General features: G+C 41.9%; 1 protein-coding gene, 5 long non-coding RNA genes and 1 pseudogene across 14 annotated transcripts; 3 read left to right on the plus strand and 4 right to left on the minus strand.

The window, feature by feature from the left end:
* The first annotated feature begins 103010 nt into the window (after positions 1 to 103010).
* LOC113600731 (uncharacterized) lies at positions 103011 to 103109 on the plus strand (annotated as a pseudogene).
* Positions 103110 to 222065: 118956 nt separating this feature from the next.
* Positions 222066 to 309328, plus strand: LOC128312769 (uncharacterized). The gene is made up of 4 exons (XR_008292454.1): positions 222066 to 227164; positions 282714 to 282824; positions 284068 to 284145; positions 297465 to 309328. It is a non-coding gene; the product is annotated as an uncharacterized LOC128312769 (long non-coding RNA).
* Positions 309329 to 320023: 10695 nt separating this feature from the next.
* Positions 320024 to 818972, minus strand: LOC128312768 (uncharacterized). Of its 2 annotated transcripts, XR_008292452.1 has the most exons (5): positions 817912 to 818972; positions 734952 to 735109; positions 569610 to 569751; positions 485862 to 485924; positions 320024 to 320518 (listed from the first exon to the last, which is right to left on the minus strand). It is a non-coding gene; the product is annotated as an uncharacterized LOC128312768 (long non-coding RNA). The 2 variants fall into 2 exon arrangements; XR_008292453.1 differs by lacking the exons at positions 734952 to 735109; positions 817912 to 818972 and adding an exon at positions 574176 to 574284.
* A 4813-nt stretch (positions 818973 to 823785) lies between these two features.
* On the minus strand, positions 823786 to 855762 carry LOC113600572 (uncharacterized). Of its 3 annotated transcripts, none has more exons than XR_008292865.1 (6): positions 854853 to 855762; positions 854351 to 854686; positions 843190 to 843308; positions 839980 to 840562; positions 838638 to 838747; positions 823786 to 824040 (listed from the first exon to the last, which is right to left on the minus strand). It is a non-coding gene; the product is annotated as an uncharacterized LOC113600572 (long non-coding RNA). The 3 variants fall into 3 exon arrangements; XR_008292864.1 differs by adding an exon at positions 845031 to 845239 and having other exon boundaries at positions 838638 to 840562; XR_008292863.1 differs by having other exon boundaries at positions 838638 to 840562.
* On the plus strand, positions 854580 to 860443 carry LRATD2 (LRAT domain containing 2). Of its 4 annotated transcripts, none has more exons than XM_027063919.2 (2): positions 854580 to 854716; positions 855463 to 860443. In XM_027063919.2, the coding sequence occupies exon 2, from the start codon at positions 855559 to 855561 to the stop codon at positions 856498 to 856500; it is 942 nt and encodes a 313-aa protein (XP_026919720.1). In that variant the 5' UTR covers positions 854580 to 854716; positions 855463 to 855558; the 3' UTR covers positions 856501 to 860443. The 4 variants fall into 4 exon arrangements, with proteins under 4 accessions (XP_026919720.1, XP_026919719.1, XP_026919718.1 ...); XM_027063918.2 differs by having other exon boundaries at positions 854671 to 854922; XM_027063917.2 differs by having other exon boundaries at positions 854671 to 854867; positions 855463 to 856505.
* A 12950-nt stretch (positions 860444 to 873393) lies between these two features.
* On the minus strand, positions 873394 to 879404 carry LOC113600573 (uncharacterized). Its single transcript, XR_003421618.2, has 3 exons — positions 877736 to 879404; positions 877454 to 877532; positions 873394 to 875537 (listed from the first exon to the last, which is right to left on the minus strand). It is a non-coding gene; the product is annotated as an uncharacterized LOC113600573 (long non-coding RNA).
* Positions 879405 to 896555: 17151 nt separating this feature from the next.
* Positions 896556 to 906829, minus strand: LOC113600461 (uncharacterized). Of its 3 annotated transcripts, none has more exons than XR_008292866.1 (5): positions 906378 to 906829; positions 905645 to 905827; positions 899229 to 899977; positions 897642 to 897898; positions 896556 to 897324 (listed from the first exon to the last, which is right to left on the minus strand). It is a non-coding gene; the product is annotated as an uncharacterized LOC113600461 (long non-coding RNA). The 3 variants fall into 3 exon arrangements; XR_008292867.1 differs by having other exon boundaries at positions 905645 to 905684; positions 906378 to 906828; XR_003421451.2 differs by having other exon boundaries at positions 905645 to 906827.
* Positions 906830 to 1153433: the final 246604 nt, after the last annotated feature.

The raw sequence follows: 1153433 nt of genomic DNA on the forward strand, positions 1-1153433 counted from the left end.
GTTCTCTGAGTGATAGTTTAAAAATCTGTATTAGATTGTCGGACTCCTTAGCTCAAAACCCTCCAGTAGCTTCTCATCATATTCAGAGCAATATTCAAAGTTCTTACAGTGGTTCTCAAGGTTGATGAGTGCCCTGACTCCCTGCTGCACCTCCGAGCTCATCACTCTGGTTCTTTCCTGCTGTCACTGCTCCAGCACATGCTGCCCTGGCTCTTCCTCAGGCTGCACAGACACTGCTCCCTCCACCTGGAATGCTCTGCCCTTGCATCATCCCTAATGTTATTCATATCTCTGTTCAAAAGTCCCTGTGTCAGGGAGGCCTCCATGAACACCCACCTGAAAGAACTTTCTCTCTGTCATGCTCAGTCTCCTTTTCCTGCTCTGTCGGTCTATCAACTGTCTGTCCGTCCGTCCGTCCGTCCATCCATCCATCCATCCATCATCTAGCTATCATTTCAGAGCAGTTTCAGATTCAGGGCAAGTTAAAAGGCAGACAAAAAGATCTCCCATCTGCGCACAGCCTCCCCCATTATCAACACCCCTACCACCCCACAGTGGTACAGTTATTACAATTGATGATAATGCATCATTATCCCTCAAAGTCCAAGCTTACATTAGGGTTCACTCTTCATGTTCTACATTCTGTGGGTTTTCACAAATGTATAAAGACATGTACCCACCATGCGAGTAGCATATGGAACAGTTTCACTGCCCTAAACATCCTCAGTGCTCTGACTATACATCTGTCTTCCACCCCCAAGCCCTGGAACCCCTGATCTTTTCATGGTCTCCGTCGTTTTGCCTTTTCCAGAATGTCACATATTTTGAATCCTGCAGTATGTAGCCTTTCAGACTGGCTTCTTTTACTTAGTAATACACATTTAAGTTTCCTCTATGTCTTTTCATGGCTTGAGTTTTATTTACAGAGATTAACAGAACCTGACGTATGTCTTTATTGCCCATCTCCGGCCACTGTATTATAAACCCCCTGAGAGAGGGATTGCTTTATTTTTAGACAACGGTATCCTCTGTAGCTGGAACAGTGACTGCAACATGGCAGGCATGCGAAAGCAATCTGTTGAATGAGTAAATAAGCCAATTAATGAAAAAAATTCCTCTTTGCCATGGTCCCAGTATATAGAGTATACTTTTAGATAACGTAGAGGAAAGACACCTGTAAACCGCAAAGAATTTTACAAATTCCAGTAGTTATTGTTGCTGCCTATTGGGAAGAGTCCTTGTCGCCATGTCAAGGGATGGCGGAACCTCAGATTGGAAAGCAACTGGAGAGGTGGCCTGTGTAACTCTCTATGATCCTGAAACATCTCCAGATATTTCACCACCACTAAGAAGCCCATCATCTACCCCTTTGAACAGCCTTGGTTTCTTCATTCTTATATTTTGAGTTGAAATTTCCACCCTTTCGCTTCTAGTTTTTGATCTTAGCTCTGCATCAGGAACCACAGAGCGCTAGCTGAATCCCTGTCTTCATGACAGCCCTTGAGTACTGAAGATAACTGGCCTGGTCCCTTTTGAATTTGGTTCCCCAAGGAGAACACCTCTCGTTCCATCAGCTGTTCCAGGTGTGATGTGGCTTTGAGATACTGTCCCCTCTCCTGAACGCAGCTGGGTCTGTTCCTAGTTTCCTCCATGGAAGCACTGCCTGGGGGTGAACCTGGCACTTTGGTCCTGACCTGATTGCTTCGGAGCTCAGGTCTCTCTCTGCCTTCTTGTTAAGGGCTTGCACGTTTGATGAATATTGGCAGGATTTGTTTAGTTTTGGGGCTTCTGTTTCCCATGGTTGCTTGCGTGGCGCATGCACTTAGACTCTAATTCTCCTTTTCTTTCTCCTCCTCCTCCCCCTTCTTCCTTTGCTTCCTTTTCTTCCCCCTCTCTCTTTCTTCTCTTCTTGTTCCTCTTCTTCAGTGGCAGTTGCTAAGTCCTCTCATCTAGACCTCAGCCTAAATTTTTAAAGTACGTGGCCAGGACTTTGCATCAATCCCTGGACATGTACTCTCCTTCCCCCCTTGACAAATTTTTGAACATTCATCTGTCAATCATCCCATGCATTTGCTTTGTCTTCGAGTTTGGAGTCACCTGCCTACCGGGCAAGCATGCCTTTTTCTGTCTTCTTCCAAACTAATAAGAAAATTGATTGGCTCTCTGCAGGAACATTCTTCAACCTTCCGTGAATTCACCACCACCTCCAACATTTGTGAAGATCTCAGTTCTCCCCATTGCTACCAGAATGTCGTAAGAGACCTCAAAATCTTTGCTTGCTATGCATAGAACATTTCTGCTTTCAAACCCTATTAGGAGAGGGAAATCCATGCGTTTGCCGAGCCTCACTGTAGGTAAACCGATATTAACTTCTTCCAATTCACGGTGGCTCCTTGAAGCTCCTGTGAGACCATCGGATCCTGGCACTCAAGAACGGAGTCTCAAACACACAGCTTGGCCCACCCACCTTAATAACCATGGTAGCTAAAATAGCACTTGCCAAGTGCTGGATACTGTTCTAAGTGCTTTGTGCGTTGTTAACTCAAAGACTCCTTGCAACAACTCTAGGAGGTAGTTGGTATTATTATCCCCATTTTATGGATGAGCAAACTAAGAAACAGGAATGTGAAGTAACCTGCTGAAAGTCATTTAGCTGACAAAGACTAGAGCTGAGCACTCTACTTCTGGAGCCCAATGTCTTTTCCCTCTTTTGCTTGTTGTTCATGCTACCGTCTCTTCCTATCTTCATCCTGGCCTCTGGTTTAGCTCCTGGCCCTCTAAGATGTGTCATATGGCAGAATGATTGTCAGCAGGGACTTAGGAATTCAGGTGCTGCCCCTGTGGGCTGTGTGACCTCGGGCAAGTCATTTAACACCACGGTGTCTGGTTTTCTGTAGCTTTATTAAACTGGTGATTAAAATAGCCAGTCTATCAGACTGTGATAAGGGTTAAGTTGACTCATCTATGCAAAGTGTTATGTATGGTGCACACTCTCGTGCCCCACACGGTCAATATTGTTGTTGTTGCTGTTCTTATTATCTTTGCTGTTATCAGCTAGTCCTGCGAAAGGTCTGTTTAAAGCTTAAGCCACTGGAGGAGCTTGAGTTGATCACTCTGCCCATTGGCTCCACCAGACCTCTGGGAGCTCTTCTGACAGACCTCCTCAAAGGTGTCCAGCCCTCGTGTCTGGCCATCCATCCTGGGCTCATGACTTAGATCCGGATGGCCTGATGCTTGCCATCTGTATTCCTAAGTGTCAGCCTTTGGCTTTTTAGTAATATATTCTGGAAGTTTTTTAGAGTTTAACATCCAGGTCACTCTTGCTTTTGGTCCTAGCGTCAGATGAAGCATGCTTTGAGTCAGCCTTACTCAGGCTTTCTCTGTTTGCTTTTCCAGCTCAGCGGTGGTCTTCTCTTTGGGATTTGGGCTTTGTGAATTTGGTGGGGTGCCCTTGCACAGTATCCCCATGTATCTTGCCTTTCCTTCTCTGCTTAGCATTCTTGTTCTACTTTTCGTGGGAAGAAGAGGGGGGAGGTCTGTGGGAGAATAACCCAGCTCTCCCCAAACCTTTGGAAACCTACTGCCTCCGCTTTTCCCAAAGCACTTCACGAGCTTCCCAGCATTATTCATACCCCCTCCTCTGATCCTCTCCACGGGCTCCTATCCACAGGGTGAGGTCCACTCATACTAACATACTAACATTTTCCCATTTCCTTAGAGATTTTCAACAAATATTTTGATTCCAACATCACCACTTTTTGTTTTAATCGAGAAAAGAGAATTTGTAATTGCTTTTAGCATGGTGTGCTCCTTGAGATCTGGCACTCTTTCTTGTTTGTTTCCTAGAGTTTCTGAATGGGAGATATGCAATGATGCTTCATTAAAGATGCATAGGGGTGTCAGGCTAACAGCACGCTCTGCAGAGAGATGTGGGTCCAAATCCCATCTGTCTCTCACTAGCTTTGTGACTTTGAGCAAGGCACTTAAGTACAGTTCCTCGTGTTAAAACCAGGCTGACTGCCTCCCCATCTTGTGGGGTTTGTACGAGGATTATACGAAATCGTGCCTATGAAGCATTTGACACAGTCTGTGTGTCATTTCATGAGACCAGCAAGCACTCAGATATGGCTTTTAAATTATAATTATGATCACATGTCGATTATCCACTGTGTGATAAGCCCCGCAGCAGATGCTTTGTATCCATTGTTTCCATGAAACTTCACATAAACTTTACCAGATAGGAATGATGGTATGTATTTAACAATGAGAATGCTGAGAGCCAGAGAGCTTATGTAACTGGCTTTTGGTCCACAGTTAACCTTAGTGACAGAGCGAGGTGTCCGCCTGGACCCATGTGTTCCTGGTGCACATGCTTTTTCAATCTGTTCCTCAGTCTGTCACTTACAGTTTTCTCTGCTCCAAACACGTCTGAGCTTTCTTCTAAGCTTAGTTCCTGATCATCTCCTCAACAAGCGCCACTCCAGCCAGATTGATGTCCTAATGTTTGCGAAACGTGCTGTGCATATTTCTCCAATGTCGGTCAGTTCATTAGTTCCTTCATTCAACCAATGGCTCTCGAGCACTCTGTCTGGGGCTGGGCGACAAAGATGAAAAGATTGGCACTTTGCTCAGGGGGAAGTTACAGAACAGTAAAGGGTTGTATAAAAGGACGTTAACATGAAACTTTGAGCTGAGACCCTAAGGGAACAGATTATCACATACCAGAATGTGCTATGAGATGGACCGCCCGGAAAACCTCTGCAAAGTAGGTGGTCGGGAGTCAGTTGGTGACGTCATGAGCCCCTCATCCCCATCAGGACAGGAAGGCGCTGGGGAAAGAGGACTCGATGGTTTGAGTAGCTTGCGGGCTGGGCTCCGTGATGCTCTGAAGGGGCAGGGGTGACGTGCTTCCCCTCACCTGTGTCTGCGTGGGTCTGTGTGCGAGAGGGCCTTCAGCAGGACCACTTGGACAGGTGCCCACTGAGTCCTCACACTGAATTGTTACAGGAGAGAAAAAACAAGCTTCTCTTGTGTGAAAGCACTGACACTTGGGGGGGTGTTTGTTAACACGCTCGGTATAATGACCCAGACTGAGTAGTCTTTGAGGAAGAAAGGAAGAGCATCGGAGTTCGTTTCCCGCATTTGTCAAAAGTTTATTTGGAGAGAGTTTATTTATTTTGTGTGCGTGAGTGGGGGAGGGGCAGAGAGAGAGAGAGAGAGAGAGAGAGGGAGAGAATCCCAAGAAGGCTCCTTGCTGTCAGCGCTCAAACTTACGAACCCCGAGATCGTGACCTGAGTCGAAATCAAGAATCAGATGCTTAACCCACTGAGCCACCCGGGCACCCCGTTTTTCCCTCATTCTTGTGCTTTCCCTTCATTCATTCTCAAATCTCTCCTCTGTGCCTCCAAGCCTCTGACTTACCCATTTTGGAGAATGGAGAGAGGGAATCATTCCCTATCTTTTCCCCTTCTATTGACTAAAGCTTCAAGGGTTCTTCTCATGTGTGCGGGGGTCACCCTTCAAGTTAGGGGGTTCAGGGCTATGTTGAAAGCTTATTTGTTGATTATGTATGTACTCGGACTTCAGTCCTTTGCATGTGTGTGTATATAAATTACATATGTGTATATATATGATATATTTATAATGTAAATATTATATTACAGTGTACATATAAAATGTGTGTATATAATTAATATATATGTAACAACATATTTTATATATCATAAGTAATATATATAAATTTTTAGCCTATCTATCCAGTAGATAATTATTTGATGAAAATTTCAGGCTTTTGTAAGTTGAGGTTGGGTTCATGGTCAGGGAGAAGGAAAACAAAGTGAAATGGGAGAATTAGTGAACGTTCTCACGGGAGAACAAAATCCTCCTGCATCGATGGAAAATCCTCCTGCATCGTCTCTCCGAAGGGCATCTAATGGGCAAAGTGTGGACAGATGATGGTTGCAAAGAGGCACTGGCATCTAAGCACAGAGTAAGGAAAGCTCAAGATGTCAACTAGCAGAAGCTTTCATAAGTGCAAAAGCTACAAAAAGACCTGTACAGAACGTGAGTTAGATGTTCTGAGGAGGGAAGGGGCAGGTGTGGCTTAAGGGAAGGAGCACAGGGTTTGGGAAGCAAACTCCCGTTCTCCGCCCGGTTTGCCTTTGACTATCCCATAAATCCTAGAAGTCACCAGATCCCCCCAGGCTGCTGTTCCCTTTTCTCTCCCGTAAGAACCACCTCACAGGGCTGCTGCTGAGACTTGCCCAGCACTCAGTGCTGTGAAATACCAGAGCCAGGCCTCCAACGTGGTGCTTCATGCTCTGGGTGCTATAATCTTGTGGCCTTACTTTTGCTGTCATGATAAGTTGCCTAGATTTGGGGCAACTTCTGAAGGATTTCGACAGCCAGGTTGAGGAATTTAGACATGACCTGGAGGTAAAGGAGGAACTTCAAAGACAATGAGGGCCACTGGAACCTTGCAGATTTGGGTTTGTTAATCACGGTGCCTGGGGCACTTTCCGGATTTATGGTTATCTTTGCTTTGTTAGGATGCAGAGAACTTCTGGAATTCTGTACTCATTCTCTAAAGGCTCACCTCATGTCCTCCTAAAACTTTCCTTTGGGGATATGATGACTGCCCCTCTACCTCGTCTGGGTACAAGGAGTGTGATTCTTTTTTTTTTTTTTAATATAATTTATTATCATGTTGGTTTCCATACAACACCCAGTGTAAGAGCGTGATTCTTATTATCCTGTGCCTGTGGCCTCATTTTGCACTGAGCCATAAGGATGCACTGCCATCAAGGATGCCTGAACCCCTAGGATATGGTAGGGGCTCCCCCTACATGGCCCTACAATCCACTTGTCTCAGAGTTTTAACATAACTGGGACCTGGCTTCCCAAGGTCCAATGACAGGTGTGATGGTGTTGGCTGTGCCTCAACCCTTTGGCCAGACCAGTGAGTAGAATCTTCAGGTGAAAGTCAAGCCCATCATCTCAAAGGGTCTTACTGACAAGACAAAGGAAGCCCATAGGCTGATGAAGGCCCCATTTATTCTTTATGACCTTAATAGCTATTTAGAATGACAAAGGCAGACTTCTCTATGGACACAAGAATCTCAAGCAGAAAGGGGCAGACTTTATCTAATGAAAAAGCCTCTGAGTGCTCCATTAGCCCAGGCCTAAGAAGACCCATTGCTGAATCAATACAAGGAGGGCTTTTTTCTTTGTTTAAGCTCTTGAAAAGTATTGTGAATTTAAAACACAAGCAATTGTAAAAGTCAAAGGTATAGAAGCTTCCTGTTATATCCTAGTCCTAGTTTGTAGGCGTGCCTATAAATGCTGAAGCTAAGAGCTTGGCTTCAGAGGGGCCTGGATTTCGAGATGCAGTTACAGAGGCTCAGGTGTCTTTACCACTGTAACCATCCCAGACATAAGTGGGATTCTGAGGGATGGGAGGCACACTCGTCATTAATGGCTATTCAATAAGCAAAGGAAAGGGTGGGTCAGCTTCTGGGCAAATGGAAAAATTTTCTCTTTGAAGCCACTGCATGGAAGTTAGGAGAAGGGAGGTCTGTGCCAGTCTGTAAGCACTCACATTAAAAACAAAAGCACCTGCTTTTCCTCTTGGTGTCATTTCGTGGGGGGAGGCCCTACAATCCACTTGTCTCAGAGTTTTAAGATAAATCTCCACCAGGACTCTCCCAGTTCCTTTGGTCTCTTAATATTAGCAGCTAACTTATGTTGTGTGCTCATGATTTGCCAGCATTGGCCAAGAAACGTCCAGATGTTATCTCAATCCCTGTATAGGGCACATACTTAACAAAAATCCCATTTCACGAATGAAGAAGCTGAGACTCAGAGATGATGAACTGTATTTCAAGGTCACTCAGCTGGCAAGTGGCGGCCAGAAACTTGGGTGTTGGGAGCTACCCTGCTCCCCACCATGGCTGGTTCTTAGAATGGTGTCCGACACAGATAGATCTTCCAAAATATTTGTTAAATGAAGGATGGAATCTGACTTCAGGGCCTTTGTCATTATGCTTCCCTGCCTCAGAGCTGGCAAGATCCTTCTAGGGACTTATCTGTCAGAGAAGGAATGTGACTCTTCTTTAACTACACTCAGTAGTTACCCACGCTGCTGGGTTGTTCTCACTGGCCGAGGCATGCCCCTAGTCTAAGGAGGGATTTTAGACAAAGGTATCTGAAAGAAGAAGGGGTGGGGGTGGGAGGGGATAGAGTCAGCCAGTAGGCAGGAGCCCAGGGCTATCCTTTGGAGTCTGTCAGTAAAGAACTATGAGTGTCTACCTGTCACATTCCCTCTTGAAGCCTGGTTTGGATGATCTGAAATATGAATTTGTTTTAGCTACTATTTATCAGTAGCCAAGGATCTAGGGGCGGGCTACTGGGTCTCTCCAGGAAACCCAGTCATCATTTTCTCCTCGGAGCATTACCCGGAGACCAGAGCACAAGGTGCCTCACACATATATGGCCATTTCTCGAAAGCGCATGGATGAAAACTTACGTCCGCACAAAACTGCACACAGATATTTATAGTAGCTTTATTTATGATTGCCCAAACTGGAAGCAAGCAAGATGTGCTTCACTAAGTAGGTGAATAGAATATTATAGATATTAATATTATAGACAACAGAAGGGAATATTACCCAGTGCTAAAAATAAATGAACTATCAAGGCACGAAGAGACATGGAGGCAGCTTAAGTGCATATTACTACGTGAAAGAAGGCAATCTGAAAAGGCTACAAGCTATACGATTCTAACTATATGTCATTCTCGAATAAGCAAAACTATGGAGACAGTAAATGATCAGGGGTTACCAGGGGCTGAGGAGAGGGAGGGATGAATTGATGAAACACAGAGAACTTTTGGGGCAATGAAACTACTCCACATCATACTGTAATGTATGTAAGTACACATCATTATACATTTGTCTAAACCCATAGGATGTACGACACCAAGAGTGAACCCTTCTGTAAACTACGGAGTCTGGGTGATTACGATGCGTCCGTGTAGGTTCATTGACTATAACAGAGGTACCTCTCTGGTGTGGACATTGATACTGGAGGAGTCTGTGCATATGTGGAGACAGGCAGTACATGAGATATCTCTGTACCTCCCTCCCAATTTTGCTGTAAACCTTAAACTTTTGTAAAAAATGGTCTGTGAAAAGAACGAAAGAAAAAACAACAATGCATGGGCACTGTGATGACAAAAACACACATTCATTTATAGTTTACAGGATTTAGACAAAAAGTTTTGCTCTGATGTGCCAGTGGGTTGACAATAGAGAGAAGAGTAAAATCATGAGGAAATTATGTTGAAAAGGTTCTCATACCTGGAAATACGGCGGGTCGACTGAAGGAGACGGTGTTGGTGCTCTGTCCCAGCGTTCCCATCCAGAGGGGGGCTCCCGAGGGCTGCGGGGTGCTGTCAGTAATTACGGTAGCTGTCAGATGACCTGGCCGGGGTCCCTGTCTATTTAGTTTTGTCCACTCGCCTCATCTTCTTCAGGGGAAAGAGGCGGTATTTGCGAGCATCGGCAGTGTGCCAGACAGACACTTCATCTCCATTCCGAAACTGCTTCTGCAGGTAGACCTCTTTCCCTTCTCAGTTTGCTAAATCACGCCTACCCTTTCTTGTCCAGGGTCTGGCTCTGGTGCCTCTTTTCCTCGAGGACTTGTATGCTCTTCGGCCCACCTGGTTGACCCCTTTGGAGGTCCCCCCGGTTCTTGCTTCCAGGAGCACCCACTGTGTCCTAGAGAATTTGGTGTCTCCCAGGGAGCCCTGGGTCCCTCTCCTTCCTTGTGCAGAAAAGCCAACTGAGGTCACTTGCCCAAATGTGGCAGGTTACCAGGGACAGAGCTACAATGGAATAACGTCTCTGAGAACCACGAACGTGTGTGCTTTTTCATGTGTGTGTCAGGAAACCCATAGATCCCACTTTGCTGTACCCTTTTCTGAATGAGAGTGGGATCGGAGACCTCTGAGTAGTGTAGACACTGGAAAAATTAAAGAGCGGCAAACAAAATGGTTTGGCTCCTTGTCCTTCGGGTTAGCAGAAGGATCTTTCTTTCCCTCCCCTTTTCCTTCCATTCTCTAACCCAGGGTTTCTGAACCACAGCGCTATTGGCATTTTGGGCCCAATAAATCTTTGTTGTGGGCAGCTGTGGTGTGCATCGCAGGATGGTTAGGAGAAACTTTTGGGACTACCCATCAGATGCTGGTAGCACCCATGCCTCCAGGTTGTAACAATCAGAAATATGTCCACACTTTGTCACATGTTCCCTGGAGAGCAAGATTACCCCTGGTTTAGAACCACTGCTCTAAACGTGTATCAAATACCCGCTAAACCCCTCTCCTTTCCGTTCTCTAAACCCGCATGGGGCCTCTACTCCACGAGGAATAGCATTCTAATGGCCGTAAAACTGCTGGGCTTCCTTCCGTCACAACTCCCTCACTTCCTTTTGTTCCTCTTATAAGAAATCATGACTTTGGGGAGAGCCGCTTACAGGAAACCATAAAGTCATTCTCTGCGCTCTCACCTTGGCTGTGAAGATAACACAATCAGCCCACAGAGGCAGGGTTTTGGGAACTTCAAAGTGGAGCCGGAGGGAGTGGAGGGGCAGGAGCTGGGAGCTGAGGTCTTATCTGGGGCTTGAGTGTTCTCACCCTTATCAATCCAGAAGGAGGGGTCCTCGGGGAGAGCAAGTGGGAGTCAAAGGCCAAGTTGAGTCTCACCTGTCTTGAGACTGAAAGGGACCAGGCAATAAGGGAGGGCTGAAGGCAGGAAAACCAAGTAGGAAGAATCCCAACCCGGGGGGAATTTTAAGGACCTCCACGGACTCATGCTGACCTGGATGGGACGCCGGGGTTCTAGGACCACAGCATCTGATGGTTAGAAGGTCTTGGCATTAGTTTCAGGAGCACCGGCCAGGTGATTTTGGGGCCTCCACCCTGGGGCCCTTCCCTGCGGAGGTGTAGGATGAGGGGCAGCTGCTTTGAGACCTTCTAGCATAGATAAGGAAGGCCCGCACACAGACGGTAGCAACTGGAATGGGTAAGTGAGGATCTAAGCAGCAGGAATTTGCTGCAGTTGAGGGCAAATCATTTGCAGAGGTTTGAGGAAGGAGCAAGAATCTGAGATAACAGTAATAAATGCAAACCTTTATATATCACACGTAACGTGCCATACATGATGTGTGTGATGCCCTTTATGTAAATATTCACTCATTTCATCCTCCCAACACCTCTATAAGATAGGTACTACTGAAGTACCTATTTTATAGGCGAGGAAACTGAGGCACAGAGATGGTTAGTAATTTACGTATCACAGAGCAAATCAGAAAGGGAAATAGGACCTGAGCCCAGATAGCCTGGTTCTAGCACTTGCGGTTTATAACCACTGAGCTATCTGTCACTCGGAAAGCAGAACTTGGACAGCCAAGTAGATAGTAAAAGCATGAACTTGGGTCTGGCCTGCAGGAAGAAGAGTTTGGAGGGGGAGAAAACAATGGCTTCGGCCTTGAAAATGTTAGGTCTGGTATGTGCATGGGAAACCTAGGGGTTGTGCCTGGAAGGTGGGGCTGCAGCTCGGCCATAAACTTGGCACAGAGGTCCATGAAGCCATGACTTGGAGCTGTGAATCAGGAGCTGTGTGCCGTGAGAAGACAAGAGGACCAGAGAGCCCTGGGGAGCTCCAACAGTGGATAGCAGGTGGAAGAAGAACCAAGAAAAGAGAATGGAAAAAAAAAATCATTAGTGTAGGGTGGTGCCTTGGAAATCCAGGTATAGCGAGTTTCAGGAAGGAAGGCAAGGTCACTAGGGACAAAAGCTGTAAAAAATTCTTCTAAGATAAGAAATGAAAAGAGATATTGTTCTTCCAGGATCTCATGGGTTTCTAATTGATTTCCCCAACCAGTTGGTAAATGTCTTGAGGCAGATATTATATCTAGTACTTTGCTGGGTTCTTCTTTGGGTCTTTGCATTTTCTAGTGCAGGGCTATGCATGCAGAGGGCATCCACCAGATACCTGTAGGTTGATGGTCATTCACGTTGCTGTTGCTTTTTCTCCTTATTAAGACGATGGCATGCTTTATAAGTTGTCCACATCTATTGAGGAGGAAATACGAGGTTTCAAGTTGCATACAGCGTTGGGTAGCCCATAACCACCAGAATTGGGGTTGCTAATGCAGAATATTGGCAGATCTAGAATGCTGGCTCTCTCTTCTTCAATGATAGAGATAAACAGAAAAGCTGCTGTCTGTTGAAGACCTACTGTGTGCCTGACTCTGCACCGCAGTGGACATTTGACATTTGCAGTTCAAATCTTCACAACCTGACGAGCTGGGTATTATTATCTTCTTTTCCAGATAAAGTGACTGTGTGGAAAGCTCGTTGCCTTGCCGGGGACACATGAGTAGGTCCAGCTGCCAAGATAAAGACCCAGGTCCATATGGCACCAAAGCCCTGGGTCTCAACATGCCCTGAACTGAGCTTCTTCTCATTCCCTGAACTGCCGCTGCCTTGTTTCAGATGTCACCACCATTTGGGTGGGTTTTGCCATAGCTTCTTATTTGTTCTCCACTCTTCCATCCGGCCTCCTTCCCCAGGATCCGTTTTCCAAACTGTAGCTGTAGTAATTTATCTGAATGCAACCCTGATCATTTAAAAATCCTTCAGTGGGTTCTGGGATATGATATTCTAGCGATAAGCCCATCCCCCTCAGCATACCCTGTGGGGCTTTCATCATCTGACCCCACTTGCTGTTCCAGGCCCTTCTTGGCTCCTGCCTTATACTCTCTTCTCTCGGGCCAAACCAACCTCCTCTACTTCCCTGAAGATGCCCTTCTCTCATTTTGCATATTCTGTTCCCCGAAGTTTTGTGGTGCTCTTCTTCCCTTCCGTCCTGGGCCAACTCACACTTACTCTTTAAGCTTCAGTTTACCCCCTCCTCTCACAAGCATTCCCAAACCTTCTGAGACCTTATTAAATGATCCCCCTCGATGTTCCTTCTCTGAGTACCCCAGCATCCTGGAATTGTCACCGTGCGTCCTGCTTGCCATCTTCTTCGGGGGCCCTCACTTGGTTCTGAAGTCTTGACGGACAGAGATCACGTATGACCCCAGCTCAGAGCAGGAGCTAAGGCCCTGCTTGTTAAATAAGTGACTGGGTTTTGAGGGACAGCCAGCACCAAGGTCGGAATTCAGGAACAGGAAGGATGGCATGGGGAAGGGCAGACAGTTGGGCTAGTTGGAGTGTAGGCATCACCACGGGGAGCTGGTCAAGGCTTCTCCCAAGTTTACTTCTTCCCGCCACTCCTGAAGGCACAGGGGATCCCCTGCCTCTGCTTCCAGACAGTGATAATCCTGTTGGACCCGTCTGGGCCAAAGCTTTGCCTGGAGTCTCATCTTTGGAGTCCTTTTTTTTTTTTTTTTTTTTTTGGCAAGACAGACAGGAAACACTTGACGGTGAGGTTCTCCTCCTATGGAATGTGTGTTGCGACAGAACTGAGGTCCAGATGGAAAATGCCTCCGAAGTCCTAAGCCAAGCTGGAAAGATAGGCTGATGATAGTGAAGTTTATCCTTCCATTTTAAAAATAGTTGGCAGTGAAAGTAATCCAGGCTCCTGCATCTGAAGTGTTGTAAAAATTAGCAAGACTCCAGGGCTGAAAGGAAAATAGCTGTGGTAAAGAGAAAGAAAGCTATCTTCTCCTCCCTTATCTCTACCCTCCCATCTTCAGATCGAGGGAAGCATTTCTCTGTTAGTGGAAACACGATGCCTTTACTGAAAGGAATGTCTCATGGTGGAATTTTGAGACAGTAAAACAATAAGGGAGACTCTTTCAGGGCAATTAGGCCCTTCAAATCACACTCAAGGGGCAGCCACTGACTTTTTCTGCTTGTAAATGCAGCCCTGTGTGTGCCTGTGTATGACGCCATAACCCTGAACATCTCATGGAGTTTCAGCTGGTGACACGCTTCCACAGACATCGTCTGAGTTGGGCCTTCCAGTTGTCTGGTAAGGAGGGGATTACTGTCTTCTCTCCCCATTCTGTAGAAGAGGAAGCTGAGAATCTGATTTGTCCGACATCTCCCAAGCTTTCGGGCAACCTTGTATTCTTCTCTCATTGGCTATCAAGCACCGTCATGGCACCGGCTGCCATTTTAGCCCCGGTGATACCATGTTTTGCAAGGCAGGTAACGTCCCTGTCTTCACCCAGCTTACATTCTACCTGAAGGAACAATAAACAGGCGACTAAGTAGATAAATAGGACCATGTGCTTTAAGGAAAACAAAGCATTGGAACCAGATAGTAGGCGCTGGCTGGTAGAGGATGGAGAGGGGGTGTATATGCTACTTCAGAAAGGGTGATGGGGGAGGCCTGGCAGAGGAGATAAAGGTAGAATCTGAAGGAAAACAAATTCTATGCTCCCTTCTTACACCCACACAGCAGGGGGCTCCTGTGGGGACTTCGTCCCAGGTACCTCTTTAAAAATTTTTTGTCTTTAAGTAGCTTCTAAGATCCTCTCATAGAAATTGATAATGGCCAGGAGCGTATTTCTCAGGGTCCTCTAAAGAGGACACTCGGACCTTCGTGGTGACAGCTCAGAGATGGGGAAAATGCAAATGCAGACCCCACCCTGGCAGCGTGTAGGCGGCTGTTCTGGCAAATAAAAACATAGGCTGTTTACAGATTCAGGAAGTTGAATTGTTTTATGGACACAGTCATCAAAGGCCAACACGGCCGTGTTTCTTGATGACATCTTCCAGAAGCTATTCACCTGGATGATAGAAGGCCGTGAGGAAACTTAACAGTCTCCAAATATTTGGAGGCCTGTCATGAGTAAGGAGGACTGGCCTTGTTTGGGGTGGCTGCAGGGAGTGACAGTGAAGCCAGTAGCAGGAAGTGAGAAGGATGAAGGCACCAGTTGGTGTTAGAAACAATTTTCTACACTTGATCTTAGCTAAAAGGCCAAGAAGCGATGGAAACAATTTTCTAAACAATTTTTTTAATTAATTAATTTATTTTGAGAGACAGAGAGAGCAGGGGAGGAGCAGAGATTGCGGGAGAGAGAGCATTCCGAGCAGGCTCCGCATTGTCAGCATGAGGACTGATGCGGTGCTTGAACCCACAAACCGTGAGATCCTGACCTGAGCAGAAACCGAGAGTCAGCTGTTTAACTGACTGAGCCACCTAAGTGCCCTGGAAGCAATTTTCTAACAATCTCAGCTGGCCAACAATGGCATGAGATCACCTTGGGAGGGAGAAAGATACTTCCCTCTGTCACTAGATGTGTGCAGGTAGGGACTCCAGCTCAATGACTGATTTGTTGATTGATTCATTCATTTAACTAGTGCTTACTAAGTGTCTTCTATGCACTAGGCACTTGGATCCAGTGGTGAACAAGATACACAAGGTCCCTGCTTTCATGAAGTTTCCTTTTTAATGGTGGAGTCAATCAGGAAAGAAGTGAAGAAACAGATAAAAAGATAGTTGTAGCCAGTGATGGGTGTTATAGCGCAACAAAAGGGGATGTCCAAGAACATCTGTGTGTGTTTGTATGTGCATATGTGTGCTTTTGTGTGTATGTGTGTGTGGAGTGTGGAGTGTGTTATACTTCATACTGCGTACTCAGAAAAGCTGTCTCTGATGGGATAAGCCTTGAGTAAGTCCTACATGACCAGCAAAGGTGAAGGCCCAGACTGATGCTCTCGGGAATGGAGAGAGGTCCGTGTGGCTGGGCACTGTGAGCAGAGGGGTTAGGTCAGGCAGGGATCAGATCATGCAGAGCACTGTAGACTATGGCAAAACAGTTGGGTATTTTATACAAAAGACAATGGGGAGACATAGCAGGGACATTTTTTTTTTTTTTTTTTTGGGTGAGAGGTTGGACTAGATGAGTGTTTTTCAACTCTGATGGTACACTGGAATCACCTGGGGATCCAGAGTTGGGATCCAGGGTTTTATATGAACCCTAAGATTCCTTTTATGGTGAAGGTTTAAGGTACCGATATTGGCTTCCCCATGGAAGTATACATTTTGCTCAGGGCATATGAGAATGTGACGGCCCATGGGACTTGTGCCAACGTATTATCTGCGAACCGGTTGGCTGGTATGGGTGGGTTCTAAATAAGTTGAATTCATTTCAACAATTCTTCGGTGGATCGTCTTCTGTGTGCCAATCTCTAAGCGTGCATAGGGTCTGGCACCTAGCAGGTGCTCCATAAATGTTTGCTGAATAAATCAATGGATAAATGTGTCAGATGTTCCACTGGGCACTGGGGAAAAGAGATAGAGAAAAAAGTTGGAAGAAGATAGCAAAGATACCTCCATCTTTCCTGTATCCTAGGAGAAGGACGGCAGCAGGGTATTTGCAAACTGGTATGAGAAGGATGAAAAGATGAGATGTGCAAGGAAAGGGCTTTTGGTTTGAGTTTTTGTTGGTGTAGCAGGATTCTGTGGGTGCTCGTTGGGAAGGCAAAAGGCAGAGGATTTGGGTTCTTCACTTCCCAGCCTGGTGGGTTCTGGTTTCTGGTTTCTCAGAGGAGTTTGCCCCTCACTTTGTAGGGATGACCAAGAAAACACTGGGTGGTCAGGAGTAGGGACTCTGTGGCTCCCCCAGAAGTTCAAGCCTCTTGGAACCAGTGCCTCTGGGTTCTTTGCTTTGGCAGGAAGATGGAGAATTTGGCCAACTTGCTCAACAGAACGTCTACGGCTACCAGCTTTGGTAGCCTGTCACAGGGCCAGATCTCTGTGTGCTGCCTGTGTTAAACCAGGCAGATGATCACCAAGTGTCTGGAAGCTGAGGACCAATCAGCACCCTCCCCTCCCTATTTTAATAATCCAGGAGTGGGTTTCTGGAGTCGTCCCTTATCTAATAAAACGTTGAGGAATCTAGCCTAAACAATCAATTCCTTTCCAGGGGCCACTTATAGAAGGTACAGTTTTGGTGTCTGAAATTGGATTTAAACTTTTGGCAAATTCCAGGAGGAAGGGAGGAATTCCAGGAGGTAGGGCTTTTGATTGTTCCTATTATGGTCCAGACACTGCTAGATGTGAATATCCATCACTATACAAACTAGTTCTCAGGTAAACATTGTTGTCTCCATTTTCAACACAAGAAACCAGAGCTTCAGAGGTTAAGGAACATGGCCAAGGCCATAGAGCTTAGTCAGTGGCAAGATTTGATCCCAAATCTGCCACCAAAACCCAGGCTGTGTCACTATATCTCCTTCTGGTCTAGGACTGCCCAGTAAGTGAGATGTTTTTCTTTTAACACCTGCATAGTGGGCAGAGTCCCATGGGTATCTTGGGCATTCCAAGTGCCTGGGTATGGGACCATGCCATTCTTGAATGACTGTCTTCTACTCCCAGGAAATTCCAATTCAGTTGGTTTGGGGATGCAGCCTGAGCCTTCAATTTTTATAAACTCCCTAGTTAAGGGTTGGAGGCAGCAAGTGGGAGGAAAGCAGGAGCCTCAATGGCAGGGATGGGGCAGAGGTAGCTGGGGGCTGCTCCATAAATGTATGCAGGCAGTCTAGACTACAATCTAATATCAGAGTAGTGGGTGGGACCCAGATATGGGAGGCTTTCGATGGTTGGTGATGAGGAAGGAGAGCTGTAAAAAGCCCTGTGAGAGTTCACTTAGTAAGGGGAAGGGGGCACCAGAAGAAATCAGGCCTCCTAATGAGGAGGAAGAGTGTCTGCAGCCTGGGAGGAGCCCCAGTGAGGTGAAGATTTCAAGGGTTCCCGAGAGGGGCTGAGATATGGCCTAGCTAATAATTGTGACAATGATGGGGACGGTGATGACATCTCTGACATTTACTAAGTGCTACAGAAGCACTTCATCTGGATTCTCCCCGGAGTGGTTTGAATGGTGGCCCCCCAGGAGATCCGTCTGTGTTGTTATTCCCAGAGCCTGCGGATGTGGCCTTATTTGGACGAAAGGGGCTTTGCAGATACAATTAAGGTAAGGATGTGGAGATGAGATCATCCTGAATTATCCACCTGGGCTCTACATCCAGTGACAAGTGTGCTTATGGACATGGGGAAGAGGAGAAGGTCCCGTGCAGGTGGAGGCCGGGATGCAGTCACAAGACAAGGCATGCCTGGACCCAGCAGAAGCTGGAGGGGCAAGAGAGGCTTCTCCCCTGTTGCTTCTAGAGGGAGCGTGGCCTGCTGAGAGCTTGAGGTCACACTTCCAGTCTCTAGACGTGAGGGAATAAAGTTTGCTGCCCCGAGCCCCCGGGGTTTGTGTTAATTTGTTGGGGGAGGCCCAGGAAAACGTTCTGCCCCTTCATTTTCACATCTCTGCGGCTGGCACTGTTATTCCTTCCATCTCACTGGTGAGGAAACGGAGGGTCAGAGGTTTTGAATGTTTTGCACAGAGACTGCAGTAGGTGGGCACGAGATGCACAGCCAGAGAACCAGCCTCCGGAGCTCAGGAGCATTTGTGACCATCCATGGGCTCCACAGGGCAGGGACAGTCTCCTGTCTTTCTCCTGGGCCCGAGGGCTGCACAGGTGCCAAGGGCTCCTGCCTGACTGGCATGGTATTTTTTTTTTAATGTTTATTTACTTTTGAGAGAGAGAGAAAGAGAGAGGGAGACAGGGAATCTGAAGCAGCCTCCTCACTCTCAGCGTGGAGCCCGAAGCAGGGCTCGAACCACAAACCATGAGATCATGACGTGAGTTGAAGCTGGATGCTCAACTGTCTGAGCCGCCCAGGTGCCCCTGGCACTGTGGAGTTTGGGGCTAATCTCAAGCCAAGCTGACGATCATGACTGGCTCAGGAAAAGGTGAAACCTCGTTTGTTTTTATTTTTGTTTTGGTTTTTAAATTGAGGTGAAATGTATAGAACATAAAATTAACCATTTTAAAGTGAACCATCCAGTGTTACCACATTCACCATATTGTATAGCCACTATCTCTATCTAGTTTAATCACCCAAAAAGGAAACCTTGGGCCCATTAAGCATTTGTTTCTCATTCTTCCCTCCCCCATCCCCGGTAACCTTCAATCTGTGCTGCTTTTATGGATTTACCTATCCAGATATTTCAAATTAATGGAATCATACAATATGTGACCATTTGTGTCTGGCTCTTTGCATTTGGCCTAATGTTTTCAAGGTTCATCCACATTATAGTATGTATCAGCACTTCCTGCCTTGTTATGGCTGAATAATACGGCAAATATGAGTATACCACAATTGTTCATCCGTTCAGCCATCGATGGACAGTTGGGCCACCTTCTGATGGACGGTTGGGCCACCTTTTGGTGGTTGTGAATAATGCGGCAGTGAACATTCACGTCCACGTCTTTGTATGTGGCCACGTGTTTCTATTTCTTTTGGGTACACACCTAGGAGCAGAATTGCTAGGTCATACATCAACTGGTAACCCCAGGTTTAACTTTTTGAGGAACTACCAAACTCGTTCCTGCAGTGGCTCATTTATAACACGCCAAACACTCCCCTTTACAGTTTTACTGAACTGGATCCTTGCCGCAAGTCGATAAGGGATGTATTATTGGTTCCCATTTTACAGATGGAGACACTGAGATTGAGAGAGGTAAAATTCCTTCTCCAGGATCATGCTTGCGAGGGGCGAGGATGCAGGCACAAAGCTCGTACTCTTGGTCGCGATGTCCCCTTGTCCCCTGTACTGTGCCCACTGAGGTGGAAGCCCTTTGAAGAAAGAACAGGGTTGAAGGGCTGCCCTTGTATTTTCTGCATTGCCCAGCACAGGTTTGGATATTGAATAGACTCCCAGTAAACACCTGCTAAAGAGGGCGAAGAATCTGTTTGATATGCAAAATAGTATGCATAGATGCTACTTTTTTACTTCTTTGTTTGGTACTTTGATACACTTGGGGCAATCTTGACATCACAGGACTTAGCCAAACCCTCTTGTAGGACTAGAAATCTGCTCTTCTCGAACAGCTTTATAAATAATGTTGACCAACAACGTTCAGGTAATTTGGCAGAATTGTGGAGATCTGCCCATCATTTATAAGACCCTGTTGGAGATTTGGGTTCAGGGTTCACCCTCAAGGCACTTCAGTGTTGGAGCTTCAGATGTGCATGAGATCCCCAGAGGATGGAGTGGAGAGAAAACGTAGGCAGTTGACTCTTGGCAGAAACTGGGGAGGCATCCATGTTTAGAAAGTCTGAGAGAGAGAGAGAGAGAGAGAGAGAGAGGGAGAGAGAGACTTACTGAGAAAGCAGGGAAGGCACCGTCAGAAAAGCAGGAGGAGAGCCAAGCTCGTGCTCACTTCTGGAATACAAGAAGGGGGCAAATGTTGCTGACAGGATGAAAAAGAAAAGAAAGTGTGCCCTCCCTTGAATGGGCTTGTGTGTGGATGAGAAATGTGCACCCTGCTCCTAAAACACAAATCTGATCATATCATGGCCGCACCTCAAATTCTTCCAGGGTCTACGATTGTCTTCGATGAAGCAAGCTGCCCGTGAGGCTTGTGCAGGCTGTTCCTGCTGCCTCCTCGACAGTCACTGCTCTGAGCTCTTTGCCTAGACACCTGCCACTCACAGTCGCTTATGGTCTCAGGCTTCCTGCTCAGCTGTGCCTCCTGGCCTTTTATTCTCGCTGCTAGCGACGCTCTTTCCCTCCTTGTTCGCCCAGTGAATGCTTTCCCAGATCCAGCCTTTCTTTCTGGAGGAAGTCCTCTCTGATCCTCCTTCTTGCCTCCAAAGTAGTGAAGACATCCTGCTGTCTCATCTCACAGGGGGAGAGATCTCCCTTGGGCAAATCTCCTTTAAAACCTGTGTCACACTATACCAGCATTATTTACGTACAAGCCCACATCAGTTGGTAGACTGTGAGCTTCCAGAAGGAAAAGCCTGTGTCTCTTTATGTTTTGTTTCCTCCTTGCCAAGGTTTGCAATCAATCCTTGATGAATGAATGAATGAATGAATGAATCACTAGCCCAGAAACTCTGGAGATTAGGGCTGGTAAACCAGGGCATCTCTGCGTGATGACAGGATACCAGAGGGCACCTGCCTGGATCTGTTCCATAATGTGGACAAACTTAGCCTTCTTCACCCCTCAGACAAATGTGCGTGATGACCTTATCTGTCGTTCCAAATTATTTCTGTAAAAGAGGCAGCTGAGTATGGCCATGGCTTAGTGAAGAGAGGGGCTGGAGGGGCTGGAGGCAGACAGACTAGGTTTGTCTTATTCCTCAGAGCCTGACTGTCATGATCTATGAAGTAAGGATGGCACCAGCTACCTTTTCATCTTCAGCCAACAGTGAGTGCATGTTATGATGGCAGGTGCTAGATCTGCAAAAAAATAAGAAACTGATCCTGTCCTTCAGGTGCTCCTAATTCTTTTTTTTTTTTTTTTAATTTTCTCTAATGCTTATTTGTTTCTTAGAGACAGGGTGTGAGTGGGGCAGAGAGACACACACAGAGAGAGAGAGAGAGAGCGAGAGAGAGAGAGAATCCGAAGCAGGCTCCAGGCTCTGAGCTGTCAGCACAGACCAACACAGGGCTCAAACCCATGAACCCTGTGATCATGACCTGAGCCAAAGTCAGACACCTAACCGACTGAGCCACCCAGGTGCTCCTAATTCTAGGGGGGAGTTCACAGGATTGTTGTGCAGGTGAATGTCAAAACTGAAAATAATAGTGACACTCTTTAGTGAGTGTAGATTCTCTCTTTCTTCCTTTCTTCCTTTCTTTCTTTCCTTCCTTCCTTCCTTCCTTCCTTCCTTCCTTCCTTCCTTCCTTCCTTCCTTCCTTCCTTCCTTGATTTCTTTCTTTCTTCCTAGAGCCCTGCACATACACCTGGAAGGGAGGAGCAGAGATAGAGATAGAGAGAGAGAGAGGGGAGAATCCCAAGCAGGCTCTGTGCAGTCAGTGCAAAGCCTGGGTGTGGGGCTCGATCCCACGAACCCTGAAATCAATGCTTAACTGAGCCACCCAGGGGCCCCTATCTTTAAAGTCTTATGTCTTCTCTCCCATGTGATGTGTCCCATCCTCAGTTTTTCCTGGTTCTGCTGAATTGCCCAATATGGTTCCACTTTCCCTGCCTGCTCTAGTATCTTTGTATTTGGAGAGGGGACCTTCTCCCTGCTAGTTTATAGGGAAATGGAAATGATTGCTCCTGGTGGTGAACCAAAAATAAGAACAGACAGGGGCTGGGGAGTGGGGAAAAAGAAACAAGTTCACAAACAGAAGCTTGGACTGTTGGACTCGCAGGCTGGAGCTGCAAATATCTAGGTAAAAGGGACTCAGAGTTCGAATCTTGTTTGTATCCAGGCATGTCCCTGTTCCTGTTGGAAAGATCTGGCAGCTGAGGACCTGGGGCTTGGTGTGCAGGAGGTGGGGGTCTGCTAAAAATAAGTCAGGCCATCAGAGGATTGGAACCCACTCTGTGTCTGACACATGCATACTCCCCCAAGCTTCTGCTGATGAATGGGGCAGGCAGGAGGGGGAAGAGAAGGGGGGGGGTGAGGCTTGGCTGTGAGCGGGGGCTGGTGGGGGAACAAAGAGGAGTGCCGATTTGGAGTGCCTGGCCCACAGCAGGCAGCTGAGGCTCTGGATTGGATAGAATGGGTGCAGTGGGGTAGGTGGGAGCTTTTATGTGACCAAGAGGTTCCTGAGGCAGGTACCATGGGGGAAGCCCTGGGGGCAGGATGGGGGGAGGCATGCAGGGAAGGAGGAGGGGCTAACTAACATTAATCTAGTATCTACTATGGTCAGGTTGTGCGTTGCCCAGTCCTGGAATCAAACCCGAGCCTAAGAGACAGGTGCCGTCATCTCCCTAGGACAACTGTGGACCCTAAGGCTCTAAAGGTTTCGTGATTTGTCCCAGATCATAGAACCAAGAGGCAGAAGGGACCAATACAACGGAAAATACCAATTCTTGTGTAAATACATACAGGGAGCTCCGGAGCCGGAAGGAGAGGTCCCCAACATCATCATTCATGCATGGCCCCCGCTCTGGGAGTGGTTTCTCCTCTGTGTCTGTTGGAGAACACCTGCTTATCCTCGAAAAGTCAACTCAAGCTTCACTTCCACTTTGAAGCATTTTATTCCATCCTTAGGTAGATTTAGGGGTGAGCTCCCCTGCGCATATTTCGGACACTGCCCTTACTTCCCGTAGTTTGGTAATCCTCTATTTCCACCTGTCCTCTGCTCTCAAGACCGTGAGGATCACCAGAGCAGAGCAGGACGGGCATTTTCACCTCTCCAGTACCTGCTGCAGAGAAATCATCCCTGATGATGGCTAACAGTCCTTGAGCGCATCCCATGTGCTAAGCAGTCTGAGCCTGGCATCTCATTTTTGAGGGAGGTGGTCAAATAATTTAATTTATTTTTCTTGAAAGACAGATTTCTCAGAGCATGTTCCTATCTTGGCTGCTTTGGGTCCATATTCCCAGGCCCATGGTATCCCTTTCAATATGCGGGTTTAAATATTTTTTTTTAAATGAAAGTTGTTTATGAATTATAACTTTATAATTATGAATTATAATTTTTTATAAAAAATACAGAAGATTTTTTTTTTGGTACAGCTTTATTGGCAGTATAATTGATATCCAAAAAGTTACATGTATTTAATCCGCATAATTTGATGATTTCAGACATAGGCGTTAACCTGTGGTTCTAATCACCACAATCGGATGGCATCTCATTTAATCACCGCACAACTCAATCGACAGATTTTTCTTATGCTTGTTACGGTGATGTATAGAAACCCAGAAATTGCGGTGGCTGAACAAAGACCATGTTCACTTGTTGCTCAAATAAACTCCACAAGAAATTCCTGAGTGGGAGGTTGGGAGGTACCGTCGTGGGTGATACTGGCTCACAGCGGCCCCCCTTCTCCAGAAAGTTGACTTCTGCTGAGTGGTGGGGGGAGGGGAGAAGAGGCTTCCTTGCCCAGGAGGGAGTTTACATCCCCCACCTCCTGGATGCTGGTGCAGTCGTCAGTGGATGACAAGTACAAAGGCCAGCGCCCCACTTCCTGCCTTCAGGCCGAACCAGCCCCGGGGTGTAGTTTGGGGGGTCAGGCCAAGGCTAGTCCCCTGCTGCAACCACATCCTTGCTTCGCTCCCCATCCCTGGCCTGGCCTCCCCTTCCCCACCTCCTCTCCCTGAGACCCTTCGTCAAAGGCTCCCATTCACTCCAGTCCTGCCTCGGGTCCTGCTCCAAGAGATCGTGCCTCAAGACAGGAGCTCCTTGCTGCATGCGGTTGACCAGGGATTCCAGCTGGTGGAGGCTCTATGTTCAACCCAGGGCTTCCAAGTCCCCCCGGGGGCTAATCATCCTGCCAGCAGACTGGGAGAGAGAGGAGGAGGATGGTGAGGGAGGGTGTGTGAGTCAGGCCTGGAAGTGGTACCCATTGCTTCTTTCCCACATTCCGTTGGCCAATACTTAGTCACAGCCACACCTAATGGCACGGGGGCTGTGAATAGTCTAGCTGTGTGCCAGGAGAAGAGGAGAATGAGTTTGTGACCAGCTAAGCCAGTTCTGTAATGATACCTCCTCTTAAAGGTGAGAAACTGAGGTCTAGAGGTTGTAGGTAACACCCAGGGTCACAAAGTCAAGACCGAAAACGCGGTCTGATGCCAGAATCTGTGCCTTTGACCGCACCTCTGCCTCACCACGTGCAGTGAAAGTGCTCAGGAGGTTGTTGGTGATGAAAGATGCTGAGGTTCCTATTTGTGGCAGGTCCCTTGTCCCCTGGCTGTGTGGGCAGGGCTTTCTATCACCGGTGTGTGGAATCCACTGTGGCTTGGCCGAGACAGTCCTCATTTGAATTAAAGTAAATTATGTTAAAACGCTCCTCCTCTACTTCTTTCCAGGGACCGCTTGAGCCCAATGTGTCCAGATTTCAAAGATGGAGGCCCGAGACACCTGTAGAGATGGCGGTGAGAGCTTTAACATGGCGCCATTTACTCTCCCTTCAGGGCTTTGAAATTCCTGCAGGGACCTTCCCAAGGCTTGAACTTCTGGCCCCAATCTCATCCTCCTCCCACGTTAGCTTCCTGGTGGCTCGCTCCACTCCAGCCAAAGTATCTTTTTTTTGTTTTTTGTTTTTTTTTTTTTGTAAGTGAGAAAGCAGAGGGTCTTTAGATCGGCGTAGACATGAGGTTGCCTGGATTCTCATTCTGTCTCTATCACTTCATGCCTTCATGGCTTTGAACGGGTAGCTTAACCTGTGTTCCAGTTTCTAGTCTTTGAAATGGGGATAATAATCCCTGCCTCATAGGTGTTATGGTGAGGATTAAATCAGTATCTATTTCCCCTGACGGTGCCTGGGCATGTTAGGCTGATATATGCTCACCATTATTCTTGTTATGCTTGGCTAAGACTCTTACCAACTCAGAGCTGAACTGTAGGCAGGACTCTCTCCAGCCCTCACAGCCTTAACGCCCCCTACAGGCCTCAGGCTCACTGTTCCATGGTGCGGGCGGGCGGGGGTGGCTTTCCTGAACCCCTGGCCTAGGATGGGCTCCTCTAATCTTTGGCAAGGCTGGGATTAGGGTGAAATGGGTGACGTGCTTGCTTTGGGTGCAACATACAAGTGGGTGCCCCCTTAAAGCCCCTCAGTGATCAAGATAAATATTCTAACTCAACATTTCAAACTATCAAAATTCATGCAAAAGAATGACGAACAAAATAACAGTCTTAAAATAACAAGTCTTAAATAAAGACCTATTCCGTGCTGAGCCAAGTTAGTGCCTGAGGCCAGAGGGAAAATACGTGCTCCTGGCTTTATTGGAAGCAAACTCCCCATTGCCACATTCGACAGTTTCTCGTGACCGAGTGGCAATCTTCAGAGGTTTCTGAGTTAAGCTGATGGTAAAATGACAACAAATTCGGTTTTGAAATAAATATTTAAGCATAAAACAGAGTTTTAATACACCTATTTTTAAATGTTCTCAATGTTTTCAAGTACTTTAATGTGCTGGGGGGGCAGAGATAATCTATTAAAATGTGTAAAAACATGTACGTACACATTTTTCCTCCTTCGGCTCCAATAGGGCTTGGCTTGGCATGGTATGTGTTTACATTTTGGACATATTGTTCAGCATGCATGTTTTCGCATTAATTTTGATTTGAAAAATGTTTCCTTAAAGTCCCTTTTTGTCTTTTTGGGGATCACTTTCTTAAATTTCGCACCCTGGGTGAGTGCCTCACCGGCCTCGCCCGAATCTCGGCCTTGTTCTTTGCGGGCCTGTAATCAAAACTCCAGCGAAATAGTTGTACCTCAGCTTGTGAGATTCACCTGCACATGAACTCCCCGCGGGCAGGGAGAGGCCTGCTTTGCTCTCTACCACTTGCCGTCTGCTTTCACTCTGCCCACCCCCTCAGGTAGGCAAAAACATTTGCTGAACAAGTCAGCGAAGAGGTTTCCGGACCTGGTCTGTTGTTTCAGGTCCTTTCTGCACGCTGCCTAATGAAGGCAGCATTTAGGGAACATTTCTCGGGGCCGAGTGGCTGCTGTGCAGCTGTAGAGATGGTGAAGCAAAGTACGCACGGTTATGTTTCCTGGGAGAAGTATTGACAGAGGTCATGGTGGGGCGCTGGGAGAGCACAGAAGAGGGGTACAGCTCCCCCGGAGGCTCAGGGAAAGGTCAGCTCAGAGATGCTATCTGAGCCAAGGAGGAGGAGGAGGGGATAGATGGGGGGGGGGGGGACAAGAAGGGAAGCAGAGTTTGGGGCAGAGAGCACAGCATGTGCAAAGGCCCAGGGACAGGAAATAGCATCTTACATATATCTGGGGGCTCCTAGCAGTTTGGTCCTCTTGGAACATGGAACAAAGTGCTAGAGATTAGGTGAGACAACTTTGTGGAAATGGGCTGAGATGCCAGCATCTTTAATGTTTCTCTGGGTTGGTGGGAGGGAGGGGAGGGCAGTTTAAGTCCTTCCCCCAAAGCGGATAAAACAGGATTCCACAGATTGTTCTGGTGAATGCATGCCTGCTTGTCTTCTGAGAGAGTTAAGCACAGGGCCAGATATCTGGGAGCAGCAGGGAATCATTTGTTATGCAGAATACAAAGGCTGGAGCGGAAGCTGGGTGGAAGCCTGCTCATGATACCTGAGGTGGATATACCACTCCCCAACCCCAACCTCAACTCCAGCCAATTCAGCATGTGTCCCCTTGTCTCTCTGATATGCCTCCGGGATTGTCACCTGCCGGTAGACCGTCACTCACACCAAGTAGGGGTTTAATAGCATCGATCTCCCTCTCCAAGTAATCTCAGCCAGGCCCTGACACCACATACACTGCCATGACTGGCCTGAGGCACGTCTGTCTGTTAGAAGCCTCTGGCCCAAAGTCACAGTTGAAGCAGTGGATACCACCCCTTTGCCAAACAATCGTCAATCCCCGGCCATGGGCTTGGAGAGCTTATCACAAGGGCCTGGTGGGGCTTCCTGCCATAACTTTGCATAGGGTGTGGGCTTATCTTGCGGGAGCCTTTGGAGTCCGGAGTTGAATTACAAACCCTTCCCTGCGGCCCATTTCATCCTGAGATGAGCCACGCAGCTTGCAGGGAGATGAAAAGTGCCCTGCCTGGGTTGTTAAGGTTTACATGATCAGTTCCTCAAGCCTGTATCAAAAAGACATTTGTGGTGGCATTTGACCCCAAGGGGCAATCTGGGCCATCTAATGGCAATGATGCCACTTTTCTCTGCATCTGTTGAGCATACCTTTCTTGCGTGACTTTTGGTGGTTACTTAGTCACTCCGAGCTCAGTTTCCTTGTGAGTAAAATGGGAACCGTGCCGTCTACCCCTCGGGGTCGTGATTGATAGCGCACGCAGACAGCCCCATATGCAGCCGGTGTTCGGTCTGAGTCTGGTGACTTCTGCGCGTGGTTCTCTGGTCCTTGTCCTGGCCTCCGATTGTCTGGGCAAGACTGGAAGAGGAAGGACAGCTAGCACAGGAGAAGTCACTAACTGGCACTCAGATTCTCACCACAAATATCAGGCCCCAGCGTTGGATCCTTCTCAGGACGTTTTCTTTCCTTTTCAAACAGATCACGCTTTTATGTGTGTGATTTCTTTCACATTTATTATTCACTTGTTCAAATGCTAATTTATTTTGTTTTCTGGAACTTTGGTGGGGGAAGGAAGGGTAAGTGTATTCAGGCTCGATTTGGCCTTTGGCTCACAGACTATATCCAGCATTGTGCAAGGTCACCTGTGGAACTGGAATCTGCCAGCCAGAGCTCTTGACCGCCAGTGAATTGTCCCCTGACTCCATATCTTGTGCCGGGGACCCAACCCTCATCTCTTGGGGTTGATGAGGCGGTGGTCTTCACCTCCTGTTCTGACTGGCTGGATAATCTTGGGCGGATTCTCTCATGTCCTCAGTTTTCCTTCTGTAAAATGAAGAGCCCGCATGGCGTATTTTTCAACGACCCTTTCTGCTTCTGCTTAGTTGTCTTGATTTGTTTGTCTACACTGCTTTAGTCAGCCATTGTCCACAGATGACGCTGTGTGCGTCTCAGGCCTGTGTTCGTATTGTTCATCTGACTTTCTACCCCCCATCCCCTCACTCACCCAACACCCTACTTCTTTGCCTCCTTCAAGATGATGACTCATCAGAGTTATGATGGTTTTGTTGGGCTCCAATCTTAGCTTTGACTCTTACAAACAGTGTGGAGTTGGGAGAGTTTATTTACTTCGTCTCTCTGGACCTCAGTTTCTTCATCTGTAAAAGTGAAAGCAGCCCCTGACAAAGCGAAAACAAATGAGTTTTGCCCCATTCCGAGAACACTTTTACTGATGGAGACTCAAATTTGAATTTCACATAATTTTTACGTGTCCCAAAATATTATTATTCTTTTAATTTTTTTGGCCATTTAAAGATGTAAAAACTGTTCTTAGCTTGTGGGCTGTACCAAAACAGGTGGTGGGCCAGATTTGGCCTGGGGACCACAGTGTGCTACCCCTGTTCTAGTCTTTTCCCAAACCTTCCCTTGACTCTGACCCTGGGGCTGCAGAAGTTGAGTTCATCCTTTGAGAATTGTTAGAGTGTAGCCCTTGAGTCTGGAGGAAGGCAAGAAGCGTTGTTCTCAGCCCTGTCCATTGCCGCTCTGGCCTCTTTCTGGTAGCTGTACAGGGAGAGCTGCATTTGGGGCTGATTCCCTCCCAGTCTCAGCTCGTACCTGGCTATTTAGCGTCATGTCTGGTAATTATGCTAACGACTGGCTTGTCCATACCTTATTTATGTAGGCCCCCTGCACAACAGGAAGCAAATCTCTAAGGTGAGGGGACCATGAGTTTGACTCTTAGGCCTATAAAAGTTCATGTTTCTGAGGAAAAATTTGCGTAGACAATGTGTATATATACATATATACGTATGTACATATATACATCTATGTATATATGTATATATGTATATATACATATATACATCCTCCAGAATTACAATTTCCCCCTTCCTATCATACACTCCCCAAAAGGATGGAACTGAATGGTTAGAAAAAAGAAAAAAGACCCAAGCCTTGTTTCAGTATTAAAATGTAACTTCCCAAGAAGATTCATCATCAATATTATCTCCTTACTGTCCTGGGGTGCATGAAGGCAAGACTCTGTGTATGCCTTTCCAGGGTCTGAGGGGGCTGCAAAGGGCTCAGGTCTGTCACTATCATTTCCTCTAGGAATTTTTCTTGGCACTTGAAGGCAGGGGATTGACAGGGACAATGAGCTCATGGCCCAGCTGGCAAAATCCAATTAAGCTCATTAACAGGACGACCTTGCCCTGGGTCAGCTCTGCAGCAGGACCTTGGAAGAGTGCCTTCCTGCACCTAGGGCATCTGATTCCCCATCAGCGTCTATTGCACGAAGCTTAGGGCATTTCCAGGTGGGGCAGGGCTGTACCCTTGCCCGGAGTCTGTGCTGCATTATCTAGAACCAGTGTCACCAACTGTCCTGGTTTACCTGGGACTAGGCAGGAAGTTCCCTGAAAAAACTTAGGAGAGTCTGGAGCAAACAGGACAAGTGGGTCATCCTTTATGATACCTTGGGTATAACAAAGCCTATCCAGTGCCCTTGAGACAGTGTCGGTAATCCTTTACCCTGGGCCTTTAGAATACGTAGCATCAAACTTTCTGGAAAGACCAGATAGGAAGTAGTTCAGGCTTTGTGAGCCATAAGCGTCCCTGTCACAATCACTTAACTCAGCTGAGGTATGTGAAAATAGTCACAGTCAATATGTATATGGGTGAGTGTGACCACATCTCAAGAAAATGTTATCTGTAAGTACAAGCTGGGTTTGGCCCATGGGCTATCCTTTGCCGACCCTTGCTATAGAAGGTATTTATTTTTCCTACTCCTCCCTCGATGCCACACACATGAACCCTCAGCAACTTTGTGTAGGAAGCGGGATACCCCACTGGTGATAGAGGGCCTGGACTTTGGAGTTACACTCAGCCCGAATCTCGGCTTTGCCACCTGCTACCTGAGTGACCTTGAGCAGGGCTCTATAGCTCCGAGCCGCCATTTTCTCCCTACAAAGGAGGGATAATAAGAATGGCATCTGCCTTCCTAGACTAGAGGGAAGGGGATGCAGACCCCGGCTGTCTGTGGGAGAAGCGTTGGAGAACATGTGGATCTGGAAGGATGACAAAGACGCCCAGCATGCAGCAACTTTATACGCAGCTCTGAGCTCGTTGCTGGAGATAAAACGCTCGAAAAAATGGCACACGGCTCTTTTCCTCTTGGACATTTACAGTCTAGTGGAATATGGAGATAGGGAAATAGGCAATTGCAATAAATAGGATTAAATTCCAGATAGTGGGAAGGCAAGCGAGGAGGGGGCTTCCAACTCTTTTCAGTGGGAAGAAAGTGTCAGGGAGAAAAATACTTCTCTTAAACGACCTTGAGAGAGCTGAGAATAGCAAATGGCGGGAGCTGCTGGGCCCTGATGGGCACAGGTGGCTTCTCTTTGGGTGTGAGCCTGGGTGAGGCTGTTTGCTGCAGGGGTGTGGGCTCAGGATGTGTGTGTGGAGGTGTGTTTGCATGTCTCTCAATGGGTAATTTGTGGGCGTGTGTCTGTCTGATGACAGATGAAGGGCAGCTCTGATGTAACAAGAGACATGTTTGCATCTGGGACTTGAAGAAACACAGAACTTCGGGGCTGGAAGGGTCTTCGAGATTGTCTGGTCTGGTTCCTTGTCCTCTCCTCCTGCTGCAGTCAGCTAAGTGGAGGACTGGTCCCAAGCCTCTAACCCGGGTGGTCTCTTGGCTTGTCACCCAAGCACGCTGCCCAACCAAGGTCAGCTAGATTCTGCGTGAACTTGGCAGTTGAGTTCAGAGGATGCTTGCTGGCCTCTCCCAGTCCTGGGTGACAGAGAAGGCACCAGGGCATGTGCATGGTGATGAACTAGGCATAGGGCCAGGTGCTGCTCTCAGTAAGGGTACTTGAATTTGAACCTACATTTTGTTTATGGTTTGTTGAAAGCCAATTCAAAACCTGCCGTTTAAAAACTTCAATTTATAAAAATTCTTCCATTTCCATTTCGATGAATGAAAACCCTAATTTAAAACTGCATAAGTTGGGGTGCCTATGCGGCTCAGTTGGTTTAGCATCCAGCTCTTGATTTAGGCTCAGGTCATGATCTCACGGTTCGTGGGTTCAAGCCCCACATCAGTCTCTGCACTGAAAGCGTGGAGCCTGCTTGGGATTCTGTCTCCCTCTTTCTCTCTTTTCCTCCCCAGCTTGCTCCCTATCTCTCTCTCAAAACAAATAAAAATAAACTTTAAAAAATTGCATATGCTCGGGGCATGATTTCAGGGGAGATGCTATTGTGTTCCAAGATGCCCTTAATGTGTTTAAAGTATGAGTTGGTTTATGAAAATCTTGGAGGAGTTTCAGGTCCTTTGCCCAGAATCCAAGTTTGTTATGTCAAAAAAGGCACGCAGGTTTTTGGTGCCTTTGTCCAAGGACAAGGCATGATACTTAGTGACATCCTGGCCTCTTCACGCCTCCACCTGTGATGTGGCACGCACAGGACCTTCTCAGCCAGTGGCAGTTTCTTTGCCCTGCACGATGTCTGATTCAGTACCAAGTGTGGGAACCTCATCTCTCAGACAAGGTGGTGCCAAGTATGAAGCCCTTGATACGTGCCTGGCAGAGGTTGGTTTGTGTTTCCATCCAGAGGATGTCACCCAGGCTTGTCCTGAAATCAGCCAAGTCGAAGAAGTCATTAAGTTGTTTTGAAAATGCTTTTTAAAAAAATTTTTTTTAAGATATGAGTAATGCCTAGTCATTGCTGAAAAATGAAAACAAAACATACATATAATGTAATGGAAGATAAAAATCACCATTCAAGGGGCACGTGGTAGCTCAGTTCGTTGAAAATCCAACTCTCGATCTGGACTCAGGTCATGATCTCATGGTTCAGAGGGTCAAGCCCCACATTGGGCTCTATACTGACAGCATGGAGCCTGCTTGGGATTCTCTCTCTCTGCCTCTCCCCTGATCATTCTCTCTCTCCCTCTCTCCCTCTCTCTCTCTCAAAATAAATAAATAAACTTAAAAAAAAATAACCGTTCAAAGACAACTACTTCTAAAATTTTAGCATGTGTACTTCCAGGCTTTTTTTTTCCTGTATGTGGTGTGAATGTATTTTTGGAGTGAAATTGAGATCATGATGTAAAGCTCATGTGAAACTGAGAAAGTGGCCTAGCCTTGCTGAACTTTATTTAGCTCTTTGTTTGTTCTTGTGTTTTGTTTTCTGTTTTCAGCAAAAACAGTAGTGATGATACCTAGAGTGTTGTTATCCCCTCTCAGGACCCTGCCACCATGCTATGTGAAGGTCAAGGAACATAGAGATCTAACGTTCCTGTCCTGGCTGAGCCCAGCCTTCAAACCATCCCAGCCCAGGCCCCAGCCACATGCGTGATTCTAGTCCTCCACCATCAGAGTCGCCCTTAGCTATGAGAGTCGTCCCAGATGTGGCTCTGTGCATGGTGGGGCAGAGATAAGCTTCCCCGGTGTGGCCTGTCACCGTAGGGATGACCCACAGAAGCAGGTAGCCTAATAAAACGGTTTCCCACTACAGTTTCCATTTGAAGTGGTTTGTTTTGCCTCAAGAGAATCAATAACTGGAATGTGAAATGATTATGTTTGAGAAACGCTTCAGAGAAGCCTCTCACCTGTGCATGAGATTCGCCCCTCCTCACTTTCTCAAGGAAATTGTTCTCTGTCTTTTCCCCTCTCTTTCCTGACTCTTCTGGCTTGCTCACTCTTTCCACTCAGCCTTAGAAGCCCAGTCAAGCCTTCTCCAAGGGGAAAAAAAACCCTTCTCTTGTCGCCACCATTTTGGTGACCTACCAATCTTTTCCTCGTCTATTCTCTGTCAATTCCATTCTTGAAAGAACTTTCCATATTTCCTGCTTTGACCAGGTGCAGTCTCACTTATGCTGTTGGATGTTCTTTGCCAGCCTCATCACCAGACTCCACCCAAAGCCTACTTCATTCCTCCTGATTTTTCTCAGCTTGCTGAAATTCTCCTCTCCCTTGGCTCCCAGGTTCGTGTCTCCCCCACCACCTCTCTTTCCTTACCGGGTGGTCTTTGGCAGTTTCCTTTTCTTGTCAGTCTGCATTATCCTTGGATGGTCTCCTTTTCCCATCATTGTGCGGACAATTCCTCAATCCATTTCTCCAATGAGGAATTTCCTCTCAAGCTCCAGGTCTAAAATTTGACCTGCCCATTAAAAACATCTCTGGTCACCTCAATGCTTCAAACTTTCAGGAGCAACTTTTGGGTTCTTTTTATGGCAGTATTGGGTATTCAGTCCAACCTCAGCTTGTGAAATCAAACAGATCTGGGGCCACGTAAGTCATGAGGGGCCACGTAATAGATGTGTGTCATTGAGAAGCTTACTTCCCTTCTCTGAGCTTTAGTTTTTCTTCTGTAAAACGGGGCTAGTGATGTCCTTATCTCACAAAACATGAGAATGTTGTAGTTGTTTAAAATGTAACTAATTATGAATAGTAATTTTAAAATGTTACTTTTGCCCATCATAATACATGCACATTTTAGGACACTTGGAAAATTCTGGAAAGTATTTTGTCATTCAAGGCCAAGTACTGCTAACATGCAAATATATTTCCATTTGTCTTATATTTCTGTAGAGTGTGTGTGTGTGTGTGTGTGTGTGTGTGTGTGTGTGTGTGTTGAAGAAACAAGGGTTCTCTCAATGGCTTGCTGTTTCCCCAGCGTCTCAAGGTAGATGGCTTGCTGTCATCCTTGGCCTTCTCTCTGATCATCTCATCCAATGAGTCACTCAGTTCTGCTAATTGCAGACCCGGATTTTTCTCAGACTCAATGTCCCTCCTTCTGCACCGTCACCCTCAAACCTTAGGTTTCAGTTTTCAGGCTCTTTCCCTGCTTTTTATTCCACATTCATGCAGCCAACCACAGAGCAGAACGCACCAGCCCCTTGCTGAAAACACCTGTACAGCTTCCCTTTGCTTCCGGTGAACCCCAGCTCCTTCCTCTTCAGCCTTCTCTCATTTCTCACCTGTGCCTGCTCTGGCCACATTTCCTGGAATGGCTGAGCCCTTGTTCCATCCGCCTCAAATATTCGTCTAGCTTGGTTGTCTTGGAAGAGTCATGTTCATCCATTACACTTTAGCCAAATGCCAGCTCCTTTAGGGAGCCCCCCATTTCCCCAAACCCTGTCACTCAGCCTTTGTTCCTGCTTCCTCTGAGTACCCCAACCCTCAGTACTTTGCACCCTCCATGGCTAGAGCCCTGATCATATGGTTCTGTAATGTGTTGGGTTGTTTACCCTGTGAATTGCTCATGAGAACTGCATCTCTAGTAACCGGGATCATGCTTGCACCCTGGAGATGTTCAGGAAATATTTGTGGAATAAATACATTGAGGGATGGTGTGGTGTGGTGTGGTGTATGAAAGAAAGCAAAGGGTTCTATGGAAAGACCCCTGGATTTGTGATTTGGTTTCACCAGTGTTTCAGCTGCACAGCTTTGAGCACGTGATGTCTTGGAGCCACACAGGCGCGCGTGCGTGTGTGTGTGTGTTTTGTGTTGTTTTTGTTTGTTTTTAGCAGGGTTGTTGAGATGCTCCAGTGAGATAATGGGAAGTGAAGTGCTTTGGGAAATAAAAATGAAATGCTACGCAAGCATTCTCTATACGGCTATTCGTAACTGAATACGAAGTTAGCAGGTGAGTTTCAGTCTGGTCCTTTTCGATGACCAGGGCCTGTGCATGGGGTCTTGGCTGAGGATGGGAAGTCCCCTGTCTAATCCCAGGGGCTGGGTGCCTTCAGGCAAGCCCTCTCCCAGTTGCCTTCTGGGTCAGGCTTGTATATTTCTGGCCACTCTCCACCCCCCCCCCCCCCCCGCCCCGTGTGTTTGTTGTGAAGCGCAGATGAGATAATGCATGCTAAGCATCCCTTGTGGTTACAGTGTCTGGAGAAGGTGCTGGAGCTTCCGCAATGCATGGTGTTTCTTCCAGGGAGCCTGGCAACTTCCCGGGAGGCCCATATTCTTGGCTCTTGCTGGAGATATCTAGTCCCAACCCTAGAGTCCTAGAGACTTGTTTGATCGATGCCATGTCTCCTGGCTGGTAACGAAGCGGCAGGCTAGTTCCTGCTTTTGATTCCATCCCAGTGCTGGCCTGGCTTGGTAGCAAGATGTTACCTCCCTGAGGAGCTCGCCGTTGAATTACCGTTTAGCCCATACCCAGGAGAGCAGAAACCCTACTTTCTTACTCACTAATGTGCTCACAGATTCCATTTCAGAGAGTCTTCTGCTAACTTCCCAGACAGGGCGAGGCCCTTGCATCGCTTCTGAGCTCGTATTCTTGCTCATCAACTTTGCAATTTTATCACAGTTGTTGCGATATTGATGTGTTTGTTATCAGTCTCTCTCCTGGACCATATCTGATTCATGGCCATTTCCCTTCTGCCTAGTACTGTGCCTGACACAGAGATGATGTCAGTAAATATTTGTTAAGCAAAGAAGGGAAAGAATGTCCTAAATGTATTCAGTATTGCCCTTTTCTTTTCTTTTCTGTTCTTTTCATAGATGTCTAATCACTAATTGGCAATTTTTTTAATGTTTATTTAGTTTTGACAGAGAGAGAGAGAGAGAGAGAGGGAGGGAGGGAGCACACGCATGAGTAGGGGTAGGGCAGAGAGAGAGAGGGAGACATAGAATCCGAAGCAGGCTCCAGGCTCTGGGCTGACAGCAGAAAGCCCGATGCAGCGCTCGAACCCATGAACCGTGAGATCATGACCTGAGTCGAAGTCAGAGGCTTAACCAACTGAGACACCCAGGTGCCCCCCATTGCCCATTTCTACTTTGGTACGTTTGTTTCTGCCTTCAGCCAGCCAGAAATGTATCCACCTTCTCTCTGTCGCTTTGTCTCTCCTGTCTCTGTCTCTCTGTCTCTCTCTCTCACACACACACCTGTTCAAAGATATGATACATGCAAAACAATGAGCCCAACAGCAGGCACAGGAAACGTGGTAAGTACCCACCACAGTCCTGGAGTCATGTAGACCTGGCTGTCACCTTGAACCTTGGCATGGCCCCTCATCCTCCTTAGGGCCCTGGGGACTTCACCTAAACTATCGAAGCCTGGATTTCCACATACCTAAAAATGGGATGAAAGTAACCCCAGGTCTCTGGGTGGGTATGGCATGGAGCGCCAGGGAGTAAAGGCTAGAACAATGCCAGCTGCCTATTGTCAGTGGTCCTTACTAAAGAAGGGTGTGTTGCATTTGTCTCCCACGCCCCAGTGCAGGAGGAGGAAAGATTTCCCCAGCATTCCTCAAGCCTCCTTCCTCTCTCCATCACTCTGCGAGGGCTCATGCTCTTCCCTGACATCCCGCGCACGTCAGTGAGCGCAGCAGGGAGAAATCACTGTGGGTGAGCCTAATTGAGACGCGTCTGTTGGCAGCGGCCCGCGCATGCAGGTGCCTTAATAGAACGGCCAAATGGCTTCTGGGGTTTAACGATCCTCCCTGGGGTAATCTAGGCCAGCATCGATCGGCATCCTTGGGAGTTGTCCCTTGCAGCCTAACCAGCCACCTGTCGCTCAGAACCCAAGCTAGAGTCTACACCACAGGCCCAGCATGGAGATGGGAAGGTGCCGATTTTGGTGTTTGATGAGTAGAATTATGACTTGAGAAAGGCTCAAGCTAGGGGACTGGAGGTGCGGCCGAGAAGAGAACCCCGTCATGATTAAATAGTCACTGAACAGTCACACCATTCATGGTAGAAAATGACAGCAACGCCACATAAAAGAAAATGGGCACAGAGGCTCCGGGAGGTACCAGGGGGACCTTGCCTTCTTCCTGTCACCGGTCCCCACCCCTTTCATCAGCTGAATATATTTCTCCCTGAGCTAAAGTATTCTTGCTGTCTGAAACAACTTTTCCAAAGGCTAACTCCTGACTTTTCCAATTATATCCAAGTGACAGCTGCAGGCTCTTTGTGTTCCAATAAGCTGAGTTCACAGGACGCAGGGACTGGCCGAGGGAAGAGGCAGGGTTGAGGCTTCCTGGGAGCAGAGGGGCAGGCCTCACAGGGTGGCTTCCATTCTGCCAAGGTCACTGGTGGTCTCCCACGGGGCATGGCATCCTGAGTGGTCCTCTCCCGAGTTCTGAGCATTTGGCTCTGTGGCCACAGAGTTTGGAGATTTCCTCTTCTAAGCCTCTGGGATGGTATTTCCACTTGGTTCTCCTCCTAGCTCTCTGCAGCCTTTGGCCCTTCTTTTGCTGACTTTCCGTTCAGATGCTCCCCATAAATTCGATGTTTTTGTCTCTCTTGGCTCCAAAAATTCTCCCTGGATGATCTCATTGATCTCCTGGGTTGTAATCAGATATTGCAGTAGGTGGAGTAACGGCCCCACAAAGATGTGCCCGTCTTCATCCCTGTGTACGGCTCTGTAACCTTACATGGAAAAGGGGAGTTTGCTGATGTGGGTAACGCAAGGCTCGCGAGATGGGGAGTTTATCCTGGATTATTATTGGGCCTATAGCGATCACAGGGTCTTCATAGGAAGGAGGTGGGAAGGTTAGGGTCTGACAGAAATCCCTGTGACAACAGAGACAAGGGACGTAAAGAGATGGGAAAATTCTACACTGCAGGTTTTTAAGACAGAGGGTGGGGCCATGAGCCAAAGAATGCAGGCAGCATTTAGAAACTGAAAAGGCAAGGGAACAAAAGAGATTCTTCCCTGGAGTCTAGAAGGAACACAGTTCTGCTGGAGGTTTGGTTTTTAGCTCTGTGAAGCCCATTTTGGATTTCTGACCCCCGGAATTGTCAGATAATAAGTTTCTGTGGTTTTAAGCCAGTAAATTTGTGGCAACTTGTCATATCAGCAATAGGAAGCTAGTACAGCGATGTACCTAAGAGAAAAGAGCATGGTTTGGGGAGTGATTGGGAAAGGAACTGAATCATGGTTCAGTCCTATTGGTCACCTCTTCCTCACAAATTGGACTCAAAGGGGCATTAAGTGATCATTCGTTTACTCCACTTATCCGGTCCTTCACCAACATTTGCCGCATGCACGCTGCGCCTAGCCTGGCGGGTCCTGCTGATACAGTACATCTCCGTCCTCGGAATCACAGTGTCTAGAAGGGGATGTAAGCATATGAGAAAGAGCACTGTTCTTCTGCAGTGCCTGGAGCCCAGCAGGATCACAGTAAAGAGCTTCTGAGTGTAGACAAAGAGAAGTCTGCACAGAAGACAGTGGAGGCTCATGGGAAAGTGGACACTGCTCCAGGGTTGTGAGGACACTTCACAGAGGGCGAAGTTTGAGCCATGTTTTGGAGGAAAAGGGAGTGTGGGCACAGGGGGTGAGGGCAGAGTGGCCGTTCTGGAAGAGAGAGCCCACGGAGAAGAGGCATCTGAGCCTCCCAGAGCCTGGGGTTGATGGAGAGTTTTGAATCATTCTGTGTGGGTAGAAGATTCAAGCCTGTGTCAGGAAAATGAACGTGAGGGAAAGGCAGAGACCAAATCATAGAAGATCAGCCCATGGGTTTCCAGGCCAAGGAATTTAAACTTTAAAAAAAAAATCATACTTTCTCAAGAAAATGGGAACACAAGCCACAGAGTGGGAGAAAATACTTGAAAAAGACATATCTGATAAAAGGTTGGTATCCAAAGTACACAAAGAGCTCTCAACATGTAATAACAAGAAAGCAAACAACCTGATTAAAAAATGGGCAGAAGATTTGTGCCCAGAGAAGATATACAGCATATGACAAATAAGCATATGAAGAGATGTTTCATATTATGTGGCTTCAGGGAGTTGCTAATTAGAACGACAATGAGGTGTTACTACTACATATTGGGATGGCCCAAATCCAGAACCTTTAGGACAGCAAATGCTGGTGAGGATGTGGGGCAACAGAACTCTCATTCATTGCTGGTGGGAACGCAAGATGGCACAGCCCCTTTGGAAGAGAGTTTGGCAGTTCCTTACAAAACTAAACACACTCTTGCTATCTGATCCAACAGCTTTGCTCCTTGGTATTCACACAGAGGAGCTGAAAACGTATGACCACACAAAAACCTGGCCGTGGATGTATTATAGTATCTTTATTCATTATTACCAAAACTTGGAAGCAACCAAGGTGTCCTTCAATAGGAGAACGAGTAAAGAAACCATGGCACATCCAGACAATAGAACACAATTCAGTGCTAAAACGAAATGAGCCATCAAGCCACAAAAAGACATGGAAATTCATATCACCGAGTGAAAGAAGCCAATCTGAAAAGGCCACATACTGTATGATTCCAACTATATGACATTTTGGAGAGGCCAAACAAATGGAGAAAAGAAAAAGATCAGTGGTTTCAAGGGGTTGAGGTGGGGAGGGATGAATAGGCAGAACACGGAGGGTGTTTAGGCCAGTGAAGCTGTTCTGTATGAAATTATAATGGTAGATACATGTCACTGTAGAGTTTTCAAAACCCATAGAATGAACAACACCAAGAGTGAACCCTGATGTAAACTATAGACTTTGAGTGACAATGATGTGGCAGTGAAGTTAGTTTCCTCAGTTGTAACTAGTGTGCCCTCTGATGTGCAATGTTGGTAACGGGAAGGCTATATTATTATTATTATTGTTATTGTTGTTGTTGTTATAATTATGAGAGAATGCATTATTAACCTCACTTGACAAATGAGGAAACTGAATTTAGAAATTGTAAGCAACCTGCCCAAAGCTAAACGGGTGGCATATACTTCCCTATATTATGGAGGAGGAGAAGAGGCCCAGAGATGTTAATTAACTTGTCCTGGGTCACACCGCGATCGAGTGGTGGAGTTGAGACTCAAATCTAGCTTTTGAACAAGTCAGAGCTTTTGTCCTTAACTATGGCCTGAGATCGTTCTAACATTTTTGCCTCCCTCCATTGCGTGAGGGCAGGGAGGATATGGAGCCGATCAGCAGAGTAGCCTGGTTGGGAAATTTCTGGATGAGGAGACTGAGGCTGTGAGAGGCAACTTGCCCAGGTGATAGTTACGAGATAACGGAGCTGGGACCAAGACCTCAGAGTTGGCTACAAAACCCGTGCTCGCCTCCGTACTTGCTTAGTGTGTTTATTTGCAGCTTTCACAGAGGGAAGGGACAAGCACAAGTTGTAGGTGCAGGTCTAGTCCACAAAACTCCCATCGAGAGTAAGCGCGTTAGCCTCATCTTACAAACGCTGCAACTAAACCTTTTGTGCTGGACTGTGATGAGTGGCGGTGTTTCATTTAAGAAATTTCCATTTGACCTTTCTGGACACTAGTCACACAGAAGAGGCAGAAGCAGACTTGGAGGTCATTATCACGAGAGTGGGTTTTGGGGGGAGGGTGTCCCCTTCTTTCGTTTGTCTTTCTCACAAGTGCTAAAAACGAGTGAGATGTAACATAAAAATTACCGTATAAGGAAATCACCGTTCAATGCAGACATTGCGTGTTGCACAGCTGCAGCTCACGGCCAAAACACCATCAGTTCTGAAAATTGTTGTCCGGTTCTGCAATTACCCTGAGCTTCATGTCCAAGTTCTTTCTGACAAGTCAGGGAAAGAGAAAGAGCTCCAGACACGGTGGTTCTTAACCCTCTATTTCAGTCTGATGTCTGCGACGGATTAAATGAACCGGCTTCGGGATTCTTGAAGAACCCACGGAGCATTTTGTATAGCTGATGGTACCACCCCACACTCCAGAGTCGAACTCTATCAGCTCAAGATAACTTGGTGATTTTAGTCTTTCCAAGGAGCTCTGAGAGCACTTAGCCCCATCTCCAAATAACACATTGCTATTAGAACTTGGTAAGTATTTCTCAATAAAGCCTCACCGGACACATCACTTCAAAGCAAGGGGAGAAGATCATCAGAAGTTACAGAGATGAGGAAAGCTTGTGGTCACACTCACCTGGACAAGGTGAGAGCACATCCTGTGTAAAGTTTACGTTCTTAATAACCTTTTTTCTTTCATTTTTCATGTCTTTATGCCTTCTGCTGTCTTCCTCCTCTCTACCAACATTTTCCACTTCTTGCCCCGCTGAGTATAAACCTAAGAAGAAAACCGCACCATTTCCATGCATCGGTGGGAAGAGAATGTTCTTTTGGGGAGGGTTACCTGGATTTACTCTATTGTTGAGTGAGAATGGTGGGGTGGAGCTGCCTCTGGGATAGCCCAATACAAACCACAGTAATAATTGTAAGCTGCTACTTACCTTGTTGAAAACATGTCATGTATTTGACTTGAATTAAATCTCACAATGACTTCATGAGACAGGGATTATCCTTGCCCTCATTTTATAGACGAGGGAATGAGATACAGAGAGCTTGATCTGTTCAAAGTCAGGCGGCTTGTAAGTGGCAAAGCTGGGATTTGAACCCCAGCAACCGATATCCCCCATTACCTTCTGAAAGTTGGAGTTACTGTAGTAACAAGGCCACGGATGAGCCCTCCCATGTTTGGTTACCCAACGTGAGCCATCGTCACTGCTTTCTTGTCACCTAGTGGATGTTAAGGCCAACAGTAAGCCAGGCCATATTCAGTTACCCAATCTGAGCCTTCATCACTGTTTTTTGCCACCTAGGGTACGTTGTCAAGTACACAGTGTAAAATGTTTCCAAATTAGAGTCTTTCTCTGTTCCCTCTCTGACAGCCCGGTGTCAACACTCCGCAGCTCCAGGAATAGCTCTGTAGCTATTGCGAAAATATTCTTTCCCTCCCTCCTCCACTGGCTGGTTTCCAAGTGCTGGGTTATGGGTTTGGGAGTCTACCCAGTGTGAACCTGTGGGATAAAACACAATTTGGAGCCGCAAAGGAAGCTGCTCTTGGCAGCTGGGCCCAGAAGGGAGCAAAGTCACGTCGCCTGTGTCCCTCTGGATTCCCTCCTGCGGACAGACACAGGTATTTGCACAACATCTTTCCCCGAGGGCTCAGAAACATGGCTTGTACCAAAGTCGGCAATGTTATCCAAGGTAGAAGCTAAAATCCTTGAACTTTGAAGACGGGCAGACGAGATCTCTCCTCCCGGCCCTGTCCCCTTATCAGCTGCGCTGACTTATGGCAGTTACGTAGCCTCTAGGGCCTCAGTTTCCTCAGCTGTAACATAGAAGTGGGCTTTTTCAGAGAGTTCTTTGAAGCTGATGTCAGATCTCGCATGCTAAGCGTCCCGCTGAGAGTCTGCTATGCAGTAGCAAATACGTGTCCCTGCCTTCTCTTCGAGGGTCTCCAGGTGTCTGTCCTTTCTGCACTCACATCAAAAGACTTTCTCTACTGTTTGGCTACTCGTCCACATAGAAACGGCCCCTGTGAAATTGGGTCTAGAAAAACACACGTTGGATTGATCTATTTCTACCGACTTTTCTTGTGGGTCTAGGATTGCAGTAACTTCGAGGGGTGGTGCTGGGTGGCCATAAGGTGGCAGACGATGTCATTTCTGCAGTTTGTTCTCTGACGGAGACGTGCATAAGGGAAATAGTGAGAAAAGTAGAAAAAAATTGGTAGGTAATGCGTGTTGGGGGGATGATGTGAGTGGGGTAAATAAGTAATAGCTGTGCTTTCCCCCACTCGGAAGGCTGCCCACCCCACGAGAGAGCACTGTGTCTAGATAAACACGTGTCATAATTTGATGAGTCTTGTATGTCAACTCCATTCCTGCCTTGCTGACTTGACCAGTACTGTTCAACAGAAATCTGACGAAGGCCACACATGTAATTTCAGATGTTCTAGCTGCCTTTTATTTAAAAAAAAGTAAAAAGAAACATACAAAAATTACCTTTAATAGTATGTTTCCTTTAACCCAGTATAGTAATGATATTATGTTCATCTGGGTATCAACATAAAAAATTACTAGTGTGATATTTCATATACTTTTTTTCATATTAAGTCTTCCAAATGTGGTATGTATTTACACAGCACATCTCAGTCTCAACTAGCCTCCTTTCAAGTACTCATAGCCACCCATGGCAAGTGGCTCCCATGTTGGACAGTGGAAAGCCAGATGGCGAGTCCTTGGGGGAAGACACCTGTCTTATCTTCTTTGATGTATCTCTACTCTAAACATCCCTGTGCCTAGGACATGCCCTATGCGGGGTCAGCATCCAACCTTTCTCGAAGGTTGCCCCTTTACCCTCTCTTGTCACCCTGAACCTCTAGCTGGCACCTTCCCATTGCTGGACTCAGTAAGAAACTCATTCACGATGCACCAGGTAATTACTCAACTCAGCACTGATGTGCCTTCGGGGTCTCCCGACAGACTGCCTTTGGTCTCAGACAGCCCACTAATGAGCAGACACTGAGGGAGTGGACGCAGTTAAAAGGACGCAGCAGAGAGTGAGAAAAGCTTGACAGGGCTGGATTTATGTGAGGAGGTTGAGAAAGATGGACTGGGCGATGCGCAGAGAAGGCTGAGCCACGTGAGGTGTTCAGCCTGTAGCAGACACATGAAAGGATGTGCTGAGAAGGACAGGGACCAATTATGCTCATTAGCCAGGAAGCAGGGGCTTGATCTCTGGTGGGACCATTGAGATTATGATGGAGTCAGAGTTCAGCTATTCAATGGCAGAGAAGAAAGAAGTGGACCGTGGCCTCAAACACTACTGTGTCCGCTTACAAACCCCGTGACCTTGAGTATATTACTTAATCTCTCTGCGCCTTGGTTTTGCCATCTCCAAAATGGGAATAAAGTTTCAGCCTTCCAGGTGATCTTGAGTATTCAGCGACATAGACTATGTGTTCCCCAGGGCTGTGTTTGGCATTAGAGGTGGCGTTCTCCTTCAGCCCCTTAGGATTCCGTGAGGGGGTATGCTGTGTGGTGTTGGTAGGGGCTGGGGACTCTCAGACCCTTAGTACAGAACTCAGTTCGGTCTTTGGGCAGCTCACGGAACTTAAGGGGAAGAGAAGGTTTCTGGATGTCCTTGCTTGTCTCAGAAAATAGTCAACTGATTTCCAAAATTAGAACACATTTAGTTTGTTAAGTACTTTAAGACCAGGTAAGAAAAGTTCAAAAACAGGAAGTTCAAAACAGGAGAAATCAATTCTGGGTGGGAAGGTGCAGGGAAGAAGGAAGGAAGTGTATCTTGTGGGGGTGCCGACTATATGCCAGGCACTTTTTCATGTACTATTATATTCATATACTATTCATGGCTATTGAATTCTGCAGTGTAGCTTCTGTTAATTCCTCCTGCCCCTTCTTTCAACTGGATGAGAAAACACACTCAGAGAGGGTTTTATGTAACCCGCCCAAAGACAGGCAGTCAAAAGATGGTAATCAGGATCCAAATTCAGATCGGACTCTGATATCCAAGCTCTAGCTTTACCGTACTGTTCCCGCCGGGGGGTTACCAAACATCGATCAGGTTCTGCTGGGCATGAGGTGCCAACAAAGAAACTGGAGGGATGTAATCCATTTTAGGAAGGGAATCTTTCCTTCTTACGTTCTACTCCCTCTCCCCAACTCTTTGTCTGGCTTTGTAATTCTCATGAAATCAGACTGTCTGGTTTCAGTGTTTCCCAAAAGTCTGGGGAGAATACTGCTAATGATATGAGGCTGTGAGAAGTTGTTCTCTTTTTGATTCTCTTCTGTTCCTTCTGGAGAGACGCTCAGTTTGCTGCTACTCCTTTGGACCTTTCCAGCGTTTGTTCCAACCTTTTGAAAGGAGGAGAGAGGAGGGCTCTGGAACAGAGCTTTGGGCGAGCAATGTCATCTACCTGGAATTTAACACCATTGTCCCACTTACATGGCATTTTTACCTTTATTGGGTAACCGATACTGATTTCCCATTGATGTGATGGTATAGTTTCCTTTTATGGTAAATTAAGATAAAGTGACTTAATTAAATATATGAAGTCAATGATGGTATATGCCATCCACAGACCTATCAAAATTGGAACAGTCGTCCAGAAATGTCTGAAATTTGAGAAACACTGATCCAGGCCCATATTGTCCCTTTATGGCAGAGATCAGAGTGCCAGTGAGAAGAAGTTTCTCATTTGCCTACAAACATCCATGCCCAGAGTCACCTTCGAGCACGACCTGCACGGGGCTTTGGGGCTTGAGTAAGAACTTCTGCCCTATCACGGGGAGTCACTTACCTTCTCAGAGCTTTGTTTCTGTTAAATTACACAGATCTCTGGGGTTCTTCAGTAGCTCCCAGATTTCTGTGGCGATATCTCCCCTCCCTTTGCTCTTTGAGCTCAATAATTCTTAATGGGGCACCTCGTGCTCTAGGTTTGGGAGCCGGTGGCCAGACTTAGAAATGGTGGAGACCGTGGGAAAAGTTACCACTCATTCAGTCTCACCAACGTTCTCTCTTGTCTGAGTGACTGCTCCAACTGGCCCACAGAACGGGGTAGGGGGACAGCTCTTTTGAACTAATATGACACTGAACCTTTCAGAGGATGGTGTGGGATTTAACCCCTCAGAGAGCTGACTTTACTCAGTGTGGCTCTACACTTAATGTCTGGTTTAATTTTACCAATGGCTGTAGCTCTGTTAGTGACTTCTAGAATACAAGAACAACGTTAGTCCAAGTTGTCCTGTAAATGGACATTTAATTGTGAATAGTATTTGGTCAATTTTCTAATTCTTTTCCGTATCCAAGCAAAGCTAATTAGAAATTTCAATTCTGTCTTTCTAGTCTGGGACCTACCGTGGCAATAAGACCTTATATTACCACAGCCTTGTAGGGACTGAGAAACTTTTGCTCTAGAGGGCAGGATGGTAAATATTTTAGGCTTTGCAGACCGTACATACAGCTCAAGCAGGGCAGTGTGAACGCAATCATAGACAATAAGAGAAATGAATGAGCTTGCAAGTGTTTCAGTAGGACTTGATTTATGAAATCAGGTAGTGGGTTGGATTTGGCCCACAGGCCACAGGTTGCCAAACCCTGCTCTAAAGTGTATTGATTTTTCTACCCTTTCCACTATGCCACATGCTCACTCACACTCTCAGTGACTTTGATTAGGAAGCAAGACAGCCTGGTGGTTAAACAGGCTTGGGTTGGGACAAGACTCTTCTGTGCATTGCTATCCAATATTCTGTGAATCATAAAATGGGTAAAAAATATGCATGCCTTTCAGAACTTATAAGAATGAAATGAGACACATATGTCACATGCCTGACACATGTTACGGGCTCTTTACATGTCATTTGCAGCTCTAATCTCCGTTGTCCTCCCCCAACATGCTATTAAATCAGAATGATAGCCTCTCCTTCTTTGCTAACACTCACAAGGTCCTCACAGAACAAACAGCCTTTTCCACTTCCCCAATGAGCCTGGGTTGAGCAGACATAATTTCCTCAGGTGCGGTGTGTGGCTGTTCTTGGCTTTCTGGCCTGCTGGGCTCCGCTGAGTCTTGGGTGTGGAGAAAATCAAGCAGCCTCTTCCAGGAACTCAGTGAAAAAGAATTTCTAGGCAGGATGCCTAAAAGCTACACTATGTTCTTAGAAAGCAGCTGTTGTATCTGTTAAGAGCTGACTATGTGAGACCATTGGCAGAAGCTGTTTTTTTGAGGGCTGACTCAGAAGTAGGGCTCCAAAGGCTATAAGTGCCACCACCACTGCCACCATGGCCAAGGACCAACACCACTCCAAGACAATCCTGGGAGGGTGGTTTGCTCCAGAGATCTGACAGCTGTCTGGACAGAGCCTTCGCCTGCTCTCTGTAGACTGGAGACCCATTAACTCTACCCGGTTCAAGATGAAAAGCGGTGGAAGAGGGACAGAAGAAGACAGGACATTAGCAGGTGACTTGGGCTTCCTTCCATGGCTGTGTCACACGAGAACTCTGTGCAAGCCAAGCTGACTTCTGTTCCTGCTGTTCAAGTTTGCTATCTCGGAATCTTTAACATTCAGAGGTGACACAGCCTTTGATAAATGCCTTTTAGCCTAACCCTTTTGTTTTCTACCATAGCAGGCTGAGTGAGGTCCAGGGAGAATATGGCAATTGCCTAAAACCATACAGATCTCACGCTAACGTCATGTCTTATGAATTTCCCATTTTGGGGCTGTAGTCACAGTGAGATATATGAATTTCTGTTTGAGAGTCTTCTAAGGATTTAAGTGTTGAATAACTTAGAGTTTCTCCTCTCTTACTTCACAACCCAATTTATCAGCCAGTTCCCACTGTATATACACATACACACACGTATTTATGTGTGTGTGTATATATATATTTATAATTTACATATTCATTCATTTATTATTTATCCATTTCATAAATGTGGAGTGCCTTTTTTGCTTCAAGTGCTGTAATTAGGATCTGTGTAGTGTGTGTGTGTGTGTAATTGTATGTGTGTGAGCATGTATGCATGTGTGTTGGGGAGGGTATGGTATAATAGCAAGCAATTCACATTTGGTCCTTATGAATTTATAGTTTCATGGTTTCTATGGGTCAGAAATGGGAGAAGGGCTCAGCTGGATAGATATCATTTGTGGTCTCCCACTAGATTTCAGGCTGATGTGGGCTGGGAACTTTATTCTTCTGAAGGCTTACCTGGAGCTGAAAGATCTACTTCCAAGTTGGTACTCTCCTAGTGCTGGCCAGTTGGTGCTGGCTGTTGGTCGGGGGCCTAGTGCTTCTGCATGAGGATGTTTGAGTGTTCTCATGGTATTGGTGGTTGACTCTCTCCAGAGTGAGCAATTCATGAACCCAAACCAGACGCTGCAAGGAGTTTTATGACCTAACCATGGGTGTTACACATCTTCACTTCTGCCATATTTAGTTGGCCAGTCATGAATCAGGGTGGGAGATGATTCACTAAGGCATGAATACTAGTAGGTAAGGCTCATTGCCAGCCATATTGTAGAATGGCTTCCATGGAATATAAGTGGGAAACATATGCATAATTATCATCCTGTGTGATAAATCGCGTAAAATAGGAAGTATAGAGCTTGAGACAGTAAAAGATGAGTATAATTTGCCTTCTCTGAAGTTGGGGGAGGGTGACAGTAGTGGTTCTGTTAAAGGCTTTTTGGAGAAGATGGAATTTAAGCTGAGGCATGACTGTGGAGTAGGAATTAGACAGGCTTGGGAGTGAGGGTGTGGGAAGAGTGTTACAGGCAGAAGGAAGAACATTCTTTAGGTTGCAGCTTGAATGCCACTCCCTCCAAAACTCTAGTCCCAGGAGATGTAGGACAAAAAAGAGTCTTGTACTTAAATAAGCTGGGAAAATATAGCCTACTACAGTTCTTGTGAAAGATTTACAATTCTCACTGATAAGTCAAGGTCTGAGAAATTTTGCACTGAAGAGACCTTTCAACAGTTCCACTCTAAACTTATTTGAACACGGAAAAATGTAATGTTCGATGGGGCACATTTTGGGAAAAATTTTACTAGACAAGCAGTTCAGTACCTTTGATGGCACCATAACCTTCTCAACTATTTAGAGGGCTAGAGAAGAAGCCAAGCTGTTTCCTTACCTGAAGAGTAAGGAGCAGAGAATTCACTCATTTATCCACTTTATTAGTGAACTGTCTCTGACTGTGAGAGATTAAATCTGATTCAAATAGGCCTAAAACCCAAACTGGGCAATTATTAGTTCACATAAGGAGAAGATTAAGGATAGATGTTCAGGCTTACCTGACCCAGGTATTCAAACCAGATCATCAGAAATCTGAATTGACCTTATTCTCAGCCAGAGTCTCCCCAGCTGATGGCTAAGAGACCCACCAGAAACTTCAATTCATTGTATGCCAGCTGTGTAACCGTGAACAAAAATGATGTCTGATTGTTTCAGCAAAGGCTGATGATGGACATTGATTGGTTTGGTGTAGGTCATAGGCAAAACGTATACAGTGTTATACATTGGCTTCATCTGGGCCAAGTGACATCTTTTGGAGCTAAGGGATTGAGGGTAGCCCTATAAAAAATGCATGGATTTAGAGAGAGAGAGAAGAATGAGTCATTCTTCAAATGGTAGAGGGGAATTCTTAGACGAAGGGATCAAGGCAAATAAAAATAAAAGATGTCCGTTCCCACTTCCATAGATTAATTGATCGTTTATTAAATTCAGTTTCTTGGCTATCCATAGAGAATGTATCCTTCCCTTCAAAGGACATGGAGTCATGGATACCAAAGGGTCACCCAGACTGGGTCACTAGCTGATGATTTTACTTCTGTACCCAGCCTTCCAATTCAAAAATTTCAATTCATGCCTCAGAGAAGCTAGAAATGACCACCTGACTGTCATATAGACAAAATGACAAGGGTGTTTCTTGCAGGTGCCAAAGGTCTGTGAGTATAATGGTGTTCTAAAAAAGGCTGGGCCAAAGCCAGAGAGGGTAACTCATTCATTCTAAACCAATGGTTCTCACCTGTCTCTAGCTATCATAATCATTTAGGAGGTTGAAAAATACAAATGGCAGGGGCCTAACTTTCTATATTTTTACTTAATTGGTCTGGGGTAGGGCCACTCAACATGGGTCTTTTTCAAAGTCTCCCAGTCTAGGCAAACCATAAGAGACTCTGGAATACAGAGAACAAACTGAGGGTTGATGGGGTGGGATGGGGGAGAGGGGCAAATGGGCGATGGGCATTGAGGAGGGAACTTGTTGGGATGAGCACTGGGTGTTGTATGTCAGTGATGAATTATGGGAATCTACTCCCAAAGCCAAGAGCACACTGTATACACTATATGTTAGCTAACTTGCCAGTATGTTCTATGAAAAAAGAAGTCTCCCGGTCTATTATGATGTGCAGCCAGGACAGAGGAGCATTGCTCTAAACAGACCATAAGCTGCTTGAGAGCTGCTTGAAGATGTGTTCTGATCATCATTGACTCCTTAGCACGTAGCACAGTGCCTCACATATAGTAAGTGCTCAAGAATTACTTTTTGAACGAATGAACGAATGAATGAATGGGAGACTTCTATAAGCAGGAATCAAAACCTTGGTTTCCCCTTTCCTCATACATCCTGGGCATCTCGAAAAGCAAGGGGCAAGTTTTTTTTTTTTTTTTTTTTTGAAGGGAAAAACATATCTTCCAAGTGCCACGTACAGGAATCTTGGGAATTTTCACAGCACTGTGGTGAGAAAGGTTTTTTCCTTTTCCCCACTTAACTAACAGGGCACTCAATCAGAGAGCACACAAATGATTTGCCTCGGGGCCTCAGAGAGGAATAATGATAGGTTTGTGGGGTCTCTGGTGCAATTACAAGTAAGCTGATGGAAAGAGATTAAGGCTGCAATTTGGAAACATAAAAGGTTAATATAGGGTAGATGTTTTGGACCTGAATTTGATTTCTGGGACAGCTGACCAGCGCTAGATTCACATTACTTCCAGTTGAGAAGTATTATTTGTGTTGATCCTGCCGGAGGCTCCTGTCAGGCCCTGTCAGCTGCCCCTGCCCAAGCTGTTCCTCAGAAGCATCCAGTGAGATGTAGGTTATTCCAATTCTTTCCAGATTGACGGAAGCCACTGTATCAACGGTCCTAGTTTCATGAACTGTTGGGTTTAGAAATTGGTTTTGTTGTATCATTCTTGAGAGAATGGCTGTGAAGCCCAAGGGCCACAGCCACAGCAAAAGCTGCTGGTCTCCAACTGGGGGGTGGGGGGCAGGGGGAAGGATGCTTCTGTTAGCCCTTCTCTGCTGGATCACTTAGGTCCATCTCTCCTTCCCCAAGGCACTGGTTCTTATGGGCTCTGGAGCCAGGCTTCCTGGTTTGTGCCCCAGCCCCACTCCTGACGGTGTGAACTCTATCACTTGCTTTACCTCTCTGAGCCTCAGTTTTCCCATCCATCAAATGGGGACAAAATAGCATCTACTCTTCTTGCTGTGAAGAGTAAATGAATATTTCTACACACACACACACACACACACACACACACACACGCACAAATATTCTATTCTAAAATGTATGTATGTCTTAGAAGAACGCTAAACACATTGTAGGTGTCCGGGAAATCTTAGCGAAGTTACATTGCTGGCTTTTATGCATGACTACCCACCACATCTGTCAACATGCCCTGATTGAGCTCAATCCTTTTCTCTCCTCCATATCGTATTCTAGAAAAATCCCATTGGCTAACTTGGCTCATGTCCACCGCCCTGGTTATCTTGGCTGTGAGGCCAGGAAATCTCTGTGAAGGGAGGCCTCTGGGGCTGTGCACTGCATGCTGACATGGCCACCTGTCATGCTGTATGTTCTGCTGTGTTCCATCCTTTACAAACTGAGGTCACATGCTCTTCTCCAGAGGAAACCTTTCTTGTGTCTGATGACTGGACTGGACCTTGGTTGCAGGTGCCATGCCCCTTGAAGGATGTGGTCGCTCACCAGTTACTTCCTCCTGGTGCTGTATCTGTCCATCAGCCCTGTTTCAGCTAATTGTCTCCCCTTTGCATATGTTTCTCTTTTATTTCTGGACAGGAATTAAAGAATTGCTTTTAAGTGTCTGTCTTCATGGTCAGACCATAGTTTCCATGAGGGCACAGGCCATTCCTGTCTTTTCAGCTTCATATTTCCCTTGCCAAGCTCAGTGCATGGTCCATGATCTATCTAAATTCATATTTATTAACCTTTTGTTGAAAGCTGTGCTCAACCCTGACTATGCATTGGATGCCAGTGCGATAGAAGGAAGAGCAAGAAACGTTAAAATTAGAGAAACTTGAAGTCATGTAATTATGTTGCTAGAAGTTCATGCAGTCATTCAACTTGGGTCTCATGGATCCCTCCTGAGGTAGGGATCTACTGGAAGTAGTAATGACTCTGAGAAGTTGTTCCTATTCCTCGGAGGGCCCTCAATACCCAAAGGTTTGAGAACCCAAATAGGTTCCAAAGCTGGAGCAAGTCTTGAGGACTTTCCTGTTCAACGTAAATCCACAAAGTCTCATGTCATCGAGTGATCCTTGCTTCTTCCTGACCCATTTCCAGCTCCTGGTCCTCACCCTCATAATCTACACTGGACATATGTCCCTTCCTCCATCTTGATCTGATTCACATCCTCGGCTTGTGTGTGTGTTCCCATCTCTGACCCTCATCCATGCATGTAGATATCTTCCTGTTCGACTCTAAGGCTGGCTTCCATTCCTGGCATACCGCTCCTGGCTACATGTTGAAACCCATTTCTCCAGAGAGGCTTGACACCTGCTGTACAGAGGAAACCACCAGAGGATGGCTACTTAACTCAGAGGGATGTACCTGGTACTTGAGAGCTTTTAAGATCCCTTCCAACTCTGGGGTTCTATATCAGAAGAGCAAAAAGTAGATAAGGTATTGTCTCAGCGTAGCACTCCTACAAAGTGCTCAATGAAAATCCGGAAAATCCGCTTTAAAGGGATATAATAGTTTATAGGTGTAGAAACCTTACACATTTTTTTTTAACTTGGTCCACATGTGTAGGAGGCATTTACAGTCCCATGTCATGGATGAGGAAGAGTGGGTCCCAGAGATGTTAACTGATTTACTCAAGGTCAACAGAACATGTCAGCACATGAGCATAGATTTTTTTTGTTTCTAAATTTATTCTCTTAACGTGGTTTACACGGAAGCATTTGAAGAGAGGAAAGGGAAGAGATTTGGGGAGGGGAAAAAAATGACCCAACCTGTGACTTCCCAAAAATGTAAGAGAGTCTTTAACGTGTTGTATAGTTTTCTAAGAATTGATCCCACTTAAATACCACATTTAAAGGTGGGGGAAAGTCTGTAATAGCCTGAGGCCAAGAAGGCATGCGCACAGAAAAAATTTCTTGCTTTTCTTTAATTATGCCATTACAAAAAAAAAAAAAATCCCACAAAAGGATAAGCGTATATTATTACACTTTTACCTATACTGGCAATTAAGATTGTGATCTGGATGACTACTAGAGCTTGTAATGAGATTATACTCTCCTATTAAAAGCATGATCCAGCGGTGTAATGAAGAACGTTTCATTTCTACTTACTATGCTGTTGGTCTTAGGGGGAGCTGCTAAAAGGCATCGAAAGGCGTTTTCAGTGAGGAAGATCCACACCAGAATGTTACGGTGCTTGTGAGGTCCAAAGTACTTAGAATTTAAATGTTGCTTTGTGGTATTTTGTATTCCCTCCCCCCCTCCCACCCCCCGGCCAATTCTGTCATTCCACTTTGGAAATGTTTACTGTTTTTCCTTTCTTTTTTTGTTAGTATATTTCTGAAGGGCAGTGCTATAATTTCTACAAATAATAACTGGAATCAGCAGAGAAATATGCTCCCCTTTGATGCATTAGAAGGTGCTTGGTAAATTCTCTAAGTACCATGACAGTAAAAGATATCTTTGTTATTGTTATTTGTTGGGGAACATCATCAGAAAGACTGATTGACCCATAAGCTGGACCTGAGCCTTGGAGGCTCCTCACCCCCTCCCGTGTCCTTGGAATGTGGGTTCTGCTTGCTCTTCCTGTTTATAAAGGCTGCTCTAAGGACATGGCCTTGAGAGAGTGGTGTGGTGTTGAAAACACTGCATGGTATATGTGACTGTGCCCCGTTAGTGTCTTTGCTATTATTGAAATTGCCACTTACCAACCTGGAGTAGCCTGCCTCTTTCTTCAGTCTCTGCTTGTCTACCAATGGGGGTTGGGTTCACATTACACCTGGGAAGCTCCCAGTAGGGTTGTCGACCAACACTATTGTTCAGGTTTATTTTAATCTTTATAGTATGTCAAATATTATTATTATTATTATTTTTAACCTAATTGTCCAATTGTTATTGAAACACACTGGTTTCAAAGCTTCATTGACATTGATCTTTTGTCTGGGAGCCATTTTATATTTGAATTTTTTAATACACTGTCCATAATAAGGATTCTTTGGAGGCGGGGCGGGGGTTGGCAAGTGACAATAAGCCTTGAACTGGCTGGCTAAAGAAAAAAAGCCTTTTTTCAAAGCTTCGTTGACATTGATCTTTTGTCTGGGAGCCATTTTATACTTGGATTTTTAAATACAGCATCCATAATAAGGATTCTTTGGTGGTGGGGGGGGGGAACAAATGACAATAAGCCTATCTTGAACTGGCTGGCTAAAGAAAAAAAGGCTTTTTTCTTTTTAAGTTTCTAAAAAGATACAATTATGTACAGGGCTCTCTTAAAAAGTTCTTTGGGTTTCTCTCTCTTCCTCTACTTCTCTGTCTTTCTCTCCCTCTCTCTCAACCTCTGTTTCTCTCTCTGAATCTCTCTCTCTTCTTCCCTTCCTCCCTTCTTCTCTCCCTTTCTCTTTGTTTCTCTCTCCCTCTGAATCTTTCTCTTTCCTTCCATCTCAATCTCTCCTCTCTCTTTCCTGAATCTCTCACTCTCTCTCTGTCTCTCTGTTTCTGTCTCTCCTCGCCTTCTCCACTTGGCTTTCCTGTGTGTTGTCTTCATTTCTAGGCCTCTTTTCCCTAGGTTGCAGCTGGATGGTCCCCAGGAGCGCCAGGCTCAACTTTCTATCTACCATTAAAGGTGCTCTGCACAGAGAGCAAAACTTCCCTAAGATTTCTGCAAAAACTCTGATGGGGACCCTTATTCTTCAGGCTTGGATGCCATGCTCACTTACAGCCATTCTTTAAGACTTACTCTTCACTGTGCAATCTGGGCCACAAGACCACCAGAGAGAAGGGGGAAGGAGTGGTTCTTCAAAGACAGGATGTTACCAGAAGTGAGATGAGAAACTAGTCCACGTCCATAGATATCCTTTAAAGCAGCTGTATCTAACGTCTCCCTGGGCACAGCCTTGATGGGCAGTTCACTACCTCTTGCTGACACCTGTGTTAATTTTTGGATAGCAATGAATCTCAGGAAATCCTTCATGCCATTAAAGCAGAATTTCTCTGAACTTCCAACCCTGGTTCCAGTTTCAACCTCTGATATCAACACTAAACAAACCCAGCAATTTTTTCATGGAATAAAGTCCTTGATACATGGAGACAACAGGCTTGCCTCCACGAAAGCTTCTTTCCAAGGCAAACTTCCTTTGCTTTCTCAATGCTTTCTCTTATTTTATTTTAATTATTTTATTTTATTTTAAGTTTATTTATTTTTGAGAGAGAGAGAGTGAGTGGGGGGGGGGGGAGGGCAGAAGGAGGGAGAGAATCCCAAGCAGGCTTTGTGCTCTCAGCACAGAGCACTACTGGGGGCTCCTGAAATCATGACCTGAGTCAAAATCAACGGTCGGAGGCTTAACCGACTGAACCACTTGAGTGCCCCACTCATATTTTAAACTAGAGTTATTCTGATGTCTTTCTTTCTCTATCTTCTGTCATATTTATCCAATCACCAAGTTCTCATTACTCTGCCTTCTAACTAGGTTTCCACTATCTTTTTTTTTTTCCATATCTTTATTTTTCCATATCTTTTTTTTTCCCCTTTAGGCATTGTTTTCATTTCTAGTCTACAATCAGCCTGAACACAGCCCTAATCTTGGGGTGTACCCTAGATATTCTGGGGTGGGTAAATCTATGATTCTTATTTTATAACTATTTGACTATTATAAAACTATTTGACTATTATAAAAAACATACATTAATTCCATTAATTCCATTTCCTCCTAAATACCTTATTTGTTTAAGCTTGTTAGTGATTCTGATTCTGGAAGTTTACCATGATAAACAATTAGCTGCTCCCTTAACATAATTTCAGGAGGTAACCAAAAAGCTTCAACTTCTTGAAGAAGCCGAATCTGACTTTTGCAATTAAAAATTATTTTTTCTTCTCTTTTATTATTATTTTTTTAATCTTAACTTATTTTTGAGAGAGAGAGTGCGAGTGAGGGAGGAACAGAGAGAGAGGGAGACACAGAATCCGAAGCAGGCTCCAGGCTCTGAGCTGTCAGCACAGAGCCCGACGCGGGGCTCGAACTCACGAACCGTGAGATCATGACCTGAGCTGAAGTTGGCCGCTTAACCGACTGAGCCACCCAGCTGCCCCCCCAAAATTATTTTTTCTTTTAAATATGAGTATAGTTGAGACACAATGTCAAAGCATATTTTTTAGTTTTGTTTTTCCCATCCTTCTCTTTTATCCAAGTTCATGTACACACAGAGTTTACGTATGATTTCTGTCTTTCCCAAACTTGTCATGGTCTACTCTGGAACACTGGTTTCTCAATTTTAGTCTTCAATCCGTTTAGTTGTGTAGAACAGGAATTCACTAAGGATCCAATATGTGCCAGGTCCTGCCCGTAGGCATTCAGCAAGTCAAGGAAGAGAATTGTACCTATTTTATTCCCAGGTTGTACATAAAACCTTTTGCCAACGATCCCTTGTAATGTTCATCAAATATATATTCTAATTCCCTGGATGAGAATAAGGGATTGAGGCCTGGCATTTGGTCAGTTTTGGGAATACAGAGATGGATGAGGCTTTATCTTTTCCCTCAAGGATCTCACGGTTCAGTGATAGAGACATATCAGTGGCTGAATGTCAATACAGTTATTTCTATGACAGCAGTATGCACCAACATGTGATAATTCAGCAAAAAGGGCACCTAGTCCAGTTTGGGGGAGTAGGAAGGCTGCTGGAAGGAAGTGATATTTGGACTGAGTCTTGGCAAAGTGGAGAAGCAGCGAGATTTTGGAGAGAGAAAACTGTGTAAAGACACGGAGGACTGAGAAACAGAACACAATTAGCACTTCTTGGTCCCTTAAAGACTCGAACAGAAGCTGGGCTTAAAGACAGGTCATTTCCCCCCTCTACCCCCCCCCCCCCCAATAAATAAAGACAAGTCATTCCCTGGCTTATCAGTGCCCCTGGGGAATTTGGATCTCTTTGTGTATGCATGTGCTAAAGGAGCACACTCCCATTACTCTTTAAAGAGTTCAAGATTCTCAAAAGCCTTATTTTCCCTTTTTTCTTTATTATTATTAATTATTATTTAAATTTTAGTTAATATACAGTGAAATATTGGTTTCAGAAGTAGATTTCAGTCATTCATTACTTCCATCCAACACCCAGTGCTCATCTCAATGTGACCTCCTTATTGCCCATCCCCCATCGAACCCATCCCCCACCCACCTCCTTCCCTCAACCCTTAGTTTGTTCTGTATCATTAAGAGTCTCTTATGGTGTGTTTCCCTTGCTTCTCATCACCCGCCTCCCATATATTCATCTACCTTGTTTCTTAAATTCCACATGAGTGAAATCATATGATATCTGTCTTTCTCTGACTTATTTTACTTAGCATAATATATTCTAGCCCCATCCATGTCATTGCAAAAGACCAGATTTCATTCTTTTTGATGGCTGAGGAATATTCCATTGTATGTATCTATATCTATATCTATATCTATATATCTATATCTATATCTATATCTATCTATACCTATATCTATATATCACATCTTTATCCACTCTCCATTGATGGATATTTGGGCTCTCTCAATAGTTTGGCTCTCGTTGATGCTAATACTCTTATAAATATTGGGGTGCATGTACCCCTTCAAATCTGTATTTTTGTACCCTTTGGGTAAATACCTAATAGTGCAACTGCTGGATCATAGGGTAGTGCTATTTTTAGGTTTTTGAGGAATCTCCATACTGCTGTCCAGAGTGGCTGTATCAGTTTGCATTCCCACCAACAGAGCACGAGGGTCTATTTTCTCTTGTCCATCAGTTTCAGCCAGTAATTATTGAACACATTGTATAAGCCAGATACTTTGTTAGCTATTTCACATCCATAATTTTATTAGGCTCTCATAACAATCCTTTGAGCTATATCTTGGGTTAGAGAAAACTAAGTATCCCCCAATTTCCACTCCCCACTATTTATATAGTGATAAAATCCCCCCATCCTAGATACATAGCTGTCCAGAATAACACTAAATTCTCCCAACCTTCCTTGCAGATATATATGGCCACATGACTAAGTTCCGGCCAATGGGATGTAAGCTGGGGTGTTATCTGGACGTTTCCAGAAACTTTCCTTACTAGAGATTGGTATAAATGTTTTGTTCCTTTAGGCATTTATATCTATTGAGTTGAATGTATGAAAGCAGGTGTTGGATCAGCCTTCTTAAACTATGGGGTAACCTTGGAAATAGAGTCCCCTTGCATGGAGGGAAAACAAGATAGGAGGAACTTAGGCTCTGAAATCTATGCAGAGTGTAGCTGCCAAAAGTCCCTGACTGTCTACCTCTGCATCTTTTACAGATTAGAGAAATAAACGTCTACCGTGTGCAGAGCACTGTTATTTTTGTGTCTTTGTTTGTTTCAGCTGAACTAATTATACCCATTATACAGATGAGAAGAATGAGGCTCAGAAAAATGGAAGTATCTGCCCATGGTGTCTAGCAAGTGTTTGAGACATAGGCATGCTGATTTTAAGACCAAGGTTCTGGGGCGCCTGGGTGGCTCAGTTGGTTAAGCGTCCGACTTGGGCTCAGGTCACGATCTCACAGTTCGTGAGTTCGAGCCCCGCGTCGGGCTCTGGGCTGACAGCTCAGAGCCTGGAGCCTGTTTCAGATTCTGTGTCTCCCTTTCTCTGACCCTCCCCCACTCATGCTCTGTCTCTCTCTGTCTCAAAAATAAACGTTAAAAAAAAATTAAAAAAAAAAAGACCAAGGTCCTTGTCACTATTCCAGACTGTTTCACTTGCTGTGATTTTTTTCCTATTCCACTTCAATTAAGTTATGATTGCCTAAGGCTGGCCCTCCATACAGTTTGACCCAGAAGCTGTTTAATGTTGATGTGATTTAACTCTAATTTTTAAGAAATAACTCTTGGGTTTCTTTACTTCAGAAACCTAGGAGCTGAAAGATTGGTAGGGCAATAGGGTCAAGTATGTCCATTAGGCACCATGACAGCAAATTTTGTTATCTGCATTTTATAGTACAACCTATTGTTTATCCAATCATGTTTTAATTAATTAGTAATTAAAGTTGGTAAGGATGTGAGGATGCCCATTAATAAAGCTGAGCAAATTGCTCTCATGGTCTGAGGACGGATGAATTTCAATCATTGCTCTCTCTCTTTTTTATTTACAGTCCAAATCGGTTACCTTTCTTATTATACGTTATTGTTCATTTTTGCCAGTAGTGCTCAATGGGGCAAATAACCTGGCAAAAAGCATGAAACGCATGTCCTCATCTGAGCTACGTCATCCACTTCCTCTGTGACCTTGAGTAGCATGCTAATCTTAATCGCTAGTTAAGATGACGCTCAAAACAACTGGGTGGTCAACTGAGGTAGATTGTTTTGGCTCATCTTAAGACAAAATCCTATATGCATAGAATAACAAGGACCTAAAAGGCTGTTTTCTGTCATGTCCTCATTTTGGGGACCCCCCCCCACCCCCGACACACACACAAAGAAAGAACACTGGAGTGAGTGTCAAATACTTCAACTGGCTGGCCACCCAAATTGTCCTATATTTTAGTTAAACTGCACAGACATAACTGTTTTCTGCCTTATTTAAATAAACTCTTAAATGCTTTCTCCACGGACTAATGAAAGCATCGCACCATAACAAGCGTATTAGTGTGTTCATGACATGTCAGCAGGTGTCCTGAAGCAAAGTGTGTTGACTCCAGCACACATCCTTTCTCTCAGCCCTCTTTCATCAGCAAGGTGGACTGTAATCCACTTAGATTGTACCAGTCATGAGCCTAGTCTGGTCTAGACAAGCTAGAGCCTTTGCTGTTCTCCTTTGTCATCTTCCTGCCCCAAGAGCAAAACTTTCTTGCTGCCCTGGCTTATGTAGCTTTCTCCAAATGGAAGAGCTTCGACCCTTGCCCAATCCCAACCTGACTCTTACTCTGATGGTCTCTGGTCTCATCTCTCTGCCAAAACATTTGCTCTTTCTTGTCAAAGCGTTTCAAGAATCCAGTAGGTGCTGGATAGATAGTTACAAATGGAATAAGTAAAAAGTAAGTAGCTGGTAATTCTAATCTTTTGCTCATTTTTTGGGCCCTGGGCATGGTGAGAGTGTGCCTAACCAATTCTGGGCCTGGATTCTGTGGCTAGAATTTACCCATAGTGCCATCAAGACCGACTGGATAGAAGGTGTGATAAATGCCAGTTGGTGATGTATTGAACATTGGAGAGAAATACCCTGTAACTTGTAGAAGTTGGGGGTTTATTGTTGTTTTGGAGTACTGCTACTCTCTAGGTCTTAGATTAATGCCTTAGATTAATGTATTCGAGATATTTTTGATTCCAAAAAAGAGAAGATCCACACTTATAAGAATCATGAAAATCCATTGCTGGTGGGACCCAGAATGGTACAGCCACATTGGAAGATGGTTTGTTTCTTACAAAACTAAACATACTCTTACCGTATCCTCCAGTAATTGTGCTCCTTGGTACTTACCCGAAGGAGTTGAAAATGTATGTGTAACACAAAACGGGCGCACAGATGTTTATGGCAGCTTTATTAATTTTTGTCAAAACTTGGTAGCAACTAAGATGTCCTTTAGGAGGTGAATGGATAAATCGACCGCAGTACCTCCAGACAATATACTATTATTCAGCGCTCTAACGACATGATCTTTCAGGCCACAAGAAGACATGGAGAATGCTTGCATACATGTTACCAAGTGAAAGAAGCCAATCCCAAAAGGGATTATTTCATTCTGGAAAACGCAAAACTATGGAGACAGTAAAAGATCAGTGGTTGCCAGTGGCTGGGGAGAAGAAGGGATAAACAAGTGGAGAACCATGGAATTTGGGGGCAGTGACACTATTTTGTGTTATATGACAATGATGAATATATGTCAGTGTACATTTTCCAAAAGTCTCGAATGTACGATGTGAACGGTGAGCGTTAGTGTAAAGTGTATACTTAGGGTGATGAGGATATGTTAGTGTAGGTTCATCAGTTGTAACAAATGTACCAGTCTAGTTGGGCAGGTGATAGTTGGGGAGGCTATGGGTGTGCGGGGGCAAGAGGGTATGAGAACTCCCTGTACTTTCTACTCAATTTTGCTATGAGCCTAAAATTGTTAAAGAGGTTAAGTCAATTTTTTTAAGTTCTTTGTTTTTCTTTTTTAATGTTTATTTATTTTTGAGAGAGAGACAGAGAGCACAAGTGGGGGAGGGATGGAGAGAGAGAGGGAGACACAGAATCCAAAGCAGGCTCCAGGCTCTGAGCTGTCAGCACAGGGCCCGAGTCGGGGCTCGAACCCACGAACCGTGAGATCATGACCTGAGCCGAAGTCGGATGCTTAACCCACTGAGCCACCCAGGCGCCCTTAAGTCTACTTAAAGAAGGAATTAATATTTTGGTGCCTACGATGTTCCAGGTGTTGTGGTGGGCACTTTGCATACGCTACTCATGGATTCTTTTAACAGGGGAACGGGAGATTAAAGAACTCAGGCTCCGAAAGTTTAACTTTTCCAAGTTCATAAAAAAAAAAAAATAAGGAACAGAAAAGAGATATGAGTGCACACACCTGTCAGGATCTGAAGTCTGCATTCAACCACGGTAACCCTCAGACCGACAAAATTTGAACAAACATCCCTCCAGCCTCACTCTGCTCCCCACCGCATGAGTATGCTTCTCTCCACGAGCGAGTGGGCCTATTGTCCAACGTGTCTCATGGGCAGCAGCTGGAAACTGGCACCTGAGAGATCTTATAAAAATCTGTCTGGCTTTTTGCCTTCCTTATTACTGCACCCGGGATAATTATAACAGCCCTTTGTCTGTGGAAACTGACATCAAAGCTCCTCACAAAGAGTATCTCTGGTGGGAACTATGATTATCCCCATTTTATGGCTGGAGAAACTGAGGAGTGGATTCGTTAAGTGGATTGCTCAAGGTCAGCTGGTGAGTCAGGGAATCGAGTCTACATCTGCTGGACTCCCAGGCTTCATACAAGGCCTTGCACCATAATCCTGCTCTTGGCCCAAGACACCTACCGTATTCATTAGACGAATATTGCCGTTCCCCAGATAAAAATTAAGGGATTAAATGTAGCCAAATAACAGCATCCGTATCACTGTAAAGTCCAGAGGAAAGGAGTCTCTGTTTCTCTGGGAAATAGGTCACCAGACCTAGTGTTCTGCTTAAGCTTTTGGAGTAGAGATCCTGGGAATGCAATTCCAGCAGCTCAAGAAACCGATAGCCACTTATGCAGTGGCCCTTTTTATCCTTCAGAGAGGGCCAGTTTGCTGGTCATTTAGGAGGCTTACACCACCTTGCCCTTTTTTTAAAAAAAATTATTGACATTTTAGTTCGTCGTACCACCTTGCCTTTGACTAACGCACTGCTTTTGAAGCACACTGAGTTGTGTGCCATTATGTAGAGGAATAGGCATTATGGGAAGACACTATTGCGTTGGAAGGTTGAACCAGATTTACAGTCTTTATTCGCTGCCTGGAGTTGTGTTTGAGAGGGGGCAGTTTGACTTGCCCTGTGTGGAATTTGCATGTCTGAACATTAATGAGGCATATACGTACTAAGAGGTTTAATGTGCTAATTAAGGCAGAATTCTGCAATTTTTGTCCAAGGCAGGTTATATGACAAAAATCTTGTCTTTAAGGCTGAAAGCTATCTAAAATCCATTTGCTGGGATTCTGGTCCCATCTGGGGAGGGGCTGCCAGGAGGATGAGTCTTCATGTAAAGAGAAATCAGCCTCCTGCAGTCCTGGGCCAAGGGGAGAGAACAGGGCTGTCCCAGTCAACCCGTGAGGTCTGGTGACTTAAATCCCTTCTTGGGCGATGCTTGGAAAAGACTAGTCTGAATCTACCTAGATATGAAATTCCAGGTGTCAATCAATTCTTCTAGCTACCTACTAGTTAGATGAGGTTTCATTCTCTCTGCCTGCAAAACTCAGCTCATCTCTCAAATTTCACCGCCCCCCCCCGAAGGCTTTGCTTCAAGGCAGAATTAGATACTCTTTCTCCCCTGCCCACTCAGCACTTTGTTCATACCACTGGCGTGGCACCTATCAGAGTCCTGAATTGTTTATGACATCTAGGTCTCTACCATAAGATTGTGAGCTCCTTATGCGACATACCCCATTTGAACCGAAGCATTTGGGATCAATAAATATGTGTGACATTGACTTGACTGATCAAGAACCACATGGGAGATCCCTTGTACTGTCTTAGGACCTCACCAGTTCTGGCCCTACTCTGACCTCTGCCATCTTCTGTTTGGATTTTCCTGTTACTTGTATCATTCACGGTCTGTACGAGGACCCAAATGACACACTAAGTCTGTGTTTGAGGAGAGTTCCATAAAGATCTATCTATATAAATGTGTGAAAGGATAGAGGGAACCCACAGGGATAGTGCAGTGTCTTGACCTAGCACAGTGGGGCAGTACTGTCCCCTGGCTTGAATGAATGAGGTGTGGGAGTGGTTTCAGAAAATGGAGAGTTTTCCCAGACAAGGGACCGTAACTTTGACATGAGGGACACAGCCAGCCTTTAACCCAATACTCAGACTTCCCTGCCTCCCCTCTTCTGATCTCTTGCCATGCGGCAGCCAGAGGGATGGGGAGAGTCCACCGATCCAACCCACACAGGGCAGCCTCGTGGGCTGAGAGCAGGTAGAGAAGGAGGGAGAGCGGAGTTGGATGGGCACACAGAAGGTAGCCAGCACATCCACCTAATTGCACGTGCCCCCTCCCCTTTGACCCCTCCCCAGAGTCTGGAATCTGGGGAATAATGGCAAGAATTCATAGTGGAGTGAGTTAGGCAGATCTAGTCTAGGCATACATTCTTAGACAAAGTTACTTGAGAGTTACTCTCTCAGGGCCTCAGTTTCCTCTTCCATAAAATGGGGTTGGACATATGCATGTCATAAGTGTGAAGACTATATGAGAAAATATATGTAAAATGCCCAGGACAGTGGCTAGCACACAACAAGTGTTCACAACTAATTGATTCTTTCATGTATGACTTCTCCCCTCCCCCCCAGAACTTTTTGAATTGCAAGTCATTCTGCAATGAATGTTTCCGGGCACAGATTCAACCTCGCCCTCCACTGCATTTTGGACTTTGCTATATTGTGGGTTGTACTCTAGAGAGAGTTCTAGAACTGGACTCACTAGGAATATGGATGAGCATCTACATCTCTGAATCTTCCTTGAATTTTCCTCTTCTATTTCATGAGATAAGGATATGGCCTCATTGGAATTCGACATGTTGGTCAGCCTAAGTGCAAACCTGATCTTGCTTTGGGTAGGAGGTAGGTTGCAAAAATCCCAGTCCTTACTCTTTGGTTACCATCTGTTGCGTTTTCTAAAGGGGAAAGGAACCCATGTTAAAATTCTGTTTGGAGACTCTAGGACTTAAGTGTATGCGATTGCCCATTTAAACGGATCTAAACTTTCTTGCTACCTGTTCACATTTCCATGGAATAAAGCATTTGACACACACACAAACCCACAGGTCAGGGGGCCAGGCATGTTATAGAATTACACACACAGGGAGTTAAGGTCAATGGTTTGCTCAAAGTAACACAGTTGCTGAATTGTAGTGTTTAAGCCAGCGCTCTCTTCTATTTCCCCTGCTCTGTGCTATGGCCGGCATGTAAAACTGTCGGAAATTATTAACCCCTGCTTAATAAATACGGAATTAAATGAGTTTACCCAGCACGGAAAAATCTGGCATAGACCTAACTTCAGGGAGCACATAAATCATCCTGTAAACTGGTGATTCTTCCCTCTGAGGGCCTGTTGTGTATGGAAAGTACATTTCATTAGGCTCTCGGAAGCCCCATTTATTTAACAGCTTTCTCCCAATCTAATATTTCCCATCTAATGGCCCTGGTGCTGTGATGATAGACATCATGAAAATGCAGAGTGATAAAAAGAGGTAGCTAAGAACACCGGTTTATGTGAGGTAAATTACACATTAGAATTGCCCTTTCTCTATTCACTTGTAAGTTCATTTCTTCACCTGATTCATCTCTTAAGAGCTGTTCCGTTTTAAGGCCAGCTTTCCCAAGGCGGGGTGTTTGGATGGCTTGGTGCAGAACGGATTTTGGTAACAGGTTTATTCTTCTCCAATAGCATTTTTCCTTTAGAGCAGGGTGCTTTGAGGAGTCATTATCAACATGCAAATTGAAATTCCTGGAACCTAGGGCAAAGGTGATTAGAGCTTCTGCAGAACTCAGTAAAGAAGGCATCAGGGAATTTACTCTGAAGTAATGGACTTGGATGCGCTTATGTGTTTTCCTCTCTCTTCCTCTCCATTGCTTCCCTGCCAGCCATCCCTCCCCCACATCCCTCTGTCCTCTGCTCCATTTATGTTTGACCAAGTGGCAGGCAAATGTAAGAGCTCCTATTTTTTGTTCATTGTTTATTGAATTGCATAATTCACTACACACACTTTTAAATCATAAAGAACATTCCAATAATAACGAATCTTCTATCTAGCTTAGGGAACATGTCACTCCTTCTTTAGAAGATTGCTCTCCATCTCCTACCACACGCCTCTCCTTCCTCTTGTGTTTATCATTCCATCGCCTTTCTTTATAACTTTGCCGCCTACAGATAATTCCCTAATGTTTGATATTTAGTTGTGATTTTGAGATCCATCCATATTGATGCCTACAGTTGTAGATCATTCCTTGTTACTGCTGCATAGTGGTGCACAGGGTGGGCGTACCGACATTTATTCTACTGGTGTTGGGCAGCTGGGAGAGTTTCCATTTTTGCCATAATGAACAGGACTGGTAAGAACACTCCTGAATGTGTGTTCTGGAACGTATGTGCAGTTGGTCCTCTCCAGCGTGGATTCCCAATCTTTCTCCTGTCATGAAACTCTTAGAAAATGATGACCCTATTAGTAGAGCACATGGAGTAAACCATTGCCTCTTACTTATATTACATAAATAATCATAGCACAAGTGAAGTAAAATAAAATATTTCCAGATTTTTAGTAAATGTGAATTTGTTTCCATAAATATAATCTTTGTGTGAAACGTCTTGCCTAGAGTGGCTATGTATGATTTCCAATGAAATTTTTTAAGGATGATCTGTTCAATTCTTGATGGCCACTGTATGTGAGAAACTTTGCACTGGTAGGTGATGTAAAATGAGCATTATATTTTTCAACTCTAAAGTTTTACAACAGTGGTGGGATCTAGTAACTTTTCTCTTATTGGCAAATGCTGTATTAAAATTACTTCTCACAATGCAAACAGGTTTCAAATCCCAATAAGCGGTGTCTTATCAAGCATTTCAAAATAACGATGAGACTCTAGTTCTAATGCATATGGAGGTTCAGGACCAATGCTTGGTTAAAAGGCAAAGGCAGCTCATCTGAGCTGGCCTTGGTACCACTGAGAGGGCACACAAGCGTGTGACATCTATGACAAATGGTCAGAGATGTGGAACCACCAGTTAGGATGTTATCAGTAGGTAGATGTTGGGAGCTATCCAGTAGGTAGCTGGTACCAGTGGTCCTATGCATCAGGACTTCATACTTGGCCTCCCTTATTTCAGGCTCTAATGGTCAGTGACCACATGTTGGATCCTAGATGGGACCTGTGTCCATGGTCGCATCTTCGTCCATGCTGAGCATGTCCTAGTGAAGCAGTGATCATCAGCTATTGGTCATCTGCTCTTGTGTTGTGTCTGTAAAGTTCTCTCTGATGGGACTTGGAGAATCTTATTGCCGGGCTGGGATGAGATGTGGGGGAGTTGAGGTCGGGAAGTTGATGGCTGGCCCAAGGGCTCACAGTATCAGAATCTTGTAATACAAGGTTATAGAGTTGATAATAGAGTTGCTGAGAATATATGTGCATACTCAATTTTACTTTTTATTTCATTTTTTTAAGTTTATTTGTTTATTTTGAGAGAGACAGAGAGAGAGCAAGTGAGCTAGGGGCAGAGAGAGAGGAGGAGAGAGAGAATCCCAAGCAGGATCTTCACTGTCAGCACAGAACCTGATGTAGGGCTCAAACTCATGAACCACGAGATCATGACCTGAGCCAAAATCAAGAGTCGGATGCTTAACCAACTGAGCCACCCAGGTGCCCCTCAATTTTACTCTTTAATGCCAAAATATTTCTCCAACGGCCATGCCAACATGTTTTCTCAATAGCAATCGGCTAGGGGGCCTATTGTTCCACAATTTCACCAACACTTGGTGTTATGTACCATTTAAATTTTCACCAATCTGTTATGTGTGAAATGGTAACTCACTGTAGGATTGATTTGCATTTCCTTGTTGAAAATGTCCCTTAACCAAAGAGACTGAGCATGCTATGTTTTGGGATCATTTGTATGTCCTCTTCTGTGCAATGCTTGTTTTTTTTTTAATATGAAATTTATTGTCAAATTGGTTTCCATACAACACCCAGTGCTCATCCCAAAAGGTGCCCTCCTCAATACCCATCACCCACCCTCCCCTCCCTCCCATCCCCATCATCAATGCTTGTTTTTAACTTTCTCCTGTTTTCTTTCTTTCTTTCTTTCTTTCTTTCTTTCTTTCTTTCTTTCTTTCTTTCTTTCTTTCTTCCTCCCTCCCTCCTTCCCTCTTTCCCTCCCTCCCTCTCTCTCTCTCTTTCTTCCTCCCTTTCTTTCTTTCTTTCTTTCTTTCTTTCTTTCTTTCTCCCTCTTTCCCTCCCTCTCTCTTTCTTCCTTCCTCCCTTTCTTTCTTTCTGTTTTATTTTAGAGACAGAGAGAGAGAGGGTGAGTGGGGGAGAAGGGAAGATGGAGAGAGAGAGAATCTGAAGCAGGCTCTGTGCTTGGCACGAAGCCCAATGTGGGGCTCCATCCCACGACCCTGGGATCATGACCTGAGTCAAAATCAAGAGTCAGACACTCAACCAATTGAGCTACCCAGGTACCCCAACTTTCTCCCTTTTCTACCTGGTTGTTTGTCTTTTTAAAATAAGTTGGTGTGTAGGAAATATCTATATGTGCCAAATGCAAAGGCTTTATTGGTTGGCTTTAAAGATCTTTACCCAGCCTGGAGCCTTTCACGTTTATATTGTGTCTTTTGATGAAATTTTTTAACTTCCACGTAATGAAATTGGTCAGTATTTTCTTTCAAAGTTTGTGATTTTTGTGCTTTGTTAAAAAATACTTTGTTACCACCAAACATTAAATATAGTCTCTTATATTGCTTGCAAAAGCTTTATAGTTTGGTTCTTTACATCCAAACTTTTTTCAACTCGAGTTGATTTTTGGCTGGGAGTCAAATATCATTTCAGCATTTGTGAATAACTGTTATCACGGTACAATTTATTACAAAGTTTATCCTTTCCCCACTGGTCAGCAATGGCTATTCTGTAGTAATGAGCTTTCCATTTTGTGTGTGTGTGTCTGTTCACAGGTCTCTATTTTCTTCCTTTTTGTTGGTTTCTTCATGAGTACTATGCTGGCTTAATTCCTGTACCTTCATAATATTTTTTGATATCTTACAGGGGAAGCCCCATAACTTTGTACTACACCCTCAGGAGCATCTTGGCCATTCCTGGACTTTTATTTTTCATACAAATTTTAAAATCAGTTTATCAAGTTTTATGAGAAACTTTTGTGAAATAATATTAAAATCTATAGATCAATTCAGTAAGAATTCGTATCTTCAAGAAACTGATTCTTGCTTAGAATATTATATAGTAGAGCTCACCATTTGTTTACGTTTTCTTTAATATCTTCCCATTAAGTTTTATAGTATCTACAAATGGTGCGCATATTTTTGTTAATTATTGCATGCATTACATTTTATAATGCCACTGTAAATATATCTCTTTAGAGTTATATTTTCTATCTTATTTTTACTGGAAAAGATTTGATTCACTGATTTTTTTTTTTGCCCTTTAGACACTTTTTATGAATGCTGAACAAAACTTCAACCTTTCTCCCATGAGGAGTGACTTAATTTTAATATAATATATGTAAATAACAAGTTTACATTCTGCTTTTTGGAGGATAAATAATAAGGTGTTTTTCTTTGATAAGCAACTGAATTATGTCTCTGCCAAATTAATATGCTCAAGCCCTAACCCCCTACCCCATGCTAGTGTATTGGAGACAGAGCCTTCAAGAAGGTAATTAGGGTTAAATGCTCTCTTCTTTATTTCCATGAGTGTGCAGATGGTTTTCAACAGAACAGACTGGGCTGGCACCATGATCTTAGACTTCCAGCCTCCAGAATTGTAAGAAATAAACTCCCAGTGTTTAAGCCACCCAGCCTGTGGAATTTTATTATAGTACTGGAAGGTCACTAACACACTGATACATATGGATTTATTTTTACAATTTGATCATGTACTTTCCAATTGTCCTGTCTTTCATGTTTCTTTTCACTGTTTTTCTTTCCTGTGTCCATTGTGATTGATTTAGGTTTTTTGTCTTTTTCTCTTTTCACTTTTTTCTCGACTCATTGGCAGCTGCGTGCTCTGAGTATAGTTTCAGAAGTTACCTAGTGATTTCAACACACCTATTATGTTAACAAATTCTAAATTTAGCATTTTTCCTGCACCCTAGAACCACACAAAAAATGTATAACACTTTAACTCAGCTAATTTCGCACCCAGCTGCCTTGCTGTAGAGCCTCCCTGGATCTTCCTTCTATTAGATCCACGGCTATTTCAAATGTTTACTTGGCTTTTCTCTTCCTCCTCTTCTTTCGCTAAATAATAGTGTGACGAACGTTCCTGTCATGAAATCTTTGTCTGTGGTGTTTCTGTACTGTAGATTTCTTAGGGTAGAGTTATTGCATCAGAATGTTCAGATACTTTAAAGGCTCTTAATAGAACTGAAAAATGGCTTTCCAGAAAATCTGATACATGTGCATTCTGACCAACTGTACATGAATTGACTCATCACACCAGACCCAGGTCATCAATGCTATCAGTTTAAAAATCATTTTTTTAAATTAATTTTTAATGTTTTAATTTATTTTTGAGAGAGAGAGAGAGAGAGAAAGAGAGAGCAAATGGGGGAGGGGAAGAGAGAGAAGGAGGCACAGAATTGGAAGCAGGCTGCAGGCTCCTCACTGTCGGCCCAGAGCCCGACGTAGGGCTCGAACCCACCAACAGTGAGATCATGACCCGAACTGAAGTCGGACGCTTAACCGACTGAGCCACCTGGTCGCCCCCAAAAATAATTTCCAATTTGATAGTGAATACTGCTTCGGTCTGTATTTATGTTCATATAACTATGGGTTAGTTGACCATGGTTTTGCTTAGGTACCTATCTGTGATTTCTTCTTATTTTTTTATTTCAAGTTTTTATTTAAATTCCAATCAGTTAACATGTAGCATAATATTGGTTTCAGGAGTAGAATTTAGTGAGTCATCACTTACATACAACGCGCAGTGCTCATCACGTCAAGGGCCCTCCTTAATGTCCAGCAACAACCTAACACACTGCCCCCCCCACCTCCCTCCAGCAACCCTCGATTTGTTCTCTACAGTTAAGAGTCTGTTCTATGGTTTGCCTCTCTCTCTTTTCCCCACTGTGTTCATCTGTTTTGTTTTTTAAATTCCACATATGAACGAAATCTGTGATTTCAAATTCCTCTTCTCTGAGTTGTTCTCTGAACCCTTTGGCAATTTACTTTTTCAGTCCTGCCAGTATATATAAACTTCCTGTATATTAGAACTTGCTTTATGTAGGTGTATATTCTTAAAGTCTGCTTATCTCATGTATTAAATTAATTAACTAAATAATTTATTTATCTAATCATTGAACACAGTTTCCGGGGCACTTGCTAGATGCCATTCAAGGAACCTTTGGAAAATCTTGGCCAGTAATAGGATAACTATCTCTTCAAACACTCCTTTCAGTCTATTGAGCTTTTCATGTTGCAGCGTATTTATTTTTATTTTTTAAAGTATATCATACATGACTGAACTTTGAAGCTAGGAATTTGTCTTGTGCATCAAGCTCTCAGCTGAAGGTATAATTAAAGAACAATTTTTTTTGACGTTTATTTATTTTTGAGAGAGAGAGAGAGACAGAGACAGAGCGCGAGTGGGGCAGGGGCGGAGAGAGAGGGAGACACAGAATCTGAAGCAGGCTCCAGGCTCTGAGCTGTCAGCACAGAGCCCAATGCGGGGCTCGAACTCCCAGACTGTGAGATCGTGACCTGAGCTGAAGTCGGACGCCTAACCGACTGAGCCACCCAGGCGCCCCTGAAGGTATAATTTCAATAATAGACACAGTATGTTTGGCACATGCTAAATACTGTGCTTGGCTTTAAAATCTATTACTTAATTTCACTTTATAACATTGCAGGGGAGTAAGAATTATTGTCCTTATTTTATAAATGACAAAAATGAGGCTTAGAAACGTTTAGCAGGTGGCTTAAGATCCCACAGGAAGTGAAACTTGGGATCTAGTTTCAGACCCATGCGTACTTTCCTAATAGGTGAGACTCCCTCTGAGGGGGTCCTTCTTGGGCCTCTGTGCATGTCAGACTGCAACCTGGTCCTGTTCCCCCTTCTGTGACACTCTGAGGTTTCAGGAACAAAAATAGGAAACTGGCCCCTTTCGTTAAGCTGTCCCATCAGCAGAAGGGCCAGTCAGGAAGAGGGAGTTTTGGCACTGTTTCCCGTGGGCATCCTTCCCACGGCAACTCTTTCTATATTAATCACTTCCTAATCCCCCCCCCCCTTTTTTTGAGGTGGAGAAGACACCACCGAGGTTTGGGGAACTGAGGGAACAACAAAAACTCTGACCCACTGTGTAAGCCCAAATCAGGAAGTTATCTTTCTTTTTCCACCCACTCCTGGATAACTTGATTATCTCCTGTCCTGCTTGATCTACACTGGCTGCTCAGATCACGTTTGGGGAGGATCCCAGTTTGGGGAATGTGAAACATGGCACGGAGGTAGGCAACAGCTCTCTGGAGGCAGGTGACCCAGAGCCAGGGGGCACGTTAGGGGGATTAGCCCAGGGTCTCTCAAGTGCTCTCCTTCTAGTCTCTGGTCCTGTTGCTTTTGTCTGAGGGCTGCAGAGACAATGAGCGTGAGTGGTAATCTTGGCTTTCCTGGGGTGCAAAGCCACCCAAAAATCTTCCATTGGCCACGGTTGCTGCAGCGTCCTCGTTCATGCAGGGGAGGAAATGCTGGGAACCTAACTAATAGCCTGGTCATGAGCCATTCATGCCCCAACGCTGACCAAGTTCTTCCTGGGTGCCAAACCCTTCAGTGGTTCCCTACCCCCTACAGAGCAAGTCCGAGTTTTTATCACAGCACAGAAAAACCTTTTGTGTCCTACCTTATTTCTGCCTCGTTTCTGTTTGCATCCACGTTTGGCTCCCAGCCACGCCTCCTGAGCCACCCTGGGCCTTTGCACATGCTGTTCATCTCCTTCCTCGGCATGGTGAACCTTTTTTCCTTGTTTGAGACCCCTCTTTTGACTCTTTCTTGGGAGCCCCGCTTTCTCCCAAGCACAGTTGATTTCTCCTGACTTTGCGTTATGTGTGACCTCATGGGAGTGCTTTGATGGGGTTGTTTGCATGCCACCTTTCCTTCTAGATTGTGGGTCTTACCTTCACTCAGTTCTGAATCCCCTTTTATACAATAGGTGCTCAACACATTTTTTGGTTGTGTGAATCAATGAAAAAAATCCCTGATGTTTACACAGTATTTTATGCGTTTAAGAAATCGCTTTTTCTCTATTATCTGCCTTTGTACTTCACAAAGAGCCTATGGGTGGCATTCTGGACATGAGAACACTGAAGATCAGAGAGGTGATGTGATGCTCAAGGATGGTAGACCGGTGACCAGTGTGTCGTTTGTAAGGCTTAGTGAATCGAAGTCCGAGCAGAACCGTGCTTAGGGAATCGAAGTCCGAGCAGAACCGTGATGACTGTTCCTGTTACATGAGTGCCACACTGGTGGGAACGGGTGAGCTCTTTGATGGGCTTTGAGTTATGCTTATGGAGAGATGCGTTTGGTACCTGAGGCTATGAAGGTGGATTCCCATTGCCTGTAGAAAAAGGTTTAAGCTTCTCAGCAAGGCATCCAAGATTCTCACTCCAGTCACAGGTTTCAGTTTCATCTTTGGCCACTCTTGGGCCAAAGTGCGATACTCCATTACTATAACCAGAGGTTGGCAACCCTTTTCTGTAAAAGGCTAGATGGTTAATATTTTAGGCTGTTTTTGGCCTGGCAGTCTCCGTGGCAACAGCTGCACCGGTGTGAAAGCAGCCCTGAACGTTCCGTGAGTGAGTAGGCGTGGCTGTGTTCTAATAAAACCTGATGAAAACAGTTAGCGGGCTGAACTTGGCTTGAGGTCCACCGTTTTCTGACCCTGTTATAAAGGCTTCCTGAAAATGCCATACATTATTCTCTTTTCCTTTTCTCGCTGGTTTCCTTCCTTCCCATAAGTTCTCACTCCAGTCACCTTTCACTCATCTTTATTTTAATGTGTGCTTAACCGGGATCCATCACGGTGAGTTGTCCTTGGTACCAGTTCCAGGCAACGTACAACGGGGAGCTCCCTCTAGGGATCTCATTGTTCATGGTCTTCATTTCAGATCCCTTGGCCCAACTCACTCTTCACCTCGTATTCCACTTTGTTCTAGATTCTCCTTCTAACCTCCTGGCTCCTTTTTTTCTTCAGTTTGCCTCATTCACACCTAGAGGTGATTGCTTGCCCTCCCTTCACAGTGACGATCCTGATTTCTTATGTTAGTAGCTTCGGATTCAGCTCTCTCTGGCTCCGCTGCCTCAGGTCGCTGTGGGTGAATCTCCTGGTTTGTCACTGTCACTGGGACTCTCCACTTTGGTGCCGTCTTTTCCATCATCCACTAGGTAGCCTCTCAGCCTGCCTGTTGAGCTTTGCTAGCTGGAGTTGGACACTCTGTGCCTGGTCCTGTGCCCAATGCCAAGAGGATGGAGAGACTAGAATGATGTAGTCCACGTCGCTGAGAAGCCCAGTTAGCAGAGGTCTAACTCCAAGGTAATAGGAGAGGAGAACATCGTTGGGGAACCACACTTAGGAGTGATGACTTTAGAGGGACAGAGGAGAGTCAGAGACAGCTTCAGTTTCCACCTCTGAATTTCACTTTCTTGCTGAAAAACCTGCTGTCGCCTCCTGTTATCTCCTGTGCCAATTCCTACTTCCACTGCATCCACTTGAATATTCTCTGCAATCTCTTTTTTAAAAAACATTTTAATGTTTGTTTATTTTTGAGAGAGAGAGACACACACAGAATGTGAGTGGGGGAGGGGCAGAGAGAGAGAGGGAGACACAGAGTCTGAAACAGGCTCCAGACTCTGAGTTGTCAGCACAGAGCCTGACATGGGGCTTGAACTCGGCAACAGCAAAATCATGACCTGAGCTGAAGTCAGACACTCAACCGACTGAGCCACCCAGGCACCCCTAGTTTCTTATTATCTTAATAACCATTTCTTCCTTTCTTCCTTAATAACCATTATCTTAATAACCATTTCTTCTTAATAACCATTTCTTATTATCTTAATAACCAATCCTCCTTCTTTCTCTCTCTTCCTTTTCCTTCCTTCCTTCCTTCCTTCTCTCCCTATATTTTTCTTCCTTCCTTCCTTCCTTCCCTCCCTCCCTCCCTCCCTCCCTCCTTCCTTCCTTCCCTCCTTCCTTCCTTCCTTCCTTCCTTCCTTCCTTCCTTCCTTCCTTCCTAGATCCTGACTTCAAGACCAGCTTCAGTTTTTCCTCCATCGTGAAGACTTCTATATTCATTCCAGCCAACACTGACTTTTGTCCTATTCCTAAATAGTTACTAAGAAAGGCTAAGAGAATAATACATTTATTTCTTGACTATATTCTTTTGTGTGGGCTATTTTATTGTTTCAGGTTCAGAAGGACATGTGTTTAAGGTCTTCCTCTGTCAGTGTGTAGCTATGTGACCTTGGAGTAGTTGTTTAACTTCTCTGAGCCTCTATTTCCTCACTGATCAAATTAGACTAATAATAACCTCCCTACTATCTAAAATAAAGCCACCTCTAAGTTCCTCTGTCACATCTACCTCTCAGAAAACTCAATATCTAATGTGATTACCATTGGCTTATCTGCTGTCTTTCTTCTCCCGCCGTTAGGTAACAATTGATAGGAGACCAGAGATTTTGCTTAGTATGTTCACAGCTATATCTCCAGCGCTTAGAACATCTCGTTGAATATTTGTTGGATAAAAGAGAGTAAGTCGCTTACAGGTGGGATTTGAAGGTATAATGAGGTGTGGGCTTCAACGACTGCCTGGCTCATGCTTGTCAGTGGGCTTTCAATAAATGCGAATATCCTTAGGACAACCTTTGCTTCCTATGCTTTCCACCACCATTGGTACCACCGGTTAGTAAGGAGATGCAGGGCTCTCTACTCTAAGGAAATAAAACCGGTCGAGAAGAGAGAATCCATCGACAGTGGAACCAACCTCTTCAGAGTTGCCAAACTCTGAGAGTGAGCCATACGGGTCTTTGAGTGAACACAGATGTTAATAAGCAAATGAAAGTACCAACCAACAGTGGGACTAAATGGCATCCAGAGGCATAAAGAGAGTCATGATTTCACTAAGTGGGGTCTCTGTCTTCTTATTTCTCTGTGCTCCACGATTATGGGACCAAATGGTCATTTGGTTATAAATCTGAATTTTTGTCCAGCTCTCTTACTGAAAGACCTCCTCTTATCCTATTGGTTGATACAGTCTTCTCTTTCTCTTGACTTAACACTCTGTAGCAATGGATTGGTGCAGCTAACAGTCCATGGTGAAAATTCCTTTCATGTTCTTAGTGATTCACTTTTGACATGATTAACCAATGATTTTCTCCTGGCGTTCTATCATTTAATCCTGACTTTAGTTCTATGAGGTAGACAAAATACTCTTACTTTCTAGATGCTTGCTGATGTGTCTCGGGTCCCACGGTGAGTAGCAGTGGGTCTAGGATACTTCAAGATTCCGTTCTAGGCCTTTTTTTTTTTTTTTTTACTTTCTCACAGTTTCCCTCTGGCCAGATTTTTGTCTGAGATTTACCACCCTCAACACTTGTTGAGTGTCTGTTACATGGCAGGCAATATGATAGGCATGTGGCAAAAACAGAAGAATTAGACATCGTGTCTGTTCACTCAACTTTCCAGACCAGTTAGGGAGACAGATAAGAGCACACATATTCTAGCAGAATTTGACTTGTGCTCTAAAGGACAACTTGGAGAGATTGTCATAGATAAACTGACGTTAGCAATTGAGTATGGGCGTTGTGTGGGAATTTTTCAGGTGGAGAAAGTGGGAGAAAGCCTAGGTACATGGTGAGTGATATGTCGAGAGGGTCACACTGATGGCGCATGGGGGAGAAGAGTGGGCGCAGGAAGATAGCTCAGGTGGATAGGGACCAGAACCCAAAGAGCTTATATGTCACGCTGGGGGTGTAGACTTTATCGTTTAGGGCCAAGGCAAATTGGACTTCATTTTGTTTCCCATTTCCATGGGTGGCTTCCCCGAAGAGAAATTCTCTTTAAAAAAAAATTTTTTTTTAGGTTTATTTATTTTTGACAGAGACAGACTGTGAGCACGAGCTGGGGAAGGGCAGAGAGAGAGAGGGAGACACAGACAGAATCCAAAGCAGGCTCCAGGCTCCAAGCTGTCAGCACAGAGCCTGACGCGGGGCTCGAACCCACCAACCGTGAGATTGTGACCTGAGCCAATGTCAGACGCTTAACCGACTGAGCCACCCAGGTGCCCCAGGAGAAATTCTCTTTTTAAACTGGTCTTTGTAACTGCTGCTGTTCACCCCATGAAAGTGTTGGCTCAAATGGACCATAACAGGTCTGTATTCCACCAGGACATGGCACTCCTCTCTTCCACTGGTCTGGGAGAACTTGCTGCTAACATGGACAGAAAACCATATACGTATACGTCACATATTCAGATTATCTTTGGTTAGTCAGGAGCTTACTGTCCTAGCTGCCTGTTTAGTCAAATGGAAGGGGCTCTGGGGTCAAGGAACATGACCCTAAGTAGGATCCAGAATTCCTTGGGGCCATCCGCAAAGGGCTGCTATATCCTCGGTCAGCTATTCTGTGTCTAATTCATTTATTGAACTTCTTGGCACTGACATCCCTCACGGGTCTGCTTCCTTTACCTGTCGGGATGCTGCGTTTTAACTTCAAAGCTGCCTTCAACCTGAGAACTGGATGGAGAAATCTTTGGAGAGAACTTTCAGCCTGTGGCTTTGTCTCCCTCGCCCCTGGCTGGGTTGTCTTCGAGCCAATAGAAATTTCACTGTCTGTGTGGAAAGGTTTTTCTTGGCCGCTGTTGGCTTTGCAACACATCATGAGCCCTCTGTGGTTATCGCAACGTAAGTCTGTCAAAGAACACTATTTTATTTTTAATGACGATGTGATAGAGTTGAAAGAGCTCTGGATTAGAAATCAGGAAAAGGGAAGAAAAGGAAAAAGAAAATTTGGAACCTTGTTTCAGGCCTACGGTCCCCTCACCGGCTTTGTGTCCCAGGGCAAGTCATAACCGCAGGTTGGTTCTCAGTGGCAGTGAGATAGTCCTAATGATGCCAATTTCACAGGAGTTTGGCGATTATTAAGGATATTACCTAGTGAGAATGACTTCTAAGTAGTAAAGCATTTTTAAGATTTTGTCAACCTTCACTCTTATTTTAACTTTTATGGGAAACAGGCATAAATCACAATGGGCTTTATTTTTCTTCTCCAGGAAGTAAGTCTCAACTACCCCAGCCCTCACGGTATATGCTTTCTCCGAGCTGATGAAAAGATAAAGCGCCACCTTTTTTGAACTTAGCCATAATACTTCTTTTGTTATTTCTCTATTTATGCATTTCACGCATAGGATGAAGCCCCCGGCAGGTATCCGGTATGTCTTTATTTTCCTTTCTGTTTGGCACAGCACGGGGCATAAAGTAGACACTTTGTATTATTGAGTTAAAAGGAGTTTCCATTTATATCTCTACTTGAACTAATAAAGACATATAACTCTGAGAAAATTCATTAATTGGGGTCATGTTTATTCTACTATTATCAACTAACATAACGCATTTGTTTAAACTCAGGACTCAGTAGTTTATGTTGGTCATTAAAGCTTCTCCAGTGAGATATGGTTGTTTATAGCGCTTTGCAAGAATGGGTGGATTTTCCATTCAGAGGAAACCACAGGATGATAATCAGGCAGAGGGAGGTTTGTCCAGAGCCATGGATACGTGGCACTGGTAGTTCTCACCCTTAGCCGTGGGCTCCTCCATTATCTTCCAGCCTGATTTGCGGTGAGGGCGGCCATGTGGCTGAGTTCTGGCCAATGCAAGGTGTATGGCCAGAGAAATGGTCTGCACAGTGTCCAGGGTTGGCTATAAAACTTCATGCGTGATCCTTCTTGCTTGTTCTTTTTGGTCTTTGGTTGATTGAAGAGGACTCAGCGGGGAATCCCAGGGAGATTTTTTTCTGCAAAGGGCCAGATAGTAAATATTTTAGGCTTTGCTGGCCATATGCTCTGTGCTGCAATTACTCAGCGCTACCAATGTAGTGTGAAATCAGCCGTAGACAATGTGTAAACAAATAAGCGTGACTGTGTTCCAATAAACCTTTATTTATAAAACAGGCAGTGGTTGGATTTGGCCCATAGGCTGTAGTTTGCTGACCTCTGACCTGGAGGATGGTGCACCATAGGACTTAAGATCTCTGAATCACCACAGCAAACTCTTTGAGCCAGGCACCCAAAGGGACTATGATGTGTGTGAGAAATAACCTTTGTTAAGCTGCTGAAATATTTGCCTTATTTGTTAAAACAGCTGATGTGAATTATCACCACTAATGCTGGTTCATTCTAGAATTTGCCATCGTTTTTGTTTTTGTTTTTGTTTTTAAATCCTAGTTCAATTCATCACCAATCCTGCCAATTTTGTCTTCGAAATATTTGTCATATCTTCTTCTATATCCCTACCTGCACTGCCCAGATGCAGAGTCTTGTCATTTACCATCAGTATGACTGCAATAGCCCCAGAACTGCTGTGGCCTCTCCCCAGCTCGTCTTCCGGGCCGTGGATAGAGCAATGGCTGGAGAGACGTTCCAAAGACAGCAGTTAAGGCCAGCTCTCTCTGACTGTCAGCATAGACATTCCCTGCTTGAGGCATGACAGACTGCTCAACAAGGCAGCTTTGAATCAGAAGGCCTTGACATAGGTAAGGAGTACCTCTGCCAGATCTGAACGCAACTCGGCTTCATTTGTTCATCTGGGGGAAGCAATCCTTCCTCACCAGACTGCTGTGGAGACGCAACTGGATTGTTTGTGATGCTGTTTCAAGTGTGGGGCTGTCCTCTTGCCTTGCTGTTTGCTATGGTGACATCCTGCCCTTCTTTCCCAAGTGGTGAGAGGAGGGAGCGCTTTTGTTTCCCAGGGTACGTTTGACAATGTCTGGGGACATTTTTGATTGCGCAACTGTGGGGGTGCCTGTGGCATCTAGTGTGAAGAGCCCAGTCATCCTACAACGAACAGAACAATGCCTCACAACGAAGAATTATCTGGATGCAAATGTCAACAGTGCTCAGGATGAGGGACTCTGTTCTAAGGAGCTTTGTGTGAGATTATGAAACTTTATTACTCAAAGGGTGTTTATTTGTCAGCCATGGAATTGAAACTGTTTCTGAAATTGAGAGCCTTTATAAGGGAGCTGCACTGTTTGGTTTTTATACCCCTCCCCAGCCCCCACAAGTCCTTGGTCATGATAAATGTTGTTGGATCTGCTAACCCCTAAAGGCATTTGAATTTGTTACCCCTGGTAGACTTCCACACCCCCAATAGACAGTAACTTACTCAATGGCAGGAACTTTTCTTTGCCAAATTAACATTTGTTTCACCCCTTGAAAGGCGATTTCTTACATGTGTATGTCCAGATGTAGGCTTAGGGTCCACCTTCCTCCCAAAGTTGTTCGTGGAACTCATCTTTCTTTGACTTTCTTTGACTTTAACGTCTGAGTAGTCCAATTCTTCCCAATTACACACAGGAGACCTCAGGATTACAAATGTCTGACTTCAGAACATCCTCATATACAGATAGTATTGAGATCCCTGGGGAATCCAGAGAGAGAGAGAGAGAGAGAGAGAGAGAGAGAGAGAGAGAGACAGACAGACAGACAGCTTTTAAGGTATCTGGTTCAATTCTTGTTGCTTCTTAGGCTTTAACTGATCCCTAAGGGTCCATGGTTGTCATCTTTCTATGTTCCTAGGGTCTCTGTGTTTATGTCTCACCAATCACCTGATGATTGGTGGGCCTATGGGAGGATGATTAAGGGGATAGAATGTTCTCTAGGCTACCTCCTTTTCTTTATAATATTAGAAGAGGACACTTTTTTTTTTTTATGAAAGAATGTTGAGCCCTTGTTACTTATGTATCCCAAATAATACAGAAAAGAAGAGTTTCTGGGTCCAGGGAGGCATAGAGAGTCTGCCCGGATGGCTGGTCAGGAAGAAAGGTACGTGAGCTGGATACTCAGAGGAGGAGCTAGTGAAGTGATGACTGTATTTCATCAGAGGTGAGGGATTGGAAAGCCACAGGGGAGAGCGAGGGAATGGAAGAGAGAAAGTGTTGTTGGGTGTGTGTCTTCCTCACCACAGTCCCCCCTGCTGCTTGTCTTTGAACACATTCAGAAAAAAAAGCCCATGAAGGAGAAAGTAGATTCCTTATTTTAGTCCATTAGGACTGCTGTAACAAAATATCACACAGTGGGTGGCTTATCAACAGAAGCAATTTCTTTCTCATAGTTCTGGAGGCTGGAGGTCCAACAGCAGATTGCCATCCTGGCCAGGTTCTGGCGAAGAACTTCTTCTGAGCTGCAGATGGCCAATTTCCAGCTATGGCCTCTAATGCTATTAACTCTACCTCTGCGTTGCCCTGTTCATCCAGCGGCTCAAGTCTGTCTGCACAGCCCCTCCCCTGGTCCAGCCTCATTACCGCTCAGCTGTGGGAGTGACTGGTCTCTTTGCTGTCAACCTGCTTTCAGATTTGCTCCCCGTAGCACAGATGACCCTCCAACGGCAGAACGAAGGGCTTCCTCTAGTACGCAATGCGGCCAAAGTGGCTAGAATAGAATTATGATGGTGGTAACATGGGCCACCCGTGTAGGACTTCTTGGCACATGTCTACTCATCCAATCGGCACCACAGCTTATGAGGTAGGTGTCTCTATTTCTCTGCTTCCCCTATTTTAGAAGAGAAAACGGAGGACCAGGGAATTTAGGAGAACTTGTCCAGGAACATAGAGTCAGTGGTAAAACTAGGATTCAGATTCACTTTTTCTCTTCAAGTTTTTCTTCACCTTTGATGATCTGTGGTGAAAGGGACATTTGCAAATGGTAACAGATTAAAGAACAGCTGCTCTGTGATTTGGGGTTGCATTTATGCTTGAATTTGGTCCACTCATTCATTCACTCAGGAATTCATTAAAGAAATTGACATTGCCAGGATGTATCCTAGGTTCTGGAGACACAGCTTTAAATTAAGATGTCAAGGTCTTTGGCCTTTTATGAGTTTTGCTTCCTTACGGAGGAAGATAGGCAATGCAAGACACTACATTTAAGAGCTGGCAGTAAGCATACAGACAATTGAGCTGGGTGATGTGGTAGGGAGGGACTGCATGGTTGGGGGAATACCTATTTGTGGCAAAGTGCTGAAAGCCTAGTTGGAGCCAAGTAAGAAGAGATTGAGGGGTAGGTGGTAGGGTAGGTAAACTTTTTTTGGCAGAAAGAGTCATCAGTGCCAAGGTCCTGGGGTAGGAAGAAACTGAGTACATGGTTGAACCACACAGCACAGGAGGCAAGGGAATCCAGATGTCAGGGAGGAATGTCAAGTCATGTAGTCTTAGGTAAGCCAGTGCAGAGAGTTTTGAGTTTGTTCTCCGCCTGATGGGAAGCCATCGGGATGTTTGAAGCAGAGGAGTAATATGATTATCTCATTTTCTTTTCGGATAGCTCACTCTGACCACAGGCGGAGGAGGTGGCCAAGGGTGGGCAAGGGTGGAAGCAGGCAGTGCAGGAGAGAGACTAGGAGTCTAGCACCTATCACCTGAATGGTGGAGATGGAAAAGGAGAGAGGCAGGGCTTTGCCTTAAAGGCTCAGGGTCCAGCACTCACTGAAATGAAGCACTGTCATGACAAGACTTGTAGCTTTCTATCAGGGCAAGGTGGTGAAAGGGAACACACAGAGAAGTCATGTTCCTTTTCTGTATGTTGCTGTTCCTGTGGATGGCCGCCTAGCCCTAGGAATGGCTTTTTTTGTTGCAGAGGTTCAGACTGTAAAATACTGGCACTAACTCATGTTAATAGGCAACCGGAGACAGAACTGTAAACCAGAGCGGGCTCATGGAAGCGGCAGGGCCCAGATCATCACTTCAAAGATGAGCATCGCCCATGCACTGCTAGGTCCGGCACCAGTCCATCACTGTAAAATTTCTGCAAGTCAGAAATTTCAGGTGCTGTGAGATACCCACTTGAGGTACAGCTATAGCTCTCCTTCTCCCTTCTTACTTATCCACACTGGGTCCCATCTCCTTATCCTTCTTGGCCCCATTGGAGATGTGTTGGGGATTTCAGAAACATGCTCATGTATGGGTGGCAAAAATTTGAGGAGGCTGGTGAAGGAGATACGACGTGACTGCGCGAAGTGCTTCTAGGTCCGTCCTTTGGATTCTGGCTTCCCTTGATACATAGTCATGGCTGTGAGTTTGTGTTGGGATGCATCTGGGTCTTGTCTGTCTTGAGATACCCTGACAGTGTCTTCCCTCCTGGCCTGCACCGAAGAGGTACAGGGGGCTTTCAGCAAGAGTGTTGCATAGCTTTTGGGGTTGCAGAAAGCAAGCATGTGTTCATAACATGGCTGGGGAGGTCCCAGGGCTAAGCATCGACTCTAATATAAAGTGGGGCAGTTCACGGCTGAGACTCAGAGTTGCCTCCTCATTATGGTAGGATCTGAGTTATGAAGCTGGGCTCTGGGTGCAGTTTTATTTTTTATTTATTTTCTGCAATGATCAGTTAGCAACTGATCATTGCAGAAAATCTGGAGAACTCAGAGACAATTCAATGGGGCAGAAAAATGATTTCCCATTTTCCTATTATCTAGAGGCAAACCACTTTGTGTTTTGCACGTTTCCTTCTAGATGAAAAAAAGTTTTCCTAGGCACTTTTTTTTTAATGGAGATGAGTTTACGCAGTATGTGCAAATTTTTTTGTACCGTGTTTTCCCACCTACCTTTATCTTGAAAAATCTCTTTCCATCATATTAAACATTCTTGGTGACACTCCTTTATTCTCCAAACCTATAGACTCGGCCAGCCCATTGCAATCCTCAGCATTGAGGATACACTGGTGGTGATTAATACGAAATTTGGTCTCTATCTCCAGGGAATCTTCAGTTTGGCAACAAGATGAACTGTTTCGTGTATTATGTCTTCGCGGTTTTTTTTTTTTTAATTTTTATGAAGGTTCTCTTTCCCCAGCCATCAGAAAGATAAGATCTATATAAAAATACATTGTCGGAATACACCTCAGTGTGTTTGTCTCACCTGTTTTGGTGTCTTATGGCTGAGGGGAAAAAAAAAAGACACCACGCTCCATTTATAGACAAAGAAATGGCCCCAGAGAAGGGATCATCACACTTAATAGTGAAGTCTGGATATAGATCTAGACCTTCTTGGTCTCAGTCAAGGTACCATTCTTTCTTTAAATAAATATTACTTGACTAATTACATGCAAAGTGTGCTACTAGCCTATGATCTTAGCTGCTGGAACTGCAAACAGCTTGGTTAAACTCATTCTTGCCAAGGTGTTGGCTGACGACAGCTTACGCCTTAAGGAGCTTCCAATTTCATAAGCCTTCCCCATCTGCAAAGTCAAGGCAGTTGGGAGGAGACACTCCTCAAGCTTTTTAAAATCTGGACTATTCTCTGATTCATGCATCCACCAATCCCCTCCTTACTCCAACCTAGACTAACTAAATCTGGGCTTGGAAACCAGGCCACTTGGATGCGAACGGCCTGTGTAATTCTTCCGCATAATTAGCCATGGGGATTTGGGCATAGCACTCAGTCTTTCCAAGTCTGTGTCCCTGTCTCCCCAACAGAAATGATAACCAAACTGCCCTCATAGCTTTGTTGTGAAAATTAAGTGTAATAATAAGTCTAAGTATTTAACACACTTCCTAGCGCATGGTTAAACCCTCAAAACTACATTCTCTCACTAGGTAGTCCTTATTAGTCTTATCGTGGGCAAGTTTAACAATCTCCGCTTAGTGACTGACACCACTGAGGTAGCATGTGTTCCAGGGGAGCTGCCCCTTCTCCTTTACAACTTTGGAAGGAGGTGCGTGTTTTTATTCCTCTTTAACCTACGAGGGAAGTGAGATACAGAGAAATTAAGCAATTAGCTCCGAGTGAAGCCAGGTCTTTCTCTGGCATACTATCATGTTGGGGAGATTTCCTAGTAGAAATAACATTCTGCTGCATAAGGCATGCAATTCTGGGTGATGTTGCAAAGGAGAGAAAGATCCTGCGGTTTACCAGATGTTCTCTCCAGGAGTCACTGGCTCCAGCACAGTAAGGAGTTACTTCTAGAAAGATTACTGCAGCTGTATGTGTTCTCAATGAAGTCAGTATCACTCTGAGTAGCAGCAAGAGGGATAGACCAATGATGCCCTGCTTTGGGTGAGCTGACCCCGTGGCCACCCTGAGACTCCCACAATGCACTTACATGAAGATGTTACATGAATAACTTGAGGATGTGTCCACAGGTTAATAGCTGCTGGGACTGCACACCTCTGTGGTTACTGAGGGACATTGGTGGGGGCAGCATTACTGGGAGAAAGTTAAGGTGGTCCATGGCCAAACCTGCCTTTTGTCCCCCTTTCACCCCAGACCAAAACTGCCATCACAACAGAGCTTCCTGGGCGTAGCACTCTCAGCTGATGAGGATTCTTACCATAGTGCTATCCCAGGCAGCAAGTGGTGCCTCCTTGAATTGGCCTCTGCCATCCCTGCCAGGAAACCAAGGGAAGAAAGAGCCTCTGAAATGCCTCCTTGGGATAAACAGATCGGCATTTATGCCCTGTTGCTACTGTGGTCCTTGTTATCCTGCACTTCCTATCATTGGGTCCGTGCCAGTTGAGTTCTGGAGAATGCACAGGATTCTTCTGCATATGGAGTCAGAACGTAATTTTTAGTTTTAATGGCAATAAATAATAACACGTTTATAATTCACTCTTTCCCCCATTCACACAGCTGTGACTGGGTTCTTGGCTTCTGACAGTCGATCCAACATACTTTCCACCTCCACCCTGCGGCTGCTTTTGGCTTTAAGGATCTCTTCAGTACCTGGGAAGTTTTTGGGTGGTAGAGTGAGTCCTTGGGAACTGATCAAGGGCCAGTCTGCAATGAGTTACCTAGGAGTTGAGGGTTTCCATTATTTACTGTACATCTGAGTACATCCTTGGGCTTGTCCCTCGGCTAGAGCCGGGGCATTATGGATGAAACAATCTTGGCCTTTCTTCTAGTGGAGCTCACGGTGGATACAGAGACAAATAGAGAATGTGTCCTCCTGGACCCGGCAGAGAGGCTGTGGGAGCAGCCGGGAGAAGTGTTTAACCCCAGCTTTGGAATCAGAGAAGGCTTCTTGGAAGAGGAGATGCCTTTATCTTATCATCCATCACACCATGTATTCAATCAACAAATACTTATTGAATCCTCACAGTATGTCTGGCCTGAGGCTGGGTGCTGGGGACACAGCCAACAAATCAGACAAGTTTCTTTGCCTTCATGGAGTTGCTATTAGAATCTTGAGGAAACACAGAGGAATCTCAAGGAAGAAAGAGGCAATGGCAGGGGAAGAGGGAATGGCATTAATGTAGAGAGAGCAAAAAGGACAAAAAAAAATGCTCTGCATTGTGTGTGCAGGGAACTACATACAGGGACTTTCAATCAATACTGTGATTGATGAACCAGGAGTATTTAACCATAGAAGGGTTTTCTGAAACATGCAGACAGGTAAAGGCAGGCTTTTCAACCCCACTAGATCTGATTAGAGACGGTACTTTCTTACTCTCTGTGGTTTTCTGTGTGTTTAGAATGGTGCTCAGTATCCAGTTGGTGGTCAGCACATTCTTATTGAATCATTAAATGAATTAATGCTGGGCCGAGCTGAACACGGGTCTTTGAGTAGATGATGCCACTTCCAGCTTTCACAGAGAGCAGAGCAAAATCATTCTTTAATAATTGATGAATCTCGGGCTGAACACTGAATTAGATCTGATCTCAGCCACATGGCTGGTACCTTCCATTAGAATCTAAAATGCTAAATGCCAGGATAGATTTGCAGAGTTCCAAGTTGATTTTTATTGCTAGAACAACTGAATGAGGCCGTGGGTAACTTTCTGAGATGTCCCTGGGATCTTGAATATTCAGAGGCATTGATACCATTCCTTCAGCCAGCAGGCCTTCTGGGGGAGCAGTTGGTTCAGATGCTGCAGCAGGTCCTAATCCTTGAGGTACCCCTTCTTTGGAAGGCCTCCCTGTGCCTCCCACCCCTTCCCAACAGAACCTATCCCTCTATCTCTTTGCTACTTCTGTCCTTTATGTCTGTTTTGATCTCTTTTGTAATTATATTTTCCCTTCCATATCCACCCCTAGACTGTAGGCTCTTCACCTTATTTGACTTTGATTCTTTGGTGGCTTGGGAAAGACCCTGCAGCATTCATCAGAAGACTCACAACCTGGCAGGAGGCACAGGCGTTGAAAGCAGCCATGCATCAGAATCTTTCAGGGGCTTGTGGACTTTCAGAGTGCTATGGGACCCGGGGGAGAGGATGCCTGGGTGGGCCTGGGTAATGAATGTTGTGAAGTCATCACAAAAGAGGCACCATTCAGTTGGGAGATGAAAAGGATTTTGCTGTGGGGGGTTGGGGGGGTGGGGAGATCTTATGAAACAAAAGGAGTTTTGGAAGGAGTACTGGGATGTTTATTGTACTCCTCCTTTTACACCCCCTATTTTCCTGTCTGGGACATATGCTTGAAGGGTTGGGCTGGAAGCAGCCGACAGGAGGTTGACATTAGTCCTCATTCTGGGGAGTTATTTCTGACAGCCCATTTTACAGCTGGGGACCCTCGGGCTAGAAAAGGGGAAATATGCGGTAGGGACAGAGCTGGCTGCAAATTGCTGATTTTATGATTCTGCCCGCCAATGTCGCTGCCTTTTGTTGCCTGTGTTCTCTTGCCAGGTGTAGTCTTGGAGTTTCCTGCAGGTGGGGAGAGGATTTCCTTTTGGATGATGTTCAAATAGGTCAGACATGTTGCTTCCTTATCTGCTGCTGCTGTTGAGAAGGAGCCAGCTGGGCCTTGGTTTTCCCAGTTACATCTGCACAGCAAGAGAAGACCTTGTCTCCTCTAATAATAAAGATTTCGCTCTCTCTTTCTCTCCTTATCTTTTTTTTTTTTTTGTCTCTCTTTCCTTTCTCAGGATTACATTAAAATTAGACAATTCTACACCAAGCGAGACCAGGGCCTTAGTATATGGTCACAGAGATTGGAAATGAGGAGGTTTGGGATGGCTGTAACTGAGGGAATTGTGTTTCTAACTGGCTGTTTTTTAGACTCCCAGCTGCTCTCTCCCCAAATGCACACTCTATATCACACACACTCGTGCACACACACACACACACACACGCATACGAACACATCATATTGCATATTGGTCCAGGGTTGTTCTTGGAAAGCGAATTCATATGCCAATGGAAATGCAAATTGAATGACACAAACAGAAATGAAAATAAGACGGTAAGAAATAGTTTAGTGGAGCATGCCCCACCCCGGCCCTTTGCAGAGGTGAGTGAGGTATTGCACAAAGTAGCCTGAGTGAAGGACATTGACTCTTCTCAAACCCCAAACAAGAATCTCATGTTCATGTCTTTACTGTATCATCCCAGTGTAGCCCTCTTCTTAGGAGCTGGGCCATGGGAGAGAGCCCTCATCAGCTGGGCACCTACTGTTCTCCAGGTCTGTTCTAAGATGTGGCGATTGTCATCTAATTCAACCCTCACCACAACACCGTGAGGAGTGGACAATTATCACTGTTATACAAATGAGGAAACAAAAGCCCATGGGAGTTAATGGACATTTGCCAAGGTCACTTGGCCATTAACAGACAGACCTGGAACTTATGTGTGACTTGATTTAAGGATAAATTGACGTGACCAATGTCTTGTTTCTCTTTCCATTTTTTGGTTCTGCTTCCACGATATTCAGGCAGTTCTCTTGTGTTCCACTCATACTTCTAATACCCCTGCAGCTGGAGGCTATGGCTGTCTTTGGTCACATCCAGTGGGGAAGACACAATGTTTTCGTGAAAGACGAAGGGAACGTCTGTTTTCCAGAATCTCTAGCAAATGTGTCACTGACAGATGAATCCACTTGGTCACTGGTGAAAGCCCATGAGTTAAAAGGGGGAAGAGTGGTGGTCCCACTTGGAAATCAGGATCCTGTTAAAAAGAAGAGGGAAGGCCTCCTGTGTAGGCACCCACAGGTGTCTGCTAAGGGTATCTGGAAGATTCCAATAGTGGAATGCCTCTTAGGAAACAGATCAAAAAGTAGTGGCTGACAGAGTATTTATTATTTATTTAGTTATTATTGAAGTGTCATTAACATACAGTGTTACATTAGTTTTAGGTGTACAATATAATGACTCAACAATTCTATCCATTTCTCAGTTCTCCTCATGAGAACTGAACTCTTAATCCCATTATTTCCCCCATCCCCTCACCCACCTCCCATCTGGCAACCACCAGTTTGTTCTCTGTGTTTGTCTGCTTTTTTTGTTTGTCTCTTTTTCCTTTGTTCATTTGTTTTGTTTAGCTTGCAAGAGTGACACCATATAAATCCTCAATGTGAATAAACTAACCCCTTCTTACTGATGTATTAGGATTTTCATATCACAAAATGTTTTCATAATGCTTATTTATTTGAGTTTCATGGTATCACTTTGATGTTGGTTTTCTTCTCTCCACCTCATAAGATAAGAGGTAAGGTGGGGAAACAGGGGTGGTAGAAACTCCAATTGAGATCTTTAAGCTTTTTCACTGGTCTTTTCACTAAAACACTGCTGTTTAATTACTGGAAGTGTTTTCCGATCAGTCCAGAACTGATTACCCTTAATAAAGTATTTGAAATCTTAAAAGTGTGACTTCTGCTTTTGCCCAAGAAAACGGAGGTGGCCATACTGAAGTATGTCATGCCTGAATACTTCCTCTGTGAGTGCATAAACCTGGGAACTGAGACAAAATGTTTTTATCAGAGAATTTTGAGGTGTCTCATTTTCACCAATTATTCAGAACTACCAAATCTTTGAGATTCATCCATTGAACAAATATCGATTTGTGCAAGGCTGGATTTCAGACCCTAGTGATTTGGTCTGAGGAGAGAAAGCGGACCAGGCTCAGGCAGGGTTTCTATTAACAGGACTCCACATTTGACATGTGGGAGCAACCTAACTATACCTCCAATACATACATTTCTTCCCATTATCGCTACCATGGCCCCAACTCGAGACCTCATTGCTTCTTGGGTCATCTTCCTGTTTTACATCCTCCCTATGCAGGCTGAGTGGCCTTTGCAAAATGGATAAGTGATGGCAACTCTCCTTCTGATCTGAAACCCTTGCCAGTTTCTCAATGACTTAGAATAGAGTCCAAGTCCCCATTAAAGGCTGTGCAACTCGGCCAGCCCCCTGTTTCCCTTCCCTTCCCTCTTACTTCTCTCTCCACTTTGGCCTTGTTGATCTCCCTGTAGTTCTTGAAATACGTTGTTCCCTTTCTTGCTTCTAGGTCTTTGCATGTGCCTCCTGTAGGGAAATGTTCAAGCGTGGTCTCTGCAGGTTATGCATGGATTGACTGTAAATGGTCAACCAGACTTTGTGACTGATGTGTGATGAGGAACACGGCAAGTAACCCTCTGCTTCTCAAATTATTTGAAGCCAACCTTTCTCTTCTTCCTAAAACTATTTTTTGATTCACGTAACAATGGAGGCGGCTGGCTTCATGCACTGATAAATCCAGGGCTCCCATTAGGTTGACTGTATCATTTACTATTTTGAGGGTGAAAGAAAATTCCATGAGTTATTACCTCGGAATAACAGTTAAAAACTTAGTCCCAATGATTGGGCACGTATGTCATTAGAATACTGTTTTGCTCTCTCTCTCTCTCTCTCTTTGCTTTTCTCTTAGATCATATTCTCAGTTAGGCTGTTCCCACAAGGTGGTTATAACCTACCCTAACAGTGCCTCGATTATTGTGGCCACAGTGAGGGGTGCTCTGATTAGCCAGGCCTGGTCACTGGTCCACCCCTAGAATGGTGGAATAACAGAAATTGTGAGGGGAGTGGGGTGGTTCTTCACACCGGAAACCAGGTGCTTGTATCCTAGTAGAAGGAAAGGGTGCTGTGCAGTCAAAACAATAAAGGTGTACGTAACCTTTGGTAGCTGTCATCATGGATCCATGGTGAGGAATACAAAAAAGCGTGATAACATTACAAAAGAAATGTTGCACATTTTGACGGCTTCTGTAACGTGGGAGAGTCTTTGGTTCTGAATAAAACACTTCAAAGTTACGTAAAAAAAGCCAGCAATCATTAATGATAGGGGAGACCTGGTGTGGTATATGGGAGCTCCGTGCCACCTTTGAGATTTTTCTGTAAACCTGAAACTAGTCTAAAATGAAAATTTACTTTAAAAATAGAAACTAGTAGGAAAATGTATCTTCTTACAACAACTCAAAAGTGCATTCCATAGCCATCAGAGGAACAAGATAAGGTTACTTACCTTGTAGGGGAAAGGAAGAGAGAGACTCCATCCCTGACGATGGCAATAAATACAGAGCACGCATTTTTGTACAGGACAGTGGAAACTGAAAGAACTTAAAAATTTCAGCTTAGTTTACTGTAGTTTGAGAAATGCTCTCTTCTTATTCTGTTCTGTACACGTAGGAGAAGGCGAAGTGGAGACCCAGGACTTAACTTTGCACTTGAGTTATGTTTATGCATAAATATGTTTATGTCAGTTAAACTATTTCTTGCAATTATCTCATTTAATTGTTATATAAACTGGTGATATATGAGTACAAAAACGAGAATTGAGATGTCCATGAAATTGAAGCTAAATGCTCTGGAAAGACTTGATGAAGACAACTTTTTCCTAAAATTGCTATTGAGTTAGGTGTGATTGAGACAAATATAAATCATTGGGAAAACATTCATAGGAATCGATAAGAGATCTGTACTCAGATTTCTTCCCGAGTGTTTGACGTTGTCACTCCACCCCAGGAAAGATTAGGACTTGTGGACAATGCATAATGGGTGTGTTTACACAAGACACATGCTTTGATCTCCAATCACTGGACCCATAAAAAAAACAAAAAACAAAAAACCCTTGTCGTTACATTAAAAGATTGGTGACTAAATGAATATTTATATATTTTCAACTAAAATAAAGCATGTAAAAGATGTGAATCCATATAAACAGATTTTTCAATCAACCAGCCAACCTTGGGACCCATTCATATTGAATAAAAGGTTCTACCGGGTTGGCAAATTGCAATAAGTGAGAAAAACTTTGTTGAATTCTTTCTGACGTACAAAAGCTCTTTCAGATATGATGCTTTTTCTCTGACTACAATTAGCCTAAGGATCGGCATGTTGTTCTTGATGGCGTGAAGCAGAAATTTAGAGAGATAGGGGAATCATTGGTTGGTAAGCAATGAATTGCCATGTTTTAAAAAAATTCCTCTATCCTTATTATTTAGAAAGTATATTGTTTCTCCCAAGTGAGTCCACTGAAATGAGAAAAATAGATTGTTTGAGCTGATGTGTATGTCATAGAGGTACGGAAGTTATACAACTCCCACTGCTTTTATAATTTTAGGAACTTCCTGCCATAGGCTTAGTTCTGGATTAGACCCAATATGTCCAAAATTTTTTGTATGGATTACTCACTCTGCAGATTAGCCATTATGGAAGGCTTTTATGCTACCCCCTCACCCTCCTGACCAGTAATTGTGCTGACTCTCTTCCCCTCTCTCTTTTGCTACCAATGAGAAATTCTCAGATAACACATGCTTCTGCGAAGGTAGGTCTGGGTTTGTTGCTGTTGAAATGGTAGCACCTTAGCAAAACTATTTCCTATGCGTATATTTTTGTTTGGTTTACAAATGTTTGCACGTACATTAGCTCATTTGAGCCACATAGCAAACCTCTTAACTTCCCTTTTATAGTTGAGAAAACTGAAATTCAAAGGCTGGAAGTAATTTGTTTGAAATTCCTTAATTAGTCATTGGAGACCTGGTGTTTGGTTTAGGAACTTCTGATTTCATACCCGAAGCTTCTTTCTGAAACCCCAACACAAACGTAAGTTATTCTTGTTTATTTGTTCCTTTTGGATTACTCACATCACACACATTTTTTATTACCTTTTATTAATTCACTTAATGAAGAGTTTATTGAGCATTAATTGCATGTGAAGCAATTGGTTAAAAATAGTTGTGACTGAAATAAACCAGAAGCTCCCTTTTTGGCGAGGTTTGGAGACTAAGACATGACCACTAAAAATGCTCACACTCTTGGGGTTCACCCTTGAAACTCCCCATCTGTGCTTTTCACATGCATGCCACATAGCACGCAAAGCTCAGAGAAGCATAAATATCCATGTTCGCACGCTGCCATTGGTTAATTGCACGATTATCAGTAAGCAATATGATGGTGTGAACATGTGCTCCTGATAATTGCCACCATTTCCCATGGAGTGAGCATGTATTTATTTGCCACATTATTACTGCAAAAAAATGTGTGTGATTTTGCTGGTAACTATGTAATTAACTTGTACCTCACTGGGTTATTTTCGCTAGGACTGCATCTGGTGACTTCTAAAGAGCTGTTAGGAACAATGCGGAGCGCGACTTGTGGTTCTGTCCACGAGAATGCCTCTGTGTTGAGCATATTTGTAGTTGATTATTTTTGAGCCAACTGTTGGTGTCGATTTCAATTTATTGTGGGCTTGTGCCAGAGAATACGTGCTTCAATATAAAATACCACTTCTTTCTCCACCGATTCCATAAAACTGCTTTCCACTGACCGTATTACTCTCCTCGTTCAAATACCAGCTGGATTTGTTCAACGTAAAGCAACAACCCTGCCTATTCTTCATAGACTTCATAAATGGTAAGGTTTACATTACAGTGCAGTTTTATGAACGTAACATAGCCACCTTGGAATAGGGCTCTTTGAAGTTTCCATTCTTCAGAATCTTTGCTTTACTTCCCTGAGTGACAAATTGCTTTTGTTATTCTGTTAATGTGAACGTTTAATGTGATGTTGCTATTGTACAGAAGATTGGAAAGTAGAGGAGAAAAGCTCCGCCCCTTTTTTCTGTTTTACAAACTCAGTACCCATTAACATTGGGTATATGTCCCTCCAGTCTTTTTTCTTACACACTTGTGATTTAAAAAAGAAGTGGTAAGTAACCACATTAGGCAGAAAATTTGATAATCTTCTTTTCACTTAATGCTTTATCTTTATTTTCTTGTGCTCCAACATAGTCTTATAAAACAGTCTTTTGAGGGGCACCTGGGTGGCTCAGTCAGTTAAGCGTCTGACTTTGGCTCAGGTCATGATCTCATGGTTTGTGAGTTCGAGCCCTGAGTTGGGCTCTGTGCTGACAGCTCAGAGAGCCTGGAGCCTGCTTCAGATTCTGTCTCCCTCTCTCTCTGCCTCTCCCCTGCTCACGCCCTCTGTCTCCCAAAAATAAATAAACATTAAAAAAAAAAAGCTTTTGAAATGAAATGGATAGGCACTTTTCCCTATATCTCTGGATAAGTATATCTTGAAACTCTGGACTTACATATCAAACCAATGTAAGAGGACTCTAAGAGGTGGAGAAAAGTAGGCAGACCGGCCAGGGGACATCAGGACGCAGGGAATGACATGGCAACGAGTTCTCTGGACTTTCTTTTTTGCCTTGTATATCCCACACTGGGTGCTAGAGAAATTGGCATCCTAGCCATGTTGATGCATTCAGACAAAAAGGCCCCAAGGAAAGATTGATTTCTCCAAAAAAGGGCGGCTTAGCAAGAAAGAAAACTTTTAGACACGGGTTACCAAATACCACGAGAAAAGAGCAGCCTCATACCATCTTATTAACTGCGGCTTTATGGGGGGTCTTGGCTTCCACCCTCACCTAGCTGGGGTGGTGACAGAGAAGGCTAAATAGGGACCTGGGACTTCTGTCCTGACTGGGCACTAATGAGCACCCCCCCATACTGCCCACTGCTTGCCAGAGTGGTACCAGCAGAAGTCTGAGGGGCGCCTGGATCCCCACCCCCATCCAGGAGGAAGGAGGGCTCCCTCCATTTTCCTGAGAGTCAGCAGAGGACAAGGGGGACACCTGGACTTCCACTTCCATCCAGCAGAATAAGGTGGTGTCTCCCTTCTCCCTCTGGCTGGTATCAGAGGAAGTCTGCTGAAAGAGAAGATTTCAATAAGACTCAGAGTCTTATAACCCCAAATATCCGGGATTCAATAAAAAAAAAATCACTTCAAAGAACCAGGAAATTCTTGAATGAGGAAAGACAGTTATGAGATACCAACACCTAGATGACTAAGATGTTAGAATTGTCTGGCAAGAATTTTAAAGCAGCCATGATAAAAGTGCTTCAGTGAGCCATTATGAACATGATTGAAAAATAGAATAAAAAAATAGAAAGGCTTGGCAAAGATACGAAGAACAGCCAAATGGAAATGTTAGAATATTTTTTTGAAAAAGCCAACCAGACACAGAGAGGAGGGCACCTGTTGGGATGAGCACTGGGTGTTGTATGGAAACCAGTTTGACAATAAATTATATTAAAAAAAACACACCCAACCAAACAAAAAACAAAACAAAACAAAAAACCCCCAAACACTCAACAGTAAAATGGAGGAATAGGCAACACAAGTGGTAAAACTTTAAGATAGAGCGATAGAAATGACCTAGTCTGAACAACAGCAAGAAAATGGAATTTAAAGGGGGAACAAAAAAAAAAAAAGGCAAGCCTCAGGGATGTGTGGGAATAAAATAAAAGATCTCGGGGTGCCTGTGTGGCTCATTCGGTTAAGCGTCCAGTTCCTAATTTCAGCTTAGGTCATGATCTCACAGTTCCTGGGTTCGAACCTCCTTCCCCCCCCCACCCTGCCTTGGGCTCCACTCTGACACCATGGAACCTGCGTGGAATCCTCTCTTTCCCTCTCTATCTGCCCCTCCGCCCGCCCAAATAAACTTTAAAAATGAAATGAAATAAAATAAAACACAATATCCAGCATTCATGACATTGGCATCTCAGAAGGAGAGGAGAAAGAAGGTGGAACTGAGAAAGTATTTGAAGAAATGATGGCTACCTTTCCCATATTTGACAAAAGATAAACCTACAGTTTCAAGATGCTGAGTGAACCTTGAACAGGATAAACCCAAAGACACCTGTGCCAAGATACGTCATAATAAAACTTCTGAAAACCAAGCAACACGCAAAATCTTGAAATCACTGAGAGAGGCATGACAGTCACTTCCGGCAGGGGAGTGTGGGGGGGTGGGGAGAGACAAAATGAATGACACCATATTTCTCATCAGAAACCACCTCTATGGCCGGGAGGAAGTGCTGTCCTCTTTCTAAGTGCTGAAGGACAGGAACCTTTAACCCAGGGTTCTATACCCAGAGACCATATTTTTGTAGCACAGAGGGGAAATAAAGGTATTCTAAGATGTAGGACGACTGAGAGAATTTGCCACCAGCAGAGCAAGTTTTCTAAAGGAATTCCCCTAAACAGAAAATAAATGGAAAAGGTAAAAACATGTATAAATATGACAGGCTTCCTTTCCTCTCCCGAAGGTTCTAAATTGTGTCTAATGGTTGAAGCCAAAATGATAGCACTGTCTGATGTGGTTATCGGAGGACGTCAAAGCAGAAAGTACTTAAAACGATTTTATCGATGGCAGAGGGTGAAAAGGGGTGAAAGTGGGGGTGTGTGAGCAGGAAGGGGAAGTATAAGGGAGATCTCCGTGGTGAGTGAATTGTTCTGTATCATGATGGCAGTGGTGCTTATGGGGATTCTAGGCGTGTGATAATAGGGTGTAGAACTTCGGGCACTCCTGTCGATTTCCTGCTGTTGCTATTTGACATCGTTACAAAATGTAAGGTGTAGTAACCATTTGTGAAATCCGAGTGAAGGGTGCATGACACCTCTTTGCGCTCTCTCTCAAATCTCTAATTTAGTGAGTTAATAATTATAGATTGTGAATCTGTAATTATTTCAAAATAGAAAGTTCCAAAAAGCAAAGTGGGTAGTGAATGAATAATCAAATATGGATGCATCTGTATTAAGAATTCCATCCAGCAACAGCTTGGACGAATCTCTCATGGGTTATGCCGAGTGAGAGAAGGCATGCAAAAGTTTACACACTCTGTGATTCCATTCAGGTAATGATCTGGAAGAAGCAAAACCCCAGGGAAAGAATCTTGTCAGTGGATTTCCTGGGGGGTGGAATTGGCTGCTTGAGGGAGATTTGGAGGTGATGGAGGTGTTCTGTATCTGGATAGTGGTGGTGATTACACAACTGCATACATTTTTCAAAACTCATAAAACTACCTCCATAACCTCAGTGTAATAAAAACAAAAGGGAAGGGGCGCCTGGGTGGCTCATTTGGTTAAGCGTCCAACTTCGGCTCAGGTCACGATCTCACTATTTGTGAGTTCCAGCCCCACGTGTGGAGGTTGCTTCTGATTCTGTGTCTCCCTCTCTCGCTGCTCCTCCCCTGCTCATGCTCTCTCTCTCTCTCTCTCTCTCTCTCTCTCTCTCAAAAATAAATAAATATTAAAAAAATTTTTAAACAAAAGGGAAACATCATAACATACTTAACCATATACATAATAACGGAATGCTTGTGTTGTTTTTCATTTTTTACTATCCCAAACTGTGCAGTCACAAACACCTGTGGGCAAATAACTTGGTTTCTTTGTCTTATTTCTATGGACCGTGGACCGTATTCCCAGAAGTTGTTGTAAGTGTGGATAGAGAGGAGTAGGGGGATGAATATTAGGAACGTTTTTATAGCCTTTGAAAAATAATTGCAAAATTAGTTGCCAGAAATTAAGTGTCGTGTAACCAGCTTATAAAGCCCTAAGAGGGTCTGAAAGTACTTCTGTCTCCACACTTTTGTGGGCATCAGGAGTTTGACTGCTACTGTCTGTTAGTTCTGTTTGGTTCGGATATCTCTTCTTGATAATTGAAGGGTTTGTATTTACTTGAGTCTTTATAATTATGGCATATAGGATTAGTTGGGCAGAACTGAACCCACGCTATTTACAGTTCACTAAACATCCCCTTAAACATTCCCGCACGTGTATGACAAGCTATAAATACTCTCCATTTATAACTAGAGTGTGTGGTTCTGGTAATTACCAGCAATTTCCTTCACCAGAATCTTGGTGACATCTGTAGACAGGAGAATTAGGGAGGTGTCTCTATCCTTTGTCCTCTGTTTCTCTGTTATTCTCACGCTGTCTTCTTGTCCCATTCAATAGCATATCCGTTTTTTACATATCTATTTCACATCTTGACGATCCCTTGCGTTTGGTTTGGGCTGATATGCTCGATGAATTCTGTGTCATAAACAGTTCAATTTGTCACGAACTGCTCAACATACACACTGTGGGATCCAGGATCTTCATCCACTCTGTTTCTGCAGTTGCAAGGATACCGTCCCCTATTTGGGATGTGCGTGCAACACCACACCCCAGGGAGGTGTGGCCTCCCCTCACACTTTCTTTGCAAAACGACTCTGCTGCAGAAGCTACATCTTGGAGTGCTTTGTGTCCACACTGCAGTGATGGGCCACATTGCATAGCCTCTCCTGGCATTTGGTGGCAGCTGAACAATTTCTGGGTAGGAATCACCCTACAAAACAATCCCCTGCTTCATGAGAAGCCTACTCCATTTTTACTTCCTCTCTTGCCCTGATAGATGGGTATGTTTTCATCTACTCTATGGCATTCGGTTTTCAGATCTCTGAAGGCGATGCCGACACCCCCATTTTGCATCTACATAGTACGATGGCAAAACCTTTCCACGTGGGTGCTACCTCTAGAGGTGATTTTTTTTTTATTTTTTTATTTTTTTTTTAACGTTTTTTATTTACTTTTGAGACAGGGAGAGACAGAGCATGAACAGGGGAGGGTCAGAGAGAGGGAGACACAGAATCTGAAACAGGCTCCAGGCTCTGAGCTGTCAGCACAGAGCCCGATGCGGGGCTCAAACTCACGGACCGCGAGATCATGACCTGAGCCGAAGTCGGACGCTTAACCGACTGAGCCACCCAGGCGCCCCTAGAGGTGATCTTCTAAAAGACGTGTGGTCCAGCTTGGTGGAGACTTGACATGTACCCAGGAGAGTTCTCTGCTGCTGTTCTGCCCTGGCCTTGCCTCATTCCCATGCTGGATTGGAACCTAGGACTCTTGGTTCCCATTCCTCCCTCCCTCCACTTTGGGGCCCTGAAGTGTCAGCTCTGTTCTGGGCGTCTGGGGCTCCTTCAGTGAACAAACGGAGTTCTGTTCATACGATGTTTACCTTCCAGTAAGGGCAGACAGAGACGGACCATGAATCATAAACATTATAAATGAGTAAATGATGTTTGATGTGAGAGGCGAGTGCCATGGAAAAATATTTTGTATTTATAAAATGTAAAAGCAGAAGGAGCCCTCGACAGTGTTGGGCCCTGCAGTTTCAAAAAGGCTGGTCGTGATAAACCATGAGCGAGTGGTGCGTAAGCAAAGTCTCGGTGTCTGTGTGGAGAGCATTGTGGGCACGGGATGCGGCTGGTGCAGGGACTTAAGGTGGACTGAGAGGTGGCTGAGTGACAGGGGACAGAGTGGAAAGAGCTGCGAAGGGGTGGCAGGGAGGCCAAATGACGAAGGGCTCTGCAGGCTGATGTGGGACGTAAATGCAGTCCCATTCCCGTCGGCTACAGCCAAGTCAATTTTCATGAGCAGCTCTGTTCGATATTCTTTACAAGAAAACCATCACTTAACCAGTCAGTGTGGCTTCTGCTGGCCAGATCCTGCTGCACGAATATGCTAGAGACACTCAATCTCGTTTCTAGCAAGACTTGGCATCAATTTAACACTGTTCAATCAACTCAGTAAATATGAATTAAACATTTATGGTTGTATTAAATATTCGAAAGATAGGAACCAAAACAGTCTATCAAGTAATTGTACATATTTGTGCATTTACAAAATGCATATTCATGAGAGCTATGTAAATATATATTTAGTCATTTCCTCTTCCATGTGAAGAGCCACGGCTGAACTACAGATGGTAACTTTCTTGCATGTAATTACAAGAATGACACAGGAAACCATTTTAGGGTTGTTCTTAGAAAAAGATCATCGTTTGTTTGGCCATTCCACGAGTTCAGTGCTCTGAGAATTGAAGAGAAGAAAGTTCTGGAACATGCCGGTCCTTGTGGCAGTTATTTGAGAAAGAAGTGGCAGTTGCCCTGCAGAGAAGTACCTTACTGCACCAATCTTATTCCCCACGGAAGTGGCTGTGTTTTTATTTTCCAGCAAGAGTCACAAAAGGGAAGATGTACGTGTGTGGGACATGCGTAGGGTTATGTGTGGCTCAGATAGTCCAGCCATAGCTTCACCCTTTCTCTTGCACTCAGAAGGCGCGTTGGATGCTAGCAGTGAGAATGATGATATTTTGGGGTTCATATTGAATTCACTCTAATTTATTCAAAAACATGTCCAACTCTAGTATGGCATTTATTAATAGTAACATGACTGGCACCCCCTCGCAAATGTTCATGACAATTCTTGTGGATCCTTCTGCCATATCTGAGGACTCTGGGTAAAGAGATTGCTGAGGCTGTACGTGTTCTAATTTTGTCTTTGTTGAAGATCTGATGTGAAAATCTTCCTGAGAATCGGAGTTTTCGAAAAGGATCTCCATTTCCTAAGGTCCTGATACTCTTATTAACACTTGTCAATTCATTTAGTCGGCAAAGATTCTGTGAGACCCAATGTGGGGTGGGGTATGGGTACTTTCTCCCAGACACTAAGTCTCTTCCTGTACCCTCCACTGTTCCTCAAGTATTTTGAAGAGAGAGAGAGAGAGAGAGAGAGAGAGAGAGAAATTGCCCAAGAGATATAGCTGGGTCTCCATATCCCCAAAATTTGACTAGCTGGCCCCACTGCTCTGCATTCTTGAGTGAAATAGGCAAAAATGGAAATGGCATCTGCATATACAGACAGTGGCTGTCACTGGTTGTCAGGTGGGGCTTTAGCCTAGTTGGCTGGACTGATACTTGGGAAAGCCCCTAGAACTCAGGATGACTGCAGAAGCAGAGTGGGCATGGTCAATGTCTCTTGGATTCTCTCTTTTGGAGACAAAGGGATTTTGATTCAGTAATAGGTTAGCAGTAAGAAACCACTCCCGGATTGGGCGGGCCATGTGGTTACTCAGGTGGAGGTAGCCTTTCTGGACCTTCCCACCTCACTCAGAGAAAAAGGCAGCGTCCTCACTCTGTGATTCCCCCCACCCCCCACCCCCAGATGTAGGCTTCGTCTCTCACTAGTCCTCTACTCATTGCTCCCCACCCCACTGGGCTCCTGCCACTCCTTGAATCACCTCAGGTCCTTCAGTACCTGCTGTACCCTCTGCCCAGTGTGCTCGGCCTGTCATTTGTGCGGCTACTTCTCTCACTTCCTTCAGGTCCTTATTTAAAAATGACCTTCCTGGGGCGCCTGGGTGGCTCAGTCGGTGAAGCGTCCGACTTCGGCTCAGGTCACGATCTCGCGGTCCGTGAGTTCGAGCCCCGCGTCGGGCTCTGGGCTGACGGCTCAGAGCCTGGAGCCTGTTTCAGATTCTGTGTCTCCCTCTCTCTCTGCCCCTCCCCCGTTCATGCCCTGTCTCTCTCTGTCTCAAAAATAAATAAACGTTAAAAAAAAATTAAAAAATAAAAAATAAATAAAAATGACCTTCCCTGTGGAGTCTTACATGAGCGTCCTATTCAAGATTTTAAGTGCTGTCTCAACATTTCATTTCCTGTCCTGATCGTTTCTTCTAAGCACTTAATGCTAACACACCGTACTTGTCCTCTTAGTGTCTAGCTCTCTACTGCAGGGCACATTCCACAGGGGCACGGGTTTTTGAGTATTGTGTTCACTGCTGGATCCCCAGCATCCTGAACAGGGCCAGCCACGTGGTAGAATTCAATATTTACTGAATGAATCGATGACTCCATGCTTAAGAGCAAGGAGATTTCACAGAGAAGCAGGAGAACGAAGCATTACACAGACAACGGACTGTGTGTTGAGAGAGAGGTGAGATGCTGATGGGTTTTCTGGAAACTTTCCAGTGCCTACTTCCAATCTCTAATGACCCTGCGTTTTATTTCCTGTCCATGGTCTCTCCCTGGAAAATTATCCTTTTCTTAAGCTACTTTAAGTGGGTTTGTGTTTACTGCAACTAAAAAAAAATCTCTAAGCAAGTGGAATAGAGTCCAACTAGGAAGCTCTAATTGTTTTCTGAGCACACAGGGCGCACTGGAGGATGGGGTTCCCATGCAGTGAACAGTTTTGTGGGTATCTCTCCCAGATAACTAGGTCACAGACAACTGGTGTTTCCCCATGTGGCAAAGCGGAACGTGCACAGAAATCCCTGCCTCCTCTCTGCTTTTCAAGCACTGCTGAATGCCTCCTAATGATTTCATCTGCTTGGAGGTCTGCTGGGTTTTCTACTTGCATAGAAGGTGGTGGTGCCCGGGGCTGATGCATGCTTTGACTACTGACTTGAAACATGCTTTGATGAATTAGCGCAACCCGGCCAGCCATTTACTTTAAATTTTACCCTTGATTCTTCCTCTAGCAAACAATTAAGGAGCGGCAGTGGCTTCCTGCAGGGGAGACCAATGCCTTCTGTCCTCTGCGGAAACAGCTTTGGCGTTCTTCCAAAGGATGAATGGTGTGGACCAGGAGCTCCAGTCTCCCTTGGCTTCGAAGCATCCAAATAAGTAAACATTTAACTGCTTACAATAAAATAGAAATAAATACAGTCAAGTCACAAACCAGGAAACCAGTCTAGGTTACCAGATCATCCCGTGACTTGACACGGGGGCTAGAAAATGCATCCTTGAACTTGGCAATGCAGGAATCCGAGGCGCACCGAGGGGTCACAGGAATGACTGGGCCCAGTGACAAGGCACCATGTTTTCCTCTTCGCTGGGTGAGGAGCCCAAACCAACCTCCAGAGCTCCTGAATAAGAGGAAAATGTCTCTTTAACAGCATTAAGGGACAATTTATTATGTGTATCCTTCCAGGGAAGCATAATGTCAGTGCAGGCCCATTGCATTTGCATTATTTCCAGACAACAGCAGCAGCAGAAAAGGACACTGATTTATTTCAGAGCAAGCACAGGTGAATTTAATGTCTGTTGGGACTGAGCCAGGGAAGACTTAACCCACTCTGGGCTTTCAAGTGCTTGAGGGGGGACCGCGGGTTTTTGGAAGGGTCCTATTGGCCTCCGGCTAAATTCCGCTTCCCTGAGCCAATATTACTCGATCACCTGGTCAGAAAAGCTCTTGCAGAGTAAAGGGGATGAAGAAAATTCTGTTTAGGAATAGAAAATCTGGTGCTGGCTTTGTCAGCACATACACTAAAAATTGGAATGATATTTGCGTGGCCCCTGTGCGAGGATGTCACGCAAATTTGTGAAGCTTCCGTATTTTTTTAACTGGAATTAAAATAAAAACAATGAATGAATGAATGAATGAATGAATGAATGAATAGAAAACCTGGTTTTATGCCCTGGCCCAGCTAATTTCTTTCTCAATGACCCGGGCAAATAATTTAGTCCTTTTATTTTTATTTTTTAATTAATTAATTAATTAATTTTTTTTATAATTTAGTCCTTTTCAGACCCAATTATTTCTTTGTAAAGGAGTCTGAGAACACTAGCCTGCAGGCTTGTAGTGAGGATACAGTAGGCAAATGTATGAGAGAGGGCTTTGTGAATTGTATACTTGCCATTGTTTGGAGCTGACATCAATTTGGGATTCCTAGCAAACAGCTTTATCCCAGAAGAATCATCAAGAAGATGGTAATCACAATTACCCTTTGAACCCTGGCATTCGAGCATTATAGGATGGTAAAAGGTCATGGTAGAAAGTCTGAGATAGCTGTTCCCAACCTCTTGTTGGGCAAATGGAGAAACCAGTTGTAGGGAAGGAAGTGGACTGAACATCATGGGGGATGAGGTGAATCTTAGTTATCTTTGCTCTCCGTTCCTTAGCAGTATGCTTCGGAATGCTGTGTTCACAATAAAAGCTCAATAAATGCTAGTAGAAGTGACAGAATTCACTCACTGTCAAACACAACCAGTGTTGCTGTTGACAGTGGCAATTGGAATCTTTTCTTTTCAATGCACACTCCAAGTATCTTTTCCTTTAAAAAAAAAGTTACTTTATTTTGAGAGAGAGTGGGGGAGGGGCAGAGACAGAAGAAGAGAGAGAATCCCAAGCAGGCTTCATGCTGTCAGCACAGAGCCCAACATGGTGCTCGATCTCATGAACCATGAGATCATGACCTGAGCCGAAATGAAGAGTTAGATGCTTAACCAATTGAGTCACCCAGGCTCCCCTAAGATTCTCTTCTTTAAATATAAAACCTTGCAGGGACTGTGTTTGCTGGTCACCTGAGTCGTCTTAAAGAGGAACACAGCTCATATAAGCCAGCAAGGTCCTGGTAAAAGCCACTGGCTTCAACGTCTGATGGCAATTCCTTGAAGTCTTGAAGAGCACTTCATTCTTGTCAGACCATCTTCCAATAGCCATTTTTGCATCTACAGTTGGATAAATTTACAAAATGTTGCCCAGCGCATTACCTTATTTAATTTCCTGAGCGATCTGATGAAGGAGGCACTATTATTTATTTCCATTTACCAGCATAAGAAGTTGGCGATCTGAGGGTCTGTAGTACTTGCTTATTGATGCCAGGACTGGAGTTGGAACACAGAACTCTTGACGGCAAGTGCACTCTGTTAGTACTACCTTATCAAATATCCAATAAGCTTCCTTGGCTTCTGTTTCTCCTTTCTTCCTTTTCCTCTCTCCTTCTGCCCTTGTTTCCCAGCAGCTCGGTAACATGGCGCTAGGTGACACGCTAGGCATGGAAGCCGGTGAACAATGAATAGAAAAGTCCCTGTCTTTGAAGGGTTGACAATCTACTAAAGGAGAGGATCTACAGGTGAAAAGCGTAATTCCAAATGTAGGTCATCTTTGCTAAGCACTAACCGTGATCGAGTAGAGCCTAAAAGGGTAAACTGACAAGCATCTAACTACCTGGAAGATGGGAGAGGGAGATAAACCCCTGTCCAGGACACTGCTGTTGCCTTCATCCTGGAACAATCATTCACTGGATCCCAGGCTTCCCCTTTCACAATACGTAGGCTTTCAAAGTCCGTGCCTTCAACTTCCCTGCTCTCTTTGGTGTGATGAATGAAAGACGGGTGTGACGCATCCGAGTGGAATCTGCAAATCGCTGATTCTTTAAAACCTACTTTTGTAAATAGCAATAAAACAAGTCTCAACATTCGTTCCTCATTCAGGGAGTTCATTCAACCAGGAGCCCTGGAGGAAGGAAGCTACTCCCTACAAACTGCTCTCTTTTCAGGGCTCTTGTCTGAAACTGAAACTCATCTCCCCACTCTTCCCTTTTCCTGCCTTGCTTTAATTCTGAGTCAATTAATCTGGAATCCCTTCTGGTTTCCCTCCTTTGTCCGCCTTCACTTTGTCTAAACAGCAGAATTGGTTATGTTTGCCAAATGAATTATTCCACCCCAAAGTGTGTCCAAGTCTGGGAATAATACCCCACAGGCATTCAGTAATGATTTGTTCAATAAATAAATGAATGGATGAAGAAATGGATAATAACCAGGTTTGCATATTCTATCATTTACCAGTTGCCTGACTTCAAGAAAGTTATTTAATCTGGTTGTGCCTCAGTTTCCTGTCTTTGCCAATGGTGTGCGTAAGTTACAAAAATGTCTGTATGTATGCACTCTATAAAGCACCTGTGAGTCATTCTGGTACTCGAAAAATGGTAGCCATGATGCTTATCGTTACCATTATTAAAGAGACCTGAGAGCCACAGGAGGAATGTTCCTGTAGGGTGAGGAGGTTCAGGGGGATAGTTTCTGCTGGCTGTGAGGAATATAGGATTTAAAGAAGCAGGGGGAAAGGTGCAGGGGTAGGCATCTCAGCTAGTAATTCTGGGGTAAGAGGGTGAGATCTGAAATCTTCTGAAGATAGGAAGGTGAAGAGGAAAGGTAGGGAATCAGGTAAAACTGTAGAAAGACTTGAGGGGATGAAGTATGTCCCTAAATTTACGTTGTTAGTGATTATGTATTACGCGGTTATCATGTGTCACTGAAATATGACACAAACTGTGCCCAAGAAGGGATGCTGGTGCTGGTGCCATGAGAGTGGTAAGGGTGACAGCACAGGGGTATCTGACATGCTGTGAGGACACAGGGGAAAGAGGCTGGCACTATCCTCGGACATCTTGGAGAGGCCTCATCACAAAGCCACTGGCTCAGCAAGAATTCCCTCTTCCTTACTTATTCTCTCCCTTGGTCACTCGCTCATTTCACACATATTATTGAGCACCTGCTTACTTGCTAGATGTAGAGTTGGGTGCCGGGGACATAGTTGGAACAAGACCAGACTCGGCCACGGAGCTTTGAGTTTAGTAGATCTCTTGCTGTCGATGGAAAGATGCCACTCCAGAAGGAGACAATGGCATAACAAACAGCATGGAGAACTTTCGAACAAGCCTGGGCTTTCACAAGCTGCCCATGGGAATGGCAGGGGTGTACGCAATCCAAGTGTCCTGTGGGGTTGAGGCTGACATAATATGTCCAGTAAAGGAGCAGATGGAAGATGGTAAACAGGGAGATTCATGTTTCAGAAGGAAGCGTCTGGTGGCAGGTGGGTTAGAGGGGAACGCGATGGTCCTGTTAGAGAAATAATGATGGAGAGAGTGGAGGGCTTCTGGGAGAAAGCAAATTGAGCTGCAGAGTCAGATGGTGAGGTGAAAGTATGTTTCTGGATGTAGAATTCTCCCCACGGTCAGGGATGGAGGAGAAAGCACCAGCCACTAGCTGGACGTTGGGGAGGGACAATGAGCCCCTGGATGGAGGAAGCAGCCTGGGGGTGGGAAGGAAGAGTTCTTGGGGTTCTAACTGTGACCAGTAGGGCTGATGGTCTGATTCTGCGAAGTGTGATTCCTAACATCCCCCCTCCGCAGGGACTCACCCTGACCCTCTGAGAAGAAGAGGGTGGGTTTATTGGCATCATTTCCATTCTTTGTAATGGGATCAGTTTATGACATCTGAGGAAGAGTCACCCAGTCAACCTAGGGCTGAATTTGAGATTCATAATGACTTTGGATGGAAAAGGGTGGAGATGAGCAGCAAATCACTCAAAATTCCATGTGTAAAAATAAAACAAACATATCTTGATTTATCACCACCTCTGTGAAATCTCTTCTCTCCAGTTAATGTCTTCTTGTGCCAGGGGAAGCGCTTTAAGAAAAACAGGGAGGGGGACAAAACAGAAGAGACTCTTAAATACAGAGAACAAACTGAGGGTTGCTGGAGGGGCTTGGGGTGGGGGACGGGTGGGGGGCATCAAGGAGGACACTTGGGGTGAGCACTGGGTGTCATATGTAGGGGACGAATCACTGGATTCTACTCCTGAAATCATTATTGCACTGTATGCTAACTAATGGGCGTAAATTTTAAAACACCAATAAACAAATCACCCAAAATTTAAAAAGAGAAAAGAAAAAAGAAAGAACAGCGAGGTCAACGCAAAGAATTTTGTAAAGTCTCTGTCCTTCTCTTGCATTTCTTTCTCGCTCAGATTCTCTTTTGGTGCGGCACACCATGTAGACCACAGAGCAGAAATTCCCCAGAGATTTCTTTCTGCCAGGCTCCCCAGCACCATCCACGCCCCCAGTCCTTTTTACATATCCCCAGTGACAACTCCTCAACTTCGGGGCCATCATCTTTATTTGTCTTACGTGGAAGAAGCACTGAACTCTTTTCTCTAGCAGCCCCATCATTTAACGCAGGGTCTGACACGCCCCTGAATAGATAAATATTTGCTAAATAAACTGAATTATTAGTGGTGGGTAACGTGTCTGACATTCTCTAGTAGCTGTTTTTGCAAGGATGCTCATGGAGATGAGGGGAAGAGAAAGTTTTGGACAAGGACACTTTTTCCTGCCCACTCTTCATGTCACCGCCCATTTTGTGTGCTTCAAAAGAAGAATTTGCTCCAGACGAAACTGCATGTGGAGTCCTGCAGTGGCTCATAAATTCCAGTTGGCAGAAACAGCTGGGCTAATTGCCTAAGAATCTCTAGAGATTCTGATTCAGTAGTTTCGGGGTGGACCCTGGAATGAAAAAAATGTATCTATATCTATATCTATATCTATATCATCTCTGTATCTATCTATCTATCTATCTATCTATCTATCTATCTATCTATCCTTCCATCCATCCATCCATCCATCCATCCATTTTCCCAGGTCATCCCAAAGTTTGGGCAGTGCCATTGAGAGACAGGAACACCGCCAGTGGAGTTTGGAAATGTGGGTTGGAGTTTGGAGGTCCACCATGATTAGTAACTGGGACAGTAGCTTATTTTCTATGAGCCTTGGGGAGCCCATCTGTAAAATGACAACAATAATTTACTTCTCAGTGCTCTTTGGAGGTATAATTAAGTAATACTTGTAAACAAAAGAGACACATAGTAGGTTCTCAGTTAATGTTAGGTGAATTTAAACATACATGACAGAAGAAAGAGCAGGGAGACCAAAGTGTATGGGACAGCTTATAACAGGCTTGAAAAACAAAGGTTTTGGATATGGGTAGAATGTGATGATTCATCTGTTGTGTTTTAAATTGCTTGGGCTGTGGCAGCATAGAAAGGGGCCCTTGCTGGAAGATCTATATCCCAGGGGGCATGAGGAAATCCTTCTTGGGCAGTTGTCAGTCCAACCCAGAAAGTAATGGGATTAACCCCCAAAGCAGTTCATTCTGTGGTCAGAAGACTGGCTGTGCTCGCACAGTCATTTATGAACATGCACAGAGTGGCAAAAGTTTGAGTCACTCAACACGTATGTTTCCAGCTGAGATCGAACAAGGAGACCCTTTGCCTTCTTGTTTTAGCTCTCACGTTGTAAACAAGTGTCCTTTCTACAGTCTATTTAGTGCCAAGTTTTTCACTTTTTTTATGCTCGTGGTTGGTGACTTTGCTGTTTAAAATGGTCCCTGAGAAGTGCTATCTAGTGTTCCTGAGACCAAGAAGACTGTGATATGCCTTCTGGAGAAAATACATGTGTACATAAGCTTCATTCAGGTTTGGGTTTTCCTGTTGTTGGCCATAAATGCAATGTTATCAAATCAATAATATATATATACATCGCATAAGGTGCTGTTAAGGAGATAATGAGTAGTTGTCTATAGACAGAATATTTGTACCAATCCTTCACAGCGAGATTTTACACATCGAGCTAATGGCTCAAAACATTAGGAAAAGCTTCTGTGTGTTTCTTTGAGTGTGTGTGTTTGGGGAATTTATTGACAACATCAGTGACAAGCATTTTATCAAATAAAATTTAAATAAACTATTTGAAAAGGTCCTTCTAGACTTTTGTTCCAATACCCCTGTTTAATAGATGAGCAAATCAAGACTGAAGAGAGTGAAGTGAGTACACAAGATACATATTCATTTGGTTTTCCATTTGGTGCCCGACCCAGGACAGGAAGCTGGATCTCAGTTGACAAGCCCTTACCAATCTTCCACTGTATCCAAATCATGGTCGTTGCTGCTGCGCTGACTGAGAGATGGAGGTTGCCTAGATCCAAAAGGGTGGGGTTGTTATGGCAGCAGACAGGGAGATGGTCTGGAAGATGAGGTTGGAGGGGAGTAGAGATTGATCCTGACACAATGAAAAGGGAATTGGCTTTGAGTTCAGACAGATTCTACCATCAGTTCCCACAGACTCTAAGATATTGCTGTGGGATCTTAGGCAAATCGCATATCCTCCTAGATCTCCAGCTTCTTCACATATAAACTGGTGCTAATCTACTTTGTAGGATGGCCATAGCGATTAGAGAAAATGTAAGCAAAGTATCAGGCGCACGGGAGGCGCAAGATAAATGGTTACTATTGCTTTGAGCGTGAGCGTGATTTTAGACTCTACTTCCTGGGCGATCAGATTGTTGCTGTGAGACTAGCTGCAGATCTATAGCCTCTTTGTGATTTTCCTAGTCCGGCCTGGAAAGTGACCAGAATGCTACGCCCACTCCCTCCTGGCAAAAGGTGAACTGGTGAGCAGAAGAGGTTGATGTGTCTGCCCTTCCCCAATGTAGCAAAGCCGAGATGAAAGCGTGCATCTTCCCTGGGTTGGCCGTCCTCCTTTCCTGGGGTAGGGCAGATCCTCAGCAAGCCGGGTGTTATAACCTCCTTGCACTAACCTTCAAGGAAGCTCAAAGGCAGTCTGGCTTTAAAATCTTTATGGAACTCCCCCCGCTCTCCTGCACCACTCATTCTCTCATTCTCTTTCCTTCCCTTCCTTTTAATTTGATATGAAAAGTTGCATAGATGGCTTATGATTCCTTTTGTGTGTGTGTGTGTGTGCTTGCAAAATAGAGACATAAGCACGTAGGTTGTATTTACAGCCAGGAAAAGTTCCTGGCTGGCTGGAGACATAGGCTACTTTATAGGGCTGAGAACAAGGTTTCTTCTTTTGCTGTTGAAGAAGTTATTAACTTTCTGTGGTCTTTCCCCCCATGCGATGCACAATGAGGTGTTTTACTATGTTAGCAGCCCAGGTGCTCTTCACCTCAAAATGAAATGATTGGTGTGAGTCAGTAGAGATCTAAGTGAATATAAATACATCCCTTTCGTATCACAGATTGGTCATGAACTTTTCCTGCTTATTATTATCAGACAGTGCAAACAGACAGTGGAGCCATTTTAGTGGGCTTGGGTAGGAGGAGAACTTATTAAAGTATATTAGTTAGTTTTTTGGATCTCTGTGAAGCTAAAGTGTCAAAAACTTGGCAGCTCCAGGGACAAGAGCCACATTCAAACTCTATCACGAGAATGGACCAACAGTGTATCCATCACTGCCATTGAGCACAGAGACCACAGCTCACATCTGGAACTTAGGATGCCAGACAGTTCACCTCCATTTTTCCTCAAAGGCAGCCATCACTGCCATCTCGAGCCAAAAAATGGCTTCCATCTAGCACGTCCTTTTTCATCTTGATCACTTCTCAGTTAGATTCCCATATGGACATGTGACTGGTGGGGCTGAGGTTGAACATTGCAAAGGAGAGTGAGAAGGATGTGGAAAGTCTCTAAAATATGGGAAACTTCAAATACCCACTATAGTTTTTGAAGCTGGATAACATTAAGGAAAATCTGAGAAAGGTACCAGTGCTGTCTGGGTCTGCAATTAGTCCTGAACTATGGACCAGGGCGTCTCAACTTCAGTACTTCTTGAAATCTGGGACCAGATGATTCTTCGTTGTGAGGAGCTATCCTGTACATTGTAGAATGTTTAGCAGCATCCCTGGCCTCCACCTGCTAGATACCAGTAGCATTGCCCCCTGTTGCTATACCAAAAATGTCTCTGGACATCCCCAGGTTTCCCCTGGACAAAATCTCCCCTGGTTGAGAACCACTGATCTAGATCATGATATGTTTGGTGCACTGTGTGTACATGAGTACGTTTGTGTGTATTACCTTATGCTAAAAGTATTTGGGGGAAAATTGTGTAAACTAGATATGAGAGGCTATAGGGAATGGGACTGAGGGAGGGGAGTTCTCATAAACATCACAAGTGTAAGGTTTTGTCTGTTTTTTCACAGGTCAGTGCTCGGTACCTAGTGCATAGTAATGCTCAATGCGTTTTTGCTGAATTAATAAAAAAATTAAAATCCATTTTTTTTTTAAAGAACAGGCTCAATTTAGATATTCTGTCCTTTCGTTAGACTGGATTTTAGTTCCAAAAGTATAGCCACTCTACCACTAAGGTATGTACCGGCCCAAAGGTAGCAGCAGCCAGATGTAGGAAGCTCAAATGTGAAAACATCGTGGATGTTACACACTGGGTATTCATAAGTTGTTTGAGAATGGGCATACCCTCCCCTCACTCTTCCCATCTCCTTGCAGAATATGCATAATGTGCATTCTGATGCACCGTTTAGCTGAATTGGGGCAACTTGGTCAAGGAGGAGGCTTAGCAGTCCTAGTACAATCAAGAGCCCCCCCCCCCCCCCCGTTGCCTTTGAATGTTTATGTTCAAGCTCAATTGAAACTTCCTGAGGACCCCTGGGTCTCGTTATTTGTTGATTGCATATTTATTGAATCAAATGTTGAGGATTCGGTCAGAGCAAGATAGACCAAGCCCCTATCCTCATGGAAGCTGCATTCAGATGGTAGATAGAGATAATTCATAAGTAAATGCGTAAATAGAGTAAGTCCAGATAGCTATGAAAATGAGTACTGGAATGAATTTACAGGGGTGGAGGGAGGATGAGTGGTATTGAGAAAGAAAGCCTGGTTGGGGAAAGCCTCTCTGTGAAGGTGTCCTAAGAGTGGTGGCACCAATATGTAGTCTTAAACTTTAGCCTCTTTCTCCTTCCCTGAGTCCCTGAGTCCCTGAGTCCCTGAGTCCTCGAGAGTAGGAAGAGGATGTGTGTGTGTGTTGAGAGAGGAGGACAGAGCAGAACTAGCAGACGTGTTCCTGTGGTGCTTCAGGAACCCTTGGGATGCACCTGCCTTTCTACTGAGCGTCTTCAGGAACTTTCTATATATAACTGGTATAGTTTTGAGCTCTTGTTCTTAAGGGTTTCGAGTCCAGATCCTTTAGAGAATCTGAAATAAGTTAGGGAAACTCTCTTCAAAAAATGCATCTTAAATACAAATTTTGCATGCAGTCTTGGGTGTCCCATGAACTTGTTGAAGCCCCTTTGTAGGGAGCTTCCTTTGTGCCAACATTTAAAAACTCTGGGTAATAATAATAGCAATAGGGCCATTTATTCTAGCATAGACAGGTCAGGAGAGGTGCTCACTACTTTCCACATATTATCCCCGTCACCTGCCAATGACCCTGTGAGCTAGGCAGTGTCACCAGCCCATTGAACAAATGAGGAAATGGAGGCACGAAGCAAGTGAGAATTTCCTCAAAGTCACGCAGGGGTTATTCTCTGTAGTTGCTTTTATAATCTTCCAGGAATTATTTTTGTTGAGGACTTAGGCCAGGCAAAGACTTGTGTAGCTCTTGATGGACTGCTCTAGGAACTGTGATGGCAAATGCCCAGGGTGAAGATAGTGTCTTCAGTGTTAGAGAGGGGCTATCTTCTAGTGAAGGAAGCAGCAAACTTTTTCTATCGAGGGCTGGGTAGTACACGTTTTAGGTTTAGAGGGCCACGAGGCAATGCTGAGAGCTGTACATAAAGATTTATAGAGCTATTTAACATATATTCGTTAAAAATGTAAAAAAAAATATTTTTAACTCATGAGCCATGCAAAAGTCTGGAAGGTTGGATTTGGCTCACAAGACTGATTTGTAGTTGGATGACTTTGCTCTAGAGCTAGGTTATCTGAGCTCATATCTACCCTGACAGTGGATGGATGGATGAAGCTTCATTGGGTCATTTAACCTCTGTGTGCCTCAATTTCCTCATATGTAAAATGAGGATGGTCATGGTGCCTACTTTAGAGAATCACTGGGAGGATTAAAAGAGTCATTATGTGTGAAAGTGTACAAGAGTTCTTTGTCCCTCATCAAAATGATATCAGTTTGCTTATTATTAGTCCTTGATTATTTGATAAAAGGTGTATCCCAAGATAGGCCAGTGCTTTGGAATCCTTGTGGGGGCATGGAATCCGAGTTGTGGGAACAAGTGTAATATGACACTGGATGACTTATTTTAAAAAGTCTCTAAATCCAGAAAATGATAAATTTATTAATAAGGCTGCCAGAGGCTTCCTTTTTCTTTTATCTCTCTATGCACAAAAGGAAACATAAATCTAGGGGTAAGTGCGGAGCTTGGTGGGTAAGTTCTTCCATAAGAAAACAATTTTTTTTTTGCCAGTCTCCCTCCCCAGACTCTCCCCCTCCCAGTGTTTTGGGAACATTGGGGTAGGGACAGGGGAGATGTGGGGGACAGATGCTATCAGAGGAGTGTCGGGGGGCGGGTAACTTTATCTAGCACCTCTTACTTTTCAGAATTCTGCTAGGTGCTTTAAGAAATAATCTCATTTCTCCATTACTGTGCACAGCAGCTATATAGGATGGGCTTAATTAACCCTATATTATTGATGGAGAAACAGAGAAACAAATCCAAGATTAAGGTTACACAGCCAATAAGTGGCAGAACTGAGATTCAAATCCAGGTTTACTTCATTCCAAAGCACCCAAGCCCATGTGGTTCTCAAGGTGCTATGCTGCCTCCCTGGGCAGCAGCTGTGGGAACAGGCCCTCGGCAGGCATTTATCTCTGGGTGTCTGGACTCCCAAACTCAACCATGACCTTTTAATCAAACAAGAGTAGAGTCAAAATCGTTCTGTGTCTTCTACTGTATGGAGGGACCAGGGACTGAAGACAGAAAGGAGAGAGAGGGGAGAAAACAAAATTCATCTTAGAAGGAGTCGGCACATAATAATGAGGCTCAGTTTATACGCTCTACTTTGAATGAATCCCGTTTATCAAGGTGTCAGGCTCACTTTCCTTAAATCATCGAGAATATCATTTCTATGGGCTGTATAGTATTCTCTCATATAAGTATACCATAATGTGCTTAAACGAACCTCTTTTTGGGTGGCCATTTTGATTAGATCCAATTTTATGTTAATATGAATACTGCATGATAAATATTCTTGACTGTATTATGTGTATTTTGTGATAGGCATTGATCTTAAAAATGGCAGAGGGAAGATTTTGCCTTGTTGACCCATGTTGATGGTCTTTGTGTTTTGCTGGAGATGGTACAGATATTTTGCTGTTTGATACATGTCTTTGTTTATAATTTGCATTCAAGGATGAACACAAATCCCTCAAATCCCCCCTTGGAGGTGCCCTTAAAAAAGGGATGATCTTTTTTCTGTATTTTCAGTGAGAATACAGAGATACAGTTCACTCTGTTGCTTCAAGCTACAGACTAAATGACAATAGGAAGGAAGAAAACAGAGCCTTGCAAAAGGTGTGTAACAAGTTTTTATAACTTGGCAAAAGACTCTGAACCTAGAACTTTCTCCCTAATTTGTAAAACCACATGAATTTCAGCAGAGACTAATATGTTTTTTGAGTCATTGGCACTTAACAAATACAGATGTGGTGTTGTAAGAGTTCAATAAACTTTACAGTCTTTTAAATACTCTTCACTTGAAATGAGAGATGTGTTGAAACTGGTTGGTGGGTTATGGAGGGGAAAAAGAGAGAGGGGAAACCAGAAAGAAGGGAAATGTGGCATTTTGTCACCCTGAAATTCAGCTGTAATCTGCAGGAAACTCAAGTAGGGGGGTTAAAGTTATGGGGTGATCTGTGAAGGAAACAAACAACCTTGGGAGCCTTCAAAATGTAAATGTCTCAAGCAGGCAAATTGGATGAATCATGAGGACAAGTTCTGTCCCATTGGCCAAGAGCTTTCATAAATCATGTTCACTCATCATTCATTCATTCATTTATTGAAAGGATTCTATGTGCCAGGCTCTGTTTTAGGAGCTGGGGTTCAGCTGTGAACATATCAGAGAAAACCCCTCTTCTCATGGGGTTTCCATTATGAAGGAAAGACAGACACACAGTAAACAAATGATGTCGCAGGGTTGGGAACTGATAGAGTTAAGACTTGAATCCAAGTTTGTTTGACCCCAGAGCACGCCTAGAGCTGTGTGGGCTGGGCCCCCTGACGTGGTGCCTGGAATGTAAGCCTCAATTTCTTTATTCCTAAAGAGGGGGTGAATACTTAACCCCACGGGTTCGCTGGGAGAATCAAATGGGAAGATAAATGTGAAAGTGCGTGTAAGGTATCAGATGGTTTCCTCATATAGAAAATGTTACTATTCCCATTATGGATACTATATGGACTATACGGGGACTTTGAACTTTGAATGGTCCCAATCAGAAAGTAGGCCCTTATTATTATAGAAAGAGAATCAGACGGGCCTAGATGGAAACAATAAGACAGTGTGGCTCTTGTCAGTTTCAAGCTTTGTGGCTGGATCTTTAGAGTCTGTTCTCAGCTCTAAAGAGGTTGTCAGCCCCATCCTACAGGGGAGTTGTGAGGCTCCCATAGGATGATGTGGGGGAGGTTCGCAAAAAGCTTTTTGTGTCTGTCATTACTATGTGCACGGCCCTGTCCTGAGGCACATCCGGAAGGAATTTCATGTTTCTCCTCTGTCTTCACTGAGAATCTCCTGCGTCTTAAGGAGCAGCCAGGTTGGGGGCCCAGGGCAGTCTGCTATGCACCTTTGTCCTTATTCCTAGAACCCAACCTGAAAGACCAGGGTGATGTTGTTTCTTGCATCTTCCTTCTGAGTGAGATTGCTCATTTGTGATCATTTCTTCATTAAGTCTTTCTGGGGGGTACACTATTATTCTAGAATATAAGCCCATCCTGGAATAGATTCCCCCCACCCTTTAGGAATCTTTAAAATTTTGATTCTTGTAGAATTCTCTGCACACCCTCTTAAGCCAGAAGTCTCCCCCAATTCAAACTGCATACATAAAGGGTTTTAAATAGCCAAAATAAAATGCCATACAATAAAGAATTAGCAGCAATAATAAAAACCAGTGCTTGGCAAATTCTCAAGTGTAAGGCAGAGTCGTTTCTCTTGAAACAACTTGAAAATGGAAACGATACTTTCCTGAATGCCAGAAGAGAAGAAAAACTCATGGTAAAGAGTGAAGCGGAAAGCTGGCAATGGGACTTGGGCCACTGACCCTCTGGGAAAAGGAGATCAGTGCAGAGCAGGCTGCCCTGGGTTACTCGCCTCACTGCTCCTTAAGATGTGTGAGGTCCCACTAAGAACCAGGGGACACTTGAGGTTACTTCCCAGTGTGCCTTGAGCAGGGTAGGCAGAAGCAGACTAGGACACAGATCCTCTCTGTCAGACCCCAGCACTAGATGATGCTCAGATGAGCTGGGAAAAGAGCAGCAGCAGGGTCCTCCTGCTGGAGAGGGTCTGCCAGCCCTTTCAGAGCTGCTCAGAAGAACAGGGATCTGCAGGAAGGGTCTAGGGCCAACCTGTGGGCTTACATGCTGGTATTTCTTCATTTGGCCAATTTTGAAAGTCTCACTGTGTAGTATTTATCATGAGGACGAATTTATATCCCATCCTTTATACATTGCTGCTGCTGCTTCCCTTGGTGCCTCCTCCTTTTCCTCCTCCTCCTCCTCCTCCTCCTCCTCCTCCTCCTCCTCCTCCTCCTCCTCCTCCTCCTTTTATTCCACAAAACCTTAGACTACAATTATAAGATGTCGCATTGGAAGGGGCACCAAAGATGATCATGTGTAATCTTCCACTTCTCACAGAGAAACAGACCCAGAGAGGGGAAGTGAAATGAATATCCTAATGTTTGTCTGGTCCAAGCTCTGACAATGGGCTCAGCCAGGAGGATTTTTTTTTTTTTAATAATGACAGCAACGCTTTTATTGGGCTGAAAAAAACCCAAAGTTTTAAGTGGACTCCTCAAACCATGGTACATGCCTACAGTGGAATACTACCCAGCAATAAAAAAGAGCAAGCTATTGATCCAAAGGTAACAAAGATGTATCTTGTTATGTACATTCAAGTTCCTTAACAAATAATGTAGTATTGGTTTCAGGAATGGAACCCAGTGATTCACGTCACACCCACTGCACATCCCAGCAAGTGCCCTCCTTAATGCCCATCACCCATCTAGCCCATCCCCCCCCCACTCCCTTCCAGCAGCCCTCAGTTTGTTCTCTGTATTTAAGAGTCTCTTGTGGGGGTGCTTGGGTGGCGCAGTCGGTTAAGCATCCGACTTCAGCCAGGTCACGATCTCGCGGTCTGTGAGTTCGAGCCCCGCGTCAGGCTTTGGGCTAATGGCTCAGAGCCTGGAGCCTGTTTCCGATTCTGTGTCTCCCTCTCTCTCTGCCCCCCCCCCCCACTCATGCTCTGTCTCTCTCTGTCCCAAATAAATAAATAAACGTTGAAAAAAAAATTAAAAAAAAAGTTTCTTGCGGTTTGCTTCTCTCTCTTTTTTTGTCTGATTTTTCTTTTCCTTCTCCCATGCTCATCTGTTTTGTTTCTTAAATTCTACATATGAGTGAAATCATATAATATTTGTCTTTCTCAGACTGACTTATTTCCCTTAGTATGATACACTCTAGTTCCCTCCACACATTGCAAATGGCAAGATTTCATTCTTTTTGACCAGTGAGTAGTATTCCATTGTATATATACACCACATCTTTATCCATTCATCAGTCAATGGGCTTTGTCCGTAGTTTGGCTATTGTTGATAGCGCTGCTATAAACATGGGAGTGCATGTACCCCTTTGAATCAGCATTTTTTAATCTTTTGGATACTTAGCAGTGCAAAATTGCTGGGTCATAGGGTGATTCTATTTTTAACTTTTTGAGGAACCTCCATACTGTTTTCAGAGTGGCTGCACCAGTTTGCATTCTCACCAACAGTGCAGAACCGTTCTTCTTTCTCCATCTCCTCACCAACATCCGTTGTTTCCTGAGTTGTTCCTTTTAGCCATTCCGACAGGTGTGAAGTGGTATGTTATTATGGTTTTGATTTGTATTTCTCTGATGATGAGTGATGTTGAACATCTTTTCATGTGTTTGTTAGCCATCTGGATGTCTTCTTTGGAAAAGTGTCTGTTCATGTCTTTTGCCCATTTCTTCACTGAATTGTTTGTTTTTTTGGGTGTCGAGATTGGTAAGTTCTTTATTGATTTTGGATACTAACCCTTTATCCAATATGTCATTTGCAGATATTTTCTCCCATTTTGTCGGTTACCTTTTAGTTTTGTTGATTGTTTCCTTTGCCGTACAAAAGTTTTTTATCTTGACGAGGTCCCAATTGTTCATTTTTGCTTTTGTTTCCCTTGCCTCTGCAGACATGTCTAGTAAGAAGTTGCTGCGGTCAAGGTCAAAGAGGTTGCTGCCTGTTTTCTCCTTTAGCATTTTGATGGTTTCTTGTCTTACATTTAGGTCTTTTACCCATTTTGAATTTATTTTTGTGCATGGTGTAAGAAAGTGGTCCAGGTTCATTCTTCTGCATGTTGCTGTGAAGTTTTCCCAGCACTGTTTACTGAAGAGACTGTCTTTTTCCCATTGGATATTCTTTCCTGCTTTGTTGAAGATTAGCTGGCCATACATTTGTGGGTCCATTTCTGGGTTTTCTATTATGCTCCATTGATCTATGTGTCTCTTTTTGTGTCAATACCATACTGTCTGGATGATTACAGCTTTGTAGCAGAGGCTAAAGTCAGATTATGATGCCTCCAGCTTTGCTCAACATTACGTAGGCTATTTGGGGTCTTGTTTGGGTTCCATACAAATTTTAGAATTGTTTGTGCTAGCTCCTCAAAGAATGCTGGTGTTATTTTGATAGGGATTGCATTGAATATGTAGATTGCTTTGGGTAGTATCGACATTTTAACAATATTTGTTCTTCGTATCCAGGAGCATGGAATCTTTTTTCCATTTCTTTACGTCTTCTTCAATTTCTTTCAAAAATTTCTATAGTTTTCAGTGTACAGATCTTTGACCTCTTTGGTTAGGTTTATTTCCAGGTATTTTATGGTTTTCAGTGCAACTGTAAGTGGGATCGATTCCCGATTTCTCTTTCTGTTGTTTCATTATTGGTGTGTAGAAAGGCAACCAATTTCTGTACTTTGATTTTATATCCTATGACTTTGTTGAATTCATATATCAATTCTAGCTGTTTTTTGGTGGAGTCTTTTGGGCTTTCCCCATAGAGAATCATGTCTTCTGTGAAGAATGACAGTTTGACTTCTTCTTTGCCAATTTGGATAACTTTTATTTCTTTCTGTTGTCTGATTGCTGAGGTTAGGACTTCCAGGACTATGTTGAAAAGTGAGAGTGGACAGCACTGTTGTGTTCCTGATCTTAGGGGGAAAACTCTCAGTTTTACCCCACTGAGGATGATATTAGGTGTGGGTCTTTCATATATGGCCTTTATATTGTTGAAGGATGTTCCTTCTATCCCTACTTTCTTGAGGGTTTTTATCGAGAAAGGATGCTGTATTTTGTCAAATGCTTTTTCTACATCTTTTGAGAGGATTAAATGGTTCTTATCCTTTCTTTTATTATGTAGTGTATCACATTGATTGTCTTGTGATTATTGAACCAGCCCTGCAGCCCAGTAATAAATACCACTTGATTATGGTGAATAATTCTTTTAATGTGCTGTTGAATTTGATTTTCTAGTATCTTGTTGAGAACACTTGCATCCAGGTTCGTCAGGGATATTGGCCTGTAATTCTTTTTTTTTTAGTGGGGTCTTTGGTTTTGGAATGAAGGCAATGCTGGCTTCATAGAATGAGTTTGGAAGCTTTCCTTCCATTTCTATTTTTTGGAACAGTTTGAGAAGAATAGGTATTAACTCCTCTTTAAATATTTGGTAGAATTTCCCTGGAATGCCATCTGGCCCAGGACTCTTTTTTGTTGGGAGATTTTTGATAACTGATTCAATTTCTTTACTTGTTATGGGTCTATTCAAATTTTCTATTTCTTCCTGTTTCAGTTTTGGTAATTTGTGAGTTTCTAGAAATTTGTGCATTTCTTCCAGATTGCCCAGTTTGTTGGCATATAATTTTTCATAGTATTCTCTTATAATTGTTAATATTTCTGTGGTGTTTGTTGTGATCTCTCGTCTTTCATTCATGATTTTAACTATTTGGGTTCTCTCTCTTTTCTTTTTGAGAAGTCTGGCTAAGGGTTTATCAGTTTTGTTTATTCTTTAAAAAAAAAAAACAGTTCTTACGGCCTGGGTGGCTCAGTTTGTTAAGCGTCTGACTTCAGCTCAGGTCATGATCTTGTGGTCCATGAGTTTGAGCCCCACATCAGGCTCTGTGCTGACAGCTCAGAACCTGGAGCTTGCTTCAGATTCTGTGTCCCCCTCTCTTTTTCTGCCCCTCCCTTGCTCACACTCTGTCTCTGTCTCTGAAAAATAAATAAAACATTATAAAAAATAAAATAAAAAACCAGTTCTTAGTTTCATTGATCTGTTCTACTGTTTTATTTTGTTGTTGTTTGTTTGTTTCTATATTATTTATTTCTGCTCTAATCTTTAATATTTCCTTTCTTCTGCTGGCTTTAGGCTTTATTTGCTGCTCCTTTTCCAGTTCCTCTAAGGTGTAAGGTTAGGTTGTATATTTAAGGCCTTTCTGGCTTCTTGAGATAGGTCTAAACTGAAATGTCTTTGCTGTATCCCAGAGGATTTGGACTGTTGTGTTTTCATTTTCATTTGCTTCCATGTATTTTTTCAATTTTTTCTTGAATTTCCTGGTTAACCCATTCATTCTTTAGTAGGATGTTCTTTAGCTTCCATGTATTTGAGAGGTTTCCAAATTTTTTCTTGTGGTTGACTTCAAGTTTCATAGTGTTGTGATCTGAAAATAATGCATGGTACGATCTCAGTCTTTTTGTACCTGCTGAGGACTGATTTGTGACCCAGTCTGTGATCTGTCCTGGAGAATGTTCCAAGTACATTCAAGAAGAATGTGTGTTCGGCTCCTTTAAAGATGAAATGTTCTGAATATATTTGTTAAGTCCAACCAGTCCTGTGTGTCATTCAAAGCCATTGTTCCTTGTTTATTTTCTGCTTAGATGACCTATCCATTGCTGTAGATGGGGGTATTGAAGTCCTCTACTATTACGGTATTATTATCAATGAGTTTCTTTATGTTTATGACTAATGGATTTATATATTTGGGTGTTCAAGTTGGGGACATAAATAGTTACAATTGTTAAATCTTGGTGGATAGACTCCTTAATTATGATATAATGCCCTTCTTCACCTCTTGTTGCACTCTGTTTTAAACTCATTTGTTTGATATCAGCCCAGCTACTCTGGCTTTCTTCTTCTTTCTTTTTTTCTTTTTCTAAATTTTATTTGAGAGAGAGAGAGAGAGAGAGACAGAGAGACACAGAGACACAGAGACACTGAGAGAGAATCTCAAGCAGGCTTCACACCCAGTGCAGAGCCCGATGCAGGACTTGATCCACAACTTTCTTTTGACATCCATTAGCATAACAGATGGTTCTCCATCCCCTCACTTTTGATCGGCAGGTGTCTTTCGGTCTAAAATGAGTCTCTTGCAGGCAGCATACAGATGGATCTTGCTTTTTTTAAAATCCATTTTGATTCCCTATGTCTTTTGAGTGGAGCATTTAGTACATTTATATTCAGGATGATTATTGAAAGATACGAATTTAGTGCCATTGTATTAACTGTAGAGTTGGTGTTTCTGGTGGTGTTCTCTGGCCCTTTGTAGTCTTTGTTGCTTTGGTCTTATTTATTTCCCCCTCCACTCAGAGAGTCTCCCTTAAAATTTTCTTGCAGTATTAGTTTAGCGGTCAGGAACTCCTTTAGTTTTTGTTGGTCTGGGAAACTCTTTCTCTCTCCTATTCTGAATGGCAGCCTTTCTGGATAAAGAATTCTTGGCCGCATGTTGTTTTCATTTGGCACATTGAATATTTCCTGTCACTCCCTTCTGGCCTGCCAAATTTCTGTGGACAGATCTGCCTCTAACCTTGTGTGTCTACCCTTGTAGGTTAAGGGCCTTTTGTCCTTATCTGCTTTCAGAATTCTCTCTTTCTCGTTGTATTTTCGCAAGTTTCAACCATGGTATATCATGATGTTGACCTACTTGTTGATTTTGAGGGGAATTCTCTCTGCCTCTTGAATGTGGATGTCTGTTTCCTTCCCCAGATTAGGGAAGTTCTCGGCGATAATTTGTCAAAGAAACCTTCTGCTCCTTCTTCCTCTCTTTTTCTTCTGGGACTTCTAGGATACTGATATTGTTTCGTTTTATGGAATTCCTAGGTTCTCTAAGTCTGCCTTTGTGATCGAATCATTTCCTTTCCCTCTTTTTTCCACAATTTTATCTTCTATATCACCTATTCCCTCCTCTGTTTCTTCAATCCTCATTGTGACTCGATCCGGTCAGTTTTGCATCCCAGTTATAGCCTTTTTAATTTCTGCTTGACTATTTGGGTCTTTGATCTCTGCAGCAAGGGTTTCTCCGGTGTCTCCTGTGCCTTTTTGCAAGTTCAGCTAGTAGTCATATGACTGTTGTTCTAAATTCTTGTTCAGATACATTACTTATATCTGTTTGGAGCAAGTCCCTGGCTGTGATTTCTCCCTGACCTTTCTTTTAGGGAAAATGGCTCTTTCTTGTCATTTTGGCTGCGTTCTGTCTTTTGCATGTTTTAAAAGCTTGGTATGTGCCCTGCCCCCGAGAATACTGCTATATTAAAAGGGGATCAGACACTCTCCAGGACCTGGCACTCCGGGGCGTGTTTTTGTTGTATGCTGTGTGCACTCTGCTGTTGTGTTTTGGCTGCTCTTTCCTACTGGTCAGTCCTCTGCAGAGCTCCTCCTTACTTGTACTGGGGAGTGTTTGCACCTTTAACTAAGTGTGCTTTGATTTGTTTGTTGAAGTAAGCCTCGAAAAAAGGGGTGGGGGAAAGCCCAACCCCCCAAAAGGAGAAAAGGAAATGAAAAAACAGACAAGAAACTATGAGACTTATTCTGAAAGAAAAAAGGAAGAAAAAAAGAAAAATAAAAGTAAGCCTGGTCCCATTTCCACCGGCACTGCAGGTGTCAGTCTGAAGCATTCGATTTTCAGTGTCATTGGGGGGCTACTGACTGTGCTGGTCTTCTGGAGGAGAGGCCAGGTCTGGTGGCTCAGAGTTAGTCTTGCCCCAGTAAATAAGCAGTTGCCAGGCATGGGGGTAGGGAAGGGGAGAGGGCGGGCATTGGTGTCAGGGGTCCCCCCTCCACTGGGAGCTGCTCTCTGAAGCCCTACCGTGTTCGTGTTGAGGGGGGAGAATGGCATCACTTCGATCTCTCCTTCCTGGGCTGGGGATCTCACACTCGGCACTGTTCAGGCAGCCCTTGCAGATTAGGGAGGGCGGTCAGCTCGCCCTGTGCCACAGCTCTCCTGTGTTTTTTCTTTGGAACACAGCTGGGATTTAAAACCTCAAGTCTTAAAGGACCTGGCACCACACAGATCCACTCCCCTCCTCTGGAGTAGAGACTCCCCATGCTGTGGGAAGTCCTCTGTCCCTGAGAAACAGTCCCTCACCTACCTGCACAGTGCGTAGAGTCTGTGGTGTAGCAGTACTAAAAGCAGGAAAGGTTATATTCCCTCTGGGTGTGCCTCCGTCCCCTGCTGATGAAAGGCCTTTGAATGGCACCTACAGGGTTTTTTATCCTTGGGGAGGCAATATACCCTTTTCCAAAAGTACTTCAGGAAGGGGAATGTTCTTTCCCACTGTGCCCCAGAGATTCCTATACAATGCTATATACTCTGGGGCCAAATCTTTCCTCACCAGGAGCCTGTGCCATAGCTTTGCTGCAGAGAAAGTTGTGCACTTCCAAAACCTCCAAGTTTGATCTCCAAGCACTGTTTGCCAAAAAAAAAAAAAAAAAAAAAAAAAAAAAAAAAAAAAAAAAAAAAAAAAAGGGACGCTCAGGACCTCTTGCTCCCCAGTCTGAGGTCTGGAGAGGTTTTCCTCTTGTGCAAACTTGATGTTGCACTTTCTCTCCCCCACTCCCTTTTGTCTCTCCGGGGAATCGGTTCCCTCCCCTCTGCAGTTCAAGGTTAATAACCAAGAATATTAACAGTAACTAACAAAGATAGCAAACATTTTATGTTGCCTTAAAGTATTATAAGTTATAAAGCCTTTCAACGTCTAATACACAGCTGAACCACATATAAACTCATGCAATTCAATAGTTACAATACAACTACAGTTAACAATAGTTACAGTTACAAAAACTATGCTTCTGCTAGGCATTATGGCATAGGAATAGACTTGCCTTCAAAAATCTCAAGCAAAGGAGGAAGATAGGCACGGTAAGAAAGTATTCTAAGAGAGGTAATTGCAATGTTAAAGGCATGCCCATTTGCTATGGGATCAGGGAAGAGGTGAGCCTAATCCAGCTCTGGGGGAAAGGAAGAAAGGATCAAGGAGAGGTATTCTGAAAGAGCAACAACTGAAATGAAGGTAAAGAAGCTTCTAGAGCTGCACTGTCTTGCATGGTAGCTACTAGTCACATGCGGCTATTTAAATTTAAATTAATTAAAATGAACAAAATTTAAGAGCCAGTTCCTTATTCACATTAGTCACGTTTGAAATGTTCAACGGTCATTTAGATAAGACAGACACAGAACATTTCTATCGCTGCAGAAAGTTCTTTTTTTTTTTTAAGGATTTTAAAAATATTTATACTTTTATTTTTTAGAGAGAGAAGGTGAGAGAGAATGCCTGTGTGTCTGGGGGGGGGGGGGCAGAGAGAGAGGGAGACAGAATCCTAAGCTCTCAGCACAGAGCCCAACATGGGCTCAGTCTCATGAATGGTGAGCTCGTGACCTGAGCCAAAATCAAGAGTTGGATGCTTAACCGACTGAGCCACACAGGCACGTGAAATTAGTAGAATATTTTAACTCAAACTGGATTAAATACTAATCAGAATTCATTTGTGCACATAACAGAACAGTACAAAAGTAGCTGATCCTTCAGATGAGGTTTGACGAAGACGCTGGCTTCCTTTCTATGATTCTTTCACCTTTGCCCTTCCCTATGTAACAGCTTTATTCTCATGCTGGCTTTCCTCATAGTGATGAAATGGGTGCAATGGTTCCAGCCTTTTCACTTGTATTCCACACCACCCATGGATTGAAAGACATGGGTTTCACTCTGCCCCATGTGTATATGCTGGAGCTGGAGCTAACTAATGTGGCCAAGGACACACCATCTGTTAGCGGTTTAGGTGCCGAATCACTGAGGCCAGGGATAAGGAATTATTCCGATATGTTTAATCCAGTCAGGATGGGGCTTTTTCCTGAAGCTAGAGTGAGGTATAGACTTCATCATCTGGCTGTAGCCCAGTAAGGGACAGGTGCCGCAAATGGTGGGATTGCCACCACCAGGCCCACCACAGTCACTCAGCTAAGTGCATCTTGGATTATCTACATCTTTCCGGGCCTCAATTTCCCATAGGCCATGGGAACAGGCCAGACTGGCTCTGGCTTCTGTTGATGCATGCAGGTAAGATTTCTTAGCAGGGACAGGCTAGAGAGAAGCAGGGGAGGTTCAGAGAATGCCAAATTTAAAAAGGGGATTTATTCCACAGGCTGTGCAAATGCGGGATTGGCATCTAAAAGTAAGAGCCTCCTTAAATTTTGTGCCCTAGGCACCTTGTTTGCCTTACCCTGTGTCTTAGGAAATCAATTTGTCAGAAAAGATGAATTCTATCTTTCTCTTTGAATTCAAAGGAGAGTTTTCTTTTATCTAAAAAGAGCGATGATTTTCAGGTTCAAAAATGCACACAGATTGTTAAAACAAAAAACCCAAAAACCCGGCACGGCTGTTTTCACCAGCCCAATCCATCCCTCCAATGGTGGTTCTGACGAGTTGGATGGTGTTACAACACAATAGGAAAACATAGTACCCATTAAAAATGGCATTGTGTTATAGACTATAAATAACTGATAGGCAATGATATAGAATAATAACTTTGCCTCAGAGCTGTTTGTCTGAGGTCTTGATAATTTCACTCTGTTGAGTCATAGACTAACCCCAGAGTGGCAGGTATAACAACACTATGGTGACTGAGTAGATGGGCAGGATGGAAAATAGTGGGGACTCAGAGGTTAGTTAGGAGGGAGGATCTGGGTTGATTAGAGTTCCCAGACTGAGCAAATAAAAGTACAAGACAAACAGGGGCGACTGGGTGGCTCAGTTGGTTAAGCATCCAATTCTTGACTTTGGCTGAGGTCATGATCTTCACAGTTGTGGGTTCGAGCCCTGCATCAGGCTCTGTGCTGACAGTGTGGAGCCTGCTTGAGATTCTCTGTCTCCCTCTCTCTCTGCCCCTCCTTTGTGCTTTCTCTCTCTCAAAATAAGTAGATAACATTTTTTTTTAAAGTACAAGACAAACAAATATTGCATGGGACATACTTATACTAAAGAAATCACGTGCTGTTTTTCTAAAATTCAATATTAACTGGGTGTCCTGTATTTATGTGGCAACTGGATTAAATACTGGATTAAAGTACTGGAGAATACTGGAATATATTACTGGAGAATACTGGAGTATATTACTTTCCTATTGCTACTGTAACAAATTACCATAAACTTGTTAGCTTAAAACAACACAAATTTACTATCTTTATAGTCTAGAGGTGATGTCTGAAATCAGTTTCACTGGGCTAAAATCAAGGTGCCCGCAAGACTGTATTCCTCACAGATGATCTAGTAGAGAATTTGTTTCTTTGTCTTTGTCAGCTTCTAGAGGCCACCCGCATTCCTTGCCTCCTGGTCGATACGCCTATGACCTCTGGTTCCGTCATCACATCTCTGATCCTGACCCTCCTGCTTCCTTCTTATAAGGACCCTTGTGATGATCTTGAGTCCACCTGGATAATCTAGGCTGCATATGCTCAAGGTCCTTAATCACACCTGTAAAATCTCTTTTTGCCATCTCAGGTAATATAGTCACAGGTTTTGGGAATTAACACAGCAACAGCTTTGGAGGGGACTTTATTCTACCTACCACACCTAGCTTAGCCCAGGTAGAAATGTCCAGTTTCTGAAATGTGACTCAGGATACATAATCTTTACAAATAGTGTTGGATGGCACTTTATACTGTTGATCTGCCCCTGAACACTTCTTAAAAATTTCCAGCTTTTGGAGTCAGCACTCTTGTCTGAAGTATGAATAGGGAGAACTTGGTTTCTGGAGTTGGGGCAGATCTGGGTGGGAATTCTGACTCTTCCTCTTTCTCTCTGAACGATCTTGATAGGTTGCCCCCCCCCCCCCCCGGTTTCCTAGTCTGTGGAATAGGAGTAAAAATACTGCCTCTGTCCCAGGATGGCCTTAAGGGTGAGAGATACTTGATGAGAGTGTGTAGCATGCGGACATGCAGGTCTCCCATGCTGATGGTGCTGATGAGAGACTGAGAATGTTCTAAGCAGGGGCCTGGACACCTCCTTTCTGGTGAAAGGCTGAGGTGCATAGTTATGCAGATGGCAGGTTGCTGTCAATTGTTCACCTGACAATTCATGCCGGGAGTTTAAGCAGCTTGCAATAACCCAGAGCAGGGGTCGCTCCAACCTTAGCATTACTGGTACTTTGGGCTGGATGATTGTTTGTTGTAGGGAATGTTCTTTATCTCAGACTCCATGTCTCTCTCCAGTTCTGATGTCCCTGGTGTGATAGGTCAGTAACCACAAGTTCACAAGAACCAATATTGTTAAATGTCCATATCACCCAAAACCATCTACAGATGTCATGTAATCCCTATCAGAATACCAACAGCATTTCCCCACAGAACTAGAACAAATAATCCTCAAGTTCGTATGGAACTCTAAAAGACCCTGAAGAGCCAAAGCAATCTTGAAAAAGAACAAAGCTGGAGGTATTGCAGTCCCAGATTTCAAGATATGCTACAAAGCTGTAGTAATCAAAACAGTATGGTACTGGCACACAAATAGACATGTAAATCAATGGAGCCGAATAGAGAGTCTAGAAATAAAGTCATACTTATATGGTCAATTAGTCTACAACAAAAGAGGCAAGAATATACAATGGGAAAAAGTCTCCTCAACAAACGGTGCTAGGAAAAGTAGACAGGCACATACAAAAGAATGAAACTAGACCACTTTCTTACACCATATACACAAACTCAAAATGATTTAAAATGGATTAATGGAGGGGAACCTGGGTGGCTCGGTTGGTTAAGCCTCCAACTCTTGATATAGGCTCAGGTTGGGATCTCATGGTTCATGAGTTTGTGTGCCACGTCAGGCTCTGTGGTGACAGCACGGAGCCTACCTGGGATTCTCTGCCTCCCTCTTTCTCTGCCCCTCCCCTCTTCTCAAATAAATACATAAACATTTAAAATGAATTAGTGGATTAAACGGATTAATACCCAAAAAATATAAAGAAATTATACAACTCAAGAGCCAAAAAAACAAATAGTCCAATGAAAAAATGGGCAGGGGACATGAATAGACGTTTTCCCAAAGAAAACATACAGATGGCCATTAGACACATGAAAAGATGTTCAACATCACTAATCATCTGGGAAATGAAAATTTGAACCACAAGATAGTATCTTATATTTGTTACAATGGCTAAAATGAAAAACAAAATAAATAAAAAGTGTTGGGGAAGGTGTATGGAAAAGGGAACACTTGTGCACTGTGGCTGGGAATGCAAATTGGTGCAGCCACTGTCGAAAACAGTACACAGTTTCCTCAAAAAATATAGAATTTCTATATGCCCAGTAATTCTACTATTGGGTATTTATCCAAAGAGACATGAATCTGAAAAGATGCATGTGCTCGTATGTTTATTACAGCACTATTTACAATAACCAAGGTATGGAAGTAACCCAGGTATCCATCCATAGATAAATGGATAAAGAAGATGTGTGTGTGTGTGTGTGTGTGTGTGCATGCACACACGCACACATGCACGCACACACCCACACACAGGAATATTATTCAGCCATAAAAAAGAATTAAATCTTGCCATTTGCAATAACATGGGTGGATCTAGAGGGTATTATGCTAAGTGAAATAAGTCATTCAGAGAAAGACAAATGCCATGATTTCTCTCATATATAGAATTTAAGAAACAAAACACACAAATAAAGAAAAAAGGAGAAAATCAGACTCTTAAATATGAGAGAATAAACTGGTGATTGCTAAAGGAAAGTTGGGTTGAGGGATCAGTGCAACAGATAAAAGAAATTGGGCACCGAGAAATGTGTAGAATTGTTAAATAACCTGAAACTAATGCAATACTGCATGTTATTGATATTTAATATAAATGATTAAAAATTATTTATAATTAATCAATTATATCATAATTATTTATAATTAATATAATAATTAAAACAATCACACTTCATGTCTTTAACTTCAAATGCCTCTCTAACCGGCCACTTTGCTGCCAATCATTTATTACCTCAGTGTGAATGAGGAGTCTGAGACCAGAATTTGATACAGACAGAGCAAGGAGAGATAAAAAGTGGCAGGAAGATATAAAGAGATCCTGAATTGGGACACCAGAGACGTCATGCTCTAACTTCACAGTTTTCCTTATTTCTGGTTTTGCACTGGTTCATAGACTTGTGCTTTGGTCCAGATAATGTTTTCCACAGCCCATATTAAAGAGGCTATTGTTAACACTTACAGCCATAATAAAGGAATTTCTCTGGATCAAATGTCAATATCACACAAGTCTACATTTTCCATTTTATGGGCTCTTACCTCTCCTCCACTAAACTAATTCACGATCAGGTTGCCCAAATAGTTACCCTTTTGAAGGCCAACATAGGACAACCTTGAGGGTGGTCATAAAGCTCTCAGGCAGGAGAGACCTGGATAGCCTACTGTCTTGGTGGTTGAGAGATATGAGGCTTGTCTCTGATGCTACATCAACCAGTTTCTTCACCATGCTGGGCTTTATCTCCCACCCCCCACCCTGAAGGACCTTGGTTACATTATGCCCGATTCCCCTCTTTGGTCCTAAAGTTCTATGAGTTTATAACTCATCCATGACGGTGTTTGTGTTTGGACCTGGACTGGAGAGCTGGGGGACTTAAGCTCTTCCCCAACAGTGTGGGTTGGTTAGAGACTGCCTATCCTGGCTGAAGTGAGAATCAGCATTTTCCTCCTCTCTTTGGGAGTGCCTTACTCATCCCAGCCACTCACCAGCCATTGGCATGGGTGTTCAACTATGGTAGGTGTGGAGGAGGGATGCTACCTCATGCCTGGAGATGCTGGAAAGGACAGAGTAAGCAGGCCCTGCAGAACTCCACAAGGTGACAGGTGTTGAGAATCCCTTGGAGTTTAGTTTCTTCCTTTGGCAAGGCATTTCAATGTTGTGCAATTTGGAGTTTTATACTTTTCAAAGGGTAAAACTATTTGTTACATACAATTATATAGCCTGAAGGGCTGATCAGCTTCCTAATTGTTATAAAGAATTCAGTGATCATGGAACAGTAAACTGTCCTTATTTCTTCATTTGCTCTTGACTTTCTTTTCATGTTCATCAGTGCAGATGGATTAAACAGATTCCATCATTTTCTTGGCAGGCTTTCTGAATCCCTTGTTCTCCACAGGGCATCTGGACTGTCATGTTGACAGGCTACTATCTGGCTGCCAATTTATTCATTTTTTCATTAATATTCATTAGGTTCCCACTCTGTGCTAGGCACTAAAGAGATAGGAGAAAACAAAACAGAGCCTCTCCTTAAAAAAACACTAATATTCTCTCATATTTATGAAATTATTATAATTCAGTTCAACTCAGTTCAATTCAATTCAATTCAATTCAAGTTATCTCTATCCAGTCCAATCCAATTCAATTTGACTTAGGCTTACAGAGTACCCACTGCATGCAGGATGATACGCTGGTTGTGGCATCTCTTCATTTGTATTTCTAATGTCACTAGTCATAATCACAGCTTTGGTTATTAGGCATTGAACATTGAACCCTTTTATAAATAAGTAAATGACTAGAGTGGGGCATGAGTCAAGCCTATAGGATATAAATTTTATTTCTCCATTCGCTTGTAGTCTTGGGAGAATCAAGGGTATCTGGGACAAATACATTTATTTTTATCCCAAGTCTCGTATCATTCATGAATGAATAGTCATTTATGAATGAATAGTCATTTCATTTGCCATATATAAGCACTGCTAAAAACTGAGAGCACAAAGATAAATAAGACCAGGTCCAAGCCCTCAGCAAGGGCTAGCAGCAAGAGTGAAATCTGTAAACACATAGTTATTATCATATTAACAATATTAATATCCCTCAGTTTCACTGATTGCCTCCCATGTTTCAGATGATGGGCACATCACACATCACACCCATTATCTTATGTGACCTTTATGACTAACTGTAAGAGATAGGTATATTTTCCTCTTCTTGTAAATAAGGAAACAAAAGCCTGAAGAGATCAAGGTCACACATCTGAAAAAGGGCAGAGCAGGGATTTGAACATAGGCTTGTTTGACTCTGAAGCCCACAATCTACTTTTCCAGCAACAAAATTTACAAGTAAAAATTAAGTAAAACAAGTAAAATGAGTAAAATTAAGGCCAGGCATAGGGAGTGCTTTTCTTTAGGTCAGCCACCATTCTTTCCTTTAGTTCTAAAATAATAGTGTGCCCATTACTATTGTATATGTCTTAAATACACAGGAGTGTGTGTGTGTGTGTGTGTGTGTGTGTGTGTGTGTGCGTGCGCGCGCGCGTGCGTGTGTTAGGGCTTCTGATCAGCATTAATTGAGAACTATTATCATAGTGACTTAACAGAAATAGTTAGAGAATGAATTCAACAAGTTGTTATGGGCACAGCTATATGTGGACATGTAAATATAGTTACCTCTTATCAAGTGTTGCACTAGATACTGGGGATGAAATGGCGTATGAGGCATAGCCTCTTCCATAGGAGTTCATAGCCTTCTGTGGCTGTGGATAAACGAACTAACAATCCTGTTAACGGGATAAGGAGCTAAGTCTTATGCTGGGGTGCTTTGGAGATGATAGGAACCAGCTTATGGGTACCAGACAAAACTGGGGCGTGGAGTGGTCAGTTAAGTCTTCTCTTGGGGAACAGCCATGAAGTGAAGATCTGAGGGATGGCTGGAATTAGCCAGGTAAATGGGAATGGTGGAGGGAGCATCCATTTGTCAGCTGAGTCTAGGCTGTGCTGTGTAACAAACAGCTTCTTGCTGTTGTAAGATTTAAGGTATATGAAATGTAGATTAAGGCTTATTTCTTTCTCATGCTATGACCATCTTGGTCAGTTGAGGATCTCACTTTATGTCTCATTAGTCCAGAGCCCAGGCTGATAGAGCCTTTACCATCTGGAAACTAGTGAGAAGAAGACAGTGAGACACAAGTAAGCACTGGCTCTCACAGCTTCTGCCTGAAGGGACAAACATTGCATTCAGTTGTATTTCATCGACCAAATCTAGCTCCATGGTCACAAATGCCTCGTCAAGTGGATGAGGAGTTGCAGTGTTACCACATGCCTGGAAGGAAAGGAATCCAAAACCTGGTAAAGAGCCCTAATGACCATCCCCAGGATCGGAAGAGAGGGAGGGCATTCCAGGCCAGAGATGTGCGCGTGGAAAGGCTGGGGGCCTGGAGAACTTCACCTTGGTACTGCAGTGTCTCAGAAAGGTTGAAGCCCAAGCAGACCTCACATTTTAATGATTCTCAGCCTCCTGGTATGCAGTCCGTTATCTCCACCGCACCAAGACCCAGCACCGTGTTTGGAGCAAAGTTGTCGACAAAGCCGTGAGCGTCTAAGTCAGATTCGATTATGTCTGGGCCCAAGAATCAAGGCCCCGCCTTTGCAGCGAGGTCCACATTTGTCACACAGACCTCTTTCCTATCCCCACGCTTACCTAAGTCACAGCAATAGACGTTGACTTTCTTTTGGCCAGACAGGATGGTGGCACATAATTATTATTTATTTAAAACTCATTACCCGCAAGCTTTTGCGTGGGACCAATTAAGAAAGCTCTTAAAGAAAAATCAAATATTATGCTTGGTGTAACACAGTCTTTTGGGGGGCCCTCCTAATGTGTTAGAAATCCCCACAGGTCTTGACAATTTTTTCATCTCTCCCTTTTAAAAGCATGGCTGCTGCCAGGGAATTTGGCTCCTGGCGTTACGTGCTGGTTGTGGTTTTCCCCCAAATAAAATTAGGGACGTATTGAAGGGGGGAGTGAAGCAGGGAGAGGGGGTTGGGGGGAGTGTGGGTGCTTATGCTGGTTCAGGTGTCAAATTTTACATGTCTGGGTTTTCTTTCCACCAGGCCCCACTCTCTGCAATCACTGTTCTGTTATATACGCTTACGGGAAGGGCTGGCTCTGTTTCCAGGAAATCTCTCTGAATTGGGGACATCAGAATCTAAAAGTAGACGGGGGGAGGGCCAGTTTTAGATGGAGCCAGGAAAGGTGCTACGATTTGAAAAAGCAGCGTGAGAAACAACCCTCCCTGAGATTCAGCAGCCTGAAAATGGGAGGTCCGGAGACAAGTATCCGCACTGGGCTGACCGCTAGGTCAGCTTGGGATCTCTGAGCTCTGCTCTCTTGGTGGCAGGTTGGACTCTAAGAGAGGGCTGAAGGTCACCTTCTGCATCGTAACGTGTTTCGTGCCTATGAAAACCCTCACAGATGTACCAAAGTGTCACCGTTCCTGCACTAGAGACCCATTCGTGTGGATTAAGATCTTGCTGTCAGAGAGAGCAGCATTTATCCCTAGGCTTTAGCAGCAGAGTGTAAACCACAGCAAAATACTGTTTAGCAGAGCCCTGCAGAAACACAGTGAAGCTCTGGCTGGAGAAGAAAACTGTAGTCAAGGAAGTGTGCACGGGGGTGGGGGCATGACTGCTCAAGTGCTCCCCTGGGTTTCTAAAAATTGAAAAATGTCTGCCCAAATGCAGGAGTTATCCCTCTTTCCCATCTTTCTAGCTGTTTCAGGCTCATCTTCTAACATGAGCAGGATTCTGTGCAAATGTCAGGGGCACAGTGTGACTTGTTTCCACCTTTGCAGAAGCCTACAGCCAGAAAGACAGGTAGGACTGTGCGTAAAGAGTCACTGTCACAACTTGTTGTCCTGGGAGGCAATATGGCATATCATTTCCGAGGTCTGGAGCCTGCTTGAGTTCAGAATGCAGTTCTACCATTTGCTAGCTATAAGGTCCGGAGCAAGGTACTGGGATTCAGTTTTGTCATCTGTGAAATGGGGAAACGAAGAGTAACTATCTCACAAGTGTTGGTGAGTACTAGATGAGAATGTGTATGCCCTGCATACATACTAGTTTATTTATTAAGTCCTTGCTGATATTAACCAGGATCCAAATTAAACCTGCCATGTGTTAATTCATTTGGTTCTTCCAACAATCTCTGAGTTGGTACCAGTAGCATTATTATTCCTCATTTTACAGATAATGACACTAAGGCACAGAGAAGGAAGTAACTCCCCTTAGTTGACAGCCAATGAGAGGGTGCTTTGGGATGAAACTGGGGTGACTGGCCACATACTGTGCCCTTGACTTCCAACTCTGACAGATATTGGCTGTTAACGTTAATATGTGTATCATTTTTTTTTTAATTTTTCTTTTAAGGTTTATTTATTATTGAGAGACGGACCGTGAGCAGGGGAGGGGCAGAGAGAGAGGGAGACACAGAATCTGAAGCAGGCTCCAGGCTCCGAGCCGTCAGCACAGAGCCCGACGTGGGGCTTGAACTCACAAAACTGAAAGATCGTGACCTGAGCCAAAGTCGGACGCTTAACCAACTGAGCCACCCAGGCGCCCCCAAACATGTATTATTTTACTTGAACCTCGTAATACCCCTAGAGTGGTTACTCTAAGCCCCACTTTTTTTTAAGTTTATTTTTGAAAGGGAGAAAGAGAGAGAGAGAAAGAACAAGTGGGGGAGGGACAGAGAGAGAGGGAGAGAGAATCCCAAGAAGGTTCCATGCTGTTAGTGTAGAGCCTGATGCAGGGCTTGATCTCACGAACCGTCAGATCATGACCTGAACCGAAATCAAGAGTCAGATGCTTAACCGACTGAGCCACCCAGGCACTGCCTGTAAGTCCCACTTTTACTGATATAGACAGTGAATCTCAGAGAGGTGAGGTGGCTAGGTCCAAGTCTCTTGGTATCGGTACGTGGCAAGATCATAGAGCTTTCTCTCCATTGCTGTGTCTCACCCCCAACTTCGAGAAATACTTATCAAACGAGGCAGGGCATGCTACATACCCAAAGTGCTACTGTCTTGAATTGGATAAATATGCACTCAATAGGACCAAGAACTAGAATACTTCGTACCTGTTACTTCGTGGTGCTTTTTATGAAGGCAGGCACCTGGAATACCCACGGCAACCTGACACTGGCCCTGGAATTGTCTATGCAAACATCCATACCTCTGGGGCCCATGCCACACCCATGCGATCAGAACCTCTGATGCGAGGTGTAGAGATCGATGTCTGACAAGCTCTTCGGGTGATTTTGATGTGCAGCTAGTTTGGAAACCATACCCACATAGCCGGACCCAGATCCCTGAGGGGCATTTCTTACCAAGTGATGCAGAATGGAGCTGAGGGAGGTCACAGAAGCTCCAACTTTGGTGATTCTGCCCTTTAGGTCTTGCTGACAATAAGCAACTCACCCAGCCTCACTGAGCATTGGTTTCTTCACCCGTAACACAAGGTACGTGGTGCACTGGGGCACAGGTGCTAACACATTACAAGCCTGAACCAAATCAAAGAGTGATTGACTGAACAGTTCTAGGCACTCAATACATTTCAAGTTGAATCTTTGCTTTCTTGTGGCCGTATCTGAAATCACCATGGTTTCTAAATGCTTCTAATGTTTCTTGATGCTGCTGATAATAAGGTATTTCCACTAGCTGTCTGAAACATAGTTATCTCCTGATAAAGATCGTTTCTAGAACACCCGGGTCCTCAATTTTTTCCTTTTTTGAGTCAGAAATCAACAGAGTGGTAGATTTTCTCCACAAGTACGCCTAAAAGAAAAGAGAAACCTAAATTAGCCCCACTGGGCTATGCCCAGCGCAAGGAGAGCCCCATTGTCTGTTCGACATCATTTACTGAGCATCTTTTTCAGCCTAAAGAGGCTAATCTGATAAGCTCTAGTGGACGGTAAAACTATTCCAGCTAGGCAGAGATCTGGACTCCATTAACTACATGGGAAATGTCAAAGGGTTACCCAGGTTGGAGAAATAACTCCATTAGTTATAACTGGCAATTTATGCTGCCATGATTCCTCGCACAGAAACGATATCATGTTGTAAGGAGCTCAGTTATTTTCTGGTTGCTGCAGAAATGACTTCTCATAGCAATAAAATAAAATAAAATGGTTTCCAATCATGACTTAGCTCCCTTGTGACTTGGCTTCAGGAAAGGAATCTCACGAACTCAGACCAGGCCAACCTGAACATTTTGGTCTATTTCTTTTTCCCTTTGGAACTTAATAACCTGACTTTCTGGCCTGCTTCTTGGCCTCATGGGCACATTGCTTAGCCTAAATCAGGCTGAACTCTGAGTACTCACAAGATGACTTTTCTCCCCCAAATATCCTCCTTTAGAGGTTAAGGTCCTCAGTTCATAGTCTCTTGAATGATCTCAAATCTGAGTGGCTCGCATTGTGATGTGTCTTGTTGGGGGCCACAAAAGCAGAACGAGGCGCTGTCCTTGTCCTCAAGGAGTTTGTAGTCTTTCTGGGAAGTCATTGCTAATAAGCACGAACGCACCACACAAGCACTAATAACGTACATCTCAGAATTGTACAAGACGTGATCTGATCAGATGCTGAGTGCTATACATCCCAATGGGATTGGAGAGGTAAAGTGGAGACTGAGAATGGGGTTCTTATAGAAGTGTGGTGGTCAGAGGGAGAGCTTGTTACATTCTGGAGTCAAGATGTTTTCTACTGGATTGGCTCCATTGGGATAGGGAAGTGGGGAGGAGAACGGATGGTCTGTCCTTCGGGGAAATGGCTAGCAGGTGTGTGAGAGTGGGTCTGAGCAGGTAATGTCTGGGCTCAGGTAGGAGGTCCTCTCCTTTCCCGGGGTCAGTGGGTAAGTAATGTGCCTGTGAAATAATGAGTGGTCTCAAACTGAGTATGACAGGAAGTCTTTCCATGGTGGCCAGACCCTTGAAAATATCTCTTCTCTCTTCTCATCCAGTATAACCTTCCCTAAGAAGCCTGGGGAGCAGTTCCCCCAGATTATATCCAGGGATATGCCCCATAATTTCCCACTCATAATTAAATAAATAGTGAGGTAATTATTTGTTTAATGGCTGTCTCCCCCATCAGACAGACAGTAAGATTCATTAAATGAAAAATACTTAGCACGATACCTGACTCCTGGTAAGGATACAGTAAATGTCTGTTTTTGCAACCTGAGTTTCCTGAGTGCGAAGCCTGTGTTGTCCGGGCATTCCAGAATTCCAGGCTTTGCACAATGCCTGGCACACAGTCTCCGTAGCAGACACACTAGATGCATGAACTCTTGATTTCTCCCCAAACTCCTTCTTTTGTGGTATTTCTAGTGTCAGGAAATGAGAACTTCATTGTAAGGGTCACCCATGACTTCTTACACAGTCACACCTGTTCCAACAGCAATGTCTGTCAGCTCTGACAGTTACCATTAATCGATACCTCTCGAGACCCCTCTTACCACTGCTCTAGTGTGAGCAAGCGTGATTCCCTGGCCACACTGTTGCCGGAGCCTCCTACCTTGTCACCTTGCTTCTGCACTTGGCCCTCCAGTCTCTTCCCCGAAGACTTACCAGCGTGATTCCTCAAAAACATAATTTGGAGAATGACAAATCTCTGTCCGCACATCTCCAGTGGCTTCCCATCTTCCTAAGAAGAAAACTCAAATCTCTTAAACTGGCCCACAAAGTCCCATGTGAGCTACCTTCAGTGACCTCTCTGTGCTTCTGTCACTGTCCCTTTTGCCCCTTCTGCTCTGGCCCCCTGGCCTCCTTCCTGTCCTCAGCAGGCCAGGTAGCTGTCTCCCCTCAGTGCTTGCACATGTTATGAGTTACCGGCTCTGTCGGGAAGGTTCCTCCACGCACATCCACATGGCTCACTCTCTCCTTTCCTTCAGGCCCATTCAAATGCCCCTTTCTCAGAAAGACTTCCTGTGGCCACTCTCTGCAAATTAGCACCATAGCCCCTCCAACATGCCTCTCCCTTACCACACCTGATTTTCCTCCATGGCTCGTGATGACGCCGGTCATCATATATATTTATTTGTTGCTCTATCGTTACTCTAGAACATAGAGGACAGAGTTTTATCACTTTTGTTCAGTTTTATGGATCCAGCATCCACACGAGGTCCAGGCATTTAGTAGGCAAGAGACACTTGACAGATGGACATGTGAATAAATGTGTGAATATGCATGTGTGCACACAGACATGTACACATACATACCCACCCCCCCCCCCCACATTTCTATGTGAGTGGCCTTTAAAAATTACTTCCTATGTCCCAGGAATCATTATAGGTGTAAGCCCTTTATTTACGTGGCGTCTTCTAATCCTCACGACAACCCAATAATGGAGGCATCGCTATCCCTGTTTTGGGATAGCTGGTTGAAGAGCTTGGCCAATACCCAGAGCTGGAAGGTGAAAGTCTGGCTCAATTTGAATGATGCCAGAGCTGCGGACTTTTGCTGCCCTGGAATGTTCTGTCCAAGCCGATAGGAACACTGAAAACATGTACTGCTGCCTTGAGGTTTCTGGAGGGAAGCTTCAGGGTGGTAGGCTGAAACAACATGCTTGTAGGTCAGGCATAGAGTGAGGGAGCAGTATTTACTGCCCACAAGTCAAAGCGGCTCACCCTGGCTGACTAAACTGAACACCTACCCTCAGATTTTCCCTTTAGGAGGAAAAGGGAAGAGAGGAGGCGAGCAAAAGGAAAATAGTGAGAGGTTCCTCTGGCGGGAAGCCAGACTCTCCTGTCAGGACATCTCCGACGCACCCCTTGCAGGAGCTATTACTCATATGGGGGAAGAGAAGCTGCCCAGGACAGCACAGACTCTTGGAATATTCCCCGAGGGAGAAGGGGGCACAGTCACCAATGGGTGGGCCCAAAGTTGGCTGTGAGAACTTAGTTTTTTAATTACAGCTATCCTGAGAGGCTGTTTGGCAACTGACAATTTACTCGGAATTCATTGGATTGATGTATTGAATTGGCCGTTCTTAATTTGGGGGTTGAAATTCTCTTCTTACCCTTGAGTTCTCAGAAATAAAAGTGGTGTGGACGGCAGTTCTGGGGATGCCAAGATTCTGAGGCCTGGCTGATGGCCGAATCGGAGATCTGCTTGAAGTAGAATTTCAGTATCAGTGGGTGGTAGACTGTTGAGCCCTAGTAAATGGCAGAATTCCATAACCTCGTGAATCACAGAGTTCCACTATTATCGGCCACTGAGGACTGAGGCGTGGAGGGCAAGGTCTGACAGAGCATGGTGTGTGGTAGAACAGCAGGTGTCCCTGAAATCTGACTGGCCTCTGCCTTTCCCCTTTTAACTTGGTTTGGGAAGTGCTCTTGTGCTGGAGGAGCAGGGATTTGCCAACTCCTGGATATGAGTCTGCAAGTAGAGCTGTTTAGTATGCCTAAACAGCTAAGTCCCAAGATAATATGTAGTACTAGGATAAGGTATCCCTTGGACAAACCTAAACAGCTTGGGCATGGCAAACATTTTTTGACTAGCTCCCAATAACCATCCCAAAGTTGACTTCCCCTTACCTGCCTCTAGTCATGTCGGTTGGAAGGACCAATGACAGATCCATGCTCTCTCAGCCTCCTTTGCAGCAGGGCAAGCACGTGACCCCGTTCTGTGCAATGTTCTGTGGAAGGGGATGTCTTCCAAATAACCAGGACATAGTTCTCTTCCTTTGTAGAAGGAGAGATGCATGGAGGTGTTCTCTCCCCTTCTCTGTCTCTCCCTCTCTCCCCTTCTCACTTCCTATGCCTTGGATGCCTCCTGCTTCTTGCCTTTAAATGTGGTTATGTGAAACTGTGACACCTAAAGACAGGGTAGGCACTTTGAGACTATGAGGGGAAAACGGGAGAAGGTGAGAGACATCAGCTGCATGGTTTGAAGTCACAAATCTATCAAGCCAGCCCTGGAGCCCCCAGCTCCAAACATCTTGCCAAACATAATCTCTTTCCTTTAAGCTTAAATCATTGGTCTGATTTCTCCTACTGCCAGCATTTTCCTCCTCAGAAGCATTCTCATCTTCCATTTGAAGTTTACATAGTACAGCTTTGAACATGCATGTTTTCTGCTGGGAACTGGCACAGGTTAAGGCTTAGAAGCTGTCCAGATTGTGACTACTCAGTGGCTGGGAATCAACTCCCCAAAAGCCCAAGATGGGAAAGCACCATGCATTTCCCTTCCCTCTCAGACCCCAGCTCAAACAAAATTAGGGAGCATTGCAATTGGCCACCTGCTGAGTTTAATAAAATCTGCTAGACTGTGACATATTTGTGAGCAGGGGCTGTGCTTCAATCCTGTCTATAAGCACAGACCCTGGAGCATTAAGATGCACTTAGTAAATACTTGCTAAAAAGGACTGGGCTGGGTACTGGAAGTTTTGAGTTCTAGTCTTAGCTTTATCATTAACCCACTCGGTGACCTTGGGCAAGACACTTGACTCTCCTGGGCTGTACTGAACTTCAGGATAAGAGGAGAGCTTTGGGTCAGATCATCCTTGTAAATTCCATTCCTACCACTAATGAGGAATGGAGGTGGGATTCAAAGCCTCAGCTCTAGAGACAGATGGGCATCAACTCTAGATAAGTCATCATACTTTATGCTCTAAACCATGCAGAATGGGCAGAACGGACGTCCAATTCAGCAAAAGTTGAACCGATACCTTATAAGGTAAAATATAAGGTACAAGTCATCTTGACAGTGTGACTCTCGCCCAAGAGCCTTACAGGGTAAAGTGAGACAAATGACAGATTTGGCAAATGAGGAAATCGAGGCATGATTAATTAACTTGCCCAGAGTCACAGAGCTAGCAAGTAGAAGAGCCAACATTCAACTGTAGGCAATTTGACTCCAGTGCCCACACACTTCGCTGCAATTAATGTGGCATGGCCCGGTTTATTCCTATTTTCTTTGGTTCAGAAGTTGCTGGAAATTTCTTCTACTATTTGTTTTGGCCAAAGTCGTGTGTGTGCTTGTGTGTGTGTGTGTGTGTGTGTGTGTGTGTGTGTGTGTGTGTGTGGTGTGCATGTATGTGTGCTGGGTATGCATATGTGTGTATGGTAGTTATGTTGGGTGGAATACTTAATTTTTGTATAAGCAGCAAAAGAAAAGAGTCCTTACGGCTCTTTTAAAGTGTTAATAATTGAAACAAACTTGTTACCAATTTTTTGATAAGTCTTAGTTTTTATGATGATAAACACAGTGGAATTACCCAAAGATATGGTACAGAATGCATATGCCGTAAGAGGTCAGTTTGGGAATGCTTCCTGGTAGGCAGGAAAGATTCATGGAAGAAGAGTTGAACTCAGTTGATGAAACTTGGGAGAGAAGACTTTGTTTAAGACTATTTCAGTGGTGTATGATCATTGAAGAAAGGTATGGACGGTCTCCCCAGAAGAAAAGCACACATACATATCCACAATTTTATTTAATTTCATGGGGCTCGCAAAATCCTTTTGGGAGGGATCCCCAACTAAAGGCTTAGGTGGGGATATGCAAATACGTGTCCAACAGTAAATGAAGACTTTCTTGAATGAGATATTAAAAGGCCACAGGGCTGCAGAAGTGGGGTGAATTTGTGGGGGGATTTTTTTTATTCCTAGGATCCCCAAATTTTTGATGAAGACCTTGCTGAAATCCTAGCCAGGCGATATATCAGGGAACACTATAGATTTCTCACTCCGTGCTAGGTGTTGTCTGAGATAAGGCAGGGATTCAATAGAGGATAAGACATCACATCTTCCAGACCAGGAGATGACAGACAGCAATAGGGAAATAAATCAAAGTCAAGGACAAAAAGAGTGGCAGAAGCAATGAATGGCAAAGACATTTCCCTCTTTGCTACCATCTGCACCACCTACAAGTTGTTTGTGATCCTACAAGTCTGACCCTGGCACTTCTTTCTTAAACTCTTCAGTGGCTTTCTCCTTAGGCTTATGGGATAGATGCTAAGCTCTGTCCATGACTGGGACCTGCTGACATCTCCAACACCATCTCTGATTGTCCTCTGCTTCTGCCCTTACTGGTTGCACTCAGGTGTAATGATGTCCCAGTGCTCTGCTTTTGCTCACGGCATTTGCTCTGCCCAGTTGCCCCACGGAACTTCTTTGGCTGTTATTCATCTTTCAAGTCCTAGCTAGGTGCTATATCCTCCAGAAAACTCATCTGAGTCCACACTCTGGGTTTACTGTCTCTCCCTTTGTTCCGAGAATGCCTGTGGGCTTTCTCTCTCAGTATGATGATCTGTCTGCACATCCATTTTTCCTTGCAGCTTAGGACCTTCTGAGGGCAGGGCCCATGTTGCCTTCCTATAGGCAAATGCCTGTTGGAAGAACTGGTCCCAGAGGAGCCCTTTGAAAGTGATGGGCTGGGGTGGTGGTGGGCTTTCTACCACTCCTGTAGAACACCTCGTCCAGCCGTCTCCCTCTTAGCTACTGTCAACTCTTCTGCAAGCTGCCAAAGCTGCACCCCTGACAGTCACTTCGATTCCTTGTTTTCCCTTACAGCCCATGCCGTGCCCATCAGCAGATCCCAAAAGCCCATTGCGAACTGTGTCCTCGATCTGACACATTCATTACCTCCAAGTCTCCTTCTGCAGTCCAAGCTGTCATTTCTTATCATCCAGTTGGTCTCTCTGCTTCTACTCTTGCCAACCTTCCCATCCTCAGCAAAAGCTTATTCTGCACACAACCAACAAAGTGATCCTTATAGTAAAACCAACAACCCCTCCCAAAACAGACTACAACTGTCCTCTGCTCATTCCCCTCATCCACAGTTTCTATTACTCTTAGAACACAATTCACACTTGCTATGTCATGCCCTCCAGGCTCTACAGACCACGGAAACACCTTGGCTATGGCCACACCCCTGGCTCTTTTTCTACTTCATGTCCAGTGTCTCCAGTGCAGCCCCAAAGGCTCATGCTATTCTTCCAGTTTCTCCAAACCATCCTAATCTCAAAGCCATTGCAGTGGTTCATCTTGATGCCTGGAGTACTGTTCCTCCACGCCTCACCAGGCAAGACTTCTCATCACCCGGGGCCTTTTTTGACCACGTATCTAAAGCTGCGTGCCACTTTCCCATTTCAGGACACTTCCCAACATTCCACCTGAATTTGATTTCCTTTACACCAGCTATTGCCATTAGCGATTATCTTGTTTTTGTTTGATAATGCATGCATTGTCTGTCTACGCTGGGTACAATCCTGGAGGGCAGGGACAGGGACTTCTTCACTGCTTTGGCATAATACATCACATTTAGCAAATGATGAGATCAATAGAATCATAACTATGATAATCTAATAATGCTTGAAATTCTGTTTCCTGTCATATATTTTTTTCATGTGGTCAATATGTAATAAGAGAGATTGCCTTGGAGATGATCAGCAAGCTGAGAGCTTGTGAATTTTTTACTTACTGAGGCAGGATTCAAAGACATTGTTTTTAAATCTTGAAATAACATTTGTCAGCCTGCTTTTACGTGAGTCCCCTAGATTACTCATTTAGGGAAAAGTGACTTTCATGAGACATATTCTTTCTCCAAACTTCTGGGTCACTGGAAATGCCTACAAGGTAGAAAAAAGGCAAAGTCAACAGGTCAATACTTCTTGAGTGGTGAATCTGCAGATTTACATAGCAATGCGAAAAGTTCCACTGTCTGTATTTTCAGAGGGTGTGTACTAACACTATAAAACTCACATGCAGTAGAGAGAAATTCACCGAAGTGTGAGTGGGGAGAGAGATCTACAGTCTGGGTAGAATGGAGATTCAGGATACATCAGGGCATGTTCTAAATTCAGTGGATAAGGCAAACGGGTGCATAATCAAAATTATCCTTCAGATTTCTAAAAGGGACTATAAGTCATAGAAAGCATATTTTGTTTATATACTCCCATTACAGTAATATTTATGATGAAATGTATTTATGTGTGTGTGTTTAATAAATAGGAGATAAGTGATAGAAAAATGTGTGTCCTTAAGTGCTAGAATCACAGACCGGTATGCAATGAGATGCTGTATTACGGGCAAGCACTCTTTGAGATAAACTGAGGCAGCAGCATTTCACATTTCCCGTCTTATATTCTTTCTAGAGCAGGTACACCCTTGGTGGAATCATGGGCTGGACCTACCATGTAACTCAAATTGTTCTCGCTCTGTCTCTTTTGACCCCTGAACTCATATAGTTGAATCTTGAATCTTGTTATTTGATGCACACAATAAATACATGGTGTAGGGGTGCCTGGATGGTTTAGTCAGTTAAGTGTCTGACTCTTGGTTTTGGGTCAGGTCATGATCTCACGGTTTGTTGGTTAAAGCACCACATCGGACACTGTCAGTGCAAAGCCTGCTTGGGATTCTCTCTCTCCTTCTCTTCTCTGCCCCTCCCCTGGTTGTGTTCTCTCTCTCTCTCTCTCTCTCTCTCTCTCTCTCTCTCTCTCTCTCAAAAACACACGGTGTACACCATGAACTAGAGGTCTTGGGTTGTGAATGGGACAGTTTTGAATTTGAGCCTGTACTTTCACACCCACTCCTTGAGGTAGCCACTGACTAGCTTTGCCCCCAACCCCTTCCTTTATCCTCCCAGACAAGTTCTCTCTGGGCCTCTTACAACTGGACATCCATATACTGAGCTTTGGCCAATGGAATATGAGTGGTAGAGATGCCTGCCACTACTAGGCCTGGCACACAAGCTTCTGTGTTTAAACCCATGTATTCTTTCCTTCTTCCAGTTTGATGCGGATGATCAGGGGAACCTTGGAAATCACCTGTTGAATATAGCGAAACCAGGGTGTTGAAGGAGCCAGATTTTTGAATCACCATTTGGAGGAGAGCCACCTGCTACGCAGGAACCCCTATGCTGGACTTGGGTGAGTGAGAAATTTATGCATCTTGATTAAAATCACTGAGATTTAGGAGTTTATGTCTTATAGCAACTAGCATTGCTTCAACTAAAACCCCATTTGTGTGACTTTGTGCCAGCTACTTAACCCTTCTGTGTTGGATTCCATATTTGTCAGGGTCCCTCCCAAAGTAACCAATCTGCACACTTAAAAGCCTCAGTTGAGGAAGTTCAAGGGCAAGACTATTTACAAAGATGCAGACAGAGCTAAGGGACATTCTCAAGGGATGGTGAAGCATCTCAGGCTAGTGACAGCAGAAAGCCATTTATATTCTGAGCCTGGAATTGAGGGCAAGGAGAGAAAGCATTTACCAGAGTCTGGCAAGTAGTTACAGCTGTAGAAAAGAGCTGCCTGGAGAGAGCTATAACTTCCAATGGAATATTGCTGCCAATCCAAGTTCCAGCAGGAAAGGAGTTGGAACAATAAAGAGCCAGATGTCATTCTCCTACCTTCCAATCCTCCTGCTGATGACTTCCATTGAGTAAACCCAACTGGAAGCCAGAAGGCAAGGAGCTCATTGATGTAGTCCATAAATGTCAGTCTCCTAGGGTGTGGGCCAGGTGGAGAAGGGTGGAGAAAAGATCTGGAGGTGCAAATGAAGAATTTCAAGCACAATTTCCCAATCCATAAATTGGGAATCCTAACCACCTACCTTATAGAGTCTGTACTGGAGTTAAAGGGTTGTATATAATACGTTCTGAATAAAATACAGCTCTTATTCTCCTTGCCATCTGCTGCTGATCTTTTTTCAGCAGCATTGTCCGCTGATCTTTTTTCTTAACATTTTTCTGCTGATTTTTTGTCACTGTTGTTGTTTGTTTTGTTTTTTCTTTTTAAAATTTTATTGTAATTTCAGTGTATTCGACATATAATGTTATATTAGTTTCATGTGTATAATGTAGTAATTCAACAATTCCATGCATCACCCAAGTACTGATCACTACAAGTGCACTCCTTAATTCCCATCACCTATTTCCTCCCATCCTCCCACCCATCTGTCCTCTGGTAACCATCAGTGTGTTCTCTGTAGTTAGGAGTATGTTTCTTGGCTTGTCTCTTACCCAACCCACCCTGCTCATTTGTTTTATTTCTTAAATTGTACATATGAGTGAAATCACATGGTATTTGTCTTTCTTTGACTTCTTTCATCTAGCATTATACTCTCTAGCTCCATCCATATCATTGAAAATGGCATGGTTTGATTCTTTTTTTATGGCTGAGTAATATTCCATTGTATATGTCCCAACTTCCTTATCCATTCATCTATTGATGGACACTTGGACTGCTTCCATAATTTGGCTATTGTAAATAATGCTGCTACAAACATAGGGATGCATGTATCCCTTTGAATTGTTTGTTTGTTTTTTTTAAATCTCTCAGAAATGTGTCATTCTCCCTAATGGCAGGAGATTTTTCAGCATGAATTTAACTCTGATATTTCCTGGAGGTTGGTATCTTCACTTCTTTATGATTTGTTTTTGATCATAGGTGGGATTTGAGAAAATATCCAGTTTCAGGGTCCTTGGAAGATTCTTCCTTCCCAGTTTCAGCTACTCATTGTTATTTTTAGGGTTGCATTGCCAGGGACTTTCCTGCTCCCCCCTCCAGATGACAGCCATGTCTAAAGCACTCTACTTGTTTCCTGCCTGGGTTTCATAACTTCCTGTTTCATGTCTGCTTCTAGGTTTGTTGGATAGAGTTGCCTGCTCATGAATGAAAGAGGAGTAGGCCTTTCCAAATAAGCTATGGGAGATTAGCATGTTCACGAGGCAGGCATGGTGTGATGAGGGAATCTAGGAGTCTCGGGTTCCTTCTTCCACTGCCTCTCACTTGCAGTATGACCTTGAGAAATGTCTTCCCTTTTTCTGAGACTTATTTTCCTCATACGCAAAATGAGATTCATTGCACCTGACTCACTGGTTAGATGTAGGGAGATAGTGAAATATGCATGCATAGAAGCACAGACATGGCGTGGCACATACCAGGTATTCAGCAATTTCTGTGGAAAAAAAAATCAAATCTCTAAGGTCCAAAGGGGATCCTCACCTTCTGGTTATACTGGAGCTAAAAATGGAGCTGACAAGGTGCTCTGGACCCCAAAATATGCAGAGTTCTTCCAGGTTGAACATGTCTTGTTTATTGTAACTGGCACTCTTTTGGTTTTAAGCATTACTAAAAGTTTCAAATCGAGTCCACAGATACTAGGCCTGTTCCCTGGGATTCCTTAATGATAATGAGAGGTGAGAAAAATCATAATAAAATATATTTTTGGCTGAATATTGTTACTTTTCTCATTTTTTATTTTTCCATATGTGATATATGGCACCAGCCTTTCCCCCACCCCCCCCCCCCAGTATTTCTGGAATAATTTGTCATTATGTCAGTCTGTGATCCAGAATCACATAGGTTAGAACAGAACAGAGCTGAGTCCAAACTCCAGCCCTGCCTCTTACTTTAGGGAGGTTACTCAACACACCTTTTGTACCTAAAAAGTGGGCATCATAAAGCCACTTATCTCTGGTTTGTTTAAAGATTAGAAAAACAATGTAAAAAAAAAGTCCAAAGCAGTGAGTAAGAAAGAATGCTTAACAGTGGTAGCAGTCATTGTTGAAAAGGAGCAATTATATTATTTTAGATCCAGGAAAAAGGCTTGCCTTTACTTTATGTCTGAGGAAACTGAAACTCTGGAAGGGAGGACATGACTCACTTGGACCACCCCATTAGTTTGTAGAACCCAGGTTTTCTAATATCCACTGTATTCTCCAGGCACTGCCATTTCACGTGAAAATATCACCAATGGACAAACAGCAGAAAGCCAAGCCGTCAGGAGACGTATGATGGTTTTCTGACTTACAGACCATCTGTAGAGCCCTGGAAAATCGAACAAATCCCCTGACTGCCACCAGGACTTGTACTCACTAATCTCTACTGAGTTATAATAGCCTGAGGATTTTGTTGCCAGTTGAGTCATCAATTGGAAAATGAATGTCAGTTTTTGGTGATGCAGTTTCAGAGCGAATTTGGAAAGAAGTGTGTTTCAGCCTCCCTTCCATGTCCTTCTAGGAAGGTCCAGAGTGACTATATGCACCTCCTTGGATCAAGGACTGTATATAAGCCTATTATTATGGGAAGGCTTTAAGTTCCTAACATTCCTTATTAATAATGACACTAATGTCAAATCTCATCAGTGAATTGGAAGATGAATATTATGTTCTTTTAAAAATAAAGTATCAGGGTCATGGATAATGGTCAATTCTCCAATTTTTGTGGAACATGCCCGGAAATGGAGGGAGACTGTGACCATCCTTTTAGTGTTCACAGGGGTATTGTCTCATGATAAATGAGATGTCTTGAAGAAAACCTACTACCACCAGCACGAAGTGGGACTCTAGTAGAAAGTCAACAGGAGGAAAAACAAATATTTATTGAGTAACTACTAAGTGATATACAATTTACATACTTTAAAAATATAACTACTTGATTATCTTTACTTTTCTCTGCAAGCTTTGTCAGGGTATGGCTCTATGTGTCTTATCCTCACCAGTAATTAACACAATGCCTAACGCATCTTTGTTTGTTGAATGAACAAATGTGCTAGGAGCGCTCTTATGATCACCTTGTGAATTGGGAATTATTATCCTCATTTTGTAGGTGAGAACATCAAGATTTAGAGGAGTCGTGCCAGTGGAACTCGAACCTAGGTGTCATGATTTCTGAATCTATTCTGTTTCCACCATGATACCCTGCCAGATTCTTCACGGGAGACATCTCTATTTGTGTTTTATGCCATAGAATAGTGAGTGTTTGTCTCCAATTATGATTTTCTTCAGATTGAGGGGAAATGGTTCTACCATTGACAATCACGAGGCAGAGCAGCTTAAGGCAAAATGAACTCCCTAGCTTAATTCTTCAGTCTTGATAGTTCAATAACGTGACTATTGGGAAAAGCTTCAGTTCTTTCCCAGCAGTTGAGAGGAAGTCTTTATTTCGCACTACATGGACATCTCCATAAGGCTACTTGAATGTCCTCACATTATGCCAGCTACCTTCCCCCAGTGTGATCTAAGAAAGGATGGCAGGGATGAAGCCCCAGTATTCTTGATGACCTAGTCTCAGAAGTCACATACCTTCATTTTCGCCTTTCCTATTCATTAGAAGTAAGTCACTGATACAGCCCATACTCCAGGAGAAGGGAATTAGTCTTCACCATTTGAATGGAGGAGTATCATAGACTTGGCGGACATATTTTAAAACCACCATAATCGGTTAGGTAGGCCATGTTTGTAATCTGCCACTCAAATATTGTATTTCTATTCCTCATAGATATTGTCAAAACAGAAAAGGGGCTTTGGTATCAGACATTCCAGTATTTGAACTGTGGGTATAGGTTCAATATCTCTAAGCCTTGTTTCTCAACCATAAAATGAAGGTCGTATAAAACCAACTTCACAGGTTCACTGGCACGATTTATAGGTTATAGAGATAAAGCTGTTAGAACAATGTCTGGTACAAAGTGGGTGTTCAAAAAATGGACTTACTTCTGTTCCTTTACAAGGCAAGACTCCCTCTCTCCACTTCTCAAATGTAAGTCTGGGTCAGGATAGTGAAGTCACAGACAAACACACACACACACACACACACACACACACACACACACACACACACGCTGATTCCTGATTCCTTTCTGTTTCTACCATGCCATACTGCCAGCTTCTGCATGGAAGCCACCTTTACCTTTACCCTGTGGAATATAGTTTTTCTTGACAAAAATTAGATTCCAGAGTCGGGATACAAGTTGCAAAGGGAACTTAAACGTTCTCCAATCTTGCCCAAGTTCTCATGCTTATTGGCCATTCTTGAATGTTTCTTTCTTTTTTTAATATTTAAATTCAAGTTAGTTAATATACAGTGTAGTCTTGGCTTCAGGAGTAGAACCTAGTGATTCATCTCTTACATATAACACCCAGCACTCATCCCAAAAAGTGCCCTCCTTAATGCCCATCACCCATTTAACCCATCCTCCTCCCTTCCAGCAACTCTCGGTTTGTTCTCTTATGCTTCCCTCTCTGTTTTCATCTGATTTTTCCTTCCCTTCTCATATGTTCATCTGCTGAGTTTCTAAATTCCACATATGAGTCAAATTATATGATATCTGTCTTTCTCTGACTTATTTCGCTTAGCATAATACCCTCTAGTTCCATCCACATTGTCTCATATGGCAAGATTTCATTCTTTTTCATCTGAGTAATATTCCATTGTATATGTATACCACATCTTCTTTATCCATTCATCAGTCATTGGACACTTGGGGTCTTGAATGTTTCTAATAAGCTTAACACGGGATTAGATATAGATGCTTCCACTTGTGAACCTTGGTGACTTTGAGCTCCCTTTTGTCAGAGTGATAAGCTTTTCTCAAGTTTGTTGTGAAGTTTAAGTCAGATAATGTGTGTAACTTACTCAATAAACTAGTTATTATGCTCATCATATTTATGGTTATCTTCAGTTCATTTAAGGTGTAAAATATTTTAAATACCATCTGGGAGAAGTGTGTGTATTTTGGGAGGCAAGTGTAGCTGTACCCCCTTTTCCTAAGAACCATAAAATGTGTTTACCATTTACATAGATTATTTTTATTTATTCTTTGAAAAAAATAGAGTGAGGTTAATATTATTAGTCTCATTTAGCAGATAATGAAATAAGAGGTGAGTAGGTAGGCCTAAGCCTCACAGGTAACTAGACTTGATGCTGGGAAGTTGAGATAATGCTCTGCTTTGTTGAATATGTTAGGACAAGAGCAGTGTGGGCTCGCAGAGTGATGGGTTAAATTCTGTGACCTGCTGACTACTCATTTGACTACACAGTACAAGTAAGAACGGATTATTAAATCCATGGAATCAAGTGTTATGTTTAGTTTAGTGCAATAACGATTTCTGGGATGCTACAGGTCAGGCACAGGACTAGATACAGGGGCAGAGGGAAGTAAAGAGGGTTCTGTGGGAGTGTCAAGGTAGAGGAGAGGTACAAACCTTATTATACTGTTTCATTTTTGTCTCCAGATCATGACAGGCAGACAGCCCCTCTGAACTAGGTGATGGATGGAAAGCCAGCTCACGTTACTCAGACACACACTGATAGTAAACACTGAAACTAGCAGCCCAGGGGCTTCGACATTGATGAAATTCTTGATGAAACTGTGTTGGATGATTATAGAGTCAATCTGCTTGAAATCAAGATATCACAGCGGAACAATTTCCTTGGTTCTCTTGTGTCATTTATCACCATTGTTTGTCTTGGTTGTTGGTATTAACATCAATTATTTATCATAATGCACAGTTTCCTTCCTAGGCCTCTTTCCTGTCTGACATGTGGGATCTCTTGCTATTAAATTGAGGGGCAGGTAGAAACATTAGTCCTTCTTACATCATTGTTCCCTCTGAACTAAGAGCTTTTTTGGAGGGCGGGGGAGGTGGGGGGAGCAGGTAAATTGAAAAAAGCCATTCTAAGTAGGATAAAGGCTGTTTTTCTTGCTCTGTGCAAAATTTCCCAGTTGTCATTTAACTTGCTATTCCTCTGGGGTTGGGCCTCAACTAGAGCAATGATGGTGTGATGTAGGGAAGCAGGCAGGTATGTTAAATCTAAAGTGAGTAGAAGCAGTGACAGTTGGGATGGCAGGAACAGCTAGTTGTTTCCCCAGATCTGTTTCCCCTCTCTGCCTTGGTAACAGAATCTCATTTTTGTGGGACAGCAGGCAGCCCAGCTAAAAGACTATATTCACTGCTCTCACAGAGCTCTACGACATGGGCAAGAAGCATCAGCAGGAGTATAATGTGAAATCTGGAAGAAGTCTGATTATAGGAAGTTAAATTTTCCAGAAGTTTCCCCCCTCTCACTCCACCCTAAAGCCCTTTCCTTCTGCTCTTCCACACAATGGACATGATGGCGGTGCTCCGGGAGCCATCTGGGGCTGTGAGGTGACGTTAAGAAGGAAGTTACAAGCTATACGGTAAGCTGAATGAGGGATCTTGGATCCCTGATGGCCACTCTACTAGAGTATGGAGCTCAGACTTCCTACATCTGGACTTCTTTTATGGGAGAGATGGTTAAATAGCTGTTATTTAAATAACTGCTCTTATTCGTTTGTTATTTAGATTTTCTGTCACATGCAACTGATCTTAATCCTAACATAAATTGAGGAGTGACTAGATGGACGCGAGGGAGGATTGGGGCTGGTTATTCCCAGCTTCTTGGCTTGGGTGACCACGTGGGTGGTGGTCCTATTCAGTGAGAAAGGAGAAACAAGAAGAAAAACAAGATTTTGAGAAAAGGGGATATGTTTGGTCTTGGGCATAGCGAGTCCAAAAGGGCCATGGGACAGTGAAGCATAGGTATCCCACAGGCAGCTGGATGTAGGTGTTAGGTGCCATGAAGTGAGAAGACGGAAAGAGAAACAGACTTGGCCATAACTAGCATGTGTGTGATAGGGAAAGCTAGTGAGTGAATGTGTCAATAATTAACAGAGAGGATGGGTGAGCTCCCTGGGAGACAACTGAGGGTGGTATACAGATTTGCAGACATACTTATGTTTGCAGGCAGGATGTGGTAGATATACCAGCAAGGATCCATTTTATCACCCTTCCCCCCAGGTGGTAATATTTTGATAAGATGCCAAATAAATGAAAATTTTAAAGCAATTAGTTTCAGTTTCTAATGGATCTAAGGCAGACACCGTTGCCAATGAGAGGTTCTAATCAGTGTGAGATAACTAGTGTTGCCACAATAAGTTGATATAATTTAAGCCTCATCAAAGCCCCGTGATGTCTGAAGGTATGTGTCCTAATCACAAGCAAATAACTGATTTCCAGGAGAGTTGTAAAACATTGAAACTGACTCATGGATTTCCCTGAACACTGTCAGGGAAGCATCAAGTGGTGGACAGAACGGGGTTCTGAGACTTAGACCACACTGGGTGGGTATGTTGGCTCTAACAGTTTCTACCCTACACTTTCTTAACGTCTCAGCTCCATTTCCTCCAAGGAAAAATGCAGGCATGCTCTCCCCCTCATGGCACGGCTACCAGAAATGCAAGATGACACATGTACTTATTATTATCGTTATTTAAATGCATCGTCAAGTTAGCTAATATACGGTGTATTATAGTGTGCTCTTGGTTTTGGGGGTTGATTCCCTTGATTCACCGCTTACATACAACACCCAGGGCTCATCCCAACAAGCATTTGAACAGTACCTGGCATCTAGGAGACCTGTCATTCTTCATCCCATTTGGTTATCAGGAAACTGAAGCTGCAGGGATTGGGGCTTATCTTCTAGATATCTCCTGTCTGAAGCTTCCATTCTCTGGGGGTTTTCTGGACCAGAAGCAAAGGCACTGAAATGGGAAAAAAATGAAACGAGGCAGAGTAGGGTCATCGCACAACTCCATGGGATACCGCTTACACGGTATTTATGCAAACATTTCCTCCTGGAGTTGAGTGGAGTGCAATGTCTGTAACTGTATACAGTGGTCCTGTTTAGGAGACACTTCTCAAAAAAAAAAAACAAACCCAAACCTTCTCAATAATAATGCCTGTTGCCCTTTGAAATAAGGAAGATGCATGGTCACCACTGTGCTTTGTCCTTTCTTGTCCTTTGTCGAGGTTATGCATCCCCAAGCCACTTAGGGTCTCACTTTCTCTCCTCTCTGCCACCGCTTAGTGCCCTTCAGCTTCTAATTTTTGCCCTCTTTCTTTGGCACCTGCTGTTCCCTTTTCCTAGGATTCTTCCCCAATTTGGCTGTCTGGTGAACCTCTCTTCATCTTTCAGACACAGCTCCAATGTTACCTTCTCTGGTTGCCTTCCCTGCTAGCTCTGGGTTATATTAAGGATTCCCTCTTCTGGGCGGCCATAAAAGCTTGGCCTTACCTTCATCTTTGTCCTTGAGCTAAAGCCCAAATTCAGTCTTTCCTAGGAGGCCTAGTACAATGATCAGCTCTTTAGCTGTACCTCTAGCCACTTCCATTCGATGATATAGCCAGAATCAACACATTCTATTCATATTAACTTAGACTTTGGGCTTAATTTGAGCCAAGAGAAGAACATTGTGCCATGAATTGGGGCTTATTTCTGGATGGGAGTACATGTGATCCTGCCCGTGGGTATATGGTACAAACATCTTTTCTTAACCTTGTCATATGCTTCATGCTCTAAAACCTCTAGTCTCATGGCACCAACTAGATACATGTGGCTATTTAAATTAAATTAAAATTAAATAAAATGAAACACTGAGTTCCTTGGTTGTACTAGCCACATTTCACGTGCTCAATAATTACATTTGGCTGTTATACCACTGGACATCACAGATAGAGACATTTCTTTCATTGTAGAAAGTTCTATTGGACAATGCTGCTATAAACTTTTCAAACATTTAGGAGACAAAGTACCTTGGAGTCTTGTTACTCAAAATATTGTCCCAAGACTAGCTACAACTGCATCACCTAGTTGCTCATTAAAAATGCAGAGTCTCAGGGGTGCCTGGGTGGCTCAGTCGGTTGAGCGTCCGACTCCAGCTCGGGTCATGATCTCCCAGTCTGTGAATTCGAGCCCCGCATCAGGCTCTGTGCTGACCGCTCAGAGCCTGGAGCCTGCTTCGGATTCTGGGTCTCCCTCTCTCTGCCCTCCCCTGCTCATGCTCTGTCTCTCTCTGTCTCAAAAATAAAAAACAAAACATTAAGATAATTTTTAAAAAATGCAGAGTCTCAGATGTGCTAAGTCACAGCAACTGAGTCAAAATCTTCACTGGAACACGATTCCAGGTGACCTGCATGCATATGCAAGTTTGGAAGTCACTGTCTTAAAGATCACTGATGTCAGCCACCTCACTTTGAATGTCCTCAAGGTTTTCAGCTGCACATCAGAAGCCAGAGAGCCTTAAAAACAGGATATCTGGGTCTCTTCCCTGGAGTTTATGATATACTTGTTCTGACGTTCTGGTTCTAGGAGGTTGAAAAGCTTTCCAGGTCATTCCAATGTGCAGCCAGGATTGAGAACCAAGGCAGTAAGGCTCAGAGAAGGACAGTAATGGTCTCTAGGTATAGGCCCATTTATTTTCCTGACTTTAAGTCCAGTGCTCACTCTGCTACACCATCTAGCCTCACCCTCATCAGACAGAATTCTAGAGGAGCAATGTGTTTTTTCCTCTCTTTTTCCTCTTGAAACAATCACCCTGATATCCCCTCGTGGAGGTAACACAGGGACAGCATTATAATTGCTTGTTAATGTCAAATTGACGGCTCATGGATTTGCCATCTGCAGAGGCCTTGCCTTTAACAGCCGATGCCTGGCTCAGGGCTTGCTACCCTCCTGGTGGAGATCAATATCCTATTATGGAAGCAGCTGGCTGGCAGACACACGGGAGCCTCGCCTCTTGCCTTTAGGCACACAGGCTCTGCGAAGAACTCAGGTCAGAGTTGTGAGGGCTGTGGGTGAGGGAGCGACTACTCAGTCCACCAGAGCCCCGCACTTCCGCTGGGGCAGGTGCGCATGGGAGCCCAGCACTGCAGCCATTGCCCCACACATTACAAGGGCCTGCAGGCCAGGAAGGCAGGCGGGCTGCCCATTGTCCCATCTTGTCTCGTTGGCTAGGTCTTCCACTGCAGTCAGCCTCAAGCTTCCCTATAAGAGACTGATAGGAGGACGAGAGAGAGAGACAGAGAGACAGAGAGACCTCATTGACATTACTCATTCCCTCTGCCCACCCTCCCCTCTCTATTCTGGTCTTTCTCTCTACAGGTGAAGTGGAGTAGAGGGCAGATGAGCAGCGATAGCAACAGTGATCATGACCTGTGTATCTTGAGCATTAACAATGTGCCAGGGAATCTGCTAAGTTAGTAATTTTCTCGTTGAATTCGTATGCTAATACTGTAAGCTGGGGCTTGATTTTACAGATGAAAACGTTCAGGATCAGAGGGTTTATGTGACTTGGTCAAAGTCACACATCAGGACGTGGTAGAGCTGGCATGCGAACCTAGATCGGCCACTCAGCACGGCTCATGTGGTTTGGTCTCCCAAAGCATATGTGTGAGGGCCCTTGGATACGCATGAGGCGGAGAAAACTGCCGCGGCCAGCATCGTAATGACTATGCACATCGTACTGTAACAGTGCCTAGTGGGTTTTTAAAATGTGGGTATTGTTTACAAACAGATATTACACCAATCTTAAGGACACCACCGATGGAAATTTTTTGCCTGCGTATACATTTGTGAAACCACAACTCATGGCAAGAAATAGGGTGTTTCCATCGCCCCAGAAGTTTCTTCAATGTTCCTTCCTAGTCTCCACACTAAGAGAGAACTGATATTCTGATTTCTACCAACATAGATTAGTTTGCCACATCTTGAACTTTATATGAGTTGAATCACACAGTATGTGCTCTTTGTGTCTGGTTTCTTTCACTTGATGTATTTTCGAGGCTCACCCATGATGTAGACAGCATCCGCAATGTCTTCCCTTTTGTTGTTGTATGGTATCCCATTGTATGGATACATCACAGTCTGTCTTCCATTATCCTGTTGATGGGCATATGGGGTGGTTCCCCTCCAGATCATAAATACCCATAGGGCAGGACAAGATTTCCCTGATTTTGTGTTCACTTTAACCCAAACTCTATCATTCCTATCACCGGCTCACTTCTCCAGGTTGCTAGCACAGTTCTGACACAGGGAAGGGTTTTGAAAATGTTTGTTCATGGATGGGCTTGTCGAGTGAGAATTTAGAGGCTTACTAAAGTGTCTGAGGCTAAAGCTGGTGAGCTTTCTACAAGCAGTTCTTCAGAGAGATCAGCTTAGCCCTTGGGACTGCTCTAAAAGAGTATCACAGATGGGGTGGCTTATAAACAACAGAAATTTATTTCTCACAGTTCTAGAGGCTGGGAAGTCCAAGATCAGGGTGGGAACAGACTCAGTGTCTTGCCAGAGCCCACTCCACGGTTCATAGATGGTTATCTTCTTGCTATGTCCTTGCAAGGCAGAAGGGACAAGAAACTCCCTGGGGTCTCCTTTATAAAGGCACTAATCCCATTGATGAGGGCTCTGCTCTCATGACCTAAACATCTCCCAAAGGCCCCACCTCCTAATACCATCACACTGGGGGTTGAGTGTCAACATATGAATTTTGTGGGGGACACAGGCATTCTGTTGGTAGCAGAGATCATCCTATTTTCAAATCAATTCTTCCCAAGGAAATTTCAGAGGTGGATCTAGACCACTGGAATTCATGGCATGGGAATCCAGGGATACTAATGGAGTCCAGGGAGAAGCTTCTCATGGACGTATGTGAACTAGAATAAGCAGAAAGATTTCTCTGTTTCCTCAACTGAAAAATGAGGATAATATAACCATCTCTGCCCCAAACCACAGATATTTGTAGGGTAGAAGCATTACACAAAATTCTTCATAAGTCACAGTGGACTTTTGCCAGTCATTAGTACGCTAAACCAAATCTCCAAATCTGCCATTCCACTAACATTTCTTCAAAGCGCTTGCTTTGACGTGCTCAGTGAGTGCATCTGCCATCATACTAGTTTGGGAACTGCTACAGCGGGTGTAGCTCTAGAAGCAACCCAATGCCTTACTAGCCTATTAAAGAATGTGAGGCTTCTTGGAAAGCAGTTGATCTGTGCATCTCGGCATTCACCTTTCCAGATGCCATCTCCACCCCCTCCAGCCTGAGTTACTTCCCACAAGATTGACCTAAATAGACCAGGTCAATAGGTTCCCATGTTTCTAGTGTCTGGAGGGAGGTAGGACAGTAGATTTGCACAATTATTCCACTGGCTCCCTCCCTGCAGGCTCGTCTTCACCAAAGCCTCCAGCTCCTGGTTCTACCCAGCCCTCTCTGACTCCAGGTTCCAGTGAATACTCTACGCCCTTGTCCCTTATGACCTTGGGTGTTAAGTCTATAACTAACCGTGGGTACTGCAATATTCCTTAGGGCTTCTCGATGCCTTGTTCACATCTCTGCAAATAGCATTTTTTAAAAACACTCTTCAGGGGCACCTGGGAGGCTCAGTCGGTTAAGCATCTATCAGCTCAGGTCATGATCTCACAGTTTGTGGGTTCGAGCCCTGCATCAGGCTCTGTGCTGACAGCTCAGAGCTTGGAGTCTGCTTCAGATTCTGTCTCTCCCTCTCTCTCTGCCCCTCTCCACTCATACTCCGTGTCTCTCTCTCAAAAATAGATAAACATTAAAAAATTTTTTTAAACTCTCCAAATTATCTAATTTGAGTGTGCTCTGTGTTTCCTGCTGGTACTCTGACTGATACATTAACCTGTAAACTTTACAAAGTCTTGTTTCCCAAAAATACATGATGATGTTTTTCTAAATTTTATTCATTTTTAATTTTATTTATTTTTATTTTCCTAAGTACCTAAGAGTACCTAAGAGAACCCTCTTCAACTCATGGAAAATTCTGGGGAATACTTTCTCTCTCTTTTTTTTTCTATTCCCCAACTCTAGGGATTTTGAACGAAGTTTACACAGAATTCTTGAAATTTTCAAACATAGGACAACTCTTTCCATTACACTAAAACATAGAATAGAAACTGATCATGGACCTGCCATATGCCTGCTGTTGGAGATGGCCCACTTGGGTCAGAGATGGAATCTCCATAAAGTATCTGTCCTGGGTTGGAATTTATAAACTTGGCCTCAGGATACAACCTTGGTGAGCCAGGTTTAGACTAGGTCTTTCTGCAGTGGAATGCTACCATTTCAACCATTCAAGGTGGTCAAAGCTCTTTCATCATGAATCATAAAAATGAGTCCCAAGGCTTGGTGTGGTCAATCCAATCCTTTTATTTAGTGACCAAATCACATTCACTACTTAATTCAGTTTTTTTTTTTTTTTTTGGCGGGGGAGGGGGGCGGCGGTGATTTAAGTGGTGAAACCAAATATCTTAAGAAGGAAATCTTCCCAATCAAGTATTATTTTGACAAAGCTCTTGTCACAGATGGATAAGTTTATCCTGGGTTTTAGGGAATGAAGGCTTTCAAAGTATTTAATTGTGTAAATAGAAGTGTCTTTGTTTTCTTTCTCTTTCTCCTCTATCTTCATTTATAAAATTGGTCTCCCGCCCACGTGGCTTTTACCTTCACAGTGTACTTTATTCAGTGTCCTTTACCTTCCCATTGCCAGTGGCCTAAGTCTGGATGTTACCATTTCGCATTCATTTCTGCACAAAAGCCTTTTACTGACGCTCTCTACCACCAGTGTCCTCTTCTCTAATCCATCCTCCATAATGTCACCAAGTATCCTTATACTCAGAACCAATCGTGCCACGGATCCTTTCAAACTTTGGCGTTCTGGAGCTTATAACATTTTCCCTTATTTCTCAGCATGACTTTTGCGGCCCCTTTCCCTGGAATGCTGCTGTCCTAGAAACAATTCCAGCACCATTCAGGTGGGTGCATCTTTATTCTGTGACATCCATTACTCAGGATAGTGAACAGAATGTCACCGGCATCATCATGGGGGTAAGAAATGCTCACACAGACGTACTCACTAGCCATTGTCCTGTTCGTGGGGCTGTCCAGGGATGATGCTGACTTGTCTGCCCAAGGTTACTCATGAAGTGTTCTCAGAGATTTCTGTAAGTAAAGCAGATGCGACTCAAGGCTGGGTCTGCACAGGGGAAAACAGGTCCAAGTGGAAATTTCGTAGTGTGAGGATATTTCCACGTGATATCCTTATTTTGTGGCAGCATTATTCTCCCATTTAACTGATGAAAAAACTGATGTGAAGAGATGGTAAATAATCTGTGATTTTGTAGTCGTTCAACTTCAAAGTACCTCAGATAAATGTAGATTTTCACAAGATTTGGGAAGCAAGGAATAGAAGCAAAGATACTATTCTTGGCCAAGAATAGTATCTTTGCTTCTATTCCTTGCTTCCCAATCATTTCTTGGCCCTTTGGCTAAGATCAAGTGTATTCCTTGCTTCCCTTAGACCTGTGGCTTGATTTCCATTCCATCTGACTAGTGCCTCTTGTCAGGGTAGTTTTATAATGTGTGGGTTCCTGGCCGAGCTGAAGAACTGTTTAGCCATATGTGTGCTGGGTCGCCAGGTGCAGGACGATGGACTCTACTCAGATGTTTACCTTTCGACTTTGTGCACAAGCACAGGTGTGTGTGGAATGTAGAAGGGGAATTCTTGATGGAGATACCCTGCTAACTTGAACTATCCGGTTCGGAACTAGCACTTAAAGTCATCTGAAGTTCAGAAAATTCAGATAAGGCTGGTTTAAAGAGGTGCAGAAAATCAAAGGTAACGTACTTTTCTCCTAGGCAAAGAAGGGAAAACATTTTCTTTACAACTTCCTGCTCTTGTATGGCTCTTTCCTTCACTGCATATTGAGTGCCTGCTGTATACCAGCCTGAATGCTAGGGCACGGAGATCAAAATGGCCATTCACGTCACTGAGGAACTTACTAGTTGTCTAGTGAGAAAGACACAAATTATTGCAATACAGTGCACTATAATTGACGGGCACATGTGATTCTCTGGAATACATATGGGGAAGCAGGGAGGAGATGAAGTGGATGGTATTCCTGGAGTGTCCACGGGGTAGCAAATACTGTGCTCTTTGCCTTATAGATGGTCTTGTCTAATCTTTGCACTTGCTGGGGGGGAACAATGTAATTTCCCTCTGATTCCCAGAGAAGTAAAGCAGTGAGGTACAGCTAGGATTAAGAGTTCTTATTAAAGTTACATTTGTCTGGTTAAAAGGCTTTGACTTTTTCCCCCCAGCCTTGCCAAAGGGTCTGGGATTGCTCCCTTTCACTTGTATGCTGTGTGCTAATGGCTAAGGTGGGAGGTGTAACAGGTATTATAGACAGAGCAGGTCTAAGCTGTGACAAGTCAAAGGGGCCAAGAAGCATGGAATCTTTGGAAAATGACCAGTCCTTCTCTGAGGCCAGCGAGGAAAGTTCTATTGGAGGAAGACAGGGGGTAGGGGAAAATGGAAAAGAAGAAGTGAGAGAAAGAACTAACTAATGCTGTTGGTGTCTGTTTGCAAAGGGCTTTGTATCTGCAATGGCATCCTTCTTGTGCTAGGAAGACTATGGTCTTGTGGTTTTTGTTCATTTGCTTTGTGTTTGCAGTTAACTTACTATAGGTTCCTCTTAACATTTAGCAACCAGAGGACATCACGAATGCCCATAGGTCAATGAGGCAAGAGCTGCAGTGCCGTAGATGTGAAAGCACCCCAGATTCGGGTTCATAGGTGTGATCTTTGTTTTTGATCCACCATTTAGACCTATGTGAACTTTGGACTATTATTTAACCCCTTTGGGCTTCAGTTTCCCGGTTTGTGATGTGGGGACCCTCCTCAGTCCTACTCATAGAGCCAGGGTTTCAAATAGCATCACCGGTTTGGATCTGTCTTGAAAACAGGCCAGGGTTGGGCAGACATTTGTTTCCCGGCTTTTGGCATAATGGTGGTTTATGGAGTCAAAGGCAACGATGGTCTCCTTGACGGGATTTCTACTGGAAAAAGAATGAAAGTGCTTTATATATTTCACCTTTTTTTTTTTGCAACCGTTTTGCAGAAGTTTTCTTGTGCTCCTTAGACCAGTTGTAGAGCGCCTTTGAAAGAAGGTCAGCCTTGGAACCACTCTGGTCCTTGCGTGGCTGAGTCACTTGAGATAGAAAGAACGTGTGAACTTGCACATGTGAGAGGTGTGAGAAAACTCACGCAATACCCTGGGTCGTGGGTGAGGAGACTGTGACCTGGATGAAGAAACGTATTCCAGGTCACCTAGCGAGTCAGTCCCAGGAGCAGATGCCAGCCCAGCTCTGTGGGTTCGAATGCCTATTCTTTCACTGCTTTATGTCACCCGCAGTAAAACCACCTCTGAGTAAACAGGCAGGGCCGTCAGTTAGGGTCAGGTCGGAGTTGAGGTGGAACTCAAGTTGAGGGCACCTGAGTGCCCTATTGCAAACTTGGCTGTGGCTTTTACCAGCCAGCCCTCAGAATAAAACCCACCCAGAGCCAGTTAAAATCAGCCTGGGCTGTAATGAGCCAACAGCTTCCAGAATGAGAACACCTCTCTCGTTGGCTTCAGCTGACAGCAGGAGAGCAAGTCAGGAATGAGGAACCAGGAAACCATGGGGAAAAGATTTTGCTCCCTGGACCGTTTCCTGGAATACCACAGTTAAGTAAGGCAAACCCTGATAACTTTTTCAGGTGTGTGTGTGTGTGTGTGTGTGTGTGTGTGTGTGTGTGCAGTTTTAAAGGAAGCTTATTGAGGTACATGAGATTCAAGATTTATGCATGGAATGCCCTCAGTTCGGCAAGACCCTCCTTGCGGACAGTGGCCGCTCTCTCCGTTGGAAGCGTCTGCAGGTAGCACGCCTGTCTAGCAGGAATGCTGTGTCAAGATACATCAGTGTCATCTGGGCTGATGTTGCCCACGGCTCCCTTCCCAGATTAGAAAGAGGGAAGCCGAACACCTCTAGGATGTCTTGGGAATGACATTTAAAAAGCCACAGCTGTCCCAGCTGAGCCTGGAGCCTGGCAAGCGCTTGGAGCCCATCGTATTTATGTCAGCAATCTCTGTCAGAGCCACATCTGGGGACAAAGGATCAAACCCCGACAAGTTTAATTGAGGCTCAGCACGTAGATGAAATTGAGACACTAGACTAGGCAATTTGTAATGGTTAGAAAAATGTCTTTCTAAGTACCATCGAAGGCACTGGCTTCTTGGCATTCCCAGGGAACACTCTCACCAGATACACCCCCGAGAGAGGTTCAGGAACCGCATAAAGGCTGGTGATGGATGTTTTCCTCAAGGGCGATTATGGCTCTTTCGTCTAATAGCTCCCCTATTCATATCATATTAAGAGCTTAATAAGAACTGGGAAGGTGCTGGTAGCTTTAAAAGCTGACGCAAACTCCGGGGCTCTGTACAAAACATAATATCCCTGGGAAAATAGACAGCATAAAACCATAAACAAAACACACCTCACCAATGCATCGATAAAAGCCAAACTGGTATTACAGCCTGCTGGGAACGAGGGCTCATTCCTGGTAGTGACACTTGTACGTTCTGGGGGTAGGTCGGAAACCAGGAAAGAGAGAATGCCTTCTTGTTGAGACTTGCTGGTAGAACCTATGTAGGGCATGCCAAACCCTTCCCTCATTAACTATTTGACTCTTCCTACAGGCTCAAACATATTACCTGGGCAGTTGCGAAATGAGAACAGTTGTGGGACAAAGAACACATTGTTAAATTGCAAAGTTGCACAGTTATTGCCCGGAGCACCGGGTTAAAGGAAACTGAACTGGAGGATTGGCTGGTACTCCTGAGAAACTTGCTGGGTTCCTGCCCTTTGATTCAGAGAAAGCAGCTTTCCAGCTGGGGCAGACTCCCTCCCCCACAGAAAATAAAATAAAGTCAATAGCACATAAAAATTCTTTGTACTTTTCTCAGTGCCTTTCATCTGCTGAGCTCAAAGGACGATGAGGGTATTAACTCTGGCTACACCCCTTAGTGGTAGGTGGAGAGTTTGCTCGTCCCTCTGTTTTATGGATGGGGACCCGAGATATGGAGAGGTTAAGCAATTTGACCAGGGTCACACAATTGGTCAGGGGTGGAGCTGGGAAGAGAAGTATTCTGATTCCTAGTCCAGTGCTCCCTGCAGTCTGTATTGAGAGATGCAGTTGGTAAAAACTGAAGGAGTAAGGTGGAAGTGGAATCCCAATTAAGATCAGGAAAGGAAATCTGAAATCATCTTGCCAATGTTTTCATTTCCCAGATGAGGAGATGAGGCTTGGGCGGTTGATGTGATTTTCCAAAATCAAATATGTAGTTAATGACAGACCGGACTCTAGAATCTTGTCTCTTAACTTCCAGTCCCAAGTGGTTTCCACTTCATTGTGCTATAGTATCTCTGTCTACGCCAGCTTTGAAACTTCAGCGTATCTAACAATTTAATTGGTGTTCAAGAAATGTTTGATGATGCTTTCATGGTGTCATACCAGTTTTCCTTCTCTTCGCCTTTGTATTCATTTTTCAGCGTTGAGTTCAAGACCAGAGGATCCGGGAAACTTCCCGATCATCTCTAAACAGCTGTAACCTCTACCATTTGAATCCCACATTTGTCCTGGGATCAGGCATCATTTCCTACCCCAAAGTATCCCTGTCTCTCCTCTTGACTCTCCAACCTCCACAGGCTACGTTTTCACAACACTTGGTATCGAACTTTGCCATAGCGTGTGAAAGACTTGGTCATAATCCATGATGTACTAGTTTCTCTTCCCCACAAGACCTTTTATATGCATTGAATCATATAACCTTTCAGCAATTTTGAGTTGCAAGTTTAAATCCTTTGGTAACAAATGAAGAGAGGCAGAGGTGAAACAATTTTGCCAAGGTCTCACGGCTGGTGAGTCACTTTTGCAAGCCAAGTCTTCTACACCTCAATTCTGTGCTCTTTCTATTTCACTGTGCGATGTTTTTCAAGGGCACCAACCACGTGTTTTGCATCTTTCATTCCCCCTTGGGGACTGGTATGATAATGATTACTGATGAAATTCTGATTGCTCTGAAAAGAAATGGATCATAACACATCACCTGATACTACTGATGATGAGCCATGATTTTGTTGTGTCTGCCTATGTCCAGATACGTGGGTGAATGTGTGCGTTCTTTACATTGGCAAAGCCTCTCATCTAGTTAAATGTATCTTTAAATCCCAGCTTTCATGGAAAACCATGGAAAATGTGTAGGATGATGATTATAATGGGGGGACATGGAGGTGGGAGTGTCTTAGTCACTTGGGGGGATTTTTTTTCCCAACTATCCCTCCTCCCATAACCATCATATGGGCTCCCAGTTGAGAATCACTGGGAAGAGGTATATTAGTCCAATTAAGACTAACTGCTGTAACAAATAGACTCCATGCATATGAAGGCTCACACTTATTAGAAGTTTATTTGGTGTTCAACACAATAGTTCTGGAAATATATGAACGTGTTGCCAGGCTGGCTCTCCTTCATTTACTTATTGCGAGACAGTCTCATAGAGCTCTGCCGTCCTTACCACTGGCTTCCAAGGTTGCCATGAAGGTCTCCATCCCAGCCAGCCATATGGGAAAGAGCTTGGAGATTTTTATAAGTTAGACCTGGAAGTTATGTCTTACTGGCCCCAAAGTCACATGACCGTACCTTAACTGCAAGGGAGCCTGAGAAACGCAATTCAGCAGTGTGCCCAGGAATGAAGGAATGAATTTATTCCGAGCTCAGATTACTGATATCGTGAAGGTGTTGCAGGCACCTTTTTCATTCATTCATTCATTCATTCATTCATTCACTCATAAACTTAACTATTAATTGAGGGTCAGTTGTGTGTTAGGCATGGTAGTCACTGAACAGAGGCAAAAGCAGACAAAAGACCTGTTCTGGGGGAGTTTACAGACTAATAACAGAAAAGAGGCATAATTCAAATAGCCACACAAATCAATGTACACTTACATTTCTGATAAGTGCTGATCTTGAGAGAGAGGAATACAGTGTTAATGAGAACTTAAAACAGAGGCTCATGACTTAGACTGGTTGGTCAGGTATAATAGCCCTGAAGTTGTGTTTTCATAACTGAGAATAGGAGTTAACCAATCAGCTGATGGCTAGAAGCCAGGAAAGAAACTTTCCTAGACAGTCAGTCCCACATAAAACTGGGTCTAATACCCAAGATAGCTTAGATACTGGGGTAGGGGGAGAGAGATGAAAACACACGGTATGATTTAGTCAAGCAACTAGTAAGTCTTGAATTAAACCAATGGCCTGTCTTTGTTCAACCAGTGGCTTTGGCAGTGACCGATGGTGAGGCTTTCCAGGTATGGAAAGTCAGCCTGAGGCAGGAGCGGATGAATCATCTACCTGACACTCTACCTGGGTATGGTGTCAAGGGACCCCTTGGGGGTACACAGTAGCTTCTCCTTCCTCTCCAGGGACAAATGCTCAGCTTTATCCCTGGAGATGGTCAGGAGTCTTTGGTGTGCTGCTAGTTAATGAAACACATCACTGCCTGGCCTCAGGCTGTTCTGCTACTTGGATCGATGTCCAGAGTCTTCAGTCTGCTCTTCCTGTGCGTATGTTGTTGCCTTGATTATGGCACTTGCGTTGTGTCAATATTCGCTGAATGTGGTGTCATAGCATGTCAGGACAATATCCTACAATAACAGGGTACAGAAAGCCTGGCACAATACAAGGGAAAATAAGTCTGAGAAAAAGAGCGAGAACGAAGTCATTTATTTGGAAGATAACAAGCAGGTTGATTGAACCTTTTCCTTTTTGGAAGCTGCTGGTTTCCCAGGGCCAGCACCCCACAGGCAGCAGAGCCCCAGGTACTGCTTGAAATGAAGTGTGAGCCCATCGTGACTGTAACTTAGTATATATGTTTTAAAGGTATGTCCCGCCAAGAAAGCTATTAATGAGGCGTTGTGCCATTTCTACTCCTATTGCTTCTGTGGAAATGCCGGGTCCAAATGAGATTCTTTGTGGCTTTGAACTTTAGGCGGGGGAAGAATGAGCCACATAAGCTATTTTCTGACACAAGTCCTGTGGTGGGATGACAGAGTTTATTTAACAAGTGCCATTGGTCAGGCTTCCGGTTCCGCAGTTAGATTTAGTTGTAACCGATGAAATATTAGCGGCTAATTTCGCTCCCCGGCCCTCAGTCTATTCATCTAGGAACTGGGAGCATGTTTATGGGTGAGACGTTAGGAGTCTGTGCGCTGAAAATGATGGCCAGACCCCTTCTCGTTGCTGAGTGTGGGATAGATACATTGGAGGGCGTTGGTCAGTTGGGCTGAGGGCCAGGTGTGGGCTTTGCAGGCTCAGATTTTGGCTACTCCCTTGGTGGTGCCACCAGGCATTCCTTCCTCAGAATCTTCTTTAGGTGAGCCCTGAAACCAGGGCCCCTCAATTTCGCTCTCATGTAATTTGTTTGAACTCACTCTAAACAAAGCAATGGTATCTTGTGCAAGGGCAGGTTTGACAGGCTACAGATTTAGTACCAGCACGTCTGAAAACTGTGGTAATTTGAATACAAAATCGGGCTCCACACACTGTGGAAAATTGCCTTCCTTGGCATGTTGGCGACTCTTTGGGAAATGCTATGTTAAAGGCATCGGCCATTAAAGTTTCTTTAATAAAGTTTCTTGTCTCCTTTTTGCTTTCTTCACTGATTTCTCTAAAAATTTTTCAATGTTTATTTCTTTTTGAGAGACAGAGACAGAGAGACAGAGAGACAGAGCATGAGCATGAGAGGGGGAGAGAGACAGGGAGACACAGAATCTGAAGCAGTCTCCAGGCCCTGAGCTGTCAGCACAGAGCCCGACGCGGGGCTGGAACTCACGACCTGCGAGATCATGACCTGAGCTGAAGTTGGACGCTCAGCTGACTGAGCCACTCAGGTGCCCCTTTACTGATTTCTTAATAGCTGTTAAGGGCTCTTCTAGGGACAGGAGTTCCTTTAAAGCGACAGCATATGACGGCATTTATCGCTTCCACAGATCTTAGGATTAGTTTTTTATCTGCATCTTGAGAGCAGAGACTGTGTTTGAGCTATGTGGGTCCCTCAGAGCTGCCTGGCACAGGGAAGTGCCTCAGTGAGGCGGTGCTGGGTTCACAGACACTGTCATTGGGGTCATGGCACTCTCGACTTAATAAGGGGAATGGATAGTAAGTCAGAACTGGAAAACCTGGCATCCAAGAGTGCAAAGGCTTCAATGTGAGACAAATAGAAAGGGGTCAAGTTTGTCTGAGTGAGGAGTGGTCAGGAGTGGCTCCTGGACAAGACTCGAGCTCCATCTGGAAGAATGAATAGAAAAAAGGGAAGGAATTCAGAGCAGAGGAATAGCAGGGAGACCTGGATGGTAAGGATGAGCTTGAGGACTGTGAAAACGTCGGTATGAAAAGTGACCTTGGAGTTGAAAAGAAAATAATATTAACCGCATGAATAGCCCTTCTTGTGTACCAGTTGCTATTCCAAACACTTCTCATGAATTACCTCCGGTAAGCCTCTTACCCACCTTGCAAGGTCAGGTTTATTAGAATCCCTGTTTTATGAAAGAAGAATGGAAACTGTGCGGGGTTGCCCAAGTACCAGCAGTGAAGCTGGTGAGTGAGGACAGGCACTCCGGCTTCAGGGTCTGTGTTCCTAAGGATGACATTATATTGGGTGAGAAAATAAACAGGCTGGAGGAGATTAAAAAGATGGTGTGTGCTAAGAATTAAACGTGTAGGGGGGCAACCCTGGGTACTGGGGCAGAGCACGCTCGTTGTAGTTGAGTTTTGTCACGGGAGAGACCTCCTGAATATTGTTGTGTTGGTAAGCCACTCACCGTGCCCACTCCTCAGAACGACTGGGAATGGCAGCGTGGCTTTTTGGGCGGAGACAATGGAGGTAGATGTCAGTCAGCAAACATTCCTAGGTACTTCCCATGTATCCAGAATGCTGGCTGGTGCATGGCAAGTGCTTCCTGGTTTGAAATGAATGAGTGAAAAGGTAAATGAATGGCAAGAGTGGTAGAGGAGGTCTGTGAAGGTTCAGGAATGTCTGACCAAAGACAATCGTTTTTATCTGATGGGCAGTGGAGAATCCACTGTATTTTTTGAACAAGGATAAAATATAATCAGATGCATGGATTAGAAACCGTTAGAAGCATCGTCTTGTAGCTGCATGGAGAGTGGAGTGGAGATGGTCAATTTTGCTATGGTCTAGGCAAGCAGAGCAGTGGAGGGGAAAGATCTGAGAGATACTTGTAGGGAAGAACTCAAAGGAGAGGAGCGCATACGGAGGGTAAAGGGGAGGTGGAAGTCGTAAGCGGTGTTCGATCTCATTAAGCAGTGGTCTATAAAATATGACCCAGAGCGTTTGATATTCGACCCAGTGTCTTCTATACGTACCCATGGGAAACAAAGATTTAGACCGGCTTATACCTTGTCCTGTGTCACCACTTATCCATCAAACAGGAAGCCTTAGCAGGAGTTCCAGAAAAGGGGCAAACTCAGTATTTTAAAAATACCAAGAGATAGAGTATGTGAGCGCATGTGTGTTTAAGGTTAAAACACTTAGGAAATACATTTTGGCATAAGTGGAGGTACAAGGAGTGTAGGGAAATAAAGCTCTTTTTACCAGAACGTGCTCAGTGCTGGAGTTCAATCATAGGAAAGCGGATTTCCTATAAGAGAAACAGGGGGCCACTTTCTCACGGTCCTACTCCCTCCAACATGCCTGGGTTTGGCAGTGGGTGGGGAACGGCCGACATGGGGATGGGGGCAACGTGTGGGATCAGAGGCACCACCATCTATCAACCATGGTCCATTGATCTTGTATTTTTACTATCCCCATGATTTCTTCTTTCCAAATTGGCAGCTACAAGCAGCAGAAGGAAATTGGAGCCCGCGTGATTTTTGCCTCAGTGGTTTAAGCTTTGACTTTATTTATGCCTTTAATTTTCTATTAGCAAATAATTGTTGCCTTGCACTTTGTTTCATGAAATGTCCTGGAATTTAAATTAGATTCTGCCCTCGGATATGCATCTCTGATTCCTGTTGACAGTCCCCATGATATCACACTTTGAGCTGGGAACCTTCCAGAGCAGGTCCGGCTTCCAGGCAGAGAGTTCCTCCTCTGCTCCCCTCTGCTGCTGCTGTGCTCTTTCAGAACTGCTCGGGATGGCTCGCCAGCCCTTTCCGTCATTGCTCCTTTTAACACCTGGCCTAAATCTTCAAGCAGCAAGCACCAGGAAGGCTCTAGTGGAAAAAAAAAATCTGGGCTTTGGGTTAGCAACCTTGTCTGTCACTTGGGAGCAAGATGATGTTGAGAAATTATTTAACCATCATGGCCCCAGCAAAATGGGAATAAAAGTCAACTTCCTCAAAAGACTGTCATGATGATTCAAAAAGTGGTATCTAAATAACAAAAATATGGGAAGTGTTTAATGACACAAGGTCATGGTGACTATTGCCAATTGTACAATTACAAGGGCTTCAGACACAAGAGAGAGCACTGTCGTGGGGGGCATTTTCATGAAAGACTTCTTGGTGAAAGAAGAATTTAACTTAGGTCTTGAAGGATGAGAGGATTTGGCCGGGCAGCAATGACTCCTTGGCTGGGACTGACATGGAGAGTTTAGGGCAGTGGATGTTCAGAGGCACCAGGGGTGGGTCTGTCTTCCCCTGGGAGGTGATTTCCACTGGCACTGCTATGGAGCTCAGGGTGCTGGGCTCTCCTCAGCAAGGCTAGGGAGGTTGGGGCCACAGCTCTGCCTTCACCCCCACTACCCCTTTTTCCTCCCACCACATCTTCTAACAGGCTCTTACTCGTCTCCTCACTGTGGGTCCCAACACTAAACTCTTGCGCCTTAAAATGTGGCTGTGAGTTGTAGACTTTGCTTTTGCCGTGCCTGAGAGATTCCTAGATTATTCTCTGTTACCTCCCTCCTTTCCTCCCTCCCTCCCTTCCTATTTCCCTTCCTTCCTTTCTCTCTTTCGTCCTTCCTAGTATAGTGAACCTTTGAATATAGTGAGCCACATTGGCTTTGAGTTCCAACTCCGTCACTTATAAGACCTAAGTTTTTACGTCTCCAAACATTAGTTTTGTCCTCTGTAAAATGAGAAAAGTCATTATACTTACATCATAGAAATCTCAGGAAGATGAAATGTGCCAATATATTTTAGGGCATCCATCAGCATTTCTGGGATTGAATAAAAGCTCAGTAAACATCTCCTTCAATTATTACTCAACAGATGCTTATTGGTTGAAAAAATGCACACATGTATGTTTATATGTGTGTGCATGTGTGCGTGTATGTGTGGGTGCGTACATTTGCGTATAAATGTAATTAGAAGGGCATAGAGGAGTTGTATGTGCTGAGACCATTGAAACCCTCAAACAAGAATCTCCAGAGAACAGAACCTCCAGGTTTGCTAATTCTGTATGTACCCTCTCTGTGGAACGCCATAGTTACTGATGCTGCTTCTTTTCAAAACACTACCAATGCAATATGACTGCAATTGGCCTTGAAGCATTACTTGGATCTCCCTCCTCCTCCTACTTCCCAGCAGAGGACCCCACATAATGCCTGTGTTAAGAAACCTAAAACAGATTTCCACGACTGCATGGACTGAGACAAAAAATAAGTAGGTGTCAAATTCTACAAGACCTCAGTTAAAATGCCAAGATCAGACCACTGCCTTCAAATCCTTTTGCATTTGCTAGTAGAACTCAATCAAAGCCACCACAGCCTGCACAATGACTATGGCAGTCCAGCTGGGAGAACAATCAGAGATCTTTTGGCCATGTAAATGGTGAGATCAAACTAAAATCAACAACAGAGTATGACCACATTTGGGGTGAAATAGTTTATAATAAGAAATAAAAGGGGCAGCTGGGTGGCTCAGTTAGTTGAGCATCTGACTCTTGATTTCATCTCAGTCATTATCCTAGGGTCATGGGATTGAGACCCATGTCAGGCTCTGCACTGAGTATGGAGTCTACTTAAGATTCTCTCTCTCTCTCTCTCTCTCTCTCTCTCTCTCTGCCCCTCTCCCCAACTTGCACACACACTCTCTCTAAAATAAGTAAGTAAGTAAATAAATAAATAAAAAAAAATAACTATTAAAAAAAGAAAGAAGATACATTCCATTTGTAGGAAATGGCCTTGTCTGTATTGTTTACTGCTGTATCCTTTCTGAACACTCAATAGGCCATCAATAAATACCTGCAAATCAATAAATGATTCAATGGGTGGCTGTAAGAGAAGGAGCTGGCTTTATAAGAACTGTTAAGGTTTATTGAATGTTTAATTGTGGGCCATCAACTTTACCTGTGTTATCTCATTTAATCCAAACAACAAGACATTATGGTAGGCTCTATTATCATTTCCATCTTTGAGATGAGGACACCAAAGCTTAGGGAAGTTAAACCCCTAGGCCAAGACTATACATCTGGTGGGTCTGGTGCTTTTCACCATCCTAATACGCAGTCTTAAATGCCTTTTTTTTTTTTTTTGCTCTCACCAAATGATAACAGAAAAAGTTTCACTTTAACTTTTTAATTTAGCATAAAACTCAGCAAGTACTCCAGAGGCTCCACAATCAGGTAGACCATGGTTTCATACTCCATAGGGTTCTGCCTCAGTTTCTCCATTTGTAAGGTGGAAATGATGAAGTTTGCCTCTTCTTTGGGAGGTTATGAGATTTAATTAGGGCGATGGTTATTAAAATGCTTTGAAGTTAGAAAGTACTTATTAATATCGGGACTCATGATTATGTTTCCAAATAGGATATCCTTGTCTTTAAAGCCAATTGCCTGGGATGAGCCCCAAGGCCCCCCAGAGGGAATGGTAGGGAGCATTCATGTTGGATGCCTAATTCAGCCCATATGGTTTTGCAGTGATTCCATAAGTGAGGAGGAGAGTGAATAATCCCATCTCTTTAACTTTCAAGTGTGGGAACATTAGAGTTTGCTCCTTAATGATTATAACATTCAGGAATGTTGGCACCTTTTCTTCCTGACTTCACGTTATGAAACCCAGAGAGTGTTGAGTAACAGGATGTACATTCATGCCATTTTCGGTTTCTTTGGGGGTTCATTTGGGAAACCTTCCTTCAAGCAAGAGCTTCAGTGGTTAGACACAGAACAGCCCTTTAACCTCAGGGCTATTGCCTCCAACGTGGTGTAAAGGTCCTGGTGTGTGGAGTAAGAGTTGGATGCTGTCCCTCATCAGTTAGGAGCCATTGTTTGCAAATGTGTTCCCCGATGGAAAAGGATTAGATCCTGGACAGTAGGGAACATTATGTTCATATTGCAAAATCTTGGTATGATCTAGTCTTGGGCTGATGGGGATTTGATAAAATATTCTTCTTGGCTGAAAATGTCATCATAGGGCTCAGCATATTGCCGAATCCCACTGCACCAGCCCCCACCCCCCTTCACGCTGCAAAGTCAAGATCTAGAGAAATCCCTTTGGCTTTGTCGGAGTTGCCTCAGGGCTATGGGAAGACCAAAGGACTCCAGTCAGAAAACTGACTTTGTTTCCCTATGTAGGAACAGGTTGTTTTAACTCCGTAGCTTAAGTGTTCTCATTGCAAAGTGGGGACCATAATACTTGATTCTGTTTATCACCCAGGGTTTTGTGATTGTCAAATGAACCTCTCTCTACCTCTACCTCTATCTATTAATCTATGTATTGATCAACAGTAGAGCAAAAGATAGATTGACAGAGATATAGGCACATATGGACACGGGAGGGAGTTTAGCATGATGACCATGATGTGGATTCAAGTTCTGTGTGGCCCCGGGAGAGGTACTTAACTTTTGTAGGTCTCAGTTTCTTCCTCTGGTAGAGGGATGAAAATGACAATATTTACTTCAGAGGGTTATTTGTAAATTAAATGAGATGATGTATGTTGAAGCACTTAGCCCAAAACCCAGCACACTGTAAGCACATTGTAAACGCTTAACAAATACCAGCAATAGTCCCCATCCTCACTGTTAGGAGAATAATTAGAAAATTACAGAAAGTCATACACATGCAGAGAGTATTACTATCTTTTATATTTGCTGTTTATTTTGGCAAAAGCAATTCTGAGGCTTACAAATTGTTCTTCGGGAAAATGAATTATTCACCAGGTTATTGGCCTCAGCACATTTCGTCCTCAGCAGGAACAAGAGAAGTGCAAAATCTGCTGGCTGCAGCTGTGGCCCACTTACAGGATGCACTTGAGGAAACTCAGCACAGTGAGAACCTGGCTGTAACTGTTTCTTGTGAGGTCAATGTCTTTTGCAGAATAGGATCGATGTTGAAAAGATGCCTGGAAAGTGAATCTATGCATATTGAAGGCTATCTTCTTACTAAGTTTCCTTACAAATGTACAAATATGTTCATCCAGAAATTGGGACATAAAATCACACTGGGAGACTTAGCTACTATTCCTAGTCCCTTCTTTAATGGAAGAATAGTAAGTGTGTGTTAATACGATAAACTATAATTATAAAAGAGCTAGGTTTTCCTTTCCTTGGGTATCTTGAAACCCAAGGGAGGTAATTCATGCTGACAGAATATCAGAGTCACCCGTGAATTAAAAAAAATGGGAGTCCAGCCTTACCCCTCATGCTTCTGAATTCATAAGTCTGGGTAAAGCTCAGTATTTTTATTTTCTTTTTGGCTTGTTTTAGCTCCACATGTGATTTTCATGTGTAGCTAGTGAGACCCATTGGAAACAAAGATGGTGGCATCCTAACTGAATAGAAGCCGATCACTGAAATAATAGTTCAACGTCTAATTCTCCGCCTTGATTTATAACTGCACTTGGTTGTTCAGATCGCGTTTTCTAGCTCTTATTTTAGAACTAACTTTTTCCTCCTGTATAAGCCTATTTGAGCTAATGAGGAGATGTGGTGGCGGGGAAGGGAACAGGTGACAGGAACATAGAGATGGAAAAAACAGAGAACCTTGGCTAGAATTCACAGAAGTGTTTAAAGAAAGTGAAACAAGACTGTATTTTTGGAACAATACATAAAAAAAATTGGAACAAAGAAAAGGCAATGAATTCTGAAGACTGAGTTTTCATATAATGAATATGCAACCCATGAGATGAAGTCTTGACTTATGAAAGTGGTTTTTCTTCACTCATTTATGATTGTAAGATCTAACTCACCTAACACACATAGGTGCAAATACTCAAAGTAGTTTTCGTAAAGAGTAGAGAAGGCCCAGGATCTAGTAACTATGATTTCCCTTTGTATCCAGTGGGCTGCCTGTTTGTGGGTACAGTAGATCGTTTCCAAGATGGCTGTCCTCAGTTCTGCTCCTCATGTCAGAGGTGGAAGCTTAAATCTAGGCTGGCATTAGTGATTGCTTAACTAATAGAATGTGGCAGAAATTACATTCTGGGGCTTGCAAGTCTAGGTCAGAAAAAGCCTTAGAGCTTTTTCTTGAATCTCTTAGAACACTCACTCCTGGGATGCCTCTGAACCCAGCTGCCATGCTGGGAGAAACCCAAGTGACATGAAGATGACAAGTGTAAGTGCTCTGGTTGATGGTCCCTGCTGAACTCTCAGCCAATAGCCAGCATTAACCACCAGTCAGATTAATGGGTCCTCTTGGATGTTCCTGTCCAATCTAGCCCTCGGATGATACAGCCACCTTAGCATCCTAGCCAGTATCAGGTGGACCAGAAGAATCACATAATCAACTTGCCAAATTATGAGATAATCAACTATGGTTTTAAGCCACTGAGTTTTGGGCTAATTTGTTATACAGCAATAGATAACTGAAACAAGGAAAAAGAACTTAGTTGCTACTCTATATTTGCCAGTAATAGGGAGAGAGGAATTGGTTGATTTTATATATTTATCTGTTTATCCATCCATCCATCCATCCCTTTTCTCTCCCACCATTCCATCCATCCACCCATTCATCTGAAGCTTATTGAACATCTGTGAAGAGGATAGTAGAAGACACATATTTATTTTTTTCATTCAACAAGTATTTAGAATTGAGTGCGGTCAAACATTGATCAAGCAGCTGATAAATGAGTTGAAATCAAGGACAATAAGACAGAAATGGTACTGGCTCACACTCCAGTGGGAGAAGGTGGGAAAGAAAGAGATACCTAAATAAACAAATGGTGGAATTTAGAAGAGTACTATAAAGGAAATAAAACACCATTATGGGATAAGGATTTTCTGAGGTAGTAGGTGTGACTGTTGTATGTAGGTGGTTAGAGATGTTCCCTAAGAAAGTGACATCTGAATGGAGACTTGAATGACAAGGAGAGAGCTGTGTGAAGAACCTGGGATGAGGCGAGCAAATTCTCAAAAAAGACAGCATAGTAAAGGCCCTGAAAAGTGAATCAGACTGCAATGGAGGAGGGACAGCAAAAAAGACCAGCGTGATTGGAAGACTGGAATAAGGGAGAGAATAGAAAAGAAGATGGAGAAGGAGGAGGAAGCAACACCACGTGTGCCAAACCTGGGATGTTGAATTGAATTTAACACAAACTGGGAAGCTTTTGCAGGATTTTAAGCAGGGAAGAAGTATAATCTGAATGTGTTTTCCATAGATCACTCTTGCTGTTATGTGGAGAATGAACTGTAGAGGAGGAAGAGTGGAGGCAGGGAGACCTTTAGGAGGCTCTTGCAGGGGTCCAGGTGGGATTTGGTGGTAGCATGAACTAGGTCGGTAGCAGTGGGGGTGGTGAGAGAAGGTCCTATGAGGAATGTGTCTTGGGGGCAGAACCAGCTGAACTTCCTGATGGGTAGATGTGGAGTGTTAAGAAAAGAGAAGAGTAAAGAATAATTCCTATAATTATAGACTGAGCAGTTGGGTGAATCGTGGCATCGTTAAACAAGATGGGGTAGACTGGGGAGAAGCGTGACATGGGGGTGGGCAAGTTCTAAAATTATTAGGCATGCTAATGAAAGCATTGAACAGGCAGTTGAAAACACAAGGAGGGAGATCAGGGGAATTCTGAACTACAGGAGTCAGCATATAGATTTTATTTAAATCCATAGTTGTGTTTCCCCAGAGAGTGTAGAGGGACAATAGAGTCAAGCACATTGCTTTATTTAAACATTGTGAGCAAGAGGAGGACCCAGCAAAGGAGATTCAGAAGGAGCAGCCAGGTAGGTAAGAGCACACCCAGAAGAATGTGTTGTCACAAAGTCAAGTGACAAAAAAAAAAAAAAAAAAAAAAAAAAATTTAGGAAAGGAAGTGTGAAGAAGCAAATGTCAAATTTTTTTTTACTAACATAAAAACCAAATGATCTTTTGGATTGGACAAGATGGAGGAGGTTCTGGACTTGACAAGAGTAATTTCAGTGGGGCTGTGGAGACAAAATCCTGATGAAACTAGGTTAAAGAGAGAAAGGCAGGTGAAGAATTGGAGACAAATAGAGTTTATGCTTTTAATAAGTTTATTAATATGGAGAAAAAATGCGGCAGTTGTTGGAGGGGGACATGAGGTTAAGGGAGTTTTTTTTTAAGATGGGAAAATTATGTTATATTTATATGTTATTGGAATGACGCAAGAAGAGGGAGAAATGCTTTATATAAGAGAAAGGTGATATCATTTCAAATGCAAAATCTTTGAGTAGATTAGAGGGGATGGGGTCTAAAGGATAAGTGATAAGGCTGGCTTGGATAAGAGCAGTACCTATTTATATATATTGATAGGCAAGAATTTAGAATACACAGGAATGGAAATAAGCAAGCTAAAGTTTGGTGGATGAGAAGAATTAGTTGTTCTTATCTGATCTGATCTCCAGGTACTCATGGCTTTGTAAAGAAGCTCAGATAAGTTGCCAAGGAGATGAAGAGTATAAAGGGGTTACAGATGAAATGATATAAAAATCAAAAGGAAGGAAGAGGGGTTGTTTCCAATATGGGGTTTAGAAAATAGATTTTTATTCCTCATGTTTCAGAAATTTCACTTAGATTCCAAGGACTTTAAATTGAGCATATCTGTAGTAGTAGATACTGATTTTTTTGTTCCTCTGCCTTCTAGGCACTTACACACATGTGTGAATGTAGGTGCAAACATGCACGCACACACACAAATTGACTTTCTGACACTGGAGGTAGCCATCTGATCAAGCTGGGCCAATTATAATGCCCCAGACTCTGGACCTTTGGGACTGGACCAGGAATGAGCACATGGCCTACTCCAGACCAATCAGCATCTTTCCCTGTGGTCATTTTAAATAGGAAGTGGAAGAGGGGATCTGTTCTTCTCTCTTTTCCCAAGCATGCGGTTCTGAGTCAGCTTCTGGCCCTGCTCTCTACTGTGTAAAAGAAGCCCATCTCAGTGGAAGTGGATGAGGTCAGCACATTGATAGAAGCAGCATTGAGAGGTGACCGAAGAGAAAGTCCTGATAGAATTTCAGTGCTGGCTAAAATTCATCACATGACTGAAGCCCATCTCCCTACATTCTGTGTTTTGTGGGAACCGATAACTTCTTGTCTTTGTACTTACATGAATTCAAGTTTGGTTTCTGTTGTTTGAAACTCAAAGAATCAGCGACCCAGCCCCTGGCACACGCAGAGACAGTCACCCGTCCTGTCATCAGGAGCAGTCATCACTTTTCTTCTGGCCGTATTTATGGGGAGCTTTACCCTGTCCCGGCATTCTTGTCAATACAATGCCAGCTGGAACTTTGGGTAAAAAGAGCTGGAACATGGATGAAAGGTAACTGGCATTCTTGGCCTCATATCTGGGTGTAAATATAAACATGCCTTTTAGACTTTAAGGACTTTTTGCTTTTATAATCTCTCCCCGGCTCATGGACATGAGTTGGTATTTGTTCACACAGAGGGAATAAACTATGTGGGTAGTGCTTATCCCCAGTCTTCCTTCTATGGTCGTTTGCTTTCATCAGACCTGCATTGTGGGGTAAGCCTCTGCAGGAATGCCCTGAATATGTGAGGATCACCGTTCTTCCCCAGGAACCTATTGGGATAATCCAACCTGACCTTTCTTTTAGGCTCCCTTTTAGGCTGTAGCCAGCATCTGACATTTGGATTTGGGTTGGGAGATTCTGTCTGAAAGCCACCACCCACCAGGAGGCTGTGCCTAAGAGAAGACAATAGTACCAACACCAGACAATGGTCAGAGTGGTGATCAGAGCTCTCCCCTTGGTTACTTCCTCATGGTGAGGACTGAAAGGAGAGGGTGGGAGCTAGTGGTCCAAACTGGTTTGGGAGAGCAGAAAGAACTTCCCTGACTTGGTCTGTGTGTGTGTGGGTTTGTGTCTCCAGGCCAGGATCAGCATGGGTCCTACAGTCACACCCAGGGTCCTTTAAGAGGAGCTCCAAGGGAACAAGATGTCTGGGGCACAGGGAGGTCCTGGCCAGCCCTCCACCTTGCTTCTGATATTTGGTTCTCATTTCACTCTGCCCTAGCATATGCAAGGAAGAAAGTTTTTCTTCTTCCTATCTCTTCTAGCTGGGAAAATGAAGCGTTACTTTTTTGATAGAAAACTCAAGTTGGTGCCCCTTTTTGAAGGAGACTGTGGTTGATATGTCTCAACTACATGAGGGGGCACAGCAGGACAACCCAGTCAGAAGCCTCAGGACTGTCTTCGAGAATCAAGTCATCAGATCCAGTCTTCTAGAGTCCACTCATCTTGTCCTTAGGTCAGAATCTGACCTGGTCCAGCTCTGATCTCTCACCTGCACACCCTTGAAAATCTGTGTTGTATTCTTCTTAATATGTGGGGCTGCTCTCCTTCATGGTTTAGTTTTGCTTTGGAAATTAGTTCTTGCTTCTCCTTGGGCCCCATCCCCCATAAACTTTACCTGGTTAACTTCTGGTCACCTTTTGTGATGCCCCTAATGCTTCACTTCTGCCACGGATGCCCCCTTCACCACCTCAGCCTGGGCCACGTGCTTCTTCTAGGTTTTCAGGACACTTGTCACGTTGTATTTGAATCACTGACTTACGGAGCTTCCTCCCCATGTTTCCACTTAGTCTTGATGAGGAGAAACTGAGGAAAAATGGACTTGTTCTGGACTGTTTAGGTCTGGTGTGCCCAGACTCGAGAGAAGTTCTGAGGTCAGCCTGCTGAGGGACTATTTTTCTGAGGATGCAACATCAGACCGCATTCCACGATGGGAGCAGAGATTTGTGTGGGTTTCCACCGTCTGCCATCTTGGGGATCGGTGGCCCCTGAACTAGCGGTTGATGATCTGGGAAGTGAGTGTCAGTTTGGGCTTAGAGGAAATCGCCTCCTTTGTGAGCCTTGGGTGCAAAGAGGGGGACAGCGTCTGGTTGCATTTCAGTGAAATGGATTCAACGACAGCGATTACAGGAGGCAGAGCATGCCGGCTCAGGTCCCAGGGAGAGACACTAAGAAAGAGATTGGGTACAAGGTCAGCACTGGCCAGGGAGGGTCAAAGCAGGGCTTGTGGGTTATCCAATTATTGCAGTTCCCTGCTGGTGTCATCCAGCCTTCAGTGAACATCCGATAAATAGTTACATTTGCTTCCCTGATCTGGTGTGTGGAGTCAAGGAGAGTAGTGTCTGCGTGGGATGAAGCAGGTGGGGAGGCCAGTGGTGGCCCTGAGGCCCGAGTGGAGGTAGCCGAGGTGGCCATCCCTGGAAAGCCTGCAGCCTGGGCCTGGCAGAGCAGCTGTTTCTCATGGGTCATCACCAGCAACCTGGAGGCGAGAGCGAAGAAGCAAGATCATTCTGCTCTTTCACAGAATGAGGCAGCCTGGAAATTCTACTTTCGGGCAACAGAGTGATTAGAAGCCTGTGCTCCTAACCCAAATAACTTGGGTTACCCTACTATGGCTTTAATTTATTGATTTAAAGCAGTGGCTCTCAAGGGGGATGCGATTTCATCTCCTAGGGGGCCTCTGGCCACATCTGGAGACATTTTTGTTGTCAGGATGAGGCGGGTGGAGACCAGAGCTGTGGCTAACCTTCCTACGATGCACCGGACAGTGCCTCACCGCAGAGAATGCTCCAGTGCAACGGTCAGCAGCGCCCACTTAGGTAGCGCCTGACTTAGGAGCAAGGGAACAAGGCAACCTTTGGGGCCAAAGTCGTTCCGACCCCCGTGGATCCATTCACAGGTATGGTTAAGCCTCTCCCTGCAGCCGCTCGCAGGCTGCGGGAAAGCCAGCTTTCTCAGGGAATTCGGCTTCCTGATGGCAGAGCTGAATATAGAACCTGCCAAGCGGAGATTCAACCTTGTTTACATTCTTGCTGGCAGCTAATGAAGAAGCTGCTGTGCACTGGAGCCATTATCTGAACCAAAAATAACACAAGAAAATGATTAATTTCATCTAAAAATAGGCAGGCGCTTTGCCAGTCAGCCATGATAATCAGGCTCTAAACTGATTGTACTGCAGCACCGAAGTGGAACCTGGGAACCCAAGTGAGGAACAAATCTGGGCCCTTAGCAATCATTTCCTCCTCCTCAGGCTTTTTCCTTTCTTCCTTCGCTTTCTTCCTCTCTCTCTCTCCCTCTCTCTCTCTTCCTACCTTATTCCTATTTTTCTCCTCTTATTCCTCTTTTTTCTTCTAATTCTTCCATGTTCTCAATGGTTCCTCCCCTTTTCCTTATTCTCCTTTAAACGCAGCCACTCCCCCCGTCCACGCCCACCAGCCCCAGTCTCCGCCCCCAGCCTCATCTCCACCCCCCAGACCCGGTCTCCACCCCTCAGATCCAGTCTCCGCCCTTTCCCCAGTCTCCACCCCCAGCCTCCTCTCCAGCCCCCAGACCCGGTCTCCACCCCTCTGCCTCAGTCTCCGCCCTCCGGCCCCAGTCTCTGCCCCCGGCCCCAGTCTCCACCTCCCCCACCCTCTGCAGACTGCGGGGAAATGCACCCCATTGCCTAGAGCAGCTTCCCACAGCAGGGTCTGTGTCTATTTGTGGTGCAGGATGTCATCTTAGGTGGTGCATAGAGGACTGTTGGTTGTTAGGAATCGCAACTATTTTAATATTTTATAAAGGAAAAAGTCAGTACAGATAGCCCATTATTTCATGAATATTTGTGTTTAAGATGAGACAACATTAGGTATTTAAGCTACAAAAAGTATTTCAATTTAAATTGAAAATTAAGTAAGTGATAATACTGCCTTATATTAGGATGGACTATACGAAATTGCCGATAATTGATCAATTTTGACTTACAAAATGGCAATTTCATATGTTTTGACCTAATACAATAAAATCCATGTTCCTCAGCATATGTGAAGTCCCTTACTGCCTGGCCCCAATTTATTTTTCAATTCTGAGTTTCCAGTTTTTCCCTAGATGAATCTTCTGCTTTAATTAGATCAGCAAATATTTACCAAGGGCCAATTGCAAACTATGCACTGGGCAAGGTCTTTCCATTGCAGATATGACTTGAAATCAGCATTTCCTATCCCAAAGGAGCTTACCATCAACAGGAGGAGACAGACACATGGTTTCAGGCGAACGTAAACATTATGATGTAGGTTTTTACTGGGAGCAGCCTTGCCCATTTAGACATGTTTGGGAAAACGCTGTGGAGATTTTTGGTTGTCACAATGATTAGGGAGTACCTTTAGAATATTTAAGGAGTAGGAATCGGAGATGCTAATTTTCCGACAATGCATGGGAGGCTCCTATTGGATGGCTCAATAAACCCAACCCAGTCCAAAGGCCAATAGCAGCTGTAGGAGAGACACTGATGGGAACCACTGGGGGTAAAAAGGAGCAAGGAGAAGGAGCATTGTGCCAAATATGGGAGTTCAGAGAAGTCTCAGAGGGAGGTAGTCTGAGCTGAGTCTGTTAGGAGAGGGAAGATCTGATTCGTCAAGGAAAGGGGGAAGGGCCTTCTAGGTGGACTGAAAAACACATTTTGGAGACCTGAATCAGCTTAGCTCCTATCTTTCCTCACCCGGCTTCTACTGTGTGCTGAGTACGTACACATCCATTTCTCTGTAGGAGATTTTATCCCCACCCCTCAGCAAGTGGCTCATACGCTATCTCCTTTATAAAGTCCTTTTAGTGACTCAACCCAGGGGGATTTCTTCCTGGGCCTTTGGACCCCAGTGATACCTCCTGTCTTTGCACCCTTCCTCCCTCCCCTACTGGGTTGTGATTTCTTTGAAGGGAAGACGTGTTTTGTGATTTTTTTTTTTTTGCACTTGGCAAGCAATCACTAATAAATAATATTAAATTTGTCTCATGCTATCTTATATTGACAAGTGCATTGTTTCTTTTTAAAATTAAAAAACAAACTTACCAAATTTGCTCCCACAATGGCTCCATGAAGCAGTTTCATAAATACTTGAATCCTATTGTGTAGGTCAGTATTTCTCAACTGGGACAATTTTACCTCCCAGGGAGCATTTGGTAGTGTCTGGGGACATTCGTGGTTATCATGGCTGGCGAGGGTGCTGCTTCTAGTGTCTGGTGTATATAGCCCAGGAATGCTACTAAATGTGCACAGGATGGACAACTTCCCACATAAACAATTATCTGGCCTGAAACGTCAGTAATGCTGAGGTTGAGAAACCCTGGTGTAGATTAAGAAATGCAAGCAACTTCCTGAAAGCTGTGCAGCAAATTGCTGACAGATTAACTGTCCAGAGCCTGGGACATCAGTACCATGGGGGACCGGAAGAAGAATAAGCTAGGGAACCAGGTGACCCGGCTCACAATGGGACTTACGAGAAGGTCCCTGACTCACATTTCACACTCCTGCTTTGTCCTCCATTGCTACCTCTTGCCTCAGATGGATCTCTAATTGCCACGCTGTTTTATTTTGTCTATGACATTGGATATGTTAACTTCTCAAGCCTCAGTTTATCCTTAAACCTGACAAAAGCTCTATCATAGAGTAGTTGAGAGGTTAAATGTGATAGTCTTAATTGAGAGATTAAATGTGACAGTATACATGGAAGTGTGCAGGTAATATTTATGATGTACCTACTATGTGCTGTGTATAATTATAAACACTTTATAGGTAGTAAGTCACTTATTCCAACCAATAACCCTGTGGGGTAGGAACTGTCATTAGTTGCATTTTACAGGTAAGGTATTTGAGGCTCAGACAGGTTAAGTAAATTATCCTAGTATCATAGCTAATTGAGTGGTGTAGCTGGTGTTGGAACCCTGCATCCACGTGTTTAACCACTGTATACACCACACACTGCATATCAGTGCCCGGGTGCCATGTTCTCCTGCCTCTTGCCACCCTGTCATTTCATTTCTCTCTGTCCCCTGACGAAGGCTTGCATGGTGCTGTGGGGAGAGGATGCCGGGCTCACAGCCCATGTTTCTGCTCTGTCCATCCTACTTTAGGCCTAAGCTGCCTCTCCAGATGCCAGGTTATTTCTACTTCGTTTCTGTATCAGTAGGACCCGAGCTGTGACCAGTTGTGGCAATCCAAAAGGTAGTCAAAGCAAAGTAACTGGCTCAGAGCTGCTCAACTGTCCACGGGAGTTTTCACGGTGTATAAGCTTCCCGGCTAGGGCTGCTGTAACACAGTTCCACAAAATGCGTGGCCCAAAACAACAGAAATGCTCTCGTCTCACAGTTCTGGAGGCTAGAGGTCACAAATCCAGGTGTCAGCAGGGCCATGCTCCCTCTGAAGCCCATAGGAGAATCCTTCTTTAATTCTTCCTAGCTCCTGGTGATGGCTGGCAATCTTTGGCATTCCTTGGCCTGGAGCTACATTTCTTCAATCTCTGCCTTTTCATCACATGGCTTTCTCTCTGTGTGTCTTTCTGTGGGCTGTCCTCTTCTTAGAAAGACACCAGTCCTATCGAAGTAGGGCCCACCCTACTCTCCTAAGGCCTCACCTCAACTTAACCAATTATATCTACAATGACTCTATTTCCAAATAAGGTCACAGTCCGAGGTCTTAGGGCTTAGGACTTCAGCATATCTTTGTCTTTTGGTAGGGGGACACAATTCAACCCATAACCAAGGACAAACTTCCTCTGTCTCTGTTGTCCCATGGAACCTGGGCTCTGCTCAGGGTTTGGCCACCTCTGAGCCTCATTCTGCCTTCCCCAGGCTCTTGGGAGGGGGGAAGACAGTATGTTTGCAGCTTCTTATCTTCAAGGAAATGAGGTATCACAGGTCTTTGTCAGAGTCCCTGCTATTTCATATGTTAGTTGATCTAAATAAATGAACTCTTGAATAAATACCATCTGGTCCTGCTGAGTCACTTTCTCAAGTGGCCCCATTACTGCTTCCCATCAGGGACATCCATCTCTGCTGATGCCATGATTCCCAGAGTTCGTGGGAAGAACCCAGCTTGTTCTCCACCCCGATCCTGTTTCTGCATCGGCTTGCGAGGTACCTCCAGGAGGGTGTGAGCTGGCCCTCCTCAAATAAAATGTTCCTGCTCAGTGTTCCTAAAAGTAATGTTGTAAAGATCAGTCCTTACTCTTCTTCTTCCTTGTCTTCTTTTATGAAAATGTGAGCTTAAAAGTAAAACAAAGGGCTTTATTACAGCAACTTTCATGGAAATTCAAACAAATATTCGCCCACATTCTCCTCATGCCTAACAAAAAAGAACTGTTAGAAACTTCATTTCCCAATTTTTAGTCAGATGCATGCATATTTTTACATTAATTGCAACATATATAAAGTGCTTGGTTCTATTTTTTCTACTTTAACATTATTTTTAAAGGAATCTTTTCATGTTGCAACATGGTCACTTTGATGATTGCAAGATACTTCCATTGGGTTAGTTTACCATAATTTAATTAATCATAATGTCTTATCAGACATTAGGGGCTTAGTCGGTTAAGCGTCTGACTTTGGCTCAGGTCATGATCTCAGTCTGTGAGTTCGAGCCCCACATCAGGCTCTGTGCTGATGGCTCAGAGCCTGGAGCCTGCTTCCGATTCCATATCTCCCTCTTTCTGCCCCTCCCCTGCTTGTGGTCTGTGTCTCTCTGTCTGTCAAAAATGAATAAACATACAAAAAAAGCATTTAAACTTTGGGGCATTCTTTTCCTCTAAATAACAAACTGTAAATATACTGCAGTGAATTTCTTTAAGTTCTTTCTTTTCTTTGAATTTGTACCTTAGGGTGAGCCGCCAGAATTCCTTGTCAAAAGGCGTGACTGTATTGACTCAATTTATTTTACTGATTTGGTCTCTAAAATGTTGTGTCTAATGTATCTGTGTTCCCTTTTCCTCATAGTCCTGAAAGCACGGGGTTTTGTAATTTTTAATTTTCTTTACAATCATCTGAGTGGATATAAGAGATACCTTAGTGCAGTCTTTGCATATCTTTGGTTAGCAGTGAGAACAAACACCTTTAAAATATATCTTATATCTAATAGTCCTGATAGCATATAATAGCTATTCACCTATACATCAGTCCAGGTCACCTCTAGCAATGAACACTTCCTACAACTCACACCTGCACCAAGGAGAAAAAAACAACAGACCCGTCTTCCCTTTCCTGCCCATCTTGGGAGCTACTTAGGAGCTGGAGCAGCTGTAGGCAGTGGAGTTGTCTATGTATTTTAGCTCTGCCCTTTCTATTACCCAGACTTTCATGGCCCAAAGGGACAGGAAAAGAGCAACTTGTATCCCTGAGCCTGTGCTTACATTGGGAGTGGTGAGGTATTCACTCAAGTTTCTTCTGCTACACTGACCATAGGATGTTATTAGAAAAGTGGATAGGAGAATGGGTGGTTTGAATTGGAAACCTGACACCATAGTATCAAGCATTCCCAAGCCACAAAGCAAAATACACTAGCATCAAAAAACAGACCTGTGGTCCCAGTTAACTGTGTTCTGAATATAAGTCTATAATAAAGTTTTGGTGGGAAGAAGAGGACGAAGGAAGGATGAAGGCATATATGGGACACTTGGCTATTCCAGGGGTCAGCAGACACGTCTATAAAAGGCCAGATTAGTAAATATTTCAGGCTTGTGAGCATATGGTCTGTCATAGCTACTCAGCTCTGCTGTCGTAGCACAAAAACAACCATAGACAATTCTTAAATGAATGGGTGTGGCTGTGTTCTAACTTTATTTATGGGCACTGAGATTTGAATTTCATCTGATCTTCATGTGTGACAAAACAGTGCTTCTCTTTTGATTTTTTCTTCTTTCACCATCTGAAAATGCAAAAACCACTCTTGGCTCACAGGCAGTGGGCTGGATTTGGCCCAAAGGTTGGAGTTTGCTGATCTCTGAGTTATAGTCAGGAAAGGAAAGATGATGCTATGAAGTGGTTTTCGGGCTTTTTTAGCAGGAGACTGATTTGTGAAATCTTATATATATAGTAGATGAAAGTGTCACTGCTCTGGTTGGGAGAGGAGACTATGGAGAGAGAAGCAGCTCCTTCCCTGCTCCCTCCCACACGTTAAGACAACCTCTGCATCACCTCTGGCTATGGAAATCAGGCTGACCCAGAAATCCGGAGACTGGCTTTTAGTCACTCCTCTGCTACTCTGAACACTTTTGCATGTGATGGGTGCTCATTTAGTTCATTAATCCAATTAGTGGATGGAGGACTGCAGAACAAGCTGTGAGCCCTCGGACTGGTTTCTACAGCTCACTGGTTTCAGTTTCTTTTTTAAAAATCAAGTCAGGGTTGAAGAGGAAAGGATGGAATGATGTCTGTGGTCTCCCAGCTTTGTCTTGATTCTAGGTGGTATACTTCCCAATGTTGGAAAGGTCATGGCTCATTAAATTTGATGAATGTAAAGTATGGCCTTAGCTTCACTCATTAATTGGTACTTTTTCCTCAAACCCTTGCTCCTAGGTTGATTAAATATAATTGGAAGTCATAGAGGAAGAAATGGTGGGTGTGGTAATGGGAATGTATTGATACCGAATTACCTAAACTTTCTTTCGTGTTCCACTAATTGAAAAACATGCAGTGTTCTTCAACTGAAAGTTCAGTTCCTTGAAGTTAGGGATGGTGGTTTTTTCCTTCCTTCTTCATTGCATAAGGTCTTGAGCACAGTAGGTATTTTTTTAAATGTTACTGATGTTGATGCTGATAATGATGGCTACACCTTTGATCCCTTGTTAGTTCTGCTATAGCTACGCTAGCTTACTATCTCTCCTTCAAGTATACCAAGCTCACTTCTGCCTCAGGGTCTTTGCTTTTCCTCTGTTTGGAAAAGCAGAGCCCTAACTCTTCACACAGCTGACTGTTTCTCTTCATTTAGCTCTCAGTTTTCATAGCATCCCCTCAGAAAGGTCTTCTCTGGACATTCTACCTGAATAGGACCACCTCCCTTCCCTATCACCATCCTGTACAGTAGCCAGCATGCAACAAACTTGACGTCTGGTACTCACACCCTTGTGTAGTCTCATAGCTAATTGAACTTGGGTTGGTTTGTGTGACCCACTGCATACAGCAAAAGTGACAGTATAGCTCTTCTAAGATTAGGTTGTAAATGACCATGGCTTCCATCTTGGGTGTGTGCAGTCTCTTTTGGATCATTTTCCCTGGGGAAAGCCTGCTGTCATGGTTTGAGGACATTAATGCCTTCTAATGAAAACGTCACATGGAGAGGACCTAAGGTTTCTGGCAACAACCAGTGAGGAATTGAGACCTACCAATGACCACATATATTAATTGGCAACAGGATCTCCCTCAGTTGAGCTTTTAGATGAGGCTGAAGCCCCAGCCCACAGCTTGACTGTAACTTCATGAGAGAGACCTTGAGCCAGAATCATCTAGCTAAGCCATTTCCAGATTCCTGACTTGTAGGAACTATAAGATAATAAATGTTTGCTGTCTTACGCTAAATTTTGGAATAATTTGTTACACAACAATAGATAACTAATACACTATGATTTATTTTCTTTGCCATGCTTTTCATTATCTGTTATTGCCTTATTGACTGGTTAAGTGAGTGGGGGAGATGGAATCACAAACAAGTAATTTACAGCACATGCTTTAAGTATAATGAAAGAATTATGTTTGAGGTAAGTATAGGGTAACAGTTCTCAAAGTGTGATCCCTGGGCCAGTAGCATCGGCATCACTGGACATATAATAGAATGTAAAGTCTTGGGTCCCACGCCAGATCTACTAAATCAGTAACTCTGGGGGACGCCTAGAAAATTTTAACAAGTGCTTCAGATTGTTCTGACGCACACCAACATTTGAGTTACTAGGGTTCCATTACAAGAGCATGAAGGAGGGCACCTATATATACCTTGGGCTTAGGGTAAAAAGTGAGGACACCAGGAAGACATCCTGGAGGAGGAGACACTGGAAACAGGTATGTAAAAATGATTTAATCCTACACCCCCAAGGTCAATTTAGTAGCAATATAAAAGTAGAGAATTCTTTTTATAAAAAAATATAAAAGTGACTGTTTAATGGGAATATTGGATTGAGATAATGGGAAGTATAATGGGCATAATGGGAAGCCTTCCCAGCAGACACGGCAACTGTGTAGTTTGCCAAGAGAAGAAAGTGAAAAGAGAATTCCAGGCAGAGGGGACTGTGTGAGAGAAAGCCCAGAGGTGAGGGGCCTGCTGTGATTCCACGGACGGGTCAGTAGCTACAGGTGCTAGCAAGAGATGAAGCTGCAAACATAGGCTGGAACCAAAATGCTCCAAGCTGAGCAGAGGATCTGGTGGGTGGACAGCAAGATGAACACAGAGAGAATTCCCTGGATTCTACATTGTGAGGCCAGATGGTGGGATGGCATGTGTCTCTGATATGGAAATGGCAGAGATTCACCATAACAGGAGGCCATCAAGGTGAGGAGAAGAAAAGGTGGCTGTTCTCTTCCTCTTCATGACTGTCCTGCCTCAGGCACTGGATACCTCCCTCTGTCTGCCTAGAGGACAGGCTCTTCCAGTCTTCAGGCAGGAACTGCTGGCAGGTTTAATCACAAAGGGCAAGTTGTTTGGGAGACTCAGCAAGACAAAGACATCCCTCCCTCTCATTGTGCCCAGGAGGCAGATCTTGCTTGTCACACCAAGCTCCTTTTGCCCTCCTTTCTCTCCTAGGCACATCTTCAACTCCTTCCCCAACAGGAAACTCTACCTGCCCTTTGGTCCCCAGTTGTTGGACTAGAGTGGGATCAAGTGCATTTTCACGTAGCCTGCCTTTTGGATTAGAGCATCATTTATGTGGCTTGCTCTTCTGTGGAGTCACAGGGACTGTGTTGTGTCCAGAACAACGAGGTTTGAATAATCAACCATTGTATTTGTAGCCTGAGGTACTGGAGATGGCTTACAGCTAGTTTATTCCACAGTGATTTGTCCTTTACACATGGGTTCACAGGGTTGTGTTCCTAGGGAGGTCCATCCACACTTTGCGTTGCAGGAGCTAAGCCACACACTTTCTCTAAACATTTATTGAAAGAATGACAGACCAAGTGACAATGAATGCTGTGGCAAAAAGAATCTGGACTTTGGAACCAGACAAAACTGTGCTCAATTTCCAGCTCTGTCACTTACTTATGTAGGTCAGATTGGGAAAGTTATTTTGCCTTTCAGAATATCTATTTCCTTATTTGTAAAATGGGGTTCTTATTTGATTTGAAAGATTGAAAGATTTTTCTGAAGACCAAAGGAAATCAGACATATAAATGCACCTAGCATGACGCTTAGGACTTGGTAGCCACCTCCACAATGGTGAGTTCCCTATAGATCAATAGTTTTCAACCTTGGCTGCACATTAGAATCATCTGAAAATCTTTTAAATTTACTGACACCTGGATCCCACCCTAGACCAATTGAATCAGAATGTTTGAGAGTGGAACCCTGGCATTTGTATGTTTTATATGCTCCCCATGCTGATTTGGATATAAAAGAAGACTGAGCATTACTCCTAAGGAAAAGTGATTGGTAACCCTGGGTGTACATCAGAATCATTTCTGGAGCTTCTAAAAAATTACTAATTCTGTGACCTGCCTCCCAGAGAGCCTGTTTTAGTTACTCTGGAGTAGGGGGTCCAAGCATCGCATTTATTTTAATGCCCTCAAATGATGGGAAGGGAAAAAAAAACAGCCAGGATGGGGAAAAACCCCACCATCTTACCCATTTACCCACTTACGCTGTTGACTCATTTTGTAACTATAAATTAGGAAGAACATTTGCAAATCAGAAGCAATTTCTTCTTCATCTAGGCTCTTACCAGACTATTTTCCCAAATAGTTTATTCACATATATTATACTTAGTTGTTTGTAAATCTAACCCCTATTAAATGTGTGAGCTTCTTGAGAAAAGGGATATGATATTTGTCTCTCAAGGGTCTGGCACAGTGCCTGGATGAGTAGGTGCACATTATTTTTTGTGGAAGATGAGTCTACGCACAGCCTCCTCAAAATAGTATAGTTGGTCTTATCCATATGTATAACTGGGGTTGCAAAAATCTGAGCCTATTAGGGTCCATTTTCTGAAAAGATCAATGAATACATTAGGACCAGTGAATCATTTTTATATGGGTATACACACATTTTTTTTTTCTTCTTAGAGTAAGTGGATCAGATGAATATTTGTTTGTACTTGAAAAAAAGTATAGTCTGGGAGTAGAGCTAACTTAAAATACAGTTTTATTCAATGACTCAAAAAATCATGACCCAGTCATTCTCTTTCTTACATGTTCTCCAAGTTAAAGTCATTCTCAGACAAACATTGCCTCCTCCCCATAGCCAGATGACTGCTGAGCAATCGGATTTAATACTCTTTCAGGTTCAGGTTAAGCCAAATGAGTTAGAGTCTCCCAGAAGTGTAAGCAAAAATCTGGTGATTACTCACTGGCTCTGATTGGGTCAAATATCCAACCCTGAATCTATCTGTAGGACCAGGAAAAAGAAACATTGTGATTGGCTCCACTGATGTGGTACCTCACCTAAGGCACAGGGATTGAGACTAATGGGGGCATGGTTTCTTCAAAAACAATCACAGTATGGTTATCGAAAGGACAAATGGATGCTTGGCAACAAACACAAACAAAAATAGATACTCCCTCTAATCAGACTCTGTTCAGTCAATTCACCTAAATATAAATTTTAAATTAAAAATTTAATTTGCCCCAAAGTAAGAAAATGCTTTATCATATGAGTAAATATTCTCACATGTAGTTTGTATCCTAATCTCAAAGGGAATTCAATACAAAAATTACTCATTGAACACATGCACATTTTAAAATATTATGCCATTGTGGAATATTGTTGCTGCTGTTTGCGAAGAATTGTATTATTTCCAGATCCTTCCTGATCACTGCCTGGCTTTGAGGGGAGACAGAAACACTGTGTGATTCTAATTTCAACATAGTAAAGATGCAAGAAATAAATCCACCCACCCATCCATCCACCTATCCATCCATCCACTCATTCATCCATCCTTCCATCCTTCCATCCATCCAACAAATGTTCACATCCACCCATTTAACAAAAACTATGTGTTTTAACTACTCAGCTTTCTGAGATAAATAAGACAAAGTTCCTTCCCCAAAGGAGCTCTGAGTCTTGAGGGGAGAGACATTCGTGAATTATCCATAACAGAGCATGATAAATGCTTTGCTTGAGGGATGAGCAAAATGCTGTGAGAGCACAGATCAAATGGAGGACTTGGAAAACAGTGCAATGAAGCAATTTCATTCTCAGGAGAAGAGAAGCTGCATTCACAGGTGTAGATGCTACTTTCTGGAGCTTCTTAAAAATCTTTCCTGTCTGTGGTTGACTTTCACAGCAGGAGCCTTCCCTTATCCCACTTGCATTGACTTGCTTCCTCAATGCCCAACAACCTATGTGAAGTAGCACAAAAGAAGCGCTTATTTTTTAAAAAATAAGAAAGTAACCAGCAATGAGAAATCTGTGCCTCAAACGGATCTCTGGTGAAATCATGTGTTATTATATGTTGTATTCCAGGAGCGTACCTGGACCACATGTGCAATAAAACATGTACCAGGGGTAGGCGACCCTTCTTTGGTGGTATACCACTCATGCTGTGATTTCAGAGTAGTAGAAAGGCTAACTCCTCAAATTCCAGTATCAACTCTATACTTTTTCCTTAATGATTTGATGTATTCACAGGTCTGCCTAGAAAAATACAGTGCTTTAAGCTACTCTCAAGCATCAGTCATTTGTACCTTAATGTGGCTAAGAGGACTGGTCAGAGGTGGGATTGGAAAGGGAACAGTATTTGGATTTCATTTAATCTTTATATGGTGGCTTCTAAGTGATGAATCTTTGCTAGTATTTGAAGATGTAAAGATGGATAAGAGGATTCTCAGGAATCCTCATTCTAATGGAGAAATGGCAGTAAATTGTCACAGCAGGATGGTAAATGACAAGCTAGAGGTGACGTAGCATTATCTCACACAGTGTGGGGCTGGCCTTCTGGGAATAACATAGTGACTTGGTTGTCTGCAGATGTTGGCATCTTTCCAGAATTTTGCCAAGGTTGAGCCCATGCTTAGAGCCCAAGCTAGTTGCAGTATTTGGTATGGCCTGATATTTGTCTAAAAGAGAGATTTTCAGACTTTTACATGTTTTATTTGGGAAATGTTTCTCTCAAGAATTATCTTAAAAATGACATCATGATGGCAGTAGACACGGCTGAAGATTAGGAAGTTTCTACTAAGGAGGTTAAGAATTAGCAGATATCAGACATCAGCACAGAAGAATTTCAAAGAAGATATCCCAGAACCAATTTTCTTGAAAAGCCCCTCTCTTCCCAGTGGAATTTAGAATTACCAGGAGCAGGGTGCCTCCATTGCTGTCAGCTGAGCATCCAATTCTTGATTTTGGCTCAGGTCATGATCTCAGGGTCATGGGATCAAGCCCTATGTCAGGTTCCACATTAAGTGTGGAACCTGCCTGGGATTCCTTCTCTCTCTCTCTCTCTCTCTCTCTCTCTCCCTCTGCTCCTATCCACCACTCACAAACTCTCTTTCTCTAAGATAAAAAAAATTGGGGGGCCCTGGGTGACTCAGTCGGTGGAGCTTCCAACTCTTGATTTCAGGTCAGGTCATGATCCCAGGGTTGTGGGATCAAACCCTGCATCGGGCTCCATGCTGAGTGTGGAGCCTACTTGAGATTCTCTCTCTCCCTCTGTCCCCCTCCCCCACTTGCACTCTCCCTCTCTCTCTCTAAAATAAAAAGTAAAATGGAATGACCAGGAGCAAATTAAGAGAGCGGACTCTGTTGAGGGAGAGTTTTCCAGAAAGCCACTGGAAGGCTGGGAGTCCCTCTCCAAGGTAGTGGATGTCTGTTCCTCACTTCAAGCCAAGTATGATGGGGCTTCCCTGAGACCATTCAGGGAACTTGATGTGTGTACCTCAGAGATGTGGATTGATGATGACTGACTCCTTCCATGGGACTTCAGCACAAAGAAGTGACTCCACCCTTCTACACACAGCCAGGGGCAGAGATGCAAAAGATGTCTGAGTGTCCTTTGGATCAGAGGTGGGCACATGGGAGAGACAGCTGGCCTCAAGCTCTTTCCCACCTACTCATGGGGCTACCGTTGTGTATGTTTGTGGAGCGGGGGCAGGTGTAGAACTCTGTCCATGTGCCTGGATGAACCTAGGTTCTGTAGAACTGACTTTGCCATTGCCAGGTTCAGCTAGGGCATTTAGCCCAATTTAGAGCTGGCCTTCTGAAAAGTGTAGAGTTCACAGGACTTGTCTGTAGGCCCATAGAAAGCAGAGCTATTTTACAACGGTACTAGGTAAGTAAGAACTTTCTGATTCCCCTTACTTTCTCTTTCTTCCCTCTTCCACTCTCATGTAACTCTCATCTGAGTAAGGATCAAAAATAACTGCCAGACAGTAGAGAAACTGACAAATGAGAAAATGAGAAGTGACCCTTCTCCAAGGCAGGTTATGGGACTACCACAGGCTCTAGCTTTTGGAGAGGACCAGGTAGAAAAGGAGTCTTACCCTTGCCTGTAGATAAGAGTTTTGATTAATGTATTGGGCTGGATACTTTAATTTCTAAATGGAGACTGTCCATTTGAGCTTTATAATAATGATCTGACCGTGGAATGACCTGAATTTTCATTCAGTGGCAGAGGAAGGCTTATTAGCCCCACTGAGCGAGTATAATAGGGCAGTCGGGGCCAAAAAAAAAAAAAACAAACAAACCTAATTTTATGACTAAACCCTATGAGTTCTGCGTGTTCAGTGTTCTCATTACACATGTGTCCTCATCCATTAAAAGACGACCCATAAGAGAGGAACTAAAGCTGCAATGGGAACACCCACCACAACGCCCATGTGTAATGAACAGTGGGTGGGAATCCATCTGGACTAAATTAGCTGAAGTGTGGGTTTGGGCATTGGAGCAGGAAGTGATTCTGAGAGCTGCCTCACGAGGCAGCTGTCCAGAGGGGGAACTCTTTGGGTTACCCAGTTTATCTCAACTCCATTAAAAGCCAGAGCAGGTCTTTCTTGCCTGAAGGGTTTTCTCTGACAAGAGGAGATTCATAATTCATGCCACTGGCTCTCATCCGGCCTGTCACGCATTGTGTGGGACACTGATTCCCTTTTTCAGAATTTGTGTGTGCAATAACGTGCAGAAAGAGGAGGCTGCTGTCCCTAGGGTAGCCGTTCTCAAATTTGGGGACCCATCAAAATCATCTGGGGATTTTGTTAAAGTAAAGAGTCTGACACTTCTGTGTTAGGAAGCCCGGGGTGAGGCCTTGGAATCGGCATTAATGATGAAGCCCAGGTGTTTCTGAACCAGGTGTCCTAATGATCATACTTTGAAAAGCACTGCTCTGGAGTTTATATTCTGAAATTAGGGCACATTGGCCACATCACACCGGATCTGATAGACTCACATGCACACGGGCATCTGTATCACACACTCTGTTCCCTGTCGTGTGATTATTGCCCTCCCTTAATCTTCACAAAACTCTGTGAGATGGGCCTTACCACCCTTCCCATTTTATAGATGAAGAAAATGAGGGACAGCAGGGGTAAGCACTTGCAACCCTTGTCATGCAACTAGTAAGTCACTGAAAAATGGATTGGAACTCAGTAGTCCTCTGCTAGTGTTTGAACCCTTAACCACAGTGCAATGTTGCTTCTTGCTTTTTGCAACCCATCTCTTGGTGCTTTTCTGTGGAGGAGTTCCAAGCAAGTCACAGTTCATGATTCTTTCAAATGGCCTCTCTTGTCTCCAACTCTCTGGTGGCCTACGGTGCGGTGAGGCTCCACCTCCCCAAAAGTCATTGCAGGAAGAGGAAAGGAGATGGAGACAAGCTTTGTTCCGGGCTCTGCACACTCCACAGCCCAGCTGTTGACCTTTCCTCCCCCAAAGAACGAAAAAGTGGCTCTACCAGGCAGAAAGCTTAGTAATGCATCACAGCATACCTGGAATCTGATGAAAAGGGAGGGTCGTAATAATGACTTGTAGGCTCTGAAAATACTGAAAGGCTTTCTCAAGACAAAGGGGATCATAGTCAATAATGATGAGTATTGTTATCATTATTGTTTTTATATCTAATTTCTACAGTGAGCAGAAGTCTGCAAGGCTTTTCTTAAAGGGCTAGCTCATAAATATTTTAGGCCTTATGGACTGCATGATCTCTGTTCTAGCCACTCAGTTCTGCTGTCGTAATGTGAAAACAACCATAGACTATACATAAAGGAATGCATGTGACTGTAAACTTTATGTACAAAAACAGGTTGTCATAGTTTATTGTCCCTGTATAGAGCATTAGAGTTTATGGCACATTTTCCAATCACTTACCCTATTGAATCTAGAGGAATAGGATTCCTAGGGAAGTGAACGACCCACTTGAGGTCATCAGCAATGTGGTAACACAAGGATAAACCATGCAGATATGGGATAGCTTTACTGTGGAGAATCTTTAACAAACCAGAATGCCTAATTTTCTTCTTTTGCTAGAAATTTAGAATTTACTGTAGTAAACAGTTATACTACTGTGAATAATTTAAGGCAGGGCCCAGATTTATATATTTTTTCCCCTGTTTGCATCTTCAGAGATTAAACCAGGGATCTCAAACTGGGAATCCAACAGGACCCAGACGGTTAACACTAATGGATGAAATAATGGAATAGTCGGAACAGGGGCAAAGTTAGGGACCCATTTGCAAGAGGCAGCAGCTACCCAAGTTGAGACAAATGTTGCCTTGCAGAAATACTGGCCCAGTGCTGCCAAACACTGGGTTAATTTTTCCAAGAGATGCCAGAAACCTATTTTAATGTGAAATATCCTGAGTCTAAATATTGGCCATCTGCTTCCAATTGTTAACAAAAGAATGGTGGAGATCAACTAAGCAAGACCCATAGACCAAGTCTGAGGATCATATTTCTACTTACAAATCATCAGCTTTTGACCTTTGATTTTGCACATAGTAGGTATTCCACAAATGTTGACCAGATGAATCAGATTTCCATTTTACAGATGGGGGTATGAAATTCAGTGATTATAACATGGTGCAGTGCTTTTTCTATTAAAGCAAAATCCAGCTCCTAGGAACTCCAGCAATCTCTCCTCCTCACCTCTCTCTTTCATTAGAAAGCTATTGACAAATGTTTTCTCAATCAATTACTGTAATCAGTCAGCTGCAACATTTACAGGTCAGGAGAACACATCAACACCTGTCAAGAGGCCAGACAATCATGATTCCCATTTGTCAAATGTGCCGTCTCCCTCATTACATATGCAACTCCATTCGCAAGTGCAGAACCTCACAAATAAAGGGCTGTCACAAGGCCCTTTAAGAAAACAGCCAGGAGAAACGAGTTCATGGTTGAAGTGGACCCAAAGAAAACCTCATGGTTATCCCACCACTTAAAACAATGCCCTGTAATGGAATAATTAAAACAGGCATCAGGATATGACAGGAGCGACCAACCTGTCTTTGACACAGAAAGGTAAGAGCCATGATGGGAGGCCTTTATTTTTTCACGATCCTCCTAAATTTGGTGTTCTCCTAACCGCCCCCCCCCGGGCTGGTGCACACCATTTCCCTGTTTTATGGAGCACTGGTAGCGGAGGAAGGAAGGGGAGAGTGGAGGTCTGCCTGTTCATCTATTTCACATATGAGGAGCCTTCAGTCTGGATTCGTCAGTGAGTGACAGAATTTCTGGGGAAACCATATGGTGATTATTAAACATTTATATAATGCCATCTGTATACTCCATGCCTCATGAATCATAAATAAGACAAGAGCCCTTCTCAGCAAGCTGAGGATTTCTGTAAAAACTAAGCAGAGAAAATGGAAGGAGGGCCAGTGAACAACGGCCTGTCAAGTGGTCCTGTTGAAAAGAAGTGATGGGACTCCAGAGGAAACCTCAGAACGCTTGTGGGGGTGGGCAGTGGCTTTGACTTTAGGAAGGCTGGGAAACAGTGCCTGAAAATCAATAACGGTAACCAAAAGAGTAACAGTAGCACTTTTTATTTTATTTTTGCTTATTTTGTATTAACTTATTAATTTGTATTTATTTTGAGAGAGGCAGAGAGAGCACGAGCAGGGGAGGGGCAGAGAGAGGGAGAGAGAGAATCCCAAGCAGGCTCCCTGCTGTCAGTGTAGAGTCCTACGCGGGGCTTGATCCCACGAACCTTGAGATCGTGACCTGAGCCTAAATCAGGAGTCGGGTGCTTCACCAACTGAGCCACCCAGGCGCCCTGCCACTTTTATTTTTTGAACACTTACTATGGGCTGGGTAGGAAGTGGAGTGCTTTACAGCCACAGTTTTAGTTAGTCTTCATGACTATCATATACGTAGGGATCACCACTTTACCCCGTGGAAGTGAAAACTGAGCTCAAAAAGTTTGCATGATTTACCCAATCCCAAGACCTCATAAGTGGCAGAGGAGGAATCTGGGTCCAGGTCTGCGAGGCCTTGGGTAGTTTCCGGCAAGTCCCCAGGGTCATGAAGACTCAGTGATATTCCTTTTACCACAAGCTGGCTTTGGTGTTAGGCCTCTGAAACAAATACCAGAGATGGCTTTTGCTTTGGTATTGCTTTTCCTCCCTGAAGCTTGTTCATCCCCCCACCCCCCCCCCCCACCGCCCTTAATGGCAGGTTATTGTCTGGCAGGATAATGAAAATATTGGTAATGATAATTATAAAAATAATAATGATAAGTACTTTTGGTTATGTGTTAACTACGTGCCAGGAATTGTGGCCCTTTGCATATTATTATCTCCTCTAAGCTCCCTGAAAAATTCTGTGTAGTAGTGGTCATTCTCTCCGTTTTATACCGGGGAAAATTGGGAGGCAGAGGGAATAAGCAACTTGTTGAAGGATGTGAAGTGAACACTTGCTCCAATCTAAGCATTGTGCTATAATTGTCGGTGGGAAAAGGGGATTTAGGCATGAAATACAACATCCTTTCAATATAAAAGATCCCAGAGAGGGCAAGAAATTAGCACCAGATCACAAAGTAGGGAGAGATAGAGGCCAAACTGGACCCAGGATCAATGGACTCCTCTCCAAGTGCATTTCCCCCTATTTCTGTGGTTTTCTTACCAGCTTCTATAAGCCGCCTCAAAGCAGAGGCCAAGAGAGTCTGTCACCGAAGCAAACAAAAAAGCACAAGGAACCCAGAATGATGCTTGCATTAAGACTTTGGAAACTGCCTGATTCATAATAGTTGATCTGGGCTTAAAAACCAATAAGGTCACTTTTACAACTGAGCCGATGCAGGTGGCTCCGACAGTCGTCATTAAGATGGTCAAATAACTGGACAGAAAGGAACAATAACTGTTGTTTAAGTAGTAGCAGATACACACAGATCTGGGTCTGGCTCACTCAGTGCATTTTTTTTTTCTTCCAAGGAAGAAAGCCATCAGTCCTGGAGATTTCCCCACCCAACATGAGGATCTCTAATTTATTACATACATATCTTAGGCTGGATTTTTAGAGCAATATGATTTTTTATTTATAGGGGAATTTAAATACGGCATTTTTCAAAGTGTAAACTTCAGATCTAGCCTATCAGCTAGAGTCATAAATCACAGCCGTTTCATTTCCAAATCATTAGGGAGACTGAAAGCTTAAAGTATTTAATTTATCCAAACCACATGGGGTAGTTTATCATTGTGCATGATGTACCATTTTTTTATTTCAATGCTGACTAGTAAAATTTTGAACAAATCGTGCTGAGTTTCGAGGGTGAATGAAGGCAATGCAAATCTTCTAAATCTCCAAGAAGTAGGTAACATGAGAATGGCTAGGAAAATTTGCAGAAATGGAAGTTTATATAATACTTAGGCTATCTCCCTGATGTGACAAGGTAGCTCATATTAGAACCCATTTTGCCTGGAATAAGCTGAAGGTTTGTTTTGTTTTTTTTTTTTTAAGAAAGAGGAATGTGGTGGCTTGGTAGATATGGATGACAGGACACAGAATGTTCTAGTTCCTTCTTGGTCAGAAAAGACATACTTCCCTCCCAGTTATAAGTCTCTCACTATAAATAACATGAATCCTATAGCACTCACCTTGAAAATTTATCTTGTGTTAAAAAGAAAACGTCTCAGATTCTTTGAGGAGTATTTTTAATTGCCTTAGAATTCCATGAAGCTTCCAGTCCAGGACTGGAGCAGTTGGGTTACTTATCTCTTTGTAAGCTTAAGCGGTATGTATTCATTAAGAGAACAAAGATTTAATATGTTCACAATGCCAAAACCTGGGATTTGAGCCCAGATCTATTTGGACTCCAAAGCCCCCAAGGTGAAGCAATCTCAGTGGTACCCAGTGCTTTTCCTTTCAGAGAAAGACAGACCGCTCTAGCGGGAGTAAGCTGATGTGAATGCAATTTTCTTCTTAGCTTAAAATGGGTTAGTGTGTCTCCCAAGTGTAACTCCACATTTCCACATTGTTTTTACTTTTGTATTGAAGCTTTCATTTATATCGGCGCTTCCGTATTCATTGCAGCATTATTCATAATAACCAAGATAGGGAAACAACCCAAGTGTCCCCGACAGATAGATAGATGAACAAAATATGGTGTCTACATACAGTGGAGTATTATTCAGCTTTAAAGTAGAAGCAAATCCTGTCATCTGGGGTTACATGAATGAACCTGGAAGACATTATGCTATATGAAATAAGCCCGTCACGAGAGGACAAATACGACACGATTCCACTTATATGAGGCATCTATAGCAGTCAAATTCATGGAAGCAGACAATGTAACACTGGTTGCCAGAGGCTGGGGAAGATGGAATGGGGGGGTGTCATTCACGGAGTATAAAGTTTCAGTTATGCCAGGTGGACGAGGTCTGGGGTCTGCTGTACAACATAGCGTCTATAGTCACCAATACCATTTTGTGTATGTTAAAATTAGGTCTCAAAAAAAAAAATAAAATAAAATAAAATAAAAATAAATAAATAAAAAATAAAATAAAATTAGATCTCGTGTTAGCATTCTCACCCCAAGAAGACAAAACACACACACACACATCAACGACAACAACAAAGGGACGTTAATTGCCTTGATCATGGTGATGGTTATCATGGGTGTCTGCATATATCCTAACTCATCAGACTGTACACACTAAATATGTACAGGTTTTGTATATCAATTATTCCTTAACGCAGGACTGGGGTTACCCATTCCATACTAGTCCAATATGTGTGAAAATGCAAATTTGGTGAGGACTGGACCTGAAGTTATTCCCCAAGTTCATCCTATAGCTTTAGATGACTCTAGCACCTTTACATGCCCAATTTCTCTACCAATCTCCAACATTTCTTAAATTGTGGAAATTATGAAACATATGAAAAATATGAGCCTCCACTTTCTTATCTGCAAAATGGAGATAGTAATGCCCTCCCGTGTAAATTGATAAGATCAGAGGAGGTAGGGTAATATAAAATATAAGCAATAACAGTAGTACTGATTGTTGAGTTTAAAGTTAAGAGCTAACCATAATCGAGTACTTAGCATGATCTACACGATGTGTATTTTTCATTTTACGTGATCTTCGGTAGAGCCTAAACAGAGAGGTAACATTATTCTTATTTTTAAGGCAAGTAAACAGAGACTTAAGGGAGATTGAGAACTTGCCCCACGTCAAGGCATAGTGTACGTTAGCATCACATAAAACTTGATGACTTTGCAGGGTAGCCTGAGACACTCTTGAAGAAGAGAAGACTGGAATCTTCACAATCAGGTTTGGGACAGGTGGGGGGGATGCTCGTGTGTCTGTGAGATATTTTAAACTTGGCTACATGTTCCCGTACCTCAGATCTGTCACATCTTATTGCAAATGTTTTCAATGGGCCATATACGGCAGCCAACTTTTTTGCCATCTCAAAGAAAGGAGAACACTCATATGTAATAGACATCTTTCATGTGCAAGGCTATGCTAAAAACTTTATCTCATTCTGTCTTCATAACGATGCTACGTTGTAGGTGCTTATATCCACATTTGTAGGTCTAAAGATGGAAGTGCAAAGAAGTTTTTATTTATTTGTACTCTGCTTTGATTTGCAAAGATTCAATAAAACGCATTTACATGCTCATTTCATTAAAAGGGAAATCATAAATATAGCATAAAAAGCCAGAATCATGGAAAATATGGTAGGGGAGAAGATGAAAACCAAAAGGTAAGTCAGGATTAATGTAGATATCATTGGGTCCCCTATTGTTATTTAAATTGAGTTCCAGACAAATCTATGAGTTTCCTAGAAGCCAGGGCACAAAGGAAACATAGTTACATGATTTGTCTTGTCCTTAAGGAAAAGGAAAAGTACAGTTTAGTATCTCAAGGGCAGCAGAGTTCAAGGTCACAGAGTTAGAAAGAAGTGGAAATACTGGCATTGGAACCAGGGTCTGTCTATCTCCCAGCCCCACACCCTGGCTCCACCAAAGGCTGTCTCCTACTATGTCTGGCTTAGGAAAAGGATGCTTTTACTCTGGTTCCTATCAATACAGCTTTGCCTTCTGCACTCACCTTGCTTCAGTGAAATTAAAGCATCTTGTCATAGGCAAAAGGGAAAGATGTTACATTTTAACTCCTTGTGTGATGTAAATAATGTGGGCGGGTTTATTAATTTCCCCCTCCAGTTAATTCAGGCATGTGGAAGGATGGGGCTGAAGGGTAGAAAGGGAGAAAGGAGGAGGCACCTCATGGCAGACAGGTGCCTTTATAAACAAAATGGGCAGATGTAGGGATGATGAGGACAGTGAATGGGACAATGTATGTTAGGGAAGGAAATAAATGAAAATAAGGTGGCAACATCTGCTGTGGCCCAGGCCCTACTCCAAGGACAGAGGAAGGCTGCAATTAGAGAAGGCCTGGAGAAGTAGATTCCAAATGGGGACTTTGGGGAGGGGCTTGGTACTCTTCCCTCCTGACCTTTGTTAGATTGAGGGCACAGCCCCAACAGAGAATCCTGGCTATCTTATTGCCACTTGATGGCTCAGGACAGGAGGGGCTACATAGCTGGACACATCTGACTCCAGTCCCTGCTTAATATTCTAGTTTCATGAAAGACCTCCAATCACTCTCCCTCCCGGATCTCAGATTCCTCTCCTGTGGTGTGGACATAGCCATCCTTTGGATTCCCAGAAGGGTCAATCCGCTCCTATAAATGAAAAGCTTTGGGAAACTACACATGGTCATGCCAGTATAGTGTAAGGAATTCATAACTGAGTTTCCTCCAGGATTTCTGCTTTCCATGAGAACTCTACACAGCAGAATTCAGCCTTGTGACATTCACGCAGAGAGTAAGCAAAACAATAAGACAAAACAAGACAAGCAAGTATTAATTTGAATCAGCTAGCCATTCAATAAACGTGGAGTTGGTGAGCACAGCAGATGGGTTGCTTCTCTCCGGAACCTAGCGTTCAAGTGGTCTGAGCTCCATGCCAGACATTTTACAGACTTCATCCTTTTATCCCAGTAAATCACCACCGTGAGGTAGGTGTTGGGATTCCCATTCCACAGATTAGCAAAACGAGGCTTGGAGGGTTGACGTGACTTTCTGAGGCCAACAAGTGACAGAACCAGGTTCCACCTCAGTCCACACTGTGTCCTTCCAATATCTCTGTACCCTTCAAGACCCAAGAAGTCACTTGGAAATCCAACAAAGCACTGGCCACCAGGCTTCCCTACCTAGGGCTTAAGCTCTGGAAGGAGTTAATGTCCAAGTGTACAATGATATAATTATGAGAAAAGAGACTAAATTAGATAGGATTTGAAAAGCCTCCTGAAGGAATGTCCCCCAGTATTCTAGGAGGAATAGAGAAGAGTATGTAAGACCAAGAATATGAAGTTCACTGGGCCGTCTATCTCCCTGGCATGGGGCCACTGTTAGGCAGATGGAGGGAAAATACAAATAGCACTTTGACTTTCTAATGGGATTGCTATGTTTCAAACCAGTTTTACATATATTGTCCTATTCACATCCACCTTTCCTTCACACACTCCTCCACTGGCCAATTCCAACCCTTATTGTCTATCACTGGGGCTCCATTCGAGCTCAGTTTTGTGGGTGAGAATGAGTAGGCTTTCGGAAGGCAGATCTGACCATGCCACTCTCCGACCATTCTTTTGATAACTTCTGGTTAACTTCAGGAGAACAAGAGTCCAGATTCTTATGCCGCGCAAAGGCCCCCTTCTCCTTCCTGCCTCAAGCCTGCACTGTCCCATCATGATACACCTGGCCCAGTCCCTACCTTGCTGAGCCACCAGCTTTTGTCATTCTAAGCACTGTTGCTCTTTTGGGCTCTTGCTGTTTCCTTTGCTTCCATCTACCCCCCTCCTCCTCTTTTCCCCATAACATCCTATTCTTCTTTCAAGGAGCAGCCCTGTTGTCGGCCGGTAAGATTCTTCCAGGTGAAATCAGTCCCTGTCCCCTGTGTTTCCATTATGTTTTGTAGACAGTTCTTGCATTTTAACTTATGGTATGGCCAGACTGGCTTACAGGGACTGAGCTTGGCATGTGTCTGTTCAGCTCCTTGCCATCCCTGGGGTCAGGGTCTCTGTGTTTTATCTGTGTGTCTTTAGCGCTTAGCATAGTGTCTGCTCCCTGGAAGAGGCATGGAAGTGTTCATGGAAGTAAACGTGGATTCACTCTCCTTGTAGAAAAATAGAAACCATTCTAGTTATTTTATTTTAAATTAAAAAAAATGTTTAATGTTTATTTATTTTTGAGAGAAAGAGAGACACACACGGAGTGCAAGCGGGGGAGGAGCAGAGAGCGAGGGAGACACAGAATCTGAAGCAGGCTCCAGGCTCTGAGCTGTCAGCACAGAGTCTGATGCGGGGCTCGAACTCACGAGCTGAGCCGAAGTTAGACTCTCAACCAGCTAAGCCACCAAGGTGCCTCCACTCTGGTTATTTTAACAAACAGAATTTAATATAGCAAATTGTTTAAACAAATGTGAGAGGACCATAAAGGCAAGAAGAAAAAAATAATGGTGAATAACTGCAGGAAGCAGCTTTTAACCCTGAGTGTGGAGTAACAAAAAAGGAAAGATTGGGGTAATCAGATTTAGAAAGTTTGGAACAAGGAGGTAAGGAGAGGGTGCTGCCCAGCTGGTCCAGGTGCTTTGGCGGGGCATGACGAAGCCTCAGTTTCCTTGTCTGAAAATGCGGATGAGTAATCCCTTCCTAATGGAGCTGTCTTGAGGATTAAATGGGAAATCTGTGTAAGAGGGTTTAGCATCATGCCTGGCACAGCCTTCAAGAAAGGAAACTAATATTGCCCAACATTAGGGAGCTGCTAGAGTGGGATGCGTAGGGCTTTGGGACAGGCAAGATCTTATTTCCATCTTTGGTCCTGCCATCTTGCCTGTGGGGTTGGGTTCACATGAAGATCACAGGCAACTTGTGTAAGAATGAGCAATAAATGAAAAGTTCATTCTTTCAGGTGCTCAGCTGTTCCACCTTCCTACCCTCCCCAAAGGCCTGGGATCATCTTGACTTCTTTTTCTTCAGCTCAGTTTTCACAGAGGCCATCAGCAAATTGTGTGGCTCTGTCTGTAGAATATGTGCAGGATGGGACCTCATCGTCTCTGTTGTTGTCTCTGTAATCCCACCTGGATTACTGCAGGTGCCTCCTACCTGGTCCCCTGTCTCCATCCTTGCCCCTTTTTAGCCTAGCCTGCACTCAGCAGACAGAGCTAGCTTGGAGAATGTGAATTTGACCAAGTCACTTCTCTGCATCCTCCCAGGCCTTTGCAATCCCCTCAAAGTAGAAACCTGAGTTCTTCTAGAAGCTTACAAATGCCTACGGGAGCTTCGAACCAGGCCTAGCTGCAGCTTCGCCTGTTACCACCCGCAGCCCTTTTTTACTGCCCTTCTTTGTGTTCACTGAACACCCCCAGAACACCTCAGCACCTTTGCATTTTGTTGTCCTCTCTGCCTGCAAGGCTTATTCCTCTCATACTTGCAAAACTAAGCCCTCACATCACTTGAGTCTCTGTTCAAGAATTGCCTCGTTGATAAGGCCTTTCCCGACCACCTCATGTGAAATTGCATATGGTTTCCTTCACCACTGCCATGGCCGCTGTGTTGAGCTCTCTGCCCCTGCTTTCTTTTCTCTATGTTGCCTTTACCATGACCTAACCCCTTGAATATATTAAGAATGACTCAGTGGTAGCTTTATTTATTGTCAGAAAAAAAAAAAAAATCCTGGGATCTAATCCTGCATTGTTGTTTTCCTAGCTGTGGGAATGACTAGCTGTGAACACTATGCTTAACCTTTCCCTGGTGGTGGAATGTGGACAGTAATACATGCTTATAATGTTTTGCATATTTTTGTTTTAGTTGCTTGTTTTGTGAGAATTGAATGGAGTATTGTTTCCAAACAGTCTAAACAGGGTGCCTGTCATGCACCACAAGTCAATTAATATTAATTGTCTTCCACTTGATTGAATGAATTCTATTCAATTTGGTTTGACAAGCATTTATTGAGTCATATTTTCAAGTTAAAAATTAACTTAGAGGTTCCCTTTTAAAAAGCATACATAATAATGAATATGGAATTAGTTGTGTAAATGAGTATTTACTTAGATTAGGAAAAAAAATCACAACAGATTTGGCAAATATAATGTTAGAAAAGTCTAAGAGAAATATTTCAGTTAATTTTTAAATACAACCTTATAATAGTTTTTCTTACTTTTTGGAGGGCTGTCTACCTTTTGATCTCCCTTCTTGATGACAATGATTTCTCCATATCATTTTCATTAAAGGGCATTGGGAACTAACTTAGTCTTTCCTCCAGCAGGGCTGACTGGGATTTGTTGTTTATTTTTGATAGTTGGGATGCATAAAACATATGGCCTCACCCACAAGGAGACATACTATTTGTACTGCTAAAGATTTGTGCCCTATAAACATTGGAATGCTGATACATCCTATTTTGTGTGATTCCAAGCAGAGAAAAAAAATTGCATAATGCATTTGTAATTGTGCCTGCTGCATTATCTGTGTCCTGTCAGGAGACCTGCTCTGCTTTGACTGGGCATCTGGATGATTCTTAGGGATCACCTTGACTTCTGCTGTTGAACCACTCCCACTTTACCAAATAGAGGCTTGCCTCTCACTGCCCAGAATGATACTACAAAAGGTTGCCCTGAGGTGTGGCAATGCAGAGGGATTATTTGAAATATTGTTGTTTGAAAATGTTTAAGATAATCAAAACACCATACTTTGCTCTCTCTAACCTCATCCGTAACAAAAAAATCTTTTCAACAAAATTTTAGTTTTAGTGTAGAAATATTTATGAAATGTGTAATACTTTAGCTTTATTGTTTCCTCATGTAATAGTATTAGTAATTCAATACAGAGGAAAAAAATTAAACTCATAAAGCATAGTGATCCCAGGAAGTAGAATACACGCACAGATATACATATCCACCTAGCTATCTATCTAATTTTGTTATAGACATGTATGTTGGGGTTATCAATGAAAGACCCTAAAGCATAGAAATATGTTACATTAATATAACATTCTCTGACTCTGGGGGAAGAAAATGAGAGCATGCTTTCAAGGAAAATAGAAATGATTAACAATTTCAACTGTCAGAAAGAAAATTCTACACGTGTTGAAAAAAACTTTAAATGGATGATTGCTATATCAAATCACCATAACATTTAAATTCGTTTAAGGACTTTTAAGAATGATATAAATGTTGAGATTTACAAAGTGCAAACATTTACTTCCTTTGCAACTCTGATGAAAAATACAGAATGTGAACCTAAAAATGTCCAAGGGTGAAAATAACTTCTACAATTTTTTTTTCATTAAGCTATGTGAGTAACTCATTAATAAGATAGTGTGATTGGCAGATTAGTGGCTCCCAAAGATGTCCGTGTCCACTCCCCAGAACCTATGAATATGTTCAGTTTAGTGTCAAAGGGGAATTAATGTTGTAAATGGAATTAACATTGCTACTCGGTTGAATGTGCACTGGGAGATTATTTTAGATTATCCAGGTGGGCCCAATGTAATCACAAGGATGCTCTAAACAGGAAGAGGGAGGCTGAATAAGGAGAAGCATAGAGATGTGATCTGACAAACACTCGACTTGATGTTTCTAGTTTTGAAGATATGGGACCACAAGCCAAGGAATGTGGGTGGCCTCTAGAAGCTGAAAAGGCAAGGAAATAGATTCCCCTTAGAGTCTCCACAGGTGCCACAGCCCTGCTGACACTTTGATGTTAGACTGGTGAGACCCACTGGTATTCTGACCTCTAGGACTGTAAGAAAATAAATTTGGAAAATCAACAAGGAAGCAGTGGCTTTGAATGACATGCTGGACCACGTGGATTTAACAGGCATATTCAGAACATTCCATGCTAATACAGCAGAATGCATATGTTTTTTGAGAGCACACAAGACACTGTCTAGAATAGATCACATATTAGGTCACAAAACAAGTCTCAACAAACTTGAAATGCATTTTTTCTAACCATAACACTAAGAAACTAGAAATCAACCACAAGAAAAAATCTGGAAAGAGCACAAATACATGAAGGCTAAATAATATTATTAAACAAAGAATGGAATGAATGTGTCAACAAAAAAATAAAAAACTACATGGAAATAAATGAAAATGAAAACACAATGATCCAGAATCTTTGGGATGCAGCAAAAGCTATTCTAAGAGGGAAGTTTATAGCAATAAAGGCCTACTTCAAGAAGCAAGAAAAATCTCAAGTAGATAACCTAACCTTACAGCTAATGGAGCTAGAAAAAGAACAACAACAACAACAACAAAAAACCCAAACCCAGCAAAAGGAAGGGAAGAATAAAGATTAGAGCATAAATCAATAATATAGAAACTAAAAACACAATAGAATAGATCAATGAAACCAGGAACTGGTTCTTTGAAAAGATCAATAAAATTGATAAATCTCTAGCAAAGCTCATTAAAAACAAAAGAGAGAATACCCAAATAAAGAAAATTACTAGTGAAAGAAAAATAACAACCCACACTACAGAAATACAAACAATTATAACAGGATATTATGAAAACCAATATGCCAACAAATTGGGCAACTTAGAAGAAATGGATAAATTCCTAGAAACAAATAACCTACCAAAACTAAAGCAAGAAGAAATAGAAAATTTGAATAGATCAATCACCAGCAATGAAATTGAAGCAGTAAAACAACAACAACAAAAACAACAAGCAACCAACCAACCAAACAAACAAACAAACAAAAAACTCCCCAAAACCAAGAAGTCCAGGACTAGATGTCTTCACAGGCAAATTCTACTAAACATTTAAAGAAGAGTTAATACATATTCTTCTCAAACTATTCCAAAAAATACTAGAGGAAAGACAACTTCCAATCTCATTCTATGGAAACAGTATCACCCTGATACCAAAGCCAGATAAAGACACAACAACAAAAGAGAGAATTACAGGCCAATAACTCTCATGAATATAGATGCAAAAATCCTCAACAAAATATTAGCAAACCAAATCCAACAATATGTAAAAAAAAAAATCATACACCATGATCAAGTGAGATTTATTCCCAGGATGTAAGGGTGGTTTAGTATTCGCAAAACAATCAAACTGGTATGTCACATCAACAAGAGAAAGGATACAAACCACTTGATTTCAATAGATGCAGAAAAAGTGTTTGACAAAGTACAACATCCACCCATGATAAAAACCCTCTGCAAAGTAGGTCTAGAGGGAACATATCTCAACATAAAAAAGGCCTATATGAAAAACCCACACCCAACATCATACTCAATGGTGAAAAACAGAGCTTTTCCCCTAAGGTCAGGAACAAGACAAAGATGTCCACCCTCACCACTTTTACTCAACAGAGTACTGGAAGTCTGAGCCAGAGAAATTAAATAAAAAGAAATAAACGGCATCAAAATTGGTAAAGAAGAAGTAAAACTCTTCTTATATGCAGATAACATGATACTATATATGGAATATCCTAAAGATTCTACCAAAAAACTGCTAAGAACTAATAAATAAATTCAGTAAAGTAGTAGGATACAAAAATTGATGTGTAGAAACCTGTTGCATTCCTATACACTAATAATGAAGTACAGAAAGTGAAATTAAGAAAACAATCCCATTTACAATTGCATCAAAAACAATAAAATATCTAGGAATAAACCTAACCGAAGAGGTGAAAAACCTGTACTCTGAAAACAATAAAGCACTAAGAAACTCAGATGACACAAAGAAATGGAAAGACATTCCATGCTCATGAGTGGAAACAACAAATATTGTTAAGATGTCTATACTACCCAAAGAAATCTACAGATTTAATGCAATCCCTATCAAAATATCAACAGCACTTTTCACAGAACTAGAACAAACAATCCTAAAATTTGTATGGAATCACAAAAGACCTTGAATAGCCAGAGCAACCTTGAAAAAGAAAAACAAAATCGGAGGTATCATAATTCCAGATTTTAATTTATATTACCAAGCAGTAGTAATTAAAACAGTTTGGTACTGGCATAAAAATAGACACATAGATCAATGGAATAAAACAGAAAACCCAGAAATAAACCCACAATTAGATGATCCATTAATCTTTGACAAAGGAGGAAAGAATATACAATGGGAAAAAGACAGTCTCTTCAACAAATGGTGTTGGGAAAACTGGACAGCCACATGCAAAAGAACAAAACTGGACCACTTTCTTTTACCATACACAGAAATAAACTCAAAGTAGATTAAAAACCTATGTGTGAGACCTGAAACCATAAAAATCCTAAAAGAGAGCACAGGCAGTAATCTTTCTGACATCAGCTGTAGCAACATCTTTCTAGCTATGTCTCCTGAGGCAAGGGAAATAGAAGCAAAAGTAAATAATTAGGACTACATCAGAATAAAAACTTTCTGCACAGTGAAGGAAACAATCAACAAAACTAGAAGGCAACTGCTGAAAGGGAGGAAATATTTGCAAACGATATACCCAATATAGGGATAGTACCCAAAATATATAAAGAACTGATACAACTCAACACCACAACAACAAACACTCCAAATAAAAAATGGGTAAGAAGACAGGAATAGACATTTGTTCAAAGAAGGCATCCAGATGGCCAAAAGAAACATGAAAAGATGCTCAACACAAGTCATCATTAGGGAAATTCAAATCAAAACTACAATGAGATACCACCATACACCTGTCACAATGACTAAATCAACAACACAAGAAATGAGTGTTGGCAAGTATGTGGAGAAAAAGGAAACTTCTTGCCCTGTTGATGGGAACACAAACTGATGCAGCCACTGTGGAAAACTATATGGAGTTTCCTCAAAAAATTAAAAATAGAACTACCCTATGATCTAGGAATTTCACTACTGGGTATGTGCCCCCAAAATACAAAAACACTAATTCAAAGGGATACATGCATCCCTATGTTATTTGCAGCATCATCTACGATAACCAAACTATGGGAGCAGCCCAAGTGTCCACCGAAAGATGAATGGATAAAGATGTGGTATATTTATACAACATAATATAATTCAGACATAAAAAAGAATGAAATCTTGCAATTTGCAATGACATGGATGGAGCTAGAGAATATATAATATATAATATAATATAATATAATATAATATAATATAATATAAAGAATATAATATAATATAATATAAGAATAGGATAGAATAGAATAGAATAATATAATGTTAAGTGAATTAAGTCACTCGGAGAAACACAAATACCATATGATGTCAGTCATAATTTAAGAAACAGAACAAATAAGCAAAGGAAAAAAGAAAGAGAGACAAAACCAAGAAACAGACTCTAAACTCCAGAGAATAAACTGATGATTACCAGATTGGGGGTGCATGGGGGGGCAGGGGAAATACGGGATGGGGATTAAAGAGTACACTTATGATGAAAAAACAACATTAAATAGAATCAAAGAATTAAAAAAATAAATTTTTGTTATGCCCTAAATTTACAGTAATTTGCAACTGCAACCCTAGGAAGCCAATATGTATATTAACCAACACAACCTTTGATACCATGTTTTAAAGGAAAAAAATAACACTCTTCAATACTTCTCCAAGTAATTAAAATCCTGAATTTAAAAGGAGCAAAGGAGTACACATTGACGTCAAGTCCATGTATATAGCAGTCAGATTTTTCTAGAATCATGGCCCTCAAACATTAGCAGTTACCAGAATCACCCAGAGGACTTGTTAAAACACGGATTGCTAGACTCATCTCCAGAGTTTCTGATTCAGTAGTTATGGGGTGGGGAACAAGACATTGCCTTTCTAACAACCCCCCAGGTGATGCTACTGCTACTGGTCTGAGGACCACACTTTGGGAACCGGTGATCCAGAATAAGCCCGAAAGACAGAAGTGAAAGTCATCTTAGGAAGTCAACTATGTTAGAAATTTCATACATTAATACTTCTGCTTTGTTCACAAAATGTCTCTTTAACCCTTACTCAGAGCCCTGTCTTAGGAACAGAGCCCTGTTTCCATGTTTCATTCTTTAATGTTTGTTTATTTATTTTGAGAGAATGAGACAGCAGGGGAGGGGGAGAGAGAGAGAGAGGAAAAAAAAATCCCATGCAGGCTCCACACTGTCAGCACAGAGCCTGACACGGGGCTTGATCCCATGAACCGCGAGATCACGACCCAAGCTGAAATTAAGAGTCAGACACTTAACCAACTGAGCCACCCAGGAACCCTGAACCCCGTTTTTAGACAGGGTTATTTTATTGTAAATTTTAGGAAAATTGATTATATCAGTTATAAGACTAAATGAATAACAGGGGACATTGGCTTTTGCTAGAGATAGCACATGTATCATAAACATGGAGGAAAACAGGCTCTCTGGGAGTGGGGGAGGGGTGTCAGCAAACAGGACAAGCAGACATATGGAGTTTAAATATTTCAATGCCTGCTTCCATTTAATGAAGGGACAATTAATCATTAATACTTAATTAGAAGTCCAGCACCGAAGCCACTAGCCACATGCGGCTATTAAGAGTCTGAAACGTGGCTGGTCTGAAATGAGAGGTGCTATACGTATAAATGCATGGGACTTTGAAGAAATGATAACTTCAGGATATATTAAGATATATTATTAAAATTAATGATACCCGTTTCCCTTTACTTTCTTTAAACGTGGCTTCTAGGCAGTTTAAAATCACCTAAGTGGCTCCTGTTAGATTTCTATGGGAAAGCACCGCTGCGGAAAGTGTCATCCATCGTATTACGCGTTTGCAGTATATTTATCCTGTTCTGAGTGATAATGGCAGGACGGGAGGCTGGGGGTTCAAGACTGTTGAGTTCCTTGAGGGCAGAATGACTCATCTGCTTGGTGTACTCCAGAGCCAGGGTCCTTCATGGGGCACGGCCTGTGGGAGACGTTTGTTTTCTATTTGTTGAAAGAATGAATATGTGAATGGACGAAAGAGTGAAAGGTTTGCATTCGGTTTAAGAAAGAGGAGAGTGTTTCAGAAACCTTTCTAGCAAAAGTGGATAGGATTTTAGAAGCTGTAGTCTGCAAAGGTTACAATAAGCTTGTTTTCTGAAAAATACATGAAGGAGAGGTGCCTCGTTCTAACAATTCAGGATGGATGATGTGTGACTGTCTTTAGATTTAAAATGCCTCTTTCCCTCCAAACAACACATAAATATTTAAGTAACAATTGTACTGTAACTTAGTAGCTCCTGAATCATTTATTGAATGTACTTGGATTTGACATACTTATCAGCCTTGAATTAAGAAGCCGTAAAATATGAAGCAAAAAGTCGTGGATTAACACTCTGAAGATTTGAGGGAGAGTCTCTCGAATCTGCCACTGATTAGTCACAGATGCCCCCACATTATGCAGCTCACCTTATACAAAGGGCATCTTAGGCGCAAGCTCCCCAAGGCACATATTGCAATCTTAGGCAGGCGGGATTTTTTTGCTCTATGCACGGAAGCCCCAAACGCTCTCGTGTCCAAGTGCTCGCTGGAAACAAGAATCCAAGGTAGGTAGAGGGAGGGAGAGAAGCTGTGTCCTTTGTTCTGTTCTTGTAAAGAATCCTGCCGCTTCAGCCTGCATTGGTTATTCAGTGCTCTTTCGGAGTGCGTCTTTCCTTGACACCTCACAGTTAAGACTGGAAAACAACCAGGTGATGGCAAGAATGCATGTGACATAGTTTAATTTAGTACCGAGCGCGTAAACAGAAATGAAACACGAGGCAAGTCGGCACATTTCTTTCATTGGACTTCCAGTGAAAAACATTTTGCATGCAATGTAAAAAAGGCGAGTTATAGTGTCGGCTGCTGTTGTGTCAATATGGTGGCACGATCCACGTATGGCCATTTAAATGTAAATTAAAATGAACTGAAAAGAAGTAAAACGTAACATTCAGTGGTTTAGTCATAAGCACCGTACTTCAAGAGTTCGTTGGCTACGCGTGGCTAAGGGCTACTGTCCTGAACAATGGGTAGAACGTTTCCATCATCGCAGAAATTTCCATTGGACAGTGCTTCCTTGGACAACCATTCTCTTAACTTACCTAAACCTGGTTTTCTTATCTGAGAAGAGGGAAGAATGCTGATTCCGTTCGTATTTAGAAAAGATTTCTGTCAGGGTCAAATGTTCATAAAAGTGCAGTGCAGGTGCCATACAAAGGTGGATTATTGTCATCATCTGCGTCAGGAGAAGGAGCTCAGAGGAAGGATCGGTTATACTGGACAAATGGCTGGGTATTCTCTCTGTCTAAAGCCTAGACCTTTCCACGGTACACCTGGTATATTTTGGCTGAACGTAAGTACATGGCTAAACTCGACATCTCTTTCGCTCCACCTGACATCCTCTTGGTCCACATTTTCCACTCCACCCACTGCTGCAGTAACCAGCCACCATACAGGTCAAGCCTAACAGCATCTGGCCTCAGCTGCACCCTCTAACCCTTGCTTTCTACCTGAATATTTTCTGACATGGCCAATGTGAGGTACCTAAAGGAATCTGCTCAGACATTCTGAGGTATGTGCAGCCTGAGAGTATGAGAGAAGCAGCACCTCCTATAACCCTGACCAGTTGGGAATGGGAGCAGGTATCACTCATTTATCCCCGAGGCAGCCAGCATGTAGTGAATTCTCTAAGGTTCCTCAGTGGGACTGAGCCCAGTTGTCCATGTGGGCGATCACCTGGACAGTGCACCCCGGCCAGGCTTTTCTTCAGTCCCTATTTCACCCTTCCCAATCCATCATCTGTTCCTTGGGGTCACTTCCCCAAAATAAACTCCCTACAAGACCTTGTCCAGGCCCCGCTTCTCTCGGGGGCACCTAGGTTAAGACCAGGCTTTTGGATGATTTCCTGCTTTTCACCCGCAAATTTTCTCCAGGTCATTTGAGATTTGGAATTTGAACAAATTGCTTTCATATCATCCATGACCTTGAGCCTAAAGACGAAATTAGTCATGTCAATTAGCCTGCCAATTCTTACTACATCTGCAGAGAGAAAATTTGTAGAGATTGGAAAAGGCAGGGATATGCAAGAGTCTTCATGATGACCCAAATCCCTAATGTAATATAAAAGTCAGTATACTTTCAGTAAAGTGATTAATGTATGCCCAGAACTGTGCCTGGCAATGAGATTTAGTAGGAATAAAGATTTGGGTTTTTTTGCCCCCAAGTTGCTTATAAACAATGTTAAAACTTGGGCTTTGATGTCAGAAGATCTGAGATCCTGGTTGTTCCTTATCTCAAAATCACCTTTGGGGGCGCCTGGGTGGCTCAGTCAGTTAAGCATCTGACCTCAGCTCAGGTCATGATCTCATAGTTTGTGGGTTCGAGCCCTGCTTCGGGCTGTCAGCACAGAGCCTGGAGCCTGCTTCATGTTCTGTGGCTCCCTCTCTCTCTGCCCCTTCCCCACTTGCGCTTTGTCTCTGTCCCTCTCTCTCTCTCAAAAAGCAAAAAACAAAAACAAAAACCCATTAAAAAACATTTAAAAGTTTAAAAAAAACCCACATTTGTTTCTTTCATATTGCTTCGTAACTACCTATTTAGAAAGTAGACAGTAAGCTCAGTGAGGCTAAGAACTATGTCCTTTTACTCACCTCTTTTCTCTGACACCCAGGATGGGGCCGGACAGATAAAAGGCACTCAGCAAACATTTGTAGGTTTAACGAATGACTAACAAATAGCATTTATCGATATTTTACTTTGTGTTAGGTCAGGGACTGGCAAACTATAGTCAGTGAGCCAAGTCCATCCTAGGATTTGTTTTTGTAAATCCTGTTTTATTGGAACACAGCCATATCCATCCATTTCCATGTGTAAGTTGCTCTCAAGCTATAATGGCAGACTTGAGTAGCTCTAACAGAGACCAGATAACCCACACAGGCAAACATATTTACGATCTTGCCTTTTTACAGAGAAAGTTGCCAAAGCCTGTGTTAGGACATAGGGCACTAAAAAGCTGCATTTTCCATGTGTGCCATGACATGAAAAAGGTTGGGAAAGTCCATGATAAACTTCTACTGAATAGAAGCCGTTGTTCTAGAATACCACATACCAAGGTAGAGAGAGCTGTCTGTCTCTAGAACTTTAATGTATGCAGCGGGGAGAGCTAAGAGTCTTTAAAAAAACAAACAAACTTTTTTTAATGTTTATTTTTGAGAGAGAGACTGAGACAGAGTTCCAGTGGAGGAGGGGCAGAGAGAGGGAGACACAGAATCGGAAGCAGGTTCCAGGCTCTGAGCCATCAGCACAGAGCCTGAGGTGGGGCTCAGAGAAGAAGGTGGAGCTTGAACCCAGGAACCACAAAATCAGGACCCGAGCTGAAGTTGGAGGCTTAACCGGCTGAGCCACCCAGGGGCCCCAAGCTAAGAAAGAGCCTTTGGCGCAGGTCGTAAATAAAACATGCACCTAAACAAACCTACTACTTCTCTTGCTCTAGTGTCTTCATAGCCTTAGCTGTGGGTAGGAGAAGTTGCTCTTTATTTCTTCCCCAAATCCCCTGCTTAGAATATCTGAGTTCTAAGATAATACGATCTGATATTCATAGCTAACAATTTATGGAGAGAGGGTGAACTCCGTGTGTCTATTTTGTGTTGCATCTGGACTGAACCCCCAGATCCCAGTACAGTGCTTGGACGTGATAAACATCTGCGGAAATTATGGGATTCTCACTATTCTATTCTAATAGGGTTCTCCTAATTCTTTTATGGGATTATAGATGAGGACTGTTTCGGTCAGGAGACATAGTCTTGTTTGCTGCAGATACCGAAGCCACGGTGACTGTCACACAGCCTCACACTCAGGTTCGCCTGACTCAGCATTGGGTTCCCTGACCTGTCATTAGGTACCTGTGGTCTTCAGCCAGCTCTGTCGCTCACCGTTTTGGGGCTTACGTGGCTCAGAGCCAGGAACTAAGCGGATGATTGCTGAACTCGTTTCTTCGTTTTGGAAGGTACTAAAGCTGTTGTTTGTAGCCATGAACTGAAAAGACCAGCTTGGTTTGACTGAGGTGGGGAAAAAATGCTTTTTTAAAGTAGGAGACAAGCGAAGGCATTTCATGGTGGCTAAGCAGTGCAATCAAATGAGTTTTATTTTATAGAGCTTCAGGCTCCCATGTTACAACTGGGTCAGAAATCACTAGAGTAAGACTCAAAGGTCAAGTTGGCCAGAAAATAAAAAAATCAAATGGACCAAAGGGAAGAGACAAAGCCCCCTCTAGTACCCTCTAGTCAGAGCTGGAAAGGGCTTATCTCGGTTGCTTCATCTCACGACAGCACTTTGCATGGATTCTCTTTGGTGTTCCCAGTGCAGTAAATCTTAGCTTTCCCTAACCCAATGCTCAGTTTTTTTTTTCTTTTAAATATTATTATTTTTTTCTTTTAATTCTAAGACTCTGTTTCTTCCTCTGTTCATTTTGAAGTTCAAAGACATGCTCTTTAAAATCTCCTACAGTCAGGTCACCTTATCTATGACCTGCCGTCTTATCAGTTTTATTATCAAAGCCATGGTGTGGCTTCGGAACACGTGGTTTATTTTTACTTTTCTGTCCTCACGTGCCCTGGGCTGCACGAGGCATTCGGAAAAAGGTGGCCCCGGGGACATGCAGGGTATTCTCTCTCCTTAATTCCCGTAATTAATTGCTTTTTAATCAGTGGCAATGACTCTGGCAAATGAGCCTGCCAAATATTTGCTTACTCCCCTTATGAGCCATTCAACTTCCGCCACTGAACTCACACACCAGTTGCACTTGGAGCATGATGAGCTGTCTTGGGGATATTGAGCCGAATCTTGATGTTGCTAGGCTTTAGAGGGCTTCATGAATTATGACGGCTTTTCTGATACAACATCATGAGGACTTTTTCTGACACAACTCGTACTCACATTTTGAAAGTGTTTTAACAAAAATTTTTTTGAAGTCTTTTCTTTTCAATGAATATTTACTTATTTCAAGGGCTAGGGCAGTGCTGATGACAAGGCAGACAGATTATCCTTCTGCCTTCGTGGGCATTCTAGAGCAGCGAGAAAGAAAATAGTTAAAAAAAAACAAGCAATATGCACATTAATACACAAATAAGCAATTAGTGATACGTGATATGAAGGGACTAAAGAAGGAGGGTGGGCTGGGGATTGGGGTAAGATGTTAAAGTTGGGGTCAAGCAAGGTGTCAATGAAGAGGTGACATCTGAGCAGAGACTTGAGTGATAAGAAATAGCCAGGCATGTGAGAAACTAGTTGGTAATGGGGTGAGGGGTGTCCAGGCAGATGTGAGATAGTCAATATGTAAGCTCTGAGGTAGAAAAGAGCTTGGTTCAGTGGAGCCCAGTGTGGTTGGAGTTCAATAAATATGGAGGGTAGTCATTCAAGATGAAGTGAGAGATGTGGTAGGGGCCAGATAATGCTGGACTTTGTCTTCCCTTGTAAGGAATGTAGGCACCAGCTCTATTCTGTAAATGACACGAGGTGCCATATAGATCAGTGAAACACATTTGGGGACCAAATCAGTTGCCCTGAAGGTCTGGCCTCCTTGCATATATAAAGTTCCTCCACCACCTAGGATTTCTATCACTCCCAGATGATCCCAGAGTTCCAGGACTTGCCCTTCACATGTCCCATGCTTTCATCCTTAGGCACAGTCAGGGGCCGAGGCTCCCACCTAATCCTTTATCAGTGGACATGACTCTAGGTTTCCCAAATCCAACTCTATCCCTACCTCTCCCTGACCTCCCAAACCCCTGTGTTTTCCTGAAATTCATGGTGAGCCATGAACAAATGCCCTAGGTCCCAATTTCTTTCTGAAAGGTCCTGTCACCTCTTTGATCTAAGCAAAGTCTTTTGTCCCCTGGTGAAGCAGCTCCCCCTGCAAGCCTTCCATTGGTGGCTGTTTCATGTCCACACTCCACATAACTTAGGGCCTGAGGGTGGGGGAGTTATTCCCTCTCCCCATGGTGTGTTTTCCTACTTCCAAAATCCCAGTTGCTTTTAAGCATATCAGAAGTACCCAAAAGTACCAGGGTATGGAGTACAGAGGCATATAAGTACAGAGGAAGTGCCCCCCAAGTGTTGGCTTAATTAAATATTTTATTATTTTATTTTTGGTTTTTAGAGCAGGAGGGGAAATTGGTGGTGAAAGACATAGACTTTGGAATCATAGTGCCTAGGTAGGATTCAAGCTCTGCCATTTTTTATTTGTGAGATCAAGAGCAGGTTAGTTAATGTCCTTGGGACTCCTTTTTTTATTTTTAAAATGGGGATAGGGTAGATGGGAACTCTGAAGTTCTCAGAGTTCAGAGATGGGAACTCTGAATATGCTTGGCACATTATAAGTGCCATATAAATGTCTGTTATTTGTTGTTGTTGTAGTTGTTGTTGTTAATGGGTTGGTCTGGCTTACATCTTCCTCTCCTCTCTTCTGCCTGATACATCCTTGGCAAATTCAGCACCCATGAAATTGGGTCATCTGTGACTACAATCATTCAGCCTTTGGTGTCCTTAGCTCTAATCATTACCTCTTCTACCCCACCTCAGCCACCTACTCACATGTCCATTCCCTAGTCTTTGTTATCTCCAACAATCGCATCTCTCTCAAATCATGATTTCATACATCCCACTTGCTTATTATGATCTCCTCTCTTGCTAGCTTATTCACTCCAGCATTTGCCCTCCAGAGACGGACATCATTGACCTTAAATCCAGTTACCTTTCCGCATCTTTGGGCTTTCTGGTACCTGGAGGGGCTTCGATTTGCATTGGTAGACTATTACAAGTCTCCCCAGAGGAATGGGGATTTACTGACAATCCCCCAATCTGATAAGTCCTGGTAGCTTATGTTAAATATATAATCATTACACAAATCAAGTGTGTATTAGTCATGCAGGAGACAGCCACCAACCTTACCCTGGGTAAGCAGGGGGAGAGCTTTGTAAAGTGACTCTATGCAAAGGTTGGAGAAATGAACAGAAAAGAATGCTGATCTCAAGGGTTGGCACTAGGAGTGAGCTGTCATTACTCCCAGGTCTGAAGGTCAAGGGGGAGATCTAAGTAGCGAGGGCTGCTTCCGTTAAGGAACAGAGCCAACGGAGCAGAGAGAAGTGGGTGTGTGTAGGGCGGAGGCTGGGAGTCAACAGCCACAGCTTACTTCCTCTGACTCTTGACCTCTTGTGACTCACAACCGGAAGCCAGATGGTGGGGAGCTTGCATCCATATTGGCCAGGTTAGCGGGATGAAAAACGTGTGGAGAATAGATCTCAAAGGGAAGGCAGAAAGCACCTTACACATGAACTATACTCTCATTTTTATAAGATGCGTGCTTTAGAAAGTTAGTTTGTGCCAAAGCTCCCACCTGGTGTCTTTATGACTTCTACAGACAGTGAGAGCTCCAGGATGTCATATCTGTCAGCCTGTGACACAGAACTGAATATGTTGGGCTAAGAATGTCCTGGTGTCCTTTTCCTTTGGAGGACATTCCTGGGAAATGTTGGCAGGCCTGTTTATCATATTCCTGAGAGTTGAAATTGTGTTTCATTTTTCATTTTAGAGAGTTTTGTCTAGTTTATATATATATTCTTTCCTGCCCACTCTTCTTGTCTTTGTCCCATTCCAGGTGTCTGTAAAATAAGTTCTTGGGAATTCAAGGTTCTAAGGGTTGGGGAGGTGTTGAAGTTGGTGGGACATAATATATGAATTGCATCACTCATTAAAATGAAATATTAAATCAAGAAATTGCAATTGTCATTGACTCTTGTGCTTGGTTCTTAAGTGAGTGAATTAAGATCTAGTCAGAATCAACACTTTAAGGGTGCAACTTATTTTCTGTACCTGTAGACTGAGTTAACCACACCTTAACAATTGAATATTATATTTTTCATGCATGTGTCCCTTTATTCATTCCTTCTGTGACTATATTTTGATTACCTATTTGTACCAGCTCTCTGCTACATTGGAGTGGGGTAGGGGACAGTGCTAAACCATAAACGAGGAGAAACATGGTCTCTGTCTTCTGACAGTTGACTAAAAGCCTGGTAAATACTAGATTCTGGATTACTAGTTTGCCTGACAATGCCCAGCTATTGCTGGGACTTACCTCCTGAGAAATATTAACAATAATAATAATAGTTTAATATTTAGTTAGTGTTTTCTCTATGCCCAAAACTCTATTAAGCTATTTTTCATTTTCTTTTAAAAATTCAAAAAATGCGTGTATAGAATTTAAAAATTCCTATTATACTATAAGGCTTATAAAACTCAGAGGCCACGATTTTTAAAATCATCTGACTGTTCCACTATTTATCTCATTGCCTAATAACATGTTCATATTATAATAGCTTGATTTTACATTTTGGATATGTGTCTCTGGTTTCCTACTTGGAAGATAAGGAATTAGGTCTCTTCTATACATCTGTACACTAACACAGCCCTTACCCCCCTTGTTCTGCTATATCAATATCCAGTGTTTAAATTTGTATATATGATACATTCCTTCTGGCTGAGCCACATAGTGTGCTATTATATTTTCTCTTTCTCTTTTCTCCATTTTGGTATGTGTTTCGGGAGATAAAAATTGCCTTACGTTTTCATTTGTTACATGCAACTGTCACAAATGCGTCTACAAACTCTCTTCCAGGTGGTGAAACTCTGCATATTATTGTCAAATGCATGAAGTAATCTGTTGGTTAAGTTTTTTGGGTTTTGTCTTTGTTCTTGTTTTCCCCCTTGTAGGCATCCTCCTGGAGTCCTCTTTCTCCTGCTTCAGTCTCACCTGGATGCTCCCCACACTGGCTGCATCACAGTGACCTTGGCGTTTGTTTCAGCATCATCTTGGAATTACCTCTTTTTCTCTGCTAAGTTGGATCTCCCGTCTCCTGGATCTTTTCCCCGTCTGACTCCCCTTACTTTGATGGAGTGTGGCTTCCAACAGCTTTCTGAGTAAAGCTGTCTGGTAGGCAATATTTTGAGACCTTGAATATCTCAAAATATCTTTATCTCCTCGTACACTTGACGGAGAATTTAGAGAGCTGTAGTACTGTAGGTTGGAAACCATATTTACTCTGGTGCTGCAGGATGTTATTCCACTGCCTTGCGGTCTAGAATGTTGTTCTTTATGCCCCGTGTCATTCTAATTCCTCACCCTCTTTAGGTGACCGTTTTATTCTTCCTTTGCAGCTAAGTGGACTTTTTCTGTACTAATATTCTTAAGAGAATTGTCTCACACAGTTTTCATGCCAGCTCGAGGAGGCAGGCACTGTTATTGTCAACGTCTTAAAAGTGAATAAATGAGATACAGCAATGTTAGATAGATTGCTAATATATCTGGAAAATAGGTGAGAGGGCTATGATATAAACCTGGGCCAGTTCTGCCTACATCACCTGCACTCTTCGTCATGATGCATGAAGACTCTCCATGAAGTTCAGGTTTAACACCATGCTTTGTGTAAGGCCATTTCTGTTCAGGCCCACTCTCCTTTGGGTCCAAATCTACTGCTGGGGCAGTGCTTACAGCCCAGTCAATTCCTGGCTCACCCCATTCCCCTCTCCCTACCTCCCTGCTGTTTCAGTCTCTGTTGGGGCCTGGTGTGTGGTGACCATGAAATTCCTAGAAAGTGACTCCATTCAGAATCTGCATTTCCCATCTTTTAGCAACTTCTCTTTTCAAACATCTGATATTTGAAAATTCAGGAGTCTTATATCATTTTCCGTGAGTTGTATTTGTGTTCCATATTTCTGCCACTTTCTGTAGGGGAACCTTATTTATATTCCAGTGATTTGTTGTCTTTTCTTTGGCTATACATCATACTTTTTCTTAATTTGAAATGCATTTATCTCAAAGTACCTGAGATAAATTTTTAAAAATTCCTTTTCATTTTACTTCTGGCAAATACCCCGTTCTAAGGTCTCCATTTTGTATCTTGAATTAAGAAAGATTCATATTTAAGTGCATTTGCAAAGGAAGAGTGTCACCATTAGGAAGTGCAAAGATCAGGGGACCTGAAGTCTGTGGGGTCTCATTTTAGTTCTGGATCTACCAGCTACTTGCTGTTGATCTTGGATAATTCATCCAAACTCTCTCAGTCTTTGCTTCCTTATCTCAACAGGGGGTTAATTGCTCGTATTCTCCCTGCTGTTACTGGGTGTCACAAGGACCAAATGAAAAAAAAATATGTGGGAAAATATCCTGTAATCCTACAGTAATCTTTGTCAAATTTGGGCCATATTCATATTATCATGCACTATTATTTAGTATTTAGTAAATATTTTTTTTCTTTACATTCACTTACTTTCCAAATTTAAATAAATTTATTTATAACGGGAAACTAATGGAAAGGAAATAAAGACGGGGGAAATTTAGGAAGAATCATAGAACAAGAACTCTTGTTCATCAGAGAACAAGAGTTGCTCAATGTATATGCTAGAAAAGAACAGATAGGAGTGAGTCTCGGGGTTGGGCATGAGTTTTCCAAGGTGCTGGATCAAAAAATAGGAAGATGGAATTAGTAAAAGAGAGGAAGACAGGAGGTAGTGGGTTGACCCCCTGAGAGATAAATCTAACCTGAAAGGGAGGATTGAGGTAGGGAGAAGTCAAGCCTGAGAAGTGTGGTGTCAGTAGCTTATGATGAGTGATAGGATAAGACACTGCGATTAGGGGGAGGCTGGGACTGAGCTAGGGGTTTAGAAAAAGGTGTTTGTTTTGTTTTGTTTTGTTTTGTTTTGTTTTGTTTTGTTTTTTTTGAGGAGGTTGTACAAGGGTCAGGGTTGAGGGATTGGGGGAACTCAAGGAGACATAAGGAAGGTTTGGGAACACAGGAGTGTTGAGAAAGTTAAGGGAAGGGGTGCTAATGAAAGGTGGTGAGGGCTATTGAGTAGGACTTGAGGGATGGGTGTTGCCATGCTGAGGGTGCAGCTCGGTACTTTAAAGTGTTTTGTGTATTTTATATATGTGTGCCTACTATACCCTGGGAAATACTGCTTTGACACCATCTGCAAATATATGGAATTATTTATAACTAGCTCTTTGAACATCTATTGTCTTTACAGTTTTCTTCCATTCTTTCCTGGTAAGTATATCCTGGGATCTAGAACCTCAAAATGGCCCCATGGGCACAGTTGTCCCTGTATTTATATGGTGACCGGGGAGCAGGTAGAAGGCAGGTCTTGGTAAAATTTTAAACCTGCTAAAGTTCAAACTCGGAACACCTTTTAACATCTGGTAAATGTAAACCCTTCCCCCTTTTTGATTTTCGCTTAGGCCTTTTTCAAAAACTTCAAGTTCTTATTCTTACAACTTTGGCTTATATAGGAAAGGGTCTGGAAAAAAAAATGCAGTGGAAACAGTTATGTCACAAACTATTTCAAGACCTGCCCTAAAATGGGGAATCTGGGAGATAGCTCAGTGCTCCATCTTGCTGGATTCCTACACTGAAAAGCCCAGGACAAAAGAGGATTAAGTGTCCTAAACATTATCTTGGGATTTGGGTTTCATGCCTGGGAGGCCCAAGCCTGCAGGTCTGCCTAAGCACAGAAAGATAGCAACAGCTCTGAGCCTGACCTCTGCATCTTTAGCTAGAGTGGGGTCATTTAAAAGGACATTGGTCATGGGTGATTTTGAGCAGTTGTATCAACAGGGGGAAACAATGAGGAAATGGTTTAAGAAGAAGAAAAAATACTCGCTTATGTAACCCTCCCCGTTTTCCTCTTCCTTCCTTCCCTTCCCTTCCTTCTCCCAAGGCTAGGATTTAAATTTCAATTTGGGTTCCTTTGCAGAATGCTGTAAAGGTCTGCTTTTTAATATAAAACTAACCACTGTGCTTTTGCGAATCCGTAATTAGTGCTTGGGCCGAGGTGGTAAGATTCTGAAGCTACAGGGGAGGCCAGAAGTCACCTAATTCAGTCCCCTCACTTTGAAAAGAGAAATGTACAGGCCACGGAGGTGAAATGATGTGCCCAGGGTCACCCAAATGGTTAGTAGCGGCATCAGGGCTGGGTTGCAATTCCCTGCCTCCATCTGTTGTAAATCCTCTTGGACAGGCTTTGTGGCAAGCTACCAGAGAAGCTTATTGGAAAGCATTTAAAAACGTTAGACCGTCTGCAGATGTGATTTTAAAGGTTATTTATTTGTTTTACTGCAGATCATGACTTCCCCTCCATCCGTCTTCTTGTTCCAGGGCCAGATTCTGCCCTTTGATGTTCTTTGTGGCATTCAAGTTGCCTTTGGCCTGAATCAGAAGCAGGGTTTGACCCAAAGCTACTGGTGCCTTTGTTTGCTCTCCGAGGACTTCCCCTCCCCCCAGGAGGCTCTGAAAAATCAGTTGTCTTAGAGTTACTTTCTACACAAGATGTGTCCTGCTGTGTCTGTGTCATAGAATCTGTGAGCTGGATGAGACCTGTAAGGTCATCAGTCCCACCCCCCGACCCAGTTCAGACATGTCTTCCAAAAATTTCCTGGCATATGGTCACGTAATCTTATGGCTAAGAATTAGCTTGGGGACCAAAAAAATATCTTGGTTTCTTTTTGTAGGCAAAGAAGCTGAGATCAGAGAGGTGAAGTGATTCATCTCCACCCGGGTGGAAGAACTAAAATGAATTCTGGCTTCTGACCTGAGTCTGTAGCTTTGTCTACTGTACCATCCTATCCTTGATGAAATGCTTGCAAGAAATGTCCAGTGGATCGTCTGTGCATTTATTCACTTGTTAATCATCATTAATTTACTAAGCCCTTATTTTACCCAGAACTAGTAGTTATAGGCAAATTGACAATGGAGTAAGAGGAAAAATCCTCACGCTGAAGTCTAATTCCCTAAGACAATCAGTCTTTTGGGAGTTGTGTGAGTTTTCTCATGGTACTGTAACAAATTATCATAAACTGTGCTGAAGACAGCACGTATTTATTATGTACAGTGCCAGAGATCAGAAATCTCCAACGAGTCTCACTGGGCTAAACTCAAGGTGTTGGCAGAGCTGTGTTCCTCCCGGAGGCTCCGGGGAAGGATGCGTTTCCTTGGCTTTTCTAGCTTCTGGAAGCTGCCTACAGTCATTGGCCCCCGGTGTGATCCCTCCCTCCGTCTTCATTGCCCCATCCTAACTGCCCCCATCATCTCTGACACTCTCTTCCCTTTTTCTTTGCCCGCGTGATGGCATGCAGCCCACCTGGGTAATCCGGGATAACCTCTCCATCTCAAGACCCAACGTTTAATTGCCTCTGCAGCTGCCTTTCGACATGGAAGTTGAGATATTTGGAGGTTCTCGGGTTTAGGACTTAACTACCTTTGGAGGACTGTTACTCTGCCTACCACAGAAGTCGCAGACACAGCAGTCCAGAGACGTCACCAACAAATGTGAAGAAAGAAAGATCGCAGAGAACTGATGCTTGAGCCAAGCTGTGAGGGATGTGAGAAGTTCACCAGCCAATGCCGGTAAGTATGGGACATGACGAGTAGAAAGAATAGCATGTTTCAAACCTGCCCGCGTAGGAGAGTGAGCACGTGGCACTGCTGGGGAATGCCGGGTTGCTTAGGATGCTTATTAAAGATGATCGGCCTATTAAAATATCTTTCCTGAACTCTCAACAACTTGCACACAGAAGCCAATTAGGATAAAAGATGCAGTGAGGTATCCCAACTAAACCCAGGTATATTGTAAAAGCTGCACTTTTTCATAGAGGTTTGAAAGAAGAATATCATGAGAGATAGAGGTTTGCAATTTAAGTCTATTATTGAGGGCCTTGAATAATCAGGGAAGGTCAGGTGGTGGGGACTGGCCAAATGGGCTGTTTGGAGAGAGAGGCCTGAAGGACAAGAAATGGTTACTTTAAAAGGGAGGGAGGGGGTTACAAAAAGCATAATCGTTTTTTTTTTTTTTTCAAGGTTTCAACTATGTGATTTCACAGAGGAGACACATTCCCTGTTGCCAGCCGAATCCTAGAAACTGCTTGATTTAGATTCATCCAACAGTGATTCTCAAACTCCACCCTTGTAGAACACCTTATCTGAAAAGTCACTTTGAGTGGTCCTCGGCTGTACTTAGTCAATATGATCTTTCCCCAGTTCACAGAAAAGAGAACAAACAAAAAAAAGATTTTGTTTCCATTTAAAATTTTTCTTCCTTACCTTTTTTTTTTTTAAAGCCTTCCTTGACTTTCCTGTTAGCAGCTACATATCCAAATGAATCGGTGGTAATAAATGGAAAAAATGCAGATATGGTGCTAGATTTTGAGACGTAAAGAACTACAATCTGCATCAAAGAACCCTATTTCTGATTTGCTATGAATAGATGTGCCCACAATTTATCGGGCCCCATAAAGAACATCATGATTCCCGTTAGGCTGTCATCACAATTTGCATGACTACTATGTTTTTATCAGCAAATAGTTATTGGTACTAATTATGTCCTAGGTTGTTATAAAATCAAGGGATATGGAAATACAGAAACTATTATGAAAGTACAGTTTTAGGCCCTGGATCCAAAGACAAATTAGGCAAGATTAATTCCTTAGGCATCCTTCAATTTACTATCAAGTGATTTATTTGCATCCTTTAGCTCTATAATTTTTAATCCTCAATACTAATTTTGTACAAAGAGAACCAGGAAGAATACATAGCACATGGTATTATTTCGGTCCATCAGAGTGGGAGAAATAATGCAACAAAGTGAAAGGCTTACGGTTAAGTTACCTCTGATTACAGAGCTACTAACTGGGAGGGCTAAACTTGAAGTATCATCAACCTAGGTCCAAAGCCCTTGCTCTTTGCACCCCGCAAAAGCTGCCTCCCTCTAGTCACCGGGAGGTCCAGTGATGGGCTGTGACCGGCAGCTGGGACCTGGGTTATGACTGTCACATATCTTCTGTGGTCCATGCTGGAGCCACTGAGGGTACTAGCAGATGGCCTTTTGTGCAGTTGACTGAGACCCACACAAGCCACACAGTGTATGCTTTTTCCGTGACGCACCATTGACCCTCTGAGGCAGGCCCTCTTTGCCAGAGCCTGATGCTGGGGCCCCTCCACCCCGCCCTTCCGGTTACCTTGCACTGGGAGGAAGTGAATTTAAGTGGCCCAATCTGGAAAATGTCAACTACAAGCTGCTTTTTTTGGAGACAATCATTATGAAACACTGAATACACACTTTTGTGCCAAAGTTATCCCAATAAGGACATTTCAGCATGATAGAATATTTAAGTTTTGTGAAATATTTATCTAGCTAAACTACGGTGTGTGAGGGGGCTGGGGGAAGGGTAGTTCTGGCTCAAGTGCGTGGTTTCAGTGTTTCTGTACTTTCCTCAAGATTGGATATTGTCTACAAGAGATGCTGGATGTTATCCTGATCCCTGCACTTGGCAGCTGTTTAAATGGTCACATTCACCTCAACTACAGGGCGTGAAGGCTGCGAGGTCAGTCGAATTTCTAAACTTAGGGCAAGAGATATACACCGGGACTCCAGTAGGCAAGCTTGGCTGGTAGGAGGGAGGAGAGAGTAGATACGGAGTTTTTCTCACTGAGAACAAAGTCCTCTAAAGTTATACTCGATTGTATTAAAGTTGAGGTAACTTTCCATCCTCTCGGCCTGGGTTGCTCCTATAGGCAGTCCTATGTCTGCCCGGTTTGGGTCATCTCAAGTTGATCCGTTCTGTTAACACTTTGATGCAACATCATTTAGGGTATTAAACTGATGTGATTTCCCCTCTGACGGTTTAGGAGACTTCCCTCTTTCATGTTTGGGGATAAGATGCTACTCATCTGTGACACGAGACGATGTTTCCATGTTGTCTATAAAATAGTATGTTTTACACAACAGCCAAAACAAACAAACGAACAAAAAGCTGCTGGTGTCTCGAAAAAATAATGGCTAACGTTTATTACATGTGTGTCAGCTATTGTTCTAAATGCTTCACAAATATTTGCTCATTTCTTCATCACTGAAAAAATCTTGGGTGGTAGATGCTATTGGTATCCCCGCTTTCCAGTTCAAGGTTGAAGAGTTACGGAAGTTGCTGGAGATCATAAGCTTTTTAAATTATCCAGAGGCGTCTGGACACAGGCAGACTTCCTCCAGAGCCCGCCCTGACTTATTGAACAAGAACTACGGAAGTTTTAAGAGGCCGGGCATGGCGAATGATAGTTGCCAGTCTGGGTTGGAAAGTGTTTTAGTGGTCACATCCTAGCGAAACCCCCTTATCTGGTAGTTCAAAAGCGTATGTAGTGGAGCCCTAGACACCTCCTAGTGGTACCGCAGGCCCCCTGTGAATTCTGAGGATACATCAATAGGGTTTTGGCCCATACTGGTTCTCCTTTTATCTGTTACCCATTTTATGCTTCTCTCTATGGCTTAATTTGAATAACGGTTCTCTGGCTTTAAAAGTGGGAAAGCTACTGCCCTACTTATAAAATCTTGGTGTGAGCATCCAGCTGTCTTCTCATACCTTCCCGCAGTGGAGAACTTATTACCGGGCAGGATTGCTTATTCCAATTTCTGATATATCTATATATATTAGAAATGCCTTTGCTTTTTAAACCAACCTTTATAGAAGGCTCTATTAAACGTCGATTGGGTTAAATTGGCTGATGGCGCTCACCCCTTCTCTACCTTGACTCGTTTCCCGAGGACTTCTTTTCCCACTTACTGAGAGACGAGTGTCGAGCACTCCCACTCTAACTGTGGATTTGTCTATTTCCCTTTTCAGTTCCGTCCATTTTTATTGCATGTACTTGCGAGCTCTGTGCTTAGGTGCATAAACATTTAGGATTTTTGTGTCTTCTTGGAGAATTGACCCTTTTATCATCGTGTAATGCTTCCTTTTTCCTCTGGTAGTACAGCCCATTCTAGAGTCTACTTTTTCTGATATTAATGTAGCTACAGCAACATTTTTAAAATTAGTGTTTGCATGTTATATCTTTTTCCATCCTTTCCTTCCATGTCTTTCCATATAAAAGTGTGGAAAACATGAAAGTGGGCCTTGTTTTTGTATCCAGTTTGATAATCTCTGCCTCTTAATTTGCATGTTTAGATTGTTTATAGGTACTTTAATTATTGGATATGGCATGATTAATATTCACCATCTTGCTAGCCATTTTCTGTTTGTTTCATCTGTCTTTTTTCCTTTCTTCCCCTTACTTTGTTTTTTTCTGAAATTACTGAGTATTTTTTTTAAAAATTAGTATTTATTTATTTTTGAGACACAGAGCGTGAGTGGGGAAGGGGCAGAGAGAAAGGGAGGCACAGAATCTGAAGCAGACTCCAGGCTTTGAGCTGTCAGCACAGAGCCTGTCCCCGGGCTGGAACTCACAGACCCTGAGATCACGACCTGAGCTCAAGTCAGACACTTAACTGACTGAGCCACCCAGGTGACCCCTGAGTATTTTTGTTTTTAATATTTATTTATTTTTGGGAAAGTGCAAGCGAGGCAGGGCAGAGAGAGGGGGACAGAGGATCCAAAGCAGCCTCTGTGCTGACAGGCTGACAGCAGCGAGCGTGATGTGGGGCTTGAACTCCTGAAGCACAAGATCATGACCTGAGCTGAAGTCTGACGCTCAACCGACTGAGTCACCCAGATGCCCCACTGAGTATTTTTTTTAATGAGTCTATTTTATCTTTACTGTTGGCTTATTATTTATATATCTTTAAAAAATGTTTGTGGTGGTTACATTAGTGTTTATAACACACATTTAGCGAACCAGCATCTCCCTTCAAATAACATGATGCCGCTTCAAATGTAGTTTAAATACCTGAAACAATAGTCCACTTTCAGATCCTCCCTCCCATCCTTTGTATTTGTGCTGTTGTCACGCATTTCACTTTCACACATGCTACACCCACATGATGCATCACTGCTGTGATGTTCAAACCATCTTTTTGAACATCAAAAATAAGAAAAAGTGAATTTTATATTTATCTTCACTTAAATCATTTCTGGTACTTTTTGTTTCTCTATATAGGCTCAAATTTCTGTCTTGTGTATTTCTTCTGGAAGGAAGAATTGCCCTGAACATTTCTTTAGGTCTGCTAGAAATGAATTATTCCAGTTCTCGTCTGATTAAAAAAAGGTCTTTATTACGCAATAATTTTAAAAAATATTTTCACTGGGGATGGAATTTTAGTGGACATTTTTTTTCTTTCAGTACTTTAAAGATGTTACTCCATTATCTTCTGACTTGCATAGTTTCTGACAAAAGTCTTGCACTTATTTATAGCATAGGTCTTCTCCCGCTGACGGCCTTCAAGATTTTTTTTCTGTCTTTGGTTTTCATAGTTCGACACGTGTAGGAGTGTATGTATGTATGTTTCGTATTTATTCTGCTTCATGGTCTCTGAGCTTCCTGGATCTATAGTTTTGTACCTTCCCCATCTGTTATCTCTTTAAATATTCTTTATGCTCTAATCTGTCTCTCTTTTCCATCTGAAATCCAATGGCATATGTGTTAAGCCCTTGATATTGTGTTGCAGCTCTTGGACAACCTACTTCTTCCCCTACTCTTTTTTCTCGTTGCCTCTCATATGGTGGAACTTCTATGTATTACCTTCAGGTTCTCTAATTCTTTCTTCAGCCGCGTCAAAGTTCATCAAAGGCTTTCTTCGTCTCTGTGCTTTTCATTTCTAGGATTCCCATTGGATTCTTTCTCAAAATCCCCATCCCCTGCTGAAATTATCTGTCTGATCATGCCTCTTATGTATCTTTTCCACTAGAGTCTTCAACATCTTGACCAGCTGTTTTAAATCCCCCAACATTTTCAACATCTGTCTCATTTCTGAGTCTGGCTCCATTAATCACTTTAATTTTATTTGATTTTATGGTGGGGCATTGTTTTTACCTTGTTTCTTTGTAGGCTTCATAATATTTTTATGTGACAGTAGAGACAGCTATATAATTTTTATGCCTGGAAATGGGTATGCCTTTCACTAAGGCTTTCAGGGAAAGGGGGTATTGGTTTGAGTCAATCAAGTCAGGAATTACACTCTTTTCAACACTTATTTTGTTTTACTAACCCTCCCTGCATCACAGGCTTCAAGTTCTAGTGTTCTAGTGTGTTGAGTGTAATGGCTTGCTTGCAGGATAGGTTTCCTCAAGATCTGCCCCACTTTCAGCTCTAGGTCTTCTCTCTTCTCTGACACCTTGAGATGATTGCTTCTCATTCTCTTGTTCACTCTTAGCAGTAAACTGCTGCTGGTGGGGAGGAGGCAGAGGCAGAGGTTATCTTGTTCTGGTTGAGATTCAGCCTTAGTTAGATACTGTGTTTCTATGAGACTTTTCCATGATCCTGCCCTTTCTTAAGCTGGAAGAGACCTCTTGGTCTGGGATCAGGATGTATTTTCCAGAGACAGAAGGACTTTTTCTGCTTCCTTTCCCCAGCTCCAGCGAATCTTCATTACTGTCCAGGGCCAGCATTGTTTGTTTTTCCTTACCTATCGGTAGGCTTAATATTTTTGTTCTAGGAGAGGTAGGGTAGAAGGGTCTCTGAGACCTATGTCACGAGGGAGAGTCCCTTAGGTTTCACACTCTGCCTCCAATCATTCTTGTAAGCACCCACTGAGGTCTGCTGTCAGGTGTCTGTTGAGAAGAGCCAGTGAGTGGGTGGAAATTCCCATGGTGCCAGAGGCTCTATAATGTCATGTTACCCCAGTGTGGCTTTTAGCAATGTGTTAAAAATTTTAGTTGAATTATTTTTTGATACATTTTTTTTAATTTATTTTTTTAGTTACTTATTTAGAGAGCATGAGTGGGGAAGGAGCAGACAGGGAGAGACAGAATCCCAAGCAGGCTCCACACTTGGGGCTCAATCTCACAAACCACGAGATCGTGACCTGAGCTGAAATCAAGAGTCGGGCGTTCAACTGACTGAGCCACCCAGGCGCTCCAGTTAAATTCTTTTTTAACTGCTTTTATGGCTCCTGGTGGCATATGTCCTAGGTAAGTAAGTGCTCATTCCTGGCTCTTCTTGAACACATGTATCTTTTGATTTAGGGTTAGTTGGTGGTCCTGTGACCTCAGTACTCTGGTTCAAAAAATTTGTGAATTTGTAGATTGTTTGGCATTGTCTTTGTAGTACCCATGGCAGTGCCAGTCTCTCCCACTGTCTGTCTGCTAAGCAGAGACCTAAAGTCTTTGACAACATTCTTTTTGATGGATTCACAGACACTAAATGGGAGTTTTACTTGGGGCTTTCTCTCTGTCATCCACGAAGTCTAATCCAATAAGCACTTTTGGACATCTGGGACTCCCAAATCTTACCTTCAACCAGCTCAAAGTCTACTGGGAGCAATAAATGCACCAACAAGTAATTTTTGAATAGCAAGTAAGTGCTAAGGCAAAAATAATCTGTGCTAACAAATAAGACGGGCAGATGGGGCACAGCCCAGGTAAGAGACAAAGGAGCTACATTAGTTCTTAAAATAAAAACATTGCCTAGTGCAGAAATATGGGTAGGACCATCTAAGAAGAAGAAGCAGAACAATCTGAGTCATGGAATTAGCATAATTTTTACTTTAACATAATGATATGGAGAGAATCATATTATGTCCTAGTCATAGACTCTCGTGTTAACACTGTTTTAAGGACAATTCAGACTTCTTCTTTTTTTCTGGCATATATTTTTATATTTGAGTAAAATGAAATAATGTAGTTTATTCTGAAAGATTTGATAACTGATAATATAATGATGCTGAATAATTCACTTTTCCTATTGTTGAACATTTAGGCTTACTTTCATTTATTTTGCTTTCATAAATGAGACTGTTATAAATACACTTTACATGTAAAGTACCTTTTATATTCTTCTTGGATCATTTCATTGGATATACATTCATATGAGAAGAATTTCTGAATTAAAGATGGCTTTCAACAATTTGATACATGCTACAGGGTTGCTTTTTAAAGTAGTAGTACCAATATTTATTTTCTCATTACCTTATGAAAGTGCCCATCTCATCACATCATCACTTGCATTAAAAAAAAAAGTGGCTAGGGGCGCCTGGGTGGCTCAGTCGGTTAAGCGGCCGACTTCGGCTCAGGTCATGATCTCGCGGTCCGTGAGTTTGAGCCCCGCGTCGGGCTCTGTGCTGACAGCTCAGAGCCTGGAGCCTGTTTCAGATTCTGTGTCTCCCTCTCTCTGACCCTGCCCTGTTCATGCTCTGTCTCTCTCTGTCTCAAAAATAAATAAAATGTTAAAAAAAAAAAGTGGCTAATTTGATAGGTACAAAAAATGGCATGCCACTCATTCTTAAAAGTTGGCACTAATTTGAATATGATAGGTTTGACAACTTAAAATATTTCTATTAGCCATTTTGCTTCCTCTTTTATGAATTCTGTTTTCATGCCCTTTGTCCATTCATATATTGGAATGTCAGAGTTTTGGCTTCCCCTTTGGAGTTTAGGTTACGGCATCATATTTATTGGCTCTAAATATTGTGAAATCTGCCACTTAGCATTCTATATCAAGAACGATCAGATCTGACTGTTCAAAACTGCCTTTGGAGCTTTTTGAAAAATGCATTCCTGAGTCCTCTCCATGGAAACTTTGATATAGTTGCTCTAGGGCAAGGCTCAAGAATCTGCAGAAAAAATCCAGAGGTTCTGATGTATCAGCCCGGTTCAGGAAGGCCTTCTCTTGTTTTCCATGCGTCAGATGCTCTCCTTGGTTATCCTATTATACCTCCCAGGTTCTGCTCTTTACCTGGTAGTAAGCTGGGTGAAGGCTGCATTCTAGAGGATGAGCCTGGTGAATACTAGAGAATATAGAACATTGGCTTTTCACTTGCATTGGGTTTAAATCCTCACTTTGGTGCTTTTGCTAAGTTATGGGACCTGGGTCATACTTGGATCATTTTCATTTTATCCTTAAATGGAGAGGATACTATAATCTATGATTACTACTCTACCTCTAAATCAAGGCTACCAGTTAAGGAACTTTGGTCATGTTCTCAGGATAAGGTATTAGGGGTCTAAAAGAGTCGGAAGGAACAGATGGATCTAAGAGACATTAGGAGGAAAGAATTGAAAGGTTACACTTTAATGACACTTATGGAACGCTTAACTGTGGCAGGTACTCCAGGAAGCACGTACGTTATGTTATCCTGTTGGATCTTCACGCTGACTTTGAAATGGGTGCAACACTCACTTTATACACGAAGAAACTGAAATTCAGAAAGGTTAAGTGATTTGCCCAATCTGACATGCCTGGGAGAATGGAGTTATCATTTACTGATATGGGGAAGATTATAGGAAGAGCAGGTTCGGGATGAATGTCAGGAGCTCAGTTTTACACGTGGGAAGCTTGAGATCTTCATTACACGTCAAGTGGAGATATAAAGAAGACACTTGCACGTAGGACTGTGGAGTATGGGGGCTAGAAATATAAAGTTCGGAAGGCATCAGCACGCAGGTTAAGGCAATGGGAAAGAATGACTCTAAGTGTGTGGTGAGGACAGATGAGAAAGGGAAGGAGGTCCACGGTCTGAGCCCAGGAACCTAGTGTTAAGAGGTCCGGAAGATGAGGAAGAAACTGGCAAAGGAGATTGTGAAGAAGTGGTGAGTGACAAAGAAAGAAAGTCAGGAGAGGGTGGCATCTTGGTACGCAAGTGAGAAAAAGAATAAATGGTTGATAAGGATGTGTCAAATGAATGCATGATATGTCTGGGCAGAATTCAAACCCAGATCTCTTTGACCCCAAAGCTTAGGCATTCTTATCCAATAGACCAGGGGTCCACAAACGTTTAAAGGGCCAGATAGTAAATATTTTCGATTTTGTGGCCCAATAGGCAAAATCGAGGCTCTTACGTAGGTACTCATATAAACCGTTTAAAATGGAGCCATTTAGGGGCACCTGGGTGGCTCAGTGGTTAAGTGCTGGACTCTTGGTTTCAGCTCAGGTCGTGATCTCATAGTTTGTGAGATCAAGCCCTGTGCCATCAGCTCAGAGCCTGCTTGGGGTTTTCTCTCTCCCCTTTCTCCCCCTGCCCTCAAAATAAATAAATAAAAACTTAAAAAAATTTTAAACAAAACGTAGCCACTTAAAAATATGAAAACCATCCTGAGTTCAAGGGCCTTAAAACAAAACAAAGCAAAAACAGGTTGCTGGCCCATAGCTTGCTGACCTCTGCACTGCACTCTATTATTCCTTTTAATTCCAGAAATATTTATTACTGAAGATAATAATACTCAGGCATCATCACCTTAACCAGCTATCTTGATCTCACATAACATTCTATAATAACTCTTCTTGACTCTTCTCAGCAAGACCATAGTTTACCTTTTATTTTCTTTATGTAAAGGGGGCCTGTATCTAATTCAGCAATTTTACTTCTCCCAAGACACTATTTCTTGTTCCATTTTGCTTAGCTGCATAGTTGGTCAAGAAACAGAGCACGAAAGCAAGCACAGAGTTTGCAAGAGTGCATCTGTCATACACTATAGCCTCCAAAGTGGGTTTCTGACCTGAGGGCATCATGGAGGGGAAAGGTATTTCCCCCTCTTTTTCTCTCTGAATGTCAAAAGAGAATCTGGAAACCTCAGTGTAGGCACAGATATTTTCCCAAGGGGTGACACAAGGGGTGTCATGGTGAGTCATGACTCCTGCATATGAACTCTGCCCACAGAAGCACTGTTTTTAGGAAGATGAAGTTCAAACTTGGTAACATCGATTTATGTTTCTCTCAACTTGCTTTCTGCCAAAAATCAGCTCCATGACCTAAAATCATGTACTGTGTTTACTCTCCTCTCTCTGTGCTTTCTCTATCTCCCCAACCCCCTAAACCCCACAACCATGCGGACCATTCACAGTGGAGTGTCCTACCTCACCAGCCACTTGTGTTTCCTTAAGGCCACTCTCTACCAAACTGTTCTGTTAGGACAGAGTGACTCATTAGGGAGAAAATCACAGCACACATTTCTCATTCACTTCTCAGGACACGCGTATTTACAGATATTTCCAATCAATCAGGAAATGATTGCTACTAGAAATTTTCCTGAAGTCAACCCGCCTTCTTGGCATTACTCCTACATGGAAAAACAGCTTAATTATCATAACCCACCACCTTTGTTGAGCAGCCTCTGAATGCACAGGATGATCAAGGGTGTTAAAGTCCTGGGCTCAGACAGGGCAGCCCCCATCCACTTAGGTCTGGAGTCCTTCTGTAGCTATGTTGTATCTATCCTCACCCTGGAATTGGGGATGAGATGCTTCTTCTCCCTGTCTTGTCCTGTTGTTGGCTGGTGGGTATTGCAAGGTCTGGGGGTGATGAATGTCGCACAGAACTTCTTTGCTGGTCAGTCAATACTCTGTTTCAGAACACCCATCTTCTCTTTCTTCCTTGTTCTGGAGTGTTTCATTTGTCCACATTCCCTACTACCAGTTCAACTGAGATTTGCTATTTGTCCTCAAGCTTTTGTGACTTAACCAAAATGCTTTGTAAACTATTAGTTCTGTAAATTTGTAATTTTCCTTCCTTAGGACCCAGAACAGAGCCTGGCACAAAGGAGTTAGTCAGTGAATGTATCTTCAGTTACACTAAGGAAGGGGCTTATTAATGTTGTCTGGTTGATCGATTGGAAAGGGGCAGGGAGGAGGTGGGAAGACCAATTTAGAGGCCCAAATAATAGACTGTGAACTCCCGGGGGGCAGGGGATAAATGTTCGCCAACCCAATGAATGATATCAGTGGAGCTTAGCCTGGTGTGGTAGCTGAGGGGGTGAAGCAGGGTAATGTCTCTAAGAAATATGGTGGAGAAGGAAGTGTCAAGCAGGGAGCTGGTCTGACGGAAGATCATCACAGAAGGAGTCAAGACGAACTCTAGCTTATTTATCTGGATACTGGCAGCTAAACAGTTTGGTAAAGGGAGAGCCATCTGAGAGTCAAAAGACATGGGTTCTGGGCTTGTTTCTCTCTCTTCTGTGTTGCTCAGTAAGCTAATTAACCTTCTTGGCCCCAAGTTCCCCACCTGCAAAATAGATCCAACAATACCATAGAGTTGTGAGAATTATTATAATTGTTCTTTTGCATAGTAATGACTCCCTTTGGTGCACAACTTAAGGGCCCACAAATACAGAAATCCCTTGCAAGTAGGCAAACTGAGAGGTAAGGTAATTTTGATGTGAGGGGGGAGGAGCCAGTCCTAGGAAGTTTGAATTCACCAAGTGTGTGCAAGGCTTGCCCCAGTGGGACCTGAGGGCTGGTAACATGTACAAAAGAGTCTTGTCTTCTCGGAACCTGCTTGTAATCTTTGCACAGGCTCATATGTCACTTTAAAGGGTTAACAGGAAACTAGATGTCATCTTGTCAGCCTTCCTGATCTCTTCCAGCTGGAAGTAATCCTGCTCAGCTCTGAGCACCCACAACCCTCCAACTGTACTTTTCTTGTAGCACATTTCTGTCTCTACCTCCGGCCCTGGATATTAATGCACATGGCTTGTCCCCTCCCTGGACAGTAAGCAACTTGGAGCCAGGAGCCATGGCTTGAGTATTGGTAAATTACACAGTGTTCTGCCAACTTGTCTTGTACTAGTAGAAATTCATTAGTTGCTTATTGATTAGATAGGCAGATGAATGGCCCGATGGATGATGGATGTACCATCAATCTTGTTCAGTGATGAATGCTGTGGCCCTCACACAGCGCCCGGCCCATGATGAACAATCAACACATTGCCTGCTCACAGAATGGACAGAAAGATGCCCTTGATCTTGTTATCACTGATTCTCTAGGGCCAGAAGAAGGCCTGACACTTAGCAGACTCTTAAGAAATAGAGTATCAACTGTGTCCCTGTGTCAGTGTCAACTTGCTTACTTACTGTGTTTCTAAGCTGCAAGAAATCCACTAGCACAGAAAGATATATTAGCAAGTTGGTTTCTCTTAATGCATTCCTCCCCAAAATGGAATAACACTAGGGTTAATCTATGTCATGCTTTTTCCTGAACTTCTAGTCTGTGGTCTGGAGCAGGGGTCAGCAAACTATAGCACCTGGGCCAAACCCCACCCACTGTCACTTGCTTCTGTGAATAAATTTTTATTAAAACACAGTCATGAGTAGTCACATATTGTCTATGGCTGGTTTTGAGTACAGTGAGAGTTGCAATGGAAATCGCATGGCCTGCAAAGCAGAAAATGTTCACTCTCCTGCTCTTTAAAATTTTTTTTTTAACATTTATTCATTTTTGAAAGGCAGAGAGACAGAGCACAAATAGGGGAGGGGCAGAGAGAGAGAGGGAGACACAGAAACAGAAGCAGGCTCCAGGCTCTGAGCTATCAGCACAGAGCCTGATGCAGGGCTCGAACTCATGGGCCGCGAGATCATGACCCGAGCCAAAGTCGGCCACTTAACCGACTGAGCTACTTATAACCCAGAAAGTAACACCCTCCATGAATGGCTGTGGGGCCACAAGCTAATAGTAAATGGCTGATATTTTTGAGTCTTAATGGTGAGAGGAAAAGTTCTAATGCACCCTTTTCTTGGGAGCAGTGATAATTTTCACATGCCCCCCACCCTGTTTTCTTCCCATGGGCACTCTCAATTCTGCCCCACAGATGTTAACCTCTGAACAACTGTCACGTACCTCACATGCAGGTTTTACTTCTAGAAAAAAATTAACTTCAGTCCAAAGCAAATATAATTCTCAGTCGATGCAGAATCCAGAGAAAAGACGTGTGAGATTATAAAATGTGACTTGGCATAAAGTTGGCCTCTTAAAAATAATTAACTTAGAGAAAGCATGGTCCCTGACCCTAAGGAGTTCACAATCTCACGGGAAGACAGGCACGATAGCCCACAATTACAGCCGGAGGTAGACTGACAGTGCAGCTTATAAAGCTTAGGATTCAGGGCCCCTCATACACACAGACCCCTTTGGCAGTCCTAGTAATAGGTTCACATGGTCCATATGTCTTGTAAAATTTGCAATAAGAACGTATTTGAACCCAAATAAGATGCGTCCAACTTCATAATACTAATTTTCTGTTCTTTTCCTGAAAAAGAACCCCCTGGGTGGCTCAGTCAGTCGGGCGTCCGACTTCGGCTCAGGTCATGGTCTCGCACTTTGTGAGTTCGAGCTCAGAGCCTGGAGCCTGCTTCGGATTCTTTCTTTCCTCCTCTCTCTGCCCCTCCCATGCTCATGCTCTGTCTCTGTCTCTCAATAATAAATAAACTTTAAAAAAAATGTTTGAAAAGAACCCCCTTACACTGCATAAGGCTTCATGTCCCATGACACGTGGATCTTTCCCTGATTCCATTACAGCACAGCATTGTTGTAAGGAAGGTGTGCCCTAAGTACTGGAAGGGGAGCCTCTAAGGGTGACTAGGGGAATTCGAGGAAGGTGACATCTGATCTAAGGATGAGGGGGACTTCTCTAGGCAAATAATGACATCAGTGGAGGAAAGGTGTGGGGTGGGCATGGGAATTTGTCCCAGGCCTGGAAAACAGCATGTGCGAGTATTTAGGGGTGACAGAGCTTGCCATGTTTTGGGAAACAAATAATATATCATGGTAAAAGAAGAAATGCTCAAGAGAAACAGGTGGGAAAGTAAGCTTTTTTCTTAGAAGATGAGATTGGGGAAGTAGTCAGGGGCCAGATCCTGAAAGGCGTGACTGGGGGTTTGGATTGTGGCTCATCAGTGATGAGGGTCTATTACAGAATATTGAGTGGGGAGATGGCTTGATTATTATATCTCATCATTAGAGGACCCCTTCAGAAATCCAGGACAATTCCTGGTGACCTTGTCAACAGAAAAGGCCTGAGGATGGCGGTGGGGGGGGGGAGAGAAACGTTTCACAGGAAGATGACTTATTCCTGGTTTTATGAAGGTGGACTTTGTAAGGGCCGGGCAACTGGACTCCCTGGATTTTCTCCAAGAGTTTTCCACTTCCTGGGCACCAGGGGGATCTCGCCATTCACAGCTCTTTCTGGGCAAGGCTTCACACGCTGCACTGTTCCTCAGACTGTGGGTTCCCCCTCTCAGCTGCCTTGCAGTCTGACCCCAATGCACAGGGAATAAACACCCTCTCCACCAGTGGGCCCTGCCACCATCCAGAGGGCACACGGGACCCACAGAAAGGAAAAGCAAAGAAGAACTTAGTTAATAATAACAATGCAGATAAAACACGGGCGCAAATAATCTGAAAGAAAAAGGAAGAGTTCCTTTTTTAAAACTAGGCTTTTAAATCTAGAGAAATCTGAAGTGTGATTCATCCATAGCCTCTTCACAGGAGTCTCTGTTTCCAGATTTGCCCCCTGAAGCCATCAGGAAATGCCAATTCATCCTTGTCTCTCTCCTTGTGAACCCTCCGGTGCACCTTACTCCGTCCACATCTCCAAGCAGTGGTCCCTCGTCTCTGCCCTCACTGCCCCAGCTGCATGCTCCTGCAGGCCAACTTAGTTCACCTCCTTCCCCAGGTTCCTGCCACCTCTCTTGACCTTGCTGATTCTCCCCCTTCAGGGATGAGTTTCATCCTGCCTCCTTTCACGTGGCCCAGGTGTGGCTGCTCCAGGAAGCCTTGGGCCTTGGTGTCCCTGCTCTGTGTCCCCATCACACGCCATGTGTGGTTCACTTTGCATTAACCACGGCCATCTCTAGTTTCTGGGTAAGGCATGGCAGTGGCAAGGGCTGGCCTCCTTTTAGGGCATTCACATTGGCCATTCCCACTGTCTAGAACCCCGCCCTCCTGGCTTCTCTCTCACTAGCCCATTCTTACCCGTGACGTCTCAGTTGCAATAACATATCCTTAGAAGAGCTCTTCCTGAATCTCCAAGCCTAGGCTATGAACCAGACCTAAGTCATCATAGTCCTTTTCAAGGCACTTAATGCAATTTATGTTATTTACTCTGTGAGTTTTTATTAACATCTTCCTACCCATTAGACTGACAGCTTCATAAATGCAAGAAAGACATCTGACCTCTTGACCGAGTGACCCCTGGGACGTAGTCACAGTAGGAAATCAGTTTCTGAGGAATGAATGGAGTTCCTTAACTTAAAAAAAAATCAGGGGGCGCCTAGATGGCTCAGTCAGGGAAGCCTCTGACTTGGGCTCAGGTCAGGATCTGGAGGTTCGTGAGTTCGAGCCCCATGCTGGGCTCCACGCTGACAGTGTGGAGCCTGCTTGGGATTCTGTGTCTTCTCTCTCTGCCCCTCCCCTGCTCATGCTCTCTCTCTGTCTCAAAATAAAATAAAATAAACATTAAAACAAAATCAGGTTGGGGATGGGTCAGTTTTCTGAGACAAGAACCAACCTCTCCACCAGTTAGTGATACAGAAGATACATGTGTGTTATTAAGCTTTTCTCTGAGAATAGGGCTTTGCCCTGTTCAAGAAAAATGATAAACTACCAAGAGACAGTTTTCCAGGTGAAAGTTAAAGTATTGGTTTGCGTAATCAAGAGAAAGTCATTTGTCCCCACCTTCCCCCTAGACAACAAACAGAACCCAGCATATTTGTTGAGACCCTGATCGCATCCCTATCATGGCTCTGGAAGCGTGCCATTCTCTAAGCGACAAAATTAGGTTCAAAGATGGGGGTTGGTCACATGGTTGCAGATAATGGCCCTATATTTAGAGGTTTTGTTCCAAATATAATCAGATTCCAAAGGCCTAGGAGGGTTTATTTATTTATGAAAACGAAGACCCAGCCCCTTCTAACATCAGGGCGGTAGCTAGCAGCCCGCGGGCACTGGAGCCGTGTCACTCTGAGAAATGACAACACGGCTTCTTTGACCCAGGAAAGTCGCAGCCTGAGATGCTTATTTTTGAAGCAGCATTTATTCTGCTGGTTTAAAACATGCTCCCCTTAGGAATAACCTTCCGGCTGCCCCAGAAATGCTGATCTGTGGATTGTGTAAAGTCAGCCCTCCTGTGCATCTCTCCTGGGGTCCCCTTCCTCATGGCAGAGGGGCATCCAGTCCCCGCCACCCCCCCTTGCCGCTCCCTCTTGCTCTTTTCTGAGAACTAAAAATTCTTCCTGAGAAGAGAGGAATGAAATATGCATAGAACGCACTCCCAAGAAGACGGGTCTTTTTCTAAAGCAGAGCCTGATGGAAGCCTAGCGGAGACATTGTAAAAGAAACACAAAGGAAAGAAAAGAAATGTGGCTTTTTGCCCATCCCCCACTCAAACCTCCTTCCTTCCCAAGTTCATGTTTGCTGAGGCCCCTCTCAGTCCATCCTACTTCCTGGGCTGCTTCAGAAATACAGAGACAGGGGCTTGACAAGTGTTTCCGTGTTTGCTTTTTAAGCAAGGACAGGTAAGAAGGGACCCATTCACAGGAGCACTGGTTAGCCAGAATTGCAGGTGGTGGCTGGGCGGAAAGAAATGAAACCCTAGAACACTTCAGTCCTCATGATCCTGTTATCTGCCCTTCTAATCAGAACGTGACTTCTGATTGATTTTGAGGAAAGTTCCAATACCTCGGGCTATTTCCATCCTTCCCTTTTCTCACAGAGTCCACTCAAGTGTGTCTGGTCATATGGCTTCTGGTTTACACTGACTCCTAGTTCCTCTTTCTCAGTGAGACCCGTGAGCTTTTGAAGTGATACATGTGTCTGATGAAGAGTTGGAATAGAAGGCTTAGCTCTGGTCTGAGAAACTTACATGTGGTAGCCCTGGTTGGGGGGGCGGGGGTGTGGGAGACTCCGTTGAAAGAAAAAGGCATGGCCTTCCTTCATCCTCACTACGTTTATATATCTATTTTCAAAATAGCACAGGGCGAGTCAGAAGGTGTGGGTCCAAGATCTGTACAACTTGGGGATGCTACTTCCCCTATGGCTCAGTTTCCTTATCTGTGAAATGGGATTACCACGTCATTTTACAGGGCTGACACGGGAATCGAGGGAGATGATGGGCTTGGAGGCATTGTGTCTCCTGCAACACAAGGTATCAGGGTTAAATGCCAAGTGAGTGGTGTCCAACAGGCTCTCACCTTGACCCTTGCTATGTATAGAATTATGTGGAATGCCATGAAAAATGTGAATGCCCTAGCATCATCTCCACAGATTGGGGGGCTGTTATGGGGCATTTTTTAAAAAACCTTCTCAGATGATTTGAATGCGTAGTCAGGTCTGAGAACTGCTGGTAAGTAAGAGTTGTGGATGTGGAGAGAAAGGGGAATTTGTGCATTAGGGAGGGTAGAAAGGAAAAGCCTGGAAGTCCATAAATCACAGGGATTTGAGTGGCAGAAAGGTCCTATTCCAGGGGGAACTGTGAAAGGGAGGGAATGGTCAATTTCTCATGAAGAGTATAGTCCGTGGATTTGGGAAGGCAACACTTCCTCCAGGCTTTCTGGGGCCCCGAAGTGTCTCTCCATGGTGGCTTTATAATACCTTATACTTGTCTATGTTACTGCACTGCCATATTATTTTATAACAATTTATTGTTTTATATCTCTGGATATCTGTCTGTCACACCCAATGGACCATGAGTTCTTTGAGGACACAGATTGTTCTTACTGTCTCTGAATTCTCAGCACTTAGCAAGGTGATGGACACAGACATGAGCTTAATACGTGACAGTTGAGTAAAGGACAGGAATTGGGCATCCGGTAAGGACTCATTTTAGATCTGACTCTGCCACTAATTTACTGGGATGTCTATTTTGCCTCTGTGGCTTGCAAGTTCCTCCTGTCCTCTTGTAAGATTCAGCGGCTGTAAGAATTCAAGTATTTGAGTATCATTGTGTCTAGAATTGAGGTTCTGTGACATACCAACTTCAAATAATTAGAACACTTTAATTCAGGTCAGTGCTTCTCAAACTTTCATGGGCATACTAAGTTACCTGGGGATCATGTTAAAATGCAGATACGAATTCAGTAGATGGGGGGTGGCTGGGATGCTGCATTTCTAACAGCTCCCAGGTGATGTAATGAAGCCAGTCAGTGGACCACTCTTGAATAATATTCCTAGGTAAGGCTGATGCTGCTGGACCATGAACCACACTTGGAATAGGAAGTCATTAGGCTGGGACGTATGATATCAAAAATGATTTGATGAAAAATTTTCACCCCACACCCTGAAATAATGGATTGAAAATATTTTTTTTGAGAGGAGTACTCTGTAGGGTAGAAAAATAGGATTTAGGTCAGCCTAACCTGGGTTTTGATCCTATCTCCGTTACTTCCTAAGTTACCTGAAAGCTCCGCCTCAGTGTCTTAACCTGCAAAATGGGATAATAAAATCTGTCTGAAGAAGGAAGAATGATAGGACACGAGGACTTGGTGTGATGATGTAGCTAATGCAATTAACATTCAGTAGGTACCGAACACTTGTGGATTCTTTTCTTACTGACTCAGCAACACAAGAGGTAAAGAAGTTTCAGGAATTATAGATTTATTGTTCACTTCACGGCAAGAAAGGAAAGCTGAGCTTTATAGGAAACGCATGACCTTTCACTTCCTTTCTTTCGGGGACACGAAACCCCCAGGTGTGTGTTGGTAGAGAATGAGTGGGATGAAGGAAGGGTGAAAACGAAAAGCATTCAGAGAAGCTGATTCACAACCCCTCAGGGAGAAGTGGCCAGCCTGGGACACTCTGTGGGGAGCTGCTGAGGTGGTCTGGGGGAAACATGAGGTAACAAAGAAAGAAAAGAGAAAGACACAGGGGATCCCCCTATTACTTACCACCTCCACGACACCACCTTCTCCCTTCAGCCCTGTTTTCAGTACCGAACCCTCAGTCCTGCGGGACTGATCTTTAGACACATCTTATTTCTATAATTCGGATGAAGGCATCAGGGCAATGCCACATTCTGGCCTCTTGGGAGATCAGGTGTGAACACAGGTGTTATGTCTGGATGGATCTTGGGCCACAGTCCCTTGCGGCAACTTCCATAATCATTTCTTCTCTGTACCCATCTTCTGGCTTCTGGGCACCCGCTGGACTCAGGCTGGCCCTGCACTGTTCAAATGACAGTTTTGGAGGCCTCAATCAACAGGTCCCTGCTCGGGTGTGCCCATGCTCCATATTTAGCTGGATCATACTCTACATTAGCTAATCCTACCCAGGAGCTGGGAAAACAATCTGATTAGGAATATAATCCTGTGACCCTCTGCTTGATTTATCACTCCCAGAAGGAATTTTCATTTCAAAAGAAGAGCGTCTTTGTTTTTTGTGGGTTACTATGATGACTGCTCATTATACATATCTGGGGAATTGAAAAAAACACATTTAAATGTGTAAGCCTGAGTTTTACGTTCTGAAGATCGATACTGGACTTGAGTACCTCTAGTAAAGAAAGCTTTCTAGGTGATTCTGACGCGCGCTTGCAAAGTCCTGGCTCTTGGTGAAGTATTGTGGTTGTGGGATACTAGGAGTTTTCCCTTTGTCTGATCTTGACTTTAAAAATCCAATCGATTATCCATTGCTGTGTAATAAAACACCCCCAAGCTGAATAAATTAAACAAAAGCGATGGACTGCTTCTCATGATTCCGTAGATTGCCTGGGATCAGCTGGGTGGTTCTTCTGCTCCACATCCTATCAGCTGGGTCATTTCGTTGGCTGTGTTCAGCTGGCATCCAGGCCGGGCTGGAAGATCTGAGAGGTCTTCATTCATGTGTACAGACCTTGTTCTCTTCCATGCAGCCTCTCTAGACAGCTCGGGTTTTCTCAAGCCATGGTAGTCTCAGGACAATCTAATTTTTTATGTAGTTTCTGGCTTCCAGAAGGAAGGCAGAAACTGCCAATCTTCTCAAAAACCAGGCCTGGAAGTGGCACAGCACTATTTCTACGGTATGTCCCCCACATTTAAGGGGATAGGACGTCGATGCTACATTTTGATGGGTGTGTGACATGTGCATATAGGAAGGCAAGGGATAGATAGTGCAATCTTTGGAGACTACTTACCACGTATCTTCCCACCGATTTGCTACAAAATAGGAATTTGAAACCTACCACCCTACCTCTGAGGACTGTGATCCTTATGCCAAACAAAACAGCACAAAATGTCCATTTGTGCCAGATGAGCATTTGAGACTATTACCCTTAAAAAGAAAACTGCGAGTTATTTTACCAGCAAAAGATGGTTTATTTGGGAATAGCAGAGAATTTTAGCCCAGGAGAAAAAAGCTAAGGCAGAACCCTACTCGAGTCCCCTGAACAAATCAGAGAAATGCTCTTTCATAGAGGAAAGGGAAGGAATGGAGGGAGGCTGTTCTAAACTAATAGTCCATTGGAGTCAACTGGGAGCTGGAAGCTTAGTGGCTTCTCTTTGGCTGAATTGTGATGCTCTCTCATTGGCTGGGCTGTTGCCAGCGAGGAGGCAAGGCGTTTTCCTCTGGCTGGGATAGCCCAGTAGTTTCCATATGCAAGGTTTGTGTCTTCCCATTGGGTTTGCAAGTGGTTGGCAGAGGTAGGGCATGAGAGCACCCCCCCTGCCAAACCTCCTGAGTCCATTCTGGGGTGGCTTCCCTTCACTGATTTTCACAAGACCATCAGTGGCTTTCCTAAAGGGGTGAGACGACTTAGGGGATCCCCCCCTACTCTAATATTGCTGGAGAAGTGGCTCCTTGACCAACTCTAACTAGAGGAAACTCAGGAAAAACCTTCCACGTTCATTTGGGGCTCCCCTAAAACACAGGGACACTTCGTGGGAGGGTGGAACAGTCCAATGGGAAAAATATGGTTTGGAGCCTAACAGAAAGGGGTTAGACTCCTAGATCTGCCAGGTGAGACCTCTGGTGGGTTAACTTTCTGAGCCCCAGTTTTGTCCTCAGAGAGGTACACAATGATCATCTTCTCTCAGGCTTTTTGTGAAAACGCAGGGTGGTGATACACACAGGTGCCGACTGAACTGTTTAAAAAATGTGCCTATTGCACCAAGCGAAGTTTTCTTTCTTAAAAGACGTCACTTCGTAAAGGTATGTAAAGTCCCAAGGAAAAGAAAACATTTTGTCAAACACTTATGGGAGAAGGAAAGGAGAGAGAGCAAGCAGCTAAGTGTATATTTAATGAGCAAAGGCATATAATTTAAAACGTAGAGGTTCATTTGTTGGGTAAGTCCCTCAAAAGAATTTCTCGGCTATTGATAAGCATTGTGCGTGGTTTTAGTTCATTTTCCAGAACAGTGAGTCCACCTCCCTTGGTGCAGTCAAGAGCTGCTGGGAAGTTTAAGGAGGGAGCCTTGGGAAGGCATCCGTGCTCCAAGCCAGGTGGGTTGTAGAGGTGGAATCTGAAGAAACCAGTGGGGAGAAGAAAGGAAGCATGGGTTGCAAAAGATTGGCAAGAGGCCTGGAATTTCACACCTACGTCATCTCTTTTGTGGTAAAGGGGAAATCCCAGGATCCATAGCTACCCCAGATATACCACTGCATCCTTGCTCTATCAGAACAAGACTCTGGAGAACAATGGCTATATTATTTCCCAGAAAACCTTCTGGTCTGGCGCAGAACACCGGTTTTCCAAGCTTCTGTGTAGAATGATGTTATATTCTTCTTTCAAACCTGTAGCCCAGCAGTTACTAGGAAAGAAGAATCCCAATGATCTGGTCTCTAAGGGCTCCTCAACAGAAATCAAGTGACCTTTCTCCATCTCCAAGATTTTATGTTTCCAACTGCGAGACAGAGAACTTACAGAGCAGGAAGGAAGAGAGCTGAAATGGGTTAACGTGTACTGCACGGTGGCCGCTATCCTGGGTACTTCACAGTGTTTCTCTCCTTGTATATTTTCACCACAACTCTGCAGTGTAGGCATCATTGGTCCCATTTTATGGATGAGTAAATTGAGGCTCAGAGAGAGGGTCAATCAGGAAAAGATGAATTCACAGTCCAAAGCATTCAAGCAGAGCCTTCTTATGAAATAGTGAGTTGAGAAATCCAAGATGTCCTAAACCTTTTTGCCTTAAATTAGAAAACCCTCCTAGAAATATAAGCAGGCAAGCTGCCCGTTTCAGAGTGTGACAGAAAAATCTGACAAAAATTCTGGAAATGTAGAGACAATTTGAGTGATCCAAATGGGTTTCATTTAATATATGAACGGAGCCTACAAACAGAAGATATTAATCATTTGCTTACATCCAAGAATCAATTGTAAAAACTTAACCTGTAGTTAGGTCACAATAAAAAAATCCTTAAAAAATTCCCCCAAATAGAGGTTTTTAAAATAGAAGTTTTTAAATTCCCCCAAATAGAGATTTTTTAAAGTAAATCTAAGAATCAAGGACCAAAAGTTCATATGCATAACAAAGAGAATAACAAAGCAAATAGGTTTGTTTGTTTGTTAAGTTTAACCACTAGGAAAGTATAGAATCCTCTCCAAAATAAGCATGGGAGCAAAGAAGAAATAAAAATAGAAATGAAAGCTTATCTAGGAATCATGAAAAGATGATTTCTTGTTATCAAAACCTATTGGATGTAAACCTATAATTAGAGAAACGTGTAATCAAAACTGCTATAATTATTTTATTTTTTTTTAAATTTTTTTTTTTAATGTTTTTATTTTTGAGACAGAGAGAGACAGAGCATGAGTGGGGAAGGGGCAGAGAGAGAGAGGGAGACACAGAATCTGAAGCAGGCTCCAGGCTCTGAGCTGTCAGCACAGAGCCCGACGCGGGGCTCGAACTCACAGACTGTGAGATCGTGACCTGAGCCGAAGTCGGACGCTTAACCAACTGAGCCACCCAGGCGCCCCATTATTTTATTATTGAAAATAAGTGAATGACTCCAATGAAGAATCTAGAAAAAGAGTTGTAAAGGAAATCATGAGAATGTGTGAACTGACACACACAGTCTGTGAAATTCATGATGTAGGAAACAATAGAGTAGAAAAGATAAGAGACCAATTAGCTCTTTTCTTTGAAAAGACCAAAGATTGAGATTAACCCTGGCAAGCCTGCTGAAGGGAAAAAGAAGGTTCGGCTTCACTTGCTCCAGGGCACATAGTGGAAAATCTGTAATTAACACCCTGCCTGGGGGAGCCTGGGTGGCTCAGGCGGTTAAGCATTAGACTCCTGATCTCAGCTCAGGTCACAATCTCAAGATTTCATGATTCAAACCTTGCACTGGGCTCTACCCTGGCAGCAAGGAGCTTGCTTGGGGTTCTGTCTCCAACCCTCCTGCGCTCATGAGCATGCACGTGTGTTCTCTCTCTCTCTCTCTCTCCCTTTCTTTCCCACTCTCTCTCTCTCTCAAAATAAATAAACTTCAAAACAAAACAAAACAAACAACAAAAACCGTGCCTGTGTGCATCCAGAGCCCTGTCTAATATATCATCCACGATGAAAAGGTTCAAGAAAAATTGGGCATTAATAAAGTACCTCGAAGATGGTAAATAAAATAAAGGTGTCTTCCAACATTTCCAAGATACAGGGCTATAAGAAGTTCAAAGGATCTTTATTCTTATTCCTTTCCCTTGTATGGTCATGAAGCACTGAGGATTCATGTCTGAACTATGGCTCGTGCTCAGTGCCTTCCCATTTCAGAACATTCTTGTATTCTGCCCCTCCAAGTTGAGAATACGAGGTCCAGAGCAAGGTGAGGAAATTGAAGCCACGGGTACGATGACCGGTCCAAGAGAAGAAGCCAGAATTGAACCTCAGGGACTTTCCTGAACTTAATTTATGTATCAGGCGCAGGTTCTCATAGATTATATAGGAGGTGGGTTTTTCCACCCCTTTTGCCAGTGACAATTCTAGGGCACAGAGATGTTCAGCAAACTGCCCGAGGCCACACAGCCTGGGCAGTCTGGGGCCAAGTAAGGGGCTCCACACAATAAGGGGCAGGATTTGACCCTGGGCTGCCTGACTCTGGGACTCTGGAGCCCATGCTTGCAATCTCTCCACTGAACCGTTTCCTACTCCCTGCTGAATGACTCCGGCTCTCTTGCTGCTTTCCCCTCCACCTCGCTGCCTCCTGTGATGGGCCCTTGCATTTCCTTGCTGGCCTGGGATCTGTGATAGGGCATTAGGAACTGATTAGGCTGGGAGGGGTGCAGCCATGTGAAAAGAAAACACACATGTTCCCCTTCCTCAGCCGCATGTTCTTTCCTTCAGCTGATAGGTCTCCTGTTATATAAATGGAATGTTATACAAATGTTTCCGCCATGAGTTTCCTTTCAAAGGATGAATAAAAGAATGAGGCGTTTTGTTTTCCTTTGTTCCCCGGTAGCACCTATGTTAAGAATTTGTGCTTAAAACATGACTCACTAATTCTTGGAGCAAAGCACAAGGAAGTGAACGGATCTAATACTTCAGTGAGATGTAGGCTTGAGGTTGTGTGGGAAAGAACCAACTGGAATGCTTAGGGGAGGTTTCATTCAAAAACCCAAAACTCTTCCCTGTCCTACCTCTTCTCCGACGGCTCCCGACATGACTGTCGTGTTCAGGTAGCCCCATTTGCTTTTTTGTATGATTGTTAAATATTCCAGGCAAGTGATATCTAGTTCCTTGGTATGTGGGTGTGTGCCGAATTGTTCGGGTTTGTAATTATTAACTGAATCATTGGTTTGTTGTTCGATAGGCAGTCTGGATTTGGGAATAGTTATTTACAGAACAAAGGCGGGAGGGAGGTGGTTTAAATACAGTGCAGAGTAAATAAGCTTGATGAGTTCCTAATTTTTGTGAACTTAAGTACAATAAGCTTCCAACTAAACCCAATGCATTTTAATCCCCTCAGCCTATGTATATCATGGACAGAAAATATCCTGTTGGAAGAGCGAGATCTCGTTCTCAGCACACAGACATTCTCAGAACCTGCTTTCTAGAAAGTGACCTATGTGGGCAACCTCCATTCCCACCCCCCACCGGCCCCAGTAATTTGATTGCCTGGAATGTCCTTATTATAATTCATTGTCTCCAGGGAGCTGCACAAATGTCCGTGAGTCAGCTTGCTGGCTACTGGGGATCTAGGAGCAGGCTGCCTGGGTGCCAGGATGTTTTCTTTGGAAGGAGCCCTCTTCCTTGAATTTCTTTTCTTTGCATGAGACAATGAGGAGCTGGAAGTCACTTTGGGCGTGACTGTTTATCTCTCTTTTATATTGGTTGCTCAATTCCTTGAAAAACGTAAGTCCTGGGGCAAAGAGGCATTTGGGGGAATCAGCTGGAAGGACACTCCAGAGGCCATCTTTTCTGGGGCTGACAAAATTTCTTCTAATAGCCTCTGCTAATCCACCCACCCTATACTGTTTCCTGCCCCAAACTGTGGCATAGACTGAAAATCAGGGTCATGAAGCTTTCCCTTGTTATCAAAATGGTATCACTCCCGGATAATATGAACACCACTTCCTCCAGTCCAGGCTCAACAGTACTACCACCTGTTATTACCAGAATTGCTAGTGCTGCTATGGCCATCGTCACCAAACCTGTACACCGACCCCCCCCCCCCCAACTGACAGGATTGCCACCCCACCATCAGCAACACCACCACCGAAATCTATCGTCAGAGCTGCATCAGGACCCTATCTACCACCACCAAGGTCCACCCCACTACCACCGTCACTTAATCCGGTTATTTACTGAGCACTTACTGACTGAGTTGTAACAGCCCGAGGAGACCCTACGGGGCCCTGGAGATATCAAGAATACCAGGCCACGATTCCTGCCCTGGAGGACGGTAGCTTACGAGAGGAACTTAGAAACTCATGTAAATGGCAATATACAATATGGAGAAGTACTTGCCGTAGGAGAGATGTGAATAAGACGCTGGGTGTGCTTAAAGCATAGGGTAGATATTTTAGTAATTCAGGAAGCTCGGCTTAAGATCATTGTTTTTCTGAGAAGCCGGAAACTAGTGATGATTTCACCTCCAAGCAACACAACAGCCAATCTAGAATAATTAAGACATAATTATTGCACACGGCAAGACGTCTATTGCTGGCTCAGTGGCTCAAGAATATCGGGGCTCTAGGCCACCACTGATGGAATCCTCCTTCCTTTCCATTCATGGCTGCAAAATGGTGATCTCCTGTGGCAACTGAATTCAAAATCAGCAAATAAGGGGAGGCCAGAGTAGAGTGAGACCTCCTACACCTATCTAACTCAACAAAGTAGAGAAAATATTTCCCATAGGACTCTAGCAAAGGTCCCTTAATGTCTTTTTGGCTAGAACTGAGTCATATGGCTATCCCTAGCCGCGTGGGAGGCCTGGACTGAAAGTCTAGCCCTTGTAGCCTCTCTAGTTAAGACAGAAGGGAAAACAGAAGAAATGAATTGAAATTGCTGGCTGTTATGAAGCCAAAGTCCAGAGATTTGTCTACAGAGAAATCTGTACTTCTGCCCGAGAAAGCCTTCTTTGATCGTCTAGTTCTCGCGCTCTTCTTATAGTATGCTATTGGTTAACAGATTTTTTTTGATTAATCACACCCAAATGATGACAAAAATTATGACCAAAATTTGCCTAATTATTTGTTTCATTTCTGTCTACCCATCAGATTTTAAGATCTAGAATTGGGTCAATGTCTGTCTTGCTCATCATGGTGTTCTCAGCATCCGGCATAGAGTGTGGCATGTTGGAGACAATCCACATTTGTTAAATGAATGTTTATAACAGCAAATGAGTGAATGAACACAGTCTTTGAGATCTGTGGATATCAACTGAAGAAAAGATTTCAACAATGATACCTGTTGAGATGGATGTATATATGTATGTATGTATGTATGTATGTGTGTGCATTGTATATTTTAGATTCTGGTATCTTAGTTCTACAATAGTATTCAAAGCATGTTTAGAGTTTTTTGTTTACTACTCAATCTTTATGCTAACAATTGCTTTTGGACCTCTCATGGTTTACTTCTGTAGTATGGCACTGAAAATGGGGAGGGGCGGGAATGGAAAAGCCAGTGGTTCAAGGTTTATTTTCTAAACAAGGATTTGAAAAACTACAGAGAATCACACAATATTATTTGTAAGCAAGTATTTCCACCTTGGATGACTTTCCTCTTCCTCTTCTTCTTCCTCCTCCTTCTCTTTCTTCTTTTGGTTGATTGTTTATAATGGTAAGGGCAATAGATAATGCAACCTTGGTCCCCTTTCAAATACGACAACATTATCCTCTATTTTATTTTATTTTTTGAGAGACAGAGACAGAGCATGAGTGGGGGAGGAGCAGAGAGAGAGAGGGAGACACAGAATCTGAAGCAGGTTCCAGGCTCTGAGCTGTCAGCACAGAGTCTGACGTGGGCAGGGCTCCAACTCATGAGCCATGAGATCATGACCTGAGCCCAAGTCAAACGCTTAACCTACCGAGCCACCCAGGTGCCCCTATCCTCTATTTCAGTGTGTAAAACTCTGAAATCAATTGCAAATTATAAGCAGCAAGCAGTGTTTGGTTAAAGAGAGAAACTTAGAATAACAGATAGTAATCTTTTCTTTCTTTTTTAGGGGCATTTGAGAGAGAAAAATCATCTTTATTATAAATAGTAATTTTTAAATGTTTAGCATGAAGAATAAACAATACTGATTCTCTTTTACATTTTGTGAAGCAGGCTGTTAGGTGTGGGGTCATTTGGAGGCAGATGGTTTCTCTGTTCAGGGCATGATCAGTTCAGTCATTCCTGGGCTTCTAACACAATAACCTTGTTTCCTCATTTTACCACCTTTCCAATAATGTTCTATGCCATAATGTTCTATTGCCAGCTCTATACATTCGTCAATCACAAGATACATAAGGAGATTACACGCTTGAAATATGCGTTAAACCTGTCTAGCACCACTTACTTTCAATGAAAACTTCTTGTCCATAAACTTTTTAAACTCTCAGGAGGGATTTACTTCTCTGAACTTAGCCTTAATCTGGCCCTTTTGCTCTGTTCAAATTACCTCCAAAACTCACTGGCTTAACAAGTAGCCATTTGATGGCATCTTAATTTGGTGCATCTGGAATTTAAGAGAGCTCAGCTGTGCACTTCTGCTCTAAGGAGCACCGACTGAGGTCACTCAGTGGTACCAGCTTGTGAATGGGCTGGTCTAGTAGGTCCAATATAGCTTCACTCATACATCTGGTATCTTGGCAGGGATGGCCGGCACAGCTAGAGGCTGGTTGGGCATTTCTTTCTAACTGAATCTTCTCTGCAAGGCTAGCTTAGCCTTTCTGACAGAATGGTGGCTAGGATTTGAGAGACAGTGTTCTAAGAAAAAGCACCCTAAAGAGCATACATCTAATAAGTTTAGGCACAAGCTGCAAGGCTCTTTATTACCTTGCCGTGGAAATACTAAACATTTCTTTCCCAGAAGGGCACTTCTGCTGCATCTTATTGGCCAATCAAGTCACTAAGTCCAGCCCATGTTCAAGGCAGACTTTCTCTCTTAATGGAAGACATATCAAAGAATTGGTGGCCATCTTTAATCTACTGTAGAAAGGAATGGCAAGAGAAAAGTCAAGAAATGAGGAAAGAGAGGAGCATTGTTTCTCTTTTCAGAGAATGAGTCATAGAGTCTGGATGAATTATAAGGTACGTGGGAATTAAAGCTGGGAAGGTAGAGTGGAAGGCCCAGAAGGCGAGAGCAAGAACTGTATACTTAACAGAGTGGGAAATAGGGAATTAATGAAAGGGTGGAAGAACAAGAGGGACAAGGTCAGAAAAGATGTGAGTGTTGGTTAGGGGAGGTGCTGAGTGAGGGGGACGAGAAATGAACTGGATGTAGGAGTTACTGGGCTAAGCTCACTAAAAGGGAGGCCACTGGAGGAGCCTGCAGGAGGAGTCGCCCAGATCTGAATCAGGTGTTACTGGAGTACCTGGAAAGGAGGGGCCATATAGGAAAGAGAATTTCCAAGATAGTATTTATATATCATTATCATCTGTAATGTTCATTATGAGACAGCATTTAAATGACATAAAAAGTATAAGAAGACATACTTCAGATATGTGAGGTGGCAAATGAATTATGGTCCAACTCAGTGTCTTGTAAATAACAGGGGATTTACTGGGACATGCAAAGTCAAAGTCCAAGGGTGGAAACAGCTTCAGGGACGGTTTGATTCCGTTGAATAATACCACTAGGATCATCTTTGTCTCCGATTCCACTGTGTGCTGGCTTTATTTCTTGGTTATTTATTCTAATGATGATAAAATATCTGAAGCCATTGTGAGCCTCACATCCTTACATTATCAAGTCCCACTGGAGAGAGTGTTCTTCTCTGTCCTAGACACCCTAGCAAAGGTTTTCTTGTATTTCTTTGGCTCTGACTGGGTTATAGGAGTGATCACCTCCTTCCTCTCTGGCCACTCCCTCTATCTCACATGTTTTACAGGGGTGGGAATCTGTGGTAGATTGACCGGAATGTCTTCCACTTCTTTCTTCTTCTCTTGGAATACTGTCTCTTGGAACCCAGTCCTAGGTTGTAAGGAAGTTCAAGCAGCCCATAGGGAGGCCCGTAGGGAGAGGACCCAGGACTCCTAGCTGACAGCCTCAGCCGAGCTCTCAGTCAATATGTAGGGCCAACCTGCATTTCGTGTGAGTGAGCCATCGTGAAAATGGACCCTCTAACCCTAGTAGAGCCACCTCTGCTGATGCCACATGGAGCAGAGACAAGTTGACCCCACTAAGCCCTGCCCAAGTTGGAGGTTCATGAGTATAGTAAATGTTGTTCTTTTAAATCATCAGTTTTGGGGTGGTTGTTATGCAGCAGTAGATGATTGGAACAAAGCCCATTGCCATGATATATCTATGTCACATCCTTCAATCCAGCTTTTTTAGTAATAATGTTGATGTTTTGATTTTCAGATCCAGCTTTGACTCTTTTGTGTTAATCAATCGTTTCTGAACTCAAAGCGGGAAATTCAGCTTGTACATGTACCACAGATTATTGAAGTAGTGATTGAAGAGATAATTGTGTATTGCCTTTGTAAAAACAGAGTTGGCGTCCTAGGATAATGGCAATTTTCTTTTTAGAGGAGAAATCTCCATAGAGAAAAGAACTTTAACAAACATTCAGCTGGTAAAAATGGCCATAAAACCTTGAAAGCGTTTTCAGATTCAGTATTCATTTATATATCTGTCGCATCTGTCCATTCGTCCGTCCATCCATCCATCCATCCATCCACCCATTTCTAGTTCCTCTCTTAATAGGAAATATAACAATCCTGACTAATGAGAGTTCAATGGCACAGGTAAAGAGGAGAAAATTCTCTCATTTGTAGAGTTCTGGGAATTAGTGAATGGTGGCTTCACATTGGTGAAGATTGATAAGAAAGACCAAAGACTTTTCCACAATGCAGAGACAGACATGAAGAAAATGTTGGGAATAAGAGAATAAAGCCAGATGATCAAATAGCCAGAAAATAAACAAGAGGACAATTAGGTTAGACTGGTACTTGGAAGGGTGTTCTAGGCTAATTCATTTGTTCATCCAACAATCATTGATTATGTGCTACTGTGTCCCAGCGGCATATTATGAACTGAGGGTTCAATAGTGAATAAGAGACACTAGCTACCTTAATGGAGCTTACATTCAAGGGGAAAAACAGATAACATACATGTAAATCAACAAAGATCTGTAAGAACATTCAGAGTACTAACAGCTGGGTGACTGATAAAACAGGACTGAGCAGGCAATATTAATGGGTAATCAGGAAAGATCCGTCTGAGAAGACACTTGAACTGGGGTCCAAATGGCAAGTAGAAGCGAGGAAGGTAAAGAATTGGGAGATGAGCATAACAGGCAGTAGCTATAGCAAGTGCCAAGGCCCAGGAAAATACCATCTATGGGCTGGTACCCACAATTAGCTTCATGCGATGGGAGGTTTGTACAAATTCACTTAAAGAGCCGTAGTGGCAGAGGATGCCAGTTCAGTAAGTCATTTACTTGTCTGTCCATCCACCCATCCATGCAACCATCCATCAGCATACATTTTGGGTGCCCCCCACATACCAGGAACTGGGCAAGGCCTGGGGACTGCAGAGACGTAAAGATGAAGGGCCTCTGTACTTGAGGGATGCATCATCAGTCCCCACAATCACTCTCTGAGATGAACTGGCATGTGACTGAACACTTACATTATTGCTAAGGAAACTGAAATACAGAATCTAATGACCTAACTTGACATCACCCAAGTGGCTATTGGCAGGGCTTAAGCATTTTGTCTTCCTTTCTTAATCAGGGAAAGTATTGTATCTGACCTATCTTTTTAAAACTCCCTTCCTCAGTGGGGTAACAATTAGAGCTTATCTGTTGCTAATGCTTACTTACCATTTCAGGTTTCTTGAATTAGAGTATTTCAAATTAGTGTTATTTTAATTGTACTTATCTCTTGAGACATTCTAGAGGATGAATAGCAAAAGAAATAATGCACATGAAAGCACTTTGTAACCTATAAACTATAATACAGATGTGAGTTGTATATAGTTTTATACTCGAGGATACTGCTTCATGCATTAGTAAGTACTACTTCCTGCTTAGGGATCCCTTCAGAGAAATTCAGAGCAAAATAGACTTCTGGATGGATCCTTTAAGGACATTTTCTATTTTCTTTAAAAAATAAGACTGTGAATTCTGAAAATGACCAAAATAGGTGCTGAAAAAACATTTGTTGAATGAATTGGTCAGATAAAATACACAAGAAACACGGAACGTTTTATGCGTCTCATTCAGTGTGGCTACTTACTGTGGAAGAAGGGCCAATTTGATACAACATTGCCACCCTAAGGAAACTGTATGATTAATTTACACATCTATAGAGGGTTGCTCTCAGCCACCTTGGGAATGAGAAGCATATGGCTCAGGGAAAGAAGATCGTTCTTTTGAGAGAAGGAAATAAAATTATCTGGGGGCAGATTACCCACGGCTTTCAAAGTATAATTAATCATTTCATTCTATTTTTTTTTTTAACAGTTGATTTTAAAGCCTTATGTTGACATCATGTTTACTTTTGTTCCTCCAGCTGACAGTGATTCTTTAAACTGAAAGCCACAATCACCTGCCTTAAGCTAGCAAGTACTCAGTGGTTAGTTAACAGCTTAGGCTTTGGAGCCAGGCTGAATGGGTTCAAAACCAGGCTTTATATCTTAGACCTGTGTGACCTTGGAATAGTTTCTTAACTGTGCCTAAATTTCTTTTTTAAAATTTATTTATTTATTTATTTTAAGTTTATTTATTGATATTTGAGAGAGAGAGAGAGAGAGAGAGTGCAAGTTGGGGAGGGATTGAGAGAGAGAGAGAGAGAGAGAGAATCCCAAGCGGGTTCCAATGCTGTCAGCGCAGAGCCCCAACTCACAAAACTTTGAAATCATGACCTGAGCCCAGATCAAGAGCCGGATGCTTAACCGACTGAGCCACTGGGGTGCCCACCGCCCCTGTCTGCCCCTTTTTTAATGGGAATGATACATAGTATCGACCTATAGGCTTGTTGGAAGGACTAGATGAATTTATACATGTAAAGGAATTAGAACAACAGTTAATAAATGCTTGAGAAGTGTTAGTATGTATCTACTTTTTTGAGTTTCCTGTTGGATTATAAAAGCTGAAAAAGAAGGACTCCATCCTGTTTCATTTATGTATCCCTTAGTGTTAGGATTCGGGGTAAATTTAGTGAGGCACTTGCTTGAGTGCAAAATTTGGTAGAAGGAGGGAAAAAAATCAATATAAAAAACCAAGATAAATAATATTTTAATAAAATGTCCCATGGTAAACATAATATCAAAACTGTAAATAAAGACAACCAGTAACTTGAAGCTAATTAAAAATTATTTAAGATCATCACTTGGCTAAGGGAAATTGTCAAACATGGAAATTCCTCCAATTGAAATGGGATAAATGGGGGCCTGGGCTGCTCAGTCGGTTAAGCATCTACTCTTGATTTCAGCTCAGGTCATGATCTCATGGTTCCTGAGTTTGAGCCCAGCATCGGGTTCCACCCTCACAACATGGAGCCTACTTGGGATTCTTTCTCTCCCCCTCCCACTACCCCTCCTCCACTCAAGCTCAAGCTCTCTCCGTCAAAATAAACAAATCCACTTAAAACATGAGATAAGAAAGAATTTGATTTTGAAATGTTATTGAAGAGTTTGCTTCCAAGAAAATGAGGGAAGAAAAAAAATAAAATGAGGGAAGTAAAATGATAATAAAGTCCATTTGAGATATAAGTAAAATACTTTTAAAATAATTTCGTGAGTTTTAATACTCCTGTGTTTTGATTTTTCAACCATTCTAGTGTTCTAGAAAAAATTAGCTATTAAAAACTTATATTAAAATTCATTTGGCCTTAGGCTCCAACGTAGCTTGGCCCAGCTCTGATCTTCCTAGCTCTTGGCTCAAGCCCTAGTACATAGAAGGTGTTCAGTTCACAGTCGTGGAGGGATCTGTGTGCTCTACAAGGGACAGACAATAGTGTATCTGCTTTTGGAACCCTCCCCCTGTGTCAGTACCTAATACAGAGACTGGTACCCAGAGGGGTTCAAATCATGTTAGTTAAAGGTTGAATGAAAATAATTAGATTAATCCCAGCTTGATTCAAAATTCAATTCATTTCATGCTATGTCGTATCCTGAGATGTTAAGAGTGGATTTCAGAAGTCTGATCTATGGAGTCTTAATCCTTACCTTGGTAGGAGCCATTCTGACCCCTCCCTTTTTGGAAATACCACAAAGGGCACCACCAAGTCCCCAAGAGACTCACGGGAAGAGCTAGCAAGCAGGAAATCGTATCACACAAATCTCTGTATCTACTGTTTGCATGCTCGCTAGATTGATGGCCTTCAAACGCTTGTGACGATGGTCTTTCTGAGACATAGTTTGTACATCACGATCCAGTACACTTCCATGTTTTTATACATGATTACAACAGTATCGTTAAACACTTGGTTGAATTATAAAAAATGCATTCTTGATTTAAATTTCATTCTGTATCATTAAAAAAGCATTTGTTGGGGCGCCTGGGTGGCTCAGTCGGTTAAGCGGCCGACTTCAGCTCAGGTCACGATCTCGCGGTCCGTGAGTTCGAGCCCCACGTCAGGCTCTGGGCTGATGGCTCAGAGCCTGGAGCCTGCTTCCGATTCTGTGTCTCCCTCTGTCTCTGCCCCTCCCCCGTTCATGCTCTGTCTCTCTCTGTCTCAAAAATAAATAAAATGTTAAAAAAATTAAAAAAAAAAAAAAGCATTTGTGATGACCTCAAAAGTGGTTTCATGAACCCCTGAAGGCCTAGACTCATAGTTTGAAAAACACTTCAGTAGAGTTTTTGAGAAGTGGATTTTTCCTGTCTTTCTGCTATTGCACCTAGGATGGCCCCTGGCGCAGGGAAGGTGTCTAAGAAGCCACACCGGCTGCAGGCCTTGGTGCCAAGTGCAGACGCTTTGGAGGTAGCCGATTGGGTTTTTTGTCACTAACAACCATGTGACAATGGCACCAAGTGACTTCACTTCCACGAGCCTCATTCTCGTTATTTTTAATAGGAATAACAATGACAAAAGTAATAATAGCCAACATTTGTTGAAAGTTTACAATGCGCTAGGTTGTGTATAATGGAGTAATGACTGGAACTTGACATAGACACGTGTTGTGGGGACCAAGTAGGGTCAAGGTATAAAGTACTTGACACATAATAAGGAAATTAATTATTCTGAGCCCTTTTTCTTCTCTGTGGACCCTCTATGCCAGGACTTCCTACTGGGAGTTAGAAGTGTGTTGCTTGCTCCTTAGGGTGTTTGGCAACCGTGGAGCTGGAATAAGTCCAGCACTTTGAAGGGCACTGTGAGAGCACACGGCCAGTCACATTCTCAACAACCCATCTTCCAGCCTTCTTCCTGGCCCATTTGCAACCCTTTGGTCTGCTCTGTGGAAGTTGGGTCCAGCTGGCCCTTGTCCACTTTCCAGCCTTTCTGGGAAGGACAGTGGCAACGTTGTTGAGATCTGAGTCCCACAGAACACAGAGCTCATGTCCTCAGGCTACCTGTGGCATTTCTCCCAGGACATTTCATGTTCTCCCCATTGGTGTCACCGACACATGGGACCGGAGAAGAGAGAGGGCTGGGCAAAGTGCCACTACAAATGCAAACCACTGGGGTTGAGTGCATTGTGTGAATCAGTGTTCTGATCAGGTTTTCTACAGGAAGAAGCATTTATGCTTGGTTGCAGTAAGGTTCTCAGTTTTCCCAGGTGTGCTGGCCCACCTTGCTCACAACTCAAGAGTGTCTCAGTCTTAGCATCTGGGAAATCACCTCTTGCTTAGGAAAGAGCTTGACGGTAATAGCAATGCTTTCTAGATATGCCTATCACCCTATATGTGCACATAATAATTACCATGCACAGAAAATGTACTCTATTCCATTTGTTCAATGCAAGCTATTTCAAATCTTCATAAGAGTATTTTCAACAGTGAATTATCATGCCCAGTGTGCAGATTTTAAAAATCAATATTTAAGAGGAGTTAAGTGATTTCCTTCAAATCATCCAGCTCATAGTGGAGTTTGAATTAGAGCTTATGCCTGTCTGATGCTGAAGCCAACATCGACTGTTCGCAAACCATGTTTTTGTTAGTAATCAAAGTTCGCTTTACATTTACTGTTTACTACGTGCCTGGCTTTGTTGTAAACACTTCACATGTGTTGCTGGTAATACTGCAACTCTAAGAGAAAGGCATCTTTTTATCCCATTTTTCAGATGAGGACTCTGAGCATAACTACTTGCTGAGATGGTACTCTGCCATCAGTGGTGGATCTGGGATTTGAATCCAGGTCTGTACCCTTGACCACTAATCTATGATGCTTCCTATTGATTTCTTTTGGGTCTGACATGACCTATGAGAGAGCAAACATCACCACTTGACAAGCGAAATGTATTCGCCCAATATTATAGATCTGTAAAGTAGAGGAGGGGCTGGATGCTGGGTGTCCCGGCTCCTGGCTCAGTGCTTGCTCCACCAGATCAGGACATCACTGTCCATGTCACTGAGGCGTGCATGGTGCTCCTTACCTATCCTGTTCTTGGCACCTGGGTGTGGCAAGCAGGTACCTAGTAGCATCTGTGAGCTGCAGGGTCCTGGAGCTTGGGCTCAGATGGAGGATGCCTCTCTTTGTATACTTTTCTGATTCCTCTCCTCTGTTACAGCCTTACTCCAGCACGTGCTTAGTCCTTCCTCCTGTTCCCCTGCTGCCCATCATTGTTCTGCAGGGGTTTCCTGCATTCAGGGAACCTCTCCAGTGTAGCAGTGACCTGGATTCTGAATTTTCTGGCTCATTCAACATCTTGTCTCTAATTCTGGCTGGTCACAGTCTAGCAGCATAAACCTTGGGGAGACCTCAACCAGTGCTTTTCAAGATTCTTACCCTCTACTTTGTATACAAAAGCATGAAGCACGTAAGTGAATGTTTGGCTATACCTTCTCTCCTTCAGAAAGAAGAAATATTCTATTTATTAATAATCTATTAACAATTATTGTCTATTATTAATAATAATCTATGTATTAACAATTTGGTTCCCCAACAAAATTGTCCTTGAGAGCAGGTATGATTTTGTCTGTTTCTTATGGCTCCTCCAAAAAGAATAGCATAAGGCTAGCTCACGATAAGTAGGAATGGAGGCAAGAAAAAAGACAGGGTAAATAACCTTCATTATATGTCCCCCATTAACTAGACATTTTCAAATATGCCCTATCATTTAATTCTGAAATCTTCTTGACATAGGAACAGTTATGATTATCCCTATATTTAAAGAAAAAAACCCTGAGGCTCAGAGAGAGAAATAAACGCAGGCAGAAATAAACTCATCATGAAACCACTGGTTTTAAGAGTTCAACACACATGTATGTATGTGTGTGTGCATACATGGGTGTGTGTCACTTACACATTTCTTAAGTTTTTGCTGGTGTAATGTTTTTGATCACATGAGTCTACATAAAACTTGGACACTTGTTTTTCCTGATTATATTGTACATATTTGTTTACAGAATGAGCATATTTCCCATCTCAGCAACAGCCCAAATTTCAGATAATTTCTTTTCAGATACATGTACCTAAATGTGACAAACTTCTATTGTACTATTAGACATTAGGGAAATTCCTAAATTAATAAAATTCCCTCTTGAACTGTTGATCTTAGTATTGGACTTGAAAAACACGGTCTGCATATCTATACAGACATATGCATATATTAACTGCTCTGACTCTGTCACATGTTTACATGCAATTAATCAATACTTGCCAAGTCTTTTTCAGTGCCATCAAATAAATGCATTAATTGAGTGCATATTAATCGAGAAGTGACAAGATGTGAAATGTGCTTTGTGTTTCCAAAGTAGGTAGAGGTTTGCTTAAATAACCCGTTAGCTTCATGTATGGTTCATTCACCTCTTCCTCTAACCTGTGATAACAACAAGGAGAAAACCTAACATATGAAGATGTGCCCCGCCCCCACTCCCCCGACACTTTCCCTTTCCCGAATTCTATATTCTATGTCAGTTCTTCTTACTCTATCCAGGACCTCCCTCTATAAATATTTCTTTAGTTGGCCTCTGATAACCTCATTGCTGACTCAGATTTTTAGATACATACACTATATATTGAAAATGAACCTCTTGTTCCAAGAATTCTAAACCTATATGAAAAAGAATAAGTAAGGGGCCCCCGGGTGGCTCAGTCGGTTAAGCATCCGACTTCAGCTGAGGTCATGATCTCACGGTTTGTGGGTTTGAGCCCCGCCTCGGGCTCTGTGCTGACAGCTCAGAGCCTGGAGCCTGCTTCAGATTCTGTGTCTCCCTCTCTCTGTGCCCCTCGCCTGCTCGCCCTCTGTCTCTCTGTCTCTCTCAAAAATAAATAAACATTAAAAAAATTAAAAAAAAGAATAAGTAAATTAGTAGCTATTTATAACCAAAGAATCTTAAAAAAATTAAATTCTCATTGATTTTCTAGTTTTGATTATCTAAATTGAAAGAGGCATCCATCATATTATCCAGAATATTGTGAAAATTCTATCTACAAAAGCAAATACTCGTAAGAGTATTTATGTGCCAGATACTGTGTTCTAAGTGGTGCAGTTAAAATTTATCTACCAAGGCAACAATGATTACATGTTTTCCAAATGTGTTATATCTTATTAGATGCTGTGGGTTATTGGAAAAGTGTAGGAAAAATACTCCTTAGTCTCAAGAAAAGTTTCAGTTAACAATTTCAGGAGACACAAGATCCAATACAAACCAAGAAGTAAGCATGATCATCACCAATTAAAACCGACCCTGAAAACTTTTTGGTAAAAGGACCTGAAGCTGGCTCTCCATAGACGGAAGACTGGAGAGTAGGCACAAAGATGAGGTGACTGTCGCTGGTGTAATACAGAATTCGTGACACCACCATGTTAGACCAGGATGGGGAGGTGGAAATTGTACAGGCTATGGAAACAAACCAATTTAAATCCTGGCTCTGCTACTCAATACTTAATAACTGAGCTTCGGGAAATTATTTAAGCCTGTCAAATCTCCAATGCCTAATCCGTAAAATGGAGACAATATCTATAGCACAATATTACTGGAAAAGCTTAAATGAGACAATCTGTTGGAAATTGACACGTCAGGTTCTTTTGGTAAACCATGGTTTATGACAATTAAAGGTCGGTGGGGGTCCTGCATCTGTTCCCTGACAGTCTTACTTCTGGAAGGAATATTTTGATAAAAGCCAGTCTCTGCCACCTGTATAAATATCCGTTATCAAGTAAGCCCCAAACAGCCATACAAGCCTGTTCCTGGATAGGTCCCTTCACATATGAAAGAATTACCTCCTGGTGTGGTTTCCTAGTCTCTGTTTTCCCCACTAGAATGTCAATTCTGCAGAGGCAGATGTTTTTGTGTATTTTATTTACTACTGTATCCCCAGTACTGAGAACAATGCCAGACACATAATAACTGCTCAATAAATATTGGGTAAAATGAATGAACCAATTAGTGAATGAGTGAACTTATCGCCGTCAGGGTACAGAATAGAGTTAATATAATACATTTATATGCACGCATACACTGATATTTGTTAAAGTAAATTACAGATAGAACAGCATGTAAAAAGCACCTGGTGTATTTGTGTGCTTGTCTTCTCCATTCTTCTAATGCAAACTCATTGGGTGTCTCATTTTCTACAACTTCTAGCACAGAGCTTGAACAAATGAGATGCCAGTTATATTAAATTAGGTTGAATAGACATTCTGATGTATTTCTCTTCCTCATCTGTAAACTGGAGATAATAATTCCCATCCTATTTACTTTCTTGAGCTGTTGTGACATTCAAACCGCAATGAATGTGACAAAATATATGAAGTAGTATAACCTAAGACTGTATTTGCAAAATGTGAGCCATGGGATGCCTGTATCAGAAACCTCTAGATTGTTTTGAAAACGTTGAGTCCGGGAACCCATTTCAAGATTTTCTAATTCATAGCAGGGCAAATGCACCTGAAAATCCTTGGCATTTTAATAAAATCACCGGGTGATTATTTTCCATTCTTTTATTTTTTTAAGACTTCATTTTTGCTTTTATGCTCATTTTTGTTTATCCCTACATGCTTTGTAAATTCCATTTCTAGCATTGCTGTAAGAGATGAGGAGAGAGGTGATAGTGACGATGATGGTGACAAGTCAGACCACAACAGTGACCAGGAGCTCTGTGGGGGAATGGAAGGGCACTGATTTCTTGTTCATCTGTTGTAATCCTGACACATAGTATAGTGACTGTCCTCCGATCAGTGTTCCACAAATGGCTGTTGCATGACGGCTGTTGATGCGGCAATGCTGGCTTGTGAACTCTCTCTGGGGCCCCCAATACAGAGGTGGCCACACTTGCTCCTTGAGACGAAAGATGTAGGTCAGGCACGTGAAGTTCTGTCTTGCCAAACGGAAGAGGATTTCCTTCTTGCACTTTCCTCCCCTCCCATTTAAACAATGTCCACAAGCTGGGAAAAGGTATATAAACATATAGCCAATGTTTGCACACCAAGCTCTGGGTTGATAATGACCACATTTCCTGCCTCAAGAAAACTGTCAGACCCTCTGTTGTCAAAGTTCTCTTTGTCCCCAGAATGCAATTCATTACCTTTCCCCTGAGCTGAGGGGGCTCGCTTTACATCGCTGGTCTTCGCCGATCTTTTTCCAAACCTTTCCTGCAGCAGTTCAGAAGAGGCAAGGAGGAATTCCTTGAAAACTGTGCATAGAGCTGATTGCTTGAAGAGGTAGCTTACTGCCTAAAGGTAGGCTTGCTTTCTTTTCATCAGCCCATAAAGGAATCAAGTGATCCAACAAACTGTTATGGTTTACCAAGAGGTGGGGGGTAGGAAACAGCTATGACTGTGTTTCTGTGTTTACTATGAAGACATTCCGGCCTCCATCTACACACACACACACGCACACACACACACACACACACACACACACACGTTGCTCTCTGTCAACTTCCAGCGTGTAGCAGCTGGAAGCGTCCTTGGGCTTGCCTTTCGGTAAAGATTCGAACTCATTACCTAAATGAGAAGGCTGTGAAGCCATCTGCTCTTTTGCACTAAGTCTTATCCAGCAGACAGCCCTGGCCCAGAGGGCAGAGAGGAGACTGAGAAGAAAGGGGATCAGTCCCCAGCCTGGAGGTGGCATGGATCTCTTGATAGCTACCACCACCTGCCTACCCCACTGTTTCCTGTGTTTTATGTGAACAACTGGGGAGTTAATCATTTCAAATGGGAGGAGAAATTATACAGAACACCCCCCAACGTTGAAGTCCTCATTGTTTGTGTGTCTTTAACTTGCCAGGCACTCCTATCATGTGCTCTTGAAGAGCTGGGTAAGCTTGACTCAGCTCTCAACCTCACAGTCCATGGATGTCCAAAGTCCTCCCTTGACCTTTTGCTAATTCCCAGGGGCTCCTCTCTCATGCTCACCCTCCACCAGAAACTTCTTTCTGTTTCAGTCAAATGAGGAATTAGCTTTTATGAGTTTCCATAAAAAGTATATACTAGAACTCTTTTCTGAGATTTGGAAGTTCTAGGGGAGGTCCCAATACTGAACCTGCTATCTTCTGCCATCCACTGCCCTTTTCTGTCCCATCCAGTCTTTTCTCTTCCTTTATTCTTCCATGATTGGACCTGATGGCCCCAAGTCTTCTCCTTCTGTGACGTGAAGCAGGAACTTAGCTATCTATACCTCCTGGCGTCACGTGATCCCATGGATGTCCAGAGCAGAAAAACTCTAGTGTGAGCACTTCAACCATGTCCTTGGAAGGCAACCTTGATTGCCACCAATAACATTGTTTTCTTTGTTATGATTTCTTTGCTGTCTAACCCTTGTAACAAGGCTGAGAATGAGATGAAGAAACGGAATCAGAGGCATGGAGTTTCTTGTCCTAATGCATACTGCTGAGAAGTAATGGGACTAGGACCGAACTCATGTGTCTCTGCTTCTGCAGCCCATGTTGTTTCTACTCAGCCATATCATATTCAGCACCAAGTTGAGGAGGAAGACACCGAGATGATAGGGAAAGCTTTCCCAGAGATAAAAAATCATGGTTCCTATTCTTGGCAGGACCTACCATCATTGATTGATAGACAGCAATGAAAGCAGATTTTTATAAAGAGGAGATACACATCTAATATCATTCTCTCCATTATGCATTCATTTCTTTGTTTCTTTCTTCTGCTGTAAGAAATCACCACCAATTTTGTGGCTTAATAAAAAAATTATCATCTTATAGTTACGGGGGTCGGACTTCCAAAATGGGCTTCATGGGCTATCGTCAAGGTTAGAAGAATCTGCTTCCTTGCCTTTTCCGGCTTTTAGCAGCTGCCTGAAATCCTTGGATCCAGGAATCTGCCCTTTTCAACCCATTATTCTGTTGCCACACTTCCTTCTGTAGCTCCTAGCTCCCTATGATACGGGTGTTTGTTGTGATTGCACTGGGTACATCTGGATAATCCAGGATGATATCTCCACCCCAAAATCCTTAATCACATCAGCAGAGGTTTTTTTTCTCACAGGTCCTGGGATTTAAGATGTGGACATCTCTGGGGGAGGGCATTGTTCTGCCTACAGCACCTTCTATCATGATTTGTTTATTTTTTAGTTCAAACTACATTTCATAAGTAGTTTTGGCCATGTAGCAGGCAGTGTGATAGGAATTGGGTACACAGAAATAAAACACTCTTTCAAGGAACTTACTCAAGGAGAGAGACAGACATAAAAACTAGTCATTAGGACCCGTGTGCTAAGTACTATAAAAGAGGCAAGTGTAGGGGGCTCCTGGAGCCCAGAGGAAGAGACTATCACTCCATCTTCAGGGCTGTAGTTCATCACAGTTCTCCTGGAAAATGAGATGCCTGGAAAGTCTTTAAGAAAAACTTGTTGGGATGAGCACTGGGTGTTGTATGGAAGCCAATGTGACAATAAATTATATTTAAAGGAAAAAAAAAGGAAAATAGGTGAAGAGTAGAAAAGACTCAAGCCTGGTGGGTCGTGAGTATTATATGCAGATTTGTCTACATGCAGAGGGACAGTGAGTTTACCTAAAGGAGAAGTTCAGTATTGAGGAGGCAGGGAAGGACAGCCGTGGCTGGGTGTAGACATCTCTGGGGACATCAGCAAACAGGATGGGATGGCTGCAGGGGATACTCTGTGGTCAGACTTTACCTGTTGGAAAGTCATACATTATGGGTCGGCTGAAGCTGTTGAAATGCTGTGTTCTGTCATTGGAGCTGGTCTGTACTCTTGGACTGTCTGAGCTTCGGATGGAAAGATCACTTCATCATGTTTGGGGGGAACTTGTGAATGTGGAGTTAATGTGGATAAAGGAGGGAGGTGAAGACTGGATGAAGACTCTTGTAAAGGTTTTAGGAGTAAGGAAAGAAGTGGAAAATTGCTATATCTCATAAAATAAAGAAGAATTACACTTAGTCAAACCAGTATCTATATATCTATATCTACATTTTTGTTGCCATATTGAGGATAATTTGATTTTCATAGCTTACTTTTCAATGCCATTATATTCTACAAACATTTATTAAACATCTACCATGCACTGGCCACTGTATTTAGCGCGAAGGACACAAAGATAAGAACACATGGCCTCTGTCCTCCAGGATCTCATAAAACAGCATCAAAAATTCCAGAACAAGAATATGAACAAAGGGCTATGAAAATCTTTTAATAAAGTTGTGCGTGAACGCCCGGATATGAATGTGTGACCGTGTTTTGTGTTCGCTTTTGCAGTGCTGGCTGCGTTTTTCTAGTATACTTTCACGTAGCAAACCTCCCTTAGGTGCCGGCCACTTGTCCAGCCTCTGGAGGTTTTAACGGTGGGCAAGACAGAGAAGGTCCTGTTTTCGTGTTGCTTACTTTCCAATCGGTATGCCAGGGAGAGGGCAAACAAGATAATCATAGACATATGTTATAAAGCAAGTAAGTGATGATGTCAGGGGCATCTCTGGGGGGCCAAAGTTAGATTGAGTGGTTAGGTTACCTTTACATTCCTACATTACATTTACATTTCTACACTAAGTAGAAGCATAAAGGAGATGATGTCGCAGAGTAAGAGTCTTCTGGGGACTGTACCAAGGGAACTAGAGGCATTGGGGTGGGGGAGGACAGCAGCCCACCTGCAGGAGCCCTCCTCTGGTGCCTCAGGATACCCTGAGCTGTGCTTCTCTCCCAGGGGCAGGCGAGCATCAAGGGGGGACTACATACCTTTGCTGTCTAGCCTCCTAGCCTCATGTGAGCCAAGCAGATGAGGTACAACTTGACATAATTTGCAGTGTGTTAGTTTGCTATTGCTGCGAAACAAATGGCCACAAAGGTAGTAGCTTAAAGTGACAGCAATTTATTTTGTCATGGTTCTGTAGTTAAGAATTCAGGCCAGAGCTCAAACGCATGGTCTACTCAGTGTATCACTAAAACAATCACTAGCTATGACAAGCTAGTACTATTTCCATCCCATCACACAGATGGATAAAACGTGTTTTCTACTGAGTTGAGTTCCCAGCTCTTAATCCTACACCATTTCTATAAAATGGTTCTCAGACTTCAGAAAGGGGTCATGTAATGATTGGTCCTTAGATAAGAGACAGAAGGAAATAATGTTCTTTCAAGTTGTGGTCTAGTATCTGTTTATCTAACCACTAGATTACTTTTTTTTACTCACTGAAAAGGGAGAGGCAGTGTGGCTGGTGGAATTAACCCCTCTAAGTAGGTTAACTTTATGTAAATGAAAAGCAATGAGTCATTAATTATAAATTCATGGCCAGATTCTCCTTTCTTTGACTTGTGAACTTTGCCACGTCTTCTGACCTTTACAGATTGTGATGTTTCACCAGTCTGCTTATTGCACAATGGTCTATACCATGTGCTTTTCATATTGTGCTACCAAATTTTGATCTATATTTTGCATTTCTTTTATCTTGTCATAAGGATATATCTTGCAACAGCGTTCTTCAAGAGAAAGTTGTGAAGCTGTGTATAACCTGCTGAAGTAAGAGGAAAGACGAATGGCATAACATAAAGCCAGCTCCCAAAGGAAAAGTTCATTTTTATCAGAACATACCAAAATTTCTCTGACAAGCTTATAAAAAGCATGGTCAGGGTAGAAAACATGCTTTCTATGGACTTTGTGAAACATGCTTATACCAAAGGAGTTATTGTGGTTTAATTTTTTTTTTTTTTTGAGAGAGAGAGAGAGCAAGTGGGGGAGAGGGGCAGAGGGAGATAGAGAGAGAGGGAAAGAGAGAAAGAAAGAGAGAATCTTAAGCAGGCTATACACTCAGCACAGAGCCTGACGCAGGTTCGATCCCACAACCTGGGGACCATGACCTGAGTCCAAATCAAGAGTTGGACTACCCAGGCACCCCTTGTGGTGTAATTATTGATGGCTTATTTTGTGTTATTTTGTATAGTATATTCTTGTGATTTCCTTAAATACAAATTTTTTCTGGTATTTAAGTAGTAGTTACTCATTCTAATTTTCTGAAACTTGTTTTTCTTAAAAAAAAAAAAAAAAAAAAGCTTATAGGGACACCTGGGTGGCTCAGTCAGTTAAGCGTTGGGCTTCAGCTCAGGTCATGATCTCATGGTCTGAGTTCAAGCCCTGCATTGGACTCTGTGCTGACAGCTCAGAGCCTGGAGCCTGGTTTGGATTCTGTGTCTCCCTCTCTCTCTCTGCCCCTTCCCTGCTCATTATCTGTCTCTCTCTGTCTCTCTCAAAAATAAATAAACATTAAAAAGAAGTCTTATGCTCATGTTTTAATTCCTCCAAGTGTGCTGTCAGTATTTTTAGTTTTCTTCTTTGAACTCGGTTTGTCCATCTGTAAAAAAGATGGGACGAGAGAGTAAAGTCCATCTCCAGAGGTTTCTGGAATTGGGGGAGTACATAGTGAGTGGGGCCTCAGGTTTCCTACCCTTACTTCTACCAGAGATTCTGGCTTTATCTTCTTTATATTGTTCAGTTTTGGACTCTTTTACCTCGTTTTCACTTCCAAGTAACAGAAAATCCTACTCAAACTGGTTTAAGCATAAAAGATAATCTATTTATTTACATAACTAAGAAGTCCAGGGACAACTGGCTTCAGGTACACCTTGTTCTACAGGTTAATTATATTTACTTTAGGGGCTCATTTCTTTATATTTCTCAGAGATCTGCTTCCCGTGCCAGCATTGGCCTCAGGTTGGAAATGCTAATGGCAGCAGCAAAGGAACTGGGTTGGGATCAATCCCCCACAATATAAATGGAGTGAGGCTATTTTCTCAAAGAAAATTTAGGTATATTTTATCAAGAAAGAGGCAAAATAGGAAAATTGGGCACCTACCTCAGGGTCCATTTAAGGTGCTATCTTAAAAAGAGTTTCCATTGTTAAAAACAAGTTTGAAAACTCTAAAGAAGGTCATTCCTAAGATCTTTTCAGCTCTACAATCTCTCTTACTCTACTTTTCTCTCATTTGACTGTGTCATACTCCCCAGAATGTTCTAGATCCACAGCTGATCTAGTTAAAACTCGGAATGAATTAATAGCTTGAAGCATAAAGCATTGAGTATTACAAATAATGTCTCATATATTCTCGGCATAAGTCCTGGTAGTGCATCCCACAATTTGCATTAACCCAGAGGCCAACGTGTAATTATTCAAATGAGATTTTTCTTTTTAAAAGATGAGCTATTCCCTGAGGGTTGATACTCATACCCAATTGCCATTTGGTGAGCGGAACCAGTTATTGCCTTTAGTCAACGTTTATTACAGGTATCACTGAAGGAAAAGAAAAATCTTCCATTTATGATGGGATCTTGAAGGTCTGAGAATTCTGCCTACGCAAGCCTGGCTCTTGAAGTCAGCTCCCTCCCTGCCAGCTCGGGGATTCTCTGAGGCCACACCTGTCACTATGACTTTAAGTGGGGTTTAAGAGGAAATCCCATACTTGAGAGCTGGGATACCCATGTCCTTGGTCAAGTACTGTGAAGTCAAACAACTGAATCACAAATAAGGCAATCAATAAATATATACCACGCCTAAGGATTTGGTGAGGGGAGCCTAGTCATGGCATCAAGGATACTAGCTTCACGGAGTTTGTTTTGTCCGGAATGCCTTCCTCTTCTTTCATTCTCATGGCCGATCTCAGAGGTCTTCCAATAGGCCACCCTCCATCAGATGCTAGAATTTCTATTTCAAGAGATTCCTAAAGTAACTCCTTGTGCAGCACTTAACCGCTAATGGCTCTTTTGGTCTTCTGCTTCCCTTACTGGCAAAAATTCTCAACCTCAATTTTCTCATCTATAAAATGGGGATAATAATCCTTCATCAGAGTCACTGGAGGGATAAATGCTTTGAAAGTGCTTCATAAGTGTTTGTCATTCAATAAATAGTCAATACATTAGTTGTAAATGTAAATCCTATAAAAAGGTTAAAACTGAAGGCAAAAGTATAACATGAGGAAGAGTGAAGATTTGACTCAGCTTTTGAAGCAGCCACCTACAACTGTTACTGAAGTACTTAGTACTTCAATAAACCATCAGTTTCACCTTGTCACTGACCATTAATCACCTGGGATTAACATGGCCTTGTAGATAGATTCCAGCATTCTCCAGGCCTGCTCAATGCCTGCTGACAATCTGCATTGCTCATGTGGAATCTTTTCTTTGAAATACAGGATCCCACTGAGAGGAAACACATCATCTCTTCCTTGGATGTATTGAAGTGGGATTTGGATCACCCAGGGATATGCTAGAGACCATCCCTGTGTTGGTGGCAATATTATGGTAGCATTAGTTGTAACATCCAATAAGGTCTTTTTGAGATTTATGATTCTAGGCCCCTGAATGAGTCTTTCCTCCTTCCTTCCTTCCTTCCTTCCTCTTTCCTTCCTTCCTTCTTTCTTTCTTTCTTTCTTTCTTTCTTTCTTTCTCTCTCTCTCTCTTTCTTTCTTTCTCTCTCTCTCTTTCTTTTTTCTTTCTTTCTTCCTAATGCATTTTATTTTTCTAGATTTAGATGAGTTACTTAATCCTAGTTCTTCAGATTTCCCCCTTATATAGGTGGGAAAATAAATTCTAGTCTCCAGTTTATTTCCCATTAAGAGATGATAACACATGAGGCAATAATGGAAGATTTGTGTTACAAAATCCTTGGAAGCAACATTGAAAATAAATCTGAGATTTTCCTCTAGGATATAAATGATTCATATGCCTAAGCAGTGCATATATTCCAAATACGTCTGCAGTTTTCTCTGGAAAATACCAAACTCTTATAGGGACCACATTGAATCATTTCAGCCTTTTCTGAGTAGGATCACAGTTTTACACAGTCAAAAATGAAAACTAAGAACAGAGTTCTGTTTCTTTTCTCCCCCCCACACCCCACCCCGCTCTTTTGACAACCAGGATGGAACCTGGTGATGGGAAGGAAATTGATATAACATTTGGAATACTGTCCCAGATATTCGGCTGTGGTATAACATTTGGAAGACTGTCCTAGATATTTGGCTGTGCTGCATTCCCCTCAACTACAGAACATTCAAAGCATCTGCTCCCTGATGATGCAAGTTTCCACTTGTAGAGGGGCAGGCTTACTTCTCTACCTGTTTCAACATCTTTGCTCCTTCCCACCTCCAATCATGGTACGTAAGCAGAAACAAAGCCTAATGACTGTGCTTGTTTTTTTGGCAATTTTATGGATGGGATTTAAAGTTAATGTACTATCCTTTCCTGCCTAGTGTCAGAAGCCAGAATCCTAAGTTCACAATACTTTGCTCCTTGGAAGTAAAGCCTATTTGGGCTCTGCTTAAACTAGGAAGAAAGAATTAGAACAGGGAGGCAAAGAGGTCAGAGTTTAAGTCATTGCTCTGTGTTTCTTGGCTGTTTGATTATGCATGACTGTGTCTTAGTTTTCTCATCTGTAGGAAGGGGATAATAATACAGACCTCCTGGGGTGTCTGTAATATTCAAATACAATCATTATTTAAAAGGCTTTGTTGTATGGTAGGCTCTCACTAATCATCAGCTTCCTTTCTTGTTTGCTTCCTCATTCCAAGTTTAATCTGCTGATAGAAGGGGAGATAACCAGCCACAGTTGGTGAATGGCAGCCTGACTCTAATATAATTTCATAGGTACAGAGTACCAACCGAGGACAAAATGGGGGAGCCGTTGACATTTGTCTTTAGCTTTCTTTCTTTCTTCCTAATGCATTTTATTTTTCTAGACTTAGATGAGTTACTTAATCCTAGTTCTTCAGATTCCCTTTGTTGTACCTTCTGATTGTTGTACCTTCTGATTCCCTCATGGTATTTGCTCCGCTCTTTCTCTAGGGCACCTGGATTTCTCATGTGTTTTTTTTCCTTCTTCTCATCAGTCCTTGTCTCTAGAAACTGTCTGATAAGCTCATTCCAAACTAAGGTGAAAAGGACTGGTAAGATTCAATATATTTTTGGGGATAGAGATTTAATCCAAAGTAATGAACCACTTGCTGTGGAATACTGGGTAACAGCCAAGTCAATAGCTGATTTCCACATCTGCATCTCTTATTTATTCAGCAAATATGCACAGAACTCCTTCTCACCACCTGGCTATGGAGGCTTGACATGGTCACTGTCCTCAAGTGTCTCCCAGTCTTATCTGTCCCAGCTATGTAAATATACATAATAATGACAGACATTCATAGAATAATTACAATGTGCCAGGCAATGTTCTGTGTGCTTTACATACATTAACTCATTAATTCTTTGCAACAACCCTATTAGTTGGTGACTGTGATCAGCTGCAGTTGGAGATAAGGAAGCTGAGGCTCAGAGGAGTCAAATATCCTACCCAAGGTCACACAGCTAGTCAGTGTGGTCCAGCTCCCGAGCTTTTGTTCTTTATTATTTACTGCCTCACTCTGCACAAGACAGTGTGATGACCACTTCTAGGTTTTGGTTGTTAGGAAATAGTGATAAAAAGACTATGGATGCTATATTTGGAAGTGTAACAAGAACAGGAAAAATTATAAATATCTATCAATAGAAGAATGCTTAGGTTCATTATAGGATGTCTACATGATGAAGTGCTTACAGGGGCGCCTGGGTGGCTCAGTTGGTTAAACATCCTACTCTTGGCTTCGGCTCAGGTCATGATCTTATGGTTCATGAGATCGATCCCCGCATCAGGCTCTGTGTTGAAAGTGCCGAGCCTGCTTGGGATTTTCTCTCCTCTCTCCCTCTCTCTCTCCCCTTCCCAACTTGCACACTCTATCTCTCAAAATAAATAAATAAACTTGAAAAACAACGAAGTACTTACAACCACTAAAAAGATAAGGAAACAACTCTAAACTTCAAGAGAAGAAAAAAAAAAAAGAGGATGCCAAACAGTTTCTATAGTATGATTCTAATTTTTCAAAGAAGGTGTGCTCATGTATATAAATATCTCTGTCAGGCAGTGTGTAAGGCACTTACCAACACAAATACAACACAGTCCTAGCACTGGGGGAGTTGCCAGTTCAGGAAGAGAGAGACATTTCAATATCGGATTTTTAGGCAACAATAAAAGGTCATGCATGGCGCAGCGGTGCCTAAGGCGTGTGGGCTTTGCTGAGATCATTCAGAGAGACCAGGGAAACAGTCCCAGGGAATACCAGCCTTGCCTCTTTCCCTCTGCAACTCCATCTTCCAAGGACAGACTGGTTTGCTATGTTTTCATTTGCCTAAGAAGGAATGATGGAAAGTCAAAACATATCTATCTTCTTCCAAACTTCCAGCAGCCTCCCCGTGAGTTAATGTGTGGCTTCAGCTCCTACGTTCCCAGCCGAGAGCTCCTGTCTCTCTCAATCCCCTCCCAGTGTCCCCTGTAATGTGTTATTTTAATACAGGACATACTCTGTTTTCTGGGTGGTCACTGAGTTCAAGTTCAAACCCTGGTTTTTGACCTCACCTTTCTCTGTTTGGAACTCTCCCTAGACTTGCAGCTGGGTGTTTGGCCCTCAGATGAATGGCTCCCCTTCTCTGGGGCACCTGGCAACCAGTCCTTCCCAAAGAGTGAAAACCATCATTTCTACTGACTGCATGCTGACTATGAGCCAGGCATATTCTTTGTTCCTTATAGCAATTATATGGGGTTGAATTTATCACCCTCACTTTCAAGGAGAAGGTGTAACTCTGAGCAGGTGAGACCTCTGCTGAGGTCTTCTAGACACTTCAGGACTGTAGTGCCTAATACAGTTCTTAGCACATAGACTTCATTAGCTGTTGTGTTTTTGACTCTCACAGCTACTAAGTGCCAGGTCTGAGACCACAATCTGTGTCTATATCATCAGAAGCCTTTTCTCAATCTGCCATGCTAAGCCTCCTCCATCTGGGTTCTTGCTTGCCACAATGTTCTTTTCTGGAATATTCTTCCTATCTGGTTGCTATTACTTTTTGAGCAGAGGTAAGTGCATTTGCCCGGACAATCCCTGTAACTATCAGTAACTTGTGGTGGCTTCTAGATCAAAGGTCTAGGGAGCATGCCCAGGTGGAGGGTGGGAGCCCTCTGGATATTTGCAGGAACATGATTTCGCATTATGTACCTGGTAGGGTAAGCTTTCATCCTTTTGCTGCCTCCCTCAGAAGCCTATCAAACAACTCTGTGCCTTTTCCTTCTTTTTATCACTCTTTGGAACAGAGTTGGGACTTGTGTAACTGCAGTTCTTTTCTGTGGGAAAAATAATCTCATTTCAATATGTGTGGGTGGGTAGCTTATAAGTAATAGGCTTGGAGCTCGGCTGTAGGACTAGGGAGGGACTGGGTTAAATAGTTGTATGACTAACAAGCTGCCGCGTTTTTATGGTCTAGAAAGAAAAGGTTGCTGTAAGGATTATCGGTTCAGATTGGAAATGATTCACCCAAAAGTATTCAATACTTTGGGTGGTAGGAATGGGGAGAGGAAAAGAATGTATCCCTCTACCTCCTGGAAAAGAACAGTATAAAGTGTACTCAGAGGAGTTTAATCCTTCCTTTTTTCTTTTAAGACTTCCTCCTCCTTGTGGGGAAGGTCTCTGAAATTATGGAGAGAAGAAGGTGCCCTGTAGGAGATACTGCTTGACATTCTATTTGTGTTTGGTATTAGCAGCTTGTTAGATGAAGTGAGATTTGCAGGTCAGCTCTCAGGATAGGTGATTCTGAGTAGTCACCTCACCTCTCCGGGTTTCGGCTAAGGGCCGGTTGGTCTAGATAACCTTCTCGGTATCCTCCAAGTTCATTCGTTCATTGAGTGTTTATCGAGTACCAATTAGGACTGAACAAGCTGGCAGTGCACTGTAGGATCCACCAAGACCCCTCTCACTTCCTGCCTGAGTTCAGAACCAATTGAGAGGGAGACACTGAAGTTAGACGGGTGGAGATTCACATGTCACCATTATTACAGACAAACACTACCGAGCATAGCAGGATAAAGGGAACAGAGACATTTGGTGGCTTTTCTACCACCAAACGTCACAAGGAAACTAACTTGTTCACCTGTTCTCAAGCACTCTGGACTATCACAGGGTGCCCCCTTTCTGTCTGCCTTGGTGGGTATCCTTCTTCAGCAAAAATTTGCAGCATGGAGGAGCAGGGCAGAATGCATGCTGTCTTTCAGATACACCCCCAAAAAATGAGAGACAGGGAGGGACTGTTCCAACAAGCTTAGCTCCTTCTCCTGAATGCATCGCATCCATAGCAAAGTCACTTCCTTTCCCAGTGGAGGGTAAGACAGAGAGTGGAGAGAGGCCTAAGGGCTTAGGGTAAATTCCTCCACATGGATACCAGCAAAGTTGGAGATAATTGTGGTCAAGCCAGAAGACACTCTCCACACATCTGCTGTTACCGACATTTCCCAGCCTCTCTTACTATTACAAATTGGGGCCATGTATCTTCATCTGGCCAATGGATTTGAGTGGAAGCAATTGTCACTTGTGAGTTTAATCAGTAAAAACGTTCGTCTGTCCCTCTTACTCTCTGCCTTGGTGACCCTGGAGGCCATATGTTCTAAATAGCATGGCTACAAGACCAAGAAAATGTGTCCAAACTGAAACGGATTTTACATGAATTAGAAATAACCTTTATTTTCCTAAGCCGCTGAGATTTGGAGGTTTATCTGTTACCACAGCAGAGACTGTCCTATCTTGACTAAAATAATGCTGCCCCCTGAACCTCAGGGACCAGAGATACCGTGAAAACACAACAGACGTGATCTTTGTACTCATGGAACATTTAGGCCAGTGAAGCAGATTAACAACAAACAGGTGAAAAAATAAATAGGTGTACCCCGTGGTAAAGGCTGTGAAGGAATAATTGTGAAGAGTAGTTGGCAGGGTATAAACTTACATTTGGTGGTCAGAGGAGGCATCACTGAAAAGGTGACATTTTAGCCAATCTAAAATGTTACATGTCAATAAAAAGTGAGGGTTCTTTTACACAGTAATCTCTTGCCTTTGAAATTCCAGTATATTCCTCTCATGGCATATATGCACTGGCCAATATAGCATCAAGAGGAGCTCCTCTTGTTGGTGATATTCTGGCTAGTGCATATATGCCAAGTATTTCTTTAGCCCATTGCCACTGGCTAAGATAATGTTATCTTCCTTTCCCTGGGTGGTTTCTATTATAACAATAAAGCTTTGATTTTTATTTGATAGGTATGTACTTATAATATTAAGTATGCTTTATCAAACTACTTCAGATCCCTTGTCAACAACATTCAGTTGCCTTCTCCTTATCCCCACCCTGTGTAATGCATCCTTCCTGGTTGAAAATCATTAATCCAGGAGTATGACTTTGAAATCTCAGCATTCTAACCCCAGCGACCAGTGTGTGGTTAGAGAACTAATAAGCATATACTTCCATAGGAGCAACATGTACATTGTTTTAATGGAAAGACCTACACTTTTCTTCAACTGATGGCCCAAACATAGTCTGGAGTTGACTACAGTGGACAATTGCTTTCATCAGGCTGTCCAGGATTCCTTCTCTCTTATTGTGGTAACAATTTCCTGATTTTCCACCAGGACATTACCCTCTCCTCACTCTCCATTCGCATGATCTGGGTGAATTGGTGACTCAGGTCGTGACTATCAAAACATGGCATTGTCCTAGTTCCAGTGATTAGTCCAAATATGGCTGTGTGACATGTGATTCAGTCTACTGAAAGTCAGGCCTGAGTTTTTTGTGGGTATTTTGATGGAAAAGAAGCTTGACCTTCTCTGTGGGACATAAACCTAGGAGAGCATAGGGCTCTAGCCACTAGTTTCTATCTCATCTTAGAATGCAACTAACACTAAAGGCAGTAGGCAACTTTAGGCAATAGATGATTGCATCACTCATGCCAACTTCCTCCTGGTCCTCAAGTCGAGTTGGGTTTTCTAAGCCTTGCAATGAAAACAAATTTAACTAATACAGAGGATAAAATTTACAGAAGGAAAAGAAAGATGGAACAAGTGTCAATTATACTGTTCATCTAAATTCTCTTAACTTTTTTCTCAGAAATTCTAGGTACAGGGGTTCCTGGGTAGCTCAGTCGGTTGAGCGTCTGACTTCAGCTCAGGTCATGATCTCATGGTTCGTGAGTTTGGGCCCCACATCAGGCTCTATGATGATGGTGTGGTGCCTGCTTGGGATTCTCTCTTTCTTCCTCTCTGCCTCTTCCCTCACGCTCTCTCAAAATAAATAAATAAACTTAAAAAAAAAATTCTAGGTACTTCGGAGTGGTAATGATAATTGCCCCAGGAAGTTCATGTTCTGATAGCTTTACCTTCCTTAGTGGGAAACATATTTATTGAGAATAAAGAAAAATAGATTCTATCTAATTACAAGGTATTATTCAAGATATGAAATGGAAAAAAACCCCAAAAAACTATGAACACAGCAACTCCCTTCCACCCCCCAAAACAACAAAAAAAGGAACATGAAACATTTAAAAGCCGGGCAATAAAAACAAAAAATAAAAAGGGAAAACAACAAAAATCTTTCTGAAAGTTCTTTGCCCACTGGGAGCTTAAAAGAATGTTAACTGCCTAACTCCTTAAAGCAGATTTAAAGTAATCAACTCGCACAGTGATTTAATTCCCTCTCATTCTCTGTCTCTCCCTGGGTAATGCATTACTTTTGGGGGTGTGGTTTTAATTCTAGATGGCCCAAAGGAGAGGAAGCAGTTCAAAATTGATAATAGGTCAATTATCAGTAAGTGGATAACTGCCTTCAGGGGTCGTCAGGTTATGGTCAAAAGCCAATTCTTCCTTTCTCCATTCAGGAAGGAAGGAAGGAAGGAAGGAAGGAAGGAAGGAAAGAAGGAGAGAAGGGAGGGAAGGGGGAGGCAGGAAGAAAGGAAAGAGGGAAGGGAAGCAGTGAACAAGCCTAGAGTTATCAAATGCATCATTAAAAGCCTAACTGTTGGGGCACCTGGGTGGCTCAGCTGGTTAAGCATCCAACTCTTGGTTTCATTTCAGGTCATATCTCATGGCTCAGGCTTGGGCTCTGATAGCACATGGAGCCTGCTTGGGATTTTCTTTTCTACTCTCTGCTCCTCCCCGGTACACGTGCTCTAACTCTCAAAATAAATAAATAAGCTTAAAAAAAACCTAATTGTTATATGTTGCTTCAATTTTATAAAAGAGAAAATGGGGGCTCAGAGAGGGTGATAATTATAATTAATCCTTATTCAGTGTTTCATATGTCACAGGTGCTTTTGTAAGTGCCTGCTATGAATTAGCCTGTTGAATTCTCAGAATAGCCCCAAGAGGAAGGCAACATTATTCTCGGTCCGCGGAAGAGGAAACAGAAACACAAGCAGGTGAAGTAACTTTTCCGAGCTCACATAACTTGAGTCAGAGCCGGGAGTCGAAGCAAGGTGGTTTTGTTCCAGAGCCTGTGCTGTTAACCATTAGGCTGTTTGGCCCCTGTAGGCCAAGGGATCTGTGCAGGCTGATTTGCTCAAAGTTTCCAAGTGAATTAGTAGTTGTACTGGTCCTGATTCTTTACTCCAGATAACATAGTTAGAGTTCGCTTTTTTAAAAAAGAGATCCGTTAAAAAGTATAGCTAGCTCTCACAACTGACGAAGAGGCTGGAGTAACAGACGGTGGGCTAAAAGTCCAGGGAAGAGTCTCAGAGCCACACCATGAGACCAAGCCACCCAGAGAGAGGCTGCCCCTGTCATGACTGGGGCACTGTGAGCCAGGAGCTGCCACCCCAGCTAAGGACTCCAGAATGGGGCCGCGTCTGTATCAGTCTGTGCCAGCCCTGAATCCTGCCTCCTTCTCCATGAATCTATCTCACTGCCCCCTAAATGTCCTCCAGGGCCCATTCTATTACCAGAATCTATACTGTATGTTGACCCACCAACAAGAAACATGAACTCCATGCTGGAAAGGAGACACTCAGGGGCACCTAGGTGGCTCAGTTGATTGAGCGTCTGACTTCGCCTAAGGTGATGCTCTTGTGGTTCGTGAGTTCGAGCCCCGCGTCGGGCTCTCTGCTGTCAGTGCAGAGCTTGCTTGGGATCCTCTGTCCCCTTCCCTCTCTGCCCCTCCCCCACTCGTGTGCACTCTCAAAAATAAATAAGCGTTAAAAAAAAAAAGGAAAGGAGACACTTACACTTAGAGAACTACCAAAATGCCGAGAGGGTGTTCACATGGGCTAAATGACAGATGCCCACCAAAAATCATAAAACTGAGATTTGAGACCAGGTTCAGCCAGCTCCAGAGTCCATGTTCTTAACCATGTTATTCCACACTGTGTGCTAACGCCCTTGTCCCAGAGGACCCAGGGATCACCAGATCTGGGGGCCCTGGATCTGTGATGCCTCACATGCTCTGCTCAAAGTCCCTAAAGAAACAGCGGCTGCCAGACTCACATTCATTATCCAGGAGAGTATGTCTGTCTTGAATGCCACACCCCACTTCATTCTGAAGAACTAAAGTGGAAACTTGAGGTAGAAACCTGGTGGCACAATTAATACTCTCCATTGAGTCTAGAGCTCATGCAAAAACCCAGTGACCTGCTTTCTCTGCTGAAGCCTCTCATTATTTGCTTTCAGACTGAGTGCTCCATGAGGGAAGAACCTGTGTCTTCTTCTTACTGTTTGTCCTGCTCCTGGGACCGGGCCAGGCGCATGGTAGGTGCTCCAATAATATTGATGAGTAAGAGGAGGAACGGAGGGGTGGATGGGTGGTGGAAAAGTTCTCTTGATTCTAAGTTGTCTCCCAAGGGAGAACCTATCGAGTCAGGCTGGGGAGAGAGTCGGTGGAGAGACAGAGAGCAAAAGAGCAGGCCAGAGATAACACAGAAGATCACACGACCCTCCAGAGTAAGCCATCAGCTTGCCGCTGACAAATCACTTCCCATCTCCCTGTGAGCTCCCCAGCCCCTCCCGTTCACACCGCAGGGCAGATGGCAACCCTCCCCGCCACAACAGACTCACACTCTACAGTAATGAAACTTGTCCCTCCCTCCTTATGTGTCCCCCCTTATGTGTCCCTCCCTCCTTCAGACTCTTCAGCAAACCACAATTTGACCTCCCCCCGACCACTCCACATTCCACGGGGAGCCGCAATCCTTCCTTCCCACAACCACTTCTCGTCCACACCAAGCACCAAATCTCTGTCACGGCCACTTCACACTTTATAGTCATCTCCAATCATCCTTCTCACACCCCTTGATAAGCCAACAAAAGGCAGTTCTCCTTCCAACGGCCTTTTCCAACTGCTCATACATGGCAGCGAATCCCAATCCTCCCTCCCCATAAGTCCCTGACGTCCCAGAGTCAACCCAACGTGCCCACCACGAAAACACTTACTGCTCCATGGTGAACCCCTTCCCATCTCAAACACCTGACGCTTTCCAGTGGAAGTGGGTGGGCTCACCCACCACAACCTCTTCACACTCCACAGTAAACACCCTCAAGTCCTTCACCACACCCTCCTCTCCACAGCCCTTTGATGCCCACATGAACCTCCGAGCTTTCTTCCATGTGCACCCCGCACACTCTCCAGTGAGCCCCCACCCCCTCAATATAGCTTCTTTACCCCCCAAGGGAGACTGCAACTCACTGACCCTCTGAGCCCCTCGATTCTTCACATTGAGCCTCAACCCCTCATTCATCCACTCTTTGCTCACACTATGTGATGCAGAGCCAGCAAAGGCAATACCGAGCTAGCAAGGGGGGGCCATATGCACTTCTCAATATTTAAAAAAGCCTAAAAGATATTCCACATTAATTTGCAGTAATACATTATAAATTGACTAAAATATTAAATAACCTGTGCTTCAAGCTGGAATTACTGCCTGATTCCTGTTGATCAGTTTTGCTTAGTAATTTATGTATCTCCACTCAATAAAAATTGGGAAATGAATTAAGTACTAATGGAAAATTACGATTATTTGTTTTTGGATCAAATCCTTTTGAAATACTGGATCCCCGGGCAAAAGCAATGAAAGACATATTCTTTGTGAAGAAAAGGTGCATGGACACCAGCACTGCAGCCAACTCTGTGTTTGAGAAGTCAGTCTAGAGTGGAGAGGGAGTCTCCAAAGTTCATGGCTGGGCAGGTCCAGTGCTCTGCCAGCCTCTATGCACAGGGAGAGCAGGCATCTTGCACCTTCACTGGTTTAATTCCCCATGCACCTATTTATCAGTGAATTATTATCTTCTGATTTAATCTATTGTCCCAGATATTTTTTTCAACTAAATAATCACTGATGCTTCTATTTTTCTTTTCCTTCCTTCCATCCTTCCTTCCTTCCTTCCTTCCTTCCTTCCTTCATCTCTCTCCCTCCCACCCTTCTTCTTTCCTCCCTCCCTTCTTCTTTATTCTTTCTTTCGTTCTTTCTTTCATTCTTTCTTTCTTTTTCTTTCTTTCTCTTCCTTCCTTCCTTCCTTCCTTCCTTCCTCCCTCCCTCCTTTGTTCCTTCCTCCCTCCCTTCTTTCTTCTTTCTTTCTTTCTTTCTCTTCCTTCCTCCCTCCCTCCCTCCCTCCCTTGTTCCTTCCTCCCTCCCTTCCTCCCTTCTTTCTCTTTCTTTCTTTCTTTCTCTTTCTTTCTTTCTCTTCCTTCCTTCCTTCCTCCCTCCCTCCCTCCCTCCCTCCCTTGTTCCTTCCTCCCTCCCTTCCTCCCTTCTTTCTCTTTCTTTCTTTCTTTCTCTTTCTTTCTTTCTCTTCCTTCCTTCCTTCCTCCCTCCCTCCCTCCCTCCCTCCCTTGTTCCTTCCTCCCTCCCTTCCTCCCTTCTTTCTCTTTCTTTCTTTCTTTCTTTCTTTCTTTCTTTCTTTCTCTTTCTCTTCCTTCCTTCCTCCCTCCCTCCTTTGTTCCTTCCTCCCTTCCTCCCTTCTTTCTTCTTTCTCTTTCTTTCTTTCTTTCTTTCTTTCTTTCTTTCTTTCTTTCTCTTCCTTCCTTCCTTCCTCCCTCCCTCCCTCCCTCCCTCCCTCCCTCCCTTGTTCCTTCCTCCCTCCCTTCCTCCCTTCTCTCTCTTTCTTTCTTTCTTTCTCTTTCTCTTCCTTCCTTCCTCCCTCCCTCCCTTGTTCCTTCCTCCCTCCCTCCCTTCTTTCTTTCTCTTTCTTTCTTTCTTTCTTTCTCTTTCTTTTCTTTTCTTTCTTTCTTTCTTTCTTTCTTTCTTTCTTTCTTTCTTTCTCTTCCTTCCTTCCTCCCTCTCTCCCTCCCTCCCTTGTTCCTTCCTCCCTCCCTTCTTTGTCTGTCTTTCTTTCTTTCTTTCTTTCTTTCTTTCTTTTTCCCCTGATGTTTAACTAACACTGGCCACTGTATTAGAATTAGTCATTTGCTGACTATGCCAGCCAGCAGCCTCATAATCACAGCCTTGTCACAGAGCATGGCTGCCACAGTGACTGGAATGGAAATGGAAATAAATGAAGTGTTATTTTCCCCATCCTGAAACTAGAGAACTGCATCAAGCTCACAAATGTGAACTTGGGGAAGGAGTTTTCAAGTCCAGCAAAGGTTTTATAGTTAGTGAGCCTGGCTGGAAGCTGGGTAGATCCTGTTTGATGGGTTGTATGGTGTGACTTTCTTGGAGCACCTCAGAAGCAATGCCTACTAGGGGTGGTGGGGCACACCGGGGAGGAATGAGCTAAGGCACATCTTGGTGATGTTCCGAAGGATGATTGGAAGGGTATGGCGATGTCTGGAAGTGATAAGCCTCAGTGTTTGTTTATACCTTACTGGAAAGCCATGTAAATTAATGGAAACTTCCTGGCAAAATACTTTGACTTGTAGCAACTTCACTGCCATTCCTGGATGATAATGTAGAAGTCATGTTTGCCCACACCCTGTTCATCTCAACCCTGGAGACAGTTGTCTTTCTGGCCATAGGAGAGCTCAAGTTTATGAACGGAAACAAGAAAGCATTGAATGTGGCTTTTAGCTGGACACCACAGGGAACCAGGGCCTTCCATAAACTGCCTCAAAACACCTTCACACAGCTGAGTTTGAGCCAAGTCCTTACCATCAGGAGGTTCACCAAGAGCTCCAAAAGTATGGTACTTATATAATTAAGACCAAGTCAGCAAGCAGTGTCAGGGTAGCCTGTGTCTCCACTGCTGTGTTAGGCATCCTTGTGGTAATTCATAAAGACATTCACTCATTCAGTAAGCACTTAACTGAAAGCATGATGCCTGTCAGGGATTGTGTAGATCCTTGCAGATACAATAGTGAGAGAAGCCCAAATCATGTCCTCAAGGGGTTCCCACTCAGGTGCAAAGACACGGATGTATGTAAACAGAATATTACACTATCGTGTGTCAACCCAACCCGTAAGCCCCTCACCCAGCTTCAGTGGATAGAGAGGGAAGACTTCTGGAGGATGTGGCCCTTTTGAACTTAGTTTGTGGAAGTGTAAAACATTGCCCAGTTAAGAAGCAGGGAGGAAGGAGACAGAAAGACATGTGAACAGAATTACCTGGAGAGAAAACATCTGCCATATTAAAAAGAAAGCCACAGGCCCGGGATGGAGCCACTTGTGCTAGGCCAAGTCACCAAAGCAGGGCTTAATACCTAACCTAGTTTCAACTTCCCCCAGAAATTCAATCTTAATGGATCAGTCAGGAATTTTCTGATTGGTACCAATCAGGTAATCAGGCCCATGTCACATGGGCCCTCTCCAAATCCCAAAGGAAGATGAGGTCATCTGCACGATAAGACCCCCTGCCCTTCTCCCTCAGGGAAGGTGACCTTGCCTGAAACAGTCCTTTCTTTTCTTTTGCTAATTATGCCTTGCATAATCCCATAAAAACCTTCCATTTTGTACAATTCCTCAGAGCATCTTTTTACTTGCTAGAAGGAATGTTGACTGATTCATGAATCACTTAAGCCAATTAGATCTTCAAATTTATCCGTTGAATTTTACTTTTTTAGTAGCCATGAGGCAGGGTTTGTTAGGTGTCACTGGCAGGGAGAGAAGAAAGGGGCCAGGGTATTTGAGCTTTTTCTGCCAGGATGAAGGGTTTGGGTACTGATGAGAACCAAAAGTTACCGAGAAAGTTGCAGTCTCATTAGGGAAGTAAGTAGTCTAATACATTTAATAATCTGATATATATATATATATATATATATATATATATCAAATTGATCATATATATCTGATATAATCTGATATATATATATATGAGAGATTGTGAGTGCCTATCATAGTATAACTCCAACTGAGTTGGGGGAAGAAATCCAAGTGTCAGAGTATCAGTCTAGTGAAATGGAATAGATGTAGATTTTAGGGTTCCTTCCAACTCTTGAGATACTATGATTCTATGTAAACTTACTGAGCCTTAGCTTTCTCTCTTGTAAATGGGAATTCTAGTACTATAATAGGTTATATATACTATATATAATATATATAATAGCATATATATACTATATATATAATAGTAATATAATAGGGTATAACAGGGTAGTGGTGTTTATTGCAGTGTCTGGAAAAAATTTTTTTTAATGTTTATGTATTTTTGAGAGAAAGAGTGCACATGCGTGCAAGCTGGCAGGGGGGCGGGGGTGGGAGGAGGGTTGCGGGGAAGGGCAGAGAAAGGGAGATACAGAATCCGAAGCACGCTCCAGGCTCTGAGCTGTCAGCACAGAGCCCGATGAGGGGCTCGAACTCACAAACCGTGAGATCATGACCTGGGCCGAAGTGGGACGGTCAACCAACGGAGCCACCTAGGTGCCCCTGTCTGTAAATTTCAAGGGCCCAAACCGGTGACTGTTATTTTGGCTGAATGATGAATGAGGGTCTTTGTAGAGCTACATGCCGTGTGAAAGAGGTACAGAGGCCGGGGATTGCCGTTAGGAGTATATTTGCCACGCGGCACACCGAGACTCCAAGAGAACAAAAACTATAATGGAGGCTATGGCATGACTCATCCGAGTGTTTTCATGTGAGGAGAAAGGGAGGTGAGAATATAAGAACACTTGGGCAGAAAGGAGTAACCTGAGTGCTCTAAGAAGAGGCGGTATAGTGATGCACTGGAAAGAGCAGTAAGCAATGACCGAGGCACTACCAGATGCGTCGACTTTCCATTGAATTCTCACAGCAGCCCTGCAAGTTGCTATTACCGTGTCCCTTTTTTCAGTGAAAGAAACGATGGCTCAGAGGAGTCAGCGACTCATCCAGGGTTACAAGGTAAATGAAGAAGGGGGAAGTCATATCTGGCATCGTCTGGCCCCAAAGCTGGCGTTCTGAACTAATCTGATGCCACTCACCTGTGTGAGGGCATGGGCCATTGGTGAGCCTGAGAGGTGTGGGAGGTGATCAGAAACGTCTTTGCCTGGAATAGCTGCCCTTGCCTGCACACACACACACAGACGACACAAACGTGTGGGAGGAGTTGATTGAGCACCTTGGGTGTCAGGGTCAGGAATGTAGCAAGAATCTGATAGAAAATGAAAAGCTGTTGAGGGCGGTGAGCAAGGCAGTGTGTGAAACGGTCGGAGCACAGCTTCTGGAGACAGACTGCGCAGGTGTGAGCCCCAGCTTTGCCACTTGCCAGGTGTGAGATGCTGAACAGAGGGAGCATGAGAGAGAAGAAAGGTTGAAGCAACATGGACAGAACACACCTCACATCATGTTTACCTGCCCTGGTTCCTCAGAAGGAACAGGCAGGGACCAATGAACTTTAGAGAATTGGCGTTAGGAAATGTGCCTTAGCAGGTACAAACCTTGCTGTTTGGACAAACAGTGAGAACAAAGAACAAAGCACTCTGATGAACTAGACTGATAAGCCCTTGATTAGAATAAGAGGAAGAGAATAAGGGGAAACCACCACCTTGATGATGTAGCCAGTGGCAAAATTGCAATGCAAAACAGACCTGTTGGTTTTCTCGATTTGTAGTGATTTTCCATAAGCGCTGCCCAGATCTTCATCAAAATTCAGGTTCTACAGCTGTAACAGCGCCGAGTAGCTGAAACTGCACTGACTCCAGAATGGAAAGGTTGGAATTTACAACACAGGGTCTTCTGCCCCCTGGTCATGATGTCCTTCCAGGTACGGCACACCTCTGAATGTGAGCTATCCTCAGTAAAGTGAGGCAACATCTGACTTAACGCTGGTGCAAAAGTTGCATTACATGGAGGATGGGAAGGCACTTTGCAACTTGCAGTAGGATACGAGGAATGATTGCCAGTGTTATGGTAACAACCTCAGCATAAGCCACGTCATTCCTGCGTCGGTTAGGTTCTTTTGTGTGCCTTAACTACACAGAGGAAACAGAGAAATAACTAACTGATGTGACCCTATATACTTTTCCCTAGGAATAGACTTGGAGAAAGCAGATCTCTTAGAACCTAGAGCGGTGATTCTCAAAGTGCGGCCCGGAACTAGCACCAGTACCTGGCAACTTGTTAAGAATGCACATTTGGGGCCATGCCTTTGAACGACAGAATCAGAAACTCTGGCGGCTGGAACCAGTATCTATTTTATTTTCATAACCATTGACTTAGAAGAGACATGTGATGTTCTGGCATGACCAAACAACTGGCTACGTGATGAGAAACATTGCCAATAAGGAAGAAATTGGGACTTTGGTGATGAGCTCAAATTAAGGGATTACAAAGCTAGAAGTGATCTAAAAAGCTAGATCCAGAAAGTGTTAAATCTAAAAGTCTAGATCCTTGGGGCGCCTGGGTGGCTCAGTCGGTTGAGCGTCCGACTTTGGCTCAGGTCATGATCTCACAGATTATGAGTTCGAGCCCTGCGTCGGGCTCTGTGCTGACAGCTCAGAGCCTGGAGACCGTTTCAGATTCTGTGTCTCCCTCTCTCTGCCCCTCCCCTGTTCATGCTCTCTCTCTGTCTCAAAAATAAATAAATGTTAAAAAAAAAATTAAAAAAAAAAATAAATAAAAGGCTAGATCCAAAAGGCTAGATCTTAAAAGCATGGAATCGAGGTGGAATTAAAAAAATGGTTTTGTTAGAATGTCATCTTTCCTCCGTGCAGCGGGTTGAATAGTGTCCCCCCAAAATGCATGTCTACCCAGAATCTATGAATGTGAACTTGGAAATGGGTTCTTTGCAGATGTAATTAAATTGAGGTCTTACTGGAATAGGGCGGGCCCTAGAGCCAATTAATGGTGTCCTTACAGGGAGAGGGAGATGTGGAAACAAAGAGACAAACAGACATGGAAGCAAATGTCATATTAAGATAGAGGCAGAGATTGGAGTAATAAATCTACAAGCCAATGAACACTGAGGACTGCTGGCAGCCACCAGAAGCTGGGAGGCAGGTGTGGAACAGATTCTCCCTCAGAGCCTCCGGGAGGAACCAGCCCAGCTGACGCCTTGCTTGAAGACTTCTGGCCTCCTGAACGGTGACAAAATACATTGCTGTTGTTTTAAGCCACCCGGTTTGTGGTACTTTGTGATGGCAGCCCAAGAAAAGGATCCCCTTTAGGGGCATCTGGGTGGCTCAGTTGGTTAAGCGTCTGACTCCGGCTCAGGTCATGAGCTCACGGTTCATGAGTTCGAGCCCCGAGTCAGGCTCTGTGCTGACAGCTTGGGGTCTGGAGCCTGCCTGAGATTGTGTGTCTCTCTCTCTCTCTGCCCCTCCCCTGCTTGTGCTCTGTCTCTCTCTCTCAAAAAACAAACATTAAAAAAAAAAAAAGAAAAGAAAACAATCCCCTCTAAAAGCAAGTGTTTCTCAACCATTTAACATTCTGGAATGACTCCACGTTTCCCCAGTTTCTCATACTCTTGATAATTCTTCTCTTCTAAGTGTGTAGACTTTTTTTCCTTAGGTCATATTGTTTCTGACTACGGCCCACGCTTTTATTTCCAGGCAGACCGTATCTGTGAAGTGTCAGATATTCCGATTCAGATGTTTAAGCATCCCCTGGAGATATGGTGTAGAATAGTAGGTAAGGAATGGGCTTTAGGATGATTGACAGCTAGTGTGACCTTGGGAAGGGGGAGTTATTTACTCACCTGGAGTTTCTTCTTCTGTGAAACGGGGAGGAATTAGTACCAGCCTTGTTATAATGTTCTGGGACTCAAGGGTTAATAACTCAAATGGTTAATAAGCACATAGGAGATGAGCCTGACATAGTAGAATATATAACAAATATTAGGTCCTAATATTTTATGGTAAGTACTTAACTCCATTTGAGTATCTCACATTAACTCGTTATTCTCATCCCCAAAACTGGTCATCCCTAGTGTTTCCAATCTCAGTGTATGACATCACTGTTCACCTGGTTGCTTCGGTCAAATACGTAGAAATTGCCTTTGATGCCATTTCCCTCACCCACCCCCTGCATCATCAGGTAGTCCTGTGGTTTATGTATCTCGCAAATATAATTAAGATCCGTGTACTGCTCTCTGCCCCCGTAGCTTCCCTCCCAGTTCTCTTGCTTCTCATTTGGACTGTAACACTGACACCTTGCCTGGTGTCTCTGTCTCACCCTCGTCCTAAATGAGTCCATTTCCTACCGTGCGGCAGATGAATCGTAAAGAGAAAAACCCAAGTCTGATCAGGTCATCCTACAAATATTTGCTGATTGAGCGAATGGCATTTCCCCCAACACTCTGAAGGTTCCATGAGAGGAGAAACTGACTCGTCTCACTTGTATTCTGCCATCTACTATTCGGGTTCAGTGGCCCCCAAATAGATGCTTGTTTAATGAACTGATGAAGGAACGAAGCAAAAACATCAGCAAGAATGGAAAGGGGGCTCAGGTTTCTTCTTAACGAACACCGTTTCTCCCTGGCTTTCCATACCACCATGAGTAAGAGAGAGACAGGACTGCCCTAGGGTTCTGGTACTCCAGGGAAGACCCTGCGCCTTGCCTCCCCCTACATCCACAGCCTTACCACCAATGTCTTGGAGGCCATCATGCCTTGATCTTCATCTCCATCAGACACGACATGAAGAAGCTCAAGACACCCAGGTCCTCCTTTCTCCCCCAGCCATTCCCCCAACACAGCTCTTTATACAATCTGATCTGGCTGACTCTTCACCTCTCCCCTGTTCTCAGACCCTCCCACTATGCTTTATGCAATTCTACGTCAGTCATCAGCAATACCCCCTAAGTCTTTAACCTCTTCTTTATAAATTCTGTTACACCCTTTTGCTCTAACAGAAATACAGATATTCCTGGGAATCCTGTCTGCTGATAAAGCACTTTTAATTTGCATTTTTTTTTCTTTTGCCTCCCTGTACCCTTAACCTGAAGGCAGGATGGATATCCTCCTGTTACCTCATTATGGCATCCAGACTCTTCTCCCTCCTTCCTCTCTGAAAAACCACCTTAAAGTTTATGTCATCCATTACCCTCCATTGCCCCTCCATATACCATCCATTACCCCTCCTTGGCATAGGCACCTTTGGACCTGTGAGCCATGCCCACCCCCCGCCCCCCTCATTCTTTACTTTTTGTAACTCGAACTCATTCTTACAATCTCAATTTCTATTCACATCATACACTGGTGATTCCAATATCAGTGAGGATAATCCTTCCAGTAATCTGGTCTCTTATTTCTTTTACAGTCCCTCCATCCTCCCCAGATGTTGACATCTGTTATCTCAGGTTCAAGCATCCCACTCTGCCCCTGCCATTCTCTGTCTTTCCAATTTTCCCATTCCAGTTCCTCAACTCCATAAAGCTTTGACTGCACAGTGACCAACGATCTCTTGATCTCGTTGCCTATGTAAGTGGGAATGTAGAAGAAAACAGAAGACAATTTTCTCCCCCCCCACCCCCCACCCACCACTTCTACCTTGTATGTATCTACACTATATACTTTCTCCCTGTTAGTGTGAATGAATGTCTGTGTTTATGTCCGGGGCTAGTTGCTATACTTTGCACCAGAACTTGTCCCCTCTTGCTCCAGTCAAGGATACTGCCCTGGCAAGCATTCTTTATCTCTCCTCCATAAATGTTTTTATTAGCAAATGAAGCTGGTGTGTAATTCCTCCTGTCTTCAAAACTCCTTCTCTGGATACCACATTTCCTCCCAGCCACCATCACATTTCCCTGCTGCCCTTTTTAGCAAAGCTCTTCCAAAGAGATGCTCGTTCTCATTATTTTTACATCTGCCTCCTGTTCTCTCTCGAACCACCCCATTCAGGCTCCTATTCTTACCACTTCATAAAATGTCTCTTGCTAATGTCACCAAAGATCTGGCGGAGCAAATATCACTCCTAATTACTTAACCTTAATAGCATTTGACCAACTGACCTCTCCCTCTGCATTGAAAAGATTTTCTCATTTCTTCCAGGATACCTTCCTCATATTCTTCACTGGTTCCATCTCAATGCCCTCTGCTCTTGGCTTCTCACTTCCCGACCACAAAACCTCAGTGTGCTCCAGGATTCAGTCTTTGAATATCACCTTTCTCCAGGTAGACATTGCCATGCAGTCCTATGGCCTTAAAACCGTGTACATGCCGATGACTCCCAAATTATTACCAAGTCTGGGTCCCCTCTGCAACTGCCACAAAATGATATTCAACTACCAACTTGACAACTCTACACAAGCATGTTTTTATCAAAACAAACTCCCAACTTCTTGCATCCCAAACCTACCCTTCTGCATCCTTCTTCACCTCAGCAGATGGTAACCTGATCCCTCCTTTCGAACAAAAGCTCCTAGCTCCTCTCTTTTGCTCACACCCCACATCTAATCCACTAGCAAATCCTGTTGGTCTTGTCTTCGAGATATGTCTAGAACCCACCTACTTTTCACCATCTGTAGCACTACCACCCTTGTCCAAGCCACCATCATCTCTTATTTGGGTTATTTCAATAGCCTGATACCTGATTCCCTTGCTTCTGCCTTTGGCTCACTTATATCTGTCCTAACACATCAGTCAAATGGTTCTTTTAAAATATAAATCTCACAATGCGGTGCCTGGGTGGCGCAGTCAGTTGAGCGTCCAACTCTTAATTTCAGCTCAGATCTTAACTCCAGGGTCATGATCCCAGGGTCATGGCATCAAGCCCTGCATCGGGTTGTGGGCTGAGCATGGAGCCTGCTTAAGATTCTCTCTCTGTCTCTCTCTCTCCTTCTGCTCCTCTACCCTGCTCACACTCTCTCTAAAATAAAAAATATAAAAAATATATAAGTCCCACAATGTTACACCTAGCTTAAACCCCAGTGGCTTTTCCTTCTTGATTAAAGTAAATTCCTACAATGGCCTAAGAGTCTCTATAAGATGTGGCTCCTACTATTTCTCTGGCTTTATCTCTTCACTCTCTTCCCCATTGCTCCCCAGTCATTTTGGCCGCCATGGCTGTCTCTGAGACAAGTCAGGCAAGCTCCTGCCTCAAGACCTTTGTGCTTGCTGTTCCTCTGCTCAGAATGTGCCTCTCCCAGATGTCCCTCACTTCCTTCAGGTCACTTAAAATACTGACTCAGAGACACCTTCCTTAACCTTATTTTAAATAGCGCACTCCTTCCAGGAAGGTCCCTTGCCTGTTTTTACCTGTTTTATTTATTTCCTTAGCAGGTTTCACCATTTAATACACTATATTTGGATCTACTTAGTTTATTTGATGGCATGTTTTCCCATTTGCAAGTAAACTCCATAAGGGCAGGAATTTTTGCCTATTTTGGTCTCAGCTGTATTCCTCATGTTTTTTAAAGTGTAGGACACATACTATTTCCTGAGTGAATGAATCAATGAATCTATATGTTATTTCCCCATGTATTGGACTGGAATATATATAGTAAGAAAAAATATATATATAAGAATATATATATATGAATATATATATAAGAATATATATGTATATATATATATAAGAAAGAATATATATGAATATATATAAGAATATATATGAATATATATAAGAATATAGATAAGAATATATATATATAAGAATATATATATAAGAATATATATATAAATATATATATATTCAAATATAAGATGCTTTATTACTATCTCTGCTACCCTCACATTGGCTCTGGGTTAGCCACTTAACAGCTCTTCCTTTCCAGTGGAACGGTGAACTTCTGGGGAATTAAGTAGTTCATAGTGCTGTCTCCATATTTCTCTGTGTCTCAAGTACCCTGTACTCTGCTTTGGGGACAGGAGGAGTTTGTGTCATTCTTTTTCCCTCAGAACATTCAATCTTTTTAAGACTTCATTTTGTCTTCTAGACACTGGTCACCAGTCCAGTTTTGGTTTTCTTTCTCTTTTTTTCTTTCCCTCCCCCCAGCCAATTCTCTCCCTCTCCTCCCTGACTGGATTGTGCTTGATAAACCATCCTCGTTTTGTTAGAATTTAGATGAAACAGAGAGAGAGAGAGCAAAGAAGAAATCTCATTAAGTCTTTTGGAAACCTTCACGTAAGTCATGTCACTGTCACCACTCTGCTTCCCAGATTCTTTGTTTATTCCTAGGCATCTTGGCATACCAAACCTCCTCATAAGTTTAATGGTAATTAAGCTTTTAAAATTTTTTTTTTTAATTATGGACAAATACCATTTTACTTCACTCATGTGTGGAATTTAAGAAACAAAACAAAGAAACAAAGAAAAGTAAGACAAAAAAACCAGACTCTTAAAAATATCAAGAACAGGGGCGCCTGGGTGGCTCAGTCGGTTGAATGTCTGGCTTCGGCTTAGGTCATGATCTCACAGCTCGTGAGTTCAAGCCCCGCATCAGGCTCTGTGCTGACAGCTCAGAGCCTGGAGCCTGCTTCGGATTCTGTGTCTCCCTCTCTCTCTGCCCCAACCCAGTCTCATTCTGTCTCTGTCTCTCTCAAAAATAAATAAACATTAAAAAAATTTTTAAAAAATATCAAGAACAAACAGGTGGTTGCCAGAAGGGAGGTGGGGGGGGGGGGGGATGAGTGAAATTGGTCAAGGGGATTAAGAGTACACTTGTGATGAACAGTGAATAATGAATAGAACTATTGAATCATTATACTGTATACCTGAAACTAATATAACATTGTATGTTAATTATACTTGAATAAAAACGTTTTCTTATGAAAATTTCACACAGGTATGACATGGAGAGAATAATATCACGAACTCCCATGTACCCTGCACATCTAACTCCTGAGATCCTTTTCCCTTTGCTGCTCTACAATCAATGACATTTTTTTTTTCCTTCATGTGAGAACAGAACCAATTTGAACACCAGGACTTTGCTGCTTTGAGTTCTGGAACACTGTTTTGAAGAATATAGCGAGACAATGGTATGAAAGCAAATGCTTTGGTCTTCAGAGAGCTGACTGTGTCAACAGAAAACAAAATAAAAACGGTCTTATGATATCCATGGAGGCAGAAGTTGAAGGCTGCTCTTGAAACCAATTATAGAGAATCTTGAGAAAACTGATCAGATGCAGGGAAGCCTTCACAAGCAGGAAGAAGATGGCCCCTCTGGTGGTAGATGGGCTTAGGCACAGAAGAAAGGGAAACAAAACGGGCAAAGCATGACTCTCTGAGTTTCAGCTTAGCCGTGGTGTGAATGTCATGTTGGAGGGTGTTGAAACCTAATATCATTTAGGAGAATTCGCCATCAAAACTCAGTTACTTGCATCCTTCTGCAAAGCCTTGGGAGTTTGCAAGCCCTTCAGAGAAGCCCCATAATCAGCATGAAGCTACCACCTGCTGTGGTACAGGAGTAGTGGGGAAGCAGAGGGGCAGAGGCCACCTCTCACACACTACGTGTGCCCCATCTGGAGAGAGCCACAATGCACTATTGCCACCAGCCCCCAGAGGACCAGAAGATCCTGAGCTTGGAAGAGGGCTGGAGTCCATAGGAGGGCCCTGCAGAATGTGGACGTCAAGGCTGAAGGCCACAGCAGCATCTGCCATTGGCAGAGGATGCCAGCATGATGGCTGGGGCTGAATGAGAGCATCCGTGCTGCCAAGGCAGTCTGCAGAAGAAAGCAGAGTGGGAACCAGACAGCCTCCCGTGATGCCACAAGGCTACCCAGTCTTCTGTGTGTACACCAGTGTCCTCTTGGGACATAGGAAAAGAATACTGAAGAAACCCCAAAAGACACACATGCACCTAAAGAGCCTGAGGTTATCTGAAAGGGACTGAAACCACAGCCTCCCCAGGAGCCTATAAGCCCTCCAAGGACCAGTGCAAGGTTGTATCCATTTTTGTGTCCCAAGCAGCTGGTACAAAACCTTGCATTGAAAAGTATCTCTAGGGGCGCCTGGGTGGCTCAGTCGGTTGAGCGTCCGACTTCGGCTCAGGTCATGATCTCACAGTCTGTGGGTTGGAGCCCCGTGTTGGGCTCTGTGCTGACAGCTCAGAGCCTGGAGCCTGTTTCAGATTCTGTGTCTCCCTCTTTCTCTGACCCTCCCCTGTTCATGCTCTCTCTCTGTCTCAAAAATAAATAAATTAAAGAAAAATTAAAAAAAAAAAAAAAAAAGAAAAGTATCTCTATAGAGGACCACTGAATGATGAATGGACAAACCAGACAAAATCATCAATGTCCACAGCCTTGCAAGTGACTGGAAAGATAGGCCTGAACTCACAGAGAAAATGACCAAGGGAGAAAGGCAGATGCCTGCCCTTTGGTTTAATTGTAAGAATATAGGAATGAGAGCCTCTTTCAGATCCTTTATTATGGGTGAGAGACCAAATTCAATTTAATTCAATAATATGACAAAATTTTGTAGACATAAGCAATGTTTAATATAAAAAAGAAAAAGAAGGTGTAATTTTATTTCTTTTAATTTTTTAATATTTAGTTTTGAGACAAAGAGAGAAAAAGACAGAGTGTGAGCAGGGGAGGGGCAGAGAGAGAGAGAGGGAGACACAGAATCCCAAGCAGGCTCCAGGCTCTGAGCGGTCAGCACAGAGCCCAGTGTGGGGCTCAAACCCACGAACTATGGGATCATGACCTGAGCTGAAGTTGGATGCTTAACCGACTGAGCCACACAGGTGCCCCAAGAAGGTATACTTTTTAAAAGGAAGAGAAGAAGAAACAAAGGAGGAAAACACAAACCAAAGCCAATCTTGGGTTGTGTTACTGAAAGCAGAATACATAGGTTGAGGGAGCTGAGAGGCCCGCTAGACCTCCCACTTGTAAGTCAACATTCAGAGTATGGGGCTGGCTCTGGGTACCCCATAGTGGAGGAACATTTAGAACCTGTGTGCATATAGAAGCAAACCTGTTCTGGCTTCTGGGAGGATAAGACCAGCTGGAGGACAACCCTGTTGTCTCTGCTGTGGAAATCCTAAAGCAGCCAATTGACCTTGCCCATGTGAATGAATCCAGACAAGATGAGCAGAGCTGTGTACCCAACCCATGGCTGACCACAGATGCGTGGGTGAGCCCAGCTAAGCCCAGAAAAATGGCCCAGCTTACCTGTAGACTTGTGAGCAAGATGAATACTTATTTTAAACATTGCCTTTTGAAATGGTTTGTTATACAGTAATGACTAATATTCCACTGGAGTCAGGGAGACATTATCTCCTGTTGTGTGAACTTAAATTGTTGACTCTATACATTCTTATATACTAATTGGGAGGACCCTGTGTAATAATTTATATTAAGTAGTTTTCATAGTGCCCAGCACATAGTTAACATTCAACAAATTTTGTCTATTATTAGTATTTTCACAAGTAAGCTGGAGAAAAATACCAGTGGGGAAATAAAGACATTGCTTGAGAATAAATTCCATGACATGCATTCTTTCACACCACAAAAGGTGAAATAGTTATTTTCTTCATCTTTTTTTTTGATATATTTACTTTGAGAGAAATCACTTCTTTTACACTTGTGTGTACCGGGCACATGTCCAAACAGATACAAAGAGCTATAGATGATGACACTTATCTCCTTCTTTATGACAAATGTGCACGTTCCGTGTTTTATGGGTTCTCCCATGAAGGCTCTTTCTCTGCCTGGATGATGGTGGGTATCAAACTTTAGAACTATTCAGGGCCAAGGAAATAATGCATTCTTGTAACCTTGAGCCCTTCTTAAGCGGAGAAAGACCAGAATGAACAAAGAAGGTCATTTTATGAGAACATAGTACAACAAAAGAAGAGGCTAAACATCATACTTTCTAACAACCTCTAGAAAAAAAAAATTCTCCCCAGAGAACTTTATATATTATCTCATTCATAAATTCCAGAATCCAAAGCATGAACGTAATGTCTCTTTTTCTGTAAGGGTGAAGGTGTCACAAATCAAGTAAGTAATGCTTCAACTTAGCACTGCAAGGGACAATCAGGTCTAAATGTTGGCCCTTCAGTCCAATCACCCATTTTATTCCTGGATCTCCCCAAAGGCTTTCTTACATTCATGACCAAAGACTTCTGCTCCTGGGAATTTTGCTACTTCCTAAAACAGCCTATTTCATTAGTTGTGACTTAATGAGACAAGAATTCAAGTGCAGTTAGTCCATTTGGGAGGTTATCCCAGTATATACAGTAGAGGCACGGAGAACTGACATTTGGGATTTACAGGGAAATGAGGATAGAGTATGTTTTTAATTAAATGATAGCTTTAGATTATTGGGGTTTAATCCTGCTCAGAAACCCTAGGAACCTCAGAATTACCTAACATGAGGGATGAGGTAGCTGGGGTATTTATCCACCAGGTTGCACAATTATTGCTTGTATCTGCTATCGAGAGGAATTAATTGCCAGGCCAGGGACAGGCTGGAATTTCAGAACAATCTTCAGCCTTGTAGCAAAAGAGCATTGCACTGGCAGCTGGTTGAGTTGGTACGCACAGACATCTTAAGAGTTGAGGAGATGTGAGTAGGGCTCCAACAAAGTGTGCCTCAAGGTGTAAAAGTCTACTCCTCATTGCAAAAGTTGTCTGCTGCTTTTGCCTTCCTAGGATGTCCCACCCGGCCCCCTTTGGTAACCCCTCCTGGAGAAAATATCCTCTTCCCTTGTCTCAGTCCACTTAATTTGGAAGGAGCTGATGCTAGCTTCCCCCAGCTTACCACCCAGCTCCAGAGTCAACACATTAACCAGTCCTGGATGATAACTTTAAAGCATCTCATACTCATAGTGATTGGTTTAGAGGTGGCCACATAATGGAAGCCAGCCTATTCAGAGCAGTTCTTGGAATTTTTTTGTACAGCAATTAACAAAGGGCAGATATTATTTCTGCTGGTTGCTAAACTGATATGTTTTAAGCCTAGATGTTCTTGTGGTCATCTCTGTCCAACCCTGAGAAAGAAGCCAACAGAAGTAAAACATATTTCTGCTCACATTTTGTGAGTATCTGTAACCGGCTAGGTCTGATTGTCCCTGGACTTTGGACGTGATCAGTTTGAATTGGGCCATGCCTGACACACTTATTTTAAGTCTCTAATTGTTTGCAGTGTCATTTCTTCTCATTTGTCCTAGGCTTACTCAACAGGGACATACGAATCAATCCCTCTCGCTTCCAAATGCCATCCCGTAAGAGAGATCAAGAAAGTTATGTTATGTAAGCAGTATGTGCACATGTTGTGATTAAAAGCAAGGGTTTTGGATTCTGACAGACCCAGATTTGAAACTTGGCTCAGGCATTTGCCAGTTGTGTGGCCTAGAGGAAGATATAAACATTGTAAGCCTTATTTTTATCATCTGTAAACTGGAAAGAAGGAGGCAGTGCCGATTCTGCAGAGCTCTTGAGAGAGAAAGCTTGGGATTTGCTCAGCAATCTTATTTCTGAGTAGCAAATGGCCAAGGAGTTTGGTGGCTTTTGAACAAAAAAGTTGCAGAATTGAAAACAATAGTTGTATTTGATGGTTAACAACCTAATGACATAAGTATTTGCCTGGCAGAGAGCAAGAACTCCATAAAGGTAGCCACAATCATCATATCTTTTTCCTGAGCTTTCTCGTCTTCTCTAGGGTAAAACTCTCTGCCATTTCTAGGCATACACTCTTCATGTTTTTTTCCAATATAACCTCACTCAAGCCAGGACAATGAGGTAAAACATTTGAAATGATGAGTGTCAGTCAGGACTAGTAAGGGTTGTATGATGGGTAAATGGCAATATGGATATGGCATGATTTCGGGTTCCCAGTCCTATCATTGACTGCTTTTATCTGAGCATAGCCCAGGTTAAAAATATATCTACTTGAAACCTTGCCTGGCAGGCATAGCAGTGGCTTACTCCATGGAGAAAGTTGTCTCCATTTTTCTTAAAGCAGAGCTTGTTACTAGGTATGCAATCTCAGTGAGCGGACCCATTTGACTTTGCAGAGGTGCGGATACTCATGACTCGTCTCTAACCATAGGGCACACCTGAAAAGCTAGCTGCATACTGTGATGGATGAGATCCCTGAAAAACAGAGGCTTCGGAAAGTTACATGGCCTGGACCAAATCACAGTGACCCCATGGAGTGATAATGCTTAGGGGCTGGAATTTCACCCCAAAATAGTAGGTAGAAAGCAATTACATGATCTATGGCACTTCCTGGGCCAGAGACTATGCTCAGAGACCCTAGCATTCACTCTTTTTGTTTTTTTATATGAAATTTATTGTCAAATTGGTTTCCATACAACACCCAGTGCTCATCCCAACAGGTGCCCTCCTCAATGCCCATCATCCACTTTCTGCTCCCTCCCACCCCCCACCCCCATCAACCCTCAGTTTATCCTCAGTTTTTAAGAGTCTCCTATGGTTTGGCTCCCTCCCTCTCTAACTTTTTTTTTTCCTTCCCCTCCCCCATGGTCTTCTGTTAAGTTTCTCAGGATCCACATAAGAGTGAAAACATACGGTACCTGTCTTTCTCTGTATGACTTATTTCCCTTAGCATAACAGTCTCTAGTTCCATCCACGTTAGCATCCACTCTTAACCGTGCCTCTCATTCTTAAACCACTGTGAAAAGGTTGCTTGCAAATTCTTCCAAGATTAGACACTTGTATTCAGGGACTTCCTATTGTCCTATCTGTGCTTGAGTTTCCTGAGAAACACTCTGAGATGGAGATTTGCGTGCAGGAAGCTTACTGGGTAGTGTCTTCAGGAACAACATTTGTAGGAGATTTTGGGAAGCAGGACAGCAGAGGGAGAAACTGAACAGCAATTTGCATTCAGTGGAAGCCTCAGCCAACCCCACAGAGCCTTGGAACTGGGATGCCTCTGCAGATCTTTCCTGAAAGCAAGGAGGCTTTGCCTTTGTACCTTTGCATCGACCAGGTATGGAAGAGGATGACTCAAGAGAGAGGTTATAAAAATATCCATCAAAAGGGCCAAGTAGCTGCCTTCAAAGACGGCAATTCCTATAAGCAGCTAACATCCTCTGCACCTGGGAAAATGAGTGCCTCGGTCCTGGATGGCCTACCATAGCACCCATAGCAACTTGATCATTTGGCTTGATGTGAACCAAAAAATAAATCTGAAAACACAAAACCAGTGCTCTGCCTAGGAAGTAAGGGAAAGGGAAACGGCATGATGATATAGAACTGGCTTGGGATTCAGATTTCGCTCTGAATACCTTACTCTTGATGTGGTCTTGGCACAATCCCTTTATACTGCATAGCCTCTCAGAGCATCAGCTTCTTTGTTATTTATAAAACGATGATATTGGTAATATATCAGTCATGGCATATCTGGAATGACATGATAAGTCACTTGAAGTCCCAAGAAGTGACAGGCATACTGAAAGCATTTCATAACTGGCAGTTTCTTCCACCTTGAAGACACTGAATGGTTTGTTTGCATGTCACTCTTTATCCAAACCTTGTTGAGAAGAATGTCCCAGAAAGTTTGAAGCGTTCACGGCTGGTCGAATGCAGGAAAGTACAGACAAGAAATGGGGAGAAAATGCTGAGACGCAAGCAAACACAGAATGCGTTGGGAGTCCCGGAAACAGTCTGAGGAATCAGGGTGAGCTTCTTGGAGGAGGAAGAATCTGACCTGTATTCTGAATCATAAAGAGGGTGAAAGTGATGATGGGACAGTGAGGATGACACTTCAGGGAGGGGGCTCTTGGGTCCAAAAGCACAGAGACAACTGAGACCATGGCACATTTGATCACCTGTAGATGTTACAGTACATTTGGAGCATAATCTGGGAGAGAGGTGGGCAACAGAAAGGGAAAGCTTCATTTCAATACACTTGGTAATGGCAGCTCTTCCTTCACCACTGCGGCTTGGGGCTCGCTTCGTTCAAATTCACAAAGAAGTATTAAAGGAAGAAGGTAGCTAAAAGAGTTCATGGCTGTGTTTAAATAAAGCCTACCTAGAACTGAAAACCACTGGGATGGGGCCCACGGGCTCCATCTTGTTAACAGCTCTGGATTTCAGGCTTTTTGGTCCGGCTGGTTAGACCAATTTTGATAAGCAGCCATGTTTCCTTTGGATGATTGGAGAAGTTATCCTCTCAAACTATGTAGTCAAATGTGACGAGGCTTCAAACAGTGCTGTAAGTTCACTGCAGGCCCAGTATGTTCACAACACCCTTACTAGGAGTAGCTGGGTACAGTGAAGTGGGTCTACCCAAAAAGGCGAGTCTCTGAGGCCAGACTCCACCCTGCACTCACCCAGTTCTGGAGGACTGGCTGGGGAGCGAAGAGCCCCATGGTTTGTCTATGCCATGATTTCCACTGTAAACTTTGTTTTCATTCTCCGTGAAAGAGTACTTTATGCTCTGAACTTCATGAAAGTTGAAAAAAAAAATCCACTTGTAGATGAAATTTTTCAAGTTTGGACTCAGCCCAAGTAGGGTTAAAAAAAATTGGCAAGCAAAAGTAAAATATTCCAAGAGGCTTTTAGCAATGTAGAGCGTTAACCAGAAAATAATTAAAACTTACAGAGTGCCTGGTTCGTAGACTTCAATGGGGGTGGTAGGCTTACTTATACACGTCTTGTCCAGATTCACTAGCACACTTCCTGAAATATCATGATGTGCCTACACAGGACTTTATGCCTTCAAAGCTCCTTTACATTAGTAACTCAGATTTTATCATATTATCACTGTGAGGTAAACAAGGCTAACAGATGAAGAAACTGAGGCACGGGCAGGTTAAGTTACTTGCCTAATACTGATTACGGCTAATATTTTGTGGGAAGAGTACAGTCTACAGAGACAAGACACAGCGGGGGTCCACAGATGGTGCTGCTGTTAGACTAGTAGGGATTGAAGCCTCAACTACTTATAAACTCTGAACTTTGACTTACGTGTCTGGAAAATGGGAGAGTAATATTACACAGAGTGATTTAAGGATCAAGTGAGATGGCGGTGGAAATATTCCTTGTAAATTATAGTGTCACTTAAGTGACTTAACGCAATTAAACATCTAGTTAGGAATGTAAATGGGAATTCAATCCATGTCCCCTAAATCCTGGGTCAGCATTTCTACTTCCAATCGACAATCATGATTCATTTCCAATTACCGTCACCGGTTTATCTCGGAACTGTTCAGTTTAAGACCACTTACGAGTTTTAAATAGACTGCAGAATTCAGTTTAGATTTCTCTCTTAACGCCCCAGTCACTTTTGCCCCTCATCAAGTGGGGTTGAACATGATTCATGTGGAGTGTGCTGTTTTTCACTCACACCGATTCACTCTGCTTCCTGAAGAATGGCCTGTTACGTAATTTGGAGTGACACTGTTAAGCGCTCACAAACTGCATTTCTATTAGAAAATACAACCTAGAGAAAGACATCACCCAAGTCCTCAAGCACTCTGTGTTCTCAAAGACATCAAAAGCAAGGCGTACCTGCTACCCTAAACATCTGCCAAATCATGTCTGCTTTTTAAAACTATAACAAGATGAAACCAACCAACCGCCCCCAAAACCCAAATCAAAACAGTGACCAACGATGCACAGAAGTTCCCCAAATGTACCCTATCAAGGAACCGAGAACATAAACATGAGGAACTTCCTATAAATAGATGCTAGCTCTTTATCATTGCCTGTCTCTGATACACAGACTTTAAACATAATAGTGATATGTATGTCTCTGTCTCCATTTCCTATCTTCTCAAGTAGACTGTGAAGCCTGAGACAGTTATCTCATTATTTCTTGTACCCCCACGGCATTTGGGTGGGGTTGAGGAACAACATGTACTAAGCCTGTATTCAGTGCCAGGGGCTGTACAGACTCATCACATTGATCATCTCATTCATTCTTTGAAATAATTCTTAAGTGGTAGGTATTAGCCCCATCTGACAGGTAGAGAAGCAGGCTGGAGTGGGTAAAATAACTTGCTCAGGATCACATGTTTAGTAAATGCTAGAGCAACAATTCATACTTGAATCTGCTTCCTATGACACCTCTTTGCCTTTCGTCTACTTAGTGGCTGATAAATGGTAAGCGCTTGTGGACACAGCCTAAGTTGTCATATTACCGTGCCTAAAATTATGCTTCTATGAGATGCAGCATCATGCGTAGAAATAGACCTTAAGATAAAATTCTATAAGGGCTAATTCTTAGATATCATATTTTAGATCTTAATTAAATCACCATATAACACCCACCCATGCAGGGACAAAAGGCATGCACTATCATTGCAAATCATACCTGTCATAAGGACTTTAAATAAATTAGTTTAAGCCTCAAAACAACCCTTAGAGGTAGGCATCACTGTTACCTCTATTATGCTTATTTTACACCTTAGTAAAATGGGGCATGGAAAGTTTGCCAAAGCAGAACTGAGATTCAACCTTGGCAACTCTGGTTCCTTTATGCCTATGGTTCTCAAATTTGATTGTACTTAGAATGACCTGGAAGTTTTCTGTACTCTGGGAAGCCCACACCTCACCCCTACAGATTCAACTAATGGGAGGTGAGGTCCTGGCACTCTTATCTTTATCAGTGGTCCAGGGGATTCTATTGTACAGACAGGGCTGGAAGGCCTGACTAGACTAGACCACCTCTGAATCTTACTGTGCAGAAACCTTGCTCTCTAAGAAGCTGGAACTGAGCACATGGTGTATATAAATACACCCACCCTTCTAAGTGACTTCTGCCAACGAGGCTGTCTGAATTTTTTTAAATGTTTATTTATTTATATTGACAGAGAGAGAGACAGCACAAGCGGGGGGAGGAGCAGAGAGCGAGGAGAGAGAGAATCTCCAGCACACTCCTCACTGTCTGCACAAAGCCGGAAGTGGGGCTCCAGCTCACGAACCGTGAACTCATGGTCTGAAATCAAGAGTCTGACGCTTAACAGACTGAGCCACCCAGGCGCCCCAGGCTGTCTGAAATTTTAATACGAATTGCATTAATAAGACAATTGGTTAAGAGTAACTGAACCCACCACTTGAAATGAGAACTGTATGTGGTTTCGGTGCTGGGCACCAGGCTCGGGACTTTGTAGAGCTCTTTTCAGTGAATCCACAGAACAGCCCAGCCAGGTAGGTATTACCGCTATGAGTCAGGTATGGCCAACAGATTTCATCTTGCTTCCTTGTAATCTGGTTGATTGCCAGAGCTTGAAATCTTTACAAGCTTATTTTCAGCCTTTTTTTAATATATTAAAAACTACACTAATGTGTAGTTCATTTAAAAAAAGAATACCCCCTATTATAGAAAAGTGAATCCATACTTCTTCCCAGCATCATTAAGTGCCCCTCTGTTGTCACACTTCCCTCAGCTGCTAGAGCACAAGGCATATTTGTTAATTCCTTTGTGCCAAATGTTACCTGCTTGAGGACTGCTTGTATAAGAACCTAATAGTCCCCATTTGGGTGGCCTCTGTGTTTCTAATCTCTTTGTAATCAATATTAATTAGGATTAATGACCTATTTTTAGCTGTATCCCAGAGTCGCCCAGTCTTCAAGTCTAAGTGGTAGGATTTATGACACCAGAGATTTATTTATCTTTGTACATTATTTAATTTCCTTTGATTCTTTACTGTGGAGGTATAAGGTTACCTTTCTGCCATCTTTCTTTGTAACTTCCTGATCTTCGTAAGAGGAAGTGGCAGATTAGAATTTCAACCACAAAGGAGAAAGAATCTGTACAACAAAGCCTAAAGTTTCCTTAACATCAAATGTTTTCTACTGTAGCATATTTTAGACGATCGCACTGGATATTTCCATCTTAATCCATACAGTTTATTGGATACTTAGTTTAATAGATTCTATGGAAAATAACAGGACAGATTCTGAAAACGTATATCTGACTTTTCCTGTGGCTGGGAGAAATTGACACTGGCCAATTATAGGTGTACTAATTTGTTGACTTAATTATATTGAATTACATGGAGTGTGGTTCAGCAACGTCCAAGTAGGAAACAAATGTGTTTTCTGCCCTTTCCTCCACACTGAGGTACCATTAAGATAACTCTCTAATAGCCTGGGTGTGTGTGTCAGAAAAAACTTCATTGTATTAATAACTGATGCTACTAATACTAGGCATTTATCATACTGATACCCACAGTGGCTTTGAGAAGAGTGAATGATAACTTGTATAGTCAAACCAGAGTTGCTTTTTTTTTTTTTAAGTCATATTATACAGGGAGTTGACGGAGGTGTGAGTTCAGCTTCTAGAAACTGTGCCTAAGGTGCTAGTATGTTCAAACTGCAAGGGACTCAGATGATTTGGACCAACTTCTCTTAGTTTACAGATGAGGGAACTGACATGCACCATGCTGAAATGACTTGCCCAGGCTCACACAAGTTTAGCAGGTGACAGAACAGCCTGACTAATTCAGCGGGTTCTCCCTGCTCACCATTTGCATTGAGCTGCGATGCCTCCCTGACTCTTTCCCCACATCAGCTTCTTACAGTGATCTCTCACCTCAAGTGACAGTAAAGATTCAAGCGAGCATGAGACCCAGAGCCATGCCTTAATGCTCTGGTATTTTTTTACACCTGAAAGGAGGCTTAGCTGATGCTTGATTATTCCTTCGTCAATAAGGGAAGCCAGAGACAAGGACCTCTCTAGTGATCTGCCATCGTTTTACAATTTCCTCATATATAAACTTTCCTTTTTTGTTTATCACAATTGATCATGTAATGATATGCTAGTATTGTGTAACCCTAATGTTCCCACTGTCAGCCATCCAACATTACCCAATCTTCTTTTCTTAATTTTAAGTAAATTTGTGAACTATCTTACAGTGTCTCAAGCTGATGTTAGTACACTTAGTTCCAGCTCATTGTGGGTGATCCATTCTAGTTTTTAGGTCTCCACACTTTAGTAAAGAAATAGTTTATCTCCCCAGTTACAAAGGATTTTAACCACTAATGGTATGATAGCTATCACACACAACATCAAAGCATGGGGCTGGCATCTTTGGAATGTACTGATTTTAACATTTGATAAGCCTATGGCTTCTATGGTCTGAATTGCTATTTCCATTGATGCCTTGATTTTTTGATAAATACACCACAACAGAAAGAAGTCAAAATTATCTTTAGGTAAAATAAATTTGTTTATTGGGAATTGTACAGTAGTCCGTGCAATGGGGAAATTTGTACTTTGATGGCATAAAATATCATGGATATTTTTAACAATGGCTCTAAATATAATGCTGGACATATGGTAGGCAAATAAATAGTTGTCCGCTGACTAAATACAGCATATTGTTGATTTTCCTTCAACACAATTTTAGTGCTAAGTATATTATATTCTATTACATGTAATAATATATCATTCTAAGTAAAACCAACCTTGCTAGATATTAGGTGTTGGGGAGGGAGCCCTTTTTCTGTGCCCTTGGTGTTTCCTTCTATGGCAAAGAAGTTCCACCATGCTAACACTGCTGACCTCTGTCCCCCCACCTCTCATTTCTCTCTGGAGCAGGAGCCCTTAATGTGACTTGTGAGTCTGCAAGGAAAACCCAGGCCCCTGTAACCTGGATCCTTCAGTACCTTCCCTCCCTTGTCCAGATTTGGCTTGTTCACAGAGCACACACATTTGCCACTGTTCTTGGACATGCAGGGACATTTATGCAATCATTCTGGCTGAAGCCTGGGATATTATAGCACTGTCTATGCCTGATGGATATCCCTGTCTGCTTCTGGGCTTTAGATGAGGAGGCCCACGTGCCTGATATAAGCCCGTTTCCCAGAGTGGTGCTTTCTATGTAAAGGTAATATTTTCATCTTTCATTCATCCAGAGGCAGAAAGACATTATGGATGAGAATGTAGGCAACAGCCTCAAATAGTCGAGGTTCAAATCCCTACTCTGTACTTGCCCAACTAGAAGCGGAAGGATTTAATGAGTTAATATACGTAAAGTATTCAGAACAGTGCCTTCACAAGGTAAGTGCGCTATAAAAGTGTTTGGTATTAATGGTACTTTTTTGTTTGGTTGTTCCATTGGTTCAGAGCACAAACCTGGAAAAAGGGGTCATGTGCTGGCTTCCCCCACATGCCTGCATAACAGAGTTTCAGAGTAACTTGTAAACTCAGTGACTAGGCTCATCTTACCCCTAAATAGATCTCACCCCCAAAATGATCATTCCTATTTTAGAATGAATATTATCACTCTGAAATTCTGCAGGAGTGCCGACCTTCCGTAAGGCTTCAGATCCGCCTGAATCTGACCTCGGCTTACACTTCCAACCTTGTCTTCCTAACACTGTGCTTTGGCTCCAGTCTTCCTCAGTTAGACTGAGCTGCTCAAGGTTCCTGAGTCGCAGCATGTGCCTTCACACCACAACTGGCTCTACTCTTGCTCCTCTGAATGATTTCTCTCCCTTGTCTGCTTGTTAAACCAGACCCTGCTTCCATGGCCCAGCTCACAGCCCTACCCCTTTGCCACACCTCTTTTTATTCCTCCTCTGTCGTGGATGCCTCTCTCCTTCTGTGTTGTGAAAGCAAAAGAACATATCATCGCTATCATAACTTGCTCACCTACACTCGCTGACAATAATGTGAACTGTGACTTCCTAAGGGTCTGGACCTGGGACCAGGTCGTCTTTGCTTTGGTACACTCATCCTACCCCTCCCGACTCAGTGGCGCCCCTCATAAGTGATTACCCAAATACTAATCCATCAAGAGGTCGCTCAACGCCTTCTCCAAAATATTAATATCAGTCGTCTACGTCTCGCTCCCTCACCCCGACCACCATTACCTTTTACCAGGTCTACTCCCATGGCCTCCTAAATTATCTGCCTGCTTCTGCGCCAGCCCCAGTCAGGTTGTTCCCCAAACAGCCATCAGAAAAATGGAACATCAAATTGTGTTACCTTTCTGCCTAATTAATGATCACCCTTAGAGTGATACTGAAACCTAGATTTGGACCTTTGATGCTTCCTCTCTTTTTCACCTCATCGTGTACACCCCCTCCTGTCTCCTCACTCACTGTGTTCTGGGCACACTTGTCCCCTTTCAGGTTTTCAAACTGACCAACCTCTTCTCCACCTCAGCCTCTTATATGTTCTGTTCCCCCTGCCTGGAAGGCTCAAGCCTTATTATGATTTTTTTAATTGATGGCTTTAAGTCTCAGCTTCGAGGCCCCCTCCTAAGGAAGATGCTCCTGATCCTGGGTCTAAACTGAGGACCCTCCCCCGGCCCCTGTCATGTAATTCCCTCTCACATGTAATCCAATACCTCATTATTTCCTTCACTACACTCACAATAACCTTTAACCTATGTTTTCTGGTGCTCCCTACAAGACTGGAAGCTCTGTGATGACAGGAATGAAGTCCTTCTTGTTATGATTCACTTCTCAAGGCCAGTCACAGAGCAAGAGAGAAACGACAATTCCTGAATGGCCTTGGAAGCCTTAAAGATTCTTGGCATCGGAATGGGAACCAGAGCTCACCTGGTCAAAACCTTTTGTTTTACAAGTGAGAAAGTCAAGATCCAGGACTTGTAATGAGCTCTCCTGAGGCCCCCCAGTCAATGCCTGCCTGGCGTCTCCTGGTGTTTGGGGGCATTCTTCATTATCAAGTTCTCTTGCCCTAGGCTTCTGGAAATTATGCAATAACTACAGATCGTTAATGAAATAATCTGACAGGAAAACCAACGCTTCATGCATTTCAACCTTTCACTGAGAAATGAAAGCAAAGCCTAAGGAAATGCCATCTGACTAATTTCTAACCAAGGCAAATCTTCTCTCTTAGTCACCCCTAACAAAAATGTCAATGTTCTACAAGCACAGTGAAAGCTGCCAAGGTCCATGGCAGCTTCCCAGATCGGTTCTGGCCTACAAGGGGATCTGGGGTACACTGCAGAGCAGAGTGGTTTAGTGTTTCCGGGGCAAACAGAGAAAAACTAGCACCTTAAACAGACATTACCTTTCTTTGACCTCATCTGTGGTCTATTTGCCAGTTTACTGTATTCATGTTCCTGTTTTTTTCCCTCTCAGGGTCTCAATTTTCTTGTTTCTACAATAGGATGGTTGATATTGGGGTCCTTTGGCCTTGATATTCTATAGTTTTGATTTATGGAGTTCATTCTCCTTGATCTTTAGTGAGGACATATGATTTGCAGAGCACTTTTCTTAGATCTACCGTGCACAGGAAGCCAGGTGATCACTTCAGCTCATAATAACATACCATTAACATCCTCTACTGTCCTGAGCACATGTAAGGTGCCAGTGAATCCTGGAGCTAACACCTCCTGTTTTATGCGCCCTACGTCTCACTGTCTCTGCCAGACCAATATGTTCACAGGGAGAGAAGGACATTCTCAAAGCTGATGATGGGGCTTGTAATAGACAATGCAGGGTAGCCTGACTACCTGATCACAAAGGATCCTTTCCAAGACTGCCAACATTGCCTACCAAATGCCAAATGACTGTGGCACTTGTTATTTAATCTACAAATATGTACTAAGCAACTCTTAGGTGATACACATCGTGCTAGGTACTGAGGAATCAGAAGTAATTAGAAAATGATCCCTGCCTTCTAGAAATACACAGTCTCATGGTGAGGTAGGCAGGCGAGCTATTATCATACAGTCAGATATGTACAGGAGTAAAGCAGCTTTCTCTCGCTTTGCTCACAGGAAAGGGTATCACTAACTTCATCTGGGGCCTTTAGAATGGGCTTCGTAGAGCAGCATATTTGAACTAGCTCATGGAGGGGAAGGAAGAGTTTACCTGGTAGATACAGAGGAAATCCACCCCTCGTGGAGAAGTAGCAGCACACAAAAGTATTGAGCGTGGGCTTGGGATCTTTTAGAATCGGTGAGGAATGTGGGATGATTTTGTGGTGACATCAGGGAAGGGAGAAGATGAAGAAGGGGAGAGTGGAGATGATGCTGGCGAACAGGTCAGAGTTGGATTGAGAAGGGTTTTATATACCATGTTAACGGGTTTGGACTCCATTCTACACAGAAGAATGGAGATCTGGGCCAATGTGTGTGTGTGTGTGTGTGTGTGTGTGTGTGTGTGTGTGTGACACAATCAGGTTTGGGTGTTTAGGAAGAAAATGGCAGCATGGGAAGGATGGAGAATGTAAATTAGGCACAAGAGAATACAGCTTCTGGGGAGCAATGGACATTCTGGTAGCTACACTGATGAGTAAGTGGGGAGGTAAGCTTTGGAAAAGTGTTTTGGAGCTGATCGGTGAGTGCAAGGTTACGTATTTATACTAAGGAGTTTATGTCAAAAGATACGGCTAGGACTGCTACTCAAAGCTTTTTTTCCTGTGGTTTGTATGACAGTTGTTAACGGAACACATACTGGGAGCCCTGCATGGCACTGAGTTGTGTGGATTGAAATAATCTATGCTGAAGACAGGACTTTTCTACAGGAGGCAAAAGTTTCCCACCTCCTGTATATGCTTATGGCTAAAGTCACATCACGCCTCAAGGAATGCGTGGTTGACATTCTCTCATGCAGCTTTGACAAACTTCTGGCATCTCAGATCCTCCTTTAGCCACCACACAGGAAAGCTAACCTCGAGTCTGGCTCCATCACGGTTGGAGAAAAGCTCACCTGCATTCTCAAGAAGCAGGCCAAATACGACTGTGCTCCTGAATGTAACAGGGACAAGAGGACCAGTGTGAAATCCGGATCTTTGGAGAAAAGAATGCATACGTTTAAAATGAATAAACAGAATTCTTCTCTCTTCTTCCCATTGGCAATGCATCTGAAGGCCTTGATTCAGCATTAGTGGGCCTTCAACGCTCATGCTTGCTCATCCCTCTCGACGGTGATTGATTCCATTGTTGGCCGTTTTCGCTACATGAGTGTGGGATCTTTGGAGTGCCTAATTCTTTGCAAGTTCCATTGGAGGGTGGAAAAGCTAGAACAAGCTGTAACCAGTCGACGGTGACTCAGGAGCTTAAGCATTTAACTAATTAGCAGAGAAGAATGTGGCAAAGATTGCAGTTAATAAGAATGAAAGAAGAATCACTGGGGCCTGAGTTATGCAAGCTTCTATTTCCTTTTGGGACCATATCAGAACTTCAGGAGAAGAAAGGCTACCTTTTACCTTTGAGGAATTTTCAGAGTTTTTCTTTTTTTTTTTTTTTTTTAATTGGTGACTGACGAAGAGAACAATTTCAACACCTCAGAAAAATGCCTCATCATTTCCTCTTGTGAAATCTGGGTGCTTTTGTATGAATTCATGTTAGGAATGTGGATCCCCATCCATGAGGGTCATTTTTAACCGAAAGCTGCTATCGAGTGGTAGTGCTGGTTAGAAAGGGCAGAGTACTTGTCTTCCCCGAGCATTCTTACACCTATATTTATCCTTCGAAGGCAAGAAAATGTCATACGTGAGAGCACAGTCTTTTGTAAAATATGTGAAAATCCCAGCTCAACCTCTTCCTAGTTACAGGACTGTCCTCTCTGAGCCTCAGTTTTCTCATCTTTGAAATGGGATGAATTATATCTGCTTCCCAGGGGGTTCTGAGGATTAAATAACAACCTGTGAAAAATATTAACCTGGTGTCAGGCACACAATATTCATTTAACCTTATGGTTGTTATTATTAACAAAAAATAAAAGAAAGAGAAAATGCACACTTACATTGTCTGTTCACATTCATAGTGGTATTTACTCAGGTTGTAAATGGGATTTTTCCAAGTAAAGGGAAAAGTCTGGCTTCTACTCTTATTAGATAAAAACAGTGAGTTAAAAAAGTTACCTTTATGAATGATAATTCCTAGTGGTAAAGAAAGATAGAATTTTAATACTTTATTTTTTGACCTTTTTATTTAGTTTTTGTTTATTTTTTCCTGCCTCATTTCAAAAAAGAATTTCAAAGTAGGTTATAAACCTATAAACAAAGACAAACTAAATTAGGATTAACTTTTTTCACCCATAATTTGTTTTCCCCTATAATCTTCTCAACATTAAAAGAAGTTGTATAATTCCCCAATTGGAAAATAGAGGTTACTGAATATGTATTTATTGAATTTAATTGAAATGAGCAGAAAAAAAATTCAATAAATGTTTTTCTTCGAGAACTTTTTTTTGTCAACATATGTTTCTTAAGTTTGACCATAATATGGATTTCAACTTAGAAATAACGAGATCTCTTTTTATTACTTAAAAGCTCATGTTAATCCACTTTAAAATTAATTTTGATACTTTAATTATTTTGAAAAGGCATTAAATTCACACAGTCCAAAATCAGAAAGGTACATAAAGCATCCGTGGAAATTTCTCTCCTATTCTTGTTCTTCAGTCACTCACTTCTACCTGGAGGCATCCTATGTTCTCAATTTCTGGTTTCGATCCACTGTTGAAGTTTGTGAAAGAACACCAGGCCAAGGTCAGCATGTGGAACAATGACCACTGCTTGCCTTTGAGATTAGAGACGTGTGGGTTCTATCATGGATTCTTCTCCTTAGTAGCTTCATGTCTTTGGGCAAGGGGCTTGCCATCTCCAAGATCCAGTCTCTAACTGTGTAAGTGAATAAATTCTTTGCTGGGAGGTTATGAGGTTTAAAAAAGAGGATACATGCAAGTAAAGACCACATTCTTTCATCTTCTGTGTATTTCAGTCTTTGGACCTAAAGCTCCTTTGACTGTTACGTGCTTTAGTGACTCGAATGCATGTTTAAAACTTTCAGACTGGTCGTTTGAAAGATGAGGGAAATACTGAGGCATTTCTTCATCTTCCCATTTCTGGGGTTGCTGCATGAATGTTGATGCATTTATGCATGTAAGATCCATGGACTTTCCATGTATTCCTCACTGCTATGGGCTTCCTTTCCCCTCCAGCTGTATCCTTCTTATTCTTACTCACCCAATTCCAATGCCATTGACTTCAGAAAACCCTTTCCTTGCCAAATGGAACAGGAATTAGATTTCCTTTAGTTCAAGTCCACCTTTCTTCTACAAATGTAACGGACTCTACAGTGTGTTGGTTATGTGTGTTAGTTTTGGAGGCACACAGACCTTGGTTGGAATCTGGACTTTGTCACTTTCTAGCTAACTAACTTCAGGCATCGAACTTACTGTGCCTAAACCTCAGTTTTCTCACTGGAAAATTAAGCTAGAAATACCTCTACCCCTGGGATATTTGAGGATAAAAGGAAAAATACAATAAAAGCACCCGATATGTAGCAAGTGACCAGTAAATGGTGGCTTTTGTAATTATTACTCCGAGACACAGGAGAGGCCTAGATACCTTCCAAATGCTCTTCCCTGTCTGGCCAGCAAAAATGGGGGCTTATGGATATGCAAAGAAGCTAGTGTTTTATAATGGTGGTTAATGATGCGTGGTACTTCTAGTTGCCATTTGCATTTTGTTTCACATCACGGTCTTCAGTGCATCACTGAGTAAGTGTTGACTGCATTCACGAGAATAGGCTAGAACTAAGCATTGTGGAAGAGTATCGAGAGTACATCAAATCTGCTTGCAAATTTAGCTTCTTGCTTGTATTATGGTTGCTTTTCTACCTCCCTCCCTCCCTCCCTCCCTCCCTCCCTTCCTTCCTTCCTTTCTTTCATTTCCCTGACTCACTCCTTCCCTTTGTTCCTTGTCTATTGTAGAAAATAAATAATAGACTGGTTCTGCTTTCAAGGAAGACACAAGGGAAGAAAAATCGTAATATTAGATGGCATTCACACCCCAGTCCTGGTGCTAGACACACTTTCTACATGTTCTCATTTAGTCTTCACAGCAGCCCTGAGGTATCAATTGCCCAGAAAGGGTAACCAAGTTGTTACCAAAGTCACACAACTAACAAGCAAATCTGGGATTTGAAAATAAGACTCTCTGATTCCATATGTAGTTGGTAAATGTGGGCACAATGTGTGTGTGTGTGTGTGTGTGTGTGTGTGTGTGTGTGTGTGTGTTGAAAATATCAAATATCACAAGTTCCCTGAAGACACTAGATTCACTCTTTGGCAGACTGATGGTGTCTCTTGTCCCAAACTCCATCTTGCTCTCCGTTCTTGCACTTGGAGAAAGTGAATAAGTTTTGGGGTCCGCAAGCCTTCAATGTTCTTTTACTTTTTCTGAGGTTGGAAAATAATCTTCATATCTTTCCCCTGGAGCTTCCACTCTTGTTATCTGCTCACTCCTGATGTATGCTTGCCTCATCACCAAAACATGGTGCCTGACAGCATCCTTGGTGCCCAGCAAATGTTTGTTTAATGGATGAATTAATAAATAAATGGGAGAGTGAAGGACAGTTGCTGATATTAAGTCATTTATGTGTTGGCCTTTGTCTTGTTCTTCTGGATTTCTGATATTGGTTTCTAGCAGAAGCTCAAAACCCCTCTTTGTTCTTCTGCTCCTCTAAGTTACCCTTCCATACACATGCACAAAGATGGGGAGGAAGGCTAATTTGGGCAGTCAGTTTCAGGATGCTAACTGAGTGGTTTTAAAGAAGTGGAGACATAGGGATTGGATAAGAATCTTTCTAGGGAAATGTGGATATGGCCTTTAAAAATGGAAAAGTCCAAAATCTATGAAAAGTAGAGGATTAGGGTTTTGGTCCACTTTAATTTGGGGTTAGTTGGCAATACTTTGTCCAGGAACAAAAGGAATTTTCCGTGTAGTCTTGTCTGATTTATTGGAGTTTCACATTGGGGGTTGGGGCTAACAACTCAGCTAATACTTATTACTTTTCCTTTCTCTCAGAGATATAAAGGGAAAGGGTGGTCATGGACATTGGTGAGATTCAGATATTTACAAGTTCCTGGCCAAATACCATATCTTTCGACACCAGTCTCACCCCTACCCTCAAAAGTGACTTCTTATTTCAATGCCCTTTCTCAGTGTTCTATCTGATTGTTTGAAAGCCATGAAGCAATCATATTCTCCATGCTGACACGTTCATCTCATTTCTGATGGGTTAAGTGCTAAATATACTTAACTCTGAGATAGTGTTAAGATTTAATCTGTGGGATTCTGGGGAAGAGAAGTTAAGGTGTTAATCTCATTTACTGGATGATTTGGGTCTCAAACTGATTTATCAATAAGTGTTTCTCATTTTGACCACTTTCTTGGGGGAAACTTCTTGGACTTTGCTCCTTCTTCACTGCACCTTTTCCCCTCAACAGATATCAAGGTTTGAGGAAACATACTAATAGAGAAATCAATTAGTTCTCTTAGTGCTCTCACAATGTGATTCCTGGGAATTGCTGATTCACCAAATTCATCTTGGTCAGGTGTATATTTACCACTTAACCCATCAATTCTCTCAAACTCCTTTGGGTTTCAGATCCCATTGGCAATTAATACACTAAGATAAAAGCATGGTGTGTTTGCACAGAATGCTGTGGATCTGCTCTCTCTGGGGTACATGGAAAAGTCCTTAACTGCAGTCCTGATCTACCATTTACATAGTAGATTCTCTATAATCATTTGCCTTGTTCAGGTTGGTGATTTTAGTCTCTCATCTCTGAATGACTGAACATGTCTAATTCCCATTTTAATCATATTACCTGGATGAACAAAAGTAGCTCTACACTGATTTATGCATTTTAGCTGCCAAGGAAAAAAAACCCAGTCCCACGTGATGCTTAACTTATATTGAGGGCAGCGACAGGCCATAGGCATTGGTGTTCTTGCAGACTATGAGATATTTTATGTTCTGATAAGGGATAAAAATTCCTGTCTCAAATGGCTCCCCATCATACTGAGATCTTGCAACAATAACATTACTGATTCAGACATTAATCTTAAGTATCTAGGGAGCCCTAAAACATTGTAACCCACTAGCAAGGACCATGGTAATTGCCACGTAAATCCCCTCCATAATCTGGCTCTTATTATGAAGCCAGCCAAGGTTTGGCCTTAAATCATCCTGGTTGAACAGAGCCTTGTAGAAACACTATCACCTACACCTATCTCTGCTTCTTTTCATTAACCTGTTATCCTCTTTACAAATGGGGTTTTTCACCCACTCCCTTCCTCCAGATTAGTAATGCCCTGTTAAGTAAACAAACATGAAATTTCAAAGGGAAACTGGAAAAATAATCATTACCAGCTGCCATGTTAAGCATTGCGGAAATGCTCATGATTTGCAGAGAAAAATCCATGCTGCCCTTTGAAGGCACTCAGGCCTTTAGAGCTGGATAAATGTATAACTTCCAGGCCAGGCTCCATTCTGTTTCAACAATAAGTTCTGAACCTTGGGAAAGGTGCTGAGAAATGAACTTTGGTTTTCGCCACAATCCATCTGGAGCATTCTGTGACGACATTGACTTTGAAGTTAGGCTGACCTGGCCAATCCTACCGCTCACCAGCTTGGGTGAGTTATTCATTTCTTTGTCCATTCATTCAGTCCACAAATACTTTGTGTTGTGTACTTGCTAGGCACTGCCTGCACCAACCCCCTCCGCCACCAAAAAATCCCCCCAAACGCCCAGAAAGACAATGGGAACAATGGGAACTCAAAAAAATTTAACCAGACTCAGAAGGTCAAGGAGGGCTTCTTAGAGGAAACACTGTCTAAGATAAGACATGGAGGATGAAGAGGATCCACCTCAGTGTTCTCATCTGTGAAATGGGCATGATATACCTACCTTGAAAGTAGTTATAACGCTAAATGAGATGATGGTCCTTAAATGAACATCTGCAATAGACTCAGATTTGGCACCTGATAAATCTTACCAGCGTTTTTATCTGGTTATAACTGTTATATTTTTCATTATATACAGTTTGGAAATGGCATAGATATACTAAAAAAGGAAGAAAATAGGGGCACCTGGGTGGCTCAGGAGGTTAAACGCCTGACTCTTGATCTCAGGTCAGGTCTCAATCTCAGGGTCCTGAGTTCAAGCCCCATGTTGGGCTCTGCAATGGACGTGAAGCCTAGTTTAAAAGAAAAAAAAAAAAAAAGAAGAAAAAAAGAAAGAAAAGCCACTTGTATCCCACATTCTAAAATTTTTGTACGTTTTGTTGACATTTTAACATATTTCCTTTCAAACATTTTTATTCCTTGGTATACTCACATTTGGGAGTTATCCTCTTAATGTATTTTGGATCCTTATTATTTTAAAGTTAGCTGTGTATCCTAAGTATTTTCCCACATTGTCACACAGTCACTGTAAACATTATTTTCAATGGCTATGTACTACATCAAATGGATTTATTATAATTTAGTTAATAATTCACCTATTTCTATTCATTTAGGCTGTTTCCAATTTGTAGCTATTATAAATTGAATTTTAGACTATTATAAATCATGCTTAAATGAACATCTTTGTGCATAAATCTTTGTGCCTATTTTTGATTATTTCCTTAGGCTAGCTTCCCAGAAATAGAATGGCTGGGTCATAGGCTATGAATATTTTTAAGGCTCTATAGTAATATTGCCAAATTGTCTTCCAAAGGGGTTATAACAATTTACATTCTGACTGGGAGCGAATAAGCTGGCCTATCTCCACATGCGCTCACCAGCTAAATCGAAGTTGCCATTACTGTTATTATTACCATGTGCCATTTAGGTCCTCAGGGGCATAACAGGTTTTCAAAATTCAACAAGATTTTTTTTTTTGCCTCTAAATTTAAAAGCACTACTTATACTTTATAACTACTGGGAAAATAGAGAAAAATAAGCAAACAAACAAACCAAAGAAAACCAGAGTATGAATAATCCCGCTAATCAGAGATAACCACTCTCAAACCAGTATTTTAAAATCGTATTTTCAATGTAGATATGTGTTTTCATAATTGTTCCTCTGCATTGTCATTAGTATTCTTTTTAACATGTCATTTCAAACAATTGCCTCTACAATCATTTTTCTGATAGATACATTTTATTTTTTCTCCCACCTGTGGAGATGTTAGGAACTAAGCATCATTATCAAATTCTGTAGACTAGGGTTTCTTGACCTTGGCACACTTTGGACCAGATAATTCTTTGCCAGTGGAGGGCTGTCCTGTGCACTACAGGATGTTTAGCGAATCCCTGGCTTCTACCTACCAGATGCCAGTGGTACCAGCCCACTCACACCCAGACTTGTAGCAACGAGATATCTCCAGGCATTGCCAAGTGTCCCCTGGATGGCAAACCTCCCCCGGGCTGATGCCACTGGGCTATACGACTATCCCCACCATCCTGTGCTGCTGGAATGGCCGTGATTGTCCTGGATTTAAACTACCCAGTGAGGGTACTTTCACAACCAGCTGACATGGCACATTCAAATTTTGGACAGCTCTGCCCCAAAGTGTTTCCTTACATGAATCTGAGTCTTCCTGAGCTTTCTAGTCATGATCTTAATTTTTCATTTTATATATATATATATATATATATATATATATATGTGTGTGTATATATATATATATATATATATATACATATACATATATATATATGCAGAAATATTTTGTCTTTTGTACAACTTTGCCAACATTAGAAGGCTACTAACATATCCAAATGAAACAACTCCTTTATTTTTCCCCATTCCCTCGGACATCCTTTCAATTCCCTCCCAATACTTTCTCCGTCTTCTGAGTGTGTTTCTCTTTTTGTTCTTTTACCCTCTTTTTGGTGTGAGCTGAGCAGAATAGAGGAAACCAGATTTTCCTGCCTCTATCTCAGTCCATAGACTATGAACCTTATGAAGTTGCCTTTATTCAACCATGCTTGATTCACCCAAATGGAAATTTCATATTCTAAAATCGAATATATTTCAATGTATTCAAACATCAAATTTACCTTTCTGGAGACTATATCACATCAATGACTCATATTTCATTTATTATTGGCCAGAGACTCTAAAATCATTCACAAATTCCCCAGCTTGGCTTGTCTGATTAAGCTGAGAGTCAGCTGCCCCATTACTAATGACCACGTGCCTTAGAGTAACTAGAGAGAAAATTATAGAAATATAGACAGATATAATAGGAAGGGACCAAAGAAACTATTTGATTTCACATCCTCCTTTTATAGACCGAAACCAAGGCTCAGAGGTAAAATATTTGCCCACATTTCACAGCTACTAACTCATAGTAAGATTTCATCTGGAAGATTGATTCCCAGACTGCTGATCGATCCTAGGACACCAAGGGAAACAATGGGATGGGTTAAGGAAAAAAAAAAAAAAAATATATATATATATATATATATATATATATATACTTATTTATTTATTTATATATAAATATTCTGTTACTGTAGGTAGATGGAGATAGGGCAAGAATATAAAGATGGACTGCCAGGTACAACCTACAAGAGTGAGGTCTGCAAAGACAGAGAATTGACAAAAAGCTCAGGAAATTAGCTAATATGTTTTGATATCAGTGGCCAAAGACAACAAAATATGTTTGACTGGGCGGATCTGAACAGGAAAAGGAATGGATCAATCGAATACTGCGACTTCTAAGCATTTGGGTCCTCCCTTTCGATAGAGCCTCTTCAAATTAATCTCATTAATTGACCGCAGGAATTGTGGACAGACAGCAGCAGTTGCTACTCTGGATCTGTGAGTAAATTAATCCTGGTCACATGAGTCCCCTGTATTTCTCCATGTCTCCTACGTCTTTCCTCGTCTTTCTCTAGCTGGTCAAAGCTCTATTCCATTAGAAGGAGAAAACAATTTCTAGAAGGAGCCTTCGATGAATTTAACCAAAAAGTTACCACCGGTATCACGTTTAAAAACAATAATAATAATAATTAGAAAAAACAATCCTCACTATTTTGTTTCTAACTGGCTTCGGTTTCCCAAGCACCTATCAAGTTCAATAAATGGACAATATAAATAAACAATGTGGCTATTTCGCAAGCCACTTGCACACTTATCTCCCCCCCCGCAGCCTTTTCCCTGTCAACTCATAAACTTTGTATGTGCTCTGTGACTCAGCATACCTGCGACAATAACTATATGGCCCTTTATAGATATCAACAGGATGTTTGATTTAGGTTAGCCGTGAATAAATACTGATATCACTAACCCTAAACATCGCAAGTAAGATAAAAATAAATATTCTGACCTTGCGGTGAGTGAGTAATTGGACATGAATTACATTTGTCTTTTTGATAATGATGCAAAGCAGAATGGCGGAGCAAAGGCACATCCTGTATTTATGTGCCTTCCACCACAATAGGTAATTAAGTGGAGCTGAATAGTTTAAGGTCAAACTGAGGTTCTGCCCTTGATTCGCTGCTTTCAGGAACACGGCAGAGATGGAAAAGGTAAACAGTGATGCCCTCCAATGGCGAGGACATTTAGGAACCCGGGTTTTAGAACCAGGGAGAAAAACTGCTGTCAAAGTCCTGCTCTGCTAGCCTAGTGGTTTCTCTGCGCACAGATGAGATGAAATATGAACATGTTGTACGGTAGGAGACACGCACATGGTAGAAATTAATAGTGTCGCTTCCCTACGGGGAAGTGAAATTTCTGGTTCCATTTCTTTAAGTAAATGGTTCCTAACCCTTTAGAAGTGGTCATGCACCTTTTTGGAAAATAGGATACTGTGCGCACACTTCCCAGTGGAAACACAAACACAAGCACCCGCCCCCCATATCTACCACATACGCACACGCATGCACAAGCAATCTCTCACACACACTCCATACATATCACACACCCCGTATACACCACACATGCACTCCATCCAGGATTCCCCAAAGCCTAGGAAAACAGCTCGGTACAAGGTGCTTGGGGGCAAACAGCTTTAGATCCAATACCCTTCATCCAATGTGCCAATATTTCCCAGTCTCTTCCCATTTAAAAATCAAAGCAGAGAAAAGCCTGCAAGCTTGCCCAAAGTCAGGGCTGGTTCATGGGTGTGTGACCTGTGCAGATGCACAGGACCCTGCACTGCCCGCAGTCACTCATCCTGTGGCTTGCCAAGCAGAGACTCAGTCTCTCCCCGCTTCCAACTCCCCCACCCAGCCTTCTCCAGCACACACTCTCCTCTTAACGCTGTGTTTCCCTCCATCACACTCATCCTCATTTCACATAGAAATGTTATACATTTACTGTTTGATTCCCTAATCAGCTCCATGAGAGGAGGGCTTTGATTTCTGCCACAAGCCACACCTAGTACCGTGCCTGGCGCACGGCCAGCCCTTCGGAAATCTGTGTTGAATGAATTAGTGAATTCAGCCCAGCCACCTTGAGAACAGAGCATACCCAACACTTAACCAGTGAACACAATTCGATGCTGTTCTATTGTCCCTTATTACAGCACCACCCTGCACACTGAGAAAATTCAGAATTCTCTGGGGGTCAGCAGACACCCATGACGCTCTTGGAATAAGAATCTGTGCATTTGACTGGAGGAAAAATAGGAGGCACTTTTAATGAAAACAAGCTTAAATTTTGCTGTCACACAGATTACTAGGATACTAGAGAGAAAAAGAAAACCCTAACACTTCTTGAGTACCTACTCTGTGCCAGGAGATAGGTACTTAAACGCAGTTTACCTCATTTACTTTAATGATCCCTCAGCACACTTGTGTATGCTTGATTATCTCCATCTTCCAGAAGAGGAAACTGAGGCTCAGTATCCCCCACCTCAGCTCCCTCAGCCAACAAGAGGTGAATATGTCAATTAGCCATCACAAAGTGATAACTATGGTTATTATTACTGTTACAACGTATCAAACTTTGTAACTTGGGAAGCTCACATCTTCCTGGAAACGATAGTGTACCGTGTATGGGGATATTCAGGTTTGGGAGCCAGTTTTCTTCCTTGCCTTTTTGTTGGGTTTTGTTTTCTTTGGTGAGAGTTAAGGAAAGGGGGTCAGGAGGCAATCTGGTGTCAGTTATTCATTTCCTCCTGTATTCATTTACTCAGGATTTACGGTGCCAGGCTCTGTGCTGGCTGCTTGTGGGGGGGATACAGAGGTGAATCAGACACTGTCCTATTCCGAAGAAGGTCACTGCTTCCTGTCGGCAACAAAACATACAGTTATTCCATAAACATCCCCTAAGCACCCACACTGTGTGCCCAGCCCAGGGCTAACTGACAAATGGAATATCACCCTTTTCCTCATGGAGCTCCCAGTCTGGAAGGAAGGCCCCCGACTTCCAATTGACGTAATGGTCAAAATGCAGAAGCTATTGTAAGTGGCTGTGAGAAGAACAAGGGTCTGTCTTGCTCCTGGATGTATTCCCAATGCTTAGTGAAGTTCCTGGCACATACTAGCTGCTCAATAAATATCTGTTAGGACACTGAAGCGCTTCAGTGCCATCATATATGGGTCTAGTGTGGTGGGAGATAGTATCTGAGAGACAGGTGATATCAGAGAGGTGATATTTGAGCTTTTCTTAATTTAAAATGTTTGCAAGGAAACGACACAGGAGGAGAATAAAGATCGTGATGAGTCAAGGACTAGCTGTGCTAAAATGTGTGTGGGGACAGTGGGGTTTGACTGGGGTCTGAGAACACCTTGGTGGGGAGGGGACAAGAAGCTGTGGAAGTCTGGACAAGGGCCGGTTGTGAAGGCCTGTGTGCCTGGCTAGCATGCAAAGACGCTGTCAGACTTACAGTGCAATAGTTTTGACCAGACGAAAGTCAGTGGCAGTGAGGATAAAAGAGCGGACAGGCAGAGTTATAAGAATGTGGAATCATATTTACTATGCATAAGTCATTATGAGAAAGATACTATTATCTTACCTCCAGGAGAACAAATAGAGGTTGATGGAGATTAAGTGACTTTTCCATGACCATAATCAGTTTCACAGTCAAAATTTGAGCCTAATGTATCTGACCTGAGCCAAGTATTTGGGAAAAATGCAGAAGATATACGATAGAAGAGGCTGATGAGGTAGACCCAGGATCGTAAGTGTGAGACCCTATGGGCTTGATCTAGTCAATACACTGGAGAACCTCTTGGGCTGGCACATTGTCAGAAGAGTTTGAATTCACATACCTACACCACAGACACCACTATTCTCTGTTGCCCACAGAGCGTCTTCATATATTCATGTGGGCTTTCTGCCCAGGGAAGACAACTAGCCAAGATGGCTGGATGGGGAGTCTTAAAAAGGCAGAGCTCATTAAAACTCCTCTTGAGACAATAAGAAAATGTCAGTAAAGGGTTGGGGGTTGAACTGAGATATAGAGGCAGAGCAAAAAAAGAGTTAATTTGGAATTGACATTCGGAATCTTTCGTGGGGAGAGAAACAGGAAACCAGGGGATTTGTATTCAGTCCAGATGTGAGATGGGCAGGAAGAGGGAAGGACCATTCAGAAAGATAATAGGTTTCATTCTCTGCCCTCTGCCTGGAGCAGAAGAGGGGGGGTTGATTGCGAGGGTACAGGAAAGGAGAAAGAGCTAGGCCCCTGATCTCTTAGCATTCCCTTCTGGTGGAGTCATCTGTGTGAGTGAAGGGTGAGGAGGTCTAGTGACCTAAGTCCCATGTTTTCACAGTTCCTCACTTACCTAAAATGTTCTGGCTCTTATAAAAGCAGCAATGATTTACAAAGTGGTAATATTCAGTGTTGGTGTGGTTATGGAGAAATGAGCAACTTCATACACAGTTCTGGGAGGAAACTGGTAAAGCCTTTTGGGACAAAAAAAAAAGTTGGCAATATTTTCTAAGAGTATTCAAAAAAAAACAACACTTCCAGAAATCTGTCCTACGGAAATAACCTGAAATGGAGATAAGTGTACACACAGATGTTCATCACGGTATGTAAAATAGTAAGAAAACTATAAAACATCTAAATATCTGATGTCATAGCAAATTTTGGTATCTTCATAAAATGAATAATATGCAACAGGTGCGTGCAGAATATTGCGTAAGAGCATTCAATAACCCGAGGCAGCATTTGTGTTATAACATCAAGGGAAAAGAGCAGGATACAGAGTTGTATACATGATGTGATACGCATAGAAAGAAATTCCAAATTCTACATGCCAGGGGTTAGCAAACTATGGCCCATGGGCCAAATCTATTCCACTGCCTGTTTTTGTAAATAACTGAAACACCGCCACACTCATTCTTCATGTGTTGTCTATAGCTGCCTCTGTGCTACAATGGCAGAATTGAGCTGTTGTGTGAAGGACCATCACTCCTCAAAGCCTAAATATTTATCATCTGGTTCTTAGAGAAAAAGTTTGCTGACTCTTGCTGTACGCTAAAATGTTAATTGTGATTTTTGTAATTGCAGAACGGTGTTTTTGAGAACGCTTTGTTATATTTATCTTTTATTTTCACAATAGATGTGTATTATTTTTACAATGGGTCAAAAAAGGAGTATCTAAAAATATCTGGCTACAAAAGAGAACAGAACATCCAGTATGATTTTGCTCAGTTCTGAATTCGGCTATGCAAAGTGAGGCAGTTTTGCTTACGTTGCTCTGAGTATTAGGAAGTCCCAAAGCTAACCCCCAGGGGTGATGACGGTAGTACATCCTTCATAGGTGTGTGTGCAAAGGGAAAATCTCATGTGTTCCATAGCTACAGATATGGCTACTATGCTGATTCGATGTCCCTTGCTGACTAGTTGGGGAAGTATGTGTGATGATGGAAAGAGAATCATTTCCCCCTGGAGCTGACCTTGGACCAGAAGAGGATGCCTAAACACTTCTGGTCCCCAGTTGCCTGGTCTTCAAAACCAGCATAATAACCCATCAACCTGCTACTAGTCAGAGGGCTGACTCAGATATCTTCTTGACCTTCTGTCTGGCTCTCAACTCTGCATTTCCACGATTTATCACTAATATTTGTTCAGCTTTCAGCATCAGCGATCTTGATCACTTGACTTCCAGAATTAGTGGGATGCAGCGATGGCAGTCAATATGCAGGAGAGAAAAGCCTCTCACTTTTCCAGGAAACTGTCACACATCACCTGATGCTACCTGGCGGCCTCTGGGAAAGAGGGCCCCAGGTGGGATGCTACCCCTGCTTCTTCCCTCTCCCCAGCCCATGCTTTCTCCAGTGGCTTTGATGTTGTGTGTCAAGGGTCCTGAGATGACTGTCGTTCCAGGGATTGTTCGAAGAAATATGATGTCTGTGGGAAAGAAACGCAATTCTGTTCGCTATGCATCAGCCACCAAGAAAATGTACTAAAATAGCTAAGAAGGCAGTTCACCGGAAGAAAAATTCAAATAGATATTTTTCTTTTAGTTCGTAGTTCTGGTTTCTGTTTTTAATGGGGTTTTCATGGGGGAAAATATTCAACCCGAGAGCTGGACATTTTGAGACAGCAGAGGTGAGGACACCCACGTATCTTTCATTGTTTCCACAATTTCCCAGCCAAGTTCAGGCGCCATCCCTCGCAGGCAGACTCTTTTCAAAGTGTCATGTGGGCGATGTAAGACAAAGAGCATGCGTTTTCAGTTCTAGGAAGAATACATTCTGAGGATCTACTTACAGAATGGTGACTGTAGTTAATAATGTGTATGTTGGAAAGTTGGTGAGAGTCAGTCTTAAGCATTCTCACCGCAGAAAAAAAGAAAGGTACCTCTATTAACTATGTGAAATGATGGGTGTGTTAATCACCTTCATCTTGGTAATCATTTTACAATGGCTATGTATATCAAATCATCAGGTTGTATACTTTAAAAACCAAAACCAAAACCAAACAAACAAAACCCCCCAAAGGTGTCCTGTGCCGATTGTTCCTTTGTAAGAATGTAGCCAATGAGAAAGTTGACGGATAGCTAACTTACATGGAGAAAAGGAAAAAGAAAGCTATCTTGGATATCCCTTCTACTGAATCACTTAAATTATCTTCCTGCAAATAAATATGTTCCAATGGGTGACTTTCCTGTCCACGGCTCTGTATGCCTAGGATTTGTTTCCTAAAAACCGGAGGCAATGGGAATAGATAGACCGTATCTTCCATTCCATTTCACAGGGCAGGACAAGCTGGTGACATCACATTTCTGGTTAAATGCAGAAGGTTGGAAAAGGCTACCTATCTTCCCCCCAACCCCTAATTCCTGCCTAGGAACTTACACATTCTTACCCATCATTTCCATCTTGAGCACTGCAATTCTGACACTCTTGCTGAAACCACCTTGGACTGACTTTAGGCACCAAGGTCATACGTGAGCCACACAACAAACTTGCCTTACGACCTTGGAAGTACTAATCTAATACGACTAATCACGACAGTCACCCAACTTACTCACATATTCAACTCTAAATAACCTGGTTCTCTCAAATATAACACACACACAAAGATTGAAATTCTCTTTGGTGTTAAGAAGATGGCCGTTCAAGTTTTAATTGAGAAAGTTTAGAGTCTTTTAGCTTCATTCCACCCATGTCCCTTCACCACCACCCAACCCCACTGAAGGAGAAAGATGTTTACCGATGACCCTGGCATCATAATATAAGAGGAACTTTTATAATTCTGAGATGTTTTGTAAATGCTCTCTTCCTCCGAGAATGCCTTCACTTCTCTCCTTTAACTACGTGCTTCCATTTAGTTTCAAGACCCAACTAGAATTATCCTGCACCAGGGAATTCTCCCTTAACTTCTATAGCCATTAAATGGATCTATGCCATTTCATTCCTTTCCCTTCTAGTACAGAAGTGACTTGCCATTCAAGAGTCAGGCTGTTTGAATTTCAATTTTGAATCTCTCCTCAGTAATTTGACCATTCTAGGCATGCTATGGACCCATTTAACCCTCAGTTCTCATCCTGAAAATGGCTCTAATGAGAGCACCTACCACACAGAGCTGTGGTGGGAAATAACTGAGATAAAGGGCCGTAAAGCCTCGGCATGGTGTTTACAGCAGAGGAAGAAAGTGGTGCAGCTAATCCTTACAATAAAGCGGTCACTGTATTGGTGAGCTTCCGAAGCGAAAGAATTGTTCCCCGTTTATCCCTGAGTCTTGAGCTCCCAACCAAGCCTGATAACTGCTTACTGGGGAAGGAAGGTGTGAGGCTTAACTGAAATGAGGTCGCTTGAGGAAATCGTAAACTGGCCCCTTAGCAAGGAGATAACTACAGTTATCTGTAGTAACGATGGCAAATAGTTCAAGCAGGATGTGGATGACTTCTTGGGATCCCAACAGTGCTGGGCCTGAGGGGTGGGGGGGAGAGGACATGTGTGCAGTTTACTCTCCAGAATTTAGCTAAATCGTCTGGAAGAGGGCTGAGTATTTTGGGCACTTACCTGGGCAGACACTCACAGCTTCCATCCTGCGGGAAAGCCCACTGGAGCACTGTGATTTCCAGTCGTTAGTTCTATGTTCCGTTGCGTATTTTATTTCAGAGAAATGTGAAGTGTCTCGTATTGTGGGTTTTTTTTTTTCTTGTATAAATAAAATCCTATTAATACCAGGGCCTGACTCTGTATATACTGAACCAGATTCGCAAAGGTCTCTATTTTCCCTACCTTGCTGGTCAGATCACAGGATCAAGGTCAGGGCCAAGCTCATAAGAGGAGCACCCCCTGTTGGTCGATTGAGGCATTTGTGTTCTCCAGAAATGTGAGGGTGCAGACTGACCAAGGACTTGGAGCCCGGGAGGGGAGGCAATAAACAAAGCGATCTGTCTCCGTAAGCATTAGCTGGCTCAGTCTGGCTTGACATCTCCAGCCTCTGGCTCCCACACAGACTATCGCCTTCCTGCTTTCCACCTTCTTTTGAAATCCCTGTAGAGTACAAATTAGAGAAATCCCTCCCTATTACTTCTCCTTCACCACTACCACCAAATGACTTTATAATAGCACTTAAGGATGTATTTAAAACATTGCCTCCTTTTGACATCTTCAATCATGCAACAAATACTTTGAGGGACCTAAGCACTGTACTGAATACGCGATAGACAAAGATGAACAAACCAGGAGTGTTCCCTATTTCCATAGAGTTTACAGACTGGAAGCTATAAGCTATGCTTGTGTGATACACAGCAACCACTTCCAAGATAATCATTACACCCACTCGACAGATGAGGAAACTGAGATAATTTAGTGAAAAGAAGAGGAGCTAGAATGAAGGGTTATGGGTTTTTCCTGTACTACGCATTGAGCCCCATTAGAAGACAGGACACGACAAAAAAAAAAGGGAGAAGATATTAAGTATAAATCCATTAGTTTTCTCTTAAAATTATTTGTGAAAGATAGGGAAGGGGGTAGTGGATGGAAAGGAAGGTGAGTTCAAGCACTCAACGCCAGGTCTCCCCAATCCATCCCCTTGTTGAAATGCCTCATCATTTTTTGGACACCTTTCAAACCCCTAGGAAACACTCTAAAATTCCAAGCTAGGAGGAGTTTCCTTTGCAAGTCTGGCCATTGTAACTTTACCAGAAGCTGGTCAATACTTCCTCTTACCAGTTACAAAGCACAGTTTTTTCTGAATGAATTTTGTATTCAGTAAACAGTTAACCCTTCACCTTTCTGACTCATACTATTTATGTTATTGCTTAGCTTTGAGAATAGGATGAAGTCAGGGTGCCTGGGCGGCTCAGTCGGTTGAGCGTCCAACTTCAGCTCAGGCCATGACCTCATGGTTCGTGGGGTCAAGTCCCTCATTGGGCTCGGGCTCTGTGCTGACAGCTCGGAGCCTGGGGCCTGCTCCGGATTTTGTGTCTCCCTCTCTTTCTGACGCTTCCTGTTCATGCTCTGTTTCTCTCCTCCCATCCCCCGCCCTGCTCTGTCTCTCAAAAATAAGTAAACATTAAAAAAAAATAGGATAAAGCCTAGGGCAGCTTTTTTGTGCATCCCCCCCAACGCTCCTACACATATACACAAACACATATCACACATATTTGCATCCTTACATGCAACCACTAAGAAACATGCATATGTGAACACACATGTACACAAAATCAAGTACATACCTATGCAGATTCACTACATATGTAAAAACCCTTACACACATGTGTGTACGTACACATGTGTGTGTATGCACACACACAGACACACACAGGCATGGTGTTGGCTTTGTACACTCTATGAGAGGAAGTAGAAAGACCCAAAACGCTCAGACTCCCAGCTGAACATGTAAGAAACCTGTCAGTCCAATGCCTTTGGGGCTGTTTTCTCCTCTAAAAGAAGAAGGATATCACTGCTACTGTTGCCTGTTGAGCTCTCCGTTCCCATCCTTCCCTATTGCTAGGGTGTGGGGAGTTCATCCTTGCATCCAATGACTAATATTGTTTTCTTGTTTTTCTTCTACAAAAGTAAAATCATAAGGATTACTGGATAAAGTAGAATGAACTTGAATCCCACGTATAACACACCTTGTTTATAGCAGACACAGAGACTCATGGAAGAATAGAGACTCTTTGTATTTCATTAGAACAAAACAAGATATCCAAGAACACTCAGCCCAGCCCCTTCATGTTTCAAGCAAAGGTTAGGGAAGGTTCAGAGACCCGGAGGGCTACGTGATCAGCCTGGAGTCCACACTGCTCACTGTGAGTAGACTGGACAGAAGCCATAATCTTTTTGGTATCCAGTGAACGTGATGAGTAAAGGCCACTATTACTGGGAAGCTATTCTCTTCTGCTGCAAATCCTCCTTAGTATTCAAACCAGAAACCAGTAAAGTACACAACATAAAGTAAAGTGGGATTTGGGGCAATTAGCCAGTGAGTCTTTGTTACAGATAACCAAAGCAGGCAATTCAAGTCCCAATTCAATTTTGCTGTCTTCATTTTGATGGTTAAAATAGCCTACTTAAACCCAAATTTGTCTGTGTGGAGTCCTTTACTTCTCTGAGGTTGGACTCACTTTCCAAGCAGGGAAGGTGGGAGAGAGAAAGATTGAAAGAGAGAGATTGAAAGAGAGAGAGAGAGAGAGAGAAGGGGGAAGGCAGTCCTAGGCAATGTGACATAAAATAATTTACAAAATTTTTTAGAAGTTTATTTATTTTGAGAGAGAGAGAGAGAGAGAGAGAGAGAGAGAGAGAGGGAGAGAGAGAGAGAGCAGGGTAGAGGCAGAGCGAAAGAGAAAGAGAGAAGAGAGAGAATCCCAAGCAGGCTCTGTGCTAACAGCACAGAGCCTGAAGTAGGGCTTGAACCCATGAAACTGTGAGATCGTGACCTGAGTCAAAATCAAGAGGCAGACATTTAACTGACTGAGCCACCCAGGAGCCCCAATAATTTACAAATTTTTTTTTTAAATTTAAATTGGAGTGAAGTGCACAAAGGGCTCAAATATTTTTTTTTAAATTTTTTTTTAACGTTTATTTATTTTTGAGACAGAGAGAGACAGAGCATGAACGGGGGAGGGGCAAAGAGAGAGGGAGACACAGACTCGGAAGCAGGCTCCAGGCTCTGAGCCATCAGCCCAGAGCCCAACGCGGGGCTCGAACTCACGCACCGCGAGATCGTGACCTGAGCCGAAGTCGGTCGCTTAACCGACTGAGCCACCCAGGTCAAAGGGCTCAAATCTTAAGTGTCCAGCTCACTAATTGCTGAGATATATGCATCCCTGGACACGCCTATGTAATCACCACTCAAATCAAGACAAAATATTTCCATCACTTTAAAAGATTCCCTTGTGTCCTTTCTGAACCATATCTCCTGATATAACCACTATTATGACTTCTATCACTATAGATTTGGCCTCCCTGTCCTTGAACTTTATATAAATGTAATCATATTGTGTGTTTTCTTTTGTGTCTGACTTCTTTCACTGCACATAACAGTTGTGAATTTAATCCATGTTGTTGCATATATCAGCAGTTGGTTTTTATTTCTCAGTAGTGTTCCATTGTATGATTAAACTGTAATATATTGATTCATTTTCAAGTTAATGGGCATTTGATTTTTTTCCAGTTTTCAGTTATTATGAATCAAGGTGGTTATGAATGTTTTTGTACATGCCTTTTAGTGTATTTCATTTCTCTTGTGTATATATCTAGGAGAAGGGTTTCTGGGTCATGGTGTAGGCAAATGTTTTGCTCTAATAGATTGTTCCAACAGTTTTTCAAAAGCAGTTGAACTTATTCACACTCTAATAGTAATATATAGAGTTCAATTACTCCCCAAACTTAGCAATACTTAGTATTGTTTGTCTTTTTAAAATTTAGGCAATTCTGATAAATATGTGGTGGTAACTCATTGTAGTTTCAATTTGCACTTTCCTAATGAATGATCTGCATTTTTTTGTTCAAGTAGTTTTTTGTCATGTTCAAGTGAGTATTTGTCCTTTTGTTATTAATTTGTAAGAGTTCCTAATGGATTCTAGGTATGAGTCCTCTGCCAGATACAAACATGTATAATATTATAAAAACCTATCCCAGACTGTGGCTTGCCTTTTCACTCTTTTGTCCTCTGTTTTAAAAATATCTACTACCCCAAGGTACGAAAATACTTTTTTCTTTTTCTAGATATTTCACCTTCACATTTGGTGTGCATTATATCTATAATTAATTTGTGGGTATTGTATGAGGTACAGGCAAGGTTTATTATTTTTTTTAACACCCAGATCTATTCAGAACATCATATTCTCTTCTCCGAATTGCCTTGAGACTTTTATCATACATCAGTGACTATGCTTGTGTAGACTCTTTTCTGTTTGATTAGTCTGTCTACTCATATCAGTATACATGGTGTTAATAATTGTAGCTTTGAGGAAGGTCTCAAAATCTGACAGTGTAAGTCTTCCAATTTCCTTCCTCTGCAAAATTTCTTTGGCAATTCTAGGTTCTTTGCAATTCTATGGAAACTTTAGAATTGCTTTATGTCCAATAACAAAAAATTAAAAAAAGTTTCAGAGATTTTAATTGGGATAGGATTGAATCTGTAGATAAGTTTGGACAAGATTTATATCTTAGACATACTGAGTCTTCTAAACCATAAACACAGTAAATCTCCTCGCATATTCAAGTCTTTTTAAATTTCTCTCAGCAATGGTTTCCAATTTTCAGTGTAGAGGTCTTGGAAACTTTGATTTCAGTTAGTCCTAATAATTTGATATTTTCTGCTGTTGTAAATGTTACTGTTTATAACGTTGTCTCCAATTTTCTCAGTGCAAAGAACTATAATTAATTTTTGAATATAAACTCTGTGGCCAATGACTTTGCCAAATTCCATTATTAGCTCTGATAGTTTGTACATTCTTTTTGGATTTCCTTTCTACACAATGATACCATGTTGGAATAAGACAGTTTTTCTTCTTCTTTTTTAATCTCTATGCCTTTTATTTCTTTTTCTTACCTTATTGCTCTACCCAAGACTTAAGACTTAATATTAGCCATAAGTATTAATAGGGAGAGACATATGATATCTGTAGTTTGAAGGTGAGGAAAATATAGTGTGAAATATAGAGGTTGAAGAGACAAAACCCAATTTCTCTGACCCTATAACTGGCCCAAGAGAAAGAATACTGCCTCTGGAGCAGTTTTTGGTGGGACAGATCTTGTGTTTGTATTAACAAACCTCTATCACTCAGGACTGAGTTAATTATTCTAGTAGGGTTGTGTCCAGTGCCCTATGTGACTCCTTGATCTAACCTTGTGAAGGAGCGATAGATGGAGGTTAGACTATCTCAAAATTGATTTTTCTATATTCTTCTACTACCCATGCAATTTTCATTAATTCCTTCCATGCCTTATTCACTCATTAAACAGGTATTTATTTATTTATTTATTTATTTATTTATTTATTTATTTTTTAAATATTTATTTCTTTTGAGAGAGAGAGAGCATATGTGCATGCACATGAGCAGGGAAAGGGCAGAGATAGAAGGAGAGAGAGAATCCCAAGCAGGCTCCATGCTGTTAGTACAGAGATCAATGTAGGGCTCAATCTCACAAACTGTGAGATCATGACCTGAGCTGAAATCAAGAGTTGGCCACTTAACCAACTGAGTCACCCAGGCACCCCTAAACAGGTGTTTATTAAGTGGATCTTATGTGCCAGGCACTTTGGAAGACACTGGGAAATCTATTTGAAAAATAGACACAACCCATCTTTTTTTAGCCTATAATTTTGTGGCTTTCAGCTGTCAATAATAAAAAAGCTACATTCTTAGGTTTAAAAATATGTCTAATTTTCCAATACAGTTGGGTATCTGGAGGCATTTGACTTTAAGCTTAGTGCAAAGGAAAAAAAAACAACATTATTGAGGACCAAAGGTTTTCTACTCATCCTCAGACTATTGGTTTTTGATTATCTTAAGACCACTATGGCTGCCGCAGTTCTAAACATGACAACTTCCCCTCCAAAATGTCAACAAAGAAAAAAGTGGAAGGGCAGGTTTTCTCTAGTATTGATCTCTTTTGCTAAGATATAAAATCTCTCTTAGAGGCTCCCCTGAAGACCTTTTCTACGTATCAGTGGCAGGAACTCTATCACAGGTCAACCTTAGCTATAAGAGAGGTTGGAAAATGAGTAGCTGGAAAAGAAGAGGGGTTTACCATGGAAAACACAGATCAGCCATAGTGATTCCACTAGAGCTGTGCATACTGTCATCTCAGAACAAACAGGGATGCTATTAGCAATGAAAAAGGGGAATTGTCCAATAGATAGGCAATAAGCAATGTCTGCTACAGGAGGAGATAATGTTTACCATATTACATCATCAATTAATTTAGATTCGGTCAGCCACTTTCATTAGTTTCTCTAGCACATTGTTCTTTTCTTTCATTGTATTTACCTCTATTTGATATACTGATTTGAACACTTATCTGATCTCTCCACCTACTGGCTATAAGCTCCATAAATGCAGAAAGCATGATTGTTTTGTTCACCACTATAAGCCCAGGTCCTAAACCAATGCCTGGGAAGTAAGTGCTTAGCACAAATTTGTTAAATTAATAAATGAGTTATTGACAAATGTATACTTAATAAGTAGTAAATGAATGACTAATAGATAAACATGTAATTAAAAATTGTAGCCCTTTACTATGACATTGCTGCTTGATTAGTTATAGTCGTATCAAGTTGCCTTCAACTTCCCCAACTAAACCATCATTCATGATTCAAACATGGGGGATATTCAAAGGTATGAAGAGTACTATGAGATTTAAACAAGAGCTTGAGTCAATTGCTAGACAAAATTAGATTAGAAAAACACAATTATGTCAAAACGACTCATTTGGATATTTAAGGTTATCCCAAATTTTCCCATAGTTCCTATCTCTACTCTGCTATCTTTTCTATTTTTTTTTGTAGCTTTTTTAATGTTTATTTAGTTTTGAGAGAGAGAGACAGAGTGTGAGCCATGGAGGGGCAGAGAGAGAGGGAGACACAGAATCTGAAGCGGGCTCCAGGCTCTGAGCTGTCAGCACAGAGCCCGATGCGGGGCTTGAACTCATAATCTGTGAGATCATGACCTGGGCCAAAGACGGACGCTTAACCGACTGAGCCACTTAGGCGCCCCTGCTATCTTCTCTAAATCTTACACAATCCATACAGGAACAATTAATTTTTTATGCTTCTCCAAATGTTCATTCATTCATTCATACATTTATTCATTCATAAGACAAATACTTAACGTAGCTGGTCTAGGCTAGGCATTATGCCATTTCATGACTCACTGTCTTAGGACACTCTCTGCCTTGAATATGTTTCTCTACCTGCTCTTATGACACATTCTAACACATATTTTAAGACTCATTCAACTATCTTCACATTAGTTAAAACTTCTCCTACCCTGCACAGAATGAGATGTTCTCTTTTTCCTCTGGGATCACATAACATTCCTCCTATATCTCAGTAAGAATTTTTGAACTTTTGCTAAATTCGTTATTTGTTTTCATACTTTTCTCCTTCACTAGATGGTGACTCCTTCAGTGCAGGAATTTGTAGTGATCAGATCTGTGTATTCAAGTGTCTTGCATAGTCTCTGATATCAATAGCACATGTTTGCTGTAGGCATATTCAGTGAATGCAAATACGAATATGCAAACATGTGGATGTTCAGTGACCCATTTTGCAGGTGAGAAAACAGGCTTTCAGAGGATCCTAGCAAGCATAGATCTTGGGCAACAACCTGGATACTCTGAGTCTTATGCTGGACATAACCCACAGAACCCAGCTGTCCTCTTAGTATTCCCTTGGGTGATGTTCCCCTCACCCTTGCCCCTGTCACTTTTGAGAAAGGCGTGGTCATCCCGAAATGGGGTGGTAACTTATTGGTAGAACCAACCCTGTAGTGTTTGCCACTCACCTAGATGATCATGTGTGTGTAGCAATCTGCGGATTCATCTTTTCCGTCTTCTGTGGGTGTCTGCTCACAGGCAGCACCTGAACAACAACAGGGCCAACCTAGGGAGCGGAAGAGGGCATTTTCTAGTTCTGAACATAGATAAGCATCACACACTTTTTCCTCCTAACAGTAGTGGCCTCAAAAGTTCCAACGTAAAAGAAGAAGGCAAAGAGGCCCACTGCAGTGTGTGAAAATTTAGGGCAAACCTTGCTTTTCTCAGGACCCTGTTTCCCTCCTCTGGAAATTCACGCTTTCATACTTGTAGACAAGTATTACACGTGCATCACCCTATTACACACAGTGCCTGGCTCATCATAGACATTCAGTAAATTTTAGCTTCCTCTTTTTCCCCTCTAACTCTAGGTTCAATAAACTAGAAAAAGCCTCACTTGACTCTGAGATTTACTTTTCAGACTAGCTTATTTCAGACTATAATTATATGATCTAACATTGTAACCATGTTTACTATTGCTGTGGGTGAAGCATTTTGACTTTTTTTTCATAAGAACTCTGCTTTTGTTTTTGGCCTATTTCATAGGAGCAAAGCTGAGACTGAGGAAGGTCAGATGACTTTTTACTCAACAGACGTTGATTCAGCATTCATTTTCAAAGTATTTATTAAATGCCCACTGTATACTATTAAATATGATGAGGTTGATCATGGGGCCAAAGCAGTGTTCTGGACTAAGCTACCTTGCGAGACTTTGGGAAACCTCTTTGAGAAAGTGACATTTAAATTCAGGTTTGGTTGTGATTACACACCCAGGAGAGTGTGGCCGAGTTGGGAAATGGACCCATGCCTGCTTGACTCTCAAGATCCTGCTCTCTCACAAATTCTGGTCCCAAATCATGAAAGCCAACTTTCATCCCTACCTAACTGCAATTGTTATGGTATGACACATAGCCCGGTGGCCTCAGATGCCTAGTGGACCTATTAGTGGATTCTTTGTGCCAGACCTAGCTAAAATGCCAAAGCCTACATACCCATCATGTCTGGCTTAGTACAAAGTCATCGACAAAGAGAAGCAGTTACAGCAGTTAAGAGCAATAGGTCTGACCACAACATAAGGACAAAGTTTGTTTCCCTAAAGCAGAATAAACCATTTATGGAGCAAAAGCCTACACAAGCAGTGAATGGAAGAGACAGGAGGGGCTTTAGTGTTCTAGCTTTCTCTATTTATAGATGTAGATATTGAGACTCAAGAGAAGTTACATGACCCAATCAGTGTCATTCAGCCAGATAACAGCAGAATTACGATTGGGATCCAGCTCTTCTGGAGTGCCGGGGCAGCTCAGTCAGTTAAGCGTCCGACTCCAGCTCAGGTCATGATCTCACGGTCCGTGAGTTCGAGCCCTGCATCGGGCTCTGTGCTGACAGCTCAGAGCCTGGAGCCTGCTTCGGATTCTGCGTCTGCCTCTCCTCTGCTCACGCTCTGTCTCTCTCTCTCTCTCTCAAAAGTAAATAAATAGCTAAAACTTTTTTCTTAAAAAAAAAAAAGGATCCAGTAATGGATTCTGAATCCCAGTACTGAGAAGAAACCTGATGTAGTGTCAAACCATGGGCTGTGGACTCACATCTGACACTAGATCGAGACTCTGTCCTTTACTAGTTGTATGACCTTAACTTTTCAGTCTATGAGATTGCCTATCTCAAAGCAAGTTTTCAGGCCACTCTATGTATTTTTACCTCATTCTCTTTGACTTAATGCCCTATGTTCATTCATAATTTTCCCAAATATGTGACATTGATTAGTTTTACATGGAGAATATGTATTGTTGTGAGAGAAATTGAAATGAAAACACCATCAAGTCCCAACCAGTGTTCTACTTACATTGAGTAATATTTAATAACTAGAATTTCAGGACAGCTGAAAGAGTTTGCCCACACCCCAAACCAATGTGACGAGATTTGACTCTTACAGCCAGCTCAGGGCAGTGATGACTGCAAATACAGAGAGCAGAGGGAGACATGAGAGGGTTTGCAAAACTCACCAATGCCAAACATTTGACCCATAAGGTAGAAATGGGTAATGCAAGTGAAGAAATGGCTTAGCCTTGGTGTTTTTAAAGTTGGGGGGGGCACTATTGGCCTTTCAGGAAGGACATTTCCTCATGGCATAAAGGTTCTACTGGCTAGACAATGTTTATCTTCCTTGTTCCTCCCAGATACACTGGTGTTCCAGTCGTTGGAATGGGCTGAGAGCCTCACTCTCCATTTTTCAAATGCTTCCTGAGATTGTACCACTCCTGACTGTAAACCACTGGGCTTGTTAACAGAAACCAATGACCCTGGTAATTCAGTTTCCTGCACTCAAATCCCAGCTTAGTGAACACATAGCTTTGTGACCTTGGGCAAGGTTACTCAACCTCTCTTATTCTCCAATTTCCTCATCTTTAAAAATTTTTAAATTTAATGTTTATTTATTTTGAGAAGGAGAGAGAGACAGAGCATGAGCAGGGGAGGGGCAGAAAGAGAGGAAGACACAGAATCCGAAGCAGGCTCCAGGCTCAGAGCTATCAGCACAGAGACCAACACAGGGTTCAAACTCATGAGCCACTAGATCATGACTTGAGCTGAAGTTGGACGCTCAACAGACTGAGCCACCCAGGCTCCCCTAATTTCCTCATCTTTAAAACAGAGGCACTAATAGTATGTATCTCATAGGGTTGTTATGAGAATTAAGTGAAATAATTTACATGAGATTTAGAACCCAAACCCAATTAATTAAAAATGCATACATTTATTTTTATTATGCTTTCTGCTCTCGACTTCTAACTGCAAGCAGGGGTGTTTTACTCATCACCCATAAAAGAACAGTGATTAGGACTAGTAGCTTTTTAGTGGCCTGAGACACCAAAAATAAATATAGTGCTCCAAAAATTGAAAATAAAAATGAAGCATTAAAAATTAATAGATGTTAATAGAATTTCTATCATATGTAATATCACGGTTAATTCAATGCAACCCAATTTTGTTGACATTAAAATATAGCTTAGATCACAAGAACATATAGAAAAAAATATGAATCAAACTCAAAGTACAATTCTTTCAAATATTTTTAAAGGAAAATGAAGCTGCAAACAGAACTCCAGTATCTTCTTTCCAGTTTCTCAGGCCAGTCTTGGCTCCTCCCTGATACCATTCTCTTCTGCCCACTTTTTCTCACACCTAGAGCCTGGCCACTTCACCTAAGCTGCTTGCTCCCTGGTCCAAGCCTGCACTCTTGTCACGATTGTTTAACGGTGTCTTCACTGGCCTTCCTGCTCCCACTTTTGCCCTGAAATAATCCCATGTAAGCCTGAGTTAGATTATATCGTCCTCTGTTCAAACCATCCAGTCCCCTCCCCCCACCACACCTGGTGGCTTCTGTTCCTTCTTAGTGAAAAACCAAATCCCCACTTACAGAAGAACCTCTTGTTTCTTACTTTTTCCCTGACCTCATTTCCTTTCACCTTTTCCCTTGGTCAGTGTTCCCCAGCCATACTGGCCTCCAGACATGCCAAGCACATGTGTGCCTCAGAGTCTTTGCACTGGTTGGATCCCTTCCTGGAATGTTCCTCCCCCAGTTTAGCTTGGCCAACTTCCTCACCTCCTTCAAGTGTTTGCTCAAACATGACCTTCCCGGTGAGATTTCTATGGACATTCTATTAGTATTATAATCCCTCCTTTAGCACTTCTGACTTCCTCCCATGAAACATCTTCTGAGATAATATATAATTCACTTGTTTTCTTTATTGTCTGCTCACACTAGAAGGTGATTCCAAGTAGAGCAGTGTGTTTGTAATTTTTGTAAACGTTGGGATGCCAGAGGAGTAAGAGAGTACCTAGCACACAATAGGTGCTCAACAAATACTTGTTAAATAAATGTGTCAATGTGTGATGTGAGTACATTTTATTAGGCTTGCTATGACATGGGTTCTGCCACTAAGAGAGGAGTGCTTAATGAAATGTTTACCAGAGTTTTTAAATATTCTTAAAATATCCCATGCAAGTTTTCCTGCCTGTATCTTACAGAAACCCCTGGAATTTAGCCTGTACAGGACCTCCTGTAAACTGACCTATTCAGCTTCCCAAAGACTCAAATGTCCAGGCTGTTTTATGCCTCTTTACCTTTATCTGTGCTGTTAACTTCTCTCTGGAGTTTTCTCCCCTGTCCCCCTTCTTTTGCTTCCATTCGCATGCACACTTTAGAACTCTGAGGATTTTCCTTGAGAGGTTTCTGCAAATCCCCCTGTTGGCTTAGGTGTTCACAGTCCTCAGTTCTTCAGTCCCTACTGCATTTACTCTGGCTTTGCATTTACTATATGACTTTGAAATTATTTCCTCCCATGTTCATTTCTCCTCCTGGATTGCAAACTCCTAGAGAAGGGCCCAATAATAAGTGCTGAGGTTGCACAGAAGATAAAGGCAAAGCATGTGATGATGGAAGGCTTACTAAGAAGGTAAGTTCCAAAAGCCAGTCTCCTTTCACGTGGGACCCATGATTTTCAACCTAGACTATTCAGAGATCGATGTCGTTATAGAAGAATGGGGACTTGGGTACCAGGCTGACATGACTTTGAATCCTGGGTCCCTAATAGCCAGATGTGTGTCTTGAACAAGTCTTTGAGCTTCAGTGTTCTCATCTGTATAGTGGGGATAATAGTGCACAACTTCTGTAAATCAGCCAGCACAGAGTAGATGTCCAATACAAGCTGATTCCTTCATTCTCTTCTCAACTCTGGGAAGGAAGTGAAATAGTTTCTTCTTGGTGCCCATTCATCTTCCCCCAGTTGGGGCACAGAAGAACTAGGGGTAGAGCTGCCTGACCTGGGGGAAGAGCTGTCAGCAGTAGGCGTTGTTAGATGTGGTAGAGCTTGCTGACTTCCTCCTGGGGGCCCAGTTAACAACTGGTATGTTCCTTGATAGTTAAGTTCAACTTTCACTTCTTAGCTCCTAAGAGAAGTGACTGAAAGTTAAGTCTGTATCAAGTGGACGATGTCTTTGCCAGATCTTCATCCTTGCCAGCTTCATCCCAGCTCTTCCCGGTCCACATCCAGGGATCTGAAGGCTGCTGTTGGTCCTCCTCCAGCAACACTGATAGGCAGGGACACCTAGACCTGCCACATAGTGAGCCCTGTAATGTGCCAGGAGCAGTGGTAAAGATTTTAATACAGTGGGCTCTCCCTGGATCTTCAGGGCAACCCCATGATAGAGAAGGGATGCTATGATCATTGCTATGTTGTCTGTGATCAGGTTTAGTGAGCTTAGGTCACCTGCCTTCCCAGTCCCAAGCCATGGTACTCACATGTCAGCACAAATTGTCTTTCTATTACAAGAATTTGCAATTCATAATCATGGGGCTCCATTTTCAGGCACATGTTTAACCCATGATTTCTCAGCGTTCATTCTACCAACAATGAAGAAAATCAAAAAAGAGAGCAAAGGTGAAGGAGAATTAGAACATTTTCTTTTATGTTGTAGGCTCTCCTAACCCTTTTTCTTCAGTTTCCCAAGTAAGGCTATAAGGATGAAAATAGTGACCACATGGCACAGAAGGATTTGATTAATCTAACTTTTTTTTACCGTTTATTTATTTTTGAGAGAGAGACAGAGTGAGAGAGAGCATGAGTGGTGGAGGGAGTGGGGGGCAGAGAGAGAGTAGGAGACAGAGGATCTGAAGCAGGCTCCACACTGAGAGCAGATCCCGATGTGGGGCTTGAGCTCACACACTGCGAGATCACGACCTGAGCCAAAATCAGACACTTAACCAACTGAGCCACCCAGGCACCCCTTGATGAGTCTAACTTTGGTGGTGTGAGATGAACTTTTTTTCCCCTAAGGATAGAAAGACTATAACACAGTGGTTAAATACATGGACTCTGAAGTCCAATTTTCTGGGTTCATTCCTTCCTTTCACCTGTGCTACTCTGCTGCAACTATCTTTCATATGGGTTCAATGGCCTCACTGCCATACTGTTTAATTTCCAGTTTTACCTTCTTGGTTTCTTTGCTGCATTTAATGTGGTTGACCACTTATTCCTTAAAACTCTATTCCTCTAGCTGTCATGATACCACACACATTGGCTCTTCCTTTAGTCTTTCCCCTCCACAGTCCTTTCTTCCTTCATTCCCCTTTAAATATTAATGTTTCCCAAGGGTATCTTCTCACTACACTTATCTCCTGAGTCTACATACTTTCTCCAGCCCAACTCTTTGAATTTCACTTAGTTTGGCAATTCCATGTCTTGTTTTCTGAGTTGATCTGTTCTCAGTCCCCAAACCTAAATGTCCAAGTGTCTGATGGATGATGCTTTCTGGTTTCCTCCCATGCCTCCAAAGGCAACATATTCTAAGGGAATTCATCATCAGCCTAACTATACATAAGTTTCCTCCTTGTATTCAATCTAGAAACTGAAGAGTCATTCTTGGTTCCATCTCCTTTCACATGTATCCATAATCCATTGCCAACTCCCATGAGTTGTGTTCCTAAACATGTTAACTTTTTTTCCTCTTTTGTCTTATCTCTATGATGTCTATGTACCTCAGACCCTCAGTATCTCTCACATCGGCTTTGTCAATGATTTTCTTCTAATCAGTCAGTCTGACCCATAGGTCATACACCCCTGTGTAAATGTGAATCTGGTGAAGGAAGGGCCACAGGAACTCTTACACCAACCAAGCTGGTATAACATCTAGGGAAATTAAAGCCTTGCATAACCTTTTACCCAGCAATATACCCCAGAATATGTTAGAGATACTCCACATATATACACAATGAGAAACACATAAGAATGTTTAGAACAGTGTTGTTTAGGGGCAAAACTATGGAAGAAACATAAAGGTTCATCTGTACGAAAGCGTATAAATAAACCATGGCATATTCATACAATGAAAAATAATATTACAGTTAAAATGAATGATCTGAAGAAACATCTTCATTGCCAATCTTGGAAAAAGATTGAGTTAAAAAAAGCAAGTTGTAAAAAAATTTTAATCATTTGATACCATTTATATAAAATTGAGAAACACAAAAACAATTCTATAATCATTTATGTATATATAGAAATCAGCACTAGTATTAAATCATGCATGAGAATGACAACTATCAAAGTTATAAAGTGGTTACTGTTAAGAGGGTGATGTGTTAGAAGCAGAGCACATAGTATGTTTAAACCATACCTATAATGTTTTCTTAATTTAAATAATCAATCTTGACAAAGTACGACATTTGATTAAGCAGGGTAGTGAGTGTATGACTCATATCATTCTCTATAATTTTCTCTATACTAAAGCAATTTTATAATTGAAAAAAAATCTGACAATGTCTCTCCTTCGCTTAAAATATTTCAGTGGCCTCCAACTGGCTACCAAACAACATCTAAATTCCTTAATGGAAAGTCTTTCCTAACTTGGAGCTTGTTGACTTATGATGGGTATTTGTCATTGCTTTTCTGAAAGATATTTCCTCCTTGTCAACAGAGCCTGACTTCCAGTTGGGTGTCCACGTGGTTCTATGGAAACTGACACCAAAACTCAGTTCCAAGTTTGGACCATGTGATCTTGGCTTAGTCAATCAGCATATTCCCTTCCCCTTACTTAGCGCCTATTTCAGGGATGGTCACATAAACTAAGTTGGTTTAGAAAGAGTGAATATCAGTGTTTCTGATGAGAAACATCAAGCAAAATGCTTTACTCTTCTCTATTTCTTTTTAAAATTCTTTTTTTAAAATGTTTATTTATTTTTGAGAGAGAGAGAGAGAGAGAGAGCGCGCGCGAATGGGGGAGGGGCAGAGAGAGAGGGAGACACAGAATCTGAAGCAGGCTCCACGCTCTGAGCTGTCAGCACAGAGCCCGATGCGGGGCTTGAACTCATGGACGGTGAGATCATGACCTGAGCCGAAGTTGGACACTTAATGGACTGAGCCACCCAGGCACCCCTATTCTTCTCTACTTCTATTTGCTTTTTTGTTAGGTAAGGTAGGCTGCTGTAATAGCAAGTACAACAAATGCAACACCAAAAACAAAAATATATAAGGGCTTAAACATGATGGCCCTGCCAACTTCAATAGATAGCCTTCACTGACATCAAGCAGGAGTCTGGGAAAGAGTGCAGGGCTGTGTCTGGGAGCCTGTACGGGCAAAGTCTGCAAGCAGTGAATATCACTGTGGCTCACATCCCATCGTCTAGAACTGTTGCATAGCCATACCTGGTTTTACACAGGCTGGGAAATGTAGACTACTTGTGTACCTGGGAAGAAGAAGACAATCGGTTTGGAGAAGAACCAGACTGTCTTTCACAGGTATGAAAAAAGGACGTATTTAGGATATGGAAGCTAATAGCAGCCATTTGCCTTTGAGGCAAGTCAGATTAAGAAAGAAGTAGAAACTGTGAGCCAGGAGTGACACTGAAAGAAATCAGGCCTTTGAGAACATTTGTTTCGCCCAACGTGAATTTATTGAATGCCTACCCTAACACAGGCAGTTTACCAGGTATCAGGAGGATAGCAGTTGAAATAGAAAACTCTGGCTACCCGTGGCTTCCATTCCAGAAGGGCTAGAACTACTGGACCAAGTCTAACTGGAAATCTGCTATGTCTCTAGATAGTTCAGTGATGTGAGCCAATACATTCCCTTTACTACTCCAACTAGTTTGTTCCTAGTGTCCTGTTGTTTTCAACTAAGAACGTCCTTCCTTACATACAACTTCCATCTTCTCATCTCTGGCCAAGCAAAATAGCTCTTCCCTGCATACCCTATGACATTTCTCATTCAACTTTGTGCACAATTTCCCCTCAATTTGAAATGCCCTCCTATCCATGCTCAAAGTTACATATCTTAATTGCTGTAGACATAGAGTTTGAATTATGGACTTCTAAAAACACGCTCTTCATTCTTTCTTTCCTGCTTAGATCAGGTATTTTTTCTGGCATATTTGTTAAAGGGATGCAACTCTGTGTGTGAGACTATTTATATGTATTTGCGAATACTATAAAAAAAAATCAGGGGCCTCAGAGTTGTCTTAGTTGGCATGGGCTGTCATAACAAAATCCCATTGACTGGGTGGCTTATACATGTTTCTCACAGTTTGTTCGAGGCTGGGAGTCCGACACTCTAAAGTATCAGCATTGTCTGGTTCTGGTGAAGGCTTCCTTCCTAGCTTGAAGATGGATACCTTCTCTATGCTCACAAAGCCTTTCCTTGGTACATGAGCACAGACGCAGGGGTCAGGGGAAGCCTCTTTCTCTTCTCTTAAGGCCACCAACGAAGGGCACCTGGGTGGGTCAGTCGAGCATCTGACTCCTGATTTTGGCTCAGGTCATGATCCCAGGGTCATTGGATCGAGCCCTGCATTAAGCTCCACACTTATCGAGGAGCCTGCTTGGGATTCCTCTCTCTCTCTCTCTCTCTCTCCTCTTCTCCCCTGCTTGTGTTCTCCCTCTCTCTCTAAAAAAAAAATAAGAAAAAAATTAAAAAAAAAAAAGGGGGCGCCTGGGTGGCTTAGTCGGTTAAGCAGCCGACTTCGGCTCAGGTCCCGATCTCGCGGGATCTCACGATCTCGCGGTCCGTGAGTTTGAGCCCTGCGTCGGGCTCTGTGCTGACAGCTCAGAGCCTGGAGCCTGTTTCAGATTCTGTGTCTCCCTCTCTCTGACCCTCCCCTGTTCATGCTCTGTCTCTCTCTGTCTCAAAAATAAATAAAAACGTTAAAAAAAAAATTAAAAAAATAAAATAAAATAAAATAAAAAATAAGGCTGCTAATCCTATTGGATAAGGACTCCATCTTATAACTGACTTCATGTAACCTTAATTACCTCCCCAAACCTCTACCTCCAAATGTAATCACATTGAGGGTTAGGGCTTCAACATATGAATTTTGGCGATGGGGGCACAATTCAGTCAACAGTAAGGGTCTAGCATTCTACAAAAACATTTCGAAACTGTTATGTAGAGATGCTTCTCAAATTTAGTGCTCAAACCGGTAATATCGGATCAGCTGGGAGCTTGTACAAAATGCCAGTTTTGAGGCTGCACTCCAGAGCTCCTGAATCAGAATTCCTGGGGGTAGAGCCAAGGAACTTGTATTTTCACAACTTTTCCACATGACTTTCATGTGTTCTCAAGTTTGAGAATCACTGACTGTGCTCTACAACACTATTTCCTTAATGAGATTTTTTTTTTGAGTAAACCTGTTTCATGATGAAAAGTTTAAGAGATGCTGGCTTGATAAAGGTAACCACGTTTTTAGTTTTTTGTATGACTTCAGGAACTTGGGATGGGCTACGGTACTCAGTGAATCTCTAATAAGAGATGTATGCTGTGTTTCCATAGCATGTCCTCCCACCATGAACCACACTCAATTTTGTTTCAGGTTTAAAGGCAGACCTATTATTAACACCTGGAAGAACTAATAAGATGCCTTACAGCTTAGTAAAAGATGGTCTAAAGTAATGACTGATTTCCACACACTATTATTTTGTTTGTTATCTGGCTTATATTTATCTCTCCAACTAGACTCTATTTTCATCCCAATGAACAGACACAGGGCCTTATATTTCATATATACCCCTGGCCTAATGTGCTCAATAAATATTGTGAAATGATTGGCATTTAATTTATTCTATAAGTAATAAATAACTTTTAAGCCTTAGACTTTATAGAAGGACATTTATCTATTATTATTGAGCTGTTATTAATCGTAAGCATTCTCTAGATACGAACAATAACGTGAAGAACAGGAGATTTGGAGAAGACACTATCATTCCTGATTCTTGGTCTTACTGACTTGATCTGGAGTAAATAACCTCTCTGTGACTCCGTCCTCTCCTCTTTGAAATGGGAACGTGATACTCCTCCAACTGCAGAGTTAGTCCAAGGGCTACATGAGAAATATTGCTGAAAATGGTTTCCAAGTAATTTAGAAAGGCTGATTGTAAACTTCATCCAGTTTTCAGCTGTTTGAGATAAGTGATCCTATCAGTACACTATTAAGTGAAGAAATTGTCAAGGTTAAGTGATCACTCTTTCCAGAGAGTTTTCTTTTTTTTTTTCTTTTTCTTTTTCTCCTTCAAGAGTAGCTAGGGTGGGCTCATCTGAGTGTTCTCCTCCGACTTGCCCACCTTACTTTCTTCTTAGTATCTCCATTCATTGGGATACGATGCTGCAAAGCTTGATGGCATTGAATATTGTGGGCGAGATGGATCTGAATAAAGAATCACAGTTGAATCACTGCTAACCTTGATGGATTAGCACCAAGGAGCTCTTCAAGATGTCATTTTTTTAAGCTTTTTGAATGATTGGTTTTCAATGGTTCCCTCAAAGGAATTTTAATTTTGAGAGCTGCATAGACAAATGCACACACAAATCATTTAGTGTCCACCTCCCGGAGAAAGAAAAAGTGCTTATAAAGTAAAATTTCCTCTTTTTACTTCACCAGCTTCCTGCCAGAGCAGAATTTTTCTTTGTTCAAAGTCTAACTTAGAAGAACTTCTTCTAAGTAGTTTTAAGAGTAGGGGGTATATATTTGAAAGGATGAAACTCTGTTGAGGGATTATCCACTATTTTTTTTCCCAGCAATGTATAAAAAAAATCAAGTCTGCTAATAATGGAGATGGTTTTACTGATGACAGTAACACACCCTCCGTGTGCCATGAATCTGCTAGCCATTTTATACGTCTAATCCCATTTGGTGTTCCAGTATGTGCATGAGGTTGAAACACTTATTATTCCCATTTTATAGGAAATTGGTTCAAAGAGGTTTAGAGAAGTAAAGCAACTCTCTCACTATCAGAAGATGTTTGTGGTAAAGCTTGCATGGCAAATATGGGGTTCCTGGTTCCAACACTCAGAGTGATGAGGACACTTTGGCTCTTGTTGACTGGGCTTCTTCAGCTGTGAAATGGGAACGATTAGGATCCACCAGAGAATGAGACATGACATGTGGAAAAACACAGTGAACCATAAAGGGTATGAAGTGTTTAGGGTGTTTTTCCTTTTTGATAATTCATCATTAATAATAATTTTGGCTAACATCAGCAAGGCAGGCCTGAGAACCTGAATGCCTGGGTTAGACTCTTGAAGATACCATACCATGTGTTTGCTGTATAACTGTGGTCAAGTTACCAACATCCCTGTGCCTTTGTACGCTCTTCTGTAAAATATAGATAATGGCTATGTGTGTGCGCGCGCACATATACATACTGTTCTCTGAGAATTGTGTTGACTTCTGACACATACGTACTTCATAAATTTTACCTATTATTATTATTACCATTGTTGTGGCTTTCCCTTGGAAGCATACTTATGATATGAGCTTGAGAGAAGACACCGGCAAAGAACACAAAGAACAGGAGAACACTCTAGATTCCTTGCCAGCATTAAAGCTCCTTTCCCCAAATGGACTGCCTTCCGGGAAGGAGAGGCACTGCCCCCTTTGCACGTTTCATTTTCCTCTTGCCCACTCTATTCACATGCTCTAAGGACACATCAGCAAAACCCCAAGAGATTCACTGTTTCACTGATAATTATGAACCCGCTGAGCCCTTGCAATGTTGATTATTTAGGCTGTGAGTACAGAAAATTAAAAAGGTCGACCAGCATCCAGTTTCTCACAACTGCAAAAGCCTGGTCCACAGAAGCCCCAGTGGCATGTGGGGCTGGGCCTCCGGCACATCCTCTTTAGTAAATCGCTGCCCTGAGGCATTTCACGACAGGGTGAAGTCCCTCTTTGTTTCAAATTTGCATATTTCCTGAGTTTGCAAATTTTGTTGCATTTCTTTTGTCACCAACAACTACCAAGTCCTTCTACATATGCACTACATTCACTGTAGTGGTTTGAAATGGGACATTGAAAAATCCTGGGGTGAGACACTGAGGACTGGGGACAGCTTCCTCTCAAAGCTGTTCAAGAATGTTTAGCATCAGTCTAGAAAATATTTTTTTTCTCCTAAGTCTTCAGATAGAGACCTATATAGGGGCTGATACTTATGCGTTGAATCTATTAAAGAATCCATCTTGAGTGCTAGAAACCCAAGCTGGTAGGAACGAGAAGCCTGGAAGGAAGATGGAAATGTTAACTAAGTACTTTCTAAGTACCGGGCATTGAGTTAAACACTTTCATATCCCTTCTAATATGCGGTTGAGTCTAAGGTGATAATTTAATACGATTCTCACAACAGTTTGGCAAAATGGGTATTACCTCTATAAATGAAGACTCAGGGGCTGTAAGAAACTTAGATACAACGAGGGTAAATAAATTAGACCTGACCTTTCACAACCTTGTCTATTGCTTTGGGACAAATAACCTCAGACGTTAGCTTAAAACAATGGAAGTTTATTATCTCACATCTCTTGGAACATAGGAAGCACTGTATTAGCGATTTGCTATCTCTGTGAGGACACTGCTTTCCCCGGTGCTCTGTACACCTGAACTGGAACGTTCGTGGGATAAAATCCTGGAAGGTGAGGTCACAGAACAATGACCATTCAGGCAAGCATGGGGTATGCCAAGTACTTTGCATATAGGAAATCGATGAACTTCACAAAGACTCAGTGAGTTAGATGTGAGTATTACCCCCATTTTAGAGATAAGGAAAGAAACTCAGAGATGTTAAGCCTGGCTCAAAGTTTCACAGCCAGTGAGTGGCTCAGAAGCTACCCCCAGGCAATCTGGTTGCAGGTCTGTGTTCCCAACCTCTACACCATACAGTCTAAGGGCTGGATTGTGAAGGAGCCTGTATAGCATGGCCGTATCGCCTCATCCATGGAATAACTGGGAGCTACTGAAGAAGAAAAATACAAAGACAATCGTATTTATGGGTTAGAAGAGGGGCCCTGACCACGATATACAGCACAGACTGAAGAGATGGTGAAGCTAGAGACAAGAAGACTGGAAAAATACTGTATTTTAGAGGACAGTGTGAGAGCTGGTCTAGTAGGTGAGATCAAGGACACTTTGAGAAGCAATGGGAGATAATATTGAAGAACAGCGTTCTCTTAGTAAGAGCTTTGAATTTTTCGTGTGCCAATACTTTGTTTCAGGTACTGTTTACCATCTTCCTGTTTTTTTCTTCATTTACAGACATGGCCTCACCCAGCTTCTCCTGCAGTTTAATGTGGCTATGAGACTGAGCTTTGGCCAACAGAATGTGAACGAATATGATACGAGCCATCACCATGCATCCTTTTTTATTCCCTGTCCTCTTCTGGCGGCCTGTGGTGGCAGCCGCAGATGACTACTGAAACCACATATTCAAGATGGCGGAATCGCTATCAGCCTGGATTCCTGAGTGAGTGTGGAGCAGAGCCACTCCACCCGCAAACCTTCAACATGCTCTTCATTTGCCACCTAGCTGGAGTGTTACATACTGATATGACAAAAAAAAAAAAAAATGTTACTGTGCCAAGCCCTTGCAAATTTGGATCTGTTTGCTACCACAGTCGAGCTTAAACTACTACATATCTGATCCACATAATGCTAAAATTTTGAAAGCCTATTGCCCAGAGATCTATTAAATCTTTAGTGCAAACTAGTTCTCTTTGATATAGCTCTCTCATGCTCTTTTACACTGTATGTCAACTAACAGGAATTTAAATAAAAACTAAAAAAAAAAAAAAAGCAACTCTCTCATGCTTTTTGAAACTTCTTTCTGTCACAGTGTTTATGGGGAAGTCCTTTTGGATATATTTTGAGATAGAGGAAATTAAAAAGAGAATAATACGAGATGAGAAAAAAGAGTGTCTCATGTTTCGGGATTTACCAAAGATGTCATCTGCCCTGGTGGGAACAGCGTGATGGGCAATCATTCGTAACCCACAGAGCACCGAGTTTCTGAAAGTACACTATTTTTAACTTAGCTCAATTTCACTGAAGAGGTTACCCAGGTGAATACCCTAAATGTGTAAAATCCGGATTTTAAACACAATGGCAAGAAACCAGAAATGGGTTGGCACATTTCTGATTCTCAGAGAGTACAAAGGGGCCCCTGAAGACTGACAGCACTGGAAAAACAGAAGACACTGGTTTGTTTCTTTTTTTAAAGAGCAACCAACCTCAAACTTACTACTAATGACTGTTTCATTTCAGTCTACCCACGTGGTTTTGTTTCTTACACTCTGTAAATGTGAGCCTTTTTGGTCATTCTGACAGATTTTCCAGCACTAAAAATATCAGGGGCTTAACTGACAGATCATGGGTATTTTTGACATGATAGATTAGCCCTGGGAAATTCTCCCCACCTGCTGAAAAAAAAAAAAAAAAAGACACCTGAGGGTTACAAAGACTCTGTGGTTGGCCTAAGACTTCTGTCTTTCTCTACCATCTACCCTTCCTTATTTATATATAAATGGCACACGATGAGTTAGGGCAGTATTTTAAAATATGCTAATGTTAATGAATCAATACAGGAGCTAATAATTCCCTGTTTACCTGTGACTTTTCATGCACTAAAAATACGTGAAGATGAAATGCCTGTTTATTTCTCAGTAAAAATTCAATCGGTGATCTCCTATTGCTTTTGAGGGCATTCATTGGCACCCATGATGTGAACGCTCGCTGATGTGAACACCCAAGGCGAAGCGGTCACACAACCTGATGAATTCCTTCGACGACTCCCAAGTGGCCATTTACCTCCTAAGCTGTTTTACTGCCAATTGACTTTCCTGTGCTGTGTTCGGTCAGCAAGTGCTTGCTTACTGGATGGAGACTCTGGGCCTGGCTTTGTGGTACATACTGAAGGCACAGACCCTGTCCCTGCCTTCATCGAGGTCATAGTTGAGGAGGGAAGCCAGATTTAATGGAACGATCACACAAATAAGTATTTGCTCGTAAACTAATAAATACTGCAAGAACAAGGGGCAGGTGATTTGACAGCCTGTAACAGGGGATCTAATCCCATCCAGTGCTTCAGAGTAATGCTTTCCTGTAGGAGAATGAGAACTGCCATCTAAGGAAGCGGGAGCATTAGTCAGTCAGGTGGTGTAGATAAAAAACCATCAGCCGCCCCCATCAAGAGGTGGCATTGGTTTCCCTACCCACAGAATCTGGGCTAGCCTCTGACTTAAGTAACCAGTTGCACGTAGAAGTGGACACTTCTCCTCTTGCTCCCTTGAAGCACAACCTTCCAAACACCAATGGAAGTCCCATCTAGCCTACCAGGTGATGAGAGGCCCCTGGAAAGAGCCGCCCTTGCTGAGTTCTCTGACCCCAACCAGCTAACCCCTTGCTCCAGCCGTGAACAACACTGCCTTAGATCATTCAGCCTGGTCCAGAGGCCAGATACCTGCCGCTGCAAAAGCAGCTGTAGCAGATACCAGAGGATCCCAGCACAAATTGCTGATCACAGAATCACTAGCCTGTTAAAGGGCGGGGACGTTAACACACTGAGTTTGGGGGTGGTTTGTTATATGGCAATAAATTACTAATAACCCATGTGTGGTTTAGAGTCTGGGACTGAATTAGCAGAGAATGACAGGTTTAGGCAAAGGTTGGCTGAGGGAAGAATGCATTCTTAGGAGACTGAGAGGAAGAGGGTAACAGAAGATTCTGGAGAAATGGACAAGGTTCAAATCAAGCAGACTCTTTCAGGACCTGTCAAAGACAGGTTTCTTGAACACAAAGGAAGGCCATTAGATGGATTTTAAGCAGGGAAGTGACATGGTTAGATTTGCACATGTGCATAGCGTTTTTCTTCTACCAGACCACAAACCCATCGTGCCAGGGGTCTATAGGGAGCGTCCCCAGTAGACGCTCAGGATGTCTTGTTTTACTCTTTGACTGACTGGATCATCGGGATACACAGTAGGATAAAGTGAAATAGCCCAGGAGTCTGGGCAAGTCCAGAGGGTTCTATACAGTCCAAAAATAGAGGAGATAGTTGATCAGACACCACATCTTACCAGTTTGAAACCACTGGGGCACTCTATTTATGGTTGAAAAAAGGCATTGTTTCTACCAAATTCCCATTAAAAATCTGCCTTTGATTCATCTTCTGATCAGCTGGAAGCCACTGCTTTCTCTGTATTTGAACTATAGTGTTCCTTTGGCTAGGTTGGCTGATAAACAGGGAGATGAGACAAAGGAGAGTCATATGAATCACGGAGCTGAGTCTCTCTCCAAACCTGTTAAAGCCTCAGTCCTAGTGGTTTGTCAGGCTCAAGAAGAAATTGTCAACGTATCAAAGGAGAACCTTGGAAGTCTGATGGCTAGTCTCCTTCTCAAACAATTTGAACTCAGCAAGGTGTCATGGAAATACCCATGAGATCTGGAGTCAGACAGTCTGAAGTTTAAATCCATGCCATGCTATTTACAAATTCTATGACCTTGTGCTAATCTACATTTGCCTCAGTTTCTGAAACTGTAAGGGACACAGGGATAATAAAGCCTATCTTGTGGGTGAAGATTAAATGAAACACATACAAAAAGTGCCTGTGCAGAGAGTTGTCAATTAAGACAGGCTTACTTTCTATTATTCTTCAGAGTTTCTGAAGAATTTTGGAGGTAGAGGCATTTGCTTTGTGGCTGTGTGGTTTTCATTCACACTTGAATTTTATATTTGGCTTTGCCACAGATTTTTCTAATTTCAAGCATGAACATCATCTTTCCTTGGCCCATTTTTCAACCTTCTCTGTACTCCAGTTCAGTGGTTCTCAACACTGGCTGCACATTGAAACCCCTGGGAAGCTCTAACAAAAATATCGATGTGTATTTCCATCTCCAGAGTAAAGGATGTCATTTGTCTGAACTGTGGCCAGGCCACTGGGATTCGTTTAATAAAATAATCTGTTGTAAATAAGTATGTGCACGTATCCACTGAACTGCAGATTTTTTGCGGGGTAAAGAGTACTACTTATTTCCAGAATCCACTGTTGGATTAGATATATAGCCAATGTTATTTCTACCACACCGTAAAAATGACATAATTAAACCTTTTTAGTCAATATGGTGATAACATAGGCCTGGGGACACCTTCTGGGTAAAATGGATTTGTGGCTCATTAAATGAACCCTCTTAGGGACTAAGGGAAACCAGCCTTGTACCAAAGACCAAGGAGGTAGTCTGTCCTCTTCACTTGAGATAGAAAATAAAAACACAAACATTGTACTTAAAGTACAGGGGCTTCTGACGGTTTGGTACTTCATTCGTGTGATATCAACTCATGTGATATGATTTCGGTCACTTTAGATATTTAGATTTCTCGATTTCACTCAAAAACCAATGCTTCAATTAGGGCATGCTGCCACCAGGTGGCAATAATGGCCTCACTCGTGATCACCATCTGATAATAGCTGATTCATGCATTTATTCATTCAAAGTTATTTGGAAAAGCTAACATACCTTTCACTTACTATCATTTACAATTCACAGTGCAAACTTTAGTGGCATAACTGAATGTGTATAGTTAATTTTAGTTTTAATAATTATAAAGTTTGTATATATGAGTGGGCATAAATTGCTGCATATGTACAGGAAACCCCACAGGTCTACATGTATAAATGCTTTTAGAGAAATTAAAATTGAAGGTAAAAGCTGGTACCTTCCTCACTATCCCTTATTAATGACTAGTCACAGCCTAACTCACACTGCTCATTTCTGCATTCTATAGCCAACTTTGGCTCTTTTACCTCTACGAGATTGCACACTACAATGGAATTTCAAATGAACTTAATATGAAAATTCACTCAAACTTTCCAGCAATGAGTATTTCCAATTAAGGAATTAATATAGCTGCTTTTCTGTAGCCCGCTAATGAAATTATTTCTATCAGCATTACCGCCTGGTAAGTTATCTTTCACTCCTTCCATATAGGAGAAGTAGTGAGGACAGTAGCATAGCTCTGTATTATTTCTGGGTATACTGAGTCTTCATGACCAATTCCTTTGACTACAAAAAGGAAGCTTTCTCTCTCTGGTCCCTGGAAGAGGGCACTATCTTGATGATGTAGCCATTAGTTATGCACGACTTGAAAGCTATGCACAGTGGTTCTCTTCTATAGATAAGCTTGACTTTAATATCCTTTTGAGCATTTGACAGATTATCTTGGACATAATGGCTTTACTAAGAAGCAACTTAGAAATTATTTTAAGAGCATCTTGTTGTTCTTAAAGAGGAACTGACAATGCCTGTGTATCTATCTGTATGCCGACGTCTTCTGAGGAAAGGAATATTAATGATACTCCCTCCCCCTACTCGGCATCTCCCATGCTGGCAGACATTGTAAGGGTCAACGGCAAATTGCAACAGTGAATCTGGATGGGCCAGGTGGCCCCATCTCTGTGCTGAGCATGGACTATTTTCACTACCTCTGAGGTGATGGACTAGGATTTTGACCAGCCAAACAACTGCTGCCTACAAAAACTAATCATCTCCTCTCCCTCACAAATTTGGCACAAAGACATTGGAGGCCCACTTACTCCAAGTTATCCCCATGGAGTAAAGCTGAGCAACTCTCCAGGTTATTTTGGAAGTCTACATGGCCCAAAGTAAGGAGAACTGGGCTCAGGGAGTGCTGATGACACTATTTCCATGTTGAGCTCCCTTGTTCCTTGAAACAGTTTTCTATGTAAATAATCCGTGAACCTCGGGATTCAGCTCAACTGGTCCAGTCATATGACTTTGAAGACAGCCTTTTACATGGCATTTATGTGCAAGCTGAAATAGATAGCGTTGTCAGAGAGTGGACTTTTGTGGCTTTGATCTTCATGAGTTTGACTCTTTGGAAAAGATGCCAAAGACCCATGGAAAATGTTCAAAACCACATCAAATCTCACCTCTCAAAATTCTGCTGTGGGCCACTCCACACAACTCCGTCCTTTCATTTTCTACCTTCATTCGCCAAGTAAATCACCAGATTTGAGATGCTGTAAGTGTTTATCATCTTCTGCTATTTAATCTTTGTATCATTATTTTAACCCTTCCTATATTTCCACTGTGTTTCCTCAATTAGTTTGTGTTCCCTTCCAAGGCCATGACCGTATCACAGCATTCTACATCAGTCATTTCCTCATTCCAAGTTAGGTACTGAAATCCTCTAATGAAGCCCCTGTCCATCTACGTCACTTTTGCATTAATTTGTTATTACATTAATTCTCTCATCCATTATGCATTCACGCAGTAAATATTTATCAAGTACCTTTTCTGTTACAGGCACCGTTCTTGATGCTCAGTATCTAAGAGTGGGTGACACAGACAAAAGTCCCTGTCCTCATGGAGTTCATGTTCTAGTAGATGGGGGAAGTGAAATATATAGGAAGCTAGATAGTGATAAGGAAGAAAATAAACAGTTCCAGAGGCCATCTTGACTAGGTCAGGCCGTCTCCATGGAACCTCAGCCTGGTTACACAGGAGGTCAGGAATGGTTTTCCTGCCTATGGCCAGTTCCTGGTGTGTGCCCTGTGTCAACCTTAAATAGTGGAATGTTGAGTGCACTGAAGCCTTCCTTTAACCCCAGCCAGAATAACTGGGCTTCTTTCCCACTTCCTGTCTGAATTTTACTTCACCGGGAGGACTAGAGTTTTACCTTACATGTCCAAGCACTTGTATTAAAAAATTATTCCTTGGTCAGTTCTTCCCAAATCTCACTCTTAGGGATTTTACCTCATCTTTCCTCCCTCCAATCCTGGCTAAAATACTGCTCCAAAGTAGAGCACCTGGTACCTGGTACTACAGTATTTCCATTTATTTCTCTGTTGTTTTTTCAATAATGTATTCTCATGTTAAACACCATGTTTATCTGCATAAACTATGTGTTAACTGTATGTTAATAATGTATTCATATGTTAAACTATCTGCTATATATGAAACAGTTTATTGGAAACTGGGGATACAAAGATGAATGGGTCTGGAGTGGGAAAATATACTGTCTATCAGGCACAGTTTATCACATTTCACATGATCTTTTTTCCATAGTAGGCACTCAATCATTTTTTGTCAATATGAGATTGTTCTTAAAACTTTAAATTTCTTATTGAAGGCCCAAAGACTTTCACTGGCTGTATAAATTCCAGTGTGTATATCTATATGTAGACATACTATCCTATATAGATATATAGGTATGTAGATATATCTATATATATGTATCTTCTTCTAGCATGGCAATCATGGCATTTTGTGAAAATAGCCTATTTTTGAATAAGATGATACACATCTAATAGAAATTATTTCCATAATAGTATAGATTTATGTGCCTAATGTTACCATCATTTTTGAAAATTGCTGTTAAATTAACTTATAGTCTTTATCAGTCCTTATTTGCACACATAAATTGTCAGATGTATACAGAGCTGTGTGTGCAAAGGTGCCTAATGGGTTCAACTGGCCATTTGAGTCTAGTGTGAGACAACTAGATTCTTCTTGAGGATAGGGTGGTTGGACCTGGAAGAGAGCAGGTGAGAAAGGAAACAGTCTGAACAAACCTGCCTTCCTCACTTGAATCAGACCTGGCCTCAAGCACCTTATGTCTCATCATATTTCTGCAAATATCCATGGGCATATGTTCTTATTATTGCTTCAGGCTCCCGAGTTCCTGTTTCCAGGTGCCTCGCACAGATGCCCCACTTCCCGCAGTTGTTCTGTTCTGGCTTTAGGCCGATTTGGTTGTGCAACTGAATTTATTAGCCTGAGTTATCACTTGGGCTTGAGAACCATCATTTCTAAGCCTTGCTGTTCAGAGAGTGGTAAGCCTGACTGACACAAATAAACATCACCTGGGAACTTGTCAGAAATTCAGAATCTTAGGCCCTATCCCCAAACTGCTGAATCAAAATATGGTTAAATAAGATCCCCAGGTAATCCACACATGCATTAAATTGTGTGAAGGGCTGAAAGTCTAGGGGGATGGTGAACGAGAGGCAACGAGAAGATCCATCTTTAACACTGTGGGGAGATAAAGGTTCCCACCCATCTTCTCTTACCTAGATCCTCCATAAGAAGAGAACTTACTGGTCTAATGGGTTTGGCTTCAGGACCCTGAGTATCAGGACTAGGGTGAGGCAAGGAAGGCTTAGCCAGTGCAACATTTCCAGAGGTGCTCACTGTCAGGTGCTGACCCTGCACCTGTGGGAATCTGAGGGTTTGTGCCTCCTTCAATTCTGGGCGGATGGGGCCCTGCTTGCCTCGTCTTAGGCCTGGCCCCACTCAGTGTCCAGGCTGGTCACTGAAGGGCAGCGTCATCTGATGGAAGGTTACCCACCTGAGTGTGAGCCTCTCTCTTCCCTCTTTTCCATTCCTTAGGAAAAGCCCTTCTAGATGCGCTTTCTTGTGCTCCCCCTCTGCTCTTTTGCATCTACCTTCTGTGGTTTGATGGTAACATTTGGGATTAAAATGCAATGGCATGTAAAGGGTTGCAGAAGCCCTCCATTCACCTCACTAAGAGTTCAGAGCACCACACCAGCTCAGGATGACCTAGGCCTTTATGAGTCTCGTCATGGGTCCTTGTGCATTCATCCTCCTTGACAACCACACAGAGGGGTGCTTGGAAAATGTGGTAGGGTTGGGGCATTCCTGCATTCCCGATTCCTTACCAGAGAGTTCCATGTTGAGAGATATTGGGAGTCTATGTGTTATTTATACGGTGCTGGTTTATTTTCTGTTTAGATGATGATCCCAGGAGCATGGCTCCCACAGTAAAGAACACTGAAGGGAGGAAGTTTGAGTGATTGGTTCACCGCAATACCACAGACACCTCCAACAGGTGTGTGGGACCTGAGGCAGGCACTTGTACTTTCAATTCTTCACTTTTCTCATCTATAAAATGAAAACCATAATAATTCTCACTCTATAGGATTACTGAAAAGATTAAGTCAACAAATGCAGGTGATAGGTACTTCATAAACTACCGTGCAGATATTCCTGTCAGGGACCTTGTAATGAAGTTTAAGAGGGTTACAGGAAACAATAATTTTCAAACAAAAGAGGCTCAGAGACCTTAAGTATCATCTCAAAGGCCCGTAGTTGGTAAGTACGGGGACTGAGGCTTGGACCTGAATGTTCCACTCCACTCCCTGCCTCCCCATCACACTGCTTCACGGACCTGTAGCAGAGACATCTCACCGTTTATGTTCTCTGAAATCTGAATGACATATCCTCCACCCTCCATTACTTTCCCTCTTTATGTCGAGACATCATCTCAGATTCAGCCCCTTGGAACCTAGTGTCTTAACTAAAATCATTATTGATCAGCTTCTTGCAGAGCTGGAGGTAAGACAACAGCTGAAGCGAAGCGGGCTCTCCCTATTTGCATCTCAGGTGGGTCAGCAAAACGTGGCACTGCAGTCATGCTTGCATAGTCATAAAACATCTTGGAATTCACACTCTCTCTACAGCAGGCTTGGGCTCACACTCGGGCCAGGCCATGAGGCCCCACATGGACTCACAATCCCCCTGACCGCCCAAGTGATGCCTTCTTGAGCAAACCAAAAGCCAACTTGGAACTGCCCCCAGCCCCACACACACCCACCTCTGCAGCTTAGCTTTTCCAGCTACATGGGGCCATTTGACACTCTGCTGGGCACTCCCTCCTGCCTGTTTCTAGAGTCAGTCTTCATTAGAGGCTGGAGAAAGTTCACAGGCTTCACCACCCTGAGATCAAGTATCAAGTCCCCCATTGGTGTACCTCACTTCTAAAGTCCAGATTGATCCCTCAGCCCTGTCCCATTCTCTTGCCTAGAAGCTAATTTAGGCCCTTGGAAGTTGGGATCTTGACTTGCTCTTCCTACATGACTTTCTTAGGTGACAATTTAACCAGGAAGATCTCCCTGCTTTATATTTCCAAACACTTTCACTATACTTTCTGTGATCTCATCTCACTGTCAGTGAACTACCTTAATCATTTATTCATTCATCCATTCCCTATTCCATTCACTCTTTAATTCAACAATGTTTATCGAGCATCTTTTATGAGCCAGACTCTGCTATACGTTGGGGACACACTAGTAGTGGTGAGCAACGCTAGTCTTGTGGAGCCACGGCTTCTTGGCAAAGGCAGACATTCCTTTATCAACATGAGATATTTATTAAGCACTCATTATTTGGAAGGGACTGTTCTTAGCATGAGGGATATGGTAGAGAATGAGCAGGTACAACCTCTGCCCTCATACAGCTTACATTGTACTGGGGTGAGGTGGGGAGGAGAGCAACAGACACAAAATAATCACATGCCAGGTGGAAGAAAGTGATAATGAGAAAATTAAAGTAGGAAATTGGGGAAACAAACAAGAAGTAGTTCTACTTTACACAAGGTGATCAGAAATGCTTTCTGAGAAAGTGACACTGGAACCAAGACCTGAATGAAGCTAGGAAGAAAACCGTCTGAATATTTGGAGGAAGCATGTTCTGAGAAGAGATGGAAAGGATGGCATCCCAAAGGCAGGGTTATCTTCGAACCGCTTGAGGATCAGGAATGAGGGCAGTGGTCTGGAAGAGAAAAGGCAAGTGGTGGAGATGAGGTCAGGCAGAATGTAGAAGCAGGGAGTGGGGGGCAGTTTTGTGTAGAGCCCCATCATGCCCTGGTGAGAACTTGGGTTTTACTGAGTGAGATGAGAATGCACCAGAAGTTTCTGAGTGAAGGAGTCATCTGGTCTGACCCCTGTAATGACTCTTCAAGAAAGAAGAAGGTTGCATGGACCAAGGTGCTGGCAGTGGTGATGGTGAAGGTATTTTGAAGGTAGAGGTACCAAGCGTTGCTGAATGGTTAGACACGGAGCATGAGAAGAAGAGAGAAGTCAAAGATGACTCCAGGACTTTTAGTGTGAACCACAGGATGAATGTGGATGTCATCAGTCAGCCTCCCAATGAAGGGTAACATTATAAGCTGAGGTTAGTGGTATAGTTGAAGGACTCTGAACCGCATCACCTATCAATCTCAGTTCCATCCTTCTCCCTTTCATTCTAGTTAGTGCTCTCCCACTAACTCATCTTACAGACTTTGCACAAGACGCTTCCTGTTAAGAACTTTGGATGTTATCTAAGAGTATGGAGAGCAGGTATTACACAATTCAGTGAGATGATCATATTAAAGCTTTGGAAACCTCCCTTTGGCTGCAGGTTGAGAATAGATGGGGACAACCCATGGAAACACAACAAGACTAGTTAGGAGATGATTGCAGAGATAGGTGAGAAGACCATGGCTTGGACTAGAGTGGTAGCACATTAGATAAAACCTGATACAGGGCCATACTGGAGACACCAAGATCTCGGGCCTTCTTAAGTAACCCAGTTGCCCTGTTGGCATGGCTATAATGGTAGGTCAGAAAGGACTAAATTAGAGTGTGGTAGGAAAAGGTAGGGGGTGGCCAGGTGGTATAGATTAAGTACAAGAGGAGGTTACATGTGGTGTTTTGGGTGGAGTCTTCAGGAAGCCCTGAGCTATTTCCAGGAAGAGATAACACATTTCTTTGATGTCCCAGTGGTTTTTAAATTTTTCTGCATGAAGTTCACCACTTTCTACCCATGTACTCTTCTCCACACCCCTCCCCCTTCCAGGACTGTTGAAATCCTTCATTTCTGCCCAAGTGCCAGTGTCCTTGTCTATGCTCCGGTGACCTCCCAACAGCTTGAAAAGGAGGCAATATTGCATTGAATAATGGTTAAGAACACAGGCCTTGGAGTTGGACTAACTTGGATTTGAAACTCGGTTGTATTACTTACTATGTAGCTTTGGGTAAATTACCTAATTTCCTGGAACCTCCGTTTTCACACCTGTGAAATGGCAAAAATTATAACACCCATTTCAGAGGATGGTTAAAAGGATTTAGAAAGATCATGCCTATGAAGCACATGATGTAACGCGTATCCAATAATAATAGCTGACTTTATGAAGTTTTTCATCTGTGATAAGCAGTGTTCTGAGTGTTCCATGTATATTAACTCATTTCACCTTTCAAACTATCCTCTTAAATTAACAGATGAGGAAATTGAGGCACAGGGAGGTTTAACAGCTCACACAAGGGCACTAAACTATGTAGTGAAAGAGCCAGGATTTGAATTCAGGCAGCCCCTCTCAACCAGTATATTATACAGCCTCTCTCAAGTAGGAAATAACCAAACAAAAGCAGCTATTTGTATTTGCACTGGACATTCTCAGGAATGAGCATTCTAGCATCTCAGTAGCAAGGAAGGTCTACTTACCTGAATTTCTAGTTGCACCTTTCTTGCTGAGAATTTTTCTACAAGAAGCGAATCTACTTCAAAAAAACAAAACAAAAACCACAACCCTTAGGTTTCAAAAACACAGAATAGGTGCTCAAATAGTAAATGAATAAATGAATGATCGAGTTGTTTGTAGTGGGGCCTCAGGAAATGTTTGTTGAGCAAATGCGTACTGGAGTTAGGAATGGTTAATAGGTGAGAGAAACCCCTAGTGAGACCTGGTCTAAAGGGGGAAGGGACAGTGTATTTCTGGATGTGTTGAATATGGCAGCAAGAAATCCTAATATTTCTACATGCAGTGTCATAGGTTATGAGTCCCTGACATGGTGAGAAGCAGTTTGCACAGTGGGTCAGCACACAGGAGCTCTGACTACCTCGTGTTTGAATTCTAATTCTACTACTTTCTAGCTGTGTGATCTAGGCAAGGTTAACCTTCTGGTACCTCCATTTCCCTATCTATGAAATGCAGGTCAAACTAGGACTTACCCTGTTTGACTGATGTGAGAATTAAAAGAAATAACACAGACAAGGGGTTTAGCAGAGTGACAGGCTTGTTGCTTGCTGTTACTATAGAATACCAGTTGTATGCCATAATCATAAAGTAGGTGCCCACTTGAGGAATAATTCAAGGAAGGCACAAAGCTCTTAGGGCCCCAAGTTTCTAATCAACTGGACCAGAATTATGATGGCAATTTCCTGAGTCTGCTAATTATTTCCATACCAATTAAAAAAATTGCTTATCTATATGTCAAAAACATTTACTGAAAAGCCATTTACCTCTTACAAATGGAAATGGTTGTAGTTTCTTCCTCCTATTTGTCCCCTTTTATGGGTACAATGGGTCTACGATTATATTCAGTAAGTAGGCCTTTAAGTAAAAAAAAAAAAAAAATACTGGGGCTCCCAGAGGTCTGTTCAGGAAACTTGTATAGTGGCCACGGAGTTAAATTGTTTGGTCATATCAAGACTGAACTAAGAGTAGCTCCTGTAACCAACTAAGGTATTTAACATCCAAAAGATGGGGTGTGGGGGCATACTTGTCCTACTCAACAGTGACACCTGTTGACTCTGATGGAAACATACATATTCTAAGTGCAGTTGGGGCAGGCTTTGGGACTAAACAACAAACAAGAACACAAATGGACAACAAAGCAAATAACATATAGGGAAATCATCTGCTCCTATTTGAGTTGGTTCCCTTGCTGCAAGAACTGAGTTACCATTCACAAGATAAAACCACATGTTATCAGAATTAACAAGTGAAAGCCTCTATAGAATATTTAATCAACATTTAAGGACAATAACTCTGGTCAGTTTAGAGAAACTGAGGCCCATATATACAAACATATACTGTATGATATATCATACAGTGGTGGAGACTGAATCAGGAGTCAATTTGCTGAATCAAAATCCAGAAGACTTCACTTCAGAGCAGTGATTTCCATTTAAATTTTGTCTATTTACGAAAACACAGTCAAATCTATGAATTGTTCTTCCTTCCTTCCTTCCTTCCTTCCTTCCTTCCTTCCTTCCTTCCTTCCCTTTACAAATACATATGAAATAGGTTTATTGATGCCATGAGTCAGACCCTGGGCTGGACATCAGTGATGAGTACAAAGTGGCTGGCAAGTAATGGAATTCATCAACTATCAGAGAGCCATAGTTAACATACAGTGATATATGAATTTCAAGCGTGCAATATAATGATTCAACAATCCTGTACATTTCTCAGTGCTCATCAAGATAAGTGTATTCTTAATCTCCTTCACCAATTTCACCTATCCCCCCATCTACCTACCCTCTGGCAACCACCAGTTTGTTTTCTATAATAAGAGTCAGTTTTTTCATTTGTCTATTATTTCCTTTGTTTGTTCATTTGTTTTGTTTCTTAAATTCCACATATGAGAGAAATCATATGGTATTTGTCTTTCTCTAACTTACTTCACTTAACATTATACCCTCTAGGTCCATCTATGTGATGCAAATGGCAAGGGCTCATTATTTAAAAAAAAATTTTTTTTTTAATGTTTATTTATCTTTGAGAGAGACAGAGACAGAATGTGAGTGGGGGAGGAGCAGAAGGAGAGGGAGACACAGAATCTGAAGCAGGCTCCAGGCTCCGAACTGTCAGCACAGAGGTGGACACGGGGCTTGAACTCACAAGTTGTGAGATCATGACCTGAGCTGAAGTCAGATGCTCAACCGACTGAGCCACCCAGGTGCCCCTAGGGCTCATTATTTTTTATGGCTGAGTAATATCCCATTATATGTCGCATATATACTACATCCTCTTTATCCATTCATCTATAAATGGACATTTAGGTTACTTCCAAATTTCCAAATCTTTATAAATAATGCTACAATAAACATAGAAGTGCATATTTTTTTTCAAATTAGTGTTTTCATTTTCTTCGGGTAAATGTCCAATAATGGAATTACTGGATTGTATGGCATTTCTATTTTTAATTTTTTGAGGAAACTCTACACTGTTTTCCACAGTGGCTGCACCAATTTATATTCCCATCAACTGCCTCACAGAAGTGGAAAGGATGGTATCTGGTTAGGAGAATGAGGTAGACAATGGTAGGTCAGTGAAACCTTCACCAGAAACAGACTATTTGCACTACTAGGTCTTGAGAAAGAAGTAGAAGTTTTGTAGAAGTAAAGAAACTCAATGATGTAAAGGTGAATGGTGTTTTGGAGAATAATCAATGTCTTGTGTGTCTTTTATACTGACTGAATTTTAGGTAAAGATGAGCTTAGAGAGGTAAGTTGGCAACAGGTTGAGAAGAGTCTTGCTAAGGAATTTTCTACTTATCTTGTGGGCTATGGGAAGCTTTTGAAAGGTCTTTTAAGTGAAGATTTGAGGCAGATATACTTAAGGGGAGAATATTCTGGCTACATTGTGGAGGACAGAGTGGAAGAGAGAGAGAGAGGGGGAGAGACCACATGCAACTGAGAGAGAGCACCTGCACCTGACTGTAGGTAAGAAACCAGCTGAAAAGTTGAAGTACTTTCTTGTAGTCTATAGGACAAAACATCTTGATCGTGTTTTGTTGTTGTTGTTGTTGTAACACTGGGCAGTGAAAAGAGCATAGCTTCTTAGCAAGTGGGACCTAACTTAAATCACATTCAGTAGCTATATGGCCATGGCAAATGAGTAGACTTGTCTGTCTCTACTTCTAATGACATCTGCTTCGTAGGAATGGCGTGAGGATTGACAGGCAAAGTATTAAATGCATCAATACTGGGCCTGGCACATGGAAAGTACTAGGGAAATGGTGATCCCTCCTGACTCTATGGATCCAGGTCCTTGTTCTTCAGTTTCATCAGAGACACACTGGCTTGTCTCGGTGCAAACGTTTTTCAGGAGGCCAGGGTACGCATTCAGTAGGCTGCCTCAGGATTGCATAATGAATCCACACATGTGCATGAGCGCTCACACACACACACACACACACACACACACACACACCCCACACTACACGAAATGGCCTGAAAGGAGAAGATCTTCCTGTGGAATATCACAAACAGAAACAGGTCTGCAAGCAGGAGGCCCTCACATGAAAACTTTCAGGCATACCATTTGGTACAATCAAGAATCTCACTCTTTAAAAAATTTTTTTAAATAATTTTTTAATTTTGTTTTTAATGTATTATTATTTTTTTTTATTTTAGAGAGAGAGAGCACGAGCCGGGGCGGGGAGGGGGGGTGGGCAGAGAGAGAGAAACTTAAGCAGGCTCCACCCTCAGTGTAGAGCCTGACTTGGGGCTCGATCCCACGACCGTGAGATCTCCACATGAGCCCAAATCAAGTGTCAGATGCCCAACTGACTGAGCCATCCAGACATCCCAAGGATCAGACCAACATTTCTATCACTCTTTTGGCCTCAAGTTGCCAACCACGAAACAGACATTTTGCTGCTGCCATTTTAAACTTAGATTTTGACTTCATGTCCTGGCCTGAACATGGGTCATGGTGGATGGCCAAGTTCATGTGGCTGTTTTCTCCAAGTCCAGTTTTCCTCTAATCTGTCCTATCTTGACAGTTTTCACTCACTCCTTCACAGAGAGCTCACCACTCACCCCACTTTTTTTTTCCCTTCAATTCATGGAAATGAATCAGGTCTGTGATGGCGTCATTCAAAAGAGAAAGCTAATTAAAAAGGTCCCCTTTCCTTCCTCTTAGAGACCTTGCAATAGTTTTCTCCTTTTAGGAGACACAAGCCAGGAAGGAAGCTCTTCAGCACAGCTGTAAATAGAGAAGCCTGGCTGGGGTTTGGGGAGACAGGGTGATCATTCCCAGCTGAACTGTTAGCTCCCTGGGGACAAGTTTTAAGCTGCTTTGTCTTTTCCAAGGTCAGGATAATCAGAATAGCCTCAGGCTACTTCTAACCAGAAGGAACAGGTAATAATGAGATACAAAAAGTAACTACAGTGTGTGATTAAGGTGTTCTATGGGGAAAGATATTTTGTAGGAGATGTTCATCCTAGGATGAGAGCTCTAATAAGCAACCAATGTTTCATAGCTCTTCCGATGTGTCAGGAATTATTTTTAATGTTTTACATATGTCAAGTCATCTGATATTTACAGCCACTAAGAGGGGGTAAGTTCTGTTATAACCCCCTATTTTAAAGATAGGGAAACAGAGATATAGAGGAAATAAAGGGACTTACACAAGGTCATTCATTTAGTTAACATCAGATCTGAACCCCGACCATTTGGTTCTCACATATGCTCATAGTCACTGCACTGTCTTGCTTTTTCAATGAATCCCCAAGTGATCACAACTCAGTGTGTGAGCGCAAGAAGCAAACTATCTCCAGAGCAGGTGGACCAGAGATGCATGTTTTTGGACTGTAGAGTGCTGAGCCAAAAATGTGTCGCATGTGAGTTCATTGCCTGTACTTTCAAGTTGAAGAAAACTGGAAGTTCCAAAAGTACTTAAAGTAGGCAATGTAGACTTATACTCTCTCCAACTGAAACTTCCATTCTATAGCTTTAGAAACTGAGGCCAAAATGAGTTAAAGCAATTGTCGAATATTGTTCAGCCATGTAAGTGCAGAGACGGAATGTGCTGTGGACTGAATGTGCCCTTCCCACCCAGATTCATATGTTGAAGCCCTGTCTCTGACGGGATGATGTTTGGAGGTGGAGTCTTTGAGAGTGATTAGGTCATGTGGGTGGAGCTCTCATGAACGGGGTTAGTGTGCCCTTATAAGAAGAGGTGAGAGAGAGATGGTGTCTCTCTGCCATGTGAGCACACAGCAAGCCAACTACAAAGCAGGAAGAGAGTCCTCACCAGGCAAATCAGCCAGCACCCCGATCTTGGACTTCCCAGCCTCCAGAACTGTGATAAATACATTTCTGTTGTTGAAGCCACCCAGTCAATGGTATTTTTGTTACAGCAGAGCAAACTGACTAGGATAGGATGAGACCCCAAATCTGACTCATAGAGGAGGGCTCTTCCTCAAAGATCCTGTGACGCTTCTTCCCAAATAGGTCCATCTTCAGACTCCAAAGTCCCAACCTGAGCTATAATTTGACCCAGGACTTTCATAATCTTAAAGCAACCTTAATGGTCACTGCAGCGGACTGGGGAAAACACTGGACTAGGAGCCAAGTTCGCTGGTCTTTACACTAGACCCAGCCACTTGCCGTCTTAGTGACCACAGGCCAGTGTCTCAATCCTCTAAGCCTGAGTTTATTCATCTATAAATGGAGATAATATTATCTGCTCAATCTGCCTCACAAATTTGCTCTGAAACCCACCTGAGGTAATATCAGTGACAACACGATGTCAGTGTAAAGTAATAACAGGATGTGTGTATCTCATAGCCTCCTGACTAAAGACTAAACTTCTTGAGTGTGTATTACGGACTGTCCTCTCTATTCCACTTGTTTCTGTAGTCCTCACGGAAGGGTGCGTGGGATGATTAGACAGCAAAATATCAGTCATCTGGTGGCTTCCACCAGAGCAATAGGAAAAGCAGCCACGAAGTGATTCTTCTGGGGGGTTATCATAAAAAATGAGGGAAGACGTTCTAGGTGAGGGTTGTTTGCTTTCCATCTGTGTGTGAGCATCAGTCTAGGAGGTGCCAGTGCCTTCCTGACCATCACTGGTTAGCGGTCCACCCTGGCAGAAGCCAGGACTTGGTGTTGGGGGAAGGAACACTAGACCTGGAGTAAGAAGACATAGCTTTAAATGTCAGCTCAGTTCTTTCTAAGCTGTGTGCCCTAAGATAAACTACTTCACCTCTCTGGGCCTCAGCTCAGTTGCCACAATTAAAGGATGTTTTATAAGTATTAAGCATTTACATTAGTTCCCTTCTCATGACCTTTATTACAGCACATGCATTTCGACTGGGGGCTTTTTACAGATATGTATTTTCTTTTTTTATTTGTTATTTTTCTCCCCTTCTTTTTCCTTCTCCTGGTAAGCCAGGTTGATTCACCTTCATTTTATCCCAAATCACCCTGCCCTGGTGTTTCTTCCCCTCAGGGTGAAACTATCCAGTGAGTAAACCCACAGTCCTTAATAGTAGGAAAGTCAGATCCATTTAATGTAATCTGGTTTCTGCCTCAGAGTTAATGCCTCAGGAAGAATTTGAATAAGCTTTGTTGTCTCTTTTTCCTGACAGAGTCTCAGACTGGATCCTAGAAAAATTCTGGTCAAGCTAAACAAAGGATTCACTGAAGAATGAGGGGGAAAAAAACCTGGCTCCTTGTTCTCTTTCTAGTTAATGAATTGAATTGATACAGGAACTTCATCACGTTCTCAGGGAAATCCTGTTGGCTGGGACTCACTCCTCAGCACCACTAAATTTAGGTCACAGCTCAGTGAAGAACAATTACAGATCCTTAATAAAAGATAATTTACCCAGTGACATCAAGCAGGACAGCTGGGCAGGCATCCTGATTCTTGGTACTGCTAAGGGGGTGGGGGACACAGAATGGGGATGGATGTTAACAGAAAGTCATTTTCTGACCTTGCACATCCATCGGCTGACCTGCTCTGGGGCACGTGTCAGTCCGTGCTTTTACAGCAAGTGAAAGCTGGACCTGATAAAACCCCCACCAAACAGGTTCTTAAATGGGGTGAGGACAAAAAAGGTGGGAAAGAGGCATATGGCAAAGAGTCCTGCCTTTGAATCCTGATAGCTCACACCTTCTCAAGATAAATCTTTCTCTATTCTGCCTTCTGCTCTCTATTCACTTCACTCTCTGCTTTTCATTCATACTGAATTATTGTTGACCCTTAACAATGCAGGGGTTAGGGGCTCCAATCCTCGCACAGTTAAAAGTTTACATGTGACTTTTGACTCCCCTAAAACTTACCTATGGATAGCCTACTGTTGGCCAGAAGTCTTACTGTTAACATAAACAGTGAGTTAATACATATTTCATATAATTTATGAAAACATATTTACAGTACTGTACTATATGTACTGGAAAAAAAAAAAACACGTAAAAGTGGGCCCAGGCAGTTCAAACCCATGTTGTTCAAGAATGAAGTGTACTTCATAGCTCTTCATATACTATTTTTCTCTGTCTTTTGTGTCTTGGCCCAACCTAATCCTCTAGAGTGAATTTTTTTTCCTCCAATTTGAATAGCTTTTCTTGCTCATCTTTTTCCCTCCCACTTTACCTGAGAGAGAGAGACAGAGAGAGAGAGAGAGAGAGAGAGAAAGAGAGAGGGAGAGAGAGAGAGAGAGAGAGAGAGAAAGTCAGGGGAGGGGTAGAGGAAGAGAGAAAGAATCTTAAGCAGAGCTCCATGCTTAGTACAGAGACTGATGTGGGGCTTGCTCCCACGACTCTGGGATGATGACCTGAGCCAAAATCAAGAGTCAGACGTTCAACAGACTGAGCCACCCTGGAGCTCACTTGCTCATCTTTTAAAGCCTAGTTCAATTGTCATTAATTCCAGAAGGCTTTCTGTGACTTTCCAAGGGTTGCCTTCCTCTGAATCTTTGCTTGACTTCTTCATTAGACTGAGCTCCGTGAATGAGGCATGGTGCCATAGTGTTCTTGGTGCCACACTGGTAACATGTGCCACTGAAGTTGATTTTCTTAAGGACTAATGACTTCCTTGTTGCTGAATCCAAAAGATATTTCTCAGTGCTTATATTCTAGCCCTTTCAATCAAATCCTACATTGTTCACAAGTTTTTTTCTTCTATTGTGGGTTGAATTGTGCCCCCCTCCCCTAAACGAAATGTTGAAGTCCTAACCCCTGGTACCTGTGAATCGTTTTTCCATTCAAGATCTGAAAGAATTTTGCTAAGAGGAAATCTGATCACATCATTTGTTTCCTAAAAGTCTTCAAGGACTCAGTCTTTAAGGTCTAAACTTTCCACTAAGGCACACTATCTTGTCTAAAGTCTAAATTGTGCCAAATTTTCCACCCTCCTCACCATTCTACCATAACTTTTTCTTCAACCAGATTTACATGCTTATGAGTTTTCAAATACATCATGTTTTTCATGCTTACAAGCATTTTTGCATGATATTCCCAATAATCCTCGTCCCTATGTAGCCACTGACCTAGCCTTACTTATCTCTCAAGATTTGACTCAGTCATGATCTTCGAAAAGCATTTCTGATCTCCTTTCCAGATTAAATAAGGGGTCCTTTCTCTGTGCACCCGTGACACTCCGTGCCTACTTCTAACATCATTTATTCCATGCTATGCGTGTCTTCACATCAGATTCTGAGCACCTTGAGGGTAGAAATTGAGTATTACCACTGTATAGCCAGGATTCCAAGCATATCATTTACTAAGTAAATGTTTTCCAAGAAAAGATGATACACATTAATGCGCCAAATTGTATAGAAGCAGAGGGGAGATAATGACCCAAATAAACATGACATCACAAATCTGAATATAAGACTTGTTCAGGGACCAAGATAATCACTCTATTTTGGTATGTATGCTACACAGTGTTGTACCCAGACACTTGATTTGAAGAGGATGCAGCCACATCTTTTTGTGTGTGAAAGAACTGGCTAGCATATTGTAAAACCCTGGCAGAAACAGGTGTAGGGACTGGGGAAGGTAAAATTCTATGTAATTCTTATATAGTAGTCTCTCAGTAAATTGAAAAGTACATCTGGAGTCCAGAGATCAGTCCTGGCTCCATTGCTTACTAGTTGTACAGTTTGGGGAGGGTCCTTTAGCCTCTTGAGATCTTTAGTTTCCATATCTATCACATAGAAATTAGAGGGGTGCCTGGGGGGCTCAGTCGGTTAAAGCATTTGACTTCGGCTCAGGTTATGATCTCACGGTCGGTGAGTTTTGAGTTCTGCATCAGGCTCTGTGTTGACAGTTTGCTTCAGATTCTGTGTGTGTATCTCTCTCTCTTTGCCCCTCCCCCACTCGTGTGCTGTCTTTCTCTGTCTCTCAAAAATAAACATTAAAAGAAAGAAAGAAAGAAAGAAAGAAAGAAAGAAAGAAAGAAAGAAAGAAAGAAAGAAAGAAATTAGGAATGCTTTGTAGGGTATTCTGAGGATCAAATAAGACAAAGTATATGGAAGACAAAAGGACCTGATGGATACTGGCAAATTTCAACTTCCTTTCTTCTCAGGGTAGAACAGGACAGAATGGGAGAGAAAAAGTAAGAGCAAATTTTAAACAAATGACTGACACAACTGAAAACATTTAGCTTGAAGAGACTAACGTGTCAAGAGCAACTTTCCACAGAAACTCAGTAAGGAGAAGCCATCATAGAAATTTTAGGAAGCTGTTGTTGAATAATTAAGGATGACTTTGGTCAAAATTTTTAAGGCTGAGAAAAAGACAAATTTGAATGAAATTAAAGAGTAGTAACTAATCTTGGATGAATAAATAGTGCCATTAAGTTTTCTAGTAGGATATCCTTGACTCTGATTGCCACCACTCAATTCTAATGATGAATATAGATGGCATATATTAGTTATAATTTTTCTTTTGAGCGCTGTATATTTTATCATTTAATTTTCCCTAAAGCTCTGCTTTTTATGTTACTTCAGAGATGTATGTTTATGATCAAAGACCAAAAGAAGGAAAAGTAAAATGTCTACACTCTTACCCGTCTAGAAACTGCTATTAACATTTCATGTATATATTTTCAGATCTTTTCCTAATATATATTTATATTTTTCCATAATGGGACTAGATTGTGCATGTTTCATTAAAATGTACTCTTTTTTTTCCCATTCAGTACACCAGGAATATTTTTGTGTGACAGGAGACCATCTGCTGTCAGCCATGAGGAAGTAACTCTTCGGGCTTACCTTTCTATCACAAACCACTAAAAAAATGTATGAAATATTTGAAACAACAATTTTCAAATGTTGGACAATAGGCAGTGTAGGACTGTGATCCCCCAAATAGGGGATACAAATGAGGTTACCTCTAAAATCTTCCTGGCTTTTCCCCTTTTAAAGATGATGTATGAACTGTGGGCAAGAGGCAGGCTCTGAAACAGCCTGGAAGTCTCCTGAGTTACAAGGAAGAGATCATTTGGGGAAGAAGTAAAGGTAGCTGGGATTTGCTGGGGGAAAGTACTGGAGAAGACTAAGTGCTTCAGAAATCTGCACAGAGTCCTCTTTGACACCGTGAATAGGAATTTCTATATGCAGGGGATGAAACTCCATGAGGTTGAGCAAAGAGCAACTTGTGGAAAGAAGAATTATCAGGCAACCCTAAGTTGAAAAACTGCCAGAGCTCACGTAGAGCTGAGGAATTGGTGGAGTTCATGTCAGCCGGAGTATAGAGACTTTGTTGAAAACACAGGGATTTTGCTACAGAGCTCAGAAATATCGTACTTAAGCAGGTGCTAAATTATCCCTGGATCAGCCCTAATAAAGCTTAAAAACAAGCTTAGGAATAATCAGATGGATTCACAGATCTCCTTGTGTGATTCGGGCAAATCAATTAACACTCTGGGCTCAGTTTCTTTACCAGAAAATTGGGGTAAAACTAAAGTTCTATAATAATAATGGCATCAACTGAGTGTTTACTCGCTATTAGACACGGTTCTAACACCTGGTTTGTAACAAGTATCCAACAAATTCTGGCATTATCGATGGCTATGTGCCATTCTGTTCTCAGAAAAGAGCAGTGGCAGTAGCAAAACTAACACAAGGCACGTCTCTCTGTAGCCACCAAAGTCACACTTGATGGGTAAGAAATAGCTATACCTAAAAAAGACTCCATTACTTTAGCAATCAGCCAGTTTAGGACTTACTGATAGTCCCCCAATGACCTGTAAAGCAAACTCACTGCTATTCACTTACTTACAGACTTTACCCAACCGAACTGTGCAGCTTTGAGTGCAAAGACTTTGTTTTATTAATTTTTGTATTTCCTCATATTGCACAATGGTTATTGCACAGTGGACTCACAATAAATGTTAGTTTAGTCAAATTCACAAAGTGTTCATGCATTTACAGAAGAAATCAGCTGGTAACTAAATACTATGTCTTGTTCCATTTTGCAAGAGGAACAAGTAAGCTGCCATATGAATGCGATGAACTTTCCTGTTCAGTATCTGGGAAGCAAATTCTTCTGGTAGCAAAGGAAATTGGTGCTAACCTTTCCTCTGCCACATTGAATGTTTAAGTTCTCAAGACACTCTGCTGGGGCAAATGGGTGACCTGAAGGCTGGAATGATGCCACGTGCTCAGAATGAAAAGCCACTGCACCCAAAAATTAAAATAAGACTAGAAGCCAAGTAGAAAGAAAGTTCATTAGAATATGTTCTAGAGAAAAAGCTGGAGGATGCTCCCTGGTCCCTTCCTGACAGGGAAGGAAACCCTGACTTTAGATTAACTCTCTGATACTTTAACAATCCTTCTCCCATATCTTCCTTTTAAGGCAACAGAAAACCTGCCAAGGAGATCCATTTTCATTCTCAGTCGTTGTCAGGCTCTCAGAATGTACAGTAGCTCATTCTGGCCACTTAGTGAACACAGCCTGGGCTTTGGACTCAAGGCATCACGGGTGTGATCCTGGCTTACCTCAGAAAAACTGTGAGATCATGGACAAGTACTTTATGCGTTCAGAGTCCCAGTTACCTTATCAATAGGATAGAGAGCTTGGTGCCTACTTTGAGAGTTGTTGTGAGGGTCAACCCATGAAGTGCTGAGTGTTCAGTGAAAGATGGTGCCCTTGCTTCATGTTACTTGAAAGAAAAGTCAACAAAAATCCCATTCTGAAAGGCATGTGAAGAGCAGGTATCATTTTCTTCTTCTTCCTCTTTATGATTGTTCTGAATCACTGCCCAAAAGTCTTTTCTTTCTTCTATGATTAGAGAAGACTCTCTGTCCACCTTGTCCCACTGAGAGACGAACAGCTCTCCTTATGGCTCTTCACGGACTCTCTAGCGCAAGCTTGTTCTAGTGACTCAACACAAGACCACCGTCAGACCTTTTGGAGGTCAAATCAGCTTATGGTCAGTATCCCCACCTCCTCTGCTCTGCCTTTTCCTTCAGACCACTGATGGCCACTTTGCAAGGGTGCCTCAAGAACTGGTGAGTCTGGAGTTCCAATAAGCCACTGTGAAGGTCATCAAATTCTGTTGGGGTAAACAGTTTAGCTTTTGACCCTCAGATTATTCCTGAGGGGTAAGGAATCTGTGTTTTCATAATTCCATGATAAAACCTATTCCTTTGCCTGGACTATACTTTCTTCTTTCCCCTTTTCCTGATGCAACTTGGCAAAATCTTACTCTTTATTAAAATTTCAAGTTCATATATTGTTGCCTTCATGAAAACATCTCCTTCCTACATTACATTATCATCTAATGGGCTCCTATTACTGTAGCTGGAGTTTTTCCCTATAAAGACTGTGGTACAATGAATGCACACCTTTCTATATCAATAATGTATAAAATTGGAGGCCTCCTATACCCTTCACCTGTATAATAGCTGGATAATCAGCAGTACAGACCTGCCCAAGTTTCCCTTGCTTTCCTTGCTGTGAACTTTGGGGTCTCCAGGTGACCCTAAGTGCCTTGAGGTAGAAGGTGAGTCTTACTGGTTTGGTCTTACTTCAATGTGCTCTCTATGGCATAGAGATGCTGATGGATAAACAGGAGTTGGCCTTGGAAGCTTATGTCAAAAATCTAGTTGCAGGGAAGACCACAGCTCCAATGGCCACCACAGACATTATAACAACTTGGTGTCCTATAGAGAAGCTCTGGCTGAACAGCGACATAAGGCAGTGGAGGCTGGAGAAGTGGCGGAACAATACCCAAGGAGACTGTAGTAATGATGGACTGTTTCAAATCAGAACAGAAACACACATATTCAAGTCTCATCTGCAGAAAACATAGAGGGCTTGGGACATTGTAACAAACGATTAGAGAAACGTTTGGGGGAAGCATATATGACAGAGGAGTATAGTGAGAACAGATGCCATGTGTTCCCCCACACCGTTTTCTCTTCTTGGGAATGTCAGAAGACAAGTTCCAACCTCCACTGTATATGGGGTCATATGATTGAGTTTTGGGCAATAAATGTACATGGAAGTGACATAAGCCACTCCAGGTAGGGCCTCTAAAACCTTGACCCTCCAGCTCTCTCTTCCTTTCCAAGGCAATGTAGAAGGACATGAGTTCCAGGAGCAGAATTTCAGGATGATGGCGAGGAACCCAACTCCCGTTGGGCTGTGATGTGGGTGAGAAACTTGTGTTAAGTCCCTGAGATATTAGTGTTTATTATTACTCCAGCATGGCTTAGGTGACATAAGATGAGATAAGAAGCTTCCCTGGCTTTTACAGCTATACATAGTGCATAGGTAGGTCCAGGAATAAAAAAAAGTAGATCCAGAAAACCCCAAGGAGCTACAGTCTAGGAGGGAAATACCCACTAGGTTAGAGCTAAAAGTAATACAGCTCTAGCAGTTAGGTCTGTCAGTTTTCACACACAGCTAGGAGCATAGACTAATCTCGGCACCTGAGTAAGGAGTGTTTCTAGCAACTTCCACACCACCAAATCAGAAACAACACAATTCCTTATCCCTTGGTGATTCTCCCTCTTCTAGGTCTTATCTTTCTTTTCTTTCAATACAGCCAGACCTTAGGCTCCTGTATCTGTCTTTGAGGGGAAGTTGCCACTGGCAAGGTGAATGTGATTTGAATTTTGTTCTTCTTTTATTTAATGTTTAAAAAATTAAAAAAAAAATCTTTTTTTACATTTATTTTTTTGAGAGAGACACACAGAGTGCGAGCCGGGGAGGGGCAGAGATAGAGGGAGACACAGAATCCGAAGCAGGCTCCAGGCTCTGAGCTGTCAGCATAAGCCCGATACGGAGCTCGAACTCATGGACCGTGAGATCATGACCTGAGCTGAAGTCAGATGCTTAACCCACTGATCCGCCCAGGTACCCCTGAATTTTGTTCCTCTAAGGGAGGCCCTGCTTACCGATTCTGGACGATTTATTGTTCCCATCTATAATCTGAAGTAGGCACCAATTCTTTTTGCCAAAATTATAATTTTGATCTGCAGGTGACTGTGTATTGTAGTGATAAGATCCTCTTAGTTACTGGTATACCTGCCCTAGTGAACTGTGATCTTAAAAACAGGGACTCCATTTTTGTATCTTTGTCATGCCTGTATGTTCAGCACCCAGGAACCATTCTTGGCACAGAGTGATTTGTGATCCAGAAAGGAATGACAAAAGTATTTACCTTCCATTACACATCTAATGGTACTTTGCTACTTCTTCACCCTGTTTGTGGTGGTGATTTGCCTGGAGTTGGAGACTACAGTTCTGCCACGTATTTCTCACAATGTTTCTCTTTAGAGTGCCTTTACCTAGGATGACCTCCCTGGGGTGGGCACAAGGATATGTCCCAGGGACACGCCCCTCATCCCTAGGTCCATGAATTATAACAAAACAGTTGCCTCATGGCTGGAACAGTTCTCCATTCCTGTTGGCAGTATCCAGCAGCTTTGTTGGGCCAGCAAGCTGAAGTCATGCTTGGAGCACACTTCGCTCATGGAGATTCATCTCAAATGCCAAGTGCAAGGGTGACTGGCCATGCACCCAAAATAAACCTGGGCAGTAGCCCTCATCATGTTTTCTCAACGGAGGAGAACTGCTCAAGGAACGTAATTCTGGGGGACTCTGATAGCGAGAGGACATAGAATCATAGGCATTCAGAGATGAAAGAGAACTTTGAGAATTTTCTCCAATCTTTCCACTTGATAGGTGAGAAAACTCAGGACCAGAGAGCAAAGTGACTCGGCAAGATCAAAACAATTGACAGCAGAATAGGCAGGATTAGAGTCAAGTTGCTGGAGACCCTAGAGGTACTCTTCTCATCATCTTCAGCTGCTAATACAACTTTTTTTTTTTTTCTGACAATGTGTAGATACCCCAGGCGGGGCATAAAGGCAGTAGCTATAACACCCCACCCACCATGTACTGAGTTTGACACTTCACATGAGTTGTCTAATCATACCTCAAAGGCTCTATTCTCTATCATGCAGAGAAAACAACTGAGGCTTGGGACAGGGTGCCAACCTGCCAAGGTCACCCAGCCACTCAATGTCTGATTAGACTCTGAAATACCTACCTGCCTGTTTCTGGGGCTCAGGATCTTAACCACATTCCATGGCAATCTGGTGCCATGGGGAAATGAATGAGCATGTTGTAAATCCAAAATTCAAGACCTTCTTAAATCCCAGAGCATGCCCTTGGTCAAATTATGAGACACAAAATTTGTCTTCAGGCACTTGGCCACATCCATTCACCCAACCCACTTCAAGGCTTCTGGAGTGGCTCCTTTTGCTTTAGATGTTCTGTTTCTAAGTGGTAAGAATTTTTAAAAAAGCACTGACCTTATGCTTTTTTAAATCCTTAAATTTTGGTTTCAGCTCGTCTACCAACTTCCTCTATGTGATCTTTATAAAGTCCCTTCACCTCTTTTCCCTTCAATTTCTTTAACCTTCAAGAAAAGAAGGTGGAGTGGAACCACAGACAGGCTTGGTAGGGGAATGTGGACGGTCAGTGATAGTTATTGTAGGTGTATTAAGAGGTTGGTATTATAATATGAAAAGGATTTGCCATCCATAGACCAGAGGGTCTTTGAGTATCCCTTTGAGCTCCCTTCAAGTTCTAATGAAGTCCTCCTAGAATTGCAATGAAATACTAATCGGTGAGTTACCCCTTCCCTCCACTCCAGAAACCTGCAGTCTGTGGGAAAGATCTTTGGTGGTGACTCTCAGGAAATAGAAAATCCAGTATTTTTCCCAAGGAAGAAGCATCCTCTAAACCACCAACCAGAGGGAACATGATGGCCCCTCTTTTGTTATAGCCTGGAGTGATCCACAAATGCTTATGGCAGGGAGCCAGAGGGAAACTGACATGTCACGGGACTTGGAAGATGCTGTTATAAGGTTTAAAAAGGTAACATCTCATTATAAAATTTATTTGGGGTCTAGGCAATCTCCACATACCCATCTAATTAGGAATAGGGCAAGACAGAGCCAAAGAAGTAAAATATTGCTTCATTTCACACACATTTATTGAGATCCCCCTCTGTGTTATGCACTATTTTAGGCAGAGAAAATAAACAATAACATAAACAAGGCATAATTCTGGATTTGTGGAACTTACCAACTTTAGCAGAGATGCCTGGCTGTCCATCAGAAATATACGCTTCCCTTCTGGAGATGGGGGTTGTTGGTGGATAGGGGCTGTCCTGGCAGAGCCTTTCCTCAGTCTCAGAATGAATTCTTGCCAATAGAATGAATGGAAGGGATGAGTATGACTTCTAGGGCCAACTGCCTATGGAGCATAGTGTCTTCTCCACTCTCTCTCATTTGCTGGTTGAACACACTCCCCTGGAGGACTTGGGGACCATGATTCCCTGAATCACATGTGGAAAGCTAACTGCTGACAACTAACACCTGCATCTACCTGCTAACATCAGCAGAAAATACACTTTCATTATAAGTAAGACTATAAGCCACTGAAGTTTCAGTTTAGTTGTCAAATCAGTTAGGTTTCCTTGACAAATATACCCAAAATGTTCACAGAAGATGAGCAAACCAGAATTTATAAACCATTTAATTTGTGTCATGATAGGAGTCAGTTTTATGTGCTATGGGAATACAGATCTGGGGATCAGGGAAAACTTCCTCCTGAACATGGAACAGCCCGTAGGAATTAGCTATGGGAAAGGCTATAAACAGGGTGAAGTCAGAGGGGACAGAGGGAATGGCAGGTGCAAGGGTCTGGAGGAAAGAAAGAACATGACATCTTCCGTAAGAAATAGAATTCAGTGCTTACAGCTGTAGTTCAAGCAAGGAATGAGGAGTAGACAGAATAGGATGGTAAATAGGGACAGATGATGGCATGTTTGAAGTCTTGACTTTGACAGGAAGACGGGTGGTGGGGGGCCAAAGCACAACAACAAATTGTCGGATTGCTCTGGTTTATAGAAGGCAAAACCAGAAGGAGGAGGTTATGCCTATCTGATCCATTATTCTTCCCACTCTCTAGCACAATGACAGCTCCAAAACAAGGACCACATATATATTCATTGCCTGATGGATGAACAAATGGGTTGGACCATTAAGAGCCTGTTATACTGGCTCAGATGAAAGATGATGGGACTTAAACAAAGCTAATGAAAGGTAGCTGACATGGATATAGTTGTGAGACTGAGTTAGCAAGTGATGGACTGGGTGTGGCCAAGTAGGGAGGACTTCCACGGTAATTTCACATGTTAAGTTGCTACTTGTATATAGAGCAATTGCCATGAACCAAGGACTGTTATAAGTGTTTTACATGTTAAGTTATTTGATCTTTGTAAAAACTCTATGAGTTAACTCATAAATGTGAGATGAGGAAAGTGAGGCACAGAAGGGTTAATAGTTTATCACAAGTGACAGAGCAAGTTACTACTGGAGCCAGAAGTTAAACAGTCTATATTTGGAGTCTGTGCTACCCAGGGTATGAGATTTTTATCTGCTGTTATAAGACATAGTCAGAGAATCTGCATTGGGAAGAAGAAAATGAGCTGACATTCAGACTTGTGAAATTTAAGTTGCCTGCGGAACATGCAAGCAGAAATATCAGGAGGCAGGTGGGTATTTGCAGTCAACTTGGTGAAGACCGCACCTACGGTGTAAATTCTCGAGAAAGTGGCCACAGAAAGACTGGGCTCGTTGTAGTTAGTGTCAAAATGCTAATACAGGATGCAGCCATGTGTGTGTAGGCAATCCAAAATACAAATTTTGTGCAGCCTGAAAGATAGGAGTGGACATTACAGGAAGTGCGTAAGGAAGGAGCAGAGGGATTGAAATGGAGTAAAGACGGGGATGCTTCCCTTAGTCATATTTAGCTAGGGGGGCCACTGATCCCAATGAGAGAGGGCCTGAAACTATCAGCAGAGCTATAGCACATTACACACGTGAGTCGTTCTCTATGTAATTTTTTTTGGCAATTAATACTACAGTAATTATTTAATATTACTGTGACTGCTTAGGATTTTCATTACACATGGTGTATAATGGTTATTTAAAATTGTGGCCACTTAAAACTAACTCTTGCAATTAAAGGAATCCTTGCAATTTTGTAAGAGGAGAGAGGTGCTCGAACCACATAAACAGCAATTGTAGTCACAGTTTTAGCAGAAATAACTGGAGAATAACTCTTACAGAATAATTGGAACAAGGTCGAGTCCCCCTTGAACATTTGGTAAGTCACATGTAATATTCTGTCTACCAGTTAGTCTAAAACAAGGACCATAATACCAACTGAAAAATGTATTGTTGGGAGAAATCAGTAAACACATTAATAAAAAGTACAAAGGCCCCTTAGAATATACTAAATAAATAACAATAGTACTTACTTCTCCAGTGTGTATTTTGTTTTCAGGCTGCTCCTACACAAAGGTACCACTCTTTTCTTCTGAGCTAAGCCCCCATGAGTACTCTTGGCTAGCTTTCGACCCTTAATTTCTCATGATAATAGCATCAATAATACTTTCTCAATTGAATAATGCTTTAAATTTAGGAAGTGCTTTTTACATGTGCTGCTTATTTAATCTTCACACAACTCAGGGAGAGAAACCCCATTTTATAAGTGAAGGATGTGATGCTTAGAGAAGGCTGGTTATTAATTCTGCCTTCACCATCAATGGTAGTTAACATTCACCCTGTTCTGGGAACTTTGAAAGCATTCCATGTCTTACTTTCTTTTTCAATCCTCTTAACAAACGCATGCCCTCGGTATAATTGTCATTCCCATTTTACATATGGGGAAGCTGAGGCTCAGAGGGGTGTGGGAGCTGTCCGAGGACCCAAGGAGCAGGTTTTGGAATGGAACCTCCGTCCTAGCCTTCTGGCCCCTCATTCTCTCTCTCCTACTCTTCACATGCAGCCTCGTCTAAGCCAGATTGTGCTTCCGAGCTGGGAAGTTTCCCAATGTGCACAAACTGTTCTTTATGTGTGCTGTTCAAGACAAACCATTGCCCTGTGGCTGCCCTTTCCCCTATTGACTTATCTTGGGACTGACTGGGAGGTGGACCCTCTGCTTACATGTACAATTCCCAACTCATTCCGCCTTGGTGAACTTGATTTCTTATTTTGGGGCCCAGGAGGGTGAATATTGCCCAAGAACATTCTAGGGTTTATTTGAGGCAAACTCTGAAGAAGGTAAATTTTGTCCTGCCTTCCTTTATTCTACTTGAGTAACTGATTTTTGTTGGTCTGACTCAAACTCTCCAGCTTTATTACCACCTAAAATACTTTCATTGAATCTCTTTTGTGTGCCTGGATCTGTGCTCTATGTTGCGCATATAAAGATAAATAAGAAATGTTTTATTGGTAGACTCAGGACTGTAAACAGGTAGGAACAGTGTGACATGATAAATGCTAGAAGATTCTTCAAGGTAACAAAGAAGCACAAGGCATGGAGTGACTAACCACTTCCAAAGTAAGGGTCTGACTGTTCCGGGTAAACCTCCCAGAGCTAGAGCAAGTTGAGTTAGGTTTTGGAGAACACAAGATTCTGTGGGTTTGGAGGACGGTTGAATAATAGGAAGAAGAATCAGTCTCTGGAGATGCAGATCTGAGTTAGCAGGTCACATGCTGGAAATTGTGAGTGGTCCACAATTTCCTTATGTCTGAGGCAAACTCTGTGGGATGAAAAGGAATGGGACACGAAGCTGGAGAGGCAAGCCACAGACGCAGTGCAGAGGACTTGTACCTCATCTAAACCATTTACACTTTTCTTGTTCCGACCAAGTAAAGCCAACAAAGAATTTTAATCAGGGCGGCAGCACAATGAGATTTTTTTGTTCTGTAGGTTCGTTCCAATGGGTAGTTGGGAATTAAGATCCACGGGGAACATTCTGGAGACGCAGCTTGAAGGTTGAGCCAAAGGTAGAGATAATGAGGGCCCAAATTGATGTCGATGCCGTGGAAAAGGAAGACAAGGGTTCTGAGAGTCATTCATGAGAAAATCATGAGAAGGATAGGAATGTTGACCAAAGAGTTGCTAAGGATTCTGACATGAAAAAATATCACGGATGTTGATACCTTTAAGCAAGAGAGGGATTTCAGGTCCACCAGGTTTGACAAAGGGAGAAAATAAGTAAGTTTGTCTTTGAATGTGTTTTCATTTGAAGTTCTCATAGGACATCCAGGGAGAGAGAGTGAATGGGGAGTTAAAAATACAGTGCTTAAGCAAACTAGTGCTTAGGAGAGCAATCTAGACATAGAGATTGGAAAGTTTTCAGCACCCAAGTGGTGATTAGAGATGGTTTTTATAAAAAACAAAAACAAAAACAGGTGGCGGGCAGGGAGAGACTTCATTCTACAGAGTGAAAGAAAGCTAGCTATAGGATAGAAACTTATGGCATGCAGATATTTCAGGGTGAAGAAAGGACGAGGAGACAGAGAAATATCTTCCAGGAGGTTTGAGGGAAACCTGGAGAGAAAGCTTTCACTAAAGACAAGGGAAGAAAGAATTTGAAGGAGTTAAATGTCATCGGAGCAGCAGGGAATAAGATAAGGAGTGAAAAGGGTCAGCTGGCTAGAGCAGTTAGTAGGTCATAGAGCCCCTGGAAGAGAAGTTTTGTGAAGCGGTGAGGCCCAGAGCCAAAAAAGCAGTAGTGGGTTAGGGAGTAAATGAAGGTTGAGCAAGTGTTGGGAGTAAATGCAGACCACGGGTTTATGAAGCTGAGGAAAGGGAGGGTAAGTGACTTTGCTGAAGGTCATAAGGCTTCTAAGTGGTAATACCAGGACCTTTAGATCAAATGACCTGATATATTAAAATGTCCTTTGGGGGCTTTCTCTCACTTATTCCTTCCTTTATTTCAGTATGTATTGATCACCTGCTCTCTTTGAGACATCTGGGAGTTAGGCCCCTTAGATATTACATCATACAAAGCAAGTTATGGGTGATTATCAAGAAGAGTGAAGGGCCTGAGATTTTACTGTACTTGCAGACTAACAAGTTAGCCTGCCACAGTTTCATGGATGTGGGCAGAAGACAGGCGACTCCTGGGTCAGAGACAGAGGACAGTTAACTACTTATAGCAATAATAGTAACTAGAGTAATTCGAGTAATATTTTCTTAAGCCACTTCCCTGAGTCTTAATTCCCAAAGGGTGCCACCAACAGAGCCATGTGATGCCCGCACATACAGTAGGCAGTGTGACAGGGGAGGAATACTGAGTTTAGGGAATTAGAATCATTTATAATGGGCACTAAGCACACCTAACCTGTGCTCTACAGAGAGACTTTAACTCTATCATAGTGGACAGTAAACAAACCTACATTCTGCTCTGGAGGAAGACACTATCTATAGTTTCCTAAGTTGTTGGCTAAACAAACATCCTTGAACAAGGGAGGGAGTGTCTCTGCTTGCAACATGCGTAAAAACACAAGAGACCCATGGGAAATTGTCTCCTAACAATCATGTAGTATAGATTATGCATTTCCTACCCAATATTCATTTTCTTCCACCTTGTTATAGAAAATTGAGTATCTGCCAGGCAGCAATGTACCTAATTAAAGACTATGTGATAGCCAGAGCCCTAGCAGTGATGTTGTGACCATGAAGGATGTAGCTATGTACCAGAAAGGGTAAGTGCCATAACAGAAGGAGTCTGGGTCCCTGAGAGCAGCCATGGTCTATCTCTGGATGTTATGTGAGTGGATAAACCTTTATGTGTTTGTGCCATTATATTGGACTCTGTTATTAGCAACCGTAGTTGTTATTAGTAACTGAATGCGATTACTAGTAGGGATGAGGGAGAGAGCACTAGATAGCAGAGCTCCAAGATAACTGGGAGACTTTAATTGTAGTCTTCATTTTACTACTAATTTGCCATGTTAACGTAAGCATGCCACTTGATCTTTATGAACTTCATATTTCTCAGCTACCCATTAGGTTCTTCCAAGTTCTAAGATTTTCTTGTCCTCAATTTTTAAAATATCCTTCCTTTTTTAATCTTTCAAAACTCATTTATTCAGGAGTCCATTCTTTTTGGACAGGTGCCCATCTGAAAAGTAACTAGAGGAAAAGAAATAGATAATAGCTTAAATTTCTGCCTCCCTTTTCCCAACACCTGAATGTGTGCACTCTGGAGGTGTCTTAACCTAGGGATATGACTTTCTAATGGATTTGCAGACATCTTTAAGCATGGCAGGGGAGGGATTTAAATGGAAATCTCTTGCAATAATGCAAACAGTCTGCCTGTTATAACTTCTGTAGTCCTAGTACTTAGCACAGAGCCTAGTATGCAGTAGGTCCCCTATAAACATACATTGAATGAACAAACACCCTCATTTTAAAGACTAGGAAATTAAGGACCGGCAATGAGTGGGGCATAATCCCCTTTAGTCATATATGCTAAAATACTATCTCTAGTGCCATGCAGAATGTGACCCAAAGTTTTCATATGAAATAAATCCTTGATAATCTAAAATAGAAGAGGTCAGAAAGAAAAAAAGTGATATTTGAGTTAAATGGTTTCTGATTATCATTTCCCCCTTTTTTAAAGAAAAGTAGGTCATTTGTTCATTGGAAATATAGCTGTCAGTTTAAGTTATGCCCTCGTTTGAATAAATTGATATTGGATAATGAGGTTTCACTGAATGACTACATGTACTTTTTTCTCTGGGCTAAATAATTCCAATTCCTCTAACCTTTTCTCATGAATTGTATTTTCTTGGCTCTTAATCACTCTCTTTGTTCTCCCATGAGACTGAATAAAAATGTTAACCAGCAACAAATATCATAGAATGATTTTTACATGAACACTAGCCTTATGCTCACGTTTAAATACATCATGCCATTGGTGACCCTAGCGTCAGATTTTGTCTTTTATAATATACTAGAATACTTTTCTATCTTACTAATGTCTAGAATTACCTCTAAGTTGATATTAATCTGTGGGTCCCTGATGCTAGCTATTTCTATTTTGCCAAGTATCTAGATAATTAATATCAAGGAAACCAAAAGGCAAGTTGGCATATGGGATTTTCTCATTCTCAATCTGGATATTTCATTTTTCCACTCGCGAATCTATCCATCAATTCATTCAACTAGCATGCGTTATTTCTTTACTCTGTGACAGGCTCTGTGCTAAATGCTAGTGTAGTGATAAAAGAGAATCCAGAGAACTCATAGCTTCAAGGGCCAACATCTTATAACCAGCAATCATAATAGAGCATAGCCAATGCAAAGGTATCAATACAGCAAGCTATAGGAACACAAATGCCCTCTAATGCAATTGAGTTCAGGTGTCTCGATAGACAAGAAGTAACCAGGCAAAAGAGAGGAGGGTTGGACAATCGCTATACTAGGTAATACTAATATATACTAAAAATTAGTTATAACTAAAGGGTTATAGGATTGAAGGAGATCACTTTATTTATGCCCTTGCCATGACACAAGACCACGATGGAAGTGGAGAGCCTTTCCTGTGTCAGGGGCTATGGTAGGTGCTAAGGTTAGAGCAGAGAACAAATTACACATGGCAGGGAGCTGGATGTCTAGAGGAGGAAACAGACAAGTAAGTTGATAGTTAGAATTAAAGTGACCTAGCTCTTCTTAGAATAGTCTTGTTAATTTCATTTATCCTTGCTTAATTATTTAAAAAAAATTTTTTTTTTAACATTTATTTATTTTTGAGACAGAGAGAGACAGAGCATGAACAGGGGAGGGTCAGAGAGAGAGGGAGACACAGAATCTGAAACAGGCTCCAGGCTCTGAGCAGTCAGCACAGAGCCCGACGCGGGGCTCGAACTCACATACCGCAAGGTCGTGACCTGAGCCGAAGTCGGACGCTTAACCGACTGAGCCACCCAGGCGCCCCTATCTTTGCTTAATTATTAACTATGCTCCCTCACACTATCAACAGTGTCCTGGTTTGGGGGCTCCTGGGTGGCTCACTTGGTTAAGCATCCGACTTCAGCTCAGGTCATGATCTCACAGTTCATGGGTTCGAGCCCTGCCTCAGGCTCTGTGCTGATTGCTGGGAGCCTGGAGCCTGCTTAGGATTCTGTGTCTTCCTCTCTCTCTGCCCCTCTCCCACTCACGCTCTGTCTCTCTCTCTCTCTCAAAAATAAATAAAAACATAAAAAAAATTTTTTTTAAAGAGTGTCCTGGATTGAATAATGAAATTTTATATGGTAATCCTTGTCATGGGACAACATGATAATAGCTCCCCTAGAGATAGTATAGGGCGTGATTGGAGCCCTGAGAGAAGAACACCAAAAACAAGCTCCTAACCTAGTCAGTTTCTAGCAAAATTCTAGAAATCTGCCAAAGATAGTGATGAGGTAAACTCTTTATCAGGTAAGAAACACTGGAAAAAAGTATCCAGGTAGATGTTTTAATAGCTTGGTCCAAGCAAGTGTTGATAACTCTGTTATGCTTGTTTGGAAAGAAAGATGTCAATGAAACATCAAATTGTGTGCATGACAAGTCAGTTTCTCTTCTGTGCAATTAAGAGAGATGTTTGGAGGGGTAACACAAGATTAAGCAGTTGGAAGGCTATTGAAATGAATCCTCCAGTCTCCCAAATGAAAATATATCCAAGAATTTCTTGCAGCTTCAAGTAAAATGTTTAGGCATATTTGGAAAGATAAGGATGCACGTTTAATCATTGAGGTATTTTTTCCCCTGTAAATAAATTCATACACCTTACAGGAAGAAACACAAGCACTTAAACTCAAAATGCAAAACATGCTTTGAGAATGGACAATTCAGTCAAACAATTCACTGAGTAAAAATGATCTCTTTTCTTGTATGCATGAGGTTGGGGAAAGGGTTCTTCGAGTTCAGTGTCATCCAGTCTGGAGACCTTAGCAAGCCAAAGGCGGGGGGGGGGGGGCTGAAGAGACATCTGTCATTTATCTATTTGTCATTCTCAACTCTGTAGCTATAGGTCCATGTGAAAAGGAAGAAGGATAGGCTCTGAGAAGGGCTTTTCAAGGGTCAGGATTGGAAGAAAGAAGCAAAGGAGAAAGACATTTTTAGCACTTCTATATGCCAGGCACTGGGCTGAGGGCTTTACATATAATGTCTCCTTGCTTCAATAATGATCCAGGGATAGATTTGACTATGGAAACCTGTGGTTTAGGAAGCTTCAGTGATTGGTCCGCATGTAGGCGGACATACATTGGTGGGGCCTCATTGAAAGCCCAGTGTAGCTAAACTCCCATGACTCTTATTTCTTCTATTTATTCTTCAACACATATCTTAGGTCTGATAAAATAGCTCTTTTTTGATATGTGAGGTTGTTTAAAGGAGAGGAGATTCCAAATGGAGAGACTGACATGAATTAAGGTATTCTTTTAGCCAGGGATAGAGCACCACAGAATCTTCCATCATGACCAAAGGTAGCCAAAAAACAACCCAAACTTTTTAGTAGAAGAACAAAGAAAGAAAAGGGGGAAAAATGATGAAGTTAAACAGAGAAGATTATCATGTTCTCTGTAAAAGAATAGACGGAAAATCGTGGGCCCTGTATCGGAGTTCTTGGTTGCAAGCAACAATAACTACTTTTGGTTAACTAAAGCAAATGAGGAAGGAAACGCCAAAGAATTAGGCTTCAGGAAGCGCAAGAATCCAGGCAGGTCCTGGAATGAAGGAAGCAAACGCTGACGGTTTCTTCTGGAAGCTTCTGTCAGCATAAAGACCCAAACTGCAAGAAGGGAGTATCTGAAAGGTCCAGCCTGGATATGGGTTCATATATCCAAGAACAAAGAAGGTAGTTTCCCAGAGCAAAAGCTACCTTAAAAACTATATGATGTCACCAAAAACACCAATTGCCTTTAATTATCACCACTATAGCTTTGATGCCTTTCCCCTATATATTAGTTTCTTAGGGATGCCATAACAAAATGCCGCAAACCAATTACTTTAAAACAATAGATTTTTTTCTATCAAAATTTTGGAGACTAGATATCTGAAATTAAGGTGTCCTTAGGACCATTCTCCCTCTAATGGCCCTGAAGAACATGACTCTTCCTCATTTCTGGTGGCTTAACCAATTCTTGTCAGCGTATCACTCCAACTTCAACTCCATAGTCACATAGCCTTTCCTCTGTGTGTCTTTGTGGGCTCTACTCTTCTTATAAAGGTGCTAGTTATTGAGTTTAGTGCCCACCCTAACCCAGTATGACCTCATCAAAACTTAACAAATTACATCTGCCAAGAACTTAGTTCCAAATAAGATTATACAGTGAGGTTCTAGGTTTCTGTGAATTCGGGGTGGGGGGGCATGACCTACTACACCCTGTCTCTCTGAAACCATTTGCATCTTTCTTTTTTCTTTTTTTAACATTTACCTATTTACTTGGAGAGAGAGGGAGAAAGTGGGAGTGGGGATGGGGCAGGGAGAATCCCAAGCAGGCTCAGTGCTGCCAACGTGGACTGATGTGGGGCTCGACTCTACGAACCGTGAGATCATGACCCTAGCCGAAACCAAGAGCCGGACACTTAAGTGACTGAGCCACCCAGGTGCCTCCCATTTGCTTCTTTCTATCAGAAACCAGCTACACTGACTTTTTAAACATTTGTATTTAATTAGATTCAGGTTAATTAACATACAGTAGTATGTAATGGTTTCTAGTAAACTACTAGTAAAGTAGTAACGGTTTCAGGAGTAGGACCCAGCGCTTCATCACTTACATATAACACCCAGGGCTCATTCCAACACATGCCCTCCTTAATACCTATCCCCCATCTCGCCCCTCCCCCCGCCCCCCTCCCCTCTAGCAATCCCCCTGTTTATTCTCTGTATTTAAGAGTCTCTTATGATTTTCCTCCCTCTCTATTTTTATTTGATTTTTCCTTCCCTTCCACTATATTTATCTGTTTTGTTTCTTAAATTCCACATATGAGTGAAATCATATGATATTTGCCATTCTCTGACTGACTTGTCGCTTAGCGTAATACACTCTAGTTCCAACCATGTTGTTCTAAATGGCAAGATTTCATTCTTTTTAATCATCGAGTAATATTCCAGTGTGTGTGTGTGTGTGTGTGTGTGTGTGTGTGTATCACATCTTTTTTATCCATTCATCAGTCAGTGGACATTTGGGTCTTTCCATAATTCGTCTATTATTGATAGCACTTCTATAAACATTGGGGTGCATGTGTCCCTTCAAATCAGCATTTTTGTATCTTTTGGATAAACACCTAGTAGTGTGATTGCTGGGGCTTGGATAGTTCTATTTTTAATCTTTTGAGAAACCTTCATACCGTTTTCCAGAGTGGCTGCACCAGTTTGCATTTCCACCGGCAGTGCGAAAGTATTCCCCTTACACTGACTTCTAATTGTTGACTTAAATGTGTCTTTCCATGGATCTATGAGCCTTAAGAGTATGGACAATGTCATGCTCATATTTGTTTACTCCTTATGTAGATGAGTGCTTGTACATTGCAGGCACAGAATCAGCTTATTGAATGAATATATAAATGAATACATAGCTAATAGGAGACATGAGAAAAAACAACAACAACCAGGAACTCAGTAATGACACTTGGCATGTAGCCTTACACAAAGATTACAGAGCCCCATGGCCCTGTCATATACTAGAGTAACACTATTGCAGAAACAGCAAACAAAATCATGTTCCCTGTCCCCCAGGCAGGTTTATAATGAATTGAATATCGAGAAAATTGACATTGTTTCCAGTTTGATTCTCACAAGTTCTCCGATAAAAGACAATTTGCAGCTTCCATGTGTTTTCCTTGTATTTCTCATCTAATTTGCCTTTTCATAGTGTGATTACATCATGCAATCCTGTTTATCTCCTCATTGCCTTGGCCAACTTCCTTTACATTCACACCAATTGCAGATGAGTTTTGCTTATCCTTCAAGGATTTTATTTTTATACCCTGCTTGTCTGCACTTAATTTACATCTTCTCCTCCAGCTTCAAAGGTTTGCCAGGGCTGTGACTTCACCTCCTCAACAGCGGTCACTTTCTTCTTTGAAGCTGAGTTTTCATTGGAAGAGAAATGTTGTGTCTTTTGGCTCCCTCTCCTTGTCCATGCTGTCAGGAGTTGAAGGCAAACCACACTTGCCCTAAGGATTTTAAGGGATAAACCTGATACTTTCTGGATATGAGGAGCCAGTCTTCTTCCCTGCTATGATTTGGAACAAGACAGAAAAAGGATTCTAAGGTTAGATGAAATCTTCAGAGATTCTGTTCCTTAAGCATTGCTCTGCCATGGACATATTTTGGGCATGAGCAGGCATATGTCGCGTCCCACAGATCACCTGGGGGAGGCAGGGAGCAGGCTGTCTTTCATTGTTGACCCCCAATTCCCACAGCGTAAGCTTCCTCCTTTGCTGGGCCTGTCCTGATTGCACTTTGAGTTTACAATATAAGATTTGTTTTTCATCCTGTTCCATGTCCTTGGAGAGAGCTCACTTTGATAACCGTGCCAGGAACTAATTGTGAGGGGAACCAATTGTACAGAAGGATGAAGTCCATGGAGGCCAGAGGTCCTCGGCATCCTGAAGAGAAGGGAGGTGCCATAAGAGGATTGGATTCCAGGGAAGATTCCAGACTTCCTTTTCTTGAGAACTCTCGGAATGCAATGCTCAACTCTTCCACTGGAATTACTGAATCTTATGTTTGGAAAGGAGCTATAGAAGCCATGCAGCTCAAGCTCTTCAACAGTGTGAATTTGGGCTATAAGGTTCAGGCTTTGGTCCAAATCACTGGAACCAATATGATGCTATAGTAGAGGAGCATCTTAGAGTCAGATCAACTGATGTCAGAATCTTAGCTCTGCCCCTGATGGGGTTACTTAGGCTAATATTAATTATATTGGCAGGCATTTGCTGAGCACATACTATGGGCAAGGCACTGTGATGAGTGTTTTACTCTTAACAATATATTTTATCTCAATAACAGTTCCATGAATAGATACTATGATTATTATTATCATTATTATTTTACAAACTAGAACACAAATTACGCAAGTTAAGGTATAGCTCCTAAGGTTACAGACTCTGTAAAGAAAAGAATCAAGTCTTAGGGCAAGGCTTGCAACTCATGTGCTGAACAACTACATAATACTGTAAATAACTACACTCTGCCAAGCCTTGTTTCCTCATCTAGAAAATGAGGCCAAAACTCCTACTTATAAATTAATAGAATTATAAACAATTGTGCCAGACTGTGAATGTAACTAGCCAGTTATCCAGAACATAGGTTTTCAACATGATTGTCAGTGCTCTTCTCTCTACTCCTTCTCTCTTCTGGACACTATAAACCTGAAATCTCACCCCGAGAGACACTGGACACAAGACATTGCCCTTCTCCATGGCCACTGAGGACTGGTTGGTGATTTGGCCTAGGAGTTCCGCAGGGCTGACTTGCCCATTCCCAGACAGCCCCGTGAGAGCAAAAGCTTGGAAGAGACCATGCAAACTTCCAAGTCGCTCTTTGTCCTCTCAGCACGTCCTGCTTAGCCCACAGCCCGATGCGTGTTGGCCAGAGGAAGCTCCCTCTTGCTCCCTGTTTCACAACATCTGGATGAAATGTGGTTCAAAAGGGCACCAACTGAGAGTTACACAACCCCCCACTCCTTCAGGATTAAGAAAGGAAAGCATCCTCTGGCTCCTCTGCAGCCCAGTTGGGGAATCCAATCAACTACTCAGCCCCTTGGAATTCCCGGTGGGAAAATCTAAACCGGAGCCCCCTCTAGCCTTACGCTCCAGGGAGTTGTTATTAGGCCTGCTTCATGAATTCTCACAGTGGTCCCCCCATGTCAGCCCCCAACTTTACACACAGGAAACTAGGACTCAGCAAGACTCAGTCCCTCAAAGGCATGCATGAAGGATTCAAACCAAATCTGTTTGATTTCAAAGCCCTTTCCCTCCTCCACTTTCCATTATTACACCTGACTGGAAGTCCAGGTGACTATATTTAGAAGAACCATTCATTCATTCATTTACAAATGTTTACTGAGAATCTATGATGTGCCAGATAGAGACGATGGGCATACAGCAGTGAAAAAAAATGCAACTTTTCTGTTTTGACACAGAGCTTTTAATTGAATCAAGTGGGAAACGGACAATAAACACACACATAAATATACAAAGTGCCAGATAAATGTTAAGTGCCAGGGAGAAAATAAAAGTAAAGCTGAAGAAGGCTTCGCTGTTAAGGTGACTTCGGAACAGAGACTTGGATAATGTGGGGAAGTGATTTATGTGGCTATTGGGGAGGAACATTCCAGAAAGTGGAGACAAGAAGTTCCACGTCCCCGAGGCAGGGGTGTGTGTGGCATGATTGAAGAAGAGCATGGAGGTCCATGTGGCTGGTCAGAGGTCGCATCACAGATGATCCCTGTAGGGCCGTGTGGGTACCCGGTGTTAGGAATTCCTGAGAGAGATGGACCAGGGATAAGGGGTGGATGGATGGGGGATGTGCTCTTCAACAAGTCATTTCAGTCTCAGTACAGAGAAGTGAAGGGCTGGGACTTCACAGTAGCTTCCCAAACCTGGCTGCACAGCAAGTCCCCTAAACACCCAGCTAAAGATATAACTGCCTGGTCCCTACCCCCAGAGACCATGATTCAGTAGATCTGGGGCCACGGCTCCATTGGAGGTTCTGATACGCAGATTAACTTGGCAACCACTTCCCTACACACACTCTAAGATTTTCCTGATTTACCCCTCTATTCATGATTTGAAGTTTGTATGGAGGAAAAAGCTGTAAATACAATCTGGAATATAAGCAGGTGTGAAAAGGTTTCTGTTATTGTTATCTGAGTAAGCAATTACAGAATGATCTCATTACTTCCCTCTCTCATCACTGCTTCCTTTCTTCCTCTGAACATGAGGAAGACATTAAATAACTAAAGAGAGCAAATTACTACATTTTAATGCAGAAGGCTTTTGGATCAAACCCACTATTTCTCTGTGTACATTCTGATGGCCTGCAAATTGACCTGATCAAACTGGAAACTCATGTGCTATCTAAATAATCTGCTTGATATTCTGTAACATTACTCCAATTACTCATCCTTTCAATAAATTTAATCTATTGATGTGGATGCCTTATTCTATTTCACACTCTCTCTTGCTCAGGAAAAGCCTCAGTGGTCTCATAATGAAAGTGAAATAGACTTAAAATAGACTCAGGGAATTTTCTTCCCCACTACACCCCCTTTATAACAAACCCTGACATGATAAAAAGCATGAACAACTGCTGTATTTTCAGGTGAATGAATTTTGAATTTGAGAATTGACACAGATAGCTTTGTCTGTAGATTCATGTGCTGTGTTCTAGATTAGGAAGAATGCATTACACAATATGCAATCGCAGGTGGAAACTTTGATGCCCACTCTTTTAGAGGATCAGTTTAGACCCTAGCTTTCTCTGGCACTAGCTCAACAAACCTTGTCTATAAAGGACCAGAAGCAAATATTTTCATTTTTGAACCATATAGTCTCTGTTGCACATCCTCAATTCTGCCACTGCAGCAGAGGAGTAGCCATAGCTGATATGTAAATGAAGAGACATGGCTGTGTTTCAATAAAACTTTATTTACAGAAATAGCTGGTGGGCCAGATTTGGCTGGCAAGTTGTAGTTTGCCAAATCCTGACTAATTTCCCTGTTTTGTTTTGTTTTGTTCATTGTAGATTATGACATAGAAGCCCAGAGACAATATTAACTTCAACCTGTGGTACAGTTGAGAAGGAAACTGAGGTCTCTTGATCAATACTCCTTAGACTCTCATAGGCTACCCTTTCCTGGGTGTTCATGTTGATATTCAGGCCACACGCTCCATCTTCAAATGCAGAACCAGGAATGAATTGAGCGCAGGCTGGTTAGATTTGGGCATGAGTCCACCTTGAGTCCACCATGAGTAACCTTGTAGCTGTTGTCTATCTGGTCTTTTCTTTCTGGTCATGGAGCTGTGGAAGGGACTTCTCACCCTAATCTCTTTTAAAGGTACATTTATGCTTTCTGCAACCACAGCAGGTAAGAACCAAGACACTAAAGGAATTGATAGGTAAGTTTTTGTGGCCAGGAGTGAAGACAATATCAGGGTTGGCATCAAACACATCAACAAATGCAATCAATCCATTTTCTTTTCTTTCTTTTTCTTTTTCCTTTTTTTTTTTTTTTCTTTTTTGGAAATAACCTGTCCTGTAAGAAAACTTCCTACTTACTTTCCTTTGAGGATAATTTGTACTCAGTACCATCAGCTCCAGATGAAATTTCCCTCTCTGGGGCTTAAAATTCCATTTTTTTTTTTTTTTTTGAGAAGTAAGATAAAAGAAAGTAGATTGCTTATCTTTATTGAACAAACTCCAATTTCCAAACTCTAAGTTCCAAACTCCAATTTCCTGTGGATCCTGAAACCTTGCTCCAAAATGTTGGGTGTATTTTGTTTTCTTACAATGTTTTATCTTCCTCTTTTCCTTTTTCTTGCAATAACAAAGTAACAAAAGAACAAAACTTACACTTATTCCTTATTTTACTCTTGCCTATAGGAATCCCCCATACTGAGCTGACTTTTGATCAGAGTGAAGAGTTCTGGAATTTGCTGTGAAATGCCTACTTCCTGTTTATTAATGAAGGTTGAAGGACATTAGTCCTTCCTGCTAATTGCAACTTTCTCTACCCTATGCTACTAACTCCTCTACAATGATTCCAGGGTTACTTCATGCTCCTTTGCCCCAATTACAATGACCACACCCATATCTTAAGCTAAACCTCAAATCCCACAGTGGTTTATTTCCTACTCATTTCAGGATTAAATTGGAAAAGATGACACTTGTGGACATTTGTAGAATATCTTGTACAAAATATTACGTCTTGTTGCCACTTTTATTGTTTGATTTTCAGATCCCCCCACCCCCAGGCTGTTTTATTTTATGCCAGCTGTCTGGATACTGGAATAAAAAACTTCAATAGGTTTCCAGTATCTGGTTATCAAGCCTCTTATTTCTTTTTTTTTTTTTAACTTTAAAATAAAATGTTTATTTATTTATTTTGAGAGAGAGAGGGAGGGCATGAGCGGGAGAGGGGTAGAGAGATAGGAACAGAGAGAGAATCCCAAGCAGGCTCCATGCTGCCAGCACACAGCCCGATGCAGGCCTCTAACCCACAAACCATGAGATCATGACCTGAGCTGAAATCAAGAGTCAGATGCTTAACTGCTGAGCTACCCAGGTGGCCCTCAGGCTTCATATTTCTTAAGTTCTAGGAGTAAAATGTCCTTCCTCACTGTTACAAAAAACTAATTCTCTTTACTGATTTAAAAGTGTTTGAAGGGAAATATAGCTCTGCCCTTTTAAGGATCAAAAGCCATTTGTATCAGCAGAAAATCAGGTTGTAAAAATCCCATAGGACAAAAGCCAGAGTCAAGAAGTCATCTTAAATAATTCTATACAAAATAAATTCTACCCAACAAAATAGTTCAACAGAAGAAATAATGTCAACCTGTGACTTTCTACAAACCTTTTGAAAATTGGAGTGAGAATTGGAATAACTATTGCAAAGGCATCAGGGATGAATTGTGCTACTAGAAACTGTCCTTCCCTAGCCACTCCCATCTATGAGAGAACCAGCTGGGGCCATGAGTAAGACAACTAAGGTGAAATAAAAATATCTTTTGGTTGTATATTTCTATTGATGGTCTCCAAAAGAACTTACCCTAACAAAGAAAAGGTGAATGGCTGAAAAGGTCTCCTTAGAGAACTTAAGGCATATTGATTTCAATGTTTGTGGCCTTTTCTATCCCAAATTTTGGCAGGCTGATTGACTGATTGACCAGTTGATTGCCTGCTCTGTGCCAGGTATTGTGTGAGGCACTATAATGGTAGTTTCTGGTTTCTGGGTCAATATGGCTGTGCTAGCATTTAACTTTTCTGTCGTTATTCACATGAAGCTATCTTGTCAACATCCCAAGGGCCTCCTCACTTCTCCCTATGTTATTCATTTATATGGTTTGACATTCATTTCCATTCATTCTGCCAACAATAAAGTATATGAATACCTTATTTCCACAAAAGTTGCTTTTGTGTTATGCTCGGTAAGCTTACTTTCTCTTCTTCTTCAAGCCTTAGTCTGTATCTATGCAGCACCCACCCTAGGCTTGATGACATGTAGGCACTAGGAATACAGGATGAGTGAAACACAAAATCTTTTGCTCTAGCTGAAGAAACACACATATGAGCAGAGAAATGTCGTATATTGTGACAAATACTTCAATAAAAGGCAAGAGTCACTGGGGAGTCGGGAAGAATTTAACGGCTTCATTGTGGATGACAATCTTCCCAGAAGTGAACTTGATTTGAATCTTGTAAGAAAACAGGAATGTTATTACCCCTTTTGTGAGATCAGTTCCACTATTTCTGATAGCTCTTTCTTTCAAGAATATAAATTCTGACCTCCACCTCCTGCCTCAGACTTGAAAGACATTCAAATACATCTTCTTCCACCCCAAAGTTCTTACTCAATGACAACTTACTAGTGTTCTAAAACTAGACTAAGGACAAAACTCCTTACCTTCCAGGAAATATTTATGCCTACTTGTGACACCATCCTAGAGATTGTAGGTGAATTTTTATCATGATTTATTTGAAAGTCCCACAATATATGTCTTTATTACTTCTCCAGTGAGTGCCACTGGGTCTCTTTGGAAATAGATCTCCTTGTTGTTTGCCTGCCTTGACAGATGCCATCCTTGTACAGTAGTTCTATACAACTCTGGATTCCTCAACATCCTTCTATGAGCTTCATGTTTTTTCTCTTTCCTCTCCAGTCACATGACAGAATTAAGGAATTAAATGCAGCTGAACAGCAAAAAAGGTGTGAAAGAAAGAAACACAAAAGAGGAAGGAAAAATTTTTCTGATATAAATGGAGGCAAAAATTGGTACATTTGCGGGGGTGGGGGGCACCTGGATGGCTCAGTTGGTTAAGCACCCAACTCTTGATTTCAGCTCAGGTCATGATCTCATGGTTCATGAGATCGAGCCCCGCGTGGGACACTGTGCTGACAGAATAAAGGCTACTTGGGATTCTCCCTCTTTCTCCCTCTCTGCCCACCCCCTCTCTAAATGAATAAATAAACTTAAAAAAGTGGCATGGGAGGACACTTAGTTAGAAGGCACACCTACTGGACGAAAAATGTGCATAGGGAGGAGATGTGCAGGAGATGAAACTGAGAACCCAGGTAAGAGCCAGATTATGAAGTGTTTTTACACCATGCTGAAGATTAGATTTGAATCACATCAGGAGAGCAAGGGGCTAACAAATTTTTTCTTAAAGTCACTTGGGTGGCAATGGTGAGAATGGGTTGAAGGGGCTCAAAAAGAAACAACAAAAGGTTTGGAAGCTGTTGAAAAAGGCTTACCAAGGAGGAATGAAATAGGAGCTGGCATATAAGAGGCCAAGAATAAGCAGGAAATGAAGAAACATTTTAAAGAGAAGAAATTGTCCAAATTTAGTTCATAAAGACATCGGGGACTGAACTGGTGCATTCATCTGTTCCCGTCCATCCATTCATTCATCCATTTGTTTGCTCATTCATTTATTCCACAAATATTTGTAGCTGCCATACTCCAGGCATGCCTGTTCAGGGCAGTGAACAACATGGATGTGCCAGTCTCATCTGGTTTACAGCCTAGTGAGAGTGGGGAAGATTATAAGAAGCAAACACAGGTAGAGTTAAAGAGTTATTACAAAGAAGACTACATAATTTGGGGGTGTGTTGCTAAAGTGGGATTGTCAGGAAGATCCTTCTGAAGAGATCGTTGAAAAGGCACCCGAAGGAAGTAAATAAATGAGCCCTGTATGTAGGTAGGGCGAGTTTTCTGGACAGAGGTGATAGCATAATTGCATTCGCTGAAGAAGTTCATGCTTAATTTAAGGTAGTGTTGTCAGAGGAGCCATATGTTGGAGGGTAATGCATTTTCAGAAGGGGTCATTTGCTTCCCTTCTGTAGTACCTTTTCCTTTGGGTCTAGTCAGGAAACCATCCTTGTTCTCTTTCCTGAGGGTCCGGAATATTCTACTGACTTATTTTTAACTTGCTGGAATCCTAAAGGCACAAGGTTGTGCTTGGCCCTTAGAAACACCAAGCATGTGAAGGGACTCGAGGCTTTGCTTTTGCTTTCACTATGGTTTTTCACTTTACTTCTTTAAAAAAAAAATTTCCTACAGAGGCTATTTATTACACTGCAGCAGTCAGCATGCACCAAACAGAATTGCTTTTCATAATAAACCTATTCATCTTCTGGCATGTCAGAAATTTCTCAAATTGATACTTATAATAAATATGATTAATACCATATTGTATTTCAGTTGTTGCTGTAAAATAATTGGGAACAAATATCGTATTGTGATGTTGACAGTGTTGGGTCGGCTGGTGCCAAATGGCGGGAGCAGCCAACTGTATTTCATTAACAACCACATTGGTACAATGCTATTAAGATTTTCATAATCCCTTTACTCAGGGTTGATCATTCATTCTGTTAAACAAATTCTTACAACAATCACACTGGAAGTAAATCTGTCAGTGACAATATCAGCAAGATGGGCTCCCACAGGGACATTAGGTGAGTTGCCTATGAAATATGCCAGTCAGATATTGAAGTGCTGGGCTTAAGGATTAAGGGCTAATCAAGGAACAGGCAAAAGGGGTCAAGGCCAATAGACACGTAAACCAGGAGCTTGCATTTGAGTGGCAGGATGGGGAGAAAGGGGCATTACTTTAAAAGGATGGTAAGATGGCTCGTGACCCCACAGGCATCTCCGACCATACCTGCTTCTCCTTCAGCATCAGTTGAGGAAAGGAAGATGCAGAGTTAGTTCCATTTCAACGTAAATAATACCAGGCCATCTGAAAGTCTAGAGGAACCAGCAACAGCCTTCCAAGATGTGGAGACAGACACTTGAAATGAGTCTTTCAGGATGAACAGGACTGAGCCAGAGAAAGTTATGGAAGAGCATCTAAGTCAAGGGAAAGCATGAAACTTTGGACACAGAGGGTAACACACAGTAGGAAGCTAACATTCCTTCCCTTCTTTCCTCTTCCTCTCCCTTCCTTTCTCCCATGTTCAAGTCCTCATCCCGCCCTGTCTCCATTAGCTTCTATCTTTGCCTTCCTCCTCCCAGAAAACGTCTAAGTTATTTAGCTCAAACTACTATCACTTCCTTTCCCTCCATGCCAAAACAAATGACTACACCTTGGCGGCTAACATATTTCTACCACTTCTGGTTTTCCTGAATCTTCAATAGTCTTCTCCTCTCTATCACTGTCCTTCCTCTCTTCTAAGGTTCATGTTGTCCCCCATAAGCTCAGGATCCTATACTGACACTCATATTTCGGAATTTTGCAGTTACTAGAAGCATTTTCTTGTATCAGCAATCTCTCTGTTGTTGGGTGGTAGGGTACATATAATTCCTAACCTATTTTTTCCATGGTGTTCAGAGAGATGTCAGAACTTCTACAAGTTCACCCAAGTGGTGAGGGGCAGAACCAGCGCTTAAATACAGATCTTCAAACGCCCAAGCCTAGTTCACTTCCAACCACATCATGCTATCTCAAAATACCATTGGCTCGATATAGGCAACGCTACACCAAGAACACCATTCCCACCACAAAGACCCCACACTATACAGAGCCTTCAAGTGGCTTTAGATGTATTTGTTAAACTTTGAACTTTGTATCATTTTATATTTTGTTATTTTATTTTCAGAAGTGGAAACAGCTGGCTTTACTAAACCCTTGGGTCCTTTCACTTTCCTATGAAGGTCTCCACCATATGTAGCTGTTCTCTCTTGAATAAGTGTTGCAAGGTTGAGTTATGTGCCTCCTAATGATGTCACCCATGAGGGGAAATCTGGCTTCTCGGCTCAGTTTGTTCTCTTACCAAGTGATTGCATGAAGTTGCTCCCCAAAACGCAGTTCTGTCTCCACTGACTCCTACCGGGAGGGGCCCGGTTGGATGCAGTGTCTCAATCTGGGCAGCTTTCTTAACCTCTGTGTGTGGGGTGGCATCCCTTGCGATTGGGTGGGATGTTGCTGTACATTCTGTTTCATATGCTCTGGCTCATACTCATTCAGGACATGCTCCCCCACCTCAGGGTCTGCCTGTGGTTTCCTCAAGAACTCCTTGGATATACAACATACTCTCAGATCCAGCACTGCTGAGACCCCAAGGAAACTCTGAAACTTTAGCCTGAGGCTTCTCTACTGTTGTTTGCATTTTGGAAAATGCCAATTTGCCTCTTCAGCTGCCAAATATCTCCTCCAAATACATTCTACGAGCATTCGGTCTTGTCCAAGGCCCATGTTACGTTGGGTCTTGTTTCAAGCTGGGCCCCCATCTCCATTTCAGGGGCCATATGGTTTCCTTGCCATTGGGAGAGAACATAACTTATGAGAAAAAAATTTCAAGGGGCAGACGCAGCTATTCTCAACTGCATTGTCATGTGTTATTTACATACCATAAGCACTATTTTTCATTTATTAGTCAGTGAATACTACTGAGTGCCTACTGTGTGTCCACACATCAGGTTATTTGTATATCACTCACTCAGTTGACTTCTATATTGAACTGCACTCTCTTTATGACTAATGTTACAAGCTACTTGAATTGATTTAGGCAAAACAGGATATTTATGAGAAGAATACTGGGGAAATCTCACATAACCACAGGCTGGATATGGCCTCAGGGTCCAATGGACTTGTGATTTGAGCTGTACATCTCTTGTCTCTGTTTCTCTGAGGTCCAACTCATTCCCCTCTACACCAGATTAGATTCCAACAGGGTGGGGATAAGAGCACCAAATTCTGAGCTTTATATGCCATATTTTCTATGATCATACATAGTCTACATATCCTTTCTGCATTCCGGTTGCAACAATTCCTGGGAAGTTCTCTAACTGGCCAGTCTTGGGTCAGGTACTGACTCACGGCCCAATCCACTGAGATCGGAGAATGAGACAGGGTATGGATGCATTGATAGAGGCATGCATTTTGTCACGATGCTTTCTTGAGTAAGAGAGAAAGGGTTGGAGTTACTTAGCAAAAGCGTATCAAAAACGGAATACTTCATATATAACTAAGGAGTGAATTATCTAACTAAACGTCATTTTTGCTGAATGCTAGCGTCATTATTTTGCTTGAAAGTTACATTCAGGGGAACTTATTTCAGCCAACTCAGCTCTAAGCACTGAAAATTATGGTGACTAAGACAAAGTCCTGTTATGGCGGAGCTTACGTTAAGTAGGGAAGATAAAAATACGCGAGGAAATGAAGAAGAAAATTAAAGACAGTGATAAACATTAAATTAAATCTTGAGATAAAGAGTATTAGGAGATGAGTGAACGAATACTTTAGCTAGAGAGGAAAACCTCTGTAAAGAGATGACTTTGAGCTGAGACCCGAATAATTTGATGAAAAGAAGAGCATACCAGGCAGAGAGATAACAGGCCAGAGCATACCAGGCATAGCCAGTGTCAAGGCAATGCAAAGGCCCCGTAGCTGGAATGAGCCTGTCATGATCAAGAAATGGAAAGATCTCAGTGGCTTGAGTGTTACACAGGCAACACTCGGGGTTCAACCACAGGTCTTAGGAGCTCTAAGATTCTGTCCTTTCTTCTCTCTCTCTGTCTCTCTCTCTCTCTCTGGGACCTCTGCTCAAGGTCCAGACAGGAATTAGTAGGGAAAGGCTTCCCTGACTCTCCTTTTGTGCTCCACAGGAACATCCATGACAAAATCTGATATCCCAGGTACCTGTTTGTTTAGCCCCATTCCACCTCGGATGCTTTCAGCGGCAGAAAACTCACTATCACTTAATTTTCAGACAGGTCTAGCTGCTAGAAAATCCCTTCCCCTTACAAAAATGCAAATCTTACTTTAGCTTATCGTAGCTCCTGCACGTTGGGGCTGGTGTTGCTTTTGTTAAACAGGCAGGATGAAGCTAGTCCCTCTTCCTTCAAACTGTCTGTCAAATATTTGAAGTGCATGCCAACATTTCCTTCATTCAGTTCTCTTTCACTCACGAGAAGCACCCCCAGCTTCCTTTATCATTCCTCAGGGGCTAGTTGTGAAGATCCTGACCACCGTGGTAAAACCACTCTTTCCCCACTGTCTTTTAAGAGGTGGCATCTGAAGAGAGTGGCCTGACCCCTGTCAAATGCCTTGGGGATTAACACCTGTCTTGTTTTGAACCAAAGATCTTTATTAATGCGGCCTAAGAACTGAACATTTGGCAATATCAACATGCTATGGTCACACGTACACCATCCATCAAGGCTCAGCAGAGTCTTGCCTTACGTATCTAATCCTTGAGTGCTTGATTGTGTCATCAGGAAACGCTCTGGTATGTCAGTCTGGGAAATCAGACCAAATACTCTGCACCCCTGATGCATGTTGCACTACACTATCTCAAGTAATTAGAATCTTTGGACTCCAGAAATATGTGGACTCCACATCTCCAATCCCCAAGTAGCCAGGATTAGCTGTTCTTGACAAGGAAACAAGTTGGCAGGTAGGGCTTAGAATATAAAAGTATACATACACATATACATACATACATACATACACACACACATACACGTACATACTTACATGGCTCAATATAGGTTCAGCCTACTTTATTGTATTACATAAGGTAAAGAATAACTAAACAATGAAAATTACAACCTGATGATTTTTAAGGGCCACAATAATCAAGAGGGAACGATCTTCAACAGTGGGTCTAATGAAGTTGGAAAGCATAATCGCTCACATAAAAAAGGCCTGTGATTTCAAGGAATGGAATAAAAAGAGTTTGGGATTTCTAGTGCAAGCCCAAATATTGGAGTCAACAGTGTTTATTTCTGTGCAGAGGAGGAGTTGTTGCCTGACTTTCTGGGGCTGTGAGTCTGGTAAGTTGGGGAGAAACTGGAGGAAACTGAGATTAACTGAGCTAGAGGTGGTCATTCATGTGCATGACCTTACTTCATCTCACAGTTGCCCTTTTAAGATTTTACTATTCCCATTTTCCAGACGGGGAAGGAGAAGACCCCAGACGTGACGCTTCTGGGTGAAGGCTGAGTCCCATGACCTTTGACCCACCAGAAGGATCTAGTAACCATGCTATTTGCCCGTCTATGGGCTCCTTTGTCAACTTCTACTTCCACAGCTCCAAGGAGCAGAGGTTATTGAAAAGGGTCTGGAATAACTTCATCTCCAAGTTTTAACTTTTCTTTTCCTTTGTGTTCTTCATTTCATCTTTCAAAATGATTTCTCCAATCACATTTCCTTTCCAAATTTCCTCCTCGCCCATACACCATTTCCTCTTTTTCTGACTGTTACAAATGGCTGTCTCCTAATTGGCAACGTGGAAGAAATGCGCTACTCCCTGAGAATAATTAACTCTTTGTTAATTGTATATTTGTAAAGGGATAGAGAGAAGCCTTTTTGTAGCCTCCCCCAGAATTGCAACATTCTGCTGGATTTATCCTACAAAATGACATCAGGTTAGTGGGTATGTTAGGAATGATGTCATAGGCAGTGAGAAGATCCCAATTCTTAAAATTCAAAATAATATAATATTAAAAACATTTCTGGGGGCACCTGGTTGACTCAGTTGGTTAGGTGTCCAACTTCCGCTCAGGTCATGATCTCGTGGTTGGTAAGTTCTAGCCCCACATTGGACTCTGTGCTGATAGCTTGAAGCCTGAAGCCTGCTTCGGATTCTGTTTCTCTATCTCTCTCTGCCCCTCCCCCACTTTCTCTCTCTCTCTCTCTCTCTCTCTCTCTCTCTCTCTAAAGTAAATAAACATTTAAAAAAAACTTTCTAGGGAATCAATATACTAGAAGTTCTTTGAAATATAATCCCTGGGATTCTTGACTTTGCACATATTTTATTTTACTTAAGTATTTATCAGTTGCTATGACTTCAGCTTCATGCTTGGTTATATACTTTTGAAAGTCCCCCCAAATAGATATCTCTTCAGTGACCAGGACACTTTATTGAATTCCCATTCCTTTCACATGCCATCTACACTGTCTGGTAGACTCATTCATTGATTTAGCTACTTACTCAATAACTTTTTTTGGATATCTCTTATAGGCAGGCATGGGCTAAATACCCAGTGATCGGATAGTGATAAGAAAAGAATATTCCCATTTTCTTGGGGTTTACAGCATCTGGGGAGAGAGGCCAGAAAAACAGCCACAACACAACAAATTGTTACAAAACCATTACAGATCAGATCTACACAGGATGTAAACAGAGAGTAATGGGCCTGGCATGTGCTTCGTTTTAGCTGGGGAGGTCAGGATTAGGAGGAGGCTTGAAGATTGAAACCCTAAGGAGGAAAAGGAGTCAGTCACGCAGGAGAAGAGTAAGTAAACAGTATCCATATCTCTTGTAAATGAGGATGAGCCCTTATTTAACAGTGGTACCTGGGTGCACAGAAACCCCCTGGATTTGCACAAACCACTCCACACACCAGGTGCACAGTGGAGATTAGAGCATTTAGAGACCCTACTTCCTGACTCTCAGCATTTTGACTCTTCTCACTGGTCTGTTTCCTGTTTTCCCCATTTTGCCTTTTTTTTTTTTCCTTTCCTTTTTGCCTCTTTCTCTCTCTCTCTCCCTGCTGTCATCTCCAGAGTCCTGCTAGATTTCCCTTCTCTTTACACTGGACAATATACTTTGAATAAACAAACTGAACAGGACTGCCTGAGACATGTTTATAGTGCGTGCTGGCGAATATCAAAAGCAAAGCAGGAGTGAGGCCCAGGGACCCTCAGCCAGGCAGGCTTTTACATTGTTTCTGGGCGAGAAGGCGGGTCCCCTGCCTCAGCTGGCTTGTGCTTGGTTGTCTAATAATGGAGTGTTATCTAATTGGTGCTTCCTTTACATCAATGGGAGTAAGAGCATGAGACAGAGAGACAAAGCAACATGCCAACAGTTAAGTATAAGTGAGGGTTCAGACGCATCATTCTAAGGGCTTTGCGGTAATATTTAGGACACCTCCTAATGGCTAAGGCATATATCCTAGGGCAGGTCAGCTTCATATAAGACACCTGGCATGTATTTTCTGGTCTAAAATTATAGCACTCCCCCCTCCAGCAATTTATATTTCTAACAAGACGTGAGAAAACTGTGATGAAGTACCACTTGACAATTTCTTTGTCACTTAAACATAAAATAAAAATTAAAAGTCCAGAACTGTTATTATATTGGGGTTTGGAAAAAAGGTACACAAAAGTGACGACAATTTGCCAGGATATTAACTGTGGATTTGTTTCATTTTTCTACCATTCTTGAGAATGTTATGCATTGAGAGAGCATCACTGATCATGATGTTTTAATTAAAGTAATTCTAGAGTCAAGGGATCTTTTCTGCTACATGAAAAGCTTGACACCCTCATTCCCCATCTTTAAGCACCTAAAAACAATCAAGTCAGATGGTTCCTCTCCATTGCTCCCTAAATCTTTATGGGAAACATCACAAAGCAGAAGGTAAAGAAACTCAACCAAATATAGGGCTTGCCCAGAGAACTTCCTGAGACACAGAAGCTTCTGGTCGATCTTTGTTGTGAGCAGCTGCCAGATGGGAATTTCACTTCACGAATTTTGGATATGTCTATGATAGCCTATGTTGGAACAGAAGAGAATGAAGAAAATGACATGAGGATTCCTTTGGCTACACCATAGGAGACATCACTTCCTGTGGTCACCCCAGCTCCCCAGGAGACCCACACTGACCGGTTGGTGACCAAGGTGATTACTGGCAGGACACTGCTCTTCCCCAGGACATCGATCTTCTATATTTAGGCTGCATCTGAAGCACCTCCCTAGGAATCATGTCTTGCTTTTTGCTAGCTCCCAAATGTCTTGGCTAAGGAAGGGGATAACAGGAGGTATTCCTCCCTTCCTTAATACAGCGACTTTCTTTCTTTCTTTTTTTAAAATTTTTTATTGAATTTAATTTTTTAATTTACATCGAAGTTAGTTAGCATATAGTGCAACACTGATTTTAGGAGTAGATTCCTTAACGCCCCTTACCCATTTAGCCCATCTCCCCTCCCACAACCCTTCCAGTAACCCTCTGTTTGTTCTCCATATTTAAGAGTCTCTTATGTTTTGTCCCCCTCCCTGTTTTTATATTATTTTTGCTTCCCTTCCCTTATGTTCATCAATACAGTGGCTTTCAAATGCTGTTTCCAATTAGAACCCCATTTCCATATCTTCTGTGATATTTCTGCACGTAACTCTGAGAAGAGCAGGGCTGCCTGACTTAGGTCTGGGAGAAGTTCAGGGCTCTGTCTTATTACTTACCCTGCCCTCTCTGGGGGCACCTCTCTGAGGTGCCTTTGGGCTTTTTGAGATCTAGTTTAAAGCCTTGGAGAAGTTCTGGCTCTCAGTCTATGGCCTTTTCACCAATTCAAATTAAGGAATATTTATTGCACACTGTCTACCTAAAACCCAGTGAATGAAGGTCTTAAGGGCATGTGGACATAAGATACAGCCTGACCGAGCTCTTAAGTCCCTCCTTTGCTCCATGAATGAACTATGAACTTAATTCTACTATATCATTAATCGTCCTCCTCTCCAAATCAGCTCCATCATGGGCCCCCACCACAGACCCCTTTTTGTCGATGTGTGTGGTGTGAATCCCATCCCCGGGCATCTCTCCTCACTCCACTCCCCAGACAGCCTAGATCTGTCTTCCCTGCTCTCTGACCTTGGTCCTGCCCTTGGACCCCCTTCTTCATGTCTTCTCGAATCTCTCCCTTGGACTTTGTAGTCTTTGCTTCCTCATCTCCTTCTCTCAGGACTTAGGCAGAGTTCTCCTTTCCATGTTGCCCAAAGATCAACACAGACAATCCCATGTTCAGTCTGTCCCCCAGGACTCTATCCTTGTCTAAATAATTTATCTGATTACCATAATGTTTACACTTACAACATTTACTTTTAGAAGTCTTGTAGGGTAGGTGAGACCCAAAGATGTGTTTCCCTCTTTTGGAGGGTTTTGATCTCAGTACTGTGCTTCTGAACCCAGCACAAACTTGGATCAATGGCTCTGCCTTTACAGAGTAACCCAAATGCGTAATGAGAAACCTGCTAACCAAAAGTCACGGATAAATGTTTGTGCTATTATCAACTCCTTGTGTGTGTGTGTGTGTGTGTGTGTGTGTGTGTGTGTGTGTGTGTAACTACCCTTTAGCTTGATTGTATGTGTCCTTCATACGTTTTACTTTTGCTTCTGAGACAATGGCTAAACATAGGATTAGTGCTAGAACATGCTAGAGTTTATCTTTGGCTCCACATTAGACAGCATACCCTCCGTAAGCATGATCATTACACTTCTCTTGGAAAGGGTGGAATTACTGCTGGAAATTCCATTCACTTCATTTTGGAGAAGTCTTTAAAACACTAATATCAGCAACATGCCTGCTCTCAAACGTCCCGTCAGCCATGAGGCTCTCCTGATGCCTGCATGGTCTGGCCTTCCAGCCTCTGCATGCTCCTCTCACGCCACTTTCCCACTCAGCCCCTGTGGTCCAGTCACCTCATCAACATATTGGTCTTTGCTGAACAAGACCTTTGGGTTTGCTCTTTTTCTATCTGGAATGTTCTTTTGATGACTGGGACATTTTCCTCCATGTAATTTCAATGCAAATGTCACTTTTTCAGAATGGCCTTGTCAGATCACACCATCTAAAGCAGACAGAGAGCCTTGTCCACATTGTTTTGTAATCATAAAAATTATATACGTGACTGTATGTATATATATATACATGCATATGTATATAAACATGTATGTGAGCGTAGAGTAGAAAATTTGTGAAGTATAAATGCATATAGAGAGAAGAGACTTCTAATTCCACCATCGAGATAAATATAATATTAGTACTTTGGTATATGTCCTTTCTTCTACATACTGCTAGACAGAATGAGTATTCTTTGTTTTTCTTTTTTTTTAAGTCGGCTTCACACCAAGCACAGAGCCCAACATAGGGCTTGAACTCAGGACCCTGAGATCAAGACCTGAGCTGAGATTAAGAGTTGAGCACTTAACTGACTGAGCTACCCAGGGGCGCCCAGAATGGACATTCTCATTCAAATATTACTACGCCTTTTTTCACTTAACTTTTGATCATGACTTCTTTGTACTCATCAACAACCTATTTGTACTTAAAATTTTTAAAGTGTGCAATGTGCTATCTTATGGAGGTACCGTAATTTACTTACCTATACTCCTTTCTTGACCTTAAAGTTGTTTTCACACCTTTTTAAAATAAACATGTAGCACTGAAAGGGTTTTGCATATAACAACAACAACAACAACAAAACAGTGAAAGATAAAGACAGTCTAGTATCTCTCTTTTGTTGATATTTGAATAGGTTTTGACACATTTCTGGATGACTGGTTGTAGGTGTAAGGTATGTCGTCCTGAGAAAGCTCTTTGAACTTAAGGATGTGTGCATTCACGTGTGTATGTCCGTGCATCTGGTGGTAGTGAGAGTACATCAATAATTTGGAGCCAGGAATGTTAGCTCTGGTTACAGAATTAGATAATCTAAAAGGTCTCAGCGTACCAAACAATTATGTATACAAACATAATAAAGTATCTAATTTTTAATGTGATTAAAACAAATAGACACATTTGTGAAAAAATATATTCCAACCACCGACCCCAATCAAATACTCAGAGCTTACTGTGATGGACTAAAAGAAAGACACGTCCTCTCTCCTAGAAATAGCATTCATGTTCACAGTTACCTGTACACACAGTCACCCACACAAAGAGCAACGCCTTCAACGAAAAGAGACATGGTGCCTCATATTTCCATTTATGGATGATACTTAATTGAAATACAATTATGGCATAATGATTAGGAGAATGGAGTCAGACTGTCTGAATTCCAATTCCAGCCCCACCCTTGCTAACTCTGTAAATTTTTGGCTGATTCTCTGACTTTTTTACATCCCAGTTGCCTCATCTATAAAATGAGATTTAATGTTACAGAGACCATAGTTAATTCTTTGATGTAGACATAATGGGATAATACGTGTAAAGCTCTTAGCCCTGGCTCATGAGAACTCCTCCACTGATGGTAGCTATGATTGTTGTTTTATTAGACTTGCTTGTAGCATTACTTGTGGAAGATCCAGTTTTCACTTCACAATGTGCTTTGATTTCTCTAAGAATTCCACCAAGGCAAAATCCTCCAAGAATTACGCCAAGTAGCCTTGTACAGGGAGAGGCAGCTGATCTCACTACACCCTCTCGAGTATCACTTTACTCTTGAGTCGTTAATTCATTCATCAAACAACTGTTGGATACCTACTATGTTCCAGCACTTTGCTTAGTGCCAAGGGTTCAGGAAACAATAAAGACACAGTCCCTGGTGTCTTGGAAGTGTCATCCTACTAAACATTTACAAAATTCCCTAGTACATATCAGCACGTCTGTTTCTTGGAGTCATGCCATGCTCCCTTTAAAAGCCTGGCTAAGCTCGTGCAAAATTTCTCTGTGTTCCCAGGGCAAACACGAGGCCCAATGAAGTTAAGAAAAACATTTACAAAGGAAGAGCATAAAAGAACTGAAGGCAGAAAGTACAAGCAGTGTCCAGCTAGATAACTTTTCAAGGAGCAGGTGTTGTATTGAAGAAAACCATCCAAGTCTTGGTCTCTAAAATACCAACTTGTTTCTTAGACATCTTGTTTCTTGATCCCTGGTTCCTTCTCAGACTTCTGGCTTCCATGAGGCTAACCATTGACTCTTTTTGCCCTGCTGTAGCTAGATACAAAATACTTCTCCTCCCATGAATGCAAAACCTTTTCCTAACTTGTTTTCCTCTGGGATGGATTTTCTGCAGTCAGGGAGCAGTGCTGCCATACATTCTTTGAATCCCAATGACCTCCCCACTTGGGTCGTCAGCCCCATATATTCTCAAATCAACTGCTAAGCTCGACTTCTGCATTCCAGCAGGCATGTGTCCAATGCACTGAAAAGTTCAAGATGGTGCTGCCCAACAGGAATATAATGGGAGCCACATGTGATTTTCAAATTTTCTAGTTGCCACATTAAAAAAGGTAAAGAGACATGGGTAAAAATTAATTTTAACCCTTAAAAAACTGCAATAAAATGTGTTTTATTTACATCAATATAGCAACATTTTTGCCATTTGAATATGCCATCAAATATTAAGTATCAATGAGATATTTTGCATTATTTTTTCAAACTAAGTCTGAAATCCAGTTTGTGCTTTACAGTTGCAGCTCATCTCCGTTCAGACTAGCCACATTTCACGTGCTCAATAGCCACATATGGCCAGTGACTACCATGTTGGACAGTGCAGACCCAGGAAATCCAAAGGCCTTCACTACACAGCAATGCTATCATACACACTGCAAGAATTTTCCCACCCACCATTACAGGAGGGTCATTCTCTCATAACCTCTCACTTCCTTTCTCCCATGTACACTTCCAATACTAATAAATCAACTCCTTGTCCAAGTATTATATCCCAAAGATGTTTCCCACCATGCCTTCAGGAAGGTTCCATCCACATAACTCTGCCTCAATCCAACTCTCCCTATTGTAAGTCACTGTTACACATTTTTGTAGCAAATGCCTCAGTACCTCATCCTCAGCAGACATCATTAAGAATTTTCCTGTACATAGTTCTGGGCTGAATATGGGTTCCAAAAATGACACTGGGATATTCTTGTTCTTTAGACCAGATTGTGTCTGCAAACACAACCACAGCTTTGCTTGTGTCTTTGCTGATGATTTCGTTCTATTAAATACAATTTCTGTGCTGTTAGAAAACTAATTTGAAAGATGAAAAGAACAAACACACAGGATTGTTGTGTTACTGGGTTGAAATGATTGGTCTATAAGCCCAAAATAATCAAACCAGTCCTGTAAACAGAAAAAAATTAACACAACTACCAGGAGAATCTCCTGGGACCTGAACTCTGGCACACACTTTTACAGAGCTAGTTTTTTATCTTTCTTTTCTTTCATCTTATTTTTCTATGAGAAAAAAATTCAATGGTCAACAGAGATTATATACCAGTATGTGAAAAGTAGTTTAGCTTTTCCCACTCAAGCTTCATTGCTTCTGAAAAGCCTTCCCTTACTTACCTAGGAGTGGGGACCCCTAATCTGGGTGTCTATAGATTTCTTCCAAATCTCCTTCCAGCAGAGTGTAATGACTAAAAGTGTGAACTCTGGAGCCAGACTCCTGTGTTCAATTCCTGGTCTTCCATTAATTAGCTGTGCCGGCTCAGACCACAGTTGTTTAACCTCTCTGTCTCAGTTTCCCCATTAATAGTGCCTATTCATAGGACTTTTAGGGTTATTGAATGAGTTAACATGCAACAAGCAGATAGCTGCTTTTTAAAAGCATAATAGCTTTCTGGCGAGTATTAAATGTTAGTCGTTATTACTTCATAATTGTTTTTTTTGGATTTTGTTCTCCCAATGACCACAGTCATCTTCAAATATAATTAACCCAAACATTAACGATCTCCAAATGAAACAAGTTCCTCTACTGCCTTTCCTATTTCTATCAATGCTGTGATCATTCTCCCTTTTAAACCTGCTCAGAACTTTGGGGTGTCTTTGATCCCTCTCAGTGGTCACCCATGTCCAGTTTGTCATTATGTCTATTGATGTTTCACCTTTCTAATAGCTCCAGGAGAAGTCAACAGGAAGATCACAGGATCCAGAGTCCAATGAACTACCTTAGCTCTGAAATTTATGAGCTGACTGGGTGAGGATAATTCTTCAGCCTTTGATCTTGAACCTCTCTGAAATGCAGAACTTATTTTAATGCCTATTTCATGTTTCAATTGTATCACATCCCCAAATATACGTGAAAGATATTTCTCGAACACGTGTGCCATGCACACATTGGGAGTTGCTCTTTGCATCCCTCAGGCTCATTGGATTCAGGGCTCAAAACAAGTCGCATTGCAGAACACTTTATTTCTTTCTTCCCCTCAGAATTCTAGAGTCTCAGTATTTAGAATGACCTTAGAAATTACTACAATTTACTTATCCAGTGTTTTTTCTCTAAGATCCCCTGCGAATCGATGTGTCCAGTCCGTGACTAGGAACTCATCCTACTTTAGCACTGTCTCTGTCAAGAGCTTGTTCCCGACACTGCACAACATCAGTGAGTTGATCCACGCTTCTTCAGGTGTCTTTTGATAGGACATGCTACAATCACCACTCTGTTGGCTGCCTGCTATCATCTGATTGTACTGGAAAGCCAGCCTTGTGTGTGGAGAAAATAGCACCTGCATGGAGGACTGCTAGCCATGGGGCACAGTGCTCAGTGAGTGGGCAGCTCCCAGGAAGACCCAGCTGAATGAACCCTGAGCTGAGTGAATGGAGGCGAAGTGGCTGATCTATTAGACTACAACCTTTTTAGTGCCCGATAATCGTATTTGTTCTTCAAAATTTATGGAAGTATTTTAAGAAACATAGCCACGCTGAATGAGTCTCAGGAACTTTGATGAATTATTTCTATTGCCTAGAAAACATTAAAATACAGAATTTTCTTTCACCAAAATCTCATTAAACTGTCAGACATTTTTCTGCTGTTCCTAGTAACCTATCAAGATGTGTGTGTGTGTGTGTGTGTGTGTGTGTGTCTACATTGATAATCAGCTATGATAGGAGGGAAATGCTGGGAAAATGTTTGACAATTTAAGGAGGGTTTGTGACATCTGTTTTCCAAGGCTCCACCCCATGTGGAAAGAGCTCATTAAGTTCTAATGTAACTCTGTACATTCAAACCTTCCACCTCAGACCCCTCACTGGGTAGAGTCCTGAGGTGGCTGATTTGTCTGTGGTGTCCCTGAGTTTTGAGTATTTCAGTCTTGTGATCTGAGCTGCTCAACATCTCGTGTCCTCATGGCAGGACCGTATCCCTTGACCATACCTTACCCTCTGGGAAAGGTTTGAACTCCTGGTGTTCCAACCAGGTGTAAATGCCATCATTTGCTAGGCATCTCGATTTTCAAGCTAAAGGAGGAGAGATGGCATGCTGGAGTTTCCAACACGGTTTTGTCTTATCCCTTCTTGAGCTTCCATGGTGACTTTATTAAATCGCCCGACACTGGCTGTCAATGGAGCTTCTTACGGTCTTGTTCAGACCTCTTTTGTTTTCCCCTGGAAAATTTCTAGAGATCCTAACAGTAGTTGCTTTGGGTTGAAGTTTCGAATTATAACTTCCAGGTGGGGAGGAGTTTCTCTGCTGTTTGGTACTGGACGTGGGATGGGGGTAGGGTGAATGTTGATGGACCATATGATGATGGAAAACTAGAAAGAACGGACGATAACAGGACAAGGACTGATTTGTCAGGGTCCCTGGCAGACTCTGCAACAGGTGCTTAATTACATGTTATGTCTTTCAATTCCTTTGCATCCTTGACAGGCGAGCATTATCACCCTCGTTCTATGAATGAAAGGAATCGGCTTAAAGAAGTTAACTGACTTGCCTAAGTGGCAAAGCTGAGATCAAGAAGCAGGTCTGGGGAGCTCTGTGGCCTGCTTTTCTGTCCATCTTGTTGAACTTGGAGTGACAATCGCCTCTCTTCCCTGGACAAAGCCCCCTCACTACCATCACCTTCAGGCTATGCCCCCTCCTCCTAACCCACGTGTATCTGCAACAGCACCAAGGACTGCCCCATGCTCCTTTCTCACCAAATCCCCACAGGCACAGGGACAGTCACAGACCTTTGTTCTCGAGAATGGTGGGGAAACAGGGAAGGTGGCAGCAGCCCCAGGATGAAGTGGGTGCATGGTTTGCTCAATATCAGACTCCTCACCTACGAGGTTCACCAATCTCCTTTGTCATCAAGTATCAAACTGGTTTGTTTTGAGATGATGAGTAACCAATGGCAGCAAAGGGTACTGGGTACAACATCAGTTTTCTCACCTGTTAAGTAAAGACATTCACGCCTACGTTGAGGATGTGGGGTGGCCTAAACGCTGTGTGTAGCACATGGGAGGAGTCCAAATAATAAATATATGTACGTATGCATTATTAATGAAATGACCTTAAAAACGATATGCTTACTATGTGTCAAGCATCATTCTCAGTACTTTATAGATATCATCTAACCCTCTCACAATGCCATGAGGATGGTACTATTGCTGTAATTTCACAGTTCAGGAAACAACATAGATGCTGATGATTTGAAATAAAGAGTTAAAAATAGTAATCTGCTGTTATTAGTTATGCCTATACGTAATTCTTAATGATGCCATCTCATATATGGTTACAGTCCCCTCCTGCAGCCCCACATGACCTGACTTAATCACATAAGGTCTACACAGAAAGTGGGCAAATCCTACCTAGTCCCTCATGTAGGCACCACCCCTGCAGCTTCTTGGCAATGCATCGTTTCAATCTTGCAGGGTGACCTTTCCCACTGCCCTCCATCTCTAAATACCAGAAAGTTCTTTCTTCTAATTGAAACCCATCCCTCTTGCCCTTCCTCGAAGGACTCCTGAACTCACCTTCTAGAGCTACAATGCCTCAGTTTAATCCCTTTTCCACTTGATTCCACTTAAAGTATTTTAAGTGATCCTATCTCCAATTACCTGTGATCCTATCTCCTGAAGTCTCCCCAATGCTCCCAGTCCCCTCTGCTGTTCCTCCTGCGACACTCTGGCCACACTGCTCTGGAGGCATTCCTGTTAACCCAGAGCCTCCTCATGTGAGATGAGCAGGGTCAGAGTTACAACCCGGAGGGGCAGTGCGGGCCCTGAGGAGGAAGAAGAACACGGCACTTCCCAGCTGTCTGACACTGGGAAAAGGTGGGCCATTTCTTTTCTTTTTTTTTTCTTCTTCTAGGCTTTACATCAGGATTACTGGTAGGTTTGTTGAGCTACGATGTAAGGTAACCAACTACGTGAAGCCCCTGACCCGTGGTGTTCATTCTTATGTGCATTTATATATTCTACAAATAATAGAATAAAGAGTACTCTACAAATAGTCTAATGAGACTACATTCCACTGAGAATACAGACTGAAGAGACAGAGTCTGTAATGTCGCGGGACATAAGTTCCCATCTGGCTAAGGGAGAATAATTTGTATTCTATCAAGTGACCTTGGTGTAGAGTTGTCCTATGACTGCAATTATTGGTTCAATATACTCTATATGTCTGCAATTCTCCTCTTGAAACTGAACGTCTAAGTTCATTTTCCCCCATTTCATAGAATCTAGGCTCTGGGAACAGACCACTTGGATTGTATCTCGGATGATTGACCATATGATTTGGGAAGAGTTCCTTCACCCACATTAATACATTGAGGATAACAGTAGTACATTCCAATAAGATTCAAGTGAATATTAAATAAGCAAGCAGGTGCAAAGTGTTTTGATCAGTGCCTGGTACATAGTAAATATAAAAGAGTTCAAGCATTAGCCACTGGGGTTGCTGTTATCACTGTTATTGTCAGTGTTATTATTATGTTGGCCAATGATTGCAGTCTGTGGGTCCATTGTATGTTTGTGTTTTAATCCAATTACCAAGCATTTACAGAGCATCTTTGGGATGCTTCTATCTTGGTAGGACCCTGCTGTGTTCCTGATCTCAATAAACTCACAACCCCATGGGGGAAATACACATGTAAACAACATATTCTAATACTGTGTTCTAAGTATCATAATAGTGTAAGTGCAGGAAGTTAAAGGAGAGGAACCAAGGAGAAGGCTACCTAACTGGCAGGGTGATCAGAATTGTCTAAGTGTAGGATAATACCTGATCTGTGTTTTAAGAGATAAATTAGAGTTAGCCCAGATAGGCTTTTTTGACCCAATACATAAATAAATCGCATAACAATGTAAGTAATTCCAAATACATATTTTCAAAATGTTCCCTTCATAGCATGATTTTCTCTTGAGAGTAGTTCTCTTACCGCGAAAGGCCACTTTTACCTTGCAGGGACAGATTGAGAGGGGCTGATTTTTACAAATACATCTGCTGGCTACTGACAGTCACTTCTCATTACAGAGAAGGTCAGCAAATTTGGATCATTGGCCTTTTTTTTTTTTGTAAAAGGGAAATGCATATGTCTCTCTATTGTGCAGCCCCTTTAAAAAGTTTGCCAAGAGATTATTTCCACAATAACATTGGTGGGGCAAAAAAAGATTTCTATAGTCATTTCCCATCTCGTAGAAAATATTGCAAAAATTTTGCCTACAAAAATTTAGAGACATTGTCTGCATTAATTGATTTCTATATAGCATTCTCCACTTCAACTTTGATGTGATAATTGTCTACGACTTATGCTGTAAATAAATTTTAAATGTGGCGTCATCTGCAAACTTAACCCAATATTTTCCCCTTTACTTCTAACGAGAGCGTCTTCTCCAAGCATGGTTATATTATACACTTCTCCGATAAAGCACTGTGTTTACTACGTCCGCTACCATGTGTGTGGGCACCTTTGCTTTCCTAGAGTCACACGCAAAAATTTTTTTCACATGCTTTAATATTAAATGAGAATCCAGAAAACTCTATAAACAGAAACATATTAGAAACATTTGTCCTTTCATTCCACCGTAGGACATATATGCTGTTGTGTAATTGCTTGGATGTCAATTTCTTTAAATATTTAGCAATGCTTTCTATTTATAGCATCACAGTATTTGCTGACAAAGGAATGCATCTGGCTTGTTACCATGCTGTTTTCCAACTGTTAGCCTTTTCACTGTACCAGGATATAGCCACAGTGATGCATAGCATTTTATCTTTTAAAAATCAATTAAGAGAATTAAACATAAGCTTTTTTTTTTTAGTTTATTTATTTTGAGGGGGGAGGGGCAGGGAGAGAGGGAGACAGAGAGGGAAACAGAATTCCAAGCAGGTTCTGCGTTGTTAGCGCAGAGCCCAACTCGGACTTGGGACTCAGGACCCCTGCGATCATGACCCAAGCCGAAATCAAGAGTTAGGCGCTTAATCGACTGAGCCACCCAGGTGCCCCAAGAAAATTAAACAAACGCTTCTAACTTAGCATTAAGTTTCTGAAATTTCTTGAAATTCACGATTGAGAAATGCATGATTTTAAACATTGCTGAGACGGGGAAAAAAACTGGTTTGTCCTCATACTCTTCACATTTGCTTGTTGAAAGCTTTGCTCGTTGTAATGGTTTTGTACTGTTTTGCACTAATCTCTCAAGGCACAGATAACACTTGAGGTGAGATACATATTTCAAATAGACTTCTTGGTACTGTTAGTGTTTTGGGATGACTTTCTGTCAGGTCTGATTAGATCATCCTTGCTTTTTTTCTTCACGATTTGGATAATGAAAGCCTTGTAGCTAGATTGTGGGAAATGCCAGCTCTGCTCTTTTCTTGTTGTTGCTTAGTACTTGCATTGTAAGTGTTTCGCAGTTTCTTTACAGGAAGGTTTGCACACTACTCATCCACTTTGTGAGGAGTAGTTTAATTAAAACTCGATAATATCATCTCTCAACCCCACAGCTGAGCCCAGGTGGCTGCAGTGAGCTGGCGGCACGTCAGCTGGAAGGCTGGCCTGGGGACACAGGGATGTCAGCAAGGGAACCGCCATTTACTGAGCATAGCATTCCTTTCCCAACCGGGAATTTCCCTTATGCAAAATGTAATTATACAAGAATTTACATATGTATATTTTTTGGCAACGACAAAAATTTTGGTTCCAGTAAACACAAATTTTGTGATGCCTATTACAGACAGAAAAAGAGGGAGCAAGTGTAGCAAACAGAGGTAACAAAATGGCAAGGCAGTAAAGAGATTTGGGGGGGGAAGATTTTAAGAAAGGCAAGGAGGGGGGCACCTGGGTGGCTCAGTCGGTTAAGCAGCCAACTTCTGCTCAGGTAATGATCTCACGGTTTGTGAGTTCGAGTCCTGCGTTGGGCTCTGTGCTGAAGGCTCACAGCCTGGAGCCTGCTTCGGATTCTGTGTCTCCCTCTCTCTCTGCCCCTCCCCTGCTCACTCTCTGTCTCTCAAAAATGAATAAGCATTACAAAATGTTTTTTAAATTAAAAAAAAGGCAATGAGGATGAGGAAAATAGAATTGCAGTAATTTTAGAATTGGATTAGGTGTAAGAGGTGCTATTAGGGGCAAGTCCCAGGGGGTCAGGGTGTGTGTGTGTGTGTGTGTGTGTGTGTGTGTGTGTGTAGAGACTGTTAGGGATAGTGAACACTCTTGGAGTTACTAGATACAATATGCAGAGATTGGAAGACCAGCCTGAGGAAATACCAAGCAAGCAAGTGTCCTATTATAGGCATTACATCAATCAAGCTGAGGACATATCTGAAACAGAGTAGAAGTGATTTCCTGAAGAGTTTCTAATAATACGGAATTCTAAATGCCCATGAACAGTGAAGGATTCACTACTGCACATTTAAAATGTGTAGGATGTTAACATTGTCTTATCTATAGCTTCTTATTGTATGTTAGTAAATTAAATATCTATTTATAAGGAATTTTATGGATTTACCAGCAACCTTAGTTCTTCATTCTACTTCCCTTGGGTTCCTGAAATTAAATTACTACACTCCTTGCCAATTCACCTCCTTTGTAGGTTTTCAGGATCTAACTCCTGCATTTTGAAAGACAAACTTTTCATTAGAAATCTCTTGAAAAAAAGAAAAAGAAAAAAATATCACTAAGCGTTCTGTCTATGCTTTTTATTTAATCCTCACATCCATCTGGAGCCTACACAAAGGCTGATCACTGTAGGAAACAGGTACTCTACACATGTGTGCTAGACTGTCCAAGTAGTATTTCAACCTTTTACAGAAAAGAGATTTGAGGTTCAGAGAATCTGGAGAGATAGTAATTGAACTAGAATACAGTCTGTATTCGTTTCCTATTGCTGCTGTAACAAACTGCCACAAATTTAGTGGTTTACAGCAACACAGTGTTATCTTCTTATAGTCCTGAACGTCTGAAGTCCAAAATAGGTCTCCCTGGGCTAACGTAAAGAAGCTGGTTGCCTTCCTTATGGAGGCACGGGGCGGGACAGTCTGTTTCTAGTCTATTTCTCTGCCTTTTGCTGCTTCTGAGGCTACTTGTATCCCTTAGCCTGTGATACTTCTCTATCTGAAAAGCCAGAAATCATACCACCCCCATCATTGGGAATTAGGGTGTAGGCATCTTTGGGGGCTATGACTCTACTTACCGAAAAAACCCAGATTTCTCTGAAGGTACTATCTAAGAAACTTCTATTTTACATCTATGTATCCATTCAATAATTTTTCATTCCCACCTGCTATTTGCAGAACTATGTTCTAAGCTCTGAGGATATAATGTTGAACAAGATAGTCACAACCTCTTCAGCTCAACTATCTCTTAGGCTACCTGCTGGTCCCTCACCTGTCCACCTCTTCCAAGATATTAATCCATTAAAATTCATTGAGCTTGTTAAATGAACATATCACCCTGGGTGGAAAGGGGGAAGAAAGAAGTACAAATTAAGATCTGTGGTCTCCAGGATTGTTCAATCTAGATGGGAAGATGAAATGCATACAGAAGAAGAGAAAAGTAAACAGGGGAAAAGGGTGTAATGAATTTGCCTTGAGAAAGAGCTCTCTGTATGACAAAAAAAAATATCTTTGCAAGTGCTTGGAGTAGAAGAGATATAATCTGAGGTTGTTGAGGTCAGCAAGCAAAACGGCTCAGAGGGGTAGAAAGTCACTCTGCATGATTGAGGGGAAAGGATTTATTAATTTGCTCCTAAAAAGAAGGTGCAAACAGATAGAGGGACAGTGTAATGAATTCGCTGCTGATACAGGATAGCTCTGGGACTGGTATCAGAGATGTGCCTACATTTAAGGGCAGGAGACCCCAGAGATGGAGAGAATGAAAGATGAAAACATTTGACATCATAAAGGCAAAATGAAGACAACTCTGAATGTAATCAGTTCCTTCCAAAGGGTAAAATGTATCCACTGGCAGACATCCGAATGGGTGAAAAACATCCATTCTTCAATGTAATTAGTGTTAAAAATAATTTTAATTGTCAACATTTACAAAGCGTGGGCTACAGCAATGCATCCCCCAATCATGCTGCTAGTCTCCCCTTAGCAACTAAGTGGGATATGTCAACTTAAAAGCCCTTATATGGCTCATGGAGAAATCTGATAAAATCTCCACAGGGAAGGAATGGAACAGTCAGGATGAAACCTTCCAGCTCTGTAGACTCAATCCACAGTGAGCTAAGCCAAGCCATTTCCTATTAAATATAGGCATGTTGCCATGTGGGGCTCAGAAGTGGCTTCTGACTGCAGTCAGGAGTGTTTGCTCATTTCTCTTCCTTGATGATTGGGGAACTCCCAGATGTTGATAAAGGGCTTGACAACTAGCACTGAGGTGGAAAGTAAAAACATCTTTATCAAACCAGCTGTTGAGCATACATGACTCCACACATCCAGATGTTTGGAGGCATCTGGTATTAGGGGGGAAGCTTTCCCCCTCTATTGAGCTATCTGAGAGAGATCAATCTAACAGTGGGATATATGGCTACCATAGGAGACACTGCACCCGGCATCAGGCTTGAGCAGGAAAAGAGTGTTTGACTTTGGTCTTTGTGGGACAGGTTCTTGCTCACTGACACTTTCCTGCAGCACACAGCTGAGGCTCCTGTGTGGGTTTATTCACACAATGCCTCCGCAGGGAAAGCCTTCCAATCTGATGTCACCCACATGCAAACTGTCCTTACACTTCAGCTTGTCCCCAATTCCAGGAAGCTACTCTACTCCAGCCTTGCCCTACTCATTTTTGTCTTTTCTGAACTTTACCTGGCACCCTCTCCCGTGCTTGATTTTATACTGTCATATATCAATTATTGATATCTTCCAGGTACTTCCTTATCACTTCCTGCTATATATGGTTTCTATTAACTCATACTTTCCACAAAGAAATGTCTTATGTTGTGGATTTCTGACATTGTATCTGGGAAGACATCGTAAGCTGTGACCTGAGCACCCTGGTTAACACCACCGTACTTTGAGGGTAAAGCTTGTCAAATGGTAACATTAAGTATAGCCCTAAAGACTTCCCAACAATTCCAATTTCATAGATAGTGTGTTTTATTTTGTACCTTGGGTCTCATTTAATAGACCCTTGCTCCTATTTTAGAAAGCAATGAAATAGAAAACAGCACTAAAACAGAAGAGACGTTTTCTTAATGCCATATCCCCAGTGTAGACACTCAGGCAGTTTTTGCCATATTCATCAACTAATAATAGAAAGCACACAGGCTTATTTATTTTCTCCTAGAAGTAAAGATAGATTATGATTAATTTTACTTACTAATGTCAATGCTCATACCAGGCTAGGCTAAAAAGATATAAGATGTCTTACCCGGGCCAGGGGGTGGGGGTGTGTGTGAGTGACATCCTCCCGACCCTTTTAGTTACCAGTATTTCTTACAGGGAATTTTGCTTTGGTTTACTTGGGGTTATTTTAAACATGCAGTTCCAATTAGTTGTGCAACTTAGATGTTAGTCTTAGTTCTCTTCAGCAGTTTTATCTTTTATTTCTATCTCAGTCTATCTCTCTAAGTTGCTTTTAAGGTGTTGGTATTATCATTGGTCCCCATGGCTCTTCAACTCTCCTGAGCATTGACTTGTTAAAATGCAAATTCCTGACCCTTCTCTTAGAGGGCCCGGGAACCTGCAACTTGTTACAATCCAGATGATTGTGATAAGGTGGTGTCAGGAGAAACACCATCCTTTGGCCTGGTGTTTCCTACAGACCCTCTGCACTGTAGCAGGAACACACGGCTTACTGTCCACTCCAGTATCTTTTTATCACCTATTAAAAGATAATTTTCAAAAAAGATAAAATCAGGACACTCATATTGACGTCAGGATGAACATGTGTTAAAGATTTTTATTTAACTCACTAATGAGGAAACTGGTCAAGTGCTATGAGTTCAAGGGAGAAATTCCAAAAAGATATATTCATAGATCAAGAATGTAGACATGAATGGGCCAATAGAGGTAAAACTGGGCTTTTCCACAGAGGAGAGGGGAAGTCTAACCTCCACAGGACAGAGTTTACATATCTATAGACAAGAACTACATGCATTATTATTCATCGACAGAACAGTAAATGGCTTAAAAGGACAAGAAGCATATAATCTAGCAGGGTGTGGTTTAAACAATGTGCAGTTTTCCACTGAAGCACAGTATTTTCACACTCATGCTGGAGAGGAATCTCAGAAGAGAGAAGAGCCTGAATCAAAAGACCGAGAGCCCAGAGAAATCAGAATGTGAAGGAAAGGCAAACAACCTCATGGGGTTAGAACTCAGGGGTAGGAGGTCAGTGATGCAGCAAAGAGGAGGTACAGAGGAGGGGAGGGAAGCAGAAATGTTTGGATAAGACAAGAGAGCACTCATACGAAGTGCATGAAAGAAACGCAGTGTTGGTCCTGCACCAACTAGGATGGGGAAGTTTTGTGCCATTATAGCTTTGACTCAGAGAAAAGCCAGCTCACCTCTCCACTCCCTCAGTAATACCATTCCACACTGGTTCTGGTCACCAGGGGGTCACGACTTTCCTTTTTTGAAAGTCCACGGTTTCAGTTATCTCTGTTTAGAAGCCTCACCCAGAGGACACAGGTGGTAGCAAGAGATTAGCTTTTGAGGGGCACAGTTTAGGTCATTAAGTCCCCATTTGACATTTCAATCATATCCTTGCTTTTAAGGTCCTGGGCGTATCTGTATCTTAATATAGCCAAAGAATTATAAAGTCATCTCATGTCCCCTCTGTGGGCACAGTACATTGCAGAAATAAAGCTGATGGAAATAGTCACATGGTTTGACCAAATGGCATCATCAGCCTCTTCAATCTGCTACATCCCTAAAGTCATCCAGCTGGGAGGGGCAGCTGCCAAGTTAGAAGAGGCTGGACATTCCGTGAAACAGGTGCCTTCTTTTTCCAGGACCCAAGCGAGAGCCTAAGATACTTTCCGTACTGTCAGAAAGCACATCCTTAGAAAACACGCTTGAATTGCTGAACAGGGACATTCAAGCTTGGTTCCCAAACCCATTTTTAGTTTGGGTTCATCATGAGAGATTGTGACAATATTTGGAGAGATCAAGAAGGGAGTCATCAGAAAATTAAAAGAAAAACATCTCATTAGAGAGAACAAGTTCTTTTTGTGTAGTGAAAACCTGACCACTTCAAACACTTAGTGAATATTCCTTTTAGTTAGGATAAAATCTAAACTCTTTGGCACAACTTACAGAGTCCTTCGTGCGTGCCATGCTTCCACCTGTTGGAACACTCCATTATTCTCTCTTACCTCCCATTTCCCCCACCGCATACCCTGATCTCAACACATATTGTGTCCTCTGTTATACCTCCTTGCCCCTCCATAGACCCTACTGACCCCTACTTAACTTCATCTTAGATATCATTCTCACCGGGAAGCATTCCCTGCCTCTCCAATCTGGGCCAGGTGCCATTCTGTGTTCTTATATCATCCTGCTTTTTTCTAATCAAAATATGATCACCCCATATTGAAATGTGTCTCTCTCATCAAGCTGTAAATAGGGAGCAACAGGTAGAAATCTGTAGATATTTTGTTTGTCACACTTTAAATTCTGGAAAAGCACCCGGAACATCATAGGAACTCAAAAGATTTGCAGAATGAAGGACCAACTGAGTAAGAGAAAAAAATAGATGAATAAATGAATTCCTGAGTGAATTAATTAATTAAATGAGTGAATAAATATACGGGGAAATGGACAGCTCTCTTAACGTAAATAGCTAAAAAGAACAAATAATTATCTTTAAGTCTGGGAAAGATGATCTTATAAAGGAGTCAGTAGATTTGTTTTGCTCAAGATGGCAGAGATAATGTCCAAAGCTAGAAGATGCTTGGAGTTTCAACTCAAAGGATTTCTCTAAAATCAGAAGCCTAACTATGCAGCACATCACCTCAAACGTAGATAAGCATGCAAAAGAAAGGTTGTTGAGTGGGTGGGATGTTTTGTGGGGATAATCAGGGACTGAGGATGGGGAACTGAGTGTTGGCAGCATCAGCTATATAGAGGAAATGGGGGGGGGTGATAGTTATTTATCTATTGTTCATTCATTCATTCATTCATTCACTCAGTAAACATTTACCGAGCACTGACCATGTTCCGGGTGCTGTGGTACACACTGGGGATCTAAAGTTGGATAAGTTTTAGCTCCCGGGACCCTGATGCTAAAGCACAGACTCGAGTAGAAAAGAAAGACACTTACCCAGGAGTGTGCAGAAACTGCTGTGACAGAGGTATGTGCAGGATAGTATGGAGGCCAGAGAGAGGTGACCCTAACACTCCTGGTGGGGCAAAGGAAGCCAGAAGATACCAGGGTGGCTTCCTACAAGAGGGGCCAACCCAACTAACCCCACAAATGTAATGACATGGCAGTCTGGGCAGGACCTGCTAGCAGAGGCAAAGAGGGTAGAGGAAAGAAGGGGGTAAAGAGGGGAGAGCATTTCAGATAGAGAGAAAAGCTTGTACAAACAGTTTAGTCTTACTAGAGTGAAAAGGTCAAGGCCAGAATTAAGTGGGTGCATCGTCACTTAGATTCAAAATTCTCTGAAAAGCTGATGAGAGTCAAAGACAGAAGCTCTTAGGTACAAAGAGTTGACCTGCTTTTTCAGGGTCTGGATCTCCAAGGTTCAGTGTATGAATGCCTTAGGGAAAAGTTCTCATCCAGAATGGTTCCATGGGGGCCACCATGATCTTTGGGGCACCTGCCCCATGCCCCTACCTACTGTGGGGCCATATGACTGAAGACAGGACTTGTAATGCCACTTATGGGAATAAATGTTTTTGGACAAAGGCCAAGACAGACTCATGCTATCGTTCACACCCTTCCACAACCAGGCAGGTGGGTGAATGCCTACAGATCAGAGCTGCTTCGTGATGTCACTGTTTGACGAGACGTTGTGGAGCAGTGAAGGGCAGTCTTCATGGTGAGCCTGATAGGATTGAAATTTATTTCATTTACAAATTTATTTACAAATTATTAAAGCAGTAACTCCAAGTGAGGTCTGATAGAAGTGAATGCTGTACCAGCATGAGTGACAGGTCCAGACGTAAGTGCTTTCCACTCACCAGTCACCTGTGAGGTAAATACTATCATCCCTGTTCTACACATGAGGAAGCTGAAACCCAGGGCATGCAGCTGGTACATGGCAAGAAGCTATTACTCAGATTTAGGCAATCTTGCTTCAGAGTCCAGCTTCGTGAAGGAGAGGAAATGGAATCTCCTGAAAAAGATACCATCTTGGGCACAATGAGCAAACTGGATGGAAACTGAAAAGGGGAGTTGGCCTCAAGAAATTTGAGGGAACCAGCCTTTCCTTATGCCATGTCTTCTCTCGTCCTCTGTGCTGCCACCTCAGCAGCCTTCTAGAATATGCCAGGCTCTTCCTTCCTTCAGGGCCATAATTCTTCTGTCCCTCCTGCCTGGAATATTGTTCCCAAACAATATGTAGCTCCTTCTTCTCTTTCAAATGTTGGATGAAATGTCACCTTCTCAGAAAGGACCTCCTTCTCTCTCAAGGGAGTGTCCTCTCAAGCTTGACTCTTTATCATCACACCATTTTTACTTCTTTTTCTAGCACATTTTATGATCTATATTTACTTTTTAAATGTAATAGTTTGTTATCTACTGTATGTTTGTGCCCACTCTCCTTGATCAATATAGTGATGCCCTAACCCCTAATGTAATTAAATTTAGATGTGGGACTTTGGGGAAGTAATTAATGACCTTTAAATAAGGTCATGAAGGTGGGTACCCTATGATGGGATCAGTGTCCTTATAAGAAGAGAAGAGATCAAATCTCCTTCTTTCTCTCTCTCCACCAAGTGAGAACACAGAGAAAAGGCAGCTGACTGAAAATCAGGAAGAGGACTTTTCCAGGAACTGAAATTTCCACCATCTTGATCTTGGGTTATCCCATCTCCACAACTGTTAGAATTGAAATTCTGTTGGTTGAGCCACCCACTCTGCCATTTCGTTATGGCAGCCTGAGATGACTAACACACAATTTATCTGTATACATTGATTGCTCCTTTATCTTATAAATTCCCCAGGGCAAGCACCAAGAAATCTTTAGAGGAAGATTTCCCAGCTGTATTTTACCACTATCCCCCCCCCCCCCACCCCGCACTTAGGAGGAAGAATGGCTAGCCCCTGGGGATTTACTTGCCTTAAGGGTGTCAGCAAAAAGATCCAATTAGCTAGCTATCTCCCCAACCTCTCAAATAGCACAAACTCTGTAATGTTTAAATTTTAAAATGTTTGTTAACTCAAGAAGGATAGATTAAATAATCTCTCTGGAACTTCAGATATCCCTTCTCCAACTTTCCAAATATTACATCATGCACTCCCCGACCTTTTCAAGTTCATCACATCTTACCTTCACTGCACTTGAGCCACTTTTATCGTGGCCTAACTCTTGCCCTTATTATCATCCATAATTTTCTTATAATTCTTAAACAGTAGCATCACAGTTATTTACTTCTGCTTCCACCCATTACAGACCTCTCAAGCCCTGGCTCATTCAACCCTTGTCTTCTCTCCTCTTGGAAATTACAGATTCTTAAAATCTTCCTTGTAAGTCAAAGCTCTTCAAATCTCAGCTTGGAATCTAAACTTTTAATCCAAATTTAGATCCATGATTAATCATCTAAATCAAAGTTTAACTAACTATGGCCCATGGAACAAATGTGGCCTGCACCTTCTCTTATAAAGATTTATTGGAGCACAAACATGTTTACCTGTTTACATCTATGGTTGCCTTCACGTGATAATGGCAGAATTGAGGAGTTGCAGGATAGTCTGTGTGACCCAGGATGCCTAAAATACTTACTATCTACCCTTTATAGAAACAAATAAACAAACAAAAAACCTACCAACCTCTGATCTAAATCAATGACCTCCAAAGGGAACAGTGAAAGATGATCCCTTGGTATCAAAAAGAAAATTTCAGAAATTCGATTTCTAGTTATTGATATCTAAAAGAAAAAGAAAGACATGAACTGAGTTTTATTTATATATAATTACACATAGGCACGGATGCTCTCAGTTCATCTGGTAGAGAGTCATCTCCCATAGAAAATAGAGAAGATACCCCAAGGAAGAAGAACCTTTCCACAATCTGAAGAGGTTTCCAGAGGCATCTTTTTTCAGTCACTCTCAGCATATTGTAACACTGTATAATTTACATGTGCCTGGTTAGGCTGATTTAGATAATATATTATCTAGCAATACCTTCATTAAACTTCAGAATAGATAAGTATCTTCCAAATATTCCTGCAGAGATTGAAGATTATACTAATGATGCAAACAACAGGCAAATAAGAACTTGGGAAGGCACAAATGCTTCATCAGCCATATTATGAGGTATATAAAACATGCATGACTTGAAGTCAGTAAAAAAAAAAAAAAAGCCCTAAATTATCAAGAAGACTATTTGATATGTGAAATTGTATCCACTATCATTAGTGTTGAAATTTGACCTACATGTTTTTTGTTCCTTCAGCAAAGAAAGCATGAAGCCATTGCTATTAACAAGATATTTAAATTTCAGTATCCACAACATGAAAGGTTCTATCATTTAGGGGTAATTTTTAAGTCATTCAATATTTGATCAAATACCTTACAAATTTTACTACACTTTGTGATATTTAGCAGTATTTTTAAAATTTTCTTAATAACACAAGGCAGAAGTGGAACATTTTTTTCTTCTTGTCACAGTAAAACGGTATTATAATAATAGATGAAAAAATAATATGATGATAAGCTACAATGCATGTATTGTTCAGCAAATACTTTTAGAGAATTCCTATAAATAGTTCTGTAGGGGATTGTGATGTCTGCATTATGTGAAAGTACAGATGTTTCTGAATGTCTCAGCCATGGTATTTTTTTTTTTTTTGAGATTCTGTTCAGAAGTGAAACAAAGGAAACACTTTTTAGAGATCACTGAAATAATGATTCAGATGAAGAGACCTATTCTCTACAGAAAATTACTTCTATAAAACAGCAGCCATAATCATAACAATCAACTAATGTTTTCTGGCAGAACTGTGTTAAGTCCAAACACAATCAGAGCAGGTGAAATTGAAACAACAATAACTATAATTCAAAAGGATTCTGGGACATATTTCCAGAATTTAGCCAAAAAGCATTCCCTGCCTCACTCATATTCAAACTAGTAAGCCTGCCCCTTCCCCCATAGAGGAACCAGGGGTGTTCAAAGGACTACAAATGTCCTTAATTATGAGGGATACGAAGATCATCAGGTGAATGGCAATGAAAATACAAGACTTTTAACATGCAGGTTATCCTAAACACAATTTGCAAGTCTTAGGAAACAGACACTGCCTGTGGGATATTTAAAGATTTCCAACTGATTCTGAACAAAATGCAACCAAATTTAGAAGACTTATTTACACAACGGTCTAATATTATTGTACAATACTTGATAGGATTTCTAAGTGATTCTTCAACGGATCCAACATGCCTACAATATGATTTCATACTGGAGGGCTGAGTGTTTTGATTCATTATCTGCTTAATCACAAAACTTTTTAAACTTGTTCAGTCATTCTCTCTCTTTCTTTCTGTCTCTCTCCTTCCTCTTTCACACATTTAAGGAAATATAGAAAGTAGTTCAACAAGATCCTGTGCACCCGTCAGCTATAACTACCATCAGTTCACAGCCACTCGTTTCCTTTGTACCCATATGTATGTGCTCATCCTAACACTGATTTATTTGAAGCAAATATCAGATATCCTCACATTTCACCCATAAATATTTCAGTGTATATTTTAAAAGAGGTTACTTGTAAAAGTATGTGTATATATATGTATATATATGTGTATATATGTGTATATGTATATATGTGTATATGTATATGCATATGCATATGTATGTGTATGTATGTGTGTGTATATATATATATATATATATATATATATATATAAAACCATAATACCATTATCACACATAGAGAATTCATAATAATTCTCCATTGGTCTCTTAAGTATGTATATTGTTAAAATAATAAGATTATGTTCCACCAAAATCTGTATTCATATTATTACTAAAACTCCCAAATAATCCTATCTTGAATGTTGAGCTCTTTTACTAAATTCGCAATAGCATGCACAATGATGTAAACCATCTCTTTTGGCAGAATGCGCCTCCAAACACTTTACTTCTATTCTGTGAACTGGATAAAAGAACCAAATGATTACTGGAATTATCTTAATGGATTTTCTATTGTAAGCCTCTGATGACACGGATATAGTTTACTATCACTTTCTAGTTTACTAGTTCTTATGCTTAGTGAATGAAATCAATACATCTATAGGCATGTTTTCAGTTGTCACACTAGCACAAGAAATCTTGGAATTGAACATAAGTGAACTTAATACAGAAAATAGAACCATTTGCTCTAAATGAAAAGCCATGCCTTTTTGTAATGATATATAAACACCACTTATTCAAACAGAGACTTCCTACAATAACTCTGTCTTTTGAAGTAGATGCTGACATTTCCTCAACAGATCTGAATATCCTGGTTTTTACATGGTCTGTGATATCAGCACTGCCCTTCTGATGGAAAGTAAATGTCAACCAACATGTTGCATTGTGTGTGCTTGTCAGTATCTCCCTTGTCAGCATCAATCTTCAAGTTTTCAGTAGCATATTTAAAAAAAAACTCATTGTTGTCAAAAGAGTTTATTGAAAAATTTAAAAACTTAATAAATAATGTAACAAATAAATTGTTGTAGATTTAGATCCTGCAATAAATGGCAAAATCACTGTAGCGAGATATTTAGGCTCCTCTTCTTTTCCTCGGCCCCTTTCTCTCTCCATCTCAAGTGCACCTAACCTGTAATTCCCTGTGTCTCCCACTGACCCTTTAGGTGGGGTCTTGCAAACTCACAGGTACTGACACAGAATCTGGAACAACTGATGTTGTAATAGGAGACCAGTAGGGGCCAGCTGTCCCCAGCCACCTTCGTCCAGTGCAATTTATTTTATCAGCAAGTACTCTGACTCTATCTTGGTAGGAAGATGTTGGAAATGTTGAATCTACAGAAGGTCAGTAAAAGATAAGAGTTCCGTTCCTTGACTATACACCTCATGCACTCTCATATGAGGCCATGGTGGAGGCTGGAAGGAAAAGTGGATGACTTCCAAACCCATCCTGACTTATTTCAATGCATGTTCATAACAATACTTCAGCTCAGAAAAGGAAAACTATGGGACAAATGCTAACCCAGACAAGGCACTAGAACAACAGGTGTGAATGGGACTGTCTCAGGCAAACCATGATAGAGGGTCATCCCTTTTCAAATTTCCATGAATATAAATGCAGAGATAGATCAAATCTATTGTTTGTCTCCTGGATAGCAGAAACTAAATGCGAAAGCTATTTCTTATAACGAGATTTTGAGACTCTTTGAGAAACTTTATCCGAGAAACACTGATTTCAACCAGTCAATAGGTATTAAGAATAAAACATGTGGAGGGCACCTGGGTGGCTCAGCTGGTTAAGCATCTGACTCCTGATCTCGGCTCAGGTCATGATCTCATGGTTTGTGAGTTGGAGCCTTGCATCAGGCTCTGTGCTGATGGCCTGGAGCCTGCTTGGGACTCTGCCTCTCCTTCCCTCTGGCCCTCCCCTGCTTGTTCTCTCTCTCTCTCAAAAATAAATAAAATCAAAAAAATTAAAAAAACAATAAACCCTTTGGAATATATGACTTCTTACCATGTTGAGAATGACTAATAAACAACATTCTCCCTAGAGTCAACTTTCCCTAGAAATTCAGTTCAATTTTTTTTTTTTCCTCATTGGTGTCACTTCAGGATAAATTAGAGGAACAGTCTTAATCGAATCCCTGAAACCATCTCACTTTTATTTTTCCAAAATAAAAGAACGGCACCCAAACCCAGAATATCTGCACCTTCTACTGTGCTACTGGCAGCTAAAGGAAACAGTGTCCTCTTGCACTTCTGGTCACACTCAGGCTTGCTGGTATCTGCATTCTCTCTGAGGTTATTCTGTCATTTCTTTGCAGCTTATGCAGTTGCTCCTCTTGCTTCTCCAGCTAGGTGGCACGAGGGCATGATACCCCGATTTCTTGCTTCTGTCCATCCTGCTCCCTTTCCTTGATTCTTCCTCTTGTCACCGAGATGAACCCAGGATGAAAGGGAAACAGCTGAGAACCTCAAGCACAAAGGCTCCAGTTCATACCAATCAAGGCAAACACATCATAACACGTTGCTGCCACCAACACGGGCAATCTTCCACCAGAGAGAAGCCACCAGTTTACGCACCAGATCATGATCTGGCGGCCCTTTGGGGTCATACTGCTCGGTCAATGGAAGTAACGAGAAGAAGAGGAGAAATAACACATTGGATACGCTCACCGATACGTGGCTCTGCATCGTCTCATGTCATCTGGAGATGACAATTTGTAGGAGGAATGATGTTGTTGGCCGAATTTCATAGAGGATGAAACTAAGCCAGGGTGCCCATAGAGTGAGATGGAACAGGGATTCCATCGCAGAGGATCCTGGGCAAGTCTCCCATTGTATGGAGTGGGGACTTTTTAATATCCACGTGTGTAAGTTACTCCTTCTCTTGGCAAACAACTGACAATTTTTTAAAAAAATTTTTAACATTTAGTCACTTTTTGAGAGACAGAGAAAGACAGAGAGTGAGTGGGGGAGGGGCAGAGAGAGAAGGAGACAGAATCTGAAGCAGGTTCCAGGCTGTGAACCAACAGCACAGAACCCGAAGCGGGGCTCAAACTCACAAACTGGGAGATCATGACCCGAGCCGCAGTCAGATGTTTAACCCACTGAGCCACCCAGGCGCCCGAAACAACTGACAATTTTGAAGTTTACCTGAATCTTGTGCTCCTGGAAAACAACGATGATTAAGACCCACCCACCCCCCCCCCCGACTTCCCATATTTTGGGGTTCTGAGAAATGGCTTACTGCAAAGAATCACCCTTCCCCAGATGAGTTACATGAGGTTCACAAATGCCCTCATTGTTTGCCTATGGCAAGACCAGACACACACTTTTCACCTCCCATTCTTTGCTTCACAAAATGATTAACTAAGGTATTTGTCCCCACAGAACAATTGGGACACAATGCCCCTTAAGCTGACAATGGTCAAGTTTTGGTCCCCTTACACCCCATAAATTTGATGCATTCTCGGTCTGAGCCAGCAGACAGCCCTTCCTCAATGGCCCCTCCCAGGAACAGGCTGGCCTTAGGGCAAAACATTCTCTGACCTACTCTCCAGTCAGACCACCTCCACTGGTTCATTTCATTTCCACACAAGGTTCTTTCTAGACTTTCTAGACTTTCCTCCGTATAAAGGGTGCCTGAGGGTGTGAGTTAAGTGCAGATCCACAGTTACAGGATCCTCCATTTGGCAATGGTCCTTTTCTCCCTTTTGTGATGATCCTTTCAAACAAAAGTCTCTACATATCTAAGTCTGGATTTGTTTTTGTTTTAAGTAGATGTTACTTTCTAGAGAAGTTTCAGGATCACAGCAAAATTGAACACAAAGTACAGAGAGTTCCCATATGCCTCCCTGACCCGACATACAAAGAGCCTCTCCCATCATCATCTCCCACCTGCGTGGCACATTTGTTATCATCCATGAACATTCACTGACACATCACTATTACCCAAAGTCCACAGTTGACATTAGCGTCACCCTTGGTGTTGTACATTCTGTGGGTTTTGACAAATGTGTAATGACATATATTCACCGTTGAAGTATTCTCCAGAATAGTTTCTCTGTCCTAAAAATCCTCTGGGATCTGCTTATTCATCCCTCCCTCCCCTCATAACTCCTGGCAGCCCCTGATTATTTTACTATCTCCATAGTTATGCCTTTTGTTCCGGAACATCATATTGTTGGAATCATACAGTATGCAGCGATTTCAGATAGGTTGCTTTCACTTAGTAATATAACGGATTTGTTTTACTTTTTAATTTGGCAATTGGCAACTGAGAACACAGATTCTGAGTCACATGTTCTAAGACACTGAATTTCTATTCCTGAAAGGTACATCATGCATCACGCAACAAGGAGGGGGAACACATAGCACTTGCAAAGGTCCTATGAAACCTCTCTCGAGATAGAAATTGTGCTTACCTGCTGTTTAATGTTTTTGTTATGAGATTGGAGAAGAAGCTCCCCCTTTGTGTGTCAAATGACAGAAGACAGTTCTGATTGGAAGTAGCTTCCTGGACAGCATTTCTGCCCCAGGGGAGGTGATAAAAGCGATGATTGGATACAGTCACCAGGTCACGCTCAAAGTCCTGGGCTGCGGAAGGAGGTGGGTTCCTTCTGGGGCTAATGAGGCATACGTTTCAGGGCCTCTCATTTTACATTCACAACTTTGTATTCTTCTTCTTATGAGGCTCCTGCAAATGCACAAGCTTCATAGCCCCCTTAAAACCTAGGTCCACCTCTGACTACAGGTTATGGCAAATTCTCCTTTGCTTGTCTCTTCAACCCACTGAGTTCTGCCAGCTTGTGGTCCAGGATTTCTCAGACAATGAAAATAAGCTGGTGTCAGCACTGAAAGCAGAGTAGCTAAGAATGTGGTACAGCACCATCTTTAGCAATAAAGAGACAGAATAATACTCACAGGAGGTCCTAAATCTTCGGTCTCATCACATCTAGGAGCATCAAAATGAGACCCTACCCCCAGGAAGTACTCACTTCTATTTCACGTAGCTCCAAAATCGATTCCAGCCTAGGGTCTATCTATTAAGGTAACTGTGATAGACGTAAAATAATTACAACCACAGATTAGCCAATAAAGTTAAGATGAAGCCTATTACTATGCTTCATATAGACCCCAAAGTACAGTTACATTTTGGAATAAAATCAGAGTGGATGGAATGCCTTTGGATTCTGATGTGTAGCCGAATCGCCAGCATTATTCTAAGAAAATAACAGAGTCAGTGCAGTTTGTAAGGCATGTTGCCACACAGTGGCCCATCCTCCAACCAACCCTTTCCTATGACGTTCTTCCTGGCCTTCCTGGAATTCCTTTGGTGCCTGTAATCCAAGGAGCCACATGGGCGAGGCTGATAGTAATAGCCAACATTTATTGATACTGATAATGCTCCAGACACTATGATGGATGCTCTTCATATATTAACTCATTTAATCTGTTGAGGCTGTAGGAAGGGTGCAATAAATACACCCCTGTCTCCTAGGTCAGAACCAAATGAGAAATAAACCCAAGAAAAATAGAAAGAGCCTGATACTTTTTTTTGTTTGTTTTAATGTCAGTTTTATAACCTATAAGGATGATTTGAGTATGCGGCTTTAGCCCTCTAGCCTAGGGAATTCCTAACTACTTCACCCTCGTACTTGCTAGACTTGTTCCCTCCGGCACTGGCTCAGCTGCTCAGTTGAGCCCTCCCCACAGGGGTTGAGCCTGCGCTGTCTGTATACTATGTGGCTAAGGAGACAGACTGATCTTCTTGGAGAGAGACAGGGGTGAGGGATGAGCTGTCCAATTTCTTCTCCCAAGTTTCCAGAATCAGAGCAGCTGCCCCTTATTGAGAGTAAAGGCATGGAAGGTCAGATGGAAGCCAGGAGTAAAACTTGAACAGAGTTCCCTCAATATGGAAGTGAGGAGGCCAAGAAAATAGAAACCCCTCCTATCATCATCCTTTAAATAAAAGCATGAGGTAAAAAATATTAAGTTCTCTAATTTAGACACAACAAAAACAGGCCAATTGAGAATTTAAGTCCTTGCCCAAGGATGGCATTTGCAAATGGCAGAGGCACCCAGGCCAGTCTGACCCCAGAGATCAGGCTCCGATGCTTACTAGATGGCACATCGGGGGCACATTTGTGATGTATGGAGTGCTACCAGCCATCATTAGCTCATTTCACCTGGTTGAGATCCCTGCTGAAGACTGTTACACTGGAGGGGATCCTGAACTTTGGAATCGCCCACCTGTGGCCGGGAATCCTAGATCCACACTCACTGTGTGTGTTAGCAACCTCCTCCTAGTTCTGGATTTCTTCATCTGAAAAATTGGAAAGGCAATGCTACTTGACTGGGCTCTTAGAAGAATCAGGTGAGATGATGAGTACGACATGCTTGGCACATAACAGTGATGCCAACTGGAAGGTGCCAACTGGAAGGTCATATGAATGATCTTCCCTTCCCCTGCTATTTTAGGGGCAGATGGATCTCATCGTTCCCTTTTACAGGCGAGAAAACTGAGTCTGGGAAAGACTGAGTAGTGTACACACAGTTCTTCTGTCTGGGCTGACAAGTCAGAATTTTTGATACTGTGTCCTTTATGTTTTTCTGTTCAGGCAAATAAATGCCAGGATGTATCCACATATATGGAACCAGATTTGAATGTTGAAAGACCCACAAAAAATGATGACTGCCCGTTTTTGAGGAAATTCAGTTATGAAGGGCCAAACCCCAAAGCCCATTTGTTGTGCCAGACCACAACAGCAGGAATGTTAGAAGTGGCTGAGGCTTGGTCTCTCTCAACCAAGCCCTATGCTTTGTAAATGAGATCCAAAAGCTCCAGCAGGGAGGAGATGGACCCTGCCCCAGATTTGGCAGGGCCAGAGTTGGAACTAAAACTCAGTATCACCTGGCATTTTCCCAGACTTCTGGGAGGCCTCTTCCTCCTTTAGGGACTTTTTTGTTTGCTTGGGATTCCTGTTGCTCGTTTACGGGTCTATGTGGTACTCCTATAGCATGGGCCCTTGCACAAAAACATGTGTCTTCCTTTGAGCCACCGCTCTGGAACCTTTATCTCTGGTTTCTCCGATTCGGCCCAAGGTGCCTCAACTCCTTTCTGCCTTCTTCCATCCTTTCCCTAAATGCTCCTGTGTCTCGGAATAAATAGATGGAGTTCATCGGGATTAAATCAGCACCAACACTTTTTCTCCAAAAATTAAACCATGAGGCTGAAATCTTCTTTCCTCTATCAGGGTCCCCTCCCTACCTCTGCAATCAGAGATACCTTTATGGGTTCTAATGATTTCTGAGATGATAATAATAGCGAGACGATAATCGTATGCTAATTCTGATGCAAAAACAGACTAGATGTCTCTGCTGTATGAAATGCCTCTTAATACTCTGTTTAGCTCTGTGTTCCTATCATCATCAAAAACATCCATCACAAAACTGTCCCCATGGACCATTCTGTCACCATCAAGCAGTATCCAAAGAAAATAGATTAATCAGAAACCTGCAATTATAGGTTTCTCTGGGAAGTTCACATTTATAGTTTATTAGAAGAGGAAAAAAATCTGTCAGAAAAACTGTTAGATGCCATCTCTTTGCGGAAGGAAATTATGTTTTTTCTCATTAATTTATAATCTAATTTCTTGGAAATGTGTAGGATCAATTCAAGTATTTTGAGGGAACCAGACCCAGTATTAGACATTCAAAGAAGAGATACAAAGAAAGGTAAATGTGGCTTACATTTCAGTTGACTTACTTCAGTGGAAAGTAACATAGGTCTTGGAGTCAAATAAACCTGGAGGTAATATCTGAGTCAAAAACTGTATAACCCTAGGCAACTTTCAATGTAATTATCCCTGAAGTAAGTTTATTACTACCTGTGCACTCTGAACCACCGAGGGATGAGATAGCATATATGTATGTAGCACATAAAAAGCTCTGCACATAGTAGGTCCTGAAATAATTTCAGTTTCTCTTCTCTTTAGAAGATTCCAACTTAACTGTGGGTTGAAGGTGCTGCCATGAGTCTATAATATAACTATTATCTCCCAGTTATCCTTTGATAAAGATATGGAGTAGATCTGACGGATAGGGGAGAATTCCATTGAAATTCAAATTTTTCCTTTCTGCTCTGAATTACTTTCCTTGGATCAGTAGCTCACTTTGTACCAAGCTATGTTTTCTTTTGTTTTGTTTTTTCCCCGAGTACTTAAAAAATATTAATATGTTTGATTCCCATAGCATCAAACTAGTACTTTTACTAGGTTCATTTTTTTAAAATGAAGAAACTGATGTACAAAACTAATGTGACCAAAGTCATGAAGTTAGGAAGTAGTGTAGTCAGGATTTGAACTCAGAAAGGAAATTTTATACTTTAACATTTTAATTTGCTGCTTTAATTAGAATGCCACTATAAGAAAAGTTAAAGTTAATAGTTTTTCAGAATAAATTATCAAAATATACTATGGGTCGAATTCTGTCCCCCCAAATTGATATGTTGGAGTTCTAAGCCCCACTACCTAAGGGTAGGGTATCCCCCCTACCATATTTGTATATGCAATCATTATAGAGGTAATCAAATTAAAATGACATCATTAAGATGCAACATATGGGGGCGCCTGAGTGGCTCAGTCGGTTGAGCGTCCGACTTCAGTTCAGGTCATGATCTCACGGTCCGTGAGTTCGAGCCCCACGTCAGGCTCTGTGCTGACAGCCCAGAGCCTGGAGCCTGCTTTGGATTCTGTGTCTCCCTCTCTCTCTGCTCCTCCCCCTCTCATGCTTTGTCTCTCTCTGTGTCAAAAATAAAAAAACATTAAAAAAAAAAAGATGCGACATATCATTGGTCTCCTTAGAAAAAGGGGAAATTTGAAAACATATGTGCATAGAGAAAAAGACAATGAGAGGAAACATATAGGGAAGATGGCCATCTACAAGCCAAGAAGAAAGGCCTGAAACATGTCCTTCCCTAATAGCCCACAGAAGGAACTAATCTTGGTAATGTCAGCAAGATGGTAGACTAGGAGGTCCCCAGCCCATGTCCCCCTACAGAAACAAGTATTTGACAGCATCCATAAACAAAACCACCTTAGTGGGAGCTTGGGGATCCAGGTGGACAATCTAGAAGAAATGGATAAATTCCTAGTAACATATGACCTGTCAAGACTGAATCATGAAGAAATAGAAAAATCTTAAAAGACCAATAATGAGTAAGGAGATTGAATCAATAATTAAAAACCTCCCACTAAAGAAAAGACCAGGACCAGATGGCTTCACTGGTGAATTATATCAAGTATTTAAAGAATAATTAATTACCAATCCTTCTCAAGTCCTCCCAAAACATCAAAGAGGAAACATTTCCAAACTCATTTTATGAGGCCTGTATTTCCTTGATACCAAAGCCAGATAAGGATATCACAAATAAAAAAGATTATGGACCAATATCCCTAATGAATATAGGTGTAAAAATCCTCCACAAAATACTGGCAAATCAAATTCAACAGCATTTTAAAAAGATAATACACCATCATCCAGTGGCATTTATACCTGGAATGCAAGGATAGTTCAACATGTGCAAATCAATAAACGTGATACACATTAACAGAATGAAAGATAAAAATTATATATGATCATCTCAATATATAAAGAAAAAGTATTTGATCAAATCCAATGCCCTTTCATGATAAAACTCTCAACAAATTAGGTATAGAAGGAAGACATTTGCCTCAACATAAGACAGGCCATATATGACAAGTCCACAGCTAACATTATACTTAATGGTAAAAAGCTGAAAGATTTTTCTCTTTGATCAGGAACAAAATAAGGATACTCTTGCCACTGCTCAACATATTACTGGAAGTCATAGCCAGAGCGATTAGGCAAGAAAATAAAAAAAAAAGCATCCAAATTGGAAAGAAAGACATAAAACTATCTTTATTTACAGATGACATGATCCTATATATAGAAAACTCTAAAGACTCTACTAAAAACCTGTTAGAAATAATAAATGAATTCAGTAAAGTTGCAGAATACAAATTAACATACAAAATCAGTTGTGTTTCTATACACTAACAATAAACTATCTGGAAAAGAAATTAAGAAAACAATCCCATTTAAATGGCATCAAAAAGAAAAAAAAATACTTAGGAATAAATTTGAACAAGGAAGTAAAAGAACTATACACTGAAAACTACAAAACACTGATGAAAAATTTGAAGAGACACAAATAAATTGAAATACGTCCCATGTTCATGAATTGGAAGAATTAATGTTGCAAACTACCAAAAGCTATCCAGAGATTCAATGCAACTCATATCAAAATTCCAGCGGCACTTTCACAGAAATAGAAAAAAAAGAAAAATTATCCTAAAATTCATGTAAACACAAAAGACATTGAATGGAAAAAGTGATCTTCAGCAAGGAAAACACAACTTTAGGCACCACATTTCCTGATTTCAAAATATAGTTCAAACCTACAGTAATCAATACAGTATGTTACTGGCATAAAAGTAGATACAAATACCAACAGAACAGAATAGAGGCTAGAAATAAATCTATGCACCTACAGTCAACTTATCCTTAACAAGATTGCCACAAATTCACAAAAGGTAAAGGACAGTCTCTTCAATAAGGGGTGTTGAGAAAACTGGATATCTAAGTGCAGAAGAATGAAATTGGATCCCTACCTCACACCATACACAGAAATCAGCTCAAATGTATTAGAATTAGACATAAAGCTGAAACTATAAAACTACTAGAAGAAAACATAGGGAAAAAGCATTCTGACATTGGTCTAGGCAAGAATTTTTTGGCTATGACCCCAAAAGCACTGGGTCCAAAAGCAAAAATAAACAAGTGGGGCTGCATCTAACTGAAAAGCTTCTACATAGCAAAGGAAACAATTAAAGAGTGAAGAGACAACCTAAGAATGGGAGAACATATTTGAAAACCATACATGTGATAAGAATTCATATCTAAAATATATGAGGATCTTGACTCAATAACAGGAAAAATAAATAAATATCTTTTAAAAATGAGCTAAGAACCTGAACCCAGATTTCTTAAAAGGAAACATGCAAATGACTAACAAGTATATGAAAAGGTGCCCAACACCACTAATCATCAGGGAAACGAAAATCAAAATCACAGTGAGATACTACCTTCACACTTGTTAGGATGGCTGTTATTAAAAATACAAGAGATCACAAGCATCCCACCATCCGTTGGTAGGAATGTAAATTGGTAAAGCCATTATGAAAAACAGCTTGGGGATTCCTCAAAAATTTTTAAATAGAACTACAGTATGGTCAACCCATGCCATCTCTGGGCATATATTTAAAAGAAATCAAGTCAGTATCTCACAGAGATATCTGCACTCTACGTTCATTATAGCATCATTCACAATTGTGAAGATATAGAAAAAACCTAAATATCCATTGACAGATGCATGGATAAGGAAAATGTGGTATATGGATACAATGGAATATTAAGAGCTTTAAAAATCCAAGGAACAACCTGGATGACCCTGGAGGACATTATGCTAAGTGAAATAACTCACATACACAAAAACAAATACTGCATGATCTCATTTATATGTGGAACCTAAACAAGGCAAATTCATAAAAGCAGAGAGTAGAATGGTGGTTTCCAGGGTCTAGGGTATGGGGGAGATGTAGAGATGTTTGTAAAAAAGGCTGTCTTTGAGAGTGATGCTTAGTTATGTAATATGAACAAGGTCGGGAGATCTAATTTACAGCATGGTGACTGTAGCTAATTATACTATACTGTGCACTTGAAATCTGCTAAAAGAGTAGGTATTAAGCCTTCTCACCACACACACACACACACACACACACACACACACACACGGTAACTAGGTGAAGTGATGGAAATGTTAATTAATTTGACTGTAATTATTTCACAAAGTAGACTTATATCAAATCATTGCATTGTGCACCTTAAATATACATGATTGTTATTTGTCAATCATGATTCAATAAAGCTGGAAAAAAATCACATTATAATTTTGAAAAAAAGAAAAACCAACTCCGCTCACACCTTGATTTTGAACTTCTGGCCTCCAGAATGTGACACAATACATTTCTGTTGCTTAAAGCCATCCACTTTGTGGTACTTTGCTATGACAACCATAGTGAACTAATAGAGGGTAGTAAAATAAGTTGGCATGCTGAATACAGCAACTTAAAGAACCAGAATGAAACCTACTTTTCCGGTTCTATCCCATGTGCTTTTTCTGGTAAGTTGGATGCTTTATATCTAACAGTTCATTCATCCTCTTCTACTTCCCCCTTCCTATCTATACATTTTTAAAGTTAGCAGGAGCTTCCTGGTCTGGAATGTTATACATAAGTCAAATACCTTCGAGCAAGATAAGAGTATGCTTTCTGCCTCTAGGATGCTTATGCCTGTGTCAAGGATACTCTCCGCTGTATTCTCAAGTGAGATGTGACATTATCAGGTACAAGCTGGCTCACAAGGAATACCAAAACATGCTACTAGAGAGCTTAGATTCCCACAAAAACATCACCCTCTTAAATGTTCACGAATCACTGGAGCTGGGGCCTCTTAGGAATGGTCCCTCCCCCATGGTTCCAGCTCACCTAAGGAAGTAAAGATAAGGTAAAGCAGCCACCGCCTCTCATATTCTCCTAGTTACCTCATGATTCAGACCCCAAACGCTGTGTACACTAAAATGCTATACAAATGTTAACATGTTATTTCCATGTATGAAAATCCAGGTCATGGAAATGATAGGATATAGACAGAGTTGGACGTGATTAATGGCAGACTAATGAGATTGTATAACTATGCAGTCTATGAATAGAATCTTATAAAAATGAACTGTTGTCAGAAGATATTGTGGTCTGCCAAAATGCCATTCCTGTAAGGGCCTTGTGTCCCATTATCAGCTCTGTGGCACCAATCACGTGGACACCATTGTCAAAAGTGTCATTAGAAGGACTCTAAATTCTGATAAGCTAACCCAGTTCTGTTACAAGGCTTATTTTAAGCTGTCTTGTTTTTTGTTTTTTTGGTTTTTGGGGTTTTGTTTTGTTTTGTTTTTTTTTTTTTTTTGGTCTCATTCTGGATCTTGAGAGATCTTCTTAGGAGAGCAGTTTCTCACATAGTTCAGGACCTAAAAATCACTCTATGGTCCTATAAAATTATCTAATATTCAGCATAAGGTCTCTTGTTCTAGAAGGAGGTTCACATCAGCCAGGTGGGATGTATCTATGAGTTCTAGGCTTTGTTCACCACATCTCCAGACGGAAGAGTGTTGGTCTGGTTACTAGTGTGTCATGACACTTGACTAGGGCTCAGAAGCCAGGATTCTCCGGTAGCTTCGGGCCCACAGGCTATGGCTCTAGGGTGACAGTATATGACCCAATTTCAAGAAACTTGGATTATCATTCCAGCTCTCTCATGTTTTGACTTATATACTTAGGAGATCAGTGATGTACTCTGAACATTTTTTCCCCTAGAAATTCAGTTCAATGAGTTTTGGAAAATATATATGTCCATGTAACCCACATACAGATCAAAGTGTAGAACATTTCCATCACCCCGGATGGTCCTCTCCTGGCTCTTTCCCGTCATTCTCCCTGAATCTACAAAGAGATCATCACTTTTCTTACCTCTGTCACCATAGACCACAGAGTTGGTTTTCTTATTGCAGGACTGTGTATAACATGCACTCTTTGTGTCTGGCTTCCTCAACTCAATGCAATCAATGGCTGTGAGATTGATACATGTTATTGCATGACCAGTCATTCCCCCTCTTTATTGCTGAGCCAAAGTCCTTCTATAAATGTATATTTCTGAACCTTTCTGAATTCACAAAAGGAGTAATCTGAATTTGAGATCTAGAATCACTGCAAATAGCTTTGTGATTTGGGGCAAGTATTTGACTCTACTGACTTGTTTTCCTTACCTGTATAACATGGGGAGTAATCTCAGCCCTCCCTCTCTGTTTAACGGTTTACAACCAGGATTCCACGCACTAAAGGTTTTCTCCTTCACCAGTATTACCACACCAATCCTGCCATCATCCTCTCCTGCCTGAACTACGGGCAAACCTCACACAAATCAATGTGTAGAGTAGTGGATGGTGTGTAGCATATAGACAGCAATGTATATATACTACAGCATAAATGCTTTCATGTGTAGCTTTTTTTCCCCAATATCATATCTGTGAGATTAATTCACATTAGTCTGCCAACTGACCTTACTCCTGTCCTTCTGCTACCGGCAGCCACGAACTTTTAAATGGAAGTGAGAAGACATCATTCCCTTCCTTAAAATTCTTCAAAGGCTCCCCTCTTCCCTTAGAACAAAGTAGAAAATTTTACCAGTCCCTACCTGGCCCTGCCTCCCCTTCCTCCCACCCATCCTCACGTTTTGCCCTTCTCGGGTCACTCAGTATACTTTGTTTCTGTGTCTCCAACATGCTCCATTCATTCCCAGTAAGGAATCTGAAGAATGCTTTTCCTTTATATTACAAGTATGCTTGTTTCGTACATTTAGACCTCAGCTTAAATGTCCCTATCTCAGAGGGCGTTTTCTGATGTCTCTCAGTAGAGAATCATGCTAAGCACACAGAAACCGCTTACTTGTTATTTGTTAGATGAATCAATAAGGATACTCTATAAATCGATAAGAATACTCTATAAAGCATAAAATGCATGTGAACACTTGTTAGTTGCTTTTAATAATAAACATACATAATGAAATATATACTCAGAAGTTTTATCATGTCTTTGTGACCACTATGAAAAAAGACTGGTTCAGATCTTGCATTCCAGAGGCTTCCACCTAAAATGTGCAATAAGAGAGAAGGAGACTGGAAACTAGCTAATGATCTGGAAATGATAACTGAGAAACACATTAGCCAAATTTCCTGAGGGTTTATGTCTGGCATGTGAGAGGCTTCATGTGGGAGGGAAGAGGTGGAGAAGTCTTAGGGTCTGTAAAAAGACGAGATTTAAGTTTCAGGAGATACTGGGAAGGTAATGACAATAAAATTATTGTTGCTGATTTTTCCGTCTCACCTTTATAAATCAGAATGTTAGTGCATAGGGGTGCCTGAGTGGTCAGTCAGTTAAGCCTCCAACTTCAGCTCAGGTCATGATCTTACGGTTCTTGAGTTCAAGCCCTGTATTGGGCTGTCTGTTCTCAGTGCAGAGCCTGCTTTGAACCCTCTGGCTCCCTCTCTTTGCCCCTCCCCTGCTCATGTGCACATGTTCTTTCTCTCTCAAAGATAAAAAAAAACATTTAAAAAAAGTGAAGAATGTTAAAGCATAAATTATAAGTGAATACAATTTATGGTATCTTCTAAAGAAATGCCATTTTCCTTCTCCTGAAATTAACAACATTCTGCTCTCCTGCTATCGAACATGCTGGCAGATTCCCACGGCCAACTCAACACTCAGGCTGGCCAACAGCTCATCTCAAGTTCTCCTTTACCCCCTCCAGTCTCTTCAAGACAGAATTTCATTTCTTCCCAAACCTGTGGATTCACGTTGTTGACAAACTTGATAAAATATGAGTAGGAAAAAAAGAATTATTTTGGCGAAAACTACGTGGAACCTTTTGGAAAGACCCGACAAGGGTGATTGGCCTTATTTTGTTCTGTTGAAATAGGTATGGGCAATACAGTTGTAGAAGATTTGGAAAGGGTTGTATAGATCCAGACATAGTCTGCACTCAGATTGCTGTAGGTGTCTTCAAGTTCCTCCCATAATTTAAGGAAATAGAAACTCAAATATTTGCTTTTAGGCAAACTACTTCTACACAAAGAAAATTCTGGATCTACATCAAAAGATTAGCAAACAACTCTTCTGATTAATGAACTAACTAAAGGTTCTGACTTACATGAGAAAAAGAATGCTTCCATGGAGCTGAATGTAATCTTTTTTCCTGCTATTTTGGAAGTATCGGTCATCAGAATGGAGAAATTGAGACTCTCATTCAACTTCGTAATTGGCCATTGCAAAATCAAATGTTCATTTCTTAGTTCTCTTCATATGTGAATTTAAACTTTTGAAACAGTCAATTTCCTCCTTCTCCTTGAACTATTTTCTTCACTTCGTTCTCAGGAACCACTCCTTTTGTCCACTTCCTACCTGGATGCTAACTCCAATTCAATTTTTTTCCCCCTGGTTCCTCCTCCTCTTTTCTAACTCAGGGCTTAATTTTAGACATCACCTTATCTCTACAGCTCAGTCCCTTGGTGGTCTTATCTGGTCCCATGACTGTAAATATTATCTATACACCGATGACTCTCATATCTCTATCTCTAGCCTAGAGTACCCACTGGAACTCTGGCTTTGTATATCCAGCTGCCCACTCACTGTCTCCATTTGGATATTTAATAGGCATTTCAAACTTAGAATACTAAAAAACTCACTTTTCTTCCTCCTCCCATAGTCTTTATCTCAGTAAATAACATAGTCTTCATCTTTATCATAGTCTTCATCTCAGTAAATAACAACGTCATCCATCCAGTTATTCAGCTCTCAAAGCTTGGAGTGGTCTTTTATTTCTCTCCTTGGCATCCCAATTTGATCTATTAATGATCTGATTGGCTCTGCTTCAAAAGTAATGTCAAATTCAACCTCTTACCACATGCTCCTCATTCAGTTCACTACCACCTTGAGCCTATGTTTTTGCAAAGCCTTCTACCTGGTTCCCTTACCATCTATTCTCAGTGAAAAAGCTTGGGTATTAATAAAAAGAGAAATAATAAAACATCTTCTCTTAAGATTATTGTGAAGACTAAATATAAAGAAATTAGGAGCGTGTCTGTGGAGGGCAAGCCATAAATCTTCTCTAATGTTGTTGTTGTTTTAAGACATAGCTACACCAAATTCTCCATTTCTCCCATGAATCTTAAATAGAAAATTTAAGTTCCAGCCCCTGCATCCATAAATATGTTCATGTCTTTTTTTTTAAGTTTATTTATTTTTGAGAGAGAGAGAGAGAGAGAGACAGGGCCTGAGTGGGGGAGGGGCAGAGAGAGAGGGAGACACAGAATCTGAAGTAAGCTCCAGGCTGTGAGCTGTTAGCACAGAGCCTGATGCGGGGCTGGAACTCACAGACTATGACATCATGACCTGAGCCGAAGTTGGACACTTAACCGACTGAGCCACCCAGGTGCCCCTAAATATGGTCATGTCTTAAAAACATTTCCTTGAACTTGCACCCTTCCTTAGCCTCCTGGTCTAACTCTGGCCCCTTCTAATGAACAAGCTTATTTCAGCACTAATGTACTCTCCTGGTAAGGCTTCCACATCTTGCAATCTCTCTGTGTCTTTGTCCTCATCGCTTGGGTGAGCTTTCTTTCTCTATGTCACTGGTGCTACAATAAACAAATCCATGCCAGTGTTCTCTGCTTTTGTGAGTATAGACCATTCTTTCCCTCAATGTCTCTTCCGGTGATTTCCCTGATAGGACTCTTGATTCTTCTCTTACTCTTAGATGACTAATTTAATGTACATACCTACAGATCTTAGTTGCTAGTGTTTGTGAGGATTTTGATTCCAAAGCTTCGCCTTCTTCTCCACACTTATACAGAATCATAGTGATCAAGCCAGTAGCCTTTAATACCACCTATTCTTCAAAGATTTCTAGTTCCCTATATCTCATTCAGATGGTTCTCTTAGCTTTAGAACACCTGAATATGCTCCTCAAAATCAAAATTATCAAAATGAGGAGATATGACAAAAATATTTATAGCAGCATTGTTTGCAATTAAAAGAAAAACCTGGAAATAATCTAAGGGCATGAACAGAAGTGGGGGTAAATTGTAGTATAGGCAAGCCAATATACTGTTATACATCAGGGAAGGTGAATAAACAAAAGCTACGCCAATAAACTTGGATGAATCGCAAATAATAATAATAATAATATTGAGTGAAAGAATTGTCACAGAATGCTACATGCTGTAGAAAAAACATACCATTTTATTGCCTGAGAATATATCCACAAGTGGCAAGACTGTGGAGGGAAGGAAGGGAATGATTCTGGATATTGGGATGGGGTTGGAAAGAAGCACGCAGGTGCCATCAGTGTTAGAAGGATCTTTCTTGGGGAGTGAGTTCACAAGTATTCATTTTCTTATTATGATTCATGACTTGCTTATATATTTTACGTATTGTTTTTTTGCATAACAATCTTACAAAAAAGCCAAAATAAGATTTATATTACTCCTAACCTAGGAGGCTTTCTTTTTTTCTTTTCTTGTCTTTTTTTTCCTGTGTTCCCTGTCTTGATTTATGTCAACAATTCATCTATTTGCTTCAGTTAGAAAATTTAATAGCATTAAAATTTTTTTTATCTCTCACATTCAGCTATAAACCATGTTATAAGATTCCATAATCAATTTGATTTTACACAGACTCAGCCCTTGAGCCTAACTCTTTGTCTCTATTTCCATACAACTGCCACACTCAAGTTTAGGAACCCATCACCTGTGTTCCCTGCCTCCTGTAATTTATCTGAGGTCTTGCCCCCAAACACAAATTTAATTATCATCTTTCTAGTCTGAACCTTAACCCGTTTTCCAAACATCAGTCTGACCTAAGTTACCTGCACACCCCATCTCCTATGATTTGATAGCTATTTCTTTAACTCCTAGACCCTACGACCTGCCATTCTTCAAAGCATGTACTTTCATACCTTTACTTCTGTCTTTGCCTCTTCTTGGAGTGCTGTTACTTTCCTCCTGCATCTGCATAACATCTTCTTGTCATTTAAGGCTCAGACTAAATATAATCTCCACGACGTCAACATTGGCTCCCTACATACATTCATCATTTACCCTCCTGTGTTCCCATTGCTCTGTGCATTTTTGTGTCATAGCACTTGTGTTGTTATACAAGCTTACTCAATTCTGATGGTTTTCTGACTCCCTAAGTAGACCATTAGCTTCTTAAAAGACTGAAAGATTGTCTTATTTGTGTTATTTATCATTGTAGGTGTCAGTCTGGAAGAACGGCACGATTACCTTCCATCTTCAATGTATGTCCCAAGTTCAAGATTCTGTAACTCTGACTGATTTGTGGAGTTGTTTGATGACACAGAATAAGTGTTCTGTGACACATCTTCTTAAGTGTCCTTTCAAAAATCTTAACTTCCTTATTTGTGGAAAGTAGTTATGCTACTTATGGTATTACTAGGACCATATTAAAAATATTATGAAGGTTTATTCTTTGTAAACAAAAGTATGCACACAGTGGTGAGAAAAACTATGGGGACAAGGAAAGAAACCAATGCATATTGAGCACCTACGTGGCAGGAACTAGACAAGACTCTTTTACACAATTATATTTAACCCTCCCAACAACCCTTAATTGTGGTTATTGCATTTTTCATTTAATGTTGGTGATAATGAGGCTCAGTGATCTTAAACTACCTTGGCTCAGGTCACACAGTAAGTTAGTGTTTATAAGTCAGGGTGGTCTAGGTTCTGCTGCAGTAAAAAGCAATCCCCAGAACTAGTGCCTTAAAACAATGAACATTTCTTCCTAACTCATTCTTTACAACCCAGGCTGATTTAGAAGGAGTTCTCTGCTCGTCACAGTCACCCTAGGATCTAGGCTGACAGACTAAGCCTAACTCAAACTCTGTCAGACACCACTGGTAACATTTCATTGGCCAAAGCCCCACCTGGCCACACCTAACTTAAAGAGGCCAAAGAAGTATGATGCTTACATTTTTCCCAGATGGAGGAAAGCAAGAATCATTTGGGAAATTACATGAATGACCATTCCAGGCATGGAACTAAAAATTAAAACCACATCTGCCTAATTTCTGAGTTATTCCCATTTCTGGCACAGCAGCCATTTTATTTTATTTTATTTTATTTTATTTTATTTTATTTTATTTACCTTCTTTAGAATTAAATTAGATAATTAAATTAGATTACATTTTACAAAGAAACCTAATATATGGTCCTTGAGGAAAGAACATGGAATCTCTACTCCAGTGATTCTCAAGTGTCAGTGTCCATCAGGATCATTTGCAAATTCTAGGACTCCACATACAAAATTAGAATCTTCTAGGGGGAAGGGAGGGAGCCTATATTTGGAATAAGCTCCCAGGTGTACGGGTTGCTGGTAGGGAACCATATGTTGAAATAACAGTGCTCTAGGTCTCAGGTTTCAAACCTGCACCAATTTATTCTAACTTGTCTTGTTGCTTATTACATGTGCTTCCTTCCTGACGATTCTTCAGGATGAAGTGTAACCTGTGCTTCTTATGAACACATGGTCCTCTCAGATTCTCTCCTAAAGCAGAGTCACTGCCTCTCCTGAATTTCTTTGGGTGGGGGAGAGGACAGAGCTTACTGAATAATGCATTTCATCCCTAGATAACTTGAAAGAGGTTCGGCTTCAGGCAGTGGAAATTTTCAGATGATTCATTCTGGAGCCACTGATCAAAAAGTACAGCTAATGGGAACAGGGAACAGGTGAGCTCAGGTGATTTATATCTTTCAAGGGACAGTGAACAAAATTCCCATCACTAGGAAAGAGGCTGCGTAAGGAAACCAAGTACCAGACAGCCAGAGAAACCTTTCTCTCCCTTTAGGCTTTAAAATAAATTTAGTTATAGTGCCCTGCAAGCCTCAGACTAGACTAGAATCCATGTCTAAATGGATTCTACAATGTTGGCATCATGTTTCCGGGTCTGAGCTGATAGTGCCTGGTGGTGTTGGTGAATGAGTCAGGCAACGAATGAAATTGACAGGGCCAGGAAAACATCAAAAATCCCTCAGAAACACAGTGAAGGGGAAGAAAGTCAGCCCTCATCAGACAGAAAGGAGGCAATTCTCCCAGAGCTCCTGCATGTATATCCCTCGGAGGGAGTGTTTTGTTTCACTTGGCTCCCCGTGCCAATCAAAATGCCCCCTTGGCAGTGGATAAAATAAAATAAAGAAGGCAGAAATAAATGCCAAAACAAATTCATGCACAGAATGACCTTCCAAACGCTGCAAGGCCCAGCTAAGCTGTCCTCTACCAAAATGAACTGAAAGGGCAAAGGAAAAAAATCTATAATTTAGCTTCAACTAGAAAAAAATCTTTAAAATGAGCTGAGGTACTAAAATATTTGCAATCTCTTTTTTCTGATGGTGACCTAACATTCAATGAGTGCCTGATAATGTGCCAGGTATTTTATATACATTTTCTCATACTATTTCATAATAGCATTATGAGATGGATTTCATTGTCTCCAGTTCATGTTTGAGGAAATAAGCCAGAGGTTAAGTAAATTGCCCAAGGTCACACTAGAAAGAAGAAGTGAGTCTGAGATATTTATTTTGTTTTACTATAAAATTCATCACATTTCCCCCACACCAGACGACCCTCAAATTTCTATCAGAATAAGATACTTTTGACAATTCCGATGTCTTCATTCCCCTTTGTTTGATGGCAAGAAAAGTGCCTCATCCAAATAGTTGGCTGGCGGTTAAATGGCTGAAGACAAAAGTTGTAAGTGTACAGATACACATTTTATACCTATAGTTTAATTTAGGTATAATAACCTTGGTCCACAAGGCCAGACCTGATCTGCAGAAGTTATTCGGGACAATCTATGCTTCATTTCACTCTTCCTGAGTACTAACCAGCAAGGGCAATGCAGTTGAGGGCCACAGGCCAAGGCATACAAGGAGCTTTACATAATCCCAGTAGAAAAAGCCATAAAGAGTCCAAGGGCAGCTAGAAAAAGGAAAAGCTCCTGTCATCAGACCTATTGCATCATGGCAGCCTTGGAGAAAGAACTCAATAGTTGTCTCATCATTTCAGCATGTGACCTTGGCAGAAATCCACCCGGAGAGGAAAGATGGCCCACATAGCCTTCCTTGGTCCCATAGGTTCCGATGGGACTGATCACTGTAGTACCAGCCACGGTGAGACTGTCACTGACAACTCAGTAGTCTCCTCTCCCCTTAGATGCCTCATTCCCCTCACTGTGCTATTTGATAAGGAAAGGTATACTCCTCCTCTAGTCCACTAAACAAGAATAAAAGGCAGAGCACGGAGCTTGAAGAATGCACTAACTCAGAAGATGCTAGCTGGTCATTAGATAAAAACTGAAAAGCACACAGGCTCAGCAGTCAGACGGACCCAACTCATCATCTAAACCCTGCTATTAACCAGCTGAGGGACTTTGGACAAGCTACTTAACCTCTCTGAACTTCACAGGGTCAATGTGAAAAACAAACATAAGTTTTCAAAGGGAAGCAAAGGGAAGTAGGGTGGCCAAGAGTTTTAGTCTTTAGAGTAAAACTGACCTGGAGACCAGCTCCATAATTGAATATCTGTGTGATACTATGCCAGGCAATGTAGCTTACTTTCTAAGCCTCGGTTCCCTCATCTTGGAAAATCAGGCTGATATATATACCTTGTGTTAGAGGTATACAGGACAACATCAGTGGAGCTTAAAAACCGCTCTGGTTGAAAAAGTAAGAAATAGCTGTGACATTACCATTCATACATTACACATCACGTAAGAACACATTCACCCAAAACACACGTATAAATACAATAGAATGTTTACCTGTGGGATGGGGAGGACACGGGAATGGGGTATAGGAATAAAAAGGGACACACAAATCAATTAAATGAAAGGGGTCCTTGTATAGATCAGTAGTTAAAACAGTGCCATATACATACTAAAAGTGTGATTAACTCAGCACTCTGGATCAGAGATCTTCACAAACCAACAATAAAATCAGGGGTGATAACTGGGTTAATCTCCTAGGACTGGTGGGGATTAAGTGTGGAAAATCTTGGGAAGGGTTTAACAGATTATGCGTCACTTGCCCCATGATGGTAATGATTATGTTAAGATCCCTAAATGTTTAGCAACGTAGCAACGCTCCGTCCTGTTTTCCCACTATGAAGCTTGGATGGTTTTCTGAGGGACCTCCCCAGGTGCCTTTTTTTTTTTTTTTTTGAGAGGCAAGTTATTGCCAAGAATATCTGCAAACTCCATTTTTGTACCTTTTCCACAATTCAGGTTTAAAAAAGTGGGAGACTACCTCCCCAAATTCACCCTTCCTTTTGCAAAAGACACAAGCAAAAAACTCTCAGATATAACATGGAAGACTAGACTTTGACCTATAAGAATATGAAGCCGATATCAGCTAAAAGTGAATGAGGCTAAGTTGATCATTTCTCCTCTTTGATATTCAAAATGACTTGGCCAGGTTACATTTATTTATGCATCAGGCTATTAAGGGTGCACAGTGGTCTTGTACCATCTAATCCTTTATTAAGCCAAAATTAAAAATAATTTCTGAATTCCATTATTAATATCTTCCCTCTGTGAAAAGTATCTCCCTCAGCAGACCCTATTGACATTCAGTCTAGACACTGCTGGAGGAACTCACTTCATGAATATCAATAAATGTGTTGCATAGAAATGGGATGATATAAAATTATTTCCGAGCGTTTGACAGTTGACAAAATGTTAGTATAATAATTAAAAGTGCAGCCTGTTTAAATGCTAGGTAGGTGTTCCTCGGGCAGCAGTGAATGTTGGTCATATGAGGACAGCTTCTTTGTTAGAAGGCAGCTTAGGGAAGAATCCTAACCTTACCTTCAGTTCATTTTGGCCTACACCTTCAATGACTCTTATATAGAAAGAAAGGAAAGGGTTTCTTTTCAAAGTGCCTTCAAAAGCTCAGGTTATGCTCTTGATTTAGGAAAATAAATCCAAAAGTATATTTGGATAATTTCTTGCCTTTTTTCCCTTCTCCAACGGCAGACAAATTTAAATGCTAATCGATTAATTAGAGGGTAAAAGAGGTCTGGTTGGCTGCTGTTTTACCCTTCAATTCCACTTTCTATCCTACCCCTCATTCAGCACCCTCTCCCACCCTGATACTCTAATTCAGTTGTTCAGGGTAGGCATCTGGGCTTCACTATTTTTTTCAAAGTTCACCAATTCTTCCTGATGTACAGTCAAGGCCGATACCTGATGAACTAAAGCAATGGTTTTCAAACTTGAGTGGGTATAAAGTTCGCCTGGCGTGCTAGCAAAAAATACCAATTTCTAGGATCCACCCACTTGGGATTTGAGTAGTTTTTGGGTAGGACGTGGGAATCTGTGTTTTTAACAAACACCCAGGGATTCTGATTCAAGTCATCCAAGGAACGCACAATGAGAAACCTGGACTGGTTGCATTTTTCATTTTCAGCTTACACACGTTCCTCACCCCAGCTGTTGAAGAAATGCAGGTCAAAGAGCAGGACTATACTCTGTTGCCCTTAATCAAGATAGTTTAAACGAAGCCAAGTACAGTTTGCTGATAACATTTGCAGGAGCCAGCCCAAAAGAACATGGGGAAAGAGATGCAATATTTACCAAGCACTTACTATGCCCAAGGCATTATGTTCCTTAAGCCTCAAAACATACAGGTAGAAACAGGTTACATATCTTTCCCTGGACCCTACTGCTAAAGAGAGTGGAGTTGGAATTCATCTTATGTTCTTTCTAAATCCAAGGACCCTAGAAATGAAGGGCAATGGGTCAGGGGTTGGGACATCTGCCTACCAGTCTCTAACACTGACTCTTCCACCTCCCTCTGTGTTATGAAGCAAACGCCCAAACAATCTGTTTCTATATCAGCGTCTGGTCAGGTTGGGGATGGGGCTGGGTGGGGCAGGGTAGGGTGGGGTGGGAAGGTGGCATGTGCCTGTATCTGCTTCAGTAAGATCATGTGCAGGTAAAGATGCATGAGGTTGTGCATGTGAAAGAACTTGAGATTTTTTGGAGGAAAACCATCATGTAGATGACTTAGATTTAGTCTGTAAAAAAACATACTAACATTTTTGGATACCCCATGCAATTTTCCCATGCATTCATTCATCAAACATGATTTCAACACCTAGTGTTTACAGAACGCAGAATCGGAAGGGTACAAGCTCTCTACAGGCAAAATATTTTCAGCTTGGTGAGAAAAGGAGGAAGTGAAGTGGATGGAAGACAGTGAAAAATAGAGAAGAGGGATTGAGGAAAAAAGAAGCAGGGAGACGAAGAGATAGAATATGGGTCCGGTGGAGTTGGACAGGAATAGAACACATTTATGTTTGCAAAAATGTTTTACACTTTACAAAATGCTTTAACATGCAGAGGAATCATCTTGAAGAGTATTGTTAAAAGAGATTCCTGGACCCACCCCAGAAATTCTGAGTCAGTGGGTCTGGACTGAGACTGCTGGTTGTAGGGTAGATGGTAGTTTGTGGACAGACCATGCTTTTAGTGGTACTGATTTCATTCTCAGTACAATGCTAGGAGGCATTTAAGGGTGGTGTTATAATCCACCCCCCCATTTACCATCCCCATTAAAAGCAAAAAGGAAGGGGGCTCCTGAGTCACTCAGTTGGTTAAGCATCTGACTCTTGATTTCGGCTCAGGTCATGATCTTGTGATTCATGAGTTTGAGCTCTGTATTGGGCTCTGCGCGGATGGTGTGGAGCCTGCTTGGGATTCTCTCTCTCTCTCTCTCTCTCTCTCTCTCTCTCTCTCCCCCTACTCTGCCCCATCCCTAGTTGCTCTCTCTCTGTCTCTGTCTCTCTCTCTCTCTCAAAATAAATAAATATACTTAAAAAATAAAAAATAAAAGGAAGAAGGAAGAAGAAAGAAGGAGAAGGAGAGGAGAAGGAGAAGGAGAAGGAGAAGGAGAAGGAGAAGGAGAAGAAGAAGAAGAAGAAGAAGAAGAAGAAGAAGAAGAAGAAGGAGAAGAAAAGAGGAAGAAGATAAAGAAGGAGAAGGGGAAAAGAGTTGAAGTTCAGAGAAGTTAGGGAACCGGTTTAAGGTCCCAAAGCCACCAGGACTCTGTGATGCCAAGTCTTAGGCTCTTCTCCGTGTGAATGATTCAAGTTCAATATTCTTTGGCGTTGTGCATGGTGACCTCTGAATGACTATTGCCTTCAAAGCAGAGACTTGCCATAGATACAAATATTGTCTTAATGGATTGTAAGGAATTTCCTTTAACTATAAATTCTCTGAGAAATAGTCTCAGCAAGATATAATCTATTTCTGTTCCTTAAAGAGTCAACATTCCCACAGCAGGAGAACTAGATACCAGAAGGTCTCTTTGTAAAAACTGGCGAGGTCTACAATCTCCTTCCGGTTAAGTTTTAACCACCTCTTGTGACTATAGTGAGGCTTAAATGAGAATTAACCTGACTGAAAGTACTTTTAGCAATTCCTGACACAGAGTAGGTTTTCTATAAATGCTAATTTCTGTGTTTCCCTGTTCATTCTCAACCCACCTAATAATAATAGAGCGCTAGTAAAATTTATTTTACTAATTTATCTTAGTCAATAAATCTCAGGATTCTGGTTCTGTTAGAATCCCCAATTTATATATGAGAAAACTGAGGCACAGAGTGGGAAATATCTTTTCCTATTTTCCCATTAATTCAAGGTAGAGCTAAAAGTTCAACCCAGGCAGTGTGCTACCTGAGCCTGCTTTCCCAAGCATGGTGTGAAGTTGCTTTCCCAGATGGTCAATCAAGATGCTTCCATTTGTCAAATGGCAGAAGCAAAAGGGTAAGATGAGAAGAGTAATCCCAGAGCTTGACTGCCAAGCCTGACCTTTTCACCAGCACCAGAGCATGGTTGGTAAAACAGTGCCCAGTGAACATCATTTATGCTACAGAAATGCCACTCTGTTTATTTTTTTCTGGGACAAGGACCAAGGAGAATGGCTGTCCCTTACTACTATTCTCACTTCTTTGGTCCTAAGGGTTTTTTAACAATAAGTACACACTTTTGGGGTGCCTGAGTGGCTCCGTCAGTTGAGCGTCCAACTTGTGATTTCAGTTCAGGTCATGATCTTACAGTTTATGGGATCGAACCCTGTGTGGGGCTCTGCACTGATTGCATGGAGCCTGCTTGGGATTACCTCTCTCTTGCTCTCTCTCTGTCCCTGCCCCACCTGCACATGCTCTCTCTCTCTCTCTCTCTCTCTCAGAATAAGTAAATAAATTTTTAAAAAAGTAAACACTTTTGGTATTAAATCTCTGTGACTCCTTGATACCTTTCCTGTCAGCTCTTGCACTGGTAAGAGGACCTCACTCTACCATTTACTTATTCACTTCAATAGTTCTTGAACACAAATAGTTCTTGAGTACTTCTGTGTACAGATGGCGTGAACTTCTGGAGGTACACAGGAGGAACTTCTGGAGGCACCCTTTGCCTGTCTTTGCTGTGATTTGTATCCAGTGCAGTGTTAAAGAGACATCCCAAAGACATAACTGCATTTCTGACTATAGAATTTCAAACTCATATAACAATCCGTAGTGAAAGATACAGGCTCTCATGAGACAGTCTGAGCAAAGAAGTGGACTTAGGTTGTTCATACAGAAGGCAGGGTCTGCAGCAGGTGTCAAGGAAGGCTTCCATAGATAAGTGGTCTTTTAGCTGAGATCTAAAGGGTGAACAGAAATCAACCAGGCTAACAAGTGGGGGAGGAAGGGAGACAGAGAATATAAGATCGTTATGGAGAGAGAGCAGGGCAAGTTCAGCAACTGAAAGAATGTCTAGCTGCATAAAAGAACATTGACAGACCCTAAAGAAAGCTACCTCAGGAGAAAACAGTAACCTCAATATACACATGCTATAGAAAGGACATAATAAGATCACTGGTTGGTTGATGCAACAGATGTATATTGCAATTCTACCATGATCCAATGTCTGTACTAGATGTAGGGAATGCGACAAAATGAATAAGTTGTTTCTTGTCCAGTGGTTGAAAGTTATCATAAATTTTTCTGGGGGCAGGGCCCTGTTCAACTCATCACTGCACTTTGTACTGAGTGGGCACTCAGTGAATATCTGTTGAATGAAAAAGCAACTTCAGCTCACTAATTTTATTTTGATTATTGATCAAGTAAATACCGATGCATCAATTAATCCGTATTAACTTTAAACATACATACATATGTACAGGCATATATGTCTGTGTACATATGTATATGTGTGTACACACACACACACACACACACACACACGACAGCTCACCCAAGACTTAAGGATGTACAATGTTCAGGGAAGACAATTTGGCTCCAGAATTTTTTAAGCAACTAGCAATGATTCATATGTGCAGCTATGGCTGAGAACCTAGGTGACCTCAAGTTTAAATAAATAGTTCTAGGTTCCCACGGTAATGGGAAAAAATTAAAATTCAAGCATTTCAACACCAGTGATTAGCCACTTATTTTCTGCCCCCCCCCAAACTTGATAAATATCACTATGCAATCTCAATAGTGACAGTAAGCTCACTATCTCAAATAGAGATTGGGACACAAGCCATCTTAGGAGGGCTTATCAGACTAGTTTGAAGTCTGTGCCCCTAAGCCCAAAAACAAATCTAGAAAGGCCTCTCAAAGGGGTATATGTCCTGGTTAGTAATTGTTCTTATAGGGAAATGTGCTTAGTTTCCCATTTACTGTTGTATACTGGTGACTTTAAAGAAATAAAAACTTATTATGTCCCCCGGTTCCCCCAAAAAATGCCTGATGAATTTTGACCAAAAAAAATGTAGAAGCTGAATCTTAGCAAATGATTCTACCTCTCTGCTGATGACCTTAGCCTCCACTTGGTCTTTAGCCATGGCAGGTGAACGTTTCTATGTAGCTTAATTAGTTAACCATAGTTAAGTGCTTCAAGAGCTCATCAATTTGGCATTAAAGGACAATTACCCATCATCACTGGATTCCCAGGCCACCTGGTGAAGTTTAGTCACATACCTGTCCCTGAGTGAGGAAAATCAGGCAAGGGCAGAGTATTTTGCTAAAGCTTCACAAACACAAGGCACGGTCTGCCCAGCTACTGAAACTCACAAAGCCCATGGCGAGGAGCTCTTTAGAGAAAGGGAGTGAGGCTAAAACAGGCATAAACCTTTTTTTTAGCCCAATCTCACCTGAGCCATGTGAACTCCCCTCCTAGCCTGGATCTGCTCCACCTGTGATTGGCTCCATTTGTTTTACAGGAAACTTGCCTTTTTGAAAGGGAGCTGCTAAGCTTTTCAATGCCTGGAGCAGAACATGTTAGTGCCTTGATTCCAAGGGTGTGGATCACATAAATCTGAATAGTTCTGGTTTCGGTGGGAGTACTGAAACCTCTCTCAGCTGACGCATCTACGAATTAAAGAAGCATGACAGCTTTGAACCGTTGTCAAAAGCTGCATGGAGCCTCATTTCTGGAAGGGGTGTTCCATTTTCTGTGATTTATCTTGGAAGCATCTCCTTCTTAAATCTTTCCTCTGTTTCCTCCACCTACTTTATTTCGAGTTCTCTTTTGGCTCTGCCAGGATAGGTTAAAATACCAGGAATGTGGAGACTGAAAATAATTTAGGGAATCTATTATTACACGGTGTTGGCAAAAATATGAAATTTCAATGTTTTGTCAAGAGCTTGTTTTTGAAAGATTTCTGTGTCTACCAACATATGTGCACATCTCACATACACCTCATTTTTTTTTTAGTTGTTGTTTTTGCTTGCTTGTTTTTGAGAACAGGAATTTGCAAGCTTGAGAAAGAAATCTTATCACTATAAGTGACTGGAGATTTTTCTGAGTCCCCCGTTGGCAAAAAGTATATTGTTGAAGAGCAGTAGTGGCTTTCATAAATGCAATTGAGTGACTTTCCAACTGATCGTAGAGGTGTCACCAAAGAAAGCATTGATGTTTTGTGTTCATGCATTGAGCAAATTAGAATTTGGGGCCTATTTTGTAGCAAGACTAGTGTCTAGGGGATAAAAAGGATAAAGACAAAAAGTGAAACCTACTTTTAAGACTTACAATGTTGTGAAGAAGGTAAGAATTCTGTACAATATGTTCCCAGGGAAAATATTCAGATGCTCTGAGAATTGGTGAGAGGGGAGCATGGCTGGGCTGCTGGGTTCAGGCACTACTTTGATGAGGAGAAGACACATGGAGGAGAAGGCACTTGAAGTACAATAGAAAGAGGAAAATCCTCTTTTTGGTAAAGGAAAGGAGGTGATGGGAGGAAAATCATTAAGTTAGAAAGCAGAGCTGTGGTACCAATTGTTGGTGACCTTGAGTTTATAATAATGACCATCTGCTCGGTTATGTAATTTCTTCTCAGTACTCCCAGAATGTACGGAACAAGCCCAGAAAAGGCAATAGGGATTCACCCATGGATAGGGTGAATGACATTGAAGTTCAAGGTAAAGAAAAGGCAAAAGTGTCATTGAAAAGGTGAAGTTTCAAATCTAAAATGGACTAAATATAAAGGAGGTGGGATGTGGGTCAATAAACATCTTGTAATTAGAGGATTACAGTGAATATGGTATCGCTGAAGATTAACTGGAGAGACAAAAGCTTGAGAAAGCAGATGGTCCATATGGTCCAGAAAGGTACATTCTGCGAGATGATGCACTAGGAATAGGAGTAAGTGATTGGAGAGGAAACTCACAACATTACAGTGAGGAGGAAGTATTATCTGAGGGAGGGCCTTTGCCAGTGTTCAAGGAAAACTGCAGTTCAGGGCAGAGTAGATTTTGTGGGATCAGATAATTGATAAAGATAATGAGACTCCATTATAGATGGATGAATATTCTATACCCTTAGATTCAGTTCAGTTCAGTTCTGGAAAGGAGACCTAGAAGTTCTGGTATTGACTTTGGCTTCCTTTCCTCCGATCCTTGGATGAGATGTGTCCATTGGAAGGTAGAAAGGAAGATAACTTAGAAACAGTGGTATAGGCCACTGCTCAGGAGACTGTGGGTGTAATAAGCAGAATAATTCCCCCCTCCTCAACAATGTTCACATCCTGGGGCACCTGGGTGGCTCAGTTGGTTAAGCATCCAACTTCAGCTCAGGTCATGATCTCACAGTTTGTGAGTTCAAGCCCTGCATTGGGCTCTCTATTATTGTTAGCACGGAACCCTCTTTGGACCCTCTGTCCCCGCTTCTCTCTGCCCCTCCCCTGCTTGTGCTCTCGTTTTCAAAAATAAATAAACATTTAAAAAAACTGTTCACATCCTAACTCCCACCGAATCTGTAAATGGTTTGTCTTACATGGAAAAAGGGTCTTTGCACAGTAGACTAAATTAAGGATTTTGAGATGGACAGATTATCATGGATTATCCACGTGGGCTCAATGAAATCATCAACATCCTTGCAAGAGGGGAGCAGGATATCAGACCAAAGAGGGGATGTAACACTGCTGGCTTTAAAGATGGAAGAAGAGCCATGAGCTACAGAATGCAGACAGCCTCTGGAAACTCTAAGAGGCAAAGGAATGGATTCTTTCCATGAACCTCCAGAAGGAATTTCCATTTTGATTTTAGCCCAGTAAGACTCATTTTGGACTTCTGACCTCCAGAACTATAAGACAATAAATTTATATTGTTTAAACCACTAAGCTGTGTTAATATTTTTACAGCAATGGTACGAAAACAATACATTGGGTTTAAGTGAAATGTTGGAAACATATTCTGAGATAACAGATGCCTATGTTAGCTGGGGCCAAGCTAGACACAGATGACAATGAGCCTGTCACTGGAGGCACCAAATAAGGTAGACACAGAGGAAGGTGCAACAGTAAGAGAGAAGATGGGGTGAACTAAGGGGTAAAATATAAATAATTTACCTCAAAAAGATGCCTGAGCAGAGAATGGAGAAAATGCTTAGCACAGTAAACTGGAATATAATTAAGTATTTAATATATGGTTTAAAAATGGTTTGTTACAGTGTTGACTTTCCTGCCAGCAAAGTGATCCCTTGGAGGGTACAGAGTTCAGAGAACATGTGGTTGGGTCTTCCCTGAAGACAGTAGCCTACAGATAAAATTTGATTCTCTTGAATATCAAGGAAAGCCTTGAAGTGAGGAAAGGCCTTGTGCATGAACAGGAATGGGTAGCAGGAAGGAGAACAAATGATATGCAGCTTTCTCACCTTGGTCCTCCTTGCTTGCTAGGCTGACTGTGCTCAAAAGAGCTTCAGGGATTTTTAGCACCAGCTGACATGCCGCTGTGTTCCACCTCCAGCTGCCTCCCTCCCTGAGTCATTGCCCAGCCTTCCACCTGCAGCAATGCCAGAGATCTCTTTGAGATAGGTCCTAGTGCTTACTCATCTCTACGTTGCCATCACATAGTACAATGCCCAGCAAATAGCAAGTGCCCAGTTAATTTCCATTAAGTGAACGAACAAAGGAACAGCGTTCTTCTCTTAAAATATTTAAAGACAATATTGCAGTGAGAGGGTATTACAAGGCAGTGAGTAATCCTGTGCTCAGATTTGTGGTCCAGATGAATGGTTTCCAAAAGCTGCTCCACATCAATCTACCAACTGATGTCAGACCAGTAAAGATGCTTGGTTCCCGCCCTGTTGATTATGATTCAGTAGGTCTAGGGTAGGGCCTAGGCATGCATTTCTTTAACAAACTCAGCAAGGATTCTACTTTTCAGGCAGGTCTGTGAGCCGTTGGTCTTGACCTCAAAGAAAAGAGATCATTATGGATTAGGGTGATCAGAGAAAGATTGAGAAGTTAGGATCTCAACTGGACCTTCAAACACGGGCAAGTTTCGGTAGATGAAGAAAAGAGAAAGAACATCTGGGGCAAAGACACAGAGGGACAGACACCATATCATTTGGCCTTCCCACCTGAAACACCATTTAGAAACTGTATCACTTACTCCTGCATAATAAGTCACCCCAAAATGTAGTGCCTTAAATAATAGTCATTATCTATCATCTATTTCTGAGGATTAAGAATTCAGGACGAGCATGGCTTGACTTTCTTGAATTGGGGTATCTTAGGAGGTTGCTTTCTAGATGGTGACTAGAGCTGAGGTTATCTCAAAGTCAGATACTTGGGTTCGAAAGACTCAAAGGCTGTAGCTTGGAAGATCTGGGGCACCCTAGACATCTTTTTGACCTATGCTGTCTCTCTACAGAATGGTGGATTAAGATAGGTCGGACTTCTTATATGATGATGTAGGGCTCCAAAAGCACGGGTTCTGGGAGAGTGCCCTGGAAGGAGGAAAGAGAGGCAGAGAGAAGGAAGAGCTAAATAGTGATGCACACGTAAAATCCAAAATGCGTGCAGATGGAGAGATGAATGGTAGACGGGCAAGGGGCCCAGGACCTTTGGAGGTGCTTAATTTAACTTTGGCCAAACACCAAGAGGTTATCCAGTGCTTTTTATTGAGCGACAATATACCAGTACACAACACAAAAGAATCATCCTAAAAGATATTAACTTCACAAAGTATTATTTGATATGGACTTATAACAAGGATATCCAATAAACCCTTCCAGTTTTAAAAGCAGGTTTCAATAGTCGCTGAAGGCCAGGGAGCATATTTACAAACAAATTAGCTTTTGTATAGTTGACAGAGCTCTATAACCTGAAGCAAAAGACCAGAGCCCCACACCTACCATCTGACAAAGTTTGTGATCCTGAGCAAAGCCTTAACCTTCTTCCTGATCTAGCTGTTTACTTCTCCAATTTCATCTCCTTTTCTATCTTCCTTATGCCTCACGGTCCAACTTTTTAGATTAGTCTCTATTTCCCCAAAGCATAAAATGCTCTCTTGTCTCTCTGCTTGCACTCATGGCCATCTTTCTGCTTGAGATGCTGTCCTTCCCTACTGCTCCCTATATCTAGCAGGTGTCACCCCTGCCTTCCCTGAATGTACCTGTATCATTGCCCAGGTGTCGTTTTCACTACTAGACTAAGAGTCCCTTAAGGGCAATTCTCTGTCTTAATTAGCTCCGTCATGTCTGCATTGGGCATAATGCCTGAGGCAGAATAATCTATCCATAAATACATATTGTGTTTAGGTGAATAAGTGAATGCATATAGGCAAGAAAGAAGGAATTATTTTAAAATGTGGACCACCCATTCTTTGGCTTCATTAGACACTGACACTGATTGGACTTCAGAGGATATTGGCAAAATTAATCTTTTCATGGTCATCATGTTTCAAGATGGAAAAATAAGTGAAAACAAAAAACTTACTGTGTCTGGATAACACAATGAAAGCCTTTGCCTTATGAATTTTTGTCTTTTTTTTTTTTCCTCTCTGAGAATCCCGTGCAAAGGTGAAGGTGATCTTGGGAAGCCCCAAAGTATATCTCTGTATCAAAGTGCATAGCCCCTTTTACTTCTGGCTACCAGGGACAGTACATAGCTTCTTCTCTTCCAGAAAGATGTAACAAAGGTAAATTCATCCCTACTGGGCTCAGGATGCTTCAAGTAAAGATGGACAGCAATCTGACTTTCATCTCACTGGAATAGCCAACCTCACTGGGATGGGGACAAGTGGGATGGTGTTGAGGCGGGTGGTGCTGGCCCTGTCTCTTTCCCACTCCTGCAAGATGCTGGGCTAGAATGTGGTGGCCACACAGATATCCCCTGTGAGCCTGCCACTGCCATTCACTAGCAAGTTGACTTCCCTATTCACAGTGTCAGTTTCTTCACCCACGACCTTATCATGCTCAGCTCAAAAAATGGGAACTGTTAAGACTGAGATACACTTAGCAAAATGAGCAAGGCTGTTTTCTAATATGCAGAGGTGCTCACAGAGGTTATCTTCTCTTCCCTTCTCCCACTTGACCCTCTTCAGAAGACAGCATTCTAGCTATCTATGATAAAGAGGTCATTTCTGGCTTCCCTTTTCTGCTTAGTAAGGACAGGGTAGGGCTCTGGTATCTGGTATGTATCTCTCTGGCTTGCATACTCAGGCACACCCAGCCACAGGGCTTTGTTTCCTTAACCTCTAGTTATGTAATAGGTAGGTGTAGGGCCCTGGATTTATTTCCAAAAGGACCTGTTTCAAAATCCCTGCTGATTGCTCCAGGCTCTGAGCGTGTGTATGAAAGAGAAAGGCCCACACATGTTTCCCACTTGAAGCACCAGGCCTGAATTAGGTCATGCAATCACTGCATTTTTCTCCATTTCAAAAGCTGCTGCTATGACAGCAGGTTAGGGCCACAGAGAATAAAGCAAGAGCAGCTAGTTGCTTAACCTTGGCCTGTATTTACACATACATGTTGGCAGGGAAATGGTGACTCATTCCCTTTGCTGGAATACAATGAGTAGGCCAGCTCCTAATGACTTTATTTCAAAGGCTACTTTCCTCCACCTTCAGATAAATCCTCTACAGCTGAATTTAATCTCTGGAAGTGTGGGGCATGTTAGGAAGAGTATTAACCTGTTCTGACACCTAGGGCACCATTGGGTAACACTTAGGGAGTACATAGATGGCATCCAAGGAACCCTCCCAAAACCTGTGGGAAGTGAAATAAGTAATAGTTGATGATTCATAGATTGGTGATGGTGCCCAATGAAAGTTACTACCTACTATGTGCCAGGTGCTTTGTCTACATTTTTTTCTAATCCTCATGTCAACCTTGCTCATTTTGTAACTGATGCTCAGGCAGGTTAAGGAATTTCTCCAAGGTACTAAAGTTACGAAGTAGCAAAGTTGGGGGGCGCCTGGGTGACTAAGTCGGTTGAGCGTCCAACTTCGGCTCAGGTCATGGTCTCATGGTCCATGAGTTCGAGCACCGCGTCGGGCTCTGTGCTGACAGCTCAAAGCCTGGAGCCTGCTTCGGATTCTGCGTCTCCCTCTCTCTCTGCCCCTAACCCACTCACATTCTGTCCCTCTGTCAAAAATAAATAAACATTAAAAAAAAAAAAAAGAAATCACATTTTTTGTTCATCCATAAGAAGCAACTCCTGATCCATTAAAAGCTTATCATGAGATTACAGCAATTGGGTGATACCTTAAGGTTCCACTTCTAATTCTAGTTCTTTTGCTATTTCCACCCCATCTGAAGTTATTTCTTCCCCCGAAGTTGTGAACCCCTCAAACTCATCCTTCAGGGTTGGAATTAACTTCTTCTAAGCTCCTGTTAATGCTGAAATTTTGGCCTCCTCTAATAGTATTGAGAATGGTGAATTCTCTCTGGAAAGTTTTCAATTTACTGTGCTCAGATCCATCAGAGGAATCACTATAGATGGCAGCTGTAGTCTTACAAAAGGTATTTCTTCAGTAATAAGACTTGAAATGTGGAATGACTCCTTGATCCATGGGCTACAGAATGGATATTGTATTAGCAGGCATAGAACAACATTAATGCCATTGTATATCTCCATGGGAGCTCTTGGGTGACTAGGTACATGGTCAATGAGCAGTAATATTTTGAACAGAATCTTTTGTTTTCCTTTTTTTGAGCAGTGGGTCTCAACAATGAGCTTAAAATATTCAGTAAACCATGTTGTAAACAGATGTGCTGTCATCCAGGCTTTGTTGTTCCATTTATAGTGCACAGGGAGAGTAGATTTAGCATAATTCTTAAAGGCCCTAGGATTTGTGGAATGGTGTATGAACATTGGCTTCCACCAAAAATTATCAGCTGCATTAGCTCCTAACAAGAGAGTCAAACTTGCTGAAGCTTTGAAGCCAGGTACTGACTTCTCTCTAGCTATGAAAGTCATAGAAGATATCTTCTTCCAGTATAAGAGTGTTACCTCTACATTGGAAATCTGTTGTCTAGTGTAGTCACCTTCATTAATTATCTTAGCTAGGTCATCGGAATAACTCGGTACAGCTTCTACATCAGCACTCGCTGCTTCCCCTTGCACTCCATGTTATGGAGACAGCTTCTTTTCTTAAGCTTTATGCACCAACCTCTGCTAGCTTCAGACTTTTCTTCTGCAGCTCTCACCTCTCCCAGCCTTCATAGAACTTCAGAGTCAGGGCCTTGCTCTGGGTTAGGCTTTGACTTAAGGAAATCTTGTGGCTGGTTTGATCTGCTATCCAGACCACTGACACGTTCTCCATATCAGCAATATGGCTGTTTTTCTTTCTTATCATTTGTGTGTTCACTGGAATAGAACTTTTCATTTCCTTCAAGAACTTTGCCTTTTCATTCACAACTTAGCTAACTGTTTGGCACAAGAGGCCTAGCTTTTGGCCTATCTTGGCTTTTGACATGCCTTTCTCATTGAGCTTAATCATTTCTAGCTTTTGATTTACAGTGAGAGACGTGCAGTTCTTCCTTTCACCTGAACACTTAGAGGCCATCATAGGTTATTAATTGGCCTAATTTCAATATTGTTGTGTCTCAGGGAATGGTGAGGTCTGAGGAGAAGAAGGAAGATGGGGAACGGCCAGTTGTGCAACAGTCAGAACACACACATTTATCATTTAAGTTTGCCATCTTATATGGGTGCAATTTGTAGTGTCCTGCAACAATTACAATGGTAACATCAAAGATTGCTGATCGCAGAAAACCATAACAAATATAATAGTAATTAAAAAGTTAGAAATACTGTGAGAATTATCTAACTGTGACACAGAGACACAAAGTGAGCAAATACTGTTGGAAAAATGGCGTCGATGGACGTGCTCAATGCAGGGTTGACACAAACCTTCAATTTGTGAAAAATGCATTTACCTGCAAAGTGCAATGAAGCAAAGTGCAACAAAATTAGGTATGCCTGTAAGTGCAAAAATTAAGATAGAAATAAATAAGGATAGTAGCATTAAGATGGTGAGATGCTCTTTCCATAAACATGTCCTTTAATGCTGTTTCATATTTAATGTTTCATATTTCAGAGAGAGAGAGAGAGAGAGGTGGGGGAAACCAACTGAAACAAAATCTTGGAGGAAGAATTTAATTTTTATCCCTCTCTGAAATTCACTACATAGAGCAAAATAAATTTTTTGGTGCTAAGGAAAATACTGGATGGCCAATGTAAAACTCACATAATTGCTAATGATATTTAATTCTGGCACAATTAGCTCTGTTTGGGGGTGGGAAAAGCACTCATCTGACTGTCCCAGAAAATAGAACACTTAGTATGGATAGTTAGTTCTCTAGCCATGTGGTTATGAATGGGCCATCCCAGGCCAAGCTTCCAGTAATCTTGGAGGAGAGCAAACTCAATATAGCAAACGTAAAGGCCAGAGTCCCTGTGTAACTCATTTGTTTACGTCATGTGGCATCCTCCCTAAATTGCATTAGCTTCTTTGCTGCCACCTGGAGAGGAGCCTGTGATTATGCTCCTACATCAGAGAATAGTTAGAAGTTGGAGTGGAATATCCCAAATATCCCATTGTTACTTTCATTTTCTTGATGGTGAAATAAATAATGCAAATGTTCATGCCTGATGCGATTTTCTTAGTGGCTCTAGATATCAGGTGCCTGAGTACCCCCAATATTTCAGGTTACTGAGATCACTGTCCTTTAGTGCTTTCAATAAAATCAACCAAGATTTAATACCTTAAAAGATGGAAACACAAAGTATTCCCCCATCCTAACCCTTCTCCAGGTAATTCTTGGATCATCAGGGTGTGATTAGATGATCACAAATTATACTTCTAATCACCTTTGCGCCATTTTTTTTTTTCTGATTTGCTTTTCTTTCTAGTGGTCTAGCCTCTTTCTAGTGGTCTCCCTTTTGGGTTCTGTAGAATTTTAACGCTCCTCCCTTCTAGTAGGTTTGACTGAAGTTTTGGGGCAACAGACATAGTGGGCAGGAAACATTTCATGGGGCATCACAACAAGTAACCTGATGTTGGCTCTTAGAGACCTCAGTTCCCCTGACCCTGGGCTTTTCCCGCTCTTGAGAACTTGTTGCTGGCTCCCAGTTCTCAGCCCAGAACTTCTCACCATCTTGTTAAATCTTTTTTTTTTTTCCTATATGCTCTTAATTTCTACATTTCTCATATTTTTGGGCCCCTTCAACTAACTCATCTACTTGGACTCCCTGGAGAAAAATACTATGTTACTTTTACAGAACAATTTAATATTCTTTGTGTTACTCCTCTACTTACTAGATCATTCCACGAGATCTCTTAAGTATGTAGATATGCTGAGAATTTCCTAAATCATCGAGTCCTGGAAACTTCTACTTAACAGTCTTCCCACAACCTTTTTCCTTGTGCATGTTATTATGAGCAGCAAGATGAAACCAAGCTGAACTTTCTACGTTTTGCTTGGAAATTTCATCAGCTAAATTTCCAAGTTAATTATTTACAAGCTTTGTTTTCTACATAACTTCAGGGCACAATTCTGCTCAGCATTCTGCTTAGCTCCCCTTTCCTCCGTTTCCAATAACATTTCCATCAGAGTCCACATCAACACTTTCAATATCCACATTTCCACCAACAGTCTGTTTACGACATTTTAGGTATTCCCCAAGACAAGGCATATTTTTTTTTCCTGTCATGTTCTTCACTTCCTTCTCAGTCCTCTCTAGAAAAATAATTTTCCAGCCTCTGCCCATTGGCCAGTTCCAGAACAACATTCACAGTTTTCTTTATTACAAAATCTATGATTTCTATCAACATAAAGAATCGAGTGTAGGGCGCCTGGGTGGCTCAGTCAGGTAAATGTCCAACTTTGGCTCAGGTCATGATCTCACAGTTCATGAGATTGAGCCCTGCATCCAGCTCTGTGCTGACAGCTCAGAGCGTGGAGCCTGCTTCAGATTCTGTGTCTCCCTCTCTCTCCGTCCCTCCCCCGCTCATGCTCTTTCTCTCAAAAATAAATAAACATTAAAAAATTAAAAAAAAATAATCAAGTGTACACATTTTGAAATATTTCTAATAAAAATTGCAGTGGTGATTTCTATTACACAGAGTGAGAATAGATAAACAAAGGAGAATATGCAAAAACATATTTAAAAAGAACAACATAAGAGTACATTTCATATGGATTGTAACATTATAAGAATTATAATAGTAAATAAGATCTTGTTCAAGTGAATGAAATAATATAGGGAATAGCCTAATCATATTAGTATAAACGTATTCATCACTTAATACCTGCTAGGTATTATTCTTCATGGTTGCACAAATGAACTCATTTAAAATTCATGACAATCCTTTGATGTATGCATTTGCGTTAGTCTTCTATTGTTTCCATAATTGGTCAAAAAATGCAAAGGAGTTGCTATGGTCTGGATATATGTTTCCCCTCAAAATATATATGTTGAAATCTTAATCCCCAAAGCAATGGTCTTGGGAGGTGGGGCCTTTGGGAGGTGCTTAGGTCATGACTTAACCTTCTAAAATTAATTAAAATGGTTTACCACATTAATAGATTAAAGGAAAAAAATCTGATGATTATCTCAATAGATACAGAGAAATCATTTGATACATTTCAATATCTATTCATGACAAACTACAGAAAAAAACATTCCCTAACTTGATAAAGAGTACTTACCAAAAACCTAATACAAACATCAGGTTAGAGGCTGCTTCAATTATATCCATGAAAGACAATGGTGTCTTACATTAGGATAGTGGCTAGTATTTGGGGGAGAGGGTGGAAGATGGAGGGAAATGGATATGGGAGAATTGATCATCTCCTTAATGGCAGAAACCCAACACCACACATATTTTTGGAAAAGCTCCTAGCCTAGGGTTCTGCATATGGCATGTCTAAAACATACTTATTGACTGATAGATTTTTTAAAAAATATGTCATAAGACAACACCATTGTTTCAGAGTGGTGTAGTCTGGATATTATTGTAGACTCCAGAAGATTCTTGCTTGGAGGTATTCTCCAGTCACAATTCACCCACAGTATTTGTTGTACCAAACATTACACCTTTCATATTCAGTTGCCAGAAGACCTCATTTGTCCAAAACCCCAAACTAGAATTTTTCAGTATAAATTTGTTCTGGACAATCACTTTCTTTGAATAGTGCCCACAATAATAGATTGCTGTAAATGATATAATTTTTCCTCCAGTGATTAAAAAAATATTGGACAAATATTTGGCCTTAAAGGGCATTATGAGAAGGAATAGGAAATGTACTAGATAAAACTTGAAGGGGCTGGGCTTTTAGTCCCGCCTAGGTTACTAAACAGATGTGACATTTGATGGGACTCAAAATTTTAGGCTCCTATTTCCTATTCTGAAATGTATTACATGATTTACTCATTCATTCAACAAGTTAAGAATTCATTACGTATCAGTCATTATGCTCCTGCCCATGTTATATAGGTGCATAGTTGTTGAGAAAATCAATACTAACAGGATTTCTGGAAAGCACACCATGAAAAGTAACTTGCTATATAAAAGCTGATGGGTTTGGGGCATGTGATAATTGAATAGCTACTGATTTACCAAATAAGTCTCAATCACCCCATCGGTACTTGTACCATGTTCAGCTCTATGGGTATGTTGATAAGAACAGAATTAAGTACTAAACTCAACACCAGGATCATGCAACTTCTTTGCAATATGGTAGAAAAGAGATGAATCCTAGTCTGCCTTAACTACGTGTACAACCTTGATCCCATCACCCAACTGTCATCTTATGAGTTCCTGAAATAGATCTTGAAACAAAAACTTGGGTGTAGTGAGTGCATTTGGAATTTTATCCCAAATATGGGGAAAGCGACACAGAAAGAAGAAACAAAGCACTACATGTCTGAATGAGCCATCGCCACTGTGGGCCTCTGGCACCCAGTCCTTCTGGAGACCGTCTCAGTAATCCTGTAAAATCTACATCCGAAGTATCTGGCCAAGGGGCAGCACGGTTGAGACAGTGGTTCACTGATCCTTCTCTCTCACTGTGTGACTGTTCCTTCTGGCACTTCAGGGCTGCTGTGCCTATGAATGGAAAACTACTTGAAGTGGGAAGTTGTCAGCTTCAGGTGAACTCAGTGGTGGGCTCTGGGGATGTGGAGTAGGAAATCAACAGCATCTGTTACAATAACCAATCCCAAATTTGATTTCCTGGTCTATAAATAAAAATGCCTTATCCATTACAGCAGAGTTATGGACATTAAAATTTTCTATGTCCATTTTTATTAAGAAGAAATGCTTGCCCTAAATGTTTTGGGGAAAGGGTGATAGCTATGAAAATATGCAGCAGCATGGTTCTTATAGCACACGAATTCTATGACCTGGGAAGCAAGAGTTATAAGCCTGTCTTGTCTTCTTCATCTCCTTTGAGCATGATCCAAGAGAAGATTTTGATAGGAACTTGATGAAAGAGGCCATGTAAAAAAAGCTTGAGTTCATTGCAAATGTTTATTTAACTCAGACACTTCAAAAGCATTTATTGAAGAAATATTTGCAGATTCATGTCAGATGAATCAACATCCTTTACCCTTATCAGAGTCATAGCCCGGGGGAGTGAATTTAGTTAACTAACTTGTGGCTCAGATGGCATGAGACCTGTTTAAGAAGTTTTGACAATCCGGTGTCAAGTTCCCAGATGCCTTTCCCATCCTGGTGCAGGAGGGCTAACCTGAGCCGACGCTGGTGAAGGGCAGTGGTTCTCACACTTGGGTGTTCATCAGAATCAGTCAGAGAGCATTTCAAAATACAGATAGCTGGACCCCACCCTCAGAGTTTCTGATTTAGTGGGTCTAGAGTGGGGCCCAAGAATCTGTATCTCTAATGGGTTCCTGAGTGATGCTGATGTTGCTAGTTTCAGGGACCACATACTGAGAATTAATAGTTTGGAAGAAGCTCGAGTCATAAGAATGAATAGAATATGGTGGGGGTGGATGTCACTGAGTGCTCTGCTGAGAGTTTGATTACAAATCTGGGACCCAAACTCAAGACTGTCCTATTGTCCTTGGTCTACGAAGATGTCAATGAAGATTGATAATTGCAAAGGATATTTCTATTTACCTTCCCTTCTGCATTTTGACCCATCCTTAGCCCAGAATAAACATACAACTTTACCATCTCCCAGGATTCAGGCTAGTCTTCCAAAACAAGGCTGTGCTTGGAAGTAAAGGGTGGGAGAAAGAGGGAGAGAAGGAAGGAGTAAAAAAGGAGAGAAGGAAAAAGAGGCAGGCAGGACTTCACATTATGAGTATTTAATATGTTCCAAGTTCTAAGCTTTGAATGTTCATGTATTATTGATATCTCACAGAATTGTGTGAGACATTTATTATTATCCTCATGAGAAAAGTGGAGCTTACTCAGATTGTAAGATTTACCCAAACAAAAAAGACTTGTAAGAGGCACAGGCAAGACCCACAACCAGAGGTATTCAGTTCCAGGTCCAGGGAAATTTCTACAGGTTCTTGGGAAAATTGTGTCTATATGGAGGGATAGTAAATGATTTGGAATTGAGAAGCAAAGTTACATGGACGAGACAATGGTTGTCTCAAAGGTCCAACTGATTCTAGTATTTACAGTCATGATATGGTCTACAGCCCTTGTTCCTGGCTCACTGAACTTGAGGTAAATCCAGAGTACCTTGTAGAGTGTTGTTACAAAAATGAGGGAACGCTAGATAATCTTCCTGACTTTGTGCCTGTTAATCTCACTACCTGGGAGGCCCTCTCTATTCTTGGTAGAAGCAATTATGTTGCAGATGCCTTGGGAATAGTATTCCTGATCCTGGAAAATGCCCCTCCTCAGTACAAGCCCAGGATGGTCCTGAGAAGGGGGATGTGGGGTCACATATCTACCAATGCAGAAAACTATGGGGTTTTCACTCTATTTGAATGGGGCCATGATGTAACCTAACAGTTTGACAACTGACGTCTTTTAACAAGGAGAAACATTTCAACACTCCACCAGAAAGTGTTTGCCAAATGGTGAAATGGTGATTTTAAGGTGTTTTTCTATTCCAATTTTACAACTTCTACACAGATAGCTCTGGATTTCTCCATTGAAGACAAGCCATTGACAATAGTTGCCATTAGTCAATTTAGCCTGGAAATATGTAGAGTTCAAAGGAAGCATGTAAGAGATGAGAACTATAAGAGGACAGCTTTCATTGAAATACAAGGATGATCCCTAGAACTCAAATTATTCAAGTATAGGATGGTCTTGCTCAGGCACTTTTTACTCCCCATTGATGATACAAAACCTGAGATGGATGAATATATAGAGGACATGTTATGGAGAAATGGCCAATGGACTTGGTAAGTACTGAGCTTTTTCAACCTTGTCTAGGTAGAGTGGTTGGCAACATGGCACCTGGGGAGAGATGAGAGTCAGAGACAGGACCCGTTATTGACTATCTGGGATGCCCAAGTCATTTACCTTCACAACACCCCATTAAAGAGGCAAAATAAGCATGAGTCCAACATTACCGAGACTCTGAAAGGAGATCAGGTTGAAGCAAGAAATAGCCTCTCTGAATTTGTAGGTAAATACCAATTGCCGAAGTGTACCTTTCCAGTATCAGGCAGTTCTTCTAAGTACAAACCACAACCAAATTTTAAAACTACATCGTAAGTCATATTCAAATACGTGGTTCCTTTCTGGGGCCAAAAGGGAAATAAGAGTATGAAAGGGGATAAGAAGGGTGGGGATCAGCAGTGCCATTTGTTTGAAGCTAATATGCATAGATAAAAAAGAGATTTGACTATGAAGTCCCTCACACATGTAAAATAAAGCCAACCTTATTCAAATTGTGTAATGTGATCTGTAAATTAAAACAGTGATACCATTTTTTAACATAATTCAACACAGATTTTTTTTTCTTTTAACAAAAAGCCCTAGCGATGCTAACATTAAAATCTAGGGCCACCTTACTTATGTAAATTGGAAGAAAGAATACTGCATACAGAAGGAAGGTGGTACTTAATGAAGAAGTTTTAAAAACATCCAGGGGGGCCTGGGTGGCTCATTAAGTTGCGCATCTGACTTCGGCTCAGGTCATAATCTCACGGTCCATGAGTTGGAGCCCTGCATCAGGCTCTGTGCTGACAGCTCAGAGACTGGAGCCTGCTTCGGATTCGGTGTCTCCCTCTCTCTCTCTGCCCCTCCCCCGCTCACACTCTGTCTCTGTCTTCTGTCTCTCTCTCAAACATAAATAAACATAAAAATAACATTTAAAAAAATCCCAATCTCTCTCAGCGAAAGAACTCAAACATTACAACATTAAAAACTAAATTTCACATAGACAGGATTTGTCATTTGAGACCCTGGCTCGCCCATCCTGGAATGCGTTCTGGAACGAAGCGTTTGTCATCTGAACTTGTGTATTGTGTATGTTTGTGGCAAAACTAGAGGGCCTAGTGAAAAGGAACCATTTTAGAAGCAGAAGCCCAAGAAGCCCATACAGGGTCACACCAGAATCCACAAACGAAGGGATAGGAAACAGATTAAGAGGACAACCGAAAACCCAGGGTCCCAGGGGAAAAGGAAGAGGAAGTGGTGCTCAACAGCAGGGTGTTTAACAACGGGTTTTGCCGGTGGGCACCTAGGTCCCTACCAATACAGCTTGCAAGTCGCACTGACAGAGACAAAGTACTCCATTCCCCAGAACCTTGGCTCCCTTTTTGGTAAATGGAAGAATAATATCCACAGTATGAAGTTATAATAAGATTTCATGGAGATAATACAGGGAAAATATTTTGCAGGATCTAAGTGCTTAATTCTAAGATATAAAGCTTTATAGTAAGTGCAGTGTTATTAAGGAGTGAACAGAGACATGCGCAAGGCAAACACAAACTAAATTCATTTTCTGAACTGTGTTTTATGGTCCATTCATATGGGAGATCAGCCTACATTAAAAGGCTCAGATAGCAGCCATATAATGTCATTGTGTGGTTTAAATAATATTACATGCACACACACACATACAATTATACATAATTGCCTGGCACATGGTAAGCATTCAGCAATTCATGGCTCTTATTAAGAAAATGTCTCTTGCTTTAGGCTTGTACCTAAAGATCAATCATCATGCTAGAAAATGGTCTTACCATGAATATACAAGTCACAAAAAGGAAAATAATAAATGGATAATAAGCATAGAAAAATGTCCAACAGGAAGTATAAATTAAAACAATGATACCACCTTTTCTATAATGCAGCACAGATTGTTTTTTCTTTTTAACGCTAAGCCCTAGTGTGCTAAGGATTCATTAAAACAAGTGTGGTTATATGTTACTGCTGAGAATGTAGATGGCAATGACCCCTTAGAAAGTCATTTAGCTGTGTGTAATAAGAGCCTTCAAGCATTCAAAATCTCCATCCAGTAATTCTATTTCTTAAACTCTAACCTATAGAAATAATTTAAAATACAAAGGGAAGCATATGTAAATCTGCTTCACTATAGTATTTATTTCAAATAACAACCTAAACAGTTAATGGAGGGAGAATGGTTGCTTATATAGCTTCTACACTGGCACATTTACTCAATGAAATATTACGTAGCTATTAAAAATGATGCCAATAAAGAGTATAAAATAACATATTGAAAGCTTACAATGTCACATTAAGGATAGAAGCAGGATATAAAATTATTTAAATGGTAGGTTCCTAGAGTATAAAACAACTTATTAAAAGCTGAAAGAAAATATACTGATTTCACAGTGATTATGTGAGGATGCTAGTAATTTTTCTTTATGTTTCTCTATATTGCATGTTTTTCTGGAACAAGTGTGATTTGTTCTATAAAGTGATAAAATCCAAAGAAATTTCCTTTAATCATTTCAGCAGCTATATTTACTAGTACAGGGGTCAGCAAAGTCCAACCCATGGGTCAAACCCAACCTGCCACCTGCTTTTGCAAATAAAGTTTTATTGTAACACGGCTATACTAATTCACTTACGTACTGTTTATGGCTATTTTTGCACTAATGTGGCAGAGTTGAGTGTTGTAATAGAAACTATGTGGCCCACAAAGCCAAAATATTTATAATCTACTCTTTACAGAGAAAATGTGCCAACTTCTGATTTTAAAAATTGCACCCAGAAGATGTGACATAGCTCAACAGCTTTAAAGTCAATGTCCTTCATCCCGGTGAAACAACACTTCAACATTCCAGTAGGAAGCGTCAGTCCAAGGATAAAACGTCTGATGATGTTAAGGTTGATGACACTGTTTTCCAATTTTACAACTTCTATACAGACACTTCTACATTTCTCCATTCAAGACAGGCCACTGACAATAGTTCCTATTAATTAATTTAGCCTGGCAGTATGCAGAGTTCGAAAGAAGCGTGTAAGATACAAACAACAAGAGGGAGAGTTTTTATGGAAAGAGAAGGATGATTCCTAGAACTTGAGTGATCCATGTATGGGATGGTCTTTCTCAGGTAGCCTGATTCCCCTTGAATTTTATTAAATCTCAGACTGGATGAACATATAGAGGGCAGTGCAGAAATGGACAGTGGGCTGGGTAAGGACTGAGCTCCTTCCACCTTGTGATCTAGGCAGAGTGATTGAAAACATGGCACCTGGGGAGAGAAGGATCCATCACTGACCATCTGGGATACCCAAGTCATTTACCTTTGCAACGCCCACAACCTGGTTCTGCATCATCGATTTACAGGCTACTGGGGACTAGGGATTCTTTCTGAGGCAACCCATTCTATAGCTCCTCCTTGTTTACAAATACCAATGAATTCACCTTATATTTTTTGCACCCCTTAACCCTCGGTATGATCTTGTGAAGTTCCAAAAGATTTATATTCTCATTTAAAAAGATTAAAGGCCATTTTCTGCTTTACCTTCTTCTTTTCTGTAGTTTGGCCTGAGGGGCCCTCGCTGGGACTTGGAGGAGTGTGAGAAAAAGGAGGTAAATGTTCCTTAACTGTTGGTGCCTCTGCCTCTTTGGTGACACCTACTGTTCTTTGTGGCCTTATCCTATGCAAGATCCAAAGCTGGCTTTCTGCGGGCCCATGTGAGCTCTTCAATAGGCTTTGTGAGGTCTTCCACAGTTGCCTAATGTGAGCCACACCAGTAGACCCCTTAAATCCCTCAGGTTCCCCTATTGACTGTACATCTTACTGCCTTTGATGCTGTGGTCCTCTGGCCCCAGCCCAGCATCCTAGCCATTTCTTTGTTCTCAAGGGTGATGGTGGAGGATGCTTTCTTGGTCCCCCATTCCTCTCCCACTTCTTCCAACCTGTATATATGGTAGACACCAGTGCAGAGCAAGCTGCCTCAGTGGACATTCAATATCTATGCATGGGTCTCATGGAGCTACTCCCTTCTCTTGGCTTCAGAAAAGCATAAGAAGACTTTACTGTACATTCTACTATTCCAGCAGCTCATGACTGATATTCCTCCTCTATTGACCCCTTACTCAAAGAGCATTTTTTACACCAATTGATATGGGAGGCAGGTGGGGTCCTGGGGTGATGGTGGGAAAAAGAAGAACTGCACAAATGCTTCTCCATGAACCCCCAAGGGTGTTTTCTGTATGTGATTATTCTGGTTACTTAATGGTTTCTTACAGCTTTGTATTTGGAGCAACAGGCACATATTGGAGTAACAGACAAAATCCCACTCAGTAGTCAGTTATATGGTCATTGGCCTATCTGATCTTGGTTAGCTAAAGTGTGTTCTAACCAGAAGTCCAGCGCCAGGAAACGCTTCACTCCAAATCCCTTTCGCGTAAAATCACTATGAACGTAAAAAACTTTGACAAGACCTTCAGCTTTCTTTAAGTGAGCACTAATGCTGTGACCTACTTTACAGTGCATAAAAAGCTTCCCTTTCTATTGCTCTCATTTGTTCATCCATGTATCCATGGAACCATTCAACGTGTATTGAGTACCTTCTCTACTCCAAGTCTGTATTAAGTGCATCTACTAGAAAAGTCATCTACAATCTCATTCATTCTTCCCATCATTCTTTGGAGACAAATGCAGCCAGTAATTTGCTATCCATAACGTATATTGCAAACGAGGGATCTAAGGATCAAAAATGTTGATTGCTTTTTCCAAAGCTACACAGCTCTTAAGAGAAGGGGATGGGTTGGGATAGGAGAAGAAGGAGCTAGGGCTTAGCTAGTGCATTGTGGTATCCCAGACTACACCATACTGCCACTCAAGAATGTTTAGCAACAAAGCATATCTACAGGGAAAGAAAGGATGGGGGCGAGTTCTGGATTCTTACCCAAATCTAGCAATGGGACTGAATTGAATTTGATCGAATGAGAAGACCACATCAGATTTTCAAATACAATTTCGAGGCACCATTTTGCATGTTAGGGACACGAGTGAGTAAACATGGGCTGAGTCTCACTTTAAAATCCTTCAAGGCTTTTTTTTTTTTTTTCAAAAATTTGATTGTGTAATTTTAAATGCCAAAAGGCTCCCTTTGCACATCAGTTAGACTGACAAACAAGCAAAGTAATGACAAAGAACTGCCCTGTTTAATTTGGCCAAGCAACAATAGACTACAGTGAAGGCCTAGCTGGTGTCAGGTTATTCTGGATTTGGTGAGAACTTTTGTCAAAGCATCTACCAGCCATAGAAGAATTCCAGAAACTCTCTTTATTTGGAAGTGTGAGTGTTGGAACTCAACAGCAGGGGTTGAGTATGTCTGAAACTGGAAAATAAAGTTTCACACAGTACTAAATATAACTTCCTGCCAGGCAGGTAGGGGCTGCTTGCCAAATTTTGATGGTCGTCAAGATCCAAAAACCATGAAGAAGGCCAATGTTTTGACAACTGAAATTGCTTTCGAGATGGGTAAATCTACCCTATTTAAAGGGGAGACAAGGGCTGAAAGAATTAGTTAATTACCTCTCACCCCCAAACTTTCCAAACTTCATATATAGCAAGCTCATCATTTACTTTCGTATAAATAGAATCTAAACCAAGACAATAAAGTGACTTCTTAGGCTCACAGCATACTTTTGCATGAAAAGACAACTTGCAAAATCTATTTGCCAAGGTAACTTTAAAAGGAGGTAAACACATGCAGGCAGAAGAAGGGGAATGAGAAGAATTTCTGACCACATTGACCAAACACTGCGTCTTAGAACTTCTATTTTTCTGGTTTTCTGTTAAATTTCCATCAGAGAGTAAGTTGTTGGAAGATAGGCAAAAGGTCTGGCCTTGTCTTTGCCATATTTCCAGCACCCAGTAAGATGCCCTGCATGTGAATGAAGAAGGTCTCAAATTCATACCTGCTGGAGACCATGAAGAGGTAACCGCTCACTCCGAAAGTAGCAGAATGGTTGGTGCGATTGGGGTGTTCACATTTACAGGGAAAAAGGGTCGCACTGAGTATGAAGTCAAAGGATTCTGCATTTTTGCTCAGAAATGCAGTTTGGCTCTCTCCGGAATGAAGGCAGGCAGTATTTTTCAGAGGTTGGCAAAAACGAACTTTGGCAAAAGTGTGAGGTGCGGTGTTCATCTTGCCTACATTTTTTAGAACAGCTATGCTCCCAAGTACCTAGCCTTGGCACCTTGTCCTTCTACAGCTCAAGGACTAGGAAGTACATCTGTTACCTCACCATCTCCTGGAAAAATCCCGCTTCTCATTCCTTTAGGACCTTGCTAACTCATGGTTTTAAATTCGAGAGGGTCACAGAGAAGGAGGAAATAGTAAGCATGCTACATGACAACAGCAGGGTAACAAAATTACCTAGACAAGTCAGGCTGAAACATGTCACATGAAATGGATAATAATGCCCCATATTTTGATTTCAACAATTCATGATTTGGTCTCAGTGTAGAAGATCAGGTTGGTTTGCAGTTTATTTTAAAGCAGATCTAGAAGGAGGAGAGGTAAGATGGGTATTTCACTGTAACTTGAAGCTGAGACGAGAGTTCAATGTAACTTAGTAGACACAGGAAACGGTAGAGGAGAGGGTCTCTGGAAAGAAATACTAGGGGACATTCAAAGAAATGTAATGGTCATAACTGGTAATATCACAAGGTAACATGCTATACTACTTCCTGTGTCATTTAACATCCCTACGCCTCAGGGATTTCATCCATAGAGTAGAAATAATAAAGCCAATCGTGCCTGCTGCCAGTGTTATCATGAGGATTAAATGACATAATGCAATTACAAGTTGTTCTGATCATTTGCCTCATTTTTAACAATAACAAAACCAAATGCAAGCTCTGAGATATATTGGAACAATTTGAAGAACACTGGAAGAATGAGGAGAGAAACAGATATCACAGTTTCATAGAAGGAAACCCTGGGAGATCATGTAAATTGTAAACGTATGTAATACAGGTGTAAAATGTACATCGAGCCATTATTTGGACTGACTGGGCTCTAACCTGGAGTACAAGAAAGACCCTTCGGATAAATCCCTGTATCTCCAACATCGTTTTCAGCCATTTGCTGCCTATAGTTGATGTTCTAACAACTGTGCCTTTTGCTTCAAGCCATTCTTTCATTGGACCCTTCCACCTGGAATGTTCTTCTCCTACCCTTTTGCCCGTTTATCTCTTTGAATTCCCTACCCACAAAGACAAAATTTATTTTGTAACTGGCAACTGTCTGCATATTTTAGATGGGGAGGATCTGAAAATACTTTTTGACCATTGGTTTTAGGCTTCTCTGATGCAGAAATAGTACAAAACAGAGTTTTGGAGCCTTAAACAATTAAGATACAACTTCCCGCTGGTGTGCGGGGGCCTGGGAAACGCTAACTCACCATTTCCTGCATGTAAAACGGCATATTATGTCAGGGGGAGCCCTGAGAGCAAATATTAGGAGCTCTTTTCAGCCAGCGATTTTGAAGCACTTTAGGAACATGAATACACTTATTCTTATTCATAAAACACACACATCTATTGATGCTGACCATAAAATCTTTTCTGGAGCATTCCTGTGTAGCCACACTTGCCTGTGCATTTTCTCAATGGAGTCTGGCCTCCCTTGTGGTCTCCCTTTCTGGGCTGTAACTCAGTAACTCTACCCTTCAGAGTGTGCTTTGGCTGCCTTCAGGAACAGGAATTTCTCTGTTCAAATCAATAGCATAATGCAACATTGTCTGCTACAATATCAAACATGTGAGGTTTCCACTAAACTAATTGGAAGGGAAAACATTTTGCCTTCATCAAGTAGCAGGGCCAAAAGTCAGAAAAATGGAAATGGAAATGTGGTGGGGGAGGCCGGGGAGGGAGGGCAGATGATCTGAATGGGGCTGCAAGAAAAGTTCGCTGTGAACTGAAAAGCTTTAGTTGGGGGCTGAAATGAAGACAGTGTTTTGGTTGGTTCCACTGTCTAGAAAGGAGAAGCGGATTAAAGCTGAAGAGGCTTCAAGTCTAGACAACACTCTGCCACTAATTAATCTTGACTCATTTGCCAAATTATGAAAACTGTTGTGTGTAGCGACTCTTAATCATGTACGCTGCATAAAGCACAGGTGAGGTGCTAAAATAGATGAGAAAATACAACAAACTTATAAAGCAGTATATATCAGCCAGGCTGGAAGCAGCATAACATTGAATTACATCAGCTGCTTTCTGCTAAAACATATGCCCCGTTTCCTTCTTCACTACCCTCCTATTCTAGCATTAAAACTTTAAATAATTTATCTGAAACATCATACGCTAATGTAACAATAGCAACAGCGGCAACACAATCCCAAAAGTTAACACTTACTGAGTGTGTTATATGTGCCTGGCACTGCGCTAAATCCTTTATGTACATTACACAACGAATTCTCGAATTCTCGTCAAGGTATGGCTGCATGCTATCCTCGTCCCCATATCACAAATGAAGACGGTAAGCACACGAGGCAGTGTGTTCAAATAAACCACCCCAGGTACACAGAGTCGAAGCTGGGGAGGAGGAGAAGAAATCATCAGTCTTCATTTGCGAGTTCTATACTAGGGAAATTATTCCAGTGTCCCCCTCCCACCTTAATCGCATACCCTGTCTTCTTCTGCCTATTAAAGAACACAGAAGTCTGCTTTCCCACGACATCTTCTTGAATATAGTTCTGATTTCAGCTAATTTCAATATGTAGAGAATTTAAACTAACATTTTAAAAGGTATAGGAAGCAGTTCCTTGGACAAGGAGCCTGTAGGGATAACCTTGGTAATCCTTTGATAGTCACTTCATTTCCTCAAACCCTTCAGTAACTTAAGGGGGCTTAGCTGGATGGCCTCTAAGTGTTCTTTCCACAATTGACATTTTCTGTTGGGGGGTGGATCTGTCTTCTTGATCTAGATGTTAGGAAATATTCTGTCCCTGTCAAAGGACAATACAGGTAGTAGGCTGGGGACTAGTGGTGGCAAAGAGGTTCCCCAGCACCCTTATGACCTTGCCAAGTGATGCTGCATGCATCACTTGGACTTGTGGTTTTTAGGAGCATTTATGTATCAGTTGGTCATCATAAAGCAATCAAATAAGGAATCATACAATACTTATATAAAAGAATAAAAGACAAACGAATAATGTGAATCTCAGTACAAGCAAATTTCTAAGTCAAAGTAAGACAGTATAATGGTTAAGAGAATGGGCTTTAAAGACATTATTACAGCTTGTAATTATATAATTATTTATGCGATGACCTAATATGTCTCTTACTCTCTATGTTACACACTCCATGTAAGGAGGGACTATAACTATTTTGTTCATATATCACCTGCACGAATAATGTTCAATACCAAAGTGTTGAATAAATGAATAACAGACTAAAGAATCGGCCCTCCTCACTAGCTATAAGAAACTCAACCAGTCATCTAACCTCTTCTTCTTTTAAATTCATCCATAAAGCTAGGATATTTGTAGTGCCTACCTCTTTGGGATTTTTCAGAGTAAAATCATGTATCTAAGCTATGATAAGATGGTGGGTAAAATAAGAACAAGTTTGGCATTTTATGAAATTAGTCACACTTGCTTCCCTCCAAGTTCTCCAAACAAAGTGTGTGATAGAGAGTGAACTGTTGCTAGTAAATCAGGGATAAAGACACCTCTGCTTAGGCTCCAAGCCAAAGAGGTCTCCATCTACCTCACCCAGATGTGAATAAACTCAAGACTGGCAAAGCCAGACACCTGGGCTCTCTTACCTTGGGAAGAAACTCACACTGTCCAGTTGAGGAAGACTTGCGTGTTCTGGGAGCTCGCTGAATCTAATAGAAAATGCAGAAGAGAGGTGGGTTCCATGTACTCAGGGCCCCTCTGCCAATCACTCCAGGCCAATCAGATTATACATTCTATATCCCTTGGAGAAGAATGAGTAGGTAGGAAGAGAAAACCAAGAATGTAGAGTGCTTCTAATATTTCCAAGGAGACAGAAACCCCTATTGAATGGCCTGCTCAGAAACACTGGAAGAGAGACGGTGAAATCCCCCACAAATTGTAGTATCAGCCTCATAGGATCTGTTGTGAGGTATACCTGCAAAGTATAGTGGGCATTCTTTTCACCAACTTCCTAATTGGTATCCAGTATCAACTTGTCTCTTCAAACCATTCTGAGTGAGTTCCACAGTAATCTGATTCTGGCATCTAGTAGGCCAATTATAGGACTCCCATATACTTCCGTTCTTAGCAGTTAAATTTTATATGTGCCAAGAATCAGTTGTAGTGACTCCCAAACTTGTTTATTCTAATGGAATTAATGATTCAGAAAAAGCTATGTAAACACATCAAATATGATTTTGTAAAGAAAAAAGTTTTATTCCTATAAAAATAAGTTACTGTTTTGGAAGAGGTGATAAAGGCAAGCCTCTCCAAAGTAGTATGTGTTATACCATTGTAAAAGATTGGGAGGGCCCCCTGGGTGGCTCAGTCAGTTAAGTGTCTGACTTTGGCTCAGGTCATGATCTCGTGGTTCATGAGTTCAAGTCCCGCATCAGGCTCTGAGCTGTCCTGCTTCTGATTCTGTGTCTCCCTCTCTCTCTGCCCCTGCCTTGCTTGTGCTCTGTCTCTCTGTCTCTGTCTGTCTGTCTGTCCCTCTCTCTCAAAAATAAACATTTAAAAAGTTTTTTTTTTTTTTAAATTGGGAAAAACAGAACTCTAGAGGGGTTTCACCTTCAGATTGCAGTTCATAATCTTCACATTTTCTCTCCATTGAAGCAGAAACAAAAGTCATAAATGAATGTATTAATGTACTATGGTTGTAGCTTATGAATAAAAGATGACTGTTTTGGACTCATATCTGAACGTAAAGCCTTAGCCCTTCACCAAAAAAATGGTAAAAGAGAAGCTGATCCAAGGGTGCCTGAGTGGCTCAGTCAGTTAAGCAATAAGTCTTGATTTCGGCTCAGGTTATGATCTCATGGTTCATGAGACTGAGCCCTCCGTCAAAGTCTGTGCTGACAGTGCGGAGCCTGCTTGGGATTCTCTTTTCTCCCTCTCTTTCTGCTCCTGCCCCGCTTGTACTAGCTTGCGCTCTCCCTCTCTCTCTCAGAATAAATAGATAAACTTTTTAAAAAGGTGACCTACATGTTTAAAGTTAATTACTAAGATATATTTTCATTTTTATGAGTTGTCTAAGAAGGCTTCAGTTGAATGATACAAATCAATTTTGAGGCGAAGTTGTGAATATTACAAAAGGTTCAAGGAGGTGACTTGGTTGAACATATTGAAAGATATTTACAAAGATCTGGCTTAGATATGTTAACAACTGAAAAAGAGAAAAATTAATATGATCATGACACCATAGGAGATTTTAATCCCAAGGAATTCAGAGAAACACTTAAGAAAACTGATGACTATGGAATAATTTTGCAAACAATGACTCTTTTTGATTATGTGAGAAAATTCCTGATTGTTTTAGATAAAATAGCTTCTATTTTATTTTTGTAACAGGGCTTGGCATATATCAAAACCTTAACAGTGATATGTGTTCATATGTGAAAATATTACTAACAGTAGTAGTACTTGTATTTACCTTTGCCCTCTACCTAAATGTAAGTATGAAGGAACCAGTTTGCTCTCATGACTTTTTTTTTTATATATGTATTGCTCCTATAAAACCAGCACTGGTTATGACTGTCTGTCCAGAATAAAAAAATGTTCCCTTGTAAATCTATTTTTGCAGATGAATGATCACCCAACTATTTACCTAATCTTTCCCCAAGTGCCCATGTGTCCAGCAATGAACAATATTAGGAGCTGATCTGATAGCCCATTCCTTAAACTAAGGTGCCCCGTAAATTCAACTAAATTCCATAAATATTTAATGGGAATCATTTATTCAGTTATTTGCTGGGCTCTCCTGATTTTAAAAGAAAAAGAGAGCAAGCAAGCAAGAAAGAAACCAAGAAATCAAGAAATCAAGAAAAAGGAAAGAAAAGAAAGCTTCCAGGAGCTTATAATTAATCTAAGTACACTGACACAAAAATAAATATCTCTAATCTAGGATGTCATGGAAAGGGCAGAATGAAATGTAAACAGAGAAAATTGCCGGTGATTCTAAGTCTACCTGGGTGTTTGGGAAGAGGGATAATTCAGAAATGGGCTATGATTCTTTCAAGAGGCAATTTTAGTTGTCTATATTGGGCCTTTAAGTATAAGTAGAATTTTGACAGATTAAGGTTAATGAGGAAGAACATTATATTTCAAGCAGAACTGGGGAAGAATAGGGAATACATGGAAATGTATGGTTTGGTGTGGTTGAAAGGAAGGCTGTATGTACCTGAGGTGAGAGAAAAGGATGTAGAAGTAATAGATGAATTGAGCAAAGTATAGTATAATATTTGGTATAGCATAAGTATTAGATAATCCTCAGTGAAATTTTCATTAAAGAATTTGGCTTATCACCCCAAGCCAGTGGTTCTTCAAAGTGTATCCCGAGATCAGAAGGATCAAGATCACCTGGGAACTTAGAAATGGAAAGTACTGGACCCTATCCTAGACCTATTGAATCAAAAACTATGAGACTTAACAGTGATCCATGTTTTGATGGGTTACTTGGGTGATTCTGATGTAACTCTGAGAGCTACAGCTATAGGCAATGGATTATTCATAAAACATTAAATAAGGAAACACAATGTCAGATTTGAGTTTTCAAATGATCACCCTTGCCACTGGTAAAGGATGAATTGAAAACAGCAACCCGGAGACCCCTTGGGGCTGTTGCTATAGTCAGAGAGAAAAGTAAGAAAGCTCTGAGCATCAGGAGTGGAAGGAAGGTGGGAGGGTGAGAAAAGATTGACGGTGTGGGGTAGCCACACCCATAGAACTTTACCACTGAATGGAAGTGGAAGATTGAGGTGGTACAGAAGATGGGAGAGTCCTAGTCTGAGGGATTGGGTTGGTGGTGGGTATCCTACAAAAGCTGCAGATATAGAAGGGAAAGATCCTTCTGACCAGGCTCATTAGCAGATGAGTTGTGAATGGAAATTTACCTCACTATACTCATTCATTCACTCATTCATTAATTGAGTATCTGTCATGTGTTAGGCACTTGGATGGTCACAAGAGATAGGGAGATGAATCAGATGTCCTTTTCCTCAATGAGCTTTTGAGCTACCTGGAGAAGGACATATCTAAGAAGGAGACAGGCATATAGTGCAAAGGGGACCAATACAAACCAGGGGACAATTCCATGGGACTGAATGTGATCATGCTCACATTTTTGTCCTTTGCTGTTTTTCCAGTCCTTCCTCTAATTTAACACCTCCTTTTGGGTTCTCAGAGGAGAGACAATGCCTGTTGGGGAGCATCAAGACTCAGAGATTTCTCGACATCCATAAGACCAAGTGGCACTTTGTATCTGTCAGTTGTGTGTGTGTGTGTGTGTGTGTATACATATATATATATGTGTATATATATATATATATATATACACATATATATATGTATATATATGTGTATATATATATATATATATACACATATATATATGTATATATATGTGTGTGTGTGTGTATACACACACACACGCATCTGCATTTAAACAATGGTTATCTTTAGGCAATAGATTACTGATAATTTTATTTGTTTTTATGCATTTCTATATTGACTGATTTTTTACACTGATCTGTTACCAACATGAAAATAAAATATGTAACTAACTTCTAACCATATGCCAAAAAAAGGAATAATAGTATAAAAATACTAAAAGTATCAGTATGAAAAACAGGAAGAGATGAGGAAAATCACTTCTCATTACATAACACCATCATATGAGCTCATACCTCACATCACAGCTCTACAACTGCTGTGTTAATAGTCTCAGGTAGATAGTAATAATGGTAATATGAAGAAAAATTTCTACCTCGATGGAAAACTATACAACATCTATAAAAATTATTGCAAGTTACTTAATTATGCTTCTATGGGAGCTGTTTTACAACTCTGTGCTTTATAGATTAACTGACAGCATTGCAATGCGATTCTTGTCCATATACATGTAAACTTTGTCAGTTATATCTAGTGGAAGTAAAACCAGTTTCCTCCCCTACTCCAGAAGAGACTAATATTTCCTCCATTTGCACTTTCATTTTAACATTCCTAATAGAGAAACATTTCTGGTCTTTGGAATCTCTGTTGGACTCGTTTTTAACACCTCACTAGTTCCCTAATTAATGAGTTAAATGAAATCTTTAAAATGGATTTATTTTTACATATGTAGGAGAGTCATGATTTTACACATTTTTTGAAAATCACCTTTTAACAATTATTATAATGTTAGTTAATGTTTACTAAGAAATGTCCATGTGTGTAGCCCTATTCTAAGTCACTTAATATGCTTTATTTAATTTCACCTTTACCATCCCTGTGAGGAGCTAATGTCAACTCCACTTTCCAGATGAACACCCCAAGCTCACTAGAAGTAAGACGATGTATCCAAAAAGAAACAAGGAGTATGTGGTAGCACGTAATTCAAATTCCAGCTAAGTCCAGATATGTGTTTAGCCATACAATGTCATTCCAAATTTTCCAGATGAGAAACTCAACCTCAGCATGGTTAAAATACCTCTTACTCTTTTATTTATTCAATTAATATTTTGAACACCTCGTATGAGTCAGACATTGTGCTAGGTTTGGGAACAAGGAAATTTCAGGAAGATAAGTAGACAAAATCCTTGGTTTTTATGAAGTCTGGAATCTTGTGATAATTGACTGCAAGTCCATTATCTGCTGGTGTAGCCAGACAACTTATTCCCTTTCAAAGCTTATTTTCCTCAAGCTTCTCTTTGTACCATTTCCAGTCAACAAAGAACATTCAATGGATTGGAATTACAACTTCTAGTAAGAATATCCTGATATCATCTTGTGTCCTCCTGTCACTTGATGAAGAATGTATTCAAGTAAATACAGAAAGGGAGATGACTAATGAGTTCTTTGTCAACTCCAAGAAAAGCATCCCAACCCGTCTCCCGCTGAACATTCCATGTCCTCTGGAATGTACTTTTCTGGTTTCCCTACCTAGTGGATTCCTGCTTGAACTTGACCCTGACCTTCAAAACTCTATTCAGTCTTCAGAGCCTTTCTGATGTCTTCTCTGACTTCATCTCTAGCCCTCTCCAACTTTATAAAGTAGCTTCTGTTTTCACTCTAGCAGCCCCTGCCTCTTGAATATTTCTAACTCTACACTCCCCACAGAGAAGCACCATGGCTTTATTCATCTTTTCATCTTTTCATCCCCAATATCTGGTACATTAAGGGCTGGGAGTGGCCTGAGGCAGTGAAATGCTGGTGAATGATTCTTCCCATACAATTTATGTAGAACAACTTTCACTTCTCCCAATGCATAGAATTCCTCTTGTTTCTAGATCTGTGCATTTACTGACCCCTCTGTCCAACTGCCTCCATATTATCTCCTACAGTTCCTAAGGATTTCTGTTAAGATGTGAGTTCTTCCTGAAGCTTTCCCTAACTGTGAATTAAGTGCCTCTTCTGTGTGCTCTCCTGTAACCTCAAATTTCCCCCATTATATTACTTTTCACCCTGGAGTATAAATACTTATATATCTGAATATATGTTTATCTATTTGTCAAATCGTTACGGGAGGAACTCTATCTGTTTATTTCAGTGCTTTATCTTACGATCCTAACCAGTAATAAATACATATAACTATGTGCTTAGTTACATGTATGTGAATATACGTCAAGTGAGGGGAAGCGAATTTGTTCACGTTTGCTGCTACCCAAAAGGAATTATCTTTAGGGAATGGCATGATGGAATAGAAAGATCAACTTTGGAGTTAGAAACATGGATTCTATCCTCAACTCAGTCATTTATCAGCTGTGTGACCTTGGGCAAATTGCACCAATGTGATATAGCTTAATTCCTTAATAAGAACAATAAGAATAAAAATCTCTACTTCATCCTATTGTTATGAAGCCTAAATGAGATAATGTATGTTGAAGGTCTGATGCCAAGTAAGCTCTTAATAAATATTCATTTCCTTCCCCTTCTATTTGTGGCCAGTGCAAAAATTATAAAGACAGCATTTGGGCACATAACAGGATATCCTACATGAGTGGGAATGGCTTCCCAGGGTAATAGATGGTGTTGCCAACAATAGTAAGGAGAATGAGAGGAAGCTGTCACATAAACGAACCTTCTCAAGGTTTCACCCTCAAGAGTTCAATGTAAGGTTCAAAGGATGACTTTGAACATTAAACTTCATCATGACAAACCCAACAATGTTCCCAGCTGTGGCACTTAATCAACACACATTCCTAAAAGCAAGGTGGCTCACTAAAAGGCAGGAGCCCTGGGTCAGCACTGAGGCAAAGGTAGGCTCTGATGCATGGTAAAGCATGTGCCAGTGACTACATTAGGTCCTCCTTCTTCCTACTCTACCCCTGGCCTGAGATGGGGACCATGAAGGGGGTGTAAGTTTCCTCCACAGTATCTTGAGACGGGTATTATGTTTCCCTCAGGTGCGAATTAAGGCTTTCGGGTTTTTATCAGGTCATTTCCTGCCATAGCACCTGTGAAAAGTGTCTACGTGTTATAATTACAAGTTAAGTAGCAAACAAAACTTCCCCAGACAAGTATTATAATTAGGACCAAAACAAGGGATGCGGTGAATGCAATGCTTTTGGGGCTGCTGAAAGCCCACCTTATATTTGCAAACGGTGGTCTGAACCTTCAGCTCTCCTGCTTTAGGAGAAGACCTATTTTTATGCCTCGTGGGTGACTGGATGCATTGGCAGTGGTCAATCAGGTGAAACACTGAATTCATGCCAAACAAGCCCTACCCTCATCTTATGGTGATAGGAAACTGGACACATACACATCCTTCTTGTAAGGAATAAGCTAGTTCCTGAAGGTATGTGGTCCTCCTCCCAAAACTCCTATCTTGGCTGTGGCTATAATCACAAGTTTAGAATATGCTGTGACCATGCTGCCACAAACGCAGTGAGGTGGAGAATTCAGCAGAGAAGAGAAGCAGGACAGTCCCATGGAAAGGGTGTGTTCGATCGGGAAGACCCTAAATAATGCACATTCAGGGTCCACTTCACTCTGGGTCCTATGCTATCTCCTTAAGTACATATCTTGTATTTTAATCTCTTGCCAGTGCTAATTATAACACCTATTCCAGACACGAGGAAACCTATTCCAGAGGTTGACTGATGTGTCCAAAATCACAACTTGCTGGGTCAGATTTTGAACCCAATTCCATGTTCCTTCTACTATATCACACTGCCTTGCAAATATCTTGCAATATTTATCTTTTTAAAAATATCTTTTAAGTGCTAATGATCACCTTACAATGAAGCTCAAAAAACCTACTCCAGTCCAGTGGGCATGGTCTTCATATTGGTAAGGCAGACATAAAGCACATTTTTTTCCCATCGGATACATTTCTTATTTGACTTTAGACAAATAACTGGACCTTGTTTTATACTTCTGTGAAATATGAAATTTAAACTAAGTGACTCCTTAGGTTCTCTCAACCCTCATGTTCTAAAATGGAAAGTAACCAGCCCGGAGACATGTTTCATATATTCATACGTACTAGGGTTAGTGTTGACATCACTTACTTTTAAGGGGGCTGGAGTCCTCCTGACCGTGGCCTCTGGTTACATTTATCCCATTTTCATTGTCTTTTCTTCATTCTCCTTCTACTAACAGGAAGTACGTTCTCCTATCTGACTTCTCCCATAACTTTATCCATATCTCGCTTTTGGCAACTGCCACCCTTTGTTTCCTATGATGGTTAATGGTGGGCATATCTTATCTCTCCTACAACCTTGTAAGTTATATGAATTTCCTCTACTTCCTCACGAGGGCTGGTATTCCCCAGGACACCCAGCCCAGTGTCATCCCCAGGGGCGGGACACTATTGACATTCTCTATTTGTGTTCAAAATATAAATCTGAAGTATCATAAGATTTTTATCTAATTTAAACTTGAGTTCCACACGCACTATTTGGAACAGGAAAAGAAATAACCCGAGAAGTTAGATAGTGCAAAGCCTGAATAACAACACGTCTGTGGTGTTTTATGGCTGGGCTTTTCTTGTTGTCCGGGTTGAAGGATTCAGTCTTTAAAAATAATTTATAATCTGTCATGGTCTGATGCTGCTGTAAAGTGTAAAAAATGAATTACTAGAAAAATTAAATTTAAAAGATATCAGAATACAAATTCAAAATTTATATTATTAGGTTCAACAGAAACAAAGCTACTCTGTCAAATTGCTATAAAGACACTAAACACTTACTCTCAATTTCTGTGCTTATCTCATGGCCTGGCAACAAATGGCTACTTGTAGTAACTCCTGGGCCATGCCTGGAAAAGCAGTATCTACTCTATTGCTTACACAGCAGTTTGAGAAGCCTAATTGGAGCTAGGTTGTATCACCTGGGTGAAAATTTTAGGGATTAGAGGAAGAAGAAACCACTAGGGGCCACATGTGTATTTTTAGCCTTTCTCTCTTAGTTTTTGAAAAGGAAGACCAAGATCAAGGACAAAAAGTCAAGGGAGTTTGTCCTTACGCTTTGTTCTCCACCTGAAGAACCCAGGATCGGAGTCGCTTCCCATCAAAGCCAAATCTTGGTGGGGCCAGTTCAACAGTCAATGTTGGTTCCATATTCTTTTCTTTGGTTGTTGTTGTTGTTGTTGTTGTTGTTGTTGTTAATATTTATTTATTTTTGAGAGAGAGACAGAGCATGAGCAGAGGAGGAACAGAGAGAGAGGGAGACACAGAATCGGAAGCAGGCTCCAGGCTCTGAACTGTCAGCACAGAGCCCGGACGTGGCGGGTTCGAACTCACAAGGTGAGATCGTGCCCTGAGCAAAAGTCAGATGTTTAACTGACTGAGCCACCCAGGTGCCCCGGTTGCATATTCTTAATAACAAAAAGAATTTACTATCTGTGTATGAAGTTTTAATGAATTTATTACTACCAGCTCATTTGTAAACCTTTCTCTGTTTCTAATTTGTTTGTATTCTATGTTGTTACCCTTCAAGGCACTCTCACAAAAGCATTTATTTAATCCTCCCCAAAAGCCCCTGAGGTAGGTACTAGCATTGTCCTTATCTTACAGGTGAGAAAATTGGCTCAGAGATGTTAAGTGACTTACCCAGTCACTCAATTACTCAGCAGTTGAACTGGAATTCGTGCCTGGCTGAATCTGAAGCCTGTTTTCTGTCTACCAAACCCATTGTTTCTCTAGTTAATCTTCTATTGTAATACTTAGGGAATCTAAGTATATAGGGAACTATAGGGAATTTTTTTTTCAATAAGCAGGAAGAAAATATCTTCCCAGAAAGCCCTGGAATAAGAATCATAGGCATGTCTCTGTGAATGTTAGATGGCCATACAACCACTGTATTTGTCTTAGAACTTTTACCTCCATAGAGTGTAATCAGATATGTAAGTGGCACAGGTAGATTCTTAATAAGTATGCTGCAGGTGCTACACTTGCAACCTCTCACTTATAGACTCTAATTATCATTAATGAATAGTTAACAGTATTCAGTGTGACTGTCGTAAACAATTGAAAAACAGACCCATTCATTACAATGATTCACTTAGTACATGCTAAGGAAACAACTACTATTTCAACTTCCCTAAAACTGACCACATTTTTCCAAAATTGACCACAAATTTCCAAATTTACTGTGGAAAACATCCATCAAGAGAGGAGAAATGGTTTCAAGAACTACTCGTGTGTTGCAATTGATTTTCTCTCCTCCCCACCTAAATAGGTTTCCAAAGAATGGTGTAAAAGTCTCTGACACAGACTTATGGTGAGAATGTCTTCTTAGAGTCTCCCATGAAATGGTGATAACAGGAAGGATGCTGCTTTCCATGATACTCCAAAGAAACAACGCGCTACATATACGCTGATTCAAGAGTGGGGATTACTGACTATTACTTCAGACTCTCGACCCAGACTTCTCAACTCTCAAACTGGCAGTTTAATCCTTAGCATATAATTTTCCAATAGAAGGGCTCAAATGGCACTGTTTATAGAAGAGGAAACTGAAGACTCCAGGGGTAAACTGACTTGTCCAAAATTACATAAATAATTAGTACCAAAGGTGAATTACAACTCTATCTGAATCCACTTGCTACAAAAATCCAAATTTTACTTAACATGTAAACCAACTGAACATGCCTCTATGTTCTATTTCTACTGACAATGACTGTATCTACTTATTTCTCTATCTCTAGCACCAGGTACAGTGCCTAGTACTTAATAGATGCTCAATAAATGTCTGTTACATTGAATTGAATGAGCAAAAATACCAAGGTGGCACCTTTGGAAACTCATTGTGATTATACACATTTGTAGGCCTTGTCTGAGTGCTGATAAGATGGAACAGAAGCATGTGTAATTCCTCTCGCCCTTTATAATCTTTGCCGTGAAGGAAATATGATAGCACTCAAGATTCCTATTACTACTGTCAGAGGGATGAATGAATCAAAGACCTGTAAACTTACTATACAATGAATATCAGGCCTCGCTTTTGTCATGAATTCATTGCTCCACATTTTGGTTGTCAAGACAGGTATCTCAACTTTGACCTTCTGAGCTAATTAGACTACAAAATAGAAGATGCACAGAAGAAAGAAAGTCAAAATCATGGTAAATTTAAAAGTCCAAATGCAATGGTCTATTACTATTCCATCATTCAAAGAACCTGGAAGCATTCTTTCTTCCTTGCCTCAGAATTGAAATGTAGGCAAGGCTGAGGAACTGCATATATCACATGGCATTCGCAGTAGCAGGGCTTTTAAATCAAGGTGGTATTTAACCAAAGCAGCCACTAGGGCTTGTCCAGACCTCATTGACTCCCCATAAACTAGGACAGTGCCTTCACATGAAGGCACATGTGACTTCTGACTTTCTGACTATCCCAGGGTCTATTTGTGATTCCTGAACATTTCTCCTATTTTCTTGGTTGAAGGGGATAAATCAGTGAGTATAGCCACACGCGCGCGCACACACACACACACGCACACACACAAACTGAAAAAGTATTGAGAGGAAATACCTATAGAGAATTGAAAGCTTTTAACCAAATCTCACAGTGAAGAGGCATTTGATTTCCACTTGCTACTTGATCATAACATGCCTTTCCCTGCCTCTTCTTAGAAACATAACAGAACCATATGTTGGGCCAGTAACAAAGAATATTATAAGGCAATGCTGTGGGATGGATGAAGGGATTCATGTTACCTGAGCCTTGTAGAGGGTTTCAGGTAATTCCATATATTTTATTTTTTTTTTAATTTTTTTAATGTTTATTTATTCTTGAGAGAGAGACACACACAGACAGAGTATGAGTAGGGGAGGGGCAGAGGGAGGGAGGGAGACAGAATCTGAAGCAGGGTCCAGGCTCTGAGCTGTCAGCACAGAGTCTGACACGGGACTCGAACTCACAGACTGTGAGATCTTGACCTGAGTTGACATTGGACGCCAAACTGACTGAGCCACCCAGTTGCCCCTATTTTCAAGAGAGATTCTCCATATTTGCCCATGCATCCATGCTTCTATCTCTCCATCCATCCATCCATCCATCCACCCATCTCTCCATCCATTCACCCATTCATCCATCCATCCATCCACCCATCTCTCCATCCATCCATCCATCCATCCATCCATCCATCCATCCATCCACCAATCTCTCCATCCATTCACCCATCCATCCATCCATCTAGCCACCCATCTATCCATTCATCCAGTATTTTTGATCCTCCACCTATTTTTGGCCACCTGCCAGTCATAATGCCAGACACAAGGAATAGAGCGATAAACAACATAGACACAATCTTTTGCCTCTAGGAAAGGCCGACATATACACAAACATAATTAAATCAGATTGTGGGGTTGATAATCAGGGACTACTGTAGGAGCATATAAGAGGTTAAGCTTCCTTGGAGGAGATGATGTTTGATCTGAGTAAAATGGACCAGGAGGTGACAAGCAAAGCCAAACCAAACCAAGCCAAACAAAAACGCAAAAAAGTAGCAATACATTTGGGATTCCAAGATTAGTATGTGTTGTATGTCAAAGCAAAGGGTCTTGAGAAAATTGTATTGTGGGATTTGCAAAGAGTTCATTCTGGTGAAAGGGGAGGAAGTGGTGAACAATGTAGAGAGCACTTGCCTTGGACTCTACCATTGAAGTAACTGTGTGAACTTCAGGAAATTTCCTTCCTTCCCTGGGCCTCTGCTTCCTCATCTGTCAACCATGGAGGCTTGTTCAGACGACACCTCACATCCTTACAGCTCCTGAAGTCTTATGAAATCTCTTACGAACAATGGACTTCTTAAAATACAGCAAGCCTCTAAACAGACCAGAAAGCTTACAAGCCAATAACTCAAATGACGCCCTTAGCATAATTGTTCATAATCAGGTTCATTAGTTTCACCTGCTTCATCTATAGAGTGCGCTTTCTCTTTGGAAGAACACTATTACAATGTTCTTGTTGTTCTAGAACTGTCTTGAGCCACGGTTGTGATAGAGGGCTGGTGGAGGGCGAGTGGAAGGTGGGAAATAGGAATCCAATGGGAAAAAACTCCTAAATTTTCTTCAGAAAGGGAAAAAGCCAGAGTCAATGTTTCCATGAGGTGGTCTTGGAGAACTCCTTCTTCTTCCAATGTTCCTTCCCCCCTCCCCCGCCCTTTTGCAGTTCCTCATCCCCACTCTAAAATGACAGAGATATCCCTCACTACAGCAACCTCTTGAAGACTTGCACAATACATCTTATTAGCAACTGAGGTAGAAGTCTCAGTCTACCCTCCTCAGTCTACCCTCAGTCTACCCTCCTCCATAGAATGGGTATAGGAAAACATAGAATTGTTGCAAGGATTGAAGTAGGTAGTTCGGGTGAAGAACTTACACAGTGACTTGCATTTCCAAGTGCCTTCCATGATTAATTCATTCAATCTTCGCAACAGCCCAGTGAGGTATTGCGGTTATCATCCTCATGCTTTAAGAACAAATAAGGAGGCTCAGAGGTTAAATAACTCGGTCAAAATCATGTGGCTCCTATAGAGTGGTGCCAGGATATTTTCCAGATTTGCCCATCTCCAGAGCCCATGCCCATAAGGGTTATACTAAATGTCTCTTAACAAATGTTGTCATTCTCTTTCCCTATTAACCTGAAGACAATTCACCTTTTTTCCCAATGGCAGAGATGTCGTGCCTTACCTGTGATAACAGGATTTTGTCTCCAGCACTGCACAATGACCCCTACACCAACATCACCCCAAAAAAATGAAAGGTTTGGGCTGGGATTTGAGGCCAGCTCCCCCTCATGGGGTCTGGCCATAACTACTGGCTGCTACATGACTAAGTATGATACCCACCCATGGAATCAATGTCGCACCCACCAAGACCTCCTGGTTACTTCAGCTTTCTCCCTCCAGAACAGCTTTGTGCTAATCATGCTTGCTTTCCTGTTTGCATCACAATGGTAGTTTCTATTTTGGATTTTTATTGTTTATTGCAGCTTAGAGAAATTCCTATTCCAGTTCTAATCTGGCCTTGGCCATGTTTCAAAGGCTCCGAAACCTCTAGTCAATCTGGCTTCATTCACCCTCTGGCACCAGCCTGTGTCTTTCCCAGAGAGGAAAACAGGCTCTCTACCCACCCCTTAAAAACAAGTAGGTGAAGAGGGAAAAAAAAAAAAATCTTGGATTATACTAGGAGCAAAGTTGGCTAGGAATAAAACAAATTTAAAATCTAATTCCTGTCTGGTAAAATTAGTTCAAATAATTACCTTCGGATTTCTTTTTTATCTCCAAAATTAGAAGCGTTAATCATCGATGTCATTTTATAAAAACATTTTCGAGTTTACAATTAAAACAATGATACTTTTTGCTTCCACTGTGCATGTAATTGGGAAAGCTCAATGCCCTCTCTATACTGGACAAACAGCAGAGCAGGTACTCTGGCTGCCTATGAGGGGCCCAGACACAGTCCTCTTACCCTAATATCTGTCCTAATAATGGTATTTTTAGGACTGCATAAATTTTTTAAGACCTCATTTCATCCCATTATTCTCATTATTCTCCTTGAGCATATACATCAACCTGAGGCTCAGAAAATCAAAGGATATTCCTCAAAAACCCAGAGGTAGTTAGGCCCCTCGGGGATGCAAATTCTCAAGTTCTTTGCACGATCCCATGCTGCTGCTTTCTTAGCACTCCTGCGTGTAGGTTCTAATTAAAATAAAATGTTAGATAATATTTATTGAGCACCTACTGTGTGTGAGGCACTCTGCTAAAAGCTTTAGTTGATTTTAAATCACTAAATCTTCACAATAATTGTATGAAATATTTACTACGATAATTGCTACTTTACAGATGAAGAAACTCAGGCTTTACCCTATTAGTAATTTCACAAAATCTCACAGGCAAATATGGTCAATATTTCAGCATTTTCAAGAAATGTTTGTATTTTGGGCACTCTTGGAGGCAGTGGGGATATACAATGAATAAAGTTGACGAAACCCTTTTGCCTTCAGGGAGCTTGTGATCTACTGAATGGAAACTAAATTATACTATGGAAGTATAATACTTAGAATGTTGTGGTTTTAGGTAAGGATCATGGAGAGAAACCAAAGGAAGGACCATCTGAATTCTCTAATTATTGTGTGTGCTCCCTGGTCCCTTCTGGAAGGCCAGGCACTTATGAGATACTGACCATTTTATTCTTTCAATAAGGGGGAGTCATGTTCAAGGTGGAGTGGGTGGCACATTAGTAAACCTTGTCTGGGTGAAGTCCAAACCTCTAGAGTGAAATCATAGGAGACCATACTGGAAAGACGAGTTGATTATACATGGACTGCAAATTAGGTAAAAGGTTTGGAACTTTACTTGGCAAGTAAGAGTGTTTTAAAAAATGGAAATGATTACTTTGGAACTATTTTTCAGAATGACAAGAAGGAGGCAAAGTCCTTAGGTGGAAAGTGTAGAAGACATTTGCAAGGGTTCCTGTCTAAAGTAACACAGTCTTTAAAAGGCCAGTGGAACGAAGACAAAAATCCACCATGGAGAAAGTGTTGAAAGTACTTTGGCAACTGATGATTTGTGAGAAAAGGGAGTGAGGGTGAACACAGGTAAAGAAGTTTAGGTTTACTATGATGCTAATGAAATACAAACTCAGGGCCCCTGACTTGTACAGACCCCCTTCTGAGGACAGGGTAAGGACTCCACCAATGTTAACAAGTGTTGTCAATTCAAAGGACATTTACCATAAATCACTTCGAAAGAAAATATAAATGCTGCAAAAAAACTTTGACAGAAGCTTTTCAAACTTGACCAAAAAATTCCTCAAGTTTACATGACATTATCAATGAGTTGAGAAGCTGACGAGCCCAAAGATATCAATAACAAAAACAAACTGCTACCAACAGTGATAGAAATAAGACGAAGCTATCTTCATTTTTCTCTTTAGAGGGCCAAATAATGTAAAAAAAAAAAAAAAAGAAAGAAAGAAAAAATAAAAAAAAAAACACTACAGAGTTGTATCAGGCAGTTACCAATAAAAATTATGAGTTACTTTAATGAATGTGACTATAGCACGCATCAGTATTTTTAATCTGTAACTTGTTTCAATTGCTTTCCTCATTCTAAATATTTACTCTTAAACCTAGTTTGTATTCATAATGCTGTATTAAAAAATTTGTGGGGCGCCTGGGTGGCTTGGTCGGTTAAGTGTCCAACTTCAGCTCAGGTCATGATCTCACGGTCTGTGAGTTCAAGCCCCGCGTCGGGCTCTGTGCTGACAGCTCAGAGCCTGGAGCCTGTTTCAGATTCTGTGTCTTCCTCTCTCTCTGCCCCTCCCCTGTTCATGCTCTGTCTCTCTCTGTCTCAAAAATAAATAAACATTAAAAAAAAAAGTTTGTAAAGCTTCAGGGGCACCTGGGTGGTGCAGTTGGTTAAGTGTCCGATTTGGGCTCAGGTCATGATCTCACGGTTTGTGGGTTCCAGCCCACTGTTGGGCTCTGTGCTGACAACTTGGAGCCTGGAGCCTGCTTTGGATTCTGTCTCCCTCTCTCTCTGCTCCTCCCCCACTCATGCTTGTGCTCTCTCCCTCTCTCTCTCTCTCTCTCAAAAATGAGTAAACATTAATTTTGTTTTTAACTTGTAAAGCTTCAGTTCCCATAAAACCTGGATCTACTGATGCAGATAAATCACAACTCAACAACCTAAGTAACTAGAAGGTGGTAATAGAGACATGTTTTGAGAGGGGAAAAGAATATTCACTGTTATACAAGTTGGCCATAGGAGCATGTGGGATGCTGACGAGGTGATCGGTAGGCAGTTGGGTGTAAGCCCCTTAGGTCAGGAGAGAGTGGGAAAGAGATAATGAGAATACGTGTGGGTAGGTCAACCACATGGTGTTTATAGTTGAAACAATGGAAGTAGCTACAGTCTTAAAGATGAAGCCTTAGAGAAAGAAGTGGAAATTGCCAGGGACAAGAAGCTTCTCAAGATTTTATCTTGCATTGGAAATACAGCCAGACCAAATAACTTCAAGAAACTCTTAGGTAATGTCTAAGCTAGACATGAGTGAGAGCTGGGAAAAGTCAGTCAAATATTCAAATTTGTGCCCATATAAGCAAAAATAAGGAATTTTAGGAACTTCCGGATGACATTTAAGTCTCTCTCTTTGTCCTCAAGCACTATAGTATGTAACTCTATTCTTATAGTTTCAGTCAAAAGTCATTCAGAAGATGAATGCCACAGCTTGGTGGAGCAGAAAGATCACAGGATTTGGAGCTACAGAGAAGGGATCTCTGTTCTCAGAAATTCTTCTGGCAAGTGGCAAAGACAAAGCACTATGTTTAGCAAACCCATTTTCCCCTGGGCCTGCAGAAAAACTATATTTCTGTTTCCCCTGCAGTAGGAAGAGGCCATATGGTTGAGTTCTGATCAATGGAAAGGGAATAGAAGTGATACAGGCCAGCCACTTTAGCCTGGCTTACTTAGAATTTTCCAGAAGATTCTCAAAGCTTTCACTCTTTTTTCTATGGACCTAACACAGATGCTCTTCTTCAGAACACTGAGCTCATAAGATGGTGGAGCCATTAGACAGAAGGGACCTGGGTCCCTGAATCTCTACTTGGAAGGCCACCTGCTAAATATCCAATTAGAATATGATGTGAGAAATAGATCCTTTATTGTGTAAAAATCCTGAGCTTCTAAGGTAGTTTGTCACCAAAGCTAGCCCACCTTCCCACTAGAGCAAGTTGTTTATTTCTTTGAGTCTCATTGTCTTTGAATATTCCACTGGGTTCTCATAATGATCAAATTATATAACATATCTACATATTCACATATTTGTGCTGATTCTCTCTCCTTTTATCCCATATTTGCGTTCAGATTTGGTCAGGGCTGGCCCACTGAACACCTCCAGAGGGCACTATCCCATTCTATTTTGATGGATAAATGTGTAGAGCACAACACGAACCAGGCCTGTTGAAGTTGTGTAGCTCAGCCAAGCTACATAAGGTTTAGAAGGAAAGGCACATTTCCTCCCCACATGTCCATAACAAAAGAATTTGGTCTCATCTTTAATGAAAAGATGAAAGTGACAATGACTTTATAGATAATGATAATTTATAGCTTTTCTATTACGGCTTTATAACTTCCTCATGCCATAAAAAGGAGATTTAATCTTTTCTTTAGACTGTTTGCATATTTTTTCTTCCCTGATAAAAGAAGGCAGCCTTTAAGTATCTCAGCTGATATGAAGTAGGCAAAAGAAAACCTCCTGATCAATATTCAGCTTTGGCACTTATGTATACTTTGTGTTGACTGAGACTTAAGCGCCTACCAGCAACTCTCGCTCCCCAAATCACATATTCTCTTCAGGTTCCTAAGGTTGGAATTGTGTGTGTACCAACTGGAACTGATTGCTTGAAACTTGAACAGTTCAGAGTTGAATTTCTCTAATTTGGGTAAACACTACCTACCACCAGGCAGTCTGTGTCTTTGAGTGTTCGAAGTCACACAGGAGCCAATATTTTAAGCAATACACAAGGGAGGCATTGCCGCGGGGCCGCGAGGTTCTGAAAGACAGTTTTACTTTGGTGAGCCCACAGAGAGCATGTAACCCCCAGGAACAAGCTGGTAGAAGCAAGTCGAAAGGCATGTGCTGTTGGGGGATGCTTCCCGCACCCATTTGCCTTCCGTTTGTATGAACATCTGAACAGAAAAAAGAAAAAATGACAACATTACGAGACTCTGGCATCTGGAAATTGTGAGGCATACAGTTTTTATACTAATTTAACGCATATTCTCACATTACACTCATGTTTAACAGCTATCCATGTGTCATTCAAAGAGATGCATTGTATGAAAAGAATTTTGGCAGTATAGAACCTCCTGGCTGGAGCATGAGCTAATAATAAATGAAACACTTGTGCACAGACCAGCTACTTAGCATTTATCCATAGCCAGCCTCACAGAATGGCAGAGTGGGAAGAGGACCAGAACCCAGCTCGCTCCACTCCTTCTATTTAGAATATGAAAAAAAACTGAGACTCTAAGAGGGGAAGTGACCAGGCAAGGGTCAAAGGGAAGTGAGTAGAAGCAGCAAAATGCCGGCCCCGGCCCAAGATACATCCTAAAATACCACCCCGTCTCTTTTCACAACAGCAAATTCTCCTTTCATTGCTAAACTTCCCTTTGTACCTGAACCAGACAGGGAACAAAATCAGAGGGGAATCTCAGGTCATCAGACCCATTCGTATTTCGTATTTGATTAGGTAGGTGATTGCTCAGCAAAAGGTGGCTTTTACCTTCCCACAACCAGCGCTGGTAAATCTGTAGCCTAAGATCCTAGATGGATAATTTTTGAGACAGTTCTTCAGATCCATATACTATGAATCTTTTTCCCCCCTAATTGTTTGTTTAATGGGTATGAGGATGCTGTACTAGAAGCCAAGAGACCTGGTTCTGGGAATCTAACCAGGTATCTGTGGGCAATTTTCATCCTCTCTGGGCCCTTTTTCTCACCTGTAAAATGAGAAAGGGTATAGTTAAGGCCTTGTGAGATTCAAAACTTCATAATTAAAAAGGTATCATCTTATGTCACTTCCATGACATACATTTTTGAAAGTAAATGTAGTAAACAAGGTGTCAGGGCACTATGCTAGGAGCAGTAGGGAAGAGTGAAAAAAGAAAGACCCAAGTTGTGGGAGAAAGTCTTGGTCCAGGGGAACAATACCACAAAGACTGGTAAAGAGGCCAATGGGTTACCACAAAGCGATACATGATTACGTGCCAGGAGAACGCCTTAGGAGCAAACTTCCTTGTGTGTAAACAATGCAAGAACCAAGCTAGACAGATTCCAATAATAATTTTAAAATAGAAATTAGTTTTGCCAAGTATTTATTTTATTTTAAGCATAATGCATGTGTAAACTCAGTTAATCCTCATAATTGTACGAAACACACATTATTATCTTCATCATCCATGTAAGGAAACAATAGCAGAAAAAGGATAATTAACTAGCCCCAGGTCACAGTTGGTTGAGTCACTGTTCAAATCCAGAAACTCCTCAGTTTTGGAGTCAAAGCTCTTAATCACTCTGGAAAGTTCTTATGACAGAGAAGGAACACAATGATGAGGTCTGGACAGCCACCTGGACTGAAGCAGTACTCTAGGTGACAGTAATAGCCATTGTGCCTCGAGCACCTATTTTGTACCATGCCCTGTGTTAAGTGTTTTGTCTACATGACCTCATTCAGTCTCTCCCACCCAATCACTCATTCAACAAATATTCATTGATGGTTTACAAATTCAGTACCTTTGTGCAAGAAACTATGAGGAAAGTTCTGTAATTACTCACATCTTATTGATGAGGGTGGCTCAGAGACACTGTGTATCTCATCCAGGGCCAAGGTCTGACCCCAAAACCTGGGCCTCCATTGTAGGTAAAAGGCCTTTGATGCCATTTAGACTCTAAGAAATCACTTGTAGTCTGGGACACTTTTTCTTTGTATTATTAATTTGGTACCAGTGACTCCTCTAATCGGTCATTAAAGACATTTTCTAGTTTTTGGTTTGTGTGTGTGATGAGAGAAAGTCAACGGGAAGGCAAAGTTGCTGGAGAAATTGACAGAAATGGAATTATTCCAATCCTCCATCACCTGGCAGTCCACGACCTTTTTCTGTCATTGCCTGGCTGTCACTGCAGAGGTGAGGAGCGGGGAGGTGGGGGAGGGAATGGTGAATGGCAGCATAAGCAGGTGGAGATGCACTGGGGTCAAATGGAAAGAATGCGTTCAAGGCCACAGGGTGAATCGCCAATGAGAAGTGACTGGCAAGGTGTCAGGCCTTCTGGAAAAAGAAAGACCCTTGGGTCATGCTGAGCTGCAAACTCACCTAGAGTCAATCACTCTCATTGATTTGTTGACAGTCTGGGAAGTTCTATGTACTTAAGGCCCAGCCCAGGCCCAGCTTCAAGTAGAAAAAGGCTTTTTGTACCACAGCAAGTCAATGAAGAAGGCTAAAAATTAGAACTGAGTTTATTAATAGGGCCTTTAGAGGAAATGGCCATTCCTTATATAGACCTATGTAGTTTTGTAGTACTTTCCTATCCATGATGTTAGACAACTCTGTGGGGAATGACTTACACAGGCTCATAGCATTGGGTCCTGAACCAGAACATGAGACTTCATCTTAGCAATCTCACTTCTCCAAGGAGAACCCTCCTATTTCAATAGGGCCTAATTTGAGGTTTTTCGATATAAAATCCCAAATCACACGGAAATCTAAATGTGTGTCACGCTCATTACCACATGCATACCTAAACATGGCTGAACAGGAATGAGTCTCTCTCATCAGCTGTATTTCAACCAGCCCTGAGGACTCCTCCAGAAAGAGATGTCTGAGTCCTAACCACTAGCACCTGTGAATGTTGCCTTATTTGGAAATAGATGTAAGAGCACTATGCTTCTCCGATATGCCTTAATTGTCTAACTGTATGAGTACAGTGGCAGAAACAAAGATACATAGCATATCGTGGATATACAGAGGATTAGGCATAATGCTATTAAGGCTCATAGTGTAGTACTTGTCATATAGGAAAGACTTGAATTTGGAAACTATTATGTAATGCTAGGAACGGGGCATATTCACCCCTCTCACCATGCTCCTCTGCCCATGTCCATTGCTAATTCCTCCTTAAGTTTTAAATGGGATTGGTCAAAGCCTGGGGCATTCATTGAGCCATGTTTTAATGGTGGACAGAGCTGCTGTCTTAAAGTTCAGAGCTCAGGCACAATCTTCAAAATCTTCTTACTCCTTAGAGGACCCGCTGAAGACAATGAGAGATGAGTATGGTTTCTTATGATGTCTGGAGATTCAGTAGAATGTCTTAGGAATCAATGACCTTTCCTAAGGTCCATCCTATAGGAAGGATACAGGGCCATACAGAAAGAAGGGGATGATCTTACTCATCACTGGTATTCTCTATATAGAATACTTTACAGTGTGTAAATTACCCCTCATCATCGTGTGGTCTTTTGGTTGTTACCACGTCATTGTCTTAACAAACAGGGAAGATAATTACTCATCTGTGATGGACTGAAAAATGCCCCCCCCCCTCCACCAAGGTGTCCCCATTCCTAATCCCTGGAACCTTTGAATGTGCCACCTTACATGGTAAAAGGAATTTTGCAAATGTGACTAAGTTAAGAATATTAAGCTAATCCTAAATTATCCAGGTGGACCTGATGTAGTTACAAGGATCCTTACAAGGGGGGGGGGGGGGCAGGAAGTCAGGGAGGAGAGAAGAGTTCACACTGCTAGTTCTGAAGATAAAGGAAGGGGTAGCAGGTCAAAGAATGCAGGCATCCTTCAGTAGCTGGGGAGGCAACGGGAAAGAGTTACCCCTGGAGCCCTTAGAAGGAATACGGCTCTGCCAACACCTTAATTTTAGACTTCTATCATCCAGAACTATAATATAATCAATCTGTGTTGTTTGAAGCCACTACAATTGTGGTAATCTGTTGTAGCAGTAATAACAAACTAATATACAGTCTAAAGCATTTTGAAAGACAGAAAGCCCTTTGAAGAAGCACATTATGCCAAATCCGGAATCATATGGACCATCTGGGTCAAATAGAGGACATCAAGACCTGTGCTTAAGTGTCCCAGAATACTGGCCCAGGAGATCCAAGCACATCTTCACTTTTCTAAGAACATTTCCTATTAAGTAATTGACAATATGGAACTTTCACAAAAATCTATTCCCTTCTTCTTTCCTTCCATCCTCCCTTCTTTTCTGAAACAGATAGGTGGGTAGGTAGGTAGATAAGTAGATAATAGACAATAGATAATACATAGATAAAGCCTTTTGTGCACTTCATAAAGCAAAGTTCTTGCCTTCAAGAAGCTTACCTGGGATGAGATGAGATTGAGGGGGTTTGAACAATCAATAAATATACATCTAAATAGGGTTAAGGAAAAGGGAACCAGAGTGTTGTGGGGAAGCAATTGACCATTAGCAATATCCCAGATAATCCTTAAGCTATAGTTGGCCTGGCTGGTGACTTCACTTACAAGAAGATGTAACTCTGAATGTGCCACCTCTCACATGATGTCTTTGGAGGGCAAGTTCTTGATAACATCAGTGAGTTCCAACTCTGCTTCACCTGTGCCCAATTCCTTGGAGTCAATGGAACTAGCAGTTTGGGACTAAGACGAGAACAGAAGCTGGAATCTGGGCACGGCCTTGGCCCTCCCACTTCTTTTTCTTGTTCTCTTAACCCCATCTTCTTGGCTTTGATAGGAATGGTTAACAGCTTGGAGGTGAGGGGATTAATTGTCAAAAGGAGGAGATCAAGTAAATGAGCGGTATTTCTCCGTCCCAAATGCCAGTGGGGACGTGATGGATGTGAAGGTCTGCAGCTTGCTGTAGGTGGGCAATTGCACATGAATAAAATTGCAAGGAGGAAAGAGTTCAGCTGGGACAGTAAACAGATGCACAAGAACATCTTGATAACTTCAACATTTTGAGATCAATGGCTTCCATTGCCTGCCACATATGGGTAGGAGGGCTCCCATGCATGCACATTTTTATGAATCCCCCAGGATTCATAGTTTTATGACATGTGAGAGGCATATTGTTGCTTTCTTAGTACCCTTAAAAACCATCTGAAATAGAAGACAACTGCACTTAAATTTCTGTTAAGTTAGATTCCCTAATTTAACAGAAAACGCTATGTAATAGCAATAGCAAGCACTAAATGGGTTGTATACGGCTGTAGCTATTAGGAGTTCCCAGGGAGCCTCAGTGTGCAAAACCCTCTGCCTTCACAACCATTGATCCTCATTCACTTAATTAAAGGCGGATTGCATCTTTACAAACTTACTTGTCTTCAGTGTCCTCACCTCTTCCAGTTTCTCTAGATTACCACAGTCGATTTTGAAAGCTACCAGGACTTCCTCCTTAGCTCAGGGATTAGAACATAAAGAGAGGCTCATTGAAGTTATTTTCCTTTCCTAAGACACTTAAGATTTGACGTTAACCCTTAATAAGATAATTTGCATTTTATGTAAAAGGTCATGGAGAGAGGCTCAATGAAATACAGAAAGCTGCTCTTAGTGGAATTTCAGGATGAAATGAAAGGACCTTCCTGGTATTTGTCAAAATACACCATGAAGTGACTGGTGACTTGGCCCAGATTTAGGACTGGCTTGCATTCTGGGCTTCCCAGTGGAACAAACGAGCTTATGTTGACTACTTTAATTATCATTTATTTATTTATTGGTATGGACAAAGGGAATTCAAATACCCAGCCTTCACTCATTTCTGACTTGGAGGGGCCTAGAATTTACCAAACCTGGGGCTGCACACTCTCATAGACTCTATAGCTTCATTTTCATAACAATTCTGTGAAAGACATATAATGTCCCCCAAAATTAGAGAGGAAGAAAATCAAAACCCAAAGGAAGTCAGTAACTTCTCCCCTCCCCCCACCAACCATGAGGTCAGTACTTCAGAGTCAGATTCAATCAGGCCATTTGCTTCTAACTCAAATATCTCCTGCAGGAGACCCCAGCTGCCTCCCTTAGAAAACAATTTATATCTGTTGCCATCTTTTCCACTCATGATCACCCTTTTCTTCTTCATCTTCCTTCTCAGTTATCATTTATTAGGTGCTCACTATACGCCTGACAGTGCACTAAGCATGTTGCATGACTAATTTTATTTTACCATGGGAAAGGTAATTTCATTACCTTCTCCATTCTGCAGATGAGGAAATTATGGCTGTTTACATTCGATTGTGTAATTATAACCTTACTCTGACATACAAAGACAGGACCAATGGGCGCTCCTGGTCTATTTCCATATCTTTGTAATGTCAGCAGTGTATCAGGTGTAGACGGTTAAATGTATCTTAAAGTTTTCTAGGTATGATAGAGATACGTTATGTCTCCTTTTGCATGGCTTTTGCATAAACAATTTATTATCTGTCAGTTCCTCCTGATTCTTAGCCAAATTCTCTCCTGCTATAATAAAAAACTGTTTCATCTTATTTGGCCCCCAGAAATGGCAGAAGCTGGTGTTGCCTGCCTTCCCTGCCTTCTTCGAATGATAGACTTCAGGAGTTCCTGTGACACGTCAGCTGTATGGCACGTGGCAATCATTACAGCTCCCGGGAAAACTCATACTATGAATAAAAGTAATGTGAGAGGAAGAGGGGGCTTTTGTTCCTTAACTGGACTGTGAAGTTTAGGGTAAGAAATAGAACATCTTTTTTAGGGTCATTCTCCAGAAACCTGTGGAGTTGCTATTGCACCGATCAAGAACGTGTGGTCATTTTTCTGCCTCCAAGGTGCAGTTGCTGATGCGTATCTGTTTCTGCCCTGGCACAAAATAGACCAGAACAGAAAGTTTGCATCTTGGCCCCTCCATGGGAGCATTCAGCAGAACCCTTGGTTAAGTGAACAAGAGGAGCCAGACTTCTCCCAAAATTGCAGGTGCCTATGAGGCTCTGGCGATCCTCTCATAGGTACTGAGTGCAGAAGCTGGAGTATTAGAAACAGATAACTCCAAGATTATAAGACAAGAGTCCCACTCTCAGTTGCTCAAAGTCTCATAATCCAATTTAATTCAATTCACAGACATGTGCTGGGTACATATGTTGTGCCATTGACCATGCTTGCTTCGGAGGTAGGCAGATAATTAAAACTTAGCACCTACTCTAAAGGAGAGAATGGATATGTGTGTGCACTAACAAAAATACGGGGAGAAAAGTGACAAATTCCAGAGAAAAGTTAGTAATGTGCAACTGTCATACTCGGTGAGGGAGTGATTGATTCTGAGTTTGTGGAGGAGAAGAAATTTGCAAGGGGCTTTCAAGGATGGGGAAGATTTCAACACTCAGAAAATGTTCCTCTGGGTGGAGAAAATAGCAAGAACTAAACCAAAGAGAAAAAGGAACTTGAAGCACAGTGGGGTGTGTGATTTGGCTCAAGCATCTAGCACTGAAGGGTCAGAGTGGAAAAGCAGCTAGAGAGACAGATGGATTCAATCTCCTTATTTTTTTTTTTTTACTTGAATGCAGGTTGGAAGTTTGGATTTCATCTATAGACCCATATAAAAGCCACTATAGCCAGCATATAAGAAGATATATACATATTGGAGGTATGTCTACATATATCCAATATACCGATATATATATATATATATATATATATATATATATATATCTTTAATAATATTTAATATAGGGAACATATATCCAATATGTATGTGTGTGTGTGTGTGTGTGTGTGTGTGTGTGTGTGTGTATATATATTCAATATAGGGAACCATTACGATCTTTGATGAAGGGATTAGTATAATAACGGAGCAGGGAATGCACTTTATCCCAGACATCTTGCTAGTTGCTTGAAATACATGACAACAACCAATAATAATCCTACTAAGGAATCTATATGTACTTAAAAAAATAGAAATACTGAAACCTAGGGGTCAGGGGGACTTGTATCTTGAAAAGCAGGCCTTCTGAATCATGTATATTTGACTGTAAAATCATTTCCTCTTTCTTCAATATTATTCTGTAGTTTGGGAAACCAAATGGCAGGTGTGTGAGCAAGGATTGAAATGTGATGTAGGCAGAGACCAGAGGAAGGAAGACACGAAATCAGTGTATAGTATGGGCACTGAAGACAGGGAGGAGGGTGACAAGGGATGTGGAGGAGAGAGAACATATTGAAATGATGTCCTCAGACAGCCCTGAGGGGTTGGCATGTGATTGGCCATGAAAGGGTAAAGGGGGTAGGAGAAATCAATACTGTTTCAAAGCCTGGGGTATAGAGAAGTCTTGAGGGTTTTTAAGTCCCCTTGAGGCCCTGGCATTCCAAAGCTATAAGTCCCTGGAATCTTGTGAGCACTCACCAGGGCATCCTTTGACTTCAAGTCAGTGGGAATAGACAATTTTCTAGGCATGGCTATAGAAAGCTACAGGCCAGACTCACTAGCCTGTCTCCACAGGGTCTCTCCAAAGATCTACGAGAGCTTTGCAGAAAGTCATCCATTTTCTCTGCCAGCTCCTTTAAGGCCTAGAGGCTGGGACATCTTGCTGTCACCAACCCAGCTGTGAAGTCCAAATGCCAAGGGAATTAGTTCTGCTTCCCTCTGGAGGGAAAAGGGGAATCAAGGCACCCAGTGACTGAGAGTGCTTGTTTGTATCTAATTTATTACCACTTCACTGCCCGGAAGCATGTGGGAGTATGTGAGGGAAGTCTCCCACTGCTATGCTCAAAGCGAATGCTTCAGGGACTTTGGGGGCCCAGGCAAAAGGAACCATCTGATGATTACACACATTGCCTCAAAGATGGAATCACCACTAGTTAGCTCATTAGGGCTCTGGAGGCGACATAATTTATAAGCCTGTTGTGCACAGTATTTTCACAGACTCACAAAGCAAAACCTGAAAGAATGATTTGTTTCTTTTATCCTCTATGACTAATACAGAAGGAAATAAAGCAGTAGAGACGTGTCTTCTCGACTCCAAATGTCCATGCCGATCACAATGAATCGTTTTGCTATATGGGACTTTAGATTACACATTATCAATAAGGCATTTTGTGGGCAAACAGCTGAAGGCTGGAAGGTTTTTTTTTTTTTTCCCTTAAGGGGTCATGAGAATAAACTCACATGGTAAAGGAGAGAATTCAATTCATTATTTTAATTAGGCACCTACTGGAGGTGGTGATAGATTAAATGAACATAGCCTCATCCATAAAGGATTTTCATTTCAGCAAAACCAGACAAAGCAGGTATTTATCAGCAAAACTGACCAGGGTTGTAATGGAATGGATGAAAACAGTGCATACTTGCAAAGCATAGAATATGAGCTCAGTGGAGGGAAAAACAAATTTTGTTTGATGATGGTTCCACAGAGGGGGTGACATTTAACCTTGATCTTGACAAATAAATAATGGCGAGAAATGATGTCCCAGGCAGAGGGAACAGCTTGTGCAAAGGCTTGCCTCATCTCCTCTAGGTGAGCATCACTGGTGCACATCTACTAGAAAATACAGAAACATAGGCCCCTCTGCACTTACTATAACAGTCTGATATTTAGCAACTCACAGAACTTCTGCTAGGCTGTTTCCAGATTTGAGTTGTCTCTTCTCCTTTAAAATTCCTTCACCCGTAGCATTTTTGACATGGTATACTTCACAAGTACTTCACAAAATCATGACATACAAGGAGAATTTAATCACGTTACTTCTATTGGGATGCCTCTTCAGGCATTTGTTCAAGCTGTTAGATATTTATTAGAGGCCTTGTACATATAAAGCACCATGGCAATAAGATCTAAGATGTAAGGCATTGATCCTCAAGTAACATAAAGTCTAGGTGTGGAGATAAGTCATAGACATATTAATCATAAAAGACTTAAAGAGATCAGAACAAAAGGAGGTGGGCTCATGTAGCTGATGGATTCCCACACCAGTTAAACTGACAATTATGAGTACAGGGAGAAAAGGAAGTATTGTGAAAAGGGGAGAAACAAATAAAAGTTTAAATATTTAATAAGTACATTTCCCTCTCAAAGGATTAAGTCATATTTTGCTGGAAAACAGGGGCAATGACTAATTGATGGCCCCATCTTACCAGAAGGAGAATGGGAAAGAGGGAAAGCCTACATTCTAAAATCAATGTAAAGGAAGAAAGCTGTGTTCAGCATGAATTCCCCTTGAAAATCTACTGGGAATTTTGAGAACCAGTGTGCCTACAATTCTGTTATGCCTAACAAAACCAGTTAATTTCTTCAGTTTTAAGGAGATTGTCATTTCTTGGGTTGAGCAATGAAGTACTGGGCTCAGAGCTGTACAAAAATAATACAAATTGTAAGATACCAGAGCCATACCAAAATGCAGAAGATGATCACAATGAGAGACCAAGAGGCTTGAACATTTGAGATTACCAAAGGTAAGAACAGATTCCAAATCACAGCTACAACCCCTTGAGGATATGCTTGTGGAGTTAAATCATTTTAAAATTACATTGTCATTTTTGTTTGAAAAGTGTCTGTTCATGTCTTTTGCTCATTTCTTTACTGGATTATTTTTGGGTTTTGGGTGTTAAGTTTGGTAAATTATTTATAGACTTTGGATACTAAGCCTTTATCTAATATGTCATTTGTAAATATCTTCTCTCAATCTTTCAGTTGCCTTTCAGTTTTGTTGATTGATTCCTTCACTGTGCAGAAGCTTTTTATCTTGATGATGGCTAACAGACACATGAGAAAATGCTCAACATCACTCACCATCAAGGAATTACAAACCAAAACCACAATGAGATACCACCTCACACCTGTCAGAATGACTAAAATTAAAAACTCAGGCAACAACAGATGTTAGTGAGGATGATGAGAAAGGGAACACTTTTGCACTGCTGGTGTGAATGCAAGCTGGTGCAGCCAATCTGGATAGTAGTATGGGAGTTCCTCAAAAAAATTAAATAAATAAAAACAGAACTATCCTACAACCCAGAAATTACACTACTAGGTATTTATCCAAAGGATACAAAAATGCTGATTTGAAGGGGCACATGCTCCCCAATGTTTATAGCAGCACTATTGGCAATAGCCAAATTATGGAAAGAGCCCAAATGTCCATCAACTGATGAATAGATAAAGAAGATGTGGTATGATGTGACGAAAGGGGCTACCATATAATGACCATATAATTTCTGGTATGTCGTCTGCCACCAGAGAGATGGAACATTGGTAATCATGTTAGAAAAATATCTTTATTTTCCCTTTCAAAATAAACACTTTGTCTCCTCTCTAAAAAAAAAAAAAGATGTGTATATATACATATATATGAATATTTATATATATGAATATATAGGAATATTATATATATAGGAATATTATATATAGGAGTGTATATATATAGAAATATTATATATATATAGGAATATTATATATAGGAGTGTGTGTATATATATATATATATATATATATATATATATATATATATAGGAATGTTACTCGGCAATGAAAATGAATGAAATCTTGCCATTTGCAACAACATGGATGGAACTAGAACATATTATGCTAAGCAAAATAAGCCAGTCAGGGAAAGATAAATACCATACCATATGATTTGGCTCATGTGGAATTGAAGAAACACAACAGATGAACATAGGGGAAGGGAAGGAAAAATAAGATAAAAACAGAGGGCGACAAGCCATAAGAGACTCTGAAATACAGAGAACAAACTGAGGGTTGGTAGAGGGTGTTTGGGTGGGGGATGGGCTAAATGGGTGATGGGCATTAAGGAGGGCACTTGTTGGGATGAGCACTGGGTGTTATAAGCAAGCAATGAATCACTAAATTCTATCCCTGAAACCATAGTACACTAAATGTTAACTAACTTGTGTTTAAATAAAAATTTTAAAAACCCACAAAATTACATTGTCATTTTAAAATTCTCAGTTTCTTTCTATCTTTTTTGACAGACCCTGAGTGAATGTGGTTGTCAGGTAAGTTACAATGCACAGAAGACACAAGTCTGCGGTATTGCAGGGCAGAGATGTAGAAAGAGTACTAGGCTTTGAGCTAGGGAATAGGAGTGCAACTCTCATCATCAACAAGTAAATGAGTTTGCACATATTGCCCAATCACTCTGAAATTCAGACTCCTCACCCACAAGTGAATGAAGTATTATAAGATGGTATCTAGGTAGACTTTTATCCCTAGTATTCAGTGATTTCCTCATATTATCAGAAAAGCTTCTTGTAATCAAGTCATTGGCTTGTGGGCTATATTAGATTGGTGATTATACTGGAAATTATATGGAACATTTTCTTCCAGCTGTATTTTAAGAATCAATTCAGATTCTAAACTCTGCGTTTTTTCAAACCTATTGCACTGACAAAGAAAAATTCTTGAATCTCTGAAGGGTAGGTGTTAGACAACTGGCTCATGCAAGTGTCTAGAATTCAGCTATTCTAAGAGCACCAGTATAGTAACAGCTGATAAAGAGTGATGGTGAAAACCCCATTGTTTAATTCATCAAAATTAGGCCCAAGAGAAAGCAATGGGATTGAGAAACAGCAGTGATGCAGAGGACAGAGTCTAGAATCCAGAATCCAGGATCCAGAATTTGATGGTCTGGTTTAAGTCCCAGCTCTACACATCTAGCTGCACCATACAAGGCAATTTACTGAGTCTCTGTCATTCCTACTTTCCTGTTCTGTAAAATAGAATGAACGAAGATGATGGGGCACCTGGGTGGCTCAGTCACTTGGGCGTCCGACTTCAGCTCAGGTCATGATCTCACTGTTCATGGGCTCGAGCCCCGCATTGGGCTCTGTGCTGACAGCTCGGAGCCTGGAGCCTGCTTCGGATTCTGTGTCTCCCCCTCTCTCTGCTCCTCCCCCACTCACGCTCTGTCTCACTCTCTCTCAAAAATAAATAAACATTAAAATTTTTTTTTAAAAAAAGAACGAACGATGATTAAATTCATAATGGCAATAATGGTGTGACTCATAGCGTTGTGGTAAAGTTTGTATAAAAAGAGGTACATGAATATTCGTAGCAACAAGAACAGTGGAAGGTTTTGAAGGTGACATCCCCCACAAGTCCTAGCATGACTGAAATGCTGACTGAAAGTTAACTGATTGATGGCTCTTCTAATTTCCTTAAGCCTATGAAAATGCTGTGGACATTTAACAAATATAATCAATTCATGAAGGACAAATTTCAAACTCCCCTTTACCAGGTTTAACGGTGTGCCCCTAACCAGTGACAGGACCCTGTTTCTGCTGTTCCTATTTTCAGCAGCTATCACCTGGCTATCTAGAGCAGAGATAACTAAGGAAGGATAAAGACAGGAAAAAGGATTTGGATGGCTTTAGATAAAAGGGCATTGTGTCTGGCAGGACCCCATCTCTATGGCACAGACATCACAAGGGGTGTTTTTGGTCCACCCAGACATGAAGTCATTTAAGTGGGATGCTGAGCCAGTGACTTATCTTCACAGACAGAGTTCACACAGAGTTATTTCTGTTTGCGGCACCATTGTTACTAAGAAAGGGTTTTTAGGACCGAGATTCCTTATGCTATAGATAAAAGGTCCCCAAAATATGACATCACTTGGCCAATCTCCAGCCAAAATGTCAGAAAGACTGTTTTAGAAAATAATGCCAGAGATTTTATACCTCTTATGTGCCTATTTGAACCGAAGAGCCCCAGGGGAGCCGTGTCAAAGTCAGCACGTGTGGCCTACACCATCTCCCCACATCCCACACACAAGTTCCCTATCTTTTCCCTCCTGCAATAGTTCCTCTGATCCATGGGCACACTCGTATTACGGAATGAATATTCTCCTTCCTCCTAGTGAAGACAAAGCAATCCTATGGCACAGAAATCAGCACAGTCTAGGTCAGGGGTCAGCAAGCATTTCCTGAAAAGGGCCAGATAGTGTTTCAGACTCGGTGGTCCATTTACAGTCTATGATGACAACCCCTATTCCTCCTCCATCCTTTCTTCCTCTGCCTCCTCCTTCTCCAACCCTTTAAAATGATAAGAAACTTTCTTAGCTTACAGGCTATAGAGACATACAGAGAGTTGGATTTGGCCTGCTGACCATTTGTATGCTGACACCTAACCCAGGTGGTGAAATACTAAAGAGCAATAGTGGTAATACAGAATTACAGGATTTCTGTTCGGATATAAAAAGTTGGGGGCACCTGAGTGGCTCAGTCAGGTAAGCGTCTGGCTCTTGGTTTCAGCTCAGGTCATGATCTCAGAGTTTCATGAGTTCAAGTCCCAAGTGGGGCTCTGAGTTGGCAGCATGGAGCCTGCTCAGGATTCTCACTCTCTTTCCCTTTCTCTGCCCCTCCCCCACTGGCACTGTGTCTTTCTCTCTCAAAATAAAGAAAAAGCTTTTAAAAAGGAAAAATTTGTAAGAATCCATCACTCTCATTGCAGTGATAAGAACAATCTGGATAAACTACAAAATCATGGTTGTTACAATCAGAAAACCCATCAGAAATGTGTTACACCCAAATGAACTAAATTCTAGATAGAAATAAGTCCTTCTAGAAAAGAGGAGTGCTTCCATTGTTTTCATCTATGATGTCTGGAAAGAGGAGTAGGAACCTACCATCTATGGATAAAGATGGAAAAGTTCTATGTCTGAGGAGATTTTAGAGGCGGAGTGGGCAATGTGAAGATCTGTAGCTCCAAGGAACCTCAGCCATGGAACAAATCTGCCTGTCCTTCCAACATTCAGGGCAAGAACTGAGAAAACCCTCTGAGGGATTTTTGTATTTTGAGGCAATGGATGACAAAACCTGGAGCAGAGGAGTGCAAAGCAGAAGGCTGAAAGCTGAAGATGGGGCAGGAGACTGAAAGATTTCTTTCTGAGCCTCCTCTCCACATACCTTCATGGTGTTAACAGGTCTCTGAAGGCTGAGAAAACCAGCAGGAAGAGAATAATCTCCCAAAAGGCAGAAATCCAAGAACATCCTTGAAAGAATAGAGAACTCTCCAGAAACCCACAAATCTCACAGACTTTAACGTAGAGAGAAAGATTTTCCATAGTTGGGAAAGCTGGTGAAGGGGCTATGAACCATAGAGATCTCCACAGTCTCCCTAAGTGCTCAGATCCCCAGCCAGTGGAAGAAAATTTCCTGATCTGGATTTCAGATCACTAGAAGCCAGTGGTGTTCTGGTTCTAAAGAAAATAAACATAAAACCCAGACCTAGTTAAGCTACAGGTAGATTGACAAGCTTCCATGTTAGCAGCCTTAGAGAAGAATGTGTGACTTTTTCTGGGAAAAGTATTTACTTCAGTCCCTAAAGTTTTTTTATATACAATACCTGATATTGAGTAACAATTAGGAGACATGTGAATAATGAAGAAAATGTGAAGTTTAGATAAAAAAGCAGAACGAGTGATGGCAGTGTAATGGATATATCATATCAAGACTTCAAAATACACATTTTAAAGGGTTTAGTGGAAAGTTGGACATGTGCTTTAAAAGGAGGAATCAAAACAAAAATTCAAACTGAAAAATGAAAATAAAAATTCTGATATATCACTGATGACAAATTTATTTGATGGGATTATCAGCTGACAGATTACTGGAGGGGAAAAAAAATCAATGAATCTAAAGGCAGTTTAATTGAAATTATCTAAACTGAAACACCAAGTGCAAAGGAGTGAGAAAAATTAAGAGGATAAGACATCACCTATGGGGCAATGTCAAACAGTCTAACGTGTAATTGGAGTTGCAGAGGAGAAGCGAGACACAATAGGATAGAAACAATACTTGATGAGACTGTGAACGACAATTCTCCAAAATTGCTAAAATATACCAACCCAAGAAACCTGATAAAGGTGTAGTAGGGTTTAAACAAAGAAACCACACCTGGACCCATGATATTCAAACTGTTAAAAAGCAAAGATACAAAGGAAAATCTTAAACACAGCTAAAGAGAATGATGCCAGCACGCAAAGATAAGATTGATGGCTTATTTCTCATTAGCAAAAAATGGAATCTAGGAAACAATGGTATACTTTAAAAGGTTTAAATGAAAAATAAAAAAAAAACAAGAAATAAAACAAAAAAACTGTCAACCCCAAATTCTATATCCAGCAAAAAAAGACTCCAAATAAAGGTGAAATAAAGTCATGTTAAGGCGTCATGCCTACAAAAAATATTAAAAGAAAAATTTCCATCAAAGTATGGAAATACCAGTTGGAAAACTAGATCTGTAGGACGGAATGAAAGGACTGTGAGGGGGATAAATTGTTTTATATTCCTATTGTGGTATAAATTTTCCCCAAATTGACCAATATATTCAGGGCAACTTCACCCCAGCAGACATTTTCTATAGAAATGAACCTAAAATATATATGAAAATACAAAGACTCAGAATGGCCAAAATAATTTTAAAAAAAAGATTAGAGGACTCATATTACCTTATTTCAAGACTCATTATAAAGCTGCAATAATCAGGGGCACCTAGGTAGCTCAGTCAGTTAAGCTTCTAACAGTGCAGGTCACGATCTCACAGTTAGTGAGTTTGAGCCCTGTATCAGGCTCTCTGCTGTCAGTGCATATCCCACTTTGGACCCTCTGTACCTGCCCTCCACCCCCACCTTTCTCTCTCTCTCAAAAACAAATAAACATTTTAAAAAAAGGTGTTTAAGAAATTAAATAAACCTGCAATAATCAAACAGTGTATACTGACATGAGAATAGATATACAGATCAATGGAACAGAATAGAAAGTTAAGAAATAGACCCACACATATGCAATAAAATTTTCAACAAAGATGCCAAGTTAATAAAATAAGGGAAAGGATAATCTTCCAACAAATTATTTTGGGACATTTGAATATTTATATGCAAATATTTTAACCAAACCCTTACCTTACACCATATGCAAAATTTCACTTGTAATGGACCATTGAGCTATGTCTATGGAGGTTTTGAAGAAAATATAGAAGAAAATCTTCATGACAGTAAGTTAGGCAAAACATTTTGGGAAAAGACACAAAAAGCACAAACTATAAAATAATTTGATAAATTGTATATCATAAAAGTTAAAAACTTCTGCTCTTTAAAAAATACTGTTAGGAAAACAAAAGTCTAGACATGAAATGGGAGAAAATATTTGCAAAGCACATCTTTGAAAATGCATATATATATATGTATATATACACACACACATATATACATATATTTTATATAATTCAATAAAATAAAAACAATAAAAATGGCAAAAATTTTTTAATGGACATTTCAGCAAATAAAGATATATGAATGTCAAATAAGCACATGATAAGATGCTCAACAGTGTTGGAAAATGGAAGTTAAAGCTAAAATGGGATACCTCTACATATCTATTAGAATGAGTAAAATTACAAATTGTTATAAACCAGGTTTCTATGAACAATTTTGTACAATATGTTTGCAGCCATATTTTTTCATTCTTCTTGACTCTACCTGAGAGTCAAATGGCCACAAGATAATGACTGTACCATTCATATTTCCATCATCAATGTATAAGAGTTCCAGTTGCCCTACATTCTGGCTGTCATTTGGTATAGTCAGCCTTTTTAATTTTAGCCACGATGGTGAGTATGAGATGGTATCTAATTATGATTTTTATTTACATATCATTGATAACTAATGATGTGTTTTACTTTGTGGGCTTACTATAATTTGCATATTTTCTTTTAAGAAATATCTGTGCAAGATTTTTGCTCATTTTTGTGGGGTTGTCTGTATTTTTGTTATTGGTTTGTTAGGGTCTCATTATATATCTTTTATGGAAGTCTATCATCTATATGATGTTTTGCATATATATTTTCTAGTCTGTGGCTTGGATATTCATTTACTTAGCGGTATCTTGATGAGCATAGTTTTTAGAAAGTTTTATCCAATATGTCAAAAAATTTTATTTCATGGTTAGATTTTTTTATGTCTTATCTAACAAATATATTCTTTTTAAAATATTTCTTTATTTTATTTTTGAAAGAGAGAGAAAGAGCACAAGGGATGGGCAAAGAGGAGGGGGAGAAAGAGAATCCCAACAGGTTCTGTGCTGTCAGCACAGAGACCAATGTGGGGCTTGATCTCACAAATCATGAGATCATGACCTGAGCCGAAAATAGAGTCAGATGCTCAACTGACTGAGCCATCCAGACGCCCCTAACAAATACATTCTTAATCAAAGTGACAAAGTTTTCCTCCTAGGATTTTTTTCTAAAATATTTATGGCTCTCTTATACATTTGTTTCCATACTATTTCTATGGAGTTCATTTCTATGTAAGGAGGGAAGGTATAAATATTCATTTATTTCCAAAACCATTTGTTAAATTCCTAATTCTATTTAATTTAATATCTACTTTTGTATTTTATCAAATACTAAGATAGGAGTATCCACATATGTACAAACATAACGGTGAATTTCTCTCTATTTTTTCAGTTCTATAGTTTTGGTTTAATGTATTTCAAGCTCTAATTATATAAAATATATACAGTATTTAAACATTAATATTTATATTAAATAATTAAGATATATATATTTAGAACAGTTATGTTTTCTTGGTGACTTCACCCCTTTACCTTTTTGAAATATATCTCTTTATGACCTGGTAACATTTCCTGTTTTGAAGTACACTTTATATGATATTAATATAGTGCTCCAACTTCCTGTTGATTAGTATTAATTTTAATGATAGAAACATATTTTAAGTCAGTCTTCCAATTACTGTGACTAATTGGCCAAGGTAATTTTTATGCATAATTGAGCATTTAGTAAACATCCATTTTTCCTCCTTCCAAAAGACTATGCATTGTGAACTTATATGAGAAAGTCCCAGACGCTGATCAGAAAACCATTAAGTCCCTTCTTCTGTAGAAAATCACCCTTTTAACTTGCTCCTTTTGAGAAGTGAGTAAGTGATGCTTCTGCTGGACTAACTGGAGAAAGACAGGAAGTAAAGCCCATTTTCAGACTTTGGCAGGGTAACTGTAGGTTTATAGGAAAGCCTCTTTACTAAAGGTAAGTCTCAAACATATTACCAAATAATCTTCAATTGAAAAGTAATATATCCAAAATACCACATCAATACAGAAATTACTTTAAAATTATCCCAAACACATGGTCTTGCTAGCCAGGAAAGTAAACAATCTTCTATCACATAAAGGCTGCTTCTTTCTTGGAGGTGATTTAATTATGTTGATGGATAACTTCTATTAGTGCTTTCTCTATGCCAAGCACTACATTATATATTTTACATACATCATTATCGATTACTCCTCAGAAAAACCCCACGAGATAGGTACTACTATTTTACTACTGTAATTGTCTTTTTACAATTTAGGGAATGGAGGCTTAGAGACACTAAATAACTTTACTAAATTTATCCAGATAATAAGAGATATTTTACTTCAAAACTCAAGTTCATTGATATTTAGTTCTAATATAATCAAAAGAGTTAAATTTTGCATAGACATAGAGTTTGAGTACATATCTGTGTGTGTGTGTGTGTGTGTGTGTGTGTGTTGTCATTGTTATTTTGCCAATAACAAAATATAATATAATGACAATGTTGGTTCACACTGACTTTTCCATCAGTTGAAACTTCCTAATACCTGTACATCGTCTGTGTTTTAGACACAACACTGTAAGTGTAAATAGCCATATGTATCTATGTCTCTTTTGGACTTAAATGTAAAACTCTACAAATATCTCTATCAATGTTACGTATGTCATTATAGACTTTTAATATTATCCCTTTACCTAATACATCATTTGCAAATATCTTCTACAATTCAATAGACTGCCTTGTAGTTTGGTTGATTGTTTCCTTCATTGTGCAGAAGCTTTTTATCTTGATGAGGTCCTAATAGTTCGTTTTTGCTTTTGTTTTCCTTGTCTCCAGAGATGTGTCTGGTAAGAAGTGCTATGGCCGAGGTCAAAGAGGTTGCTGCCTGTGTTCTCCTTTAGGATTTTGACAGTTTCCTGTCTCATATTTGGTTCTTTCTTCCACTTTGAATTTATTTTTGTGCATTGTGTAATAAAGTAGTCCAGTTTCACTCTTCTGTATGCCACTGTCCCGTATTCCCAACACCATTTGGTGAAGAGACTGTCTTTTTCCACTGGATGTTCTTTCCTGCTTTATCAAAAATGAGGTAACCATATAGTTGTGGAGAAGATATTTTCAAATGACATACTGGATACAAGGCTAGTATCCAAAATCTTTAAGGAATTTATCAAACTCAAAACCCCAAAAATAAATAATCCAGTTAAAAAATGGGCAGAAGACATGAAGATACACTTCTCCAAAGAAGACATACAAATGGCTAACAGAGACATGAAAAAATGCTAAACATCACTCATCATAGGGAAATACAAATCAAAACCGCAATGAAATACCACCTCACACCTCTCAGAATGGCTAAAATTAACAACTCAAGAAACAACAGATGCTGGGGAGGATGCAGAGAAAGGGTAACCCTCTTATACTGTTGGTGAGAATACAAACTGGTGCAGACACTTTGGAAAACAGTGTGAAGGTTCCTTAGATGGTTAAACATAGAACTACCCTATCAGCTGGCAATTGCACTACTCGTATTTATCCAAAGGATACAAAAATACTGATTCAAAGGGGTACGTGCATTCCGATGTATATAGCAATACTATCAATGATAGGCAAATTATGCAAAGTACCCAAATGTCCATTGACTGATGAATGGATAAAGAAGATGTGGTATATATAGGGGCCTGGGTGGCTTAATCAGTCATGATTCTGACTCTTGGTTTCGGCTAAGGCCATGATCTCACAGTTTGTGGGTTTGAGCCCTGCACTGGGGTCTGCACTGGCAGCATAAAGCCTGCTAGGGATTCTCTCTCTCTCTCTCTCTCTGCCCTCTCCCCCTGCTTGTGTTCTCTATCCTTTACTATCTGTCTCAAAAAATAAATAAATAAACATTAAAAAAAAATAAGATGTGGTGTGTGTGTGTGTATGTGTGTGTGTATACAGAGAGAGAGAGTGAGAGAGAAAGAGAGAGAGAGAGAGTGGAATATTACCTAGCCATCAAAGAGAATGAAATCTTGCCATTTTCAATGATGTAGATTGAACTAGCATATATTAAACTAAGCGAAATAAGTCATTCAGAGAAAGAAAAATACCATATGACTTAACTCTTATGTGGAATTTAAGAAACAAAACAGATGAACATAGGGGAAGGGAAGGAAAAATAAACTAAGATAAAAAGTAGAGAGGGAGGCAAACCATAAGAGACTTAACCATAGAGAACAAACTGAGGGTTGCTGGAAGGGAGGTGGGTGGGGGTGATGGGCAATAAGTATGGGACTTGGGTGTTATAAGCAAGTGATGAATCACTGGGTTCTATTCCTAAAACCAACACTACACTGTATGTTAACTAACTTGAATTTAAATAAATAAATAAATAAATAAATAAATAAACAAACAAACAAACAAATAAAATCTTAGAAGGAAAACAAACAAAAAACAAAAAAAAAGTGTCATTAAATCATTCCACATCTTTTGCCTTACCGAACCATAATTTAAGAATTTTCTCCTCTCTCACTAAATTGGTATTTTTTTAAATAAATGCATTGGCCTTTGCTTATTAATCTCATTTTGAGTTAGAGTATATGAGATTATAAAGTGGTTAAAAGCAGCAATGGAAATATTTATTTATGCCAATAGAATATCCATACATATGCATATACATGTGTACGTGTTTAAAAAGGTTCTCTGATTGCCAAGTGTGTGATGAAAAGACCCCGTATGAAACATGGTTCCTAAATTCTGTGGTGACAATACACAGGGTAGAGCTAGGTTTCTGTACAGTGTGTTCACATTCTCCACTCATCTGAATGGTCAGAATGAAAACCATAAAGCTGGAAGAAATCTTAGAAATCTTTGAAGTCCTACGCCACTTACAGTAGTCAGAATAGCCTACACTGTGTTCCCTTAACAAACAAACAAACAAACAAACAAACATGCAATGTCAATAGTTTCACACGTAAACATGTATTTGCTGTTTTCATAATAGATTTTTCCAACCAAAAGTTCAGTATCTTCTCCCTAGGGCAACTCTCTTCCATGTGATAACTCAGGTACTTCTTTTCTTCTTCTCCTTCTCCTTCTCCTTCTCCTTCTTTATTCTGAGTTGTATGGTGTTTTGTTTTTTTTATTTTAGATACCAGTGTAATTAGCATCTGATTTGGATGATTTAAAATTTTTTTCTTTTCTTTTTTTCTTTTTTTTTTAACATGAAATTTATTGTCAAATTGGTTTCCATACAACACCCAGTGCTCATCCCAGCAGGTGCCCTCCTCAATGCCCATCACCCACTTTCCCTTCCCTCCCACCCCCCCCAACAACCCTCAGTTTATTCTCAGTTTCTAAGAGTCTCTTATGGTTTGCCTCCCTCCCTCTCTACTTTTTTTTTTCCCCTTCCCCTCCCCTATGGTCCTCTGCCAAGTTTCTCAGGATCCACAGTAACTTAGGTATTTCAATCTGGTTCCATCTTGTGGCGGCTTTACCTCAACCCATACTTCTCACAATCACTATAGCAAGAAAAGGAAGACCAAAAATCTGTTCTTAAGTACACACACAACACTTCTGATCACAGCTTGTTTGTTAAGAACTATCCACAACTATAAGGGAAGCTGAGGCATATAGAGGGGCATATGAAATATGTGGAAATCAAAAATATGGGACTTTGTCCCATGGTATTATTTTAAATATAAATCTATAGATCCTCTGTAAGTTGAAATATTTCCTCAAAAATCACTGGGGGAAGAGATTATCCAGTACAGTGTCCCACCTCTTGCTTTACACGTGTTCTACAAAGATCTCTTCTCGGTTGACTGAAAGCTCATTTTGCTATTACCCCCATTGGCTGCCATATTCTTTTATACCTTTGTTTCTCAGGAAATTACTATTTGATTTAGCCTACACTCTTTTTAAAAAATTTTTTATGTTTTATTTTATATTTGAGAGAGAGAGAGAGAGCAGGGAAGGGCAGAGAGATGGAGACAGAATCTGAAGCAGGCTCCAGGCTCTCAGCTGTCAGCACAAAGCCTGACGTGGGGCTCGAACTCATGAGCAGTCAGATCATGACCTGAGCCAAGGATAGACACTCAACTGACAGAGCCACCCAGGTGAGCCTAGCCTACATTCTTGAATTGGAATAATAATTGTTAGTATTAAACAATAAAATGCTGATTTACTGATGACTACTCACTATTACGCTAAGTGTTTTGTATATATTATTGCATCTAATTCTGATAATACATATGAATTAGATTCTATTATCTCTATAGGTGAGGAAATTGGGGATTAGAAAAGATTAATTAATTTATAACCCATTTGCTCTTACTCTTCTTGGAACCATAACTCCCCAGGGCTACCTGTTTGGATCCTGATATTAGTTTATCATCTTTTGCATCCACGACTTTCCCATTCTGTCTAGATTTTACCAAAGCTGGGAAACAAGTCCCGGACCACCCAGTGCTTTGACTCAAGCAGGAAAGTCTTCAGTAAGATCCAGGCAGCTAACCCAAGGACATTGCTAGGTAACTGCCTCTCCTTTCTATGCACTTTTATTTGAATTTTCACAAGGATCTGTCTGTGCCTGGATGGTGCACATAAAATGTTGCAAATGAGAAACTTTCATTCCAGGCCAGGAGAAAGGTGTGCTGAAGACCAAACACACATATACACACCCCCTCGGGTGCAAAAAGAACAAAGGAGCTATGTTCTTCCAGTGCCCAAAAGGAGAGACCATGTGCAGAAGAGGTACCTTCCAAATCTGAAAATAAACAAAATGAAATAACTTAAGCTTAAAACCATAAAAATGGACAGTCCTGGTACAAACCTGGATTGAAATGGGGAAGATAATGCAAGGGACTTCAAAGGAAATGAGGACAGTTTCGTAAAATTGAACAGAATGTTGAGCTCTCTAATAATTTGGTGGGGTTACTTGGCCTTTCATTTATTCAACAGTCATTTGTTGAATAATCTACTATGTGCAAGGTACTGTGAACATATTGCTGGGTTACCTGGCATTGTTCCCATCACAAGTAGTAATGCTGCATTTTTATAACTGAATAGAGGTCACTACTAATATAATCTCGGTCACCAGTGTATTGATTGATGGAAATTAAGCCCCACTGAGACTACTTAGATTCAAGCTCATAAGCTGAAAGCCAGTCTTATAACTTCATCATTTTGTCTTCCAGTTCACCCACACGGCCCTCAGACATGCAAGTACCTTGTGCTGGACAGTGATGCAGTGCCCAGATCCCCTTCCACAGTCAGAGATGTACTGCCCCAGCTGCTGGAAACACTGCTGGCAGACAGCCCTTATCTGTCAATCCTTTTTGAGAGGACCTCTTCTGAAAGGAGTCACTTTGTCAGAGGGCCTGCCATCCAGGACTGCTTGATGCTTAGGGATAATGTCCTGTCCCTTTTGGCCCAACTCAGGACAACTCTGAAGGGCCATCTCATCCTCAAAATTCCCCGCAGTGTCAACCAAGGATTCTACTGAGACTGTATTCCAGCATGACATCTCCCACCTCCCAATCCTACTTCCTTCCCTTCCCTTCCACATGTATTGATTCCAATAACACCCCAGAAGAAACAACAACTGCGTGCTAATTTTCATATCAGACTGGTTTATGGGGAATCCAACCCATCACACAATTTCTACTTGGGGCAACACCTCTGGAACCCAGCCTGTTCTTCCTTGTGCTTCTTTCCCAATGTTGCCTAAGTCGCTGAGGTGTCTTTGCCTGATTATCTCATCTGATCTGCTCTGTTCTCTTTAGTCCTTCCTTCTACCTCTGTGAAATGCTTGTCTTACCACAATCCTTGTCAGCAATTCATCTCTTTGTATTTTATCCAACAAGGTACCTAAAAGTCTACATTTCACATACCAGGGCTTACAAAAATCTGTATTTGTTCTCAATTTCAGAAGATCCTTGAGGTCTTGAGCAGGGCCTACTATGGGGGTGCAGGGGATGAGATAGAGCCTCTAGAACATTCCATTTGAATGTCCTCAAACAATTCTAGAAAGGCAGAAAACTGTTGAGGACAATAACTACAGCATGAGGTATCAGGTGATAAAATCTATAAAAAGAAGAACAGATAACATGCTGGAAAGCTTGAAAGAGGAACTTCCACCTGAGAAGAAATTTTAAAAAATGTCACAGAGTGAGCAATATTTTAGTTAAACTTCAAAAGCTAAGAATGATTCGTGCATGAAATCAGGAGAAGAAATTGTTTCAGGATATGAGAAAAACAGTATGAACAAAGACACAGAGGGAAGAGAATATGGAGTATGTAAGGGATGCCAGCATGACGTGTGGAGTATAAAGTATTTATAGAGGAACAATGAGAAAGAAAATTGAAAAAAAAATCAACTGTGATAAAAGTGTTCCAAAATTTAAATTTATTTAAATTTACACACACACACACACACACACACACACACACACACACACACATCTGAATGGACAGAATATAGAAATCCTTCGTACTTGAAAATATGATACTATGCTAAAACTTTAAAATTGGACAAAAATGGGAGAGGTGTTATGTTATCCCCCTTTAACAAATAATAGAATAGAATGTGTCTCTAATGATATTTTTTCACTAGGCCCATAGAGTTCCACTTCCAATTTTGTGTTGGTTTCGAAGGGAATTATTTTGGAGGGAATTATATAGAGAGCTATAAAGGCAGAAGTCTGACCCCCTCATTAAAAGGATTCTAGGGGCGCCTGGGTGGCTCAGTTGGTTAAGCGCCCAACTTCAGCTCAGGTCATGATCTCACAGTCCGTGAGTTCGAGCCCTGCATCGGGCTCTGTGCTGACAGCTCAGAGCCTGGAGCCTGCTTTGGATTCTGTGTCTCCTTCTCTCTCTGTCCCTCCCCTGCTCATGCTGTCTCTCTCTGTCCCAAAAATAAACAAAAACATTAAAAATTTTTTTGTTTTTAAATAAAAAAATTAAAAATTAAAAAAAAAGGATTCCAGATCACTTCTCTGAAGACCATATTTTTTGTCTAGATTCAACAATACTTCATGGTACCACCTTTCACCCAGTCACTTCACCCAGAGTCCTCAAAATAACCCAATCCCTTCCTCTTCTGAATCTAGCACATAAATCTCTTGGCTACAATATCAAGCTCCTTGAAGGCAGAAGTTATGAATGAATCACCTGTATAATCCCAATACTTAGCAATAATAAAACAAAATGTGCTCACTAAATGCCAGCTTAATAAATGAATGCATTACATGACCTGTTTAATAGCTCATACCTCCATGATACAGAATTTTCCCTGAGGGAGCTCCACTGAGTCTGGAATCTATTTACATATCTAAAACTGTATTTGTTTGTGAGCCACACAGAACAACTTTTGCTCTTCGGGTGCAAAGGAGATTTGTTAGAAAGATAACAGAGTAGTCGCAAATTTAAATGAAAAATTAAATGCTTTAACCTCAGGAAAAACAACCCAGGAAACTATAAAGACATCAATATTAGGAGTTTGCTAGACTTTTTGCCAGGCTGATGACCCCAATGTGACTACAATTCTCAACCCCTGTGTCTCTCACGGTGATGCCAAATCTTAAGCGGGAGAGTTTGGTTGTTCCAGCTTAATAAAAGAACCCTTTTCCTCACTTCAACATACTTGGGAATCCAAGGTAAGAAGGACATGGCTACCGAGAGGAGTCATCTGGGTATAGGCAGGGCCCCCCGAGTGTGCCTTCTCTATCCCACCTGCCTCGGGATACTCACACTTGCTTCTCAATATGATCGTGTCTAATATGGAGGACTTACATCTATGTGTCAAATGCTGCCTAGTGTTTTACACACATCCGCTCACTTAATCCTCATATCAGCCTACAATGTGGGACAACTATTTGTCTCATTTCAAAGACGAAGAAACTGAAGTACAGTGAAAACAAGTTATGCAAGATTACCCACTGACCATTTAGCAGAGCCTGGATTTAAATCCAGGCACTTTTTACTTAAGAGCCTGCACAATTAACTAATATGCTAGAAGACTGAGAGCCGGGGCCATGTGATCCATTGCCCAGCTCTCTACAGAGTCTGGACTCAGAAACCATATTAGAAAGTTTTCAAGAGCCACTACACATCTTTCCTTTCTTCAAGTCCCAACAGTACAGAATATAGAGCTGGCTCCTGGGAGGCTCCTAATAAAACTTGCTAACTGATTCCATAAAATGTAGGCCCCACCCACCTTGTCAGTGCTCACGTCCCAGCCCTTTCAGAGCAGCAACACATTCCTGCTTTCATTAAATACTGCTATGATTGGGTTTAACCTCCACCCCACCACCTCTATTTCCTGGAGACTTCCAGTATTACAGTAATATTTGGAAAATGTGGGTGTATCTTTTAGTCATTAGTTTATTCATTTAAATGAGCCTACCAAGTGCCACATACCTAAAAACTGCCAGAAAAACAGGGTCAAATAATCCTAACCCACTGTCCCCAAGGAAAACCACATAGCCAGATGGGAGGAAAGAACATGTAAGCCAAATATAACATGTAAGAAATTGAGTAGAGAACTCTCACCATCTCCCACCCATAACCACCCACCAAACAGCATCCGTATTCAGTGATGGACATCTACCTTCCCTGTCACTAAGATGAACTATGCATACCTCCAGCCTAAACCAACCCTCACCTTGTACAGCAGACCATCTCTCTCACCTACGCAAGGGCAACTCTCCAGCAATGCAACATTCTATCATCAACTTTTCCTATCTGATGGATTATTCCTGTCACATACAGCCATGTTATTCTTCCTTCCCAATTAAAAAAAAATGTAAATATAAAAAAACTCTCCCTCGTAAACCACTCTTGCTGCCTTGCTGTCCCATATTTCTCTGCTCCCCTTCATAGTAAACTCCTAACTGTTACCTAATTCCTCTCATTTTCTCTTACACTTAGCCCCATTTGGCTTTTGCTCCATTGCAACCACCTTATCAAAGTGATCTACGAGCTCCATGATGCCAAACTCAAGGATCATTTCTCAGCCCTCATCTAACTAGATTGTTAACAAGCTCTTCATAAGACCTAAGGCAGATGATTCTATGATTGCTCCGCTCTAGCTGTCAGAATATCTCCTTTAAACTGAAACCCACCTACCTGTAGTTTGCACCAACGGGTCTCTACTTTGACTTTTGGAATATTATGGGACCAATCGACTCTCTGTTTCAAAAGCAGACTTTCTACTACTTGAAGTCAGGTCTATGTCCCTGTACTGACATCCTCTCTACCTACATATTACATATACTGTATGTATTTCTGAAAATTAGTAGAATCAACTATGATATGAATGCAGAGAAGAACAGATTATTTGAAGACTATTCATTAATTTATTTGTTCAACCAACAGATGTTTCTTAAGTATCTACCATGTATCAAGCACAATTCTGTGCACTGGTGATCAGCAGTGAGCAAGACAGGCACAGCACCTGCCTTCAGGGAGCTCAGGTTGAAAATCCTATTGGAAAGTGATAATATCACTCTTGGCTGTTCTGGTGATTTATAAATATTAATGTTTACATTTAGTGTGATAATGTTCTGAGTTATGACCCAGCATATTTTTTCATCTCCAAAATTCCCTGGTCTCTGCTTTCCTCACTTCCAAGCCAGAAGCTAAAGAAAGATGACAGAAAATAACCCAAAAGGAACAATGAATCAAGTTGATGGCTTTGAGTTCCAAAGTGGATTATTATTTTTCTTTTTTTGCCCATAGCAAAAACAATAGTCATGAAAATGAGCTATAGCCAAGCATTTGGGAAATTTCCCAAAATCTGAGTTTTAAATAATAAGAGAAAAATCTGTAGGACTCAGAACATGGAGTCTGTATAAAAAACCTAAATGGTAAGCACCAGAGTCAGCAGTTAGTGAAATTCTAAACCTCATTCACTGGCCTTCCATCCAAGCCTGCAAAAGATAGTTTTGCATTATTTCTATAGGGCATGGAGAGTGACTATGGCCAAGTGTTCTCTTCTTCCCGGTGGGGATGTTGGGATCATTGATACTAATGAGCCACAGGGTTTCACAGCTGCTATCAAGCTGCATTCATGGAATACACATCTCTGTATGTACAACACCCCTTCCTCTCCTATTGGTATTCTGTGTCCTCCATTCTTTCTCTGTTTGATTATAATTATTTAACACCCTGTACCAATTAAGAGCTACATTTGAGGAAACAGTCCAGTCTAGATTTGAATTCCAGCTTGATCACACACTAGTTCTGTGACCTTTTTACAAAGCCGTTAGGAATACTGAATAATATATGAATTTGCGGGGCCTAGGTTACTACTGACTATACAATAGTCAATTGATCTTATGTATTGGTGGTAGTATTAGTTTAATCTTGTTTATGGCGTATTTTTAGTTTCCTACAATGGGATATCTGGTAGTCATCCAAAACTCTAAGACAATTGGTGTGCACAACTTTAAACGACCAAGGACCGAGCCAAACAGATCACTTTCCTCTAGAAAGATCATCGCTTCTGTTAGGTTCTCTATTCACCTTCATGTTTCTTCTTGGTTATTACAAAAGCTCCATAGGAAACACCTGAGAACTTCTCATCCTATATTGAAGCCTCCAAATTGATTTCCCTCTCCCCTATCATGTCACTATCTCAGAACCTCTGGGTGGCCAGAATAGTGGTCCATCTGCAATGGGAGCAAATCATGCCCCCATATAAAATCCTTCGAAAGCTTTCCACCACATCCTCCCAGGAAAAGGTCCAAGCTCTCTTGGAGGCAAATACCATCTCCCAAATCTGAGCCTAGATACTTTTCTAGCCTCATTCCACACCAAACCCTGCTCTCCAATCTGGTCCAGAAAGAAATGCTTATCTTGTCCTGCACAGAAAATGTTCCCCATCTTTGTACTTGTACTCATGTTGTTCTTTCAACTATGAAAGCCCTCTTCCAGTCTACATCTGACTAATTCATCAGTGTTTTAAAACAAAAGTCTGATACCATTTCCTACAGGAGCCCTTCATGAGCTCCCTGGTTGGACTGTTCTCTCCCTTATTCTGTGGTGTCTAACTCATATTCCCACATCAATTATTACCTTCACATAATCATCCAAATTATCTGATTACAGATCTACCAGACTGGAAGCTCCTGGAAAGTTGGGAAATGTCTTAAAGACATATACAGTGCCTAACACAATGATTTACACATAAGTAGCTGATTAATAATAATTTTAAAAGCTCTGGACAATGCATCAGATGACCTTGTAGCTGTCCCACCTCTTCTATGAATTAGTCATGTTATTTTAGTTAAATTACTGAACTTTGAGGATATTTCCTCATGTCTAAACTGGGAATACTTCTCTTAACTCCCTACCACCTATCTGGTCTCCCTACTTTACTGTGAAAAAGGAAAATAAATTAAATAATCCATGTTATTTTTTAAAATTGCAAGATGCTATGCAAATACAAAATATTTCTAGAGCAAATATTTAATTTGGTTGGAACCATTTGAGATCACTGTAAAAATATGTCAGAGATGTAACTAAGCCCTCATTCTTTTCAACTGGAATTAGGAACAACAATAACAACAAAATCAATCACAGCTTCTCAAAGAACTCTGCAAAACTCAAGTAAATGAACTGCAAACTTGGAAGGCTCTTAGGAATTATCTATCCCTGTTTTTATAAGGAAGGATTCTGAGACTTAAAGATATTAAGAGCCTGACAAAAGGTTAATATATTGGAACATGTATAATACCTGGGCCTCTGGATTTCCTGTCTAGTTCTCTTTATAATAAACCAACCAAAATCTAGATTTCATGTCCGTTGATTCATATATGAACAAAATACAATATAGGATAATTTTTACATTTTGGGTTTTGAAAATTCTGAAATCTTCTGTAATGCCACATTCTGAATCCAATCATTCATAAATTATTTACAAAATTCTATGAAGAACTGATGATATATTGATATAAGGTCCCAAGAATGTCTCCTCAGAGAGCATAAAGTTTGGGACTAATTTTCCTTCCTACGCAAATACTGGTTACATTCTTATAGTGCTATTGGGAGTGTCTTGAAATGGTATGTTTTCAAGTGATAACTGCCTGTTACCATGGTTCTCAATCCCTACCCACTGGCCAGCCCGGTTTCAAAATTTTACCACCATCTCACAGGGCAGCCCGGTTTCAAAATTATAAGGAGTTCAGTGATGAGCCCAGTCCTGATGACTTCTTCAGTAGAAACTTCCCAATGAAGGAGTCAATTAAGTCAGTTCAGGAAGGAGCTAGAAAGCTGAAGTTGAACAGTTGTTCTTGGATAAACTTTTCTGCCTTCCAGGAGCTATTTGTGCACTGAGCCCACGTGGAAACCAAAATGAAAAATGATTTTTGGCCAGAAAATAAGCAGATTGCAGATTGCAGGATTCAATCATTTCTTTCACCCCAGCTCCAAGTATTGTCCTAGGTGCCAGGACTAGTACAGGGAGCAAGACAAAGTTTAGCTCAAGCCTGACTTGTTTGGGATAGCTCGCTTTCTGTTTATCAGCAATGGAGCAGAATTTGGAGATGGGGATTATGGTTCCTGTTTTTCCACTAAGTATTGATAGCCCATATAACTCCACATCTGTAGTTTTAATTCCACATCTGTAGAATAATAACTGCAACCCCCATTTCAGAGTAACTTTGGCGACCAAATAGATCATTGATGTACCTGTTCTCGGAAATGCATGAAGATTTACAAAGTAGTATGTAAAAGCCTTACTATCTATGTTCTGCATAGTATAGTTCCAAAAATTCTTTCCAGATGTATCTACTCTTGACTCTCCACAGAGAACCCCTCCTCAGCCAAACCCATTATCACTCTCCCCCATCAAACCCCAGATTTTAATACCTCTTAATCTTTGCTTCTGCTGTTTTTCCATCCTAAAGTGCCTTACTTTTATGTCTGCTGCTCATTTTCAGAGGTTGAAAACTCAGTACCCATGGGAGCTAGGCAGTTAACATAAAATCAGTAAGATCATCTGATATAAAAGAATAGGGAATTATAGGGATGGCAGTAAAAGGAAGTGCACATTGTCTGTGGTTGCTGCTCACTACCTGCTAATTACTCCAAGTGAAAATCAGGCTCAGTAGGACTGTGTACATTCGTACGGTTGATGATGGCCCATGTGTCTCTGAGACTCTGTTAATTTTTTATTCTTTCATTCTTTTCTCTTTCTGTTCCTCAGGCTGACAATCTCAACTGACCTGTCTTCAAGTTTGTGGATTCTTTCTTTGACCATTTCAAATCTACTGTTGGTCTCTTCTCATGAATTTTTCATTTTCTTACACTTTCCAACGTCAGCATTTTCATTTGGTTCTTTTATAGATTTCAGAGCATACCTAATATGTTCTCTGACAATAATAGAATAGAATGAAAACTCAATAACAGGAAGAAATTGGGAAAACAAAAAAATATGTACAAATTAAATAAGACATTCTTGTTGTTGAACCAGTGGTTCATAAAATGAACAAAAGGTGGTATTATAAAATACTTGAATAAATGAAAAATTAAATCACAAGAAACCAATAACTTTGTGATGGAGCCACAACAGTGATTATTGGAAAATCTAAATTTCTGAGCATCTGTACTGAAAACGAAGAAATAAAGAAAAAGGAAGAAGAAAAAACATTTCAAATAAGTATCCAATCTTACATCTTAACAAACTAGAAAAAGTGCAGACTCAACCCTAAACAAGAAGGAGGGAAATGATAAAGATTAGAATGGGAATAAATAATATAGAGAATAGAAAACCAATAAAGGAAATCAACAAAATGAAAAACTAGTTCTTTGAAAAGATCAACAAAATTGGAAACCCTTTCTCAAGATTGACTAGAAAGAAAAGAGAGAAATACCAGAAATTAAAGGATGCACCACACTGATCTTGTATAAATGCATTAAGAAATAATATAAACAAATTATGCTGAGCAATTAGATAACCTAGATAGAAGGGATACATTACTGGAAAAATACAGCCTACAAAAATGGCTCAAGAGTGAATATAAAATCTAAATAACTCTATAACAAGAAATTGAGTTATGAATAAAAAAAATTTCCTCAAAGAAAAATTTATGACCCTATGGCCTTATGGATATATTCTACAAAATGTTTAATAAAGAATTAATAGCAATTCTTTACAAATCTTCCAAAGAATAGAAGAGGAGGGACACTTTTTACTCACTATGAGACTAGTATTACACTGATACCAAAAGCAAATAAAGACACCGTAGCAAAACAAAACAAAACAGAGCTACTAGCCAATATTCATTGTAAACACAGATGCAAAAATCCTCCACAAAATACTAGACAACTGGGTCCACCGACATGTAAGCAGAATTGTGCACTATGACAAAGTAGGATTTACTCCAGGAATGCAAAGTTGCTTTAACATATGAAAATCAATGTAATACATCATATTAATAAAATAAGGGACAAAAAACCATGATAAATTTAATAAAAATAGAAAAACCATTTGACAAAACAAAAAAAAACACATTTATGACAAAAACATTCAACAAAATGGGCGCCTCGTGGCTCAGTCCATTAAGCATTGGACTCTTGATTTATGCTCAGGTTATGATACCAGGGTCATGGGATTGAGCCCTGCATCAGACTCTGCATTAAGCATGGAGTCTGCTTAAGATTCTCTCTCTCTCCTTCTGTCCCTCCCCTTCTCTCATTCTCTCCCTTGAAAGAAAGAAAGAAAGAAAGAAAGAAAGAAAGAAAGAAAGAAAGAAAGAAAGAAAGAAAGAAAGAAAGATTGATTTGGGGTGCCTTGGTGGCTCACTCCATTAAGCAGCTGACTTCGGCTCAGGTCATGATCTCACAGCTCGTGGATTCAAGCCCCACATCGGACTCTGTGCTGACATCCCAGAGCCTGGAGCCTGCTTCAGAGTCTGTCTCACTCTCTCTCTGCCCCTCCCCTGTTCATGCTCTGTCTCTCTCTTCTTCAAAAATAAACATTAAAAAAATTAAAATAAAAAAAAGAAAGATTCTCTCTTCCTCTCCCACTCCCCACCCCACGTGCATGTACATGCACTCTCTCTCTCAAAATAAAATAAAATAAAAAGCACTCAACAAACTAGGAAAACAAAAGACCTTTTGTATCTCATTCTTGTAAAGGACATCTATTAAAAACCTGCAGCTAGCATCATTCTTAATACTGAAAGACTGAATGCTCTCTCTCTGAGTTAATAAACAAGAAAAGGTTGTTCATTCTTGCTACTTCTGTTGAACATTGTACAGAAGGCTCAAGCCAGGGATACTAGGGTAGTTAAAAAAAAATACATATAGGGGCACCTGGGTGGCTCAATCAGTTAAGCGTCCAACTCTTGATTTCTGCTCAGGTCATGATCTCATGGTTCATGAGTTCAAGCCCTGCATTGAGCTCTATGCTGACAGCATGAAGCCTGCTTGGGATTCTCTCTCTCTCTCCCTCTCTCTCTCTCTTTCTCTAAAAATAAATACACATTAAAGAATTATACATCTAGATTGAAAAGGAAAAAGTAAAACAATCTCTATTTGCAGATGACATGATGTCTTATGTAGAAAATCCTAAACAAACCACAAAAATTATTAAAACTAATATATGAGTTCAGCAAGGTTGCAGGATATAAGATTAATAAACAAATTCAATTTTATTTTTATACACCAGCAATGAACAATCCAAAAATTAAATTAAGAAAACAATTCTATTTATAATAACATCTAAAAGGACAAAATGCTTAGGAATAAATTTTAGAAAAGAAGTGCAAGACTTGTACACTAAAAACTACAAAACACCATTGAAAGAAATTAGCACAGACAAAAATAAACAGAACAACCACCTATGTTTATGGTTTAGAAGACTGAATACTGCTGGGATGATAGTATGCCCCAAGTTGATCTATAGATTCAACACAATCTCTAACAAAATCATAGCTGGATTTTTTGAAGAAATTGACTGCTAATCCTAAAATTCTTATGGAATTACAAGGGGCTCTGGATGGCCACGACACTACTTAAAAAGAAAAATTGGAGGACTCATACTTCTTGTTTTTTTTTTTAAAGAAGTTTTTTATTTTTATTTTTTTATTTAAATCCAAGATAGTTAATGTATAGTGTAATAATGATTTCAGGAGTAGAATTTAGTGATTCATCACTTATATGTAACACACAGTGCTTATCCCAACAAGTGTCCTCCTTAATGCCCTCACCAATTTAGCCCATACCTCTACCCAACAACCCTCCAGCCACCCTCTGTTTGTTCTCTGTAGTTAAGAGTCTCTTATGGTTTGTCTTCCTTTATGGTTTTATATTATTTTTTCTTCCCTTTCCTTAAGTTTATCTCTTTTATATCTTAAATTCCACATATGAGGGAAATCATATGATATTTGTCTTTCTCTAACTTTTTGCTTAGCATAATACACTCTAGTTCCATCCACGTTGTTGCAAATGGCAAGATTTCATTCTTTTTGATTGCCGAGTAGCACTCCATTGTATATATATACCACTTCTTTATCCATTCATCAGTCAGTGGACATTTGGGCTCTTTCTATTGGCTATTGTCGATAGTGCTGCTAAAAACATTGGGGTGCTCATGCCCCTTCTAATCAGCACTCTTATATCCTTTGGATAAATACCTAGCAATGCAATTGCTGGGTTGTAGGGTAGTTCTATTTTTAATTTTTTTGAGGAGACTCCATACTAAACTGCACCAGTTTGCTTTTGCACCAGCAGTGCAGAAGGTTCCCATTTTTCCACATCCTCACCATCTTTTGTTGCCCGACTTGTTAATTTTAGCCATTCTGACAGGTGTAAGGTGGTATCTCATTGTAGTTCTGGTTTTTATTTCCCTGATGATGAGTGATGTTGAGCATCTTTTCATGTGTCTGTTAGCTATCCGGATGTCTTCTTTGGAAAAGTGTCTTTTCATGTCTTATACCCATTTCTTCACTGGATTGTTTGTTTTTTGTATATTGAGTTTGATAAGTTCTTTATAGATTTTGGATACTAACCCTTTATCTTCTGTCATTTGCAAATATCTTCTTCCATTCCATCAGTTGCCTTTTAGTTTTACTGATTGTTTCCTTTGCTGTGCAGAAGGTTTTTATCTTGATGAGCTTCCAATGTGCATTTTTGCTTTTGTTTCCCTTGCCTCCAGAGACATGCCAAGTAAGAAGTTGCTGCGGCCAAGGTCAAAGAGGTTGTTGCCTGTTTTCTCTCCACGATTTTGATGGTTTCCTGTCTTACATTTAGGTCTTTCATCCATTTTGAGTTTATTTTTGTGTATGATGTAATAAAGTGGTCCAGTTCATTCTTCTGTGCGTTGCTGTCCAGTTTTCCCAATACCATTTGGGAAAGGGCTTTTTTCCATTGGATATTCTTTCCTGCTTTGCCAAAGATTAATTGGCCGTATGTTTGTGGGTCCATTTCTTGGTTCTCTATTTGTTTCATTAATCTATGTGTCTGTTTTTGTGCCAGTATCATACTATCTTGATGACTGCAGATTTGTAATACAGCTTTAAGCCAGGAAATGTGATGCCTCCAGTTTTGGTTTTCTTTTTCAGGACTGCTTTGGCTATTCAGGGTCTTTTTGGTTCCATACAAAGTTTAGGATTGTTTGTTCTAGTTCTGTGAAGAATGCTGGTGTTATTTTGATAGGGATTGTATTGAATATGTAGATTGCTTTAGGTAGTATTGAAGTTTTAACTACCTTTATTCTTCCAATCCGTGAACATGACATGTTTTCCCATTTTGTGTGTGTGTGTCTTCTTCAATTTCTTTCATAAGCTTTCTATAGTTTTCAGTGTATGGATTTTTCACCTCTTTGGTTACGTTTATTCCTAGGTATTTTACGGGTTTTGGTGCAACTGTGAATGGGATAGATTCCTTGATTTCTCTTTCTGCTGCTTATTATTGGTGTATAGAAATGCAACCGATTTCTGTACATTGATTTTTATATCCTGCAACTTTTCTGAATTCATGGATAAATTCTAGCAGTATTTTGGGGGAGTCTTATGTTTCCCACATAGAGTATCATTCCATCTGCAAAGACTGAAAGTTTGACTTCCTCCTGGAAGATTTGTATGCCTTTTACTTCTTTCTGTTGTCTGATTGCTGAGGTGAGGACTTCCAACACTATGTTGAATACCAATGGTGAGAGTGGACATCCTTGTCATGTTCCTGACCTCAGGAGGAGGTTCTAAGTTTTTCCCCATTGAGGATGTTATTAGCAGTGGGTTCTTTTTTTTTTTTTTTAAGATTGACCCTCTTTAATTTTTTTTTAATGTTTATTTATTCTTGAGGGAGAGAGAAACAGAGCATAAGCAGGGGAGGAGCAGAGAGAGAGGGAGACACAGAATCTGAAGCAGGCTCCAGGCTCCGAGCTGTCAGCAGAGAGCCCGACACGGGGCTCAAACTCACAAGCTGTGAGATCATGACCTGAGCCGAAGTCAGACCCTAAACTGAATGAGCCACCCAGACGCCTCTATGGTGGGTCTTTTGTCTATGGCCTTTATGATCTTGAGGTATGATCCTTCTATCCCTATTTCCTGTGGGTTTTTATAAAGAAAGGATGTTGTATTTTGTCAAATGCTTTTTCTGAATCTATTGAGAGGATCATGTGGTTCTTATCCTTGCTTTTATTAATGTGATGTATCACATTGATTGATTTGTGGATATTGCACCAGCCATGCAAGGAATAAATCCCACATGATTGTGGTGAATAATTCTTTTAATGTATTGTTGAATCCAGTTTGCTAGTATCTTGTTGAGAATTTTTGTATCCATGTTAATCAGGGAAATTGGTCTGTAGTTCGCCTTTTTAGTGGGGTCTTTGTCCGGTTTTGGAATCAAAGTAATGCTAGCCTCATAGAATGAATTTGGAAGTTTTCCTTTCATTTCTATTTTTTGGAACAGCTTCAAAAGAATAGGTGTTAACTCTTCTTAAATGTTCGGTAGAATTCCCCTGGAAATCCATCCAGCCCTTGACTCTTGATTGCTGGAGATTTTTGATTACTGATCCAATTTATTTACTGGTTATAGGTACGTTCAAATTTTCTATTTCTTCCTGTTTCAGTTTTGGTAGTTTATATATTTCTAGGAATTTGTCCATTTCTTCCAGTTTGCCCAATTTGTTGGCATATAATTGCTCATAATATTCTCTTTTTATTATTTGTATTTCTGTAGTGTTGGTTGTGATCTCTCCTCTTTCATTTGTGATTTTATTTACTTGGGTCCTTTCCTTTTCCTTTTTGATTTGGCTAGGGATTTATCAATTTTGTTAATTCTTTCAAGGAATCAGCTCCTGGTTTCATTGATCTGTTCTACTGTTTTGTTTTGGTTTGGTTTGGTTTGGTTTGGTTTGATTGTTTTGTTTTTTGTTTCTTTCAGGCTTTTTGTTTATTTGTTTGTTTTTATTTCAATATCATTTATTTCTGCTCTAATCTTTATTATTTCCCTTCTGCTGTTTTTGGGCTTTATTTGGTGTTCTTTTTCTAGCTGTTTTACATAGAAGTTTAGGTTCTGTAGCTGAGACCTTTCTTCCTTTTTTAGGAAGGCCTGGATTGCTATACACTTCCCTCTTATGACCACCTTTGCTGCATCCCAAAGAATTTGGCATGTCATGTTTTCATATTCATTGGCTTCAATGTACTTTTTAATTTCCTCTTTAAATTCTTGGTTCACCCATTCATTCTTTAGTAGAATGTCCTTTAATCTCCAAGTATTCATGGTCTTTCCAAAGTTTTTCTTGTGGTTGATTTTGAATTTCACAGTGTTGTGGCCTGAAAATATGCACGGTATGATCTTTTTGGACTTGTTGAGGGCTGATTTGTGACCCAGTATACAATCATGTAATATATTCTGGAGAATGTTCCAAGTGCACTTGAGAAGAATGTGTATGCTGCTGCTTTACAATGAAATATTCTGAATATATCTGTTAAGTCCATCCAGTCCAGTGTGTCATTCAAAGCCATTGTTTCTTGTTGATTTTCTGCTTACATGATTTGTCCATTGTTGTAACTGGGGTGTTGAACTCCTTTACTATTATGGTATTATTATCAATGAGTTTCTTTATGTTTGTGCTTAATTGATTTATATATTTGGGTGCTTTCACATTGAGGACGTAAATATTTATAATTGTTAGATCTTCTTGGTGGATAGACCCCTTAATTATGATATAATGCCCTTCTTCATCTCTTGTTACAGTCTTTATTTTAAAATCAGTTTGTCCAGGGGCGCCTGGGTGGCGCAGTCAGTTAAGTGTCCGACTTCAGCCAGGTCACGATCTCGCGGTCCGTGAGTTCGAGCCCCACGTCAGGCTCTGGGCTGATGGCTCAGAGCCTGGAGCCTGTTTCCGATTCTGTGTCTCCCTCTCTCTCTGCCCCTCCCCCGTTCATGCTGTGTCTCTCTCTGTCCCAAAAATAAATAAACGTTGAAAAAAAAATTTAAAATCAGTTTGTCTGATATAAGTGTGGCTATTCCATCTTTCTTTTGATGACCATTAGCATGATAAATGGTTCTCCATCCCTTAGTTTCAATCTGCAGGTGTCTTTAAGTCTAAAATAAGTATCTTGTAAGCAGCATATAGATAGGTCTTATTTTCTTATCCATTTTGATACCCTATGCCTTTTGATTGGATCACTTATTCCATTGACATTTAGAGTGAGTACTGAAAGACATGAATTTAGTGCCACTGTGTTGCCTGTAGAGTTGGTGTTTCTGGTGATGTTTTCTGGTCCTTTCTAGTCTTTGTTGCTTTCAGTCCTTTTTGTTTTGCCTTTTCTCCACTCAAAGATTCCCCCTTAAAATTTCTTGAAGGGCTGGTTTAGTGGTCATGAGCTCCTTTAGTTTAGTTTTGTTTTTTTTAATGTGTTTAAAGTTTATTTTTGAGAGATAGAGTGAAAGCAGGGGAGGTGCAGAGAGAGAAGAAGACACAGAATCCAAAGCAGGCTCCAGGCTCTGAGTTGTCAGCACAGAGGCCAGCATGGGGCCTGAACCCACAGAATTGAGAGATCATGACCTGAACTGAAGTTGGATGCTTAACTGACTGAGCCACCCAGTTGCCCCTGAACTCCTTTACTTTTGCTTCTCTGGGAAACTCTTTATCTCTCTCTCTATTTTGAATGACAGCCTTGCTGGATAAAGAATGCTTGGCTGCATATTTTTCCAATTCAGCACATCGAATATATCCTACCACTCCTTTCTGGCCTGCTAAATTTCTGTGGATAGGTCTGCTGTGAACCTGATCTGTCTTTCCTTATAGGTTAAGGACTTTTTTCCCTTGCTGCTTTCATAATTCTTTCCTTCTCTGTGTATTTTGTGAATTTGACTATGATAGGCCTTGGTAAAGGTGGTTTTTGTTGAATCTAATGGGTGGTCTCCGTGCTTCTTGGATTTTGATGTCTGTGACCTTCCTCACATTAGGAACGTTTCTGCAATAATTTGCTCACATAAACCTTCTGCCTCTTTTTCTCTCTCTTCATCTTCTGGGACTCCTATGATTCCAGTGTTATTCCTTTTTAATAAGTCACTGAGTTCTCTAAGTCTTATATTGTGCTCTTTGCCTTTGTTTCCCTCTTTTTATTCCTGCTTCATTATTCCCCATAATTTTATCTTCTGTATTGCTGATTTGCTGCTCTGCTTCATCCATTTTTCCTGTCATGGCATTCATTCAAGATTGCATCTTGGTTATAGCGTTTTTAATTTCATCCTAACTAGATCTTACTTCTTTTATCTTCACAGCAAGGGATTCTATGCATTTTTCAACCCCAGCTAGTATTTTTATTATCATGGTTCTAGTTCAGACATCTTGCTTATATCTGTGTTGATTACATCCCTGGCTGCCATTTCTTAATCTTCTTTATTTTTGCAGTGATTCCTTCATTTTTTCATTTTTAAAGAAGAAAAAAATTAATAAAATAAAAAATAAAAATGCTAAAGTTTAAAACAAAACAAAAATTCAAATAAAGGAAGCTAGATCCTAGGTGTGTTTTGGTCTGCTTGTTCAAAGAAGCTTGATAGAATAGAGAAAAAAGGAAAAGAGAAAAAATAACAAAATTTTAAAAATTAAAAAATTATATAATACAATGGAATTAAATGAAATGAAGAAAATGAAATAGAATAAATTTTTTTAAAAAACTAAAGTAAAAAAAACAAAATAAAAATAAATTTTTCTCTTTCTGCCAAGTTTAGTGGCTCAAGTTAGGCAGATTGCTGTGTTAATCCTCGGATAAGTTTCCTAGGTGTTCAAAATGGTTTGGTGCTGATTTAGCTATGTTTCAGGGATGAGACAAGCTCAGGGTCTCCATGCTGCTCTGCCATCTTGACCAGTTATCCATACTTCTTGATTCTAAACCTATAATGAAGCTACAGCAATGGAAACAGTCCAATACTGGCATAACAATAGACATTAAACTAATGGAATAGAATTGAAAGTCTAGAAACAAACCCTATTATATATGATCCATTGATTTTTAACAAGAGTGTCAAGACAATCCAAAAAGGAAAGAATGGTCCCTTCAATAATGATGGAGGAAAAGCTGAACATCCACACAAAAGGAATAAAGTTGAAATCCTACCTCACTCCATGTACAAAAGTTCACTTAAAGTAGACAATGGGTCGCTACAACTAAAGGCAAAAAAACCCCAAAAACTTTTAGAATAAACATAAGAGTAAATGTTTATTTACAAAAAAAAACCAAAAACCAAAAAACAACAACAACGTTTTTTTTAGTATGTCAAAAGACATCACCAAGAAAGTGAATAGACAACTCAAAGAATAGAAGAACATATCTGCAAATTATATATCTGATAAGGTACTTATATCTAGAATGTATAAAGAATTCATATCAGCCAACAATAAAAAAATACAAATAACCCACTTAAAAATTAGCAAAGGCTTTTAATAGACATTTCCCCCCAAAATATATACAAATGCCTAATAATCATATGGAAACATGTTCAACATCATTAGTTAGTAGGAAAATTAAATCAAAACCACAGTAAGATGTCACTTCACACTCATTAGGGTGTCTATGATCAGACAGGAACTACAAATGTTGGTGAGGATGTGAAGAGTTTGGAATCCTCATACACTGCTGCTGAAAATATAAAATGGTGTAGCTTTGTTGTAAGACAATTTGGCAATTCCTCAAAAAATTAAACAAAGTGTTACTATATGACCTGGTGCTTGGATACCCTAGCTGGATACCCAAGGGGAGTAAAAACATATTCTCATATAAAGTTATGCACAGTAATGTTCACCATAGCCTTATTCATAAGAGTCCCAAAGTGGAAATAACCCAAGTGTCCATCAGGTGATGAATGTGTAAACAAAATATGTAATAAATGAACAATGGAATATCATCTGGCTTAAAAGGGGGTGAAATACCTGTCCATGCTATAACCATAATCCACCTTGAAACATGCTAAGTGAAAGCAGTCAGACAAAAGAGGCCACACGTTGCATGATTCTGTTTATATGAAATGTCCAGGATAGAAAAATCCATACAGCCAGAAAGTATATTTGCATTTGTCAAGAACTGGTAGGATGGGGCAATGGGGAGAAACTGCTACAATGTACAGAGTTCTTTTCTGGATGATAAAAGTTTTTGAAATTAGTGGTGACTGTTGCACATTCTATGAATACATGAAAAAACACTTAATTGTACCTTTAAGGGGTGAATTTTATAATATGTGAGTTATTTCTCTTTAAAGCTGATATTTTTTTCAATGTTATTCATTATAATCACAAGGTCAAATATAGTACTTTTGGCCCATCAAAAAATGCTTTGATAAAATCTTTGGAAGGTGGAGGGAGTTAAGTCCTGGGAGCGAGGGCACCTAAGGAAGGTCAGGTGTGGTTGTTTAATATACAAATACCTATTCCTAGGCCTTCTTCCTGAGTGGGTAATGGAGAATGATTGACAATTGAAATAATCCCAAGAAGAGTTTAATACTTCAGGACAAGTGGCAGGAACCTCTTCTGGTCTTTTAATTCCTTATCAGGAATTGACTAAATTTTTAGGTTACATCATAGCTCTAAGTCACCCAAGAGCAAGAAATAAAAAGAAGGTCTGGCATGGCCTCTGATCACAGCATTTAAGAAAGAGTGCAACCTTGGGGAGTCATTGTATGCAACTGACTTTCTTATGAGTTGTTCTCCAAAGACAGTCAGAACCTCATGCACTATCAAATGATGCCACTGATGTACTATTATGTTTCCCAAAAAAAAAACACTTGATGAATTTGACTTTCTACAAATGATAAAGGAACACTTGCAAGCAGGGAGATCTTAGAGGAAGATGGACATTAAGGAGTAGAGAGATAGGCTGAAGATACTACTTTTAGCCCTACATCATTCATGAAGCAACTGTACCCAACATGCATAAGCCAGACTCTCACAAAAATATGTCTTGAATGAATGAAAATATTGAATGAATTAAGCGCTTATTCAAACAATCCATGAAAAGCCTAACAACCATGAGTCCTTCATATGGAGAAGTACTACTTTACATTGCAAATTCCATTTTGGAAGAGATTTTAGAAATTATCAGATTGAATTTTCCATTTGTGTTTGAATATCACTTATCTCCTTTACGTTTTACCCCAACTTATATTTGAACGTATTTCCTGATGTTGAATTTATGAGGTGTCAGGATGGCTCATCTTTGAAGATTTGACTACTCATTCTGCAATTAATTAGCTAATGTGTATTGAGGGCCACCTTCAAAATACCAGGCATTAGGGATAAAGCCGTAAATAAACAAAAGAATAAGACACAAACTCTGCTTTTATGCAGTTTTTATTCTGATTGGGTAAGAAGAAGAAACAGAATTAACTGAACAAAAGATATTTTGGTTGACGATAAAAGCTATAGAAAAAAATAGAATAAAAGAAATAGAAAATTCGGGAGGTGACTGCTATTTTATAGGCAGTGGTCATGTAGGACTCTGTGATAAGGAAATAATTGAGCGAAGAGAGTCAAAATATTTAGACTAAACCTAGTTCTGTTGCTAATTTGTGATGTGGCCTTTAGTAAACCACTGCCTCTTTCTATGGTTCCCAACATATAAATGATTGAATTCTAGGTTCCCTTCTAGCTCCATATACTATCATGCAAAGGAAATGGCCATTACTCAAGGACAAGTGAAATATGAGTAAATACAATGTAGCTATATAAGGCTTGGAGGGAACTGCTGATCAGTTTCCTGGTCTGTAATAAAATCTCCTCCTCCATTCAAAGTCAGTGTAACTCAAGGTCAGAGTTTCTCTTCCCTCTATTTCCTCCTTACCTACAGCATTTCTCCCCACAGCTTGCACTCAACAGATGCTTCTGTTGTGGTGAATTTTTGTTCCCTTCAGAAAGGATTCAAGTGGTTGATTTCAAATTCAGGAACTGGGAACAATCACAGAGTGTGGCTAAATTCCTTCAGGAGGGTCTGGGGTGTAGTCTAGTGGTTTTCAAATTTGGCTACATATTAGAGTCATCTGAGAAGCCTTTAAAAATCCCTGTGTCCAGGCTGTACCCAAGAAGAATTAATCAGAATCTCCCAAAGTTTATTTAATATCCCTCAGGTGATTATAATGGACAGCTATGATTGAGAACTTCGATTTAGGGAAAAGAGCTTGGTTTTGACAATGCATGCATCTGGGCTTTGCATCTGAGTTTGACACTTGCTGGAGTTTGACACCACCTTGTGCAAATGTCTCAATTTGACTGTCATTCCCCTTATTTGTAGAATTGAAAAAATAGTTACCATCACATACATGCCTGAACCAGTAGGCAATCCATAATTGATATGTTTTCACTAAGATTTATTTTAAGTTCTTATCCATTAAAGTCCTAGTTTTACATCATTTCATACTAGCTCTATGCAGATAAGTGTATAAGCCATGTTCTTAGAAGTTGACAACCTTTACACAAAGCCCTGAAATAGAAAATAGAAAGGATAGAAGGACAATATAAATGCATGCCCCTGGCAATCCATCAGTAAGAAACTACATCCCGATAGACCAAACATGGTAGTCAGAATTTTTTTAAGTTTTTAGTTATTTATTTATTTTGAGAGAGAGAGAGAGAGAGAAAGCGCAGGGGAGATGCGCAGAGAGAGGGATAGAGAGAATACCAAGCGGGCTCGATGTTCAACATGGAGCCTGATGCAGGGCTTGATCATACGAATTGTGAGATCATGACCTGAGTCAAAATCAATAGCTGGACCTTTAACTGACTGAGCCACCCAGGCACCCCGGTAGTCAGAATTTTCAAAGGTAGATGTCTTCAATTATCTATTGCTGTATAACAAATTACCCCAAAACATAATGTTTTGAAGCAACAGCATTTCTTACTTTAGTTCTGTTACCAAGAACCTGGGCCAGATTAAGTGGGTGCTTTGGCTCTGGGTCTCTCACAAGGCTACAATCAGAATGGCTAAAATAGAAAAGACAAGAAATAACAAGTATTGCTGAGGCTGTGGGAGAAAAAGTCAGCCATACACTGTTGGTGGGAACGTAAATTGGTACAGCCACTGTCGAAAACAGTATAGGGGTTGCTCAGAAAATCAAAATAGAGATAACATATGATCCAGTAATTCCACTCCTGGGTATTTACCCAGAGAAAATAAAAACTTTTTTAAATTTTAAATTTTAAATTAAAAAAAACTTTTTTGAAATTTTGAAAACTAATTTAAAAAGTTATATATATATTGCCATGTTTATTGCAGCCTTACTTAGAATAGCTAAGATATGGAAGCAGCCTAAGGGCCCATTATTAGACAAATGAATAAGGAAGAAATGATAGGTAGATAGATAGATAGATAGAGATATAGATAGATATAGATAGACATAAATACAATAGAATATTATGAATCCAGAAAAAAGAGTGAGATCACACCATTTGAGACAATATGGATGGACCTAGAGGGTATTATGCTGAGTGAAATAATTCAGACTAAGAAAGAAAAATGCCATATAATTTCACTCATTTGTGGAATCTAAGAGAACAAATGAATTAACAAACAAAAAGCAGAATCAGACCCATAAATACAGAAAACGAACTGATGTTTGCCAGAGGGGAGGAGTGGAGGGTTGGACAAAATGGGTGAAGGCACTTGAGTGATACAGGCTTCCAGCTATGGAGTAAGTAAGTCATGGGAATAAAAGGCACATCACAGGAGATATAGTCAATAATATTGTCTTAGCATTTATGGTGACAGATGGTAGCTATACTTGCGGTGAGCATCACATAATGGACAAATTCGTTGAAACACTGTGTTGCACAGCTGAAATTAATGTCACATTGTGTGTCAACTACACTCAAATAAAAAAATTAATTAATTTTCTTAAAGGCTGAGGTCATCTCAAGTTTCACCGGGGAAGGAATCACTTCTTATAAGTTTCACTTAACATGGTTGTTAGCAATTTTGGTTTTTCACAGTCTATTGGAATGAGGCCTCACTGGCTTACAAGTTGTTAGTCAGAGGCCTCCCTTGATCCCTTGCCATATGGGCCTCTCCATACAATGTGGCAGCAAGCAAGCAAGAGGACAGAGAGTGCCAGCAAAAGAGAGGGCTGGCAGCTGGCACTCTGTAGCCTTTTGACATCCACCCACTTCAACCATATTTTATCGTTAGAAGGGAGTCCCGAGATCCAGTCCATAGTCAGAAAGGATTACTCAAGCATGAACATCGGGAGGTAGGAATCATTGAGAGTGATACCAGGAACTTTCTGCCACAGTAGATGCCTGGAAGTTTTGTTTCTTTCTTTCTTTTTTTATTTATTTATCTTTAAATTCAAGGTAGTTAACATACAGTGTAGTATTGGTTTCAGGAGTAGAACCCAGTGATTCATCACTTATATATGACACCCAGTGCTCATCCCAACGAGTGTCCTCCTCAATGCCCATCACCCATCTAGCCCACCCTCCCCCACCTACCTCCCCTCCAGCAACCCTACGTTTGTTCTCTGAGTTTAAGAGTCTCTTATGGTTTGCCTCCCTGTTTGTTTTTATCTGATTTTTCCTTCCCTTCCCATATGTTCGCCTGTTGTGTTCCTTAAATTCCACATGAGTGAAATCATATGATATTTGTTTTCTCCCTGACTGACCTACTTCGCTTAGCGTAACACATCTAGTTCCATCCACATTGTTGCAAATGACAAGATTTTTATTCTTTTTGATAGCCAGTGGTATTCCATTGGATATGTATACCACATTTTCTTTATCCATTCATCAGTTGATGGACATTTGGGTTCTTTCCATAATTTGGCTATTGTTGATAGCGCTGCTATAAACGTGGGGGTGCATGTGCCCCTTTGAATCAGCATTTTTATATCCTTTGGATAAATTCCTAGTAATGCAATTACTGAGTCATAGGGTAGTTCTATTTTTAACTTTTTGAGGAACCTCCATACTGTTTTCCTTAAATCAAAACGTGATTGTTGCTTCTCAGAGGGGAGATTGACAACAGAGGTGCCAGTGTCAACTCATTCTCATTCACAAGAGCCAAGCCCCACCTCCTCCCATAATTGTTCTTGGGGATTCCATTTACAGAGTCCCTGCTTTGTGCACACATAGTTCTAAGGGCCAAAGGGTGGTTTCAAAATGAATAAAATAGTAGCCACCTGCTAGAAGCTCACAGGCAAAAGAGAAAAACAAAATCATTCCAAAACAAGATAGTAAATTTTATTACAGAAAAACTGTGCACTGTGGTATTACAAACACAGAAAAAGAAAAACCATAACTACTTGGAAACGGAATAAATTTGAGCTACACTAGAAGGATATAGAGAACTCTAAGAGATGTATATTTAAGAAGGTTATCCAGGGGCACCTGGATGGTTAAGCATCCGACTTCGGCTTCAGGTCATGATCTCACGGTTTGTGAGTATGAGCCCCGCATCGGGCTCTGTGATGACAGCTCAGAGCCTGGAGCCTGCTTCAGAATCTGTGTCTCCGTCTCTCTCTGCCCCTCTCCCACTCGTGCTCTGTCTCTCTCTCTGTCTATCTCTCAAAAATAATTTTAGAAGAAGAAGAAGGAGGAGGAGGAGGAGGAGAAGGTGGTTATCCACGTGAGGAATAGGCGGGGGCAAAGGCACAGTGGCAGAAGAATTGAGGGAACATTCTAGGACTTATGAGGATGAAGTATAGGACACAAGATACTGACCAGAGAAATGAGGCTAGATCTGGTTCGTCAGACACAAAGTGGATTTCGGTGCAGGGACCACTGAATATTTGAGGACTAGAGACTGATCTAGTAAGACCCATGCTTAGGTCAATCACACTGGCAGCAAAGTTAAGAGATTGCCATAGGGGCCAGTGGGTGGGGGGAGGCCAGTTATAACACCTTTAAAATTATACAGCCAGTAGGTAAATGGTCTCCTCATAGAGGAAACATGAGTGGCAACCACAGTAAAGGTAGAAGGGGGCACATGAGAGAGAGCACCAGCACCAGTGAGATTTAAGGAGACCTTTGAGAGAAGTTTAAGCAAGAGAAGTTGAGGATGACTGAATTTTCACCCTTGAATGACTAGATTTATAACAGCAATTCAGGGGCAGCGTTTGGAAATATGAAGTAAGGTAATGTATCATTTGACTCACTCCTCCCTTCAACTCGGTTCTCTTATGAGAAACAAACTCCTCACTTCCCCGGGAGAATAAAGGCTGAAGCGTCACTCTGGATTGTGCGTTGTTTGTTTGGAGAGATAATAAAACGCAGGGCACAGATTCAAACCCCCTGGGAGGAGGGTAGGACAGACTCAGAAATCACATTTAGGTCTGTTTGATCCTTCCCACTACTTTTGGAGCTTTGAGTCTTTGAGGTCCTTGACTGTCACACTGAGCAGATTATATTACACTCCACAGACAACGAACAGCTAAGGCAACTTTATTTTTCTTCCATCTTTTTGTTGCATTTTGCAAGGGCTTTATTTTGAGTGGGTTATAATTTAAGAGCTTCACAGGCATAACTGCTCCAATTATGGATTTAACACACCATATCTAATGAATAAGAATACACAGGATTGCAGGAGAAAGGAATGTCTATTTTCATCCAAGGGCATTTGAAGAAGCCAGGATGGAATTTAGGTTTGGCTCTCAGGGAAGAGTGTATGTCTTTACTGCACTGCAAAGTCACCATGCAGAGAGGAAAAGAATATTTGGCTGGTGATTCAAAAACCAGCACCGAGAAATATCTCCATGGAGAAAGCAGAAAGGGGGGCTGAGAGTGGAATAACTAGTTTAGTTCCAGATATAGTTGAGTTGGTATTGAGCACAGGGTTTTCCCAATGTCCAGGTACCCAGGTGACCTGATCAGACATGCATAAACCATAGGATGTCCCAGGGAAAATATCTACCTCTCAATAATCCCACATCAAGAAGAGACCAAGGTCTGTTCTCTGAGAGAGAATGTGGAGCAAGGCTCAGAGTTAATCTACTGGAGGGGTGAGAAAGCTAAAATATTTATCCTCCAGTTCCTGTGAATCATTGGTTCATAGTTACTCTTGGGGAATGTCAACTTCTGAGCACTTCTGGCAAGTCCCATGTAGAGGCTGAGTGCTCAGGGGACAGCCTCCAGGAGGGCAGACCCAGATGCTTAGTGATGAGAGGATATGCCAGGCACCCACACCTTCAGTTATACCTGGTCTACTGGTCTTCCTTCTCATCTGACAAGGTCTAACCTGTTCATCTTTAATTACACATTTATTGAGCTGTACCATATTACAGCCACTGGGATATAACAATAAACAAGGTAGACATGTTCCTTGCCCTTATGGTTCCTATAGTCAAGTAGAGAAGACATATAATTAAGCCAACAATTGTAATCAAAATTTATATTATAAAGTTTTTCAAACATACAGAGAAGTTGAGGGAAGTTTATAACGAACATCCAATTATCCATCATTCAGTGGCATAGCAGTTGCCAGCATTTTGTCGTATTTGTTTCATCTTGTTTTGTGGCTTTTGTTAAATTATTTCAAAGTAAATTATACACATTATAACACTGACTCCCATTACTTTAGCGTGTACCACTCTAAACAAAAAAAGAGCATTTCTCTGTGTAACACAATAACATTATTACACCCAACAAATCAAAATCAACAACAATTCTTGGCTTGAATGCCCAGTCTTCAACATCAATTGATCTAGAATTCAATGAACTCAGAGAATGTACAGAGCGGTCCTCTGTCCAGTCCAATACTCTAATTTTGTGCCTTGTAACTTATGGCATGGTTGTGGTGATGGGGAATTAATTTGTCTGAAATGGGGCTCAGAAGAGCTGGCTTTAAGCTCTGCCACTTACTTGATGACTAATCAGTTTAGTTAAAGATGAAACTGGCTCCAAAAAAGGATGAAATTTGCTGGCTCATATATCTGAAAAGTCCAGTTATAACAAGAGTAATACTAACGTTAACAAATAGTTATGCAACACTTACTATGTGTCAAGCCCTGCTCTATACACACACACACACACACACACACACACACACACACACACACACACATTTATTTCTCCCAGCGAGACTTAATGAGGTAGGTTTTCCAATTGCTGTTTTCATCTTATAGATGAGATGGTTGAGACATCCAGAGATCAAGTGACTTACCCAAGGAGGTCGCACAGCTTGTCAGTGGCAGAGTTGTGACTCAAAGTAGGGCAGTCTGGTATTGACATCTAGCTTAAGACATGGCTTGGTTTATGGACTCAAATATTATCTACAAGACCCAACCTTCCTTTCCTACCATGCACTCCCACTTATTCCTTGGTTCCATTTTCTTTCTTTCTTTTTTAAAGTTTATTTATTTATTTTGAGAGAGAGGGAGAGTGAGTGGGGGAGGGGCAGAGAGAGGGAGGGAGAGTATCCCAGGCAGGCTTTGGTGCAGAGCCTGATGCGGGGCTTGATTTTACAAACCGTGAAATCATCATCTGAACCAAAATCGAGAGTGAGATGTTTAACTGACTGAGCCACCCAGGCAGCCTTCTTTGGCTCCATTTTCAAGCAGAGCTTCGTCTGATGACTGAAGCATGACTTTCATTTACTCCATGTGTCCTCTCAATCACCCCAGGAGAAACCCTGAGGCTTTTTCTCAACAATTTGCAAAGCAAAATATTCTGACTTTCATCATCTCTAATTAGCCTGGCTTGAGTTATGACCTATCCCTGAACAAATCAGTGAGTTGTGGAATCAATCGTTCACCCCCAGAGCTGGAGTGTAATCACCTCCTTTTTAAAAGGGTGGAGGGGGCGCCTGAGTGGCTCAGTCGCTTAAGCATCCGACTTCAGCTCAGGTCATTGGCTCACAGTTCGTGGGTTCGAGCCCCGCATCCGGCTCTGCGCTGACAGCTCAGAGCCTGGAGCCTGCCTTGGATTCCGTGTCTCCTTCTCTCTCTGCTCCTCTCCTGCTCATGCTCTCTCTCTCTCTTTCTCTCTCTCTATCAAAAATAAAATAAACATTAAAATCAAAAAAAATAAATAAAAGGGTGGAGAATGAGAGGGGCAGGGGCTTCACCAAAGGAAACCGGGTGCCAATTCTGCAATAATGAGAACTGAATGCTGAGTAGTAAGCCTTGCTCCTGAGCAGCCCTGAATTCCAGCAGGAGCTTGCTGCACAAAGCCCCCGTTTCCTCCTTTGCAATGTGAAGGTAGTTGGACACCATAGTTTCTAGAGAAGGCTTTTAGCCCCAGTCATGCAAATTCTACCCAATTTAGGAAATGAGGGCTGAGGGATGAGATGGTGTTCACTCAAAATGACAGAGTTAATGGCAGAGCATGGTTTAAAACAGAGATGCATCCATCCTGCCCAGTGCCCATTCATTTCAGCTCCACAGCCACTGAAATGGGGAGGGTCCTCACAAAAACTCTGCAAATAAGCATAATTGCTGGCACTGGTCCTTAGCTTAGGGGATCTGTGGCTTTACAAAAGAGGAAAGGATTATGGGTATAACTATTGACCTCATTTGAAAGATATATATAGTAGACCAGCAACTTTTAATAAAGCCCCCAAAACATACAAAGGGAATTTTTCAGAGGATCCTCCAAGATTAACCCGAGTTTCCACAGGAATTCAGGGCTTATTTTGCTAGGTAATACTTGTCTGATGTCATCCAAGTAGCTAATGGATGCAGACAGCTTCACCTGGCACAGCATCAAAGCTGTTGACAAGCAAGAAGAGAAAGTCCACCCAAGCTTGGCACGTCTGGATCTGCACAAACTCGTGTTGATTTTCATCTCCGTCACTTTGAAGTAAATCTTCCTAGGGAATCAACTTAAGGACCACCTCTCATCTTGGACTTGAGTGAATAATGTCAAGCTCTAAGCCTTAAAGAAAAATTAGCAATGGGATATTTCAGTTTTGTCCCAACTTTTAGCTAGAAGAAAAGACTTTTATGGAGGATAGAATGGGAATACCAAGACAGAGGGATTAGTCAACTCCGTACATTATTTATTTTCTTGTTATAGAAGAAGCAGGGACTCACTGGAGCCACAAGGAAAAAGACTTATGACGGCATGTTTTCTTGAGGTCTATCTGCCCTCTTCTCTTTTGGTTGGCCAACTTCTTTGTGTTAGCCACAATCACAAAGAAAGCCAGTTTCGTTGGTATTTAGTAGTTGCCCATCACTCTTGACATCAAACCCACATATATTATTAGATATAGGAGGCTACTGGGTCAGCTGCCTACCCCATCTAATATTAGCCACCTCTATACCAAGTACAGTCTAGAAGTTCTTTCTAAAGAAGGATGCTATGGATAGGCAAGCTCAAATGGAAGGGGATGTGAGAAAGAACAAGCCTTCGTGACAGGTGGGTCTGATACACTTGCCTTTCTGCACCCACACGCTAAAAACTGATTTCAGTACTTTCTTCTTACTGCCACTTCAAAAGATAAAAACAGACATTTGCACAAGATTTGCGATCCCATGCAAGTGATAAGTTTGTAAACATCCGGTCCTCCTGTGGAGCAGAAACTGTCCTTTTGTCCCTCTAGATAAATAATGTTTGGGGGCAAAGAGTTCTCCCCTTCCTGTTATTTTACACAAACCATTCAATAATATGAGGTTGACCAATCCCATGCCTCGTTTGCAATCAGCCCTACTGTCATTGACCCCTCACTAAGGTACAAAATTATATGGTAGGAAGGAAGTGAAAGATCTAACATTTACTAAGGACCTACTTACTACCAGGAACTATATATTAGGTCTCCATGTATTCTAACAACAATCACAAAGCAGTTCTTATACCTGTTATATACATGTAGAGATTGAGACCCAAACTGTCTGTCAGCTTTTCCAAGATCACACAATTGCAGCCCTGAGATTCAAAGCCAGTCTGCATGGCTCACTGTCCATGTCCCATCTGTACATTACCTACTCCTTTTGCACCTCTTCCCAATGTCTTGCATGCAGCCAGGAGTTATGAAAGCGATTATTAGGATCAGCAACTCACCAACACCTGCCCGTTATGATCGTCTCTACAAAAAGGTCTGTGATCAAGTAAGTTGGATACTTCTGCATTTACATTATTGACATGTTAAAGGCTCCAAAATATCCTAATAATTCAGTTTAGTTCTGTTTAGCCAGTATTTCTGAAGTTACCTTGATCACAGAATTCTTTTTCAGAAAACATCCCTTGACATCTCAGGGACATGAAATTCCACGGAACGCTCTTTGAGGAACACAACACTGAGTCATGTCATCTCCTCATTTTGTGAATGACAATACTAAGTACAAACGCCAAAAAAAAACCCAAAAAACAAAACAAAACAAAACAAAACCCAAGAGTGACAATACTGACTGAGCATGAAGGAAGGATTTGTGTTAGGACCCACAGCTAATGACTGATGGAGCTGGGGTCAGTGGTCAGAGCTCCTGGATGCTAATAGTTATGTTAATGAAGCCTTGGCATTAAACAGTCATATGTCTTTGCTCCTTCTTCCTGTTCTCCTCCCCTGGGATGTCATTCATGAGCCTCTCTTCATTGCAAAATCTTGAGGAACCATCTAGCAAAAGAAACGTTCTCTGACTGATCCAGCTTATACTAATCACTGGTTTCTCACCGCTCCTCCTGGCCTTCCTCCTCCTCCTCCTCTCTCCCACTCTCTCTCTGTCTCATAAATTCTTAAAGCACGTGAAGAATGGTAGAAAAGACAAGGAAAAAAATGCTATCCTTCCATTTTGCGCCGAAGACTGATACCTCTAATCAAATGGGGGCACTTCATGTTGAACCTAGACATGATTCAACATGAATTTCATACAAATTCATAACACTCAAAGGAGCCTCTACAGATCCTACTGCATTAGTATGCAAGAAGGAGCAAGGCTACCATCTTCTACTTAGAGTACAATTTTGTCTACAAAGGCAAATGTGTTGCCTTTCCCCTTCCCTGTTTGTTTATTTTGTTCATAAAAGTGACAGATAGAGATCATGTCTTTTGTTCCTAAATCTCTCGGGGTACTTAGGACAGAGTAGAAGATGCTATGTAAATTTATGGACTCAAACCATAACATTTCAACACTTCAAGAAATGATAGCATTACAGAATCACAAGACTTTAAACGAGGTAAAACACACACACACACACACACACACACAAACACAAAAACCTGACAAAGTGTGAATCAAAGAGCTGAATGTACAGGGAACAGGGGTAGTGACAACACCAAAGTCTTAATGATTTGGGGAGATAACCATTTCACATTTTGTGTTTTTTGTCAGCAGGAGAGTAATCCACAGGGAAATGAACAAAGCCCTGCAGCCTTTCAAATTCCTAGGAGATCAACAGGAACCTCTGGGATTTAGCACAGTATTGATGGAAGTTTTCTTCTTGTGGCTATAGATAAGTAGATCCCTCAGGCATTTTTTCCTTCCCCTCAAGGCAGGCTTTTCTTCCTTCAAAACTTTTGAAATCCTACTAGAGAGTGCCAAATGATGTGCACATCCTCTTATAAAATACCCCAGATCTGAGACAGAAGATTGGAAGAGATTGTTTTAAAGTTTGTATATGATGCAAACGGATCCTTTAGTTTCTTCTCCTTGCCAGCTAGTTGACCCTGGCTTCTCTCAAGAACGTTGAGTTAAGAACATCTCCCAGAAGTAGAACTAAACACACCGAGCAGGAGAATAGGAAAGGAAACAATTAAAAAAAAAAAAAATCTGGGAAATTCGACACCCAAACAATAAAAATTCCAGAAAGAATGATTTGAGAAAGTGAAATAGAAGAAAATAATAATAAAATAATAAGAGAAACATTTTCAGAATAGAAGGACACAGGTCCTAACTGAATGCAAAACTGTTTAACTGTCCCACTCCAGGACAGGCAATAATGATAAGTTTTAAACACCTGGAAGAAAGAGCTGACAAGCCCTTTTGCCAAATCCAATGGTCAATTCACAATTATCTTTTTTCTTGACCTTTCAGTTGCATTTGACACAATTGATTACTTCCTCTACTTAAAACATGTTTGTCACTTGACTTCTATAACATTGTGCTTCCATTTTTTTTGTCTTATCTCTGTCTCTCCCTCCTTCTGTCCTTCTAGATCCTCCTCACATTCCCAAGCCTCTCAACATCAGTTGGCTCCTGTGATCCCTCCCTGGTTATGTGATCCAAACTCTTATACTGGTGATTCTAGAACATAGTTCTAGTCCTGACCTCTTCCAGAAAGTCTAAGCTCCCATATGCAACTGTGTATTGGCATTTCTACTTAGATAGGGGTGGGCTGCTGAAACGTGTCATGTTTAGAAAGGAACCCTTGATCCTACATGACCAAACCGGCATCCTAGCCCGTGTTCTCCATCTCAGTCAATGGCACCCCTTCAATGCTGTTGCTTGATTCTAAGGAAGTCAGCTCTGATATTTTTCACTCATAGCCCACATCTTATCCATCAACACAGCCATCGGTTCAGCCTTCAAGATATATCTGTAATTGAACCAAATCTCATCCCCTCTCTGTTCCTTCTGGTGGTTACATTTCTCATCTGAGACAGTGTCTCCTAACTCAGGGCTCTGCTTCACTCTTGGTCTGCCTTCTTCCTCCAAGTTCCTCAGAGAAACTGTAGTGATTGTTTTAAGAACCTAACTGCAATCAAGCACTTGCTCAAAGCCCTCCAATAGTTTACTGTTACACTTGGAATAAAATAGACTCTTAGATTAATAGGTACCTTAGGGTTTGAATAAAATATTAGATAGCTTTTACTTCAACCTCACACCACAAGACCCAGAGAGCAGGCTACAGAGGGTGAAACCTTTCAAGCTTTCCCTTCCTCTAGGACACGCTTCTCTCTTTCTTGGGAGGTGGGTGATAGTAGGTGTTGTCCTTCTAGAAAGCTATGACTCAGTCACTCAAAGGTAACAATACAATCCCTATTTTGTTTTTGCCTTCAATTTGAAGTTGGCCTTCAAATGTTGTAAAGTCAGGCAAAGAGTTGATCAAAATGGTCCCTTAAAAGTCCTAGAAGTCAGGCCATGAGTAGAAGGCACTGGACCAATGGTATTCAATGTAATCAAACTCATATTCTTTTTCCAGAGCAAGTGTTTGCAATGACTCTTTGCCATCAGAAATAAATCTCATGGAGGTGTTGGGTGGCTGAGTTTGTTAAGCATCCAACTCTTGATTTTGGCTTAGGTTCGTGAGATCGAGCTCCATGTTGGGCTCTATGCTGACAGTGTGGAGCCCGGTTGGGATTTTTTCTCTCCCTCTCTTTCTTCTCTCTGTGCCCCGCCCCACCCCCCATGCTCACATTCTCTATCTTTCTCAAAATAAATAAACACTTTTTTTAATTTAGAAAAAGAAAATAAATTTCACAGATACGATAAATATTCTCATACATGATTTTTAAAATACAACATAAGAGTATAAAACTACTGTAAGTGGGAAAAAAAGGAAAGTATTTTAAAATAAAATCACATGTATCATTCCCTAGAAACACCTTAGAAGGCATTATGAAGCAAATGAGATACTCATAAATGTGAAGTCACCAAGAATATAATCCTACACAAGCAGAGTGTTAGAAAAAGGTTTACTGGCAACCACTATTTTCTGAAATACTGAACAACTCTATGTTCTGAACAAAATAACAGTAATCATATGTCTACAGCAACTAATGTATGCCAAAAACTATCCTAAACACTTATATTAATTTACATATATTAGTTTATCTAGCCTCAGGACATCCAAATAACGTAGTTACTACCATTATTCCCATTTTATATCTATTAAAAAATGAAGCCGAGAGAGGTTAATCTACTTGCTTAAGGTTACACAGCTGGCAAGTGGTAGAGCTGAAGTTCAAATCCTCTAGTCTAGTTTCAAGGTCTGTAGTCTTAACGGAAACACTGCCTCTCTTGAATCTTGAATTACAATTCTGGAAAACGCTGTGTACATTGAAATTCTACGTTTAAACTAAACTCTATGTGTGTGTATATAAAATGAAAATAGTTTTTAGGGTCACGTAATTATAAATGAGTTTTTCAACTAATAAATATCTGGCAAGAGATTCAAAACTCAGGTGGGACCCAGGACAATTCTTGACCATAACTGTGGATCACAGAATCCCTACCATTTATGGTCCCCACTCACTAAATGCCAGTCGATCTTCCCATTCATCAGGACAGCCAGAAGTGTCACCACGAAACTCCAAAACGTGTCCTACAAGTAGCACCACATACAATTAAAGCCACAGATGAGAGCTGTTCTCTTAGCATTACCTAACTCACTGCCTGGCCTTGGACAGGTCACTGTCTATATCCCAGCCTCAGTTTCCTGGTCTCCTATCTGAAGGCACTGGCCTAGATCAAGAGTAGCCAAGTTGAATGCCAATGGGCGAAGCAGGTAATATAAATTAAAGATAAAAATGAAATATCACATAGCTTGCTTCAACTCTCACGATTTCACTTTTGATAGATACATGGGTAAAGAAAAAGAATTATTTTCTTAAAAACATCAGCAGCAGTTCAAAGGCAATATAATGGCACAAAGGACAGCTAACTCTTGGCCTCAATCCTGGGGACATGGAGGGGGGAATGAGACCAGATAACAAGAGAGGCTCACCTCTCCTCCAGGGGACAGTGGCTATTGAACTTCATCTAATTACTACTGGTAGAATTGCCAGCCCAGGGCTGCTATACCTTTCACTTTTTCAAAATAATCCTAAAGTCAGGTGTTTTAAATATAAAGCCTGCAACTAATAAAATGCTGGTTCACATCTTTTAAAAAATCATTAAAGTCAAACAAAACATATGTATAAGAGGATTTCATTCCTAGGTTTCCACTCTGTTCCCACTACCTTTCCTTTCATCTCTGAAAGTCATTCTAACTCAAACCCTAGCGTGTTACCTTTTGGGGGAGTATTACAGAGGAAACTACTGGAATTCTAAAACACACAGTTGTTAGAAGGATAAGAGGTTAGTCCAGAAGACTGGAATTTGGTGCCTTTCGTTTCAAACATGAAAGCCAGAAAGTCCATCCCAAAATTGTCTGAAAGCTAAACTGGTTATCTAATTTAAATAAGCCAGCACACCCAGACAAGGCTACAAAATGTACAGAACTTTCTGGAGGGTTTATTTATTTATTTATTTATTTATTTTTAAGAGAGGGACAGGATGCAAAGCCTAAATTTCCTTTAAATATAGCACCACCCCTGACATTGTTTATACTTTCCCCTTTGCAACGTTTCCAGGCACACTTTAAAGGAAAGCGATAAGAAGGAAGGAAAAGGAAAGTCACTTACACCCAAGCACGAGGGACATTGAGTGTCTGCCCTAGAGGGTGTGGATGAAGCTCTTCAGCTGCCCTTGTTTTATTTATTGTTTTGTTTTGTTTTAAGAGGGAGTCACTAAACTTCACTTTACATCTGGAGTGTGCTTCCTCGGAAGTATAGAAATGCCATAAATCTTCTCTATCAAGGATCATTGTATCAATGGGACAAAAAAAGCAAGTGATGTGTATGTTAGGTCTACAGCTTGGTCTGCCCGGTTATCAGCAAGGGGAAGGAAGTTGGAGTAACAGGATATGGCAGGTTAGAAAATAGTTGACAGAATGCTAAGGAACAATGCCCAGCTTCCCTGGAAGGCCAGTTCTCTTTGGACACTTCCAAGTTCAGACCAAGGGTCTGTTCAAGCAGGGGCAAGGCAGGAAGCCAGTCTATTTTCAGAACAGATCTTTTGTGCGTAGAAGACAGCCCGGGGTAATGAGCACACACTTTAGAGTTAGACAGCTGCAGGTTCAAATCTTGGGTGCTCAAGTTGTCAGCTTTGCATTTGGGGGTAATGCAGCTATTGAGTGGGTTAACGCAGGCTGAGAAACCCCATTAGTTTGAATCCAGAGTTTGGAACATAACTGTCATGCAGACCAAAAAGAAGTAGGCCCACTCTTTCAGACCCCAGGAAAGGGTCTGCAAATACCTAGCTGTGTCTTCACCTGATGAAAAACAGTGTTGGAAAAACAGTGTTGGAAAAACACTCTGGCCATCTGGGGGGACACTGTGTGGCAATTTCCTCAATGATTTCTTAAGTCAAAAAGCCCATCTAGTGGCTTAACCTTCTTGTTTAAATCCCAGGGACTTGTTGCCTCTTCAGTTTCTCTGAGAATTAAACCTTCAAGGTCAAATTATCAGCTTGGAAATGGTATTCTTATCCCACTTTCTGATAAGTTTTCTCAGCCTTTACTCTCCCTCCCCTGCAAATACCTCTCTTCAAACCTGTGGAATAATGTGTATTCTTCTCTTGTGATCCAGCCTCAACATGAACTGTCTCATGAAACTTCACTGGGAGACTTTCTCCCTTCCTTGGCACAATTAATTATCCTGGAGGTCAGAAGAACTTTAGACCCAAATGGACCTGAAGTTGAATCACCATACTGCCAATTGCCTGCTGTGTAAACTTGAGTAATATGTTTGAGTTCTGTGTGCCTTTATTATCCTCATTTGTAAAATGTAATCAACCTCAGAGGGTTGATGTGAGGAAGAAGCAGTCATATCTTTTAAGATTTTAACACAGTGACTGACACATATAGTGGGTCTTATCTAGCTTTCTTTGGCTATCCCACTTTCTACTTTCTACAAGCTACTTACACATTTTGTGCTTCAGCTGTCATACCTGAAAACGAGGAAAATAATATTTACTGAATAAAATGATTATGGTGAGAATTAAAGACATAATACCTGAAAAGTGCTTCACATAAAATCTGGCACATAAAGATGGATTGTTTTACTTACGTTCCTTGCTTTCTAGAAAAATTCTTATGGTGCATATTATACCATATAGATTTCAAGTCTGAAAAGCCTAGTAACTTTTCTTCACATTCAAGAGCTATTAGAACAATACCACTTATAATGTAGGATTTTGTTCTCTAACATCAATTCTCTTGAACAAGATCTTGGAAAATCCTTAGAGTTGAAATCTCCTTTGTATTTATAAGCAATTGACCCAATAAATCATCGGGTCGGCATCATTTCTTGAAAGTCAATGTGAGACATGGCAGAGACTTCCCTCTGACAAATGGCTCTTCTCGGTGTGATAGGATTTTCTTTTCCATTTATCATTTGTTAATTTGGATCGCATTTGCATTGAAACTCATTCCTGAGTATGTAAAATCTGAAGCAATTCTAAATATGATTTAGGATAAATAATGTGGAGTGCGGAGTTGGAGACAGGCTAGCTGGGGGTGTGTGGACCCTAACCTTGAAGCTGGTATACCAGTTTATAGTAATGTGCCCTCCTATGGATCAACCCAGTAAACCTCAGTTTCTAACAGACATTTGAGAGAGTAATTAGAATAAGAGAAAAACAGATTACTATTAAAAGATAATTACCATTCAGCAAACATTATCTAATGCATATTATGTTTGAAAGTTTTAAACTAGATGTTGTGATATGTGACAACTATTTCAAAGCACTGAATTTATTTTGCAGCAATACATATTTAATGCTTTATTTTATAACACCTATTATGAGGGAAAAAATAAAAAAGAAACGTACAAGTAGGTGAAATTAAATTAATTTGGTCACTTTCTATTTATATTATCTAACAACAAAGAATAGACCACAACTTTGGTCTTAATATAAATTTCAATACATTTAAAAGCTTATGTAACACAAAGTATGTTCTACAACCACAGTAAAATAAAATTAAAAAAAAAAACAACCATTATAAAGATCTCTAGAAAATTCCTATGTATGTGGGAAATAAAAAACAAACTTCTAAATAGATATGGGTCAGTGAAAAAAATTCAGAAGGAAAATTAGAAAGCTTTCTGAACTGAACACAAAATTGATATATGCACCTCAATACATGAAATGTTGTTAATGCAGTACTTAGAGGAATATTTACAGAAATAAAAGCCTGTATCGGACAGCAAAGTAAGTTTCAAATCAGTAACTTGAACTTAAGAAACTGGAGGAAGGGGAGAGGAAAAAAACCAACCACAAAGTAAGCAGTAGAAACCAAACAATCCCATCTTAAATCAATAAAATAGAAAACAGGAAAGGAACAGAGAAAATTAAAAAATCCCAAACCCCCTTATTTGAGAACCATAAAATTAGTTGGTCACTAGACAAATCAAGAAAGAAAGAGTAAAGACAAATTATCCATGTCAAGAAAAAGGGAGGTAACATAAGTACAGATTCTTTATATAGTAAAAGGATAATGAGATAACTTTATATGCTAACAAGTTTGACAACTTAGATAAAATGCACACATTCCTAGAAACATTCAAATACCAAAACTCACTCAAGAAGAGATAGATAGCCTGAATAGCCCTATATCTGTTAAAGGAATTTAACTTATGTTTAAGAAACTTCCCACAAAAGAAACTCTAGTCACAGTGGGCTTCACTGGAGAATTCTACAAACAAACAAGCAAGCAAACAACAACAACTAAGGCCATACAAACTCTTTAAGACAACTGAAGAGACAAGAATACTTCCCAACTTATTCTATGAGACGAGCATCACTCTGATATCCAAATAAGACCCCAAAATATGGCAATAATAGAAAACCAAGGGCCAATATTGCTCAGGAAGATAAAAGCAAAAATTCTTAATAAAACTTGCCCAAATTCAATCAAATAATATATAAAGATCAAACGTGCTTCATCCTACAAATTCAACATTAGTGTATAAAAGTTAATTAACATAATTCACCATATTAACTAAGTGAAAGAGAAAAATCATATGATCATCACAATATGTGCTGCAGCATGCATTTGGCAAAATGTAATATCTATTCCTAATAAAAACATCCTAAAAATATTGAGAAGGGAGTTTTATCAATTTGATAAAGAACATATACCAAAACCTTAGAGCTAGTATCAAAATTAATGAAAAAACCCAGAATGCTTTCCCCCTAAAATCATGAACAAGGCAATGATGTCTGCTTTCACTGTTCCCATTGAACACTGTACTGAAGAATTTAGCCAGTGAAATAAGGCACAAAATGGAATAAAAATCCATATTGGAAAGGAAAAAAATGAATCTGTTTCTACTTATAGAAGACATGATTATTGATGTCAAAAATTCTATAGAATCTGCCATCCCAAACCAAAAAAAGCTAGTGAAACTAATAAATTAATTTAGCAAAGTTCCAAGATATAAGATCCATATGAAAAAAGTCAATTATATTTCTATATACCAGCACCAACCTGGAATTGAAATTACAAAGCAACGTCATTGCAAATACTACCAAAAATTGGAAATATTTAGGTATATGTCTGACAAAAGATGTTCAAGACAGGAATACTGAAAACTAGAAAACATCGCTGGAGAAATTAAAGAACTATTCATAACCTACTTGGGAAAGGCACTATTAAAGACCTCATTTTATTTTCTTCACATCACTTGACTCCATCTGAAAGTACCCTGTTTGTTTCCAGATTTACAAATTAATTTTCTGTCCTACCCTGCCTAGCTCACTACTGTTTTCCAGTGCATATAACATTGCCAGCCACACAAGAGGCGCCTGCTGAATAAATGTGTGTTGAATGAACGAGCAAATGAATTCATCCGTTTCTATTTAAGGCTTTGCATTTCATTTGGGGCTTGACAATCTCCCCCAAATACCATTTGCCAAAAACTTTTCCCTTAATTTCTAATCCCATGTCTGTTAACAAGGAAATTAAATCCAGATGTTTCTGAATCATCCACCCTGAACTCACTAGAATCTGGTGTTGTAAGAGTTGAGTTATGGAGCTTTTCCTTTAGTAAAACCCATGCCCAGAGAAGGAAATAAACAACCCCCAGAGATACAGGATTAAAGGGAGGGGAAAAAAAAGAGCTTGGACATTTCTAAATTGTATCTCCAGTTGGAAACTCGACAGGAGTCAGTAAGGAATGGGGGTGGTACCTAGTCACCTCTACCCTTAGTTTTCTCTGCTGAGACAGGGCAACCTCTTGTGGACCACTCTACCAAGAAATCGTGTTTTCTCCCACGGATCGTGGAACCTTCTACCTGAATCTTTTACCCTCAGATAAAATCAGGGCAGGCTGCCACCTCCCGTTCCCCTAATTAACTTTGTTTGATGCATTGCTTTAGGGGTTGAAGTCCAGTGGAGATATTAGGACATGTTTATCACCCAGTAACAGATCTTTCAAGATCTGGAAAAAGAGCAAGTCTGTTTGGGAACTGCCAACCCAGTCTTTTGTTTACTCGTTTTTGTTTTGTGTGTTTGTTACTACAGGTTTCAGGAATCAATAGAAGCTTTCAAAGAAGACAGATCTGTGTTTCCGTTCCACTCCTATTTACTGATAGTGTCCTTTGGGCATTACACAAATTCTTTGAGCCTCTGTTTCTTTATTTCTTTAGTTTTGTTTTTTTAGTTTGGATAGAGAGAGAGCATGAGAGCAGGGGAGAGGTGCAGGAGAGAGACAGAGAGGATCGTAAGCAGGCTCCACCCTCAGCACAGAGCCTGATGTGGGGCTCAATCCTATGCCCCTGGGATCATGACCTGAGCTGAAATCAAGAGTTGGACGTTCAACCGACTGAGTTGCCCAGGTGCCCCTATGTTTTTTTAACCAAGTTAAAATAGTATAAATTTGTTGCGATGATAAAATGAGAATTTTTGTAAAGGGCCTGTCAAAACACCCAGTACTATTAGAAATATTAGATGACGGAGAAAATAAAAGAAAAATGAGAGAAAGGGAGAGAGGGGAAGGAAGGGAGGAAGGAAGGAAGGAAGGAAGGAAGGAAGGAAGGAAGGAAGGAAGGAAGGAAGGAAGAAGGTGGGAGGAGAAAGTGGGAAGGGGGAAGGAAGGAGAAAGGGAGGGAGGCAGGGAGGGTAGGAAGAAGGGGAAGAGGGAAGGGAGGGAAGAGAAGGAGGAAGGGCAGAAGGAAGGGAAGAGGATAGACAGTGGTATGCTGGTAAATGATTAACAACTTCAAAACTGGTTCTGTAGTATAAATGCATACACACGTACATATATACACACACATTTCGATCCTGGATTTATAGTGCTTGCCAATTTCCATGGTGAGTATATTCTCACCATGGCCAAATTACAAGCTATCAATGTGAGGTCAACCAGCTCACAAAATTTCTGAAAATATAATAATTCCTGCAACCTGCTATAGGGCAGTACCTGCCCACCACAAAGGGCCATAGTTGCTAGGAAAATAAACATTGGTCAGTGAGCCTATGACTGGTGGACTCAAAACATAGTTTCAATTCAAATTGAACCCACCACTGTTAACTTCCACCTTCTTCAAAAGGGTGCTGCCCTTGAAGCTGCAATACGACATGGGCTTTAAAAAAACTCTCAGTTTATTATACTTTGGGGGTCTTTCTGGAATTTGGGGGTTCCAGGATTTATAAGGAAGAGCTGAAGACAAATAGGGCTTTCTGATATCATAAGCAGGACCATTTTTCAGGTTCTAACTAATGATCTGCTTGACCTTTTTTTAAAAAACCTTCTCCAAGCTGATGAAGTGATTCCATACTTGGGTGGGGGGATGCTGAGTTCTCAAGTATTTTGTGCAGGATAAACGGCAAATGCAGTTTTAATAGGGGATTGTATCTTGACCGTTATCATCCGTTGACACCCTAGTGTTCGATTTGTTTACTTTGCACCCAATTCTTAAGCAAGAATCTTAAGGAAAGAGGCAAAGGGCGGGTAAGTTTTAAGATGAGGTCAGGAGAATCAACATTACCATAAATCCTCGGTCACTGGAGAGAAGCCTTACATGGGGGTAAGTGTGGCCTTGGGGGGCCTGAACCACATGAAGTGATGGAGTAACAAGACTTTGGTGCGGAGTATGAGGGGGGATTTGAGAACGAGTCCTGGGTTTTTGTTTAATTGAAAAGAAACCTGTATCTTTACCATTTGTGTGATACTGGGGCAAATCACTTACCCATTCTGGCTCAGCTAACTCACCTTTGAAAAGGGTGGAGTGTCGTATCGGCAAATTCTTGTGAGTTTCCAGTGAGGTCAGGCACCCATTCCAAAGAAGGTGAAGTGTAAGAACAATGACAGGTTGCTTGTTTTCTTAGGTTTCTCTCTCCTTCATAATTTCTCTCTGTAAGGAGTGAGTGGGAAGACATGAAAGTGTTTCATAATGTAGACAGTGAGACAAGGAAATGTCTGTGTGTGTGTGTGTGTGTGTGTGTGTGTGTCAGTGGGTTGCAACGTGGACATCTGATTTCAACTCAGTAGGCAGAGGAATGCTTTAATACAAACACATGGTTTTATTTAATTCCTTAGAAGGCACCAGGCTAGGTTAGGAAACTCTTGACCCCTACTTTAGAGCCAATTTCAGATCTGTGTCTTGGGCCCCCAGCAGAAACCAGCCTCGCTTCGATGTTTTCAGCTTCTTTTTTCCCTCTGTGCCAAGCACACATTCTCTGCTGCCTTGCAACAGGGCTCTCTTGCTGAGCCTGGGTTTGTGAGTTTAATCCCTTGCTTGTTAGGAGCACGGGCCTCCTTCAGATTACTTAAGGTAACAAGTTATTATAATACAATGCATGGCCATAAAAGCACAGGGAATCTCAACCAGGTCTCATGGGAACCAAGACCATCCCACAATCTGGCTTCTAGAAGGAACAGAGAGTCACACATCTTGGCCTCAGAGAGACGAGACACCTTCAGGAATAGAAAGGTCACCTGGGTCCCAGCAAGCACGCTTCTCACACACATAACGTGCACATACAGGAATCCACACACTGCCCAGCAGGCACCTGTGCCTCCCCTGAAACGGGGTTGCCCGTGGAGCCTCTGAGCCTGGACTCCCTTTGCGCTGCCTCTACCACTCTCCCATTTTTCCTTCTCTGCTGTCTGCTCACGTCTGATAAAGAAAATCTGACTGTCAAGGTGGTCATTGTTAAGCCCACTGGCCGGCCCTTCCATGCCACACATAGTCGACTGGCCAAGTGACCATCCTGGAGTTAGGTAACTGCTTCAAGCAAATCAACCTTGGCCAAGGTGCTGGGTTCATACCCGGCCCTAATAATTCTTCTTACATGAGGGGTTGTGTTTTTTTGGTAATTCTGACAAAGGTGGCTGTGGCGTGGCCAGTGTCTGAAGTAAGGGCTCCCTGGTGAATAACGTTGACTCTATTAACCCTCTGAATTCCTTTTACAAGGTAAGTAAACTGTCTCTTGTGCATCTCTATGTACCATCAGCAACAAATAGGTACTGCACAAATGCTTTTAAACCCCAATTTTACTGATTTCTCATTAGATTGGTTTTAGCTTCTTGGTAATTCTGATTCTGGTTTCAAAAGAGTATATTTGTGCATATGATGTGTGTGTGTGTGTGTGTGCGTGTGTGTGTGTGTGTGTACATGTACCACAGACAGCATGAAACACATACACAGGGCATTACAACCCTTGACTGAAAATAAAATAGCAGGTAAAGGGTCTGGATAGAGTTTCACAATCAATCTTAATAAGATGCCTTAGGGCCTCTCACCTAGAGAGAATCTGAAGTAGACATATCACATCTTCCCTTATTTTACTTTTTTTCTTACACACCTGTGGACTACATTCGTGGCTATGGCCCAATTTCTATGCTTAGATATCCAGTTTAAGCTTCTCCAGATAAGCCCATTTATCTTAGAAATAAAGCATATAGGTGTTTGCTATTCGTGCTTTACCCACTGGGCGATACCTTGAACGTGGTGAGAAGAAGTGGAAAATAAAAAGGGAAAGATTCCTGATAAGGAGAGATTGGTATATCCCCAAGCTTTAGTGGCTTGAGATCTCAGCTGTTGGTCGCACCTCTCCAGTATGACGGACTGAAAAAACACCAAAAACCGTAGTTGCATTGAGTCTTGTTGTACTTATCATACTGTGTCGTGACATTGATTTGTACATCTTCAATCACACTAATCTGCCTTATTTATCTTAATATCTGCATCCCAGTGCTGGCTGCATAGTGGAGTCAGTAAATCTTTTCTGAATCAATGAATCTTCAAATGTACAAATGCACCAACGAATGAATGAAAGTGCTCTGTCACCATGGTCATTGTTGCTCATCATGCCCATCACCTTCTTGATTTCATGGACTTGGATCTCATTCCCTTCCTCCTCTTCGTCTATTCCTACTAGGATTGTCAGATATTGGCACATCACAGAGGACACTCAGTGAAGATGGGACTTTACACAATCAGTTAATTGGGGCAAATATGCCCCATGGGAATTTCGTTGTTTACCTGCAATCCAAATTTAACTGAGTCCTGTATTTTAAACCGCAACCCTAACACATTCCAACAGCCCCAACCATTAAGTCCACGTTCATTCTACAGTTCTCCCCACCCCCACCCCATTCCTTCCTGCCCATTCTACTGCACCCTGGGTTCTCACGACTGTGTCACACTGGGCTGGGCCAGAATGTTGGCCAGAATGGCTCTTACTTTCCTGAAAGGAGATGCCAGCCTTCTGCTTCTGCTTCGTCTAAAAGTGGACAAGGTCTTTACAAGCTTCCTAAAGAAAACAGGAGCTGCCACGGAGAAGGCAGGCATCCTGACCGAACACTTGCCTCTTTTGTCTAAAACAAAGAAAAGAGCTATTCACAAACCAAATTGATTAAAATTGAGGGAAATTGCCGGACCATTGATAATTGCAGCAAGAGGGCAGTGGTCACTTGGACTGATTGTCACTTCAGAGGGAGCCGTGCACCAACGGCCAATCAAGGGCATTAGTGAGAAGCAACCTTTTAGTGACCCGCATTTCCCCCCTGGGGAAGCATTTCACACAAGTCTTTAAAGCCAGGCCTGAGCATTTTCCGCACCATATTTACCTTTAATTCCCAAACCTAGGGGGACTGAAAATCATTCAGTCTCTAAATGTCTTTCACATGCTTAGGAGATGAATTAGACCGGCTTTGTCCATTTGCCAGCCTTTGTAATAGGACAGGCGGCCAAGACCCGCGCCCCCCACGCACTGCCGAGACTCTGGGCGCCCACCTTCCTGCACCCCCATCAGTCAGTTCAGAAACGCTGCTTCTGTTCAACACCATGAAAACCTGAGCACTTGTCTGGTTTCTGCTTTTTTGCCCTTACATCCTTTCGCAGTGGCACTTTGACAAAGATAAATCTCTCCTGGTTTTAAAAGGAATCTGTATTTATAAATCCGGTGAAAGAATTTTGACCTGGGACCCAGGAGACGGGGAGTGGTCCCAGCTCAGCCACAGACATGCTGAATGGTTTCTGGCAAGTTGTAGAACATTTCGAGACCTCAGCTTTCTCACTGAGAAAATAACAGCGTTGGACATGGTCCACAGGTCAAAACTGTGCTAATCGTTGCAATACCTGGGGACTCCAAAGAAAACCTATTCTATAATATATATATATATATATATATATATATATATATATATATATATATATATGATATTTAAATAAGAGACTTGAAATAATATATAGTAAATATTTTCTTCTCTAGAATTGCCATATACAAATATAGATACATACATAGATATATGTAAATAAAAGACTTTAATTAATATATAATGAATATTTTCTTCTTTGGAATTGCCATTGCAGATATAGATGTAGATATCCACATAGATACATAAATAATAGACTTTAGATAATATATAATAAATATGTTCTACCCTGGAATTGTCATATATAGATATAGATGCATGTGTATATATATATATATGTATATATATATGACTTTAAATAATATATAATAAATATGTTCTTCTCTGGAACTGCAAAAAAAGACACAAAAAGACAAAAACTGTATCTCTCTCTCTCTATATATATATGGCAATTCCAAAGAAAAAAATATATGTATATGTGTTTGTACCTGTTTATGTATATTTGTGTGTTGCAGATCAGTAATGTGTATTCTAAATAAGCTCTCTGGGTGATTCTGAAGATTAGACAGGTCTGAAAGTCATTAGAGAAAGAGGTCACTGGTTTTCTTCTGGTTAGCGTTTCATGGTAGGAACACTGAAGCATTTTTTGTCCTGTCTATTCCCAGGAGCCTGGAGGCTGCGCACATAAGGGAGGGAGTGAGACGGGGCCTCGAAGGATGTTTAAGGGGTCACGGGGGTCTGCTCTAGGAAGGCAGGAGCCGCTGCCCTCTGCCCACCAACCAGGAAACCACACGCACTTTGCTAGAAGGGCACTTCCTCGGAGCAGGAGGAGGGGTGAATTCCCGGCTGCCTCTAGAGACAGGCTGAGGTGAGTTCCAAGCTCTCCCTCCCTCACCCCTGCCCTGGTCTGTGGCACAGGAGGTTTTGGTTAGGAGACACCTTATGATTGAGATTAGGCCAGGAAGATCCCTTCTGCATATGGATTCCGTGTTCTGATTACAAACCTCCCACCATTTCAGGATCCACACCTCCGTCCGTTCTCTCCAAGCACCTACCCTATGAAAGGGGGGGTCAGTTCGCTGCCAGAGGACTGGATTCTGGCTGCAGACACGCCACCAAACTACTTAGGTGACCTTGAGCTCTCCCCTGTACCTTTCAGTGCCTCTGATGACTCACCTGTAAATTAGGAGGTTGGCTGATATTTGTAAGGTCCTTTCTAGGTGTGAAAGTGTGCGGAATGACTTTTTTAAACTTCTGTGGCCATTGTTTAGACAACCTAATAAAAAGCTATGTGAATGTCATTATTTAACAGTTTCTAGTGACAAAAAAAGGCACCCACTGCACATACCTAAATAAGGAAATGGCTGCATATTGTGGCACATCCGTACAAGGACTATTATCCAGCCACCTAAAAAAGTGAATTTAATTGCTATCCGTTGCCCTCAAGGGATGTCCATGATGAGTTGTAAAAGTGAGACATTTATAGAGAATTTAAGCAAGTCAAAGAAATATGTGTGTGGGTGTACAAGTCTGATGCTTTCAATAAAAAGTACAAAAGCACATGCCTGTATGTTTTACATGAATGTTGAAAACGAAGGCAAAGGATCACATGACGCTGTTAAAACTGGTTTCCTAGGAGGACAATGGACTAGAGGAATATTATTAGTTATATCTTCGTGTCTTTAAACTGCTTAATCAGTTGTAAACAAAGATAAGTTTCTTTTGTGATTTGTTTGAAGATAAATAAGTGAACAAAAAAGCCCAAACATCCTCATCACAGCTCTTCTCCTAAGGAAGGCGCAAAGGGTGTGGGGTAGAAGTTAAAGATCCGGTCCACACAAGCTATTGGGAATTATTCCCACAATATTAGATTTCTCTTCCTTTTGGGGCATCCTCCCCATCCCCACTGCCACTGCCCTGTGGGACCACCATCTCCAGGCACTCTTGCTGCATCTTGTTTGACACCTCTATAAAGGCTGATATTTATCATTATCCTCAAGAGTGAGTCATCTAGACTCCTCCAACATCCACTGTTTTATTGCAACAATTTATATACTTACTCTTCTCCTAGAATGAAAACTGCATTGACATAGTATGTGCTCAATTAATTTTGCCTAAGTTCTATTTACCTCTAAACTTTCTGGAATAGTTTTAAGCAAAAATATATTTTTTTACAATTACTTGTGTTAAAAAATATATATTTTTGCAGCAAAACTCTGATTAGAGCCTGTTAGGGATGTGACTGCTAATTTAAAGTTCATGTTCAAGTAACCAGAGTACATGGTTAAACATTTATAACATCAAAGAAACATCAACGTGTGCTGCCATTTAAATATTACTGCCATTTAAATGATTGCTTCTGTTGGCCGGTGCTGTTCCCAAACTCCTAGATCCCTTCTCTTCCAGCTCCTCCAACAAATCAGTGTGGGACAGATGAAATGACTTCCTTTGGGCACCCACAGATCAAGGTGGAAGTCCTCATCCTGTTTTTTGTTTTTTGTTTTCTGATGGTTTGATATCTGGCAAGCTCTTAACTTCTCTGCAAGGGACTTTGCTCATCTATGACCATTGTCATTCAATGACAATGAGACAGTGCACTTGTCCTAGCCCTTGTGTAGCAAGGCAACCCTTCCCTGAGCATATAAACTCCATGATGGCAGACACTTCCTTTTTTTATTTTTCTAAATTTTTGAAAATTTTATTTATTCTTGAGAGAGAGAAGCAGAGAGAGACAGAGCGTGAGTGTGGGAGGGGCAAAGAAAGAGGGAGACACAGAACAAAGCAGGCTCTAGGCTCTGGGTTGTCAGCACAGAGCCCGACATGGGGCTCAAACCCAAGAACCACAAGATCATGACCTGAGCCGAAGTCGGACACTTAACTGACTGAGCCACCCAGGCACCCCAACACTTTCTTTTTTTAATTTGGCTTCCCCCAAAAAACACACATCTCCACCAATAACCTGAGCCTAATGCCTGCTATATCGTAGGAGTTCACTGTATGTTTATTGAATGAAACCGAATCTATAATCAAGAGGTTAACCAGGATGATCCCTTAAAGACACTTTCAATCCTCGTAATCCATGATTTTAGAGTGCTACAAGATGTCTTCCAAATGTCCTCATTTGCTTCTGTATTTTGTCTAATATGCCATCTGTGATTTACACAGTCGTTGATGTGGGAATGCTCCAGGAACATTCATATATATTCATCCATACCATTCCTTGAGATACCAAAGCTTGGAAATAAATGCTTCCTTTGTTAATGTTTCCTAAGATGGCATGTACTGAACCCAGATGCCAGCAAGGGGATTTTAGACGATGGCACAGCATTGTTGGTCTTATGTTTCTGTTATTTATTACTTTATTTTTGATTTACTTTATTCCTAACGTCTGTATTTTAACACGGGTAAACAGAGTAATTCTTGAATCCAACCAGATATAGTCAAGTTTTATTAAGTAGGGACCAAACTATATTCTACATCAGAGAACTAAATAAAGGATCCTTACATTCTTCAGAGAGTAATACAAACCACACTTCTTACAGGTTATGCCAGGATGCCATGAGAACGGAGCTCATTATCTAAAGTTTTTGGCTGTATGGCAAAGTTAGAAGGTACTCAGCCTTTACCGTGAACTGCTAGAAAGGAGTCGGGATGCCCAGAAAACTAAATTACAACCAGAATGAAACATTCTGTCTTATTTACCAGTGGGAGTTGTCAGGTCAGCTAAATCAATTATTCACCATTTGTCCAATTTGGCTTTGTATAAATCTTCATTTTCTCACACAGCCAATTCTCAGTTTACTGTGAAGCCACACCCAGTCAGTCATGAGGACAGAATGCCAAACATTAAACCAAGGACAGTGGCAAAATTGACGAGTTCTGCCCCTTGACTGGGTTCATTTCTCTGCCACCTTCCCTTGCCCAACAGCCATTATTTTGAAAGTCATAAACAGAAGCAAAAGCAGATCACCGAACAAGTGAGAATTGTGCCAATTTTGCTTTGACCTTGCAGCCCGGAATTCAGGCTGATGCCTATCACTTGGGAGGCTGGTGAGGGTTATGAAGAGCACAAGCAAGAACAGTAATAATAGCTATAACAACCACCATGTTTATCATTGTCTATTTTGTGGCAGCAAAGCACTTTGTGTATATTGTTTTATTTAATCCTAACACCACCATTGAAGATGTTCCTTGTATCACCTTACAGTTGAAGAAGCTAAGATTTGAGATGTTAAAAATCTCGTCTGAGGCCACGAGGTTAGGATTAGCCGAGCGGGGACCCCAGAGGTATTTGATAAATGGTAATTTTGATCCCATGCCTTCCTTCTCTCAATTTCCCTTCTTGAGCATGGGTCATTGGGCCATGTTCTCTCTCTTTCTGTCATTGCTAAGAGCTCTGATTTCAGCAACTTCTGTACCCCAAAGCCCCTTCTGTGGTGACCCTTTATTAACAACATGATCCATTTAAAGAATATTTCTGAACTCTGCCCTTGGAATCAATATCATCTTATCAATCAACTGTAGCAAATTCTCTACAGGGAGCCCTGAGGAAGAAAATAAGACCTAAGAGGAAGCATCTGTATAATTAAAAAGGACAAGCCCCCACCCCCTTACATGGCAAAAGGAAGGAGCAAGAGAGATGTGGAAATTGATTGAAAATTCAATCTCAAAGACCCAATCTTGGACCAAATGAATTGTTTTGTAGCTCTGGACCTTTAACTGAGTTACTTTAACTGCTGGAACTTGCTAAAGAGCTCTGCTGGTGTATATGTGGGCCCAGGGCTGGCCCAGGGGACTTCAGTCCTTACCAGAAGCAGTTGGTGACTTTGGCCAGGGACAGACCCCTCTCACACTGGCATTAGAAAACAGAGGCTGGCAGTTCAATGGATGCCATTCCTGTCCCTCACATTTTCTGTACACAGAACCTTCTCCAATTACCCACTTTGGCTTTTTTAAAAGGCTGTAACATACAATTTTTGAGAAGTATGGGCTCTGAGAGCCAAATTTCCTAGGTTCGAATCGTGGCTCTTGTGCCTACCAACCATGTGGCATTGTGAGAGTCACAGAGCCTCTCTAAGCTTCAGTTTCCCTTCTCTGAAACACTGATGAACTTTCAAAAATGCAAAGGAAGCAGTAAGTCAGAGTATAATTTCATCAGTGTTGTTCAACAAACAGATGGCAGGAATCATTGCTGATATATTACTCTACCTTTAGACTTCTGATGAACAACTGTATTTCTGAAATGCGTTTAGAAACCCACTTCATGGGGCTTTGGGTGGTTCAGTTGGTTAAGTGTTTGACTTTGGCTTAGGTCATGATCTCACAGTACGTGAGTTTCAGCCCCGCATCGGGCTCTGTGCTGATAATTCCGAGCCTGGAGTCTGCCTTGGATTCCATGTCTCCCTCTCTCTCTGCCCTGCTCCACTCACGCTCTGCCTCTCTCTCTCTCTTTATCTCTCAAATAAAAATAACCACTAAAAAAAAAAAAGAAGAAATCCAGTTCATAATTAGAGGAGCTTCCATATTGGGAGAGCCCCATTCATTGCATACTACAGCTGGATAACAATATCAAGTCATTTATTTCAGTGGCCTCCAAACTAGGTCCTACGGAGCACTAAGGTACCATAATTAAGTTTCAAAAGTCTCTAGGGAAGAGAAGGGAGGAGAAATAGGTACGTGACAGTAAGTAGACGCGTTTCTTCCCCCTCTATCCTTCTTTTTAGGCACAGCACCTGTGACATAATGAAAAATATGTTTTTGGTCTCTGCCCCCATTTCTGACATAGACATCCTATAACCCATATAATATCCTGAATGATAGGAGTAATAAGAGAGTCTTACACAAGGGCTTCTATATCCCTCGGAATTTCCTGGATTATAAAAGCCTTTTTGGTTGTTGTTGTAATGAAATGACTCTTGGTGGGCTCCCGGATACTTATAGGATGGGGCTTGTCACCAGAAAGACCAAGCCATGAAAAGAAGTTTAGAACTTTCCCCCTCAAACCCCAACCTCGAAGAAGGGGAGGGGGCCAGAGATTGAGTTAACAACGGGTCATGCTAAGGTGGTACAGCTTCCATAAAAACCCCTCGGCCACAGAGTTCAGGGACCTGCTTGGTTGATGAATGCATCCAGGTGCCAGGAAGGTGACACATCCCAACTCCATGGAGACAGAAGCTCCTGTCCTCGGGACCCTGCCAGACCTTGCCCTGTGTACCTCCCCATCTAGCTGTTCCTTCATATCCTTTGTAATAAACCAGTAACCGTAAGTAAAAGTATTTCATGAGTTGTCTGAGCTGTTTTAGAAAACTATCAAACCAGAGGAGGGGGATGTGGGAATCCCCGACTACAGCCAGTTGGGCAAACATACAGATGACAGTCTAGACTTACGACTGGCATTTGACGTGGAGACAGCCCTATGGGCCTGAGCCATGAACCTTGACAGTGGGGTGTGTGTGGACCCCAGGTGGATGGCATCAGACTGAATTAAAGGGTAGGGCACCTGGCTGGTGGGCAGAGGTGGAGAACTGGTTGTTGGTGTGAGGAAAAATCCCACACCTTTGGTGTCAGAAGCACCGTGAGAAGAGAAACGGCTTTCCTTTAGCACCTTTATTATTATTTGCGCTCTTCAGTGACATTCTGTGTAACGTTTTACTTGCTTTGGGGGACCTATTGATAAGAAAAAGGAGTAACAGAAGGATTCATTCTCTCTCACAACGAGGAAAGCAGGTTGGCCAAGATGGTTCTCAGTGAGCCGGAAGCAGAGCACAGAAGAGGACCCAACGCTCCCTCTAACGCCTATTTCTGGGATTATTTTCATAACCACAAAGTGTAGGCATTCACACACCTACCACTCAGATCCCCGTGCTGAGTGAAGGTTATTGTGTGATTCCAGCTCATTGCTTTGGTCTAGCAAGGTCAGTCAATGCCCCATCTGGAGGCTCATGAGGTTACAGATGGGTCGTAAGGAAACAGCCTGGGTGCTTGGCTCACTGGCCCAGCACAGATGACAGTGAGTCGGTGGGGTTAGGGGAATAGGGAAGGAAGAAATACAGAAAGCTTGGCAGTGCTCCCTCAGCCTCTTAGCTTCCTCGGCTGACTCATTCGGAAAACAAAAACACAGGAAAAAAAAAAAAAAAGCCAGACTACCTGTGCTTCTTCTAAAGTGGTCTTTAGGGCAGCCTGGGAAGTCAGTGACTCAGCGGTGACACTTGAGACCAGGTGTAAGATCAGCACTTTTTGTTATTTTGTAACATTTCTCAAAAGCGGTCTTTTCATCCAGATTTAAAAATGTTATCTCAGACATTTAAGAGGTGTTTAAAATTGCAAGGAAAGGCTAAAATGTAAATAAGTGTAAGTAAAACAAAAATTGTTAACTTAACAAAACTGTATGGCATTTCCTCAAACATAGTTAGACAGAGAATTACCATACAAACCTGGGATTCCACTTCTGGACACATACCCAGAAGATTTGAAAGCAGGGACCAAATAGAGATTTGCACGCCCACGTTCATAGCAGTGTTATGGTAACCAAAAGGCGGGGCAAGCCAGTGTCCAACAATGGAGGAACGGATAAGCAGGGTGGTGCCGACATACAATAGAATATTATTCATTTTTTTAAAGGAAGGAAATTCGGACACGTGCTACAACACGGAGGGACCGTGAAGACATTATGCTGAGTGAAATAAGCCAGTCACAAAAGGACAGATCCTGTGTGATTCCACTTACGCGAGGCTCCTAGAGGAGTCAGATTGGGAGGCAGAAAGTAGACTCATGGTTATAGGACCTGTGTGGGGGGGGAGGGAGAGCGAGGAATGGGGAGTTAGGGTTTAAGGGGGACAGAGTCCATTTGGGGAAGATGAAAAATTTCCAGAAGTAGATGATGGCCATGATTGCACAACATCATGAATGTACTTAACGCCATTGAAGTGTGTGCGTTGCAAATGGCTAACATGGTAAATTTTATGTGTATTTTACCACAATGAAAGAAACCAGATGGATGCTAGGCAGCATTTTGAGATGCCCAGATGTATGTATGGCATTTAACAGAGAGGAAAAGTCCCAGTGCTACACCCATATGTACTTTGGCCTTTACCTCCACTCTGACATTGTCCAGTTAGGACTCTGTTATCGAGAAGGCAGTAAACAGGATGCCCATTGTGGCGGGAACTGGATTTCTGCGGAAGGATCCTGGATTTAATCCTTTTAGGAAAAATCGTCTAACTCTGGTTTATTATTAGTATCCCAATGATGTGAGTTATTTTAAAGAGATAGTGCTTTTCCTAGTTGCCACCTGGAGGAAAGAAGTGGCCCAGTTCTCGGGAACAGTCACTTGTGAGCACACTGGGGACACGGCCCCTTCCTGCCACTCTGCACACAACAGCTTTCAGAGCGCATTGTTTCAGGCATGTCCTTATCTTTTTACGGAAAGCGGAGGAGAGAAACAAGGGCCCCTTCCTACCAAGGTTGTGGAGAGGGTAAACATGAAATCAATGTATATGAAAGTGCTCAGCAAGTGACCCAAGAAACATTCTAGAACTTACGCTATAATTGTGTACAACTCCCCAGCTGTTTCCAGAGTCGTTCAAAAATTGTAACTGAGCAACTATTACGTGCCTGGCTCTTTGCAGGCCGCAGATGATAAAGCAGTGAATAAATTAAAGTCTCTGCTTTCAGAGTACTTACATTTTAGTAGAGGGACAGAGAATGTAGAAATAAAACACACTGCCAGTGGAGGTAAGGGAGAAGAAGAAGGATGAAGAAGGAAGTGAAGAGGAAAAGAAAGCTATGGGGGCCATTGCTCTATTATCTGAGGCAACCGGGGAAGACTTTTTAAATCAGACACCTGCTGGGTTGGCAGGGAGCTTTGCATTTGGACAACTGCGTGAAGGGCAGTCTGGGAAACTCAAGCAGCAAGCAAAACTCCCTGAGGTGAGGACATGCTTAGAAAGTTCCTGAAATTGGGGCGCCTGGGTAGCTCAGGCAGTGAAACGTCCGACTCTGGCTCAGGTCGTGATCTCGCAGTTCATGCGTTCAAGCCCCGCGTCGGGCTCTGTGCTGACGGCTCGGAGCCTGGAGCCTGCCTCAGACTCTGGGTCTCCTTCTCTCTCTCTGTGCCTCCCCTGTTTGCACTCTGTCTCTTTATGTCTCAAAAACAAGTAAACATGAAAAAAACCATTTTTTTAAGAAAGTTCCTGAAATTGCATGGAAGCCAGAGTGGCTGGAAGAGAGTAAGAGGGGGCAGGGGTATTGGAATGTGAGAGCAGAGAGGTGTGTGGACTTCTGTGCGTGCCCATGTGTGTGTGGGCACATGTTGAGAAGAGTGTGCAGATTATGTAGAGTATAGCTCAGCAAACTTCTCCTGCAAAAGGCCAATAGCAAATACTTTAGATCTGGGGCCATACAGTCTCTGTTGCAGGCATTCGGTTCTGCCGTTGTAGCAGGAAAGCAGCCACAGGAAAAAAGTAAACACAAGGGCACTAAAAAGAAAACAAAACAGGTAGAGTCTTGAAGGCCCTGGTGAGGTCTTTGGCCCTCACCTAGTAAGACAGAAAAACCACTGGAGGCTTCTGAACAAATGAGTAACAAGATGTGATTTCCATGACTTATCATGACATCTTTAGAAACCAGGTGAATCCTGAGAAGGCTTTTATAATAGAGAGAAATCTGTACTCAGATCACGGAGGAGAATATGTTTTGAAAGTAGAGCCAAAGCGAGTTGCTGACAGATTGGATCTGGGATATGAGACAGGAGTGGGGGATGACAGTCAGCTGTGTAACCTGGACAGCGGCCAGAAGGGGCCGCCATTTAGTGGGTTGTGAAGGACGTAGGATGGATGAGGAACTTTGCAGGGAAATCAAGAGTGTGTAGTTTCACAAGCTAAGGTTGAGATGCCAACAAGCATCCACGTGGAAGTGCCAAGTGGACTGGTGAGTTTGGCATTCTTAAGAAAGGGGAGAACTGGATGTGTCGATGGGGAAGTCATTGGTGTGTGGGTGGGACTGAAGGCAATGCCACTGGATGGAATCATGGCAGAGGGAAGAACAGAGAGATTCAGCACTTAGAGTGTGGCATACCCTGAACAATAGGACCAAGGTTAAGGTTAAGGCTCTGGATCAGGTTAGCCTCAGGCAAATCCTGCCAAGGATCTGTACTCTCTTTACTTTCTTAAGCAAATTAGTTAATCTCCCTAGGCTTCCATCTACTCAACTGTATCCAACGCATAACGTTGCTGTCAGGATTAAAATACCGGATATCTACCTAGCTCTCAGGAGATCATGCTGTTCCCCTGCTTAAAACCTGCGATGACCTCTATTCGCTCTTAAAATAAAATCCACGCTGGGGTGCCCGGGTGGCTCAGTTGGTTAAGCGACTCTCGGTTGGGGCTCAGATCGTGACCTCACAGTCTGTGAGTTCAAGCCCCACGTGGGGCTCTGTGCCGGTTTACAGAGACTGCTTGGAGTTCTCGCTCTCCCTCTCCGCCCCTCCCCCACTCGCGCTGTCTCTTTCTTTCTCTCAAAATAAATAAACTTTAAAAAAATAATCCACAACCCCTGGCATGGCCTCTGAATCTCTGCCTGATCTCAGCCTCTGCTGGCCTCTCCAGTTCCCCTGCCCTAGGCTCCCTCTCAGTGTCTAGTTTCCTCCCACCTGATCTTGGCTCTATTCCACAGCTATACCGAGGTGTTGGCTCCCAGCACCTTTCTCTTTCTTCTTCTCCCAGCTCCTCCTTCAGATTTCAGCTGAAATGTCACTTCCTTAGCCAACGGTTCCCGGGACAAGCTGACAGCAACACAACATTTAGCAATTTCCTAAATGCACACCTGCACTCAGGTGAAAATAGGATTCATTTGCATTGCCACTGGCAGGTGTTACAGGGAGGTCTATTCTACTCAGATGGAGAAGGGGAAGGAAATCAATATTTCTAAAGTGTCGATTTGATTTCAAGTACCATGTTATGCACTGAATATGTACATCAATTAAACTTCCAAATGCATATTGAGGTAAATGTTATTATCCTTCTTTGAGATATGAAGAAGTAAGGATCAAAGACATTCAGCGTCTTGCCCAAGGCCATAAAGCTAGCAGGTGATGAAGCTGCATTTTGAACCCAAGTCTGTGTCCTCCCTGACCTGTCCTCATCCCTTCGCACCGCACAGCGCTGAAAGATAGGTTCTTTTCATGCAAAACCTTGTAGCCTGAATTCTGGGAACAAGAGCTATTATTATTCGCCTGTAATTCTACATTGCTATAACCTCGCCTATAAAAAGTAATTATAAAGACAGTGGGGAAAAGCCTCACTCCCTTCTGCGTCCCTTTTCTCGATGCCTTTATTGAGCAAGGCCCTTTGGGCTAAATTCTCTTTTCATGATCCTGTAGGTGGCTCCACACTGATGCAGGTGCTAACAGATGACCAACCACCCCTAGCAACCAACAGAGGAAGGCGCCACCCTTTGGCCTCTGGGAGGAAATGAGCATTTTGCAAAAATATACAGAATTGTCCGAGCTCTAAGCTGTACCCCCGAAACTAACATAATACCGTATGCCAACGAGACTTTGTTTAAAAATAAAAATGAGGGGCGCCTGGGTGGCTCAGTCGGTGAAGCGTCCGACTTCAGCTCAGGTCATGATCTCGCGGCCCGTGGGTTCGAGCCCCGCATCGGGCTCTGGGCTGACGGCTCAGAGCCTGGAGCCTGGTTTGGATTCTGTGTCTCCCTCTCTCTCTGCCCCTCCCCCGTTCATGCTCTGTCTCTCTCCGTCTCAAAAATAAATAAATGTTAAAAAAAAATTTTTTTAAATGAAAAAATAAGTAAAACCAAAAAAAAATGCACGTCACACTTTGGTTACAGGTGTTAAAAGAAAATTGTTGCATAAAGAGAAAAGCAGAAAGAAAAGAGAGCCTGTACTATTTCCACTGGTTTTACACCACACAGTAAAGAAGGGAGATATGACCCAGAGTCCACACGCCCAGAATCTGAGCCCTTATTTTGTCACTACCTCACAAAAAAGGAAAGAAAGACCCTGTTTTCACAGGAAAGCTGATGTCTTCCTTCATCTGAGTCTCGCTTTAACCAAAATATCAACTTCACAAAGCGGCGGTGAAGCTAACCCAAGAAGAGGAGTAAGAAGGGACTCCTGCTTTGACATGTTCCTCTCGTTAAAGTCACCACACATGGTGCAAAATGGATGCCGAGTGAATTTAAAAGACTTGAAGTGTGTGCCTGGGGAGGGGTTCTGCAGCACACGCATCTGGCCACCATCGTACCAGGAGGCAAATACTCAAGTGCACAGGCTCTGGGGGACACGGCGTGATCTCCACCACCCTCAGCTCCCTCGTTTATAACATGATGGGACTGGCCCTTCATCTACCCTCCCCTGCCCCACCCCCGAGCCAGGCATCCACAGAAGACAACGACCACTTGAGATCTCCTCCTACGTTTAAAATGTATACTTCTAAGGGGAAACGTGCTTATTTTAATCCAAGTCCTAGAGCGGGCATGTGTCACTTTTCTCAACATCCAGATGGGTCCAAATTGTTTGTGATGCTATTAGCCGTCGCATCTGTTTACATTTATTATCTGTCTTTGTTCAAATGGTGGCATCCTGGAGGCTGGTGGATTTCTTTCCAGCACTGTGCCTGTAATTCCGATAAACACCACTAGCTGGAGAAGTCTCAGATCAGGCTGAGTTCATCCAAAAGTGTTTCTCAAGCTCTTTATGTTGGAATCTACTTCACCACGGATAATAAATCTTTAAAACAAATAGCAACGTGTGTTTATTAGGACAGGCGGATCCTAGTCTCCACCAACAAATGCCATTTTCTGAGTTTCCAGAAGAGTACACCTGCTTTATTCTCTTTATTCTGACTCAGTAAAACAATATTAGTGGGGCACCTGGGTGGCTCCATCGGTTAAGGGGCCAACTTTGACTCAGGTCATGATCTCACGGTTCGTGAATTCAAGCCCCGCGTCGGGCTCTGTGCTGACAGCTCGGAGCCTGGAGCCTGCTTCGGATTCTGTGTCTCCCTCTCTCTCTGCCCTTTCCCCACTTGTGAAGCTTGTGCTCTCTCCCTCTCTCTCTCAGAAATAATAAATGAATAAACTTTATCTAAAAAAAATAGTTATCTAGAAAATAGTGCTTTTAGGCTATAGGTACCTTCACACCCCTATTGATATAAATCAATTGATTTAGCCATCCTCCATATTCCCATGGGTTATGTCTTGAGATCAACCCATGATAACCAGACTCCTCTGAAGAAAGAGTGGACTTGATGATGTTACTAATATTATTAACTAATATCAAGTATCAGAACGTACTTAGTAAACAGTATATGCTCAATAATTACAGCACATCCTATGAGCCAAGTACTTCTGCCTGCCTAATTCCTTAATTCCATTAGTACCTGTTGAATTCCTATTATATATGAGGCAATGTGCATAAGGGGGTTAAAAACAACAATCATAGCCTTAAACTCATAGTCGACTGCAGGGATACATGCATTAAATAATTGTGAGTGAACTCAGTGCCATGAAAGAAAAGAACAGAGAGCTATGACAGAGATTAATGGGGAAGGGACTACTTAAGCTGAGTGACAGAAAGGATATTTCCAAGGATGTGACATCTAAGCTAGAACTCAACAATGAGGGGCGCCTAGGTGGCTCAGTCAGTTAAACATCTCTGACTTTTGCTTTCAGGTCAGGTCATGATCTCAGGGTTCATGGGTTTAAGCTCCGAGTCAGGCTTCATATTGACAGTGCAGAGCCTACTTGGGATTTTCTCTCCCTCCCTCTTTGTCCCTTCCCAGCTCGCTCTGTCTCTGTTTCTCTCTCTCTCTGTCTCAAAATAAATAATAAATAAAAATTTAAAAAAAGAATCCAACAATGAGAAGGAGGCAAATACTCATGTTTTCCATGAGGCGAACACTTCAGGCAGAAACAAGAAAATACCTAAGATCCATGAGGCAAGGAAGAGCTTATTGTGTTTTAGAGCCTTAATCATATCTGCATGGCTGAAGTGTAAGAAACAAGTCATAGAAAAGTGTGAGACATGCTTGGAAAAGTAGGCAGAGGCCAGATCACAAAAGGACTTAATCCCATAATAAGGTTATTGAAAACACAATAGAAAGCTTCTGAATGCTTTTCAATGGAGTAGTGAAATGACATGTTTTAAAATGATCGCTCAGGGCTGCTGCGGAGAGACTGTATTGAGCTGGTTTCAGTGAGTGTCGGAGACCAATGAGGATTATGGTTGTTGTTTTCTTGTTTGATTTTTGACGACTTATCGTTCAGTCTCCAGCAGGAAACAGAAAGCACTTTCGAAGGATGGTTTGGAAGCTTAATATAGGATAAAGGTAGAGATGGGATATAGGAAAGCCAGATGAGGGCACTGCAGTTCCCTGGGGACAAGGAACAGTAGAGAGCCATTACTATACCAGACACAAGGGCACGCGTGGAGGGAAGGGAGACAGAGGCCATCCTCCTGACTGGAAATGAGACTTTGTGCTGAGCATCCCTACAAGTCTGCGTCTACAGTCTTGAAAGGAGGGGCCTATGGAACACATACCCCAACCTCACTCACTCCCTTTCTCCCAATTTCCTGCTATCACTATCCACGAACTGAATCCAACCAGAAGCCCAAGTGCAAGGGATCTTATTGCCATAGCTTATGCAGACCAGCCTATTGATAAACAGAGGATGGCGAAGGGTGGAGAATGGATCTGGAAATTAAATGGAAGATATGCCACCCAGGTGATAGTAGAGATAAAGGTGAATGGAAGAATTTAAGATATAGTTGGATACAGAATTCCCATGAGGCACGTATGTATTTTATATGGAGAGTAGAGGCAAGGCATTAACTATGTTCCTTAGGCTTCTATTTGGTGTCATGGGGTGTCTGTGGTGCCAGTTACTAAGATGTGGTAGGTTTGGGATATAACGGATTCTCAAGGAGTTCAAGATTCATAGGCATGTCGAGCGTAAGGTGTTTGGGAAGTATCTCGGTGGAGATGTCACATAGGCAGACGGGTGAACAAGACTGTATCTCACAAGATGTGTTTAGTCTGGAGAGATACACTTGAGAGTTGTCAGCATATACATGGTGTTTAATGAGAAGATAATGGCTATTATCTAGAGAGAGATTATAAAGAGAACAGAAAAGAAAACCAATTTGCAGGTTCTGAGATCAGAGAGAGGAGGAGAAACCAGCACAGAAAACCGAACAGGTGCAGCCACAGGGGTAAAAAGAAACAAAACAAAACAAAACAAAACAAAACAAAACAAAACAGGAATGTGTGTGATCACAGAAATTAAAAGAAGAGTATGTTTTAGGGAAGAGGGTGGGTCAGTTGTAATACATACGACACGACTCAAATGATAGCAGCTCAACACCAGCTTCAGTAAGTGGAGAGGTCAGAAGCCAGATTCAAGAAGATTCTTCATAATAAACCTGTAATATGGGTTTTGTTATTCTTTTTTTTATTTTAACAAATGAACAAATAATGCTGAGGTGAGTTAAGTAGATCTTTTAGTTATTAAATATTTGAAAGAAGACCTTTGACCCCCAAGCCCATGGTCTTTCCATTCTGCTGAGTAATTCTCCAACTCTGTGATTCACACTACACAGGGAGAGATCTGGAAGGAGCTGTCAAGTTAGGATCTCATTCCAGGTTTTTGCCACGTCTGACCTTCTCTCAGCTCTGGCTCCTGAAGGCAAAAGATGAGGAAAGTCTTCCACTCCAAGGAGGGAAAAATAACATAAAATAAATGGCAAGATATTAATCTTGAGATCATTTCCAAGAGGTGTTAAGTGCCCCCATTGGCATTAACAGCAACGAGCCTCAAATATCACTTGTACAGCAAGCTGCTTAGCTCCGCAGATAACAAGTCACAGCAGGCCTTCTTGGGTTGCAAATGTAGTCACTCTGTTTGCCAATTAACTCTTTCCCACATTGCTTTTTATGTAACCAGCCAGGAAGCTTTGCTGAGACAGCACAATTTGCTAGAAAACACCAGTGGCCTGGAGTTGGAAGAGACGATGGGATACAAGTAGCAGGTAGCAGTAACAGTGGCAGAACAGTCATCAGGAAGCCAGTGTCCTTGGAGGGTCCCTATTTGCTGAAATAAATTCCCACATTTGCTGAACTTAATAGCGGTCAGGGTCACAGGCCAGACGTTCTTTCATCTCAAGAAATGTCAATTTAAGTTGTTCTAAGCACACTAAATAAAATATTCTGTGGTCTTCCCAAGCACAATGCCAATGGCCCTTAAATCATTCGTGAGGCCACGGACTAGATCTCTCCAGGAGCAGGTAGTTTTGTGTCCTAGAGAGAGCTACCAACACATCCGCTGGGATCATGACTACTAGCAGGTGGAATATAGGGAGCCCCTGGATGGTCTTTGCTCGATTTGCCTTCTAGCAACATCTGACATGGCTGACCGTCTCACTTTCATAAAACATGTTTTCTTTGGTCTTCCTGACACCAAACGTTCCTGGTGTTCCTCCTACCCCGCTGGTTATCCTCTCTTGGTCCTCCAAGAGGGGCTCCTCCTCTTTTCTTCAAGCTACACACGCTGAAGTATCCTGGAGTACTGCTGAAGCTTCCTTAACCTCTCCATCCATTCTCTCCTCCTGGAGGATGTTGATATAATTGATCACCCTAAGTAGGGTGAATCCACCTCGAGAGAGCTAAGATGTCAAACCAGGCCATAAGTATTACAGGACCACAGACGTGTTGCCAGGGGGCCACATCCTGCCTGGAGAAGATTCTCAACTCTTTCTCTATATACTCAGGACTCACCTACTCAGTAATCAACTTGACACTTCTCCTTGGATTCAAATGAGCCCCTCAACTGTAACACAGGCAAAATAGAATTCTTTCATTTATTCCTGCAAACCTGTTCCTTGTTAGTCTTCCCATCCTAGCAAATGGCCTCATCATGTATTCACCATTCATAAAGCCAGGCACTACCTTTGATTTCTCACCCCTTCCTCTCCATATCCAACTCATTAGCAAGCCCTGTTGACCCCACCACCATCTTGGATAAAACCACTACCACTTCTTGGCTAAACACCAAAATAACATCTTACCTGGTCTCCCTTCTTTGACTGTGGTCTTTCTATAAACGATTCCCCACACTTTGTATAGAGTACGTGCTTCTAACTTTGATGCGATAGACTACCCATGTCTTGGCCCTTTCCCACCTCACCAGTTCCACTCCTTTCCGCCTCCCCTCTCATCTACCCTGCTCCAGTCTCGCTGACCTTCTCAGGGCTTTGAAGTGGCCCTTCTCCACATGCTGCAAGCATTGATCCTCAATGGTTAGCTTTTCCTTGACACCCAGAACTCTGTTTCAGTGACAGCTTTCTCACCTGGGGTTCCTCATTAGGACCACAAAAGACAGCAAATGATTTCATTGACTTTCCCCCTGAACTTCCTCAAGAAATGCATATTACAAGTACCATTTCTACAGTCACAGAAGAGAGGTGAACTACTTTATCCAATGTATGCCTTAGGGCATCTGGACTTAATTCTCTAGGGGAACCCCTACTGAAAAAGGCAACGTATGACCCCTCATCATGTGCTAGTCTTCTTTTTAAAAAATTTTTTAAATGTTTTATTTATTTTTGAGAGAGAGAGAGAGAGAGAGAGAGAGAGAGAGAGAACAAGCAGGGGATGGACAGAGAGAGAGGGAGACACAGAATCCGAAGCAGGCTCCAGGCTCCGAGCTCTCAGCACATAGCCCGACGTTTGTGAGCTCAAACTCACAGACCACGAGATCACGACCTGAGTTGAAGTGGGACACTCAACCAACTGTGCCACCCAGGTGGCCCTCATGTGTTAAGTTTTCTACTTCTACTTTATTATTAAGTGGTATCTTTCTCATTTATCTACGTGTTTATTCCCTATCTCCTTTGCCTAACTGTAAACTCCTTAAGAGTAGAGATTACGTCCATTTTCTTTGCTGGTACATACTACCCATTCAGCATTTATTGGAGGTAAGAACAAAGGTACAATGAACTAAGAGGGAGAACCTACGAGGATGAGGGTTTCTCTTGAGTCCTTCTAAGGTTGACCTTCCCTCCAAATTTTTTTTCTTTTTCTGTATTATACTATGCTATGTATTTCTTTGCTATTCCTCATCACCACTTGTATCTCATTGTCATATGGGGTTATTGTCTCTCTCCTCTCCCTGGAAACTGAGCTCCATGTGAGAGACCTTATCTGACTTGCTATCTTATGCATCCCCAATGTCTTAACTAATGCCTGGCACACAACAGTTTTATTGTCTAAATACATGAAAAGTAACTGACAATGAAGGGGACACTGGTAGAAGATAAGAGAAAAAGAAGGTAGCCACTAGTGTAGGCAACTGAGTGTAATCCCACTGAGCAAACCAGGAGACAATGCAGAGCGTGTGCCTTGGGTTGATCTCACTAAAGGGAAAGGGAGCTGGCGTATTTATACACTTGTTCATCTTTGATCGAGAGCTGTTCTCCGGAGTCATTGATCTCCTGGCACTGCAGGTGCCTTGAGGACAGCATATCTACATGTAAGAGAAAGCCCTTAGGCAGAGAAATGCAGGAACTACAGCGGAAGCGTATCCGGTGTCACTCTAGTCGTTAAGGGTGATGGGATATGGAGGGGTGGGAGAAGGGGCCTCCAGAAGCACCTGCTCCAAATGACTACTGTATGCACTTACCATACAGCACCTACCATAGTAACCTACATCTAGCAGGTACTCGCTTACGTTCATGCAGCCTCTGGAATGTATTGTGAACTATGGATAATTGCACATTTTTTAAGGGAAAAGATGCTAGGGACGACTGGGTGGCTCAGTCGGTTAAGCATCTGGCTCTTGGTTTTGGCTCAGGTCATGATCTCGCGGTTCTTGAGTTCGAGCCCCACATCAGGCAGAATGCTGACAGTGGGAAGCCTGCTTGTGGTTCTCTCTCCCTCTCTCTCTGCCCCTCGCCTGCATGTACGCACGCGCTCTCTCTCTCAAAATGAATAAATAAACATAAAAAAAGGGGGTGGGGAAGACGCTAAATTAAAAAAAAATTTTTTTAATGTTTATTTATTTTTGAGACAGAGAGAGACAGAGCATGAATGGGGGAGGGTCAGAGAGAGGGAGACACAGAATCCGAAATAGGGTCCAGGCTCTGAGCTGTCAGCACAGAGCCCGACGTGGGGCTCGAACTCACGGACTGCAAGATCACGACCTGAGCCGAAGTCAGACGCTTAACCGACTGAGCCACCCAGGCGCCCCTAAATTTTAAACATGTATTTTTAAAAAATCCATGATTCCAAAGAATCATATGAATTTACATGCCCTGAAGCTTCTCCCTTTTCTATCCTTCACTTGCAAATATTTTTAAGTCACCACAGAGTAAGCATGAAGGCTGTGCCCACTGACAACCTCATAGCAATGTCGAGGAGGCTGAAGATTCTCCACATCCACGAGAGAGAAGATTTCAGCCAGCTTACCCAATTTGCCAAGGGGAAGAGGTGCTGTCCCAGCATTCATCTTACCCACATGTAAAATGAAGACAATAATCTCTACCTTACAAGGCTGCTGGAAGAATTTAGTGGCATAATATATGTAACAGATTTAAGTATCTAACATAAGCCCTGGCACCATAGTTCCTACAGGGCAAATGCAAAGACCACATTTTTATTCTTCATTTGGGCACCTAGGATCGTTGGACACATAAATACATGCAGGGCTGACATTTTAAATAGAGGGAAAATGAGTGACGGGGTGAGCAGGCATCTGGACCACAGTGATTTCCGGCCTCTCGGATATTTCCAGAGAGGCCATTTAAAGCCAATGACACACAGAGAGTGCATTTATTGCATTTAGCAGCCTGGTGTCATTGGGATTGGACTCTGAGCGCTTACATGACCCTGTGATAATGGAGACAGCTGCAAGGTCAGAAATAAGGAGATGCTTCAGATGCATTTCCAAATATTTCCTTGATGCAGAAGGCTGGTCAGAAAGAAAGGGGTCTCCTGACATTTGCCTACAGGATAACAAGTCAACCTGCTCAGCTGAACAGATTTCAATCTTAGGTACCTTATTTTAAAAAAAAGAAAAGAAAAGACAGTGGCTTGGCTGGTACATTTTTGCACTGTCTGCATGTTGGGCAAAGAGCCACGTAGAGAAGGTAAATGAATCTCACAGATCTCTGGGCTAGAAGTATTTTCAAAGAATCGCTTAAAAGTATTGCCGTAGCCCGGAAAAGAATCCGTTTCAGTTACCAGGAGGCCTGGGTGCAAATTCTGACCTTGTATGGATCCCATGGGCAGCATTAGACCAAACTGCCCTAAGCCTCCTTGGTTTCACCCAGAAAGCAAACAAACCCAGGTTGTGAGGACTAGCATCGTGCACGCACAGGTGCGTGCATGTCACACGAATGCGCATGCGCGGGTCGTTGTTGGGACCATCTAGCCCAACCCTTACTCTGAGATTTTTACAGATAAGTCCAGTGAGGGTAGGAGGGGTTAAGCTAATTGCCTCACTCATGTTTGTAAGTAAGCAAATAGAGCAGAGGTCGGCTAACTACTGCCCACAGGCCAAACCCAGTCCGCCTGCCTGTTTTTGTAAGTGACGTTTTACTGGATGTCGGCCACGCCCATTCGTTTCAGTTGTGTCTAAAGCCGCTTTTATGTTACAGCTACAGAGTTGAGTAGCTGTGACAGAGACCAGATGGGCCACAGGCCTGAAATATTTACTATCTGACCCCTTAGAGAAAATGTTTGTTGACCTCTGAAACAGAAGATAAGGGACATTCGTATGATGACCTACTGTCCTGTGCACGAGGCTTGAATGCGCGTGTCTTCCACAGCTAAGAACTTCGCTTATCCAGTATGACGGGAAATAGTAACCGAATCGACTTCGAAGGAGTCTCAGGCTTCCCTCACTCTTCCTCCCCACATTCTTCCATCTTATCCATCTACGTCCACCCTCTCCTAGGAGCCCCGATTTTCTCTTGTCCATATAGGGGGCTGGTAAAGGATCAGGATTGAGTTGCTCAAAGCAGAGCATAGGATCCCCCTGCAACTGTGGTTCGATACAAACGACTCGGTATGGTAAAACAGCCTGTCTCCTTGGGGTATCGATGTACAGAAAATTGTGCGAAATCTTATCTGTTTATAAAAACAAAATCGGAGTTTTAAAGAGGCAGCATGGGACTGCAAAAACTTTTCCAGTCTGCTTTTGGTTTCCCCAACATTCGCCCCTGGAGGAACATGCTTATCCTCCTCTCTGCTGGGAGTTTTAGAAGAGAAATATGACAAGTATTCTCTTCCTTCGGGCCTGACTTTTCAGAGCTCTTCATTCCATTCCTGACTGACTGTGTGTCCCACATGCCCCGAGACACTCACTTCGTCCCTTTCTGCAGTGGAGGGGAATGTCTTCTTGGGGACACAAGGGAAAAAGTGAAAACAGACAATTCAGACAATTCCTACCAACGGTTCTCAAGCCTGAACTGCATATGAAAACCACCTGATGAACTTTCTGGACGCCCAAACCCCACCATCAGACCAAGTGAGACAGAATGGGGGGTACGGGCTCAGGCTGGCATTTTTAGAGTCACTCCAGGTAATTCTATCACGAAGCCTAGGTTAACAACACACTGCTGTGCATGGAAATGTCAGCACCGTGCTGGATCATCATTGGCCATCAAGAAATGGTAGCTTAAAGTGACAGTGGACAAATGGCACTCACCTAAAATGCCATTCTCTTGCAAGCTCCAATTTACCCGACGTGGCAAAGAGCCTGAGGTTAACATGTCACCCCACCCATGTATTTGCATCACAGAAGCTAATGGTGCCCTTAAATCACATCATGGAGACAGCTGTTGGCCCCACCTAATGCCAGCCCCAGGTCTAAGGTGATTGCTGCCGTCAGTCCATCTGGGGTTGGACACGAATGCCCCAGGAACGTTAATGCACAGGAACCCATGTCCTTAAGGGACCTGGCAGACACACTTCCTGCCCTTTGGGGGTCCCCAACAACCTGTGAGATGCTCTGAAAACATTCTAGAGCTAACCAAATTACCCTTTGCTCCACCTGCTTGCTACGGACATGGAACAAGTATGTGTGTGTATGTGTGTGTGCATCTGTATCTGTGTGTGTGTGTTCATTGAAGGAGTCCTGACCTTGGAGTCTGAGATCAGAGGTCTGGCTTCTCTCCCATCTTGTCCTAGCTTGGGTTCCCAAATGAAGGGCCTGAGTCAGAGTTTGCCGTGAGGTAGTTTACTTGGGAGGTGATCCCAGGGAACAGGAGAGAAGCACGAGTGAGTGAAACCAGAACATAAATATAAAATTATGCCATCAATTTGGTCACCACTTGGAGTGATTGTGACTTAGTCTCCCCCCCCCCCCATGTGTCTCAGAACCATCCACCTGGAAGGATTGGAAAGGGGACAGTTTCTCCAACAACTCCTGTCCCTCTATGGTCAGACTGGCTCTTCCAGTGTCAACCTTTCATGCAGTCCTTAAAAGCTCAGTGAGCCAGAGAAGTCCCAGGTGAAAGGACTACCCTTGTACAAAAGCTGTTGAAACTGCATGGAACTGTTTGCACAGAATATGGGAGCTGGGAGGAGGGGAAACGTGTAGAAAGCTGCTTGATCCACAGCTTTCCCACGCGGTCCCTGCCACAGCAGATAATGCAGCCCGAGCTAAGTACTGTATGTGCATTTCCTCACCCAGGTCTCCCCCACCCCCAAGAGGCTGGTATCTTTCTCTTCAATTTACAGATGAGAGAACTGGACCTCAGAGACATCAGTTAACCTAAAGTGGCCCAACAGGGACCCAAACCTGGGCCACCCATCTTGGAGCCCCCTGCTCTTCATCACCGAGCTGAGGCCATCATCATGGAGATTCTGGACGCATGTCCTTGTCATTTCATCTTCTTGATTCTTGGGGTCCTTGTCTGTAAAATCATGCCCATGACCTCTGCCTCCTTCCTGGGCCGTGATGAAGACAAAATGACAAATCTGTGTAAACTACAAAGACCAGTGCATACGCAAGGACTGTAATTTTTTTCAAAAGGCAGAAAACAAAACAAAACAAAACAAAAAACATAATAGCACATTCCCGGTAGCAGAGGATGGGATGAACAGGTTTCAAAGCCACATCCATGACGGGTGGCTCTGCTTGAACAGACAGGCTGCCGCAGGAAGCTGGAGCTGGGGCAGGTTCCTCCTGGTGTGGGGAAGGCCTTTCTCCAGGGTTCAAAGACACATCTAAGTAACTGGGGGCAGAAGGACAGTTGCTGGGTGTGCCTGCGGTTGTCCTGGAGAAACAAAAGCTGAGAACTCCAATTCTTCTCCTGTGATGTGAAGCAGCTTTGCAATTGAAAGAGAGAGCAATCCGCCCAGAGCAATTATGTTTTCATTATTATTCCCAAGCTGCTGTGTCACAAATCACATTTTCCATCCCGGGGCATGTTGGTGCAGAGCTGGGGACTGGAGTTCCCATCATTCCGCCAGCTGACTGCTCCAGCCTGGCTCTGGGAGCAGCAAGCCGGTGGCTCATTAACTGCAATACCTGCACACAGACTGCAAACCCAGCGGAGCAGATGCTGTGTATTTAAGGAAATGCTCCCCATTTGAGAGTGCCTGCATAGTCCTTTTTATTTTTTTTTTTTTTTTTTTTTTTTTACTATCAAACTCCTTTCAGGATTGTTCTAGAAAAAAAGCCCGTGAAATCCTTGAAGATTTTCGGGTCGACCTGCACTACAGCTCAGCTGAGAGTGCTGATGCTGGGTGTAGCTTTGACTCACAGGCACAAACACAAACACACCCAGGCGCCCCCGGCTTTAACATATGGGGATTTAAAGTGCCAGACTCTGGAGCGCTCAAGCGCTGCAAGGCTCATGCCGCCATCATGTGGCTGGAGGAGGAACTGCACCAGGGACGGAATCTGCCAAATTTGATATGGACCATTTGTCCTTGGGTCCGTCCGTCCTTCTGTCCTTTCTCCCTTTTTCCTGTATCTTCCTTCTTTCCTTCCTCCTCTCTTACACTGTGACAAATATTGGGGTACACAAATGCATCTGAGACAGCTCCTGCTTTCAAGTAGTCAAGTGAAAGAGAAGAGGAAAAGTGGAAAAGAAATTACGGAGTTAAATTCTGCTGTTTGCCAGCCCCCTTTCCTGGGCTCCTGGGACTCCCCACGAATTCTCACAAAAGCCCGGTGTAGTACCGGATGTTACTGACAAAGAGTTGTCAAATGAATTTAAGTGGTCATTCAATACATTCTTGATTATTCTGTTGTTAAAATACTTAGTGAATTCAGTGTCAAAATCACGCCCCTCACATTTAAGAAGAGCGGATTCCCACAGAACAGATCATCAGCTGTAATCCAGGGAGCACAGAAAAAATTACGCTTTTGCTTACTTACTGCTTTGGATTAAAAACTTTATTTTACCCTCAAAAAAGGTTTTAAACTATGTTCTTATCCATTGTTCTATCAGATTGCCTTCTACTTCTTAATTTGTAGAAGGTCTTTGTAACCTGGAGATACACTTTTGTATTTTATATGAGTTGCAAATGCTTTCTTATGGTCAGTATTGACCTTCTTTCTTTATGGAGTTTCTTAACAATTTCTTTAATTATTAATGTTAATATTTAACACAACCAAAGCTATGTTTTTTTCCTTTGTACACTCCTGCTGGGTTTCCTTTCCTTCTAGAAAGATGTCTTCCACCTCAAAGTATGAATATAGTGTTTAATATTATTTTTTAACAAAGATTTTATTATTTTGTTTTCATGTTTATATTTACCCCATGTGAATTTATTTTTATGCTCCCTTTAAGGCAGGTTAACTTCATCTTCATCCAAATGGGAAATCAACTGTCCCTGAACCATTAAAAAAATCCTTTTTTTTTTTTCTGGCCCTGAACTGATATGAACATAGCTATAATCATAGAATAAGTGCCCATATATAGATGGGTCCTACCTGGTCTACCAGCATACTTAGACTTCTCCACTAACATTCTGATCTTATCTGGTAGGACAAGCCATCCCTTGCTATCTTTCCTTTGCAAAATATTATTAGCCATTCTTAAACATTAACTTCTACACCATAAATGTATGCACTGTCTGAATTTTTATAGCAAACAAGTATTGCTTTTGTTAATAAAAACAGGCTTCATTTCTGTATCTTTAGCAGAGCTGACATTGTTTATTTGGCCACTGGCAGAAGAAAGCCACCTTCCATCTCAGTTCCTGCCATGGGGAAGGCTGAGCCTACCTCTCAACCTGCTGGAGGGAATCTGACTGGCCCAGACTGAGTCAAGGTCCCAGGTAGTATATACATGCTGCCAGGGGCCCACTCCTCCTAGTGAGCAGTGGTTTTTCTCAGTTAATGGGGGTGCTGTGAGATAAGCAGAAGTTCTAATGGTGTTGACCATGTCCCTTAAGCCCAAATTCATTAAAACATCATTTATTGATTGCTGTCTATATACTAGGGAATTGAAAGTAGTTCTGTTACAGTCTCTGCATTCAAAGAGCTCATGATCTAGAAGGGAGAGACACAGATTAAGACAAAATGAGTTCCCTACTAGGCAAAGAAAGTGTAAGGGAGACATGTGCATTGTGCCATGGTGGCTTTAAGGGAGGAGCAATGAAGTCCCCTCCACCTGCCGGTGAATCAAGAACGTGACCCATGAGGAGTACACATCGTGAGGGTCATGGAGCACTCTGTCCCTTCCTTCAGGGGGCCCCATCCTTGCTAGCTCAGTGGTAGACAGGCGTGTGATTCCTCTTGTGCATATACGAGCTTGTGTGTGTGTGTGCACATGCGTGCACGCTGGCCCGGTCCTGCTCAGGAGCCTAGCCAGAAGCCACAGAGGCTGTAGGCCTGGGTTGAAGAGAGGGATTGAAGGATTTAGGAAGGAAGCAGCTCACACACATGCCATTCTTCTCGGCTGTCCTCAAGCGACAACACAGGCAAACACTCCACGCAGCCTTTCCAAAAAGACAAGGTTCTCACTGTCCCAGGAAATGGGAGCTTACACCCTGAATAAAGACTCGGCTTCACAGGAGGCCACCCTCTCCCGCCTCCCTCCTGACACACAAATGCTGTTTGTTTGAAAGTTTATCTCAACTGGAGGTTTTCAGGAAGGGCCCCTTGACATCGCCGTAGATCCTGTGTTATGCTTCAGCTGTTTTTTGATGTTTGTTCACACGGATGAAGTCATGAAGATCACAATCTAGGGCAAGATGATATTTTCTGCGGTAATTATTGTTCTTGGAAATTGGAGAACAGAGCATGAGAGAGCTTGAGGGATGGAGGGGATTAAGGCAGCCATCCAACACCCCACTGGGTTAACCCCTGTGGGAAAAGAGACCCTGAGAGGTGAAGTGACTTGGCCAGGTTCACACAGCTAGTTCGTGGCGCAGAGATGCAGCTAAAGAAAACTGGGGCGCCTGGGTGGCGCAGTCGGCTAAGCGTCCGACTTCAGCCAGGTCACGATCTCGCAGTCCGTGAGCTCAAGCCCCGCATCGGGCTCTGGGCTGATGGCTCAGAGCCTGGAGCCTGTTTCCGATTCTGTGTCTCCCTCTCTCTCTGCCCCTCCCCCGTTCATGCTGTGTCTCTCTCTGTCCCAAAAATAAATAAACGTTGAAAAAAAAAATTAAAAAAAAAAAAAAAAAGAAAACTGTTGGGCCGTTTCATCATCCCATCATCGTGCAATTAGATGGAGGCCTCCTCTGACAGAATACTTCACCTCTGTTTTTCCAAACATCGCTTCAGGGTTAGCTACAATTTTTTTTTTTTTTTGATGTGAGAGTTTGCAAACATAAAATTCCAATCAGGAGTGTGGAATGCTTCCAAAACCTTAAAGGATATCCGTTCTTTCCTCTCAAAACAAGCTTCAAAGAAGGAAAGGCTAATTAGATGGGGAATACTTGGTCCCCGCTCCACAGGTCTCCCTGAATAAAAATGCCCCCAAATGCTCCCATCCCTCTGCCTATTGCTCTCGATGGTGAGCCCCTAAAACCATCTGCTTGAAGAGTCTGAAACAAAGCATGGGGTTTCCAGAGCTCATCTTTCTGCTCCCCTTTGACATCCCATTTCCTGGGACAGAGGGCAGTTGTGTTCTTTGCCACGTAGAATAGGTTCTACATGTCCAAAGAGAAACCTGACTTTTCTAGCATATCGGTGGCTGATGGGAAAGCCAGCTTAATTCTGGGGAACAACTTTATTATATTTTTTCATATTTTATTTTTTTTTTAATGTTTATTTATGGGGGGGGCAGAGAGAGAGAGAGAGAGAGAGACAGAATCAGAAGCAGGCTCCAGGCTCTGAGCTATCAGCACAGAGCCCAATGAGGGGCTCGAACTCATTAACTTCGAGTTCATGACCTGAGCCAAAGTCCTACGCTTAACTGACTGAGCCACCCAAGTGCCTGTGGGGAACAATTTTAGAAAGCCCATTGTTGCCTGGATCTCTGGTATTGTCTCTGCCAGTAATAAAGCTGGCACTTTGTTCTCTGTCCGCTCCAACCCCCTACTCTTGTTGATTCAGAACTCTGACGGGGAAAGGAAAGGGGGTGTGCTGTGTTCACCCCGTCTTTCAGAGAAGGTCACTGTGCATTAGCAGTGTCTAACTTAAAGACTGAGCCGCTCCCTCATGGTTTCTGCAAACGTCACGTTGGTCCACAATTTCATGTGAAATGGAAATGCTTTTCTTCCTCACAGTTGAAAGATGTTTCAAAACTCAAACACTCTCTTTTTCTCCTCGTTGCTCTTTGGACAGAAGCAGAGCGGGATGTGTCACTGGTGAGAACTTAGCTCAGCCTTCAAATCCAGCCAGGCACCCTTGGCGGGCAAGAGCCCAGCAAATCCAGGAGGTCGGGGGAGTTCATGGATGCCTCCCACAGACCCCTGATTTCCCTCTTTGGTCTTCCTCAAGGCTCGTGGAATCTCTGATCTCAAAGGTCACCGAATCCAAAGCCCTGCCATGATACTGCTCACAGGGATTCCTCCAGCTTGGCTCCCCACTGCCAGGGATTTGGGGGTTCATAAGACCAAAGGTAGTCCATTCCATTTTCTGGCAAATCTGTTTGCAAGGACATCTTGCTGTTTGTTTTCTCACAGCGGTCTGAAAGTGGCCTTCCTGAACTCCATCGAAACCCAACTCTTCGCGAAGCAACGCTGCCATTCATAAAGTCCAGGAGGCACATTTTTTACGTCTTATCTTTGAACCTGGGGTGCCCCTTAGCGACTGAAGGGGTCTTCCGACAGCGCTTGGCAGGCAGTCACGTGACCCCACGGCTGCTCCTGTACCTTTGAGCTCCTTCGGTCATCAGACCACTTGGGTGTCTTTGGCATAAGGAACATGAGTCCCCTTCACGACCTAAAAAAACTGAACGGTTGAAACTTTCTGAAAATCACAAAAGCACCACCAAGAACACGTCTGGAAGGCATCTGGAAAAAAAATCCTGGAGGCAATACTAAAGCGTTTTAAACACTGCATTACAGTGTTCTTATAAGGAGAGTAAAATTGATGGACAGTACAATAAAATTGCTCAACCAAGGTGCTGGAATGCAGTAACTGTTTAGGAAATTCAACTGTGTGTTGTTGGTTCAGGATGTGCTGGTAGCTGGGGCGCCGGGGTGGCTCAGTGGGTTAAGCATCCAACTTCGGTTCAGGTCATGATCTCATGGTTTGTGAGTTCGAGCCCCGCATCAGACTCTGTGCTTCCAGCTCAGAGCCTGGAGCCTGCCTTGGATTCTGTGTCTCCCTTTCTCTCTGTCCTTCCTTTTCTTGCACTGTTTCTCTCTCTCTCAAAAATAAATAAATGTTAATTTTTTTTTTTTTAAATAAAAGGATCTGCTGGTAACTGCTAAACCTTGTCCACTTAACCCACATGGGAACCGAATGAGGTAGTTGTTACACTACCCCATATCCAAAACTCTTGGGGCAAGACGCAGTTTTCATTTTTTTAAATGTTTATTTATTTTTGAGAGAGAGACAGACAGAGTGCGAGCAGGGGAGGAGCAGAGAGAGGGAGAGACACAGAATCCATAGCAGGCTCCGGGCTCTGAGCTGTCATCACAGAGCCCGATGCCGGGCTTGAACCCACGAACTGCAAGATGATGACCTGAGCCGAGGTTGGACGCTTAACCGACTGAGCCACCCAGATGCCCCAAGATACATTTTTAAATTCACAGCTATCCGAACTATTTTACAAAAGTAATAGAGCATATATATGTTGTATTTAATCTGGCCATTAGCAGGCCTGGGATAATGTGCTTTAATCAAACACATTAATATTTTGCAGCAAAACACACACATATTCACACAGAGCAAGAGAAAGACAGCCATAAGAAGCTCATGCCAGCTCAGGTCAAGTTTAGCCATCAAATGCATTTGCCATGGGCTTACGAAAATATTTTCTGTTTTCAGATATTTTTGGATTTCCGAAATGCAGATGAGGCATTTTGGATTTGTATTACTGTTTCCATGTTGCAAATAAAGAAAGTGAAGCTTTGTAAATATTTTCCTTGACACACACAGCTTAGAAGCATGAAGTCGGGTGTGAGACACAGGTCACCCTACCTCCATAGCACACCATGCATCGGGGTCTTGACCATGATGCTCGATGGCCTTTGTGGAATAGCCATCCGTCATACGGTTGAGGACTCTACCATGGGCCCAGTCTTCTCTTCTGCAGACCAACCAGCTGAGTATAACCATTGCCTCAAATCTCCTCTCTCTCCTTTGAACACACAGCTGTCCCCCTCGATCCCAACTAGACAGAGACAGCGTGCGTGGGGGAGGGGCAGAAAGCAAGGGAGAGAGAGAATCCCAAGCAGGCTCCACACTGCCAGCACAGAGTCAGATGTGGGGCTCAAACCCACAACACCACGAGATCATGACCTGAGTGGAAACCAAGAGTCAAATGCTTAGCCAACTGAGCCACCCAGGTGCCCCTATAATGCTCATACTTTTAGAGGGAGAGAGCCACCAATGGTTCCAAACTCAGGTTGGAGAAACTCCCATCCAAGTTCTAGTGAAACCACAATTCCTCACACAACTTCTGGAGAAGTCACAAATATCACAGGAATTTCAATAATTCTAAAGTACAGGCTCTGTAGCCAGCATACCTGAGTTGAATCCCAATCTGTCACTTCTTAGCCGGGTGAACCTGAGAAGATTACTTAACCTCTCCGTGCCTCGGGTTTTCTATCTAACAAATGAAAACAATCCTATTTCCTACCTTTGAGAGTTGGTGTGGGGAAGAAATGATTTCCTACATGTAACCTCTTGAACTAGTATCTGGCCATAGTAAGGACTCAATGAAAGTGAACTTCATCATCCTCATAATGGATATAATTTCACATACGAACCATGATATCCCAGAAAGGAAAAGCAGCAGAAGCAAATTTATGAACCGGATCTCCCGACCTCTTAAGCTCAAGGTCTTAAGCAACAGGCTGCCCTGTTGCGATGCTTGAAAACCAGTCTACCAGCGAAGTTCAAGGCCACTTCCAAAAAACACTCTATGGGGCAACACCATGTCTTCTCCTGTCTCAGAATTAGCAAGTTGATGCAAAATGAAATAAACAGGCATGGCCATCCCCATGGAGTCTCCTTGGCAAATTATTATTGATTACATTTGCCTCAACACTATCCTTATTAGGCTTTCCTACGGGTAAGAATTTAGGTGGTGCTTTCTAAAGACTAAGGTAGCTCTTGTATGCAAAAAGATCTCACCTTAGTAGAAGTTACAAAACATACACTAATACATTAGAATACAGTACAACACATACATGTATGTGTGTTAACTATATGTGATAGACTCTTGACACTGTGCTTAATACTTACTTGCTATGTCTGAGTCTGTATTTACTTGCTGATGGAGGATGATTTTTATTTATTGTCTCCTATGGATTCTTCGATTTTTAGGAGTCATGACTCACTCATGCCTGGATCCATATTACTTATAAAACGAATGCTTGATAGTGCATGGATAAATGAATGACTTGTGTGGTCTGCAGAGTCTCTGAAGGGATGCAAGTAATTTCCACCTGTTGGTTCCTGCTCCTTAAAATGGCCTCTAGAGCATACTGGGAGCAGGGCCCAGGCTCAGTTTCCCAGCTGTCCTTTCCCCACACCCAAGCGCCCTCATCTGGCCATGCTGGGAAATGTCCCCTCAGAGCTGCAAGCAAGAGCTAATCTAAGACCGTAAGAAAACAAAGATGACTTTTTTAATTGCCTTGCCAAGGTGGGAATGGGAAGTTGAAATACAAAGAGCTTGGTTCATTTGCGCATTGCCTTAATAGCTCAGGCAAGCCCTGGGGGGTGAACCTGTTTTGGTAATTGGAGTGTAAATACGTTCTGATTTCCCCTGTAGTGTTAGAGAAATTTTAAGGGGATTCCTACTGAGCAACTTTTAACATGTATGCTCACATATCACCATCTTCAGCAAGCATTTCTTAGCTACTGTGCACCTCCTCTGATCAGTGCCTCCTCTGAACTCCTAAAATGGCAGTGTAGCCTAATGGTCATGCTTGGGCCATGGAATCCAACCCAGGTTCAAATCCCCCTCTCATATATAGTAGCTATGTGACCTGGTGCAATATCCCAAGCCTCTTTAAGCCATTATTGACTTCCTGAAAAATGTGAATACCAACAGCACCTACCTCACAGAGCTATTTTAGAAATTAAAAGTAGTCTGCATGGAAAGTACTTAGTTCATTGTTTGACAGTGTTGTCTTCAAAATATCTAAAACTATTTATTGGTATTATTTATTGCATTGATAACTTGCTTTGAATAATAGATGTTCCTTAGGTTGTACTTTAAATATTTAATGCATGTTTGTTTTGTCTTTTTAATGGCAATAGCTACATACTGGATTTGTGTTGTAGTCTTGAGTGATTAATATGTGGTTTTTTTTTTTTCAGCAAGGAAGGGTGATTCCTGGCAAAATGGTGAAATAAGTGACAGCAAGCCATGTAATACAGTGGCAAGAATATTTCTGAGGCTTCTTTTATCCTCTCTGACCAATGTCTTCCCAAGCGATCTCCTGCCCATCTCTGGGTAGAATCTTTTCCCAGGTCTAGGGAACAAACCCTAGTGAATATGGGACCTGTGAACATGGGATATTAGCTGGCAAAGGGAAAATAAGGTTGCAGATGAAATAAAGGTTGCTAAAATCAGCTGATTTTATGGTTGAAAGAATATCCTAGGATATCTTGATGACCCAAAGTAATCACAGGGTCCTTAGATGGGGAAGGGGAGGCAGAAGGATCAGTACCAGTAAGAAAGATAGCACTTGAAAGACCCAATGGGTGACCACTTTGAAGGTGGAGGAAGGAGCCACGAGCCAAGAAACAGGTAGCTTCTAGAAGCTAGAAAAGACAAGGAGGCAGAATCTCCCCTAAATCATACAAAAGAAACCTAGTCCTGTTGACAGAATGATTTTAGACCAGTGAGGTCCATTTTAGACTTCTGACCTTCAAACTGTAAGATACCTGATTTATGTTTTAAGCCACTGAGTGTGTGGTAATATGTTCCAGCAGCAATAGGAAACTAACGCACAGACCCTTGAAGCTATATAATGCATGGGCTCCCAGGGATGGTGTTCACTCATAGAGCCTATCCAGATGGCCTGGAATAGTATAGTTAGAGAGAGAATGTTACCTGATGAGTCAAAGGGGAGGAAGATGAGCAGAGCCAGAACAAGGATCATAAGCACTAAGACAGAATGACAGGATGAAACAAACAGTAAGAAGAACAAATAACAAGGTAAGAAGCTAGGAAGATGAACAGCAGGGTGGGATAGGATGTAGGGAGCAAGGAGTGTGAGGTTCAAGACTTGCATTGTGAGCAGTGGGAGAGATGGGAGGCAGACATGGTTGGCTGCATTGTGACAGGGCGAGGATGTGCCTGCCTCATAGTTCTGGCAGCTCTCTCATAGGATAGGGCCTGACAATTTACCACGCTGGGAGCCGTGGTTCCATGTACCCTGTGTATCTGTAGCTCCTATGACAACTTCCATGGACCCCGATACCAAATCAGCTCTGACTATATGCTGACGAATGGTCTTCCCGAAGACAATGACAGTGGTCATTGTGATGGTCCCACCCGTGAGATGTGGAGTCCACTTGTGAAGATACATTGTTCTCTTCATAATATTCCTCACATCTCACGTCATGGGAAGAAAGCCAACATCAGCCATTCTCTATGATAAGGCATGTTCCCACAAAGTTTTACATTAGCAAACAGAGAAACAATAAGCTTCTCTTCCTTCCTTTCTTCCTTCCTTCATTTCTTCTCATAGTAACATTCTAAAAGCCCTGAACACACTAAAGAATGCAAATTCCATAGAGAGCATGGGACCCTGGGAGACTGGAGGCATGGAAGGTGGTGAGCGCATTTTATAGTTTTCCGCGATGCCATGAACAACTTTACAGTCTTCTGCCCTGTGTTTCTTGTCTTCTCTTCTGACTTTTCTCGATCTCTCCTGACTCTCTAACATAATAGCACTTCTCAGCGTTCAGCGTACCTGGGGCAAGATGGTAGCATCCGACCCCGGGAAATAGGCATAATCCTCACCACATATAATTGCAGAAGAAAGACAACTTTCCAGTGCAATGTTTTCAACTACCACCAACAATACCTAATAATACCAGAGACAGGTATCAGGAATTTTATTTTTAAACTGGATGGGCTAAATAAATAAATAAAATAAGAATGTCAGAAGCAACTCAGAAATTCAGACAGTGTAAGTTATTTTATGACAGTTGCCTAAGGACATCAGGGCATATCATTACAACCTGCACATTGCATTCATTTATTCTATGGAAGAAATGTGGACCTGGAAGTGAGCCCACAGGAGGTCTGGGCTCAAATTTCTTTCCAAATGACTGTGTGTTCTTGGATAAGTCTCTTCCCCTCTCTGAAATAAGGTCTTTTGGCTCTATGGCATCCAAGCTTCACTCCAGCAATAAATCTCCATAATTATACTACTCTAGCCAAAGATCACTGTCATTTTTCCAAAGATGCCTTCCTGGTCAGGAAATTATAGAACCAAATACCAGTGTATCAAGATATTCTTCGCCACCTGGTGGAATGGGCAACGACCACAGAGAGGCGGAAATGCGTTAAGGAGTTGTATCATGCACAGCAGTCTCCGTGGGCATTTACTAGCTCCTGAAACTACTACTAATCTCTTTCACAAGATTCTGAGCCCCTCCCCACTCCTTAAACAACAACAACAACAACAACAACAACAACAACAACAAACCCGAACTTCAATGCAAGCATTAGAATGAGTCAGGCAGTCAAGCAATCTTACAACGGAAAGAAATTTACAAGTAATTTGCATCAAGCCACTGCTTCTTCCCAGTGTTCAGCACACCCACTTCCACATGAGGTCACCCACATCTCAAGAGAAGAATCTGGCCCATGGGTCCATTCCCATTAAGTGGCATAGCTTAACTTGATTGCAGGTGGCTCCCTCAGCAGACCCCTGCTCCTTCTGTTCCTGCAAAGACCATCCTTCGCTGGAGTCACTGTGTTTGGCTAGAATGCAGCCTAAGGAAAATCCCAATAACCTTTGGTTGGCAAAGGTTGGTCCATGATCCGGCAGCATCTGCATCAGCTGGAAACTTGTTACAAATGCAGAATATCAGGCCCCTCCCCAGACCTACTCAATTAGAATTTACCATTGTGCTAAGGCCCCCACGTAGTTCCTGTGCACATTAAAGTTTGAGAAGCGCCAACATAAACTGCCCTTAATTTAGTACAAACATCATGGTTCTCCACCAGTCTTCTAGCTTAGCTGTCCTACACTGGGAATTATTACAGTTCAGAGTGGTCCAAGAGGACCATCAGAGTCACTTATAAATCAGCATCAGCAAGTGGATCTTAGGGCCTCTGTACAGAAAGCTGTGACCTCCGTGGGAGAGGCCTTTAACGATTTTCCATCTCTACTTGGGAATCAACATCCATTTAGGTATCTAAGAAAAAAGGAGGAGACATCATTTTTGTTATTATTACTAACATATCAGATGCCTGTGACCCTTTTGCTAACTTCTGCTTACTTCGCTTTGACTTTGGTTTCAGGAAACCCAAACCTCCTACTTACATAGGTGCATTGTTCTTTCCATGGCATAAAGAGACAGACTGGGGACAAAAAAAGAACAAGAGCGAGGGGCTCAGAGTTCCCCGGAGCCAGGTTTCAACATTCAATTATTCAATTTCAGCTATTCGGTAGCTGTGTGACCCAAAGCAGAACAGTTTACCTCTCTGAACCTTACACTTCTCGTCAGTAGAACTGTTATGCCAATAACAACTAATTTACGAGAGCCCCAAGAGATTATCTGTATGGAAGTTCCCAGCCTGTGGCACGTATTCGGTGAGATGCAGAGCTGTGTGATTCCGAAAGGTGGTAACAGGAGCAGGCAATAAATACTTCATGAGTATCCATAATGTGGGGACACACTGAATACAACCGTAAAGGAGACAGATATAGTATCTGCCCCAATAGAACCACTGCTCATTGAGAAAGACAGAAAATGATAGCGAACAGTGGTTCAGTACTTGCTACGTGCAAAGCACTGCTCTAAGAACTTTATATAAACCACCTGATTTAACTATCACTGCTATTCAGTGGATACTGGGTACTATCATTAGCCCATTTTATGGGTGAGGAAAGTGAGGCACACAGGGGTTAAGTAGCCTAGCCAACAGTGTGGGGCTCGATCCCATGAAATGTGAGATCATGACCTGAGCCAAAATCAAGAGTTGGATGCTTAAGTGACTGAGCCACCCAGGTGCCCCTAGAGCCCACATACTTACACTCTGTCCTAATCTGCTTCACCAGAAGTAGCAATTAAATATATACACAAATGTGCTCAAAAAAGCAGACGGCCAGAGAGCTAGGGGAATGTTCCAGGGGGGCTTAACCTAGTCTAAAGTGTCAAAGAAGGATCTCTGAGGAAGTGATAAGGATGATAAGAAGGAAGAGAACCCAGGTAAAAGAGGGGAAGAATCATCCCAACAGGGCAAAAATGGGGCTGAAGACCTGGAATTAACTCAGATCGGCAAATTTAACATCACGTGACAGAATAGGAAGACTGCAGTTGGAAACAAGCAAAACAATGACCAACTAATCCCCTTGCAAACAAACCTCTTGAGTGCCACTCTGGTCACACACACATTCCCGGTTTTCAATCTTGGCCAGTGTCAACACCTATCATTTTAAGAGGTGAAGAAGAAAGGACAGGTGAGCTGGCAATGAGAAGGAGAAAGACTGAGGGCTTTGGCATGGAGTCTGGCCATGGAGCCACTGACTTCTTCCTGCTCGACCTTGAGAAAATGAGTTGAAAGAGCTTTCTAAACCTCAGTTTCCTCATCTGGAAAGTGGGAAATTGCCTCACTTACAAGAAGTAAGTCTGATGCCTGCTTCTGACAGTCGTGGTGACTGTTAAATAAGCCGTGCATGGATGGCACCTGGGACATGGTACGCGCCCATGGAATATTTCTCCCTCCCCTACTCACTGTTCAAAGTTAGAACCTGGCAGCTGTGCAGGGAAATCAGACACAATCTCCAAACCCAGGTCCCCTCACTCATTCTTTGTCTTCAAGGGTGTTGGGTTTTTCCGATTCTCTAGCCAATACCGAGTTAGCAAGTTCTGTCACAGAGAACCGCATGAGACTATTTTTAAAAATGTTTTTTTAGGAAAGATCCTTCAGAGAAATCAAAGCTCCAGTTTTGGAGAAGACATCCAAAGGCCCCATTGATATTCTTCCTTACCTATAAACTAACAAAAAATGAAACGGGCAATCAAATGATAAGAACACAGCTAATACTATTAACAGGATTTATTTTTTCTAGCCGTCCATAATACAGGGATATGCACGACTTCCATCCCAGATGCCAGAGAGAGAAATGTGGAGTCGAAAAAAGCAGAACTTAAGGGACACCTGGAACTTCAGAACTGGAAATCAACTTGAAGTTAAGTCCCTGTCTTCCAGCGAACGTGAGTGATTTTTAAAGCTGGAGTGAAGGTCATTTGGGGCTATTGGCAGGATGAGGACTTGAACTTGGGTCTCCTGGGGGCAATCAAGAGGCAGCGTGTTTCAGTGCCAATAGCACTGATCCACTAAAGAGATCTGCTGCTCCACACAAATAATCCAGGTTTCAACATTTATGCAGAATGCTATCAAGGGGAAACTAAAGTCCCTTCTCTGGAGAGGGAAAATGGAATTAAAACTGCTATAGACCAACAAAGCCTCAATTCAACAAAGTTTAGAACATATTCTCTCTCCTAATAAGTGTAATAATTCTCACTGACCCCTTTGTGGGAAGTTAGTAAAGTTTGCTTAGATTTGCATGTGATTTCCCTACTGGTCACTCAATTCCAAACTCACATAAATGGGTGATCACAGGCCTGTTCCTGTTCTGGTTCTTGGTCATTAAGCAAGAATGTTGAGTGCCTTGGCCTCTGCCAGGCAAAGTCATCACCCAGGGAAAGCAAGGCCATTCACCGTCACAGCCTCTTTGCTCCTAATCCTGATGCCCATTGGATGCCTTTCAGAAAGCCACAAAAGACTCCCCAGTGCAATAATGCTGTGAGTGGTCTGAACAAATCAGCTATTAAAGACAACTGAAGACGTTTGAATTTGGACTGGGCATTCCATGCCACTAGGAAATTGCTATTAATTTTGATGGGTATGATAATTGTATTCTTGTTATGTAAGATACCAGCCTCCTTTTTTCAACTGCACTCAAAAATATTTGAGAGAAAAATGTCATGATGTCTGTCATTTGCTTTAAAATATAAACTTGTTTAAAATAGTACACAAATGTGGGGGTGCCTGGGTGGCTCAGTCGGTCAAGTGTCTGACTCTTGATTTCAGCTCAGGTCATGATCTCACTCGTCTGTCAGATCGAGCCCCACATTGGGTTCTGAGCTGACAGCATGGAACCTGTTTGTGATTCTCTCATTCTCTCTCTCCCTCTCTCTCTCCGCCTTTCCCGTGATTATTCTCTCTCTCTCTCTGCCTCTCTCAAAATAAATAAATAAACACTAAAAAATACAAAGAAAATATTTTAAAAAGGGATAAACTAAATGCAGCAAAATGCTAGTAAGTGTTAAATCAAGCTATAAGGCTCTATCATAGGGGCACCTGGGTGGTTCAGTCAGTTAAGGGTCCGACTTTGGCTCAGGTCATGATCTCACATGTTCGTCAGTTTGAGCCCCACATCAGGCTTTGTGCTGACAGTTGAGAACCTGAAGCCTGCTTTGGATTCTGTGTCTCCCTCTCTCTGTGCCCCTTGCCTGCTCACACTCTGTCTCTGTCTGTCTCTCTCTCAAAAACAATAAACATTAAAAAATAATTAAAAAAAAGGATTCATTATAATATACTAAATTGAATACTAAAAATTAAAAGAAATTAATAAAGTTATTCTATTAGAATTAGAAAGAGTTATGGAACATCATCCTTGTTACACTGTTTACCCTAATGTCAACTCCATAGGTAGATGATATGAGGAAGAAAACAAAAACTCCTTTCTTTTATGTAAAGAAGGCACACAGGTAACTCATACATGAATATTTTCTCATTGTAAATCTTCCAGTCATCGAAAAATACAAGGACTAGCAGGTGAAATCCCTCTCTGTGGATTTCCCTCTCCCCCTCACCTCCCCATCATCAGCAGTTTAGTGAAAGTGAGTAGGAAAATGGATTTTGTGTTCTTGGGCCAAACGCAGTGGCAAAATCATCCAGGAAAAAAAAAATAAGAAAAGCACAGCCACGAGGTGAATCAGAAGACAGGTGAATCAGAAGACTATATCTAGGGTAGAATGAGAGGAAACACTTCCTGATTCACTGGAACACTGGGTGCAGGTATATTATTTTTGGAAAGACACCGAGGTGCTCATTGTGCTTTTTCTCCAGTAGAAGAGTATGGTGTCCCTAAAACTGAGTTCAGTTCATGCCATCCAGGAGACCCTGAAGTTTGCAAACTCTCCCTTACACCAAAATGCCTAGGTTGGTAAGGCACATGCTTCGCCAGCAGTGAACATTCTCAGCACTGCTTTTTCAACATGGTGGAGCCCTACCTTGGAGAAGTGTGTCACCTTCAGCTTTCGGCCCCAGTGAGGATCCAAGGCTCCAGAGTGACATGAAAGTCATGACAAGGTATGCTGCGTGGGGTCACGCGTGCCTCCCTTATGTTGCATATCCTTGCTTAAATGAAGCAGAAACTTAGGATAAACGTGTAGGTGTTACCTGTTTTTACTAATCTCGTGTAACCTACTGAGAACTCTGCAAAACCTCTACAGTCCTTTTCCTGTGTGCTTACGTAGGCTTCATAATAGGAATAGTAATCACATGTAAACCCTTAGAGTATGGCAATATTCTGAGCACTTTGTACACATTAAATTATTTAATCCTCCAAACACTCTTCTAAGGTCCATACTGTTTTTATTACCATTTTACAAATGGAGAAACTGATGCCAGGGAGGTTAAATAACTTATCCAAGCTCACCCAGTTAGAGGACCTGTAGCACTGGGATTTCAACCCAGGTCTTCTGACTTCACAGCTCCCTTGACAGTCACATTATTCATTATATTTGTGATTCATCAACTGTTTTGTTTTTAGCTCTGTTTTTCACGAAAGGGATCGCACTATATGTGATTTGCTCCATTTTCACTTGAAACTATGCCCTGGATTTCTTGATGTGTCAGTTCATACAGACCTGCCTCATTAAAAAAAAAAAAAAAATTCTATCTTTTATAGATAGGACATGATATACAGAACCACATTCTAATTGTGGGAACTTAAATTATTTCTAGTATTTTTTGTTATAAATAATGCCGCGATGGACTTATATTTTTAGGCATACGTGTATTTCCATGGATTAGATTCTTAGCAGGAAAGTTGCTGGATCCAATGATAAACACATTTAACATTGTGATAAACATCGAAATAAGATTTCTACTTTTCAACTTACATTAATGGCCAGGGACCAAAAATCCATGTCTTAGGAGGGAGGGTAAAGAAATGATATCAACCTTATGTATGGGGTGTCAGTACCGTTACTTTTTCAGTCCCACATACTACAGTATAAAAATTGAGCCCCCAAAAGAATTAGTTCACAGACAGACCTTATATCTAGGTGACTCTAGCCTACTTTGCCAAAGGCCAAAAGGCCATACTAGAGAATTTGGTAGCACTTCACAATCATAATAATAAAACCACGATGACAGTAACCGTAACAGGCACCATTTAGTATGCACCAAGTTCTAGAAACCCTACTAAAGGGCATTCACTGCCTCATTTAATCCTCCTCACAATGCACAGTCCCGTGAGTGCCCAGGGACAACTGCATGTGCCCAGTTCAGCCCTTTTCTCCCTTCTGATCACACGTCAGAGAAGCCCCAATCGACCTGACCAGCTCAAATTCCCCCACAATACCCTCTCATAGCCAACACCTCTTCATTATAATGCTTTCCAGAGTGGTAATGTTCTATTAGATAGTATGATTCTTGGATTAACCTCCGTTTCCCTTTCTAAATTCCACAAGGGCAGGGATGGTGAAAACTGAATGAGGGACGGAGCAAACAGGCCGATGCATGAGTCACAGAGCACAAAGGCAGTGAGAGAAGCATTAATTCTAAGCAGGTATGCCGGAAACTTCGTGGAAGAGAGGACCTTTCAACCACATCTTGAGCTAAATACTGATGGTCAATACCATATAGGCAGATATAGATAGGAAAGTACATCCAGTCCAGTCCAGAACATGGGATCACAGGGATGAGGGAAAAAAAAAAAAAGGGAAAGAAAAGAAAGTACAAAGCAAGTTCATGAAACAAGAAAAAGAATGATGTGGCAGAACTTTCTGCCTTGTTTATCTGAGTCCTCTAGCCGAGAGAAGAGGGTCAAATCAACCACCTATACTTTACTTAGTAACCTAGTCATATGTCATCCTCTCTTAGAAACATAAGTGTTTAAAAGAGAATTAAAAGCAGAGTGCCTGGATAGCTCAGTTGGTTAAGTGTCAACTTCAGCTCAGGTCATGATCTCCCAGTCCGTGAGTTCGAGCCCAGCGACAGGCTCTGTGCTGACAGCTCAAAGCCTGGAACCTGCTTCAGATTCTGTGTCTCCCTCACTCTGCCCCTCCCCTACTCACTCTCTGTCTTTCAAAAATGAATAAATGTTAAAAAAAAAAAGTTTAAAAGAAAATTAAAGGTCATGGAATGCAAAATTTCAAGCACTGGAACACCAGGACAGGAGAAAACTTTTCGGAAAGCAATCCTTATGGATCCTGTAGACCATATTGTACAGTTACCCGTGACCTCTATCTATTAGCATACACTGTCCTTGCTAACCCTGGATCCAGAAAAATACTCTCTGATGTGTGAGCAGCAACAAGGGGAAACACGCAGTGGTTTCATGAGAATATACAATTTCAGCATGATCCATACCCTTATATTCCCTGAAACTTGATAAAGGCAAATTTTTCATGAATAGCCATGCACAACAGTGCCCATGTATAATAGTTTATACCTGAAGTGGAAAAGGAATCATCTACCCTAATCCCCAATCCCCTCAGAATGCTCAAACTCACTTAGGTTTTAGTAGGAGGAATTTAGCTCCTACTGGTCTGGGGGGAGACCCCGAGCAAACTGTTGGAAATGCTTCACATTGTATTAAAACAATGGACTGGCTCTCTTCTGAGGGGCATTGGTGTGGTTTCCAGAAATTGGATGAATCATCAGTCTCCACCAGGTAATTGTCATTCCCACTTGGCTGGGCTCCAGGTGACCTTTCCTAAAAGCTGCAGAAGAAATGCGTGCTATAAATAGGAACATTTGAGAAGTATTTCCTGGAAGAAACACCCTAGGAGATCAAGGTCTCCTTCTTGTCTTGCCCACCTCTCTACCAAACAAAGGGCTCCTTTTGGGTCTTTCTTCTCTGAGATCTGTGAGTGTAATTATATGAAGGGGATCAAGCAGGCCATGTTTTTCAGAGAAGGAAAAGAAAGTAGTATGTCTCAGTATTTTAGCCATGTATATCAGTTAGGAATGTTTTGGGTTGCAAAGAAGAGAATACTGGTCTCTTATAAATATGTATTTATAATATAAAAACTTCTCCTCATTTAAGGCTTGGCTTAAGTCTTCTGAATGGACTCCTCTAGAAAGCCATCTCCGAAGACACTGTTAGCCCACAAAACTTATAGCTACCATTGACTGAATGTTTACTATAAGCCAGACACTAATACTGTAGACACTTCTCACAATAACTCTGCCAAATAGTTAACATCCCACATCATTGAGGAACTTTTTCCGAGTCACTGATTTGAACTCAAGTCTATCTGGAGTCCAAGACTTTTTCTCTTTCCCCTCTAACATATGTGGTTGTTTTCTTTTTTTCTCCACTGAATTTCTCTGGCACTTACCGTACTCCCAAAGCCTCTGTCCTCTCCTATAGTTTCTATGAATTATTGATTTGTGTAAATTATACAAAAAGTGTTCCACTTCCCAGGGGCTAATGGTCCTGGTCTAACCAGCCAAGTGAGTTTTCCTCATAGGTTTTTTTTTTTTTTTTAATTTATTTATTTAAGTTCAAGTTAGTTAACATACAGGGTAGTATTAGCTTCAGGAGTAGAGCCCAGTGATTCATCACTTACATGTACCACCCAGTGCTCATCCCAAAAAGCACCCTCCTTAATGTCCATCCCCCATTTAGACCATCCCCCACCCATCTCGTCTCCAGCAACCCCCAGTCTGTTCTCTGTTTTTAAGAGTCTTTTTTGGTTTGCCTCCCTCGCTGTCTTTATCTTATTTTTCTTCACAGGGCTCTATACACAGGGACAAAAGACAAGCTTCTCGGTGAGGACTTGCCTTTGGTACCCTTGCATGATGAGGAATAAGGTATGCTTGTTAAAACTATGCTATCGCTCACAAGCCTGACTGATTTAGCTGGTCTGCAGTGGGTCCTAGGTGGATCCCAGACAATGGTATTTTTTAAAACCTCCTTAAATTTCCTTGTGCAGCTCAGATTGCTGTTCTAAGTTGACACTGAGACTTTACATGTTTACCCGGCACTTTAGGTGATTCTAATGATCAGGCCCATCCGTGTGAGACTGACCCCATATGCGACCTTGTTGAGAGAAAGGCAGGGACTCTTTCTTGGTTCTGGTCCCAGTGGAGAATTCATTCTAGTCCTAGGCTTGCGTGTGCCAGTGGGATGTCAAAAGAGTTTTTATAAAACATAAGAGTTAACATCTATAGAGTCTCTACTATAATGCAAGGTACTATCCTAAGAACTTTAAACAGCTGATTATTTTCTTCCTTACGCTACTTTCTGAGTTAGATGTTTGGATTACCCCCATTTTTACAGACAAGGAAAACTGCCTCAGCTCACATCATTAGTAAATGGTGGAACTAGAGGTCCAATCCAGGAAGCCTGACCCTTGGTCTATGGTTTGAGCTCTGTACAGCACTCCGGCTCTGTGCCACATTGGAGCCTCCCAATGGCACTATGGAGTAAGTACCATCCTCTCTACTGAGCCAGAAAAGAGGATGGGAAATTACAGCCCAGGATTAGTCAGGACCTCCATCTTCGAGCAAGGGGATCTGTTCTAGAAGGAGCAGCCATTAGATGTGAGGGGACGAAAGATGCTATAAAGTCAAGCGAAAGAATCACGCTACCATGTGTAAGACTTCACTGTAAGTGCAAGGACCTGAACTTCTCAGAGGCACAGACAATAGTTATTTCTAGGCAGTATGACAAGGTGGATTAACCTTGGTCCTCAGAGTCTAACAGCGTTTCCGTGTCTGCTCCAACATTTGTAAGTCCCGCAAGCAAATGCTTTTAACTTGCTGAGCCTCAATAGTCTCAATTGTAAAGAAAAGAAAAGAAAGCCTCCTGCTTCCAATGGCTCTGAGAATAAAAGGCGATCGATGATAAACATGGTGGCCAGTAAATAACCGTAAATAACTTCCCAGTCCTGTTCCCTAAGCAACCACCATTCAGTCCAGCCATCCAAGGGTTAAGAACGCCAGCTTGAGTGCAATCACAGGGTCGGGATATTTTATTTCCGAACAAAGGTTCTATAATTTCAGCTTGGCTATGCCTATACCCAGCTCCTCACCCAATCCTCACAGCCACCGGTGGGACTTGTAAGCAGATCCAGAGCTTTGCAGTAATGCTCTTTGAAAAAGCATTGTGCTTTAATAAGTCACTTTTCTCTCCTCGGGCGAAGTTCACGTGAATTAGATTGCAAGGCACTTTATGCAAAACGTCTGACCTTCACTGGCTCTGATTTGCATTGTCATCGTCCCTTTATTCTTCTAAAGTGCCTTCATTTTGCATAATGTTATAATGTTATTCAGGCTTCACAGTTAGCACTATTTCATTTCTCCAATTATAGCCATTTTAGGCAAAGCTATAGATAACCTTCAGAAACCCATGCCTGTGTGATATTTCATTCACAAGGAGGAAGCAAAGAAATTGGACTTGAAAAAAAAAAGGAAAATACTACAAAACTCATTTGGGGTGGACATTTAAAACTCCAAGACTAGATTTCGCCCCCCCCCCCTTTGTGGGGACTAAGACAGAGTGTTGTCTGTGTACCATGAAAATCTCTGCATTACCAGTTAGTTATATGGGAAGAGCTTACTATTGAAGCAGGGGCATTCACCTAAGCAGAACAACCCAGTGTCACTGATGCATATTTTGAAGGATCCCTCAACCTAAGATCTCTCTTCTGTCTGTCCCAATAGGTTCCACCCCATGGTAGGAATTGGCGCATTTCAAGGCCAAGGATCCAAATCAGCTTATGGACCAATGTCTGTAGGAGGCAGGACATATTGTCTTGTTATCTGCCACTTGTTAGTCTAAAGGATATTCTGATCCTTTCTTCCAACCTAAAGTTGGCTGGAGAAAGACCAAGAACAGATTCTGAGAGACTGGGATGGAGAGAGAATGAGATGAATCCAAGCCAAATATCAACACTTTCAGAAAGACCTTTGCTAGAACCTTGGTTACAATCTGGATATGCTAAATAGGAGGAAACATTCATTTTTCATAATATTTATCAAATGTCTACTATTCATCAGACCTCAAGTTACATAGCAAATAATAATAATAACGTACTCACTTTTAATGGGACTTACCATCCTAGTCCCAAGATGTAGTGACCTAGGCAAATAATAAATGAATTATGGCCAAACAGAGAGATTGAAGTTCTACAGCAGAATTAAACTTTGATAAACAAAGAATGTGTGGCTCTTTTGTTTTTCTACTCTTATTTTACTCTTCACATAAACCCCAGCTTGCCAAATATTTTTAAAGGTAGTCTATGCAAATTGAAAAATGAATCTAATCGGTAGTTAAACCATTCATTTGTGCTTAAGGCCATCTCCTTGAAATAATTGCTGTTTTCCCTGGTCTTCTCCCATCCCTGCTCATCTCTGGCTATATGGGAGAATAGCTGACATGACCCCATGGAACTGTGTGGAAGGACATTCCCCGGGTCTCATAGTTGAATGTATGGCAGGCAGCATCTCATCAGATTTCTTTGGTTTTGCTTCATTCGTGGTACAAGGGATGTTGACACTCACATCCAGGAATAATGAATTCTTCTGTAGTTTTCTCAGCCCAGTTGAGTCAGATGCCTTCATTCCATTAGCCCTATAACACTGTCCTTAATGACACTACAGCCTCTCTGAGGCTGAACACTCCTTTCCTCCAGCCCTAGCCCAGGAAGTCATCCCTTGGCTTTTGTTGAAGGGTTCGTCAACAACTGGACCTTAGTTGGCCCCATTACAGGCCCAAGGGCTCTAAACTTAGTCTTTTTTTCCTGCTATCTGGAACCTAGTGAATCTCAAGACTGCTGATAAAACCCTCTTCATCTCAGACCGTTTCCTCAAACCACATCCAACTCCTCTTATTGGCTCTGCATTATGCTGTCCTCAGCAGAGGCATGGACCTAAACTAGGACCCTCTGTTCTACATAATCCCCCCAAAATAGTCAGCACATAAACTTTCCCCTCCAGAGTAGGAGGTGGACTTTTATTCCTGGCTGTCTTTCCCTCTCTTCTGGCTTCTTTCTCAGTCCTCTGGGCCCAGAGAGGGTGTCTTTCCCTTCTGGGACCCCTCTCCTTCCCAAGGGCACCCAACCCTCTCCCCTCCCATTCCCCTCCCGTTCCCATACTGGCAGACAGGATGTGGGGAGGCAGAAATATTAAAGTAAAAGCAATTAATACATATCTAAAAATAATACTATTTTTATTCTTAAATATCCAGATTCTCATTCACCAAATGCTAGAGCAGCAATTTTTCTTCCCGTTTTGCAGATAAGAAGACTAAAATGAAGAAAGGTAGACATAAAACAGTGCATATCAATCCCAATATATTAACACCTCAAGTTAAATATCTATCACTTTAGTGACACTTCACTTTGGAAATTTTCCAAGAAAATTGTATCTTCTGTTTTCTTCTTTGATGCTCTCCTTGCTCCTGACCCTTCAACAGAGGTGATTCTCCAAGGTCATTTCCTTAGCCTTCTTCTTCTTTTTTTCCTTTACAATACTTTTGTGTGTGTGTGCAGGAATTCATCCACTCTCAGAACTTAACCAGAGTCTTTAAACATAGACTCAATATTTATTTCTTATCTTGCCTTTTTTTTCAACTGTCTGCTGGGTCATTCCACTTTAGGGGAGTGTTGGTTTCTCAAACTAGACATTCAGAGAACTGAATGGTCCCCATAGCACTGATTTTCTAATTTCTATTTATATCACCCTTTCCTCAAAATTCTTACCATCTGTCATATTTGGGTCTTCATTCACCAGTCCTGGCCATGTTGGATCCCATAGATTCTACCCTCTTGGTCTCTGTGATAACCTACCATAGCTTTTCCTCTCTTTACCTCCTCCCCTGCCTTTACTTCATAACAGGATCTTATCACATCTCACTGAAGTCCTGCCATATGGTCAAGTAAGTGTGATAGAGTACAAAGGAAATGTGTTCATTTCATCTTCGTATCCTGACCTCCTAGATGCTCCAAGATTTGGCCTCAAACACAGTTCTTGTCTTGTCTCCAACACTCTACATCTTATCCATAGACCTGATGAAGCTGGCAGCTCATCCTTGAAAATGGGCTTTCCTGTCACTATATGGCAGCTAACTTTTGTGTTTTCTGTCTGAGATGAGCTTGCTAAGCCACTCCACTTAGTGCAATATATTGACCAACCAAGGTCCATTTTAGACTCTATGTCTTTGTGAACTGTCTTGCCTGAAACCCAACAACACACTGTTTCCCCACCTCTACAACTCCTCCTCAGCCACAAAAACAGGAAAATTCTTCAGAGAAACTTTCTTTGATCCTTAAGTTGTGGTTAGGTTAGGGATCCCTTCTGTGTTATCTCAAAGTTTTAAGGGAGAACCTTCATCTCTTTCTCGGACTCCCTCCTTCCACAAGGAGACACCTGTCCCACTCTACTAGAGGCTGGGTAGGTAAAATTAACTCTGGCCTGAAGTGTCATTAGTGAGACCCCTGGGTGACAAATCTGCTATCATCTCTCCAATCCAGTCTGTATTACTATTAGAGATGGCATGTGGTTTGTCCACGGGTTTCTCTTCTGTGCCTCTCAACAGACTCAGAACTTGATGGGGGCATTTCTTCATGATGATTTTCAGTATGTTCGATGTCAGCTCCCTTCTCTGTCTCTTCTCCATAGCCTGTAAGTTTGTATGATACAGGGACCGTGTTCTTTTTCATTTTTATATTTCCAGGATATAGCACATATTCTGGTCCAATAAATATCTTCAGTGAATGGAGGTGTGAATGAAAACTTTACACCACCCTTATAGGCTTGTAATATAGAACAGAATTGTATGAATAAGCGAAGGAATGACAAATACTTGTATCCTCTCTGTAACTAAGTCTGATTCTTTGCCACATGATGATCACCAACTAGAACAATCTGCATCTCACAATCTTGTTTGGAGTTGAAAAATGCTTGAAGCTCTTCCTCACTGCTTTGATTTTTCCCTTGCCCAGATCTGGCTGGGGTGCAGGCTGGTCAACCCTATCAGCAAGTGCTGAATCACCCCCAAAGCACTGCATCGAAGCTGGGTGACACCATCCCTCTTACCCATGGCTTCTCTTTCTGCTTTGCTGCTCTCCCTTTATAAACCACTCTATCTCTTGCTGCACATTGAACCATAATACTATCTCATGCAGCCTCCCTTACCACTAACAAGCTGACACAGGCATTCAGGAAGCCCATGATATCTACAGAAAAAGAAAGTCACTTTTTTTTTTTTTGGCTGAATATTTTTTTCCTCCAAACTCTTGTCTTCTTTCCCAGAAATTCAGCTGAGCTATTTTTAGCCTGAATTAGGTGTGTCTCCTTCCAGGAGACTTCTTTTCTGTAAACAGTGATAAATACTTCAGTGAATGTATCCTCAATTTTAATATATTAGCAATCATATGATTTATTAATTAACCATCCTTCTGGGCTGGGTTGGTATTTTGATAAAGGAAATGCATGCTAATTTGAGCATGATTTTCATTTCTGGTCTAGACTACCTCTATTTGTTAGGGAAGGAAAACATCAGATGACCCCAGGAGGTTTCAAACTAATTCTCTTCATTAACTAATCATTTACTAGTACTGAATGGATACTCCATACTCTCTCCCGGTTCCTTATCACTGTTCAACAAATCAGTCCATAATTTAGTAGCTTTAAATGATAGCCATGTTTATTTATCATGAACTTAGAGGTTATCTGGGAAGTTTTGCTGATCTGGGTTGATCTTGCTGGGCTCACTCATGCATTTGCAGTCAGCTGAGAGGTAGGTAGGCAACTTTGCTGATCTTGGCTGAGTTTCTACATCATGTTTGGGGGTGGGCTAGTCCAAAGTGACTTTGGCTGTGGCAACTCAGTCCTGTCTGATCTCTCATCCTCCAGCAGGCTGATGTAGGCTCAGTTCCATGGAGCTGGTAGGATTCCATATCCAAGCAAACTCAATCGTGCAAGAACAGAGGCTTTCCAAGCCTCTACTTGTGGCAGCTTTACTAGCATCCTAATGATCAAAGTGGAGGTCACTCTTAGCCCAAAGTCAGAGGGAGAAGGGCTTCGAGTTACAGGATAAGGGCCATGACTAAGGAGAAGCCATTAAGGAGGGCCCATCAGTGCAACTGACTTATCACTTTCCAAACTCTCCTTCTGCAGTATGTACTGCATAAGAGTATAGGTTTAATGTCCTACCTAATTCAATCCCTGCTGGGAATAACATTATTATTATCATCATCAACAACAACAACAACAAATAGTCTTCATGGAGCACCAACTGTCACGCTTAGACTACAAATAAATGTTCTTATTTAATTCACACAACAACCCTATAAAGTAGATATCATTATTATTTCAAGTCAGGTGTTCTAACTTCAATCCCTGTGAGCTTAAGTATGAGGCCAGTCTTCCTGTAAAAGCAGATTTGAAATTATGTCTCCTATAGGAACACTTATCATGACAATGGTATTTTGTTTCACTTTGTTCTTGGCTCCCAGTAAAAACTCGTTCGTAAAGAGTTGTACACCAAATTTCTCCTTGTAGCGCAACTTATTTGAATGGCCAAGGGCTGTGTGAATATACAGCATATATGAAATTGAGAGGTGCAATGAAAAATATAACTCGGGGATCATTTCTCAAAAATGGGTTCACACATCATTTTGTGTTAAATCCTCAGGCCCCTGGAATCTCTCCTGCCCCTCCCAAATTGTTGCTAAGCAACAACAAAAATGGGAAGGAAAAAGTATCCCTTCCAGGAGCATTCCTTTGCTCTGGGCCCAGCCCTTCTACGCCTGCTTTCACAAAGATGTTGGACCAAGGAAGATAGTGATGTACCCATGCAAACATGAAGCAAAAATGGTGGGTAAGATTGAAGATTAGGGGGAGAAGAGATGCCTGGCAATTAATAAAAAATCATGTCATATCAAGTCTGGCTTAGGATATACTTTGACACAACAGACCCTTCAATAAATTACTTGAAGTAAGAAATCATATCACCTAATGAAAATTTCCTCAGCCATTGAGTAAGCTTCTGAATGACCAGGACTGTCCAGCAAGATAGTCCAGGTTGTTGTGGTTCATCATCAATACAAGCTACACTAAGAGGTAGAAAGGGATGCTGTAGAGTATATCACGGTGCTTATTAGAAGCTGTTTTGCATGTTCAGGTTTTTAATTGGCGTTATGTGTTCTATGGCCCCCGGGAGTACCCCAAATAAGAATGTAAGCCAAGGGTCAATAAAATCTTTCTGTAAAAGGTCAGATGGTAAATATGTTAGGCTTTTTGGGTCATACGGTCTCTATTGCAACTCCACCGTTTTGCACAAGAGTAGTCAGAGATGATATGCAAATGAATGTCCATAGTTGTTTTCCTATAAAACTTTATTTACAAAACCAGATGGCGGGCCAGATTTGGCTTGCAGGCTGTCGTTTTTTGACGACTGACATAAACAGTCAGGAAGTCTCTGAAGATTTGGGATGTTTAGTCTCTAGAGACTAACCTTGGCTTCTGAGCGGAATGAAGCACAGGCAAATTTAACTAAAACTTCTAACTTCCTCCTTCTTGTGATACTCTGCGATGGGAAGCTGGCCAAACTTGGTTAAGAATTATGCGACAACCAATGGACTTGACAGCCAAGAAAGGGACTCCACTGGAGAAAGTGAGTGTCCCAGAGAGAACAAGACTAAGGCCACAGAGGAGCCCGTTTCCCTCTAAGACAAATTCAGTGCTTTTCTCTGCCACAGACTTACTCTAAAGTGCTTGAAGATACAAATGCAGGAAGAACCAAAGGATTTAAGTGAAATCCTGAAAGAGCGCTAGATGCAAATAGACCAGAGGTCCGTTCTCAGCCTTGCCACTAACTATTTGGGTGACTTATTTGATGATTGGGACCAACTTTTCTCCACCTGTGGAAAGGGATTATAGTGTTTCTCAAAGTATCATCTGTACCCATCCGCATAGAGTCACTTCATTTGCTTATTTAAACTTCCGCACCCCAGGGCGCCTGGGTGGCTCAGTTGGTTAAGCCTACGACTTCCGCTCAGGTCATGATCTCACGGTCTGTGGGTTCGAGCCCCGCATCGGGCTCTGTGTTGACAGCTCGGAGCCTGGAGCCTGTTTTGGATTCTGTGTCCCCCTCTTTCTCTGACCCTCCCCTGTTCATGCTCTCTCTCTCTCTGTCTCAAAAATAAATAAATGTTTAAAAAAAATAAATAAACTTCCACACCCCATAGGGGCATTTGTACCCCAATGTTCATAGCAGCACTCTCAACAATAGCCAAATTATGGAAAGAGCATAAATGTCCATCAGCTGATGAATGGATAAAGAAATTGTGGTTTATATACACAATGGAGTACTACGTGGCAATGAGAAAGAATGAACTATGGCCCTTTGTAGCAACGTGGATGGAACTGGAGAGTGTGATGCTAAGTGAAATAAGCCATACACTTATGGTTTCACTCTTATGTGGATCCTGAGAAACTTAACAGAAACCCATGGGGGAGGGGAAGGAAAAAAAAAAAAAGAGGTGAGAGTGGGAGAGAGCCAAAGCATAAGAGACTGTTAAAAACTGAGAACAAACTGAGGGTTGATGGGGGGTGGGAGGGAGGGGAGGGTGGGTGATGGGTATTGAGGAGGGCACCTGCTGGGATGAGCACTGGGTGTTGTATGGAAACCAATTTGACAATAAATTTCATATATTGAAAAAAAATAAAAAATAAAAAATAAAAAAAAATAAATAAACTTCTGCACCCCACCAGGTCTAGTGAATTATAATCTCTGAGGATTGGAGCTAGGTAATATGTATGATCATCTTGAGCTCCAAAGGCTCTTAAAATCCAGTGAACTTTGAGAACCGCTGGATAAGAAAGAGACTTTCCAGTATGCCTTGCAGCCCTGACCTTCTGTGCCTCTCTGAAACGTGGCATTAAGGTCTATCATCTTCTGTAGTTCTGACAACTCAGGGAGATATGCCTGTCAACGGTGACACATGTGGCCTCCATTAGAGCTGTGTGGGATTTCAAGCAGAATAGCCGGCCTCACCTACACCTCCGTTTGGAGACATGGTCTCTTGGCCTGTGTAGATGTGTTACTTGACAATCAAAAGGAAAAAAAAAAAATACCTCCACACCCCTTTCCTCAGGCCAAAATGCAAATTTGGAACCCACTCTGCATGCCTTTCCAGGGAGGTGGCAAAGCTGATGAGGGACCTCGTGCTTGTAGCAACAGGCCCCAGAAGTTGAATCATATCCTTGAAAATGACATAGCTCCCTTCAGCTCAACAGAGCAGCTAAGGGAGAAGGGAATGGTGTGTGTGTGTGTGTGTTATGGTATAGTGTGTGTCGGGGGGGTGGGTAGTGTCTGCTATCTGTGGCTGTGTACTTGGTGTGGGGTATATGCGTGAGTGTGGTGTTTTTATACGTGGTATGTTATGTTGTATATGTGTGTGGGCACGTGTGGTATCTACAGCGTATGTGTGTGCATGCACGCACGCCGGAGGAGGGCAAGGGCGTGGTCAGCCAAGAGAGTCAGAGTCCACAGATTCAACCGCCCCTACTATGTGCCAGCTCTAGGCTGGGAGCTTAGAGTGAGGGCTTAGAACAAGCCCCCTGTCCTGAAAACCCTGATGCCAGTGAGTAGCCTTTCCTGAGCGTGACAGGCCAGCCACGTTCCCTCACCCTCACAAAACCCCTTTGGGCTAGAGATCGAGGTCATTGCCATCTTTACAGCAAGGAAGGCTGAGGCTAAGACGGGTTAATGATGCAGCACTACAACACAACTCAAGAACCCAGGCAGGTCAGATCGCAAAGCCCATCCTACAAACTGCGATCATCACAACAGCTAAGTTTTATTGAGGGTTTTGCAGACATCATGATCTCAGGATGTGTTCCAACAACCGCGTGAGGTAGCCCTTGTTATTCTTACTGTGCCAATGAGTGAACGGCCCAGGGCCACAAAGTCAGTCAGTGAGAGACCTAAGATTTGGATCTGGGCAGTCTTGCCCCAGGGCGCATGCTCCAAGCCATCTGTCCCTTCGCCTCTTCAAGGTAGACGCGCGGAAATAAATGACAATGTAGATGGATACACAAAGGTCAGAGAAAGGAAAGGGTAATGTTCTGGGGGAGGCCAGAGAAAGCTTCCCCAGGAAGTGCTGTCTGTCTTCTTGCATTTGCAAACCTGACTCTTGGAAGCAGAGAGAGTCTGATGGTTGTAATTTCATACCTGCTTGATTTGTCCTTGCTTGGGCGGGGAGCAGGGAGTCGTGTTCTATTTCTCTTCCTTTGAACATAAGGTCCCTGGATGAAATGTGAAATCCGTCTTTTGGCCATGTCAACAGCATCTTAGGGGACCCCTCCCCCAGGAGCCAAAGAGTAGTCAAGGGCAGGCAAGTTCACAAATGAGCAGAGGAGAGGGGAAAGGAAGTGCCTGTATATGGAGAGTAGTGTTGCCCAGACAGCAAGCTCTGGGGCACTGGAGAAAAAGTCTGGTTTTATATTTTGTTCCCAGATCTGCCACAGTCTCTAGTCTCCTTTCCAAAATAACCAGAAATTATTTAATAATAAACTCACAGTTACTATGTGTTTCTGAAATGTAGGTCTTACTAGCTATATTCCGAAAAGGGCAATCCTAACCTTCAAAGGCTTGGGTTTACCTGGACAGGACATTAGCGACTAGAGCCAGAGCCTGAAGTTTGTTGAAATTACAATGTGTTTGTTATTTTTAAAATCTTGCAAATAAAACAATAAATACCGGAGAAAGTTCAGACCAAAATAAATAGGTACAGATATTGCACTAGAAGACACTTTAGCAAGCCAACTAACCGAGTCATCTCAGTGTGAGTGTGTGCGTGTGTGTTCACACATCACTCTGGTCACCTTGCACTTACATACTTCCAGAAATGGAAGGTCACTCCTTGTCCAGGCAGGTCACCCCTTTGTTTTATAACCCTAATAGTTCGGGTGGCACCTTACAATTATTCACCACTTGCCCTGGGTCCGACTTCTGAAGCTCCTCGGAGTTGATTGTGAATACTTTTTAGTGACTTCAAAACTTTTTTGGAAGAAAGGCATGCAAAGCAAATGTACATTAAGTAAAATAAAAAGACCGATGAATTCTTCTCCACATAAAAAGCCCATTGATTATTTGAAGATGTCTAATAAATTCCCCAGACCTGTCTCTTCTCCTTCCAATTTAAATACCACTTCTGCCTAGCGCCAATCCCCACATCCAGGGTCACCTGACTCTCTCCCTAGACACGCACATGTGTGCGCACTTGTGCATACACGCACTGCAAATTGGCAAGTTCAACTCTTCCTTAAAACTCTGTGACGGGGGTTATCCTTAAGTAAACTGTGAAGTGCTCACGGGACATTCTTCAAAGTTAGGCTTGCCAATGGTTCGGCTCAGCACTTATGTGGTCATTATTACAAATGCATTCCTTCTGTGCCCCTGTGCCTGTCCCTTCAACTTGTAGCTCAAGTAATCATGGGTCTTGTTGCCATTTTCTGAGTGTGTCCCCTTCTTAAAACCACCCTTCCTGGATCTAAGTCTTGGCCCCAGGTCCCTATCCAACAAGTTTTCCAGATTCCATGGCATCATATTTTAACAAGCTCAGTCTTCATTTCAACCAATCGATTAAATGTCTACGAGAGAGGCCAAGAACAGACAGAGATAGTGGGTAGCTCAAAATGACCCTGTTCTTCAACCAATGTGTGACTATTGAAATTTACTATCATTCAGCCTGCATTTAAGCTTTTCTTCCAAAATATTCTGAAGGAAGCTTTCAAGTCCTTTGCTGAAATTGACACACAGCATCACAATGGCACCTAATGCTTTGCTAGTCTAGCAACCCCATCAGAAAGGACAGAGGTGAACTTTTCATCAACTTCCTTTTTTTTTTTTTTAACTTTTTTTAATGTTGATTTTTGAGAGAGAGACAGAGAGAGAGAGAGAGAGAGAGAATGAGCCAGGGAGGGGCAGAGAGAGAGGGAGGGAGACACAGAATCTGAAGCAGGCTCTAGGCTCTGAACCGCCAGCACAGAGCCCTATGCGGGGCTCGAACCCATGAACCGTGAGATCATGACCTGACCGGAAGTCAGATGCTTACCTGACTGAGCCACCCCAAGTGCCCCTTTTCATCACCTTTCTTATTCTTAGGTAATCCATATCATTTCCTGGTGATCATTACTTCATTTTCTAAGTGCTGAGAAAAAATATACATATATTTCTCAATTGTAGAGTTTTGGCGGGGATAGATACCCCATTTAGATGTAATTTCTAATATCTATCTTCCCTTCCTACCTAACACTGAGTGATTTGTCCATCTTCAGTCCTCTGGAATTGTCCTCTGCAGTTCTTTGGAAATTAGAGTTATGACTGTATTCTTGAGTTCATAGTAGGAACAACATGAGACTGGGATATGAGTTCAAATCTTGCCTCTGTTAACAGTACTTTATTCAAGGTGGTGACGTTGAGCAAATGGCTTATTTTCTTTCTACTGCAATCTCCTTATCTATCAGATGGATTTGTGTCTTCCAGAGCTGATATGAGAAAGGAAGTCAAAAGCACACCTAACCCAGTACCTGACATGTCCTCTGTAAGTGCCCGTCCCTGTCCTGTGGGGATCCACTTACTTTGTTTATGCATCCTAACTTCTGAGCTTCCATAGTATTTCCTCATGTATTCCCCATTCCATGTCCCATCCTTTCCAGTTGGAAGATTATTCCCCTTGACCAAGATGCTGTGTTTTATAAGATATATACAGCTCTGTTTCCTTGCTGTCATCCGTCAGCACCATGTTTGCTGCCCTGGGCCCTGAGCCTCTTCCTTCCCTACTCTCCTTAGTGTGAAAATAGCTTCTAAACAGTCCCACCGAAGCTCCCAGTACCTTTAATTCTGAGTATTCTTCATAAGTACCCAGCATGCACTCAATGTTGAGGATCTCTGACAGAGCCCCTGTCATGACACATCTTACAGTGAGTGTTGGTTTCCTGTGGCTGAAGTGGGGTTCACCTCATGCCCCAAGTCCTGGGGTAAGATAACCACATGATCGAACCAGGGTTCTAATCTAAGCGTCCTTTCTGCCATGTGATGTTGGCACAAATGAACTTTTTGAGAAATATGAACAGCATCAAGGAAGTTTTATGAAGTACATTGTGGAGAAGCCCCAAGATCCTCCTCTGACATCATGTGCCTTCATTTAGCTGATTATCAACTAATCCTTATTAAATGGTTACTGGATAGGGTCATTAAGGTGTAAGCGATAACAACAAAGGTGTGAACACTTCCAGTGGGAATGGAGTGGTGGCCTTGTTCATATCCGCCTACTCTGAGAGCAGGTGGGAAGTGATGTAAGTGGCTGTCCTTCCCACATCAATCACCAGTCAACCCTAATTTAATCTTTCCATAGCTCTCAAATGTTAAGCACTAAATGCAGTCAACAGAGGATCCTTATATTCTTGATTACACATCTTTGTGCCTTATAATCCATACCCTTCTTTATTCATTCTCCACACAGTGAGGTATAAAGAGGTCTTTAGTAGCCTACGTGGACCCAGGCTATTGTCTCTCTCCTGTCCCTAGCCCTCAGTGTGTGACCATGGAATGTCATTGGACCTCTCTCGGCCTCCATTTCTCAACTGTAAAATCAAGGAGTTGGATTCTAAAATTCTTGAAAGAACATTCCGTCTATAGTTCTAAGTGGTCAAACACCTGGTTCCAGAGACACTTGGCTGTGCACAGATGTTAGCAGTCAGCATCATGTTCTAAGTGACATCAGCTCTGCAGAAACATGGACACAGATCTTCACAGGGGTCCCCACAGTGAGACCTGAATACTCACATTCTTGCCCAAGAGCCCGTTTATTCACTCACTCGGTCTTCGTGGGAAAACAGAATTGGAACTGTGGCAGCAGGCTTGCAGCCTGGCTTTGTCACTTATACACTGGATGGCCTTGAGGAAGCCATGCCACCTCTCTAATTGGCTCTTCGTCACTTCCTCTGTAATTTGGCATAATGGTACACCTTCAAAGGCAGCGGTGGGTCTAGAATTCTTATAAGACTAAACCATTGATCTGATGGGAAGGTGGCCTGCGGTGCTCGACCCAATCCTCTGACTGTGAAGACGTGAGGCACAAGCAAAGTGCATTTACTTGTTTATTTGAGGCGGTCTGAGCGAGAGCCCTAGTGTAAGGGCTGTAAGACGGCGGGACACAAGCTTCAAGTTACCCCAACAGCACAGTCATTATTCACAGAGCTATTGTGACAACGCAATGTGATTCCATACGCCAAAGGGCCTGGCACATGCTCAAAAAAACAAAACAGGGGCTCCTGGGTGGCTCAGTCGGTTAAGCATCCGACTTCAGCTCAGGTCACGATCTCGCAGTCCTTGAGTTCGAGCCCCGCGTCGGGCTGACTGGGCTGACTACTCAGAGCCTGGAGCCTGTTTCAGATTCTGTGTCTCCCTCTCTCTCTGACCCTCCCCTGTTCATGCTCTCTCTCTCTGTCTCAAAAATAAATAAACGTTTAAAAAAAAAAACAACCTGCTGGTTATGAACATGGGTTTGCTTTATGCCTAGGCTCTAAGTACTATGCACAGAAGCTCTGTGTGCATTCAATAAATCATAATAAAACAATAAACCACTCCCTTTTCTAAGCCTTAGTTTCCCCCTTGGTAGAATGTGAGCATTACATTAAGATTTCCTCTCCAAATTTACTACCCCATAATAATTTTTAGAAAGAATACAGCATGAGCCCTTTTATGGACTATCCTACCAAGCTTAAGAATATTAGAGGAAGATGGGGCGCCTGGGTGGCTCAGTCGGTTAAGCGTCTGACTTCAGCTCAGGTCACGATCTCGCAGTCCGTGAGTTCAAGCCCCGCTTCGGGCTCTGTGCTGACTACTCAGAGCCTGGAGCCTGTTTCAGATTCTGTGTCTCCCTCTCTCTCTGACCCTCCCCCATTCATGCTCTGTCTCTCTCTGTCTCAAAAATAAATAAACGTTAAAAAAAAAAGAATATTAGAGGAAGAAAAATCTAGTTGTAGGCACAATTAATATTTGTTGTATACCTACTCATGCCAGTGCTAGGTTCTGGAAATAGACAGGTGATTTAAACAGAGACTCTGGCAAATATTGATACATAAGTGTAAACAGAAAAAATATTTGTATAGAAGAGACCTACATATTTTATGGCACCATGTATCAGGAGGGTGTTACCTAGGAAGGAAGGAATACATGAGGAAGTGAGATTTCAACTGAAATATGGAGAACGGTTGGGAGTTAGCTAGGTGAAGAGCAGGAAGAAAGAAGCACAGAGAAATGTATCTGAAGTGAACTTCAAGGGCTCTTTCAGGAAAGTTGATCAAGATTATTGAGCCAGAATAATAGACTAATCGATTTCCTTTTTCCCAGAGGTGGTCCTATTAGACACTGATCCCTCCCAGCAAAATCTACACCCAACCCTTACTACTCAAGGTTTTCAATTCTGGAAGGTAGGATTTTCTGGAAGTGGCAGTATCACTTGGATTAGATTCTCTCCCTTTTCCTGTGCACAGTATGTTCAGCTGACCCTTTACAAAGCAACATGTATGTATGATTTCATCTAATATCCAAGGTGGATGGTACTGTCCTCCATTACAACAGCAGAAATGGAAACGTGGGGAAGGAACCTGGCATGCTTGTGGTCAAAGAGTCAGTTGTGGGACCTGGACATTTCCCTCCCATCTATTTCCTGACCCAGCATTCTATCAACCCCTTCCTTCCTAGTGAGGAGACCTTGTGCAATAAGGGAAAAAATTGATTTAGTCCTTCTAGAAGAAAACTGGTGAATCCAATAATACCAGTTAGATGAAAGTCAAGCGATTTTTTTACTCCATTTAGGACATGATTCCAAACCACATGAGAGAATAAATAAAAATTTTAAATCTGCCCTTTGGTGTTTGACCCCAAACATTATTACGTGGCTTGATCCCAGCCTTCATTCAACAGAATTGGCTCTGAATAACACTCTGTTTCAAAAAGTCAACTCCACCCTCAAAGAATAAAGATTCATCAACACAGGGAAGACTCAAAAGAATGTGCTGTAAGCTCCGAAGGCACTTCTCTGGAATGTCCAAACATCTTTTGAACAGTGGCAATGTCATCTGAGCAAGAGTTCAACTGCCCCTGAGTGAGATTATTGACGGTGATCAGTGGGTCTTTGAATGAATGGGTACTGATATGCTAAAATACACTGAATTATATGCTTTCATAGAGGTGAATTGTATGACACGGGAATTATATCTCAAGTAACATGATTTTTTAAAAGTGACCTCATTGGTTCATCTTGGGATAGCTGCAGCAAAGCCCATAAAAGTATGCCTATAGGTTGCAGATAAGTTGAAGAGACATAAATCCACCATTAGCCTTGCTCCTTCCTGCTTATCAGACAGCTGGTGACTTCCTACCACCCCCCTGGGTTCCATGCGCTCATCATCTCCATTACTTCCCAAGAGTCCAAGGGTCTAGATTAAGCCTTTCAGTCTTTCTTCGACAAAGACCTTTGAAATGGGAGTCTTTTGAGAGCAATCTCTATGTCAGAGGCCAGCTGCCTTGAGGCCTGCCAAGTGTTCATAGAAACTGACAAATCCCCCAAGGCCCCTCATGACGACAATTTCCTCAAGAAGTTTCCCTACAGCGGAGTTCAAGGAAGTTGCTAAAATCTCCATCATGTGGAGGCCGCAAATGAGAAAACAAAGGTTGGAGAGGTTAGAGCTAATTACTCTGAGGAATATGTTTGGTCAATGCCCTGGGGCCTTTTAAAACCAACAGCAGAGTTCACTGAGTTAAGAGATTAATTTGAGTGAAAGGCATCGGCACCTTGAATTCAAGAGAACATTCTCACTAGCAAAACCCACTGAGAGAACCTTGGTGAGAAACAGGAGTCTAGTTATAAAAAAGAAGTTTTACCTAAAACTGACCTAAACACACACACACACACTTATATCATTTAGTACATACAATTCTCTCTTTGTCTTTTGTATCCTCTTTTTTCCCTTTTCTTCCTTAACTTATTCATCAAAGGACCTACTCTGTGCCAAGCACTGAGGGAACAACACTGCCACAGCCCCGTCTCCCACATTGTTTATGGTTATTTGGATACTTCCAGATAAAGAATCTGGGGTGCCTGGGTAACTCAGTCAGTTAAATGACCAACTCTTGATTTTAGCTCAGGTCATGATCTATCTCATGGTTGTGGGATCGATCCCACCTCGGACTCTGCACTGGGCATGGAGCCTGTTTGGGATCCTCTTTCTCTCCCTCTCTCTCTGCCCCTCCCCTGCTTGTGCTCTCCCTCTCCCAAGACAAATAAATAAACGTTTACAAAAAAAGAGAATGAAGAAGCTGAAAAATTGCTTCTTGCACTCATTCTTGCCAGTGGTCCAGTCTAGAGCTCTGTGTTTAAGTGCTTCATATGTATGGCTCTATCACACGTGGAAAATGCCCCCTTCGATCAAGATCCGATTGATTTTGGTCACCAAACAGTCTTCAGGTTTCTAGAGGGACCAATGAAGCTACAACAGTCATAGAAAGTCACAGACCCCCACCCAGGGAAATTCTAACTTTTGTTATCCCTGGACAGAATGGGAGACCCCAAGTCACAGGAATCCTGGTTTTTAATATCTACCTGGCCACTTAGTATCCTGTTTTTCTTTAGCTCCTCAAGAGTGTAGGAGACCCAAACATCACAAAGGATGATTGAGGAATGTGTAAAATCACAGAATCCCAAGATTACTGATACCCGTAGAAAAGTAGGTTGGGGGTGGGGGGCGCCTGGGTGGCTCAGTTGGTTGAGCGCCCGACTTCGGCTCAGGTCATGATTTCATAGTTTATGCGTTCGAGCCCCACACCGGGCTCTGTGTTGGCAGCTCAGAGCCTGGAACCTGCTTCATATTCTGGGTCTCCCTCTCTCTCTCTGTCCCTTTCCCACTCATGCTGTCTCTCTCTGTCTCTCAAAAATAAATAAACATTAAAAAAACTTAAAAAAAAAAAGAAAAGTAGGTGGGGACACAAAGTATCTTGGTATTGACTCAAACACCAGAGGTCAAAGCAACATCGGAATAGTATTTCCAAGGTAGAAAGTCATACATACAAGAGTTCATTAGGATTAAGTTTTGCTGTAAGAGAAGCCTGGAAAATTATTTTTTAAATAAATAAAATTTTCTTTCTCACATTTCAGAAGTCTTGAGGCAGGCATTCCAGAGCTGATAGATTGGCTGCATGATGGAAACAGCCAATGTCCTGATATTTTCAGTCCTCTATGGATAGCTTCTATTCCCATGACATCTCAGATTCCAAACTTCCTTCTAAAGTCAGCCATTACATATATATTCCAGAAGCAAAATGGGTGAGTAATGAGAGAAAGACAAGTCTCTTCTATTTTTACTTGTTTTATACATAATTTATTGTCAAGTTAACTAACATACAGAGTAAGCAGTGTGCTCTTGGCTTTGGGAGTAGGATCGCATGATTCATCACTTCCACACAACACCCAGTCTCTTCTCTTTTAAAGCAAGTTCCTGAAAGATCTCTGGAACACTGATGCTTAAATAACACTGGCCAAAAAGTAGTCACATGCCCACACCTTGTTGTGAAGAAAGGTGGGAAATTTGGTGGAGCAGCCCTGTGCCCCAGTAAACGTTAGGGCCTGTTACTAAATGGAAAGAGAGAATGGATTATGAGCTTGACTGTGGATAATCTCTATCATGGGCATCAAAGAATATTCTCTAAAAAAAAAAAGTTTCATAAGCCAGCTATGGTATTAACTATCCAGGGTCCTTGGGAAGGAAAACTTCTGCCTTTCTGAGCTTGTTTCTTCAATTGTCAAATGAGGACATGTGATCATTTAGGTGGCACCCCCCCCCCCCACTTTTTTAAAACCTGTTCAACTTGGGTAGATTATGTAGTTTCTCAATTCCTTGGTGTTAACTATCTTAACAACTATCTACAAAACCTGGGTATCTTTTGCTAATGTGTGTCTGTCCAGGACTAGCTACATTTAGTAAGAAGACAAAACTATCAGAGTGAGGTCAAGCTAATGACAAGGAAGCACAAGGTCCATTAACCCCCAAGTTAATTGCCAATAAGTGGTAAACTCCCAATTAAGCAGTGGACTTAAAAACCAGACAGTTAGGATTGCATTGGTCCTCATTTTGTTACCAAAATGTGTTCAACCATGAGCACAGAAGAGTCTTTGTGCTCCTGAAGTGCAGCTGATGGTCCCACCCAACCCAGGGAACCCACTGAGGATCAATAAGGGAACCAAAAAGACCTCCAGAGAATCTCGTGCAGCACTTCCAAACACAGATGCTAACTCGGCTTCTGGAAATTTGAATCAGTCTGCATGGGCACACATGATTACAAGGGGAGAGAGGGCTGTCCAGGAGAACTCCACATGCCTGGGTTTCTCTGGTAATCGACCAGGGATGTTTCAAAATTGACCCAACATCCAGAGATACAAAAAAACTTTAACCTCCTCCTTCACAGCCCTTCTACCACCTAACACACAAGATTGCTTCCTTAAATAGCACCATCCAATTCTAGCATCTCAGATTCAGAAATTCACGTTTTTACACAACCAAAGGTGCTGTTATAACAATGCTGGGGCCAAGAATTCAGACTCAGGAATCGGATGCCTTGGGGGTGCCAGCTCCTGTTCTAAAATTTACATGCTGTGTGACATTGAGCAAATTACTTAACTCTGTACACCCCAGTTCTTCCTTCCGCTGCAATACTGGGAGTGGTACTGACATTTGTCTCTTCATGGGAGTAGCAAGTACAAGAAATCCTGGAATGAAAGCACTTGATAAATGTTCCTTTAAAGAAATGCAAGCAAACTTTTATTCTTCTGCATTCCAGGTGTGCATTTCCATTAAAATTTCTCATTGGCCTTACTTTCAACCCTCCCACTTCCCCAGAGGTATCATTCTTTTTTTTTTTTAAATATGAAATTTATTGTCAAATTGGTTTCCATACAACACCCAGCAGGTGCCCTCCTCAATGCCCATCACCCACCTCCCACCCCCCATCAACCCTCAGTTTGTTCTCAGTTTTTAAGAGTCTTTTATGTTTTGGCTCCCTCCCTCTCTAACCTCTTTTTCTCCCCTTACCCTCCCCATGGTCTTCTGTTAAGTTTCTCAGGATCCACATAAGAGTGAAACCATATGGTATCTGTCTTTCTCTGTATGACTTATTTCACTTAGCATCACACTCTCCAGTTCCATCCATGTTGCTACAAAAGGCCATATTTCATTCTTTCTCATTGCCACATAGTATTCCATTGTGTATATAAACCACAATTTCTTTATCCATTCATCAGGTGATGGACATTTAGGCTCTTTCCATAATTTGGCTATTGTTGAAAGTGAAACCTCTCTGACCCCAGCCGCGGCAATTTCTTCCTTGACACATCCCCAAAGGCAAGGGAATTAAAAGCAAAAATGAACTATTGGGACCTCATGAAGATAAAAAGCTTCTGCACTGCAAAGGAAACAATCAACAAAACTAAAAGGAAAAGATATTTGCAAATGACATATCTGACAGAGGTATCATTCTTGAGTCCCTTCTTGGTGGATGTCACGGGGGAGCTGTTTCAACCACAATCTTGCAAGCCTCTACTCTCCCAACTTGACCTTCCTTGTCGTCTGCCTTTCCAATGCCCACCCTGGAGTTCCAGGCCTTCTGAATACCACGGGGAGAATGATGGTGTGGACGCTAATCAGCAACACTATAAACTCACATGCAGCCTCGGCTGGGCTCAGAATGCTGAGGGGAACCTGCCAGTCATATCTAGTTCCCACTTTCCACAATGACGTTCCCACTTTCCTCACTCAGAGCTGTGATGCCAACTTTACCGCCTCAGCATGAGTGAATTCTTTTCTTCACACAGGTCCTAATTCTTCGCTAATAAATATTTACTAATCTCTTCCACGAGCTAGATTAATGGTTTCCAAGAAGACCACTCCTACCAAGAGAAGTTTGAGACTCATTCATTCATTCATTCATACATTCAAAATGAGCTTACTGCTGCAAAAAGAATGCCAGGACCTTTAATACAGTTCTCTCAAAGTTAATCCATACTCTCTTCCAACGTCTAAGGAAGAAACACTGTTGCTTTGTGGTCCATTTGCTCCATCTGTGTTCCTCTCCACTCTCAGCTGTTTCCTTTGATACCTGCTTTCACATTCTTTATTTCTCCCCTGTGGCTAATTCCTTGTTCTTCAGTTATTTGGAGAGCTTCCATTCAGAAAACAAAACGAGCATTATTATCTTTTAGTTTTGTACTCCTTCACTCTTTTTCTCTCTCCTTTTCAAACATTCCAAGCATGTCTAACACTTTCTCAGGCCCCTCGCCCCTTCAGTACATGACTCATAGGAATGTGGGTTAGCCCTCAGATAAAAGGCTCTTTCCAAGGTCACGAGTAGCCATTTCAGTGTCAAGTTCTAGGGATCTTCCTCATCCTCTCATCCTCGTATCACCTCTCTGTGCTTTCTATATAGCATTTAGCGTTGGTCTCACCCATGTGCTTAAAATATCAATCCCCCTTCCATCATTTTATTCTGAGGGCTTTTCTGCAACATTTCTGATGGCTTCTTCTCACTGCCATTCCCCACTCTTGCAAAGGGCTCTTAAATGGTCCATTTTTGCAGTCTGGCCAAAAACGGTCATAATCCAGAGTGCCCATTATGGCCAAAGATATTCTTCTTAGATTCACATATATCAATGCCCCATTCAAAGTCCTTCTACAGAGAAAAAAGAAATGTAAAATCTTTGCCAACATAGTGCTCAAACACCTCCACAATTTGGGTCAAATCATCTTATTAGGTTCATTCATTCCCTCATTCATTCACCCAGTCAGTCAACAAATATTTATTGAGTACTTACTATGAGCCAGGCACTATTCTAGGAATCACTGAATAAATAGATAATAACTGATTATTATTATAACTACTATTATTATCCCTGCCCCATGGAGCACCAACTTCTGTGTGGGTTTATCCCCCATATTATGCTACATTCCACCTAAAGTATATTATTCCCCTTTTCTGGCCCATGAAATTCTGTTTTTCACTTTTTCTTAATTTTTTAAAAAGTTTATTTATTTATTTTGAGAGAGTGAGAGAGCATGCACATGTGTGTATACGCACGCACGCAAGCGGGGGAAGGGCAGAGAGAGAAGCAGAGAAAGCATCCCAAGCAGGCTCTGCACTGTCAGCACAGAGCCCGACTTGGGCTCGAACTCACGAACCATGAGATCATGACCTGAGCTAAAGTTAAGAGTTTTGTACTTAACCAAATGAGCCACCCAGGCACCCCCTTTTTTTTCTAATGCATGGAATGTCTTTTCTTCATTGCCTTCTCTCCTGCCAAAAATTGCCTTTTAGAATATCAACAACAACTATGAATAAAACCTCAGAAAAAGAAGTTTATCAAAGTCTATCACACACTCTCTCCCTAGCCTCACCCCATCCCTCATTCCCCAAACACACCGCGTGTTTGTAAGAAACACACAACTCTTGTAGCTCCTGGGACGGCCATGTCCTCCTCCCACAGAGGTACAGAGGTACCTTTACTGTTGGGCCCATCCCTGTCTTGGGCATGCATTTCTCCTTTCTTTTCCTGGCTAACTCCAAGAGCACAGTTGAACAGAGGAATTCAAGTCTGAATGGGAATCCTGGCTCCACCCTTTCCTCACCTCCAGCACGATCTGGGCAGAGTGTTTAATGTCTCAAAGTCACGGTTTCATCACCTGCGCAATGTGGCTACCATCAGCAGCTACATCACTGAGGTGTCACCATGATTAAATGAGATAGTACAGGGGAAGCAAAGGGAACAGTGCCTGACACATGCAAGACCTCAATAGCTATTGGCTGTTGCTACTGTGGTCCCAGTCCAGTGGTAGAGATGAACCAGGGGCTAGAACACGCATCAGAAGAGCAGTTCATGTAACTTTGACAGGCCTATGAAGGTAAGAGGAGTCGCTCCTTCCTATGTGTATTCACAGCCCTCAGCTCATCTCTGCTACAGACTGTGATGATACGGTTTCATTGAACATTTCCTTATCTCTCCACCGTGGGGAGGCTGGGAGGGCGGGGCCATGTCTTATTTATATTCTTATTTACTATGCACAGCACAGGCATTGGCTTGCAAAGTCTCAATCATGTTGAGTGAAATAAAAGAATGCACCAAATTTAACTGCAGAGCCAGCTTCTCCTCCAGTAGGCATTTTTGGCTCTTCTCCACCTGCTTTATTCTCCGCGGCATCTGACACTTCGGCGTTTTACAGATGTGGTCACCTGGGCAATATCTCACTACCCCCCAGACCGTGAGCTCCCTGGGAGAAGTCACTCTGTCCTCAGGCCATCACTCAGTGTGGCTTGCTGAAAGAATGTACGAACAGGGCCGAAAACACGTCTGGAAATGGAGTTGCTAAGGATTCAGTAATTGCCCGGATGAATACCCTGGCACGGGCCTTGAGTGGGTAGCCAGGCCTTGCTCACACTTCCTGCCTTCCTGCAGAACCCCATGCTGTACGGCTTAAAAGAGGCTGCTCTCTGTGTGGCAAAGCTTTGGAATCTGGCTGCTAAAATCAAAAGAAGGGGAAGTGGAGGGGCCAGGGAGTCATTTGAAATGACTGTCCCGAGATCCCGTTTCATCATGTGGATGCACTTAGTGACACATCAGGAAACTTTTTTCCAGCAGCAGTTTTTTTTTTTCTTCCCCTTCCACTTGTGGACATGTTGAAAGATCACACATACGTTTTCAATGAAGTCACTGACAATCACGGGAAGCCAGCGGCAACAGCTGGTGGGTCTGAGCTACCCTGAGGCAATTTAATCTCCTGGCCTCACATTGGGAAAACAGTTTGAGGAAGGTAAGGACTCAGCTTTAAAAAAAAAAAAAAAAAAAAAAATATATATATATATATATATATATATGTGAATATATATATTCACATATAATTAAATACAAATATGTATACATATATATACCCATATATACATATATTTTAAAAATTTTTTTTAATGTTTTATTTATTTTTGAGACAGAGAGAGACAGAGCACAGAGGGTCAGAGAGAGAGGGAGACACAGAATCCGAAGCAGGCTCCAGGCCCTGAGCCGTCAGCACAGAGCCCGACGCGGGGCTCGAACTCATGAACCGTGAGATTATGACCTGACCTGAAGTCGGACACTTAACCGACCGAGCCACCCAGGTGCCCCATATACATATATTTCTTTTAAGAAAAAAGAACAAGAAGGAGAAATTGTATGGCTTATGGAAGTTGCTGCCATCTCTGAGAGCTAAGAAAGAATTCAGGAGGGACCTCACTGCTTGGAGGACAGTGAAGCTTCTCACTGGCAACCAGGGTAGCCAGGACCAGGGTTCCTGGGAGAATATCACTTCCTCTGTGGGTGTACCTGAAGATTTCCGACTCCCAACAGACAGACGCAGGGAGTCGGGGACGGGGAAGCTTTCTGACCCTGAACGCCCGGACCAGCATCACTCATGAGAGATGAATAACAGGAAAGGGACAAGAAATAGGCCAGGGAGCCTGAAAACAGTCCTCAAAGCCTTGAAGGGAGCTTCAGGCAGAGGTGCTGTGCGGCTGTGACAATGTCAGCAGGATTCGGGGAGAATGCTACTCCAGCCAACAGTTCTCACCCCACTACTGGCCCTGCGGGCGCAGGATCACACAGCAGAACTTCTCCCCAAAAGCAAAGCAAAAGAGAGGAAGATTGGGAGGTCTGTGATGCTCGCATACCTCCTGCTGAACACAGAGGTCCACAGATTTGGCTAGGATGTCATATTTTGCTATGTCGGCCAATTGAAAGAAACCACCCTTCAAAGGGAAAGCTTAGCTCTCTCTGAAATGGGCACTTTGCTAATCCCAAGGAATAGCTGAGCAGGAGAAATGACCAGCTCTGCTATTTCAGTTGAGATTGAAACTCTCCTGTCGTACGAACGGATCGCCACATTCACAAAGATAAAGAAGGTGCAGTCAGTGACCTTGAGAACGTCAGAAGGGACAAGGTGGGAAGAGCCGCTAAACAGGCCATCACAACACGGGGGCGCGTGGGCTGCTGAGAAGGCTCGCGGATGCTGCAGAGGTGACAACGTCTGAACGTCGGCAGAGGAGCAGGAGAGGATAGTGCGGGCGCTGAGGAAAGAGAGTCAAGCCTGCCAAGGTGCAAAGTGGTCGGTTTGCCACGACTTCTGTGCATTTGTACTCGTGTGCCCCTTCATTGTTCCTTCGATACGTTGGTTGGAACTCCGCTCCCTTTCTGAATTTTTCTCAACCTTTTCTCATTTTTCCTCTGATAACCTTACATTCCTGTCTTACTTTTCTTACCATATCCTTACCCATAGGTTTATCTCTATGCTGATCTCCTTCCCGGCATGCGGAATGCCCTCCCCGGTGTTCTCGGTATTTTAATCGGCCCACCATTCAAATCAAATCTTCCTCTGACTCCCTCATCTTTAAACTTACCTCTGAGCAAACAGGGGACAGGTTTTTGCTTCCACTCAGTTTCAGTTAACAGCAGGCAAGAGAAGAAATTTGGTTGTTGAAGATGCTAGTATAAAAGAGGGTTCATATTTTTTTTCATAAACATTTTTCAGGAAAGAGGCCTATCTAAGCCTTTGAAACAACTCGGCTTTCATTGTTTTTTGTTGTGGTGGTGGTGGTTTGCTTGTTTGTTTGTTTGATTGTTTTTTTGCTTCAGTGGATACTCAAATCATTTCTACTCGAAGTATAGAAGAGGGGAGTCATATTTTGAGTGATAGTATCTTTTGACTTCTGGATACGAGAGAATATTTTGGTTACTTTTTATCTCCCATATTTTCATTTTAGAAATTCATCCCCATCACCATCCTATTCCTTTTTAGTTGTCCAAGTAAATGGCTACAGAGTTGGGACCGTGATCCAACTGCTCCATCAGAAAAGCCCATTCTCCTGGCCACAATGATTGATTTAGGCCTGGGGACAAGACACTGGCCCCAGACAAATCAAAGCCATCCTCAGATGTTTCCCTGAAACCACTGGGAAAAACAGACCATCTAGATGGTCTGAAATGGCTAACAGCAGGTGAAAAAGTATGGTCGGTAATCTTAGACACTGTATGGAAAAGATGTAAGTGAGAATAAGCTAACACAGAAAACAGAGGTGGGACGGGGGAGAAAAAATGAGAGAGAGAATGATTTTTTCCCCCTTGAATTCAACATATCCAAAATGAAAATGGCCATTCTTGAACTTCCCAGTCGTGGAACTCTATTAACTCTGAGTTTTTGGTGCTTAACTTAGTTTCCATTGAGTTTGCGTCCCTTGCAACCATTTTTTACATCCACTTGTAAGACGAATATCTTAATACGTTGGTGATAATAATCTCAAATGAAAGCAGAAAATTAGCAGAGGAAAAGGGAAAGATAATAGATTATGTAGCAAAAAAAAAAAAAAAAAAACAACAAAGTACGCTTAGGGCATTGCATGATGGTAAAAGGCTTAATCCACCAGGAAAACAGCAATCCTGAATATAGATGCAGCAAACAGTAGAACCGCAAAACATAAAAAAAACAAAAAAAAACACAACAAAATAACTGCTGAAAGGAGAAACAGACCAGTACACATTATTGCTGAGGACGTTCCACCCCCCTCGTGGCATACATAAGGAATACTAGCCAGAAAGTCAGCAAAAGTATAGCATTAACAGTGCAATCAACCAGCAAGATCTGACTGACATAAACAAAGCAATCCACCCAACAGGAGCAGAGTACATGTATTTTTCAAACACCCCTGGAGCATCCGCCAAGATGACCACAGCCTGGGCCATAAAACCAGCCACAACAAGTTTAGAAGAATTGAAACCATACAGGGTATGTTCTTTGACTACAATGGAATCACACCAAGGCTCAAAACGGAAAAACCACAGGAAAATCTCGAAAGGCTTAGAAATTAAACAACACACTTTTAAATAATCCATGGATCGAAGAGGAAGTCTCGAAGGAAATTAGAAAAAGAAGAAGAACTGAGTAAAAATGCAACATATCAAAATACGTGAGGTGCAGCTTAAGCTGTGCCTACAGGCTACTTTACAGCACCTATGACAGCAGAAAAGAGAAAGGTCTCAAATCAATAACCTAAATTCTTACTTTAAAAATAGAATAGAATAATAAAATAAAATAAATTCTTACTCAAGAACCTAGAAAAAGAAGAGCAAAATAAACACAGTGTGCAAGCAAGAGTAGGAACAAAATAAAGATAAAAGGCAGATATAAATGCAGTTAAAAACAAGAAAATAATAGAGAAGATAAATGAAGGGAAAAGCTGGTTTCTTCAATAAAGTTAATAAGCCTCCCATAGGACTGACAAAGATACCAGATACACAGACACAAATCACCAATATCAGGCATAAAACAGGGGGTATAACCATAGATCCTGCAGCTACTAAAAGGATAATAAGTGAGTGATACAAATAAGTTTCTGATTATAAATTTGACAACAGTGAAGAAATGGACCAATTCCTCAAAAACCACAAACTACCATCACTCAACCAAGATGAAATATGCTCCTGACTAGTCCTATAACCACTAAAGAAATTTAATTTGTAATTTACAGCTCCCCAAAAAGAAGTCTTCAGGCCCAGAAGGTTTCATTGAAGAAATTTACCAAACAATTAAAGAAGAATTAACACTAGTTTTTACAAAATCCTTTCCAGAAAATAGAACAGAAAAGAACCCTTCCCAACTCACTGTATTAGATATTACCCTGATACTAAATCAAAAAAGGACTGTATGAAAAGAAAGAAGAAAAGGAGAGAAAATGAAAGAAAAAAGAAAGCTACACACTAATATCTCTCATTAACTTAGACGTAAAGACCCTCAATAAAATGTTACCAAATCAAAGCCAGCAGCACATAAAAAGCGTCATATTCCGTGACCAAATGCAAAGTATTCCAGGCATTAACTGAAAGGCAACTGAGGGAATGGGAAGAGATACTTGCAAATGACATATCAGACAAAGGGCTAGTATCCAAAATCTATAAAGAACTCACCAAACTCCACACCCGAAAAACAAATCATCCAGTGAAGAAATGGGCAGAAAACATGAATAGACACTTCTCTAAAGAAGACACCCGGATGGCCAACAGGCACATGAAAAGATGCTCAACGTCGCTCCTCATCAGGGAAATACAAATCAAAACCACAATGAGATATCACCTCACGCCGGTCCGAGTGGCTACAGTGAACAAATCAGGAGACTATAGATGGTGGCGAGGATATGGAGAAACACTGGTGGGAATGCAAACTGGTGCGGCCACTCTGGAAGACAGTGTGGAGGTTCCTCAAAAAATTAAAAATAGATCTACCCTATGACCCAGCAGTAGCACTGCTAGGAATTGACCCAAGGGATACAGGAGTGGTGATGCGTAGGGGCACTTGTATCCCAATGTTTATAGCAGCACTTTCAACAATAGCCAAATTATGGAAAGAGCCTAAATGTGTATCAACTGATGAATGGATAAAGAAATTGCGGTTTATATACACAATGGAATACTACTTGGAAATGAAAAAGAATGAATATGGCCCTTTGTAGCAACGTGAATGGAACTGGAGAGTGTTATGCTAAGTGAAGTAAGTCACACAGAGAAAGAGAGATACCATGTGTTTTCACTCTTATGTGGATCCTGAGAAATGTAACAGAAGATCGTGGGGGAGGAGAAAGAAGAAAAAAAAGTTACAGATAGGGAAGGAGGCAAACCATAAGAGACTCTTAAAAACTGAGAACAAACTGAGGGTTGACGGGGGGGTGGGAGGGAGGGGAAAGTGGGGGATGGGCATTGAGGAGGGCACCTGTTGGGAGGAGCACTGGGTGTTGTATGGAAGCCAATTTGACAGTAAACTTCATATTAAAAAAAGACCTGGTTCAATATTCAAAAATCAGTCATTTATGGGGCACCTGAGTGGCTCAGTTGGTTGAGCTTCTGACTTCAGTTCAGGTCATGATCTCACAGTTCACGAGTTCAAGCCCTACATCGGGCTCTGTGCTGACAGTGTGAAGCCCACTTCAGATCCTCTGCCCCCCTTCTCTCTCTGCCCCTCCCCTGCTTACACATGCTCTCTCTCTCTCTCTCTCTCAAAATAAATAGACATTAAAATAAAAATCAGTCAATGTAACCCACCATTCCAACAAGCTAAAGAAGAAAAAGCATATGATCTTATCAACTGATGTAGAAAAAGCACCTGACAAAATCCAACACCCGTTCATGATACAAACTCTCAGCAAATTAGGAATAGAGGGGAATTACTTGAACTTGATAAAAAAAAAATGTACCCAAAAACCTGCAGCTAACATCATACTTCACGGGGAAAGACTGAAGGCTTCCCGCTAGGATGAGGAACAAGGCAAAGACTCACATTCTCACTGTTCTTATTTAACGCCGTGCTGAAGTTCAAGCCAGTCCTCACCCAGCTGGACAGGCCAACTCAGGCCCTGCGCTGGCACTGGGTCTGGGGGACCAGCGATTGTCTCAGCACAGAGACGCACAAATATGAGGATCTGAGTCGTAGGAAGCATAGAGGAGGGGTGGTAGGTTTGAGTGAATACCAGCAAATTGGAAACGCCTTGAGAATCACTTCTCTTCTCCATTAGCTAAGTAACAGGAGACGGGAAGCCAGTGTCCCCCGTGGCAAGTCCCCAGGCCCATGCACCCCACCACATCGCCCCGTGAGTCACAGCAGCAAAACTGCATTCTGTGCAGCACAGCAGAACCGGTGCCTCTTTGCACCCAAAGAGCAATTTTAATGTTATCAGACCCGCTGGGGCTTGTTTGGAGTCTGTGGAAAGATAGGAGGCTCTCAAACAGGAAGTTGGGGTAGGGTTACATTGACAAATCTATCATTTTGCTCATGACTTTAGGGCAGAGGAATGTTCCGCTGCAAAACTGCATGGCTACAACCACATTTAATATATATGTGTGTCGTTTATTTATCTATCTCTCTGCCTATCTACACACACACACACACACACACACACACACACACACACACACATTTAGACACATGCATGTTTAAGCCAATTTGGCTGCTTGGAGCTGGTTCTGACTCTTCAGGTTTGAGTGTTATCTTTGTTCTGTTCTAAGAACAACTCTTCCCTCATACAGAGAAGCTGTTCCCTTCCTGACAGTCTTCAGGATCCCCTTTCAAGGTTTCAGGCTCAAACGTCTGTTAACTGGATCCCAACACCCCCGGTTTTCCAGCATCTCTAACCCTCCTCTGTCTCCTCACACACTCCAAAATCATCAAGTCCTGGCACTTTTGTTTCTGAAATGGTTCTAAATGTATGACCTGTTCCCCTCAGGATTCTCATGACCCTAGTTCTGATCCTCACCATCTCTTACCTAGATTAATGCTGCAGTTTCCTGAATCAGCTTCCTGACTCTGTATCTACCTGTTAAACCTTTCTCCACCTTGCTGCCAGTGTTGCTGTCCCAGGATACAAATCTGATCGAGTCATTTCCCTGCTTAGATCATTCCTGGTGGTTCTCATCCTCAGCCATGTTGCTCCACGTGTGGTCCATGGTCTGAAGACAGCCCGAGAACTGTGTTCACGTCCATGCTAAGGTAAGTACGGAAACTGAGAACATGTGTTTGGAAACTTTACAGACACTTGACATGGCCATGTTATCCAAGTGTGTGATGAGTGGACCTGTGCCATTGAACAAGTACTGTTAGACCCACATGGTGAGTCTATGGCACAAACTCAATACTCCATTAGTCTATGAAAGATAGGCAAATAAAAACCAAGAACACCTTCTTTACCCCAGATAGTTTAAGAAGCACGGCGCTACAGGATAAAGTCCAAAGACTTCACCTCAAATCCTTCATTATCTGGTCTATGTCTGTGGTTCTTCCATTTTCTGGAACTCCTAGAGCTTCCCTTCTTTTGTGAAGCCCCTTGACAGTATTCCTCCAAGTACTATGTACATATTAATTCTTCTTCCTGAAATGCCCTTCCCTGCCTAGTCTGTCTGCAGACTTTCTCTCATCCCTGAGAGCTCTGCGAAAACAGCTTCTGTGATGCCACTCCTGATGCCACCTTGAAATCACCAACACGGATATCTCCTCCTTGTATCCTTCCACACTACTCGGTACACTCACTCAAGAAGCGTTTTTGCAATGGCAAATTTGAGATGAATAGAAGAAGACAAAACTCCCACCAGCCAATGATTTCTAGCCTCATGAATATTTTGTGTACTGTCGCCTTGAAGACCGTGGCCACGTCTTAAACATCTTTGTGTCTCCAAAGCCTCTGTGCTGTGAACACAGTGAAGGCAGAGGAGGACAACATTCGGAATCAAGGTTGATAATGGTTGAAACATAAAGAGGTCCCGGAAAATCTTTACCCCCTCAGTTAACCTGTCTGGGATTTCATTTCCCCTTTTATCACATGCAGGATTTTAACTGAAGGACATCCACCCCTCCTTTAAAGCTTAAATATTCTACTTTAGAGCCAGGGAATTCACATTATCACAACTCCTTTCCTCCAGGTTCCTTCTTATTCTGCCAAAAGATGGTCCCTATCCTCCCCCCACATCCCCACACCAATTCCTCAGACTCTAAACACAAAAGTAGCAAACATGAGGGGCACCTGGGTGGCTCAGTGGGTTGAGCGTCTGACTTCGGCTCAGGTCATGATCTCGCGGTTGATGAGTTCGAGCCCCGCGTCGGGCTCTGTGCTGACAGCTCAGAGCCTGGAGCCTGCTTCAGATTCTGTGTGTGTCTCTCTCTCTGCCCCTCCCCTGCTCACACTCTGTCTCTGTCTCAAAAATAAATGAACATTAAAAAAAAGAAGTAACAATCTTGAGAAGGCACGTGGCTCTATTTTCCCGACACTTTTCATCAAGCCTTTCTCAATATTGCATCCCTTTGGTGATGGTGGCCTTTCAGCTGCTTGTAGACTATTCTTTAGCCAGGCAATTAAAATAGAAAAAAAAAAACCAGGGAATTCAAATTTGGGTATTATTCTACTGACATCTTCCTGAGATGTTGCTGGGGAATTAAGGGGATGAGAAAGGGCAAGTTTCCACACCAACGTGGCACATGTCCCTAAGCTTGCCGAACAGCATCTGATAGTCATTCACACATAAAACAGTAGATCTGCAACACCGCAAGTTAAACACAGTAAGCTGGAAATGAGCTGTCATTGTGGGCAATTAAGTCAAATGGTTCCCCATTAAACCTGCTGAATTGAGGTCAGCGCTCTTCTGTTCGCCCCACTCTCTACGGATATCAGATTTCACAGACATGTAGGTGCAAGTCCTTTCAGCTTTCAGATCAGATCAAAGTCTCTTGTCCCCACAAGAGTTCAGCCTAACAGAGAATTCTTTCTAGACTTTTCCAACATCGAATTTCTTGACTTGGAATAAACAAACTCTACCTGACTAAACTCTTTCACTGCTCATATTTGATATCGTTGATGAATTGATTTAACCGTCGCTTTGGGTCACAACAGTGTCATGCACAGCGATCACTTTGCATTGCATTGCCTTTCTGGAAAAGTGGGCAACACGCTCCTAGAACATGGTCTTCCCCATGAGGCTTCCTCGTGTCCAAAACATGCACCCCAGACCTCTCCATGCCTGACTGGAACTGGCTCATCCTTCCAATCCCAAACTAGGTAACACTCCCATAGGCCCCCTGAGCATTCTTCCAGCTGGTGTAACTGGCATTCTTCCCTGTTCCCATAGTGGCCTTGAAAACCAGCCTTTGAAAGGGAAGCGATAATAATGCAAATATCAAATTCTCTCTCACTGGGTGGTGAGCAAAGCAAACAGAATGCCCTCACTTTGAGGTCTTCTTCCCCAATTCAGTCTCATAGAAGAAAACATACTCAAACTAAGAAGGAAGACCTTGACATTTGTGTTTCCTCAAACAACTGTCAAAAATACTTGAGTCAGAAACATCTAATAAGGTGATCAAAGATGCTGAAGTATAATTGCTCTGCAAAGGGGTAATGTACCTCACCTGGAAGTGTCACAGCGAGGGAAACTCCTTAAATCATGTTGCTGAGGATATTTGCTGAGGTGTCAGACATGGACCCATCAAATGTATCATATCTTTTTGTATCCCCTCCTTCTCCCACCGCCCTGTGCCCCCACCCCAAATTTCCCACACATGTGGCCCATGAACCTTGACAGGCAATTCTTTAGTCCAAGACCACGGAAGGAATGATTCTGCTCCTGGCCTCTGGGGCAGGTCTCACAGAGATTCCTGTCACCACAGAAGGCCACCCCAGCTGTCCTCATCCTCCAGACTCCTTTCTCTTTAATCGACTGGCAGCTTGCCTCCTCCAATCTCCCTGGTGCCATACCCAGGGCCTGCTACACACACTCCTGTTTTCAAAGCAATATTCCCAGCAGGAGTTCCCAGAGGGGGCCACACACCCAGGAGGAAGGAGATAAAGGTCTGAAAACTCCGTTTTAATTGCATTTGGATTGGGGAAGCCTGTTTTGATTAACAAGTAACGCTGTAACAGCATATCACTTACAATTTAATGAAAAGTTGGGTTTTTTTCTTCCTTTAGAAAGTGAATGGAGGAGTCAGATAACTCCACGACACCTCCCGCCCCACCCCCCAAGCAATAATTTGATTCAGGAGGGCAGTGTAATTGGAAAGCCCAGACTCAAGACAAAAACCAGGTTTCAAAGGGCTCTGGCGCCCTCTGCCGGCAATTAGTGTGGAGACCAGTGACACAGAAAAGGATTCCTAGTCACTGAATATTCTCCACTCCACTTGTTTCACTGAAAGATGAAGGTGGGGCTGAAGGGCCTCGCTCAATATTTAGCTTGTTAAAATGACCTGTACAATGGTCTGAGGAACACCCTACCATGTTAGGAACGCCCCTTTTCAGATACGATACATATATATTTTTTTTACTAGCTGTGTCCTTGAGCAAGTTATTGTCCCTCCCCAAGTCAACTTCCCATTTCTAAAACAAGATGAGATCAAATGGCTCCGCAAGCATTGAAAAGGTACCATTCCTCGAACGATATTTACTTGGCCGTTTTTAGCTTTGGCATCATCAGAGTTGCCGGGATAAATGCATTATCCAGGCTCATGGGTTCACCTCCCTATTTAGTGTTCTGTGAGTTTGGCTAATGAGAAGGTGGACAGTAGGTGACAGTTGTTTGGTTAAAGTTAAATAAATAACTGTGGTCCTGCACACATCAGATCTGTGCCCGTATTTACAGCAAATTACAATCTGTATAACTTTAGGACTGACTAAAGCACAGATGTGGTGTTAATTACCAATTCTCCTTACTATTTAGTGGCATACCGCCCTCTTCCCGGGGAAAACAGTGACCAGATGCCCTCTCTTCTCTTTGTCTTTGCCTAATTCAGCATCATCACAACCAAGTTTGCATCAGCTCTGCCACTTTCTTATCTCAGAGTTAACATGCTAATTACAGGAAGTTCTTGGAATCTGTTTATGTAATTGCAAAGCAAAATCTGGGTGAGTTCAGAAGCTTTAAAAGGATGGCACTCTTCCAATGGGAACTTGCTCTGATAAATACCTTCTGCCTGTGAAAGCCACTATAAATATGTTGGCCCTGGTAAAAAGCATTTTATAGATCTTCCTGGCTTTAGGCAGGAAAAGTGCAATATTATACAGATATTCATCAAATATCAGCTACATGTAGGTATAATGTACTGTTCTTAATATATGATACGCGGGGAGCAAGAGAGACCAGTTACGACCCTACAGAGCCATAGTCCAGCAGGAAGGATGGTTGTTGATCAAGTATCATTTGATTATTTCCTTTTTGCTACCATAAATCATTCTGCTGATTGCAAACTCTGTATTTAAAAGCTGGCTGTAAACTGTTTCCTGGGATTTTGCTATGAAATTATTTTCAAAATGCACACACATATTTTTAAATTATTTGAATACACATAAAAGCAAGTTCCAAACTATAGAGAGCTGTCCTAGATAGTCATATAATATGTTCCAGATATTGTATTAATATCCCAGTTACTCTGACTCCCAGCTCATAATCTTTTAACCATGCCGGTAGCCTTCAAGCTTTAGAGTTCAAAACACCTGCCAGAGGACTGCCATGTTGAGGGTTATCCTCAGAGGCTTTCCCTCCTTGTACTTCGGGGCTGTGGCCATGTGCTCGCCAAGTGGGCCCTTGCCAGTGTCGTGATGTAGAATTTCTGCAGCAGGAAGTGAAAGGCGCGTGGAGATTATGCGCCTGAAGCAAGACCCTGTCAGCAGGAGGGAATCACGCTACACCTGGAAAGGTACCCCTCACATGGCAGGAGTCCCAGGGGAGGCCCAGTGCTGAGCTTTGGGACACTCATAGCCTCAGAGGCAGTTGTTTTAAGTCTGGAACGTGCTTACTAGTTTCTGGTCAGCGTCGCATTTCTGATTGAAATGGGCATTCCTGTACTTCAGTCCCTGCATTTCTGATTTAGTAGGTGTGCAGTCAAGTCCAAGGTTCTGATGTACATGGCCCACAGACAGCTCTTTAAAAATCATTGTGGTTCTGGGGTGCCTGGGTGGCTCAGTTGACTAAGTGTCCGACTTCAGCTCAGGTCATGATCTCAGTCTGTGGGTCTGAGCCCCATGTCAGGCTCTAAGGTGACAGCTCAGAGCCTGGAGCCTGCTTCGGATTCTGTCTCCCTCTCTGCCCCTACCCGGCTCCCTCTCTCACTCTCTCTCTCTCTCTCAAAAATAAACATTAAATTAATAAAAAATGTCAGTATTGTGGGTAAGACCAAAGAGAGTAGACCATCAGGGTTCAAATCCCAGCTCATTTAATCTCTCTGAAGCTCTCATCTCATCCGCAAAAGGCCAATAATAATAGTCACTTCATCACAGTGATTGTGGTGATGGAGTGGGTGATACATGTAAAGTGTGTGGCACAGCACCTGGAATAGGAAAGCAGACGTTCCCAGTACACATATGAATTTGAAGCTAAAAATGGCCAAGTGGATTGACCACGTACACATAGCCAGTGAGTTGTATTCCTGAGATCAGATGCCACATAAACCTGAAGGCTGTTTTGAAACATATATGATCTTTACTCCCCCATCCCCCAGTAAGCCTCGGGACAAAGCAGGGCATTACTTTTGAGAGTAATGATGAAACACATCATGGTGTGTGCCAAAGTAGGAGGCAGAGAACAAAAAGCCTCATACGAGTTTGGAAGAAAAATCTCCTTATAGACCTTGAAAGATCTGTCCACTGCCTGGTGAATAGAAAGATGTCTAAGAGTTTAGATTAGCTAGGAGCCCAAGTTTTCATGTACCCTGGATTCACAATGAGAGCAAAATGGAAAGTTGCAGCTTCTAATAAGCTAAGTGTTCTCTGGACCCTGACAAGCGTTAAGTGCTGAAAAGCGGAGTCAGTCCATTCTGCAATGTGTTCTCACACTTGAGTGCAATAAACCTCATCTGGTCCAGAAGTTCTTTACTAGACGTAAAGTGAAAATCTCCCTTGTTGAAAATTAAACTAATTTCATATCCCTTTCCCACCATTGCAAACGAGACTCTCAAGTAAATCACATTAGTGCTTAAAAAAAAAAATGCATGCATTTCTCAACAGTGGCTAAGTGGTAAACATTTAATCAAGTGAGTGCTAAAACCCAGAGTAACGGCTTTTATTTCTGAACTGTGTCTGTGCTCTACCGTTTGACAGTGCTGAACTAGATAGACAGATCATGGTTTGGGTGTAGTAACATTTTCTTACATCTCTGTATCACTCAGCACATATACACAAAAATAATGCTTCTCATGTTAATGGTCTTGTTTTCAAAAAATAAATCTATAAATGCCATGCCCTAAAGATGGGGCGTTGAGATCATGTAGTTAACAGTGATAAGCCATGGAACTCAAATCTGTTTGAATAGAAATACACTTTCTATGTTTGAATATTTGAACTTGTTCCTCCAAGCAATAAAGTTCTACCAAAGGCAGATAGAAAGTCTCCCAAGAAGAGCTTCTTTCTAAAACAAAGGGAAAATGTGCATTGTCTATTTCCATTCACGTCCAGATTACCATCCCCTCTGAAACATTCTAATGCTTTCTCATCTCCTCATTATTTTCAAGATTACTTCTTTCCCATAATCTTTATTGTTTCCAGATGCCACACTCATGATTTGTTTAACGGTTAGCAATTATAAAGGCCATGACTGAATTTAACCAGTAATTGTACAAAAGTCTGCTATCCCTATATAACCCAAAAGTTATCTAGCTTTCAGACAACAGTTGCAAGAGATAGGATAACTTGACCAGCAAACAAAGGACTTTCTTTGTTTTGTTTTGTTTTGTTTTTTGTTTTTTTTTTGTTTTTGGTTTTTAATAAGTTGATTGGGGATTTCAGCTCTTAAGACAGGGAGGAGGATAAGACAGAGGGTCTTACCCCATTGATTAGAAGGAATTCCCTTAGATTTAGTTGACAAGAATGGAATGTGCTCTCTGGGCAACCTGATACAGAGAAGGGATTCCTGAAAAACAGGAAAAATTTCATAGATTTGCCTGCCAAATTCAACATCAATACACTACCACGGAGTTAAAGAGAAAGCTCATGAGCAGAGAGATTGATCTGTAGATGCTTGGATTTGAGAGGGCCTTCACAGTACTGGGGGTAAAAAAGTGTTACTTCAGTCCAGATGCTGAGAAAAGTTAATTTAAAAGCCAGTTTAAATAGTGTCATAGAATAAAATCAATAGGCAATAGCTAAGAGAAAATATTCAGGGCATTATAGAAAGATAGGAGTATAAAAGTAATTGTTACCACACACAAAAACAATCCTCCAAAATAACAAAAGCTATATAAGAAGAAAGAGCAAATTAAATAAATAAAATATTGAAGGGCTCTTTTATATATATAATTAGACATAATGACATATACATATTCAAGTAACTAAAATTATCAGTTTGTGATAAATATGTTTGATATATGACACATACAAATACGTACGTAACATTTGTACATATGTAACATCACATATTTAAACGTATACAGACGCATACACTGAATGTAATATATGCATATATATGTCAGAACTGAGACTAACCAAACCATATCATTGAATCAGTAAATATAAATAGACTTATATCACCTATTAAAAGGAAAATGTTTTCAGAATGGTTAAGAAAGCAAAATACAATGTTATGCTATACATAAGAGACATTTTTGTATCACAAAGAGATTCAGAAAGATTAAAGATAAAAGGATTGTATATGCAGACAATGGAATATTATTCAGTGCTAAAAGGAAATTGGCTATCAAGCCATAAGAGGATATGGAGGAACCTTAAATGCATACTACTAAGTAAAAAAAAGCCAACCTGAAAAAGCTGCATACTGTATGATTCCAACTGTATGACATTCTGGAAAAGCAAAACCAGGGAGATAGTAAATGAATCAGTGGTGGACAGGAGTCATGGGGAGTGAGGGGTGAATCAGCAGAGCCCAGAGCACTCAATCAGAAATGCGACGCTGACCAGAAACTAGTAAGCACGTTCCAGACTTAAAACAACTGCCTCTGAGGCTATGAGTGTCCCAAAGCTCAGCACTGGGCCTCCCCTGGGACTCCTGCCATGTGAGGGGTACCTTTCCAGGTGTAGCGTGATTCCCTCCTGCTGACAGGGTCTTGCTTCAGGCGCATAATCTCCACGCGCCTTTCACTTCCTGCTGCAGAAATTCTACATCACGACACTGGCAAGGGCCCACTTGGCGAGCACATGGCCACAGCCCCGAAGTACAAGGAGGGAAAGCCTCTGAGGATAACCCTCAACATCGGAGGTAATTGGTCATCACTCAACCAGAATGGACAAGAGTGAGAAGTCTGGCCCACAAGCACTTGGAGAGGCCTGGTGAGCACGAGGTCCCAGTGTGGCGAGGGGCATCCTCTGTAACACACTCACGGACTGCTCTCACCCTCTCCTGTCCTTCACCCCTGCACCCAGGGAGGACTTTGTAGAGACAATCAGCACAACACCAGTTGTTGTCTTTAGGGTCTCTTCCGGGGGATCCAAGGATAACTATATAATCAATAAAGTAGAACACACACGCACACATTCTATCCAGACATATATTTATCTAGATAAAATATAAATGTGTATATATATATATATATATATACACATATACATATATGTATATATATTCTAACGTAGACTGTATATATGTAAATATGTATATATGCATATATGTCTATGTTAGAATATATAATATATAGGGGCACCTGGTGGTTCAGTCGGTTAAGTGTCCGACTTCAGCCTAGGTCACGATCTCACAGTTCGTGAATTTGAGCTCCGTGTCAGGCTCTATGCTGACAGCTCAGAGCCTGGAGCTTGCTTCAGACTCTGCGTCTCCCTCTCTCTCTCTGCCCGGCCCCTGCTCATGTTCTGTCTCTCTCTCTCTCTCTGTCTCTCTCTCTCTCTGACTCAGAAATAAACATTAAAAATAAAAATTTTGGGGGGCACGTGGGTGGCTCAATTGGTTAAGCGTCCGACTTCAGCTCAGGTCATGATCTCACAGTTCATGGGTTCGAGCCCCATGTTGGGCTCTGTGCTGTCAGCTCGGAGCCTGCAGCCTGCCTCGGATTCTGTGTCTCCCCCTCTCTCTGCCCCTCCCCCGCTCATGCGCGGTCTCTCTCCGTCTCTCAGAAGTGAATAAAGATTAAAAAAATTCTTTAATAAAAATTTTTTAAAAAAGAATATATAATATATAACATATCCCACTTTTGAACTATGATCTGTTAGAGCATATACTTTCTTTACAAGTACACAAGAAATATTCACAGAAATGAAGGACATGTTCCAAAGAAAATCTCTATAAATCCTAAAGAATAGGAATAGCAACAACAGCATTCTCTGACAATAATGCAATAAAACTATAAATTAGTGACAAGGGCAAAAAATGGATCTTGTACCTAGAATTTTAAAAAATAGGCTATTAAACAAGTTTTAGTTCAAAGGAGCAGATAACATTTTAAAATTTCTCAAAAATAGTGATTATGACCACAGCATATCCATCTCTGTGAGAGACAGTTGAGGTGGTTATCAGAGGACATGTTATAAAATTAAATAACTATATCGATGAAAAGCAAAAAAAATGAAAATAATATAAATGTTCAACTCTAAAATTTAGAAAAAAAGCCATCAAAAGAAGCAGGACATGGGTAAGACTCAATTATACTATAGTAAGTTAGAAAAGAGAAAAATGGTAAAAGTAGTAAATCTAAAAGGTGATTCTTTTTTTAAAGTTTATTTACTTATTTTGAGAAGTGGGGGGCATGCACCTGGTGGAGGGGCAGAGAGAGAGAGGGAGAGAGAATCCCAAGCAGGCTCCAAGTTGTCAACATGGAGCCCATCATGGCCTCAATCTCACAAACCGTGAGATCATGACCTGAGCCAAAATCAAGAATTGGACGCCCAACTAACTGAGCCACCTAGGCACCTCTGATTCTTAAAAAAAATCAATGAAAAAATAAATAAATCACTAATCTAAGAAAATGCACACACATAAAACTGGCAATGATTCAAACTAGAGAAAAAAATGTTTAAATCCTAAAATATAACTTCACAAAAACTAAGTGGAATCCATAATTTTTTTAAAAAACACAACCAACTGAAATTGACCCCAAGAAAGACAGAGTCTAAAAACAGTCACACTCATGAGAAATAGATACAAAATTTCCTCCATTCAGTACAACAGGCCCAGATAGTTTCAACAGGGAACCTCTTCCAAATCTTTAAAGTTAAGTTAAACCCAATGCTACTTAAAAGAACAAGCAAACAAAAATTCCTAATTAATTTAATGAAGTAAAATCATATTGATCCATAAATGTGATAAACATTATACAAAAAAAGAAATCTAGAGGCAAATCTAAATTTTAAATGTTGACACAGCCATGTTTAATAAAATATTTGCAAATGGAATATTAACAAATGTACATCATGACCAAAGATGACTTATTCCAGTAATTCGAAGGCAGTTTAATATTTAAAAATCCATTATTTCAGATAAGAATGTGGCCAGCTACCACCTTGATCCTATGAGATCCTGAGACCATTGGTGGAGAGCTAGCTAAGCTGTGTCCAAATTCTCAGCTCACAGAAACTGAGAAAATAAATGGGTATTGGTTTAGGTTGCTAAGTTTATTGTAATTTTTAAACAATGATAACAGATAACTAATGTAAATACACTAAACTCTGAAGAAAATAAGTAAGCATTATAAATATAAGGCAGGCTAGTCCATCAAATATTTGAACATTTTTTAAGCCCATTATAATTAGAAGTTAGTTCAGGCACCTAAACAGACAGACATATGAATGGAATGGAATAGGAAATCCAGAAACGGATCCAGTTATATATGACTTTTAATACATTAAAAGGCAGCATCTCAAAATAGTAGTATTGTGATAACTGGATGGCTCTATTTAAAAAGTTAAATTTGATTCATTGCTTATAATAAGATAAATTATAAATGTATAAAAGACTTAGGTATAAAAATGAAACCATGTGAATATAAGATGAAAGCATGAGTGGAGAAAAATGTCCTAACAATGCCTCTAAATCCAGAAGCAAAAAGGAAAAGTGTTGGTAAACTTGGTTAAATAAAAATTTAAAACATTTGTATGCCAAAACACAATAAATAAGCCAAGTAAAATACCGGGAAAAAAATTTACAAGTTAGACACAAATTTACAAGATAAACAAGTAAAAGATGAAAATCTTACTGTTGGTTTGCAGACTTGGGACTTCCCAGGAGAACCCTGAACCTGGCCCCTGTGTATGGACAGCAAGGAGAGGCTGAAGAAAGGAAGAAGAGGCAGCCACCCCCGATCAGTAGGTGGCAGATTTCACAGGCAACTGAAGTTACAAGGAGGCTTGTCTTGGGGGACCCAAGACAAGTGGATCTCTGAATCTGCCTGGAAAGAATCTGAACCGTATATGAGGGGGCCTTGACAGGGTTCAGTCACATGTACCATCCAGAGGGTCTCGACAACACCTCACTCTCTCATTTATGTCCTTGAACATGGCTCCTACTGTGGAATGGTGGGCAGATGGTATATTCCGAGGAGGAGGAGAGGTGGTGAGGAGTAAATACAAGCTATTCACATACACACACACATACACACACAAAGTAAATGGCTTTTAAATTCACGGAAAGATCCTTAACGTTGCTCATAATCCTAAAAATAAAAGTTAAAATTATACTGATTGACAAAATAAGTTGTGGGAAAATAATCACAGAAATAAAGAAATATTTAAACAACCCTGAAGGAGAATTTGGTAAAATCTAGAAAAATTACATGTGCACTTGATCATTTGTCCCAGCTACCCCACTTCTAGGAATATATTTCAAAGATACATTGACAAAATTTCACACAAGTCTGTGGTATGCTGTATTATTCACCCACACTATTCAGCTTTCCTTGTATCCACAACCTTGTCATGGCCTCGCCATGGGAACAGCACTTTTCCCCCTGTGACTTTGGGCTTGACCATGAGGCTTGCTTTGAATGATGGCATGTGAATGGAAGTAACAGTGTGCCAGACCCATCGCCGGGCTTTAAGAGATAAGCAATAAACGATTATTTTTATATTCAACCGAGTTTTTGTGGTTATTTGCTGTATTTCATTTTGTAGCAAAGGCTGATACAAAGGAGGCATTATTTGTAAAAGCAAGTAATTGGAAACTACCCAAATGTCTACCAATAGGGAATTGACTGAACAAACTATGGACAAACTACACAAAAGATTGTTATGCTTAATGCTCAAATTTTTTTAACAGCAAGAGCAACTGCCATTTAACCAGATCAATTTTACATAATTGTAAGCAACTGTTTTGTTCAAAAATCTTCAAATATTTTTTGATGTTTTTATTGAAATTCCAGTTGTTAACAGACAGTGTAATATTAGTTTCAGGTATACAATATAGTAATTCAACACTTGCATACATCACCCGATGTGCATCACAGCAAGTGCACTCCTTAACCCCCATCACCTATTTCACCCATCCCCCCTCCACCTCCCCTCTGGTAACCATCAGTTTGTTTTCTGTAGTTAAAAGTGTGTTCTTGGTTTCCCCTCTTGCTCACACACTCTCTCTCTCTCTTCCCTTTGCTCATTTGTTTTGTTTCTTAAATTCCATGTATGAGTGAAATTATATATTTGTTTTTCTCTGATTGACTTATTTCACTTAGAAATTATACTCTCTAGCTCCATCCAATTCTCAGCAAATGGCAAGATTTCATTCTCTTTATGGTTTAATGTATACATAGTGTGTGTGTATATATATATATATATAGAGAGAGAGAGAGAGAGAGAGAGTGTGTGTGTGTGTGTGTGCATGCATATATATATGTATACACATTCACACACACACAAATACACAACATCTTCTTTATCCATCCATTCATCAGTCAGCGGACACTGGACACCTGGGTTGTTTCCATAGTTTGTCTATTACAGATAATACTACTATAAACATTGGGGTGCGTGTATTCCTTTTTTTTTCTTGGTATTCTTTGGGAAAGTGACTAGTGTGCAATTGCTGGATCATAGAGTAGTTCTTTTTTCAACTTTTTAAGGAACTTCCACACTATTTTCCAGAGTGGCTGCACCAGTGTGCATCCCCATCAATAGTGCAAGCGAGTTCCCCTTTCTCCACTTCCTCACCAACACCTGTTGTTTCTTGAGTTGTTGATTTTAACCATTCTGACAGGTGTCGAGTGATATCTCATGTAGTTTTGATTTGCATCTCCCTGAAGGTAAGTGATGATGAACATCTTTTCATGTGTCTGTTAGATATCTGTATGTCTTCTTTGGAGAAATGTCTGTTCACGACTTCTTCCCAGTTTGTAATTGGGTTTTCATTTTTTGGGTGTTGAATTTTATAAGTTTTTTATATATTTTGGATACTAACCCTTTATTGGATATATCACTTGCAAGTATCTTCTCCCATTCCATATGTCGCCTTTTAGTTCTGTTGACTATTTCCTTCACTGTGCAGAAACTTTTAATTTTGATATAGTCCAATAGTTTATTTTTGCTTTTGTTTCTCTTGCCTCAGGAAACATATCTAGACAGAAGTTGCTACAACCAATGTCAAAGTAGTTACTGTAAGTATCTTCAAATATTGAAATGTGCATGGCATTTAATTTTTTATAAAATCGCTGGTGTTAATTAAGGGACCATCCCCAAGGCTCTGCTATGACCAGATCATTGCTTTCAGCCCTAGTAAGTCAGGAAGTATAAGTTTCAAATTTGAATTCCTCTATAGAGGAGAATCATGAATTCCGATAAGCCAAGAGTCTCAGGCTTTTTCTCATCACAAGTGATCTCATTTTCTTTACGGCCACCATGAATGAATGAGTAAGGAGGAACTGACCGTACATGGCTTCTGACCACTTCCCTCCCTGATTGCTGTGGGAAACAATATGTCATGGCCATAAGATGACAGCTTTGTGGTCAGACAGACCAGCACTCTAATCCCCACTCCAACATTTCCTGACAATCTAAACTATGACCAACTTAGTTATTGTAAAACCCAAATCCCTTGTCCATCAAACAGGGTCACTAGTTCCTACCATGAAGAATTTTGGTGAGGATGGAAAGAAGCAATAAATATACAGGGTCTACACAATGCTTGCAAGATCAGGCTCCCAAATATGCTGATATGTTTGTTTGCTCTCTGCTTCCCTCCCTTCTCACCAATGTTGTGGAAACCTGAATGTAAATGTGGGCTCTGAAGTCTAATAACAGTGAAATTCAAGACTTCCATTAATACATAATTAATAATTCATTAGCACATCCATTAATATAATACAATAATTTTCAAATAAGCTTACATAAACTATCATACTACTGAAATAGAAACATAAGAGAAAAACAAAAATTCTTCTTGAGAACTTGCTCACGAGAAACTCTGCAATCACATATAGAGGCTCAGAGTTAGTATTTGCATTAAATGCTCCTCTTTACCTTACTTGATCTAGCTGTGTATGTTAGATTTGATTTATAATTGTGCATGCTTTCTTCCAATATAATGACTGTAGATCCCTATCTGCTGACACGATGTGACATGACTCCTTATGGGGGAGCTTACATCTCTATCACATTGTCACACGTGATCACGTGATTTGCTTTGGCAAATGTCAGACCAATGAATATGACATAACACATCCAAGTGGGACCTGTAAGGGCCACCAAGAACAAGAGTGAAAAATCTCATAATAATAGGACATCAGTTGAAATACTAAGAATGTTCTTGCCTCAGTCCTAGGGGAAAATTAACCACGGCAAACTCCACATTCGGTCCCTGTTTTGTATTATTTGTCCTTAACAATTTAAAATGTAAAAATCATTCTTGGCTTGTAGGTAGTCTAAGAAGAAGCCCCTGCCCTAAATCAAACACAGCTTTGGCACTACTTATAAGCTTAAAAAGAAAAGTCGAAATGATAAAGCTCTTTCCAAGTAACTTAACTGGGCCCTAGAATAACACTCAAGAATATTTATAGGAATTCAGGGGCACCTGGGTGGTTCAGTCAGTTGAGCGTCCGACTTTGGCTCAGGTCATGATCTCACGGATCGTGAGTTCAAGCCCCGCGTTGGGCTCTGTGCTGACAACTCAGAGCCTGGAGCCTGCTTCCGATTCTGTGTCTCCCTGTGTCTCCCTCTCTCTCTGCCCCTAACCCACTCGCATTCTGTCTCTGTATCTCTCAAAAATAAATAAACATTAAAAAAAATTTTTTTAAAGATTATTTATAAGAATTCAAAAATATCAGGACCCCACAAGGTAAAATTCATAACACTTGACATCCAATCAAAAATGTACGAGCATGAAAAAGCATAATAAAAAACCACAATGAGGATATAAATCAATAAATCAAAACTGACCCAGAAATAACAGATAATAGAACTTTTTCCTATAACCTGAGAGGTTCTGACTTGAGCTGTGGCTCATAACATTGGCTTTGAGATCTCTTTTTGTTTATAACACTTGGAAATTTTCTCCCTCTAGAATTCAAGATCAATGATGTTTCCAATAATTTTCTTGTAAAAATCTACCTAAGATTTTCCATGTGTTTGGAGTAGTAAAACAGATCTTTCAAGACATCTCCATCCATGATAGTGCCTGAAAGTCTTGATCCATTTCTCTGTTTTATCAACACATCTCAGTCCCGGACTTGAAGGACAAAAGTTTATCCTGATCCTTCAACAAGGATTGCGTCAGGTCATATTAGTGATAACCAACCAAGAAAGCAAAAATTGATATAGATGTGCATCCAAGAAAACCACTAGATGGTGCAGTATCTTCACATTTCATTAACACCAAAACCCAGAGGGGAATTTAGTCCTTTACAAGGGACAACCAGCAGATTGCTGCCCTAATTTGTCATTCCAGCAGCCTGCCTTACTTGTTGATGATCCTGTGAGAAGAGAGTGAGTGTAATACATCTTTGCTTTGCTTAACTTGAAAGGGGGCTTTAAATTTTTTTTTTTTTTATGTTGATGCTGTGGTGAGAGTTTGAGTACTATCCAGTGCAGACCCTGAGATGAATTCTGATTCTGCCATCCCTGCCTCTAATTACAGGCTGCTGGTCTTGCTCGTCTGCCTGGCTTCTGATTCCAGTATTCCCCAGGGCCTAGGGTGGATTCCCCTCCTGTAATAAGTCTTCACTGACCTTTCTCATCAACTACTATCTCTTTTTTTCCTAAATTCCTACAAGACTTTTGCTTTGTCCCTTACTAGATAGAATAGGGTAACACTGGGGAAGCTATTTTACCTATATGAGGCTCAATTTGCTTCTCTATATAATGGAAGCCACCATATTACATCCTCAAGAATGTTTTAATGAAAATACCATAATTAGCACAATGTCTAATACACAGTATTATAGATACTCTTATAGATATATTTATTTACCAGACTTTTTCTATACAGGAAGTATCATTTGTCACTATCTTGTGCTTCATTCATAATCTGAATAACTATTTCCTGACCACTGGTAATGTGCCGAAATCTACTTTCTAGTATAGATGGAGTAGTGAATAAAAACTACATAATCTTGTCCTTACAAGCCTTATAGCAGAGGAAGTAAGAGAGAGATAAATCGTCCCAGTAAGCTCTCCAAGACAGACAGTACAGGGTGCTATGGGAGCATGCAGCAAAATTAACATATCGTATAGAATTAGGAGGTCCCCCTCAAGGAAGTATTTATTATTTAAACTGAGGCTGGTAAAAATAGCAGTGGTTAGCCAAGTAAAGCAGAAAAATGGGGTGGGGTTTTAATCCAGACTGTAAAACCCCAAAGGCAATAAGGCCAGGGCTTGGTGAATTTATGGCTTTCAAATGTTTTTTCCCACAACTTACAATAAGAAATATATTTTACATCATGGCACATCCACAGACCCAAACACACGTAAGTCAAACGAGACTTCCCCCAACACTGTTAACCTTTCTGCAAAAATGCATTCTTATATTTTCTATTCTGTTTTCTTTTATTTGAAAATATTTAGTTGCACCTCGTAACAAAGCACCAAAATACCTGGAGCAAAATGGACAGAAATTAAAATAGAAATAAAAAATTCACATAGAAGCACGTGGAGACCTCCAAAACTCACTTTCAACAATGGATAGAATAAAACCAACAAGGAAACAGGATATGTCAGGTGGCCCCAACAGACATCTATGGAACAGGTCACCCAACAACCTCAGAACATCAGAACATGAGAACAACATCAGAATATAATTGGTCCTCAAACAACATGGGTTTGAACTTTATGGGCCCACTTCCATGCAAACATTTTGGATAAACACAGTATAGTACTATAAATGTATCTTCCATATGATTTTCTTAACATGTTATTTTCTTCATTTTTGTTAAATATATTTAACATACAATGTATGTGTTAACTGACTGTGTATGTTATCAGGAAGGCTTCTGGTCAACATAAAAGTTTTGGGGAGTCAAAAGTTATATGCAGTTTGTTGACTATACAAGGGGCTGGGGTCCCTACCCTCCACACTGTTCAGGAGTCAATTGCACATCCTTCTCTTGTGCACATGAAACATTATCCAGAAAAAAAATCATATCCTAAAACCATAAAATAAACCCTAATAAAATTAAGAAGAATTAAATTGAAATTTCATTCTAAAAACAATTGAATAAAATTACAAATTTTATTTGTAATAAAAGTAATAGAGGAAACTGACAAACACATGAAAATTAAACAAAACACTCCTTCGTAACTAATGAATCAAAGAAGAAATCACAAAGGAAACTAGAATATACTTTTAAAAAAACGTAAATTAAGACATACTATTCCAAAACATAAAATACAGCTAAAGAAGTTCTTAGACGAAAATGTAGAGCTGTAAATACCTGTATTAAAAAAAAAAAAGACTTCAAATCAGTAACCTAACTTTCCACCTTAAAAGACTGGAAAAATAAGATAAAGCTAAACCTAAAGCAAGAAGAAAGAAAGAAATAATAAACATTAAAGAATAAATTAATGAACTAGAAACTATAAGAGAATATAAATGCAATAGGAAAAATACACAAAAACAAAGTGGTCCTTTGAAATGATAAACAAAATTGGCAAACCTCTGGCAAGACTGATCAAGAGAGGTAACTCAAATTGCTAAAATCAGAAATGAAAGGAGCCATTGCTACCAACATTACAGAAATAAAAGGTCTATAAGGGAATAGTATGAACAACCGTATGACAGTAAGTGAAAAAAGTTAGAGAAATGGAGAATTCCTGGAACTGACTCAGGAAGAAGTAGACAACCTAAAAAGACCTATAACCGAAAAGGAATTGAATTAGTAATTAAAAACAAAACAAAACAAAACTAAACTAGTCCAGATGTCTTCACTGATGAATTCTACCAAACATATAAAGAAAACTTAATACAAATACTTCATGAACTCTTCCAAAACAGAGAGGAGGAAACACTTCCAAACTCATTCTATGAGCTCAGTAATACCCCAATTTCAAAACCAGACATAGACATTATAAGAAAACAAAACTACAGGGGTGCCTGGGTGGCTCAGTCAGTTAAGCATCAGACTTCAGCTCAGGTCATGATCTCACAGTTCGTGGGTTCGAAACCCGGCACTGGCTCTAAGATGACAGCTCAGAGCCTAGAGCCTGTTTTGGATTCTGTCTCTGTCTGTCTGCCTGTCTCTCTCTCTCTCTCTGCCCCTTCCCCACTCATGCTGTCTCCCAAAAATGAATGTGTTAAAATTAAAAAGAAAACAAAACTATAGATCAATATATCTTTTTAAAAAAATTTTTTTTAATGTTTACTTATTTTTGAGACAGAGAGAGACAGAGCATGAACGGGGGAGGGTCAGAGAGAGGGAGACACAGAATCCGAAACAGGCTCCAGGCTCTGAGCTGTCAGCACAGAGCCCGACGCGGGGCTCGAACTCACGGACCGCGAGATCATGACCTGAGCCAAAGTCGGCCACTTAACCGACTGAGCCACCCAGGCGCCCCTAGATCAATATATCTTATGAATATATGTGCAAACATCCTCAACAAATGCCTACAAACCAAATTCAGCTAGATGTGCATATATATATATACATACACACATTTATATAGCATTTCTATATACATGTATATAAATGTATATAAAGTGGGATTTATAGCAGGAATGCAAGATTAGTTTAACATCTTCAAATTAATTAACTACTGTAATACACCATACCAACATAAGTAAAACAAAAATCAACATGATTATCTCAATAGGTGCAGAAAAGTAATGTTTGACCAAATCCAATACCTGGCACAATAAAGTTATACTTCTAGACAATGGAATACTATTCAGCATTTAAAATAAATAAGCTATCAAGCCATGAAATACAAAAAGGAACCTTAAATGCATATCACTATGTGAAAGAAGCCATTTTGGAAAGGCTACGTGCTGTATAACTCTGACCATGTGACGTGCTGGGAAAAAGTAAAACTACGAAGACACTAAAAGGATCCATGGTTGCCAAGAGTTAGGGGAGGGATGAATCGGCAGAGCACAGAAGATTTTTAGGGCTGTGAAACTATTCTGTAGGCTACTATGATGGTGGATACATATCATTTTACACTTGCCCCAAACCCCAGAAGGTACAACACCAAGAATGAATCCTATATGAACTATGGGTTTGGGGTGATCATTAATTGTAACTAATGTACCACTTGGGTGGGGGGCATTGATAATGGGGGGAAGCTAAACGGGTGTGCAGACAGGAGGTATGTGGGAACTCCCAGTACTTCCTGCTCAATTTTACTATGAATCTAAAACTGATCTAAAAATTAAAATCTGTTAGAAAATAAATAAAATGAAAAGCCTACTTGAAGAGTTCTGTCAAAATAAAATTTTGTGGTTGCCCTTGGGTGGTGTTTACCTCGGGCTATTGATCCTCTGTGTTTTATGCTTTTGCTAATGAAGCCTTGGCCCTCCTTGTTTTTGGTGAAAGGAAGTTTCCCCTTGAGATCCTCCCCATCCATGCGTTTCCTCTGAAAGCAGAAGGCTGAGACTGAGCGTGCTGGAACCTGGCAAGCTGGGGACCTTGAGGTCTCCTGGTTGATTGGTGAATGGCTTTGTGAAAGGCATTTTAATCCACAAAGACTTAGGTTCCTCATTTTTGAAACAGGGTTGGTAGTGACAATTGTATTTAATTATTCACTTACGATCTGACTACTGTGTGGAGAGCGAGGTCCACAAAGACAGGAACAATGTCTGCTTTATTCAGCATCGCTTCCGCAGAGCTGGCACAAAGCCAGCACTAAATAATGATGTATTAGATGAATGGACAGAGGAATACACAAAGGAATGATAATGCCTGGCCTGCAGGGTAGTTTGAAGGCTAAATGAGCGTCTGGCACATGCTAGGTGTCCCCTTTCCCTGGCCCTGTGAATTTGTCTCTTCACCCAGAGAGATCTTCGGCCGCTGCCCTGAGAAGTGTTCATGGCAATTAAGAACAAGAGACACCTAGACAAAGAGAGGCTTCAAGACTACAACTGACCTAGAGAGAAAAGAGACACCTGCTCCATTTTCCCTTAACAGCACTTAACAAAAGTAGGTCTTTGTCTTTCCTAATTGCACATTGGGGAAAAGCAGTATCAATTTAAATGTAACACGTTTCAACCAAGGGATAGGCTATTTCTATCCCAGGTCTAACATAATGATTCCCAAGAAGCCACAAACCTACTGATTCAATTATTCAAAGAAAATTTCTCAACTTGAGATAGGCTTGGTTTTAGTCCCCTTTATCATTTTCCTCGATCCTAAGGCAGGCAGAGTGAAGCAGAGAACTTTGCCTTTTTCTGTCTCTGGCAACAACAGGCTGTGTATACTCTGGGCACGTCATATCTCCTCTCTGGGCCTCAACTTCTGGGTTTACAAAATCTGGAAGTTAGCTGCATCAGTGCATCTCCAGAGCACATGTTGGAGAAGACACTGGATTAATATTCAGATTCAATTTTATACTTGGGAAAACTGTTATGCCCAGAATTCGTGATCCCCAAAGACCACTAGGGAGCCGAGTCCGATGCAAAAGCAAAGAGCCTTTATTCGAGCTAGCTCGAGCTCAATCCCCTACCTGCACCGACGCATTGGTGAGATACCAGGGAAAGAGAGTGAGTTTCAAAAGGACAAAGGTTTTATTGGGGCCTGGGGGCAGTTGGTGAGGTAATGGCTATGGCCTCAGCCGATTGGCTGGGGAGGGGTCCTGGGGAAGGGTCCGAGTCCTGGTAGGCAGGTGAGGGGGGGTTTACTCAAGGGGAGGAGGTGTGGTCAAGGTGAAGGACACAGAACAGGATGGAGTCTGCCGGCGTAGGCCCGCCCTTTCAAAAACGAACATACAAAAAAGAAGCCATCGTGTAGAAATAACAAACTATATCTTGATTGCTGTTGGATTATGGCAAAGAGAATGATTATAAAGCAAGATTATAAAGCAAGCTCGTTCTTCATCGTCACTCCCTCTCAACTCCAAAGGAAACATGTCTGCATTCTTTGTTTTTATGTTTATTTATTTATTTTGAGAGAGACAGCGAGAAAGAGTGTGTGTGTGTGTGTGTGTGTGTGTGTGTGTGTGTGTGTGTTGCATGCATGAGCGTGATTTCCACTGTTTACCACAATATAAAATAGACTAATTGTTGATTCTTTTATCATTTCCAGAATTCAGATTAAATGATTACACTTGAAATAATAAAGATGATCAGAATTTTAAATACAAGTATCCCCCACTTTTCAAAGGTCCATGTTATACCCCTTTGCAAAATTTTATGAGAGACCTACATTAATACCTGTTTTCCCTAACCAAAAGAAATCCAAAGAGGGCTTGGGCTTTTACGAAAAAGGCTGAATGTGAAAATGGCATTCCACGTTTCTTTTGCAGCAGCCATTACAGAGGCAGCCGCATGGAGCCTGGAGAGTGGCCCCACCAAGCTCCCTCCCCCAGAACTCAGCATCTCAGCCTCAAGCCACCAGAGCTTTGACTTGTGTCTATGAGCATCGTGCTTTATCTTGATTTATTTTGTACGTCCATTAGCAAGATGTGTCCTCAGGTACCAGAAAAGCCTAGAGATAATTTTGGGGATTTCTTTCTGAGAGCAGGGGAAACCTGTATTGAGTTCTTCTAGATGTGTAAGGTATTGTACAAAGGGCTTTATTTAGAACTTTGCACTTCCTCCTCAATGGCCACTAAATAAATTGACAGACAATATCTCAATTACATTCTGCAACATTTCTCTCCTGAGATTTTCAGGGTGGTGAATGTTATTACTTATTAAACTCACAAGTCAATTCCCAAGCAATAAGACACTGCTTTTCCCCACAAAGGCCCAAGTTAATGGACCAATAATGGGCTAGCTTCAGTTTAAAGCTATCATCAGGGAACTGGAAATTTATAATTCAATGTAGTCTGTACCACCTTTCTTATATATGGGAAGGAAATTGGTATTTATTGACTTCCTGGAATGTGCCAATTTTCCTCTGATTTAATATTTTAAATAGCTCACATTACTGACACATAGTAACTGTTCAATAAATGCTTACTGAGTTAATAAATTCATCAGTTAATTTGTGTCCATGTGTTATAGATGAGGACATTGTGGCTCCTGGTGGCAATGAGTAGCTAAGCTAGGGTGCAGGCATGGCTAATGTCAAGCCCAGTTTTCTCTTTCCCTTTGAACCTCTTGGTTTCTAGAATCTATTGCTGACTTCTCAGTAGCACAGTGCATAACACATGGTTACCAATGTGCCTCAACATTTTTTTTAGATAAAATCATCTTCAAAATGTGAGTTGCCTATAAAACAAAATGTTATAATCTGCAAAGAAACGTGCAAGGATGACAGGACAGAGGAGTAAATAAGAAGAAAAAAAGTAGTGAAACAAGTAGATTAATATTGATCAATTGGCAGAAGCCCTCATGGTGGCTAGACAGCCCCACCCCCCATTTCCCCACCCCCCCCCCTTGGTTTTCAAGCTTAGCCACGTTCTTCTGTAAGATTAATCCTACTGTGAACAGTGCGCAACTACAAATATTGAGGATAGTGTTGGTGGGAAACCAATAAAAGCAAAATTAATCTATTGAATGTCAGGAACAAGAGACTGAATTCACAAGATAATGTAATACCTTTCACAAATGGGCCTACATGGCCTTGGCGATCTGACAGCAGCTTTCTCCTAAGACCTTGTGAGCATCAGCCATCATCCATGTCTGGAGGGAGAACATTATAACAGCTTTATTTATTTAAAATCAGTAACAAAAATAAATCACTGGATTTGGAGATGGAGAATGAGAGCTAACAGTGGTAATGTGCCCTCCCTGAATAAGCCAGTTAGGAGACAGAGCATATCTGTCTCAGTTCTCACCGTTTGCCATTTTTTCTTTTGTTAAAAAGAAATGTAGTATAAATTATAGGACCACTTTTTAGTTGTTTTATTTTGAAACTGATTTTCTGATGATGATGAATGCAAACTTGTAATTTAGTTCTAAGTGATCACTCAGAAAACTGAAACACATACATGATTAAATAAAGCCAATGATAATGCAACAGTTCAGATATAACCACTGTGAGGATGTTGTTACACTCAGTAGAAATTTGGACAAGAAATATGGCTAAACAATTCACAGAAGAGAAAATCCCAGTAAGTATTTAAAAATTATAATCAACTGTGCTCAACCCTACTGGTTGTCCAGGAAGTTGAAAGTAAAACAAAACAAAGAACAAACTGAAATTTAAATTAATTTAAAAATAACATAGGAGACATAGCTGAAGAGAATATCAAGGAACTAGAACATAAAATCAAGGAAATTATCCAGAATCCAGCACAGAGTAAGGAAAATAGAAAATATGTAAAACATCTACCCTCTAGATAATATATCAAATATTCCCCCTCTCTCTCATACTTTCCCTTTCTGTACCTTCTCTGAACAATGTAGATGTAAAGCCATTCACTGAGACAAAGCAATCAGACAGGCGGCTGGACGCGGGGGGACATAGCTGCATGGAGTGTCAAAGTGAACAGGGAAAGGGGCATCTGTGCAGGAGAGAGGATGTAGTGTTGATAATGAGATCCCAAGCGGGGTGAGGAAGGTACACCTGTGGAGGGTGGCCCGGCACCGAGGGTTAGTATCTGAGCAAGCTGAGGTCACCCTTGCATGAGAATGACCCAGTATGGGAGGACCTGGCATGGGGAGCCAGACCAAAGCAGGGTGGAGAGGGCATCTCTGTTTGTGGGCAGGTGGATGTGAGGATGGAAAACTGACTAGATACAGGAGGACTGAAGAACAGGAAGTTTTTCTAAGGAGAATGGCAGTCAGAACTCTTGTTGTTGGAAAAGGGACTTAACAAAAAAGAGAGGGAACTAGAACAAACCAGGGAGACTGGATTAGAACCTCCGGTACTGCTATGGCACTCATTTTCCATCGCTGCATATTTTGCAACCCCCAGCAACAAGAATTTATTGTTTTCTAGCTCCATAAGTTAGAAATCCAACACAGGCATCAACGTGCTCCAATCAAGCTGTTGGCAAAGCTGCACTCCATTAGAGGTGTCATCGCCTTTTCCAGCTCCTACAGGCTGTCCGTACTCCTTGGTTTGTGCCCTCTTCCTTTACCTCAAAGACAGCCTGATGAGTGGAGTCATTCTCATATCACATTGCTGTGACCTCCTCTGCCTTCCTCTTCCACTTTTAAGACTTTTTGTGATTACATTGGACAAAGCTCGATAATCCAGGATGATCTTCCTATTAAAGATCAGCTAAATGGCAACGTAATTTGCTACTTTAATCCCCCTTTTCCAAATAAGATAACATGTCCACAGTTGGATTGGAATGTGGACATCGGTGAAGGGCCATTATTTTGCCTACCGGAGACGTGAACTAACAGTTTTCAATATGTATAAATAGAAAAGTATATACAGTTGTTAATATGTCTATGCGTGTTTGTATCTATACATATATGTGTATATATGCATATACTCTTCCTCCCGCCCCCAGCATGAATCCTTATTTCTTTTACTGGGAGATCCTGGGATCAAGGACACCCCGATAACAATGAACACACATAAACACAGATCTTGACTTCTAATTAGCATTCTCCATCATAAAGAATCAGAGATCTGTGAAGATATGACTGATTCTGAGCTAGGACATAAAAAATGCCAGATGAACCTAATATACCTGATCATGCAAGAAAGCAAGAAAGCACTCAAAAAATGAAAGGATGTGCTAAAAGGACACAGAAGCCACCTTGAAGGGACTCCTGCTGGCCAAACTGGAGAAACCGGAGCATTAAAATAAACAATGATAGTAGTACATTACAACCCACTGAATCAAATAGGAAACCACAAATCTGTATAGGTATTATTTAGCAAGTGAATACATTAAAAGTCTGACGAGGGATGAAATATGTATGCAGTTTTAAACTTTTCCCTTCAAAACATGTATTAATATTACAGGACAAATAGTAGCTTTGAAGTAGAGAAGCAGAGATGATACCAGGTAGTGTTGCCTGGGCATCTATTTTGTTTGGCCAAGCAGCCTGCATTAGCCCCTCATGTAAGCCCATGCCCTAGGTAACAGCCTGGAGAACACAAGCAAATATTAATTCCTGATTTGATCCCCCCAAAACACTTCTGATAAACAGCCTCCCCTACCTCTCAGAGCCTTTCCCTGTATGCCCCTTAGAGAAGACCCCCATGGAGCTTACCAAAACCCTGGGGGCTCTTTTTGGTTTGAATTGACCAATATGGAATGCCAAAGCACTCTACCGATGGACCCTCAGAAATACAGGTGCCCCACGTCTGACTCTCTCTGCCTCCACCCTGCCTTCACGTCCCACGTGGCCCTTCAAAGCGTGCAGTGTACTTCCTCCAGGACCTGTGAATAATGAACTTCTGTATCTCACTTTCTCTTGTGATCTTTTGCTGAACCACAGCTCACCACCCAGCACCCCAGAGCTCTACTCAGCAAATGTTAATGTAACAAATCATAACAGTAACTGTATTGGAAAGTCATTAAAGGAAGTGACATCAAACCCCAACTGTTAACCCCAACAGTTCCCACAAGTGTAAATGACAAAGAATTCTCCATACTATTATTAGTAAGTAAAAGACGGCAAACACCTTATTAGATAAATGAACAAAAGCCTTGAATAGGTATTCCCAAGAAACGGAAATGTGAAAGGCAAATAAGCATAAATGGGTGACCTGTTTGATCTCACTTGTAATCCAGGAAATCAAAACTAAGGTGAGGTACCATAATGACAGATCATTAGAAGTCAACAAATTTGTTAGAGAATTTTAAAACCCGACAGCACCAAGTACAGTAAAACCTTGGATCGCAAGTAACTTGTTCTGCAAGTGTTCTGGAAGACAAGCAAACATTTCTAATAAATTTTAACTTGATAGGCAAGTGATGTCTTACCATATGAGTAGTACATGATGCCGAGCATCACATGATCACAACTGAGCCAATGGTTCTTGAAATTCACTTTGATATACAAGTGCTTGGAGTTACAAGCATGTTTCTAGAACCAATTATGCTCACAAACCAATTCACAGGCAAGACTTTGGAGAAATGACAACTCATATAAAATTCTAATGTATAAATTTGTAACATCACCAGAAAATTATTTGTTAAAAGTTATGAAGTCAAAACTTTTTATATCCTATAACCTAGTAATCTCACTTTTAGGTATGGAAGTACATGGAACTTTGACTATGTATCTTAAATGACACTCTGGAGAATCCAACTGATTCTCGGGAATCTTTCAATGTACAACCTGAATGTACACCGAAAGGAGAATAAATACATTAAATATATTCACACACGGGAATACTATTCAGTTGTGAAAAAAAAAAAAGAATTGTAGCCACATTGTTCAATATGGGTGAATTTTAAAAACACAACATGAATAAAAGGGCAAGCTGTGCAAGTATAACCATAGCATGATACATTTTTATCAAGTTCAAAAACAAAGACAACAAAGAATTATATATTTCATGTATCGGTAGGTGTGTGGTCATACTATTAAGAAAAGCAAGGAAACAGAATTCCATTTCTGACTCATTATACCATTAAAATAAAAGTAACCATTGTATCAAGTGCTGGTGCAGTTAGGGAAATGGGCATATTTACTAGGAGGGGGAAGCAATGCTACAATATTATTAAAGAGTAATGTGGCAATATCTACCACAATAAAAATAAATATATATTCTGATTCAGAAATTGTACTGATCAGAACTGATCCCCTTCAAAGATGCCTCTAAATAAATACATGTGTGCAAGGATACATCATCGTTGTGTTAGCAATAAAGTGGAAGTAACTGAAATGTCCATCGATAAGGGAACGGCTGAATAAACTGTGGTATATCCATTCTTTGCAAAGGTATCTAACTATTCAAAAAACTGAATTAGACTTTGAGGGATAGTTATATGAAAGTAAACTGTTAGATGAAAGTTAAATGAAAGTTAGATGAAAGTAAAGTATGGGAGAATAATGTAATATAAAATGATCCTACTTTTGTAAATAAGTGATTTGTAAAATAATATTACCCCTAAGCACTTGTGCATATGAACATATAAACCTGTCTGTGGGGAAAGAAATGGATTAATGCATATCAATATGCTAAATTTTGTTACCTTAAGAGATAGAAATGAAAATGAGTTGGCATGAAATTATTAATTTTTAAGTAAAATCTTGCATTGTTTACTGGTTCAAAAGAGAGTATGGTATGTTACTTTGACAAATATAAAAAATAAAGAAAAATTTTTAAAAATTTTAATAATTTATGTCCACTGGGGACATTTTGGAATATTTAGTTTTCAAAGTATGTTCCAGGAAATTATATTTGATAATAAATGTAAAGAATTCTCTTTCCAAATAAGTTTGGAAATTTGGAATTAAAAAAAACTTAAGGTAATTTTTTTTACTAAATTATTTATCATCTCACTTGATAATTTTCCTTGTGATGTGAATTTCTGAGATGAGGGTTTTACTTGTAGAATTTCTTAAACATTTTGACAACTTGGAATATCTCAGGGAACTATTGTTTCATGAAACCAATTTTCTGAAATAATGTGCTAATCCAACTCCCCAGACATAACCACGCTCAACACGAGGTCCAATTCTTTCTAATCTATTTTGTTAGCGTTTTTACATAATGTAGATCTCATGCTACACACAATTTTTACATCCTTTCTCTTTTAATGCTATGTCATAGACATTGTTTTATCACTGTACAGATCTGTATGGACATCAGTTAGTTATAGTTTAGTTAGAATTCCAACATGAATGTTTGTGAAAATGTAAACAACACAATCCTAAATTAGCAATGGAGGATAGTAAAGAATAAGATTGGCCTGTAAATCATGTACTTGAACAGTTCACACTAAAGTTTGAAAGGGACTGACCAGAGATGATGGACAGACATCTGGAGATAGGAGGAAAGGCTTCACTCAGGAAAGGAATTTGAGGACGCAGGATCAAGGCAGCCCTGGCCAGGACTAGAGCCTGCTCAGGACAGAGACTATACAGCTTCTATTAAGAGAATAACTTGATTGATTCATGTATAAATCACAAATGTGACTTAAGGGTGAAATCCAATTCTATAGAATTCTGTAGAAGGAAACAATGCTTGTTTTTATGCAGCTAGATCTAGGTTGTGGTAACTGAGACCTATATTTATATTTCTAAATACAGCGAGCTGTCTTCACTGTTCCACAACAAATCCCTTGTTCATGGAAACGGCTATCCGCCGAAAAGAAAACTAAAAGCCTATCTCAGTGCAGGCTGCTATAACAGAATCCAATAGACTGGGTGTCTTAAATAACAGACTTTTTTCTCACAGTTCTGGAGGTTGGAATTCCAAGATCAAGATGTCTGTAGAGCTATGTCCGGTAAGGGCCCCCTTCCTGATTCACAGAAGGCTGTCTTCTCCCTAAGTCCTCACAGGTAGAGAGCAGACACAAGAGAAGGCACAAGCTCTGGTATCTCTTCTTTGTAAGAAGGGCACTAAGCTCATTCATGAAGGCTCCACCCTAATGACCTAATCACCTTCCAAAGCTCCACCTCCTAGTACCATCACATTGAGGGTTAGGATTTCAACACAGGAACATGGGGAGGGGGACACAAACAATCCATAACAAAGTCACTCTACTAATTTGATTGAAAGCTGGATAAACTCCTAGGTGAGTAATAATAAGTATTAACATTTTTAGAGTAATTTGTAAACCCTACTCACGTGTAGTATCGAATTTTATCTCCTCAACCCATCTGTGAGTGTCGGATATCATTATCTTAATATTATAAATAAAGAAACTGAGACTCAAAGAGCTTGAACACTTTGTCCTAAGTCACAGAGCTAATTAGTGAATGAGCTCTGATTTATACTCACATGTTATCTTATGTTCGTTCTGTTCCCCCATATTCCTTCTTTGGTATTAGGCACTCTGATGTTAAGGACAGAGGATATTAGTACGTCTAATTTGTTACCTTGACTATTTTTTATTTTTTTTAATGTGGATTTATTTTGCAGTTAGTTGGAGGATCTCTTCAGGTAATTGTTTTTTCCCAAAACAAACAAACAAACAAAAACATTGGTGGCATATTTCCATGCTGCTGCACGTTGGAGAATTACGTTTCCTTTGTCACAAACATGAAAGGTAACTGGGAACTGGGATAGGTGTAAACATTCGGGATCACAACCTTCTTCCCTTAAAACTCATCAGCTGTCACTCTGTATATTCTAACTTTTGATGTAGTGAAGTCTGGGCCAGATGATTTGTGTTTTTCTGTTGGTAACCTGTTTCTTTCCCCGACTGCCTCAACTGAGGACTTGTCAAATTTTCTTTTATCCTGCCACATCATAAATTTGGCTAGGATATGTTTTCTTCAGTTCTTTTTCACTCATTTCATCAGAGAAGCAAAAGCCCTTTTTTCTTTACTTACTAATTACTTCTTGGGATTTAAAAAATTTTTATCTTTGATACCTCTGCTCCAGCTTCCCTTGTGAACACTTTTGGCAGTTAGGTGAGACCTCCTTTCTCCGTCCTCCATCTCTATCATTTCTGCTGTTATTTTTCTCCCTTTTATTTTTTCTTAGAACTCCCAAAGTCCTCAGCTTATTTCTTTGTGAGACAAATATTTATTAATTGTTACTCTGTGTCACTCATTATTCTAAGCGTTTGGGATATGAAAGTGAGCAAAAGAAACAAAACTCCTGTCTTTGTGAAACTTACAAGGAAAAATAGAGATAGACTATTTTAGAGAGTGATAAATAATTTGGAGATAGATAAAGCAGGCAAGTGAATGCCAGGAGTGGGGAAGCTGAATGTTTAAATACAAAGGGAAAGCAAGCACTCACTAAGAAATATTGGAGAAAAGACCCAAAGTAGGTGAGAAAGCCAAGGGGGTGTCCAAAAGAGGAGCACACCAGAACAAGTAGATGTGCAGCGACACTGACTACTCCTATGTTCAAGGAAAAGCATAGATATTAGTGCTCCTGGTCTACAATGAATGACAGGGGGCGTAGTAGGAAATGAAGCCACTGTGGTCATCTAAAACCAGATCGTGCAATGCCATGTGGGTGATAGTAAGAGTTTTGGCATTTGCTCTGAAAAGGAAAGCCAGTGAAGAGTTTTGAGCAAAGAAGTAGTCTGAACTGATTTGTTTTTTTCATGGAATTACTCTACCTGCTGCGAATAAGGCCAAGGGCAGAAGGAGAGATACCAGTGAAGATTATTGCCATAGTCCTAATGAGAGGTGATGGTGACTTGAACCAGAATGATAGGGGAGGAGGTGGTGAGATGTGGTTGGACACCTAATGTATGTGAAAGGTTGAGTGAGTAAGACTTTCTAATGGATGGGATACAAAAACATAGATTTTCGTACCGGGCAACTGAAAGGACAGAGTTAAATTTTAACAAGGAGAAAATTCTAGACACAAGTGAAGGCGATCAGAAATATATTTTAAAGCATGTTGTTTATGTGACTTTTTTTGAAGGGTGTGGCTTACTGTTGCTCAAGATTTTAAGATTCACACACGTTAACAAATGTATCTGTAGTTATTTTCACTGGCCTATGCCAGGGTTTGGCACACTTTTTCTGTGCAGATAAGATATTAAAAATTTCTGGTTTTGCAGACCAGATGGTCTTTACTGCAACAACTCAACTGTGTCATTGCATGAAAGGAGCCATCGCCATTATATAAAAGAATGAGCATGGCTGTGTTCCAATAAAGTGCATTTACAAAAATAGGTGATGGGCCACAGTTGGCCCATGGGCTGTAATTTGCTGACCCCCCTCATCTACAGTATCCTATTGGGTGACTAGACCGCCATTTGTTTATCCATAACACTGCTGATGGGCATTTGGATTGTTTCATCTTGGAGCTATTGCAAATGATGAACCTTCTGAGCATGTTTTTTGGTGCCCAAGTGCTTATACTTCTATTTGATATATAAAGAGAAATAGAATTGCTGGGTCATGAGCATGTTGATTATCAATTTTGATAATGTTACACTGTTTTTCCATAGTGGCTCTGATAATTTAACTTCCACCATCTGCATATGAGAGTTGCCCTTTTTTCTTTTCTCACCACCAACTCGCTTCTATCAGTCTTTTTGCTTCAGTATCCTGGTGAGCGTTTAGAGGTACTTCATCTTGATTTCAATTTGTACCACGTGATTGCTAATGAGGATGAACACCTTCACACGGTGTCTGGCCGCCAATGTCTTCTTTCCTATGGGGCTGGTTAAAGGATTGTGCACATGTTCCTACTGGGTTGTCTTTTTTTTCTCATCATTTTGTAGAGTTCATGATAAATCCTGGTTATCTGCTGCAATTACATTTACACAAGTGTTTACTTTTTTGATGTTCTTTATCCATTCTTCCATTTCTCTTCTGTATGATATACAGTTCTTGTGCATTGAATGAATGCCTCTTTTTAGCGTTTCTACTAGTGCAATTCTGCTAATGATGAATTCCCTTGGCTTCTATTTGCTTGAAAATATCTTAAATTCACATTAGTTTTTGAAGGGTTTATTTTTTAAGTGTAACATTTTAGGATGTCTATCATTTTCTTTCAGCACCTTGAAGATATCTTCCTTTGTCTTCTGATTTCTATAGATTCTGTTGATAAATCATCTATCTTATTGCTGCTTGTTGGAGGATAATAATCTTCCCCACTTTCCCTCTGTTATTAAGTCATTGGGGTTTTTTTCATCTTTGTTCTTGGTTTTAGCAGTTTTGTTATAATGTTCCTAGGTGTGCTGTTTTTATATATTCATCCTGCATGGGATTTCTAGGGCTTCTGAAATGTGTAGCTTAATTTCTCTTGCCATTTTTGAGGAATTCATATTGCTTTTTGCCCTTCTCCCCCTCTCTCCTTCCCTTCTGGGTCTCCAATTATCTATTATGAGACTCTCTTCTGGGTCTCCAATTATCTGAGACTTTCTTAATGGACTGTCTAGGTATATTACACACATACTTATTCATTTGTCTTTATAAATTTTATGCTGGATATTTTCTTTGAGTTAACTAATTGTTTGGCTTTGTTGAATCTGCTCTTTGACACATAATACATTATCATTCTTAGTTATCATATATTTGTTTCATATCTAGAATTTCAATTGGATTCTTTTTACAGTTTCCAAGGTCCTATCAAATTGCCAATCATGTCTGCTATTAATGAAAAATATTTAGTACAGTTGTTTATTTTTTTTAATCTGTGGTTTATAGCTTTATTATGTGGATCACCTCTGGATCCATTTTTCTTCTTTGTTGTTCCTCTTGATTTTATATCATATTATCCTGCATGTACATCAATGTGCTGTTTTTTTATATTTGTTTCATTAATATTTCTTCCATTTTTTTCTAGGTTTTCTCAGCAGGAGGTTAATCTGAACCACATAGTCTGTCATTCAGAAAGTAGAATTTCTGACCCTTCCTTTTTTTCCCCCAGTTTTAGGAATTATTTGAATTGTGTTATTCCTTTTTTTTAAGTTTTTTCAGTTTTCCTGACATCTTTTATATCACTCATCTGTATTTTCATCTCATCCTAATATCTTTTATCTCCCCTGTCTTTATTATAGTCATCTGCGTCTGTTTCAGAGAAGCAATGTTTCCTTGCATTCCCCTGAAAATACCAAACTAGTCTCCATAATTTTCCTAAATTTGTTATTCTTCTGAGTCTTCATGACAAAGTTCCTTTCCTTCATCCTGCAATTTCCCCCTAAAAGTTATTAAAATTACTCTTTCTCTTTGTTTGTTATTTAAGGAGAAGTTCTTTCTAGACTAATCGACAGAGTTTACAGATCACTATTATTCTGCTTTCTGTCAGCTGCAGGTCTGCTCGGGTCTCAGACCGTGACCTGTGTACATCTGGAGGGCAGTTGATGTGTACAATGTGCAGGCCAATTCTGAGTAGGCTTTCCTTGAGTGGGGTTTTAATTAGGTTGGAAGATAATTTCTTTGAACACATAAAAACGCAGCGTAAGAATCACTGCGAATCCCAATATATGTACTCCGTCTAGTTCATCCTATTTTTACCTTTCACATCCTACTCACAGCACCATGTAGGAGCATGATATCTCCAGGATGAGGCACCACAGCCTGTTTGAGAATATGTGTTTAAGGCAGTCCTACCTTGACCACTTTAACAACCTTTCTACCTGTCGTATTATTTGTGAAATGGGGATAATAATATAATTGTTCTTGTAAGATTATGGGTTGAAAGGGTCCATGTAAAGTTAACAGCACAATTGCTGGCACTTAGAATTGAATAATCATTAGCTACCACTATTGTTAGTAGAAGAAAGTGGAAGTACAAGCAGTAATATAGCTATTCATTTGCTGCCATCTGCTTTCCATCCTGACCTTAACTTGAGGGATTTCACTAGAGATGACCCGATGAGATCGTTGGTGTCTGGGGAGTGGACCAGTTTGTTGGCTCTTTGAAAGGCAGGACCCGTGCAATAAGGAGATGGATATCCAGTTTTCTGATAGGTGCGGTTTCATATGTTTCCTAAGGGCTGGACAATGGAAGAAGCAGAAGACAGACTCAAATGTTGATAGGCGCTCATAAAGATGAGTGCAGTAGGCCAAGTATAATCAAAAGGGATGGACAGGGGGTGGTAAATCTGAGAGCACACACCTAGCGTTTATAGGCAGTTATATCTGAGCTTCAGCTATCTGATACTACACAGAAATGTGGGTAGAAATGTGATTTCTCCAGAAGGGTGGGATTTGTAAGTGAAATCATATTTCATTATTTATGTTAATTCATTCATTATATATATATGTTTGTACACACACACACACACACACACACACACACACACATATATTAAGTTTACTTATTTATTTTGAGAGAGAGAAAGAGAGCAAGCAAGTACATGAGCTGGGGAGGAGCAGACAGAGACAGAATCCTAATCAGGCCCCATACCATCAGCTCAGAGCCCAACGCGGGGCTCGAACTCACAAACTGGGAGTTCATCACCTGAGCCAAGATCAAGAATCAGACGCTGCATTGACTGAGCCACCCAGGTGCCCCATCAATTCATTGTTGAAACATCCAAGAGAGCCAACAATCTGTATGGACTCTCTATATGGCTCATGGTATGCTGTTTTTTAACCTGTAAGACAAAGCCCACTACCTTGTCAATAGCATCCCATGACCTGGCTCCAGAAATCCACTTCAAAATTATCCTCTGCCTCTTTTTAATTTTAACCTTATACTCTGGTAATTCCAAAATGCCTCCAAGAATCCTCTGCCCCCTAAGCTGTAGACTCCTATGGTTGTTGTGCCAATTTGGGCATAAAGTCACCACAGCACTTGCAGCCTGGCTTTCAAACATCTGTTTCCATCATCCCTATTCATAAAACGGCTTCTTGAATCTGAAGATGATTCCTATCTGCCTCTCATCCCAGTGCCTTCCACACACTAGGCCCTCAGATAACGTTTGTTAAACTGATCTGAAATTTGTGAAAGAACATGGTAAGTGTTACCACCAGCCTTCGCAAAATAGAATGCATAGAGGGCATGAGCGCAGAACCCTCATTTTTCATCGTTTTCGTTACTCATGATTTTGGGGTCTGAAGAACCAAAGACCTATCGGACTCCTAAGGCAAAATATGCTTGAGAAACTTCCAAAAGGCTTATTTCCCTATATTATAACATTCAAATAGCAAAATTGCTGTAATAGTGACCATCACTATTATTGATTTGAAAGGCTATGAAAGAAGTTCTTTGTCAAGTAGTTTACAGGAAGTATGCTTATCAATCTTCATGCCATCCATAAAAGGCAAATATTATTATTGTTTCTATTTACCAGACGAAGAACGCAAGGCTCACAAAGACATGCAGCTAGAAATGGCTGGATTCAGGATCCACACACAGGTCTGACTCCCCCCCACTTCTTTATGCCACCTCACCAGTGCCAAGTGGCATCAGTGACCATGGATGATGGTTTTTTTTGTGTGTGTGTGCCAACAAACCTAAAACTCAGAATGAATCCAAGCTGCTTTACGACTTTCTCATGACAGTTTCGAAGAGGTGAAGAACCACGATAGGATTAGAAGCCCCTGGATAAAAATGACTCCATTTGATTGCTCTGATTGTGCCGCTAAGCACTCTTTTGGTATACAGATCCTTTTAGAAAAAGAGGCGCTCTAACTAATAAGGAGGTTTTCGAGAAGCCACCTCTCTCTGCCTGTGAATAAAGAATAAAGCAAGGACCCTGGAGTCATATCGTCTTGGTTTCTAATCCTTTCTCTGTCCTCTTATGAATTGATTATATTCTTTCAGGCTGATTTTCCTTATATATAAATTAGAACTAATGATCCCCTGCTGGACTCACAGGTTTGTTATGAAAATCAAATGACATCATGCATAGGAAAGAGCTTTTGAAATTGTAGGACACTAAGCCCACGGGAAGAGCGGTTACTTTGCAGAAATGGCGGTCTCCAAACCATGTTATGTGAAATGTGGAAACCTGGGACAGGGGCTAGGTATATACTATGTGGTCCTGCTTTGATGCCAGCTCAGTGGTTTAAGTAACCATCAAACCAGTGGAAATCAGGCTATTAACACCGGACACGTGTAATATATTGAAATGGACTTTTTCTTTGCCCGACACCTCTAATCATACCTTATAATAAGCCATACATACTTTTCAACATGTTAACAAAATGTATATCGATGAGCAATGAAAGAAGGCAATAACAAAAAGAGATATTAGACAGAAAAGCACACCTCTATGGGGATGGATAGAATAAATTCTGTGTGCTTTTTATTAATACTTACGTAACACTTACCCAAGCTCATCTTTAGAAGAATCTCAAGCCAGGGAGACCTGATTGCCAACATACTAATGTCCGTACAGTAAAGAGGAAATTTCCACTCAACTGACAATTGAGGGCAAGAGAAGGAGGCAGGGATTTCTCCTTCCAGCTGCAGGCATTATGTGTACCAAACTCAGACCTTCTGATTTAAAGCTATCTTTCATATGAAAATCTGTTTTACAAAACCAAACCAAAATCTCTTACTCCTCCACGACCCTTTGATCAGGAAATAAGTAACTAATTTTTATCAATTTAGGTGTCCTAGATTCACTCTGAGAGAGTATCCTGGGACTTTGGGACTCTGTGCTACTGAATTAGCAGATGTCATTTTGATAGCCTTTAATAACGTGAGAGAGCCTGTCTCACCAAAGATCCCCTTGTTGACTGTTAATTAATAACTAGTAGATGCTTCTGTGCAATAAAGAAGCCAGTGGGTGACAGACACCCCAGTAGGTTAAAGAATATACTCATTAAAATAAAAAAAGATAACTTGAAAGATTTAAAATGAAAATAAAAATGATGATAAAATCATATTTATTTAATAGTTCAAGCGCCATAATAAGAACTTACATATATCATTTAATTCTCCCCAAGAAACCATGAAGCAAACAATTTTGCAGATAAGGACACTGAGGCAGAAATAAGAAAAGTAAATTTCTGAAGCCTCCTAAGCTGCAGAGGCACAAAACCTACAAACTCTAATTTGAAAAGGAATCGGTCATTCTTCTTCAGATAAACCCTTGGTGCTGCTGGCCCTTGGTTGGCACGAAGCCAGGAAAAGAAAGAAAACATCATCCCCAGCTGCCGAGAGCCACTCTCTATCTGCATCACTTCCCTTTATTTCCCTACCTTATTCTACTTCTTCTATCACGAGCTCACCTTTCCACCCTCTTCCCACCTTCTACTTCCTTGGACATGAGCTCTCCTCTGCTTTACTAGATCTACTCCCAGCAACAAGAACTCACCTTTGTTCTTGTGGGCCTTGTTCTACTTCCTGGGTCATTAGCTCACATCTCTTAACTGACCTTGATTTGCTTCTTGGTTCTCCTTACTAGAATATAAACATGTTTGGGCACAGAAAACAAAATGAATGAATCTATTTTAGGACATTGCTGTACTACTAACTTGGAGTTATTATTTTTTTTTAATGAACAAATGGACATAGAAAATAAAGAAGCAAGAAAATAAATTATTACCTTCATAGTTCTTACTTTGTAAGTAATATCAAGAATGGAAGAGGACTTTGTATGCTTGAAATCTCTTTATCCTAAAAGTGACAAAGCACTGTGGAACCCAGCATTCGGGCTGAGGACACAGGGAATCTTGTGAGACTCATTCTCTCTGAAGATAAGAAAGGGGTTTTACAGCTAAGAAGTCAGACCTTGGGGCTGTCACAATTCAAATAATTGAGCCTAGAAGCAATGAGGCCAGAATATCTCTCAGGTTTATTATTATTATTGTTTTTATTGTTTTAATGGAGAATTCTATGCATGAGACCTCTTTGAGAGAAAGAAAAAAAAAGAAAGAAATCACATAAAGCTTCTGCCTAATATAATAATTCCTTGAATTTAAGACAAACACAGTACAAGAGTAGTGAAAGCAACAAGAATAATGTTTTGCTGAAAAAAAAATCATGGATACCAGGTCAGCATAAAAAAGTACAAGCTGAATAAACATTCCTAACCACCCACTACTGGATAGGTAGCTGAGGCTTGGAATCAGAAAGACCGAGGTCAGGTTCTTTCACATCCCAGTTCAGATCCGTGAGTCTTAGATTCCCGTCAGTAAACAAGAAAAAGTACCAACTTCCCAGCATCTCACCAAATGAAACAAATAAGAACAGTTAACCTTTATGAGAGCTTACTAGGTGCCAGGCTTACCTGTTAACTTACATCATCTGAGGCCTCCCACTGGTAGCCTGTGACATATTTTTTCATGTATTTGTGTGTGCTTTACCTATTACATGTTTCAATATTTGTTAATTAGTTGTCATCATTCAAAACTGGGAAAATTTCCCCATTTTCTCCATTTCTGGCTTCTCTTAAAAAATGGGGCTCCTCAGTGGCTCAGTCAGGTAAGTGTCTGACTTCAGCTTAGGTCATGATCTTGTGGTTTGTGAGTTTGAGCCTGGTGTGGGGCTCTGCGCTGACAGCTGAGAGCCTGGAACCTTCTTTGGTTTCTGGGTGTCCCTCTCTCTGTCCCTCCCTCAATCATGCTCACTCTCTCTCTCTCTGTCTCTCAAAAAGAAGTAAACATTACAATTTTTTTTTTTAAATGGCAAAGCTAGGGGCACCTGGGTGGCTCAGTCAGTTGAGCATCTGACTTCGGCTCAGGTCGTGATCTCGTGGTTTGTGAGTTCGAGCCCCACGTCGGGCTCTGTGCTGACAGCTCAGAGCCTGCAGCCTGCTTCAGATTCTATGTCTCCTTTCTCTTTGCCTCTTCTCTGCTCGCATTCTGTCTGTCGGTCTCTCTCTCAAAAATAAATAAACATTAAATTTTTTTTAAATGGCAAAGCTGAATAGCAAACACCTGCTCTAGGCTAGACACGCACCTCCCCCCCAGCTTGCTTCTGGACCTACCCTTGCCCTGTTGCATGGCACTCCATTTACTTGCTCATGTACATGATCTTTTTTGACCTCTGTAGACTTTTGAATTTGCCACACCTGCATCACATCTTAATCCACAACGAAGTAAGTATTGCCTTTGCATTGGAACATATCAGTAAAGCCGATTTTTAAGAAAGGTTGTTCAATCCACACTAGCTAACTTCCTCCTTCACTTTTTATCTGCACATTTTGGTTGGGTTCCATTGTAGAGGGGAAGACCTGTTCTTAAAAATTTAATTAAATACAGCTGAAAATAGAAACTCTTTGGTGAAGCTTTTATTGAAAGACCCATAAAGTGCTATTCAAATTCAAAAATAAATCCACCAATGTCCACTCCTGCTATTAAAGGTAGATGAGACACATCATTACCTAATATCAACCAAAGAGCCTATTAAAGTAAGACTGTTTTAAGAATTAGAATGTATCTTGAATTGGAACTTAATTATTGCCTAAAGAGGTGACTGTCTGGAGAAAAAAAAGGTTGGGGGAACAAATTTAGAAGATGGGTTGTGAATTATTTATGGGCCTTTTGAAAAAGGTCAGCATTTTTGCTCAATTCCACCAGGACCCTCTGAGGGATGCGCACTGCTACTCTGGATGCTCCTTCTTTAGGATGCCTGCTCTTTATCGGCATCCCTGTCTCCATGGTAATAGGTTAGTGCTCATGCCCCACCCCCACCCCCACCCCCACCACCCATAGCAAACCTTAGCAAGAGGAAGAGCCCTCTGGGGGGCCATGCACTGCAGCTCCAGGACATAAACAACTCCATGGGTGGTTGCCATGGCAGTTCTTCATCCACAATATAATTACCCCAAGGTGCACTGGCGATGCACTTATGTGCATCGAAACAAGAACAGATACATTTCAATAAATCACTCCAGCCAGGTGGTCACCAAGCTAGTGTTATAAGAAGCTGGGGTTACAAGGCAACCGTGGCCATAATTCATCATTAGAAACAATGGCAGGTCTGGAGTCCAGCCCAGGCATGGAGTGCTTCTCCAGTTTTATACAAGAAAGCCACATGTCTCCATAAAAAGAATATTGGGCAAATTCAGATTTCCATCTAGGCAAACCTAGGGATGATGCCTGCTTTTACTTACCAGTCGTGTGGATTGGATCAAATCACTTTTCCTCTCTGATTGCAGACTTGCTCATTTGTAAAATGCAAGTAATAAGATACACCTTATGAAATTGTTACAAGTACTAAAGGGGACTTATATGTGGACAGTGACCAACATTTAAAGGCAGTTATTATTTTTATAATGAAAGGAGTTTTAGAACGAATGAGAGACATCAAATAATTAAAACATAAAAATTTTCCAAATGAAAGGACCCATTCGTCCCTCTTCTCCATACAACGATGTACACGTAAATAGCCACTTGTACTCAAGATATGCCCTGAGGATGTAGAGGTTAGGCAAATACTCCACATGCGTCATACATAGTTTAGTTCCTTCATCAGACCCTCTACTGAGGTCTAGCACCCAGTCTTTTGGCAGTGAATGTCTCACACCCCATACCTTCATAATAAGAGCAGTGTAGCTAATTCAGGTTCAAAATTGTGTTCAATGAAGAAATGAAACTCAGCTTGGATTAATCCTCCTCAAGCCAAATAGATGTCACCTCCAACATCAAGTTCATCTTTGTCTTCCTGTGAGTCCCTCATCACCAACTCTTCTCCCTTTTCCCTTTCCTAGGATTTTAGTCAACATTCTCTCAGTCAACAAAATTCAGAGTTGAGTAAGCATTCTGATTCCCATTTTATCATGTGAAAACTATGCTCACAGAAGTTATATAACGTGTCCAAGGCCACACCATCAGTCAGTGGCAGGGCTGAAAAGAACACAGGTGCCTGACCCCTACACTTAATCCAGAATTCATTCAACTGCACCAGACTCCTCTCCTAATAGTGAGTTGAAAAAACTATGACATTGCAAGTATGCTGTTGATATTAATACTATAACAATGAGTCTCACTTCAAAAAGTCTCAGATATTAGAGACAAAACTATCGAGAGATGCCAATTGTAACAAAGTGGTTAAATTCTTTGAACACAGTGGTCAGCCATCAGGCCTGACACATCAGTTGCTATTTTCCAACCCCATCCTCTCTTCTTGACCACAGGAATGACGCATTTAAGCCCATGGGCAGTGATATTCATGCATGCGTTTAATTCCACTTAAAAAAATGTCTTATTTATTTATTTTGAGAGAGAGAGACAGAGTACAAGCAGGGGGAGGAGCAGAGAGACAGAGAGGGAGAGAGAGAGAACCCCAAGCTGATAGTGCAGAACCTGACCCAGGGCTCAATTCCATGAACCTTGAGATCATTCCTGGAGCCAAAATCAAGAGTCAGATGCTCAACCAACTGAGCCACCCAGGCACCCCTAATTCCACTTTTTATCCAAACTGCCCCCATTATATCTTTTTGCAGCAGGTTCTCTAAGAAGGATACAAATCTCTTTTTACAGGTTAATCTGGCTTGCCTAAAAGTTTGAACATTTTAATTTCATCAAGTTTTCCCTGAGCTTGAAGGATTCTGAATTAGAGAGATTCCTGATTATAACTCACTGTTTTATAAGATGTTTCTTTTGTAACCAGTCTTCTCAGCTCTGGCAGAAGTTACATGTTTCCTATCTTTCAGGATGGACATTTTTATGATATGATGTACTACATTCTCTGAGGGATAATGTGGTTAAAGAAGAAATTAAGGATGGAATTAAAGAGTGTCTGTAACTGGTGTCTAAGTGGAAGCTTCCAGTTCCCCTTTGGAAATGGGATCACTGTGGGCAAATAACCTAGGAAAGACAGGCTTTTCTTTAACCTGAAAACTAGGCTTCCAGTATTGAGGAAACTTGTAAGCTTTAATTTATTCTGACTTTTATTTTATTTCATTTTTAATGTTTACTTATTTATTTTAGAGAGACAGAGAGCTTGAACAGGGGAGGGGCAAAGAGAGTGGGATACAGAGAATCCCAAGCAGGTTTCAAGCTGTCAATTTCACAAATCACGAGATCATGACCTGAGCTGAAACCAAGAGTTGGACGCTTAACTGACTGAGCCACCCAGGTGCCCCTATTCTGACTCTTATTTTAATACGATAATGGTTTTAGGGTAGCGAAACTACTCTGCACGATGCTGTATTTGTGGATATATCTTTTACATTATTTGTCAAAACCCATACGATGTACATCAGAAATGAACCCTAATGTAAACTATGAATTTTAGATGATAATTATGTATCAGTGTAGATTCATCGCCTATCACAAATTCACCACTCTGGTGGGACATTGACAGTGGGGCATGATGGGGCGGGGGGGGGGCAGGAGGTATATGAGAACTCTATGTACCTTCTACTGAATTTTGCTATGAACATAAAAATGCTCTAAAAAATAGTCTATTGAAAATATTAGGATGATTTGTATAAAAACTCTTTACTTGCAGGTACATAAATTATACTTCAAATAAAAGCTCTGCTTTTGTAATCCTGTGTTTTCTTAGAGCCATTTTTGCTTTACTCTTGACCTTGTTCCTAGTTTCTATACAAAGATCTAGCTGTTACAATTGTGTGTGTGTGTGTGTGTGTGTGTGTGTAACACAATTTCAGTTTAAGAATTATATGATTTTGCTCTCTCCCTCTCTTTTTTTCAGAGAGCCAAACCATAAGAGACTCTTAAAAACTGAGAATAAACTGAGGGTTGATGGGGGGTGGGAGGGTCGGGAGGGTGGGCAATGGGCATTGAGGAGGGCACCTATTGGGAGGAGCACTGGATGTTGTATGGAAACCAATTTGACAATAAATTTCATATTAAAAAAAAATAATTATATGATTTTAATCTTGTTATCAAATATTTGTTCATTTGGATGCTACTAACTGGAATTCATGCTAGTTGATACATAGGTTGCAATTGTTAAGGTGCAAAGGTGTGAGAGACAGAAGTATTAAGATTATTATAAATGAGTTTCAAAATATCTTAAAAATCTCTATCATCTCTCTCCTTTTGAATATAAACACATGGCAACTGCACATAATTCCTATTAACTCAAAAAAGCCAATTTAAGAATGTTTTGATGAGTTCACTTTGTTAGTTGCCGCGTTGAATTATTGTATCTTATGGTAAATAATAAACCTGGCTGCTCATATAAATCACAGAGTGAGGAATGAATTTCTCTTAAGTTCTTTTGAATTAGTTATGTTTAACATTACATGAGTTTCTCCAGGTCTTTGAAATTTTGATTAAAAAAGTATTTACCAATAGAGATTTTGTCCTATTCTTCAAACATTTACTCAGGATCTAAAATCATGTACAACATAGATGCATAGTATATATTTATAAGTTGTTTGATAAATCCTATGTAAACTTTAAAATCTCTTTTGATAGCTTTGTCTAACCCAGGCTTCCTCAATCTTGGCACTATTGACATTGAGGCTGGATAATTCTTTGTTATGGGAATGTCCTATGCATTGCAGGATGCTTAGAAGAAGACATTGCCAAATATCTCCTAGGGTGGGGGGAGTCTTCCCCAGTGAAGAAACATTGAACTAACCAATGATTGGGCTCACAAAGCTCTCCTTTCTGTAAAAAAAAAAATCTATTTTAATTATGCTTAGTTTAACTTGAGTTAGCTCAGCTCTTTAGAGCATAGTACTAATGAGTTCAAGGTCGGAAGATTGATCCTTATGAGGTTTAATGCATTCATTCAGCAATCATTTATTGAGTGGCCTACAATTGCATTGCACCATGCAAGTTGTTGAAAAGGAAAACAGAAAAATGCAAAAAGCGACCAATGCCCTCCAGGAACTTGTGATCCTGCACAGCAAGTGGAAAGATACCAAAATGAATGATGGATACAGTAAGATAATGATCCAGGGTGACACCAGGGGTTCACAAAAGCTATGCCTGAGCCTAATATTAAAGAATAGAAAGAATGTGGTTAGACACAGAGGAAAGAGAGTTGGTTCCTCCCACAAAGTAGGAATAGCAGGGACAATTATTTATTATAAACAATTAACATGTGCTAGGCACCACAATACTTATTATATCATACCCCCTGTGTACAATGTAGATGCATATCACAGAAGTTAAGTTCCGGCTCTAAAATCATCAGAGTTGGGTTTAAATCCCTACTTCTCCTAGTTCGCTGGATGACTTGAGAAAGATACTTCTCCTCTTTGCTTATTAATTTTCTATGTATAAAATGGGAATAATGTATGGGATGGATGTTTTGAAGTCTAAAAGAGGTGACACATGAAAATTAATCTGGTATAAGTACCTACACTAACAATAAATAGTGAATATTTTTGCTCCCCTTATTTTTACAATTGCTATTAAATAATCATTTATTTTGACATTAAAGCCTTTGAAGGTGTACACTTTATAATTCAGCATCTTCCCAGAGCTCAGGGTTGCTGCAGAGAGCAATGAGAGTGCTATGCCCCGCCTGGAGGAAGACAGTGGACCACATAACAAGAAGTTGGCTCTGCTCACAAGCAGCAGGAGGTATCAGTGACTCTGGGCACTGCTTATATGAAGACTTCCAAAAACGCCACTGTAGCTGGAGTGAAAAAAAATTTCTTTAAGAAAAGGAAAAGGAGAGCAGGGGAAATATGGCATTAGAAGGAGGGGAAAGATCACCCTGGTCATTTCAGGAATGGCAAAACTGGGAACAAGAGGAGACTAAGTCATAAATTATGGACTTGGACCTGGACTTGGCTAGTGATGGAGAGATGAGAGAGGTAGAAGGATTTAAAGATGTTTTTGGTAATAGAATTGATAGGATGTCCTTTAGCTAGGAAGAGACAAAGAGACAAAGCATTTGACTGCAAATCTAATTTTAGATTTTATCCTACATTATAGCTACCTTCTCCTCCAACTTGCATACCTATAAACATTGGACACTAAAAAAGCAATAACCATATGCATAAATCAGCACTGCATCCCCCAAAATGGAAAAAGAATTCAAATTTTATTTATTTATTTATTGCTTATTCATTCATTCACTCATTCATTCATTTATCTATTTATTTGTTTGTTTATTTACTTATTTATTTAAGTAATTTCTGCATCCAACATGGGGCTTGAACTCATGACTCTGAGATCAAGAGTCATGTGCTCTGTAGACTAAGTCAGCAAGGCACCCCAAAAGAACTCAAATTTTATGGTTTTTGGATTTTTACTGTAAATAATAAATGTCTGTGGAAAGACTAAGTGAATGGTATGGGGTCAGTGATATTATCTCTGTAAATAAGGGAAACATGACTTGCCTGTAATGTGATATTTACCCTAATGCCCCCCATTAGCATCAAACTTTTGCCAGATTATCTGTTTCTTCCAGGACAAATGTGAATAAGTACCTATTTTTCAATTACACTGTAATAGTCTGGGTGTGATATGTAGCATCCTACCATCTTAAGATAAAATGGCAGCTGGAGAAATGTTTCCTATATCTTTGATTAACTTTTCATGCATTTACTGATTTATTCAATAATTATTTTGAGCCAGTTACTCTGCCATGTGTTATGTTGGTGATAACATGAATGCAAGATAGAACATTTCCTCCTTTAACCAGTTTACAGTCTGCAGAGAGAAGCAGACAAGTAAACAAACTATTTCAAAAAGTCAACAACTGCCTGGATTGAGTAGTATAAGGTGCTGGAGAATGAAAGGATACCTAATCCTGTCCTAGAGGAACTAATATGAAAGTAGAAACCTGAAGATGATTAGGTTTAGCCTGGAAAGGCAGAATTCGAGGGAGAATGAATGTTCCATGGTGAACTCACAGTATATGCAAATTAAGGCCCAGAGATGAACATGAAAATGGCATGTTCCTGGAACAGCAAATATTTCAGCATGGCTGGAGAGGAAATGTTTAGAAGTGGTGAGCCCAAGGGGACAAATCATGAAGCGACTTATGGTCCATACTAAATACTCAGCCTGAGTTCATCCACATGGCAAGGAACTATGAGAAGACAGTCAGCAGAAAAGTGACATGATTAGGTGTGAAATTTAGAAAGACCACTGAGTGCAGGGTGGAGAATGCATGGGTGGGTGTGGAGAGGTCAAGTACAAGACCAGGCAAGTGAATGGGAAGCCTTATGTGTTATGATGGACTAGCAGCCATGTGTTCTAAGAAAACTGAATGGGAAGGGAGCAGTAGGCAGGTTTCAAAGAGAAAATTTTAATTGATAGAATCAGCAGGTCTTGGTGATTGACTGGATGTGGTGGGTGAGTGTTAGGAGGTGTTGAAGGCAATTCCCAGGTTTTTGAATGGAAAAACTGAGTGGATAGTGGTGCCGTGAAGCTAGAGAACACAGGAAAAATGGTTAGGACATGGTAAGTTGTACCACAGACATGTCAGGTTTCATCTGTCTGTAGGTCATTTAAGAGAAGATGGCCACCAGTTAGTTGAATTCATTATACTCAAAGGAGATTTCTGTGCCAGGCTCAGACATCCCGTTGGCATGTGCATATGCTACAGTATTTTGATTGAATATGGTCCATGAACACAGAAGTCAGAGAAATGTGACACCATTCTGTGAATTAGCCTTTCACAGCTATCCTGGGGCTGCTCTCTTTCCAAGCAAACAACTTCCTAAGGGCCACTCTAATGACCTTGTTGCATTAATCTATTGTTATGTTTTTACTGGTTGCTGTTTGCCATGGTTCCAATCTACAGACAACATGCTGATCAATAGTTATGTATCGAGTGCCCCACATACGTTCGGCACAATGGCTATCCGAACTATCTTCAGAGTTTTGGATGTGTTGGAACAGAATTAGGACCAAGAACCTTAAAGAAGGTGACCAAGAATAGGAGGAACTTGCAGAGTCAATCTCATTTGAAGCACAGAAAACAGCAAGGGTCAAACCCAAAGAGCAAGAGTGTTGCAGAAACCAGGAAATAATACTAAGGGTGCAAAGTGTAAAGCTGGGAGACCGTGGAAGACCTGAGCCAATAGGCTTAAGCATCCATATATTGACTTCAGTATTTATCAAGGACATGGCTCTTGGATGGGCCAAATCAGCTTACAAGTGTAAGTTGTGATAAACAGCACATATTTATATTGGTTTGATTCCTTCATGACTCTAGAATTTTACTCTGGACATTTCTTAGTATGGCAGTATTCCCATTGTCTAAATCCTTTAGGCAGAAATGTTTGAAATAAGTAGATACAACTTAGTGAACACTCACTGTATACTACTGAAAGGACATTTTGCATATTTTGTCCCACTGAATCCTCACATCAATCTTAGAGAATAAGTATTGATTTCATTAATGAATTTGTTTTACAGATGAGGAAACTGAGTCTTAGGAAGTTCATTTATTTGCTTACTCCAAAAATATGTATTGATGTCCCCAAGTGTTTACCAGCACTAACACAGATAAGCAAATTCTATGCATTCATAGTAGAATACTATGAAGTAATGAAAATGAATAAATTGGTGTCACATGCAATGATCTAGAAAGATTTTACAACTAACAGGATAAAAAAAAGAAGTTAGATCAAAAAGAGTACATTTTTTGTGTCTTATTCAATTTCTTTCCTAAGCTTTCTATAATTTTCAGGGTATAGATTTTTTACCTCATTGGTTAGATTTATTCCTAGGCATTTTAGGGTTTTTGGTGCAATTGTAAATTGGATCGATTCCTTGATTTCTCTTTCTGTTGCTTCATTATTGGTGTATAGAAATGCAACCGCTTATGAAAGAGATTAAAGAAGACACAAAAAAATGGAAAAATATTCCATGCTCCTGGATAGAAAGAACAAATATTGTTAAAATGTCAGTACCACCCAAAGCAATCTACATATTCAATGCAATCCCTATCAAAATAATACCAGCATTCTTCACAGAGCTAGAACAAACAATCCTAAAATTTGTATGAAACCAGAAAAGACCCCGAATAGCCAAAGCAATCTTGAAAAAGAAAACCAAAGCAAGAGGCATCACAATCCCGGACTTCAAGCTGTATTACGAAGCTGTAATCATCAAGGGCAGTATGGTACTGGCACAAAAACAGACACATAGATCAACGGAACAGAACAGAGAACCCGGAAATGGACCCACAAACGTATGGCCAACTAATCTTTGACAAAGCAGGAAAGAATATCCAATGAAATAAAGACAGTCTCTTCAGCAAGTGGTGCTGGGAGAACTGGACAACAACATGCAGAAGAAGGAACCTGGACCACTTTCTTACACCATACACAAAAATAAACTCAAAATGGATGAAAGACCTAAATGTCAGACAGGAAGCCATCAAAATCCTAGGGGAGAAAGCAGGCAAAAACCTTTTTGACCTCAGCCACAGCAACTTCTTACTCAACACATCTCCGGAGGCAAGGGAAACAAAAGCAAAAATGAACTATTGGAACCTCATCAAAAACAAAAAACGAAAACAAAACAAAACTTCTGCACGGCGAAGGAAACAATCAGGAAAACTAAAAGGCAACCGATGGAATGGGAGAAGATATTTGCACACGACATATCAGATAAAGGGTTAGTATCCAAAATCTATTAAGAACTTATCAAACTCAACACCCAAAACACAAAGAATCCAGTGAAGAAATGGGCAAGAGACATGAATAGACACTTCTCCAAAGAAGATATCCGGATGGCCAATCAACACATGAAAAAATGCTCAACATCACTCATCATCAGGAAAATACAAATCAAAGCCACACTGAGATACCACCTCACACCTGTCAGAATGGCTAACATTAACAACTCAGGCAACAACAGATGTTGGCAAGGATGTGGAGAAAGAGGATCTCTTTTGCGCTGCTGGTGGGAATGAAAACTGGTGCAGCCACTCTGGAAAACAGTATGGAGCTTCTTCAAAAAGTTAAAAATAGAACTACCCTATGACCCAGCAATAGCACTACTAGGTATTTATCCAAGGGATACAGGTGTGCTGTTTCGAAGGGGCACATGCACCCCAATGTTTATAGCAGCACTAGCAACAATAGCCAAAGTATGGAAAGAGCCCAAATTTCCATCGATGGATGAATGGATAAAGAAGATGTGGTATATATATACAATGGAGTATTACTCAGCAGTCAAAAAGAATGAAATCTTGCCATTTGCAACTACGTGGATGGAACTAGAGGGTATTATGCTAAGCGAAATTAGTCAGAGAAAGACAAAGATCATATGACTTCAGTCATATGAGGACTTTAAGAGACAAAACAATTGAACATAAGGGAAGGGAAGCAAAAATAATATAAAAACAGGGATGGGGACAAAACATAAGAGACTCTTAAATACACAGAACTAACAGAAGATAACTAGAGGGGTTGTGGGAGGGGGGATGGGCTAAATGGGTAACAGGCATTAAGGAATCTACTCCTGAAATATCGTTGCACTATATACTAACTAACTTGGATGTAAATTAAAATAAATTAAAATGAAAAAAAATGTTTAAAAATAAAAATAATTTCACACACTTCCAAAAAAGAAAAAAAAGAGTATACACTACGTAAAAGTTGACTCTTACACAATTCCAGAAAAGGCAAAATGAATCCGTGATAGCAGAGGTCAGTGTAATGGTTACCACTGGGGAGAAGGCAGGGCCATGATGAGCAGGGAGCCTGAGGAGGGCATTAGGTGCTGGTGGCACACTATCACTCGATCTGGGCGGTGGGTGCATGTGTGTGGACACTTTAGACACACTCATCAACCTATACACCAATGATCGACATAGTTTTCTGTATTTTTATTAAATTTCAATGAAAGTATTTATTTTAAGAAGTAGAGACAGGTTTTTCTTTCTGACAAGTCCTCCATGGAATACTACTAGTATTAGGCACTGTGATGCTGGTATGAATCTGCTATTTGCTATCCATTATAGCTATAAAGAAGGAAAATATTCCATAAGAAAACGGGTCAGGTTTTGTAAATGCGCATTAAAAAAACCACTGGTGAAAAGTGAGACCAGTACAGGAAGAATTTTACCGTTCAGAACATGGGCCAAGGTAATTGTCTATTAAAACCCTACCACATACTGGCTCAGTGCTGTGTGATTTACAAATGCAGTCAGACTCATTAAGACTTCACCTCTCCTGTTTCCCTTATTTTATTTTATTTTATTTTATTTTATTTTATTTTATTTAAGTTTATTTATTTTGAGAGAAAGAGAGAGTGTGAGCAGAGGAGGGGCAGCGAGAGAGGGAGACAGAGGGAATCCCAAGTAGGCTCTGTGCTGTCAGTGCAGAGCCTAATGCGGGGCTCGATCTCACAATCCATGAGGTCATGACCTGAGCTGAAATCGAGAGTCAGAAGCTTAACCAACTGAGCCACCCGGGTGCTCCTCGCCCATTTTCAATGAGGAAATTGATGTTCCTGCTGTCTCTAGGGAGAACACCAAAACTCTGGAGTCTGCCCACAAGATGCTTATTTTAGCTGTGACTTCCTCTTCATTCTCCTTTGGGAACTTGCTCCAACTCACACTTGTGTTCCTGGCCTTCTTGCAGTTTACCGGAGCCGCCATTCTCCCAGACCTCAGGATATTTGTACACGCTGTTTCCTTAGTCTGGACTTCCATCCTTTCTTCTACTTTCTTATCTCCTTTAGATCTCAGCTCAAGGAGAGCTTCTCAAACAAGCTTTCCCTGTCTTCCCAGTCTACTCACTACCCTTGGTCATGTGTTGGATGTGTTCGTGGACCATACTCCTTTCCTGTCAAGCCCTGAGCTCAGAATGTAATTATACCTTTGTTAGCAAAATTAGGTAAGATTTTTCACCCTTTGTAGACTGTCAATGTCACAGGAGAACCACCATGCATTTCTTTGTTTACCACAGCATCTCTGACGCCACGCAGCCCTGTCACATGTTAATTACTCAATAAATATTTGTCAAAAACTAAATAAGTGGAACATGTAATTTCCTCAAGGTCGCCCAGCTAGTAAATCTATATACACCATTTCATCAGACTCTACAACAGCAGAACTAGTTTTTGTTATTTGTAAATTAGGAAAATGAAGGCGAGAAAAATTGTCATTTACTTAAGCTCCAACGGCTCACTGATTAGTTCCAAAACTCTCGCACTGAAGTCCTACCTTCCTTGACCATTTTCCTTTAAAAACGGTAACCCCATTTTGCTTGCTTTTTGCCTTCCTCTCCATTGGCATCATTTGTATGGATGCCCACAGGGAAATGCAAACAGTAAGTTTGTATCCTAACATTATTATGAACCCAATGAGCTAACCAGAAAAGTAATCTAATGCTAAAAATCTACGTTAATCCACTAAAGCCATAACTAAAAACACTGCTTCAATTTGGCAACTGCACTTGTCACTTCTGTAGAGTGTAGTGTCTCTGCCGATTGCATATTTCCCTTCCAAGAAAATTAACAACTGCTACTGAGTTGTGCCAGAAAGAGGTGTAGCTGTGTTGAGCATTCTACAAACATTCCTTTAAAAACATGTATCATCTTGACATTTTATTTAGATATATCTCTTAAAGAAGCAATTGTCTCCATGCTGTAAGCTGATGGAAAGCAACCGTAGTTTCTCTTTAAAACCATTTAGGCCCTCAGAGCAGAACAATTCAAATCATAGCTCTACTGCAACTACATATGTGTATGGCTTCCCTGTGGCCAAGTTCTTAGTCAAGTCATGGATCATATTATTCCACATCAGTTGATACCTCTTTAAATGCCATCGCTTTGTGTTTCTGCCACTAAATTTAAAGATGAGCCTTTGCAGGAGTGTTCTACGAGCTCTTTTATTTCTTCTTGATTATTTCAGTTCCCTCTTTCTGCCTTGCTCTTTACCTTCCCTCATTTCAGGTACAGATTATGAGCAGAAAGTCCCAAGCTGATAAATGAGAAATGCATTCCATTGACTCAAACTGTGATAATGCTCCAGTATTTTCTGGAGGGTTTCCTCCTTTTTAATCCAGCTTAGATTGAATCAAGTAATAACTCACTGAAGATAGTAGCTGAATATGGGCCACACTGATTTATCTTTCTCTACTCTTTTTTTAATTTTTTTTTAATGTTTATTTATTTTTGAGAGAGAGAGAGAGAGAGAGAGAATGAGTGAGTGGGGAATAGCAGAGAGAGAGAGGGAGACATGGAATCTGAAGCAGGCTCCAGGCTCTGAGCTGTGTGTACAGAGCCCACCGCGGGGCTCGAGCCCATGAACCATGATATCCTGACCTAAGGTGAAGTTAGACACTTAACCAGTGGAGCCACCCAGGCGCCCCTATCTTTCTCTATTTCTAAAGTCAATTAACAACCTCAAAAATCAGAACACTACTGACCCAGGACTCTTTGCTGGGAGAAAGGGAGTATATTTATTAACACTTAACCAGAAGGCCTAAAGCACCTGCTCTTTAAAAGAAATGAGTAGAAAGGAAGAGGACAATTTGAAGTAATGGTAATGAAATGCTTCAGTTACACACTCAGAAGAAAACAGGTGCGCATGAGCAGAACAAGTAAGGACAGCGGTCAAGAACGTTCCGGTGACCATCAGAAAACAGAGCAAGTGGTATAACAAAAGTTCAGGTATATAGGCTTGAGTCAGACACACCTAAGATCACTGGCTCTTTCATTTATTAATGAATACACACATTTGACAAAGCAGAGACATTTTAGCCACGGTGACTGAAACCAAATCCCAGCTCTACCACAGACAAACTGCGAAGCCTTTGGCAAGTGACTTAAGTGGTTTCAGTTTAATGGTCTATAAAATAGAGCATGATAACGTATCTATTTCATAAAGCTGGTAGGAGGATTTAATGCGTTCACACAGGTGACACGATTCAAACTGTGTCACATGGTGAGCACTATATAAATTCTGCTTTTACCATTATTTTTTCCTGCACATCTGCTATATTCCAACTTCCCCAATAGGTGCTGAGTATTGGAAAGGGATAGAGCAGGACTTAGCCTTCATTTTGTAGCCGCTGTAAATATTACGACAAATGGCGTCAAAGCTGTGAGAGAAAATAATGGGGCTGTGGTGTGACTTGATTTACTGACAGGTGAGAACACACCTCTCTGGACACGTTGTCACTGCATCTGAATGAAAACTGAAGTTTGAGGGGACAAGAGGCAGTCAGGTGACTTGAGGCAGATAAAAATAGAGAAGAAGACAGGTGCGAAGCCCTTGTTGAAAAAGTATTTGCTACTTCTGAGGAAGTGGGGCAAGGCTCTTAGGTCATAGGCACAGAAGGGGTGGGGAAGAAGCCTGGGGCCACCAGCCCCTCATAGACTGTATTCAAGGCCAAGAACAGTGAGAGGCTACCGAAGGACGTTATGCAGAGAAGCGATATGATCCATTTTTTTAAGTAAATAGAGTTGATATTTAGGCCAGTTTTAGGTTTACACAAACATGACACAGGAAGTACAGAGAATTCCCATATATCCCTGTTCCCTTTGCCCCACAGTCTCTCCCACTATTCACATCTTGTAGCATCATGGTACATTTTTGACAAATGATAAACAACTATTTACGCGTTATTGTTATTAAGGTCCAGAGTTGACATTGTTATTATTACTAAGGTCCATAGTTTCCATCAGGGTTCACTCTGTGTTGCAAAAATTCTCTGGGTTTTAACAAATGCCTAATGCCATGCATCATATAGGACAGTATCGAATAGAATCATACAGAATAATTTTATTATTCTATGCTATTTTTAGTTAAAGTAAAAGACTAACTCAAAAGTATATGGAAAATGTGGCTGGGGCAAGAATGGGAATGAGAAATTAGTTGGGTGGCTACTGTTACACTCTTGACAAGAGATGATGGTGACTTGGCCTAGGATGGTGGCATGGAAATTACGCGAATGGATTTATTTACGACATATTTTGGTAATGGGTTCAATGGGGGTCTGTTAGTCGTGGTAGGCTAACTGCTCGACATACAAAGGTCACAATCTCAGTAGCTTCTCATCCTAATAGAAGTGTATTTCTTGCACCCCAGAAAAATAGATTTGGGCACAGGGCAGGAGTACTGGAGATCACAGGGGAAGGGCACATCATAGCCTCCTGACCAAAATTCAGTTCTATAATCCTTAACTGTCAGAGATTTGGGGAAACTTAGTCTAGTTGTAGGCCAGGAGGGAAGAGTAAATGGGATTTGTTGAACACATAGTCATCCTCACATAAGATAAAGGAAAAGGCATTGCGGCTGATTTCTGGGTTTCTGGCTTGGGCTACTGGATTAAACTAGATTTTGAGATTAAGATAAAGGAAGAATCAAGAATTTTGGGGGAGAGAGTACAGATATCAGAGTTCATTTTAGAATCCAAGATCTGCGTTTTAGATCCAAGAAACTGTGCTTCTTTAGGCAATATACTTAACCTCTTTATGTCTGTTTCATCATCCATAATACAGAGATAATAATGGCCCTTACATAGTAGTGTTATAAAGACTCCATGAAATAATACATGTAAAACACTTAGAATAGTGCCTGGTACAAAACTAAGCACTCAAAAATTCTTCATTTCTGTCATTATCATCATGATTTTTACTATTGTTAAGCAACGGGTGAAGCATAAGAGAGGTACATGATACATGATCCACTTTTCTCTTCCTGAACTACAGAAATTCCAGGCATCTTCTTGTCCCCTTAACTGGCAGAACACAGTTAAGCCTAAAGAATCCACTTCTAATTTTCAATGAATTCCTTTGCATTTTGGGTGGCTTAATTTGGGAGTTTGCTGTACTCCTTATGACATAAATGGGGAAAAGGAAGAAGAGTAAAGGCATTTTAAGTGTGCCCCTGGAGGTTTTGACTATGATAGCGTCCAAAGGGAACATCAGTGGAATGCAAAGAGAAGAAATCTTTTGTAAATGAGGATTATTAAGTAGTGGGACCAGCAATAATGCTTAGCTGGTTGATAACTATTTCTTCTCCTTTCATTTTGAAGAGGTGGTTTGTCCCTGAGTCACCCAAAGAGGGGGTTGACTCAGGGGAGGACAAAGAAGGCTATTGCTTATATTGGTTAAGAGAACACACCTTGGAACCAGACTTTATGGATTCAAATTCTGGATCTGACATGTATTCATGTGACTTTGGACGACGATTTAAACTTTCTGTGTCTCAGCTTTCTCCTCTGGAAAATCTGTCTAATCAGAGCACCTATTTCATAAGGTTGTCACAGGGGGCAAATGCATTACTAAAGTGAAAAACTAACAACTGCACTTGGCACAGATAAAAAGCTGTACATACATGGAAGCTATGATCATGAACGCTAAGTATGCATTCCTTGTTTGCTATTCAGTGCCTCCAAAGAAGTACTGTGCTTTGAGGTTGGAAAAACCCAGGTTAAATTTTTACTTACCCCACACATTACAGTCCTGTTACTTGTGAAGCATCTGGATTAGGATTTCATTTTCAAGGGCATAGAGTTTCAGCCAGTCTCCTCTGTCTACCTACTAAGGTGTCCTAACTGTACTGTATGAGTTGCCAAGTAGTCACAAAAGCAGGACATTCTTCTCTCCTGGTTTTAAACCAGTGACTACACACAAAGAAAGGAAAGAAAGGGAACTACTATTTAATAAACAGCTATTATTGTGATCCAGCTACTCTGTTGGTGATTTCTCATACTCTGGGTTGGAGAATTGAGGTTTTAACCCAAGGTAATAGCTCCAAACACATAACATAATTATGGGGGGGTGTTCTATGATTTAAGTGAATTTTGTGTTCTACTCCATAATATTCCCCATTCCTAAGATTCAAATTAAATTGGTGTGCCATGAATTTAACCTGTTCCCATGACTTGAAATCTCCCTACTCTTCTCTAGAATCCCTCAACACAGGGGTTATTCCTCTGGGGTACTTGTAATCCCTTTTAAGGAGCACAAATAATCTCTCTCTATATTATTTCTTTAAGAAAATCCATCTTTCAATATATTGGTTTCTAACCAACTACATGCCAATTACTGCCAAATTTCTCTTAGCATGGAACACACTTCTGAATCCTAGACTTACATTGAGTTGACTAATGAACATATTCACTTAGAGTCTCAAATGCGTGCATAAGCAAGACATTTCACTTTCCCAGATCAGCATGTTCAAAATATGAACTCAAGAACCACTCCCACCTGAAATCCCCCAATCAGTCTCCTTCAGCTTCTCCTCTCCCAATGAATGACACCACCCCATCTTTCTGTGCAAGCCAGAAACCTGCACCTTCAATGCTGAGGCCCCCTTCATCCCCCATAATCAATCTATCACACCACTTCCAAACAATTTAACTTCTCTGTCTTGAATCTACTTACTTTTCTCCCTCTTCACTGCTACTGTCTTGGGCTAAGCTACTATCAGTTCTTTTAAAGACCTCCAGGATCTATTCTTGCTCTGTTTCAATCTGCTCTCCATACCAAAAGCTACATTACTATTTTAAAATGCAAACCCAGTTATGTCACATACATGCTTAAAACCCTTGGGTAGCTTCCCACTGCTCTGGGGAAAATGTCAACATTTCTTACCAGGACCTTTAAAAGTCCCTGTAATCTGCTTCTTGCCTACTTCTCCAGATACGTTACCCATTAAAGACTACGTCCTCCAACGCTGTTCCTGCCGCATTGGCCTTCTCTGATTTCCTCTACAGAATGATACACTTTCTCACATTTTCTGTGGCTGCTTTTGAGCTACAGTGGCAGGGCCAAGTGGTTGAAAGAGAAACAGTATGGCCCATAAAGACAAAAACAGTTGGAACTTTGCCCTTTACAGAAAAGTGTTGCCAATCCCTGACCTATGGCATGGTCATTTGTGTAACCACATTTTTTCCCCCCGGGAACTTAACTTTACCTAATAATAGGCAGACTACTGAATTGTGTGATTGGCAAAGAGAGGTTAATGATGGGAAATGGATATTTTGACGACCACTGTCCTCCTTGACCATAGTGAACTTGAAATCAAAACAGAGTTTTCCCTTTTATTATGGACACTTCCTCGATGCTTTTGTCTTCTTACAACCTCTGTGCAAGATGCCAATTATCTCTTAAACCATTAAAACTCCACACTACTTTATTAACAGAAGTGAAATCTGCCGTCAAATTTCTGGAGACTCTGAATATCAACTAAGCTGCTATAGGAGGGGGAGGGAGGGAGAGAAAAGAGGAAGGGAGAGAGAATGAGGATTACACAACAGACCAAACTGGAGACTTGAAAGCCACTTCTCGATTAAAGGGAACACAATCTTGAATTAGACATTCCTAGGATTTACCTCAATGTTAAACCTTACAGGCTTTAGATAAGCTGATAACTTCCTTAAAATAAAACATACTGAATTTAGTCACCAATAATAGTTTGACTTTAGAAAATTCACTTGTAGTTTCTGAATCTTAATGTCCTTGTCTGCAAGATGGGGATAGTAATAAAAATATATTTAGTAATAACTGTATATACATACTACTTATATGTTTCTATAAATGTAGCTTAAAATTCAACAATTACCTTTAAGAAGGTAAGTAAACACATATGTATATATTGTATCTATTTATAAAGTGTGAAATACTATATAATTAATAATAAGTATTATTCAAGTTAAGTAATTTTCATACATACAATTTTATGCAATGTTATTAATGCTAATTTACTAGTAAAAATGTGAATTTTCTATTTCTGGCTCATAATAAGCGTGCCATCATACTTGTTAACTAAATCAGGGAATATATGAATAAATGAAAACTATAGTATCGTATAAGAAATTTGTGCATGTCCATTTCTTCTGATCCTGCGTGCACTTTTAAATTCCTGAGGACACTGAAGGACAAAGAGTGACATACTAACATCTGATTTAGGATGCTGCCTGGTCAATTGCTAGCCGTTGAGAAAGAAATGTGTACAACTTATTCTTTTACCTAGGTTTATAAGCTGATGTCTCTTATGTCCCCTACAAAGATGCTGACCTAGATTTTCTGAGTGCAGCTTCATAACCTAGCCTATGTGCCTGGGTGTGTTTACTACTCTATAAAAGGAAAAATGATCGCCAGGTATATCTACATGACTGTATAAGTCTAGAGTAGATAGTCTTAGGGGATCCAGTTACTATGGGCAGCCCAGAGTGATGGAAAGGTCATCGTTCTTTGTATCAAACAAACCCAGGTTCCAATCCCTTTTCCCCAACGTGCATGCTTTTTCTCCTGACAATAGTATCCTTAGTGTCCTTGAAGGAAACCCTTTTTTGCTAAAATTGAATCTCTCCCTGACTACGGGGATGAGCATTTGAAGATAGTTGTCTACTGAGTGGGTCTTGAAGCAGCAGCATCTCAACAGCAAGAAGCACACCTCGAGTTTGGTGGTTAAATATCATTCTCTCTCAAAATGAACTAGGGATCCTTGGATCAATGGCTGCTTTGATAAGAGGGAAAGGAGGGAAGATGAAGTACATGATGAGGCTGAAATACTTTGCACCGAAGTACGGAAGTACTCAGAGAATAAATAACAGGGATGTGTCCAAAGGAAGCCAGCTTGTAGGCACTTCCATTGGCAAAACTGGCTGCGACTGGAGCACCGAAATACATAATGATAGTAACAGATTTGGTCCACAATAAAACAGGAAGTCATGCATCCATATGTACATAAATAAATAAACCTAGAACATAAACAAACAAACAAATAAATAAAAGTTTGATGAGCAATGGGATACATACATAGTTCCAACAACTTCCTCACAAAATGATTACTAGCAATAAAGAATAAGACTTTGCAGTGAGAAGCTTGGCAAAAACCACTTCAATGTAAGGATTACTGTTAACATCATCAGTAATGGGACAAATCAACATCATGTGCCTCTGATAAGATATCATGAAAAAACATACCACTTCTGCAATGTTCCTGCCAAAGATGCACAACCTGAATCTAATCATGAGGAAATGTAAGTAAAATAAAAACTGAGGGGCACTTTACAAAGCCGCTGACCTGTAACGTTTGACAGTTTCAACAAAATCAAAGTCAAGGAGAGGCTGAAGAACTGTTCCAGACGGAAGAAAACCAAATACATAACAACTAAATACAACATGCAATTCCAGACTGGATCCTTTGGTTGTGAAGATATTATTGGGCCAAGCGGAGAAATTTGAATGGGCCCTGGGGATTAGATGACAATAATGCATCACCGTTAACTCTGATTTTGATGGTTGTGACTCGGTTATGTGGGAGAATACCTGATGTATTGGAAATGTCCATTAAAAAATTCAGGGATTGGGGCGCCTGGGTGGCTCAGTCGGTTGAGCGTCCGACTTCAGCTCAGGTCGTGATCTCACGCTCCGTGAGTTCGAGCCCTGCGTCCGGCTCCGTGCTGACAGCTCAGAGCCTGGAGCCCGCTTCCGATTCTGTGTCTCCCCGCCTGTCTGCCCCTCCCCTGCTCGTGCTCTGTCTCTCTCTGTCTCAAAAAAAAAAAAAAAAAAATTAAAAACTGTGTCACCAAAATGGTATACAGAAACGTTTCAGTGGAAATTAAATAAGAAAATGCATGCATGATCATTATAGAAATTTTGAAAACTGCAAATATTTTAAGGGTTTAACCAGATGTTTCAAGGAAGAGCTTTGATGTTTTTCTTATTGCAATGCATCATTTTTCGTCCCTTAGTTTTATAAAATATTATGAGCTTGTGGTTCTGTGCTATATGAAATTTCATGTTTTTAAAACTAATGTCATTTTCCATGCTACTTAAAACTCTTAAGCATCAAATAAATAAATAAATAAATAAGTAAATCCCCTCCTTCAAGCTATACCTTTAGGCTACTTAATTTCAATTGCTAGCACTTATCATTACATGATGAAATATATAATAATATAATTATTATATAATTATTATTATTATTATTATTTAGCTTCAGCTCCTGCACTAACATGTTGGCTCCTCCCATGAGACTAGGGACTTTGGTTTATTGTTTGCTGAGACTTTGACACTTAGTGCTACACCTGGCACATAGTAAGAACTCAATAAATATTTACATTAGAAAGAAAAATGACAAAGGAACTTCCTTTATTTACTTTTATATTTCCGAACCTGTTAGGTAGAAATTGTTTCCTGGGCTGATATTCATTAAGTACCGACTAAACGCTCAGGCACCATGCTAAGTACTTTATAAGTACTCTGTAATTTAAAGATTTATGAACAGCCTTATGAAAAAGGACTATCACTATGTACCGATGAGCTTAGGTGCAAGTAAACTGACTAAGGTCGCAGTTGGCATTCAGGAACCTGAGGCTGAACCTACCCTGGCTGTCTCTCTTTGGCCTTCCCTCCATCTGCACTGCCTCATGGTCTTAATGCCTGTGGCCACCATATCAACAACAGAAAATATTGACCCTCTACCTCTTCCCTGGCTCAGTTCCTCACTGCCTCTCCTTTGGACTCCTGTAGTGAATGCTTAGCTTTCTTCTCAGGCTTCTACCCATTCTATAATTTCCTTCTGGATTATGTTTCCAAAGAAAAGCCAATGATGCCTTTACCACCTACTTTCAAGAGCCGTCCAGTGGCTAGAGCAGAATTCCCCAGAGCGTGTGGAACATTTAGTCCGTGAGAGGTGAAAGCAAAAAATTCTCTTCCCTAAGGCAAAGAGTAGGGGATCTAAGCAATATATCCAAACAGGAATGAAGATTAAGAGTATTCAAATGGCCATCCATTTAACTCAGTGCTTCCTCTTGCCTAAGTGCACAGCTTCAAAATGTCAATGGCCCACAATCCCCTCTCTTATAATCTGATTAAATACTAGTTGAGCATAAACTTTGGTAGTTTCCTGACTCTTGAATGAATGTTGAAAGATAGTTAGGAATTCTCTAGGGATGTTATAGCGGGTTGAATGATTACCTCCCCCAAGAAGATTTGTCTACATCCTAACTCCTGGAATCAGTGAATTTGACCTAACTGGGGGAAGAAAGGGAGGAGGGTCTTTGCAGGTATAATTAAGTTAAGGGTCTTGAGGCAAGATCATCCTGGATTTCCTAAGTGGACCCTAAAGCCAATGACAAGTATCCTATAAGACATAGAAGAGAAGAAAACACAAACACAAAGAGAAGTTCATGTGAAGTCAGAGGAAGAGACTGGATTTAGGCAACCATAAAGCACGGAACTCCTGGAGCCATTAAAAGCTGGAAGTCGTAGGGGGGCACCTGGGTGGCTCAGTTGGTTGAGCGTCCAACTTTGGCTCAGGTCATGATCTCATGGTTCATGAGTTCGAGCCCCACATGGGATCACTGCTGTCACTGCAGAGCTTGCTTCAGATCCTCTGTCCCCCTCTCTCTCTGCCCCTCCTTCACTCATTCTCTCTCTCGGTCTCTTTCTTTCTTTTTTTTTTTCAACGTTTATTTATTTTTGGGACAGAGAGAGACAGCATGAACAGGGGAGGGGCAGAGAGAGAGGGAGACACAGAATCGGAAACATGCTCCAGGCTCTGAGCCATCAGCCCAGAGCCTGACGCGGGGCTCGAACTCCCGGACCGCGAGATTGTGACCTGGCTGAAGTCAGATGCTTAACCGACTGCGCCACCCAGGCGCCCCTCGGTCTCTTTCAACAACAACAACAACAACAACAACAACAACAACATTTAAACAAAAAGAAAAGCTGGAAGTAGTAGGAAGGATTCTTCCCCAGAGCTTTCAGAAAAAATACCACCCTGCCAACACTTAACTTTAGCCACAACCATGAAAGAATAAATTACTGTTGTTTTAAGCCACCCAGTGTGTGTTAACTTATGACAGTAGCTCTAGGAAACTAATGCAGAGGTGAAGAGGGAAGTGAAGAGACAAGTAGCATTTGATATGGGGAACTTGTAAAGTCACTGAAACATGCTAGAGAGTACAGCTTGATCAGGACAGCTTCAGCACTTCCCTAGGACTTCACATTGGCTAGAAAGGTGGATAAGAATAAAACAAAATGAATCATGGAAGGGCATGCATTCCTCAATAAAGACTTTGGGTTTTATCCAGTAGGTCATGGGAAGATAGGGAGTACCACTGACCGAGTGCACATCTTGGAATGATCATTATGGTGGTGGTACAGACAATGGATTGGAAATAAAATGGAACGAGCTCCAGTGGGAACTCTTGTAGTCATCAAGGTAACAAATGATGAAGACCTGAGTCAAAATGATCATAATGAGAATAGAAAGGAAGGTGCTGGGTTGAAAGATATTTGGGAGTTTGATCCACAGAATTTGGGGGCTGGTTGAATGTAGGTTGTGAAACCGGGCTGGGAGAGTTGAGTCCACCTCCAAGGTGCCTGGGTAGAGGGAAAAGATTTTCACCAGGATAAGAAATGCCGAAGAGCAGATTAGTAGGGATCATTTGTTCATGCAGAGACATATTTGAGGTCAAGATATTCTGAATAACATCCAGGGGAAAATGTCAAGTAGACAGTTGATGAAAGAATCTGGGTCTGAAAAGAGAAGTCCAAGTTAGAGATAAGCATTTGGGAATTGGTGAAATATAAATGATCCTGGAAAACATGGGGGAGATAGGATTACCCAGGAAGACACGCAGGGCAGAGGGTCAATGATGGAACCCCTGGGATGGAAACATTTTTATCAGAAACGTCTATGATTTTATAGATAATGGTTTCTAACTACTGTCACATAAAAATGGTACCATTTTCCATGAAATGTAAAATCTTAAAATTTTTTTCTTCATTCTTAATGCTCCAGAATTCTTATTTTATAATAATAGCAAATGAGAAAATAGAACTGAATATATAAAAATTCTCATTAAGAAAAATTCCTTTTGTAGATCAAGACACACAATCTCTTGCTTTGGTCCTTCCATCCACATCTTTCTCCAATATCCTGAGCTCAGTAACTGACACCATCATCAGTCGCAGAACCCAGAAAACTGGAAGTCAAAACTGATACGTCCCTCTCCCTACGCCTTAGCTGTAACTAATCACCAGGTTGAATCTATTTCTCTTTAATCTCTACACTACTCTTCAGGCCACCAACTTAATCTAACCCACCTTGTCTCTTTGCCAATAGGCTCTTAACTTGTCCCCTACAATCTCCCTAGGCTCCCTCCAGTTTTTTCTCCACACTGGAATCACAGCGATACAAACAACAATCTACATGGGTTTTAAAAATGTAACTTCTTCCTTAAAACACTTTCATGAATTCCCAACACTCTTAATTCATACAGCCTCCAACAGCCCCCCTGTGGTCTGACACGGCCTACCTCTACAGCTCTACTGAGCGCATCTCTCCCTCCACCTCTAGACTCCAATTTTTCTGGGTACTTTCTCAAGGATGTCATGCTTTCTTACCCAGGTATGGCTGCATTTCACTTGGGAAAGTCCTTCTTAACCTTCAGGCCTCAGCCTACATACCACCTCCTTCGGGAAGATTCCCCTATCCCTATTACCTCTCATTGTACATTATCAAGCATTCAGTCTCTCTCTATGATAGAAATTAAGACCATTTAATTAAATTATATAACAGTCTTTATGTTCCTACATATAATTCCGTGAGGGGAGAAATAAAAATGAAGGGAAGAAAGGAAAAGAAGTTGTTCTAAGGAGAGGAAGAAACTTCCTGGGCTGTTTTTGGCCCTGAAGCCTATCAGGGATTGGGTTCCAAAGAGAAATTTTTAAAAAGGCAGAGGTTGTAGGTTGTTTTCTATGGGTGTATTTGAGCTACTATTAAGGGAAATAGGACTTTCAGAATTAAAACTAGGTCACTAGATCAACTAAGGTGATCCCCCAGGCCTCACACAGAAATGTCCTGCCCCTACCACACTCATAGTTCCTTTGCCTCCCACCCACCCCCTTTCACTAAGAATTTCATAGAGGATTACTTTGGAAGAGGGTGGAACTGAGTAAGTGTACTTGGCTTCCTGTCCTGTCTTTGTCATCTACAAATCATGAATTTCATTTCAATAAGCATTTATTAACGACCTACTTTGTGCCAGGATCTCTTCTGGGGGTGAGATTTTCAGAATTATGGTCTCTACTTTAAAAAAGGTCACAGTGTGAGAAAGACATGCAAAAATGAGATGTTCATGAGGTGTAAGTAGGCTCTCTGAGGAGGTGACCTATTTCCTCGTGGCACCCACCACTATCGCACTATATCACACATTATGACCAGCTGACAGAGGAGGAAGAGAGCTCAGCTTGGTTGAGTTGATGGGTGGGCTTGGTGTAAGATTTGAAGCCAAACACAGACAGCTGCTGAACTGAAGACACAATGAGGGTGCCCCCTGAAACACAGGGAAGGACATTTTCCCAGTGAGCAGAGCTTTGGTTAATGCCTGGTGATCCACTCTGTGTTGGAAAAGAGATAGCCAAGATAAGGAAATATATGGACACACAATCAGGCAGATGGCCTGACTGGTTGGTCAAGGGTCTGAAAGACTGGAAGATCAGAGCCCAGGGGGTCTGGAGGAGAGGCATGAAGATGGGGTCTATGTCAGGGGCAATAACATGGGCCATCTTTTAATTGCAGATTAATGCTCATGAGAACATTTATCAGGAATGTGGCCCTTAAGAACCAAGAAAGCAGAATAAATTGGCCCAGCTGACATCGGACAAAAGAAAATGGGAGTATACTCAGTCTCTAGATCCTGCTAGATATGTAAGTTGTTTTTCAATTTGAATTGGACTCCTCATAGTACCTTATATCTATATTCCATTTCATAATTTCCTAGGCCTCACTCCCATTCATTTGTTATTCCAGAGAGTAGAGACTAACAAACTCCTGGCCACTTATTTATTTTTTTAAGTTTATTTATTGATTTTGAGAAAGAGAGAGCACAAGTGGGGTAGGGTAAGAGAGGGAGAGAGAATTCCAAGCAGGCTCCACACTGTCAGCACAGAGCCTGATGCAGGGCTCAAACTCAGGAACCGTGAGACCATGACCTGAGCCGAGGTGAAGAGTCAGGCACTTAACTGACTGAGCCTCCCAGGTGCCCCCTAGCCCACATACTTAGAATGTGTTGGGATCTTGTAAAAATGACCATGCAAGCTTTGAAACCAGGCAGAGCCATCCTTTTTACCTTTATTTACAAGCTAATTAGCCTTGACCACTTGGGTTTGCTGCTCTGAAACTTAAATGGAGATGATAAAGCCTATGTATAGGGTAGTTATAAGGACTATATGAAATAGTGTTTTTAAAGGGTTTAGTGCAGTGTCTTTTACATGATTAATGTTGAGTACAGGTCAGTGCTGTCCCAGAACTTTACAGCCAGACGTCTCTGACCCTTGCTGCCCCTCTAGATCTCTCCCTCTCACCTTCAGCCAGACTCTCCAATATCTTCTTATGATGATTTTACACCCAAAATGGCAAAGGGTACAATCCCCTGTACCCTTTCAGAAAGGCTGTATTAAGATATGTTCCAAGGATGCATCCAAAAAACCAGCCTGCACTGATTTCCCCCTCATTTTAAGTCTATGACTCCCCAAAGCACCTCTCAAGTTCCCTAGAGTAATGGCAGTTTGAAATACTGGCCTAGGGCAATTGTTGTGAGCCTGTAACAAAGGAAACTTACTTAATGAAAAGTCTAGGAGATATATATACATCATTTAACAAAGCAATTAAACACATTACCCAAGACCATGCCACCTGGGTTCCTGTGGTCTACACCAGCAAACCTAATAACAGCATTTCAATTATGCACCCAGAGTCAGCCCCCAGATGTGGGTTAATAAAGAAATGCAAAAAAAAAAAAAAAAAAAAAAAAAAAAAAAAAAAGGCAGCAGCTCACTCTATACAGGGAAAGAACTGTAATGGCAGATTAACATACCCTGGCCGGGAAACTGTGCATTCTGCAAATTAATAAAGTTAAAAACATCTTATTGTCAGAGCTGTCCACACAACACTGGATTAATTTAGGAAACCCATAAAGTGGGGAAACACACACACACACACACACATAGAAAACAAAATGGACCAAAAATCAGGGAAGGGGTGTGAGCGGGATTCTAGTTGTAACTCCATTGCCAACTAGTGATGCAAATTGAAAATATCCTCACCGGTAAGAAACAAATTATGAAAACTGTCTTCTCATAAGACTACCTCTTCCACTAGATCCTGGACAAATAGACCTCTTTTCTAGGTTTCTACCTTATTTTAAAGACTGGGGAAAAGGGCAAAAGAGGCTTGGGCAGGAAGGGGAGTGTTCATTCCTGAAAGATAATGCTAACACCGCAGGTCTCTAATCTGGTAAAAGTATTTCTTTAAGAAAATGCAGAAGCAAAGAGAAAATCAAAACAAAGCCGGTGAGCAGTTGGCAAATGGAACAGATTTTACATAAACTGTGAATCAACAAATATGATGAAGTATCTATTATCTGGGCCCAAAACTAATCTATTAATGAAGGAGAATATAAACAAGGGCTTGCTAAGTTCATTGAGAAGTTACTTTCAACCTCACAAAAACCCTATGAGGTGGACACTTAGAGATGACCGAGCACCATTTTGAGGACACTTAACCATCCACTGGAATACTTGGGCTGTGACCAACAGAAACCCCTATTCAAACTTGACCAACAAGGCAGTGTGTTTTTGCCTGCACCTGAAAGTGCAGGGACACGCAGTCTCCAGGCATCCTACAAGACCCAAAACCTCTCTGCCATCAGTGTAAACTTTGTCCTGTATCTGTCCCACCTGATGTTCACACAAGATGGGTCACAGTGATACCCTGAGCCACATGTTGCCTTGTTTCTGTCCAGCATGAGAGAGAGAGCCCTCCTCCTCCTCCCTGGACGGATTATCTATTCTTCCCTTGAAGCTGACAGGGACAACTTAGGTCATATGATAACTCCTAAACCAATAACTGTTGCTAATGGATTTCATACACTGAAATGCTAAAGCTAATAAGGACCATCTCAAGAGTTATGAGTGAGATCATGTGGCTCTGAATCATGAATGTGAGAGGTGCACATGTGAACAAAAATAGGAAACTTACAAGAGAAGAAGGGAGGAAAGACTGGATAGGCAACTACTGGGTCCATGGCTTTTGCCCAAAGACAAATGCTTAGCGAGTGTCAGGGCCAGCCTTGAACTAATTAAATATGTTCTAGAACCATGGACCAATTTCTGCAACTTAGCAAACCACATCACCAGGTAATTCTTCTTGTTACAACCCAGCAAATCGGTTTTGACAAGTAGAGATGCATGGTAACCATATTTACCAACAACAACAAAAAAAAGTCAGGTGAATTTCTCAAGAATGGTAAACTTATCCAGACAACTGAATATAACATTTAAAATCCAGAAGGTCATAGAATATCCAAGGCATATGAATGTCATGCCAGTAGAAGCCATTTGCTTTGACTGAGAGTCAACTGTATTATAAATATATAATAATATCTGCACAATAAATATTCATGTGCCATGTGGCCCATCTTATTTTTATTGATATTTGCTCATGGTAGAGCAACACTGTTGTATTTAAAAATTGCAAAAAGTATGGAAAGCCTTTAGACATTTATAATTTTTTTAATGACTAGTCATAAACAAAACACCTCAGCCTGAAAAGGCTTCTGTAGTTTCTTCTGGCTGCCACTGATAATGGTCTGTAAATAATGCTGCCCCAGTATCTGGTGTCTCTAAAATATTTAACACTGGGACAGACATGAGCTGGCTAGGTCCTGGCCTCTTTTTAGTTGAGACCTAGATCCCCAAATATTCCCTCTTCATCTAGGCTTATACCAAAGCCATGGAAATAAATATCACAAAGTATTTTTGTCCCTTTGGGGTAAAAGATGGATGGTGGCAGCTGAGGACAGCAAGTCTGCTTAGAAGACTTGTTCTAGTGTGCTCTGTGGAGGAAAATAAATAAGCCAGACAAGCAAACTTTTGGACCATCTCCCAATCTCTTCCTCTGCTTGAGGTCATTAGCATGCATCTAGTTCTCCCAGATGGGGCTAAAAAGCTCATCAGGGGTCCTCTCTCTTCCTGGATAAACAGAATTCCTTCCCACTTTCTTCCTCTGAGTAAATAATCAGTAAGTCTTTGTGAATGAAACATCTTAGTATAGTCTTTCTAATGGAAAGGAAATGTCAAAATGAGACCCTTAGAAATGGGGAATCATCAAAATGTACATTTTGCCTTCAGTGTTTCTCCAGTGTTCCCCTTCCTCTTTTTCCCCACCACCCCCATTCCTGGCCAGCCCTTCTCTCCTTCATTGGAACTATCATGGATTCTTGTCCTTCCCACCTCAAAATCAGCTGGAAAATTTATTTTGTGAACATCCCTTTGCTCCTTACCTCCCTGTTCAAAACCCTTCACCGAATTCCCATTGCCAACAGAAGTCATGCTTAACCAGAGGTCATCAAACTTTCTCCATAAAGGGACAGATAATAAATATTCTTTGCTTTGGGGGCCAGATGATCTCTGTCATAGCTACCCCACTCTGCCCTCTGCTGTAGTACAGAAGTAGCCATAGACAATGTGTAGACAAACTGGCTTGACTACTTCCAAATAAAAGTTTATGGATGCTGAAATATGATTTTGACATAATGCTCATATTATCCTTCTTTTCATTTCTTTTCCCTGACCATTGAAAACCGCAAAAAACCACTCTTAAGTCATGGGCTATACTAAAACAGGTGGCAGGCTGGATTTGACCTGTGGGTTGTGATTCTCGGACTCCTTGGTCTAAAGCTCTTCAGGCCAACATCCAAATTCATTCCCATTCACAATCCAGCCACCTCTTCAGCATTCTCTCCCACTGTTCCCAGTTCACCACCAACATACTACGGCTCCTGCTAAACTAAGCAACACGTTGCTCTCTGAATGAGCCGCATGCCCTTCCAGCCAGCTTTTTAGACAATGTCATTCCTTTCATCAAGCTTCTAAGACTCAAAGTGCTACTCTTCTCATGAAACTTTCCCTTATATCTTAGCTTGAAATAACTTTTTTATTCTTTAAGATAGCAACTTCTGCCTAGATCTGTGTAAGCCATTTGCATACTTTATGCTCTTGAACCCTTAGACAATGAGATAGGCGTTACTGGAACTATTCCACAAATAGGAAATTGAGATGCAGCATGATTATGTACCTAGTGTCCCAACAAATGGCCAAGGCAGGGTTCTGACCCAGATATTTTAGACCTTACAGCCCATGCACTGCTTTTTATCCCACGCATGCTAACATTTTATTTGTACTTCTTTTATAATGCTGATTTCATTCCTACTCACTATTAGAGCTATTTGTGGGAATTTCTTCTTCTCCTTTTCTAAAGCCTGGAATTCTCCAAGGCACAGTTTATGTCTTATTCATATTTATATCCTCAGAGGGATTTGCATAGAATAGGTGCTTAATACATCTTTGTTGAGAGAATGAGCACCATTCAGTTTGTACTTGTAGCAACGAATTGCTATTATTAACTTTTGGATTTGATTTCCTGTAATCACTATCTTTGATAATAAAGAATGAACCTGATTTTTTTTCCAGAAAGCAAACCCAGAGATAAATAGAAAATCAAAACTGGTTCCCATCAGCATGTGTGAAAAGATTTTGTTTGTGCTCAAGTAAAAACTAGACACATACAAATATGAAATGCATTTGGCCATTCATCTTGGAGTTTAGCACTTTCTTTCAGAAAAAAAAACACCTCAGAACTATTGGTGTGTTAACAAGCCTTTCGCATCAACAGCCACTGGCACCATTGGTCATCAGGAACAGAACCCACTCTTAGCCTTATTTATGATAGGGTCATTCTTTATCTCTAGGACACTTGGGTCATTTAGAATGGAACTTTTGTCTAGCTCTGGTATTTGGCAACAACGACAGAGCAATCAACCACTGCCACCCACTCGCAATTCAACTTGCTAAGTCCAAAAAGTGACTGATTCTCATGTCTTCTGAAGCTAAGTTGGATAAATCTTTTCCTCCTTTGGATGTGATGTCTGGTAAGCGATTAAGTAAAGAACTTAATACACTGAGGATCAGCATGGCATAATGGCACAGAGCCTGAGTTTGGGTCCGAGAACTACCATTCACTGGCACGCTGTACTTTGTGTGTTTCACGTGATGAATCCGACTTTTGTATTCATTATCTGTACAAAAGAGAAAAATAATCTCTTCATAGAATTCTAAACGAAGGAGACATTTACAGTATCCCTAGCACAGTGCCTGTCACAGAGTACTTACTCAATTACTTCATTCCTTACAATTTTACGATATTAGTTTTGGAAACAGGGTCTAACACTAATTCACAAGCTAGTTGTGTCACTACAGAGTTTTGTTGTTTTGTTTTGCATTGCTTAGTGGCTGTCTCAGGAAAAGAGTTAAATTTTGACTGTATTTACCCAGGAACTATGTCACAATTAGAACCTATTTTAAATGAGTGGTGAGCCTGAAGTTAAGACTCCAGATTTAAAATGGAGATTTTTAATGCAGAGAACAAGTCATGCTACAGAGACACTGAAAGTCCCTGGCTTACAAACCCCATCAACAGAAATGTAGATGGAGGCGTGAGGGCCTCTGGGTTCTGCCACCCTTGGCTCGAGGACCCAGATGTCACTGTGTCTTCAGCTAAGCTAGCCCATGGTGATGAGTGTGGAAATCTACTCCCTAGAAAGCTCGTCTTCTGCCGCAAACTCTTCTCTCCTTCCCCCTTCAGGATAAGTCACCCAACCCATTCTCTTCCCTTGTTCCCCTCCACCTTTCACCCCCAGTCAGTCATCGTTAAGTGAACACCACCACAGGTCATTCTTTAATTCCAAAGCTATATGCATTCCCTGCAGCTAATTTTTTTTAAGTTTATTTATTTATTGAGAGAGAGAGAGAGAGAGAGAGAGAGAGAGAGAGAGAGAGAGAGAATGAGCAAGGGAAGGGCAGAGGGAGAGGAAGACAAATGATCCCAAGCAGGCTCTGGGCTGACAGCAGCAGGCCCAATGCAGGCCTGAACTCACACACCCATATATCATGACCTAAGCTGAAGTCGGAAGTTTAACTGACTAAGCCACCCAAGTGTCCCTCTCTGCAACTAATTTTATTCTCTTCTCTCTTCTTTATAATTTATTCAAGTATTTCAAGAAACTCTATCTCATTTCCCATTTTGTTACTTTTCTGAACACCCAAACAATCCTAACTTCTTGGGCTTTCTACAAAAGGAGATCTATCAAAGAAGAGGAAATCTCAGGGCGCCTGGTTGTTTCAGTTGGTTAAGCATTGGACTTTAGCTCGAGTCATGATCTCACAGTTTGTGAATTCAAGCTCCACATCGGGCTCTGTGCTGACAGCTTGGAGCCTGAAGCCTGCTTCAGATTCTGTGTCCCCCTGTCTCTCTGGCCCTGCCCCACCTGTGCTCTGTCTTTCTCTCTCTCAAAAATAAATTAACATTTTTAAAAAATTAAAAAAGAAAAGGAAATCTCAAATTCATGGAGTAAAAGAAGTATAATTTTTAAGGGTCCTCCACATCTAAAACCTATGAATATGGGCAGGATTCCCCTTCAAAAATCCCATACTCTCTATTTCTTTAAGCTCATTCTTCAATACATAAAATTATATTTCTTCATCAAGACTTACATACTTGGGATTATTCAATTGCAAAAATAATTTACTGATTTTTAAATACTATTTGTCTTGCAGCAAGAGTATTTATGTTACATTAGGTTTAGGCAGTTTTATGGCCTCCATAGAATACTTAACCACCATTCACAATAATATTTATACAGGTACTGATAATAAATTTCTAATGACCCACTCATAATTACATTTTTGGGACATAATTCATTTTTTATGGTAGTTCCTACTTGGATAGAAGCTATTAGTAAACTTTAGAAAATTCATAGCTCACTTGATATAGTACACATCATCTAATTCATTGTTTTAGTTATTTGTTGGAAAACATTTGTGATTGCTGTCATATACTTAAACTTCTGGAATTTTTAACTTCTTGAAATCCTCAGTGAGCATGAAGGGCATACTTTCATTGGCATTAGAAGATATGGTTGCTGACAATTAACAGTTTTGTTTTGTTTTTGTTGTTGTTGTTAGATGTTAGTGGCTCCCATGGTTGGAATTTGGGGAGAGTGATGGGTCTCCTCCTTGACGGTCTTTCAACCAGCTGTCTTGTTCCCTCAAAAGCTAGTCTCTGAAAACATTCAGTCAGGAGTTCAGATGTTTACTAAGAAAGCAGTAACAAAACAGTCATTTAACATATTGTGCAAGCTTGATAAAATCTCACTCTCTGTTCATTTATATACTCTGATAAATGCATTTGATTAGAGGTTTTCTTAAGACAAGTTCACAACAGTCTAGTAGCAGGATTCAGCTAACCATCCAGAAAGGATGAAGTCACAGAATCCTGCATAAGGAACAACACACAGACGTGGATGGAATCCCAAGGTCAAGATTTTATTCTGAAATAGATCAATTTTATCAATACATTTTTATAGTATGCTCATGCAGAGGCAGAAGGCCTTAAAACCCATCTGATCAGTCTATGTGTCTTGAACCCAGTCATTTGATCAACTTAAAAATCATGTCAAACATCCATTATACGAATTAACAAACTCTCTGGTATTAATCACTGATAAAGAAAGTTGAATCCTTCTAACAACACTTAATCTGTGGGCTTCTGATTAGTCTTTCAAAGGCTAACTAATTTAGAGTTTGTATCGATAATTAGGGTGCATCACATGTTATTTAGAATGAGATTCACACACACACATACACGCACGCACGCACACACACACACACACACACACACCAACGATGTAGTACACATTACATTAGACACTTGAAAATTCTAAAACCCAAAACATTAAAATTCTATAGATTCTTGTCTTTGCACACAAGGGGTTTTATGCAGATTCACATATGAGAGATGGCAGCTAGGTGGATAGGGTTACACTATATGTGAGCCAAACCCTAGAAGACAAAATAAAGGGCCATTGTCATTTCACCCTAGAGAAATACTGAAGGCTTATAAATTGAAAGGAACTCAAAAATGTTTAAGACTTAGTATCTCTGGAAGGGTTTAAAAGAAGGGATAAGGATTTGGGGCCATAGAAAGCATAGGAAAATAAGACTTAATATAAGTGGTCTGAAGTTAAGAGAGAGATGATTAAATGTCCTGTTTTCTCACCATATGATATTCTTTTAAAATTGAATGTAGCCTGTCCATTAAGAAAATCAAATATGTAAAAGAATAACCATATAGAACACACAGTCTAGGTTGACATATTTGTTTTCATTTTGCCAGCAACATTTATGCTTCCAGTTTTCAAGATGCCAAATTAAGATAAAATTAAGGTAAAATGCCACTAATAGTAACATATGTTAAGATCACGTGACCCTAAAGATTGCATTTAACATGGGCTGATTTATCTGAAATAAAGCCAGGATGGTTTAATTTTTAAATTATTGAAAAAATATTTGATTAGTAAAATCATTTAGTCATTAAATATAATTTAATAATTAACATGCATTAAAATAAATTATAAATATTTAATGATTGCTAACTATTTTTTAATCCAATCAATAAGGCAATTAGATACCTTTCTGTTAGCAGCACAATCTGAGATCTGGATAGGCAGAACATCATTCTTTTAAAATATGGTGGTAGTTACTCTTCATCTCATTATAAATGAGGCCCTGTTAGTGCTTCCCAAGAACAAAGCACGTTTAATTACCACCCAATTCTCAAATGCCCTCTACAACATCATTGCCAAGCGTTGTCTAGCCTACGTTTGAACCTGTCTGATAAAAGAGTTCTTACCTCATCCCACAGCCTCCAATTCAAGAGCTCTGACTCCTATAGAGTCCATTATCATGTGCTTTTTGTTCTGAGGTATGCTCTGAGGGTGTCCTAATGTCAGGTATGGTCAGTGATGCTGGGACCCAACATTAAACAAATTACATGAATACCTTTGCCTTCATGGGACTTACTTTCTTGTTGTGAAAGACAGGCATTAAAAAGAAGTTTATGAGAGGTGCCTGGGGGGCTCAGTTAGTTAACAGTCCAACTCTTGATTTCAGCTCAGGTTATGATCTCATTGTTCATGAGATCAAGCCCCACCTCAGGCTCTGTGATGACAGTGTGGTGCCTGCTTGGGATTCTCTGTCTCCCTCTCTCTACGCCCCTCCCTCACTCATGCTGTTTCCGTTTCTCTCTCTCTCTCTTAAAATAAATAAACCTTTTTTAAAAAGAGAGAAGTGTGTGAAATATGCAGTCTAGGTTGGAAGAGGTGCGATCTACAGAGAGAAACCAAAGAGAAGAGGGCAATAGAACTATGGTGTTGAGTAAGTTTCCAAAGAAAGAAAGTAAGCAGATAACTGGAGAACAAGAAACAGACCCTAGGAAGGAAATGTTGCCAGAGTACTTAAGTAACAGGATACCCATGTGGCCAGGGCAGTACACATGAGAAGAGGATACCAGGGAGACCAGAGAGGCAGCATGGTGGGACAGGGACAATGTAGGGATGGAGGGCCAATGAGATCAGTCTCTCAGAAACTACTGTATTTGAGGAGTAGAGATAGGGTCCAAATTAAGAAACCCCCAAATGGCAGATAATGAAGACCTGCCCCCATGTGTCCAGAATATTTTCTTCTGATTCAACAAATCTTTCGATTTCATTCCTCTGCTCTTCATGTCTCTTGGTTTTGCACCCCTTCACCATACTGCTGACTCTCCCTTAAGTGTAATTCAGGTTGTCTGGTCCCTCTTCCTGTGTGGTACCTACAATAATTAGTCAACAAAGCAGTCTTTACATTTCAGAAACAATATGGGCCTACACTGCCTTTGATTGTCCCCATGGCAGCACTTCCGCATTATACTGGCTGTCTGTTGTGCACCACCCCCAATAGAAGGGGAACTTCCTCAGAGCAAAGACTTGATCTCATTGCAATTATAATCCAGAGCCTCATGTATGGTTGGCTCACATATAGTTGAAGAGCCTCACACATAGCTGATGCTAATTGCCAGTAGGTGATGAACCTAGGGCCAGGAAAAGTTAAGCCACTTGACAAAGGTCACAGAACTAGAAAATAGAAGAGCTAGGATATGACCCAAAGCAAGCCGTCTGTCTAAATTGCCTGTCCTCCTGACTCCACTGTGGTGCATCCCACTGAAACTATTTGATTTCTTTGTCTGTCTTCCCCGCTAGACTCCAAACTTCCTTGGGCCAACTGCTATGTTGTGTTCATTACGGCATCTCTCTTAGTTAGCTTAGCGTCTGACAAAATGAGAGCTTAATTGTGGGTAAAGGGTTTAGTTTGGATTCTGCTCTTGAATTTATCTAGCTGAGGCCATAACTGATGACACTTAAGGAAAGACTATATTTCTTTTGTATTGATCAGCATGACAGTCGATATGACACATTCAGTATGTTATTCAGGTGGTACAGAATCACCCACAACTCTGTTTGTATGTAAACACAAACACACACAAGTCACACCCAGGGCTTTCTGGATGTATAAGATCAGGGGCGCAGGCTCTATAGGATATAGACATATAGGATATATATCTCAAAGTACGCATGCTTAATGAATATGGACGGAGAGTCTGTAGAGCAGTAAAGTCATTTTTATTTTTAGAAGATAGAACTATAGATTTTTCGTTGATCCCATTATTCTCCATTAAGCAACAACGTCAGTGTGGCAAAGTGGAAAAAACTGAAACCCTGAAAACAGAGAACCAACCCTCAATACCTGGCTCATTCCCTCATTGCCCTATGAGCTTGGGAAAGTCTTTTTATCCCTCGTCTACTTTAGTTTCCTTGTTTGTAAAGCCCTTTCTATTTCTGCTGGTGACAATGAAAACTCAATGGAGTAATGTGTAGGACATCAACATGTTGAACAAGCCCATCTCACAGGATATAATCAGAACGTGATTTCATTTCTCTTTTCTAGTATCCCATGAGACGTGTTAATAGGGCTGGTTTCCTATCAGTGCACAAAAGCTTGATCGGCCTCATGGCACTTCTGCCTACTTGTGGTGTTAGTTTAATCACTCAGTATAGTTTGTGTAATAATCAGAGCCTTGAGCTTCATCTGAAAGTAAATTTTCTGTCTCCACATCCAGGGCCTTGTGTTGGGAAGTCCCCAAGACCACCTCTGGTTTAAGGACTTCCCAGGAGGGCTCACAGGTCTCATGTACAGTTGTTCCCTCATGGCTCAGATGTGTTGTGCCAAAAGGATACAGAACAAAACCAGCAAAGGGAAAAGGCACATGGAGTGAAGTCTGGGAGATATTCGATGCAGGCTTCCATCATCCTCTCCCAATGGAGTCACAAGGGATGAGCTTAATTCCCTTAGCAATGTGCCGTGACAATATGTATGAAAGGCTGCCAAGCAAAAGAACTCATTAGAGACACAGCACCCAGAACTTTTTCTGGGGACGTATCACACAGATGCCCTTGCCTAGCATGTACCAAAATTCCAGGTGCCCATAAGGAAGGCAGGAGTCCAGCACAAAACATATTGTTTGCATAAACAGTTTAGGCCAAAGTGAACTGCTCTGATCAGATGGAAGGCTAGAAACCTTCCCTGAATCCAAGCTCCCAGTCACCAGTCAACCATGTAGGCAGACCTGTCTAAGGTTAAGTGGTCAGGCTTGCTAGGTTAACTCTGAAGACCGGCCGCCTTCAGCATGCAAAGAAGTGTGTCCTCCTCTTTCTTTCTTCCTTACCTCCTTCCTCCCCAACTAGCACAAACCTTGATTAGGAAGGGATTGAGGAGAGGAGGAGAGGTAAAGAGAATAGGAAGTTTCTTATTTGACTGATCCTTTTAACTTCACCTCACACACCTGGGTCTGACTGGTATTCAAAGGCACCGCGTCTTATTGGCACTCCTGTGGGTTCTTCAGAGATTTCCCCTGAGAACATTTAGTAGGGCTTCCTGTGATGCATTACACATTTTCCTTGGCCAGAGGCTGCCCCTCAGCCCCTGGTTTTTCAGTAGACCGCGTGGACTCTTTGGAGCTCTGTCATGCCTCGGAGTGCCCTCCTGGTCAGGAAGAGAGCTGCATGTGATTTCTTTCTGGCTCGTGGGAAACACTCAGGCATTTTTACCCCTAATATACTCTGTGAGTGTAGATGGCCTGATACAATCACCTCTCCTTGGCTACAGGGGTCTCAACCGCTAGCCAGAACTGGCTCTCTCTTTCAGATATCCAGCCAAGAGTCAGATGCTGGCCCTGCTGTCACACCGGCTGCAGGGCCTAAGCATCAAGCTTCCTGGATGGTTCTGTTGAAGCACCTCTTTTTCATTTGATGTAAAAAGTAGGATATCCTTTTCCCTCACCTTGGTGCTGGGAGGGGGGCAGGGAGGGAAGGGGGGCAGGCTCATGGCACAACAGCTGGTCTCTCCAGAAGTCACTTGCATGAATGCTCTAGGGATTTCTATCACAATTTAATATCTAAAATCCAAACCTAGGTTTTTTAAGGGGCCTGAAGTTTATATAATTGTGGGGGAGATGTGACTTCTTTAAAAAAATCTATAGGGGCACCTGGGTGGCTCAGTCGGTTAAGCGTCCAACTTCGGCTCAGGTCATGATCTCGCAGTTCGTGGGTTCAAGCCTCACATCAGGCTCTGTGCTGACAGCTCAGAGCCTGGGGCCTGCTTCAGATTCTGTGTCTCCCTCTCTATTTGCCCCTCCCCGGCTCACACTCTGTGTGTGTGTCTTTCTCTCTCAAAAATAAATAAACATATAAAAAAAGTTTTTTAATCTATAAAACTATGAATATGAAACTAAGTACTAAATAAATATTTATTTCAAATGAGGAATAAATCACAGCAAAATAAACATTTTAAATGCTGACAAATCCTACAAACATAAAACTCAGAAAAAAATAATACTATTAACTACCTGACACTCCTCTGTTAACACCTCTTCCTATATTTTTAGCCGTAGATTTAAGCACAGATTCTGATTCCCTCTACATAAGATGACAAGTATGCAATATATTCAATAGTGAGAAAAGAAAAAGAATACAGTCTTTGTTCTAGCATGGTTGTTTAGAATTTATTTTTACTATTGACAGACTAGATAATTTTCTTCCAAAGTCAACAATACATCATTGGTAAAGTCGTATACATTTTTAGGATTGTTATCGGAATTGAGAAACTCCCTGTCAAGTCTCTTTCATATGTGACTTGTAAGATTTGGAAGAAATTTCCATAGACTGGCCTCTGACTCCATCATTTCTTTTTTTTTCAATGTTTATTATTATATTTTTTTTTTGAGAGAGAGAGTGTTCATGCAAGAGGGTGTGTGGGAGAGAGAGGGGGAGAGAGAGAGAGAGAGAGAGAGAGAGAGAGAGAGAGAGAGAGAGAGAGAATCCCAAGCAGGCTCTGTGCTGACAGCACAGTGGCTCTATCTCACGAACCCTGAGATCATGACCTGAGCTGAAATCAAGAGTTAGACACTCAACCAACTGAGCCACCCAGGCGCCTCGGACTCCTTCATTCCTAACTTTTCTTTCGACTCCATCTGATACGCTTCTCCATGGGTTTCCACGCAGGGATCTGTCACCTGGTCCGGCACCTTGGTGTCATGAGGCTGGGTAAGTTGAAACTAACAGCAATACAGGTATTTGTGGAACTCATACCCATACAGGAACTGTTAGCGAGAATGAAAACTCCGACACAAATATGACCTCGAGCCGCACAGTTATATTACAACTCAAACTAAATGTATCCACACATTAACCTCCCATTAGTTGGACGGTTCTCAACGGATGTGGGCTCAATTTTTCCCTCCTGAGGAAAGTTTGTCACAACTGTGGGGGCGTGGGGGTGGGGTTTGCAGGTTGCTACTGGCATAGGCCCCCAGGTTGCTACAAACATCCTTCAACGTACAAGAGAGCCCCCACAGCAAAGAATTCTCCGGCCCAAAGTGTCAAGACAGCCACGATTGAGGAGCCTTGCTAGCTGGATTGCCAAAATCTGCCCTCAGTCACTATTACCACCACAGGGCACTGGGGGAGGTGTGAAAAAGAGAAAGAGAGTGGATACAGACCATGATCTGAAAGCACTGCAGCTAAACTATGTTACTTTTTCAAATTCCACGAAACCATAAGGTCATATACACTGCCAGGGCTCTCCCAGGGCCTCGCGAGGGGCCTTGCAGTTGAGGATCCCGAGCCCTCAGCTTCACCAGCTACAGGATAAATCCTGTCTCCCCAAAGGCAGTCTTCAGAGTCCCGGGTTAGCAACCTATTCTACGTCGAACATGAGCAAACACCTTTTGAGGATTTGCTTACAATAGACAAGTGTATCGTCCCAATTTTGTAAAACGTAGGCAGAGGGAGACCATAAAACAGCCATTGGCAGGCCGGGACCTGGCCTGCAGACAGGGTATGTGGATTCTCACATTGAACTTGAACGAACTGCCAGCGCTTAAAATTTTTACTTTCCGTAGAATCCCAGATTTCTGGGTTCGATTGAAACCTCCAGGAGGCACCGGGCACCCATTGCTACCTGGCACCAAGGGAGTTCATTTTAGCGTGGTTACAGTTTGCCAAAGACCCTGCCCACCAATAGTCAATCCTCCTTGCCCAGCCCCCTGGGTGTTTGAATCCGCAAGCTTGCCCTGTGACATGGGCTCACTACTAAGGGCTGTGCAAATATTCAACAGGCTATTGGTGTTTACACTTCAACATTCCCTTCCAGCCTCTTCTGAATGCTCGATACATACTCCCTCATTTATCACGGGTCATCTTTCTTTCCTTGGAGAGTCACAAGGTCTATATATTTTATTTTAATCGAAGTATAATTGACATACAAAATCCTATTAGTTTTAGGTGTCCATCACAGAGATTCCAGGTATATACACTATAAAATGATCCCCAGGACGAGTGTAGCTGCCATCTGTTACCATACAAAACTACTACCATATCATTGACTCTATTTCCTACTCTGTATATTACACCCCCCGACTTACTTGTTTTATAACTGAAAGTTAATCTCCTTCACCTACTTCACCCGCGCCCCCCCCCCCCCAACTCCTCCCCTTTCTGGTAGCCAGCAGTTTATTTCCTGTATCTATGACTATTTCTGCTTTGGTTTGTTTGTTTTGTTTTTTAGATTCCCTTATAAATAAAATCATATGGTATGTATCTTTGTCTGAGTTATTTCACTTAACACAATATCCTCAAGCACCATCCGTGTTGTCCCAAATGGCAAGATTTCAATCTTTCTTATGGCTGAGTAATATTCCTTTATATATATACCGCATTTTCTTTATCCATTAATCAGCAATTTATCCATTAATCAGCAATTATCCATTAATCAGCACTTAGGTCACCTCCCTAACTTTGCTATTGTAAATAATGTGCAATGAACTTGGGGGTGCATGTATCTCTTCAAATTAGGGGTTTTATCTGCTTCAGATAAATGCCCAGAAGTAGAATTTCTGGGTAACATGGTAGGTCTATTTTTAATTTTTTGAGGAACCTCCATACTGTTTCCCATAGTAGCTGCATCAGTTTATCTTCCCAGTACAAGATCCGTATTTCAATAGAAGCCACCGGCCTCTGCAATTTGTCACATGCTATACTTCCTACAAAAATGCTAAGTACTAACGGAAAGAAGAAAATGTCCTTTCTGTCAAATGCAGCAGGGCTGACCAAAAGGGGCAGGCCTCAAGGGGGTGATCTGTAGTCAACTGCTCCAGAAAAACCATTACTGATTTGGGTACAGAACGCCAAATCGATTTCAAAGCCCAGAAGGCCAATTAAATCATGTGAAAATCAATAAGCAAAATAAAAGGCAAGAAATAATAATGGTAACACAAAAACTGTAACGTGTCTAAACTTAAAATTAGGGTGCCACCCACTGACATTTAGCAAAAAGTGAGAGTGGGCTCCTTTCAAAGCCAGCCCTCTGGTCCCATCCACAAACCATTAGCATTCCCAGCCAGGCTCCAGGTACTGTGTTAGATGTCAGACATCAAAAGAGGTAGAAATGTTTGAACATCCTTTGTCCCTGAATTCTGGACTCTGTTTTGTTAGTTTTGTTCCTAAACACGGAATTCATTATTTTAGTTGGCAGACATCAAATCCCACTTTCTTATTTTTCAGTGAAGGAATGGAGACCCAGGGTTACCCGGAGACTGCCTGTAATGATTAATTTTATGTGTCACTTGGCTGGGCCATGGTGCTTAGCTGTGTGCCCAAAGAGTATCCTGGATGTTTCTGTGAGAGCTGTTTTATATGACTTAGCATTTAAATCTGTGGACTTTGAGAAAACAGTTTGCCATCCGTAATGTGGGTGGGCCTCATCCAATCAGTTGAAGATCTGCTGAAACAAAAGGCTGACCTCTCTCAAGCATAAACGAATTCTACAACAGATGGCCTTTGGACTTGAACTGCAATGGCTCATCCCTACTTTCCATCCTGCTGGCCTACCTTTCAGATTTTAAACTTCTCATCTACCATAATTGCATGAGCCAATTCCTTAAGAGAATCTCTTTCTGCACGTACACACATTCTATGGGCTCTGTTTCTCCGGAGAACCCTGACAGATACAATGCCCAAGGAGAAGATTTTAGACTAAGATGTGAGTCCTGGGCCTTCCTCTCATGGAGATTAATGTCCATTCAATATCTAATGGCCTGACTGCAAATGCCACTGAAAGCAATTGTTAAGTAGGCAAACAGTCACCCTCTCTGGGGATGTGTCACTTGTGTGTATTGTTCAGTTCCATCAGCATGAATATTTTCCAGATCTCTCATTCTGAGGGGAAAGGGGGACAATCAGATTTAGACGAGAGCCACAGGGCAGGAGAAGATACCAGTCCCAGGACGCCAGGGAGCTGAGACAGGGAGTGCTCTCCCAAGATGACGAACGATCCTGAGACCATACAGGCAGATGGAGTGGGGGATGAGCAAGAGTGCCCAGCGATAAACTGACAAGAAGGAAACCAAAATGAGAGTCAAAGAATTCAGAACCGAGGATTCAAACCAAACCAGTAAAAGCAGACACGAGCACAGATGACCGGCAGAGATGCAGTGATTCCTCCCGCAAATATCACCCCCATGTATCACGTGTCAGGCACTGTTCTGAACACTGAGGATGAAATGGTGGGCAAGGGCAACGCGATCCCTGCCTTTGGCAATTCCCTGGAATGGTGATGCTCAGCTGAGTGGAGAGGGCGTCCTGTGCTTCTGTCTCCAGGGGAACAGGGAAGAGATGTGTAGTTGTATAGTTTTTAAAAAGCACATTCCAGATCATTCCATACATTCCTCCTGGGAAACTAATTAAAGAATAGATTGTTTTCAGAACCTAAACTATGCAGAGTAAAGCTTGGGGAGTTCTTCCTGCAGACAGGGCAGTTTGAACAATACCTGCCAAGAATATTAGCGAGCATCTGCAGCTTAAAGTGGCAGGGTTGGGATCAGGAAGTTTGTTGATTCCCATTAGAGGACCCGAATGGAGCAGACAACGTGCATTCCCACGCACACGTCACTTACACATACTCAAACTGGGGTGTTCCCACCTCGTACTTCATGTGCATGCACACACTTCAACACACACATGCATGCACCTGCTATCTGAACAGGGTCTTTTATTCGAGCTTCATGAGCAAGCCATATGGCAAAGTCAGTGCTAGGTCCTGAGGATGTGGCCCCTGTCCTCACAGAGCTTACCACCCACCGGAAGAGGAAAGCAGTAAGCTGATGTTTGCACTGATGATAATATTGCAAACTGTATGTGCAGCTTCTGGAAAGGAAAGGGTTGCAGTACCTGGGGGTACAAGCCAGGGAGATCAACCCAGCCCTGGAGGAGGCAGGGGCAATCAAATGACTCGACGTCTTTAGGTAAGAGACACGTTCCTCTTTTCAAAGCCATGGAAACATCTTATTATTCTTTTACATCCCATATTTTATCTACGTATCAGACATGAAGGTGGCAAGAAGAGGGTGGAGGCCATTAAACTCGGTGTCAGAGTGATTGATGGAAGTGCCATAATCTTCTGAAAATGTTACCTGAATATCACTCACGCGGTAAGTGTGACTCTTCCAGAGTCCTTTAAGATTTTCATAAATCCTACTTGTAAGAAAGAGTGCTAACACTCACAACACCGAGGTTATTCGCAGCCTTTTGATTTTCACCAGGTGATGTGCAGTCATTACTAATTCAGTCAAATAGCTCAGCTTCAACAAGTCACAGAAAAACAAAGAACAAAACGTACAGCCTGGGCCTTGTTCATGACCCCAAAGCCAAATTCTTGACATTTCCTGATGTTCCTTTACACGATTTCCTTAGGGAACCTTACGGTTATTAATTTTTAACCTCCTCCTTGTCCGATAAATGAGAAGACAATTAGGTTCATCCTGTAGCTCAAAAGCATTTATATATCAATGAACATCTTGAGTAGCTACTATGAACCAGGCTGTGGAGTGCCTGGCAGGGACAGACATGCAAATAAATAAAAACAGGAAACCAGGGCAAGTGTGAAAACAGAGGCAGAGATTAAATGCTTGAGAGACGGGAGGGTGAGGGATTGTTCCACAGGGAAGGCGCTATTTTAGCTGCTGGGAAAGATGGATAGGAGGTTGCCAGGCAGGTAGGGGAGGGGAGGGGAGGGCGGGCAGGGGAGGAGAAGCACTCGCAAAGGAAGCAGACTGTTCAAAGGCGCAGAACTGAGAAACAGCCCTGCCCATTCCTAAGCAGAAAGCTGTTCAGTGAGCCCTGCAAGCAGGAGACAGGAGAAATGAGAACGGTGAGCAGGGCCTCGGGGCCTTGTAGCTTTGAATGCCGTGTTTAGAAGTTTGGGCTTTTCCTGGAGTCAAAAACAATCTCTGAAGAATTTTCAGCAGAAACAATTTGCGATAGATTTGTGTTTCAGCGACATCACCCTGGTAACCGTACAAAGGATAAACTGGAGTGGAGAGATCTGGAATGAGGAGATGTACCAGGAGGCCGCAGAGACACGGGCTTGGGCTGAGAAAGGCTGTTTCACCTGGATTTATTACTCCCAGAACCTGTTTCCTCCACCTCAGTCCCTGCTCCAGGAGCATGCTTTTACCTGCAATTGTTGCGTTTATTTCAAACTTCTCTCCTGGGATCCAGCGCTGGGTATATCACAATAGGCGAGGGCTGGTGGGGAGGTTGGTAAATCTTGGAAAAGCAAATATTCCAGATTCCTATTTGTGCCTCCTGCATACCCCAGCCCTGGAGAGGATCATGCCTGATTACTGGCAACCCCTGGCTTAGACTCTGAACTTTGTTAGCCCTTAACTAGTCTTTCAGGTAGTATCATGGAAACTTGTATTTGGACACGGATGGCATCTAACCCACAGGCTATAGGAAATAGAGACCCAGGTCTGTGACGTGACCTGCCTCAGGGTATCACCTGCGGTTAGTGGCAGGGTCTAAACCGTGACCTTCACAGCATAATGGCTTATCGTGATCTACTGCTCAAAAAGCAATGTGGCACCAATGTTAGCGGTCCTCTTGTGTTGTGAAATGTGTTCTTGTGTTGGTGAGAAACGGATAGGGACATACGGGAGGAGAGGGCGGGCTTAACCAGTCCTGACTGGGCAGCAGCAGAGGTAGCATCTGCATTATGGGGATGCTTGGTGGCCAGTGACAGAAACCAAATGTTAGGTTAAACATGAAGGACAAATGATCAGGAACTTCATTTAAATGCATGAAGGGCTGAACCACAGCTGGTCTCCGGAATAATTGGAAGCATACATTCCAAGCTACCTTCCATTCCTCATTTCTGCTTCTCTCTCCCAGAATAGAGTCACCTTTAGTCTCTCAAACTAGCTTCTTCCTTTTGGCAGAGGTAACACAAGGATGAAATACGGTGGCTGGAGATGTTCAGTCTTCACTTCTTATATCTTTACCCCTAAACAGCAATTGTGTTTATCCTCCCATGGAAACTGAAAATACCCTCGGAGGACGAATTTGGTTGACTTGGTTTACAATACATTCCCCAACCCATCAACCCATTGAGGTCCTGTCACTAAGAGGCCACCAATATGGCCACATACTTGTCATTGGGGGCAGTCCCAGAAAAAATGATGCAGGAGGTAGATGCCTTTACTACAAATGGTTTCACTGATGTAGCAAATACAAATAATGGTATTCTCTTACACTTTATTTTATATTTTTTTAATGTTGTTATTTATTTTTGAGAGACAGACAGACAGAGCGCAAGAAGGGGAGGGCAGAGAAAGAGGGAGACATAGAATCCGAAGCAGGCTCCAGGCTCTGAGCCGTCTGCACAAAGCTCGACATGGGGCTCGAACTCACTAAGTGTGAGATCGTGACTGGAGCCGAAGTTGGACACGTAACCAACTGAGCCACCCAGGTGCCTGCTTACATTTTTTTAAGTTTTATCCTTGTAAGGATGGCAATGTTTTCTTTGTATGAATATCGTCTATCATATGCTTCTCTTTACCACTTATATTGATTTCTATTAAATATATAAAAAATTCTTTCCCCAAATGAAATTTTAAACGTAACAGAATGATAATTTTGCAGTATGTTTTTCTTATTCCACCATAACTCATTCACTGCTTGTGGAAACACTCGGACTGTGCAAATCCCAGGGCTGGGCATGGTTACACTAAAGTGGACCAGAAGCCTACTGAGGACAGGGAAGGGCAAATGCCCTAGGGGTGAAATCCTATCAAGAGAACTAACCCAGGGGCGCCTGGGTGGCGCAGTCGGTTAAGCGTCCGACTTCAGCTCAGGTCACGATCTCGCAGTCCACGAGTTCGAGCCCCGCGTCGGGCTCTGGGCTGATGGCTCAGAGCCTGGATCCTGCTTCCGATTCTGTGTTTCCCTCTCTCTCTGCCCCTCCCCTGTTCATGCTTTGTCTCTCTCCGTTTCAAAAATAAATAAACGTTATTTTATTTATAACGTTATAATATAAACGTTATAAAATAGTCATCGGTTGGATTCCCTCCTGGAAACTATGAAAGAAAAGGACCAGGGACTATTTTCTAATTCGCAGGACATGAAGAGCAAGTGAGGTGAAGGGTCCTAGGACCAGAAATCATAGCGGATTACAATGCAGTCATGCTGCCCATGACCGCCCCCACTCCTCCCCACCCTCCTCACCCTACCCCCCGCCGAGAGGAAATGATTTCCAGGCACAGGGATACTGAGGAATGCTTTGCAGTGCTGACATGTGAACAGAATCTTCAAGGGTGATTATGGGTTTTTCAGAAAATAAAGGAGGACAGAAATGTCAAAGGGGACCACCATAAACAAATAGATGGCACAGAGAAGCGTAAGACATGTTTGCTTGGAAAGACTGATTTTAAGGAAAATAAATCTACTAACCCAACCAAAAGAAGAAGGGAGGGAGGGAGAAAAAAAGGCAAGGAGAGGAGAGGGGGCGAAGGGAGGGCAGGAGAGGGGAGAGAAAAGGCAGAGTGTTTTGAGAGTGTAGCGTTTGTGTCGTGGGCATGGCGGGGGCCATGCATGCACGCATGGGGAATATGGCCATTCTGTCTGTCTCTCACAGACAAGTGAAAGCTCTCACCTTGCTGCTCTTTTCTTGTCATCACCTTCCTACGTGTGTCTGTTCTGTTCCAGTTTTGCTCAAAAGCACTGCTCTATTTAATCATCAGTTGCATGTAGCTTAAAATGACCGCCCAGCCCCCAGCCCCAGGCCCCTTACTCCATACAACTTTTCTCTTCAAGTCTCAAAAGTCTCTGGAAAACAACAGCAACAACAACAACAACAACAACAACAACAACAACAAATAAGCAAAAAGTCTGGTTCATTCTGCAAACTCTCAAAAAAGAAACCAATTGCTTTCTGGTCACCCTGTGGTCTGTTTCCTTTAGACTGAGATGCATTCTTTGTATGTTCAGTGGAGCCCCTAAAAAGGGCCTACCCTAGTGTCTTTAAAGTAGAAGGGGCAGTAGCATGATGGATGGGTTAAAGGCAGAATGCTTGGTATGTGGGGGAGGAGCAAGGAGTGGGCCTGGGCACAAAACAGCCCTTCACTTGCGCTGTTGGGGAACTAAGAGGAAGAAAACCACGATCGAGCAGCATTAGGACTGGCAGTGGGAGCAGCTATCCATCCAAGTGGCAGTGTTACAGTGGACAATCAAAGACAACATGAGAGTAAAGGAAGATGCCAGGGTCCAGGCAAGGGGGGTGTCAAAGCAGGAGGAGAAAGTACCACTGAATTCAGCCAGCTTAGCTGAATGCGTGTGAGACTACGGGGTGTTCATCCCAGATGACGTCTTGCTCACCTGGGATGCCACGGAATGAGCCAGTAGCACATGAATCAGTAACTGCTTCACAGTATTTTTCAGATTCCAGGTAGAAATTCGCTAGACCCGAAAAGCCGGCCATGATCATTCCAACATTTTGTAAGGCTCTCTTCCCAGTGCCCGTGGCCACGCTCACATCTGATCTCATGATACAAAGTAGGGCCCTCCCCTTCCATGTTGTGTGAGCTGATACTTATGGGGAAACAGCCAAGCAGCTAATTTTTCTTTTTTAAAATGTGTAGAGGCAGAAACAGGAATTTTATGTAACAAAAATCAAGCGGTCTGAATATGTTGTCTGAGCAGGCCCCTAGAAACTATGGAACCCAAGGTCCTCTCTGCCTCACGTTTCCTACCTTGTTCAAAGCTGGCAGACAGAGGAAGGGAAGAACGTCATACAATAAGCATCCTTAACTGTGGAACCCACCGAGTGTTCCTCTCACCCTTGCTGAGAGCTGGATTTAAAGTAAGGCTTCACTTTCCTTTTTACTCCTTAATTAATTTGGGGACCGAAGGTTCTTTATATTTTCAGGCAAAGGTGAGAAGAGACTTGGAAAGAGGAGAAAAACAAATGAGTCTCTCTTCAGTAGTTTTTCTACTGCAGGAGCTAGACATCAGTTCCATTAGATTGGAGGCTGCTGGCAGCACATTAACATTTAACAAACTTAAATGCAGTCAATTTATATCTAACTAAGAGTTAGAACCACCTCTTTTTAGCAAGTGTTTCAATTTGGTGTTCACCTTGAGTCATTTTGGCCATATTTTGTTATGGCCAAATCTTAGATCAGAGAAGATGGGCTTGCACCCTTTTAGCGAAGAGTGGATGAAAGTAGCAAGGTAGAAAACCATCATTAAAACCATCATCAACGACAATGTTGTCACCACCATCATTGTTGCCACCGAGCTCCTGCTGTATGGCAGGCCTTCACGCAAGCTTCACGTGCACGCCGCCTTATAAAGAGATGGGCCTATTCTATAAGGTAGCCCTAGAACCTTTTTTTTTTTTTTTTTTGCAGATGAGTAAACTGAGGTGCTTAGAGGTAGTGTAAATTACCTAAGGTCACCGAGATGTCAAGTAGGGGGCTTGGACTGAAATCCAGGTCTTTGTGATTCCCAATTCTGTGTTCCCGACTAAGACACTGCACATATTCTAAGGGATCTGAATCCTTGGGACAGTTCAACTTCTGAAGAAAATCAGCTCACAGAGCACTGGACTAAGAGTCCCAAGGTCTGTGCTGCAGTCCAGCTCATCAACAAATAATTGTTGGGCTTTGGTGGGGTTACTTACCACCTGGTCCTCAGTTTCCCCATCTGCACCACGAAGGAGCTGGACAGGTTGACCTCAGAGCTCCCTTCCAGTCCTGCCATTCTGTGACGTGGTAATATTAGGGACTGCCCATTCGTACAGATTTCCTCCAAGCAAAAAAGTGATCCCGGTTTCTGCCTCTATAAGGTGGAAAGATTGAAACACTAAGTCTCTATTAAGAGGGGTCAAAATTCTACCCGATAAATTTTATGAAAATGTACTAATTAGGGTGAGGATCCAACCTTGTCCAGCAAGAACTTCCACTCCCACACCCCTTAACCACATGTAGGTGCACTCAACCCCCCCACCGAGTCTCTGCAGGGCTCAAAAGCCTGAAGCCGCAGAAGGATAAGCAATGCTTACTTTTATAATCACATTCTTTGCTTCATGAAAATGAATGGCTCTTCTACTAAATGGATCCTTTAAATAGCAATCTCTTTCAGAACATTTAAAAGTAATTCAATTTACTTCTTCAGAAACACATTTACCACACCAAGCGAGGCCCACCTTTATTTCCAACGAGAATTTCCAGTTTAATGGAAGCCGGGACATTTTATGCTTATAAGAAAAAAGATACACATTTACTGACTGCAAGTATATTCATTGCCAGCCTATTTTTTAAACACTGAACCCTGGGCTAGGTCCTGGAAAAGTAAGTGTGAGCAAGTGTGGCAACTTTCCGCACAAAAATTTATTTTTTAATTTTAGAGAAAGAAAGAGCATGGGCAGAGAAGAGGGGTAGAGGGAGGCACACACAGAGAGAGAGAGAGAGAGAGAGAGAGAGAGAGAGAATCTTAAGCAAGCTGCACACTCAGCACAGAGCCCGATACAGGACTTGATCTCACGACCCTGGGATCACAAACCTGAGTCAAAATCAAGAGTCAGACACTCAATCGACTGAGCCACCCAGGTGCCTCTCCACACAATATTTTTAATCCCAGTGTGTTGGTAGGTAATTTTTAAAGTATAGCTTAAAACATACTAAGTGCTATCGTAGGAAAAGTACAGATTTTATAAGTATGAGCGTACTTAGTGTGAGCATGTCATAGGAGACTGCCTAGAAGAAGTGGTATTTGCAGTAAGACTTGGGGAATCAAAAGGAAATAGGTGAAAGCAGATGAGTGGGTAGGAAGAGAAGATCATCCCAGTAAGAGGGAAAAGCAAGCGTACAGACCCAGAGAAACCAGAGAGCATGGCATATTGGAGTAATTCATAGAAACATATGACAGAATATCAAAAAAAGAGGTTGTTCAGGTGGGTGGCGGCCATCTCAAGAAGGGCCATAAATCTTCCTGAAAACCTCAGTCTGACTTACCTTGGGCTAGTCACTTAACTTCTCTGATTCACACTTTCCTAATCTGAAACATTAGGGGTTTAGTGGAGAAAATACCTAAGGTCCCTTCCAACTGTGAAATTAAATGCCATCGGTAAAGTAAGGGGATAAGACTAGGAAATAAATTTACTTGAACTTCAGTGGAGGTGTAGAGAAACCAAGTTAGGGTATATTCGTTTGTTTATTCAGTAGTTATATCATGTGCCAGCCACAAAATTAGGAATCCATGTTAGATTCTGAAGATGTATTCATTAAACATTAAATAACTACAAAAATAATTCTATAGTCAAATTTTATGAAGAGAAATAAGATTCAGATAAAGGACATCTATTGTAAACCTGCAGAAGGCACCATCCTACACAGTGAAATATTAGGAATTTGTCAAGAGTAAGACAAAGCTATCATCTGTCACTTCTATTCAGCACTGTACAGGAGATCCTAGCCAATGCAATAAAACAAGAAAAAATAAAAAGTATAAAGATCAAATAAAGATCAAAAAAGGAAGAACTAAAACTGCTACTTTTAGCAGACAATAAGATAATCCAGGTAGAAAAATCTCAGGACATTTCAAATAATTCTTTGGAATTAGTAAGAAAGCTCATCAAAATTGAAGGAAAACATTGTTATAATAATAAATTATGATGTTATACAATTGTTACATCAGAAACTGTAAGTTTATGTACTCACAATGCCATTTCTAATATAGGGTCTGCATGATCCTTAAGGGAAATACTCCACAAGTACATTTAAAAAGGTCTAAATAAATTGGTGACATCCAAGTGTATTGGAGAAACCCAATACTGAGTTCCAATATGTCCAATATGTTCTAATATGTCAATCCTCCCCAAATTGATCTGCAGGTTACATGTAACTCCAATAAAGATCACAAAAAAACTATTTACAAAACATTGGAAACAGTTTCTAACACTTATTTGTAAAATGAAACTGTGAAGAATACACAGGACAAATATGATTTATAAGATATCAAAATCTTTTAACAATTAGAACAGTGTGGCAGTTGTCTAGTAATAGATCAAAATGACCAGTAGAACAAAAGAGAAAATTCAGAAACAGACCTATGACCATTTGACACTTAAATATGATAAATAAGTGGGGAAGGAATAGACTATACAATACACAGTACTGGGGAAATGAGTTGTCTAGTTAAAAAAATTAGATCTCCATCCACTTTATTAGCTCTACATCCACTTTATTCCAAAAGATTACACATGGAATAAAAATCCAAATGTGAAATATCAAATCAACACACTGTACACCTTAAACTTACACAATGTTATATATAAATTATATCTCAGTAAACATTGAGAAATGCCTGGGTATCTCAGTTGGTTAAGTGTCCGACTCTTAATTTGGCTCAGGTCATGATCTCATGGTTTCATGAGTTTGAGCCCCATGTTGGGCTCTGTGAGGAGCCTGCTTGGGATTTCCCACCTCCTCTCTCTCTCTCTGCCCCTCCCCTGCTTGTACTTTCTCTCTCTCTTTCAAAATAAATAAGCTTTTAAAAACTATAAAAAAATAAAGATAAAAAAAAACACCCAAAGAAGTAATAAAATTAGAAGAAAAATACAATTTATGTATACAAAAGTGTATAACAATTTTTTCCATGCCAAGAAGTATATAATTTCTTGAACTGTACATAAAATGTCTAAACCACAAGGGATTTTACATTTGCCTATGTTAAAATTTTAAATTTCTGCTCAATAAAAGATAACACAGCTTTAGAAAAACAAATCTCAAGCTTTTGAGAAAATATCAGCATACAGAATATGTAAATAATTCTCATCAATGAACCCAAAAGATGCAACAGACCAAAGACAAAACTGGTCAAAATGTATAAATAAACAGGTCACAGATAAAGAAATGTAAGTGGCCAAGAGACACAGAACGAATGATTAAACAAAGACTATAACTTCAGATTCAAAGAAAGGAAGGAGGGATGGAAAGAAGGAAGGAAGAGAAGAGAAAACAAGCCTTGTAATACAAAAGATTGGTGAGGATATGAAGAAATGGGACCTTTCCGTGTACCTCAGATGGAAGTAGATAGGAGTGCAACCAATTGGAAAATATGTTGGTGATATCTAGAAAGCTAAAGATGAATACATTCCCTAGAGACATCTTATATACAGAGTTAAGAATTCATCTACAAGAATGGCAGTGCAGTGTTGTTAATAGGAGTGAAAAACTGGAAACTACCTAAATGCCCCCAAAGGGGAACTTATTAACAAATTGCGGTATAGTTATAGAATGGAAACTAGACAACAGTTAATGCGCATGTTCCAGTGCTACCTGTGTCAACACAGATAAATCTAAACGTCCTAACACTGCGCTCACAGAAAAGCAAGTTGCAAAAAAGGTCATAATTACCCCAGAGGAAGGAGTGTAGTTAAGAAGGAGAATGGGTTCATGAAACCCATTTTTTATATGAGAAATATTTTTAAATAATTTTTAAAAGAGAAGGAAGACATACTCAATGTCCATGTTGGGTGCTATTGTGATTACAAGGAAAATGAAGACTAAAATATATCTTAGGATTCAGCAACATGGATGTCCCTTATGGTCAAACAAGTAGCTTCTTTCTTTCACAGAGCAAGTATACATGTGCATTGGATATTGGTACTCCATTGCTCTGTAGAAAATTACCTTAATATTTAGTAGCTTAAAATAGCATGCATTTATTATCTCAACAGTTTCTGATGGTCAAAAATCCAGGAATGACTTAGCTGAGTGGTCTGGCTTAGCATTATTCATGGGTTTACAGTCAATATCAGCTCAGGCTGCTGTCAACTGAAAGTTTGAATGGGGCTGGAAGAACTGCTTCCGGGGCACCTGGGGTGGGGGGCTCAGTTGGTTAAGCGTCCAACTTTGGCTCAGGTCAGGATTCCACGGTTCGTTGAGTTCGAGCCCCACGTCGGGCTCTGTGCTGACAGCTCAGAGCCTGGAGCTGGCTTCAGATTGTGCGTCTCCCTCTTTCTCTCTCTCTGCTCCTTCCTTGCTCACTCTCTGTCTCTCTCTCTCAAAAGTAAACATTAAAAAATTAAAAAAAAAAAAAGAAAGAAAGAAAGAATTGCTTCCAATGTCGCCCACTGGCATGGCTGGAAAGTTAGTTTTGATGGTTGGTGGGAGGCCTCCGTTTCTAACCATGAGTCTCTTCATAGGCTGCTTGAGCATCCCTATGACACAGCAGCTGCTTCCTCCCTGAGCAAGTGACCCAAAACAGGACAAGCAATACGCCGCAGTGCCCTTAATAACAGCCTCTGATATCACACACCATCACATGTGCTTTATTCTGTTCATAAGAGCAAGTTGCAGAGTGCAGCCCACACTCAAGGGGAGGGGTATTGAGCTCCACTTCTTCAAGGGAGGAGGGTCAAGGAATTTATGGACACATTTTAAAACCATCACAATATGTCACAAGCTCTTTGTGTTGTGACGGGTACAAAGTTAGATGTGATTTCCGCTGTCCAGAGTATAATCGTGTAAAGCAATTAAATCACCTGCAAGGCAGCCCACATCCAAGAGCTAAAAAGGAGGGGCAACAGATGGACCAATGACAAATAGTTTCAGTGAACAATGATGGAAACAGCCTTACCCCAAGTGGTCAGAAGGCTTTGTGGAGGGAACAGTACCAGATGAGGATCCTGGAGAATACGCAGGATTATGAAGATTTTCCAAGCAAGGAACAGCATCAATGAATGCTTCAGGTCACAGAAACTATGCATTCAACACATACTTTCTTTACCTTTATTACAGAAGACACCAGATTGTGCTGTAATAGCCATTTATGAAGATTTTCCCCAGATAAACTGAAGTTCATATCCTGTCCTCAGAGCCTTTGTGTTCTCCTAGAGCCAGGATTGTGTGTTTTTCATATCTGTGTCCTCAGGAGCAAATCCTATACTTGGCACAAGGTAAACTGTCCACAAAAGTTTGTTGAATGAACTATGTGTTGAAAAGCAGAATGAACAAGCAAGTAAATGACTGGCTGAATGGATGGATGAACCCTTTGCTACTGAAATACTAGTCCAGACGACTCGTCTGTCTGGGTAGAAGGAAATAGGACAGAAACATGACAAGTGCAGAGCATTAGATTTCTTGGTCTATGCAAAGGCCAAAGCATAGCTAGAATGAATGCCAGCCTCCACTATCTTGGGCAGGGGGCACTCCCTTTAATCTTCCAAACTTCCCAACATCAAGGGCCCAAAAGCCGACCAACTTCTAACTTCTATCTCCAGACAAAAAGATAAGTGTGCATATGATCTGCCTCTCCCTGTCCTCTCTTTATTCAAAATGTATCGTCTTTTTCTGTCCCTCAGTCTCCCACCCCCAAGCCTACACTGTTTGTTGGTTTCTGATCCAAACTTTCGCTTTGCCCCCAGACCAGCATTATGGAAGTGTGACCTGGGAGATCATCAGAAAACAGAAACAAAAATAAAAAGCAATGGTGGTGAGGGTGAAGGTAGGTCTGTGCTCTAGTACATTGGAAGAGTGCTGTACTGTTTATAACCTCCTGTTCTCAGAGATGTATAATGTATGTTGGAAGCTATGGAAATTCCAACAGTAAAGAAATCAATTTAACATTTTAAAAAATTGTTTCCCAAAGTTATTTGACTTGAGGATGATTTTTATTCTTTTTTAAGGATGATTTTAATTTTAGTATCAATCCTAATCCTAATCATCATAATAATGTATAACCACTGCTTTTTACAAGTGAGGCACTATGTCAAGAACTTTATGTGACTTACCATTAACTTCTCAGAAGAACATTATTACATGGGATTTCTACTATTAGCACTTATAGATGGGAATAACAAGGTGCAGAGAGATTGAACAAGTGACCCTAGGACAAAAAATCAGGAAATAGCCAAGGCAGGTTTGACTCTATGTATGCTTGGTTCCAGAGTCTATCTATGGTTTAACACCAAAAGAATAATTCTCTGTCAAAGAGGATTTTCTGAAAAATACTACCCTGGCCTCTCTTCAAATACTGCCTCCTTCTTCCTCACCTCATCCTTTGTTGATGTGTCCCCTCCTACTCATCATTAGTGACCATCTTCTAGTCATCTTTCTAGGTTTTCCTGGTTCATTGTAAGCTCTCAACAAATATTCTATGAATGGATGTATCCTGTCCAACTGATCACGCAATTGACATCCTCCCATAAGCAACATCATACCAACATATAGGTGTATGTCTTACCACTCCAACACTGACGGAGGTGTCACTATTAAAGAATATCTTATATTTCCTCATAAAAAAAATTAAAAGAACCGATGCTGAGCTTCCTGACTGCCTCCATTGCCTTGTGCAAGGTTCTGCATTCCAGAAGGGTTCCAGGATACACTGTTTTCCTGATTACTCCCCTCTCCACACAATTAAAAAAAAAAAAAAGACACAGCCCCTCCCTGAACAGCTCTCAATTAGATAGGAATTTACACACACACACACACACACACACACACACACTGATGTCACAATGGTAGAGGGGTCGTCAGAAAAATCTCACCACACCTGTCTTTCAGTTCACAAGAAGCAAATGAACATCAAGTGACTCTGGGTTGACACACAGTTCTGAACTGGCAGGTGGTAATGAGCTTGCTAATTATTATCTGGCCACCCCTAGCTACTCATCCCGTCTGGCTAGCTGGAAGACCCCTTCCGTCTGACCTTGGGAATCCTCTTCTCAGATAGACTGCCAAGCTGGTAACCTGAAAAAAAAAATCTCTCCAAATGACCCTCAGGTGCCTCTGCTAATAAAGGAATTCAATGTGAAATATTAATGCCCCTCATTGAGTGTGAACTTTTGACTGTGTCAAAGCCCTCACCAGCCTTCTCCACATGGTCTCTGCTTTCTCTGTTTTATTGTTATTGGTATTGGTATTATTCAGCCAGAATTCACACTGCCCTCTGAAAGCACTGTTACTCTCCCCCCCCCCCCGCCCCGGAAAGTCATTTATGTGCATCTTATGGCTTTGGAGATGATTAAAGGATGATTTCTATTCTCCTTTAGTCATTTGTCATTTTGCCTTGGATCATAAAAGTCGAGGGTGGGGTTTCCAGGCAGATTTAATCAGGTGATTGGAGTGAAATTTTACAAGACGTCTCTGCAGAGATAGGTGGGGGAAGGAGCATGAAGCTGAGTCAGACGGGGGTTCCCACCATTCTCTGGGTGTACCATCCTGACCAAGCCCCTCATCTCTGCACCTTGGTCACCTCATCTGTCAAATGTTGGAATTAGTGACCTGTTACGATTAGCAGGTGCTCCATACGTGTTTCCTTCCCTGCTCACTTCCAAAGAGAGGCTCTGAATACTATCACTGCAGGAATGTCTGTAACCTGGGGCGGTGGGGAAGTCTGGTGCCTGCAGAAGCACAGCCAAACAGACTAGGAAGGCCATGGGGAGGATCACAAGGGCTGATAACAGCAGAGTGAAATTTCCAGCATCCCTTTGGGGGGTACAGTTGATGTGCACTGCAGGGGACTTTGCATCCAGATGGGGAACAGCAACCTTTTCTGTCTCTTGGAATTATGCATTCCCTAAAGTTGCCTATTCTTGGAGCCGTCGCGGCATGAGAATGAGAATGGCCAACCTAGAGAAAGCCCTGGCCAGCTTCACTCTGGCCCATTGTTCTGAACCAATCAGAGGCTAACGGACCAACTCTGGAAGGGGAAAAATGTTGGTTCCCATGGCGCCAGCTGGGAGGGACCTCACACTGCAAGTGACAGTCCGTGCTGGAGGCTGGGGAGCTGTGAGATGAGTAAGACATAGCCCCCACATGCACGCATGTGAGAGAGGCTGTCCTGGGACTGAAGGTGTCATGCTAGGAATGTGGTGCTGAGAGAGGGATGCCTTCTCCCGGGAAACAATGTGATTTGGGGCTGGGCCTTGAGGAACATACAAGACTTTTACTTAGACGGCCTGCCTAGACTGAGGGGAGACGAAGAGCCCAAGAAACAAGTGTGGGAGGTAAGGCTAGGAGGACAATTTGGGCCTCATGTGCAATGCTAAGATGTCCTGCAGAAGGTCACCACAGAAGTGATCTGAAGCAGAGCACAACAAGATGAGATCTGTTTGTCCTGAAGGCCCACACTTTTCTTCCTATTTTAGAATTTGATTAACAAGCTTATGGTCCTAGGAAAACTTATTTTAAACATTTATATTGTTCTCCAGAGTTTATAATGTATTTTCCCATACATTATCGTATTTATTATTTAATGAGGGTAATAATGTAACACATCTAATACAATGATGCATCAGTTAGTGCCCTAGGAGTGGAAACAAAAGAAACCTACCCCAGGGCGCCTGGGTGACTCAGTCAAGCTTCTGACTTCTGCCCAGGTCATGGTCTCATGGTTTGTGAGTTTGAGCCCCACATTGGGCTCTGTGCTGACAGCCTGGAGCCTGCTTTGGATTCTGTGTTTCCCTCTTCCTCTGCCCCTCCCCTACTCACGCCCTGTCTCTCTCCCTCCCTCCCTCTCTCTCTCTCTCTCAAAGATAGATAAACATTTAAAAAAATTAAAAGAAACCTGTCCTGCTAAGAACTGAGGAGGTGTCTGAAGACTCAGTTACCACAGAGGTAGGGAATGCATAGTCCCAGGGATTCCAGGGTGAGTCAAGGAATGCATTGTCTCTAGAAGATGCCAACCTGGGGATGAGGCAGACTCAACCATTTCTTCTTTTTTTTCCCCCTACATTTTAAAGTATTTAAGACATAAAAAAACATGTAAAATAACATAAGCGGCCAATGTTCCCACCACCCAGCATTTCTAAATCAAGACCTGTTGCCATATTTGTTTTAATAAAATATCAATGATGCAATTAGGGATGCTATGCCGTTCCTCTCCAATCTCATTCTTCTGGATGCTTCTGTCCCAAAGGTCATGACTCTTTATACTCTTTACATATTTTTTTAATTATTTTTATATATGTGTTTATATGTTTTTAAATACATATAAAATGTTTTTAAACATATCTTTTATTATTCTATTATAATGGGAATATATAAAAAAATTTTGTAGTGTTTTGCGAGTTGCTTTGTCTAAATAATTTTTTTGAGTTCATTTTATTTTGAGAGAAACAGAGAGAGAATGAGAGGGGCAGAGAGAGAGGCAGAGAAGGAGAATCCCAAGCAGGCTCCTGCAGGTCAATGTGCAGAATCTGATGCGGGGCTTGAACTCACAACACCATGATGGGATCATGACCTGAGCCGAAATCAGGAGTCGGATGTTTAACCGACTGAGCCACCCAGGCACCCTGTGGGTTGCTCTTTAGCTCAGCATTTTGATTCTGGGTTTGAGCTAGATTGATTCGGGTGGGTTCAGTTCATTCATTTTCACTGTAGTATAATACGGTCCATTACTGAAATATGCCCCTTTCTTTCTTGTTCTCTCTTTATGTCTTCCTCATTCTCTCTCTCTAATTTGGTTCCTTCGATTAGGCACTCTGGAACCAATCTCTGCAAAGGAGAGTTGTAAGACTTATGAGGGAGTACCCCTGGGAGACACACATAAGACAGTGAGGGAGGGAGAACAGAGAGAAGAGGCTGAACTGAGATGAGGCTGCAGCAGAAACCTTTGCCTGCCCCACAGGCTGCTCTGGAACTCTCCAAAGGGAGACCCGGCGGCCAGATCTTTGATTCACCAGATGGGCCAATCATTCGGGGTTATGCCCCTGGACGGGGAACTTAACCTTGGGTGAGCCAGTTCTCAGTGTTCAAGGACAATTCCCTGAGAGGTATACTGATGTGAGACCGCAGCATCTGGAAACTCAATCACTGGGGAATGGGGGAGCCAGCTTGAAGAGAGGATCCAGGATCTCTGTCATCCACAAGAGACTGATACAGTGCAGGTCATGATCTCAGCATTTGTGAGACTGAGCCCCTTATTGGGCTCTGCACTGACAGGGCAGAGCCTGCTAGAGATTCTCTCTCTCCCTCTTTCTGTGCTCCCCCTCCCTTAAAATAAATCACCATTTTAAGAAAAATAAAAGAATAAATGTCCTGTTCAGTAAACCCAGAGGTTAGGGTCAGAAACACTTATCATTTTATAATTCTCTCAGAACCACCCAGTTCAGAGCACACTCACAAAGGTATCCCCAATGAAATGATCTTTGAAGGAACCCCAGTTTGCTCATTTGGAATTAAGGCTACATGGTCTCTAAGCTTTCATTCAACTTAACATTCTAGCGGCTGAGGTGAAATTTTTTACTAAGCAGAGCCCAGCAGAGAATCTTGATAAGAGAACACAGCGGTCTTAGAGACACAACTTTAAGGCATTAATTCATTCAATTATATCTTAAACAAAAGTATACCGTATTGGGGGGATGTTTTTGGTACCAGCTAAATCGAGAGAACAGAGTGAACAGGACAGACATGCTGAGTGCAAGTAATGCAGAGTGCTGTGGGAGAGCAATGGCAATGAATACAGTGTATACCATCCTACCTGGTCTGAGGGTTCATGCAAGACCCTTTTAAGGAAGTAACATTGGAATTAAAACCTATTGGAAAGACCACCAGGAACTAGTTTGGTAAAATCTCAGAGTGGAGGCGTGTTCCAGGAAGATGGCTGGCATATTTGAGGGCCACAAGAAAAAGAGAAAGACAGGGCGGAAGTGGGGAAGGACAGAGACTAAGAGATGGAGAGAGGAACAGAGACAGACAAAGACAAAGAGGTTGAAACTGAGATTTGAGCAGTAAAAGTGAGAGGGACTAGAGCCAGAGGTGAAACGGGAGGGGAAGTCATGGGACAGGTAAGACTGAAACCAAAAAAGCCACATCATGGAACTTGGGATTGACCTTAAGTGCAAGGAAGAGCCTTACAGAAGAAGTTAAGTAGTGTTTTTATTTGCTTTTGTTTTGTTTTTATTTGAGAAAGAGACACAGCACAAGCAGGAGAGAAGGGCAGAGGGGGGGAGAGAGAGAGAGAGAGAGAGAGAGAGAGAGAGAGGGAGAGAATCTCAAGCAGGCTCCACACTCAGCAAAGCCCAACATGGGGCTTGATCCCTTGCCTCTGGGATCATGACCCCAGCTGAAATCAAGAATCAGACGCTCAACCAACTGAGCCACCCAGGCACCCTATTAAGTAGCGTTTTGACAGGACTGGTGGCTGATCCGGACGAGTCACACAGAACTTACAGAAGGTTCTCTTTTTAGTCTATGATAAACAAAGCAGTAAGGGCAACTTAGGGGCCCTCAGTGATGATCCTGATTAAGCACATCTCCACTCAAGAACTGGCTTGTCACTAGCTACATCATAAGGCCAAAAATATTGACCTTTCAGGGACCTTCTCTTACTCGCTCTTGCCCCACAATAATTCTGTATAACAACTACTCCAAAAACCAGTGGATTCTCAAGAGTTGGCTGATGGGTCTAGATGTGGCTCATCTGCCTCAAACTGCGGATCCAGAGATCCTGGCTCCTCACTGAGGTTTGGACTCAGGTCTGAGCCATGTGTGTTTATTTATTCTAGGGGTCAGTCCGAGTGGGTATCCGCCATCTTGAGACAACCCCTCCCATGGTGGCCATTCAGGGCAGAAGCTCCAAAGAGCACATAGTATCACAGGAGGCTTCTCCAAACCTAAGGTCACCGTGGCACACGGTCACTTCCTCCTCTTCTATGGCTGTTTCCACCTTCCTTTTTTTCTGATAAAATATGCATAACATAAAATTTGCCTTTGTGAGGGCACAGTTCTGTGGCTATCTCACCATAAGGTCTTCAAGGTTCATCCGCGCGTAGCACATGTCAAAATCTCCTTTTGGAAGGCTGAATATGTTCCACTGCACGTTTATACCCCATTTGGTTTATCCATTCTTCCATCAGTAAACACTAGGGTTGCTTCTCTTTTTGCAGTTGTAAATGATGCTGTGAACATGGCTGTACAAATTATGACTGAGCTGCTGATTTCAAAGCTTTGGGCTATCTACCCAGGGGAAGAATTTCTGGATCGCATGGCAATTCCATTTACTTTTTGGAGAAACTGCCATACCCTTTTCCAGAGTGGCCAATTTTACAGACCTACTAGCAATGCACAAGAGTTCCAATTTTACCACACCCTTATCAACATGCGTTATTTTCAATTTTTTTTTTTTGGTAATAGCAATACTAATGGGTATGAAGTGGTATCTCATTGTTGATTTGGTTTACATGTCTCTAATGATTAGTAACTGTCTGCATCTTTTCAGGTACTTACTTTTCATTTATATACATTCTTTGAAGAGTCTGTTAAAGGCCTTATTTTTAATAGGGATGTTTGGTTTTATATTGTTAGTGTGGGGTTGTAGAAGCTCTTTTTATATTCTATCTATTAATCTCATATCAGATATGTGACTTGAAAATATTTCCCCCCATACCATGGGTTGCCTTTTCACTCAGCTGATAGTATTCTTTGATATACAAAAGTTTTTAAGCTTGATAAAATCTAACTTATCCATTGTTTCTTTTGTTGCCAGTTATATCTTTTGGGGTTATATCTAAGGAAGCATTGCTCATGAAGATTTTCCCTTGATCTCATCCCTTTCAAGGGAAGAACTACTAAGTTATACAGCAAAGGGGGCGGATAAACGGAGCTAAAAATCAATCTGGATACCTCCCTTCTTTCCTTCAGTTGCTCACTGTCCTAATACCCTTTCCTTGCTCTGTCCACGTACTTCTGTTCATAGGAAGGAACCCAGTCAACTCAGAGGTAACAGTGTAAAGACTTGTCTAAAATGACTGCAGCTCCCAGGGATACATTCATGTCAACCATGGGAAGGAATCATAAACCAAGGGAAAGAAGGCATGCATTTGACATTTTCTCATGTCAAAGCATGTGACAGAAGCACTCTCACACCCTGAAGCCACAAATCAGAAAATTGCCCCAACCTCACACCAGTCAGAGTGGCTTAAATGAACAAATCAGGAGACTATAGATGCTGGCGAGGATGTGGAGAAACGGGAACCCTCTCGGTGGGAATGCAAACTGGTGCAGATGCTCTGGAAAATGGTGTGGAGGTTCCTCAAAAAATTAAAAATAGAACTAACCTGTGACCCAGCAATAGCACTGCTAGAAACTTACCCAAGGGGTACAGGAGTGCTGATACATAGGGACACGTGTACTCCAATGTTTATAGCAACACTTTCAACAATAGCCCAATTATGGAAAGAGCCTAAATATCCATCAACTGACGAGTGGATAAAGAAGATGTGGTTTATAAATATTCAATGGAAACTACTTGGCAATGAGAAAGAATGAAATCCTGCCATTTGCAGCAACGTGGATGGAACTGGAAGGTATTATGCTGAGTGAAATAAGTCAGTCAGAGAAAGACAGATATCACATGTTTTCACTCATGTGGATCTTGAGAAACTTAGCAGAAGACCACAGGAGAAGGTAAGGGGGAAAAATAGTTACAAACAGAGAGGGAGGGAAGCAAACACAAGAGACTCTGAAGTACAGAGAACAAACTGAGGGTGGATGGGGGGTGGGGGAGAGGAGAAAGTGGTTGGGGGGCATTGAGGAGGGCACTTGTTGGGATGAGCACTGGGTGTTGTAGGTAAGCCAATTTGACAATAAATTATATTCATTAAAAAACAACAACAACAACAACAACAACAACAACAACAACAAGAAAACTACCCCAGTGCCCTACTTGCCATGCTTTCTGTATTCCAGCCTTTAGCACCAAACTGCTTTGTTAATAAAAGTTACCAGGACGCCACTACAAACAGGATTATGTTGCAGGGGCGACCCATTAGCTGAGCAGACATCATCAGTGAAATACGCAGACATAATTCTAACTCTCCCCCATAAAGTTGACTTTCTCTTCAAGGAAGAGTGACCCCGCCCCTTGTACTATGGCAGATAACTACTTCTCCTTCCCTTCCAGCTTTTATTCCGTTATACTTCCATTTTATAATTTATTTCATAAAACAGAGTGTATTTTCTAGGAGTCTTTTCCGGGTTTTGTCAAATCTTTGCTTTTCCCTGCCTTCCACGTGCAAAATCACAACACTGAATAGGGTCTTTCAAGAGATATTCCCTTACTACAGACTCTGATTTTGTCTCTCCACCATCATCCTAAGGTGCCCACACACGCACACACGCTCAGTCACAAATCATTGGGTTCAGGAAGCAAAGGGATCAGCAGGGGGTTTTGTTGTTTATTGGTGTTTGCTTTGTTTTGTCACAGAGAACGGAGGCTATGCACATCAAACTTTACGCGTGTGATGCACAGAGGTTGGTATTAGAGAGGACAGCAATGAACCACGCTGGCTGTGGGAGGGCACGATGGTGGGGGGGTCTAGAATGGCTGGAAATGATAGGCAAAGGTGAGTTTGTTGCTGACACAGACTAAGGAAAAGGCTGGCTGAAAAGGACACAGCTGGGAAGATAAGTTCCATCTACTACTCAATTGTGAGCCCTGGTCACCCCACTTCAGTCCCCCGTTGAAGTGCACTGTGAACACGCAGTTGTAGGCAAAAAAGCTGAGTGGCCTCTCCTGTGGCCTTGACGACAAAAATCCCAGAGAGTCTTAGGGATAATGTAGAGAGGCTATACACACACACACACACACACACACACACACACACACGCATGACTGAGGTTAGAGGAAAAGCTTTTTATGCCTAATTTGTTGCAGAGATTATTCAAGAATCAGTCAACTGTGAAAATATGGCCACTGAGACCCTGCCAAGGTTAGTATGAACCATTAGGATCTGCTGAGCAAATGCTAGCTACGTAAGCGGAAACTGTGTGGTTAAAGCTTTAACTTAAGTACCGATTTTTCTCGTCCACAGTTTTAATAAGGGAATGGTGTGGGGCGGGAAGGGGCAGGCAGAGGTGACCACGTTGCAGGTAATTGTGCTGAGCTGGATAAAGTGGCTCCTGGTCTCTCTGACAGAGAAGTATTTTTTTATTCCCCCTCTATCCTTTCTCCCTCAGGACCTGGATATTCACCTCAGATGCCATACAAAAGTGATACAGAGACACTGGTTTTGCTGGGGTTTTACCAAAGAGCTAGGAGTAAGTCTCTTTTTCATTCACATTGGCCAATACTTGGCTAGATAAAGGGGCATAAATAAGAGCTAAACAAAGCCTGAAAAGCAGAAATAAGGAGGAGGGGGGAGCCAAATGGTCTCGCATGGGCTATGAATTAATTGGTGTCACCAGAAGAAACTCATTTGATAACTCAGTGAATATTCTAGCAAGGGCATATTTCACATTGTCCCCAAATTTATAATTATGCTTACTACACTCCAATGGAAATCTCTCCCCAGATTTTATACTCTCTAATGGCTGTGTAATAAAAAGTAATATATATTCTTATACTAAGCAATAAATAGGGAGCACTGAGCAGCACTGTGTTCCTGAGGAAATCTCAGGTCTTCTGGGACGCATATTCGTTCATACAATATAGGGAGACACAAATCAACATGGTGGCCAAGCAGACACAGGGTGAGTGATGGCTTTAGCTCCTAATGAAACCAAAGCATGAAAGACATTAGAAAGATTGATTGGCATTAAGTTAGCTGCCAATGTTAGCTGGGGTACCCTAGGCTGTAATGAAACTGCCAGGGGTTATTTATGGAGACATAGGGTTTGGGGTGTAAGTTATGTCCAGCAGGCTGGTCTTACAGACACACACTTGAACCTCCACAATGAATGGAATAGCAAATGCCCATATTCCATGGGGTTCTTCTTCCACTGGTTGGGATGGCATACTTTCCCAAGCATTTGCACCAGGCTAAATAAGGGAAGGTTCTCAACTAGATGGAAAATGGGCCACGGTTAACATATAGCTTGAAAAAGTTGACTGTAGGTTGCACAAGATGTCAAAATCAACCGTAAGTAATTGTTGCTAAAAACAAGACCAAATAATGCGCGTGCGCGCGCGCACACACACACACACACACACACACACACACAAAACAATCCCTTATATAAGTCAAGAGCTGAGATATATACTTATTTTCAATATTTGTTCATCCTTTTTGGGTGTAGCTTGTTTCTTTTTTTTTTCTTAAGGCCACATCACCTATTCTTTTTTTTTTTTTTCATCTTTATTTTTGAGATAGACAGTGTGTGTGTGCATGCACACAAATGAGCAGAGCAGGGGCAGAGAGAGAGGGAGACAGAGGATTTGAAGTGGGCTCTGCACTGACAGCAGAGGGCCTGATGTGGGGCTGAAACTCAAACCGTGAGATTATGACCTGAGCCATGGTTGGAGGCTTAACCGACTGAACCACCCAGGTGCCCCTGGATGTGGGCTCCCTTCTTAACAGCCAGAAAGGGGGAAGAGAGAAGGAAAACCAGCATTGATGCTGGGTAATGAACCAGGTGGTCAAGCTCTGGGGGCATAGAGCAGAGGACAAGGGTGACAGCAGATTTGGAATGGAAGTGGAATCATTAGCATATTGTCACATTCTTCAACCCAGCTTTAAGGTGGTGCTGGTGTTCTGCTTTAAGGTGAATGTAGAAAACAGGATGGAGGCAACTTGAAAAACAGGACTTTTCAAGAGCCACTAGAAGCATGGTTACACAAACTGTAGCATGGCCAAGAGGCTGGAAATGTCATCCAATCAGAGAGCCTCTCTAATTTCCTGCTTGACGGGCTCCCACTGAAGAGAAAGGGAAAATGGTGTGAAGGCTTTGTGATCCAGGTGTGATTCCTCAGAAGCTGCCTCTCTTTTGATTTGCTGCCTCCCATTTTGCAAAAATGTAAAACATTGTGGAGGGACCTGGGCACCCGAAGGGACAAGCCAGTGGGCGCCATGATGGCAGTTATTGGAGCCACAGCATCTCAAGTCTCTGAAAAGAAGAGGGACCAAGGAGAGAATGAGGAATGGGCCTCACAGAGTTCAATGCTGTGTGTTCCATTCAGGGACCTCTCAATTGCAGACCCTGTGATGGGGACTTGGGGTAATTTACTTGGAAGGCAGAAACAGCAAACATAGATGAGAAAATGGGAAGAGTGAAACAGAAGATAAAGAAAATCCAAGAACCTGAGAAACTCTATTGAATATATTTTGGGATCAACCCACTAAGGGAAAAAGAGGTTGGGTCATTGACCCTCCAACTCTTATTCTTCATTAATTAAGAATTGTTCCCACAAGACATCTCCAGGTTGTTGATACTTGTGTTGGAACACGTTCTGAAATGTCACAGAAGCCAGCAGATGAGAAGAGAGACACAGGACGTGCAGGTGGCAAGCCGTCAGCAGGCCAGGAGCTGCCAACCAGAGCTGCAGATGAATTCAGGTGGGCCAAGGGGTTATGGACCAAACAAGTTATAACTCGAGGTCATCCTGGCTCATCATCTGAGAAGACTGAATCTGATGAGGGAGGCCAAGAATGGCCTTCACGAGGTAGAAGCTTCTGAGGCTGGTGAGAATTGGAACCAGCCATTCAAAAACCAACTAAAAATTAAGAGTCTATTAACATGACGTAACTCTTGCACTAACTCTTGCCCAGGAAAATGAAGCTGCTATGTGTCAGGAGGGTAGTAGGCTGAGAAATGGCCTACTCTACTGGGGTCTAGGGCCGCTGTAACCAATTACCACAAACTGGGTGACTTAAAAAGAAAACCAGAAATTTACTGTCCCATGATTTTAGAAGCCAGAAGTCCAAAATTAAGGTGTCAGCAAGGCCATGTGTTCCTCAAGCCTCTAGAGGAGAATCTGTTCAATGCCTATCTTTTAGTTTCTGGTTGTTGCAGCGATCCTTGGCGTCCCTCAACTTATAGGCACGTAACTCCGGTCTCGGCCTCCTCTCTGCAGGGTGTTCTGTCCTCCCTGTCAGCATCTGCAGCTTTGTCTCTCTTCTTATAAGGACACTAGTCGCTGGATTAGCCCCCTCCCTGCCCCCCAAGCCAATATGACCTCACCTTAACTAATCGCATCTGCAAATACCGTGTTTCCAAACTAGGTCACATTCTGAGGTTCCAGATGGACATGAATTTGGGTAACACCATCCAACACAATATACCCCCTAAAAGTCAATGGAACCTGTGAATATTACCTTATATGGTAAAAGAATGGACATGACTTTATATGCCACAATATGTGTGTGAATTAAGGATTTTGACAGGAGGAGTTTATCCGGGATTATCTGGATGGACCGAAGTGCAATCATTTGCACCCTTCTAAGAGGGAGGCGGAGAGTGTTTGGAGACAGACACACTCCTAGAGGAGCAGGTGATGTGATGATGGGGGAGAGGATGTTGTAGCCACAAGCTCAGGAATGCCAATAGCCCCAGAAACTGATTCTCCCTTAAGGCCTCTGGAAGGAGGCGTGTCCCTCACAACTTCTAGGTTTCAGACTTCCGGCCTTCAGAACTGTGAGAGAATAAATTTATATTGTGTTAAGTCACCCAATTTGTGACAACAGCCTCAGGAAACTAATATAAAAAACTTCCTGAAGACCATTAATTTGATGTTAGAGTATCCCGCTTTGCCTAATGAGAGTAAAGACCCCTTCTTGGTGCAATAAATAACATCAAACAACTGTCTCTTCGAGATTTACCTCGAAACTGCCAACCCCACCTAGCTCTAGCCACTAATCTTCAACTATTCTGTCACCTGTTTGCCCAACCCGATAAAGCCCCTAGATCAAGTGACCCGGAATAAACCCAACCCCATAAATTACTTGCTAGGCCTTCCCACTTCTAATAAATCTATTAAGACTCTATCAAGGTAGTAATCTCCCTTACTGTAATATTTTTGGGAAGCCGGCTTTCAATGTCTAGCAGCATGGGACACAGCCTTAGTAATTGCCAAGGGCAAAATAGAGATTTGGGGCTCCCGCCAAGAGACTGAGATTCCATAGATGTTGAGAACATTGGTCTTTAGCCTCGGAAACAGTGATCTCCAAATGTTGCGACAGCACATCTTCCCTAGTAAATGATTTTTAAGTTACAAATATCTAATATGTGTATTTATCTTTATTTCTTCTATATTTATACTTTCTACTATTTGAATACATTAAAAAAGACAAAAAGATAAAATGTAAAGGTTTGAAATAGAAATAAAATGAAAACAAGTGCTGTAAAATAATTTAAGAAAATCATGAAAGACTTTGAAATGTTACTAGGTGTCCTTTCAGTGGAATGCTGAACATTATCTAGCAAACTCTCCAGGGTTATCTGATTCTATAGAGTTTTACACCTTTGACTGCTTGGACTAGGCTGTTTTACAACCCTGGAAATTGTAAGAAACTGATGATAATGCAATTATTACTTGTTTGCACAGCAAAAAATGCAGAATTTTGTTCAGTAGAGATACAACTGATTTATATCCTATAGAAATATGTGGTTTTCTGTGCTATAGGATATTAACCAGTTCTGTAACCGTTAGCAAATTCATTTTAGCATTCCTGACTGCCTATAAATGTCTGCTTTCCAGATTTTCCTTTGAACTGGATTAATCAATGTGCGGGTCCTCTCGTTAATAAGATACATAAAATCTTTGACACACGTTTACTTTACATATTTATGCCAGTCGTAATTTTATCTTTTTTGAAAGATAAAACCTTTTTTGAAAATTATCCTTTAACAAATGAAGACAAATGGGTTTTTTTTTAATTTTTTATTTTTTTACGTTTACCCATTTTTGAAAGACAGACACAGCACAAGCAGGGGAGGGGCAGAGAGAGAGGGAGACACAGAGTCTGATGTCAGGCACCAGGCTCCAGCTGTCAGCACAGCACAGAGCCCGATGCAGGGCTCAAACCCACGAACCATGAGATCATGACCTGAGCCAAAGTCGGATGCTCAACCAACTGAGCCACCCAGGCAGCTCAAATGTCTTTTAAAAGACGAATGTGTCATTTTTAAAAAATCTTGATTTGGGACTCCTGAGTGGCTCAGTCGGTTAAGCATCCAACTCTTACTTTCAGCTCAGGTCATGATCTCACATTTTGTGAGTTTGAGCCCCACGTCAGGCTCCGTGCTGATAGCACAGGGCCTGCTTGCAATTTTCTTTCTCCTTCTCTCTCTGCCCCTCCCCTGCCTGTGCGCTCTCTCTCTCTCTCTATTAAAAGAAATAAATAAATAAAAATTATTTTTAAAAATCTTGATTTAACCCTTTGTGATATACTTTAATCTTTTGCGATATACTCGGTTTAAGAGTCCGGTTCTTCATTTTGTTAATGTTGATACTTGGTTTTAATGGATGCCATAGCTGGAAAAAAATCAACTTTGCAGAGATAAGTTGGCCCAAATGTGAAATTATAATGCTCATTGTTCAGTCCCACTCCAATTATGTAAATGTCTTTGACAAAACAACAACTCTCTTCCCTGATATTAACCAGTTATTGTAAACTAGTAAGAATGTGTTATGTTTTTCTGTTTCAAGTATGTGTGTAATCAAATGGGCTCACATCCCAGAGAAACGTTTTATTTAAGAGATTTTTAAATGGGTTAAAAATGCAGTTTCTCAGTTTAATAACTGCAGATGTGAGAGTTACCATAGTTTTCACATATAATTCATTCTGAAGAGAAAAATTACATAATGTTAAAGTATTTCCTCACATCCAGCTTTTCAGTGTTCTCTCCATAACACAAGTTTCATTTAAAAAAATAGTGATATTTCACTCATTGTTAAATCATCACCTTTACCTTGAAGGGATAGGATAAGTATATTAATTAATCTTTATTTCGGAGAGAGAGAGAGAGAGAGAGAGAGAGAGAGAGAGACAGGACAGCACGTGCAAGCAGGGGAAGAGCAGAGGGAAAGAGACAATCTCAAGCAGTCTCCATGCTCAGTGTGGAACCTGATGCAGGGCTTGATCTCACGACCCTAGGATCATGACCTGAGCCAAAATCAAGAGTCAGACGCTCAACCAACTGAGCCACACAGGCACCCTAATTTATTTTTTTAAAATATATGCTGCATAACATAATGTCGGCCACACGATTTTCATCACAGAAAGACCAGAAATTAAAGAAAAAAAAAAAGTGTTATGGCCTAAATTGTGTCTCTCTAAAATTCACATGTTGGAAACCTAATCCCAATACCTCAGAATGTGACTGTTTGGAGATAAGGCCTTTCAAGAGGTGACTGAGTTAATATAAGGCCAATATAACTGGTATCCTCGTAAGACGAAGAGACAGCAGAAATGAGATGCACAGAGGGAAGGCCATGTGAGGACCCAGTGAGGAGGCTGTCATCTGCAAGCCAAGGAGAGAGGTCTCAGGAGAGGCCGACCCTGCCGATGCCTTGATCTTCGACTTCCAGCCTCCAGAAAGGTGAGAAAATAAACTTCTGTTGTTTGAGCCACCCATTCTGTGGTATTTTGTTATGGCGGTCCTGGCAAACGAATTCACTGTGTAACTCCCCTTGAAGTTTGGCAATACTTTTCAATTATTTGCTGAGAAAACCAGGAAACACCTTGTGTTACAAAAGATGCTCACCTCTCTCTACAATATCATAGAGATCACACTATTTAGAGTCTTTCATATAACTTCTAAAGTCCCTTAATAAGGGGATATAAACAACATAACATAACACATAGATTACAAAATGTTGCAGTGCCCCCAAAAAACAGAGAATGAGTAGGTCACCACTGTCTCCACGTTATGGAACTCCCATTATTCTATCTCTGACCCATATGATTATTTGACTTACGTCCTAGAGGAGGGCTCTGGATGCCAAGTTTCAAACCACAGATTAAATAATGCTCAATTTCTTTTTCTTTTCCTTAATAATAAAAACAAAATGCAAAGAAAAATTCCAATATTTTCCTGCCACACTCCAAAGAATCACTTTTTGCATGCCTGGAATGCCCACACTTGCCTTTGAGGCCATCACTGTAGACAAAGGGAGAGATTGAAAAGTTTAAACAAGAAAGACATGATTCCAAGTGATTACATCGGTGGCTCTTAAAGAAAATGAATTATAGGTGGATATAAATAAATGCAGTGAAGCCAGTTGAGAAAGAGGCTGATGAAATAATTTTCTAAGTGAGAAAAGATAAGAGTATAAAGTAAGAAAAAAGAGAAGGAGACAGATTCCCAACATGTTGTAAAGTCATGCTGACTGGAACTGAGCAACAGATCAGTTGTGGGGCAAAGAGGGAGAATGGTAAATGAAAATGTTAAAGTTGGATTCAGGGTTTTGGGGTTGGGGAATGGGGAAGGAAGGTGAGACATATTTTCCATTTGATTCCTGTTGAGTATGAGGCACTTTAGAACATCTAGGTGGAATTGTTCACTGTGGAGTAGGATGTTTGTGTCTGGAACTCACAGGGGGAAATACAGTTAATTTTGTATTAATTAGAGAAATGATGGGGTATGGAGAAAAGAAAATATCCCATGCAACTTAAGACGACAATTAAAACAAAATTAGAGTCAATTCTCAATATTCTCGTGTCCATTTAATCTTGTCCTTAATTGTAATCCGTCCACAGGAGCAGAATTCTGTTACTGCACAGGACCTAACTGGTTTGCCAAAGATCTTCCCTTTAACAAAGACATGGGGGGAGGGGCACTGGGGGGCTCAGTTGGTTCAGTGTTGGACTCTTGGTTTTGGCTCCAGTCATGATCTCACAGTTCATGGGTTTGAGCCCAGTGTTGGGCTCCTCACTGACAGTGCAGACCTGCTTGGGATTCTCAGTCTCTCTCTGCCCTCTCCCCTCTCTCTCTCTCTCCCTCTCAAAAATAAAAAAACAAGCATTAGAAAGAAAGAAAGAAAGAAAGAAAGAAAGAAAGAAAGAAAGAAAGAAAGAAAGGAAAGAAGGGAGAGAGCTGGGTATAGTAGGACTGTAAGAAAAGGAGACCAAACCTTGCCTCTAAGAGAGGTCTGTGCCTGAGTGGGTTCTGTGCCCCAACACTAAATCAACCAGCACACCTCGGGGGAAGCTTGCAACACAACTAACTCCTTCTAGAGAAATACTTGGTATTTCTTGGTATACCTTAACCAACGTTAACCTGCCCCTTGGTAAGAAAGAGTTAACTTTGTGTATTTCAGAGTCATCAGGATACTAGTGACAGCACAAGTCAATGGCGTGGATGAACTCATGGAGCAAAGGTATACCAAGATTTTCAAATGGTACTTATTCTGTCTCTTCTCAGCTGAGATCTTGAGAAAAGAGATGCCAACGGTTCCCATATTCCAAAGCAAATGACTGGCCACCTAGTCAGGACTTGGAAGGAAATTTCCAAAAGATGACTTTCAACCCCTGATCTAATATCCCTCTTCAGGTTCAACAGGGTTGAAGCTGAAAAGCTTCTCAGAGAGAATTCTTACAGGATTTCCTTAGGAGAAAGTTGTTTGAGTCTGTGGCATTTCTTTGTCACCCACTAAGAAGGAATAAAGGAGGGTAGGCCCTCTCCCCTCAAATAGTAAAAGGATCTTCAAAGAAACCATTTAGAGAATTTTATTGGTGCCCTCTGGTGTTTGGGGGACACACAGGACTGGTGTCTGCCTCAGACCCCAGGAATCTAAAGGTCAGAGACTGTGCTATGAACCTGAGGCTTCAGGGAAGAGAGAGATTGAGAGGCACAAGGAGTTAGTTACACTTCCACCAAGTGAGAACAAGGATGACTAAGTGTTTCTTGGGAACCAAAAGAGGACAACGGGGAAAAAAGTACCACACTCCACAATCATTTTAGACCATCCCTCAGAGCACCCAGGGAGGTGACATGATCTCACTCAGAGACAAGAACCAACGCAACATCTCAGGGAGAAAGTTAAGAGGCCACCCAGACATTAGCCTCATGCTGCCAGAAATGCAAGCGGACAGTCCTATTGGTGGAATCTCCAAGGAACTCGTGGACATGCCCCATGAGGAAAACCAACTTGTGCATAGAGCTAATCCAGAGAAAGCCGGTGCTGGACCGAACGCCGGTATCACACAAGAAAGACCTTTCTTAGCTCTTTACTTCTTTCTCCAACAGCTCTGGAAGAGAGAGAGAGAGAGAGAGAGAGAGAGAGAGAGAGAGAGAACACATGAGTGAGCAAGAGTGCTCTGGGTGAGAGGGTGATAAAGAGCAAAGCGCTAAGTAAGCAGTCAGAGAAGAGGTGTGCACTTGCCAGTGTAGACCTCCACTCAGAAGGAGGAGCTTGTGGAGGGAACGGAGAATGTGAGTTTCCAATGATCTATGGAATTCTAATTATAAAACGGGACTGGCTATGTTAATGACTCAAATGAGACCATTTTGTGACTAAAAACGACCAGAGTCATCAGCAGAGTCACGGGCTGGCCCTCGATTCCATCCGAGGACAGGGAAGAACAGCTCTGCAAGGCAGATGGGAAAGGACAGTGCGGTGAGAAATCCAGTTCTCTTCTCCTGTACTCCCTGGAGGTCTTTCCAGGTAATGGCTCTATGAGTTTAGACTGAAAATAGAAGAGGTCTAAGAATGGAGTCTCCTCGAGCTGTGCCGTCTTAGGTGTGGCCAGCACAGGTGAGGATGAGACACTAGGAAAGAAGTATAAGGAGAGTAGGAGGGGAGCCATGAGGCGGCGGTGTCAGGGAAGTGGATGGCTTTTTCTTTCTTTAAATGCTACCCTGTTTTTCCTGTATCCTCACACACCGCCCTACCCATATGCATATTTAATGCAATCTTGGGACATCTGGCGGGCTACTGACAGAAAACTTGTGAACAGAACTGACAGAGCAATCCTGCAAATAGTATCTTTTTTAAAATAATTTTTTAATGTTTATTTATTTTTGAGAGAGACAGAGACAGAACGCAAGTGGGTTCGGGGCAGAGAGAGAGGGAGACACAGAATCCGAAGCAGGCTCCAGGCTCCGAGCCGTCAGCCCAGAGCCCAACGCGGGGCTCAAACTCACGAGCTGCGAGATCATGACCTGAGCCGAAGTCGGACGCTCAACCGACTGAGCCACCCAGGTGCCCCCAAATAGTCTCTATCCAACTGTCTCACCCTTGAAGATTGTAGGACTCTCTACCAAAGCGGTCCTTGTTCCATAGATATGTGAACAGTGAAATTGTGGGTCTCGGTTTATAACGTGCCCTGCTGGCACATTAGATGAAAGCACTCTGCTTTTCCTATGTCATGCGAGCAGGTGAACACAACACATCACACCCTGATGAAGGGAGGAACAGGTGCCGTCTCTCCATTGGGCAGGTTGAAGGGGGTGGGATTAAAAAAGAAATTGACAGACTTGCTGACTATCGCTAGAGCTAGGACAAGATACCAGGACTCTAGAATCTTGGGGGATTATTCTAGAACTTTTGCTGTCTCCACGGGACACTGCTATTTAGTGATGCCTTTAATTTGCATGGCCCTTTACAGAGTATGGGTCACTCACTTTACTTGAAGTTTCTCCATTCCTCTGTAACATGTCAACTCTAGTTGTCCTAGGAGAACTACAGGCCAATATGAACATGATGAACATGGATGGAAAAATTCTCAACAAGATACCAGCAAATCGAATTCAACAGCATATAAAAAGAATTATTCACCATGATCAAGGGGGATTCATTCCTGGGCTGCAGGGCTGGTTCAATATTTGCAAATCAATCAATGTGATACATCACATTAATAAAAGAAAGGATAAGAACCATACAATCCTGTCAATAGATGCAGAAAAAACGTTTGACAAAATACAGCATCCTGTCTTAATAAAACCCTCAAGAAAGTCGGGATAGAAGGAACATACTGAAACATCATAAAAACCATATATGAAAAACTCACAGCTAATATCATCCTCAATGGGGAAAAACTGAGAGCTTTCCCACTGAGATCAGGAACGCGACAGGAATGTCCACTCTCACCGCTGTTGTTTAACATAGTGTTGGAAGTCTTAGCATCAGCAATCAGACAACAAAAGGAAATAAAAGGCATCAAAAGTGGCAAAGAAGAAGTCAAACTTTCACTTTTTGCAGATGACATGATATTCTACATGGAAAACCCAACAGACTCCACCAAAAGTCTGCTAGAACTGATACATGAATTCAGCCAAGTCACAGGATACAAAATCAATATACAGAAATTGGTTGCATTTTTATACACCAATAATGAAGCAACAGAAAGAGAAATAAAGAAACTGATCCCATTTACAATTGCACCAAGAATCATAAAATACCTAGGAATAAACCTAACCAAAGGTGTAAAAGATCTGTATGCTGAAAACTATAGAAAGCTTATGAAGGAAATTGAAGAAGATATAAAGAAATGGAAAAAACATTCTGTGCTCATGGATTAGAAGAATAAATATTGTTAAAATGTCAATACTATCCAAAGCAATCTACACATTTAATGCAATCCCAATCAAAATTGCACCAGCATTCTTCTTAAAGCTAGAACAAACCATCTTAAAATTTGTATGGAACCTCAAAAGACCCTGAATAGCCAAGGTAATACTGAAGAAGAAAACCAAAGGGAGAAGCAGGCTTTAGCCTCTACTACAAAGCTATAATCATCAAGACAGTATGGTATTGGCCCAAAAACAGACACATAGACCAATGGAATAGAATGCAGAACCCAGAATTGGACCCAAAAATGTATGGCCAACTAATCTTCGACAAAGCAGGAAAGAGTATCCAGTGGACAAAAGCCAGTCTCTTTAGCAAATGGTGCTGGGAGAACTGGACAGCAACATGCAGAAGAATGAAACTAGACCACTTTCTTATACCATACACAAAAATAAACTCAAAATGGAGAAAAGACCTGAATGTGAGACAGGAAACCATTAAAGCCCTAGAGGAGAAAGGAGGCAACAACCTCTTTGACCTCAGCCACAATTTCTTACTTGACACATCTCCAAAGGCAAGGGAATTAAAAGCAAAAATGAACTATTGGGACCTCATCATGATAAAAATCTTCTATACTGCAAAGGAAACAACCAACAAAACTAAAAGGCAACTGATGGAATGGTAAAAGATATTTGCAAATAATATATCAGATAAAGGGCTCGTATCCAAAATCTATAAAGAACTCGCCAAACTCCACACCTGAAAACCAAATAACCCAGTGAAGAAATGGGCAGAAGACATGAATAGACACTTTTTCAAAGAAGACATCCAGACAGCCAACAGACACAAGAAAAGATGCTCAACATCACTCATCATCAGGGAAATACAAATCAAAGCCACACTGAGATACCACCTCACACCAGTCAGAGTGGCTAAAATGAACAAATCAGGAGACTGGAGATGCTGGAGAGGATGTGGAGAAACGGGAACCCTCTTGCACTGTTGGTGGGAATGCAAACTGGTGCAGGCGCCCTGGAAACCAGTGTGGAGGTTCCTCAAAAAATTAAAAATTGAACTTCCCTATGACCCAGCAATAGCACTGCTAGGAATTTACCCAAGGGATACAGGAGTACTGATGCAGAGGGGCACTTGTACCCCAATGTTTATAGCAGCACTTTCAACAATAGCCCAATTATGGAAAGAGCCTAAATATCCATCAACTGACGGATGGGTAAAGAAATTGTGGTTTATATATACAATGGAATACTACTTGGCAATTGCACCAACATGGATGGAACTGGAAGGTATTATGCTGAGTGAAATAAGTCAGTCAGAGAAAGACAGATATCATATGTTTGCACTCATATGTGGATCTTGAGAAACTTAACAGAAGACCAAGGGGGAAGATAAGGGGGGGAAATAGTCATAAACAGAGAGGGAGGGAGGCAAACCACAGGAGACTCTGAAATACAGAGAACAAACTGAGGGTGGAAGGGGGAGTGGGGGAGAGGGGAAAGTGGGTGATGGGCATGGAGGAGGGCACTTGTTGGGATGAGCACCGGCTATTGTATGGAAGCCAATCTGACAATAAATTCTATTTTAAAAAAAAAACTCTAGTTGTCCTACAAAATCCAACCCTTTGTCAGCACATCTTAAGTCTTTACTGAACCCCTTGAGCCATATACAATCTTAGACTATTTTAGATGCCTTTATCTCATTTAAATAAAATGGGAATAATGCGATTTCCTATTACATAGGAATGTTAAAAGAATTAAGAAGATATGGTGAGTGCCCAACACATAGAAGGCCTTCAGTGAGAGATTTATGGACAACTCCCATAAAGAGTTCAGGGGACACCAAGTAAGGAAAAGACATTGCGAGGACTTTAGCTCAAACTTTGGGGGTATTCTTGTTCCCTCCCTCCTACCATCTAAATGGCAAGTCTTGCCCTACACAAGACCAACAGGAAGACACAATGCTTGTGTTCAGTTCCTGCAACATAAAAACAAGGCTCAGGCGACTCCTCGGCCAAAGCCATTTCAATGTTTCTGCCCCTTACTAAACTACAGCGATAAATACTATGTAAAGAGGCGAGGCTAAATGTCAAATGCAGAAACCAACTAGACAGTAGCAAAAACATGAGCTATTAAGCCCCTCTCTCTGATGTCAGGGGAACTTACCTGTTCATCTTTTTCAACAGGCACTGAAGTTGGAGTACTATTTGATGTGTTTCGTAAGTCAGCATAGCAACAGCAGGGATATATGTATTTGAAGTATCGTGTATCTAAGCATCTCACCGAGTGCTTTTAATACCAGCTTGTACCCTACAGACCACAGGAGTTGGTATTTAATAAGACAGCTAGCAAGAGGTACAGTATCCCAGAAAAATCCCACCCATTCCAGAGTTGACCGGGTGCAAGGCATTGTCATGAACTTCCACTCCCTGACCTTCAGAGCACCCATGGAAATTTTCTATTACAGTCCCATCTTAGACACTGGGGAAACCAAAACCAAGAGGGTAGGTAAAGAACCAACAATGAGATTGGATGGTCAAAAGCAAGGGAGAGCCTATGTCTTCTGGACCCAACTTCTACAACCTTGATTCCACGATGTGGCTGTCTTCGTTTTCAATATAAATGCTTGTATGTCTCCCTGATTCAATCACAAGCATTCTGGGGACTGCAGAAGAGTGTGGCTAAGTCTCCATAGAAACTCAGCAATGACCCAGTGTTTTTATTATTGTATTATTATTTTTTATTACTATCTAGATTATTATCTAGATTTTTTATTATTTAGATTATTATCTACAAAATAAATTTCATTGATGATCCTATCATATACAAAATAGATTAAAGTAGGACTGAGCTTCCTTAATTACAAATTTTTAGATGCCTTCTGACCTTCTCAGCAGCCCCTTGACTCTTCCTCACTACAGCCTGAAATAACCCAATGCTTGGAGCACAGTTTGAAACGACTGATTCAGACCAATTGAGGAAACTGAGTCCTAAAGAGAGGAAGGGACCCACCAAAGGACTACTTTTTAAAAGCGTTCAGAGTCCTCTGACCTTTGTTCTTTCATATAACCCTGTCATGTGTCCATGATAACATCATATTATGAGGAAATGGTCTGTGGTTTTCCCAGCTTTATCCAGAGAGTAAGAAATAGAGCTCAGCCTGCTTCGGATTCTGTGTCTCTCTCTTTCTCTGCCCCTCCCCTGCTCGCTCGCTCTCTCTCTCTCAAAAATAAATAAACATTAAAAAAAAAAAAAAAGAATTGGAGCTCAGAATCTGACTCAGGGGCTCTGACTACAGTTCAGCACCTCCCCACCACCCCGGAGCTGCATCGTGGGCCTCTCATAAGGAAGTGAAAGGTGTGCCTTTTGCCTTAAAGCAAAAGTTCACAAAGACCCAGACCTGTTTTGTGTGTTCTGAGAACCCAGCCTCCAGGGCCTATCAGGTCTTCGTATGTATTAAGCAGGCATCCCTTCACTGGTTTCTATTCCGGGTCACATTCTCAGGGTTTAAACTCAGTACGGCAGGGGCACCTGGGTAGCTCAGTCGGTTGAGCATCCGATTTCAGCTGAGGCCATGATCTCATGGTTCCTGGGTTCTGGTCCCGGGTCAGGCTCTGTGCTGAAGGCTTGCTCAGAGCCTGGACCCTGCTTCAGATTCTGTGTGTCCTACTCTCTCTGCCCCTCCCCCGTTCACGCTCTGTCTCACTCTACCGCTCAAAAAAATAAATAAATGTAAAAAAAAATTGTTCTTTGGCTCAGTACTGCAAACACCCCTTGTGTTTGCCCCTCCTCTGCCATGCTGGGTGAAAATAATTATATATCACGTGGTTAATTTGTACCTGCTACTGCTCAGCGAGCTTACTCTTTCCATGTGGCCTGGAGGAAGGGGGCCTGGGGTGGGAAGAGAAAGAAGGCAACTGTGAGTTTCCAGGTAATCAGGGAGTTAGCAGCGCAGCAAGAGAACGAAGTAAATGCAAACAAAGATGAGGGAAGGGTGAATCCTACGTGACCCCTGGCCCAGCGGTTCACCGATGTGGCCCCAGCATTGCTGCCTCGCACCCGAGACATCTGTAGTCTTGGCTGCCCAAGAGCCAGAAGTGTGTTAGGAAAGCCCTGCTGCCCTTTGGCTATTTATCCCACAGGTGCTGACAGGCTTAAATGAAAAGAGCAGTGGCTTTAAAAAAAAAAATGTGAATCGAGTCTCTCAGACAGCAAGCCACCATCTATGTATTTCGCCAGCCATTCTTTATACCTGATCTTAGTCAACAGGCTGCAAAGTGATCCAGCCATTCTTTAAATAACTCACTCACTCATCCATCACTGGCCTCCTATAAATATTTTCTGAGTGCTTATAAAGGTGTGCACTATACTAAGTGCCACAAACACAATAGTAATTTTAGCTCAACAGGACAGCTAATGCTCACTGAGTGCTTACGGCACAAGCACCATACTGGGCATTGTGCAAGGACTCTTACCTTTGATGCCCCCAAGTCTCATGATATTATTATTCCCATTTTCCAGATTAGAAAGCCAATATCTGCCATCCAAAGACAGGCAGCTAATAAGTAACAGAACCTGTACGTGGTCCTAGAGCTCAAGCAGTTGACCATCAGGCTAGACAGTTTATAGTTTAATCCAGAAATAGCACTAGCTGACCCCAGCGCTAACCTTTCTTCCTGCATTAGTTTTCTATGGCTGTGTAACAAACTACCACAAAATTGGCAGCTTAAAACGATACACGTTTGAATTTCACAGTTTCCATGGGTCAGGGAACAGCTTAGCTGGATCCTCCATTCAGGCTCTCACAAGGCTGCACTCAAGGTGTGGACCAGAGCTCGACCATCTTTGGGATCTCTATGTACCAATGAAGAGCTCCACAATGTCTGTGTTATGCACTTGGTAACCCCCAGGACCACTTCATTATTTTAGTAGAAATTCAGCATTTAGCAGCATTCTGCTGCTCTGGCCATGCTCTTTTCTGCTTCTGAGCAAAATCCCATACCGGTTCTAGAAAGTCTGCCCTCTTTCTCTGGTGCCAACATTTCACTAACTTATGCCTCTTATCTCATGTCTCAACTTGAACCCTCTCTATACCTTATGCCACAACCTACAGAGCTTAACACTAAGGAGCAGATCTTGCTGTAACAATATGTGATGTATAAGTGTGTGTGTGTTTGTGTGTGTGTGTGTGTGTGTGTGTGTTCAGTAGTAGCAAAAATAAATGTTATATATTGATCAAGATTTGGGGCACCTGGGTGGCTCAGTCAGTGGCGACCCTTGATTCTGTCTCAGGTCATGATCCCAAGGTCATGGAATCAAGCCCCATGCTTGGGATTTTCTCTGTCTCTCTCTCTGTCTCCCTCTCTCCATCCCTCTGTCCCTCTCCCCTGCTCACACACTCTCTCTCTCTCAAATAAAAAAAAAGATTTGGCAGCATATCTGTGAAATAATCATGATAAAAATACTATTACATTTTGTGATAAAATTGTGATAAAAATACTAGTACATGTACTAGTAAGCTATTGCTGAGTAACAAACCATTCCAAAACTACAGTCAGCTATTTTAGCTCCCAATTCTATGGGTTGAGAAAAATCAAGCTGTGCTGGGCTGGGCAGTTCTTCTGATCTTGCCTGATCTCATCTAGGGTTCACTTACAAATCCATAATCAGTTGGTGGATCAACAAAGGACTAGCTGGTCTGGGATGAACTAGACTGGGGTGACTTGTCTTTCTCTCTGAACTTCTTCTTCAGGCACCTGTCCCTCCCATTCTTTCATTTGGGGACACTGCTACTCCCTAATTGGAAAATCCATATGGTTCTTGGTGGGGGAGGAGGCCTTCCAATCACAGAAGTATCCTCCCCAATCCCAGCACAGAACTGGACTCATGGCCTCGGTCCAGCTAGTCAAGTACCTCATCTCCTGGCCATATTGTTTGGTCCACAGCATAGATACATGACATAAGCAAGACAAATCATAAAGTTGTCCTATTTTCTCTAGATAGAGAAATATGTAGAGATAGTAAGATAAGAGAGACACATTTATATCTATAGACAGAATGAAACAGGGAGATAGATGTTTATATATTTTATATCTATCTCACTTCTCACTCTCTATACAGATATTTATGTCTCACATATTTTATCTTTTATTATATTTTTATATATGAGACTATATCTACAAATATGTGTAGTAGATGCAGTCACTTGTCACATTCTTGCAGAAGGCCAGCCCTATGGTGGCCTATCTGTGCTTAGGGTTTGTAACATGGCCATATGGAGACCTAAGTGAGAGATTTTCCCATTTTCCATGAATTGGGATAGAAGCAACAGCTGAAGAACCAGAATAAGACAATGGTAAGTTCCACCACAAGCACCCAGAAGGGCTGGGGTATCATATCCCAGTGAGCATGATGCTCACACTTTCTTAACATGTCAGAGGGGCGCTAGTGACAGGAAAGGAAGCTCGCCTCTTGAAAAAAAGAGTTTGTGGAAAATCGGCCATTTCTTATTTCTACCCACCGCTCAATGGGGGAGAATCGTCAATTCATCTCAGCCCCTAACCTTCTGCCTAGAAGATGGGGTTGCACAGCACATGAGGCTCCCACCTCCAACAGTGTCACCACCATGACTCACGAGCCCATGACTACCTGTCACATGAACATTTCTGAGCCACTGAATTGGCAAAGAGACTGAGGTTACTGGGCTGTGAAGAAAGAAGACCCGTAAAGCCATGAAAGGAAAGCCAAGTGACCCCACACTGCCTCCATCTGGGGGGAAAGGATGACATTTCCATGGGTGGATCTGAGACCGTAGAGGTTGTCTGGAGCTCACCCCATCTTGCTAGTAAACCCTGAGAGAGCTGTACACGAGGCTAGAGAGGTTTGGCAGCAAGGGCTGTGGGGTTGATCGCCCACAAAGTAGTTGAGGTGGGAAGAGGCTGAACCTCTATCAGGCCTCTCTCAAGGATGCTGACTATATGGGGTGCCTGGGTGGCTCAGTCAGTTGAGTGTCCGACTCTTGATTTCGGCTCAGGTCATGAGCTCATGGTCCGTGAGTTTGATCCCCTCATCTGACTCTTCACTGACAGTGTGGAGCCTGCTTGGCATTCTCTCTCTCTCTCTCTCTCTCTCTCTCTCTCTCTCTCTCTCTCTTTCTCTCTCCTCTCTCTGCCCCTCCCCACCTCATGCATGTGTGCTCATGTGCGCTCGCTCTCTCTCTCTCTAATAAATAAACTTAAAAAGAAGAAAAGGGATGCCAACTATGTAAGGTGGAGGCCTCCTGGAATCTTCCCCAAAGTGGAATCTAAGCGTACATCCACAGAAGAGCCAGTGTTTGGACTCCTGTGACATAGAGGAGACTTCAGGTCAGAATAATAGCAGTCACCAAGAAGAAAAGGACCATGAGGAAAACAACCATCAGCAACCATTTAAAGGAAACACTGCTTTCTGCCTCTTTCCTTCCCACTGCTAAGACCAAAGAAGCAATAACAGGGCAGAGGAAAGCATATAGAAGGACAATTAGTGCATCTCATCACCTGTCTTGCTCCTGCCAGTGGGGTCACAGCCTCATTTATGCTTGGGAAGCTGGGGTAAAACAAGAGACAAGAGTTTTAGAATGAAGAGAACTACACCGTAGTCCTTGAAAGTGACCAGGATGTTATAAAATCTGTCTAGGGTGTCATTAAGTAGGTGACTATACAATTTATTGTAGATTACAGGGCACTAATGAGAGTCAAAGGGTACACTATTTATAAATGCTAAAGAACAAGAAATGTAAAGCAGAATAATCCCAAGCAAACAAGGGCATATGTCACTGAGTCCATAAAGAAAGGGGCTTCTGTAGAGCAGATGTTAACAGATTTTGGAAAAATAATAGTGCTTCAGGTTTATATTTGAATTTGAATTATGAAGCCAGTTAATGTCCACTGAAAAAAAATGTTTTGCACTGAAGCGACATTGATGGGTTTCTGTCACAACTGAAAGCCCCTCACTAAATAATTATGTACATGTAAAAATAATTAGTCTGGGTGTAAGTACTGCAACAGAAGTAAGTGCTGAGTGCTGGGGGAGCATGGGTGAGAAGCCTCTAACCCAGCCTCCAGGGTCAAGGAAGAATTTCCAGAGCAAGAAACTCTGGGTTGCACCTTCTATTGTAAGCAGAAAACTAACAAATGCATGAGAAGGGTGGGCAGAACAGAAAGGGGAAGGCAAAAGGAAGAAGCATATGAAGACAAATAAATGCCAGGAGAATACTAAAGGGATAAAGCAGGGGCAGGCAAAATCTGCCCCTCTGCCTGGTTCTTGTCAATAAAGTTTTATTAGCACATAACCAGAGACATTATCTTACGTATTGTCCATGGCTGTTTTCACACTACAGTGGCAGAACTGAACAGATACGATGGAGACTGTCTGAATTATTTACATTAATAATAATGCCTTAGCTTTCTTGGAATAATGCCATCTCAATTACCTATGCGTGTACTTTTAGAAAATAAGTATTTTCCAAAATAAGCGTCTTGAACATTAATTTTATATATTTTACAAAAATACATATTTAAATAACTTAACCTCCAAAACGCATTTGTGAAATATGTATATGTATGTGCATATTATGTACATGCATACAGAACACAGGCACTTACATATGTGTATTATTCCCATTTTACAGATATGAGGAAAATGAAACGCAGAGCAGTAGCACATAAAGAAAAAGAACACAGGCTTCGGCATGAGGCAGATTGAGATTTAAACCCTAATTTAGACTGAAACTAGCAGGCAGCGTGATGTGGCGAAGTTACTTGGGTTATCTGAGCCCCTAAACTGAGGATTGTAGTGCCTCTTTCACAGGCCTTTTAGGAAGACTAAACAAAGTATTGTTGTGCTAACAGTAGGCACCTTTCCGGGGAATTAGGACCAGGCACTGTGCTAACACTCGATGCACCTGACTTCATTTCGTTGTCTCAGTCCTACATAATATGTTTAATATTACACCGCCATAAGGAGTAAGAAAACCGAGCAAATGAGTGTAACCTTTACAGAGCATTACTAGCACACAGGGGGAAGGCAACACAGAGTGGCCGGTCTTATTTATAACCCAAGAGGCTGCGTGAGAAGCACCGCCCAAGAAGAGCAGCAGAGGGAGGAAAGGGAAGCAGCAGAGGGGCCCCTACGTTGCCACCCTCCTGCAGGAGAAGCTGGGTGTCCTGCTGGAGTCTGGGGTGCCATTAGTCGCTTGACAGATTGTACCTTTTAAGCAACGTTCCTGTTTGTTTCTATTGCAGCGATAAATCAGGCGGTGTACCAGCAAAAAAAAAAAAAAAAAAAAAATGTATTTCCTGCGAGGAAAAAAAATCCTATTTACTTACAGGGCAAGAGTAACACCACCATGGTTTAAATAGACATTTGTAATGGCAAAGGTGGAAAATCAACTGGCGGTGGTCACAAGAGAGTTAGGACCTTGTGCCCAGGGCCATGTCAGTAATCACCAGCACGTGACTTTTCCTGGCCCCTGAGATACGTGGTTATTGGGCAAAGTTGCACCTCAAAAATGAACTCCAACAGAAACGCTGGCAGAAATGGAAAAGCTATACTAGCTCTGTTCCTGGTCCTTGAACCCCTGGCACACCATTTTGGCACTTGCTGTTTCTCCACCTGGAACGCTTTCCCCTCACCGACCCCGAAAGCCACCTGGCCCACTGCCTCACCCCACTCAATGCCTTGATCACATGATGAGCCCGAGACCCCCTCCGTCACCTTACTTGAAACAGCAACCTCCCACCTGTACTCACTGTGTGTCCAATCCTGCTCTGTTTGTCCTTCGCAGCTTTAACAGCAGCTGGCACTTTGGATTACTGTAATTGTATCTATCCACGCAGTTATTGATTGTTCTACTTATTCATGTATTTATCACGGTATGTTTCTGTGCATTGCCAGGCTCTCCACACTAGAATGGAAACTGCACGAGAACAGGAGCTGTCTGTTCACTGAAGCATCTCACACACCCGCAACAGAGCTGGGCATACTGTAAAGGCGAGTAAATATTTTTAGGGGCAAAAATGTACCCTCACCCTTGCCTGGAGGCTTGTGTTAGTGGCTGACTTGTTTTTGAGAGTTACAAGCAAATGACAAAACTGATTAGATCTGTGCTGTCTCCCCTGCTCGTCTTGGGTCCCTTGGCTTGGGCTGTCTAAATGTTACCCTGAATGAAGCAAAGAAGCCAGATCCTTTATCACCGTGTCTGGTTTTTACCTGAGGTTTTATACAATAATTTTAAACTGATTGTCTTATCTCTGTCTCATGCCACGCTAGGAGGGCTGGGCTGCTGTCACTCTACCTATTTGAAAGATAAGGAAGCTATGGTTCAGAGAAGTTAAACATGTGCCCCAGGTAACACAGCAATTTAGTCATTGGGGGAATAGGGAGCTGAGGTTAGAACACAGAACTCTGGATTCTAATCTACTGCATTTTTTCAATAGGCACGAAACAGGAAAGTGATTACATGCACCTTACCACCACCTGCCACAGCACCTAGGTCCACAGAAAACATTATCATCCACCAGCAACTTGTGGCACAGCTCTCCCTGGGCCGGGGCACGGCTCCAGAGTTCTCTTCAAACACAGCATTCCAGGCAGCCCCCATTGAGCAGTGGGTGTTAAGAGAGATTAACATGCTTTCCTGCCCCCATCCTATTGACTCCTCTGCCCTCTTCTACCCCGGTTCCACAAGGTGGAGACAACGCATGCCTTACGTTCTAGAAAGGGTCCTTTAGGGACTACTCACTAGAAAGCTTTAGCAGTTGCTCAACACCATCTCACGGTATGTACAAATACATTACTGTTATGTTGATACATTACACTGGAATGAACTGTGTATTTTATACACATACACACGTATACACACAGCCATAAAATAGTATTATAAATTATGTGTAAGGACAGGAGTAGATGCCTTAAAATATTTATTTCATTGCCATTACAGATACAGCTCATATTTATACTTTACAGAAACTAGAAAGAATGAATCTAATCTTTTGGTACTAGATGATTACATGTTTCAAATGGTCCTAAATCTTACATGCCTGCCCTATCAGATTGAAGAAACTGGACTTGATAAGGCATGTGTATTTATTTATTTGTTTTGCACAGGCCAGGACTGGAGAACAGCCTTCCTTTATGGAGTATTTCCAAAGAATCTGATTTATAACCAAACCATAACTGTGATGCATAATTATTTTGCAAATAGGCAGTAAAGGTAAAATTTCTTTATACCTGATTTCTCAGTAACCACCTGGGGTTCTAATTAAAATTCACTCTTGGTCTATGGAATAGCATCAGATAATGTTATCCTTACCTCATTATGTAATAATTACATCTGTGGCTTTTGGTTTTGTTTTTAATTAACTTTCACAGTTCTCTACAAATGACACAGGGCAAATGACACAATTCATTTTTTCTTTATGATACAAAAAAGCTTAAAGGGCAAGGGAAGTATGAAAGGCAATTAGGATGCCATGAATAAAATGTCAAAAATTCGAGATAAACTGAGTTTTCTGTTATCCACCCTTTTCTCTTAGTCATCAGTTCCTTTGACAAGGCTGTCCCCACCATGAGGGAAGCTCATAGATAGTTTGTAAAGGCAGAAGCCTGTGATAAGTTGGGGCTCTCTCCACTGATACAGTTGCCTAATAATGGCTTCCTGCTGTTTTGTCCAGCTTTATCCATTCTCCATCATTATTTTGCACCCTACTTACCGTGGAACACCGGGAACCCTAAAGAAATGGGGCTTCGTGGTAGGTAATGTTAGGAAAGAACCAGAACAATCAACAGCCGTGCTCAACCCAGGACCTGGTTGCAGATTTAAGGGCAGGAGGAACAAGCAGGGGGGTGGAGGGATGCCATTACGTCTAACCTCATCTCGGCCCTTGGGCTGGGTGTGTGCAAGGGAATGACTTAGAGTCACTTACTGCGGGTTTAAATAAAATGCAAAGTCATTTTATTAAAAAAAAAAAAAAAAAAAAAGCTGGGGCACCTGGGTGGCTCAGTTGGTTAAGTGTCCGACCTCGGCTCAGGTCATGATCTCGGGTTTGTGAGTTCGAGCCCCGCGTCAGGCTCTGTGCTGACAGCTCGGAGCCTGGAGCCTGCTTCGGATTCTGTGTCTCCCCCTCTCTCTGCCTCTTCCATGCTCGTGCTCTGTCTCTCTCTGTCTCTCAATAACAAACAAACGTGAAAAATTTTTTTTAAAAAGCTGGGGAGGCCCGATGACATCTGGGCTATAGCAATTTTATATTCAAAATAAAAATTCAGCAGGCATATGTTGAGAACATGAGGCTCTGTGCCAGGGGATTATTCTTGAGTTGAACATAATAATGCTTTAGTTGTAGATAATGACTATCCTGTTTCCTAACTAATTTGCTAATTCAGTATTCTCCTCCATGCTTGAGACCTATCACTACTCTAAGAACCTTCAATGGCTCTCCACTACTTACAAAATCAATTCTAAATGACTAAGCTGGCATCAAAGTCTTCCAGTTAAAACATCAAACTATACTCTTTTTTTTTTTAAGTTTACTTATTTATTCTGTGAGAGAGAGAGAGCCCACTCATGAGAGGGGGAGGAGCAGAGACAGAGGGAGAGAGAATATCCCAAGCAGGCTCCACGCTGTCAGCACAGACCCTGATGTGGGGCTTAAACCCACAAACCGTGAGGTCATGGCCTAGGCTGAAATCAAGAGTCAGACGCTCAGACCACTGAGCCACCCAGGGGCACCGCCCCCCCCAAACTATATGTTTTGTCTTAGCATCTAATATTTCTCTTTAATTAAAAAGGGTCCCTTGGGTGGCTTAGTGGGTGTCCAACTCTTGATTTTGGGGCCGGTCATGATCCCAGGGTCATGGGATCAAACCCCACATCCAGCTACATGTTGAGTGTGGAATCTGCTTAAGATTCTCTCTCTCTCTCTCTCTCTCTCTCTCTCTCTCTCTCTCCTTCTCTCTCTCTCTCCTCCCATCTGCCCCTCTCCCCTGCTCGAGCTCTCTATCTCTCCCTCTCTCTAAAATAAATTTTAAAAAACATATTTCTCAGGTCGCCCTGGTGGCTTGGTCATTAAGCATCTGACTCTTGGTTTCAGCCTAGGTCATGATCCCACAATTCATGAGTTTGAGACCCACATTGGGCTCTGCACTGAAACTGCAGAGCTTACCTGGGGTTTCTCTCTCCCTCTCTCCCTGCCCCTCCCCAGCTTGCTCTCTCTCACCCTCTCTCGCTGGCTCGCTCTCTCTCTCTCTCAAAATAAATAAATAAGTAAGCATTAAACAATTAAAGTAAATAAATATAAATATATAAATATAGAATATATACAAATATACATTTTTCTCTTAAAGAACATTCCACCCTAGTCTAGTCTTTCTGGTCCTAAAGTAACGTCTTACACACTTATACTTCTGTAATTCTCTCTCTCTCTCTCTCCCCTTTGCCCTCCATGTCCCTCCCCACACGAATAAGGGTTTTTTACTCTCAAGTCCCCTATGTAAGTCTGACCTATCCCTGTCTTCCTACTTCAAACCCCATGTGTCACTATACGGTACACAGGGACTCTGTCACTTAGTGCAAGAAAAACCTACTTAGAAGAAACGAAGAGTTGTCTGAGTGCTGCATTAATCGTAAAGCCACCGTTCTAAGTCTCTAGATCTGTGTTAGCCAACCTGCCTTCAGCTCTAGAAAACATGTAGGCCCACATTCTGCGATCAATCTCATCCACCATGATAATCCAGTTAGGTCTTCCAAGAGATTAACACAGCAAACATTTCCGAGCACTGACCAAGCTAGACGCTTTGCTGAAACTTTGCATGGATTGTTGTGCAGTGGCCCTCACAGCACGCTGCGAGGTTGGGACTAAGTGTATTCTCAAAGGAGATAGGTAACTCGGGCCTGGCGAGGTTGACTTGTCCAAAAGCCAGAGGGCCAGCAAAAGACACCCTAGCACAGCAGGCATATTGCCTCACATTCCTCACGGCTATTGAAAAGGGACCCCTTCCCTAGTTACTGCAGACCACTCCAGCAAGGGGACAGCTCTGACAGGGTCTCCCAGAACCTTGCATGGCTCCCTCTCTGCAGAACTTACAGATTCAGAGAAGTGAGGAAGCTTCTTTATTCTCAGAGCAGGTTGAACTGGGTGGCTTTATCTCAAAATTCCTGGAAGAATGCTGACCAACGGTTCATTCTATTCAGAGCGCTATTGTTTTCCCAACATCCAGTCTTCCCAAGACAATGAGGGCCATAGGGATGACCTCAAGCAAGATGCCTCTGCAGACCTCACACATCAATAAAACTGAATGGACATTATCTTCCCCATTTGAAAAGCTCCCTGCCATTTGTAAGCACAATGCTTCCTCACAAAGTACATTGTGAGATGGGGGCAGTACAATGGCAGAATGACTGTCAGTGTCCCCAAATTATAGGTAAGGAAACATAGGCTCTAAATGACAGAAAGCATCCATTAACTTGTAAGTAAAAAGAAAGGGTATGGACATTGTTCTATTTCTTGATCGGATTAGTACTCCCACAGTATTCATTTTGTCATGATTCACTGAACTGTATATTCTGTTTTACGCACTTTTAAACATATGTTTCCCGTCCAGTAAAAGAGGTTGAAGATGGATTAAAAAAAGCACATGATTAATTTAATAGGAATAGACCCAAATGCATGTGTGATTAATGATCTCTCCCTCTCTCCCCTCCTCCTCCTCCTCCTCCGCCTCATCCTCTCTCTCTCTCCCTATGTATCTCTCTCTCTCTCTCTCTCTCTCACACACACACACACACACCACTGCATTCTTTGTCATTCTTTGTCATAGCTGTGTAGTATTCCATTTTACAAATGCACAGCAGTGTATTCAACGGTGTTTTCCTAATTGAGTTTGTTGCTAATCTTTGATATTACATTATATACTGAAATAACCATCTACGTACACACATCTTTGCTCATATGTACATGTGTATCAGTAAGATACATTATTTAAAATCTCTTTAGCATATTAGTCCCTAACCAAGCATTTTTATTAAAGCTTTGATAGTTAATGCCAAATTGCCCTCCAAAATTTTGCACCGATCCTTGATGAAAACACTTACTTTTCACACCTTGTCGATATGATGATCATCAGACTGATATTTTTGAATCCAGTCTGGATGAACTTTGTGTTTGTGTTGTAAAGTTCATTTCTTTCATTGTAAGTGATGCTGAGCATTTTTTTCATTTGCTCATAAGCCAACTTTACTTCTATTTCATCAATTACCATGTTCGTGTTTTTCCCTCTTCATGTTCCTATTGACCAGATGGTCTCCTATTGCTCTGTAAGAGCTCTTTATCTATTGAACAAATCAGTTCTTCATTTGTCATTTGTTATGCTTTTTCTCCTGGGCAGAGATGTTCCATTTTTATGTAGCCAAATATGTTATTTTTTTTCTCACACTTTTGGGGGTTTCGTCTTGTTTAGAAGGGCCTTCTCCATACCAAAATAACTTGCGATATTTTCTCTAATGCAGCATTCTTTTTTTTTTAATTTTTTTAAATGTTTTTTTTTTTTGTTTATTTTTGAGACAGATAGAGACAGAGTGTGAGCAGGGGAGGGGCAGAGAGAGAGGGAGACACAGAATCGGAAGCAGGCTCCAGACTCTGAGCTGTCAGCACAGAGCCCAACGTGGGGCTTGAACTCACAAACCGTGAGATCATGACCTGAGCCAAATTCAGATGCTGAACCAACCGAGCCACCCAGGCGCCCCTCTAAGGTAGCATTCTTAAGGAGATTTGCCTAATAAGATTTTGCTCCTCTCTGTACAACAGAATGTTAACAATAATATTCAGGCAGATTCCATCCATGTTGGGTTTAATACCTAAAGGATTCTTTAATGTGAAACTAGAAACATGATCAAAAGAAATACCTGAACAAGACTAAACAGCCATATAGTATGGCAAATGGAGTTTACTGGACAAATAACTAAAGTTTTATTATGTACAGGAGACCACAGGCATTATGTGACAGGCTTCTGCTACTTGCCCACATTTCCCCATCATGGGGGAAATGATGAAAACATGTAGTCAGATGTAATCGAAGTTTTCATGTAACTTTTCATCTTTCTGCCTTTACTAAGTTCCTTTCATTTCATGCTATGCCTGATCTTCAAGTGGATCAGACATCTCCTTTACTTTTGGGGAACAGATCCTCAACCTCCACTTGTGCAAAAGGATCACAGTGGACTCAACGTATAGAAGCTTTACCTGCAGTATTCCAAGGAACTTTCTTTCCTTCTGCGAAGTCTGCAACATCTGCATCGCTAGGAACATGTTGTTCCCAAGATATTACAGTTTGCTGTGGTTTCTTCGCCACCACCAGCTCTCTGCTGTCCCTGGTATGGGGAAGGGAAAGGGAACGGGCTCAAACATTCGCGAGACCAGCCGCTGTCGGGAGGTCCTGCACACACACCACTTCCTCACTGACTGCTACTTAAATTATTTATAAAAAGAGAGAAGAGAGGCTCCCAGAAGTGGGGTAATATGCCCAACACGGCACCAGCCAGACAGAGATACACACAGAACTTAAATCTAGGTCAGACTGCAAAGCCTGAACTCTTACGCATCAGACGATATATCCATGTGAGACATTAAAATGTACAAGGTCGGGGGTGGGGGCGCCTGGGTGGCTCAGTCGGTTGGGCGTCCGACTTGGGCTCAGGTCATGATCTTGTGGTTCATGAGTTCGAGCCCCACGTTGGGCTCTGTGCTGACAGCTCAGAGTCTGGAGCCTGCTTCAGATTCTGTGTCTCCCTCTCTCTGTCCCTGCCCCACTCACGCTCTGTTTCTCTCTCTCAAAAATGAATGAACATTAAAGAATTAAAAAAAAAAAATTGAAGTAAAGTTCTAAAAAAGCAAAATGTGCAATAGGACCTCAAAGGAGAGGCTCAAGAAACTTTGCCTGGAGGTCCACAGAAAGGGAGGCCCTTGGGAGGGGTCTCAGTAATCCCAGGCGCCCCCTAAGTTTGGCACAGCAATAGTCCCTTACAGAAACTCCCCTGCCTCCACTGATGGGAACAACCAGGGCGCCAGGGGGCTTCCCTTTCCCTTGCTGGCTTGTTCTCTGATGGCTGCAGATGGCAGCGTGGCTGGCTGACTTTTTGTCTAGACAAATCTACTCCCCACAGCTCCCATAATTTCTCCGATGCTGCCAGGCCACCTCTACCTCCTTATTTCCCTCCTCCTCGCTGTTCTGTATTCCCTGCGTCGCCCCGTCCTGTGCAAACGAAAACATCAAAGCCATATGGAGTCATTCTTTCTGGGCGCCCGTGTCCTTTCTCTCTTCTCCTCTTCCTGGAACATTAATATTAATAGCTTGTTTCTTCGCACTTGCTTTCTTCTCCAACCTCAAGGGACCGGAACCTCTTCTTGGTCTTTGTGCCAGACGGAGGCCTTGTTTGAAGGTGTGGGGAGGCGCTCGGGGAAGCGCAGGCACGGATGAGGTCTCTGATGTAATCCTGGGCCATGCAGAGCAAGCATGTGACGCCGCTCCCCTGCCAGCCCAGTCAAACCGATCGTTCTTTGCAATACGTGTCCTTTTGGATGAGGAAGAGGAGAGAGAGAGATGCAGACGATCCAACAAAAGCCCAGTGAAATCATCCCTAATTAATAATCACTGGTTCTGAAGCCAGGCGCCACACTCATTTTGCATGCAACCCGCTGTCACGGACAACATCACAATTCTCACAAGTTAATACCGGTGTCCCCGTTTTATAAACTTAGAGGCTCAGGCTCAGAGAAAGTCAGCCACTTGCCCAATGTCACACAGCTTGTAAGTTTGAAAATGACAAATCACACGCCCTCACGGATTCCAAAACCCAGATTGCAAACCTTCGCCATCAACTGTTTCCTGCCCTGGAGCCTCTATTCAGGCTGAATTCCCAGAAAATGGAGACAGGAAGAAAGGCTTCTTTTGTGTTCCATCAGCGGGCCCTGGCAGCATCGGAGCATGAGACCTGGCACGGTGGGACCCCGTCTTTGTGGGCCTGCCTTCTCCTCACTCAGGCACATCGCGGGCAAGCTTGGCACCACCTCTGAGGCTCCCAGAAGCTCTGGCAGGAGACAGAGTGAGGCCAGAAGCCCACGGCCAGCCCACCGGGGGGCCAGAGTGCCGCTGCAGGTGGGGGAGAGCAAGGGAAGAGGTGCCAGACTGACCTGGGGTGAATCCCAGAGGGTCAGAGGTCACGTCGGAGCAGGGAGAGGCCACACTGTTGCGAGTTTGTAGGGATAATGAGATGTGGCCTTGGCACAGAGAGCATCCCCGCTGGCTGTGTTTTGTTTTCAATTTGTAATGCATTCCCTGGACACCGAAAGTCTGACATGATCAGAACGTCTAGAAACTTCCTTCGTCGTGGCATACAAGGCTTTGCGTGATCTGGCTCTGGAGGGCTTTGGCAGCCGGACCGTGAATAAGTCTCCGACTTCCCCTTAGCCGTGACCGGAGTGGCCTCCTTTCGTTTCTGCACATACCTCAGATTCCTCCCCGATGGAGGCTTTCCCAGGCTCAGGGCTCCTCCCTCTGCCTTGTATTTACCTGTTTATTCCCACTTCTCTTTTGGGCCCCGCTGTTCCTGCCATGTCAGATTAGGTGAGTTCACCCAACAGGGGAGCCACCGGAGAGTTAATTTATACACGGCACACCGACAGTGAGCAACGTATTTCCTGTAAAGGGCCGGATAGTAAATATTTTCAGCTCTGCGTCCCATCCAGTTTCTGTCACATCTGCTCGATCCCGTGGTTGGAGTGCGAAAGCTGTCAGAGATGACGCCCAAGTCTAAGTGCATGGGTGTGGCTGTGCCCAATACAACCTTATGAAAACAGGTGGTAGGCTGGATTTGGCTTGTGGGCCATAGCGTGCTGACCTTTGCTCTGGGACATCATTATAATCCCGAAGCAGTTAACTCAGGCTGGCACAGTAAATTTACAACACTGGCAAAATGTAAATTGCTCTTGATTCCAGAAAAGTCAATCACACCCTTGAGTGTAAATTGAAGCAAATATTTCTTACTGGGCTGAGCCCGCCTGTGGTGCGTTGTTTTTTTTTTTTTTTTGTTTTGTTTTTTTAAGAGATGCCTATTATCAGCAGTCAGCTGCGATTCAGAATCCCAATAATCCATGCGGGGAAATGAGAGCAAATTATTTATTTTAATATCCATATCTTGGATCCTTTAACAGGCCTCCCAAGATGCTTTCTGGCTCGGGAAATTGCAAAAGAAAACGTAAGTGAGAATAAGAACCGCGGGTACGCAGACAACATTTTGCCAGCAGTGTTTCAGAATACCAATGCTGCTTTAGTCAGTGAAGTGAATTCACGGGAAGAACTATTTTGGTATATAATTGTGATCAGTTCAAATAAGTTTCTCTGAAGTCTGGCTACAGGCAGGCCGCATACCCTACGGCTGTGTCCTCTGTTTGTAACATGTACCAGACCCCAGCCCAGCCCAGCCCACAGGCTATACTGCTATCAGTGTTTCAATAAAAAGACTTCCCACCAGCTTCCAGGGCCTGGTGGAGCCCAGCGAGAGCCAGCCAGAGGAATCTGACCATTGACTGGACACCTACGATGGGTCAGGGGACACAAGTGAGTGAAATACGCACCCTCCATTCAAGAAGCTCCTTGATCAGGCGAGTGTGTAAGTAATACTTATACGTGGAATATAATTCAAAGGAATGAAAATGACATGCGGCACTAAATGCATCCACATATGGGCACAACAGCCGCTCGCACGGTGTGACCCTTAGCCATACACCTCTTTGTGGTCATCTTGCTGCCAGAGGACTGGGCCGCCTGGATCCAGGCTGAGGTTAGGTTGGGGCATTAGAAGGCATCGAGGGTAAAAGCAATTGTGTTGCTAGAGAACATGGGCAACCAGAGCAAAAGAAGGGGCCCTTTTTCATGAGTTCGGGCCCCCCATGATTCTCGCACAAATGCCCATCACGTCTGTTAGCTGACAACAGACAACCCTGCCAACACAGGAGTAATGGATGGGCTGACGGAGCCAGCAACAGACCGCCTTTCTTTAATCTTTCCTCTTCTCTCCCACACCTGCTTTGGGATGGTCTCTGACGAACCCCAAATATCTCACTCAGTAATTGCTAGGAGTCCCTAGCAACGTCATAGGGGGCCACATGGCCATAGAGTCCCCATGGGCATAGCAAGAAATAAAAGAGGGAAGCCGTGAGGTTATGTGGGATGCCTGAAGCACTCCACAAACTCCCTAGCTATGGCACAGGGAGAAATCTCATACCCAGAACCCAAATGTTAGGACGACGTCATCACTCTAAACTTAGGTGAAAGGCAGGTGTAGACTCTTGACCTAGTGCATGGGTCATTCTGCACAGGCTGCTGAGACACGCTCTCCCCCCCCCCCAAAAGGGCACATCTGTAAAACCATACCTGCCCGCATCAACACGTATTCTCTCTCATGCATACCCTTCAGAGAGCCTGTTTGCTGTTTCTTTAAAAAAAAGGGGGGGGGGGTAGTGAATTCTCATTTAAAGCCATTTTGTCCTGCTTCCATTAAATAAAAGGTAAACAAGTTTTTTTAATCCATTTGAAAACATACCAACTTATTAGTCTGTGTGGGGCGTGTATATTTTTGAATTTCTCTGACACGCCTTCTCATTTCTTCTTATACATCTCTTTCATAGCCCTTTTCAAAATGACAATGAGTTAATGTTTTGCTAATTATTTCTGTAATGTCTCTTCTGATCATATAGCACATGAGGACAGAGGCCGTGTTTGTTATGTTATTTCAGGGCCCTTCAATAGCATTTGTTGAGTGAGCAAAAAGATGTGGCAGACTCTCCATGGCCTGCTTCATCAAGCTTCTCCTGGCGATGCCTACGTTTGGGCTGGTTACCGCTGACTACTATCGGAAGCCCATCCGTACCAGATGCTCTGCATCTAGGAAGCCCCTCCCTGCACGCTGGATGGCAGCATCTCCAGTGACCCCAGGGTGTGAAAACAGAAAGAAAGGAACAAAAGGAAAGACTGGTTGGGAGGGAAGGCACTTGCCCACTGGCAAGTCAGATTATTAATATTCCATGGAAAATAAGACACCTGTTTAATATTCCATGGCAAATAGGAAACCCAACACGGTAACAAATAACTTCCTGCTGGACATTTCAAGTAATCCAGACTCTAATTCTGCTGCATGAAAAACTGTGTGAGTCCTGGAGTCAGAGAGCCAAGGCTGAGTTACAGTTTGCAAGGCCAACATATTTCTGAGATCGCTCCAGGAGCCCTAATGGGAAAATTCAAATGAGGACACCTGCTTTATTACGCGTCGAAAGGAGTTTTCCCCTCCTCCCCGAGTGCAATTTATTCTCCTAACCTTACAGCATGGGAAATGGGATTTTTCAATGGATTTTACCTTCAAAAGTCATCACGTCTTTACCAAGCCACCAAGCTTTTTATTGAAAATGGATTTAGATAATTTGGGGTTTGGCGTGTCAGGCCTTTATATATATTTATATATATATATTTTTTTTTTTCCTTTCAATTTTCTTTTTCTGTTCAGGAAGAGACCCATTCTGGTGTAGTCATGCCCCATTGAACAAAGCCAAACCTGGATATAATTATTTCCTCTGAGATGAAAGCAGCCTAATATGGAAGAAGCTATTGAAATTGAAATCTCAGAAAACCACCAACTCAAGGCAGTGGTATTTTTATCAATGATGCATTCTCCCAAGAGGCAGGTTATTAAAATTTCAATTTTATGTATGTGTGTGTATATATATGTGTGTGTGTGTGTGTGTGTGTATATATATATATATGCACATGCATATGTTCACACATATATGCATGTGTGCATATAAATACACATATAGTTTTATATATATATAAATATAGTCTTCAGAAGGAAGATATGTGGTAATTAGCAGAGAAAGCAGAATCACTAACGTCTAATTAAAATGGAGAGAAATCATTTTTTTAAAAACCGTCACATATTTAATTAAGAAAAATGAGCATTTGGATGCATGGCTACCAGTTGGTAGAGAGGTGAAGAGGAGTGGGTTTCAGGAAAACTGGGACGACATCTAAATGCACACGCTACCCCACCCCCAAACAACCACGGACCTTCCAACTGGAACGACCATGTGGCAAGTTGAAACTCTTTTTCTATCAGGTTACTCTTCTCATTAAAGAGCCACTGGGGAAGCACATCTGGCCACACCAGGGCTTTAAGAGGATTCTGGAGTCTAGAAGTGTGCACAGGAGTGTCAGGTGGGTGTGACATTGTCTCCTGCTTCCCTTCCAGAGACTAAGAGAGGCCATTAGATGTTTAGGGTCTCAACACGAAGTTCAAGCAGAAGTCTATTGCTCTGCTTGGCCCTCACCAGGCAGGATTGCCAAGAAATAACAGATCGTTCCTTCTACCAGCTATACTCGGTTAGTTGTTGGTTGTTTCTGACTTATTTCTATCCACCGCCCCCTTTTTGAGCCCTAATATGTATTAACAGGAAACCCACCAGGACAGCTGTCTTAGTCCATTCACACTGCCAAAATAGAAGTTCATAGACTGGGTGGCTTATAAGCAATAGAGGTTGATTTCTCACAGTTCTGTAGGCTGGGAAGTCCAAGATCAAGGTGCCAACACATTCAGTGTCTGCTGAGAACTCATTTCCTGGTTCACAGACAGCCACCCGCTCATGGTAACCTCTCATGGTGAAAGGGGCGAGGGATCTCTCTGAGGTCCATCTTATAAAGGCACTGACCCCATACATGAAGGCTCCTTCCCCACCTCCAAAGGCCATCACACTGAGGATTAGGTTTCAACATCTGAATTTGGTGGAGGAGGGCCACAAACATGCAGTCTATGGCAACAAGGAGCTCTAAAATGTAGACCTTGTGCTTTATGTCTTGGGGCTAGAACATGTCAGACTTCACAGTCCTCACAAGGAGAACACCTGCTGCTTGCTTAAGGCAGGGCTTAATCTCCTTCTATTGTTCTCCCTCCTCTTTTCATTCCCTGGCATATCCTCTCCCATCATTTCAACCTGGCTTTCCCCTAGGCATCTTTCCAGAATCGGTTTGGGCCTCGTTCACCTTCTACACGCCCCTCAGATGACATGCATGGCCTTCTGTGTGTTCCCACCAGACTTTGTGTTTGCTTCTCGTGTTCACTGACCTCCTGGCATCCAGTTGATTTGATCATGAGTCTGTCTCCCCCTGATTAAGCTCTTGGTGGGCAGAACATCTGCCTTTCTAGCCTTTATGTTCATAGCACCTAACAGAGTAGGCAAATTTTAAATGACTATTAATTTAATTTAATTTAAAACTTTGTTTCCTCTTCTGTATCTGTCACAGTGAGCTGGGTTATGCTACAAACAAACCCTGCAACCCAGTGAAGAACAAAAAATTATCTTAAATCCAGGCGCCTGGGTGGCTCAGACGGTTAAGGGTCTGACTCTTGATTTTGGCTCAGGTCATGATCTCACAGTTCGTGGGTTCGAGCCCTGAGTCAGTGTGGCGCCTGCTTGGGATTCTCTCTCTCCCTCTCTCTCTCCCCCTCCCCCACCCACTATCTCTCAAAAATAAACATTTAAAAATAAATAAATAAATTGGTCATGAGAAGTCTGGGAAGGTTTTAAAAGATTATCTTTTTTTAAACAAGTATTTTTTTTAACATTTATTTATTTTTTGAGAGATGGAGAGAGATACAGCAAGAGTGAGGGAGGGGCAGAGAGCGAGGGAGACGCAGAATCCGAAGCAGGCTCCAGGTGCTGAGCTGTCAGCACAGAGCCCGACGTGGGGCTCAAATACATGGACCATGAGATCATGACCTGAGCCGGAGTCGGATGCTTCATTGGCTGAGCCACCCAGGTGCCCCTAAAAAAATTACCTTAAATCAAAAACATTCACTAAAACACAAACAAACAAAAACCATTTCTTTATCATTTGTACCACATGTCAATCGCATGCCAGTTGGGGCCTCTGTTCCATATCAACCTCACTGTCAGCCTCAGGATGATGGCATAGGCACCGCTAGGTTGTCGCTGCCAAAGAAAACTCTGGAGAACCTTATACTGGCAGGTAAATACTAACCTAGAAGTGACACGGCTGCCTTCCACTCACAACTCACTGGCAGGAAATAATCAATCATACAGCCCCCACCTAACCACAATGAACCAGGAGTTTCACTCCTGATCCTAGAAAGCAGAGTAGAGAATGTTTAAAAATTAGCTCAAATGATTCCAGAATAACCGTTGGTTGAATGGTTCACTCTGAAATCCTGGTGTGCAGAAGTGGCGGATGGCCCGTTACAGAGAAACACAAATCATGCCTTATTTGTCTTAAAACTGGGACCTTGCACTGTGCCTGGCAGGGACTGTCTATGTGCCTTATTGGCCTCCAACTTATGCTCTGACCTCCGTGCTTTTACATAAGCTCTTCCTTGAACTTTGAGCTCTCATTGTACTCTGCCTGCTGTCACCTGATGATGTCCTACTTATTTCTCAGATATCTGATTATATGTGATTCCTTCAAGAAGTCTTCACCGGAAACCCCTTACACATACCATCATATTGCATTAAATATCCTTTGTCTCTCCCTCTCTCTCTCTCTCTCTCAGCCAAGAATTTAACACTGTATTTTAATTGCCTATCATCTTCCACTAGGCTAAATGTTCCATGTGAGTACGAATCCCATCTTTTCCAATAAAGGGTAACCAACCACTGTATCTCCAACACTAAACACATATTAATTGCTCAGGAAATATCTTTGAAGGAGTGAGTCAATTAGTGACTATATGAATGAATAAATGAAATCTCGATGGTTTTCTGTACAGTTTCAAGGTGCTCTGATTCCTTGGATGCCTTTTAATAGAGAAAGGAATCCATTCCCTTTATTCATCTTTGTGTTTAACCCAGAATCACTACCCAGTGCAGCTTTAGGTACACGTCTCTCTGGCCAAAATTCTAACTCGCCATTTTTGTTTTATTTCTTAAGTTGAGAAATCCCCCTTTGGTTTATAGAAGATCTTTACAGAGCTCTCCTCTCTGAATTCTATAAACTCATTGAACACATATGCACACACAGTCGGGGACTTGATTTCACACACATCAGATGGAAGACACGGCCTGACCACCTCTGGGGCTCCTGCTCAGACACTCTGATTTTATGATCTCATAGAGTTGCTGCATTCCAATCTCTTTATCAGAGTTTTGTTTTGTTTTGTTTTTACTTATAATAAATGCCTGGCCCTCTGACCAGCTGAGCTTTTTCTAAGCCATCTTTGGAAGTTATTAGCCTTATCTGGAAGGAAGCGATACGTAAGGTCATTGCGCCCTGGGATGCGCAGAAAACTTTTTTCTTGTCATCAGCAATATTGCCTGAAATTCCAACATTCATTGATTCAATTTCCTTAGACATTAGTGTGTCAAATCCTATGCTAGCTGTCTTCCCACCGGTAAGTCACAGGTGCTAAGATAAACCTCTTCCCTTCCTCCCACAGCCTACTTCCTGGTGATATAATCGCTCAGTGAGATATGCCATCACCTTCACCCTGCTTGGAGAGTATGTTTTACTCCAACTCATTCTCCCCTGGGGAGGCTTTCTGGGACCTTTAGTCTAAGACATCCACCCCTGCAATCTGTTCCCACTGCACACTTATTCCCCCAAACAAAACCCCCCTCAAACCTTGTAACTACCTACTTACAGTCTCTCTTCCCCAGTAGAGAATCCACTTCACTAGGAGTGTGACTTGGGGGGCACCTGGGTGGTCAGTTGGTTATGCGTCTGACTTCAGCTCAGGTCATGATCTCACTGTTCGTGAGTTCGAGCCCCGCATCGAGCTCTGTGCTGACAGTTTGGAGCCTGGAGCCTGCTTCGGATTCTATGTCTCCCTCTCTCTCTGCCCCTCCCCCACTTGCACTCTGTCTCTCTCAAAAATAAATAAACATCGGGGCGCCTGGGTGGCTCAGTCGGTTGAGCGACTGACTTCGGCTCAGGTCATGATCTCGCGGTCTGTGGGTTCGAGCCCCGCGTCGGGCTCTGTGCTGACAGCTCAGAGCCTGGAGCCTGTTTCAGATTCTGTGTCTCCCTCTTTCTCTGACCCTCCCATGTTCATGCTCTATCTCTGTCTCAAAAATAAATAAATGTTAAAAAAAATTTTTTTTAAATAAATAAACATCAAAAAAAAAATTTTTAAAGAGTATGATTCGTGACTCATGCCCAAAATCACCTTCCCAGTGACCAGAACATAATTCAAGTACTTTCTTAATAGGCACATAGTAAATGTAGTAAATATTTGTTGAATGCATGAAGAGAACTTTCTGGTTGAGACTGAACTGGGAGTTAAATTCTATTATCAGCACTGGATTATCCAATTCTCAGGCTAAGCACATGCTTAGGGCACAGGGCGAGGTGGTGGGCGGGGAAGTGAGGGGGATGGAATTGGGGGTCAGAACAGTTAAAAAGCATTTTAATAACTCCTTTAACCAAATATCCAGAACATTGGGCTCCACCCATCCCATAAGTAGCTATTTTCATGTTAGGATACCATCAATACCACATATTGTTTCAAAAATAGTAAAATTCTATTTGTAGCAATCTTCTAGCCTAAGAAAGCCACCATTGCATTTATTAAAATCAAATTAATGGTCTCTGAAGTGCTGATCGAGCTCATAACTGAAACATCTCCAGATAGCCTTACTTAGCCTTTTATTTGGACTATAGTTACAACTTCGCAACTGAACACCTTCATGAGGACAAGCAAAATGTTTAACGTGAAAGAGAAACCAGGACCTGTGCGCCCAACAAACACCTGCAGGAAGCAAGAAGCCGGATCGCGACTTGCCTGGTCCTGGCCGGGCACCAAAGTGGCTGGGGTGCTGTGTAAGCCACCGCCAAGGAAGCGCTCCAATAAATCTCACCTGTTACTTCCCGGGTGTAAACCTACATTTAGCAGCTCCCAACTTCCAAATGTGTTTCAGTCCAAAAGTACACTTCTTTGTCAGATCCATTGCAGAATTCAAAGCCATTTTCCCACAGAAACGATATTGTAAGTGGTTCTAAGTTTTCTAGGCTCGCTCAACTGAAACCCATTTATTTTATAATTTAGCTGACATACGTTTTCATTTGCAAAAGTAGAAGACAGTGCTCTGAAGGGGATGTTTTCTTTTAATGCCATGCAACACGCCTAAACATGGAGAAGAGAGCAAAACACATTTAAAACTCACAATAATTTTTCAGGCCTCAAAGTTGAAGATACAGAACTTGAAGGAAAATGAAGAGCTCGGTATTAGGTTGCCTGCTAAGACTTATAAAAGCGGGACACACAACTAGCTGTTTCCTAACACCCAGTCTCTTCCTCTTCCTTTAGAGAAAGAAACGCTTAGCTTTTATCTGGATACAAGTCCAAGCAGAAGAAAGAGCATATCGCATGATTCCCTGCGCAGCTAGGTTTGGCCATAGGATTCATTCTGCCAGCAGGTACGCAGAAGTGATTTAACTTAACCTCTAGGTTATGCTCTTAAAATTCTATGGTCCTCCTCAACTGGCTGGAACATAGAAATACTGGGGAGCCAATTGAAGACTGATACCCTGGAAAAGATGAAGTCCAAGAACGGTTTCTTAGACGGTCTTGTGATACAAGGCCACCATCAGCAGTGAACCATCTACTCAGCTGTCGCTGTGACACTGAAAAATAAAATTCTGACTTGTTTTATTGTGACTCTGTGATAGTAAACAAATGCATATCTTAACTAATACAAACAAAGAATGATCATATAATCCTGTGACGGCTCTGAAGAACTTCCGGGATGAGGCTAGCTCAAAAAAAATGGTTTCTATTCAAAATTCAAGATGTTTCTCTTCCTTGAAAAAATACTATTCTTTGCCTCATGCGTATTTGTCAAAATAGGTCACAAGGATATTTTTTCTGGAGCATATTCTACAGACTAACCCAAAAGTTCTATTGACAATTAACTTCCTTCCTCCCTCCCTTCCTTCCTTCCTTCCTTCTTTCCTTCCTTCCTTCTTCCCTCCCTTCCTTCCTTTCTGCCTTCCTTCCTTCTTCGAACCCCAAGATATACCAGGCATTAGGCTAAAAAATACAAAGTTCAATAAGGCACAGCATTTTGTCCTCAAGGAAGTTACAGGTTCATAGGAGAGACAGAAAAAGAAATAATAGCCTTGGCATGTGATTAAGTGCTATCATGCAGTTATTTCCAAAACTCAGCACACAAATAGAAATGCCTTTGAAAATTATCAAAAACCTTACCTCAAAACCCAAAAAGGGGGTTTGGGGAGGCACAGCTAACAGATACAAGTTTCTTTTTGAGCCGATAAAAAATTTTTAAAATTAATTATGGTGATAGTTGCACTATTCTCTGAATATAGTAAAAGCCATTGAACTATTTGAATGTGTGAATTGTATGGTATGGGTGAATTACATTTCAATACAGCTATGAGCAAGAGAAAGAAAGAAAGAAAGAAAGAAAGAAAGAAAGAAAGAAAGAAAGAAAGAAAAGGAAGGAAGAGAGAGAAAGAGAAAGAAAGAGAAAGAGAAAGAGAAAGAGAGAAACTCTGAGGGAAGATTCAGAGTTCCACTGGAAAGAAGTTTCAGTTAACCTGACTTTTCCAAGATGACCCAATGGGTACTTGTATATGCATCTGTACTTATTTGATTACATAAAAATAATACTCCAAAAGTTTGTATTTTGTATCTAAATTAGCTCCATGGTAAGAGTCAAAGGCAGCTCCCATTGACATCCTGGTTCAGAATGTCCTCTTTAACATATTTAACAGAAGACCAAGGTGGTGTGCATAACGGTCCCAGTTGTCCACCCTTTCCTGGGTATGTGTGGTATGCCCTGGAACATCAGTGGGCATTGCAGGATTCAAGTCTGGAAGCACTTGTACGCTTAACATTATTCTTGCACTTCTGATGCTGCCATGTGGAAAAGTCACCCCAGCTGTACCACTGGCCCAGGAGAAGGATGAGGGTCACGTGGAAGCGTTGGACCCAAGCCAGAACAGATTAATGAGCCTGCTCGGCTGAGGGAGGAGACCAGTGACCCTATGAGCCAAGTTCAGTCTAGATCAGCCGACCCCCATCCAAGAGACAGAAGACATGGGAGCTGAATAAATTCCACCAACATGCAGCCGTTATGTGACAAAAGCCATGGCTATTTAACTGACATGGGGCCCAAGTAGGATTTATGATCAGGCAAGTTGAGAGCACACTTTTCTGGTCCTTACCCACTTTTTCCCTCTCTTACCTCGAATGCCAGCAACAGATCCTGGCACTCCAGGTATAACTTTGCCACTTCTGTGAGGCTCACTGTTTAAGGTTTCACATGTACCACTGCTCTGAACTCTGAGACTGGAGGAACAGAGATAAATCAAAGTCTTCCTATTGGTGGAGTCTTCCTATTGGTGGACAGAGAAACGTCAAGTCACTTTCTCTCATTACCACAGCTTTATCCTTGGCCTTTTGCTACTGGTCAACGTCTGCATCTCAAAGCTACTGCTCTTAGGAACCATAGTGCAAAATCGATGGCATTGATCCCAGGAAACAATGGAGGCCTTTGCCTACAGAGACAAACTCATTTTTCCCTGCAAAACCCATGCTTCCTTTTCAAGTTCACGTGACTTGTTCACTCAACATGGAGCATGTGCTGAAAGAGAAGAAGATGGACGTGGTTGCTGCAACATTTTTCATTTCCCTTTACATGTGAATTGTATCTGTGTCCGATGCTGAGTGATCTCCGTAAGGGATTAGAATAGGATTTAATAGCTCATATTGGTCTCCTAGGATTAACAGAAGTTAGCACTTCTCTTTTACAGCAATCTCAGAACTGCAATTATTCGATCTGATCTTATAAGTGTCTGTTTTATTGCACCTGTATTCTCAATTTTAGGTTTCCAGTCTTTGCCACAAAGTCAAACACATACTCATTAGACACTTTGGTGCATCTGAAAACAAATCAAAATCTTTACAGAGAGAATTTATATTATAGGTTCAAAATCAGATAATCTCTAAGTGGTCCTGAAATCCAGATAATGAATGACAACTTCCAATGCCACAGATAGATCCATAAATACATAGATAATATATATATAAAATCAAAAGAGACAGGGTAGAGATTTTTTTTTAATTGTGAGCTTTGGAATTAGACAAACTCGAATTTGAATCCCGATTCCATTATTTTCTATTTGCTTTCTTGGCAAATTGGTTCAGCTATTATTCATACCTCTGTTTCCCCATTTGTAAAACGGGGATAATGAAGACCTCACAGAATTGTTGTAAAATTGAAATCACTTGGGGCGCTTGGGTGGCTCAGTCAGTTAAGCATCCAACTCTTGATTTCAGCTCAGGTTATGATCTCATAGTCATGAGATCAAGCCCTGCGTCGGGCTTTATGCTGGGCATGGAACCTGCTTAAGATTCTCTCTCTTCCTCTCTCTGACCTTCCCCCACCTCAAAAAAAATTTTCAAATAAAACAAATTAAAATCACTTATGTAAAACACTTAGTATATTCCTCATGCACAGAAATGTAATAAATAGTTACAAATTGAATAACTTTTAAAAGAACTTCCAGATCATTTTTGTGTTTTATAGAAGACATTTAAAAATGTACTAGTTTTAAAGGAAGCGTGTATCAATTTAGAGACATTATTCCATTAGGCTTTAGCAACTTACTTTTGATGAATTAGTCACCCTGATTCACATAACCATGAAAACAGTGTATATGTGGTTGTATCAGAAGCTCCCAGCCCCACCTTACGTGAGGAATGGAGACTGGATTAAAGTATCCAGGGGGAGGAAGAAACCTGGAAGAGGTGTAGGATGTGGGAGCTAGCTAGGTCCACTCTACTCCCAGGGCACCCTTCGCATTTAATGAACATTTTGTAAGTGATGTGGCTAGACAACAGAACACAAACTCCTAACCACATGTCAGCAGAGCAGCAACCTCTTAACCTGGATGCATTTCCCCAACTACATCTAAAGCCTCAGTGGTCCCATGTAGGGCTTTCGTCATCCCTGAATCCCTAGTAGGAACTTAGTACGTACCTGCCACACAGCAGGGGCTAACTAAATATGGAATATTGAGGGGATGAATGAATACCTTTTACAACAGTCCCACAAAAGTCATGGTGGCAGATAGTGTCCTTTTTAGGTCAACAATAACAGCCTTCAACATTGAAGAAAGCACCCCTCCTTATACGGTGTTCTATCTCCCTATAATTCAAATGGGATCACCCTGGGCCCCCCACACTGGGCCATTATCAAATGACATCTGAGATCATATGTCAACAGTTTGGAAACAACTGTCGGAAACACTGTGTGAGCGTGCTTACACACGCACACACATGCACACACACACACACGCACGCACACACACACACAAACACACATACTTTCCTCACAGAAATAGTGGTCACCTTACTTAACCACTCATCCTAGGATCAGGAACAGACATTTAATTTCCGAAAGAGGCACAGTCTTAAACGTATTCTGACCTGGTTCCAGGAATCATAAATTCACATAAATTAAAATATTGAAACCGTGACTTTTAGAAAGAATATTACAGAAATGACAACTATATTTAAAATAATGAACAGAATGACGGCATCCACAAGAGGCCTGACTGGCGCATCTTGTGTAGTGACTCCCTTTACGTGGGGCTTAGACTAGATGTTTAAAAACATACAGATTGCCAATCCCTGTATATTGAGATTGTCCTAATTCTGTTAGTGCAACTCCGGCCCGGGTTTCTCTGGTTTTACAAGCCTCCAGGTGACTCCAGTTCCAGTTATGAGAACCACTATCTTGAATCAACTCATGCATCTTTCTATTCCTAATGTTCTGTGACTCGGCCAGGTAAGAAGCCTGCAATATCAGTCACCCCACAGATCTTGAGGCGCCTGACTCAGCAATCTGGAGAGGTACACCTTACTTCTTCGGCTGTCTTTAGATGTCCAGCTGTGAGCCAGGTACGAGAGGATAACCATCCTAGCCAGATGTCAGCAATTCAGGCAAGAGTATGCATTTGCTATGATCCCCTTCCCAAACTTCAAAGGTTTTCTCAGGGTCCATGTTTGAACCTGATGAGTCTAGAAGTCAATTACTCTCTACCCTCGGAGTTTCTCTCAGAGGCTAATCCCCAGAAGCTAAGACAGTCACTCAGAGGCAACTGCTAAACGGGAAAGATTCTACTCCACTGATTTCCACATTCTTTCCTTGCTGGAACCCCAAGCCCCATTTCATCTGGGTCCCGTGATCTGAACCTCCTCCTGGGCAAGGATTCCAGAACCAGGAGACAAGGCTGTCAAGTGGATATAGGGTCTGGCTTACCTAATAAGTCCCCCCCCACTTCACCCCCCTTCGCCCCAGGGACTATGACATTATGATGACAGCACCTAGCACAGAGCCTGACACACAGAAAGTTTCAGCGAATTCTCACTCAGTAACACAAGGGAATGGTCTGGTTATGTTTGCACAAGGAAGTTGGTTTCCTGCCCTCTAGGAACATTTTCTTTCAGAATCAGTCTATTGACGAATATTCATTGCTCCCATCAATCATGGGAATTCTGGGCTCCCCTGGCTGCCTTCTAAGAGGATAAAGTAACCAAAAGATGCATAAAGCAGCTGAGAAAGCTGCAGATAGTTAGCTTGACAAGTTTAAGCCATAAACCAACAATCAACAGAGATGGGCTGTCTGTACTAGTTAAGGAAAAAGGGTGATGGGCAAGTTTAAAAGTCCCCTGTTCTGCTCCTCTGGGAAGTACCACACTGGAGATGTTGCAGGCAGGTGCACAGTGCAAACCGAATGGCCTGCTTCCGGCCCAGAAGAAGCATCCGAACAAAGCGTGCATCCTGCAGGATACTGACGAGGGCTTGAGGAATCAGAGAAGGAAGGGAAATGGAGCCAAAAGGACAAAAGGAGAGAAAAATCTTAAGGGAGGAAGAAAAGTGAGTCCAAGAGTGTTTAACCAATCGAAGTATCTTTTCATCCTGACTTATAAAACACTCTTTTCAATAAGCGAAAATGTCTTTCTTAAACCCTCACCTAATATTTCATCACCACAGTGGGTTGAGATCAATTGTTCTTATTTTATAGCACCAAAGAAGTGAGAGAATTTGTGAGAACCCAGAATAAATCAAAACCAGAAGTTTTAGACCTGGGATGGATTTTTCCAGAAATCTTCTGGCTCAAATGCCTGACTGTGGATAAATAATGTTTAATCCCCCGCCCCCCTCCCCGATTTTATAGGTAACACAAGCTGGCAGTGGGACTGTGCTTATGTTAGAAGGATGTGAAGGGACTCAGAAGAACATAACTTGGTCCACTAAACCGTGCTTTGTGAAAATCTACTCATAACCTTAAATAAGTAAGGACCTGATCCAAGTGACCCAGTGATTCCCAGAATCATCAGAATATCTTTCAAACATTAGTGAGTGATTTCCATGTGTCAAGTCCTGTTCAAAGTCTTTTAATCCTCACAACAACCTTGTGAGGTATAAATAGGATCAGAGTTTCCATTTTACTAGTAAAAAAAAAAAAATGAAGCACAGAGAGGTCAAGTAACTTGCTTGCAACTGCACAGCAAGTAAGTGTCTGAGTCAGAATTATGAACCCAAATACCCTACCTGCTGAGCCTGGACTTTTCGTCTGTATGCTACCGCACCTATTAATTTAATATCCTATTGGTATATTCTGTTTAGGGAAGAAATGACTTTCTAAAAGTGCTTCCCCTCCCCCCCCCCAAGGAAACCTTATATAAAATGTCCTGTAATCCCATTACAATAGAAAACACCCCAGAGGAGGATGAGAATCGAAGGCCAAAAAGAGCTAAACCTGGCACAAGGTCTGGCTCATCCCTGCCGCATTCTTCGGGTGACTATGGCAGTTGAGAGGAGGAAGTATGCCCAAACCATCACCGGAAAGACAGATGAGAAGTAAGCACAGAGAATCATTTCCTTCGGCTCTGGTGCCCATTTTATACCCACTCTTCATTTGCCCATCTATTTGGGAGCCTAGGCGGCAGAGGCAAGACTTCCCAAATGGGACTCTTCATTTTCCCCACTTCTCTGTGGGGCCTCAGTCCAAAATGTATCACGTATTAAGAAGTGGCTGTGTCTGTTCAGGGTTTATACATTCCCAGAATAACAGGTCTGGAGGGTCCCTGACTCCTGTGTGTGCCCAGTGACAGCACCTGTTCTAGAGGTTCCCTCCAGCCTGAAGACACCTGTTCCCCCACTAGACTGAAGCTCCGTGAAGATGGTCCACCTCTGTGTCCCTGGTGCACAGCACACAGCCTTCCCAACCAGGTGTTCTCCATACATATTGGGTGAATGTAAAATATGCTTCTAGCCAGTCGTTCTCAGCTGAGAATGACACCCCCACCCAGGGGACATGGGGACATTTGCCAATGGCTGGAGACATTTTTTTGGCCGTCACAATTCCAAGGGGTGGGGACCAGGGGGAGTATGCTGCTGGCATCTATTGGGTAGAGGCCAGGGAGGCTGCTAAACTCCATGCAATGTGCCGGGCAGTCTCCTTAGTGACGAGTCACCTGAGCCAAAGTATCAACACCACCGAGGTTAGAAACCCTGTTCGAACCCAACATCGTCATTTGATACATGAAAAAAAAAACAACAAACCAAACCAAAACAAAACAAAACAAGCAACAAAACCCCTGGGGACTGAAGGGGTGACATTTCTTGCCCAATCTTGTGCCTTCAAGTGGCAGCAAAGTCAGACCTAGGGCCTGACTCCCAGCCCGGCGTCCTTTCCTCCTTCATAAATACTCCAGAGATCACACAGTTCTCTGCAGGGCACACGTGTGGTTTCTTAGGCCAAAAGGCTCAGGCTAAAAAGACAGTCTTAGATTATAGCACGATTCCTTGATATTTGTACTGAAAACAATACGCGCATAGCTCGGTATATATAAACAAGGCAAATGTTGCATACATGTGTATCCTTAAGTATTTTTTTTTCTTTAGTTTCCCACAGACTGATGAGACATTGCTTCTTATCACTCATTTTCCTAAAGATGGGTTGACGGTTGAAGAGTGAAAAATTAAGGGCCAGCTCACATGCCCTCTCCCTCTCTCCCTCCCCCTCCACTTTAAAGAGAGTGACCTGAAACAAATATGGAAGTTGAAAGTCAAGTCTGCTAACTTCAAGTAGACGTTGCATTATTAATTTTGGTATTTTTCAAACTCGAAGCAAGACGACCTCAGCTCGAGCGCCTCCTGGAGCCGCCGCAGACTATCCCCAAACCACTCGCTTTCCATCTTTCTGCGGGTCCAGGAGGCAGAATGGACCACGAGGGGAAGCGAAATCTTTGAGTATCGACATCTCCGCCATTTATTTGGGCAAATTAATTAACCTCCCTGAAACTGAATTTTCTTTTCAAAATGGCTATTTTTAAAAAGAAAATAATTATAGCGATGTTAAAAAAAAAAGCCATTTGGAAGATGAATTAAGTTCCTTCTGAGAAGAGTGAGCACACACTTGGAGATAATAGATGTCTGCTTTTTACTGTCGACAAAGCTTTTACTTTTTTTCTCCTTTTTTATCTTTCATAAGAAGACTAAAAATACCAGGCAAGAATTAACAGGTAAAATCTATTCCTCCTCCTTCTCTTCCTCTCCAGTCGGTAACCCCCAACTCTTCAGACACTACAACGTGTTAAGTAGGTTGCTCTGGGAGTTAACTTGGTGACTCAATCCTGTCACCAGCTCCACAGATCCCAAAGAACACTGATTACCTGGTGTGTGGGGGGCAGTTCCCTGGGCCGTGGAGGGGAGAAAGGGAGAAACGGGAATAACTCTAATTCAAGGAATAACTCTAATCCAAGCCCTGCCCTCAAGAAGCCACCGACTTCGTGAGGAGACAGGACAAGGGTACACAGAATCCTGAAACTGCTCCTTCTATAAGGTGGATACAGGCTACCCATTCCCTAGTTCAAACAACAGATTTCACTTCTGGCTGAGCACTGAGGAGAAGCTTCACAGAAGTGGGGCCATCAGAGGTGACCCTTCAAGGAGGGAAGGGATTCGAGGAGAGCTGTCAGGAAGAAGCACATTTCAGCAAGAGGGAACAGCCTGGTTACAGAAGGTAGAGCATCCACATGTTAAGAAGAATGATGTCCCGGGGGGGCAGCCTCTGCGAGAGGGACTAAGTGAGCTGAAAATGAAAGGAAGACAGGCTTTGAAAATAGAAATGTGCTTTAGACTGATTGATTGATTGATTCTATAGGCAGATGGGAGCTGCTTAAGATTTGGAGCAAGTGGTGGGTCTGAGCTGTGTTTTCAAGAAGGTTATTCTGCAGCACAAGGAAGAACAGAGGTGTGAACTGGTACAGGAAGGGAGGACACCATGAAGACGGCCCGACGCTCTTAAACTGTGACCTGTTCATTTATTCCTTGGTTTGAACTGGAATCAGGGTCTGACATTTGCAAGTGGGCCTTAAGGGTCATCTGGGGCAAGTTGGCACCCAGTGCAGGAGTTTCTGGGGTTACACACTCTGCCCCAACGTTGCCCGCGATGGGAGGGTCACTGGGACACAGAATGACCAGGGCGTGAGTGGACAGCTCAGGTCCGTGGGCCCAGGAGGTAGGAAGGCACAGGGGAAAGACCACACAGGCCCGGACGCAAATCCCCCTTGGCCCTTACGAAGCAGAGCAACCTGGGACAGACTATTCTCTGCGTCGTGGTTTCCTTATAGGTGGCATAGGAATAATAACCTTTCACGTACGAAGATGCAGCGACATAGAATGAAACCTCTCACCCACTATAGCCAAGCACGGTGGACACATACTCTTCCCCTTGGTCTGAGCCAAAATCTTCCTCTGTTTCACCCATTCGTGGGACTTACTTTCCCCTTCTAGACATGCCCAGAACACATTTGCTACCAATTTCACAAGTCAGATACTAGAAGATAAAAGTTATGTGGCCATAAGTCTTCTCTTCGCTGAGTTAACATCACCATCCTCCTCGGATAACACATTTTCCAAAGCACTTATCTACGCAATCCTAATATGTGCCCTGTGATGATGTCTAAATCCTTGGTCTTCAATATAAAACCATACTTCCGTGTTGGGCGAGGGGTAGAAGAAGGCTTTCTCAAAGGCAGTCCTGATGATCTCATTCCTGCTAATGAGTAAGTTTATGGACTGAGAGGGAGACAGGGGGCCTTGTTGATGGTCTCTAGAGACTTCTGACCTCTTTTTTATTCCTCCAGGCTCTGTTCTGACAACTTCTCAAATGCAGTCTAGGACGAGGCACCGGAAAAAAAAATTGAGAACCACTGGTGTAAGACACATGGATCAGTGTTCGGCTGACTACCCGAAATAAACTAAGACTAACAAGACTAAAATAACTCCGACACTTCATGTTAAAGAGCTACCGATGAGCTCCCGTTAAGGCAGCGTAGAAAACAGGGCTGAGGTTTTGGGTACAGTTGGCCTGGCCTGGGGAACCAAGCATGGCCTTGCACACGAGGGAAGAAATAAAAGCTTTGGGAGAGGCCCAGGGCTGTCCCACCAGTGTGGGGCACAAGCTATCTCTGCCTTTAGCAAACTGGAGCCCCTCTTCCAGCAGATCCAAGGACTGAAGCAAACACAATTAGCAACATTCTGTATCCCAGAAAATCCGCGAGCCAAGATAGTGAAAACAGAGCTTTAATTACACAGTGAGAAGAAGAGAAAAGTTGGCTGACCAATGAGTGGAATAAGGGGGAAACCTGAATGAATTCTGTCTCTATAACACAAACATAATCAAAAGCCAACAAACTATGGACAGATGATAAATTCTAAGGGTGGTCAGGAAGGAGAAAACAATCTGAGGTGAGAAAATGGGCTAGGCTGGTGGTCATCCCAATTTTAAGACTGAATTCTCTTAAAGGTGAGCCATTTTCTTTGTCTCAAATGAGGGACTTTTGGATTAGTTAATGGTAAAATCGCTTTTAGCCATCAGTTTCTCTGATACATACCCCTCATATGCACATAACTGAGTCCATTTTCCATTACCAATTCAACTCATGAATTTTCACGGCATCAGAGTATCTCCCTACAAGATGCTTCCTAATTGCAAAGGGAAAGTTTAAAACTTTACGGTGGGAAAACCTGATAGATACCACCTTAACCAAATGATCAAAGATTACCTCACCAGTAATAAAATGTATTGACATCATGTACCTTCTGATAGATGAACTGAGAAGGGCATAATATCACTTATGTGAGGGCCCATCCCAACCATTTAATCCGCATCAGTGCAGCGAGTTTGGGACCATCTTTTCTGTACATTGTCTTTTTTTTTTTTTAAAAAAAAACCTACTTAGACATTCATCCTCCTTAAAGCAGTGATACCTATGGGTACAGAAGCTGAAATACCATTAATTTAGCTGACTTTATCAACAATCATCACAAAATAGAATCATGTTGATGTAAAAATAAGCCCTCATTCTACTTGGGAAAAAAAATTCAATTAGCAACAGAATCATGTAGAGCCACCGTGGTTATGGAGATTTAGTGACTCATTGCAATCGAAAATTGCCTGTAGTGGTTGGTGGTGATATTTCCCTTTTATTCTAGCTTTGCCAGCCCCCAGCAACCATGCCTGGTTTCCACCCATCACAAAGCAAAATGAAACAAAAATCACCAGGGGTTAAAAGACCTAAATTGGATTACAGTCACACCATTTAGAAAACAAGGTTTTACTGGTAATTGCATTCAGCTGAATAAATATCCTTGCATTAGCTTATGGCCCATTAGTATTCTGATGGTGATTATTTTTGCTTAAATGTGTCTGCCTCTGAATAAATGGGGAATGGGTGGAATGATATGAGGTTTTGAGATGAAATGGATATTCTGTTCAGTAAACTAGAGTTTTTGGCATGGAGCTGGGACTGTGGGTGAGACTGAAACGACACAGACATTTGTTTAACATCAGTTCTTTGCAAAGTTATCTACTGGAAGCATGAACTTATGGTTTCCAAACTCTGCTGCATGCATCAGAGCCAGGGCCTAGAAATCCTGAGGCTGAGGCTCTTCCCCAGACATTCTGCATTAGAATCTCTAAGAGTGAAACTCAAGAACCTGTATTTCTAACACAGCTCCCAAGTATTCCAGCGAACAATCACTTTGAAGAATACTGGTTCCAAATGTTTCCCAGTCTTATTCCAAGTTATCAGTAACGATTCAAGTACAGATTGATCTAAAAGGACAAAATCCACCACTGGAGATAGACCAAGGATCAGCAAACTATGGCCCCTGGGCTACATCTGGCCCAACACTTGTTTTTGTATATAAAGTTTTATTGGAACACAGCCACACCCATTTGTTTACAAATTATCTATGCCAACTTTCTTGCTAAAATGGCAGAGAGAGCAGTTGTGACAAAGACCATATGGCCTGCAAAGCCTAAAATATTTACTACCTGGCCCTTTATAGAAAAAGTGTGCCAACTTCTGGTGTCAATAGATGGGGACTATTGGGGGTCTCAAGGGACTGAGAGACGAAGAACGTGGGCATGCTAAGAGATAGGCTAGCAGAGTAGCTGGCTTCTAGCAAATTGTCCTCTCCCTTCCCTGGACTTTTTTCTAAGTGATCCAGGGTGGGTGAACTCTATTTTTTCCAGCTTTACTGATATATAATTGATGTGTGTGTGTGTGTGTGTGTGTGTGTGTGTGTATACACAAAACATTGTATAAGTTTAAGGTATACAACACCTAGATTTGATACATTTATATACTGTGAAATGATTCTCTCAGTAGCATTAGTTAATTCCTCCATCACCTCACATAATTGCCGTGTGTGTGTGTGTGTGTGTGTGTGTGTGTGTGTGTGTGTTGAAAACACTTAACGTCTACTCTTTTAGCAACTTTCAACTATATAAGTATATAATACAGTACTGTTAACTTAGTCACCCGGCTGTATATTGGATCCCAGAACTTTTTCATCTTATAAGCTTGTGCCCTTTGACCAACATCTCTCCATTTCCCCCTCACCCCAGCCGCTGGCAAACACTATTCCTGCTTCTAGGAGTTTGGCTTTTTTCCATATGTAAAGTAGGATTCCACATATAAATGAGATCAAACAATATTTGTCTTTCTCTATCTGACTCATTTCAGATGAAATGAGCACAACACCCTTAAGTGTCATCCATGTTGCTGCAAATAGCAGGATTTCCTTCTTTCTCATGGCCAAATAAGATTCCATCATAAATATATATATGGTGGCTCTTCATCAGACATTTTTCATCAGAATCTCTAGGGGTGAGGCTCAGGAGCCTACGTTTCTAACACAGTCCTCCATTCTTAGCCACTGTGAATAATGCTACAAAGCACATGGGGGTGCAGCTAGCCCTTGAAGATAGCAATCTAATTTCCTTTGGACATTTACCCAGAAATAGAAATGCTGGATCATATGGTAGTACTATTTTTAGTTTAGTTTTTTTTTTCCAGTAACCTCCATACTGTTTTTCCATAGTAGCTTCAGTAACCTCCATACTGTTTTCCATTTCCGTGGATTCTAACCTCAGCTCTGCCCCATGCTAGAAGAACTTAACCTCCCTGAACTTTAGTTTTCTTTATCTGTAAAACTCAGAAGGTTTAGACTAAATAAAACAACATTTAAAGGACAGGCACTATTGCAGTCTTTGTACTAGATATAAAGAAGAAAGATGAATAAATCATAGTTTGTCTCCTCAGGTTGCTCAAACATGATCTCTGGGTTCTATTTTATCTTTAGCTTGAAAAGCTGAATGGTATAGTTATTTAAGAGTGTGGGTTCAGAGGTCAGATCTAGGATACTGTTTAAAATCTGGTTCTGCCACTTAGTAGCAATGTGACCTTGAGAGAGTTCTTTATGCTCTTTAAGCTGCGCAGAAAAATGGAGACAGTATTTACTGCAAAGTGCCAAGGTGAAGTTAAACTAGACAATGCAGGTAAAGTGCCTAACACAATGCAGGTCTATAATACCTTGTTAGTACTAGCTTCATTCACATTCTAACATTGGTTAATCAAGGGAGACCCCACTGGTTGGGGCCAGACAATTCTTCTTTGTACAAACCTCTCCAGAACATTTAGCAACCCCGACCCCTAAATACTAATAATGTCCTTCAAGTCAATGGGATAACCAAACTGCCCCCAACATGTTCAAACGTGGAGAGAGAAGTGTTGTTGCCTCCTGGTTAAGAACGACTTAGGCAGTGAACTCCTTGAGGACTTGTTTATTTTTGTGTTCTCTATCCAACACTGTGCCTAGCACATAGACAGCTCAATAAACACTCCTAAAAGAAATGAATGAAGGTGAATGAATAAAACAGTATGACTTTGTAAATACGCTTCACATGCCACTATTATATATTTATACCTTTTGTTGTACATGATTCTATTAGGTTTCTAGAATCCCTCATTAAATTGCAAATCATTCCAAGGGAAACTACTTTCAGCAGTTATTAACTAACATCAAGGTGGCTGAATGCCAGCTGTGACAAAAGCCCTACAGGAGTAGTTTACAGAACAGAAAGGAGATGGACTGGTGTTCAAGTACACGGTCAAAATGGAAAGCTTTGTATGATCTCTAATGATGCCTCTGCATGGGTCCGTGCATAAAAATAAGAAAGTATATGTAATGGGGGCTCCCTGGGAGATACATCTCTTACCCACCTCCCCCTGTATTGTTAAAGAAATTGAAACCAAAGGTCCTTTGTCATTTACCATCATTTTTCTCCTTTTTTTTTTTTAAAGAAGTGATCAAAATATCCAATAATAAGGATTTTGGAATCATTATGGTATGTCCATATGAAGTAATATTTTAAGACCATTACAGATCATGTTTGCATGAGGTAGTTAATAACATGGGAGAATGCTCATGATGTAATCTAAATGCACAGAAAGAGGAAAAGAGAGAAAACCTCAGGGGAAAATATACCAAAATATTAACAATTATAAATCTCTTCGTGTTGGGATTACAAATTATTTTAACATTGTTTTTACCTTATCCTTTATCTTCTAAAATTTCAAGGACCTCAGTCAGTTGAACAACACAGATAAAGAATATAATATTCCTGACTATATTTTCTCATTACCAGGACCAAACATCTAGGTTATGGCTGGTATATTCATATTGCCTTTTTCTTTCTGTCTTGTTTTCAACTATTATTTTCTAATTAAAAAAAATTTTATTACATTTATTTATTTTTGAGAGACAGAGAGAGACAAAATGTGAATGGGGGAGGGGCAGAGAGAGAGGGAGACACAGAATCCGAAGCAGGCTCCAGGCTCCAAGCCATCAGCACAGAGCCCGACGTGGGGCTGGAACCCACGAGCCGTGAGATCATGACCTGAGGCTGAAGTCAGATGCTTAACCGACTGAGCCACCCAGGTGCCCCTATTTTCCAATTTTAAATTTATACTTTCCTCCAGGATCCCCCAATGGGGTTCAACACCCTGTGGAAAGAAACAAGGGACTAAACGCACTGGCAAATGAGAAAACTATGACATGTAGGTCACGAGTGACTCCCCTACTCGGTTCTCTTCACTTTGAGTCCAGGTCATGTCCCGAACGTGGCATGGAGCCTCCCTCTCTGACATTGGACTTGTTCTTAGATGTGTGATGAGCACAGGATGCTCGGGGGCCAGTGACTGGTCAAACTCAGAGCTCCTGGGAGCTGAAGCTCTTCTCATCCGTAGGTCAGCGCTGGGTAAACAGCAGTGGCATTTAAGAGAGAAGGCACAGGGGCTTCTACTACATCTCACTCTCCACTTCCTATGCCTAGAGCTGTGCCTGGAATCTTCAAATATACCCAATGTCCTCTTTCTTTCTTAGGAGCATCTATACCCCATATGCCTCTTTCCTCAATAACCAGTCTGCCTGAGATAATGAATCCGAATTCTCTTCTCTCCTGTTTATTTTTTTTTTAATTAGCCAAACGATTTTCATACTTCCCTGAAAGCTCCTGGCCCAGCAACTATTTTTCTCCTCAATCCTCTAAAAGTTACTGTTTTCATGACCACCTTGGTTTTCTTTCCAGCTCAAAGTGCTTCCTCTGAAGAAGATATCCATTCTTGTGGCTTTAACAACAACACATTATCTTTACTTGAATATATAACCTCAGAATCACTGAGGTTTTTTTATATCTGGTCAATATAAAAATATTTACCCAAGAACTGACAATTTATAAAAATTCGTCTCAGGGCGCCTGGGTTGGTCAGTCCGTTTAGCATCCAACTTTAGCTCAGGTCATGATCTCGTGGTTCGTAGGTTCCAGCCCCGCATCGGGGTCTGTGCTGACAGCTCAGAGCCTGGAGCCTGCTTCGGATTCTGTGTCTCCCTCCCTCTCTCTCTGCCCCTCCCCCTGTTCACGCTCTGTCTCTCTCTCTCTCTCAAAAATGAATAAACTTAAAAAAATTTTTTAAAAATTCGTCTCCACTCAAGCATCCTTCCCTATTTAAAGCAAAAGTCTCCTAGTCCATCAAGACAAGTAAGGCAGTCATTCACTGATTACCACATGTAAACATCTACTAGCACCATGAAACACAAGAGCAATTCTATTTCACGGTAAAATTGCACATCTTGCAAAAGACACAGGATTTCAGGGCACCTGGGTGGCACAGTCAGTTAAGCATCCGACTTTAGCTCAGGTCACAATCTCACTGTTCTAGAGTTCAAGCCCCACAATGGGCTCTGGGCTGACAGTGCAAAGCCTGCTTGGGATTCTCTCTCCCTCTCTCTCTCCGCCCCTCCTCCACCTGTGCTCTCTCTCTCTCTCTAAGTGAATAAATAAACTTAAAAATTAAAAAAAAAAAGATGCAGGATTTCATGAGGTCAGAGTATAGCTGAAACACTTCCAAAGGCACTCATATAAGAGAACTTGGGAGAGGTACTTCAGTTAATAAATGAAAATCAATGTGTAAGGATGATGACAGAATAGTGACTTCAAAGTCTTCACAGAAAATTATCTGAATATCAAAACATTAAGAGAGTTTCTTAGAAAAAACTGGTGAACCCTCAAATATTTTTGCAATCTTGTCCTCTTTATAATGATGCCGTAAATGTAAAACAGAGTACTTGAAGAGCAAAAACAATCTTGAAAAAGAACAAAGTTGAAGGTCTCACACATCATAGTTTCAAGCTTATTACAGAGCTACTATACTCAAAACAGTATGTTACTGGTATAAAGACAGACACAGAGACCAGTGGAATATAGTAGTCCAAAAATAAACCCCCACATATACAGTCAGGTAATTTTTTTTAAGTTTATTTATTTTTGAGAGAGAGAGAGTACAAGCAGTGAAGGGGCAGAGACAGAGAGGGAAACAGAGAACCTGAAGCAGGCTCCGTGCTGACAGCACAAAGCCTGATACGGGGCTTGAACCCATGAACCGTAAGATCATGACCTGAGCTGAAGTCGGGCCGCCCAACTGACTGAGCCACCCAGGCGTCCCGTCAGGTAATTTTTGATAAGGATGTCAAGACTATTCAACGGTGAAAGGACAGTCTTTTCAGTAAATAATTTTGGGAAAATTGGATATTCACATGCAAAAGAATGAGGTTGTACCCTTATCTTCTATCACATACAAAAATAAACTCAAAATGGATCAAAGACCTAAATGTAAGATCTAAAATTGTAAAGTTCCCAGAAAAAAAAAAAACACAGGGGAAAAGCTTCATGACACTGGATTTGTCAGTAATTTCTCGGACATGTATGACAAGAAAAAAAAAAGTGCCTCGACCCTCTTGGGATCCCTGGCTGAGGTTGAAAATTAAACTGATAAAGACAGATTTAACAAGAAATGGCTAAACCTGAGTATCATTATGTTGGGTCTGATGAAGAATGGACAGTTGTGGAGAAATATGACAGGGCAAAGAGTGCAGGGTAAGTGTAACAAACTGGGGGAAATTTAGCAAGGCCTGTTTGTAGGAATTCTTCTTGCATTCTTTTCTCTTCAGAGGTAAGAATCTCCTTTCCTCCAGTTCCTCCAGTGTGAGAGGACTCCTCACACAGGGTTTTATGACTGCCATTTTCTCAAACTCCTTCAGCTTAAAATACTGAATATGCCAAGGTGCCATACTTTGGGGGAGCGTCCTCTGATCTACATCAGATATGACATGAAAAGCATAGTCAACAAAGGGAAATGCATATAAGTTGGGACACATAGAAATTGAAATTCTGTGCATGAAAGGACACAACTGACAGAGTAAAAAGGCAAAAGCACACTATGAAATGGGAGAAAATATTTGCAGACCACATATCTGATAAAATGTTAACATCCAGATTATGTAGAGAACCCTGAAGAATCAACAGCAACAAAAACCAAACAACCCAATTCAAAAATGGGCAAAAAACTTGAATAGACATTTCCCTCAGTATAGACGAAATGGACATTTCTCCAAGATATATGGATGACCAATGAGCACATTAAAGGTGTTCATTGGGAAATGCAAATCAAAAGCACAATGAGATATCCCTTCACAACAACTGAAACAGCTACAATTTCCTCAAAAAACTGAAAACTGAATTTCTGTATATATTTTACCACAATTAAAAAAACTATTTTAAAAGTTTAGGGGAAACCATTATAAAAATCTAAAAGGATACATCATCAGATTGCTTCCCAAAAGAGTTTAAATTTTCACTCCATGTTGAGGAAGCAAGATTGGCTTCTTTACTATGTGTGAGATCTGTGCATGAGAGACCAGTCAAAACTCTAACCAATATGCCAATGATTTATTTTTAAAAAAAGATTTAAAAATAAAAATGCATTTGCTGGTGGGAATGCAAGCTGGTGCAGCCACTCTGGAAAACAATATGGAGGTTCCTCAAAAAACTAAAAATAGAACTACCCTACGACCCAGCAATTGCGCTACTAGGCATTTATCCAAGGGATACAGGTGTGCCGTTTCAAAGGGACACCCCCTTGTTTATAGCAGCACTATCGACAATAGCCAAAGTATGGAAAGAGCCCAAATGTCCACCGATGGATGAATGGATAAAGAAGATGTGGTGTGTGTGTGTGTGTGTATATATATATATATATATATATACACAATGGAGTATTACTTGGCAATCAAAAAGAATGAAATCTCACCATTTGCAGCTACGTGGATGCAACTGGAGGGTATTATGCTAAGTGAAATTAGAGAAAGACAAAAATCATTATGACTTCACTCATATGAGGATGAGAGACAAAACAGATGAACAAAAGGGAAGGGAAACAAAAATACAAACAGGGAGGGGGGCAAAACAGAAGAGACTCATAAATATGGAGAACAAACTGAGGGTTACTGGAGGGGTTGTGGGAGAGGGGATGGGCTAAATGGGTAAGGAGCACTAAGGAATCTACTCCTGAAATCGTTGTTGCACTATATGCTAATTTGGATGTAAATTTAAAAAAATAAAAAATAAAATTAAAAAAAATAAAAATAAAAATAAACATGCATTTATATGTTTTTTAAAGTAAAACAGAGTGAAGATTCTCCTAACTAGCGAGTGCACAAGTTTACTGGATGTATGGTAATAACAACAACAAATAAGCAATTAATTATTTGTTCATTCTAAGAATTAGTAACCAGTTGGAATTATAAATCATTTTAAATATAAGATACAAATAATTATTTGTAATTATCTGTTTCTTTTGAGGTCGCAATTTAACCAGTTTTTCACTATTTATTGTTAAATATCAGTCTTGTCCCGTGTGGATTCATTTAAATGATCTTTTTGCAATATAAATCTTCGTTGGATAACAGAGACCTCCTTCAGTTATGTCCTCTGCGCAGATGACTCCCCACTCTATCTGTGGACCTGAGCAATCTAAGTTTTCCAAATGCCCCAGGACATTTTTACTTAAAGTGTCTCTCCATTAATTCAAATTCAAAGTAAAAAGTCAAAGCTATCATTGCCCCTCTAAATACCACTTTCCTATTTCGCAATGTCATTATATACACCCAACCAAGTGAAATGAGAACACCAGTGTCAGTCTGTCTACTTACGTCCATTTACTCATCATCATTTAATCAGTTTCCAAACCTTGCTGACTTTTCTTCGCGAGGGCATCTGTCCCCGTCCTCTCTTCCATTCCTTCAGTGGTTCCCTAGTTCTCTGGTCCTTTGTACCCATGTTTGGATGACCACAATACACTTCTCTTGTCTTCTCACTTCTTGGGTCTTTTCCTATTCTAGTTCTACCTAAATAGCCTGCCCAGGTTAATCTTTCAAAAAGGTAGCTCTGATCTAATCAAAACATTTTACTCACTCTCCCTTGAACACATCTTTCTCTTTCTGTTTCTTCCCATGTGCATCACCCCTTCTCCCTCGAATTCCCTCTTCTGAGTCTCCTGCCTCTCCAAAGCCTACTCAGATCCCAGCGCTCTGTCCTGATGAGCTCAAGCTAAGTGTTTTCTCCCCAAGAACACATTCTGCCTACATCTTTCAGAAGAGAATTAGCCAAGCAGGTAAACTGTAGCTGTTTATGGCATAGAATCCAGAAGTAGGAGACCTGGGTACTTCCCAATTGTATAATCTTGAAGGAATTCTCAATGGGTACGATTACAAACATTTGTTATTTGTTGACCACCTACTGTATGTCAAGCACTTTATATTTATTAGAACAGCCATTATTTACTGAGTACTCACTGGGCACCAGATCCTAAATAACATTACATAAATCGCTCCACATAAAAAGCTCTATAAGAAAGGTAGTATTATTAGCCCCATTTTTCAGATGAAGAAACTAAGGCAGAGAGAAACTTTATAACTTAACAGAGAAAGTTGCTTCTAAGTGGCAGAGCAAGGATTCAAACCCAGAGAGCCCAGCTCCCAAATCTGTATTCTTAACCACTACCCTACAGTACATTAGAACATGCCATTTAATCCTACAGTTACCCTACAAGACATATATTAGTTTGCCCACTTTGAAAATGAGAAAAACTAAATTCAAGAAAGTTAGGAAATACTCTAAGATGTGGTGAGTTGATAATGTTAGACTCTATATCCAAGTCTGTCAGACTCCATTAAATATTATTTTTTGTGTTCTTGAGATTAACATCACTACTTCAAAGGTTATTATGGGAATTAAACAGGATCATGAATGTGCTTTACAAATGCTAATAAACCACACTGAATGTTGGGTTGAGTTCCCTGTGAGCACATTCTTATGGAGCCACCATGCCAATTAGTTTTAGATAGTCTCTGAACTTTAATCCCACGCTTCTGTTGGCCTTTTTATTGGTTTAGAGTTGTAGTAATTTATGCGTAAGTTTAATATATGTATTACTATACTAATAAATCTTGATTCTATCTCTTATTAGTTAATCAGTCTTATGCTAGTTTCTTATCTATGCCTCAGGTTCCTGATCCTTTAAATAAAGGATCCTTACAACACCCAAATATATCTTAGTATCCTCCGTCTCTCTCTGCCCCTCCCACACTCATGCTCTAGCTCTCTCTCCATCAAAAATAAATAAACATGAATTTTTTTTAAATTAATATATGTAAAGCATTTAAAATAATACCTGGTAGGGCGCCTGGGTGGTTTAGTCAGTTGAGCGTCTGACTTCAGCTCAGGTCATGATCTTATGGTTTGTGGGTTTGAGCCCCGTGTTGGGGTCTGTGCTGACAGCTCAGAGCCTGGAGCCTGCTTCGGATTCTGCATCTCCCTCTCTCTCTCTTCCCCTCCCCCCACTCAGGCTCTGTCTCTGTCTCTCTCTCTCAAAAGTAAATAAACATTAAAAAAAATAAAAAATAAAAAACAAAAAACAGTACCTGGTACACAGTAGAATGTATAAAATGCCAGATATAATAATTATTATGATTGTATCTATTGTAAAATACAAAAAAATGAAATTTAAGGAAAATCAAAAATAATAAATTTTAGTTTAGTTTACTGATTAACGACATAATCTTCTGTGCTGAAATATTACTGATATTTATTTTACTGAAATATATTACTGAAATATTACTGAAAATATTACTAATTATTGAAAATATTACTGAAAATTATTACTGAAAATATTACTGAAAAATATTACTAATATTAATTTTACCAAGAGAAATATGATTAAATATGCTCAGTTGCTTTTGAGAGTCTGGACACCACATTTCATGGTGCAGCAATTTCATGGCCTGGTTCAAAATGTATTTTGTTTCCTGAAATTACTAACTGCCTAGTTGCAAAAATATACTTCACAAAGAAACCACACAAGTCCTCATGGAAAAAACATATTCATATACAAGTGATCATATCAGCTCAAATTATTAAGTCTTGGTCCCTACTTTTGGTCCCATTTATTAATAATTCTAAGTTTAATGTTGATATGTGATCAATAAATTTCCATCTTATATAATGTCAGTCTCTTTGGTTGAAAATTAATGGAAAGTATTTAACATTTATATTTTTACAATTGGTCTTAAAACCTACCTAGAGTCTTCATTTGGAAGAGTTTCTTTTAAAGCTTATTTATTTTGAGAGAGAGAGAGAGTGAGCATGAGCAGGGGAAGGGGCAGAGAGAGAGGGAGAGAAAAAGTCCCAAACGGGCTCCACACTGTCAGTTACAGATCCTCATGCGGGACTTGAACCCACAAACCATGAGATCATGACCTGAGCCAAAACCAAGAGCCTGACACTCAACCGACTAAGCCACCGAGGTGCCCCTGGAAGATTTTTGAACAGACTAGAAAATTCAGCTTGAAAGCCTTATTAATATCAAAATACAAGAGTTTTACAGGTAAAATACATCCATGTTCATCTCAGGAACAAAAATCACATAATGATGGAAATATTTTTAAACATATATTTTCAAAACTCTTTCTCCAAAGCATGAATTTCTTTCAAAAAGCTGCCATTTCCTCATTTATTGTCAAAAAATTACTTTTACCTCGAAGGGATCAATTATGTTGACATTATTTTGTCATAAGGTCATTGTCAGGTTATCTATCACCAATAGCCATTGTTTTCAATCCCATGGTATGTCTGGAAAAGAGTCCAAAATAGAAGAACGAGGCTTGCTATTCCTTCATTTTCTTGTTGTTATCTTGGACTTGAATTGTTGGTATCATTTTTTTTTAAGTACAGCTCTATGCCCAATGTGGGGCTTGAACTCATAACCCTGAGATCAAGAGTCCCGTGCTATCCTGACTGAGCCAGCCAGGTGCCCCTGTAAGTGTCATTTCGACCTGCAGTTTCTTTGCAGGAAATAGTTTAAGTCACCTGTATGTTTTAAGAGGGTTAGTATATTAAAATCAGTAATACAGGGACGCCTGGGTGGCTCAGTCAGTTGGGCGTCTGACTTCGGCTCAGGTCATGATCTCGCGGTCCGTGAGTTCAAGCCCCGCGTCGGACTCTGGGCTGACGGCTCAGAGCCTGGAGCCTGCTTCTGATTCTGTGTCTCCCTCTCTCTCTGCCCCTCCCCCGTTCATGCTCTGTCTCTCTCTGTCTCAAAAATAAATAAACGTTAAAAAAAATTTTTTTAAAAATCGGTAATACAGTGTATAAACACATTTCATCAAGAATATGCAAACTGTAATATGTCACCATACATTCAGAGCAAATTAATGAATGGTGGCTGGCCACCACCAACCTCTAACTTAGGGTCCCCGTTCTTGGAGTGTCCTTGCAGACTGTGTGACACAGAATCATCTGACTTACTGATTCGGTGATGGAACCAGTACGAGCCCATATATCAAACATTAGTAAAGTTCAGTATATTTCCATTTTCTGAAGAGAAAATCTAGACAGAAATTGAAGTTGTACTATTTTCTTCAGGGATATTCTTGCACATCCCTAGAATGTATATTATACCCCTCTTTGGAGAGGACAGCACTAAGCTGTCTCATGCCAACAGCGCCACCACGTGGTCACCAAAGAAAACCAAGATGCCTGCTTTTCCTCCTACCTCTATTCCCATTAAAGGGAGCCAAGCACTCACCCCCTCTTCTGTCCTTCCCCGTCTTTACTGGGAAACTCAAATTAAGACAAACATATCATTTTAAACGACATCTCTCTCTTGTTTCGTATATATTCCCCATAAATGTTCCCCCTTCTCACTCTTTTTTTCCTGTGAGCTGAAAATTTATCATCGCTTATAAGCATAAAGATAGTATTAGCTATATGTCAGCATTCAAGAAAATAGAAACCATCCATTTTTATCTAAAATGAAACAGTAAGTTCCAGTATTCTCAATTTCAAAAGCCTTCACAGATTTTTAGACATCTCCTTCAGAACTCCTATTCTTCACTTAAACTACCCATCTCTTCATCTTCCCCTAATTACATCTATTTGCCTTAAGCATTAGCATCCTGTCTTTTTCTTACTCAAGTTTAATATTGTTCTGTTTCAGGAGTTTCCAGTTCCTAGTAAGATGAGTGAGCACAATCCACTCTTTCTCTTTCCCCGGGCACAGCTACAAACATTCAGAATACACGAAAGAGCTACTCGGAGGCTCTAAGAAGTGAACAGTAGCAGGACGACTGGGAAACAAGGTCAGAATTTGAGCTACCACCCATCCATGTTGAGTTTTTTCGTTTGTTTTCCCTTAGGTATCCCTCCACCTGGGTACGGTGGAGCCTGAAACCAGGAAGTGAGTATCAGTACAGAGAGCTCCAGAAGAAGCCCTCAATTTGGTGTCGAGACATGAAAAGAGAACTCTAGTTCCGGAATAAGAGCGTATATAAAGCTCTCACATTTCTTTCCCCTTCTGTTTTGCATCCCGGTCCCCAAGCAACACACCATGGTAGTGGTGGCAGAGACCCTCCACGGGAGCCCACCGAATGGCGAGGGCCCTGGGGTGCCCTACTCCTCTGGTGGAGGTGGAATTCCAACAAGTTCCAACAAGGTTGGAATGCCAACAATTCCATTCTCCCTCTCTCTCTCTGTCCTCCCAGAAGTTGGCCCAGGCCATGGGCATAGTCGCAGAAATGTGGGGGGGGGGGGGGGGGGGATTAACAAAAATCTCACTTTCCAGCTAAAAGAGCAAAGGGAACAAATAAACACCAGTAGACTGCAAAAAGGAAACACATGAAGAAAATCACCCCCATGAAGTTACTTATAAACTCGAATGCATTCCCTCGACCTGCACATGCATGGAGGTGATCCTGACCTGCATATCAAAGAATTTGAGAACTGAACACACAGGACTCCGCCCACATCTCAGCCTGATCCCTGAATGCCACACACGGGACTGATCTAATTAGACCTGCAAAAGCTTTTCTTTTTTTTTTTTAATTTTTTTAAATCTTTCTTTAATTTATTTTTGAGAGAGGGAGAGAGAAGGGGCAGAGAGAGAGGGAGACACAGAATCCGAAGCTGGTTCCAGGCTCTGAGCCGTCAGCACAGAGCCTGACGCGGGACTCAAGACCACAAACCGTGAGATCATGACCTAAGCTGAAGTCGGATGCTCAACTGACTGAACCCCCCAGGGGCCCCGGACCTGAAAAAAACTTTAAAAACTGAACTGACAATGGAAAGATAGCCCACAGAATAAAGGTTGGAACCTGTAGCCTGAACCTAACCGGACAATTACCTGATTTAAAAAAAAAAAAAACAAAACTCTCAATCCACATAGGAGAACATAATCAACACACAGCAACCTCAAGATGACACAGTGTTATGGGATGAACTGTGTCCCCACAAAATTCTTATATGGAAGCCTTGACCCCTAGTATCTCAGAATGTGACTGTATTGGGAGATAGGGCCTTTTACGTGTGATTAAATTAAAATGAGGCCCTTAGGGTGGGCTCTGATCCAATCTGACTGGTCCTTATAGGAAGAAGAAACGACACACAGAGGCACAGGGATACATGTGCACAGAAGAAAGAGTGCCTGAGCCACCATAAGAACACAGCCACATGCAAGCCAGGGAGAGAGGCCTTGGAAGATCCTAAACCTGCCGGCACCTTAGTCTTGGACTTCCAGCTTCCAAAACTGTGACAAAATAAATGTGCGCTGTCCAAGCCCCTAGTCCGTGGTGATTGTTATGGCAGCCTTGGTAGACTAATACACACAGATAGTATAATTTTCTGACTAGAGGCACCTGCGTGGCTCAGTCGGTTGGGCGTCCGACTTCAGCTCAGGTCATGATCTCGCGGTCCATGAGTTCGAGCCCCGCGTCGGGCTCTGTGCTGACAGCTCGGAGCCTGGAGCCTGCTTCGGATTCTGTGTCTCCCTCTCTCTGACCCTCCCCTGTTCATGCTCTGTCTCTCTCTATCTCAAAAATAAATAAACGTTAAAAAAAATAAATAAATAAATGCCACAAGCAATAGCAAACATTCTTGAAACAATTGAAAACTAGAAAATCTCAGCCAAGAAATAAAATATCACAAGAAACAAATGGAAATTTTAGGAATAAAAAGTACAATAGCCAAAAACTGTATCAATAAGCTCACTGGATGGGCTCTGAGATGACAGACAAAATATTCGGTGAACCTGATGACAGATCCATAAAAATCACCCAATCTGAACAACAAAGAGAAAGGAGATTGAGCAAAACAGAGTCATAGGGACCTGCAGGGCCATAAAAAACAGGTCACTGGAGTCCCAAGACAGCATGGTGCCAAAAAAATATTTCAGGAAATGATGACTGACTATTTCCTCAATCTGGCAAGAGACTGAAACCTACAGATTTAAGAAAACTAAGTAAAACCCATAAAGGATAAGCCCTCAAAAATCCAGGTACTTTGTGGGGGACCTGAGTGGCTCAGCGGTTGAGCATTCCACTTCGGCTCAGGTCATGATCTCGTGGTTTCGGGAGTTCGAGCACTGAGTCAGGCCCTCTGCTGTCAGCACAGAGCCTGCTTCAGATCCTCTGTCCCTCAATCTCTGCCCCTCCCCCAGCTGTTCTCTCTCTCTTTCTGTCTCTCTCTCTCAAAAATAAATAAAAATTAAAAAAAAAAAAGTATAAAAAAAATCCAGGCACATCATCATCGAACTTTGAGAAACATAAAGAAAAAAATATTTAAAGCAGCCAGAGAGAAATAATGCCTTACCTACGCGGGAACAATTTGAATGACAGATTTCTCATCAGAAACCAAAGAAGAGAGAAGAACTGGAGCTCTCAGAAACGAGACCCAAAGCACAACTCATAAAAAAAATTATAAACCAAACTTCATTAAAATTAAAAACTTCTGTTCCACAAAAGACATTGCTAAGTGATTGAAGAGACAAGCTACAGACTAGAAGAAACTAATTAGATATCTGACAAGGGACATGTATATGTAGGTATAGAAAGACCTCTCTCAACACAACAGAAAGAAAACAGAAACCCAATTTTAAAAATGGGCAAAAGGACAGAGGATAGCGGGATGGCAGATATGCATATAAAAAGATGTTCCACATAACTAGCCAGCAGAGAAATATAAATTAACAGCATCAGAAAGATGCCACTACATGTCTATTAGAATGGCTTAAAAAACAACGGTAATTATTTTGAATTATTTTGAATTAATTTTAATTATGTGGAATAACTGAAACGCTCATTTGGTGCTTGTGGAAGTGTTAAAATGGTACAGCCACTCCGGAAGACAGTTTGGCAGTTTCTTACACACATACGTGCGTCATAGGACTCAACAGCAATTTCACTCCTGGGCATTTTCCCTTGAGAAATGAGACCTTGTAATTCAGGCAAAAACCCTGTACCTGAATGTTTACATCAGCTCTGTTTCAAATTGCTAAAAACTGGGAAGAAACCAAATGTCCTTCAGTGGTCATGCAGATAAATAGACTGTTGTATGTTCATATAACGGGATATGATGCAACATTCAAAAGGAATAAACCGGGGGCGCCTGGGTGGCTCAGTCGGTTAAGCGGCCGACTTCAGCTCAGGTCATGATCTCGCGGTCCGTGAGTTCGAGCCCTGCGTCGGGCTCTGTGCTGACAGCTCAGAGCCTGGAGCCTGTTTCAGATTCTGTGTCTCCCTCTCTCTGACCCTCCCCCATTCATGCTCTGTCTCTCTCTGTCTCAAAAATAAATAAACGTTAAAAAAAAAAAGGAATAAACTGTTGAGATATTTAATAACATGGATAGACCTCAGTAGGATTATGCTGAACAGAAAAAAACCAACCTCAAAAGATTCCATTTACACAATATTCTTGAGGTGACAAAATGATGGTAATGCAGTGATTGGTCCTTTCCCAGGATTAGGGGTGGGGGAAGCTATTTGAAAGGAGGGCATGAGATAGTTTTGGGGGCACCATAACTGTTTGGTAACCTGACTGTGGAGATGGCTACATCAATCATACATGTGTTCAAATTCAAAGAACTATGTACCCCAAAACAGTCCATTTTCCTCTGTGATAATTTAAGAAATAAAATTAATAAATGAAAAAATATATTCTTCTGTTTTATGTAGTTATTCGTTTGGTAACATCACCACTTTTCCAAAAATGTCCATTGTCAGATATGACTTACAGTGTTGGAGAAATGAGCCTTTGGCAACTGGCCTGGAAATGTAAATACAACTTACCACAATATTTTCAGCAAATAATAATAATAATAGTAATAATAATACATTTTGGGTTTCCACCTTTACTTGACAAAGAAGGACAACTTCAATTCAAAGTCAAAGAAGCAAGATGGGGCCAAATTAAGACTAACATGGCGGGGTGGGGCCAAAAATAAAGCTGTGGGCAGAAAACACATTCAGCGCCAGTGAGTGGGGGGTGGGTCCTCAGGGAGACAGGAAAGGGCAGATGTCCTAAGAGGGAAAACATCCGGCCTGCAGGGAGGTTGAGCTCTTAATCAGTGGCTTATTTACCGGGCCTGCAGGGAGGCCTTAAAGAGTCTGAAGAAACTGTTTCAAAAAGAAAGAGATTGATATTTTCAGTCACCAAATGTTAGTAGGGCTACTCTAGGCCAGCTGTCTCCCTCTGCTGGGGCTGTCTTAACAGACCACCACAGACTGGGGGACTTAGAAACGATGGAAACCCATTTCTCATAGTTCTGGAGGCTGGGAGGTCCAAGATCAAGGCCCCAGCAGATCCTGTGTCTGGTGAGAACCACTTCCTGGTTCATGGACGGCATCTTCTCGCCTGGACTTCACATGGCAGACGGGGCGAGGGGGCTCTCTGGGGTCTGTTTTATAAGGGCACTAATCCATTCCTGATGGTACTACCCTCATGACCGAATCGCCTCCCCAAAGCCCCACCTCCTCCTACCATCACATTGAGGGTTAGGATATGAGCACAAGAATTTGGGGGACAACATAAGCATTCAGTCCATTGCACCACCACTCAGTAGTTAAGGGCTTACCAGAGCAAGATGCAGTAAATTCCAGGTGTAACATCTTTTTATTTTTCTTTTTACCCCAAATACTGACACAGTATGTGTGCCCAGTAGATGAGGACTCCAGGGAAGTACCCAAGCAGCTGCTACCACTGAGGCTTGGCTATGAGCAGAATGTGTCAAGGACAAGGGCAGCCTACCTGTTGTGGTGATCCTTCTGCAGAGACTGTTTCAAGGTGCTTCCTGTCCACAAGGTCAGAGCCAGGCTTGGGAAAACCAGTTGATCTTTCCTGGCAAGAAGTTTCCGCGTGGGGGCCGGGCGCGGAGGTTGGCTTTGTCCAGCTCCGTGAACCCGGAGGTCCTGGAGGGCCTGAGGGCAGATTCCGCCAAAAGACTGCACTTTGTGCCGGGGTTAGCCCTGTCCACGAGAGAGCAGCCTGGAGCCAGAGCTGGAGGCCAGAGGGAAAGCCCTGGAGGAAATGAAGCTAATCCTGCAGGCTGCCGGCTTCCCACGCAGGCGCAGGCGTTGTCGGAAGAGGTCATCCGGAGGACACGACTTCCGGTTGACCCTCGAGCAATCAGAGGTTCTTACCCCCTCCTCTGTCCTTGAAATACACACTCAGCCCACCATTGCCACACTAGGAGCCACTCAAGGATGCAGCTGGAGGGAGGGAGGTGCTGGCGGGTACCATGACTGAACCCCGTTAAGGCCTCCGTGTAAACTGCTAAGATTCTGGCTGGCAGGTGCAGAGATCTACGCTCTTGGCACCTGGGATGATCCCCTGCCTGCCTCCTAAGTTCCCCTGCTATTTAAACCCATCACCTACTGATCTGGAGTGGCCTGCCTCTTTCTTCCTTCCCCGTGCCCTCCCTGTGCAGAGTCTGGTTTCGAATTTTACCTGGAGATCTGAAGTTTCAAACCACCCCAAAATCAACACATATTAGAAGAGATGTTTGGCCTGGGGCGCCTGGCTGGCTCAGTCAGTTAAGCGTCCAACTTCAGCTCAGGTCATGATCTCACGGCTTGTGGGTTTGAATCCCCAGCTGGGCTCTGTGCGGATAGCTCAGAGCCTGGAGCCTGCTTCGGATTCTGTGTCTCCCTCTCTCTCCACTGCTCCCCCGCTCACGCTCTGTCTCTCTCTCCTTCAAAAATAAATAAACATTAAAAAAAAATTTAGAAGAGGTGTTTGGCCTGCTGTGGTGTCCTGGTGCTTTGGCCAGGAGCAGGTGGGGACCAAGCGGGCCAACAAGGCACCTGCCTGTGAACTGTTTTCCTGCAGCAGCAGCAGATGCTGAGGGCAGAGGGGCCAGGGAGAGCCCAGGCCTGGCCCCGACAGAGGAGCTGCTGCCCAGACCGGGACTCTGTCCAGACTGTTTGACTCAGTGCAGACACCCACGGACCAGGGTGAGCTTCTGCAGACCCCGTGGACACATTTGATTCTGTAAGTGGCCTGGACACTCCTCCATTGAAATAGTAGAGTTTAAATCCCTTCATGTGGGGGCGCTGAGTGGCTCAGTCGGTTAAGCCTCTGATTCTTGGTTTTGGCTCAGGTCATGATCTCACAGTTTGTATGTTCAAATCCTGTGTTGGGCTGCACGCTGATAGCACAGAGCCTTTTGGGGATTCTCTCTCTCTCTCTGTCTCTGTCCCTCCCTGCCCATCTCTCTCTCAAAAATAAATAAATAAACTGAAAAAAAAATAATAATAAATCCCTTAGTCTTGAATGTGAGCTGAAGTTAATAACTTCGTGACTCCTTTTCAACAAATAGATGTGGTGTAGGTGATGGTATATGACTTAAGATCCTAGGTCATAAAAAACATACACCCCTGTGCCTCTCTCTGCTCCCCCCACATTGTGCTGGGGAGGAGACAGCCACCGTGCCATAAGGCTTTTCAAAAGCCCTACAGAGAGGCTTACACAGACACGCATCGAGGCTTTCCATCAACAACCAGCGCCACTGTGAATGGAGTGGACAACGTGGAAGGGCCACTCTCCAAGTGGATTCTCCAGCTACAGCCAAGCCTTCAAATGACCACAGGTCCAGCTAATATCTTATTGCACCCTCATGAGAAACCCCAAGCCAGTGGGGCACCTGGGTGGCTCAGTTAATCATCTGACTCCTGATTTCGGCTCAGGTCACGATCTTACAGTTCATGGGTTCGAGCCCCGCATTGGGGTCTGTGCTGACAGCGTGGAGCCTGCTTAGGATTCTGTCTCTCCCCCTCTCTCTGCCCCTCCCCCCCCCAAGGTAAATAAACCTTTTAAAAAAACAAAGGAAAAACAACAACAAAAAAGAAACCCCCAGCCAGAGCAGCCCAGCCAAGCTGCTCCTGAATTTCTGAGCCACAGAAATGGTGAGGGATAATAAATGAGTATTGCTGCTTTTAGTTCGTAAGTTACACAGCATTAGATAACCAGAGCCTGTCTGCATCAGCCTGCCTATGTGCTACCTTAGTTAACTCTCCTAAAGTGCAACATCTCATTTTACAGATGAGCAACCTGCTGCCTGGAATGATTGAAGAACTTATCACATGGTCGTGGAGCTAATTTACAGCCACGCTGGATTTCACACTCAAGGCATACCGTACAGGTCATACGACTGAGTGCCAGGCACGGGACAGAAACACAGACACGAAAACAGGTAAGTGGGGCGTCGATCGGAGAAAGAGGGTATGGAACAGGAGGAGAAGGGTCATGGAGCTCAGCTGGAAGAAATGGAAGTGTTAAATGAGCAAATCCAGTAGGGTGAGGAGTAAGATCTCAGGCAAAGAGAAAACCACAGCAAGAGGAGAAAAAGGAGAACAAGGGAATGGTTTGTTTTCTTAGTGGCAAATGAGGGGACAGCAGAGACCACAGCAGGAAGCAAAGTGGAGAAAGAGGCTCTGGCAAAGCTAGCCTGCTTATTTTCTGTTACTCATTTTCTGTCACCCCTGGCAATAGGACCTCCCCCCTGTAGTAATGGCATTTAAATGAGAAAAGTGTATGCAAACGAAGTAACTTGTTATTTTATTGGTGCTAATGTTCACATTCCTCAAGTTAGCTCCACCTTATCCAGAGACAGGAGTAGGAATCTGAGAGTTTTGTCCCAGAAAAAGAATGAAACCAAAAAAGGGAACGTGGAGACTATGACAAGGGCCTCCCAGGAAGGTCTCCAGAAGCCACGGATCTGATTCTTTCCCCCATAACCCTGGTAAGGAATCAGGGTTAAGTAATAAATTTTGCAGTTGTCCATGCGTGATCCATTCTGGCGTTAATGCTGAGGGAAATCCTAGAACTCAAGGCCCCAGGCTGGCCAGCCAGTCACTCCCTGCGCTCTGTGTAAGGGGTCAGAATCTTGTAGGTGCCCTGCCTGCTTTGGCCATTTCTACAGAGAATTAGGCTGCCCATGAAGAATGTATTAGTTTCCTAGGGCTGCCTTGCCAAGTAGCACAAACTGAATGGCTTAAAAGAACAGAAATTTATTATCTTAGTTCTGGAGCCCTGACATCCGAGATCAAGGGGTGATCAGGGCCATGCTGTCTCTGAAGGCTCATGTGGGAGGATCCTTCCTTGACTCTCCCTCGCTTCTGGTGGTCCACTGGAAATATTGGCTTGCAGTTATAGTCCTTCAGCCTCCATTATCACATGACCATCTTCTCCATGTGTGTCTCTGTGTCATCTTATTAGGACATCAATCGTGTTAGATTTGAGACCACCCTAGTGACCTCACCTGCAGAGATTACATCTGCAGAGATCTTTGTGCATAGTAAAGATCGCATTCTGAGGCGTTGTGGGTTAGGATTTCAATGTAAGAATTGGCTGGGGGGAAGCATTCAACCCATGACAGAAAGGGAGCAGAATCCAGAGTCAATGAAAATAGACCAACGGAGAAATGACCCCAAATGAATAGCCCAAGTTGACTCACACCTTATATGTACCCACCTGCACTCCCGTGACAGTCCTTCCTCTGTCTCTTCACATCACTTACAGTCCCCACAATATCACAGTTAATCTGCGAGATAAGGTGCCAGGCCTCGAATGAGAAGATTTGGCTCAGCATGACTCCGCTGCTGACTGAGTGTGTGACTTTTCCAAGCTGCCCACCTGATCAGTGACCTTCAAGTGAGTGTCCCTCAAACACGTAGCAGCTCATGGGTCACTTGAGCTTTGGTGAGGCATTCACACTGGGCAGGAATTTCAACATGGGAGACACCTACTCCTTAAACGGGTGCTGGTTCCAAGATGTATCTCTTAGCTCCCATCATGGCATCTGCCACTCAACCTTACAGAAAAGAACGGGCAAAGGGAGCATCCATCCACAAATAGTTACAGGACAATCTAGAAATGGCACACACCCCTCCTGGGAACATACCATTGTCCAGAACCCAGCTATGTGGTCACACTTGGAAACCAGGAAGGCTGAGAAATGAGGTTTCTAGCTGGTGGCCATGTATTCAGCTAAAAATCAAGAGCTTTGGGGCACCTGAATGGCTAGGTCAGTTAAGCATCTGACTCTTAATTTTGGTTCAGGTCATGATTTCATGGTTCATGGGAGCCTTCACATAAGGCTCTGTGTTGACAGTGTGGAGCCCACTTGGGATTCTCTCTTTCCCGCACTGTCTTCCAATCCCCCATTCTTGCTCACATGCTCTCTCTCTCTCTCTCTCTCTCTCTCTCTCTCTCTGTCTCTCAAAATAAATAAATAAACTCCAAAAAAATTTTTTTTGAATAAGAATAAAAATCAGAAGTTTATTATTCAAAGTAAAAAGGCAGAATGGATATTAGTGGAAAACTGTCACATACTTTATATATATTTTTTATATTGTGAACATTTTCTGTGTCGTGATCTTTAAAAATATTATTTTAATATTTTCATAGTTTCGACCACTGTTACATAGTCATATAAAAATTTACATCATTACTTCCTTCTTGTTGGACATTTATAATGTTAATTTTTTCACAGTATAAATGCTGTCGGAAAGAACAAACTCACTTATCTTTTTTTTAATTTTTTTTAATGTTTATTTATTTTTGAGAGAGAGAGAGAGACTGAGTGCAAATGGGGGATGGGCAGAGACAGAGGGAGACACAGAATCCCAAGAAGGCTGTGCTTTGTCAGCAGTGTTGACCACTCAGAGCCTGACACAGGGCTCGAACCCACAAACTGGGAGATCATGGCCTGACCCAAAGCCGGACACTTAACCAACTGAGCCACCCAGGCACCCCCAAATTCACTAATCTTTGTGCAATTGTTTGATCATCTCCTTAGGATGAGCTTCTAAAAGGCTTCCTTGAGGCCCCACGACCCAAGTATTTGTTACAGGGACCAAATTAGCCTGAAAAACTGCTGATCCAAGTTCTGAGAGAAGTGAATCTTCCACGTTCTTGGTACACCTCGTGCCTCTCCCATGCCGCCTAGCTTTGGCCAGCTCTTCTAGGCCCAGAGCTGGTTAGGAGCACCAAGGTACTTGGGAGATAATTTGTTTGTAGCTGGAGGTGCCATTGCTGGATGTGTTGAAGGAGTCTGATGTGAAGGACTTGCTTTGAAATTGTGTGCCAGGCACGTCTAGGCCGTTGGTATGTGTTCTCTTACTCATCAACTCTATTTGATTTTGTTTAACATTTATTTATTTTTGAGAGACAGAGAGAGACAGAGGGTGAGCGGGGGACAGGCAGAGAGAGAAGGAGACACAGAATCCGCAGCAGGCTCCAGGCTCCAAGCTGTCAGCACAGAGCCCGACGCGGGGCTCGAACCCACAAACAGTGAGATCGTGACCTGAGCCGAAGTTGGCGCTTAACCAACTGAGCCACCCAGGCGCCCCCCGCCCCCGTCCCCCCCGCCCCCCCCCGTCAACTATATTTATATACTGCTCTACAATTTGCAAATACTTAACCACACATGATCTCATTGGCTGGCTCCAACAGTGACTTTTCTGAGACACAAATCTGACAACTACCACTTCTGTGGCTCACACATTTGAACTAACCATGGCACTCTCAGATTCAAGTCCAAATTCCTTAACATGATTTATACATCCCTATGACTGCTGTATCAATTAGTTTTTACTAAAGAAAAAAAAAAACACTCAAAACTTAGCTGATTAAAATAATAGCCATTTATTTCGCTCATGATTTTATGAGGCAGCCACTCGGGCTGGGCTCAGCTGGGCAGTTCTTCTCATGAGCTTTGCTGGGCTCACTCGTGCATCTGTGGGCAACTGTAGGAAGCTTATATGCAGGCATTTTTCAAGCCTCTTCTTTGCATCATATTTATTAATTTCTCATTGGCCGAAGCAAGTCCCATAGGTGATTCAGATTCAAGGGATGAGATGGGAAAGTCGATGACCCCTGTTGATAAGAGGAAAAGAACATGTGGCCATTTTGCCCTCTACCACGACTTCCTTTTCTTTCTTTCTTTTTTTTTAATCTTTTTTTTTAACGTTTATTTATCATTGAGAGACAGAGTATGAGCAGGGGAGGGGAAGAGAGAGAAGGAGACACAAAATCTGAAGCAGGTTCCAGGCTCTGAGCTGGCAGCACAGAGCCCAACGTGGGGCTCGAACTCACAAACCGAGATCATGACCTGAGCCGAAGTCTGACGCTTAACTGACTGAGCCACGCAGGCGCCCCAACTTCCTTTTCTAGTCTCCTCTCTTTGGGTCCCTTTTTTCATCTCCACAGACTGCTCCAGCCAAGCTGACCGGCTTATAGCTCCCCATCCTGCCTTGTTCTTCTAGGCTTCCAGGCTATGGTTCAGGCTAATGCCTTGCCTACTATGCTCCTGCATTATTCACCTAGCTTAGTCCAGCCAGGCCCCATCCCAGATGTCCCTTCCTCCAGGACACCTTCTCTCATCTCTAGATAAGAGTAGGTCTTCTTTTTTGGCATTCTGTGTGCTTCCTCTTCCAACGCTTACAAGGCTCTGTTACAAATGTCTGTTTTCTTGTCCCTTCCTCCCACAAGACGGTAAGGGACTTGAGAGCAAGGTTTGTTTACTGTTGCATACTTGATACTTAGTACCAGATAGTAGGAGCACAGTAGCTATCCATTGGTCTACTGACTAACTGCATATGAATGAGCAGAAGAAAAACAGATACAGGAAAGCCTTTTGCACATCTGTAAGCACCAGACGTATCATGAGGATAGAATCTTTGAGTTGGAGGGGACCTTAGTTACCTTCTTGTCTCTGCATAAATCCTTGGCACAACATGGTTAAAAACTGCTCCTCAGTCCATCGGGCACAACCATAGGGAGGAGAAAGTCTCCTGTTCATCAGAGCTCATTCTATTGCGAGCTGCTTTCAGGCTTAAAACTCCCTCTTTCGGGTTGAACCCAAATCTAGTGCCTCCTGCCTGTTGCACGAGAGGAGCCTCATGGTAAAGATGAGGCTTCTGTCTGAAGCCTCAAAGGTGAAGATTAATCCATCTCCCACACATCAGGCCTCTTCATCTGAGATCTAGCAACTGTTACTCTTAGCCCATTCTTACAGCCCTCACCGTCCTGCCGGCCCCCCTCTGGACATGCCCAAAGTGTCTCTGCTTCTCTTGGAAAGTGACATCCAGGGCTGGTCAAGATCTTCCCCGGGGATTGAGAGACGCATCTCTCTGTGAACCAGTCATCAAGACCGTGATGGCAGCAGCGAAGTCTAGGAGTGCTGGGAATCGCAGCTCCCATAGAAACGGAACTCAGGCGCAAATCAAAATATTAGGATGACATTTCTAAAAAGCACGGTTTCATCTGGCACCGGCATGAGGACAACCTGAGTCTTTTTTCCCCCCTTTTTTCATGCGTTCTTACCATTTGTATCCAGGTCAACCCCCCCCCCCCCAAAACTCAAACTTGCCAGATTTCGAATACGTGTTTCTGGTAGAAAGTGGCAAGGGATATTGAGGTACATTTCATTATGAACAGATTGTAAGCTTTGGAATGAAGCAAACAGGGGATCGGACAACTAGGTCCAAAATGCAGTAGGTGTGTGCATTAAGGAAGGGACTGAAACTTCCTAAGGCTATGTCTTTCCTCATCACCCCCCCCCCCATAATTGTTAGGACCGCGTGCATATTTAGAGCTCGTCAAGGGTCACGCTGAGTACACTCATGCATTTTATGCATTTTAACATGTACCCCACTGTAGGAAGAAGGCTCCAGTATTATGCTCGATTCGTAGAAGAGGAAATGGAGACTCAGAATGTTCGTAGAAAGTCATTTGCTAGACTCCGCAGAGCTCGTAAGGGGCAGTTCTGGGCCGTAATCCCCAGCTTCTCCAGCTCCAGATCCCCTGCAGCCGTGGAGTACTCTAGCAGCCTTCACACCTGCATCAGAGCAGAAAGTCAGAGCCATGGGTGATTCCTGCCAGTGACGGTGACGGAGAGGAGCTGCCACGGCTCCGTGACCACGGGGCTCCCACAGCAGCTTTGCGCCACCCTCAGTGGTAAAGGCCTGGCAAAGGCTCCGCTCTGCGTAATACTCCGTCCATCTCTTCAGGGTTTTGCAGCAGTGACCAGCTTTGTTGCTATATTGGCACACTTTCCCAGAAATAGATTAGAAAGCAGGAAAAATTTTAAAAACGGGGGTGGGCGGGGGAGAAAACCCACTCTGATGTGTTAGTTTGCTACCGGCCTTAACTCCGTAATAAATAAAGACTGCAAATGGGAAGCAAAGGCATGAACTGAAAATAAGCTGGGTGAATCATGTGCAGTTTGTACAGTGTATAAATATTCATGTTAAATTACCTTTTACTCCAACACCATGGTTCTCCTGTGTGCACTTAGGGCTGAGTGGTTTCCGTAGGCCTTAGTTACTGACACAAATGCATGTGACTTTTGTGAGAGCTCAAGGAGTAACTAAGGACTATTAGCACAGGCCTGAAGAATGTAGGATCCCGGTGTAAGCCCCAGAAGCTCAAGCACCCTCTTGCTTTTGGCAAGAGAACAGTAATCCATCTCTTGGTCTTTCCTAGTCAACGGAAACTGAGCTGGGGGAAAAAATCCTTAATCTTAGCAACAGCAGGATCTGGTATTTGAGCTGCAGAGCTTAAAGAAAAAAAAAAGCCTTGTTGAAAAGTTCAAATCTAGGTAACTAGTTTCTGAAAGAGTCTTTTGTACGAATTGGAGACAGGCTGCATGGGGAAGGAGGAGTGAGGGCCATGCAGGGAGGTCCCCACGCTTTCCTGACTGCTGGGTCTGTTCCCTTCCTGTGAGGAGAAGCATGGCGGCCCCAGGAAGGGCTGGTACTGACTGTCACAGCACTCCGTGGAAAAGCCAACAGGGGGAGTGAGAGTGCCAGAGGTTCAGCTGGCTCAGAGGCCCACATTCCTTCCCTTGTTCTCCTCTGGCCTCCCAGTGACCTTGGGGTTAAACTCCAGTCAAGTCCAATGGCCATGATAACACTTATCTCACTCTGTGCAGCATGAGCGGCTTCCCACCAAAGGCCACACTCTCCGTGTGAGCTGTTGGAATTTCCTTACAAGGACACAGAGAGGTGTGTTGCAGTCTTACTCCCCCCCCAGCCATCCCCAAGCGTCCCTACCTAGGAAAGGGAAGTGTGCGGCATACGTAGTTCGTGAGTGATGTGTATGTTTATATCATGCTGGGTAAGTGTCTTCATGGAAAAAGATTCTACACAGATTGTGTTATACTGGCAGAGTGACTTTCACGTGTTAAACCTGCCTTTCTCCTTTGCCTCATGGGTGCAAATTCATTACATCGGCATTTCCTTCAAATAAGGGTATAGAGTCCATGAAGTTAAAACTTTCTAAGTATAGCTTTGGATGTTTGTTCCAGTTAATTCAACAAGCACTTCCCGAATACCTAGGATGAGGCAGGGATTACATTCAGAGCCAGGAGTGCGAGCATATCTGGTGCGGAGAAGAGAGGAGACTCTCAAGTCGGACCTGATTCACATTCGGGCTCTGCTACTTGGACCTTGGAGACCTGAGGTAAAAATGCTGAAACTTTTGGTGTCTAAAGTTTCTTCACCCATAAAGTGTGTTCACAATGCCCCAGAAGGCAGATGGGAGGATTCAACAAGAGAGCATGTCTGGAACCGAAGAGACTTTCTGCATTTTGCTGGTATTAAATCCCAGGTGCTACCTGCACAGAGGGCACAGCCTAACAGGGGGCCTTTTGGGCAGATCGGAGCATCTCAGGGTGCGAGTCTTGAATAGAGCGTGACTGCAGTTCTAGGGAAGGACAGACACAGGGAAACTAAAGAGAGAGATGCTGGTGTGGGGCAGAAGGGCAGCCTTCCAAAGAAAGGACCGGCAGGAACAAGCGGAAGGAGGTGGGAACCTGAAGGCTATGTTCAGAGAAGTTGTGTCAATCCGTGACACTTGGATATAGGAGGATTGGGAAATATTTCTATTTCCTGTTGGTGTTAGAGAAACTTCGTGGAGTATCTCTTGCTCCCTATGACTGGAGCATTTATGGATGTTTATAATAAAATATATAATTAATTAATAAAAGTAAATAAAACATAAAATAAAATAGATTTCAAGAGACAGAGTCATATATTGAGTACCCACGGGTCTTTTGCATACATGATTTCCTTTCATTCACTCCAAATAACGCATGAGAAAAATATTGTTATCTCACCTTAACAAATGAGGAAACTGAGGCTCACCCAAGTTCACACCATCAGTGAGAGGTGGAACTGGGGTGCCAAACCACCTTGACTAATGAACTCTGGCTGTAGGCAGAAGCAGGGCGGGCAACCTTCTCCGTGCAAAAAAAGACTCACCTGTTTTCTGTATGTTTGTTAATCTATAGAATATTCCTGGGAGGTAAGACACAGAATTCACAGAAATCTTAGGTACCACGGCTTGTTCATGCTCACACAGAAAGTTAAGGCAGAAGAAGGACCATATGTAGGGTGCCTGGGTGGCTCAGTCATTAAGCGTCCAACATTGGTTGAGGTCATGATATCATGGCTTGTGGGTCTGATCCCCACATCAGGCTCTCTGCAGTCAGCACGGAGCCTGCTTAGGATCCTCTGCCCTCTCTCTCTCTGTCCTTCCCCTGCTTGTGCTCTCTCTCAATCTCTCTCAAAAATAAATAAACACTTAACATTAAAAAAAAGGACCATGTGGAAGGTCTGTGAATACCAAGACCGGAGATGGATGTATCTCTATGAGTCAGCCTCTTTGATGATAAGAGCTCGTATCATCTTCATACATTACATTCCACACATTCTGCACCTTGGCAAGTGAAGTCCCCATGTTCTGCCCCTCCAATAACCCAAATAACCCTTATTCTCTTGAGAACCATTGCTTTAGTGATTAGTAGCTTAAATCACATTTTCTCTGTAACAGCACATTTCCACACAACCTGAAACAGCAAAGAAAAAGATGAGAGAAGCACAGAAAGTGGGGTGGGTTCAAAGAAGTGTTTGAGCATCCCTCAGCACAGGAGACACAACACTTAAATTTTCCTTTTAGACCCACAGAAGCACAAACTCATCATTCCTTGGGCTTGGGGAGGGACCACATGCCTAACCCCAAGTATTCCAGTTGGGCCCTGCTTCGTGCACTTAGCCCTAAAACGTCACCAACTCTTGAACCTTTGATAGAGAAAACAGAAATACTCACAGTCATGGTTAACTGTCCGTAAATACTCAGTGCCAGGAACGGTGCCGAAGGCCTGAAGGTCATTGCATGATGTAATCAGCTCAGCCATGCCGCGAATTGCCTTGTGCTGGACATCTTCCCTTCACCCACCACGGCCACCCTCCCCACCCCCTGCCTCCACTTTGCTCTCCGCCCCGGGAGGCTGGTGGGTACAGCTAGTATCACCTGCCCTCAATGCCCTCAGCTTCTCCTTGGGTTTGGCCAATAGGCAGCCTCAGGAGAACAGGGTTTTGGAGAAAGGAAAGTAAGAAGGGTCAGGTTCTCTTCCTGTGAGGCCATTTCTGGTAGACTAAGGCCTTGGCTTTTCTCAAAGAGGCCTTTTCTAAACACCTCTTCCTCCTTCTGATTCCTGTCACTTGTCTCTTCCCTCTTTCCTACTAGCTTATGTGTAGCCACAGCTTTATGCAACTAACCTGAGTTACCTCACTAGCTTGTGTGGCGTCCATGTATTTATAGCTTCTCTTTTTGTAAATAAGCCCTGTTTGAATGACCCTAACTTGAGGGTGGCGCCTATTTCCCATCAGGATCCTGATAAAGGTACTATTATTACACCCATTTTACAGACAGGTCTCAGAGAAGTAAAGCAACTTGTCCAAGACCTCACAGAACTGGGTATCAAAACCAGATCTACCTAAGTCCAGAGCCCACGTTCTTAACTGCTCTACTGGAACAGCAACAAGTGGTTCTGGACAATACAGGCCAGCTGGGAACCCTGGGGGATGTGGCCTCGAGCACCTCCTCATGGGAAAGTGTGGTGGGCAGAATGGCACAGGGCAGACAGTGCGTACTTGCCAGCCTCCTTACCAGGCAGGGAGAAAAAGAAAGTGGGCAAAAGACAGACATCCTCACTGGGCCTGCTGCCCCCGGAATCCCAGACTCACTCTACGATGCCGATGCCGGGACAGACCACATCTGCTGGTGCAGAGAGGCTATGAGGGGACAGCAGACACATTTAAATCCTGGTTGGGAATCGTGTTCCAGACCCCCATCAGCCTTTCTCTAAGGGTCCTGGCTGAACCAAGAGAGGCTCCCACTGGGGCCCTTGGACGAGGACAGGCTATGGTTGATTCTTTATTCCAAAAGGAAAATCAGGGGCTACATTTGATCCCCAACATCTAATTCATTCACTAGTCCCTGGGAGAATTCATAGCCAGAACTAACTAAAGATGCTGCTTGCATCTGAGCAGGTCTGACCTCAGCGTGCTGGTTTCTGTCTTCCACCCCAGGAAGCCAAATGATCTTTATTTAATTCTGCAACATTGAGCCTCCCTCTGCAGAGTGAGGAATTTATCATCTCAGGCCTCAGATTAAGTGAAAAGAATGTTTTAGCCAAAATAGTTACATATATGCATTTCCATAAATTACTTTACCATAACTTAGGAAGAAGTCTACTTCCTCTGACTAAAGCCAAAAAGATTTTAAGCGAGGATTCTCAACAGTGCCTTCTTCCAAGTAGTTCTGTTACCTCTGACACCTATCTTGGCAGCCGCTGCCCTCAATTACATTGATAGGTCATCTCCTGCACTAGAAAGTGAGGTACAGATCATGTACCTCCTTCTTCTCTCCATCCCTCGCCCAACACAACACCTGGCATACAGCAGGCACTCAATACATATTACAGGAGGAACACACACGGATGCCTCAGAACACCCTGCGAGAGCTGCCGTTGGAGTGCATTCTGCGATTATATGTTGACTCATCAGCCTCATCGACGAAGGGAGACACCATATTCTATTTATTTTTATAACTTCCCTGTTTGGAATACCATGACTGCTCAAAATACATTTTGCAGGAAGAATGGAGACGGAAGACGCAGCACGCAAGAAATAAAGCTTCGTTGTCTTTGACCCTCTTGCATTGCGTGGAGATACTTAGACAGCCCTTGGGGTTGGGGTCAGAGAGTCATATCCACCGTATGCCCCCATCATTCCATCACGGGGTTGCCTTATGGGGAGGACAGTGGAAAAGAAGAGTCTGATAAGCAGGATTCGGGTGGAGCTGGTCACAAGAGTAGCAGTTTTTTCCCTCACCCAAGTCTACTCCGACTTATTCCTGAGATCTCAGGTCAAGTGCGCCTTCCTATAGGCAACTATCCCTGGCTCTCCAATAGCAGTCGTGTTGCCCTCCTGCAGAACACGTCGTTCTGTAGGGAACTGTGTATTCCCTGGCATGACCTGTCTGGTGAGCGCCTGACTCTCCTGAAAGTTCCATCAGTTGCAGCTGTTTTGGTCATTATTCTAGTCCCAGTGTGAAGCGTGACATCTTCCAACAAGGTGTCTAGTAAATAAGTGCTGAATGAATATATGAATGAATGAACAAATTGTCACTCTGTGCTCAACTCCTATTGGACCACGTTTTCTCATTCCTGTCCGATGTTCTTCCTCTTAATACCAGCCATTTTAAATATTGTCTTTTATGTGCGTGTAGGAATTGAGGTTTTCTGTGAACCAATCATTCTTGCCCACCCTCACATCTGTTTACATGGGTGGCCTCCCCAACATCTTGGCTGCCTCATAAAATAAAACCATAAAAATCAACAAATCAGGAGACTACAGATGCTGGCAAGGATGTGGAGAAATGGGAACCCTCTTGCACTGTTGGTGGGAATGCAAACTGGTGCAGCCGCTCTGGAAAACTGTGGAGGTTCCTCAAAAAGTTAAAAATAGATCTACCCTATGACCCAGGAATAGCCCTGCTAGGAATTTACCTAAGGGATACAGGAGTGCTGATGCATAGGGGCACGTGTACCCCAATGTTTATAGCAGCACTCTCAACAATAGCCAAAGTATGGAAAGAACCTAAATGTCCATTAACTGATAAATGGATAAAGAAGTTGTGGTTTATAGATATACTGGAATACTACTTGGCAATGAGAAAGAATGAAATATGGCCTTTTGTAGCAACGTGGATGGAACTGGAGAGTGTTATGCTAAGTGAAATAAGTCATACAGAGAAAGACAGATACCATATGTTTTCACTCCTATGTGGATCCTGAGAAACTTAACAGAAGACCATGGGGGAGGGGAAAGGGGGAAAAAATGTTACAGAGAGGGAAGGAGGCAAACCGTAAGAGACTCTTAAATACTGAGAACAAACTGAGGGTTGATGGGGGGTGGGAGGGAGGGGAAAGTGGGTGATGGGCATTGAGGAGGGCACCTGTTGGGGATGAGCACTGGCTGTTGTATGGAAAACAATTTGACGATAAATTATATAAAAAGAAATAAAAGAAGAAAAGAAAAAATTACAAAATAACAATAAAGAAATAAAAATTCTGGGGCGCCTGGGTGGTGCAGTCGGCTAAGCGTCCGACTTCAGCCAGGTCACAATCTCGTGGTCCGTGAGTTCGAGCCCTGCATCGGGCTCTGGGCTGATGGCTCAGAGCCTGGAGCCTGTTTCCGATTCTGTGTCTCCCTCTCTCTCTGCCCCGCCCCCGTTCATGCTCTGTCTCTCTCTGTCCCAAAAATAAATCAACGTTGAAAAAAAAAAAAGAAATAAAAATTCTTACCCTTTAGGGAAAATAAATAAATAAATAAGGGGGGGGGAAGGCATAAACTCTAAACTAGTGTTGTTGTTGTTTTCTAAAGCAGTGGTTTTTAAACACGCTTTCCCTAGAAGACCTCTTTTAAAGTCTGCACCCAACAAACTGTGCTATATCCATTCAATGGAATATTATCCAGTGATAACAAGAAATGAGCTATCAAGCCACAAAAAGACATGGCAAAAAACTTAAGTGCATAGTGCTCAGTAAAAGAAGCTGATTGGAAAAGTCTACATGTTGTATGATTGCCACGGTATGACACAGGGAACACTATAGGGACAGCAAAAAAGGCGGGGTTTCCAGGAGTTCGGGGAGGGCTGACTAGATGGAGCACAGGGCACTTGTAGGACGGTGAAACTATTCTCTATGACACTATAATGTGGATACATGACATTATGAGTTTGTCAACACTCATAGAATGTACAGTAATGAGTGAACCCTAATTTAAACCATGGGCTTTAATAATAATGTATTAGTATTAGTTCATCAGTTGTAACCAATGTACCTACCACACTAATGCCAGATGTTAATAATAGAGGAAACTGGGGAGTGGAGAGGAAAGGGATTATGGGAACTCCGATTTCTGCTCAGTGTTTGCGTAAATCTAAAACTGCTCTAAAAAAGTCTACTAATTTTTAAAAATCTGCATCCTGGCTGGTCACTCAATATATAAAATATAAGAACAGGCGGATCCTGGCTGAGGTAGGAGGGCAGTCCTGCCTACTTTCTATCCACAGGCACATCTCAGATCTTACTCTCCTCCTTGTGGGTCCCTGAGATACCACTGTGGAAAAATCCCCATTGTACTAGGCAGTTACGTGAACTCTTCCCTGGCTTTGCCTACCCCCCGGCTGCCATCCCCATCCCCAGCACCACAAGTGTGCCCTAAATAGTCTGAACTGGCTCCTTGCTCCGAAGCCCAGCCTGGAAACCCACCTCAGGCCCACGGTGCTGTTTTAGAAAGACACGTGGTTCTCCTGTGGCTTCTCACAGGCCATAGCACAATTTGCCTGATTGAAACTCTGTTCTTCTCATTTTGGCTCTTCCATTGCATGGGCTGAGAAATCCCAGTTTGGGCCCAGCCATCTCCCAGAAAAGGTCTATCCAGGACCCGTGGGTATGGGAGACCACAGAGGAGTGTGGAGAGAGGATACGTGGATTGTAAACTGGGTGTGCGTGAAGCCAGACGGTTTTCATGTTCCAAAGTCACCGCCAAGACTCCTCAGCAGTCCTACTTATAAACACGCTCTAACTGCTAACAAAGAGTCCAAAAGATTTGAACTCAACAACCCCTTGAAGGCAAACCGGAGCCTGTTAACTAGAAGCGGTGACACCACAAGTACTGGCAAATGTTTGCTGGGCAGAAGGGGAGGCCGTGAGATGCCGCAGGGCACCGAGACCGTTAGGGCCCGGTTCCACCGATCAACGGAGTGCTTCTGAGTAGTGGTTGTGTCTGGGAGAGTCTCTGAGATGAGCCCCCGGCTGCACCGGCTAAGTAAGGCCCCTGGAAAGAGGAGAGCAAGCTCATGCCGTTCTGCAGCAGGGAAGCAGGCGACACAGCATCTCTATGGCTACCCAGCAGAGCCTGCCACAAAGCCTTTCAGGAATCTCCACTATTTCTGGAAACTGGATCGCATTCCCCAAAGGCCAGCATTCCTACACTGCATGTGCCCTCAGTGGTTGCTTCTCTTGATTGTCCCTCACTCCAATTAAAAAGGCCAGAGTGGGCCCTGACACTCCGCTCCTGCTGGGGCCCCTCAGTGACACTCACCTGGAAAGCCATGCAAAGCAGAGGCAATCCCAGCAATTTTCATGCCCATATACTCACAGATCATAATGTGAAACGTCATTAGCATACTCTCGAATTCTTGACGGGAATAGAGGGGGAAAAAAATAGACCCTCACTGATATGACCAATGGGCCACTTAAGGACTCAGGTCTTTCTTCTTTTGCTCTTCCGGGTTCTGTTATCCCAACACAATCTCAGGGGCGGGTGAGTGACAAGACAATGTACTTGCTATTGTACATTTGCCACAAAGAACACCCAGTTAGAAAGAAACCTTCCCACTGGGGCCAGCAGTGGATGTTGGTCTGCATTTTTTCAAAGAAAATAGGGGAAATGCGTAGATTGGTTTAGTGTTTTTGGAAAACGATAGAAACTGCATTTATTACAACCAACCCCCCCCTCCTGACCGGCTAACAAAACAAACAAAAAAATATCCACAGAAGAGTCCGTGAGGCTTTCTGTTCAAATGGCCCCTAAAATTGTCTGTGCAACTATAGCGGTCTTTTCTGGACAGCAGACCTCTATTATTCCGGAAGAGACACCACTTTGTTTCTAGGGTAGCATCTCCAAAATTGCTCTATCGGCACCCCCTGTCCAAATATGCCATTTAGAGGCAACTGCCAGAAATGGTACCCTTATTGCTTAGCCAGAGGAAGGGCATTTCACCGAAAGTAGATCAATCAGAGTTCTTCCCAGTGGCATTGAGAATGGCGCTGAAAGGGGAAAGACCCTTTTCCCTTTGCTGGGAAATTGAGAAAAGTGATTCCTGGAGCTGAGGGCAAGTGTGGCTCCAGGCTCAGGGGAAGGCTTTTGCCTAAAGGAATGAGGAAGACAAGTAGAGAAGAGCAAGAATGTGATAGAGAGAACCCTGTGGATATCCAAGTCTTCGGCTTAAGGTACACGTGGGAGACTTAAATCCTGTCTCCTCGTATACACAACCTGCACAGTCCCCTCCCATGCTGATTCGCATCTTGGCCACAGGACTCGCTGAGGCTGGTGGGACCCCAGCAAATGTGATACGATAGAGGCTTGGAACGCATTTACATGTTGGGACCTACTCTCTCCCTTGCTGCTTTTAGAACTTGGTCAGCATGTGAAGAAGCCCAGGCTAGCCTAAGGAGACAAGCGGCTCAGCCAATAGACAGCACCATTTGCTGGACATAAAAGGAAGACCCTCGTGGATCATCTGGCCCCAGTTTTGTCATATGAGCGATACCAGAGATCAGCAGAAGAAGTATCAAGTTGAGCCCAGACCAAAATGATGGTTCACGGAGCTATGAGCAAATGAAAGGGTGGTTGTGTATTTCTCCGTGTTTTAGAGTGGTTGTGTTGCTCAACAATAAATAACTTGTGACTCTCTGGGACCTTCCTGCCACCATGTGAAGAAGGTGACAGTAGGACCAGAAACCATGTAGACAAAAGATCGCAGGTATCTCAAAGATCTCAGCTATGCCAGCCATCTGGCTAAGGTCACAGATGCAACACTAAGCCCAGCTGACACCATATAGAGCACAGGTGAGTGTCTCAGATGAGCTGCCAATCTACAGATTCATAAACAAATAGATGCTTACTTAAACTTTATAGGACAGCAAATTTTGGAGTGGCTTGGTTTTCAGCAAAAGCTAACTCGTATAACTTTCTCGAAGCCACCCATTTTTGCCTTTCTCCTAAAGCTACTGTCTTCTCCATTTTGCCCAATCTGCTGTGCAAGACTGTTCAGTGCTTTCTTCATATCCAATCACTCCTCCTCCTTTGTCTGAAAAATTGATTTTGTGTAGGGGAGGCAATGTATCGCCTCTAAATACTCTGTCCATTTCCCTTGCAGCTAGAAGTAGTTATATGACACACAGTTGAAGCCTTTAAGAGGGATATACCAATTGAGGAGGTAAACCATATCCCTTCCACTTTCCCACTTCCTTACTAGAATATAGATGTGATGACTGGAGCCACAGCAGCTCTTCTAAGACCAGGTGTTTTTACAAAAAGGGAAAAAAATCCCAAAGATACCAGACCTGATATTGTTGAGCCACTAAAGCAATGACAGTGACCATCTACCTCCAGAATTGTTGTCCGAGAAAAACAGAAAATTGGTTTCAAGACACTGTTTAAAGTGAGCTGCTGTTTCACACAGCCAAATCTGATTGTAAGAGAAAGGAGTTAGATTTCTGTCACTTGTGACCTGACCAGTCCTGATCAGTGATCTGGTCTTTCCCCTACGGAGTCCTGTGGTCGGCTCTCCAGGTACCTTTAAGGTACATTGCTCCCCCTTCTCTCTGGCTCATGTGCCAACACAGTCATTTCCCTCTTTCACCTTAAAACAGGAAAAATAGGTAAATATTTTCAGAAAGTACTTCATTAAAACCCAAAGAAAAACACAAATAATTGCAAGAAATATAAACAGCATGAAATTGCCCTGTTCCTATCACATCTGATCCTCAGCTCAACAGTTAAGCTTTATGAGCCCCCTACTCTAGTCTCTTTATGGCAGTGGTTCTCAAAGAGGAGTCACCAAACTAGAAGCATCAGCATCACCTGAGAACTTGTTAGATATGCAGATTCCCAGGCCCTACCCCAAACCTACGGAACCCAAAGCTCTGGGGATAGGGGCTAGCAACAAGTGTTCGAACAATGCTTGCAGGTGATTGTGATGTAGCCAGGGTTGAGAGCCACGACCTCATGATAAATATTTGCCAATATAATAAGACAATAGCCCGAGCTCCTTTTTTTTCTCTTTTTTAAATTTTTTCAATGTTTATTTACTTTTTGAGAGAGAGAGAGAGGGAGCACAAGCGGGGGAGGGACAGAGGGAGAGGGAGACAGAATCCGAAGCAGGCTCCAGGCTCTGAGCTGTCAGCACAGATCCTAATGTGGGGCCTGAATCCATACAACATCATGACCTGAACAGAAGTCAGACGCTCAACCGACTGAGCCACCCAGGCGCCCCCCCACCCCCACCCCAAGCTCCTTTTCTTTAGACAGTATCGGGTAAAGCCTAGGGTTTGGAATCAAAGAGAATCTGGTGTCAAATTGTGAGTCTGCCATATTAGCTGTGACATCCGGGGCCAGCTGATTAACCCCTAACTTCGTTATGGTCTCAAGTTCATTCGCAGGTAAAATTCACTACTTGTTAGGATTGTTTAAGACCTGCAAAATGCCTACCCACCATCCGGCCCAGGGCAGTTATTAAATAAAGTCAGGTAGCTCTGCCTTTAAAGCCTGCACCTTGGTTCTGTGGCCACAGGTCAGTCCAGCAACAAATGTTCGGTACCTGCAGCCAAATTACTTTCAAAACCAAAAAAGAAGTTCCATAAGTCCAGTTCAAATCTCCCAATGCTCCTACTAAATACTCCCCTTCCAGCCACGTGCCAAGACGGAGAGTCCACCTCATTTCTTAACTGATTTTCTGGAATTACCGGCACTCATCACGCCCCAGTGGTCTGGTCTTTCCTGGCTGAGGTTGGAGAAACAGCCCCCCTCTAGGGCATTTCCATCCTCCACACCTCAGGGGCCTTCCTTCAGTCTACTTCTTTCTGATGAACCCTAAACAGCCTTTAACTGTATTATAAATACTTTGCGAGTTAGTCACATTCAGAAACAATCATCTGCTCGGAGGAACCAATTCAGGAACAGTGGAGTGTAAGAGAGACACTTGATCACAGTTTATTTTTTTTAATTTATTTTTTCTTAAAGTTTACTGTTTTGAATAAGGAATCCATACCCATGATTAAAAGATTCAAAAAATATAAAATTAAAAGATTCAAAAAATATTATGCAAAATTATTCTCTTTCGTACCTCTGGCACTCAGATCCCTACCCAGAGGCAACTATGCTTCCCAGCTTTGTGAATGAACTTTCAGAATAGTCTACGTAAGGAAAAATCATGGGGAAAAATATATAGTGATACATATATATGTATATATATATGCGCATATATATACGTATATATACACACACATATACATTACTCTGTTTTCTAAAAAAGTAATATATTATACATACCGTCTGCACCAAGAATATGGAAAGCATGGGCAGAGAAGACTGAGTAACAGAAGACAGTCGTAATCTTCAAAGTCCTCTATGGGGATGCCGGAGAGTTTGGATGATATCATCTGCAACGTAAAAGAATCTTATCCTATGTCTCTTGTGTCTCTGGCTACACACACTCTCTTGATGATTGTATCTGTGTGTGCATGAGTGTGCACGTATGTGTGCCTTACTCTGCAAACCCACAAACATGACCACGCCATCTTTAGGATCAGCGTTGTCAATGACGCCGGCCTGGTCACTCATCCGTTGCAGGTTAGACTTCTAGGCTCCGGGATGAATTGCCTCTTGAAGGCCCTGTGCTACTGACTGGCTCCCTATTCACTTTTCTCACACCCAAGGCTGTGCACTGGGGACTCACACGTGATGTTGCTCAAGCCTTAAAGCCCAGTCTGCCTGACTGCACACCTCCTCCTCCTGCACCTCTGACGCCACTGAGGAGCAGCTGATGGGATCTTAATCTGTCTCTCCCCATGTTTTACAGTTGGGGAAAATGAGAGGCAGGCCCAGGCCCAGGGAAATGCCCAAAGGCACACGGATAGCAATATACCCTGGCTCAGGACACCGGGATCAGCTTGGGCTTTGCTACACAAGAGCTGTGTTTTCTTGGTTCTGGGGCCTCAGTCTGAGTATCTGGGAAGGGGATGATAATAATTACATACAGAATAATTAAGATTATAAAAAATATATATGCAAAACACTAAACAATGTACACTCTAGAATAATAAGCTTTCCAAATTTTAAGTTGCACCCCGATATTTTTTAAAGAGGTTCAAAAACAAACAGAAAAAATTGGGGTGCTTGGGTGGCTCAATCAATCAGTTAAGCATCAGACTCTTGATTTTGGCTCAGGTCATGATCTCCCGGTCGTGAGATGGAGCCCCGCGTTGGGCTCCATGCCGGGCATGGAAGCTGCTTAAGATTCTCATTCTCCCTGTCCCCAACTCGTGCATGCACACTCTCTCTCTCTCTGTAAAAAATAAACAAAGGGGCATCTGAGTGGCTCAGTCGGTTGAGCATCCGACTTCGGCTCGGGTCATGATCTCGCGGTCTATGAGTTCAAGCCCTGCATCGGGCTCTGTGCTGACAGCTCAGAGCCTGGAGCCTGCTTCAGATTCTGTGTCTCCCTCTCTCTCTGCCACTCCCCCGCTCATGCTCTGTCTCTCAAAAATAAACTTAAAAAAAAAAAAAAAAAGAAGTGGAAGGTATGGGAGAGACAGCCAACTAGTTCCTGGAGCCCAGTGAAGGCTTCCTTCCCTGGAGGTGTGATGAGCAACTAGGAACACCGGACACTTACCTACTTGCCGTTGACGGTGTAAAGGGAGAGCCAGGGAGTATGTGACTGCTGCCCCAAGGCCAAGCACGAGGTGAAACAGAAACTCACATTTCCAGGCATGTCTCCTCAATCATGCCCAGGGATCCCACGGAGCTACTCCATGCCACCGCAGCGCTGTGGTCACTTTCATTTCTGGGCTTCCAGATGCACAGGAACACAAGAGTCCCCCTCCTCTGCACCCAGGCCGGTCCTTCCACCTTTCATACTCAGGCCCGGGCATGACCACTAGATGAAGTCTCCAGAGAAATAAGCCTCTGAGGATAATTTGTCAAGCACGCAATTCGGCGGCAGGGCAGGGAATCTTTCCTGACTTCTGCAGATAGGGGCTTACATCACAGCATGAAATTTGTTTACCCTTATCTTAGCACACAAGAACAAATTATCTCACCCTTGTTATAAATCCAGCAGCACTGCCTCTGTGAGGAGGTTTCCACGTAAATCTCCAGCAAACTCTACCTGGCTGACTGTTCCCTTTGTCTGCTGCCTTTTCCTGGCCCCAGCTCACAGGAACGTTAGCCTCACCAGTGGACATGCTGGTTTTCATCTGTAGAGATAACAGAAGAAAAGAAGGCAATCCAGCCGTGACTCTGAAACCCGACAGAAACCCCACCAGGCAGAGCAGAGCGTGTGTCCTCTCTCCCAGCTGAACTGCCATGGGTCCCTGACCCAGAGAGTGCCACCAAGCCCCAGTGAGATCTGCCCTCAACCTTCTGGGAAACCAGAATTTCCCAGTTTGCAGGGCCCCTTGTAGTCTTACTTGTTCAGGACGGGGGCTAGTATGAACAGATGGTCCTGAGTGGGGTGAAGAACCTGTCCAAGTGGGTTTTAAATGGCCTCAGCGGCCATTTAAATAACGTGGATCAAACAGGGGAAGGGGGCCATACAGCTAAAAAAAAAATGTGACCGTTGACGGGGTTTTGGGGTGATGGTGGGATTCGGAGCCGATGGTCAAGAAAGAATGCTTGAAGATGTCTTTGGTGCAAAAGGTGACTTTATTAAAGCATGGGGACAGGACCTGTGGACAGAAAGAGCTGCTTTCTTTCTTCTATACAGCTTCAGGTTCAGAGGGGGTTAGGGACAGTGTAAGTCTCTAAGGAATTTTGGAAGCAAGGTTTCTAGCACCTTGAGAAGCTAGCTGTTGGTAGGAAAACGTCATTTATTACTGTTTAGTAAAACCTCAGTCATGAGACCCTTCAGATGTATATCAGGGGCCATATGCATGGAGTATAATTGCCAGCATATACTTGGGAGTTAAAGATAAAGGAGGTTTGCAAAGGAATTTTTATGTGTTTGAGGAGACTCACAGGATCCTGGGAGGGGTCAGGATAATGTTAAGCTAAAATTCCCTTTTGCCCCTAGCAAAGTGTCATCATCCAGGCAGCTGAGCTCCTAGAGGAAGGTCACTCTGCCTGTTTCAAGGACTTGTCAATGGGCTGTAGGCAGTAAGGAAATTTAATTTTTCATTTGCCTTTGTTTCTGCATCACCATGGCCAGCACTCAAACCCCCTTACATCTTGATGAGGGTGTTATTAGGGCTCCAGGAAACGGAGTCTATAGGTTGCTGGAGATTAGGCTATGGATAAGATTGCCTTTTTCTTGCCCTTTACTCAATTATCCGTAAACTGAAAGAGACTCCTATCAGTTTAACCATTCATTTTCTGTCCTTTCCTTTGTTCTTAGGCAGCAGGAGTGCCTGAGGAATATCACATATATTTCACCCTCGGGGGGTTGGCGGGGGAGGCGGGTAGGCAGCGGTGCTGGCTTGTGCTTTGCCCTCTGCTTGCCTTATGCTCCCTTATCAACCATCAAAGTAAACGTCCTTGGCCTGGATGCTTAGGCCTCAAAGACAATAGGCTGGCTTAGGAAAAAAAAAATTTTTTTTAATCATTAACAATAACAATAGCTCAGAGCCATTACCTTACAATGCAGGGCTCAATAGGACTCAGCTCCTCTGGCTTTAACTCTCCACGTGTATTACCTGGCAGGGCTCACAGTAGCCCAGAGAGGGGTGCACTGTTCACACTAGGGAACTGAAGCACAGAGAGGTTAAGTGAGATGCCCAGGGTCACACAGAAGTAAGAGATAAGAGCTTGATGGAAGCAGGTGGTCAGACTTCAGTGCCTATGTTCTGAGACAGTGCTTCCTACATGCTAACGTGTAGGTTAGCATGGTGACCTTGCTAAGCTGCAGGTTCTGATTCAGTAGGTTGACTAGGAAGTGGGGGCCTGGGGGCCTGAGAGCCTGCATTTCCAATGAGCTCAGCTCCCAGGTGAGGATCATGCTGCCAGGTGAAAGACCACACACTGGGAGGAGGGGCAGTCTGACCCAGCACTGATGAGGGAGCAGAGGCAAGCTAGGGGCAAAGCACAAGCTAATAACACCCCACACCCAGGTGTGGTATATGTGATATTCCTCTGGCACTCCCGTTGCCCAAGAACAAAGGAAAGGGGAAAAAACCCAAATGATTAACTGATCGAGATCACAGTCTTGCAAGACAGGAGTCTCCATCAGTTTATAAATATCTTAGTGAATTACAAGAAAAAGACAATCTTATCAATAGCCTAATCTCTAGAAACCTGTAGACTCAGTTTCTGGAGCCCCAACACCACCTTCCCCTCCCTAGTGATATGGGGAAAAAGGCAAGAAGGAAGGGTCAGGTAAAATTAAATTTCCTTATAACTGCAGCCCATTGACAAATACTCCAGGCAAATACAGAGTATAACATTTCTCCGGGAACTCCCTACCGTCATAATGTTAAAGCCTTACTAGAGGAAAAACACACTTAGCTTCACAATAGCTAGGCCTCTGATATCTTTTGAGTCTCCTGTAGCATAAGAAAGTCCCCCTAGGGGCTCCTGAGTGGCTCAGTCGGTTGAGTGTCCGACTTTGGCTCAGGTCATGATCTCACGGTTTGTGAGTTCGAGCCCCCATCGGGCTCTGTTCTGACAGCTCAGAGCCTGGAGCCTCCTTCAGATTCTGTTTCCCTCTCCTTCTGCCCCTAACCCGTTTGTACTCTGTCCCCATCTCTCTCAAAAATTAAATAAACATTAAAAAAAAAAAAAAGTCCCTCTGGAGGCCTCCCTTTTGACCTCACCTCCCCCAACTCCATAAGATATAAACAGTGCAGCCCTTCCTGCCCACAGGTCCTGTCCCCTGCTCTAATAAAATCACCTTTTTTGCACCAAAGATGTCTCAAGAATTCTTTCTTGGCCATCAGGTCCGGACCCCCATCACCCCAAAACCCCATCGGCACTCTAAAGTGGAATGGGAGTAGGTCCACCAACTGTTACCTGTCCACAGGGAAAGAACAAAAACTGGGAGTGAACCACTCGAAATTCTGTAACTATTTGACAACTATTGCATATCTGTAAATCTAATAATCACTTTTTAAAAATTAGGGCTTGTACTCCTGTTATTATTTTTACTTCATTCTTCTGGTAATTGGTATCTATGTTCTTTTGCAAAGGTACCACGCACAAAAAGTTAGAAATTATAAACAAAGCAAGCCAACAAAACAAACAGCCTGGTCCTTCCCCACAGATAATGGGAAAATTCCTTCTCGCAATTACAAAACTGTACTGACTCCCCAATCGACAGGAAGTCTAGGACCATGGGATAAATGTCTGTCTTCCCCACCTCAATTTCGCTTCTCATACGTTCCATTTTCTTGTGGTTTTTGGAGCAGTTCTGGCATATCTAGCCTCTCATGCAGAGGAAAACTGCCATCCATAAATAAAACCCCTCAAGTAATGTGAATTCTGTTTTGTGCCTTCCTACTAGTTTTAGAACATATGCCCAGTCACTCAACCTCTCTGAGGCTCCTTTTCCTCATCTGTAGAAGAAAGCCCACCCACCGTGTGGCAAAACGGGGTGAAATGCTGTAAAGCACGCACAGGGCTTAGTGCAACACCTGGAACTACCATTAGCAATCAATAAAGACCAGACACAATTATTATGGGGGGGGGGGGGAATCTGCACGAAATAAATTCATAGCAGGTAGTCAATGACTCCACCAGCATTTTTGAGAAAAATACCCCTGACACTCTGCTAGGCACCGGGAAGGCAAGATGCTGTGTTTCTCTTAATAAAACTAAATTAATTTCTTTTCAACTAAGGAGAGTTGGCACCCAATTTCTCACAAAAGTCTACAACTACATGGAGATTTTAATCCTAACCACGAGGCAAGAAGAGTGCCCCGAGGCACTGCAAGATGTGCGATCACCAAGCAAAAATGTAATTATTTGTATTCTACTCCAGAAACTTAGGCAGGTAGGTGAACTAACACAGTTTAGGAAGATTTTCAATAACAAGGAAGGAAACAAAGCAGATTTTATTTAACCTTCGGTTAAGCAGAAATCCAGCTAACTAGAGATGGTCAAGGTGGAGTGTTCCTAGTTAAAGGCTGTCATAGTCTGCCAGTAACTCATTTACATAATGACCCAGGAGGGAAGAGCCCCTGGGGCTTGTGGACAATGGAAGGAAAGAGGCTGAGTACAGTATTGGTAAATGTTGATCCAGTCCCTGACCATTTGGGCAGGAATTTGTAAATCACGAGGTGAGGGAAATTTGCCAGCTGGGAATGGGAATCTTTTCGACCTTGCCAAAATGGCAGACTTCTTCACGCTCAGGTTTGGTGTTGTGTTGAAGTGCCTATGGGGATGTAGCGATTCGGTACAGCACACTGAAATCCAATTTATTTATCATAGTTGGCATGTCCCCAAAGCTCTAATGACTCAGACCCTCCCACAGTAATACGTTCATTTGTCAAATTAGTCAGGGTCCCCAGGTTGTTTCTTTTTGCCTCTCCCTGGGCTATCCTGATATAGAAAGTTCAGGTTCCTTTTCCCAGTGGGGCCATCTTCGATCAGGCTGCTACTGAAATCAGTATGGGTGTGCTAAGTCCTAAGAAACCAGTCTGAAAACCTTGAGCTAGCTGCTCTGGGTAAAGCATGCCCCACTTAGAGGAGGAGGAAGAGGAGAAAGAAACACTTAATGGCTGCATTTTGCCTTACCAAGAAGCTCCTTTCTGTTGTTGTCACATCAGTGGGGCAAATAGTGGTTGGAGCACCGGGGTTCCCGGTCCAGTGAGACTTGTATTCAGACCTGTCTTGGTCCATATTCTGTTGGTTGGCTGCTTTGCCAGCTCTGTGATAGGAACGGGTCCCTTTAGATGGTGCACTTTCCTCAGCTATAAAGTATTAGACTCCTGATAGAACCTGCCCTGGGAGGTTGTGAGAAGGGTTAACCAGATAATGATTACAAAATTACCACAGTACCTGGCACGGAATGAATTCTCCTGCTATCTCAGAGATAGGATCTCATCGTTTTGCTAGTTCATAGTAAAGAGTAGTATAACACACCGTCCCAAAAGATGTCACTTTGGCACAAGGATTGAGTTGAAAGCAACTGAGAAGAAGCAGATATAAGAAAAGTTCTCTGCCCTCTACCTCTCTGCCTGAAAACAGAACATAAATCCCCCTTGTTAAGGTGTCCCCTTTCCCCACTTCCTGTACCACTGGAGTTAAGATGGCACTGAGGAAATTTCCATTAGTTTCCCCATATATTTGCCTTCCCACAATTTGCTTTCCCTAGAAGCTCAAAGTCCTTTTTCTTTGTCACGTCACTTCTCTACAAAATTACTCTACTTTGCTCAGATGTTATACAAGCCCAGGTTCCAACCACCCTTTTGATCTACTCATCACAGAGCACTCCTGTGTAGATGCGTGAAGCACACGTTAATAAGCTTTTATTTGTTTTTCTCTTGTTAATCTGTCATTTGCCAGTCTAATTTGAGGACCCCAGCCAATGAACCTAAGACAGGTAGAGCAAAATCAGTTGCTTCCTCCCCTACAATAGCTATGTACGGAGTGATTATAGCTTCTCCAGTTTGCAAACGCTAGGTAAACATAGCTATATAAGCTTATAGAACTTACCCTTTGGGCTCAGTCTCTAAACATACTTCGTCTGGCATCCCCAACTGCGTTTAGGACTCTTAAGACAAAGGCTTAATTCTATGCATTCATTAATCCGTTACTTAAAAAAAAAAAATGTTTACTAAATACCTCCTGAGCTGTTCAGTAGATGCTAGTTGGTGTGATGGAGCCGTGAGCATCCGAAGGGCAAATATTAGGTTTTGTTCCCTCTGCATAGCAAGGGAGAACAACGAATGGCATAAAGTAGGCATTCAATATGGATTCCTGGAGCTGCACTGCCAGGCACAGGGGCTCACTGCCATGTGGAGCAGTGCACATTCAGCCCCTGCCACAGGGCCCAGGGCAGGGCTAGCCCGCAGGCGGGTCCTCACCATGTAGAGGAAGAATGCCATCCCATCTTTCGCTCCCGTAGTCTAGTCCGAGAACTCAGCCACCAAACTGGCAATCAACTCCAATGCCGTGAACTTTAGCAAAACCCTTTCTTGATATTTGTTCTCCTTAATAGGTCCTTATTGTATTCCTTTCTTTTTTTTTTCTTTTCTTTTCTATTTCTCCTACTTCACCCATTTTACTCCATCTACTTCTTCCTGGTTCCCCTTCACACCTGGGTTTTACGAACTAAGCACACACTTGAAACTCAAAATCATTTTTTGGAAGAAATGCTTCTCCTGAGTCACATCAAATGAGAATATCAGGCTAATCCAAAGAAGGGTGTGTTTACTCAGCACATATTTGTTAAGCATCTACTGTGTGTAGGACACAATACTGGACAACGAGGGTTCAATAGTGACACATCAGTCTAGATTCCTTGAGACACAGGCAATGATGAAATAAGCAAATATAATCACTACTGTAATAAGTGTTATGTAGGAAACAAACAAGCTGAGGAAGGGTGAGGTGTGTAACAAGCTAGTTAGCAAAACCCCCTCTAAGGACTTGACTTAATTGGAGGCATAAAGAAGACAAAGGATTTAGCTTTGTTTAGAGTGGAATTCTAGAACATTCCAGGCCCAGGGAATGGATCTGTCAAGGCCTGAGGTAATCACAAGCCTGGTGTCGACAGGAAACCAAGGACTGACGTGGCTAGGACATACGTAGTGGGCAAGTGGGAAACTGAGAGGACATGATGTCGGAAGGGTGACGAAGAGTCAGATTCATGAATGAATGCAAAGGTAACAGGTGAGGGCCTCACTCATCACCCACAGGTGGGACCAGGGGGAACGTGGAGTATGAAGACAAAGGAACTCTGCCATACTGGTTACTATCTGGGCCTGCTGGGCAGCTAGCTCGAGGTTACCCCTACTCTGTGGCACTGTTTTATGTCTGACTCTTGACTCCGCAAGGCACTAGCTGTGTTGCCATGGGCAAGATCCTTGAGGATAATGATAACAATGCCTACCTCAGTAGGTGAAGGTCTTAGAATGGTGCTATGCATAGTAAGCATCTCACAGACGTTAGCTGCTACGATCTTATTTATTTGTTTGTTTATTACCACCTCCGTGAATTCTCCATCATTTGAGGTGTATGTAATCATCAAGCTCAAAGGCTCAGAAACCAACTCTGACAACTCACGGAAAGTGGAGGGACTTAGCCCACAGAGTCAGAGGCATAAAGCCAGCCCCTCACCTCTCAGCTTACTGATTGACAAAAGGAAATATAATTATTAAGTCAATTTGTATTCTTTGTAAGCATGCCTTATGTGAGTCCCCAGATGCCTCTCAGAAGGTTGCTTAGCTGGCAGGGAGTAGCACATGCTCAGTAATGTTAATGGCTGGTGTCCGGGCTCTGTAAAAAATATCTTTTGTTTAACCCAGGAGATCTAAGATATCACAATTTCAACATGTAATCACTCAGAAAAAAAAAAAAGTAAGATATTTAAATTTTTTGTGTCATAGTGTAAGATTCGTGTGCATTTTACATTTACAACCCATTTCCGTTTAGACCAGTTACATTTCATGTGCTCAATAGCCACATAGGACAGGTGGCTATCATGTTGAACAGGACAGAGCTTATAATTTCTTGGTGAAATTAGCTGCATTACCTGTGCTTAACTTCTTAATCCCTCTGAAATTCAACTGTCTCGTAGAGTGCCTGGCACACATAGGTGTTTAGTAAATTTTATAAGTAATTGCTTATCTCTAAATTACGAACAATCCTTTCCATGTGTCAAACACAGTTCTGGAAGCTGGGGATACCTCAGTGAACAAAACAAGGATCCCTGACTTCATAGAGCTTATGCTCTAATTAGGAGAGATAATAAACAAAAATAATTAATAGAGAAATTAAAGTAGAATCCTAAAAGGTGATAAATGAGTTGAGTGATCAAGAAATTGATCAGGAAAGAATAAGGGGTATGTATGGGAGGACATCTGGAATTTTAAATAGAGTTGCCAGGGAAGGCATACGAAGAAGCTATCATCTGAGTTAAGACCTAGCACACCATGAAGATATCTGGGGGAAAATGTTCCAGGTAGAAGGAACAGCAAATGTTAAGGCTGTGAGAGAGGAGCATGCCCATCACAGGAGAGGAATAGTAAGGTGCCTGTGTGTCTGGAGGTGTGCGTGAAGAGGTGCCAGAGAGGTAATGGGGAAGGTGGGCCAGGGCTTTCGGGACTATATTAGGGACTCTGGCCCTTCTCCAGGGGAGATAGGGAGCCACAGGAGGGTTTTGAGCAAAGGAGTGATCTGGTTTGGCTCAGAGTCTCATGGGATTGCTGGGGGCTGCTGGGTTGTGAACAGATTATAGTGGGGTGAGTTCCCCATGGGGTTCCCTTGGTCCCAGGCCTAGAAGTGGCTTGGGGAAAGTAGATAGAAATTGACCAACCAGATTTGTTGAGCCCTATGCCCCAAATCCTGGGTGGGTGGTCCCCCTAATCTGTCCTGAAAAAAGCCAAGCTGAACAAATGCTGCCTTCCTCTCTCATGTCATCCCTTTTCCCTGGAAGCATGAAGAATGCCCAAGGAAAGAAAAGGGGGTTGGGTTCGCTGTGCTAAAGCTTTTCTCATTATTGACAGCCTTGTCTCCTCTCTAAATATCTCATCCTCCCCATTTTGCACAAGAAGTGCAAAATAAGATTCTTAGAATTTAGACTTTTTTTGAAATCTCTACATTTGGATTTGCAGAGATGCCAATATTTGGATTTATGGAGCTGTAATTTAAGCCAGTCTCTCCCCTGGAACCGCCTGGTGAAATGCATCTTTCATGAGGCTTCTGCAGGAGCCCAGCTACAAGCTCAGACTCCCGAGCACAAATCAAACTCTCCGGTTCAACATCAACAGTATGTTGTCAGGGGCCTCCCAAAACAGCAAGGATCTGGGGGGGACAGGCCTCCGTGTTTTCCCACTGGTGAGCCCTCTTCTAGAAAAAGGATTCAAAGCTTCCTCGCAGTTTGGCCACAGGATGAATGAATGCCTGGAGAGCTGACGGTTTGCGGTGGGTGGGGTGGGTGGCCGCCCCAGAGTCCTTCTCGGGGCATCTGGTCTTCATACCTACCCACAGGGCAGACTAGCTGTGGCCCAGCCTGCTGCGGAGACCCCGCTCTGATTGTCTGGGGGCGGCGTGGGGGGAGGGGACGCAAATAAAATATGGGAGCCGAGGAAAAGGATGCCACTCCCACTAGGCGGCCTCTGTGATTCCTTCCTTAATCTGAAGGTCAAGGAATAATTCAGTTAAAGTGCAAAACTCCTGCAGGTTTTAAAGCCCAAGAGAGCCAGCCTAGGAGGGTGGGAAGAGCAGTTCACAGGGGAAGAGAGACCTAGCCCTTGCCTCCTGCGGAGGAGCCCATTACAAAAAGAGAAAAAAGAATGAATGCCAAAGCAGGTTATCTGTGTTGTCTTTTTCATGGGCTGGCCCTGCTCATGCAGTTGCTGCTGTGTGTATACAACCTCACCTCTGTGAGGTAGGTCTGGACTAAAACACCTGACTCACCTTGCTCCTGTCCCATCCCTGCTCCACCCCCGGCAACACCCCACAAAAGCCCTTGATTCAGGGAGGGCAATGACATCCATGTAGGGCAGCCAACTGTCCCAGTTTGCCTAGGATACGGGACTTCCCGTGCTAACATAGGGATCGTCTCAGGCACACCAGGACAAGGTGGTCACTCTACATCCAGAGGACATACCAGCCCACACCCTGGCCAATGTCTGAATGAACATATATGCTGCTGTTCCTCAGGCAGCTTGATGCAGCATGAAAAGTAGACTTGGAACCAGCTGGATTTGGATTTGAATCCAGCTTCTCTCACTTACAGTCAGCAAGATTCAGATCCCTGGGCCTTTGAGTGCTCATCTGGGAAATGTGGAAACACAGGATTAGTATGGAAATTTAGGAAGACCATTCCCACGACAAATGGTTATCCTTTTCCTCCCCGTGTTAAAATCATCATCTGGCTCTTACATGATGTGTGAATAACGCCTGGCATCTCCACAGTCTTTAGGGTTTACAAGGTACTTCCACATAAACGGTCTCACTGGAGGATTCGTAAGACAAGGAGTAGCATCAGCCACATTTTAGAGACTGGGAAAGGAGGCCAAATGGAGAACAGAGGCTCCAAGGTCATATACCTGGCAAACAGGACGCCAGCCCAGGTCACCTGTTTCCATTCTGCTACCACTCACTTCTTACGATCTCAACAAAACCTCAGCAATGGGTAACAGGTGCAGGTAAGTCTGGGAGTTTCCCCAAATAAGAAGGTGTGGAAGAACCTGTTTTCCAGCAAATTCTCTCAGCTATCTGCTGCCACTGTAAGCCTGGGGCCCAGCCCGGGGGAACAGGCAGAGTTCCAGACTGCCTAATCAGATAATTCTGCCCTCGTGCTCCTGTTTTCTACATTCTTGGAGTGAGCCATTCAAACCACTACACCTGAAGAGTCTGTGCCCATGCCTTGTCAGGTAGAAATGTCAGCTCTCGATTATTCCCTGCTGCTCTGGACAGGGATACTGTGAGAGTGACTAACTGGCATTCAACACAGCTTGTTTTTATTGAGCGCCTCCTCCAAGAAGGTGTGTGGGATGTGACATTTTGGGTCACTGCCGGGCTGGGGGGATGAAGCTATGGTGTGGCTGAGAATCCAAATCCAACGAACATGTCTTCAGTGAGTGGCTGCTCTTTGGGAAGATGCCTTCACGGGGCTTCATCCTTTGCCTGCCAGGCTCCATTTGCATGGAGTGCCTTTTCTCATGCAGCCTGGCCCCTCTACTGGACGTGCGTCCTCTCCCATACTTTTCCGGTCCATTTTCCAAGGGCCTTCAAACTTCAAAGCCTTCCACCTCTCTGACTGTACCTCCCAACCCAGCCCCTTGCTCACTGGCTCCTTTCTTTCTCCTGAACATCCCAATTCCTTCCCACCTTGGTTAGGAATGTGAAGGGAATGCCAAGGCCAGCTCAAGTTCCCCTTCCGCAGGAGTCCATCTCTGACCATCTTATCCAAAGTAGGTCACCACCCCAACAGCCTCTCTGTAGCCACAGTTAATCCCATTACCCTATTTTAGTTTCTTCATGGCCCTTATCTCTCAGAAATCCTAATTCATTGACTTACTTGCCACCCCTCCCCCTGTCAGTGTATAAACGCCATCAGAGAAAGGACTTTGTCTACTGCGTTTTATCTCTGGCACCCAGTAAAATCAGCAAAACTCAAGAATTTGTCAAATCTTTAAACAAAGTGGTTATGAGCACAAGCCTCGAAGTCAATGGGACCTGTGAAACTGCCCCGCTTGCTGGGAGAAGTCATCTAGCCTATCTAAATTTAATAGAATAATAGAGTCAAGAGCTCACCGGTCATTGTCATTATTAATCTAGAGTTGTGTCACCCCCATGAGTCCAACACCCTTGATGGCAGGCATTTTGACACTCATTTTTATACCCACATGCCTTGAAACTTCTCAGCACCCTCTACTTCCTCTTCCTTCAGGACATGTCATACTGTCCTAAGAAGTCTACTTATTTCTCTGTCTCCTCCACTACATTGAGTTCCATGGGGACATGAATATGTATAAAACCTGGTTTGGTGCCTGTTGAACTTGTAGAATGAATATGTGGTGTGTAAGACAAGGAGGTACCTAGTAGGTCTTCAAGAAATATGTTTTCAATCAAGCTCTCCCTAGAAAAGACATTTTAAGTACATGAATTAAAGAATAATACCAGGTGGTATATGATCCACTGCTGAATTATATATAATGAAGTGATAAAAGGGATAGTGGTAGAATTTGAATGGCAGAGATGGCCAACACAGAGATTCTCCGGGCCGATCAAGGAACCAGGTAGGTGAGGTGGTAGGACAGGATTGGGGCCAACTGGAGTCTACATCTCATCTCCAAGGCAACCATCACTTAGTTCTAGCTCTTTGATGTTATCCTGGAACATGGGCCTGATGGGCTCATATAGTTAGTTTTTTCAAGTGAAGTTGGAAATCTAAACATGAGATTTCCCAAGTGTAATTAATTAAATGATTATTGGAGATGAGCAAAGTATGTTTGGGAGCCCTATACAACCTCTGACCAAGATGACGAGATGGCAGTTGGGGCCCCCAAACAGGAATTAACAGAAGCTACCCAGGAGGCAGGTGATGGCCAAGGTTCCAGCAATGCATCCATCAAGCATTTATTGAGCACTTACTAAGTACCAAGCATTGGGATATAAAAATGACTCAGCACAAGTTTTCTCTGAGACTTTATAGTTGGTCAGTTGAAGAAACATTGCTGAGCCACTATCACATACATGAACAGAGCTCCTCAAGACAAGGGGACAGACATCTAGACAACGAGGTGTGGTTTCCTAATTATTAGATCTTTGCCCCAAAGTGCTGGCAGCAAACTGTCATACCACCGCATCCTTCTATGGATTCTCCCATCCCTAGCCAACCTACCCAGTAGCAGCTAAGAGCAAAGTGGCCTTAGCACTGCAGGTGCCTGTTGAACTTGTAGAATGAACGGGTGGTGTAAAAGACAAGTCTCCCAGTCTAATAGACATAGGATGAGTCACCATTGCCTCTAGAAGCCTAACTCCTCCCTATAAAATGGGTACCTACATTGACACAAAGCTTTCAGGTAACAGCAGCACCTCAGAACATGTGCCTCAGGCTGTTCAGAAAATATTTAAATTTAATCTTCACAGCAGGCACACAGAAGTCTCTTTTTGGTCTAACTTATACTGTGATCTTAGACTTGCTGAAGGACTAACTTCCATCACAGCCCCACCAATATTGATCGTTCGGGCTCAAAAGGACCTAAGTAGATTGATTTTTTTTTTCTCTCTCTCAAACTAAAAAGGATCGCAGTAGCGTTAGTATATGCCTGTTTCCACTGGTTGGTATGCACACTGAATAAATAATAGTGTTACCTGGAAAAATTTAGTTAAAAGAAACAGTGATGGAAAACAGGGTAGAAGAGGTCTTAAATTGCATTCTTAATTCCACCACGCATTAGTCTGGTGTTCCAGTGACTGCCTGAGCTTGTCTATTAACAATGCCCCACCCCCACTCCAATCTAGACCTATTTTTTAAAAGACAAAGAACATTTTGGTAACCTGCATCTTAGGTACAAACAAAACAAAACACAAAACACACATACACAAAGAAACAAAAAGCAAAATCAGCATGGAGGAAGTGTCCCCTTGTAGTGAAGGTTAATAGGCAATGCTCCTCTCGTCACTTCCTTCTGTAAACCAGCAAATAGGAAATACATCTAGGAGGGGCCTCTGCTAATTTGTTTTTAATTTAAGGACAATTAGACAATCCCTATGTCCCCTAGCCCCAAGAAAAACAAGGAGAGCTGAATGCTTTCTCTCACTACCGGATGACCTGGTAACATTAGAAACAAAGAGATTATGAAATCAACTTTGTGCTAACTTCCAGGGACATCTAATAAATGGAGCGCAGGGCTTGAAAGCAAGCCAGCAACTTAGTCTTTGTTCTGTTTTATTCTGTTTCCTTTCTGTGAACTTTTTTTTCCCGTTCTAGGAACACCTCTAAACTGAGCTGTCCTAGCAAAACATTCTTTTCTGTGACCTCTGGCAAGAAATACAATCTAGAGAAGAGAAGAGAAGAGAAGAGAAGAGAAGAGAAGAGAAGAGAAGAGAAGAGAAGAAAAAAGAAAGGAAAAGAAGCAAATGTCTGTTTACTACCTAATGACTATTCCTCCCTCTCCAGGTACTCTAGGAAAGAAGAGAAGAAACACAACAAACACCAAACTCTTATTTTCTCTCTCATCTCTGCATTGGCAGGTGGCCTATGCCTTCCAATTTCTTTTTAAAGCCATCAGCTGGGAAAAATACAAACTGTGCAAGCAGCAAAGACCCCCACAGCAAGCCTTTGCTCTAAGAAGGCAAGTAGGATTCCCAGGGGCCAGCGCAGACGGCGGCGATCAGTGTCAACCAGCCCGCCCGCCCGCCGGTTGATTACTTACCAGTTGGATTTAAACCCGCTCCGACGTGGGGGCGTGGTCTGGGCGGAGCCTCGCGGCCCGGGTGGGCGGGGCGGGGGCGGGGATCCCGGAGGCTCTGCGCCGTGTGGGAAAGACCTGGGCTCCGGGAGCAAGCTTCTGTCTCTTTAAATGCCAGGGGCTGCGCTCCCGCCCGGGGAGCCCGGAGCCGGATCTACAATCCCGTCCCTCCCGCTCCGGCGCTTGTTGCTCGCCGGGTCCGAGCCGGAGCTGCTGCCGCCGGGCAGCCTGGCTGCTTCCTTCTCCGCCTTCTCGCGTCCCACCTACCCCCGAGAGCAGGTTGAGGGGGAACAGCAGTCCCTGCAGGAGGGAGGGGGTCGGTGTAAACAGGTATTGCCCCCCACCTTCATATCTTGGGGCGCTACGTACCCGCGGGGGCAAGACATGCGTCGCTTCCCGCTGCCCAGCCTCGCTGCCACCCGCGCCTGGAGAGGAGGGATTGCGGATCCCACACCTGCAAACTCACCCTAGAAGTCTCAAGGTGCGGTTGGGGGGGAGGGAGGGGTAAACTCCCCAAGGCCTCCACCTCTCTGCGGGTGAGTTTTCGCAGGTAACCCGAAGCCCTAGGGCAGGCGCGCGGGGGAGGGGCGGGCGAGACGGGTGGAGAGAGCGCCGCAGGTGAGCCAGGTAGGGTGGTTCACCTGCCCCAGCCGATCTGCGGGATCCTCGCCGGTTTCCCCGAGGATGGAGGCCTGGGGGGCGTCTCAGGGGCTAAGTTAGGGCCCAGGGGTGAAAGGAGGATGAAGAAAAAAGGGGGATTGGAGTAAAGTTTCTCGTCTTTACTCTCTCCTGCTAGGGCTCGGCAGGTAGGGCGCCGGCGGAAGCTGTTGGAGCTGCTGATGCAATGGGCTTTTGCCCGGGCGAGGTGAAGTGCTGGGGGCGGGGTAGAGCTAGAGTTGCCCGGCCTCCTGTGACCGTGACCCTAGAGGTGGAGAAATGAGGGAAGGCTCGCCGCAACCGAGCCTCCCCGTAAAATGGCTCCAGCTGCTGGGCCCCCAGCCATTCTTCCTTCTCTTAAGAAATCGTCCCTTTCACGGAGGGTCCTACATGGCTTCTTTGCTTTCCTCTTCCAACAGGTGGCCTCAGCCCCTGTCCGGGGACCCGTGCCAATGACCCTAGTGGTGGTTTCGCTTTCTCCCCTCTCGGCTGTGTGAACGTGTATCCGCAGCGTGATGGGCAACCAGGTGGAGAAACTGACCCACCTAAGTTATAAGGAAGTTCCCACGGCCGACCCGACTGGCGTGGACCGTGACGACGGGCCTCGCATCGGGGTCTCCTACATTTTCTCCAACGACGATGAGGACGTGGAGCCGCAGCCGCCGCCCCAGGGGCCGGATGGCGGCGGCGGCGACCGCTTGCCCGACGGCGGCGACGGACCGCCACTGCCGCCGCCGCAGCCGTACGACCCGCGGCTGCACGAAGTGGAGTGTTCCGTGTTCTACCGCGACGAGTGCATCTACCAGAAGAGCTTCTCGCCGGGCTCCGCGGCGCTGAGCACCTACACGCCCGAGAACCTGCTCAACAGGTGCAGGCCTGGCGACCTGGTGGAGTTCGTGTCGCAGGCGCAGTACCCGCACTGGGCTGTATACGTGGGCAACTTCCAGGTGGTGCACTTGCACCGGCTGGAAGTGAGCAACAGCTTCCTGACCGACGCGAGCCAGGGCCGGCGCGGCCGCGTGGTGAACGACCTGTACCGCTACAAGCCACTAAGCCCGGGCGCCGTGGTGCGCAACGCGCTGGCACACGTGGGCGCCAAGGAGCGCGAGCTGAGCTGGCGCAACTCCGAGAGCTTCGCCGCCTGGTGCCGCTACGGCAAGCGCGAGTTCAAGATTGGCGGCGAGCTGCGCATCGGCAAGCAGCCTTACCGGCTGCAGATCCAGCTCTCGGCGCAGCGCAGCCACACGCTCGAGTTCCAGAGCCTGGAGGACCTGATCATGGAGAAACGGCGCAACGACCAGATCGGGCGCGCGGCGGTGCTGCAGGAGCTCGCCATGCACCTACATCCGGCCGAGCCGGACGAGGGCGACAGCGATGCGGCGCGGACTACGCCGCCTCCCGGGCGCCCCCCTGCGCCCGGACGGGAGGAAGAGGCCCGAGAGGCGGCGGTGCACTGAGGCGCGAGCCGAGTGCTGAGCCTTGAGAGGGAGCCGTTCGCCGCGGCCGCCACCCCCTCCCTCCTCTCACTCCCTCCTCCAGCACCTTCGGGGCCCCATCTGGGCTCCTGGGCCCTTTGGGAAAAGGAGAGGTGGCGAATTGCGCAGCCAGCTGTGGCTTGAGCTTTTATCTTGGACGGAGGAGGAAGAGGGAGCAGGTAGGAGCACTTTGGCCGGGGCGGGGGGAGGGGGGCACGTCCTGCCTGCCCGCTGGCTCTTTCTTTTCTTTCTGAGGTGGGCCAAAAGGTGGACTTGCCCGACACGTCATCCCTGCTGGCCCTGGCTCCAAAATCGACCCTTAAGCACTCGCCCTCGGGGGTGGAGGGAAGTTCCGAGTACTAGGGCCGGCCGTTGCCTACCCTCCCCCCCCCCACCCCGCCCCACTTCCTCCCCTCCTCTGAAGGCCTGAAGGGTGCCCTGTACTGCGGCCTGGGTGGCGGCGCCCCGCCAGCTCCGAGAGCTACAGATCTGCTACCGCCACTCCCCCAGGGGTGTGTGTGGTACCTGGGAAGCTGGGGATTCCTGGGGTGTAAGGCCGGAGACCAGGCCCAGGTCCGGGAGCAGCAGACTACAGCAGGGCAGGCCCCGCCCGTGAAGGGTGATAAATAGTTGGGTAGACTTGGGCTACAAAACCAAGACTTTGCTACCTCCCCCCTCACACCCCCGCCCGCAAGTAATTCATCATCTGGCGCTGGCTTCTAGCAGAGTCCTGCTCCTTCCTGCTCCAGCCACCACTTCCCAGGTTCCAAGTAAATCATTGTCACCGACCAGCTAGGGGAAGGATTCAATTATGGTTCTGTTTTGCCGCCTTTGTTTCTCACCTGCTATCGTGGGCACTTGGCAGCCTCGTTGTTATCAAAGGAGGGAATAGCCCTTTGTGTCTCAGATCTAATTAAACCTGCTTGGCTGTGTTCCTCGGCAGGTCACCCAGGGGCTTGGCTGGTGCCACCCCATAAAGTATCCACTACAGAAGCAGCCAAATGGGGTTGCCCTGGCAGGGATTAGTTAATCTCCCACCCATCACCCTAACCCCCTTCCTGAACAGTGAAGGCAACCTTTTTTAAAATGTCAGGCTTTGGTGGTGGGCCTGTAATTTTTTTTTTTTTTTTCCCCTCCTCACTGTTCCTCCCCCTCACTTTCGCTTTTATTCTGCCCCGGATAAAATCTTAGGCTTGAAGTGGGCTCAACGACAAGGTGTTTGTTTCGCTAGCCACACCTGATGCAATTTAATTCAAGATGCAAAGTCTTGTTCTGTTGCAGCAGTGTCTTTGATCTTGGAGAACACCCCTTCAGAGCGCTTTTGCAATTCAGAGGGGTGACAGCCATCACAAATTAAATGCCACCTGGTGTAGTCAGCACCAAATCTGGTGACAGTCCTAAGGCACGGGTTAGGGTTGTGAGATCTGTCAGCCACAGGCTGGCCTATACCGTTTGGATCTGCTGCTGATCCTGTGTGCTTTACTGTGGGACTTTTAGAGCATTTTTACAACCCATCTCTTGTATTCCCCTGAGCTCTTTGGTAGTGTATGCCCTTGATTTCACAGTTCTTCTCTGCTGCAGATCGGCATTGCTAATGCCGTCTCAAAAGTTGAGTGAAGTTTTTCTTTCTCTTGGGAATCCTTATAGATGACACTAAACAAGTCCTTTTGTGAATGAATTCTCACAGCTGGATTGGAATTCCGTGTGAACATCCTATAGTGGTCCTTGGGCCTTCTCCCCCGGGGATTTCTAACTCATGGCAACAAGACTTGAAGGATGTCCTGGTATACTTTTTTCAAACTTGGAAGCTGAGGCCATAATTTTTAACAGCCTAGACCGTCGTAGCACCTCAATATGAAATAATTTAATTTCAGGGACATTCGCTGTGTTCCCTGTTCTCACAAGGATCACCAAACAGGTCCTGTCACTTTGCTAAAGATGAACCACACTCCGCCCTGGTCTGGAACTTTGGAGAGCTACCAGCCACCTGTGGAGATGTAGATCTAGTTTTCCATGCTTAATAATGTCACAGTTTCATGTCTACATTCTTTTGCTCATGGAAAAGCTGAGCAAGGTAAGAGACCTTCAGGAGAGCCTAACATACCTAACAGATCTGGATTTTCTTTTATGCTTAACGCGGTGGTCGAAAGACCAGTGTGCGGACAGCCAGGAGAACACCAGAACGGCACTTTCTAGCAGTGTTGGGCTGGCCAGCCAGCTAGCTCTTCCACCCCCCATCTCTGTGTCCCTCCTTTGCCCTCAGTTGGAAAGTGAACGTCATTGGTCACATGGAGGTAACAGCAGTGACAGCCTGTTAAAAAGGAACTGCTTTTTTGTTTGTTTTTAAGTTTTTATTTATTTATTTTGAGAGAGCGAGCACGAGTGGGGAGGGGCCGAAAGTGAGGGACAAAGAATCCCAAGCAGGCTCCGCACTGTCAGCGCGGAGCCAGACACAGGGCTTGAACCCTCGAAGCCAGGAAATCATGACCTGAAGTGAAACCAGGAGCCCCCCGGGCGCCCCAAAGGAACTGCTTTCTGTGAGAAGTCTCAACTTGAAGGAAGAACTTGTGAAATCCGCGCCCATTGTATCATTCTGCCTCCAGAGAAGAGGTTTTTGTGAAAATGAACCGGACGAGAAAATCCACCTACTCCGGATACGGCTTTCCCATGTAACGCGTGTGTCTTTACTGGCTACCCGAGAAGTGAAGTGTGTAAATACAAAGGATTTCACTGGAAGTTTTGTTAGGGTTCTAATGCTTTAAAGGAACAACCAACCAACGAAGGCTCCAAGAAAGGGGGACTCCATCGACTCTGCTCTCTCCTCAAGGTGGCAGTGTTGTGGATAAGTGAGTTCTTCATGTCCAGGCTATGGCTGCATCCGGCACTTTAAAAAAAAAAAAAAAATAGATATATTTAATAATTTCTGTTTCTCCCTTGTAATAAGACTTCAGAACTGTTTTGCGCTGTGAAGTATGTATGTTCTCTGAAAGAAAGAAATACTGATTCTGACGTTCTTGAGAAGCTGTGGCAGGGATGAACAGGGCCGCGGACCGGACCGAATACTAAAAAGTAATGAAACAAATTCTATTTTCTTACTTGAGCAAATATTTTATTGAGACTGCTTATGTATGTCAGAGAAGCCCATAACTTCAGCGACACGACTTTTTGTATTGAAAGAACTACTTTTTGTAGCTTTTATTCCACATGTGGTTTCAAATGACTTTATAGCACTAAAATGCCTAGCAGAAGACTTTACACCAGACCTTTAAGAAAGTTTTTAGTTTTTATGAAAAAAATGACACTTCGGTGGTTAACACTTCTCGTGTCTTTGGTGCTTCTGGCCCTAAGAGCACCACTAGACAACACGACAACCACATGGAAACATATTTTTGGAAGCAAAACTTTAATTTTATATGACATATGCTATGGAGAGTGAAGAAAATTTAATGCTACTTGTTTTCTATTTTTTTTTTCTTAAGATGGAATTCACTGTGTCGAAGACTCTTGATAATTGTGTGATTGTCTAACCATTTTTTAAAATATAAATGAGAATAATAAAATCTCTTGTGATCATGGTCCTTGAATGGTTTTGTTTGAAAAGTTATGTTTTATTTGTGAATTTTTTTTTTTTTCAAATCGTGGTAGCTATGAACTTGACTGGTTTATTCAGATTTTCACTATGTTCTCTTCTTAGCTCTAATTCCTGTGACCCATGGGGAATTCCTTTGACTAATACGGTAAATTCTGTGTGTTTTATTTCCTGGTGAATTGTGTAAACTGTATTTTTGTTGAAGATTGTACGTTAAATCAATGTTCTGTTCTCATACCACTTCTTGAGAAGGAGGTTCCGATTTGAAATTGTATCATTTCCTTCAAAATGAAGGGCAGTGTTTAGTTAAATAAAAGACTGATGACCTCTTTTGAACTACTTCCTCCTCGCTATGTTATTAAAATAAAATCTGTCAAGTCCTTTTGAAAAGCGCTCTGAGGGTTTCCAATAAACCATCCATTAGTGTTAACTGAATTTATATTTTTTTCCCACTTGTATACCTTCTTCTGCCATATGCGGTCCAAAATCAAGCTGCAATATTTCTGCGACTGTTAGTGTGTTTCATCGTTACGTTGTTCAGTAAACATTTTGATGAATTCATTTAGTGACAAAGCCCGCCCTACGTTTGCTGTGTGAGAATTTCATCACCCATCGCTTCTAGGTTATCAGTGTTCATGAAAAATGTCTCCTAAACATAAATTTTCTGAGCGCATTGATTTTCAGAATCAATGGGAACATTGCTGATCACTACGCTCCCTTGTTGGAGTCTACAGTGGGGCATTTTGGTATTAAGATCAGTTGCATCTTAAGTAGTTTCAGAGTCTCAGACAAAGGGAGTGTGCTCATTGGGTAGCTGAATTACAGAAAATGGGCAAATGTGACCATATGGCCCTGTTGGCAGAGTAAGGAGGCAGGTGCCAGCAGTTGGTAGAGGAGCAGATGTGGCATCTGGGACTGGTGTGTGGGAGGTGGCCAGCACCTGAAACCATTGCCACAGACCTGTGAGATTCAAAAGCCTGGGCTTTGTCAACAGGCTCCTATGAAAAATGTAAATAGGAAGAAAGGTGAATGCAGAAGGGAGTAGGAAGCTCCATGGCGGGGAGCCCATTTATCCCCAGAGTGGGAGTCCTTAATTTATCATGGTTCTCACTGCACAAAGTAAAGGGAGGGGGCCCTAATACAGGATGTGCATTTATACTTGGGTGATCTTGGTGTAGGCTGCTGTTCCCATTTCCTCTAAGTGGACTGAGCCTGCCTAATGTAGGAAAATGACATGTTTGGAGGCATTTAAAAGGACCTCCAAAATGAACAGGCCCAGAATATGTGCAGAAGGGCTTTTGTTTCCTTTTACTGAATTAACTGGGAAAACTGCTTATTGAACGAATGTAGCAATTTTATCTGCAGAGTAGATGCAAGAGTGATTAGGGTATATTTGCGAGCACAACAAGATACCACTAGCTATTTATGAAGGGCTGGAGGATGTTGAGCTCTAGTCTAGGTACTAGAACACAGGTTACAAGCAACACCTTGAGAGATAGTCCCTGTCCTGGAGTTTGTTTCTCTGGGCAAATCAATTTCACACCTATGTTTAGGACAGATTCTAATCAAAGATAGCCCTGGAAAGTACTGATGGTTGGTAGGTCTTCAAAGAAAGCAGATGGGTGTAGGGTTTGTTTTTTTAATTTTATTTTTTTAAATTTACATCCAGATTAGTTAGCATTTAGTGCAACAATGATTTCAGGAGTAGATTCCTTAGGGCCCCTTAGCCATTTAGCCCATCCGCCCTCCCACAACCCCTCCAATAACCCTCAGTTTGTTCTTCATATTTATGAGTCTCTTCTGTTTTGTCCCCCTCCCTGTTTTTGTATTATTTTTGTTTCCCTTCCCTTATGTTCATCTGTTTTGTCTCTTAAAGTCCTCATAGGAGTGAAGTCATGATTTTTGTCTTTCTCTGAGTAATTTCACTTAGCATAATACCCTCCAGTTCCATCCACATAGTTACAAATGGCAAGATTTCATTCTTTTTGATTGCCGGGTAATACTCCATTGTATATATATATATACCACATCTTCTTTATCCATTCATCCATCGATGGACTCTTTCCATCAATTTCTATTTGGGCTCTTTCCATGCTTTGGCTATTGTTGATAGTGCTGCTATAAACATGGGGGTGCATGTGTCCCTTCGAAACAGCACACCTGTATCCCGTGGATAAATGCCTACTAGTGCAATTGCTGGGTCCTAGGGTAGTTCTATTTTTAGTTTTTTGAGGAACCTCCATATTGTTTTCCAGAGTGGCTGCACCAGCTGGCATTCCCATGGGTGTAGGTTTAGTTGAAGTACTCCCTTCGGAGAATTCAGACCAAAATTGTACAAATGATGGCAAAAAAGAGGTAACTAATAAAATACTCTCAAAGTACTTAACCGGGAGGCTTCTGAATTCCCAGTGCCTAACCTACAAAGATAAACCAGATCCATAGTTTCTGTCCTCAATGTAACTTACATTCTGACAGGTAAGGCAGGTAACTACTTGCCAAAAAGGAATTCACAGTAAGGAATTTCATTTCAGTCAATGGGGATGTACAGGGTATATAAAAGAGGATCTCTCCATCAATGAGTCAGTGGAGGCTTCCATGAAGAAGCATTTATGCTGAACTCTGGAAGAGGTGCAGGAGAGAGCCAGGGGCTTCAGAGTGTGCACAGGTTACATTAATTCGGTGGGGGGTGGGGAAGTCTGGGGAGTGAGCAAAAGAATGTTGAGTGCTCTCAGAATGGCTTTGCTTCATACTCCAGTAGGACAAAGCAGAGAGAGTTTGACTGAGTGAATGAATTTGGGGATTGGGTTTGCTAGAGTAGAAAGCCTTCCTATCATCTAAAGGTACTGTCATAGCTCTGGTTTGAATAGGGTCAGGCAGCAGTGGGTTTAGGATGGAATGAAAAGTGGGAGCAAGTGAGTGATACTGTCTTTCCCTCTCCCAGAACTCAATTGCCAGCCAGGTTATGAAGTAGAGTGAATTTCGGTCTTTTCCCTGATGCTATAATAAGTCTTTGATGCCTTGCTTGTGAAGTGTGGCCATAAATGACTCAGAAGATGAGCTCTGCTGCTTTTGGGGAGAAACTTGTACAATAATGTAATTAACCCCCAAGATTTGATTGTCTTGATAGGTGCATTTTTTTTTTTTTAAACCTCATAACTGAGGATTCTCAGTAGTTGGGCTAAACTGGAGAGACTCTAAACTAGAGAGTCTGACCTAGGTAACAAAGAACTGAATAGTGGTTAAGGCCTGACTGTCAAACTACCTGGGTTTCTCTCCTCTGCGCTCTGCTTACTATGAAGCTCGTAATCTTAAGCTTCGTGGGAGAAGTTAAATACTTGCTTGGAAGCTTTAGTTTATCTTCTGTACGGTGTGGCTTACGACGGTGGTCAATTCATCTCAGTCATTCTTGGAAAATATATAGTGTGTATAATAACATAATCGGACTAAAATAATAGTATCTACTTCAAATGGCTGTAAGCACAAAATGAAACATGCACATAAAGCGTAGATCAATAGCTATTATGATTGACTAGAGAAAATCTAGGATATTGTATGTGTTGAAAACCTTATTCAGAATGAAGTGACTCTCTGGGAGAGAGATCTTCCCTTTAGTTCTGGAGAATTTCTCAGCTAGATACAAGAAATTGGTAAGGTAAAGAGATAACTAATTAATACTTTAGTTGTCTCACTACTGCTATAGCATTTGAAATGTTTTCTTGAGCTTTGATTTTTAGTAGATGAACCGTTTAACTTGTTAATACGTTTTTTTACGTTTACTCATTAATTCAACAAATATTTCCAAAGAACTTTTAAGGTACTAAGGTGTTGGAGAGCTGAGGAGGAATTAGAAGTGATTGTGTGGTGATAATATTAACACTGATGAGGTCACCTTGTCCACAATGTCCAGTTTGAATCATCACAACAGCCTTTCTGGACAGATGCTCAGATCTCTATTTTATAGTTGAGGAAACAGGTTTAGAGAAATGAAGCGATTTGTCCGTGGTCACATAGCTAATAAGCTACAGCTTCTGGCCTGGAACAGAAATGCTGGTCTCCAAAGCCCCAGGCTAGGACTCCCCCACTAGAAGATCATCTGGTCACTCCCCACTTTTGGCTGCCCCTCCCTCCTTACCCAAAAAGAATACATAGAACATTCTTCTGCTCCCACATTTGGCTTGTTGCGTTATCTGAGTAGCAGGTAGATTTTCATCCTGTTGCAGCAACTCTGAGGGCAGTGTGACCCTGGAAGCCAGAAGAGTCAGGAAGAGGGGAAGCAGCTCTCACAAGAGAGATTTTAAATCCTTATAGTGAGTAACGATCACCAGCCCTGGGTGAATGTTGACCATCCCCTAATTACCTCCACCCTCCCTGTGGCTGAGCATTGTGACAGTCCTACTGAAACTGTCCCTCTCTGTGCTTCTGTGACTCCCTTTCCCCCTTAAAGCCAAAGTCAGGTCACACAGGCCGACTTCATATCATGGCTCCAGCCCCTGGCCTGCTATGTGGCCAGTGGGCAAGTGAATAACTTCTTGAAGCCACTTTGACGGACCTAAAAATTGGAGCTAGTAGGACGCTGTACTCCATAGGTCTGTTTACCAGCTTACATGAGATAACGTGAATCAAGTGCATCATGGAGCATGTAGGTATGGAGTGGTGGCCATATTGGCTCTGCCACAAATGGTGTGGCTACAAGTGTGATATATGACCTTGAACAAGTCCCTTTACCACACCAGGACCCTGAATTTAGGGCTCCCAACAGCAGTCCATGACAAGATTCCAAGTACAACTTTATCCTTTGAGATAGTTCTAGAAGTTGCTAGTTGCTTTAATTGATTATAATTAATTAATACTTATTCCTTGGCTATATCCCTAAACCTCATTCATGTAAAAAATTAATATGTAAAAAAATTACTATGTAAATGTAAAAAAGTAATACTAGGATGACTGAACTTCAGGGAGTACTTTTATTATGAAAAGTAGAGACTATATAATGTTTTTATGAACTGGCAAATTTTGTTACAATATTTAATGTTAGAAACCAAATCTGGGCCATTGATGAGGTAAAAGGTAATGATAAGAGTAAATCTGTATCTCCTTTAGAAATAGTATTTCCTAGAATAAGTTTTTTGTTGCTGTTCCATTTTTAATTTTTTTTAATTTTGCTCTTTAAACACTGATTTTTTTTCCTTTTTTTTTTGCACGCTAGGGTACACTTTGCTATCTGGCTCTACTGTTGGTGGATACATCAAAGCCCACGGAGGAAGAATTCTCTTGTATCTCAATGGATACACATGATTTATTCTACTTTATTCTAATGGGGTCTATTTCTTTTTATATTTCAGTAAGAGCAAGGTTGTTCATAAAGCCATAAAGCATCAAACGGTGGCAGTTCTTTGTGCTGACATCTCTTTTAGTACTTTAAAAAAAACTTAATAGACTTTATTTTTTAGAGCAAAATTTATTTTTTAGGTTCACAGCAAAATTGGGTGGAAAGCACAGAGTTCCCATATCCCCCCTCTCCCAACCACAAAGCCTCCCCCAGGGTCAGCATGACTATCAGTTTCGCACATTGTTCCACTGGATGAGCCAACATTGACACATCATTGGCAACCATAGTTACATTAGGTCTCACTCTTTGTGTTGTGCATTCTATGGTTTTGAAAAGTATATCCACCATTCTAGTATCTGGGAATAGAAGACATGTCTCCTTCCTTTCTTTCTCTCCCAAGCTAAGAATTAGACTATTTTCAGCTCTTTATCAAGCCTTAAGGGACACTTCTCTGCAGGACCCTTCTGTTTTCTTTGCCATTCCGAATGATGCGTCTGGCTAGCATTGTGTTCATTCATTCTTTACGTATTGAGGCTGACCAGGCAACCTGCTACCCACTGGGGCTAGAAAGAGGAATACCACGAGGTCCCCGTGTCCAGGTGCCTACCCGCATTCCGCTGAGCAAGACAGGCACATAGTAAATAGGACGGAGAACGGGCAGGCTCCAGGCGTTATAGCAGCACTGGCAAGGGGTGGGGGTGTTAGCAGCTAACCCCATGTGGTGGGGTTAGGGAAGGGGGGCCAGAATGAGCTTCCTAGGCAAAGTTAAGTAGATAGGAGGAAGTCTTATCAGAGGAAGGTTCTGACATAATCCTGCTCCCATCTCATCAACCCTTTATTTTGGGAGCAAAACACACATCTGTCTCTGTACGAGGTTGGGGGAGTGGGGGGACATGAGAACAAATACCATAAATTGCTTAGTAATTCCTTTTTTTCTTTTTTGTAGCGCGGATACAGATTTCAGCGAACCAGGGCACATTATTGAAAGCTCTGAAAGCATAATTGCACTGAGTTAAAAGTGTTCTGTTCTCTTTAGCCCCATCCTCCAGCTACCTTTAGGCATAACCAAGCAGTTCCAACACAGTTGAGGTTGAGGCTGCTTTCTCTGTGTTTCGAGGGAGCTGAGAGGCTCTCATTGGAAAGGGAGTGGAGATCATTGCCCGGCGCTGGAGTCAGGCCTGGGTTGTCAGCCCAGCACCTCCCCTTTCTGTGCCACTTGGGCAGATGTCCTCACCTGGCTTGGGAGACCGGGCTATATTCATTTGTAAAGGGGGAATGATGTGTTACCCACCACGCGGGGTTATGGAGTACCTGGTAATAGACAGAAACCACTGGGAAGTAGTCCTGGGAGGAAGCTTGATGCTCAGGGATTGGTGGCTGTCATTATCCATTTCCCCCTTTTCCCTTTTGCCCTGTGTGCACGACTCACCCAAAACCCACAGATGAATTTAGGATTGGAGCAAGTTGAGCCAAAGAAACTTAACCAGAGTTAAGATGGTCGGAGATGATGTGACATTTAGTTTTGTAATGGTTAAAACTCTCTGGCTCCAGGTGTTTGAAGAAAATCATAAATAGATGTGCACATACATGTATGCGCACATGCACACACACCCCAACAAGCCAAGTGCATCATTTCATCGGAATCTTTAGTTTCTCCCCAACCCGACAACGTAGGAGGTGAAGCTCAGGCTTTGACATCATCATATCCTCATAAAGCTGTAACTGTTTTAGTACCTCCCGGGTTAGTGCCTCTCTCTGCCTGCCCTTTAAGCCTATGAATATTTTTTTATTAATATAATTTTATTACTTTTTTTTTTACAGTTCAAAAATAATATGTGCTTAAAAGAAGTTCAAATACCAAAGTCTATAAAGTAAAAGAAAGGACATCTTCCATTGCCTTTTTTCACCTTGTTCCACATGTGACCAGGGGTTATCAATATTACATGTGTTGTGTATTCCTTCTAGAATTTTTTCTATGAATATTCAGATATGCTTAGCTGCCCAGTTTTTTTAATTAGCTCATGCTACCCATATTACTGTGATAGTTCTATTTTTCACTCGTTAATAAATCCAAACCTTCTTCATATTAGTACATAAAGTTTCTAGAATGTTCTTTTTAAATACCTCTTTAATACTTCATAGTAAAAAGTTTCTGTTTCTTATTTATGCGTTTTTTCCTTAATGCGCATTTCAACTATATCCATTTTTTCTTAATTATAAATGATACAAACATTTTTGCTATACATGTTCTTGGCATGTATGGGAGTGTTTCTTTAAGGAAATTTTTTTAAATGTTTATTTTTTGAGAGAGAGAGAGAGAGAGACAGAGTGTGAGTGGGGTAGGGGCAGAGAGCGACACAGAATCCGAAGCAGGCTTCAGGCTTCGGGCTGTCAGCACAGAGCCTGATGTGGGGTTTGAACCCACAGCTATGAGATCATGACCTGAGCCAAAGTCAGACGCTTAACTGACTGAGCCACCCAGGCACCCCTGAATGGGAGTATTTCTGAAGGACATAATCATTGAAGTGAAATTTCTGGATTAAAGGTTATGCAAAATGTAAATTTTGGTAGGAATGACCACGTGACCCTCTAAAAAAGATTGTGCCAATTACAGTAAAGCTGTTTGAAAATATTCGCTTACTTACAGGTGAAAAATAGTACATTGTTGTTTGAGTTTCTATGGGAGTTTTATTTTTTACCGCCCGATCTAATCTCATTGGTATCTCCAAGAATTCAAATCAGCGGTTTACAGTGTTATTCCATTGCAAACATTCTAATTCTCTCCAAAGCACTTGGTTATTGAGTAGGCCTGATGAATTCCAGAGTCTAATATGTGAACTTGAGCAAACCAAAACTGTGCTTTTAAAAATGTTAATCGGAGTGTGCAACATGCTGCTTTACACCCTTTAGTGGCTTCCAGTGGTGCTTAGAATAAAATCTAAGTTCTTTACCGTGACCTGTTGGCCTGCACAATCCGGCCTCTGCTTAGCTGCCAACTTCACTTCTTATCACTCCTTCTTGCAGCTGTATTCCAGCCTCACAGTCCCATATTTTTTTCCCTAAACACACCAAGGTCTTTCTAACTTGCTTTAGAACGGTATTTTCAGACACTCTATCGACCTGCAATAAGAAATGAACTGTGTCATAACTAAATGCCTACATATATGTGTGTGTGTGCCTGTGTGTGTATGTACATATCTGAAACTAAATTTGACCAAACAATTCCTAACTGTACTGTGATACCATGTCACAAGATGATGCAGAATCATGGCTCCCCGAAGCTGTCTGCACCCTAATGTTTTCTGACTCGTTGAAATCCTGAAATTGAAGATTCACTCATAAGGGGAAAAAATATCCAGAGCCTCATAGTTTCACCTCTTTACAGATCACTCTAGACAAACGTTTCATTTGAATGCCTGTCACCTCCTTAGCCTTTCCTTCCGAAATGCACATGTTCACCACACGTTTGGAGCTTAAAGACCTGGGCGAGGCATGATAGAAGATGTGAATTGTGTTATGAGGCATGTATAATGCTTCAATAGTCATGTTGGAAGAATCAGGTTAAAGAGTTGAAAGACACTTGAAAGTAATAAGGATAAAATGAGACATTCAACTGTGAGATGTAGCTAGGGACAAGAGGACATTTGAGCCACCTTCATCATCTCCCTCTAGCAATGAAAACACTAATTTAACGTGTTGATAATGTTATGCATTGCTAAAGCATGTTTCACAGGTTATTGAATTAAATCTCTGCACCCTCTCTTTAAGATACGATTACCATTCTCCTTGAATAGGTGTAGAAATTGAGCTTCTGAGAAAAGGAAATAAAATGCTCACTGAGCACATACTATACTCCAGACCCCATGGTTGCAGCCTTACAAGTGGTATTTCATTTAATCTCCAGTATAACCTGGGAGGTTGCCCCGGTGATTCTTATTTTAATATGAAGTCATGATTTGTCCAAGATGGCCGACCTGTGAAATGGGCCAAACAAGATTCAGCCCACAGTTATCAGACTGGAAATGCAAGCATTTCCAGGTCACACAATCACAAAAGCTTATCTTCAGATTTCCTCAGTGCTGCTGAAAGTTGGTGAGGTGGAACATTCCACCTATACCTTCTTCAGTGGCCCCTGGTACTCTGAAAACTGAGTCAATGAAGGCAAGAAACTGAACTATCCAACTGACAGATGACCAAGAGCTGAGAGAGGACAAAGCCCTCTGTACAAAGGGCTTTGATTTTTTTTTTTTTACTTGAACTTATATTTGGGCAGAATTTCAAAGTTGCTTCAATAAGCATAATGCAAAAGAAACTCTTATCTACCCTTGATGCAGATTCATCTTTTGTCAGCATTTTGTTCCATTTGCAAAATGGGAGTGGGATACATGTTTTTAATGTCATTCTTGCCAAGGACTCCGTGAGTCTAGCAGCTCCGTTATTCCTCATAAGAAGTGTCCTGCCGCCCATCTCTCTTACTCATCCTTTCCCACCCATGTTCTCAACTTCAGTTTTGCACTATTGCCCAGGATTTCCTGCTCTCACTCATCGGAGGTGCATGGCTGGCTCTGGCATGGGCCAGCAAGAATCCAGATCGCTGATCTACCACTTACTACTATTGTAAGTTTCAGAGAGGCAGTTTCCTCGTCGAAAGAAGGGGCCTGAGGTGGCCCCTTCCAGAGTGTTTGTGAAGATTATGTGGAATCATGTGAGAGAAAAGAAGTTTCGCCACAGCACCAAGCAGAGTAAATTCCCCTATAAATGCAAACTCACATTGCCAAGGACCCCTATTTCATCCTGTAGCCTTTTGAACAGCCTAGCAGATGTTAAAATCTTAAAACACTTCCATAGCAGTTAATAAATATCTGCTTCCCCAAAACCTGCCCCTCATCCCCTCAGCACTCCCACCTTCCTGGCTACCTTGCCCCTGCCCTGGGACCCGCCCCCCCCCCCAACAACATCCCCAAAGACTAACAGGTACACGCCTGCAGAGTTGGGGCCTCCAGCACTCGGCTGAAGTTCTATGTGCACCACTTTGATTGGTTGGTGACTGCTGAAAAATGTTAATATCACTGCAGAATATTAGCTTAAGTACCTATAAATACTACCACCCCCATTTACAAATGACGAAGGAAGTTGAGGGAAGGAGGGAGTAACTTTGCCCAATGTCACACAACTGATAATGACTTCAGCCTGAGACTATTTAATTTCCAAAACCTTGTCCAGTCCCCACAGAGTAGAGTCCCAGCCTCCAGGCTGGGTTCAGCACCTATGACCTTGAGCAGGGGACTTCATCTCCTAGAGGGGCAACAGAGTGAGAATGATTCTCTGGCTTCCCTACTTCTCCAGGCATGGAAAAAGTGCTGATTTAGGGAAATTTTCCTTGTCTTTTTGTTCATGGCAAATATTAAGTTCAGTGGTCAGTTTTAGTCCAGAGATCAAACTCAACTTGTTAATTATTCACAGAGTTGATGATAATTCTGCTCTTCTCTGGAAACTGTTGAACCAGTTGGAACAAGCCAGAACTACAAAGCTGGTAAAACTAACTTTTTAAAAATAACTCGTTGAGGCAGAACATAGGAATATTTTTAGAGACAGAATGTGAGCCAATGAAAGCAAAGACACAATGAGAGGAGCATGTCCTTGGGAGCCAGAGAGACTCTTATTAGTGGTGTGCTATTGGGCCAGTTATATAATAAGTAATCTGTATTTCATCACTGGGAAAATAAGAATAAGTCCCTTGAAGACTTATTTAGAGTCGAATACAATGGGTGCAAAGCCCTGAGCTCAATGCCTAGCACCAAGAGTGAGTCAAAATATTTACTAACTTGGATTACAGGCGCCTAAAGAAACCAGTCATGGTGAATCAGCATCCCAGAGGCTCTCAGGGGCCCCCCAGCAGGCAAGGAGTTAATGCTTCCTTACTGGATAATGGGGGCAAGGAGGCCATGTACCAAGTAGAACGGAGATCTTTTAGCTACTGTACTCATGTGTCCTGACTGAACAACAGCCTTGGCTGGCAGTAAAAGAAAGTGCTCACCTACCATTCAGTCTAGCCTTCATTATGTGAGAAAGAGGGAAGGGGTAGAGCTAATGATTCGGGGGTGGTTTTTCCCAATGGCACCCGAGGGGTAAAGGGAAGGTTGAAGCCCTTCTCTCTTTCACTTCCCACCCTTACTTCCCACTCTCACTCCCCAGAAACAACAGCTAATAGCAGATTCTTATATCTTTTCCCAGAAATTAATCAATTAGCCTTCTTCCTTCCTTCCACACAAATGGAATTATAATAATAATGGATAATATTTATCACATACTTGCTATGTGCCTGGGAAGATTTTAAGCATCTTGTATGGACTATATGCCATGTAACCCTCATGACAACTCTGTGAAAAAGTCCTGCTTTTATTTTCATATTTTAGAAGGAAAACAGGCCCAGAGGGGTTAAATCACTTGCCTAAAGTCACACAACACTTAGGGATGGGAAGAGAACCCAGGAGGTTAAAAAAAATCTATCTTATTCTGTTTTGTGCCTGAATAGTATCTATGGGAATGAACCGTAGTTTGTGTGACTTATTGTTGGATATGGAAGTCGTCCAAATCTGTTCTAACAATCACACGGGCATCAAACAAGTTTGTATATGTATCTTTGATGTCTGAACTCTTAATCGATGTCTGCTTTGTGCCATGCACTCTGGGATACTCTTTATATGTATTTGTCATTTAGTGCCCACAACTACTCCATGAAATTAGGAATTCTCCCCTTTGCAGGTGATAGACATTGAGACTCCGAACAGTTAAGTAACTTCTCCAAGGCCCCAAAGTTCATGATTGGCAGAAAGTGGAATTGAACTCAGGCTCTGAGTTCAGGACCTGTAACATGACTGTTACTATGGAATATACATGGATGTATATGTATGGATGGCTGTGTGTGAAAATGCCCATGAGGAATTCACATGTCTACAAGAATATTCTCCTCTTAATACCATTGTCCTTTTATAGTTTTTCATGTACTAATTTCACTGAGACTCCATTTTCATGGAGTTAATAATACCTACTGCTATGGACTGAATTGTGCTCCCCAAAATTCATATGTTGAAGCCCTAACCCCCAGTGTGATGGTGTCTGGAGGTTGGGCGTTTAAGAGGTAATTAGGTTTATGGGGCGCCCAGGTGGCTCCGTCGATTAAGCGTCTGACTCTTGATTTCTGCTCAGGTCATGGTCTCACAGTTCGTGAGTTCAAGCCCCACGTTGGGCTCTGTGCTGACAGCATGGAGCCTGCTTGGGATTCTCTGTCTCTCCCTCTCTCTCTCTCTCTGTCTCTCTCTGCCCCTCCCTGCTGTGCTCTCTCTCTCTCTCAAAATAAACATTAAAAAAAAGAGGCAATTAAGTTTAGATGAGGTCATGATGAGATGAGTGTCCTTATAAAAAGAGACACCAGAGACCCTGCTTCCTGTCTCCACCACGTGAGCATACAGCAAGAAGGTAGAGTCCTTGCAGAGACCCGACCACACTGGCACCCTGGTCTTGGACTTCCAGCTTTCAGAACTGTAAGAAGTTTCTGTTGTTTAAGCCACCCAGTCTGCGGTATTTTGATATGGTAGCCAGAATAGACTAATTACCTAACTTATGAAATTGTTTTAAAATTAATACAAACAACTATGGAGTTATCCTATGCCTGGCATTGTTCTCAGAGCATCACATGTACATTAGTTTCCTAGGGCTTCCATAACAAAATGCCACAAACTAGGTGGATTAAAACAATGGAAATTCATTGTTTCACAGTTTTGAAGGTTAGAAGGTCCAAAGTCAAGATGTTGACAGGACCAAACTCCCTTTGAAAGTCTCTGAGGGATGTTCTTCCTTGCCTTTTCCTAGTTTCTGGAAGCCACAGGCATCCCTTGGCTTACAGTAGCATAACTCCAATCTCCACCTCTGTTGTGACATGGCATTCTCCCCCACGTGTCTGTGTCGTCACTTAGTTACCTTTTTATAAGGACACTGGTCATATTGGGGGAAGAGCCTACCTTACTCATGTCTTACTGTCATCTTAACTAATCACATCTACGATGTCTCCATTTCCAAATAAAGTCCCATTCTGGGATATTGAGGGTTAGGACTTCAGCATATCTTTTTTTGGAGACAACAATTCAACCTATCGTAATACATATTTTCTCATTCAATCTTCATAACAACCCAATGAAGCAGATATTAATATTATTCCCATTTTATAGATGAGGACATTGAGGCTCAGAGAGGTCACATAACTTGTCCAAAGTCACATAGCAATTAAACAAGTGCATGCGCTTATGCTTCGTGGACAGAATAGACACTCGGGAAAAACCGTGGGTTTGCTTTATTTTGAAATGCCTCCCAAATAGCAAAAACCTTTAGACTAATATCCCTCATCAAGATAAATGCAAAAATTCTTCACAAAACATAAGCAAATCAAATGCAGGCATATATAAAAAAGGATAACACATCATGACCAAGTGGAATGGAATATATCAGTGATAACTGATTTAAGTCTTTGCCTAGTGAGTCCAGTGTCTTGGGCTTTCTCAGGGACAGTTTCTGTAAACTATTTTTTTTCCCTGTGTATGGGCCATACTTTCCTATTTCATTTCATGTCTTGTATTTGTTGCTATTGTTACTGAAAACTGGACATTTAAAATAATATGGCATGTCAGTTCTGAAACTCAGATTCCTTCTCTTCTCTGAGCTTTGTTATTGTTGCCACTGTTTGCTAATTTAGTGACATTCCTGGACTATTTGTGTAAAATATGTATTCTATGTCATGTGTAACTTACTGAAGTTTCTATTCATTTAGCCTAGTGGTTAACTGATGACTGGACAAGAGGTTTCCATAAAATTACTCAAACTAATAATCTTCCAGCCTTGTTAAGGTGTGTGTGTGTGTGTGTGTGTGTGTGTGTGTGTGTGTGTGTGTGTAGAGTTATGTTTTCAGTGCTCTGGCAGGCAATTTACAACTCTAGTTTGTAGTCAACTCCTTGCTCACACAGAGACTCAAGATAACCAGAGGTGAGAGTAGGACTTTCTCAAGGCTTTCCTGGGCACACCCAACAGTCCTGAATATGCACATGGGCTTCTAGACTCCCGGGAATATGCTGGAGCTTTTCAAAGATGCCTATGATATCTCATTACCCAGTTTTGCTTTTCTTTTTAATACTTTTGGTTTGCCACTTGTTAGCTCCAACTGTTAACACATCCTCAGGCAGCTGTGATATTAAACAATTGCCACTGATTATATTTGACAAATACTCTGTGGGTGGGGCTCCTCAGAAAGCACGCTCTGATTAGATCAGATAAAGGCATTCTTGAAAGTGGAGCTTTTCCGTGAACTGCCAGACAGATCACATGGCGACAGTTTCTAGGAATGGGACTTCCTAGAAGCTCCAAAGCCATTTTGCCTTCTTCAGTAGCTGCTAATCTGCTATTTTTCACAGCTACTGTAATTGTGAGGCTATTGGCTTTCGGTGCTACTGAAGTGCTGGGGAGAGGGTGATGGGCTTAAGTCCCGTTAAAATGCCACAATACTCCCTGTCCTTGTTGAGATTCGGCCATTTTTCTTGAGTAAATGCTACTGGGGTTGTTGCAAGCCACTGGTGATTTTTCAGTTATGAAACAGTTAATTTTGACAGTTTTCACTAGGGTTCTCATTGCCGTTATGGAGAAGCGGGTTTCAGAGGTCCTCAATCAACCATTTCAGAACAACCAGTTGTATATCCACTTTCTATAGTTACGTAACAAATTAGCACAAACTTGGAGGCTAAACCAACACCCATTTATTATGTCATAGTTTTCATAGGTCAGAAGTTTTGGCACAGAACAACTGGATTTTCCGCTCAGGGTCTTTCTTATGAGGCTAAAATCAACGTGTTGGCTGGACCGAGTTCTTTCTGAGTCTGGGCTCTCCTTTCATCCTCCTTGAGGTTGTTGGTAGATTTTGAGTTTTGGTTGCGGTACTGAGGTCTTTGTTTCTTCGCTGGCTGACAGTCCATTCATCTCCTCAAGGCCACCCTCAGGTCCTAACATGGCCTAGAAACTTACTTTCTTTGAAGCCAGCAGGAAAAGCCTCTCCTCGGTCTGTTAAGATAGAGACTTAAGCTACATAGTCTAACCATGGGAGTGACTAGCCTATCATATTCACAGGACATACTCACACTCAAGGAGGAGGGATAATATAAGGTACATACACCAGGGGATGGGATTCTTGGGGGCTGTCTTAGAATTTTGCCTACCATAGTCTTAATTGTAGGGTTTTGTGTAGCACTGTTTTATATAAATCATACCTATAAATTAACCTAATGTAATCATCACAACAGTTCTTTGAGATAGCAAAGAAGGTGTTCCAAAACGCATTTCAGAGATGGGAACTTAAAGGCTCAGAGAGACCATATGACTTTCTCATGGGCGTACAACTAATGAGAGGCAGATTAAATCCTCTGATTCCTGTAGAACACCCGCTGTCCTTCTGCACACCTGTCCGCCATGTTAAAGCTCAGGCCTTTCTAAGTTTTGTTTGTTACACGGCAGTAAGGATGTTAGTATCTGAGGCCCCTTAAAGGAACTTTGTTCCCGGCACAGTCTCCCCCGGGCTCCTGCATCTCCTGCCTGTGTATCTGGGGAGAATACTTGAGCATGGAAAATAGTATTAACCAGGAGTTTTGATAAAATGGAGTTTTCAGGGGTGAATTGCAATTTAAATAGCTGAGAAATTCCATTTACTCCCAGCAATGTATTCTGAATGCTCCCTCCGGCCCAGCTCTAAAGGAGCAGACAGTCATCTCCCGCAGAAAGTAATGGAATTTTTATTTTTGTCTTAGAAGTGCCTTGAAATCAGCAATCTCAAGGCTGGCAAAGGGGGCCTTCCTTGAAGGCCTCATCACAAAGAATAGCAGAAGGTTCTGAAGGTAGTCAGCCATGGACCAAACTCATTCTCACTTCACTTCAGTTGAATGGTTTTGCAAGTGGTAGAGGAAATTAACCATTTAGGACCAGCTTTCCCACCTCCCTCTACTTAATCTCCTTATTCAGCGTGTCCAATCATCTAAAAGGTAGCATGTTTTCTTTAGTTCCAATTCGATCTTTTTAATGATGCTGCGGCTTTCCATTGTAATGCAAATGGACACTTGTGGCCCTCATCAATCAGTCCTTCAAATGTTCGAGGACAGTGGAGCTAGGATGTTGGTTCCCTTTCCAGATTCCCTTTACTTCGTCCCCACACAAATTCCCCTACTGCTGTGAGAAGGTATCTCTCGTCTTTCCACACTGCCTCAAAGCGGCAATGACTAAGCAGGTGTGTTTCATGCTCCAGAGCTCCCTTTTTGATCAGGTGAAGGCTGGATCCTGCCGAGACCAGAGACCACATCCTTGCTTAGAATCCTCCTCTGCCCACCCTGCTCCCTGCATTTCTTCTCTCTCCAGGGCCTTCTGCAGGCATTGAATCTACATTCACCCAAATCACCATTGCAAGGGCTGCTTTGATGTCACTGACCTAAGGCAGATAGTAACGAAATTCTGCTGGATCTTTCCTCTAAGTCCAAAATAATATCATAGCCAGGAATTAAAGGTCTTGCTATAAAAAACCATCGGCTAGTCCCCCTTGTCCTTACGAACGTGGAGGTCATTTACCTTTCAGCGTCAATTACCTTGAATGTAGCCACAGACCTAGAAAAGGCTTATGAGTAACAGATCTAATATTGTAAGATATAAGGCAACCTGTACCTTCCTCATTAAAAACAAAGTGCAGGTGTTGGGGCGCCTGGATGGCTCAGTCGGTTGAGTGTCCTACTTCTGCTCAGGTCATGATCTCATGGTTGGTGAGTTCGAGCCCCACTTCGGGCTCTCTGTTGTCATCTCAAAGCCCGCTTCTGGGTCCTCTTTACCCCCCTCCCTTTGCCCCTCCCCTGCTGGTGCTCTCTCTTTCTCTCAAAATAAATAAACATTAAAAAAGAAAGAAAGTGCAGGCTTTGATGTCTGACAGATATACATTTGTATACCTGGGTAAGCTGGTGACCTTTCCCATTCTCTGGGTCCCATCTGTCATGCAGGGCTCACCCCATCCATCTCACAGTGTTGCTGGAAAGACAAATGGAACAATTCGTTAAATGAGTTCGTACAAATCAGAGCTTCAACGACCAAGAGGTTTGTTTTTTGTTTTTAACATTAAGGTCTTTGTGTGACAGGAAGCATGCTATTTTAGGCCAGGTACAGGCCAACTTCTGTTTCAAAGCTGAGGCTCAGAGAAGATCCTTTTGCTTCCACATGAAAACAAAACTCACCAGCTCCAAGAGAAACAAAAATGAACTTTGATGTTCTGCCTCACCACACTGAGTTCCCTTCGGAGAGGAAGGGGGTGGATTGCTACAACCGGAGGAGAACACGGGCTGCAGTTGTCCAGGCATGGTGCGGTGGGCGTGGGCAATAAGATGGGGTAGGCATTGTCCCGGAAGTCTGCTGAACCCAAGGAGCTGGGGCGGCCGTGTTTAAACACAGGAGGGGTGGCCAACGTGGAAGGTGACATATATCCTCATTGGTTAAACCTGGGGAGCGAGAGCTCTGTCGATGTCTATACTCCCTGTCATCTTACGTAAGTTGGAAATATTTAAAAATAAAATGTAAACTTGGGGCGCCTGGGTGGCTCAGTCGGTTGAGCGCCCGACTTCGGCTCAGGTCATGATCTCGCGGTCCGTGGGTTCGAGCCCCACGTCGGGCTCTGTGCTGACAGCTCAGAGCCTGGGGCCTGCTTCCGATTCTGTGTCTCTCTCTCTCTGCCCCTCCCCTGCTTGGGCTCTTTCTTTCTCAAAAATAAATAAATAAACATTTAAAAAATTAGATGAATAAAATGTAAAATAAGAGTACAGGTAACAACAGGCTGAATGAGAATGATTAAACCCACGTTGTGAAATGAACCAGGCATGGTATAATTTACAGTACCCTAAACTCAATTAATGCTTACCCACCATATGTTTGCATCAGTGAATTTATATACATGTGTGTGTTTATCTCTATGTATTTTTCACATAACACATATAACCACACATGAGTTTAACTGAATCTTCTTACCTGGCATCGGCCCCGGGGTAGTAAATGAGCAAAATTCTTGGATCCCGTGTCTCCTTTACAAAGGCCTGCTTCTCCCAGATTCCAGGACAGCCCTGTGCCCTCCCCCCTTCTCCCCCTTTGTCCTTTCCGGTTCTCTACATCTCTGAGCTGACACCAGAAGTCTTTTCACTAAACCTGTGAATCTAAAACTGTGTCCTGGCTTAGAAAGCATTCCTCATTTCTTTAAAACCATTATTGCTATTTAATTTCCTTTCTTCGGTTACCGGTGAAGTTGAACATCTGTTCTGCTCTTCGTCAGTCATTCCCAGCCCCGCCTGCCCCAGAGCCAGTGTGGTCCCAGATCTGCTCTCAGGAGTCCTGGGGGGTGGCAGCGGAGGGAGCCTGGAGGTGCTAGACAGGGAGGAAGATGTGGTACGGGGATTTGGGGAGGTATGAGAACTGAGGTAGGTGGCTCCTGATTCCGTTTGTCAGCTCTTCCCTTAGGATTTGTTCATCTCTAGGGCTGAAATCTCCTTGCAACATTTCCCTTTATTCCTTCAGGACCTATTGTCCCCAGGGTAATTTATTTTAACTAGTACTTCGTTCTCAATTATGCTACCAACAGAAATTCCAACCAGAAGACAAGAACTTCAAAGCTGGACTCCCGCCCTCTTTTGGAGCAAGCAGCAGCATCTCAGGCAAAGGGAGTGGCTTCAGTCTTGTTCCTGGGAGAAGACATGCCCTTCAGGTTAGTCACAGTCAAGGCGAGTTTCATGGAGAGACTCCTGATGTCACATGTGGGTATAAGGAAACCCTGAGGGCCAGTACCAGGGCTGATAAGAACAAGGTTCCTTTGCATCCCCAGGTCCAAGGGAAAGAGGGGCAGAGTGGCATATCGAACAGAAACAGAGAGGGCCTGACCAGTATGGAGAAAGCTGCCTGACATGAGACAGACCCAAAGAGGAAGGAGGTGGCCGTCTCCAGGTGTGACTCAGAATAAACACCCCACCTCACATTCCTCCCTCTTCTGCTGGTGTTGATAATTAGCCAAAGCCTACAAGAAGCCGAATGGCAAGAGAACCCATTGATGGGTTCCTCCAGGCGGCCTCCTGGGGCACAGAGAAGAATGGAGAGTGGATCTGGGCCAGTCACTTGCACACGCCCAGCACAAAGGCCACGGGGACCACATGTCATCGAGTGTTCATATGGCAGTCTAAGACTTTTTCAATTAAATGGCAAAGTACCGTACAACGATAATTACTTTGCTCTGATAATTCAGTCACTACTTTGAGTCACCTTGTAAGGGATTTATTATTATTAACTCCCCAGAAACCAAGGCAGACAGCGATTAATTACTGCTCCAATATAGCTAGAAAGACTTCTGAGAAAAAGTTTGTAAGACACCCCTGTTCAGTCCTTGCTTATAACCACTACATTCTACAAACTTATTCTACCCTCTCCTTGGGCACTTCCTCAGAGCCAGAGGCTTCTTCAGCACCGTAAGGAGCCTTTATGACCTGGTTCCTTGACTTCCCCTCCTCTCCAAAAGTTGTCTGAGTCACTGGTCACAGGATTCAGAAATCGGGTCCAGGCGCTAACAGGCAAGACCGGACCCGGTGAAGGCCCGCAGTTGAGCAGCTCGTGGTGGACAGACAGGGCCACAGAACAGTGACCAGGGAACCAGCAGAAAGGAACATAGAGACCAGATGCAGACTTTCACCTGGAGCTTGGAGGTCAGGCCCAGAGGAAAAGCGATAAGGAACATAAAGGTTATACATGAGGTTGGCACAGCTCCTCAAGAAATGGGTGAAAGAGGAGAGTGACACATTGCTTTAGTGCAACCACAGCAGCCACGATTTGTATAGTGCTTTAGTGGTTAAGACAGATTCCCAAATATTTCAGCAGCTGATAGTTTCCTTTACTAGACTGTGGGCTTCCTGAGGATGGTGGCTTGTCATTTTGGTGTCCCTACAGCCCAGCAAGGCGTCTGACACTTAGTAGCTACCACCCGCAAATCCATTTGTTAAATCAGTCTTTGGAAACAGAGCAAATAATGGAACCCTGAGGGTTTTGGTAGCCAATGACATCAGGAACATCATTCTGGTGCTATTGATCTTTGAGTGAAGTGAGAGTCCCTGGAGAGGCCATCGAGTCTTTGGGAGCCTGAGTGTGCTCACACATGAAAGGACAACTAAACGTCCCTACATTTGCAGGATTTCTGGGAAGTTATACACACACACACACACACACGCACGCGCGCACACTCAATACTGTTTTTGCATCTGGCAAGGTAACCATGATGATATGATGACAGTGACCGTGATAACGAGGACGCAACCTCCCTTGGGGAAACGTTTCGCTACCTCCATTATTTGAACGAATTTGCTTCCAGACAGTCCCGACTAAACAACAAACAGGTCTTAAGCTTCCCACTTGAGAAAAAAGCCGACGAAGAAAGCTGTGCAGGTAGCAAGGTGACCTCTGTTATTAAATCAACACAACGGAGCAGGCTTCTCACCCCACGTGTAAGGGTTACGAAGGAAGGTTTAAAGCCACCCCTCCTCGTCCTCTCTGAGGTAAAAGCTCTTGCTGCAGGGGTTTGCTGAGCCTTCCTAAGCCCGGGGTGACACCAGGTCACGAGATGGTGCTTAAGTAGTTCGTCTCTGGGTTAGTTGTGATTTTTTTTTTCTGTATCTTTGTTTTGTTTTGTTTTGTTTTTCCAGTCAGCTTTCTCAGCCTGTAAAAGTTCGAGTCTTTTTGCCTCCATCATTCTCACCACGAGAGTCTCATACCTTGCTCTCGTTGCCATGCTTCCCACCCCTCATTCCACCAAAAGCAGTGTGTTTAGTGGTAATATCGGTGAAGACAGCATTTAACAGACAAAATGGCGGACCGACTCCCCCTGGCTCTCTGTATCAGCTCCCTCACGGACACCCACCTGAGGTCTGACAAGGAGGGACTCTCTCTACAGGGACTCTCCCTACTCTGTGTTCACTGTGTTTCTAACATGAGCTCATCAGTCTCCTCTGCAACCTGGGTGCTGGAGGAGGAGAGAGGAGGCAGGAATGAGGGGCCACAAAATACGAGGCATTTGGCAGCTTTCTTTCAAGGTGTTATTAGCTAAACATTAAAACAAAATGTTCTCATTAAATTCAGCAGCTGAGGATGTTACTTGGTTCCTGTGCATTATGGCGATCCATATAACATGAATCACAGTCAGGAATGCAAGCTGGACTTGAAGCAAACTTCCCTGAAATGTGTAGCACTGGTAAACATTGCTGTTTGCTGCATGAAAGTGCCTGGGGAAGGCTCAGCCGAGGACTTCCCGTAGGGCACATTTCAGTAGCATTGATCCAAGTGACCTTTTCCTCTCCTCTGCACTACTTGGAAGGGGAACCATGTTGGATTCATCGATCCTCTGGTTCTCTCCCACTTGAATGAGTGCAGGAATCTCAGCCTGGAGTTCACTGATGTGCAAAGATCTATACATAGTGTTCATGAACCTTCTGATACTTAGACCAATTTTGTATCTCTGTCTTCCATGGGCTTCTCTTTCTGAGAAAAATTTCCAAGTCTTTCAGGAGAATCCCATGGTTGTGCACATCCTCCAAAACATGAAGAACCACTAACGTGGAGGGTTAGTTGAAACATTCTGTAAACTGTACAAAGTATATTTTAGGCAAAAAAGAGAGGGGAAGAAACTCCCTTTTTCCTTGGCTTATAGCAGTCTTACTCTCGTCGCAAGACCCACGCACAGGGACGGTGGTGGGCGTGGCGAAGGAGTAGTGGGAGTTGAAGCTCAGTTGTAGCCCCCACTCGGATACCAGCTGGCTTTCTGAATCTGTGTGGTCTCCAAAATACTAGCCATGAAGTGGTTAAAGATGGGCACTCACCCTCCGTGCCTGCCACACGGGTACAGCCAGGAAGGGATATGTTGATTACACAGAAGCTTTGATGGCTTTTGTGTATTGCCACAGATATGCTCTTACAAGAACAGCCACTCGACATTCGCTGAGTGTGCAAAACCAGGGAGTGAGTCTTCTCAAAGTCTCAAGGTCTGTGTCCTACATGTGAATTTTGACGAATTTCTTAATGCCCCAGCCTGCGTTCCGTCACCTGTTCAATCCAGGCAAGCCTGCTCACCTAACTCGCCTTTAAAGGATATAATAGTTCAATGATAGAGTTAGTGAATTACTAAAGGGAGGTGAAAAAGAAGCCGAAAAGAACATAGACACCTAGGTATTCTATTCTTAACGGAAAGAATTTGATTGTTCTGAAAGGGCAACCAGGTCCAAAAGGCAGGACAGGCTGCTTCCAGGAGGAAACTGGGATCCCCTAAAAACAGATCCCTGGAGCAAAGCACACTGTGGGCAACCAGTCTTCTACATTAACTGTTGGGATGTGATTACTTCGTGTGTTGTTCACTCGCACTGTAACATATACACTGGAATCTTAATACTGTTGCTTTTCGCAAGTATGCACTGTTCCAGGCACGACTTCATGTCATTTCACTTATTTTTGGCAAATACTCTGCACGGTAAATACAATAGGTTTGTTGGAAATAGGTTGGACCTGGTTGATAGTGTCAGGAAATAGCTTTCTTTTTCTCCCTATGGCCTTCACGACTCATTTGCCTCTTCCTTCCCCTGATGGCATACTGGGGACAGTCTATAGCTTCCTGGTCACTTGTAAGTATTAAAATGTCCAGTCCAATCGAAATCAAAATTGAATCTCATATCCAGTTCAGAGCTTCTCCCTTCTGCCCGGCTCAGGTGTATCCAGATGCTAAGGTACCAGAAAAGACATAGAGCCTTTGATCTGTTCTTCAACAATCTTTGCTCCACCTCTTACCTGACTCGCCTAATTGCCGATGGATATTCCAAGGTTAGAGTAGTGAGAAGGATGAGAGATCTCGTGGCGGATGCTGTTCTTGGTGTCCTTTTAGCTGTTGAAGGCCCTACAAATAGTAGGATCCAAATGGTGGCTTTCATTAGAGACCCTGACTTGGCAAGGCACTCTACTAACCTCTTGTGACTTCTCTCAGTGTCTGTACCTCGTGGTACCCCAGTCCATTTGAGCAGGTAAGTTAAGCTGACTGCTTTCCATGGCATTCACCTGGCCCTAGTAAAATGCCTACATACCTGCTTTGCCATCGTGGGCAGCTTTCACGAGCCCCAGCCCCGGCCTTCTCCAGGCAAGCACTAGGCACCAGTCTCTTAGCAACCAATGCCAACAGAACATATTTGAAGATCTCCCAAGAATTCCACTATGCTCCAAGACTGGACAGCTTGGGACCAGTCCCTGCATCTCCACGTCCTACAAGCATCCAGCCTGCCCTCTTCCAATGAATCCTCTCTCCAAGATCAGTTATCCTAGATGTCCTCATCTTGTTGTGGGTGAATGGAAGCAATGCCATACCCAATACTACTAGGCTCCTTGGAAGAATTCATTTTCTCTAAGGAAGCTTCTAGCCTTCCTATAAAGAAGCTATTGGGAATGTTGATTTGGATACAGACCAGGCATTCTTGTGGAGAGGGGTCGAGGTCCTGTCTTTAGGACACACGGCTACCTAGCTTTGTCCCCATCTTTGAGGTTTCAGCCAAAACTTCGTCTTAGTAAACATTGGCTATTATCCTTTTACCTACAAGGAACTGAACTGCAAAGAAATTTGTTGCCAAATGCCAGTAGTCACTCAGCTTGTGAGAGCAGAAATCAGATCTGAACCCTGATCTGTCCTTCTCCCTGCTCAGTCTTCCCTGTACTCCAAAGCCTTCTCCTAACCGAAGTGGCCTAGGACCAAGAAGAAGAGATTACACTTAATCCTATTTTACAGATGAGCCAACAAAGTCTCCAGAAGTTTAAGAGTCCACCTTGTAGACTAGTCAAAGTCCATCTTGTGGTCGAGTCAAAGTTCCAGCAGGAAACAGGTGGCTCACACAAAGGAAGCAGCTCGAAAACAGTTTAATAATCATTTAGAAAGATGTGGGCAGCATTAGGAAGCCACAGGAGAGAGTGCAGTTTTTTGGGACTAGTTAGCAGCAAGGCTATTACCCCCAGGACGAAAAGGAGGAGGGAAGGAGAAAACGGTCTTGAGGGCCACTTTGAGAGGAGCAGAGAGCTCAGGTTGTAGGAGATAGCAGGTCCTAAGTCATGGCTCAGGAAGGAAGCCAGCCTGCCTGCCTGTACTCTCTGTCTCCAAGCTCCTCTGGGAGTCAAACCCAGTAAAGCAGGCACTACCTGTGCCTGTTAAAGCTGTCCCTGTATATGGGTCTCCCAGAGCCATGAGCAAGGGGATTTGGGGTGGAGAGTGGATCTGACCCACTCAGCCAGTAATGGCGGAGCTGAGGTTTGAAACCGTGTCTGCCTACCCCAACCCCTATGTCACATTTGGTTGCCTCTGCCTTTATTTCATGATGCACCTGTGACAGTTTGACTGCAGTGGAAATCCGCTCGGGGCAGGGACTTTTTCTTACTGTGTTTATAATTGCTGCCATCCTGAGCACACACAGATATTCAGTAAGAGTTTGTTGACAGCATTAATGGGTGGAGGGGCAGGTTACAGATAAGCTTGAAACACATGAGGACAGTATGAGCAAACGGAGAGAAATGCTAAGCATTGCAGGAACTTAGTGTATAGGCATTTATGTGAGACATTGTAAACAAAGTTATGTATACATACGATTTCACATGACTTAGTTCGTAGACATTGTCTCTTTTGAAGCTCACCTCAGCTCTTAGATTATCATCCCTCGACGAATCACACAAGCTTATCTGTGTAATGACTATAGCTGATAGGGATATGTGCTCAGGTCACCTCATAAAATCAGCACTCTTTCCAGTACCTCCCAAATGAGTATAACATGGTGAGATAACAACATAATGATGGTTTGTTCTCAGTCTCTGTCTCTGTCTGTCTGTATGTTTGTCTTTCTTGTTTTTCCTCCTGCCATTGACTCCTTGAAGAAATCAAGTTATCTGTCTTTTACGATGTCCCACATTCTGAATGTGTGTTTCCTTCCTTAGAGTTTTATGTAACTTGTTATTCTTTCTCATGCCCCTTTCCTATAAATGAGCCCTTGAGGATTGATTTGATTCAGATTCAGAATCAGATTTTTTGTTTTGTTTTGTTTTTGGCAAGAATACTTCATGAGTGGCGCTTCATGTGTGTCTCATACTACAGCACATCAAGCTAGACACAAAGTCCGACTACTCCACCTTTCCTGCGGCTGAGATGAATTGGTGGATTCAGGTGATTTACACAGTTTTATCCTTATCAATGACTGGTATTGTAAAGTTAAGTATCAGCAACGTAGCAGGCACTCAGCTTGGCATCACATGTATGTTATCTTATTGAACCCACACAAAAACTGCATAAAAAGGTCTCCTCGTGCTCCTTTATTAACGAAGCGAAACAGGCTCAGAGGTTAAGTGGGTTGCCTGAAGTCATACACCTAGTGAGTGACAGAGGCAGGGTATGGAGTAAGGTCTGATGGACTCTGGAGTCTATGTTCTGAACAATTCGCTGACATTATCTGTAGTTTTATTTCTTTTCAGTGCATTCTCACAGACTTGCTCCTAGAGATTTCGATTCTTGTCCCTTTAGTGGATGGTCCGTGTCAGAGTAATTTAGACTTTTAACGTTAGAGCCAGTGTTGGGCAAATGGCCAAAGAGGGAGGCCACTTCGGTACCAACCAGTCCACAGGAGGGGGAAAGGAAAGATAACAGGTTATAGGGCAAGGTGCTTAGAACAGGTGGCATAGGCAGCGAAGTTCAGAAAAGCAATCTATTCAGATGCTTTTAATTGCACTTTATAAAATCGCAATCCAAAAAAAACTTAAGAAAAAATGATCTTTGATTTAATCAGGTCACCAAACTATGGAAAGGCCAGAGATAGGCTGTCCTCAGGAATCTCCGGAGCCAAGTACTAGAGTTCCATTGAATGCTCTCTCCATCTCTCAGCTCAGCTTCTTCATGCATGCTGGTTTCCTGCCTTCAGGCTGGCTGTCTCCACACGGCAGTAAGCAAAGCTACAAGCAGCTTATCCTTACAGCTAACTGCATGAACAGAGAGGAAAGAGAACTTTCTCTTCTTAACTCTAGTGGAAAAAAATTCCAGGGAAAAACTCTGATTGGCTGAGCTTGGACCAATCACTATGGCCAGGGAAGGGGAGCCCTACCATTGGGTGACTTGGATCACATGTCCCTTCTATGACCAGTAAGGCAGGTCCATTACTGTAAGAAAGGAATTAATCACACAGGTAATGGCACTACGAGGGGGATTGTGAGCTGGATTGTCACTCCAGTCTCCATTTTCCTCCTTCCTTCTTTTCTTTTCTTTTTTCTTTTTTCTCTTTTTTCTTCTCTATTCTCTTCTTTCTTTCTTTCTTTCTTTCTTTCTTTCTTTCTTTCTTTCTTTTCTTTCTTCCTTGCTTCCTTGCTTTCTTCCTTGCTTCCTTGCTTTCTTCCTTTCATCCTTTCTCTCTCAGGTGTAATCGACATATAACATTATATTAGTTTCAGGTGTATGACACGATGATTTAATATTTGTGTACAATGCAAAATGATCACCAATGTCTAGTTGTCATCTGTCCCCATTCGAAGCTAGAATTTTTTTCCTTGTGATAAGCTCATTTTCCATATATTCTTATTAAGAAACAAATGACAACAGATGATACTTAGAGGCAGGCTCTTTTGACTAAAAAGAACAAATGTAAGGGGGAGATAACGGAAGTTAATTAAATACCCACATGTACTACGTAATATTCCAAATGCTACATTGTAGCTCGTTTAATCTTAAGCAACACTACCAGAAACTCAGCATTTGATTCTCTCTTTCTCTTTTGTTTTTAAAGACTAAGCTGAGGCTCACAGAAGTTAAGATCAAAGTTAGTAAATGTGAAGTCAAGATTTGAATCCAAGTTTTTATGATCCTAATGCCTATGCTCTTTCCTCTGGGTCAGACATCTTTCAGTGCCAGAGGGACTGAGGACAGAGGGATAATACTTAGCTACAGAAATTCTGCATGTAAAAGAGAGGCTTCTTCCCCAAAATGAGGCAGGGCCCTATTAATGTTATAGGTCATCTGGCCAAAGCAAAATCAAACTCATGGCAGATATGTCATGGAATAAAAACCATTTTTCATCACTTAAACCCAAATTGAGAGACATTCTACAAAATATCTGATCCATATTCCTCAAAGCTGGTCAAGGTCATCAAAAACAAGGAAAGGCTGAGATGCTGTCACAGACCAATGGAGATTAAAGAGGCATGGCAGCTAAATTCAATCCCGGATTGGGTCTTGGAACAGAAAAAGAAAAAGACATTAATGGAAAAATGGGTGAAATCCAAATAAAGTCTGGAGTTTCACTAAAAATAATGTACCCATGTCGGTTTCTTAGCTTTGACAAATATTACCATGATAATGTAAGATGTTAATGATAGCGGACGCTGGGTGAAGGACATACAGGTGCTCTTCGCACTATCTTTACAGTTATTCTGTGAATTTAAAGTTATTCCAAAATTAAGTGTTTGTTAAAACAAAATTGTGTGTGTGTGTGTGTGTGTGTGGGTGTGGGTGTGGGTGTGTGTTCATTTTCCCCTGAGTAAACACAAGATCAATTGTAGAGCCTGGGGCAAACCTGTAGGTGGGGGGAGGTCCTGACACAAGGTGTTATAGACTGAATGTTGTATCCACCCCCAGATCCATATGTTGAAGACTTATTCCTCAATGTGCTGGTATCTGGAGGTAGTGCCTTGGGGAGGTAATTAGGTTTAGACAAGGTCATGAGGATGAGGCCCCTGTGATGAGATTAGTGTCCCGATAAAAAGAGGAAGAGATCCAGAGCTCACTCGCTCTCCAGCATGTGAGGACACAGAGAAAAGGCAGCTATCTGCAAGCTAGGAAGAGAGCTCTCACCAAGAACCGAATCCACTGGCACCTTGATCTTGGACTTCACAGCCTCTGGACCTATAAGAAATCAGTGTTTGTTGTTTAAGCTACGCAGTCTGTGGTATGCTGTTATAGCAGCCCGGGAAAGACCAAGACAGAGGATGACATCCTTTGTTAAGGGTGGCAAGCTAAAGAAATGATACTTTAAAATGAAATTGCAGTAACGTGGGGGAATTGGTAATGGTTAATTTTGACTCGCATCTCACATTCCACCCAGGCAAACTTTTCTTCTGTGGTTGCTCGCAGTGCAGACTAGGATGTCGCTAAAGCTCACTTACTTCTGTGCCATGTTTGAGTCACCAATCCAGGGTTGGACCCCAAACGGTGTTGAAACATGTGCCGCCCCTATAGAAGTTGTGCCAGCACCCCCCCTTCCCCAGCGCTCCATGTCTCAGCTTCTGTCCATGGCTTCATTAATTCTCCAGGTTTGCAAACAGCACAGACCAAAGAGAGACTTGCTAATTTCTAATGGTGCCTGATCTCAAATGTACCATTTGGATGGCTTACTAAAAATGAAGAATGTTCTCCCCATTAGAGTCTTCGCAGATGATAAAACTGCATGATCCGCTGAGAATATTACGGCTCCTCATTCCTTCCAAAGGTGTCTCATTTTTCACATGTTTTCCTTAACCAGCTATAGGAGGTGGGTTAAAAAGAGAAAACAGTGTGGGTGACTTGGCTCTAATTGAGAGAAGAGTTAGGATTCTAAGCATGCGCCCAGTTGACCCTCTTCTTTTCGGGGTAGGACAAAAGGTCTTGTGTAAAGTTTATAAATACACAGATTTCAGAGTTGAAAGTAGGGTGACTGACATTCCTGGTTTGTCCATGACGGAGGAGTTTCCAGGCATGTAAGACTTTCAGAGTGAAATTGGGACAGTTCCAGGCAAGCTGGGATGGTTGATCATCCAGATGGAAGGGACCATAAAGCAATCTTCTCAGACATAAGGCTCCAAAATATATTCTCTCCTCTGGGGGTTCTGACTAGATAAATATTCAAAGGGGTCTGTACATGGTAGATGTGTTGTCAGGAAGCAATGGGTGTCATTGACAGAGATGGATTTGGGCTGGTCATGGGGGCGGTAGGAAGCTAGTCTGGCAGAGTCACAGTCAGAACACCTGGGTGCAGGTACCAGCCCTATTGCAAAACAGCTGAGGAAACTTGTATATGTGATTCGTCTGTGCTACTCCAGCTTCTTCATCTGCAAAGTGGGAATATAGTACCTCCCTTATATGTTTGCCTTGAGATTAAAATTCAATAACTCAGGTAAAGTTCTTAAAATTCCGCTTTGCGTATACGACGTGCTAGCCAAACATCACCTTTTATTATTGCTGTTGATACCATTAGCAGTCTGGATTTTTATTCCTAGCTCTGCCAGTTACCAGTCACATGGCCCTGGTGATCGCAGCTTTCTCATCTGTAAATGGAGAAAATGACACCACCTGACGTGGGATCAGGTGGATTTAGTGATAAAGCAAATGCACAGTCCTCATATAGATCATGGAGGCTGCTTTCTCAGTACCCAAATGGTCCAAGGCTCATGTCTTGTCTCATATTTAGCTCCGTTAGTGGAGTAGAGAGACAACAGGATTTGTAGACTGGGTCTTAGTCTTGGCTATGCCATGACTAAAGTGTTCATTTAGTGACTTTTCCTTAAGACAAACAAACAAACAAAATGCTCTGCTTTTCTTGAAAGCCTGGAAATTGTCTGTGGAGGCAGTTACCCAAAAAGAGTGTCAGTCATGCTTTGAGAGAGGGAATCATCATTGGAAGAAGCATGTAATCTCTAATTATTCATGCTATAACCCACATGTTACCTTTGTCCTCGTTCTTCAGTTCTTGTCCCTTTCCAGATGTATCCACTCAGGCACAATCATGACTAAGCAGTGTCATACACTGATGATTCTTTTTTAAGGGACGGTGGAGTTGAGGCTGTAACTGTAACTATAACACAATTCACCACGATCTCCTTCTAGTTCTCCTTTGCCATTTCCTTCTTCTCTCCTTTCTTTTTCCTTTTTCCTTCTTCATTGCCCCCATCTGCCCTTTCTCTGCCTTCTGTCTTGCCAGAACACTTCCTCATTCTTGATCCTCTCCATCTCTCAGCCCTCGCAGTAGAGACTACCCTGTGTTCCTCAAAGGTGGTTTTCTCTTGCGCTTGGACCCATGGTGAGAGTGCATTTCCCAGGGTCCTTTGCAGTGAGGTGTAACCATGTGACGGAGCTGATCCACTGACATATGAGTAAAAATGGGGAGCACCGCTTCCTGATGACCTGGCCCGTAAAAACCTCGCATGGACGGTCCACTCTCTCTTCCCGGCACTACCGGCTCAGTGTTGAAATCCAGCGACTGTTGATGGTGTTGAAGCCTCCAGCAACCTGTCTACATGTGGGGCTGAACTACTTCTAACTCTGGTCTACACCTCTACCCCTTGCCATCACAATCATCTCTTGGGGGCTTACGTGAGTGAGAAAGTTCTTGTAAATGAAAATTAAACTTTATGTCTAAATAGCCCGAGAAGACTCCTTTCCCACTGTTTCGGATCTTGTGCTTTTCCAAGTCACTCTCTTTCTCTTTTTGCCATTGGTCAATTTTATTAGGAAGTGGATATTACAGCAATATGAAAAGGGCTGTTACACAGGAAAAAAAGCCACAAAGGGCAAAATTCAATCTCTTGGAGGTTGGGGGGGGGGGGACAAAAATGGAAGGGACAACACTATTGCTTTGCTTTAGTGACACTTTATGAGCTAACCTCCCCGAGACCCGGGACCACAGCACTTTTGCTCTCTCTTTCATCTTTACTGCCTGGCACAAAGTAGGTGTTCAATAAAAATGTGTTCAGTGGGGGTGCCTGAGCGGCTCAGTCAGTTGAGTGTCTGATTCTTGATTTTAGCTCAGGTCATGAACCCAGGGTCATGGGATGGAGCCTCACATCTGGCTTTGTGCTGAGGGTGGAACCTGCTTAACATTCTCTCTCTCTCTCTCTCTCTCTCTCTCTCTCTCTCTCTCTCTCTTTCTCTCTCTCTCTCTCTCTCTGCCTCCTCCCCTTCTCGTGTGTGCTCTCTTTCTCTCTAAAATTATTTTAAAAATGTGTTCAGTTGATGTGCATGTATGGCCTCAGATCCTCTAGGTACCTGCTGGAAGAACATTTCTTCTTCTTTTCCTTTTTTTAAAGTTTTATTTAAATTCCATTTAGTTAACATACAGTGTAATATTAGTTTCAGGTGTGCAATACAAGGATTCAACACTTCCATACATCACCCAGTGCTCATCACAAGTGCACTCCTTAATCCTCATCACCTATTTAACCCATCCTCTCACCCACCTCCTTCTTTCTTTTTTTAAATCATTTTATTTTATTTCACTTTTTTCTTCATGGTTAAGTATACTCTTTAACCCCCATCCCCTATTTTCCCATCCCCTCACCCACCTCCGCTCTGGCAACCATCAATCTGTTCTCTATAGTTAAGAGTCTGTCTCTTCGTTTGTCTCTCTCTGTTTTGTTTTCCTTTGCTTGTTTGTTTTGTTTCTTAAATTCCATATATGAGTGAAATCATGTGGTATTTGTCCTTCTCTGACTGACTTATTTTGCTTGGGATTGTCTTCTCTAGCTCTGTCCATGTCCTTGCAAATGGCAAGATTTCATTCTTTTTTATGGCTGAATAATAATCCAGTATGTACATATGTATATATATACACACCACATCTTCTTTATCCATTTATCTATCAGTGGGCACTTGAGCTAATTCCATAGCCTGGCTATTGTAAATAATGCTGCTATAAACATAGGGGTATATGTATCCCTTTGAATTAGTGTTTTCATATTTTTTGATCAGAGTAGTTTTATTTTTAATTTTTTGAGAAACCTCCATACGATTTCCCACAATGGCTACACCAATCTGCATTCCTACTAACATTGCAAGAGGGTTCCTTTCTCTCCACATCCTCACCAACACCTGTTGTTTCGTGTGTGTGTGTGTGTGTGTGTGGTGTATGTGTGTGTATGTGGTGTGTGTGTGTGTGTGTGTGTGTGTGTGTGTGTGTAGCCATTCTGACAGGAGTAAAGTGACATCTCACTGTAGTTTTGATTTGTGTTTCCCTGATGAAGAGTGATGTTGTACATCTTTTCATGTGTCTGTTGGCCATCTGGATGTCTTCTTTGGAGGAATGTCTCTTCATGTCTTCTGCCTATTTTTTAATTGTATTATTTGTTTTTTAGGTATTGCATTGTATCTGTTCTTTATATATTTTGGATACTAACCCTTTATCAGATATATCATTTGCAAATATCTTCTCCCACTCAATAGGTTACCTTTTAGTTTTGTTGATTGGTTCCTTCACTGCACAGAAGCTTTTCATTTTGATATAGTCCCAAAGGTTTATTTTTGCTTTTACTTCTATTGATTCAGGAGACCTATCTAGAAAAATGTTGCTACAGTTGATGTCAGAGAGATTACTGCCTGCACTCTTTTCAAGAATTTTTATGGTTTCAGGTCTCACATTTAGGGCTTTAATCTATTTTGAGTTTATTTTTGTGTATGGTGAAAAAAAGTGGTCCAGTTTCATTCTGTTGCATGTGGCTGTTCAGTTTTTCCAACACTATTTGTTGAATAGACTGTATTTTTCCCATTGTATATTCATTCCTCCTTTGTCAAAGTTAACTGACCATATAACTGTGGCTTATTTTTGAGTCTCCTAGTCTATTCTACATATCTATGTGTCAATTTTTATGCCAGCACCGCACCGTTTTAAAAGCTACCACATTGTAATATAACTTGAACTCTGTAATGTATCTTGAAAACCTCCAGTTTTGTTTTTATTTTTCAAGACTGCTTTGGCTATATGAAGTCTTTCATGGTTCTGTACAATTTTTTTAGGATTGTTTACTCTAGTTCTGTGAAAAATGCTGTTGGTATTTTGACAGAGATTGAATTAAGTCTGTCGATTGCTTTGGGTAGTATGGACATTTTAACAATATTTATTCTTCTCCAAGTCTCTTTTTTCTTGATTATGTAGATCTCAGGCAGCTGTTTCCATGCTGGCACCCTCACAATCCATGCAGTGCTCAGCAAAGAAGCCTTCAATTACAAAGGAAGAGTACATTCAATAATATTTATTTTTGGTGATATACTATCTTACATTCAACATATAATCACAATACACTATGTTCTCTCCCATTCTCTAGAAATGAGATAGAGCAAGGAAAGTCAACAGCTGCCTTCAGTGTTCTAAAATGGACAATACAATATAGTTTGGAAGTCAGAGAGCCTTATGGAAGTCAAAGCAGGGATAACTAATTCAAAGTGGACCTGGGGTGCCTAGGTGACTCAGTCGGTTGGGTGTCTGCCTTTGACCCAGATCATGATCTCATGGTTTGTGAACTGAAGCCCCACATCAGGCTTTCTGCTGTCCACACAGAGCCCTCTTTGTAACCTCTGTGTCCCCCTCTCTCTGCCCCTCCCCTGCTTGCATCTCTCCCTCTCTCTCTCTCTCTCTCTCTCTCAAAAAAAAATTTTTTTTAAACAACACAAAACAAACACAAAAACAAAGTGGACCTAAGTCAGGCAAGTCTTCCTAAGGAAGGACCTGACTTGAATCTTAAAGAATGAGTAAGAACCAAGCAAAGGGTGAAGGAAGGGCGAGCTCACATGAGAATTATAAACAAGACGGCAGTGAGATGGCATGACTTCCCCAGAAACTTCATTTTACATCAGGCCAGAATGAAAGGTATAGACGACTTGGGTTTGGATGATAAACCTGGAGATCCCAGCTGGGACCGGATCCTGAAGGACATCACAGTGAAGGTTAATGTGCATTTGACACCATCTGTTCTTGTCTCCTTATTAATATACCATGTCATGATTCCCCAGTCACCACATCGAGAATAATCCCTGTTCCCCATACATGGCTGCCCCTGTGTGTTAAGCACAGTCCCTGAGGTGGGAGAGATATCAGTGCAATGACCGAGCTTTTCCACAGTCACTCTGAAATGTCACTGTCTTGGGTGTTCTTAGGGTCGGCCTCACTCTGTGTGAATTTGCTGAGGAGCTTCCATGAAGAAAAAACCATGTGGCATGGGAGAACGTGACACAGTACCTTAAAACTTTTCTTTGTGTGTGGGTCGTGAGCCTTTTCATCTTCAACCACAATATCATCACCGTTGCTGCATTTTGTCCTTTTTACTTATACAGCCCTTTACTGATGATAATGGTTTTACTTAAATTTGATCTTCCCTACTCTCCTCTACAATGTGCAAAATGGATTCTGTGATCTCATCGTGTAGGCCTGAGGTCTAGAGAATTGAGATATTTTGCCTCTCATCATTTGTAGGTGGTTGAGCCAGGATCAGAATTTCGATTCAACAAGTGTTTTCTAAGGCTTCATCTCCTTGAGACCAACCATCACATCTCTTAAAATATTGGCACCTTACCAGTGCTTTAAATAGCCACTTAACCTCGATTTGAGATTTAACTTAAAATAGTGATTCAGCACATGAGCTTTGAAACAGAGGCTAACCTGGATTCAGAACCTGGTTCTCGGCATATTTGGGTGAAACCTAACCCTAGCAGAGCAGCGGGTTCTTATGTGTAAGTGGGACTGTGAATGTTTTCCTCATAGGGCTGTTGTGAGAGTCAGATGAGGCATTTAGCATACTGCCTGGCACACAGAATTGCTTAGTTTGTGCTATTGTCTCTTGGTCCCTGGGTCTCTATTTGCAGTCATTATCTTTATCTTACACGAAATTTTAAATGTATTCGAGTGTAGGCAGAATTGCACAGTGACCACCCCATACCAAACACACAGCATCTACGGGGCTCAGCTCATGGCCAATTTGACCCCCGTCCCCATCTTCTTTTCCCCGTTATTACTTTGAAGGAGATGTCAAGCATCCTATCCTTTCATCTGTAAGTTATGCAACATGTACCCTTGAAAGATAAAGATTAAAAAGTAGTAATAACCATGGGGCACCTGGGTGGCTCAGTTGGTTAGGCATCCAACTCTTGATTTCGGCTCAGGTCACAATCTCACGGTTCGTGGGTTTGAGCCCTGCATGGAGCTCTGTGCTGACAGTGCAGAGCCTGCTTGGGATTCTCTCTGTTTTTCTCTCTCTCTGCCCCTCCCCTGCTCACACTTGCACTCTCTCTCTCTCTCAAAATAAATACATAAACTTAAAAAAAATAGTCATAACTACAGTACAATTATCACTTGGCCCTGAAAAACACAAAACCAAAGAAAACCAATAGTCGTAGCAGACTGAATAGTAACTCCCCAGAGATGTTCATGTCCTGATCCCTGAACCTGCGAATAAGTTATATGGCAGAGGAGAATTAAGGTTACATATGGGTTTACGATTGCTAATTGGCTGACCTTAAAATAGGGAGATTATCCTGGATTATCCAGGTGGGCCCAAGGAAATCGTAAGAGTCCTTAAAGGGAAGAGGAAAGCAGGGAGGGAGAACCCTAGAGATGGCAGCAGAGGAAGAACATAGTTGTTTTTTTTTTTTAATTTTTTAATGTTTATTTATTTTTGAGAGACAGAGTGTGAGCAGGGGAGGGACAGAGAGAGAGGAAGACTGAATCTGATGCAGGCTCCAGGTTCTGAGCTGTCAGCACAGAACCTGATGCGGGGCTTGAACTCACAAACTATGAGATCATGACCTGAGTCAAAGTTGGACACTTAACTGACTGAGCCACCCGGGCACCCCAAAAAGGACATAGTTTGGTACTGCTAGCCTTGAAGGTAGAGGAAGGGGGCCAAGGAATGGGGGTGACCTATAGAAGTTGGAAAAGGTAAGGAAACAGTTTTTCCCTCAAAGCCTCTAGAAAGAATGAAACCTTTTGTTAACTCAGTGAGACCCATTTCAGATTCCAGAACTATAAGATAATAACTTTGTGTGGTGTGAAAACCCCTAAATTTGTAGTAATTTGTTATAGGGCCGTAGGAAACGAATATAACAATAATTACTTAATATCATCAAATATTCAATCAGTTTAGCTCAGTGTTTGAACTCATAGCTGAGAATTCGGGCCATTGTACTTCTCTGTTTGGACTAAAGGTCTAAAATACTGCTCTCATAAAAATATTTCAGAAGGCTTTAAGTCTATTTTTGACTAGAGAATCCAAATGAAGTATGTTGCTTCTAAAATGAAAGATAATTCTTGATGAAGAATATTTTATTTTATGTTACTCATTTTTTTCATTCTTCTTCTACTATGAGTTATCTATTTTGCTAACCCTTGGGAGGGTAGATATACTATGACCCACTCTTTCTCCTTGAAGGCTGTGGCAGCAAGGATAGCACAGAGTTTAAAAACATAACTTCTGGGACCATACTTTCTGGTTAATTTCAGTTCTGCCACCAGCCAGCTGCATGATCTAAAGCAAGTTAACTACTTTCTCTGATCATCGGTTTCTTCATAGATAAAATGGGGTTAATAGTGGTACCTACGTCCTAGGAATGCTATGAAAATCAAATGAGTTCATTGTTATGTGTGGAATCCACAGAATGCTGCCTGAAACCTATTAAGCATTCCATAAATTTTTTTTTGTTTATTATTATATTGTGCTTGGGTCAGACAGATCTTGTTCATGTTCTGAATCCTTACCTTCAGGTCGACACAATGGGATTAATAATGAAAACTTACTGTATTTAACAAAATAACTCAAATATTTAGTATACAGCTCATAGAACACAGTGAGTAGTAGATGCATGTGATAACCATTTTTATTGTTCATTTAGTTGCTCACTTTACCTAGGAAATTCCGGGCTCAGTGATGTTCTATGAAATATTTACTGAAGTAAGGAAAGAAAAGCCAGGCAGTGCTCTTGATTCTGTTAGTTTCTTCCAGGTTGGTCATCCACTTTTGCTACTGTGCTCTGGTGGGAGGAAGCAGAAGAACAAGGCCGGGAAGGGGTTCAAAATTATTACAAGCATCATAGAAACACCCTAAACTAACTCCCAGTGAGGTATCCCTTGTATAATCCCCTCCTCTGCAGTGTGGACAGGACCTGTGACTAGCTTCTAACCAACAGAATATGGCAAAGGATGTCAGTCCCTCGATTCGGTTATGCCATATGGCAGAGTATCCCTGCTGTCTAAGACGTAAGCATAGAAGCATTTTCTAGGAAACTTCTAAGTTAGCTGGAAAGTCATTACCTGCTCTTACTATGTCACAATAATTTTCTGGCATTACCTGACTCTTCAGTGAAAAACTTCTAGTATTGTTGCAGTCTGCTGCATTTGACTGATGGGGCCGATCAGGAAGGGGGCCAGAAGAGACCAATTTCTCTATCCAATTTCATTCCAAGTTTTGGCACAAAATTTCTCTAGAGCGAGGATATCAGTCATAGCACAGAGACTCCCAACCCGTGGGGCTGTAGAGAAGCTCCGAGTACTAAGTAAAGTGTCACCAAGTCATGCTCTCCACAATAGTAGAAATTAAAAGGCAGCCTGGAGAGAATAGGAAGGATTACTGAAGCACCTGCTTTTCAAAGCTTAATGACCACCCCCAAAAAGACTGAGAACCTGCTTGAGAGACCAGGGAAACTGAGGCTGAGGCACCTCCTGTGTGATATAGGTGCGTGCATGTGCACACACACACACACACACAAACACACACACACCCCTCCATAATCATAGAAGCTTGAACAAATAATCCAAGATATGCAGTCAGAAAATCTTTTATTTTTTTTAATGGTCTATTTATTTATGAGGGAGAGAATGCAAGCGGGGGAGGGACAGAGAGCGAGGAGGACAGAGGGTCTGAAGCAGGCTCCCAAATGACAGCAGCGAGCCTGATGTGGGGCTTGCACTGATGAACCGTGAGATCATGACTTGAGCTGTATTCAGCTGTTCAACTGACTGAGCCACCCAGGAGCCCAGAAAATCTTTTTTTGTTTGTTTGGTTTTTGTTTTTGTTGTTTGTTTATTTTTCAGAGAGAGACAGAGCTCGAGCAGGGGAGGGGCAGAGAGAGAGGGAGACACAGAATCTGAAGCAGGCTCCAGGCTCTGAGCTGTCAGCACAGGGCCCGACGCGGGGCTCGAACTCACGAACTGTGAGATCATGACCTGAGCCGAAGTTGGTTGCTTAACCAACTGAGCCACCCAGGCGCCCCCAGAAAATCTTTTATTTTCAGCATACGTGTAACTTTTGTATTTTATCATTTACTAACGAGAATAAGGAACAGCCACTATGAACTTTTGTTCAGGTCCTTGAAGATCTATAAAGACCCTCCTTAGGGTACATACACCTATCAACACTTGGAGATGCTCACCTTCCGTGGCTGCCTGCCCTTCTCTGGCAATGGCAAAGGTACAGATTAAGACTCACTTCCTGCACTGCCAGCCGTAGCTGATCTCAACCTGGCTCCCCCTGGTCTCTATAGATACTCAGACCTGCTGATACTCTCAGCAGGAGGAATCTTGGGAACACCCGGGTCATCTCTACCATTGACAGCAGAGATCACCAAGCCTCAGAAGAGTGAAGCCACGTATTCAAGGTCACACAACCACTCTGGTGCAGGGACAGGACCAGCAGCCAAAGCCTGGTCTTCTTTCCAGCTCTGCCCTATTGCTATTCTGCGTCTGCTGGAAGAAGGAGGCAGTGGATGTTCAGGGAATGCAAAGTCATGCTAGTGTTTGGATTTTAAAATTTAATATTGCAATTTTAGCCTAAAATAAAACCAAATTAAAAAGGTACATCTGCTGCAAAAAAAAAAAAAAAAAAAAAAATTAAATAATGCACTTTGGGCGCTAATACACACAATTGTGAATAATTTACCTTGTAGATTTATTCCTAGAAGTAGGGCGGGCAAAGGCCCCAGGGGCAGGAAGGCAGCAGGGCTTTGTGGGATGTCTTTCCTCCTGGGCATTGCCCCCTCTTCCCTATTCCCTTCCTCAAAGCCATATAGTGGCCTCAAACTTCCCTGTGTTCTTAGGGGTACCCCTTCCCTCATCACAATTGACATTTCTTATGTTCACCAGGCGGCCAGCTGTATTCGTTTGCTAGGGCTACTGTAACCAAGTATCACAGCCTGGGTGGCTTAACCAACAGAAATTTCTTGTCTTATCTCCTGGAGGCTGGAAGTCCCAAATCAAGGTGTTGGTTGGGACGGCTGGTTCTTTCTGAGGGCTCTGAGGGAGGGCTCTGTTCCAGGCCTCTCCCCTTGGCTTGGTTGTCTTCATGTTCAATGGCATTCTCCCAGTATCTTCACCTGGTCACATCGTCTTCCGTCTGTACATGTCTGTGTCCAACTTTCCCCTTCTTCGAAGAAGCACAACAGTCATATTTGATTAGAGCCCACCAGAATGACCTTGCTTTATCTTGGTTGCCTCTGTAAACACCCAGTCTCCAAATCAAGTTATATTCTGAGGTACTGAGAGGTTAGGATTTCAACACATGCATTTGAGCCAGGGATACGATTCAACCCTTAATGCCAAGTGCACTGGTAGACCACGTGGCTGTGAGTTGGCCGGAAGATAGGACTTGTTTCTCCCGGCTCTGAGTTCCTTTCTCAGTCTCACCATCGTCTGCCTGAGAGAACATGAATAGGTCACTGCTTCTTTCTAAGCTTCTACTCCTGTGTTTTCAAATTAGATGAAATCACACCTGCTTCTCAGAGCTGTGATGACAAACAGGGTAGCATCCATAAAAAGTTCTAAGACAACACCTGATATACCAGACCCTTTCAGTACCTGTTTATGTTCCTACTTTTGTCCACACCAAGAAAATACCCATACGTAAGTACTTACTCTGATCATTATTAAAGGAAACTGAGCAAAATACATCTACATATCTGCCCTTGGGAGCTTTCATTCAAAGAGAACGTCATATATAAAAACAAACAAAACCAATATATAAAATAAAGCACGGTAGTGGGAAGGATGGGACCAACCACCAAGGATCCTTCTTCTCCCCAATATTTACATATTCCCTGAGAACACTCAGGAGTAATTTCTTCCTTGTTTTTCGAGGTGTGCAGGGCAACGGCTTGGGTAGTTTTACTTTATATTTAAAAATAACAAGGGGCACCTGGGTGGTTCAGTTGGTTAAGCGTCCAACTTCGGACAGGTCACGATCTCACAGCTTGTGAGTTCAAGCCCTACGTTGGGCTCTGTGCTGACAGCTCAGAGCCTGGAGCCTCCTTTGGATTCTGTGTCTCCGTCTCTCTCTCTCTGTCCCTCCCCTGCTCATCCTCGGGCTCTCTCTCTCTCTCTCAAAAATAATAAACATAAAAAAAAATAACAAATGGGATCTATGTATGGTTATGAAATGTAATAGAAAAGTTGAAAATATCATTACATACTTTTTTCATAAAAATCTGTTTATTTGTTTTTGGTAAAAAATAGGACCATATAATAAGTGTCGTTTGATAAATCTTCACATTCCCTATGTTAACCACGCCCCTTGAACATTGTTCTATGTTAATGCATGTCCTTCCCTAAATCATTTTCAATGGCTAAATAGCTTTTTGTTATATCGGTGAACCAAAAGTTGATGGGCATATAACTTTTGGCAAATTTTGAATTATTCTGATAATGAATATCATTTTTAGACCTTGTATATAACTAATATTATCCAGTATTATTAGTAGTAGTAGTAGTATTGACCAATGCTTTGATGAGATCCTTAATCTTTCTACATCTCCTTGCTCTCTCCACTGGTATGATCATTAATCTTTGCATATATAGACCCAAACCGAATAGCTGGGATTGCGGAAGATGAAAAGGACATGTTATACACAGAGCTCTATTCACAAGAGTTTTAAAAACCGACACAAGGATTTGTAAATATATCTGGAGAGACTTATTATGCTTGTGCTTCAAATAAATTAGTTACCAAACTGCTGCTGAAAAAAAAAAAAAACCTCTTCCAGCAGGACATTTGAAAATAGTAGGGAGAGAGGATATAATAATTAGAATCAGAAGAAGGTCCTAATGAGTCATAGAGGAATCTGGAGAAAGGGTTTTGATTGGGAAGAAAAATGGCTGAGGGAGCATTCAGAAAGGAGCCTGGAAAGGAAGTAGACCTTGTCCATAATGTAGGCATAAAGGGGGAATCCCGCCCAGAAAGTGGTGCAAAAAATCAAAGATCTCGCCTGAAGTAAGGAACCCCTTTATGATTGCTGGGGCTTTTGTCTTTATGGAATTTTGTGAGAAAGTGCTGGGAGGCTGTGGGTTCTGGAGTTGAAGCTCATTGTGTTGTGCAGACTTAAGCAAGTCAGTTACTATCGCTGGGCCCAGCTTTCTCAATCTGTGAACTAAGGACACTGGGTTAGAAAATGAATAAGGTCCCTTTTAGATTCTATTTTTAAAAATCCTTAGTCTTTTAAGATTGCACAGAGAGAAAACTAACAACTTAATGAGTAAAGAGGCTAGGAGGTTAAAAGTGCAAAGTCAGGGCTTCACCAAATGTTATTAAGCCTCGGGTCCCACCTCTGCTAAAGCCCCATCACTCCTGCCCTCTCTTCTGGCTCCTGTCAATTTACTATTCAGATCAACTGACTAATTCTGTCTGAAAAGAGAATGGAAAATCTCCGTGTCATCGGATACACTTTCACTTTGATGGATGAGGCTTAAGTTCCAAAGAGAGTGTTAGGCAGGAAAATCCGGCTCTTTCAAACTAATTACTGCATATCTGATTTATTTTCCTCCTTAATGCTGTTTATTTTGTTTTTATTCAAAATATAAAATTGCTCCCAGAGTTGGGAGATTAATGGCTTTCTTCTCCTTTAGCAACAGATCATTTGTGGATCCAGGTTATAAATAGGAGGTTAGAATCCATGACTCATTGTTTTGTTTTGTTTTGTTTTGTTTTTTCCTTGTTCATACAGGATGTCCCTTGAGATTAACTGTGGCTTTTTTTTTTTCCTGTCAAGTTAGAAACATTAACATCTAATTATTTGTGGGCTGCTGTGTGCAAGGTTTTTGTTTTTAGGAAAATGTAATGCTTTTTTTGTGCGTGCCATTCTCCTGGAAAATTTCATATTTTGATAAACTAGAATTTCAAATATCATTGAGCCACGGCTTGATTGATCACATTTTTGCTTGATTGATTCGTCCATCCATTTAACAAATGTGTATTTATCGTACACTGACTCCATATAAGGAATGTGCATGTTCACTGTCTCAAATACAGCAGGCTCTGATACTGAGGCTGGAAGGAACAGAGGTAGGGAATTGCTTCTTGGGTCAATTTGTTCTATGCTTGGAGTTTATTCATTTGTTTATTACTTGTTTCCTACTCATCCATCAAACATCTGCTACAGTTACCCATCCTGCTGGGGTTTTTGCACAAGTACGGTGCATTTGCCATTCTTCTGTTCATTTATTCAGCAGCAAAAGCAAGAACAAAATACAATCCCCTACCGGGTGTCACTCCCCAACTGGACTGTGAGATATCAGGAAAACCATTTTGAAGGGCTTTGAATGACATATTTAAAGAACTTCGACTTAATTTAGTATCTGTTGTTGTTGTTGTTGTTGTTGTTGTTGTTTTCCCCTGCTTTATCCATGCTCTGCTGTACTCCCTGGCTGTTGAACTTGAGACAAGTTACTTAACCTCTCTGTGCCTCAGTTTCTCATACATTAAGAGGTGTAGCCATCAGTATGCAGTCAAGAAAATAGAATGCACTGCAGATATTTCCAGCAGAGAAGGCTTCAATGCAGGTGATTAGTTACAAGCCTTGGGAAGAGATGGAAGAATAAAGGGGAGAAGAGAACGACCAAAGGGGAGTAGGCGCTTGCTTACCAGACTTGGCGGGAGCGCCGCCTGCGCGTGCTGTTCATCCGCTAGAGGCATGGTCGCTGCCACTGCTCTCAGGCAGTCCCCGCAGCTGTGAGGACCAGGAGCGGCACCCCCACTAACACCGCTACCACTTGGTGGGGGGAGGGGGCGGACACCCGCGGCAGCAGGGAGCAAGCAAAACAAGACAGAGGCAAACTTCTCCCTTCCTCCAGCGTTCCAGTCTCTCCCAGTGCCTCCCACTGGCAAAGCCCAACAAGGAGGCAGCTGACCAGGGGGCCTGGGGACTGTAGTGTGCAGGCTCCCACGCGGTGTGAAGGAGAACAGCAGAGGGCAGGAATGGAGCTGGCAGCTGACCGGCAACCAGCACAAATGGGGACAAGGACCTTGTCTGCTTGCTGTGAGTTAAGGAGTTCAAGTACGCCAGGCCCTGTAAGACAATACCTGGTGTTAGTAAGCAGTTGCTTTTAAGAATTACCGCTATTATCTAGTGACTCAGGGAGTCAGGGAGGGTGTGTAAACAGAGGGGTAACAGAAGCAGATTTACATCTGAGAAAGTGCAGCTGGGGGCCATGGAAAAGGAAGAACATTAATGGGTCACATGAAACGCAGGGACCACTTAGGAGCGGGTTGGAATATCTGTGCAATAATGGGGATGGAAAAGAGGGAATTGATTATAGGGTTATTGAGGCAATAGAATTATCCAGACACAGTGATTGGTAGGAGGATGTAGAAGGGTCCTGTTCCAAGATGGTTCCAAACTTTGGGTATGAATGACTGTGTGGAGAGGGGATGGTCTCATTACCCATCATTATGTCCTCCAGACGAGGGTGGAGTGTGTCTTATTTTTTTAAGTCTTTATTTGTTTTTCAGAGAGAGAAAGAGAAGGAGAGAGAGAGAGAGAGAGGGAGAGAGAGAGAGAGAGAGAGGGAGAACGAGTGGGGGAGGGGCAGAGAGAGGAGGACTGAGAATCCAAAGCGGGCTCTGCACTGACAGCAGCAAGCCAGATGCTGGGCACAGACTCATGAACTGTGAGATCATGATCTCAGCCAAAGTCACACTCAACCAACTGAGCCACCTGGGCGCCCCTGGAGTGTGTCTTATTGATCAATAACTCGTTGCAACGAGGAGAGCGCCCAGTAGTCTTTGTGTTTGTGCCTGATTATTATTTATTGAGTGAAGGAACCAATGAGTAAATTACTTAATGCCTTCACTTTATTAAAGATGAAATTGAAATATGGAGACAGTAGTTCACTTTCCCAGAGTTCTGTGACTAGTAACTAGCTAAGTCACAATTGTGAGTTTTCTTATGTCCATTGCCCTTTGTAGTGACCACACAGGGGACATAACACCACAAGCACATGAAACCATTGGTCCCTGTGCCAACTGTGGTTCTAGAATAACTAGAGACCAGATTCCTACTTTTAAGAGAGAAATTAGGATAGGCAGCCTATACACACACAAATAACCATGATGGCTGCTGACATTTGGACACTCTTCAGGAAAGAAATGGAGATCAGTTCCATTTATTTAAACAAGCATATGTAATCTGCCCAGGCTGTTTCTGTGTTAGGAGCTGGGGTATACCTTCAAATAGGATGCATCCCTTCTCTCAAGGGTCTTGCGACAAGGGATAGAATCTGAAAAATTATGTTGCAGGAGCTTTTCTGGATTTAGAAAGGTAGAACACTGGAAAAGAATATGAAAACTTACCCTGCGCACCATACCCATCTCGCAGTGGGTGCTGCCCACCCTGGGATTTGCAAATAGCACAGACCAGAGTCAGAGCACCTGTGGGGCCAGCCTGGGTACCGAGACATCTCTACCATACCTCCCAAGGAAGACCTGGGAGATGATGTCCCATATCTGTGTAACCTAGAATATTCGTTAGAAGTGTAGGTTCTTGGGCCCCAACCAGACCTGCTGAATCAGAATCTTGTGGGCTAGGAGCTTCTGGCAAAAGTTCATGCCTGAGAAATGCTTCCTCTGGCCTTAAGCCAGGACCCTGCCCTGTTCATCTGTCACTGACTTGCTCCTTTCCTGAAAGGCAAAAGTAGTGTCTACTTCATTCAATCGCTTCTCTTTCACCAGAGCCCTCCTCATGTATTATGCATGCCTCTACATCTGTGTGCCTTCCCACTAGCCTTCCTTTGCTCTGTGATGACAAAAGTCACTGTCTAATTGCAATCCCCCAACTCCCCACAATGCATGGGACTAGGTTCAAGTTCCCGGATGTACTTTGCTTCCTCTTGACCTTAAGCATCTGCACAGCTAGTCCTCACTTGACCATCATCTCCATTTCTTTGTTTTGTTGTCTCTTAGTCAACCACCCGAACAGCTCAAACATGTTCTCCACCAGGAACCCATTCTATACTTCTCAGATTGCCACAGGTTCTTGGTGCTCCCCTTATCGGAGTCATTCTTTTTATTATTGTAGCTTTCTCTTTGCTTACCTGCCTGACACTTCTGTCTCTCACGCTTGACCGTGCACTTCTGTGAAGGGAAGGAATTGGGTCAGATTCTTGGGACCCCCAGATTCTGGTCTGTAAGGTTAGTCTCCACTGAGTTAAAGGACAGCAGAGTTGATGACCTAACTACACATCCTAGCCTCTGGCACATGAGCTCTACCCTGGGTTCTGGGGAAAGAGAAAGAGAAAGTTTCCCTCCAGACCACGGTGTCAGCTTAACATCTGCCACTTCTGGACAGTGTCCTACGGCTGGGTGAGCCTTGTACCTTTGTACCTTTGGGTGATTATCCCTGTTTGGAGAAGGTCTTGAGGGTAAAGGGGAAGTCCCCACCAGGGGTCAAAGCCCTCTGCACATTCCAAGAAACTTGACCCGAGGAAGAGGTAACACCGCTTTTCCCTTCCCCCAGTCATTGCAGAGGGCAAGCTTCTCCACCCTTCAATCTCAGAAACAGAAGCCTGTCCCCAACACACCCAGTCATTTGTTTTCCAGGATTTGAAGCAGAATTAATTAGCTTGGAAAAGCATGGGGAGAATGCTAAGTATTATTAATGGCACAATTAACACTTCCTTCCTACAGGGGCTGGGTGGCTCCGGTCTCCCTTGGACAGCTCTTAAAGATGGACCCTGTTCTCCTCATTTTCACTCTAATAAACTCTGCTGAGTGCCCTGGGACTCTGTTTCCAGCCACTCGCTGGCAAAGTTGTTACCAAGGACCCACCTGTACCAGGATGAGGTTGAGTCCCAGGCTGCTGCTCACTCTGTGGCAGAGGAAGTGGATGGACACCAGGCATAAGTTCTCAGCAAAGGAGGGAAAACCTAAGGGATGCAAAAGGGAACCAGACAGAATGTGAATCAGCACTGTGTCCCAGGATCTATGCTTGATGCTTTATTCGCTCAATATAATCCTCATCACAGCCCCATAAGGTAGACACATTGCTATCTCCATTGTACAGGCACAGAAAGGGAGGCTCACAAAGGATACATGCATTGTCCAAGGACACTTTTCTAGTAATTATCAGAGGGTTTACCAAAAACCTCTTTTGGTTTGGCTTTGAAATAACAAGTGTTCAACCAACATGTAGTATTGATAGGTTCTCTACAAGGACCTAACACTTTACTACAGGTCCTGTGCATGGGGGGTTGTCCCCATCCCCCACCCAGACGCCACCCCCCTCAATAAATCTCTCTGGGCTTAGCACTTGCCTTCACCACGGATCTATCCCATTTCCTTTCTTTCTTCTATTTGTCCACTAGTATTGCCGCCTTTTCTGGATTCCTATGGCAAATGAGAGATGATTCAAGTTAATGATTAAAGAGACCTGCCTTGGAGTCAGTGTGCATTACAACCAAATATCAGCTCTGTTAATTGGTAACTTTGCACTTTGGTAGATGTATTTAACTGTTCTATGCCTTTATTTCCTCATCTCTAAACTGGAGATAATGATAGTTAATTCGATTATTGCTGATCCCTAGAATCCCCACTCTTTCCATATTTTCAGCTGAGTCAAGCCTCAGCTCCTCCAGGGAGCTTTATGTGACCCATTACATTGAGTTAAGGACCCCGCTCTGTCCTCTGATACTATCCTATATGCTTTCTTGGATGACTACCCCCACCACACTATTTTATAAATGCCTACTGCACTTGACTAGTACTATGTGCTATACCATGAAATACCATGTGTTGTTCATCTTTGGATTCCCCAATAAACCAGGATGGGTCCTAGCATATGATGGGTCCTAGCTAGGATGGGTCCTAGCGTATGATGAATCTCCAACTAACATTTGTTGAAAAAGTGAATGAATAAATGAATGAATGAGTGAAGTGATTATGAAGTTGACTTTTGAAAGATGAGTAGAGAGGCAAGCGGACAGGGAGGCAAGAGGTAGAAAGAAGGACAGCTTAAATAGAAGGAGCTATGTGAGCAGAGGCTTGGAGACATGGAGCCTTTGGGGATCTGTATGGGAACTGAGAGTAGCTGAAGACAATAGGGTTACAGGCTCCAAGTTAGGGGGACAGAGTGGCATTAAGTCCAGGGTCCTTTTGCTTCTGGGATCAACACTTCCGAAGCCTTAAGTCTCAGGATCCACCGAGGCTTGAAAGGAACAAAATATTGGTTCAGCATGAAGGATGTTTTTGTTGGTTTGGTTTTTTTCCAGTTGAATCACCAGATAATGCATTGATTTGGTCACACTTTGAAACCATCCAGTAGGCATATTTGTAGAAAAAACAAACAAAAAAGTACTTTTCATTCAAGTCACAGTTCAAGACAACAAAACAAAACAAAACATGTTTCTTTAATTAAAAGAAGCACTTAAGCCATTTTGGCATTTCTGAAATTGTCATCCATCGTTCAAACTACCGTGTCTGCGTTGCCAGGGCAAGGGTCCTAGAATGGGCATTTTATCCCTGTACAAAGTATCAGAAAGGTGAGACCAGTTTTTCTCTCCAGCCCCATCACCAAATCCTCCATAAGGAAGGAAGAGTCATTTTTCTAATTGATGGGAGAAGATTTCTTCCACTAGTTCAGAATATTTTCAGACTGGAGTGGTGACTGATTAAAGGTTGAAATCAATAAAAGGTTGAGATTTACATCACATAAATATGGAGGATGTTGTAAATATAGTTTCCACGAGATTTATTTCGGGTTGGGTGCGCGCACACACATGTGTGGGATCATAACATAAAACATATCTTTATTTATGTATTTATGTATGTATGTATGTATTATTGTATTGTATTTTAATTCCAGTTAGTTAACATACAGTGTGAGGTTAGTTTCTGGTGTACAATTTAGTGATTCAACACTTCCTTACATCACCCGGTGCTCATGACAAGTGCATTCCTTAATTCCCATCCACAGTTTCACCCACCCCCCTGCCCACCTCCCCTCTGGTAACCATCAGTTTGTTTTCTACAGTTAAGAGTCTGTTTCTTGGTTTGTCTGTCTGTCTGTCTGTCTCTCTTTTTATTTTCGTTTTGCTTTGCTCATTTGTTTTGTTTCTTAAACTACACACGAGTGAAATCATATGGTATTTGTCTTCCTCTGACTTATTCTGCTTGGCATTGTACTTTCTAGCTCCCTCCATGTTGTTGTAAATGGCCAGGTTTCATTCTTTTTTTATGGCCGAGTACTGTCCTATTGTGTGTATATACTATATCTTCTTTATCCATTTATCTATTGATGGACACTTGGGCTGCTTCCATAATTTGGCTATTGTAAATAACACTGGGTGCACAAACATAAGGGTACACAGGATGTGAAGGTGATCTGGCTGTGACACCCGTCACCCCATTGATCACTAGCATTGAGTTGGCCGATCTGGCTGGCTGGGTTGAGGTCCCCTTCCTCCATCACTGCTCCTTGTGCATCCCTCCCGAAACTGCACGATCGGTCTGTCGAAGAGGATGACCTTCCCCGATCGAGGAGGATCGTTCTTCAGGCGAGGCTGTAGGAGTAGTTGCACTTGCCTCTAGCATCTCCAAATAAGCTCTCAAGGTCCTTTCTCAGGAGAACGCAGGGTAGTCAAGTTTCCAAGACTCTGGACACATCCAAAGGAGGTGCTGCATGACGCAGCCTGCCTTTCTTTTAAAACAACAACAACAAACAACAACAACAAAAAACCCACAGAGGGGTGCATATATCTTTTTGAATTAGTATGTTCATATTCTTTGGGTAAATAGCCAGTAGTAAAATTACTTGATTGTATCGTAATTCTATTTTTAATTTTTTAATTTATTTATTTATTTTGAGAGAGAGAGAGAGAGAGCGCGCGCACATGAGCAGGGAAGGGGCAGAGAGAGAGAGAGAGAGAGAGAATCCCACGTTGACAGTGCAGAGCCTGATGTGGGGTTCGATCTCACAAACCGTGAGATCATGACTTGAGCTGGAATCACGAGTTGCACGCTTAACTGACTGAGCTACCCAGGTGCCCCTGTTTTTAACTTTTTGAGGAACATCCACACTGATCCCACAGTGGCTGCACCAGTTGGCACTCCACCAGCGAAAACATATCTCTTCTTGTAGGTCTTGGTCAAAACCTTTTATGCTTCTTTACTAGTTGGTGTCCCTGGACTGAGATGGCTCATCACAGGCCATTACTCCCGCAGGGTCTGCCTGTCTTCACTTCCTCAGGTCATTTGGCCTGCTTCCTGAGCACGATGTTTCCTTTGTTTGCTTCATGTCCAATGTAGTAAGGACATCTGGATCCAGGGCCTCTTCTGGAGGCAGGTTTAGAGGCCCACGGTTTCACTGGTGGTCGGTTAGGGTCAGGAAGTTAGAGCCAGGATGAGTTTCTCGGTGCTGCGGACTGAGGAACATGTCCTTCCTTGGCAGAACAGCTGTAAGGAATGGAGTGGTGAGGGTACGAACAAAAGCGTGGCCAGCCATGAGGACCAGTGGGGGCTAAGAGGCAGCCCTCGCTCTGTGTGCCAGGCCATGCACCCATGGGGCTGCTGTCGCCAGAAAGGGCCCCTTTTTCTGTTTCATCTGAAAGGTCCCCTGCGGGCCCTATGGCTTTGCAGACTCCACCCAGGAAAATGTACAACCCTTCCTCTTGGCAGCATATCCAAGCTGTAGTTGTCCAATCCAGTTTTGTCCACGACGAAGTTGAGATTTTTATTTCCGGACACCGGTATCTATTGTCAATGGGCTCCCAACTCAGAAGATGAAGGCTTGTAATTATTACCTCCGAGAAACCACAACATCTATGTGCCCAGCTAATGAAGGGTTGGTTCCCTGCTCCCCACCCCTTCCGGAAGTCTGTTATTAAGTCAATGTGTATCTAACAGCCAGAAATGTAAGCCATGGCATTTGGGCTTGGCTCAGTCCCATGCATTGTTGAGGGGTTTTCCATTTTGGACTTGCTTTTTCCTCCTGTTCTCAGTTGGTGCCTCAACTGAGAGCTGGAGCCTCTGAGTTTGTGAGGGACTTTGTTCTATCCTGTTTCTTTTTCCTTCCTTCCTTTAACGCCGTTCTTTTCTTCTTCCTCTCCTTTCCTTCCGCAGCTCCTTCAGATCTGTCTCTCCCATGCTCTAGTGTTTTCTGAGTACCAACTTTGGTTAACCGCTGCCGTTATTCCGTGCAGGTCACACCCTCCCTTGTGATACACACACAGAAACAACAAAAATTGAATGCGAAGAAGGGCATGACCCTGGTCTTTTGATTCTACTCTGCACCTCTTTCTATTTTGCTTGTATTACATAGGGCATTTATTCTGATTACAGCAAGGAGACATGCTTAGAACCAGATACACATGCATTAAAATTTATTTTCTCCTATTAATTTCTCAGAAAGGCTTACCTTTCTGAGCCTCAGTTCTTTAATCCTTGTGTTGGGAATAAGTTGGAAAGACTCACTGAAGACTGATTGATTTTCTTCTCTCTTTCAAATGATGCTGCCCCCAAACAGTTAGCTGGTACTTTCAGGGTAGGCAGAGATACTATGTCACGTTCATGCTGATCTTTAGGGCGTTATGTTAGGCCTGCGGGCGGATGTCAGATTATCGCGGGATTTTTTACCTCAATACCCGGGGTTCGTCGTCTCACTGCTTTGAAGAACGAAGAGGTGGACACAAAATGAGCAGCAGGCAGAAGTTTATTAGAGTATTAGATCAGAAAGGAAGAAGAGTAGAAAAGCTCTCTTTACAGAGAGGGGGTGTTCGAAAGCGAATGCCCACTACGATAGGCAAGGGACTTTGTTTTATAAGGTTCTGATTGACTCTCCCCTGTTCTCTCCCCCCTGCATTCCTTCTCAGGTCCTACCCTTACAGGCTTGATAGTTCTAGGTGCTGGGTTGTCCATTCCTGATTGGCTCAGTTCCATTGTATGAGGGGTGGCCTAAGGTCATATCGTTCCTAGTGGGTCATACATTTTATGGTCCACTATTTGTTTTTAGTTAGGTCTTTTGTCAGATTCCTGAGGGAAACCTGAGGGGGAGCAGGTGGTATCTGTTACTTTCCTAAGAGGAACCTTAAGCCTAAGGGGGTTTGCTGTGGTCAGACACTCCCAGCATTGTTCCAAAATCTGTGTTCCTTCCCCCCCCCCACCCCCCAGGGACCTCAGTCCTAATTTTTCCCTCCCTGCCGACTGAATCCTATCTTTTCCTATCATAAGATGGTCCCACCCTAGGAGAGGGTGAATCCAAAATTGTATTTCTGCTTCATTCCATTCCCTTTAGACAGCAGCCAACAGTCCATGACCTCCTTACCTCTGCTCCTTGTGGCCTGCAGAGCTCTGGGGAGTGGTGGGCCATTTTGTTTAAGGGACCCAGATGATATTCTGAGGAAGAAAGGACTGGTACCAAAGACTCCAAGTGGAAAGAGCTACTCAGAGGACAATGGGAACGTGACCTGCTCAGAGGTGGACAAAGGCAGCGGGGCCACCAAGTTCATGTTGGTATTATTTTCCCAGGGCCGCTGTTACCCTGGAAAATAAAGGGAGTTTTCAACCCACCCCAATCCCCCAACCCACACCCCAGGAGGCTGCAGGGTGGAAGACATAGGAGGGCAGGGCTGAAGGGAGGACCAACGCCCAGAGGTGACGCCAGGCTGAGACCTAAGGAGAACTAGGCCGACAATGTTTGTCCTTGGAGCTGGCCAAGGAAGTGTTGAGGGAGTGATAGCCGATACTCGCTTTAAGGGGTGCCTTTTGTTCTTCATGGTAGTCACTTGACATTATTTTAATTAATTAATTTTTAGAAGTTTTTATTCATTGAATAAAAAAGTACTTATTCATTTATTTTGAGAGAGAGAGAGAGAAAGAAAGACAGCAGAGCAGGGGCAGAGAGGGAGGGAGAGACAGAATCCCAAGCAGGCTCTGTGCTGCCCGCATGGAACCCGATGCAGGGCTCGATCTCATGAACACTGAGATCATGACCTGAGCCAAAATCAAGAGTTGGACACTTAACTGACTGAGCCATCCAGGTGCCCTGACATTATTTTTAAAAACTAACTCATTAAAGACAAGAACGGCTTTATTATGTGGTACTTTGCAGAATCGTGAGAATCTTCAGACCTCTTGGGAACATTTCGGACTTCTCTCAGTCTCGTAGAATGGGGACTTGAGATGATCTATTTAGGTATTCAAGGAAAGAGTGACATGAGAGAAGGCAGGGGAACTCAGGGACATTAAAACATTGTCTCTTCTAATCATCAAGAAGATAGGAAGTGATGTGTGTGTGCGTGTGTGTGTGTGTGTGTGTGCGTGTGCGTGTGTGTGTGTGTGTGTTTAACTGCAGTGTCCATCTTTGCCACCTGAGTTGTAGAGGATGTCTTCAAATCACTTCTCAGAGCATACATTGGTATAGAAGGGAGTCCAAACATCTGGTCCTTCTCCTTCTAAGGAATCTCCATGTGCCTCATGTGGAGGGGAAGCTTGGCTCAAAAAGGTTATCTATCTCACGGAAGGTTAGGGAGTTTTCACATCTGGTAAATTCTTGAGTTGGTAGTAACTTCTGGAAAACGTTTGAAGGTCAGTGAGAAAGGGTGAGCGAAATGCAGAATAAGGAGCAGGAAACTACATAAGAAGAAAATGTCATGTTCTTGTTATCACAGAAACAGAGTAAGCCAAGAACACGTAATCCGATTAAGTAGAGATGAAGTCTCCATAAAGACTGTGTATGCATCATTCCTGGTTACCTTGGTAACTCCTTCTTGGGGATCAGGATGTTATAATGAGAAAAAAAAACAGAAAGAAAAAGAAAAAAAAAAACTTGTACCTGTGACCTAGCAAGAGCTCCCTGGAGGAAGGTCTGGGGAGAAGTGAGTTTGGCACAGTTTGGCCAAGAGGAGAATCTTGGGTACGGCAGACCACTGTGCCCTCTGCTAACTTGGATGCAGTCAGTGTAAATGACAAACTAAATGCATGGGGATCCACAGTGCTTCTCCTGCCCCACTCTAGGCCCCCTGGCTGGCTGGTGGGGGACTTTGCAAACACTGAGCAGGGGTGGTAGAAACCGAGGCTCAGATGGCTATACCTCCCTTTATTACCTGCACAGCAGGATGGGCCTGCGGGAGTTCAGGCCAACAGCCTTTCATCTCTAACTGAAAGGTGGGCATGTCACCAGCCGCTATCTCAAAGGGGTTTATGAAGATTAAATGAGTTAATACACAGAAAGCACTTTGAACAATGCTTGGCATGTAGTAAGTTTTCTTAATATGGTAGCTGTTAATATTGTAGTTGTTCATAGTATGTGACAGACAAAGTTGGAAGAGAACCCAGAGTCAGCACTTTAGTCTCTCTCTGAGCATGATGTCTGGGATGGCAAAGAACAGAAAGGGAGGAAAATGTTGGTTGCTAAATAGAAGATGGTCTGGGGCCAGGTCAAGTCCAAAATGCAGAGCTGGGTCAGAGTCCCTGGCTCCCAGAGAAGATCGTTCTTACACCAAGGACAGTGATTCCTGGGTCCACTTCCCAGGGTTATACTCTGTGACAGGGACCCCACACCCCAATGGGCTCAAACGTCAGGCATGATTGCTTCATTACTGGTTTGTTCAGCTCAGGCCCAGAAAAAAAAAGCTGTTCTCAAGTATAAGCCAGATTTGGGAGGCACTGACCCCAGCATCTGTGACCTTACAGACCTGCCAACGTCACGCATCTTCTCATCTTCTGACTCGGTTGTCAGGGCCAGCCTGACTACCATGAAGAACAAAAGGCACCTCTTAAAGCGAGTATCGGCTATCACTCTCCCAACACCTGCTTGGCCAGCCCCAAGGATGAACATTGTCGGTCTAGTTCTCCTTAGGTCTCAGCCTGGCATCACCTCTGGCTGTTGGTCCTCCCTTCAGCCCTGCCCTCCTATGTCTTCCACCCTGCAGCCTCCTGGGGTGTGGGTTGGGGGATTGGGGTGGATTGAAAACTCCCTTTATTTTCCAGGGTACTTTATCCCCCCTTTGGTTTCAACCTTCTCCTTGTAAATCACAGCTGCGTCTTGTCTTTCTTAACCCCAAAGGACATAGGAATGTTTTCCTAAGTTAGTGAGCTATTCATCACGTATCGTTAATCTTAGCAAGGCAGAAACTTTGAAAAAAACCTTTTTTTTTTAATTTTCCCATCCCCTGTTCTTTTTTTTTTTAACGTTTTATTTATTTTTTTGAGAGGGACAGAGAAGAGTGTGAGTGGGGAAGAGGCAGAGAGAGAGGGAGACACAGAATCCGAAGCAGGCTCCAGGCTCTGAGCTGTCAGTACAGAGCCCGACACAGGGCTTGAACGTATGAACCATGAGATCATGACCTGAGCTGAAGTCATACTTAACTGACGGAACCATCCAGGCGCCCGTCTCACCCCCGTTCTTAAAGAAAGTCCAAGATACTCTCTCCCTTTTAGCAGCATCTGCTGGTGGAAGGAGAGAGAGGCCATGAAAGAATGTCTTCACTGTTGTCCAGAGCAACTTCTAGTGGCTATGGGCTTTTAGCTTTCTTTTTTTTTTTTCTTGCTATTTCAGGGAAAGCACATAGTAGATGATTGCAGTGAGTCAATAAACATTGGTCCTCCCCATGGCCTCCTCTTTACCCTTCTTCTTCTCCCTGAAAACAAGGGGAAGGCAGAATCAGACAGCCCTGGTGCTAAGGCTCTGTCCAATCATGACATTTACCAAACCTAGTGCGTTTCTGAGGATGGAACCTAGTTGTCTTGCCAGGAAATTTCACGGGAAACTTGGGCACTTTTACAACTGTCTGTGGTATCTGGCATCATGCTGACACTCGCTGCAGAAGTCAGAAATCTCACCCACAATCTTTGGTGTCAGCAATCTTTGGTGTCAGCATTTCTGTGAAGCTGGTGGTGGGAAATTTATGCTTCTCTCTGGCTACTGTGCCTTCTCAATCCCCAGTGCATCTTCTCGGGTTTTTTTTTTTTGTTTTTGTTTTTTTGAGACCATCGTTTCACTGCAAGAGTCTGGGTCATTTATCACCATCTTCCAGATTCAGCAGGTTTTAAGGAGACTGGGAACCCAGTACACAGCCAAGGAAGGAGAGGATGTGGGAAGCCAACCCGAATTCACCTTAATATGGGTGGCCACCGAGTTGGTTGTGCTCTTCCAAAGAATAAACCTCCAGGCTTTTTGCTGCAGTAAAGCAACTGACTCCTGACTATGATTCATAGAGAAATCAATGTGGGGTTTCACTGTTTCTTAAGCCTATTTTAAAGGAATCCTTTTGTTGTCAGCCTCCAAGGTCCCCCTCTCCAGAGATACACAGTGCCACCAATTTCTGATTCCCTGGGGACACAGCATAAACCAGCTTGTACAACTGGCTTTCCCACTGCAGGCTTTGGATCAGCCCTTTGCATTCACTGTCATATCAATCATCCATCTGCTTTGTAGCTTCTCAGATTATGCCGCTATTATGTCCTCTCCTGTTTTCTTTGTCCTTGAGGGTTTGTACTTAGAATAATCCTTTCACTCTCTTTCGACTGGACTGCGTTTGGGTAGCTGAAGAGAAAAATGAGTGCGTGTTTCCATCTTTAACTTTATTTTGTTTTTCAAGACAAACAGTATGTAATTTTTCTCCCCATCTAATTGCAGAAATTCCTCAGCACAAATTAGAGAAGCAGCGTGGAATTGGAAAAGTAGCGAGGGTTGATCATGGCAGTAGCCCTTTTAGCCGCTAAGCACAATCTTTAGCCATGTGGGTTTCATGTAACTGTCAAATGGGGACCAGAGTAGCTCCCTCAAAGTTCAATGAGATCATATACGGTATCTGGATTGCAGGATATATATATGGATATATATTGCAGGATATATATATATATGAAATTTAGTTCTTGGTTCCCTTTGAACCCACAAAGGAATGTGGTTTATAATTAAACGTGAAGAGGTCAAATAAAACACTTGAAGTAAGACTGTGGGTGGCATGCATATTATCTCCCTTTGTGGCTGCCGTCTCTTCTTTCTTTGGACACCAGCCAAGGGGAGATCAGCCTGCCAGAATGATCCCGGAGCCCCAGGTCCCCACCTTTGTTACCAGTGGAGCCCTGGTTTCTTGGCATTTCCTGCTTCCTTTTGTCTCTCGAAGCTCATTTGTTTTCATTCCTATTCTTGGCCTGGATTTCAGGCTAATAAGAGCCATAGCATACACATAAATCCACTATTGTCATAAACCCTGGTAGCTTTGCTTCTGTGATTTAACAGTGACTGTAGGAAGTGAGGAATAAATTACAGCTGGGTGGCTAAGTGGTATGCATTACTCGTTTATGACTTTACATTTAAGTTTGAGAGTGTGACATTCCTTGTGCTGTGCTTAACAAACTTTCTCAAGAAGACTTGCGTATTAGGCCCAGCTGACTTTGCCGTCTCATTTTTGTGCGCTGTTGCTCTGTAACACTATGTTTCACCCCCAATTCCTCCGCATTAGGGATACATACGTACTCACACACATTCACACACACATATACACACGCATTCATATATACACATACACACACATGCACACCCACGTATACACACACATTCACATACACACGTACACACATACGCACACACTGACATATACACACACGTTCACATATACACATACACAAACACACACACATACACACATTCACACCCACCTTCTACCCCTCCACATTCACACAAACACATACACACATACACACACATATACATACGGATTCATATATACACATACACACACATGCACACCCACATATACACACATATTCACGTACACACGTACACACATACACACATGCATTCACATACACACGTACACACACACCCCCATGTATACACGCGTTCACACATACACATACACAAACACACACATATATACATGCATTCACATACACACACATAGATACCCACATATACACACGCATTCACATATACACATACGCAAACACACACACACATACACACATTCACACCCACATAGACACACGCATTCACATATACACATACACAAACACACACACATATACACACATTCACACCCACCTTCTACCCCTCCACATTCACACAAACACATACACACATATACATATGGATTCGTATATACACATACACACACATGCACACCCACATATACACACACATTCATGTACACACGTACACACATACGCACACACATTCACATACACATGTACACACACACATATACACACTCATTCACACACACACATACACACACATATACATGCATTCACATACACACACACATAGATACCCACATATACACACGCATTCACATATACACATACACAAACATACACATGCGCATTCACATACACACACGTGCATACACGTGTTCACATATACACGTACACACACATACACACATATTCATACACACACTTACACCGACCTCCTACCCCCTCCCCCACAACCACACAAACACATATACACATACACACATAACCTACACCAGAATCTCTCAAAGTTTGGTCTCTAGACCGTTAGCATCAGAAATACCAGGTTTACATATTAAAAATGGAGATTTTTGGAACTTACCCTGTAAGAAGTAATGGCACTTTTTGTGCTCAGACCCCTCCCTTGGACTCCCTTCTCACAATGCACACAATTAAATACGTGGGACCTACAAGGGGAAATAATTATATAGTTTTCTATCTCTATAACTATATATCAATTTTCTGATGTGGTAATATATATGTTTATTTATTAACACATGAAATAAGATCTAACATCAAGTTTAATAGCTTCTGTTGTTTCAGCATAAACATTATTTTGCGGTATCTACAACAATAATAACGTGACTTCAAAATATTTGGGGTGTCTGTTGGTGGCATCACAGATACTGATACTTCCCGAGTTTGTGGCCTACTTTCAAAATGCTAAACTTCACTTAAAGGTTAGTGAAAAGAGGCACCTGGGTGGCTCAGTCGGTTAAGCGTCCAACTTCGGCTCAGGTCGCTAACTCAGTTTGTGAGTTTGAGCCCCGTACCTGGCTCACTGCTGTCAGCACACAGCCTGCTTCAATCTTCTGTCCCCCTCTCTCTGTCCCTCCCCAACTTGCACGCTCTGTGTGTCTCTCTCTCTCTCTATCAAAAATAAATAAACATTAAAAATCATGTTACGAAAAATAAGGGTTAGTGAAAATAAAGATGTGAAATATTTTCCATCCAAGGTCAGGGACCTCCTGAATTTGAGTTAGGTACACCAAGTTTTAAAAAAACAACAACCCTCCTCTAAACCTCAGAGAGTCAAGTCTCAGAGAGAAGGTCTAAGAATCCGCATTTCAGCAAGTTTCCAGAACAGGAGACCCTCTGCCTGAGCATTGTGTTCCAAACAGCTATACTTTCAAGACTCCTTCTGCTTGCAGGGCTTGCCCCAACATTGCCACATTTTCCCTGATAATTGTCTTCATCCTACACCCTATCCTCAGGCAGATTTCGTTTCTCTTTTATCTGGGCTCCATAGCACTTCTGGAATGTGCTCATTGTTCTGTTCCCTGTTCCACCCCACCATGGAAGACAAGGATAGAACAGTCTGTCAGAAAATGTTAAGATCAGCAGAAAACACATAAAGAGCACATGAAATCCTGGATAAGATATTTCGCTTTTCTGTTGAGTGAGAATCTATAAAATAACGGGCATTTGGGAATGGCCTTTTTAGATCATCTGCCTTTCCCTGAGTTCCATATCATCATGGGTTTGGGGTTTTGTCCTTGGATTTCCAAGCAGGCTCCTGGGCCACCTTCGTCACCTGCAGGGTGTGACCCTTGGGACCCTTCCCACTTACATTCTTTCCTCCCAGATCAACACCCTGAGCCCTTTTAACCCTATCACCCATTCTGTCCTATCTTCAAAGTCCACTCTTCCACGTTAAGTATTCTTTTATGTTTGTTTCTGCAGCTGCTAGAGGCCTAGCAGGGGTTTGGGGTTTGGGGATAGAAGTGGGAAAGAGAAGCAGTGGGTTTCACAGTTCACTGGTCTGCCAGAGGGTGATTATATGAAGAAAAAAAAAATCCACAAAGGCCTTATTCCACAAAACCCAGCTCCTATAGACACATCTTCTATACCTTATTATATCCTGTATCTTATGCTGAAGAGGGTCTGTCTCCTTCCCCAGTTTGAGTGATGTTGTCAAAGTCACCAGCTCCAGGAAAGATAGGGGTGGGAGGAGTGTTGGGGGAGAAAACTGGATCAAACCGCATAGAGGTGTTTCTGAGCTCTGTTAGACTGAATTCCCCCCCAGCAGGACCCACTATTTAAAAACCACTGATTTATTTATTTTTATTTTTATTTTTTTACTGTTGAGCAAGTTAACCTCTTTAGGCTGAAATTCTCTGAGTCATTTATAATAATACGTTCCAGGGTTGTGTTATATAAAGCACTTCACTCCATATCGCATACATACTAAGTGTTTAATAAAGGAGCTTTATTACTATTTGTCTTTTATTTCCAACACCCAGCAGAGTGCTGGCACATAATAGGTGCTCAGTAAACTCTTAAGCACTTGAAGTGCAAGAAAGAGCTATAAGAGCTGAGAATCAGGAAACGTAGGTCCAAGTCTTGCCTCTGCCACTGACTTGCTTTTGACCTTGGTTGCCCAAGGTCCCTTATTCTTTCTAGCCAATGACCTAATCCATCAACTGCAAGGATTAGATGATCTAATTTCAAAAGCAGGGGTTCCAGTGTTTCAGGATTAAGTAGAGATCTAGCTACCAATTCCACTACGACAAAACAGTAGTATTTCAGACCCCCATCCTAGAATTTCACAAGGAAATCGATATTTTAACTTTTGAGTGTGATTTTGATCACTAATCAGGTTGAGAGCTACTATTCCAAGGCTCTTTTATCTTGAGGCCTCAAAGATTATAGTTTAGGACAGTACAAGGAATTACACAAATAGCCTTTGCAGGAAAATAGAACCTGGAATCTTTCCAATACACAGAGTTTTTATATGATGAGAGCATTTTTTATTCCTATGGGCCCTACCCCCTCATTTATTCAATAAATAACTGAGCCGTTATGTACCAGGAGCTGTGGAAAGACTTGGGGTCCCATAGGGAACAGCACATTGTCCTTTCTTTGGAGGAGCTCAAAAGCTGGGGGAGGAGGAGAGACCAGAAAACCAGGGATCTCAATACAACCGCCCCTGTGAGGGTACAGGGAGATGGGAGGCAATGGCCCCAGGAGGAGCTCAAGACTCAGTCTTGGGTGTTTAGAAGTGACCTTCTGAAGGAAGTCACATTGAGCTGCCTTCTCTCTTCCTTTTCCAAACACAAAGGGAAGCCTTCCTTGATGAATCAAGGCTTCTTCACAGCCAACACAGCATGCTGAGGCACAACCTACAGATTGATTAAATGTCCCAAACTCTCCTCTGTGAAATGGCAAAACAATTAAAACGTCCATGCTATTAAATTAGAGGGGGGGAAAAAGATGGCTGCTTCATTCTTCTTCCCCTTCCTTCCTTCCCTCCTTCGTTCCTTCCTCCCTCCCTCCCTCCCCCCAGCTCTTTCTCTTTCTTCTAAGTAGCAGCTGAATTGAATTCTTAAGCATCCACTAAGTGCTCATTACATACTCAAGCCAAACTCTGCTTTGCCTTCCAGAGGAATGGGAGTTTGCTTTGGACTGGGCAGCTTGGAATAGGCTAGGGGTCTTTTTCCTAGCCGCATCATTAAAATTTCCCTAGTGTGGACAGAGCAGTTACTAACTGGCCAATGAAAAATACTTAAATATCATTAAAAAGTTTCGACTCTTCGTAATTCTCCTTAATGGTGCAAAAATCAGCTCCAGACTCCAATTCTGAGATTGCATTTTCAAAAGACCTTGCGCTAAAGTCTCAAATTACCTAATTACCATATTTATTGCCAGATTCTGTTTTCTAATCCCTGGTGACTCCGTCAGTTAAATTTATGTGCTGATCCTTTTTTTCTTTGACCATCGGTACTGAGTGGGGCTTGTTGTGGCCTGAATGGGAAAGCCTTTTGGTTATGGACAATAGAAAGAAGCCTGGGCAGGAGGGGCTCTGAAAGGCACACCCGGCCAGAGCCTGACGGAGGGAAAGGGAAACTTTGGCTGGCTTCCAAGCCATCATTACCGGCATCAGACTCACCATATTGTAATTGTAATGGATATAAATTAAGCTACGCAAATAATCTGGTTCCTCTCCCATTTAGAAGACCCAAGCCAGGAGCCCCCTTGAATTCTGCTTAGATCCAGAGAGGCGTGGTTTCTCTTAATTCTTCCTTAATTGGAACTTTGTTGCAACAAAGTTTATCATCACCAAGAGGGAGAAAACAAATTAAATGGTAATTATATTTAGGTATCCTGTGGTTCTATCCAAGGGAGAGAATGGCTATGACTCTGAAGGTTTTTAAAAGAACCATGGCTTGGTTCATGGATGCCAAATTTCAGTTTTATACAGGTCAGTGGGCAGAGTGGTTATGTTTTTGTTTTTGTTTTTGTTTTTGTTTTTGTTTTTGTTTTTAAGGAGGTTGGGCATGAGTAAGAAAAACAAAATCCCATTTTAGTTTATTTTGAATATTCTGTAGGTACCCTGATTCTCTGAAAAACAAAAAACAAAACAAACCTCTGATGGGCTAAAATGAACATAACTTGACTTAGCAATTCCTACTCTATTTTCTTTTGCTTCTTCTCATTAAGTAAAGATAAAAGGAAGTACTATACACACACAGCTAAACAGAATAAAATAGAAAATCAAACCTGGAAAGTGCTTTCTCTTTTAATGAGCAAATATAATATCTGGAAAGGCTTTGTGTTTATACACTGTGGCTGAGTAGTTTTAGTATCTGCTTTTGAATTATGATATTCCTAGCAATTTTTTTTCTGCATACTATTTTATCTGCATACTAGAGAGATACCCCCTCTCCCCCCTTTTAAAGGTTAAAAAATTTTCTTCCTTTAATGGCTGAGTGGGTTTCATATATCACTTAAAATTAAGATATTCTTACCCACTTTCTCCCTAAATTATTGCAATATGCTGATGTTTCCCCCTTCTAGGTTAAAGACTATCTTCTTCTATATATACCCTGTATTTTTTCAAGGACCCCACTTGTCATCCCAAATAGATGCTGCACTTAACACTCAACCATCCTTGGCAAGGAGGCTCTTTGCTTATAACATGAGAATAGAGATTTGCTCCCTGGAATACATTGCAATACCGCGATAAAATGAGACACATAACAGCTAAAAGCACAGACAAAAACTGAGCTGAGGACTTCTTAAAAGTGTCCAATTACTACAGTAAAGCAACATATAAATGATAATGACGTCATAAACCCCAGAGGCAAAATGGGAGCCTTTGTATTTAGCAAATGAACGGAGGAAACTTAGCGTTTACTCAACAGGGACACAGACTAGGAACTGTGCTCCCTCTTCCCTCCAGTTCCCTTCCTTATTTGCAAGAATCCTGAAAGGTCGGCCTTATTAGCGTAACTAGCTATTTATTTGTGTATTCATTCATGCCTTATTTATACATATAGACTCCCACAAACTCATCCACTTACTCACTGGATGCCTGCCGTAGGCCAGACACTCTACCGGGTTCTGTCGTGCAAGGTGAGTCAACCCTGCCTTTGAGGTGCATCCAGTTTAATAGGGTAGGAGAAGGCGAGGGGGAGAAAGCAGCAAAAAGATAAATCCTGCAATGTTGAGTACCACTACAGAGATATGAATAAAATGTTGATGAAGCTAAGAGCAAAACCTGGAGTCATCGAGAGATCAAGAGCTTTCTCTCGCCTTCTTTCCTTAGATAGAAACTACAGAGAACAAGGGCCTTTGGCTAAGAATTTAATTGAATCCTTGCTAGGACAGCGATTGCACTGATTTTCTTCCAGTAATGTAGGAAGCAGCTCTTGCCATGGGGTCTGTTCTTTTTCCCTGCAAGCTCCAAGTGGCCCAATTTAGAAGGGGGGAAGGTTAAATAAAAAAAAGGGCTTCACTCTACTCTGCAGGATAATGTGATTTACAGATGCTATGGGTAGAGATGAACTTTTCAAATTATGAAGCACTTCCAAAATTAGTTTTTTCGTTCTTGTGGTTGAGAAGATTCTTTCCCCAGATTTGTCCTGGGGAGGTTGTACCTTGGGAGTGTTTTGCCAACAAGTGTGTCTGCACTCCCATTAGTGGGTGCTTGGGAAGGAATGAGAACTGGAGAACCCGGGAATGCTTGGACCATGATGGGGAAATCTCTTCCCCTGTTCTATGAACTGTCACCGGCAGTCATAAAGGGTGTTGTGTGGTGTTTTCTGACCCCACTTCGGATATCAAATGTGTGTCGTTTTCCCATCCCAGCTCTCTAATTCCCCAATCCCAACTGGGTATCCAGCAATGCAATGCAATTCTGACACTATCCACCCGGAGGTAACACAGACCCCAGAAGACTGCCCCTACCTCAGATGCCAGCTACGGATGGAATGGCCAGGCCACCCACACTCCTGGCCAGCTCACTCCAGATTTGGAGGCTCCCATGACTCCCTTCATCAGGTTCTATAATCTACTAAAATGACTCACAGAACTTGGAAAAACACCTATTTACATTTATGGTAAAACCCTGAGTTATGAGTAACTTGATCTGCGAGTGTTCTGCAAGATGAGCAAACATTTCTAATAAATTTTAATTTGATAAATGAGTGACGTCTTGCAATATGAGTAGTACGTGACACTGAATGTCACATGATCACAACTGAGCCAATGGTTTTCTCTCTCTCTGTCTCCAGGATTGTGGGTGATCCTCTCCCATGCTTGGATGCTCCGTCTCAGATGGCGGTGTTTGGCAGAAATCAGTGATTTTTCAGAATGTTGGAAGGTGCCTACAGCTGGCACTAGTGTATTTTGTCTCTTCAAAGCGCCTATGAACAGTCCTTTGCTTTTCCAGACACGAGTAAGCTTAGGAATGCTTTGCTTCACTCTAGGTCAGGCTGCCTGCAGATATAGACCCTTTCCTCTGCTGCCTTGTTGCCAGATACATTAAACACAGTACATGACAAGAGTTTATTAATACTGTACTATAGTCAACATCCGTGCGAGCACATAAAATGGCTCCCATGCAGAAAAAGATTGAAAAGAAATGCAGTAAGAAAAAGGAGATGATTACAGTGGAAGTTAAGAAGGAAATCATCGAGAAGTATGAACGAGGTATGCGAGCGGTCGAAATTGCAAGATTTCACAAGAAGTCTACATCTACCTCTCGCCTGCAGAGGAGGAGGAGAGAAAGGTGGAGGAATCCCTCACTTCAAATGAGATTAGGGAGATGTGTAAAATTTGGGAAACTGCAAAATTTCGTGGAAAAGCACCACCTGAATAAGGCTGTAGCAGGGCAAGCGATGAATCTGTTTAACGACAACGTGATGTCACATTTCCACAAAGTCCTCAAAAGGAGGCAAAAGCAAGTGTCACTGGACAGTTTCCTTGTTAAAGTTGAACGAAGAGGAAAGGATTCCATCGAGCCAATAGATAGCAGTGATTCCGTTAGTGATAGTGAAAATTGTCCTACACAATAACCCTCCTCTCTCTTGTCTCCTTCACACCCGCACAAAGGTTTTCAAAGGTAAGTGCAAGTTAATTTGTTTACTTTTCTATTTTCTTTACATTTTTCTTTATTATTTTGTAGAGTATTACAGTGTCGTCATCCTTTTTTAAATGAATACTTTTAGGTCGTGGAACAAATCATCTGAGTTTCCATTATTTCTTGTGGGGAAATTTGCTTTGATATGTAAGTGCTTTGGATTACAAGTATGCTTCCAGAATGACTTATGCTCGCAAACCAAGGTTTTCCTGTACCAGTTTTGCATAAAGACTAGAATTCAGAAACAGACAAATGGAAGAGATGTATAAGGCAAGGTATATGGTGCATGGAGTGGGGGAATGTGAGGAGCCCGTTGGGGTGCACCACTCTCCAAACACATCGATGTGTTCTTCAACTCAGAAGCTCTCTAAATTTCGTCGTTCAAGAGTTTTTATAACTGAATCTACAGCCCCCCCCCCTTCCCTCCCTTGACATTAGGGTGGGGTGGATGGCTGGAGGGGCTGAAAGTTCTTACCTACTGATCACAGGTTTGGTTTTTCCCATCCTGATGCTATCTGGGACCTCTATCCTGTAACACTTCATTAGCATAAACTCAAATGTAATCAAAAGGGGCCTTGTTATGAGTAATAAAAGACACACCGATCACTCAGGAAACCCCAGGGTTTTTAGGAGCCCTGTGCCAGGAACTGGGGACAAAGACCAAATAAATGTTTTATTGTACTTTGCTGTACAACGGGTAGTAGAGGAGATGGATTTTAACCTAGTTATCTGATTCCTGAGTCCTTCTTAGTGTTGTTCTTTTATTTTTATGGCTTGTTACTTTATTAGTATTTCCCCTACCTATCGTTGGCGTTACATCTATCATACCTTTAAAGATTCAGAACTCAGTAGTGTAAAAACACAGGTGAAGTAAAAGCCCCAAAGGGTCACAACTGGCATCTTGTGATTCATAGTCTAAGACTCCAGGATAGAGATGTGAACAGATACGCAGCTGGCCAAAGCTGCCATGCATAGTGCTTTAGATTGTTCACTGTACAAGGCCATCCAACCAAGGGCAAGTAGAGACCAGTAAAGACTGAAATCTAGTCTGTGCTCTGCTTATCCAACAATGGGACTGCCTTGGCTTGGGAAAAGGACAGTTTAATTCCCTCAAAGTTACCATTTGGGTTAGCTGTGTCCGGCCTACAACTAACCAATGGTTACGAAGGCTATAAAATAACACAGAAAAATGTTTTCACCAAGCAGGTGAAAATTGCGGAGTGTGACTTTGTTGAATGATACGAATATACCTAAAAAATGAGTACAATTCTGAAAAAGCATATGCTCAGGAAAAGTAAAGTCTGAAGTGGGATATTGGCTTTTTTCTCTTTTATTTCCTTGTTTCCCCAAATTTCAATAATATGGTAATATGGCATTTATAATGAAAATAAATATTTAAAAACAAAACAATACAATGCTATTTTTATATATATCAGGCTTTCGTAAAGACAAAGTATGTGTGTAGGTGATGTAAATGTGTATTGGGCTGGAGGAGGCAGAGGGAGGGTTATTGAATCATCCTAAATGGGAGTAGTGAGAAGTATGTAAGGTGACATTGACAGGGACTAAGGGCGGACTGGTTCCTGTGCACAAAAATTAGGTAAGTATTCTTTTTCTACCATCATTGACCAATTTCCCTTCTCCATCATCTACTTATTTCAACAACTAAACATTTATTTGGTGAAATAAGTAACTCTGTTAATACAAAAATGCCTCCTCTGTGAGGGCTAAGCCTCGTAGACTCTCTAATGTGCATAAACTTAATTAGATCAGCATCTCAGTGAGAGCCCAGTATGCAGGTTCCCTGTTATCAGAACTTCGGACTGAGGAGCCTGAAAGGGAGTTTTACATGCTTTCCTGTTATCAGCTTCTCCCCGTAATCACCGTTTCAGTAGAGGACCCACTTTAGAGAGATTTCGAGTTTCTGAACTGAACTTCAGAAGAATCACTTTAATAATAAATGACAAAGATAACAGGGATGATGATGTAGACACTGATAATAACCAACACTTACTGAGTGCTTGTTATGTGCCAGGCACACGCTTAAGTGCCTTACGTGTATCTTCCCTTTTAATCCTCATTGATATTCTCACAGGGCAAGTGCTATTTTCTCCCATTTAATTGACAAGCAAATTTGCGAGGGGTATGTAACTTGCCCCCAAATCACCCAGCTTTGAAGCCCCACAGATGGGGATTCCATCCAAGTCAGCTTGCTAAGACATGAGTTTCTAACTATGACATTACAGTTTTTCTCCATAACAGGGGAAAACAAATCTTTAATGTAAAGAGCTAGGTAGTAAATATTTTAGGCTTTGTAGGCCAAGAGGCAAAATTGAGACGATTATATAGGTACTTATATAAAAAAAGCAAAAACTAATTTTTACAAATTTTTAATCAATGAAATTCAAAACTTTATGCATGTTGAAATTTGAATTTCATGTGCATGTGCTTTTCATATGTCAAGAGATACTATTATCCTTTTGATTTATTTTCAACCATCCAAGAATGCAAAAACCATTCTTAGCTTGGAGGCCATACAAAAAAATCTGAGTAGGGGCTGCAGTGGTCTGATGGCCACTGTTGCAGCTGGGATGTCCTTGGGTTGGCAGCTGTGGATGGGAATGGACAGGATATTTAACCAACAGTTAGGGGGAATCGGTGATCTGAGAGTTTGTGCTGGAAAACAGCAATGATGCAGAATGCCAGGAAAGAAAACTCTACCCATGTTGTCAGTCAGCTGGAGCTTCTCTGGCACAGCTACAAGGACTGCCCACCTTTCCTAGGAGTGGTGAGGTTCCCATTTTGAGTGTAGCATTGTGAGAAATTCTTCAGGGAGAGTGAACAGAATCGTTGAAATTGGAACTCGTCTAGAAAATCTAGCATATGTTTGTTTAGCTGTAGGTTAAGTTTAGATGTTATAATTAGTTTGGCACTCTGCCCACTTCCCTCTCTCTTACTGTAACCCACTTGTCAAGCAGAAGGAGGGGGAGGGAAGAGGAAAGAGCAAAGGAGGACAAAGAAGGGGTGAGAGAAGGGCTGTACATATGGCCCAGGTTTTCTTCATTCTGTCTTCAGCAACTCCAATATTTTATCATACTCCGTGGAGAATGTATGTACTACCTAGTGTTCTGGAAGTCAGCCAATTCTAGTGGAGCCCAAGTGATGGAGAGGAAGGGCATGGTGAGGAGCTTCAGGACATGGTCTCATCCCCTTCTGGCTGGTTGGCCTTCAGCACATAAATCACTTCTCTGGATCTCTGCATCATCCCGTATAAAGCAAAGGATGAGCTCCAAATGTAGTGATCTTTATGAACAGACATCCTTGATTGTAATCCAAATTAGGACTAGCAATTGCTTCCAAATATATATATATATATATATATATATATATATATATCCATCCATATATATATATATATCTATATCTATATATATATATATATCTCACAAACTGAGAGTGCAAATAATGTGAATGATCACATTTGGGCCTCCAATATTAGGTACGCTCTTAAATTCACTTTCAAAGAGACAAACCTTGAAGTCCCTGGGCACCCTGCATCAAAAATTAGGAGAGAACATGAAGCTCTTACAATTAAGGTTCAACTACATTACATTAAAACACTGTAATCAAGACCCAAATAGTAGCCGCTGAACCGAAAAGAAGAGGCAAGACAGCACAAAAACCACCTCTAGCTACTAAGGAATTTGCACACATCACCAGGTCATTTCAAATTCTTGAGATATTAGCACTGAAGTTGACATGAAGGACACAGTCCTTACTTACTTCCTAACTTCGAGGAAGTTATCTAATATCTCCAAGCCTCAGTTTCCCCATCTTAAAAATGAAAATAATATCCACAGGACAATGTTGTAAGGCTCTGGTTTATTCATTCTCTCACCTATTCAGTGAGCATTTCTCAACTTTCCTCTACGCGCTCTTATGCCCTAAGGATGAGAATATATAATACATGGCCATGTTATTCAAGAAGCTCACAGATGAGAGGGAGGTGGTAGAGAGTAAGCACATATCAATCAGCATGCCAAATGGTGCAAACTGGGCACTGTGGGAACAAACATAGGGATACCCTGCCCTGCCTCTCTAGGCAATGAGGGTTCCAGAAAAAGTAATGTAAGTATCAGCAAGACTGAATATGGACGGATGAGTAGGGATTAGCCAAGGCAGAAGGAGAGTGAGTTCTAGGCAGAGACAGCAGCATGAACAAAGAACTAGCAGGATGAAGAATGCGATACGCTTTGCAAACTGCCTGTCTTCTGTACTCCCGGGAGGTGTAGTGAGAGAAGTTTTGGCAACGGAAGTGATTTACACGTGGTTAAAAAGTTTTGCCATTTTGATTTAGTCCATGTCTCAGCCAGGTGATCAGCGTTATCATCAGCAATAAGTCATGTTGATCACAAGAACCTTCGAAATATGACGGGAATGGCATGTTAGCTCTGCAGGCTTCCGCTCCAAAACCCATGACCCCAGTCTAACTGTGAAAAAGATAAGAGACAAGCGCAGAGTGAAGGCCAATGTATGGACTCTCTGACCAGGAGTCCTCAAAACTGTCAAGGTCATCAAAAACAAAAGCAATCTGAAGGAATCGTTATAGATCAAAGAAGTATAGGAGATGGGATGACTTAATGGAACATGGTTTCCTGCATGGGACTCTGGAACAAAAAAAGGGCATTAGGGCAAAATTAGTGAAATCCAAATGAAGTGTAGAGTTCAGTTGGTTATAATGACCAGCCTTGGTTCCTTAGCGGTGACAAATGTCCCACGGTATTGTAAGGTGTAGGTGATAGAGGATACTGGGTGAGGGATATGTGGGAGCTTTCTGTATTATCTTTGCAACCAAAATTAAGCCCCAAAATATTCTAAAATAAATACTTAAATAATATTCAATATTGCATCTCTTTGACTATTGGTTAAGAAATGTAAAATGCAAAGAACTCTCCAAGTCATATTACTATCCCCGAGCACACTTCACAACCTTACCATTCTAAATCTCTTCCCAATATAATCTGTGCTGAGAAAAAGTGGCTATTTCTGAGATCAGCTCCCATTAAGCTTTATTTAAAGTGCAGGAGTTCAAAGAGAAAGAGAGTGAGATGGGAAGGAGCTCTTGGATTGAAGATTCCCTGGAGCTCTTTTCATCCGACACTTAATTTGATGTGACAGTGTTGCAATCTTTCCTCTGATATCTTGGAATCTGGGAGAAGGCCAATAGAATTTCACGCTTTCCAGTTATCTCCATAAATCTCAATCCTATAATTGGGAGGAATGTTCTCTCACAAAATTAAAGAAGAAAACTAATCTGCAACGAGCAAAAGATAAGGCAGTATGGTGGGAGGCAAGTGCCCCAACATGAAAGGGACAGGACAGGTTCTGGGCACAGCCTGGGCAAGCAAGTACCCTGCCTCCTTCTCTATATGATCAGATGAGGACTTTGGGGCAGTTTCTCTTTTTCTTCTACCTCTAATATTTTAGAGAACCATACTGTAGACAGTTGAAAATATTTTCAGGGGCATGGCATCTCTTTTCACAAGACTGAATATTTGCAGAGCCAAGAGGAATTTCTAAACACTGATGTAACACAACGATATTTTGAAAGGCAATTTAGTTTCCAAACTAATGAGTCTGGATGGTTCAGCCTAATGGGGCACATTTTTCACAGAATTAAGCAATCTACTCACCTCTTCTTTTGGTTTTGCTTATATCAGCTGGGCTAGTTCTAGGGAAAGTTTGTTTCTTTTTTTTCCTTTCCGGAGTTTCCCTTTCAAAGTGTACATTTCTTGGAGTCCCCCTGTTGCCTCAATGAAGACCACAGACAACAAGGTCTCCCCTGCTTCTCCCTTCTCCTTGGGATGTAACTACAGGTCTAATGGAAGGATGAGTCTCTAGATCTGGATCTCTCAAGAAACCGGGAATTTGGCCCTTACTCCCACTAATTTCCAGTGAGACCCTTGGAAGTGACTCTTCTTCTGTATCCACTTCCTTATCCGTATAGTCAAGGATGGACTATATCCTGCCCATTGTTCCTTCTAGGTATAGGTACCTGCTTCACTCTAGAGGATCCTAAGACAGGAAAAGCGTTATTCATTTATTCATTCTGTCAATCATTTCCTTAGTTGCTTATTGATTTCTTTCTTCACACATTTAAATATGTAGAGGGGACTAATCTGGTAATGAATGAATGCTCAGTGAGATCTGAAAGCTTCCTGGAGGAGATAGGTGGTTAATTCCATTGTACAATTGAAAGCATTGAACAGGAGTAACCAAGGCAGAAGCACAGTAAGAACAGGAATGCTAGGTAGAAGAAATAGACGAGCAGAACCCTGTAAGGATGGGGGAGCTTGGATTGTTCCCCAAACAGCAACTGCACTGGTGTTGCTGAAGCTTAGGCAGGATGGCAACAGGAGTTGTTAAAAGATAAACTCAGACACATGAAAACTTTCAAGAGTTTATTTGAGCATACATTGATTTGAGTTAGGTGCTGCTAAACCAAAGGTGGTTGAGAACCCTCCCCCCCCCCCCCCCCCGCCACAAACAGGAGCTTAGGGTTAAGTCCTTATAGAGATGTGGAAGCAAAGCAAGGAAATTTTTTGGTTGGCTATAGCCGTAAGCGGTTGACTTATTTGGGGAAGTCTGGTTGGCTGTCTCGGATAATTGTTTTCCAGTTTCATTTTCTCAAATTTCAATGCATTGAGCCTGGCTTGGGTTTTGGTTTGCTCACAGGCTATCAAGGCATTAGAGTCACCCCAGCCTCATGGCCTCCTTGTTTCATTACTTCGACGGAGTGGTCAGCCATGAGGCTGGGGATGTCACAGGCTCTATCTCACATGACTGCGTGTGCTCAGCAAGGAAGGGGGTTGCTGGGAAATGACGAGGAGGAGCCTTTGAAAGAACCCAGTGAGGGAAGAAGTAGGATTCACTCATCTTCTCAAACCTTATTACCACTCTTTCTTCAAATGCCCAACCACTGCGACACCCTTCTGTTGACATGGTCTGCACTGTGGTCTTTCAAACCTTTTTGACTATGACTCACAGTCAGAAGTAGGTTAAACGTGAAGTCTCAGTTCATAGGTAGATTGACACATGATTGACTGATTGATAGATAGATAGATAGATAGATAGATCATCCTGACCACATGCAATACGCTTTCTATTCTATTCTATAATTATTTCATTCCATTTCATCCCCTTCTATTCTAATTAATTTTTAAAAATTTTGGTTGTACTCACTAAACTGATTTCTCTACCCACTGTTTCCAAACACACTTGCGGCTGGGTCACGACATAAATATCTTTTTTACTGAAGATTGCATTTTAAAAAGTCTGAGCAATCCTGCTTTACAAGCCAAGGCCCAGGCCCAGACATTCTGCATCAGAGAGCATACCCCAGGCAAATGGCCTTTGACTTGAGATCACTCAGATCCCACGCTGGGGAAATTCTGTGATGAAGAGCCGGGAGGCTAGTTAATGGCCCTTGCCGTCAGCAGCTAGGGCTCCAGGAGTGGGCTGCCTTAGGACAGTGTGGTTCTGAGCCAATAGCGGTTGCCTTTCAAAGCATAGTTGTATTAAATGAGTTCTTAAAATGACCTGATTCCAGGCAGGGAGCCCCAGGGTGTGTGTGTGTGTGTGTGTGTGTGTGTGTGTGTGTGTGTGTGTGTAGATCATCATCGTTGATATCAGTTGTCTCAGCAAAAGGCATTTAGCAGACTTGCGTTTGTCTGGCATGGTTGCAGTCTGCCTGGTTTATGGATTGTTGATTACAACTTGCAAGAGGGAAGGCAGGTATTTGAAATAAATCCTGGCCTAAAGCAACCTTCCAGGTCACCTTTAGGGAGGGAGAAGGCAGTGTACTGATGGGAAAGAGCCTAGCATTAGGGGTTTGAAGATGTGGAATTAAGTATAAAACTGTCTCCCTGCTTGTCATCAAATCTCTTTAGACTCAATTTCCTTACAAATCAAACAGGTGTAACAATACCCTCCCTTGGCTTCGCAGAGGCATTTTAGGGATAAAAACAATAGTGTATGTAAAAGTGCTTTACAATGTCTCAAACTCTTATACAAACGATGACAGTTTCTATTGAATTTGAAGGATAGTAATTAATAAGTGCCTTCCAAACAGTAATAAAACTTAGAAGATGAGGGAACGCAGGCCCCAGAGAGATTAAAAGCTAGATAAATGAAACAGAGCAGTAAGTGATGAAGCCAGAATTGAAACCCAAGGCATTCTTGTTTTAAAGTCCTTGCTGTGAAGCAGTATGTTGTAAAGCAGGCTTTTCAGAGAATGTGAGATGAGCTCCAAGGCTGTGTGCTCCTTGATGAAGAGGCTGGTACGGAGAACAGAGAACATGCTCCGTCTGTGTTCGTTGAAAATAAATATCCTCTCTTGTCCTCCTCTTCCTGTTTCTTTTTGGGGCTCTTAAATTATTGTTGTGATTTTTTTGGGTAGAAAATTACTCTGTCACCCCGCATAGCTCACTGTCGCATTTGGAGTAGCAAAAAACAAGCTGGGCTGGATTCAGGAATAAAATTTGTTCAGATTTAAAAATATGTAATTAACCAAATGCCTGTTTTGTTCATTTTCAAATATGGGCACGAACAAGGCACAAATGCCATTAGGAAATCATACAGAAAAGGCTCACACTACAATCGCTCCAGGGCTGCTAAAATGAACTTGAAGGCTGAGACCAGTGTCCAGCATGGTTGAGTCACACGTCTGACTCCATTTGGGACAAGCTCATTTGGAGTTCCTTGCCCTTTCTGTGAGGGCTGTGACTTGGCTCAAGCAAAGCAGAGATCATAGCTTCCTAATGCAGAGTTTTCCCTGTATTTATTATGTACCCACTGCCCAGAAAGTCACTATTTGAGTCTTGTAAGGGCTTCCATAATGAAGGGCCACAGGCTGAAGGCCAGAAGTTTATTTTCTCATGATTTTAGACCAAGGTCAAAGCGTCTGCAGTCTGTAGGGTTTTTTTTCTTTTTTCTATCTTTTTTTTAATGTGTTTTTTTTTCTTTATTCTTGGGAGACAGAGAGAGACAGAGAGCAAGTGAGAGAGGGACAGAGAGAGAGAAGGAGACACAGAATCCGAAGCAGGCTCCAGGTTCCAGCTGTCAGCATAGAGCTGGATGCAGGCCTCATACCCATGAACCGTGAGATCATGACCTGAGCCGAAGTTGAACGCTTAACCGACTAAGCCACCCTGGTGCCCCATGTTGTTTTTTTTCTTAAACACCTTTCTTATTGGCTTGCAGGCCATTTTCTCTTTGTGTCTTCACAAAGTTTTATCTCCGTGTGTGTCTGTGTCCAAATCTCCTCTACTAATAAGGACATGGGTCAGATTTGAATAGGGCCCACACTAATGACCTCATTCAACCCTAGTCATCTCTTCAAAGACCCTATCTCCAATAATAGTCACATCCTGAGGTAGCAGGGGTCAGGACTTCAACATACACATTTGTAGGGGATACAGTTCAGCCCGTAACAAAGTAGTAAAAAATAAAACAAAAATGATGACAGTTGGGTCTACAAGTGACACTTCTGAGCTTTAATAAAATCTTAGGTTCTAGAAGTAAAAGGGAGACAAAATTCTTTAGTTTTGTGTATTTTTTACTTTGTGCGAAGAAATTTATTTTAATTCCTTTTTAGGCCTCTGTCGTTCACCTAAAAAATGTCTCTTTCGCATTCGAGAAGAGCAGGTTATTTCCCAAGGAAAGCAGCTATAACCACTCCATGTACTTGTACATGTACTTTCTCACAGGAGCCATGGAGAAGGAAGAGAAATGTTTCTTCATCAAAGGGAAAGCTACTAGAGGTCAGATTGATTCTGTGTTCTTCTAGAGCCTGCCAGATGGAGAGTGAGGACAGGACTTCGTGGTGGTTTTAGATGTGGCTTGTGCTTTCATTAGGGCCTCTACCCAACTTGATGTAAAACCCGTAACTCTGTCTAGACTTCATTGCCTGAGAACCTTCTTTGGGCTTGTCATCTGAGCATTCTCTATGTTGAATTTTGCTGTTTCAGACTCTGCCTGGATTTTGGTTCCCAAGTAGTGGCCACTTTTCATTTTTTATTCATCTTTCTTTCTTCAGGTTTTTTTTTTTTAATGTTTATTTGTTCTTGAGAGTGAGAGAGAGACAGAGAGACAGAGCATGAGCAGGGGAGGGCCAGAGAGAGAGGGAGACACAGAATCCAAAGCAGGCTCCAGGCTCCAGCTGTCAGCAGAGAGCACGAAGCAGGACTCAAACTCACGGACTGGGAGATCATGATCTGAGCCAAAGTCAGACACTCAAATGACTGAGCCACTGAGGCACCCCTCTTTTTTCAGGTTTTTAAAGATATAATTTACATGTGGTAAAATTCACCCCTTATTTTAGGTGTATAGTTTGAAGAGTTTTAAAAGATGTATACATTATGGAACTTGTACTGTAACTAAGATTACAGATTATTTCTGCTCAAGCCACCAAAGATCTCTACTACTCCTTTGCATTTTTTCTTACATGTTAAATCTAGAGCTCAAAAATGAGAGCATTAGAATCAATTTGGAAGGATGTAACTTGAAGTTCAACTTTTTAGACAGATATAAGACTATTCAAATTAACTAATTCTTCTTTAGTCAGCTTTGGTAGTTTGTGTCTTTCAAAGAATGTGTCCATGTATCATCAAATTTATTGGCATAAAGTTGTTTAAAATATTTCCTTACTATCCTTTGCATGCTTGTTGGCACTGTAATGATACTCCCTCTTTCATTTCTATTATGGATCGTTTATGTCTTCTCTTTTTTTAACTTGATCTGTCTGGTTAGTGGTTTACTGGTTTTGTTGATAAAGTCTGCACTGAACAAATAAGATATTACATGTGGGAGCAGACATGACCATTTTTAACAGTTTACCTCCTAATCCCAGGATGCTCTTCAACTAAACTGTTACTGAAGTGTGAAAAAACACTGGTAAGAAATTTGACTTCAAAGATGAACCACCAGCCATGACAATGATGATGCTTATTATTATTATAAAAATAAATAAGACTTTGTGTGTAGTATAGTTAGTCCCTGTGGTTAGTGGCTTCATGGGTTATATAACAACTACTTTAATTTGATATTGTAAATATAAAAATGAGACAAGAAGTACCCCAAACTTACACTAAGTACAAAAGCTACCTAAATGTTGTATATGCTTTTACTCACTCTCATTCTTTTGACATGTGAGGTACAAGCAGGGAGCACGGATTGGGTGGGGTGCATTACAGTGGTATTGCTGTACCCCTAGGTAACATCCTACTGAGGCCTCAAAAAAATAACAAGTGAGCAGAAAACCAGTTACTGGTCCACAATCCATCTTCTGAAACTGTGTGGTCACATGTGTTTTGAAAATCAGAATTTTCATAAGGCAATAAGGCACGTGTCTTCTCCTTTGTAACCCCTTCAGTAGGGTCTGGGGCAGCATCTCATAATCAAACACACGGGGAAACCAATGACCATGAATAACCTCACAGAATTTGCTGCCATATGAGTTACTCCCAAATGCTATTTTTCAAAGACTTTTTGCATTTTGAGACTGTAGATAAAAAAAGAACTATAAACATACATGGTCAAATTTGGCCATGAAAAATACCCTAAATCTCCCATAAAAGATGGTATATCAGTTTTGTGTAGAGTGTCCCATTTTTCCGCTAAGTCTAATACAGCCAATTGTTCCTCCAGGGTGGAACAGATTGCTGTTGCTTAGTTGAGCACCAGATGAAGTAATTGGCTTGCATTTAGGGGCCCATGTTGAATGAAAATTATGCTTTTTCTCTTTATTTTTTTGGCCAAGCTTGTAGAGTTGAATTTGGGCAGATTAAATCAATGTATGTTTGATACAACTCTACCATGGAATACTTGCTTGAACAGTTTTACATGAGCCGACAGGAATAGACAAGAATAAAAATAAACACCAGTGCCAAACTATAGCTTTCCGAATCAGTAACACATTTATAAGAAGTTAAAATATATGCAGAGATGGCAGAAGATGATGTATTCTGAGGTCTGCACAAAACAATTTAACGTGGCAACACAAGTTAATGAATTGGTGGTAACCAATGTGTTAACGCTTCTCAGTGTGAGGCTTTGTACTGCAGTTTTTAAAATAATTCACATATATTTAAAAAATGAAGTCTGTACCAAGTCCTAGGGCTCCACATAATACAGTTTGGTTGCCTCCAAAGTTTATTCTAGATGTAGACAGCAAGGCAATAATAATCATAAAAATAACACATTCATCAAATGTAACATTTTTTGAGTTCTTACTACGTGCCAAACAGTGTTCTATGTACTTAAGACATTAACTCATTTAACATTGATTTATTCTTTCAATGAACATGTATTGAGCATTTGCTTTGTATTAGGCATTGCTTTAGATCAGTGATACTCAACTGGAAGATATTTTGCTTTCCAGGGGTGTTTGGCAATATTTGGAGACTAGTTGTAACTGGGGAAAAGCACTGATGGGCAGAGGCCAGGGACAATGCTAAATAGCCTTCAATATACAAGATAGCCCTCTGCTATAAAGGATTATCCTGCCCAAAATGTCAGTAGTGCTGAGGTTGAGAAACCCTATTCTGGGCAACAGAAGTACAACAGTGAACAATACAGACAAAATTTCTGTCCTCCTGAAATTTATATTTTAGGGAGGGGAGACAAACCACTTAAAAAAATAAATATTTGCCAATTATATTGTAAGGCAATAAAAGTTTTATACTGTGAAGGGAAAAATAAAACCAGGGAGGAAGGATAAGAAGTACATTTGTGTGCTCGGCTGGAGGGTTGGTGGTTGGAAATTTAAACAGAATGTTCAAGAAAGACCTAGCTGAAGAGGTGACTTTGGAAGAAAGCCTTAAAGGAGTGGGGGGCATGTATGTGGATACCAAGGGGAAGAGTTACTTCCAGCCAGAGGGAAAAGCAAAAGGAAAGGACCCAGAGAAGAGCATGAATAGCAAGGGTTTTTCAAGGAATATAGCAAGATGACCATTGTGACCTAAGGAGAATGTGAGAGGGGACACAAACTTAGAGGGAAATGGGGGAGGGACAGTGTGTAGGGTTTGTAGACCAGGGTTGGAATTTATTCTGTGTGAGAGAGAAAGCCATTGCAGGGTTCTGGGCTGAGTGTCATAAGCTGATTTATATTTTTAAAGGATTCTTCTGGTCACTGCTTTGAGAATTGACTATTGAGGGCCAAGGATGGAAATAAGGAGACCATTAAGTAGTCATGGCAACAATCCAGTGACAGATTATAGTGATTGAACAAGGGTTCTAGCAGGTAAATATGTGAGAGGTGGTTGGATTATGGGTAATTTTCAAGGTTGACATGACAGACTTCTGTTAATGCATATGGCAGGGGTTGTGGGGGAGAGAATCCAGAAAATTTATTTTTTGTTGGCTTGTTTTTAGACTGAGACCCTTGAAAAACAGAATTGCCATTTATTGAAATGGAGAAGGCTGGGTAGGAGTAGTTTGGGGATGAAAATCAGAATCATCATATTTAATTTGGGTATGTTTGGATGTATCTCATTCAAACATTCAAATGGTGCTGTCTCAACACTTGTAACAACTCTGTGAAATAGGACTCCTCTTAGCCCCATTTTGCAGATGAGGAACAGGGAAGAAAGACATTATTTAACTTGTCTAACATCACCCCAGGAGGATTCTGACAACAGAAAGTGACATCTTACTAAGAGCTCATCAGCCCTTCTCCTGAGATGGCACGTTCTGATCCCCATTTCTATGGATGACCTTGACCAGCTCAGGAAGAAGTCATGTCTTGAGATAGAGTCTTTTATGCAGTTGGTACCTGAAAGTCAAGTTGCTATCTCTGCCCACTTTTTCTTTTATCAGTTGTGCTAAAGCCAGCCATAATGTAAAGCCTAGAAGAAGAGGAAGATTCTTCAGCTGCAAGCGGCTTAGAAAACGATCATTTATTGAATGTCTCCATTAGAATAACCACTGATTTGGGGGGTCCCACAGACCTGAAAAACACAGCCGCCATCACTCACTAGACACAGTATCCTGAGGCCAAAACTTAACTTTTCTGAGTCTTTGTTGGCTAAATAATGTGAGACATTTTCTCTATGATATGTCTAGATGTCCCAGTGGCTTCTTCACCCCAAGGGTCAGGTTTGTATCTGATCAGCCCAGTGAGGAGGTCCACTCTCCGCTGCTTTAGCACCTATAGAATCTGTATAGTTCTGCCGCATTTTTGTTTATTGTCTAGTCCTCGCTTTAGAAGGTAAGTTTTCTGAGGGCAGGAGCTTGTCCATTCCTCTTATTGTTCAGGACAGTGCCTGGCACAGAGCAGATGCTCAGTGAATATCTTTCGAATGGAGAAATGAATAATCCTCACATTAATTATCCCTTGGAGGTTGCCTCTATTTTTATCCTTATTTTACAGATGTGGGAACTGGGGCTTAGAGAAATGGAGCCAAGAACTGGGAGCCAACCAGCAGCAGGAGGCAGCACGTAGTCACATGGTAACAAAGTGGTTGTGAAGTCTGGACAGCCCACCACTGAGTATACTAGCGGTAGCAGAGTCTAATAATTAAGTCTTCTTGAATTTGATACCCAGCTCTTCTGTCTGCCCTCCCTGGCTCAGAGGTCCATCTGTAAATGGGAGTTGATACTAGTAATACACCCACATCATAGAGTTTCTGTGAGGATGAAATGAATTAATACAAATACAGTGCTTAGAATAGTGTAGCAAGTGCTATCATAAATATTAGATAATAGTAATGTATTTTGTTCTTGAACTTGTGACATATATATACTTTACTCCCATCTTCCCCTTCCACCACAGTGTAAATATTTTGCATTTTCCAAGTGTATGCAAACCTTAGCAAGGTATTTGTTTACACATATATTTAGCTAATTTGTGTGCCTCTGTGTGTGTGTGTGTTAAATTACCTATTATGTAAATGGTTTGGTTTAGTAAGCAGAATATGCTGGGATACGGTTTAGTGGAAAATTGTTTTGTGCAACTTGGAAAACAGAAGAATCATAAAAGAATCCTCCAGAGAGACGGTCTGATGAAGGTGTAGCCAATACATTTGCGAGTTTTTATTTTTAAGTAATAACCAGCCACTAATGCAGTAATGGCTCAGAGCAGAACATTGATTTATCCACAGCGAAGTGGGTTGTGTTTCCCCGCTACGCTGCCAGCTGTCGTTTCTTGATATTAAGCTGCGTTGCTTCAATCCAATATCTGTCAATCCAGCTTTCAAAGAGGAAGCTTTGCACAGTGTGGAGGCTTTGTTATTTTCGTGGATGGGTAATGGAAGTATTTTTGTGCCTTGTTTGGTAGGAGCCATTCACTCTTTAGCTGAGCTAGAATCTAGTTTGTTATGATGCTCCGTGAAGTCAAATTCCTTAGCAAAATGGTAAGGCTCTCAAATTCTTTCTGAGAAGGCTCTTGGAGTTGGTCCTTGTTCAGGTGCTGTCCGATGCCTCAGGCAGAACTCTCCTTTGATCTATGTAAATCTCCTTCTTGTCTGGAAATACTGTTCTCTGTGCGGACGGGGAACAGTATTATTCTGTGCAAGTAGATCATAGCGGAACAAATCCCTGAAGAAACTTTTATAAAAAGTGTCTAAAAAGTCAAAACAAAATCAGGGCACCTGTGTGGCTCAGTGGGTTAAGCATGCAACTCTTGATCTCCGCTCAGAGCTTAATATGCAGATATCAAAAGAGATCATCAGTTGAGCCTAAGTGGAAAATTCTTCCATTCATTCATTCACTTATTCATTCAGCATGATTTATTGTGGGCTCACTGTATTTTGCTAGGTGGCAGAGAGGTGAGGTGGGTACAGTACAATTATTAGCAAGATGTACAATAATTAGCAATCATTAGCACTTTCTTTCCTTATTTTCTTTATGAAAGCAGAGATTTCAAAGAAGATGTCCCTAAAGAAGCCTCATGTCTCTGTTTAATAAACTCACATTAGGGGCACTGAGGTGGCTCAGTTAAGCCACTGACTTTGGCTCAGGTCATGATCTCATGGTCCGTGGGTTCGGGCCCTGCATCGGGCTCTGTGCTGACAGCCGGAGCCTGGAGCCTGCATTGTATTCTGGGTCTCTCTCTCTCTGACTCTCCCCTGCTCATGCTCTCTCTCTCTCTCTCTCTCAAAAATAAATAAGCATAAAAAAAATTTTTTTAAGTGAACAAAAAAAAAAAAAAACAAACTCACACTAAATACTTGCTGTGTATAAGTAAGTATACAGGCACCAAGAGTATATGAATGGGATCTTGTACAGATTCAAAGCTATCCTCCAAGGGGTTCCTAATCTGTGGTGGGCAGAATTTTAAGATATCCCCTTCCCCAGATATCCAACCCTAATCCCCAGGAGTGTAAATGCGATGAGATATTGTACTCATGATTACATTACATTTCCTGCCTGGCAAAAGGGATTTTTTAGGTGTAGTTAAGGTTTCTAATCAGTTGACTTTAAGTTAATCAAAATAATGACTGTTTCTGGCAGACCTAATCTAATCACTGTAGAAGCAGAGTTTTCTGGGGCACTTGGGTGGCTCAGCCGGTTAAGCAACCACTTCAGCTCAGGTCATGATCTCATGGGTCATGAGTTCAAGCCCCACGTCAGGCTGTGTGCTGACAGCTCAGAGCCTGGAGCCTGTTTTAGATTCTGTGTCTCCCTCTCTCTCTGCTCTCTCTGCCCCCCCCCCCCAACTTGTGCTCTGTTTCTATCTCTCCCTCAAAAATAAAATAAACATTTAAAAATATTTTTAAAGCAGAGTTTTCTTTGGGGCACATGGGTGGCTCAGTCAGTTAAGTGTCAGACTCTTGGTCTCAGCTCAGGTCATGATCTCATGGTTCGTGGGTTCCAGCCCTGTGTCAGGCAATGCACTGACAGCACGGAGCCCGTTTGGGATTCTCTCTCTCCCTCTCTCTCTGCCCCTTCCCCACTTAAGCTCTATCTCTTTCTCTCTCAACGTAAATAAATAAACATTAAAAAAAAAAAGAGTTTTTATGGGGCACCTGGGTGGCCTAGGCGGTTAAGCGTCCAACTTAGGCTCAGGTCATGATCTCACAGTTCGTGAGTTCAAGCCCCACGTCGGGTTCTGTGCTGACAACTCAGAGCCTGGAGCCTGCTTCAGATGCTGTGTCTCCCTCTCTCTGCCCCTTCCCTGCTCATGCTCTGTCTCTATCTCTCAAAAATGAATAAACGTTAAAAAAAATTAAAAACAATAAAAAGCATTTAAAAAAAAGAGTTTTATCTCACTGGCTGTAGAACAGGAGGTCAGAGGGAGAGAATATGATGCGAGGAAGGCTGTTGAGATGGAGGAGGCCACAGGGCAAGGTCCTAAGAGCAGCCTCAAGATGCTTAGTGCGGTATCTTACCTATAGTAAGCAAGAAAATAGGGACCTCAGTCCTATAACCCAAGGAATTGAACTTGAGCAACCACAGGAATGAGCTCTGGAGCTGTTCTTCCTAAGAGTTACCAGATAAGAACCCAATCCAATTGTCACCTTTGACTTCAAATTTGTGAGGCCCCAAGCAAAAACCCAGGTGAGCCTGCCTGGACTTCAGACCTCCAGTACTGTAATATTATACATGGGTGTTGTGTTAAGTAGCTAAGTTTGTGCTCATTCATTACACAGCAACAACAACAAAAAAGAATATATCATTCCTGGTAATTCTGCATTTTTATAGATAGACTGTAGTTATGATGTTTTAACACTTGAGCAGATGCTGAGTGACTTATGTAGATCTTTTATGATTGTAAATCAGATTACCTCCTTATGTTTGTACAAACCCTTTTCCAGAATGCTTTCACATATAGTTTTCTCTCTTGATTTTTCACAGTTTGCGAAGAATCATCACCTCGCTGTTAAAGGTGAAGAAAGTGACATGGGACATGATGTGACTGGCCAACTAATCATCCTAAGTGGTAAGAGTGGGCTTTGAGTCCCTGGTGCTCCCATCTTCCTTACACTTACTCATCAGATAATTGGTAGGTTACCCCACATAGGTTATTAGCCCATCTTGTTTTTCTCTTCTTTACTCCACGGTCAGCATCATTGCTGTCATTCTCCTCCTGCTGCTTGTTCACTCGATGCTCATTAACTAAATAATGACTGTTAAAACATTTTTTTTAAAAGCCAAAACATTTATTGAGTATCTTTTATGTATCATGGCCCTTCCTGTCTAGCATGGCAAACGAAATGACAAGTGTCCTCTTGTTTATATACGTGGTATTGAGCATGGGAAATAGAGTCACCAAGAGGACATGCTTCCGTTGTGTGTGAAATATCTAAAAGGTAGAAACAGACTTCTTTTTCTAGAGCTGGCTCACAAAATAAATAAACCCAGGAATATTTTCTGTCCCTCTGTAAAATTTTGTCCAGTTTTATTGAGCTATCATTGACATGTAAAATTGCATTAGCTTAAGGTGTACAAAATAATGATTGGATATGGATCTATTGGGAAACCATTGCCACAATAAGTTTGGTTAACATTCATAGCATATATATAACAATTGTGGCATAGTTCAAATTTTTTCTTGTGATGAGAGATTATGATTTTTTATGATGAGAAACTGTAACATTTTGTGATGAGAATTATAACAGTGATTTTTTTTTTTCTTGTGATGAGAACTTTTGAGATCTTAGGAACTTTCTAATATGCAATGCAGTATTGTGATCTATAGTCAACATGCTCTACATTAGACCCCAGAATGTATTAGTTTCATAACTGGAAGTTTGTATATTTTCATCACCTTCACCTATTTCCTCCACTCCCCATCTGGCAATCACCAACCTGTTCTCTGTTTCTGAGTTTGGTTTGTGTGTGTGGGTGTGGGTTTGTTTGTTTTGTTTTGGTTTGGTTTTTAGATTCTGCATATAAGAGAGATCATACAGTGTTTGTCATTCTCTGACTTCTCTAAGCATGATACTCTGAAGGTCCGTCTGTGTTGTCCCAAACGGCAGGATTTCCTTCTCTATGGCTGAATAATGTATACCACAATATGCATATTACATTTTTCTTTATCTTTTCATCCACCAGTGGATGCTTAGGTTGTTTCCGAGTCTTGGCTATTGTGGATAATGATGCAGTGAACATGAGGGTGCAGATATCTCTTGAAGATCATGATTTTGGGTTTTTACTGTTGCTGTTGTTAAGAAAATATTGCTGTATGATCTTGTTTTTTTCCTCTGCAAAAAATGGTTTTTGGAGAGATGTTCCTATTTCCATATATTTCTTTCAGAAAAATGGTTAGGGCAATTTAATTTGTGCTGGGGAGACTGGCATCTGGGTGTTAAGACTGACTGGAGAGACTGACTCCAGGCTGAAAGATGGGACTCCAGGCTGCCATCCTACCAGTTTCATAAACGTAAACCTTCCCAGCCCTTCTGCCACCCCAACAGCCCCTTGAGAATGGTGGGACAGTGAACAGGGCTTGGGAAAGTCAACAAAACCTGCACACCCACTCGCACACAAGACGCCTTTGTTTCTTTGAATCAATCCAACAACCCCGGGGAGCTGTCTAATTGAGACTAACGGCCAGACTACTCTCGGCATTGGGCAGAATATCCACGACCCCAGACTACCCCAAGTGGCAGTCTCTTGTGTGTTCTCCCCTCTCTCTTGTAACGGTTTTCTTTCTTGAACGATGTGTTTGGGTGAGAAGAAATTAAAGCCCAAGAGCAAATTAGGTTTGAAATGTGGCTTAAGCAGCTATCCAGTTGTACCTGTTATCATCTAATCAAACAGTTTGGAGTTAATATAGTGGGGCCTAACCTGTCTCACAGTGTCTACTGCACTCTGCCCCTGTAACAGCTGTTGTTATGGGAATGGAATCATGGGGGAGTGGACATCCCCGCACCAAAGAACATTCCATGCTTAGATCATGCTCAAAGGATCTGTTGGCAGTCATTGGGAGGGCTTGAAGAAGACATTCTGTAACCAGGGTTGGCTCTGGAAGACCTGTTTGGGACGGGCTAATGGGCTGCAGTCTGTTGAGACTTGTCTTGAAGCCAATTTCTCATGGCTTGCCCACAGGTTTGCTTGGATTGGAGCAATGTCTGGGGTAGGTGAGGCTAACTGCCCCTCATGTTCCCTGTTCAGCCATCACTTTGTAGATCATTAATGACAAGCCACTATCTCACTGCCTGTAAGTCTGAGGACGCTCTGGGTGTGCAGCTCCCACAACTTCTCTGTTGAGCCAGATGCAAGGGACACGGGGGCCAGTAACCTTCATCTTGGCTGGTTGATGAGAAAAGAAAGGCCCGGTCCACCAGAGACTCCCTGTTTTAGAAGGGATCAATGACAAACAAGGAGAAAGAACCAAAGGACTCTCAGTCTCAGATATGCATGTGAGGAAGAAAAAAAAAAAAGGAAAGAAAAACCCTCCAAATCAAGAAAAAAAATCCATTGTGCTTATTTCTCTTCTATCGAGAACAGATTAAAAAAAAATCAAAGTCCCATCTGTTCTGTGTCAACATTAGAGATTGTACATTGTGTTTCATCAAAGGCAGGTTTGCCACGGCGGTGGGGGTTATATTTTTGGAACGTGCTTAGAAACCCAGAAACCCAGAGTAACTGAACAGAACCTGGCCCTCCGGGCCCTCTCCTGCTGCCTGCATTTGTGTTCCTCCAGCAGATGATGCTTTTAATTGATTTATCTGAGCAGGAGGACCCCGGAAGAAGGCAAGCAGGTGAAGGCCGCCGCCTGGGCCTCTGGAACAAAGACAGGGAAGACAAACGGCTCCCGGCACAACAACACACTTTGCCTACACGAAGTTGTCCTCTGAATTCACAGCAGCAGCCTCGCCAGCCCTGGCGAAACTCAAGCGTTCACATTTGAGGACCACGGGCTCAATAGGGCCATGAGTCACGCTGACGTAGAAACTCCATCCTGGAGCCTTTCTTTGGCCCGCTGTCGTCTCCTCCCTGGGGTCACCCTCTGCGGGTCAGCCGCTCACACAAGCAAGCTGGGCTCTAAGTGCCGGGCTTCCAGGCCAGAGGAGAAAAAGTAGACGAGGCCACCTACAATCGCTCTGCTGTTGCAGCTTTGCCTCCCTGCCCCGACCAGTTTGTCCAAAGTGGAGTCCATGCCCCTTGGGTTTCGCTGAGGTTGGAGCACGTCGCTGTGTTCCGGTGAAACGCAAACAGCTGCCACCCCACTCATGCCCTCTGGCACGTGTACGTGCTGCCTCCAGGGTGGAGATGATGAGGGAGATCCTGAAAAAGAGGCCAGACTCTTCTTGAACTGGATGCGGTGGTGAAAGTCCTGAAGGAGATCTCCGTTCAAAGGAGAGGCTTTAATGACTCTTTGGGTGGCACAGACTCGGAATGAATAGGCGTCCGTGAGGAGGAGGGGTAACCGAAGGCGCACCCTTGATGAAGGTGTCCATCGCTGAGACCCCTGGTATGCAAAACTGATCCCCGAGGAGGAAGAGGGGGACCAGCTTGCATTAATTGCCCAAGGACAGAAAGAAGCCAGGAAAATGTGAAGCTAGGAAGATGGGCCATGAGGGACCAGGGTGGTCCAACTGAAGCCCAATGAAGGAGACGATCAAAAACGTCTCCAACAGAGGTAGCCTAGGTAGGCAGCCCAGGTTCATGGAAGCACTCCATGTGGAGAGGGATAAGGGGCAGCTGGGTTTGGCCAAGTAGTGGCTGAAACTGGACCCGGGCACCCTGGTTAAGCCCTGGGGTCAAGTGGCCAGACTTGTGGTCCAACCTGGGGATTCTCTGTGCTCTGGTCAATGACCTGGGTCAACAAGGTCATGGGCCAGTCTGATAGTGGCACAGTGTGGCAGCAAGAAGTGATAGTTGGCAGACTGGATATGTGTTCTCTCTGCTCTCGCTATTTAGAAACAGAATCAACCCCCACCCCTTCCTTGCCCTTTAGATGGCGTGAATATGGCGATGGACTCCTCCAGCAATTGCTAGGGAAGGCTCAAGGTTTGGCCTTTCTGCTAATAGGGGGGATGGGTATTCTGGTGATTACTTGGAAACATGAAAGAACTATGACCATATTTGGAAGTCACGTTGTTGAAGCAGGCATATTTTATAGTTTTACCTCACACACTCTGAGCTACATAGTGGAATTTATAGCTGAATTTTAAGAGTTATTTTAAGAATAAAACGCCATCGTTAGCATTTTCTAATTGTAATCTCATGGGTTCTATCCTCCAAACATTGGAGAACGGGTCTTCTGAGATGAGTCTGGCCCCAGAGGGAGTAGGTGTGGAACGTTTGACTACATCCCTCCTTCATCAACGTTACCGTGAGGACTGGCTGAAAACCTCTAGCCGATACCTAAGAGCATGCTGACCGCTGCCGGGCTCCGAGAGGGCTGAGAGACTCCTGCTGGAGACCTGGCATCAGAGAGCACAGTTGTCATGGCAGAGGCACCACCCAGTCTACTGAGAAGAAACCTCTAAGGGGTCCCACTTGACCCTACATTTAGTGGAAGCAGGGGGGTTTGAGGTTATATTAAATCAGGCCACCAAAATAGATGAACTTCAGGGAAGGGAAGGAAAAATACGATAAAAACAGAGAGGGAAGCAAACCGTAAGAGACCCTTGAACACGGAGAACAAACTCAGGGTTGCCAGAGGTGGGGGTGGGTGCGGGGATGGGCTAAATGGGTGATGGGCATTAAGGGGGGGCCCTTGTTGGGATGAGCCCTGGGTGTTACGTGTAAGACGTGAATCACTGGGTTCTGCTCTTGAAACCAATGCTACAGAGTACGTTAACTAACTTGCGTTTAAATACGTAAAGTAAAAAAGAAAAGGCTGTAATGTAAATCAGTCAATCAATCAATCCGGGGAGGACTGCCAATGGGACTGGAATGGAATGGCCCTCTTCACGGGTGGGGGGCAGAGGAGGTGGGAGGGGCCCTGGAGAGCGAAAGAGTCCTCGCTTCAGCTGGTACCTGGAGGGCTCTTGGTGCGTTCATATTGGAACAAAGGCTGGGGGCTTGAAGCAGGTTGGAAGGTGTTTTCTCTGGACTGTAACTGGTTCTTGAGGAGAACAACAATGTCTTTGTATTATTATCGTTATTATTTCCAATCTCTAACACTTAATGTTAAGTGTTTATTGAATAAAGAAAAGAATGAATATTGATTATACGGTCAGGAGGCTCGGGTTTTAATCCAATCTCCACCATATTGATTTTTAGTCATCCGATGCCATCACTCTGATCAAGTGCACCTTATACTTTTTATCTTCCTAAATGTTAATGATCTAATTTACATGTCAGTTTCCTCAAACTAGCCTGAGAGCTCTTTAAGGAGAAGGGGGCGTGTGTGTCTCACAAGCTCATTCTTTAGCAGGAGGTTTTGTTTGTTAGAGCTTACTAGTAAGAACATGGGCTCTGGAGCCAGACTGCTTGGGTTCACATCCTGAGTCCTCCACTTCTTAGCTGTGCTGCCTCGGGCAAATTGCTTAATGTCTCTGTGGCTTAGAATACAACTGGGTAACAATTATCAACAACTTCACAGAGTTGTGTGAAAATTGAATGACAAATATTCTTAAAATGCTTGGGACTGTGATAGATGCTCAGCAAATATGAACAGCTACCACTTTCCTTATTTTCATTGCTGACAATATATATTTGTCAATAAAAACAATACCACTCTATCTCACTGAAGCTGCTTTCTTATCTACATTATAGGGACTGTAACCTAGTAATAACAATAATAATTTGAAGGTTCTCGAGAGGGACAAGTGAGACAATGGCCAAGAGCCAAAACGTCTTTTTGAAAACCATGAAGTATTTTGAAACTCTCCGGCCCCATTATTTCCAATATTAACTGCAACACAGCTAGAAGAAATGATTTGCTCAAAATTCCACAGTATGAGTGAGGCAGACAGAGCTGGGCTGGAACTTTCCTGGTGCTTCCCTGAGTTGCCAAAATACTGCTGAGCTGTGATGCATGCTGCTGAAGCCTCTGGGATTACTGTGCCTTTCTAGTATTTACGCTAAGATATAGCCACAGGTCTTTCAGCAAAGCACCATGTTTTAATCAAAGCTGTCCTGGCTCTGCTGTCTTCATCCTTTGTGCCCTTGCTCAAAGGTCTGGTAACTCTCAGAGCTGCCCTTGATTTCTGAGACACCACATATCAACAGTCAACTCTTTAAGTGCACACTGGATGCCCTACGCATAGATTTAGGAACTATCGAGAATCCAGAAGAGGGAGGAAAACAAGCTTACACTAGGAGTTGGAACACATGAGATGGAGGTGTAATATTTACCCCTAACAAACTGTGGGGCCCCGGACAAGCCCGTGTGATTGTTTGCATTCAGATTCCATATCTACAAAATAAAAGCAATTAGATTATTCCCGAGACCCTTGCGGAGGAAACGCCGTTGGAGTCACACATCCTATGTTCTACTTGTTACTGCTGTCATTCACTTGCACAGCGACATTGGTCAAGTTACGGTCTCTCTTCAGTCTGTGGTGTCCTCACTTATAGGCTTTTTTCTTGAAACATACAATTTTTGTGCTTCTAATGTCAGTCGCTGCACCAGGCAATGAAAATGCACATGTACACACTCACACAAGTATATACACGTGCTAATAAGTGCCAGTGCTTATTGTGTGTAAGGAATTACGGTTTAGTGATTCACGTGCATTATTTACTGTAAACTTTGTAGCAAATCTATGAGGAAGGTATTCTTGTCCTCATTTTACGGGTGGGTGAACTGAATCTAAGAGTAACCAACTTACCCAACGGCACACTGCTAGTTAGTGGTACAAGCTAACATTTGAACCCTGTGAGTATAACTCCACCCAATCATGATTTTACATGGTCACCTATAAAAGATAAGGAAAACATCATATCTTTCCTGGACTAACCTCATTTACTTTTTAGTAAGATTAGTCAACTAGTGGACATGTGGGGATGTTGATTCATCGGGTGCCTAGGTTTTCAACTGAGATATAACACATGAGTTAGCTGGATTCATAGACAAAGAGAACTCCTGTTCAGTGGGGATACTGTCTCTGAATCCAACAGAAGCCTGAAGGGTTCTGTCCTTTTCTTTCTTTTTAAAAAAATTTTTTTTATGTGTATTTATTTTTGATAGAGACAGAGACAGAGCTCAAGCCAGGGAGGGGCAGAGAGAGAGAGGGAGACACAGAATCCTAAGCAGGGTCCAGGCTCTGAGCTGCCAGCACAGAGCCCGACACACGGCTCGAACTCAAGAACTGTGAGATCATGACCTGAACCGAAATCAGACCCTTAACCGACTGAGCCACCCAGGCTCAGTCCTTTTCTTTGTTAAGATTTTAAATAATGGTATGGATGAGGGCATGAGCTGGGCAAATTCACTGTGACATGCATTTGGAAGGACTGGCAAATCAACTAAGTGACAGATTCATAATGAGAAATGATGTGCCTTGCTAAACTTTATACGCATTATTGTGTTTGTTTACTATTATTATTTTAATTAAAAAAATTTTTAATATCTATTCATTTTTGAGAGACAGAGAGAGACAGAGTATGAGTGGGAAAGGGGCAGAGAGAGAGGGAGACACAGAATCTGAGGCAGGCTCCAGGCTCCAAGCTGTCAGCACAGAGCCCGACGCGGGCTCAAAAATAAATAAATAAACCCTCAATAGGGCTGTTCTTATCTCCATTTTATTGACGAGGAGACCCAAGCTTAGGGAGTTGATAGTCCAAAGATGATACAGCCTGCGAGTCGACTTTTTTCCCCAAACTAAACTTTCTATTTTGGAATAATTATATATTTATGGAAAATGTGCAAAGATAGTGCAGAGAATTCTGGCATATACCTTATTGTCGATCTCTTATGGTAGTGCACTTGCCAGATTAAGAAACCAATGTCAGCACTTTATTATTAAACTAAAATCCAGCCTATATCTTGATCCCACCATTACTTTTTCCAATAATGTTCTTACATTAGTTTTCTAGGGCTACCATAGCATAGGAACTAGGTGGCTTACACAATAGAAATGTATTCTCTCACAGTTCTGGAAACTAGAAGTTCAAAAGCATTGTGTCTAGAGTATGATGCTCTCTCTAAAGACTCTAGAGAGGAAACCTTCTAGCATCTGATGGTTGCGGGCAATCCTGAGCTCCCTGGTGCTGTGGTCTGAATGTTTGTATTTCCACTAAGTTGGTAAGTCGAAATGTTAATGCGGAACGTGATGGTATTCGGAAGTGGGGTCCTAGGAAATGAAGGTCCTTATCAAAAGAGGTCCATGAGACTTCTCCTGCCCCTTCTGTCATGTGAGACTATGGCAAGAAGTCTGTGGCCCAATTAAGGAGGTCACTTGTTGGGATGAGCATTGGGTGTTATATGTAAGTGATGAGTCACTAAATTCGATTCCTGAAATCATTATTATACTATATGTTAATTAATGGATTTACATTTAAAAAGAAAGAGAGAAAGAAAGAAATCTGTGACCCAGAAGGGGGCCCTCACCTGCCAGTGCTGGCACCTTGATCTTGACTTCCAGCTTCCAGAACTGTGAAAAATAAACTTCTTTTGCTTAAAAGCCACTCGGTCTGTTGTATTTTGTTATAGCAGCCCAAATAGACTAAGACACTTGGCTTGTAGACATATCGCTTCAGTCTCTGCCTCTGTTTTTGCATGGCCTTCTCCCCTTCGGTCTATGTCTCTGTGTACAACCTTTCCTCCTTTCCCAAGGACACCAATCATACTGACTTTATGGCCATCCTAATCAAGTATGACCTCCTCTTAACTTGATTACATCTGCAAAAAACCTATTCCCACATGAGGTCCAATTCTCAGGTACTGGGTAAACATAAACTTTGGAGGAAATGGGTGCACTATTCAATCCAGTATTGTTCTCTTTCTATTTCAGCATCCAATTAGAGTACCACATCGCAGTTAGCTGTTATGTCCCCTCATCCTCTTCTGGTCTCTTGCAGTTTCTGTCTTTCCTTGTTTTTCATGACCTTGACAGTCTTCTTGAGGAGTACTGTCCAGATATCCTGCAGAATGTCTGGGTTTGTCTGATCTTTTTCTCATAATTAGCATGATGGTTGTGGAGAAGAATACCATGGACATGACATGCCCTTGTGAGTTGGCCTTTAAATTCATTCCAGAGATGAAGTTTGTGTTACAAAACCTGTAACTAGAAAGACAAAACATTCCTGAGAATCTGCTGTTGACTCACTCTCTGGTTCTCTTTTGAGGGGCTTGCATAGCACTGGACTTATAACTGGGGGCTCGTTAAGTACCCAATCAATTGACTGATGCAGCATCTGCTGTTCCCCCACCCCCACCCCTTCTCAAGTACCTTTCCCCAAATATGGAACTCAGCATTCCTGCTCACATATACATGACAAACCGATCCACGTTGCTTAATGTCAATTCATGCTTTTTTGCGATCCACCAATATATCAAGTGCTACTGCAAACACGGAGGTGGACATGACCCCTGCCTGGTAGCCTTAATAATCCAAATGGCAGGAAAGCAGAGGTCACCTACAGGAGTTGAGCTGTGAACAAAGATTCCTTAGCTTGTCGTGGCCCAGATGAATTGATAGAGAAAACGAGAACTTGTTCTCCTCTTGCAAAAGGTAGATTGTGTGGATTCAGATCCTCTCTTGAATATTAATGATAACCAAACAAAAAAAGCTCCCTTATTAAGCATACCTCAGCCTTCACTTCAATTTCGTAGTGAAGAGAGAGTTTATATTTATTAGTGGATTAAAATTCCAGAATTCTTGCTTTGTCATGTACCTGTTTGCTTACTGATTTATTTATGTATTTACTCGTATATTCATTTGCTGACCCTGGAACTGGGCAACCTGATGCACTATGGGGTAGCTAGAAAGAGCACATCATTTAGAATTAGCAGAACTTCTTATAAATCCCGCATCTCTTAAATCACCAGCTGCACCTAAAGCTAAGACTCAGTTTCCCCAACTATAACATGACAATGAGGCCTTCCATGGTGGTGCTGTTTCTGCCTATTCAGCATTTACTCCCCCTCCCCTGGTGACAGCCTCTTGATCTGTCTCCAAGGCACTACCCACCCACCCCTACTTGATGCAGCCTTATTCCAGGCATCCTGGACCCCTTAAGCTCTAAGGAATAGATACGTGCCTCAAGCCAGCTTCATTGTATTCCATCTTGGAAATCTGAGTCTCAAAGGGAGTGCTATAAGGGAAGAAGTGACTAGAGTGAATTCATTTTGGAAGGGACATCTGGAAGGGGCTCTCCATGGGTTTCTGCCACCCAGACCCCTTGGAATGTTTTTATTTTATTTTATTTTATTTTATTTTATTTTATTTTATTTTTTATTTATTTTATTTTATTATTTATTTTATTTTTATTTTATTTTTTATGCTTTTCTCACACCAACTTCATCCTTTTCTGGCATTCCGTAAATCTTCTATTCTTCCCAGTATACATATTTTATTAATCTGCTTATGGAAGCCAGAGTTGGTCTCTGTTGGCCATGGCCAAGAGCCCTGAGGGGCATTCCTTTATCTTCTTCACAGCCCTGCCCCATTCCAGGAGCTGGAGGCAATTCCTTCCTCTTTTCAACTCCCACATTAATTTGTTTATCCATTCCTGAGAGCTTACATAGCTTCTTCCCTCACATTCCCATTATTTTTGTATCAATCTTGTCTAGCCATGAAAGAGACAGTCTTAGCTGCTGGATGTGGAGGGGCTGAATTGTGTTCTCCAAAAATTCACATGTTGAAGTCCGAATCCCCATTACCTCAGAATGTGAAGGTATTAACAGGTAAGGTCTTTAAAGAGATCGTTAAGGTAAAATGAGGTCATTCAGATGGGCCTTAGTCCAATATCTCTGATGTCCTTATAAGAAGAGGAGATTAGGACACAGACACACACAGAGGGAAAACCAGGTGAGGACAGGGGGAGAAGATGGTCATCTATAGGCCAAGGAGAGAGGCCTTAGAAGAAACCCACCCTGCTGACATCTTGATCTCAGACTTACAGCTTCTAGAACTGTGAGGAAATATATTTCTATTCTTTAAGCCAACCAGTCTTTGGTGTTTCATTGTGGCAGCCCTCACAAACCAACGCAGTGGTCAAGGATAGAGACTCTGGGGTGAACCCACCTGGCTTCAAACCTATAGATAGCCATGGACGCATTACTTAGCCATGTGGTGGCAATGCTTTTAGTGGTGATGTGTGGGCAAGGGAGGCCATGGAGGAGGACAGCAGGTGTGCTTTGAGACTAGGGCAAGTCTCAGGAGGCAGGGAAAGAAAAGGACTAGGTGTGCAGTTTCTCCTTTCAAACTGCTAGTCACCTCGAGTCACTCTTCTGTGTCTAGAAGGAGTAGAGAGGTTGGTCATGTTTTGTTCCTTGAGTTCCCTACACAGGAAGGATATATCAGGAATGGGAAAGAGGTTCCCGTCCTGACAAGATGATGATTAAAGAATAAGAGAAAAGATGTTGAGAACAAAAGAGGAATCCTATTTGTGTGCTTGGACAAGTCACCTCAGCTCCCAAAACCCATTTCCTAATCTCTAGAATGGGGATAACGATACCCTGCATCTCATAGCATTGTTGGGAGCAACACACAGGAGAAATGCATCCAGTCTATAGAAAGTTCTCTGTCAGTCTAAAAATTCCTTGAGGGTAGGCACTATAGTTATATTATTCACCCTTTTATTCTCACCTTACACTTCGGAGTGGATATGTGGTAGGCATTCTGCTTCTATTTTCGGATGACTAAGTGACAGCTGTTACTAAGGGGGAGAGTAAACAGATGGACAGCTACTCCAAGCTGGAGGTGCTGTCTGTGGGTTTTATGTGCTAGCCCCAGGCTAGTGTGGGGGATGGCAGAGGATGATTTAAGGGTCGGGATGGAGCAAAATAATGACAAAGAGAAAAGATATCTGGTTTTCTAAATCTGGACTTCTTGCTTAGATGTTCAACTCTAGAGTGGGTGGGAATTTGTAAACTCATTATAATGAACGAGCCGTGAACAGTGTGTGTCTATGGGATTGGAGTTGGGGGAGCACGAATGAAATCACCTCCCTACCTGGCCTCCCCCAACCCCCCAACACACGCACACACAGCAAGCAGCCCGTCTGCCATACCATAGTAGATGTGAAGGTATAGCTCTGTGTGAGTAGTTCCTACTGTGCCCCTACTTCCTATGGGGAAAAAGTAAAGTCCTTATGCCTGCACACAAAACCGTATGTCAGGCTCCCTGCCCATTTGTTTGTCTTACCTCCTCCCCTGCCTCTTGCCCCGAGAAATAGTACTATTTTCTCAGTCTCCTCCCCCATTGCAGGATTCATATTCTGCCCACCTTTCTCTTTTCCCATGTGTCCATCTGGCAAATGCCCGTTCAGCTCTAGCGTCACCTGCTTAGATGCGGCGGGCCGTTGCAGACCATGTCGGCCCCCTCGGGCGAAGCCCCACTGCTCCAGAGTATCATTGGTGGTGTCTACACTGGCCTCCCACACTGAGCCTTGAGCTTTTCCAGAGCAGAGTCTGTTCTCTTCATCTCGATGCCCATAAGTTTCAGCAAATCTGATGCAAGACTGAATGACTATTTCTCAGCTTCCATTAACTGAGGTCTTACTACGTGCCAGGCACCCTGCCTGACAATTTATGCTCATATCCTATTCAGCCTCCTGATATGAGGAGAGGAAAACTGAGAGAGACTAAGTAACTCCCCTCAAAGCTCCCAGCAAAGCAGTGGGAGGCGGGCACTCGGGTTCAAGACTCTGCCCTGACTTGGTCATGTGTTTACTGAGCATTTAACTAATAAGCACCTACTGTGTAATAAGTGTCTACTGTTTTCAGGATTAGTCACTGTAAACTTTGTTGGTTCTAGCACAATTTTTTCAAGTTTATTTATTTATTTTGAGAGAGAGAGAGAGAGAGAGAGCACAAGCGGGTGAGGGGCAGAAAGGAGAGACAGAATCCCCAGCAGGCTGTGCCATCAGCGCAGAGCCTGGTGCGGGGCTCGAAGTCACAAACAGTGAGATCATGACCTGAGCTGAGATCCAGAGTCAGACACTTAGCTGACTGAGCCACCCATGCAACCCCTAGCACAAAAATTTTTTAAACATCTTTTAAATAGCAGGACCTGTGGAGGAGGGGTGATATCTTTTATTCAGAAAAGTCAGAAGCCCAAGTCAAAGGCAGCAAAGAGGAAGGAGAGAGAGAGAGACTCTCCTGATAGGCACTCCTGATAAGAAGGCTTCTCTGCATTCATTCCCATAGATGGGAAAGATGTGGACCTAACATTCTCAGAATGGCTCTGAGTACTTAAAAAAGGAAGTACTTTGATCTGGAAGTCTGGAATGTGTCCATGAGGTGAGCTGCTGTGTGTATCTGATGCTAAGTGCCCACTTTTCCAGGTTCCAGAACCCAGATTTTATCAGCCAGTGGGAAATTTTGTTCTTTTTTTTTTTTTTTGTCAAAAGAATTTATTTAAATACTGAACCATAATTTTAAAAATTAAAAAAGAGAGAAATTTTCCATGTCAATAATATTAGAAAGCAGACATTATAATGTAGTCAAAAATACGAATTGGGTATTCTTTTTTAAAATAATAATCTCAGGAATAGAATTTAGTGATTCATCACTTACGCAAAACAGCCAGTGCACATCCCAGCGAGTGTCCTCCTTAATGCCCCTCACCCCTTCAGCCCTTCCCCCCCACCTGGGAATTTTGTCTTAACACGCTTCCCACCTACAAATACATTTTTGACCATAGCAACCAATGCATAGTAGTGCTGTTATCCCAAATTCACTCCCACCCGACTCTTTACTAACAGAGCATGGTCCTTGTCTGGCCCCCTCCCCCATCCCCCTAACTAACTGCTTGAGTCTCTGAACCGTGTTGTGTTTTGCAACTAATGCTGTTTCATTGCTGATGAAGCATCTTCGCATCCTTGGTATTTAGGGCATCTTTTGGTAGCACCTTCTTTTTTTACTGGCAAAAACTAAAGGTGTATCTTACAGTCCAGGTTCAGTCCGGCGTATATCCAGGTCCTGTAGGGAAAGTGAAGGAAACATCTGGAATCCCCACCTCCCCGCAAGTCACATTCCCGCGGCTAACAGAGCCGTGGGAATGGAAGTTGGTATCACAACCCGGCAAGAGGCAAAGTGCCAGGCCACCGCCTGGCTGTTTCGTGTACCAGAGATGAGATGTCCCTCTCGGACCCTTCCCTGGCCTGTTCTGTATAGATTTAGGAATGACTCCTAGGTGCCCTGAGAAAAGAGCACCAACAGCAAAAGGCTGATCTTGAGGCATCAAGAAAAGGTTACCTATGTTTTGTATTCTCGGTTTAAAACCTAAAGGAAGAATGCTTCTGGTTTGTTTTTTGTTTTTTTGTTTGTTTCTTGTTTTTTTTGTTTTTTGTTTTTTTTGGTGGCCCGTACGGGGAGAATGCTTCTGTTTTTGAAAAATATCCTCAGAATTAGCATTTCCAACAGATAGGTCTGTCTGTAACGTGGGACAGTTTTCATTTATTTATGGATGCCGCTCCACACTTCAAAAACTGCTGACTAGGAGTTAAATCATGGTGTGTACATCATTGGTTTCTTCTTTCAAGGAATTTCTCTCTCTCTTTTTTTTTTTAATGTTTATTTCTTTTTGAGAGAGACAGAGACAGAATGTGAGTGGGCTAGGGGCAGAGAGAGAGAGAGAGACACAGAATGCGAAGCAGGCTCCAGGCTCTGAACTGTCAGCACAGAGCCTGGCGTGGGGCTCCAACTCACCAACTGTGAGATCATGACCTGAGCTGAAGTCCGACGCGACGCTCAACAGACGGAGCCACCCAGACGCCCCTCAAGGAATTTCTTAAATCTTTGGAGGAAAACATGCAAGACAGTTGCCCACTCGCTGAAACCTCTCATTCCTGACGGTCCCTGATCACTTTCGCCTCTGGGAGCACAGGAACCTGTGTGCGCATGCCCTCGCCATTTGTCCGGGGCTAGGAGTCAATGAGTCAATGCTTACGTGTACTTGAAGGCTTCTCCATCCAGTCCTTTAACCTGTAAACAAGGGACTATGCTGGACACAGACTCTCCCGTTTTACATCTGTGAAATCTGGAGGATACCTTGCACTCTTGCCAATGCAGGGCTATCACCAGGACTAGATGTAGAAACCTTGTGAAGATGATAAAGAATGTCAGACGCAAGGCATTTTAACAAAGAACAAAGCTTTAAACACACATAAAAACTCTGTTTCACAACATCAAAAACTAAACTGTGCTGCACGACCAGTTAACAACACTGGACCAATTCTGACAGGTGATGCAATTATCCCTCCCCCCCCCCCCCCCCCCCGCCAATTTGTCCATTTTGCTGTCATTAGAATCGTTTCCCTTTTAAGGCAAAAGCCTGTAATGGACTCCACTTTGCCTATTTGAGTCCATTCTCACAATGACAAAAATTGCCCCTGGTCATTAATGAAACCCTCCTTTGTACCTGGCACTGTGCTGGGCGCCTTAGCTCAAAGCATAGTGACGTTCTTTTGGTACAGTCTCAACCAAGTTACATAATCTCTGTGAGCCTCAGTTTTCTCATCTGTCCAATGGGGATAGCAATCATATCTGCAGGCTTGCTTCATGCAGATATGCAAGCTGTGCGGTGCACAAAGTCACCAGATCTAAGGGAACCCCAGTCACCTCATCAACATGAGAGGCTGGTATATTTCTTGCTGGAGTTTCCCAGCAGACTCCAACAGAATGTCCTATTCTGACAGAATCGTTTACTATGACAATTTTCCAAAAGATGGGAGTAAAATAAAGGGAGGCTTTTACTGCTTTATACATAAGCTCCAGAGAGGCAAGGAGCAACCCCGAGTACCTAACTCGAGGGTTGTTATGAGCACTGGTTGCATAAATAGATAAAAAGCACAGAGAACGGTGCTAGGAAAACATAAGAATCCATAAGTGGCAGTAATTATAATTCTTCTGTGTCCTCTGGAGTAATCGCCTTTATTCCTTATCACAACCTCAGAAGGAAATACTATTTTAAACGCTGTTTGACAGAGAGAATTAGTGAAGGGTGGAGAGATCAAATAATATCTTAAATTTCAGCAAGGGAGTGAGCAGTCGAGCTTGAGCCACTAACTACAGCATGGACTTATTCCATGTGTGCTAGGGTGAATCTGCCCCCCGTTATCTGCCTGAGCTGTGGCCCCTCCCATGGTGTCCTCATCTGTAAACATCACGTGGAAGACAGTGCAGCCAGGGTCATCCTCACTGCCCCGGGGTTCAGCCTAATTTGTCCTCCCCCACAGTGACTTAGCCTGCGTGTTAAGGCTTATTATTAAACTGCCTCATTAACCTGTATTAAGGTTACTGCTCTGCTCAAAACCCTGCCATGGCTCCCCGTTTCACAGAATTAAATTCAAAGTTTGATCAGGGCTTTCAAGTCCTTACAGGGTCTGACATCTCACTACCTTGTTAATCCAATCCCTTCTCTGTTTCTTTTCCTTGCTGTTTTTCTCGTCTTTATGCTAATTAGGCTATGATACTTATTGTATTTGTTTATTGTCCGTCTCCTTCCCATCAGCGTGTATGTTCTATGAGTGTGGAGACCTCATCTGTTTGCTCGCTGCCCTCTTGCTCATGCTTGGAATAGTGTGCCTGCCTGTAGAGTCTGCTAGAGTGTCCATAGCAAAATATCACCGACTGGGTGGCTTAAACAATAGAAATTCATTTTCTCACAGTTCTGTAGGCTAGACGTCCAAGACCAAGGGGCTGGCAGTTCAGGGTTGATGTCTGGTAGAGCCGCTCTTTCTGATTTGTAGACATCGCTTTTTGGGTATGTCCTCACCTGTCTCCACGGACAGAGGAAGAGATTGGGAGATCTCTGGTGTCTCCTCTTCTTAGAACGACACCAGCCCTAGTGGATTAAGACTCCACCCTTACGATCTCACTTAACGTTGATTACCTCATTATACGCCCTATTTCCAAATAGAGTCACACTGAAGGTTAGGGCTTCAGTATCCGAACTTGGGGGAAGAAACAATTCAGCCCATAACACTGGCACGTAGGGGGTTCTCAATAATTGTGGAGCTGGATTGCATTCTTTTCAGCCTCTTCCTTGTTCCACCTTCTGTACCATTTTTAAACACTTTGCTGTCATTCAGAAATCTCTACAGATTGATTTAAGGGTTTCTTCTGCTCTATAGTACAATGGAATTATTGAAATACTGAGGCGTCTTCATTCCAGGTATCTTTTCATCAGCAGCCATAGGCTTCTGAGGCACTGGAGGAGGAAGGTCACCTTTCCAAAGTATATGCTGAGACATTAATGTGCAACTTGCTACTAGAAATGTGTACTGTCACCAGAAATGTTGAGCATGAGGGAGATGAAAACACCATGCAATTCATCTACATAATACTTCGTAGAAGGGGCAGTTGGGAGGTTTTGTGTTGGCCAAGAGAGCGTGCATTTGGGAATAGGTGTGTATTTTTGGGCAGAAGTGGGAGAATACATAGGTTGAATATACATGATATCAAATTACTTTTTTGGAGGTTAAAAAAAAAACATCTAATATTGGCAATTTCATATGGCTCAACCTGATGTGTAAGGTTGGACACATGTGTAGGCGGTATAAGTGTGGGTATGTGGATTTCTGTGTGGAGGAGTGGGCACGTGCCGGGGAGTGTGGGTTGTATGGATGGAATGTATATTTAACGTGTGCGGGGAAGAGGGTGTGCATGTGAATGGTAGGGTAGAGGTGTATGTGGTAGGAGAATCAAGGAGGGCTTCCTGGAAGAGTTGACGTCGATACTTGAAGTGAAAGGACAAATGGAGTTAGCCAGGCACACTGGTAGAAAGGGTGGAGACGGTGAGCCCACGAAGAGAACTGGGACCCCACCAATGGCCAGGGATAGATGCACACATTATCATGACTAGATTAGAAAGAGATGGGAAGCTGGCTTCAGAGGAGAAAATTAGCAGAAGATGGAGTGTCCTGTGAACCACAGCAAGGAGCTTTGTCCAAAAGGAGAGGAGACCAGGAGTCATTCACAGGTTTTACAGGAAGTGTACTTTTAGCAGTTTTGTTTGATGCAGAATAAAGACTATAAAATGGGAGCAGGAAAAGGTTGTGAAATTGTATCGAGTTTCAAGAGAATGTTTGCCCTGGGCTACCAGTAGCCTTCGTCTTCCCTTGATAGTGTCCCTGGAGCCCTTGATCCAAAGCAGGAACTGTCCAAGTGGAGAGAAGCAGGGGCCAGCGATTACTGTCGAATCTGATGATCCTGAGGGGGTTCTTTTGAGGTGTGGAGGAACAGAGCCCCCCATTTGAGGGGTCTGCACAATCCCCACGGTGAGGTCTGTGGGTTTTGTACTCAAAGCTCCTCTTTCCCACCAAACCACTGTGTTAAGTGCATGTCCTGTGCTTACAGAGGGAGTGGAAAGAGAGTTTCCCATTCTGTTTCTGATGATCGTTGTCCATTTGTTCCTTGTTAGTAACAGAAAAATGAGTTGAACGGAGTCCCAGCAGCTGGAGCACATCAAAGAGGCAGAATGAGATGGGGAAAGGAGAAAAAGGTGGGTGGGGGCTGGAGAAGGATGAAGGGAAGAAGCCGTGAGAGTGAGGGCGACAGATGGAGGGTCAGAGGTGGAGGGAGAGTGGAGGGAGAGAAGGGCTGCGTGCCAGAAATCAGGTGGATTCATGCAACCAGAGGACAGAGGAGACCTGGGAAGAAGTCAAGAGGGAGGGTCTATGTGAGGGAAGTCATGCCGATTGGGTTTGTCTACTCAGACCAGTCAGGACAGTCCCTAAGAAATTATACTCAAACCAGTTCAAAGGGAGTTGATTTTCCTTCCATTTTGTCCTGAGCGATAGCCCTAGGGCATCACCTGCCCCCCATGGGAACAGCAGCCTGATTCACAGCCCCTGGGCCTGCAGTGTGGTGGCTTTGGTACTTTTTTCATGGACTTTCCATGTGCTCCAACCATCACGAATCCAATTTCATATTCGGCATAAAGTAAATCAATTTCAAGAAATACCTTGTCATCATCCAAATCAAAATGACACATGTAAAATGTTCGGTGCCAACTACAAATTGTCAGAAGGGGTTGAAGAAATAGGAAAAGCGTTGTGCTCTAGACAGGAGGGGTGAAGAGTCCATACACTAATGTGACACAGTGGCTCTGCCGTGTCTAAATCATTCACATCAAGCTGGAAATTTGTTGTTGTTGTGGTTTAAAGCCTGGCCAATCTGTTCTGCTACTAACAGTTTTCCCCCAGCGCCCACCCCCTCTGTTCTGGAAGCTTCGAACAGCGGGGACTACTTCTGAGTGTGAGCAAGTCCATTGATTTTGAGTATCTGGAAAAGTGAACCCTGTTTGGCCACAATTACTTGGCCTGTTCCAGGAGCTCTGCTAGGGTCTCGGGAGACAGGATGCCCTCTCTATAACCTTGGAGCTTTCCATCATCAGTTCTTTGTGAAGTAAGCCCACAGCTCTCTGTGGAGGCGGCCTTACCACTCATAAAAGGAGGTCTAGAAGTGGGAACTGGTGGTCATCAGCACCCAGTCTCTTCACACACATCTATGCTTCCTCCTGAGCTGCCTTAAATGCCCTTAGTTTCATTTATGGAATTATGTAAAGCTTTAGAGACACGATTGTCTGGGTGAGAGTCTATATTAGCAAGTTACCAAATAAAGCACTTGTCCTTTTCTGTGGTCTACCACTGGAAGAGGAACTGGCAAGTTTTGAAAATAAATGAAAGGGTTAAAAAGAAGGGAGATAAATGCTATGGAGAGCCCTGAGGACATTTGACTCCATTCCTTTATGGTGGCCACTACCATTGCCTTTGAATTGCTTCCCTCTTGATCACTTAGTGAATTCACTCAAGCTCTAGAATATTCAAAGCCATATTCCCAGAAAGTCCAGACTGTGGTTGGTGCTTGGTAGGTGCTCGATAAAAGCCTGCTGAAAGAATGAACGTACGAAGCAAACATTCCTTGTTTGTCTTACTTTTGCCAACTCTCCGCGGCACCACCCTAAGGTTAAGATTATCACTTCGCATTGATTCACTTTTGTGTATCTCACCCTCCTTTATTATGATAAAACAATCCTTTATCATGTGAATTCCTTAAATGTAAAAATTCTGTTTTGTTTATTTTTTATTTATTTATTTTTTTTGGTCTGAGCATTGTGAGAAGTAAGGGAGATGATTCAGTTTCAGAAATACCAAATAAGAGCTGGGCTGTCTGGTTAACAATAGGTTTATGACCTACTGGAAATATGTACCAGCCCCCGCCCGGCAATGGAGTCCCAAACCCTCAGACACTTCACTTCCTGGTTCTTCCCCTCTCCATTTCACAGACTTATTTTTCGCAAGCTTTGCAAGGAGCGTGCCCCCAAAGACCTGAAGTCTCTGCCTCACCTCAAAGAACATACATTTGTTCCAATGAGACTACTGTTTGCCTTACATGGGCATAGGCTACCACTGGGGAAGGCTGTAACCCCTGTAAGTACTCAGCCAATGAGGAATCAGGGGAGGGACTTGCACGCTAGGAGATAAATTGCCTGCTGTAACTGCCCTGAGTGTGCCTGTCCATCAGACACCCTCTCTTGCAGGAACGTTGATTTAAACCACATTTCACTGTGCTCCGAGTCTCCGCGTCCCTCCTTTGTTTGGGTCAGGGGGGTTATTTCTCACAGCACTTGGCACAGCGTCAGCATCCGGCAGATGTTCAACAGATGTTGGGTCAATTGTGAACGAATGAATGAATAATATTTGAGCAATTAGGTGTAGTATGAGGATGCCAGATCTCAGTGATAAGGGATTAGATCAGTCTAAGAAACTGGAAGTTCTCCAAAATTCCTATCTCTCCTCAGCATACCCAAAGAGCTGGAAATGAGGTGCAGAGTAACCCCCAAGCAAGCCTTGGCAGGACCAGTGAGCACTACTGGGGGTTTCTTGACCTTCTCACTCACCGGAGCTCTGGAGCTACCAGGCTCTAGGCACAGACAGTTGGAGGCTTCATGCTGGGTATGTGGACAAATTTCTTAGGTGATCTGACGGAGGGACACCGAAGTCTGCTCCTGTTCAAAAATCCTTCCCCACTCAGCACTTGCAGGAGGAAAATGCCCACGGAGCCTCTCTCATGTGGGAGAAACAGTTTCACATTTTGGTGCTTTTAGCAGTTACCCTCATGACCACTGGCCTTATTGATTAGGCTCTCAGCAGCCAGTAGGGTGGCCATTTCCAATGAAGGGAGGGACCACAGCTCTAGAACTCAGAGTTCATTTGAACCATTGATTCATTAAATGACTCATTTAAAAGCTCGCTGAGTGTCATCTGAGTGCCAAACACTGTACGAAGGGCTTGGAATATGTTTGTAATCAAAACAAATATGGTCCCACTCCTCTAGAATTATAGGCGAGAAGCTTAGGGTGAAAACCGCAGATTTTAGTGGGTATAAGTCACTTGGAGAGTTTGTTAAAATAAAGATACCAAAGTCTCACGCCTCTCCTCTAAATTTTTTTTTTTTCTCACCATATTAACCTGGGCATCTGCATTTCTAACAAGCTTCCCAGCTGATTGTGATTGGGTGGTCCAGGATCACATGCTTAAAAATACTGATACGGAGGGGAAGACTTTTTGTAAAATGGAAGTTGGGGAAAGAAAAACAAAGGAGAACGTAGCCCCAAGGCTTACCTAGAAATGAAGTTTAGTCTGAGCATTTCTGCAGTTACTTATTGAAACCCCATCATTATGTAGATAGGAGGTCTTAAGATGGGGCATTGTTTTCCCAAAGCCACAAAGATGAGGGAGTGAGGAGCAGACCTTTAGCCTTCGGCTCTTTCTGTTATACTTTCCTCCTCCCCTTCCCCTATTTCTTAAGTGTGTTCACAACAAGCACTAAGGAAAGTTGTTGGAGAGACCATTGTGATGTGTGGATAGATACACAAATTTCTATGGAGCTTACGAAGGACATAGAACCAGACATAAAGGGTTTCACTAGAGTCTACTTTAGGAAAAAATGAAAAAGATACGATCTCTCAAAATCTCAGTCAACATAGCTCAGCGTTTCACTTGATTCTTACAACCTCCGGCCATGAAGTGTCACTTTAATGATGAGGAGAGAGATTGCTTAATGTTAGATGGTGGGTAGGTCATAGAGATGGTCCTCGGGTCCTAGTCTTCTCATTCCAAGGCCAGTGCTTACCTCAGAAGTCCAGAAGACTTCAGGATCTTAAGGAAGAGGGGTCGTTGGCAGTCTGCCCGTAGGCATCAGCATGCCAGGCTACTGGTAAATAACGTTACCAGGCCAAGCTGGGGGAAATAGGGTTATGGGGTGTCCACTGCCCAGGAAGGGACACAGAGAGAAGCAAAAACACTTGTGAAAGATCCTCCTCAGGGTGTGAGATTTTGTCTGGATCAAGCCCTTTCTTTTGACTTTCCTTTGAGCACTGAAAAATAAAATGTTAGGATTTGAAAATGACAGAGACTATCCTCCCAATGTGTATTCTTGCAGGCCTATTGAGCCTAGAGTGTTAAAACACAGCCGTTCTCATCCACTCAAGTGTTGTCTATGACTACGTTCACACTCTAAGCCCCAAACTGAGTCAGTGCAACAGATACCGTATGGCTCTTGAAGCCTAAAGTATTTGCTGTCTGGGCCCTTACAGAAAAGTTTTCCTGACTCCTGTGCTAGAGAGTTCCAGGTAGTGTATCAATTTGTCTTTTTTTTTTTAACGTTTATTTATATTTGAGACAGAGAGAGACAGAGCCTGAATGGGGGAGGGACAGAGAGAGAGTGAGACACAGAATCTGGAGCAGGCTCCAGGTTCTGAGCTGTCAGCACAGGGCCCGACGCAGGGCTCTAACTCACGGACCACGAGATCATGACCTGAGCTGATGACCGACGCTAAACTGACTGAGCCACTCAGGCACCCCTGGCTGTTAATTTTTTTCAATAAAAAGTGTTTAATACTGTTATCTTTTTAGTGCTGCTCCGTGATAATTATTCTAACCAAGAATGCAGTGAAAGGGAGGCAAGAATTTATCTTTCCAGCTCATGATTGATTGGAATATTACAAGAATTTAGTCTAGTACTGCTCATCTCTGCAGGAACTATCCAGGATGGCAAGGCCTTTCTGTAAGCAGAGAGCTCTTAGTGCCTTTCTTACCATGTCTTTCTCTCCATTTCACTGTTGTAGCTTATTTTTTTAAAGTTTATTTATTAATTTTAGAGAGAGAGAGAAAGAGAGAGAGATGGAGGGGCAGAAGAGAGAGAGAATCCCAAGCAGCCTCCTCACTGTCAGCACAGAGCCCAGTACGGAGCTGGAACTCAGGAACCATGAGATCATGACCTGAACCGAAGTCTAGAGTCGGACACTTAACAGACCGAGCCACCCAGGCACCCCTGTTGTATCTTCATTTAAACCATCGCCCTCTCTCACTTAGACCATACAGTAGCTTCCCATTTCACTCATCAGCTTTGGCCTCTACTTTTCATTTTCATACCGATGCCAGAATGATCTATCCAGAGCACAAATCTGATTGTAACAGTCTCTTGCTCGAACATCCTGAGTAGATGCTAACTGGCCTGAGAAACTGGGTACAGTTTTTAGTGGGGCACACAGGTTTTCCACACTTTGTTCCTGTCCCCCTCTGTAACCTCGTCTCCTCCCTCTGTTCCTCTACCCATCCCCACCCCCAATCTTTCCTTTCCTCTTTATTTATGTAGCACTGGAGTATTCTCAGCCCTATTGTAGTTATTTCTGCTATGGAAAGGAGAGAGTGTTTTTCCTGCCTTATCCGACATGATAACTCTTAGCGTCTATATGTCAAATTAGCAATAATGATAGTGGAAAAAAAAAATAATAGCATCTATTGAGCCTTTTTGATATGACAGTACACCTTGAAGAATACCTAGGATATTTAGATTGTCACCATATCACAATAAAATAATCTTGACAGATACTCTCCCATTTTATAGATGGGAAATGTGAGTTTCAGAGAAGTTGTATGATGTGCCCAAAGCCACAGAGTTGGTAAATGACAGAGCCAGAAGAGAACTTAAGTTTCTCTGACTTTGAAATTCAAGCCTTTGCCATAAATCCCTATCCTCTCCACCAAATGAGATGTCCTGCTTGCCTTGGAGGGCTGGCAAATGTTCAACAATGGCTGTCGCTTTAGCAGAGTAGACTGTACGTGTGGGGTGAGGGTGGGGGAGCCCTGATCTGTGGTGTTTTCCAATTTTGGGGAAAGAAATACTACCATGGCCAATTCCAAGCTACAAATGTCATGTCACTAAACGCAAAGCTGGGGAGAGATGCAGGTTCTCCATCACACAGAGGCAGTCGATGCAAATAAACCCAAGAACACAGACAGTAACCAAATATAGTACAATAATTAGGAAGTGATGTTTGGAAAATTTATTAAACCTTTATGTTTTAATATAATTGATTAAATTTTAGGCTTATGTAATTCAAAATGGCTGTATTTATCAGTCAGCTCACAAAATTCCTGAAGGTTTAGCAATCAGCTTTCCTGAGCTGGTACAAGCCATCTTCAGCTTCCATGGGAGGGAAAATCGCAGACATGTAAAATGACTTCTGCCATTACAATTACAAAATGAAATGTGAATATTCTCTGACAAGTCTGGAGATTAGGAACAAAAGAAGACTGAGTTACATTTTCAATAGCTTCTGCCCATATAAAACGAGTTTAGGGTCAGTTCAACAATGGGATTCTTTGGTATTTTTAAGAGGGTTTGAAAAAGTCTCTAAAGCTCTGTCTCTTTTTTTTTTTTTTGAGATATAACTGACATATAGCACTGTGTAACTTTAAGGTGTACAACATAATAATGTGACTTACATATATTGTGAAATGATTACCACAATGAGTTCAGTTAGCATCCATCACATCATATAGATACAGAAAAGGAAGAAGAGAAAAAAAAAATGCTTTCTTTTTCCCCTGTGATGAGAACTCTTAGGATCTACTCTCTCAACAACTTTCAAATACACCACACAGACGTGTTAACCATAGCTATTATGTTGTATGTTATGTCTCTGGTGGTTCTTTATCTTATAATTGGAAGTTTGTACCTTTGGACCATGCATCCTATTCCCCCTTTCCCTCTAAATTTTAACACAACCTTAAATAAGTCCCTGGACTTTTCCTTGTCTCCATCTCCTTTCTTGGGAACTCAGGAATAGTGATTCCAATGTAGACCTGGGAGGAAAATGAGACTTTCCAGCTCAAAAGGAGCTGGCCAGACATTGGAGGGGTTCAGTGAGTCCAAGTTCCTAGGTAACCATGAATATGAATAGATGTTACCATTGCATTTCCTGTCTTACACTTTCAAAACCAGGAGAAAACCTAATCTTTTTAGGCTAGACCCTCTTTTTTCCCCCATTAGAATTCTACCTGGAGTTCTAAGAAATGGAAATTTCCATCTTTTCAAACTACATTACCAAAGCTTTTTACCCGTAAACGCCTCAAATCCACCATATTATAATAGTGCCTAATTGAAACCAGGCATTAACAAGGAAATGAGAAGTCATTTACAATAAAATACTGCAATATTTTTTTCTTCAGATGTAATTTTCACTTAAGTGCCATCCCTTTATTTTTGTCCATTTAGATATGTAACCACTAAAGTTTGGGTCTCAGTTTGGGGGGAATTGTCAAAACGTTGTGATACTATCTCCAGAGCACTAATCATTGACTTACTTACATGGTGAGTTTTGTTTGTTTGTTTGTTTGTTTTGTTTTGGACATTCCAAGACAGTAGATAGCAGAAAACATTACTTTATGTTAAAAAATACCCATGACTTTCATCAAGTGAAACAAAATGTAAGTCACTCTGATTTTAGTCAAATGACAAATGAAAGAAGTTCAACCTTACTAGCTTTCAAAAATGCAAACACCACTGATCATCAGGGAAACACAAATCAAAACTACAATGAGATACCACCTCATATCTGTCAGAATCAGATCAAAATCAACCATTGATTGGCAAGACAAGAAACAATAGGTATTGGCCAGGATGTGGAGAAAAGGGAACCCACTTGCACTGTTGGAGGGAATGCAAACTGGTGTAGTTGCTCTGGAAAGCACTATGAAGGTTCCTCAAAAAAGTTAAAAATAGAACTACTTTACGATCCAGCAATTATACTACTGGTCTTTATGGAAAGAATATGAAAATACTAATTCAAAGGGACACACGCACACCAATGTTTATAGCAGTATTATCTACAATAGCCAAAGTATGGGAAAAGTCCAAGTATCCATTCATTGGTGAATGGATAAAGAAGATATTTTATATCTTTCCATTATACGTATACATACATATGTAATATATATATTTATACATATATATTTATGCAGACATATTTATACATTTTATATAAATAGTTTATTATTATATGTGTATAATTTATACATACATAAACAAATATTACACATATATACATATATAATGGAATATTACACAGCCATAAAAAAGAAAAATCTTGCCATTTGCAATGATGTGGATGGACTTAGAGAGTATTCTGCTAAGCAAAATACGTCTGAGAAAGACAAATACCGTATGATTTCATTCGTATGTGGAATTTATGAAACAAAAATGAGCAAAGGAAAAAGAGAGAGAGGCAACCAAGAAATACACTCTTAACTATAGAAAACAAACTGATGGTTACCAGAATGGAGGTGCGGGGAGGCGGTTTTAATAGGCGATGGGGATTAAGGAGGGCACGTGTGGTGATGAACACCGAGTGTTGCATGGAAGTGTTGAATCACCACACTGTATACCTGAAACTAATATTACACTGTATGTAACCTGGAGTTTAAGTAAAAACTGTAAAAAATGCAAACAAATATGAACTACTTTTTTTTTTTTTTTTTTTTTAATGATTAGACTGGTAAACATTGAAACAGTGGCAGCCATGCTATGGTGGGGAAAGACAGGGTGAAATAAGCACAGAGGCAAAGGTGAGCACTTGAGGTCCTGGGTGGGGAAAACGCGGATTTGAAAACAATGCTGGGAGCATCTAAGCAAAGGCCCTCAAGGCATGAGGTTTCTCCCAAGAACGTAACAGACACCATCCACTCCCCCCTCAGGTTTTCCTTGGGAATTTGACAAAAGACCTGACTAAAAATAAGTAGTGTACCATAAAATGTATGACACAGAAGGAACAGTATGGCCATAGACAACCCCTCATACAATGGAAAACAAGCCAATTACAAAGGAATGACTAAGCATGTAGAGTTACCCAGCTAATAAGGGTAAAACCTGAGAAGAGCAAGGGGGAAGGAATGGGGTGAGGGGTGAGGGACTGGGGGGGTAGGAGCCTCCGACCAGAACCTTCTAAAACAAAGTCCCTTGTCTATTGTTGAGGGCATTCACTTCTGAATGCCCCCTCTCTGCAAAGAGAGCTTTCATACTGTTCTTACTTTCTGGTCTGATACTCTAATAAACTTTTGCCTGCTGCTCACTTTATTCTGTGTCTACCTCTTCATTCTTGGACGTGGCGAGACAAAGAACCTTGAGGTATTGAGGTAAAAAATCTTGCAGCAATACGAGGAGAGAGGCTGTGCAAAAAAGTTTGATAGCAGAGGAGAAAGAGCAAACTGTGACCTTTTGAGAAACTGACTTGTCCATTTGCATTAAGAATCTAAAACACACAGATATTTATCCCAGGGTTATTTATATTAGCAAGCAACGAAAACAACCAACATATACAATAATAAGAGTGTGTACAGATTATTTCATATATTTGTATGTTATTATTCATATATGTTATATGTTACCTATGCTTATGTTTCATATATTTGTATATTTATATGTTTTATATATTTTATATAAAATAGAACATCATGCTGATATTAGAGTACTTTAACAGAACTTTAAAAATATAGGTAAATGCTTTCCATGTAATGGAAATGAGGATTCAAAGTTGTATGTGCCACGTAATCTGAATTATATTGCTAAATCTGAAAGGACTTGAAGGAAACAAGCCCAAACATTATTAATAGGACTCATCTCTGGATGATAGAATTACAAATGATTTTTCTTTTTCTTCTTTTACCTTTTCTATTTTTCCCCAAGAATTCTATTATCAACATGTATTACTTTTCTAATAAAAACATAAGTAGTGCAGTTCTTGTCCCTGGCCCTCTAGAATCCCTAAGGCAATCAGCATACTAGAAATAGAACAAATATCCCACCAATCCGTACATTAACAAAAGAAACAGTAAAATAAATCATGTCACCATTCAAGTGAGCTCAGGCGCAGGGCTGGCTCAGAGACAGGCATTGGATGAAAGGAGGGGAGGGTGGAACGAATAGCTTGGGTATGTTGCCTGCTGGAGGAATTGAAACTTACTTAATTATTAGTTCAGAGAAAGGAGGAAGAGAGGATTCCCTGGGGGTAGGGTGGGGAGGAAATCAGGCTGAAGGGGCAGCAGAGCTAGGAGTTAATCCTTGGGATGAAGCAGCTCCTAGTTGCTCTGGGGACTTAGGTCTCTCATCTATATTTCTCCACACACTTTCTCATTCTCCTCTCAGCAGATGACTACCTTCCTCTGTGCATTTATGGTTTCTGCTTCTTGATAACTTCAGCATGCTTTTGGCTATAGTTGGCTCAGTAACTTTAACAACTATGGTTTTTCATCCCAGATTCCCAGAGCAGATTCATTTTCTCGGTGTTTGAGATTCCTGGGGGAGAAATCTGACTGACCAGCTCAGTTTAGGTATCTAATCATACTGCCCCCGTGGCTAGGAGAGAGGGTAATGTAGGACAAACGTGACTGCCCAAGACCAACTCTTCAGCAAAGAAAGTGGGGTGGGGGCCCCGTAAGAACTCCCCAGAATATATCTGGACTGAGGCAAAGGTTGCTTGGGGGTATTGGTTCAAAATGATGAGTGTTGGGGGAAGCCTGGGACTAGTGTCAACTCCCGACTGGATCTACTGGGTCTAGCGGGGCAGGGCTGAAAAACCACACCAAAGTCAACAAGGTGTAAGTTGCAATTTTACACTTCAAAATGCATGCAGGTGACATTCACTAGCAGGCCACCTCCCTTTGGCTCACCTAGGTTCTTGGTAATTTCTGGTCTTCCGATAAATTCTCTCCCCAGCCCCTCATCCCTACATCTCTCCTCCACCATACACTCTCCTGTGTCTCTTACTTGCGTGGGCGTTATTTTACTGAAATAACATTGAATCAGCACTAATTCACTCTTCCCCAAATATTAAATTTGAAGTTTTAAACCTATAGGAAGTTGGAAGAATAGTACAACATGCACCCGTATTTATTTCATCGAGAGTCACAAATTAACATTGTGCCACATCTGATTTATCTTGAGCCTCTATTTTTGAACCGTGTAAAAATAAGGAGCATATATAAATGATTCTCAAATCCAAGACCCTTCAGCATGCATATCCTAAGAACAAGGACTTATTCTACACAGTTGCAATACAATGGTCGCACTCAATTAATTTAACACCAATACAGTTCTATTACTTAACGATACAAACAGTCCCTACTCAGAGACCCTCAGCTGTGTCCATAACCACTTTCATAGATATCTCCACCACCATTCACCCCTTTCAAGATTCAGTCAGGGGTTACACAGGCTATTGGGTTGGCACGTCTGCTTAGTCTCCTGTAATCCGTAACAATTTCTCTGGGTTTGTCACTCATCTGATTTGATCCAGGTTAAACCCTGTTTGGCAAGCATGTACTATGTCCGTGTGTCATAGCAGGAGGCCAAGCGATGTCCATTGGCACTATTATTATTGACACAGCCTGATCACTGTGCTTAATTTACTTCTTAATTAATCCAGAGACATTTAATTACTCAGTAATAAATTTAATTTGAGTACTGTTTAATTAGTAATAATCACCTTCTGCAGAACTGGTAACTGATGGGAGGTTGCACTTGGGCATAGTGAGGCCCTTGTTGAAAACTATAATGCTAGCTAACCTCCATGAAGCACAATGCTCCATCAAACTTTTCTGAGTGTTTCCTTGTTGGGGCTGGACAGGTGGCGTAGCACACTAATCGATTCAAAGTTGGAAGAATTAGTATCACACTGTCTTGTCTGTGTTCCAATCCCAGAACCACCCCTTACCAGCTAAGTGACTTTGAACATGTTCATTGAGCTCTACGAACGTCACTTCCTACTCTCCAAAATGAGGATAATGACTGGGCGCCTGTTAGAACTGTTAGAAGAATTAAATAAAATAATAAATGCAAAGTGCTGAATACTGTGCCTGGGATAGAGTTAGTGTTCAATACATGTTATGTTATTATATACCGTGTTCCTTGTAAAAGACTTTAAAATCTTTATAAATCACAACACTCCAGAAGCCTCGATTTGTGGGTGTCCATGGCTTTGGGAACAATCCATATTATGCCTTGGTGCCCTGAACCAATACTTCTCAGACTTTTAATGCAAATTAAGAGTCTGATCCAGTAGCCCTAGGGCAAAGCTTGAAACGCTTAGAAGCTCTCAGGTGAATGTCAATGCCAGGGGTCCATGGGCCCTACTTTGAGTAGCAAGACCCTAAATGACTCCTGGAAGGAAATGCCCTGCCAAACTTCATACCTCATACTCTGAGGTATAGTGCTATTCTCTTATATTGAATCATCACAGGAAACGGCCACCAGTTTTATTTTGTTTGGGGGATATTAAACCACTATGACCATGACTGTTTATCACTTTATGTTTCTGCAAATATGCCCATATCCAATACATGCCCAAGAAGGATGAAAAGCTGGAAAATTCTTTAGAGTCAGGCTGATCAGAGTTTAAGCGCTGACTCTTCCATTTTTCAGCTGGTTATCAAGGTCAAGTTATGTAATCTCTTTGAACTTCAATCACTTCATCTTAAAATGGTTATAATAATGCTAACCCCAGGGCTCTTGGTGTGAAATTAGATCTATATCTATCTATGTCGAGAGAGGTAGGGAGAACAGAGACAGAAAAAGAGAGCTCTGTTTAATATTTCTTGGCATATGGTAGGTGCTTATAACAAATAGCTTGAGTAACTTCCATTACTAGTGTTTGTGAACCTATTGAGGCGAATTTCTACTTTCATCAAGTAATTTTTAGGGATCACAGGGTCATAGACCCATAGTCACACCATTTTAGAGCTGGAAGCAAGCTCTCGGATTTCTTGAAGACCTATCCTGCCCTGAAGATGAATGCATTATTCCTCTCTCTCTCGAGTATTTGGCAATAGAAGGACCTGGGTCCCAAGAAGCTCACAGTCACTCATTTGCCTGCATGCAGGTCTTCAAATTAGATTAGCCACCTTCATTCCTTGCGGTCAAGATTCCAATTTGCTTCAAGCTCAGTAAGTACAGATTTGTGCTTAAAATTCATTTCCACACACACTCCAAATGAGGATAAGTCCCTAAAGTCTCTGAAAAGTGAGGTTGTCTTTGCTTTTATTTCCCAGTGGACCATCGAGAGCCTTTGGTGAGCAATTCAGGTCTGTATAACGGGGCAGGTAAACCACCTCGTTGTAGGGGGAGGATGCCATTCTGAGGTGTGTAGGTCATCTTTCGGTTAAAATTGGATTTCTCTCCAGGGTATTTTTTTTCCCTTAGGGAAGACCTATGTGTTTAGCCACATTTTGCTGAGAAGACAGAGTGCCAAATTGTGTGACAGAAAAAAAATTGATTCCTTGAGTGCTTTGGGCTAATTGCTAGGTTTGGTGTAGGGAGATTTTCCTCCGTTCTAGATATAAGATGACTGGGGGTGGGAGGGGGTGCAGCTTTCCCCTGGACACTCAGGTACATCCCAAGAACCTTGGACTCAGATTCCCAATGCCTCGGATAGGACAACCAAAGTTACTACCAAATTCAACTACTTGACCTCCTGGATGCGGATTCTCCAACGAAGTCCACCACTGATTTTATAGATGAACGTCCAACCGGCAAAGCCTGGTTTGAGATCCACGGCATCACATGGAGGGCAGAGCTGGGTCTAGGAACTGGACTCCTGATTCCTAGCAAGGCACTCCGTGATAGAATTCTGCCCTTCCCACAGATCGAACCTTGCATACCTTCTTGTTTGCTGCAAGGATGAGCAGTTTGTAAATCCATGTGTAGCCACTGTTTCCCATGGCACACCAGCTGGAAGCATCAAAGGGTCACGACAAACAAGCCACAGTTTCTGACTTCATCCTAAATAACGGAATTTATGGGCCCTTGCTCCTTCCTAATCTTCCCTTTATGGTCCATGGATCTCTTTGACCATGGATCGCTTTGACCCTCCCGAGGAAGCATTTCTGATGCTTCTGTCATTTTGCCTTGTGACTCTCTGATCCTTTGTGTCTGGGAGCAGCTGCATCTCAGATCCTATCTATGAGAGAGTTCCCCCTCTACCCTCCCTCCAGCCTTACACAGTGTGGCCACCACCTTGAGAGGAGGAGGAAAGTCTCCTCTCTCATTGGCATTCAACTCTGACTTGGAGCAAAACAGTTGTCTCGGCCTCAGCATCTTACAGCCCTTCGTTATAAGAACACTTTTACTTAATGAACTTCTTGCACTGAATACAATCCTCCTCTCTAGTTCGTCGTACATCCTAGCGAAACTGCACCAGAAATGAATCCCCTGTGAAGTAAGAATTATTCTACCCATCTTTTTAGAATAAAACAATGAGGCTTAGAGATGGTAAGGGTCCCCCATCTACTACAGGGAGGAGTCAGTATTTGATTCCACATGCACATGGCCTATGCCTTAATCCACGTGGTTTTTCTAACTTACTCTGGCAGGCCAGTTGGAGTGGAGAGGATATTTGTTGATACGTGAGTCTTCGATTTCTATAAAATCACAGCCCATGCTCTTTAAGGGAAAGACAGGCAGGGAAGCATATTTTCGATTTGCACACCCCCCTCCATAGCCTTCTAGATCTTTGAACTAAGTCTTTGTGAATGCTGCTATTATCCACTCAGTCTTGGAATGTCTATGAGGACCTAAACCTCTGGGGAACTTCTCACTTTTCTCTAGAAATAAGAGACTGAGAAAAGTTCTCTCCTCCTGCCAAAGCATCCCATGGAAAGAATAACCTAGAATCCTCTTTGCCACAAACGAAGAAGAGTTTAGCACATATCCACCAAAGCCATTCATCGCCCTACGAAGAATGACGGTGGCAGTCATGATGGTGATGGTGATGACAGTGATGAGGACGAAGAGGAAGAGAATGATGATGATAGGCAGGACTTCCCATGAACTAGGCATTATGTCAAGCACTTGCCACAGAAATTTCTAAAGTTTTTGATGTCTTTATGAAAAAAATATGATGGCCCTCATCTTACATGCAAAGAAACTGAGTCTCAGAGGAGGTCACATTACAAAGCAAGTAAGAGGCAGGGCTGGGACTATTTCAGAGGAGGGGGTCATTCTCTTCTTCCTTCTACACTCCTCCCATACCCATTTGGCACACTAATGGTCCATTACTCTGGACTTGTAAGTGCCTGCGGCAATGGAAGCTCATGTCACCGCTCACGCGTGGGTTCCAACAATTGCGGAAATGTGGGCTGCTTCAGAGGATTCAGTCGTTAATGACTCAACTGGGCCCAAGGATTCTGAATCATGCCCCTCACCCAGGCAACTCTTTTGTGCCCCTTTCTCCAGGGCACGTGAGGATTTTGACTACAGTAATTCTAGCATAATTATTCAATAACCTTAACACAAGAAGAAAATGTCAGTCAGACTTGTTCTCTTCACATTACACGCCTGTCCAAGTTACCTCAGCCTAGCTGCCTATCCACCCTCCATTCTCCAGGGCATTAGGGGGACAGCCATGGAGGGGAGCAGGCTAGCTGGCTGATTGACATGGAGCTTGTGTGCAGAAAGCGGCAGAGGCTTTTCAGCAGAATTACTGAAGTCCGCTTGCTTCACTGATGAAGAATCTGAATGAAAATTGCCTTTAAAGAATTCTAAAAAGGGAGGGATAACAATAGATCAAAGCCAGCCCCCAAAAGAGAGAGCACTTTATTTATAGTTTCCACATTAATTCAAAACAATCTGATGAGCAGAGATTTGCCCATGCACGCACTTTCCACAAAAACAAATTCCTCTCAGGTTGCTTTTATTCTAATATAATATCAGTGCCCAAGGCGAAAAACATTCTGTACTTCACTCAGCAGAGCCTGTCCAAATTTACAATTAAATAGAACTGACACAGCTGATCATACTGAAGCTTGTTTCCTTTTCAGCTGGGGCCTCTCTTTTGGAAGCTTGGATATTATGCTGGCTATGTCCCAAACTGATGGAGCTTTACTGTACCATTTTCCTCACAGGCACTGGGATGCTGTGTGTACTTAAAGCAGTGGGTCTCCATTCCACATGGGATGCTGGGAAATGTGGGAGGGATTGCTGCTGGCATCTAGCGGGTAGGAGTCAGAAATGCTGCTTACCATCCTACCATGCCTAGGACAGCTCCCCCACAAAAGAATGATCTGGCCCCAAATGTCAGTAATGCTGAGGCTGAGAAACCCTGAGTTAGGAAATGTCTGGTTGGGAGACTCTCCAGGGTTGGGGGATTGGAGAGGCTCTCCTCCCTGAAGCTGTATGCTTTCATGAGAGAGAATGAAATTGTGAGCTTCTGCTCAAAATTCCATGTGGGAAGGCGGTATGGTAAGCCCAGGAGAGAAACCAGAATGGTACAGAACCCAGAGAACAGTAAGCAGATATTGGACTGAAGATTATGGAACCAGATCTGTAGAACCATGGAAATGCACGAAGGAAAAGGAGGTTGAGTAGGTTTGGAGCAGCATTTGGCAGTAGGTCCTATTGTCTATGTCTCAATTTTATTGTCTACTGCAGTGTGGAATGACTTTATTGTCTACTGCAGGTCTAATAATGAGGCAGATGCCTTTGTAATATTTTCATTATTTTTTTCCCTAATGTATCAGAATGTCTTGAACAGGGGTCTTAAACAGGTGACCCATAGATGAGGTGAGCACACAGATTAGTCTCTCATTCTGCCAACATGATATTTAAGAAAGAAAGGAAGGAAGGGAAGAAAGTAGAAAAGTAGGGAAGGAAGGAAAGAAGGAAGGAAGGTAGGAAGAAAGGAGGGAAGGGACAGAGGGAAGGAAGGGAGGGAGGGAAGGAGGGGAGAGTGGGAAGGAGAAAAGGAGTTTGTTTAAATGCCTATAGGCAAGGCACATGTTTTTTAGTTCCACAAACCCCACCCCTGTCTATTGTTATGCCTGGTCTCAGTCACACATTTATGTTCCTTGCCTGACCCGAAAAGCCCCCCATTTGATTTCTTCACTCCTCGGGTCTTAGATTTCATCATTACCTATCAGATGTGTAGCAGTAGAAAAGTTCCTAAAACCACGCTATGACTTGGTCAGTCCCAAATCCACAGGCTGGCCTGGATTCCTTCAACTATACAAAGAGAAAGATTGGCATTCAGGTGGCTTTTCATGAGAGGTATGGGAAGCCATCCCACTGTTTTATGGCCACCCTTGAAACAAAAGATCATAAAAGGAATATTAGAGGTGGAAATAACAAGCGTCATGTAGCCCAGTGGGAGCTTCCTATCAGAATGACCTTGGTAGCTTGTGGAAAACACCCATACCCTACCCCTCCCCCCCACTTCAGACATTCCAGTTTAATTGGTGAGCAGAGGGCCTGGGCATCTGTATTTTTTAAAAGCTCCCAGATGATCCTAGATGCAGCAAGGTTAAGACACCACTGATCTAGTCTGTCTTCCTCATACTCAGAAGAGGAAAATGAAGGTCAGAGAGGCATAAAGTTTGCTTAAAATATATTTGCTAAATATGCGTGTTTCTACTGTTTTGCATTCTCGCTCCCATCAGGTCTAAATATGCAGTGGTAAAGATAAGAAGGAAACCCAAGAACTGTGCGCTAGGAGTGTTTTAAGCTCTTGTTGGCAGAAGGACCAGCTGGCAGTTCCTGATGGAAACAGGCTCTCTTGAGTTTCACAGCTGGGTGGATAGCCTATGGGTCCTCCGGTTCCCAGAAACATCCTATGGCCTTGAAGGGTGGCTTGCAATGCTACCTTCACTTGAGGAATACCTTCATCTACTTGCTTTATTTAAATCCAGTGTTTTCCACGCGTTGAATTTCAGGCATACCTGTATTGTCCAAGGCGTGGATGGAGATGTACTTTGAAAGGATGTGGATATGTCTATCCTCATGGAAAAACATACACTTCAATCTGTCATCAGAGTGACGTTAATAGGGAAGGAAACACAGCCAAATTCCCTTTCAGCAACACGATAGCCCAGGGATGCGTGATGGGAGAGACAGCGAGCAACGTTCATGCTGGGAATGGACACAGCATCCCAGAGCCAGTGCTGGTGGCCGCTGGACTCACCTGTGAGAGGCAGTCGAGGAACCAGGTCTCCTGGGCCCAAATCACAGCTTCCCCACCTACACATTCGGCAAACTTGTGCGAACGTTCACTCCCACCAACCGAGGAAAGACCATAAAAACACACAACCCCACAGAGTCCCTCCTCCTCCAAATATTTCACAAAACTCCAAAGAGGGTGAAAGAGGGTGGGTGACCAATAGGAGAAGGGTTCTATTGCTGAGCCCTCCAAAGCGAGTAGGCCCTTTAATGTGTCTTCTCTCATTCTTTCCCACAATGAGCCGTGTGTGAGGTTTGACATTCAAGACCACATTTTAGGACAACAGAAATCAAGGCTCAGAGATTAAGAACCCTCTGCCAAAACTGCATGGCTAAAAAAGCAGAGCTGGAATTCAAAGCCACTGGTCTTCAAACTACAGATGAACGTGCTTACCTGTAGGCCCTGTGTGGTTTTAGGGAGCACTTGGCTCGCGTTTAGAAAGTGGGTTTTGGTACTATTGGATGGTCTGGACTTGGTAAAATCCAACGGGGAAACAGGTTTATTCTGCTCCCATATTGTCCTCAGATATACACTCTGGACCTTCATTCCCATCCTTGACAACATTTCAAGAAGATCACATGGCTTTTCTAACCTCTTCCTAGTTATTTACAGTTATTTTTGATATTGGAAATAGCAAAACTTAATTTCTAGTTCAGTTTTTCCTCCCAAACTCCGCCTTGCCCGCCCCGCCCCCCGCCAGCTTCCTGCCAACTCTCCTTCCCGCCCAGCTCAGGTCAGACTCTGCAAAATGGGAGGGGGTGTGCACTTTTCATCTGGCTCCCTCTTCTGCGTCTGGTTGTTTTTCTTTTTTTTTTTCATTTGCTCTTTCTCCCCTCCTCCCACATGCCCCCCGTGGCCTCTGCTCTCCCCAGGATCTGCTCAAGGAGAAAACCGAGCAATTAAAATCTAAAAATGGTTTTCCATGATCGATATTATCGCGTCTGACATCTGTGCCCCTATATCTGGCCGACACCCAAATGCTGGCATTGCTTCTCTTGGGGGCTATGTGAGTTCTTTGGCAACACCGTCAGATTTGGGGAATCACGAGGAGGACGCAGAGACTCAGCACAGAGTAGCTCTCACAGCTATAACTCATTACAGGGAAAGGATGAGGAGCAAGACCAGCAAAGGGAAGAGACACCTGGGGCCTCAGTCAGGGAAACCGGATGCAAGCTTCCAAAGGTCCTCCCTGGTGGGGTCACCTGGGACACGCTTAACTCTCCAGCGGTGAGTTGTGACAACAAGCTCATTAGAGACCATTCACCAGAGTCTTCACTGGAGGCCAGTACATACGTCCCTCTTCCGGGCACAGCCCCCAATTCCAGACTCCTGGAAGGGAAGCACGTGTTTGGCATAAACCATGCCGTTTGTGCAATCAGTTTGTGCCTAGACAGCCAGAACGGCGGTCAGTCCTGGGGATGCTGGGAAGGGTCTGATTTCCCAGTCACCAGCCGACACCAGTTAAGGGCCACCCTTGTAAGCAAGGCTTTCATCAGAGAGCGGTCAGGCCTGCCGTGGTGACTCATCACCCCTTCCAAGGCGGTCTCATCCTGCACCTCTAAGCAGCCCTCTCCAACCGCCTCTCAGCAGCTGCCAACAGCACAATGCAGCCTCTTCCTGCGGGGAAGCAGCGACCCAGGCAGGCCGTCTCTTAACCATCTGATGCCTTTGCTATGAACTCAGAAGCTCCTCGTGTCTCCTGCTGCGGCATGCTGGCTCTGCTGGTGGGTCCCACCAGCCCTCCCCCTGAGTAACAGTCAGTCACCTCATTCTGTCCCACCCAACTCTTGAGAAGACTGTCATGTGCTCCCAAGAATTTCCCCACTACTCTGGTGTCCCGTTGATCCTGGGGGCCACTGAGTTCCCTCTCTTGGCTTGAGAGGGGAGAGCATTCCTCCCTTATATTGCCAACAGTGTTCTGCGAAGAAATGTCTCCCGGAGAAATCTCCAGGCAGCTCTTATCTGGGGAGTGGAGGTGGTGGGGGGTGGGCTGAAGGGTTCAGAACGGGGTCCGGTCACTTCTCAGCTTCTTTGTCAGCGTGTCCAGCACCAGCCTCAGAACTCGCAGTACTTGCTCTTTATTGTTCAGAGCTTTGGGCTTCTGCCAACACTCTGAGAAATGGAAGTTCTGATCATCATCATCATGTCCCTTGATTCCTAATTCTGTATCTTTCATTCTATTCCTACTTCCATGGTTCTTGTCCAGACGTGATCACCTCCCAGCTTTACCTGGACACGCACAGCCCATGCAGTCTGTCTTCCATGCAGTTTTCAGAGTTGTCTTTCTAATATGATGTGATCTTGTCATTCACCTGCTGAGGCTCTGCGGGCTGTCCCGAGGCCATGGCACGTCCACACTGCTCCACTCGGCACATGAAAGCCCTTCATAGCCCTGTCTCACCTGCCTTTCCAGTTCCAGGTCCAGCCGTTCCAAAACTCTTGCTTCCTGCGTGTTGAGCTCTTTCTTTTTTCTGGACTGTTGTTCACGCCCTTGTCTACACGGGGAACTTTGCCTGTCTACATGGGGAACTTCCACTCACTCCTCAGTGGCCCCAGATAGAATGATCCGCTTCCTTTGCTGCGTCTTCGTAGCAATTTGTGCACCTCAGCTCCACCATTTACTAGCTGTGTCACCTTGGGCAAAAACACTTAGCCTCTCTGTGCCTCAGCTTTCTCATGAAGCCCTGAGAACTGTGCCTGGCATTAATCACACGCTACAACATTTGTTGCATAAATAAATGCCTCAACTTTGCATGTTTCACCAGATCCATGTTTCCCTCCAAGCTTTGTGAGGGCCAGAGTCTTCCCCATCTGTTTTTGCCTGGCCAGGGTAAGCCTATCTAGAAGGTGCTCAGTATACAGCTGGGATGAAATATTATGGAGTAAATGATATGATGTCTGAGATCTTCCTCAAAAATCGTACAGGAGGAGGGAAAGTGAGTGTAGGTAGAGGTAGAACAAGATTGAATAATTGTTGAAAATGGTTGATAGACTCACTGGGTTATTCCTTTTTTTTTTTTTAATGTGTATTTATTTATTTTGAAAGACACAGAGAGAGAAAGAGAGAGACACAGAGAGCAGGGGCGGGGAAGAGAGAGAGGGAGAGAGAATCCCAAGCAGTCTCCACACTGTCAGCACAGAGTGTGACACGGGGGCTCCATCCCGTGAACCGTGAGACCATGACCTGAGCCAAAATCAAGAGTCGGTAGCTCAACCGACGGAGCCAATTAGGCGCCCCTCATTGGATTATTCTATTTTTACACACGTTAGAAATGTTCCAGATTACAAAATTAATTAGCAAAAAAGGAGGAAAACAGTCTGTTGAAGGAATTAGGGAATTAATGTTGTTGTTTTGATTCCTCTATTTCTGTCCTTCCTTTTTAAAATCTAGCTTCAAGCTCTGATTTTAGAAGGGAGGAGGAAAGTGGAGGGAAAGAGTAGCCAGGAACCGCCTCTTTTCCGTGTAGGGAATGTTCTTTCCTCCCCTCTGTCTTGGAGCCACTTGCACTGCCACACACGTTTGGGAATTTTCTTTTTTTATGCGACAGGTTGCTATCTTACTTGAAATGAGGTAGCTGTCGTTCTTGAGTCATTTATGAAACTTTTCTTGGGAATTTGTGAGTTTTTCCTTTTTTCATATTTGCTCAGTTACTAGCTGTCTTGGAGCAACCCTAATCTGACAATTGATAAAGGGATTTCAAAAGCCACATATTTCCTGATTTGCATTTTTTTTTCTTTTTTCTTTTTTTTTCTTTTTTTCTTTTTTTGCTGTCTGCTAAAGATGTGGCCTCTGGAAGGGGCAGTTCTGTCAGACGGCAGTCTGTCCCCGATGTTGGCAGAAGGCTGACAGGTCTGGCTGCAGGAGACCCTGAGTACTTACTGCTGTCCATCAAGCAAGGGAAAGGACCACCTCACATGTCCGAACGGGGCTGGATGTTGTCAAATTCCTCGCGGCTGTGTAAGTAAGACGCTTTCTTTACGCGCTTGGAAAATAATAATGAACTACCATGCACGCGTAAGGGGGGGGTGTTTAGCAGGGAGGGAAGTGAATTCATTGAGCCCCCAAGTGAACTGTTCTAAATGCTCTGCATACTTTCCCTTATTTCTTCCTCACATCTGTCAGGAAGGATTCGTTCATCCCTAAATTGCAGATGAGGACTGAAACTCGGAGAAGTTCGGGAACTTTCCTTTTTTCTAAGTCATGAATCTGAGATTGGAACCCAGGTCTGATTTCCACACTTGAGTCCTTTCTATGGTGATTCTCACTGCTTTCCACAGATTTCTAATACCCAAAGGGAGCACAGGGGCTCTCTCCAGCACCATGGGACGAGGCGGGGAGGTAGAACAGATGGGGCTGTGTATCCCCCAACTTGATTCAACCACACCGGCTTTATTTTAATTACTTCTTCTTTTTACGTAGCAACGATTGCTAATATTTAGCGTGTACCTATAAGTGCCAGCCACTGTAATTAGCTATTTCTATACATTGCGTCATTCAGTGCTCGTGACGGCCCTAAGAAAGGATGCTATCACAATTCGTCATTTATCCCCAAGAAGACTGAGGCACAGAGAGTATGAGAAACTTGCCAAAGGTCATACAGCTAGCTAGCCTGGCCAGGAATTGACACTGTGTGGTCTGAATCGAGAACCCAGAGTAGCTGATCCCACCAGATTTGACTTAAAGAAAGAGATGTGTGCAGTATCCCACACTGCCTCGTGCAGCAGACTTTTCCTTCCCTCTTCGTTTTTCCCTCCCTTCTCCCCTCCCTTCCTTTCTTCCATCCAATCTGTACCAAGTAGGCTCTGGGGGTAAGAAATTGAGACTGAGTAAAACAAAGTTCTTACCCAAGGAGAATCTCAGGGTTTAGAAGAAGGAATCATACATACAAAGCAGAATGTGAAAGTGGAGCCATATTACCCAGGCCCCGAAGAGAGAGGATGCTTCACAATCTGGCAAACAAGGTGTTGGGAGACTTTCTGAGACCACTCCTGAGGGGCAGATCCGAGACTTGCCCACTAAACTTCTGATTCACGGTCACTTCTCTTTCCTGTCTCCCAGAGGTGCATTTGAGTGGCAGCTCCCTGAGTTCTCAGGGTGACCCTGGCAGAGGGAACTGGAGGAGATAGGCCACTCTCATTCACCCATCCTCCTTCTCATTTCCTATTTTGTGTTTGTTTGGTTGGTTGGTTGGTTTTTGTCTTTTTTCTTTTTTATATTCCAGTTAGCTAACATACAGTGTAATATAGGTTTCAGAGGTAGAATTCAGTGATTCATCACTTACGTACAACACCCAGTGCTCATCACAACAGGAGTCCTCCTTAGTACCCATCACCCATCTAGACCATTCCCCACCCACCTCCCTCCGTCAACCCTCAACGTGTTTTCTATCTTTAAGAGCCTCTCATGGTTTATTTCTCTTTCTTCTCTTTCCTCCTCCACCCCTTCCCATATGTTCATCTGTTTTGTTTCTTAAAGTCCACATAGAGTGAAATCATATGGTACTTGTTTTTCTCGGATTGACTTATTTTGCTTAGCATGATACACTCTAGCTCTATCCACGTCATTGCAAATGGCAAGATTTCATTCTTTTTGATGGCTGAGTAATATTCCATGCTATATATATATATATATATATATATATACACACATACACACACACACATATGTGTATATATGTATATGTATATATACACACATATATGTGTATATATGTATATGTGTGTGTATATATATATATGCATACATATATATATTATATATATACATTCATCGGTTGATGGGCATTTGGATTCTTCCCATAGCTTGCTGTTGTTGATGATGCTGCTATAAACATTGGGGTGCATGTACTACTTCGAATTTGTATTTTGGTATCCTTCGAGTAAATACCTAATAGTGCAATTGCTGGGTCATCAGGTAGTTCTATTTTCAGCTTTTTTGAGGAACCTCGATGCTCTTCTCCAGAGTGGCTGCACCAAGTTTGCATTCCCATTTTGGATTTGTGCTTGGTTTGTGCAGAAATGGCTGCATTTTCTCCCCATCTTTTTAATGACACAGTCCCCAGGATGCTCGGTGAGCACTTCTGTCTCCCATTCATCTGCATAAATGTCACTGCTTGTCACCAAGTATTATCCAGGTTAGGGCAGTTTTGCAGCTAACCGAGGCTTGTGTCCTTGTTTAAATGACTTGTTTTGTTTTGAATCAGAGCTTCCAGAGATATCTTCTCTCTGTCTCTCTCATCTTCTCTGACTTTAATGCCCATGTGTACACCCGGGTATCTTTCCTACCAAGGGAAAAATGGTTAGCAGTAAGGAAGGTAGCGAGGACCACTGAGCTCTCTCCATCTGTAACATGCTTAGGAAGCAAGCCCACCGTATTGCACTGTGAGTGCAAATTTGCAGCTTACTGAGTACCAGAAGCAGCTGCCACCCAGTTCCCTGGGGGCAGATGGAGTCTCCTGGGAGGAGAGAACCCTAGGGGATCCCAATTCCTGGGGTGGAGGTTGGAAAGCACCTCCTCTGTCCCACCACCCAGGGCTCTGCTTTGCAAGCTTGAGGCCTACTTTGTGGTATTAGCCACCTGCTCTCCGGGCTGTACATGCCATCTAGTCCTGTCAACTGAAGGTGTCAGGATTGGGCATCGCAGTTGAGTCCCCTCTCTACAGCAAGAGGGGGTCTGGAAGACTTCTGCTTACCTGAGTGTAACGTCTGGGAGGAACTTACTATTTCCAGAGGAGTCTGCCTGGGGTTATGTGTTCTACCTCACTGCCAGACCGGCTCCTCCCTGACTTCTCTGCTCACACCGCACCCCCACCCCCCTTGCCCCTGGCCCTGCCCCTGCTGACCCCTCCTCCATCACAGCCCCTGGGTGTCTCTGGCAACCCCCCCCCCCGCTGACCCCTCACAAGAGTGATAGCCACTCTCCCCTCCAGGATACCTCCTTTCTTAGAGAAGAAACACATTCCTTTTTTCTTCCCAAATCTTAGTCTACCTGAGGGAGGCATGGCTAAGTCAGCATGAACTCATGCACCCTCTCTCCTTTCATTACATGAAAACTGGGCCTATTGGGGGTGGGGAAGATGTGTTTTGTCACGATCCTCCTGAAACCATGTGCTGGCCCTGCTGACTTTCAGCTGTGGCTCCCCGTTCTCAGGCGGGGCAGAGCCTTCTCTGAAATGGGAAGTCAATATAAGGGAGGTAGGGGCAGGGCATGTTCTAGATGGTGTTAAGCTGTTGTCGGTTCCACGTGGACTCCTAGGGAGGCCCGTCTTACTGAACACAGCCTTGTCTTGTTTCCTTTCCAGCAGTCTCCTTTTCTCCAGCCTGGTGACAGGTGTCCCGACAGAGCCCAGTTACCAAAGGCAGTCACCGACTGCTTGCACGCCTTCCAGAGGAGCTCGTGTTCCAGCATCAAAGACTGAAGCTTGTGCATTGAGGTAACGAGCTGCTCCCAGGCAGGGACTGACTCACTTATTTACCAGACTTTCTCCTTTTCCTCGACAATAGTGCCAGCCCTTAAGAGCTGCTCAGTAAATGTCTTTTGAATGGACTAAGGCACAAGCATCTGGTGCTTCCAGTGCTATCAGCTTTAATAAACACCATTGAGTGGCATCTTGTGAAGATTAGCTAAAACAACCTGGCAGCGTCAGCGGGTAGTTATTTTGGTCCCCATTTTATTTAGGAGGAATCTGCAAGAAGTTAAGTAACTTGCTCAAGAGGCACAAAGCTTGTTAATGGCAGAGTTGGGATCTGAACTCTGGTCTGTCCATTTCCACACCGCGGGGAGTTTGGTGCACGTCACTGAGAAGCACTGTGGCACTGATACCCTGCAAACAGCCGTGGAAACACAGAAGTCGCTGCTTACAACAGTCTTCACAGAGGAAATACTGCAAGTTTTGTGAGCTGAATATTGAGATGATTCTGCAATGTGGAGAAGGGCCGGGGGGCATTCAAGTCAGCGCTGCATTTGCAAAAGGCAGAGCATGGGTAGGAAGAAGCGAGACTGTGCGGCTGCACACAGGGAACGGGTTCTAAGTCAGGCAGGTAAGAGGATGGGGGATGATGTGCTCAGGCAAGTTAGAGTCAGAGTATAGGTGAGGCACGATTCTATCCAACTTGGACAGCTTCCAGAGAATTCTATAATAAGCCAGCTGCATGGCCGGAATGTGCACTTGTCTTTGCAGAGTTTGGCAGTGGAGAAAAATCTTCTGGGGAATAGTTCTCCTGGAAGGGAGACCCCTCCCTTCCCCCCACCTTCTTTGCCACCAGTACAGCAAACGTGTGACCTCCAGCAGTGTACCTTCCAGAAGAAATACTAGTTAAATTCTCTTAAGGAACTTAGGCAACCAATTGGACCCTTAAGGTCTTTGGGTTTCCTGCTTATAAAGGTTCTGTCTTTGATGCCCTCATTGCTGGTAGCAGCTGCATGGTTTGTGGAAGTTAATGTCCCTTTTCTCATCTCTGCAGATTGAGGACACCACAAAAGAACGCTGCGGGGCGTACAGCCACAAACTTGACATTTCTAGCTCCAGATCTGCACAGGCAATGGCTGTGCTGCAGGGACTGTCCCCTGTGCCTACTCCCTGGTCATCTGAGTGGATCTGTATTGCTGTTTGGAAATATCAGCCTCTGTTGCACATCTTCCAACCAGCTGGCCGGAGTGGGAGGTGGAGTCCCTTGCTATGAAACAGAGCTTTACTTCGCTGATAACGTGTGTCCGTAATGTATTGAAGGTAACTTAGAAATGCTGTGAGCCCAAACTTCATTTTATGGAGGAAAATAACTGAGGCTCAGAGACGTAGAGTGTCACGCTCGGGGTCACCCAGCAGCCCTGCCTTGTCCTATGCAGTAGCCACTCCCCTCCTGTGCCCACGAAGCCCTTGAAATGGGGCCAGTCTGACCGGAGTGTGCTTTCAGTGTAAATACACACAGGATTTCATTGACTCCGTAGGAACATAAGTATTGTTGAAATGATGACATTTTGGAAACTTTTGGCTAAATTAAATGTATTATCAAAAATAAGATCACCTGTGTCTTCTTTTGCCTTGTTCACGTGGCTGTTAGAAACTATAACATAACAGACGTGGCTTGCATTATGTTTCTACCCGACGGCATTCTTCTAAAGCTTGGATTAGAACACAGGTTTCTTGCCATTCATGCTAACCCAGAGCAGCGTGGGGAGTACTGGCTGGATCCACAAGAAGCCAGAGGCACGGACACTGGTTAGGAGGCCCCTGCAGCAGGCATGCCCACCCCACTGTGGGGGCTGCGATGCTCCCTGCTAGTCAGGAGAACAAACTTCTATTACTGTGCCTGCTGGCCCTCTCATGCCTCCCTTCCCCGCTCCCTTTCTAATCTTCCCTGTCTGCGAGCTTGCTTCGTCTTTCTGTCCCACCCCAGGTGTCTGAGATGTGAGGCAGCCCAGTCTCCTTCATTGATCTGTTTCTGCCTCCTTCCGACCTGGTTCGATCTGTGGCCGTTCCTCCAGCCGTCTCTGCAGCCTTGCAACTGCCTTAAACAACCATTCACTCTTCTTCCCCACAGAGCTCTCACTTAGGAATGATCTCAAAACAGCTCTGTACTTAAAAAAAAAAAGTGTCGCAAGTCCATTTACTAAAGGAACAAGAGCCTGCTTTTCGCTCCTTTCCTTGGCGTATCTTAACCCCAGCTGCCCAAGTCTGGGCTCTGCAAAAACTGTTAGGGGAGCTTGTGGAACCAGAGATCAGGCTGGTCACGGAAAACGGTTTTGAGGATTAAATGGCGCGTATTAAGCGATCTGTCCCTCTGCTGGCTCCATTCCCGTCTGTAGCTCTTCTAGGTTTAGTTAGCTTCTACAAATATGAAATAGGAATTCTTCATTCATTCTTTAGTTCATTCCACAAGGGCTGAACCAGCATCAGTCTCCCAGGCACCGTGCTGGGCTCTGGAGATACAGTGCTCATGGCAGATACGGTCTTACAGAAAACAGAAGAAAAAGATGAAAATGGATGGGGGGCGGGACTGGTGCCTGTCAGGTCCCACAGATACTGTGGCTTCTGCATGGGCTGGTAGCTCACCCCCCCCCCCCCCCCGCCCCACGACTAGGATGGAGTTGCTGGTAGAAATGGGACCCAGCAGAACCTGTGTGCTGTGTCAGTTTGGACATTGAATAACTGTTCCTGAGTTCCATTCAGAAGTTTGAGGTCTGTTGCTTAGACTCAGCTCCCTCTGTCCCATCCTTCCTAATGCCCTAGACGAAAACCCCTTTGGTCCTTCTGGACTAAGGTCACTTCCTCTGGATTCACGTGCCTTATTTCACAGAATGTCCCCACTTGCTCTTCTGTGGGACACTGCTAACACCATCACTCTGTGGCCCTCTGCAAGAGACGCTGCCCTCCTCCTTTGCCTCTGTCTGCCCAGAATCTGATGACTAGCTTGAGCCTAATCCCAGGGGAGACTGAGTCTTCCTCCTTCCATGATGCTGCTCACAGATCATTGTGCTTTTTTTCCCTTAAACCTCTTTTTATATATGCTATGGTTTAAAAGGTGCAGAAGATAGACATACAGTTTAAATAATTACTATACAGTGAATACACAGGAAATACCACATAGGCCAAGAACGAGATGGTTGCCAGAACCCAAGCTGTCCCTCCAACCGCTCATGGACCCCACCCCCCTTATGGAGAGAACCTAGGATTCTGACATTTGGTATAATCCTATCCCTTGCTTAAAAAAAAAAAAAACTCATTTTATCAAAACTAAATAAATCAAAAAAATCATTTTACCATTTTTATATGCATTCCAAAAGAATATAGACTAATTCTGCCTTTTTTGAGCTCTACATAAATGAAATCACATTGTATGTCTCATTTGGTGTCTGGCTCAATATCCTGTATGGGAGGGTCATTTATGCTGTTACCTGTTTCTATAGTTTGCTCATTTTTATTTTGATTCATTGATTCAGTGATTAGTTACTTTTTATTTTTTCATTCATTGTGATTAATGAATTAATTTTTATTTATTTTTTCATTCACTGCTTTTCACTTGTATTACTGTGTTGAATCACCATTACTTTTCAACTGTTTTGAAAATCTGCCCTCCTGCTTTGAGCCCAATGATTTTGAGTAGCTTGTCTCATAGTCCTCAAACACAGTACAGACACTACCCTCATCCTGGATGATACTTTAAAAACTCTTTTATTTTTTATTTTTTAAATTATTTAAAAATTTTTTTGAATGTTTTATTTATTTTTGAGAGAGAGAGAGAGAGAGAGAGAGAGAGAGAGAGAGAGACAGTGTGTGGGCAGGGGAAAGGCAGAGAGAGGGAAACACGGAATCTGAAGCAGGCTCTAGGCTCTGAACTGTCAGCACAGAGCCTTGACGTGGGGCTCGAACTCACAGACCACGAGATCGTGACCTGAGCCCAAGTCGGACACTTAACCAACTGAGCCACCCAGGTGTCCCTATTTTTTATTTGTTTTAATTTTTATTTATTTTTATTTTTTATTTTATTTTTTTAATTTAATCCAAGTTAGTTAGCATATAGTGTAATAATGATCCCAGGAGTAGATTCCTTAATGTCCCTTACCCATTTAGCCCATCCTCTCTCCCACAACCCCTCCACAGTAACCCTCTGTTTGTTCTCCATATTTAAGAGTCTCTATGTTTTGTCCCCCCTCCCTGTTTTTATATTATTTTTGCTTCTCTTCCCTTGTGTTCATCTATTCTGTGTCTTAAAGTCCTCATATGAGTAAAGTCGTGTGATATTTGTCTTCCTCTAACTAATTTCACTTAGCATAATACCCTCTAGTTCCATCCAGATAATTGCAAGTGGCAAGATTTCATTCTTTTTGATTGCCATGCAAGACTCCATTGTATACATGTACCACATCTTCCATATCCATTCATCCATCGATGGGCATTTGGGCTCTTTCCATACTTTGGCTATTGTTGATATTGCTGCTATAAACATTGGGGTGCATGTGCCCCATCAAAACAGCATCCCTGTATCCCTTTGGGTAAATACCTAGTAGTGCAACTGCTGGGTCATAAGGTAGTTCTATTTTTAATTTTTGAGGAATCTCCATACTGTTTTCCAGAGTGGCTGCACCAGTTTGCATTCCCACCAGCAGTGCAAAAGAGATCCTCTTTCTCGGCACCCTCGCCAACATCTGTTGTTGCCTGAGCTGTTAATGTTAGCCATTCTGACAGGTGTGAGGTGGTATCTCATTGTGGTTTTGATTTGTATTTCCCTGATGATGAGAGATGTTGAGCATTTTTTTCATGTGTCGGTTGGCCATCTGGATGTCTTCTTTGGAGAAGTGTCTATTCATGTCTTTTGCCCATTTCTTCACCAGATTCTTTGTTTTTTGGGTGTTGAGTTTGATAAGTTCTTTATAGATTTTGGATACTAACCCTTTATCTGATATGTCATTTGCAAATATCTTCTCCCATTCTGTTGGTTGCCTTTTAGTTTTGCTACTTGTTTCCTTCACTGTGCAGAAGTTTTGTTTTGTTTTGTTTTGTTTTGTTTTGTTTTGTTTTGTTTTGATGAGGTCCCATAGTTCATTTTTGCTTTTGTTTCCCTTGCCTCTGGAGACGTGTTGAGCTAAGAAGTTGCTGTGGCCAAGACAAAAAGGTTTTTGCCTGCTTTCTCTTTGAGGATTGGGCTGTGGTGTTATCATTTTCATTGGCTTCCATGTACTTTTAAATTTACTCTTCTTGGTTAGCCCATTCATTCTTCAGTAGGATGTTCTTTAGTGTCCAAGTATTTGGTACTTTTCCAAATTTTTTCTTGTGGTTTCTTTCAAGTTTCATAGCATTGTGGTCTGAAAATACGCACAGTATGATCTCGATCTTTTTATACTTGTTGAAGGCTGATTTGTGTCCCAGGATGTGGTCTATTCTGGAGAATGTTCCACGTGCAATGAAGAAGAATGTATATTTCACTGCTTTAGGATGAAATGTTCTGAATATATCTGCTAAGTTCATCTGGTCCACTGTGTCACTCAAAGTCATTGTTTCCTTATTGATTTTCTGATTAGATGATCTGTTTATTGTTGTAAGTGGGGTGTTGAAGTCCCCTACTATTACAGTACTATTATCAATGAGTTTCTTTTATGTTTGTGATTAATTGATTTATATATTTGGGTTCTTCCACATATGGAGCATAAATATTTACAATTATTAGGTCTTCTTGGTGGATAGACCCCCTAATTATGATATAATGCCTTTCTTCATCTCTTGTTACAGTCTTTATTTTAAAGTCTAGATTGCCTGATATAAGTATGGCTACTCTGTCTTTCTTTTGGTGACCATTAGCATGATAGATGGTTCTCCATCTCCTTACTTTCAATCTGAAGGTGTCTTTAGGTCTAAAGTGGGTCTCTTGTAAACAGCATATAGATGGATCTTGTTTTCTTATCCAATCTGGTACCCTATGTCTTTTGATTGGAGCATTTAGTCCATTGACATTTAGAATGAGTATTGAAAGATATGAATTTATTGCCATTATGTTGCTTGTAGAGTTGAAGTTTCTGGTGGTGTTCTCTGGTCCTTTCTAGTCTTTGTTGCTTTTGGTATGTATGTATGTATGTATGCATGTCTTTTCATCTTTTCTCCCCTCAGAGAGTCCCCCTTAAAGTTTCTTGCAGGACTGGTTTAATGATCAGGAATTCCTTTAATTTTTGTTTGTCTGGGAAAATTTAATCTCTCCTATTTTGAATGACAGCCTTGCTGGATAAAGAATTCTTGGCCGCATATTTTTCTGATTCAGCCCACTGCATATATTCTGCCACACCTTTCTGGCCTGCCAAGTTTCTGTGGCTAGGTCTGCTGCAAACCTGATCTGTCTTCCCTGGTAGGTTAAGGACTTTTTTCCCCTTGTTCCTTTCATGATTCTTTCCTTGCTTGGGTATTTTGTGAATTTGACTATGATATGCCTTGCTGATGGTCAGTTTTTGTTGAATCTAATGGGAGTCCCCCATGCTTCCTGGATTTTGATGTCTGAGTCTCTCCCCAGGTTAGGAAAGTTTTCTGCTATGATTTGCTCACATAACCATTCTACCCCTTTTGGTCTCCCTTCATCTTCTGGGACCCCTGATTCTGATGTTGTTCCTTTTTAATGAATCACTGATTTCTTGAATTCTTAAATAGTGCTCTTTTGCCTTAGCCTCTCTCTTCTTTTCTTCTTCATTATTCTCCAGAAGTTTGTCCTCTGTATTGCTCTTTCTGCACTACCTCATCCATCCGTGCCGCCATGGCATACGTTTGAGATTGCAGCTCAGTTATAGCATTTTTTATCTCATCGTGACTAGTTTTTACTTCCTTTATCTCTGCAGAAAGGGATTCTAATCTATTTTTGACTCCATAATAAGTATTTTCGATAATAAGTATTCTTATTATAATGGTTCTAAATTCTGGTTCAGACATCTTGCTTGCATTTGTGTTGCTTAAGTTCCTGGCTGCCATTTCTTCCTGCCCTTTCTTTTGGGGTGAATTCCTTTCTTTCATCATTTTGAAGGGAGAAAAGGAGTTAATGAGGTAAAAAGAAATTAAAGTTAAAAAAAATTAAAAATTAAAAAATTAAAATTAAAAAATTAAAAACGACACACACCCACACAGAAGTCAAATAAACGATGCTAGATCCTAGGTGTGTTTTGGTCTGGGTGTTGAAAGGGGCTTGATAGAGAAAAAGGGAGAAAGAGGAAAAAAAGAAATTTGAAAATTTGAAAAAATGAATACATTGAAATAGAATAAAATGAAATAGATGGACGTAAAATAGAATTTGAAAAAATTCACACAAAATTAAAAAATATAGTAGAAAAAAATTAAAGAAAAATAGTTTTAATAAAAATTGAAAATAAAAATCATTTTGTTCTCTTTCTGTATCAAGAAAAAGAAAGGAAATGAAAAAGGGGAAAAAAAGAAAATTAAATAGATGGACCAGCGAGCAGACTGAAATACGATGGAAATTACTTCGTTTTCCCCTAGAAGTCAAACTATGAACCGCTTTACAGTCCGTAAACAGCGAGGTTAGCCCATTTGGGCGGGGCTTAGTGTAATGGCTCCATTCTCCACTAGATGGCGCTGCTAGCCTACTGGGGTGGAGTGCGTGGCACTCGTGGGTGCGTATGCGCATGCGTGGGAGCGGTAAAAAAATGGCATCACCTGGCTACCCTGCCTCTAGTGTCAGAATTCTGTTCTTCCCGATCAGCAATTGCGCACCCGTCCTTTGTCTTCAGCTTCCGTCCACTCCCCACTTTTACACTGTCTGTGATCAAGCCCCAGGCAGCACCTCCCTCCTGAGTTTTATCTCAGGTGCGGCTGTATTTCCTGACCCCTGACTTCCGAGAGACTGCGGCTTTGACCCGCTCAGCCGCTCTGCGGGAGGGTCTCACCAGCACCTGCCGGGTGCCTGCCGCACCCAGGAACATTCGCGGGAGTGTGCTGCTGCCAATGCCCAGAGACTGCGGCCGGGTGCCAGCCCGCCCCAGAAAATGTTCACGCAATCGTGTAGCGGCAGCGTTTCAGGGATTATGGAAAATCACCACACGCATCTGGCACCGGGCTTCACCCCCAACGACCTTGTTCCAGCACCAGCGAACGTGGTTGTTCTCCCGGCTCCACTGGGGCCTTTGCCTGTGTGGGGGACCACACAGCCTCTACCAGATGGCCTCCCAGCAGAGGAACCGCATCTCCCGTGTGGCCCCAAGACCCCTGGACTTCCCTCTGCTCCTGGGGATTCGCCCTTCCAACCAGAGCACCGCCAGGTATCAGCTGCTGAGTTTCAAACTCTGTGCTCCCCCTGTAGAGAGTCTTAATGGGATTTAAACCCTGTCCTTTCTCCTTTCTCCTTTTTTAGTTCAGTCCCTGCGGCTGTTTCCACTTTTCCACTTTCTCTCCAGCTGCTTTGAGGGGAGGTGCTTTTCCCGTTCTCCACCCTTACCCCACCTGTCTCTGTCCTCTCTCCACCTGCAAAAGCACCTCCTTTCTCGCTCCCCAAGTTCACCTCTCTGTGCCATGGACCTGCTGAATTCTGTGGTTCAGGTTGTGCAGATTGTTGTGTTAATCCTCAGATCAGTTTTCTAGGTGTGCAGGATGGTTTAGTGTTGATCTGGCTGTATTTCATGGACGTGAGACACAAAAAACTTTCATGCTGTTCCACCATCTTGGTTGCTCCCCCCTACAAACTCTTTTATTATGAAAACTTTCAAACATACACAAATTTGGGAGAGCAGTTTAATCAACCCCCTTATACCTAGCATCTAATTCCACCAATCATTCATTTACAACCCAACCTGTGGTACCTGTATCCCCATGTAGTTCCCTCCCCTTATTTTGAGATGAATCCCAATTATCATATTATTTGCTTCATAAATACTTCAATTTTTTCCTCAAAAGTTAAAGACTCTTTTTTAAAATATAATCCTATATCATTATCATACATGCATACTTTAAGACCAGTGGAATTTTCCTAGTATAAAAAACAAGCTGATGTTCAAATTTTATTATTTAAAAAAGTTTTAATACTCTTTGGGTCAGAATTAAAATAAGATTTATAAATTATAACACAATAGTTTGTATTTCTCTTAAAATGCTTCAAACTATAGATCCCTCATTCTGCTTGGTCATTTGTACAGGTTACCTCCCTCTTTCTCTCTCTCCCTCTCCCTCTCTCTCAATCACTATCTCATGATTTTGATCTCTCCTTATCCTTACAGTTTATTTATTTCTTAAAGAAACCAGATTATTCATCTCTAGACTTCCTCACAGTTAGGAATTTTCTGTTATTTAACATGTTCTCTGTCACCTCTGTTTTCTTTAAATTGGTGGTTGGCCATAGAGCTTTGTTCCAGATTTAGTTTTATTTTTGGCGAGAAGTCCCCATAGGTGGTGTTTTGTGCTTCCGTCAGCAGATGATCTGAGATGTCGGCATCTGTCACGACAGCCTATCTTCATGGGTTGGAGATGGCAACATTCTAATTCTACCATTCCTTCATTTGTCAGCTAAAATGCTTCTAGAGGCAAACTTTTCATTGTCAACTACTTGATTTCCCTGAGATAAGTTCTTATAGGAAAGAAAGAACAAATGTTTGATGCTTTTCCTCTATTATTTTTCAAACTATATGAGATTATTTTATCACAAGCTCCAGAGAAGAATGAGGACATTTTTCTTTTAGTAACTGTGAATTCATGGATACAACCATGTCTGAAATGTTTTCATCCATTGTGACTATTCTTGTGATGCCCAAATTATCCTGTTTTTGACCAGTAGGAGTCTTTTAATGGACTCCTGAGGTCCTAAAACCTTTCAATATGACGTTTATAGACATTATAGCTTCTTTGTTTTGTGGCATCATATCATCATATCATCTCATCCATAAATATTTCAGGGTCTCCTGAGTTCTTCTAAAAGTGGGTACTAAGGGTACTAAGGGTACTCCTTGGCTATTATTTCTAAGCCCTTTCAATGGACAGAGCCGGGACATAAAGACAAATTGTCATGAGTTGATGTGGATACTTATCAATCAAATTAGGACTACATAGTTTTTACCTAATATGTTTAAGTGTACATATCCTTTCCTTTTCTGTTATGCCAAGCATTGCATTTCTCAACACTGATGTAATTACTCACTTTCTTTCTCACATAGTTCACACATGACAGACTCAGAAAAACAATATAAATGCTACCATTAGCAATATGATTATTAAAATCAATTTAAGATTTTTTGTACGTTTTTTTATATTTTCGGCCTTAAGTTGCATCCCACTAAAGATGTTTAGTAATTATTATGTCATAAAGTCATCTGAAATATTTTCTCTCATGTGGTTATGATACCAACTCAGTATTCTATTAAGTCATTTTACTTTATTTTTTATTTAGAGAGATTACTTATGTATTTATATAATTATGCAAAATAATAGTGTATTCCAAAAAATCATATCACATGATAGAGTATATTCAGAGAAATTTAACTTGTAATCTCATTCCCCTCTCCTGTTTCCTCCATTTGAACCACTTATTTGGGTTCTTTGAGGAACTGTTTCTTTTTTTTTTTTTTTAAGTCTATTTGTTTATTTTGAGAGAGAGACAGATCATGAGAAGGGGAGGAGAGAGAGGGACACAGAGGATCTGAAGCAGGCTCCATGATGACAGCAGAGAGCCAGATGCAGGGCTTGAACCCACAAACCTCAAGATCATGACTGGAGCTGAAATCAAGAGTCAGGCACTCAACCGAGTCACCTACGTGCCCTGTACCTGTTTCTTTTCAAGTTTTTGTTCTACTTTTTCTTTTTTCTTAAAAACAAAAAAAAGGAAAAAGTATATATGTATGCCTCCCCTCCTCCTTTCTTAGATAATTGACAGTGTACTACCCATAGTTTTCTCCATTTAGGTTTTCCACCCTATCAAGTATCACTTTAATAATATATAAGTGGGTTAGATGGTGTGCAACTTTATGGGGTTGGTTTTTCCCAGTGAGCATATTTCTCTGGAGATTGACCCAGGTTGTTGAGTATAAAACGAGTGTGTTCATTTTTATTGTGGAATAAGATTCTGTGGTGTGGACGTACCCCAGCTTGTTAAACCATTCAGCCATTCAAGGACATCTGGGTCATTTCTAGGTTTGGGCTATTACAAATAAAGCTGCTCTACATGTATGTAGGGGTTTGTGTTTGAACGAGAGTCATCATTTCTCTGGGATAAAGGGCCAAAAATGTAATTGTTGGATTTATGGTAGTTGTGTGTTTCGTTTCTAAGGAAAGTTCCCAACTGTTTTCCAGAGGGATCGTACCATTTTACATTTGGATCAGGAATGTATTAATGATTCAATCTGGCATCCTCACCAACATTTGATGTTGTCACACATTTTATTTTAGACATTCTGATAGGTGTGTGGTCATATTTCATCATGGTTTTAATTTGCAGTTCCGTAAGGGCTAATGATGTTAAATATCTCTTAGGTGCTTTTTTGTCACCTGCATGTCTTTGGTGAAATATTTCTTCTGGTCTTTTATCTTATTTTATTATTTCTTGGCTATTGAATTTTGAAAGCTCTTTATAGAGTCTAGATACTAGTCTTTTGTCAGATGCATGGCTTGCAAAAAATTTCTATCACTCTGTAGCTTGTCTTTCCATCTTCTTGACAGAGTCCTTCATAGAGAAAAACACTTCTAATTTTGATCAAGTTTTATTGGCCAATTTTCCTTTTATGAATCAAACTTACGCTCAAAACTGTGAACTCTTTGTCTGGCTCTGGATCCTGAAGATTTCCTCTACTTTGTTTTCTGTAAGTTTTATAGTTTCTAGCCAGCCTGCCTTGTTCCTTCCACTTTTCAGAGTATTAAGATGCTTATTTTCCATACACTGTCTGGGGTGCTCCATTGTACCACTTTCTCTGGCTCCATAGTCTATGATGAGAGTCCTGGGGTCATTTGAATTGGGTTTTTCCCTGGAGAGGAAATACCATTTCTGTCTCATTGCTTTCAAGATTTTTTTCTTTGTCTTTAGATTTCGAAGTTACACTGTAATGTGGCTTGTGGATTTGGGGAGCAGGTTATTCAGTAAAGGGTTCACTCAGCTTCTTAAATCCATAGGCTTCTGTCTTTGGGGAAGTTTGGGAAGTTTCTCAGCCGTACTCTCTTCCTTTTCTCCTAGGTGATGCTGATGACAGAAATGTCGGGTCTGTTATGACAGTCCACAGGTCCCTGAGGTTCTGTTCCTCTTTTTGTTCTGTTTTGTTCTCTCTCTGTTCAGATTTAGTGATTTCTATTTTTCTATCTTCAAATCCACCGGTTCTTTCCTCTGTCTCCCTGCCTCTGCACTTTGCTCTGGGACCCATCCAGTGAGGTTTTTAAATTGTAGCTATTGTGTTTTTGTTTAGTTCTAAAATTCCAATTTGTTTGCTGAGACTTCCTGTTTCTTTGTGGAGACTCTGTTTCTTGATTTGTCTTGTTTGTTTGTAGCTCTCCTTGTATGTCTAGGAGGAGTGCTTTAAATCTTTGTCAGGTTATTTCAGTACTTCTGTCACCTTGGGATTGGCATCTGTTCATTGTCTTTTTCATTCAGCTGGAGATTTTCCTAGTTCTCGGGATGATGTGTGATGTGCAGTTGAAACTTGGACACTTTCATATTGCGCTATGAGACTCCGGGCCTTATTTAAACCATCTGTTTCGGCTAGGCCCTCTGATACCACTCTGGCAAAGGAAAGGCAGGGGCATTGCCCTGCAACTGCCAGCTGGGGCCAGAAGTCCAGGTTCTCCACTCAGCCTCCTTTGACACCCAAGGGGGGAGTGCAGTGTTTAATTTTAGGTGTCAACGTGAGTGGGCTTGGGGGTGCCCAGATTAAAGATTATTTCTGGGTGTGATGGTGAGGGTGTTTCTGGATGAGCTTAGCATTTGAATCAGTAGACTCAGTAGATTACCCTCCCCCATGTGGGTGGGCAGTCTGTTGAGGGCCTGAATAGCAAGAGGACTCTGCCTTGGCCAGTTGCCATTTTTTTCTTGCCTCACTGTATGAGCTGGGACACATCATCTCATATCATTTAATTTTCTTGTGTCCTCGGACTGGGATTTATCCCATCAGCTCTCCTGGTTCTTAGACCTTTTAGACTCAAGACTGAATAATACCTCTGGCTTTCCTGGGTCTCTAGCCTGTAGATGGCAGATTGTGGGACTTCTCAGCATCCATAATGGCAGAAGCCAGTTCTTCATCATAAATTGATATAGATTGGGATGCTTGGATGGCTCCACTGGTCAAGCTTTTGATTCTTGGTTTTGGCTCAGGTCATGGTCTCGCAGTTTGTGGGTTTGAGCCCCACATCGGGCTCTGTGCTGGCAGCGTGGAACCTGCTTGGGATCCTCTTTCTCCCTCTCTCTCTCTCTGTCCCTCCCCTGCTTGCACTCTCTCTTGTTGTCTCTCTAAATAAATAAATAAATAAACTTTAAAAACTAAATAAAAAATAAATTGATATGGATAGATACAGATACAAACACAGATACAGATATAGAGATATAAATATCTCTTGTTGGTTCTGTTTCCCTGGAGAACTCTGACTAATACAGGGACTTCTTGTGGCTTTGGGTGGGTTGTAAGTTAGACCTACTCTTTCACTTTATCCAAAAACAAATAGAGGCCTATATATACCTGGTTTTACTTCCTGTTATGGGCACACATAATTAGATATTTCAAGATGGATTCCCAATGTCCACTTGGTAATTTTGGTTAAATTAGTGGATTAGATCAACACTAAAGGAAAAGACATCAGGCAACTCAATAGGTAATAAATCTCTGGCTATGCCATCTGTTTTCCATTTCCAAATACCTTTGCCCCTTTGAAGGCAGAGGCCGATTCTTTGGTCCCCAAGCCAGACAGAACCAAGTGAGCCCTTGGTAATATTTGCCTCGGCAACGTAGAAAGAATGTGTGTAAAGTAACTCCACATTTCTAGGACTCAAGAAATGGCAATTCCATCTGTCATTCTTCTATCCCTTCTTTCCTTAATGCGATGTATAGAATACATCCAAATTTGAGACGCTTTTTTAGAGAAATGGTAGGATCCTCTGGCTAGTCCACACAACCTGTTTTACTCCTTATAGCTTTTAATAATATTGTTGATGGGTATAGTCACAATTTTCCTAATCACTACTGGCATGTTGTTTCTAACAATAAAATTGACTTAGAAAGAAACTAGCCAACTAATGTCAGGGCTGTGTTTCAAAGTCTTCAGAAAAAAGCCAAGAGGTTTAACAGTTGGCATCCTCCCTTCCACTTTGAGCACTAAACTCATCGTCTCCCTTTAAGGTTGGATAAAGCCTTCTTCTGGCTTCTTCAGGTGACAGCCTGGTGGGATTCAACCCTTCCTATGTGGATCTTCCTTGGATAGGGGCGTATTTTAATAGTTGAGATATGGAGAAAATGTTGTTTTTGTCGTTGCTGCTGCTACTGCTGTTTTAACATTAGAGAAACCTCCCCTCCTTCCCCACCGAAACATTGTTTTTGTTTTGTGACTTCTTTAATTAGAAACGTATGGTAGAGAACCCTAAAAGACATACTCACTAAGGATAGGTTACTAGACCTCATCCTAAGGAGGGTAGGTTTGGTTAATCCCAAGAGATATGCACAGAGCCACTGGGTGCCTAGTCACTGGGTGCAAATAGGTCCTGAAATCCATCCCAGCCCTGCTAGATCAGGATCTATGTCCTCTGGAGGTGGTGTCTTGTCTAATTTGCACTGGTGCTAGAAGCTTGGAGTCAGGGCGTGGGTGCTGAGCACAATGGCATCCTTCCTGTGATGGAGAAGGGAAAGTGAAGAAGCCTCCTGAGACAGCTAGTCACCAGAAAGGGCCATTATGGGTGAAGAACCAGGTGTCATTTTTTTGCTTTTCATTATTACTAATTTTTCACATGGTAAATGATGTAAATGCTACCTATTGATAGTTCTGAATTTGGATGAGGGGACCGGGGTACACGGATGCAACGAAGAAGTATTGAGTCTTAGTGCTAAGTGCACTTGAGCCAAGATGAGAGGTTGCCCACTTGGCTGGAGTGGGCGGCAAGACTATCTAGAAACACAATGACCAGATATTGGATATTTTTCGGATCTATTTCATTCAGCAAAATGAATGTTCATTCAAGGACACAACAATAGGCAGCCCTTATGTTGATCTAACTTCTGTAACATACTGTAAATCTCTTGATGGTAAGGGGTGTTGGTGGCTAGTGAAGGTTTATCAACCTTTTCATACACATGCAAAACACTTGTGCCAATACAAGTGAATTATTTATAGGCACTGACAAACTAGGTCTACTAGAGGTCACATTTTATATTAACACTGAATTTTGATAAATGGTCACCAGAGTCTCTGGTTAAATCCTAGCTGTTCCTTATTCCTTGAAGTTCCACATTAGCTGGTATTTGGCAAAATATAAAATTACTTTTGGAGTTGAAACAAAACTTCTATTTTCTCTATTTGTTTCTGAAAGCATGTTAGACATAAGTTACCTGTGTTATGCAAATTGATGTCAAGCAAAAAGGAAGATTTAGTGATCATGAATGTCTCTTCTTTTTAAAGTCTGTTCTTTATTTAAAATAAGGCCAACTTCATCTTGCAAATGGAAATATCCCCCCACAAAGTCATAGATCATGTCAGGAACAGACTTCTGTCCACAGAAGCAACATCCTATCTTACTCCCCCTATGACGATAGATGAAGGAGGGGGCCAAATCTTGAGCGAATTCAATGTTCAGACTCTATGCAGCTATGAATGTTATTCAAGGTTTCATCAACTGTTTCTTTAAATCATGACAGTGCTATAATCAACTCTAGAGTTGAAATCGAAGATTAAAATTCTACTCCTAATTATATATTATCTTTTCTTGTAACTTTTTGTAAGAGCCAAAAGAATTGAGATACTAAATAGAAAAGGAGTCATTACAAAAATACTATTTATTTAAAAAAAAAACATTTTGTAGTTGCTGTGTGGAAAAAGAATTGCTATGCAATCAGAAAGATATGGGTTCAAATCTCAGCTGTGCTACTTGCTGGACAATGCAGGGTCTGCACTTTAAAGTTGATTTGTGCTTCGGCTTCATCACAGTATTTGTTTGAAAACAAGGCTAAAAAATTTTTTTTGTAAACCTATAAGACGACCTCATGCTGCCCCCATGTGTCTATGGAAAGAGCAGAGTGCTGACCCCAGTTTGCACATTAAAATAATCTGGAGAGATGAAAAATTACCAGGCTCTGTTAGTTTCTTGCTTGCGTGTTTCTTGCTTCTTTCCTCCCCAGGTGATTCTCCTTGTGCAACCGCGTTAGAGAAGCACAGAAATAGATTATAAACTCCGGAAGGGCAGGAATTTTGTGCAATTTGTGATTGCATTGTTTGTGTGGACAAAAGTATCCAGCTGACAGTAGGGCTCAAGTAATATTTATTGAGCAGATAAATTGATAAATGAATGTGTACTTGACTTTATTAAAGAAGTGATAGAATCAACCCTCAAGTCAGATCCTGCTGTAATAATTATAGTTACCATCAAGCAGGTCCTAACAATGTTTCTGGAGTGGCTCTTAAAACCTCCTAATGGAGTCCTATTGAGTTTAGTAAAAATCTGAACTTTTCACCGTAGCATCCAAGGTGCTGGATGATCTGGCCCCTTCCTTCTTTTTCAGCCTGATTTCTTGGCATCCTCCCTTTTCAGTCACATAGGCTCTATTTATTCTGACCCATCAGGCTAGTTCTCACCTCAGGACCTTTGCTCTTACTGTTCCTTCCACGTAGATTATTCATCTCCAGATCTTCATGTGCCTGATTCTTTCTCATCATCAGAATATCATCCTACACACATCATCTCCTCAGATCCACCTTCCGTGGCTACCCTGTCTAATGTGCCTCCACCCTGCTGTCACTCTGTCCTGTTACCTTGTTTCAATGTCCTCTCTATGGGGAATTAGCTTTTTATTAATATGCTAATATTAATGTTATGTTAATATGTTAACGATTTCATCGTCTATGGTTCTTCAATCCCCACTAAAACTGAGGTACCATTAGGACAAAACTTTAAGCCTTTAATTTTTTTTTTTCAGGCAGTATATTCAGCACTCAGAGCAGTGCCCAGCATCAACACAAACTTCCTAAATATTTGATGAATCCATACAATGATTTTTTAATGTCTTTTATTTATTTCTGAAAGAGAGAGAGAGAGAGAGGGGGGGGGAGGGGCAGAGAGAGAGGGAGACACAGAATCTGAAGCAGGCTCCAGGCTCTGAGCTGTCACCACAGAGCCAGATGCAAGGCTTTAACTCGTGAACCCTGAGATCATGACCTGAGCTGAGGTTGGATACTTAACAACTGAGCCACCCAGGAGCCCACAATGAGTTTTAAAAGCCTTATCTGTTATCTATTAACCTGTCTTGCCTTTGGGAAAATTATATGTTTCCTGTAATATGCATAACTTGCTTTGCACAACGGCTGGCATATAGCAAGTGCTCAGATAATGTCAGCTTCTCTTGACTGTGCTTGCTTTTTTTTTTTTTTTTTAAGTTTCAAATTTATTTTGAGAGAGAGAGGGAGCACATTGGGGGAGGGTCAGAGAGAATCCTAAGCAGGCTCCAAGCTGTCATTGCAGAGCCCAATGCACAGGCTTGATCCCAGAAATCATGGCTCAGCTGAGCCACCCGGGTGTCCCTTGACTATGTTGCTTCTGTTCTACCCTAAAGGAAAGTTCTTCAAGGCATCCTGTATAAAGTCATCTAAAAACAATAGTGGAATTTAGGTTTTCCTTTTTCTTGTGTAAATACCTAGGGATGGAATTTCTCAGTAGTTATACATGATTAGTTTTCAAGAAATTGTCGCGCAATTTGCCAAAGTGACAGTATCGTTTCACACCTCCATCCCTTCCACGTTCTCCAGCATTTAATATTGTCAGTATTTTTAATTTTAGCATTCATGTGAGTATAAAATGGTATATCATTGTTCTTTGATTTGTCTTCCCTCATGACTAATGATGTTGAGCAATTTTTGGTGTATTTATTGGTCATTCACATGCCTTCTATTGTCAGGTGTCTTTTCCAATCATCTGCCGAGTTTTTACTAGTGTGTCTTCTTATTCTTGATATGTAGACCTCTTTATTTATTCTGAACACAATTCCTCTGTCAAATATATTGCCAATACATTTCAATGCCTCTAATACATTGACAATAATTTCCCAGTTTTTACATGGCTTGTTTTGATGAGCTTTTATTTTCATGAGGTATAATTTATCAACTTTTATTTTATGTTGAGTGCTTTTGAAGTTATACCTAAGAAATTTTTCCCTGCTTCAAGGTCATGAAGATATTCTATGTTTCTTTTTTTCCCCCTAGAATCTTTATGGTTTTAGCTTTTACATTTAATTTTATAATCAATCACAGACTAATTTTTGCATGTGATTTGATGTAAGGTCCCAAGTTTGTTTTCCATATGTATATCCAGATTTTATAAAAAATGTCTAGTACAGCCTTGTTCATAATGGGGAAAAGGGAAATAATCCAAATATCCATCAATAAGAGAAATGGAAGAACATATTGCAATTATTCTAACAATGGCATACTAATCAGCAATACAGAAAGTTACTATAGATACATGCAACAGCATGGATGAATCCTGAAAATGTTATATTGAGTGAAAGAAGCCAGACATAAAGGGCTACACACTGTTGATTCTATTTACATGAAATTCAAGAGTAGGCAAAGTTAATGTGTGGATTGAAAATCAGCACAGCGGTTGCCGATGGAGGAAGTGAGGCTTCACTAGAAGTGAACATGCGGGGACTCTGTGCAGATAGAAACATCCTATGTCTTGATTGGGGTGCTAACACAGGTGTAACACTTATCGGAACTCATTGAATTTCACACTTAAGGTCTGTGTATTTCATTGTGTGTAAATTTTACCTTTTTTCAATTTTTTTTTAGAGACAGAGAGAGAGAGAGACAGAGAGTGTGAGGGGGCAGAGGGAGAAAGAGAGGGAGAATCTCAAGCAGGCTCCACATTCAGCATGGACATGGAACTTGATCCCATGACCCTAGAATCATGACCCGAGCCAAAATCAAGAGTCAGTCGCTCAACCAACTGAGCCACCCAGGTGCCCTGTAAATTTTATCTTTAAAGCATCACATAGCTGACAGTGACAAAGAGATTATACGCATGGACATGCCATTACGTGTAAGGGCAGGTGTCTATAAATATTTCAATAACCCACATTCATCCCAGAGTCATCTATGTTTATGATGATAAAATTCAGGAATGGTTAATTTTTTCTTCAGAATCTTCTTTTAATAATTCAGAGAATCTGCTTAGAAAGTTTTTTAAATGTAAAACCTTTGATATTTAAGACGTTTTGATATTTAAAGAGGGACGCTTCACATAGGACAATTTATGAGTCAGAAACCTCTGGTAGCTGACGGTGTGTGATATGCTTATATAAATATATAAATTCACAGAACAAATATATATGTGTGTATGTATCCACTTTAGAGTCCTAGAACAAAGCCACAGAAGACTGTATAATTATACTATAAAGGATTGATGTACTTTTGGCTTCATAGTCTTTTTTTTCAAATTGAATTGAAATACTCAATTCTAAAACCCCCGCTAGAATTGCACATTAACAACAGAATACTTGCAACCGTAAATTTATAACTGCTTCGGGACTTTCCAGAACAATCCCTTTGAGCCGCTCGGGCTCTGACAGAAAGAGTGTACAATCCGCCTGCACCCCTTCTCCCTCAGACCAGTCAGCAGAATCCTAAGCAGCTTTATTTCATGCTCCCGGATTCTTTTTGTGCCTTGCTATCCAAGCTCAGACCTACTTATGTATTTATTACTGATGACTGTCTTTGCATTTCTATCAGCATGCACTGGGGCCACCAGGAGCGGGGGAATACGGTGTTGGAGCGTGTGGCTTCCATGGAACTTGTCAAACCGAGCCTTCTAGTGGGTCATGAAAAACATTCAGGGGGCGAGCACACTCTGCATTGTTTTATGGGGAATGGGGTATCAGACCGCAAACAGAATTGGGGAATCCCGCTTTGTTGGTGGGGAATACTTCCGTACTATTTCTCCCGTTTCTGGGTGAGAAGTTTCCATTGGCGTAGCTCTCTTGGTCTTCCTCACCCTGTCGCTGCTCCCTTGCGAAGAGGGTCTCTTCTGATTGGTAATTTTGGAGGATGCTCCTTGATCGTGTTTCAGCTCCTTCTCATCATGCCTTCACCATGCCACAGGCACAACAGAGCTGGTTCGGTCCTTGTGGAGATGAACTGCACTCTGGGGGAAATTTTCAATTCAGGAGAGTAGTAGCAAGCCGATTTGTCCGAGCACTTAAGTCATCATTTTTATCTGACTTTTGTGCTTATCTTTCAACTGGATCTATACTCAAGTGGGAAGGAAGAGGTTGACATTTTTGGAACTGAGCACTCCCGCCTAGGGGTGGAGAAGAAAACACTTTTGATCTTATCTCTCTTGTTTTATAAAAATGTGCATCTTCTTGAATTTCAGCACATGAACATAGCTGACTCTTGGGTGTCTAAGAAAAGGGGTAAATTTCATACTCCTGCTGGCCACAGCTTTTAGCATGGTCATTATACATGTATTCTGAAAGCCTCCCAATTCACATGTAATTTAAGGGTTCACTCAACTAGCTTCTTATTGAAATCTTGGAATGATCCCCACTATAATTTTTTATTATGTAGCTGGATAGTCATTAATAACTCATATTAAATAGAAGTAGTTTCACATTTCATCAATACCTTAAAATTGTTTTCCTCATTACTTTTCTAATGTTTATGTCCATATTTTTTTTCTTATTACTGGCCATCTTCTATAGACCAAAGACTTTAGCTGATTAATAAGATCTATGAGGGCGGCTCAGTCGGTTAAGCGTCCAGCTTTGGCTCAGGTCACGATCTCACGGTTCGTGAGTTCAAGCCTCACATCGAGCTCTGTGCTGACAGCTTGGAACCTTGAACCTGCTTCAGATTCTGTGTCTCCCTCTCTCTCTGCCCTTCCTCTGCTCATGCTCTGTTTCTCCGTCTCTCTCAAAAATGAATAAACATTTAAAAAATTAAAAAAAAAAGATCTATGAGGAATTTTTCAAATACTAGAGAGAATATATTCAAGTAGCACTCTCTCACTGATGGCAGATTATATGAAGTTTCAAAAAAGAGGTATAAACAAAGTTCCCCAGGAGCACAGACTAAGGGAATATCACCTTTATGACTATGGGATTGGCCTCCCATAAACTGAATATCACCTTTAGATGATCTTTTTTTTTTTTAAATCTTGATCTCAGATATGTGTCCCACAATAGCAAAGAAATTTGTTTGAAAATAAACAGATAATAAGTGAGCACCTGCAAGTTTTGGTGAAAGTTCCGTATGTTCCAAGACATTCCCTGTCAGGCTTGTGGCATGACCATCCATTGGGTTAAGACTTTGAAAGGCCATTACCTATTTCCAGAAAAGCAGTCCAGCTGACAACATAGTACAGATTACCTTGGATTGTTCAGCCCTGTCCTGGCAGAAAGTAGGGTCTGAGGGAGTACATGATGGACAGTCAGGCCCATAGACAAGGCCCAGAATACTCTTCACTCAAAATATTCTAACAGGGGCTGGATGATCACCTGCCAAAGATACTGGGGCAGATTTCTGTCCTTGGTAAAAGCTGGTAAGAGTGCATGACCTTGCAGATGCTTCCCATTCAGAAATTTCATGGTTCTTTTATTTTTTTTTAAAATTTTTTTTTTCAACATTTATTTATTTTTGGGACAGAGAGAGACAGAGCATGAACGGGGGAGGGGCAGAGAGAGAGGGAGACGCAGAATTGGAAACAGGCTCCAGGCTCTGAGCCATCAGCCCAGAGCCTGACGCGGGGCTCGAACCCACGGACCGCGAGATCGTGACCTGGCTGAAGTCGGACGCTTAACCGACTGCGCCACCCAGGCGCCCCTCATGGTTCTTTTATAATAAGGTGTATGTTAGGACCCATAGTAGTGGGGAACTCTGGTTAGCCAAAGAGAAGCATGAAAGAATTAGGTGTTTAGACTGTCCTGCCTCTCTCCAGTAGAAATATTAGTGCTTATCTTCACCCCTTTCCAGAATCAATCTTGATTCAAAGATCAACCCAGCGTAAATAGGGATCTGCCCTTTGCACTTACATAGTTCTAAATTGCAAAATCCCTACTCCTTTTCCAGGATCACAGACTAGAATTCTGATTCACTTCTCTTGAATATTCAATACAGAAGAACTGTTTTTATCCCAGTCCCCTTGATTAGAGCCCCTGCATTCTGTCTAATTACTTTCCTAAGCTTCTTACTGTCTTATGACATACTTCAGAAAAAAGAAACCCATAAATTTTTGAAGAAAAATGTTATAAAATATAATAAACTTATATATGCATCCCAGCTTAAGAAATAAAACACAACAGTGTAGATGAAACCTTTCATTTCTTCTCTCCTGAATACACTTCATATTCAATCCAGTGGCGATCACAATGAAACCTACTCAAAAATTCCGCTTCCCCTTTTTTTTCTTCTTTGACATGTAGGTATTACTATATGTGCCAACTTCCCTTGCTGTAGGTCAGAGCATGTGATAGAATTCTGGCCAAAAGAATGTGAATGGAATGGAAGTACACCACTTCCAAATCTAGCTCGTAATCCTGAGTATTCTCTAAGCTCTTTCCTTAACTGGCTGCATAGAGAAGTTTCCAAAGTTCCCAAAGGGGGATGGGGGACAACAAGGAACAGAACTGGGTCTCTGAGTGACTGCATGAAGCAGTTTTTCACTACCAACTTCACTGGAATGAAACATGAATGAAGAGTGGACTTGTTTTGAGTTAGCCTCCTCTCACCAATAGACTAGTCATTTCCATGCAGTCATATAAACTTTTATCCCCTGAAGAGGAGTCCCCAATCAGCACATAATTTTCATGTTTTCCAACTTACAAAAATGGAACTAAATCGCATGTGTTTCTTCAGCATCTTGTTTTTTTACTCACCATTGCTTGTGAGATCCTCCCATGCTACAGGTAAGTTACTGTTCTCTCAGTTTATTTTCACTGCTGTAAATTTCTCCAGGCATCATTTGTGTATCTACATCGCTATTGCTGGCTATTTAAATAGTCTCATATTTCTTGCTATTATAAATATTTTTTAATGTGTATTTATTTTTGAGAGAGAGAGAGAGAGAGAGAGAGAGACAAAGTGTGAGTGGGGGAGGAGCAGAGAGAGAGGGAGACACAGAATGTGAAGTAGCCTCCAGACTCCGAACTGTCAGCACAGAGCCCAACATGGTTCTTGAACCCCATGGACCCTGAGATCACGACCTGAGCTGAAGTTGGATGCTTAACCAACTGAGCCACCCAGATGCGTCATATTTCTTGCTGTTATAAACAATTTTGCTATGAACATTCTTATACCTACTTCTTTGTGTGTGTGTGTGTGTGTGTGTGTGTGTGTGTGCATACACACAGCTAGTGAAGATAGATAGATAGATACCCCTAAGACACTTAATGAATTGGCTTTTGCTGCACGAAATCACTTCAGAAGTTAATGACAACACAATAGTCATTTATTTAGCTCACAATTCTGTGGGCTGGCATTTTAGGTTGTGCTCAGGCTCTGTTGTTTTGAGGTGGGCTTTTTATGTTTTTATGATCAGCTTATAAGATGTCTATTGGCTGGTGGTCTCAAATGGTTAAGCTGGGATTGTTCATCTCTGCTCTACATGGTCTTTCTCTCCTCCTCCAGCAGTCTGGTTCAGCCTAGGCTGTCAAAGTTTTAAGAGTAGCAAGAACAAAAATTGTAAGGTCTCTTGAAGCCCAGGCTCAGAACTGGCCCAACATCACTTTTAACTTACTTTCTTGGACAAAACAAATCTCAAGACCAGGCTAGAATCACAGAGTGGGAGAATAAACTCTACTTCTTGATAGAGGATATGAAAAATATTGCACTGATTTTTGTAATCTATCACACCTAAGAGTACAATTTCTGGGGGTTCCTGGCCAGCTAATCGGTAGAGCATGCGACTCTTGATCTTGGGATTGTGAGTTCAAGCCCCATATTGGGGGTGGAGCTTATTTAAAAAAAATAAAAATAAAAGAGTGCACTTTCTGGGTTGTAGAAGATACACATGTTCAACCTTACTAGATTTTTCAGAAACTTTCTCCAAAAGGGGCTATATACCTTATTGCAAAACTAGCAGTGTTGAGTACTGGTTAAGAGCATGGACTCTGGGAGCCCTGTAGATTTGCTTGGATCACAACAGTGCTGCCTGCAACTGTGACTTTTGCCAAGTTTTTCAAACATCTCTATCTCTTAGTTTTTTCATCTGTGAATGTTCTTGGTTGCAAGACTCTAGCCAGTTTAGGCATACAAAGACTTTATTGGAAAGCTATTGCTTGGCTCTCTTAATCAATTGGAAGGCTGCACAACCAGGCTTAGCATATGGGCAGAAACCAAGGCAAGTGTTGGGGGATATTGTTAGCAAAGAACTCAGCCAAGGCCAGTTTTTATTAGAGAGAAGAGAAACTCCCAGGCACTGGTCAATACTATGAGGTTCAGATTGACACATGACTTTGCTTCACCCCTAGTAACCCCTTTTGAAACAGCCTATAGAGAAGTCACTTCTCCACTTCTGTCTTACCATCCCACACCCAACTCTGAATTCTGTTTTCTACAGAGGCTCACACACCAGTGCGAAATCAGCTTAGCAGAGATCCACTAACCTGTCTCTTATGTTTTAGTGGATATTTTACCCTCTTTCTCTACCTTTCTCCTGAAAACTTGGCTGTTCTGTGTCTGTCTCCCATTAGGTGAAAATTCAGAGTAGAAAGAATCCCTAGAAACAAATATAAACCACAAGCAAACTTATGGCAGAAAGGGAAAGCTATACACTAATGGATAAATAACTTGCCAATGGCAGAGTTAACATAGAAATGGAAAAAAAATAAAAAGCTAGGTAAAAAAAAAAACAATGAAAAGGTTAACTGACTGACTTTTCTTATTCCTAGTTTATGAGTTGGCCATCCTGGAATTGTGTGTGTGTACATATAAATATATATGTATATGTATACAGATTACATATGTGTATAAATGTATACATATTATATACATATATACATTATATATACATGCATATACACAGATTATATATTATATTTCATATTGTATGTGTATATATATGTATGTATGTATATGTATGTGTATGTATATATATTTATTCTGTTTATTGACTGGGTTCCCCAGTTTTTGTAAGAGAAATTGTTACAAAATTATTAGAAATCATACAGGAAGATTGCTGGAGATCAGTTTGGGAAATCAATGCATCCAACAAGCATTTATTGAGGATCAGTTATGTGCCAAATAGGACTAAAACTTCACAGGGGTTCACTGAGCTGACGATGTGGTGGAGTATTCAAGGGGCTCATAGTTTGGGGTGGACTTGAGGAGAGAGAGTGAAATTAGAAAACATAATATACTTATGGATGAAACACATAGGCTAACAGCAGTACTCAGAACTGACTGTTGAGATTTTTCAAGCTATAAAAGACCACTGATAATACCTAACTGATCGCATCAATTTCAAAAGATATTCTATAGATATTTTCTTTATTACATTACCTGCCAGGGACTCATTTGCATGCGAATATCTGCACTACACAAGGAGTCTGAAATGAAGAACATTCTCTATATTTAAACGTTAAGCAAATTTAACCCCAGAATGGTCCATATTACTTTAGATATTCTATTTCACTCTGCAAATATGGCTTTAACGAAAGGCTAGGAAACATCAGTGTGTGCCCTGCGCAGATGCCAGAGTCATCCCTCTGTCCCTCTGAAGGAGCCAGTACTGGTCCAGTCACTTTGCTGTAATTATTTCCTACCATTACCTCTTCCAAGAACTGTTCATTTTCTCCTCTGATGATTCTTCATCCACTATGGGGTGTTTGAAAAGAACTAAATGACATTAATTGTGTTTCTCACAAACAAATGCCTTTTCAGAGGACCATAAAACAGCAGGTGCAGCATCATTGGAGCGATTCCTTCAGATGGCCATTCTGAGTTTGGATCAGTTCTGAGTTTGGATCAGTTCTGAGTTTGGATTAGTAATGCAACCAGGCAAATTGCATCAGAATCCACTCTTGAAACTGCTCCTTAAAAAGACAATAACTGGGAAAACGTTCTCTTCTAGAGCTGTCAAAATTCGGGGTTATCAGTAAGGTATGTGTTACTGGCACATTAGGTGTGGGAGATGGGGGAGAGAGAGAGAGAGAGAGAGAGGGAGCCTTGCTGCTCCTCTGGGATCTTACAGGTGCTGCTGTGGACCCTCTAATGCTGAGAGATCTGTTACAAACGTGGCCACAGCCAAAAGCTGTGAGACTTTGCTGGAAAAGCAGGCATGAAGTCAGATACCTAATTCTCCAAAAAGAGTTCTAGTGTAACTCCATTCACTGAAGCAGGCTATTAAAACTAGCTCCTTCAGTGGCCAGAGACTTCTTCCTCTTATAACTTAGCTGATGACTGGGGTTCCCCAGGTGGCTCAGTTGGTCAAGCGTCTGACTTCAGCTCAGGTCATGATCTTGCAGTTCGTGAGTTCAAGCCCCTCATCACATTCTGTGCTGACAGCTCAGAGCCTGGAGCCTGCTTGGGATTCTGTGTCTCCCTCTCTCTTTACTCCTCCCCATTCATGTTCTGTCTGTCTGTCTCTCTCTCTCAAAAATACATAAACATTAACAGAAACATTTAAAAAAACAATTAAGCTGATGACCAAGAACACTAAAACTTTTTTGGGTATAAAAGGCAAATAGTCAATTAAAATCACATTGAGTTTTTACAGAATTGTGAATGGTGGCAAACTGTCTTTAAAGTCAGAGAAACCTCATTTTCAGTAAAGACTTTAACCACACTTGGGTCTTGTGACCTTGAGAAACCGACCTGGGCTCAGTCTTTGTTTACTTATTTGTAAAATGGAGATAGCAATGTCTTCTCATTTATTGTGAGCATTCAATAAGACATCACGTGTAAAGTGCCCAGTATTTGGCAAATGCTCAAAGTACATTTGTGTACTCATTTACATGTGAATATCTACATCAGAGATGGAGTCTGACAATGACTCCCTTTCTATCCAATCCTTGCCTCTCCTTCCTGTGTCTAATTATTTCTACACTGTTCTCAGTGTTTGAATATTCCTTCCCTACACGCCTCTTTTCTCAGTCATATGCACCTCATTATAAATGAAGTGGGATCAACTCTTTCTCCCAAACCTACATCATACGTATATTGCCAAAGAATAAAACAAAACCAGAGGTGGTTTTGTTTGTTTTCATTTGTTTTAAGGAGCTCAATCAATATACTTGCCAGATAAAGACTGACATCAATGATGAAGCTCCCCAAATCGTTTTTTTTAAAAATTTTTTTTTAACATTTTTTAATTTTGTTTTTGAGACAGAGAGAGACAGAGCATGAATGGGGGAGGGGCAGAGAGAGAGACACAGAATCGGAAGCAGGCTCCAGGCTCTGGGCCATCAGCCCAGAGCCTGACGCGGGGCTCGAACTCACGGACCGCAAGATCATGACCTGAGCCGAAGTCGGATGCCCAACCGACTGAGCCACCCAGGCGCCCCCCCCAAATCATTCTTCAATGAGTGAAGGTGATGGTGGCACTTGTGATATGCTAGAAAAGCCAGAGTGGGGGTTGGGGGAGGTTCATGGTGTTTGTGCTAATTCAAAACTGAAAACTTAAACTCTAGATAGGACAGTATGATTCATAAGTCTCTCCATGGCTGCTTGAAATGAGTCTTATAATTCATAGGTCAGGAAATGTCTTCATTTGGGTCCAGGAAGGGTTTGGTTTCCTGATTCTAATTCAAAATTCAAAATTATTTAGCAGTGCTAGCTGGTTAGTGCCAGCTGTGGTGAACACAGCATTTGGTTTCCATCTATTCTAGACAAGGTCTGCTATACAAGGAACATATTAGGGTTCAGACTACAGTGATCAAGGTTGGTGCGTAGGGAGCAAAATTTAAGGAGGAACTTACTCTTGGAGTTGTGCTGTGTGACTTGGCACAAGGAGCCACTGACTCCTTGTGTACTCTGTCTTAGGCTTTCCACTTGCCTCATCCAGGTCTTGACTCTGCTTTGAATACAATTGCAGGGACTTTAGACTTTACCAAGTACCAAGAGGGGGCATTTCAGGAAATGAGGCATAGAGTATTTCTGAGCTGAAAGAAACCTTAGATACCATCTCTATGCTATTTTTCTCGTTGGAAAATGACAACAACTGAGGCCCAGCACAGACACATAAATTATTCAAGTCACAAAGATGACACAAGTCTTCTTGGGCTAGCTGGAGCTCCTGCCTTCCTCAGCATGGAGTCTGATAGTGGTCATGGGATACTTCAACATCAGGCTTTTCATGGGTGCATTTTTTCCTGATTTTATCAATTCTGGGAAAGCAGCCAGTGTGCAGAACTTTACCCTGGTTGGGCTGGGACATGCTTCCTTAGCGAAGGACAGTGGGTACCTCGATCCCTGACTTGGGGGCAGACACTGGGCAGAGAAGCTTGAGTCCATCATCTCATTTCATCTTTACAATATCCCTGTCAGGGGGAGATTTCATCTTTGAAAGCTGAAGAAACTGAACTTTAAAAACAGAGCTAACAAAAAGCAGAATTGGGATTTGAATCCAGGTTTCTCAGGGACTGCATCCTCTCGAGATCTTTTAGGTGCACGTGACAGAAAATCCAACCAAACTATCGTAAACCAAAAGAGATTTATTATCTTACATTGCCACTGAGGCCAGAAAGATCCATGGCTTCAAGGTCGGCTATGTTGGTCATCTAGTCTCAGCCCCCTCCCTCTCCCAGTTCTCTCTTCCCTGTCACCTTTGTTCTCAGGCTCAGGTTTGACAATAGGAGGCTGACAGCAGTTCCTGGCCAACATCCTCTCAAGTTCAAGTTCAGAAGAAAGAAGGCAAACAGTCTCTGCCTGCTGCTAGAGCCGCGGGTGGTAATATACCACCTGAGCTCGTGATCTGACGATGGAGGGGCTAGTTTCTTCCTTCTGCTAACAGAAGATGAGTGAATGACTAAAAAGAAAAACCTTCCACTGACACTTCAGCCTCCTAAAACTGATGTCATTAATGCCATCCAAAAAGAGCACATAAAAACAGACCACTGGGGAACTGTACTTGAGGCTTAAGAATTGTAGCAAAATCTCCCTAATATTGCAGGCTTGTGCACAGTTGGGGCACAGAAGAGGCAATGTAATGTAACCTCCTAAGCGTGGCATGGTGATGTAATTGAATCAGACTTCGAGACAAAAATAAATTGCTGTCACGTTTCATCAGTCACCAGAGAGCTAGGATGTAATATAAATGTTGACCTACAGATAAAATATGCATCTGATGTAAAGTCATCTCAGTTTCATTTCAGGATCATGTTAAAAATAAATTCACCAGGTGGCCCATTGGATTTGAGTCATCAGGTAGAAATGCCACAAACGTTCCATGAGTACTCCGGTGCGAGCTCTACCCAGTGGCAGGTGGGGAGGGAAGCTTCAGTTGGAGGAGAACCCAAAACAGGAGACTGAATCAGCAAAGTTGGATGCTAGGAAAATCGGGCTGAGGGTGGTATTGGGAACCGGCAAAGAGGAAGGAGGTTTGGCCCTGGGTTCCGTGGGGCATGTGGCAGACACCTCACAGCCCCCCTACCTCACCAGCTCAGTGTGCACCCAGCTGCCAGGTCCTGCGTGTCTTTGCCTGAGGGCTTTCTTTCGCTGCAGGAGACTCACTTCCATGCATGGCAGAGCAGAAGCATCCCATGCCAGAGGGATAACTCCTGTGCCACCCGCAGCCCTCACCAGTGATGAGGGAAATGGACGTCGGAGCACCGCCAGCTTCCTTGTCCTCTGTGTAGTACCGTAGGGACATATATTTCACACTGGCTCCCCAGGTTTCCTCCGTGGGATGAAGTTCCAGGCACCCATAGCAGCAACTGGCTTGATAATCCTCCCTGTGTTGTTTGTCCTCCCTTCCCCTTCTCACTTCTCCACTCCCCTGCTGGTCTTCACATCCCAGATAAACTACTTGCTCTCAAGCCCTTGCTCCAGGGTCTGTTCTTGGAGAAACGCAAAGATTGAAGATGGAAATGGCCGCTACTGAAGATGAGAGTATGCGAGTTAATAGGTTAGGCAATGCTCAAGGACCAACAGGTAACCTCATGTGCTTCATGAGCTCAGGGTTTGCCCCAGGAGGCAAGACGTGATTGACCAGAATTCCAAAGGAGGCTCTGTCAAGTGAAGGGATTGAAGGAGGGTGTCCTGGCTTGGAGCCCTTGATAGATGTCAGAGAATCTCAACAGTGAAAGTCAAAGCAACTTCAGCTTCCACTCTGACACTCTTCGCCTTGCCCTTTGTATCACCTGCAGTGCTATTTCTCCCTTAATTGCTGTGTTGCTGCTGGTAATTTTTTTTTTCTCCTGTCTGAAGAATATTCATTCCCTTCTCGGCCACGTAAAATCCTCCTTTAAAACTCAGCTTCCCATGGGGTGCCTGGGTGGCGCAGTCGGTTAAGCGTCCGACTTCAGCCAGGTCAGGATCTCGCGGTCCGGGAGTTCGAGCCCCGCGTCAGGCTCTGGGCTGATGGCTCAGAGCCTGGAGCCTGTTTCCGATTCTGTGTCTCCCTCTCTCTCTGCCCCTCCCCCATTCATGCTCTGTCTCTTTCTGTCCCAAAAATAAATAAACGTTGGGAAAAAAAAAAATTTAAAACTCAGCTTCCCAGCCTTTCCGCAGCAGTGCATGCTTTCGCTGTAGGAGCACCTCCATATTGTACTGACTGGCTGTGTTGCACCCTACTCTCTCCAAATGCTCCCAGCCAGCCTGTGAAAGTCAGGAAGGCAGGAGCTGTGTTCATCCCAGAATCCTCGCCCTCAGCACAGGCATTTAGTATGCTTCACTAAATATTCAAAAGAAAGAAAGAGTGAAGAAGGAGAAGAAGGAGACAGACTTAAAGTGTTCCAAGAGCCTGCAAAAGTATCAGCAAGTACCATTAGGGGAAGAAGGAATTGCAGACATACCCTTGAAATGAGGTTGGCAGCATGGCAGAATAGAAAACATTTTTTTTCTTCTTACTGCTACACATTGGGAATCACAGGGACCTTTTAGGGGTGGGGGTCAGAAGAAGCAGAGCACAACATCTGGTAGGAAAGAGCAAGGGGTTAGGAAAGAGCATCACCTAGGAGTTTGTGAGAAATGCAGAATTCAGACCCACCCAAACAGAATCTGCTTTGTAACAAGATTCCCAGGTGGCTCCAATCTGCCAAATCGCATTAACTTTTGAGATGCACTAGGGAGTCACTGCAGATTTTGGAAGCAGGATGAGCTCAGACAGAGTAAACAAGGTCTTCTCCATCATCTGGGCAAACAGCACCTTTGAAATTCCTGACAGCCCTAAAATCTGCTTTCCATTTCTCTTCCTAATAAGGCCAGAGATGAACTTGACTGCATACTGTCAACAACTTGCTTTGTCACCTCCCTTTACAGATGGCTTTTGTGTGGGAAGCTGTTTGACAGAAGGGAATGGAGCAGCACAGCAGAGTGTCTTTTGAGTGTAAGGAGAGGTGTGTCTATTCTCATTAAGTCCTCCCTCTTCTATGTTGTCCTCCCCACCCCCATCTTCCCCCCTTCCCCCACCCCCTGGCCTAGTCCTCCTTCTTTCCTCATCAGATGCATGGAGATGACTCCTGGCATTCCAGGGATCTGGAGAGGCCAAGGATCAGATGAAATTAATGAAAGTATATTAAAAGAAAAAGGAATCCAGATTGAATTGTCATTTCATTTAACTTCAAATGTATAACTTTGTGCTCTCATTTCAGAGACCAGACTAGACTAGGCTGGCTACCACAATAAAAGTTCTAACGTTGCATTTTTAGAGTAACAGTGATTTCAAAGCATTGTTTTAACATTTTAACGTTCAAAACATTATTTAACATCTAAACCTTTTCTTGGCTTCCCCTCATTCCTGAAATTACTACTTTTCCATCATTGTTTTATACATGGGCAAGGAAATGCCTCAGAAAATGTACCAGAGGCAATATATCAGACAATATTATGGCAATATCTTGACATATTTTTTACACTGTTGTATTAATCAGAGGGTTCACGTAGCATCTCGAGGTGACCCAATAGTAATCCTAATTTGGTTGTTTTGGTGGCTACCTGCATAATGTCAAGCATGTCTGCAAAGATCTTCTCAGCAGCATTAAAAAAACATTACTTCATTCTGTCTTTGTCAAAATAGCTTTGGGCTATATCTGTACGAAGCCAGCTATAAGTCAATTATCCACCTACCAGGAAACAGATATACCCACTTGGATCTGAGTAATTGAATTCTTCAATTTGCATCCAGATGTTTCTGTGTGGAAGCTGCCTATGACCAGGAAATATATACAATGTAGATCAATAACTTGATAGGATAGCATTATTTTAAATGCATAGTTTCCTCTGTACCACACCCATAAGAAGTGAAACTCATTGCTTAATATCTTGCATATAGCAGGTACTCAGTGGCATTATTGGGATGTGAGCATAAAGAGAGCAAGCGTGAAAATGGTACATGTATCAGCCAGTCTTTATATCCATTCAGTGCTTTTCTTTGAATAGCCTGCATTGATTTGAGTACATATAACCATTGTGTGACTTGATTTTAAGTGCCTTTAAACTTAAATAATGATGCTCTACGGGAATATGCAAATGAGATTCAGTTGAAGAGCATGAATGCTGATAATAGAAGAATTAATTAAGTCATGGGAGCTATCTTTGCCTCTATTTCAATGTGATAGACTTGGGCTGATCACCCTATTTGAACATATTGCCGGAATTTCTTTTTTAATGCCGGGAGAGTTCTGTATTCTGAAATAGAGGACCTCTTTCCAATTCAAACTAGACCAGGGAAGTTTGTGCTTGCGAAGGGGATTAGATTCGTAAAGGAGATGCTGTGTGAGTCCTCCCAAGAGGGGGAATTTTTCTGGATGGAACCCTGGACAACTGAAGAGGTATCGATGTCTGGACAACCAAAGATGAGAAGAGTGTTGAGAGGTCAGTAAAATGCAGTAGAAGGAAATTAAAATTCATTAGATCCCTTCTCTGGTGGGTTGGGGTTTGTTGATCTACAAATGAAGCCCTTTTTTTTTCCTGTGTACACATAATATTAATTAATCAAAACCTTTAATTAAGCTTTTATTTATATCTAAGAGGGAAAAAGGCACACACAAGCTTTGAGTGAGACAGACCAGGGTTCTACCCACATCCAGGCAACTAACATAATTTCGCTGAGCCTCTGTTTGCTTGTTTGTAAACTGGGGTTGTTGTAAAGCTTAAATGAGATCATGTACACAAACATCTGTCATGACAAGTGCCTCGTACATGGTCATAACAATGCTGATATTTGTTCCCAAACAGGAAACTTCTGTGATCTGTGTGGTATTATAATTTACAAGAAATACATATTTTGTTATTTAGACTACCAAACTATAGTCCTCTTACGTATTTAGTCTTCCTCCAGGGTTCCTGGCTCCTAAAACCCTTGGAATTTCCTGTAATCAAAGCAATAAAGACGTCTTTTGTTATGTTAATGACAGTAGTTTTTGGACTCCACCCAAGGATAGGGGCTGGTTGCCTGGAGTGCCTTGGTGATTGGAGTCCCACCCCCTACCCCATTTCTGGGGAAGAGAGAGGGACTGGAGACTGAACCGGCCAAGGCCAATATCTTAGTCAATCATGACTATGCAATGAAGCCCCCATAAAAACCGAAACTACTAGATTCAGAGTGCTTCTGGGGTGATGAGCAAGTGGAGATGTGGAGAAAATGGCACATCTTCTCCACACGCTTTCCCTGTACTATGATAGGGAAATACAGGATAAAATAGGCAGAGAGGGAAAGGCCAGGACTCGAGGTCCCTGGGTGGGGAAAACACAGATTTGAAAACGATGCTGGGAGCATCTGACCCTAAGCAAACTCCCTCAGGCATAAGGTTCCTCTTAAGAATGTAATAGACACCACTTACTTTCCCTCAGGTTTCCCTCAGGAATTTGACCAAAGACCTGAGTAAAAATAAGCAGACCATAAACCTATGACCCACAAGGAACAGTATGGCTATAGACCACCTGTCATACAGTGGAACCGACCCGATCCAAAGGGAATGACTAGAGTTGTGAAGCCAATAAGGGTAGAATGTGAGAAGGAACACGGGGGAAGGGAAGGGGTCACCCCAAACCCTATAAAGCCAAGTCCCTTGCCTATAGTCCGCAGGTATTCACTTTCGAACGCCCCCTCTCTGTAAAGACAGGTTTCATACTATTCTCACTTTCTGATCTTATACCCTAACAAACTTTGGCCTGCTGCTCATTTTGTTCCGTGTCCACCTCTTGATTCTTCAAAGCGGCGAGGCAATGAACCCTGGGTGTTGAGGTAAAAAATCCTGCAACAATACCTCACCCTATGTATCTCTTCATCTGGCTGTTGATTTGTTTCCTTTAATAAACTGGTCAATATAAATAACTGTTTCCTTGGGTTCTGTGAGCCGCTCTAGCAAATTAATTGAATTTAAGGAGGAGGTTGTTGGAACCTCCACTCCGTAGGCTGTCAGTCGGAAGTATAGGTAGTACCATTCTGGGGCTTGCAACTGGCCTCCGAAGTCAGGGGTTGGAGACTGTCTTATAGGATTGAACCCTTAACGTGTGGAATCTGATGCTTTCTTGAAGTAGGTGGTGTCAGAATTGAGTCGAATCCTCAGCCTGCTGGTGTTTGAGAGAATTGCTTGTTGTGGTGTTTGGGAACCACCCTTGCCTTCACCATTGGAAATTGAGTCTGGAAACCCTAAGAGAATCTGCACTAAGATCACATAAATCCTTAACACTTTCCTAGGAAAGCTATGTGGTATCCTTCTGGTTTTGTTTCATTATCTATAAAACGTTGAAAATGGAAACACCTATTTTATGCAATTATTTTTGGAAATAGCTGAGAAAATACATGTAAAGAAATGATAACAATGTCAGGAACACAGTAAATCATCGATAATATTGGGTGTTTTAATTACTTTTACATATTTTTGACGGCCTCAGCCATATGAAAATCGATATGACTACTCAGCAATTGTAATAGCAGTAGTTGCCTTTAATTTAGTGTCTGCCGTGTTTGACCCCGTTAAACACTGTAAATATATTTCAATTTAATCTTTACCACCACACAACAAGAGAGGTGTTATTCCCACTTTACACGAAAGGAAACTGGGGCTCAGAGTAGTTATGTAATTTATCTGAAGCTATGGGGCTGGTTAAGTTAAAGTGATAGAGTTGAGATTTCTAATTCCAGAGCCAGTGTTCTTTATACCATGGCAGAAAGTGCTATATCAAGACATAGTGTGGGGGCGTCTGGGTGGCTTAATCGGTTAAGCCTCTGACTCTTGATTTCAGTTCAGTTCTTGATCTCATGGTTCATGGGTTGGAGCCCCAAGTCGGGCTCTGTGTAGAGCCCCCTCGGGACTCTCTTTCTCCCTTTCTCTCTGCCCTTCTCCTGCTTGCTCTCTCTCTCTCTCTCTCTCTCTCTCTCTCAAAATACATAGATAAACTTTAAAAAAAGATGTGTGACTCTGGATAAGGAAGCACCATGGCTTACACATACTCTATTGTAAGTGAAGAGTAGCAGATAACTTCTGGAAAAAAATATTTTATTTTATTTGTAATTAAAAAAATTTTAATGTTTATTTATTTTTGAGAGAGAGACAGCATGAGTGGGGAAGGGGCAGAGAGAAAGGGAGACACAGAATGTGAGGCAGGCTCCAGGCTCTGAGCTGTCAGCACAGGGCCTGACACAGGGCTAGAACTCATGAACTGTGAGATCATGACCTGAGCCAAAGTCAGACGTTCAACCATCTGAGCCATCCAGGCACCACTGGAAAAAATATATTGAATAGGACAGAGAAGAAAAGTTGTTATCCCTGTACATGTGGAAGGTATGTATGAGGCTGGGGCTGGTGAGTGCAAGAACAGGGGAAGGCAAAGGAAGAGCTAAGAGTTCTGAAAATGAACTTGGCTTGTATATAATAATATTGGATTGAATATACCATGGTGTATCTTCTATGCCTTTCAAATGACAGCATAACTTAGTGATTAAGAGGAGGCTCTGAAACCCCGTGGGACTTTGTCTGGGTTCAAATCCTAGCTTTGCCTCTCATCAGTGGTGTATTCTTGGACATGTTATTTTTTTTTTTTAATTTTTTAATGTTTATTTATTTTTGAGAGAGAGAGACAGAGCATGAGCAGGGGAGGGGCAGAAAGAGAGGGAGACACAGAATTTGAAGCAGTCTGCAGGCTCTGAGCTGTCAGCACAGAGCCTGATGCGGGGCTTAAACCAACGAACTGTGAGATTATGACCTGAGCTGAAGTCGGCCGCTTAACCCACTGAGCCACCCAGGCGCCCCATTGAACATGTTATTTAACCCCACCTTCCTTTTCGTAAGATGGGAATAGAACCCTAACCATCATTATTATTACCTCAGTAAACATTGCCTACCTCATGTCTAAGAAATTCTTATTTGACTCATCTGGTATGGAACCCAGGCATTGCCATATTTAAAAACATCCTGGGGGTGGCCTGGGTGGCTCAGTCAGTCAGTTGAGTGTCCAACTTCAGCTCAGGTCATGATCTCACAGTTCAGTTTGTGAGTTCGAGCCCCTTGTTGGGCTCTGTGCTGTCAGCTCAGAGTCTGGAGCCTGCTTTGGATTCTGTGTCTCCCTCTCTGCCCCTCCTCCCCTGCTCGTGCTCTGTCTCTCTGTCTCTAAAAAATAAATAAACCTTAAAAAAATAAAAATAAAACATCCTGAACTGATTCAAATACGTAGTCAGGGTTGACACCCATCAACTGAGCATTAGAATATAAGTTCTTGGCAGGTAAGACCGTCTTTTTTTCTGGCGTTATGGCCTCAGTGTAGTTCATTGCACAGGACACAAGAAGTACTCAATAAAAGTTTGATGCATGACTAATAGATGAGTGCATGATTGGGCTTAGATTCAACTCTGAGGTTTGATTCTATGTCCAGTGCTCACTCTACACTCTATAATGATACTTGGATATTGTTAGATGACTGTTACTCTCCTTGAACGATATGGCTCACCCTCAGTTCTTCAGAGAACCCAAACCAAGAATATAAATTTGTTGACTCACTAAATTGAGGAATCCAAGGATGACCTACCTTCAGGCATGGTAAGATTCCAGAGCACAGATAACCTCATCATGTCTCTGGTTTCTTTCCCTTCTTCTCTTGGCTTCTTTTCTCCCTTTGACTTCTTCAGATATACTGTTCTTTTGAGGTGTCATGATGGCATCCCCTGTGTCTGCTTAGCTCAGGGCTCTGTGTTAGCTATTTCATCCTTGGAGTCAGAGGTAGGGGCTTAAAGTCCATGGACTGATGCCCAAGAGAGAATCAGAGTTTCACTATCAAGAATGATGGCCTCTTGACCACTAAATCCAACAAAATAGATGGAAATGTCTAGAACTCGGCTATCTGTACGTTTTCTAGGAGAAATGTGATCATTTTAAGAAGAATCTACCTGTCTTCTTTTGAGGAGACCTACTTCCATATTGTGTACCAGTCATGCTGCACAATAACAAATGGCTGTTCCCTGTGGTAAATCACTTTTGTTAGTGTCCATGGTATCTGACCCATTCATCCTAAAAACCATCACCTATGATTATATCATATTATCTATCATCTGGATCCGTCATACTCAAAATAACTGAGGGTGATTTTGTCCTGCAGGAGATAGTAGGCAATGTCTAGAGATATTCTTGACTGTCACACCTTAGGGGATAGGTGCTACTGGAATCTAGTGGGTAGAGCCCAAGAGTGCTGCTACACATCCTACAATGCACTAAATGGCCACCCACAATAAAGAATTACCAGCCCCAAATGCTAATGGTGCCGAGGTTGAGAAATCATGAACTAGATAATTATAGTAGCTTAAACGTTCTTTGTACCTTTATTCTCTTTTCTTTCTCCAGTCTTCTGGTCCACCGAAGTGGTTTTTGTAAAGTACACATCTAATATCACTACCCTCCTATTTAAGTAACATGTAGCTCTTCTTGGGGATAGAAACTACAAATTCTTCATTATGATTCAAGTCCTTTGAAAATCTGACTCCAGCTTTCAAACCTTCTTTTTCCTATGTTTCCCATATACAATATGCACTTAACTGCCTAGATGTTTTCTTTCTCTTATGGAGCAATGTATCTGTGTTGACCACACCAGGCTTTCTTTCCTTTTATGTCTTCATGGTATTTCTCCATACCTGAATTGCTATTCCCACTTTTACTTCTTATTTTTCTGTCACTCATTCATTCATGCAGTGGGTATTTACTGAATGTCTGCCTTTTGCCAGGCACTGTACTAAACCATGCAGATGCATTGGTGGGTAAGTCACCTTCAGTTCCTTTTCCTGTGAGCTTAGAATTTAGCAAGATAGACAAATGAATGATGTGATAATGGAGAAAGGACAATGGGAGCATGTAACTTGGTTGGAGGATGGGATTAGAGAAAACTTCCAGGAGGAAGTGATTCTTAAGCTGAACTATAAAGATAGGGTTAGCTAAGGGTTGGCCAGGTAAACAGGGTTGAAAGTGTCTTTACCAACCTACCCAGACTTCAAGGCCTTATTCATATGTTAACTTGTACTTGGGGCCTTCCCAGATCTCCCCAGTGGAGATTAATTCCTTCTGTTTGGTTCTCATAGCACCTTCGAGGTCTATTATAATATTTATTACCATCTGCCTTGCATTATGTATTCATGGTAAATATGACAAGTGAACCCACGGTAAATATTTAAATTGAAAATTGCCAAACTGTGCAAAGGATTCACAAGCAATGTTCTCTTATTTCAGAAAGACAGTTTGAATGCTGTGAAGTAAAATTTTCATGCTCACCAGCAAAACAGCTCCACCAAATATCATAAATATATTTTTAGAATGAAGTTATCTGGTGCATGGTATTGGAACTGGACGCTGAGAGATGGAGGAGACAGCTTGCCCACCAGAGTTCAGGCTTTGCTATAATCAGGGTAAAGCCTAACCTACGTACTCATTTACTCAGGGATATTGGTTGAGCACCCTGCTGGGTATCAACTGGCGGTAATTGGTATGAAGAATATACTGCTGAGCCAAACTTACACGATTCTTATCCTGTGTCTAGTAGAAGACAGACACTTAGCAAAGAATCATGCAAGCAGATGTATGCTTACTAATTGTAATGGGTCCAATGAAGGACCCATTCAATTATAGACTCTGATGGGTCCAATGAAGGTACTACCAAGGGGTCTGACTAGGAGATTGACTTGGTGTATGTGTGGGTGGAGGAGTACAAAAGAAGGTGACACTGGAACTGAGGTCCAATCGTGAACAAACTTGGCCGGTGAAGGGGCAGGAGGGAAAGAAAATATCAGAGAGAGAAAACATACGAGCTAAAGGAGCGTTCACAGAAAGGAGCACCGTGAATTAGGGAAACTGAAAGAGCTCTATTCTATATAAGAAAGTCAAGGAGTGGATCCTGAGATGAGGCTGGGGAGATGAGGGAGAACAGTACACAGGGCCTTTTAAGCCATGAAAATTTGGGGGTTTTATTCTAAGTAATGGGACCACTTTGGATAATTTTAAACAGCGTGACAGGGTCTGATTTGCATTGTAAAAGACCCCACTTCTGTGTGGGGAACCAGAAATTGTACTTGTAACGCACCCTGGAAACTTGCTCCTTTAATGACCCTCAGCGGCCATAAACGTCAGAGCATGACATGTTTCATCAAATAGCTGAGTCATTTAATACAGTCATAGCAATAACAAGCCCTAACCCTTTCTACTGAAGAAAGAGAAAAGGAGTCTAGAAGGAAGGTGGTGTGATTTTTCAACTCTCTGACTCACTTTTCTCTAGTAGTAGTAGTAGATTCAGCAAGAAAATCTAAGCCCATATCCTGCAAGCAAAAGAGAGAAAAAGTTCTCAAATCTGAAACTGTGGGTTTTTAAACATTTTTTTTAAATGTTTATTTTTGAGAGAGAGAGAGACAGAGTGTGAGTGGCAGGGGGGCAGAGAGAGAGAGAGAGAGAGAGAGAGAGAGAGAGAGAGAGACAGAATCCAAAGCAGGCTCCAAGGCTCTGAGCTGTCAGCACAGAACCCAACATGGGGCTTGAACTCATGAACTTCGAGATCATCACTTGAGCTGAAGTTGGACGCTTAACCGACTTAGCCACCCAGGTGCCCCTGAGACTCTGGTTTTAATACATATTTACTGCATCCTGAGAGGGTCCCCAGTGGCTGTGTACTTTAAGAGTGTTGTCAACACAGGTATTGACCATGGAGTTAAGGCCAGTATAGGTATGTCTGGACTTCAGGATAACACAGCCTCGCTTGAAGGCTACCCAAGAGTTTCAGACCACATTAATGGAGAAATCTTGACAACAGCTGGAAATTTCTCACTTAAGAGAGTCCATTAGAAGGAAATAAAGAAGACCTCTTAGGGAGAGAAGGAGAGGAACGTGCTTCTCTGCACGTTGAGTATTATGCCAGGAGACCAAAAGATTGCACTTGCCAAATGGTTTTACTGAATTCTTTGTCAGGAAAAAAAGCTGGGGCCCAGAAAACAGGCAGAGTCCTAGTAAAGGGTAATGGGAAGAGACCCAAACTCCTGGCCTGGGGAGCAGGAAGGATGAATTACCAGGCTCCATTTGTGGCCCAGCTGGGAGTGGAGATGGAATCGGCAGTCATCCTGCCCTGATCTCCTGCTCCATTTCAGTTCATTTACATTAACATCAAATGCAGAACTGCAGGATGTCCAAGGGAAACCAAAGTCACTTAAATATCATGGCTCTTTCTTGATACTTAGGCAAAAGTGAGGCCACAGGTAGTAGTGGCTCATAGGCTGCATCTCACATGCACACCATACTATATAGTTAAATGTACAAAAGTTAGGAAATGATGAGCAGAACATATGTATAAATATGCATTTGTACATATCAAAATATACACTGAGCTGCACTGAACCTAACCATGCTTTTTCGTAGACCACATGCGTGTACACACTTGCACAGGTGTGAATGTATAAATATATATGTAGCGGCGGATGTGTAGAAGAGTACGCATATTGGAACACAGAAAATTTGTACATACACAGCTGACCCTTGGGACAGCACAGTTTTCAACTGTGTGGGTCCACTTATAGGAGAAGTTTGGTAAATACAGTACTACAAATACATTTTCTCTTACGATTTTCTCAACATTTTCCTTTCTTTAGCTTACTTTATTGTAAGAATACAGTATATAATACATATAACTATATTATACATTATTTATATTATATCTACATTAACTATATTATACATAATACATTATAACTATATTATAACATATAATACAGGTATTAACTGACACATTATCAGTAAGGCTTCTAGTCAACAGCGGGCTATTAGTAGCCTTTTGGGGAGTCAAAAGTTACACTGGATTTTTGACTGTGCAGGAGGTCACTCACTGCCGCTAAGCCCCCAGTTGCTTAGAGGTCAGCTGAATACATGTAGATAGATGTATAGATAGAGACACATATTCACATATGACATGTCCTTATACTGAATCTGTGGAACTCATGGTAGTTTTTTTTTTTCTTTTTTCTTTCAATATATGAAATTTGTTGTCAAATTGGTTTCCATACAACACCCAGTGCTCATCCCAAAAGGTGCCCTCCTCAATACCCATCACCCACCTTCCCCTCCCTCCCACCCCCCATCAACCCTCAGTTTGTTCTCAGTTTTTAAGAGTCTCTTATGCTTTGGCTCTCTCCCACTCTAACCTCTTTTTTTTTTTTTCCTTCCCCTCCCCCAAGGGTTTCTGTTAAGTTTCTCAGGATCCACATAAGAGTGAAAACATATGGTATCTGTCCTTCTCTGTATGGCTTATTTCACTTACCATCACACTCTCCAGTTCCATCCATGTTGCTACAAAGGGCCATATTTCGTTCTTTCTCATTGCCACGTAGTACTCCAATGTGTATATAAACCACAATTTCTTTATCCATTCATCAGTTGATGGACATTTAGGCTCTTTCCATAATTTGGCTATTGTTGAGAGTGCTGCTATAAACATTGGGGTACAAGTGCCCCTATGCATCAGTACTCCTGTATCCCTTGGGTAAATTCCTAGCAGTGCTATTGCTCGGTCATAGGGTAGGTCTATTTTTAATTTTCTGAGGAACCTCCACACTGTTTTCCAGAGTGGCTGCACCAATTTGCATTCCCACCAATAGTGCAAGAGGGTTCCCGTTTCTCCACATCCTCTCCAGCATCTGCAGTCTCCTGATTTGTTCATTTTGGCCACTCTGGCGTGAGGTGATATCTGAGTGTGGTTTTGATTTATATTTCCCTGATAAGGAACGACGTTGAGCATCTTTTCATGTGCCTGTTGGCCATCCGGATGTCTTCTTTAGAGAAGTGTCTATTCATGTTTTCTGCCCATTTCTTCACTGGGTTATTTGTTTTTCGGGTGTGGAGTTTGGTGAGCTCTTTATAGATTTTGGATACTAGCCCTTTGTCTGATATGTCATTTGCAAATATCTTTTCCCATTCCGTTGGTTGCCTTTTAGTTTTGTTGGCTGTTTCCTTTGCTGTGCAGAAGCTTTTTATCTTCATAAGGTCCCAGTAATTCATTTTTGCTTTTAATTCCCTTGCCTTTGGGGATGTGTCGAGTAAGAGATTGCTACAGCTGAGGTCAGAGAGGTCTTTTCCTGCTTTCTCCTCTAGGGTTTTGATGGTTTCCTGTCTCACATTCAGGTCCTTTATCCATTTTGAGTTTATTTTTGTGAATGGTGTCAGAAAGTGGTCTAGTTTCAACCTTCTGCATGTTGCTGTCCAGTTCTCCAAGCACCATTGGTTAAAGAGACTGTCTTTTTTCCATTGGGTGTTCTTTCCTGCTTTGTCAAAGATGAGTTGGCCATATGTTTGTGGGTCTAGTTCTGGGGTTTCTATTCTATTCCATTGGTCTATGTGTCTGTTTTTGTGCCAATACCATGCTGTCTTGATGATGACAGCTTTGTAGTAGAGGCTAAAGTCTGGGATTGTGATGCCTCCTGCTTTGGTCTTCTTCTTCAAAATTACTTTGGCTATTCGGGGCCTTTTGTGGTTCCATATGAATTTCAGGATGGCTTGTTCTAGTTTCGAGAAGAATGCTGGTGCAATTTTGATTGGGATTGCATTGAATGTGTAGATAGCTTTGGGTAGTATTGACATTTTGACAATATTTATTCTTCCAATCCATGAGCAGGGAATGTCTTTCCATTTCTTCATTTCTTCTTCAATTACCTTCATAAGCTTTCTATAGTTTTCAGCATACAGATCTTTTACATCTTTGGTTAGATTTATTCCTAGGTATTTTATGCTTCTTGGTGCAGTTGTGAATGGGATCAGTTTCTTTATTTGTCTTTCTGTTGCTTCATTGTTAGTGTATAAGAATGCAACTGATTTCTGTACATTGGTTTTGTATCCTGCAACTTTGCTGAATTCATGTATCAGTTCTAGCAGCCTTTTGGTGGAGTCTATAGGATTTTCCATGTATAGTATCATGTCATCTGCAAAAAGCGAAAGCTTGACTTCATCTTTGCCAATTTTGATGCCTTTGATTTCCTTTTGTTGTCTGATTGCTGATGCTAGAACTTCCAACACTATGTTAAACAACAGCGGTGAGAGTGGGCATCCCTGTCGTGTTCCTGATCTCAGGGAAAAAGCTCTCAGTTTTTCCCCATTGAGGATGATGTTAGCTGTGGGCTTTTCATAAATGGCTTTTATGATCTTTAAGTATGTTCCTTCTATCCCGACTTTCTCAAGGGTTTTTATTAAGAAAGGGTGCTGAATTTTGTCAAAGGCCTTTTCTGCATCGATTGACAGGATCATATGGTTCTTATCTTTTCTTTTATTAATGTGATGTATCACGTTGATTGATTTGCAAATGTTGAACCAGCCCTGCATCCCAGGAATGAATCCCACTTGATCATGGTGAATAATTCTTTTTATATGCTGTTGAATTCGATTTGCTAGTATCTTATTGAGAATTTTTGTATCCATATTCATCAGGGATATTGGCCTGTAGTTCTCTTTTTTTACTGGGTCTCTGGTTTAGGAATCAAAGTAATACTGGATTCATAGAATGAGTCTGGAAGTTTTCCTTCCCTTTCTATTTCTTGGAATAGCTTGAGAAGGATAGGTATTATCTCTTTTTTAAACGTCTGGTAGAACTCCCCTGGGAAGCCATCTGGTCCTGGACTCTTATTTGTTGGGAGATTTTTGATAACCCATTCAATTTCTTCACTGGTTATGGGTCTGTTCAAGCTTTCTCTTTCCTCCTGATTGAGTTTTGGAAGTGTGGGTGTTTAGGAATTTGTCCATTTCTTCCAGGTTGTCCAGTTTGTTGGCATATAATTTTTCATAGTATTCCCTGATAATTGTTTGTATCTCTGAGGGATTGGTTGTAATAAATCCATTTTCATTCATGATTTTATCTATTTGGGTCATCTCCCTTTTCTTTTTGAGAAGCCTGGCTAGAGGTTTGTCAGTTTTGTTTATTTTTTCAAAAAACCAACTCTTGGTTTCGTTGATCTGCTCTACAGTTTTTTTAGATTCTATATTGTTTATTTCTGCTCTGATCTTTATTATTTCTCTTCTTCTGCTGGGTTTAGGCTGCCTTTGCTGTTCTGCTTCTATTTCCTTTAGGTGTGCTGTTAGATTTTGTATTTGGGATTTTTCTTGTTTTTTGAGATAGGCCTGGATTGCAATGTATTTTCCTCTCAGGACTGCCTTCACTGCATCCCAAAGCGTTTGGATTGTTGTATTTTCATTTTCGTTTGTTTCCATATATTTTTTAATTTCTTCTCTAATTGCCTTGTTGACCCACTGATTGTTTAGTAGGGTGTTCTTTCACCTCCATGCTTTTGGAGGTTTTCCAGACTTTTTCCTGTGGTTGATTTCAAGCTTCATAGCATTGTGGTCTGAAAGTATGCATGGTATGATTTCAATTCTTGTATACTTATGAAGGGCTGTTTTGTGACCCAGTATATGATCTATCTTGGAGAATGTTCCATGTGCACTCGAGAAGAAAGTATATTCTGTTGCTTTGGGATGCAGAGTTCTAAATATATCTGTCAAGTCCATCTGATGCAATGTATCATTCAGGGCCCTTGTTTCTTTATTGACCGTGTGTCTAGATCATCTATCCATTACTGTAAGTGGAGTGTTAAAGTCCCCTGCAATTACCACATTCTTATCAATAAGGTTGCTTATGTTTATGAGTAATTGTTTTATATATTTGGGGGCTCCCGTATTCGGTGCATAGACATTTATAATTGTTAGCTCTTCCTGATGGGTAGACCCTGTAATTATTATATAATGCCCTTCTTCATCTCTTGTTACAGACTTTAATTTAAAGTCTAGTTTGTCTGATATAAGTATGGCTACTCCAGCTTTCTTTTGGCTTCCAGTAGCATGATAAATAGTTCTCCATCCCCTCACTCTCAATCTGAAGGTGTCCTCAGGTCTAAAATGAGTCTTTTGTAGACAGCAAATAGATGGGTTGTTTTTTTATCCATTCTGATACCCTATGTCTTTTGGTTGGCGCATTTAGTCCATTTACATTCAGTGTTATTATAGAAAGATATGGGTTTAGAGTCATTGTGATGTCTGTTTATGCTTGTAGTGATGTGTCTGGTACTTTGTCTCACAGGATCCCCCTTAGGATCTCTTGTAGGGCTGGTTTAGTGGTGACGAATTCCTTCAGTTTTTGTTTGTTTGGGAAGACCTTTATCTCTCCTTCTATTCTAAATGACAGACTTGCTGGATAAAGGATTCTCTGCTGCATATTTTTTTCTGTTCATCACATTGAAGATCTCGTGCCAATCCTTTCTGGCCTGCCAAGTTTCAGAAGAGAGATCAGTCACGAGTCTTATAGGTCTCCCTTTATATGTTAGGGCACGTTTATCCCTTGCTGCTTTCAGAATTTTCTCTTTATCCTTGTATTTTGTCAGTTTCACTATGATATGCTGTGCAGAAGATCGATTCAAATTACGTCTGAAGGGAGTTCTCTGTGCCTCTTGGATTGCAATGCCTTTTTCCTTCCCCAGTTCAGGGAAGTTCTCAGCTATTATTTCTTCAAATACCCCTTCAGCACCTTTCCCTCTCTCTTCCTCCTCTGGGATACCAATTATGCGTATATTATTTCTTTTTAGTGTATCACTTAGTTCTCTAATTTTCCCCTCATACTCCTGGATTTTTTTATCTCTCTTTTTCTCAGCTTCCTCTTTTTCCATAATTTTATCTTCTAGTTCACCTATTTTCTCCTCTGCCTCTTCAATCCAAGCCGTGGTCGTTTCCATTTTATTTTGCATCTCGTTTATAGCGTTTTTCAGCTCCTCCTGACTATTCCTTAGTCCCTTGATCTCTGTAGCAAGAGATTCTCTGCTGTCCTCTATACTGTTTTCAAGCCCAGCAATTAATTTTATGACTATTATTCTAAATTCACTTTCTGTTATATTATTTAAATCCTTTTTGATCAGTTCATTGGCTGTTGTTATTTCCTGGAGATTCTTCTGAGGGGAATTCTTCCGTTTGGTCATTTTGAATAGTCTCTGGAGTGGTGCGGACCTGGAGGGCACTTCCCCTGTGCTGTGGTGTATAACTGGTGTTGGTGGGCGGGGCCACAGTGAGACCTGATGTCTGCCCCCAGCCCACCGCTGGGGCCACAGTCAGACTGGTGTGTGCCTTCTCTTCCCTCTCCTAGGGGCGGGATTCACTGTGGGGTGGCGTGGCCCGTCTGGGCTACTTGCACACTGCCAGGCTTGTGGTGCTGGGGATCTGGTGTATTAGCTGTGGTGGGTAGGCAAGGTGCACGGGGGCAGGAGGGGTAGGCTTAGCTCGCTTCTCCTTTGGTGATCCACTTCAGGAGGGGCCCTGTGGCAGCGGGAGGGAGTCAGACCCGCCGGAGGGATGGATCCACAGAAGCACAGCGTTGGTTGTTTGCGAGGAGCGAGCAAGTTCCCTGGCAGGAACTGGTTCCCTTTGGGCTTTTGGCTGGGGGATGGGCGAGGGAGATGGCGCTGGCGAGCGCCTTTGTTCCCCGCCAAGCTGAGCTCTGTCGTCCGGGGCTCAACAACTCTCCCTCCTGTTGTCCTCCAGCCTTCCCGCTTTCCGAGCAGAGCTGTTAACTTATGACCTCCCACATGCTAAGTCCCGCTTGCTGTCGGAACACACTCCATCCGGCCCCTCTGCTTTTGCCAGACTCAGGGGCTCTGCTTGGCCGGCTGCCCCTCTGCCCCGGCTCCCTCCCGCCAGTCCGTGGAGCGCGCACCACCTCTCCGACCTTCCTACCCTCTTCCGTGGGCCTCTCGTCTGCACTTGGCTCCGGAGACTCCATTCTGCTAGTCTTCTGGTGGTTTTCTGGGTTATTTAGGCAGGTGTAGGTGGAATCTAAGTGATCAGCAGGACGCGCGGTGAGCCCATCGTCCTCCTATGCCGCCATTTTCCCTAGAATCTGGTAGTTTGTTTTTTAAAGCCATACGGAAAAATCTCTCTTACTTATTTTTTTTAAGTTTATTTCTTTATTTTGAGAGAGAGAGAGAGAGAGAGAGAGAGAGAGAGAGAATCCCAACAGGCTCCATGCTGTCAGCTCAGAGCCTGATGCAGGCCTTGAACTCATGAACCATGAGATCATGATCTGAGCTGAAACCAAGAGTCAGACACTTAACCCACTGAGCCACCCAGGCGCCCCTCCCTTACTTTTTCCATTTCTAATCTCCAGACCTTCTTTTAAAGGGCTCATGTGATTAGTGATTAGTAAAGGCCCACTCCTGATAATCTCCCTTTAGATTAATTTCAAATTAATTGATTAGGGACCTTAATTACATCTGCAAAATCCCTTCATCTTTATCATACTGCAAAACACAGTCATGGGAGTGAAATCCCATCATCTTTGCTACATTCTACTGGGTAGAAGTAAGTCACAGGTTTCACCCACACTCAAAGAAAGGGGATTACACAAAGGTGTGGATCACTGAAGACCATCTCAGAATTCTCCCTCCTGTATAGGAGATGGACAGGTTTGATTTTATTACAGGGAAGTCTTAGCTGGTAGCAAATAAATGAATTCACCACTGAAGTTGCATACAGAGCATTCCCCTTGAGTTCTGAGCATAGTTCCAGCTATGTTATTTTACTACATTTTGGCTATTCGTGCCCACTACAATTTCCATGATATCTCTAGTTAGTTAAAATTAAGGTAATTAATTTTCATATCAATAGGGTAATTAGTCCTTGAAAGAACAAATATCACTAAGATTGGTCTAGCCAAATTGCTTGGTGAAAGACAGTTCTACTTCCTGAGTTGGTTTTTGAAGATTTATTCGTATTGATGCTTAGTGTTTTGTCAGATACCTGAAACAATAAAATCCATCCCATCTTAAATTGCAAATTTCTCAGGTTTGCTTCGCAACTTTGCAGGTCAATGTTGCTATATTTCAAGTCCAGTATCGTGTTTTGGAGGGGGAGAGGGAAAATGATGAAATGTGATGGCCAAAATAGCAGACTGGACACTGATGTGACACACAGATCGCCCCCCAGGAATGAAGCACTTGTTAATTCACCTATTGGGAGTGTTACTGGAAGATGACCCACATCTGTCAGCCCTGCTTGAGGATTGTCACAAGTTGAAGAAAATTCCCTTCTTCAATATCACATCTCTTTCCAAGGACAGCCCACATCTAGTGGGCTGATAGAGGCAGGGGCCTGAAAGTATGAGAGGTCATTCCAGTTCTGGAGCTAACTGTGGGGTGATCTGATCCAGTCACTGGGATCGTGTGTAAATTCAACTTCTTTTCAATCCTGTTTCCTTTTCCTCTCTTCTACAGCTATCAATCCCAAGAGTACTCCCTAATAAGTGGCCCACATGTTAATATCTTATTCAGTCTGTTTTCTCGGGAGCCTACATTCTAACAGCCAACTGAAAGAATTGGGGGAGCATAAGGATTTGGGTCCTCTTCTCTGCCCAGACACTCCATACTACTCACTGTTCCCTAAACATGCAGCTCTCTATTTCCTTGGCTTTGCACAGGCTGCTTTCTCTGCCCCCGCTTCACTCTGTGATTGAACTTCCATTCATTCTTAGAGACCTATGTGAAATGTGAACTTTGTGTATCCTCTTCGTATCTGCTGGATGAAATTAATTCCCCCTTCCTGATTTCCTAGGTTTTTGTACATGCCTGTGCTACATACATAGTACCCATTGGATTTTATCCCACTTGTTTGCCCATGTGTTATTCTTCCCCGCTCGATTATATATTTCTTGGAGATCTAGATTATGTAAGGAGAGTTGGTTAAGAGGTATCACAACATTTTACAGAAAACATTGGCTTTCAAAGGGACTGGGTTAGTAGAATTCAGCGAGGTGGAAGGATTCCTCATTCCACCTTGGAGGTAGGGCATGTCCAAAGTTCAACACCAAGAATGACCATGGTATATACAGCAGGGGCAGTGAGATGGTTAATCTGGCTGTAACAGACATACAAGAAATGGGAGATGACAGATGTGCAAGGACCAGCACGTTAAGGTGAGCTTGGGAAAATATTTTAATGCCACGTTAAGGTGCAAGCCAAGCACTGCCAAATTCTAGGGCTCAGGAATCAAGCACGTAATAGGAATGAATAAAGATGTTTCGGGGTATAAAAATCTTTGACACTGGAAATTATATCTGAGTATCATTCCTCTTTTTCTTTGTCACTAGAAAAACAGTAATGCACTTGTGATGATAAATGATGCCCACCATTCATCCTTAGTGTTGGGAAATAGAATCAGTAAGATTTATTAGAGTGACATTTTTATTCCCATTGTACACATGAAGAAACTGAGGCCCAGAGAGGTTTTTACTGGTTTTCTTTACTATTTTCTGTTTTCTATTGCTCGACTTTTGCTCTAATCTTTTTTTTTTAATTTTTCAAAAAAAATTTTCTTGATGTTTATTTATCTGAGGTGGGGGGAGAGAGAGCACCACACGTGTGCACGCAAGACGGGGAGGGGCAGAAAAAGAGAGAAAGACACAGAATCTGAAGCAGGCTCCAGATTCTGAGTTGTCAGCACAGAGCCTGGTGCAGGGCTCGAACTCACGAGCAGGGAGATCATGACCTGAGCTGAAGTCAGATGCCTAACTGATGAGCCACCCAGGCACCCCTACTTTGCTTTAATCTTAATTATTCCCCTTCTTCTGCTTACTTTGGGTATAGTTTCTCTTCTTTTCTAGTTTATTAAAGGTGAAATGTAGACCTTTTTTCTCCGGGATTTTTCTCCCCCTTCTCATTTGTTTTAAGAAATTTGATCATGATATGCCTTGATATCGTTTCCTTCATGTTTCTTTTGATTGATTGTTTGTGTGTTTTTGATACTCTTGGATCTTGGCTTCTTTTTTCCACATCTGGAAAAATTTTTAGCCATTATCTTCAAATATTTCTATGCGCTTTTTTGGGGGGGGGCTCCTTGAATTTGTCCCACAATTTATTGATGCTTCATTCTCTTCTGTTTTCAATCTTTTCCTTTCTGTATTTCATTTTGTAGAGTTTCTTTGCTATGTTTTAAACTTTTCTAATCTTTTTTCTGCATTGTCTCATCAACTAATGTTAGTCCTATTTAGTGTATTATTCATCTCAGACATTATAATTTTTATTTCTTGAAGTTCAATGTTGTCATTTTATATCTTTCATTTATTTCCTTAACATACTTAACCTTCTACTTTTGTGTACATTATCCTGGTATAAAAGCTGTTCTAACATCTCCATCTTTTAATATTGTCATCTCTGCCAATTTTAGGTCTGTTTTCATTAATTGCTCTTGTTATTTATTATGTGTAGCATTTTGCTGCCCCTTTGCATGTCTGGGAATTTTTTATTGGATTCCAGACTATGTATGTATGTATGTATGTATGTATGTATGTATGTATGTGGGTATGTATGTATGTATTTATTTATTTTTAATATTTATTTATTTTTGACAGAGAGAGAGAGACAGAGCATGAGCAAGGGAGGGGCAGAGAAAGAGGGAGACACAGAATCCAAAGCAGGCTCCAGGTTCTGAGCTGTCAGCACAGAGCCCAACACAGGGCTCCAACTCACAGACCGTGAGATCATGACCTGAGCCAAAGTCGGACGCTCAACCAACTGAGCCACCCAGGTGCCCCGGGTTCCAGACAGTTTAAATTTTACCTTGTTGCATGCTGGATATTTTTGTGTTTCTATAAGTATTGTCCTGGAATGTGAGTAAGTTACTTGGAAGCAGTTTTACCCTTTTAAAGCATTGTTTGGTGGGATCAGGAAGGTATTTAGTCTAGGGCTAATTTTCCCTGCAGTTCTAAGACAGTCTTTCTATACTAGTTCATTCATGATGCACATGATATGATATGATAGGTGTTCCTCTTCTCTAATTGGTGAACAGACCCTGTGTGAGCTTTGCACATGTTCCTTCTGATCTTTTTGGGTGGCTCTTCCACTGGCTTTGAGGAATCTCCTCATTAAGCATGCACTGAGTAGCATTTAGCTGAATATTTGAGAGGGACCTTCAAAGTTCTCTCTTACATACATATCTCTTATCTCCAATACCCTGCCAAACTTTTGGTTGCCATGGTTTCTCAGGAGTCTCAGCTCTGTCACCTCAGCTCAGGAAGTCCACTGGACTCTGCTTGGGCTTCCAGTCCACGTGCTACAGCATGGAGACCTTCCATAAGTAGTAATAGGAGGCATTGGTGGGGATCACCTCATTTGTTTCCTGTCTCTTAGGGAATCACTGACCTTTGTTAATTGAAGTCCAATAGTTTGAGAGTGATTATTTCATATATTTGGTCTGGGTTTTTAGTAGTTCCAGGCCGTTGGGTATAGTCCCTGTTGCTCCAAATTGGCTGGAAGTGGAATTTCTGCACCTGAGAATTTCTCCATATTTAAAAATTAATTTTTAAAAAGCAGGGGAGCTAACTGGCTTGGTCCATTTCACAGGTCTGAATTACTTTGTTATTATTTTATTACTTTTTGTTGTTATGGCTCTTCTTCTGCAGAGCCCACATTTCCTCTGTTGTTCCAGCACCTGCAGGCCGATGGGGTCTGTAATACTGTAACATCATCTTCCTTGGCCTCTCTGGTACTGAGGTGGGTGGTGGCTTCCTCCTGTTGCGAATCTCTGGGTGTCCTCAGTGTGGTCACTGTGGAGAAGTGCTGCTTGGATGTTCCCTTTCACTACAAGGGGACTATGGTTGACTGACAGGCCCAGCTGCCCCACCACTCAGTGGATACATCTGCTGTGAGACAAGGTCATGTTTTTCCCTATGCTTCTCCCAGCCAATGGCTGCAGATGGCAGGGCAACTAGATGCAGGTCATCCTTGTTCAATGCAGGATCCCTTTAATGATCAACTGTTGTGTGGAGACCCCTATTCACCTGTTTGACACTTTGTCAGAACCTTATCCGCAGCCTGAAGCTCTTGCTACCCAGTCCTTCCATCCCTTCTTGTTTCATGAATGTTAGATCCGCCTGACTCTGAAGGCTCTAACTGCTTGTCTGTGCTCCCTCTTACTTTGTACTTGACAGAGATTTTTCCCAACAAATCTGTAGTATACCTAATCCCACCTTGATGTATGCTTCTTGTAGGACCTTTTCGTGTTTGGTTTTTCAGTTACCGTAGTACTGTCATAACTAAGTCCCCCATATTAAATTCCCTCTGTTGAAGCACCTGCCATGGCATCTTCATTGGCTAACTAGACCTTGATTAATATGAAGTCCCATCTGCTCAGTGGCAGCTGGGTGGCTCAGTCAGTTAAGCAGCATCTGATTTTGGCTCAGGTCATGATCTCATGGTTCATGAGTTCAAGCCCTGCATCAGGCTTGCTGCTGTCAGTGATGAGCCTGCTTCAGATCCTCTGTCTCCCTCTTTCTCTCTGTTCCTCCCTGGCTTGCTCTCTCTCTCTCTCTCTCTCTCTCTCTCTCAAAATAAATAAACTTAAAAAAAATTAAAGTCCTGTCTGCTTATAGAAAGCACTTTAGTAATAATACATGGGTATTTTATTACACAGAACTTGTGCCCCTCATCTCTCCTTCAGCCAGATGAGGACCACATTTCAGTGTTGCTGCTGGTCTACGACAATGAAGTTCTGATTATAAGTGGGTAGCTTTCCCTCTCACACGTTTATTATGCTCACTGGCCACTCACATCCCTCATTTATAGCCCCGGTCTGCCATTTGTCCAGAATGCCCTAATGAAATCTTCATCCCACCGTTAGAAGGCTTGAGGAAAATGCTCAGGGAATTTCTGGAAACCTCAAGTACAGGCTCTAGGCTTGAAGCTTGTCCTGCTTTACCTCAAATGGTGTACAAATAGCAGAGGGTTTATTTGGCATCCTGGGGTTTAGAACTATTTATAAACAGCACACACTGAGTTTGAGTCATGAATAATGTGTCCCACTGGCTGGACAGGGGTAGGGGGTTGACTTGATTGTCTTTTTATTCCCCTTTCTCTCTGGAAGTCCAATCGATTGGGACTAATTTGCAAGCTGCCTGTTTTAGACAGGTGCAGGCTCTCAGACACTACTGCTAATGTAGTTCTTTATTCTACTCTGAACTCTTGCCTCCTTGGGAAATAAAAAGATATTTGCCAAGGAAAGCAAGCTGTATCAGTGGTAGTGAGCCTGTTTACACATATGACCACAGTTCTAGGTAGCATCACCCTGGAACTTCAAGATAGTGCCCTCCCAAAAAGGGGTGGGTGAGGGGCTTGCACATTTTATCAACGTTTGTGGAGTGAGAGAACAATTATTAGTAAAGTTTCTGGCCTTGCCCATATAGATACTTCATTACACACAGTACTTTCTTCTTCCCAAACCAAACCTCCCAACCACAGTGTTTATGACTTTCTTGTGCCACATACTTTGTATCTGAGCCTCTGTTTAAATACTAAAATAAGAATTATGATGATATCTGTCCATCCTAATTTCATAAGACTTTTATAAGCATCAGACTCAAAGCAAAGTAACATATGTAAATGGACTGTTAGTATAATGTGCTGCCCAAGTTAAAATAGCTTTAGACCTCAAATGATACAGTAGAAAAATAGATGAAGTGTGAGATGTGGAATCAGGCAGATCAGTATGCCAGTTCCAACTGCATTCATCTATCAGTTGTGTGGCTTTGAGCAAGATCCCTAACTTCTCAGAAGCTGGTCCCATCTGAATATAAAGATAATTTAATCTACCTTAAAGGATTGGCCGACACAGCAGTCTTCATTGTGCCTTCTCGTGTGATCTTTGTTAACTTACATAAATTGTTATCTTCACCTATGCAATAGAAATAATAATATCTAATCTGCCACCTAACTGGTATTGCTGTAAGATTAAATGAGGAAAAAGAAATCTAAATCTAAGATTTTAGAAGAGTGCAACTATAAAGTAATATGATTATATTATGAACAGTAAGTACTATCTTTATCAATTAAAAGACAATGATAGTAATAAACGAATGAAGTCTACAATAAATGATGAATGAATTCCACTGGGACGGAACAAAAGGAAATCGAGTCTTGACAAAAATAGATTTTTAAGACAAAATTTTACCTAATTGCATAAACATTAAAATGAATCTGTGTATAAGTACCACATGTGTGTCTACAATATAGAATATATGATTGGTGATTTAATTCTTCAGGAAGTTTTTACCATTCTTAAAAAGTTTCAGCTACTCATAAGACCTGAAATTTCTAACACTTAAAAGTCATCCTTTACAGGAAGGGAAGTGGGAAAAGTAGTATTAATGGAATGTCCCCTATGTGGTAGATACTTCTTAAGTGTTATGTAATTTAATCTGGAAAAATGTTTTATGATACAAGTCTTATTATCACCAATTTAAAGATGGGGAAATGAAGACAAAGGGTGTTAAGTCATTTGCCCAAGGACAGTCACAGTGCATAAGTGATGGATTCTTGTACTTAAAACCAAATATATCTAAGTTGAAAAGGGGTGCTCTTTTTTTTCTTTACAGCCTTCCATTTTGAGGTTAAGACTGAAACACCAGGAGTCCTTTGCTATAATGGAAATACAAACATTTGTTGACTTACTAACATTCACTTTATAATCATAGCACACAACAAGTCCTGGAAACCCACGTATTTCTTAGAGTCTCAGGGTCCTTTCTTTTAGCCTATGGATGGTGATGTCACCTTTGTGGACAGGACAAGACATTGGCAAAAGCAGTATTTCTTCTCTAGCTCATCTTTCCTCCCTCCCTCATGGCATTTTTCTCCCCTCACCCCCGACTTGAGTTTCATTGATTATAGTACAGTTAGTTTCCAATAAGCAACCTTTATCACAGTAAGGAATTTGAGATCCTTATAACAGGGAAGGTATTTTTGAAATAGACTTAAAATGACAAGATGAGGACCAGCGTGGCTATTAGCCTAAGGAAGCTCTTTAAGGAAAGTCAGATTTTGCATGGATTCCTCTGTCAACTTCCTAAAGTCTAAAGGCAAGAGTATGATGTTCAAGCCATGGTTATCCTCTCAGGATAATGGTATAAGGGAGTATCTTAGTTTGTTCAGGCTGCTATAACAAAATACCATGGACTTGGTGGCTTATAAACAACAGATTTTTTTTCTCATGGTTCTGGGGGCTGGAAGTTCAAGATCTCAGTGCCAGAAGGATCAAATTCTGGTGAAGGCCCTCCTTCTGGCTCAGAGTCTAGACCTTCTCACTGTGCCTCCCATGGTGGAAAGAGCTAGGGAGCTCTGTGGGATCTTTTATATAAGGTACTCATCTCATTCATGACTTTATGACTCCAGCATTTCCCAAAGGCAGCACTTCCTAATATCATCATCTTTGAGGGTTAAGATTTCAACATATGAATTTGAGGGAGGGAAACAAGCATTCAGACCATAGCAGATAGGACAGATAGTGTGACTGTGAACTGACGTTGTTAGATAAATGGCTCAGCTGTCACATGGGATAAAAGCAAAGATGGGTTCTTTGCTCTAATGATCTCTATTTATGGTCATGTGTCAGCAAAAGAACAAGTATTAGTTACTGATGGGAAGTTAGCCAATGACACACAAATGGCACTTAGAAGATAGAAGGGAACACGATTACTATTGTTATCATCTGTGTCTAATCAGGACCTAGGGTGATTAGATCATTAGTCTTAGAGCACAAGAACAGCATGTGGTACTTCGTGAAGATCAGGATTTTCTCATGAGACACCAGCAGATTTGCATCTGTCACGTAAAGAAGCACATGGACGAGAGGTCAGACTAGAGCTTTGAAACTCAAATTGTAGGTTATGTACCTGCAGCACCAGCATCACCTGGGACCTTTTAAAATGCAGTGTCACTGGTCTAGCCCAGACTCACTGAACCAGCATATTCATTTTAACAAGATCCTTGGATGGTTTTTATGCTCATAAATGTGGGAACTGGTTTAGTGGAAATCATATCTCTCTATCATCTCTCTCTCTCTCTCATCTCTCTCTCTCTCATCTCTCTGGGCAGGCCTTCTTGGGGGAATATCTACCTGCAGGAGAATGATTACCTCCAAAATGACTCACCATGCACCTTACAGAAACTGTATGTCTACTAGCAACTAAAGTCCCCTAGGAAAACTCTTTCCTACTGGGTCACAAATAGAGATGATCTTAGCTCTGGATTCCAGGAGAGGGAACTTCTTCACACCTGGATGATTCCTTTCTTAGCCTGATTCTTACACAACACCCATCATTTTAACACCAGCCTTTAAAAAAAAAAAAAAAAAACTTAAATTTCTCTTACATTCTTTCTTCCTCTTTTTCTTCACTCTCTCCTCACTCTCTTTCCCAGTGGTGTCCTGGAGCTGGCTAGTCAGGCTCCCATCACTTGCAAGAGCCAAATGGACACTTTTCTTTGCAAGTCTATATTCAGGGCATTGTGCCGGTAGCTTGGAATCAGCGACATCAAGAATATTTACACTGCGGAAATTGCAAACCACGCAAGTCATGTTTCCGCCTCACCTCAGCCAGTTTGCCAGTATAATATTGCTTCCTCTCGCCTCTGCCTCAGAAGCTCTGCTTGCCTTTTTTCTTTCTTTATTATTAACCTCTCTTTCTCCTCTCCTACTTTTACTTTCTTCTCTCTCTTTCTTGTTTTTCTTCACAGAAAACACCACCGACAACATGACAAGAAAATAAAGAACAGCCAACATTCTGTTAACCCAAACAGCATTTAAAGCCACAGAAAGCAAACACACACACACACACACACACACACACACACACACACACACACACAGTGGAAATTGTGCTAGGGATAATGCCCTAGTTAAGGAAACACAAAGCACTGAACTTTTTCTTTTTATTTGAGAGAGAGAGTGTGCGAGTGGGGGAGAAGGGCCAAGGGGGAGGGGAGAGAGAGACACACAGAAAGAGAGAGAGAGAGAGAGAGAGAGAGAGAGAGAGAGAATCTTAAGCAGGCTCCACACTCAGCTCAGAATCTGACACGGGGCTCAATCCCATGACCCTGGGATCATGACCTGAGCCAAAATCAAGAGTCAGACACTCAACTGACTGAGCCACCCAGGCTCCCCAAAGCAATGAATTTTGAAATGAAATTAGATGTAGTCAAGTATCAGGCTTCTCTAGCCAAACACATGTCAAAGTGCTCAGAAATACTCTGTTATTCATCTAATACATCATTCTGCTCTACTAAAGCCTCCTTTGTCCTCAAATAGGTGTATTCAAAATGATGGTGATATGCTAGTCAATTAAATTATCTTCTTTAAATCCTAAATGTTAGAAAGAGTATACTAGGTCGTCAGGACACTATGCTGAGTATCTCTTGAATCTGTGATCTTCTTCTACTTTATTGCATATATATGTTCTCAAATATGTCACAGGATAAAGAGATTTGAGGGGACTGAACTTGGAGACTAAACCCTTTGCATCTTATTGTTAGTCTGGGGAAATCTGCCTGAAGTTCTAATCAACCAGTTGGCAAATTAACTTTGAGACAAAAACATATTTATGAGTTTGGATATTGTGTTTATTCTTTTTCCTTGGTCATAATGTTTTTTTGGTGTCCACTGCCAATTTTTATGCCAATAATCACAGATAGATGTTTTTTCATTTATTCATGTTCAGCTTCCCATGTAGAGGGTCTATGAGAATGATCTAATTGATCAAAATGTGTATATAGAGGATTAAGTCTATGATTCTGCTGGTGAGATTGTAATTGCCTGTTCATTCCATCATTCAATGATTCATTCACTCCACAAACAAGGGATAGAGACTGGTGATGCACCAGTTTCTAATCAAGTGATGTGTATGCAAAAATAAATAAGAAATGCTCTCTAGGAGGTTACTGTTTGTGTTTGACAAAAGAGATGGACACACAGGTAGTAAGTATGTGCAGTGTGATGAGTGCTATTCTAGCAGTGCTGGCCAGGTGCTGAGGGAGCACAGAAGAAGGAATATTTACCTTGACCTTGGGCATTTAGGGCGATGGTCACAGAAGTAACTTTTAAAAAATGTTTTACTTATTTATTTATGAGAGAGAGAGAGAGAGAGCGTGCATGCAAGCGGGGTGGGGGGGGGGGCAGAGAGAGTGAGAGAGACACAGAATCCCAAGCACGCTTCAGGCTCTGAGCTATCAGCACAGAGCCCAACGCGGGGCTTGAACTCACGAACCGTGAGATCATGACCTGAGCTGAAGTCGGATGCTCAAGCAACGGAGCCACCCAGATGCCCCAGAAGTAACTTTTTAAAATGAATGTTAATAAATGAGTAAAAAATTAATGGTATGAAGAAGTGAAAACAGTTTGTATGGTATACCACACAAACAGAATAAATGGCAACATTGAGACAGAAATGTGCAGGATGTGCTCAGTGAATATATATTCATTCAGAAGGATTGGAGGTGTGTGCACCTGTGTGGAAATGGACAGTGCTATTGTCTGAATGTTTATATTCCTCCCAAATATATATGTTGGAAGTCTGATGTCCAGTGTGATGGTATTAGGAGGTGGGGGCCTCTGGGAGGTGATTGGGTCTTGAGGGTGGAGCCTTCATGAATAGGATTAGTGTTCTGATAAAAAAGACACCCCACAGAGCTCCCTCACCCTTTCCACCTTGTAAAAGACACAGCAAGAAAGTACCATCTGTGAGCCAGAAAGCAGACCTTCACCAGAACTTGACAATGCTGGCATATTGATCTTGGATATCAAGCCTCCAGAACCGTGAGAAGTACACTTCTGTTTTTTGTAAACTACTCATTCTGTGGCATTTTGTGAGAGCAGCCCAAAGGTGATAAGACAGAGGATATTGGGGAATGAGGAGATATTGATAGATGTTGAGGCTGGTTAGGAAGTTCGTTACCTACTTTAAAGTATCTTGAAAGTTGTTAAACAGTATTTTTTTAAAAAACAGTTTTAAAACCAGTTTTGGCATTCATACGAATGAACACATGTCAGAGATTTTATTGAACTCATTAACTGAGGGGATAGGGAAGATGTATATAGTTGGTTCAGAAGGAGAATTCAAAGAACCACACCTATGAGCAGTAAATGGTGCCGAAATGAATTTACAAATATATGCAAAGCTAGATTGTGTCTGGGATGAGGCTGAAGGAACAGGAGAAAAGAGAGTGTGAGAATCAATTGTATTGCTTGCTGTCTATCACATATCTGCAAATTACGGAGTTGTAAAATGGCCGGAAGACAATACAAAGCTTAGAGATACCACAGAGTGAAAGAACCCTAAAAAGTAGGCTTAGACTAAGCCTGGCTTTCCACCAAAGAACCCCAAAATCTTCTTCTTTGTTTCAAAGCATTTCACAAATGTTCTCCTGTGAGAACCGTACCTGCATTAAAGAAGAGCAGTAACACAAATGGAAGAATATTTTGTGGGAATGTGCGCTTTCCATTGACTGAAGTTCCTTAAGAGAGAATCGATCTTGCATCATCAGAGCCTGGCACATAGTAGGCTCCCCCTAAATGTTGTGTGAATGAGAGTGGAGAGGGTTGATTTAGAGGGGAGGGGTGACCCACTTAGAGAGTAATGATACTGAAAGTGGTCATCATGCTGATAATGTGGTGTTGCGAGTGGAAAAATGTGCACATATCAAAAAGCATGCACTGTTTAATAATACTAATATCTGTAAATACCCTGTAAGAGTAACAATATAAAACAAACTCTTAGTAACTGAAATTTTATTCTAACATGCAATAAAGCATGTGTCCAATCTGACATATGCACAGGAAGGGCCCAGAAAAGTAACAGCGACTTAGTTTGGGCTAATATAAAATTCCGATTCATGTACATCAAACTGTCAGACTTGTTTGACCTTTATTTTCCCTCTGGTGTTAGCTTTTGTTCTTGCCCCTCGTAGGTCTCTTGAGTAGAACTGATTGGCAGGTGTGGCAAATCCCATTGTGGCAGCTCTTTTTAAGGAGGATTGATGACCATGTAAGAACAGACATTAACCTTAAACATGGTTTATTAACCTGGAAGCCTGAGGCTATGTGCTGAGGTGCCAAAGCTTCCTTCAGGCTCAGCGTGTTGGGCCCCTGGGCATTCACATTTTCAGTAGAGCCCTGGTTCTACCAAGAAAACAACAAAGTTTCTTTTCCTTGAACATGAAATTCTTGTTACTGAGCTTGGAAAGGAAGGAACAATTGCCAATAATGCTCAGTGTTTGCAGCAAAAGTATTTGAGCAAGTGGCCAACATCTCTTCTTAAATAAAAGCTTTTTTAAAAAATGTGTGCAAAAACAGCAGTAGATATTTTAACATGGTTTGGGATTGAGATTAAAGATCTGGGATTTACAATCTAAACTCCTCGTCTCCTTTTTCGAAATGCCTAAATCCAGTTTGTCCCTGCCAAGTAGTTTAGTTTGCTATTCTAATAAGAGTTATCTATACTTCTAGTATTTGGACAGAATTATCAAAAGTCCTATTTAGACATCTTCAAATGTTTCTTAAGAAGTTTAGATGGCTCTGAACTGTAACTTTCATACACCAGGGATTCTTATAATGAGGAATATTTTATTTATTATAATATGTAACATCAGTATTATATAGTATATATAATGAGAATATGTATGTTTTTATATATTATAATATATAATGAATACTTAGACACTACATCATATATGTTATATGATGTAAATGTGTATATTTATTTGATTATAAATATTAGATATAATTGCAAAAGTATGTATTATACCTAACATAAATATTATATTATAAGCAAGCCAATAGTAAAATAGGGATGAAGACTCAAAAAAGCCAGTCGTTTGCTTCCTCTAATTGGCCCTGAGGAGGACATGGACGGGAAGTATCTGAATTCCCTATCTGAAAGAAAGTGATAGGAATTCTGCATTTAAATATAGAAATGACTCTCAAATAGCCTTCGGAGAGCCAGAGAAAGCACAGCCGAGGGTGCCAGATGTATAATACCGGCCCAGAGTGGTCCCAGGGGTCAGTTTTCTGGTGAAATTGTAGGAATATGCTTTTAAATTGGTCATACTCTTTAACATGATGGACACATAAAGTCAGGGTTGGGAGCTTATTCAAATGAAAAACATAACACTGTGACCTCTGAAAAATCTGTAGTGCAAATTCCAATGGGAAAAACAGCATAATGAAGCAAAGCCAACTCCATACTTACTATTTAGAATACTCTTCAGATTGGTGATGATGGCTTCCAGCCTGACATGACTAAGGAGGGCCAGGATAATATTTTTTCTCCAAATAAATAATGGACAATTCTGCACACCATTAAAGACCATTGTTTCTCAGCTGTCAGAGACAGCCCTATGCTCTAGGCATGAATTCAAACATAAATTTTAAATTTTGAAATGATTCTATTACATGCCTGACTTACAGAGGGTCTGCTGATGAAGATGGCAGCTTAAGTATTATTTGACCCTGGTCAAGATGGTAAGTCGGCATGGCTTTCTCATCCAAAATCAAGTCTAGAGGAACTGTAGAAGCAATAGAGAAGCATGTGCTAGAAGAAAAAATGAACAGTTGCCAGATATAGAAGTTCCTGGGAGACTGAAGGCTTTCTGGCTTTCACAGTTGGGATGGAGGTGGCCTCACTACAAGGGGAAGTAGGGTTGGAGGGAAGCCTTTACCTTGTTTCTGCCCAAGTGGTCTCAGAGCAGTAGTTGATCCGCTCTTCTCCAGATATTGTGGGGAACATTCCAGGCCACTGAAGCCAGTAGAGGTGATGTTAGGGCACAGCATGGCCCTAAGGGGGTGGAGAATTGCTAAAAATGACAGGAATTGACGAGTTACCTTAGGATTGTTTCTTGTTCACCTTCTTGCTCTTCAAACTCTTAAGACAAGTGGACTGAAATGTCAAGATTGCCCCATTCCAGTAATGCTTCTCTCTCTCTTTTTTAACATTTATTTATTTATTTATTTATTTATTTTGAAAGTGGTAGAGACAGTGCAAGCAGGGCAGGGGCAGAGAGAGAGGGAGAGTGAGAGAATCCCAAGCGGGCTCCACACTGTCAGCACAGAGCCCAATGCGGGGCTCGATCTCAGGAACTGTGAGTTCATGACCTGAGCCGAAACCAAGAGTCAGATGCTTAACCTACTGAGCCACCCAGGCACTGCCAGTAATGCTTATTTGTAAGAACTTCCATGTGTATCCTGAACAGATGAGTTCTACAGTGGTAGCAAGAGTAAGGGACCAACTCTGCAGAACTCAGAGCTCCCTTGGTCCCTCTCCGTACTTACTAAACTCAGATGGGGGGATACAGACCAGGACCTACCTTTTGGGTCTTCCCCAAGACGTTTTACAAGATGGAGTAGCTAATTGATGCCTCTAGGGGAACATGAGCTCATGGGCCAAAATAATCAGACCCTGGGTTGATATAACCATCACAGAACATACACACATATGGAAAACATTTACAGCTGAAGAATTATTGGAACCGAAGCCTCAAGAATTATTTTTTTAATTTTTTTTCAACGTTTTTATTTATTTTTGGGACAGAGAGAGACAGAGCATGAACGGGGGAGGGGCAGAGAGAGAGGGAGACACAGAATCGGAAACAGGCTCCAGGCTCTGAGCCATCCGCCCAGAGCCTGACGCAGGGCTCGAACTCACGGACTGCGAGATCGTGACCTGGCTGAAGTCGGACGCTTAACCTACCGCCGCCACCCAGGCGCCCCTAAAGCCTCAAGAATTTAAAAGAGGTAAAATATATGTATGTATGTGTATATGTATATATATATATATATATATATATATATATATATATATAGATATATATAAAGGGGTAACATAAAGCCATAGTTAAAGTTATGAGAAAGACCAATGTGAAATATTAGGTATGAAAATTGTAAATTTGATAGCAAAAACACAATACATAGAATAAGTAGCCAAAGAATGAAATAATTTGGTGGGAATCAGGTTGAAGAATTTCCTCAGAAGCCAGCAGAAAAGAGGAGCATTATACCCTGGTGAAAGGAACAGAAGAACGAGAAGGGATAGGCATCATGACAAATCTATATTCAACAATATGAAAGCTCAAACTGACACAACTGAAGGGAGGGAGAGAAGTCAATAACTGTATATGGAGATATTAAAACACTCCTCTCAGGAACTGATAGATTAACAAAATAAAAAAGCAGGCAGGGAAACAAAACCAGAAATGACATAGGTCTAAATACATCTCTATATACAGACACAGATTTATCTCTATATCAATATCTGTATCACCTATATTTATCTAAATTTATATAAACTCTTTACTCAGCAAATAAAAACTATATTTTGCTAGTGAGCAAGTATGAAATTTGTTTTCAAAATATAGGTTATAGGGGTGTTTGGGCGGCTCAGTCGGTTAAGCATCTGACTTTGGCTCAGGTCATGATCTCACAGTTTGTGGGTTTGAGCCCCTCATTGGGCTCTGTGCTGACAGCTCAGAGCCTGGAGCCTGTTTCAGATTCTGTGTCTCCCTCTCTCTCTCTGCCCCTCCCCCACTTGTGCTCTGTCTGTCTCTCTCTCAAAAATAAATTAACATTAAAAAATAAAGATTATATGTTAGATCAGAAATGAAGTCTCACTTTTAAACGTCAAAGATCAGTTTCATATAGACTCTATTCTTAAAGATCGTCCAATAAATTTAGGGATATACAATAAAAATAGCTAAAATTTCCACAGGTTATGAACTGAAATAAAATAAAGTAATCGTCTTACTTAAAAAAGAAATCATGAAGGAAATTATGAAATACTTAGAATTAAGAGGCAATGAAATGTAAGATATTGATGTTTGCAGGAGGCTGATACAGCTGCAGAGAGAGATAAAAGTATTTCAAATGCATCTGCCAGAATACATATCAAGTTTAAAACAAACAAGCTAAACATTCAGCTCAAGAAGAGAGAAAAAGAAAAAAAAAAACAAACTCAAAGAAACTAGAAGGAAGGAAATATAAAGAAAAAAGAAAAAAATGAGACTTTTTTGGCTCACATCATGATCTCATGGTTTGTGAGTTCAAGCCCCACGTCAGGCTCTGTGCTGACAGCATGGACCCTGCTTGGGATTTTCTCTCTCTCTCTCTCTCTCTCTCTCTCTCTCTCTCTCTCTCTCTTTCTCTGAAAATAAATAAATAAACTTTAAAAATAAATAAATAAAAGGAAGGATTAATAAAACTAACAGCTGATTATTTGTAAAGATTAATAAAATAGACTTTAGCCAGTACTGTCAAGGAAAGAAAAAAGTGTGATGCCAATAAATAAAATACTAAATAGAGAAGAATGCAGAAACAAAATAGATTTTTAAGTACTATAAAATATTTTAAATAAATATATGCATATGAATTTGAAATATAAGATGAAAGGGACAAACTCCTAGAAATGTGTAAATGCCAAACTTGGTACAAGAAGGAAGAGAGAGCGTGAAGCTAAAGTCAGTACTAAATGATGCAAGGCAGTCATCAGAGACCTTTGCTCCCAGTAAGTTCCAATTCCAGATGATTCTTCTGAATGTTGGTGCAGTTCATGCTTCTCTTAGGTAAATCATTCCAGAGACAGAAAAAGTAAATGCTGCTCAGCTTGCCTTATGAAACTAGTTTCGTGTGGTTTCCAAATCAGAAAAAAAAATAGGAAAAGAAAAGGAGGAAGGAAGAAAAAGGAAGGAAGGAAGGAAGGAAGGAAGGGGAGAAGGGAAGGGAAGGGAGGAAGGAGAAGGGAAGGGAAGGAAGGAAGGAAAGAAGGGAGGGAGGAAGGAAGGAAGGGGAGAAGGGAAGTGAAGGGAAGGGAGGAAGGAAGGAAGGGAGGAAGGAAGGGAAGAAGGAGAAGGGAAGGGAACGGAGGAAGGAGAAGGGAAGGGAAGGGAAGGGAAGGAAGGAAGGAAGGAAGGAAGGAAGGAAGGAAGGAAGGGGAGAAGGGAAGGGAAGGAAAGGGAAGGGAAGGGAGGAAGGAAGGGAAGAAGGGAGGGAGGAAGGAAGGGAAGAAGGAGAAGGGAAGGGAAGGGAGGAAGGAGAAGAGAAGGGAAGGAAGGAAGGAAAGAAGGGAGGGAGGAAGGAAGGAAGGGGAGAAGGGAAGTGAAGGGAAGGGAGGAAGGAAGGAAGGGAGGAAGGAAGGGAAGAAGGAGAAGGGAAGGGAACGGAGGAAGGAGAAGGGAAGGGAAGGGAAGGAAGGAAGGAAGGGAGGAAGGGAGGAAGGAGAAGGGAAGGGAAAGGAAGGGAAAGGAAGGGAAAAGAAGGAAGGAAGAAAGGAAGGATGGAAGAAAGGAAGAAAGAAAGAAAATAATGTCTCTTTCCTATAATATACAAATACAGGAAATAAAACTTCAGCTAATTGAAACCAAAAGTGTATTTTGAAATAATACAACATGATTAAGTATTCAATATTAGAAACTTCTATTAGTGTGATTAGCTACAAAAGTATACTGAAGAAAAGGAAAGAAAAGGAAAAATAGCACCTTTTCAAATTCCCTTTCTTCATTTCCTGCTGCTGCTTGCAAATAAATGCAAACACTCTATGATGTACCTTTTTGTTTATTAACTCTCCTCCTTTGGTGATCTGTCATATAGTTTATTCCATCAATGGGGAAAGATCTCAAAGTCAGTCACTTTAGTCTTGAATTCTCTGAATTCTCAATTTCTTAATTACTTCATTTACTCATACAGAAAGTATTGATTGAGCATTCATTATGTGCCTGGCACTGTTCTAGGCACAGAAGATACAGTAGTGAATCCAACAGACACATCCCACTGTCTTGTGGAATTTACATTCTAATACAGGGATACAGACAATAGATCATAACAAAATGTAAGAAAATGAGAATGTCTAGGGAGAGAAACAAACACATCAGAACAGAGGGGGAGTGGTTGTGTTGTCAAAGGACTGCATGAACCATCAAGGAAGGTTTCTCTGAGAAAATGGGTGAAGGTCTCAAGGAAGAGAGGGAGAAAACCATATGGTTATATGAAAAAGGAGCTTTCTAAGTTACAGCAAGTATGAAGGCACTAAGACATGATTATAGCTAGTGCATTCCAGGAAGATCAAGGTGGTCAGTGTGGTTGGAATGGAGAGTTGAAGGGCAGAGTAGCACAGAGTAAGGTTGGGTAGAGAGTGGAGTGGGGCAAGATTATGTTCTTAAGGGCCATTGCAGGTCTCTGGCTTTTCCTCTGCATCAAACTGTAGTGATTTGAGTGGGAAAAAAAATTAAGAGTAACTGTAACTGCTGTGTTGAGACTGCAGAAAACTGTAATTACCCATTAAAAGGCTATTATAATAATCCAGGTAAAAGATGATGGCAGTCAAGGCCATAGGTTAACAAAGAGGTGGTGGAAAATGGGTTGAATTCAAAATATGCATTGAAGGGTGAGCCAAGAAGATTGGCTGGTGGATTGCAATGCAGAGTGTGAATGAAGTAGATATGTCAAGGACGGCTGCCACGTTTTTGGCCTGAGCATTTGGACAAAAGGCCCAACTAACCAAGATAGCTAATATGTCCAAAACATTATCTCCTTCAACTTATTCCTTAACTTTCTTAGTTTTCCTTAACAGCACCAGCATTTCCTGTAACTCTAAAACTTGCGAGTTATCTTTGTTTGCTCCTGACTTGCCTCCTTCTGTGCCTTCCTTCATGTTACTCTGCACTCAGTGAATGCCATTCTTGATGTCATCTTTGCATATGGAAGCATATCCATTCTTTAATTTCTCTGATGCTCCTGCCCTGATCTTGTCAACTAGATTTCATTTTTCTCATCATAGTATAGGAATGAAATGTGTTTTGAACATTTATTTTCTGAGATAGGGCTTTGGTAATAGATGGATAGCATAATGGAGAACTCAGCAGTCTTTGCTATGTTCAAGAACTTCACGGTCTTAGAGAAAAATACAGGACCTTCATCAAGCCAGATTTCCAGTCCAGTAGATTGTAGCCAGCACCTGTATCCAATTGGTAGGTGTGTCTGAGGGTGGTGGCAAAGAGACAATTGAGTGTAAGACTATGAAAAGAGGGAAGTTGCTTTCTGGGCTCTCTCAGTGGTGGCCCTGGTATTTGAGACATCATGGACCTTGGTAGCAGACAGATACATAAGCAAATGTACCTTTGCTATTTGTGTTTGTGCCCTTGAGAATGTTATGCTATCTCTCTATCCTCCATTTTCTTATCTGTAAGCTGTGGGTATTAACATCTATTTCTAGATTGTAGTAAAAATTAAATAAGACAATGCACATAAGGGTATAATTCATAGTGCTGGCACCATAGTAGGTGCTCAGTGCATATAAATTCTACATTCCCTCGGTGAGTCATAGGTCAACTCCTCCCAGTAAATTAAGCTCTCAGAAAGATGAATGAACTAAGTCTCTGTGGGGTACTTTAGTGCTTGGCAACAATAATACATTTTTCTGATGGCCTGAATGTGTTAGTGTTGCTTCCTGCAACACTACCCAGAAATGATTTGGACCCTGGAGAGAATCTGCCTCTTTGAGTTGCAATCTCCTTCTTGTTTCCTTCAATGAGATCATTGTACCATACTTTCTGATTGAAAGTGATCATCCTTGTGGAAATTTCATGGCTAAAGAGTTTCTCCTTAAGAGAGCTGAATTTTCCGTGTAGTTGACATTGCCCTTGCTGCTACAGAATTTAGCAAGAACCATTTCCAGTTCTTTTGACATTCTAAGGGTGCAAGATCAGCAGTTACTTTCGTTAATGAAAAGCCTACACCTCATTGACCAGCTATAGGTCACCGACTTTTGAATGATGGAATGAAATATACATGCAATCTGATTGAGTCATGATGGATACTATGTGGGAGATATTCATAAATTAAACCATCTTGACACACCAGGGAATCTGTAATGTTATACCTTCTCCCAGGGAGACAAGAGATTGAGAATGATCTTTTTTCTTTACTTTTCTTTACAAAGTGTATTCTTACAGTAACACAGAGGCTGATGGCACTTACTGATGAATACATTATATTCATCATACTTTTAATTTTCAAATAAGAGAAGAGTGTATTGAAAATCATAAAATGATAATAACATAATGATATCTTTAAATGTTATGGTATATTTACCCATAGGAATTCAGAGATTTTCACATAAATTCTCTCCTTTATTACTTTTGTCAATTTTGAAGCCTGGTTGGTAAAAAATGAAAATTAAAAAATGTAAAGCATTTTATGGGGATTCTATTGATATATTTATGACTTCCAAGCATCTAAAATTTTTCCAAGTTCAAAATAGTACAATTTAGAAGTCTAATTTCAAAGATTATTTGGTGAAATAAGTGATATAAGTCAGACAAAGAAAGACAAATGCCATATGATTTCACTAACATATGGAACTTAAGAAACAAAACAAACAGGGGGGCCTGGGTGGCTCAGTCGGTTAAGCATCTGATTTTGGCTCAGGTCATGATTTCATGGTTCGTGAGTTCGAGCCCCACGCTGGGCTCTGTGCTGACAGCTCAGAGCCTGGAGCCTGCTTCGGATTCTGTGTCTCCCTCTCCCTCTGCCCTCCCCTGCTCATGCTTTGTCTCTCTCTCTCAAAAATAAACAAACATTAAAAAAAGTTTTTTAAAAAGAAAACAAAGTGAAACACACACACACACGCACACACACACACACACAGAGACTCTTAAGTACAGAGAACAAACAGGTGGCTACCAAAGGGGAGTTGGGGGGGGGATGGGTGACATAGATAAAGGGGATTAAGAGGTACAAACTTAGTTACAAAATAAGTAAGTCATAGAGATGAAAATTGAAAAAACCTCGGTGACAGATGAGGACTATGTTTATCGTGAGCACTGAGGAATGTAAAGAATTATTAAACCATTCTCTTGCCCATCTGGAACTAATATAATTCTGTATGTTAATTGTACTTCAATTTTCAAAAAAGGTTATTTGGGCAAATGATTTTATTCTCTCTGCTTCTTAGCTTTCGTGATAGAGTAGCTATCACTCACATACATCTACACTTCAGTATTTGCAAAGACGTTTTACAACTATAGTATTTCAGTTGAACATTATAGTCAGGGCAGACATATTTCTCAGTTTTATAGGTGAGAACTTGTGGAATGATAATGTTCAATAATTTGCTCAAGTTCATAGAAACAGGTCATCTCACTCCGAAATTCCAAGATTTTAATGAATCTATCCCCATTTTACAAAAGGTAATACCAAAGTTCGGAAATAAAGTTAAATGCTCAAGATCACAGAGTTATCAATCCTAACGTTTAAAATAGGAAGACAGAGGAGGAAGAAAGAAACCAAAGTTGTTGTACTTCTATTATTTATAAACACATTCCAAGAATTGTCCTTTCATCCCAGGATACCATTATGTTGCTCCAAATCCTTTTGGAAGTATGGTAAGGTCTAATAAATACATGAACAAATGAAAAATAATGAAGAAAAATACAATTACCCCAGAAAGTTTGGTATTATTATCTTTTTTTGTCGTTACCATTTCATTTCAGATGATGAAACCATGACTGAGGGGAACCAAGCAATTTTTCTAGGGACCAGCATCCAGAAAGGACAATCATGAAATCAAAATTTATTCCACATCACACTTACTCCAGAACCCCGGGCTCTGTCTTTGGTAACTCCTAAATGTGTTAAGAACAAGTAAACCAAATTTTAATCTTCCTGTCCAAGAGAATGTTTGATGATAGAACAAAAATAAGCTCTTCTGTATCACCATCTAAAGTTTTTTTTCCCATTTGAATTCATTTTATTTTGTCTACAGAATGCTAAAAAAACAAAAGTAGAACCCATAATCATTCTACATTCTAAATAGCCTCTAAACTAACCAAATACAATGCCTCATCCACATATGAATTCCCAATACACACATTTATGGAAATAGTCTTGTGCTTAATGACATAGAAATTCATTTTAAAGCATTTCTTGAATTCATGGGTGCATTTGTCATTATGTATTTTTTTAAATCAATAGATACTAGAAACTGACAATGACAATATTAGTAACTTTTTTCACATTAAAAAGACATCTTTTACTTGAGAAGACTTGAGACTCCTTGATGCAGGGTAAGTCTGACATGGGGACCAAATGGAGGTTATTATGTACAAATAGTTGATTGACATGTACCTCCTGCATTAAATCAATCTGTCCGTGAATCTCTCTCTCTCATATCTGTCTCTAAGTATATTAGTATCATTGATTCATATATTTTTATAGCAACATATTTAATATGTATTGTTTTTTACACTCGTTTTTATAAACATTGTTTTATTCTAAAAACAGTGTTTTACCTTTTTCCTTAACTTTTTTGTACTAAAAGTTGCAAATCTGTTTTAAAAATTCATAGTTCAGTGGACATGAAACTATGAAAATAGTTTAAGAAAGATTTATGTATTTGTCAACTAGATTCACCAATTAGTTAACATTTTGATCAATTTGTTCTCTGTATGTGCATTATTATCTTTTGCTTGGAAACATTTGAAGTATGCGGGACATGGTTACATGTCAATCCTGATACTTGAGCATCTACAGCCTGATGTGGAAAATGTTGGTGTTGGCAGCCGGCGAAGGAGGAATTCTTGAGATGTGTTCGGTGCAAAAAAGTGTGTATATCAAAGCATGGGAATATGTCCCATGGGCAGAAAGACCTGCATTGGGTTGTGAGGAGTGACTGATTATATACTTGGGAGCTGGGGGAAGTAAAGCCAAGGGGAAGTCTCCCAAAAGGACTTTCAGATGCTAAGGAAGACTCACAGGGTCCTGGAGACCTAACTATAGCCAAACTAAGGTTGTTTTTTCCTCTAGTAAAGCATCAACATTAAGACAGTTGGGAGTTCCTGGAGGAATGCTTTACTCTGCTGGACTCAAGTATTTGTCAATGGGCTGCAGGTTATAAAGAAGTTTAATTTTATCTACATTTCGTTTTTGCCTTTGTTCCTCACACCACAACCTAAGACTGAAGAATTTTACCTATATAACCACAAAACCACTATAAGTTAAGAAAATTGACACTGATTCAATAACATCAACTAGTTTGAAGTCCATATATTATTTTTCTTGAGTATCCTCCCAAATATATTCTGTATTTTTTGTTGAATCCAGATCCAGTCAAGGTTTATCCACCATATATAGTTATTATGCTTCTTATTCCGCTACAGTCAAGAATATTCTCCCTACGGTTTTGTAGTTTTTCATGACATCAACTGTTTTAATTGGGTTGAGGCTAGATATTGTATAGAATGTGCTATATTCTAGTTTTGTCTGACCAAATTCAGATGAAATGTTTTTGGCAAAAATGGTCCATTATTAATATTGTACATTTCTTACTAAAACGTTGGGCTTCAATTGAAAACCGTGCACTGTCTAAAGGAATCCCTCTGGGCCATTTGATTCTGATTCTATGGAAGCTATCTAAACAGTGTGTAAATTACAGATAACATAACAATGTACCCTAATTCTTGACTATAGATGCGCAAATTATGGCCCCAACCAAGAGGTTCAATTGTCTTTCCCTTCCTTCTGCTCTCAATCTCCCAGCAGGAAAACCAGCATTCCCAACATTTGCACATCAGTTTCCATAATCATGATCTATAAATGCATCTGTTCCTTGAATTCTCTTTTTTAAAAATTTTTCTTAATGTTTTATTTTATTTTTGAGAGACAGCGAGAGAGAGAGAGAGAGAGAGAGAGAGAGAGAGAGAGAGAGAGAAAGAGAGGATGGGGCAGACATATAGGGAGGCTCATAATCCAAAGCAGGCTCCAGGCTCCAAGCTGTCAGCACAGGGCGGGACGGGAGGCTCAAACTTTCAAGGCGAGATCACCACCTGAGCCAGAAGTCCGTCCTTAACTAACTGAGCCACCCAGGCACCTCCCTTGAATTCTTTTATGAGTCAATTATAACATCTGCCTGGTTCTCTTACTGATTAATAAGTTAACTAAATTTTTTGATGAATTTGTTTTATATCTGAGTTAGTCATAATCTGATTTTTAATATTTAATTGTTTTTAATATTATCTTTTAACCATCACATCAAGAGGCACATGATATTCGTTTATTTTTGTGTTTTCAATATCAGTGATGCTGTTTGATCATGTGATTAAATTGTTCTTGTAATGAAACATTTTCCCTTGTAATTAATAAGTAACCAATAACATAGCACTTTGATTATCCTGTAAATATCCGGTTCTTCAAAATCTTTTACCCAAGAATCACCACGGATGATTGTTTCCTCAATCACTTGTTACATTGGGGTGGGTGGAAGAGAGAAGTTGCAATTTTTTTTTTAATACTACCTTTGTTTCTATTTTTACTTGACGTTCTTCTTTAAAAATAACTTTCTTGTTGGGGCACCTGAGGGGCTCAGTCGGTTAAGCTTCCAACTCTTAATTTTGGCTCAGGTTATGATCTCTAAGTTGTGAGATGGAAATTGAGCCCCTCTTCAGGCTCTGTGCTGTGAGTGTGGAGTCCATTAGGGATTATCTCTCTCTCCCTCTCTCTCTGCCCCTCCCCTGTTTGCACACTCTCCTCTCTCACAAAATAAATAAACATTAAAAAATACCCAACTTTTCCCCTCCTTCCTTCTCCCCTTTTCCCCCCATGATTAAGGAATATCAATCACTACATGGCTCTAACACCATGGTGGACTAATGCCACGAAATCCAAAATCTAAGCCTGCCTCAAAGTTAGGAAATTGAAACCTAAAGACAACAAATCACTAACAGCCAACAAAGCTACAAACTATAGCCAGTCAATAATTTCCTTACTTTGCTTCTACCTTTTCTCAGTAAAATCTCCCCCCTCAAGGTCCCGTCAGTGGAGTACTTCTAAGCACTTCCAGTCTGATGCTGCCTGACTTGAAAGGACTTTTACTCACACTCTTAAAATTTTAATATGCCTCAGTTTATCTTTTAACACTAGAGACTTTTCAAGAAAAATAGTCAATGTGTTATAATCTTTTTTTCTTTCTTTCTTTCTTTTTTTTAGTGATCAAATTGCCAACCATTTAGCCTTTCAGTGTCCCTGTCTTGACATGTCACTGTTAGTCTTGGAGAACTGCTTTGCTTGAGTCACAACAGAATGTTCTAGACTCGTGTATTTTCCCACTCTCACACTAGAAATAAACCATGTCTCTCAGAATCTGTGACTCCTGTTAGTGGGGCATGATAAATGAGTGCATGTTTGCTGTGGAAAATTTGGTAGATTGTGGTAAGTATGAACTATTGTTGGAAGTAAAAATCTACTAAGAGTAATCAATGTTGTTTGTTTTGATGGAGCACTGGTGTATATATAGTGGCTTCTGATGGCAGTTAGAAGAAAATCTGAACTCCTTACTGTGACCCGCCAGATCTGTCCCCTGACTATTTTCTTTTTTTTTTTCTTTTTTTTTTTTAATTTTTTTTTCAACGTTTATTTATTTTTGGGACAGAGAGAGACAGAGCATGAACGGGGGAGGGGCAGAGAGAGAGGGAGACACAGAATCGGAAACAGGCTCCAGGCTCTGAGCCATCAGCCCAGAGCCCGATGCGGGGCTCGAACTCCCGGACCGCGAGATCGTGACCTGGCTGAAGTCGGATGCCCAACCGACTGCGCCACCCAGGCGCCCCTGTCCCCTGACTATTTTCACCTCATGTGGGACTTCTGGTTCACCGTGCTGTAGCCATACTGGTCTTCTCTCTGATCTAGTACACTGCCAGCTTCAACAGTCTTAGTTAGTTGTTGCTCCCTCCACCTTGATGTCTTGACCCTAGATTTTCTCACACATGGCTCTTTCTCCCCATTCCTGTGTCAGCTCAAACTTAGCCTTCCCAGAGGAGCTCTCTGGAACAATGTTGCTGGAGCAGTTTCCCTTCTCTGACCTTGGTTCCTCTCCATCATTTCATGTTGTTCTTCTTTTGGGTCGCTCTTGGAAGTTATTCATTTTTTTGGGGTCTGATTTTGCCTTTCCCCATGTTGGGGCTCTTGGGGGCTCAGTCAGTGGAGCGTCCAACCTCGGCTCAGGTTACGATCTCATGGTTTGTGAGTTTGAGCCCTGTGTCGGGCTCTGGGCTGACAGCTCAAGGCCTGGAGCCTGCTTCGGAACCTGTGTCTCCTTCTCTCGCTGCCCCTCCCCAACTTGTGCTCTGTCTCTCTATGTCTCTCAAAAAATAAATAAATGCAAAAAAAATTTTTTTTAAATCCATAAGAGTAAGAGTTATAGATCTTATCTATCCTGTTTACTGCTGAATGCCTAGCACTTAGAACTCTGGCATACAAGCAAGCATGTTATAAATAGGTGTTGAATGAATGGGTGTCCTCCCTCAGAAAAGACTGGAGCAGGATTGGGGGCAGGAGGCAGGAATAGAGAGTCCTCTTTACCTGGGCTTGAAGGCACTGAGTCAATAAAAATTAGCTTTCAAGGGACAGAGCACAGGCCAATTTTAGGGAGTTCAAGAGCGATAAGCAACATCCCTATTGACATCTTTTGAGAAGTAAAATATAGTAATCTTAATGAAGAGAATAAAGAATCTGTATTTAGAGAACTTGATTGCATTTATGTTTGTAATGATTCACTTACAACTTTTCATTATGTTGTCCCTACTACTGAGTAACATTATTTTGGTTATTTAATACTACTCACCATTGTTAAGGGGAATCAAAGGAAGGCTTTCCCTATTCCACCCCCAAATTAGGCCACAATATTGAAGGCAAAGAAATTGATCCTGAGACCAACAAGGTGGTAGAAATAATGAAATCATAAAAAAAAGCAAAGGAAATATGAAACTTGGGAGGAAAAATGTCAGGCTGCTGCTTTAAAGACTCTCCTATTTCAATTGTTAGGTCTTCTTGGTGGATACACCCCTTGATTATGATATAATGCCCTTCTGCATCTCTTGATCCAGGCTTTATTTTAAAGTCTAGATTGTCTGATATAAGTATGGCTACTCCGGCTTTCTTTTGGTGACCATTAGCATGATAGATGGTTCTCCACCCCCTTATTTTCAATCTGTAGGTGTCTTTAGGTCTAAAGTGGGTCTCTTGTAAACAGCATATAGATGGATCTTGTTTTCTTATCCAATATGTTACTCTATGTCTTTTGATTGGAGCATTGAGTCTATTGATGTTTAGAGTGAGTACTGAAAGATATGAATTTATGGCCATTATGATGCTTCCAGAGTTGGAGTTTCTGGTGGTGTTCTCTGGTCCTTTCTAATCTTTGTTGCTTTTGGTATTTATTTATTTATTTATTTATTTATTTATTTATTTATTTATATTTTTATCTTTTCTCCCCTCAGAGAGTCCCCCTTACAATTTCTTGCAGGGCTGGTTTAGTGGTCACAAACTCCTTTGATTTTTGTTTGTCTGGGAAACTTTTAATCTCTCCTATTTTGAATGAGAGCCTTGCTGGATAAAGAATTCTTGGCCGCATATTTTTCTGATTCAGCCCACTGCATATATTCTGCCACACCTTTCTGGCCTGCCAAGTTTCTGTGGCTAGGTCTGCTGCAAACCTGATCTGTCTTCCCTGGTAGGTTAGGGACTTTTTTTCCCTTGCTGCTTTCATGATTCTCTCCTTGCCTGAGTATTTTGTGAATTTGACTATGATATGCCTTGCTGATGGTCGGTTTTTGTTGAATTTAATGGGGGTCCTCTGTGCTTCCTGGATTTTGATGTCTGTGTCTGTCCCCAGGTTAGGAAACTTTTTCCACTATGATTTGCTCACATAACCCTTCTACCCCTATTTCTCTCTCTTCATCTTCTGGGACTCCTTTTTAATGAGTCACCGATTTCTCTAATTCTTAACTCATGCTCTTTTGCCTTAATCTCCCTCTTTTTTTCTGCTTCATTATTCTCTATGTTTGTCCTCTATATCGCTGATTCTCTGTTCTGCCTTGTCCATCCCTGCCGCCGCTGCATCCATCCGTGATTGCAGCTCAGTTATAGCGTTTTTTTATTTCAATCTGACTAGTTTTTACTTCTTTTATCTCTGCAGAAAGGGATTCTAATCTATTTTTGACTCCAGCTAGTATTCTTATTATCGTGATTCTAAATTCTGGTTCAGACATCTTGCTTGTATCTGTGTTGGTTAAATCCCTGGCTGTCGTTTCTTTGTGTTCTTTTTTTGGGGTGAATTCCTTCATGTTGTCATTTTTAAAGGAGAAAAGGAATTAATGAGGTAGAAAAAATTAAAATTAAAAAAATATTAAAATTACAAAATTAAACACACACACACACACAAAATTGAATAAATGATGCTAGATCCTAGGTGTGTTTTGGCCTGGGTTTTGAAAGTGGTTTGACAGGTTAGAGAAAAAAAGGGGGGGAGGAAATCATTTGAGAATTTGAAAAGATAAATACACTAAAGTACACTAAAATCAGATGATGGGAGTAAAATAGGATTTGAAAAAATTTACACAAAAGTAAAGATATTGTAGGAAAAAATTAAAGAAAAATATTTTTAATAAAAATTAAAAATAAAAATGAATTTTTTCTCTTTCTGTATTCAAGAAAAAGAAAAGAAACAAAAAAGAGAAAAAAGGGAAAAAAAGGAAATCGTTTGAAAATTTGAAAAAGTGAATACACTGAAGTAGTCTAAAATAAAATGATGGAAGTAAAATAGAACTTGAAAAAATTTACACAAAAGTAAAAATTATAGTAAAAAATTAAAGAAAAATATTTTTAACAAAAATTGAAAATAAAAATGATTTTTTTCTCTTTCTGTATTCAAGAAAAAGAAAAGTGAAAAAGAGAAAAAAGAAAGAAAGAAGATTGAATAAATGGATCTGGTAACAGATTGAAATAGGACTGAAATTACTTCATTTTCCTCTAGAAGTCAGACTATGAAGTGCTTTATAGTCCATAAACTAAGCAGGTGGTGAGACTTGTGTTCTGGAAGAGCGAGGTTGGCCCAGTTGGGCAGGGCTCAGTGTAAAGGCTCCGTTCTCCACTAGATGGCGCTACTGGACTACTAGGGTAGAGTCTTGTGGCGCTTATGGGTGTGTATGCGCATGCGCAGGAGCGGTGACAATGGCGTTACCCAGCTACCCAGTCTCTAGTATCGGAACTCTGTTCTCCCTGATCAGCAATTGTGCACCCGTCCTCTGTCTTCAGCTTTCGTCCACTCCCCGCTTTTCCACTGTCTGTGACCAAGCCCCAGGCAGTACCTCTCTCCAGAGTTTTGTCTCAGATGCGGCTGTTTTCCCCGGCCCCTTGTTTTGGAAGGACTGCGTCTTTGACCCGTTCTGCCCCTCTGTGGGAGGGTCTCACCAACTGATGGCCAATGAGCAATGGCTGAATGTCGGCTGCACCCAGGAATGCCCACTGGACCCTGCTGCTGCTGGTGCCCCGAGACTGCAGCCAGGTGCCAGCCCGCCCCAGAAAAAATTTACGAGATGGTGTAGCAGCAGCGTTTCAGGGATTCTGGAAAATCACCACACCAGCTTCACCCTTAACGACCTGGCACCAGGCTTCTGGCACCAGGCTTCACCCTTAACGACCTTGTTCCAGCACCAGCGAATGTAGCCATTTTCTGGGGTCTGCTGGGCCCAGGTGGCCTCACAATCTCTACCAAATGTCCTTCCAGCAGTGGAACCGCTTTTCCCTGTGTGGCCTTAGAACCTCCCAGACCCCACTCTGCTCCTGGGGATTCGCCCTTCCACCAGAGCACCGCCAGGTATGGAGCTGCAGAGTTGCAGCCTTTGCGCTCCCCTTGTTTACAGTCTTAATGGAATTTAAACCCTCTCCTTTTTCCTTTCTCCCTTTTTAGTTTAGTCCCTGAGGCTGTTTCCAATTTTCCACTTTCTCTCCAGCTGCTTTTGGGGAGGGGTGCTTGTCCTGTATTCTTCCCCCCTCCAGTCTCTGTCCTCTCTCTGCTCACAAAAGCACCTCCCTTTCTGTGCATTCCCGCTCCCCAAGTTCACTTCTCTGTGCCGCGTACCTGCTGAATTCTGTGGTTCAGGTTCAGGTTGTGCAGATTGTTGTGTAAATCCTCCAATCGGTTTTCTAGGTGTGTAGGATGGTTTAGTGTTGGTCTGGCTGTATTTCATGGGTGCAAGACACAAAAAACTTCCATGCTGTTCTGCCATCTTGACTCCTCCTCTCCTTCTGTTTCAAATAGTGGCTGTTCTACTTTATTTATGGCAGTAATTTCATAGCATTGAACTAATAGGAAAATTTTGCAGTATGTTTCTATGTTTTCTTCTGCTAAAACCAACTTGTTTATATGACCAAACATTCTACACTGAGTAAGATAATAGATAAAATTAGTCCTATATATATTTTTAAGTGTTTATTTACTTATTTTGAGAGAGAGAAAGAGAGAGAATGCAGGGAGGGGCAGAGAGAGAGGGAGAGAGAGAATCCTAAGCAGGCTCTGGGCTGTCAGCGTGGAGCCCGACACAAGGCTTGAGCTCACAAAACATGAGATCATGACCTGAGCTAAAACCAAGAGCTGGATGCTTAACCGATTGAACCGACTAGGCACCCCTTATATATACTTTTAAATTATATTCGAGGAGTGCCTGGGTGGCTCAGTCACTGAAGTGTCCAACTCTTGGTTGCAGCTCAGGTCCTGGTCTCAAGTGTCGTGAGTTCAAGCCATGCATCAGGATCAGCACTGACAGTACAGAGCCTGCTTGGGATCCTCTCTCTCTCCCTCTCTGGCCCTCCCCCACTCATGCTGTCTCTGTGTCTCTAAAAATAAATAAATAAACTTAAATAAAATTATATTTCAAATTTAAAATTGTTCACTGTATTATAGTAGATGAGGGTTCAAGAGCGATATGTAAGCTCTTACTTAAGTTAACATAAAATGTTTTATTAAAACCAATGCATGGATTGCCTTGAACTTGGAAATGTAAATAGAAACACAACGAATGTGCTCCATTTTCTCCTTTGAAATGGATATGAAACATCAGTTAATTTTATATAAACACATAAATGGTAAGTGTGCGTGAGAGCTATTGATGGTTAATTGAACCTGGGAAATAGATGTGAAGAATTGAATGGTTTATATTTTTGCAGAAAAGCTAGGTTAGTAGAACAAAAACCTTTGTTCTTTTGAAACCATACACAAAGTGACAAGACATTCACAAGTTCTAACAAACTTAGAACAGCACCCATCTCCTCAGTTCTAATAAATTTGTTCCAGAATCTTTGTATTTTCCCCCAAAGAAAATTTTTCTAATTTTATTGCCAGTATTACCTTAGTGTTTTAGCATGTTAGAAAAATCTCCTGTTTTAGAAGGAAAATGACAAAAGACACAAAGCAATGCTTCTTCCTCAAAGCTATCCAAATAAAGGAACAGACTCTGTGGGGTTTGGCCTCCCTCTCTTCACCCCCCTACCCCTACTCACAAACTTGCTTTATATGAAAAGAAACAAAGGGATATTATTCTCGTTTTGCACTTCTGGTCAATTCCTAACAAGTTGGCACTTTGGTGTTTGATTCAGTCACTAAGGATTCTTTTTAGAAGGTACCCAATGGACGGATAAAAAGACAAAGAAACATCCCACTGAATGCCAGAACTTTTGATAATATTTGTTCAATAATGTTTTTAAAGTCAATGGAATCACTTTCAAAAACTCCCTAATCCCCATGTCTCCAAAGGCCTAAGGCCCATAGCCTGGTAACTCCCTTTGAATGCTAAATAATTATTAGAATATCTCAAAAGTGATAATAAAAAATCCTAAAATGACTTTCCTAGAGAGAATACCAGTAAAAGAGGGATATTTTGTATTCTTACAGACAGTGTACTCATTACTAGTAATACAAAAGAAAGTTTGGGACAAGGGGTTGATTTCATCTTTTAATTATAAGTGATTGGAGAATTGACAAGCCTTAAACATCTAATTCCATCCACGTTCCATAATGTTGGCTTTAAAGTAAATATAGATTTTTGAGAATGTGGAAGCAAATGGGATGGGAATAAGTGTTCTGAATCAGTGGACACCAATCTTTCTGTGTGTGCATAGCAATTCACAGGATTTGAAATCAGAAGGGCAGTGAAAAGAGTTCCTCAGGGATACGATTCAATGGTATATAGGAATTGAAGGTTGCCACCCCAACATGGTCATGGTTTCTGGCAAAGCATACCAGGCTCTAATTCCTTGATTTTTCCATCATTTACCAGGAATTTGAAAATGTAAGATCTCAATTTATATTTTATTAACAAAGCAGAAGAAGCTGTAAAATCAGCACATGATCCCTGAATCCATTTGGATAACCAGGCATGACAACATCTTTCCCAGTTGGGTTGACCTGTTTGTATATTTCCTTCTCCATCCTCTTAACAGCATTGCCTCATTTGTGTCTTAGGATCTGTAGAGTTATCCATACTATGAAGAATATGAACATATCTGAGCTGATAAGGACAGCAGGGAATGTGAGAGGGTTTCAAAGACATTGGTTTGGCCACCATGTGATCAACTAGTTTGTTGTAGTTGTTAGAAGTTATACCTTTAATTCCAGACTATTTTTTTTCTTTAATTTTTGTTTTTGTTTGTTTTTTAGCCAATGCATATAATAACTCACTTTTGGGAACGAATCAGTATGTGTGCCTTAAACTCTTTTTCTTCACAGAATTCTTAGTCTTATTCCTCTGTGCTTCTTTTTTCTCTTACCCGATTTCCAAGTGTTCTTCTCTCTCAAGTTTTTCTTCTGTACCTACTAGAATCACTATCTCAACATGAGTCATCAAACTCCCACTTGATGTTCCCTATAATTCCTGATCTTAACTGATACCTGGCTGATCTCTGAGGATGCTGACTTCCCTACCCTCTTTTCAAACAAAGGCTTCTCATTTCCTCTTATACCAGGTGGCAGGCAGCCCCTAATATGATCCCCAGGGACTCCTGCCTCCTGGAATACACACTCTTGTGTAATCCTCTCTCTTTGAGTATAGCCTGGCCTAGTGACTTGTTTCTAACTAATAGAAATAGCAAAAGTGATGGGATGTTATTTTCACGATTAGGTTACAAGATTATGAGTTCCATCTTGCTAACAGACTCTTCTTCCCTTTTGACTCTGATGAAACAAACCGCCATGTAGGAGGGACCCACATGGCAAGAAATTTGCATCCTCCAATTACAGTCACATAGGAACTGAGGCCCTCAATCCAATAGACATTGAGGAACTAAAATTCTATCAACAGCCATGTGAGCTTGAAAGTACGTCCTTCCCCAATTGAGCCTTCAGATGAAACCCCAGCCTTGGCTGACATCTTGATTGCAGCTTGGGAGAGATCCTAAAGCTGAGAATTCAGCTAAACCATGGCCAGATTCCTGACCCTCAAAAACCACGAGTTAAGTGCTAAATGGGAAGTAATATGTGCTGCAGTCACACATTATATACCTCACAAATCTCAAGGTTATAAGTCAGAACTCATATCTTTCTTGTCCAGTCATAAGGCTTCTTAGACAATTACTCTTCCAGTCTTAGGAGAAAATCCCTAATTCATTAACTTTGTCTCATTCAGCCCTATATATTCTATATCTTCTCTTCACTGTTTTCTACCCTGACTTCTCCTTTAATAAAGATTTTGGAAATAGACTTACCATATCCCCTCCAACTCAATGGCAGCCATTATTCTGGTAACTTGAGCCTCAAAATGGATGACATAGCCAATACCCTTGCTTCCCACTTCTTTTTTCTCCTTTGCAAAAAGTGTTTTTATTCAACCCACTTTAATCACAGAATTGGTCACTCTTTTTATTGAAAACGGGACCATTTCTGAAATCCTAAATTTAACCTCCAATTTCTATTTAGATCTCTATTCCTGTGTGTGTGTGTGTGTGTGTGTGTGTGTGTAACTAATGTACTCCTACTAATCCTATCGTTCAACCACACTGAGACCACTTCTCCACAGACCTGTTCACTTTATCTTATTCGTTTCCTCCTACCTCTATATAGTGAAGCAGTCAATGTGTGACATTAATCTCAGAGAGACCACAGTTAGAATATCAGCCATTACTTACAGCTGTGAGACTATAAGCAAGTTATTTACCCTTGCTGAAACTCAATATCCTTATCTACAAAATAGGGATAATAGTAATTATTACATTCTTGGGGCGCCCGGGTGGCTCAGCCAGTTAAGCGGTGACTCTTGATTTTAGCTCAGGTCGTGATCTCATGGTTGGTGAGTTCTAGCGCCACTTAGGGCTCTGCGCTAACATCACGGAGACTTCTTGGGCTTCTCTGTCTCCCTCTCTCTCTCCCCTTGCCCCATTCATGTTCTCTCTCAAAAATTAATATTTTTTAAAAAATAATTATTATATCCAAGAACAATTTTGAGTATTGGAATATGACAATGTACACAAAGCCCTTAACACAGTACTGCCCTATTATACTCCTGTCATTCTTGCCTAGTGAAACTTCAAATTACTTTAGCAATTCAACTTTCTAAATTTTCTGCACATGGACTTGAGTTGCACATAAATATTGCAGAAAACATCACATGACCCTGAAGACTGGTGTCCCAGTAAATGTTTTGTCTCTAGGCTTCAGTTGGGCCATAAAGGATGCCTACAATTACTTCTATCTTTACCTAGTAAGATCTTGTTCTCATTTACAATAGTGGTGATTTCAAGCTGTAATGACAGGAAAAATCTTTTAAAAAACAGATTTGGAGGACTTTTTGTTTGTTTACTTTCATTTGTTTTATTTACATTTTATATAAATGTAAATGTGTTGTGTGATTTTCAGTGGAAATCTCCTTTGATTTTCTTAGTATTTTGGAGGTTGGTAATGGGAGTGGAAGCCCATGAGAAGTTGACGTTATGACCAAAAAGTTCTAAAGATTTACATAGAAATTACAAATTATTTGTGTTCAGCTAATCTATTATTTTCTATTTAGTTTCTGCTTTTGAATGTTTATACTATCAAAGAGGATGGTGATGGAGACACAGACGAAAGCTCAGAAGTCATATGAACATGAACCCTGGCACCTCAATAATCTGTTTCAGAAATATAGTATTGGAGTTTTAAACAATGCCTTCAGAATCTCAAACAAGATGAGGTGAGAGTTGCTTTCTATTCAACTGCCCATACCAATATGAAAGAACCTGGCTTAGCCTTTACCTGCTGTTAGCCACTGTTGGGCAAGCATGATATAAACAAGGACAAATTATTTAGACCTTCCTAAAGATAAGGCAATTTAAAAGAACTTTGAAGGACCCACAGAAACATGTGATTTGGGTTCAAAGGAAAAGTTAAGAGGATGTTTTATTGGTGAGGCTAGATTATGTAATCATGAAATGTGGACAGAATGAAGTATGGAAAGACTCGATGGGGATGAAAATCCCATTGTTAAGAGCAGGCAGGTTCTTCTCTGAACTTCTCACTCCCACAGGAACTTGAGGACGTGTCAGATAGTGAGCTTTGCAATCTGGCTGCCAGGGTATTGGAACATTGGACAGCAGCCTAGGCCTACACTTAAATGCCAAGCAGTATTAAAATGTTTCAGATAAAGATATGAATTGCTATTGCCAGGTGGAGCCTTCCTTGGGACTTCTGATGCCTGAGAAAATGTCTAGAGACCCTTAAGGAAAGCAGTTTAAGTGAGCCTTTTCCTGCTTCCACTACATTTGGAATGAAATAAAGATGTCCTCTTGTGTAGACCGAGTAGGGTCTTGGGCCAAGTAGGAATGTGTCAAGGAAGTACTGTACTGGGAGGAAGAGAAAGCAGAGGTGCAGAAAGAGAAGCCAGTAGAACACTTAGAGAAAAGTTCCTACAGAGGCCATTGCAAGGTAACCAAAGTCCGAAGGTGTCAGTCCCCAGATGTTTGCAATTGGGAGAGTCTGGGAGCTTCTGTAAGTGGGTTTCTGTAAGTCTGTGCCTTTGTGCTTTGTAATGTAATGTAAAGTAATATATTTTGTGGAGCTGTCATCTTGGCCCTTTGGAAAATGGGCTGAAAAAGATGGGAATTACACGTGAGTTGCACATAACCTGTTAGAAGATGTTGCTACCACTCTTCAATTCTTTCTTCTCCTGGTTTTCAGATTTTGTCAACTTCTTTGAAATAGTGTGTTGGGCATTCTCACTATCCAAAAACATCCTTCATAAGAGATAGTTGTAAATGAGTAGATTTACTGTGACCCATTGGGTCCCATTTAGTTCAGTTTATAGTCTTTGTGTGAAACAGAACCAAAAATCCTTCCTTAGCAATACTAGCAGAAAGCCCTTCCTTGTAGAAAGGGGCAGAATTTAAAACACATGTATCTTCAAAACACTCTTGAACTTAAACATATGAATCCGTATGGTATGGTTGGTTATACACTTTATTTCTAATACATTTTGGAAAATAAACAAGCCTTTGTTTAGAGAAAAACCAATAATCACCACTCCTTGTCTTTCTGAAAGCTCATAATTGGAACTCCTTTTAATGATAATTTTGTCTTAATAGGTTCATTTTAAAAATCGCTCTTGACAGGTAAGGTCTTAGTTGTTACACAGAGGAGGCAGGAGAGGAAAAGGAAGTTCACCGTAAGTGCACAGTTAAAAAAATTAACCAAAAAAAATGGAATAGATATGTGTTATGTTATTCAAAAAGAAATGTGTGTTAGGGACTACTACATAATCAATTTTGGTAATTATCCCATTTGCACTTAAAAATCAAATATATTCTGTCCTTGATAAAGGGTCCTATACCCATCAGTTTGATAGAATTTGATAAACATCCTGTTCAAATAGCCTATGCTTTTATTTATTAAAAACAGTTTTATTGAGATACAATTGCTATACAAAACTTGCACCTTTCTAATGTCTGCAATTTTATGAATTTGGACATATGCATACGCCTGTGAAGCCATCACCACAATCAAAGTAATAAACATATTTTTCACTTGAACTTGACCACATCCCAAACAATACAAGTTCACAATAACACTTGAATTCCACATAACCTCTGGCATGGGTTGAATACTTTTTGTCCTCCAAAGTTCATATGTTGAAGCTCTAACCCACAATGTGATGATACTGGAGGTGGGAACTTCTTATTATTTATTTTATCTTTTATTTTTATTCTTTTGAGAGAGACAGTGTGTGTGCAATCAGGAGAGGGGCAGAGGGAGAGAGAGAGAATCCCAAGCAGACTCCATGTTCAGCATGGAATCTGTCAAAGGACTCAATCCCACAATCCGGGATCACGACTCGATCCAAAATCAAGAGTCAAACACTCAAATGACTGAGCCACCCAAGTGTCCTGGGGCCTTCTGGAGGTAATTAGGTTTAGATGAGGTCATGAGGGTGGAACCCCCATGAATGGGGTTAGTGCCATCCTGAGAAGAACCCAGAGAGCTTGTGTCTTCTCTCTCTCTTTCTCTCTTTCTGCCATGTGAGGACACATTAAGAAGGCAGCCTTCTGCAAACCAGGAAGAGTGTTCTCAGCAAGAACCCAGTTTTGCTGGTACCTTGACCTCAGGCTCCTAGGCTCCATGACTTTGAGAAATAAAGGTCTATTGTTCAAACTGCCCAGCCTAGGCTATTTTGTTATAGCAACCCAAGCTGACTAAGACAAACCTTTGTCCATCTTTTTTTCTCTTGTTTTTATGAAATTTAATTTTAAATATACACCTCACAAGCCACTGCTATAAGTGTTTAATGGAGTAAATGTTCTTTTACATTTATCCATACATTTACTCCTTTAAGCAGATTATATTTCTTTCTGAATTTCTGTTTCTCTCTGGAATCATTTTCCTTCTGCCTAAAGATGATACTTTATGTTTCTTTGAATTTTTTTAAGTTTATTTATTTACTTTGAGAGAGATAGAGACAACGTGAGTGGGGTTGGGGGGGGGGGCAGGCAGGCAGAGAGAGAAGGAAAGAGAGAGATTCCCAAGCAGGCTCCACGCTGCCAATGCAGAGCCCCATGTGGGGCTCAAACCCACGAAACTGTGAGATCATGATCTGAGCTGAAACCAAGTCAGCCGCTTAACCCACTGAGCCACCCAGGCACTCCATTTTATGTTTCTTTTAACTCAGAATTGCACTCTTTTTTTTTTTTTATTTAAAGTTTATTTTTGAGAGAGGAGGAGAGAGACAGAGAGAGAACATGAGCAGAAGAGGGGCAGAGAGAGGGGGAGAGAATCCCAAGCAGCCTTGGCCCTATCAGCTCAGAACCCTACACTGGGCTGGAACTCACCAACTGCGAGATCATGAGCTGTTCTGAAATCAAGAGTTGAACACTTAATTGACTGACAAGCGACCCCTAGATTTGTATTCTTATAGATTTTATTTTATCTGAAAACATTTTTATTTTCCCTTCATTTTAATTTTCCCCCTCATTTTTAAAGGGCATTTTCACTAGGTATAGAATGCTAAGTTTACAGTCCTTTAAAGACTTGAAGGATCTGATGTCAATCTTTTATTCCTTTGAAAGTAGGATTTCTTTTTTTTTTTTTTCCTCTAAATGCATTGATGATGTTTTGCTTTTCATTTTTAGGAATTTTACTGTGATGTGATCATACTTGGAGTTTCAAGACTCTGTTGAGTCTGTGTCTTGAGGGCATTTTTGAGTTTGGGAATATTCTTGGCCTGGACCCCTTTGAATATTATTGCCCCCATCCATTCTTTATGTCATCTCATTATGGGACTCCAATTATCCACACTTTAGATCTTTCAACTGTGTCCCATATGTCCCTTATTCTCTTTTCTTTGCTATCCTTTTTAGTTTCCACTCTGTGACTTGGTCTAGATCAGGGTTTCTCAACCTTGGCCTTACAAAGACTGTGGGCCAGATCATCTGTATTCTGTGGGTGACTATTCTGTACATTATAGAATATTTATCAACAATTCTGGCCTTTATGTAGATGGCAGTAGCATCCCCCTAGTCGTGGCCAAAATATCTCCAGACATTGTTCAGTATGTATGGGTCCAGTGCACTCTTGAGAACCAAGTGGTGAGAACCATTTAGGCTTTCACAGGTACATTTTAGAGCTAACACCCCACTTATAATTCCAGGCTAAATTGTCTTCTCTTCAGAGTCAGGAGGTTGCAGATGAGCTCCAGCTACCAGCTTCTCTGGGGTCTCTGTAGAGGGAATACAGTTCTGGAGAGATCAGACTTTCTGGGAGGAAAATGTTTTAAGTGTGAGACATTATATGATGAGCACTGGGGGTGGAGTCATGGAACTCAACTCCAGGCTCAGCTCTGGCATCAGACAGTGAGGGAATTTTGATGCAATAACTTAACTTTTCTGAGCCTAGATCATCTGCTAGAAAACCAAGGGGCTGGTCTAAATACTTTGCACTAATCGACCACGCCGTTCTATAATTCTTTCTTCTTTTGCATTCATTCTGCATTCTTAACTATTAAGCTCTGAATTATCAACCGCTTTTTTCAATGCTACAATTTGTATTTGATTCATTTTTCAGGTGATGGTACCTATCTTGTATTCTGTTTTCCTGAACATGTCTGTCACATGATTTTAATCTCCTTGTTTGATAACTCCAATATTTGTATCACCTGAAGTTTTTCTTTCATTTATTTCTTCTTTCTATATGCCTGGTGGTTTTTATTGTATTCTGGAGTTGTATGCAAAGAATTGAAAAGACTTTGAATAATATTTTCTTTCTCCAGAGGATGTTTATGTTTTGCTCTGATGGTGACAGAGAAAAGAACAGATCAACTAGATGTAAACAGGTATTGAAATGATTTAAGGCTGAGTGTCAGCCTTGGTGATGATTGGTCTATTTATAGTTTTCCCACAATCATAGGGTAACCCCCACAGCGTCTCAACTAAAATTTACATGAATTGATTAAAATGTTTCCAAAAATTGGTAACCTTTAAGCTTTCTACAGGTTTTCATTCAGTGTTGTCTATGTTTGTGTTTTTCCATCCAATATCATTCTTGCTTCCAGTAAGAGCATTGGTGATGCAATTTCTAGAGGAATGCTCTACTGTTGTCCCTGAGATTTTCTTCCATACACTGAAACCTGCAACTTTTCATGCGCACACATCAGCAATGACAGTTGCATTATGACTACTGCTTGGCCAACAATAGTGAGATACAACCCAATTTAAATAATGTTAAAATGTGGAAAGATAAAAAAAAAAGTGCGTATTAAAAATTAGGGAATGCCATATGAAAAGCACTTAGAACAATTCCTGGTGAAGCATAAATATGAGTTATTATTATTTTGAGGATAGCAGTAACATGACCTAACCAACATACATTTTATTATTTATTTATTTTTATTTTTTTAAGTTTATTTATTTTTGAGAAAGAGGGGGAGAGAGAGAATGAGCAGGGGAAGGGCAGAGAGAGAGGGAGAAAGAAAGAATCCCAAGCAGGCTCCACACTGTCAGCACAGAGTCAGATGCGGGGCTCAAACTCACAAACCATGAGATCATGTCCTGAGCCAGAATTCAGAGTCAGATGCTTAATCCAGTGAGCCACCCAGGTGCCCCTATTTTTTAATTTAATTTTAATCTAATATACAGTTTAAAAGGCTCTAAGAATTCAATAATAAGAAAATGAACAATCTGATTGAAAATGATCTGAACAGAAATCTCATACAATAAAATATACAGATGGTGAATAAGTGTCTGAAAAGATGCTCAACATCATATGTCACTAGAGACTTGCAATTTAAAATAATGAGATAACACTCCACATTTATCAGAGTGGTGAAAATCTATACACTAAAAGCTAAAAGCATCAAATACTGAAGGTGCTGAGAAACAGAAATTCTCATCCCCTGCTGGTGGAAATGCAAAATGGTGCATCCACTTTGGAAAATAGTCCGTCACTTTTTACAAAACAAAACATACTCTTGACAATATGATTCAGCAATCAGACTCCTTGGTATTTACCCAAATGAGTTGAAAAAAAAAATAAGTTATTCACAGATGTTTTTAGGAACTTTATTCACAGTTGCCAAAACTTGGAAGCAACCAAGATGCTCTTCAGTAGGTGAATGGATAAACGAACTGGTATATCTAGACAATGGAATATTTATTTAGTGCTAAAAAAAAAAAAAAATGGCTATCGACCCTTGAAAAGACATGCAGGAAACCCAAATGCATATTGCTAAGAAAAAAAGCCAATCTAAAAAGGCTGCATGGTGTATGATTTCAACTCTATTACATTCTGGAAAAGGCAAAACTATGGACAGAGTCAAATGATCAATGATTGCCAGGAATTCGAGGGAGGCAGGGATGAATAGACAGTATACAGAGGATTTTTAGGGCAGTGAAACTATTCTTTATGATACTACCATTGTGGATACATGTTGTTTTACATTTGTCAAAACCCGTGGAAAGTACGGCACCAGGAATGAGCCCCAGTGTAAGCTATAGACTTGGGGTGATTATGGTATGTCAACGTAGGTTCATCAACTGCAGCAAACAGACCTCTCTAGTTGGGAGAGGCTGTGTATGTACGGGGCATGGAGAACATGGCAACTTTCTGTACTTCCTGCTCCATTTTCCTGTGCACCTAAAATTGCTCTACAAAATAAAGTTTATTAAAAGACAGAAAAAAAAAACAAAAAACAAAAACAACAAACAAACCTCTAGCTGTGATGTAGAGAATAGGTTTAAGGGGCAAGTTTAAGGAGATCAGTTAGGAGGCTTTACAAGAATCCAAAGGAGAAATCCTTAAGTGTTGAAACAAGTGATGGCTGTGGGGTAGTGTTTGAAGGCATATTAAACAGGATTTCTGAAAGACTGGACATCGAGTTATGAAAGACAGTGGGAATTTTAGATGAATCCAGCATTTAGGTCTGAGCACCAGGAGAATGGAATTGATATTCCATGATGAAGAAAGCAAAAGAAGGTTCATTAGGCTGTTGTGCAGGTAGAGGAGGGAAGATCAAGATTTTGAGTTAGAATATGCAAAGTGTTTATTAAACATTAAAATGTAAACATGGAATAGACGATTGCATACATGTGTCTAGAATTCAGGGGACAAGTTCCAAGGTAGAGATTAAATTTGGAAATCATCAGCGATCGGATGGTATTTCATGTCATAAGAATGGTTGAGATTACCTGGGAAGTAAGTTTAGATAGAGGAGAGGTCTGAAGACATAGCCTTGGCAAACTTTAATGCCAAAGATTCAGAAAGTGAAGAGAAAGCAGAAAAGAAGACTGAGAAGGAAGAACTCCTTAATGAAGAGGAAGATCAAGAGAAAGTGGTGTCCTTTAAGTCAAAGGGGGAAAAAAAAGAAAAGAAAACAGAAGAAAAGAAAAAAGGAAGAGGGAAGGAGAGATCAGTAGTATTATAGGTTGCTGCTAAGTTGCATTATGAAACATCTTATACTCTTCTTAAATATTCCTTTTTAAATAATTATTGAGTTTCATCACCTAGTATGTAAGATTTTTATGTTATGGTCATTTATAAGTGAAATGAAATCATCATTTCCTCTCATTGCTCAGTCATTATTTGAAGATTAATGTTAAGAGAGCCTCTTGAAGTCAGCTGGGCAAGATTACTTCAGTGAGCAGGGCATGTAGGGGACATAGGTTACCAAAGTTTTCCATGAGTTGAGAACTGGTAAAGCAGGATTATGGATATAAGGGAGTCTCATGTAGTAGTCTTTATTTTTGTCTGTGTTTAAACTATTCTATAGCAAAAAGTTAAAAATAACATAGCTCCCCCTCACTCTGTTCCCTGACTCTGGTACTAGCATCTGCCTACCCCACACTGCCAGTTTCCATCCACATTAAATCATGAATCCTCTTTTGTCCCCCGGAATGTATTTTTCACAATTTGTTTGTATTTTTGTTTTGTGGTTAGAGTTGTAAGTTCCTCAGATCCATGCTTCTCATTTCATAGATCATCCAGTGTGATGTTTGGAGGAAGGACCCAGAAGCCAGTTTATTTATTTATTTTGAGAGAGAGACAGCATGCAAACAGGGGAGGGGCAGAGAGAGAGAATCCCAAGCAGGCTCTGTGCCATCAGTGCAGAGGCCGACGTGGGGCTGGATTTCATAAACCCATGAGATCATGATCTGAGCCGAGATCAAGAGTCAGATGCTGAACAAACTGAGCCACCTGGGAGCCCTGCTGGTGAAATTAAAAAAAAAAAAAAAAATTTTTTTTTTTGGAGATAATTGAAATCTTTAGCATATTAAGGAAAACTCTCCAAGGATGTAGTAATCTCTCCATTTATTCAGGCCTATGTTACGATTTTTAATGGGGTGTTAAAATTTTCTCTTGTCAAAGGTTCAAAATAGCCAGTTAAAATCAGTGAGTCACTGAAGCAGTAATTAATAAAAATTTATTGTGCACCCACCAAAAAGTTTGCAAACCAGGGCACTTAAACCAGAACATGGAAGGAGGCTCAAGGGTATATTGTTATAAAGCAGCTAATATAGCTAGAAAGCAGTGACTGTTTATCCTTTGCAGGGATTGGTTACAATATTACAATTTTCAGTGGTTACCTTATGTCAACCTTGGGAAACAGTTCAAGTTTTGCTTATCATTTCCAGAGTCATAAGCAAGAAATGATCCAGGTTAGCCTTGCAAAATAGGCTAACTTATGCTTTGTTTGTATGATTTAACTGGTTTTGTCTGCTTGGGGAATTTTCCAGGTCAGTCTCCATTTGTTTCTGATTTTTAACAATTCCTATGTTTTGGTCATTCATTCAGCTGGCTAAGAATTTGACCAGCCACAATAGTATTATTTTCCGTTACCACCGTTGATGTAGTCGGGCCAAGGAATCACACGTTTGCTGTTTCCATTAGTTGAGTCATCAGGCCAAGGGCTATGTAGTCGCCGTCTTCATCATTCGTGGGATTATTGTTGATTTCATCCAGTTGTCTGATCCTGATGGATACCATTTGCTGTCTGTCAGTTGCCGACAGGCATTTAACACCTTGCAGGGTATAAATGCACTTAGACAGGTCAATATGATGACTGTAAGAAGAACAATAGGCAAGGATTGAAAAATTCCCCAGGATTTGCAGGAGCCAGCATTTAGCCAATCCAATAAACCAAACTGGGTTATAAGCAGATTCGGGTTTTACATTTCTACATCAGTTTACGATTTTCAGTTATTTGCGTGGGCACCCCATGGTGTATTAGCAAATGCATATCTTAGTGAGCAGTTAGGACTGGCTGAACTTGAGGATGTTGTATTTCAGGAGACAGTGTTGCAGGGGGGCGGGGCTTTTGCCTACATTAGGCCTCTGTGATGTGAGCAAGCAGGGAATTTACTGAGAGGCATTGCTATGGAAACAAAAGAAAAACAAAGATTAATAGTGTGAGCCAATTATAAATCGAATTTTCTGAGTTGGGAGAGCAGCCAGTTGAGATTTCTAGATGTCAGTTTCTGAGAGTCTTCAGATAGAGCAAGGGCAAGCAAGCGGTGGCATTCAGACAGTCTTCCCGGTTTGCAGTGTGAATGTCTCTGGTGATCTGAGTGGCTGCTGCATAGCAACAGGCACAAAGGTAGTCCACACATGAGCTGTTGTGGTGATTTCTCTGAAGTTTATATCGAATTATCCATTGTTAGGTTGCATGTCTTCAGGAAAAGGACAGCTTTAGTTTCACAGTGATTCCTCAATAGAGTGGGCGAAAAATGGAAGTGTTAGTTGGGAGAGTTTTAGCCAAATATTAGAGGAAGCTAGAAAACTCTGGGACTCCATTCAGCTGACAGGTAGGAAACAAAACCTCAAAGACGATCAACAGCCCAGAATCTAATATCCGCAAGTATATTATCAAAATATAATTTTCTCTCCACAATCATTTCCATTTCCATGAAAGACAAACATAGCAAGACTAATTTGTTTGCGAGTTAAGCTAGTTTATTACTTTTTTCCTATCTTTTTTTAAAAATTTTTTTTTCAACATTTTTTATTTATTTTTGGGACAGAGAGAGACAGAGCATGAACGGGGGAGGGGCAGAGAGAGAGGGAGACACAGAATTGGAAGCAGGCTCCAGGCTCTGAGCCATCAGCCCAGAGCCTGACGTGGGGCTCGAACTCACGGACCGCGAGATCGTGACCTGGCTGAAGTCGGACGCTTAACCGACTGCACCACCCAGGCGCCCCTCCTATCTTTTTTATGTTAGAGAGAGAGAGAGAGAGAGAGAGAGAGAGAGAGAGAGAGAGAGAATGAGCAGGGGAGAGGCAGAGAGAGGGAGACAGAATCTGAAGCAGTTTCCAGGGGCTTGAACTCATGAGCTTTGAGATCATGACCTGAGCTGAAGTCAGATGCTTAACCGACTGAGCCATCCAGGTGACCCAGGTTAAGTCTCGTTTAAATAAACTTGGCCTGATTATTTACAGAAGTGCAACAAGAATAGTGACCGACCATATAGGTTCTTTTGCATTTGTCTTGCTGGAAGTTTTCGTAAAGAATCTCAGGCTTTTAAAGTCTCTTTAAAGACTTGTCCAACCCAAGCTAAGAACTTGTCCAATTGTGTCCTGTTGCAAGGAGAGCAGATTCTTACTGAGTTTATGTAAATACAGATATTGTTAACCTGTGTTGTAAAGACACACTTTCCTAAATTGCTGTTAAGTTAAAGACAGTTGAAAAGAGAGAAGAGGGGTCCTTTAAATCTAGAAAACAAAATATTAAAGAACTAACAATGTTTTAAATGAAGTCATAAAAATCATAATCATCTATCTTCATTAATTCATTAACTTCCTGCGATTAATTCTTGCTGATCTTGTGCTTTTGTTACCGGTTTTATGAATTTGCCAATTCTCCATCAAAGTTTTAGAAATTCTTACCCAGTTCAAGGGTGAGGACCTTATTAAAGTTATCAGAAACTAGGGGTGCCTGGGTGGCGCAGTCGGTTAAGCGTCCGACTTCAGCCAGGTCACGATCTCGCGGTCCGTGGGTTCGAGCCCCGCGTCAGGCTCTGGGCTGATGGCTCAGAGCTTGGAGCCTGTTTCTGATTCTGTGTCTCCCTCTCTCTCTGCCTGTGTCTCCCTCTCTCTCTGCCCCTCCCCCGTTCATGCTCTCTCTCTGTCCCAAAAATAAATAAAAGTTGAAAAAAAAAATTAAAAAAAAAGTTATCAGAAACTTGCATCCTAGACTACTTATCTGAATCTTTTCTGTGAATCTCCTCGAAGATGAAGCATTTTTGCAGAAACATCAGAGTAAAATAATAACTCTATAAATGTCAAAAGACTTAAAAATTAGCAATGGTTAAATATCAGTTGAGAGTTCATTATAATGTGATTGGCAAGGAGATTTGGTTATTTCTGGGATACACTATTTTAAAACAACTGTAGGAATTACGACTGATAACATTGTACCAGGGAACACCAGATTCCCAGAATTTCACATACTTTCTGGGACATTTATATTAGTAACTTACATATAAATATTTCCTAAAGAAAATTTAGCATTACTCCTTCTTTGACAATTCTTCCTATGGAATTTAACATACAAAATGTTGCATAGTTGTAAAAAAAAAACACTTAGCTTTATTAATAGAGAAGACTCAGTTTTCTTAAGTATTCAAAGACCTGCTGTAACATAGTATCTTTGTTTTCTTGGCAGATTATATTAAAGATAAAGAAAATCCTGTATTTTTTTAGTTAAGAGCAGACCAATAGGCTAAGAAAACCTTGTCCTTTTAACAGACAAAAGACCAAATCCTAATTTTGCACCAGTATACTTTTGATATTAAAATTCTTCCTTTTTTTTTCTTTTCACTTAAAATAAATTCATTCTAATCTTAGCTTGATCACACATAAAATTCCTTCTCAAGATTTCTTTTTCATAAACCTTCTATAACTTTCTATATCCATTTCGGTTTCACACTATCTTTTCCCTTTCTTATTTAGGAGCAATCATTTTTACTTTAGGACAAAATTACTTTCTTTTTTCTCCCTTACCAAAAATGCATCTTCATTTCTCATCCCTTCTTTTCCCAAAAACACACATCCTACTTTTCATATATAGTAATTCTCTGTCATCTTTATTATTTCTCATAGTTTTGTTTTTTTAAAGGCTCTCTTTTTTGTTGACAATTTCAGTTTTTATTAGTTCAAACGCTGCTTTCTCAATTTCAGAAGCTTACAAAGCTTGTCTAGAAAAGACATGATGTAAGGCAGTTGCTACAGAATAATTACAGTTTACCCTGAGAGAATCGCATGATTGCCTATGCACTACATTGAGTGAGTATAAACTCCTTCCACATAATACAGTTAAAGTAAACCATGCGCCTTTTGTCTTACATCATGAGATTCACTGGTGTCTCTAGGTTTGTCCTGAGACTGCTCTGCTAGACGGCGAATGACTGTACAGTCGGGGGCCCCAGGATCCCCACATGACTGATGAAGAGGGTTGCTCTAAGTTGGGGAAAGGATAGAGATTTGAAATACGGGACAACTTCTAAACTGATAGTAAAGCTATAAATATCTGGGAAGCCACCACCAGAATTCCCAGCCTTGCAAGCAGAAAGAAGTAAGAACTAAGGCAGTAAAAAATGGAGGAAGTTCTTTTAAACAAAGATTACTGGATGGTTGCAAGTCTGAAAAGCCAAGGCAACAAAGTAGGAGCCTGTCCAAGAGTGATCACAGCCTGGATTTTGAGGAGTTATCACTGTGTGTGTACAGGACAGAAAGGGTTCTTGGATTAGCCTTTGCAGCTGGCTGCATAGACCTTCTTGTTACTCAATTTACCGTGGTAGGAGAGCAGCGGCTTTCAAATATGCTAGGTCATTGCACAGCAAGAAATATAATGTATAGGGGCACCAGAGTGGCTCAGTCGGTTAAGCAACTGACTCTTGGTTTAGGCTCAGGCAGTGAACTTATGGTGTGTGCGATCGAGCCCTGCATCAGGCTCTGTGCTGCCAGTAGGGAGCCTGCTTGGGATTCTCTCTCTCCCTCTGTCTCTGCTCCTCCCCTGCTTGCCCTGTATCTCTTTCAAAATAAATAAACTTTTTTTTAAAAAAAGAAATAAATATAGTGTATATTATGGCCAGCACTTATATATGCACATTAAGTCATATAAGTAACTGGAATCAAAGCTTAATAAACTGACACATATTTCTTATTTTCTGTATATGCCATGCATGGACTCTATTTTGTACTTTATGAAATTATTCTCTTTATTGACCTATAAATAATAAACAAATCCACCTATAAATTATAGATGAAATTGAAGATATATAATCCATTTATCTATATACATAGATACACACAGATCTAGATACTATGCACATTTTCTATTTAAATAAATGTTAATCATGACTCCCCAGTGGTGCACGGCCACAGTTTGAAAAACAAGAAGTTATAGCAAATCCTTCCACAGTAGGAGAAAGCTCCCATGAGAGTCCCTTTGCTTCTCACCTTAAAAAAATTTTTTTTAATTAAGTTTATTTATTTATTTTGAGAGAGAGAGAGCAAGGTGAGTAGGGGCAGAGAGAGGGGGATGGAGAGAAAATCCCAAGCAGGCTCTGTGCTATCAGCACAGAGGCTGACATGGGGCTCAATCTCACAAACTGTGATATCACCACCTGAGCCAAGATCAAGAGTCAGACACTGAAGCAACTAAGCCCCTAAACCAACCAATTTAAATTAGCCTTTATTTATCAAATGACTCCAGGTCATGTGAACTTGAAAAACATTTGGGTTAGTTTATATATTTCTGAGAATGTTCTTGATTTATATAAATGCTTACTTTTTAAAGCCAAAAAATAGAGCTCTTTACAAATTAATTTTGTCAGTGCCATCCAAAGCTGGAAAAATAGCACATTTCTATAACATACATATACAGACACACATAGCATACAGATAGACACAAACAGAGATCTTACAGCTTTTGTTTTAAAAGTGTTCGCCACGTCTGGCGCGTGGGTGGCTCAGTCGGTCAAGCATCAGACTTTGGCTCAAGTCATGATCTTATGGTTCATGGGTTCGAGCCCTGCATTGGGCTCTGTGCTGACAGCTCAGAGCCTGGAGCCTGCTTTGGATTCTGTGTCCCCTTCATCTCTCTGCCCCTCCCCCCCTCAAAAATAAAGAAACCTTAAAAAAAAAATGTTAGCCATGTCTCAGATACAAAACTCAAAGGAACAGTTGGATCCAAATTGTATTTCTGGCACATGAGCTAAGATAATGTTACCCACTCAGGTGAACAAAGTTTTTGCTAAAGGCTTTTTATTTGCATTGCTGTAAAGATCCTTGTAGATCTGTTTTTTGAAGTCCCTTTGTGCTTTAGAAGTTTCAGCATACCAATGAAAGAATGGATCCCACACTTTCCCACACTGTGTTAAAAATTTTTTTTTTTAATTTAAAAAATAAAAAGGGGCATCTCAGTTTCCTATAGCGCTTTGTGTCTCTTAGATGTTAGCCTTATTGGTTTCCTAAGCCAGAAATTGTGGGGGCTCCTTGCTCCTCTGCAGATCCAGGACATGGGTGCCTGATGCGGGCACCAACCCCTTACTCCTCCAAGAGAAGTGTGGATTGGTGAGAGCTCTCTTGTGTGTCACCACACAGCGGGGTGGGGCTCCTGGTGAGACTGCGTCTGTGCCTCTCCTCCCTGTCTTTGTGTGATCGTCTTATCCTTTGTTGTGAGAACAGTTCATCTACTTTTAGAGCCTTTTTTTTTAAATTTTTTTTCAACGTTTTAATTTATTTTTGGGACAGAGAGAGACAGAGCATGAACGGGGGAGGGGCAGAGAGAGAGGGAGACACAGAATCGGAAACAGGCTCCAGGCTCTGAGCCATCCGCCCAGAGCCCCACGCGGGGCTCGAACTCACGGACCGCGAGATCGCGAGATCCCGCGAGATTGCGAGATCGTGACTTGAGCTGAAGTCGGGCGCTTAACCGACTGCGCCACCCAGGCGCCCCTACTTTTAGAGCCTTTTTAAGGGGTTGTGCTCCATATGTGGCTGTAGATTTGGTGCGCCCTCGGGACGGGAGTTCAGGATCTTCCTACACCCCCATCTTGTGGTCCTCATAATTTTCTTGATATAACCCTTACATCATCATTATGCAGCTACTTAAATAATGCTTGGTTTGCTTATCTAATATTTGCTTTAAGATTTTGGCAATTATATTCATAAGTGAGGTAGGAGTGGGGTTGTGTGTGTGGTGTTTTTTTGTTTTTTTTTTTTTTTTAACAAACTTTTCTGGAGAAGTTTTAAGTTTCAGAAGAATTGAGCAGAAGATACAGAGAGTTCTTATACACTGCCTCATCCCTCACATCACCTTGCATTAGTGTGATACGTTTATTCAATTCATGAGTCATTACTGATCTGTTATTGTTAACTGAAGTCTATAGGGGCACTGAGTGCCGCAGGAGCTAGAAGAGAGGAATAAGCACCTGGAAACCAGACAGAGAAGTCCCTTCCTCCTGCACTGTGCCTCCGCAGCATCCCACTGGCAAAGCTTGGTGTTATGCCAGCCGGCAAAGAAGAGAGGTTTACAGGGTGCAGCTCCAGTATCATGAGGCCCAGCAATAAAGGGACAATTTGGAGCTGAGAGACCATGCAGTTCTAGCTGGTCCAGGGACGTTATTTCCCCTTGGGAAGGAGGTCAGAGGTACAGAGAGATTTTTGATTACCATTTCCTTTTGTGTTCATGTTTGTCTATTGACCATATTTAATTTCTTCTTGTTCCAGTGGTGGCATTTAATCTTTTTCCAGGAACTAGTTCAAGACAGCTGTCAAATTCATTGTTGTTTGAATAGTTTTCCAAATATTCCTTTAAAAATAATGTAAAATAATAATAAATTTTTTTAAAGTCTGTTTATACTTTTTTAAATCTCTTACATTCTGTATTTACTTTTCTTCTTTCTTTCATTCCTTTTCTTTCTTTTCTTTCTTTCTTTCTCTCTCTCTCATTCCTTCTTTCTTTCTCTCTCTCTCCCTCTCTCTCTCATTTCTTTCTTTCTCTTCCTTCCTTCCTTCCTTCCTTCCTTCCTTCCTTCCTTCCTTCCTTTCCTTCCTTCCTTCCTTCTTTCTTTTCTTTTCTTTTCTTTTCTTTTCTTTTCTTTTCTTTTCTTTTCTTTTCTTTTCTTTTCTTTTCTTTTCTTTCTACCTTGTTTACCTGGCCTCTGTACAGGAGAGGTAGGGAGGGACGAGAAAGAGGCAGACCATTCCAGATGTGTAGGTGGCAGGTTTAATAAGCCAGGGAACTCACATACAAGGTTTGTCTGGGATGCCACAAGACAAGTAGGGCTCCATACCAGCCTGCCAGAGTGTAAGAGTTTAAGAATTTATATAGAGGCCTTAGTTAGGTTCGTCATGTATACTGTCCAAAATGGTCTCAACAACACCTTACTCTCTCAAGGCTACACCCTTGGAATAGCACCTGTGGTGGGTAGAACTTATATTCCAGGGGCACGGGAAAGGGTAAGTACCCTCCGATTGCCTGGGTCCAGCTTGCTCAGGTCAACCAGCAGTGACATCCTCTTGGTGACCTCCTCCAACAGTTGCAGAGGGTGTCGTGGTCACTAAAACAATGTGTGTGCTTTCCTACGCCCTCAGCCTCATCGTTTGGGGTGAGACATGTGCTATTGGTTGGTCCAAACCAAAGAAAGATAAGCAGATCCAGGAAGATAGGAGCCAGTTTTCATCCTTCTCTTCCTTCTTCTGCCACATATTCCACGGGCCCCTGCTCACTGCTTGAGGAAACTGCCCCGTGGATTCCACTGACCAACAACTGTGATGTAAGACAGAAATAAACATTATGTTATGCCAATGATTTTCAGGGTTTATTTTGTCAACTATCCCTAATTATCCCAAAAGAGCAATGCTTCTCTCCCTTCCTCCCTCTTTCTCTCTCTCTTTCACTCTCTCTCTGTCTCTCAATCTCTTTCTCTCCTTGATCAGTCTTTCTGGGAAGTTTATCTACTTTAAAAGTCTTTTCAAAAGGAAAATCAGCTTTTGGGTTAGTATAGCACAGTTGGTAAAAGCACAGATTATAAATCAATCTCTGCTCCTTATTAGCTTTGTCATCTTGGGAAAGCTATGTAATCTCTCTGTGCACTGCTTCACTCATCAGTAAAATGAGAATGAAAAATTTTACCTTCTCTAACCATTGTTGTGAGGATTGAAAGATCCAATATATGTAAGGCACTTGGAACAGCCCTTTGCTACAGCATGTGCCGTAAACATGCTAGCTGTTATTGTCATCTCTATTTTCTTCTCTACCTTATTAGTGTCTGTTCTTTTCTGGATATGTCTTTCCTTCTTCTTTGAATTTATTCCCTGTTTTTCTAGTGTTTTGGGGAATACTAAGCTCATTTATTTATTACCTATATTGCCTTATGATAAATATTTTTTGTATATATTTGCCTTTCATAGTACTGCTTTCCCTAGTTTGTAGAAACTTTGTGTGTTTCTATTTTTCTATGTTTTATTTCCATTTTGAGAGCGAAAGACAGAGCTTGAGTGGTGGAGGGTCAGAGAGAGAGGGAGACACAGAACCCAAAGCAGGCTCCAGGATCTGAGCTGGCAGCACAGAGTCCGACGCGGGGCTCAAACTCACAGACCGTGAGATCATGACCTGAGCTGAAGTCAGACGCTCAACAGATTGAGCACCCAGGCACCTCTGGTTCCTAGAAACTTTAACAGGGAGTGCTTTTATGCTCACTCAAGTGTAAATTTCTTACTTTCGTGTATGAGTTTCTCTTTAATGCAAGTGCTGTGTAGTTATATGGTTTTTTGGTTTACAGATATTTGGGGTTCTATAAACTTTACATTTGGTTTTGATTTTTTATTTCATTGAATAATAGTTGGGGAACCCTGTAAGATATTGCTTCTTTGCAATTTATTGGGGATTTTATTGTGACTCAGTACTTGATTGAATTGTATGAATGTCTCATGTGTGCTTGGGAAAGAAAAAGTGTGCTCACTGGGTATAAAGTTTCTTATGTATCTTTTGGTTCATAGTTATTAATTATCACATATATAAATTTTTAATTTGTTTCCTTGAGCTATCTGCTTCTAATGTGCAGGCTTTAAAATCTCTAACTACAACTACTGATTTAGCTATTTATCCTCATAGTTCACCAGTTGCTGTCAGAGATGATGCATATATTTTTATGTGCTAATGTATTCATGATTATCATATATTTCAGATCTTTTGTTCTTTTTATCAGCCCACATATAAGGTAAACTTTTATTTATATATTTTTTGCTTTAAATATTATTTAGTCTGAAATGAATGTTGCTATACCATATTTCTTTCAGCCACATTTGTCTGGTATGTTATTTTCACTCTTTTTTTTTTCATTTTATGTGTGTTCAGTGTTGCACACAAGGCTCTGAACAGTGCACACCTGCTATAATTTTGCAATTGATAAATTTATAAATTCTTTATTGAATTAGAGCATCAGAGTGTAATGGGATGAAGCTGGTAAAGCAACCAAGAGCAGAAACATACCTTTGCAGGACTGTTTCATTGCCTTGTTTCTATGTGGTGCCATGCTGCAAGGGACACTTTCCATAAAGCCTGTGTCCTGCCAGAATTGAGCAAAATGCTGAATTTGTATTGAACTTCTGTCTTTTTAGTCCAGGCTTACCATGCAATTCCAGAACAGCTTACCCTAGAAATCATTTTGCTTTAGTTAATGAGAAAGCATATAGACCTAGCTTTCTTGATTCGCCAACCAAACTCAACACCAGTTGGGGCTAGGTATGGTGTCCTTGAATAATATCTTCGCCTTCAGATTTCCAGTGTTCTGAAGAATCCTGCCTTATTCAGACTGTTTCTTAGAAAAAATTATGGCTAGAGCTCCTCCTTAATATTAGTGAAGATTAAACTATACTAATATGTGTTTAGAAATAAAACCCCAAACGAATGCAGCAACGACTCCTTATTTTCATGCCCATCGTGAGGGAAACATGGCTGTTTTGCATGGTTCTACTCCAAAAGTGATTCTGGGGCAGGATGGCTACAAGACCTGTAACACACAGGATCTTGGGTTGATCAGCAGGGAAAGGAGAGTTAGAGCATAGTATTTCCAAGGACTGAGAGTGCCTTACAACACTTCTGGCCCATTAACAGTCCAGAACTCAGTCAAATGTCCCCAAATTAGCTGTCAGGCAGACTAGGATATGCCTTCCTTCTGTGCCCAAGAAGAGAAAATGTGGGTGAATGATACCATTGTTCCTCTCAAATTAGCCAGTTGAAATCTTTGTCTTTTGATTGGTATATTTACTCAGTTAAATTTGTTATAAATTTTAGTTATTTCTGAATCTCATTTCACGTTTTCTATTTATAAGACTTTCTTACTGTTTTTATCTTTCCTTTTTACTAACTTTCATAGATAAATTTTATTCTGACAGTTTGAAGATCTTATGTTCTACTTTAATTTTGTTACTTATCTCTAACCTGTTGAGGACTTTAGTTATTGTTTTCCACCAACCAACCTCTTAAGTTTGTCAATTTTTGTCTTACCTTGAAGTAAAGTTTTCTCTTACTATCTCCGGTCTTTGTGCTTGGTTCTTCTACATCATCCCATATAGTTATCACTCAGAAATGCACTCTGGATACACTTTAGTAATTTTGTGGTGAAGGGAAGTCTGTTATTGGTTAGTGTTTACTTATACAACAACACATTTTATTAAGTAATTTGTCACATGTTACTGCTTTCATTGTCTTACTGCTGGAGTACTTGCTGTAAGACTTCTTTCAAAGAGGTTCTAGCTACGGTAAAATCTCTGAGGCATTCATTATTAAGAATATTTGTATTTCAGTCTCCTACTGAAATCACTTATTGTAAGTGATAATTTAGCTGGCTATAAAACACTTTATTTGCAATTCTTTTCCTTTACCACTTTGTTATTATTACTCCATTATTTTGCATCCCAGGCATACATGATTCATGCTATTTCCTTTCAGGTGGTCTTCTTTATTTCCTGGTGATCTTTCCCTTTCATTTGAATATACTTTAATCTGGCAACTAGTTGTAGCTTTTACTTTTCTAATCTCTATGAATGTGTTTAACCAGATTCTTACATATTTCTTTACTTGGGGGCTATTCTAAATTATTTATGTATTTCCTCCCCCCTTAATGATTGTTTTCTCTGCTTTTATAATGCTTGTTATGGGACTAGGAACACATCTTTTCCTTACCCTTATATCACTTAACTTTTTAAATTATGCTTTTTCACTTACTGCTATATTTCTGCCTTCTATGAATGTCTTAGACACAATATTTCAGCTCAGTTCTTCATTTTTTTAATGGGATATAGTCTGTTATTTAGTCCATCTATTTGGTTTTTTATTTCAACAATTCTATTTTTATACCACTTTTTGTCCAATTAATTCTTTCCTATAATTGCTTATTTTTCCTTGGCATTTCCAATACCCTTACTTCTCTGTTTCAACATGTGAGTGTGAACACTTAAAACTTTTCCTTCTCCCATGTGCATTTATTCTACTTCAACAAAAAAAATTGCTCAGTATGTGGCTTTTAGGTTTTGTTTTTTTTTTTTAATATTTATGATTCTCATCTCTGCCCCCCCCCCCGCCCCCCCCCCGTTGTTTCAGATTTCATTGGTAATACCTGTTATTGTGGTTGACATTGTGAACTTGGGAGCTGTGGCTAAATCCTAGGCCCTACTCCCAGGGTACTGAGGAGGTAGGAACAGTGGGGATAGTGTTTATGAGTGGAGAGCCTTGGGAGTTAGCCTCTTGGCTCAGTTGCTCTCCATTTTATCACACTAGTCCCAGCCTTTGTTTTGAGGAAAATTTCTTGTTTCTTTTTTTTTTTTTTTTTAACGTTTATTTATTTTTGGGACAGAGAGAGACAGAGCATGAACGGGGGAGAGGCAGAGAGAGAGGGAGACACAGAATTGGAAACAGGCTCCAGGCTCCGAGCCATCAGCCCAGAGCCTGACGCGGGGCTCGAACTCACGGACCGCGAGATCGTGACCTGGCTGAAGTCGGACGCTCAACCGACTGCGCCACCCAGGCGCCCCTCTTGTTTCTTTTTAATGCTGTTTTATCTACACCAAGAGACAACTCTCCAGACTGTCAAAGCATGGGTGTTTGTTTTATGGTGATAAAGGACAGAAAAAAAAAAAAAGAAAAAGAAAAGAAAAGAAAAAGAAAGAAGCAGATATTAAGTCAGATTTAAAACATATGACTGAAAACAATAGATATTTATTTGAATATGCATAAATATGCAGGTCAACAATCCAGTCTGGACAGCTCTTCTGGCCTAAACTGAAATTGCTTGCTTGTCTAGTAGCATCTGTCAGATGGTGACTGTTGCACCTGTGAGTTGTCTGGCACCTGACTGGAGAGACTTGACTTTGCTCCACGTTATGCCTGTCCCCCCAGCAGGCTAGCCTACGCTTGCTCTCATGGAACAGGCAGAGGTGCAAGAGCTAGGGCAGTCCCCACTCCTAAACACTCTTCTAACCTCTATGTCACATTTGTTAATATCCATTTGTTCAAAGCACTTCATACCATCAAGTGTACCATAAGAGTGCGAGGGCACTGCAGAGTTATGTAGCAAACGATGTGTATATAAAGAAATGTGGGAGTATGTGCTGTATATGTTTGCGGTAAAACTATTATACACTGAGGTGAAAGCCTTTGGTGAGAAAAGATAGATATTGATGGGCCTTGGAATATACATGCCAGGCATTTTCTAGTATAAAAGTGCTATTTAGTAACTTTACCACCCTTTCTGAAAATTCTCACCTCTAGGAATTCCTGTATTTGGAAACGTTCAGGCATTATTCAACCATACTTGAATCACAAAAGTTTTTGTGTACTTTAGAATTCTCTGGTTCTGGATTGGGTCCATTCAGGACTTCTAAATTCTGTCTACATACTTGGGAATTTAAAATGCTTAGCTGTATTTGAATTAAATTTTACTAACAGATGCTATAATCTAATACTTGCTATGTTCCAAATTGAGAAAGCCTTCGATGTTGCAGTTTTTATGATATAAATTTTTTTTCTACTGAATAGTTCAAGTTTAAGTTTTGCGTAGAAAGTTTACTTAATTTGGGTATTGCCTTTTATTTTATAAGCTTTGATCCTAACTTGTGATCACACTCAAGACTGAGAAAAACGGATAATGCATGGAAGGATTCCTTCTAGAGGAAAGAGGAATGTTTCTGAGTTATGAAAAAGGAATTATTGTGTTCTTTTAATCTAATTAAACCACTTACTTTACTCTCAGGTTAGCATATCCCTGATAGGCAATAATATTGATATAAAAAATGTTAGAGACATTGAGTCCTTTATCACTGGAGATATTCGAGCAATAACTTTAATTCTTGCTTAGGATCTTGGAGAAGGGATATAAGAATTAGGCTAGACTAGAAGATTTAAAAATTTTTTCCACATTGTGAGTCTACAATTAATTAAAGCTATATTCTTCTCTACTTCAAAGGTATGGACATTATTATGTCCTATTAATGTCCCAGATGCCATGTGGTTAAGCTCTGTAGTGGCTCAGCTGTGTGTTCACACAACATTGTAATCCTAGAAGAATTAAGGCACATGTGCTTGTTAAGAGGAAAAACCAAATTCAAAGATTGTGTGTTCTCACTTCAGCGAACTGCATATATGTGACCTTGAAAAATAAGCACTTTTGTCTTGGTAAATAAAACTCCTCAACAGAGTAGAAAATTTGCCTTCCCGTTCCATAAAGTTTAATGTGGCAAATTGGCACTATTTCTAGAGTGCGATGAATATCACTTACGTGGAAGAGGAGAACTGGGCAAGCTGGTTAAAAAATTAGCCTCATTCAATTGTTTAGCTCAATAATTATTTACTGAGAGCTTGTCTGGCAGATACAGTGGTGGGAACAGGAAAAACATAGATGCATAACATCTACTTCTTGTCCTTGAGGATCTTAAAAAGCTGATAGGAGAGGTAAATAAGGAATCAGAAGCTACAATATTGAACAAAGCTGTTCTTAATCATACGTGGAATGCAACGAGAGCACAGAAGGGGACACTTAGCCCAGTGGCCAGGAAGACTTCTTGGAGAAAATGAACGTCTGAGCTGACTGAGGAATTGTGAGCAGGACTGCAGGTTGTAAGCTTGCATGTAGAGAACACCAAACCCAATTATCAGTTACCTGTTCTGTAAGAACCTATTTGATGTTATGTGAGAATTGGTCACATACTGGCCCATAAGGCAAGTCTCAACCAATTTTAAAGAATGAATATCCTATGGATCACATAATGCAATTAGGTGAGGATTAATACCAAAAGAAAACTAGAAAATATTCACGTTTCAGGAAATTAAGAAACTCACTTGCAAATGACTCATGGTTCAAAGAAGAAATCAAAAAGGGAATTTAAATTAATTAGAATTAGACAATGAAAATTCTCTGTATCAAAATTTGTGGACTCACGTAAAACAGTATTTTGAGGAAAATATTTAGCTTTCAATTCTAATATTAGAAATGGGAAAATGCTGATGATAATGAATTTAGTATCCTATTAAAGAAGCAAAAAGTACATAAGGAATCAATATTACACAAAAGGAGGCAATGATACAAATTAAAACAGAAGGTATTAAGAGACTTGAAAGGTGCTTCTTTAATGTGGTAGGTTGAATAATGTCGGCTCCCCCCATACATGTTCTCATCCTAATCCTGGAATCTGTGAATGTTACCTTCAGTGGCAAAACAACACCACCACCAACAACAACCACAAACCATGAAAACTTTGCAGATGTGATTAAATTAATAATCTTGAAATCTTGAGATTGGAAGATCATTCCAAATTACCTGTTTGTGCCCTAAATGCAATCACAGGGTCTTACACGAAAGAAAAGAAAGTCAAAGGAAGAAGACAATGTGACAACAACAGCAGAAGTTGGAGTGATGTAGCCACAAACCAAGGGTGATGATTAATTTTATGTGTCAACTTGACTTGGCCAGAGAGTGTGCGGACATTTAGTCAAACATTATTCTGGATGTGTCTATACTGTTGCTCCTGAATGAGATTAATGTTTGCATCGTAGACTGAGTAAAGCACATTTCTCTCCCTCATGTGGGTGGGCCTCATCGAGTCAGTTGAAGACCTGAATAGAACAAAAGGGCTGAGTAAGAAGGAACTTTTCCCTGCCAACAGCTTGAGTTGAGACATTGTCTTTTCCTGGTTTGGGACTAGAACTGAAACATGGGCTCTTCTGGAGTCTTAAGACTATCCACTTTCAGACTGGAATTTACACTCTTGACTCTCCTGGTGCTTAGATCTTCAAACTCAAAGCCAGACTCAGACTTGGAATGGAAGATACATACTATCTCATGTATCTTCTGGTTGGCTCTCCAGCTTGCCAACTGCAAGCCAACTGCTCACCCCACATAGGGTGAGCTCAAACCCAGCTTCGGGTGAGCACGAGTCCCACTCTGGGCTCCGCAGTCCCTTTCTCTCTTTCTCTGCACCTTGTGGAATTCTCTCTCTCCTTGCACCTTGCTCACTCATGCTCTCTCTCTCTCTCTCTCAAAAATAATAAATAAATAAATAAACAAACAAATGAATTTTAAAAAAGAAAAGATGGGTCAAAAAAGGGAGAAGAAACAAATACACAATATGAATAACAAAAAAATAGGAAATAACTGGAAATAACAGATATTAAAATATGATAAAAGGATATTTTGAAAAACTTTATAAAAATAAATTTGAAATATTCAGTGAAATAAAAATTCCCTAGAAAAATATTATTACTAAAACTGATTGGTAAAGAAATAAAAAACTTAAATAATGATATAACCATTAAAGTAATTGAACAAATAACTAAGATTTTCAAACAAAGATCTACTGAACATTCAAGAAAACATTTTAATCCTACACAAACTATTCCTGAGCATAGAAAAAATAAAAAAAAAAAAAAAAGAAAGGAAATACCACCCGGTGCATTTAGTAATATTATCATAACTTTGATACTAAAACCTTACAAAGGCATTATGATAAAGGAAAATTATAGGCCAGCTTAACTCTTGACCATAAATGCAAAATTATAAATAAAATATTAATAACTAAATCTAAAAATCTAATAAAAAGAAAATACATCATATCAAAATGGGTTAATTCCAAGGAATAAAAACAGAAAATCAATATAAAACTTACAGGAGAAAAACAATAAATCCTAAAAGCATTTCATTAGCTGTAGAAAAAGCATTAGATATAATTCAATACTTATTTATTTTTAAAAAATTAGCAATAGAAAGGCCTTTCAAGAAGCTGATATAGGGTATTCAAAAGAACAAAGAAAATATCATATATAATGGTGAATGAAGAATTTACTTTAAATCAGGAATAAGAAAAGTATAGGTAGAATCATTCCTTCTATTCAACATTTTCCTAGAAACCCTGACCAATATACTAAGACTAGAATAATTTATAATGATTGAAAAGGAAGAAATAAACTTTTCATTATCCTCTGATAAAATTGGCTCTCTAGAAAATGCAAAAGAATATATTGACAAATTATTGTAATTATAAGAGAATTTAGCAAGCTTGCTAGAAAATATAAAATTAATTACAATCCTATATGAAAGTACTAGATAGAAAGTAAAATCTTTAAAAATAATATTTATTATAGAATATAGGAAAAATAGAAATATGAAAAAATATAACAAAAGATATAAAATACCTTTAAGGAGAAAATTATGAAACCTTGTCAATAACATTAAAAAAAAACCTGATTAAATAAAGCAACATACTATACCTATGGATTAGAAGACTCAATGGTCATAAAGTTGGTAACTCTTTCCAAATCCTTCAAATAATTAAGAACAATTCTAATCATTAATATGTGGGTTTTTTTTTTATAAGTACTTGTAAAAGTGTCTCATTCTTTTACCCAAAAAAATGAAATTTTGACAGTGTTTTTACCCCACTTTGTTAATTATAAAACATATTGTGCTTAAGAAACAGCATAAACTTTTTATGGGACACTTGGTTTTGAACATGTTTTTGAGGAGAATTTTTTAAAAAGCAAAATACACCTGAAAATAAAGTTCTACAAACAAGGTATTGGTATTTGAGAGAAAATAGAAGAATCGACATTCCTACTTTGGCAGCTGTAGCCTAGTCCTGTGGTGGAAGTCATGGTATTAAAGTCCAGCCTGCGGAGCATCACTAAGCATGGAATACCCATCCTCCCGTGTCTCTCTGGAAAATGCCAAACTGAGTTTTCTTTGGAGCACAACACACAGACTGAGAGATGACTCCGGTCTCCTGGGAGCACCAGAAGAAACCAATCTTGCTAGAAGAGGTCTCTATGCACTCCTGCCAGGAGTCAGCAGCAGCCCAAGCAGAGACTGGCTGGTCCCCTTAAATAGTGTGTGTCTGAAACCCTGTGCCTTCCCCAGGAGTCAACTGCCTGATTAGCTTGTCGAAGCTTTGCATCGTGTGTTTATGTGTGTGCATGTGTGCATGCATGTGTGTGTGTGTGCTTAGTAATTTCTTTTAGTACCAGGTATCCTTTGACATCCTAAAACTTGAGTTGATACTCAGAACAAAACGCAATTAAAACCCCAAATATTATGAGTTGATCCTAAAATTTTGGAAGCTTAAAAGGCTAAGAATAATTTTTTAGAAGAATAAGAATTTAGAATAATTAGAATAATTTTTTTAAAGAATAAGAATTTACCTTATCAAAATAATTATAAAAGTGTAATAATTGTAATAAATAATTCAGTGCAGTGAGACAGTTTGACAGATGAAACAGAATCAAGAAGCCAGAAAATGAAACATGTGTAATTGTCAGCCTTATTTATAAAACAACTGGCCTTGTGACTCCACATAGAAATGATGGACAATGTAATTAATAAAGTAATAGTGCTCTAATAATCAATTAACCATAGGGAAACAATGGAATTTAATTTTTACCTCACACCAAACATAAGGTTATATCCCACAAGGGTAAAAATTTGAATAAGAAAGTCAAAATTTTATAGCTTTTAGAAGACAATACAGGAGACTAGCTTTCTGACCTTAAGTAGGGAAGCATTTTTTTTAAGTTTATTTATTTATTTTTGAGAGAGAGAGAGAGAGAGAGCCCACAGGGGAGGGGCAGAAGGAGAGGGACAGAGAGAGAATCCCAAGTAGGCTCCATGCTGTCTGAGCAGAACCTGACTCAGGACTTGATCCCATTAGCCATGAGATCATGATCTGAGCTGAAATCAAGAGTCAGTTGTTTAACTGTCTGAGCCATCAGGTGCCCCAGGAAGCATTTCTTAAAGAAGACATAAAAAGCAGGTCATAATTTGGAAGATGAATCAAATGAATGATGTTAAAAAGAGCATCTGTTTTATCAAAATGCACCATAAAGAGCATGGCAGGCAAACCAAAAAATGTAATAATCGGGCTCAAAATACATAAAGAATTCCTCTACATTAAAGAGATTGCCATGAGGAAAATGGGCAAAAGACTTGGCTAGCACTTTCCAGAAGTAGCAACTTGAATGGTCAACAAACATGTAAAAAGATGTTCCACTCATCAGTGATTAGATCACTAACCATATCCGCTAGACTGGCAGAAGTTAAACAGCCTGGTGATATGAGGTGGTGATAAGCATATAAAGCAGTAGGAAGATTCATCCACTGCCAGAGGAAGTATATTGGCATAAACATGTTGGAAAACTCTTTGATGGCATCTAATAAATTTGAACATCACATATCAAGTGAGCCACCAAATTCATTCTTAGGTGTATACCCCAGAGAAACATTTTCACATGGACGCCATTGGACGCACCCAATAATTTGTGGCAGGAGGGACATCAGTAGCAGAAATTCTGGAAGTATCCCAGATCTACCAATAAAGTAGTAAACACATAAGCTGAGATGTATTTAAAAAAAATTTGCTGCTGTACAATAGTGGAAAGGGATGTATTTCAGCTACTGGGAACAAAATGGGTGAAACTCGGGAATAACACTAGGGCGTGATTCCATAAAACACACCTAGCTAAGCCACCTTTTTATTTAGAGGTATAGGCATGTGTGTTACAACCTTAGATAAGAGCAAGGGAGTTATAAACACAGCATTTAGGATTTTGATTACCTTTGTGAAGGAGTGGAAGGGACGGGACATGGGATTAATGCAAGGAAAGTTCAAAGTTCAAGGTGCTGTTCTCTGCTTAAGTTAATTGGTGGGTTATGGCTGTTTTATTGTTGTTCTTTGTACTTTACACTTTAATAAACATGCCTTATAAACATTGCGTAAGCATTTCTTTGAATATGGTCAATAGTTATTACATTTTTAAAAGGAGTACGTGTGTCTTCGGGGACGGTGGGAAGAGAGAACAGAATCCACCAAGGACAGGGGTGGCAAACAGCCCAATGCTTGGGGAGAGATGTGGGCTTCGAGGTGTTAGAGGAGCATGTGTAGTGAGTGAGGTGCGGATGGGTGCAGACAAATCCCAGGTGGAGGAAGTGACTCAGGGACTTATAAGCAAGTACAGAACATCCACCCTGTGCTGCACATGATCAAAAATGTGTGACAGGATTTTAAATAGAGAATGACAGTCCCGGTGCATTGTACGTAAATCACTCTTACAGTGACAGACTGCAGGGGCTGTGGCTGTCAATGCTGACTGCATCGTGAAATCACAAAGGGATGCCTTTAAAAGCACAGGGCCTGAGCCCCACTTCCAGATAAGCTGATGAAATGAGTTGGAAATGGATGTGGGATTCAAATGTGACCAGGGGAAGGAAATGGATTTGACAGGAACAGTAGTGATGGTGATTGTGGCAGGCAGGCTTCCAAGGTGGCCTCCAGTGATTTTTGCCACCGGTACTCATGCGCATGTGCAAAACCCTCCCCTTGAATGTGGGCTGGAGCCAGTGACGTGCTTCTAATAAATAAAAGATGGCAACGGTGACGGAATGTCACTTCTGAGATCTGATGGCAAAAGACTAGGACTTCTTTTAGCGTGTGCCCCATCTTGATTGCTCACTCTGAAGAATCCAGCTGCTGTGTGGTGAGGGGCCCTCTGTGGGGAGGTCCATGTGGCCAGGTACTGAGGGAAGCCTCTGGCCAATGGCCCATGAACTGGACTCTGCCAACCACTGTATGAGTGAGCTTGCATTGGGCCCTCTGCCAGGCGAGCCCTGGGCTCCTGCAGCCTCGGTGGACACCGTGGTTGCAACCTGGGGGACACCCTGAATCAGAGGGCCCGTTAAGCCACACCCAAATTCCTGACCCAGAGAGACTGTGGGACAAATGTCGTTACTTTGAGAAGCTGCCATCTGGGGTGATGTGTTACGCAGCAGTACGCAACAGAGTGAAGATGAGGCAGAATAATGGCCCCAAAGACACCCAATACTTCCCTTCTGGAACCTGCAAGTATGCTAATGGTCATGGCAGAAGGCATCTAGTTTGCTAATCATCTGACTTTGGGATGCGGAGATTATCACACTGGGCCCAGAGTAATCCCAAGGGTCCTTAAAAGAGGGAAGAGGAAGGCAGGAGAGGCAATGCTCGAGTGATACAGTGATGTAGTGCTAGCTTTGAACATGGAATGGCCACAGGCCAAGGAATGTGGGTGGCTTCTAGAAGCTCAAAAAGGCAATGAAACAGCCTTTCCCCTAGAGCTTTCAGAAGAAACCCAGTCCTGCTGACACCTTTATTTTAACACAGTGAAACCCATTTGGTCTTCTGACTTCCAGAACTTTAAGATGGTACATTTGTGTTGTCTCAAGCTACCAGGTTTATGGTAATATGTTACAATAAGAAATTAATGCACTGATGCTAATTCTCATGCTGATCACAAGAAGCATAATATCACCATTTAGTCAATACTTACCCTGTGCCTGGAAATGTGTTACAGGGCTTGAACTGACTTGCCAAAGTTACATCCTTGGTGAAATTCATGCTTAAAAAAATAGCAACAACACCTTTGCCCCCAGTGTTTTGCCACGCTGCCTCCCATAATATTTTCAAATGGATTGGACCTGGAGGTGAGAAGGATGGAACGTGGAAAACAGAAAACAAGTTTCTATCCAATTTATGTCCCATGCAGAGGGATATGGTAGTAATCACACCAGAACTGCTTTCTGCAAATGAGTCTGGCTGCTTTCATCGTGTACTTGTTTTGATAATGCTGCCATTGCCCAAAGTACTATTAAAAATGCCTCAATCAGTAATCATCATCAGACCCTGCAGCACATTGCTGGGAGCCTCTTCGTGTGAGAAATCACTCATCCTTTAAGAACTATTTTAATTCTCAGAAATAGTCAAGATTCTTCCAGGGCTAAATCAAGGAAGGTGGTCATTTGTCTATAAATGCCTGGGAAAATAATAGTAGGTAAGATGTGTTGATTCCTGACAGTGGTCAGCACTTTATAATCTTTAAAAAATTTTTTTAATGTTTATTTATTTTTGAGAGAGTGAGACAGAGAGACAGAACGTGAATGGAGGAGGGGCAGAGAGAGAGAGAGAGGAAGACAAAGAACCCAAAGCAGGCTCCGGGCTCTGAGCTGTGAGCACAGAGCCCGCCATGGGACTTGAACTCAAGAACCAGAAGATCATGGCCTTAGCCAAGGTTGGACGCTTAACCGACTGAGCCACCCAGACACCCCTATAATTTTTTTATTTAAACCTCAGAATAAGAATAAGTGTATATGGGAGGTGTGTCATTATCATCCCCACTTAAAAGTTGAGGCGACTGACCCTTAGGGAGATTAAACAGCTTGCCCAAGATCCGAGCCAAAAAGTTGGTGAGACACATGTGTGAACTGAGGCCAGCTGGCTCCAGGTGGTGCACTTCCAACCGCTGTGTGTACTGCCTTCTGGGATTACGTGTGAGCTCCCTATGTCCAAGGCTGCCATGACCTAGACTGGTAGTATACTTATTTTATAGAAGGTTGGCTATCGTTAGTTTCAATCCAACGTTGATCACATAGGCTAGATCAGCTTTCTCAAAGGCTCCCGAAAAAGCTAGGGACATGAAATCCTCAAACATGGAATCTTGTGGACGTATGATGTTTTTCACTGATTCCGAAACACGTTTCATTTCTTTCAAATTTTAATATCTCTAAAATTAAAATGCACCTTACTATCACTGCTTTCTAGGTGGCAGTTTTGATGTGCTTGTTTTTCCTCCACAAATATATCAACGCTTGCAGAATAGGTGTCTGTGGCTTGGATAAAAATCATGGTGGAAGTAATGACGCATGCCTAAAACAGCAACATATTCTTGGTGGCACAGATAATGATATCATGTGGAAAATATGAGTATCAGTTATTCCACGACAAAAAGTGACTCAGAAGAGTTGGGATGTGTTTTAGAGGTTTTAGAAACTCCTTGAAGGACTTGTTTCATATATGGATATATATCCAAGAAGAACATATAATAAAATATTTGTCAAAATAATTCTAAAAGAATTATTTCGATAAGCATAAAATAAAAATTCTTCGAAGCGTTAAGAAAGTACCCAGCCTCAGCTTAATTGGCAAATTTTTTCGACATAACTTCTACATAAATTAAAGATGCATCTTGAGTAGATGGTGTCTTAGATGTGATAAAATGAACTTGGAGATACACTCGTCTACAGCGTTAAATAAGTTGACTTCAGGGCTTCTCAGAGATTTGGATCTGCTAATGCTCATCATTAGCAGATCCTAGGTGAGCCTAGGTAGATTTTTCTTAAATTTATTTGACCATGGAAGCATGTTTCATGGGGCAGCTATACAGCCAACTATGCAAGGCAATACATTTTGGGAAGAACTGAGCTAGTTAGTATAATTTGATAAAATGAAAGACAACCACACTTTTTTTTATTACTTGCAAATATTCTCTGAAGATAACTCCAAGAGGAAAGTCTAAGATATTGTAAGTAACCAGAACACAATTGTGACATGTATTCTTGATTTCATAGTGATTGTTTGAAGAAAAATGCTCATTTGAATGGGTAAATTCTCTAATTCCAGTCTAAGTTAGTGACACTCTCCCTCCCTCCCTGCCCCCTCCCCCGGCCCAAGTTCAGCACCCATCGCTTTACATGAGCAAATGTTCTGGGAATTTTCTCACGAGGCCGCAGCTCCTTTAAGTGAGAATTCTCATCTTTCATCCAAAACACCAAGCACATGATGAGATGCACCAAGCTGAGTGAGCATGAGGCTGTATCAACTCTTGCAGGAGGGAGGGAGGAAGAGGGAAATCCATGATATCACAGTATAGACGACATGCTCTAATTACTTTTCCCGTGACAATCCCTATGATATTAACTTGTTGGTGATACAATGATCTCTTCCCGTTTCTGAAAGATGGAACAGGGAACTAGGCATTAACTATTTTTCTTCATTTCTAACAGGTACTTAAATGCTTCACACTATGAATTTCTCTTAATTTCTCAGGGCAATGAATTACATAAGCCCTGAGGCTTATGTATCAGGTTTATTCAGTGTGCTCAGACAGACTGTAACAAATTGAATTTCATACTGATTGACCCATGCAGTTAGCACACAGTACTTGGAGCCCCCGTGATGGGGGAGAGATGATAAAGTTTCTGAAATATCTGAGTCAGTGCTGGGCTATCATAGCTCAGTTCATGTTTTGTGGGAGCATTTCAAGTTATCCATGTTATCCCCACAGAATTCTTTTAAACTCTCATAGTGGGCAAGGATTTTTTTAATGTTTATTTGTTTATTTTTAAGAGAGAGAGAGAGAGCACGAGTGTGAGTGGGGGAGGAGCAGAGAGAGAGAGAGAGAAAGAGAGAGAGAGGGAGAGAGAGGGAGAGAGAGAGTCCCAAGCAGGCTCCATGCTGTCAGCACAGAGCCTGACACGGGTCTCGAGCTCACAAACTGTGAGATCATGACCTGAGCTGAAACCAAGAGTCTGTCGCTTAACCTACTGAGTCAGCCAGGTGCCCCTGAATTCTTTTAAATGTCATAAAACCAGGGGAACCTGGGTGGTTCAGTCGGTTGAGCATCTGACTTTAGCTCAGGTCATGATCTCGCAGTTCGTGAGTTGGAACCCCGCGTCAGGCTCTGTGCTGACAGCTCAGAGCCTGGAGCCTGCTTCCGATTCTGTGTCTCCCTCTCTCTGCCCCTTCCCCGCTCATGCTGTCTCTCTCTGTCTCTCAAAAATGAATAAACGTTAAAAAAAATTTTTTTTTAATATCATAAAACCTATTGCCCTTGCTGGGATAAAAAGAAACAAATCAGTCTTATTCAACAGGTATAGCTCTGATATACTTACTCATTCACTCATTCGTTCATTTACTGATCATTTACTGATTGGTTGAGGTCCTCTGTCATGCTTGGTCATAGTCCTTGGGGTAAACTGACCACCCATTCTCCAAGGACAACACTCACCTGTGTATGTTCTCTGCACCTCTGTTTTCCTTACAGTCTTAATATTATCTTGACTCCTTTATAATCATTCTCCTGGTTGCCTAGGTTAGAAACATGGGCACTGGTTTTTTTTGTAAATCTTCCCTCTTTTTCACACCATAATCCAGCACATTGAGGTACATGAATATGCATCTATGCACCCACGTCCACAATCTGTCAGGAAATCCTGTTAAATCCTAAACTTCTCATATATCTTTATCTTTAGTCCTCATGCTATGCTGTGTTTGGGGTTTGCTCATCTTTTGCCCAGATTATTGTAACTGCTTCCTAGCTTTCCTCTGGACTTCCATTTTCTCCAACCCATTCTGGATCATGCAGTCAGATAATCCCCGTGCCCCTCCCCTCCCCCACCAAAATAGATGTGAAGTTTTTGCTCCTCAGCTCAAAAATCTTCAATGGCTATTTTTTTTCTTATTTTTCAAAATAGAATGGAAAATTTCCAGGTTCCATTTAGAATGGGGAAAGTTAGAAAGAGCATAGATCTCACTGTTACAACTAAAGAATGTAAAATCACAACTTTTCGCAATCTACCAGAAAGATGAGGTTTCAGGACAACCAACGAGTAATTTGAAATCTCAGGAAAGATAAATCTCTCCAAGGAGAAATATAATATAAGTACTTGCCACAGATGCCATCTGCCATGCAAGCCAGAAATAATTCAGTTAAAAATGCTAACAAATTGCTAAAGGCTGAGTGTGGACCACCATAAAGTATCGTGCCCCCAGGAGCCACTAAAGTAAAGAGAATCTGCATTCACCTGCAGGCTCTTCTCCACAGATCCCCACTGGTTTATCACAAGAAGGTCTAGGGTCAGGGTGAGAGTGAAGCTAAAGCAGCCTTTGTGAAACAGCCTTGGAAGAGGAGACTAGCAGCTGTTGAGGGAAAGGCACTAGCCCTGCCTGGATTATCGTCTTCTCTTTCCTCCATGGAATAAAAACCTTTCAAGTATTGAGGCAAGGGGATCACAGCCTGTTGCCCTGAGGACACAGGTCAAGACCCATTGCAAATAAGGGAAGGGGAGAGAAAAAACAAAACAAAACAAAACAAAAACAAAACTCCTTTGGAACAGGCAGGGCATTCTGAGGCTAGACCATTAAGGACCCCCTACCTCTGGGGGAGGGATAGATTCTCTACCTATTCCTCCCCGAGGGGTAGATAAGGATTCCAAACAGACCCCCAGACCCAGGATAAGAACACCTGCCTAAGAATGAGGCTGAACCACAGTGAACCACACTTACAACCCACAACCTCTCCCCACACATACTGGGCTAGTATTAGAGATAGTCAAGGACACAAGAAGGGGTGTCCTGGGATATGCAGGAGGAAAGGAAAGGAAATACAGAAAGCTGAAGGTGAGAAAAATTACTGAGAAAAATCCTCTGATAAACCAGCCCTCAATTTAAACACAAAATATTACTAGGGGAATTTGAAGCTGATACTGGATATAGCCATAGAAACACCAAAATCCAAATCCATCTCAACTCCCTGTACTAAAGCCTAGCAAACAGTTTACCCATTATTTCCAGGAACAAAATTATTTATCTGACTTGCTAGTGTCTACATAAAATGTCAATTTCTAGCCACAAATTGCAACACACAAAGAAACAAAAGAAAAATAAACACACACACATGCACACACATATAAATGTTTATTTTGAGAGAGAGGGAATGTACACGCAAGTGTGCACACAGACTCGCGTGCATGCACAAGCAGGAGAAAGAGAATTCCAAGCAGGCTCTACACTGTCAGCACAGAACCTGTGGGGCTTGCTCTCATAAACTATGAGATCACGACCTGAGCTGAAATCAAGAGTCAAATGCTTGACCTACTCAGCCATGCAGGTGCCCCTATAAACATATATTTTTTTAAGAAACAAGTCAATCAACACATCTATATAGAATTAGATATATACATGGATGTTGAAAATGTTAGAGGAAAATCTGTGTCACCTTTGGCTTATTAATGAGTTTTTAGATGAAATACCAAGTGTGCAATTCATAAATGAAAAAAAAAAGGATAAATTAAGCTGTAAAAATTGAAAACTTTTGCTCTGTGAAAGACAGTGTTAAGAGAATGAAAAGACAAGTCATGGATTGGGAGAACGTATTTTCAAATCGCATAGCTGATAAAGACATGGAACCAGAAGAAAGAACTCTTAAAATTCAACAATAAGAAGACAGTCAACCCAGCAAAAAATGAGCAAAGATACACTTCTCAAAGAAGATACTGAATAGCAAATGAGCAAATGAAGAGACAGGATGGTTAGTCATTACAAAATGGAAATCAAAACCACAATGAGATACCACCACCAAAACATACCTGCTAGAATGTCTGGAAGGAAAGAATTGATGATGCCAGATCCTGGCAAGAAGGAAGAACAAAATGAAAAATGCTACAGCCACTTGAGAAAACAATCTGCCATACATTTATCATGTGCTTATCCTGTGATCCAATAATCTTACGTTTAGGTATTTACACAAGTGAATTGAAAACTTATGCGGATGCAGTATCTCGTAGGCAAATGTTCGTAGCAGCTTTATTTATTATCACCAGGAACCAGATACAATCAAAATGTTCTTCAACAGGTGGATGGATAAAATGTGGATAAAAAGTTTTATATTTAAATAAACTAAATATATTTTGGATATAATTTTGAAAACATTTCTTTCAATGTGGCACATCTGTAGGTAGTGTTTCAGTGTAATTCTGGTTTTTGTTTTTTTTTTTCCATTTTCAATTGTTGGTGCTGTCCATATACAGCCAGAATGACAATGTCTAAGATCTCCTTGGGTCTCAAGTATGTCATGGCTATCAGATTAGTGGGGCATATATGCATAGTGATAAGACCCCTATTAACTATAACATAGTTATTAAGAGAACAGATTTTGAAGTCAGATAGCACTGGGGTTAACTTGTGGCTTTGTCATTTACTTGCTATGTAACTTTAGGCAAATTATTTAACATTTTGTAGTGTCTGTTTCTTTTGTAACATGTCTTTAACAAAATCAGCCTCATAGTAGTTGGTTCTCAAATTGGCTCCCTTAGGTGGGGGGCAAGGACAGACAGAAGAAAGAGGCAGGCTACTTCCGATTGGTAGATGGCAGGTTTAATCAGTGGGGGAATGTTTACATCTAAGGCTTGTCTTGGGCGGCTGCAAGATAAATAGATGTCTGCATCTGCCTGGATAGAATCTGAACAGTTATATAGGGACCTGAACTCGTTCAGCCGTGTATGCTTCCAGGGTGGTCTCAAGGACACATTGCTCTCTCAAGCTTGCATCCTTGAAAATGTCTCCCACTATGGAAATGGTGGACAGAACATACATCCCAAGGACAAAGGAGGGAATGGAAGCCTCCAGTTGCCCGGGTCCAGCTTGGGGTGGTCAATTGGCAGTCATGTCCTCTCGATGACCTCCTTCAACAATAATATATTGTAAGGGTTAAATGAGATAACATGCGAAAAGTGAGTAGGTCCCAGATCCACCTGTGGTGAGTGAGCAGTAGAATGGAAGTTAAAGTAGCCATTCAGACTGGCTGGTGCTTGGGCTCCAAATCCCTAAGGAGACCCCTCACTCTGGTGAACCTGAGAAGATCCCCCATGACTACAATGATACACTTTGCCTAGGTGAGAGACAAGATTAACTTGCTTCCACTATACCTCACTCTCCCTGGGATGCACTTTCATTCGTATTTGCTTTTATAATATGTGGCGTGGGAAGGTCTTGTCTAGAGGGCACAGAACAAGCAAAAATAAAAACAAAAATGGAGTAAGCACCCACTTCAAACCACAGCAGACATAATGTTCAAAATGGATAATCAAATCACAGAATCAAATGTTACCACTGTCACAACTATGGTAAGATGATGATTTCCTTATTCAATGTAATTTCCAAGTAAAATATATAGTGTCCCAGAGCACAGTGATTTACACTCTGGGGTCACATTAGAGTTACTAGTCATAAACTATGGCAAGCAAATAATGTTTTCTGAGGATTGTTGTAGTGCAGAGGTCAACAAACATTTCTGTGAAGGGTTGGATAGTAAACAGCTTTGGCTGTACGTGCCACATAGTTTCCAATGCAATTACTCCACTCAGATTGTAACATGAAAACAGTCATAGGTAATGTGTAAGCAAAGGAATGTGCCTGTGTTCCAATAAATCTTTATTTATTAAAAAAAACAGGAGGAGGACTGGATTTTGGCTTGTGGGCTATAGTTTACTGCCTCCTGGTGCAGAGATCAAAGGTAAACAAGAAAATCCGTGTGGATTTAGGTTCTCTACAACTATTGTCAATCCTCGCCAATTGTCTAGCAAATTTAAAGCTCAATCAGGAGAATTTTCCCATTGAGACATTCATTATGACACTCTGTGTTTCATAGGTTAGGTACGGAATCCTATGTCTCTTGGCAAGTGGCATTTGAAACACTAATTCACTATCTAAAGTGGGAAAATCCATGGGTTTGCAGAGCGACACGTATCTTCTCTGGTTCTTTTCCTAAAACTCTTTTCTCCTCCCCAATTTTTATTCCTAATTCAAAGTGCAATATGCTAATTTCTCTTTTCATTTTCCCTTGACCACTCCATTTCAGGCACCTCAATGTTAAATTGAGGACAGTTTCTGCCTTGGGACACAGCCTCACTCTCTTGTTCTGTCAGATAGTCAAGAGATCTGGATGACAGGACGTGCGTGTATCACACTTTATGCAGTGTGGGGGGGTGTAGCACTGAGCTGCTATCTACTTTTATATCAGGCAACTTAGTTCATATCTTCACCTCAATGGGGACTGAAAGAAAGAATCTGAAGCCTGTGGAGAAATCAGATCATATCACTTAGGAACAACATTCTTCTATTTTAATACGGTATTCCCATGAAACACAGGGCAAAGGAGGTTGAGTGGGGAGGAACTTAGTTGAAACAAAATACCTGGATCACACAAGTAAAAGCAAAACAGAGAAGAAGAAAAACAAGATGGTGAATGGCAGTGTGGGAAACAGTCTCTGAAAATGACCCCAAGCAATTCCTCCTCTTACTTGTTCAAGTGTATCAAAAGGTGGAGTCTAATTGTCCTCCCCTTAAATCTGAACTGGTCTTCGTGAATTGTTGAACAATAGAACTCAGCAGAAGTGATGTACTCGTCCTCTTGAGACTAGATTATAAGGACCTTTGCAGCCTTTTCCTGGATTTCTCAGAACATTGGCTCTTGGGATGCTCTCTCCTGGGTACCTGAGACCGTACATAGTGGTCCTGACCACTCTATGGGAGAGAGACCACATGGGAGACACTGAGTGACCAGATCTGTGAGTGAGCCATCTTTCACATCCAGACCACTCAAGTGTGCACAGGTAATGTAAATGCCTGATAATTAGCTTTCTTTGATTGCAATGTAAGCACCTGACATTAAGCTTTTGCCTACTGAGGCATCCATTTCAAAGACATGCATCTCTAGCAAACACATCACCAGTTACACAACTAGATGAAGAACGATGCTGTTCCACCCATGAAGTTCCCCCTTTAGAAAGCCCTGGGTGACCTAGACAACCGATCACTTGAATGACCCTGTTTCCCCTCCCATGCTTTAACTCCTGCTCTTAGGTTTTAAATTCACCAAGAAAGAGTGAATCTGTGATACCCTAGTCACCCTACCTGCAACCCCAGTAAAGGCAGAACCCAGGTCTGTGCTCTCTCTGGGTCTACCTTCAACCACGCTGTATGGCCGGGGTGAGCTGTGTATCCTTCAGGACTCATGAGTAATAAACCTTATTTTTTCAAAATTCCCTGATGGTTGTTGCTGAGATGTGTCCTGAAATCATAAAAAGAACCACATGAGCTGGTCCATTCACAACACTGGCTCTTGTCAGGGAAATGTCTGTGGGGCTCATCACAAGTCGTAGGGCCCAGTTGAGTCCCATGCATTCCTAGCTGAAAGCATCACTATCTAGACTGAGAGGCACACGTACACACGGGGTACTACTCTCAGCCACCGTCTGTTGCAGTTACACCAGACATCCAAGTAAGAACCACCTGGCTAAACCCCAGTCAACCCACAGAACTATGAAAGATAATAGGAAATGTTGTAAGCCACTAAATTTGGAGATGGCTTATTATGCAGCATACGGCTTAGTATGATAACTGAGGTAGCCAGAAAAAGTAATTAAATCCCCTGTTCTGAGAAACATAGGCAATTGATTGATATGTGTGCCTCACATGGAGAGGACACTAGGAGCATCTAAACTTACCAGGGGGGCTGGCTTTTTAGAAGATGAACAGTGAACACTTGACAAGGCAAATAACCAGAAATGTGAAACCACACTAGTCAAATACTGCCAGCGGGGAGCAGAGATGACAGTTTGAGATGAAAGTTTTATCTGGCTTCTTTCTTGAATCAGTTCCTGCAGTGATGCCCTGGGAATCTGGGAGGCTGTGCTTGGAAACATGTTTACGCCAGGGTCACTATGTCTATGGAAGTTCCCTTCTTTTGCGTGTGCCCTAAACTAAATGTCTCAAGTTGAACAATAGACTTTCAGGCATAAGAGGAAGTCCTCTCAGAGAACAAACCTACTATAAAACAGCTAATAATGACTCCTGTGGGTCCTATAAGTCTAGGTTGCAGATCACACAGGACTGTTATGGAGCGGGGGTATGGAAGGTGGAAACAGACTCTGAAAAGTTGTTTAGTAGATTCAATGCTCATGGAGAAAGTGTAGCCTCTAGCAAGCTGGGTGTGGGAAGTCAAGTACCTTCTTTATTCATTCTCTTTCTCCTTCCTGTGTTCAGATCCTTGGTCCTTCTTTCTATTGTTCTCTTAAGGAGTTTTGTTGTTGTTTGTAGGCTTGATAAGATTTACTTAAGCCATTTATTTACTTAAGATAGGCATTATTCGCTCTCATCCTTTTTACTATTTCTTTAATCGGCTCTATCGTAGGGACATGTTGAAGCATATCATTTTAAGAGTTAATCTTTTTTGTTCTTATACATTTTTCTTTTGCTTTTAAAAAGTTCTCCCCGATGCTATAGGTTAGAATAGATATTCTTTTTTCTTTTTTTGAGATTACAAAATATTTAAGTGAAAATCATTTTATCATATTAATATTGCTGCTTTTGACAAAGCTAAAGCAAAATTTTCCATAATAAATAAATGATCAGTTGGGTATATCCATTTGTCTTAAGCTTAATTGAATATGTTATTTAAAAACAACTAAAAGAATGCATTTGGCAGAAGACATGTTGATTTTATGACTTCATGTAAATCCACATGAAAGGAGAAAATGTCCTAATGATCTATTTATTTCTTGTTCTTACTGGTTTGGGAGTGCTTCAGAAGTTGCTAAATTTGTGCAGTATTGTCTTTTGCAAAGCTTGTAGCATCCAGATGCTAATTCTGCAGAATGTTAATTTATATTGTATGATAAAAGGGTTTTGTGGTAAAACACACTTGGAAAATACTGCTTTGAACAAAACTGAATTGTTTTTTTACTCAAGGACTTCTCAGAGTATTTAATGTATATTGTGAATTTCTAAGAGTGTGCTGTAACATAATGAGCAGCATGACTGAGCTTACTCTTGCTGCTAAGTCTGACAGAACTCAAGTTCAATGGAACATACTTTGGATAATGCTGATGTGTTGAAAACAAATCCTGAACTGAATGTTAGGAAATCCTGAATAAGGCTCCTAGCCAATGCAAAGCAGGTTCCTCATCTGTATAATAAGCTCTGAACTTACATAATAATTAGAAATCTATAAAGTTGTCTCCAAAAGTTCTGTCTAGGTGCAGATCCATTGTCTCAGTGTTGCCCAACGAATTCTCAGCAGTCTATCAGCACCTGCTGTCAGTGAGGTCCCTTCTAAAATGGAAAATGTTGAAGGAATATTATGTGACCTCTAAGATCTTGTCTACCTTTGACGTTCTTGGTCCAAAGCGCAACACTTTGGATTTTATTACAGAAATTACTTACAGTATCTGGCCTATATAATGCTATTTGACTCTGGAATTTTGTCTATGACACATCTGGGAAGTTTGAATAAACAAGGAAACATGTGTAGGGTCTTTTATATGGAGGATCATCATACTTTGTGGTTTGTCCCAAACATTTCTCCCTTTATACTTAGTGCCCTGACAATCATTCATGGCATCCCCTTTCATTTCAAAGGCTAAATGATTTAAATGGTAACTTATTTGCTCACTCTGTCTGTACTCCAAGTTTAACCATTCCCTGGCTCCTGACGATTTTTAAAAAAGGTAACAGTTATTGTTCTTGTTGTTGTTTTAATGCCAACCAAGCATGGGTACCATTCTAGTGGGATGTTTTATGTACTGTTTTATTTAATTCTCACAAAACTCTATGAAATTGGCACTAATATTGTCTCCGTTTATAGATGGAGAAGCTGTCATGTAACTTATTTAGTGAGTGACGGAGATGTGAACTCCAAAAAAATCTGATTTTAGAGTTTCTATCTTAAATATGTACTACAGTATTCATTCCAGCCTCTAATACCAACTATTATAGCTCTAAAACGTATGGCCTACTCCATGCCTTTGCTCAAACTTTTTCTCTGTAAAACATCCCACCCCTCCTTTCCTCCTTTGTAAATCCTTGTTATTCTGTAAATGTTTGCTTATAATGGCCTTCACCACATAGCCTTCTGTTTATCCTCTAGCTCATAATGACATGTAATTCATTGGGATTTTTCTGGCAGTTTTTGACTCTGCCCTCATTTCAACATATATTCAGATATCTCCTTTGAGGGTCATAAATGATTCAGTGATGGTGCGTCTATTTCCAATCCAAATGAAAGTCTTTGCAGACCTGGGGCCACAACAGGATCCATGCTTGCCCAAGTGCCCACTAAGGTATAATGTCACCACACTGAACACCACCTTGACCCTCTTTTCCCACAGGGAAGGAAAATTGCAAAAGAAAAAGAAAGAAAGAAGAAGGAAGGAAGGAAGGAAGGAAGGAAGGAAGGAAGGAAGGAAGGAAGGAAGGAAGGAAGAAACCCACAGCTCCAAAATGCCTATGTGTTATTGGCTATTATTGGTTCAACATGAGTGGTATTTTAAGTCAGAATTATTTAGGTTTGACTTTGTTCTTCGGTGACATTGGACAATCATTTTCTTTAAGTCCTGTTTCTTCATCTGTAGATGATTATCTTTCTGATAACATATGCCCCACCCGGCTTAAAGGATTTCATGTGGATCTAAAGAGATAACTTGTGAAGAAGCACCTTGTAAGTTGTAATATGCTATTCAAATATACGGGGTTGATTATTTACAATGATAAAGTATCTTGAATCTACAGGCATTTCTTTCTGATTTGGGAGAAGACAAATTTGTAAGCAACAATTTTTTGAAATCTTAATCCAGTTTGAAATCTGATATTGTGTAGTTAGTTCTAATGAACTTCTAGGAAAGGCAGGATCTAGGAAAGCCATAAATAATAAGCAGTTTTCAGGGCAGCCCCAAGCAAGTTATAGGAAGTACTTAGTGCTAGGAGCAGATGCCTGCCTCTCCCATTAAAATGCAAGTAAGCTTTCTAGAGAAGTTGATTTGTTTCAGGCTGTTTGTCAGCAGGCAACAAAATCTTCTGCATTGTAGAAACAGGTGAACAAGGTTTCCAGGGGTTACTAAGATCTTTGCCTATTCAGATGTCTTTCTATTACTCACCATTTGATGTTTCCATCCACTCGGCTCACCTATTTCCCATGATGAGCTTCTAACCTGTCCCAGGCAGATTGCTGAGCTACAATCCAATAACACTTGGAGCCAGGAAATTAATCTTCTGATGTTCCTACTTCAACCTTCTTTTATTGCACCTTACGTTTGCCTTATATTTTCCCTTACCTCCCCCGATTCCATATATATATTTCCTTCAATATCCTCCCATCCTAGGGAAGGCTGTAGGGCAAAAGAGGTGAGTATATCAGGGCTTGAAATGTTGTGTCAGGGCTAGTTGGCAAAAGAACCCAGAAGAACTGGCTGCAGAGTGGATGGTCTTTCTTCACTCCTGCCTCCTTAGTGGCTTATGATAAGGACAACAGATAAACTTGATGTACTAAGCAAATTATAGGTCAAATTGGCCATTACCCTCTAAGGGCACTACTGTTGCCTCTGTTTCATGTTTCCCTGCCTAGTGGAAGCTTTCCCCAAAGAGACCATTTCTGAGTCTCTTTGAACTCTGTTGGGAAGATTATTTTTCATCCTGGTAACTCATCTTAATTTTTTTTTTCCCGCAAGGCAATTTGTACTGCAGACCTAGCCTGACATTTCTCTCCTTCTTGTATCTGGTTTTATATACAAAATAAAATAAGAGTTCCCATTACTCAGAGTGGGAAAGAGAAACTCACATTTGTTGAACCCTCATAATTTACTAGGCAATGTTCTCTGTGCTTGCATTTAAAAAAAAAAAAAAGAAAGTCATTTATTCTGACAATCACCACTATCGAAATATCCATTTCTATACCTATATGACAGTAATATTAAATTATTAAAGACACAGACACAGATACAGTTATACAAAATATGCACATAGCTTCATGAGCTGCAGTAGGATTCTTTGTGTGTGTGTGTGTGTGCACTTTGAAATTAGTAGGCTTATCACAAGTGTGTTCTTGCGTAGTTATCTCTTGCAATTCTTACATGAACTCAGTGAAACAGATATTATTATCCCTGCTTTTAGAACAAGATAACCAATTCTCAGAGGTCCAAAAGAGATGTAGGGTTTGAACCTAGGTGTGCCCTGGCACAAATACCTTCTTTTTTGTGATGTCAACTGAAACTGACTTCTGGCTTCTTAAACTTTCTGATTCAAAGAGAACCAGAAATGTATTTTTATTATAAACCATTCTTGATAACGGTGTTTCTAAAAAGAAACAGTTGTTTGGTAGGTAATGAATTCTCTTTGATTTAAAAAAGATTAAATTCTACTTTGAGATAATTACAGATTCATATGCAATTGTAAGAAATAACACAGAGATATGGTGTACTCCTTACCCATTTTTCCTTAATGGTAACAGCTTTCAAAACTACAGTTGACCCTTGAAGAACGTGGGGGTTAGGGGTACTGACGCCTAGCACAGTCAAAAATCCACCTGTAAATTTTGACTTCCCCAAAACTTAACTACTAATAGCCTACTGTTAACCAGAAGCCTTATCATCAACATAAACAGTCAATTAACACATAATTGGATAGTACATGTATTATATGCTGTATTCTTACAATAAAGTCAGCTGGAGAGAATTATTAAGAACATCATAAAAAAGAGAAAATACAGTTGCATTATCATACTGTATTATTCAAAATAAATTCGCCTGTAAGTGGACCTGTGTGGTTCAAACCCGGGTGCTATTCAAGGGTCAACTGTGTGATAAAATATCAACCCAGGAGATTGACACTGATGCAGTCAAGATAGAGAATATTTCATCATCATAAGTATCCTTAATGTTTCCCTTTTACAGTCACATTCATTTCTCTCCAGCCACCCCCACCCCCGACTTAACAACTAGCAACCACTAATCTGTTCTCCATTTCTATAATTTTGTCATTTCAAGAGTGTTGTATAAATGGAATCAGACGGTATGTAAACTTAGTGGATTGGTTTTTTTACACTCAGCATAATTCTCTGGAGATTCATCCAGGTTTTTGCATATATCAATAGTTTGTTGCTTTTTATTGCTCAATGGTATTCCATGGTACGGATATCCTACAGATGGTCCAACCTTGCATATATTGATGGACATCTGGGTTGTTTCTAATTTTTAGCTGTTTTGAATAAAACTGCTGTGAACATTTACATACAGGTTCTTTTCTTTCTTTCTTTTCTTTCTTTTCTTTCTTTCTTTCTTCTTCTTCTTCTTCTTCTTCTTCTTCTTCTTCTTCTTCTTCTTCTTCTTTTTTTGTATGTGTGTGCTTTTCTCTTTGGGATAAATATAATTGCTGGATCACATGGTAGTAGCATATTTAGTTTTTAAGAAACTGTCAAATTGTTTTCCAGAGTGGCTATACCATGCCACATTCCCATAGCAATGTATGAATGATTCAGTTTTTCTGCATCCTCGCCAGCATTTAGGGCTGTCATTACTTTTTTTTTTTTTTAATTTAGTCATTTTGATTGATATGTAGTCATACTCATTGTGATTTTAATGTTAATTTTCCTAATGACTAATGATATTGAACATGTTTTCATGTACTTATTTTCCATCTGTACTGTCTATCTTATCCATTAAAATGTCTCTTTATGTCTTTTGCCCATATTTTAATTGGATGATTTTTTTTTCTGTTGAGTTTCGATATATTCTTGACATTATTCCTTTGTCTGATATGTGGTTTGCAAATATTTTCTCCTGTTCCAGAGCTTACCTTTTTATCCTCTTAATAATATCTTTTGCAGAGTAAAAGTTTTTAATTTTCATGGTCTTTATTTCTTAATTTTTCATTTAGTAATTTTTCGTTATGTTTTTGTTGCCAAGTCTAAGAACTCTTTGCCTACCCTTAGGCAAAGATTCTGTAGCTTTGCCTGCATTGAATTTCTTTTGCCCCTTTGTCAAAAATCAGATTTGTCTGTGTGGGTCTATGTCCATTTCTGTCTGGGTTTATTCTGCTCCACTGATTTATATGTCCGTCCCTCCACCAATACCATAGTCTTGATGGTAGACAGGTAGACAGTCTCTCCTGGCTTTTTTTTCCAAAAATGTTTTAGTTATTCTGGCTTCTTTGCTTTTTCATATATGTTTTTCTCTCATAATATTTCTGTTATCATACTTTTCTGATTTTCTTCTTTTCTCCTCCAAAAAACAATTGCATTTTTTTCTTTTCTATGAATATTCACTAATAACCTATTAATCAAGACATATTTTCTTTTCCTTATTCTTCTTGGCCAATTTTGTTTTCTCAACTCTGTATTATAGATGCTTCCATCAATCTTTATTTTTGGCAATAAAGTGTCTAAAACTGAACTCATTGTTCTCCATTCAGGATATTATATATTTGGGATCTGGGGAGGATATTGTATTTCACTAACTTGAACTATGTCATTAAATACATTTTAATCACCATGCTATGAACTGTGGGCTCTAAAAGATGTTTACTATACTATATAACATATAGTCTATATAGTATAGATATATTTATATATGATTCTTCTTGAAGATACTTCATTTACAAAGCTATTATTTTTTTAAGTTTATTTTTGAAGAGATAGAGAGCAATTGGGGGAGGGTCAGAGAGAGGAGATAGAATCCCAAGCAGGCTGTCAGTGCAGAGCCCGAGGCAGACTCAAACCCACGAACTGCGAGATCATGACCTGAGCCGAAGTCAAGAGTTGGATGCTTAACCAACTGAGCCACCCAGGCATCCCTACAAAGGTATTATTTTCAGTTCAAATGTGATCAGTATGATTTCATCCTGTTTTTGTCTTTGAATTGGTTTTTGAGTCATTTATATGGACAGAGACTACGCAGAAGAACATAAAACTTAGGAAACAGACATCAACAAACTGTAAAGCAAGAAAGTTTAACTCAACATTTATGAGAAGGAACTAAAAGACACTCTGGAACCATAATTTATAGGCTTTATGATAAAAATAATTCTCTTCAACTTCTAGATTCTACCTCTGGTAGTCCTAAGTTAGAAGAGTATAAACTGAAGCTAGTGAATAGGTAAATATGACCGAAAGTGTAGTGAACAAAAAGTACATGGAGTGTGACAATCAGTGATTTCAGCTCACTGGGATAGTCTTTCCTTCTGACGGTTTAGGTAGATGCTGTCTATGTCATTAGTTTGCTCCAATGAACTTGGCTTTGGCTATTGGACTTCATGGACCAATTGTTTCTGGTGGATCTCCAGAGAAATTTAGTTTAAAGTCTCTGCTTGTTGCAAATATTACAATTCTGAAATCCTATCCATGTGTTCAGAGTTTTTGGCTGATAATGAGAGTGATGTTTCAGAGTAAGGGGCAAAGCCATGTACAATTCACAAGCACCTGTCACTGAAGGTTTGCTCCATCCCTGTTTGGATAGGTTCTTAAGCCACATGTAAGAACACAAAGTTTAGCAGCTTGTTGTGGTGGTGGTTTGTTTTTTATCCACAGTGAGTGATATGACTTTGGATAATAGAATGCTTTATCCCATTCAGCAAATAAACATTGGTATGAAACATATATTCATAATGGCATGAAGCTGCAACAGGAGGCAGTGTATAAAATCTTTTAAAGAATTTTTTTAATGTTTATTTTTGAGAGAGGGTGAGAGACAGATCATGAGGGGGGGAGGGGCAGAGAGAGGGAGACACAGAATCCAAAGCAAGCTCCAGGCTCTGAGCTGTCAGCAAAAGGCCGGATGTGGGGCTAGAACTCACAAACCACGAGATCATGACCTGAGCCGAAGTCGGTCACTTAACTGACTGAGCCACCCAGGCGCCCCGGTGTATAAAATCTTTCAGATCATGGTTCCATTCCATATCTACCTTTACAGTTCTTATATATACAGGTATATCATGGATGGCCCACATCTTCTAGAAAATTCTCCCTGTCAGTGTTTTATATTGTAGACCCTTTTCCTCTACTGTGATGCATCTCCTGGGAGATTTTGGCAAGTGTCCATTTGAGCTTTCGATTAGTGTTAGAAAGCAGCCATCTTGGCTCTGCTAGAATAATTCTTATGAATCTTAAAACCCATTTGCTTCTAGTATTTATTTTAGAACTTGGTTCAAACTTTGTGTCTCTACTGGAATCCTTTAACTTTTCCATGGAATTGCCTTTGTATTTAAGAGATTTACATGTAAGGACTGTGTTTAGGGAATCATATTAGCATGCTGATATGCTAAAACATTTTATGTAACTTTGATGGTATCTCTTTTACTGTAATCCTCCACCTTTAGGATAGCAAGTTTTCATTTTATGTAACTTTAATGTTTTCTATTTTACTATGAGTCTCCACCTTGAGAATAGCAATTCTGGGGGAGGAAAGAAACTTCTTAGTTTGAACATTATCCTAACCCAGAAAAAACTATTTCAAAATTATATTGGCTATCAGAGAATATATTTACCCTTTTACTTTTAACAATTTGATGTGTTTTACAAAGGACCATTGTTCAGTTATTTGAATCAATTTGATTTCCAGTAAGGGATTAGATTTTACAAGAGACTGAAGTAATTACTACATATCCAACTTGCTATTATCCTTTTTCATTTTTTAAGTTTATTTATCCATTTTGAGAGAGAGAGCATGTGTAAATGACTGGGGGAGGAGCAGAGAGAGAGAGAGAGAGAGAGAATGAGAGAGAATCCCAAGAAAGCTGTGAACTGTCAGCACGGAGCCCTATGTGGGGCTCAAACTCATGAGCTGTGAGATCATGACCTGAGCTGAAACCAAGACTCGCATGCTCAACCAACTGAGCCACCCAGGTGCCCTTATTCTTCCTCATTTTTAAGACAAGACTTGATAACAAAAATATATTAAGTTAAGACTTAAGGGAATGTCCAAAACACCTGTTCTGGACATAGATACTTCTTGAATCATGGAAACACAATCAAGAAATTTTTTTGTTAAGTAAATGTAGAAGAATTTTTAGATTGAGAGACAATTAACAATATTTCATAATTAGGTAGTTGTCTAGCAAAAAAATGTTGGTTGTTATTAGTTAGGAATAGAGATTATGTTGCATGTGGTATCATCAGATTTAAAGATGATACTGGTATGAAATCTGAAGATACTTTGAATAGTTTAGCTTAGTCTGAAATTGTTGAGGCAAAGAAGAACCTTGACTCCTGGGTCAAGGCATAACAGTGGATCTTTGAAGTATAACATGTGATTGAGTTAAAAGCTCTAGAATATGGCCTACCATATTAATAAATACAAAAAAGAATTTTATGATGATCTGACAAAAGTTGATCTGAATTCTTATGTACTCTGGACTAATTATTCTATCTCAGTACATGAGGTTTTTGCCCATAAGAATTCTGGAATTATAGCTAATTATTTATTTCTTTAATCAAATGTAATATAGAGATATTAATCATAATCATACCCAAGATATTTTTCTGAGACTTCTAATGATAATTATTCTATAATACATTTCATCTGGAAGTGCTATCTATAAGGTAAATTCTACCTATTAAACTGAGGTGTGTTTTGATTCCTAGCTTTTTTACCTTCTCACAAGGTTTTGGAAATGTTTGGTTACATGGTGAAGACACTCTAAATTGAGACTTGCCCCCCAACATTTTTTTTCTGATAAAGTCCCCTAATTCAGGTCTGAGCTTATATATGAAAAAAGAAGATGAGCTTCTCTGTTCTTAAATTGTTGTGTCTACCCAAAATTCTATTTGGGAATTTTAAAGACTATTTTTTTGAACACTGCTATTGATTTGCCTTTATTTGGCTTACAATTTTTATTCCTTATGCAATCTAATTCTAAGAGAAAGCCCTCTGGAATTGCTTTCGTGTAGCATTTATTTATTTATTCATTCATTCATTCATTCATTCATTCATTCATTTAATGCCTTGTCAGGGCCTTTTTATTTTATTTTGTTTTTTATTTTTTTTATTTTAACTTGTCTTCTTTTTTATTTTTTTTAAATTTACATCCAAATTAGTTACCATATAATGCAACAATGATTTCAGGAGTAGATTCCTTAGGGCCCCTTACCCATTTAGCCCATCTGTCCTCCCACAACCCCTCCAGTAACCCTCAGTTTGTTCTCCATATTTATGAGTCTCTTCTGTTTTGTCCCCTCCCTGTTTTTATATTAGTTTTGCTTCCCTTCCCTTATGTTCATCTGTTTTGTCTCTTAAAGTCCTCATATGAGTGAAGTCATGATTTTTGTCTTTCTCTGACTGACTAATTTCACTTAGCATAATAACCTCTATTTCCATCCATGTAGTTGCAAATGGCAAGATTTCATTCTTTTGATTGCTGAGTAATACTTCATTATATATATATATATATATATATATATATATATATATATATGTATACACACACACACACACACACACACACACACACACACACACATATATACCACATCCTTTTTATCCACTCATTGGTCGATGGACATTTGGGCTCTTTCCATAGTTTGGCTATTGTTGATAGTGCTGCTATAAACAGGGGGTGCATGTGTCCCTTCAAAACAGCACACCTGTATCCCTTGGATAAATGCCTAGTAGTGCAATTTCTGGGTTGTAGGGTAGCTCTATTTTCAATTTTTTGAGGAACCTGCATACTGTTTTCCAGAGTGGCTGCACCAGCTTGCATTCCCAAGGGCCTTTTTAAAAATAAGCATAACAGGGCTATTTAAATTCTCTCCTGGTTTTTCCGTCTTTGGTACTTTACCAATTTTTCGTGTCTAAAGAGCTAACAATTTGGTGAACAAACCAGGATAGCTATGAGCATCCAGGAAAAAAGCTATCTAGTAAAATCCTGAATTCTATTGCAAATTCTGGTCAAACTTCTAGGTGTAGGAGAAATTTTAATTGTAGCCCCCAACTTTTCCCTAGACTGGGACTTACATTCAGCTTTTATATATTGCTTTCTGATGTAGGAATAAGAAGACATTGTGGGCAATGTGATTGTTTCTTTCCTGAGAACACGTCTGCTCCCAAAGGGGAGCAAAGATAGAAAGTCAGAAGAAAGAGCAGGAGGCAATGGAAGGTAAGATATGATAGATAAGGAGAGATGCAAAAAGCGTACATTTCCGAAGATTAACAGGAGTGAGCGAGGGGGCCTCTGTCAGAGATTTTCTTGAAGTCAGCGTTTTGTTTATTTGAAGTCAGCATGCAAGCCGAAAAAACTGACTATTGAATGATTGATTTTCTTGCTTCCTATTTTTTTCCTGAAGCTCTTCTAAATTTTGACATGTAAAAAGTTCCACATAATAGCTATTGTTATTCAAAATAAAAATAATTTTGCCATTCACCAAGATAAGCACAAAAATTAATGTGGCGAGAGCAGCTGTCTCCCAAGAGCAGGTTATAGCTTTGCGACTGATAGACTCACGACAAACAAGGAAAGGCCACCACGATTGGCCAAGAATGTGTATTTATGAATAATTTTGGGTTCCCTAACCATACAGAGGCTAGGAATGGGCTGTGTGATCGAAATACAAGTGTGTAACTTGGAATATGAAATAAACAAAATGATCTATTTTCATGAACTGGCAAGATGGATTGGAGACTGATCAAGCCTATGTCTTTGTTACTTAGGGAGCACACTCTTATATGTGCAGCGGAAAGATGAGTCAGGACAAAAGAAGCCCAGCCATCTGCTCACGAAACACACACACACTATGCATATATAACAACATTATATTAAGGGACAAACCAAATAAAATGCAAAGTAACCAGTGAATAATAAGCACATTCATAGAAAAAAAAAATTTACCAAATGGTGTAGTTTCAAATCAAAAGGTCTCCAAATTAAACTCAAAATGTATTATGTGAGGGATGCCTGGGTGGCTCTGTTGCTTAAGCGTCTGGCTTCAGGTCAGGACGTGATCTCATAGTTCATGAGTTTGACCCCCACATCGGGGTCTGAGCTGCTTTGTACCCTCTATCTCCCTCTCTTTCTGCCCCTCTCCAGCTTGCGCTTGCTCTCTCTCTCTCTCTCTCTCTCTCAAAAATAAATAAACATTAAAAAAAATTTATAGGAGCAAAGATATCCAGCCACCAACCAGTTAAAATTCACATTGTCTGTCACTCCATCCAAGGTTTTGAGGTATGCAGAGAGGCAGGGAAATGACTCCTAATGAGGAGACAGATCAATTGTCTGAAAATGACCGAGAACTGAGCCAGATGTTAGAATTACCAGAGGACATTAAAGCATGTATTATAACTATATTCCATCAGATGAAAACATTAAATAGATAAATTTAAAATATTTTTAAAGTGTATTATTTAAAACATACCTTGGATAGGGGCGCTTGTGTGGCTCAGTCATTTAAGTGTTTGACTTTGGCTCAGGTCATGATCTTGCGGACCATGAGTTCCAGCCCCACGTCAGGCTCTGTCTGTGCTGACATCTCAGAGCCTGGTACCTGCTTCGACTCTGTGTCTCCCTCTCTCTCTGCCCCTCCCGCGCTCACACTCTGCCTCTGTCTCTGTCTCTGTCTCTCTCAAAAATAATTAAACATTTCAAAAAATTTTTTTAAATAAAACATATCTTGGGTAAATTCCTAGTAGCACTATTGCTGGATCATATTTTTAATTTTTTGAGGAACCAGTTTGCATTCCCACCAACAGTGCAAGAGAGTTCCCATTTCTCCACATCCTTGCCAGCATCTGTAGTTTCCTGAGTTGTTAATTTTAGCCACTCTGACAGGTGTGAGGTGGTATCTCAGTGTGGTTTTGATTTGTGTTTCCATGATGATGAACAATGTTGAGCATCTTTTCATGTGTCTGTTGGCCTTCTGCATGTCTTCTTTGGAAAAGTGTCTATCCATATCTTCTGCCCATTTCTTCACTGGATTATTTGTTTTTCAGGTGTTGAGTTGGTAAATTCTTTATAGATTTTGGATACTAACTCTTTATACAATATGTCATTTGCAAATATCTTCTCCCATTCTGTCGGTTGCCTTTTAGTTTTGTTGATTGCTTCCTTTGCTGTGCAGTAGTTTTTTTATCTTGATGAGGTCCCAATAGTTCATTTTTGCTTTTATTTTCCTTGCCTTTGGAGACGTGTCAAGTAAGAAGTTGCCATAGCTGAGGTCAAAGAGGTTGTTGTCTGTTTTCTCCTCTAGGGTTTTAATGGTTTCCTGTCTCACATTTAGGTCTTTCATCCATTTTGAGTTTATTTTTGTGTATGGTGTAAGAAAGTGGTCCAGGTTCATTCTTCTGCATGTCGCTGTCCAGTTCTCCCAGCACCATTTGCTAAAGACACTGTCTTTTTTCCATTGGATATTCTTTCCTGCTTTGTCAAAGGTTAGTTGGCCATATGTTTGTAGGTCCAATTCTGGGTTCTCTATTCTATTCCATTGGTCTATGTGTCTGTTCTTGTGCCAATACCATACTGTCTTGATTACAGCTTTGTAGTAGAGGTTAATGTCCGAGATTGTGATGCCTCCCGTTTTGGTTTTCTTTTTCAACATTACTTTGGCTATTCAGGGTCTTTTGTGGTTTCATACAAATTTTAGGATTGTTTGTTCTAGCTCTGAGAAGAATGCCGGTGCAATTTTGATTGGGACTGCACTGCATGTGTACATTGTTTTGGATACCAGAGTGCTGATTCATAGGGGCACATGTACCTCAATGTTTATAACAATGCTATCAAAGATAGCCAAATTATGGAAAGAGCCCAAATGTCTATTAACTGATGAATGGATAAAGAAGATGTGGTTTATATATACAATGGAATACTACTTGACAATGAGAAAGAATGAAATCTTGCCATTTGCAACAACGTGGATAGAACTGGAGGGTATTATGCTGAGTGAAATAAGTCAGTCAGAGAAAGACTGATGCCATACGTTTTCACTTATATGTGGAATTTGAGAAACTTAACAGAAGACCGTGGGGGAAGGGAAGGGGAAAAAATAGTTTCAGATAGGGATGCAAACCATAAGAGACTCTTAAATACAGAGAAAAAAACTGAGGGTTGATGGGGGTGTGGGGGGGGAGGGGAAATTGGGTGATGGGTATTGAGGAGGGCACTTGTTGGTAGGAACACTGGGTATTGTATGTAAGTGATGAATCATGGGAATCTACTCCCGAAACCAAGAGCACACTGTATACACTGCATGTTAGCTAACTTGACAATAAACTATATTTAGAAAAAAAATTAATAAATAAAACCTACCTTGTTTTCTGCAAACCCTAGGATAACCAAATGAGGTCATGTATGAGAGCCCAATGTAACAATTTACAGTTCAATTACTGTTGAGGTGCCAATGGAATTTTGGCACAAGAAAACCAAAGAATGTTTCTGTTGATCCACTCGTCTGTGGAATGCTTACAGTAATCTTGATGGTACCTCCAGAATTGCCTACAGACAATCTCACCACTCAATATCTGAAACAAAAATTCAAAGCTCAATTTATTGCTTATTTAAGTAAGGAGAGCTACGCTCATCAAGTATGATCTCTTCAAGGAAAGCAGACTTATGACCTTAATGGTGTTTTGGGAAGAATATGGGCATTCAGCAGAATTGAGTAAATTAGAATCAGTTGTAAAACCATGACTATTTAGATGAGATTGGTGTTGAATGCATGTACATAGGAAGTTTGTGTGCCCACTTGATTGACTTTTTGAAGTAAAGAGCTATTCCTGACTAGTTGGTTTTAGGAAGCTTGTTCATTGAAGTGAATCACTGACTGATTAAGTGGGTATAAAACGAGTTGTAGTGATTGCTTTTACCATGACTGTAGAACTGTAATTGATTAATTAAGCAAGTATAAAATCTGTTTGATGACTAGTTTTTACCATGGCTACTGAATATTCAGGCTTTTCCCAAAATTACTCAAATTGCTATTTTAAAAATTTTTAAGGTTAGAGAATAGTTATAAATAACAGGCAGTTAGGATAAGAAGCAGTCAGTCAGGGAGCACTCATGATGACCAAAACCTGGAGTCTAAGACCACACTACTGAGTGGTCCATTCCCACTACTGAGGCCTCACCTGTACAGGTTATGATTCAGCCAGACCAGTGTGGAGCCTGGATATTTCTGTTATTTTAAGGTTTCCCATGTGATTATGGTGGAAATCCTAATTCTCTGGGTGTAAAAGAGATACTGTTAAGGTAATCTAGCCCTATACTGCTGTTTCATAGGTGAGATTAGAGGGATCGCGAAAATTGTCTAATCTAGCTAGTTATTGACTCAAACGAGACTAAAAACCTAACTCCTTACTTTGTGTCTTGTGACCTTAATTTTGGTTTCTGAATGCAACTGTGGATGGTCAAACCTAGAGTTTGGTCAGAATAGCTCTAAGACTTTTAGGGTTTGATTTCTGATTATGCTTCTGGATTGTTTTAATCAAAGTGTTCCTTGAGGATAAGAACTTTTGTTTATTTATTTATTTTTGTATAGCTCATTTCTTAATGCCTGGAATAGTGATTAGCACATAGTGAATATATATTCTGAATGAATAAAAGAATAAATGAATTAATGAATTACTAGTCTTCCAATTGTATGACTAAGGCTTCCAGGCCCCGGTCCTCTCCTTTTTGCCCCTTACTGTCCTCGTCTCTCACATGAAAATGTAATAGTGCTTGACCTTGAGGATCTTTCCAAATCTGATATTCTAATTAAGATGGAATCTGTGAAGTGTTTAGTGTGGTGTGTTTTGGGAACAATCAGAATGGGAAGCTTCTGGAACAGAGGAAAAAGTTGTATCAAATTTAGGAAGTCAAAATAAAATGCATGAAAGTAGATAGTTAAAGTTATAAAATTATAATCCACCGTTGGGCAAGGTAGGCAGTCTGAGGAATAATAAATATGAGCGCTTGTAAAACTTTTAACTTTATATTGAGATATTGAAAATAAAAAGATACACTGCTGAAAGTTATGGTGAATGTGGCCTGACTGGTAATACAGCCCTTGTCCATCAGATAGAGAGGAAGGACACTTCACTGTTGCCAAGTCGTGTACCCTTAGGAGTGCAGTGAATCAAGAGCACGTCAAGAGTCCCCTCCAAGCATAGACAGGTCCCAACAAAGATGAGCCAGGACAGACATTATGCCTGGTTACCTAGGTAACAGAGTCCCTTGCTGTTATATTATAACAAGAAAAGCCATGGCCAAATGAAGAAAACAGTAATCAAGGGACAAGAGATGTGATCTGGATAAAATCTCCCTGTGAAGAAGGTTTGAGGAATTATTCAGAAGAGGTTTGTGCTGCAAAAGATGAGATCACAACTGGAGCAAAACTGAGTTCGGATTACAGGATAACACTGAATTGCACGTTCAACAACATCTAATATGAACTATCCCAAGCCTTTTTCCTGCTGGTGTGGTCATTGACATTGCCAGTAAATTGAGTTCATTAAGCCGGGTTGTCTCACCCGGTCTATCTGCCAACAGCATTCTGTATAATTCTCGAAATCTCTCTCAACTCTGTTCTCCAAGGGATTGCAGTGAATGTGTGCAATGATACTCATTTGCCATTCTTGTCCTCCCCGCCCAAAGGTTGGGGACTGCTTGTTATGGACAGTCTCTTAATTTGTGGCGAAATAGATTGAAGAGAAGAAGGGGAAGAATCTCAGCCATTCTCAAAGTGATAGCCTTGTGAACAAGGCTTCAGGCTCTAGAAATAATCTCCCTTTCATCTCTGCATTTTGGCCTTTCTTGGATCAGGAATAGATGGTCAGTTTAAGGAGATGGGCTGTATACATGACCTCTGAAGAAATGAGAGTCAAAGCGGATGCTGTCCAAACAGTGGTTATCTGGCTTGCCAAGAAACAAAGCAGGTCTCACACCAACATCCTAAATTTTTGATAGAGTGGCTGGGAGCCTACAATAAAGGTAGAGCTGGGTTCCAGTCTCACCATTGCTGCTTGCTAACTAGGTCACATTAAGCAAATTTCTTCAACATTTCAAACCGTGATTTCTTCATCGGTAAAGCAAGAGTACTAGTATCCACGCTAAAGATTCTTACAAACAATTAAAATCGTTATAAACAAATAAGTGAATTGATATACAAAAAAAAAAAAAAAGAAAGGTTAGCACAGCGTTTAACACATTTTAAGTAGTTATTAAATGTCAGTTGTCGCTGTTATTCTTGGTTGGTCCATTTCCATAATAACTTAGATTTTTGTGACAATTTCCTTTTCTGTTATCCTGCAGTTTATTGAATACCATACCGAATAAATACTGAATACCATACTGAAAAAAATCCATTAACAAAAGGAATATTTCTTTAATTGTTTTTATTCTCCACTCCTCATCAACCTCTGGCCATCCTCTACACAACTGAGCTTCAGAAACTACCACTTTGCCACCTCACAATCCGTGTCCCTGTGAGTGTCATCCCCTAATACGTATTACTCTCCAGGCATTCAGGTGATTGTATTTTACTCATGTACTCTCTGTTCATGTTCAGCCACATACCTGATTAAATGTTGCCCTAACAAAGAGAGGCCTGCCAGACTGACCCATACGTCTGAAATATGTTCCTCTCCAACCAAGGTGCCTTCTAGGTCCTGACTCTTTTTGATTTGCTTCATAGCACTTGTCCTTACTAAAATTATGTTTGTTTCCTGGTTTATTGCTTGTTTCTACCAAAATATAAATGAGGACAAGGTCTTTATTTAAGTCTTGCTCACTGCTGTGTATCCAGAACCTAGAATCTCATCTAGCACATAGTAGACATGTATATATACACACACATATATGTGCACGCACACGATGGATGGATAAAATGACAAGTGAATTGTCATAGGTTTATTCCAATGTTTCTCTATTTTTATTTTTTAAGTGACTATTTTTTATTTTAAAAAGAGAGAGAGAGAGAGAAAGTGCACACACGACTGGGGGAGAAGGGCAGAGGAAGAGAGAGAGAATCTTAAGCACGCTCCACACTCAGCCCAGAGCCTGATGCAGGGCTCGATCCCATGACCCTGGGATCATGACCTGAGTCAGACACTCAACTGACTGAGCCTCCCAGGCACCCCTCATCCCAATTTTAAAATTCAATTTCAACTACTCTAAACAGTGCTATAATGAACAGTCCTATAAAAGCTGCCTCATGTACTATGCAGACATTTTTTTCAGAGAAAACACTTAGGAATGAAACTGCTAGGTCATAGGTTATGTACATCTTCAACTCTGTTAGATATTGTCAAATTGTTCTCCAACATAGTTGTATCTGTTTATACCCCCACTTGTGTGTAACAGTTTTTATTTATTCTTATTTTGTCAACATCTTGTATTATGGAATTTAAAAATTTGCCAGCCTAATGGTGTTTGTGTGTGTGTGTGTGTGTGTGTGTGTGTATGAAATGATGTATCATTATTACTTTAAATGTGTGCTTTCACAATTATTACTGAAGCTAAGAAATCACCCTAAATTCTCAAGTATGCTGTGCAATGATTTATAGCGTTACCACAGTGGTATCCAAGGGGCTGAAAAATTTTTTTTTCTTTCTCTACCCAGAGCCAGGATTTTTAATGAAATGCTTAATCCTCACTTTCAGTTGAATTTTTATTTGCAATCTCTGTCCTCTGCCTGCTATACTGGGAAAAATTGAACAAGCACTGGGCCCTTTTGAATTATCCGTCTAGCAGTCCTTGGCTTGGGCAAGGCACTTAGCTTCTCTGGAAGTGAGATGAACCCACACTTCAGTCCTCCCTCCCCTGCAGGATTGGTCTGAGAATTAATGGAGATAACTGATGTAATGTCTAATGAGCTATGTGAATCTTCGTTATTATTACACTTCTTCTGCTAGCCATGATGAGGCTCCTCTGGGAGAGCCCTCCTCCCTGCGGAGAAGCACATGCAGCCTCTTTTAAGGGTTCAGTGTGGGATTCAAGCTGATCTTGCCCTATGACTTTTTTTTTTTTCTTAGCCGGTGAATGGTTCAACTATACACAGCCTATAAAGCCAGTGGGAGTTCTATTCAATAAGGAATTTCCTCCTCCAATAATGAACACTCCGCTGGTACCTTTGGGTCTGCCCTTCCCATATTAAAAGAAAGCTTACAATTTTTGGTTCCCATGTGATAGTGCCTGCCTCCTAGGATTTCCCAAGGTTCTGGGACAAAGAACCCTCAGTTAGGTCCCCTGGCTCAGTGAAGGGCCAGTTTTAAGTGAGATTTGCACATGATGGAAGTTTGTCTTTATGTTTTAGAGCCTCTCTTCCCTTTTCCAAATGCAAGGGTACCACGCTGTCTACTGCATTCATACACACACCCATGCACACAGACATTTGCACGCATACATACATGTCCCAATTGTGTTAAATTAAACTTCTCTGGACTCCTTCATTCTGCTGGAGCTCCTGGGGATTTTCATTTCTGCAGGGATCAAAGCTTTAATCTTTATAGATTAAGTCCTAGGAATTACAAGTCCCAGTTTTTAAAAAAATATTTATTTATTTTGAGGGAGAGCATGAGCAGGGGAAGGGCAGAGAGGGAGAGGGAGAGAGAGAATCCCAAGCAGGCTCCACAGTGTCAGTGCAAAGCCCGATGCAGTGCAAAGCTCGATCTCATGAGCCATGAGATCACTACGTAAGCCAAAATCAAGAGTGGGCCGCTTAGCCGACTGAGCCACCCAGGCACCCCACGAGTCTCAGTTTGTACATGGAGGACGTCACTGGGCCACAAGAGGACTTAGACCAGGAGGGACCTTGCTCAGATATAGCAGGTGAGGGTCTGACTGAGTGGAAGGCATAGTCAAAGTACACTCTCAGGGGGGAGGCAGTTCAAATGAAATGCTAATTTCTGGGGCGCCTGGGTGGCTTATCCAGTTAAGCGTCTGACCTTGGCTTAGGTTATGAGCTCACGGACCGTGAGTTCCAGCCCTGCATCGGGCTCCGTGCAGACAGCTCAGTGCCTGGAGCCTGCTTGGGATTCTGTCTCTCTCTCTCTCAATCTCTCTCTCCCCCTCCGCCACTCAACTCTGTCTCTCTCTGTCTCAAAAATAAACACTAAAAAAAATTAACAAAAATGAAGTTTTAGTTTCATCAGCATGAAACAGGGTGTTTGGGGAGGTTGGAGTCAAATTTGCAGTCATGCATACTCTGAAGTGGAAAGCAATTTGAATGAATGAAGTATTTTTTTCCTCTTCTTTAAAGAGATGTTTGGAGGAAAAAAAAAACCGTGCTACTGGGCCAACTTTATGAAAAGGGACCATTGCAACCTATGTAGTTAGTGGGCAGGGAGGGGGTTACTGATGTGTTCCCACTGCCTTTCTCTGACAGAAGGGCCCTGTGATACAAAGTAAGAAAATGCCTCACAGTGGTATTTCCTTCCTCGAAAAATTTCTTAAAAGCCTCTAGTGCACGAGCCCTGTGTTCCCATGTCCTGCAATGTCCACCACCATGTAAACTAACCAGTGTTGTACTGAGAGCCTCATATATTCTGTTCCATTTAGTCATCTGCATTACTCTGTGAGGAAAATATGAATATGCCTGCCATGTTAAGGACCGAACTGACGTTCGGAAAAATTAAGTGATTGGATCCAGGCTTCACAGCTAGAGAATGACTGGTGTAATGATTGATTTTATGTGTCAACCTGGCCGAGCCATGGTACCTAGATATTTGGTCAAACATTACTCTGGATGTTTTGTGAGAGTGTTTTTGGATGAGATTGGCATTTCAGTTGGTGGACTTTAGGTAAAAATAGATTATTCTCTGTCACTTGGGTGGGCCTCATCTAATCAGTTGAAGATTTGAATGGAAAAAAGAGTGGTCTCTACTGAGCAAGAGGCAATTCTGCCAGCAGAAGGCCTTTGGCCTTGAACTTTAACATCAACTCTTTCCTGGGTCTTTTGCCTGCAGGCCTGCTGTACACATTTTGGACTCATCAGACTTCATAATTGGATGAGCCAATTTCTTGAAATTAAACCCTCTCTTCATATATATATATATTTTATTAGTTTGATTTCTCTGGAGAATCCTAATATGAGTAGTCTAGGATTACCGTGTAGCTCTCTTGGTATCTCTTTCTTTCCACTACACCTCGTTGCCTTCCAAGTCCACTGTTAGGCAACAACTGTACGTAGTCCTCGACTGGTCACAATGGAGAAGGATAGCTTTAAAATGAGGTTTATTGTGCAATCAGTTGTGCAAGGTTGTGTAAGGTTTTAGGTTTCCCTGCAATCATGCTCACTAGTGAATGAAGAAACGTGGAGTGCACAGGGCTAGAGTATGGACACTGGGATTTTAGCCTAAATCCAATACTTACTTGCTCTGTGAGCTTGAGGAAGCTGCCTCACCATTTCTGAGCCCTCAGTTTCTTCATTTGAAAAAATGGAGATGATGCTTCTATCTTGAAAGTTGATGAGTCTTTTCATTCTCTATCACTGGACAACAAATCACTCCAAAACTTAGTGCCTTAAAGTGACCAAAATAATTTTCATTCCCAATTCTGCAATTTGGGGAGGGATTAGTTGGATATGGCTTTTTTTCTGCTCCACATGGAACATCTTAGGCTGAAAACCCCAGGATGGCTTCTTCACTCCCATGCCTGCTGGTTGCTGGGATAGTTGGTGAGTCATCTCTATTTTTCTTCACTTAATCTTTCCACAGGACTAGCTGCGTTCCCTTCACAGTATGGCAGTATGTTATATTTTGCCTGACTTAAAGTGAAATAAGCTTCTGGGCTCTTAAAACCTAGGACAGAACTTGGTACAGCATCCCTTCTATCTCATTCTATTGGTCAAGGTCTGTCACACAGTTTAGCACAGAGCCAATGGGAGGAGAGGACACAGGGGCTTAAATAGCTTGATGTGTGTCCCATCGGGAACTGCAAAAGTAACAGTCTGTCACAATGAAAACCAAATAAAAGGACAGACTTACAGGGTGCAACTCAGGACCAGGTATAAAGAAGGCAGAATTGATTCACATAAAAATAATGCTTATTTTCCTGGTTCTTTGCTCTTTACAAAAAATAAGCACAGACATTTGTTTGAGCCTCAAGTTGCCTCTGTGGACCAGGAAGAAAAGAGAGGGAATTATCTTTATTCTATTAAAGCAAGGTTCAGGGAGAATAAGTAACTTACACAATGTTACACAGTTGTGGTAATGGAGGTAGGGGGTCAATGTCAGACAGCTATGTGCTTGCAAACCAACTCACCAAAAAAAAAAAAAAAAAAGGAAGTGGAGGAGGAGGGGGAGAGGAAGGAGAAGGAGAAGGTGAAGAGAAAAGGAAGAAGAAGGAGGAAGAGGAGGAGGAGAGGAAGAAGGGGAAGGAGAAGGAGGAGGAGGAGGAGGAGGAGAAGAAGAAGAAGAAGAAGAAGAAGAAGAAGAAGGGGAGGAGGAGGAGGAGGAAGAAGAAGAAAAGAAAAGAGGAGGAGGAGGAGGAAGAGAAGGAGGAGGAGGAGGAGAAAGAGGTGGAGAAAGAGGAGACAAGTTGTAGCATTTCATGATTTCTGTTGTGTAAATACTCCCAACATAGCTGATTCTAACCCAACTTGGGAAGAGAGGCACATAATCAGGCATGTGATTCCAGCTCTAACACATCACTGAGATGGGGGAAACAAACTGGTTGCTCAGAAAGTCAAGGTTCTGAAGTCAAAACTTACGAGAAAAGACGTATTTATGAAATTTCAGTGACCCTAAAGCAACTAGCCCTGAGACTCCAAATGGTAAACATTGAGACTCATCTTGTATTCTATATGAAACATGATATGTCCCCATATAAAATAAGAAAAAAAACGCAAACAAATAGATAAAATGAAATATGCAATTTGTCTTTGATACCCTCTTACCTTCTTTTGGCGTCCCCACCAAAAAGTACACTCCTGAAATGTCTCCGTGTGCTGATGTGACAGCATGCCTAAACCTGTAGAGTTCAGGTCTTACCACTCCTCCTCCAGATGAAATGCTCATAAAGGAATTTAATCATTGGTAATGGCTTAATCTATTAAGATTCCAGAGTATTAGGCAGACCCAAGTTTATTGATGACTCTCTCTAAAACGCATTTGTAAGTCATTTGTAAGTCAGTTGTTTGGAACTTAGTGCACATTATCCCATATAAATTACAATATAAACAGTCCTTCCACAAAAGTGTATTTTACTAAGATCAATGAACCCTTACAGATTTCCCCTAAAAGGTAGAAAATGATAACTGCTGTAAAAATCAATACATTGAATAGACAACCAAACTGAATGAGATATTTTGAAATGATTTCTGTTTTGTTGTTGTTTCTACAGGTATATTAGGTTTAATGAGAGGAGATTAGGAGTGTCACTGGATGTTGTTGTGAAGATGGAAGATTTCTTGACATCAGTAGTTTTATGGACGGATGGTCTTAGTATTGCTTTTCACCAGTTTCAATTCAGTGTATTTTTAATGCTATGGTTCATGCATCCTAATCATACCTAGTGTTGTGTTTGGGGAAATCACAAGTGAAACAAAGAATTTTGAGATGGAAACAAAAGGAGACATTATCCCAATGAACTGGTTCTTGAGTGTGGTCTGTACGTCACTAGTCCCGCAGGTTGCTCCACGATCAGTTAAGTTTGGGAAACTGAACACTAGGTCCCTTTGGGTAGTCACATTGCATATTAATCTAGCAGTCATTTAAGAATAAAGGGGGACGTCTCAATAAACTTTCAACCTGTAATTTCTTAAACTTTTTAGACAACAGATTCCTTTGCTTAAAAAAATATTCATTGACAGCCAACAAAACTGGTAAATTCTAGGGCAGTGTTTTTCCAGCTGTAGGTCATGATCCAATAGTGGATCATGAAATCATCCGAGTGGGCTGTGTCAGCATCAAAGAAGAGACTAGAATAAAAATTTTTGGAATGCATTGCCAAGTATGTACTGTTCCATATGAAAATGGGAAGTACACTTTGTTGTAAGAAGTTGTGCATATCTGCGTGTGTATTAGGTCACAGTGAAAAATGTATTTCTTGTTGCGAGTTGAAAACTGTTTTTTAGCACATACTTTGGGGAAACCTTTCTTACAAAATCGAAAAATTAGAACAAAGGATGTCACTTTATTCATTGTTATTTTTACTGGGATATTAGATCGATAGAGCACAACATATTTAAGATATATGTGAGTCATAAAGCATAACAATAAAATGAACACCCACTATTTTAACATACAATTTAAAACATTACTGACACTATTTTATCTATCTAAGGCCACCCACCTCCTCTTTTATTCCATTTGCGGCCTCTCTGTGAGAGGTAACCATCATCCTGAAGTTTGCATTGAATCCTCTAGCCTTTTTCCCCCATAAAATTTTTATCAAATATTTAACTATTCCTATATTTAGTTTTGTTTATTTTGTGCATTAAAAAAGTATTGTACTAAATATAGCCTTCTGAGGGGGTTTCTGGGGTTTTGTTGTTGTTGTTGTTTGTTTTTTGTTTCTTTTTACTTACTATTCTGTTTCTCAGGGTGCCTGGGTAGCTCAGTTGGTTAAGCCTCTGACTCTTGATTTCAGCTTGGGTCATAATCTCACGGTTCATGATACGGAGCCCTGTATGAGGCTCTGTGCTGACAGTGGAGAGTCTGCTTGGGATTCTCTCTCTCCCTCTCTGTCTTCCTCTCTCCAGGGCTCTCTCTCTCTCTCTCTCTCTCTCTCAAAGTAAATGAACTTAAAAAATATTCTGTTTCTCAAATTCATCTATGTTGGTTCATGTAGCTGTGATATGTTTACCCACTGTGGTATTTTCTTTATTGCAAACATTTCAGAAAATGTCTCCTGGTGAACATATAAGCATTTCTCTGAGCTACATAACAGGAATTTCTCTGTGCTTTATCTCTAGAATTGGAATTTTTGGATCATAAAATATTATAATTTTCAACTTTACAATAAATATGAACTTGTTTTTATGAAAGATTTTTTATTAATATACATTCTCATTAGTATCTCAATTGTTCCACATCATCAACATTTCCTGTTATCAGACTTGTTAATTTTTGCCAATCTATTGGACAAGAATATTATTGTTAATTATCATTAACAATTAATACTAATGAAATTTCCATTTCTATTATTACTATAAAACAATAGAATATAAGTATTGTTTCATGTATTTATTTTCTGTGGACTTGTATTTTCTGAGTTGCATTGTTATGCCTGCCTTTTTCTATTCAGTTGTTTCTCAGTGTTTTGAGACTTTTTTTATACATAATGGTTACCAACCATTTGTTGAACATATGAGATTTAATACTTCATCCCGTCTCTTCCCTTTCTTTGTAGTTCATTTGTTGAACGGAAATTCTTAATTTTAATATGGACACACTTACCAATTCTTTTTGGATTGTCCCTCTCATGTCTTTTGTAAAAAAAAACTTATTCCTATCCTGAAGACGTAAAGTATCCTCTTACATTTTTCCTAAAATTTTGAAAGTTTTGTTTCCAAATTTAATCAATCTGGGGTTAAGTTTTGTTTATAGTGTGAGGTAGTGCTCCAATTTGGTTTTATTTGCCTAAGAAAAATCTTTTTCTTGGCACTATTATTAAATTGTCCCTCGTGTGCCCCAGGATTTACAGTTACACTTCTATCACATATAAGCATGCATATATATATGGACCTGTGTATCAGTCAGGATTAGGGTAACCGTAGAAGTCATGCTATATTTTGGACACAATCATACTGAAAAGTAATTGTTGTTTACTTTCAATTAAAATTCAACTGGATGTTCTCTATTTTTCTTTAATATGCTATTTTTATTAACTATGGCAACCCTCATCAGAATTTACTCAGAAAAAAAAAAAGGGAGAAATCACTTGAAACTGAAACCATATTAGTATTTCCCAACAGTGTTAAAGTGGTCGCTTTTTATCAAGGGGTGGACATATTTACTTTGTGAGGAGAATTTTTTAAGATACAGACTCCAGAGGAGCTCTACCTCAGATCTATTGAAATAAAATCTCTGAAGAGAGGCCATAGGCACCTTAGGTCTTTAAAGGCAGTTCTTTAACCTGAATCTCATGTGTCCTTCTTGTTAAGAACCACTATCTCAGGGGCATATCAAGAAATCCTTCAAAATGAGTTTTACTTTAGTTAACTCAAGCTAACAAGTTTTGTGTGTGAAATAAATTGATCCCTGAGTGACATGTTTGAGATAGGATTTAAGTGCATGGAACAATCAGTGAAAAATGATGACTTGGTCCATATTCTGGTGTTAGATTCTATAGTGCCTGGTCTAAAAAGAGAAGACCATCATGCACTTAAATTCATCAAGAATTATATATTTCTGGAAAATGTATGGTTTGAGCTGACCCTTGAAGGACATCAAAGATTAAAGCTTTCATTTTCTAATTAAATCCGATAGGAGGATTGAACCTAAGCCAAGGAGAGCCCCAATCACAGTAATTTTCAACTTTTAGCCTAACAAAGGGTGACAGAAGTACTGGGAAATCTAGAAAGTTTAGGATTGGCCTCCCAATCCTAGAGTTTTCACGATCGAGAACTAGAGATTCAAATTTAGGAATATGTATGGGAACGAGGACAGCCATGGCAGGTGGGGATTAAATAGTATGAAGAATAAAAAGATAATAAAATCAATAATTTCTGTGATCATCATTTTCTCACCTACCAATAATGAATGTGCAATTATTACTGTTCTACCAGGTAGAAAGCAAGCAGGACAGGGGTGCCTGGGTGGCTCAGTCAGTTGAGTGTCCGACTTCCACTCAGGTCATGATCTCGTGGTTTGTGAGTTCGAGCCCCACGTTGGGCTCTGTGCTGACAGCTCACAGCCTAGAGCCTGCTTCAGATTCTGTGTCTCCCTCTCTCTCTGCCCCTCCCCTGCTCATGCTCTGTCTCTCAAAAATAAACATTAAAAACAATTAATAAGAAAAGAAAGCAAACAGACTCAAGCAGATATCCTATTCCCAAAGTACTATGAGAAAAGAAGTCCTTAGTCTGGAGCACATGTGACTTCTCATATCTTACATTTCCAGCCCGAACATGGGCAGAAGAACAAATATCTTGTTCATTAGAGTCCTTCCTTTCTGAAGCCCATGAGGTTCACTTTATGTTTGTTCCGCCCATTTTGATGGCTCTGTTCCCAATGCCATGCTTAATAAAAATCGCTAGGACCTGACTGAACAAATAATCCTAAGCTCTTAGGTATAATTACATGATGCTATAAGCAGAATCCCGTATCCTAAACCAACAAAAGTTTAGATTCTCTGCCTTTCCTAGACTTTAGCCATTGTTGCTTCTACCCATTTTTTCTCTACCTCATGTGTGATATATGGTTGTTAGAAGAAAGTTTAAAGCAAGACTGGTAAGTTCTGGTTAATTTGCATTTTTGAAAAGAAAAGCAAATGTAATTATATTTAAAAACATACAAGTAGAGGTTTGTTTGTTTTTTAATGTGTATTTATTTCTGTAAAAGAGAGAGAGAGCCAGAGCATGATGGGGGGGGAGGGGGCAGAGAGAAAGGGAGATATAGAATCTGAAGCAGGCTCCAGGCTCTGACTTGTCTGCACAGAGCATGATGCTGGGCTCAAACTCAGGAACCATGAGCTGAAGTTGAAAGCTTAATCAACTGAGCCACCCAGGTGCCCCCCACAAATAGAGTTTTTAAGAGAAGGACTTGGTGAAGGCAGAAGAGAAGAGGGAGCTTAAAAATGAAGGTCCATCTGATTCCATCTTCGCTGTAATTATGACCGATAGAAAGCTTCATGAATGGAAACTATGAGAGAAAAATAATGCATAGATGTTTTAAGATTGTTTTAAGGATAAAGCATTAAATTGCAGTGTAGTTATCAAAAAGACCAGAGCCTATCTCTGGATATGGGGTCATAAAACTCAAAACAAAAATAAATTGCACAAAAAAATATCTATTTGCACATAAAATTGAAATAAATATTCCTCAGGGTTTGTTCCAAATTGCACTTGTTTAAACTGTAATTAGAGAGAAGACTAGCCAATGTGCAGATAATACTAACAATACTGGTGAGATGATTAGCCATTGGGGTATCCAGCCAAAGATTGCTCTTCTGATAATTAGCTTCAGGATAAAAAGTCTAATATTTGCCAAGACAAATATATGTTGATGAAGATCCCCATAGGGGCTGGCAGATATGTGCTTAGGATATAAAAGAAATTAGGAACTAAAGAACTAGGCTGTGAATTGGGAGATTTGGATGACATTTTCAAGCATATTACTCATTCTGATGGTCAGTTCTTGACACTTTCAACATACTTGGGGCAGCCACAAAGGTGCATGCTTGGATCTTCATCCCAGAAGACTTTGCCATTTTATTACAAGACGTGCAGTTGACATCCTCTAGCTGTTAGTGCCTTTAAGATCTGCCTCAGCTTTCAAGTAAAGGACTGGATATTCTCGGGCAGTTTCCATCAAGGACTGAGCATGGCAGGGGTATTTGGTCCAGGCCATTTCTGCCCAACATACGGTGCCTCCAATAGGCAGATTCTGCTCCAAAGCTCTCCATTGAGATGGCAAAGTCTGCTTCTGGTATGTACTTCAGGCTGAAGTTCTCACTCACTAACTATGGTCTTTAACGTATTAAAAACTCATCATTAAACACAAGGCAGTCCAGATTTTCTCCCTGTGCTCTTTATTGTATACATTTTATATATTTTTTGAAGTGTTGTATTTTTGAATTTTACATGTTGGCCTATGATTCATTTTGAGTTAGTTTTTTTGTGAAAAATGTAAGATCAGTGTCCAGATTTTTTGTATATGGATTTACAGTTGTTCAGCACTATTTGCTGAAAGGACTATTGTTTCTCCATTGAAATGCCTTTGCTCCTTTGTCAGAGACCGGTTGACTATAATTGTGTGGTTCTCTATTCTCTTCCATTGAGCTATTTGTCTGTTCTTTCATCAATACCACTGTTCTGATTCCTGTAGCTCTGTGGTAAGTCCTGAGGTTGAGTAGTGTCAGTACTCCCACCTTATTCTTCTCCAATAGTGTGTTGGTTATTGAGATTTATACTTTCCATTATAAGCTTTAGAATTATTTTATCAATATCCAGAAAGTAACTTGATGCAATTTTTATTGGAATTTCATTGAACCAAGCTGGGAAGAATTAAATCTTAATCATAATGAGTCTTCCTAGACGCAACCATGGAATATTTCTCAGTTTATTTAGGTCTTTTTGATGTTTTTCATTAGTGTTCTTTACATAAGTCTTGTACATGTTTTGTCAATTTCATACCAAAACATTTAATTTTTTGGGGGGGGTGCTGGTATAAATGATGTTGTGTTTTTAATTTCAAATTCCAGTTGTTCATTGCTAGTATGTAGAAAGCCAATTGGTTTTGTGAATTAGTCTTGTATTCTGCAGCTTTGCTATCATCACTTAATAGTTCCATCAGATTTTTTGGTCAGTTCTTTCAGATTTTCAATATAGATGATTATAATATACCATCTACAAACAAAGACAGTTTTATTTCTTCCTTTCCAATCCATTTACCTTTTGTTTCCTTTTCTTTCCTAACTGCATTAGTAGGACTTCCAATGCAATGTTGAATAGGAGGGGACATTCTTGCTTTGTTCCTGATCTTACTTGGAAAGTATCTAGTTTCTCACCATTAATTATTATGTTAGCTGTAGGCTTTTAGTACATTAAGTGTTCTTTGTCAAGTTGAGGAAGTTCCCCTCTATCCCTAATTGCTGAAAGGTTTTTTTTTTTTTTAATGATTATAGGTGTTATATTTGGTCATATACTTTTTCTCCATCTGTTCATATGATCATATGACTTTTCTTCTATAGCCTGTTGATGTGATAAGTTTCAGTAATTGATTTTCAAATACTGAACCAGCCTTGCATACCTGGAATAAATCTCATTTGGTCAGGGTGTATGATTATTTTTACACACTGTAGACTTTGACTTGCTAATATTTTGGGGGGCATTTTTGCATCGATACTCATGAAATATATTATCTGTAGTTTTTCTTGTTTTTAATATCTTTATCTGAGTTTGGTATTAGAATAATGGTGGCCTTATAGATGAGTTAGAAAATGTTCCCTTTGATTCTATTATCTGGAAAAGTCATATTGAATTAGCATAATTTCTACCTTAAATATTTGGTAGAACTCACCAGTGAAACTGCAAACATGATTCTGTTTGGGAAAGTTATTAATTATTATTAATTCAATTTTTAAAAAGTTATTAAGGTTTGGTTTGTAGTCCAAAATGTGATCTGTCTTGATGAATGTTACATTTGAACTTGAGAAGAATGTATATTCTGCTCTTGAACTATCCCTAAAGTAAAAGCTAGTCGAGACCCAGCCTAGCAAAACAGGTGTTAAGAGCATCAAATTTATCTCTAAGTTACTTAATAGCCAGTCAGAAGAATGCCCAAAAATCTTTAGAGCAAGACAACAAAATCAAAACTTCAAAAATGTAAATTCACTCGTTTATAATGTTCCTATCATGGATCTTCATAATGTATTGTTTGTCCTATTTTATTTTTTTTATTTTTATTTTTTTTTAATTTTTTTTACTGTTTATTTATTTTTGGGACAGAGAGAGACAGAGCATGAACGGGGGAGGGGCAGAGAGAGAGGGAGACACAGAATCAGAAGCAGGCTCCAGGCTCTGAGCCATCAGCCCAGAGCCCGACGTGGGCCTCAAACTCATGGACCGCGCGATCGTGACCTGAGCCGAAGTCGGAGGCTTAACCGACTGAGCCACCCAGGCGCCCCAAGTTTGTCCTATTTTAATGGAAATTTTTTTGTTTTCTGTTTTTTGTAATTATTTAATTTTTTTTTTCCTGAACATGGCTAATATGAACATCCTTGTACCTGTCTGCAGTATACATGTAAAATGATCTCTAGTATAAATGCCTAAACGTGAAATTACTGGTTCTAGGGGTATGTATTTTTTTTTTTTTTTTTTTTTTTACTTTTTGAGATAAGGTCAAATTATTTTCCAAAGTGGTTTTGCCAATGTACATTTCCACCAACAGTGTGTATAGTGTATTTGTTCTTCCCCATCCTTATCAAAACTTGTTAGAATCAGAATTTTTACTTTCCAATTTAACAGGTCTCTCTTCTTTTGAAATTTCTTCTTTCACTAACGTCTTCTACCTTCTACTGTTATTATCTTCTTTTGCAATAATTTCTCTATCTTTATATTTCCTCTAGATTATTGCATTTTAAGAATAGGTCCCATGTTAGGCCTAGAAAAAAATTTGGATATATTTTTGTCTTCCTTTTATTGAAATTTTACTCTGTACCAAACATTGTTCTAAGCATAATGCATGCATTTATTATTTTATTAATTATTAATATAACATAGCCTTTTGAAATAGATGTTATTATATTTACTATTATTGTCCCTACTTCGTAGATTTAAAAAACAGTAACTTAAAGATATAAGATATTTTCCTAAGGCCACACATGTGTCATTGGCACATAACATATAGTTTGTAACTACAGTGCCAGTGACAAAACTGGATGGGAAGCCAGTTTTGATTCGTTTCAAAACCTTTGCGCTTTAGTGTAGACTTCACTGCTTGTTGAAAAATGCTTTAAAAAAAACTAGATGCCATTTTTAAATTCTTTACTAATACAATCCTTCTAATGTATGGATTTCATGGTTCTGAAAGTTGGTTTTATTAAGAATTCTGACCACTAAACACCCACATTCACTGAGATCCAAATGCTCACATCACTTTTTTTTTTTTTTTTTAAACGGAACATTCATAGTTTTCTACATTTGGGCAAGGCTATTTGGCCATTTACAAAAGAGCCATACTCTAGAGATGGTCCTGTAACTATAGATGCATATATTTTTATTGCCCTGATTTTAAATTCAGACTTCTTTATATCCTTCCAAGCCCTAGTAGAAATTGCTGTGAAGTTATACCTCCACACAGAAGTTCCTAAAAAGAGGCACTGGCAGAGAAGACGATTAAAATTCTAGGTTCCAATAACCTATCACACAAAATCAGGGTGGATATGGTACACATTCATCATTTTTAATTTATAAAAAGTACAAGCTCCCCCAATATGTTTTTGTGCAGTGTGCTGGTTAGGAATTCCCAATGGGTGAAGTATGCTGTCTAAATGAAAGCCATTACTAGAATCCTCTTTGCTGTTTTGGGAAAGCTTATTTTTGTGCCAAAATTCAATATTCTATCTTCTCTTATCGGCTGTTGGCATGGGATTTTAAATGTAAATTACCTTGTAATATAAATGTTTATATTTGTCAAGCTGAGAAGAATAAGTTGTTAAGACAGTATGCTAAGGTGTTTGTGCATAAATGACACCAGCTTTGTATTCACATGCAGCTATCAGCTTGGATTAATGTAGTTACATTTAGGCTCAGCGAAAGCAGATGGATTTTTCAACACACTTATGGTGTTGATGGAGAACAAAACAATCTTAACAGAAGACTAAAATAAAAGTTCAGAATTTCACCTGGGGTTTTTAATAGGCATAGTAAACAACACAATGTAGAAACACAACTGCATTCCCTTTGAATTTGCTTTAAAACTAGAGCAGCAAGTGGTTGCTATAATGATCTTTTTCTCTGATATACAAATAAGTAAAAGATGCTACATTTTGTTTCCAAGCATGACACTTTTCCCTGATAACGACAATCTGCTCTATTGGATATCTCCATAAGGTCACTACGTAGTACAGTAACAGATTCATTTGCGAAAACTGGGAATTGAATGCAACTTCAAACTTTCATCATTACAATAATTTGGCAAGTATATTTTCTAGCATTCAACTTCACAGAGATTATCTCTCTATGTCTTCTAGCAATTTCCCAGAGATTGGATTTGAGATTACAAACAGGGGCAAGTATAGTTTTAGGTCACAACTCCTGCATTGGTTGTATTATTCCCAAGTTTATATATAGAAATGGAAAGAAAGGCTGATTTTTTGCTTCGATGGTTGTCAGTTTATTTAGAAATAGATTATTGTGAGGTCATTGCTGGGCAACATGTACTAAAATGTATCATTGCCAAAAAACAAAGCAAAACAAAATAATAAAATAAAATAAAATTTATCATTGTCCATGAACCTCCTTTGATGAGTTTATAGTTCTTGGGGGAAAAAAATGCTACAGTGTCTTCTACATTATCTGCGGCAGTGATTTTCGGATGTTACTATGCATTCTAATTGTGTGAGGAGCTTAAAACACAGCCTATTTCGCATCCCAACTTCAGAAATCCTAATTCAACTGCTCTGAGATAGAGTCCAGGTACCTTCATTTTAAAAAGCACATCCCCTTTTGGACCATATCGTGGGACCCAGTCTGTGCTCTTTGTTAACAAGGCTATAACAGGCTCTTCCTGTTTCCCAGTCTCTATTAAAGTCTTTTCCCTAGCTGGAGAAAGTAACTGTCACTCTCTTTCTCTTACAACCTAAAGGCATTTCTCTAAAGGTGGTTAAGGGACCACCTGCATTAATCTGTTATGTATAGAAGGTTTCTTATATGTAAGGTCCTTACTAAATTGTATATTCTGGAGCCCCATTACAGACCTACTAAATGAGATACATTTGGATGGTGAGCCTCAGAATCTTCCTTTGAACTCACCTGTCCCCCCCCCCCCCCACTCAGCTTTACTTCCAGGAATTTTTTTTTTTTTCATTTTTAAAAGGAGCATTTTGAAGATAGCTCTGTTTTGATTTTGTGTTTTAGGCATTGTTGCTACAAACCACACTGATCCATTTAATACTTTAAGGCAGCCATCCCAGTAAAATTAATCTTGAGAACTTGGATCAATTTGCTAAAATAATACCAAATCCTCAATTTTCTTCCCTTACCTTTGCTTTTTATTTCTTGATTATTTTCTGGATATATTTGATGTTTAGCCTCCTTTCTCTTTCCTCTCTTACTCTGTGAACAACACTCCATGTTTAGAATCTGGAGTAAATAAGAATTTCCAAGGCAGGAAAAACAAAACAAAACAAATGTAGGGGGAAAAAATCTTATTTTAGACATGTTGACTAGAGTATAATCCTATTAGATTGGGATCCTGATAGCTGTAGAGACCTAGCAAGAAAGGAAAAAACATCAGCCCAAAATCAGTCATGTAGAGTGGCCACTATACAGGAAAAGTTAAAAGAAACTGCAGAAGATGTTTTTATTTTTTATTTTTATTTAATTTTTAAAAATTACTAATTTGAGAGAAGGAGAGAATCTTAAGCAAGTTCCACGCTTAATGTGAAGCCCAATGTGGGACTCGATCCCACAACGCTGGGATCATGACCTGAACCAAAATCAAGAGTTGAATGCTCAACTGAGCCAATTAGGCACCCCAGAAAGTGTTTTAAGGTTGATAAATCAAAAATCTCATACCTGAAACAGATGTCAGCTCTCAGAACAATCTCAGAATTGAACAGATCTCTAAGGCATGATAAGCTGCTTTAGGAAACGAAATCATTTCCCCTTTGCCTCACTACCTGTTGTCTCTTTGGCCCTGAGTTTTGAGAAAAGTCCTTATGGTGGGTTTGGTAGTGTGATGCTCCCCACCCATTCCTCAGTCTTTCTGGGGTGTCCAGAAATGGATACTGAAAAACCCAAACCTGTATTTTCTAGGTTCTTTTGTAACAAAGGTATGGATGTGATCTAGGCTCAGTCAAGCTGGTGGATTTGTGAAAGATTCAGAAAGCAGAAGTGAGGTGGAATGCTATGGCTTCCTTCTGAAGTATCCACCAACAGTGTGAACATGGAGATTTTGGGGTCACCGGTAGGTTATCAGTGAGTATCCCACGTCCAAACACTAGCTTTGTGAGGGTGTTCACAAAGTGCAGATCCTTTAGACAAGGTGTGGCTTTGGAGTCACCAGTTCTGATGGCATTGGCAGCTCTTGGGAAAGTAAAGTGTGGGATCTGGAGGAGCATCTGAAGTGACTGCTTCTCGATGGTAGATCATGGAGGGGCCAGTGATTAACACAGATATGCCCCAAATCCCTGTCGGTTTCCTTACCAGGTCTATTCTCTGGTATTTTCCCCAAAGTCGTTACAGTTCTACCCTAGAACCTACTCCACCAGACTTTCCAATGATTCTGTACAAACTTGCCCCTGTTGAAATGTTTAAGATAACTGAATTATGCTTGTTATTGGCCTCCAGTGAATAATTCTGGACTTTTTCTTATAGACAATAAGGGACAAATAAAGACATGACATAAGTGAATGTATATATTATAAATACCCATGAAACAATTTCTTAAATCAGGGAATACTGGCTGAGCACTTACCTCACTGTGGTCAACAGTGAGATCTATTGAGGAGCTAGAAAAATAATCTGATTAGTCAAAAGCCTGAACACAATTTTGAGATGATATCTAGGCTGTAAAAATTTTCCAGGCAGAAAATCATAAAATTCTATTACATTTCTCCCCAAAATGTGTGCCACAAGTTGTTATTGTTGCTCTTAATACACACAACATGAATATGTGTTTAAACAAAGTCGAGTTTACATTGCAAGATTTCTTAAATCTTTGAATAGCTACTATGTGTGTGGCTCTCCAAGAAGGAAAGTTAATAGGCAGCTTTTCCAAAGGAGTCTTGTCTTTGGTTTTCCTTTTTTTTCTTTGTAGTCCTGTTGGTATCTGGAGGCACTGGGGACACAAGGTCTAGTAAGTGATTGGAACATTCCTTCTCTGAACATTGTATGTTTTAGATTCATTACTATTGTTGTATGTTCCTATAGTTCCTTCATTTTCACTGGCATTTAATATTTTATTTGATGAGTATCCTCAGTTTATTCACATGTTCTCCTGTAGGTAGACATTTAGATTGGCTTTTTTTTTTTCCTGCTAAGAATGTTTTCAGGCATGTGTTCTGGTACCATGGGCACACTCCCTAGATTATACAATTGACAGTGGGTTGCTTGGTTGTAGAGAGAGCACATCATGACCAGCTATACTAGGGAATATGAAGCTATTTTCCAAGTAGTTCTACCAAATTATATTTTCAAAAGCAATGGGTGAGAGTGTCCATTTCTCCATATCCTCAATACTTGTTATTACTAGATATTTTTAGTTTTCCTTTCAGGTAAGAGTAGCTTTAATGTTTTAATGTACCTTTAATGTTCATTTCCCAATTATGAATGCTACAGTGAGAAAAATAGCACTTTCTCTTTTTCATTTAAAATTTTAAGTGTGTATTTATTTATTTTGAGACAGAGAGCGGGGGGGGGGGCAGAGAGAGAGAGAGAGAGAGAGAGAGAGAGAGAGAGAGAAAATCCCAAGCAGGCTCCACGCTGTCAACATGGAGCCCAATGTGGGGCTTGAACCCACAAACTGTGAGATCATGACCTGAGCTGAAATCAACAGTCAGACGCTTAACCGACTGAGTCATCCAGGCACCCCCAAAATGGCACATTCTTGTATGCACCCAGTAAATATTTCCTGAGCTAAAAACTGGGAGGACAGCCTTGAACAAGAAAGAAAAGACCCCTGTTTTGATGGAATAAACAAACAAACAAAACAAGCAAACAAAGAAGTGATGATGTGTGCTGTGATACCTGTAAGGTGGGGGTGGGGGTGATGGGATAGAGAGAAAAGGGGAGTCTACTTTTGGTTAGGTGGACAGGAAGGTCTCTCTCACAAAATGACTTTTAGTAAAATAGGTAGGAAATTGGGGTTGATGGTATTCAGGGTAACTAGAGATTATCATCCAGGGCACGTTTGAGAGGACAAAATGCCAGGACAATGGGTGTAGACTGGGACTTCCCAGGGCAAATAATTCTGCATGGTCACCTAACAATCCTAATTTTACTTGTATCCACTTTTCCTCTCCTGGGCTCAGGGAACCCCATGAAAACTGAGCCTTGGGCTTTTTTCATTCCCCACTTCAGCCAGCAAAGTGGCAAACCATTCCAGATGGGGTGGCGACAAGCTACAAGATGATGGAGACCCCATAATTCTTGGACCTCGAGTAAGTAGATGAGCAGAGCCCCCTTAAAGTCCTGCTGGAAACAGAATAAGTGAGAGATAAACTTTTGGTTGCTGTGTGTTAAGACGTTAGTAACTGGGATTTATGGGGCACTGGGTGGCTTAGTCAGTTGAGCATCCAACTCTTGATTCTTGGCTCAGGTCATGATCCCACGGTCCTGGGATCAAGCCCCGCATTGGGCTCCGCGCTAAGTGTGGAGCCTACTTAAGATTCTGTCTCTCTTCTCTTTCTTTTTCTGTCCCTCTTCCCCACTTGTATGCTCTCTGTCCCTAGAAAAAAATATAATAATAATAATAATTCATTTATTAATGACTATCAAGTATCACGTGGAGCATAATAATGGCAATAATAGTGAAAGTTCACATACTTAAATTCATGCTAGTCATATGGTATTTAACATACATTACCTCATTTTATCTTCATGACAACTCTATGAGGTAGGTAAAATCATTACTCTATAGATTAAGATTTGCCATAAGATACAAGTTGAAATTGCAGAGGCACAAAGAGGTAAAGAAATGTTGCTTTCCCTATTTTTTTTGTACAGAGGAAAGAGAACAAAAGAGTGCTCACGAACATGGGCATACACATGAAGATACACATAGCTGGGGACAAACATTGTCCGCTGACGTTTACAAGTCATTTGCTACTGTTTAGATCACATGACCTCTCTGAATCTCGATTTCCACTTCAGCAAAAATGGAGAGAGTAAGCATATGCAGCCTGTAAAATTAGTGTGAATATCAAATGAGATAACTGAGTTCTTTCCATGTCGGGCACATAGAAAGCTAATAACAAGTAGTAGTGTTTATGATTTTTGTCATCATCAACATTGTAATCACAAGTGGTCATACCACATCTGGAGCTTTGTGTTCAGTGACCACATTTTACCTTGGACGTTTGCAAATGAGAGTGCCATGGGGACTATATCATTGTGTGACATGAGTGAGAAAAGTTAGTGTGGAGAATTTAAGTTTCAGAAAATTATCTTCTAGTATTTGAGAGGCAATCACAAGAGGAAATATTGGGTGTGTTATGTAACTCCAGAACAATGGCCATGGAGAGGAGTTTCAGGGAGAACTTACTAATAGGCCAAGTTATTAAAACTTCAGTGGGTTGCCTTGTGAGTCTGTGAGATTGCCCAGTGCTTGATGACTCAAAAGCAGGTCATGTCCTTGTAAAAGTGAATCTTACGTGGAGTTAGAGGTTAGACTAAATGGACTGTACAAGTAATATGAGTCTTCAAGGAAGAGCCTCTTCGGTGCACAAATGGTGCAGACTCCAAACAATTTATATAGACAAGCAGTCATCTGTTCGAAAAGAATTCCAGAGTACTGGTGTCTATGTTCTTTTTTGTGCAAATAGAAATTCAGGGCCATTTGAGGGAATTTTTCTGAGAACAAAAATGCAGGAGAGACTGAGTCAGTTCTAGTCCATGCACTATGAGGTGTGGATTGCAGATTCCTTTTTTTGATATGTATTTATTTTTGAGAGAGAGAGAGAGAGCATGAGTGGGGGGAGGGCAGAGAGAGAGGGATATAGAGGATCTGAAGTGGCCTCTGCATGGAGAACCGAAAGCTCAATGTGGGGCTTGAACTCACGAACCATGAGATCGTGACCTAAGCTGAAGTTGGATGCTCAACCAACTGAGCCACCCAGATGTCCCTGCAAATTACTTTTATTGATGTGTTTTTTATTTCATTTTACCTGTATCTCTCCGTAATGTATTCCAGGCGTCACTGAGGCAATGCCTGTGTCTGTCTTATTTACTTCTCCACTCACAGCATCCAGCAGAATACATGATGCACACAACAAATATTTGCTGAATGAATAAACAAGTGAATGGCAGTAGAATGGACAGGATTTGGTGAGCTTTTAGATGGGAGATGAATCCAAAGGAGGAAAAGCCAAAGATGGTCCCCAGGTCCTGAGCTTAGGTAACTGGTTACATGATAGAACCACCTGAATTAGAAATGTAGGAAGAATAGATATTTTGGGGTTGTTTGAGGATGACAATGAGTTAAATTGTTGATATGTTGTATGTGAGGTACTTGTGGGACATCCAGATGGAGACCTCTAAGTAGGCAGTTTTATGTGTGCATGAGGAACTGTGCCTAGGGACATGTCCAGCAGTCACCAGTGTCTGTGGTGCAGGTGGAACCTTGGTGATAGATGCCATCTCACAAAGACCATACCATGGACAGATATAGGGTAAAGGCTGAACAAAGCAATTGGAAAAGGAAGACAACCTCTTGAAAGAAATACAGAAAAAATGCAGCAGAAAGGTAGTAATAAACAAACAAACAAACAAACCAGAAGTGAAATCAGAAACATCACAGTATGAGAGATTTTTATATCTGGACAAAGTCTGAGAAATTGAGGCAAGGCTCCATATATTCTATCACCACAACAGCAAACCCATTTAATTGCCAAGAACTTAGAGTCAAAATTCATATCTTCAGAATACATACCTGAAACTTGACCTCACACCTTTGCTTAACTAATTCCAGAGGTAAGGAACTCAGTATCTCAGAAGGCAAATCATGGGTAACCCTGATAAAATGTGTATACAGAAAGTTTAATAAAAGTTGAGTAATGAATTCCAGTTTTTATTTAGACTTCTATATATAAAGTCTAAACAGTAATTTATTAAATGATGCCGCATCCAAGCAGAAGAAATATAGGGAACACATCCCCTATTCAAAGCAAATGTTCCACCAGGGAAAACTTCCAAATTGTAGGATTCTGACTTAATAAAGGGCTGAGATCAGACCATCCATAGTGAGTTAAACCTATCCCAAGACAGTTAAAGGAATATAAATGCATTTATAAGAAAAAGATAGAAGCAGCAGTAGGGGCTGAGGAGATAGGCTACTAAATGAAATTAATGATGACTTTAAACTGGATTCTCTCCTGAATTTATTTTAGCATCTGTCTTGAACAAAGGAAAATAAAAGAGCGATCTGGATAATTGGAAAATAATAAAGATATATTTTAAAAAGTCAGTGGCAATAATAACCTTATGTATACTTAAACATACACAACTTTGGAGTTTTGTAGTCCTATAGTACGAATGAACTGAGGAGTAGACAGAGTATACAACTTCTAATAGTTGAGGGGTGCTGGAAAGTTGGCTGTTCACATAATATTTCTCCCATAACCTCTCTTAATGTCTGAAATTTTATAATTTCAGACTGTGCTATTTAGTACTGTAGCCCAATCCATATGTGGCTATTTAGATTTGAATTTAAAATAATTCATATTAAAATAAAAGTAAAAATTCAGTTTCTCAATTGTACCAGCCACATGCTGTAAGTGCTCAATAGTGACATGTAGCCAGTGGCTACTGTACAGGATGTGCAGACAGAAAGCATTTCCGTCATCTTAGAAAGGTCTGTTGGATACTTCTGGCTAAAATGGAGTCCTTTGTGTTGGAGATTTCTAGAGATTTTCAACTCAAAGGCAAATTGTGTTAAGTCATGGAAATAAATTAACACCTAGTAGAGATCAGCATGTGAGATTGCTTTGAAGTCACAGGGATGGAGTGGTACTGAACCAGGCATCTATTACATGATGAACACGAACATCGACTTAGGTTTATTCCTCAAAAGTAAGCACTCAGGAATGTTGGAAATCAAACTGTGGGCTACCAAAATCCGCACTCCAAAATCCAACTGTGTGCTGCCTTCCCACTCCTGTGTAAGAAGAATGTAGAACTTCTGAGTGGAAGAGTCAAGTCTCTCGGCAGGTGGCATAGTTTGGGACAGAATAAAAGAGGCTATGCTCTGCAAAGGGCTGGAAGTGTTAACTTAAATGTCAAGAGAGTAAGGTAGAAAATAATAAGATGCTGAGTTTCTCAAGATCCACATATAAGTGAAAACATATGGTATCTGTCTTTTTCTGCCTGACTTATTTCTCTTAGCATAATACCCTCCAGTTCTATCCATGTTGCTGCAAATGGCCAGATTTCATTGTTTCTCATTGCCAAGTAGTATTCCACTATATATATAAACCACATCTTCTTTATCCATTCGTCAGTTGATGGACATTTAGGCTTTTTCCATAATTTGGCTATTGTTGACCGAAGACCATGGGGGTGGGGAAGGGGAAAAAAAGTTACAGAGAGGGAGGCAGGCAAATCATAAGAGACTCTTAAGGACTTAGAACAAACTGAGGGTGGATGGGGGCTGGGGGAGAGGGAAACTGGGTGATGGGCGTGGAGGAGGGCACTTGTTGGGATGAGCACTGGGTGTTGTATGGAAATCAATTTGACAATAAATTATAATTAAAGAAGAAAATAATAAGTTGCATAAGTATATGATGAAAAGGAAGGAAAAAACAAAAACAAAACACCAAAGATCAAATTGACTCTGGCCGCAATTCTGTTTTGTCTAAGAAATCATGAAATAACCTCCCAGGCTATTTTGACAAGTGCTTGGGGCCATGTATAAGCTGCAGTTTTGCATTCTAGTAGCTTTGAATCTTGGACATACAGCGCTTCCCATTCTTGGTCATGGACTGGAGCATCCATGATGAGCTGATATTACTTCCCCAGTAGCAGCAAAGATAAAAACCAGTTAGGGCTTGGGTCCATTAAAAGAGATCATTTGTGTACAAAATGGGGGACAACATATAGAAGCAGAGCTTGAGTCTTGAGCAAGTTCAAGGTCAAAAGCAAGTAAAAGAAAAGGACATGGTTAGTAGAGGTAATTCCCCTTTTACAGAGCTGTGAGAAGGTAACAAAATTGTCATTAACATTGTAGGAAAACAGTGTCAAATTTATACACCTTTTCCGAGCATGAGTTTCTGCGCTCTACATGGGGACGATTTTCTGTAAACACTTAGCATTCACCAAGAAAATATTCACTTTTCTGCAGGTCATAATTCATGAGAAACAGAACAGAATTATTATGAAAATGCCCCAGCTTATCCCTGTCTGTGTCCATTAAAGGAGAATTCTGGATGAGCTCGTAAAATAGTTATCCCTTCTTGCTTTCCAAGTTGCCAAGTGCTTGACAACTTCACAATCTCATACTCTGGACACTGAATGCAGAACTCCGACAAAATGGGAAGGGAAAGAAGGACCATGGCAAAGGCACCTGGCTGGGAAGATGTACAATTAGAGGGGGCTCTGACATATGAGGTGTGGGAGTAGCTGTGACGTGTGATAGAACTGAATGGAAGACAAAAGAAATAAACAGTTTCTATCCCGTTCACAAAATTTGGGGGGAATATTGACTGACTTAATTTGTTGCTGTTGAATATGTTCTTGTGACCCTGGCACTTCCCTGGGATGAAGAGGCAGGTAACCCAGCTTTTTGCAGCATTACATCAGGCACTGTCACTACAGTCAGTCATTCGCCCCCAGCCAAAATCTCTCTCTTAGATACTTCTATTTTCTCTTCAGCAGCATTTTGCTTCAGCTTTCTTTTTTATGAAGAAAAACAAAGACATGATATCATGAGTATGTTAAATGGTTTAAACGGTTAAATGGTTAATTAGGCTTACTAACTTGTTAAATGGCTATAACACAAGTTTTAAGATCTTGTCTCAGCAAAATTATGAATGATTTTAAGTTTTGTGTCCTCGAAGTCACTGGTGTGTTGATAAAACACTTGGTTAAGCCAATGACAGTCAGGGCTATGTTGTGTTAACAACCACATCACAGGGCTTTTACAAGGTTTCAGTGAGCTAGAGTAAGTACAGTGCAAGCTGTAAATTGCCTATACAAGTGTAGGTTTTATGGTTAAATACAACATAATTGCAACTTCCCCTTGATGAACAAATCAGCAAATATGTGTTGAGTATCTAAATTAGCATATTTGTCATAAAAATAAATGATGTATTACCTGGCTAACTGTGCATAGCTCTGTTCTTGCTGCTTAGCAAAGGTTCCTTCTGGCTTACCTTTCTGTATGAATCATACGTTTGTATAAATTACTTGCATGTGAGAATAGTGGGTATTATGAAAATAACGTGGCCTTTACATCCAGACTTTTACTCATTTGTGTATGCATTCATCTAACAACTATTTATTGAGACTACAGAGTCTTTTTCATTGAACAAATGCTTTTGAGATCCCAGGAGTGCAAGGAAGGGGTGATATGAAGAAATGATTGAGCTGAGATATGAAAAGCAGCAATAATTAGGGGCACAAGAGGGAATTTTTTTCCACGCAGAGAGGACACCATGTGCAATGGACCTGCAACAAACCCAAGGATAAAAGGCAGTGAATATACTATAGTTCACTGGGCTGTGC

The sequence above is a fragment of the Acinonyx jubatus genome, chromosome F2, assembly GCF_027475565.1.
Source record: "Acinonyx jubatus isolate Ajub_Pintada_27869175 chromosome F2, VMU_Ajub_asm_v1.0, whole genome shotgun sequence".
In the NCBI taxonomy this organism is placed as follows: Eukaryota; Metazoa; Chordata; class Mammalia; order Carnivora; family Felidae; genus Acinonyx; species Acinonyx jubatus.

Excerpts from the sequence above, each read along its gene's own strand:
- LRATD2 (XM_027063919.2), top strand. The coding sequence starts at position 855,559 with ATGGGCAACCAGGTGGAGAAACTGACCCACCTAAGTTATAAGGAAGTT.